Genomic DNA, 1,153,433 nt, shown 5'->3' with positions numbered 1-1,153,433 from the left:
ACAGGCCTCGTGCAAACTGGCTACGTAAATATGAGCTGCTGAGACCGTATGATGTGTGTGTGGTGGGTGGATGGATAGATGCATGATGTGTGGGTTGATGGGTGCATGGATGGATGGATGGATGGGTGGATGGATGGATGGATGCATTGGTCGCGCTACAAAGGTGTATTTTATAAACGCACCCTGGTAACCGCACTTATGGGACGCACATAATGAGGCTGATTTTAATGAACACATCCTAGTAAATAGTGCGGATGCACTTCGGTGAGGGGAAACACCCATTTCAACTATTGTGTTTTGCATTATCACTGATGTAAGATGCTGGTGCGATGATGAAGATGACAGATGCAGATTCCGATGCCGATCACTTGTATTGAAGGAAAAATATTGATGCGTGCAGATGACAGATGCGCATTGAACACTTGCAATATATTACAATTATTATGATGCGCATTATGACTGATGCAATATGCGTGTGCTGCGATAACATGGGAGATGGAATATGACATTATGCAGTGACGTCATACCGTACCCACCGGCCAGAAGGATGAAATCTTAGCAAAGGCTGGCTAATGCGTGCAGATGACAGATGCGAATTATGACTGATGCAAGATGGGGGGAGGGGCAGGAACACCGGAGATGACAGATGCCTGCAATGATCAGTTGTATTGGATATGATTTATTTTATGCACATATGGTTACACTTTGAGAAAAAAGTTACTTTTAAACTAAAGATAATTATTACTTGCTCAAATACAAACGTGTTCCTAATAGAGGCTTATGCAAGATGACATGGCAGATTGAAAATAAATTTTTTGGGGGGATCACGAACACTCAGAAGCTTGGATATTTTATGCTATGCTGCACTATGACCTCATAACATGGCCACAGAAGGTGACAGATGCAACGCAAAGGTGACAGATCCAACGCGTGCTGCGGTGACAGATGGCATGGACAAAGAGCAGGTCACGTCCAGGTAGGTAAATACAAATCTCCCCAGATACTTTTATAAGCAGCTGGAAATCATTTTTTACTCGTGAGTTTGAAAACAGGGTAAAGGTGAACGAATGCTCAGTCTTATAAATTCAGTTCACAACACGTATTATACTATTCATTAATTTCCTGTTCATCTAACTATTTGCTATAGCCTTTTTAGGTCTCGCCTGTCGATGCGCATGCGCATCGAGCAAGGCGAGAGCATTGGGACTTATCCGCTCTTTATCCACACTGCAAGGAATCGTGGCGATTCCTTGCAGTGCCCGTGACTTTTAAGCTCAATGCGCATGCGCATTGAGCTTAAAAGCGCGTGCACGTCCGTCTTTGTTTACCCGCTCCGCCCCCTCCCCTTCCCGCCGTCTCGCATTTCCCCTGTCGCACTTCTCCTCCCCCCTCCCCTCTCTTCCCTCCGTCTTGTTTATTGTACCCGCTCCGCCCCCTCCCCTTCCCGCCGTGTCGCATTTCTCCTCCCCCCTCCCCTCTCTTCCCTCCGTCTTGTATGCCACTCGCAACGCTCCCTGTTGCTGTCTCACACAGGTATGCGTCTCTCTCTCTCTCATGTCCTTCTCCCCCGCCCCTCTGCGCTGCTCTCTCCCCCTTGTGCTTCTCCCCGCGCCGCTGGGCATGCTTTCAGGTTTCGATCCACCGCTGCACAAGCCCTTCAGAGACTTGAATGCAGCCTTAAAGCAACTTAACTCACTCCAGTGCGTCTCGTTTAGATGGCTTGCCGTCTCGCCCAGCTGGTAACTCCCCGGAACGGGCTACCAGTTTTTACATTTGGACATGCTTTCTTTTATATGTGTTCTCTAGGTACAGTTATACCAACAACCTAGGACAGTCTTCAGCCTACACCAGTGACTTCTTTCAGAACAGGTTGCCGAACATTAATTAGCACAAGATAAATGTTGATGATGAGTGTTTTTCTTCAGTGTGCTGAGGACGTTTTCACTTTGCCCCATCTATGATTTGGCTCAGGGGGCACTGCACTGACCTGCGGGCATAGTCCGCCCATTTCTGAAGCTATCCAGCGTGACCGTGCTCCACCATACCTGTCATACATTAACCACCTTAACCCCCCTCTCCGGCCCTTTCTCCTTTCCTTTCTTTCTTGTCTTGTGCACAGGTGCGTGCAGTCGCACCCATTGATCCAGAGGCAGCGCTTCCCCAACCGGCAATTTATATGCTCTGATGTTTTGTTTTTTTTGTTTCTGTGGTCACCCACCCCTATCTTCAGTTGCTTTGTAAAGGTGGCCCAGCGGGCTACTTGTACAATGAGCTGTGAGCAGGAGGTTGGAGTAGTCTGGGTGCATTTACTGACTGCCTTCTTTTCAGTCTCTTTATTTCCATAATCTGGAAAACACCACACAGCCATCAGCTGAATGTTTCCACACCCAGTAGCCCACTGAGCGGCACCAAAATGTTGCCTAATCCAATGCCAAGATTGTCAACATATTTTAAAAGGTATTTTAAGCTCGAATATTTCTACTGCCAGTTTTTGCATGATGAAGCCATTATTTTTTGACCACTGAAATAAAGTTTTCATTGGCCCTATTTCTCTTCTCCTTGATGACACTGTTTGTGTAAATAGCACTGTCACTGTTCAGCAGAGCAGTTCACTCATGAAAAGAGTTGTTTTGAGTTACATTATGCAAATACAAGTTCGGGGCCCCACACAAAATCCATATAATATAATTAGTCACATAGTGGAAGTCTTCACTTCCGGGATTCAAGTGTACAAGCTGCTTATCTACCCGAAGACAACAAATGTCCTGAGCTAGTACGAAAATTCACTTTTCAGTCAATAGACAAATCACAAATAACAGTTTGTTTTCTTCTCTTCTTTCTTTTATTTCATGCGTTGATCGTTCATAAAACCTCCTAGCCGACACGTGTTTCGTCTGATATGGCGTTAATCCACAGACTTCTGAACGCCAGGAACCCGGTTTTGGAGAAGACGAGATATCGTCACAGGAGGAAAATACCCGACTAATATTGTATGGAGAGAGATTGATTTTACCCACTACCCACGGGCTAAAACAACGGAAAATAGACCAAGAGGACAACTAAACCCCATTGACGGTGTGGCAGGGGTGTTGAACAGGAGATTAGAGGCCGAATTTATTCAATTTAAGCCTTGAAGAAGTCTGTGGATTAACGCCATATCAGACGAAACACGTGTCGGCTAGGAGGTTTTATGAACGATCAACGCATGAAATAAAAGAAAGAAGAGAAGAAAACAAACTGTTATTTGTGATTTGTCTATTGACTGAAAAGTGAATTTTCGTACTAGCTCAGGACATTTGTTGTGTTGTGTATTAGGGCATTGACTGGTTCATGCCTGTTGTGTTTAGATTGGTGGTCTAAACTCTGTCCTTGGAGCTTTCATATATTTTCTTATCCTGATTATTATCACTGTTACCCAGCGCAATTATAACCCAACCACCAATTTTCCTATTTGCTATCTACCCGAAGAGTTCGCCAGAACTTGCCCTTGCAGCCGCCTTTGCAAAGTTACTCAAGCTCATTAGCGTTGCTTGGCACACGTTTGTTGTGGTTCAAGGTACTACATTTTTACTGTGATAAGTTCCTCAATCTTTCCTTAGAAGTGCCTCCCCAGTCGCAACAGTCTAAGAAAGCGTAGGCGGAAGTAGGATTGCTCCCCTGGCATTGGGAAATCCCCATGGGACATTTAGATTGTTTTGGGGCACAACATAAGCCAGTAGCAACCATTCTAATTCCAAAGCCAAGACTGTTGTTTAATCGTTTGTCGTCATAACTCCATTAATAAACCGCTTTAGCTACTATGACTATTGGCCACTTCTTTTGTGGTTGTGTTTTCGTTTTGTTTATTTATTTTTTATTTTTTTATTTATTGCCATGTCTTTTTTCAAATTTTGGCACCAAAGCTTATTTGCATTGGACACCCTTTCGATGCCGCAAATCACGTAGAACTGTGTTCAGCATTATGCTTCTCTTTTCATGAAGAACCAGCTGTGCCCACTATCCTCCGGGTAAGCAGCTACTTTCCTGTCCCACATCAATATACCTTATGCCTACTCTGTCCTCATGCTTCTGTGGCTGCTAACTTTTGAATGTTGCATTCTAATTTTTTTTTTTATATTTCTCCATAGATAAATCCTCCCACTGGCCACACTTGTAGCCTTTTATTCATCATATACTCTTTTATTTAATTACGCTGTCTGCCTTCCAATGATTTGGGCCAGTGTCCTGGCTATCTAACCCATGTACAGTAGCCCTTGGGGCCTTCTTTGTAATGCTTGCCATTTTCCACAACCTCACCCTCACTTACCCTCAACCCCTCACCCTCAACCCCTCACTCACCCTCACTCATCCTCACTCACCCTCAACCCCTCACCCTCACCCTCACTCACCCTCAACCCCTCAACATCAACCCCTCACCCTCACTCACCCTCGACCCCTCACTCACCCTCACTCACCCTCAACCCCTCAACATCAACCCCTCACCCTCACTCACCCTCACTCACCCTCACTCACCCTCACCCTCACTCACCCTCACTCACCCTCACCCTCACTCACCCTCACCCTCACTCACCCTCACCCTCACTCACCCTCACTCACCCTCACCCTCACTCACCCTCACTCACCCTCACCCTCACTCACCCTCACCCTCACTCACCCTCAACCCCTCACTCACCCTCACTCCCTCACCCTCACTCACCCTCACACTCACTCACCCTCAACCCCTCACCCTCACTCACCCTCAACCCCTCACTCACCCTCACTCACCCTCACTCACCCTCACACTCACACTCACTCACCCTCACTCACCCTCACCCTCACCCTCACTCACCCTCACCCTCACTCACCCTCACCCTCACTCCCTCACTCACCCTCACACTCACTCACCCTCACTCACCCTCACCCTCACCCTCACTCACCCTCACCCTCACTCACCCTCACCCACCCTCACCCTCACTCACCCTCACCCTAACTCACCCTCACCCTCACTCACCCTCAACCCCTCACTCACCCTCACTCACCCTCAACCCCTCAACATCAACCCCTCACCCTCACTCACCCTCACCCTCACTCACCCTCACTCACCCTCACTCACCCTCACTCACCCTCACTCACCCTCACCCTCACTCACCCTCACTCACCCTCACCCTCACCCTCACTCACCCTCACTCACCCTCACTCACCCTCACCCTCACTCACCCTCACTCACCCTCAACCCCTCACCCTCAGCCCCTCACTCACCCTCACTCACCCTCACCCTCACTCACCCTCACCCTCACTCACCCTCACTCACCCTCACTCACCCTCACCCTCACTCACCCTCACTCACCCTCACCCTCACTCACCCTCACCCTCACTCACCCTCACCCTCACTCACCCTCACTCACCCTCAACCCCTCCCTCACCCTCACTCCCTCACCCTCACTCACCCTCACACTCACTCACCCTCAACCCCTCACCCTCACTCACCCTCAACTCCTCACTCACCCTCACTCCCTCACTCACCCTCACTCACCCTCACACTCACTCACCCTCACTCACCCTCACCCTCACCCTCACTCACCCTCACCCTCACTCACCCTCACTCCCTCACTCACCCTCACACTCACTCACTCACCCTCACTCACCCTCACCCTCACTCACCCTCACTCACCCTCACCCTCACTCACCCTCACCCTCACTCACCCTCACCCTAACTCACCCTCACCCTCACTCACCCTCAACCCCTCACTCACCCTCACTCACCCTCAACCCCTCAACATCAACCCCTCACCCTCACTCACCCTCACCCTCACTCACCCTCACTCACCCTCACCCTCACTCACCCTCACCCTCACTCACCCTCACCCTCACTCACCCTCACTCACCCTCACCCTCACTCACCCTCACTCACCCTCACCCTCACTCACCCTCACCCACCCTCACCCATCCTCACCCTCACTCACCCTCACCCTCACTCACCCTCAACCCCTCACCCTCAACCCCTCACTCACCCTCACTCACCCTCACCCTCACTCACCCTCACTCACCCTCACCCTCACTCACCCTCACCCTCACTCACCCTCACCCTCACTCACCCTCACCCTCACTCACCCTCACCCTCACTCACCCTCACTCACCCTCACCCTCACTCACCTCACTCACCCTCACCCTCACTCACCCTCACCCTCACTCACCCTCACCCTCACTCACCCTCAACCCCTCACCCTCACTCACCCTCAACCCCTCACTCACCCTCACTCACCCTCAACCCCTCACTCACCCTCACTCACCCTCAACCCCTCACTCACCCTCACTCACCCTCACTCACCCTCAACCCCTCACTCACCCTCACTCACCCTCACTCACCCTCAACCCCTCACCCTCACACAGTGCAATAGGTCTCGGAGCATTTGAGTTGGAGCTTTTAGAAATGTTTATGGCTTTTTTTTTTGTAATTCTTTAGCATTGGCTACAGGAAACAAAAATGCTAAAGATTTACAACAAAAAAACCATAAACAATTCTAAAAGCACTAACTCTAATGCTGCGAGACCTATTGCATTTCCAATGCTTGTTTGAAAATAAAGCTGTGCTGTAAATGTGTGTGCCTTTTCCATTCTATGGTTTTATGTTCTAGATTGACACTCCATAGACTTATAGCCGAGGAAAGAAACAGGCAGGGGCACAACAGATATATTCCTAATTTTGTTTTTACTGTGCTGCTATTATTTGTACCAGTAAAAATAGGAATACATGTCTCTGCTCTGCCCCCAGCAATTTGAACCTTTCTTAAAACTATGATACAGGAAGGTCTGTGAACAAACAGTAAACAAACCATATGCATATTTTGCCCTGTTTAAATGTTAGCAGAGCTCTCACGTAACTCAGGGCCAGATGTAGGTCGGTCGGTAACGGCCGAAAATCGGTATTTTAGGCTGTTACCGATCGGTAAATAGGTGATCACTATGTAGGGGGCATTATTTTACCGAATCGGTAAAATTACCGATTCAGTAATTTTACTGATTCGGTAAAATAAAAAATCAATGAATTTACCGAATGTGAGCCACCCAGATGTAGGTGGATCTCTTCAGAGTCCCAAAGGCCTTACCGAATCGGTATTTTACCATCAAATCCAATTTGATGGTAAAATACCGATTCCGGTGTGCATGCACATGTGTGCATGCACACTTATGCCATGTGATAGGCAGACCTGCCCTTAGGGCATGTATGCCTGCCACATGGCACCCGAGCCTGTTCAAGGGGTGCCAGAGGGTGTCAAAGTGACACCCCCTGCACCCTTGTGAAATTCGGTATTTACCGATTCGGTAAATACCGAATCGGTAATGCCCATTCATTCCTATGGGCTTCAAAGCCTATAGGAATGAATGGGCATTACCGATTCGGTATTTACCGAATCGGTAAATACCGAAATCATCCGATTCGGTATTCCAGCACATCTGGAATACCTACATGTCCACCCCATAGATTTACCGATTTTTAATTACCGAATCGGTAAAATTCGGTAATTGAAAATCGGTAAATCTACTTCACCTACATCGGGCCCCTAGTCCCATGTGTGAGTGGCTCATAACATAACATGTGTTTGTAAAGCGCACGTTCACCCGTAGGTATCTTGGCGCTGAATAACAGATGTGTATTGTTACCCAACTCAGTGGTAGTCATTTAATGATAAAAGGCTGAGTGGACCAGCAGGGATTTGTACCTGTGGCCAAGGGGTCAAACACTGGCCCCTACAGTGGACACATTAGTTCACTAAGTGACCAGACACGTTTTGCTAGTTGCATGGTGAGATTAGTGGTCCTTTTTAACCTATTAATAAACTTGGACTACAAGACATTCAAAGAAAATTCCTGGCCTGGCTGAGCTAATCATACTTACGATTAGAAACTCAATACTGGGTAATTTTTTTATAGGACCTATTTGATCTTTTGATAGTATTCCAACTAAGGGTATTATAGAAACTTTTTATTTGATTACCTAACTCTTGTTGATTTCCATTATTCTCTCTTTAAGGCAAAGCTCAATATATAAAGGTTAACAAGCATTTGCAATGCAAAAGGTCTGGCATTTACGAGAGTTTCAGCTATTGGCTTTGTAAATAACAATGCCTTTTATTTATATGTTTTGATAATTAACACAAGAATAAAAGGCATTGTCATGCGGGGCTTCTATTCCATACTCCAATGAAGCATGGCTCGTAGAGCAACGCATGTGCTGCCCAGGCTCGAATTGAAAAGCACATAACTCCAGTCTACATCTGTTTGATCATGGGGTTATATAGGTTACGCCTCTAATACAAATATTTCTAACTTATGGTTCTGAGGGCACGCCTCTTTAGAGACCCCCCTACTTTTTTCATCCCACTTAAAGCTCTAGGTGGGCGAGCCACTAAAAGCACAACTAAGGTTGGAACCTGAAGCCTGGGTCTGGATCAGCTTGAGGTCCTGTTGGCACTTGTAGCTGTGTTTGCATGTGGCTTCTGCCTGCTACCCTCCGACTACACAGCATGTGGCGTGGTGTCCAGATCTGCCAGCCGAGGAAGTCAGGAACCATGTTCGCTTCTCGGTGTCAGTTTAACATCCTGTGATTCTGGGGAAAATCCTCAATCTCCTGAGACCTACAAACAATGCATATGAACTGGTATTCATATAAAGTTCTCCACTAACTTCAGGTCGAGTTTGTGCTGTATTTTAAAAACTGCAGTATGACCTAAAAGAATCAAACAATGTCTAATTGGGGAGACAAATCGATATCCATTTACTGGCTGATTTGTACAGAATAGAACCAGCCAGCCTGGATAAATCAGTGCGTCACCGCCTAAAATGTGTAATCTTAGGCAAATATTTTATTTCACCAAAACTATTTTTTGTTCATTATCGCGTATGACAGCACTTTCGAGTATGTGAGTATCATATTTTAAGTTGTTTCTTGTATAATTTCCATAACTCATAGTTTCAGGGCTTGGCTCGTGCATGGGCTCTAAGATCCTAGCCATCCCTTGACTCGGTTCCGGCTCACCTACAACTGCTAATTTGGGGGCTCGCCCATCTCTGGTAAGACTAATGAATAGAAACATGAGGGGTTAGTCTTCAAAAACCTACTCAATAAGCAGTAGTGATCAACTCTCTTACCAACCATTTGTTATTGACTTGACATACGCATTCAGCCCCAAAGTACGTCACTTAAAGAGCTTTCTGATGAATGATGTCACAATAGAGCTCAGAACCAAAGCTGGCTGGCATCAACTCTAAACCCCAACTTCACACTCTCCGGTCTCCTGATATACAGGCCCCCCAGAAATGCCAACACTTGGGCGGCTAACCTGGCAAACTATATCACCCCCTTTCATCTCGATTCCAAAAACTTTACACTTCTTGGTGACTTAATTCTTAAAGTGCATGCACTTTAAGAATTCTACAAATATGACATGCTGTAACTTAATGGATGACCTAGCAGCACTCAATATGGCACTACTCAATTCAGGACCTACACATAAGGCAGGACACCTATTAGACCCCATTTTCTCTAATATTCCCGGACTAAAATGGGTTCAAACCAGTCCCATCTGTTGGTCAGACCATCATCTCATCCATTTCTGCCTCACTTTACCTAATTTCCCCCAAACAAATATGGCCTGGCCAGCTACTTCCATGAGAAATTGGAAGCTCCTTGATGTCCAAAAACTGAACCAAACTCTCGCCAACAAACCCCCATCCATGCCCTGAATATGGAAAGTATAGCCGAAGCAACCCATTTATGGCTGGAGAACACAGTCGACAAATGTCTTCCTCCAACTCAGGCTAAAAAGAATGTCCATCACCCCCCAGGCACCTGGTACAACAAACTCCTAAAAACCGAAAAATCAAAATGCAAAGTCCTTGAAAGGCAGTGGCGGAAAAACTACATCCAAGAAAAAAAGTTGATATACAATAAAGCCAGAAATGTGTACCACTCTTCCTGCATTAAGGCTCGTGCCTAATATGTAGCAAATACCATAAACACTGCCGCAAATAAAGCAAAAATACTCTTCAACACGGTTAAGGACCTTGCAGGTGCTCAAACAATCGCAACGACCCGCCCTTTAAATAAAAAACAATGCCAGGACCTTGCCTCCTTTTTCAATGAAAAAATTGAAAAAATCATTCTTAACATTAATTCAATCTCCGCCGGAAATGGCCAGCAGGAAGACGTCCCCGAGAAATTGGACGAATTAAACATTTTAGAGCGATGGCCTCCTATAACCGTGTACTCTCTTAAATCCTCCCTCAAGACCATCACATCAGGCTCCCCTCGTGATCCAGTACCCGTTAGCGTCCTGAAACAAATCAACACCCGTTCCCTGACCATTATAGCAGACACTTTAAATTCTTCCCTTCAACTCTCCACAGTCCCATCATACTCAAAACATGCCATGGTTAACCCACTTTTGAAAAAACCCTCAGCTGACCCCGCAATATTGGCAAATTACCGGCCAATATCTCTGCTCCCGGCCTTCTCCATACTCCTGGAAAGGCGCATACATTCTGCCCTCACTCTCTTCACTGAGGAAAACGCTCTCCTTCACCCAACACAATCGGGTTTCAGAGCAGGATTCTCCACGGAGACAGCCCTGTTGGGTGTGACCGAAAACATCAGGAGACTCTTGGATGATGGTCAAACGGTCGCACTCATTCTATTAGACCTGAGTGCGGCTTTTGACACCATCTCACATAGTAAACTCCTGGCCACACTCGAGAGGAATGGTATCCGCGGTGATGCACTAAAATGGATCGAGTCCTTCCTAACAGATAGGACTTTCCAGATTAAATCTACCCTCGCCTGCTCTGATACTTTCAATGCACCACATGGAGTACCTCAGGGCTCCATCCTGAGCCCGCTGTTTTTCAACCTTTACCTTAGACCCTTAGCTGACCTAGCTGACAGCGTAGGACTCACCCTCATGACCTACGCTGATGACTCCCAGATTATATTTTCATTGTCACACTCAAAACCAATGTTCCCTCTAATTTTTTTCCTCCGTGTGCGGCAGCGTAGGGTCTCTGTGCGCTGCAGCCATGGCTATGTGCGCCAGGAAACAGACCGTGCGTGTTTACAGCGCCAAATAGCCCTCCAAACTTTTGCTTAACAATCTGAAAAGATGGTGCATTTCCACACATACAGTGCCACGTTAAACTATACTATGTTATGTGGTAAGGTTTGCTGTAATTTTTAGAGCAAACACAAGTTCAAAGTACTTAAAAAGTATTTTAAAGTTGGGTAAACTAATTACATCGGTGGAACTCATAGTATGGCCCGGGGGCCGCCAGCGGCCCGGCAGGCATTCATTGGCGGCACATGGACCTTGCCTTTTCGTTTCTAGGCAAAGTGGAGATGCATGTGCTGTTAGAAGGAGTGAAAAAAACAACAAAGCCTCATTAACAAGTAAATTAAAGACCTGTGAAGTACTCAGGAGCGGCTGTGTGCGTGCCCGGGAAGCTGTCTCAGCCCGGGCTGCCACAAACTAATGGGCAAGTGGGGGGGAGGTTTGGGCTTAAGCCCTTTCAGCCCAATGGGCTTTGCGCGCCTGGATGTAAGCACATTCAGAATTTGGACAATTGCACCTAGAGACAGAGACAGATAGGGAGAGATACAGACAGATAGGGAAAGAGACAGACAGATAGGGACAGAGACAGAGAGGTAGAGAGAGAGGAAGGTAGATAGAGAGAAGAAGGTAGAGGGAGGGAGGGAAGTGAGAGGGAAAAGGGGGTAGAGGGTGGGAGAGTGAGGTAGAGGGAGAGGTGATAGATGGAGAGGAAGGTAGAGAGCGAGGGAGAGGAAGGGGCAGAGGGAGGGAAGGGAGGTAGAGGTAGAGGTAGCCCTGTTTTCTCCCAGCAGGTTGGAAAAAATTGTCTTATGTCAGTTTTCAGTGTTTTTTAGATCCTCTGCACTTTTTTGCCCATGTTCTGTTTTCTTCTTTCAAGGGTTGCTATAAACTCTTTCTGGGTCTGATAGTGGAAAATTATTTCTGTTTGTGATTTGGATAGTGCTTCTGAATAGTATGGTGGGAAATGTAAACTGAAGCTAATGGGCACTCAGTAGGGAACCCTGGCCTTATGAGAAACTTTTTTATTAAATATACAGTCTGCCCCTGTGGCCAATGCAAAATGATACTTTTTTTGCATGCTTTTTCCTCACCCACCCACCAGCTGGTGGAACGATGCATAGCATGTGAATCCCGAGTAGAATCACACTGCAAAATATTCACAGCCTCAGCCACCAAGCACCCTTTTCGTTAGTCCAATAATCTTGCCATCAACAGCATAAAGTTAATGTTTAGCAAATTTGTTTTCTATGGCACGCTTCATCTCATCTTCATCACTCAATGTTGCTACAGTCCTGCTCTTCCCACCGACTAACCAGGCCCCCAAAATCCGTTTTGTTCAACTTTTTTATTTCCCTGTTTATCCAATTACTCCAGCTTCTTGCAGCATGTACTCGTTAATCATACCTTTTTTTGTTGCAAGTTTATATTTTACTTCACTCCCTAGTCTGACAGTTACTCTAGGCTTACCCTGAGTCCGATTTTATCATTTTTTGACTTAAAGCCAATTGCTGTTGACTGACCGTTGCCCTTAAACTGAACAGGGTTACGATTAAAATATTAGTGCAGAAATATCTACTGGGGGGGGGGGGGCATGCTCAAACTACTACTTCTGTGGACAGTGTCCAAGTTATTGCTGCGTGCTTGATAGACTGTCTCCCCAAATATTTTGCCACTTTCTTCTTTACATAAATGTCTTGCAGTGTTTTCAATAAACGTTCTTCCAAAGCTATTGCAACGTTTTTAAATAAAGTTGCTTGCACTTGCCTCTCCCCTTCTTTCTTCTGTCTTCTTCACTCCTTTCATTCTACTCGTCACCGACCTCACCTCACTCCTCTCAATCTTAATCTCTGTCACCTATCTCCTGAATGATGAGGCTCAGAGGTCAGAGCAGGGCAGAGGCCCGGACTGGCCTGCTCGTGCACACTGCGCTATTTAAATATAATGAGAGAGAGGCTCCGGTGAGCCTCTCTCCTCACCCTCGGGGACCAGGCGTGCGTATGCAGTGCACCACTTAAACAAGTATGCACCTTAATTCTCCTTGATGAAGTGAGGGGGCCCCTGGAGCGTGCCCCCCCTCCCCCCACAACACGGGGGCTGTGGGGGTCTGTGTTACGCCCCTTGTCCTCTGTCTGTTTCGAGAGCAGGGAATCCGTGTGTGTTAGGAAAAGGCAGGCTGAATGTGATTGGTTCTGGAATTTCGGCGATGCAGATTTGAGTTACCCAGGATCTACTGAGATTGCTTTATTGCGAAGAATGCGTCTGCCTGTGCATCTTTCGATTGTTATTTTGTGGTGTTATACAGCCATATGTTTGATACAGTTGGAGATGCCGAACGTTTTCTTACTGTATGTAAGAATGGTTTTTATTTTTGGCTGTCCATGTGAGCTGCAATCTAAGGATTGAAGACCATATTATCAGAGGTCATTTCCGTAGTTCTTAACTGAGGAAATAAGTTTCTAAAGTGTTTGGTCTTCTCAAACCGAGAGGAAGATCTGTAAGGTTTCCCTCCGAGCGTAATGCGACTGTGGCGTGTGGACGTATACCAATACAAAATTCCTCCCGCATTTTGAAAGCGGCGGTGTCAGAGAGTGCGCGCTGAATACAGCGCACTGCGCGCTGAGGGTGACTGCTCTGCGCGCGCGCTCACCCGCGCAGCTTATTGGGAACAGTGCTCAAAACCCTCAGCTCCTTCCCTTCTCAAATACGGGCTCCATAAAATCTTCAGCTGGATGTCCACCAACCAGCTGAAATTAAACGGTGACAAAACTGAGATCCTCCTGTTAGGAAAAAATAAAGAGCTATGGAACTCCTCCCACTGGCCCCCCGAATTGGGAAATCTCCCTACTCCGGCAACCCAGGTAATAAGCCTAGGGGTCATCATTGATAATGCCCTATCGCTGAAACAACAGGCTAATAAAGTGGCAGGTCTTTGTTTCACCATCATGAAGTGGCTGAAAGAAATCCTATGGATGCTGCCCCTTGCCACCCAAAAGACCGTAGTCAACGCACTGATTACATCGCGTCTTGACTACGGCAATATTCTCTATCTGAGCTCAAACCAGCCAGTCATCAAACAGCAACAGTTGGTTCAAAACTCAGCTGCAAGACTCCTGTGCAGAATTCAAAAACGACCAGGGTGTCAAAACATTTGAACGACCTACATTGGCTCAGGGTGGAAAACCGCATCAGTTTTAAAGCCCTGAGCTACATGTTCAAGATAAAATCAAAAACGGGACCGGAATACCTGCAATCACTAGCCACTCCCTACTTACCAGCGAGAAATCTGGGCTCCCAAACAGCAGCTAACTTCGCGGTCCCTAGGTTCAGACTGACAAGAATGGGAGGAAGATCTTTCTCTGTCAGAGGGCCTATTCTGTGGAACACACTTCCCCATCACATACGTAAAGAAGAAAACTACGCCAGGTTCAGAAAGAACATAATGACTTGGCTCCTCTAGAAACAATTATGCTAAATCATGCTCATCATATACCTTTGCTCAACCACATGTCATAGGCGCCGGGAAACCCTTTTTGGGTAGCTGTGCGCCATACAAGTGTAAAAAATAAATAATTAAATCAAACAAAGCAAGAGCATTGATTTCCCTGATATTACTGCAAACGTTGCCTGGTGCAAGCATACATTACATTCATGCAGTCTCCCATGTCTTGCAAACCATCTATACAGTGTGTCTGTACGAGTTACATATGACACACTTTGCAAATGTGGGCGAAATTTTAGCGATGGGATTCCTATTTTCTTTCATAGTCCAACCCTCCTCTTTATTAGCACAAATGGACTGTTATATGATTGATAAGAGCATGTTATAGACACATCTGAGAGTGAAGACGAAGGATAAGAGTGGCCATAGCACATTGTCACTGCACAAGCTTTTAAAATGTATGATCACTATGCAAAATTAAATGTAAGGGTCCCATTTACAAAGAATTGGCATAGGACACTGCAGCAAGATATGTTGCTATACTGCCCTACACGAATTTGAAATGTCAGAAATGCACCATATTTACAAGATACAGTACATTCCTGTCCTTATAGCCGGCTCACAGTTTGCAGCTGAGCACCAACACAGATACTCTTGCACCGTGGTCCAAGGGAGTCTGTGTTGTTGGCATGATTATTTTTGTGCCGTAAGGGGCACCTTTCTGCACAAAAACAATCACGAGAGGCGTTTTCCTCAACATTTCTGTGCAACTTGACACCTTTAGTTTCTGACAAGTTGTCAGCAAATCAACCCACTTGGCAGGTTCCAGGATAGATCTCACGTTCACACTCAATATTACATTGACAAACCTATTGATACATTCAAAAACTTTGACTAACACTGTTTAAAAAAAAAAAAATCTTATCATATCCATTCAGCTTACGCAGAACCCATTTCAGGATAAATAAACAACATTAATGATGAAGAATTTTTAGGAATTTACAAAGTATAATGAGTATTCTCACAAAATAACTCGCACGTAGAAGCCCCACTGGCAAATGTTCACTGCAGTATCACTAATACCCGCAATAAACTGACCACCCTTAAATGGAGGAAACTGAAAACATGGCTCAAATCTGCCAAGAATTGATTCAACAAAGAACTTGCATTTATGAAATATGTGCCTCAGATCTTGGAACACCAATGGTGTAAATTGCGGAGGTCCTCATTTAGAGTTTGTCGGACGGGAACTAACTCTGGTAAGGCGATGGAGTAAAGCACTCTGCCGTCCAGAGAGAGTACCTGCCTGTCAAACGTAGAGATGTCTGCAACGTTTTAGCCTAGGTCTGCAAACGTAGGCACCCTTGCACATTGTGCAAGGGTGCCTCTGTGGCATTCAGTATTGCTTTTGTGCAGGGAGGGGCATCTCTGTCCAGGTGTGCTGCAGAATGGCAGACTGCAGCACACATGGAAAGAGGAAAAAATAAAGAGAATTAAAGATATTTCTCCATAGTATGCCTCACCTCGGGGGGCGTAAGGATTTGTCGTTTTTCTAAATTTACATGATTTGGTAAATCTGGGGCAGTTTCAAAATCCACGGATGTTAAGTGGAAACACCCACTGCAGTGCCCATAGAAAGCCTCTCGAGCACAGAGTAAATCTACCTGTAAAAATTTGGAGAGACAGTGGCGTAAGAACTACGAATCGCACCAAAAAGAGATCTACCGCAAGGCCAGAAACAGCTATCACTCGGCATGCATGAAAGCTAAAGCATGCTTTGTTACCACTACCATAAATACAGCTGTTAACAAATCCCAGACTCTTTTCAACACTGTGAAGGAATTGGCTGGAGAAAACTCTAGAGTGGAGGTTGCCCCTCTCAATACTCAGCAGTATCAGGATTTGGCGTCCTTCTTCACTGAAAAGATTGAGAAGATCGTCTCTAATATCAATAAAAACAGCATCACCTCTTATAACCAAGAGGAAATTTCCCAAATCTCTAAAGGAAACTGTCACCTCGAAGCTTGGCCTCCCATTACATCGGATAAACTGAGGAAACTTCTTAAATCTATTAAATCGGGTTCCCCTTGTGACCCCATCCCCATCAGTATCATTAGCCAACTGGAGGATTCTACCCTGAGGCCCATTACAGAGATACTTAATGCTTCCATGGAACAGGCTTCAATTCCTGCTTTATGGAAACATGCCATAGTCCCCTCTGCTAAAAAAGCCGGCCACCGATCCTACGATATTGGCCAATTACCGACCAATATCGTTACTCCCTGCTTTTTCCAAAATGTTGGAAAGGCATATTCATGAGGCTATTTCCACATATGTGGAAAATAATGAACTACTTCACCCGTCCCAGTCCGGCTTTAGGAGTGGATACTCCACCGAGACTGCCCTGCTTGGGATCACGGAAAAAATCAGAGAGCTCAGAGATGATGGCCAAACGGTGGCACTGGTCCTGTTGAACCTAAGTGCGGCCTTCAACACCATCTCTCACTCCAGACTGCTTGTCAGGTTGGAGGAGAGTGGTGTCGAGGGCAGGGCGTTAGAATGGATCAAATCATACTTATCTCTACGCACCTTCCAGATCACCTCTTCAGAGGCGTGTTCGGATGTTTTCTATTCTCCCCACGGTGTTCCACAAGGATCTATCCTGAGCCCCCTGTTGTTTAATTTGTACCTTCGTCCACTATCCAACCTTGCAGAGAATTTTGGTCTTGTTTTAATGACTTATGCAGACGATTCTCAGATTTTGTTTTCACTCTCCAAATCTGACCCGTCTGCTCCATCTGCACTTAAAACTGGCCTTCATGAAATATTCTGCTGGATGTCGGCTAATCAACTTAAATTAAATGGGGAGAAAACAGAGATCCTCCTTTTAGGGAACAGTAAAGATCTCTGGAGCGATTCCCACTGGCCGACCTCACTGGGCAAGCTCCCGACCCCAGCCACTCAGGTCAGAAATCTTGGGGTCATCATAGATGACAGTCTAACCATGGCACAGCAAGCCAACAAAGTGGCTGGCATATGTTTCACTATTCTCAGATGGCTACGTAAAATTGTCTGGATGTTGCCACCTACCACCCAGAAGACCGTAGTCAATGCCTTGGTGACATCTCGGCTTGACTACGGTAACATCTTGTACCTGGGTGCAAACAAAGCAGTAATAAGACGCTTGCAACTGGTACAAAACGCTGCGGCCAGACTGCTTTGCAGAATCCCCAGATACGCCAGGATCACTAAACATCTCAGGGACCTGCACTGGCTCAGGGTCGAAAACCGGATTCGCTTTAAAACCCTGAGCTATCTGTTCAAAATCAAAGCTGGGACTGCTCCCAAGTATCTTCAAGATCTTGCCAAGCCTTACCTTCCCAATCGCAATCTTCGCTCAGTCACATCAGCGAACTTTGCGGTACCCAGGTACAAACGGGCTAGAATGGGCGGAAGATCCTTTTCATATCTGGGTCCAACTCTTTGGAACACACTGCCCACTCAAATACGCAAAGAAGAAAATTACAGGAGTTTCAGGAAAAGCGTAAAAACCTGGTTGTTCGATAAATAATTGTCTTCGGATCTGTTCTCTCTAGTTGTGCCCTGTGTTTTTGCTAATTCGGTGCCGGGTAACCCTTTGTGGGTAGCTGTGCGCCTTACAAATGCTATAAAATAAATAAATAAAAATAAGGCGACGCAGTGATTTGCGGTGCAACTCCTTGCTCAAGAATTATGAGGCCAAAGCCATGCAGGGTGGCTATGCGTTGCTTCAAAAATCTGATTCTGAGCCCTGCATCACACATGTACCACTTTACGTGGTACACAAGGGACCCAGAAACACCTACTGCAAAGCTCCTGGAATACCTCTCGAGCACAGAGTATGGCGACGCAGCACTTTGCGCTGAGTCTTTTGGCTCAAGATATATGAGGCAAATCAAAGCCACACAAGGTGGCTTTGCATGGCTACATAAATCTGATTCCGAGCCCTGCATCACACATGTACCACTTTCCGCGGTGCAAAATCGATGTCTGGCTCTGATAAATAACCTCCTGCCTGTGCTCCAAAATAGGGTTCTACAATAACAACAGGACTTTTCCATTCACTTTCAGTAATTGTAACTGTGGCGCGTTATTACATTGGGCAAACATAAAAAGCCTTTCTGTGGAGATGCTGGCTGCAAAGGGCAGCTGCAATAGCTGATTATCCGAGAGTGGAAGAGCGGGATGGATAATAGGCGGCGCAGGCTCCAGGGTTTCGGAGATTAATTTAACACAAAGCGTCTTCGTGCAGACTTTTACTTACAAGAGGACTCAGTCTCGGCACACTAGAAGTTCTCCAGGAAACGGCTCCTGCAGGAACAGGCTGTTCAGTGGCCGCCGGGCAGTGCAATGAGCAGGCCTGGACTGGCCATTGCGGGCACTGGGCAATCCCCCGGTGGGCCGCATGGGTGGGGGCCGGTCTTGGGCCCCTGGAGGCCGTTTATGTTAACGGCCCTGTTACAAAATCGGCCGAAAACCAGCCCTGGCAAAGAGCGTGGTCACCCCCCCAACTCCACCCCTCCCAGGTGGGGGGGGGGGAGGCTGGTCGAGCACTTTGCCAGGGCCGGTTGTGGTTCCCAGTCCTGCCCTGGCTATGAGAACGACTCGGAGCATGCGCAGGAGTCATGAGTGTCTGGTGAAAAACTGAGCATTCACTGATAATGTAAGACATAGTTGGGCGCAGGGCTTTAAGTGGGCCGGGTCCTGCTGGTGCTTAGCACCGACAGTTCTGAAGCACGGGACGCCAGATCATGGACATTCTTGTACACAGTAACAGGCCCACTCTTGAGTAAGATGAATCCAGATTTATTTCTCATCACAAGTAGAGGTTCCCAGCCTGCTCCATACCGTCTGCTCCCTCGTCAACCCTCTCCGCTCCTGCCGCGAGCCCATCAAACGCAGCAGGGTGCATTCAATGTATCTGCAAATCAGGTCCGGTGCTAGGCATAGGCAGCGTTGGCAGCTGCCCAGGGCCCCGCGCCTGCTCGCAGCCGTGGGGCCTTCTACCTTTACAGACTCCAGACTATTGAAGCCCAGAGGACCCCCTAAGAGTTCATGGTTTTTCTTTGTTTGAACAAATCCTGTCTCTGTGGGCCTAATGGCTGCATCTGCACGTTGATGACTGCAATTAAACAGTTTATTGTAGTGCCCTTGCCTGTGAAGGTTACACTGCCCCTGTATCAGTGAAAAGCAGAATATCCTGCTGGGTGCAGAACAAAAGATAAAACGGGACATCACAGTGGAAACTGCTCACCTAGGATAAGTGGAAAGAGAGCAGAGATGGGGATTAAAGGGTTAAGAAACACACACTGAATAGAGTGTGAAGAGGGGGGAGCACATAGGTATGTGCAGGTCAGTGAGACAAGAGGTGCACACAGAGGAGCAGAATCAGCATGTAAAAGTGGATGCAGCAGGGTTTAGAGTCTGCTGGGTCACTCAAGTCTTAGGCCCGGTAGTAAATTACAATGTATACTGAAAATGGGCCCTATATTCATGTCCTTAAGTACGCCTGAAAAAACATTGATCCCGTGTCTGCACAATGAATGAGAGTTCTGAAAAGTAGGTAATGAGACAGGCCCGCTCTCAATTTTTACCCTCACCCTCAGAGTGAAAAAATAAATCTCTACTCTGCAGCAGTGCCCCCCTTCGCTACCTCCAATGAAACTTCAAAGAGACTCGTTATAGTTCTTTCACAGTCTCATGTCAGAACAGCGGCATTTTCAATATTATTTACTAGAAAGTCGTAGAAGTTGCTTATACATCTTTTGCAACTAATAACCACTGACAAAGCCAATAGTCCTGGCAAGTTGTAGGTGTAATTTTACTTGTTGCAATATTTATCTGAGGCAATGACATAAGTAGCAAAATACCAGTCGGGCGGCGCACTATGCTAAGTACAGATTTATATAGTTTACATGTTTTTAAGCCACGGCCTTAATTACATTAGCCATGCCCCTTTGAAAGACATCCCCAGTTTTTTTCATCCCATTTAAAGCCCCGCTGTCAGGTCAGCATGTTGCCTGTTTTTTGGCTAGTTGTTGACCTGCTTTATGGTCAGGTGAGCCGGTTTTTACTATTGATTTTTATGATATTAAAGGAAACATTGCCTGCACCATACTCAAATCAGTGCAGTCTCCCATACCTTACAAAAAGCTTACACAGCATATCTTTACAAGTTTAATACTGCCCTAGTTTGAAAACTAACTCACTAATGGGGGCACCTTTTATGTTGCTACTAGGCCTATTTTCTTTCCCAGTCTGATGCTGCATGTTTGGCAGGGCCACTGGCATTATACGATTGTGCGGCAGCGGCAACTTCTGCAGAATTATGCATTTGATGCATCTGCCACATAATCGATCATTTGCTGCATAATCTACAGATTCTAACAACAGGATTGCTTTCTATCTCAAATGGTTCAAAAGTTACTAAAAATGCAGCGATACGTCTTACTGCTTGCTGCATGTGGGAAGGCCCTTTGAATAGCTGGATTAGTCAACTTTCTGTTTCCCACTGCTAAATTTGGGTGTTAAATTGGTACTAATGCAGTGCAACCAGTGCTCAAACAGTGTTACCAAGTTTAACAAGCATTGGCATAGCCAATAGGTCTTGCCTTTGGGACCATATAAGTGTTTAGTTATCCAGCACAATATCCTTGGTGCAAAACATCAACTGTAGCATGGTTAAACATGTTTAAGGTCCCAAAGGCAAGACCTATTGTCTATGTCACTGCTTGTGTAAAATAGGGGTATGGGTTTTAGGCCTGAGGGCAGAGGAAGGGTTTGGGCTAGTTTTAGGGACACCGCAAGCGGGTGGAGGGGGTCGGGAAACGTAGTGTTTGTTAAGGGTTAGGAACAGCATGATCGTTGTGAGGGGGTCTGGTACTAGGACCTCAGGCCAGGGCAGGCAGGTAGGGAGTTTGTAACTTAGGGTGGGGGAGGGGGTATATAGCCTAGCCATGCATACCCCTTTACCACCAAATAACGTGGTGAAGACGCGTTGGTTGCGTGTTAGAGGCACGCGTGGTTCTCATACAAATAATAGATGATCGGAGAGGGAGGGACTAGAAGGAAACACGAGTGGGTCCACTAGACAGACAAAAAATGAGAGGTTTTGGAGAGGGCTGAAAGGGGTGGTTTCAGATGAAGTACACTGCATGGGGTGGCCTAGGAGAGAGAAATATAAGGCAGGATATAGTAAAGGGATGCAAGAGATGGGAAGAAAGGGAAAAAGTTGGGAGGGAAACATAAGATGGCCGAGGAGAGAGCAAGAGAGGAAAGGGATGAAAGAGATTAGAGGAGAGGAAAGTGGAAAAGGGATACATGAACAGTACTAAGGAGAGAAAGGGTGTGTAGTGCATGTGGAATAAAACGGATGTAAGGAGGTAGAGCGATACAAGATGACAACATTTTAACAGGCAAGCAAGAAGTATTAGGAGAGATGTGTAAGCGAGGCAGGCGAGAGGGTTAGAAGAAATGTGTAGGAGAGACAGGCGTGGAGGATTAGGAGAGATGTGTAAGAGAGGCAGGTGAGGAGGAGTAGGAGAGATGTGTAAGAGAGGCAAGCAGGTTAGGAGCGACGTGTAAGAGAGGCAGACCGGGAGGGTTAGGAGAGATGTGTAAGAGAGGCAGGTGGGGAGGGATAGGACAGATGTGTAAGAGAGGCATGTGGCGCGGGATAGGAGAGGTGTGTAAGAGAGGCAGACCGGGAGGGTTAGGAGACATGTGTAAGAGAGGCAAGCAGGTTAGGAGCGATGTGTAAGAGGGGCATGTGGGGAGGGATAGGAGAGATGTGTAAGAGAGGCAGGTCGGGAGGGATAGGAGAGATGTGTAAGACAGGCATGTGGGAGGGATAGCAGAGATGTGTAAGAGAGGCAGGTGGGGAGGGATAGGAGAGATGTGTAAGAGAGGCATGTGGGGAGGGATAGCAGAGATGTGTAAGAGAGGCATGTGGGGAGGGATAGCAGAGATGTGTAAGAGAGGCAGGTGTGGAGGGATAGGAGAGATGTGTAAGAGAGGAAGGCGGGGGGGATAGAAGAGATGTGCAAGAGAGGCAGGTGGGGAGGGTTAGGAGAGATGTGTAAGAGAGGCATGTGGGGAGGGATAGCAGAGAGGTGTAAGAGAGGCAGGTGGGGAGGGCTAGGAGAGATATGTAAGAGAGGCATGTGGGGAGGGATAGCAGAGAGGTGTAAGAGAGGCAGGTGGGGAGGGATAGCAGAGATGTGTAAGAGAGGCAAGCAGGTTAGGAGCGATGTGTAAGAGAGGCAGACGGGGAGGGTTAGGAGAGATGTGTAAGAGAGGCAGACGGGGAGGGTTAGGAGAGATGTGTAAGAGAGGCAGGTGGGGAGGGATAGGAGAAATGTGTAAGAGAGGCAAGCAGGTTAGGAGCGATGTGTAAGAGAGGCAGACGGGGAGGGTTAGGAGAGATGTGTAAGAGAGGCAGACGGGGAGGTTTAGGAGAGATATGTAAGAGAGGCAGACCGGGAGGGTTAGGAGACATGTGTAAGAGAGGCAAGCAGGTTAGGAACGATGTGTAAGAGGGGCATGTGGGGAGGGATAGGAGAGATGTGTAAGAGAGGCAGGTGGGGAGGGATAGGAGAGATGTGTAAGAGAGGCATGTGGGAGGGATAGCAGAGATGTGTAAGAGAGGCAGGTGGGGAGGGATAGGAGAGATGTGTAAGAGAGGCGTGTGGGGAGGGATAGCAGAGAGGTGTAAGAGAGGCATGTGGGGAGGGATAGCAGAGATGTGTAAGAGAGGCAGGTGGGGAGGGATAGGAGAGATGTGTAAGAGAGGCAGGTGGGGAGGGATAGAACAGATGTGCAAGAGAGGCAGGTGGGGAGGGTTAGGAGAGATGTGTAAGAGAGGCATGTGGGGAGGGATAGCAGAGAGGTGTAAGAGAGGCAGGTGGGGAGGGATAGGAGAGATGTGTAAGAGAGGCATGTGGGGATGGATAGCAGAGAGGTGTAAGAGAGGCAGGTGGGGAGGGATAGCAGAGATGTGTAAGAGAGGCAAGCAGGTTAGGAGCGATGTGTAAGAGAGGCAGACGGGGAGGGTTAGGAGAGATGTGTAAGAGAGGCAGACGGGGAGGGTTAGGAGAGATGTGTAAGAGAGGCAGGTGGGGAGGGATAGGAGAGATGTGTAAGAGAGGCATGTGGGGAGGTTTAGGAGAGATGTGTAAGAGAGGCAGACGCGGGTAAGGAGATATGGTGAAAGAGTGGCAGACGGGAGGGTTAGGAGAGATGGACTAAGAGAGGCAGACGGGGAGGGATAGGAGAGATGTGTAAGTGAGGCAGGTGGGGAGGGATAGGAGAGATGTGTAAGAGAGGCAGACGGGGGTAAGGAGATATGGTGAAAGAGTGGCAGACGGGAGGGTAAGGACAGATGTGCAAGAGAGGCAGGCGTAGGTGGCTAAGAGACATGGTGGAAGAGAGGCAGGCGGGGGAGGGTCAGGACAGATGTTTATATGTGGTAGGCAGGGGAGGGTTAGGAGAGCTGTGTAAGAGAGGCAGCTGGGATAGGCCACATGAGAGGATCTAAGAGAGAGAATAAAAAGAATGAGAGGCATAAAAGAGATGGTCATGGGGAGGGGCAGGTGTACGAGAGAGATTGGGTTGAAATAAGGATACACAGTGCTGGGAGAGAATACAATGCCTAGGAGAGTAAGGAGGAGACGAAGAGAGAAAGAGAAATTGAGTGACTGAAAGGTTAAGGGGGAAAATAAAGAGATGGTCTGAGGGATGGAGAGAGGGAAACGGCGGCGATGAATGGAATGACCTGAGAAATAAAGAGAGGATGGTGGCAGAGGGATACACGAGATGTCCAGAGACTAAAAACAAGGAGCAGGAAGAGACAAAGAAGTTCTGATTGTAAATGTAAATGTACAGGAATTTATATAGCGCAAATCACCGAGCGGTTTCTAAGCGCTTGCTTAGGGAACCCGTCCATATATTCCCCTGTGAGATAACCCCGGCAGGGTATCCGCAAGGTGAAAGCCAGGCATCCCGCCGCTAGGGGCCATTGTGGAGATTAAGCAAGCTATTGCCCAGAGTCGCAGAGTGTGAACCCGTGAATCAAGTAGGCACTGGAGCGAGAATTTTCGAGTCAATGGACATTTTAGGACTCAAGACCCCGCCGAGCCGGGAATTGAACCCTGGTCCCGGGCTGATCTCTGCTTCCAGGTCTGCCTCCTCTAACCAGTGAGCCACACTTCTCCTTAACCAAATAACCGAAAGATTCATGGGGGGATTAAAGAGAAGGTCTGAGGGAGGGAGAGAAGAAGACAGGGTAGTGAGGGGACTGACATAGAGGAGGGCTGCACAGGGATACACGAGATGTCCAGAGACAGAAAAGAAGGAGCAGAAAGTGGGAAAGAGGTACTAAGTAACTGAAAGATTAAAGGGGAGATTAAAAAGTAGGTGTGGGAGCGGGAGGGAGGGAGACAGGGCGGTGGGGGAGACTCTGACACGTGGTGTCCAGAGACAGAGAAGGTGGAGTGGGTGCTACAAGTGAAGAATACATTTCTTTGGGATTGGTACCGCTCCTGGGCGAGTCGCTGAGCTATACCTTGTACCTATTACCATAGCCTAAAGGGGTACTTAAATCCGCTGATGCCATCTTTTAAGTGTCAATGAGCGGCCAGGGGTGTTTGTGGACTTCCCACAATGTTACCAAAAGGATAGATGTACCCTGAAAAAAAACTGTTCATTTTCGATGCTTACCTTGATCACTTTTTTGGGTTTGCATCTTTTCAAGGCATTTTTAGTTTGCTAAATGATATATTCAATGGTTGTACTTACTGGGACTTTCAGCCAATCCTCTTCATCCATTGGTTTGTCATTCACAACTTACCTTCCGCCAACTACAGCAAGGGACAGTGGGTCATCCCACTTGACCCAGTTACTAACTTCTCCTGGGTGATGTAGTTCGGCTCTACCACTAGAACCATATCTCCACTTCGGTGCTGTGGACCACTAAAGCAATGTGTGCTTTTTAAGACTCCATTTTACCTTTAGCCATTTTTTAAAATACGTTAACAAGGGCCCAGCAGTGACTAGAAAATATATTTGGTAAATCCATTACAAAAAACGCATTGACAAATTGTCGGCAAGGCTTTTAAAAATAACGAAGTGAACCGGAATACTGCTGCATTTTTTAAGAGGTATGTTGGTGATGGGTGAAGATGGTAAATGAGGCTTGCCAGGCTTTTTATTACCCTGGTTATTTACCTGTACTACTTGTGCCAGTGGAGAACACTTTTGAGAGCTCAATGCCACTCATTCTATCTGCCACTTTTCCCCAGCTCCCCTTGGTTAAGTGGAGCAGGCACAGGTAAACTTTGAGAGAGGAAGGAGGAGTTAGAGAGAAATATACCAGAGAAACATTCAAGGTTTAAATCAGAAGCAATCCACGCGTAAAACCACGCGCACAACAATGCAGTTTAGGAAAAAATATTGCTAATATTACAAAGCAACTAATTTGGCATATGCAGGTGGAGCAGCATTGAGGGTGAACTTGCTCTGTGCAGGCTGCATGCAGGGCTGGAAACTACTGAGTTATGTAAACTGCCCGCTGTGGTGCAATAACAGGCCAGCACAATACTGGTTTAGAGTTATTAGTGCCTCATTGGAAAGGCCGTTCTGTTGCCTTTGCAGCATCAAACTTGGGACATGGAGGTGTAATACATTCGAACAACTGGTACGCGTGAATGACTAACCCGCCTTGACAAGAGCGATACCAAAGGGGGGGATGATGGACGGAGCGCTTGAGCAAATCAAACACTCACCCCCAGTCACTGATCTGGGTTTAATTCATCATCATTTTTTAGCTCACTCCACCACCCCAGTTCAGACATGGCCATATGCAAATCAGTCTGACCCTGTGCCTCATGGGAACAGTCCAACCTGAACTGCCAAGTCATGCCTTCCCTGGACCGGAAACAAGCATCCTGGAACCGGTTTCTGGCTAATCAGCCGTCATCAGCCAGGCTAGCTAGATTCCAGTGGCAAAGTGAGCAAGGGACCCACGTATGGGCCTACCCTGCCAACTTAGGACGAACAAAGTGATACCAAACCGGTCGTAGGATGCTTTTTTCCAGTCCAACTGGCTTGTCAGTTCGGGCTGGACTGTCCCCATGGGGCACAGGGTCAAGACTGATTTGCATATGGCTGGGCTCAAACTGGAATGGCATGGTGAGCAAGAAAATTATGGATTTAGGCCCAGATCCCTGTACTGGGGTGTATGTATAACATTGTTCTGCATTCCGTCCATCAACTATTGTTTTTGCATCCGCCTTGACTACTTGCCTAGTACATTTAAAGGCTCAGGCATAATTTAAAACCGAGTTCAGGTGCAACGCTCTCTAACACTCCTCGTACTTTTCAAATTGTGCCCCTCAGTCGGGGAATGTGCCTGTAATAGTTATTAGCTGTGGAATCAAATAAAAGCAAAGACAAATATGCTAAATCTATATCTGAATAGCAGATTTTGATTGTTAATCTTTATTGTGATACTGTGCTTTTTAGCCTCTGCTCTTGGCATTGAACGCTGCAAAATCGAAGCTCCCTCGCACAGCCGATAAGCGCTGCAGCGGGTGAGTGTTTGTTTAGGGATTTTGCCGCCATTCCCCGATCCAGCGGACACGCCCACCCGCGTTGGCCACGCCCCTTCTTGGTTATTTAATCCCTGCGCTGACTACTAGCGCGTCCACCACAGATTCCTCCTGAGGCGAAAAGCCGGGAGAGTTGAAAACGATATTTTTTTAACACTTTTTAATCTTTATTGTGATACTGTGCTTTTTAGCCTCTGCTCTTGGCATTGAACGCTGCAAAATCGAAGCTCCCTCGCACAGCCGATAAGCGCTGCAGCGGGTGAGTGTTTGTTTAGGGATTTTGCCGCCATTCCCCGATCCAGCGGACACGCCCACCCGCGTTGGCCACGCCCCTCCTAGCACCTTACCCCCGGTCATAAATTATGTGTCTTTACAGGAAGCGCAGCGGACGAGCGCAGCGGGCGCGACGTTTGCGCGCCGAAGGCGCGCTAAAGGCAAGCTCGTCTGCGCTCGTCCGCGCCATGGTAGCGCCATGGGCGCCCTATGCTGCCAGTTTGGATCCTTCTCTTCAGGAGCATCTCCCTCCGGGGCCACCCTACTCTAGAGAACAACTTATTCTACTGGGTCAGAGACATGCAGATAAAGGAACACTCTCTCTAGCACCCACGGCACATCCTCGAGCTGATATACTGCGTAACGATCTCTTCAACTGTGGCCTACTAAATGTCAGGTCCCTGCCTAAACATTGCACGGAGATCCAACTTATAATGGACTCTCATGAACTTGACATCTTGTTCATGACAGAAACATGGACTCGTCCAGACTGCCTGGTTGACCCTGGCTTCGCCTGCCCTTCCGGGTTCAAATTCCTCCACTCCCCAAGGCCTGTGGGAACTGGCGGGGGGTGGGAGTGATTTTTAGAGCCTCCATCAGTATTAAGATTCTTAGCTTAGACCCACTCCTGGGCACTGAGATGCTGGGGCTCTCCATCCAGACTTGTTCAGGGGCTACTGCCACTGCACTAGTCTGCTATCGCCCTCCAGGCTCGTTTAACCTACTACAGCAACAAGCTCTAATCACTACCTTGACCAATATTGCCCTATCTCACCATAAGCTTCTTATTCTTGGTGATTTTAATCTTTGGCGTAACGGCACACTTGACTTAGCCCTCGGTAACCTTCTTCAAGCCTGTGATAGCTTTGGTCTTTCTCAGCTGGTCTCCAACGCCACCCACATAGCTGGCCACCGCCTGGACTTGGTCTTTGCGGCACCGGATCTGGTGGTTATGGGGGACACTCTTCCAATGGACTGGACAGACCACTCGCTAGTTAAATTCTTTCTTTTCAAGAAGTTGAACTCACATAAGGCACCTGCGCCATCCAGGGAAATTAAGTGTAGAGACTGGAAGGCTCTTTCACGACTACACCTCTCTGGGGATGTGTTCCATCTGGCTTCGCTCTTTGATGAGAGCAAATGTGCTGATGATAATTACAACTCTTTTTACTCCAGCATTTCTCTGGTGGTAGATACCTCTGCCTCTCTAAAAACTCGGCTCATTAGGGGTAAAGACTCCGCTCAATGGTTTAATGATGACCTAAAAACTTTAAAATTGGAATGTAAACAAGCCGAGAGAAAGTGGAGACGCGACTACAGCGAAATCTCCAAAGCTGCTTGGAAGACTAAGATTCTGGCGTATAAAAATCTCATTAAAAAGTCTAAAGCGGACTATTACTCCACTCTGATCTGCAACTCCACCTCTAACTCGAGGAGCATTTTTAACATCTTAAACAGCGTCACCAATCCGGAGTCTTGCAAGAATGTGATTGTCCCGTCCCAAGAACTCTGTGACAATCTTGCCACCTTCTTTAAAGAGAAAATAGATCTGATCCTGAAAGACTTGGACACCCCTCTTGACACGGATTCCCTTTCTGACCCGGGCTTGGTTCCCTTAGTTGACCAATTACCCGATTCAGCTTTGGCACCAGAGGTGTCACTGTGCAGGTTTCTGCCACTTACATTTGATATATTTACCAAGATAGCTAGAGGGATTGTGTCTGGCTCTCCCCTGGACCCGGTGCCCCCTAAAATTTGGAAGGAATTTGAAGGTGAGCTTTTCCCCACACTCCATCTCATTTGCAATCAATCCCTGGTGACTGGCACCGTCCCTGCCCATTGGAAACGGGCATTAGTCTCCCCTTTGCTAAAAAAACCTTCCTTGGACCCCGACTGCTCTAAAAATTATCGGCCCATTTCACTGCTGCCATTCCCCGCCAAGATAGTTGAGAGGGTGGTTAGTAACACTCTTTCCACCCACCTGGAACATCATCTCCTACTTGACGAGGACCAATTCGGCTTTCGGCCCGCTCATGGAACCGAAACAGCTCTTATCTCCGCCATGGATGAATTGCAAAGGCGTGCAGACAGAAGACAGGCTTCATTTTTGATCCTGCTCGACATGTCTGCCGCCTTTGACACAGTAAACCATAAGATCCTACTAAGGCGGTTGGCGGAGGTAGGAGTGAGAGACTCTGCACTGCAATGGTTCCACTCTTTTTTGACTGATAGGCAGCAGGCTGTTTCTATGCCACCTTACCAATCATGCCTTTCTCCGGTGTTGCACGGAGTCCCCCAGGGCTCTGCTATTAGCCCAATTCTTTTTAATGTGTACCTTAGGCCGCTAATTAGGCTTATTAAAGGATTCGGCATTAGAACTGTTAATTATGCCGATGACACGCAGTTGATCCTTTCATTGGAAGGAGAGGACTCCGTCTCCATGGAGGTCTTTCATAATTGTCTACGGAATACGTCAAGTTGGTTAAAGACTAACTCACTTCAGTTTAATGTCGGGAAAACCGAAGTGCTTTATTGCGCTGGAACGAGGATCCCCCGCCCATTTCCTAACAACTTCTGGCCCCCAGAAACAGGCTCTAACGTACAGCCTGCAGAATCTGTCCGCAACCTTGGAGTCATGTTAAACCAAGGACTCAGCATGGACACCCATGTGCAGAAAACGTCGGCTTGTTGCCTCGCTATCCTTCGCTCACTTAGGAAGGTTCTGCCCCTCTTACCCACTTACGCGCGTGCCCAAGTGGTCAGATGTACTATCCTGAGCAGGTTGGACTATTGCAATGCCCTCCTGCTTGGGGCCCCTGAATATCTACTGGACAGGCTTCAAAGGGTTCAATCCGCGGCCGCGAAACTGGCCTTGGGGTGGCCTAGAAGATCTCATGGACCATTGGCCTTGGCAAAGCTACATTGGCTCCCTCTTAGACAAAGAATTCAATTTAAAGCCCTCTGTACAGTTTTTAAAGCTCTTCATGGCTGCGGTCCAGCTCCTCTACAATCCAAGTTTGTTTGGTATACCCCTACCAGAAAACTTCGATCATCTGATGCTAGACTGGTAGTGGTTCCTAGATTTAAAAAGGTCAGAGCTGGAGGTAGATCCTTTGAGGTGGCTGCCGCCAGACTCTGGAACTCCCTCCCCATCGAGCTTAGGTCCACAAATGAACTCTTGCAGTTCAGAAAAAAGGTGAAAACCTGGCTCTTTCCCTGCTAGCCTTCCTACTCTGTCTGTTCTTTACCCCTCGTTGGTCTCTGTCAGCGCCAGGATGCCTGTAATGGTGACGGTTGCGCTCTATAAATTCTCAAAATAAATAAATAAATAAGTGGTACTCATTATCTTGACCTCTGCATGATGAAAGGTAGAGTGGACCCACTGGGATTTGAACCTGTGGCTATAAGGTCGAACACAGGCCCCTACAGTTGACATATTAGTCCACTAAGTCACCACACCCGGTTCATGTTTTGTTAGTTGCATGGTAAGATTTGTGGTACTTTTTAACCCATTAATAAACTTGGACTACACGTCCCAGAATTCAAAGAAAATTCCTGGCCAGGCTAAGCTAATCATACTTACAACTAGAAACACGATACTGGGTAATTTTTTTAAACAACCTATTTGATCTTTTGATAATATTCCAACTAAGGGTATTATAGAAACTTTTGATTTGATTATCTAACTGTTGTTGATTTCCATTATTGTCTCTTTCAGGCAAAGCTCAATATATAAAGATAACAAGCATTTGCAATGTATTTGTTCTGGTATTTGTGAGAGTTTAAGCTATTAGCATTGTAACTGATATTACCTTTTAATATGTGTTTTGATAATTAACATATAAATAAAAGGCATTGTCATGTGCAATGCCAATAGCTCAAACCCTTGTAAATGTGAGACCTTGTCAAAGAGGCGTCCGCCATTGTTCCGGGCTGTTTGGAAAGTGAAAGCGCTCATGGCGCACTAAAATGTTGCAGGCAAGCTTTTTGTGCCGGCCATAGGAGAAACTATTTAAAGTAAATAATGCTTACAGACAAACAAAGACTAACGGTAGAACAACCAAACTAAAAGGGCCAGTCCTCATGGGAGGTTACGAATGAAGACAAGGCGGTAGTATGGAGGGACTAACAAGCCTATTAACAAATCAGAAGCCAGCATTTACAAAGGACAATGACACAAGCCAATGACAAATATGGGCAGAGAGTGGACTGAGCTCCTATTCCATACTACAATACAGCATGGCTCACAGAGCAACGCATACGCTGCTCAAGCTCGACTTAAAAAGCACACAACTTCGGTCTACATCTGTTTGATCATGGGGTTATATAGGTCACGCCTCTAATAAAATGTTTCTTACTTATGGTTCTGAGGACACGCCCCTTGAGAGACCCCCCCCACATTTTCATCCCACTTAAAGCCCTGGGTGGGCAAGCCACTGAAAGCTCGGCTAGGTACGAGCCTGGGCCTGGGTCTCGACCTGGCTCAGCTTTAGGTCCTGTTGGCACTTGAAGCCGAGTTTGCATGTGGCTTCTGCCTGCTACTCTGCCTCTATATAGCATGTGGCGTAGTGCCCAGAGCTTCCAACCGAGGTAGTCAGGAACTATGTACGAAGCTCTGTGTCAGTTCAACATCCTGTGATTCTGGGGAAATCCCTTAATCACTGAGGCCTACAAACAATGACTATAAACTGGTAGTCCCATAAAGTACTCCACTACCTTCAGGTCGAGTTTGTGCTGTATTTTAAAAACTGCAGAATGTGCTAAAAAATAAAACAAAGCCTAACAGGAGAGACATATAGATATCCATTTACTGGCTGATTTGTACAGAATGAAACCAGACAGCCTGGATAAATCATGGCCACACCGCTTAAATTGCGTGACCTTAGGCAAATATTTTCATTAAGCATGAGTGATTAACTCTCTAACCAAACATTTGTTATTGACATTCAGCCTCAAAGAACGTCACTTAAAGTGCTTTCTGATGAATGATGTCACAGTAGAGCTCAGAACCAAAGTTGGCATCATCAAACAAAGCAACAGCGTATAGCGTCTATTGATTGGTGATTGTTAGAGATGCAAGACGGGGTAAAGACACATCTAACTCTACACTGATGGACCTTTTACCAGGGTTGGAGTGGATTAACGGGTGACCTGGCAGTGCCCAAAGGGCTTGTCTGAGGGCCAGTGTGCCGCCTGTTTTTCAGCTGTTTGTGGGTTTGTTTTGTGGTCTGGGGGCCAGTCTTTATTATTGATTTCCCTGATATTACTGCAAACATTGCCTGGTGCAAGCATGCATTCATGCAGTCTCCCATGCCTTGCAAACCATCTATACAGCGTGTTGGTACGAGTTACATATGACACACTTTGCAAATGTGGGCCACTTTTTTGGAAATGTGATTCGCTAATGGGTCCCACTTGTATTTCAGTGTTCATGCCTATTTTCTTTCACAGTCCGACCCTGCTCTTTACCAGCACAAACGGACGTGTATATGATTGATTAGAGCATGTTACAGACACATCTGAGAGTGAAGAAGAGGTCGCAGTGTGACCACAGCACATTGTTCCTACACAAGCCTTTAAGTTGTTTGTTCACTATCCAAAATACAATCAGAGGGCTCCATTTACAAAGAATTGGCGTAGGGCACTGCAGCAAGATATTTTGCTATACTGCCCTACACGAATTTGAAAGGGCAGAAATGCAACCATATTTACAAGATACAGTACATTCCTGTCCTTTCATCCGGCGCGCAGTTTTCAGCTGAGCACCAACACAGACACTCTTGCACCGTGGACCAAGGCTGTCTGTGTTGTTGGCATGATTAATTATGTGCAGGATGGGGCACCTTTCTGCACAAAAACAATCACCAGAGGGGCTTTACTCAACATTTCTCCTCATTACGCCTGCTCTGGGGAGGCGTATGTTTTTTTACACAGACCCAGGTTTCATGAAGTTGTACATCTGGGGCAGTGTCAAAATCCATAGGTGCTGAGTGTGAGCACCCACACTAACGCTCATGGAACGTCTCCTTGACGTAAAGTAAGCCAAAGCGCAGCCCTGTCTTAGTCTGTATCTATGAGGCCATGCAAAGCCATGCAGGAGGGCTTTGCTTCAGATTGTCATAAAAATTTATACTCCCGCAGTGATGGCCTCTTGTAACTGAGGACCAAAGTGTGCAACTTTACACCTTTAGTTGCTGACATGTTGTCAGCAAACCAACACACTTGGCAGGTTCCAGGATAGATCTCACGTTCACACTCAATAGTACTTAGACAACAATAATACTTAGACAACAATAATACTTAGACAAATCTATTGATACGTTCAAAAGATTTGACTAACACTGCTTTAAAAAAAAAATCCTATCATTTCCATTCAGCTATCGCAGAAGCCAAACCCATTTTAGAATGAAAACATAACATTAATGAGGAAGTATTTCAAGGAATTTACGAAGTACAATGAGTATTCTCACAAAATAACTTGCACGTAGAAGCCCCACTGGCAAATGTTCACTGCAGCATCACTAATACCCGCAACAAACTGACCACCATTAAATGGAGGACACTGAAAGCATGGCTCAAATCTGCCAAGAAAAGATTCAATAAAGAGATTGCATTTATGAAATATGTGCCTCGGATCTTGGAACATCAAAGGTGTAAATCACTGAGGTCCTCATTTAGAGTTTGTTGGACGGGAACTGGAGTAAAGCACTCTGTCATCCTGAGAGAGTACCTACCTGTCAAACTAAAAGATGTCTGCCAGCCCAGCAGATATCTTTTGCATTTACAGGAACCGCTATCACGTCCGCTCCTGTAAATGCATTACAAGTTTGATGGATGGCTCTCTCAACAAGACAGAGCAGTGTGTCAAACTTTCAACTATGTTTTTATTTTATTTTTAAGCAAAAAACAATGTCCCCCTCACCATGAGTGTTTACTCCCATGGTGTGCGGGCTATTTTGCAGTTTTCACTGTCCCTTGCTATCTGGTTTACCTGGCAGTGACGGAGAGTGGAAGCTGGTCATGTGTCCGTCCACTCTAGATAGGGCAGACAAACTCATGGACAAATCACTGATATCCCTTACTCCGTTGAGCCATCGCGGTGTATGTCAATGGCAGAGATGGAGGAGTATCTGCCGTCTACATACTTGCGTTCTGCCGGGCTCTTATAAGGTGTACGAAACTTCACTTTGGAGGTTACTGCAACGCCGTTGCAATGGAGTACCTTTCTCACCAAAGTCTAAATAAGGCCTGAAGTCACTGGCTGAGGCAGACAAGGTGTGCTGATAACCATATATGAGGAGTTGAGTCAAAGCCAACAAAACAACCAAAAAGCTGATTGTCAAACACATCAACGAAGTTTAAAATCAAAACTTTATATTCCATTTACGGTGGCACATATAGGAGTTCCATAGTCACCCCTTATGCCTCATGGCTGCATTCTATTTTTGAATGACACTTGTATAGTGGAATCCAACAAGAGGGTTCATCTAGAATTTCACTAAGCCATTCCATGAGACTCCACGATATGGTATGTAGTGCGGTTTTGTGACGTTACAACGCATAGTTTTACAACGCATGCCTTTACAGCGCATTTTTTACACCGCAACATCCTTTACAATGCATTCCACTATATCGCATTTTAAGAAACTATCTTTACAATGCATTCCATTACATCGCATACTACCTTTACAACGCATACCATTACAACGCATACCATTACAATGCATTTATGGTAAGTATTGGATAGTATAGGGGTAAAAATTAGTATTCTAACTCCAGGGGGTGCAACAGTAGGGTAAGTGTTGGATAGTGTAGGGGTAAAAATTACTATTCTAACTCCAGGAGGTGCAACAGTAGGGTAAGTGCTGGATAGTGTAGGGGTAAAAATTACTATTCTAACTCCAGGAGGTGCAACAGTAGGGTAAGTGTTGGATAGTGTAGGGGTAAAAATTACTATTCTAACTCCAGGGGGTGCAACAGTAGCGTAAGTGTTGGATAGTGTAGGGGTAAAAATTACTATTCTAACTCCAGGAGGTGCAACAGTAGAGTAAGTGTTGGATAGTGTAAGGGTACTATGTGTTGTAATGGTATGCGTTGTAATGACTGCGTTGTAATGGTATGTGTTATAGTGTCCTGCGATGTAATGGTTGCATTGTAATGGCATGCGATGCAAGGGATGTTGCGATGTAATGACTGCGTTGTAATGGTAGTGCGATGTAAAAGCTGCGTTGTAAAGGTTGTTTCCCATGTAGTGCACACCCTGCGACACGACTACAGAGTGATACACGGGAGTCAGTATTGTCCAACGGGTGGGTAGATGATGCCCTAGTGATGGAGGAGGGTCCGAGAATAAGAATCTAAGTGAGGGAGTCCATGGAAAGCCAAGGACAGGGTGAGTGGAGATGGGTAAGGAGTGAGGGATAGTCATGTGCTGGTGCAGGGAGATATTATATACTTCTAAGAGAAACAAACAAAGGTTGTATTTAAATGTGTGAAGATGTTGCAGGAAGGGATTAATCTTGATCTGTTTTCAGAAGTGGAGAAGTAACCCTCCAACAGCTAACAGACTACAGACTCTCCTAGCTTGCCATATGTCTGCTACAGTATGGAGAAAGACATACCAAAGCCACTACTAGAGTCTCTGGCATATTATGGGACACACACAGAACGCACTTCATTCTGGCCAAGTCGTGGACAATCCACCTGTCAATCCAGAGGCCAAATGGAAAGTCCTTCGGCAAAGCCATCCATACACACAAGACTCTTCGAAGAGCCCCCAGGCCAAACTCATTTTATTCTCACAGTAACTCAAATAAAGTGGACATTGAACAAGTTCTATACTAACCTCACATAGCCATCCACCAACAGGCAGAAGCGTTTGATGGCATTCTCAGTTTGCAGAAAAAGAGTGCCCAGCTTCAGAATGTGCCACAAGACCATACTAATAATGGGAAGCGCTATACAAATGTTAGTGACGTAATGTCATGTTCATCTCCTGCAAGCCCTAAAGTCATGTGTCAGAGTCACATGGCAAACAGAGACCCCACTCCCTCACATCAGGGAAGTTCTCCTTTCTATCGGAAGGCAGGTAAGCCGCACGGATACTCCTCGATTAGCCTGGATCCCCCGATGCCTTGGTCACCGAGCTTTTACTGTAATGATCGAAGAATGGAGTGTCTCAAAATGGCTCCTTATGATCTGGCTTGTGCTGTTGCATTGGGCAAACATAAATGGCATTTCTTTAGAGACGCTGGGCAGCAATGGGCAGCAGCAAAAACTGATTATCCGAGAGTGGAGGCGCAGCTATAGATAATAGGCGGCGCGGGCTCTGGGGGTTCAGAGATTAATTTAGCACAAAGCGTTGCTGTGCAGACTTTCAGTTTTATGAGGATTCAATCTTGGGAACGGCACTCGGGAGGTCCTCCAGAGGATGGTTTCTGCAGGAGCAAATTGCTCAATAACCGTCCAGCTTTGTTATAAGAGCAGAAGAGCCTGTGGCCAGATGATTGAGGTCCTTTGAAAGAGTCAGCTGATGCACAGGCGAAACAAAAGGTGGTAGAGGGGAGATCCATTCACCGAAAAGGGAAAACTGCAGAGCTGAAACGTGAGGAGCTTCTCATCAACTAGCATTGGCAAAACCAATAGGTGTCCCCTTTGTAATGCCAGTGCCAAGGTCTTGGATTTGCTAGAGCTTGATTTGTAAAGCACTGTTGAAACCAACTGAAGGAAAGAAATCCAGTTAATGGAGGAAAATCAAACACATAACTTTCAGTACCTCCTAATTCAATGTTGAATTCAATTTTTGTAATCTATATAACTGGCATGGTTTATGTTTTTCAATACTTTAAATGCTGAGAACTCTGAATGTAATTCAGAAAGCCTGGTGCACATGATCCAGATTAAAAATAACACTGAGGACTAGGCAGGTGTCTAAAGCTCTGAATAAGGCAGTGTCTGAATTTTAAGAAAAAAGATGGCCAAGACAGACTTGGAACTGGAACAAATGGTTAGGCCATTTGTTACTCTGCAGCATCCTAGGAGCTTAGTACAGCTACTGGCTCAAACGACTGATTGAGTGCACTAGCTCGCCCCTCCACTTTGATCATAAATGCTGCAGCTGTGTGTCTGGGCCTCAGCTTTCATACCTTATGCGGAAAGAGAAATAATGCAAAATGAACCTAATAAAGTCGATTCTTCAATTAGAACGCTTCAAAAAAATATCTGTTGTTGTCCTTTTATAGATGCATGGAAAGGAGTGAGGAGAAACATGGTGAGTGTGGGGGCAGTGGAGTGAGTGAAAGCAGCACATGAGGGTAAGTGCAGGAAGATACATGTACTCCCATGGAGTGCTCAAATAAAAAGAAAAAAATAGTTCCCTGATGTGAGCTGTGGAAGGATACTAGTCATTTAATCAACAGATTGGTCGCGAAGCTGTGCTCCAGTGCAGGTACAAACACTAGAAAGCAACGAACGAGAAGCCAGAAAATGAGCCTCATACGAAAGCCAGAAAATGCTTCACAATGGCTGTTTCAAACACTACTCTAAATGTTGTAATTTGCAAATAAAACAGCTCTGCAACAACAGACATCAAGAAGCTCACAGACAGACAGCTAGAAGCTCACAAGCAGACAGAAGCTGAGAAACAGACAGATACTAGCCGACAAACAGACAGTTTGAAGCCGAAAAACAGACAGCTAGAAGTCAACAAACAGACATCTCATTGCTGAGAAAAAGACAGATAGAAGACGACAAACAGGAAGCTGTAAACTGTCTTTTAGACGAGAACTAAATACTTGTCACTGAATTTGATTATTCGATTAAAAGTTCTAAAATCTACTGGTAGTGAATGATATACTTACTCATCTTAAAATACACCACTGACAGAAACCACATAATTAGCCTCACAACCTTAAAGTAGAAACACTTGTTTCCCTCCAACCGAACCCAGGAAGTGCACATCAGAGGTAACTAAGGATTCCTCAGCTCAACTAGTTACTTGCAGCATTCTCCAGAGGTGCACCCACCCTGTAAATCTCTTCACTGTCTATAGATGTGCATTCATGAACACCCTCAGGTTGGCTTCCGAAATGAATGCTCAAGATTAAAAAATTCACATTCGGCAACGTGTCTGGGACCGTAGCCAAAACCACTGGATGCTTAGACTGCATACACAGTAGATCAAAGGGCCCCCTGATTAAAGTGGAGCATCCCTGTGATGCGAAAACACGAGAACTGACGAATTCTCCTCCACTACAAAAGCGACTCCCAAACCCATAAGCATTTTTTCAAAAGTGTGAGAGAGCGCAAACTGAACAAAATGCATGTGCACCATAAATACAAGTTAGTCGCACAATTATAATAGAAGTGCCTGTAAGTGTTGAAGATATATTCACCTATACTTAGACGTGTGTAGTTAACATAGAAAATTCATATAGAAGTGGGACTGACGCAGAAATGTGTGGAAATGTATTCTTATTAGACGTGATTAATCATGATCCATGTTATGTAGCTGCTAATGGAGGAATGTCATGCTGCAAAGCATAGAAGGGAGCAGGCCGCATGGCCAGGGCAGAAGGGTTTGGAAATGTATACTTATACATAAACATGGATTGCACTAATGTTATAGTAATTCTGTTAATTTGTTAGATTTATATTCCATAGAAGTGTTTCTCATAATCAAAGAAGAAAGTGTTAACATGTTATTTTAATTCACGAAAGGATTTGAAGAGAATAAAACTTCTGCGAGAAGGGTTGTAGGCCTGAAGTGATAAAAGGGTTTTTCTGATTTACACGTGCTGGTACAGGCCGAGTTGTGTTGAGAAATAAGTTGCAAACTTCTGTTAGAAGTCTATGAGAATTAGGATTCAAGTTGCGGATGTCTGTCTGCAGGTGCGAGGGGGGTTCCAATCAAAGGTTTGATGAATAGAGCTCTGTTCGAGTAGACTGGTACAGACATGGAGGAGGATTCCGGAATGTTTAGGGGGGTATCAGCGGGCCGGAGAAGAGCCTGAGAAGCAAGGTCAACGCTAAACACGAGGCCCAGAGGAAGATCATCATGGAAAAAGCCAGAACCGACACCACGTGAGGGGCGTCTCGTGAGGGCGTTTCAACTGTAATGGTGTTTTTGTATTAGGGACAGCACCCCTGGGGGGAGTTAGAGCAGATGCCTGAGGACCCTTCAGAGAGCGGATGGGTAGGCAGAGAGGGGTCATGACTGGAGATCATAGGTTTTCACCTAAGGACTGAGAGTGGGTGATCTTCTTAGGAAGGCATTCACAGCTGACACCTTTGGTAGGTTGGGATCTTGTTAAGTAGGGATACCATCCAGTACAGAGTAGGGACAGCCTAACCTGATTCCTTCCTTCCTTTGTAATGACGGATAGATCACAATTCGTGTCTATGCTTGCAACCCTGCTGATCTTGGAACTAGTTCTAGTAGTGTTCTTTGCCCGCCTAAGAGCTTTTAGAGAACATATGTATGTATTAGTGCCTCTATATCTTTTGAATCTCGTTTTGAGATGCCTGTACTTGCAGTTATCAATGACTCTGTAATAAACCTTTAAAACTTAGAAGTAGTATGTGGTTTTTCAGAGTCGAGCCCATTATTAGTAAAAACTAACCTGGTAACAGATGCACTTTCTTTCCTCAATGACAGGCAATAAAGATTCAGTCGACCTGAACGGGGTTTAGATCTAGAGTGATAAGATAGAGATCAAAAATCCCGCCCTCCCAGTCGGTAGCTATAGAGGATGGTTGCCTTCTTGAGGAAGGTGATCTAGGCCAGGTTAGATTACCCCAAGGCCCCTAGAGATCGATGATCGGAAGAACCGCCCGCCGAAGAGGGTGCTGACGGAGCGAGAAAGAAAAGCAGCAGTATCGGTCGAGAGTGAGTATAAAGGGTCATGCGTGTTAGATTGCGGTGTTTTTGTGATGTATCTATGTTGTAATGTTTGGCGGAGTTGAATGCCTGTAGAGTGACTGTGGAACAGGTTGTGAGCGCGCGCAACCGGTGCAAATCTTAAGTTCAGAAGAGAGCTTAAGTGGTTCGGGTGTATCGGACATCCAGAGTAATTGTCAACCAGTGTGAAGGGGGTCATGAGGTACCATTGATCGCCCGCAGGACCGAGATAGGGGGAACGTAAGAGTGAGTGTGTGAGTAACGGACGCTGGTCGGAAGTTACTGTGTGGAAGCAACCTATCAGAGAGACGATTGCCTGAAAAGGCATTTCGTCAGTTGTGGTGACAATTACAGATAGACTGTGGACGTACAGTCAGGAAAAGTGATCGCTTGGTCGGAAGTAGTCATTTTTCGGTGTATGAATGGGACGCATGCGTGACCGGGAGACGAGCTGAGAAAGGAGAGGAACTGCTGCAGAGGGGAGACGAGTGACGTCAGAAAGTGCCGCGCTGGGATTGGCCGGTAAGGGTGAGACCGCGCCGTGATACGAGTGACGTCAGAAAGTGCCGCGCTGGGATTGGCCGGTACGGGTGAGACCGCGCTGTGATAGGCCAGCTAGCAAAGCCGCGCTAGGATTGGCGGATTGTCACCAGGAAGTAAACAGAATAGCGAAGCAGGAAATTGTACGTTTAATCATGAAATGTTTTAAATGGTTAAGAGCGGCGTTTAAAAGAGAGAGGCGGAGATCTTATGAAGGGGAAGAAGCCCCGCCGGAGGGTACGCCGGCGAAGTATATGGCAACGAATGTTGGGTTGCATACCATATTGTGGATTTCAAATTGGTCTAAGATTACAGAGGGGAATGAGGAACTGACGTTTCCAAAATACGGGACGTTCAGGTTAGAGGTATTACATCGATTAAAAGCAGTTATGACCTCCATGAGACCTCTGCCTAGACCGACTCAGTTTGAAGCCCTCAATGCATGGATTAGGGCGGCGCAAGATAGAAACCAGAACAGGCGCCAAGAAAGGGTGAAAAGATCGGTAAGAGCAGTGCAGGATGCCAAATGGGATGCGGATGCTAAAAGATGGAGAGTGCATAACCTTGAAGTAAACAAACTGTACCCAGTGATAGAGGTGGCGGAAAACAAGAGCCCATTCGAAGAAGATGATGAGAGCGAGACAGAGGACAGCCTGATAAATAGGTTGCTAACAGATAGGCCACCCCCGTACCATAAAGAGACAGAAAATGCCGAGCCCAGCGGAGAAGGTGGGGTTGGCATGGGGGAGTATAGACCGCTTCCTAGCACAGATTGGGATCCCACTGCAAGTAAAGAATTTCCTCAACCTAGTCCGGTGCAGAAGGTAGTCGGAAGGTTTGTGGTACAAAAGGCCCCAGAAACGGAGTATGCCACATCCTATCCACTGCCAGACGCCCTGCAAGTACCTGTTACTATAGGTCCTATAGTATCGATTTATGACCCGGGGAGAGCAAGAGAGGGGGAACAGGTACGACTGGACAGGGAGAGAGCAGAAATGGCGAGGAGGAACGATACAATCAATTCCCCAAGACAGCCGCCAGGACCAAGAGATTGGAGTACCCCAGTACACACAGCAGTAGATCCCACAAGAGATCAGGGGGGCCCGAGATGGCCGGTAGATCTGAGGGGATCAGAGCCGAAATCCTTCCAGGAGTTAAGAGAGTACCTGAAGGAATGGGATACGACAGTAGAGGCTCACAAGAACCTGATAGCAGCGGAAGCTGAAAGGGAAAGCCAGGGTAGCAGGACCCGGACTCACTGCGGGCTGACGAAAGCAGTCCGGAGTGGGTCGGGAGGAGTCAGGAAAGTAGAGGAGAGATTTGCCGTACTCGGAGTGAAGGTAGACTAGTACTGGAAAACAGGAGTACAGGCCAGGAGTGTGGGGGGGTGTCCCGTCCCACTCACAGCGAAGGGGATAGGAGAACGCAGGAGTACAGGGACAGCTTTAAGTGCACACCTCATGCATCTGGAAATAGTGGACAAAACGAGAGTTGCGAGAGGTCTCGCCATGACCCCTGTGATCACGGACATGAACGGAATCCGGGGACATGGGGAGCCGAGAAGGAGCTTACCAGATACTGAGTGACACTAGGCAAAGAGGGAATAGCAACAGGGTGGAGAACAGCAGACAGTCCTATCATGGGGCCAAAGAGAACAGGCAGGATGGACAAAACGAAATTGGGGGAAACAGGGCAGTGTTTCACCACCCTCCAAGGGAAGATGGCCGAGCATGGGACTTAGAAAGATGGGAACAAGGGAGAACTCTCCTTAACACCCCTGAGCCTAGGCATAGGACTCGGAGCTGGGATGGGAGAGATGTCAATGAACACCCTAAGAAAGACATACTGCGAGCCGAGATAAAAGCAAAGAGACTTGATGTCGCCAGTTTAAGATCAGATCTGGATGACATGGTAGATGGTACTTTGCCTTTGGAGAGAATGGACATGTACGAACAGGATGAAATATTGTTCATAGCAAAGGACATCACTCGGAAAGCGAGAGCAGCACACGAGAAATTAGTTGAGCTGGCAGGAAAATACATGGTAGACTTGTCAAGGACCAAAGCATTACAGGGTAACCACAGGCTACACTATTCAGATCAGGACCTAGATGAGAGAAGGACAATAGGATTAAAAACACACATAAGGGAATTGATCACGGGAATAAGGACATGGAGAGCGCTGGATAAATGGGAAGAAAGATGGTCTAAGAAAGGGACCGTCAGGAGGAGCATGCTTGGGATGTCCCCAGAGGGAGGGCTGCAGAAGATAGAGGCATTCCCTTTGCGTGAGGTTGCAAACGGGAGCTATGTGCATGTGCCCTGGAGTAGGGGGGACTTAGCTGCCTTTACCAATTCCTTTCCTAAATTGAGGGAGAATCCAGTGGAATGGTACAAGCAGGTAGAGAGGTTCGTAAAAATCTCCAAAGTACTCTGGATTGACCTGAACACCCTGTTTGACATTGTGGTACCAGGAGACTTGTGGTCAGCATGTAAGGTCAGTGCTGAATGGCCCACATCAGAACCAGAGAGAGATGCACGGACTAATGGACCGTCCGAGACAGTAATGGCAAAATATGAGAGAGTGATGACTTGGCTGAAGGATAAGGTGCCAATGCAGGACATAGATTGGGTCAAAATAGATCGAACTAGGCAGGAACCCAAGGAGACAGTCCATGAATATTATGAGAGGTTGCTGAAGGCGTTTAAACAATATAGCGGGTTGGACGTAATGGATCCTAAAGACATAGGGCAGTTTGTGTCTAAATTCGTTTTGGGCTTAAGACCGGATATTTGTTTAATGATTCAGCAACACTTGATTTGTTGGCAAAACAAACCTCTGGACGAAATTCTGAGGTATGCTAGGTACTGCAGTGATGAGATAGATTCAAAGGCCAAAAAGCTAAAAGAAAAACTGATGGTGGTACAGATGCAGTCAGCTGGTAAGGGTGGACAACAACAACAGGGAACAGGGACCGTGGGCAGGAGACAGAATAACCAGAACAAGGGTAATGAGGAGAACTCCAACTTTAGACCTAGGGTAGACATTGCGACATTGAAAGAGACGACCCGGTGCCACCAATGTAACGAGGTGGGACATTGGAAACGTGAGTGCCCCTACAACGTTAAAATTGGAGAACTAGAGATAGAGGAGGAAGAGGTTCAAAACACTCCAGGAAAGGGGGTAACAGCATACCAAGGAAAGGTGGTCAAAGGGGGGACCCCAGCTCCACGAGCCCAGTTCCCCAACCACCCCGAATAGCGACAGGGGGAAAGACCTATATACAGATGCCTCTTTTCGTAGGAGGAGAAGAGTGTTACTACGTTGATCCCCTAACAGGACAGAGAGTGGAGAGAGAAGACTGTACCCTCGGGCCGTCTTAGAAGTGGATCAAAGGGGACCGTACATTGAGGCCGAAGTGGCAGGGTGTCCCACGACTTTCTTAGTAGACACAGGGGCCACTCGATCCACGATAAGATCAGCCGTAGTTCCAGGTCTGCCAATGTCCGGAGAAACGATTCAAGTGGTGGGGGTCGCAAACAGGAGAATGACAAGCCCATTGACAGAACCATTTCTAGTGAAAATAGGGAAATACAGCGATGAGCATCAGTTTGTGGTTTGTGATTCTAGTCCTGTATGTCTATTGGGAAGGGATTTATTGTGCAAGTTAAATTGTACAATATACTGCACACCACAGGGAGTGGAGGTACTGACTAATGATGATGACGCTGACTTTAAGGTCGCAAACTCAAGAACGTGCGTGGAGCTGTATCCCACTCTGACAGTGGATGAGCTCCCCTGGGATCTAAGGGAGACCGTGGCACCAGAAGTGTGGGATTTCACTGGGGAAGAGATTGGACTAGTCAAGGGTGTGGACCCAGTGAAAATCATAGTAAAACCGAATGCTGAGTTTCCGAGAACACCCCAATATAAATTGACCCCAGAAACGATTGCAGGTATAAAACCCGTGATCGAGTCCATGATTAAGCAGGGAATACTGAAAGAAATCGTGGGTAGTCCATGTAACTCCCCGATTATGGGTTTACAGAAACCAAGTGGGAAATTCAGAATAGTGCAGGACCTCCGAAAAATTAATAACATAGTTGTTTCATGTTGTCCAGTGGTACCGAATCCATCAGTGATATTGTTTCAGATACCGTTCCAAGCCGAATGGTTCACCGTGATAGACCTTTGCCAGGCTTTCTTCTCGATCCCTTTGGACGAGGATAGCTACTTTCTTTTCGCTTTTAAGCTGGAAGGTCGCGTATTAACATGGTGTCGTATCCCACAGGGGTATACAAAGAGCCCATCGATCTTTAACCAGCTTTTGAAGAAAAATCTTGAAAGTCTCGTACTGCCCCAGAATTCGGTTCTGGTCCAGTACATAGACGACCTACTTGTCGCGTCAGAAACTGAAGAAGCTTGCAAGGAGGACTCCATTGCATTGCTAAATCACCTAGCTGTAAACAGACATAAGGTGTCCCCGAGCAAATTGCAGTACTGCCTGACAGAAGTGCAGTATTTGGGGCACAGAATTGAAAAAGGAAAACGGAAGGTGTCACCAGACAGAATAGAGGCGATCATGAAAATTAATGCGCCTAAAACACAGAGAGAGGTCAGGATGTTCCTAGGGATGGTGGGTTATTGCCGACAGTGGATAGCGAACTTCTCACTGAAAGCAAAACCCTTGCAAAAACTGACGCACAAGGAGGTGAGTGATCCGGTACCATGGGACAAAGACTGTTTTATGGCGTTCCTGCAGCTGAGAGAGGACCTGTGTCGTGCTCCTGCTCTGGGAATGCCAGACTACGACAAAACATTCTTGCTTTACTGTTGTGAAAGAGAGGGTTGCGCTTTGTCAGTCCTGGTCCAAATCCATGGGAATGCCCGTAGACCAGTCGCCTATTTCTCGGCTACCTTAGACCCAGTAGCCGCAGCGTTGCCCGGATGTCTCAAATCCGTTGCTGCAACGGGTGTCAGCATTGAGAGGTGTGAGACCATTGTCATGGGACACCAGTTAGAGGTGTATGTGCCACATTCTGTTGAATTGTTGATGACCAGGACCAAAACACAGCATCTGACCAATAGTAGGCTCACGCGCTATGAGCAAGTCATTCTTGCTGCAGAGAACGTGACCCTCAAGAGATGCTCTGTTTTGAACCCTGCTACATTGATGCCACTCCCAAGTGACATTGATGATGATGTATGTACAGACCACGATTGCCTCGATGTGACTGAACTATGCACCAAACCGAGACCCGACATCGTGGATGAGCCACTGACTGACCCTGATGAAGTTTTCTTTGTCGATGGCTCATGTGTAAGAGACGATGTTGGGCAGTTGAGAGCAGCTTATGCTGTTTGTACAATTACTGGAGTTGTGGAAGCCGCATGCCTGGAAGGAGTACACTCCGCTCAGGTAGCTGAAATTATTGCATTGACGCGTGCCTGCCTGGCAAGCAACAAAATTCGAGTCACCATATACACCGATAGCCAATATGGTTTCGGGGTAGTTCATGATTACGGGCAATTATGGTCTCAAAGGGGTTACATGACCTCTTCAGGTTCCCCCATTCGAAATGGAGAGTTTGTACGCCTATTGTTGGAAGCCTTGCAATGTCCGGCAGCTATTGCCGTCGTGAAATGTACCGCGCACACAAGAAACCAAGACTTTGTGTCACAGGGCAATAAATACGCGGACGAAGTGGCACGATACTGTGCTGAGCAAGGATACTCTTTCACGGAGGTGGAAGTGGATGGAATCAGTGTAAGGACTGAATTGGCTATGATACTGGAAACTGTAGATACTTGGGACGAGTTAAAATGTGTACAAGAAAATGCACCCGATTTTGAGAAAAGAACATGGGAAACTGCAGGATGTGTGATAGGCGAGACAGACTTTTGGGTTTCAGCAGATGGAAGGGCAGTGTTGCCAAACGAGTTGGTGAGCCCCATGGCAAGACAAATACATGGTCCAGTACACCTAGGGAGAGACGCTATGCTGAGAGTATTCAGACAAACTTGGTACAACCCCAAGTTCAGAGTAGCAGCAGAAGCAGTGTGCCAGCGTTGTGTGACCTGTCAGCAGCTGAACATAGGGAAAAGAACACCAGTTGCATTGAGTCACATAGGGAGGTCTGGAGGTCCATTCAATCGAATGCAACTGGATTTCATTGATATGCCAAGGTGCAACCGCCTTCGATACGTGCTGGTGGTGGTTTGCATATTTTCCAGATGGGTCGAGGCATACCCTACACGCAGGTGTGACACCCTCACAGTAGCCAAGTTATTGCTTAGGGAGCTCATTCCGCACTTCGGGGTACCGGCCTCTTTGGAATCAGATAGGGGAACACATTTCAACAGCGAGCTTGTGAAGATGATTTGTGCAGCCCTGAACATAGACCAGAAATTGCATTGTAGCTATCGACCAGAAGCTTCGGGAATTGTGGAGCAGATAAACGGCATCATAAAGTCCCGAATTGCCAAAATGTGTTCATCAACGTCTCTGAGTTGGCCCGATGCCTTGCCACTAGTTCTCATGAGCATCCGTAGTACCCCAGACAGAAGAACGGGACTATCACCACACGAGGTGTTAATGGGGAGGGCAATGAGATTGCCATCAGTACCAACTGCAGCCTTGTTGAATATCACAGATGATATGATCCTGGACTATTGTAAGGGTCTGTCTGACACCATTCATTCTGTGTCCCTTCAGGTGCAGGCTGCCGAGGTCCCGTCGTGCCAGGACTTGTGTCATGACCTGTGCCCTGGAGACTGGGTACTGGTCAAAAAGCACGTCAGAAGAAGCTGCCTCGATGTCCGGTGGCGTGGGCCCTACCAGATCATCCTAATATCGAACACTGCTGTGAAAGTGGGAGGTCTGCCCAACTGGATCCACGCGTCTCACACGCGGAGAGTTCCAGCACCTCTGGAAGAAACAGCTCCTCTCTCGGACGTGAGTCCAGCTGCGGACAGAGAAGCCATAGAGGGGGCCAGCCAAGCTGTAGAGGTGCCAGAAGAAGCTGGGAACGTGTCTGACCAAGCTGAGGACGGTCAGTACAATAGTGAAACCGACGACGCCACAGAAGGAGGAAGTAGCTGGGAGTACGAATCAGACGCTGGCCAGGCTGAAAGTGAGCCCGAGCAAAGCAGAAGGACAAGGCGTAGAGAGGCTAGCTGGCCGCAGAGGAGAAGGTCAAGTCTGAGATCAACTCCAGAGAGGACCCTTGCTCCAATATCCGAAGACTCAGATCCGGACGAAGGTGCTCTGGGCGCTGAAGCAGCAGGTCCAAGAAGGTCAAGGAGAGTACGTGTGCCTAGCAGAAGATACACCACTCCTGAGTGGACATATCTGGCGACAGATGTCTTGGGAACGAGCTACAGGGAGAATAAGGGCGGTGATAGTGACCAGCTCTGAACCCATCATCACAGTAGAAGTACAGCTGTTGGTGCCTGGAGTCGAAACCGAAGGGTCACTAACGTTCAAAATCCCCAACCCTCCCTACCTGAGCAAGCTAAAGCACATGTTCTTCACCGAATTGCAATTCCCCGACTTTGGAACAACGATAACAAGTCATGAAGAGCACATCCTTCGTTTGGAAATATTGAACTACGCTATCCAAGCCGCTGGTTCAAGCCTCATTGTAGATGCTTAAAGACTTTGTAAATAAATGAGAGTGAGAAGATAACCTAGCGCCTAGAGAAAGCAGAGAAAACGTAGGGGTTTCCTTTAAGTTGACGGAGAAGGGCTAGGGTTGTCTGTGAAAAGGTTCAAAAAGACTTTTGCAAAAGGAGATTGCCAGCTTTCGATTGTGTGGTTCTAAAGACTGAAGTCGAGACAAGAGAGACTGTAAAGGAACTCAAAGAGAAAGAACTTTGTGTTGAAAAGGAGAAAGGAACCATACTGTCTGAAGAACATGGAGGCCGGTAGTCCAAACCGCAGAGCCAAATGTATAATAGGTACATTAATAGTGGGAGTGATACTTCTTATAGCTTTAGTAGTTACTGTATGATATGTGATGGGACACGAGAGCGAGGCAAGGGTACCAGACGAAAAATCTATAGTGACACCAGAACCCACTGCTGCTGGTAAGAAAGGGGAAACAGTACAGGAGAAAGCGTTATTAGCAGCAGAAGCCCGTAGGTTACACATGGATGAGTCCCAAGGCGATTATAGGTCAAATGCTTATGCCAAATTATTATATGAGTATGTCGATGCCATGGAAGTCAAGGACTGTTATGTATGTATGCAGCTGCCTGCGTCTGTAGATGAAGGCATTAGATATCATCATCTCCCGTTGACTTATGGCATCACATGTAGCTTATTGCTTAGCATATTTTATGGTAGAGATAGTTTTGAGTATTATTTTTCTAATTATGATTCGGTGTTACCTGAAGTCCCAAATTCTAAGCAAATGAATAAGTGGGACTATTATAAGAGTGAAGACAGATTGGCAAAGTTCTTCATTCCTTGGGATACTTTAGACACTTCACATGCCCGCAGAAATAATCTGACTTGCAAAGTGTCAGAAGTCGAGAAGAAGTTTATAGGGCAAGTGGATGATCGTTATAGAAGGCAAAACATTCTGAAAAAATCAGGACAGTGGAAGACAGATTGGACCGAGGAGGAGAAGGATCACAAAAGGAAGGGTAGTAGTGGTCCTATAGCTTTGGATAGAACACAGAAAGGGAAGTTATGCCTTCACAGAAGCAAAACGTACTACGAAAATGTATTCGTAGGGGAGGTCAGTTGTGAACATGCTTTTCGATTAGAATATTATACAAAGGACTTTTTGAAGGGAATGCAAGTGATTCCAAATGTATATTTTGTATGTGGAAGAAATGCCTACGTGAGACTACCTGACAACTGGTACGGATCATGTTATTTGGCTATTGTCTTCCCCAAAATATACCACGCCCAAGACTTAGAGATCATAGAGGGCAAGGTCTCAACAAGAGGAAGAAGAGACGTAGGGGATGCAGAACTAGTTGGTGACGTATTTGGAGCTGCATTTCCTATTTTAGGACTGATCCTCAATGATGTCAAAATTAGGAGACTGGCAACAGTCGTAGACAGGTTGTCTGCCAGTACTGCAAGATCCTTAATGCTGGTGGAAGGAGAGATGCAATCGATAAGGGCCATGGTGCTTCAGAACCGTCTTGCGTTAGACGTTCTGCTAGCAAAAGAGGGCGGAGTCTGTAAGGCTTTGAAGGTCCAGGAATGCTGCACTTACATTCCGGACAATTCAAAACCTCTGGAGAAAGTTATCATGAACATAACTAACATTCACAAAGAGATCGAAGACCTGACTAAAGTAAATGTTTGGGAAAAGGTGGGTCATGGAATGGGTGAAGTTGGAGGTTGGTTCGCCAACATAGGGAAGAGCTTCGTATGGTACATACTGAAGCCTATCATCATAATAGTGATCTGTGTGATCATGTTGTGGGGATTGGTGAGGTCGTACCAATGGTACAGATCAAATAGGTTGGAGAGATCCAGGAGAGAACAGGAACGAAGATTAGCTGCCATGCAGGACAATCAGTACAAAAGTCTGAGGGCCCTCGAAATGATGAAAGAGGGGGGGTGGCAACTAGTTCAGTTTGAATTTTGGTGATGACCACGAGAGGTCATCAAAGGGGGGAACTGAGAGAGCGCAAACTGAACAAAATGCATGAGTGCACCATAAATACAAGTTAGTCGCACAATTATAATAGAAGTGCCTGTAAGTGTTGAAGATATATTCACCTATACTTAGACGTGTGTAGTTAACATAGAAAATTCATATAGAAGTGGGACTGACGCAGAAATGTGTGGAAATGTATTCTTATTAGACGTGATTAATCATGATCCATGTTATGTAGCTGCTAATGGAGGAATGCCATGCTGCAAAGCATAGAAGGGAGCAGGCCGCATGGCCAGGGCAGAAGGGTTTGGAAATGTATACTTATACATAAACATGGATTGCACTAATGTTATAGTAATTCTTTTAATTTGTTAGATTTATATTCCATAGAAGTGTTTCTCATAATCAAAGAAGAAGTGTTAACATGTTATTTTAATTCACGAAAGGATTTGAAGAGAATAAAACTTCTGCGAGAAGGGTTGTAGGCCTGAAGTGATAAAAGGTTTTTTTTGATTTACACGTGCTGGTACAGGCCGAGTTGTGTTGAGAAATAAGTTGCAAACTTCTGTTATAAGTCTATGAGAATTAGGATTCAAGTTGCGGATGTCTGTCTGCAGGTGCGAGGGGGGTTCCAATCAAAGGTTTGATGAATAGAGCTCTGTTCGAGTAGACTGGTACAGACATGGAGGAGGATTCTGGAATGTTTAGGGGGTATCAGCGGGCCGGAGAAGAGCCTGAGAAGCAAGGTCAACGCTAAACACGAGGCCCAGAGGAAGATCATCATGGAAAAAGCCAGAACCGACACCACGTGAGGGGCGTCTTGTGAGGGCGTTTCAACTGTAATGGTGTTTTTGTATTAGGGACAGCACCCCTGGGGGGAGTTAGAGCAGATGCCTGAGGACCCTTCAGAGAGCGGATGGGTAGGCAGAGAGGGGTCATGACTGGAGATCATAGGTTTTCACCTAAGGACTGAGAGTGGGTGATCTTCTTAGGAAGGCATTCACAGCTGACACCTTTGGTAGGTTGGGATCTTGTTAAGTAGGGATACCATCCAGTACAGAGTAGGGACAGCCTAACCTGATTCCTTCCTTCCTTTGTAATGACGGATAGATCACAATTCGTGTCTATGCTTGCAACCCTGCTGATCTTGGAACTAGTTCTAGTAGTGTTCTTTGCCCGCCTAAGAGCTTTTAGAGAACATATGTATGTATTAGTGCCTCTATATCTTTTGAATCTCGTTTTGAGATGCCTGTACTTGCAGTTATCAATGACTCTGTAATAAACCTTTAAAACTTAGAAGTAGTATGTGGTTTTTCAGAGTCGAGCCCATTATTAGTAAAAACTAACCTGGTAACAGATGCACTTTCTTTCCTCAATGACAGGCAATAAAGATTCAGTCGACCTGAACGGGGTTTAGATCTAGAGTGATAAGATAGAGATCAAAAATCCCGCCCTCCCAAGTGCTTGACAAAACGTCTGTAAAATTGAAAAGTAAACACAATTGCAGTGTTTAAAATACTTAATAATGCAACAATCTTGAACGTTGAAATAAAGGCTCACACACTGATCCATCAATAAAAATGAATTACCAAAGAAAAAGAATAAGGCTTATTATTAGATCGAGAAAGAAAGTATCAATTCAATAGTTCAGTATTTATGCTTTCACATTTATCGAAGACACTGGCGGTGCACATTAAGACCCCCAGGAGTGAGAGGCAGAGCCGGGGCATCGCTGATCATCCTGGTTCCTACACTCACGACAAGCAAAGATGGCGGCCCCACTCTGCTCGCTCCGGACTGCAGCGGTACACTCACGCAATACCTACACTCCACGCTGGCTTGAAGCATAAAAGGCCATTTATTAGGACCAGGTTATCAATAACTCTCAACGTTTATTAAAAATAACCATTCAACTTTATAACTTTAATCAAAAGTAAACAAACCCTACCCCTCGTTTATTCACCATCCGTCTCACCACTTTCACTCCTCCCCATTCCTGCTGTAAACTTCTTCATACATCCCTTCTCACTTTCACAGCCCTCCTAAGCATCCGCTCTGGCCTTTCTTCCGCTGCACCTTGCATCATGCACTCCGCCCTCCTTCACTTGTGTACCTTCCCCCCCAGAGGGGTGGCTCTGCCCGTCCGTGACTCACCACCCCTCCAAAAATCCATAACCCTGGAGTGAGATTACCCGTTCTAAGCTGGCACGCAATTGCTCACCCCCCTGTCCCTTTTTAACTGTAGGGTGGGTAGGTGGCTCAAATTCTGAATTCTCCTAAAACCGTTTCTTAACCCGGTGGTGCGAGGTGCTAGGTACCTTCACCCCAACACCTTTATACGCACCACTGGCCCGCCCCCAAACCCACCCCTCTCACCTCCCTCCCCCTAGTCCTACGGATGGCAGTGCAAAGATCCTTGGGGGAAGACTGGTCTGCGACGCTGCTTTCCCCAGTGGCTGATATCGCTCAATAACTACACTCTATGCTGGCTTGAAGCGTAAAAGGCTATTTATTAGGACCAGGTTATCAATAATTCCCAACGTTTACTAAACATAACAAATCGACTTTATAACTTTAATCAACAGTAAACAACCCCTACCCCTCATTGCTACACCTTCTGTCCCACCACTTTTACTACTCCTGCTGTAAACTTCTCCATACATCCCTTCTCATCCATATAGCCCTCTTAAGAATCCTCTCTTGCCTTTTTCCCGCTGCACCTTGCATCGTGTACTACACTCTCCTTCACCTGTGTACCTTCCCCCTTCCAAGGGGTGGCACCGCACATCCGTGATTCACCACCCCTCCAAAGATTCACCACCCAGGTAAGCCCCATAGGGTGGTAACATACCCCACACTGTCCTGTGCATCTCTCGAACTCACTCATCCCTCCAACACCAAATGGTCTCATTCCAAAACTTGCTGATCTTATCCCGCATCTCCATCATGTTATGTGCATTACCCATTTTGGAAAGGTGCACCCCATCATCCCGAAATCTTACTGGCTCCTCCAGCCGCAGACCCCCATGAGCAATCAAGATAATGTGCCTAGGTTGGCAAAAAGCTCTCATTGCTCTCTTCTGCTTCCTTCTCGCCTTATCGATAGATGCGTGATTGGCAGCTCCTCTCCACACTCTCCTTGGTACTAGCTCTGTCCACACTACCCAAGTCCCCACCACGTTTTTCTTCATGACCTCCAAGTCCCTTTGCATATCCTGCAGCAATGCCAGGCCTGACATCTGCACCAAGTCGTTCTCCCACAGGTGAATGACTAGCATATCTGGGCAGCCCCTTTGAGTTACCATCATTGTTAGACAGGGCAGCAGCGCCCCCATCGCATTCCTCCTTTACCCCACCAACTGACTTCTTGATGACTGCTTCTTAGGCCCAAATTGCGGCCATACAGCTGCTGATCCGAGTAGTTTGCTCCCCAGTGCACAAACAAGTTTACTACGATCCAGGTGACCATCTTGGTCTCAGGTCCCCTTACGCATCCTGCGACAAAGAAAACAGAATTAGCCTCTGGAAATCTCCCCTACTTCAAACACAACCTCCCCCTTTTCTCCTTCCAACAGGTATACCCCCCACTGTCCCCTTTAGTTCCTCACATTTCTCTCACAACAGCATGACCGCCAACACCCAATCCGGCGAATCTGGCCCCATGACCACCCCAGCCGTGCCGCGGAGGTAGCTGTGCTAATTATGAAGGAATGTATCCCTTAATCAGTCGGCTCCTCCTCCACCTTCCTGAGTGCCCTGCGCAATACTGCCAACAGCTGGAAAGACGTGACCATTTCCCCAGAAGCATGACAGAATATTTCCACACCATACCACTGATTCTGTGCGCAGTTCCATCGCCATTCATGCACCGGACATGCATCACTAAACCCGCTTTCGTTCAACCATACCCATCTTGCACTCCCCACCCAAATTTCACTATACCTTGGCCTTTATTTCAGATTGGATGAATCGGAATCAACTGAAGCTTCATCTGGACAAGACGGAGTTGGTCCTGACTGGCTCCTCCTCCTCCCCTTGGTCGACTGCCTTTTGGCCCTCCATCTCTGGCCCTCCACCTCTACCAGCGGCCTCGGCAAAGACCTTGGGCATTAGAGTCAGTCGGGACCTCTCTATGCATGCCCAGATCAGCTTGGTTGTCTCCTCCTGTTTCCTTTCCCTCCGAATCATCCAAAAGGTGTCCCGTTTCTTTTCTTCTGACGCCCTTAAGCTTATTATTTTGGCCATGATTCTTTCCCGTCTCGACTACGGGAACAGCCTGTACGTGGGCATTCCAGCGTACGAACTTCGCCACCTACAGGCTGTCCAGAATCAGGCCGCCCGCCTTATTTTCCACCTCCCAAAGTCCTTCCACATCACCCCTGTCCTGAAAACACTTCATTGGCTCCCCATCTCCCAGAGATCCCTCTTTAAGATAGGCTGTCTGGTCTTCATGGCTCGAGCCCGCATCGGCCCAGTCTTTATCAACTCTCTCATCACTCCCTATGTCCCCAACCGTTCCCTCCGCTCCTCTAATCAGTTCCTCTCCAATGCACCTTGGTTCCGTAAATCCAAAACCGGAGGCACCAGATTCTCTGTTTTGGGTCCCTCCTTTTGGAATAGTCTCCCTCTACCAATCAGATCCATTACCATTTATTCCCAATTCCATAAGGCCTTAAAAACCCACCTGTTCTCCACTGCTTATTCCTGCTAAACAGTTCTGGCTTCCCCTGTCTCCCTCAGCTCCCCACCTCTAGCGCCAGGAAGCTGCTTGGTCACAGTGCGCTCTATTAAGAACCTTTTTCATTTCATTTCATCTAGCCCTCACTGCCTGGACCAACTACAATTGCCTCAACCAGATACCCAGGTTCCCCAGACCCAAGGGCACTTCGCCGTGTAACAAACCCAGCAGTCGCGGTGAACCCAAGAGTTCTGACACTCGAAAAGCCCCAAAAAAACATTCAGATCATGCAGAGCCTGAACCACCACACGTCCACAACATCGTAACAGCAAACCGGTAACATCCGCATCAACTCCCTTAATAATTTAAAAGTAATTTCTCCCCTCGGTGCCCCCCCCACCTTTCAACGCCCTGCTCAGCAGTTCATCTTTTGCAGGATCAAAACCCAGATACACTTTACTATAGAAGGATATTCCCGCCCATTTCCCAGCTATGGTCGTCTGCAAAAGCCCCTTGTCAAAGCACTTCAACATAAAAACCAGGACTCCTAGCTCTGCTTCTTGATGAGAGATGTCCAATGTCGCCACTCCAGGACCCAAAGAATCCCCAAACTCAGACCAAGCCAGGCTGTAACTCTGCAGCATTGAGTCAGCCAATGACTGCTCAATCAGATCTATCAGTCTCATTCTCCACAGGCCCAGTAGTCGTCCGGCAACTACGTCTTGCACTGGTCTGCTCTGGGCACCAAAGTCCGAAACCGCTACCACTGGAAACGAGACAAAGCATCCGCCACATCATTGCTCGTCCCGGGCACGTGCTTGGCACGAACAACAACATTCAAGCATAAATAATTCAACATGAATATATACAACAGTCTTAAAACTCTCAAATCCCTTGCCTTCTAGCCGTTCACTAACTCCACCACCATTTCTCCTCGCCCCCAGCACACCCTCACCTGGCGGACCGTGTCGTCCACTGAAGCATACAGCACCCTACAGTCCTCCTCAGCGATTAAATCATTGACTGACCTGCCCTCCGGCAAGGAGAGTTGATGGATAATTCTAAACTCCCCATTGTCTTTTTTGGGCACCACCACCAATGATGACACAATCAAGTCCTCACATGGCCAGTCCATAAAAGGACCTGCCATCCTCCCCTCACCACCTCCTCTCCCAGTTTTGCTGCCACTACTTTGGGTAGCTCTTTGACCGATTTCAAATTAAATGAGACGTTTAAAGAACAAGAAATAACGACCAATGAGGACCAGAGAAAGGTAGGTATTTTAAACCATGTAAAAGTTTTCGAGCCGGAAATGGCGATGAGGCAGTATAAAGTGGTGACTCTGGATGGGGAGACTGCTTATGGAGATCTGCTGAAGCTGTCTGAGAATAAGAGACGTGTGAGAGGGCTGCTCCAGGCTCCAGTGTCGTCGCCTCTTTGACGATTATTTGAGTGCTTCCAGTATCCCTGTGTGCTGGGGAAGGAGGGTGTCCGCGCCGGGAATCACTACTGGGAGCTGCAGCTGCTGCTGGAGGGCGATGGGTGATGTGTGGGCATTGCACAAGAGTCTGTGAACAAGGGCGCAGCAGACTCACCCGAGCAGGGGTCTGGGCGGTGGATGGGTATCACGGTCACTACACGGCTCTCACCTCCCCTGCTATCCCCCTGCCCCTGCGGGAGAGCCCCAGGCTGCTGGGGGTCTATCTGGATTACGAAGAGGGGCGGGTGTCCCTGTACAAAGCCGACACCAAGGAGCACCTTTACACATTTACAGGTGCCGCTTTCACCAAATTTATCTTTCCATATTTGTATCTCGGTCAAGGCGCAGAGCTGCGCCTTGTCTAAAACTTAAAGACCCTGGAGATGTTGGGACCAGAGTAAAACACTGCCAGTGTGTCTTCTTGTTTAAAAATTGTGAGTTTTAGTCGGCGTTTTGTATTTTTCATAGAGATTTAAACGTGGAAATGAGAAATATGACACGCCAGTGAAGATCGATGTGTCACGATAAAAGGTTAGAAGGAGTGTACGGTTAAGAACGGATTCACAAGTTTTCCTTGATATCATAACACAGTAGATAGAGTGTTGCCGACTTGAGAAACAACCACATGCAAAGCAATGGAGGGGGGGTGGGAACGGAGACACGGACAGTGAGAGGGGGGGGCGGGTGAGGGCAGGACAGCAAGCACAAACAAGGGGGGTAGGACAGCAAGCACGAACAACGAGGAGGGGCAGACAGCAAGCACTCACCTGAGGACGACTTCTTCCGGCGGCGGTCGGGGGAATTGGCAAAACAAAGCGCCGCAAAAAAAAAACAAGTAAACGCCCACCTCCGAATGACGAAAGAAAAGGGGCTGGCTTAAAAAAAAGCAAGAAACGCCCACGAATCAGCTCAAGCCCTGAGTGACACACATCTCTTCCAATGGCTAGCCTTCATTTATGAAGCTAGCCAATGGAAGAGTAGGCGGGTTCAAGCCCCAGTACTGGGGAAACATAAGATCTCGGCCTGCGCGACACTGCTGCGCAGTGTACGCTAGGTCAAGCCCTAAAAACAGGAGGTGAGCCTACAGTTGCCTGCTACTTTCAAACCCCATGGCTCGATAACGCTGATATGGCGTCTCCTCCCCCTCCACCCATCCCCTCCTTCCTCAGGAGTAAACAGCGCCATAAGCAGGACCGATGAGGAGTCCTCCATTCCTTCCTGCCTGCTAACTGTTAGCTCAAGGAATGCAACCACAAGTTTCCCTCAATATTGTGACTCGCCAGATACAGGAATGGTGAGGAGGCCCCCATCCAAGCTTTGGAAAAAAAACTATGCTTTGTAAATTTCAATTTTTTATTTGTTCAATCCGTACCGCCTCAACTTTTACTAATATATAACCTCGAGCGAATATGCAACTTGTATTATGTAACTCTAAACACTAGTATCTGTAGTAGACTTTTGTACTTACTACCATTCTTATTGGAATTTAGAGTTTTCTGTTTGCATCTCTTAAGTAACTCATGCACTCTGTAGTACTGGTGGAATGTAACTGGTCCTTTTGTAAAGCGCTCAGAAACCATCGGGTTTACGCTGTATAAAATCACATTAAATAAAAAAATTAATTTACTTTAGGGATAAAATTAATCCGTACATTAAAATCATTGTTCCAAAAAATCAGCAAAAGGAAGTTACATTACCATGAAGCAACAGAAAATCATGTTTAAAGTGATGTTGTGCTTTGTGTTGTTCTTTCTCATACGTGGACTACCCATAGGCACTGTGTTGCTTCTCGTCTGTGTGCTTCTCTCCATTCTCCCTACGCTTTCTGTTGGTCTCTCTCACCTGTGTGCTACTCTTCCGTCTCCCTGCGATCTATGTTGCACCCTCGTGCCTGTGTGCTCCTCTCCCTTCTCGCTGCGCTCTGTGTTGCTCTCTCTTGCCGGTGTCCTACTCTCCCTTCTCCCTGCGCTCTGTGTTGCTCTCCCACGCTTGTGTGCTACTCTCCATGCACTTTGTGTTGCGCTCTCTTCACGGTGTGCTCCTCTTTCTTCTCCATGCGCTCTGTGTTGCTCTTATCACCTATGTGGTCCTCTCCCTTCTCCTGCGCTCTATCTTGCTCTCTCCTGCCTGCGCGCTCCTTACTCTTCTCCCTGCACTCTGTGTTGCGCTCTCTCACTGTGTGCTCCTCTCCCTTCTCCCTTCGATCTATGTTGCTCTCTCTTGCCTCTGTGCTCCTCTCCCTTCTCCTTGTGCTCTGTGTTGCTTCTTCCTGTTTGTTTCTCACCCTGCTACCTGCACTCGATGCTGCTGTCTCTCACCTGTGTGCTACTCTTCCTTCCACCTGCACTCTATGTTGCTCTTGCTCGCCTGTGTGGTCCTCTCCCTGCGCTCTGTGTTGCCTTCTCTCGCCTGTGTGCTCTTCTCCCTTCTTAATGCGATCTGTGTTGCTCTTCTCACCTATGTGGTCCTCTCCCATCTCCCCGCGCTCTATCTTGCTGTTTCTTGCCTGTGTGCGCCTCTCCATTATCTCTGCACTCTGTGTTGCTGTCTCTCGCCTGTGTGTTCCTCTCATTTCTCCCTGCACTCTGTGTTGCTATACCTCACCTGTGTGCTCCTCTCCCTTCTAACTGCACTCTGTGTTGCTCTATTTCACCTGTGTGCTCCTCTCTCTTCTCCCTGCACTCTGTGTTGCTGTCTCTCACCTGTGTACTCCTCTCCCTGCGCTCTGTGTTGCTCTCTCTCGCCTGTGTGCTCCTCTCTCTTCTCTCTGCACTTTGTTTTGCTCTCTCTCGCCTGTGAGCTCCTCTCCCTTCTCCCTGCTCTCTGCAGTGTTCTCTCTAACCTGTGGGCCTTTCTGCCTGTGCTCTGTGTTGCTCTTCTCGCCTGTGTTGTCCTCTCCCTTCTCCCAGCACTCTCTGTAGCTCTCTCTTGCCTGTGTGCTGCCCTCTCTTCTCCCTGCGCTCTATGTTGCTCTCTCTTTCCTGTGTGCTCCTCTCCCTTCTTCCTTCACTGTGTGTTGCTCTCTCTCGCCTGTCTGCTCCTCTCCCTGCGCTCTATGTTGCTCTCTCTTACCTGTGTGCTTCTCTCCCTTCCCCCTCTACTTTGAGTTGCTCTCTCTCACCTGTGTGCTCCTCTCCATTCTCACTGCAATCTATGTTGCTCCCTCGTGCCTGTGTGCTCCTCACCCTTCTCCCTGTGCTCTATGTTACTCTCTTTTGCTTGTGTGCTCTTCTCCCTTCTCCCTGCGATCTATGTTGCTCTCTCGTACCTGTGTGCTTCTCTCCCTTCTCCCCGCGCTCGGTGTTGCTGTCTCTCATCTGTGTGATCCTCTCATTTCTACCTGCACTCTGTATTGCTGGTCCTCACCTGTGTGCTCTTCTCCCTTCTAACTGCACTCTGTGTTGCCCTCTCTCGCCTGTGTGCTCCTCTCTCTTCTCCCTGCACTTTGTGTTGCTCTCTCTCACCTGTGAGCTCCTCTCCCTTGTCCCTGCACTCTGTGTTGCTCTCTCTTGCCCTCTGTGTTGCTCTCTCTCGTTGGTGTGCTTCTCTCCCTTCTCTCTGCGCTCTATGTTGCTCTCTCTTGCCAGTGTGCTCTTCTCCCTTCTAACTGCACTCTGTGTTGCCTTCTCTCGCCTGTGTGCTCCTCTCTCTTCTCCCTGCACTTTGTGTTGCTCTCTCTCACCTGTGAGCTCCTCTCCCTTGTCCCTGCCCTCTGTGTTGCTCTCTCTTGCCCTCTGTGTTGCTCTCTCTCGTTGGTGTTCTTCTCTCCCTTCTCTCTGCGCTCTATGTTGCTATTTCTTGCCAGTGTTCTCCTCTCCCTTCTTCCTGCACTGTGTGTTGCTCTCTCTCGCCTGTCTGCTCCTCTCCCTGCGCTCTATGTAGCTCTCTCTTGCCTGTGTGCTTGTCTCCCTTCACCCTCCACTTTGTGTTGCTCTCTCTCATCTGTGTGCTCCTCGCCCTTCTCCCTGCACTCTGTGTTTCTCTCTCTTGCCTGTGTGCTCCTCACAATTCTCCCTGTGATCTGTGTTGCTCTTCTTGCCTGTGTGCTCCTCACCCTTCTCCCTGTGCTCTATGTTACTCTCTTTTGCCTGTGTGCTCCTCTCTATTCTCCCTGCGATCTGTGTTACTCTCTCTCACCTATGTGCTCCTCTCCCTTCTCCCTGTGATCTGTGTCGCTCTGTCTCACCTGTGTGCTCCTCACCCTTCTCCCTGTGCTCTATGTTACTCTCTTTTGCCTGTTTGCAGCTCTCCCTTCTCTCCGCGATCTTTGTTGCTCTGTCTCACCTATGTGCTCCTCACCCTTCTCCCTGTGCTCTATGTTACTCTCTTTTGCCTGTTTGCTGCTCTCCCTTCTCCCCGCGATCTTTGTTGCTCTGTCTCACCCTCACCCTTCTCCCTGTGCTCTATGTTACTCTCTTTTGCCTGTTTGCTCCCCGCGATCTGTGTTGCTCTGTCTCCAGGGCTTTAAGTGGGATGAAAAAACTGGGGGGGTCTCTCAAAGGGGCGTGACCAGTGTAATTAGGGGTGTGGCTTTAAATCACTTACGAAAAAAATCTGTGCTTAGCATAGTGTGCCGCCGGACTTGTATTTTGCTGTTTCCGTCATTGCATCCAGATATTTGATACAAGTAACATCATACCTACAATAAGTAAGGAATACTGGCTTTGTCAATGGTTATTACTTGCAGAAGATAAATAAGCTGCAATTATGCCTTGTATATAATATTGACAAAGCTTCCAATTAAATCCTTGGTTACCCTACCGCAATGTTGCTGCTCCTGAGTTTCAGAAAGAGAAGGGAAATCCAGAAAGAAAATTACTCTTAAAGGATTTCCCTTCCCCCACAACGCTCCCCTGGCATGACGTCATGCTGTAACTTCTCTACTACTGAGAAGTGAGCAGCGCACATCCATGTGCCTCGTGCTGTCGAAACGGGTCTCTATCAGGCTTAGTTTTGCGCCCTGGCACTTTTTTCCAGACTACAGTGACAGCAAACAGCGGTCATTGCAGTACGGAAAAAAAACGGGCTGCCTGTGTCAGGGCTCAAAACAGAGCCCGATAGAGACCCGTTTCGAGCCCACTGAAAAACACTGCCCCCTTGAGACCCGGCCCACTTAAAGCCCTGTCTGTCTCACCTACGTTCTCATCACCCTTCTCCCTGTGCTTTATATTGCTCTCTCATGCCTGTTTGCTGCTCTCCCTTCTCCCCGCGATCTTTGTTGCTCTGTCTCACCTATGTGCTCCTCACCCTTCTCCCTGTGCTCTATGTTACTCTCTTTTGCCTGTTTGCTGCTCTCCCTTCTACCCGCGATCTTTGTTGCTCTGTCTCACCTATGTTCTCATCACCCTTCTCCCTGTGCTTTATATTGCTCTCTCATGCCTGTTTGCTGCTCTCCCCTCTCCCAGCGCTCTGTGTTGCTCTCGTTCACCTGTGTGCTCCTCACCCTTCTCCCTGCACTCTGTGTTGCTCTCGCTCACCTGTGTGCTACTGTTCCTTCTCCCTGCACTCTATGTTGCCCTCTCTCGCTTGTTTGCTCCTCTCCCTTCTCCCTGTGATCTGTGTTGCTCTCTATTGCCTCTGTGCTCCTTTTCCTACTCCTTGTACTCTGTGTTGCTACTGCCTGTTTGTTTCTCTCCCTGCTCTCTGTACTTGGTGTTGCTGTCTCTCGCCTGTGTGCTCCTCTCCCTTCTGCCTGCACTGTGTGTTTCTCTCTCTCGCCTGTCTGCTCCTCTCCCTGCGCTTTGTGTTGCTCTCTCTCGTCTGTGTGCTTCTCACCCATCTCCCTGGCCCTGAAACACAGACGCCTACAAGTCTTCCGAATTAGCAGTAATTGGGAGTCCAGTTCCACACCTAGAATTATCAATACTAATAGCTGCGGTATCAGTATAGAGGGGCAGTGAAGTATGAAGTCCATAAATGGGCATCCCAAAAATGGGCCCATAGTCTCAGCATATGTTCAAGAACCACAAACCTGAAGCTGAGATGCCCATTTCTGGACTCCAAACTTCAAAGCCCCTCACCGGATGCACAGATACCGCGGGCATTGGTAAACCTGAGTATGGTATGTGACTTCACATACAAAAGTAGCCCACATTTGCAGATTGCTGCAAATGTGGCCAAATAGTGACCATGAACTATTGCTTGGCTAGTGTCAGGGGGCTAACTTTAGGAGAGCTGAAAGGTAAATAAAAGTTGTGTTAGCCTGTCGGCCAGTAACATTGAAAGTGTCTAAAAACGTCATTATTTAATTCAGCTGGATGTTGATCCTCAGGTCCATGAAACTCCCTCTGCCTAAGCTCACCCTCAGATGTCTGAGTCAGTGCCCCCTCTCTTAGGCCTTAAAGCTCCTGCTCATTCAGGGGCATACTCTCTGCCCACTGACCTACAGATCCCCAGAGATCATTCAGCATTAGGTTTGACTAAACAGCCTCACAGACATGGATGTCCTGCTACCACTAAGACAGTTAGGGGCGTATTTAAAAGCCCATGGTGCCACCAGTACGTCACTTTTTCCCATATAAAGTGTGACGCACCGGTGGTGCTAGGGGGGTGTAAATAAGCTCCTTAGATTCTTGCTCATCATTAATTGGTCCTAAAACTACCCACTCTGCCTTGCTGCCCTTAACACCATCGATGCTAGTGTTATTTTCCTCCTGTGCTGGCTCCTCTTCATTCCCATTGTTCATGACGAGCTCAGCTCGTCATGAGTGTATGGAGGTGTACATCATGACGAGCTGAGCTCGTCATGAGCGTCCAAGGAGTTAAAGTCATGTGTACTCTCTGGTCCTGCTCAGACTCAAATAGCTGAGGGTCCTACTCACATTGAGACCCCAAGAGGCTCATCCTCACTTTCAGGTGCCCTTGCAACCATGCTCATTCCTAGGTGCCTTGGAATCCTGCTCACCCACATGTCTGAATAGATCCCTGTTCATCTCGAGGCCCTACATCTCTTGCTCACTCTTACCAGAAGGTACTGCTCACCCTCAAGACAGCAGAAACCATGTTCACCATGAGATTCACGGAGGCTTCTGTTTACTGTCAGCTCTCCTGGCACTCTGCACATAGTATGGCCCTGAGGTTCCCACTCATTGCTAGATCTCTGGGGCTCCCCTTTGGATGTATGTCATTACAACGCATGCTTTTACAACGCATGTCGTTACGACGCAACTTTTACAACGCAAGTCGTTACAACGACGAGCATTGGGGGCGCTGGATAGTGAATAGTTTAATTTACTATTCCAACTCCAGTCCCCGTGGATAGTAGGGTAGGTGTTGGATAGTAAATTAAACTATTCCCTATCCTAGAGCGCCCTCCAGCGCAATTAGTTGTAATGACCTGCGTTGTAAAAGTTGTGTCGTAATGGTAGTGCGTTGTAAAAGTTGCGTTGTAAAGGATGTTTCCCCTCCCCTTTACACCTAAGCCCCACAGGCTCCCTCACACACTAAGGTTCCCTGCAAAAGCCCTTCTCCATGGAGAGCCTTGCAGCTCCAACTAATACCCAGGACAGTCTCCAAAGCTCCAGCCGCAATCTCAGTTGTCAGAGGCTTTTGCTAACCCTCGGATCCAAGAGGCTCCTGCTTATGTCCCTTAACCTCAACTCTCCTATCACCTAAGATCGGAAAGACGATTGACAGTTCTATTAGTCTGAAACAAAGTTTCGGAGACCAGAGGGACGTGTCCTTGTTTGCACGCCAAGAACTGATTAAAATAATATTTAAACATGGAAAGATAGAATGCATTTAAAGAGGGAAAAAATATGGAGTGCCACCACAGAGGTTTCTAAATTCAAATGTACACTGCTTCCCACTTGCCATACGCAACCTGCTCGGCACAAGACACCAGCTATTACCAGCCCACCGCCTGCAGTGCAAGTGTAGACTCATTAAAACACCTTTTGTGTGTATCTTAAAAAGAACACACCTTTATTTGGTGGCTCAAAATGTCTGTTTTTGCATGTCCCTGCTTCAAACCCAAAGCTATCAAGGCGTCAGGGAAACTACATTCAGTCATGAGTTTTACTATTAATTCTGGCTCTTGTAGTTTAATCACTACAAATTAAGAACTACAAGTTCTTAAATACGAAGGGGAAAAAGAGCTGCTGACACCTGACATGGGGTAAACCAGAGAGGTGTGTGACCCTCTGTAATGAAAATCCAACGTTGTGCCATGTTGCCCTGTCTCAAGATGTTGCTGTCAGAATGCATAAGCATTCACCAGACGACAGTAAGGGCAGTCTCATTGTATCAATGTTTCCTCAAGAGGTATGAAATGGTTAGTGAGCAGTGGCGGCTCCTCCGCTGAGGCGGAGGGGCATCGCCTCACTGCTTTTAGCACTGGAAATGAAAGAAAAATAAAATGACAATAACTGGACGTTATCATTTTATTGGTTCATGCGTCTTTGCAGAGCGGGCTGCTCTGCTCTCAGAGCAGGGAAAAGAGTGGTGGCACTTTGTAAAGTGTGCATGAATGTTTGACTGCCCCATTTGGGCCAGCCAAACAGTCTAGCACTGCATGGAGAACATGCCCAGTCCCTCCTTCCTAATCTGAGAGTCGAACCATGGTGTTCTTGCAGCATTGTGATTGGTCAGGGGAGCCTGCCTGCTTCCTTTTTCGGCTGACACCGAGAGACTCAAGGATATACGTTTCAGGTAGAGCAGTGGGCTTTTTCGGCCAATAACAGTAGATCATGGGTGCATTATTTGCTAAATTGGCAAGCTTAGGCGACCCAGCAAACACGTTTTACTGCCGGGCAGCCATGAAGGGCTGGGGGCGCCTGCAGCCTAGAAGGCAGGACAGAAGACGTCCCATAGGTTGCAGCGCCTTACTGAAGATACTGAAAGTGGTGTGCAACACCTGCACGCAGAGACATGAGATGCTTCTCTTCCGAGCAGCATTCTCTTCAGATTTCTTTGAGGCTTACAGGGTTAGTGAGATAGTGGCCCCAACTAGATTTAAGGAGGGTCGGCCTGTTTGATGAGGGGGACCTATTATTGGAATACGGTGTCATGACCTTAATCCTGCGAGGGTCAAAGACAGATTGGGCAGGGTCGGCAAGCACATGCACCTGCATGCCTAGCAGACAATGACTGCTGCCCAGTTTGCTCCATGCGAGAGTAACTGAGGCACACAGTACAATAGGATGTGCCACTCTTATGTCATGTAGACAGATCATACCTTGGCCGGCTCCTATTCAATGCAGTCCTCAGATTGGCAGTTAGGGCAGCAGGGCTCCCACCAAAACAGTTCACACCACACTACTTTCGCATAGGCGCTCCCACGACTGCAGTGGCCTGTGGCTTAGAGGCGGTTCACATCAAGTGAATAGGACGGGGCTGTTGGGTGCCTTTCGGGTAGCACGGATCAGCATGGGGTTAGCACAGGGTGGACACAGCGCTTGCAGCTAGGGATAGGCATGATGGCCGCCCACAACACTTGCAACAGCAGGGTGTAACCTAGATTCCGCAAGAGCAGTGCTAGATCTGCTGAGAAAGGGAATTCGCTCAGGGCGCTGTCAAAAGGGCTGTGCTGTTAAGGTTTAGGGTTTGGACTGGAACTCCAAGCCAGGAGGCAGGAATGACATGACTAGTTTTAAAATAGAGTACATAGTTTGTCGACAATATGTAAATAAAAACTGTGGCCTTTTTGCACCATCATTGAATTGCGTTATTTAATTTATTTTATTTATTGTGGAAACCGGAGCCTGCAGTGAGTGATGGTGGTCCTGTAATTTAACCTTGGACATGTCTACCCTCCAGTCCCACCTATATTCCTTGGCACACCACAGCCCCTTCCGGAACATACACACCCCAGGCCCCCAGAGAACACTCTCCCACCCTCCCTTGGTGCTGTGACTGCGTCCTCCCTCCGACCCCACTTAATAGAACTCTGCTCTCCTCAATGTTTTTATTTTTTGATCTTGACCTGAGAAAATCTACTATGTGTATATATATGTATATAGAGATAACTCTAATCACTAGTATATGCAGTAGACCTTTGTACTCTACCAATCCTATGTGGCTCTTAGAGTATATCCATTTGTATCTCTACCTTGAGTGACTTTACTACTTATACATTTGCAATTTTTCTTTCTGTTTGTATCTCTTCCTTGTGTGACTTCACATCTTGTACATGTGCAGATTTTTCTGTTCGTATATTTTATGTAACACATGTAATCCTTAATCCTTATGATTTGCAACTGATTCTTATGTAAAGCGCTCTGACACCTTCGTTTAAAGTTTACGCTATATAAAATCCCATAAAATAAAATAAAAATAAAATAAATAAAATATTCTGCTGTCTGCCGGCCTGATTGTCTCTGAACTCTAGTCCTTCTTCGCTTTTCATTGAACTCTAGTCATTCATCGCTTTCCAATGACTAGGCCTGCGTGAGATGTCAGCATCCGCCCCTGCTCGGAGACGGCGGCACCACGCAGCCTCTAATCAGATCTAAGACCACAGCCACGGCCCATAGACACAGACGTTACACTGCCAGCCCTTGTTCTTCATCCGACACTGTTATTAGCAGATAATCTTACAAAATGTTTGGGATTCCTAAATCTGACTCACTGCGCCAAGACGTCCAGGTGTTTTCTTTAGTACTGCCATCAGCAAATATATCTGGAATGTTGTCTGAAATTCCAGGCACTTAGGAAACGTTTTGAATAGGTGCAAGTAGCACGTATATCTGTGCGCAGCCCACACTCTCCCAGACCTTGACTGGCGTCAAAGTGACCTGGGTTGTATATTGTCTTTTGTGTAAATATTGGATAGCACAACTTTCAAATACTAGTCCTCCAGGCACTGTAGCGCCCCAAAGCCGCATCTGCCCCGGTTCGTGTACACTCAGCTGGCACTCTGCTTTTTTGCAGTTTCCTGTGTGCCCCGAGTGTTGCAGGTCATGTAGGTTGCGAGTTATAGGCATGTACTCCAAAGTTCCAAAGTCTGGGTACTCTCAGGGTTTAAGAGACAAAAGAGAGGCAGAGGAAGGTAAGATAGTCATGTACTCCTGCAATAAACCACACTCGGGGCCTCATTTCTGAACAGTGACGCATCGCTGCATGAAAACAGCAATGCATCACTTTTCATTGAGCCCAACTTGCGACATGATGCATGCATCATATTTACTATATGACGCATCGTGGCGCAAGGAGTTACAGATACGTCAGTATTTCTGATGTATCTGTAGGCGCAAAAATGACGCATTGCTGGAGTGTGACACAAAACTGACGCAACTCAGCAATGGGTTATTACACATGGGCAAGTCCCATGTGAAATGTGCCTGCGCCAGTCTTACGCCTGCCATGAGGCAGGCGTTCGATTTTGACGTATTTGCGTGATAGAAGTGGCGCAGTGAAATCTCCTAGATTTCACTGCGTCACTTCTATGACCCCTTCTTGCGTCTGAACACCCCGCCCTGCATACATTATACTTGACGCAGAGGTTTACAAAGTGACGCATCCACCTAGATGCGTCAATTTGTAAATATGATGCAACATAGTGCATTTTACACCGGTGGTGCGTCAAAAAAAGTGACGCACCAGCCACGTAAAATTGACGCAAGGCCTCATTAATAAGGCCCTCAGTGTTCCACTCCCACACTCTCTACACAAGCTAACACATCACATCTGATCAATTTTTAAACAGACCCACAACCATATTTACAGTGTATCTACCCAGCTCTCCGCCTACCTTTCACCTACTCCTTTATGCACAACCTCTCATACATACCTTCCGTCTTCTAACACTGCTACCCCTACTAACTACTGTTAACCCATGACCTCCCCGACTCATTTCCCACAAACCTACACCACAAATCAACAGCTAATACATCACTACAACCTATCACCCTTCCTTGCCATACTATGATGCAAAGTACCCTCATTCTACTACAACCCACCTCTACACCCTGTGGAACCAATCTAACTCCTCACACAGCATGCTAACCTCACCCCCTGACACCCACACTCACCATACAACATACCACAACTGCCTAGTCTAAGTCATAAACCGCTCCCGCCACTAAACACTAACAACTACTATAAGAAATATGGTATACAATACTACCTCACCTCTTTATGTCCCTTTATCCACCAAATGCCCAATCTCCTATTCATAAACACATTCCACGTGTACCGCTGTCCACCAACAAGTCATATAACAGCATAAGCAACCTTACCACCAAAAAGCACACAAACCGCCCAACCCTCACCTCTCATAAACTCCATACTCTCAATATCCTTTTCAATCTAACACTGTAATCGCTCAAGACAACTCACACTATTTAACACCACACAAACCAACTCTTCCACAACTTTCATATGCACGCATCAAAGACTCACATCAATTACTTATTTTAGATACTTTAAACCCGTGGTGCTCATAGTACAGACCACGGGCCGCCAGCAGCCCGGCAGACCTTCTTTGACTGCCCATGTTTCAAGTGAGGCCCGCAGTAGACACAGAAGATGGCCACAGAAGCATACATTATCATATAGGTATTCACTTCGTATGCTCCTGCGACCATCTTCTGTGTTTGCTGCCGGCCTCTGTGACCTCACGGCACCCTTGGAAAGCCTCCCAAAAGGCACGTTAAAAGTCGGCTCACAGCTGACATTTAAAGGGCCTTTTGGGAAGCTTCCTGTTTGGACAGAGACAAATAGAGGCAGAGACAGAGAAAGATAGAGACAGAGATACAGACAGAGACAGATAGAGACAGAAGCAGGAGACGGATAGAGATAGAGACAGATAGAGATAGTGACAGGCAGAGAGAGACAGACAGACAGATACAGATAGACATAGACAAATAGAGACAGACAAATACAGATAGAGACAGACAGAGACAGAGAGAGACAGGGACGGACAGAGACAGATAGAGACGGAGACAGATAGAGACAAATACAGATTGGCTACAAACCACACTGTAAATTTAGCCCCGAGAGAAAGTTTGTGAGTACCCATGCTTTAAACGATACCACTACATTCCCCCAACTCCACCACCCCTTAGCTCATACACTTTTCCACTTTTCCCAAACGAACAAGAACAGGCAATGCCAATAGGTCTCACCTTTGCAAACGCTATTGGCTTGGCAATGTGTTTTAAACATTTTGTACAACAGTTTGACTGCTGTTTAGCATGCCTAAAAGTTAGTGGGCGGGAGTGAGGTGGAGTGGGGTAGATTGGAGTAGAGTGGAATAGGTGGCATTGGGGGAGACTGGAGTGGGGTAGATTGGGGTAGATTGCCGTTGAGTGGAGTGGGGTAGATTAGGGTATCGTGAAATAGGGTAGAATGGAGTGGGATGGAGTGGGGTGGATTGGGGTAGATTGGAGTGGATTGGAGTAGGGTAGGTTGGCACAGATTGTGGTAGATTGTGGTGGGTGGGGTAGATGGGAGTAGGGTGGGTTTGATTGGGTTACATTGAGTAGAGTGGGGGTACATTGGAATGGAGAGGAATAGATTGGAGTGGAGGGGGTAGATTGAGGTAGAGTGGAGTGAAATGGAGTAAATTAGAGTGGGATAGATTATAGTGGAGTGGGGTAGATTGGATAATAGTGGAGTGCAGTAGGGTAGGTTAGAGTGGGGTGGAGTAGATTGGGCTTGCATGGAGTGAGTAGGGTAAATTTGGGTGGGGACGATTGGAATGGAGTGGGGTAGATTGGGTTGATTGAAGTGGAGTAGAATGGGGTAGATTGTTGCGGAGTGGGGTGAGCACATTGGATTACATTGGAGTGGGGCGTAGTGGGATAGATTGGAGTTGAGGGCAGAATGGAGTGGGTGGAGTAGAGTTGGGTGTGTGGAATGGAGAGCATAAAGTGAAGTGGCATGTTATATCATGAGTGCTTGGCATATATTGATGTGGAGTGTTGCAGAGTATCTTAGGTGGAGGGGAGTGGAGTGGCATGTCATAGAGTGGAGTTTCGTACAATGAAGTTGTGTGGCATTGTGTGCAAGAGAATGGAGTTGAGTAGTGTGAAGTAGGCATGGTGTGGTAACACACTGCTATTGCAGACAACACATTTACAATTGAAATGTAAAATACATATGCACCGAAATACGGTTTTACTGCACACAAACGATTATTTGTGCAAATGTCATCACCTAGTGTATTGATGAGTTTTGATCATTTTTAGATATTTGTTTCTACCACACCTCCGAATTACAGAAAAATATGTGCCTCATTTGAACTAATTCTGATATATTCTGAAACATCAGCACAATTATTTTTTGTGTGCTAGAAAAAAACATCCTTTACCTCTCCTCTCACATGGATACTCTACACATAAATTCTCTCACCTTGAAAAAAAATAAACACTAAGCTCACTTGTTAACAGAGAGCGAGCATTTGGTAGACCATAATTACCTACGTTTGGGCAATGGGGGACGAACTTAAGCCGGAAAGCCTAAAGGAACTAAATCCAGCAAATAGAAACCCAGAAAATGTGAAGTACAAACCACAGAGCCAATAGTAAGCAACAGGTAGAAGGCATTCCTAGGTCAGCTTTCTGAATGTCCCCAAGATGTATTTAGCAGACTAGACAATTGTGCTGTCTGGTAGGCTGCGACCTAAAAAGAAATCCAAACAATACCAATCCCACAAACTTTGCATCACCCATACTACATCCCAACAGAACTTAACTCTGTTTTAGCACATCAAGAAAACACCATACACTCACTACTACCTCTAAAACACAATTCGACTCATACTTTACCTCCCATAAAAACCACATCAAATCCCTAATAAACCTTCTTGAGAAGGACAGTAAAGGTGTGGAATGCCACAATCCCAGCCCCATCACTTCAGCAGTACGTCCTATCTCCTAACCTTCCCATTTGCACAATGATCAAATCTTAAACAATAGTAACCACATAATTACCCTCCCTTCCAGGAAAGAATCTAACACATCTAAAATATTTGTTTAGGAACACCAATTCAATGAGTACAAACAAATAACAACATGGCTCCAGAACTGTATGATCCTATCCCCTTGGTTCTCAAGACATACACATAATTATGTAGGAAAAAAAGAGGCAGACTAGCCATTGTATTTAAACAGCAATCACCAAGTTGAAAGAGGTACTCTTACAAGGCTGTGAAGCCCTTCTTGCTAGATGTATTGTATTGTATTGTAATTGCATTTATATAGCACTTATTACCCCTGACGAGGCGTTGCAGCGCTTTTTCGGCGAGTAGCACGCTACTCCGGGACCCATAGAGGATTAGTGTTGAATTAGTATAGTGAAGCATGCAAGTACATTTTAAGTGGTGAATAGGTTAGTCAGTTATTTGGATTTGGAATGATGGCAGAAGGATAGAGGAGGACAAAGGTTTGTATTTATATAGCGCTTGTTGACGCACGCTATTCAGGAAGCCTACAAAGGATTAGTGGTGAATTAATATGGTGAAATATGAAGTGATTTCAGTGGTGTATATTAGTCAGTTACTTGGAGTGAGAAGGATAGCGGAGGGATAAAAGGGGAAGAAAGATTTGCATTCATCTAGCACTTGTTACCCCTGATTGGTGTTGAATCGCTTTTCTGGCGAGTAGCACGCCATTCTAGAACCCATAAAGGATTACTGTTGAAAATTAGTATAGTATAAATATGAAGTAATTTGAGTAGTGGATATGGTATTCAGGTATTTGGGTAGTATATTAGTATTGTTTATTATGACATTTGAGAAGTGAACATGTTAGTCTGTTAATTACAATTGAAAAGGATAGTGGAGGGAAAAAAGAGTGAAAGATTTTTTGATTTTTGATTTTTTAGGTCTTAGCAATAGGAGGATGCTTGTGGATGAGTAAAAAGGAGTTTTGGAGGGGAGGACTCAGAGGAAAGAGTTTAGAAAGGTTTGTTTTAGGGAATCAGAGTTGTCAGATGATGCAAGGAGGGGTAGAGTAGGAGAGAGTCTAGAAAGGGTTATTTTGGCGATCATAATAGTGGTATGCGGTTTGGGATAAATGAGAGAGTGGCTGTAGAGGATATATTGATAGATGTATAGGATGAGAGATAGGGTAGTGCATTGGAAGGAGTAGTAGAAGAAGTTTGAGATGAGTCAGAAGGTTGGGCCAAAAGATATATTGGGCAAAGTATAGGCTGAGAAATAGGGTAGTGCATTGAAAATGCTAAATTAGAAGAAATTGATAAATATATAGGTCCATATGTATGAACACATTTTCCCATAGACACAGAATGGGTAAAATCCCTTGATACATCTGTCCCATAGATCCATAATTACATTGAAAGTATATAGCTACATAAAGGAGGTAAGTATATGTAGATTAAAGTAATTGATAGAGGCACAGGATGAGAAATAGAGTAGTGCATTGGATATGTTTTTTCAGGAGAAAAGTAACAGACACACAGATCCAAGTACATGGAAGGTACACAGATGCACAATGGAAGTATGTACATGTAGACCATAGATGATTTTCAGTTATTAATTACTATTATTTTTTCTCTCAACAACATAATTATTTTACATGTTTATACAGAGTAATACACAAAGATAGGTACATATCTATTGTGAAAAAATGCTTGTATACAGAGCGATATGCTGTAAATTTCTGTTTGCGTATGGTGCTTATGTGGGGAAGAGCCAAATCTTGAGTCGTTTTCTGAAGATAAGGTGGTTGTTGGTGGACCTTATGTTGGGGGTAAAGAGTTCCATAGTTTGACTGCTTGAACAGAGAAGGATGTGCCACTCATAGTTTTTTCTTGTATGGTGGGCTTTTGTGGCGAGAAGCTCCTTTAGAGCAGAGGTTCCTTTGCTGCAACCCAGCTCACTTTTTTCTGACACTGCATCTGGCTTCACAGCCCTTTCCCAGCCCCGCAGCTTTTACTGATACTTACTTGGACACAGTCTCAGATCTGTCAATAAAACTGCCCAATAACTCTTCTTGGTGACATAAACATCCAGTATGATAAACCAAATATGTAAAGACCAAATACTTATATATCAGGTGTAAATACACATAACTTACAACACATCGTCTGTGGACCACCCACATAGCAGGATGTGATTTTCTCCATTACGAACATAAACCCTATTCAACAAAACTCACCCGCTACATGGACTGATCACCACATCATCTCCTGCCAATGTAAGATAACAAATGAACTTTCAACGAAAGCCCACCAACCCACTATAAACTATGGAGAGTGGAACAAACCAAACATGTGGGAGTTAAAAGCACATTTAACAATAAATACTCAACTGAAAACAAACTCAGTGGAAAAAAGTAATTGAATGAATGTACTAGGTCTTTAACATAGTAATCCTCAAAACAACCTTGAAACAAAAGAAGAAGAAGGCCCCTCTGATGACCATGGCACATTACTTCTTGGACTGAAAGATATCAGACTAGATGACATCAGCAGCAATGAAGGCTTGAAAAGGATAAAGGATACTCAATAGCCAGCTATATAAGACTGCCAAGTAATCAGAACCTCAGAATTTGAAGAGCTAGTGAGAGCCAGCTGGTCTGTCGACTGCCCTATGAACCTCTGCACGCATTTTCAAAAAGATCCTTCAATCAACATCAACATCTATCCCTGCAGAGATATTTTCGATACCACCTTAAAAACAAGAACTTCCCCATAGATATAAAACAAGTCATACATACACCTATTCCTTAAGAATCACAAACCTGTTCCTACATCACCCAGACAGCAATAGACCAATAGCAAGTTTGCCTTTCCTTACCAAACCTGTTGAAGGAGCAGGCTTTCAGTAGATCTCAAAATCCATAGACAAAAGCATCCTACTCTCAAACGGTCAAACTATACTCTGCACAGCTAGAGCAACGGAATGTGCTCTAATCGCAATTTGTTATACAAAACACAAGTAGCTCTAGCAGGATAGGTTCGAAAAGTTAGGCCAATATTTACACTTAAATGGTTATCGGCAAGATTATTATCATCCAATAGAAATACTTTTAACAATTTTTATATAACCTGGAAATCACTTTCAGCATTCTCTTTATCATGTAAGGCACAACACTTGTTGGTGCAAAATGTTAACATTTATCTTGAATTTACAATTAATTCATCATACAAATATTGAAAAAAAGATACATATTATTTTTATAGTGCCAGAGTATAGCACAATCCTTTCCAAAAAATTATGTTTTAGGAAGTGACAGTCATTCGCAATTTTTCAACTTTGAACCGTTCACAGGTAGGCCTCCCAAGGACAGGACTACCTAAAAGAGTTGTATGTCTGTCGTCTCTAGTCATTTTTAGAGCAATGGTTCTCAATTCAATTGTATCTCTTTTTTGTCTTGTCCGGCAGACTTCAAGTGGGGTGGTTGACGCAGTGATTCAAGACCTCTTCTGGACTGAGCGGGGGTATATATATTCACTGATACCTCCCTGCTACAATTCTTTGCCACTGGAACTGAAAAGTCCAGCCTATTTGGCACATGTTCTCACTGGAATGTAAGTTTGTTCATCCGGTACTTGACCTTCCGAGTGGCGGTGTAATAAGGGGCCGTATTGGCTGAGTGGTCCGGTTAGTGTCTATGCAGCTCCAACACTCGCAATTTGTGTCAACCTAAAATACAGTCAACATAAATGGCGTTGCTGCATTGCTACTTGTGGATCTTTCAGGAGATTTGATAGAGTACACCATGACACATTACTTCTTGGAATGAAAGATGTCACGGAAGAGGATTTTTTCTTACCTCATACAGATCATATCAGAGTCACTCACCACCTTCCTCTGTAAATCCTTACTGTATAAAAATAGGGGTTCCACAATGATCTATCAACTGACCTCTACTCTTTCTCATAACATTGTATCAAAATTTTGAAATCACCTGCTACAACTATGCAGACAATACACAGATAATACTAAATCTAGAAAAGCAATTAAGGATAAATGGATCAAGAATTAACACCTGCCTCATAGCCGCAGATTATTGTATGATATTGATTCACCGCACAATGAACACTCGAAAACTCAAATACTGACCTGTAGTAAATGAAAAAACGAAGACCTTGATTCTTTCTGGCTAGAGGGGCGCTGACCCTCACCAAAAATAGTCACAAACATAAAAAATATCTCAGAATTGCCTTTGATGCTATTCTTCCCACAAATACGGAAGTGGACAGACTGTGCCAACAAATCTTCGATGCAATAAAAACACCTAGAACCATCCATCCACATCTTGTACTTCCTGAAATGGAGCAAAGAACAATATCAATTATTCTTTCAAAATATGACTATGATAATAGACTATACCATAGCAATCCACTCTCAATTATCAGAAGACTACAAAGAATGCAAAACTCAGCAGTATGACTATTTATAATTACAAATATACAAAATCAGGTTCCTTCTGTCTTGAAAGCTCTACACTGGCTGCTAATAGCAAGAAGATCCTCTTTCAAACTACTGAGCCTCACTCACAAAGGAATTAATTACAGAGGACTAACATTAATTCAAGCAATAATCACACAATATTACCAATCCAGGAATTTCCTTTCCAGATTGGCACCACACTTAATAGTTCCTGCTGACAGGACGAAATCCATTACTCTCTCTGTTCAAGAGGTAAAACTTTGTAATACCCTAGCGGCAAAGATCAGAGCCACTGAAGCCCCCTAAGAGTTTAGAAGCCATGTTTATTTCAACAAGCCTCTCTGGCTCTGCTCCTAAAATCTGGAACTCTCTTCCAGCTGAAATTCGGAGGATCTCTTCCAAGGCTGCTTTCAAATTGGAAGCAAAAAGATTCCTCATGAATAAGTACTTACCTTAACAGGAGGGGCAATTTTTAGCTGTAAGTGCATTGGACATACTTTAGCATCTTTCATTATTCCAGTATTTGATAATTATTTTGGTATTTTCATATTTATTGAATTTACTCCCCTTAAGTCATCATGTGACGTTGTCTTGCCCATTCTTCGTTCACCCAGGTGTTAAAATGATCTATTAGATGTTCACCACTAGATACAATGCCTATTAGACGCCCCATTTGACTCATGTTTAGATTATTATTTTGGTATTGGGTATTATTCCTGTATATGATTATTTCACTTATTCCCCTATATCCCTACGCTCTATCATATAGCCCACTCCTCGTACACTCAAGATTTATAAATGAGCTGTTCTGTGTGCACTATTTGATTCAATGCCTATTATACTCCCCATGTTAGACTCATGTTTTGATTGTTACCTTTCCCTGTAATTGTAAAGCACTCTGATATTCTTCGGGATCAAGTTTGCGCTACATAAAACTTTATAAAAAAAAAAAAAAAATAAATAAGTTTGATCCAACAAAGAATCCACACATTCCTCCTCTTGTCCTTCCTAAAGACAGACTTTATCCAGGACCATCTAGGCTCCAGTAAGTGCCACATCAGCAGAATCCCGTAACAAACAATCCTATTATCCGACGGAGACACATCCCTCTTGAAATTCAACACCCATGCAACTTTCTCAAACAAAACAGACGTGTAACAGTATGATAAATGCCTACACCATAATTGTTCACTCATCCAAGTCTCAACAGACACACTTAAACAACCCACTGTCCGCATATACCACATAACTGAATACCCCATATTATGAAATTAATACAAAGTTAAACAATTTCAATAATGTTCACTTTCTATTTAAAAAATGAGTAGACTGTATCAACACCATCAAGATTCAAACAGAACAACCTAAGACAGAACAGCTTATTTCACCTGGCCACAGGTAATCAATTGTCCGCCTTTCTTTGTACTCTGATACTTCCTCAGGTTGCATCCTACCTCAACCTTCGCAGACTCCCTGCGCGAAAATAAACTGGTCTACAGCTATGGGTAATCCTCTCTCCTGCCTTCCTATTGGAATGATACTCTCCTTACATTCCATCCTCTGCAGGCCTTAGTGCCTCTATTCGTGCGCTGCCCTTCAGATCCCTACCGCTCTACACTCTAGTGCACTCTAGTAAACTCACCTTCTTAGTACCCATTCCAGCAAACGGAAATCTTTCTGACTTCTCAACTCATCCAGATCCCATAAATCACAATTTCATATTCTGTTTGACCGCTTCTGACTATCTCACAATATCTAACCCCACAGCACTATTTACTCACCCTTCTTTTTTGCTTGCATTGACTTACTCTAACACATAAGTCATATTAACTTAATACATCACCGCTTGAAAAAGAAGATCATTCTTTAGTTTCCTTAGAGTTTCCTTAGAGCACATGAATAACTGAATAACCACTATCTTGGGCTATAGAGTAGTGTGCTATACACCATAAAGCGCTTGAGGGTAGGGAGCACTATATAAATTAATCACAATAGAATATAATTTCAAATAGCAGATCGGGATGAGGCACATAATATCCGGCGTACATGGGCTATTCAATAAGAATGAATGCGTGCGACCGTCAGACAACACACAGATGGGCCATTCTGCCATGTTCTATCTTTTTCTGACATGTAATGTTGTTTTGCAAGAGTTGACTCAACAATCTGGGTTTCCACGTCGGGTGATTGTGTTTTGTCGCTTATTCCTTCAACACAGCGGAAGGATCTGCTAGACCAGGGTGCATCCAAAGTGATCCCCCAACAGGCACTGGAGGCTCTTTTGTGCTCCTGTAGCCACGCAAACGAGAGACATTAGGCCGGTGATGACATTGTAGTGTAAAAGGCCTTTTTCCCTGTATCCCAGGAGAGGCCCTACTGGCCGTATACTATACAATTGTGTCCATTTGCGCCTGCTTGTTTGTGCTTCATTGTTACGTGTCATGTTTGTGCTGTGAATATTGTATGTGGCATGTTTGTTGGTTCATGCGCTAGGAGAATGGTGCCCTCTGAGAGGACACCAGCTATGCAGAACAAAATGGAGGTTCACTGCTATGCTGCTTTTGTGAGTGTGACTCCCTTCAAGGAAGTTAAACCCTGGAACCAGGAGGACCGCCTGGAATATTTTGGAAATCGATATTTCTTTCAGCCAGAGCTCCACTATAGAATAAAGGATTGTCCAGAACTGGGTTAGGGAAATGGGCATCTCTGCTTGCTGATCTATCCAGGAAACAAGTTACACTCCCATAGAATGTCGACACTGCAATACACATTCCTATGGCCTTCCACTGCTGCCTGCTTTTGTGTTATGGGATTTGTGTTATGGGATTTCTGGAAACAGGAGTCACCCAACTCAGAAGTCTGCACTGCCTCCCCTAGGACCTGCATTCTTTTGTGCCTTAGGTGCCTGTCGCAGCATGTCTCCTATGTAATGTATGCATTTTATTACATGGCATTAATATTGCATCCACTACATCACTACATCATCATACTATTACATAGTGAGGTCAGCAAAGGCATAAATATTAGGTCAATTTAAATGCTAGTAGGGTTAGGCAGTCAATATACAGCTACATGCAATAATAATAATATACGTACCATGAGTATTGTAGTGGTAGACGTGGTAATAGATGGAGTACCATAGAAGACAATATTATTAACCTCAATATAGCACCCTGGAACTCTGTGCAGTAGTGACCCTCTGACCTGGATAAGACCCTGCTGGACCTCTTTCTGTTATTCGTGGGGATTCTGGGAGAGACTCTGGAGGTTTATGTTTTCTCTGAAAGTCTGGGATCGAGTCAGAGCCATTGCTGGGGCTGCTGTACTGCAGTGGACAGAGTAGCCGCTTGCTTTTGATACTGAAACACAAGACCCTCTATCTGGTCTGAATGGAGGATTGCTGGAGTCACACTGCTTGACCTCCAGGAAGAAGAGTTTGCAGCCACCAGGCCGAGACTGACTCACACTTTCTGCTTCACCCGAAGATGGAGGCAGGACCTGCTGGGACCATGAAAGGATACTACTGGTGGTGAGGCAGTACTGCCTCTTGGACACCCTCAATCCACATTTTAGCAGCGCTGCAGCAGCACGTGTGTTTTTCTCTTCACCGTAGGTACTTTAGCTGCATCCTAATGCCTGATGAGGGGTTACTAGATTCTACACTTGTGTAAAACATGTACTATGTATGGTGTCAGATATATCACGGATTAAAGCTGTGGGAGGACTCTAGTCTCTTATCCCAGGGAACCAATAACTTTTTTTAACGTGTTAATTGTCAGGTTGGAAAGATGTTTAAAAAAAACCCCAATGTAGTATAGACAGGCTGTGGTGCATTAATACAAAAAGTGTTATTTTTGATACAAATCAATAATGATTTTTAAAGAGAACCCCCAATCATGGTATTAAGTTTTAAATTCTGAGTTTGTGTTTCTCCAGGCCAATCACTATTAAACTATACCGTCTACTAGTATGGTTATCATGTGACTAGTACACCTTGTAGTCCTTTGTCTTATGTAACATTTCCTATACAGTCATTTACAGACATAAAATTGATTATCTCTATGTATATTGCTGACAACAGAAACTCCATGGCTCGGAAACAAATGGCTCGTGCTTCCACTTTTAAGCATTTTTGGGACATTCTGTGAATAAAATAAATTCACAAAGTGGAATATTTTTCTAATGTCAATAGCTCATATTAATCGTTAAATAATCATGTGTATCCATTGGTTGAATTACATATAATAAACTGTAACTCGTCAGTGATATGCCACACAAATACTAAAGATTGGAATGTTTTGCGCATCCTGGCCACACCTCTAAGTCGGCCCACTGATCCAATCCTCAGGTTATTCCCACCCTCTGATTCTCCGCCTACAGTTCCCCTACTTTGTTTTCCCCACTTCGACCACTGAGTCAGGGAGAACCAATAGGAGAACTAGTAGCTGCAGCCAGATAACAATCATCTTCGCTAGGATCTTGGCATCAATATTAAGAATTGACAGGCCGGTAAGAATCGACGAGATTTGAAACCTTTTCAGGTTTTAATAGCATACCCAGAAGGGCCTTCTTCAAGGATGGGGGAGATGGCCAGCATCATACGCCTACATGGGTGTACATGTTCCATGCACATAGGAGAAAAACATACTCTCACGTGGCCCAGGGTGCCACAAGCGTCATACATCATGCATCCCTCCAGTTTCCAACAATTCCTGCATGACCTCTGAAGCATCCTTGGGTCACGCGAGTCCCTGCCCCATATGATCCATCGCAAGATCCATATACAAGTTAAAATCCCCACCACAAAGTATCTCCACTGTAGGAAACCCAGAAATGAAGTACCAAACACCCACAAAGAAGGCTGGCTCATCCATGTTAGGGCCATAAACATTTACCAGAAAAACACTCACACCAACCAGCTGGCCATGTACCAATGCAACTCGTTCCTGGTCATACGTGTCGGCTCTTACAACAGTGAAGGGAACCCTGCGTTTAACCAGAATCATCACGCCACGAGAATAGGTGGAATAGGAGTATGCCTCTCTCACGCCAGCCCATCTTACACACACAGACTTCTCAGAATGTTTAGTGAGACGCGTCTCTTGCAGAAATTCTATCTGCACGTTCATTCTATCCAGGTAGGCCAAAACAGATCAAATTTATTGGGGAGTTTTAAGGCCACGGACATTCCATGTTAGGTACTTCACATTACCACTCATTGAGTCTAAAGTTCATGACAGATTCCCTAAATGGAGCAGTGAGGAATATGTGCTCACATACAAGAAGAAAATGGTAAATACATCGACATCTAAGAAAACAAGAGCAAGTTAACTGTTGCTCCCCCCTCCCCCTAACCCTCCACCCACGTCGGCATTCCCAACTCGCCAAAGCCATCCCAGCCCTGCCCTACCCAACCCTCCCAATCAAAGAAAACAAACTATCTCAGATGGGATACTCCCATGTGGGGGCATCAGAGCACATCTAGCATCCTAGCTAGTAGGAGGTGGCTGAGCATACCTGTCGCATTATAATACTGTGTACCATAACCCCCGATAAGTGAGCAGCTTGTTCAGGCAGTGAGACCTAAATATGTCATCCCAGGGGAAAAAATGGTACTGTTAGAGACAACATCACAACATCATATAGAGACTGTCACTAGAGCCACAGGCAATCCGGCGCTCACTGTTCCTCATTGTCCGAAAGCACCTGAGACTCTCGCCGCGCCCATTTCAGATGTTTAGTGTGTTCCATAGCAGCTTTGGGGCTAGTGAAACTGTTTGAGTCTCCTTCAGGTCCAATACTTAGGTGTGACAGTTATAGCATAGCGTAGGGAACTCCTTCGGAATGCAAAAACTTTTTCTCAGTGCCAAACTCCCTCCTCATGCCTGCACTGCAACTGCAAAATAAGGAAAGAACGAAAGAGAATTGCCCTGATGCACAATGTTACCCTTATCACGGGCCATAAGTAAAATAACATCACAGTCTCTGTAATTCAACAGATGTGCTATAATTGGGCGGGGAGGTACACCTGAGACAGGACGCGCAGGGAGGGATCGGTGCACCCGCAAAATGACAACCATGATGGATAGCTGTTCAGAATCAAAGATTTCCTTGCTCAAGTTCTCCACGAATAGCTCCATCTTGCCAACATTAGAGGATTCCGGAAGGCCCGTAATCTGAAAGTTATTTTGTCAGGAGCGTGCCTCCAAATCCTCATTCTTAGCCTGGATAAGGGATAGGACCTTCTCCGTGTTCAGCGTCTTCCCTGTAACCTCACCCAGGCCGTCTGCCGTCGCAGACACCCTGTGATGACATGTGGTCTTAGCGGTGGTTCACATAAGCCATCGTTTCCTCTATGGACTGCAGGCTGCGCTGCATGGCCAGCAGCGTTGTTTCAAGAGTGGGAGCCCCCGCAGTCAGGGCGTCGGCCTACGAGTCCGGGGCAGCCCTCTACGAAGACTTAGAGGATTTGCGCGCCTCAAAAGTGAGGCGAAGTTGGGTTTTATCAGTCCTCCCCATGGTACTAGCAGGAATAATAAGTAGGACAGCAGGCTCAATATGAGCAGATAGGGAGTTCTGCACAAATCAAGGGCACCAGGAGGTACGCAAGCCGCCAGTAAGAAAGCTCTTCAAGCCACAGTTCGGTATACGAAAGCACTATAGCTATGAGGTTGTGCCTCAACTAGACCAGGTTGCGGCAGCGCCAGGTGCAGGGAGCCTACAGGCAGGAGTGAGGTTCCGTGAATTCTGAACCCGTTTCATAAAGGTCATGGTTTTGTTACGAATTTGATAGTAGCGGACCGTAACTAGCGCGTGCGGCATGTACGAGTGATTTCGCTATGTTAGACCGATGGATTCACTACGTATTTAGGGATTTCGTTCTGAACCCTTGGGTTCCATTTTGTGTACGGCAGCCATTTTGTGGTTGCCCTCACATAGGCTGAGGACTACGGCTGAACGAGTCTTTAGTACACGTACATTTTAGCTGACTTCTGATTGACCTGAGCGAACTGACCCTGTTGCCTGAAGCTAACCTTGCTAAGCCAGTTTCTTGTCCGGTAGTTGATCGAGATTAGGATCAAAGTACAGGACATTGTTGAGTTTATTGCACACGCACACACCCTTTATCTTGCTTCTTATCTGTTTCTGCTCCTTCTTTTATGGTCTGTTTATGGTTTGGGTTGTGGTCCTTTATTATGGGTTTGTCCGGCCTGTCCGAGCAAGAATGTTGGGCTTTTCCGTGTAATTGATGGTGGGATGGACAACTGAAAAGTGGGTTTGTCTTCATGCGATACCTTTTGCAAAGTTACCTTTGATTGGACAGTTCATAAATAATGAGTGTTAGTCAGGAATGTGATGTTTGGCATAAAAGACGATGCCTCGCAATACGAAAATTGAGCAGATTCTGACGAACCTACTTGTGTCGTACTTCGTAGAAGTTCTGTTCCTGATTGCAGCCAATAAATTTGATCTTTGACGTCACCGAGAAGTATCCAGTGTCTCTGTATTCTAAGACAGGTGAACTCGAAGACTTCAAGTGTTTCCCTTGGCGCCGCTGGGTTATAAAACCTGGTTCTTCAGGAGGTAGGTCACTACTAATGAAATAGCAGCACAGCGGCATCCATATCAGTGACTGGAGACTATTGAAGTGTAAAGCGTTATGACAAGAAATCGCCAGCCAAATCGTTGAATTAGGGAAAAGTAGCTGCCCGAGCAAGTTTACCACCAGTTCCAGCCAGTACACAGCGGACTCACTAATACCATCAGTCTCGTTATAGAACAGGGCGTCTGCAGTAGTCCCAGTGCGATGTCCCTTGGGCACCTCCAATTCCACTCACAGTGTGCCAGGCAGCTCCGCAAGTAGTACTGTGCTGTATCTCCTGCCAGCCACCTATCCAAATCAGCCCGCCACTCTGCTGCACGGACCAGCGCCCAGCCACACCTCGTGGGCCGCGGCCCAAACCCCCGCCCTCACCGCCTCCACAGACACCGGCCAGTAGTCACGCCGCCTCCCCACTCACTGCCGCGGGCGCCGAGTGCTCAGGAATCAACTCAGATACTTCGCACAGACACAATCGGGCAAAGCAGGATCCACGGGCCCCAAATCCTAAGAGGCGCCGCTCAGCTGTCTCCTCTAGCACCAGGGCCACAGCCCACCTCACAGGGCAGTGGCACAAGGAGCGCATCACTAGCTGGCACCAGGTGTGCACCACGATCAGGGTGAATCTCGGAGGCAGCCAGAGAGTCCCACTGGGCCCAGGGGGTTCCAACGGAGACGCAACGCGCTGTCCAAAGGGCAGCGCTGGAGCCACCATTTTGTGAAGCCGCCTCCAGGTACAGACACCACTCGTTGGCAGTTTTAGCAGTGAAGCTCAACATCAAAGATAGCTCCCACTCAGGCTGGATCCCCCAGAGGTAAGGGGCACTCGTTTTTTAGCTCCAAAGTGGTATGTAATAGGCGGATGATCGGCATATTAGGGCTCAGCTGGTAGAGCCTCTCTAGAGAGCGGCCATCTAACCGCGCGCTCAAGCCACGCCCCGTGAACCATTTACTGATAGGAAAGGCTGGATAATGTGGGTGTCCTTTCCACCCCAGAAATCGGCCGAAGACAAGCCATTTACGATATAAGACTCAGTTATCCAAAGAATCTACTATATGCCTGCGCCCTAGTTAATCTGTGACTCTGTAACCACATAAGGCTACACCATGTTCATTTTGCACGGTTTCTCTCCCCTGTACCAGACCACTCAATCTTCAGAGACCTCCATTGCGTGGAAATGGGACTTGGTCTTTTGGACCAACTTCATTTGCGAACTATTAATCCTTCTTTTCATAGACTCGGAATCCCATTTCAGTTTCAGTGTTGGGTCTTTTGTGTTTTTTTTATAAAGGTGGCTGAGTCTCAGCAGTCTGAGCTCAGAGACGTCCAACTGACCCCTCACCAACTGAACCATGGGCAATTGAGAAGCAAAGAGGAAGAGCAGGGAAATCACACATGTCATCGATTTGTAGGATTCCGTCTGGCACCTTTAGCATTGAGAAACACCACCCTCAATCAATACTCAGAGGCTTCTGAAAATTGACATTGATTTAAGATATCCGGCCAATAGGATAACATTATACACAGACTCTCGTGCTACTCTGATTATAGATTTAAAAAGCAGGTGACACTAGTTCAGCCGCGTCATACACATTCAGTCCCTACTACCGTTTTCTGCGAGCACTTCACATGTATGTCCTTTCCTCTTACAGAATGCCATTGTCAGGTCACTGACCTTTGGTTCCTTCTCTTCCCCAATATAAAGAACTCTGGCATTGCCTGTACCTAGATTGTGTTGCTGTTTATGCTCCTCGTTTCCTCCTCGTGGGTTTGGTGTCTGTCAAAATCGTGGTACTTAGCGTACATTTTTTCCTGCCACTTACAAATCAAGTACATGATGAACATGTGACTGCTGTTTATTAACCGCCCTGCCTTTCTGCGAAGGACAGATGCTCCCTTCCAAGGTTGTCTAGGGGAAGGGGAGGTAGTTTAGGTTCCTCACCTGTTGAATGGAAACTCTGTTCTCAGTTTTCATGCATTTAGAGCTCCTTTTCCCTTATTCTGCGGTTTTTTGTAAACAATTCTATATTGGAAAGTCATAGTGGATTCATTGTGTTATTTAATACATTCCTAGCACAAAATAGAAGCTATGGTACAAAACTCTTATTTCTAAAGGTAGTAGTGTAAACCAACATCAGGAGGAAGAAGGTCTAACATCTGCCTAGTACGCTTTTGACTTTGGCATCTCGGTCTTTCATCTCTCCACTCTTCTATCAGTCCCATAGCATCTGGACATCACCATGGCCAAGACAAGAGACACAGGAGTACCAAAGAAAGGGGGAGAGAGCACTGATACAAAGGAGCATCAGTTTCCATCACAATGGTCACTGTTCAATAAAGGCCCGGGCATGGATTGAGGGCTGATTTCCCTCCGTCCTGTTGTTCGTTCCAATATGGCGGCATAGTTCATATAGAATATGAATAATATGTTCAGTATGTCTTTATCTTTGCAGAAATTGTCCCCAACTCTGCTGAACTTAGGTAATTGATCATTGGCTTTTCATATTACGCTTTCATATGAGGAGCCACGTGTCATAGGTCGGGACTGTGGATGTCTTATAGAGCTTTAGAGTGCCATTCTTGTCACTGCTAGTGAAGCTGAATGCCAACACCTACTCAGGGGCAGCTCCTCCGCAATGGCGGAGAAGCGTCGGCCCACTGGCTCAGCGGCAGCGGCTGAAAAATAAAACTATGTTCTTCTATCGTTTCATTTTACACCTGCTGGCTGAGCCAGCATATGTAGGGTGGGGTGGGGCTCGGGCCATTGGAGGGGGAGGAAGACTGTTATGTGCACTTCTATGTGCGTCTGTGTGTTTGACCGGCCAACTTAGGCCGAACCCAAACGCACATACGCACTTAGGTTTCGCTAACTCAGCTGTATTGACTAGCCAGGTTGGAGACACAGCACAGACTCCCTGTACCTGAGCAGTGTCAAACCATCCCACTCAGGCCAATCCCCACGCTACTCTCATAGTACAGGGAGTTTGTGATACTGTCCCAGTGTCTGCTGGGACCAGGAAGAAGAACATCATAGCGCAACACAGGGGACGGGCAGCAGCTACAGGTAAATCTTCATTTTTTAAATTATTATTATTAAACACCCCCTGCTCCCCCCTCCCACTCTCCCCCTACACCCCCTCTAACCGCCTCACCACTTTTTGTTTGTGGCAGCCAACACTGCCTCAGTTGATGTTCAATTTGTAGACTATCAGTAGTATTGTGGGATAGCAGTTGTAATCAAATTTTTTTTATTGAATTTTAACAGGAGCACATCTTTTTACCATGTCATTTATTAACAGCTGGATCATCAGCAGTATACAATCAACATCTTTTGAGATAAACATAGTTTCCAATGTGTACTGACACCAGCTATTGTGATAAAATGCTCCAATGACAACCCTGATAACAAATAGTCTTTCTCAGAAGATCTTAGTCAGTGCCCAATCATAAATGTCCCCACCCACAAAAAAACCCTGTAAACTATCAACAATGAGTGGGATCAGTATAGCCAAATGTTGTGAGATAAGTATGGGGGACCAGTCCCGAGGTGCCCTTCTTAGAGGGCCTCAAGTAGGTACATGTCTAGAAGCAAATGTCTTATTGTATTATGTTTTTTTTAAAGTTTGAATTTATTAAGAACGAACAAGCAAAATTAACAGCAGTATTTGAAATATAATAAATCCTATTTAACATAGGGATCATAAGAAAAAGAAAGATATGTAACGGTTATGGCTAACCTGCTGTGCACAGAACAATATCAAATTTAATAATGGACTATAAGAAGGGGAGGAAGGAGGGAAAGAGAGGTAAGGGGGGAGGAACTAATATAGCATTACTAAAAAACTGAGAATAAAAGAGATGAGCATGAACACTGTAAACATAATAATATAAAAAGTTAAATAACATAGTATAAGTTTAATAAGCATAACACAACTTCTAATATGCTAGAGAAAAGACAAAGTGAAATGACGGTGGTTTCCATGCATCATCTGATACAGAAATAACTTTAACAGCAGCAGATGCAGACAAAGAAAAATATGTAGTTAGTGGAAGCCATAAAAGATCTCTAAGGAAATAGAGGAAACATAAGTGGTGTCTAGTCTGTGATGAAAACATACAGCGTTCCACCAAGATCTAAAAGTAATCTTATCTGCTTGCTACCAATTTGAGGTTATTAAATGGAAGGTAACAGCTAACAGTAAATCTAATAGCTTAAAATTCTTTGGTAATTGAGGCCAATGATGTGACAAGGAGCCTGAGAAAATATTTAGTAAAGAAAAGGGTACATTAGATTTTAAAATATTTTTAATTTGGAACCAAACTATGTGCCAAACCTGTTGAATAATAGGGCATTCATATTACATGTGTTTTAAATCAGCAGTGGAACAGGGACAGGACCAACAGGTAGAAGATGTATTTGGTGAGAAATATGCTAGTGACGAAGGGGAAAGTAACAGACACTGAAAAAGAAATAAAGGGTTTGTGTGGTGTTTGCAGCTCGTGAGGTCTTATGAAGTTTAAGCCTACATTTATAATGTAATGTAATGTAATTACAATACATTACATTACATTTATTCCAAGTAGTAGTTGGCCAGCATTGTATTAAGTCTTTTTCCCAGGCCAATTCAGCCCTCGACTTGAGTCTATCAGAGGGCAATAGTAAATTCTTGTATATAGTAGAAGCGGAGGGGTAGCTATCTAAGATAGGGAAACGTTTAGTGCATGCTATAGTGAGCTTGTAAGTATTTGATAGTTCAAAAATGTATTCATTGAGGGAGGGAAGTAGAAGGTCATACTGTGATCTGAAGGTATCAGGCAATTCAAACTTTATTTGGAGTTCAATAAAAGAAAAGGGTAAATTGTTAGATAAGATTTGAGAAATCCAAAGTAAGCCCCTAGATACCCAAGATCTCCAATATATGGTACGATTATTAATTCATAATAATTTATTATGCCAAATGGGTTGCTGATGAAGAGAAATGACAGAATGAGATGAAGAAGGTAAAAGAGGAACTTAAAGCATACAAGCATTAGATATAATGGAAGAACGTAATAAAGAAGTATTATTCGTGAAAGTAAGGATTTCCTGAAAAGCAAAGGGAGTGATGAAAAATTTCTCTATAGTTAACCACAATGGAGGGTAGGTATAAAGGAAGGTCAGAGGAAAGCCCTTGGGTAGCCTGTTTTAAGGAAAAACCAGAGTAGTTTGTTTTGAAGTCTAGAAACTTTAGGCAGCCATTAGGTTTGTCTTTTTCTAGGGAGGATAAAGCAATTTGAGGAGGTTTATCTTTCCAAAGAACTTTTGATGTAAGTGAGTTCATTTTCTTACAATAGTATCCAGGTATTTGAACAGAAATGATATATAACATCAGAGGGGAGAGCATCATTTTAATCAAATCCATTCGCCCCCACCAGGACATGAAAAGAGAGTGCCGAAGTGTAAAAGTATCATTTACAGTTTTAATCATCGGGTCAAAATTTAATTTTAAAGTCTCCGAAATAGTCGGGGAGAACCACAGGACAAAGTACTTTAGTTTTGAGGATTGCCAGGAAAAACCATTGCTATGAAAAATTGTTTGGGACATAGGACATTTAGAGATAATACTTTACATTTATCAGTATTAAGCCAATATCCTGATAACTGAGAAAAGGTATCAATTTCAATTTTTTCAATTTTCAAAATGCTTTATTCGGTATGTATGAATATAACCATATAGCAAAATATAAAAATAAAATAAATACAGCATATATTTGTATCAACTTGTTGAAGAGAAGGAAGGAGAGAGGTTGCTGTATTAGAACAATATAGATGAATATCATCAGCGTATGCAGACATTTTAACCTAATTAGAGCCAAATTGGAAACCAGAGATATTATAATCCTGCCTGATGTTAGTTAGAAAGGGTATCAATTCTATGACAAATATTAAAGGTGATAAAGGACACCCTTGTCGTACTCCGCTAAGAAGTGAACAGTAATCCAAAACTTTACTATTAACAAAAATTGAGGCCCTGCAACCTGAATATAATAAAGCGCTTAAAGCAATCAATTTAGGAGGAAAACCTACCCATTTTGATGATTCTGGAGTATATACATTTTTAAAGAAAGAAACAAATTCATTTAGAATATCATTGTCTTTAAAAAAGGGGAACTCCAGCATTATTCGGTAAAGATTCTATTCGAGTTCTGTCTCTCCTTACTTTCAAATAACTAGCCAATAGTTTCAACATCTTGTTTTCACCTCCATAATAGCGAGTGCTATTTTTCAGTTAGTAGGAAGAAGTGGCCTCTGTAGATAATCTGTTAAAAGTGAATTTAGCGTCAATAAGATTTTTTAAGGAAGACTCGTTGTTAGAGTGATAATAAGCATATTCTAGCTATTTTATTAAGTAGTTGAGTAGCTTGAATTCAAAAATGTCTTCCTTCTGCCAACCAAAATGTATTATAAAACCTCTAGCGGCTACTTTAAAAGAGCCCCAAATCATTATAGGAGAGGTGTGTGGTGTTGAGTTAATAGCAAAGACTTCAGAAGCGAAGGAACTGAATTGGCCGGTGAATTTAGGATCTCAGAGTAGGGGATTGTTAAAGCGCCATCTACCTGCGTGTTGAGTAAATGGTATCATGTCAAGATCAACATAGACTGGGGCGTGATCCAAAATTAAAATAAACCCTATTTCATACGAAAGAGCATGTTGAATAGGGATTTACTCAAAAGAGATAATCATTACAGGATTGTGGATGGTGCGGGCTGAATAAAAACTGTAATTCCCAAAGTTCTGTGTCGCAGAGTCTCCAAATATCAACTAGTGATGTACAGCGTATTGTAGAAATGAATTGTGAGTGTATTTTAGTGTTGACAAGCTTAACTGTTGAGTGTCTATCTGATATGGGGTCTTGAATTTGATTGCAATCACCACCAAAAATAATATAGTAATCATCATATAAAAATAGTTTGTCAAAAATGTTTGTCCAAAATACCTTATCAACAGAGACTGTACCATAAACATTAAAGATAACGAAGGGAATTTTGTCAATAAGGAGTTTGACAATAACCTAATGTCCCTCAGAGTCAGATTCCTGTTGAACAAATAAAACATTTATTTTTTTATGACAAAGAACCAGACTCCATTTTTCGTTCCTTAAGCCGGAGACGTGAAGACATTACCTAGCCAGCATTTTTTCAACTCAGAAACCTCAGAATCATAAGTAAGATGTGATTCCTGAAGTAATGTAACATCAGTCTTCAATTTAGCTAAGTGTAAAAGCACCTGTTGTCTTAAATGGGGTTACCTAACCCTTTAATGTTCCATGTAGTAACTCGGAATTCATCCTGACGATAATAACATGAACAATCAATACACTCATGGTGGTACAATTAATATTAGGATAAAGAAAATATGAAAAGATAAAAGGATAGAAATAGAACTTTTGTTTGATATGAAGAGGAAGGAGAAAGGGAACAGTGATATAAATAAGGAGAAGAAGAAGGAAGTAAAAAGTAACTTTATAAGGAAACGTTAAGAAAGTCAAAGTACAACAAGAAACAGAAAGACGGTACAGACAATCGATGACTGAAAAACATACCTACAAAACCCAAAGACAAAAGGGATGGGCAACACTGGGCAACGATAATGACAATATCAGAGCCCCACGGGACGACAGGGCAGTTTTAGCTTTAGTGATGACATCAACATATTGAGGATACCATATGAGAAACAAGGAGGGAGAAATACACCGGTAATTAGAAGTAAGAGTGACATTATAATATGAGAAAGAACAAATATATATTAAACTAGAATAGAACATCAGTCAAAGAATTATACATAGAGAGGAGCAGAAAAAAAATAACAAAATAATAATCAAGTAGGTTTTGTAGTTACATGAGACAAGACTGGACGTTTTGGAAAATCGCAACAGGGATTTCCATGAATTCCAGGTCGAAAACAAGGAACAGCTCCTACACATGGAAAAGGTTATAGATCTGCTCAGATCCAAAAATGAAGATTTGGAGGCTCGCTCCTGTCGAAACATCCTACGGAATACGGGAATTCCGGAGATGACAGCCATATCAAAAATAGAAACGTACATGGCTGATCTACTTCACAAACTCTTTGACCCTGTCCTAGCGGCTGTGTTCGTGGTTGAGTTGGTTTACCGTGTGCTGGGTCCTAGGACTCCAGTTGGTGCAACACCATGGCCAATCTTGGCCCGGATCCTGAACTATCAAGTACATGAACTCATCATGCGGCTGGCCAGAGAACATGGATCCATTACCCACCAAGGGAACACAATATCCTTTTATCCAGACTTCACACCTGTGGTGCAGGCGGCACACCGGAAATTCCTTCCCGCAAAGAGAATCCCCTTCAGGGCCAGAGCCTGTACTCGGTGTTATACCCTGCCAAACTCAAGGTGTCTCATGAGGGTATGGCTCACGTCTTTACAGATACCAAATCTGCTCTCAAATTCACTAAGCATGCTGGGGGTAAGAAGTAGCGGGCACAGGTACCGGGTGCAGAAGAATCGGCAGGCGGCAGGCTAAGTGACAATGATTAATCTATGCATGGTCAATATAAGATTTCAGTTGTGATTATTTCTCTTTTACTCATGCTGTATATAGCTGTGTACGCACTGTTGTGATTGCACATATGGTTTGCGGTATGGCAGCGGCAAACTACTTGAGAGACTGTATACTGTGATATTTCATATGGCTTAGACCCTCGATCTTACTTCTGGCCACCCTGTATATTTGCGGAGGTGTATGCCTGCAACATCCCGCCCTCAGGGAGATCTTCCATTGGAATATGTCATAAACACACCCACAAGTACCAGCAAGTTACATGCTATGTTATTGATAATAGCAAAGCGAGGAGGGAGAAAACAAAAAAACAGCCTCTTACCTGTTTTCACATTGTATAGGTGATAGAGTCTGAGCAGAAAAAACAACTAAAATGGTGGATGCAGGCACTCCCTTGGTTGTTGCTGGTATTGAAATTGAGTTACAGAGCCTCAGAGTGAATTAAGCAAAAGCTGTCTCCAACTTAAATGTACAGTTGTCTATCAGTAATGCGTAAGCGTGTATGTAGCAGAAGACGATAGGTGGTGCAGAGTTACTTCTTTCACCCATCCCGAGAGAAAGAATGCATCGCACCCAAGATGGCGGCCGTTGTCCATGCAATCTGAGGAGAGAGTTAGGCGAATAGAGCATTGAGACGCACATCCTGAAAATTGCTCACCGGTGGTGTCCTCAGCATCAGTACAGCTTCCGATGTTCAAAGCTCTTTGTTGTAGTCATTAGAGAAGTCTCCTGAGTCTGGTTAAACCGCTTCGTCCCAGGGAGACTCAGCCAGGAGCCACCATCCCCCGCAGGTACTAAGCCACGCCCCTTCTTATTATAATATATTTGATCAAAATAAAGCGTTTGTGTTCGATGCGAGCAAGCCGTGATTAGGAGGCCCATGAACAAGACGTTCACCAGTTGGCACCAGATATATTCAACGTTTTTATAGTTTTCTAGTAGTATTTCATCCATTCTTTCCATTGTCAAGACTTGCTACAATCGGGTATGCCATTGTGTGATCGAGGGGAGTGTCGCTTTTTTCCACAATGCTGAGAATTTCGTCGTTTTCATAGGGAAGCCATTCTAACAGAGATCAATGCCACTGATGTAATATTAGTACCTATAAACATTTAAGCTGCACTTTTCTCAGCCACTTCTCATGATATTCAGAGATATTGTTCCAATCTTTGTCCAAAAATCTAAAATATCTATCCAAATGTTAACACGCCTTTCCACCAGACTTTAAGGTTGTGTGCCACAGAACATGAATAGTGTGCTCTATTTGGACCCTCTGAGGAGTGGAAATAGTCCCCATGTAGGAAGTAGGTAGGCATAGCAGATTAACGAGGAAGCTGGCCTAATTGATTACAGCTCTCTAAATCTCCAAGTCTGAGAGTGATCATGAGACACCAAATGGCATCATTAAATTCTATAATACCCTAAAGTGTCCATCAGTCATTAATCGTCAGATTGCCACATTCTTCTGACAGTTTCCAGAGAATAGACGTTCCATCAATTATGATTGGTGCATTCCACTATAAGGTATATAATCAATTGATAAGATCTGGAATCTCATGTCAGCGGGTGGGAAACAGCTATACTTTTATCAGAGAATTGCGGAAGGTGCTGCCAGTACTACCCACTCAGGCAGGAGCATCAGTGGTCAGTATTGTCATCAAGCGCCACCTTGACTACTGCAATGCCTTGCTACTGTGGTGCCCCAAAATATCTGCTGGAAGACTCCAAAGGTTTCAGGCGGCAGTAGCAAAACTTGCACTTCTGAGACCATGCTGGTCATCTTCATCTCGGGCAGTACTCACTAGCTCCCGGTGGCTCAAAGGGTACAGTTTAAGTCCCTTTGCATTGTGTTCAAGGCTCTACATGGACTTGGACCCAAAACTATACAGAAGAGGTGCAGATGGTATGCCCCTCTGCTCCTCATCAGCCAATCTTGTGATAATACCCAAAACTAAGAGAGTAACCAAGGGGGGAGAGCGTTTGGAGTGGCAGCTGCCCACCTTAGGAACAGCCTCCCCCTTGAATGGAGACAGATGCAGGTGCTGTTTCGTTAACAAATGAAGACCTGGCTCTTTCCCAGAGTATAATCTCCTCAGTGTGATTTACAGCAGCCCTAGTCAGTAACTTAGGTGTCACAGCGCCAGGATGCCCGTAGGGTTACAGTGCACTTTAGAAACGTTCATACAATACAATACAATACAATGCAATGTTGGTCAGTCATATAACTAATATGTAAATAGCACAGTGCACACCCGCTCACGCACCTATATCAAACATTAATGCAGGCTAGGCAAGTCTCCTAACATTTGGTGATTTTAGGATATTTGGTGCATAGGAAGGAGATAATTTGCATTATTTTGATATATTGGATACAACCATTCACCATGAAAGTATAGAGAGGCGCTCCGATGCGCAAGCGAACAGTACCGCAATCCATGGAGATGAGACAAGTATTTTTACCCTGATTAACGGATATGTGTAATGGTTAAAGACGTGAAGGGATGTCTAAGATAACACAGCGAGGATATCAGTGTCAACTCACTGATATCCTTGGGTCCAATATAGGGAGTTTGTATTCAGTATCAACAGAGAGTGAGCTCTATCAGAGACACTACATGTTTGAAGAAGGGGAGACGTCAGTCACCCAACATGAGTACACAGAAGAGGTAAAAAAGTGTTTACAATTGTGAAGAGCAGTAGCTATATTTAAATACAAAATGTAATTACACAAATTCACAAAATACTGTTAGGAAAATCTCAGAGGCAATATATAGGCCAGGCTGATACATATATCACTACAAGTTTCATCTGATGAGTCGTAGGACAGACATTCATGTGGCACCACCCACCCTAGACTCTCTTTTCAGTCTGACTAGACAGCTGTCGAGCTGAGCTGGGGACTAATAGGAACATTCCTGCATGGATAATCAGGGAGACAAGTGATAGTTCCCCCGCCACCCAGGGGATGAGTCTCGGAGAAGGGTACCTCTGAATCAACTATTCATAAATGTGATCTAATCACACTCTATTACTTCATCATCAGTCTATAGGGGGTCATTTGATATTCATAACATATCCAATATTTATCTAATTACCGGGTCTCTTGATCCACTCTGGATATACATAACTATGCAAACACATTAGCAGGTACATATTCGAATTTACAATATCTGAACCTGGAGGTATGTTCAGATAGTGAAAGTTCTGTTATCTTTCAGACATTTCAGCCATGTTCCATATAGTTGCACATCTACTATTTCGTTACCCATTTCTTTCCAAAGGAAAAATGGTGCTATTTCCCTTGTAGGACGTCACTCATCTGGAGTGCTTATTTGAATTTATCTCTGTATCTGTCTCTCTTTCTTTCACTCGTGTTGGCTTCGTTCCTGTTTCATTCATCTTGGATGAAGGGGTCGATCTCCTGAGCATCTGTTCGTACTCCGGTGCCAGGCGAGGATCGTGCTGTAGTAACATGCATAAAAGAGGTTTCTAATATGTGCTCAGACTCATTGGATAGATCATCCGCTGTTTTTTCTTGTATCTGCAGCATCAATGGATTGTTTAATGTCTGAGTTTCCGTTCTTCGGGGATTCTAGGGGAACTTCTGGCAACTTGGCCATTTCTCCTTCATGAATTGGCTTTAGAGGTTTATAGCAACAGCTTGTAGCAGTAATAGCCAACTTCTGGTTAGACATTTGTAGAACTGTTTGTAGTAGCAATGCTACTGGAGTGCATCTCAGGTCAGTTGGTTACAGGATCAGGTAGTAACAGGTTGGGTACAGGATCAGATGGTGTCTGTGTAGTGAACGGTTTCCAGATATGATTGGGGTTTGTAGAGGCAGTTAAAGTACACACTGCAATGCTTTTTATCATGTCTTAGTCACCCTGACACATAGTACCAATCTATAATCTGTTTGTGATGTGGCTCTGACACACGGCAGGCTCTAGGACTGTCAATGAAACAGTTGTGGGCGGTATGCGTACACACTCATTAAAAGTCCTCCATTCAGATTATCACTAATAGACCACATTTATATTACTAGAATCATTTGTCCAGTGGAAGATAATATCATGCCTTAATTATGTATGAATGATTTAGGATAGTTCCATTGCAGTATAACCACAACATGGCTGCTTCTGCCTCAATTCTGTAGTCTTTCTTCTATGTCCATTGCCCTTCTCTGTTGGTAATGGTGCTTGTCACTGGTTTCATACAGTTGTGTATACCTTACGGTCCTGCTGACTCAATCTCAAATTCCCTTGAGCCACCTACCGAGGTCGTCCCTTCTCCATTTCACTGTTAGAAAGTTCGCACATATGCGAGCCCCCACTGTTGCTCCGCCCGTCTTTGCTTACCACAGCTCCGGCACCCTCCCGCAAGCCCTGTGCTGCTCTGTAATCACTCATGCTAACAAAATGTGACTGTTCAATTTAGCGTGCCACTGGCCTTATACCAATCCCGATGCAAGTAAATATTCCAGTCCCATATATTGAATTTGAATTTGTAGAGCGCAGGAATCACCCCCGTAGGGGCATCTCTGCTCTAAAGGAGCAGTAATGCATAGCCAGGTTGGTCAGTTTCTGAACAAGTCTGTCTTTAGGAGTTTTCTGACGTGGAGGAGTTTAGTGTACTTTTGAGTACACAGGGGGCCAGATATGCAAAAGCTTTGCCCCCTGCCCAAAGTTCTCTGTAGCGAGGAAGAGCTAGCAGCGCTTTGTCCCCAGAGCGAAGATCTGCCAGGCAGACAGTACTCACGTTTTTCGGTGAGGTAGCAAGGGCCTCTGCCATGTAGTGTCTTGTGGACTAGATTGCACATTTTAAACTTGATTCTCTGACAGATGGGAAGCCAGTGAAGCTGCTGTTTCAATGGCAGAGAAGGAGTTCTAGAGGGCATGTTGAGAGCCAAGTGGGCTGCTGTGTTCTGAACCACCTGCAGTCTTTTCAGCAGGGATTCGTTAGCAGACATAAGAAGAGTGTTGCAGTTATCAAGATGAATGATGACTAAGGCTTGAATTAGGGTCCTGAGGAGTTAAGGGAAGGCGATGGAACACTCTACTGAGAAGACTCTGTGTGGATACTGGTACCTCAGGTGGCCATGACTTGGTCTCTCATAGTAAGAAAGTTGTCCAGTCGGACACCCAGGTTTTTAGCGACTAGTTTGGGGATAGGAGCTGAGCCCAGCTCTGCGGGCCACCAGTCGGGAGACAACAGGGTTTGAGCATTACCCAACAGCTAGTTTTCAGTTTTTGCTGCATTAAGCTGCAGGCAGTTTTGTGTCACTCATCTGGAGATTGCTTGCATACCTTCTGCGAAGAGAGATTTGGTTGAGACCTTGTTGTTATCAAAAGATAAGAGGAGTTGGGTATCGTCCGCATAGGAATAAGGTGTGAACCCATGGTCTCTGATGATGTTTGCGAGAGGGGCTAAGTATACATTGAACAGGGTAGGGCTAAGACAGGAGCCCTGTGGTACCCCCTTAGTGAGCTCCGGGGTGCGTGACTGGACCAGGCCTAAGTTGATAGTTGAGTACACTGATCCAGGAAAATAGCGAGCCATTTGAGTGGTTGTCCCTGGACACCTATCTCATTCAGTCTATAGAGTAGCATCTAGTGCGCCACAGTATCAAAAGCAGCGTACAAGTCCAGTTAGTACTAGCAGTACCGCTTTAATGCTGTCCTTGGCAAGTCTGATGTAACCTGGGACACCTTTGATGGTGGTTTCAGTGGAATAGTCGGATATCTCAGTGATGAAGAGGTCTTGTCCCACCCTGGTACTTGGATGAGGTTACAGTCTCTGCCTTCCTCGGTATTAGTGTTCAAAGACCTGCTTGAGCATTTTTTAACATCCCTACTGCTGGTTTCAATCATCTGGTACTTTGGTACAGAACTTATTGTTATTGCTGTACTTTTGCAGGGGGATGATGTCAGAGTTTAATTTTATGGGCTTTTATTCTTCTGTGGTCTTTTAATTGATGGTGCAAATCTTCTGTGGCCATTTTCTGAAGGTTCGTAAATAGTGGTTTACCTTCCATTGTGCTGATTTGACGCATTATCCCCACAAGGGTCCTGTAGGGCAATTGGAGGGTCCTGCAGGCCATGTGGAGGGTCCTAGGGGCCATGTGGAGGGTCCTGCAGGCCATGTGGAGGGTCCTAGGGGCCATGTGGAGGGTCCTGCATGCCATGTGGATAGCTCTTCAGGCCATGTGGAGGGTCCTGGGGGACATGTGGAGGGTCCTGGGGGACATGTGGAGGGTCCTGGGGGGCATGTGGATGGTCCTGGAGGCCATGTGGTGGGTCCTGGAGGACATGTGGAGGGTCCTGAAGGCCATGTGGAGGGTCCTGCCGGCCATGTGGAGGGTCCTTGGGGACACGTGGAGGGTCCTGGAGGCCACGTGGAGGGTCCTGGAGGCCATGTGGAGGGTCCTGGAGGCCATGTCGAGGGTCCTGGAGGACATGTTGAGGTTCCTGGAGGCCATGTAGAGGGTCCTGGAGGCCATGTGGAGGGTCCTGGGGAACATGCGGAGGATCCTGCAAGCCATGTGGAGGGTCCTGGGGGACATGTGAAGGGTCCTGGAGGCCATGTGGAGGGTCCTGGGGAACATGCGGAGGATCCTGCAAGCCATGTGGAGGGTCCTGGGGGACATGTGAAGGGTCCTGTAGGCCATGTGGAGGGTCCTGCGGGACATGTGGAGGTTCCTGCAGGCCATGTGTTCATCTGCAGATGGGTGTTGGTTAAAAATTTATCAATGCTTTCTGAAGCCTCAAAATGTAAGGACATTGATGTGGAAGACTTGAAAGTTAGTAGGGTTCTAAGTAATCAGAACCTTACTAACTTTCAAGTCTTCCACATCAATGTCCTTACATTTTGAGTAAACCTTATTACAGCCTTATTCTTTATCGCCTCATTCATGAGTTACCACCATCCTTCCTTTCTGTGTGTTATGCGTCCCCAACTCTGGTGGTACTGCTTGGGGCTCAAGAATCTATGTCCGCTGGGAAAGGGAAGGGGGTGAAATCTTTGATGATATGTTAAGGGCTAGCAACATTGCTCACTGTAATAATGTAACGATTGAAAACGATGAAATGGAGATCTCTGTGTTACAAGGCACACGAGGCAGGACATCCTCTGCTTTGGATACCGCGAGTCCTGCGCTGCAAGGTTTAAGTCTACAAACGTTTGCTTTTAAATAGTCGCACAACCCGGCAAGATACAGCCAGGAGCAAGGTGATAACGCCACTGTCTCTTCGTCCACCAGCAGTCTGTCCATCACTAAAGACAAAATAAATGCCGCCCTTCTGAGCCCCAACTAACCACCGACATGTAGCGAGCTTTGGAGCACGTGACCTACCTGGGCCAATCCAAGAACCTGTCACGCCCCCGCTTAAAGTGAGAGGAATGGAGAGATTTGTCAGGGAGACAAGAAGACAACACAGCCCTGACTGAGAGAGAAAAAAACCCTTCCATCAAATCTCTGTCCCTCACTGATTGAACGCCCTCCTAGACAGCATCTGTTCTTCTCAGAATTACCTCTCATTCTGGCAGAGGACCAAACTGCCACACTTCCTTTATTTCTTGGCTGCTCTGTACCCCTTAGGTGCCTTGTAATGCTGGATTTATCACTCGCCACCTGGCACCGGCTCCTGTTCCAATGCGCTGTAGCCGGGTGCAGTTATTCATTCCTGCGAATACCGCTTGACCTGTCGCATTAAATTCGTATCCTTCGCTTATAAAGTGTGTCTGACTCTGCATACATAAAGTATTTCCTTTCTGTGCTGCTAGGGACGCAAGGAAGAGCTGTGTTGCGAGGAAACCAGTGCATCAGGCCAGAGTGAAGCAACCTGTTGCGTCCTTGCATGACCTTGCAATATGGAGATTTCTGTAAGCATTTTGAACGTGTGTAGGTCCAGAAAAAGCCAATAGAAATTCACAAATATGAGCCAGGAAGTCAAGGACAGCCTTGGATTTTACTGCATGCAACAGCTCATCCTGCACAACACTGTTCAGGTGCCAGAGATCTCCCTTATAGCCACACTGCTGCTGCTCAGGTATTACTCAGGCCCAAACATCAGAGCTATACATTTGATACAAGTCTTGCTTTGTTCTATGTTGCCATGAACCCTTATGTTGCCATAGACGTTTCTATATTGACCTAGTATGTAAACACCACCGCCATGCTAGAATCCGTATTGTGGGTGTGTGTAAAGTGCCACCGCCATGCTAGAATCCATATTCTGGGTGCGTGTGAAGTGCTGCTCCCATGTCAGAATCCGCATTGTGGGTGTGTGTAAAGTAACACTCCCATGTCAGAATCTATATTGTGGGTGTATGTAAAGGACCATCGACATTCCAGAATCCATATTCTGGTTGCATGTAAAGGCCACTTCCATGGCAACGTCCGTATTGTGGGTATCTGTAAAGCACCACGTGCTTGCAAGAATCCATATAGTGTGTGCATGTAAAGGACCACCACCATGACAGAATCCATGTTATCTGTGTATGAAAAAGACCACCGCTATGCCAACTTCCACAGTATAGGTGTATGAAAAGGACCAGCATAATGCCGGAATCCATACTACGGGTGTATGTAAAGGACCGCTGCCATGCCAGAATCTGACGTTGTAGTAAAGCACTAGTGCTGTGCCAGAGTCTACTTTGTGTGTGCATGTAAATGATTGCTGCGATTCCGGAATCCATATTGTAGGTGTATATAAAGCAGCACTACCATTTTAGATATGTAACGCAACACTGGCATGTGTGAATAATAACACAATTCTAATAAGCAAGAGGGAAGGTTATTGACATAAAAAAATATATCCTAACAAGTATATTCAAATATAAAAACTATATTCCATTTAATAGATATTTATGTAAAAAACACATACATTACATACATAAATGTTACTTAAAAAATATCAGAGACACAGAAAACGTATTTTATACAGTTATCATAAAAAATATAATCACATAATCTTTAAAAGAAGTACAACAAGTGGCAAACAATATTTTCTCGACGCGCGTTTCGGCGTTACTGCAAACGCCTTCTTCAGGAGCCACAATTTGTATCTGAAATATACAGTTAAAAGAAATATCAAAAATACATTTAATTTCATTCAATTACATAAAGTTAAAAAAGGTATCATTTACCAACAACATATTATGTAAAGCATAGTTTGTTTGACTCATTCAAATCAGAAAAATAAGACAAACTAATAAACTAAGCTAATTCACAAATTTCACCTTCCCTACTTGCTATAGCAATGTAATAATTGCTTGACAAAATACAAAGTTACTCTTCATATATTTGAGCAGTTGCTACAAAGCTCCAATGAGCTATGAAAGAAAGGAGAGGGGAGGGGGAAGAATAACCCACCAACCAGAGCCAACCCTAACCCAAGAATAAATGGTATTGGGCAATGTTTTTCATAGGGCCACAGTACTGACATGATGGAGCAATACTAGTAATAGGCAATCGAAAAAAGGGGCTTGAGATCGAAATCAAGCAATCATAGCTTAGTAATATCTGCTTCCTAGATCAACGAAATTACCAAGTAGATTTGACTAAAGCTATGTGATGTGGAATTTGCATACTTACTATTCGGAATCTCAGCACAATGGCTAGAACGGAGATAGTGTTCTCTTTTGGAATTCAAACTCTAACGATGAAGGGAATATACCATTTAATAACTGTTGGTGAAAAGGATGTATATCAGCCACCAAAATACAAAATGACAAATTGATAAAACGATCCAGTTATATAGATGTGTCTATATCAGTCTAAACAAAGCTCACAGATTGGTGAATACCTTATCCGTCAAAAAATAGGCTAAACTTACATGTGAATGTAAATAGTCAGTGATTATCAGCAGACCACTGCAAAAATAAATCAGATCGAAAAGAGCCGCATTCACTTGTTCCCGAGTAAAGGTTGCCGGGAACAACTTTTTTTAATTGCAGACACGAGCAATTAAAGAAAGTTGTTCCCGGCGACCTTTACTATTTACATTCACATGTAAGTTTAGCCTATTTTTTGACCGATAAGGTATTCACCAATCCCTGAGCTATGTTTAGACTAATATAGACACATCTATAGATACTAGAACCGATGTAGCTCATGTCTTCTTTTTTATTTTTGTCTTTGATGATTACTAGCTACCGGCAGCAACGAGAAGAAGACGCAAGACAGAATATGCTACGTGTTTGATGTTTAGAATTACCCTTTGCAGACTTTTACACGCTATTAATAGGTAAGCGTCTCTATTAATTGCAGCCACTATCAATACGAGCAAGGAAGGCGAACCCGAATAACAAGGGATTTGTGTTAGCCCCGTAGGTTTACCAACTTTACCTCGAGTATTTAAACAATAAATGAAAGGTTATCTATATAAACTAGATTAATCACATACGTTCATGTTTATTGACTCTATCTTGATAAATAAAGAGTGTAACAACTTGTACCCAAACATAACAATTCTAGAATTCAGAAAGGTTGTATATATATAGAGAATATGCGCATAGTAAATACTGTGCTCTCCTTTTGAAAATATCTTTGTTCTCGTTATGTTTGTACCATCAAGGACCAGTATTCAATAATCTCTGCTTAGGCACTCACAATCATTTCTATTAGGCATTTAGATAACTGGATCGTTTTATCAATTTGTCATTTTGTATTTTGGTGGCTGATATACATCCTTTTCACCAACAGTTATTAAATGGTACATTCCCTTCATCGTTAGAGTTTGAATTCCAAAAGAGAACACTATCTCCGTTCTAGCCATTGTGCTGAGATTCCGAATAGTAAGTATGCAAATTCCACATCACATAGCTTTAGTCAAATCTACTTGGTAATTTCGTTGATCTAGGAAGCAGATATTACTAAGCTATGATTGCTTGATTTCGATCTCAAGCCCCTTTTTTCGATTGCCTATTACTAGTATTGCTCCATCATGTCAGTACTGTGGCCCTATGAAAAACATTGCCCAATACCATTTATTCTTGGGTTAGGGTTGGCTCTGGTTGGTGGGTTATTCTTCCCCCTCCCCTCTCCTTTCTTTCATAGCTCATTGGAGCTTTGTAGCAACTGCTCAAATATATGAAGAGTAACTTTGTATTTTGTCAAGCAATTATTACATTGCTATAGCAAGTAGGGAAGGTGAAATTTGTGAATTAGCTTAGTTTATTAGTTTGTCTTATTTTTCTGATTTGAATGAGTCAAACAAACTATGCTTTACATAATATGTTGTTGGTAAATGATACCTTTTTTAACTTTATGTAATTGAATGAAATTAAATGTATTTTTGATATTTCTTTTAACTGTATATTTCAGATGCAAATTGTGGCTCCTGAAGAAGGCGTTTGCAGTAACGCCGAAACGCGCGTCGAGAAAATATTGTTTGCCACTTGTTGTACTTCTTTTAAAGATTATGTGATTATATTTTTTATGATAACTGTATAAAATACGTTTTCTGTGTCTCTGATATTTTTTTAAGTAACATTTATGTATGTAATGTATGTGTTTTTACATTAATATATTTTAAATGGAATATAGTTTTTATATTTGAATATACTTGTTAGTATATATTTTTTTATGTCAATAATCTTCCCTCTTGCTTATTAGAATTGTGTTATTATTCACACACGCTTCATGTCCCTGCCATAGGAACTGATAATTCCAATCAGGGGGTCCTTGTTGTTTACATTATATACGCAACACTGGCATGCCACAACCATTTATACTGGATATGTAGCACCACTATCACGTCAAGAACTAAATTGCCTGTTAAGTTAATCCCTGGTTCAGTGCAAGCACCTATGACAACATACTACTCTTCACAAATCCCTCCAGCTACTCCTCCTCCTCGCCTCTCCTCAGACTCCTCTACAGTGACTTGTGCTGCCAGAGGCACTAGTGGCCATGATGGAGGTAGAGAAACATGACAGCTAAAAAAAAGAGCTATTCTGGAAGGGGGAAATAAACACAGGAGGGATGAAAAGAGTTAGTGGGAGAAGAAGGAGGTAGAAGTAGAAGAACCAAGATGGAGGCCAGTGGAGGAATGTTTAGAAAAACACTGACTATATCATAGCTATTTATACAAAACAAAAAAGAAATAGTACTTATATCACAGCACGAGCAGTGTATGCTCAGCGGAGGGACACTAGGTAAATGTATTTCATCTGTGCTTGGTTCATGTGCCAGCAAAATAACAGGAAGTGACGTATGGCAAGTGCTGCCCAATTAGAAGGCAGCAAAGAAGGGTGACAATGCTGAAAATGATTGGTAGATAATGGCCTGGTTCCAAGCCCATTACAGAACACCAGAGTCTTGCAAGCAACAGCTCATATGCGTGCGCGTGCTCACGCAGGTGAAACCAAGACAATGAATCCGACCTTGTGTAATATAACTGGTGCTCATGTAAAGCGTTCTAATGCCCTTGGACCAAATTTGCGCTGTATAAAACTTTTTTTTAAATGCATGCCTGCAAAAAAAACTGCCTTCCGAATCTCTTGTTACTCCTGCCTCAAAGAACTAGCTACCTGTAGATGTTTTTTTAGAGTAAAGGGTTGCTTGCAATTGGACCATGCACTAGTAACGCTGTGACTGGGGCAGCTGGTAGAATGTGGCCTAAGAGTTTCAAGTATTATAAGAAAAACAATGGCTCCTGTTAGGAAGATACTTATTAATAGAATCGAGAAGAGGCGAAAAATCGCATGTATAGGCAGGGTTAAGGTGAGATGTCAAATAGAACAAACGTTTTTTCTATGTTTTTGGTTCATATTTGCCCTTGGGACACATTACACAACTGTAAATAACCCTTGTTATTCAGTGTAATAATTGCTTTCACTGTATATTCATACCTAAATACAGTCTTTTTGAAAAACGCAAATCTGTGTTTTTGGCTTGTTTGTTCAATTTTACATCTCACCTAAACCCTGCGTATACATGCGATTTTTCGCCTCTTCTCGATTCTATTAATAAGCATCTTCTCCACAGGAGCCATTGTTTTTCTTATAATACTTACTTACCCAGGCTCCGCTGTGAGTGGGTTCCCTTGTTCTTTCGTTTACGACTAACAGTTTCTAGGGCTGGTCTGTTGTCACTCATTAAGCCAGACCCGAGGGCAGCCCACTGGGAGAATTCCATAGTGCCTGGTGACAGTGCTGAATTGGCGAAGCGGGCAGTCAGCCGTCCGCAAATGGTCCGGTGCCTGAGTGCCAACTATGGGTTGGTTTCTTGGAGGGCAATGGCTCGTAATCTCCTATCAGCCACCCAGCCCCCGCCATGTCTACCTGCCCAGGCCACTGTCATATGGGGCCAACATGGGCAGGCAGACTACAAGCAAACGGTGCTGAGAGGTGATGGGCAGGTGCCCATGGGGCGGAGTTTTTGGGAGACCTTTTTTGTGGCTGTAGATGTAGCATTTTACGCCTTGGCCCAGATCCCAAAGATAATACCTTCTACCCTCCTCCCCCAGCAGGCCATCCCATTGAGGCCATGATGGACGGGGTGCGGGGAGGCGGGTGAGTGATATCACCTCGCTTGGGGGCCAGGTCTTGCGCTAGAGGTTAGGCCATTCACACCTTGGTCCTTGGGGGTGGAGTGGGGTCAGTTTTGATGTCCTTGCTATACCTGCCTCTGCCAGGTCGTTACACTGAGGCCATGGTAGGCAGAGTGTAACATGGAGATTACACATTTGTATTTTATGTAGATAAATCGATGAAGTACTGTTTTTATCACAGACATCGTTTTTCTACTTGCAGTTCATAAGTTGCAATTCTTCCACTGTACCACAAGGAGCTACAAATTACCATAAAGACACTGCATGCAAACTGCAAGGCATAGGAATAGAACCATATTTTCTTAGCATCATTCTTTCATTATTCCACGGTTGCTAGAAAGGGTTCTTAGGGTACTGATAAACTCGTAATAGTAGTGAATACGTTATTATACCCTAGTGATAGTATTAAAAATAAGCATTGATAAAGCCAATAGGTCTCTACTACCCGAGCTATTTGCTTTGTCAATGTTTTATTCCATGTTATGTTATGTTATGTTAATATTATTTATGCAGCGCACAGCTGCCCCAGCAAAGGGGCGTCCTGGCACTTGAACAAGTACCAAAACATAACACACAAAAGGAAGGAAACAGACGGCTAAGCAAGTACAGGAAACAGGAAAGTTTTAATAGCACGCCTGAAGACGGACAGATTGTTCAGAGCTCGAATGTGCACCGGGAGAGAATTCCATAACCCAGCGGCAAGTACTCGGTAAGAGCGGCCACCCATCCTGCTGAGTTTAAACCGGGGGCAGACCGCGAGATGAAGGGCCTCCGATCTCAAAGACCTCGAAGGGACATAGGGGGTGAGCAAGTTAGCCAGTGCAGGCGGCAAGGAGAGCTTCAAAATTTTAAAGGTCAAACAGAGCGCCTTAAACTTAATTCTCGGCCTAACCGGCAGCCAGTGAAGGGCAGAAATAGTGCTGGAGACCGAGCAGTGCCTAGGAAGACCAACAATGGCCCGCGCCGCAGCATTCTGTACCCTTTGTAGCCTAGATGCTTCAGCCTGGTTTACCCCCAGCCTCAGTGCGCTACCGTAGTCCAGCCGAGACAGGACTGAGGCTTGGACCACGAGCTGCCAGGTGGGGGGGTCAAAAAATTTGAGGATTGGCCTTAATCCTCGCAGGATTCCGTAGCAGGTGGCAGCAACCTTCTTCGTGTGACCCGTAAAGGTAAGAGCCAGATCCAGCCATACCCCTAAGTTCTTTACTTCTGAAGTAGGGATGGGGGTGACGCCCAATTCTGGAGGCCACCACTGATCTCCCCAAAGCTCCGCATGTTTCCCCAAAACCATAACTTCGGTTTTTTTGGCATTTAGTTGTAAACAATTGGTTTTTAACCAATTTGCCACTGCCACAAGTCCTGCTCGGAATCTGGGGGCATCCACTTCAGGGTCTCCACTTAGTGTCACCGCCAGCTGCATGTCGTCTGCATATGAGGTCATACACATCAGCACGGCTGCTGTATAGCACAGTTGAAATTAGTGGCAAAAAAAACTCTATGACGTAGCTAGCAGTGTCCTTGTCGTAGGGTTTTTGTGTGTTATTGTGGGTGGATGGAGGCAAGCAGTAACAGCTGAGGGTGGTGGAAAGCAACAACAACAGGAGGGATTGAGGAAGAGATTGATAAACTGTTTTTTTGTTTTAAAGATCTGCAAAATGAACAGTGCTGGCGGCTTCCTTATACTTTTGTTGTTATGGCGGATAGGTGAGGGTGTAATACAGGTAATGGAAATAGGATGGAAGGGGCAAGCCACAAAACGGAGAGGGGAGAGGGAAGCAACAACCAGGTAGGAGGTTGAGGGAAAGCTATAGCACGTATGGCATCTGGGGGAATATATGATGTTACAATGCAAACAATTACAATGCATACTTTTACTACGTGATTTTTACATCGCAACTACCATTATATCGCATGATTTTACAACGCATTTTTTAAAAACAAACATTACAACGCATTCCATTACAATGCATACCATTACCACGCATAATACTTTTAGGGCAACAGTAGGGTAAGTGTTGGATAGTGTAGAGGGAAAAAAATATTATTTCCACTTCAGTTAGTGCAACAGTATGGAAAGTGTTGGATAGAGTAGGAGTACAAATCACTATTCCCATCTACCCAAAAACCCATACCCACTTGAAAAATCTCCATTACTTACTTAATATGTTGTATTGGCATGCATTCTAATGGTATGCGTTGTAATGGCATGCGTTGTAGTGACAAACATTGTTATGGAATGCCTTGTAATGGCATGCTATGTAAAGGCTTGTGTGTTGTAACAGTTGTGTTGTAAAAGCAGTGCAATGTTATGACTGCGCAGTCATGGGTGTTTCTCATCGGGGACAAGCAACAATATAGAGGTCAGCGAAGAGCGGCAAGCAACAACACAAACAGCTAGTTGAGGCAAAGTGATATTGCACAGACCACTGGAGAGAGCAAGCAACAAGATCAAAGGGAACAAAAGCGTACAGGTAAGAGAGAGCGACAAGGCAGTGTAGAGAAGCACAGGAGGGAAACGCCCTACAAAGATATGACTCTAAAGAAGTACTTCAACAAAAAGAAAAGAGTAGCTCCGCCAGTGTTAGTACAGGGACAACACAAGTACTTGGTCCTGATTCAGGACAGGGACATACAGACACACAAAGAGTAAGGGTAGCTGGCACGTGCTGATCATAGAGAATCCAGCACGAGAATGACGATGAAGCCAACCAGAGGAAAGCAATAGGCAGGCAGCATGCCCATAGTAAGTTAACAAAATGTCATACAAGAAGCAGTGCATGTGCTGCCTCAGGTGAGACTTAAAAAGGGGCAGAAACAAGGATATTGTAGCTATAGCTAAAAAGGCTGAACTTTCTGAGCGTTGTGCAAAAGCCACTTTGTCTCATGTTAAAAAGGATTCAGAAGTGGTGGAGAAAATTCTGGATGTAAGTTGGGGCATAAGGTGTACCTTGATGTTAAATTTGACAAAAAGATAGGAGAAAATGTTAAGCAATAGAAAATTGTTGATTTGATTTGTTACAGATGTGGGAGTTTCTCACACTCTGCCAGATATGATAGATGTCCTACAAAAACTGCAAATTGCCTAGAAAGTAGATTCATTGGGCATTTTGGCAGGGTGTGCAAAAGAAAACCAAAGGAAAAAAACAAAGGTAAAGTTGCTTGTATACAAGAAATGGAAGAGGTTAGTTACTCTAGTTCTAGTGAGGAAGATTCACAAGTCAAATTCATTACAAAGAAAAAAGTGGTACTGAACATTACTGATAGTTCTTCCTCTAAACAACTATGCTTACTGTCCCTTGGTGGCAATACTTTGCAACTTGCAGGAGACTGAGGGTCCCCATTCACCATTGTTTGTCAAAACATTTGGGAAAAGCATTTCACAAGCAGTATTGGTGTATGGTTAGAACCTAATGATATTTCTCTTGAGAGTTATACAGCAGAAAAAATTGATATCTTGGGGTACAGAACATTTGTGTTTCGTTTCAAAGAAAAACATGCAACTGGAAAGTTGTATATTGCTAAAGAGGGGCCATCAGTTCTAGGGTGAAAGGACCAGAAAAGTTTGAACACAATTCTTAGCCCTTACAGTAAAGAGCAAGTTTTGGTTTCATGTGATAGGGAGGACACCAGAAAGTGGGTTCTACAAGAATTCCCTGAGGATTTTTCCGGGGTATGGGCAATCTTACAGGTTTTACTCAGCAAATTCGATTAAAGGAATGTGCTGTTCGGAATATTCCTTTTATAGTCAGAGATGAGGTCAAGTCTGAGTTAGAGAAATTATTAAAGTCTAATGATATTGAACCAGTGGAAGCACCCGAATGGGTTTCTCAAATGGTTGTAGCCCGAAAACCCAATGGAAAGGCTTGTTTATGTGTGAGCACTTGCACAATGTAATAATTTAGCAACCTTCTTCTACCAAAAGATCCAGACTATCTACGCCTCCTTCATTTCCGACAACTCTGAGCCAGATGGAGCTGCAATTATGAGACCCTGTATGCCAGCCACCTGCATGTTGGAACAATTAACCCCCTGGACGCTGGACGCTGCCTCCCTGGATAAAATAATCCCCAAGGTCACCCCTGATTCCCCTAGGGACCCAGCTCCTCCTCAATTTCTTACCTCAGTCATTGACTCGATCCGTCCAGTTATCCTGGACGTCCTTAACACCTCGATTGCCTCGGGCATAGTTCCTACATCATGGAAATGTGCAATGGTCAGGGCCCTTCTAAAAAAGCCCAATCTAGACCCAGGCAATTTATCCAATTATCCAATTTATCCAAATATCCAATTACCGCCCTATCTCCCTTTTGCCCGGGATGAGCACATTGGCTGAGAAACACATTAACAACAAGTCCAACATTAACAATAAGTCCAACAGCCTGCTGTGTACATCTCAGATGGGGTTCCGTCCCCAACATGGGACTGAGACAGCCTTATTGGTTGTAACAGAGGAGACGAGGATCGTGCTGGACCGGGGAGGGAAGGCGGCCATTATTTTGTTAGATCTCAGTGCTGCGTTCGACACGGTTAACCGTGCCATTTTATTACATCGACTTAACGGCATGGGAGTGTCGGGCGCAGCTCTGATATGGCTGACCTCCTTCCTGGAAGAGCGCTTTTTCCAGGTCTTTGAGGGAGAGGTTGTCTCTACCAAGCAGCCACTCAGTTGTGGGGTCCCTCAGTGCTCTGCCCTGAGCCCCACACTTTTTAATGTCCATATGAGAACCCTGGCGGAGCTGGTCCATCCTTTTGGCATCAGAATTGTCACCTATGCAGACTACACCCAGCTTGTGGTCTCATTGAACCAAGCTGAGGGGTCGTCTGGCTCTCTGGGTCCCTGTTTGGAGGCAGTGGCCAGATGGATGGAGCTCTCCTGCCTCAGACTAAATGGGGGAAAAACAGAAATCATGTTATTAGGTAATCCATCACCCAACATTCTTGCCCCCTTGTGGCCAAAGTGCCTTTGACCCCCCCCCTCTCCCCCCCCCCCTCGCCCATAACACAAATAAAGAGCCTGGGAGTCTGGTTGGATAGCTCCCTTGATTTTATGGTTCTGGCCACTAATACCTCATCTACCTGCTATGGTTTGATGAGAATGCTCCGGAAGACCCTCCCTTTGCTTCCGTTTCAGGCGAGGGAATCATGGTCCAGGCTCTGATACTCTCTCGCCTGGACTATGGTAATGCTCTCTATTTAGGAGCCCCTAGGGCTACAATCAATAAGCTGCAGGTTACACAGAACTGTGCAGCTCGACTGCTCTACCAAATCTCTCGTTGGCAGTCTGCCAAACCCGCTCTCAGGAAGCTGCATTGGCTTCCTGTTGCAGCGAGGATACAGTTTAAAGCTTTGTGTCTGACCCAGAAAGTGATTTGGAGGACTGGTCCAGCTATAATGCATCCTTTAGTCACCCCCTATCTCCCCCACAGAGCTCTGCACTCCAGCTCATTACATTTATCCACTTCGAATAAGATAAACAAGGCCCGATGGGGTGGGTGTTCGTTTTCATTCAATGCTAGTAAAATCTGGAATTCCCAGCCCCTCACTCTCAGAAAGAATAACAATCTGCTGGCATGCAGAAAGCATTTAAAAACCCACCTGTTTGGAACAACCTGTTAGAACTCTGCCCGGTCGTTTCTCCGATTCTAGCCACCAGCGCTGCGAGGCCTCAGGGTAATCTATGCACTATACAAATATAATTTTCATTTCATTTCACTTAAGGTATAACAACTATAATATACTGGTGGATCAAATTTCCTCTACCAAGAATTTCCGAAATGTTGTTTTTAACACAAAATGCTAAGTGGTTCTCCACGTTGGACCTTTCCGCTGATTACCATCAAATTCTGTTGAATACCGATAGCATACATTTGACTACTTTTCGTACACCTTTTGGGTGTTATAAATTTAAACGCATGCCTTTTGGGTTGGCATGAGCCCCTGCAGTTTTACAGCGGTTATTGTCGTAACTTTTTGGTCATATTCCTGAAGTGTGCTTTCAGGACGACATCTTAGAGATGGGGAAAAATAAAACCCATCCTGATGCCATTCTTAGGGTGGTTCTGACCTTCCTCAGGGACAATGGTTTGGTGGCTGAGGGTAGTAAGTGTAAGTTTGCTGAAAGTCTGAAGTTACTTACTTAGGACACGAAATCTGTGACACTGGTATCAAGCCTTAGAACAAACTGCTGATGCTCTAATCAATGCTACAGCACCTAAATCAAAAGATAAACCTAGATCTTTCCCCAGTTTAGCCGAATTTTATTCGGAATTTGTTAATCACTTTTCTCAGATAACGTATGAAATGTGTTTACTAATGAAGAACAAAGCTCCTTTTTCATGGAGTGATGCATGTCAAAAGTCTTTTGTGGACATCAAGATGGCCATTTCTAATCCTCCTACACTACAAGGATTTGAACCTTTTTCTGACACATTTGTCACCACTGATGCCAGCGGTACTGGATTAGGAGGTGTATTGTCACAGATGTCGAAGCATGTTAATGAAGTTGTGGTGTCCTTTGCGTCACGTTCATTGTCTTCTTCGTAGGAAAAATACTCCGTTATAGAGCAAGAAATGTTAACGTGTGTATCGGCCATGGAACACTATAGGAAATTCATTTGGGAGAATGTAGCAGGGCGACCTCAGAGTGTGGCGACACATTCCAGAGGCCTACAGAGATACCAGCCTGATGACATTCAATAATTCTACATTCCAACCCCGCAACATTAATAAAGAGACCATGGGGCAGATGTATCAAGATTCCATTTTGGGATTCGTAAATAGCGATTTTTAAGGAATCGCTATTTAGAATTCGCAAAATGGAATGTATGAAAAAAATTGCTATTTTTTTGCGATTCCTTAATCTTCCTTATTTGCGAATTCGCATTTTGCGAATTCGCAAATAAGGAATAATTTCCCATGCATTCCTATGGGCCAGGAGGCCCATAGGAATGATTGTGAAGTAATTCTCAAATTGTGAATTTGCAATTGGCTAATCGCAATTTGAGAATTATTTCAAGGGTACAGGGGTGTCTCAAAGACACCCTGCTGCACCCCTGAAATGTACATGTGTGTGCATATGGCGCACATACATGCCCTATGGGCATGTGTGTGCGTCACATGCCACCATCAAAAATGCTAAAAATGCTTCATACATAGCATTTGAGGAATCACAAAATTGCGATTCCTTAAATGCTATGGCAAAATAAGGAATCGCAAATTTTGCTATTTCTTATTTTGCGAATTTTTGATGCATGCCAAAACATGCAAAAAGACCTTTGCGAGTCTCAAAAGGCTTGATACATCTGCCCCTCTGTTAATACAGACCGATATTGCAGCAGTGCTGCAAAACCGGCACCCAGTAAAAAAGCAGGGCCCGCGGCTTCAAACCGTCCCCCCCTCATTCCAGCCTTCCGGGGAAACCCCCAGAGCCCACTAAGACCAGTCTGGGCCGGCCGCAAGTGTCCCGAGATATTTTATATGTCTGCTAATCCCCATCTCCTGAGGGTCCGACACTGCGAACGCCCCTTCCTGGGCATGGCAAAGGGGGCATTGCTGACCCGGAAATGGGACACAGCTCTGTGGCAGTAGATTGGAGGTTAGTGCCCTTTCTTATTCTACCCATAGGAGGCGCTGGCGCTAGTACCTGCAGTTGCGGGTTTAGGCCTCAATCTTCAGCTTTCTGTCCCTGCGTATTCCCTACAAGCAACAATGATTACTTGCTGCAAGGGAAGTCCCCTTTGCACCCACTGAAACATCCCTGCTCTCTTTTAATACTTATATATCGAACATTAGCTTAGTGGACTTATGTATCTGTTGCCAAAATAAATTTAACATCTACAGTGTAGAATGTACAAAGATAAGCGGCAGTAGCCCCTCCAATTTAGAGCTGACAGACTTTTTTAAAGTGTACTGTTTAAAATTAGTGTTACATGTTGTTTTCATTCAAGGGACAATAATCAAAGTTGAGGCACTTCGTCTTTTCGTACTTTAATTATGTCGGCTGGCATCCCTGTGCAGTCACACTTGCTTCTGTCCCTGGAAAACTGTTAGAACCTTCTTAACAAAAGAGCTTTATTGCCTCATTAATACAACCGGTGTCCAACCACTCTCATCTAAAAGGAATGCAAACACTCCCCTGCTGTGTTCAGAGACAGGAGGCACAGAAACACTTTCATAGAAATGTCAATCTGCACCAGCGCAGGAACCCAGGCGCAGTTCAGTGGGTTTATGTGAAAATGAGTGTGTGGGTATGCTGAACGGAATTAAACAGTGTGAGCCCTATGCCGGTGAACGCTGCTGGATGCATCAACCTAAAACTAAAGCACCTGCATATTGTCTAGTACTTAATGTTGCAAACACACCCAGCGCTTATAAGAAGTATTCTCATATGTGCATCACACTGCCAGTCCCACATTTTTTACTCAAACTATTTCCACTTTAAGATAAAATTACACTTAATACATATAACAGCTAGTTTGATTTATTTGTTCCTCCGCTTGCCTGGCTACTATATGACATACCTGGATGTGGATAACACACAATACCACACAATTCAACACCACACAATTCACCATCACATAAATCAACACCACCAAGCATAGTTACACTCCACATAATACCACTCAGCACATCATAATTCAACTCCACATAATAACACTGTACTCACTACCACATATTTACACACCACAACAAAACAAGCTACAGCACATACCAACAGTCCACATAAAAATACTCCATACCATGCCACATAATTTCATAAGTATCATTTCACTCCACACAATTCAACTAAACACATTTCCATTATACATCACGTAATTTGACAATACACCTCATTATTCTAATCTACAACAGAATTACGTAACAAACCCAATTAACTAATACACACTACAAAATCACGCATCATAACACAAAATTGAACAGAACATCACATAATTAAACACCACTGCATAACACAACACAAAATACCTTTCTACATAATTACACTCCATAACACACAATCCCACTAAACATACTTCCAATACACTCAAATACAATACATGTGCCCATTAAGCCAAGCAACTCTTATTTTGGATACTAAAAAACATTCACAAATTTGTTACATTTTTTCCAAATATACAATTTCAGCTAGAAATCATTGTAGAGGAGATGTTTGATCCCGTCTCTCATTTCCGCTGTACACCTAACTAATATCATCTTTAAATTCTAACACCCACCATTTTATTTCTGTTGCCGTACAAATGTCTGTACTTGTTAGAGACACACTTTTTAGATCTAGCTTTTTGAATTAGCCAAACTTTCCATTGACTGTACTGATATATAGAGGTCTATTATTGTCATTCACATCACTCCATATAATTCCAATATACTAAATACCATATAATTACTACCCACATAATTCCGCTGCACACCATACCACATAATTCCATTACACACCTCATACATTCACTCCACTCCATAGCACATATAGAGTGGAGTGTAAGGTGTGCTTTGCTGGAGTTTATCCCATCGACTTGCGGAGGTGCTGGGAGCATCTTGAATGAGAGCGGGACCTGTGGGGTCGTACTGCCAGGACCAGTAGCGGGAGTGACGCGCTACCAGCAGCGCAGGGACTACAACTCCCAGAACTGACTCCTGCTCACACCTGCAGCGGAGGTTTAAGCACCACCCCATGCCTATGCCTAAAAACACCTCGCCGCACCCGCTTCGTGGGTGCCGCAGCGTAAGGTGTGCTTTCGCGGGTGCCGCAGCGTAAGGTGTGTTTTGCTGGAGTTTAGCCCATCGACTTGCGGAGGTGCTGGGAGCATCTTGAATGAGAGCGGGACCTGTGGGGTCGTACTGCCAGGACCAGTAGCAGAAGAGATGCGCTACCAGCAGCGCGGTCACTACAACTCCCAGAACTGACTGCTGCTCACACCTGCAGCGGGGGATCAAGCACCGCCCCCTGCCTACGCCTTAAAACACTTCGCCGCACCCGCTTCGCGGGTGCTGCAGCGTAAGGTGTGCTTTGCTGGAGTTTAGCCCATCGACTTGCGGAGGTGCTGGGAGCATCTTGAATGAGAGCGGGACCTGTTGGGTCGTACTGCCAGGACCAGTAGCGGGAGAGACGCGCTACCAGCAGTGCGGGCACTACAACTCCCAGAACTGACTCTTGCTCACACCTGCAGCGGGGGATCAAGCACCTACGCTATATAACTTATGGGTTACACTGTAGTATAGTTCCTATTTTCCCTATAGGCCCTGCGCATTGGAATAACATAAACACCAGTTTAGACGTAGAAGTGCGGTCTTCCAGGTCTCTACTGACTATGCTAAACTTAATTGGGTTTGTACCAACTAGCTCAGAGGTCACTGGAAACTTTCTTGACTGAATAGGGAGTGATCAGCTCCCCTGGCTCAGACAGGAAGGGATTTAGTTTTCCAACAACCGCATAAACATGACAACTTTGCTCCTTAGAATAAGAGTCAATCTCTAGAGTCGTGTGAAACAATAGACAGCTATTTCACTCAGTCAGTTGTGCAGATTGCTTTCACCAAGATGCAGAGAATAGAGGGACGGGCGTTTTCAATAAAAGGTATTATTTATTGAACAGTCTTTCTTCTCATGCAAGAGAAATGAATTGCCACAATTGCAAGACTTGTTATTATAAAAAGTGCGTACAGTAAAAGGAGGATTGCGAAATAATACTGTAAAAGCATTGGTATGGTTTCTTAGCCATACAATGGTTAAAATGAATAAAATATATACATTCATATATACATTAGGCTAACATACTCAACTGGTGCTTCTAACTACGCCTACCCCAGTGTACCTGACCTAAGGCTAATACTTGGAAGGGAGTAAGTAAGTAGCAGTTTAGTTAAGGTAGTTTTGCCAAGGATTTGCTTCAAGAATTCTCTCTAAGGGTTTAGTCACACCATACCTCTGGAATAGAATGTTGGAGGTCTTGTATCTCCTTTCAGGACTCGATACCCCAGTCACTCGCAAGAGTAGGCTGGAAACGCCGGAGCTGGATTTTCTCGGCAAGAGAAAAGACAGCGTCTCTCTCAGCGCGTCAAGGAGGAGGAGGGGCAGCGTTCGTGTGCTGCTTGCATCTGCTGGGCTCTGAAAGGGACAGCTGTTCTGCTCCTGTATTCACCACACCATCGTTATCGTCGTCACGTTTGCTTAAGGCAACGTTGGTAATATTTAAACCTGAAAGGTGCCTTCTTTGACGTAAGTTTTTGGACATAAGACGTCAATAAGGATGTCACTAGGAAGTGATCGTCCTTTCAGTGCTCATTAGAGCTCTATTACTAAGCAAAACATAGCAAGCGGGGCTTTCCCAGGTTGCTGGGTTTTATCTTGTTGAAGAACTCGGAGTGTAATCTAGAAATTTAAGATAGTGGCTTCTGCTGTGTCATCTACTGTAATGAGTTGCAGAGGCGAGTTTCAGAAATATGGCTGTAAATATGGCTCTGATTGTTTATGCCATTATAGGGGTATGAATGGATTATAGCCGTATAGGGGCATAAGGTCACAGTATTCATCGGGGTCCTAGATTAGAACACGACAACACCGCTGCACGGGAGCGCGCGGTAGCGTCCCGGGAATAGCCCGGGACAAGGACGGGATCGTTTTTGGCCGTTAGTGGCTGTGTGAGGCAGGGCAGGGCTCCTCCCCTTGGTTTTTGCACTTGCACTTTGGATACCTGCTATTTCCTTGTTTTAATCAAGGGTCGTTTGAATCCACTCCCTTGCCCTTAATGCTAGCTATAACATACTGCATAGCGAGCCCTATTCATTAGCGTTCCAAGTTGTGAGATAATTATTGACAACTGTTATTTACATAACTTTTGCATTTAGAATTTTTCAGCCTGATATTTATTTCGCCATTTTAGGGTTAAAGAATGGTGAGGCGTGTCCCCGCAATATCTGTTCATGCCCCTGCCCCTTAGCATAAAGAGCTTGCAAAACCTCAGCTCCCCAGCCTCACAGCTATAGATCGAATGCTTCAACAAACTATCGAGGTGGTGGTTAATGCCATTGAGAGTATAGAGCGTCGCCTCTCGCTCCCTGTAGGCACTGCCCCCCCCCCCTTACTGATTCCCAATGCATCCATGGTTTCTATTAATTCTCAGGACTCCATATTGGCACCATCCTTTTCTGCTCTCCCAGGTGGCGGTTACACCCCGAGGACACAGGATGTAGTCCCCAATGTGGGAAACTCATCCCCACGAGCTTTGACTCCAAATGCTAGATTATCCCTGACCCCTCCGATCTTCCACGATGTGGCCATTGCTGACTCCCCATCCCGTACTGGGACTCCTATTCTCACTGGATGCACTAACTCGCCAGTCAATATTAATTCAGCATCAAGTTCGCAGTTTAGTGCTAGTAGCCCTAGCCCTAGCGTTACAACCAGAGGGCAGCTGGCCAGGCGTAAGCTCAAACACGCAGACAGGGAATGTCCAACTATAAGAAGTAGAAAGCGGCTAGAGGAGGGGAGCAAGCGTGAGATAGTGCCCGCTAAACACTGCATAACAAAGGGTAAGACTACTCAGAGTAAGGTAGCTAGGGGCGTATCTGATGCAACCTAGCACCTAGGTGCATCAGTTGATGCAAGCCTTTGGGACAGAATAGAGACCCCACTGGACAAATCTTCTAATATCCAAGAAAGTAACAACCCTGATGGTGGTAGCACCGTCTTGCCTACTAATATGAATTCGAGAATAATGTGCCCTCCCAATGCTGAGAGGGATAGTGCCCTTATTATCCATACTGAGCATCTTCTGAAGTCCCTCATGTTACCAGTGATTGTGAGGTTAAAAGAGCTAAAAATAAGATTAGATCGCTTTGAGCAGGGGACCTTGGATAACTTCTACTCTGTAAAGGCCCTAATTAAGCTACATTCCAAAATTAACCCCGTAGCAGTCGCACAGACACAAACCATATTAGCGGCCCCTGTAGTTGCAGGCATATGTGTTCCCTTAAATCAGCATGGCACCCTAAGGACCCCAAGAGGAACTGGCCCCCAAGAGAGAATTACGCCATCTAGTTCTACCCCGGGTCCAGGCGCAGCATTAAACAAGGCTAGCAAAACAATAGATCAACCGATGACTAAAGGGGACAGGGTGGCTCGCGGCAGTGCACAGGCACAGAAGGGTAAACCTAATAACAGCAACCTAGAGAGGCTGAGTAATGATCCATCCTTAAAATCTGACAGAGCAGACAGCAGAGGAACCAATCCTTCTCCCATTAATCTGCCCCCAGAATGTATGCCCTACGTAGTGGCTTTTGGTTGGAGTCCCTTGTCTAAAGCAGGGAAAAACAGAATCATACACTGAACTTAGGAACAAAACAATATTCTGGCTAAATAATAATAGGCCCCTCCCGAGAGATTTGGATGGCCATGTCATTTTTGTTAGACGAGTCAGTTGGGTGGGATCAAGGGCTAAGGATAGCGAAGGAGATTGTATCCTAGTCAACTTTAGAGACATCAGAGTGGCAAATTTATATATAGCCAGCAGCCTATGCATGGGGAAGGTGGAATTAGCACACAGGACCTGGGCTATTTCTATCCCCGGCCTTTGAGATGGCACCTGAGACAGGGAATTGGAAATCAACTGTGGGGAAGGCAAGCTGGGAATTTCAATTCTTACCCAAATACCGCCTTTGACAGAGGCACTAATTGTTATGGAGGCACTTTTGGGTATTGACGTACAAACCACTCACATTGCATCCCCTTGCTGGCCCCTGATGAGATTAGAAGGCCGATAGGGTGTAGGTTCCTAACTAACTCTGTCGAGAACCCTTCTAAAATTTCAAGTCTAGCACAACCTGAGACAATTTATTGGCCGGATAGTTTTGGGTTATTAAGCCGAGTTGTTGCAACTGGCTACTGTAAAACAAATGAGGGGGAATGTGTTAATATCCCCAAAACTAGAGGTGCCCTAATGAACGACAGCGTTGCACCCACTATTTTTCTAGAGACTCCCATCCTCTTATCAGATATATCATAGGAGCAAGGCCCCTTCACTATGTGTTTCATTGCCACTAACAGCAACTGATTTTGGAGATGAACTCCCAACACTACAGTCTGATCTGCTTATTTGCCCCTAGGATATAGTGGTGGCCGTTAGGCCAATGGTGAGGATCATTAGCTGGAACATAGCATGTCTTGCCAGGAAGATTGAGCTGCCTGAGTGGAATACTTTGGTGGACTCTTACTCCATTTGTATCTTCCGGGAAAGCTTGTCCCTGGAACCATCTCATAGGGTTGGTTTTAGAACGTTCTTTTTACCTGCAGTTTTGCCACCATCGGGGAGGGGTAGGCCTTCTGGGGGGCTCCTTATACGAGTGAGCATCTCTCTGGGCTGCAGCATTGAACAAAAGGATAGTAATTTGTTAGACATACTTAGGATCGCTCTGAAAGGCCTATGCAGCGGGAGATCTTTAGATATATTCAATGTATATGCAAGGGGTACTAAAGGTAGCTCCTTATCCCCCACAATAGCCCTGCCAGAAAAAGTTCTAGGACATTGCTGTGGTGGCACAAAACTCATGGTCGCGGGGGACTTCAATTCTACTTTTGAGCCCCTAGCGGCAGAAGACATCCTTGATGTTGCTGAGGATGATTCCAGGAGGGGAATACCAACATTAGCAATCCAACCAATACGCAAATGGACGCAGAGGGCGATCCAGCTGAATGCCATGACCTTGGGGTTCGGCCTTAGAGCACTCAATGGCAGGACCGTTCCAGACCCTCTGCGCGCCCACACGTTCAACAGGGCAAACCATACGTCAAGTATTGACTATATTCTCCTTGATATAACCAACTGGGAATATGTCCAGGATATGGCTGTATTACCTACTGTAGATAGCGACCACAACTTGCTGTCTTTAACTCTAAAGCACTTGTGGCCCACCCAAAATAGTCCTGCTTCCCTATGTAAAGAAAAGTCCGTCCAAGAAATCCTTCCATCTAACTGTGGAAGGCGCCTTAAATGGCGCAAAGTTGCCCTAGATGAAGTAAAAGTCCAGGCTATGGAAACATTATTGTCAGCTTCGTTAACTGAGATGGAGACGTCGCTCTTAGAGTATTCTGACCCCTCCAGAGTTACGTCGCTGTTCCAGGAGACTATAAATTCAATTGGAAATCTATTTCTGGCACAAATACGAGGGGGTAGGGCAATGGGACGTCAGAAATCTAAGGCAATGCAGGGTTGGTACACATCCAAATGTAGGCAGAAGAAGTCTGCTCTCATTAAGGCTGTCAGGACGAAGTCTCAACCCCTAATTCAGCAAGCTAGGAAGGAATACAATCTGGCGGTTGCAAACGCTAAAAAGGAGTGGGAGGACCTGTATTGGAAGACATTAAGAGAGGCGAGTACTGGGCAAGATCCAGCTCGCTTCTGGAGCACCATAAGGGCAAGGAATAGGCCTGATAGTGAACTTATCACTTGCAACATCACTGGCCAGGCATGGTTTGACCACTTTTCTAATCTATATTCCTGCCCGTTAGGCTTCATGCAGTTTCCTAACGCTATCCGGAGAAAATATCATATTCTCTTTTACTGTCAAGGAGGTCCAATATGCTATAAGTCAAATTGTACCCCAAAAGGCAGCCGGCCATGATGGTATTCCCGGGGATTTGCTTCGCTCTGACCTACCGAAATGGGGGAAGATCATTCACTACCTACTTGTTGCTATTGACCAAGGTGTTTCAATCACTGATTCCTGGAAGGGGGCTGAGGTTGTTCCTATTTTTTGAAAAGGCCAGAGGGAGGATCCCTCAAATTAGCGCCCAATAAGCTTATTAGATTCCACCCAGAAGGTCGTGGGTTTGGTGGTACTCGAGAGAATTCTTCTATGGGCAAACGAGAACGAGATTCTCTCTGACTACCAAGCGGGATTCTGGGCTGGTACTGGCACTATCGAGCAGGCCTTTAGGCTGTTGCTAATTTATTGGAAGGTGGTCGTCATAGGCAAAGGCAGTCTTTATCTTGCATTTATCGACCTAAAGACTGCCTTTGACCTTGTGCCCAGAGGACGCCCATGGGGAGTGTTGGCAGACATGGGGATTCCTCCTAATATCTTGTCTATTCTAGTGCGTCTGCACGAAGGCAACTTCGCACAAGTGAGGTTGGGTACTGAGGGGCAGAAAACAAATAAGATACCGGCGGGGAGAGGGGTCCGTCAGGGGTGTGTCCTTGCCCCAACCCTTTTTTCACTATATGTGAATGGGGGTGTTGAGCACTTGCTCGCAAAACCATCAGATGCACCATCCCTGGCGGGGGAGCGAGTGCCCACTCTCTTATTCGCCGACGATGCGCTCCTACTATCCAAGACCCCGGTGGGCCTTCAAGGCCTCCAAGATAATTTTCAGGCTTTTTGTACCAAACGTGGCCTAGTAATTAACACAGACAAGACCAAGTAACTGGTGCTAAATCCCCCAAAAAATGGGGCCGTCCCCCTGCACTAAATCATGTATCCCTTGAGAGGGTCACTGTGTTTGACTATCTAGGTATTCATATTTCGGACACCATGCAGTGGACCCCTCATCTTTTCAAAATGTTGCTTAGTCATAAGAGGCTTACGGGGGCACTTCTTAAAGAACAGCGCTCCTCTACGACTAGACCAATCACCCCTGTTGTCGATATTTACAAGGCTAAGGGTGTTGGTTCTGCCCTGTATGGTGCAGAGCTTTGGGGCACCTCTAGCATTGACGTGTTGACAATATTTGAAAAAGGGCATTATGTCACTCCTGCAGAGTACCCCAATGATACCCCTGTTGTCTGACCTAGGATGCAAACCCATCAATGATCTGGCCAAACTTTGGCCGTTGCTTTTATGGGCCAGGCTCTGGCGAGTTCCAGAGCTTGCAAAGTTCGCGAAGGGGCTGGCGGAAGTATTGTCAATGGTGGGATGGCAAAAAATAAGATGGCTTAAATCTCTCCTGGGTAAGTTAGGCCTTAGAGAAGCCTGGGATAGCCGGTCTTCTCCCCCGAAAGCGACCTTAAAGACCCTTTATTGGAAATGGGTCGCCACTAGAACTAGCACTGACCCAACCCTTGGCAGGCTAAAGGAAGAGTTCCTAAGACATAAGGATGTACCTTCTCGGGAACTCTACCTAGATATTGTGTGGAAACCCTGTGATAGGGCCCTATATTTTAGGTTCAGGGTAGGGGCTCTTCCAGTGCACGCCTTAACTGCCCACTGGAAGCCCCCGTACCAGACTATACCCTTTGGCCCCTTTTGTCAAACTAGCATAGAGTCTGTATCAAATATCTTATTTGCCTGTCCGGCTTATGTACTTCCAAGGCACAGGTGGCTTAAACCTATCTGTCGTACTATGGGTACCAGGCACTCAAGCGAGGTACTCCGTATTTTAATATCGGATACGCGACCACTGTATGTCTGTGGCACCTCTAAGTTCTTATCTTGGACTTGGTCCATTAGAGATAAAAGGCTAGCATCGAATGTTTAATCAGCTTTTTAACCATTGGCCAATGTTTTAAACTTTTAAATTGTGCTTTTGCTCTTTTGCTACGTAAAAGTTTTAAATTGAATAGAAGTAATGGCCTATTTTTTAATTTGTCCCTGTGTAAATGTATTTTAACACTGTGAAGCTTTTATGGTATGATTTTATCGAAATAAAGCCTTTGAACTTGAACTTCAACCATAGCACATTAGTAAAAAACAATCACCTTTACAACGCCATTAGCTCTAAGTCAAGTGTGAGACCTATTGCAATGCCATTGCTTGTTTCTCATTGCAGGTATTTTTCCCAGAGTAGCTGATCTAGCCTATTCTCCCCTTGGATTTGTGTTAAATCTGGGATTTATGTTATAATCTGTGTGGATGACTCAGTGGATCGGGAGGGGGTGTCTCGCTGCATTGTACGAGGGGCGGTGACTGCAATGCCTGTTCGGGTTTTACATCTGCAATATTTCCAGTCTTGGTTAATGCTGCAGTGAAACTGACCCTACAAGCTTTACAATTTTTAATTTCCCCTCATTTCTCCCTAAATCAGACACTTGACAATAAGCAACCAATGTTTTGTGAATGGTCGCTGCTCCTCGAATGTAGGCCACTTTTTGGGGGTTGCACCCGGGCCTATATTTGGCCCATACTTGCTTGCCTGGGTGGCCAGTCTGGCCCCGCGACATAACTTCAAATATTTTAGGCATGCACGTTTTGGGCTTCGTCTCTCAAAATATGTACCTAAATGCTGCTAAAACCTATTCTGCCATCCAGGGTCTTTTACTCTTTTTTGCATAATCTGGCTTTACAAAGGCAGGTGGGCGCCAGGAACGCTGCGCGTAGGTTACACTGTTCCAGGGGAGATACTATCAGGGTATTTCAAACCCAGAATAGGGAAGGAGAGCCTTTCATCTACAAACATATAAAAAATTCACCTTTGCAGAAATCGATCAAAAGTGCCGTAAAAAAGCGGAGGAAAAAGTTCAAACTGTGAGCGAGAGCCGTCATCTTCAGCTGCTGGCGCTGCCGGGCACATAAACGGGGAGGCTGCTGCGCCCCCAATTACCGTCCTTCATAAAACGCGTCAACGTGCAGCCAAAGCGACGGCTGGATACAGATGCGCCAGCGCCTCGGCGCCTCAGTCTCCACGCAGAGGCTGTTGAAAAGGCGCTTTGTAGCGCTGCGGGTTGGTGGCTGCAGCTCCTCGCGGGCGCAGAGAGGCGCGAGGAACAGGATTAAAGGCACAAGGACTACAGCTGAGATGTATCAGTGTGAGAACAGACAGGAGGTTGATCTGCACGCCAGCTACTGGCAGTCCCCGCCTGCAGTGGTTAATTTGAACCGGCGGGCCACTGGTACTTCTTGTTCGGTTCTGTATCAAAAGAAGGGAGTTAGAGAAGGTGATCAATAGATCAACGGACACGGTTTTACCACCCAGGGGGGTTGGTGGAAGGTCCAGTTGCAGCTGTGTCCGTGTTTTGCACTAAGGAAACAAGGGAGGTCGCTGTACTGTTCCTATGGAGAGTGTGGGAAGTGTTTAGCTTCCATGACCACAGATGTTAGAGTAACATCCTGGGGCATCCATTTTGTTGGATGTAATGGCCTCACACACCCCGAAGGATGTCATGCTTCATCATCGGCAGTTGCTCCTCGTCGGGGAGGCGGTGCAATCCCCGACGGGCTCACCTCAAAGAGGGGCTCTTTGGCGGAGATCTTTTTCCAACTGCCTTATGGTGAGGTGGGGGTGTGTGGACCGGGCTAGGTGTGGTGGTGTGTGGGGTGTTAAAATGTAGCAAGGGGTACCGGAATTCAATTTATTCTGGGGGTCCCCTGGCTGCAGTTAAAAAGAGGGGTTAGGCTCACTAGGTGTTAGCAGGTTAGGTCAGGTGACCCTAGATGAGGCTAAAGGTGATGAGGGTCGACATGTTTCACGCTGTGGGTCTAGTCACCCGCGATTCATCAGGACCGTATAAATGTGCAGGGGTAAACATGCTAGTGTCATGTGTGTCTTATGTTACCTCTGTGGGTACTCCTATGCCTAAAGGTTGAGGACTACATGCCACATGAGGGGTCGGCGGGACTAGACATCGGGGAAGAGCCCAAGGTGTATGCTCTATCCTCCCGTGTCCGCGCAGATCGACCTACCCTTCTCCGCCGAGTTCGGTGCCAGGATATATTTTTACTCATCAGGTTTAGACCCAGAAATAGAGAGAAATGTAGCAAAAGGGGGAAGAAAGAGGAAGGGGAATATGGAAAACTGTGAAAAATGAGGGATGAAAAGATGCCTATCTGAGTGAGATATAGGGATAGGGCCCAGGGGAGTGCATTGATGAATAAAAGAGGCAGGCGGTGAAATAAAGAGTAAACAGCCCTGGTATTCAGCAGCCCTGGCATTCGGCAGTGGCACATGCCTGCTTCTGAGAAAAATTTGGGGCACACACTTGTATTATAGACGGTGCTGCTTTCCTATTCGTAATCTCCACATTCTGCTCCCGCCCCTTTAACGTCAGAGTGATGCTGTCGTCCTGCACGGTGATGCGGACCTTGGTCATGTCACCCTGCCTGGTACCTCTGTCCCTTTAATCACTGCAGCATTGTTGACCCTTCAGTTACACTGAGGGGAGCCGCCACCTCTTGAAGAGCCAGCAGGGGCCTGCTCGGTAGCCCCTACTATGTTAATCTCCTCAGGGTATTTATACCAAGCGACTGCATGCGTGTCACAACACCATGGTGGAAACAACGAGCCACAGAAGATAATGTGACCATAATATCAACTTGCACAATAATGTCAAGATAAGCATATATTTACTAATATTAACTCCACCGTGACCATTGTAGGAGGGGGGCGGCGCTCTCTCACCACCTCAGTGAGGGGCGAACTGACCGCAGGTTTGCATCTATCTGCGTCCTTCTCACTGGAAGACGAGTGACCAGCCCAGGGGCAGCTCAGCAGCAACATTATAACCTGGACAAGGACTGCTATCTCTGTCTAGGAGATTACTGACAGTGACTAGCTCAGCAGCAACAAGTAAACCTGGACAAGGACTGCTATCTCTGTCTAGGAGACTACTGACAGTGACTAGGTCAGCAACAACAAATAAACCTGGACAAGAACTGCTATCTTTGATTAGGAGACTAGTAACCAGCCCAGGGGCAGCTCAGAAGCAACACTATAACCTGGATCAGGACTGCTATCGCTGACTAGGAGACTACTGACAGTGACTAGGTCAGCAACAACAAGTAAACCTGGACAAGGACTGCTATCTCTGTCTAGGAGACTACTGACAGTAACTAGCTCAGCAGCAACACTATAACCTGGACAAGGACTGCTATCGCTGACTAGGAGACTACTGACAGTGACTAGGTCAGCAACAACAAGTAAACCTGGATCAGGACTGCTATCTCTGTCTAGGAGATTACTGACAGTGACTAGCTCAGCAGCAACACTATAACCTGGACAAGGACTGCTATCTCTGTCTAGGAGACTACTGACAGTGACTAGGTCAGCAACAACAAGTAAACCTGGACAAAGACTGCTATCTCTGTCTAGGAGACTACTGACAGTGACTAGGTCAGCAACAACAAATAAACCTGGACAAGAACTGCTATCTTTGATTAGGAGACTAGTAACCAGCCCAGGGGCAGCTCAGAAGCAACACTATAACCTGGATCAGAACTGCTTTCGCTGACTAGGAGACTACTGACAGTGACTAGGTCAGCAACAACAAGTAAAGTTGGACAAGGACTGCTATCTCTGTCTAGGAGATTACTGACAGTGACTAGCTCAGAAGCAACACTATAACCTGGACAAGGACTGCTATCTCTGTCTAGGAGACTACTGACAGTGACTAGGTCAGCAACAACAAATAAACCTGGACAAGAACTGCTATCTTTGATTAGGAGACTAGTAACCAGCCCAGGGGCAGCTCAGAAGCAACACTATAACCTGGATCAGGACTGCTATCGCTGACTAGTAGACTACTGACAGTGACTAGGTCAGCCACAACAAGTAAACCTGGACAAAGACTGCTATCTCTGTCTAGGAGACTACTGACAGTGACTAGGTCAGCAACAACAAATAAACCTGGACAACAACTGCTATCTTTGATTAGGAGACTAGTAACCAGCCCAGGGGCAGCTCAGAAGCAACACTATAACCTGGATCAGGACTGCTATCGCTGACTAGGAGACTACTGACAGTGACTAGGTCAGCAACAACAAGTAAACCTGGACAAGGACTGCTATCTCTGTCTAGGAGACTACTGACAGTGACTAGGTCAGCAACAACAAATAAACCTGGACAAGAACTGCTATCTTTGATTAGGAGACTAGTAACCAGCCCAGGGGCAGCTCAGAAGCAACACTATAACCTGGATCAGGACTGCTATCGCTGACTAGTAGACTACTGACAGTGACTAGGTCAGCAACAACAAGTAAACCTGGACAAGGACTGCTATCTCTGTCTATGAGACTACTGACAGTGACTAGGTCAGCAACAACAAACAAACCTGGACAAGAACTGCTATCTTTGATTAGGAGACTAGTAACCAGCCCAGGGGCAGCTCAGAAGCAACACTATAACCTGGATCAGGACTGCTATCTCTGTCTAGGAGACTACTGACAGTGACTAGGTCAGCAACAACAAATAAACCTGGACAAGAACTGCTATCTTTGATTAGGAGACTAGTAACCACCCCAGGGGCAGCTCAGAAGCAACACTATAACCTGGATCAGGACTGCTATCGCTGACTAGGAGACTACTGACAGTGACTAGGTCAGCAACAACAAGTAAACCTGGACAAGGACTGCTATCTCTGTCTAGGAGACTGCTGACAGTGACTAGGTCAGCAACAACAAATAAACCTGGACAATAACTGCTATCTTTGATTAGGAGACTAGTAACCAGCCCAGGGGCAGCTCAGAAGCAACACTATAACCTGGATCAGGACTGCTATCTCTGTCTAGGAGACTACTGACAGTGACTAGGTCAGCAACAACAAATAAACCTGGACAAGAACTGCTATCTTTGATTAGGAGACTAGTAACCAGCCCAGGGGCAGCTCAGAAGCAACACTATAACCTGGATCAGGACTGCTATCACTGACTAGGAGACTACTGACAGTGACTAGGTCAGCAACAACAAGTAAACCTGGACAAGGACTGCTATCTCTGTCTAGGAGACTACTGACAGTGACTAGGTCAGCAACAACAAATAAACCTGGACAAGAACTGCTATCTTTGATTAGGAGACTAGTAACCAGCCCAGGGGCAGCTCAGCAGCAACACTATAACCTGGATCAGGACTGCTATCTCTGTCTAGGAGACTACTGGCAGTGACTAGGTCAGCAACAACAAATAAACCTGGACAAGAACTGCTATCTTTGAGTAGGAGACTAGTAACCAGCCCAGGGGCAGCTCAGCAGCAACACTATAACCTGGATCAGGACTGCTATCTCTGTCTAGGAGACTACTGACAGTGACTAACTCCGCAGCAACAAGAAAACCTGGACAAGGACTGCTATCTCTGATTGGGAGACTCATAACCAACCCAGGGGCAGCTAAGCAGCAACACGTAAACCTGAAACGGGACAGCTATCGCTGACTATGAGACTTGTGACCAGCCCAGGGGAAGCTCAGCAGCAACAATATAACCTGGATCAGGACTGCTATCGCTGACTAGAACCCTAGTGACCGGCCCTAGGGCAGCTCAGCAGCAACAATATATCCTGGATCAGAACTGCTATCTCTGACTAGGAGACTACTGACAGTGACTAGCTCAGCAGCAACAAGTAAACCTGGACAAGGACTGCTATCTCTGATTAGGACACTACTGACAGTGACTAGCCCAGCAGCAACAAGTAAACCTGGACAAGGACTGCTATCTCTGTCTAGGAGACTACTGACAGTGACTAGGTCAGCAACAACAAATACACCTGGACAAGAACTGCTATCTTTGATTAGGAGACTAGTAACCAGCCCAGGGGCAGCTCAGAAGCAACACTATAACCTGGATCAGGACTGCTATCGCTGACTAGGAGACTACTGACAGTGACTAGGTCAGCAACAACAAGTAAACCTGGACAAGGACTGCTATCTCTGTCTAGGAGACTACTGACAGTGACTAGGTCAGCAACAACAAATAAACCTGGACAAGAACTGCTATCTTTGATTAGGAGACTAGTAACCAGCCCAGGGGCAGCTCAGAAGCAACACTATAACCTGGATCAGGACTGCTATCGCTGACTAGTAGACTACTGACAGTGACTAGGTCAGCAACAACAAGTAAACCTGGACAAGGACTGCTATCTCTGTCTATGAGACTACTGACAGTGACTAGGTCAGCAACAACAAACAAACCTGGACAAGAACTGCTATCTTTGATTAGGAGACTAGTAACCAGCCCAGGGGCAGCTCAGAAGCAACACTATAACCTGGATCAGGACTGCTATCTCTGTCTAGGAGACTACTGACAGTGACTAGGTCAGCAACAACAAATAAACCTGGACAAGAACTGCTATCTTTGATTAGGAGACTAGTAACCAGCCCAGGGGCAGCTCAGAAGCAACACTATAACCTGGATCAGGACTGCTATCGCTGACTAGGAGACTACTGACAGTGACTAGGTCAGCAACAACAAGTAAACCTGGACAAGGACTGCTATCTCTGTCTAGGAGACTGCTGACAGTGACTAGGTCAGCAACAACAAATAAACCTGGACAAGAACTGCTATCTTTGATTAGGAGACTAGTAACCAGCCCAGGGGCAGCTCAGAAGCAACACTATAACCTGGATCAGGACTGCTATCTCTGTCTAGGAGACTACTGACAGTGACTAGGTCAGCAACAACAAATAAACTTGGACAAGAACTGCTATCTTTGATTAGGAGACTAGTAACCAGCCCGGGGCAGCTCAGAAGCAACACTATAACCTGGATCAGGACTGCTATCACTGACTAGGAGACTACTGACAGTGACTAGGTCAGCAACAGCAAGTAAACCTGGACAAGGACTGCTATCTCTGTCTAGGAGACTACTGACAGTGACTAGGTCAGCAACAACAAATAAACCTGGACAAGAACTGCTATCTTTGATTAGGAGACTAGTAACCAGCCCAGGGGCAGCTCAGAAGCAACACTATAACCTGGATCAGGACTGCTATCTCTGTCTAGGAGACTAATGACAGTGACAAGGTCAGCAACAACAAATAAACCTGGACAAGAACTGCTATCTTTGATTAGGAGACTAGTAACCAGCCCAGGGGCAGCTCAGCAGCAACACTATAACCTGGATCAGGACTGCTATCTCTGTCTAGGAGACTACTGGCAGTGACTAGGTCAGCAACGACAAATAAACCTGGACAAGAACTGCTATCTTTGAGTAGGAGACTAGTAACCAGCCCAGGGGCAGCTCAGCAGCAACACTATAACCTGGATCAGGACTGCTATCTCTGTCTAGGAGACTACTGACAGTGACTAACTCCGCAGCAACAAGAAAACCTGGACAAGGACTGCTATCTCTGATTGGGAGACTCATAACCAACCCAGGGGCAGCTCAGCAGCAACACGTAAACCTGAAACGGGACAGCTATCGCTGACTAGGACCTTAGTGACCACCCAGGGGCAGATCGGCATTAACAAGTAAACCTGGATCAGGACTGCTATCGCTGACTATGAGACTTGTGACCAGCCCAGGGGAAGCTCAGCAGCAACAATATAACCTGGATCAGGACTGCTATCGCTGACTAGAACCCTAGTGACCGGCCCTAGGGCAGCTCAGCAGCAACAATATATCCTGGATCAGAACTGCTATCTCTGACTAGGAGACTACTGACAGTGACTAGCTCAGCAGCAACAAGTAAACCTGGACAAGGACTGCTATCTCTGATTAGGACACTACTGACAGTGACTAGCCCAGCAGCAACAAGTAAACCTGGACAAGGACTGCTATCTCTGATTAGGAGACTACTGACAGTGACTAGCTCAGCAGCAACAAGTGAACCTGGACAAGGACTGATATCTCTGATTAGGAGACTAGTAACCAGCCCAGGGGCAGCTCAGAAGCAACACTATAACCTGGATCAGGACTGCTATCTCTGTCTAGGAGACTACTGACAGTGACAAGGTCAGCAACAACAAATAAACCTGGACAAGAACTGCTATCTTTGATTAGGAGACTAGTAACCAGCCCAGGGGCAGCTCAGCAGCAACACTATAACCTGGATCAGGACTGCTATCTCTGTCTAGGAGACTACTGGCAGTGACTAGGTCAGCAACAACAAATAAACCTGGACAAGAACTGCTATCTTTGAGTAGGAGACTAGTAACCAGCCCAGGGGCAGCTCAGCAGCAACACTATAACCTGGATCAGGACTGCTATCTCTGTCTAGGAGACTACTGACAGTGACTAACTCCGCAGCAACAAGAAAACCTGGACAAGGACTGCTATCTCTGATTGGGAGACTCATAACCAACCCAGGGGCAGCTCAGCAGCAACACGTAAACCTGAAACGGGACAGCTATCGCTGACTAGGACCTTAGTGACCACCCAGGGGCAGATCGGCATTAACAAGTAAACCTGGATCAGGACTGCTATCGCTGACTATGAGACTTGTGACCAGCCCAGGGGAAGCTCAGCAGCAACAATATAACCTGGATCAGGACTGCTATCGCTGACTAGAACCCTAGTGACCGGCCCTAGGGCAGCTCAGCAGCAACAATATATCCTGGATCAGAACTGCTATCTCTGACTAGGAGACTACTGACAGTGACTAGCTCAGCAGCAACAAGTAAACCTGGACAAGGACTGCTATCTCTGATTAGGACACTACTGACAGTGACTAGCCCAGCAGCAACAAGTAAACCTGGACAAGGACTGCTATCTCTGATTAGGAGACTACTGACAGTGACTAGCTCAGCAGCAACAAGTGAACCTGGACAAGGACTGATATCTCTGATTAGGAGACTAGTAACCAGCCCAGGGTCAGCTCAGCAGCAACACGTAAACATGGACCAGGACTGCTATCTCTGATTAGGAGACTACTGACAGTGACTAGCTCAGCAGCAACAAGTAAACCTGGACAAGGACTCCTAATCTCTGATTAGGGGCAGCTCAGCAGCAACACGTAAACATGGACCAGGACTGCTATCTCTGATTAGGAGACTACTGACTGTAGAAAATAAATACAAACTTGGTGAACATTATCTGCGCCATCTTGCCCCTTTCCAGGCCCATTCATGCGCGTAAGCGGCAGCCATTTTGAATGCCATGGCCTCCCTGCCCCTTGCTGATAGCCAGCGCGTCTCTCTCTCCCTTTAACCTCGCAAGCATCCCCCGCACACTGACAAACCCCCCGCTCTCTCATGCCTTGGGTCATAAACCCCTCTTCAGCGCAGCTCCACCACTGAATCCCATCCTGTTCCCAGCGCGACACCTCCCCTCATTCCTTTCATGGCCTCAATCCCTTTTGATGCAAACCCCCTTTTCCTGTGTCCCCGTTTGTCTTCCTCGTTCCCAGGCTGCCACCTGACCCTGCGGATACTGTTTATTACCCCGTACAGTAGGAAGCTTCCCCTCCCCATCAAAAGACCCCCGAACCGATCAAAGCCCCCACCCCATGAGATCCGATCAACCCCATGCATTCCGTGAATCGGCGGAATGCCCTGCTGTGCGACAACCATCATCTGTTGTGACCGGGGTGGGGAATCCAACTGTAAATGTATGTGGGAACGGGTCTGAAGGGGAGATTCCGAGGATGTTCTTTCAAGTATTAAAATATTACGAGAATGTGTTATGTGCAATAAATGTTGTAAACTCTAGTATAAGAGGCCCGGCCTCAGAGATGTGGTTAGAGCACCTCGTGACGATACTTGCTGTCTGAATTGATGTGTTCTCCTCCGGAGAGAATAAAATCCTCGTTTCCCGCCTTCCAGTCTCCAGCGCCTGCTTCTTCATTGATTAATATTGGTGGGTCATAGAGGCGATACCGCCGGGCAACATAAAAGGGTCTTTGGTTACCGGTTGTCTTTGGAACCCTTTTTAACAATTGGCGTCCCAAACGTGGGGCCCATCAGCGACTCGTGGATCCAGTGGGAGAGGTCCTGACGACAGAGTGAACGACTGCAACGATCGGAAGGTACCCTGTCCGATAGACCCTCGTCTGACAGCCGATCATCCGAACTTCACTGGTTCCGAACAGACCTCTCCCGAGTGATCTGCGGTCCTGACTGGGAACCATCAGGAGTGCCACGAGAAGTACGAAGAGAAGAGGACGATCGGGCGCTGGATTCGGAAGACGAGAAACTGTCCATGCGGTCCGGGTAAGGTCGTGTAAACACGACAAAATTGCGATAGTGATAGATAATTGGAAGTAATTGATAATTGTTGTGAAAATACTAGTATTACTCTTTGTTAATTTATTGGAGATTCGCTGTCTGCAAACGGAGAAACAACAGGCTCTCCCTTTATAAACAGCGAAGGATAGGTACGCACCCGTCGGACCTATTTTCCCCCTCCCCATTGAACAATTGCCCCCCTTCCCCCCATTGATTAATTGTTATAGATCGTTTTCTGGAGATTCTCTGTCTACAAACAGGGAAGATTAGGTCCCCTCTTTGCAGATAGTGAAAGGGTAGGTGACGCGAACCTTTGCGAGCCTACTTATTCTCCCCATTGACCATATTGATTTTTTATTTTTGACCTAACATTGATTAACTGTTATAGATTGTTTTCTGGAGATTCTCTGTCTGAAAACAGGGAAGATTAGGTCCCCTCTTTACAGATAGTGAAAGGGTAGGTGACGCGAACCTTTGCGAGCCTACTTATTCTCCCCATTGACCATATTGATTTTTTATTTTTGACCTAACGTTGATCGATTGCTCAGAATTGGTTCATGAGGTATTCACTACGTGCAAACAACGTAGAATAGAAATATTCTGTCTAGTCTTTGCGCGCAGTGATAAGATAGGTAGTGCTGATTATTATCCCATTGTGATCCGTCATGCCTGTCTTCTCCCCACTGGTCAGTAGCCTGTTTAACCCGGACCGCTTATTAGAGATGAACCATCCGGCTCCGCTGGAAGGCACCCCTAATAAGGACATGTTCATGAAGCATGGATTAATTGCTATAGCCTATAGTGAGCTGTGGCATAAATATACGAAAAGGGATCGAGAAAGACAGTGGCCACTGAGAGGATCCTTTGATCTCGACAAAATAGAAACAGTAGAAATAGCCCTTCGTAGGAATGAAACAACACCTATTATGCTCGATAGTCTCGGTATGTGGCGCAAAGAAGCCACGCAACGAAGGGAAAGCGACGAATTTAGAAAAGGTGAAGGGACACGACGGACAAACCTCCAAACGTCTAGTAGGCAAAGGGAAGGGCCAGCGATGGCACAGCCCCGAGGAGTAGACATGAAAAGCGAATGGTGTAAGGGGATGTGCCGACAAGCCAACCCCGGAACACAACGACCTGAAGGTAATCCCCCGACATTACGCACAGGACGGACAGATTTAAAACAAAACCAATGTGCTTTCTGTAAAAATCTTGGACACTGGAAAGCCCAATGCCCGACTCTGCAAAGCATAGGTAAGAATGAAGGGGTGACAGAAAGGACGGACCGACAGAAAGGAAAAAGACGTGAGATAAAAACCAATCAGACTAGTGCAGACAGAACAGACAGGACCACCCCGTTCGATTATGCTCGGTGGCACAGATTTCGTCAGACCAATTTTAACGACATGTTAGAATTCTGGGACTGATTGCTCTCTGTTGCTCCCCCACTCTGAAAAACAAACACAACTGCAGGTCAGTGTAAACAACCCCCCCCGTTAGAGAAAAGATTCAAGAAAGCCAAGCGTCTATTATATAACTTAGGATTTAATTACGGTAAAACACACAACCAACAGTAAATAGAATAACTAGTAGAACTCTCTAAAAAGCAAACTTGACTAATAGGAAAAATACAAAACATGTTATGCTCACTCCGGAAGTCCTCGAAATGTAACAGTTCGATGGTCCCGCCCATCCGAAACACATAGCACGTGTGGGGCGGGGCCTGCCAGCAACCATGGGCCAAAAAGAGATCGCTGGCGAGAAGGTACTGGAGACTCCACACAGCGGGCAATGAAATGGTCTTCCCATATTGCCCTTCCAGGGATGGCGTCCCCCGGGCCGCGAGTAGGGAGGGGGGCGGATGAAAATGACCCCCTCCCTCATATCTCCTGGTCCGGCCATCACGAATTCCTCCATCGAACGGATGCAGGGTGGGCAGGGAGGAAGAGGCGACGCGGACGAGCCTCTTCCACCTCCACAGGTAGGAGGCTTCCCTGCCCTGGCCCGACGCCGATGTCCTCCAGCCGGGCGACGGCCATATACCTACGCTGCACAGGAAATATAATGTCCGGCTGGTATATTTCCGTAACACAGGACATATAATGCCCGACTGGTATACTTTCTCAGTACAGGATATACAAGACCCGGCTGGTATACTTGCGTGGTACAGGACACACAATGTCCGATGGGCATACTTCCGGAGTACCGGATGTACAGTGGTCCCCCAAGAGTTGGAATCAGGGGTGTAGGGTGGTCATCATGTGCGCCCCTGATTCCAAGAGACGGCGTAGGATGCACCGGGAGAGGAAGACGGCACGGTGAGCCTCCCTCACCTCCCCAGATGAAGGCTCCACTGCTGCACCCTGGCGCCCCGAACCAAAATGTCCTGCTCCAACCGCATGATGCTCTGTTTTTCGCCATCACAAGAAGTTTTCCTCCACTCCTGAAGGGTACGGCAAAGGTTGCTGCAGGGCCTCAAAATGGCGTCTGGGCCCTTGAAAGGCGGGTCTAGGCCGCTGGAGTAACTTTGTCCGAAATTGCAACTCGGGCGCTTGCCTACCTGGGCGCAAGCCCCCACCATCGACAAAACATCCCCTCGACTTTGAAGATTCTACCAAAGTCCCAAGAGCCCTCGGCCCCTTCAGGCTTCCGGTGAGGAAAAGCTGCATTAATCTCAAATGAAATAACCACGGCACAGCAACAAGATGGCGGTGCCCTCGTGTCTGCATCAGCTTCCGTCTGAACCACCCAGGAACATTATGGGCTAACGAACTTGAACAAGTTCCGGCTGAACATCAACATGACCCGGTAAGAGAGACTCTACCCCCTCCCTCTCTTGATTGACGGTCCGCACCACCAGCCCCTCTGTTAGCACAGTTTTCTTTTGAACTGCCGAAAGGGACTCTGGTCCAACCGCCAATTGCCGGGAATATTTTTGCCTCTGATGCTACTTCCGGACTAAACCGACCTCGCCCAAAATGGCGCTGGTACCAATGGAAACTAATGAATGCCTCGTGGTGTTCCTTAACTAATGAAACTTGATGTACTAAGATATACATATATATATATACGAACCATTGCGCACTCGATGTTAAAGGGAGGAGGGTTCACTTGGCGAACATTTAAGAAGGGTTCCATAAAATGTTGATTCCAATGAACAATTTATTTTTGATATTTGTTGTAACTGATACATAACGTCGCTCATGATGCACGCCCGCGGTTTTGCATTTAGGAAATGTGATTACGATGAGCTTGACTGTGTTTCCATCTATGAACTGAAATGCCCCTGATTCCTTCGTCACGCAATGAAATGTTTTTGGTTACTTACAAATAATTAGACCTTTTTACATGTTCTTGTACTACAAAATAACCCCCTACTGTATGTGCTTCCATCGACGACATGTCAGGCCAAAATATGAATTGCGCTCTCACCTTTTACGTACTGAATAACTCTACAAATAAAAGTCTTAGAAGCTATGGATAGGCTCCGCGTACTTTTGTAAATACGGGTATCGGTGGGAGGGTTTTTCTGTGCGCAACTGTTCTGCTCTCTTTTTAAGGTTATCCGAGAAATGGTTGTTCGGCCCTGGGTTGATGGTCAAAACGAAGGTATGATACGCTGCTTATGAAGAAGGACCTCGACTTCAGAGAATGGGTAAAGTAAAATGGTGTGATTGATAAATTGCTATAAGGATATGGTGGTCGAAGGTACTAAGGTACAGGGTTGAACGAAGAACTGGTATGCCTTAAGAACATCACAGCTTTGGGAATGATTTTGGGACCCCGATGACCGGATACATCTACGAAACCGGGTACCTCGCGCTAGGCACCTCTGATTCCTCTTTTTAGCGTTTTTTACTACACACGATCCTTAACGCCATCCTCGAACCTCCCCATGAACCACCTATCACATTGCCTGCCCCCATGACTTTAAGAAACCAGAACCCTAAGGGATTATATCCCGAAGAGACAAGTACGATTATGTGGTAAGTAAAGGATTTTTGTGCCCTTACATTTGATATGTTCGAATGTTGTCCCCCTACCTCCCCTTTTTCTCCCCCTTTTTCCCTCTGCAGGTTACATTAGAATCCCGATTAGAGTATCATAAAGGATCTGGAACCACGTCACGCCCGATGTATGAAGACGGACTAGCGCTACAAAATGGCACAACAAGGACGCTCTCACGACCTTTTTACCAAATCTAACGCTTTTCTGTCCCAAAACCGCATGCTTCCCACCTCCTAATACAGACCCGAAACGTCTAACGTTGGGTAACGCACTGAATAGCCCAAACAATACACGGTCATTCTCTATGTCACACGTGTACTGTTCGGCCTATTGTCTCCCTCTCTCTCTCTCTCTCTCTCTCTCTCTCTCTCTCTCTCTCTCACTCACTCTTCCACCCCTCCACGCTTTCCCTCTTCCTAAAACAACTGGCACCTAATTGGCGAACCTGGTGCACCTCCTGATTGGCCCCAAATACCACAAGTATTTGCACAAATTTGTCCTAAATAAAATTGTATCGATACCACGTTACTACCTCTCCTTTTCTACTAAAATATGGACGAAATTTAAATTGGCCAATAGGAAAGGGACAGGTAAGACGACTAAAGTTCCCTAAATTTGACCCGCTCTGAGGGAACTATTTGTCAGTGGCTTCTATGATAAAATATGTCTGTAGTAATACGACCATCCCCATTGCAAATTGTCTCCGTACCCCAAGCTGTAAGAAATGATCGAGACACCCCCATCTACCCAAAATGCCCCCAGTTTGGTATCAGCCGCCCTGAACGAGAACTTGAAAAACGCACATTGCTCCGATTCACTACGTTCCTGATCGTTTTTTATAAGATCCCACCTTCCCCGAGGATAAGTTTAATAATTATTGCAAACCACCCCTCCCGAGTTTTTTGTAGTAACCAGGTTGCGAGGATTTATATAGAAAGTTAGAAGGATGTGTGAAAAGTTGAAAATTAGATTGAAAAACGAAAGAACTTGTTGCAATAGGCATGGTTGAAAATAAGATGTTTTTTATGTAATGCAGACTCGTTAGCCTATGTTCATCCCTCAGAAGGATGCTTATCAGACTATGGTGAATAGCACGTTGCACTTTTTGTAAAATACAAGGCCCTGAAGACTAGCCTAGCCTTGCAAGACTCGTACTAGGGAAATGGGTCTCTGCCAGAAGAACTGACATCTACTATAATAGACATATGACAAATGAACGTAATAATCATCAAAGCGTCAAAGAATTAGCCAACAAAAGGAAATTGCAAGGAATCCAGCAAACCCATCATCAATTGTTTATACGTAAGCCGCAAAAATCTCAAATGCAGCGAGTGCTTACCCCTGCTGCTTGGTGTTGGGAGAGAAATAGATTTATGTAATTACCTTCTTCTGCAAAATCTCTAAAGGCTGTCTTTTCAACACTCATTTAAGGATATCACTGTCGGAGGAGAAAGAGACCGGATGTGGGAGCACGCGGCCTGACTGCGGATTGTGGAACATCAGCGACGGAGGCCGAGGCGAGACCCCAGCAGTAAGGAGACGCCGGACGGGGCACTGTTTCAAACAAAGCTAAGGAAAAGGGCTGACCTGAAGCCCCTGCTCTATGATCAACGTGTGCCAAAAAGCCCCCGCTCTCTGAACATGGTCTTGGACTCGCCTGACGCAAAACTCTCCGACCCGCCTCCCCCTGATCTGTTCCCGACTTGGCCTTGCTCCATCCCCTCCTCCTCCGACCTACCATAAGGACTGTTCACACCCGCACCTTTCCATCCGAACTCCCAAGTTCCTCCAAATCCTACTGAGCTCCCCAGAGAAGAGTACTCCCTACGTCAGAAGGGAGGGAGCTCCGACTAAGTAGACCACGAACTATGTTAAATCTTAGAACGGTGACCTAGAACTCCACCAAGGGTCGCCTCCAAAGAAAAGATGAACGAAGTATGTGGTTCTACCCGCTGCTGAACGCCTCGAAGATGATGGAAGCGACAGGAAATGCCCACCACAGAGACTCAAGAAACAAACAGATCTCACAATTCAGGAACAATCGCATTTTTTTTATTGCAAATCTATGCTCTGCATTACGGAAGAAGATGCATCTGCTCCAAAACAGTAACACATTGCTCCTATGAGGCCTGGCGAAACAAGCCCCTGTCCGCAGACCTCCAACGACTCAATCCACATGAACATTCCTGTTGACAGACCGAATTGTAATCCAGGTGCTTAACAGTGCCAACAGAAGACGACAAAAGACAACGAGAACTCTGATATTTTTTCTATCTCTCCTTTCTCTCCCAATCACCATTGGACTGACTATGCACCCGCCATATACAAAAAGGACTTACTTATATGATAACTTACCAGTTCTTATTCTATGATCTGTACCCAACGCCCTCGCTACGTGATTCTAGTCTGATATTGCATTACGATGGCTTTTTCCTGCAACCAACTTAACAATGAACCCGCCTACTAAATGATGAGATTTTTCAATGTGATGTTTATAATGTGATGTTTATGTACAATTCTTTCGCCTAAGTCCCCTCTCCCTTACTTATGATCGCTGCATATAGATGTAGATAGGAAATAGGCCAGCAAGATGTCTTGGAAATGTTAAAGGGAGGACTGTAGAAAATAAATACAAACTTGGTGAACATTATCTGCGCCATCTTGCCCCTTTCCAGGCCCATTCATGCGCGTAAGCGGCAGCCATTTTGAATGCCATGGCCTCCCTGCCCCTTGCTGATAGCCAGCGCGTCTCTCTCTCCCTTTAACCTCGCAAGCATCCCCCGCACACTGACAAACCCCCCGCTCTCTCATGCCTTGGGTCATAAACCCCTCTTCAGCGCAGCTCCACCACTGAATCCCATCCTGTTCCCAGCGCGACACCTCCCCTCATTCCTTTCATGGCCTCAATCCCTTTTGATGCAAACCCCCTTTTCCTGTGTCCCCGTTTGTCTTCCTCGTTCCCAGGCTGCCACCTGACCCTGCGGATACTGTTTATTACCCCGTACAGTAGGAAGCTTCCCCTCCCCATCAAAAGACCCCCGAACCGATCAAAGCCCCCACCCCATGAGATCCGATCAACCCCATGCATTCCGTGAATCGGTGGAATGCCCTGCTGTGCGACAACCATCATCTGTTGTGACCGGGGTGGGGAATCCAACTGTAAATGTATGTGGGAACGGGTCTGAAGGGGAGATTCCGAGGATGTTCTTTCAAGTATTAAAATATTACGAGAATGTGTTATGTGCAATAAAGGTTGTAAACTCTAGTATAAGAGGCCCGGCCTCAGAGATGTGGTTAGAGCACCTCGTGACGATACTTGCTGTCTGAATTGATGTGTTCTCCTCCGGAGAGAATAAAATCCTCGTTTCCCGCCTTCCAGTCTCCAGCGCCTGCTTCTTCATTGATTAATATTGGTGGGTCATAGAGGCGATACCGCCGGGCAACATAAAAGGGTCTTTGGTTACCGGTTGTCTTTGGAACCCTTTTTAACATGACAGTGACTATCTCAGCAGCAACAAGTTAACCTGGACAAGGACTGCCATCTCTGATTAGGAAACTAGTGCCCAGCCCAGGGGCAGCTCAGCAGCAACACGTACAGCTGGAAAGGGACTGCTATCGATGACTAGGACCTTAATGACCACCCAGGGGCAGATCAGCATTAACAATTAAACCTGGATCAGGACTGCTATCGCTGACTATGAGACTAGTGACCAGCCCAGAGGAAGCACAGCAGCAACAATATAATCTGGATCAGGACAGCTAACTCTGACTAGAACACTAGGGACTCGCCTAGGGGTAGCTCAATAGCAACCTGTAAACCTGGATCAGGACTACTATCGCAGACTAGGACCCTAGTGACCAGACCTGGGGCAGCTCAGCAGCAACAATATAACTTGGATCACAACTGCTATCGCTGACTAGACTAGCAAAGCCTCAATGGGCAGTGTTTTCGCGCCGAGTGTAGCTGGACTTTACGTCCACCACTTTGAGAGCACACACATCAATACGGAAGCCAACCCGTTCAGGAACCACATACAAAAATGGCATCGATATATCGATGATATATTAGTCATCTGGGACGGCTCACGACCTGAACTAGACAACTTCCTGCAATGGCTCAACAACAGAGACCCATACCTTAAGTTTACCTGCACAGCCAGCAACCGGCAACTCGCTTTCTTGGACCTACAAATAACAGCAAAAGGCGGAACCTTGACAACAACAACCTATTACAAACCGACGGCTAGAAACTCACTGCTGCACTTCAACAGCTTCCATCCCCGGCCACTAAAAGAAAACTTACCCTTTGGCCAGTTTCTCCGCATTAGAAGGAACTGCTCGGATGTAAACGACTACAAAACACAATCAGCGGACCTAGCCCAAAAACTAGAAAACCGCGGTTACCCAAAGGCGATCATCAAGAAAACCCAGAAGAGGGCAAGAAACCAGAACCGTGACGCACTACTTGAAGACGTCACCAAAGAAAGCGACACACAACCGACAACATGTGTGACTACTTTCAATACTGCCTCCAATGAAGTGGCTAAAATTATAAAAAAGCACTGGAGAATCATCAATTCAGGGCAAAGGAAATGGGAACCCCCCAGGTTCGCCTACAAAAGGTGCCATAACCTCCGAGACCAACTAGTCAGCACCAGACCCAAACCACCACCTAAACCCGACAACACCATCCTCAATGCGTGGGGAATGCCCAAAGTAACCGGACACTACCCATGCAATGACTGCAGTGTCTGTCACCTGACATCCCACACCAAAACTCTGAACCTGGAACCGAACAAAGTATGGTCCCAAAGGAGCCACACGAACTGCAACTCACAGAATGTGATTTACTTACTAACTAACTAACCTGCAGATGTGGACTCAGATATGTGGGCATGACCACACGCAAAGTGAGGACCAGGATCACGGAGCACCGCAGCACAATGCGATGCAAGAATAATATAAGCAAATTGACAAACCACTTCATCTCCCACTGTCACACCCCCAATGACTTCACCTGGACAGTCATTGAGCAAATACCAGTCAGCCCGATTAACAATGACAAAAAACTATTAAACAAAGAACAAAGATGGATATACCGTCTGTCCACAGCCACGGATGGGCTTAATGATGCTATCCCCTGGAACTCCCTGACCCTATGATGACAATCACATCACCCTGCGAACTCTACTGAGTAACCCAGTCTGACCAACACTTAACATTGCCTCCCATGATATACAATGCCCCCTGGTCTTTACCATCTCCTAGCAAGGCGCTACCACAGTATACTGTGCTAATCCATCCATACTAGCACTTGAGAACAACCTTGTGTCTCAAGCGCTATTCATCTTGCCATGTAAACCGCCCCAGTCACCTATCAGGAACCAGGGCAGTAGGTAACATACACTGTGCTAATTCATCCAGCACTTGAGAACAACCTTGTGTCTCAAGCGCTATTCATCTTGCCATGTAAACTGCTCCGGTCCCCTATTAGGAGCCAGGGCAGCAGGTAACTAAGCGCTAGCGCGAGCAGGGACACCCGCCCACTCGCGCTCTAGTACACACGCTACGGCGCATGCGCGGACCACTTCTCGGCCGCGCATGCGCTGATCACTGTCACGGTGACCACGGCGCATGCGCGGACCACTTCCCGGCCGCGCATGCGCGATTCACGGCCGCCCTAGCACCCGGCAGCATCTCACGCCCATGCAGGCGCTTAAGATCAGGCACTACACCGCGCGAAGGGAACACACCTGAGCGCTATTTAGACCCGCTATGCGAGTCTTTCCACCATTGCTCTTCCCCCAGGTGCCCTCAATTATTCAACCAACGTCAGTATAAAAACCGGCAACAGCAGCCATTCACTACCGGTTCTGCGAAGGAGGCACAACAGGTCCCACGCTGGTGCTGACCAGAATTCCTGTGAGTATGCTGTACATCACTACAATAGGTAAGCGCTTCCCAAATTCTCTCCCACAGGTCTCCTAACCCTAGTGGTCCTACCTCTTTCTCCCAACTAGGGCCACCCCTTGCCACTTCAATAACCTTGGAGCAAAAACAAGCCTTGAAAGCGTAAGACATGGTCCTTGCGCCAAAATTCATCACCATTCACTGCAGTATTTTTTACCGCTGTTTTAAATCACTTCACCCTCGAAGTTCTAGTGCGATTCCACAATAATGATACCACCAGTATCATTACACTTGAGCCGCTCATAGCCTGCACCAATTCGCTATTAAGTCGGCTGCCATAATATATGTTCAATACTTTCTAGTGACTCTTTCTCTCCCATGTTTGTCTTGTACCTGTCCTTCAATGTTAAATGTACAGGTGATCTTGAGAAGGGAATCCCCCCTCTCACAGTTAGATACACTTTAGGGCGTGTAGACACATAGACTACACTACACAACCCCTATTTTAACCCACACATATTTTATTGTCCTGAAGAAAGCCAGATTAGTAATAAGGCACTGGCTGAAACATGTTGACACTCTAAGGACGTAGGAGGTCGTAACCCGCCTCTAACGTCCCACAGCCTTATTATTTTTAACCGCTGACGGAGGCCCTTTTAATAAAGTATCTTCACCCCAGGGACCATCCGCCAAGCCGTTTTAACTTCACATACCTGAACACCCTACACCGCACACACAGTGACATACCTGCTCCGCTGTAATCAGGCGTCGAAGCACACCCGGGACACGCTAGGTGTCACTGGGTGGGCCCGATGATGAAGCATGCCACCAACTAGGTTGGTGGGTGAGGGCTTTCCAAAGACACCCAACAGGTGCCACTGCCAATTGGCAAAACGATACTGAGTCGCTATGAAAATAATAATAATAATGTCAGACTAACCCCTACTCTAGCTAGTCTCCTTTTGATATACTAACCTACTAGACTAGCAAAGCGGCAGCTCTGCACCAAATAGTAAACATTGATCAGGTCTGCTAACTCTGACTAGGAGACTAGTGACTAGCAAAGCGGCAGCTCAGCAGCTACACGTAAACATGGACAAGGACTGCTATGTCTGACTAGGAGACTAATGACCAGCCTAGGGGCAGCTCAGCAGCAACCTGTAAACCTGGATCAGGACTGCTATCGCTAACTAGTACCCTAGTGAGCAGCCCAGGGGCAGCTCAGCAGCAACAATATAACCTGGATCAGGACTGCTATCGCAAACTAGGACCCAATTAACCAGCCCAGAGAAGTGTGGCTTAATGATTAGAGCGGCAGACCCTGATGCAGAGGTCTAGCCCGGGACCAGGGTTCAATTCCCCGCCTCGGCGGGTCTTGGGCTCAAAATTCCACGGACCTGATAATTCTCGCCTCAGTGCCTATTCCAATCATGGAGTCCCACTCTGGGCAGTAGCTTGCTTAATCTCCACAACGGCCCCCACAACGCTAAGGATGCCTGGCCTCCACCTTGGGGGTGCCGAGGAGTGGACGCCTCACAGGGAAAGCCAGGGTGGGTTCCACAGCGGTATTCGTACAAGCGCCTTGAGACCCTTGCGGGTGAGTAGTGTGCTGTATCAATTTACAATTTACAGCAGCAACAATGTAACCTGGATCAGGACTGTTATCTCTGACTAGGACACTACGTACTAGCCTAGGGGCAGTTCAGCAGCAACAATATAACCTTGATTAGGACTGCTATCTCTGACTAGGACACTAAGGACTAACCTAGGGGCAGTTCAGCAGCAACCTGTAAACCTGGCTCAGGACTGCTATCGCTGACTAGGACCCTAGTGACCAGCCTAGGGGCAGCTCAGCAGCAACAATATTACCTGGATCAGGATTGCTATCGCTGACTAGGACCCTAGTGACCAGCCTAGGGGCAGCTCAGCAGCAACAATATAACCTGGATCAGGACTGCTATCGCTGACTAGGAGACCAGTGACCAGACCAGGGGCAGCTCAGCAGCACCAATATAACCTGGATCAGGACTGTTATCTCTGACTAGGACACTACATACTAGCCTTGGGGCAGTTCAGCAGCACCACGTAAACCTGGACCGGCCTATCACTGAACAGGAGACTAGTGTCCAGCCCTGGGGCAGCTCATCAGCAACTTGGAAACCTGGATCAGGACTGCTATCGCTGACTCATCAGCAACTTGTAAACCTGGATCAGGACTGCTATCGCTCACTAAGAGACTAGTGACTCGCAAAGCAGCAGCTAAGCAGCAATTTGTAAACATGGATCAGGACTGCTATTGCTGACTCTGAGACTAGTGACCAGACCAGGGGTAGCTCAGCAGCAACAATATAACCTAGATCAGGAGTGCTATCGCCGACTAGGACCCTAGTGACCAGCACAGGGGAAACTCAGTAGCAACAATATAACCTGGATCAGGACTGCTATCGGTGACTAGGACCCTAGTGACCAGCCCAGAGGGCAGCTCAGCAGCAACAATATAACCTGGATCAAGACTGCTATCGCTGACTCGGACCCGAGTGACCAGCCCAGTGGCAGCTCAGCAGCAACAATCTAACCTGGATCAGGACTAGTGGCCAGCCCTGGGTCAGCTCAGCAGCAACTTGTAAACCTGGATCAGAACTGCTAGCGCTGACTAGGACTCTAGTGACCAGCCCAGTGGCAGCTCAGCAGAAACAATCTAACCTGGATCAGGACTAGCGGCCAGCCCTGGGTCAGCTCAGCAGCAACTTGTAAACCTGGATCAGAACTGCTATCGCTGACTCGGAGACTAGTGACCAGCCATGGGGCAGCTCAGCAGCAACTTGTAAACCTGGATCAGAACTGCTATCGCTGACTAGGACTCTAGTGACCAGACCAGGGGCAGGTCAGCAGCAACAATATAATCTGGATCAGGACTGCTATCGCTGACTAGGAGACTAGTGACTAGCAGAGTGGCAGCTCAGCAGCAACAAGTAAACCTTCATCAGGACTGCTGTCTCTGACTAGGACACTAGGGACTAGCCTAGGGGCAGTTCAGCAGCAACCTGTAAACCTGGCTCAGGACTGCTATCGCTGACTAGGACCCTATTGACCCGCACAGGGGCAACTCAGCAGCAACAATATGACTGGGATCAGAACTGCTATCGCTGACAGGACCCTAGTGACCAACCTACGGGAAGCTCAGCAGCAACAATATAACCTGGATCAGGACTGCTATCGCTGACTAGGACCCTAGTCACCAGCCCAGTGGCAGCTCAGCAGCAACAATATAACCTGTATGAGGACTGCTATCGCAGACTAGGACCCTAGTCACCAGCCCAGTGGCAGCTCAGCAGCAACACTATAACCTGTATCAGGACTGCTATCGCTGACTAGGAGACTAGTGACCAGCCCGCCCAGGGGCAGCTCAGCAACAACAATATAACCTGGATCAGGACTGTTATCTCTGACTAGGACACTACGTACTAGCCGGGGCAGTTCAGCAGCACCACGTAAACCTGGACCGGCCTATCACTGACCAGGAGACTAGTGACCAGCCCCGGGGCAGCTCAGCAGCAACAATATAACCTGTATGAGGACTGCTATCGCTGACTAGGACCCTAGTCACCAGCCCAGGGGCAGCTCAGCAGCAACAATATAACCTGTATGAGGACTGCTATCGCAGACTAGGACCCTAGTCACCAGCCCAGTGGCAGCTCAGCAGCAACACTATAACCTGGATCAGGACTGCTATCGCTGACTAGGAGACTAGTGACAGTGACTAGGTCAGCCACAACAAGTAAACCTGGACAAAGACTGCTATCTCTGTCTAGGAGACTACTGACAGTGACTAGCTCAGCAGCAACACTATAACCTGAACAAGGACTGCTATCTCTTACACTAGGGATTAGCGTAGGGGCAGTTTAGCAGCAACAGGTAAACCTGGACCAGGCTTTCCCTGACCTGGCGAGTAGCAACCCGCCCTGGGGCAGCTCAGTAGCAACTTGTAAAGCTGTACCGGGCTATCATTGACCTGGAGACTAGCAACCAGCCCTGGGGCAGTTCAGAAGCAACACGTAAACATGTACCGGGCTATCGCTAACCAGGAGACTAGCGACTAACATAGAGGCAGCTCAGCATCAACAAGTAAACCTGGATCAGAACTGCTATCGCTGACTAGGACCCTAGTGACCAGCCCAGGGGCAGCTCAGCAGCAACAAGTAAACCTGGATCAGGACTGCTATCGCTGACTAGGACCCTAGTGACCAGCCCAGGGGCAGCTCAGCAGCAACAAGTAAACCTGGATCAGGACTGCTATCGCTGACTAGGACCCTAGTGACTAGCACAGGGGCAGCTCAGCAGCAACAATGTAACCTGGATCAGGACGCTATCCCTGACTAGGAGACTAGTGACCAGCGCAGGGGCAGCTCAGCAGCAACCTGTAAACCTGGACCGGGCTATCGCTGACCAGGAGACTAGCGACCAACCTAGGGGCAGCTCAGCAGCAACTTGTAAACCTGGATCATGACTGTTATTGCTGACTAGGACCCTAGTGACCATCAAAGGGGCAACTCAGCAGCAACAATATAACCTGGAGCAGGCCTGCTATCTCTTACTAGGAGACTAGGGACTAGCCCAGGGGCAGCTCAGCACCAACAATATAACCTGGATCAGGACTGCTATCGCTGACTAAGAGACTAGTAACTAGCAAAGCGGTATCTCTGCAGCAACTCGTAAACCCTGGATCAGGACTGCTATCTCTGACTAGGAGACTAGCGACTAGCAAAGCGGCAGGTCAGCAGCAACTTGTAAACCTGGATCAGGACTGCTATCTCTGACTAGGAGACTAGTGACTAGCAAAGCGGAAGCTCAGCAGCAATTTGTAAACCTGGATGAGGACTGCTATCCGTGACTCGGAGACTAGTAACCAGCCCAGGGGCAACTCAGCAGGAACAATATAACCTGGATCAGTACTGCTAGCGCTGACTAGGAGACTAGTGACCAGCACAGGGGGAACTCAACAGCAACAATATTACCTGGATCAGGACTGCTATCTCTGACTAGGAGACTAGTGACTAGCAAAGCGGCAGCACAGAAGCAACAAGTAAACCTTGATCAGGACTGCTATCGGACTAGGAGACTAGTGACTCAGCAGCAATTTATAAACCTGGATCAGGACTGCTATTGCTGACTCGGAGACTAGTGACCAGACCAGGGGCAGCTCAGCAGCAACAATATAACTTAGATCAGGACTGCTATTGCCGACTAGGACCCTAGTGACCAGCACAGGGGTAGCTCAGCAGCAACAATATAACCTGGATCAAGACTGCTATCGCTGACTAGGACCCTCGTGACCAGCTCAGTGGCAGCTCAGCAGCAACAATATAACCTAGATCAAGACTGCTATCTCTGACTAGGACACTAGGGACTAGCCTAGGGTCAGTTCAGCAGCAACCTGTAAACCTGGCTCAAAACTGCTATTGCTGACTAGGACCCTATTGACCCGCACAGGGGCTACTCAACAGCAACAATATGATTGGGATCAGGACTTCTATCGCTGACTAGGACCCTAGTGACCAGCCTAGGGGCAGCTCAGCAGCAACAATATAACCTGGATCAGGATTGCTATCGCTGAGTAGGACCCTAGTGACCAGCCCTGGGGCAACTCAGCAGCAACAATATAACCTGGATCAGGACTGCTATCGCTGACTAGGAGACCAGTGACCAGACCAGGGGCAGCTCAGCAGCACCAATATAACCTGGATCAGGACTGTTTTCTCTGACTAGGACACTACATACTAGCCTTGGGGCAGTTCAGCAGCACCACGTAAACCTGGACCGGCCTATCACTGACCAGGAGACTATCGGCCAGTCCTGGGTCAACTCAGCAGCAACTTGTAAACCTGGATCAGGACTGCTATCTGACTAGGAGACTAGTGACTCAGCAGCAACCTGTAAACTGGGATCAGGACTGCTATCGCTCACTAAGAGACTAGTGACTAGCAAAGCGGCAGCTTAGCAGCAATTTGTAAACCTGGATCAGGACTGCTATTGCTGACTCTGAGACTAGTGACCAGACCAGGGGCAGCTCAGCAGCAACAATATAACCTAGATCAGGAGTGCTATCGCCGACTAGGACCCTAGTGACCAGCACAGGAGAACCCCAGTAGCAACAATATAACCTGGATCAGGACTGCTATCGCTGACTAGGACCCTAGTGACCATCCCAGACGGCAGCTCAGCAGCAACAATATAACCTGGATCAAGACTGCTATCGCTGACTAGGACCCTAGTGACCAGCTCAGTGGCAGCTCAGCAGCAACAATCTAACCTGGATCAGGACTAGCGGCCAGCCCTGGGTCAGCTCAGCAGCAACTTGTAAATCTGGATCAGAACTGCTATCGCTGACTAGGACTCTAGTGACCAGCCCAGTGGCAGCTCAGCAGCAACAATCTAACCTGGATCAGGACTAGCGGCCAGCCCTGGGTCAGCTCAGCAGCAACTTGTAAACCTGGATCAGGACTGCTATCACGGAATCGGAGACTAGTGACCAGCCCAGGGGTAGCTCAGCAGCAACTTGTAAACCTGGATCAGAACTGCTATCGCTGACTAGGACTCTAGTGACCAGGCCAGGGGCAGCTAAGCAGCAACAATATAACCTGGATCAGGACTGCTATCGCTGACTAGGAGACTTGTGACTAGCAGAGTGGCAGCTCAGCAGCAATAAGTAAACCTTCATTAGGACTGCTGTCTCTGACTAGGACACTAGGGACTAGCCTAGGGGCAGTTCAGCAGCAACCTGTAAACCTGGCTCAGGACTGCTATCGCTGACTAGGACCCTATTGACCCGCACAGGGGCAACTCAGCAGCAACAATATGACTGGGATCAGAACTGCTATCGCTGACAGGACCCTAGTGACCAACCTACGGGAAGCTCAGCAGCAACAATATAACCTGGATCAGGACTGCTATCGCTGACTAGGACCCTAGTAACCAGCCCAGTGGCAGCTCAGCAGCAACAATATAACCTGGATCAGGACTGTTATCTCTGACTAGGACACTACGTACTAGCCGGGGCAGTTCAGCAGCACCACGTAAACCTGGACCGGCCTATCACTGACCAGGAGACTAGTGACCAGCCCCGGGGCAGCTCAGCAGCAACAATATAACCTGTATGAGGACTGCTATCGCTGACTAGGACCCTAGTCACCAGCCAGGTGGCAGCTCAGCAGCAACACTATAACCTGTATCAGGACTGCTATCGCTGACTAGGAGACTAGTGACCAGCCCGCCCAGGGGCAGCTCAGCAGCAACAATATAACCTGGATCAGGACTGCTATCTCTTACTAGGACACTAGGGACTAGCGTAGGGGCAGTTCAGCAGCAACAGGTAAACCTGGACCTGGCTTTCCCTGACCTGGCGAGTAGGAACCCGCCCTGGGGCAGCTCAGCAGCAACTTGTAAAGCTGTACCGGGCTATCACTGACCTGGAGACTAGCAACCAGCCCTGGGGCAGTTCAGCAGCAACACGTAAACCTGTACCGGGCTATCGCTAACCAGGAGACTAGCGACTAACATAGAGGCAGCTCAGCATCAACAAGTAAACCTGGATCAGGACTGCTATCGCTGACTAGGACCCTAGTGACCAGCCCAGGGGCAGCTCAGCAGCAACAATGTAACCTGTATCAGGACTGCTATCGCTGACTAGGAGGCTAGTGGCCAGCCCAGGGGCAGCTCAGCAGCAACAATGTAACCTGGATCAGGACGCTATCCCTGACTAGGAGACTAGCGACCAACCTAGGGGCAGCTCAGCAGCAACTTGCAAACCTGGATCATGACTGTTATTGCTGACTAGGACCCTAGTGACCATCAAAGGGGCAACTCAGCAGCAACAATATAACCTGGAGCAGGCCTGCTATCTCTTACTAGGAGAACTAGGGACTAGCCCAGGGGCAGCTCAGCACCAACAATATAACCTGGATCAGGACTGCTATCACTGACTAAGAGACTAGTAACTAGCAAAGCGGTATCTCTGCAGCAACTTGTAAACCTTGATTAGGACTGCTATCTCTGACTAGGAGACTAGCGACTAGCAAAGTGGCAGGTCAGCAGCAACTTGTAGACCTGGATCAGGACTGCTATCTCTGACTAGGAGACTAGTGACTAGCAAAGCGGAAGCTCAGCAGCAATTTGTAAACCTGGATGAGGACTGCTATCCGTGACTCGGAGACTAGTAACCAGCCCAGGGGCAACTCAGCAGGAACAATATAACCTCGATCAGTACTGCTAGCGCTGACTAGGAGACTAGTGACCAGCACAGGGGGAACTCAACAGCAACAATATTACCTGGATCAGGACTGCTATCGGACTAGGAGACTAGTGACTCAGCAGCAATTTGTAAACCTGGATCAGGACTGCTATTGCTGACTCGGAGACTAGTGACCAGACCAGGGGCAGCTCAGCAGCAACAATATAACTTAGATCAGGACTGCTATTGCCGACTAGGACCCTAGTGACCAGCACAGGGGCAGCTCAGCAGCAACAATATAACCTGGATCAGGACTGCTATCGCTGACTAGGACCCTCATGACCAGCTCAGTGGCAGCTCAGCAGCAACAATATAGCCTGGATCAGGACCGCTATCTCTTACTAGGACACTAGGGACTAGACTTGGGGCAGTTCAGCAGCACCACGTGAACCTGGACCAGCCTATCACTGAACAGGAGACTAGTGTCCAGCCCTGGGGCAGCTCATCAGCAACTTGTAAACATGGATCAGGACTACTATCGCTGACTCATCAGCAACTTGTAAACCTGGATCAGGACTGCTATCGCTGACTCTGAGACTAGTGACTAGTCCAGGGGCAGCTCAGCAGCAACTTGTAAACCTGGATCAGGACTGCTATCACTGACTAGGACCCTAGTGACCATCCAGGGGCAGCTCAGAGGCAACTATATAACCTGGATCAGGACGCTATCCCTGACTAGGAGACTAGTGACCAGCGCAGGGGCAGCTCAGCAGCAACAAGTAAACCTTTATCAGGACTGCTATCTCTGACTAGGAGACTAGTGACTAGAAAAGGGGCAGCTCAGCAGCAGCTTGTAAACCTGGATCATGACTGCTATCGCTGACTCGGAGACTAGTGACCAGGCAGCTCAGCAGCAACAATATAACCTGTATGAGGACTGCTATCGCTGACTAGGACCCTAGTCACCAGCCCAGGGGCAGCTCAGCAGCAATACTATAACCTGTATCAGGACTGCTATCGCTGACTAGGAAACTAGTGACCAGCCCGCCCTGAGGCAGCTCAGCAGCAACAATATAGCCTGGATCAGGACCGCTATCTCTTACTAGGACACTAGGGACTAGCGTAGGGGCAGTTTAGCAGCAACACATAAACCTGGACCTGGCTATCACTGACCTGGCGACTAGCAACCAGCCCTGGGGCAGCTCAGCAGCAACTTGTAAACCTGGACCGGGCTATCACTGACCTGGAGACTAGCAACCAGCTCTGGGTCAGTTCAGCAGCAACACGTAAACCTGTACCGGGCTATCGCTGACCAGGAGACTAGCGACCAGCCTAGGGGCAGCTCAGCAGCAACCTGTAAACCTGGACTGGGCTATCGCTGACCAGGAGACTAGCGACCAGCCCGGGAGCAGCTCAGCAGCAACAATATTACCTGGATCAGGACTGCTATCGCTGACTAGGAAACTAGTGACCAGCCCAGGAGCAGCTCAGCAGCAACTTTATAACCTTGATCAGGACTGCTATCGCTGACTAGGAGACTAGGGGCTAGCCTAAGGGCAGCTCAGCACCCACCTGCAAACCCGGAGTGGGCCTGCTATCTCTGACTACAAGACTAGTGACCAGCCTAGGGGCAGTTCAGCAGCAACATGTAAACCTGGACCGGGCTATCGCTCACTAGAAGACTAGTAACCAGCCCTGGCGCAGCTCGGGTACTACTATTAATCTGGGTTGTACTTGCTATCGCTGACTGGGAGACATGGAATTAGCCTAGGGCTGTATGCAACAACCTGTTAACAGGCACTGGGCCTGTTATTGATGACTAGGAGACTTGGTACCTGCCTAGGGGTAGTGACTAGGAGACTAGGATCCAGCCTAGGGGCAACTCAGTATCAACTTGTAAACCTGAACAGGGCCTGCTATCGCTGAGTAGGAGTCTAGATACCTACTCTGGGACAGCTCAGCAGGTACATGTAAACCTGCACGGGCCTTCTATCACTGACTAGAAGACCAGGGACCAGCTAAGTGCACGTCAGCAGCGACCTGTAAACCTGGACCGGGCATTCACTGAGTAGGAAACTGGGCAACAGTGTAGGGGCAACTCTGCAGCAACCTGTAAACCCGGACCCAATATGCTATCGCTGAATAAAATACTAGGGACCAGCCCAGGGACAGCTCAGCAGCTCCCTGTAAACCTGGGCCACGCCTGCTATCGCTGACGAGAAGACTAGTCATCAGTGCAGGGGCAGCTCAGCAGCAACACGTAAACCCAGACTGTGCCTACTATCTGTGATTAGGAGACTAGTGACCAACCTAGGGGCAGCTCAGCAGCAACACGTAAACCCAGACTGTGCCTACTATCTGTGATTAGGAGACTAGTGACCAGCCTAGGGGCAGCTCAGCAGCAACACGTAAACCCAGACTGTGCCTACTATCTGTGATTAGGAGACTAGTGACCAACCTAGGGGCAGCTCAGCAGCAACACGTAAACCCAGACTGTGCCTACTATCTGTGATTAGGAGACTAGTGACCAACCTAGGGGCAGCTCAGCAGCAACACGTAAACCCAGACTGTGCCTACTATCTGTGATTAGGAGACTAGTGACCAGCCTAGGGGCAGCTCAGCAGCAACACGTAAACCCAGACTGTGCCTACTATCTATGATTAGGAGACTAGTGACCAGCCTAGGGGCAGCTCAGCAGCAACACGTAAACCCAGACTGTGCCTACTATCTATGATTAGGAGACTAGTGACCAGCCTAGGGGCAGCTCAGCAGCAACACGTAAACCCAGACTGTGCCTACTATCTATGATTAGGAGACTAGTGACCAACCTAGGGGCAGCTCAGCAGCAACACGTAAACCCAGACTGTGCCTACTATCTGTGATTAGGAGACTAGTGACCAGCCTAGGGGCAGCTCAGCAGCAACACGTAAACCCAGACTGTGCCTACTATCTGTGATTAGGAGACTAGTGACCAGCCTAGGGGCAGCTCAGCAGCAACACGTAAACCCAGACTGTGCCTACTATCTGTGATTAGGAGACTAGTGACCAACCTAGGGGCAGCTCAGCAGCAACACGTAAACCCAGACTGTGCCTACTATCTGTGATTAGGAGACTAGTGACCAGCCTAGGGGCAGCTCAGCAGCAACACGTAAACCCAGACTGTGCCTACTATCTGTGATTAGGAGACTAGTGACCAACCTAGGGGCAGCTCAGCAGCAACACGTAAACCCAGACTGTGCCTACTATCTATGATTAGGAGACTAGTGACCAGCCTAGGGGCAGCTCAGCAGCAACACGTAAACCCAGACTGTGCCTACTATCTATGATTAGGAGACTAGTGACCAGCCTAGGGGCAGCTCAGCAGCAACACGTAAACCCAGACTGTGCCTACTATCTGTGATTAGGAGACTAGTGACCAGCCTAGGGGCAGCTCAGCAGCAACACGTAAACCCAGACTGTGCCTACTATCTGTGATTAGGAGACTAGTGACCAGCCTAGGGGCAGCTCAGCAGCAACACGTAAACCCAGACTGTGCCTACTATCTGTGATTAGGAGACTAGTGACCAACCTAGGGGCAGCTCAGCAGCAACACGTAAACCCAGACTGTGCCTACTATCTGTGATTAGGAGACTAGTGACCAGCCTAGGGGCAGCTCAGCAGCAACACGTAAACCCAGACTGTGCCTACTATCTGTGATTAGGAGACTAGTGACCAGCCTAGGGGCAGCTCAGCAGCAACACGTAAACCCAGACTGTGCCTACTATCTGTGATTAGGAGACTAGTGACCAGCCTAGGGGCAGCTCAGCAGCAACACGTAAACCCAGACTGTGCCTACTATCTATGATTAGGAGACTAGTGACCAGCCTAGGGGCAGCTCAGCAGCAACACGTAAACCCAGACTGTGCCTACTATCTGTGATTAGGAGACTAGTGACCAGCCTAGGGGCAGCTCAGCAGCAACACGTAAACCCAGACTGTGCCTACTATCTATGATTAGGAGACTAGTGACCAGCCTAGGGGCAGCTCAGCAGCAACACGTAAACCCAGACTGTGCCTACTATCTATGATTAGGAGACTAGTGACCAACCTAGGGGCAGCTCAGCAGCAACACGTAAACCCAGACTGTGCCTACTATCTGTGATTAGGAGACTAGTGACCAGCCTAGGGGCAGCTCAGCAGCAACACGTAAACCCAGACTGTGCCTACTATCTGTGATTAGGAGACTAGTGACCAGCCTAGGGGCAGCTCAGCAGCAACACGTAAACCCAGACTGTGCCTACTATCTGTGATTAGGAGACTAGTGACCAACCTAGGGGCAGCTCAGCAGCAACACGTAAACCCAGACTGTGCCTACTATCTGTGATTAGGAGACTAGTGACCAGCCTAGGGGCAGCTCAGCAGCAACACGTAAACCCAGACTGTGCCTACTATCTGTGATTAGGAGACTAGTGACCAACCTAGGGGCAGCTCAGCAGCAACACGTAAACCCAGACTGTGCCTACTATCTGTGATTAGGAGACTAGTGACCAGCCTAGGGGCAGCTCAGCAGCAACACGTAAACCCAGACTGTGCCTACTATCTGTGATTAGGAGACTAGTGACCAGCCTAGGGGCAGCTCAGCAGCAACACGTAAACCCAGACTGTGCCTACTATCTGTGATTAGGAGACTAGTGACCAGCCTAGGGGCAGCTCAGCAGCAACACGTAAACCCAGACTGTGCCTACTATCTATGATTAGGAGACTAGTGACCAGCCTAGGGGCAGCTCAGCAGCAACACGTAAACCCAGAATGTGCCTACTATCTGTGATTAAGAGATAAGTGACCAGCCTAGGGCTGGTCAGCAGTAGAAGCAGCGCGCCATCCCCTGGGCTCTGCCACAGAGCTGCATAGCACCAGCCCAGTTACTATCAGCACCATGTAAGATTATCAGACGTGACTAGTTAGAAAAGAAGTGAGAGCGGCAGGGGGAGGCTGCGAGCTCAGGCGCGCGTGTAAGAATATCTGAACAGGCAGACAGGGGCGGCCTTAGGCATGTGCAAGCCGTGCACCTACACAGGGCCACCAAACCCCAGGGGCCGCCACGCCAATATATATCCTTAATATAATAATCCTCTGAGGATGGGTACATATTTGCGTGGCGGCCCCTGGCAGGGATTTGGCGACCTCCAGCTCAGTTCCACTTCCAAACACCCTGACCCCCCCCCCCCCCCCCCTCTTCACTGGCCTCCGCGCTTCGCCCCGCCCGAGCCCCTCTTCCGGGGGCCCCTACCTACACTCCACCATGTGCCTAGAGCCGCCCCTGAGGCAGAGTCTTATGAACCGGGTCACACTGGGAGATGAGATGAGGTTTATTGTTATTAATATTATTGTTGTTAGTTTTATTACTATTGTTACTAGGAATACTACCTTTACGAATGCTATTTTTATTAATAATAATAATTGCCTGACGTCAGAGAGCTGATGCTATTCCCTGGCAGGTGGGAGTGGCTCATCCAGTGTGTTTATTTCTTTCCCTTTTGACACACACTGTTACTCATCTCTAAAGGCAAAATAAAATCATAGGATATAATCATGTTTCACATCGAACCAGGAAACCCTCGGGAGTTCGAGCACTTTGCGCTACATTAATCGCGCACTTACTGCTGCTAAAAAAAGTTGCTGAATGAGAATGAAGATCAGCGGGGGGCTTGTGGCTCCAACCCCACCCGCCTCCTTTCACACACACACACGCCCACAGCACTGTACTGCGTGTTTTCCACACTGCGAAAGGGACTCAGACGCCGCCCGTGCCCATTCCTTGCTCGGCTCCCGCGCTGCGATTGCCAACGAAGGTGCTAAATTTTGTCAGCTGCAAAAGCTGTACATGTTCCCATGGCAACTGCAGCCAAACAGAGAGCGGGCCACATGAATCACGTGACAACGAGGCAGGATTACGTTCTGACACATATGGATCCGTGCCACCTGATACGGCGTGGCTCCGGCCTAAGGTCTACTGTTACTGCTGATCCGGCCAGCTGGGAGGCACCGCGTCACTGGGAAGTCCCCCTGGCCTCTGCTGGCCTCTCTGATCCCCTCCTCGCCACGATCCAGACATCACCTGTTGGTTCAGGCGTCAGGGCGAGGGGGTGATCAGGGGGGAGCAGCAGACAGCGCCCTATAGACAGGGTTACTGGAATCATGCGGCAAGGGAGGGACAAATTATGTGGCTCGGTTGAGTAAATTATGCGGCAAGATTAGGCAATTATGTGGCATAATGAACTGCATTTTGTAATATTGTTACTTCTTTATTTCATCATTTTTCAACTTGGTCACCCTCTCAGGGCATTATTGGCACCTCATTAGTGCCAGTTTAACATTAGCAACAGGTAGGTGCGCAGTCCAGCTTTGCAAAGAGCCCTCCACTGAATAGCAACACATTTCATCCAATATAAAGCGGCTTTTTAACCATTTTGAGGCACAAACAACATTTTTTTGTTAAAATCTGCATATTACTTAAAATGACGTATTGTGTATCAAAATCACAAATCTACAATTAGGCGGAAATCGCTGTGGTGCACAACATCATAATACCAGTGGCCTTGCATATATAAACAACAGAACCCATGAGTCTGTATTTTGCGGCCTTAAACACTGTCTTGCCACCGATATCTAGGCAGAAAGGATGCTGCGTATCGTTCCACCTGATCAAGCGATGCTTCATTACAGTACTCAACCATTTTAAGATTTGGAAGCGGTGGGCGGATAATCGGGGGCTATTGCTGTAGCCGGTGCTGTGGGGGGTCTCCTTCATCAAGATTGTTGTTGCTCCGTTGGTGCCCAGGGTATGGGAATTGTGGGTAAAAGTGGGGGCAGGTGGTGTGGGGCAGTGCCGAGGTCCAATTGGGATTAGGAGGTTGTTAGTGCGACTGGGGAGGGTGACGTTGGGGTGGGCGGTGTTTTTTTGTTTGTTCTCTAATATAGTTGTTTTTTTATCTTTATTGATATTCTACATCCCTACTCCATTTCTTTCTTTCTAAAAAAGTCAAAGTCATGTTGTTGTATATTGATTGTGCAGAGGGCTCTGGGTTACAGAGCCCCGCTATATATGTGTCATTTGATAAATAAAGCCTGTTTATAATAAAAAATAAAAAAAACGACTCTACCATGGTGGATGACACTTGGGTCAACGCTCTGAAATTCATCTCCGAATGGAAGCACAACACCTGCTGTACAAAGAACTAGTGAAAATTAAACTAAGTCACCAGTCCTGTACAGAAACCTCAGGCCTACAGAAGAGCTATCGAAGAATGTTAGATCTAGGTTCACCCTGAGCGTCGTGCTGAAGTGACCTCTTGTTCACTTTGCATATTTATTATATGTTTTGTTTGTGTTACAAGCTTAGAAGTTGCCTGGTGACAGGTAGCACTACACAAACCATCAAAATAAATAATTAATTATTAATACGTTTAGGGACCTAAAAAAGATTACCTTAGAATTGCTCAGATCTGATTGACGTCTTAGATGACAGTATTGGCGTATGGAGAAAGCGTAACTATTTTCTTTTCACTAAAATCGTCCTTCTTATTGTAGAGACACCATGGCATCGTGTCTGCATAAATAAAATGTAAATGCGTGCATCACCTTCCACTGAAACGGTAGAAATTAAGTAAAGAGAGGAAGTTCCATGAAACTTTGCGCCTGATTACGCTGTCGGCCGGAATGCCTCCAACTGCTTGTCGAAGGCTTTCCGACCGACATTGTGGGGCCTTTTACGATGTTAGGTGGACGCCGTCCGACACCGTCTTGGAACTGGGACTGACCGATCTCTGGTCGGCGGTTCTGACCTCGTGATTAGGATGCAACACTGTTCAGTCGCATTGCAACACTTCACTTTGGGAGCATGTATGGCTATATCCGGCTGTAGTTCATGCTCTCATAGGGAAATGGGTGCTGGTGTTAATCCCTGCACCCTGTAACAGGCACCTAAAGCTGCCTTCCACAGGGTGCAGGGATTAACAGGGGGCATAATAGGTGCCCCCTTGACCCCCAACCAAAGCCGGGCACACAAAACACGCTTTCCAAAAGTGTCCATGTCGGAATAGCAAGCATGGAAACCCTGGCTAAAGACGGCTGATAGCCAGAAACCGGTCCTAGGATCCTTGATTCCGGTCCAGGGAAGACATGGCTTGGCAGTTCGGGCTGCACTGTTCCCATGAGGCACAGGGTCGAGACTGATTTGCATATGGCCATGTCTGAACTGGGGTGGCTGGGTGAGCAAAATAACATGGATTAAACCCAGATCTGTGACTGGGGGTGAATGTTTTGCCATTGTGCAACTTTCTGTCCATCTTCTTGTTTGTTTTGATTCGCACCCTGTGTGGGAAGGGTATGCCCAGATGTGGGTCCCAGGGTATGCCCAGATGTGGGTCCCGTGCTCACTGCGCAACTGGAGTCAAGCTATCCTGGCTGAAGACGGTTGATAGCCAGAAACCAATCCTAGGATGCTTGCTTCCGGTCCAGGGAAGACATGGCTAGGCAGTTCGGGCTGGACTGTTCCCATGAGGCACAGGGTCAAGACTGATTTGCATATTGCCATGTCTGAACTGGGGTGGCTTGGTGAGCAAAATAACGATGGATTAAACCTAGATCTGTGACTGGGGGTGAATGTTTTGCCATTGTGCAACATTCCGTCCATCATCTTGTTTGTTTTACTGTTCACCCTCTGTGGGAAGGGTATGCCCAGACGTGGGTTCCATGCTCACTGCGCCACTGGAGTCAAAGTATCCTGGCTGAAGACAGCTGATAGCCAGAAACCGGTTCTAGGATGCTTGATTCCGGTCCAGGGAAGACATGGCTTGGCAGTTCGGGCTGAACTGTTCCCATGAGGCACAGGGTCAAGACTGATTTGCATATGGCCATGTTTGAACTGGGGTGGCTTGGTGAGCAAAATAACGATGGATTAAACCCAGATCTGTGACTGGGGGTGAATGTTTTGCCATTGTGCAAATTCCGTCTATCATCTTGTTTGTTTTACTGTTCACTCTCTGTGGGAAGGGTATGCCCAGACGTGGGTCCCATGCTCACTGCACCACTGGAGTCCAGCTATCCTGGCTGAAGATGGCTGATAGCCAGAAACCGGTCTTAGGATGCTTGATTCTGGTCCAGGGAAGACATGGCTTGGCAGTTCGGGCTGGACTGTTCCCATGAGGCACATGGTCAAGACTGATTTGCATATGGCCATGTTTGAACTGGGGTGGCTGGGTGAGCAAAATAACGATGGATTAAACCCAGATCTGTGACTTAGGGTAAATGTTTTGCTATTGTGCAACATTCTGTCCATCATCTTGTTTGTTTTGCTTTTCACCCTGTGTGGGAAGGGTATGCCCAGATGTGGGTCCCGTGCTCACTGCGCAACTGGAGTCAAGCTATCCTGGCTGAAGACGGTTGATAGCCAGAAACCGGTCCTAGGATGCTTGATTTCGGTCCAGGGAAGACATGGCTAGGCAGTTCGGGCTGGACTGTTACCATGAGGCACAGGGTCAAGACTGATTTGCATATTGCCATGTTTGAACTGGGGTGGCTTTGTGAGCAAAATAACGATGGATTAAACCCAGATCTGTGACTGGGGGTGACTGTTTTGCCATTGTGCAACATTCCGTCCATCTTTTTGTTTATTTTGCTGTTCACCCTGTGTGGGAAGGGTATGCCCGGAAGTGGGTCCCGTGCTCACTGCTCCACTGGAGTAAAGCTATCCTGGCTGAAGACGGCTGATAGCCAGAAACCGGTCCTTGGATGCTTGATTTCGGTCCAGGGAAGACATGGCTAGGCAGTTCGGGCTGGACTGTTACCATGAGGCACAGGGTCAAGACTGATTTGCATATTGCCATGTTTGAACTGGGGTGGCTTTGTGAGCAAAATAACGATGGATTAAACCCAGATCTGTGACTGGGGGTGACTGTTTTGCCATTGTGCAACATTCCGTCCATCTTCTTGTTTATTTTGCTGTTCACCCTGTGTGGGAAGGGTATGCCCAGAAGTGGGTCCCGTGCTCACTGCTCCACTGGAGTAAAGCTATCCTGGCTGAAGACGGCTGATAGCCAGAAACCGGTCCTTGGATGCTTGATTCCGGTCCAGGGAAGACATGGCTTGGCAGTTCGGGCTGGACTGTTTCCATGAGGCACAGGGTCAAGACTGATTTGCATATGGCCATGTCTGAACTGAGGTGACTTGGTGAGCAAAATAACGATGGATTAAACCCAGATCCGTGACTGGGGGTGAATGTTTTGCCATTGAGCAACATTCTGTCCATCATCTTGTTTGTATTGGAAGGTGGATTACTCTTACAATTGTGACAGATATCATAGGGCAGATGTACTATGGTCCTTCCAACCATAGTACAAGCTCATTATAGCCTATGGCCCTTGTAATACAGCTATCACCCGTCATTGTACCCCCACATTTGTTATTGTCTAACCCCTTGTTGTTATCTACGTCTGCACTGTTTGATGCGTGCATTGTTTTTGCTAGCTCTTTGTAGAAAGACTCCACTCTCCTTGTTCTCTGTAAGGTGTCCAAACACCTCCTGGGAAGACTTGCTTTCTTTAAAAATAGTAATGTTAATTATAACACTATGTGATGCACAAAGAATGCTCAGCGGGGTCCCCAAGGAGTCAATACCTCGGCTCATTCCTTAGCAACTAAAAAATAACATAGAACAAACACAAAACTAAGATGTTCTAAAAATATTTTTTTAGGTAGAGAAGTTAAATGACAATAAAGTAACTAATGCAAGTGAATACTGTTGTGATGCTATTATAGATCCCTGGGAATTATTTTAGTACTGAGATTCAGGGCCAAACAAAAGGTATGGGGTAAAGAGGAACAGTTCAGAAAGAGGCTTAAAAGTTAAAACGACTGGGGATGAGTGAATGTCAAACAGAAGAGAGTTAAAGCAGGAGTACACTTAGGAAAGAGGAGACCGTGGGGCTGGAGATTCCCAACCCCAGTACAAACCCCTATATGTGCAGGGGTCACGTTTCCAAGGTGTGCGGAGATTACCACACAATTATCAAGTGAGATGAAGTCTGCACTCTCTGTTAAATTTTGGCAGTACACACTTGCTGGTATTTAAGATAAAAAAGAGTACTGAATGGACCATGACATGTAGAGTAAGAGCCTAAATCCAAGTTACTGCCCAAAACTCTGTTCAGGTGTAATTTATCACACCCAATAAATCTCAGACCCAGATGTTATTAAGTGCAATAAATAGCGTCTAACCATCCACGGCATTCATAATCTGGAAAGTGGTATTGCATGTTTACACAGGCATTTCAGTTTTTTTAGGTCTGAATATAGCCAATGCCTTTTCAATTTAACAAAGTGATCGGTGCTTTCAGAGAACTCTCTTCATTCATTGGTCTATTAGTATGTCACTAACATTTGTGTTCGGCCCATTGTAGCATACAATATTTAAAGCCATTGGCTTAACTCTCTGTGAATAACAGCATCCTGCTCTTGCACATTGTGCACGCACACACACAAAGTACTCTCTTTGTACAGTTTTTCGAAAGACATTCATAAACTGTAGGAAAGCCAAAAGTCGACAGGAAACACAAGAACAAGAGCTTTGCCAATGCTTCATCTAGAATGCAGGGAACATTGATGGCACTTATTCCTTTGTTTGAGGAATCAGTACTAACCCCTAGTTTCAAGATACAAAACATAATACCATAATATAGTATTACTCTCAAGGGATATCCCGCTTCACAACAAAAATACATTGCTGAATAAATAAATGTTGGACAAGAAATGTAAAATGATATATATAAAAAAAAACATACAAAAGACATAAGAGTATCCTAATCTTAACTGTAAAATACAATCAAAAAGCAAAAAATATGGCCATAAGAAGATGCCAAATATACTGAAGAATATACAGGTACTGTAGATGTTCTCAATGGGACTTGTGTCACAGGTAAGGCTGCCACTGCTCCGAGGTACTCAGGATCTGGTGTTGGTAAGATTGGGGGCAGAGGTTAGCTGAGGGGGCAGGTCCTGGTAGGGTTAGACAAGTAGAATCTCTATGGGGCATGAGTCCTACTCTGTGGTTTCTTAAGAGGGATTTTACCTCTCATACCCCACAGGATTCTGGTACATTCGGTCAGTTGTACGAAATGATCATGTAATCGCAAACCCAGCAATTCGCCAAATCACCTGATATGTGACAGCAAATTGAGATTTTGAAATCTACAATACCCATCCGGGGGTAGGCTGACTCTTTCCGTGGTGCATTTCGGAAGGGACACACAAACCGAATTGTCAAATAGCACTAACCTGTATCAATGGTATGTGACTACATTTAGGGTCACAAGCAATTAATACATTACTGACCCCTCAAAAGAGGTAGTGGCCTATTCACAAAGCGGAATCTGTTGGTCCCATTGGACAGATTCCCTTTAGGAAGTGTGTTGGACGGCCTCAGGTGGAGTTCTGAGTGGCCACGGGACCACTCCCTGGATCACACGTCTTCCTTAACAAAAAAAGATATAATTCCCTAGATCCTTTAATTAAATACGAGCTACTTTAAAAAAACAAATCCCATTTGGGATGGAGGCATAGTGATGATGGTCTGCAGTTCCTTGCATGTCTCACCTCTTTGTTTGTAGTCAATCGCCGGGGATACAAAAAGAGACCTACCTAATTAATAATCATTAGTTGTAGTCACCTGCAACTAAAGATTTTATGACAAGACATATTAGTACAGAGATTGGACTACAACATGAGAGTCAGGTGGCAAACAGCCAGTGCACAATTTATGAACGGTATACAGCGTTTACCACGCATTTTTGACCACGCACTACCACTACAACACAGGCATTACCACGCATACCATTACAACGCATTGCGCTGGGGGGGCGCTCTAGGATAGGGAATAAGTATAATTTTATATCCAACACCTTCCCTAGTGTCCCAGGGACTGGAGTTCGAATATAAAATTATACTTACCACTATCCAGCACCTCTAAGCGCTATGCGTTGTAACGGTATGTGTTGTAAATACTGCGTTGTAATGGAATGCGTGGTAAAAGTATGCGTGGTAACGTCATACATCCTTTATGAACGCTTTTTGCAACCTCTTTGTGTGCGTATCAGGCCCCTAGCGTCCTATGATGGACCTTTTTTGGGTTGAAAGTATTTTATTAAATAAGAAAACATACAATCAGATGATACTGTGATGCAAGTGGGAGTTATGCTTTCAATACAATCATTTCAAATTGACAATATACAATTTCCATGTAGGTGTTGTGAGATGTTAGATTCCATCCATGGATCATAGGGTGACCCATGGATGGAATCTAACATCGTGGAATAATGAGTGGAAGTAGATATGACAAGCATTGGCATAGCCAATAGGTCTCGCATTTGGGACCTTTTAAGTGTTTAGCCATGCAACAGTTGAAGTTGTTGCACCAAGGATATTCTGCTGCATAACTAAATACTTATAAGGTGCCAAAGGCGAGACCTATTGGCTAAGCCAATGCTAGGTTTTTTGATGTGGTTGGGCTGGGTGTGTGGATGGCTTGGCATTGATGAGCTGTATGTCTGCTGGAAGTGAGCAGGAGTAGCTAGTGGAAACATAATGGCAAGTAGGCATAGGTTTGTAGGATTTAATGGCTAATGTACGCTAGTTCCGTGAATCGTTTTTTCAACATTTCGTAGAAAATGGCACAAATGTAAATTTTCGAGCCGTGTATTTTTAAATGGAGTGTCTGGTAGCAAAGAAATGGGGTTGGTGAGAGATCCAACTTTAAATAGTCTGTAAATATAGTCTAGCCCGCTACCAGAATCTGTCTGTCCTCCAGCTATTTCTGGCAGTAGATAGCAGTGTCAGCCAGCAGGTGGCATAGAAAGTACTGGTCAAGCATCAAACACCATAAATATTCTGACGTTGCTCTTCGAAGCATTAGTTGAAGACTTGAGATCCATTGCTCACTTTATAAGCATTTAAACACGAAAGCAGAAAGTATGAATCACAGGACAGGAATAAAGGAAGGAGCCTGATTGGTAAAACGAGCGTTCCCTAAACGCTTGTACCACACAAATTCACAGAGAAGTAATCTGATTGGATGGACATAAAGGTTCAAGTCGGAGTCAATGCCTGGGCAGGAGAGTCATGAAGTGACATCTTATTCCTGTCTGGTGTTTCTTTCTACACACCAATGTGAAACATGTTTTACCCAATGACAAATGTACCAATTGAAAAGTGTGTGTGTGTGCGTGTGTGTATATAAATATATATATATATATATATATATATATATACATATATATATATATATATATATATATATATATATATATATATATATATATATATATATATATATATATCGTAAATCATACGTTCTTATATAGCTCCTTTCACCGTAAGGTCTCAAGGCGCTTGCTTTGGGAACCCGTCCTGGCCTTTCCCTGCGAGATTACTCCTACTGGGCATCCCCAAGGTGAAGACCAGGCATCCCATCGCGGTGGGGCCGTAGTGGAGATTAAGTAAGCTATTGCCCAGAGTTGCAGAGTGTGAACCCACAATTCGAGTAGGCACCAAGGAGAGAATTATCGAGTCCGTGGACATTTTGAGCTCAAGGCCCTGCCGCGTCGGGGATTGTACCCAGATGCAGAGGTCTGACCTCTGCATCTGGGACTGCCTCCTCTAACCGGTGAGCCACTCTTCTCCACATATTCTCTCTCTCTATATATGTATATATATATATATACACCCCTGCATGTGTGCATATTTGTGTCAGGAAGAACTCTCATGTTTCCTACAACCATGTGGCAGTATTGCCTCCAATCCAAGTTTCTCCTTTGTAGTCCTTTTAAGTCACCATAAAATAAGGACTAATAATCTCAGAATGCAAAGTAAAAACGTGAACTAGGTGAGCTACTCACGAATGAACCTCGGAAACTTGAGAAAGAGAGACAGAAAGAGAGAGACTCAGAAAATGTGATGGAGGTAAAGTCAATGGTAGGCTGTTAGAGGGTCACTAGGTCTGGCAGAGCCCAGCTGAGTATGAGATGAAGACATCCGCTGCTGACAAGGCCTGGTCGAAGACCTCTGCAGCTACATCTTCTTGATTGGTACATTTACATTCTTGCCTCCAGCTGGAAGAGTGTGCGGGGTTATTGCTGGGGACACATTCCTGCTCATTAATTTCCCTGTGTGCTCTGGCTTCTGGGAATTTATTAAAAGAACAAATGACCTGGTCTCCATTTTTGATTGCTAGTCTTTATTTGGGCAGACTGTGCGCCTAGATATATTTATTCTTAGGCACAAGCGAATTTTATCGCAATTTACTTACATCATATTTTTTTAACATTTATAACTTTCAGAATGTCCAAGCATGACACACCAAAGAACATTTAGAAGTGGTAAACAATATTCAAAAACACAATATATACCCAAAAATGTGTGGCAAAACAATTACAAACAATTTCATACAATCAAAACAATACATAAAGACAGTACACCAGTATTCTTTATAGTGGCAGTCCTATCTACTACTTATTTATGTCTCATTGTGTTAGGACTGTTCTCACAAGGGGTGGTTCCTAAGGGGTATAGTTTTATGAAAGTGGCCTCCACTGGGGTGCACACTGTTGATTTAGTTGCCCTTTGTGAGTAAGCCTCTGGGAAGGCAGAGGTGTGAGGGCTCAGTGAAGAAGGCTTCCAGTGATTCTAGAGGTCTTGCTCTGATATTCGCTTAGCATAAGGGTAGGCTGGACTAGTAGATTAAGACCACACATTTTATTGCCAAGCTGGCTACTATGGTGAGGCCTTAGGAGTTCTACAAACATATAAATTGCCTTGTTAACTGCAGTGTGCATGTACAGGAGCCGCAAGCACTGTCAATTCATTTTCTTACTGTACTTCCAGAAATGCCCTCCTCACTTAATAATGAAAAGGCAGGCTGCATTCCTTCCATCCCATCAGCTACGTCTCTGAAGCAAACTGTTCCTGTGATCCAACCTCAGATTGGTTCTTTGGTTGGACCTCAGGTGGAATGAGGTAGAGGTCTGACCTTTAGCGCTAAGAGACGTTATGGTGAACGTGCGCTGTATAAATGGCCTATAATATAACCTGGTGTCTGTGGTTGTCCAATCACTTTGAATCCTTCCTTATGCAGACGAGACCAGGGGTTTGATTCTTCTATCTTCGTTTCACAGCATCATCATGGCCGCTAAGCTTGCCAGATTGCTCATTGCTTGTCCCCTGTGACATAATGCTCCAGTCCTGGCCTTTCCTTTTAAAATCACCCCTCCAACAAGTATTACTTCAACTAAAGTGAAGCCAGATTACAACTCCCAAAATGCATTAGGTTTTAAAATGAAAACCCAAACAGAAGCACTGCACCCTTGGTGTCGTGGTGTCATCGAGTAACAACTGAGGGCGGTACCCTGTTTCGTGTCAATTTTCTAGCAATCTATTTATTTGTCTAACTGATTCAAGAGGTGAGAACCAAGACAACTCATTAAATACACAGATGTGTTACACAAAACCCCCAATGAGGAAAACCGAACCACTGCTGATGTTGAACAATTGGGCAATCTTACAGTTATATGAGCATGGGAGTGTGTACCAAACGCACCCACAGGGATGCATCAGGTGACCCCACATCCAAGGGTTGGCTAGTAGACGGACACATGATAAAGCTGCAGGTATGGTTGTGAAGGGCGACCATCTGCCAGTTCCGTTTTTTCCAGATAGTAGCATGCTAGGCTTGAAGTGTCACTTTGACAGTACATGCATGAACCTACATACTGATTGCTGTAAGTTGTAATACCAGGACTGTCTAAAAATCCTACCCTGACATGGAGCCGGTTCACAGCAATGCCCGCAGCGTCGCCCCTTATCTTACAGAGCTGAATAACCAAATGTTGTCAATAATTATTCAAACAGGAAACATTTCACTTCCCTTTGCTCTTGAACAAGGGGATTGTGCAATCCTGTGAAACTGCCTTGTGTCTCCAAGATGGAGAACTGTGTGTAACCATGTACAACAATAGAGAGCTTATGGCAGGGAGGTCTCAATCCGAATAAGCTACGAGGGACGGTACTTTTCAGGGCACATTGCTGCGCGCGCATCCCTCGCGTGCTTAGCACGTTATCATGATCGTGGTGAAAACGAAAGTGATCGCGATGACTTGCTAAGCACGCGAGGGATGCACACGCGTAATGATTTGAGAAGCGGAGCAAGGCACGCGTGCTTGTAACCGCATGCCGGTGGCCGGTATTTACTAAAGTCGAGCAACAGCGCATGCGCTGCTCTAGGCTCGACCTAAAAAGAGTTGTACCACCATAGCATTCCAACACTGTAGAGTGTATATTGTAGAATATGTATATCACCTTGATGTGTCGCCTAGATTACAATGAGAGCAGGGCTCGAGTTGGGCTACCACGCGGGTTTACGGCGTCCTCCGACTTATTTTACCGGGTGGACGCCGCCCCCCCTGCCAGACAGCTGTACTTCACGCTTTGCCCTCTTTGGGACGAGATCAGAGCTCACAGGACGCTGCACACACGCTGGCTTCATAGATGCACTCGCATCTCAGGGGTGAGCGAGGGGAGGCAATGAGCCCGAAGGGGCAAGCCACCTTTCGTGACGTCACTTCCTGTCGTGACGTCACTTCCGGTAACAGCGTCCCCCCACTTCTTTTTTTAGGACTTGTACCCTGAATGAGAGCAATTAAAAGAGAACTGGGAGCCTGAATAAAAGTATGTAGAGGGTGGGGGTGGGACGAGTGATCGTTTCTAGAAACTAGAAAGGAGACTAGTCAGACACAGGAGTGTACGTGAGGGGCAGTCATGCTTCATTTGTGTGCTGTTCTATGAAGAGCGTCAAACTGCACTGGAAATTAAGTGGAGGGTTGCATTTTAGACTGCACAGAGTATTACTCTGTGAGACATGAGACCCATGCCCACCAGGTATGATGAGAGAGGTGGTGAAATGATTTCCATTCAGAAAGGATAATTTTCACTGCAATAGATAGAAGCAGATCTGACAAAGCCATACCATTGGTGTTAAGATCCAAAGTGTTCACTAAGGCCCGGGGGACGAAAGGTATCATCAAAAAGTTTAGGGTTATGGGAATGCCAAAGGTATCTGATAGCTTACCCTGTTTCTAGTGCCAATATGGTTCTAGGAGTTGAGATACAAAGAACATGTGCTGGTGAAAAACAGCCTCTTGGCTGCAGTTCCAGCATTTGTCGGCCTCTCCCAAGTTTAGTTTGTGATGTCTTGCTGGGGTCCAGTGAAGTAAAGTCATTGTAAAAAAAATTGGATTGTATAAGGGATTTTGTTATATAGCACAATGTTACTGATGTTATGCAACTGACCATCAGTAACATGTTTAAAAACGTCAGTATTATAACGTTTATCCCATTTAGTATAGTGTTGATGGTTGGGTTATGTGTGGTTCTGATAAGAACTTGTTGATTTTAGAGGCAATATGCGCTGTGAATGTTCCCATCTTGCAAGATGTAATGGTAGGGACGAATGCTTGATGAGAGTGCGTTTTGACTGTTTCAGCTTAGTTTTAAGGAATCTATGAAAATCTACATTGGAAAGGGAGTACCTACCCACTAATGTTGAAAAAGGGAGGCAGGTCATCATTGGTGTCTTATAGGTGCTGGATCACCCCAATGCCCTTAACAGCCCATGATTTTGCAACCTGACCATCAATTTCGGTCTTCATTTTAGTGTTATGCCATAAATTTGCCCATTCTGGATTTATGAATAGGACCTTAATTTAAACTGGGAGGTGCTCTTGCCGTGGAGAGGTTCTAAACTGTTGGGCTGAGAATTTCAAGTTACATCTCTACATGTGTCCATACTGTACTTTGTGACCACTCTACATGCCTTCCTCCTTTACATCAATTTACACCATATGTGTGTTCCATTTGTTAAGCTGCGATTTGGCACAGGTGTGTTACTGTTCTGTGCTGGGGCCAATGCATACCCCAGCTGTGCTCCAGTGGAATCGCAGGAATCCTTGGATAGCCATTTCAGTGTGGCCTCCTGCCACTGCAGGGATTAGTCGGGCATTAGACGTCAACGTTGGAAAGCCACTCAAATTTACAAAGATTGGCAAAGGCACAGGCCTGTCTTTAATGTGGTAATGCGTACAGAGGAATACACACATGCTATGTGCACTTGTTGCACCCAACAAAGCGGTTTAGCATATTGAGGCCAATACTGTTGGCTATGCTCCTGTTGGGGAAAAAAGTAGGGGGAAAGCATTGTTTTCTGTATAGTGCGTATATGTGAGATAACAAATTGAATGTGGAAAACACTGTGATGACTGAGTGTACTTTCCAGATGTAAAGTAGTTCCTCATGCAATCCCATGGTAGCAGTTTCTGCGAGGCGGAACGATACAGCAAATAGGTGGCATTAGGTGAGAGTGAATACTCCGGGTGAAGCCAGAGCCATGAATATATACTTTAAAATATTAGTAACAGCCGCCCTGTCAAGCAGACCTAAAAATGAAATCACTTGTAGGGTGGGGTCTGAATGATGCCAGTCCTTGCTGTGAGTTACAATAGTCATGTGTGTGGGGTCCATACAGACAGGCGTACCGCCAAAACCTGTTAAAACCAGATGTTTGCAAAATCCCATAAAGCAGTGGATTAGGCATCTGGTTATCCAAATTTTCCTGGACTGCCACTCCAGGCGAAATCCCCCAGAAAAGCACAGCCGTGGCATTCACCCTTGAAAGGAGAATAATCATGGAGGCTGGTTTTTGTCTGCCTCGGCTCTGCTTGAGGCTCGCTGGACCTATAAAGGTTGTGGGGGGACCTCACGGATTCCCGCTTCGGGGACTATTTATGCGTGGCGCGGACTCATACCTCGCGGCTCTGGTATTACTCGTCGGCGTTGATGGACTTGCCAGTCGGCTCTGGCGGAGGGTTAATTACGCAGCCCTGTTACGCGCGCTCCTTTTCTATTACCTGCCGCACATGCAAGGCGCAATATCTCACAGACTGAACTTTCGTGACTCACGCTCCAATAAATACAGGTTATTAAACCGCCGCTATTCATTTTTATAAAAATACACGCCAGGCAGGCCTAGGTAATTGAGAAAGTTTATGGGCCGGATCTTTCCCTGCGTGACTTTCTCACCTTCTTACTTAATGACCACGGATGATTTTTCGCTTTTCACATTAAGCCATTTTTCTAAAACACAATTTGGCTTCTCTGTGTTTAGACGTGCTACATGATTCGTAAAAAATTAAACAGTCAACTTGCAGCTGTTGATCCGCCTATTAGCAGTTAGAGGAAAATGCTTGCAGTAGCATTTCTGGAACGCCGGGCTGCTAAATCGCATTCCATTCCATCATTTTTAGATTGCTCGTTTGTGATTTTTCTCCTCAAAACTGCGTTCTAATCCAAACTGCTACCACAGCAACTTGCAACTAGGTTTATTACCAAGGCCAGACTGCGGAACCGAAAAGCAGCCCCGGCGAAAATGCTAAAACCTGCCTTGCTCACCTTGTCTCCTTGCGCTTTCCATCCATCCGTTGTTTTTCTCCATTCCACGTGGCATTACAGTAAGCAACCTCACTTGCAGTGATGGATGCTCTGATATGTGTATGTTATAACATATGCCAACTGAAAAGGCAATAAATATGTTTTTGTTATTGTAAAGATGTCTCCTACAAAGCACATCATGTAACATACAGAACACAGATTTTTAATGTACATGGATAGGTAAGTGGCTTACTGCTTTGAACACAGATCCTTTTGTTACTTGCAGTTCATAAATTGCAATCCTTCTAGATGACCACACTGAGCTATGAAGGGCATTTGACTCCTACACCTTGCAACCCTGACTGACTCATGTAACACATCTTGAGCATTGATTTACACACTTACATGATTTATTTGGAATGGATAATGTGCATGTTATGGAATGGAATGGAATGAGAATTTGTAGAGCGCGATGGCTACCCAGGGGCGTCCCAGCGCTGTAGAAAACTGGATAGTTGAGCAGAGGAGGGGGGAGTGGGGTTCGTAAGGAACAGAAGGGGTTAGGTGGGAGTTTTATTAAAAAGCCAAGTTTTTAACAGCCTTCGAAAGGTAAGTAGGTTGGATTCTGACCTGATTGAAAGGGGAAGGGAATTCCAGATCTTGGCCAGATTGTAGGAGAGCGAGCGGCCTCCGCATCTAGCTGTTATGAAAAGCGCTCTAACACTCTACATTGGGATGAGTAGCGCTATAAAAAAAAATGGTGGTATTGAAATTGTTTTTTGTGTAAATACTAAGACAGACCAGCCCATCTGACATTCTTACTGTGTATGCATTTATATACAACAAAGTAAAAGGCATGCTTCTCTTAAGTATCTGTGAGCAGATAACAAATTATGTGCTTTTGTATTTTCGCCCGTGCATTTGCAAGGTTCCAGGGCGCCTCCAGTCCCATTCTCACGGATTGCGCACCTTAACTTCTGTCTTTAATGTTGCCCAGCTGGAGGTGAAAAAAAACAAAGCTCTTTTCGCTGCCTGCACCTTGCTGCGGGGATTTGAAAGCAGACAACGTTCAGGAGCTGATGAATGTGTCTCGGTGTACCAAAATTTCACTGGGACAAGTTCAACATATTTCTGTGGGTCCAACTTTTTTAGCAGGGGGTACGGCATCCACCCTGTTTAAATAGTGGGTGGACGCCATGTACCCAGTTGTACCCCTGAGTCGTGCCCTGACTACAAGGGCTGCAGCCCACTGGGGAAATGCCCAGTGACACAAAATGCATGTCCCGCCCTCCATTTAGATCAAATGTATAGAGACTTGTCTCTTGCAACAGTGAAAAACTCATTCATTGAAATATTTAAGCCAACGCCTCTTAATCACTGGGATTTCACTGAATAGGATTCCACTCCATTGTTTTAAGCTCGCCTGTGGTAGCACAGACAATGGATATACACCACTGTCTTCACCCTACAAAATAGCATTGGTGGAACCCAAATTGTTACGCCACGCCCCCTTCTACACAGCAACACAGCCAAGGAGGAACAGCTGGACCCAAAATCACTGGTAGAAAAAGGACTAATATTGACAATCTATAGTGCTTTGCTAAACTGAGTGCGGAAGCAACACAACACAATAGACTCTGCAAATCACCCGGCAGTGCCTGGGGAAGAGAATGGCAGAGGTGCCACAGTGCAGGCAACTCTGCGTGAAGTAGAAAGCCTCTATGGCACCCGGGCTGCAACTTTGGAAGAGATGTAAAGCGATTGATACTGTGTAAAAGCACGACACAGACATGGTTATACTACAAAACCTTTGCGTAGCAAAACATGTATCTGTCTGCCCTACTGGTTTAGATGGCTATCTAATAACACTTTGTCAGGACAGTGATATAGACATGAATTGATAGTGACAAATGAGCATCAAGCGCTGTGAAGCTGTGAGCAGTAGTAAGAGACGCACCAACATCACACTAGGTCTCTCCAAGGGATCACTGAAATAATATCGAGGGACAAAATATCGACTTGCCAAAATATCGTGGACAAAATATCGACAGTCAAAATATTGAGTTTGTATCTACAAACAGGTAAGTACAAAAATATCGAGTACAAAATATCGTTTACAATAATATAGATGTAAAAAATATCGACTTTATTAAAAACAGTGTTAAATTAAATTAATATTAAATTTTAATTACTAAAATATACTTAAAAATACTTAAATTAAATTATAATAATTAAATAATAAATGAAAATAATAAAAATATTTTTTTACAATCTTATTTGTTAAAACATATATATATAGTAACATAATATAATTAAATAAGATACTATTATATTACCGTACAATACCAGAAGTGTAAAAAATACTATTCCCACTCCAAAGAGTATCGACGGTCACATTATCGATTATCAAAAATATCGTTTAAAAACTGAAAACTGACCCTGAACCCTAAAATATACCCCTTTACCCAAAAACCCCAAACTGACACTGAACCCTAAAAATACCCCTTTACCCAAAAACTAAAAACTGACCCTGAACCCTAAAAATACACCTTTACCCAAAAACCCAAAACTGACCCTGAACCCTAAAAATACCCCTTTACCCTAAAACTGAAAACTGACCCTGAACCCTAAAAATGCCCCTTTACCCAGAAACTGAAAACTGACCCTGAACCCTAAAAATGCCCCTTTACCCAAAAACTGAAAACTGACCCTGAACCCTAAAAATACCCCTTTACCCAAAAACTGAAAACTGACCCTGAACCCTAAAAATGCCCCTTTACCCAAAAACTAAAAACTGACCCTGAACCCTAAAAATACTCCTTTACCCAAAATTTATCAATATTATTTCATTACCAAATAATTATTAATTAACAATAACAATAAAGTAAATATATTAGCACATTAGCTGTAATTATTTTAATAATTAATATTATTTTTTCCCAATTAATTACGTAACAATAACACAAAATTATATATATTAAAATGTACTCTAATTAATGTAATTAACTAATTACAATTAATTAATTACCAATTAATTACTAATACAAAATATGTACAAAATTATATTAATTAATTAACTAATTATTATTAATTAATTATCAATTAATTATTAATTAAAAATATTTACAAACATATATTAATTAATTAATTATTATTAAATTACTTCCCACCCTATTCCCCTATAAACCCACAACCCGCTACAGGATTACATTACGCAATTATTATAAAAACAAAATTCATTTAATAAAATATTTTATAACATTAATACACACTTTTCACACATATTATTACATAAAAATACACTATAAAATATTATATATTATTAAAAATTCGATATTTTTGCTATCTATATTTTATCCAGTCGATATTATTTCACTTACCTGAAAAACGATATTTTTGTAGTCGATATTATGTCCAGTCGATATTTTGTCCAGTCTATATTTAAAACTCGATATTATGTCCAGTCGATATTTTGGAGTCGATATTTTGTCTGTGCACCCTCTCCAAGGCCTGAAAGATGCTAGTGACTGGCGTTTGGTGTCCTCCCAGGAGGAGCTGAGCAAACGCCAGTCACTCGCATAGACAATTGTGTGACTAACATTGCGTATGTGGACAAGTACACACTCGCATTTAAAAGGGGTTGCAGGTATGCCCATGAAGGGCAACCATCCAGTATAAAAAACAGACGCAAAATTGGTGCAGTGTGGAAAATTGACCCTTGCCCTGTTAAAATTGCCGTAAGATCACTTTGCAAATGAAACGTGTTGGTTTTTAATTGAGCAGACACACAGGAAGGAATAAAGTAATATAGCCAGTGACTATTTACTCGTTTTTAGATTAGGAGTAGCAGGTGTCTATGTCAGATCCCAATACACCTCATAGGGTTCACACACACCACACTTAGCACTTTGCTTTTTCTTTCCTTTTATCACTATTTTATTTACAAGTTGGCAGATGCTAATGATGAGAACCTGAGGATGCAGGCGAGAACCAGTCTGCAAACTCCCATGGTGTTACTCCCGTGAGGCACTGCCAATTTTTTCTCACCATTTTTCTTATGTTTTTCCTTTACAACCAACTGATCACTCACACTACAGGGTGGAATCTACCTTGAGAGATAGAGCTCGCAGACACATGTGGTTTAAAAATATTAGGTGATTTAAGTTACCGTAGAACAGACGGTATAAACATAACCACTGTCCTGTCACACAAAATTGTGTATCTTTAAATGCATGGTGGACGCACTGAGCAGTTCATTCACCCATAGTACAGGTTGTTTGTTGTTTTGTTATCTTAAGCCACGCCTGGAGCTTGTTCAAGAGCTAGTGCATCATCTACAACTACAAGACAGTAATAACCAACTGTCCACTTCCCCTACGTGGAAGAGCACCCTTTCGATGGTCCACAAAATACATGAAGCGTCAGTACTGCCAGAGAATACAACAAGAAGGGTAAAAAAGGACCAGCAAACAGTCCTTTTCGTTGTGGTCATCACGGCCATGAAACCGCATCCCTTCACAGATGAGGCTTACTCTTTCGCTCCAGAAAGGAGCCAAACATACCTCTCTCCAGCAACTAGCAAACCACCATAAGAACCCAAGCAGTCAACACTCAACTAGAACAGACCCCAGTCCTTCCTTACACAAAACTCAGCACTGTCCGCCCTTTTACACTATGCACAACTCTCCATTGGTCACTACCAGGCAAGCACTAACATTTCAACGTAAACAAGAGTACCTTGTTTAGTTATTGAGCAGTGTTTCCTGCAGTGCTGAATGTCTCTTTTCAGTAATTTCACAGCACTGGCAGCTAGGACGCACGGCTTAATTGGCTGAAGGGGTAGTTTGCGTCCAGTCAGATGATATGAGTTCCCTGATTGACATTTTTCAGCATCTTCTTTATTCCCACACATTTTCAGTTAAAGAAAGACAAGTCTAAAAATATAATTTCCCTGGGTATTTCTGACATACAAGCTGTTGAGCACAGCTCTTAGGTTAAGATCCTGGCTTCTCCATCCCTGTACCCTCGAAACCCGTGTCATCCTTTTAGAGAATCATCTGAAGCCCCGACGGGTATACATTGAATAACATCTCTGGTGGGGCTGTAGTAAGGTGTCAATTTCTGCTGGTAAGGAGGCCCTGTGCCTGTTGATGATGCACACGACCTTTAATTTAACCCAAGCATTTACTGGGAGCCAATAGACAGCTGTAACAGTGGATGACGTGTTGCCCTACTTATGAAGTCTGAAGCATGTTACAGCTGCTTGGATGTGAAGTCTTTGGAGCCTGTGAATGTGTTTCATGGGTAGCTCATAGCAGATGTTATTTCGGGTACCCAAAATACCCCAGTGTTCTTTAGGAGGTCAAAGTGGAGGTTGGTACCAAAAAGGATTACATGGCTCCTCATTTTTGATGCGGTTGACAGACGGGTTCCAAGGTTGGTAGGCCAGGCAGTCAGGGATGCATCATGATTAGGCGCTACGACTCCTAGGCTCTCTGTTTCGCTGCTGTTCGTGCTCAGGAAGAATTTAGTCGGATTCAAAGGTCCATTTGAAAAGTGGAATTGGATTTGGGTATCATCTACGGCCATTTGAATGTTTAGCTGGTACCAGTCAGGTACGTCTGCCTGAGAGCACACATGGATGTGGAAGAGAAGGCAAGAAAGGTAAGATCCTTTAGGAATGCCCATGTAACTGTAGCGACCTGTGCAGGTAAGTGCGGTGGGAGGGGGGGGGGGGTAATCAACAGACGACAACAAGAGAAAAATAAATAAATAATGAATTTTCCCTCACCGTCGTCTGTCAAGTCCCTGCAACCCCTCCATTGGGCCCCATCGCTCTAACCTGCACGGCCGCTCCAGCCATGTGGATGATTCAATAGAACCAATACTGACTTTGGCTGTGACTGGTAAGAAAAGACTGAAACCATTGTAGCCAAGGTCCAGAGATACTTGCCCAAATGCTGAGCCACGCCAGAATTGTCCTAGATGGATGTCCTTGTAGGCTGTGGAAAGGTTGCAGAGAATCACTGTGGTTTTCTTATCCTAATCCAGGGAGAGGGAATGCTCTTCCATTTTATTGGCTACTGTGTTTCCGTGCCCCCTCGCCGGTCACAACTCAGATTACTGTTTGTGGAGAAACTAGTTCAGTTCTGCAAACTCCTGATGAAGATGTCTCCTTACCCCACTTGGTATGATTTCAGTGCCAGAAGGTAGGTTGGACATAGATGGGCAATTGGCTGTAGTTGTTGGGCCACATGCTATATTCTTCATTCATGAAATGCTGATGTCATGTTCCCAGGGCCGTACTGACTACCGGGCAGTTTGGAATGCTGCTGAGCTGGGGGCTGATTTTGTACATGGAGACCTTTGTGTGCTAAACGAAATTCGTTTTGCTTTAATTATTTTGAAGCTCACGCAGGTCTCCATGAACGAAATCAGCCCCCACCACAGAGAAATCAGCCCCCAGCTCGGCAGCATTCCAAACTGCCCGGTAGTCAGTACGGCCCTGCAAGTTCCCACTGGTTGGGAACAAAGCATGAACAGAGGCATTGATCAGGAGAGTTGTCTGTTACACCGAAGGGGAGAATAGTTTTGAGGAACAAGCTTTGACCCTAAGTAAAACCAACAGATACGAACGAATTGTAGATTATGTATTGTGGTTTTGGCAATGTGTACACCAGGCAAGCTGTTATTCTGTCTCTCGTTTTAGAAAAAGAGAGCTAATAAGAGTGAAAGAGTAATGCAGCATTCTGCGTACTTGAAATGTTGTCTGTTTTATTACGAAAATAATAACATTAAAAAATTATTGCACTTTTGCTGAGTTGAGACTGTGTGAACTTGAGGGCTGTACACTATGGGGAAGTTCTGAGTACTCTCTACGGGCAACCCATAACTCCTGATCTTAATGTCGTAATGTTATTATCTGTAGTCTGGTGGCCTTTACATTTTTGGAACATGTCATGTGTTCATTGCAGTGGTTAAATGTCATGCAATGTCTCTTGACAAACTGCTCCACATTTAACATCGAGATTGGAGTCGGTTTCACTGGTTGCAGAGTGAGGGGATTTTGTAATGTGTATTTAGTAAAAATCTTGTTGGAGCACAAAAGAATGTCTAATGTTTCCAAAAACACACAACACAATTAAAATAATTGTAATGGAACTTTACAAATATTTCAAAATATATCATCAGCAAGATATGTTAAATCGAGGCATTTTAATGTAATTTTGAAGTGTGATGGGAACAAATATTTTAGTAAGCTAAAGAAAGACCAAGAGAGGCATGTGTGTGATGTGCAAGTCAGCAAGTCATACATTTGCGCAGAAATCCGATTACTACGCGGTATCGCTTGTACTCTACATGGTTTAGCAGAAAAGCTGCATGACTGGTACTGATTTATTTAAAGAGGCCATTTAAATAAAAAAATATGCTCCCTGTAAAAGGCAGCACCCTAGCACTCCACGCTTTCGGCATTTGGTTAGGACAATTTGCCACAAAATGTACTACTGGGTTAGACACACACAATTCCTCCACCATTGTCCTGCTGAATGGGCGTGGCTCATGCTACACTTTGTGTAACACTTGGATTTTTCACCAGTTCTGTGACTTCACTGACGTACCAGTGATGGCAGCACCCACTTGTTCAGTGCCACTGGTCACTGCTGTCATGCAGATAAGGCATCTCTTTGTGCAGGGCTCTTCTACATTAAGGCCCCTGTAGGCATCGGTCTTACGGCACCACCACAAAAGGTGCTGGGGGTCTCCCGTTTTCCTACAAATGTCTTAAAACTACCTTTGTTGCTAGAGGAAAGGGAGCGTACAAACGGCAAAATATTGAGTTGCAAGGGCTCCAATAATCCATTTGCTAGCACCGTCTAATTGACTTGGAAACTTGTTTAAATGGGAGTAGGGTGGTGGAGATGCTTTCTGAGGGTTGTATTGGCAGAGATGAAGGACATGTCAGCAGACTGTATGTGAAAAACTTTTATGTCAAACATGGCCTCTAGAAGCCCTCACCTAGGTGCTAAGGCAATTTGCCCTGCCTCTGGCATTCTCCGTCTCATGTTTGTGACATGTGCGCCTCTAACTTTAGATAAAAGTTTTCGCGCCTCTATTATTAGGCTGCCTCTGACTCACACACCTCACCAAACTTTTCACTTGTAGGACTTACTGACGGTGAGTAGTCAAAATATCGATTTTTTAATATCGACATACAGTAATAGCAAGTTTTTTATATTGTAGGGACAGAATATCGATGTCAAGAATATCGTTGACCAGAATATCGAACGTAAGGAAATATATTTTTTTTATCGAATTAAGTAATATCGAAGTTAATAATATTGAAGTAAGTAATATCGTTAGAAGTAAATTTTGCATTTTAGTATCAGAGTGGATTGTGGGTTTATAGGGGAATAGGGTGGGAATAATGTAATTTTAATTAATTAACTAATATGTTTTTATTTATTGTGATTAATTATTAATATATTGTTAATTAATTATTAATTGGTAATGCGTTTTTATTAATTGATTAATGTATAAGCATATTAATTATAATTAATGCATTATTTCTTTTATGTATTATTATTGTTAATTCATTTATTGTTAATTAATTATTAGTTGGTAATTCATTTTTATTAATTGATTATTTGATAATGCAAGTAATTATGTAAATTTTTATGTGTAGCGGGTTGTGAGTTTATAGGGGAATAGGGTGGAAAGTAATTTAATTAACATAAATGTATTTAATATTTTAAAATTTATTGTTAGTGATAATTAAATTATTGGTAATCAATTATTAATTGGTAATTATTTTTTTTATAATTGAGTACTTTATAATTATATTAATTATAATTAAAAAAAATGTATTTGTTTTTGTTGTTAATTAATTTATTGATAATTTATCATCAATTAGTAATTAATTTGTATTAATTGGGTAAATTGATAATTACATTAATTGTTATGTGTTGTGGGTTGTGTGTTCATGGGGGAATAGGTCGGGAAGTAATATAATTTAATTTAAGTAACTATTAATTTAATGTTATTGTTATTTATTGTTAATTTCTTAGTTAATTTAATTTATAATATGCTATTTATTTTTCAGTGTTAATTTAACCCATATGCTATCCAAATTTTCAATACTGTTAAATTCACAGGAGTTGGAATATTAATTTTTACCCCTACGCTATCCAACACTTTCCCTACTATTGCACTCACTGTAGTGGAAAAAGTAATTTTTACCTCTACGCTATCCAACACTTTTCCTACTGTTGCTCTGTTTGGGAGTTGGAATAGTAATTTTATTACCTTTGATTTGTAATATTTTTTTAATTATTTAAGTTAATGTAATGTACAATTTATACTAAAAAGATTTTTTAAAATGTTACTTTTTTAAAATGTATTATAGATATTTATTTAATTTGTTTTATATTATTGTTTTATGTGTATAGATGTATTTATAATTTATATCATATTTATTTTTATAAGTTATTAACGTAAATAATAAAAATGATTAGTAAGTATATGTATTATGTATTATATGTATATGTTTAATTTATTTTTACATTATATATATATTTATAATTTTTAAACATTTTAAAACATCTTTAACTATGTTTATTTTAATTATATGTATTTTATACTTAATGTTGCATTCTTTTTTTAACAAAAAAAAAAGATATTTTTAATAACGATCTTTTCGACATCGATATTTTTTTCTCAATACTTTTGTACTTACCATAATGTAGATAGGAAGTCAATATTCTTGACTACGATATTCTTGCGTCAATATTTCTATAGGTCGATTTTCTGTCAGTCGATATCCTTACTGACCACCCATGTATCATCAAACCATTGCATGCAGGCGACCCGGCAGCACTATGGTACCAGTGAAGCCATAGTTTGGCAGGCTCCGTTTTAGGGAGGGCCACAGTGTTTAATTTGAGCCAGTTGTTTCCGGGGCTCAGCCCTGCGCTTTATTGTCAACAACAGCTCTGACGGCAGCCTGCAGTACAGCACAACAGCTGTTGTTTAAGAATAAAATAAACTTTAAAATCAATAAAATCTGTCACCCGTAGCTATAAGAATAAGCTGGTTGGCATTTATTAGTCATATTAACACCTTGGCTGCTAGGGATATTTTTCTCCGGTGCTGGATTTGCAGATTTATCATTGTTCATGACGAGCTCAGCTCGTCATCAGCACAGCTCAACTGTGCCTCATGACGAGCTGAGCTCGTCATGAGCATCGAAGGGGTTAATGTAAATTTTAAATCTGAATTGTCACACTTGTATGAGTGTGATGTCTAGCAGTGAAAGTACTGTCATTGCCAGTGCTAGTGGGAGCAATGGGTGGCGAAAGCTGCAGTGGCCTCCGAAGAAGGGCCCTGGCACTTCTTTGTTTCAAATTATGCACTGGGGGCCCAGATAACACTTTCTACACTCCCAGGCCTGCACCCACAAGCTACAACCTCCAGGCCAAGGCAGTAGTGCTCTCTGCACTCGTAGGTATGTGCCCAGGGGATACCACCCTCTGAATAAGGCAGTACCGCTTTCTACACTCCCATGTGTGCGCCCTGGGGATACCACCCTCTGAATAAGGCAGTACCCCTTTCTACACTTCCAGCCCTGCTCCCACAGGCTACTGCCCTCTGTTCAAGGCAGCACCGCTTTCTACACACCCAGTCCTGCTACCACGGGCTAACGCCCTCTCTTCTAGGCAGTACCGCTTTCTACACTCTCAGCCCTGCTCCCACGGGCTACCACCCACTGACCAAGGCAGTACCGCTTTCTACACCCCAGCCCTTCACCCACGGGCTAACGCCCTATGATGAATGCAGTACCGCTTTCTACATTCCCAGGCCTGATCCCACGGGCTACCGCCCTCTGTACAAGGCAGTACCGCTTTCTACACCCCAGCCCTGCGCCCACGGGCTAACGACCTCTGTTCAAGGCAGTACCACTTTCTACACTCCCAAGCCTGCTCCCACGGGCTACCGCCCTCTGATGAAGTGTTATATCTAAGGTTTTTACCTTACATCTTCCCTGTTTCTCTGCCTCTGCTGTTCAGCCAGTGTGAGTGCAATATTAGTGTGAGTGTGATGTCATTGGAGTGTTTGGTATCCTGTGAGTGGACTGTCAGTTGGATCCTGGGCTGAGCAGCAGAGAGGAAGCTCCTGGTGGGGCTTTGATTACATATCTACTGGAAAACCTATCTTACCATCTAAGAAGAATAAACTTATCATATGTAACCTATCTAAGTCTTCTGGAATTCATTACCAGGATGTAACATAAAGGCAGTACTGCTTTCTACACTCCCAGGTAAGCATGGGCGGAAAATCCGTTTCGCTCGCGGATTTTGTGGATTTTCGGTAAATTCGCAATCCGCGAGATTCGCGAATCTCCCGCAAAATCCGCAAATCCGCGAGCAGCGGATTTTATGGCTTGCTCGCACTGTTCGCGTGAGTTCGCGGCTTCCCAGTACAACTTCGCGCCCCGCGAATAAGCGCTAAATTGCAGAAATACGATCTTAGCAAAACTGAAACTACTTACCAGGTTCAAAAGTTCAGGCTCATCATTAGTAGCCATTTCCTGTAGTGCTTCCTGAGGGGCCCCTCCAGAGTTCAGTTGCCTACTTGCAACTATTATGTGACCCTGCTCTGAACCTCAGAATAGTTACACATATGCCACAAAGGTCCTGAATTACAGCTAAGGGAGACAAGCAGGAGCCAGGCTGGAAGTTCAAATCCATTAATCAGCCCCTAATTCATTATTGTCAGTTGGGGCAGGGCAGGTGTTGTACCTAATTTTGCAACAATGAAAGCACTTAGCAAGTGCAAAAGATCACTAATCAGGAAGCACTAAGGAAGCAGGTGCCAGCTAAAAAAATATTCTGTGACACATTAATCAGCCCCAAATTAATTCAGGTCACTTGAGGCAGGGAAGGTGTGCTTTGCTTTGCCACAATAATGTACACTGACTGGACAACCAGAGGGTGCTGTGATGAAACAGAGGGTGGCATGGGTGGGCCAGAGGGTGGCATGAGTAGTCAGAGAGTGGCAGTGGTGACAGAGAGTGGCAGTGATGAAGAAGAGTGTCCCAAACAGGCTGGACACGTAGAAACAACAAGTTCGCAAAACTTGCGACCCGACAGGTAAGTTCGCGTTTGCGACATTGTACAAAACCCTCGCGAACTGGCAGAAACCCGCGCGAACACAAAAAAAAAAAATCTGCAAATTCGCGAGAATTCGCTGATTTTGCGAATTGCGAGTTCGCAAATCCGCAAAATTCGCGAACGCAAGATTCGCAAGATTCGCAAAATTCGCCCATGCTTACTCCCAGGTCTGCTCCCACGGGCTATCACTCTCTGTTCAAGGCAGTACCGCTTTCTACACTCTCAGCCCTGCTCCCACGGGCTCCCACCCTCTGACCAAGGCAGTCCCGCTTTCTACACCCCAGCCCTGCGCACACGGGCTACCGCCCTCTGATGAAGGCAGTACCACTTTCTACACTCCCAGGCCTGCTCCCGCCCTCTGTTCAAGGCAGTACCGCTTTCTACACCCCAGCCCTGCGCCCACGGGCTAACACCCTCTATTCAAGGCAGTACCGTTTTCTACACTCCCAGGGCTGCTCCCACGGGCTACCGACCTCTGATGAAGGCAGTACCCCTTTCTACACCCCCAGCCCTGCTCCGACGGGCTACCACCCTCTGACCAAGGCAGTACCGCTTTCTACTCTCCCATGTATGCGTACTGGGGATACCGCCCTCTGTTCAAGGCAGTACCGCTTTCTACACTTCCAGCCCTGCTCCCACGGGCTACTACCCTCTGGCCAAGGCAGTACTGCTTTCTACACCCCCAGCCCTGCTCCCACGGGCTACCACCGTCTGTTCAAGGCAGTACCGCTTTCTACACTCCCAGCCGTGCTTCCATGGGCTACCATCCTCTGGCCAAGGCAGTACTGCTTTCTACACCCCCAGCCCTGCTCTCATGGGCTACCGCCATCTGTTGAAGGCAGTTCCGCTTTCTACACCCCAGCCCTGCGCCCACGGGCTAAGCCCGTCTGTTCAAGGCAGACCCGCTTTCTACACTCCCAAGCCTGCTCCCATGGGCTACTGCCCTCTGATGAAGGCAGTATCACTTTCTACACCCCCAGCCCTGCTCCCACAGGCTACCACCATCTGGCCAAGGCAGTACAGCTTTCTACACTCCCAGCCCTGCTCCCACGGGCTACCACCCCCTGCCAGGGTAGTACTGCTTTCTACACCCCAGCCATGCTACCACCCTCTGGCCAAGGCAGTGCCGCTTTCTACACCCCAGCCCTGCGCCCACGGGCTAACACCCTCTATTTAAGGCAGTACCGCTTTCTACACTCCCAGGGCTGCTCCCACGGGCTACCGACCTCTGATGAAGGCCGTACCCCTTTCTACACCCCCAGCCCTGCTCCCACGGGCTACCACCCTCTGACCAAGGCAGTACCGCTTTCTACACTCCCATGTATGCGTACTGGGGATACCACCCTCTGTTCAAGGCAGTACCGCTTTCTACACTTCCAGCCCTGCTCCCACGTGCTACTACCCTCTGGCCAAGGCAGTACTGCTTTCTACACCCCCAGCCCTGCTCCCACGGGCTACCGCCCTCTGTTCAAGGCAGTACCGCTTTGTCCACTCCCAGGCATGCGTCCTGGGGATACCACCCTCTGGCCAAGGCAGTACCGCTTTCTACACCCCGGGCCGTCCCTTGGGGGAGGAGATGAGACAGCCCACCCTTCACGCGCGGCGGTGGCCCTCTCCCAGCAGTACAGAGCACGTCACTTGGTATACAATCATCTCGCGTTCGCCGCGCGCTCAGGGATGCTTATCGCACGCGCACATGATATTCCATATGATAAGGAGACGTTATCTCACGTGCCGTGACTGCCTACGTTACTACAGATAACTGCCTCCGGGTCTGAGGCCCACCCAGGCCGCTGTGGGAAAAAACTGGTCCAGTGAGGCCGACGCACACCGTCAAAGACACTTGGAGGGATATTTCGAAGAGGGCCTTTAATGCCCCCTGGAACTATCCGGTAACCTCCACCCCATCACCCCCTCCCACACTACTGCGCCAGCTACTGATTATTCTGTAAGTGAAGCAGAACTTCCGGGTCTACCTCCGGGTACCCCCCTGCCCTTCTGTTCACATGCAGTCTTTGCGCACAATAGGCAACTCTCAAGGTAGCTGGGCGGGTTGCGCGCCCATTGCACGGATCTGTATGCAACCTTCAGGCCTTGTTTTGGGGATCATCCATGTTATATGTACTGTTTAGTTGAAAAAAATATTTAGCATCTCGGCGCTCATAGACAGTTCTTGAATTGAGAAGAACATACATCAAGGTGTGGGAGCAGCAAGGGGGGTGGAGTCATGAATAGCCGAGTTAGACAATCAACTTCTACATTCTCAATTGGTAACAAGGATAAATGTGACAATAAATCGCTTCCGCTTTATTAACTGGTTACAAAGTGGCTGCATTTTAACATTTCTTATGGGGTTGAGGAACCGGCTCTACAGATCTTTGTGTGATCAGCATCTTTCAGCCCATACTAACGATAAGATACCTCTGACGGTTAAGCACTTGCTGGAAAGATCTATTATTATCTCGACACACTTTTGAGTCACTCAGTGACATGTGTAGTTAATATACCTGCTGCAACACACATCGTGTTATATGCCGCAAGATGCCGATCATCGATTTTTACTTTATATTGCTAGGCAAGTGTTACTGCTTTTGACGCAGAGATGCTTTTGTTACTTCCAGTTTATAAATTGTATTCCTAATATCACTTAGTGTGCTATAAACTGATAACAAGGAGGTGCATGCCAACAGCTAGTCATGGGTTTAGATACTCACTGTTTGTTCACAATCTATTATTGTAAGTTTGCAAAAAAGGGGTCATTTCAGCAGTAAGAAAGTCTTGTTAGTACAGAAAACTCCAACCACTGCGTTGTTTTGAATCCTGACTAGGGCCTAGATGTAGGTAATAGCAAATTACAGAATGGTAAATACCGAATTTTACCGATTCGGTATTTACTATTCGGTAATTGCTATGTAGGTAAAAAAATCGGTAAAAATACCGAATCGGAAAGATTTGGTAATTACCGATTCGGTAATTACTGAATCGGTATTTGCCATTGATTCCTATGGGCCTTGAAGCTCATAGGATTCAATAGCAAATACTGATTCGGTAATTACCGAATCGGTAATTTTACCGAATTGACAGGGGGAACAGGGTGTCACTTTGACACCCTGTTGCACCCCTGTTTTAGGCTTGTGTGCCATGTGACACACATACATGCCCTTAGGGCATGTCTGTATGCCACATGGCACAGGTGTACATGCACAGATGTGCATGTACACAGGAATTCGTTATTTACCATGTAATAATATTACATGGTAAATACCGAATCCTGAATGGCCTGTAGCACTGTTAACAGTCCTACTTACATAGCAAATTACAGATTCGGTATTTTTACCGATCGGTAATTTTACCGAATCGGTAAAATTTACAGAATCGGTAAATTTACCGATTCTGTAACTTTACCGATTCGGTAACATTACCGATTCGGTAAAATTACCGAATCTGTAAGTTTTTCACACCCCTACATAGCAATGTCCAAATACCGGTCAGAAACGGCCGAAAATCGGTATTTTCGGCCGTTTCCAACCAGTATTTGGACACCTACATCTGGCCCATTGTGTTTCTCCTAGCTATGCACCCAACATATAATGTCGACAAGAATGAACGGTATGTGACTCCTACAGCTTTAAACCCTCATTGTTTAAGTCATGCTTTACGTGCTTGTATTATTTATTATCTCTGTTTGTGATGTTAAGCGCTCTGACACCGTACAGTAGGATGAGTAGTAAAGTAAAATAAGTAAAAAGTAAGGTCATAAATGCTATTTAAATTACTTGCGTAATTACTCTTACACACGGCTACATCTGGCGTTCTTACAGTACACGCACATCTCTTACATAGGGGTTTTAAAAGAGTAAATACCTGCCTCCAAATCAGTGGTTCTCTTAAGTACTTGTGAAAGGATAACAAGCTCTGTGCCTTTGTTTCCTTCAACTGCATTGGCTTCTAGGTGTTAGAATCTAGATGGCTCCCCGCTAGCAGGGGCGGCCTTAGGCATGTGCAAGCTGTGCACCTGCACAGGGCCACCAAACCCCAGGGGCCACCACGCCAATGTATATCCTTAATATAATAATCCTCTGAGGATGGATACATATTTGTGTGGTGGCCCCTGGCAGGGATTTGGCGGCCTCTGGCTCTGTTCCACTTCCAAACACCCTGACTCTCCCCTCTTCACTGGCATCTGTGCTCTGCCCCGCCCGGACCCCCTCTTCCGGGGCCCCCTACCTATGCTCCCTGCCCAGGGCCACCATGAGCCTAGTGCCGCCCCTGCAGCTAGGATCATACTAGAACTAAATGAGGGCTGATGGCCCTTTAAATCGGCCTTGGGTTTAGCAGGAAAAGGAAATTAAAGAGTTCCCTCAATGCCTGCAGAATGCGGCTCCCAAAAGAAAGCTGACAACGTACAGTTGCTGCTGAAAAGCGTCCTGGTGTCAGGACGCCACTTGACACCGGGACACATTCAGCATACTTCACTCGATCTGCTGGATCGCAGATAGTTAGCTGCTGGACCGGGATCCAGCAGGATCTCCCTAATTTCATACACTGCTCAGAGATATCAAAAAGATTTTGTTTCGTACTGTAAAAATAACATCATGTCGGCGCTCTCTGGAATGTACGCACACTGCCGGAGAGCGGCAGAGCGCAATGAGTGCAATTAAGCAGCGGGCCTCGGTAGAAGGTATTTTGTTTAATTGCGCACAGCATGCTTCGCATATTCGATTTACATGTTTTTCAGAGAGTCCAAAACAATCTCTCTACTTTGATGCAGTTCAGTTCTGGGTTGCGTGAGCTGCTGAATTAAATCAAGACGATCAGACCAAGAATGCCAAATTTTATGACATGACAATTTTTGGATGGAAACAGTGTCTGAATTGTCCAGAATGTAACAGTATCACCGCCTCCTGAAAGAAATCATCTCCTGAAAGAAACAAAGAAGAATGCCCTAGAAGACAGCATTGTAGCCAGCTCCAATCGCAACAAGGAACTCTCCGCCATTGTGAAGGGATTCTCCAATCCGGCTGCCGCCCAAGAACGACATCATACACTCCCAAGAACTAGGCAACACCCTGACAAACTTCTTCTACATCAAGATATCAGCCATCTATGAAATCTTCAAGCCCCAACCCTCCACCGCTGACAGTATCAACCAGCTCACACCCACAAACACAAACCCTGAACACCTCCGCACCCAATGGGACCTCCTCACCACCCAAGACACCATCTCCTTCATGAGCTCTGTGCACTCAGAAACGCCTACAGAACGCTGCCCCAAGCACAACTTCAACCTTGGAAACAAGACAATTGGCAACAAACTCAGCAAGGTCCTGAACACCTCCATCACATCAGCCTCCTTCCCCGAAGACAGAAAACGTGCTGAAGTGAGACCCCGCCTAAAAAAGATCCAACAGAGCCTAAGAACTTATGACCCATCTCTCAGCTCCCATTTCCGGCTATGATCCTCAAGAAAGTGCCTACATGACTCCCCTGGCACACACCGTCAGATCACACAGACTCATCAATATCTCCCACGCTGACGACACCCATCTTATCACCTCACAAACCAAAGACCCTTCCAATGACAGAGTCATCTTCCACACCTAAATGCTCAAGGTCAGCAAATGGATGAGAGACAGCTGTCTCAAATTCATCACAAACAAGACGGAAGGCCTGATCTTTGGGAACAACACCTCGATCTGGACCGACGCATTGTGACCAGCTAATCATGGCCCACCAACGGCCCCAACAGACCATGCTTACTACCTTAGCCTCATCCTGGATCAGTAAGCTCTCGACTGAAAATCAGGTAAATGCAGGCTCATCCATCTGCTTTCACACACCCCGCATGCTCTGCAAGATCTACGGGTGGCTCCCAGTCAACACCAGAAGGACGTAGCACAGGCCCTCATCACTAGCAGGCTGTACTAAGAAAACATACTTTAGGTAGAAATCACAGCACACCTCCTGAAGAGACCTCAGACAATACAGAACAAAACTCAGGACTCATCTTTTTTTTTAAAGTGTTTTATATAGCGTGAACTAGAACTGAGACATCGGGTATCAGAGCGCTTTACATGAGCACCAGTTTCGTTACAGATGAAGACATTCATTTTTGTTAGGCACGGGGAGATTAAGTGATTTACCCAGAATCACAGGATGTTGAGCATCATTGCCAAGACTCGAACCTGGTGTCCAAGGTCCAAGGTCGACCTCTCTACTGCAAGGCTACATCCTCTCCCCAACTTGAACCCAGTTCCCCGGGTCTGAGGTCGACCGCTCTAGCTGCAAAGCTACATCCTCTTCTACCATTGACTTGTCCAGAAGGACTCACATCTCACCCCACCTCAGGAAACGACACTGACTCCCGATAGAGAAGAGATGCCAGTTCAAGATACTGACCCACTCCTACAAAGCTCTAAATAATGAAGGACCATCATAACTCAACAAATGATTGACCTTCCACCAACTAACAAGACACCTACCATCCGCCTCCATCTTCCACGCAGACACCCCCAGGATCTGCCAAACCAACAGTCGAGGATGCTTTTTCTCGCACTTGGCAGCCAAGACATGGTACTCCTTCCCCCTGCACCTAAGGACCGCCAGGTCGCTCCAGCATTTCAGGAGAGCACTTCAGACCTGGATTGTCGAATAAGAAACCACCATGCAGCAGCCACACCTGCTCTACCTTGATATCCTCACGGGTGTTGTTCTTCCGTTAAAGTGCTCTCTAAATGTTTGATTGAATGATTGATAATGGCATGGTGTCAGGGAAGCACCCTAAATTTAACTGCCCATAGGGGGATAAAAAGTTACTTTATGTTATATTATGCACTCCTATCTTATGAACCTTTTTATTTAAAATAGTGGAGGTATTTTTGACACTTGGTACACAGACCTTTCTCGAGCTCTTACCTTTATGCTGAGGCAGTGCTCGAGATAGAAGTTGTTTTTTTCCGTAAACTGTTTGAGCAGGGCCACTAGAATTATGTGGAGGAGGAGAACCGAATTATGTGGCAGTGCAGACAAAATTTTGCAGGAAGCAAAGTCAAATTATGCGACTTAATGTGGAACATTTTGTGATAATATTACTTCATTATATTGTCATTTTTAAACAGGGCAACACTGTCTGGAAAAAGATTTTTCTTTTCACCCAAATACCACAATAGGGAACTGAAAGATGACCAGTCAACCTTTGTGAAGGGCATTACAGTGCGCAGGAACACGGGTCGCCATACTTTTAGTAACTTTTGATTCGTTTGAGCTAGGACCATTTTTTTGTTCACATCTGCAGATTATGCAGAAGATGATGCCCTATGTGGCAAATGCAGCAAATCTTTAATTATGTAAAAAAGGCCGCAGCCACCAAACCACATAATTCTAGTAGCCCTAGTCATGAGTAATGGAGTCATGATGAGTGGCGGGACTGACAGTTAGGTCATATGTTATTTTACGCAATCTCTGCCTTAGAAGAAATAGGCAACAAAGAAATTTGTCATAAAAAAACCCTTTCAAGGTCACAGACTACATTTTATGTTAGCAGAGGAGGTACACTCAGTGCCTGAAGTGAGCTGCATAAGTTGAAAATAACTTAAGGGTCTATGGCCTGCGAAGACTGACAATTTTTTGAAGGGACGAGGCTCCTGTAACTGAGGGACCACCCTTTTATTTATGGCCTCGTAGCATACTGACTTTACCTTCCTCCTACTCTTCCTAGCCCCGTCACTCACTCTCCTCCTTGTCCTTCTTCTCAGGCCTCAGCATCTTTCTGCTGCTCATTCACTTCCTTCTCATCGTTACTGTCCTCCTCCTCATTCTCTTGGTATTTCTGCTCCTCCTCATCCAGACCTCCACAACCTCCTGGTCTTCCTATTCCTGGCCCTCATCTTACTCTTCTTGGCTTTCTTCCTGGCTCTCTCTCACATCCTGATAAGCTTGAAGGTCTTAGTCCTCCTAATAGGATTAACAGCAGGGTCCTGTGCATGTCCAATTCCCACTGATCAAGTGGGCAATTGTACGAAAGACCTGTAGTAGCTTAATGTATTCTTGTCGCTTGAAGAGGATGTCACAATTTGACCCTTGGAATCCACTACTTTGTCCTGGGTACAAGAAGGAGCAGTTCCAGTCCCTTAAGGCATCACTCAAGTCAGAGACACATTTTCTTTCCTGTTCTGACCTTCCATAGGTACAGGAAGTGTTCTGAAGTGGGTCCCTGAAGATGCCACATATATGCCGAGCACTAGTTAGTAAGTGGGAATGGCTCCTGGGCAACCAATGTGGTAAAGGTTCCCAGGATAACCCTATGCTCTTTTGGCATTTTCAAGTTGGCGAAAGTCTTCGGCCACACTAATTGTGGGCTCTGGAAGCTGGGTTTGTGTGGGGAGTGTACTGTAGCAATCCCAGTGGTCCCACACCTCTAACACTAATACCCCCATTTTGAGGCAGACACTGTACCGACAATTCACCCAGAGACTGAGTCTGGTAGGATAAAAATCAGACCCCTTCAGCCGCAAGACAACGGATCCACAAATATTGTCTTGGCATCCTATTCTCTCCCCTTATAAGTGAGCTCGAAGCATCACGCATAAAGTCAGCAGACCTGCATGTAGGATTTAACACTCAAAAAGTATTTGACACTGAAGTGTCAAAAAGGATGCCCACAGCCCCACCCTCTGGATTCTACTGAGTTCAGATGACTCATTTCTGCCCATTCATGTCACTTTAGATTCACTATTTTTGAGATCTTGATATCTATCTATCTATCTATCTATCTATCTATCTATCTATCTATCTATCTATCTATCTATCTATCTATCTATCTATCTATCTATCTATCTATCTATCTATCTATCTATATACTCCAGGAAGACCATTGTTCATGCCCTAGTAACCCCCCATCTGGACTATGGGAACGTCCTGTTGCAAGGCTTGAGCAAAAAGGGACTTCACCAACTCCAGTGTGTCCAGAATGCCGCGGCACGTCTTGTGCTCAAGCTTCCTCGCAGAGCCTCAGGGAAATCTGCCTTGTCTAAACTCCACTGGCTCCCCATTGAGGAGCGAATTAAATGCAAAGCACTATGCTTTGCCCATCGCATCGCTCAAGGTACGGGGCCAGAGTATCTAAAAGGCCTTCTTACATTACACCGCCCCACTAGAACTTTAAGATCCTCTGGAACAATGTTGTTCAAAATCCCCAAAGTCACCAGAGCCAGGATGGGCGGCCAGTCGTTCAGATTTCTGGCTTCTAAGTGCTGGAACGAGCTCCCACTTGAGATCTGTATGTAGCCCTCTGAAACCAGGTTTCGGGGAAAACTTAAAACTTTCCTATTCCCACGCACTAAACCCTTTCCTTCCTATCCCCTTGAGTTGGCCCTCCGGCGCTCCTTCCTTTAGCGTCAATGCAGTTTTCAGCGCGGGGACACTCTGTTCTTGAGAAACCAGGCGCTTTACAAATGGCTTTAAATAAAAAATTTAAAATATATATATATATATATATATATATATATATATATATATATATATATATATATATATATATATATATATATATATATATACATATATATATATGTCAAAATCCTGGTACCGCAATCCTTTTGGAAAAACCAGAGTCGAAGCCCAAGTCAGTTTCAAAGTGCTTAAAGATTTATTTGGCAGAAAAACAACCCTACGCGTTTCGAGGTACGCCTACCTCTTGCTCACGGGTGGAGTGTAAATCAAAGCGCCAAACTTTTAAAGTGACAGGTTAGTGTTTGCACAAATCACGTGGTAATTGACATGAAAACAGACTATCGTAGCTACTTTGTTGCTACCGCTTTACATTTTGTTACCGCACATATTGTAAAGTGACATATTTAGCAAATAAACATTGCGTTAATTCATATGTACAACGTGGTGCCTTGAATGTAATGAACAATCAAATATGCATTTCTACCCAATCTGATGATTCCTCAAATTGGCGAACATGTTAGATTGTAATAGAGTGTCAATATGATGTCTTTGTCAGCCATATAATAAAGCCTCCAAGATGATGATAAGTATTGCACACAATAGAAAAACGATCAGGCAATATTTTAACCATGATCCATGGTTGTGAGGAAGTCTGTAGCGCCCCAGTGGGCATACAAAATAAGAAATATTGTGCAATACGTGTTTGACACATTCTTCATCAAGCCCCAGTGGGCAGGCATCCATAATCTGTAACAAAGAGACAACATGTATATTTTAGCATTTGTGTCTTCAGTAACAATCCTTATTGTGATGTGCATGTGCAAATAAAAATAACTCAGTTAAAAGTTAGCAGATATTATCAAAAAAGGTGGTGACAAGCAATTTTAAAAACGCACATTTATATGTTTCAATGCAGGCACTGTGTGCAAAACCAGTTCAGAAAATGAAGAATATATCATTACATTCAATCATACAGATGTATTGCTAATTCTTCCCCGAGGTTGTGACCCCCCGGTTGGATTGTGTTGTACTTAATTATGTATTTGGACTCCAGTTTTCTCAAATCGAGCCATCTGTTGCCACCCCTTTCTTTATTTTCTACACAGTCAATTACCGCAAATGTTAGCAGGTTGGGATTTTGATTATGTTCTAGGGCAAAATGCCTTGCTACTGGGTACTGTTGATTCAGGTTTTTTATGGCCCTTAGATGTTCTAAAACCCTGAGTTTTGCTTGTTTTGTCGTGCACCCAATGTAGGATTTTTTACATGGGCATTGTAATGCGTAAATGGCATAATCGGTAAAGCAGCTTAGATGCTTGGTGATGGTGTGTTCATCTTGATCAGGGGAGAGTTTTATTGATTTACAGTTTTTACTCGTTTTACACGCTTTGCACTTTTTACAGGGATAAAATCCTTCATAACCACATACAACTGTCAATCTTGGGAAGTCAGACGTGGGTTAAAGAAGTTTTCGGAGATCCTCAGATTAGACAAAGATCTAGAAGAGGTAATACATGTCACTCCATCAGTTACCTATAAAAAAGCGAGGTCTTTGAAAGACATGCTCAGCAAAACATTGATTAAAAATTGCCCCAAGCCAAATGCAATACAAGGATTTTACATCTAAGGGCCATAAAAAACCTGAATCAACAGTACCCAGTAGCAAGGCATTTTGCCCTAGAACATAATCAAAATCCCAACCTGCTAACATTTGCGGTAATTGACTGTGTAGAAAATCAAGAAAGGGGTGGCAACAGATGGCTCGATTTGAGAAAACTGGAGTCCAAATACATAATTAAGTACAACACAATCCAACCGGGGGGTCACAACCTCGGGGAAGAATTAGCAATACATCTGTATGATTGAATGTAATGATATATTCTTCATTTTCTGAACTGGTTTTGCACACAGTGCCTGCATTGAAACATATAAATGTGCGTTTTTAAAATTGCTTGTCACCACCTTTTTGATAATATCTGCTAACTTTTAACTGAGTTATTTTTATTTGCACATGCACATCACAATAAGGATTGTTACTGAAGACACAAATGCTAAAATATACACGTTGTCTCTTTGTTACAGATTATGGATGCCTGCCCACTGGGGCTTGATGAAGAATGTGTCAAACACGTATTGCACAATATTTCTTATTTTGTATGCCCACTGGGGCGCTACAGACTTCCTCAAAACCATGGATCATGGTTAAAATATTGCCTGATCGTTTTTCTATTGTGTGCAATACTTATCATCATCTTGGAGGCTTTATTATATGGCTGACAAAGACATCATATTGACACTCTATTACAATCTAACATGTTCGCCAATTTGAGGAATCATCAGATTGGGTAGAAATGCATATTTGATTGTTCATTACATTCAAGGCACCACGTTGTACATATGAATTAACGCAATGTTTATTTGCTAAATATGTCACTTTACAATATGTGCGGTAACAAAATGTAAAGCGGTAGCAACAAAGTAGCTACGATAGTCTGTTTTCATGTCAATTACCACGTGATTTGTGCAAACACTAACCTGTCACTTTAAAAGTTTGGCGCTTTGATTTACACTCCACCCGTGAGCAAGAGGTAGGCGTACCTCGAAACGCGTAGGGTTGTTTTTCTGCCAAATAAATCTTTAAGCACTTTGAAACTGACTTGGGCTTCGACTCTGGTTTTTCCAAAAGGATTGCGGTACCAGGATTTTGACATATTGAGGGTTTGGCGACCCTGTCGAATGCCCGCTGTGCAAGCGGCAGAAGCACGCCATTCTTGCATTTTATATATATATATATATATATATGTATATATATATATATATATATATATATATATTTTTTTTTTTTTTTGAGAAAAAGAAACAACTGATGTGGAAGTGTAAATATTCAAATTAATAATAGGGGATACACCCCTAAATAGTTAATTTTGAAAAGTAGGAAGTAATTTCCCTGTTCCTGAAATGTAAATAGGAAAAATGATCATGATACAGTATAAGTGTGCACACCATAATGATTGGAAGTTTGTCAAAGTCACAGTTTTTAACTTTGCACTTTAGCACTTTATTTATAGCCATTTGTTCCAAATGTAAATAGTTGTAAATACTACACTATAAGATGGCCGCCGTTTCCATATTGAACACCATCATCTATGTTCATGAAATGAAATGTAGCAGCTGGTTTAAAATGGCTTCGGAATTATTGCACAAACTGTCACTGACGAAGCTAACTGGCGAAACGCGTCTGTCAGGGGTGAAGGGGGGTTTGGAGTGAATAAACTTGAAAAACATCTGAAACATCGGAGTGCTTGCCGTTCTTTTGACCTGCATTGGTTGGATTGTGTGAAAATATACATATACATATATATACATATATATATATATATATATATTGCCTACTGGCAGTCGCCAGTAGGTAGTTATAGGTAGGACCTAGTATCCAAAGGAATAGAGTTTTTGCATTTGCCTAATTCTTTTGCGCCGTATGACGAATCTGCGCAAATCATTTCAAATCAATGTCCTACTCAGGTCAGCTCCTGTCTTGAAAGTTTTAGGGTGATTCGTCAAGCAAGAGCTGAGAAAAAGAGGGGTCCCATAACGCATTTTCTCCATGTTAATTTCCATAGGAAACTTTAGACAAAACTACAGCCCGAACTGCTGAACGGTATTATACCAAATGTGGCAAAAAGGTATCTCTTGGTTCAGAAAGCATTCTTTTTTAAAAATAATGGTGTAAATCCGTTCAGTAGTTACTGAAAATTAGAAAATAAAAAAATATTGCTTTCTGGTGAACGCAGTGGATCCGCATACCCTCCCGATCACAAGCTTGACTCTGATTGGCTGCCAACACTTCAAACCAGAAAGTGTTGGCAGCTATCTTGCGGTTAAAAATTAAGAATAGGAGGCGGGTAGAAAGACCCTGACCCCCTATGACTGCTCTGGGGGCCAAAAAAAGGATAGATTTTTAGCTTTTGTGGGATTCGCAGACTCTATGCGAATCCAGCTGAAAAATATTTTCAAAAATGAGTGCAGTGTCCCGCGCTTCGTTTTAATAAGCCTCCTGGTGGGCCAGGTCCAGGGGGCAATGAGGAAAATATATGTGGGTGCCATTTAGGCCCCCACTTCCCCAGGGCTGCCAACTCCCCAGGGCTTTTTTATTATGAAATCATTGGGGGCTCCTGCCCACAACACTGTCCCGGGGACCACTACTCCCTGGGGCATTCCAAAATAATGCCAGCAGGGGTCTCGCGGGCCCCCCAAACCCTAGGTAAAACCACCTCTCTGGGGTTAGCTTTCAAAATGATGTGAGGGGGCTCGAGCCCCCCACACTGTCCCGGGGACCCCCCCCCCCCCCGGGTCACACTTAATTCTAATATGGGGGTCCATTGCAGAGTTCTAGCCCCGGGGACCATCACCTCCTGTGGTTTTTTCAGTGAATTTCTAAGGTGTATTAAACGCTGACTACTAACTATAAAGTTCATGAAACTAGTTTTTTTCAGTGAATTTCAAATGTTTTTAAATGCTATTTCCTAACCATAACCTCCTTGAAACCCATGTTTTTTTCAGTGAATTTCTAAGGTTTTTTAAATGCTAATTTCTAATTATAATGTAGTAGTTGCGTTTGCAGAGTGGTGCAGAAAGGGGGCTGAGCCTCCAGATAGCACTCAGGAATTCCGCTGAGTAGGAGGGCATCTAAACCCCCAAAGTCTCTCAAAGTAAAGTGGACTTCATCCTCCAACCTATAGTATGCACGTTTGTAAAGTGGTGGAGAAAAGGGGGCATGGCCTCCGAAGACCTTTTAGTAATCCCACTGTGTGGGACTTACTGGAGGTAACAGGAGGGGTAGTTGTTCCCCAAGTCCCATACGGCAGCATTGGTTAGTTCTCATAGCAGGCCACGCCCCCATTGCCCACCAGTCTTCAAATGCGCTCCCTGGCCCGCTCTTGGATGTAGATTACGTGGATGATGTCATCAGTGATGTCATTTGAGATGTCGTCAGTGATGTCACTGACCATTTTATGAGTGGTGTAATATGTGATGTCATAAGCAGTGCATTGCAGGGGCGTAAGTTATAGTTAGCTCAGCTGACTATAACAGCGGAATTTCTCCGGTTTTGTACAAGTGAAATGTCAGACTAACTACAGCGTCCCTGAAACCTGTGTTTTTTTTAGTGAATATATATATATATATATTCACTGAAAAAAACTATAGGTTTCAGGCCTTATATAGTTAGGAATTAGCATTTAAAAAACCTTGCAAATTCACTGAAAAACCCATAGGTTTTCAATGGTTTTGTATGAGTGAAATGTCCAGCTAACTGTAACACCCCTAAAACTTATAGTTTTTTGAGTGAATTTGCAAGGTTTTTTAAATGGTAATTCCTAACTATATAAGGCTTGAAACCTATGGTTTTTTCAGTGAATTTGCAAGGTTTTTTAAATGCTAATTCCTAACTATATAAGGCCTGAAACCTATGGTTTTTTAATTGAATGTGCAAGGGTTTTTAAATGCTAATTCCTAACTATATAAGGCCTGAAACCTATGGTTTTTTCAGTGAATTTGCAAGGTTTTTTAAATGCGAATTCCTAACTATATAAGGCCTGAAACCTATGTTTTTTTCAGTAAATTTGCAAGGTTTTTTTTAATTCTAATTCCTAACTGTATAAGGCCTGAAACCTATGGTTTTTTAATTGAATGTGCAAGGTTTTTTAAATGCTAATTCCTAACTATATAAGGCCTGAAACCTATGGTTTTTTCATTGAATTTAGACGTATTTTTAAATGACAATTTTTAAATGTATTAATTTGGTTTTTTTTTATAGTGATTTATTACATTTATGCAGGCAGGTGTTCAGAGGGCACGCCCCCTTTTTACAACACTCTGCAGCACAACCCCTGGCGCGTTTGCAGAGGAGGAACTAATTCCACTTGCATACTGGGGGTCCCTGGGTGGCAACTAGCCCACCAGGAGCCTCCAGTATAAGCCAGGTGGCTGCATTGCAGAGAGGTGTAATGAGGCCACACCCTTTTTTACACCTCTCTGCAACGCAGCCCCCGGGCGTGTTTGCAGAGGGGGAACTAATTCCCCTTGCATACCGGGGGTCCCTGGGGGCCAACTAGACCACCAGGAGCCTCCAGTATGCGCCAGGGGCTGCGTTGCTTTGCCCCAGGGGCGGTAGTCCCCGGCGAAGTGTGGGGGGGATTGTGGACCCCCCACACTTCTTTATCACAATGCCCCCACAATTTGGTCCCCCGTGGTGTAATTTAAAAAAAAAACAGACCAGGTTTAAAAAAAAAAAATATGGTCCTTTTTTGTCCTTGTGGGACCACCTGGGCAGGCCTAGGGTGTCAGGTTGTATCTACCCTTCCCCCTTTTTGTGCTCTTCACGTTTGTTTTTTTGCTTTCTTTTGCCTTTGTCTATCGAGCACAAGATGGATGCCAACAATTCTTGGTTAGAAGTGTTGACAGCCAAGGAGCATGTAGCTTTCTCGGGAAGGCATGCTGATTGGCTGCCACTGTCTGTCAACACTAGCACAAGATGGATGCCAACACTTCCTGGTTATAAGTGTTGACAGCCAATGAGCATGCAGCTTTCTCGGGAAGGCATGCTGATTGGCTGCCACTGTCTGTCAACACTCCAAACCAGGAAGTGTAGGCAGCCATCTTGTGCCTTTGTAGAACGAAGGCACAAGAAAGCAGTGAAACAAAGGTGCAAAACACGCAAAGTGAGCAGGATAGAAGCACCCTGACCCTCCAGGCCTGCTCAGGGGGTCCCGCAAGGACCCCCCAGGCCCCAATTTTTTATTTTTTTTTAAATCGCGATATTCCGAACGATTGAAAATGACTTTTCTTGAGAAACATTTGGATTTGGATTATCATGTCCTATACTTTGGAATTTTTGAAAGACTGACTTTGAGGATGCTATAAATTACTCAAGTCTGACCGAATTGTGTGGGTAAAATAGATACCTAGTCACTTTGAATAAGAATGTACTTACGTCTCGTCTAACATTTGGAAGAAATATCTAGTTATATGACAACAGGATACCAACATAACTTGAAGGAAATAAGAACACCCTGTAGAAGTTCTGTTGTACAGAACGATACGTGTCGGCTGGCTGTGGTACATAAACTTAAGGAAAATAAAGCATTTGAATATACGCCAAGATTCAGCGCTTCAATAAGGACTCTTTGTCCAGAATTGCTCCACAGAATACGATCGATGCTTACAATGTTCCACCTCCAAACGTCACAACGCCTCTGGTAGTAAAGCACAGAGGGGTTGAGCCATTAGGTGAGGGATAAATAGTACCAGGAAGGGAAAGGGAAGGGTCAGCTGGGAAGGGATTACCTGTAACGACAAAAACAAACCACTTAGATATACTTTCATTAACACATGGCTACGCTCATTATATCTCGCTAAATGAACTCAGTATACCTTGAGATAAAAAGTCCACTGCTTTTGTGATCACGTCTCCTCTATCGCCTTCTGGCACCTGTCTGGCCTATTGAACACAAAAAATACATCAGGCACAACACACCTCCCAAAATACCTAAACACTCAACAACTTCATCCATGTAAGTGGCATACCAGGACAACAGGCGAGAGACGTTATAACTGGATACAGAATGATAAGCAGCACTCTACTGTAGAAGACAAAGCAAAAGTGATTCTCAAGGACAAAGCAAAGAATGAATCCTCTTCTGTCAGAAACGGCGGTGTGTGGGAAGCAAGAACCACAACTCCGCTCTGCGCTAGAACTCAAAAGAACTTATATTCATATGACCCTTTCCATCAGGGTTTGTATAGTGCATAACCAACTGAGTCAATGGTTTCTTATATTAACGTTCCTCCTCAATAGCTCCACTGTGCATGCACCCTTTGAGCTCAAGACGGTGACGCGTAGTTTCGACCACCACAGCGCCCCGCTCATAACAATACCCCACAAGACTTCCACTCAGCTGAAAAGACTGTGCGCAAACGAGTTTCCCTCTGAACAAGTTCTCCTCCGTAGTTAGCTTCACTCGGGGGAGGCTTTTTAGAACGGTAACGCGTGGCGGGAATACCACCGCGTTCCGCTCTGTATTTTGACAACAAAAGACGCGCGGCGGAGCAAGACGCTACCGCCCGCGAACACGGAGTCCCAAAGGACAGATCCTACCTGGATCTGATTCAAAACGCTGGTACGAACACCGGCTTCTTCCTCCAGGCTCTGCTCTACCCAGCCGCGGCATGCAGCGGCTTCCGGCATTAGCTGTCAACAATCCGAATTACACGCAACAAGGAAGCGTGTGATTGCCGCCTAAGTACTTCCCCTGCCGGGGATCATGGGAGTTGTAGTCCCCTTCCAAATATAGTGTCATTTGTACTATTCCCTATGCATGCTCTTTGTAAGTGCACAAACAATGCAGGCGCAAGGTCCTGAGACCCTGACACTCTTAGTGATATGATTTGATTGGACTTGTTGTGCAAGTGGTGCTGTGCCAAACTTTGGAATATTCTCCACTACTCTCTACTACTCACTCTCTACTACTCTACTACTCTCTACTACTCTCTCTCTACTACTCACTCCCTACTACTCACTATCTACTACTCTCTACTACTCACTCTCTACCACTCTCTACTCTATACTACTTACTCTCTACTACTCACTCTCTACTACTCTCTCTCTACTACTCACTCTCTACTACCCTCTCTCTACTACTCTCTACTAATCACTCTCTACTACTCTCTACTACTCACTCTCTACTACTCTCTCTCTCTACTACCCTCTACTACTAACTCTACTACTCACTCTCTACTACTCTCTACTATTCTCTCTCTGCTACTCGCTCTCTACTACTCACTCTCTACTACTCACTCTCTACTACTCTCTACTACTAACTCTTTACTACTCTCTACTACTCACTCTCTACTGCTCTCTACTACTCACTCTACTACTTACTCTCTACTACTCTCTACTACTCACTCTCTACTACTCACTCTCTACTACTCTGTACTACTCACTCTACTACTCTCTACTACTCACTCTCTGCTACTCTCTCTGCTGCTCTCTTCTACTCTCTACTACTCTATCTCTACTCTCTATTACTCACTCGCTACTCTCTACCTCTTCTCTACCTCTCTCTACTAGTCTCTACCTCTCTACCTCTACCTCTCTACCTCTACCTCTACCTTTCTACCTCTCTCTGCACGCACACATACACATATATATATTCATATTTATGCATATGCATTTATATATATTTATGTGTATATATATATATATATATACATACATATATAAACATATATAATCTGCATATCTATATAAATACAAATATAAATGGATGCATACATATACATGTTATTTACATGAAAGTTTGAAAAACACGAATGAAAGCAAAGCTAAAAAGCCACCTCATTACAAACAGAATGGCTTTCACTTAAACAAGGGCGAGATCTATTTCATTTTCAATGCTTGTTTACTTTGGTTCCATCAAGAAGGCATTCAGACGTGTCACACATTTGCCATAAATTCTGAATGTTAGCACTCTAGTTGCTCATTAGATCGCTGTAGTAAAGCTACTGCTCACCAGGGAAGTCTGCTGCTGGTATTCAAAGTGCATGATTCAGTCTGCATGTCAGAATTTTTTTAATGAAATAGAAGAGAATTTGAGAAGTCACTCAAAATGTGCCCTAATTTTTCTTTCTGAAGCACTAGTCATACTTTCTATGGCAAAATGAACCCCCTCATTTTGTTCCTTTTTAAATTAAATGTTTTCAGACTTACCACTTCATTCCAATCAAGATGGCTTCTGGTGTGCCATACTTTTGTCATAAGTTAGACTGTTAGCGCTCTAGTTGTTCTTTAGAACACTCTGGGACATTCAGTCATTGGGCTATACTTGGGCTACATCTGGGTGATGTTTGGGCTACATTTGGGCTCTTTTGTCTCTGGTGGCCATCTTGGGAGACTGCATGTCAGAATGTTTTAATGAAATAGAAGAGGATTTTGAGAAGTCACTCAAAATGTACCCTAATTTTTCTTTCTGAAGCACTAGTCATACTTTCTATGGCAAAATAAACCCCCTCATTTTGTTCCTTTTTAAATTAAATGTTTTCAGACTTACCACTTTATTCCAATCAAGATGGCATCATGTGTCCCATACCTTTGTAATAAGTAGGACTGTTAGCGCTCTAGTTGTTCTTTAGAACACTCTAGGAGGCTGCAGCAGAACACAAAGGAATCAACTGACAGTCTCTGTCCTTGTTGGATGTACATGTTTTACTGAGAATGTCAGACTTCATTCTCACATAGCTGAGAAAGATAATGTGAATTTACAGAAAATATGCTTTCAGCTTAGCTTAAAGATCCCCTTCCAAACCACTGTGGGAAAAGCATGAGATAATAGTTTTCTTTCAAACATGATTTATGATATCCCAGCAGAAGGCTTTTTCACATGGTAAAATCACCTTAGAACACACCATAATTCCTAAAATGAGTATGGTACCATCAACACATGATTTATAATGTAACTAAAGTCCTAAAAACCTCTATTAACTGCACTGCTTTTTAAAGAGGTGCTATCATGTATATTGGTCCAAAGATGGCTGCCAACACTTCTTGGATGAAGTGCTGACAGCCAATCAGATCTCACGATGAGATGTGTGGTTAGGCTCCGCCCAGATATATATATATGTTTTTCCTTTTGATTTTCTCAGGAACTACTGGAGGGATTTACACCATTTAAACAAAAGGCACTTCTGTGTACCAGTCCCTACCATTTTGCCAAGTTTGGTGTAATTCCATTCAGCGGTTCGGGCTGTAGCCGTGTCTGTACGTCCTATGGAAATTAACATGGGGAAAACACATTTTGGGGCCCCCCTTTTTTCTCGGCCCCCGCTTGACGAACCCCCCCCCCCCCGACACTTTCAGGGAAGGAGCGGAGCGGAACTGGCCTAAATTTTGGAAAATTACACGCAAATTCCTCAACCGGCGCCAAAGTTATTCCCAATAGAAAGTTGCGGATTTCCTATGGAAACTAGGTCCTAACTATATATACCTACTGGCGACCACCAGTAGGTAACATATATATATAAATACATCTAGATATAGATATAAATATATCTATAGCTGATTTAAGAGAGGCAGGGACCAATCCCTGAATAATAGAAGTTTTAAGAAAAGTTAAAGGAGGGTCAGGGCAGCTGGAAAACACCTCCCTCAGGATGTGGGCCAGGCCACAATCGGCGGGGGAGCTTGACTTGACCTTCTTATGTAGAATAAGGAAAGCCTCCTTGGAGATCAGAGGAAATTGATCAAGAAATGTGGACACAGGGGGAGAAGGGGGGGGAAGAAAGGGGATGGCAAGGGGATATTGCACTTAATGGTGGCAATTTTCTCAAGGAGGTAATCATTAATGGAATTACAGAGGACTTGGGAAGGGGCGGGTTTAGGAATAACTCTGTCAGATGCGGCTAACTTGTGTACAATTGTTGCTTTTCCTGGCGTGCGCTTATCCTATTTGGTGGCGTACTTGGTTTCCCTTCTCTTGGTTTAAATATACAATTGTCAAAGTGTCAGCCTGTATTCCTCTCCCTTTCACCAGGTGCTGCCCGGTCCTGTAGTTGGGTGCCCGTGCGCCAGTGTTTATACAACAAGATACAGAGGCTCCCCACCGAGTCACCAGGAACCTTGGACTATCCAGAATATATAAACACACAATCACCACACTGTTGTCACAGAAAGCTGTGTATCTCCCTATCTAGACAGAACAATCCTTGTTTACTAGCCCCTGACCTCTCAAAGCCAATAGGTCCAGCATTAACTTTCTAAACAGTATCTGTGTGAACAGCATTTGTGCATGTCTGTATTTGTCAGTTCTTCTTGCTCATTTTTAATTAATTCTGTGCCCCCTTGTTTTTTTTTTCTGTAACCAATCACCCAGAATATATGGCTAGTGAATCACTAGTACATTGTGATGGAAATAAACCATGATTACAATTGCTGGAAATAGCAGGCAAAGGTTTCTATCTACTGAGGTGCTTTTCAGTGAATGCCATGAATTGAATTTTACATTCTAGTGCGCACAATAGGATATTTCATGCAATCAGAATGTTACATAAAAAAATTCTAAATTATACGATGTTTTGAAAGTGGATATATATTTAAAGAAACAGTTTTACTGGGAAACCACTGCGAAAAATCCTACCAACAAATGTTTAGATTAAAATTAGGACTGCTAAAACTTCCACAATAAATTTCTTTACATTACATATGTATTTAATCTACTGCCCCTTGTCTTACCTTAGGTAACTGTAACTCTGACCCAACTCTAAACTGAACCCATTATCCCTAAAACTCTGACCATTAAAACATATCTTATATTTACCCTTACCGTAAACCAGACCCCAAACCGTATCCCTTATTTCAATACTCATCCTAATCCTATGTGGTATCTTCATATCCATTATTTTCGGTTTTTACTTCTAATCCCGAAATAAATACTCTATTTATTTTTCCTTGTTGTAACAAAGGGCCTTATTTTATGGTACAAAAGGGGGTGGTGATGGACGGAGCATCTGAATCAATCAAACACTCACACCCAGTCAAAAGATCTGGGTTTTATCCATCACCGTTCTTTAGCCCACTCTCCACCCCAGTTCAGACATGGCTATATGCAAATCAGTCTGACCCTGTGCCTCATGGGAACAGTCCAGCCCGAACTGCCAAGCCATGTCTTCCCTGGACCGGAAACAAGCTTCCAAAGACCGGTTTCTGGCATTCCAGCCGTCTTCAGCCCGGCTAGTTTGAATCCAGTGGCAAAGTGAGCAAGGGACTCACGTCTGAGTATACCCTGCCACACTTATGGCGGCCAAAAGCGGTACAAAAGGGGGTGGTGATGGACGGAGCATCTGAATCAATCAAACACTCACACCCAGTCAAAAGATCTGGGTTTAATCCATCAACGTTCTTTAGCCCACTCTGCCACCCCAGTTCAGACATGGCTATATGCAAATCAGTCTGAACCTGTGCCTCATGGGAACAGTCCAGCCCGAACTGCCAAGCCATGTATTTAATGGTAGGCAGATACCAAGCAACCGGCCAGGGTGAGAGCGGCAGGGACTACTGTACCCGAGTAGATGACCGCCCAAAGTATTCATCGATCCGCACTTGACTGTCCAAGCCCTGAGTGCTTTCAGAGGAGTCCAGGCCATGGCAGCTCTTCTGAAGCGGTGTAGCTTTACTGAATGGGCTCCATGCAACCACTCAGCAAAGTTTTTTATTTTTCATAAAAAACTCCCAAAACTCTGATTCCCAAAAAGTGTTCTGTCCAGGTGGTGGAGGGTCATTTAAATTGTTTAGACCAGCAAGGGTTTCAACCCCTCAAGAACAGTAAAAAAAAAGTACATCACAATGGCCACCATAAATCATGCAGATGAAGTACTTAGAACAATGACTCAATGTCCATGGGATCTAGCGGGAGCATCCCTTGCAGAAACGGGGAATTTAACCCAATTCTAATTAGAGTGGTAAACTAACAGTTTGGTGAACAAGGCACTCGGCCACACTTGTGATGGAGTACCCTGTCGGTCAAACCCTGCAAAAGGCTCCAAATCTTGTGCCTTATGGCATTTTGGCATCTCAAGGTGGCAGTGAACTGGCTAAGCATGCTCTGGAAGTCTACTATTTGAGCCTAGAAGGTGCAGGACCAAATGTCTGCTATGGACACTCAGAATTTATTTTACCTAGCAGGTTGGATGGCCAGTTGGTTCATGTAGACCAGTCTTAGAAGCTTGGTCAGGTTGTAGGGTGAGGAAAATTGTGCTACTCAATGTTGTGGCTTAGATTATCGAGAATATCATAGACAAAACATTGAAGACTCAAATAATGAAAGTTATGTGCATATAGAGGAAGTATCGATTTACTATTCCTAGCGCCACGTGTACGTACCATGACGATATTTGTATATTTTCAAGGTACGTAGATGTGGAATTTAGTATAAAATATCTATACTTACCTTTCAATATATTGGTCCTCACTACATGTATGCCTCGATCTTCTAACGGCGATATTTATGGGGCATATCAACCAAGAGACTTTGTAAGGGTAATGAAGAGGTGTTTTGTGCATGAGATCTTAACCCGACTAGATCGAACCAATCACTAGTGATGTTCCTGGGGTGTTCCCTTACCCCCGCTATCCCGGTACCATGCTCACAGAGTGAAATCTTTCACAGAGCTTTAACTATGTGTCTCTGCCCTACTGGCTTAACTCTCCTTATCTATCCTCTGACCCCAGAGAGGGTGGTAGACAGCTGGAGCGGAGGTTGGGTGTGGTGGTGAACAGATTAGGAGCAGCGCCAGGATGAGTGCACAGAAATAAAAAACCTATAATGCTTTGACAATATGACATACGTGACAATAACGAACAAGCAATATGGTACCTGGCTACAAACCTTTTGGATGTGTCAGTGCTTGTTTTGTTTGCCATGGTTGGTTTTTGTATTGTTGTCGAAAGCTGTCCGGTCCTAGCTAGTATGAAATAGCAAGACATTGTCTAACTCTTTCGCTGCGGCGGCTATTCCGCCGCAGCGCTAATGGTCGCGGGGGGGGGGGGCGCGCGGGTGAGCTCCGCGGGTGACAGAACCGTTCCGTCACGGCTCGCCGGTGAGCTGTGCTCATGACGGAACGGTTCGGTCACGGCCCCGCCCACTCAATTAAATGCGCCGTGCAAGCGCGAAGTCAGCGCCCCGCAGGTGCCGCGGCCGGGCCGTGACGGAACCGTTCCGTCATGAGCACAGGTCACCCGTGAGCCGTGACAGAACGGTTCCGTCAATAGCCTCGAAGAGGCTAAAGGCAAAACTATAATTATAGTATGTATGCATGTATAATTTTAATAACATCAAAAAGTCTTGGATAACGCCAGACCTAAAAGAAATGGTGACAAAGAGAAAAGATGGATATAGGTCAGAGGTGGGGGAAAGGAGGCAGACACAAGAAGGTGGTGCCTACCAGAGTGTTTGGTATCAATGCAGGGTTGGGAGCTGGCTGGTAGGGAGCAGAGGAAGGGGGAGTTGGGGGGAGTGGGGCAGGTTACTGAAGATCTCAGGAAATGTTTTGGGTCTTCCAGCCTTCCACAGTGACAGGGGTAGGTTACTTGTGAACACAGAGGAGGCGTAGAGACTTCCATGGTCCCACAGTGCAAGGGGTGGGTTACTTGTGATCACAGAGGAGATGTAGAGTCTTCCATGGTCCCACCGTGCATGTGGTGGGTTACTGGTGATCACAGAAGAGTTGAAGAGTCTTCCATGGTCCAACGGTGCCAGGGGTAGGTTACTGATAATCACAGGAGAGGGGAAGGGTCCTCCAGGCTTCCACAGTACAAGAGGTAGGTTACTGGTGATCACAGGAGAGGTAACAGGTCTTCTAGTCTACCACGGTGTCAGCCACAGGGGAACAGCGGGTGCGGGGTCTGTGGATGGATGCTCCTAGGTAGTATTGAAGCTGTGCTTGAGCTTAAAACTAGGACCACTGGAATGATGCAATTGTGCAGCCATGTCGATTTCACGTAATTATAGATGTAACACATTTGTCACATAATCCATCATTTGTTGCATAATCTGCAGATTTTAACAACAAAAGATAGTTTCTAGCTCATACGATTCAAAAGTTACCAAGAACTCTGTGACACATGTAGCTGTGAGGTGGAAGGCCCTTTGCAAATGAAGATCCATCACCTTTCTGTTGGTTTTTGCTATCTTTGGGCATGAAACTGGTACTAATGATGTGCAACCAATGCCCAGACAGCATTTGCGGCAGCAAGATTACTCTCCAAAACTCCAAAATTCAAATCAGTTAATCAAGTAATTAAAAGTTACCACTGGCTATCAATAAAAAATCGGATTAAATTCAAGACACTTTGTCTAACGTTCAAAGCAATTCATAACCAAGGCCCAAGGCTTCTGCAAGAGCAGCTTTCCACCTATTGCCCGCCAAGACAACTAAGATCGATGGCACTGTATCAACTGGCAGTACCACGCACGAGGACGGTCACTTGGGGAGATAGGCGTTTCACGGTGTTTGCAGCCAGACTCTGGAACTCGCTCCCGTTGACTATTCGAGCGGCTCAATCTCTCCTCCAGTTTAGGAAATTGGTGAAGACATGGTTGTTCCATCAGTAATGAGCTCTCATGGCTAAGTGCCCCTACCCTCAAGAGATCCTATGTAGTATTCTTAGCGCCAAGACGCCTACGGGAAAATAATAAATAAATAAATAAATTTACAAGCTGAAAGATGACAAAATAACAAAGTAATACTATCACAAAATGTGATGCATCATGCCGCATAACTTGCCTATTATTGCTGTATATTTTCACAAAGGTTACTTTTAAAAAAAAGATAAGCATTTAAATGTGGAAATGAGTTAAATTTTCAAAATCAAAAGTGTGTATTTGTTTGCAAAATATGCATATTTTCCTAAAGTGACAATCTGACGACAGTGGTGGAGATCTCCACACTCATAGTAGTAAATATGGGAGGGAGAGAGATAATGTGAAATACTTAATGTTATGTTATGTTATGTTATGTTAACATTAGTTATACAGCCCACAGCTGCCCCAGCAAAGGGGCGTCCTGGCGCTTAGACAGATACTACAACATAACACGCAACAAGAGAGGAGAAAGGGGGAGCGGCTACTCAAGAACAGGAAACAAAAAAGTTTTAATAGCACGCCTGAAGGTGGACAGGTTATTCAAAGCTCGAATGTGCACCGGGAGCGAGTTCCACAGCCCCGCGGCAAGCACCCGGTAAGAGCGGCCACCCATTCTGCTGAGTTTGAAACGGGGGCAGACCGCAAGATGAAGAGCCTCCGATCTCAGAGACCTCGAAGGGATGTAGGGGATAAGCAAGTTGGCAAGAGCCGGCGGCGAGGAGAGCTTCATGATTTTAAAGGCCAGACAGAGCGCTTTAAACTTAATCCTCTGTCTGACCGGCAACCAGTGAAGGGCCGAGATGGTGCTGGAAACAGAGCAATGCCTGGGAAGACCAACAATGGCCCGCGCCGCAGCATTCTGTACCCTTTGAAGCCTGGATGCCTCAGCCTGGTTTACCCCTAACATCAGCGCACTTCCGTAGTCCAGCCGAGATAGAACCTAGGCTTGGACCACGAGCTGCCGGGTGGGAGGGTCGAAGAACTTGAGGACCGGTCTTAAGCCTCGCAAGATGCCGTAGCAGGTGGCAGCGACCTTCTTCGTGTGACCTGTGAAGGTGAGCGCTGGGTCCAGCCAGACCCCTAAGTTTTTCACTTCGGAAGCTGGGATGGGAGTGATGCCCAACTCTGGAGGCCACCACTGGTCTCCCCATAGCTCAGCATGTTTCCCCAAGACCAAAACTTCAGTTTTTGTGGCATTCAATTGTAAGCAATTGGTTCTCAACCAACCTGCTACTGCCACAAGTCCAGCTCGGAATCTGGGGGCCTCCACTTCAGGGTCTCCACTCAGTGTCACCGCCAGCTGCGTATCGTCGGCATATGAGGTCATCGTCAAACCCCACTGTTTGACGATAGCAGCTAGCGGTTTCACATAAAGGTTGAACAGGGTGGGGCTCAACGAGGAGCCCTGTGGGACCCCCAGGTCCAAAGGATGTAAAGTGGATTGGCAGGGTGGTATAGCCACTTTAAAGGTTCGATCTGAAAGAAAAGATCGGAACCACTGAAGGGCGGTTCCTGCTACTCCAGCTTCCTCCGGACGCTGAATCAATACACAGTGGGACACAGTATCGAAAACAGCGCTTAGATCTAATAGCAGAAGCGCTGCCGTACGTCCGGAGTCAAGCACCAGGCGTAGATGCTCGATCATATAGAGCAGAGCGGTCTCTGTACTGTGCCCTGGCCGGAAGCCATTTTGGCTAGGGTCCAATATCAAGGTGATCAGACAAGATGGAATTAACATGGGCTTCGGTGACTTTAGCAGTCCAAGGAAGAAGAGATATGGGGCGGTAGTTCTCAGGCAAGAGAGGGTCTGCATTAGCCTTCTTCAAGACTGGGGTAACTACCGCCTGTTTCCACTAGGAGGGGACCGTCCCGGTTGACAACGACAGGTTGATTAAGGTTAGTATCGGAACTCAACACAACGGGGAAAGCGTACTGATGAGAGCTGGCTTCAGCGGATCCAGAGGAGAGCCTGATTTAATGCTGAGGCTCAGTTTGTCAAAGGCCTCCGTAGACAGATCAGGCAAGAAGGTCAAAGTCTCATAACCCAAGAGATTAGGGTCAACTAACTCTGGATCCGGCCGACTCAGGTCAAATCCTTGGTATATAGTCTGCACTTTCTCCAGAAAGAAGGCTGCCAAGTTCTCGCAATGGGAGTCGGTGCAATACAAGAGGATGTTTCGGGAAAAGTAAGGCGGGGTTTAGGGAGGGAGATGCAAACGCACACACCCACCTACAAATGAGTAAGTCCATTACTATTCACAAACTACACTACTGAAGTTACTACAGATCTAAAGGTGACATAAAGTAGTAATTGCACTCCAGCTCAGCACTGGAGTAAGTGAAACACCACACAATTCCACTCACAGGTATTGTAACCTCTACCCAAAGAAATAATGAAGACAGGGACTTAAAATAAACACTCCATAGAAATTAATTGATTTACGCTTTAAAAAAATATACATATATATATTATATACACATGTATTATTTTATATAATTAGTAAATAACTATATTAATATTTCAACATTTATTAATAGACTTAATTTAAAAATACAATTTAATTAAACTTTTATATTTCTGTTAATTTTTTTATAAATAATTTTAAATAATTCTATGCATAGCCTTTCTAAACAAAATGTAATACACATTAAATAAAAGTACACATATTAGAGTGAGTGCAAATTTCTGAAAATGTTCTTTAGAAAATATTTATTAATTATATAAATATAATTTAATTAAATAATTATTTAATGCATAGCGTTTAATGAGTTAATGTGCAGTGCTGGTTTATTTGAACAGTTTTAGGTTTATAATAAACATTTTAAAGTATTATACATATTTATTTTGCATTGAAATATTTGTTTGTCATTTTAAAATGCATTACATACTTTAATATTTCTACCAATTCTTGGCCACAATTACAGAGATTTCCACCCAAAACTGAAATCCCAGTCACTTTAAGCTGATCAATACTGTTCATTGTTATAGGAGGCACCATCAGGAGGTAGAGATATGTAAAACTAGACACTGAAGTGTATATCCACACTTGAAATGGTGAATAGTTAAATAGTGTAGATTTAACCCTAGGCAGAGTAATAGATTTACACGTGAGTAGATCAACAATTGCAAATTTATCTTGGTATATCAGACCACAGGTGAATTAGATTAGTGGAACTTCTGTGGACCTATGAAGTGGTTATGCCATCACCAAGAATCTAGCCATTTCTGCCTGGTGAATGGTTTAAAGACATGTCACAGGCATGTGGAGTGTGTTTGAATGTAGTTTTGCTCCTGTTTTACCCTTTTTTGTGGGGGGGGGGTGATCATAGGTTAATTCTGAAGTCCATAAAATTATGAATTTGCAAAGGATCTGTGTATGTAGAATCGATTTTTTCTATAACTCGCTCCATGTTGGATTACGTTGCGGCAGGACTGTGAGATCAAATGTGGAATCATCTATCCCTTGCTCAGTAGCAGACCTGTGCTCTTCACGGGAGCGCTAAAGTTCTCCCTTGTGCCTCGCAATTATATTGAAAAGCTGTGGAAAGTTTATCCTGATCTTCTCACTCAGATATTAGGGATTCTAAGGAGTCATCAACGACTACTAGCTAATGGATTAGGACATAAAGATAATGACAAACAGTAATGGGTAGTTTTAATGATGCAGGTGATAATTATATGCATCATCAATTAATGCATGAAATGTAATCATGGAGCCATTTCTAGTTTGCGATGGCAATGCAGGTTGACAAGAAAGAACGGAAAGATACTTCAGACTACATCTACATATTGCTGATGACTTTATGTCCAATTACCCTGCAGCCGTGTGGTACGTACTGCGCTGTTCAGAGAATCCATTGCCCTTCAGATTATGTCACGGACACCATTTATAGAGATGCTTTCACAAAAAATCCTCTCCATATAAATTCATCATTGTAAATTCTTCATATTGACGTAACTTGACTGACTGACTGTACCATCGACAAGTCCTCCAGGGGTAACTGCCCACAATACGGGAAGAACTACCCGCATTACATTCCAGCACATCAACGCCCATCAATATCGTCCTACCTCAGCCATCAACTATTACTTAAAGGGATGAAGCACAGAAGCAGATTCCTCAATCCCTGGAAGGCACCCACCCACCTCATGAGATCTGAGCCCATTCTCTAATTACTAAGCCAACTTATGAAGTCTGAATTCTTCAGACTCACAGTGTAATTTAACTCCTCTCAGATCACGAGCCTCACAATCATACAACAGTGGATGCAGGCTGGACGTTTCCGAATCAACACGGCCCTCTCTGGCCTCCACACATATGTGCATATTGTCAGATCCTCTAGTGCTGTGAAGGTACAGAAAGGTTGAAAATAGCACTATAAATAAAACTCAAAATAATGAAATAATGTGTTAGCTACTCGAAATTGGATCTGCAGAAGCTGGTCTTGAATAATTAACAACTACATCTTGAATGTCTTTTTAAAGACAACCATTGAGAAGGGTTGCAGCCGCTGCAAAGGCCTTGGGATGAGAACAGTCTCTGACCTTTAGATACTTTGAATGGAAAGGATAGCAAGAAATATCTTATCGTTACTTCGCAGTTCAAGGCGAGTTAGATGTTAAGAGACCCTATCACTAAGGTAGGAAGAGTGAGATTGTAGCTATGTCTGTTCATGAGGCACCTCTATTCAAAGTTGTCTATAACTCATACCTAAAGCTGATGCAGACGCCTCCTGGCTTTTGAGATGTGCTATTTTTTTCTAAGTGCCAGAATCAAGCGTACCACCGCAATACATTTAGTGGTCCAGCACTAAATATATTGCGGTGGTACGCTTGATTCTGGCAAGTAGAAGTAGGAAATGTAGCGGTGGCCATAATACGAGATGTTCTCATAAAACTGATGAGTAATTCATCAGAAGACTGAATTAGAAGTGTCCCACCCATGACTGTTTATCCCAGCTAGCTAACTGGACTCCTCTGCCTCTCAACAACTCCTAAGTGCAACAAAAAAGTCATGATACGTACACTTACTGACCTGATCGAAGCAAAATAGTGTTGATTTCAATGGCCTAAGGAAGACGAGGGACTGAGGCTAAGATTTAAACTCTTGACCAGCTGACCACCACCATGGTGCAGCAATGCAAATACTGTACACAGATATCCTACTCAGGCTAAAATTGTGTTACAGGTTTAAGTTAGCCTTATTGGTTCGCTCTCTACTCTAAATCAGTACAATATTCCCAACCATTACTCAGTATTGATTATGTCGCGTTCTAATCTAGGACCCTGATCGATACTGTGACCTTATGCCCCTATACGGCTATAAATCCATGTGTTCCCCTATATTGGCATAACCGATCAAATGCAATATTCAGAAACTCGTCTCTGGCCTCACACGAACAGAGCCACATTTCAGAATCGCTTCCTCTGCAACTTTCTTTGCAGCTCATTAGTGCAATGACATAGCAGAAGTTACTATCTAAGATTCCTAGATTAACACTCCGAGTTCTTCAATAAGATAAAAACTCAGCAACCTGGGAAAGCCCCGCTTGCTATGTTTTGATTAGTAATAGAACTCTAATGAGCACTGATAGACGATCACTTCCTAGTGACATCTTTATTGACGTCTTATGTCCAAAAACGTACGTCAAACCAGGCACCTTTCAGGTATAAATATTACCAACATTGCCTTAAGCAAATGCTGCTGTTATGCTGAAGCTATCGCTGTCAAGCTAATGCTGACACTATCTCTACTGCTATCGCTGCTAACTAGCGAACGATGGTGTGGTGAACACAGGAGCTGAACAGCCGTCCCCTGCAAGAGCCCAGCAGATGCTAGCTGCCCGCGGACGCTGCCCCTCCTCCTCCTCGACGCGCTGAGAGAGACGCTGTCTTTTCTCCTGCCGAGAAATCCAGCTCCCGGGTTTCCAGCCTACCCTTCCGAGTGACTGGGATATCGAGTCCCGGGAAGGAGATACCAGACCTCCAGCATTCTATTCCAGAGGTATGGTGTTGACTAAACCCTTAGAGAGAATTCTTGAAGCAAACCTTGACAAAACCAACTTAACTTAAAGCTACTTACTTACTCCCCTCCCAAGTATTAGGCTTAGGTCAGGTACACTGGGGTAGGCGTAGTTAGAAGCACCAGTTGAGTATTTTAGCCTAATGTATATATGAATGTATATATGTTTTATTCATTTTAAACCATTGTATGGCTAAGAAACCATATCAATGCTTTTACAGTATTATTTTGCAATACTAATCTTACTGTACGTACTTTTTATAATAACAAGTCTTGCAATTGTGGCAATTCATTTCTCTTGTACGAGAAGAAAGACTGTTCAATAAATAATACCTTTTATTGAAAACGCCCGTCTCTCTATTCTCTACATATTGTGAAAGTAATCTGCACAACAACTGACTGAGTAAAATAACTGTCTATTGTTCACACGACTCTAGAGATTGACTCTTATCTGAGGAGCAAAGTTGTCATGTTGCACGGTTGTTGGAAAGCTGAATCCCTTCTTGTCTGTGCCAGGGAAGCTGATCACTTCCTATTCAGTCAAGAAAGTTTCCAGTGACCTCTGAGCTAGTTGGTAACAACCCCAATTAAGTTTAGCATAGTCAGTGGAGGCCTGGAAGATCCGCACTTCTACGTCGATACTACTGTTTATGTTATTCCAATGCGCAGGGCCTATTGGGAAAATAGGAACTACACTACAATTATAGACCTTTTGCTCCATAATTCCACCAGCACATCCCTCCCCTCCCATCAGCCACTTACTGAAATGTGGACCTAACTCCTTAAAGCATATTTTTCCACCTGGACTATGAGAAAAATGCTGCATATAACTTCAAACATAAGGGCATGAGAGAGTAACTGGAAACACTCACAGCAGACCAATGCCACTGCTGGAGGGGCAGCTTCAAAATGGATCTCAACTACTTTTCTCACAACACAACTCTGGAGTGATTCACAAAGGATCTGAAGATCACACGCAACTGCAAATCCCTAGAGTGTGACACTCATGATCACGCCATCAGCTACGTTCAGAGGGAATCTCTATAGATCCAGCATTAAAAATGTCAAAATCACGATTCAGGATCAGACAAAAACTTTAGTATCAAGTTTGGAGGAGGTGCACAGCAGGTCTTCAATGCCAGTCTCAAATGTCTCCCCAGATACAGTTTGGAAAGCTCTATGAGAAACAGTTTCCAAGGATATATTCAAAAGGGGAGAGGAGGGTTTAGGGTGGAGAATAGAAGACAAGGCCTGGACTCAGCTGTAGGTGAAAAGGTAACATTGTGGCCTGATCTGATGAATGGTCAGTGCACAGTCTCAAAAACTGGAAGGGAATCACCCCGCATGCCATGCACTGTAACACAGACCAGTCCTGTCCAGTCCTGCCTTAACGTGTAGGTGACCAGTTCAAGGGTGACCAGGATACAACCCTCAAACACAGGGGAGAAGTAGGAGAAAGATCTGCCCTACAAAAAAGTGAACAGGCAACAACAATCACGTGTTGGATTACCCATTTGCTGTATTACAGTGAATGTGAACTATATTGATAGAGCGCACGTTCACCCATGGCTACTTGGTGCTGAGCGATAGAAAGCTGAGAGTGGAGCAATATGAGAGAGCAGTGCTCGAGTCGGGGTACCACGCGGGTGGACGGCGTACCCCCACTTATTTTACCTGGGGGACACCGCCCCCCCCCTGCCAAACAGCTGGACTTCACTCGTTGGCCTCTCTGGGACGAGGAGCTCGACACCTGTCGTGACATCACTTTCTGTCGTGATGTCACTTCCGGTGACAGCGTCCCCCCCCACTTCTTTTTTTACGACTTGTACATTGTGAGAGAGTAATCAATGACAACTAATAACCACAGGCTTGTTTGAATAGCCAGGTCTTTAACACATTCCAGAAACTAAATCCAATTGGCAGTGGAGGCCATATGGAAACCCGCTATTTCATGATAGCCAATGGTACTTTTATTATGAGTTATCTATCATGTCCACCAAACTCTAAATACAGCCTTTACTCCTCACACAATGAAACATAAACAAACTCAAAAACAATCATCTTTAAACCTAATATCTCCATGTATACCCATAAATAAAAGCAGATTAACCAGGAAATAACCACCTTCAAAAGCTTTACCTGTGAAACAAGCCACACTCCCTAAATCTGATAGATTACGCTACACTTCAAAAGAGAAATGTGTAGAAAGAGTAAAGAAAATTAAATTCTCTTTTGTACACCCCTTATATTCACATGACCATAATACAATCCTAAAAGTAAAACGACCTAGAACAACTACAAAGAGGTCACTCTTGTGAATTTATCAAAAACAACGGCTGAAATCAATCAAACTTGCCAAATCTGGTCAGTATCTCTTACCCAAAAGTAAAAAATAAAACAGTTCCTGATTCCTTAAAGTTGGGCCAGGTTTTACCCCCTAATAAAAAGAAAGGCATGGATCCAGTTGATCTAAATAACTTCTGACCGGTACCATCTACCAATTCAGGCCAAATTCCTAGGGAACTGTGTTTTAAAACACTTCGATAATGCAAAGAATCATTTTGATCATTGATGAGATTCAATCATGATTCTGGTCAGATTGTGACACAGAGACTGCCACTTTTGAATCATCAACCAAGGGGACATGTACTTTCTCCTCCTTGACCGCTACGAAGCCTTCGTTGCAGTGAACTATGTCATCCACTCCTTCATGAAGAAATGGGCTGTATGGCACAGTCCTTGGTTCTCTTCATACCTGGAGGGTTGCAGCCGACTAATCAAACAGGCAACTCATGTGCAGTCCTGAGTAAGTCCCTCAATATGTTCCTTAGGTTTCTCTTCTCCCCCCTACACTTTTCAACTTCTACATGCAGTCACTTGCCCCTACTGTAAGCCATTCTAACATTTCTATCCACTTCTGTGCTGACAACTTCCGGATCTGTTTGAAAATTCTCTCCTTTGAAGATATAGGGTGTACAGACAGAATATCGAGTTTAAAATGTCGACATACACAAATATTGAGTTTTAAATATTATGATACAGAAATATCGACTGGAAGAATATTGTGGTCCAGAATATCAACTTTCAGGTAAGAAATATTGTTGTTGGAAATATCAAAGTTTTTAATATTGTTTGCAAAAATATAGTTGTTTAATATATCAATGTTTTAATAAGTGTAATGTAATTTAGTATGTATTTTAAAAAAAGGTGATCTATTTTTTTGTATAAGAATTTTTTGTTTTTTAATGTATGTGTTAAATTTTTTAGTAGTAATTAATTTTATCTTAATGAAATTTTGCATTTTTAAGTTCTGTAGCGGGTTATGGGTTTATTGAGGAACAGGGTTGGAAGTCATTTAATTATAATAAATTAATGATTATTTTGTATGTATTAGTATTTATTTAATTGAGATTTTATAGTGATAATTCTGGAAATTAATTTATTATTAATTATTAATGTATTGGTTGTTACTTATTATTAATGTATTAATTGGCAATTATGTTAATTGTGACATTTTGTTAGGGGTGGGTTGTGGACTAGGGTGGGACGTGATTTAATTATAATAAATGTATTCATATTTATTATGTATTAATATTTATTTAATATATATTTTATAGTGTTGATTGTGGGAGTTATTTTATTACTATGTCATTTATTTAGGAGTGAGTGGTGGGGTTATAGGAGAATAGGGTGGGAAGTAATTTATTTATAATTAATTAATAATTAGTTGTTAATGAATGCTAATTAATTAATATTACAATGTGGCAATTGTGTAATACATGTTTGGTGTACATTGTGGGGTTTGCTCAATTTGATCCGCATATCTACTGACTCTCTAAGTCCATGAAGAAATTATTTTTATATCAATCACTTGGTAAGAGGTGCTCTTGAATAGTGTTTTACACCCACTCACTGGGGTGTCAATCAGTCTATGGACCTAAAAGATCCTGACCCAATATTTTATACACTACACCGAGCACACCCAATCATTATTCCTATAATCCAATTGTGGCATGTATCACATAATAGCAAATAACAAAGAAAATCCTTTTCCAACACTGTACAGATCCCAGAGAAATCTTTAAGTCCAATTTCCCAAGATTCAGCTCCAAGAAGTGCTTCAATCACAGTTTTCAATCAGGTCTTGTATGCTTTATTTTAAAATACATATATCTTGACAAAGCAGCAGGGTTTATAGTGGCAAAGGGTTGAAAGTAAATACTTTTAAATTAATTAATATGTTGTTGTTAATTAATATTAATTTAGTAATGTAAAATTAGTTATGAAAATTGTGTAATTATTTTCAGGTGTGGGTTGTAGTGTTTATGGCAGTAGAGGATAGAAAGTAATTTTTGTTTTTAATGATTGGTTGATTATTAATATTAATTTATGAATTGTTAAAAATTTATGGTTTGTGTTTATTGTTATTTAGTGTGTGTGTTTTGTTTTTATAGAAGTAACATATGGGAAGTAAATAGATTTTTATTTGTTTAAAAGAAATTAAATTAATAATATTTGTTTAGTTGAGAATTAATTATGTTAATTATGGAGGTACATTTAGAAAAAAATGTATATGCAGGTTGAGAATTGTGTGGTGTTATAGGGTAGAAAAAATAAAATATTACATTTACGTAATAAATGTTTTTGTTTATAAAACATTTGTAATTAAAAATATTTTTTTTGTTTTTGAATTGTTTTTGAATTTTTTAAAATAATCTTTCTAGGTATTCGTTAGATCTTTTTAACTTTCTAATCTGTTTATATCTTTTGTAATATTTATAACTTTTATATTTGTTTTATTATTTTGTTTTTTTAATCTTTTGTGTTGTTGTTAATTTGTTTGTTTTTAATTTTGAACTGACTCCAGTGGAAATATCAATTTTTACCCTTCCGCTATCCAACACTTTCCCAACTGTTGCACTCACTAGAGTGGGAATAGTATTTTTTACCCCTCCGCTATCCAATACTTTCCCTACTGTTTCACTCACTAGGGTGGGAATAGTAATATGTACCCCTCCGCTATCCATCACTTTCCCTACTGTTGCACTCACTGGAGTGGGAATAGTCATTTTTACCTTGCCGCTATCTCACACTTACGCTACTGTTGCACCCACTGGAGTGGTAAAAGTCATTTTTACACATCCGCTATCTAACACTTTTCCTACTATTGCACCCACTGGAGTGGGAATAGTAATTTTTACCCCTTTGCTATCCAATATTTTCCCTACTGTTGCACTCACTGGAGTGGGAATATTAAGGTGTACCCCTCCGCCATCCAACAATTTCCCTCATGTTGCACTCACTGGAAGTGGGAATAGCAATCTTTACCCCCCCACGCCCCCCCGCTATTCAACATTTTCCCTACTCTTGCATTCACTAGAGTGGGAATATTAAGCTTTACCCCTCCGCCATCCATCACTTGCCCTACTGTTGCACTCACTGGAGTGGGAATAGTAAGTTTTACACCTCCGCTATACAAACCTTTCCCTGCTGTTTCACACACTGGAGTGCAAAATTTAATTTTAAAGACTATTAAATATTTTATTGTCTTAATTTATAATATTTATAATATAATATTTTTAAATTAGATTTTATGTTATAAGTGTATGTAAAAATTCCATCAATTATTCCACTGCACTCGAGTAGTCGTCAGTTTAGAAAAACCTTTAATGAAGCATTATTACCACCACCATTACCACCACCAAACGTTTCGACCCAGAGATTGTCTTTGTCATGGCTACCATCTCTTGATCTAAACGTCTGGTGGTGGTAATGGTGGTGGTGGTAACTATGCTACATTAACGCTTTTTCTAAACTGACAACTTCTAGTGTGCAGTGGAATAATTGAAAGAATAGAGTATTGCAAGTTATGGTCTGACATTGACACGAGTACTAGCAGAGAAAATCGTGCACCGATTACGGACCGTTAGTTTGTAAAAGTGTATGTAAATATAAATATATTTATTTGTACATTTTAATATGCTTATAACGTTATAAAATAAATTAAAATTAATATTCAATAATTTACATTGTCTGTGGATGTGCGGAAAATCTGGAATGGGCACAGACTTCCTAGTACCAAGCTGGACAGAGTAGGTTCTGCTCCTTCTAGTTATCCCCACTTTTTGCTGATGTTTCACTGTTTTCGACTTAGACTAGCTGGGATCCTGCTATCCAGGACCCCAGCCTAGCTGCTTTCTCCTATAATTTGATTCCATGTACTCTAGGTACAGTCCGGAATGGATTCTGGGGTACCCTTATAAGTACCTAGTATACAGTATACTATGTACTAGGGCATAGGTACCCAGACCCCAGAGGCCCCCAGGGGCTGCAGCATGTATTGTGCCACCCCTGAGAGACCACTCAAACTGACACCACAGATCTGCTACTGCAGCCTGTGTAAGGTGGTGCATACATTATATCACTGCACATATAAACCTATCATTCACCCCTATGGCAGGCATTATCAATCCTGAAGGCTGGGTGCTGGGTTTTATGTGAGAGGGTGCCCATGCAGGAGCAGAGCCCCTCTGCAGCCTTCGGAACCTATTTTCCAGGGTTTTTCTGTAATGTAGCCAACCATATACTTTTAAGTGCATTATAACCTTGCGGTAAATGCAAACTTTAAAATGGCTGCTTAGTTACAAGTCGTGCTTGGTGTCAAATATCTTGGAATCATACCTCCTCACCAGTAACTGGAGGGGGGAGGGATGATTCCACCCTCATAAAGGGACATATGCACACACCAGTACTCCCAGTACCAGCTTTCTCGACCTGGGCTTCACAAAATGGATGCTGTCAGCCACAGACACATGTCTGCCCTCTGCTGCTAAGTAAAGCTCAACTAGGGGAAGGCTTGACAATAGACTTCCTGTCACAGGGAGGTGTAACCACCTCCCAGACAGTCTTTAGTGTCTTGGGGCTGGGTGGGTGCACTCTCAGAGTTCTGTGATGTCTGCACTCGGGGCACATTTGGTGTTTCTGTGCATAGTCCAGCTCAAACCGGTTGCAGAGCCATTTTCTCCTGCTCTGGCGCAAAACTGTACAAAGAACATGGGTGTAGTCATCTCTCTGTCCTGACCCTCCCATAGGTGGGTCCCCCCTTAAAAAGGTGAAAACTTAAGGGGAGAGCAGCCCCAACAATGCCTTCCAAAACCAGGAAACCCTTAATTGATAGTGCAGTTATCCTTCTTTTATTCTAGCATTTAGTTATACTCTAAATATTCCTAACTAACACACTTTTCATAGGATCACTTCTCCAGGACTCTGCGAGGGCTTGGAATCAATTGAAATCAATTAAACCGCCAGCCCTACAGTTTCAAGTACAGTAAGAGGTATTTCTCATTTCATATCTTTATGCTAAATCCTATATTCAGGACTTTAATAATAAGTAAATACGTTTCCGTGTGACTTTTCAAAACGTAACAACGGTAGGGTAGTATACGTGAATATGCAACCACGCTGGCATTCTGAACTCCATTAAGACAGTTCCATTTGTGTTTGGGACTCCTGCAAAAGTAGTCACACACAACCATGTTTATTTGTGATTGAAGTCTGGACTATCGGACAATTCTTACATTAAGTCGTCTTCGGAACGGCAGGATCTTGTGCCTGTACAAACTAGAGAAGTATTACCGACTAAATTTAAAAAGGACATCAGCTTCAACTTTCTTTATTTTTATCAGGGCTTATCCATTATGATTACAATCTCTCTTTTGCACTTGTTGAATTTCCTCACGAGTAATCCATCAGGATTAGGAACTATATTTTGCACCTCATTTATCCTCTCCAGGAACCACCTGTTAGACTAGCAAACGTATTGTATTGTATTGTAATTGCATTTATATAGCGCTTACTACCCCTGACGAGGCGTTGCAGCGCTTTCTCGCGAGTAGCACGCTACTCAGGGACCCATAGAGGATTAATGTTGGATTAGTATAGTGAAATATCAAAGTAATTTTAAAGTGGTGGATAGATTAGTCAGTTATTTGGATTCGGAAGGATAGCAGAAGGATAGAAGAGGAAAAAGGTTTATATTTATATAGCACTTGTAACCCCTGATGGGAAGTTTAAAGCACCTTTTTTGGCAAGTAACACGCTACTCCGGAAACCCAGACAGGATTAGTGGTGAATTAGTTAAGTGAAATATGAAAGTAATTTGAGTGGTGGATATTAGTCAGTTATTTGGAGTGAGGATAGCGGAGGGATAGAAGGGGAAGAAAGGTTTGCATTCATTTAGCACCTGTTACTCCTGATGGGTGGATTAGTGATGAAAATTAGTATAGTGAAATATGAAGTAATTTGAGTGGTGGATATGTTATTCAGTTGTTTGGATAGAGAAGGGTAGGCGGCCGGATAGAAGAGGGACAAAGGTTTGTATTTATATAGTGCATGCAACCCCTGATGGGGTTTTGAAGCGCTTTTTTGACGAGAAGCACACACTCTGGAACGCATAAGGATTAATGTTCAATTAGTATGTTGATACATGAAAGTAATTTGAGTGGTGGATAAGGTAGTCAATTATTTGGATTGAGAAGGGGTAGAAAATGGAAAAAGGTTTGCATTTATATAGCGCTTGTAACCCTGATGGGGTGTTGAAACGCTTTATTAGTGGTGTATTAGTATAGTGGAATACAGAATTTGAGGAGTGAACATGTTAGTCTATTATTTCGATTGAAAGGAATAGTGAAGGGTTAGAAGAGTGAAGGATTGGGATATATTTTTCGGGAGGTCATAGCAGTGGGAGGCTATTGGATGAGTATAAAGAAGTTTTGGAGGGGGAGAGTTAGAGGGAAGAGTTTAGAAAGGTTTGTTTTGGGGGATCGGTAAAGTAAAAAGAGGTGTCAGATGATACAAGGAGGGGTAGAGTAGAGGAGAGAGTCTAGAAAGGAGTATTTTGGGGATCATAGTAGTGGTATGGGGTCTGTGATAAATGAGAGTGGATGTAGAGGATATATTGATAGACGTATAGTTTGAGAAATAGTGTAGTGCATTGCAAAAAGTAGTAGAAAGAAGTTTGAGATGAGTCAGAAAGTTGGGCTAGAAGATATATTGAGAGAAGTATAGGCTGAGAAATAGGGTAGTACAATGGAAATGCTAAATTAGAAGAAAGTGATAAATATATAGATCCCCTAGTACATTGAAAGTATATAGAACGTATATGTAGATTAAAGAAATTGATAGAGATACAGGATGAGAAATAGGGTAGTGCATTGAATATGCGTTTTCAGGAGAAAAGTAACAAACATACAGATCGTAGTACTTGGAAGGTACATAGATGCACAGTGGTAGCAAGTTCATGGTAGCAGAATAACGAATAGCTTACTGTGGGCCCATAACCTAATCTCCACAATCAGCAATAACCGATGAGTTGCATTAATTACACAGGTGTAGATTTTAGACACTTGTCTGCTTCACAAAGAGTCATCTATTCGGATTATGACCTCTACTTGCACTATATTACTTACACATGAAGTTTTTCCCATATTGATTGTAAACCCCTATTCTTTTTCTCTAGTCCCATTCCCCTTTCTCCAAGTCTACTGGTAGCCTACATGGTAATAGTGAGAAGTTGGTTGAGGATTCAGTTAAGCATGAAAATTCCCATCACTTCTGTTGGAACTGGAATCCAACACTAGTGCAGATTGACAGAAAGGCTTTTGTACATGTGATAGACTTGGCGTCTTTTGATGTGTTTCCCCTGAATATTTACTTCCTGCCCTCCCGATTTTGACTCTGTTTTTGCTGGCGTAGTGTTTCTGCGCGCTTCTCTCACTGCTGATCAGTGGTAAAGTGCAAGTGCTCCTGTGGTAAATTGTGTTATGGATTGGTTTTTCCATGATTGGGTATTTGATTTACCTGTAAGTCCCTAGTAAAGTGCACAGAGTGAGCCAGAGCCTATAAATAAACTGCTACTAGTGGGCCTGCAGCACTGGTTGTGTCACTCACGTAGGGAGCCTTAAAAAGGGAACTCAGACCTGCCATTGCATAGTCTGCGCGCAACTGCCATGTCTACTTGGCAAGTGCACCCACTTGCCAGGCCATAAACCTTCCCATTTGTACATGTAAGTCACCCCTAAGGTAGGCCCAAGGTACCCCTGTGGGCAGGGTGCAGTGTATGTGAAAGGTAGGACATGCCCTGTGTGTGGGTGGCATGTCCTGATAGTGAATTACAGCCCATTCAGTTTTTCACTATTACAAGACTACCTGTTCCCCATAGGACAGAATGGGTAGTTTGTTTATAACATCTCATAAACATAACTGGCCCTGGGAACTAGGTGTAAAATAAAGTTTAGTATGCCTGAACTCAGAATCTAAAGATGCATCTTTTAAGGAAGGTGATTTTTACATTTTGTGTTTGTAAATACCACTGTTAGAAAGTAGGTATTTTCTTGCTCAGTAATCCCATGTGCCTCTGCTTTACTGTGGATTGCCTGTCTGGCTTTTGTATGACAGAAGCCTGGGGAGCAGGAGGGCTCCAGATAGTCTAGGTAGGGTCAGGAAAGGGCTGAATAGACCTGGGCTGCAATGGGGGGAAGTGGGGAGATTTTCTTGCACCTCAAAGGGTCTGGTCTGCCTCTGACAATGCCGTGTCCACCTCCTGCCAGGAATTCACACCAGAGAAGGCAGCACTGGTTCCGGCTGGGCACAGACACTCTCTGCCTAAGAGATGAAAGGATTTTGGGATTTAAATATTGGGACCCAGATCACTGAACTTTAGAACTCTTTTGAATCAAGAACGCTCACTAAAAGAAGAGTTGGAGAAGCTGTGAGGAGGACTTACCACTTTGCTGTGTGCTTTGCTGTGTTGGCCTGCAGTGGCTGCTTCTGTCTTGGGCAATGAAATGACTTGACTGCACTTTCTGCAATCTGCTTTGTGAGTTTCTCCAAGGGTTTGAGGTAGAGCTTGCCACCTGTTCAAGAAGTCTCAGGAAGAAAAAAATCTTCAAGCTCCTCTGCCCGCAGCACTGGGGACTGTGTGTTTTGTGTTGTAACAGAGGAAAAGCAACTCGACAACGTCTACGACGACGGCGACTCTGTGTCCTGACGGTACCGCAAAGGGCACCGCCGCAATGCCGCACAATTACCGTAGTCTCACCGACGACGCCTGCTGCCGCCGCCACTGAGCCACTGCTCTCACTGCGACTTGTGGGCATCGCACTCCGCACCATCTCGCTACACTATGACGCCTTGGCACCGCAGAGGGCACCGCCGCAAAGCCGAACCACGACCCTGGTCTCACCGGCGACGCCTGCGGATGCCACCACCGAGCCGTTGATTGCACCGCAACCTGTGGGAATCGCACTACGCACCGCCTTGCTTCACGACGATGCCTTGGAATCCCCAACGCCACCGCTCCACGCCAAAATCGACACCGCTGCTTGCACCATGAAGGTGGTTCGTAAGCAAAGGTTATTTTAAGAGTGTAACACCCTTATCCTGACTAGGAAGGGTCCCTATTTAGACAAAGGGGCAAGCCCTTGCCAACTAGAGACCCCCATTCCTAACAACACGCCACCCTTCTTTTTGCACAAAAATGATAAGTGCTTTATAAATTAAGTTTAGGGAAACTTGTTCTCCTGGAATTCGTTCCAAAATGTCCTGACTAAGAGCTAAAGGATGTCAACCATTAATTGTAATCTGATTTAAATCTCTGTAATAAATAGAGAGTTGCAGATCTTTAGCTTTCTTTTCCACAAAAAACAAAGGGCCCTAACGGGTGTAGATGGCACTATTAACCCAACCATTAATATCTCCTTTATTTCTTTGTTTAGGTATGGCACAATCATGCTCCATCGACAGGAAAGTGAAAAAAACGTTAGCTTTTACAAAGATTAAATCCCCTCTCTATAATCTTACTTACAAGTTTACTTCTCGAACCAGTGGCACCCACAGTTCTTACCCATACTGCTCCCTTTAGCACAACAAGATTCGAACTTGACTCCCCGCTATGGCCAGCTCCCGCTGAGGTACCTTTTGTATTACTGCTGACCAGCTGACCTTTTTCAAACTCACTAAAACCAATCTCTTCACCAAAGTCGTAGGATCTCGTTTAAGTCCCTCTCCTTACTCCCTCTTCCTTATGTATAAGTTTTCTGTGAGATGAATGTTAGCGCCTAAAAATCCTGCAAATATAGAAAGGAAATAATATGACATTCACGTGTGCTCAAAATTAGCCAACTATAAACTGCATAACTATTCAGTACCTTTAAGCATTTCCTGTGCTTCGGTGATTGCAATAAGTGTTTGTCGCTCTACGCATCAATGTCCCTCTTGGGTACAGCAACGATCCCCAGCCATGGTATTATAGGCACAGATAAAAGTGCTGCTATCAGATTAACTCAGGCTATTGTATCCACTGTGAGCCAGCCGTACATTGGATGAATTGATCAATTTATCATTAAATATACATAAAGACACAGAGCATATGGGAACTGGCCTCTGCGGACTGTTATTCAATAAGCCCAGAGCAACCTGAAACAGATGGATAAAAGCTGAAGAGAACAATCCTGAAGCAGTCGAAGAACAGGAGAGAAAACTGTAATGATTCTGCCCTGTGGCTGCCACCTTTCGCGCCAGGCAGCGCACTGTACCCAGGAGTAAGCATGGGCGAATTTTGCGAATCTGGTGTTCGCGAATTTGCGTATTTGCGAACTCGCAATCCGCAAAATCTGCGAATTCTCGCGAATTTGCGGATTTTTTTGTTTTTATAGTGTTTGCAAGGGTTTCTGCCAGTTCGCGAGGATTTTGTACCAGTTCGCAATTGCGAACTTACTTGTCGGCACGCAACGGTCGCGACTATGTTGTTTCTAAGTCTGGTTCATCATCACAGGTTCACAGCACCCTCTGTTTCAACACTGCCACCCTCTGTTACACCCATACCACCCTCTGGTACACCAATGCCACCCTCTGGTTCATCATCATCACTGTAGATTATGGGGGGAAAAAGCAAGCACACCTGCCCTGCTTCAACTGACATGAATTAATTTGGGGTTGATTTATTAATGTGTCACTGTTTTAAAATTCCAATCTGGCACCTGCTTCCTTATCTGTAATTTGCTTTCTGTTGCAGTGCAAAAAAAATTTCCAGGACCTTTGTGGCCTACTTGTAGCTATTCTATGATCTGGCTGTGAGGGTCAGAGCAGGGTCATACAATTGTTGCAACTAGCAACTGAACTCTGGAGGGGCCCCAGTCAGGAAGCACTACAGGGAATGGTTACTAATGATGAATTTGAACTTTTGCACCTGCTGAGTGCTTTCAGTTTAGCAAAACTCGTTTTTTCTGCAGAACAGCAAATGTAATGCCCCAAACAAACCTACTTGTGAAAGTTGATTTCTAATCCAAAAGTGATCCAAAGAAAGTCAAAAGGCCTCAAATCCAAAAAAGGGCAGGCAAATGTCAACCGGAGGAGTTATTCTGATAAAAATCATCATTTTCAGAAGGTCTATGCTGTTTTCTAGTGGATTTCTTGTGCAGAATTGCAAATTTTGTAATTTTGCGAGTGCGAGATTGTTGCTGCCCGCCGCACCTACATGTTCGCAATTGCGAACTTACGCCGCACACCGCAAAATTGTATCACCAAGAAAAAAAAATCTGCTGCGTGCGAATTTGCGGATTTTCGGTAAATTCGCGAGCGTTCACGGATCGCGAATTTACCGAAAATCCGCAAAATCCGCGAGCAGAACGGATTTTCCGCCCATGCTTAGGAGCAGAGACGTTATCAATTTTGCAACAACCAAGTTGATTTAGTCTTTCACACTTGCTTACGGTTTCTTAACATTGTGTGAATAGCTATTAAATATAGTGCTTTCCATATCCCTTGTTAGGTCTTGGCTGCTATTGGATAGTTGGGTTAGCCGCTATTATTATTATTATTATTCTGAGTTTTGTATAGCGCCTGGTTACCAATAGGCATCCCAGCGCTTACCAGAACATAACACTACTAAAAGAATGCGGGGATTAAACAGAGAACAAAAAAGTTTTTAAAAGTTTACTCCATATGTATAATGTATGTATCTCTTCATCACCTAGAACGTCACAAGAGTGGCCCAATGCTCATGATGGTTCTGAGGTGCCCTTCAAGTTCATGACTGAAATAGTGTAGTGTTTTTATTTTTTCCTGTTTTATATTGGACAAACTCGACCCATAGGTATTGGAACACTTGACATGAGCACCAGTAACATCACACAAGCACACATTCTTTTTTTGGTAGGCAACGGAAGATTAAGTAATTTGCCTAGAATTACAGGATGTTGTGCCAACGCTGATACTCGAACTTGGTTCCCTAGCACTGGCCTTTACGCCACTAAATTGGAAAACTTGGGCCAGTATACGTTATCTTTGGCGAGACCAGCGGCCATATTACAAAAGTGCCTTGGGGCCACAATGGCGTTTGCGCCTGCTTTGTGCGCCCTCAGAGCACTTTGGTATACCAGAAGCAAGCATTGTGCAGCTCCTTCTTTAATACTGATAGACCTGGGGCAAATGTAGCATAAGCACTATCTTGAGAGGGTATTCCCTCAGTTGCATAGGGGTCAGGCCTTATGCAAATGAGGAAATCTCTTTGCCTTTGAGCTTATGCCATATATGGATGTGTGCACTGTGGCACAAACATGAACAGTGCCCTTGATTATAAGATAAGCCCAGGTTTCAGTTGTAAGGTTTCAGTAAGCAGCAAAATGCATTCTGGGACTTGTACCCTAGCTCTCTTAAATGGTACTAGATGTATAGATCGCAATGCATTGCACAAAAGAAAGGTAGACTGAAATATAGATATGGTGCCCACCTCACTGTTTGTCATCGTGAACACTGTTTAAAGTCCTGGGCTCACATGCGACAACCTAACGCTTTCTGAAGGTTGTGGTGTTGGTTTGCTTCCACTCAGGTAGAGTAGCACGCCTGCAGAAATGCTTTAGAGTGGTAGTAATGTCCTTGATGACGGGTTGTCAAGTGATCTGCCAAAATGTAGTGGTCCTTAATGTGAGCTCAGTGTATCTGGGGAACATTTAACCATGGTTTGTGCAGTGCTACAAAGCCACAGGGAAATAGACTAGCAGCTATTATGCATATTGGAGTTATTCAGTTTTGGGAGCTATCACCAAAATCTAACCGAATGGCGACCCAGCTCTCCTGGGAATGTTTGTTGCCCATGGCCTTCTGGGAGTTGTAGTCAGGACCACTGGAATTATGCGACTCTGCAGCCGTGGGTTTTTTCGCAACTGTATGTATTTTCTGAATTTGCCACATAATCCATCATTTGCAGCATAATCAGCAGATTTTAACAAACAAAAGTATTTCTAGCTATGATCAGATGGCGACGTATTCGTATGCTGTGGAAGTGCCTTTACAGAGGTTAAATGGTCATTTTTCAGTACTTATGTCTGTATTTGGTTGGTACTAATGAGATTAAATCTTTGCCCAGACATTATACGTTGTGTAAAAATTGCAAAATAATGAAGAAATACTACTATTTTTGACGTATAATTTATTCAACCCTGTCGCATAATACGGCGCTCCCCTGCTGCGACGTTCCAGTGGCCCTGGCTATAGTTCAGCTGGTGACCTCGGTGACACCTCTCCCTCCACTCCCACCTCCCGCTTAGTTCAGTTCTCCTTTCTTGTACTGAAAGCTGTCTGATCGGGAACACGGATCCATATAATTGACTCCTCAACAGTTCCGCCGCTCTCTCTATCTGCCAGCAGTTCTGCGCCATCAACACTTTTCTTAAGTGCGCCGCATTAGGAATTCTGCCTGACGTGTTCCTTCTCTACCTCCAGGCACGCGCTCCTTCCGCTCTCTCTCGCTCACAGACCTGCCTCCTTTGCACAGACAGAATTTAATGGGTCTTTGTTCTGGGATAATTGGCCTAACGGTACACAAGCGTTACCATGGAGGTAACAAAACACATGCAAATAACTGTTTATTTAAAACTTTTGCAGGCAGAGAGTGACATGGTGAGAGTGGATGCAAGGGTACTGTCGGGGCCTAGAAACACCTTTAGGCGCTGAGATTCTATCTCGCTGCAACATGTGTATGTGCAGGGGGGGTGGGGTGGGGGGACAAGGCACCCGGGCTTCACAGTTGGTGAAAAGGTCGCTTTATCCTGGACTCAGGGTCATTCTCAAATTGTCCAACAAACAAAAACTCAAATTCTGCATCCTCACCTCTCATCATGCTGTATTCCAAAAAATGTAACTGATTTTTGGACTTCCCCAAACCGAGTTAATTTTGATTCCCACAATCTGCTTTGCCACACCTGTGTATATTTTGCCTTGTACAAGGGGTTGTTTTTCCGGGTGGCACCACCGTTAATGTCGGGCACATTGCATTCTAAACATATTCTCAAGGGGCCCTGGTACAGCTTTCTTTAGCCATTGGCTACTCTTGCTCAGCACCTTTAGCCATTGGCTCCTCTTGCTCAGAACCTTCATCCATTGGCCTATTGCTCAGAACCTTCATCCATTGGCTTCTCTTGCTCAGAACCTTCCACCACTGGCTTGAGAAGATGCCACGTCTAGGATCAGTGGGCAGTAATATTCTAGTCCCACCTTGTTGCTCTTTCCTGTACCCGCTACCTCCTTCTGCACCTAAAAAGGGCTTACAGAATTTTTATTTATTTTGACACTGCTTGAGTGTGAATTCTAACCTGCTGGCTTTGCCAATGTCTGCTTCTCCCTGTTTAAGAAATACAAAAGGTTGTGTGAAGGACCCATGATGCACCAGTCTAATAGTCGGTCCAACGTAGACCTGTTTTGTCCATGTCCCTTTCACTCCTCCCTAAATCCGCTGGGCGTGGAGGGATCGCCCCTCCCCCATAGTCCGCCATTAAAACAAGGGCCGCTTTTACTCACCTTCCACACAACGCAGGGTTGCACAGCAACTGGCTGCGCTGCGTGAATGGGAGAGAGCAACAATCATCATGTGTACTAACATATGGCACACTACTGCTCTCTCAGTGCTGGCGCGCTCCAGGCAGCCTAGCGCCCAGGGGCGGATTGGCAAGGCGGGCATTCGGGAATGGGCCGAAGGGCCGGTGCCTCGGTGCCCTCTGTGGGCCGTTTTTTTTCTCCCCTGTCCCAGTCCACAGAGAGTGGACTACGAAAGGGGAGAAAAAAAACGGCCCACAGAGTGCACGGAGACAGACAGAGAAAATGAAAGCAGCCTCGCTGTGCAGCCGGACAGCGATTGTCAGCTGTGGGCTCTCCTTCACCCCTACCCTGCCAGCAATCAAGCTGAGGCTGGGCTCGGGAGGGGTGATTGTTTGCAATAATCGGCCTCCCTGGGGGCCAGGTGTTTCTCAGGCCTTTGAGCCATTTGCACCTCGGCCCCCTGGCGCCCACGCAGCCCAGAAACAGTGTTAATCTTAGCACCTCGCCCACAGCCCTTCACATTCAGGGCATAGTGGACGAGGAAGAATGGGTCTTGCTGTGGGGGCCTGGTGATGTTTGGAATTTTTTTGTTTTATTTATTTATTTATGCGATTTTATATAGCGCGGACTTTACCCGAAGGTGTCAGAGCGCTTCACACAAGGAACATCAATAATACATGAGGAGAAAAATTACAAGTGGACAAATTACAAAAGTAAACGTTAAGTTACATGAATCAAAAGTGACAATAGTGAGCAACCAAAATACAAGAGGAGCAAACGATACATTACAGGAGGAAAAAGAGATATGTGTGCAGGTTACAAAAGCGCACAAAATACAAGTAGAGGTATAATACTGGAATTAATGGCAGACATTCCAGCACAAGAACAAACGTTACGTAGGCAATGGTGGCACTTGTGCAAGCATCTAAAGCAAACAAAAAGTGAGAGGTTGCAAACAGTGTATTACATGAGAAAAGTGACTTGTGCAAGTTACAAAAGGGTACCATACACAGGTACAAGGGTAATACTACAGTAAATGGTAAATACTCAAACTGCCAGAACACACTGGGAAGGCACTTCCCATGCACTAGCTTCACCTCAGCCTCCCCCCTGGCTACCTGGCTACCTTGGATGACCCAGAAAGCTGTGTTTTGTGCTCCCCTGCCAGGACATTTTCCCGAGGCCTGGAGGGCTGATTAATTTACTAATTGCAGGGGCCTTACCTCTGTTCATGTGCTCCTGAGCTGAAGGTCTGGGGAGGGCTGAGTAGGTTAGTAATAGCAGGGGCTTTGCTGCTTTTCAGGTACTCTTGTGCTGGAGGGCTGGAATAATTTTGTGACAAAAAGGGGCCTTGCTATTTTTTTAGTTGCTCAGCATGTAGGCCATTGTCACCTTGGCCCTGTGTCGTGTGCAAGAACAGTATCCTCTCACTTTCATTCCTTGTCTGTGCAAATGGTGTTTCATGAAAGGCCACGCCCCTTGAATTTGGGCCACGCCCCTTAAATATGGGCCACGCCTCTTGAATGTGGGCCACTTTTTTCGTCAGTGCCCGGGCCGAATTGTGATCCCAATCCGACCCTGCAGTAGCGCCAACGCAGGCACCCTTGAGCCACGGTGCAGGGATGCCTGGTTACTAATGGAATTCTTTAGTATGTGAGGGGGTACTAAAAAACTACGTTTCTAGGCATTGTCCCTTCTATTGGTGCTGCAGAATGCAGAACACATACAAAGAGGAAGTAACCAGGAAAAAAAAAACGTTTTTTCGCCGCATTATCCCATCTCCTTTTGGAGGTGTAGCAATTTCACACAATCCAGGGTTTGCAAACCTTTGTAAATCTGGGATTGCATGACACCCATGGGTAGATGCTTGGGAACGCCCATGTACCACCCACGGGACGCCTCCCAGAATAAAATGTAATACGATGCGGCACTAGCCGCTGAATTGCGTTACATTATTCTTTACAAAGCCACGTAAGGCGGCACAAATCGCCCCTTTGGTGGCTCAGTAAATATCTATGTGCGTTATGCGTCACAAATAAGCCACAAAAGTGGTTCACCCGTGACACAAAATGTTAGTAAATCTGGCCCTGTGGATTTACTACTCATGACCATGTAGTAGCACTTCGTGTGACATCAGAGTGCATTTTCTGTCAGCTCCATCCCACAGTGGTGCCCTGGATCACAGACTAATTAAACAAACACTTTGCATGGAACTGTAACGAGTTTGTAATTATACTAAAATAATTTCGACAGCTACACAGGATCCTAAACAAATCAGAAGTAAAGGTGCAAAAAAACAGACAAATCACATTCAGGGATACACAGGGCCTCAAACTTATCAGATGCAGAGGTACACAGAACCTGCATCACATTACATGAGAGATACATGACACCCGATACAAGTACAAGTTACATACAGACAGTCTGAGAGACATGCGGGCAAATAAGCCAGTTTCAAACATGCACCCTACTGCCAAGCTGAAGGGTAGGCACCTTGAAGTCATCTCAGCAGGGGTAGTCACTCTGGCCATTGTTTCTAGCCACTTGTGCCATTGCAGACAGGGGCTCACATTCATGCAGATGAGCTCTTGCAGTGCCCACAAAGGTCTTTGGGAAATATTGTTTCCAGTAAAACTCTAGATTGATTGCCTTTACACTATCCACACAAGGAGACCTCCCTTTGAAGACCACTCTGATAGAGGACAACAGTTTCTCATGTTATCCATTTCACATCAGATCGATTAGTACTGTCTGCCAGGCTGGAGGTGGTAATTCTCCCCGAGCTGCATCTGCCTCAAGGCCTCACTGCAACAATCACCCACAAGCAAGACATACTACTCTACACTACCCAAACTGCACACCCCGGTGCAGAAGCAGCATCTCTCTTGGTCTATGTTCATGTTCATGTTCTTCGTCAGCCTTCAACGGGCCCGCTGTCCTCTGCACCGGTTCTGTATGTCTTCCACCGCCCTCTGTAGTAGTCCATGGTCAACTAACCCCCTTTGCCCTACTCCACAAACATGTTTGCATAATCACTGTGGAAGCACTCGTTGGTACGCTTTAATCCACGTGGTCAAGGCGCTATGGCAGAAATGCTATCAAATAGGAGGTCACACCAATTCTGCATGTGTGTCTGTCCAATATACCTGAATTCTTCATATCCCCACCAGTTCGTCCATCTCGCAGGAAATGTCTGCAAGTTCAGTCTTAGACACTGTCTAAACAGGCTCTTTTTTTAATCACTCTTATGTCTATTGCTCTGCACCCTTTAATTGATATTTACAGGTTCCAGCGAGACAGTGAAGTACAGGAAGAGGTGTGGTCATTCATAGTTCAATCAGCATCCTCCCTTATCTCCCGGCCAGAGCCCTCCTGTTAACTAGACGGTTTCCATGCAGCCAGGCAGACAGGCAGATACCCAGAGGGCCCAGGAGCTTGCAAGATTAGTGTCTACCTGCAGAATACCCCAGAGCCCCCTTATGCTAGGTGCACAGAACTTAAATTAAACCACACCAGTTCAACTGCACAGAGTGTCACTAAGAGCCAAGCCTCATGCATACTGGAATGCATAGGTACTAACAATAATACGGACTGCCCGTGATGCTGACTGGCACCTCCACTCTGTCTGCATTGGGCACGTTTCTGTACGGTGCCCCCAGCTGGGGCTCAGGCTCAGGCTCTACATTTCAATTTCCACATGGATAGAACATTCTTTATTCATTAATAAGCAAGGCCTGCATACCTTTAAAGTGCATTAATGGTTTATTTATGAAGGTTCTATGATCGGGAACTCCCTTAATATGACCCTTACAGATACAAAATGGCGAAAATGTAATGACTCGCGGATGCATTTGCTTCGCATCAATGAAATTAGAAGAGGGGGTCTAAGGATGGGTGGAAGGAAACCGGTATATTTTTCAATTTATTTATAACTATATTTTATTATGTTCTTATATCGCGTAGCTCAGCTCGAAAGAGAGGGTCATTGTGCTTCACATAAAGCAAATCAGACAAGCATTGGCAAAGGAAATATGTCTGGCTATGGTATACTAGTGCAATGATTATTTTTTTTTAAAGTTTGTGAATTCATATGCACCAAAAAGAAAAAGGAATAAAAGAACACATTTCGCCACTTAAATGTGGCTATCGTGTGCTTGCAATGAAAATAAGTGACTTCGAGAAAAATAAAGCTTGCAGTTGTTCCATGCATTTCGTCATGTTTTGTGGCGACAAAGAAAGAAATCATCTCCTAATGTAGCACTGAAATTGCAGGCGCTACAACGTGACAATGTCATTTAAAAGCAATTTTTTTAAAATATAACCTACAAAAATAAAATTGAGAAGCCCACTTTGACAGAGCTTCATCACTGAAGACAAGAATTATTGTTAAGTTGATGTGAACAGTGTGCCCAGGTATTGTGCAGTTACTCAAAGTGAAGGGAGGCAATGGGTAAAAGCCGACCCATTGCCCGGTGCTGTAAAATGTGGTGGGCGGAAGAAAAATGTGATTGACAATTCAATAGACCAATGGATGAAGTCTGCTGAACAAACGCCTCTCTCTGTATGTTTATTGTGTATGGTTTTTCTTTGGAAACCATTAGGGCGAGGCATCAGAGGGATTACACAATAGCATGTTACCTTAGGAAAGTGTAGTGTCCTGGCTAGGGCCTAGGAATAAGAGGCTGCAGGACACACATATGCTGTTGGTGGCTAGCACGTAATTTGGCCACGCCCAGAGCCCCGGGCCTTTTATTAACAACTTTGCGTGTCCAACGCTTACGCTGGGCTAAACCAAAGCCCCTCTACGCTGGAGGGGACAAACTAAGAGCAACAGTGGGAGGGGGCTTGTGCTGCAGTGGTACACCCCACTGCCAGCAACACTACATTCCTCCACAAGTGGCTTGCATAGTCAGTGGGTGTGCTGTAACAAACATAACATACTGCCTTTAACAGTCTTCACCAAGCATGTCGCTGGTATAGTCTCTGGAACTACTGTGTGATCCACAACATACAGGATATAAAACAGAACAGTCTTACTTTATTCTCGGCGGGGTCACCATCTCGGTCAGCTCAGCGCCAGCACTGGGCCACAAAGTCCCGATACCTCTGGGAAGGTTTGGGGCATGGACGTAGGCTGTACTTTGCTTGGCTTCGCCCTTCCGCCGTGGTCGGGGATGGTTCTTCCGAGTCTCTGGTTTCGTTGAGGCTGGGGCCTTCTGTTTGTCCCTCGGGCTCCCCCTCGCTCGGGGTGACGTTGCTGGACTGGCTTGTCAGGGTCTCTGTTCCAGTTGGTTCTGACGGTCTGCGCTGGGGGGCTGGGTGCCAGTCGTCCAGTTCCGGATCATCACCTCCTCCGGGTACTTTTTTGAAAAAGGACACATTCCTTGTTACTACTTCTCCGTTTCTGACAGCGGTGACCATTGTCCCATTTATCTCCGTTACCCTCCAGGGGTCAAGTTCAAATGGTAGACAGAATTTCCTGCCAGGATGGCGATCTTTTACCAGAACAGTGTCCCCGACTTGAATGGGGCTGTCCGCCGCCTTCCGTCTCCGGGACGCTTCCTGGTTGTTCTTGGCGCGCTGTTCCATGGACCGGTTCCTGGGGGCTGGCGCTAGCTCCCACGTAGGATGGTGCGGGATGGTGTCTGCGATTGCCCGGTTGAAGGAGAGCCGACTTGGAGAGACTCCCGTGGTGCAATGTGGAGTCAGGCGATATTCTCGAAGAAACTGATAGAGGGCTAGCTCTAGATTGTGGCCGTCGGCTATTGCAATTTGGATTGTCTTGTTTAGAGTTCTCATTAGTCTTTCGATCTCTCCGTTGGCCTGGGGCCATCTTGGTGTTATTTGTTTATGTTTGATGCCATGGCTCTGCAGGTATTCTGTGAACTCAATGCCATTGAACGGGGGTCCATTGTCTGTGCGGACTTCGTCCATGAGCCCATGGGTGGCGATGATTTTTTCGAATTTTGGGATCACTTCAGACGCCGCTGTCGATGTCACGATTTCCACTTCGGGGTAGCGAGAGAAATCATCTATCACGACGAGCATGTACTTGCCTCCGGGGAGGCTGCCGAAGTCTGTGCTCACTCGCACCCACGGGGACGTTGGCCCTTCTTCGGTGAGTATGGGTGCTGGGGGGTTAGATAGACTCATCGCTAAGCACACTGGGCATCTCTGGACCACTTCCTCGACGGCTTTGTCGAGCCCTGGGAACCACAATTTGCTTCGGAGTCTGTTTTTGGACTTGACAATCCCCTGGTGTGATCCATGTGCCAACAAGGCGGCTTGTTGGGCAAGGCTGTTGGGCAACACAAGGCGAGGGCCTCTCAGGAGGCATCCTTCGGCTGAGATGGACAGCTCATGTCTAACTTGGTATAGGGCCCTCAGGATAGCTTGGGCATCTGGGGTGCGAAAAGACGCCGGGCTTTAGAGCGCTTTCCAGTCGCCAGATTCTATGGCGCGGATTGCAATTTGGAGACAGTCGTCATCTGTGGTGGCTCTCACCACTTCCTCCAGGGACATCAGCCGTGGTCTTGACCGTTCGACGGTGAGCCGGACGTATTCTTCTGTGGCTGCTGCTGTTCCTGGATCAGCCTGCCTCTGGGAAATGTAGTTCGATATAGTGGCGAAGGCTGGACTGTGTCTCTCGGCATGTCAACGGTGTTACATGACCGCCATCTTTAAGGAATGGCTCGAGTCGAGTATTAAATAAAAAGAATGTAAATTGCAAAATCGACTTCGTGGTATATGGAGATAATTTGTAATTACAGGCGAAATTTAGATGAACAATTGTGCTTGTCTAAGATTGGTCATATACAGGAATGAATGGTGCCGGGCAGGTTGCAGGACTGGTTGGTAAAAATGTGCAGGACCCAAAGGATTGTTGGATTGGGCATCTGGGGCAGAGTAACAACAATGGAGTTAATTAAGTTTGTGCAATTCGGACATTTCGTTAAGCCCTTTAGAGACTGTGTTGAACTTCAAAATTAACATTGCCTCTTTGCACAACAGTTTACTGTCCAAATCGACTCCTCTTTGGTCTTTGTCCACCTTTGCGATGACTGTCCATTTCAAATCAGTTTCTTTGTGTCATTGTCTTCAATCTAATGCGAGACTTGTGTTGCGATATTCGTGACCTTATTTCTTGATTGGTTTTCCCAATATATAGTAAGTTACAAGGACACCTAATTCCATATATCACATTCCGTGACTTACAATTTGTGAATGCGGTGTGTTTCCAAAAGATGTTATTATATTGGAAAACAGTTCCTTCCTCCGTCGATGCACAGCATACGCATGTTCCGCATTTTTTGTGTCCGGTTACTGGAGGCAGTCCTACATAACCTCTCATCGAGGTGACTTCCTTTTGTGGGAGGGCTGGTCTAACAAGATGGTTGGCAATTGACCTGTTTTTTTTTAAGGCAAATAATGGTCTGGCATTAAATGTAGAATGTAAGTTTTTTATTAGATGCCAATTTTTTGTGACCGCCTTCTTGAGTAAATTTGAGTTTGGGCAGAACGTGGAAACAAAGACTAATCTGTCTGTTTCTTTCTTATGTTTCCGCTCCAGTAGGCTTTCCCGCGGCGTCCACCAGGCACGCTTGACTGATCTCTTAAGAAGTTTTTTAGGGTACCCTCTTTCCATGAGATTATCTGTAAGTTTGGCTGCATTCACCATGAACTCTTCTTTCGAATGGCAATTGCGGCGGATGCGCAAGTATTGTCCGTAGGGTAAATTATCCCTGAGACTCTTCGGGTGATTGCTTTTGAAATGGAGTGCTTTATTTCGATCGGTCTTTTTTCTGTATAAGGTGGTAACTAATCCTCCATTCTCCGGGTATACTTCTACATCCAAAAAGGGTATCTTATCTTTTGATAGGCAGCATAGCGCCAACGCAGGCACCATTGAGCCACAGTGCAGGGATGCCTGCGTTACTAATGGATTTGTTTAGTACATGAACGGGTACGAAAACTACGTTTCTAGGCATTGTCCTTTCTATTGGTGCTGCAGAATGCAGAACACATACACAGAGGAACTAACCAGGACAAAAAAAAAGATTTTTCACCGCGTTACCCCATCTCCTTTTGGAGGTGTAGCAATTTCACGCAATCCCGGGTTTACAAACCTTTGTAAATCTGGGATTCCATGAAACCCATGGGTAGATGCTTGGGAACGCCCATGTACCACCCACGGGACGCCTCCAGAATAAAATGTAATACGATGCGGCACTAGCCTCAAAATTGCGTTACATTATTCTTTACAAAGCCATGTAAGGCGGCACAAATCACCCCTTTGGTGGCTCAGTAAATATCTATGTGCGTTATGCGTCACAAATAAGCCACAAAAGTGGTTCACCCGTGACACAAAATGTTAGTAAATCTGGCCCTGTGGATTTACTACTCATGACCATGTAGTAGCACTGTGTGTGACTTCAGAGCGCATTTTCTGTCAGCTCCATCCCACAGAGGTGCCCTGGATCACAGACTAATTACACAGACACTTTGCATGGAACTGTAACGAGTGAGTATTATACTAAAATAATTTCGACAGCAACACAGGATCCCAAACAAATCAGAAGTAAAGGTGCAAAAAAACAGACAAATCACATTCAGGGATACACAGGGCCTCAAACTTATCAGATGCAGAGGTACACAGAACCTGCATCACATTACATGAGAGATACATGACACCCGATACAAGTACAAGTTACATACAGACAGTCTGAGAGACATGCGGGCAAATAAGCCAGTTTAAAACATGCACCCTACTGCCAAGATGAAGGGTAGACACCTTGAAGTCATCTCAGCACTGGTAGTCACTCTTGCCATCGTTTCTAGCCACTTGTGCCATTGCAGACAGGGGCTCACATTCATGCAGATGAGCTCTTGCAGTGCCCCACAAAGGATGGTCCAGGCCATACCATCAGGCAATGATCCCTCTGAATGGGAACAGTAGCAACCGTGGTCCAGGTATGGACTTGTTGCCCCTCATTCATATTGTCAGTGAGCTAGGAACCCACGACGGGGCACTTTACTCCGAATCCGAGATTTACATAGCAGCGCAAGTGACAGGTGGCATGCTTCAATTAATTCCAGCCTTCTCTCTGGGCCTCTTTCCAGTCCGTCATTTTGTAGCATCTCTGCACCAGAACAGGCATGGGGTGACCATTTGTAAATCAATCTTGGGCTTTGCCGCCGAAACCAAACTGCTGAACCCCCAAGGTCTGTGTCCAAGCAATTGTTACACTCTCCTAAATGCAGCCCTTTGCCTCGTCTGATACCTGGAGTTGACACCAATCTTATTTCAGCAAAGAGATGTGAAGGATGAGCAAAGTGCTAAATGCAACCAGCCCCTATCCTGTGTTTCAGGGAAATAACTCTCCTGCCCAAATAATTGCGTATTGTTGGCTTGACATGCGGTTAGGGGGGCCCTGCTTGTCTCGGCCCACGGTGTAAGATACTGTGAGAAGGAAGAGTTTGGTATTTCCATCCCACGTCGTCAAGTTGAGCTGCTTGTAAGGTCAGCCACCAGCTAAGCATGGGTGTCATTTAGGCTTGCCTCTTGCGACCCTCGACACTCCTTCTGCAACCCTTGGCCTCAGAGGTGAGAAAATCAGTGCCAGGAACACTGGGGCAGCTAGTCCATAGGTAGGAGCTCCACTCTCTTTGTTTTCTGTCAGTTGTTTTTTATTACACTGATAGTGAATATTATTATATTATTTACTATTCGTGTAATTAAACCTTGAGTACAATTAGCTGGTAGAACACCGTCCATGGCAGCTAAGATAAGTAACAAAATACTTTTATATGTATGTTGTGTGGCGCTTTTGCGCGAGAGTGTGTTATCTGACAGTGCGTGGAAGTGTGTATGTGTGTGTATGTGTAAGCATGTGTGTGCTTGAGAATGAAGCTCAGAGGGTGTGTGATGTCACTTCTGCTACCCAAGGCATTTTAGTGTAGTTAAGTGCATGCCGCTTAGATCCCACGTGAGAAGTTCTATGAGGCACCAAAGGACCTATAGGGACCAGGAAGTGCAGCTGCTAGGGGAGGGGGGAGGTCTTTGGGAAATATTATTTCCTGTAACACTCTAGATTGATTGCCTTTGCACTGCCCACACGAGGAGGCCTCCCCTTTGAAGACCACTCTGATAGAGGACACCAGTTTCTCATGTTATCCATTTCACATCAGATCGATTAGTACTGCCTGCCAGGCTGGAGGTGGTAATTCTCCATGAGCTGCATCTGCCTCAAGGCTTCACAGCATCAATCACCCACAAGCAAGAACTACACCCCGGTGCAGAAGCAGCACCTCTTTTGATCTATGTACATGTTCATGTTCTTCGTCAGCCTTCAACGGGTCCGCTGTCCTCTGCACCGGTTCTGTGTGTACTCCACCGCCCTCTGAAGGAGTCCATGGTCAACTAACCCCCTTTGCCCTACTCCACAAACATGTTTGCAGAATCACTGTGGAAGCACTCGTTGGTACGCTTTAATCCACGTGGTCAAGGCGCTATGGCAGAAGTGCTATCAAATAGGAGGTCACACCAATTCTTCACGTATGTGTGTCTGTCCAATATACCTGAATTCTTCATATCCCCACCAGTTCTTCCATCTCGCAGGTAATGTCTGAAAGTTCAGTCTTAGACACTGTCTAAACAGGCTCTTTTTTAGGTCTCGCCTTTACCATTCTGCAGGAATGGGAAATGGGGAGAATTCAAGTCAGGAAAATCCACTTCAAACCACGGGCTTTCAGCCGCGGTTTTCTTTAAGTTCACGTGAATCACGTGATTAAACATGCACTCGCATCGGCAGCATTTCTCCTGCAGGCTCGCAAAAGGCTCTCCTCCCTCCCCACATCAAAGGCATCAATCACCCTCCCACAGGCTTCCCCAGCGCTGCCCCGCCCCCTGCTTCACAGCCAGGCCATCTGTTCCCTGCCAGACCTCTCACACCTCCGTCACAGCATGCCTGTGTACTTCAAAGGCTTATCACTTCACACGGCCGGCCGCAGGCCGTGCAACCAGAGCACTTCAGTTGGTGTGTAGCCCCCCTCCCAGCACTGCCTTGTTACTCTCGGCAGCCGTGAGTCCCTAAACACTTTTTATATTTAATTAGCAGCAGCATTTCTCCTGCGCCAGGCCACATCAAAGGCTCTGTGCCACTTTCACCCACACAGCAACACTTACAGACACGCAACGCCACTCACACCCACGCAAGCCCACTATCATCCACGCAACACCACACTCACCCACGCAACGCCACTCACTCACTCACGCAAAGCCACTCACACCCACGCAGTGCCACTTTCACCCACACAGCACCACTTTCAGACACGCAACGCCACTCACACCCACGCAAGCCCACTATCACCCACACAATGCCACACTCACCCAAGCAACGCCACTCACCCAAGCGACACCACTCACACACGCAACACAACTCACCCACGCAACCCCACTCATCCACGCAACCCCACTCATCCACGCAACGCCACTCATCCATGCAACGCCACTCACACATGCAACGCCACTCACACATGCAACGCCACTCACACACGCAATGCCACTCACCCACGCAACACCACTCACCCACGCAACGCCGCTCACCCACGCAACGCCGCTCACCCACGCAACGCCGCTCACCCACGCAACGCCGCTCACACATGCAACGCCACTCACACACGCAACGCCACTCACACACGCAATGCCACTCACCCAAGCAACGCCACTCACCCACGCAACGCCACTCACCCACGCAACGCCACTCAACCACGCAACGCCACTCACCCACGCAACGCCACTCACCCACGCAACACCACTGACACAGGCAAGGCCACTCACACGCACAACGCCACTCACACGCGCAACGCCACTCACACGCGTAACGCCACTCACATGCGCAATGCCACTCACACGTGCAACGCCACTCATCCATGCAACGCCACTCACCCACACAACGCCACTCACACCCACGCAGCACCACTTTCAGACACACAACGCCACTCACACCCACGCAAGCCCACTCTCACACACGCAACGCCACTCTCACCCATGCAACGCCACTCACACATGCAACGCCACTCACACATGCAACGCCACTCACACATGCAACGCCACTCACACACGCAACTCCACTCACACACGCAACGCCACTCACACACGCAACGCCACTCACACACGCAAACCATCACACCCACGCATTGCCACTTTTACCCACACAGCACCACTTTCAGACACGCAACGCCACTCACACCCACGCAAGCCCACTCTCACACACGCAACGCCACTCTCACCCATGCAATGCCACTCACCCACGCGACGCAACTCACCCACGCAACGCCACTCACCCACGCAACGCCACTCACCCACGCAACAACACTCACACATGCAACGCCACTCACCCACGCAACGCAACTCACTCAAAGCCACTCACACACACGCAGTGCCACTTTCACCCACACTGTGCAGTGCACAATAGGTCTCGCAGTAGGAAAGTTGGAGCTATTGGTATTGTAAATGACAAAGCCCTTTATGTTTATAAAATGAAAACAAAAATAAAAGGCATTGTTATTTGCAATTGTAATAGCTCCAACTTTCCTACTGCGAGACCTATTGGGAACGCCAGTGCTTGTTTATCACTCTTATGTCTATTGCTCAGCACCCTTTAATTGATCTTTCCAGCGAGACAGTGAAGTACAGGAAGAGGTGTGGTCATTCATAGTTCAATCAGCATCCTCCCTTATCTCCCGGCCAGAGCCCTCCTGTTAACTAGACGGTTTCCATGCAGCCAGGCAGGCAGGCAGATACCCAGAGGGCCCAGGAGCTTGCAAGATCAGTGTCTACCTGCAGAATACCCCCGAGCCCCCTTATGCTAGGTGCACAGAACTTAAAGGAAACCACACCAGCTCAACTGCACAGAATGTCACTAAGAGCCAAGCCTCGTGCATACAGGAATGCATGGGTACTAACAATAATATGGACCGCCCGTGATGCTGACTGGCACCTCCGCTCTGTCTGCATCGGGGGTGTGTCTGTGCGGTGCCCCCAGCTGGGGCGCAGGCTCAGGCTCTACATTTCTATTTCCACCTGGAAAGAACATTCTTTATTCATTAATAAGCAAGGCCTGCATACCTTTAAAGTGCATTAATGGTTTATTTATGAAGGTTCTATGATCGGGAACTCCCTTAATATGACCCTTACAGATACAAAATGGCGAAAATGTAATGACTCGCGGATGCATTTGCTTCGCATCAATGAAATTAGAAGAGGGGGTCTAAGGATGGGTGGAAGGAAACCGGTATATTTTTCTGTTTATTTATAACGAATTTTTATTATGTTCTTATATAGCGTAGCTAAGCTCGAAAAAGAGGGTCATTGTGCTTCACATAAAGCAAATCAGACAAGCATTGGCAAAGGAAATATGTCTGGCTATGGTATACTAGTGCAATGATTATTTTTTTTTAAAGTTTGTGAATTCATATGCACCAAAAAGAAAAAGGAATAAAAGAAAACATTTCGCCACTTAAATGTGGCTATCGTGTGCTTGCAATGAAAATAAGTGACTTCGAGAAAAATAAAGCTTGCAGTTGTTCCATGCATTTCGTCATGTTTTGTGGCGACAAAGAAAGAAATCATCTCCCAATGTAGCACTGAAATTAAAACCGCTACAACGTGACAATGTCATTTAAAAGCATTTTTTTAAAATATAACCTACAAAAATAAAATTGAGAAGCCCACTTTGACAGAGCTTCATTACTGAAGACAAGAATTATTGTTAAGTTGATGTGAACAGTGTGCCCAGGTATTGTGCAGTTACTCAAAGTGAAGGGAGGCAATGGGTAAAAGCCGACCCATTGCCCGGTGCTGTAAGATGTGGTGGGCGGAAGCAAAATGCGATTGACAATTCAATAGACCAATGGATGAAGTCTGCTGAACAAACGCCTCTCTCTGTATGTTTATTGTGTATGGTTTTTCTTTGGAAAGCATTAGTCTGGCGAGGCATCAGAGGGATTACACAATAGCATGTTACCTTAGGAAAGCACAGGATCACTTATGTGCCACATCACTGGAGATTGTCTTCCCCAACCCCCACCTGTGTTTGTGGATCCCACAACAGCTGCCAGGGCTCATCCTTAATGTACAATGGGCCCTGCTGACACAGCTTATCTCAAGACCATAGAGAGAGAGAGGGAAAGAGCGTCGGTGGCCAGGAGAGAAGAGAGGTTCGGAATCTAAGGCGGGTCCTAAAACACACTAGAATCGCGACAGTGAATAGGGCCTGGGTACCAGACCTTTCATTCTTTCTAACATCGGAATTCCCATAATCCCTCCACCCCCATGAGCTCCCGCGAGAGTTCACGCACTGCAGGGGCAGCTTATCTTTGACAGGAAGATTGACAGGTTTAAAGGATCATATACAAACAATAAGGAAACGCAGCGGGACACCCACAGCACAGAATGGCCCTCCCAGTGCCCTGCAGTCTATGACCAATAATTATTTTTAAAAAATGAGCACATGCCGGTGCATTCTAAGCAGACCTTGATTGAAAATAAGGGCACAAACTGCATGCCAAGGTACAAAGGAGTTTCATACAAACACATTCATTGAAAAAGAACATATGGAAATGCATTTCACAAGTTTGCAGAACCTTAACCAAAGGAACATAAGGAACAAATTAACACTTGGATTTAACATAAACAAGCCCAAAAGAAATAAAACTTATAACGGCATGCAAAGATACCGATGATCATAATCACATAACATGCACAGACAAAACCCAAATACACTGGTGCACATGCACTCAAGAATTTGGAGACAGAACGTTATTGAAACCTTATGCGCAGGCAAACGTGAGCCAATACTGGCATAAGCTGGGACAAAGAACCTTCAGGGAACCATGTGGTCAAACAGATATGCTGTCAGGCAGGGCTGTAAGTCAGACGAAAAAACTAAGGGGTCTCATAAAGAGGCGTGGACAATATAATTAAGGGCGGGGCTTAAAGCACATAAGTTAAAAATCTGTTTTTAGCACGGTGTGCCACCCGACTTGTATTTTGCTGTTTCTGTCATTGCATCCAGATATATAATACAACAAGTAACATCATACCTACATCAAGGCAGGACTATTGGTTTTTTCAATGGTTGTTAGTTGCATAAGCTAAATAAGCAGTATCTATGGCTTGTATATAATATTGCAAAAGCTTCGACTTACAGCCCTGGTGACACCACAACAATGTTGCTGCTCCTGCGTTTCAAAAAGATAAGGGAAATCCAGAGAAAAAATAACTCTCTTTAAAGTATTTCCCTTCCACTACAAAACTCATCCGGCATGACGTCATGTCCTAACTTCTCCACTAGTGAGAAGTGAGCAGTGTGAGCACGCGCACTTCGATGTGCCTGCTGTCACTGCAGTATCGGGCACAAGACAGAGCCCAATAGAGACCCGATTCGAGGCCCCCTTTAAAAGACTGCTGGTGCGCAGATCCTGTTAAACCCGCTCACTTAAGCCCTGGTATTAGGGTACCATCTGCAAAGAGACACAGGACCTTGACACAACAATTAGCACACACAAACACACACACACACACAGGGTATATATACCCAGGCACCGTACACCGATGGAGTCACATGTACAGGCACACATGATCTAATCCAGGGCCCGACTGGGAACCAAAACCGGCCCCAAAATATATATATATACACACACAAATACAAATAAAATAAATTGTGTAAAAACAAACCATTCTAATGAAATAAAAAACTAAAAAACTTAAAATTCTTAAAATGTAGGGAAAAACATTGCATATGAAAACCATCAATAATTACAAATATTATAATTTTTATTAAAACAAAAAGACAATAATAAAAATGAAATAGTATCAAATAAAAAATAAAATATAAAATACAATACATATACTTTTTCCACTACAATTTATTTAAAACTACTTGCAGTAGTTTAGTAAATATATTAAAAAACGTACAATACCCACTTCATACCAGGCAAAAATAAAATATTGATTACATTTACAAATTTCTCTCCAATATATACAATAGTAGTCAAAATATTTCATTACAGATCGGTTTTATTTACTATGACCGTTTGAGCCACTACAACAGAAGGGAAACTGTTGGAGTATAGAAGGGTAAAATTTAGTACTCCCACTCCAATCACAACAACAGTAGGACAAGTGTTGGGTTGCGGTACAATACAATTTACTATACCAACTCCAGGCACTACAACAGTAGGAAAAGTGTTGGATTACGGATCAGTAGAATTTACTATTCCCAATCCGCTAAGTACATCAGTAGGAAAAGTGTTGGATAGCAGAGTGGTAAAATTCAGTATTCCCACTCCAACCACTATAACAGTAGGGAAAGTGTTGGATAATGGTGGGGTTCAATTTATTATTCCAACTCCAGCCAATACAACAGTGTGGAAAGTGTTGGTAGGCCGAGGGGTAAAATGTACTATACCCACTCCTGCAAGTACAACAGTAGGGAAAGTGTTGGATTGCGAAGGTTCAAAATATACTATTCTGACTGCAATAAGTGGAACAGTAGGGAAAGTGTTGGATGGCGTAGGGGTAAAATTTACAATTTCTATACTAGTAAGTGCAACAGTAGGGTGGGTGTTGGATAGCGGAGGGGTAAAATTTACTATTCCCACTCCTGTATCTTAAACAAAATAAAATTCTTTCAAAAACAAAGTGAATTAAACAAATATAAATATGTTAAAAAAATACAAATGCATTTAATTTAAAAAATACATAAAAATAAAAACGTTTTACAATGTTAAATACATAACACAAATACCTACAAATATTATTGTAAATATAATACAAAAAGAATTTTCATACAAATAAACTTTTTTAGTTACATTTTATTTTTTAAAAGAAACTATTACATACATTTAATTTACTTACTTAGCTCCATATAACCTTGCAAACCTCGCAACATCCACCTAAAACTTTACTTAAAATATTTTTTACATTGTTAATATAAACCAACCATCATAAATGAAATATTAATTATTAAATAATTTTAATTAATGTACTTCCGACAATATGCCCCACAAAACACATAACACACTTATAAAATGTATCAAAAATAATCTACACAATTAACATAATTAATTATCAAATTGCTAATGAAGAATAATAATAAAAAAGAAAAGTATTAATTACTTTAAAATAATTCACTTCCCAACCCATACACCTACAAAACCCACAAACCACATATACAATCTAAAACAAATCATTTAATAACAAGATTAACATAATGATTTATCAATTAAACAAAAATATTTTATACTGAATACAAATTCATTAAAATTAAATACTTTCCCACCCTTTACCCCTAAAAACTCGACAACCCACACCTAAAAGCAAACAAAAAAATACATAATTAAAACAATTGTCAATTACATTATTTATAGTATTTAACAACTAATTATTAATTTATTTAACTTAATTTACTACCCACCCTTTACTCCATATAACCCCACAACTCACATCTAAAAAGATTTAATTAAACAATTAACCATAGTTAAGGATTAATTCATTTATTTTAATTACTAAATGATTATTAATTAATTAAAATAAATTACTTCTCGCCCTTTACACCTGTAACCCCACAACCAAAAAAATTAATTAAACTATTAACATAATTATTACAGTTAATCAATAATCATTTATAAAAAATAATTAACTAAAAAGAATTTACTTCCAACCCATTGCCATATAATCCCACAACCAGCCCTCAAATTTCTTTTCACAATTAACATGTTTCATTTTCAATTAATTAATATTAATCAACAATTAATTAATTGATTAGAAATAAATTAGATCCTACGCTACATCCTTATAAACCCCACAAGATACACATACACTTTACCTTAAAAAACATAGCACAATTAACATGATTAAATATCAATGAAATAAATAATTTTAAATAATATGTTATAAGTAAATTACTTCCCGCCCTATACCCCTTATAAAATCCACAACCCGCTAAGAAACTTAACAACACAAAATTAAATGAAATTAAATATAATAATTAATAAAAAGTTAACAAATGCATTTAAAAAACATACCCCCAGATGCATCAAAGTTATGTTTTGCGAGTCCCTAATAGCGAATTTTAAGGAATCGCTATTACAGACTCGTAAAATGGGATGCATGTAGGAATCGCACTGTTATTTGCGATTCCTACTGATTCCTTATTTGCGATAATTGCAAATGTGCCGCAATTATAAGGGTGCCAGGGTGTCCAAAGGACACCCTATTTCACCCCTGAAAAGGTAATGTTCACTAGTGTTGCGCACACATTCGTGTGTGTGTAATATACAACTCAGAAAATTGCACTAAAGTGCATATTTCTAAGTTTTTGCTTTTTACCACGTAGTTTGGATTCGCGGTAAATAGCGACCCCAGATTGCGAATTCGCAATCTTGGAATGGTTCATGCATTACATTTAAGGAATCGCAAATTATGATTCCTTAAATGCAATTGCAATTTGAGAACTCGCAATTATTTGCGAATTCTTAAATTGCGAGTGCATGAACCCGAGATGCATCTCAAATGCCATTTTTGCAAGAACAAACGGCCGAATTTTGCGATTCGCACCATTTGCGCTCGCAAAACTGCTTGATGCATCTACCTGATAGACAATAAATAAGCAAAAAGTTACATCTTATACATTTAAAACATAAACAAAAATACAAAATCATATTCAAAATGATATTTTACAATAATAATGACTACTGTATTTTAAAAATAGATATTACTTACCTTCAGATTATCTTGACATCAATATACTTCACATTGATATTTCTATGTCACCATATTCCATACCTGATATTATTGTACATCAATATTTTAAATTCGATATTTTGTCTGCATACCATCTACAGGCAAATTTGACCTCGGACATTCATATGCTGCACCACAGGATATTTAAGTCAAATGTCACTCGTGGAATGCAGCACCCATTATGCCTGCCACTTGTACTTGTCTTGGACATGTCCAAACAACATGTTTGGTTTTGCCTATGCCTTCCTATTAAATATTTATATCACTCATAAGTAGGTCTGATTGCCCTGGGTGCACAGTATTTAAAAACATGCAAACATTTAAGTCCTGATTACGATGGTAGGTGATCACCTCCGTTTAGGAGCGGTCTCCTCGCCATTGGTCACTGAATCACTATGACATGCTGTCAGAAAGACCGACCAACACAGTCCAGACGGGTGGAAACATGCGACCGCCCTGCATCACCAGAATGGCAGTAGTGCATGTCAGGCACTGCCGTGGGATTACAATATCCCTTTCCACCAGTCGTACTGCGGCCGTCAACCAGCCATGAAATGGCTGGCGCAAATGGGTTTGGGGGCCCATAGAGGGCCCCCATTACCCCATGGGGCTGATGCATGGGCCCTGAGGGGCATATAGCTACTCCACTACATATCCCTGTACCATGTGACAGGCACTGCATGGTGCCTGCCACCTAGTGCACAGATATGTAAACATCCTATTTTTTGTATTGCGGCAGGGGCTGCTGACCACATCTCCGCTGCAATACAAAACATAGGCAATGCAACTGCCTGGCGGCGGTCATATCAGAATGTGTACTGTGGGACTGTGGCCTTGTAGGCGATCATTCTAAAATACGAAGCAATGGCAGATAGACTGAAATCCGTCTGCCATCATAATCAGTCCCTTAATGTTTCCCATGTCTTTACGGAGAAAAGGCTCCAGAAGCAATTTCCACTGTAGTAAGGTTGGCTGATCCACAGGAAAACACTGAATGTAATATTGATGACTAATACTGTACCTCAGGAATGGGATTAGCAGGATAAATAATTAAATAACTATTATAATAGTTACAAAATAACTCCCTTTATGAAATGTGAACGTGCTCTTAGAGGTGAGAAAAAGGCCTTGGGTCTAGGGATGGATTGTTGTGACCCTGACAGGATGGCCTATAGCCTGGGCTTTGGAACTTGTTTAACTTCAAAGAGGCCTACCCTGTCACAAGCAGGTGCAGCTAACACCCAAGTCTACCCCCTATCTTTGACCCTTCCATCTGGCCAGACAGGCTGCAATCACAGTGGGCCTTTTTTTGACATCACAGTGTCAGATTCTGCTGGAGTGTCAAACCCTACTTGACAGTTCTGATGGTGTTTCATGTACAGCACTTGGGGCTTACTTACGATGTCGGATGACACCATCTTGGTCCTGGGATCGACCGCCTAATTAGGATGGGGCCCAACACTGTTTGGTCGTAACAGCCATAAACCGGCCATAATACATGCTCCCATAGGGAAATGGCAGGCGCTGTTCATCCCTGCACCTCATGGCAGGCACCTCAAGGTGCAGGGATCAACAGGGGTGGCACCATTGGTGCCTCCTTGGCCACCAATGGAGGCCACACACACAAGGTGTCCCTGCTGGGGCACCAAAAACCTGTTTTCCAACATGGTTTCCATATCAGACAGGCCGACATGGAAACCGTGTCGGAAACAGTACTGCGTAATCCCAAGGGCTGAAAGACACGACTTTTAGGATTAGGAGCCAGTTCCGACTGGCCGACGTGCTCCTTTTAGGGTTTTTATTGTGTTGTATTTTGACTTTATTACTATTTTAATACTGTAGTAATAATATACACATTGCCTCTAAGTTAAGGCTGTCTGCTTTGTGCCATTGCTACCAGGCGGCTGTTCACAGGTAGTGACATTGCGGGTACACCCTGACCAGGAATTAGATTATTACTTGATGTGAGTACTTACACTCTCAACTAATAACCACATTTTCTTCACATATGCAAAGCTGCACATGATCTCAATCATTTACACAAGACCTTTAAAAACACAGAACCTTAATGAAGGCTTGTGCACCAGTTCATAATGTGTTTAATGACATTATATGCAAATACACAAATCTGGAAAACGTCTGGACAGGCTGTGAGACTACCCCCCACACCCCACCTGTTCCTGTCATGTTATCCTCCCTCTCGTTTTCCTTTCCTCACCTGGGCTATCAATACCTCTTTTCATCTTGCTCACTCGGTTTTCCCACTTAACTTTTTATTTTTTCTGTTTCTCAATTTCTATTTCCCTGACATTAGCCTCCCTTTATTTTTCTGTTTGTCTTGTCTTCTCACTCTCTTACTTTTAGAGTGAGCCTCCCAGACTGCGTGAGCTGTCTAGTTTCGAAAGACATATTGTGAGGTTACTGAGAACATAATGGAGCTTGTAGCCCACCGATTGTTTACCATTGGTTGGTATTACTTTCACTCTTATTTGCTTGCTTTTATTGGAAGGCAGTCACGGGTCCAGCGAGTTTCTGTTATAAAAGCCTGGCCAAGGGAAACGTTTGTACTTATCCCGCAGTCTTTTTCCCTGCAGGGAATCACAACACGGTTGTTACAATGACCGCGTTGTGATTCCGCATTACTCCGCAAGTCGGAACAACAACTTGAGGAGGGGGGCAGTTGGAATAGCATAATTTACTATTCCAACTCCAGTCTGTGTGGACATTAGGGAACACCTCCCGCCCCCCCAAGTCGTTGTTCGACTAGCGGGGTAATGGTATGCGGAATCACAACACGGTCATTGTAACAACAGCGTTGTGATTCCCTGCGGGGAAATAGTTTCATGGTAAACGTTGTTTACCGTCCAAGGGGTATAGCCTATTACTATTTCTATGATGATTGGCTGGCTACTAAGCTGCCACTACTCACTTTTAGGGAACTACTTTTTCCTTCTTGTTCTGGTTAAGCACTCTACGAGAGTGCATCTTTTTTAGTTATTTTCTTCATAGGCTTTTCTTACGCCCTCATTGCTATTTCTAGCCCTTAAGCTTTTCTCCCCAACCTACATTTGTTTTGATCTCTCTTATCTGTGTCCTTCTGCCCCCATGCTCTACGTTACTCTCTCACAGGTGTGTTGCTCCCTTTTACCCCTTGTCCCTTCCTTGTGTTGCCTCCTCCAGGCCGCCTTGTTGCTCTACCATGCCTTTCTTCCTTTTTTTTTATTTGCCTTTTCTCCCTTCCCTCTGTATATAGAGATAACTCTAATCACTAGTATATGCTGTAGACCTTTGTACTCTCTACCATTCCTATGTGACTCTTAGAGTATATCCATTCGTATCCCTTCCCTCTGTATATAGAGATAACTCTAATCACTAGTATATGCAGTGGTTCTCTTTCCTCTCTTCTGCATCAATTTCGTTCAGTTTCTCTAAGTTTCTCTTGATGTCTCCGTAAGTCTAGCAGTCTCTTGTGTGTCTCTCTTCTGCACCCTTTGTCATCTCTCGCTCTATATCTCTATCCCCCTGTTTAACCCTCTCTCTCTTTATCTCCCCTTCCAGTGCTATATTAGGTGTATTTCTTCCCCTCCCCCAATCTCTACCATTCCTGGTTGTCTCTCCTGGCTCGTTCTCTCTTTCTGCCCTTCTTGTCCCCCCTTTCTATGCTCCTTCCCGCTCTACCGCTGGCCTCACTCTCTCTCTAGCTCTGTTTCGATCTCTTCCACGCCTCTAAACTCACCCCAACCTTTTCCCTTTCATTCGCAGCTTCCCTTTCCGCAGCATCATGATCACAGTGTACTGGAATGAAAGCCCTGTTCCTGGAAAGAGAGGGTGTCGTTGCTAGGCCAGCGTTGAATGCATAGAGGGCCTTTCTTCTCTCAGCCTGGCACCCCTCCCCCGACACACACTCGCTCCACGAGACCCACTGAGTGCTTCTCTGATAAGGGCAGATGGCAGGCGGCGCAGATATTTGCAGACACTCGCTGGACCCGTGGCTGCCTTTCTTTGCAGCAGACCCGTGACCCTGCCTGCCAGGGGTGTTCTGTCTCATTAGCAGCTGTATGCACGGTTTCTGGGGGTCTGGAAAATGCATAGATGTCTCACTGTACCAACCCTTGTGTTCTGAACAAACAGAACATTATTCCATTTAGCTGTTCGCTCTCTACGCCCACGTGGAGATGTTTTTAATATGACGAACGTTTAGTGTTTTAGCATGCCAGCTGAGGCTCCATTAAATGCATAATTAAAAAAACATCACCCAAACACAGTGAAGTGTGCCTTAATTTGATGAAATAAGCGGGCGGGGGGGATGGTCCTTCAAAATGTACTGTTACAGTGGGGGGGAACACGGGGAGAGGTTGGTGGTGGGGTGGCAGGAAAACATTTCTACAGGAGTGGCACCCATTGGTCAATCAGGGTATGGCCCTGCAGATTTCCATTAGTGGGTGTAGCTGTCAGTCAAAAGCGTCGCTGTTTAGTAATTTTCTTCCATGGATGAAAACTGTGAAAGAAGATGGGACTATTTTGCATAGTCTATGACGTCATAGAGAGTGACAAGTGACCTTGAATCCAATGGCCTCAAAAGTAGTGGCATTACATTTAATCCTAATGCCGACAAAATGTCATCACAAGAAGTGAATGTGGCACACATTTATTAATGTAAGCATAAAATAGTTAAACATCTTAAACTTTAGATATCAAATTCTACGTGAAGTGGGTACTTATGCCTGCACCCTGACATTACTGCTAGTGGTTTTCTGTTACCATTATTCTTAAACCCGATGACGTGACATGTAATGATGTCTTAAGACAAGTGTTCCCATTGACATCAATAAAAGTAACATTATAGGAACAGATGTGATAGAATTCACTTTTCGATGCTCTAATTACCCTATGATGACGTGCGAGTTAGCATCATATGACTAACTAATGCAGTTCGTATATGCACCTATGCTGAATTCATATTCTTACCTATTACTTATATTCAAATGTATGCGTGACCATATTAGTTTCTTAGCTTAGCCTGTGTGCCACCATTTTGTGTAACTCTCTGTGCCTGCGGGCTCTGCTCGCTCATGCCCCTCCCGCAGGAATACAGAAATATACTAAGACAGCAGTTTTCGTTTCTCGGCTCACTGTGACCGAAACTAACACTTCTTGTTATCTGTAATGTTCTCATGCCCAGAGACGCCGAAGCCTAGCTCCATGGCCTTGAGCAGAGATAATAATGTATCCCTTGCAGGTGCAGATGCCTGCTGTATGAGAGCATTGTCCACTGGTCTGAGGCTCGGTAACTTTCCACAAGGGGCGTACCCCATTTACTGTATTGCATTATAATGTATTGCTGTGATGCAGAGAGTCAGTCCTCTCGTTCGCACTCCTAGGAGTGAGGTCGGACAGGGCCCTCTCATATGAGTGTTGTTTGGCCTAATAAAGACTTTTGTTTATACTTCTCCACTGTCCGGCTGACTTCCTGTAAGGTAATTATAGGTGAGTGCTGTAAGTCACTCCGGTGGATTTGAGCCACGCTTATCAGATGGCGCCCGAATAGGGACCCCGCGATAAGGATCTTTCTCACCCGTAAGTGGGTAGCAGAAGACCGGGGACCCGCTGGTCGGCACGGTGGGCCCGGGATCCCATTTGATGCCGAGCTTGGTTCTCGCAGCGCTGCCCCACCCTGCTGATCGGGAGAGGTCCCGGTTCGGATCTTACGCCGGGGTCCAGAAGGCGGAACTTGAAGCTGACCGTGTTGGTCCTGGCAGCCGGAGGTGGAGAACGGTAGAGGTCGGTGCCGCCTACGGAAGGTGAGTGGTCCACCTGTGATTGCTGCAAGAACGGGAGTGTTCCGAGAGACTAGAGTGTCTCCGATGGTTTGAGGAGCCGGTGTGCTCCTGGGGCTAGTGTGCTCCGGGGAACTCAGAGTACGAGTTGGTGCTCTGACAGACTTGACGGGGTTGGGGACGTATTTCGCGATAATTGTTTGTAGCGATCCGACCGAATGGTACTGTGGTGAAATCGTGGCTCATTGTGGGTAGACTCTGGTGCGCTTACCCTGACTCCTAGTGTGGTGATTCAGTGGAGGTGTGATCCGGGTTTCCCGCGGTAAAGTGCGCAGCGATCCATAGTGCCGCACGGGTGGCGGATCCGTTCCCCGTCCTCAGAACAGTTAGCGTACTGTTCGGTCTGCGGTAGAGTCCAGGTTCCCCAGGACTTGGTCGACGGGCCTTGTCCCATTTGGTAACACGTGTTTGGAGATATTGTATATGTGTACGTGGTTCTCTGATGTCCGTCTATATGTTTGTGTGTGAATGAACTCGAGTTGTGATTCAAGATAAAGTAAAGATGCCGTGTTTTAGCAAGTTACGATGTTTTGGATGCTGTTGTCGACCCTCAGATACTAGACTGGCCGAGAGCCAACCTGCACCCCCTGAAGGGACACCGAGTTTTGATATGTATGTTAAACATGGACTGGTCCCGATTTTGTTTGGTACTTTGTGGCATCGGTACACTGCTGATAATGTGGATTTACAATGGCCTTTGACGGGTTCTTTTGATGAAGCTAAATTGGATTATTTGCAAGACAAACTGTTTGCTAGGCGTAGCCGCCAGAGTATGTTCGACTCTTTGCGAGTATGGCAGAAAGAGGCCAGGAAACGTAAGATGCGAGAGGAGAAAGAGGAGTATAAAAAGTCCACCCAGACTATGGCGCAGAAAGCGAAGGAACAGGTGGGGAATGAGAATGCACTACGCATGGAGCGCGCAGATAGACTTTGTAGGTTGAAGGAAAATAAAAGTTACGTAGTGAGAGAGGACGACCCAGACGAGATGGAGGACATTTTGAATGCCCGACCCCCTCCCCCTTATGCCCCGCAGCCCTTGTACCCCTCCTTGCCACTTTCGGCCCCTAGTAGTGCCATTCCAGGTCCTTCAGCGAGTGCCCCCCAACAATCCCTGCCCTCGACACCCCTCGTTTCTCTACTCCAGACCACTTCACCTGCCCCCTCACCATTTTCTTTAGCACTCCCTACTGTTTCAGCTAGTACCACCCCCAGTCAGGAGATGCTAACACCGAGTCGCGGCGCAGGTAGCGGATTGTTTTCACAGGTACGGAAGCTGCTTACACGTTCTACAGTTGGTTTAGATGAAAAAAGTATGGTGGCTAATCAGGCATGCCAATGGGCCAGGAATAATATTTATTCGTTCGAAGATATTTGGTCCACCATGAAAGATTTTGAGCCCTTGATGCAGCAGCACGCTTTGTGGCACATGTCTAATGTATTGATACCGCTATGGGAGCAGGGGTATGGAGGCGTGGCTCCGGCGGTTTTACGGGATATACAGGCTGGGGCGTACAGAACGAACACAGGGGTGAAGGAAGTGATGAGTAGTCTGCGCGCGCTATGGCAATACAGGAATGAATTGCCCTCTGTCGGTACACCCCACTTCCCAGGTCTCCACCCAATGCGAGAGGTGCACCCTATTTTTCATCCTGAGGTCCCCGAGTTGTTAGACCCAGTCACGAGGGCTGTTACAAGGAACAGAATTGATGCGCATTTTCAGGAGCAATGGGTGTATACGCCATGGAAGAGAAGTGAGGTGTTGTCATTGAAGGCTCAGCTGCCAGATTCCAGAAAGAATCCGACCGCCTATTACAAAGAGCTTACGGAAGCGGCGTCTTCTACGGTGATGACGTTGGCCGATGTTGAATTGTTTTTCGGGCTTTTGGTCCCAGTTGATGTGTGGCGGCAGGTGAAAGGTACGGATCATAGGGAGGAACTGGGAGGTACATGGCAGGAGTTACAGGACTGGGACAAGGAGCGTAAGCCAGGGGAGAAGCCGAAGGCTGAAATATTAGCTTTACCGGGGCGCATAATAAAGTATATGCTCTCCCTCATTCCCCCGAAAAAGGTGGATTGGGACAAGTTGACGGCTTGCAAGCAGAAAAAGGATGAGGCGGTCTCAGATTTCTTTACGAGGTTTGAGGAAACGTTCATGGATTTTAGTGGACAGGATGTGTCACAGGATGGAGGGTTACGACTCTTTGTTAACAGGTTTGTCACAAATTTATTGCCTGAAATATCAGCTAGACTGCAAGCGTCGGAGAGCACGTGGACGACGTCCTCTCCTTCGGGAATACTAAGTATGGCGCAATATTACGAGCACAGGGAAAATGAGAACAAGGACAAGCAGGAGAAGAAGGCTAAGGATTTGAAGACGAGAGTTTTGTTGCAGCAGGTGGCAAGGGGCAGAGGAAGAGGTGCGGCGCTGAGTCGCGGAGGTGGTTTTGGGAGAGGTGAGAGTAGGGAAAGGCTGGGACCGAACCAGTGCGCCAAGTGTAAGCAGGAAGGGCATTGGTGGCGAGACTGCCCGCTGCTCCAGTCAGGTACAGGTCCAGGAAGAGGATGAGGACGAGGTAGTGGTGATTTTGGGAGACAGGCTGCGCGATCAGAAGGAGGCGGGAGACCGGGAGGCAATTACTTTGACAATGGGACAGATAGACAACAGTCACAGAGGAGCGGGGGCCAGTATTACAACGATGATTACTCGGTGGACGATTTGACAGGGTTTTCCCACAACTAGGACAGCGTAGGACAGAGCATGGGACCGGTACTTATGGAAGTTGATCAGAGGGGACCTTATGTCGAAGCCGACTTACTAGGGTCTCAACAGAAATTTCTAGTGGATACGGGTGCAATGAAAAGTTCAGTGGCTCGTTCTCGGGTCCCAGGGGCGGCTCTGTCTGGCAAGAATAACATATCCGTGGGTTTCGCAGGAACTCCGGTGATTAGCCCCATTTCTAAACCTCTCACGTTAACGATTGGTCCTTTTACTGTTGATTCACCGTTTTTATTGACATCAAATTGTGGAGAAAATTTGTTGGGTTTAGATTTATTGAAGAGATTGCATGCCACCATTTATTGTTCTCCGGATGGCGTGTACCTTACTCTAGGCCCCAATGTTGCCCGCCCACTACAGTGCTTTTCAAAAGACGACCCGCTGCCACCTGAGTTTCGAGGCATACCCGACAGCTTGTGGGCTGTCAGTGATAATGATGTAGGGAAAATGGATATTGCCCCGGTGTCAATAAGAGTGAAGGTGGGAGCCAAATTGCCCAGAATTCCACAATACAGAATACCTAGGGAGGGTGAGAAGGCCTTGTTACAAATAATTCAGGATTTAATACAGTCTGGAGTAGTGGAAGAGACTGATTCGAATATATGTAACAGTCCCATTTTGCCTGTACTTAAAAGACGGTCACCTGATGCTACTGATAATACTCCTGATGTTTATAGATTTGTGATTGATTTGCGGCAAGTAAATAGAGTAGTGGAGCCACAGTATCCGGTGGTCTCGGACATCACTACAATATTGACTATGATTCCACCTTCGGCCAAATATTTCTCTGTCCTAGATTTGAAAAACGCTTTCTTCAGTATTCCAGTACATGAGGAAAGCCGTTATCTCTTCGGATTCTCATTGGCTGGCCGAAGCTTCCGCTTCAAGAGAATTCCTCAGGGGTACACTGAGAGTCCGAGTATATACAGTCAGGCTCTAAAGGCACAATTGGATGACCTGGAACTTCCACCTGGCAACGTCATGTTGCAATATGTGGATGATATCCTAATAGCATCGGATGATGAGCAGGGTTGTCGGGATGCTACTGTAAAATTGTTACACCATTTGGCAAAAAGGGGGCATAAAGTGTCCCTTCCGAAATTTCAATACTGTCGAACGGAGGTCACCTACCTCGGTCACCTCCTTTCGAAAGTGGGGAGGAGATTGACGCCGGAGCGCATAAAAGCGATCACTAACATGCAAATACCTAACACGCAGCGAGAGGTGCGCGCGTTCCTAGGCATAACATCGTATTGTCGCCAGTGGATACCTAATTATGCGTTACTAACAAAACCCCTATTGTATCTGACTACCAAAGAAGTGCGCGAACCCCTACCCTGGACCCCCGCATGTCAGGAAGCGTTTGAGTCACTAAAAACGTCTTTGTGTTCTGCGCCAGTTCTTGGAACACCTGATTACCAGAAGCCTTTTGTTCTTTATGTGCACGAGGCGGAAGGTTGTGCGTTGTCTGTCTTAACTCAGTGTTTTGGGGGGAAGCAGAGACCGTGTGCGTACTTCTCTGCAATGCTAGATAATGTGGCAAGAGCGCTGCCGAGCTGTCTGAGAGCCACGGCGGCTGCTGCGGTCTCCATAAGGCAATCGGCAGGGCTCGTGCTGGGATCAGACCTCACAGTAATGGTACCGCATGCTGTGGACATTTTACTGAACAGGACGCAGACGCAGCATTTAACAAGTGCTCGTCTGACGGGTTACGAGATGACTCTTTTTGCACCCCATGTAACAATTAAAAGGTGTGCCACATTGAACCCCGCCACCTTGTTACCTATCCCCACAGATACTGACACAAATAATGATGGCATACATGACTGTCTGTATAGGACTGAGGAGGAGACAAAGGGGAGGGTGGATCTGACAGACAGGCCCATGGAAGAACCAGACGGGGAACTGTATGTCGATGGATCCTGTTTTAAATTACCAGACGGTACATCGACAGCAGCATATGCAATAACAACATTACAGACGGTGGTAGAGACTTCTAGAATACCTTACAATTCTGCTCAGGCTGCCGAGATTATTGCCTTACTGAGAGCATGTGAGTTGAGTGAGGGGTTGGATGTGAACATTTACACCGATAGCCAATACGCCTTTGGCGTGGCTCATAATTATGGGCGACTTTGGGCAGAACGGGGATTTCTGACGTCTCACGGACAACGTATACAACATGGTCCACTGATATTACGTCTGCTAACGGCACTGACATTACCCAAAAGATTGGCTGTGATAAAATGTAGCGCACACAAGACAATAGTGGACGATGTCGGGCGAGGCAACGCTTTTGCCGATGAGACAGCAAAAGAGACTGTTAGAGAAAAATTACCACGCATGTTTGTGGCAGGACCAGCACGATGGGTCCCAGATGTTCATATGTTCGCAGACACGGTACAGAGTGTCAGGAACATACAAAGCAAAGCGACGGATGAGGAATTGAGAGCATGGAAGGATGGGCAGGGACGACTGGATGCAGATGAATGTTGGACAGATGTGACAGACAAGAGACGATGGATGTTACCGAATGCGTATGTCCTTCCAGTAGTGACGATGGCACACGGGCCTGCCCATGTGAGTGCCAAGGGCATTTGCAAATTGTTAGACCCGGTGTGGAGCAATAAAAATATCTCTAAGATGGCCACCAATTTGGTTCGTCAGTGTATGGTGTGTTTGAGACACAATCCTGGAAAGGGTACCCCTGTCCCAACTGGAAATTTTGCACCCCCCTCTTTCCCTTTTGAGGTGATTCAGATGGATTACATCGAAATGGAAAGAGTCAATAACTTGAAGTACGTCCTTGTAGTCGTATGTGCTTTTAGTAGGTGGGTGGAGGCGTTCCCAACGAAAGACTGTACGGCCATGTCTACTGCGAAAATGTTGATAAAGGAGTATTTCTCCCGTTTCGGATTACCTAGGGTGATCTGGAGTGATAATGGCACGTCCTTTAATGCAGAATTAGTGAAACAAATTAGTAAAGGTTTGCACATATCGCAGAAATTTCATTCAGCCTTACACCCTCAGGCAGCAGGACTCGTGGAGCGGTTTAATGGCACGCTCAAGCTCAAGATGGCCAAAATATGTGAGAGTACAGGTCTCCGTTGGCCAGATGCACTTCCCTTAGCTTTGCTTTCCACGAGAGTCACTGTAAATGCAAAAATGGGCGTTTCTCCACATGAAGTGGTATTCGGCCGCCCGGCCAATATCTGGGGAGTGCCTAGGCCTAAATGTTTTACTGAAATACCTTACCCTTTGTTGACAGATTATCTGTATGCTTTGACTAAAGATCTTCGTTCTATTCATCAGCAGGTAGCAGACACTCTGAAGCCGTTGCCAGAGGGGCCTGGACACACCATCCACCCGGGGGACTGGGTCGTCGTCCGAAGATATCAGCGGAAGTCTTGTTTGGAACCGAGGTGGTCAGAGCCTCGCCAGGTGCTCCTCACTACGCGCACGGCGCTTCGGATTGACGGCAGAAAAGCGTGGACCCATGCCTCTCATGTGAAGAGGGTCCCGCTCCCGTTGCCCTATGATCAATGGGTACAAGATGGCATCGCTGACCAGGAGTCTGAACATATCCCGAGGTATGTTCCTTTCTCGGATGCTTCACTGATTGGAGAAGAGCGAAGCGGAATTGAGAATACTGTGAGCTCTACCACTCCTTTTGTTGCTAGCAAAGAGATATCGGAAAGTTCAGCATCTGCCACTGATACACCTGCTTTGTTTTCTGACCCCGAAGTGCCAGGGAGCACTCGCTATAATTTGCGGCCCCGAAGAAAATAAGTAACAGTGCTGGAATATGATGGACTAAATACTGGAAGAAGGGCTTAGTGGACATTCTGAAAAAGAAGATTTAGTGGTAGGGATGGACTTGTAAGAGCCCTGGTGTTTAGCCGAAGATTGTGTTCTTTGAGACTATAGAGTGGCGCGGGGCCCGAATTAAGTGCTTCCCTTGTTTCAAATTGTTGAACAGCGACGTTGGAGTAGGTATGGACGGTAAAAGCCTGCCTGTGAGGCTTTGAAGGACACAGGGAGAAGATCCCTTTTTAAGGGTTGAAGAACCCCTCTGGCCGGTTGAGGATTGTCTGGGACTATTTTTTTTTTAGTAACAGTGTGATTTTTATTTTTTTGATTTTTGATAAATTTGAACGATTATTCGAAATGTATCCCTTTGGGCGGCCCATTCCTGATGAGGAGCAGCCTTTTGCAGCTCCCCCGAGACGTGAGCCTGATTCCCCCTGGTTGGCCCTTCCCCGAAAGGGTAAAATAGTAGTCATCATAATTGTTTTAATTGCCTTTCTGGTGACTCTTGGAATACTGCTTTTCCTAGATAAACATTATCCCGTTCATACATTTGCACCCACACCTACTGCTGTTCCGGAACACAAAATGATCACTGTCGATTATGGTGAGAGAATGATACGTAAAAATTATAAAGACAATGTTTTTATTAAGACTTTGCATCATGCACATGCCACTACCAACATGACAGATTGCTGGGTTTGTGGGCTTTTGCCTTCTGCTGCTTATAAGAAAGATAGATTCCTTGCTCTGCCTTTGACTCCGGTAAATAGTTGTGTGGGATGGTACACCCTTATAGGTCTTGTTAAATATTTCCAACAGCCAGATTCCTTGACTCCACGGCTGCAGAATAGGGGGTGGACAATGACAATGCGAGTACGCCCTTTGCCTTCAGCTTCCCTTGGACGAATATATACCGACGGACGTTTTGACCAGACATTTATAGAGACGTGTGAGAAAAGGTTGGGTCGATTCTTGACACCTAATGATACTGATCGACTTAGGGATAGTTTCATGAAATTGAAGGCCACTTTGTCTTATAGGCATCCCCCTAAGAGTAACGACAGCTCCAAGTCTTTGATACCCCTGGCTGTGGTGGGTCCTCCTCCATTTTTCTGTATAGAGGGAAGGGGTCCCATAAAGGTTGGAAATAGCTCTTGTAATGTGACTGCTTCAATACGCCTGCCCGTTAGCCCCTCTTTGATTGCCCCACCCAGTGTCTATTTTGTTTGCGGTGAAAATGGGTACTTATGGTTGCCCGAGGGTTGGGGTGGGGTGTGTTACCTGGCTTATATGATTCCTCCCGTGTATGTGGCTCCCTCTGATTATCACAGAACTCACCGACGATTCCCCAGTCCCCAGGAGCAGCCGCAAGAGCAGCGTAAAAGGAGGGAACTTCAGGTAGATGACGTTGATCAGACGGATACTTCGTATCAACAATGGACTGACTTTTCTAAGGGTTTGCTTCCTTTCTGGGGCCCTATATTCAACAGTAGAGCTATTAGACGACTATCTAGGGTAATGGAAAAGGTGGTTCTGATTGAGGCTGACATTACGACTAACATATCTGTTGAAGTTCAGGCTATGAGATTATTTACGATCCAGAATAGGATGGTCCTTGACGTCATACTAGCTGATAGGGGCGGGGCCTGTCGTGTCATCGGGACATCTTGCTGTGTTTATATCCCAGACTCCGCCCGACTGTTAACTTGGCAGTACAAAAATTGCATAGATTAGCGGCTGAACTGCACCAAGACAATGGGACATGGTCTCTACAAGGGTGGCTCTGGGGTGCCTTTTCTTCTTGGGGTTGGAAAATATTGATGGGCTTAGTTGGAGTGGTGAGTGTAATTCTGTCCTGCTGCCTTTGCATATATTGCCTCCCTCCATGTTGTTCAATGTGTGCTGCAAATATACGTCCGAAAAAGAATGTCATCACAAGAAGTGAATGTGGCACACATTTATTAATGTAAGCATAAAATAGTTAAACATCTTAAACTTTAGATCTCAAATTCTACGTGAAGTGGGTACTTATGCCTGCACCCTGACATTACTGCTAGTGGTTTTCTGTTACCATTATTCTTAAACCCGATGACGTGACATGTAATGATGTCTTAAGACAAGTGTTCCCATTGACATCAATAAAAGTAACATTATAGGAACAGATGTGATAGAATTCACTTTTCGATGCTCTAATTACCCTATGATGACGTGCGAGTTAGCATCATATGACTAACTAATGCAGTTCGTATATGCACCTATGCTGAATTCATATTCTTACCTATTACTTATATTCAAATGTATGCGTGACCATATTAGTTTCTTAGCTTAGCCTGTGTGCCACCATTTTGTGTAACTCTCTGTGCCTGTGGGCTCTGCTCGCTCATGCCCCTCCCGCAGGAATACAGAAATATACTAAGACAGCAGTTTTCGTTTCTCGGCTCACTGTGACCGAAACTAACACTTCTTGTTATCTGTAATGTTCTCATGCCCAGAGACGCCGAAGCCTAGCTCCATGGCCTTGAGCAGAGATAATAATGTATCCCTTGCAGGTGCAGATGCCTGCTGTATGAGAGCATTGTCCACTGGTCTGAGGCTCGGTAACTTTCCACAAGGGGCGTACCCCATTTACTGTATTGCATTATAATGTATTGCTGTGATGCAGAGAGTCAGTCCTCTCGTTCGCACTCCTAGGAGTGAGGTCGGACAGGGCCCTCTCATATGAGTGTTGTTTGGCCTAATAAAGACTTTTGTTTATACTTCTCCACTGTCCGGCTGAGGTTCCGTGACAATTGTAAGTGGTGTTTTCCACTCGCACGAATATGGTCGAGTCTGGTATCTATGAACCGCAAATGACGAGTTTAGTAAGTGTGCACAGTTTCGCTGTGCTAACTTAAACCGTTCGTTTGTTATGTGGGTTTTTTCATCTGTACCCACGGGTTCCATCTTAGATACGGCATCCATTTTGTCCCTTGCCCTCAAGTAGCCAGCGAACGGACGTTGTCCGCTTCGCGACCCTGGGACTCCCAAGATATTTGCGGAAGACACATGTTCTTTGAAAGTGTCTTTATGACGAGGGGGTTGCTGCTGTAAGGCAGATGGCGTCGCTCGAGGCTCATCTTGCCGCACGGACTTATTGTCTCAGCCGTGCATCTCATTAGGCACGTCCCTTTGATGCCTGTATCTCGTGTTTCCCGATACCTCCCCTTTTACACCCATTTCGATCTCCCCACTGTCTCCGTCTTCCTCTGCACCTGTCTTCGTTCCTATTTCGATCTGTTTTACTGCTGATTGGAATTTGCTAATGGTGGGAAGATGGGTTTTTACAGTTGGGAACCGCCAAATGTTTCCGCACTTATGTTCCGGACCTCGTGTGTTTCAAAGTGACCAAAGCGACCCCTCTGGGGGATAATTGTGGGAACTGGGTTGTAAACTTTTGTGTATCATGTTATCCTATGGGTAAAAACTGTATAAAAGGAGCGATCCACAGAACCAATTTGAAGCAGTCTCCCCGAACTACACTCGATGTACTTCCTGTGATTTCTGTGTTCCCTGCAGCAAATAAACCTTGAATCTTTGACGTCAAAGGAAGTGTCCCGTGTCTCTGTGACTTGTACGCCGGAGCAGGTTACCCACGAAGGTTTCAGGTGTTGTGCCCTGGCACCGCTGGGTCCAAAAGAACCCAGTCCTTCAGTTGGCGCCCAACGTGGGGCTGCATCAGTGGTACCGGTCCAAGCCCGACGATCGTGAGGAACTTCGTGTGAAATCTCCGAGGGAAGGTGCACTCCGCTTCATCGATCCAGTTGTCGAAATAAGTGGCCCGAAGACTTTTCCCGCGAAGATTCCCGCCTCCTGACGGCTGCGACGGACTGCTGCCCTGACTGTAGACCTGTTTTGGCGCCTGGCGTAGACCTTGGTATAGCGAGACGATTGACGGGCCTTCCTGGTGACGCCATCGATCTTTGAGTTAAGTATTTTGTGGGTCGCTCCCAGAGTTCTTGGTTGTTGACACTTTAGCGAGTGTCTTTGTTGTTCACGCTGTGTGAGTGTTTTTGTCGGTGACACTTTGCTAGCGTACTTTGTTGTGTTGTTTGACGACTGCAGCCGCCAAAAACCGAGGGTTTTGTTCTTTGCTGGGACTTGGTAAATCCTGTAACCCTCGAAGTTTGTGAAACTCGGCTAGTGTGCAAGATGCCTGGTCGCAGTACTTTGTTTAGCTGTTTTAGACCTTGTGGTGCGGATTCCCTGCTGGAGGACTCGTGTCCGATACCTCCGGTTGGAACTCCTACTTATGACTTATATAGCAAACATGGGCTAGGCCCGATTGCTTTTAACGATTATTGGGTTAAATATACAAAGAAAGACGGCGACCTTCGTTGGCCACCTCACGGTAGCTTCGAGGCGTCGATCTTAGACAATCTAGAAATGAAATTGTTCGAACGTAAATCAAGGCCGGCCATGTTTGATGCCTTTCGGTTGTGGCGCAAAGAAGCCCGACAGAAAGAGATCAGACAGAATAAACACAGTCAGCGAGATAATGTTGCTACCATAGTGAAGAAAGCTGAGCAGTTCCAGCGTGATAAGGAGGATAAGGATAAGGAAGTGTTTGAAAGACTACAGCGTATGTCCATAGATAAATGTTATCCCGTTTTGCCTACGGAGTCGGATAAGAAGGAAGAGGCAGTTGAGGATCCTTTAATGTCCTATCTTATGAAGTCGCCACCTCCGTACGTACAGGGTACCGCAGCTCCTGTGGTCCCTGCCGTACCTGTTCTTCCACCTATTGTTCCTCCGCCTGTTCCTCAACCTGCACCCGCTCTTCCGTCTGTTCCTGCTCCCTTGTCTGTTGCTATCCCTACGGCTCCTCCGCCTCCACATACTCCTGCTCCCGCTACTGCTCCTGTTTTGTTAACCCCTGTTGCTGCTACTGTTTCTACTCCTTCTCTTGTTAGTCCTGTGTCGTATCTCTCTCCCTCTACTCGTAGTCGTAATTCTCCTCTTGCAGCTAGTTTCTTTCAGTCGCGCGGACTTGTTCATGGGTCTGCTGGTTCTGATGGTCCTCAGAGACGTAGCCAGCTTCCTGGTAACAGGGAACGCGTTGCGCTATACAATATGGCGATGGGTTGGATGGTAAATCCGCAGAGAAGTCCTCCCCGTGTTGTCCTCGAAACATTTAGTCAATTCAACATACCAACTCAGAGATATGTGTTTGACGAAATGTGCAAGTTCCTTCATGATCAGATAGCGGCCGACGCGCCTGACGAGGTGCTGACCGCCCTGTCTGAGCTTCGGCTTCAGTTCGCAACTGGACTGATAGTAGATACTAACGTCCGACGTGCTATTGAGCGGTTACTATCCTTCCGTCCCGCTCCAATACCTCATGCATTGTTTGTTGAGGATATTGAACACCAACCAGACGAGTCTGGCCAATATCCTATGCGTGAAGTTCCGCCAGTTTGGATACCAGCTGATACTAATGCTAATCCTCAGGTAGTGGCGCACTTTGAGAGAGTGTGGATACACCTCCCATGGAAACGATCAGAAGTGCTTCAGGTGAAGCAATCTTTGCCCGATCCTCGCAAAAATCCTACTGGGTATTATAAGGAATTATCGCAGCTCGTAGATGCTACGGTAATGAATCTTGCCGATATCGACATGTTGTTTGGCAACGTCGTACCGCAACCGGTATGGGCTAAGATTCGTCACCAAGATCACGCAAATGAATTAGGCGGTGATTGGGCTGCCATTACAGCGGCAGACGCTGGACAAGTGGCTGCTACTAAACCCGACCAATTGATTGCTGCTCTTCCCCAGCGTATAATAACACTAATGAAAACGCTTATGCCTGCTATGAGAGTCAATTGGGATAAATTGTCAGCTTGCAAACAAAAGAAAGATGAGAGTGTTTCTGACTTCTTTACGAGGTTTGAGGAAGCATTCATTGATCATAGTGGACAGGATATGAGTACTGAGGGTGGACAACGGTTGTTTGTGGATAAATTTGTGTCGAATTTGTTGCCCGATTTGAGCCATAAATTAAAGAATTCGGAGAGTGCATGGGCCGTTTCTACCTCAGCTCAAATATTGGCTACGGCACAATATTATGAAAATAGGGAGAAAGAGGAGAATGACCGTGCTGACAAAAAGACGAAGGAACTGAAAACTAAAGTGTTGTTGCAACAAGCGTATCCGCCGCGTTCTAATCAGAATGCGCCTCAACAGAATAGATCGCAGTCGCAATCGAATCGATCGCAGCCGCGTAATGATTCCTCCTTCCAAAGATCTTCGTTAGGGTACAATCAATGTGCTTATTGTAGACAGGAGGGACACATTAAATTCAATTGTCCTGCTTTAAATGAACGTAATGGTGGTAATTCGTCTAAAGGAGGCCGTGGTGGCTCGCAGCAGGCATCACGTGGTAGAGGTCGTGGTGCTCAAAACGACCGCTCTGATAACTTATCTAACTCTAATAATTGTTTTGATCAACGTGGATCATCGCAAGGACGATCTGCGCAGTACAATGTAGACGATTATTACGTCGATCAGGGAACTGACGACAGTAACTACTAGGACAGCCAAAGACAAGGAGAGGGAGTGGTATCAGTTCCGGTTGATCAGAGAGGGCCTTACGTCGCAGTTGCTACATCGGGCGTCGTTGAGCCTTTTCTGTTGGACACTGGTGCAGCGAAAAGTTCTATCATGCATTCGAAACTCCCTGGCGCACCTTTGTCTGGCTTAACAAATGTTTCCGTTGGATTCTCTGGCGCCCCTGTTAGCAATCCAGTTTCGCGCCCCTTGCCCCTTCAAATTGGGCCACGTGAGCTAGAAGCTCCGTTGATTTTGACTACTGGTTGTGGTGAAAATCTTTTGGGTCTGGATTTGCTTAAACGTTTGTATGCAACTTTGTATTGTTCTCCTGCGGGTGTAAAGCTTACGTTAGGAGAGAGGGTAGTCTCTCCCATGTATTTGTCCCTCGATAAGCTTCCACCGGAATTGAGTTCTCTTCCTGCGTCTTTGTGGGCGACGGGTCCAAATGACGTGGGCCTACTTGATATCTCCCCTTATGTTGTTCAGTTGAAATCGAATGTGCGATTGCCACGTATTCCCCAATATCGTATCTCCCTTGATGGTGAACGAGCACTGTTAGCGATCATCTATGACTTGATCGAGAAAGATGTTATTGAGGAGACTCGGGGAAACGTGTGCAATAGCCCTGTACTGCCCATTCTTAAACGTACAGATCCTACAAAACCGCCTGTTTATCGCTTTGTTATCGATTTACGGGAGGTAAATAAAATTGTGGTTCCTCAATTTCCTGGTGTGCCTGACATCACGGCGCTACTGACTCTGATTCCAGCTTCTGCATCATGGTTTTCGGTGATTGACTTGAAAAATGCGTTTTTCAGCATCCCGATTGCCGAAGAGAGCAGGGACCTTTTCGGTTTCTCTCTCGGTGGACGTAGCTTCCGGTTCAAACGCGCTCCTCAGGGCTACTGTGAAAGTCCATCGATTTACAGTCAAGCCTTGAAGGGTCAACTGGATGCGTTTCGGTTGCCGGTTGGTGCGGCTTTAATTCAATACGTTGACGACTTATTGGTGGCCGCTGATACTCAGGACATTTGCAAAATTGCGACAGCGTCGTTGCTGCAACATCTCTGTGAGTTAAATCACAAGGTGTCACCTTCTAAACTCCAATATTGTTGTCAAGAAGTAACCTATCTAGGTCACTTATTGTCAAAGGAGGGAAGGAGATTGACCCCAGAGAGAATTGCAGCGATTGCGCGAATGGCTGTGCCAAAAACCCAAAGAGATGTGCGTGCCTTTCTAGGTATCACGTCGTACTGCAGGTAATGGATTCCTAATTTTTCATTGCTAGCGAAACCATTGGTGGCTCTTACGTGCAAGGATGTTTCAACTCCTTTACCATGGACGGAAGAATGTCAGAAAAGTTTTTCTGAATTACGTGATTCATTGTGTTCGGCTCCTGTGTTAGGTACCCCTGATTACAGTAAGCCGTTTACGTTATATGTACACGAGAGGGAAGGTTGTGCTTTGAGTGTCTTAACGCAACCTTTTGGTGGTAAGCAGCGTCCATGTGCATATTTTTCCTCGACCTTAGACCCAGTAGCTAGAGCATTGCCGAGTTGTTTACGAGCAACAGCGGCAGCTGCGGTCTCCATCCGACAATCAGCAGGATTGGTCATGGATAATATGCTTACGGTGATGGTTCCGCATGCAGTCGATACTCTTTTGAATCGAACGAAAACCCAGCACTTGACGAGTGCGAGGTTGTCTGGGTACGAATTGACGCTCTTGGCAAGCCACATTCAGATAAAACGTTGTAATGTCCTAAACCCGGCAACTTTGTTACCAATTAGCACAGAGTCAGATGAAGTAGCAGAACACGACTGCTACTTGAGGACGGAAGAGGAAATAAAAGGTCGAGTGGACCTTAAAAACACCCCATTGGAAGATCCGGATGGCACCCTGTATGTGGATGGGTCATGTTTTAAGTTGCCGAATGGTGATGTGACTACCGCTTATGCTGTTGTAACATTGAATACTGTTGTTGAAACTGCAAGATTAAATCAGAATTCTGCCCAAGCTGCAGAGCTGATCGCTCTCACTAGAGCATGTGTGTTAGCAAAAGGGAAACGTGTGAATGTGTACACCGATAGCCAGTACGCTTTCGGTGTAGCACATAGTTTTGGACGATTGTGGCGAGAGCGTGGTTTCTTGACGTCGCATGGTATGAAGATACAGCATGGCCAGCTTGTGAACGATCTTTTGGATGCATTGACTTTGCCTAAGCAAGTTGCGATTGTTAAGTGTAGTGCGCATCGTAAAGTGACGGATGATGTTGGTCGTGGTAATGCGTTTGCGGACGAGATTGCTAAGGAGACTGCCCGGAACCTTAGCACTCGAATGTATGTGACGAGTGCGGTTAGGTGGCCTACAGAATCAAGTATGTGTGAAGATACTATAGAGAGTGTGAAAGCAATTCAGAATGAGGCCACTGAGACTGAAAAGACGAAGTGGAAAGAAAGTACGGGAAAGTTGGATGCGAATGGTTGTTGGATTGATTTGTCGGATCAGAAAAGATGGATGTTGCCTGATGCGTATGTGCTGGCTGTTGTGACAATGGCACATGGGTTAGCACATATTAGCGCGAAAGGTATTTGCAAGTTGTTGGCTGATGTGTGGAAGAATGATGGCATTACGAAATGTGCTGAACGTTTGGTGAAGAATTGTATGGTGTGCATAATGTACAATCCTGGCAAAGGAACCCCAACTCCCCCTGGCAGTTTTGCTCCTCCTTCATATCCCTTTGAGGTGATTCAATTGGACTTCATCCATATGGAGAGATGCAATAACCTGAAATACGTTTTAGTTGTAGTTTGCGCATTCTCCCGATGGATCGAGGCCTATCCCCTCAAAGACAATACTGCTTTGTCTACTGCGAAAATCCTACTGAAGGAATATTTTCCTCGGTATGGAATGCCTAGAGTCGTGTGGTCAGATAACGGAAGTGAGTTTGTTGGAAGTGTGATGAAGAGTGTGTGTAAGGGCCTTGGAATAAACCAAAAATTCCACAGCGCCAATCATCCCCAGTCAGCTGGATTAGTTGAGGGGTACAACGGCACCCTTAAACTAAAGCTAGCAAAGATTCAGGCTACGACTGGTCTTTCGTGGCCTGACGCTTTACCTTTAGCATTACTGTCAACTAGGGCGACTGTACACTCCCGAGTAGGGCTTAGTCCCTATGAGATAGTGTTCGGCCGTCCTGCGAATGTGTGGGGGGTTCCTAGGCCAGGAGTATTCTCTGATCTTGAGTATCCAATGTTGATTGACTATTTACATGACTTGACTGCTAAACTGAGGTTAATTCACCAACAGGTTTACGACGCATTGCCGACGCAGACGGAGGGTCCAGGCCACCAGCTCCAGCCCGGAGACTGGGTGGTGACACGCAACTTTTCACGCAAGAATAATCTGGACCCAAGATTTACTGGACCCTACCAGGTGCTCCTGGCCACGAGGACTGCCGTTCGTCTTGAGGGGCGCAAAAATTGGGTGCACGCTACGCACACCAAGCGAGTCCCTATCCCTTTGCCGGCAGACCCGTGGGTAAGGAAAGGCATTGCGTCAACAGAAACAGAAACATTGCCGGCGTTTGTACCTTTCAGCGACGCACAGCTTGTTGGAGAATCCTCAGCGCAGCGGAAAGCCACTGTTGAAACATTGTCAGCAAAAGACTCAAGACCAGAACAATCAACTGATCAGCAGGACGCTGTCTCTTCAACGGATCCTTTGTTCGACGAGCAGACACGTCCCGGGAAACACAGATATTCTCTGCGATCTCGCACTAAGGACAAATAAAATTTTTCTTGCTTTACTGAAATTGATAACTGCATTATCCTCGTTTCCCGTGATCAAGTTTTGAACATTCGTATCACTGTGAATTGTGTATATATATATATATATTGAGTTTCCTTCCTTGTATCTTTTTACTTCCACAGCCGAGAGACTTTGTGCTTGTACATACATATTGTGTATTGAAGGCCGTAGGGCCGCGCGCGTACTTCCTTCTGGACAGTAGGTCTTGATGTTAGGTTAAAGGCCGTCGGTTCCTGGGAACTCCTAGGGATTGACTATTGCTGCACAGAACGAAGTGCGTCAAGAAACGTTGCGGACGGTCATAGGGAATGGCATTCTCGAAGCTAAACGATTTGGAAGGGGCTCAAGTCTATAGATTCAAGCTGCAGCAACTTAGTCGTACCAAATGTTTTATATTTCAATTGTTTGTATTGTTTTTGACTGCTTCTGCATTATTGGCGGGTGGGGTGTATTACACGATGTCTTACTTCTTACCTGCTACACCTACTCCTACTCCTTACCCTAACCTTACCTCTACTGCTTCTCCCCATTCCTTTCACATGTTACCGGAACACGAGCAGGCTAGGCGTGTAGAATTCCGCAACAATTCCTTTATTCAGCTCCTCCATCAGCATCAGTTAGTGGTTAACACTACTAATTGTTGGGTGTGTGGGTTGATGCCACATACCACGGATAAGGGAATTCCATATCTGGTGTTACCGTATAGTTCCCAAGGGTCAGCTCGAGCATTCCAAACAATGTTTCGAAGCGCACTGGGTTTCCACCCCATTCGCGAACCACGTTCCCCCTACTCTGGTCCTACCTCGTATCAGAAGCCTTTATCGATAGCTATAGAGGACTTAGATAGTGAGATCTATGATCCTTCGCTTATCCCTGAAGAAGAGGTACAAGCCTATAAGGTCCTAAGTAGAGGTGAATATAGTGTGTTCACTAGTGAAAAGCAGCTTAAAAGCTCGCCTCCAATATGGGTCGTACCCCACACTGGTAATTTTTGTCTTATGGGTCGTGGCCGAAGATCGCAAGCCCGACTTGGAGCAAGTGCTTGCACTGAAAATTACATTCTGCCTATGTTCTCGTCCCCTGTGTTTCTGGCCGCCAAGGGTACATACTTTATCTGTTATGATCGTGCCTACACATGGTTGCCCGCAGACTTCATGGGCACATGTTTTATTGCAAATCTGTTGCCTCCGACGTTCACTGTAGATGCCGATTATCATAAGACTAGAGTTGCACGAGGCGTAATTAGCGAAGAAGACACTGCCGGTCAAGAGGCAGGAGACTTTTTCAAGGGTTTCCTCCCGTTTTGGGGACCTATGGTTAACAGTAGGAACCTGAGACAGTTGACTCGAGTGGTAGAATCGACAGCTAATATTACTGCCAGTGCCCTTGGTAATATCACCACAGAACTTCAGGCGGAGAGACTTATGACGTTACAAAACCGTATGGTTTTAGATGTCATCTTAGCAGATCGCGGTGGGGTATGTAAGGTGATCCATTCGAGCTGCTGCATTTTCATTCCAGATAACGCTCCTACCGTCTATCAAGCCATCTCGAGGTTGCATAAGATCTCCGAATCCATACACGTGGATGTAGGGGATTGGACGCTACTTGGATGGTTTTGGGGCCTGATGTCGACTTGGGGTTGGAAAATTCTGATGATCATTGGAATTGTGGTAGTGTTCCTGTTCACGTGTTGCCTTTGCGTGCAGTGTGGTCCTGCCTTATGTGGCCTCTGTGCTACAACGTGTATGAGACAGCCATCTGTTACCAAGGGGACTCGGTTGGACAGAGCTATGCTACAGCAACATCTCGATGGTCTGATGAATATTGAATATGATTCAGACTAGTGCTTGCCTACATGAGGGCAAAAGGAGCGTCTGAGGTTCCGTGACAATTGTAAGTGGTGTTTTCCACTCGCACGAATATGGTCGAGTCTGGTATCTATGAACCGCAAATGACGAGTTTAGTAAGTGTGCACAGTTTCGCTGTGCTAACTTAAACCGTTCGTTTGTTATGTGGGTTTTTTCATCTGTACCCACGGGTTCCATCTTAGATACGGCATCCATTTTGTCCCTTGCCCTCAAGTAGCCAGCGAACGGACGTTGTCCGCTTCGCGACCCTGGGACTCCCAAGATATTTGCGGAAGACACATGTTCTTTGAAAGTGTCTTTATGACGAGGGGGTTGCTGCTGTAAGGCAGATGGCGTCGCTCGAGGCTCATCTTGCCGCACGGACTTATTGTCTCAGCCGTGCATCTCATTAGGCACGTCCCTTTGATGCCTGTATCTCGTGTTTCCCGATACCTCCCCTTTTACACCCATTTCGATCTCCCCACTGTCTCCGTCTTCCTCTGCACCTGTCTTCGTTCCTATTTCGATCTGTTTTACTGCTGATTGGAATTTGCTAATGGTGGGAAGATGGGTTTTTACAGTTGGGAACCGCCAAATGTTTCCGCACTTATGTTCCGGACCTCGTGTGTTTCAAAGTGACCAAAGCGACCCCTCTGGGGGATAATTGTGGGAACTGGGTTGTAAACTTTTGTGTATCATGTTATCCTATGGGTAAAAACTGTATAAAAGGAGCGATCCACAGAACCAATTTGAAGCAGTCTCCCCGAACTACACTCGATGTACTTCCTGTGATTTCTGTGTTCCCTGCAGCAAATAAACCTTGAATCTTTGACGTCAAAGGAAGTGTCCCGTGTCTCTGTGACTTGTACGCCGGAGCAGGTTACCCACGAAGGTTTCAGGTGTTGTGCCCTGGCACCGCTGGGTCCAAAAGAACCCAGTCCTTCACGGCTGACTTCCTGTAAGGTAATTATAGGTGAGTGCTGTAAGTCACTCCGGTGGATTTGAGCCACGCTTATCAGATGTTTTATTGTGATATTCACAAGCGCAAAATAACAAATCGACAAACATGGGCGATCTGTTGCGGTGAGTAGAAAACATGGAAAGGAGGGAAAGTCAACGGATCTCCTGTTCCTCAAGATGCCGCGACAACACAAATGCAGACACTCAAATGAATGATACGATATGAATTGGCGTATACAACCAAATATAGAACCTGGTTAGCCTCGTCCATACCAGAATTTCGGACATCCTCCATGGCTATTTAGCCGTACCATGAAAATAAATGGAAACAAATTTGATAAGCAAGGGTTATCCTGAAATTCTGGCATGAATTCGACCCACGAGACCTAAGCGTGACACATATACAGCAAACCTTAATGACTGTATGGAGACAAACATTGAGACAGACTCCATGTCATGAGAATAGTGTGTCTATAGTAAGTCACACAAGATCCTTTCCGCTCTGAACATGACAATAAATAAGAAAGTGTGTCCAACACCACCCTACACCTTCCATCCAATGAGTTCAATTGTAGTCACGTTCCACAACTGTAGGCACGTGTTACATCCTCATATCTCATGGTCCATAAACTCTAGACCAGGGACTTTCAAACTGCAGGTGGACCCCCCTAGGGGCTCCAGTGAAGCCATGGGGGCCCCAGGCTCTGGTCAAAGGAAGCATTATGCTGATAACGGATGTTCGCTCTCAGTAGGAGAGTGGGGGATGAGCGAAGTTGGCTGCTCTGCAATGGGCCATCACTAACATATTTTGTCATTTATATCCTGGCTGGGAGAAAGTGTCAAAGGGAAAGGGACTCCAAATATCCACGCCTACTTTTAATAATCACACTGTGTACGAGTTAGTAAGGCCTGCCTGACTAGAATAATATGTAGGACAATCATGTATTTGATGGCATTTTTTAAACGGTACACAGCTTTACTGTAATGTTTACATAAGTATAGACATATTTAAACATTATGTGTTTAATAGAGTAATTGTGAACATTTTTAAGCAGGGGACCCAATGATTTTTTCATTTTCACTGGTGGCACAACATTAAAATGTTTGAAGACCGGTGATCTAGACAATTATATGAACAAGTACAATAAGACAATGTCAGAGGCAGGCCCTTCCATCAGCTCCTCGTCTTTCTTAGGAATAATTATAAAATCATTTGATAATCCTTTGCGCAGTGTGCATTAGGTGCAATTAATGCTCTGTTTAATTGCTTTAATGCACTATATTCCATTAAGTCCAACAAAGACAATTGTGAATCAGGGTTTAGCAAGCAGTTCAGCACATTCATAAGGTAAGCCATCTCTTCACATAAATTACCGTAAATTAAGTTATTTAAGGAGACAATATAATAATACTCTCTAATACACTGCAGCTCGAGAAGATCTCTTTAGCTCAAATTTCAGAATTATGGTGGGAATTTAGAAAGCACTTAAATATCCACACTGAGCTAATGCATATATATATATATATATATATATATATATATATATATATATATATATATATATATATATATATATATATATATATATATATATATATATATATATATATACACACACATATACATATATACATATGTAGATATATATGCATATATGTATATATGTATAGATATATCGTTATAGTTAGGACCTAGCTTCCATAGGAAAAGTGTTGTTGACCTGCCTATATGATGGCATTATTTAACGAACCTTCATGAAATTTTCTCCCAAAAATGCTCCAGTGATTCTTGTTACACATGAAAAGTTTTGGGGTGATCCATTTAGCGGAAACTTTGAAAAATTGGGAAGGGGGGTTAAAAACGTGGGTTTCCCATGTACACTCCCATAGGCATTTAAGACACGACTAGTGCTGAACGGAAGGACACCAAATTTGAAGGGAAGGTAGTTGTGGGTCCAGAAAGAGACGTTTTTGTAAATTGGCATAAATCCATTCAGTAGTTTTGCAAATATTAAGGAAACTTCAAATTTATATATATAGGGACGCAGATCATCAGAGGAGGACAATCCCTGTGAACAAATCTGATTGGCTAGCTGGAAACACCATAAACCAGGAAGTGTTGGCAGCCATCTTGAGACTCGGCTTGAGTAGAGTCACACAAAAACATTACACAAGAGAGAAGGGGGCATGGTAGGAATACCCTGAACCTCTAAGCCTCTTTAGGGGTACCTGCCAGCACAAAAAAGGTTAAAAAAAAGCATTTTAGTGCGAGCTGTGCTGGAGCCCCGGCTCCTGCTGGAAATGTTTTAAAGAAGCAAAGCAGGGCTCCTGTGCTGCTCTGATATTAGGCCCCTGGGTGGACTAGGTACCGGGGGCATGCGACCATTAATGTTCTAAACAAATGGGGGGAGTCGCGCATGGGGACTGATACCTCCTTGGGGGCTATTCGATTTTGTACTGGAGGCCCTCACGGACCCCCCTAGGATCCGAGGACCACCACCGCCCCAGGGCAAACTCTATTTTTTTTTTAGGTAGTGGGGCATATGACCCCCCTCCTAGGCTGTTTCTCTGCCCCGGGAATTGCCATTTCCCCGGGGCAGGCCCTACTACAACAAAGGAAGGGTGCCATGTGGTCCCGCTACTGAAGCCATAGATAGCCTTGGGGACCGCCACCCCCCAGGGCCAGCTCCTGCTATATCCCAGGGTGGCCACCCCTGGGGCATAGCTGTTTGCTGTGGCTTGGCGGGAGTTTCAACCGCTCCCGCCAGCACATGCGCTCGCCTGATGGAAGCGGAGAATTCACCTGTTTCCCTGTCCTCTGTCAAGCATGCAGGGAAGCAGTGGAACTGCTTTCAGACACACGAAGCTGCATGTTTACTGGAATTCGCCATTGATAGTGAGCCAGTGTAGCCGCTGAGGTGTATAGAAGAAGGAGACAGAATGAGGTCATACAAAACAGGTGAATCCTGGCAGTTTGTTAAGTGCCGCCATCTTCACTTCCACCCTTTTGAGAAATTACACTAGAAGGCAGTTCAACTGCGGTTCACCTACGGCAAAGCAATCCAACAAGCCTGAGTGCCGTTGTGAGGGGAGGGTTAAATACAACAACGATGGAAATAGCTCAAGACTATATTTCAGAAACATTTGTTTAAGGTTGCTACTATACCCGGTATGCAACTATGTTTGGGAGGTGGCAAATCTGTATTTGTTCAAGGCTGGCCAAGCATGATTTTCTTCTGGCTTAGGTGGCCTTATCCTCAAGCAAGGAGAGGGATTTAATGGTTTTAGTAATAAGTTTGTTGAAGTACCGATGGCTGGTAGGGGATTCCCAAAGGCCTGGTGTCTTAGTTATAGTATGTGACTCATTGAGGTGTGTTCTGGAAGCTGGGGAGTCTCTATTTGCATCTCCTCCCAAAGATGAAAATTCAGAGTATTTGGTGTGGCCGTCCTTATATTATTCCAGAGTTTATATAGGCACTACGACTTGCCAGAGTTTGCCTCTGGAGACCCAATACCAGCTGTATCTGTAGCGGGCGGTGTATTTGGGGAGATTAAAGATCATCTTGCATGTTCTGGTCATGATGATGTCCAAGCTGGCAGTGTCTCTCCTTCCTAAAGGTTAGCCCCCATAAGCTATGTTGGGCGGCATCTTTGCTTGGAGTATTCGGAGATGTGGCGTAGGGTAGGTCCAGATAGTTCCCTCTCCAAATGTGGGAATGTTACGGCCAGCATCTCATGGCTTCTGCCTGAGATGCATGACCCAACTTTATTACAGATAACTCCAAGTTATTTGTATTTGACTACCCTATCCTGCCCAGGTATCACCTTGGGGTACATTTTCTTGCATTATTAGCCGACATAGTGTTAATTTGTCTAGGTTAATAGTCAGGACATGTTTGATGGCGTATTCCACCATGAAGTTAAGTAATCACTGTAGCTCTACCTTAGTGTGGCTTATTAGAACTAAGCCGTCTTCATAGAAGAGACTGGAAAGAACTATGCCACCTAATTTGTGGGCTTGGGAGTCACTGACATTCAGCTTGGATGTAAAGTCTGCATAGAAGAGGTTGAATAGGTTAGGTACAAGCACAAACCCCTGCTTCAAGCCTGTGGTAGTTGGAATTTGCCTGGGGAGATGAGAACAAGTGCCCAATTTGATATGCATCCTACGTATCTGTATGCAGTAGTATGAGTAATTGCAGGAGGGCCGATTGTTGTTCCAGTTCCCTAGCTACTATCATAACTTTCACTGGTCAACATGGTCACACGCTGACCTGTAATCAATGAAGCGTAAGTATTGTGGCAGCCTTGCTATCTCTGTTTCAACGTTTGATGTGACTGGATTTTTGCGTTCTCTGAGGCTTAAGTAGAGAAGTGTACCCGTAAAATATCTGGCCTTATTATCAAGGAACTCTATCAGACAGTAGTTTTAGCTATAGATTTGTCCCCACCCTTGAAAGTTGGGAAGATTTTCCATGATGTTGGTATGATTCCTTCTTAAAGGATGTAGTTGAAAACAGGTGGGAAGTGGTAACTCCTTGTTTAGGATGCAACAGTTTGTTCATTGTATCCAAAAATCATGCACTGTCATTCCTTCTCACGTCAAAAAGTAGTTTGGCCCATAGTTCGTCATCTTGATGCCTTTTGATGACCTATTTACATTTTTTGGTGAAGTTTTGTGTTTGTGCTATCTCAACAGTGTTTGTGAGTGAACATCCCTTGGCTTTAGATGAAGGACTCTTAATGCCTTATTAACCGATCTTTTTATAAACTTTAGCTGTTTCAATCAATCAATCAATCCATTTGTAGAGCGCACTACTCACCCGTGAGGGTTTCTAGGTGCTGGGGGGGGCGGGGTGCTGCTACTACTTGAACAGCCAGGTCTAGAGGAGTCTCCTGAAGGCCAGCAGGTCCTGGGTCTTTCGCAGCGGTTGGGGAGGGTGTTCCAGGTTTTTGCAGCGAGGTGGGAGAATGATCTGCCGCCGGCAGTCGCTCGTCGGATGCGGGGGACTGTGGCGAGGGCAAGGTCAGCAGAGCGGAGCTGGCGGTACGGGGTTTAGAAGGTGAGTCGTTCATTGAGGTCCGATGACCCGCTGTTATGGAGTGCTTTGTGAGCGTGGCTGAGGAGCTTGAAGGTGATCCTCTTGTTTACGGGGTTCAAGTGTTGGTCTTTCAGATGGTCTGTAATGTGGCTGTGGCGGGGGATGTCGAGGATGAGGCATGCAGAGGCTTTCTGTTTGCATTGTAGTTGTTTCTGGAGTTTGTCTGAGGTAGTCCTGCCTGCTGCTGACGAGGGCCTGGGTGACAGTCCTTCTGGTACCGGTGGGGATCCATCTGTAGATCTTGCAGAGCATGCGGAGGGTGTTGAAGCAGGAGGAGGAGACGGCGTTTACTTGCTGGGTCATTGACAACGCTGAGTTCAAGATGACCCCCAGGTTGTGTGCATGGTCAGTAGGCATCAGTGCAGCTTCCAGTGCGGCCAGCCACCATGAGTTATCCCATGCGGAGAGGGTGGGTCCGATGATAAGGACCTCCGTCTTGTCCGAGTTCAGTTTCAGGCGGCTGTTGATGCCTTCATTCCTTCATGGCTTGTAGGCTCGTGGTGTCCTTCTACCCCCATGCACCGCCGGATAGAGCATGCTCCAGTCAATCCAGGGAAGCGTGGCGATGGACACAGCCCAGAACTGGGGGGTACCTCTGAGTAGACCTATATTGCTTTTTCAATGAAATTTTTCATAAATATTTTGAGAGAAGAATGCTATAAGTAAGAACAAGTCATGTAATTTATTCAAAACATTATTTTATTATTTTTCTTTTTTGTTTTGTAGTTTATCTATTTATACATAAATACAATTTACTTTGTGACATGCAAAAATGATTTTAAATAACAAATTATCTGAATACAATTAAACAACACAGGTAGAATTGAAGCAAAAGAACCCCAACAGTTCATCTTATCCTATTATCATTCATTCCATCATGCATACCTCTACATTCACTACCCATTCTAAAAAGACAAATATGGACATAATAACAAAACCTCACGTTGAAGTAAATATCCAAAATAGACCTCTATAGATATTGAGAGAGAAGTCCTACAAATTAATCACATTTTAATCTGTACATTATTTACAAAGAAGTCCTTCTTTCTCTATATATGTAACAAATTTATAGTGCATGTAAGGGTCTTTGATGCGTACGGCCTACGTACGTTTCGGTGACTGTTGATATTTAAATCACCTTCTTTAAGGGGCTTTAAGTGGTAGCTTTTTCAATATTATATACAAGCCATAGTCAGTGCTTATGTATCTTATTCAACTAACAACCATTGACCAAGCCAATAGTCCTGACTTGTTGTAGGTATGATATTACTTGTAATATCACATATCAGGATGCAATGACGGAAACAGCAAATTACAAGTCGGCGGCACACTATGCTAAGCACAGGTTTTTATCTTATGAGCTTTTAAGCCACACCCTTAGTTACATGGACCACGCCCCTTTGAGAGACACCCCCCCCCCCCCCCCCCCCACACACACACAGTTTTTTCATCCCACTTAAAGGCCTAGGAGGCACAATAGAGCCACAGGGAAGCGTGGAGTGCACAAGCCTGTGTTAGTGGCAGCCTAAAGGGCCGTGTGAGGCACAGTGCAGGAGACTGATGTGTGGGTGGAACGCAGTGAATTCTCGAAGGAATGTACAGTGGACAACATAATTAAAAGTCTGACGTCGATTTTCGTTAGCACTGCAATGGTGTTTTTATCCTCATATAAAAGCACACCATATGCGTTCTCCTGCCTGATTAGAGAGACCTGCTTGGTGTCTGAGGGCCGCTCATATGCTGTCGGAGACACAGGAGGTGCGAGGTCTCTAAAAGCTGCCAAACTCGATTTGAGGCATTTCTAGCCTCTATGACAAGTGAGTAGTGCAGGAAATACAAGGAGAAATAACACCCTACCCTGTGTAGTACAGAAATGTATTTTCAACTGTGATTTAGGTGAAGGGGAAAATACACAGCAAAGTTCATTGGATTACAGTTACCCCGCCCCTTGTTCTGTGAGGGAATCTTAGTGGCTGCAGTAATTTAGGTAGGATTGTGGACACTGGGGAAACCTTGAATAAATGAAAGGCTAGCTTGCAGTATCCCAGGTGACTGTGTAAAGTATCAATTGCATGCTAGGAAGGTTATGGCATTACACTCTAACCAATATGAACAGTTGTTCTGCACACTACCAACAGCTGCTTCCAGGTGAAGTTAGGCAGTCGCTGATGCGCACAGTTTTAATTAGCGTTGCATGCGGTGTGAATAGGCGTTGCTGGTGTGCACTTGAAATAATAGTATGCGTATGACTAACTGCGATTATTAAACATGTGTTTAACATACTACATTACAGTACAGTACACAGTCATGCTTGTTCTACAGCATATACTTACATTATTATACTTGTGGTAGCCCAATGGCGTTGTTGGAGTGCATTTCTATAACACGTCATAGGAGCTGGTGTGTATTTGCTACACGTCATCATTTTCTTTGCAATCGCCTACATACTGTTCCCATATCCGTATAAGTGCACTGTGCTGGGAGTGGCATAGTCCACATAAGAGAAATACTATCTTGGGTGTACAGTCAGGCAAGGCAATCAATACCTGGAAGACAATATCTGAAACCTATTTGAAGGCTACAGGAGGAGATGTATTTTATTGACAAATGAAAATAGGCCATTATGAAACATAGTTTGGGGCCTGAAGGCAGAAAGGTTCTCAAGACTCTGCCTAGATTAGTATTGAAGGGAGAAATGCAAATGAGGGGTCTGATGCAGGGGAATGATGAGTATAAAACTGCAACGAGAGCAAAGAAAAAGAATTTCAGCAGGAAAATTAGCATTGAGGTGGAAAGACACCAGTTCTTTTTCCACGTGTAGTTGTAGGAGGAAATGATTGATCAGCTTGTAGCAGTCTGGGATTACATTATTATAAATCAAAAGAATAACAGGACTCACAATATTAAAATCCAAGAGATACTATTGGGACAGCGCTGGATAAAACCCTTGTGTAAAAATGTGGGTGTCAGGACGCATAAAGAGGCTGAGCGTATTATAGGGTCTAATACCTCACAACTGGTGGTGTTTTGCATAAGCAGATTCTTATTCAATGTGTTCCTTATTAGGAAACATCTTGGACATAAATTATAATGTAATATTGAAATCGGCAGTCTTCTCCCACAATGTTTAATCTAGGTTTTTACTCTGGCTTTTTATAAGGAATTAACTTTTTTTATGGTTTTAATTAGATTTTATGGAATATGCAAAAATAATTAATTGCACAGAATTAATTGTTACTATGTCCCAGTATATCAATTGTAATGTCTATGTGATCAATTGTTGTCAAAGGCATTTTTAAAAATTCTTTGATTGTAAATGTTATATTATAAATGTTTTTTTCTTGTCTGTACTTCCTGCTTTTATGGCTATATTAGCCAAAATAAAGTTGAACTGAACTGAACTATTGGGATTGAAAGACCCTACCATAAATAAAACCATTGAAATATCTAGGCGTACGGAGAATACTTCTCACTTTGTCAAAACATTGGGAGGTGATCGTGTTATGGGAAGAGGTGAATTGGAGAATGCAAGCAATGTGATTGTGGTGAAGAGATTGTGCATAGGGGTAACAAAGGAGAGAAGAAAGAAGGGAAATCTCAAAAGATTGAGAGAAAGAGAATGTGTTATAGATGTGGTAATGAGTGACACACGGTTGAGGCAATTAATCGTCCTGCTGCTGACAGCAGATGTTTCAAATGTAAAAAGATGGGTCACTTTTCCAGAATGTGCAAGACGGTGGACAAAATGCAATCCAGGAGGGCGGTGAATTTGGTGAAGGAGCAAAGTGTACTTGGGAACAAGATGGACTTGGAATCGGGCAATGAGGGAGAGACTGTAGTAATGATGGTGAGGGAGAAGGATCACCCAAAGGAGACTAGCGAAGAGAAACGCCAGCCTAAATGTTTAAAAAAAAAGAAAAATGGCAAAGTGGTACATGTTTGGGCTAATTCATGCTCACCCATCATTGATTAATTGATATTGAAAAGGATGTGAATTGTGAATGCTAAATCCAAAGGATATTTTAGTGTCAAATTACTAGTTTTAGGAACTTTCTGTGCAAAAGTAGAATTTCAGGATAAGAAGGCGATAGGAAATATTTATGTGGTCGAGAAGGAAAGTTCTTTGTTGGGGTGGAAGGAACAATGAGGTTTGGCCGTGAATTTGAACCCTAATCACCCTTAACAAGAGGATGAAATCACCATATCATCAATAGCCTTTCCAGAGTGAGCATGGGAACATTTTGCAATGGAAATGTGCAGACCCTTTCACTGTTTGGATGTAGGTGAAAGGTATACAGTGGTTATTATGAATTGTTTCTCACAATGGCCATAGGAGGCATTTACAAGAGAAGTAAAGGCATCAAAGTTGATTGCTTTTTGTGAGTGTGTATTCCGACGAGAGGATTGTTCTGCCTCCACACTGACCAACTGTGGTTCCCAATTTATTTCAGTAGAATTTGAGTTCTTCCTTAAAAAGAGGGGAATTAAGCATTGTCAGACCGCCATGAAAATATCTAGGGGGAAGAGGGTAATGTAGAACTTTATCTGACTATGGTTGGTAGTGACAGGTAAGGTTTGTTGGAGGAGTCAGGTTAAAGATGTGTTGTGGAACTAAAGGGCCGCTCTGCATTCTCTGACGGATGGGTCTATGTTTTTCCTACTTAAAGGGAGTGTGCCCTCCACTGTGGAGGGCTAGCATGGAGGGTCAAGTCTAGGTATCTAGAGTTGGACTGTGGGAAGTTGAGTAAGCAGATGGAGAAGGGTCATTTTCTATATGTTCGTAGACAGAATGGAAGGAATGAAAAGAGAGGTAGGAAATTGGAGGGTGTCTTGCATGAGAGGGCGTGTCCAGGTAACAGGGTGAGGAAGGGGTTAGCCAAGATGTACGAACCGAGTAGTGTTGCATAATTAAGAAATGAATCTCTTTAGCAGACGGAAAGTCAAAGACCATATGATGAGGAATGTGATACCCGCGTGTGTGGTGAAGTCCTATGCTGGTTAAGGTCAATGTTTGCAATTAGAGTATGCGCCTAAATGGTGAAGAAATGCTCACTCTGCTTGTAATTCGTGATGATAGTTTTGAAGAATTTAGCAGTTCTATAATTGGTTTAGATGTATGAATATATTAATTATACTGTAGCAGCTATTTGCATTTTTGTTATTGTATTAAAGAAGGGGGATGTGTTATGTTCTTTGATGTAGTGTTCCTGGCAACAAGATACTGTTCCTAGGCAACGGGATGTTTTCACTACTGGAATCCAGTCTGTTGATTCTAAGGACCTGAAGGAAGACACTTGATGAGGATCAGAGGCTGGCCGGAGTGTTATTGTTGGTGTACGTGGGAGAGGGTGTGGTATCCTGGTTTGGATGCCATGTACCTTCCTCACTACCTGTCTTGCTGCTCAGCCGATGTGTATGAATGGTGTAATGTTGGAGTGTGTGAGGTAATATAGAATGTGTGAGATGCCCGGTGGATGGATGACAGTTGGAAGAGAGTGCTGATCAGCAAGAGAGCTGCTCCTGGTGGGACTTCAATGTGACCACGATTCAAGCTTATAATTCATCAATAAACATACTTAAATCATCACATCTCGGCTACAGCTTATCTTATTACATTTGGCGACGTATGGACTGAACCTACACTGCATATAACATCAAGGATCTACAAGAACCTTCGTAATCAAGATGTACAAGTAAGAGAAAAGTATTTTCCAATAGCTACTCAAGCTTACTGGCACTCCAACTGAGCCCCAACAGTGACCTACCACTGGTCGCCCTCAACATTAGATGTGCCAGTCCATGCCTGCATACAACTTAAGTATGCCAGTCCCTGCCTATTCACAGTGCTTCTTCCTGCCTGCTCCTACTTGTTATTGAGGGCACTATCTGGTTAATACTTTAGAGCGTCAGGGACTACCGTAATTACTACCCTGCCGGTTTAAGTATGCCAGTCCCTGTCTGTGAACAGCATATAGTCTGGTTAATACAGAAGAGTCTGGGACTACTACAATATTCATCTACTTTCAGATCCATTTGCCTACCCAATCTGCACCTCTATAATTAATATTTTTCAAATGTGGGGAAAATCAGGATATAAAAAAGGCAGGGCCACTCAAGCGTATAACATGCCTTCGTGTCGTCGAGCAGGGCAGCCACAGCAAGATGATGAGGATTCATTTGGTGCAAAACGGAAAAAATAGTGCTAAGGTTATGGGAGGTTGCCCTACCGGAAATTAAGCCAGATTGGTCGGGCAGGGACATGGTGGGCATCAATAGAAGAAGACAGGAAGCGATCAGTTTAGCAAAAATTTTATTATCTATGTTAATGAGGGAGAGGGGGCGGTAGGAGTCACACCGATCAGCAGGTTTGTCTGGTTTAAGAAGCAAGGTCAGCGAGGCTTCGCGAAGAGATGGTGGGAGCGTGCCTGTGTCGAAGGATTCGTTAAACATGGACGCTAGATGAGGAACCAGGATGGAGGCGAAAGAGGAGGCCGGCAGATCGTCAAGGCCCGGCGCCTTGTCACTCGGTAGGCTGCTTATCGCCGCTAATATTTCCCCCTTCGAAAACGGTTCATCAAGGAATTTGCGGTGGTAGTCGGCAAGCCAGACGAGAGCAATGGAATCAAAATACTGATCAGAAGCCTCCTGAGAAGGAGGTGGGCCAGCAGAGTAGAGTCGGGAATAGAAAGCAAGGCAGCGGGAAGTGATCTCCTCCGAAGACATGGTGCGGTCTGGCCCGCCAGCACTCAGGGCTGTAATATAAGAAGCGGCGCGTGGCGGATGCAGGAGGTTGGCAAGGGTACGCCCAGGGTGGTCCCCTTCCCCCGAAACGGCGGACCCGACCCTCCCTCCCCTAAAAGGGCAGCCACGTCTCAGAAATCCGAGTGTTTTTTCCGCAGTCGCACCAATGCGTCGGGGCCGGCGTCGCTCGCCACAGCGGCGTCCATGTCCCGAATCTCCCCCTCCAACTTAGCCAATGTGGACCGGATATAGCGCAACACCACAGCTTGCTTGTAAATGCATTCGCCCCAAATAAAAACTTTAAACCATTCCCAGAGGGTAGAGGCAGAGTGAACGGAGCCCGTGCTGAGCTCGAAATAGTTAGTAATGGCGGTCTGGATTCTGGCACAAAAAACAGTATCCTGAAGGGCATTGGGAGATATGGGCCAGGTGAAGGCCCGTCGCTGAGAAATGGGAGGACAAATGAGAAGGCGGACCGGTGCGTGATCAGAGAGAGTGCGGGCCATATGGGTAGCATCAATAGTCCAGGACAGGACGTCTTGCGATCCATAGATCAATCCTTGACCAACAACCCCTAGCACCCGTGATGCAAGTGCCATCCTGGGCACCAGGGCGGAGGTGCAGCCAAACATCAAAAAGCGAATTGTCCGATAAAATAGAGGAAAGAGCAGTGGCGGCACGCGGGTGGGATCGGTAAGAACCCGATCGGTCCAAATCCGCTGAAAGGGTAACATTAAAATCCCCAACCCAGATCACGGCCGCAGGGTCACAGGAGGAGATCAGGTGCCAGACGTGGTGGAAGAACCCCGGGTCATCAGAGTCCGGGTCCTAGACCGCTGCAATGGTGACGGGCTAGGCGAGCAATAGTCCATGCAGGATGACATATCTACCCTTCGGGTCGATAAGGGTACAAAAGGTCTGCCAAGGGAGGCCGCGGCGAAGCAGGATGGAGACTCCACTGGCATAAGACAAGTAAGTGGATGAGTAGGATTCCCCCCAGTAGCGCGCGCTGAGCTTGGATGCTGAGCAGGGGAGCAAGCGAGTCTCCTGTAAAAGACAAATATCCACGCAGTGGCGCTGAAGATGGGCATGTGTCAAACGAGCTTTGCGGTGGTCATTCAGGACACGGATATTCCATATCCAACAGGTCAGATTAGCCATTGGAATGGAGACAGCGGGCGGCGTAACATAGAACGCACAGCTGGGGAATGCACTCGGGGCCAGCACCTTCTGACAATCGAGGAGGCAAAAAGCCTACGGAGGAGCGCGAGTATGGGGATAGCCCAGGTAAAGTACGACCCCCCCAGAGGGGATGCCAGTGCACGAAGGAGATAGAGGGGACGGAAGGGGCCACATGCAAGTCGGACTGATGTAAATGGTAACTTGTAAATCGAAAAACGCCCCTGCAGTGAGCCAAGGACTAGACATGGAACAAGGCACCTTGCATCAAGCACAGAAATACATAATCGCAAGCATAGCACAGTGTTTGCAATGGAACGTGCAGTGTCAAAAGGTAGCAACAGTAAAAACAGCACAACAAAACCACCACCTCGCTAAAGGAACAGAACTACCCACCCACCTCCCACAAATCCCAGACCAGGATCTGCGCAAAACATGCCAATCAAAATATCCCCCAGTGTTCAACCACCCCCACCCACTCCAACCCCCCCATTCAGGCTGAGAGGATCCCCCACCCCACCCAGAACTTGGACAGGGCAACCAAACAACAGAAGTGTGAATCATCCCAGGTGGGGCATGGCAGGACTCGGCGGACACCCCTGCGGTAAGGCAGGGTGGCCAAGCAGAAACAGATGGCAGCATCGTAAAAAAAACAACAACAAAAAACTAGAGAGGATTGGGAAAAACCACAGTCAGTTGTTTACAATAACCAATAAATAAGGCCCCCACAGACGGTGAAAAGGGGGAAAAACCTAGCGTGTATTGAATCCGTGGCCAGCATCAAATCACAAGGGCAACACAACAGAGTACAGACAGATCAATCAATCTTTGTCGCTTAGGTGATTAGTGGCTTCATGCGAGGTGCTGGAGGGGGAGTTTCTGGATTCCTTGTCCAGGCGCTTGGCGAAAGCGAGTGCCTCCCTCGGATCGGTGAAGACCAGTGTCTTGGAGCCCTGGCGGACCCTCAGCTTCGCCGGATAGGCCAGGGAGTAGGATACCTCGTGCTTCTGAAGGATTCGCTTGGCAGGTAGAAATTCCCTCCTGGCAGCCTGAACAGTCATGGTGTAATCTGGATAAAATGAGAGGGTATTGCCCTGATGTGTGATGGTGCCCCTGTCCCTCACGGCCCGGGGGATGGCGTTGCGGTCGCAGAAGTTGAATATCTTTGCAACTATGGGACGTGGAGGTATACCAGGGCGGAGCCGCGGGCCGAGGGCACGGTGAGATCGCTCTACGACAAAGAAAGGAGAGAGTACGTCTCCAAATAGCTCCCGGATGAGGTTTTCAACAAAGTCCTCCAACATGGATATATTGGTGGATTCAGGAAGGCCCGTAAGGCAGTGGTTGCTCCAACAGGAGCGGCCCTCCAAGTACTTGTTTTTCTCATGAATAATGGCAAGGATTTTATCCATTGGAAGCAGATTCTGTCTGTCCGGGGTTGCCGCATCTTCTGCATCAGAAACCCTAGTCCCGACATGGAGGAGCCTATTGTCGTGGGAGTCCACCCGGGCCTTCACGGAGTCAAGACGAGCGGAAAGTTGTTCCAGTTGAGAGGCAATGCCAGTTACGGCCGACTTCATCTCCAGCATGATCGCCTTAAGGTCATCATAACGGCCAGGAAGAGTGTCTGGGGTACCAGCAGATTCCGCCCCCTCCGAGCTCGCACCGTCCTGACGGGAAGACTTGCGAAGTTCAAAGGCGATCTTGGGCTGCTTAGGGTCCGACTTCCCCATGGTGGAGCCAAGCACCAAAGGACCACCAGGCGCAGAGGGGAAGACAAGGCCCAAGATCAAAGGGAGTGCGCCGCCGGAGATGGTAAGGGATGGTAAGGGACTGAGCGCACCAGCAGAGTCACAACCCTCGCGGCGTGGAGCAGTAATGCAGGTAAGTGGGAGATGCTCTAGATCAGCGGAGCCGCCCATGTCCAGCCAGCAGCTTCAGGGGAGTGCGCACAGCGCCGAGACCCTTGTGTCGGGCAGCAGGTAAGGAGAGTGGGCCCAGTGACTGTCCGTCTGTGAGCGGAAATATAATCTAGACCAAAGGCACCGTCGACCGCAGGAGGCCACAGCATTCAGGGTGCCGCCCCCAGGACCCGGCCAGGTCCCAGCAGGAGACTTTCAGACATCTTTACAAGTTGTCTGACGTTCCACCAACCCTTTCACCCAAGAAAACAGCCCCTTTACTTGTTTTGATCACTTGAACAGGTTTAGAAAAAACAGAATTTCCTTTCGAAACCCTAAATGGTTATTTAATCATCACCCAATCCCCAACCATCAAACCTTGAGTCATCGGGGACCTTTTTCCATCAAAATTATTTTTCATAATCTCTTGTTTCCGTCTAACCACTTCCATCAATTTACCATCTTCACTCTTCACCCCTTTTCCTGAACATTTATTATCCAACCACGAAGGAAATAGAGACGAATGAACCTTCCTGCCCCTAAGTAACTCAAATGGGGTAACACCAGTAGTACAATGCGGGGCGTGTTATAATTCCAAACTTTCTCCTCAACAAAAGTTCCTACCTTCAAACCTGAAGCCACAGCCGTTTGGATACCCTCTTTCATTATTTTATTACCCCGCTCCACCAAACCATTAGAAGCCGGGGAATAGAGCGCCACCCTAAGATGTTTAACATCCTGAGACTGTAAAAACGAACACATTTTCTCTGAAACAAAATGGGTTCCATTGTCCGTCACCAAAAATTTCGGAGACCCCTCCAACCTGAAAAGTTTCTTCAAAAACAAGATTGTGTTATCCGAATTAGGAGCGTCCACAAACTTGAAATATATCCATTTCGAGAAGTAATCCACCGCCAACTTCATACTATCTGGCAAAATACTGTAAGGCCCGGAGAAATCCAAACCAACTTTTTCCCAAGCAGCATCAGGGAACACAGTGGGATGTAACGGTACACTAGGTAACTTCCAGTGCTTGTCCGACAGCAAACACTCTTCACAATTATCCACAACAGATCTCACTTGTGCAGCCAACCCAGGCCACCAGTAATACGACTTAATCCTCAAACATGTCTTAGAAACACCCAGATGACCCACATGAGCCAACCTGATAATCTCTTTTCTTAACTCAGCAGACGGGACAACCTTGTCCCCGCGTAGCAGAACATTACCATTTACCGACAATTCTTCCGCCACTTGAGACATAGACCTCAAATCACCCGACAAGTTTCTCCCACCCGGTCAACTCCCAGAAGCAAATTCCAAAGCCTTGGACAATGTCACATCCTTTTTACTTGCACTTAACCAAGCATCTTCCGAAATTGACAGCTTAAGATCATCAGAAACGTCCACCCAGGTTACACATTCCACATCATCATCCAACAAATCATCAATTTCATCCTTCTCCAAAGACATCCTAGATAGACAATCCACCCTGAAATTTCTTCCTCCAGGAATATGTCTCAAATCAAAATTGTACTCCTGAAGCTTTGACACAAGTCTAGTCAACCTAGGAGACAAATTATTACTTTCAGACACTTTACTAAAAATTAAAAAGAGAGGCTTATGATCTGACAACATAAGAAACCTTCTGCCCCAAACATACATTTTAAATTTCTGCGCTGCCCACACACAAGCCGAGGCCTCCCGCTCTATAGTGCTATAACGTTTCTCATATTCCTTCAAGGACCTTGAAGCAAAAGCCACTGTCTTCTCAACCCCGTGCACCTCCTGACTTAACACCGCACCTAAACCACTCATACTTGCATCCACCGCAATCGTAGAGACACAATCATCACGAAATGCATGTAAAGGGTGAGCAGCTATAATCAACTCTTTCACCTTTTCAAAAACTCCTTCCAAATCATTAGACCATACAAATCTTTGACCCTTTTTTAACAACACCCTGAGAGGTTCCACCGCTTGTGCGTAGTTACTCACAAACCTGGCATAATATTCCGCCAGCCCCAAAAAAGAGCGCCAGCCCCAAAAAAGGATTCGCTTAGCTGGTAGAAATTCCCTCCTGGCAGCCTGAACAGTCATGGTGTAATCTGGATAAAGTGAGAGGGTATTGCCTTGATGTGTGATGGTGCCCCTGTCCCTCACGGTCCGGGGGATGGCGTTGCGGTCGCAGAAGTTGAATATCTTTGCAACTATGGGACGTGGAGGTATACCAGGGCGGAGCCGCGGGCCGAGGGAACGGTGAGCTCGCTCTACGACAAAGAAAGGAGAGAGTACGTCTCCAAATAACTCCCGGATGAGGTTTTCAACAAAGTCCTCCAACATGGATATATTGGTGGATTCAGGAAGGCCCGTAAGGCGGTGGTTGCTCCAACAGGAGCGGCCCTCCAAGTACTTGTTTTTCTCATGAATAATGGCAAGGATTTTATCCATTGGAAGCAGATTCTGTCTGTCCGGGGTAGCCGCATCTTCTGCATCAGAAACCCTAGTCTCGACATGGAGGAGCCTATTGTCGTAGGAGTCCACCCGGGCCTTCACGGAGTCAAGACGAGCGGAAAGTTGTTCCAGTTGAGAGGCAATGCCAGTTTCGGCCGACTTCATCTCCAGCATGATCGCCTTAAGGTCATCATCGCGGCCAGGAAGAGTGTCTGGGGTACCAGCAGATTCCGCCCCCTCCGAGCTCGCACCGTCCTGACGGGAAGACTTGCGAAGTTCAAAGGCGATCTTGGGCTGCTTAGGGTCCGACTTCCCCATGGTGGAGCCAAGCACCAAAGGACCACCAGGCGCAGAGGGGAGAATCCTTGTCCACAGGAGCTTTCGCATCTTTCAAAGCTTTGATCACAGAAAATTTTGGTTTAATATCAACCTGGGAAACAGTGTGCCCAAGATACTCAAGTTCCTGAACCCCAAATTTACACTTATCTTCCCTGATTGTCATCCCACGCTCCCTCAACAAAGAAAGAACTTTCTCAATAACACATTGTACTCATCCAGACTATCAGCAAAAATTAGAATATCATCCAGATAAGCTTGGACCCCCTTCAAATCTTTAAAAATAGTATCTATTAGCCTCTGGAACACACTGGTCGCTGATGCCAAACCGAAGGGGAGTCTTAAAAATTTGAACGCCCCAAACGGAGTGACAAAAGTGGTCAATTCCTGAGATTCTTTGCTCAATGGAACCTGATGGTATGCGGATTCTAGGTCTATCAAAGAGAACCATTTTGCACCCCCCAGATTTGCCAATAATTCCTGAATCTTAGGCAGAGGATGACAATCCACCTTGATGTTCTTGTTTTAGCCCCTGAGGTCCGCACACTACCTAATCTCGTTATTCTTTTTTCGTGCGACGACAATCGGGACGACCCATTGAGATGATTCTGTAGGCTGAATAATCTTTTGTTCACACAAACCATCTAACATTTTTTTCAATTCAGATCTTATACTTAGAGGAACATTACGAACTTTGTGAACTATGGGTGAAGCATTTGGAAGAAGTCTGATTTTATGTTCCACTCCTTTCACTAGACCCACCTTATTGCTAAAGACCTTTTTAAATTCTTTAACCAGATCTCCCCGATCCAACATCATTTCCTCAACATTGCAAATAGGAATATCTCTAACTCGAATTGGATTTTTATCTCCTGGAACCAAGTATAGTCCCATTCTGGCAAGATCCTTCCACCCAACAATGTTTTTACCCTTTATCGCCACACATATCTTTGTACATATGGATCTTTCCAAAACTTCCACAGTACCCACAAAGAACCCCAACATATCAATATCCTTTTCCCCAAAGGCTTTAGGGTTCACATCAGATTCAGAAAGCTTGACATCTTTTCCCCCCTTTTCAAAGAAAGTAGAATCTCGAAGAATCGTGATGGGTGATCCCGAATCTGCCATCAGCTGTAGTTCCACACCATGAATAACTGCTGCACATAAAGGACCTTTGATTTCCTCTTCATCCAAGTCCAAAGATAAAAGTAGATTGTCCATAGACTCAGAACAATCGCTCCAATCCACATTGTTAATTTTAACACTTTTCTTTTGAAATCTAAATACTTTTTGGAAATGACCCACTCTTTTACAAACAGAGCAATGTTTCCCCAAAGCTAGACAGCCTTTAAAATTACCTATATGGAACTTTGATCCACAGCTAAAACAAAAATTTTGACCTTTATTCTGAAAACTTTTCAATTTATCTTTGTTAACCACAGCATACAAACTATTTTCTTCAGTCTCCTCTGACACTAAATTGACCTTGGAATTGGAATCTTGCTTTAGTGGACAACACAGATCTTTCTATGCTGAAAGCAAGGTCAATCACCTCAGATAAAGAAGGGTTTTTACAGCTAAGAATTATTTCTTTAATTTTAGAAGAAGCACAGTTAAACACTAATTGGTCCCTAATGTAATTATCTAAGAAAGGACCAAAGTCGCAAGAAATAGCCAAAACCCTTAAAGCAGCCACATATTCCTCTATTTTCTCATCATCTTTTTGTTTCCTTTTGTAAAAATATGTCTTTCAAGCATAATATTTGGAGACTCATCAAATTGTTTTTTAAGTCTAGCTAAAGCTTCAAGATACACATTCCACTGTCTGTCACCAGATTGACCTACAGGAGGAGGAATAGGTGTAAGACTATTAAAAAGACGTTGGGCTGCTAGACCTAAACTGCCAAATAATAATGCAAATTTGCGAGGTGGAGAATAATCCACGGCATCAATGGCTACTAAAGGATTCTGAAATAAACCTAACCATTCTGGCCATAACAGGTTTGGTTTACCAGGTTTATCCAGAAATGGTTGTGGTTGTGTAATCTCCTTAATAGAAGACATGGTAGATTCTTTTTACACAACAAAAAATAACCAGAGACAACTGAAAGTTTGAAACAGATAAAGCTCCAAATAGTCAAATAAATGTCTTGAAAGTTACCTTCAGTGTATGCAAAATAACAGAAGACCAAGAAAATAAACAATTAAAAACTGCACATAAAGAAATAAATAACAATCTCTGTTGAGGAAACTACTCTGCTGAAGAAATTGTAGGCTCTGGTAATGAAAACGGCTTCATCGCAATGGTTACAGGCTCCGAAAATGATCCCAGACGAAGCAGCACTGTAATCCACGAAATGCCGTTTGTTTTATTTTAACGAAGAGACACTGAGACTCGCAGAAGATGGAGCGTCTCAGCGTCAGACATCATACGCTCCGTGTGATGTCACACGTTTTGTCCCAGAATTCACCAGACGCTCCCAGAATTCTTAGCGACGTCGTCACAGAATCCACAGCCTGTACCGACTTGAGCGAGCTTGCTGTGAAGGAACGTTGAATAATCTTTCGTATAATAACAAAGTCAAAACTGATCCAAGAATTTCTTAATCTGAAATCTCTTTAAATAATGAAAAAGGAGAGTCACACGCGAAGGATAGTAGAGCGATCAAACCATCAGAAACGCTCAGTTTATACTCTCGAGTAAAAAGTTATTTTTAAAGTCAAATTAAAAAAGCAGCGACATTAAAATATTAATCCTACCGTAATCTGACACTTAAGACATCGAAGTAACAGACGTAGGAATGGTGAAATATGCCGGCTTGTTAACGAACTTTTTACTGCTCAAAACGGAGAAAAAATAAATCCAGCCTGGGTTGGTGGGTGAATGATGATCCCAATCGTCGCCAATCTGTAATAAATGAGACTGTCACCAGTTCCTTGTTTGAAGAAGAAGAGGTTTTTTCTTCAAGAAGTTCACCCACAAATAACGGGGTGCTTTCAGCCCGGCGTCCACTCAGCAACTGCAGTCACTGAGTGACCCACGAGCCCAAAAAACACACATGTATTTAAAAGTACACAATAATACACAAGCTCAACACGAGCCGCCAGTAATAATCACGAGCTCACACGAGCTCATCTAAATACAAATCCATCTACTACACTCGTGGTCGCAGAACTGACCACACCCGTCTTTGTGGGTTACTTTATTAAATTCCTGACGCTGTTGTCAGGACAAACCATCGGCAGGAGTACACCTGCTCCCCCCCCACCCCTATCCCCCTTCATCCAATGGTGTTGCTGGCCCACTGACGCAACGCACAGCCACAGGATGCTGACAGACTAGACAGAGTGCTGATTGCAGTCATTGCGTGTAAAATGCTCAGCCGACTACGCAACAAAAGTGTCCCTTAAGGACTTTAAGGAGCAGCGCAAGAGTTGCTCCAGTTTTGTGACAGCCGAGCCATCTGTGGAATCTAGCCTGAAAGTCAGGGTTGTAACTCTGCAGCGCAAGAGGCCCTAACTCTCCAGGAGGCCTGCAACTTTCCAAAGGGGACCCTGTTTAGCCAAAGGCCAGTGAATATATCCGAGATATGGGAGACCCGGGGGCTGCTCATCACATTCGCCAGGAAGGGGAGTTATTAGTAATGTTGTGTTACTACTACTACTGAAAGTTTCTGTTCATCTAATATGTCTGCAGCACCTGGCTTTTAGGTTTAGCCTGTCGAAAGCTGCGCACTGCGCAGCTGTTCGCGCAGGCGAAATCTTATGTCTACAGTATGTGTGTGTTGTCCCGCCCCTCTGTTTCATTGGCTAGCTCCATAAATGGAGGCTAGCCATTGGAACAGAGATCTGTCCGTCAATACCAAAGCTGATTCGTGGGCGTTCCCGAGAATTTTAGGCTTTTGCCCACATCATGCGGCGGTGAGCGGTTCTTTTTTTTTGGGGGGGGGGATGGCATGTTTTGATCATTTCATCGTGGCTTCTCCGTGTACCGTTGTATCTTCCCAGCACACTCCGTGTTTCTCTAGCTGGATCATTTTAGCTGTGTCTCCCGGTAAGCCCTATTGCCCCAAGCCAAGTATTTCCGGTATCTGTGGCCTTGCAGCCGAGTTAGTTTAATGTTTGCTTCTGGCTCGCGCTGTCCATGTCTGTTCCTGCCCCCCCCCTCCCGCTGTCCGTGTGTCTGTTTCCGCCTCCCCTACCGCTGTCCGTGTCTCGGCACCAGTGACGGTGAAAGTGATTGTTTCTGGAACTCGGGTCAGATGTGGAGCGGCCGGGACCGGTAGGATATGGGCGGCGGCTTAGTAAGGCCTGTGTGGCTTCGTTTTAAAATTATTGAATGCCCCCTTTGGGGCACAACCAGCTTCCTCTTCGTATTTGCTAGGGCAGGGCCCGCCCAGTTTGTGATGTCAGGGGTATCCCAGGTGACATCGCGAATGGGGCGGGTCCTGAACTCATAGTCACGACGAAGGAGCTCCCTGGTCCCCTGCAGCCGCCACCATTGGGATCCGGGTGGGATTCATGGAAATGCCATTGTCTGCCCCCCAAAGCACAGCCATGGGTAAGCAGGCTCTGTGGGGGCATCAATGTAAAAAACGGAGCCTCACATTACCCCCACGGAGCTCCGCAGGAAGTACAGCGGACTTCGGGAGTCTTCATTTTTAAAAACATCGGGTCCGCGAGCCATCACCCAGCAGATCATGCCGCACAATCCCCGGAGACCCACAGGGCCCACAGCGGGCTCTGGGGGCTTTATTTTTATTATCAATAAAGGGTCTTTGATCTCCAAACGGCCACAAAAACCTAGAGCCTCTGAGCACCTTAAAACCACAGCGTGCTCATGGGCCCTTTCGACCCCCATGCAACTGCACAAACCCCCAGGGCACCACGCCTGGAAGCGCTCTCTGGGGGCCTGGTAAGCAGATAACAAATGGCCGTGTGGGCGGTCAGAGACTCCCGGGGCTCGCTATCTGTAGGACGGGGTGTTCGAGAATGTGGGCGGGGGCTCTCCGTGCCCTGCTTGCCAGGAGGAGGGTGGGGGAACAGCTGTCCGCTCAGAGGGCCGAGTAGAAAAGCCCCGGGCAGACCCCATGCAACGCCTAGCCCGGACTCTTCTGCACGTGCTGCTGATGCCGAGCGGCCTCCTACCGGGGGTGAGTGAGGTGCTATGTATTTGGAGGGGGTCGGTGGCGTGCCACACGGGGGTCTAGATTGCACAGTGGGGGAGGCAGGGTTGGGGCGAGTATGAACGAAGGGCTGTGGTTATTATCAAGGTGCAAGTGTCTAGTAAGGGTCTGGTCACTTACGTTGGGTGGGTGGCCTCACATTCCTGGGGCATCTTGGGTCTTTTTTTCACGTAGGTAGTAGGTGTGGCGTAATGCAACGTTACGTTTTTGCAGTTTAAATGGCGCGAACTCCACAAAGATATTGGATCACTTTACATGAGAACCAGTTACAGCCCATACATTTTTTTGTAAACTCTGGGACATTAAGTGATCTGCTCAGAATCACAGGATGTTGAGCTGATGCCGGGACTCGAACTCGGTTCCCCAGCTCCAAATTCGGCAACTCTGGCACCACATTATCTCTCCTGAAATGTTTATTTTAGATTCACACTTTCCATTCTTCACATTCCTATCACCAGTACTCGTGTTAGTCTAGTTAGTTCAGTGCACTCAAATGAAGACACCTCTCGCCTCGGAATGCGTCATCTATTACACTACAAATCATAACATGGACAGAAAGGGGTAGTCTGCGTTACAATGACGTGGCACAGAAGAAGAGGGTGTACTGCTTCATCCACGTGGGGCGAGAGCATTGCTTTAAATGGGCAGGCACCTGTACTTCTTTCATTTAAAAGGAATGGCACTTCAACATCCTTTCGCAGGAGATTTTCAACTCTTTATATGGGAGAGTACAGGCACTTCTCAGTTTGAAGCAGGCACCCTGATAGTGGGAGTACCCGCACTTCTATATTCTCATTTAAAGCACTGGGAGAGAGCTGCTCGCCTTACAGCGACATGACAAAGAGAAAGGGCATGTTTTGCTCCACCCTAAGATGCTACACCTGGGAGGCGAAGGGCGGGGCGTTCCTCTTTTCGTGGGCCGGTGGGGACTTTCCTGACTGATGTCATTTTACCGCTAGGTCGTCGGTAGTGATAAAAACACCTGTTACCAGGGGAATTTAAAGTAGCTTCTTCACGCAGGGTGGGTGAGGTGTGCTTTGCATGGTGCGCTTATGCGCTTGTCAGCAAAGCAGGCTGGTAGAAAGAAATGACAACATTTATCACCAGTTGGGTGGGTGTGTGTGGCTCTGGGTGGGTGTGTGTGGCTCTGGGTGTGTGTGTCTGTGTGTAGCTCTGGGTATGTGTGTGTGTGTGGCTCTGGGTGTGTTGTGTGTGTGGCTCTGGGTGTGTGTGTGGCTCTGGGTGTGTGTGTGTGTGTGTGGCTCTGGGTGTGTGTGTGTTGCTCTGGGTGTGTGTGTGTGCGGCTCTGTGTGTGTGTGTGTGGCTCTGTGTGTGTGTGTATGTGGCTCTGTGTGTGTGTGTGTGTGTGGCTCTGGGTGTGTGTGTGTGTGGCTCTGTGCGTGTGTGTGTGTGCGGCTCTGGGTGTGTGTCTGTGGCACTGGGTGTGTGTGTGTGTGGCTCTGGGTGTGTGTGTGTGTGGCTCTGGGTGTGTGTGTGGCTCTGGGTGTGTGTGTGGCTCTGGGTGTGTGTGTGTGGTTGGCTCTGGGTGGGTGTGTGTGGCTGGCTCTGAGTGTGCTTGTGTGGCTCTGGGTGTGTGTGTGTGTGTGTGGTAGTAATTGCTGTCTGCTGAGCTCGTCCGTAGGGTACAATAGGTCTCACATTTGCGAGAGATTAAGATAATGGCAATGTAAATGACAATGCCATTTATTTATCTGTTTTCAAAACCAACACATAAATACAAATGTTGTCATTTACAATGTCAATAGCTCAAACTTTTCCAAAGGCGAAACCATTGCATTGTAAATGCTTGTTAGTTCAGCGACGCGCACGCTTAAGCTTACACGCTCGTCTTTATATTAGCATAGTGCGCCTCTTCTTAGCGACGCACACGCTAAAATATATAATTCATTAAATACATTGTTTGTCATATCAGTAATGCGCATGCTAACTGAGTAGTTATTTCAGTCAGGCACTTCAAAATTCACCATTAGGCATTATAATTTTCATCTTCTTGTGGCAGATTTCTCCGATTTTCGCTTCAGATAGCATATGGTGAGCAGCAGTTTCCAGTAAGGTATTCCTCAGTTCATGGATAAATTTCACCTCATTTAAAGACCTTTACAAGGAATTAAGTTTGCCTCCTGTTCTGATCTCAGTCCTTCATCACGACAACAGTGTCTTCTACTTTGTTTTAAAAAAATAATTTTTTTTTATGGGGGACTGTATTTGGACTTTACTATGTATAGTTCAGCATTCTATAAGAAGCACAATGTTTTAATGCCGTATCAGTCATGAGGTTAACCAATTATAGGAAGTTGGAGAGTAGGTAATTGTTTTGCTGCTTTAAAATATTCATGTGTTAGCCTGTGTTCTGTGTTTCACTTAGTCATGGATACACCACTTACGTTAATACTGTAGGTTACTTAATTGCGTGTAATGGTTATTTACACCAGTTTCATATAAGTTTTTAGTTAAATGCTATACTTTAGCATATGTGCTTGTGACATTCACAATTTCTTCATTTTGGTTCTGTGAACCTGTCACCAATTTGTTTCGAACAAATTATATTTTAACGATTGTACTAAGCATGTGTCTTCCAACTTTACTTAAGATATTTGGCCTGTGGATTCGCCTCTAACACATTTTGTGTATGATGTCTTACTTTTAATTGTAATACTTGTAATTACATTCCAGCTTGTGACTTTCCTATTTTACTGAAATTGCTGTCATGGATTTGTCACCTACTCATTTGTTTTATTTTAGATTATAGTATATTGCATGTGACTCTGTAGTGTAGTCACCCTACATATTCCTATTTACAGTACGTTGTGTACATGTTACTTAGTAGGAACTGTAATTGAGTAAAGTACTTTTTGTGCTTTTCATTTTCGCATTTGTTTTAAATTGAAGTCTCCGTTACCTTCACTATGCTAGTCTGGCCCAACTAGTATGTTGTGTTGGTGACGTTGAATTCAATTCCTTACATCTTGTTTTAAAAACGTTAGTGCGAAAATATGTGTTATCATTCTTTCCTTGTTTTATGTGAAAAAGGGGAAGAGGTGGTTATATTGGATACTTTTATGTATTTATTGAAAGTTTCAGTTTTTGCAATGTAAGTTTTAAGTGTAGAATGACCATTCTCTTTAATTACATTATTCATTTGTTTGTGTTCCTTTAAGGGGGAAGGTGGTGTGGTATCCTGATTTGGATGCCATGTACCTTCCTCACTACCTGTCGTGCTGCTCAGCCGATGTGGATGAATGGTGGAATGTTGGAGTGTGTGAGGTAATATAGAATGTATGGGATGCCTGGTGGATGGATGACAGTTGAAAGAGAGGGCTGAGCAGCAAGAGAGATGCTCCTGGTGGGGCTTTAATGATCCCATGATTCAAGCTTATAATTCATCAATAAACCTACTAAAATCGTCACATCTCGGCTACACGTTATCTTATTACAAGGGTTTAAGTGGGTGCGCCTGAAACCCCCCATATTAAATCAGTTTAGGAGTTTTCCCAACAAATGATCTACATTTTTCTAATTTGTGCGGGACAAAGCAGCACTCGCCATAGGGCCACTCATTGGTTTCAAGGTGGTTTTAGAAAGTGCAGCGTAACGCTACGGCCGCCGTAGTATGCTCTAAAAATATCACCCACAATTTCCGCAGCTGCTAGCTCAACTCGCCACCCCTTAATCCAATTTGAATACCTGCGGCGGATAGGGGCTTCGCTAAATTTTACAATCAGGAACCAATTTCAACACTACACCAGTCCCTTCCCTGCGTAATTTAGAACATGTTACCAAAATTAATTTTATTCATGTGGTCCTTACTCTCCGATCGACCTTTTATAGAAGACAGGGACTGGCAAAAGAAAGACATAATCTTAACTCTATGAGAACATAAATTAGAAATTAAATCATTCACAATAACCAAAATGACATTAAATAATGACAGACTCTGATTACTTATTAACTTGCTTTTATCTAATTTTAGTAATGGTAATGCTCATCAAGTACAATAAAGTTTGAATCATAGATCATCACACAAGAGACACAACAATACAGTAATTTAAATAACATCTCTAATTGAGGCATGAGTGAGTGGATAGGTGTAGAGACAAAAGTACATTTGCAAATAAGATTAATGCAAATCAGAAATATCATACGAACCTAGGAAAATAACTATAGCACAAAATGCTAATAGTTAGGACTGCTACCCTTAGGCCGGAACAGTAGGCTGGAGCATCCTCACGAAGGTATGAGGAGCAAAGTTAAAGAGTCAGCATCAGCAGAACATCAGCCAGCCAGTAAAGTAAGGAAACAGCGAAACAGCTCTCTCCTCTCGCAATGTCAAAGTCTCCCTCCATGCATGCCTAAACTTTAAATTCTTACACTCTTAATTATACCCTAATTCTCTAAAGATCCAGCCCCCCATGTATCAAAACACAAAAAGCCACAATTTCTATTGGACTAGGCCAGGGGGTGTTGATAGAGCGCGCAGGTCACCCGGCTCGGAGTTTACCAGATTTTCACGCACTTGGGCCCATGACGTGATTATGACACTAATTTTGTGAGTCGGGCGAGTTTACACACTACTATCAGTACTTTGTATGTGTCTTCTTTAACACTATTTCCATGTCACCTGACTTACCACAGGTACATATCCTCACAATGAATCAGGAGCTAGTTGTAGACAGGAGACACGAAAATCCTAAAATTACTCTATTCATTCAATATCACTTTGTAATTCTTCAATGACCACAGACACCTGAAGGGTTTTAAGGATTTTTATATAGAAAGTAAAATTCAAAGTGACAAGAGAATAAGACTGATGCAAATCAGAACATCAATGATCAAGATTACAACAATAAAGTAGCTATGGATAAGGGCAGGCACCATTTGAGTGCGAGTGGAAATCTAATGGGTAAGGGTAACAGGGAACATGCTATTCAGTTTCAGGCTTATACTAGGGTGAATAAGTTTAAAACACATTAATCAGTGAATCTCTAAAGAACCCTTAAGTTATTCAAACCCCTAATCTTAGTCTATCTATTAAACTAAACTTAGATCCTAAACATCAATAAAGTTCATCACACTATTCAAGCAAAAACAGTTTCAATATGCCCTACAGGAAGGGAAAAATGGAACATACTAATAAACAGTTTGCATATATGACATTGGAGAGAACAGAGAGAATATCATGGGCATAGAGGCTTTATTAAAGAGCAAGAAGGAAAGGGATAGTAAACGGACACCCACAGGTATATTTACCTAGGACAGGACTGAGGACTAACCCTGGCCACGGGTCAGCTTTGGAAAGACGAGGACAAGGACCCTCAAGGAATTAGGATGCCAGTAGGTGAGCAGGTACAGCTCACGGAAAATCAGGACAGGATACCCCTCAGGACTTTGGGTCAGGACTGGGCTCACCAAAAGGCACGACCAACACCGGCAACTTCGGATGCAACGCCTGCGCTTCCCCCTCACTGCACGGAATCCGCCAGTAACCCCGATTGGGTTTCTCGAGTCTCCCAGCAAAGTGCTTCGCCAGCACTTAAGACTATTTCCACCCCTTGGAGTTTGTGGAAAGTTCGGACAGAGTGCTCCGCAGCTCTCTGTAACAATCACCTATAGAGTCGTGGGGTCGGTGACAGGTCAGCTATTCGGACAAGTCGGACAATTTCTCTAACTAAACTTAGGCTAGTTATACCCTTTTCGGGTCCCTAGACCACCTACAAATGTTGCAAGTGACAGGGTCCCAACTTATGATTGGTCGGGAGAGGTGGTTAGGTCATTGTCACCACCTAAACTTCTGGGTTCCCATAATTAATATTTATATTTCAGTACCCACCCCTTACATTCCTGTTCCCATGCATACGTGTAGGACACGTATGCATGGACAATAGAGCACACAGTAAAGTATCAATATGTTTCAAGTTCAGGTACAGCTCGGCTCCCCTTGCCGGGTCACAGTTCAGGTTCTCATGAGCATTCCAGCCTCAGCAGCCAGCTGGCGGGGTTTTGCTTCTGCGCAGTTTGACTTCTCCCTCATCACATGACGGTGTCGTAATGGGTTTCAAAGATGGAGCGACTCCCCACTCCCAGGCCCCCAGATACGCGGTACATGAAAAGTAAGCGAAAACAAATTAGAAACACAGAAAAAATAAATACACTGTACACCATGATAATCTACACTGCACCCCTTACTTCATAATAACTATAGCGGTTAAGAGTTAAGCAGAAATAGATAGAAATGCAAAGAAGCATGGGCAAGCAGAGAGCGTGTTTAAAGACAAGCGGCCATATTAGCTACAATGCGCATGAGCGAAAATATCCCTCCAAAACTGCGAGTGCATCACATCACATGGGTATGACCGACGCATGCGCAGACTGGATTTCTGCAAAGCGGCCATTCTGTAGTATGCAAGCGTAGTTAGGATTAATAGACACATAGGCAAGTGTCTCTGGGACACCCGCGTGTACTGTAAAAGTGTAATATTAATGACAAACAGGATTGATTAATACTATTACAAGTTAATGAGGTTCATGAATGTGAGCAAGTCGCTTTACGTACGAATCCTTGCTCCATCAATCCCCTCTTTGATGATATTTACTATCATCACTATTAATGGAAACAGATGCCAACTTCGTTTTCTCACATGTCATTCATCTCTATTTCTATAAATTTGTTGTTGACCCTCTTCTCAGCATCCTTATTAGGATGGAAACTCTTGGCCTTCTTATAAATCTGATTTCTTAATTCCTCTAACTCCAACTCATCCACATTTCGTTTCACTCCCCTCCTATTTACAGTATACTTCTTTCTGCATTTTTGGCATTTGCAGCAAATTATTATAATGAACACAATCAGGCTTATTCCAGCTATTGGCATCAGTATTTTTCCCACAAGACTGCGACCTATGTTAGAAAACCAACTACCTACAGAGGCGAGACCATCAGTCAGTCTCTTCCAGGCACTATCAACCTCCAGTGGTTTGAGTTTTCCAAATCAGTTATGTTTCGTACATATTTCTTAATTTCTACACTCTTATCAGGAATGTAAGTGCAACAATGTTGCGCCTTCAGCATCCTGCAGACTCCATCCTCTTTTGCCAATAAGGTAACAAGAGCAAGGCGATTCTGTAAAACCATTGATCTGATCGCAACCATTTCAGTATTGACCAGCCGAAATCCAGCAGCAGTGTCAGTTGACAACCGATCCACGACTGTAGATAATTTGCAAATACGGTGATTATTCAGAACCACTCCCACTCCAGGCATCAGTGCACTAAATATATCACCTATAATTTCTCCTACACTTTCACATCTACTACGTACTAAACCATTACTATTTTCATTGCTTCCAGCGGCGTTGCACACGTGGTATATTTTCGGAAAGACAATGCCAAAATAGCAGCTTCCATACCAGTGATCCGTTAATTTGAAATAAGCCTTGTTTCCACATATATATTAAATTCCGGGAAACACAGGTTCTGACCCATTTTTGAAACCCCAACCTCCAATTACCTTGTAATTATGTTCGCATTCACTGTAACCGATGAATACATTGTTATAATAACTAGTCTTTTCTCTATGAAGACAGAGTTTCCCTTTCCGTTCAAAATCCAGCAACAGCGCAGGATTTGCTTCGCCATTTGAGGTGCTTTCCATGTTTTCAGCCCATTTAGGAGTTTTCTCTCTCTTATTATTGGCCTTTCTTTGGAAACTCTCCCTTCTCTTTTCTGCCATTTTCAAAAACATTTTCTCTTGTTCATGTAATGAACAAGTCAAATTATCTCTGCGAGCTTCATTTAAATCTATGTCACCTATAGTCAGAAAGTATTCTCCCATGTAACGAGTCACTTCACTTCTAACATGTACAATATTCAGGTTTCCCCGAATAGGCAGTTCAGAAAAAATCACGTCAGTGTTTGAATAGTAGTATTGTAAAGTGCTTCTATAAAACAAGCTTGCTAATATACTACAGGAAATTCCATAGGTCAGGGGTAAATGGTGATAGGTCACACCTTCAGCTACTGAAGTAGGTAGCTTCATGCAAACATAACAATCTTCTATTTCCATAGCTTCTACGTAATGCACTAAAAGATTTGCAAAGACATTTAAATGTGATCTGTTTCTCATTTTGTGAAAATGTAATCCTTCCTCATCTGGTGTTTCTAAGTCAGGTCGTGTTTGTCTCAGGCTGACTGAATTGTCACGTCTTTCTACACTTCGTGGTGTTTCTTCGGTATGTACAACTTCTGTGTCTGGGGTCATTGATCTTGTAGGGTACAAGTTAGTATCTTTACTTATCATAAATGGTATAAAGACTGTTAGTCCTATCCATATTACTATCACTATTGCTACACTACATAAGCATATTTTACAGCAAGTTTTACAACAACTCCCTCTAGGTGTTCCATTCACATTTGAATCAGACATTTTAGCTTACAGGTGGCTTTCCAACCCCTCTTTGTTTGCTCAACACAAGAGGCTTACGCAGTTTTACTTTCAAGTTGGGTCTTCTTCCTCAGGACTCAGATCCTCAACCGAATCTTGGTCGCTTTTATCACTTATTTCGGGATCATCAATTTCTTCCAACACCAAGTAAGTCCATTCAGGACTCCGATAGTTTTTGTTTTGTCTTTTTACTCTGGTACTGCGTCTGTTTTGCTGAGTTCCTGCTCTCTGTCATTCGCTAGCAGCTCTTTTCCGGTCTTCTATTTTCTTTTCTACTGTTTTCAATCTTAATTTCGTCTTTTTATGTATCTGGGTTCACTTTTCTTGTTGAGCCTTTTAGCTGTCGATGTAATTTGGCCCTCTTCACAAGCTCTTTTATTTTCGTTCTGTTGTGGCACTATCGTTTTGGCAGTGTCATTTTCCCTACCTGTCTGACTAGTTCCAGGTCTTTCTTCAGTTTCTTCTGCCTGGTTTCTAAGCTGGCCTTGTTCAGGTATGTATTGGATTTGTCTTTGGTTTTCAACTGTTTCTGGCTCGGTCTCCTGAACACGTTCATCTATGTCTATCTGTTCCTGTTCATGAACTTCGAACCCTTGATTTTCTTCCGCATGAACTTCAGCTTTAATTACTATCTGTCCCTTTTCAGTTTCTGGAGTCTTTGGAGGTGTGTCGATGACTTGGTCTGTCCCTACTTGACCTATTTCCTGATCAGGTCTGACGTGAATGTCGATAACCTGACCTTCTTTATCTAGTCCTGTCTCATCCTCACTATCCCACTCTCTATCTAGGTAGGAATATTTTCTGGTTCTTATTGGATCAAGAATCAGGTCGTCTGCTGGGAACCATTCGTCTTGACTGGTGCTCGGTAGTATTACATCAGCTAGATCCGGACCCTCGTCTGGAGTCTCCTCAGCTGCACCACCTTCAGCCTCAGCCGCCTCTTCTTCGGTTACCTTCTTGGTATGGTTGGCATGAATCCACTTCGGCACGCCAGCGCACTTTACAGCAGTTGTAGTCACAAGGATCACTTGCCTCGGTTTTCCCCACTTTGGTCCAAGGCAACTCTTCTGGGTGTGCTTCTTCAACACAACCCAATCCCCAGGTTTCAGTTTATGGGCTGGAGTGGTTGGCCATTCGACAGCAGCCTCCCCAATCTGGTGAGAGATAGAACGCACTTGGTCACCCAGCTGCCTGCAGTATTCTAGCACCAAATCATCAGAAATACTCAGCAGTTTGTGTCCAGGTACCCATGCCTGTCGCATCACTCTTCCCATTAGTACTTCATGGGGGCTCAGGCCTGTCTTTCGGTTTGGAATGCTTCTCAATCCCATCAAGACAAAGGGTAAAGCTTCTATCCAGTTCAATTTTGTAGAATTACACATTTTTGCCAATCTTGATTTTATAGTGCCATTCACTTGTTCGACTACTCCAGAAGCCTCTGGATGATATGCACAGTGTAGCTTAGGCTCAATTTTGAATGCTGTATAGAGCTCTTTTAAAACAACGTTGGCAAAGTGCCCACCTCTGTCTGTTTCAATTGTCTCTGGAAATCCATACCTAGGTATTAGCTCCCTGAGTAACAACTTGGCTACAGTAAGGGCATCATTTTTCTTTGCTGGGTAGGCTTCCACCCACCTTGAGAATAGGCAAACTATTACCAGGACATATCTATATCCTTTACACATGGGCAACTGAATAAAGTCTGCCTGTAGTCTGACAGAGGGACCTTCTGCCCTTCCAATTGTACTTTGCTCTACTACAGTCCTTTTCCCTGCGTTGAACTGCTGGCACACTAAGCACCTCTGGCAAAGCATCTCCGCGATGTTCCTGAATTTTGAGTTATAGAACACTTGGTGGAACATACAGCACATTGCATCCCTCCCAATATGGGTGTCTCCATGTATCATTCAGGCCATAGGGGTAGCCATGCTATCTGGTAACACAGGCACCCCCGTCTTATCACTTTTGTGAAAGCTAACTTATACACCGGGTTATGTGTATATTTCCTGGACTCTATCACACATTGTTATAATATAGATTGAAATACCATGAATTATGAATTTATAAAACTTCTTTTTAATTATTTTTTTCTCACAGTTATTAAGTGGCTTTTTATCACTTTTTTTTTAAAATCACAATTTGTACAACTTTTTACAATAATTCATCCAGAACATAAATATATTTCTAATCATTGATATTTATAATCCATGCACTAATGTATAAGTCAAAAATTGATTGTCAATGCCAAATACAAAACTGAATCCAATCCAACGCGTTTCGGCGAGTTGCCTTCATCAGGAGTTCTGTATTTTCAATTGCTGGTATGATACTTAGGTTTCTGTAGAGTATATGCGCACAGTATATATATATGCAGTATATGGGTATCCGACGGAAGGGTCTTGAACAAGATTGCAATCTGTTAAGTAGTCTTAACTGACAAAAGATGGGTGGCTCAATGGCACGTCACGTTCTATCAATTGATGTGGGATGCTCCCTTGATATAAGGTTCTAGTAAAATAAGATGATTTTTATAAATCTTGTACTTTAGACTTCCGGGACAGACGGACGGCTTGATAAGTTTACATAGCGCGAAAGGAGGTGCTTTAAGAGTCGAGGTCTGTTTTTATCCCAATTGGAAAACTGAAGGGTGTAGCTGGGACAAAGATGAATGATTTATCTGTTTACATAGCGCGACAGGAGGTGCTTTAAAGGTCGAGGTCTGTTGCTATCCCAATTGACAAACTGAAGGGTGTAGCTGGGACAAAGATGGATAATATATCTGTACACGCTGGTAATGGTGGAGTCCTCTTTGAAAGAACGCCGTAACGTGATCCCGTCTGGCCCGTACCCCCGTCTTATCAACCATAACACCATCTCTTTCCCTGAGCTGACATTCCTCAGTCTCCCATCTTTGCTTTTCCTCCTCCTCTGCTGCTTGCTGCAACTCTTTCAGTTCCCGCCAAGTAGATACATTCTCAAACACCATAAGTTGGCAGCTGTTTCCGCCTCCCCATAATTTGATTTTTAGGGACATTTTGTATCTGGCGCAATATTGGGCAATTTGGTCAGTATATCTATTTCCGGCTGTCACATCGTCGTTACCAGACTTGTGAGCAGCACATTTGACTACCGCCAATTCTTTGGGTAACTGGATTGCTTCCAGTAGGTTTTGTACCACTTTTCCATTTCTGATAGGGGTACCTGAGGAAGTCATGAATTCTCTTTGCAACAATAGCTGGCCGAAGTCATGAACAACCCCGTAACCATATTGACTGTCAGTGTATATGGTTACTCTCTTATTTTTCCCTTGCTTGCAAGCTCTGGCCAATGCAATTAATTCGGCTACTTGGGCAGATTTTATTTCGCTTAAATAGGATGCCTCTAGGGTCGTTTCCAGTGTGACTACAGCATAGGCAGCACTCAATCCGCCATCCTCATGTCTCAAACGGGAGCCATCCACAAACAACACAAGGTCCTTTATGGGAAGGGCCGTTTCTTTTATATCAGGTCGTGGTTTGGTGCTAAACTCAGTTAAGTCAATGCAGTTATGCTCAATTTCGCCCTCTACTTCTGCATTTTGGGTGAGGGGCAACAAAGTTGCAGGGTTCAAAATATTGCATCGGGAAATTATCACATTCTCTGCACCAATAAGAATTCTCTCATACTTAGTCAGCCGACTAGGTGTGAGATACTGTGTCTTGGATCGGGTTAACAGAATCACAACTGAATGTGGAACATAGACCGTTACAGGATGTCCCATGACAATGTTTTCACTTTGTTCCAGACTCGTGCAAGTAGCAGCCACTGCTTTCAGACACCCGGGTAACCCAGCAGCCACTGGGTCCAGAGTGGCTGAAAAGTAGGCCACTGGACGTCTAGTCAGACCATGTTCTTGTGTTAGGACAGAGAGCGCACAATTGTCTCGTGTATCGCAGAACAATTCAAAGTTCTTGGAATAATCAGGCATTCCTAATGCAGGAGGTGAACACAGACAATTTCATAATTTTATCCAGGCTGTCATGCTTTCGTCATCCCAGCTAACTGGATCATCTACTCCTTTCTTGGTCATTTTTATCAAAGGTTTGGCTAAAACAGCTAATCCCACAATCCACTGCCTACAGTATCCCACAACCCCTAGGAACATTCTGACTTCCTTCTGGGTTCTGGGTAATTCCATATCTCGAATTATTCTAATTCTTTCTGAAGTAACTTTTCTAACACCCTTTTCTATCTGGTGCCCCAGATATTTCACTGACTTTTTACAGTACTGTAACTTGTCAGGTGATACTTTATGTCCTTCCTTGCCTAAATGATTTAGTAGGGCAATGGTATCAGTAACACAGTTGCTTTGACTTTTAGACGCCACTAGAAGGCCGTCTATGTACTGAACCAAAACAGACTCCTTTGGCAGGACTAAGGATTCAAGGCATCTTTTTAGAATCTGATTAAAAATCGAAGGGCTTTCTGTGTACCCCTGGGAGACATGATTCCAGACGTAGACATGACTGTCAAACTCAAACGAGAAAAGATATTTGCTGTCTGGATGCAATGAGATGGAAAAGAACGCATGGCATAAATCAATGACAGTGAACCATTCCGCATTCCATGGGATCTGGTACAGGATCACTGCAGGGTTTGGCACTATGGGACAGCAAGGTACAACAATCTGGTTTACCTTTCGCAGGTCCTGCAGTACCCTGTATTTTCCGCTAGGCTTTTTAATTCCAATTATGGGTGAATTACAAGGACTGCTCATTACTTCCTGTATAATGTTTGCTTCTAGCAACCGGTTTACTTCCAATGCGACTCCAGCTTTTACTTCTGCACTCATTTTATACTGTCTAGTTTTCTGGTAAGTAGCATTGGGTTTAATGGCTATTTTAACTGGGTCCACATTTGCCATTAATCCTACATCTCTCCCAGTGAAATCCCACACTTCTGGTATCACCTTTTGTTGGAGTTCTTCAGGTAAGTCGTGAATTGTCAGAGTTTTGATTGCTGCATCGGGCCTTAACAACATTAGTTTTTACCGGCCGTCTTCATCTGGGGTCTGAATTTCGACGCCTTTTGGTGTGCAAAAGATGGTACAGTTCATTTTGTACAACAAATCTCGTCCCAGTTGGTTCACTGGACTGGAGTCACAGACAACAAATCTGTGCATTTCTTTGAAATTCCCTATAGAAATCTCCATTGGTTCAGTTACAGGAGTGCTAATTATCTGATTTGATACGCCCACTACTTGGATTGCTTCTCCCGAGAGGGGTAGGTTTGGAACGTCCGCTGTTCTCACAGTCGAACGGGTAGCACCAGTGTCCAACAGAAAGGTGACATCATTTCCTTCAACCTTTCCTTCAATGTATGGCTCAGTCTGGTCTACCGGTAAGGAGGCGCCAAGCACGCACCCCTCTTCCTCCCCCCTCAGGCCCCGTCAGTATGGTTCATCGCAGAGGAATGTATCATTTAACAGGAATTGTGAAGTTACTGCATTTCTCTCATTTCCTCCTTCCCATACCTCGACTCCCTCATTCTGTTTAGTCTGATTCTTATAATTAGGTCTAGGAGCTTGAGGCAATGGATGCTGATTTACCTGTTGCTGATTCTTTCGTGGCCCCTCTTGCTGCACCTGTGGATTTAAACCATTTATGGGGGCATTACCAGCCTGCAAATGTGGACACTCGTCTCTCCAGTGCCCTATCTGACCGCACCCGTGACAGGGGAACTTCTTTTTGGCCTCTTCTTTACTCATTTTTACTCGGGGTTTCCCTCCTCCCCCAGAGTTAGTATTTGGAGCATTACTATTCATTTTACTTAACTGTTTCTCTTGTTGCTCGGCCAATTTTACTTATGCCGACATCACCTTTTCCTTCAGGGCCTTCTTTTTGTTCTCCATCTCATCCTCACAGTACTTAGCGTACTTGAGGACCTCATCTATGGGCTTTCCCTGCCAACAGATTTTATTGTCTCTAATCCACTGGGATATCTCCGGTCTCAAACCCAACACGAATCGATAAATGAAATGAGTCATATCCTTCATTTAAATATTATCAAAGCCACTGTAGGTCTTGAATACCTGTAATAGTCTTTCATAATAGGAATGCACAGTTTCATTATGATCCTGGGTAGTTCTATCTATTCAGGTCCAATCAGTCTCTTTTGCTGGTACCTTTCCTTTTAGGTATTGTATGACTTGTTCATACTTTCTCATTACATCTGGGGAAGGAGCTCCAGTTCGGGAGTCCCTTGCATATTCGTCACTGGGCCAATCAATTGCTATCTTGCAATCAGTCCATAAATCTACAGGAACTACAATGTTAAAGAACCCATCCAGGTCCTTCAGGAGACATTTTTGAACTTTCACAAATCGTTCCACCTGCCTATACCATTCCACTGGCTTCTCTCTCAATCTTGGGAAGTCATTGGTAAATGACACAATGTCTTGCCGGGACCACGGGACATGTACATATTTCCCACCTGGTACTTCTCTCATGGGATACAGTTTTTCTGCTTGGCCTACTTCTTTTAACACGTATTTGGAAGCCTTTGGTTTGACCTTACTATCTTCCTTTTTCTTTGCCCATCTGGCTTTCCATTTGTCTAGATCTCCCCATTTCTGCAGTATGTTCAGCAATTCCTTTATCTGTGTTTTCTTTCCTGACACATTCATGTTCTCCAAATCTTTATCTGAGAATTCTGCTATATAGGGTTTCTGCAAGACTTTGGATCGACTTACATCAATTCCCATGTCCGCAGCAGTGTCCATTCGTTTTTCGTGGAGCACTCTGGTATTCCGGGTAAGGCTCTTGCTGATAAACAACAACTCTTCTTCGTTAAGGGTATTCAATCTATCTAATCCCACATTTCCAGCCATTAATTCCTCCATTTCTATCCTTAGCCTGTAAATATCCAAAGGTTTGGGCGGGGGAGTTTCTCTGTCTATCTCTTTAGTCCATCTATCTAGTTCTTCTGGAGTCACCACTGTGGCACTCCGGATCCCTGATGTTGTTTCGATTGCTGCACTCACCGTTCTGAGCAACCAGCACTGCACAAACACCGGGAGGTCAGCTGAACAATACGCTGCCACCGGAGAGTGTTTGTTTACCTCGCCGCCATTACGAGGACATAGGCCACGCCCACCGGATAGGCCACACCCCCTCACTCGCTACCTGATACAAAAGCGCGCTGAATCCTAGCGCTGCCCATTTGTAAAGAAGGAACCTCCTGAGGCTTGAGCCGGGAGTAGAGCGGAAACGCTACTTTTAATTTGTAAATTGTTGTTGTTTTAAAAGCATCTTGCTGCACTCACCGTTCTGAGCACCCAGCACTGCACAAACCCCCGGAGGTCACCTGAACAATACGCTGCCACCGGAGAGTGTTTGTTTACCTCGCCGCCATTACGAGGACATAGGCCACGCCCACCGGATAGGCCACGCCCCCCCTCATTCAATCTGCCTCCTATAAATATGTGTTCATTTAGGAAGCGCAGCGGACGAGCGTAGCGGGCGCGACGAATGCGCGCCGAAGGCGCGCATAAGGCAAGCTCGTCTGCGCTCATCCGCGCCGAGTCCGGGCCAGGGGCCACACCCCTTACAACCCAGGCTACACAGACCATAGCCTACAGCCCAGACGCTCTCCACGGCTTGAGGGCCGTGGGACATGATTGTTTGAGGTACGATCTTGATGCTACGTCCCTTCCAGCCACTTGTCCAAAATGTAACGCCCCCCTCTCCATATGGCAGAGCAAACCCTCGTAGCATGAATACTGCATGCTCCTTTTACACTGTAGATCCCTTCCCAAACATAAGGTGGAAATATCCCTCCTACTGGAGGAATGCAAGCCGGACGCATTGTTTCTTACGGAAACATGGTTAACGTCTGACTCTGACCCTGATGTGGTAGCATCCCTCCCCTCTGGTTATCAAATCACTCGTCAAGACCGCCCAGACGGCAGAGGGGGAGGACTAGCAATCATATTCAAAGATCAATATTGCTGCAGACTCGCCGTGGAAAACATTCCAGACTGTGAAAGTTTAGCTTTCTCGCTGGAGCTTTCCCCCAACCACTGCTTCTCGGGCACTTTGATATACCGCCCACCCGGCCCCCCTAAACAATTTCATAACTGTTTACCAGCAATAGTGGCGCCACGCATCTGCACTACCGCCAACTTTACTGTGTTAGGCGACCTTAATTTACACTTTGATTCACCATCAGACTCAACGGCTACTACCCTGGCCGACGACCTAGCCGCACTACAACTCACTCAACACGTAAACACCTCAACCCATGTGAAAGGACACCTCTTAGATCCAGTCTTTAGCAACTGTGCGGAGTTTTTAACTGAGTCCCCACTCCCCCTCCCCTGGACTGACCATTTTTTGGTGCCCTTCACCTGGTCCACCCAGAAACCCATTCCGCCAACACCCTCGACTAGATATGCTAGATCGTGGGCTCGGATACAAGTGGAAGAATGGACAAACAAACTATTGGAAAAACTTCCCTCCAATAATGAAGATCCTTGTCTGGCAAACCAGGAGTACGAAAATTGGATTTTGCACTCCCTCGAAACCATCCTCCCTCTTAAGAAATCTACGGTAAAACGCTCCCACAAAACAGCACAATGGTATTCGGAAGCCCTCAGGAACAAAAAGCGCCAATGCCGAAAAGCAGAAAGGAAATGGCGCTCAAACTATTCTACGGAGGAAAAAACCCGATATCGGGAAGAAATAAAAGCATATAAAGAGGAGATAAAAACTGCCCAAACAGCATACTTCTCAAACAAGATCCTAGCCTCAAAATCTAAATTCAGGGAAATCTTCCAAACCTTGCAAAAACTGACTAAACCACCCCCCCTAGTGTGTACGAGGAGAAATCGGTCTCCCAATACAACGACTTGGCGGAATTCTTCTCGGCCAAAGTAAATAAAATATGCACTTCCTTCCCTCTTGGCACTACCTCTCCGACAGTTCAGGATAACAACAGGGGGTCAGACCTTGGGCTAGCCTCCTCACCCACACTTGACCATTTTCCCTGCATGGATCTGGAAGTGGTAGAATCTATGGCTCGGAAAGTGAAATCCGGCTCTCCAACCGACCCGGCTCCTCCAGAGGCCATGTTACTCGCATCTCAAACGGTCCTACCCATCATCAAGAATCTCTTGAATGCCTCCATTGACTCTGGCATTGTCCCTCCTGCCTGGAAACGGGCAATGGTCCGAGCACTGATAAAAAAGCCAAACCTAGATCCATCGGACTTCACCAACTATCGTCCGATCTCACTACTCCCCTGGGTGAGCAAAATCGCGGAGAAGTATATCAATCTCCAACTGGTTAGCTTTCTGGAAAACAACCAGCTGTTGGACCCTACCCAGACAGGGTTCAGGCCTAAGCACGGAACAGAGTCCGCCCTCCTTATGGTCATCGAGGAGTCCAGGAAAATCCTTGATCAAGGAGGATCAGTGGCAGTGGTCCTCCTTGATCTCAGTGCGGCGTTTGACACGGTCAGTCATAACACCTTACTGAACCGCATATCAAACGTCGGCATTGTGGATAAGGCCTGGCTCTGGTTAAAATCTTTCCTAAGCAACAGGTCGTTCCAGGTATTTGACGGACAGACAGTCTCGTCCAGCATAGCCCTGAAGTGTGGAGTCCCCCAGGGCTCCTCTCTAAGCCCTGCGCTCTTTAATATCTACATGAGGCCACTGGCTGAGGTAGTTTGTCCGTATGGAGTTAAGATCATATCCTATGCGGACGACACAGAGCTGGTGGTCTCCCTAGCGCAGGAAGCTCAACACCCACTTTCAGGAGGACTAACAAAATGCTTGGAGGAGGTGAAGTCCTGGATGACCCTGTCATCACTAAAGCTCAACGGTGACAAAACGGAGCTTATGCTCCTGGGCCCGGCTGACCCGACCTTCTTCAAGTCATTATGGCCCACCTGTCTAAGCCCCCCCCCCCCCCCCCGGCTCCGAAAGAAAACATCAAAAGCCTAGGGGTATGGCTGGACAGGAATCTCTCTCTTAACACCCAGGCCACAAAGCTTTCCGCCACCTGCTTTGGACTTCTCAGGACATTGAAGAAAGTTCTTCCCCTGCTCCCAATGGAGGCATAGCAAACAGCCATACATGGCATAATACAGTCACGTTTGGACTCGAACAACGTCCTCTATCTGGGAGCCCCAGAGTACACATTGAATAGACTACAACTGGTACAAAACTGTGCTGCCCGTACCTTACTGCAAATCCCCCGCAGAACCCCAGTCAGGGAGGCACTGACCAGCCTTCATTGGCTACCAGTACGCAAGAGAGTCACTTTCAAAGCAATGTGTATTGCCCACCAGGCCTTCTGGGACTCGGGGCCCCAAATCACGCGTAGCCTAGTTAGCCAATATCATCCAGGCAGAGACTTACGCTCTAGTCAGGCTTTTTTGGCAACAGTCCCCAGAATTAAAAGGACTAGATCAGGCGGAAGAATGTTCACCCTCAACGCCTCAAAGATCTGGAACTCCCTTCCTTTTCATCTGAGATCTAATCCTGACCTCGCCTCCTTCCGCAAACAACTAAAAACACATCTGTTCAAATCCCCGTAATAATTCAGTCCCTCCCCCCTCCTCCCAGTCTGCTATCCTCATTACACCTCCATCTGGTTCCTCTAGCGCTTGGACGCCCCAGGGCAGCAATTCGCGCTATAAAAATCCATTTTCATTCATTTCATTCATTCATTCATTCCGGATCCCTGATGTTGTTTCGATTAGGACTACCTTTGCCTTTGCCTGACTCCCTGCCCGAGGTTCACTGGTCCCAGGCTCCCTTATGGGCAAATCCATTAGGGAGATCACGGACTCACATTCACTCACCTGATCATCAACTACGAGTGGCTCTTTTCTTGGGGGTGCTGTGATTGGAGTAATGACTGGGGTTCTTGGACTAGCCTGCCTATCCCCGTAAAGAGGTATAGCAGGACCAATAGTTACTGGGATTGTCAGGGCATCAGGACTGGGATGTATCTGAGCTATAGTCTGAATTAGGTCATTTCGCTGCTTAATCAGGGCATCTCTTTCTCGTTCATGTAAAACTCTTTCTGACGAGTTGTCATGCATTATTTGGGGCACTAAATGAGGGTATATACTCGGGGCAGTGGGGATGGCTAACCCTGGTCTGTCTTCACCAAAAGGTCGGTAATATGGGACTGCTGTACTAAGTCTGCAAAATTCATCACTATTACTAGGTTTGCTACCAGCCCCAGTTACATCTGTCTCGCTGGCCCTTCTACTTCTGGGATGTCGGAAAAAAGGATTTTTCGAACTTAGGGTTCCCGACGCTTCAGCATAAGGAGGTGGATTTTTCATTAACAAATCCTCCAGATACTCATCCTCTGAATCCCCCATGGTCATTAGGTGTCGAGTTTTCTCTATTTTTTTTCCTTCTCCATGTTCAGTTACCCCAAACATTGGAAATAGTCCCTAAACCATCATATTCTGTCTCCACTGCTTCATCTTTTGCTCCTTTGTCTCTCGCTGTAATTTTGGATACCATTTGCTCACTCCCTTATCCATTCGGGGTCTGTCTCGCTCTAGAGCCTCAATCTCCCATTCCTCTAAAGCTTCGTACTGCGTTAATCTGGGTCGGGGGTGTAATTCATTCATTCGGGTCCTTAAGTTAAACAGGATTCTACCATTAAAGGTACCATTGAGGGGAAATGCTAGGACTCCGTCATCTTCAGTATACTTTACCCAATTTTTCAACCACACACAGTTATGATACCCTTTGTCAAACATCATAAAGGATGCGGGAGTATTAGGAGGTGGAATGATCACACCCTCCCTAGTTCTAATGGGTTTGTCTTTCTTAAAATAATTCTTGATCTTTTCGGCAAATGACAATTTTCTCTTTCTTCCGTACATATTGTAAGGTCTACCGCTTAGCATCTGCTCCTTATGAAAATCTAGGTTTTGCGGATTAGGTAAGAATTCAGGATACCACATAGACCTCTCCAAACTATCCTCAAGCTCGGATTGATTAATTTTGTTTACTTATGGGCTTTCAATGCTAGCGCATCTTTCAACTCCCGGCAACCAATCAGCACTGAGGTTGCAAAATCTGTCAACCAATGGGTGCGCGGCCCCTTCGTGAGATGCGGTCTCAGTCTTCGGCACTCACCCCTCCCTTACAATTCTGGCTTCGCTACACACCCGCTGGCTCAATCAATACCAGCGCGGCACGGAGTGACGTCAGTGCAGCCTTGCGACCGACTCCCTCCTTCACAAGGTAACGGAAACTTTGAATTTTTCTTAAAGTGCAAATGCGAATTTTAGTTAACAACGTATAACGTTCGCCACTGTGCTTGAGGGTTTTAAAAAGAAAGAGGGTTTTTCTTTTACTGCAAGTAAACCACTTTTGTCTACTTTTCATTCACTACAGATAGATCTCTCCTGCCTATCCTTCACACACAAGCAATAGAGAACCTGCTACTCTTTTGACTAATCCACTTCTTTCCGGGATATATACTAAGTCAATTTTCGCCAACGTCCTCCCTTGCTGTCATTCAAGCTCCAAAGAACCTATTACTCCTGCCGTCTGTGACCCTTACTAGGTGATATCACAATGAGAGTTTCAACAAGGTGTTTGTAGCTAACATTTACACATCAATAATTTTATGAAAATCCTAATTAGCGCTTCCAGTCCTGCCTAACCATGCACTAATCTCCCTCCTAGCCAGTGACCTCACAGCCAAGTGGATTCTACTCACCACCTGCTTTTTAATTTCCCCGCGGATCCCCACAACACGAAAACAATCACTCACAATTGGTTAGTAATATACTTAGTGTTTCATGAGCTATAATAAACTTATTCTATGACATTTAAATGCAATAACAATCCTTATTTTAGCAGCAAAAAATATTTAGCAGCACATTTTATTTTTCACGGTTCAACAGAAACTATCTTATCTACCTATCTTAACTAGTCCTAACCATCATCCTGCTACCAGAAAATACTGATAGATCGCGCAGGTCACCCGGCTCTGAGTTTACCAGATTTTCACGCACTTGGGCCCATGACGTGATTATGACACTAATTTTGTGAGTCGGGCGAGTTTACACACCACTATCAGTACTTTGTATGTGTCTTCTCTAACACTATTTCCATGGCACCTGACTTACCACAGGTACATATCCTCACAATGAATCAGGAGCTAGTTGTAGACAGGAGACAGGAAAATCCTAAAATTACTCTATTCATTCAATATCACTTTGTAATTCTTCAATGACCACAGGCACCTGAAGGGTTTTAAGGATTTTTATATAGAAAGTAAAATTCAAAGTGACAAGAGAATAAGACTGATGCAAATCAGAACATCAATGATCAAGATTACAACAATAAAGTAGCTATGGATAAGGGCAGGCACCATTTGAGTGCGAGTGGAAATCTACTGGGTAAGGGTAACAGGGAACATGATATTCAGTTTCAGGCTTATGCTAGGGTGAATACGTTTAAAGCACATTAATCAGTGAATCTCTAAAGAACCCTTAAGTGATTCAAACTCCTAATCTTAGTCTATCTATTAAACTAAACTTAGATCCTAAACATCAATAAAGTTCATCACACTATTCAAGCAAAAACAGTTTCAATATGCCCTACAGGAAGAGAAAAATGGAACATACTAAGAAACAGTTTGCATATATGACATTGGAGAGAACAATAGAGGCTTTATTAAAGATCAAGAAGGAAAGGGATAGTAAACGGACACCCACAGGTATATTTACCTAGGACAGGACTGAGGACTAACCCTGGCCACGGGTCAGCTTTGGAAAGACGAGGACAAGGACCCTCAAGGATTTAGGATGCCAGTAGGTGAGCAGGTACAGCTCACGGAAAATCAGGACAGGATACCCCTCAGGACTTTGGGTCAGGACTGGGCTCACCAAAGGGCACGACCAACCCCGGCAACTTCAGATGCAACGCCTGCGCTACCCCCTCACTGCACGGAATCCGAAAAGTAACCCCGATTGGGTTTCTCGAGTCTCCCAGCAAAGTGCTTCGCCAGCACTTAAGACTATTTCCACCCCTTGGAGTTTGTGGAAAGTTCGGACAGAGTGCTCCGCAGCTCTCTGTGACAATCACCTATAGAGTCGTGGGTCGGTGACAGGAAAGCTATTCGGACAAGTCAGACAATTTCTCTAACTAAACTTAGGCTAGTTATACCCTTTTCGGGTCCCTAGACCACCCACAAATGTTGCAAGTGACAGGGTCCCAACTTATGATTGGTCGGGAGAGGTGGTTAGGTCATTGTCACCACCTAAACTTCTGGGTTCCCATAATTAATATTTATATTTCAGTACCCACCCCTTACATTCCTGTTCCCAGGCATACGTGTAGAAGAGGACAATAGAGTACACAGTAAAGTATCAATATGTTTCAAGTTCAGGTACAGCTCGGCTCCCCTTGCCGGGTCACAGTTCAGGTTCTCATGAGCATCCCAGCCTCAGCAGCCAGCTGGCGGGGTTTTGCTTCTGCGCAGTTTGACTTCTCCCTCATCACATGACGGGGTCGTAATGGGTTTCAAAGATGGAGTGACTCCCCACTCCCAGGCCCCCAGATACGCGATACATAAAAAGTAAGCGAAAACAAATTAGAAACACAGAAAAAATGAATACACTTTACACCATGATAATCTAAACTGCACCCCTTACTTCATAATAACTATAGCGGTTAAGAGTTAAGCAGAAATAGATAGAAATGCAAAGCAGCATGGGCAAGCAGAGAGCGTGTTTAAAGACAAGCGGCCATATTAGCTACAATGCGCATGAGCGAAAATATCCCTCCAAAACTGCGAGTGCGTCACATCACATGGGTATGACCGACGCATGCGCAGACTGGATTTCTGCGAAGCGGCCATTCTGTAGTATGCAAGCGTAGTTAGGATTAATAGACACATAGGCAAGTGTCTCTGGGACACCCGCGTGTACTGTAAAAGTGTAATATTAATGACAAACAGGATTGATTAATACTATTACAAGTTAACGAGGTTCATGAATGTGAGCAAGTCGCTTTACGTGCGAATCCTTGCTCCATCAGTGTCTCATCACTCCACTCTCAGTGCACCTGACTCAACAGTTCCTTTTCTTTAGGAAGCCATCGTCATCATCCTTCAGGAGAGGAAACTCCGATAATCTCTTCCACAGCTCGCACATGGTACTCAGAATAAGTGTTGCAAATTCTTTCAGCACGATTGTCCACTAAAACATTTTCTACGGTTGGCAAGGACATTCCATTAACAACATCATTACTTCCTCCACACAACCACAGCCATCTTCGGGAACTCTTGAAGGACAAAATGTATTTCTTTGCAGCCTACATTTTAGAAAGCACATGAAACTTAATAAAGACTTTTCAGTTATTCTCTGCAGAACAGTAAAGTGTGCTTTCTCTAGAAAAAACAAATACACAGTAAATTATCAAGTCACAACAAGCGTCATTATTAATACTCTTATTTTCAATACACACTTTTGTACTTATTTTCGAACAGTTAGTAAAAAATAAAAAAATGTCTCTTTAAAACATGTTGTCTCTACCATTATTTTCTTTTGCTGTTATGTTTGCATTCATCATTCATATTTGTGGCCTACTAATAAACTCTAGGAAATACTGATCTTTTTTAACAGCACGCATTTACACAAGTTCATGTTCTCCCCGTTTTTAGTTATTCTCTGTTAATTTTCACATCTCTGGTAAATAGATCACACAATGAGAAGTTTGATCCGAAACCCTGCTCCATCAATCCCTCCTTTGACAGAGACTTGACCATCATACAAACCCGAAAATCTGATTTTCATCAGGTGACACCACTTAGAAAGCAGTAGAGTACTTCTGTTTCAATCTAACCTCATCTAAGTCTTTTACAATTTCATTGTAATTTCCCCTTCTGTCTTCCAACTCTATTTCTTCTCTCACTGGGGTGTGAAAAACATCATAAGTTCTTTACTGTCCTTCGACAAAGAGATCTGATGATAATATGCTGACAAATCAATAGTGGAATACTACTAGGCACATTTCAGCATGAATAACATTTATTTACTATGCTGTTCCCATTAAAGTGTTGCAAATCCACACACAATCTCAATTTTCTATTAGCGTGGCGTGCTACAGCCAAAGTTGAAATCTATGCTATAACCCAAATGGGCTTCATTATGTCAGCAGCAACCAACTTTTTCATTTCTGTTTCCACTTCAACTTGTAATGAAACAGAAATACTCCTGACCTTATGAATTTTTGGTACCGCTCCATCTTTGAGCTTGATTTTATGTTCAAACCCCTGTAAATCCCCATAGGTTTTCCTGAAAACTGTTGAAAATGTTCTTATCATCTTTTCCCCAACTTTTACACCTACACCAATCACAAGTACCTGCAAAACACTTTTAGGATCCAAATTAATGCAATGGTTTTTCTAATCCTGGCAACCTAAAACTGACAGTCATTTTCAGGCAATATATAACTTATCAAATGCATGTCGATTTCTAAATTCAAATTTGAACAAACGAAACCCAATTATGTTAATATTTTCACCTACGTACTCTTCTATTTCTATATACGCGGCAAACAATTTCATTCAAACCATGTCTCTTCATTGATAATCGTATGTGGTGACCCCCAAATTTCCAAAAATCATAAGGGGTACACCTCTTTCATCCAGTAGAGGTACACCTGTTTCATCCAATATTTAGGTTTGTTACCCACTAACAAACATACATCCTTGATATGCAAAATACTTCTCTCCTTCAACTTTGAAACACATTCAACAGTATCGTCCTCACTTTCTGCAGAATCTTTACGCTCAGACTCACCTTCATTCAAGTACTTAACTTTCTTTGACTTTCGACGACAGATTTCGGCATAATGACCTACCGCTCCGCAGTTGCCACATTTTACTTTTCTGGCTGGAGTCTGGACACGAGGTGGTATACACAAAATGCTCAGAACTACTACACCTCTAACATTTAGGAGATTTCTTGAAAGAGTTTCCTGATTTTGATCTGCCCCTTCCTTTTGCACTTGGTGCCTTCCAAACCCTTAATTTTCCACACAATGTCAAATTCTTTAGCATCGATTTTCAAAGCACTAGCATACCTACTAGAGGTCTCTGCTTTTCTTACAATTGCCAATACATCATACAAACATGAATCACCATTTAGCCACAGCCATTTTGGATTGCACGCATGCATAACTACTGGTCACGCATTAGATCTTCTTGTAATGGCTACACTCTTCAGTTGTTTTCTCTGAAAAAACTTATAACATGTTACACCTATGCAGACTTTGGGAGCAAAGTGCTTATCTTAGTTTTCAGCTACTAAGTTCAAAACATTTACATCACCACAGTTGTATGCATTTAATTAAAGGTTTCCACCACCTCAGGGCCAGAAGAGGGCAATAAAATGATGTTCTTGTGATCCGGTTTAATGTTCCCATCAGCATTCACTGTTTCAGTATATAATTTAAAAAATACTCTTTTAATTCACATCACGTTAATGCAGGTTCCGAACCACACAACCAAAATGCTGGTGGCGGACAGAATGAGAAAGTTTGTTGACCCATTACGAATATAATGTGAATTGTTCAGTGTCTTTTACTTCACCAGTAAAACTGGAGTCGTCCATGGTCCAAACTTCACTACACTACACTGTATGCAATATTCAATATTCTCTCACCGTATTTAGAACAGCAGCAAATCATCCATACATCCAAATAAAAAATAATAATAATTCAGACCTCAAAAATGTCAGGGTAATATAACCGATTAACCAATTTCATTTGCTTTGTAGTTTCTACTGCCACGTGTTTTCACTACACTGGAATGGCTTTGTTTCCATCCCAATTTAAGATGGGTGCCATGTACCATAGCAGCGCATCTGAGTATCTCCCCAATGACATCAGATGCTCAGAAGTCTTCCTCATGCATAGCACCGTGTGCGCGCTGTTGCCTGTCGTCACTTGAGGGCTTTTCAAGAACTTGCGGCCTCCAACGCCTTCACGGCTTTTAATCCCCGCGGCCAGAGAAATTGAAAGGTAACGCGTACCTTGCGGCCAAAAATCAAAGCATATTATAGACTCGCCGCGTAGACCCGTAGCAAACCGGAACGCAATATCTCCTGACAACCGCTCTAGGTACTGGGGCTGAGATTAGCGATCCAACTGTCTGCACCCTCACCTCACAATAGTTCCCCCAAAGTATAGTTTACTTTGCTATGCTAAAATATACGCACATAGAGGTCGGGTTGAGGAATATATGGGCCCGATTCACAGAACTAACTTAAGACAAAATCCTAAACTTACTACCATTTTCTATTCACAGAAGGCACTTACTCATTTTGGTATTCACAGAAGACACTTACTCATTTCGGTATTCACAGAAGTTAGGAGTCCTAACTTTAGGACTCCAAAATGCCTTCTGTGAATACCAAAAGTCTTAAAATTAGGATTTTTCTCAATTTAGTAGTAGTAAAGTTAGGACTCCTAACTTTAGGACTCCTAAATGCCTTCTGTGAATACCGAAAGTCTTAAAATCAGGATTTTACTCAGTTTAGTAGTAGTAAAGTTGAGAAAAATCCTAATTTTAAGACTTTCGGTATTCACAGAAGGCATTTAGGAGTTCTAAAGTTAGGAGTCCTAACTTTACTACTACTAAACTGAGAAAAATCCTAATTTTAAGACTTTCGGTATTCACAGAAGGCATTTAGGAGTCTGAAAGTTAGAAGTCCTAACTATACTACTACTAAATTTAGAAAAATCCTAATTTTAAGACTTTCGGTATTCACAGAAGGCACTTAGGAGTCCTAAAGATAGGAGTCTCAACTTTACTACTACTAAACTGAGAAAAATCCTAACTTTAAGACTTTCGGTATTCTCAAAAGGCATTTAGGAGTCCTAAAGTTAGGACTCCTAACTTCTGTGAATTCCGAAATGAGTAAGTGCCTTCTGTGAATACCAAAATGAGTAAGTGCCTTCTGTGAATACCAAAATAGTAGTACGTTTAGGATTTTGTCTTAAGTTAGTACTGTGAATCGGGCCCTATGTGTTTATTCCAGATATATTCAAGAGGAGACAGGCAAGCTTCTTCTAAGCGTCTCTCATGCTATCTGTCTCCTTATCTTGTGCGCCTAACTTACGCCCATGCACTTTACCCTTATCAACAAACTCTATCCTAGTGTCTACAGTAAATAAAGAACATAACAAGGGGTTGTCATATGCTGCCTAATACACATCTTAATTTCTATGAGTGGCTGTGTCTTTGTGTCTCCCAAATAATCAACCGTCAAGAAGTCAACTACAGCTGTACATCGTCGTGAAGGTACCCGGCAAGATTTCTGCCTTTTGTTACCAGGACTGAGGGCCAAGGACTCAAGGCTGTACCACACCAGCACTCACGAACACCACAACAGCACTCACGAAGACCAAGACAGCACTTACGAAGACGGAATATGTTGTTTGTATGTGCCGTATTTCCCTTTGTTTTCGTGTACAAATACTATGCTTGTCATAAAAGCAAGTATGTGGTTGGACATTCATTTATTAGGGTTGCTTGAAGCAACTTGAGCCTTGTGTCAATTAACAACTCAGTCCCAGAGAAGCGTTGCAGTGCTCCACCTGAGCTACCACTGGGAGTCAAGTGCTGAAGTGGTAATATTTGGTCCAGTTGCTCAGGACCGTAGTAGGTCAGGCCCTAGGGCATCAGGAGAGTAAAATGCCTCAATTCTCATGCTAGGGATCAGTAATTTCTGTTTGTGCAGTAGCCCTCTGATAGTCTCTGCCATTTTGCTCATTAAGAATTTTCAGGTTACTGAGGCTCTTGATAACAATTTACACAGACAGCAAAGTAATATACATTTACAGGTACCGATTGGGACTCTGGAATACGGACCTGAGGCACAAAGCTGGTAGGTGTCACATTGTGTGACAATCTTGGGCCCATAGACGGAGGCAAAATAATTATGAACATGCTTTATGTAACCTGAGGTGAGTGCCACTGGGCAGGGCTGAGTTTTTGGGGTCATTAGGGTCTAGTATGGGTTACTTTATGATTGGGTGGATCAGGCCTGTCTTGAGAACATCTGGAAAGATACCTTGAATCCGGGAGGAGCTGACAATGGCAAAGGTGGAAAGTACTATTTCCTTTACCAGGACTCTTATTGTATTCAGGCACACAGGGTTAGGAGGCCACATTTATAATGTGCTGTTCATGGACTTGAACATCTAGGGGTTTGAAGACCACATGAAAAAAGGTATTAGTATTTATGTCCTACTTGTTGCAGATAAACCAAACTGTCTAATGGTTTTCTTATGCACCTATAATGAGAAATGATAAATTACGTACCAGATTACCACAAAAATAATTTCACTAACTATTCTCCTCAGTTTCCAACAACTCAACATTTTGAAGCAAAAAATTAGAGGTTATGTGCCATAGAGAGTTTGCCTTCAATTATGAAACTAATATATTGCTTTTGTTTTAAAAATCAAAACAAAGTAGTAGTCTCCTAGGGCAGGGGGAGGGGCAAGAAAGTAAGGTGCCTACCAGCATATGGACCCCATACCTAGGTAGCGGCTGGGCAGAGCACGCGCATGTGGTATAAATGGCCGATCGTTGCCGTAGTAACCAATGCTGTCACATGCTGCCGGAGAAATGGCGCACCTAAAAGGACTACAGAGTCAGACCTCTACGATGATAGTGGTATTCAAGCGGGTACCCACTGGGTCTATGCCATAGGATGCAGACTCGGCATTAGATGTGCACTTGCGATGCCTTGTTAGCGATTTGACGCGCAGCTTATCAACGGGCCAGACTTACAAACAAACAAGCACATTTTAACCAAGCTCAAACACCTTCCTGTATTTAACCGTTCCATAAAAAAAAAATCTATTCATAATGACAAAATAAGGATACAAGTCTCTCTGCACTAACCAAGAGATGTGAACTCTGAGATAATAGCAGCTTACTGGCTTAAATTATGTGATTTTAAGCGCATATTTTATTTTACCAAAATTATTTTTTCATCATTACTGCATACAAATGTGCTTTCATTCACAGATGTGAGCTCAGAACAACAGCTGCATAAAAACCCACTGTGATTGATTTAATAGACTATAATGCTGCTGTGTAATAACTCTGGGACAGCCAGTTTCGGCCGGCATGACTTGCGGGTGTGGAGAGGAGGCGGGGGTTTAATAAAAAAAAATTATTAAAAGTACCTACCAGGGTCCCGCGCCGCCTGAGCTACTGCCGGGTCCCGTGTTCCCCTGCTGCTCTCCTAAACAGGAAGTAGCCACAGGCAGCCTCCCTCCCATCCCATAAGCCAATCCAATGCTGCAATGGCAGTGTTGTGATTGGTAGGGACAGCGCCCAGCCGGGCGCCTATGGGGAGGCCATTTTCTAAGAGTGTGCATGACTGGCCAAACAGTCAGTACCCACAGCATTGGCCAAGCCACTCCTCCTCAACCAGCCCGCCCCCATCCAGTCTTACCTTTCTGCTTTCTTGCAGTGCATGTAGCAGAATCATAAAATTATATTTAAAATACCATTTTATGTTTCTGCTTCTCGTACCGCGAGTGGGGTCAATCAGTGGGGCGATGTTCCTCTGCCCTAATGGAGGAGCCGCCCCTGGGCACAGGGTCCATACGACAACTGTCTTGCTGCTAAGTTACCGCATGGTTTATGTTTACAAACTATTAAGTATAGTAATTACTTCACACTGCAGTGCTAGAATGTGACGTATTAATGTCAAAGCATCCACGTGTTAAAAAAATGTATTTTGAAGAGATATTACCATTTTTTTTAAACGACGTTTGTTTTATGCACACTTTTTCAGGGCTCAGCGCGCGCACTGACTCTAAAATTCAAACCAAACCCCTGGCTCGGCTCGTGCTGTTTGTTAGCTCGTTCACCTCGGCTCAGTTAACCTACAGAAATCAGTGCCAACTATGAATATTTCTTTCTGCTGAAAAGCAACCTGCTGCTGCATCTGACACGCCCCCAGCACCTGTCCGTGCACAGAAGCCTGCAGGTGCCCCGAGCGTCATAAGGTGTCACTGGGGATCGCTTCCTCCTTTATCTGAACCCAGGAAGTGAACCTGCAGCCTGCAGCCCGGAGGGGAGCTGCGGCCGCGCGTGCAAACGGCCAGGGTGCATAGATTTGTTTTTCAGCGCTAGGGCCCGGTCTCTGGGCGCTAGGCACTGACGAGCAGACGTGAGCCGAGGCTGGGCTGACGTTGCCAGGGAGCGCGGGGAGAGAAGCCGGGCTGGGAGGAGGCTCCTCCTTCCACGGGAAGGGGAGGAGAACCCGGAAGAGCCGCGAGAGCCGGGCCTGCATAGTGCGACGTTGTACACTGTATAGCATTAGCTGCCTCGGCGCTAAGGAGGAGGAGGCACGAGGGTTGAGGGGGAGCGTAGGAAGGATCAACCCAGCGGGCATACTGAGGGGCGCATCTCTGCAGGGGGGCGTGGTCCAGGGCTAAGTTGTTGTTGTGGAACTAACTGACCTGAGCTCTACCCACAACTTCCTCCCTGGACGGAATTGTGTGAGCTTCAGAAAAGCAGGTTATTTTCTAATATCTTAATACTCTTATCTTCTAAAATTGGGCAGTTCACAACTTTAGCACTGTATAAAAAAAAAACTGCACTCTTCTAGGTGCTTGTGGATGCATTTGCACCCTGTGGATTTGCTGTTTCTTTAGGGTGGTCTGCACAGGTCCTCAGATCTCGCGATGGCTTCTGGAGAGAGGGGGAATGCGGAGGATCTTCCACATGATAGCACGTGCGACGCCTGTGAGCCAGACGAGGCCCAGGAGGCCGCGCGCCATTGCCAGGACTGCAGCTTTAGCTTCTGCCCACCCCACGCGGAGGAGCATTGCCAGAGGTACCCCAGCCACCAGCTGAAGGACTGTGGGCCTGAGGTCAAGAGCCAGGAGGGCGATAGGGCCAGCGAAGCTGGTGACACAGCGACAGCCATGGATACCGCGGCATCTGAGCGGGTGGACGACGATCATTTGGAGAAAAGGAAGTGCGAGGAGCACGGTCAGGACCTGACGCTATATTGTAAAGCGCATGAGGAGATCATTTGCGTCCTGTGTGCCGTGGCTGGAGCACACAAGGATCACGAGCTCGTCACGCTCAATGAGGCCTATGAAGAAATGCGGGTAAGTCTGCTCCACGACGAATACACATATGTAATAATAATAACTTGTCTTTTATATAGTTCTAAAAGTGTAAGTGTCGGAAATCATACTGAACATTGCAACACTGTCAGCCACTGCTGCCTTCTATAATAATAATTCCACATTTGTAAAGTGAGTACTTATCACCCCTAATGGTATCCAGGCACCGAGGGACCGTTGGGGAGATTAAGTTAGCTATTGCTAAGAGTCACATGATGCTGAGCTAGCGCCAGGTATCGAGCCGTGACCCCCGCGCTCTGTGAAAGCAACTCTGGCCGCTGTGCCACACATCTCCTCGAGACTAATGGAACGCTCCACTTCTAAAGTAATGCACAGCTGCATGATTAGGATGGGTACAGTGAATCTACAAGTACCTGAGTGACCAGGGCAGGGGGCTAAACAGCCAGGACAGGTTGAAGATCAGTTTCGAAAAGATGCCAGTTGTATTGTTTCATTAGCCCACTTGGAATCAAATCTCTGAACTACAAATGGTACCCTCATTTCTGCAGAAAAAGCGTTACCCAAAAGCCTAAGTGCTTAAGTCTCGGATTGGCAAATTGCTGGCACTTTCCCAGCATGGCAGCATTTTCCAGCGGGCTGCTATAGAACAATAGGTGCTACAGTTTCTAACTTGTTGTCTTAGAAGCTACAGAATGGGTAAACCTTTTTTTGACTTCTCATGATGTAAGGCTTATAAGGGAATATTGCATGATCTTCTGTCAAACTCAGTAAGTGGTAGGTAGAAGTCGCCAATCTGCTTAATATTTAGTAAGTAGTAACATACAGGGATGCTATCTGAAAGTGTTGAATCAACATTGAGAAATGTAATACCAATCAGTGTGGTAAGAAATGAAGTGTTTGAAAAAAACTCGTATATAGATTAAAAAAACAAAACAATCAGAAACTGCAAGAATAGGATGGATTAGCTGGTTAAGCGAAGGATTAGATAAGGTGCATATAATGTCAGGACTTGTAGTCTGCTCCTGGTAGATAAGTGAGTCTTCACTCCAGTATCTTCATCCGCCTATAGCAAGGATCCAAGGATATAGTCTACTATAACAACCTAGACAAAAAAAGCATGGAACACACGTCTGCGTTCAAGGACCGGCCCTGTGGACCTACTAACTTCTAGGCACAGACATTCCAGGACCTGCACGTTTTGGAGATAAGTGTCACTAAATGTTAGCAGTCCAATGAGGTCTATCTTTCCACTGCAGGTGATCTTCTTCTCAAAGTGTGTTCACTATCTCAAGAGATTTGTGGAGGCTCCATAAACCAGTCTGGGGTATGAGTGAAAGAGGCAGGGCATCCAGTAATCTTTGGGTACAGGATACTCCCTTTCACTCAGCATCCCAAGAGAGATTACTCAGTAGGAGCTCAAGGCAGCCCTGCGAGAACGTGCTGGTGAAATTCACATCTGCTTCGTACGTAGCCTTTTGTGAGAATAGTAATACTAGGTGCTCAACCTCTTTTGAATATAAGAAAGGGAGAGGATTGGTTCTCCAGAGAAGTATACAATAGAATAAGAAATTACTTGGCTTTAGCACAAGTAGCCTCATCGGGTCTTCTGTTAGATCTGGAAGGGAATGAGCATTTACTACTTCAGTTCGCAGTGTAAAACCTTTTTATATGGAAGACATCGAAGAATTCTAAATGTTTAGTTCTTTCAGAGGAAGCTCGAGAGTTGCTCCATAATTCATGGGCCTGTGGTACTAGAAAAATATATGGAGAGTAATGGAAAATTTGGATTCATTGGTACATGGGGAGTGATTTTTGTCTCGAGAAGCTTCTGCATTGGAGGTAGCAATATTCTAAATCATCTTTATTCAAATCTTTCTGTTACAGGGCAATATAGATCTGCAGTGTGAGCTTGGCCGAGGTCGTTTGATGATTGGCTCTTTAGTAGGGAGCCAGTAGATTGTACTATCATGAAAGGCATAAGGTTCAGATACCCCCTCCAGGGGAAATACGATTATATTTGGTTCAAAATTCAGTTTTAAAATTGTTAGAAGGCTAGCCAGTAAACAGATTTTTATTCTTAAGAGAAATAACACTGAAGTGAACAGCCTTACTTAGTTTGGTATAATTTAGGAGGGTGTCGGATGTATATGCTTTAGAGGCAAGTAGTAAATCATATGTACTTCATGGTATGTGGTTTCAAGTGTTCATGAGAACACAAACTATGAGTTCCTCAATTTTCTCTCACACTTTTAATCAGCACCTACAGTTAACTGATGCTCTGTTTACGAACATTTGAGAGCAGAGTGAGCGAGTATCGTAAAGATGGTGAGCGTGAGTTGCTTTGGTCAAACCATATGGTGCATTGTCAACGGCTATGGTTGCTTGGTGGGAAAGAACTGTGGTGAAAGGTCTGAATGTGGATATGAGCAATATTCACATCGTTCAGTAAGAAAAGGTATGGCTACCAATGTTTTATTTGGGTGGGTGGATACATTTTGAAGGCAGGGTATTGGTCTGGTTCGTCTGTGTTTGCTTACTTTTATTTGAAACAAGTTGATCTTGCGTCTTGTGCTGCTCTAAAGATCTGTTATCTCCCCATTCTTTACATAATGGATTTTATAGAATACACCAACTCTAGCATCATTGATGGATTAGTAAATAATAGAGAATATATAATTCATTTTAGGAGAGCATCAAGAGAAAGAGAGTTTATTTTAGTTTAAAGTTTGTGATATTGAATTTTTAGAATTAATCTTGGCAAATAATTTGTAGTCATTTTATACTGATGCTCAATAATCTAGGAGGAAGAGAACAAATTATGAATTGCGGACTGGGTTAACAGTTTTTCGCACAATGAATATTTGTCTTCAGAAGTTTTCATTGTTCTCGTCATAGAGCAGATTCAAAGAGGAAGGACTGTGGAGTTTACTGGTTTATCTATATATGACAGTGTTCTGATTCTAAAATGCTATTTCTGGTTATGTTTTTGCTCTGAAGAGGCTGCTTGTAGGTGCAATTAAGAGTCCTTTGCATAAAGTGAGCCTTTTTTAGTTCTAACAACCGGAAGCTGCCTGGTCTCTGTCTTCGTGCCCTTGTGTTCATTTGCGATCTAGAGGCCAATGCATCTCTCTGCAACACTTTGATAATTCCAATCCAATCCAATCCAAAAATTCTTTATTTCGGCCATATAGACCATAAAAGATGCAATAAAAATACAATACATACATTTAAAATACAATATTAAATACATATAGAAGAGTCTCTTCTCGACCAGCGAGGAATAGAGGATGCAAGACAGTACCATGGTTCAGAGGGCTATTTTCTTTCTGATTATCCATGCTGCCATTAGAAATTTAGATATGGCAAACACAATGTGGCCCAGAGTGCTAGTTTTCATAACCCTGTATGCCTGTAAGTACTTCCTGAACCCCAGGTTTCTGCAGAGCGGTGCTATCCAGTATTTCCTGGGTCTGTGATAGGCAGGGCATACAAACATTATATGAAGGTCATCTTCCTCATGGGTGTTGCAGCATGGGCACAGTTTGTCACCCACTTTGATAATTGCAAAGTCCACACTTTAGACGGTAAACGGACCGGAACCAGAGAAGTAGGCAGTTCTCCACGGCTGAATAGTGAAACACTTGTTTCCACCGGGAGGACATGACGAAAGCGCCCCTGGCTCTCTTATTTTAATGAAAAAGACGTTATTTGACGAGCACTATTTCCCAAGCGCATCACGTTTATCTTCAGGACTCTTAAACCGATAAACTGAAGCCGGTGATACAAATATATGAAGGAAGAACGATGTCAATCAACCTATCCTAAAGTATACATTACCACAACAAAATCACTTTTATTACATCCAAAGGAGATTTCAAAGGGTGATCTTATTGACCCCAGATATACGACAGACAAAAACATAGTGTCTTGACAAAGGTGGCTCAAAACCAAACCAACCACCGAAACGCGTCGACGCATTTCCAAGTATAATTCTTAGACTCGGATACCTGTGTTGATACAATATAAAACTGTGCACAGCACATGGGTGTCACATTGAGTTTGAATATACACCCAGTATTGTACAATTGGATGTCTTACTGTTGTCTGTCTCCCCTTTCTTGTTTCAATATTGCTGGTCAATTTTGAATTCTATGTATGTTTACCTTTTCTTTTTACTTAACTGGTTTTATTTGTGTACAGTGGTGCTATTGTCCACTTGGTTTTTAAAAAAAATATTTTGTGTAATTAATAAATTGTAATTTTTTTTAACTCTATTGTCCTAATTTATTTGTGAATCAAGTTGTTTTATTGAACACCTTATTCAAGGGAATTTCTTCTGTGTACTGGTTGGTTAACCCTACTTCCCTTGAACTTAGTTAAGTGGTACCTCTCACTTTGTTCCACACTGTAGATATTGCAGTGGTCTTGTATGCATCGGAGGGCATTAAGTGTAGTTCATCACACAATGTCTTTAATGGCGTAGACCACTTTCGTTCATATGTAGCTTTAGTTCTCTCTCGACTCACATTAATTTATTTCACCTCTTTGGCTTTGTGGGGTGCATTCTAAATTGAAACTGATTTGATAAATTAACTTGTAGAAATAATGCAATCACCCTTATCCTAAATCTAAATTAAAATCAACTTTTTTGCAGTAACACACTCACCTATTTTTTCATAAAACTAACATCTTTTTTTTTTTTTTTTTATCATGAACAAGGGCAATTGTATCCAAGTTCGGTTTACGTGGACGCATTTAATCATTTATGGACAATGGAAATGGTTTGAGGAGTAGATGGTATAACAGCCACATGTATCAATGTACGCAATTGCGATTCCTTAATTGTTATTATTAAGGAATCGCAATGAAGGAATTGTAAAAGCTAGTGCATAGCTATAAAATTAGCGATTCCCAAACATTCTTTAATTGCGACTCGCAAATTGTGAGTCGCAATTAAGAAATGCCTACCCATTAATTCCTATGGGCCTACAGGCCCATAGGAATGAATGGGAGATTGCATGCACAATTTGCGAGTACCAATAGGTACTCACAAAATGCGCATGCAATTTCAAGGGTGCAAGGGTGTCAAAAGGACACCCTGTTGCACCCCTTAAATTGCTCTGTGCACATATGTTGCGCACACACATAACCAAAGGGCATTTGTTTTTGTGTAATCTACAACTATGAAAAATACACATTAGTGCATTTTTTTTGCAAATTACCATCAAGATCACCTTGATGGTAATTTGCGCCCAAGTGGCGAAATCGCTATTTTAAAGTGGTTCTTGCATTACATTTACGGAATCGCAATTTGCGATTCCTTAAATGCCATCGCAATTCGTGAAATCTCAAATTACAAGTTCCTTGAACATTGTTGCATCGCATGTGGCCTATTGCGAGTGCAAATGTACGATTTTTGTGAATCGCTACATTTGCGCTTGCAAAAATAGTTGATGCATGTGTCTGTATGAGTCTACAAGGAATTCCCAGTAATTGTTTTAAAGCTGCAAGGTGCCTGCTATAGCTGAAAATACAGTTTGGTAGTACTTTAAAGCAAGAAAATAAACACTTTCAACATGTATTAAGCATTTGACTTTCTTTAGTGAAACATGTACATTTCTTTCCCAGTTCTGTTGCTTTAAATCTTTCCTGAGATTATTCCAAAGTGATATTATAGCAGTTTTGAGCTTTGCCTGAGACAACGGATCTGCTGTCGTTAGCAAGTTCTTTCTTTATTAAAAACCTGTAAAACGACTTTAAGCTCTCCCATTACCTACTATTAGTTGCCTTCATCGTCGCTTTTATTTCTTTTTTAGGCAGTAGCTGGTTTCCCTTTTTAGGTCGAGCCTTGGCAGCGCATGTGCTGTCTCTTTGAGACATGCAGCATCCACTCTGTGGGCTTACAGCCTGCCCATCGCTTTTTGAATTGTTGCTTTGCGTGTTCTTCGTAAAGGTTTGCTTCGCTGTGGTCAATGTTTGTTGTATGTCCCTCAATTATGTGTGTCGACCCTTCCCATGGAAAATGGCCCTATTACTTGTAGTCTTGCTCTTTTGTGCATATAGATTTGTGTAAATACTATTTGTTGTTTCTGTCTGTGTTATCAGAATGTCAGCTTTTCTTCCTGTACACATACGCTCGACGGAAGCTCGGCAACATGTGCCATAGAGATCATGGTCTTGCGTATTGGAAGAATAATCTTGTTGTAAATAGGAGCTGGAGCCTGGTATCATGTAGGTTACTTTTTCTTTATTGTTGTTTAATAAATATCATTACAAAAATAATATTATATAAACTTTATGGAACAGTTGTGTTTTCTTCAATCAACGAATGCAGGATAATACAATGCTACATTTATAATGGTGTTAGTGATTACCTAGCTGTCACTGCTATATATCCTTAGTATTACTTTCTTTCTGCATTTTATATTTCAAATAATTTATCTTTCTTTATTAAAACAGCTCTGCTTTGTATATTAATAAAATCTTCCCTAAAACTATCAATGCTACTTTACTTTTTAAATTCCTAAATTAAAGTGTCCTTGATAAAGTGCCATTACGCATCTTTTTCATAAAGTGCCATTCTTACTAAAAACAACGTTCTATATTATTTTTGTTTTTTTAAAAAGTGTTTCACACGGGTCAACATACAACAACGCTTCTTTGTATTTTAATAAAATCTTCACTAAAACTACCAATACTACATTACTTTTGTAAACTCCTGAATGAAAGTGCTATAGTTAAGGTGCCAAAATACATTACCTTCAAAAAGTGCCATTCTTACTTCAAGCAACGTTCAATATTATTATTTAAAAGAATAAAATATTTCTCACGGATCAACATACACCAAGACGATCAAGAAGTTGATAATTACATTTATTACAAATTACTACAACCAAATAGAACCATATAACAAACTACCTCTAGTATCGGGGAGGCACTCACATGTTATCTTTTATTCTACTATGAGAATAAACTTTACAAACTGTGTAGTCAAGTGTGCAGATTATCCAGAAAGGCAAGTTTTAATTGCTTTTCCACATGTACTTATCCAATTTTCTTTAAGGGTTGACTTTCACAGGACTTTCCTCTCTTGTAACAATGGAGGACAAATGGTTAGAATATGCAGTAATTATTCATCATTAAAACCGCATAATCTACAACTGTTTGATAGCCAGTTTTGTACCCATTAGGGAATTCCAACCTTTCTGGGCTATCGCCCAAATCATAACAAGAAATTATCTCTTGCAATCGGTTTTAAATGGGAGATAAGATGTGGGTGTGGCTCCAATTTGTTAAATGAATTAATAACTGACCAGGCATGCCTTTTGCATACTCCTCTGTATCCAATATAATTGATAGGAAGTTGGCTGATTGATTTAATATCTGTCTGAATGAAACTTTATTTCTATCTGTGAGGTCAAAGGACTGAGACTAAAAATTATTTAGGCTCTCTGTTAGATAAGATCTCCAACCACTTGCATAGTCTTTTTTTATTTTTTTATTTTAAACCTTTTTATTGACATTGCGAGAGACGGAAACAAAGTAAAAGAAATAAAGCCATTCATTTCAAACTCAAAATAGAAAAAAACAATTCACTAACCGATATTAATGTAGAGATGTAACTTATAGTAAATAATTCATATAACATAAATACATATCCTAGGTGCATAACTTTTATAGTTTTAACAAAGCTTTAGAACAAAGAAGGTCAGTTCTCGGAGTTTATTAACATTCCCCAGATTCTCTCAAATTTCCTCACAGAACGAGGTCCTCTTATTTTAGCTAATGCAGATTCCATCGTTAAGATTTCATTAACTAATGACCACCACTCCATAACATGTGGACGTTTCGTAGAGATCCAAGCCCTCGCGATAGTCAGTCTTGCACAAGCAACTAAAATAGTGGTTAGATCTTTATGAGGGCTACTTAGGTCCTGCAGGTCTAACAAGACCGTGATAGCTGAGAAGGGCGAAAAGATGATCTGCCTTTGATTAAGAATGCGTTCTATTCCCTTCCAGAACTCAGACAATACGGGGCAAGGAAAAATCATATGCTCCTGATCTGCTGCAATAAGATCGCATTTAGGACATTTAGTACGATCATTATATAAATTATTAGGTGTCGAGCATGAAATTCTTTGAGGGGTATAGTAAAGTTCACAAACAGTTCTGTATAACTGTAGTCTAAAACTAGAAGACTGAACCACCCGATTGAGTTGACACAAAGAGGCTGATATCTGATTTGGAATTATATTAACACCCATTCTGGTAGTCCATTTCGCTGCTAGCAACCACTTGCATAGTCTTGCCTCATTTTTTCCTGATAGCAATGATTCACAGGTGTGCCAGGGTCGCAGTAAAAAAACGAGTATTACGCTTTTTTTAAAATGCAGATTGTCTTGTTAAGGTTAGTCTTTTCAAGCCAACTTACAATCTGACGTCGGCATACCCGACATTCCATGGAACCCTGAAGACTGATGTAAAAACTTTTATTTGTAAATTATCAAACAATGTTGAGTCTTTACCTTGAAAAATAACTGACCCAGAATCCAAGGAAGGAATCAACTTTGATTTCATTGCCTTGAGTAATGCTCATGGTTCGGACATTCCAACGTATCTCAACTTTCTCAAAGCAAAAGACAAATGCAGTAGCTTTTGCCTTTAATTTGATAAAATTCTGTTTAAGACAATCTGTCATAAAATGTGATACCTAAATACTAATAAAATTTTACTGTTTCAATCTGTAGCCTGTTAATGTTCCATACTTTTATATCTGATTTAGTCAAACCTATCGTCATAATTTTTTTTTTGCATTAATTAGTAAATCGTTAGCTAGAATATAATTATTAAATGATTCTTTCCATCCTCGTGGGCCTGTAGCAGTATGACTTAACAATATAGTGTCCTCTGCATACTGTAAATATTTAATATTTTGTCCTACAATGTTAGAAGAGTGAGCATTAACATTTTTAAAATAAGACGGTAAATCGGCCATAAAAAGGTAAATGGATTCAGCATATCCTCACTTTTTTTACAATGCCACATTTTGTTTCCAATAGGCCTGTTTTGATGTTTTGCCATTATATTATTTTGTTAACGATCAGCATATATCCACATTGCACTTTTGTTTTGATTCTGATCAGAATGTTTTATAAATTGTATCGCCGTTTGTTTTCTCTTTTAGTATTTTGTTTCTGCATTGTATTGTTATTTACTTATTCAGGCATGGAGACACATTAAACAACGTTACATTCGTTTGTATATATTTTTTAAATGATTTACTCAGAATCACTAGCTGTTGAGCCGGTGACGAGACTCGTACTTGACAGTGTTTGGTGCTTTAAACTGAAACAGGTCTCCCGGCATGTACACTGTCATGGAATACGTCACTGCTTCTCCGTAGTTACTATATTGTCGTTGTATACAGTCGCATCCATTCAATACTGTTTGCTACCCCTCATGCACACCGTTCATTCTGTTTGTTTCATTTGCATGATGCATATTATCATAGCGCTTAGTTCTGGTGTCGACGCCACTATGGAGGCCCTAATATTTCACCAAGTTAAAGTTTATTTCAAATCCCTATCTTTTCTGTCGCTCATTTCCTACTTTTTCACCTTTTTTTCACCTGGTCCTCCGTTGCTCTCACCACTGTGATCCTATTTTGTTTTTTTATTTACTACTAAACCAAAAAAATGCTATTACGCTACGTTACCAGGACATTTCAGATTGTAAATTGAAAACTGACACCCTCTTCATGAATCCATGCTCATAAATACTGCCTTTTTAAAAATGTTATTCTGTATGATGTACAGAACGAACTGAAGGTATTGGTAGAGGAATTCGGTCACAAAGTGGAGTACTATTGACTTTGCCAATGCATTAAGCCCAGCTGTACCGAGGAAGCAGACTTCCCTCACTCCAAGCTCTCTGCACAAGCGCTGGGTCTGAGCTGGTGCACAATCAGCCGCAGTTGGGTCCTGTTTGGACAATGTATTTAATTTTTGTTTTGTGCCCCATTTGCACGACCTATTGGCTTTGCCAATGCTTGTTTTCCTTTTTTCGGTCTTGCAACCAGACCGCTTTAGAAGGATTTTAGTTTCACTTTCTTTAGATTTACCACACACACTAAAGCACTGCACAGAAACAACTGTCTATGCTTTACAGCTCCATTCCCCTTGTTCGCAACATTTCCTTATACAAATAAGCAGAACTGCCACACAGTTTCCTGCCATTATGGAGAATAACAAAATACCACCACTGGGTCTGGGCTTTGGACAGCAAGGCTGAGCCACAAATCACAATTGAACAAGAAAGTGCCAGTACTCTCACAATTTTAATGCTAAATCCTGAGGACCATACGAGTTATACACTATGGTACCATGACAAAATTATGTCTGAATCAATCTTTTATTTTATTTTTAGTTTTTCTCTCGACAAAAAAACGTTTGGTTGTTAATTCACCAATTTTTTGTACATATCAAGACATCCTATACACAATATATCATTTTATACAATATTTACAAACGGATATTTATACTATTACAAAAATATACATTTCTTATATTCAAAAACAGTCATACTCTCATACACACACAGCCATTCCTCATTCGGTATACATACAAACTGGAATTGAAATCTTCACAGTAAACCATATAAAACACTTTCCTATCAATAAAGTTTTATTGAAAAAAGTTTTTGTTTTACTCCTTTTACTTAGATGGCATAGATTGTCTACGTGTTTCGAACTCACACGACTGGGGGAGTTCTCATCAGGACAACAAAGCTGTAAAAAGAGGGAAGAGCAAAAACCTTTCTATTAGGCACATAACTATAAATATAGTCGCCTAGCTCCAACCAACAACACTCAAGCTTACTTCTCTTACCTATGACAGCTTTAAAGCTAGTTGTGGGTTATGTAATAGCCCGACGGGACAATAAATGAATCATCAAAACAGCGGACCTGTGTGGAAAATGACCCCAATGAGTGTCAAGTGTACTGTGTACATGTAAAGCTAGGACTTGGTCAAAAAACTCGGGAACTAACTTGTGATAACGGAGGTATATGCAGCCTGTCCTGAAAAATGGTTAGGGGTTGGTCACTGCCTGATTCAAAACAAAATTGAGTCATTCATGTCTTAGAAGTAAGGGTGGCAGCTTACTTGTTAATCAATGACTGGTGGCCGTAATCGAATCATGGAGGGCAGGTGAGTTCTGTAAAAAGGTAGTGCGGAAGGTTAGTACCTCAAACAATCACCCGGGTTGTCCTCATTTCGTCTAAATACCGAAGTCAGGCTTACCTATTAATGTGGTGATTTATCTCAGACCTGCTCGGTTAGGGGAAAGAGGGACACAGTTCCTTTATTGCAGCGTCACGATCCAACCTTCCTGAAAGGAGGAGTGGATATGCGGTAAACAGGTCTAAGGGAGAGCAATTTACTTTACAGCCTCTTGTCAACGTCTAATTATATGCCATATTTCCTGTCCCGTGGAGGTTCATGGGAATTGTGGTCCCGACACTTGCAGTGGCTAAGTTTCTCATTAATTTTACGAGTTTGAAATACATCTAATGGTGTCCGATTAATACAAACAGTGTTTTACCAATGTGGGTTCGTATCTGGCTGCCGGTTGAGAATTAATGATGCCGAGAATTTTGTCGATGTAACATTTTTTTTTAAAGATTTGGAAATTAATTTCAGATGAAATTGTATTTCCACTTGGTTACATCTTTAATAAGACCTTTCTTCTTCGGCCAACCTGTTTTACAAATGATAAATGTACAAGTGTGAGCACAGAATGTGTCAGCCATTTTTAGATTGGGATGTCAGTGAATAACCTAATCGGGTCCATCATGTTGGTGATCTTAACTTGTGCATTAGGCGCCCCGTTGTCAGTACACAAAACCATTGAATATAGGACACTCAGGATGTAATAAGTTTAGTTCAGTTTATATATTTCAGTGAGCTCATTGAGTCCATGTGTTGCAGCATTAAATTTAACAATAAGCATTGCCTCACGTTTGGATAATTTCAGGTCCAGGTCTCCTCCTCTTGCGTCCTTCTCTACTTATGAGATCACTGTCCATATCAAATCTGAGTCCCTGTGATTCTGTAGGCGCCAGTGATTGACCAATGGGGCTGTTAGCATGTTCTTGTTGATTCTTGATATATGTTGCTGGATTCTTGACCGGACTTCCTGATTGGCCTTACCTATATAGATCAAGCCACATGGGCACTTGATACTATAGACAACGTATCTTGATTTACAATTAGTAAATGCCTCATGCTTCCATGCTATGTTGTTGTGACTGAAAAATGTCCCTTCAATGGTAGTGCTGCAGCAGTTACATAAACCACATTTGTGGTGTCCTTGAATCGGTGGTAGACTTAGCATTGTTCTTACGTCAGTAGGGTTTTTTGCGGTAGTGCTGCTCGTATAAGTTGGTTGGCAATGCTGGTGTTTTTTCTGAAGGCAAACAATGGTTCATTGGTAAAAGCCTCATTTAGATTTTTTAATAGATGCCAATTATTTTTCACTACTTTCTTCAATATGTTTGAATTGGGACAAAAGGTAGAGACAAATACCAATCTTTCTGATTCTTTTTTCTCTCTTCTTTCCAAGAGGCATTCACGTGGAGTCCACCACGCTCTTTTCATAGATTTCCTTAATAATTTCTTAGGGTAGCCACGTGCTCTGAGGTTGTTTGTGAGGGTTTCAGCATGTTTTTTGTATTCTTCCCTATCATGACAATTACGGCGAATCCTAAGATACTGTCCGTATGGCAAATTGTCCTTAAGACTGCGTGGATGGTTGCTTTTATAGTGCAAGGCTTTGTTGCGGTCAGATGGCTTCTTGTATAGAGTTGTTGCAAGGCCGTCCTCATACGGATAGATTTCAACATCCAAAAATGGTATTGCGTTTCTGGAATAATTGATACTATATTTGATGGTATTAGACGAAATGAGGACAACCCGGGTGATTGTTTGAGGTACTAACCTTCCGCACTACCTTTTTACAGAACTCACCTGCCCTCCATGATTCGATTACGGCCACCAGTCATTGATTAACAAGTAAGCTGCCACCCTTACTTCTAAGACATGAATGACTCAATTTTGTTTTGAATCAGGCAGTGACCAACCCCTAACCTTTTTTCAGGACAGTCTGCATATACCTCCGTTACCACAAGTAAGTTCCCGAGTTTTTTGACCAAGTCCTAGCTTTACATGTACACAGTACACTTGACACTCATTGGGGTCATTTTCCACAAAGGTCCGCTGTTTTGATGATTCATTTATTGTCCTGTCGAGCTATTGCATAACCTACAACTAGCTTTAAAGCTGTCATAGGTAAGAGAAGCAAGCTTGAGTGTTGTTGGTTGGAGCTAGGCGACTATATTTATAGTTATGTGCCTAATAGAAAGGTTTTTGCTCTTCCCTCTTTTTACAGCTTTGTTGTCCTGATGAGAACTCCCCCAGTCGTGTGAGTTCGAGACGCGTAGACAATCTATGCCATCTAAGTAAAAGGAGTAAAACAAAAACTTTTTTCAATAAAACTTTATTGATAGGAAAGTGTTTTATATGGTTTACTGTGAAGATTTCAATTTCAGTTTGTATGTATACCGAATGAGGAATGGCTGTGCGTGTATGAGAGTATGACTGTTTCTGAATATAAGAATTGTATATTTTTGTAATAGTATAAATATCCGTTTGTAAATATTGTATAAAATGATATATTGTGCATAGGAGGTATTAATATGTACAAAAAATTGGTGAATTACAACCAAACGTTTTTTTTGTCGAAAAACTAAAAATTAAATAAAAGATTGATTCAGACATAATTTTGTCATGGTCTCATAGTGTATAACTCGTATGGTCCTCATGATTTAGCATTACAATTGTGACAGTACTGGCACTTTCTTGTTCAATTATGGAGAATGAAGCGCGCCTAAAATAGCTAATGTACAGTTATTGCCAGACCACTTTATCAATTTCTGTTTCCTCCTTCATTCCATCACAGTCCACTTGGTGCACTCTTACAATTATGTAACATCAAAACAAACATTTACTTGTAAGCATATTTATTAAACATGCATGGCTGATCACTCCAGGACACACCTTCTATTTTTGTAGGCCACACGTTACTTTACAAGCTCACAAAGGATGTTATGTTTAATTATTTAAAAAGTTGTGCCTTATGTTTCTTTTATTTGTTTCTTTCTGGTCGCTCTGCTTCCATGTTTTGATTTGCCTTTTTTTTCTTACTACAGTTTTGTTACATCCTCCCAAATTTAGACAATTATATTTTGGAAGCAAATTCATTTTCTCCCAAGGACAAATATAAAGCAGCATGAAAATAATATATTTCAAACACAATGCTAGTACTTTAGAAAAGGCCATACCATTCAATACTATAGCAGGCCAGACCATATAATATCATATGTACCATATAATGACTGGCCATTCCATACCACATGATCCTATAACATACTATAAAATGATAGGCCATAACAAAGTATGCAATGACCAGCCTTGCCAAACCATACAATAACAGACCAAACCATAGAATAACAGGCCATGCCTTACCATATCTTACTGTACAATGAACAGCCATACTATATCAAACTATGCCAGTCCATACCATACCGTAAAATACTAGACAATGACAAGCCATACCATACTACCTTAGACAGTAACAAATCATACCATACAATGACAGGCCGCACCATACCATACAGTACTAGACAATGACAAGCCATACTATATGTTGTTACTTGAATTGTTACTATGCATCCTCTCCCATAGTTACCTGTTCCCGGCTGCTCAGCCATTATGGATGTGGTGTAATGGAATGCTTGAGTGCTTGATGATGTAATGGAATGCTAGAGTGCTTGGTGATGTAATGGAATGCTTGAGTGCCTGGTGATGTAATGTAATGCTGGAGTGCTTGGTGATGTAATGGAATGCTGGAGTGCCTTGTGATGTCGTGGAATGTTGGGGTGCCCGATGATGTTCCGGAATACTGTAGTGCCTGTTGATGTTGTGGAAAGCTGGATATCTTTGTGATGTAATGGAATGCTGGGGTTTTTGGTGATTTAATGGAATGCTGGAGTTTTTGGTGATTTAATGGAATGCTGGAGTTTTTGGTGATTTAATGGAATGCAGGAGTGCTTGGTGATGTTGTGGAATGCTGGAGTGTTTGGTGATGTAAAGGAATGCTGGAGTGCCTGTTATAAATGAGACAGATTCATTTGGAGTGTGTGGGCTGAGCAGCAAGGATGCTCCTACTTGTGGGGCTTACTTAATACCATCTTCTATCCCTGGACTTGCCTAACAGCACACCTGTCATCTTAATAAACCATCTTCTACTCCACTATGGCTACTGGACTTCTTTCCCTTGCAACACTACACTACACTATACAATAACAGACCAGACCATACAATGACATGCCATACCATACAGTAACAGGTCATATAATCCAATTTAATGACACACCCTACAGTCTGGTTTTCAAATGCCCATAGACTCTACTCCATGCTAGCCTATTACAGCCTTTTTAACGTTTTGACTTTTTAGCTGAATTTTTAGTCGTAAATTATGCATTCCTAAGTTGTAATTGTTTTAATTAATCACAGTAAAGTTATGAACTAACTGCACAATAACAGGCCATACTGTACAATACCATACCATACCTGGGCATACTTCATACAATAATAGGTCATGACACATCATACTATACTACACAATATAGCTGTAAAAAGCAGTCCCAAAGGCTGTGCATCTCGCATAGGCAACACCTTTTGGCTTTACCAATAATTGTACCAACAGTTTCTAGTGCCAGGCTAATATTGAAAGAGATTTCGAGAGAGAAAGAGAGGGAGAGTTTTAGAAAGAGAGAGAACGCGAGTCCGTTTCCTCTTCTTTCTTGCTCCGTTGCCCTCATCCACATACTTGTTCTATGCCATCAACATAATGAAACCCTGAACCACTAGAAATGCTTCCTGGATATTCCCTGTCCTACCTGCTGTACAGTTTCCCAGAGCTTGATTCTCTCCCTCCCAGTCTGATAAACTTATTTCAGGATTCCTTGGAAGGACTTACTCTTCTCCATAGGAGTTTCCAGTCCCTTCAACCTTGTACTCCTCTGCACGCTTATGAACTCCACCACCATTTCTTATTTGTTTAGACTATGCTCATTTTTGCCTTTGTCTGGCTGAAGATGCTCACAATTATTTAAAAAAAAATCAGATGCATTTTTTTTACTCCTGAATTCATGTAGATTTTTGAGGGTTCTCAGATCATGTCTCCGTTCACTTGTTCATGTCCTCTGCTGGAATGACGGTGCCTGGGGGAGTAGCAGAAAGTATGATATGTACATTATGTTTGATATTTTAAGTTTCATATCTTTTTTCTATTAAGTATGATACATTAATTATGCAGTTTCTTTAAATTGCTACTACCTTCTATATGTTGGTTTACTCCTCAAGTGGTAGAGGACCCTACTGTACATTGATGATTCATGCCCTGACAGTAACCTTATACATTTTGTGCCTGCTTAAATACTATGGTGACCTTCTGACCTCCCTTCCTTCCAGAACCGAGAACCCGTTGACCTCCGGGCGGCCATGCTGGAGATGGTGGAAAGGCTGAAGGGCAAATGCAATGATCCAAATGTAAGTGGAAATCTCTCCCATACCCCCCTCCACCAGCACCTGCTTCTAACGCAAAAATAAAAAGACTATGCTTTGTTTTTTTAAATATTAATCATATTTTATTGAAGTGCTTGGATACAGATATAGGAGTATTGTCAAAACCTTTTCACCATTAATGCAAAACAGTGTAATACAATCTTTACAAAGAAATCTTTTTAGTCTTACGTTGACCTGCGTATAACTTGCAAAAATGGCCAATGAAACTGAAGAGAAAAGCAAATAGAACTCGAGGTTTATGTAGGAATGTTGGAGGTGGGGGGCAGGTAGGCAGAGCATGTCATGATATATGGACAATATGACTGTTTGCTGCAGAACATCTCCAGCATTTCAATTATTTTGTTAAGCCTGACTCATTCAAGCGATATGTGGACCAGTTCCATCTGTGCAATATATTGGTAGCACTTTACACCGATTCCTGCATTGTTCAGCAACATCTCATCTCAATCCGCTTCTAAATATTCATGTTCCAGTCTGTGCTTCCACCATTGCCTCAAGTCTAGGAGTGCGACATTAGAACATGCCGCCAGTTATTATTTTGTAGGGTCCAGTGATTGTGCCTTATATAGGTGCTCCAGGTTAGCATCTATTTCAGTATGGGGGAGTCTGGAGTGGCTTTAGGATCTGACCTAGGGGTTGATGGATGCAATGCCTCAATCTTTGAAATCTTCAAAATTGGTTTGAAAGGAGGCTAAAGTTAGTTTGTAGCTCCACAAATATCTTCAGCTTGCTTCCCATAAGTAGGTGGTCTGGGGAGGAGATTCCTCGTGTTTTGCAGTTAGACACATGTTGTTGCCTGTCTTCCAAGCAGATAGCACCATTACCCCATAGCTGTGCTTTCTTGTGCATATAATTGTCTGTACAAAGTATGCCATGAGCTCTGCTCCACACATAGACCGTGGCATGTTCGATGGGGTTAATTTTTTCTAGAGTTTTTGTGTAAACTAGTAAACTAGTCCCATCCCTATTCCAGTTTTGTCAATTTTACCGTCTTCATACTTAACCCACACAGGTGTCTGATGCTGCGTGGATGTGGTATTTCAGGTGTGTAAGTGTAAAGACAGCCAATAGGGTTCTGCATATGGTAATTGGAGGCGGCCCCTTTCCATGAATGCACGTAGTTTGGGAATTTTGGACCTCCTACTCAAAGGGCCTCCTCACTCGTGAAGGATGCCCCGCAGTCGTGGTGGAGTTTCTGCCCTCGTGGTGGATACCCTGCAGTCATGGTGTAGTCTCTGCACTTGTGGCGGATGCCCCGCAGTCGTGGTGGAGTTTCAGCACTCGTGGTGGATACCCTGCAGTCATGGTGTAGTCTCTGCACTTGTGGCGGATGCCCTGCAGTCGTGGTGGAGTTTCCGCACTCGTGGTGGATACCCTGCAGTCATGGTGTAGTCTCTGCACTTGTGGCGGATGCCCTGCAGTCGTGGTGGAGTTTCCGCACTCGTGGTGGATACCCTGCAGTCATGGTGTAGTCTCCGCACTTGTGGCGGATGCCCTGCAGTCGTGGTGCGGTCTCCGTATTCTTGGCAGAGGCCCCGCAGTCATGGGGGAGTTTCCTCACTCGGGGTGGAATTTGTGCCGTGAGAATTGTCACATTGTAGATTCCGCCCAATTGAGGGCCCTTCGTAAATCAGGCACTTAGAGTCTGGCTTTGATTCCCTGCCATAAAAAGAGACTACCACTGCTTGGATATTGTTCGTTGATGATATAAAAAAATACGAAGTGAAATCGCGGCAAAGTTGAGCTTTAAGTGGGGCATAGTATTCAGTTTATGTATTTGCGCTCTGCCCTATTGGAAGAAATTGAGAAGGGACCTGCGGGACATGTCTGACTTTAATAAGTGCACTAAGGTTCTTGTGCATCACATCATGTAGTGCTCTGCTACGATGGTTCCCTAGATATTTAACAGGTGTGTTGTGTACCTGCGAGTGAATTTATTTGTGGGCATCGTGTCTATTGCTTGGCTTATTTCCTCACCAATGTTTTCTGATTTGAAAGCTTATGCCTGATCTGGGGAAACGGCCTTTAAAATAAACAATTATTTGCAATGCAATAGGTCTCGCATTAGGAAAGTTTGAGCTATTGGTATTGTAAATGACACATTTTTTGTTTATGTGTTGGTTTTGAAAATAGCGATGTTTAATGCCTATCTGCAGCCCCTCATTGCATCTCTGAATCAGATGGACTGTAATATATATAATTATGCTGACGACACCCAGATCATCATCCAGATAGGCGATTCCCCTTTGGCTGATCAAAAATTGAAGAATATTCTAAAATTTACCGTCAACTGGATGACGGCAAACTTTTTAAAGATCAACCCGGATTAGACGGAGGTCCTTCCTATCACCACTTCATCCAGCCCCTGGTGCGACCTCCTTTGGCCTTCGGAGTTGGGTACCCCCCCAATACCGGCAACAGCAGTGAAAAGCCTGGGCATAATCATAGACACAAATCTTACGATGTCAGCCCAGGTCTCGACGGTGGTGGGCACCTGTGTAGGCCTCCTGAGACAACTGCGCAAGCTAGCTCCTATTCTAAAGGCAGATACTCTCAGAAGAGCAGTGTCAGCCTTAATTCTAGCCCGACTGGATTATGGTAATGTCATGTACTTCGGCATCACGAAAAAACTCTCCAAGAGACTGCAGATCGTCATGAATGACGCGGCCAGACTTATTTACAATAAACCGAGAAGGACACCGGCCACCCCCTCCTCCGGGAGCTACACTGGTTGCCAGTGAATCAACGAGCTAAGTTCAAGGGCTTATGCATCACGCAGAAAGCCTTATATGGGCAAGCCCCGAAATACATTAAAAAACGACTTGTCCCATATGCCCCTAACAGGAACCTACGCTCAGCTAACGCCGCCCTATTGATCTGCCCTAGGATCAAATGATCCACTATTGGTGGTCGGACATTCTCCCACACAATGCCCAAAGCCTGGAACGAACTGCCTGAAAATCTGCGCAAGGAAACCAGACTCCTGCCCTTTAGGAAAAAGCTAAAAACCGTGCTCTTTCAAGAGGCATGGGGTAATATCTAGTCTGCTTTCCCCCTGCTAGTACTCACTCGCCTGTCAAGCGCTTAGAGACCCCGGGGTGATAAGGCGCTCTACAAGTCGAAAATACAAATATAAATACAAATAAATAGCTTTGTCACTTGCAATGCCAATAGTTTGAACTTTGGCAAATGTGACACCTGTAGCATTTGTAATGCAATCTGTGTTGTATTTACGTGACTTACATGTATTGATATCACAAATAACAATGGCTTTTACATTCAATCCACCTTTTGGCTTCCAGCCTCCTGAGCCGCTCCAACTCAATACACTGTGTAAAAAACCTGGGAAGGCTGGGTGGTAGTACTTATATGGTTCCTGGCAGTTTTCAGAACTTTCCCTGCACTGAAATGTGAGGAAACTGTGAGATATTGGCCAAAATGTGTAGTTTGCAGGTCATTCTGCATACAAAAACCTAATGGGATACACGTAGATGAATGAGCCCTTACACAACGTGATCTTACGTCACCTTTCTGATGAGCAAAAGGTTCATTAATGTATCCTATTTTCTCGCTCTAAATTGTTTGCAAAGAGGAAGCTATTATTCCAGAGTTTAACCAGCATAATTAAGTAGGATTTTCTAACAGTAAATTATGCATTTAGAAGGCACCTTATTTTTTCCTAACATGTTCTTTGCAGCCCTGCTAAGTGCCAAACATCGAAGGTTAGACTGACTCATTTTGGTGCATATTCCCTCATCACTGGACTGAAATGCAATGTCCCGCAAATGTAGTAGTGCCCCTCTCCCTCCACGTTTCCTCTAGGTGCTTTACAGGCGCGATGCCGGTGTCTGTGCTGGAGGAGAGATTCAATGCTAGCAGCATCTCGCTGTTTAGTGTCTCTCTGCCCTCCACTGTCTTCAGTCTGGTTCAACTTAGACCAGTACTGCTCCAGTAGGTACAGTGCTCTCTGCGTATCGGGAAAGTACCAAACAATAGTGTCATGCAAGTCTGTAAAAGGGTCACATGCGTGGATGCAGGCGAGTCCTACCCGCGTGGACAGGGTAATGAAAAAATGTCTGTAATAATATCCGGAGGGTTGACAGAGGCTCTATATAATGGACGTGGCCAGCAGTATAAAAAATGCAACGTTGCTTATTTTCGGGGAATCTGATTTTTATACGTAACACATACACATATAATGAGCGACCATAACAGACACATAATAGGGTGTAAGGTTGCAAATGGCGAGGACCGCAATACCAAGTGCGCAGAACGACTGCCGAAAACGAGGCCTGACACGCAAAAGGGATTTCCGGCCGGGAGAAAGGAGAGGCGCGACACGCACTGAAGGGGCGGAGAAACAACGGAGCGGGCTGCGGAGTCTGGTCTGACACGGAGGGACAGGACCAGAGGAGCCGGTGAGGGGGGCGTCGGGGCACTTTGCCGGTGCCCGCCCCCCAGTGATGGAAGCCCTGCTTGTGCCCGGTGAGCGGGGTTGGGAGTGTGTGTGTGCGGGTTTGTAAGAGGGGGGAGGGGGGTGCGCGCGCTTGTATGTGCCTGCGTGTGTTGTGCCTGTCTGCGTGTATGTGTGTGTGTGGGGTGTGGGGGCGGCAGCGTGTGTATGTGTGCGCGTGCGTGCATGCAGAGGGGTGGGGGATGGCTGTGTCTGTGCCGTTAATGCGTGCGAGGGAAGCGAGTTAGTCTGGGCAAGCGCAGCTCAGACGCGCGCTCCCGAGGTGAAATCTGACAATGTGAAAGCGCGCGTCTGATAGCTGTCCACATTCCTAAATACGGGCCACAATAGGTCTGAAGCATACACCTTCAATGCTCACGCATTGAGGGTAGGTCTGCTCGACCTAAAAATGGAGAAAGAACTACTCTTCTTGTTCCGAAGGGGTTGGTTATCCTTGCAGGAATATAGAAATGGGGCATAATCCGCGAAAGCTATCAGTATATCGATGGGGTGTGACATCAGTGCACAACTACAATTTCGAACAGCTAGTATGTATGTTATGCCTTTTTTTGTTGGCGTTGGAGGGCTTAGATACGTCCTGCCTTTTCTCCTCTACCATAATGATGTTGCAGATGGAAAAGCTCCTTCTCAGCTTGAGATGTCGGGAGATAATTGATTCGTGTTTTACATTAAAGAGGAGCTTCAGTGTTCTTTTGTGGGATTCTCAGTCAGGTAGGATGCTAGAAACGTTTAAAGGCTTTTTTTTAAACATATTGCAGCTTTCAATAGGACACGCTTAGTCTCCAACTCCCCTGTGGTGGTGTTATTACCCCGAGGTCTATATGTATCTTATTGCATCCTGGTTTGAGACTCTACACAGTCGGATAATTGTGTATTGTATTGTATTTATATTTATTAATATTCTTAACAAAAATTAATAATTCAATATAATTCTACATTATTTCTAATCATTTTATTGTGAGTCCACACCTCCATTATTTTCTGGGCGAGGGTGTTGCAGTACCAGTGGTTGGCCATCTTTAGTGCTGGACATACTAAAAACTGATAGTTACTGCAAAATTACTGAAAAGCGAATCAGGCTCTTTGTCTCTATTTGTGGGGTGTTGCAAGGGCCACAAGTTGATCAGAGAAAAGTAGTGCATCAGTCCTGCGAGTTGGTGCCACTACGTGGGGTCAGAGAGCGAGTGGCGCCTGACTTATCTTAGTGGGGGTCTTGTACCAGATGCCATTGCGTCCTTTACTATAATTTTACTATGGGGTTGGGATATTAGTAGTTTAGTGATATGTTTATAGAGAGTACTTTTGTTGCTTACAGGGGCGTATATAGAGCCAACTATTAGAGTTTGGTGCTGAGTTCCAGCGTTTAAGAAAGACATGGCGGCAAAGAAAGACGTAACAGCCATTGGGATCTGTCTGTGTGACTCGGCTAGGAGGCCCTTTATGTATCAGAATAACCCCTCCTTCCTTCCTGTGTATCTTGTATGTGTTGTACAATGTTGTAGTCTGCAGGAATAGTAGACCTTTCCCAGCCATTCCCTCTTGAGCTTATCATATTCTTGAGATGAGAGATCCAGATTATGCAGGGGTGCTTTGCCTGGCTAGAGCGATGTTAAGTAGGTGAGTGTTTTCTTTAATATTATGTGGCTTGACTCCTAGATATACAGCTAAATGCGTCTCAGGAGTATGTCCAGATTAATTTGTTTAGACTTTAGTGGGGTGTTTAAGGTGCAGGTGAGTCAAAAGCACTCCTTGCCCCTGCAGTACAGGGCTCTGCTGAGTATATCCTTGCTGCGGTATGGAAGTATCACCGCACCTGTACGTGTATGTAATTTGCTGGAAAGGTACTAAGAAGCATGGAAGATTGTTATCCTTTTGGCAGATTATAGTAAAATAAACCCTCTAATGCTGTAGATCAGGGGAGAGGAGCATAACTGATTGGTGAGTCGCTGAGGGTGAAGTGGATGAGCCGGCCTGTGCCACGAGGCCCAGCGTTTTCTAGCGGAGATACTCGGGCGAGTTTAGCGATGCAGCGTACGTTTCGCCTTGGGCAGGTGAGAGAGTGTGGGAAGAGATCATTTTGGCGTTTGATGAGTTTGGGTCATTTATGATCAGGGTGGATGTGCAACGGATTAGTCTCCGGATACTCCTATATACTGATAGGAAATTTAGCTAGAATCCTCCACATGACATATAAGGGATTGTTTAGGCACAAGTGTCGGGAAATACTCCCAGAACCCAAGGTGTCACACGCTACATCTCGTCTGAATTGCTACGAAACCTATCTCCGAAATCAGAGTAATATTGAACTGCTGGGGAAGAAGCTTAATGTGAAAGAGGCTTTCATTGGACTCCGTGATTGTGCTACTAGTCTGAAAGTGGGCTTTGCAGGAATTCCCAATTTGTGGACTAAGAGGTCTTGTTGCTGTCTGGATTGTTCCCCAGAATTAATACGGGTGGCATTGACATACCATCGTAAACAAGCTTCTCCTTTTGTCTTTGATAATTGATTCATGATAATTCTTGATTGTGCTTCCAATTCTTCCTTCGCCTTGATGTTATACCTCCTCTACCATTTGGCCTTCAGTTGTCCATTTCCCTGCTTCTGAGTTTCCAGACTAGCTGTGTGCCAGAGTTTGCTGTGTGTCTGTACTTTCTTGAGGCTACTTAGTTAAAGAAATCCTCACAGTTGGCTGTAAACGCATTCACTGGCAGATTGCCTGGTATATCAAGCACTGTGTGGAGACTAGTTAGAAAACCTACATCTTCAAGTCCCCCACAATTAAGGTTTCTTTTTCACCCCATTGCACAATGGTTACCTTCGATGAGTTTGTTATTGTGTTAGCCGACAGTACTTCTATAAGCTTGCTTTGTACTTTCTGTCACCATAATTTGAACTTTAGGTGTTAGGAAAATGGATTTTAACCCAAGAAAATGTTCTGATTGTCACTTCTTGGTCTCTGCCATTTGCACTACTGCTGTGCTCTAGGCCCTTTCCTAATGTATCCTCATCCTGTTAAAATTAGATTAAGACCTGCAACCTATGGTCCTTGGATTAATATGTAAAGTTAGCTGCTTGTGCTCAGCTAGGGTAAAGGGGCTCTGGTAGGTTCCTGGGTGCTTCTGTACAGTGTGTTTACGTGTTGAGTATGTGAAGTAAGATGAATGTGGAGTATTTGTGTAGACAGAAACCTATTGTGGATTCACTGTGTGTAGAAGAAGGGAGGCGGAGGTTCCTTTGAACCACAAGGACCGTACTGCCCTTTACTGTTTCACTATTCCCCAGAGGTGTTACTACAGATAGTTCTGTGCAGTAGGTGGATGTGAAAACTCCCTCTCTTTTGTGCTTTTGTGTCCAATTCCACTGTTGGTGAACAAGTTGCCGGAACCTCAAGTATTCAGTTGTATATATGGTGCCCTCTTTGTACCTCCGTGTCGGTTCCGGCTCCTTGATTAAAGCAGGCAAGACCCTCCTAGTCCCGCTGGGTGGGTCCATCTCCAGAAGGCTTTGTGTATACTGATGGTGGCCTCTGGTTCCTCCTTGTTGGTTCTTTTACAGAGAGGCCCCTCACAGGATGGCTACACTGGTTCTAGTTCCTCGAGCCTTAGTCTGCAGGTCTTGTATATTGGATTATTTCGTTTACTCCAGGCCTGTTCTGGCTCCCAAAGTCTTGATGGGGTTCCATTTTGGCTCCGAATGGCTTGATTTGCACATATAGGGTTCTTCTTGGCCCCACTGTGTCTGTACTTGCTCTGTAGCTGTGTTACTGTTTTCTTTTAGAGTTTCAGCTTATCGAGCCTTGATTTGCCTAGATTGTGGCCCTCCACTCCCTTCTTGTCAGTTCTAGCTCACAAAGACTTGATTTGTGTCCGGTCCGGGATGTGAAGCCTATGCGTACGCCTTGTGGTCCCTCCCTGTCTCTTCTGGCTCATACAGCCTAACTTACACAGTAAGCCCCTGGCGTTAGTTCTCTTACAGATGTAGGTACACACGCCGTGATTTGTGCAGCTAAGGCACTTTGCCTCTGAGTTGGTTCTGTCCACCGAAGCCTTGATTTGCACAAATGGGGCCATCTGGTTTCTGTGTGTCAATCCTGTCTATGAAGTCTAGACTTACGCCCCCTGGTTGGTCCCTCCTTGTCCCTTCTGACTAATATAATCTGATTCACAGAAGTGGACCCCTGGCCCCTTATTGATGGTTCTTGCTCTTAGCGATATAGGGTCACAAGCCTTGATTTGCACTTCCTAAAGCTTTGACTTGTATAGTTGCTGCCCAGTCAGTGTCTATGTTGGTCTGGCTTTTCGTGCCTTGATTTCCAAAGTTGTGGCCCTCTTGGTCCCACTTCTCAGTTCAAGCTTCTAGAGGCTTTGTTTGCACAGATTGGGCTCCCCCAGGTGCCTCAGTGTCTGTTCGGCTCTGAAGCCTTGATTTGCAAAGATAGGGTTGTCCTGGTCCCACTTGTCAGTTTAGCATTGATTGCATCAATTGGGCCCTTGGAGGTCAGTGCTGGCACTGGCGCCTTGATTTGCCCTTGTAGGGCCATCCTGGTCTCCTGGAGTTGTTGTTGGTCTTAGAGCACCAGCTTGTCAAGCTTTGATTTGAAGAGACTAGTCTACCTCGGTTCCTCAATGTTGGTTCCAGCTTCTCAAGCCTTGATTTGCACAGATGGAGGTTCTCCTCCTTAATGGTGCCAGGCTCTGAAGCCTTGATTTGTCCAGATAAAGTTTTCCTGGTACCCCACTCTTGTTTTGCCCTCTTAGAGCTCCAGCTTCTCAAGCCTTGATTTTCTCGGATGGGCCCCCTTCGGCTCCCTCGGTGCCAGTCCCAGTTCCTTAAGCCAAGATCTGCACTAATGTGGCCCCTTGGGGTAACTCAAGGTAAGTGCCTGCTTCCCACACCTTGATTTGCACAGATGGGCCCCTCTGCGCTCCTTAGTGTCAGTACCAGCTTCTCTAGACCTGATCAGCACACATTGACCCCTTAGCGCCCTGTAGTTTCAGCTTCTCAAGCCTTAGTTTGCACAGATGTGTCCTCTTTCGCTACTTCAGTGTCAGTTCCAGCTTTTCTAGCCTTGATTTGTATAGATGAGGCCATCCACAGTTTTGGTTCTGGCACGAAGCCTTGACTTGCACAGATGTGGCCCTTTTGGGCCCATCAGTGTCAGTTTCAGCTTCTCAAGCCTGGAAATGCACAAATGGGGCCCTCCTCAGTTTTGGTTTTTGCCCCAAAGCCTTGATTTACACAAATGTGGCTCTTAGAATTTCAGTATCGCCTTCTCGCCCCTTGCTTTGCACAGATGTGTTCCTTTGGGGTTCCACTGTGTCCTTTCTAGCTCTTCAAGCCCGAATTTGCACAGATGTTGTACTTTGGGGTCCCTCACTTCAGCTGCTTGTTCCTTGATTTGCATAGATAGGGCCCACCATAGTGTTGGTTCCTGCTTCCAAAACCTTGCTCTGCACAGATGTGGCCCCTTTGGTTCCCTCAGTGTCAGTACCAGCTTCTCTAGACTTGATCAGCACACATTGGCCCCTTAGTTTTAGCTTCTCAAGCCTTGTTTTGCATAGATGTGGCCCCTTTGGCTGCCTCAGTGTCAGTTTCAGCTTCTCTATCCTTGCTATGCACAGATGTGGCCCCATTGGGTCCCTCAGTGTCAGTGTCAGTTTCTCTAGCCTTGCTATGCACAGATGTGGCCCCATTGGGTCCCTCAGTGTCAGCTTCTCAAGCCTTGTTTTGCAAAGATGTGGCCCCTTTGTCTACCTCAGTTCCAGTGTCAGCTTCTCTAGCCTTGCTATGCACAGATGTGGCCCCATTGGGTCCCTCAGTGTCACGGTCAGCTTCTCTAGCTTTGCTATGCACAGATGTGGCCCCTTTGGCTACCTCAGTTCCAGTGTCAGCTTCTCTATCCTTGCTATGCACAGATGTGGCCCATTGGGTCCCTCGGTGTCAGTGTCAGCTTCTCTAGCCATGCTTTGCACAGATGTGGTCCAGTTGGCTACATCGGTGTCAGTTTCGGCTTCTATAACCTTATTCTGCACAGAGGTAGTCCCTTTGGGTCCCTTAGTTTCAGCTTCTCTAGGCTTGCTATGGACAGATGTGGCCTTTTGGGTCCCTCCGAGTCAGTTCCAGATTCTTAGCTATGCTTTGCACAGGTGTGGCCCCGTTGGGTCCCTCAGTGTCAGTCTCGACTTCTTTAGCCTCGATGTGAACGGATAGCGCCCTTCTTTGTATTGGTTCCAATCCCCGAAGCCTTGCTTCGGGGATTTGCCCCTTGGGCTTCCTCAGTGTCATTATCAGCTTTTCATGCCTTGATTTTCACAGATGTGGTCCTGTGGTGTCCCTCAGTGCCTATTCCAGCTCCCCAAGCCTTGATTTGCTCCTATGGAACCCTCCTCTGTATTAGTTCTGTCCCTGAAGCCTTGATTTGCTGGTATTTTTAGCCGCGGTATCTAAAAAGCCAGTGAATGTAGATTGATGGTTCCGACTGTTCAAGCTTCTGTACGGCCTTGGCCGGAGTCTCGCATTTCTCACATCTCCGTCCTCCTCGGTTGGATTTGCTCCATAATTAAGAGATGCTCGAGGCCTGAGAGCAAGCGGCTGAGACCGCACACTGCGCCAGTGCCTGCCCGCGCCCTAACCTTTCAAGCGCAAGTCTGCACATCTGTCTCTTTCTGCCTATTAAATAATACCAGCACATTAGTGCCTCCGCCTGCCTGCCAGGGGTTAGCACTGATCGTGCGCAATGCATTAGATAGCTGGTCGGATATCTAAGTGGGTTAAGCGCTTGCCGCAGCGATGCGTGAGTAAGTTGCTGCAGGGTCGGATTGAGAACGCGGGCACTCGGGAAATGTCTGAAGGGCCGGTAGCTGAGTTCTAGCTGTGGGCAGGGCCAGACTGGGAACCAAAACCCGCCCTGGCAAAGTGCTCGGTCGGCCCCCCGGGGGAGGTTGGGGGTGCGACAAGCTTTTTGCCGGGCCGGTATGTTGCAAAATCGGCCCTGTAACAAAAACGACCACCAGGGGCCCAAAACTGACCCCCACCCTTGCGGCGCCTGGTGCCCGCAATGGCCAGTACGGCCCTGGCTGGGCTGTTTTTTTGGGTAGCCTGTGTGCTGTCCGAGCTGTAAGGATGCCGCCAGCGGCCAGTGGGTGTCTGGATGGCCTTTCTAGAGGCAGGTGGGTGGAGGTATCGCTACCTTTCTCTCGCTGGGCCGGCCCATTATTGTCTGCTGATTGAGCGGGGGCAGGGCCTGAGCAGAAGTGGTCTCTCTTGCATTCATGTGTGGTGCAGCAGTGTGTACTAATCTGTGCATTTTTCTTTATCTAAGTGAAGTTAATAAAACATGCTCCCCACCCCCTTTCTTTTCATACAACTTCGCTGAAGCAGTGTTATGCGACAAGGCAATACGCAAATGTGGGCCACTGTTTTTTGGTGCGCCCGGGCCGTTTTTTGATCCCAATCCAACCCTGAGTCGCTGACATGGGTTTGAATGCTGGCATGCCATGGCCTGCCTTTGATCTTCTATTTTTTTTTTTTTTTTTTTTTTTTTTTTAGTATAAGAACAACAAGAAAGAACAATTCAATAAATGACATAAACTATGAAAGCAAGAGATAGAACCAGGAAGATAATTAATAAAAACAATACCTGAACGCAAAGATTGTGTATGAAATAGATATAAATAATACATTTTTTTTTTTTTTTTTTAAATCTGTTTATTAGCATAGTTTCAAGAGCAGTGGCAGCATACAGTTGAAGACATACAAGCGCAATGTTAATCACGGTATCACATGCATGCGTTTGCTCAGAGCATAGATAGGAGCATAGTACATTCGATTTTCTTCTTTATGCTGTCGGTAAACTAAAAGAGTCTAACAAACCCCGTCTAACCCCGCACCCTCCCTCCACCCCAACAATATCCCTCCCTTCACTCTCTGGGCAGGTACTTCTTTGAGAAATTGACATATGGGTCTCCAGTAATGTTCTGACGCGCAGCGTATGTTCTGATGTAACACACAGGTGGGGTGGGAGAATGTACTCGCAGGGTCGGGGGGCACCCGAACCCCACTGCTGTGCACCGTGGGTAGTGACCGTGGATGGGGATGTGGCTCCTGGTGTAGTATTATACTAAGTGGTTAATCACTAGTGTCTTCTTCCCCCTCGTCAGTGTCAGCCTCAAAGACCCCCAAAGTGTCAAACCACTCCAGCGATATCGGGATTTTCCGAAGGCCTCTACTCTCCTCTCTCTGTAATGCCTCGCCCTCTGCCTTACCCCAGCGCACTACTTCTGCCCGCCATAAGTCAGGGTTAGGTGGTGTAGACGATTTCCATCTCATCGTGATGGCACGCTTCGCTAGCAACAGGGCCAGGTCCGAAAAGCGCGCCGTCACTGTTCTGGTGCGTGTCAGCGGTCCCAGGCCTAGGAGTGTACTCTCCAGCGTAGGTGGTTGGGGGAGGGCACCGGTCGTCATAAGTGAGGCATGAACAGTGGTCCAGAAATACCCCAATTTAGGGCACTGCCATAGCATGTGTACCAACGACGCGTCGTCTGCGTCGCATCGGGGGCAGTTACTCCTGGTTGCAGGGAACATCACATGCAGGCGGTGTGGAGTCAGGTAAGCTCTATGTAGTACCATCAATTGGATGAACTTGTATTTAGGGTTCCTAGCTACTTTCCTAGGGAATTGAAGTATGCGCTCCCATTCCTTGTCTCGCAGTGGCCTCCCAATGTCTATTTCCCACTTCGCCCGCAGTGGTGCCAGTGGAAGCGCCCTACCTGATTTAATGCTAGCTGTGAGCCATTTGGTCAGGTGGCCGCCCGTTCCCATGAGGTAGAGCATTGAGACGAGGGGGTTCGTAATAGGCTCCCGTCCGTCAGGCGACCACGTGCGTTCAATATAGTGTCGGAGTCCGGCGTACAGGAGGAAGGAGCTGGTGGGGACGCCCTGAGTGGTTCTGAAGTCCTCGAAGGATAACAGGTGGCCCTCCGCAAACAGGTCACCTACGTGTAGTGCACCTGCATCGTGCCAGGGCTCCAGGAGGGTCGTTGTGAGTGTGCCCGAGCCTAGTGGGATGCCCAGTAATGGGACCGTGGGGGCATAGGGAGTCCCGGGGGACGTGTATTTCAGCGCCTTCCGCCAATACGTGATCGCCAGTTTAAGAAGGGGCAGAGCGTTTCTAGGTAGAACCGAGCCAGGTAGGAGCAAGATGTGTACTCTCCCTTTAGCATGGTCATCCACCGACATATTAATCTCATGTAGATTGCGGCCTGCCACCCAGTAGGCTAGCCATTGTAGCTGGCACGCGTAATTATAAGCTCTGAAGTCCGGTAAGCCCATGCCTCCGGAGCTGGAGGGGAGTTGCAGTTTGGCCAGACCTATGCGTCTGCGGCCGCCTCCCCACACAAGTTCGATAAGTAGGGAGTCAAGGGTCTTAAACGTTACCGCCGGGATCTGGAAAGGCAGGTTGGTGAAGTAGTAGATAAGACGGGGGAGCATCACCATCTTGGAAACTGCCACTCTACCGGGTATTGAGAGCGGCAACGTCAGCCAAAATTGAACCTGCGACTTCAGTGATCTAATGGCCTTCCCCAAATTGCCATCTATCATCATGCCTGCCTCCCGGTAGATCTGTATTCCAAGGTATCTGAACGTGGTTTCCGCCATCCGGAACATATGGGGGGCGAAAGGTAAAGGGGTCGACCCATCTACGGCTGCAAATGTAAACCCGTAGGACTTAGATTCACTGATGGCGAGGCCAGAGATCTCCCTGAAATCCTCGAAAACCCGGGAAACCGGGCTCAGGTCACCCCTCAGGTCACGGAGATATAAAATAATATCATCCGCATATGCAGATACAATATGGTCCACACCATGCCGTCGTATGCCATAACGGGGGGCCATTAACCTGAGTCTGCAGAGCAAAGGTTCGAGGGCAAGGACGAATAGGAGAGGGGAGAGCGGGCAGCCCTGTCTAGTGCCCCTGGCTATGGCCAAGGGGCCTGAGATTTGACTGGAGGTGCGCACCCGGGCCGTGGGGGTGGTGTACAGCAGTCTGACCCATGCTAGGAATTCGGGCGGTATACCGAATCTCAATAGGGTGGTAAACATATAGTCCCACCTCAAGGAGTCAAAGGCTTGTTTCAGGTCTAGAGAAATGCATCCTTCGGAATCAGCGTCGGTGTTGTCTCCGAGCATGAGTTGGGCCAGGCGCCTAAGGTTCATGGCCGTATTGCGGCCCGTTACAAACCCACATTGATCCGGGTGGACCAGTTGAGGCACGTATCGCACGAGTCTCGTCGCTAGCACCTTGCTCAATATTTTAGAGTCAGTATTGAGAAGGGATAGGGGTCTGTAATCGGCCATGTGTAGACCATCCTTGGACGGTTTCAATAGGGAGGTGATCAGTGCCTGCATGGATGATTGCGGCAGCGAGGACGTGCGTAAGGCTTCTAGATAAACTGTGTGTAACCGTGGGGCCAGGAGGTCAATATAGGTGGCGTAGAATTCCGCTGGCAGGCCGTCCGTACCAGGGGCTTTACCCTTTGGAAGGGCTCTGATTGCTTGTCTGATTTCTGCCACAGATATAATACGTTTCAAGTCTTTGTTCTGGCCGATAGTGAGTTGTGGGAGAGTTAGACCCTCCATGAAGGCCGCAAGTGCGGGTTCTGATAAGGGTTGCGGGGGGCTATATAGCACGGTGTAATAATCCTTAAACGCCGTGTTAATCCCGATTTGAGTGGTAGCCGGGCGGTCATATTGATCCAAAACTCTCAGGATGGGGTGGCTGATCGGGGAGTCCCGTAGGAGGCGTGCTAGTAGAGTACCGGCACGGTCGGTCTGCGTATGCTGTCTGTTTGTGTACTCCCTATAGTCTATTAGCCGCAGTTCCTCTAGTAGTTCCGCGTGTCTAATATGCGCCTCTTGCAGTGGTGTAAATGGAACATTGGTGCCCGCTGCCTCGTTCTCTAGGGACGCTAGTGAGCCTTCTACCTCCCTCAACTGGTCTATCACTTCCCGTTTTCTCCCCACCTTAACAGTCATAGCAGTCCCCCTGAGACAGACTTTGAAAGCGTCCCACTCTATCTGCCGTGAGCTGGCTGTGCGTGTATTCGTGGAGAAGTAGGTGTCTATAGTGTCAGACAGAGCAGATCGGAAGACCGAGTCCTCTAGGAGGTCAGGAGACAGTCGCCAGGTTGGGATGGGGGCCAGGCGCCTACCCCATTGCCAAGTGATTTCCACGGGGTTGTGATCTGAGAATGTCTTCCCCATGTGTTGGGCCCGGACAATCAGTGCTGTGAGGGGACGGGAGCAGAAGACATGATCAATTCTGGTGTGGAGCTGGTGGGGAGGGGAGTAGAAGGTGTATTCCCTTTCTATAGGGTGCATGCTGCGCCACACATCCGCCATGTCCCAACCCTCAGCCCAACTCACAAGCGCATCAGCCTGCTTCCTGCTCTCGGTAGCCTGCAAGGGAGGGTGTGACCTATCTAACAGGACATCAAGCACAGCGTTGAAATCACCCCCTATAATCCAGCTATGATCAGCCCAGTCCGCAAGCACCCCGTTGACAGTAACCAGGAAGTCCGACTGATTTGTGTTAGGTGAGTATACACAACCAATGACAACCGCCTCCCCGTCCAACAGTCCCCGCACAAAAACATATCGACCCTCATGATCAACCCGTTGTTCCAGCAGCTGGAAGGGAAGAGAGCCACGTAACCAAATCGCCGCCCCCCTTGAAAATGCAGAATATGAGGTGGCGAAGAGTTGTCCTCTCCATTTCTTGCGCAACTTCACCGCCTCAGCAGCATTCAAATGTGTCTCTTGCAAGCATGCTATCTGAGTCCCCCTTCGGTTGAGTTGTGCCAGAATTCTGTGCCGTTTATGCACTGAACCCATGCCACGCACGTTCCAGGTGCACAATTGGTAAGTGTTAAGAGGTCCCATTTCCACCTGTGTGGTGCTGTAATATGAACCAACTGGACGACCCCACATGTCCTGCAATGTTAATAGGTGAGAGTGTCTCGCAGCCAAGTGTTCCCTGAACAAAAACAAAAGGGTCCCTGAGCAAACGTACCCAGGGGCCAAACCAAGGTGCCCAACGTGGGCACAATACAGTCAAGTTCGTGTGCATACCGGGGGTGGTAGGCCTCCGTCGATGGGCACTGAACTGTCTACGTGGGCACGACAGCCCACTGTGCAACGTGCCCCTGCATCTACAACCCACATTGTGTAAAGGAGGGGGATAGTCATACGTTACCACCTTGAGAGGATCAATCGCGTCGTAGTTCAGAACTCCTCCGCCATCTGGGCCGTGATCTTCGGGAAGAGCTGCAAGCTGTCGATTGAGCCAGACACCTCAGTGTGGGTGTCGGTGGTGACGGTGAGTCTGTCTCCGGGTACTCCCGCGTCGTGGGCGGCCAGTGCCTCCTCTGTTAGACGTTGATGTAGGGAGGAAGACGGATGCCCTGTTGTCCGGCGTGAGGAAGGATGCGTCGTTGCCGATGCGCCGTGGGGCGGGTGATGTCCGGGGCTGTGAGCGACGTCCTGCCGGCCCGGCGAGCCCCCTCAGGTGTCGCTGTGGTGGTCGGTGAACGGGTCCTGTGATGCCGGCGGTGTCAAGGTGACCTCCATCCATTCCGCCGCTTCCTCAGGCGAGTCGAAGAAATGCGACTTGTTATTATGCAGAATTTTGAGCCGAGCAGGGAACAAAAGCGCATATTTCATGTTTCTGTCCCGCAACTTGCGCTTCACCCCGAGAAAGTCGGACCTGGCTCGTTGAACCGTGGGCGTGAAATCGGGGTAGATCGAAATGTTCCTGTCCTCAAAGCGTATCGGTGCGTCCTCTCTGGCCGCCCGCAGGACGGTGTCGCGGTCTCTGAAGTGGAGGAGACGAGCGATCAGGGGGCGAGGGGGTGCCCCTGGTTGTGGGGGCCGTGACGGCATCCTGTGGGCCCTCTCCACACTGTAGAGGGCGGTGAGATCTCTTTGGCCCACCAGTTTCTTCAGCCAATCTTCCACGAATTGCGTGGGGTCTCTCCCCTCGCTCCTTTCCGGAATGCCTAGGATGCGGACGTTGTTGCGGCGGGCACGTCCTTCTGCATCGTCCACTCTACCCCACAGCTGCTTTAATTGCTTCTCCACGTTCTCCAATTTCGTGGAGTGTTCCGTCTGCTGCGGGATTAGGTCGTCCAGCGCTATTTTTTGCTCCGCTACTCGGTCTGCCAGCTTGTTATGGTCGGCCTTTAATAGGGATAGGCCGGTCGCCATATTGTCTATGCGCGATTCTAGCGCCTCGCGCGTCGCGCGTATTTCATTCAAGATCAGATCCAGTTTGGCGTCTTGCGACCCTTTACCGGTTGGAGGGATGATGTCCACGTTGGAGGAGGCCAGCGGGTCCTCAGAGCCCGTGGACTGCACGTCCGTTCGGGCGCCCTGTTCCTGGGGTTTGCCCTTGTTCCTGCCCATAGTTCTCGTTAGCAGGGTGGCACTGCAGTGGATACAGCAGGTCGCCGCGGACCCACGAAGAGTTCGGCAGAGGGTATACAAGGACCAGCCACTCACCAGGTAGAGACAGGCGTGGCGCGGGGCCCAGGACTGGTGAGAGCGACGTAGCTTATCTTGCCAAGGTGTCTGCGTGGGTTGAGTCGGCGCAGCGCCGATGGCTTCGCATGTAGGCGCTACCCCAGCGCCGTAGAGGTGTCGTGGGAGAGGAGGCGATGGGGTCCAGGCCACTGGAAAGTGCGTCTGTTTTTCCTTTCGGAGGCGCGGCAAAGGTCAGGGCTGCAGCACCGGATTACAAGGTCCAAGCTCGTGGCGCTCCACCCCCCCAGATCCCGGCACCTGTGGTCCGTGGATTCGCAATATGTGACACCCTGCGTCACGTGGACGCTCCCGATCGTCGTTCCGACGTCGCTGGGGCAGACAAATGGGGCCCGTCTGGGTTCAAGGGCCTTCACCAGGCCCCTACGTGCAGAGAAAATGGCGCCTGAATGTTCCTGATGCCTGTCCGATCCTCCAGTGCAATGCGGCGTAGGCAGCTGGTTCACGGCGTTAGTGGCAGGGTGAGTGCGCCACTCGCTCCGCTGTCCTCGTCACAGCGGCGGGACGCTGGAGGCCCGCTGACCCCCTGGGCGGGCGGGCGGGAGGGTGGTCCGGTGGCGCCCCCAAGTTCCAGAGGGGGTCATCCAGCAAAGCAGCCTGTCCGTGCAGTAGTGGCTGTGCGTGGAAGGGCAGCGGAGTCGCAGCAAGGATGAGCACCGCAGCGCACTCCGGGGTCGGCAGAGAGAACAGTAGGGATCTGAGTCTGGGTCCCGAGTGGACCGCGAGTGAGGCTGTGGGTGGGCCGGCCAGGCCGATCACTCCAGGACGGGGCTTCGCTGTGGCCTGAAGGCCGTACTAGGACTCACCGCCGGGGCTCAGCAGCGGAGTCGGCTCAGAAGGGCTGCGTTGCACCGCCTCCCTCAGTCAGCCTCCGGAGACAGCCTGCGTCGAAATTAGGCGGGTTGCAGCGGAGCCGCAGCAAGGATGAGCACCGCAGCGCACTCCGGGGTCGGCAGGGAGAACAGAAGGGATCTGAGTCTGGGTCCCGAGTGGACCGCGAGTGAGGCTGTGGGTGGGCCGGCCAGGCCGATCACTCCAGGACGGGGCTTCGCTGTGGCCTGAAGGCCGTACCAGGACTCACCGCCGGGGCTCAGCAGCGGAGACGGCTCAGAAGGGCTGCGTTGCACCGCTTCCCTCAGTCAGCCTCCGGAGACAGCCTGCGTCGAAATTAGGCGGGTTGCAGGCAGGGAAGTGCAGGATAATTAGCTCGTGTCTAGGGCATAGGACGGAGCTAACAAGCTACACGTCCACCATTGACGGCTCCAGGCCACGCCCCCCTAGATATAAATAATACATAAGGACACATTCTAAGCAGTAAGAAACTGCAACAAATGTTAAGGGAATATGGGTACAGGGCGTATAGGGAAGGAAGACATAAATAGTTCTATTATGCTGGTTCTAAAGAAATAGTATTAATAAAACATTATACATTATAAAAAGGATTTAAAGCAAATATATAAGTAGAATGATAAGAATATGTGAATAATCTAATAATATAAAATGCAATATACAAAAGCAACTGGGTTAATTTATTGTGGTGTTCTGAGTTCATTAGCCACAGTAATAATTAATTTAACTCGTGAGGATGATAAATAAGTAGTTAGTGGAGGCCATAAAAGATCTCTCATTATTGCTAAAGATACAGGCGCACATGGTTTGTAGCTACTCTATGATGAATACGTATGGCATGCTACCAGGATCTAAAAGTAACACTATGCGCTTGTTTTCAATTAGACGTTATTAAATGAAAGGCTACAGCCAACAATAGATCTAGCTAGGGGGTTAGCAAAGGCACTGAATAGCCAAACTTCCCACAAAAACCTGAGCAAAGGAGAAAGGGATAACAGTTTTAAATACCGTGTTGATTTGGCACTACAGCTGTTTCCAGAATGAGAATAGAGGGACAATCAAATAACCTCTGTTTTAAATCGGCGGTTGAGCTTGAGCAGGACCAGGAGAATGTGTGTTTAGAGGCATGGGGTGAATAACAAACAATGTTATTGCCTTTCATCCTTCCAAGGTTGATGAATCAAGTAGTAGTAGTACCATCATACTGTATTCCAGAAGGAGGGAGTGAGAAATGATACAGGGTATGCTGACCTTCACAAACGGTACAAAAAAGGGGTGGTGATGGACGGAGCATCTGAATCAATCAAACACTCACACCCAGTCAAAAGATCTGGGTTTGATCCATCACCTTTCTTTAGCCCACTCTGCCACCCCAGTTCAGACATGGCTATATGCAAATCAGTCTGACCTTGTGCCTCATGGGAACAGCCCAGCCCGAACTGCCAAGCCATGTCTTCCCTGGACCGGAAACAAGCTTCCGAGGACCGGTTTCTGGCATTCCAGCCGTCTTCAGCCCGGCTAGCTTGAATCCAGTGGGAGGAAAGTCATACTGTGCGTAGCCTATCTCTGCATACCAGCCCAATGGAATTGTCCAATGGTATTAAAAGAACTCTCACCCGCTGGAATTTCAAGTGGCATTCTACATCATAGATTCCTCATCCAGATAACTAGTGTGTCTGCACTGGCTCAACCTTAGTAGCCAAGGGAGCTCTTTGGTTATTGGGTGGGATCCTAGATTTAAAAGAGTCTATGATGTACTGAGGGTTAATATTATTTTTAGTGCATACCCTGACTGAGTTAAAAACAGGTGGAGATGCACTAATGAAGTAAGTATTCTCTCTATCCCCGGGTTAGAATGTTTCAACCATCACACCAATCCCCCACCGGGCTAGCTGGCTTTTCGCAGTACCTCAAAATGATCCCCTTAGAATCCTATTTGTGTGCATTCAATTGTGAAACTTGAGTTCACCATACTATTTATCTCTGTGGTGGCATTTCTTTAGTAGAGTACTATTTAGAGTTCCCTGGGAGTTAGGAGGCAGATAGGCATTGCAGTCAAGCTTTTGCCCCTAGCATATGGTGCAGGAAATACAGCAGGGCCTGGAACGTAAATGCCACCAGCAGCACATACGGTCCCAACTTTCCACCCCAAATGATAATCCACTTTCTTTCAGTACCCTTCACTGAACCCTGAAAACACTTACTACCCCTTAATGCTACCCATCTCTGAGCCCAAAAAAATACTTACTACTCCATGACACTACCCTCCCTTGAGCCCTCCTCATTATTTATTTGTGGATTTGTTGAGCGCAAACGAATCATCCCCGAAAGGATCTCTCGGCGCTATACAGGAGAAAGGTCAAGAGGATGTGAGTTTAAAAGAGCCATGTCTTCAACAATTTTTTTACATTTATTAGTTCCCTGCAGGACCTGAGGTTTTGTGGGAGCATATTCCAGTGATTAGCTGCCAGGTAGGAGAAGGCTCTACCTCCAATACGTACCTTCCGTATTTTCTGGGTGCACAGAAAATTGGAGTGACTAGATCTCAGTTGTCGGGCTGGCCGCTACCATCTGATTTTATTCCTAAGGTAGGCTGGGCCCTTTCCCTGTAGTGATCTGTAGGCTACTCAGAGCATCTTAAAAATAGCTCTCTTCCTCACTGGGAGCCAGAGTAGCTGGTGCAGCAGTGAGGCTGACGGAGTTCTTGCTGGTTTGTTGAAGGCAAGCCGGGCCGCAGTATTCTGCACTACCTGGAGTCAAGATAAAAGATCTTCCCTTGCTCCTACCAGCAACGAGTTTCCATAGTCCAGCCGACTCACCAGGAGTGACTGGATGAGGGTCTTCCTTGCTGACAAAGGGATCCACGGAAAGACCTTCCTAAGCATTCTCATGATGCCGAAACAGGCACCTGAGACTGTCTTGACCTGTTCCTCCATGGATAGTTTGTTATCTATCTTGATGCCCAAATTCTTCCACAGCTCTTGGGTGCGGGGGCATCGCCCAGTTTAGTGGGCCACCATTCTGGGGACCAGATGTCCTCTGCATTCCCAAACAGCAGTATTTCAGTTTTAGATGAGTTGAGCTGTAAACAGTTCCTCCTCATCCAGGTCGCAATGCTGGACATGCAGCTTCTGAACCTTGATTGGGTGGAGATGTCATCCTCCCCAATAGGGACGATTAGCTGCGTATTACCCCTTCATGCTATCCATCCTTGAAACCTACAAATTGCGTGGTACCCCCTAATGCTTTCCTTACCTGAACCCTAAAAATCACTTGCTTCCACTTAACACTACCCTTCTCTGCACCCAAAGAATACCTTCCTACTACTTAATGCTACTTTTACTCAAGGCGCTACATCAAACAAAAAATAAAAAAGTGACATTGTGTATCATCTTAGATCCTAAAAAATGTTAATTAACTTAAGCCACACCAAAGAGTAACATATCAGATGGACTCTGAATATGATAATTGGCACTGGTTCAAATGAACACATAATCTAAGTATTAAAACTGCAACTGTATGGCAGAATAATGCATTGTAATTTGCAAGACCCAGCCCTGCATACAATTTCAATTCCTCCTTTTGCGTATCCAGTTTGCAACAGCCAGTCATCATCAACAGCGCACGCAGTACTTTCTTTACTGTCCATTGTTCCCCAGCTAGGTATGAGTCTCATTTACATGCATACACTGAGATTGTGGGTGTAATACACCATATTTTATATAATATAAACTTTTAGGGAGAAAGTCCTTTGCATACCTGAGGAAATCTCTTTCCTTTGCAGTCTGTTTCGGAAACCTAGAAACCTTTGTGAATTGCTGGCAGTGCCACACAGCTGGTGATGTCCACATTGACATTATGGATCATTCCAAGAGCAGAGAGAACGCGTGTGACGCCATCTGCTGCGTCAAGGATGCAACCTGGCCCTGGCAATCCTCCCTCAAGGATTGCTATCCATGCGGATTTGATTCCCTCATGAAGGTGACTGCCTGGCTGTGGAGATAATATTTTCAAAGCTTTATGAAAATTCGGCAAAGAAAATGGTTGAACCAAGACTACCCCATATAGGCGTCTAATCAAAACATTACAATCAGATCCAGGAATCATGTCTAAACAAAACACTGTTCAAGAAAACTGTTAAAAGAGCAACTTTTACCCAGTTGCTGCCTTCACTGGGACCCAGTGTGATCTCTAGTGGCTAATTTTTCTCAGTCAAATATTTCCCACCAATAGAAGATGACAATATTAAAGTGAGAACCCTGAACAGTCGACTATGCCATAATCATATAACACTACTGTTGGATAGAGGCGTCACTCTCAATGTCATTACCGTGGACCAATTCAAATGCCTTTATACAGTCAACACACAGATGCATACGAGTTGAGCACATGGCTACCCTGTAAAGGGATTTATCTCTCCAACCTTTCTCAAAAGGATCATCGAGGGAACATAGATGTTTCAGTCATTAGAGATGAGTCCAATACTTGATGCTTACTGAGCTTCTGCTCACCATCAGGATGGGTCTTTAGCAGGGCATGGGATGGACAATCTCCCAAGCAGCAACACCCCTCTGGGACAGCCATAAAAAATAAACTCTTACCAAAGCCCTTTTTAGGTCTAGTGAAGCTGAGAGGATTTCAAATCCGAGTTGCAAACAGATGAATCAGTAAAACAGCAACTATAGTGGCCTTCTAGCACATTTATTAGCAAGTGGAGAAGGAAAGGTACAGCGTGTTACAAGCCTTCGTTGCATCTGTATTGTCGCTCTCAGGGCCTTTGCCCACTGTGGGGTGTGGACATAAATTACCTTGGATATCTATACAAAGGCAAGGCATTTACCTCTACGCATAAAGTATAACCTCACAGTTTAATTATTGAGTATAGCTTGCCTAATCTCAAAGGTTGCCCTAAACATGAGGAATAACAAATTAGAACCATCTAGAGTCCTCATGTTTGTTACATGTCCTATATGCTGGAACTGTGGCGTATCACCAGGAACATAGTTGTTCTAAAAATACATTTTGAAAATGGTCGGTCACTTTCTTAACTACAGTGGTGACATCCTAGTTCTTGACAAAACACACACTCAGCTCAATAAAGTGTTGACCAGATTCTGCAATGCTGTAGCAGCCGCCAGTGTGATTTTGAAGAAAGAGAATTGCTAACTCAACTAGTTTTTGTTTACATTTTATCAACATCTACTGGTGAGTCCTGGTTTGCATCCGTATTTAGACAAGGCAAAAACCTTCATCAGAGTACATGATCCTTCAAATTGTTTGTTTTCTAATGATGGCTCTTTGCTATGTCAGATTCATTCCATAGTTGGCCTCTCTCGTTGCCACCAGAGACACCTCATGCACCTAAGCCAGAGCCTCATCTGAACCAAGGAATGTCAGTAGTTATTTGACCCCATCAAGAAGATGTCATATTTCTCCCCAGAACTTCATAAAGTCTAGCTGTGCATCAATAGGGTCCTGTTGCATCTGGGTGTAGCATAACATATGCCAGCGTGAGCCACACTGGCCCAAAAAAGGCACGTGCCCAAGCAGAGAAAGAAAGTTTTGCTACAATATGAGCCTACAAACGTTCACCTATTTCCGTATCGGGGGGAATATTACAGTGTTGATCAGCAGGCACAGGCCTCCATTTGTGGAAACCCCAAAGCCTCGATGAATCACTGATTTGAGAGTGTGGTCTGCGTCCTCAGGTTCATCATGCCAGTGCGCTCTCTTATGGTAGGGGGAGATGTAGCCTTGCCTGGTCTGGTCACCCTCAGTAAGTGGTACAGGAGTGAAAGTAGGCAGGCTGAGGGAATTCTGTAAAACCACTAAAGCTCATGTTAGTCTGTCAACATAAATGCATGCCTAGCAGTGACTTCTCTGTTTTATGCTCCAATTATATCTACTTTAGATGGTTCACTATTCCAGAGACGACATCTTGTCAGTGTTCTTTTTGTCCACTTCTCCTGTGCCTGTGTTCTAGTACTCTCTTCTCATGAGTGTTCTTTTTGTCCACTTTTCCTGTGGCTGCGTTCTGGTGACGTCTTCTCATGAGTCTTCTTTTTGTCCACTTTTCCTGTGGCTGCGTTCTGGTGACGTCTTCTCGTGAGTCTTCTTTTTGTCCACTTCTCCTGTGCCTGTGTTCTAGTACTCTCTTCTCATGAGTGTTCTTTTTGTCCACTTCTCCTGTGCCTGTGTTCTAGTACTCTCTTCTCATGAGTGTTCTTTTTGTCCACTTTTCCTGTGGCTGCGTTCTGGTGACGTCTTCTCATGAGTCTTCTTTTTGTCCACTTTTCCTGTGGCTGCGTTCTGGTGACGTCTTCTCATGAGTCTTCTTTTTGTCCACTGTTCATGTGGCTGCGTTCCGGTGACGTCTTCTCGTGAGTGTTCTTTTTGTACGCTTATCCTGTGGCTGCGTTTCGGTGACGTCTTCCCATGAGTGTTCTTTTTGTCCACGTTTCCTGTGGCTGCGTTCCGGTGACGTCTTCTCATGAGTGTTCTTTTTGTCCGCTTTTCCTGTTGCTGCGTTCTGGTGACGTCTTCTCATGAGTGTTCTTTTTGTACGCTTATCCTGTGGCTGCTTTTCGGTGACGTCTTCTCATGAGTGTTCTTTTTGTCCGCTTTTCCTGTGGCTGTGTTTCGGTGACGTCTTCTCATGAGTTTACTTTTTGTCCGCTTTTCCTGTGGCTTTGTTCCATTAACATCTTCTCATGAGTGTTCTTTTTGTCCACTTTTCCTGTGGCTGCACTCTAGTGCTGTCTTCTCGTGAGCGTTCTTTTTATCCCCTTCTCCTGTGGCTGCGTCCTAGTGCTGTCTTCTCGTGAGTGTTCTTTTTGTCCCCTTTTCCTGTGGCTGCGTTCTGGTGATGTCTTCTCGTGAGTTTTCTTTTTGTCCACTTCTCCTGTGGCTGCGTTCTAGTGCTGTCTTCTCATGAGTGTTTTTTTTGTCCACTTTTTCTGTGGCTGCGTTCTGGTGATGTCTTCTCATGAGTCTTCTTTTTGTCCACTTTTCCTGTGGCTGCGTTCTGTTGACGTCTTTTCGTGAGTCTTCTTTTTTCCCACTTTTCCTGTGGATGCGTTCTGGTGACGTCTTCACATGAGTTTTCTTTTTGTCCACTTTTCCTGTGGCTGCGTTCTAGTGACGTCTTTTCGTGAGTCTTCTTTTTGTCCACTGTTCCTGTGGCTGCATTCCAGTGACGTCTTCTCATGAGTTTTCTTTTTGTCCACTTTTCCTGTGGCTGCGTTCTAGTGACATCTTCTCATGAGTGTACTTTTTGTCCACTTTTTCTGTGGCTACGTTCTAGTGATATCTTGTCATGAGTGTGCTTTTCATCCACTTTTCCTGTGGCTGCGTTCCAGTGACGTCTTCTCATGAGTGTGCTTTTCATCCACTTTTCCTCTGGCTGCGTTCTAGTAATATCTTCTCATGAGTGTTCTATTTGTCCACTTTTCCTGTGGCTGCAATCTAGTGATGTTTTCTCATGAGTGTTCTTTTTGTCCATTTTTCCTTTGGCGGCGTTCCTGGTGACGTCTTCTCATGAGTGTTCTTTTTGTCCACTTTTCCTGTGGCTGCACTCTAGTGATGTCTTCTTATGAGTGTTTTTTTTTGCACAGTTTTCCTGTGGCTACACTTCTAGTGACCTATTCTCATGAGTGTTCTTATTCTCATGAGTGTTCTTTTTGTCCACTTTTCCTGTGGCTGTGTTCTAGTGACATCTTCCCATGAGTGTTCTTTTTTCCACTTTTCCTGTGGCTGCGTTCCGGTGACGTCTTCTCGTGAGTTTTCTTTTTGTCCTCTTCTCCTCTGGCTGCGTTCTTGTGACCTCTTCTCATGAGTGTTCTTTTTGTCTACTTTTCCTGTGGCTGCACTCTAGTCCCGTCTTCTCATAAGTGTTCTTTTTGTCAACTTTTCCGGTGGCTGCGCTTTAGTGATAACTTCTCATGAGTGTTCTTTTTGTCCACTTTTCTGTGGCTGCGTACTAGTGACATCTTCTCATGAGTGTACTTTTTGTCCACTTTTCCGGTGGCTGCGTTCTAGTGACGTCTTATCATGCGAGTGCTTTTCATCCACTTTTCCTGTGGCTGCTTTCTAGTGATGTCTTCTCATGAGTGTTATTTTTGTCCACTTTCCTGGTGGCTGCGCTCTAGTGATGTCTTCTCATGAGTGTACTTTTTGGCCGCTTTTCCTGTGGCTGCGTTCCGGTGACGTCTTCTAATGAGTATTCTTTTTGTCCGCTTATCCTGTGGCTGCGTTTCGGTGACGTCTCCTCATGAGTGTTCTTTTTGTCCGCTTTTCCTGTGGCTGCGTTCCGGTGACGTCTTCTCATGAGGGTTCTTTTTGTCCACTTTTCCTGTGGCTGCACTCTAGTGATGTCTTCTCGTGAGTGTTCTTTCATCTCCTTCTCCTGTGGCTGCGTCCTAGTGCTGTCTTCTCGTGAGTTTTCTTTTTGTCCACTTTTCCTGTGGCAGCGTTCTGGTGACGTCTTCTCATGAGTCTTCTTTTTGTCCACTGTTCATGTGGCTGCGTTCCGGTGACGTCTTCTCATGAGTGTTCCTTTTTGTACGCTTATCCTGTGGCTGCGTTTCGGTGACGTCTTCCCATGAGTGTTCTTTTTGTCCACGTTTCCTGTGGCTGCGTTCCAGTGACGTCTTCTCATGAGTGTTCTTTTTGTCCGCTTTTCCTGTTGCTGCGTTCTGGTGACGTCTTCTCATGAGTGTTCTTTTTGTACGCTTATCCTGTGGCTGCTTTTCGGTGACGTCTTCTCATGAGTGTTCTTTTTGTCCGCTTTTCCTGTGGTTGTGTTTCGGTGACGTCTTCTCATGAGTTTACTTTTTGTCCGCTTTTTCTGTGGCTTTGTTCCATTAACATCTTCTCATGAGTGTTCTTTTTGTCCACTTTTCCTGTGGCTGCACTCTAGTGCTGTCTTCTCGTGAGTGTTCTTTTTATCCCCTTCTCCTGTGGCTGCGTCCTAGTGCTGTCTTCTCGTGAGTGTTCTTTTTGTCCCCTTTTCCTGTGGCTGCGTTCTGGTGATGTCTTCTTGTGAGTTTTCTTTTTGTCCACCTTTCCTGTGGCTGCGTTCTAGTGCTGTCTTCTCATGAGTGTTTTTTTTGTCCACTTTTTCTGTGGCTGCGTTCTGGTGATGTCTTCTCCTGAGTCTTCTTTTTGTCCACTTTTCCTGTGGCTGCGTTCTGTTGACGTCTTTTCGTGAGTCTTCTTTTTTCCCACTTTTCCTATGGATGCGTTCTGGTGACGTCTTCTCATGAGTCTTCTTTTTGTCCACTGTTCCTGTGGCTGCATTCCAGTGACGTCTTCTCATGAGTTTTCTTTTTGTCCACTTTTCCTGTGGCTGCGTTCTAGTGACATCTTCTCATGAGTGTACTTTTTGTCCACTTTTTCTGTGGCTACGTTCTAGTGATATCTTGTCATGAGTGTGCTTTTCATCCACTTTTCCTGTGGCTGCGTTCCAGTGACGTCTTCTCATGAGTGTGCTTTTCATCCACTTTTCCTGTGGCTACGTTCTAGTGATATCTTGTCATGAGTGTGCTTTTCATCCACTTTGCCTGTGGCTGCGTTCCAGTGACGTCTTCTCATGAGTGTTCTTTTTGTCCGCTTTTCCTGTGGCTGCGTTCCGGTGACGTCTTCTCATGAGTGTTCTTTTTGTCCACTTTTCCTGTGGCTGCACTCTAGTGATGTCTTCTCGTGAGTGTTCTTTTTGTCTCCTTCTCCTGTGGCTGCGTCCAAGTGCTGTCTTCTCGTGAGTTTTCTTTTTGTCCACTTTTCCTGTGGCTGCGTTCTGGTGATGTCTTCTCGTGAGTTTTCTTTTTGTCCACTTCTCCTGTGGCTGCGTTCTAGTGCTGTCTTCTCATGAGTGTTCTTTTTGTCCACTTTTCCTGTGGCTGCGTTCTGGTTATGTCTTCTCATGAGTCTTCTTTTTGTCCACTTTTCCTGTGGCTGCGTTCTGTTGACGTCTTCTCGTGAGTCTTCTTTTTTCCCACTTTTCCTGTGGATGCGTTCTGGTGACGTCTTCTCATGAGTCTTCTTTTTGTCCACTGTTCCTGTGACTGCATTCCAGTGACGTCTTCTCATGAGTTTTCTTTTTGTCCACTTTTCCTGTGGCTGCGTTCTAGTGACATCTTCTCATGAGTGTACTTTTTGTCCACTTTTTCTGTGGCTACGTTCTAGTGATATCTTGTCATGAGTGTGCTTTTCATCCACTTTTCCTGTGGCTGCGTTCCAGTGACGTCTTCTCATGAGTGTGCTTTTCATCCACTTTTCCTGTGTTCTAGTAATATCTTCTCATGAGTGTTCTATTTGTCCACTTTTCCTGTGGCTGCAATCTAGTGATGTCTTCTCATGAGTGTTCTTTTTGTCCAGTTTTCCTTTGGCGGCGTTCCTGGTGACTTCTTCTCATGAGTGTTCTTTTTGTCCACTTTTCCTGCGGCTGTGTTCTAGTGACATCTTCCCATGAGTGTTCTTTTTTCCACTTTTCCTGTGGCTGCGTTCCGGTGACGTGTTTTCGTGAGTTTTCTTTTTGTCCTCTTCTCCTGTGGCTGTGTTCTTGTGACCTCTTCTCATGAGTGTTCTTTTTGTCTACTTTTCCTGTGGCTGCACTCTAGTGACGTCTTCTCATAAGTGTTCTTTTTGTCAACTTTTCCGGTGGCTGCGCTTTAGTGATAACTTCTCATGAGTGTTCTTTTTGTCCACTTTTCTGTGGCTGCGTACTAGTGACATCTTCTCATGAGTGTACTTTTTGTCCACTTTTCCGGTGGCTGCGTTCTAGTGACGTCTTATCATGCGAGTGCTTTTCATCCACTTTTCCTTTGGCTGCTTTCTAGTGATGTCTTCTCATGAGTGTTATTTTTGTCCACTTTCCTAGTGGCTGCGCTCTAGTGATGTCTTCTCATGAGTGTACTTTTTGGCCGCTTTTCCTGTGGCTGCGTTCCGGTGACGTCTTCTAATGAGTATTCTTTTTGTCCGCTTATCCTGTGGCTGCGTTCCGGTGACGTCTCCTCATGAGTATTCTTTTTGTCCGCTTTTGCTGTGGCTGCGTTCCGGTGACGTCTTCTCATGAGTGTTCTTTTTGTCCACTTTTCCTGTGGCTGCACTCTAGTGGTGTCTTCTCGTGAGTGTTCTTTTTGTCTCCTTCTCCTGTGGCTGCGTCCTAGTGCTGTCTTCTCGTGAGTTTTCTTTTTGTCCACTTTTCCTGTGGCTGCGTTCTGGTGATGTCTTCTCGTGAGTTTTCTTTTTGTCCACTTCTCCTGTGGCTGCGTTCTAGTGCTGTCTTCTCATGAGTGTTCTTTTTGTCCACTTTTCCTGTGGCTGCGTTCTGGTGATGTCTTCTCATGAGTCTTCTTTTTGTCCACTTTTCCTGTGGCTGCGTTCTGTTGACGTCTTCTCGTGAGTCTTCTTTTTTCCCACTTTTCCTGTGGATGCGTTCTGGTGACGTCTTCTCATGAGTCTTCTTTTTGTCCACTGTTCCTGTGGCTGCATTCCAGTGACATCTTCTCGTGAGTGTTCTTTTTGTCTCCTTCTCCTGTGGCTGCGTCCTAGTGCTGTCTTCTCGTGAGTTTTCTTTTTGTCCACTTTTCCTGTGCCTGCGTTCTGGTGATGTCTTCTCGTGAGTTTTCTTTTTATCCACTTCTCCTGTGGCTGCGTTCTAGTGCTGTCTTCTCATGAGTGTTCTTTTTGTCCACTTTTCCTGTGGCTGCGTTCTGGTGATGTCTTCTCATGAGTCTTTTTTTTGTCCACTTTTCCTGTGGCTGCGTTCTGTTGACGTCTTCTCGTGAGTCTTCTTTTTTCCCACTTTTCCTGTGGATGCGTTCTGGTGACGTCTTCTCATGAGTCTTCTTTTTGTCCACTGTTCCTGTGGCTGCATTCCAGTGACGTCTTCTCATGAGTTTTCTTTTTGTCCACTTTTCCTGTGGCTGCGTTCTAGTGACATCTTCTCATGAGTGTACTTTTTGTCCACTTTTTCTGTGGCTACGTTCTAGTGATATCTTCTCATGAGTGTGCTTTTCATCCACTTTTCCTTGGCTGCGTTCCAGTGACGTCTTCTCATGAGTGTGCTTTTCATCCACTTTTCCTGTGGCTGCACTCTAGTGATGTCTTCTTATCAGTGTTCTTTTTGCACAGTTTTCCTGTGGCTGCACTTCTAGAGATGTCTTCTTATGAGTGTTCGTTTTGTCCGCTTCTCCTGTGGCTGCGTTCTAGTGACCTATTCTCATGAGTGTTCTTTTTGTCCACTTTTCCTGTGGCTGTGTTCTAGTGACAACTTCCCATGAGTGTTCTTTTTGTCCACTTTTCCTGTGGCTGCGTTCCGGTGACGTCTTCCCATGAGTGTTCTTTTTGTCCACTTTTCCGGTGGATGCTCTTTAGTGACAACTTCTCATGAGTGTTCTTTTTGTCCACTTTTCTGTGGCTGCGTACTAGTGACATCTTCTCATGAGTGTACTTTTTGTCCACTGTTCCGGTGGCTGTGTTCTAGTGACGTCTTATCATACGAGTGCTTTTCATCCACTTTTCCTGTGGCTGCTTTCTAGTAATGTCTTCTCATGAGTGTTATTTTTGTCCTTTTTCCTAGTGGCTGCGCTCTAGTGATGTCTTCTCATGAGTGTACTTTTTGGCCGTTTTACTGTGGCTGCGTTCCGGTGACGTCTTCTCATGAGTTTTCTTTTTGTCCGCTTATCCTGTGGCTGCGTTCCGGTGACGTCTACTCATGAGTGTTCGTTTTGTCCGCTTTTCCTGTGGCTGCGTTCCGGTGACGTCTTTCATGAGTGTTCTTTTTGTCCCTTTTCCTGTGACGTCTACTCATGAGTGTACTTTTTGCCGCTTTTCCTGTGGCTGCGTTCTGGTGAAGTCCTCATGAGTGTTCTTTTTGTCCGCTTTTCCTGTGGCCGCATTCCGGTGAAGTCTTCTCATGAGTGTTCTTTTTGTCCACTTTTCTTGTGGCCGCATTCCGGTGAAGTCTTCTCATGAGTGTTCTTTTTGTCCCCTTTTACTGTGGCTGCGTTCCGGTGACGTCTTTTCATGAGGGTTCTGTTTGTCCACTTTTCTTGTGGCTGCGTTCCAGTGACGTCTTCTCATGAGGGTTATTTTTATCCACTTTCTTGTGGCTGCGTTCCATTGACATCTACTCATGAGTGTTACGTGGGGCTAAGGGTTGCACCACAGCCCATGAATGCAATAATTGCAAACTTGAAGCCGCAGGTTTGTGTTGTGTACATCATTATAGCATTATACCTCTGCACCTTATGTCCGGTCTTGCTTCATGGAGTAATCTGTGAATAAAAGGTCAACATCCCTTTGATTCTATTCTGCGCACGTTAATGAGCACCAGTGGTCTGCCTTAGAGGTGTACTAGCCTGCCACATCTCCATCCTTGCAGGCTCAAGTCTGGCAGTGGCACGAGGTCCTGTTGGAACCTCGGGCAAATGGTAAGCTGAGCCTTCTTGTGCCTGCCATCCACCCTCACGCCACCCTCATGCACAAAGAGGTAAAACAAAGCATAAACATTTCAGGTAAGTGGAAGGACAAATAGATACCCAATTAGTGGCTGATTTGGACAAAGTGAAACCAGAAAACCTAGATTCATCGAGGCTTCCCTTAACCAAATTGTGTGATTTTAGGCACATATTTTATTTTACTGTTTCTCCTTTTTATTTGCTTTTACTAATGAAAGCTCATAATACCAGCGGCTCGAACCCCTATTATGTTTGTTATATTAGACTATAATGCTTCTCTTTCTTTAGGAATCTGGTCCTGACAGGGTTTGCATGACAACTGTCTTGCCTCTCAGTTTACTAATGGCACTGTCTCCAGGGTGTCGGCGGAGGCACAGTGACTTCCCCATGTAAAATAAATGCACTTTTTCAATGTTGATGTTTGTTGCATTCTTTACATAGCAATCATGTTCAGAGGTCGGCTAGTGTACGGGCTCCAAGGGGCAGATGTATGTTGCCTGACGCATCTCTGCAAATCAGCAGAGATGCGCCAGGAAAGATACGGCACTTAAGTTCATCCTTGCGCCACCCATGATGCGCCGCATTTACAATGCGGTGCACCATGGCGCAGGAATGAACAGATGCGTGTCGCATCTAGGGTGTGAAGTTGGCGCAGTGCTGAAGGTGTGTTGTGTGCGGCACGCAACTCCAGCACTATTCCAACTTGCTCTATCTCTAATGTGATGCGTCAAGCCTTACGCCTGCTTCAAGCAGGCGCAGGGTTTTGACGCATCAGCTTTGGGAAAGTGACTCAGTGAAATCTTGTAGATTTCACTGAGTCACTTTTCAGGGGCGTTCCTGCGATGGAACGCCCCCGCTGCGTGGAAACGCCTACATGAAACCTGACGCAGGTTTCATGTGGTGCAGGGCCTTACACCGTGACGCATCTCCATAGATGCGTCACGATGTTAGTATGTCGCAACATGGCGCAGGGTTTATGCCGCCGCTGCATCACGCAGTTACGTCAGAAGTGACGCAACTGCGGCGCAAAAGTGACGCAACTGCGGCACAAAAGTGCCGCAAGTCTGCCATAAATCTGCCTCCAAGTGCCAAGACTTGTCTCGGATCGTCTTGTGAATGTGTAGGCTCGCCCACCTCTGATGTGTCTGGCTGTCCTCGCGCGCCCCAGCAGTACAATGATGAGAAACCACAGATCCAGCCTTCGCCCGCGGCCTGCGTGACGCCGCTCCCCGTGTAATTGGCGCGCGTTTCGACCAGGAGCGCGCGCAGAATCGATAAAGGGATCCAATTATGTTTTATAGGTTTTTTTTCCGCAAGAGCTAATGTGTCCAATTACTTACTGTGCTGGAGACAAACGGGAAAGTGCCAGGCTGCGGCCGATGGACTCAGCAGGAGACAGGCAGCCTCGCGCTGGGCCCTAGAGCTCGTCCCCCCGGGGGTTCCGGGGGAGAGGGGGTGGATGGGGGGTGAAGGGGAGCTGCCTGGTAGCGAGAACCATTACACTTAAATTACGACTTCGGGAAAAGGTCAGCCTTTCTCAAATGTGTATATACATGGGAAAGTGTGTAGCAGTAAAATGTCACTGGTGCGTAATTGGACTAGTTACTGTGGTGAAGCCCCCCTGTTATGAATTCTTAGTATTTAAGATAGATTGCTGTGTGGACTAGTAACACGAGTGTGTAAATGGATTGGCGGGCATTGGTGAAAACCTCCAAACCCATACGTGAGTCGCATACTGTGAATAGCCATGTGTTTATAAATTGATCATATTGGCGACGAGGCGCGCATTATAAAAGGGATGGATTACAGTGGAAGAGAGCCACGTGGTATCAAATGATGAAAATCCCCGTATTCATAACGGAATAGGCTACAGTAGTGAGTAGCCGGGTGTTTATAAACGAGGTAGGGTGCAATTGTGTTAATGTGATATCGTGCATGCTGATAAGCAGTAGGGTGTGCAATGATGAAAAGCAACGTCACAATAGGAAAAGCCACCTGTTTGAAAGTGGCACAGGTTTCAGTGGTGAAAGTGCAAGTGCAAATAATGTGTATAGTGTAAGGAGGTGAAGGGCCTCGTGTTTATAGCTGGGATCGTGTGCAGTGATGGAAAGTCCTATGTTTGTGGTACATGGAATAGCGTTTATTGGCGAAAAGCTCTGTGCGACAGAGATAGTTTATAGTGGTGTGAAGTCACAAGTTATGCCTGGCATTGCACACAGTCCAGGCTGGCGCTAGTCCAGCAGCTCACTGACACTGGAACAAGGGGCGGACACTATAGGAGGTGGCGGACACTATAGGAGGTGGACAGTGGGGTTTATGAGGATGAATACACGGAATGGGGGTGGATTGGTTGGGTGGGGCGTGAACAGAAACACAGCGACTGGGACAGGGGGCAGACACCAGAGCAAGTGGACTGGAAGGTAAGGGACCGTGGACTCAATTGGGGTATCATGAACAGAAATACAGAGCACTGTCTGCTATAGATGTTTAGAAAGGTGTGGAATGAGGACACAGGGGTGTGACAAGTAACACAACGACTAGCTTCGGGGCGCACAAAAGACTGACAGTGCGATAACTGGGCACTACACGCTGCAAGTAAGACACACGGGGGCATATTATCAAGCAGGGCGATAGGCAATTAACGCCGCTTTAGCGGCCGAACGATAATTCTATCACCCTATTAGCAAATGTATGTGTATGTATAGGCATTTATATAGCGCACTACTTACCCGTAGGGTCCCAAGGCGCTTCGACCGCTGTGAAACCCTTCCTGGCTTCCCTGAGAGATGGTCCCTTAATGGGTATCTCCAGGGTGAGACCAGGCATCCCCGGCGGTCTGGTGGGGCCGTTAGTGAAGATAAGGCAAGCTAATGCCTAGAGTTGCCGAGTGTGATCGCTGATCAGAGTGGGCACCGAGGCGAGAGAATTATCGAGTCCGCTGACCCTGGTCCAGAAACCTGCCGCGCCGGGAATCGAACCCTGGTCCCGGGCCGTCCTCTGCTCTCGGGTCTGCCGCCTCTAACCAGTGAGCCACACTACTTCACTAGCTAACTGATGTTAGCAACAGCTTTTAGGCGATAGCGAGCCGTTTGGGGTCCGCTTTGCATTTCAGCGTTGTTTATCGCTAATGACATGCAAAGTGGGCGTACCCAACCAGTTAGCGACTGCAAGCAGTCGCTAAAGTCTCCAAATGCTAACACCTGCCCAGACCAGTTCTTAGCCATGTTATCTAATGGGAGGTGGATAACATGGCTAAGAGCATTTCGTCGCTAATGCGTGAATATCGCTGTATTCTCAGCGATATTCACGCATTTCGCTGCTATCGCTGGACATTTTAGCACAATGGAGAAAAACGTTGCTAATAGCATGTATTCTCCGCCAACATATGCAGCGATAAGCTGCGATAATAAAAAATGTGCTAAGCGCATTTAGCGATAAATATCGCTATTCCTTAGTAATATGCCCACAGGTCCTGAAAAGATAAATCCTGAGATATTACGTGTCAGCGTTTTGAAAATGGTTCAGCCTTCACTTTACGCCAGCCAGTACTTATGCGAGTTTGGTGACAAGTGAGTAGGTGGTAGCTGTGTAGTGAGAGGTCTGTATGCATCACTGAGGAGGGCTGGATATGTGTATCTGTGTTATGAGGCCTGAAGAGTTTCTGCCCTATTTTTCCTACTGTCCAAACATTATTTTTGTGTGATTTTGCCCCAGGCATCTTCTTGGTTTTACTTGCTCACACATCAAAATAAATCTGCTATAGAAAAATATTCTGTCGTATAACTTCTGAATGATAGTAGCTAGAAACTTCATATTTGGGATCAGTGTAGATTTGGATTTAAATCGCCCAAATGTAAAAACTTAATTTGGAATTATAGATTCGGAAGGAAAACATGCCTAAGACTCACCCAGTAGTGGTCTGTGGTATATAAATGAATTTTACAAATATTCAAAATGACATCTTTATTTGCTCATTTTTATCTGCTCCATGGATCATTTTTACATCCACATTCCATTCCCTAGAGGAGAAATGTTGCTCTTTCTTATGTACTCATGGGAGGTGGAAAGATCATTTGAAGTGTATCAAAGCTGGGATGACTGATAAAGACTGAGGACTTTCTCTCCAGGGTGGAAGTTAAAAGGACAGAGCCAGTGATAGATCTGAACTCACCTGTCACAGATTTTGTATTTCATCATTTTGTAGCAAAAGGGGGCGTGATTCACTTTTAGATAATCTCCAGGTTAGAGAGTGCATCATTGTGTGCAGTGAGAGAGGGCCTGGGTCAGTTTAAACTCAGGTAAGGATTAATGTCAGAATTTTATCTGTAAGATTCTGGCTTCACCCTTTTATCTGCTTTACTATTCTTGGAGAAAAAGTGTTCCACTCCCTCGCTGTAGTCTCTCGAATCGCTAGTAATCGGGGCCACTGGAATTATGCTGTAAGGTAGAGCTAAATTGCGCTGTAGGGTTGACTAAAGTATGCGGCAAGAAAAGGCAAATTATACAGCATTATGCAACTCCTTTTCTGATAGTATTAGTACATTATTTTATAATTTATACTCTAGTTAGTACAGTCTGGGCATGAATTGCACCTCATTAGTACTATTTTACCCTCAAACACAGCAATAAGCAAGGGAAATGTGACCAGTCAACATTTACAAAGGGCCTGCCCCTGCACGAGGACCTGTGTTGCTGTGTTCGGAGTTACTTTGAAACCGTTTGAGCTAGAAGCATATTTTTTTGTGTTAAAATATGCAGATTATGCAGTAGATGATGGGTTAAGTGGCAATTGTGGCAGATCTGTATTTATGTGAGAAATGCTGTGGCCACGCAATCTCATAATTCCTTTGGTCCAGCTAGTAATTTTCTACTGCAAATTGCTGACCCTCTTCCTAACATACCCCTACCCAGCCAAGGATACGCAGCTTGTGCCCAGAATGGTGGTAGGATCGCTAAGCATAGTAACACTGCAATTGTAAGGCAAAAAGCATCGGTTACTTTAGGAAACTGCAGTACAGGCTGCAGTTCTGGATAGACACCTTTACCTGCAGAATACTAGCGTGAAACACTGTACTCGTTAGTGTCAGGTAATGCCATGATATAGTTTCTTCAGTGCAAAACGCTAAAAAAACAACAATCACACCCCTAGTACTAACAAAAATTGATGACTACAATGGGTTGTACAAGAACAATACCTAAATAAATTGCAGTTACTGCCAAAATATCAAGCAGTCACAATGGCAATCAAAAGGCTTCATTGGGTGCCTGTGAAAAATCGCATTAAATTCAAGGCGCTTTGTAAAACTTACAAAGCCCTACATGATATGGGCCCTGAGCACCTGAGACAAGCACTTACATGGTACGAACCCAGCAGGAAGCTACTCTCAAGATGAAAGTCATAACTTCCAGATTCTACACAGTGAGATGGGAAGGAAGCAGGTTTGTGAACGGGGCTACCAAACTCTGGAATCTCCTGCCCCCCAACACCAGGCTGCCCCCGCTCGGCTTGCTTTCAGAAAAATTCCTAAAAACATTGTTGTTCAATAATTAAATTCAGTAATGGCTTTCCCAGATGTGCACAAGCTGTTAGCGCCAAGACACCCTAGGGTAGAAGTGCGCTTTATACATTTTTTAACATAACATCTCAATTCCTAAGAGTTCGGTGCTGCCCTATTTAGATGTGTGCTGTATTTCTGAGGTGCAGCTCTAGCTGGCTCTGCCATTGGAAATGCCGTGCTAGCGGTGCATCCACCACAAGAATGCTGAATAAATAGAGTCGGAATGGCCGCCGTATCAGGGTGGGCTTCGGAGTCTGCTGTTTCCACCCTCGACCTGCCATGTAAAGAGAGGTTTAGAAAAGGGACATCCCCTGCGAAATGAATGGCTTTAGGTGCCCAACGAGTTGCACCTGAACAATAAATGTAAAGCAGAGGAATGTTTGCCAGTGGAGTTAGAGTTTGTCATTTTACCTTATGGTGAACACACATAAATCGTAGATTTCGTAGGTGAGCTTTGAGACTTGTGAGAGTCCCACAAAATAAGTAACATTTAGGTTAATCACGGGTGCAAGGCTGCCACTTTTAATATTAATGTCTTTGTGAATGAAGCCTCCTTGTCTTCAAGGGACCTCTCTTCTCCAGGGTCTCGACTGCCGCGTATAAATAATGACGTCAGTGTGGTGGGACAAAGTCTACAGCCCTGATCTCCTGTAATGATTTCTATTCTTTAATGAATATGGATGAGGATCAACCCTTGAGCTTGCTGCATCCTCAGTTTTATCCAGTTTTAATTCAGTGGCCTGTCGGCTTTGCCTCAGCCCAGGGTCCTGCTGAAAGCCCCCGACTGGGATTCCAAGCCTTGTTTGGAGGTGGGCAGTAACAGCGCATCGGCATAAAATGAGCAGCGGTCTCTTCCAGTGACTTTCTAGTTCTCCAGACCTCTGGAACACCATCTAGGTATTCTTTCCCGCGATCTGGAATGATGGCTGAAGGGACTGCCCAGATGAAGGTGGCCCATGCAGCAGCATTGCTACGGACACTCCTACTGTTCAGAACTGCCCAAGAAGGGCTACAAGGAGAAAAGCCTGTGGATACCCCTCTATTTTAAGAAATCACGAAAGTGACTAACTACCACGTGGGGGACTTTCTACCACAGATTGCACCTTGGAGCTGTTTTCCGGGGGGAAAAAAGACCACAACAGGGGGCGGGGGCAGTAATTCAGATTTGGCAAGTGACTGCTCTACAGCAGTAGTGCTGCCTCTACCACAGCAGTGGTTCGGTGGTCGGGCAGGTAGTAGTCAATTATGCTTTTAGTATTTTTTTTCTGAGGCTTAGCTTTATTCTTATGTCATAGGACCATAATTTCGTTCATAAAAAAGCATTTGAGATTATGGGCTACTATTGCAAATTCTTGTATATAATTTTTCATCTGACCCTGTCTTTCAATTTTATTAAAATGCTTAGGTTCTTGTTAACAAACGTTTCCTCTATTCAATAAATCTTGGTATGAACTTTTAAATTCTTTATATGTAAATTTTATTTATCTTTAATATTGTTCAGTCTGAGCTGTGGAACTTTATACAATGTCTAGAATGCTTCAGAAATGTACTTGCTGTGTAAAAAAATAATAATAATCCACTTACCCTTTTTGGTGCTACGCGGTTTGGTGACTAATTATTTCCGCATTCCCATTATATTAGGGCTCCTATAGGAGCCCTGATATACTGGAGGTCATATTTTATCAGGGTTTGGATTATCGCAAGAGTGTGACTTTCAACCTTTGCACAAGTCTACACTCAGGGAATGGAAGTAAGGAAAAAGCTGTAGTGCCAGGTTTGAAATGCCGTTTGATTCTGTGCACACCTACACATGTTTAAGGGTTTTAACCAACACCTTTCTAGTTTTTATCCACATTAGGAAATATTGGTAATTTACTGTTGACAATCTCCGGAATAAAAGCTTTTTGGGAATTCAAAGAAAGTTAATTGTCAATCACGTAGCAGATGTTTGCATTTGTAAACATGTTACTACCGTACATTCATGTGAAACCCCGATGTCCTAAATCTGCAACAGTACAAGGAAGGAAACACCCCAGTGCTCTTTTGAGACTTCCACGAGGAATCGCTATCCTAATATATTTTCAAGTATCCCATAATGATTTTATACCCATTTGCCATTATTAATCTTTCTTTATGCTCTGGCTAGACAGCGCAGCTGCCGGCAGACAGTTATGTGTGCATCACTGTTGCTTCGCCCACATGTTGGCAGCCAATAGTACATGTTGATTGAGCAGAGATTGTGTGTTTCCACATAAAAAGGGCTTGCCCTCCACCCAGCAGTGATCATTGCATCTGTTTATCTCGCTGCCGGTGCTTGAACTTTCAGAGGCACACACGTGGCACTGCAATACGAATAAAATGTCTTGCATAACTATATAATTTCTGGTGTTTTTCTCTGATAGCACAGCTTGTAGCAGGGCAGTCATTCACCTCCAGCAATATTGTTCTACAGCTGTTTGCTTCCAGAAGTACATTACCAGTCCCATATCATCTGCCTGTAATGCTTCACGTTGCCACACAGCATCCGTTTAAAGCCAGACCTGTTGGCATTGCCAGTGCTTTAGTTTAATGAATTAATGTCTTGAAGAAATGGGACTTAAAGTTTCGCAAAAGTTTAGCAGAACATTTTTTTCAACTAGTACTTTTAAGTGCGCATTTTGTTTTGGAAACAGGCTATCGTTAATCTTGCTTTTATGCTATTGCATCTATTTGTATATTACCAAGGGGCTTTTTGGAAGCATCATAAAAATCCTCATGCTGGTAAATGTTGCAAAATTGTACACGTTTTTTACACTGGAACCTCTGCCAGTGATGCAACTGATCTTCACTGTGTCCCCTTGGAGAGCTCACCTGAATACTAACAGCTTTAGTAATAATGACTCATTTACATGTTTGCAGTTGTAGATTCTTGCCTTCAGTGATAGATAATCCTTCTTCAGACATCCACACTGTAGTTCGGTAAATGGAAGCAAAGGGGTTTGTGTGCCGGGGGCTGAGCCTACTGGTCCAGTGGACAAAATAAAATTAAAATGGAAACTTGCTGTCCTTGACCCAAACCATATATCCTGGGCTTTGGGAGACAGAAGTACCACAACCCCTGATTGTTCTATCGAGCTCCATTCTTTTTGTGAAAGAGTTGGTCTCTGTGCTCAGCCATGCTACCAGATGGTGAGCTGAGACATACTGGAGGTAATGTGGCCCTCGTTGATATGTGCCCAATAATGGTGCCTGGAAACGTGGATTCATTCGTCTATGGGGGCATTGAGTTGGTGCAGGAATATGGACCCATTACAGCCTACAGACAATTAACGCTGTAGAGGAATTGGATTCCATTATAGTCTATGAGGGGCATTAAGGCTATTCATCCGAGTACCACATGTTCGTCTGCATGAACAGTGATACTGAAGAGCAATGCAGGGTCATTGGAGTCTAAAAGAGCATTAAGGCTTTACAGGGGTCTCAGATCCATTATAGTGCACATGGGTTGTGTCTTCTAAAGTTATTACAATCTACGGTGCCCTCTGTGCCTGCAGTTGGAGCTCGGTTGTGGCACACATAACCCTTGATCCGAGTTGTGGGTTGATTTCCAGTCCCCTGCAAACAGGAGTTTACCGGAGGCTCGGACTGCCTAGTCATGTGGGTATTGCCGCTTGCAATATTTACAATATTCAGGATGGACTAAACTCCTACAATCTTTCAACACAGATTGTGCCAGCAGAGCCAGTGAAGTCTATTGGGAGGGAGAATGGACAACAAAGAATGCAAATCATTCAGAATGTGGTGCTATAAGTGCTTCTCTGTATCATGGCTTTTCTCCAGTTGGAGACCTCCGAATATCAGGCATTAACCTCACCTGGTAATCCCTTCACACTAGCGTGATGGTATTTACTGGGTGCAGCATTGCAGTAAATATTACCCCGATGCAGCACATCTGGGTATTGGCGCTGTAGTCGTCGGCTGCTCCAACTCTTTGGGCAGGTGCCTTTGTGAGACTTGGACAGGCAGATCTGTAAAAAAGTTATACAAGAGACATTAGCACCTCTCACACTAAAGTACTACAGTACTTGGCGCCAGGAGGCCATGGCACTGGCACGCAGTGGAGTAAAGTAACTTGCATACCAGTGAGGATAGTGTATTGTAGTAAAAGGCCACACAAATATTGGTGAATCAGAAGCGAATCACAAAGTGACTTTAGGATCGCTGTTGACGTTGCTTTTATCTTTAACCCCTTCCACGCTGATGACGAGCTGAGCTCGTCATGGCGTAGCCTCCTCGCACGCTGATGACGAGCCCAGCTCGTCACGTAACATGCGTTTTCGCAAATCTCAGCGTGCGAGCGGACTTAGGCTAGCGCGCATGGGGTTAAAAGGAGTAGTCGTACAAGAAACCGTTAACTTAAGGCTACTCTTTTGGGTTTGTACTTCTTTGTGTATTAAGCCAGATGCTCTCACTTTGTAAATGCAAAGTGTATTGTGTTTCATGTCCCACTATTTTTTTTAATGGGGTAGGGGAATGTTTAAATTATATTACCTACACTGAATCATGCGCATTTTGCTGCTACAGTCGGGGACCTACCAAAGAAAATAATTATGAACTGAAGAAAATTGAACAAAATACCACTTTCTTATTTTCCTCGGAGTGTGAACTGTTTTAAAGCGCCCATAAGACAAGGGGAGACTTTAGCTGCTACTTCATTGGATCGTGAGATGAATGGCAATATAGGGGTCTCCACATTCTTCTATGAGAGTCCTAGCACTGAGGTGGTATGACCCTCATAGTTCAACTGCCCAGGGCTGTCCTGCACAATGTGGTCGACTATGTGGAGTGTCCCCATGTTGGCGGTGCTCTCCGTCTCCCGCTTTTCTGCTCTTGAACTGCCTCATCCCTGAGTATGAAAGAACCCATGGTTGTGCCCGGTTTAGAATAAGCCCCTAATATTGCTGCCATTTTTCACTGTGGTAATGCACTGAAATATCTTTTGCAAAAAGTTCCCTCACCCTCAGCAAGGCAGTGACCGCTTGAGAAATGTAATGCTGAAGTACTTTGAGAACTGAGGTCGAGGACTTGTAAGATTCTCGATTTATGTCTGTTGTTTGAAGGCTTAATGTGATGGACAGGCCTGTGGGGGGTTGGAAGAGGTATATCGTGAACTACGGCACTCATGGCTACATATACATCTGTACGGTCTGAGGGGTTTGTTGGTCAACATATCTGGGCTCCCTTTTTCGTGCATCAAGATCTCTGAATAGAAACTGAAACTCTTCCGCCCAGTTGTCCTTGGAAGTGCTGACTTACTTGCAGCGGAGGCAAAGTGCGTAGTTCTTGCCGCAGAGAACAGTGGACTGGCTCCCCTGTCCAAAATGGCGGATGTGTGGATGTTGCAAGATATAAACGTCTTTACAGCCAGAGAGGACGGATAACAGATTTCACTGACATTTTGGAATGCTAGTGCCTGCACTCTCTAGACCTCTGGTTCGTAGGTGTGAACGTCTGTCTGAAATATGGTAATTTAACCGAAAAATAATCTTATTTCAGTCTGTTAGCCTAAATTAAGTCCATGAGACGTATAACGTGAACAAAGGTGAGTTCGAGCCTACAGGGCCATTAATGTTTTACAAGTTTAAAAATCGAACATATTCTATTGCGCAATAGGACACTATAAGAATTTGACAGTTCTAGTTGTGGGACTACTGTAGTGCTATCCGACTGTCTTTCCATATATTATAATCTATGGAGTACAAATGCTGTATGTGATTCATAGTAATTATAGTTTACACCGATTTAAGACTGTCTGCAAAAGTGAGCCAGCTAATCTGTGGGACGCTGACGAGGCTGTGCATAAATGATAGCCCAAAGGACTTGAGGAGTATATGGGAGTTGGAATCTAGTCTATAGGGCCATTAAGGATGTATGGGCGTTTTGAAGTGGGATTAGGCCTATTCTTCAAATGTTGTCTGTACTAGGGCCATTATATTCTTAAATGTGATTTACACAGTGCAAACCTAGCTACAAAGCAGCTGAGTGTCGGACTCCATGGGCAGTTCCAGAAGAGGGCTCCTGATCTTGTACAGAAGACGTCCGCCACAGTGTGACTCTCAACTAGCGAGACCTGGGGTGAATGCTTTTACGACACCTGAGCGGGCGATCATATCCATTTATCACACACAAACCTTATTTGGTACAAGGTACCATTTCTGAAGCTGGTGTGTTAGACTGGTATACTGCTAGCTTGCAGGGTTTGGTGCCGATAGCAACATAGGTGCACTCCCCAAAGTCTGAGGCCTTCTGCAAGTACAGAAGGGCTGCAGTAGATTCACTCGTATATTTGGAGGATTTTCATAATTACCAGTATGTGAGGCTCAAACTTGACAGGAACAATAATATCACAAAGTATTTCTAAGACACCAAATATTACAAATTAAATATATTTTAAAAACACTTTAAAGTATTAAAAGTTATCCCAAAAGTCAGAAACACTTATTTTGCCCATTCTCTGCACACCCGAATGGCTTGGTGTTCACATTTTCCTGAATCCCAGCAGTGAAGTCTTCTTGCTCAGCATTGAGCTGCTATTGCTTCATCCTAAGAAGCGCTCATTTAAGGTTTGTGTTTTTTTAAACCTCCCACTTTCCAAGAATAAACTAGACTTACTATGTATGCTCTTTGATCCAGACACCTTGTGCTTTACCAGCTGCAAAATGACCTGTTCACCATGTTTCAGACTTACCTGCTTGATTCTTGTGGTCTCATGGGAGCCCACACTAGAGGGTAATGAAGCCAGCTGTCAATCATGGACGGACGAGCGGGGGCTTCTGTCGCAGGGAGTCTCGCGAGCCGCTCGCAACCTTCGCATTTTCTTCGTCATCACTCTTAGAACTTTATACATCTGTCACCTGGCCATGTGAGGTTCCATTCAAGCTGAACAGGCCGGCCTGTGCCTAATGACTGGATTGGTAAATGTCTGCAGGACATGGCTGGGTGCAAAGTGGCACTGCTGTCCTGTAAGAAGGAGGCTGCCAAGCCTGATCAGAAAGAAGGAGCAATGGAGTAAAATGGCAGAGCCATAGGAAAGGTGAAGAAATAGAGGAAAGGCAATGACTAAGAAATGCGGTAGGCATTGGAAAGCCAAAGCAAAGGCAAAGATACAGCAAGAAAACAGCGGGAAAGATAAACAAGCAACGTAATGGGATATGTTAAATGAAAAGAAAGATAAAGAGGCGTGGTCATACTAAAAGGCTGCCATGAATTTAATGGAAATATAACTAATATTGCATAATTTATGTCCTGTGAGCCGGTACCCTCTTGGTGTAGCATGACATGGCTATGTACTAGTGCATTTATTTTCTATAGGTACTTGTTGAACTCATGGTGAGTTTGGTTTTCTTGCACACGTAAGAATATTTAAGAATTAATATTTGCTTTTCTTTGCATTTAGTAGTAATATGTGAAAGCCTGCAGCTGAGCTGTGTCATGTGTACACTTCCTGCATCACAGTTCCTTAAGGGTTCCTCTATTTTCTGATTACTTTATACACAACTCATGATTGGCCTTGCGAGTAAAAAGAAGCTACATATGTTTTTTAAAAACTTTTAAAGTTTTTTGATACTTTGCGTAATTTTTCCATTAGAATAATATGAAAACACTGGGTTTTGATGGATAATTCTAACCGCAGAGTCTTCACCTTAGAATACACCGCTGGCGCCAGTCTGGAACTGCTAACTTTAGCTCCTGCACACTGCTTGGTGGCGTCCTGTGGCTCCAGGTTGGCTATATACTACCCCAGAAGGTGTTCCTGTGTGGGAGGAACTATGTCCCCGCTTAAAACAACATGTTTCAAACGTTGCTATAAGTACAGAAAACGGATATAATCACAGGCCCGCAATCCTGTGTTTCTAGGCTCTATCCAGTACTCAAAGTTGTGTGATAAAAGTTGATACGGGACCAGGAGTCGAAGCAATATATCTGGAAACAAAAGAAGAGGTGGGGGCCTTCGCATAAGTTCTTCTTGTGCTCCAAGTTGGATGTTGTGGACTATGCCTTGTTCCTGTGGCGGTACGCACGAGCTGACAACTTCACATTCGAAGTCTTAAGATTAGGCAAAATTACTGTCCAGGGCTCAATCCCTTCCCATCACTCTGGACCTAACAAAAAGGTGTGAGGGTGTCACTATGTCAGTTGAACACCTTTGAGGTCCCCAGTTGTTGCACCAATTCCTCAACTGATCCTGAAGCTCCCCAGGTTTCCCAGACCATTGGGACACCGCAGCAGATTGAAGTCTTCAAGGAGGCCATGCTGTAAATTTTGGCTGCGCTGCCGCCTCTCTCTGATGTCCAGTCGGCCCTAAGGAACTGCAGGGGCTCCAAGTCTGGTTAACTGCAGGAGATCCATCCATGGCACAGTCTTACCTCTTGGTACCCATTATGGACCTCGTGTAAACGCTTCTAAAGACTTTCACTCTGTGCGTATCCCCTCCACATAGAAGCAAGTGCTGAGGCCACTGGCACCAGAAGAGGCTCTGGTACTGATACCGAAGTCCGGCACCAAACTGATTTCAGTTCTTTCTCTACCATTGATACGAAATAACAAAAGTGCGACTGGCTGTCATGCACCCTGCCTCTTAATTGGTGCCTCTACACCATCATATACAAGCGATTGACAGTGGCTGAGATTAATTCAGGCATTTCATCCATCACCTTTTGTTTTTTCATTCAGCACCTTAATTGCGTAAATACGCCCACACGTGGGTCCCGGGCTTTCTGTGCCACTGGAAGAAAGCAATACCTGGCTGAAGAGCCCATAATAAGGTTAGAAACAGTCCTGGTTTGCTTGTGCTGTGATTCAGAGAGGACCTGGCCTGGCAGTTCGGGCTGGATTGTTCCCATAAGGAGCTGGGTAAAGACTGATTTGCATATTGCTGGGTCCAACTGGAGTTGGCTTGGTGGGTGAAAAATTATGGATTGGGATGTGGCCTCGAGCGATTGCCAGTGTAAGAGGTGTACTCAAGCACTCCATCCATCACCTTGTTGGTTTTGCAGTCGTACACCTCAGCAGAGGCTCCGTTTTCTTTTTGGCTTTTACTCCTGACCCTGTGCCAGTAGAAGGGATACCCTAGAATGTGGATGACGATGATGATGAAGATTGGGGTGTCATACAATGTGCAGGGCGAAAGGTTTTGCATGTTGGTGATTCCACAAGAACTCGCAGTCTACTCTTACATGTGTGGGTGTTGAACTGCAGCAACTCACTGTCTTTAATCTGCTACCCGAAGTGGCGAAACCATTCTTGCCGATAGGTGCCCTTCCATGAAATCTATTTATGCTGGGCGTTGAAACAAATTTGAGGCCTGGTGTTGTGTTTTTTAAGACTGATCCTTTAAAAACAAAGCACTTGAACGTCTTTTTTATTGTTTTAACTTTGGCCTAGCAAGGCATTGCAGTGGGCCCTATTAACAGTTATTTGCCAGCCTCTTGGCCTCTATGTTTACCAGGCCAATCACTTTTGTTTAATACGCCTGTTGTGATGAGATTTCTTAAAATGTTGTCACATATATTACCTCCCAAGCTGTTTGTGATGTCACAGTGGGACCATAGTTTGATCCTGACTTTCAAGCCAATTCTAAATGTATTGCTGTGTCGCCTTTTGAAGACTGTCTTCCTCACCACAATGACGTCAGTTTGTTGTGTTCCTTCCAGAAGAACTAGTTACTTGCCTTAGGCAATTTTGGTTTTTCTGGATACTCTGATCACAGATTCCTCACTGCCGTCCCTCCTCCCCATTCTGTGAGGGACCTCTTCGTAATATTTGAAAATGTCCAAAGTTCGTTTTCAGAACATTATGTTTTATGTTTAAATGCAACTATGCAGGAGCATTGCTGAAGAAAAGGTTCTGGAGTATTGAGGAATCTTCTAAGGTGAGGAATCTGCTGTTAGATGCCGTATCCACCAGAAAGAGCGCTACTGAAGGTAAACAACGTGCTCTTTTAGCTGCTCCAGAGAATATCTTGGTTTTCTACTTGTTGGTTCACTGAGTACAGTGTCCTTGAACTTGGATGCTGAACCTAAATAGGTGGCTCTCACTCTCACTGTGTTGGACTTGGCCTGTCTGGTAGGTCCGCCCCTGAAGTTTGGTGCTTAGTATATGTGTCCGGGAAATGGTGATTCCCCCTCTGAGTGTGTGTGTGGTGAGAGAGACCTGCCTCCCATAGGAATGCATGGGGAATGTATGTGGCCCTGGTAGTTCCTGATGCGTGGGGGCGTGCCGGGTCGTGTTTGGTATGTGTGCGCTCGTGAGGTTGAATGCTACAAGATGATGTATGCAGCATGTGTGTGACTAGAAGGGAAGTGCCACTTCTAGACTTTGGTGCCTGTGTGCAGTAGGTGTGCTGGTGTATGATTGACTGAAGCCGGCTGGGCCTTCCCCACCAGGCTGGCTCCACCCCCTAGGGTGCGTCCAGTGCCCCTGGCCTGGCCAGTAGCATGAAATTCCTTATAACCAGTTCTGGCTGGTTCTCTCCCTGCCTGCCCCTTTTGGAGACAAAGGGAGCTCCTGTATAAAAGGGGGGTGGGCCCTCTTCTCTCTCTCTTCCTCTCTTCCTGCTTGTCCTGCCTGGAACCCTCCCAGGGTCGTGCTGCTGCGTGGGCTCAGGGTTGGCTGGCCTCCCTGGGCCCTGCTCCTGCACTGCTGATGTCCCTTTTTCCCTTCTACAAGCTGATGTGCTCCCCCTGAGCTCCTGGACTTCCTATGGACCCTGCTTTCTATGGCCCTAGCGCTTGAGAGCGTTCTCCTGCTATCCTAGTGCCTTGTGGCGCTCATTCCCGCTTCTAGCGCTTGGGAGCGCTTTCCTGTCGTCTTAGCGCCTTGGGGCGGTGCCATCCGGCTGTCCTAGCGCCTCGAGGCGCTGCCGTTCTGCCCCCAGCGCTAGGAGCGCTCTATTCCTCCAGCCGGTGCCCACCCGGCATATGCCTGTCGTGGGAGGGGGCCCGAGCCCCCAGCGAGTGCCTACCTCGCGTTATTGCCTTCCTGGCTGCCTTATCGAGGGAGCCGGGCCCTCGTCAATTTCCCCTGTGTTTCACCGCCGCAGCCCGGGACCCCGCGTGAAGCCCGCCCCCGGGCCGCGCTCTGATTGGCTGTCGGCCCGGGCTGAGCTGATGACGTTTCCCCGGGCCGCGCTCTGATTGGCCGGCGGCCCGGGGAGCTGTGGAGACGACCGGAGAGAGCCACGAAGGCAGGGGTCGGCGGGAGCCTACTCCGCGCCCCTGCGTTCCACCAGAACCACTGCCGCTTCCCCCCCGGGGCCCCCAGGAGCGAGAGGGAGCCCCGGAGAGCGAGGAGGACCGGCGCGTCTGCCCGCCGACGGTGAGTGCTGCCGGAGGGGAGGCGGGGCGTCGGAGCACATTGTCGGTGCTCGCCCCTCCCCTCCAGCGCGAGCACGCGTGTGCCTCGAGGCCCGAAGGGCCCCCAGTGATGCCGGGTCCCCCGAGGGGGGCCCCGCCTGCCCAGATCATCCCTGAGCCCCCGAGGAGGCTCCACCATGGGTCTCTGGCCCCTCGAGCCCGCGAGGCTCCGCCCAGCACTCTTGAGCCCGAGAGGCTCCAGCGGTAATCCTCTTGAGCCCTGAGAGGCTCCACCATTGTCCTCGAGCCCCGAGAGGCTCCACCGTTGGCCCCAGTCCCTACGAGCCTGCAAGGCTCCGCCCACTATTCTGTCCTAAGAGCCCCGAGAGGCTCCCACGTGGCCCCTTCCTCCTCGAGCCCCGAGGAACTCCCCCCATTTGTCCCTTGCCCTCTCAAGCCTGCGAGGCTCCTACATGATGTCCCCCTCATCCCCGGTTGCCCAGCACTTCGTGGGCAGCCGCCACGTTTAGGTTTGCCCTGGGCCCCTTGCAGCCCACTCAGGACACCGAGACTCTCAGGCGCCCTCGCCCCAGGAAGGCCATCTGGCCTAGGGGGCGCTACTGTCTATTATCAATGTGTTGCTGAGACTGATTATGTGTTGCCCTGCTGATGGGGGCCTCTGTTGTGTTATGTATCTTGCCATTCCTTCCCCCCTGCATAACCTTGCCTCATGTATGTCTATACTGGTTAGAGTGAGTTCTATTGCTAGTCCTATGAGACCCCGGGGCGTGACGTATCCTAATGCTAAGCTCCTGGTGATTATGTGTTCTAGTCCTAGTCCGAGGAAGCTCCCAGTTGTTCTATGTTCTAGATGCTAGCTCCATCATGTGCATCTTCCTGGCAGTGGTCCCGTGGCTCTGCTCCGTACCTCCTTCCCTGTAACCCCTGCCCGTGCCCCTGGCACCTTGTACAATGTGTGCTCCTATGTGCCCTGCTTAATACAAAGACTATTTTTATATATACTTTGCGTGGAGTTCCTTTTGTGGGAGGCCTGGGATGTTGCTGTTGGTGGGTGCGTGCGCAAATGCTTCACACATGTCCTCCGAGATAGGCCTGACTGCCCGCGCCGCGTTACCTAGAGGGCGAGCAGGGGTCGACTTTACATAGGAGTGGTGGTCTCTGACTGGCTGTGGCGCAAGCCCTGGCCGGCCGGGGGTCCCATTTCCTACACACTGACTTAGGCAGAGGTCTGAAGGACCGGATAGTGTTCATTTCTGGAAATATCCAATCAAGACTACTTTTAGCTGTAAACAAGATGCTGGGCATTTTCGACTTGTTTACTGCACAAAACTTACTGGTGTTAATGCTTTACCCATTTTGACAGTGACGGTTGGTGACTTAAAAAAACTGTTGGGCTCAAAATTCATTAAAATTAACAAACACACGTACATTAGGCATGACTTTACATTAAAAATTACAAGAAAGAAAAAATAGAAGTTTCACTTACCTTCCTGCAGTACGACCTTAATGTTTTCCAGTATCCTACGACCTTGAGGTGACGTCAGACAGCCAACTATCTTATCCAATGCAGACGCTGCTCTCATTTAGTATGAGTGAAGCATCTGGATTGGCTGTAGCAGGTGGCTCCGTGCTCCAAAAGGCAGTGGAGGTCTGTGCCTACTCATCAACCAAAGACAGCTGGGTAGGAGAGTTTGAATTGCGCATGTCAGTCAGCCAAACCTGCATGCACAATATACACAGAAGGGGCCACTCCTCATTGCTGCCAAGTGATTGGCAGCAGCGGCGAACTAGCCCCGCCCCAACTATTCGTTCGGCAGTTAAAAATAAAATGGTAATAAAATCATGTATAACCTTTTTATTTTCCGCTCTTTCTGCAGTAGTGTAGGCAGAGAGACCCTCCTCTACTCCTATGGAGGAACCGCCTTTGCATTTTAATACGAGTAGCATCACTAATACTCTAGGGTGGTTTCTCATAATTAGATTTTTAAAACTATTGTTGATATATTTGGACTTCTTAGAGCAAAGAGGTGATCATGTGAAAATAAATGAACCCTACATATTCTCTGGTAAAACTGAATTATTCTTCATGTTGATCTGTACTTTTAGACTATGCCCATGGTAGAGTTGGTGGCACCCACGTCTCTTTCCGCTGGGTGGATACTTAGGCCCAAAACAGTGGTTCAGGTACCAAGACAGAGTGCTTTTTGCCTCCACTATGAATGTGACATCGGCTTCTGTTACTGAAAGACTCTGAAGTCATTAATGATGAGTCGACATACAATAACTGGTGTATTTATGGTAGCCATGGCTTAGAGAGTGCTACTAACAACTATTTGGGATTCCCTTTTTAATATAAATGCAATAGACCTGCAACTTCTTCATAGCTATGAATATTTTTGCCTTCTCCGATGCGTAACCCATAAAATAATAAATTAGGGACTCTGCTATTTAGATGACAATGAAGTGAACTAAAATGTTTTAGACTGTCACTATTAGATTTTACCACAGAAACGTCTTACTCATAGGTGACATTTGCCAATACTGGTTTCTTAACTAGGTACATGGCGGCGAAAGCAACAGACAATACAGTCATAACAGCACCTTTAGATACCTTTAACATCTCAAGAACCCGTGTAGTGGCTTCAGTGAGACGACATTCACACCGTACAGGCCCTATTTAAATCGATCTAACCATGTGTCCAGGGAAAGCTTGGCTAGTGTTAGCAGGGTATACTCCTTCCCCAGATACACCCAAGGTGAACATACTGGTTACACATGCTCGCATGAGGAGTTTGTAGATAGTTACAGCCATCTAGGAAATATCTGCTTGTACAGTGGACATCATCACCAGTGGCTCAGAGAGGTTCTACAATAGCTATTAATTCAAAAACAATAGACTCTGGGATGGAACCAAGCCTGGCCAAGCGTGATGACATTCAGGTCTGGTCAGCTCTCGAGCGGCAGTGTATCCGTGCACCAGCTTCAGGAGAAGCACGGATCAGGACCATGCACCTTCCAGTAGAGATCGCTCCTCCTTCTACGCAGTGCACATACGCTGGGGGAAAAGTCATTTACAAACTTTTACATGTAGGGTACACAACGGTTTTTGTAATTTCAGATGTTTTGAAACAAATTCTTGAGGATCACATCTCCTGCCTTGTATCTTGGGGTGCCTTTGACCGGGGTTTATGGTCCAGTTTCTCTGATTTTTCTAGCATACACATATGGGTTTGCAACTGTAGCTCCAGCAGAGAAATACCTGCAGTAATATAGGAGGGTAGTAATCCCTACCAGTGGGAGGGCTACCCCAGCGACCCACCCACAGAAACCTCAGCCTAAACCTAATGCAGATGTAATGGGAGCCCCTGGAGAAGGATCAGAGAAAATCACCGGAGGGACCAGGCCTGAGCTGTTACCAATAGTATTGGTTACAAGAAATAGAGTCGTTAATGTGTTTGTTTTTATCAATTCATACTTGACACTGGAGTAAAATATTGTGGATACATCAGTTTCTTTAAGCAAACTGTCTCCATCTCGTATGCATTCATTGGATTGTGTTTCTGAACGATGCTGTCTAGGGTTGAGGGTGTTTGGTGACATGACTTGGACATTAGCATCTTCGCGAGTATTACTCTGCCTTTCCTGACTGCACTTGGAGAAAGGAACACGGATAAAGAAGCTAGGAAAATGATGACAAAGGGCACCTATCAGACAGATAACTTTGCTCCCAGAGGCTCTTACAGGATTATTAAAGGCTGCTGATTCTCGTGTGTGCCTCAAGGCTCCTCTGGTCCCAGTTACATTTCCTGTGACAGCAGGTACCAGAATAACATGCTTTGGCTCACGATCGTAATCTAAGAGCAGACTACTATTTAGGGAATGATTCTTATCAAGGACTGCTCACCTATTTTTCTGGAAGATTTGGCTTTGTTAGTCATGAGAATGTACCTGCATCTATTTTTGAATAACACTCCATCGTTTGCATAATTGGAACCTATGTTTGCTGCACTGAAGACTTTACACCTCTACACTAATTTGCCCTCAACAAATCCAGAATCATCCCAAACACCTCCCTGGTTCTAAAAAACATTATTGGCTTCAGCTTTGCAGAATTGAGTACATGAAAGATCAGAATCCTTATTCAGTGCCCTTATAAAGCGGGTTGCAAGTGCTAAGCTGGCACCTCCGTGTGATTGGACAGCATTGGTGTGCGAGTCCTGCATCTGCTGCCCTCTGCACAAACTAAAGCTTTTAAATCCAGTATTGACTGGAAGCCTGATCTAAGCGGTCAGGGCTCTCTTTGAAGCCTTGTAATCGATGTCGGTACCTCTGTGAGTGTGTAGCGGGCTTCATCTGTCTCTCATAGCTTTGTAAGTGCATCCAGCATGAAGCACGAAGTTGCCTTGTGTAGTGAGAATGGGACTTGAGACCATTATGTGAGTCTGTGAAGCGCACTTACATACGCTTGGTCGATACTCGGTCCAGGCAGACCTCGTCGCCATTTGTACTGTCCCAGATCTTGCAAGAGTCAGAGATTGAGACCGACACAAGAGACACCTTCCGCGTGTAGATCAATAGTGTCCCCACGTGGTGTGCTCTCACATAGGTTTATTATTGTTTGCTTCTTCACCATCATAACCAATCCATCCTTCAACATCTTTCAAATTGTTTTGCTGTTTAGTGCTGTAATTCTTGTTTGTAAATTGAGAACTGCCTCGCATAAAAGTTGTGTTACCAGGTAACCCTTCTATCTGCTCTGATAATGTTTACTAGTTTTTTTGTCCCCAGCAGATCACCTTGCATTTACCATTTTCTTTGGGTAAATGAGCTAGTTATGTAATGTATTGTTATATGCACTTGTACCGTTCACAGATACTCCAAGGAGTGTCCCGGCTCGAGCCTGAAAAGGGTCCAAATCAGAGACGAAAAGAAGAACTAGAACAGAAGAGCACCGCTAGCCGGGCAAAAGAGCTCCCGCCAAGCCTTGGCGCTTGAATTAGGGAATCTGCACCAGAAGTTGGGAAAACGAACTTGCCGGAGTATAGAAAGCCAACCTATTCTGAAGATAGATGGGACCCTACCCATAAAGGGCTTTGTGAGCAATGGATAAGATTTTAAATTTGATACGAGCCTTCGCCGGAAGCCAATGAAGAGATCGCAGATGAGAACGTACACTGCAACTCCTGGAAAGCCCTAACAGGAGTCGGGTGGCCGAATTTTGAATCACCTGCAATTTGTCCAACAGGTAACCTGGAATGCCAGCGTACAATGCATTAGCATAATCGAGGCGCGAGAGAATTAAAGCACGAACCACGGTCTCCTTCGCAGATGTAGGCAGAAGAGGAAGTAACTTTCTCAGAGACTTAAGAATGCTAAAGTTCTTAACCTGCGATGAGAAGGTCAGGTTCTCACTGAACCAGAACCTGAGATTCTTAACGGATTTACCCTTGTAGCTGGGAAGAGGGGAACCAGGGGGCCATAGCTTCTCTCTGAAGTCGGCAGGGATGGCACCATACCAGAGGATCTCTGATTTCTCCTCATTGCATTTGTAAGCAAGCCACTGAAAGACTGAGGATAGGCAGTGTTGGGCGGAGAGAACCGAATCCTCGTCCCGTCCCCAGGAGAACAGCAGTTGGGTATCGTTAGCATGGGCCATCATAGGCCATCACCTTAGCCCCTAATGCTTCCGTGTGTGGGACACCAGTAGCCACCGCTTGTGGAGCAGAGGCACATGGTGGAAGCCAGACCTGCTGTGAGCAACCCTCTAAAAGAGAACTGATCCGACCCCACACGGACCCGGAAACTCTGATCTCCATGAGGCAATCCAGAAGCAGGGCTTGGGGCACAGTATCGAAGGCCGCCGAGAGGTCCATCATAACCAGGGCTGCCTTCCCGCCGGCATCGAGGCACTCTAGAATTGCCTTAGACACCTCCAATAGAGCAGACTCTGTGCTGTAGGCCGCCCGGAACTCAGATGGCTCAGGATTGAGCGGGTCAAGGGCCTCTACGTACTCGGTGAGTTGATTGGAAACCACTTTTTCGCAGACCTTGTCCAGGCTGGGGAGCAGCGTGATATGGCGGTAGTTTCAAGTAATTGATGGGTCCAGAGATGGGTTTTTTAAGGAGGGGAAGGATTTTCGTCTGCTCCCACTAGTGTCTAAATATGGGTTTTACTTAAATAACCATAACTGCTTTTATCTGGCCCCAAGTGGCCGCTTTCCCCTCTTTCATTTGACTGGCTCAGAGTACACAATCTCCTTTAACACTTTCAATGCTCTTTTGCACTTCACCGTATCTACTTGAGCTCACCTCAACTATCTTCACATTTTCATCCATTTGCTGGTAACAGCAATAACTGCAAACAGGTAGAATGGCTTAGAGTAATGGAATTACCAGTAGTAAGTAATTGAAACATTACTTTGTGCTAACCACCCACAGCATGGAGTCTTGACTGACCCTGCCGCTCCCCATGGTGCCTGTTTTGCCAAATAAGCTGAAGCAGCGGCGAGTGGTGTGCTGCAGCAGGTCAAAGACGCGCCTGCCGCGTGATGCTAATGAGCCGAAACGTTCCTTTGTCGACGCAGCGGTCCTGATGCAAGGGATGGCTGCGCTGCGGAGGGCAGCTGTGGGTTGCAGATTGTTGCTTGCCGTCGATGCATGAAGCGAAAAGCTGAGTTGCTGATCCAGGGATTTGTGAAATCTTGCTGGCTGTCAGGCCGCCTATTTAATGAGCAGGCCTTCACACAAGGCAGAGCAGAGAAGCTGTTTGCTATTTTGTTTTCGTGTCTTTCATCTGCAGGTTCCCATGGCGGCGGTGGGAAGAGGGACAGGCATGACTCGTCTGATGCCGTCTCTTCTTTCATAAAAGGGGCCTGCAGTGGAGGATTAATCGGTCTTTTACAGAGTTATCCCGCATATTCTGCCCTACCAGTGAGTGTTCCATTCATTGAAGTCTAGATATTGGAGCCCACCCTCTCATCTCATCTGGGCATGTCCCTACCTGCTCTATCTCGCCTCCAGCCATGTATACATTCCTTTTTGTACAGTTGCCCCCTACAGTCGTTCATTCAGCCGTGTGACGTCTAGTGTGTATCGTATAATTAAGGGCTCACTGGGAGGAAGCAAGAGCACTGCAATGTGTTTTGTGTTTTTTGCATTTTTGCAATGCGTGAGCTCGAACCAGATATATTGGAGATCTTTACTCCTGCACCAGTTACATTACAAAAGGTCACATTCAGTTTTGTTAGGCACGGGGAGAGCAAGTGATTTGCCCAGAACCACAGAAGGTTGAGCTGACGCCGAGACTCGAACCTGGCCCGCAAGTTCCAAAGGTAACAGGTACTTAAGGACACTGAGTATGTGCACTTCTCAGCCATTGATCGATTACTATGGTTGAGGTTGAGAGTACCAATTTTTCAGGAGGAAGCAGGTACTCTGTGACAGTGAGCACTAGCACTTCTCAGTCAGTGACCCGTTACTATCAGTGAGGTAGTGCCATCACTTTCATCAGGAAGAAGGTACTGGAGGACAGTGAAGACCTGCACTTTTCAGTTAGTGATCGATTACCTGCACATCTCAGGAGAAGCGGGTACTAGAGAACAGTGAATACCTGCACTTCTCAGCCATAGATTAATTGCTACAAGTGAGAGTACGAGCACTTCTCAGGAGGAAGCAGGTACTTAAGGGATAGTGAATACCTGCACTTCTCAGCCATAGATTGATTGCTACAAGTGAGAGTACGAGCACTTCTCAGGAGGAAGCAGGTACTTAAGGATAGTGAATACCTGCACTTCTCAGGCATAGATTGATCGCTACCAGTGAGAGTACCAGCACTTCTCAGGAGACAGCAGGTACGTAAGGATAATGAATACCTGCACTTCTCAGCCATAGATTGATTGCTATGACAAAACAAACAGTAGGGGAGGGCTAGAGGGACGTTTAAAGACCAATGCCTAAGTATTGTCCCCCAAAGGACTAACTTATACACGAAAAACTTAGGGGTCTAGAAGCTAAACCAGAAGAGTGTTTGCTAATGTAAAACCTATGTCTAATTAGTACTATAGGAATACAAAGAGTAACAGACCAAATCGCCAATAAATGAAACACCTGTAACCGTGAGTCACCCCAGTTGTTTAGGATTCCCATCAAAGTCTTACAAGATCAATATTATCATTTGGTAATCCCTGGCGGGTATTGTGTCTCCTGACCATTGAGATCACATGCATACCCTCTCGGATGGTTCAGGGTAGCGACCACAATCACACAGGTATCACAAATGCTGTTGATTCAGTGGGAAAAGTGCAGTGCAAAAAGAAAGAGTGGTGATTTAAAATAGGATAGGGAACTAACAGAAAAACTTTTAATAGGCGTTGGCCCCTTCCTGATTAAAAACAAGAACAGACTGGCAAAATTATCGCATTGATAACAAATATCTGCGAGGAGACCAACATGTTTCAGCCTCTGAGGGAGTTACCTCAGGCTTTCTTCAGGGTCTCTGTTCTGAGTTGTGCTACTGCCTGTATAATTGTATAAATGAGTGTGAAAAATTATACAAAAAAACACACAAGTGAAAAGAGCCAGAAAAGGATATAATGTTCCTTCTTCTGTGCGTACTCCTCTTCGGAAGCAGGTACTTGGTTACTGTAGTCGGGGGACAAACATACAAGTGAAACACTTCCAGCAACTCTGGTCTGAAGATAACAGTGCAAGATGTCAAGAACTGTGTCATTCTACGATACTCACCCAGTGCTTCCGGGGAGTGGACCTCACCTCTTCCTGGACCTGGCTCAGGATATGTGAGACCCCGCTCTACGGGAACAGAAACCGACCTCATGATTATGATTACGGAGGGATCAGGGATAGATCTACTCTTGTGCACACTACATGAATTCAAACATATTCTGAACGTAGAGTATACTGTCATACACCAAGAAGCGCTCCCGTGTCAGTGCACCTCGTCGCACCCACCCGCCGTGAGTCAAAAGGACTCGAGAAATGTTGCGTTGACAAGGTTATAGGTGTTATTCAGATCAGTATCAGACGTGGCCCGCCAGGAGTGCTAGCGGAGCTATCTCTTACCTGTCCGTCGTTGTCTCGAGCTGTGACTGAGTCAGGGGGAGGCACAGAACAGTGTACGTCATTCTTACTTGAATGGTTAGGAAAGAAGTTCCCAACCAATCAGCAAGAGATACAACGACGTAATCTCATACTGAGGCTCGAACTACTCGATGACGTCATACTCAACACCCGGGTAGTTCTAATGATATACAAAAGGACCCCGTAATTATTCAGTGGCTGGTCAAGATTGCCTGACGGGGAGTTTATGAAAGACTGAACCAGGGGATGTCGTCATTCAGTCCGTGTTGATCAGTACCCAATTTGTACACCCATCTTTGCTCTTTGCGAAACAGAAATTAGACACATCGCTTACATGGGCAGGGATGTGTGGTTTTTCAAGAACATGCCATTTGAAGTCATTTTCACTATGATTGTGCTCAATGAAGTGTTTGGTAAGTTTAGAGATGTCCTTTTTGATTGCTACAAGTGAGAGTACGAGCACTTCTCAGGAGGAAGCAGGTACTTAAGGATAGTGAATACCTGCACTTCTCAGGCATAGATTGATCGCTACCAGTGAGAGTACCAGCACTTCTCAGGAGACAGCAGGTACGTAAGGATAATGAATACCTGCACTTCTCAGCCATAGATTGATTGCTACAAGTGAGAGTACGAGCACTTCTCAGGAGGAAGCAGGTACTTAAGGATAGTGAATACCTGCACTTCTCAGGCATAGATTGATCGCTACCAGTGAGAGTACCAGCACTTCTCGGGAGGCAGCAGGTACTCGACTACAGTGAATACCTGCACTTCTCAGCCTTTGACTGATTGAAGTCATTCTTTCACTTGGCAGTACGTTTCATCTATGGGGTTTAGAAGGAGCGACCACATCTCCTCTATGCTGGTCTCTCGCCCATGGCGGGCCATTGAAGCCAGGGCCAATCAAAGCAGCCTACTGTCTTTACCATAATGCCCCACCCTCATCTACTCAGCATTGGCCGGCCAACAATCTTAAGTTATCTGGCGGGTACAAAACTCATGAAATTCGGAAGTACTGCTGCAAGAACCTCCAAACTTCATCCAGATATAGCGCCAAGCCGCCTCGTGGTGTTCAAGCGCTTTACTAAACCAATAATCAATCTAAATCAGACCAACCTTCAAAGAGTAACGACTCATGGCGCAATCTTGTTCAGGTAATGTGATCAGAATGTGGAACTCCATGTCTCCAAGCCTACTCTCCACCAACTCGCGGGCGACCTTCGGATCAGCACTGAAACCCCTTCTCTTTTGAAGCTATTTCAGGGACCGACTCCTTGGGTTACCTTTCCTGTAGGAAACTCCTGCGGGGTTTGAGTGGTGGATGACTTCACTATCAGGGGAAAAAAAATAATAACAAAATAATAATATATATTTTAGCAACACATGCTGACTTAAAGTCTTTCCAGTGAAACATATGTCATTGTAAAAGATCGAAAATAACCTCTTTAGTTCACCCTCTGATCATTGGCCTGAGTTTAGCAGCTCTTCCTACATTTTACTAAGCCTTCTCGGTTGGCCACTACTCTGTAACATCTAATATTACATACTCCCCCGAGCCACTGTCACTCTGTACTGTGGTAGTGGTCCACGGATTTCTAATGTGTAAAATAATCCAGTGATCGCACATTGGTAATAGTGGAGCTCATATAACAGCATTTATAATAATAGAACATTTGGTTATTGTTGATCTTTTACAACGACGTATGTTTCACTGGAAGACCTACGTCATCGTGTAATGCTAGTCCTTCTGTAAATATCGTTGTTTTATTGTAAAGAGCTCTGGCACCTCTGGATAATGTCTGTGCTATATATAAAACTGCATATATATGTAAATAGGTTCCCTGTTAGTGAACTCATCCGCCACTCAAACCCCGCACGCAGCGAACATTTTGTATGCAGCGCCTTGAAGCATCATGTAGGTTGCAAGCAGCGCGACAAAAAAAGCAACTAACATAACAAAGTAGAAGCATCGAAACGTGCAGTACCAGAATGGTTACACAGTCCCGCTTTTGAGCTTTTCCATTCGGCTCCCAGCATGCCCTCTGATATGTAAATGTCCCCCTTTTGAATGGCTGGAAGTTGGCAGAGAATGAATTGATTCTTTTCCCGCCCTGATGGCTGCTCTCCAGAGAGGCTCATTGACTGAAAGGATGTGTCTGATGTCCGGGCCACATTCGCCACAAGTTTCCGGAACATGCTGCCCCGGAACCTGAATAGAAATATAGAATATATATGTGTATGAAATCATTGATCTTGCGGTGAGGCTGGCGCGTCTGCGCCCCGGAGGTCACAGACACCCCTGGCTGGAGTCCGGTGCTGGCGGAAGGACGAGGCAGCCAGGGCTGGACCGCCTTGTGTTGAGTCGCGGGGGCGAGGGCCTCTAATGAAGGCGCGTTAATTGCCCGCTTGACGTGCCAGTTGAGCAGGCCTTTGTTTTATTCGGCACAGTCAGCCCCCAGGTTCACAGTCGGAGCCCCGTGTGATCTCTGCGAACACACTTTCCCACAGTGTAGATAACATAATTTATGCCCGTGTTCTTGTAGTTTGCTGCATTGTTTTGTCTCTTTTAATTAGGCATTCTGCACATATTAGCACTGGCATAGGAAGCCAAGCTGGAGAGACCTCTGATGTTAGCGCGTGAACATAACCGACAGAATCAAACGATGTTTATCAAGTAACTTGGGTGTCTACTACCCCCACGTCACCCCCACGCCCCCTCCCACCGTACCCTGCGTGAGTCACGTCCCCTGTGTATCGCTGGGTCATGTAGGCATGGTGCACCTGCAGCTATGAAGGAGCATAAAATGATCATTTGATGTTTATATATAGTGTTCTCACCTAAGAGCACATGCTTTTGAGCAGGAAGCAGGGACGAGAGAACAGTGAGTACCTGCACTTCTCAGCAGGGACATGAACTGGAGGACAGTGAGTCCCTGCACTTCACAGCAGGAAGCAGGGATCGGAGGCTAGTCAGTACCTGCACTTCTCAGCTGTGACAGGGACTGGAGGACAGTCAGTACCTGCACTTCTCAGCTGTGACTGGTACTGGAGGACAATCCGTACCTGCACTTCTCAGCTAGGAAAGAGACTGGAGGACAATGAGTACCTATATTTCCCAGCAGGACGCAGGGATCGGAGGCTAGTCAGTACCTGCACTTCTCAGCTGTGACAGGGACTGGAGGACAATCCGTACTGCACTTCTCAGCTAGGAAAGGGACTGGAGGGCAATGAGTACCTACACTTCTCAGCTAGGAAAGGGACTGGAGGGCAATGAGTACCTACACTTCCCAGCAGGACGCAGGGATCGGAGGCTAGTCAGTACCTGCACTTCTCAGTTGTGACAGGGACTGGAGGACAATCCGTACTGCACTTCTCAGCTAGGAAAGGGACTGGAGGGCAGTCAGTACCTGCACTTCTCAGCTAGGAAAGGGACTGGAGGGCAATGAGTACCTACACTTCCCAGCAGGACGCAGGGATCGGAAGCTAGTCAGTAACTGCACTTCTCAGCTGTGACTGGTACTGGAGGACAATCCGTACCTGCACTTCTCAGCTAGGAAAGGGACTGGAGGGCAGTCAGTACCTGCACTTCTCAGCTAGGAAAGGGACTGGAGGGCAATGAGTACCTACACTTCCCAGCAGGACGCAGGGATCGGAGGCTAGTCAGTAACTGCACTTCTCAGCTGTGACAGGGACTGGAGGGCAGTCAGTACCTGCACTTCACAGCTAGGAAAGGGACTGGAGGGCAATGAGTACCTACACTTCCCAGCAGGACGCAGGGATCGGTGGCTAGTCAGTAACTGCACTTCTCAGCTGTGACAGGGACTGGAGGGCAGTCAGTACCTGCACTTCACAGCTAGGAAAGGGACTGGAGGGCAATGAGTACCTACACTTCCCAGCAGGACGCAGGGATCGGTGGCTAGTCAGTAACTGCACTTCTCAGCTGTGACTGGTACTGGAGGACAATCCGTACCTGCACTTCTCAGCTAGGAAAGAGACTGGAGGACAATTAGTACATATACTTCCCAGCAGGACGCAGGGATTGGAGGCTAGTCAGTAACTGCACTTCTCAGCTGTGACAGGGACTGGAGGGCAGTCAGTACCTGCACTTCTCAGCTGTAACAGGGACTGGAGGACAGTGAGTACCTACACTTCTCAGCAGGGACTGGAAGAAAGCGAGTACCTGCACTTCCCAGTAGGAAGCAGGGACTGGAGGCTAGTCAGTACCTGCACTACTCAGCTGTAACAGGGGCTCGAGGACAGTCAGTACCTGCACTTCAAAGCTGGGAAAGGGACTGGAGGAGAGTCAGTACCTGCACTTCTCAGCTGTGACTGGGATCGGAGGCTAGTCAGTACCTGCACTTCTCAGCAGGGACAGGGATTTGAAGACCGTGTGTACCTGCACTTCTCAGCTGGGAAAGGGACTGGAGGACAGTGAGTACCTACACTTCTCAGCATGGACTGGAGGACAGTCAGTACCTGCATTTCTCAGCAGGGACAGTGACTGGAAGATAGTGAATGCCTGCACTTCTCAGTGGGGACTGGAGGAAAGCGAGTACCTGCACTTCACAGCAGTATGCAGGTATCGGAGGCTAGTGAGTACCTGCACTTCTGAGGTGTGACGGGGATCGGAGGCTAGTGAGTACCTGCACTTCTGAGGTGTGACAGGGATCGGAGGCTAGTGAGTACCTGCACTTCTGAGGTGTGACAGGGATCGGAGGCTAGTGAGTACCTGCACTTCTGAGGTGTGACAGGGATCGGAGGCTAGTGAGTACCTGCACTTCTGAGCTGTGACAGGGTTCGGAGGCTAGTGAGTACCTGCACTTCTGAGCTGTGACAGGGATCGGAGGCTAGTGAGTACCTGCACTTCTGAGGTGTGACAGGGATCGGAGGCTAGTGAGTACCTGCACTTCTGAGGTGTGACGGGGATCGGAGGCTAGTGAGTACCTGCACTTCTGAGGTGTGACAGGGATCGGAGGCTAGTGAGTACCTGCACTTCTGAGGTGTGACAGGGATCGGAGGCTATTGAGTACCTGCACTTCTGAGGTGTGACAGGGATCGGAGGCTAGTCAGTACCTGCACTTCTGAGCTGTGACAGGGTTCGGAGGCTAGTGAGTACCTGCACTTCTGAGCTGTGACAGGGATCGGAGGCTAGTGAGTACCTGCACTTCTGAGGTGTGACGGGGATCGGAGGCTAGTGAGTACCTGCACTTCTGAGGTGTGACAGGGATCGGAGGCTAGTGAGTACCTGCACTTCTGAGCTGTGACAGGGATCGGAGGCTAGTGAGTACCTGCACTTCTGAGGTGTGACGGGGATCGGAGGCTAGTGAGTACCTGCACTTCTGAGGTGTGACAGGAATCGGAGGCTAGTAAGTACCTGCACTTCTGAGCTGTGACAGGGTTCGGAGGCTAGTGAGTACCTGCACTTCTGAGCTGTGACAGGGATCGGAGGCTAGTGAGTACCTGCACTTCTGAGCTGTGACAGGGATCGGAGGCTAGTGAGTACCTGCACTTCTGAGGTGTGACAGGGATCGGAGGCTAGTGAGTACCTGCACTTCTGAGGTGTGACAGGGATCGGAGGCTAGTCAGTACCTGCACTTCTGAGCTGTGACAGGGTTCGGAGGCTAGTGAGTACCTGCACTTCTGAGCTGTGACAGGGTTCGGAGGCTAGTGAGTACCTGCACTTCTCAGCAGGGACAGGGACTTGAAGACAGGGTGTACCTGCACTTCTCGACAGAGACAGGTAACTGAGTGCCAGCGGTCTCAGCCACGGACCCATTCTGTGGGAGCTGAGGCGCCGGGAGTGCTGGTGCAGCCTGTGATGTATTTATCAGCTAGAAAGGGGGCAGGGTCAGAGGTAACAGTGCTTTGGAGGTCAACGGAGAGGAGGCTATTGGGACAAATGTCCCAGACACGAGCCCTGCAACAGTCACTGAAGGATCTACGGTGCCCACCTGCAGAATTGATCGTAGCACATTTTTAAAGACCCTAGCTGAGCGCTAGAAAGAGTGTCGCGAGGAATCGAGCCGAGGGCGTATGAGGGTTTTAAATCAGTTTCTTAGGGGATCCCCAAATGACCACACAGGGCCTTGTACAGCGGCGCTGCCTTGTCCCTTGCTTCGCAGCACACAGATACCTCATACATATATTGGGGAGGGGGGCGGTGCAATTTCAGACCTCCCAACGTGTCACCGCTTTAAGGCGCCTCCCAGCTCATTAAAATATTAGAAAATAAAGTTATTCAAGTATAAAGACCAACTCAGTAGCTGAGTTCTATGCCACCTCAATAGTTAAAGGATTTGTATTACAATATTAAAATGTAAAGCTGTCAGTGAATAAAGCAATGCAGAGAAATGCAAAATCAAAAATCAGTCTAACTCCCAAGAGGGCAATAAAATTTGGAAAGAAAGGGACTGCCCCCCCCCCCCTTCCGCCACCTAGTAGAAAATGATTTTTTTCTGGCCTGCCCCCACAATTGAGAGTATTTATGCAGTATTTTCACATATGAAATTGACAGAACTACAGAATTACTATGTTGTGAGCAAATGTATCATTTCATCAACAAATCAGAGCGCTGCCTTATAAAACGTCATATTGCCTGAGCACCTAAACCCTTTCTCACAGCTTGGATTATTAGTCTGTCCCAGGTGATTATGACCATGTCACCAGGTGATGCTAGAACACTCTAAAACAATGCGTATCGTATAAAAGAATGGGCTAGTGATCCAGCAGAAAGAAAGACCTTGTAGAAATAGCTGTGGCGTGGAGAGTTCATCAAAAGCATCATGAACAATGACAGTGGAAATAAATAATCGGGTTGAGTATGCGGTACAGAGACGACAGGCCATGACATGTGCAGGGGGAAGTTGAGAGGGACATCCATTTTGAAAAACATGGCAATGAGGCCTAAACTGAGGCCTAGTTTACAAGGGCCAGAGTAGCGCACTTCTACCCATCATAGACCATTAGTTACAAAGACAGCAGTACTATATCAATGTTTTCATGTATAATGTAGTTACTTTCTATATGTTGTAAATGCTGTACAATGATATAAACACACACAAATCCTCAGCACATACCTCCAAAGGTCTTTCTTCAGAACGGGAGGTGTGTTTGGGCTAGGGTGCAGACTGCGGAAACCAGAGACCTGGATGCTAACCCTGGCTTCCTCACCTGATGGTAATATCTGATGTGTGAGTAAATCACGTTATTGGCTCTTGTGATGCATTCTTCTTCCAGCAGAGTCCTCACATATTCTATGAGTAACCCCAGGCACCAGACTAGATCTATAAAATGTTTATGTAGTAGCTCTGCAGCGCCTATAGGTGGAGACGCACAATTTTAGTCCTGGTTGCACTTGCCCAGGAGGTGACGATACAGGCCTAAACACAGACCTGCCTGGCACCAGTCCAGTTTTTCCTGTGCCTTTCAACCTTGGTCTGGAGCGGTTCTTGGCTTTCATTGGTCCTTCAAAATTCAACAACCCTTTTTCAGTAGACTAGATCAAATACCACCTCCTTAAGGCGCTGCGGTTCATTCCATGTCGGCAGTGTTTCGTGCAGATGTCCCCGCGTGACTCTCAGTACATCATCGTGTGGTGCTTGTGGATCCCTTCTAGTGTGACATTTGTGCTTCCATGCACCTGAGAGGTTCAGTTGTTACTGGCTTGGACCAGTAAGGAGCATCCTTAACAACCCTCTCGCTGCCCACACGTACGTTTCCTGACCAGGAGCGACATGCCAGAGGGTTCTCTCGCGGAAAGAAGAAGAGGACTTATAGGAAAGAGAAGTCCTCTACATACTTCAAGTAGAACCTCACGGCCAATGGGTTGGCGCGGCCACTGTCCCATCACCGGGCTCTTCCTGTTCTTCCCCGGAGTCAATTCCGGTTCTTAAACGTCTCTTCCTTCAGAAGTAGAAGTGTTTTCTCTGTTAAAGTTAGTTTATTGAATCTATAAACTCACTCGACCATAACATCTGATGCATGAACAAATCACCTTATTCCCTCATTCCATTTCCCGTATAGAGCGTCCAGAGGCAATTCAGTTAACCGTGCAAGTTATATCAAAATAACAGTCTTAGGGCCATATGTATCAAGCCTTTTTTGATTTGCAAAGGCCGAAATTCGCCGAATTTCGGCCTTTGCGAATCGCAAAAGGCTAATTAGCATGAATTGAAATGTATCAAACAATCGCATCTTAAGGAATGGCAAATACTTGCGATTCCTTAATTTGCCATAGCATTTAAGGAATCGCAATTTTGCGATTCCTTAAATGCTATGTATGAAGCATTTTACTGTAGCAAATTCAGCTTAAGGAATCGCAATTACCACCAACTTCCAGTTGGTGGTAAATTGCGATTTCTGTTCAAAATACACTAATTTGTATTTTTGATTGTGGCTTGTGACGCACATACATGCACATAGGGCATGTATGTGCGCCATATGCACACACATGTAATTTACAGGGGTGCAGCAGGGTGTCCTAGAGACACCCCTACACCCTTGCAATAATTCTCAAATTGCGATTAGCAAATTGCGAATTCGCAATTTGAGAATTATTTGGAAATCATTCCTATGGGCCTCCTGGCCCATAGGAATGCATTGGAAATTATTCCTTAATTGTGAATTCGTAAAATGCGAATTCGCAATTAAGGAAGATTAAGGAATCGCTAATTAAAAGCGATTTTCTTCATACATACCATTTTGCAATTCCTAAATAGCGATTCCTTAAAAATCGCTATTTAGGAATCACAAAACGGAACTATGATACATATGGCCCTTAATTTTGGTAAAGTGTCGTTGTTCTCCAATTAGCAGTATTGCCTAACAATTCCACCCTTTTTCAAGCATTTCTTAATTAAAGCAGATGGTGGCCTGTGTCAGGATGATACACAGTTGCCCCCCATGCCTTCTTACAAGAGCTTAAAGGGAAATCTGAGAATTGGACCTTGTGTTCTCCTCATAGTCCACCCTCTGAGTTCCTGCTATTCCCACTGCCTGCTTGATGTTCTTCAGCAAATATGGAGTTTTGCCAGTCCATGGCTAGTGCACTACCCCTGTGAGGTATCCGGACTAGCGAGGCATAGACAGGTCCTGGCCACACCAGTCTTGCAGGAGCCTGCGGAAGGGTAGCAGCTTCACATGGCCACCACTTGGCCCTGTCCCTTGGTGGCAAGTGCCAAGGCGGTGAAGTGGTGCGGACCCCAGGCAGAAAGAATTGATGCAGCCATTAATATCGAGTGGACCCTCGCTGCTGTGCTACCTGCCACTAGTTTCCCAGAAAGCCCCACTGTGGGGGCCGGCCACGGTGGGGCTTTCTGGGAAGCCAGTGGATGGACCTGGGCTCTTGCGACCAAGGCTGAGGTAGGCACCGCTAGCAGTGGGTTTTGGTGCTCCTACGGAACAGGAGGTAAGACGTCCCATCCTCCCAAAGCTAGGGGGAGCCGATGAGCCCAGAGCACATTTTTATTATTTTCATAAAACAATGTGTAACATGATTTGCACTGCTTACAGTTCATCCAAACATCGAATGCGCACACTCACTTCCAAGGAAGTTATCAAAAAGCTGCTGACTTGGTGATGTAAACAAGTGATTAGGGATCCTGCCAATTTAATGTACGATGAAGTGCTTATGTTCCCACGGATTTATCGCCCAGTCTCAGCTGATCAAAGATACAAACCAGAGCCGGTCCTCAGGGACAATCACTGCTAACATGGAGAAGTGCCAAAAAACACAAAGTAAATGCACAACATCCCTGTACATTTGTATGAGCAGAAACATGCCATGGGGCAAATGGCTGCCAGCGCAGCACTGGAAACAAGGCTGGAGCGCTGTTAAAAATCAATATTCACCTCATACCGGGGTGCGATTCAATTTACAACTCAAACTTGGCTCACAGCAAATCTTTTGATCGACCTCAAGCTCTGAGCCGTGCTATGGAAGCACTTTCTTTCTTGCACACTTTACCCCCTTATTGCCAGAATCCACAATCTTGCATATTTTTGGCGTTTTAAAACTTAAGATTCAAGCGTTTCTTCTCAATGGTTGAAAATCTCGAGGCGCACACAATCCCAGGGCATATTTGCCCCTATCCTAGCCAATAACAGAGAAACTGCAAAACCTAAATAGTTCAATACCACATCACTTTACTTCAACCACATCCTCAACAGCTTGCAAACCAGTCAACAATGTAAAGTGCCTGCCGTGCTAACCTATCGCACCTTCTTCAGCCTCCGAGAAGAAATATGCAGCATACATCCCTTTCAAGATAATATTCGAGAACACCTGCCGACTCTACTCACTGACTCCCCTCCGTTACCATCGGTGATAGACAACCTTGCTTTGCTTTACTCTACGACTGTACAACCACTCCTGCCATAGAGCACAACCCCATGCTGAAATATGCAACACTCGTCTACTCAAACTAGACACTTCTGCCCTCACACTATGGGACCCCTGACTTTCCTTACAGGTTCTTGTTGCCAAGGCTCACAAATCTCCTTGAAATCTGCTACCTTCTCACCATCTTTGTCTACAGTGGTACTGCTCTTCCTACAAATGCCTACTCCTGACCCCCCCCCCCCCCTCCCTCCTGTAAAGTCCTGTTCTTCTACACAATGCTGGATTGTCAATTTACAGCGGGGCACAAGTCGTAAAAAAAGAAGTGGGGGGTCGCTGTCAGCGGAAGTGACGTCACAACAGGAAGTGACGTCACGAAATGTGCCGAGCTCCTCGTTCCAGAGAGGCCAAAGAGTGAAATCCAGCGGTTTGCAGGGGGGATGGCGTCCGACCGGTAAAATAAGTGGGGGGACGCCGTCCACCCGGGTGGTACCCCGACTCGAGCCCTGATTTACAGCTGAATTACCACCTGTCGAAGAACAGCACTCTCAGTTTACAGGTTAAGGCAATTGTTTCTCGTCTTTGTCCAGCCTAACTTAGATGGAGTGAGGAAACGCTAACATTGCCTTACCGGTAGTTCTGTATAAGGAGGGGATTAGGATAGAGCCAGTAGTTGGTCAGTAACTAACACAACTGCTTTGCCGGAATGTTGCTGGTTTGCTGTTAAAGCCTCAAATGGGGATTGCATAGAATACACTGAAAGGTTTTATGTAATGAAAAATGTAGGCTTTGAATGACATTCAAGCACATGGGACATGGGAAGGCTTTCTCAGTTTCTGTTCCTTCTCCACTAGGTAGACCGTAGGGTGGTAACCATACTCTTTCGTCCAACTCTGTTTCCTAAATTGTGTTTCCGATCAAGCTCCCTCATACTGGTCTAGGTCATCTAGGTTGTTCATTGCAATACTCTTAATCATTTAAAAATACATTTTTATAATGCAGTTAATCAGGTGGAGAAATCGGGAAGAGTTGCCACTCTGTTCTACGTCACTGGCATCCTTAGAGGTATATAACTGTCTGAGAATTGTCTTAGGGGGATATTTTAATTCCAAAATTGGTTTGCGCACTTGGTACAACTCTTTTTCACTCAAGTTTACACCTAATCAACAATTGAACATGAATCTTATAGGGGTTATAGTTTATAGGAAGCTGCTTGACTACGAATTAGTTCATTATATTGAAGTTAACGGGGTGAGGATAATTAAATCACCACCTTCTTTGGTCGTGCCAGGGGCAGCGTCATTGATTATATTTGTATCCGGGGTACTGTGGACAACTGTGCCATTGACCATCAGCCTAACATCATGACAGTTAGGGTATCGATTCAGAATACCACATCTTCTGGCTCAGCGCCTGCTGGCCTAGTTGAGGTTCTGCCTTAAAAGGCGGAGAATTGATATTAACCACTAATTTACACAAATGGCCAGATTTCATTTTACTTTTTTAATTGAAAATCTTTTGATCGAATCAGTGATTTGCGGGGAATTAGTAGATACATTTGTCAATTTAGGGGTAATCATCCAAAAATTCCTCCTGATCCCTTTTGTCTCCAGACCCAATTCAGAACCAAGACTGTTTAACAGCACCAGCAGTGTTGTAAATAAACGCGTAAGGACCGCCCTCTATAAAGCCACCAGGGATAGGGGATCCATTTCCATACTGAGAGCTGAATATAAGCAGCTATTCAAAGTAATAAATCATGCCATCAAGAGGATAACTGGAACACATCATTTAATGCCTGCTCAGTGAGGGATATCGGAGGATTTTGTAAGATAGTAAAATCTGACGATCCTCTTGTCCGACAGAATAACGAACTAGGCACTAATATTCACACCGAGAAGTGGGTATCTCCCTTCAAATCCATCTACGGGTTAAATTCCTTTTCCACCACTCTTGAAAAGGCTGTTTCCTCTAGTAACTCTCTGACCTTTTCATTTATGTTAGTAGAAGTTAACTTGGCTATTTCTCAAAGTCCAGGTAATAATACGTTTTGGGTCCGGATGGATCCATCTATTTCAGTACAGGTAGAAGTTCTGGGCACCAACCATTACTATTGATCTTAATTCTGCCTTTCACTCCAAGTTACTCAGTACTTGGCATTCAGAAATTATTGTGCCTGTTTCGAAGAAGGGCAGGGGCCACGACTTGGGGTGCGTCTGTCCGATTTCTTTATTGGATTCTCTGTAAAAATGGTTGTATGTATTTCTTAAAGATAATTAAGACTCGGGCAGAGGCCGCTGACATTACTGCTCCAGTTGAGTACGACTTTCGAGAAGACCTAGGCACTTTTGTGTAGGCCCTAATGTCATGTTTGTAATTCATAAATATACCGTGGCTAAAGATGGGGTACTCTACCCTGCATTAATGGAACTTAGTCTAGCTTTTGATCAAGTGAACCGATCAACGTTATGGTCCATATAAAAGGACATAGGGATGGCTCAGTAATGGACCGACTTTCTTTGGGCTCTGCACCAAGACCTTAATGCCTCTGTATGATACGGCAACAACAATCATACGATCCTAGGTGGGGTGTACTAACACTTGTAGACTGGAACGGGGTGTGAGGCAGGGATGTGTGCTTGCTCCTATTTTATTTGTATTATAGGTTAAAGGTATATATGAATATTAAATGGACCACAGTTGTGAATTATCAAAATGAAAGAATTGCCCTATGGCAGCATTGTTATATGTTGATGATGCTGTTTTGATTTCTCAGACGCCTACTGGGTTAAACCATCAAATTGAAAGTGTAGATTCATTCATGAATGGTCTCAATTTTTAGACAAATTTTACCACAACTTATATGGTAGCGGGGAATCACCAGTCCAGAATAAGATCTATTTTTGTTACAAGGGTTCACAGTTTCCTATTTCTGGTTATCACCTTTGATTCCAGGTGCAATAGGCGCCCCTGCCTGCGCAATAGGGCTAGTCGATTTGTGCACGCGACTGGGTCAATTTTTCAATTTGCTAATAGAATTGGCTCTAAGCCCCTTCCAGCCCCGTTAGAACTCTACACGCTCATGTGCCCTCCTGTTTTGACTTATGCCCTGTATGTGGCTACCGAACGGTAGCCACATACATGAATGTCGCCAAGTTGAGGAGAAAGAATTGTGCAGGAGGCATCCAGGGTTACCTCCCAGTAGTCCCCAGTATACCCTCCATGAAGAAATGGGGGTAAAATATGTCTCTGGTGACATCAAGCTGGCAGCATTAATGTAATGGATATCTGTATGGACCAAAAGTAGACCTGTCTTAATAGCTATGTCATAGTTGACTGTTTGAATTGTGTTTAAGGACATAAGAGCCCCTGGCTTCATCACGTGAGACAGCTGACTGCTGAGTGAGGAAAACGAGACTTGTTTCTTGCACCCGTAGAAATTACCATCAGGGTGAAAGAATATTATTGGGAGAGACAAATGATAGTGTTGAATTGTTGAGATCTTCTGTGAAGGATTATATTACTGACTCTTCCCCCCTCCTATGGGGTGGAGACATTTCTAGTCTAGATTCACTGTTTGGCAGTATAAGTTCGGTTTTATCCTTTCCTGTTGTTCAACAATGATCCGTATCCAATTTTTTAACTTGTAATTGCAATGAATTTTCAACCCAAACCTTCTTGCATTTTGGATTTTTTGGGAAAGTATTATAAACAGTTTTCTAAACATTACTTAATTCCAATCTTGAAATTGTATGTTTTTTTTATCAGTGTAGACCAGCTCTCTATTCCTTGCAGTCTCTTCCCAAGAGTATTTGTCTGCAGTGCTGTGAGTTCTTTATTAAAGTCAGCTGTTTGTCATCTAATATGCATGCTTTTTTGATTATATGATTACTATTGGAAAGTGTTGCATAAACAGACTGGCTTGTCTTTTGTATTTTTTTATTTTGCCTCTCCCAGATTATTTATTATATATTGAGTTTGAGGAAAATTAAATTTTGGCCATGTTGTGTTCCCTAGCGCGTACCCCACCGACTCCATGTACCAGCTTAGAGTGCATGTAACTTCCCTCCTGTGCCAGCTATGAAGACGCAAATACATTTGCGTCCACCGTTAACATGTCCTCTTTCAGATCCACCATGAATGGATTATATAGTCCGTTCCTAAGTATGCTATGCCACCGTCTTTTTGTAGTACACTTTTCGTATTTTTCCTGCTCTAGCAAGAGTAGGCCCTGAATTCCTGCCATCTGAACCTCTTTTGTGGCTCCTGTCTCTGCCCAGGCTACCTCTGTACTCGTGAACTCTGTCCTACTTTCAGCGCGGCCCCTCGCGCTCAGCTCAAGCCTGCTTTCTGCCAAGACTGACTATAACCTTCGAGTTATCTGTTCCGCTCCCCGAGAATACATTCCTGCCTACTAGATCCTGTAAACATCCTCCTCAGCTGCAGAGCCAAAGGGCCGACCTGTCTTAATGCAAGTAATTCATAGCCTCTGTTGCCATGCTTCCATGGAAAGGCCCCGTGCCCCACGCTTCACATGTAGACACTCAGGCGCTTATACACGCATCCACAGTTAGCATAAAATAGCTTCTGCCCTAGAGACCTTTCCGCCCAGATAGTATAGTTCCTAAACATCAGATGTCAGATATGATAGAAGTACAAGTTGATCTGACATGCCAGACTTCTGTCTCTTTCCGTCAGTGTAAATGTCAAGTCCCCTGCACCCCGTCAATCACACGTCATGCAGCTGCGCGCGCATCCAAGCTTCCGATTTCTGCTGACATTGCAACATTCTGTTAGCACCACCCCTTGGTGCCACCCACTTGCGTCACCTATCAGTGACGTTTCTAGCACACACCTCTCGTTTACGCCTAGTTCACGCCTAGTTTACGCCTCTTGATGATGTACTAGTACCACGTGTACACTGTTATCTTGTCTTCTCTCAGCTGTTACGCCTCTTACATTGACTCCTATGGTATAAATCAAGTATATAAGCTATGTATTGTTAATAAACGGAAGCGCTCTATCCCTTCTGACACCCCTGTGGTGGTCAGAACATGATATCCTGATTCCTTTATGAGGAATAAAACCCTTAGAAACTCTAACACCACGGACTCTGTTTTTTTTCATTCTGATTGAGTTATTATTGATTAAGTACTTACCTGCATAGAAATTAAGAGAGTAAATTAATTATTTACGTCATTTTGGCGCCCGAATAGGGACCCCTCCCCCACCTCACGCGCCGGTTGGTGCGTTGCAAACTCTGTCCCCTGCCATCAGTTAGATGGAATACACGTGTACTGGCAGGATTTCCTGCATCTCCCTCTGACCCACGGAGGTGACGAAGACTGCGATCAGTGCCCAGACGAGGCGGTGAGGAGTGCGGAGGATCCCGACCAGAGCCCAGCCGAAAGAAGCAAGGTCCGAGGTGTGAAGAGGCCCACCAGTTTTCCGAAGTTTTCCGAAGTTCTCCGAAGTTCTCCGAAGTTTTCCGAAGTTTTCCGAGTCGAGTCCAGTCGAGTTTTCCGAGGCCTTCTGTTGTCCGTGCTTCCCGGTGAGTACCATTGCTGGGTCGTATCTAGACGGGTTTGGGTACGCAAGTCCGGTCTGCACTGTTTTTAGGCAGTGTATCTGTACTGTTTAGCAGTATATCAAGTATTCCGAATTTCTGCACTGTTACACCAGTGTATCCGTACTGTTGAGCAGTACATCCAGTATAGGGGGGTAGTCATCTATGTCTTCAATGTTTCTATGTGATTAATGTTGTGGTATGAATGCGACTGTTTAAATTGTGTATTATTGTGTTTCTTGTATCAACTAGCTGTAAAATTCGTATTAAGGAATAAAGATCTGGCGTTCAGTAATAAGTAAGCAAGATGCCGTTCTTCAACAAGTTAAAACAGATAGGAACTAGGAAAGGGTTACTGGAGGAAGAAATTCCTATCCCCCCTAGGGACACTCCAGGCAATTTTATGTATCAGAAACATGGCATAGATGCCATATTATATCTAGATTTATGGGCCGATTACACCAAACACCTAGACGAAAGACACAGATGGCCTGTCACTGGAACGTGGGATGCCGAGTGCATCATGAGGGTAGAAGAAGCATTATGGAAAAAGAAAGCTAGACAATCCCAGAAGGACGCCATAGAATTTTGGCGTAAGGAATCACGTAAGCGTGCTGACAAAGCACTCCGTAGAGAAGACAGACTTAAAGAATCAGATAAAGAACAAGAAAACGAATTAGTTACTGAAGGGATCCGAGTAAAAACAGAACAAATAGACCGTGCCCGAAATAATCTTGTAAACGGTATGTATCTCGCAGCAGATGGTACATCTGAAACACAATCAGAGATACCGAAAAACTTACCGACACCATTAGTTCCAACTAAAGTAATGCATAAAACTACTAAAGATATATTCCTGAATTCATATCTAGAGGATGTAGCACCAGCTTATACCAATCTGCCTGTTCGTGCCCTGCCTACTGACAGGGATGGGGGTGGCACTGCGCCCCCAGATAATGTCCCGCCGGTACCACGACAGACCTCCTCTGTTCCGCCAGCTCCGCCACTTCCCGTACTTAAAACAGACCTACCGAAACCAGTCCTACCTGATCTTACTAAACGACAAATTCAAGTTCAGATCCAGACTCCGCGGAGAGATAATGCTCAAGCATCCGCCTCAGGAGGTGCGACTGCGGGTCTTCAGACCCCGCCACCGACACACAGATTGCATTTAAGGGACACACAGAATCCTTTCCAGTCTCCCTACTCATCCCGGCTTGACGCATTCAAAGATAAGATGTCAGTTTGCAGATATGATCCAGTACCCGGAAAAGACGATTTAATGATATTAGCATCACTACGATTAAGATCTGCCACCGATAACTTGCTATGCTATGTAGGAATGCAGGAAACTCTCGACAGACTATATAAGTTCATACTGACAGGGAAAGACCCCGAAAGTGTCAAAGCTGCCATGCATAAACAGAAAGTTGACATTCAAGCACAGATATTACGATTTTTCATAAATTGTGTAATAAGAGAACGAGACAGGCCCGGGACAGATCAAAGTGAGTTAGACGCATTAAACAAGTGGGGTCAAAATATAGCCGACGGAAAGCATGATAAGGGGGCTTGCATAGCCAGTATGTCCCAGAAAATTAGAAAGGCAGTATTGACTGCACACCAGGAAGAGAATGATAAAACTTCCTCCGAGGAGGAAGATGAACATGAAGCATCAGGAAAATCTACAGATACTATAGCATATGTAGGTAGGGGAGCCTACCTTAGGAAGGGTGTCCGTCCAGAAAGCAAGAGAGTCTTTCTCTCTGAGTTAACAAATCCGAATTCTTCTGAACATCAGTTCCAGGAAACTGATAAAAGGCTTCGAGACCGAATGGGGTACCATGTACTCAATTCTATGGATGAACAGGAATTAGCCCGGTCAGCTGTGTTATGGGCCGAGAACCCAGACATGTATAATGATGACACGTTAGTGCAGACATTCTTGAACCTCTCCCCGGAAGAGCAGAAAATAGCAGGTGAATATATGATTCAGCACCTCCTCATCAAGTTCAGAAACCATCATTCTGATCCAGGTCCCTTACACGAAACATTAGAAGCACTACTCATGGATAGATGGAGAGGTTTCAGTACCAAACTAATACAAATAATTCTAGAACAACGACGTAAGTATTACACCTTCCTGAGCTCTGAATATGTTCCCGCCCCGCCTCCAGAAAGAAAAACGTAACACATGCAATGCGGTGGTGGCATTGAAAGTCAGAATCCCTTACGAGAAGTACACCCAGTTATGGGTGCGGACCAACGCTTGAAGCGTGTGTATGTTCACACACCACTGACTAAGTTAGAACTGTTAGAAATGAAGAAATTAGTTCCGTGCCATGATAAAGACCCTGCAGGTTTTCACAGAGAGCTTAAAGACATGTTACTGATGGGAGATTACACGTATGATGATATTATGAAAATGTTAAAAGTACTGTTGCCCACGGGCATTTACGAGAAATTAAAGGAGAAAGATTGGGAGGTGGGAGAGTCAAAGATAGCATGGGCAGAAATAGAAGATGAAGAAAGCAAACGAGTCCCAGGGGTAGGCCTTGGGGACAAGACTAAAGCATTACCAGGTTTAATAGTACAGGTTTTGCCAAGATTATTGACAACAAGAAAGGAAGATTGGGACGCAATCTCGTCCTGTAAACAGAAACAAGATGAAGATACTAGTGACTTTTATTCAAGATTCGAGAAATGTTTCATTATCAATAGTGGTCTAAAAACTAGTAGCGAGTCATATCCACACCTTTTTGTAACAAAATTAGTCGAGAATGCCCTACCATTAGTCAAAAATAGAGTATACAAGGTTGAAAGTACTTGGCAGGCAAATACGCCATCCCAGATGTTACAAATGTTACAATATCACCAGAACAGAATTAGGGAAGAACAAGATCAGGAACAGAAACGTATGAAAGACACGAAAATGAAAATGTTAGTAGCTCAGACGATTCCAGCCGACGGTCATAGAAAAGGTGGGGCCCAGACAAATCATACTGCCGCTCCCGTTAAAGGGACATGTAATTACTGCAAGCAGCCAGGTCACTACGTACATGAATGTCCAGTCCTGAAACATAATATCGAGACAGGTAAAACTAAAGAAAGACCGCGTCCGCCTAGACATGAACAGGGTCATCAACAGACCTCACAGAACGAACAGCCAATGCAGAATACACAGCCTATGCATGATCAGTCCCATACAGTACAGACAGTAGCAGTACCGCAGCCACAGCATGCCCAGACACAGCCCGCTGCCGCAACTCGGCAAGTCTCACAACAGATGTACCAGTATGCCCAGTCGGCATATCCAGATTATCAGCGATATACATGAAACAGCCTAGGGAGGGAAAGTGATTTGCCTCTTATTGAAATTCCTGTAGATCAAGAAGGTCCTTATGTACACAGTCACGTATTAGGAAAAGACAGAAAGTTTTTAATTGACACAGGGGCAAGTCGCACTACTATAAGTCACAATGAAGTCCCAGGGGCACCCCTCTCAGGCTCACAGAATGTTTCCCTTGGTTTTTCAGGACAGCCTATTGTAAATGAAGTATCGGAACCAGTACCACTAGCTGTGGGTCCATTATCTCGAGTTACAGATTTGTTACTTACGAAATCATGTCCCGAAAATCTGTTAGGAATTAAAACACTGAAGGCTCTAGGAGCTATCATATGCTGTTCCCCGGAAGGAGTCAGACTCTTTCTACGGGATTTCAAGGGTCATTATGTTTTACGTGACTTTGATGTCAGATTGAAAAATGTACCAGATCACTTATGGGCAAAAGGCCCAGCTGATGTAGGTTGTATGCATATCACTCCATATCGTGTTACACTCAAGACAGGAGTTGTTCTACCCAGAATCAGACAATACAAGTTACCACCCGATGCTGTAGTGGCTTTACTGAAAATAATTGAAGAGCTTATTGCCCAGGGAGTGGTCGTAGAGACCGACTCCAATATCTGTAATTCACCCATCATTCCAATTCTTAAACGTACAGACCGCAATGCACCGCCAGTATATCGGCTGGTGATTGACCTTCGAGAACTGAACAAATGCATTGTACCACAGTATCCTGTGGTCCCCGATATCTCCTCCCTATTGACTGCTATTGATTCAGAAGCAACGTTCTTTACTGTAATCGATCTCAAGAACGCTTTCTTCAGTGTACCTATTGACCCGGAGAGCCAATATCTCTTCGGATTCAGTTTAAATGGACGAAGTTTCAAATTTTCCCGCGCACCTCAAGGATTTACAGAAAGCCCCAGCATCTATAGTCAAGCACTGAAAAGACAACTAGATTGTATTCAAATGCCAGTTAATACCGCCTTACTACAGTACGTCGATGATCTACTGATCACCGCACGAAGTGAGCCCGAATGTGAACAAGCATCACTAACAGTTTTGCATTTCCTAGCCGACAAGGGACACAAGGTGTCTCCTTCGAAGCTACAATTCTGTGTTCAGCAAGTTGTGTACTTGGGTCACTTGCTGTCCAAAGTGGGGAGACAGCTCACTCCCGATCGCATTCAGTTAATTGTAAACATGCCTCGACCCCAGTCACAAAAGGAAGTGCGGGCCTTCATAGGCCTCACCTCGTACTGCAGACAATGGATTCCTCAATATGCCTTTCTAGCTAAACCACTCATTCAGTTAACGACACAGGAGGCAGCGACTTCGACTGTCCTCCCTTGGACTCAGGAACACACACAAGCCTTTGAGGAATTAAAGAAAGCTTTATGCCAAGCACCAGTTTTAGCGACACCATGTTACAGCAAACCGTTTACACTTTTTGTTACAGAACGTGACGGTACAGCATTGTCTGTCCTCACTCAAGATCAAGCAGGTTCACATAAGCCTTGTGCTTATTTTTCAAGTACATTGGATTCAGTAGCCCAGGCACTCCCTGCGTGCTTAAAGTCAGTAGCAGCAACAGCGTTAGCAATCAGACAAAGCGACTCAATTGTTTTAGGTCATCAGTTAACAGTACAAGTTCCACATTCTGTAGAGGTTCTGTTAAACAGAACCCAGACTCAACACTTGACTATAGCACGACTGACAGGTTACGAGTTGACATTATTCCAGCCACACATAGAAATCAGACGCTGCAGTATCTTGAACCCAGCGACATTGTTACCTACAGTTATGACAGATCCAGCTCCACATGATTGTATAGAGATCATTAATGCAGTAACAAAGCCCAGACGAGATTTAACAGATGTTCCATTGACAAATCCAGACCTGACACTTTATGTGGATGGTTCATGCATGAGAACAAGTACAGGAGAGTTAGTGGCCGCGTATGCAGTGACCACTGAAACTGAAGTTAAAGAAACACATCGTATTGATACACTGTCTGCTCAAGCGGCAGAGCTCATTGCTCTGACCCGAGCCTGTATTCTAGCCAAGAATAGAAATGTTAACATATACACTGATTCCCGTTATGCGTTCGGAGTCGTACACGACTTCGGCATGCTCTGGCAGGAACGAGGTTTTCTGACCTCTCATGGTACAAAGATACAGCATGGTCCTCTCATTCAAGCACTGTTAGAGGCAATACATCTGCCTTCAGCCATATCCGTCATGAAGTGTAAAGCACATACTAAAGTCACAGATTCTGTTTCCCAGGGTAACGACCTGGCAGATCAGACAGCAAAACATACAGCACTGACTCACACTCAGACAACTGACACGACAAAGACAACAGATCCGACAAACTGTATGACAGTCAGAGATCCCACACTAGATGTTATTGACATTCAGACACATGCTACTGCAGACGAAATAAAGAAATGGATCGAACTAGGAGGGATCCAGACAGATCAAGGTTGGATGACGAAGGGAAAATCTACATGGTTTCTCCCTGACTCTATGGTTCAAGTCATGATAAATACAGCACATAGTCCTGCCCACCTAGGAGAGAAAGCAATGCTAGACAGTTTACAAAATCTCTGGAACAATAAACACTTACGAGCAGCAGCAAAACAGAAAGTGCGTACTTGCATGATCTGTTGTCAGTTCAATCCAGGTAAAAGCGTCCCTGTAGAGCAAGGTGGATTTCATCCTCCCGATCACCCTTTTGAAGTCCTCCAGATGGATTATATCCAGATGGACCGTTGTCGAGGATTTAAATATGTTCTCGTAGTTGTCTGTGCTCTGTCCCGCTGGACCGAAGCATACCCAGTCCCAGATTACACTGCTCCGACCACTGCCAAACAGTTGGTTCGTGAATTCTTCCCACGATACGGCATGCCTCGTGTCGTGTACTCAGATAACGGTCAGCCATTCTCATCCGAATTAATGAAGCAAGTTTCCTTGTTACTGGGATACCAGTGGAAGTTCCATTGTGTCCGACATCCAGAAGCAGCAGGCCTTGTAGAAAGGCATAATCAGACATTAAAGATCCGCCTTGCCAAAATATGTCAGGACAAAGGGGTCGACTGGATAGTCGCCCTGCCAGTGGCACTATGCTATATGAGAATGGTCGCCCATTCGAGATCAGGGCTATCCCCGTACGAGGTGGTCTTTGGCAGACCACCGAATATGTGGGGGATGCCCATTCCTAAGAAGATTACTGATGTTGATTCTAATATGTTGACAGATTACCTTGCCTCCTTGATGTCTGCACTCCAATCATGTCGTTCACAGGTTGCCGCAGCCTTCCCTGACAACACTGATGTGAAGCCGCATGACGTCCGTCCCGGGGATGTTGTCCTAGTCCGCAACTTCGACAGAAAAAGTCCGTTAGAGCCCCGCTGGAAGTCTCCGAAGACCGTTCTTCTTACCACGAAGACCGCAGTCAAATTGGAAGGCAGAAAGGGGTGGGTCCACCTAAGCCATATCAAAACATTCCCAGGACTGAAACCGGAACAAGACACACCCACCCCCACCAAAGACTGTGTTACCAAGGACTTTACCGAATCCAAACGAGAAAAAACTCCTCAAGAACAATATCGTATGAAATTGCGATCTAGCAAGTCAGACAGTTTAATTGTTTAAGTCCTCCCCTAGGTGAATCGGTTAAATAGTTTCTGACATGTATCCCCTAGATCGAGTTAGAGAGAGAGAAGAAAAGAAAAGTACATATTGCAAATCACTTCGTAGTCACTGCATAGTGACACTAATAATAATGTTTATTCTCAGTGTTTTAATTATTATTGCTAGCATCTTATTACCTATCTACTATCCTATTTTCAAGCGTGAACAATCTGCTTACAATGTCTCTGCTGAACACACTTTTAGTGAGTTACCTCCTCATGAGCTTTCCTACAGACTCGCGCTGCGCAACAATACATTCATTAGTATGTTACATCATTCTCATCAAACTAACAATGCTACAAATTGCTGGATATGTGGCCGACTCCCTCCCTACCAGAATTACAAGGGAGCCCCGCCTCTCTTTCCTTACCCGTTCTCTCACAATGGCTCCTGTGGAGCATGGTTTAAGATAATTAATTCTTTAGATCCCGACATTGCTGTTTTCGATGGGGGTTGGGTTTGGGGAAACCTGAACTTGGTCCTACTAGACGTCTGTTACCCGGATAAGGAGGGACTCCCCACTAGAGTAGGAACTGATCTAGAAAATGAAGTATATGGATTAGGTAATTATACAATTAGCCTTATGATTCTTACTGTCGAATCCGAAGCCACACCCGTTCTACCTATTATGTCAGTACTGCCAGTCACTGGTGAATTATGTATCAAGAAGAAAGGTTCCGTACACTTAGGTCATAGTAAATGCACTACTGTGGTCGAATTCAGTGATGATGGAAAATCGTCCTTTAAAGCTATCAGTCATTCTTACTTTGTTTGTGGTCATACCGCATACATTCGTCTACCTCCAGATTGGGATGGTACCTGTTACATTGCATTCCTCCTGCCACCTGTTTTTCTAGCTCCTCCTGATTACCATAGAAATAGCAATCTAGTAAAGAATAGACCCAGAAGAGATGCCCCCCTTGTCGACTACACAGAAACGGCATGGGAACAGTACACTGACTTTAATAAAGGATTCTTTTTCTTTTTAGGACCTGTCCAGAATAGTAAATTAATACGCAGATTAACTAGAACACTTGAAGCCGTAGTAAATGAAACTACCTCCGCCTTAGGTAACCTAACAGAAGAGCAGTCCGCTATGCGGGTTGTTGTCCTTCAGAATCGTCTTGTAATTGACGTCATCTTGGCAGATAGAGGTGGAGCCTGTAAGGTCATCGGGTCAAGCTGCTGTGTTTTCATTCCACAAAATGCACCATCTGTATATCAAGCTATCACCCGTCTTCATAAAATTGCAAATCAGATACATCAGAATCCAGGCACCTGGACTTGGTCCGGTTGGTTCTGGACAACGTTAACAGCTTGGAGATGGAAGATCCTATCCTTCCTAGGCATTGGCCTAGTTCTAGTATTCAGTTGCTGCCTGTGCCTGCAGTGTGGGCCAGCGATTTGTGGACTGTGTGCCACCTCTTGTATTGAACATTCCAGTTTTCACTCAAAACGTAACCGAAAGAAAGAAGAACAAATGATGTTACAAGAACAGACTGATCGATTCATGAGGATCGATATTTCATGAAGGGTCCGTAGGGAACAAGGAGGGAATGAGGAAAATTAAATTTTGGCCATGTTGTGTTCCCTAGCGCGTACCCCACCGACTCCATGTACCAGCTTAGAGTGCATGTAACTTCCCTCCTGTGCCAGCTATGAAGACGCAAATACATTCGCGTCCACCGTTAACATGTCCTCTTTCAGATCCACCATGAATGGATTATATAGTCCGTTCCTAAGTATGCTATGCCACCGTCTTTTTGTAGTACACTTTTCGTATTTTTCCTGCTCTAGCAAGAGTAGGCCCTGAATTCCTGCCATCTGAACCTCTTTTGTGGCTCCTGTCTCTGCCCAGGCTACCTCTGTACTCGTGAACTCTGTCCTACTTTCAGCGCGGCCCCTCGCGCTCAGCTCAAGCCTGCTTTCTGCCAAGACTGACTATAACCTTCGAGTTATCTGTTCCGCTCCCCGAGAATACATTCCTGCCTACTAGATCCTGTAAACATCCTCCTCAGCTGCAGAGCCAAAGGGCCGACCTGTCTTAATGCAAGTAATTCATAGCCTCTGTTGCCATGCTTCCATGGAAAGGCCCCGTGCCCCACGCTTCACATGTAGACACTCAGGCGCTTATACACGCATCCACAGTTAGCATAAAATAGCTTCTGCCCTAGAGACCTTTCCGCCCAGATAGTATAGTTCCTAAACATCAGATATCAGATATGATAGAAGTACAAGTTGATCTGACATGCCAGACTTCTGTCTCTTTCCGTCAGTGTAAATGTCAAGTCCCCTGCACCCCGTCAATCACACGTCATGCAGCTGCGCGCGCATCCAAGCTTCCGATTTCTGCTGACATTGCAACATTCTGTTAGCACCACCCCTTGGTGCCACCCACTTGCGTCACCTATCAGTGACGTTTCTAGCACACACCTCTCGTTTACGCCTAGTTCACGCCTAGTTTACGCCTCTTGATGATGTACTAGTACCACGTGTACACTGTTATCTTGTCTTCTCTCAGCTGTTACGCCTCTTACATTGACTCCTATGGTATAAATCAAGTATATAAGCTATGTATTGTTAATAAACGGAAGCGCTCTATCCCTTCTGACACCCCTGTGGTGGTCAGAACATGATATCCTGATTCCTTTATGAGGAATAAAACCCTTAGAAACTCTAACACCACGGACTCTGTTTTTTTTCATTCTGATTGAGTTATTATTGATTAAGTACTTACCTGCATAGAAATTAAGAGAGTAAATTAATTATTTACGTCAAGTTTTAAAATTCACTTTTTGTACTGCAGCTGATTTTATGGACGGTTTATACTTGTTTTACAATGTGCGTTTTTTTGTTTTTAATTGTTTTTAATTGGTGAGGACTTTGTATTTTTATTGTATGTACCTACTTATTGTACTGTTATGGCAAATTATGATTAGCCGAATAAAACTGATTTGTATTGCTTGATTAACCTGCCACCAATCACTCTTCTGAACTCAGAAGAGGTGTGGCGCAGCGACCAGGGCGGGTGACTCCGGAACATGGGGGCTCATGGTTCGATCGCCGGAGGCTGGTTAGCCCAGCACCATATGACTCTAGGCCAGAGGTCTTCAAACTTTTTTAGGTTGAGCCCCCCCAGCTGAATTTATTTAGATGTCGGGCCCCCCACCACTTGACAAAAATACTGGAACCTGGTATTCTACACAATCGACCGTCATCCGCATTTCCCAGTCCATATCTGGCTAATAATGTTAAACACAGTAAGAGTCTTTAGAAAACTGCAGGTTTGCGAGTTGGTGTGGTGAAATGACAGAGGCTTACTACACAGTCCAAAACGACATTTTTCAAGAGAAAATGTTTACAAATTGTTACATGTTCTCCACTTAATTCTTGCAAAGCTTCCTCAAAGAAACTTCTGTGGTCAATAAAATGAGTACCATTCAAAGACCATGCTCTCCACTGAGAATCACTGTCCAATGGCATAAAAAAAACACAATTTTAACTCTGGCCATCTGCCCCATTCTCACCTCCCAGAAAAAACTCCCCATTCCTGCACTGCCCATCCTATCACAGATTCTCTTTCCATGAAAAAAGCGGTTGACTCCCTCTGCCAGGCATTGAGGTAAGCAGTTTATTTGATAAGCAGGTTGTAGCAGGTGTCTTCCCTAGCAGAGATGTTTTAAGACATAGGCACCGTGGGCTCTGGCCCAGGGCCCGCCTTTGAGTGGGACCCCTGATAGAGCCAGCTCTGTTCTGGAGAGAGTCTTACCCTGACTATCTTGAATCATTCTTAAACAGATTGTTTTAAATAGCATTTTCCTTGAATTTATTTTTACTGTGGTGATGTGTGAGAGTCTACTAAAGACATTTTGCAGACAAATGTGTTTGTTTCATGCAACACCCATAAAAAAGTTTATTTTAGAACAAAACAGCACTGCACACACAAGAAATGGGGGGGTGTCACAGAGATTATTTGCAGTAATATTAGTGAGCTGCCGCTGTGTTACAATATTGAATACACACGTCACTATCCCTGAATATGAAATGTCAACACATTTAGAATTTGTACCAGTGTGCCAGTGCACAGTCAGTGACCAGACCGAAGAGGGCATGAAAGACCTGAAACTGGATCATAAATTGAAAACTGTTCTGAATATGGCACCCTCCAAAATCCTTAAGATGTCCCTGTTCCCTGGACCTGGGAGTGAGGCCGGTGTCTTCTTTGGGCCACTGCCAGGATTTCTGGGATCAGGTGAAGCAGATCGCTCCTCTGGGGTAGTGATTGGTACAAGTTCATCCCTGGGATAGACTTTGAGGATGAAGGCTTTCTCCTTCACATCCGATGAAACGGAACTTCCTACTTCTGTAGTGCACTAGACCCTGCATTTTTATCATAATGCTAGTGATTTGCTTCTGACGGGTGCAAGTTTGAAAATATAACAATAGGCCAAAGGATACCCAATGTCTGGGATGTGTAACCTAGGAGGTTAATGTCCCAGCTGCTGTGCCAAAAAATGTCAGTGTATACCACATGTAGAAGGGTGCCCTGGGGGGTACATTTTAGTATGTTGCTGTATTTATGGGTGCTCTGGTGCAAGATGCCAATTCTGTCCCAGGAGTGTGAAGATTGGAGAAAGGGGCTGTATTTGGAGGTGCCTCTCTGAAAAGGACAAACCTGCACCATATCTAGGTGAGGGACTAGGATGCTGAGGTTAGAGTAGGGTGCTAAACCTGAAGATGCAAAGCCTCTGCCTATCATACAATGGATGTTGTAGGGGCTTTAATTAGGGTGTTTAATGCTTGAGTGTGCCAGGCTTAAATCAAAACTGCCCAGTGAAGTAACCGAACGTTTAGTGGCAGAGGGTTATAAAACTCCCAAACAATTTAACAAAAGAACTAAAGAAAGAGGCAGACATTAAGTGAGACAGTCAAAAATAGGATACAGAGAGTATGCAATGTTCACTATGCTATGAAACCGAAAGTGAACATACTACTTTCAGGCCAGCAAATGCCCTACGCAGGACTGTCCGTACGCTTTCTCTTCAAATCTGACTTACTTGTTGGTGATTTTAAAATGATCAGAGGCATAGCCCTTCACAGCGAGGCAGCACGCAGGGCAAACAGGAGGAGTGTGGAAGTGACACACTACCAAAAAGTAGTAGTATGCAGGAGCTTTGTGCACGCAAATTTCGCTGCATTTCCTGCCGTCTATGGTGCTGTCCACTTCATTGGTGGCACGTCAATGGTGACATTCCTATGTACTAATCGGCTGATTTTCTCTATTCCAAAAACCCCATTTGAAATGGGTGAAGAACAGGTGCCTAACGCCTATTGAACTTAAAGGGCTTTCCTCCTCCCCCCCCACCCCCCCTCCTGCGTCTGTGGGTGGCAGCCCGGGAGGAGACAGCTTCTCAGGCGCACACACAGCCGCACCCTAGTACTTCACAGGTCTTTTTACAGATCTTTTGTCTGTTAATGAGGCGTTGATGGTCTTCATCCCTTCTTAGGGCCCCTGCAACTCCACTCTGCCTTTCCGCCGTGGGAAACAATGAAAGGTGAAATGTTATGGTGGAGTGCGCCCCCCCTGAGATGGCATCGCGCCCCCCCCCCCCCTCCCAGGAGGGTGCGCCCCACAGTTTGAATAACTCTGCTCTAGGCAATAGCTCGCTCAATCTTCCCGAGGACCCCCAGCGCCTTCACACCCTTATTTACAAATACCAGGTTATTATTGTTATCTTCTGACAATCTACTCAGCCCCCTTCCGTCATTACAATCACCTTTTATCCATCCTGCTATACCTTGATCATTCTGTGGCATTTAACAAAATTACCCTCCAGCCTTGCCTCGGATTGTTTCTTCTAGTGCCTCTCAGCAAGCTCCTTTTTCTTTTGCGTGACACTCCCTTTGCCCCGTCCACCCCAGTAAGAGGTGGTGCCACCCAAGACTAAGCAAGGTACATTTCTGTGTCCTCTCTACTCCACGTTCTTTGATGATGTCATCTCCTAATTTGGCTTGTTTGACCATCCTTACGTAGACAATACATAAATCTCTTTCCTATCCTTCTATTCCCTCTCCCCCTCTCCAGTGTTTCTGACTGCTTCACTGCCATCAGCTCTGGATGACTTTGAGGTCTCTCATGGTGGCAGTGCTGCCAACACACATAGGGCCACATAATATTGTTTCTCGTCACACAGTATTCCAGTGTGTGGCTGATATCAATTGGGGGTAGACAAAGGTGAGCTGGAACCCCCTGTGCAGAATGGGTTTCCAGCTCCTCTCTGGGTGCTCTGTACAGCTGACACCCATCGATGGTTTTGTAACCTCCCTGGGACATGAGCAGCTGCATCTGTAGCCTTTATTCGCATTGTTTAGTCAAGGGCATGTGTCTGTCTAGGTAGTGATTTGCTCTACACCCCGCCCCTCTTCTTGGCCACGCCCACTCCAGACTGGTGAGGGACCACTACCAGATCCCTTCTGCTGACCCTACATGGTGAACTATCTGAAAGAGTTTGGCAGTTGTATGTTAACTCCACCACATCTGAGGTGCGTTACTTTCTTCTCTATCAGCACTTAGCCTCAACCTCTACCCCCCCCCCCCCGTCCACCTCCTACCATCTCAATCAGCTTTTCCCAGAGCACATTCACTTTCAGCTGGAAATCTTGGAATTCTGTTCAGCCCTTGAGGCAAAGGGGTTAATACATTAATCAGCGCACTAACAAGAGCCAAATGTACGAAAAATTGGCCACTTTTCTTCCATTCAACACAGCCAAAGCAGGGATAGATATTTAGCACTTATTGATGTATTAAGACGTTTTGTGTAGTGATGCGTGTGGCCTTTTGGTAGCCTGGATTGCTGCAGTGTGCTGGTGTGCGACATTACATGGTAGTCCATGTAACTGTGCAACTAGTACAGGCACACCCCCGCTTCTTACAGTCACATCCAGAGCTGCTCTGGGCGGAGGGTTACTCTTCACAGTGATTAGGGCCCGGCTTTAAGTGAGATGGCAAACGTGTGTGAGGGGTTCAGAGGACTCTGCAAAAGGGACTGACTGCCTAGTGGAGCATAACTGGTTAAGTCTTTACTAGGGGGGGGGGGGCTTATTTAATAAAGTGCCTGCTCTAAAACTCGTGAACCTGTGCTCGACACTGCATGTCACCGGGCTAGTGTGTGCCTTATTTGTGTATTCACATTTATAACACAACACCGAGCCGTTTCAACAAAATACAAACACCTATGACATACTAGACCATTGGCTTTGCCAGTTGTCTCGGATTTATGTTCATTATTAGATACATGGGTAACAATAATTTTCTAGTGAATAATTAGTTTCTAAAAAAAAATCTGTTCTGAAAATACGAAACTATTATTAGACAAATGAGTAACAATAATTTTCTTATGAATAATTAGTTTCTAAAAAAATTAAGTTCTGAAAATATGAGTTAAACATACTAAGAGCAGAGGAGGGGGTCGTGTACTTCTAAGTGTCATTCACTCCTGTTTTCCCCTTCGCTTATCTGTGCTCTCTGACCCTCTGCATAAGTCACTTACACCTTTTATCCTACCCGTATCTCTCTTCCTTTAGCTCCATCAGCATGTGTCGCTCTACATGTTCTATATCTTCATCTCTGCGTTTACACCATCTCCTACTGCGATCCCTCCCACTTATAGACACTGTACTTTCTTTTCCTTTCCTGCTGTGAATATTGTGACAGTTGTGCATCTCACTCAGAAACTTTCCCATAGAATTGTACTGACAGCTGGCACATATATAACCATCGCTCTGCGCGCTTTACAGAGATGCCAAGGATCGGATGGGTATGTTGTCTGAACACTTGTGACAGGCACTGTGAAAACATTGCACTCCCTACAGCCTACAATCCAGGGCTCTCAATTGTGACCCGTGATGGACTCCTATCCACACACTTGACTAGCAGAGGCTACTGATCCAAAGCTGTGGGAATCCTTGGTTTTCCACTGATGTTCGGGGCCACTCCTTCTCTGGCTATGCAAACTGGGTGCACAAACCCCCCTTCTGCAACTGGCTCCTAAGGCAGTGAGGGCGAGCTGTCACGGGCTTCTTAGGGAGGTGTGTGATGTTCGAGCTCCTCACTCAGCAAGCAGTCACCAGTCCACAAAGGTATTGTCCATTCAAAGCTAGTCTTCTCTCGAAAGAAAGTGATTTCATCACACAGTTGCACTAAATACTATTCAATCACAATTGGAGCACAAGCAACATTTTAACTTCATCACCATCCTGCGACATGATTGATCACAAGTATTAAATGCATTAAAAAAAATCTAATAAGACAAAGCTTAAATAAACAAAGAAACCCATAGGGGAAGAGAAAAATCTTGTGAGGCGCCACAGCAGACGACCTGGCAACTACAATAAAACAGAGAGAAAACTAAAAATGGCTGGAAAAAAGACAAAAACATTCTAAATCAGGTTGATGTGGTTCTAGAGAGCATGGGTATTTACAAACTTTCTCCCGGGGGCCAAAATTACAGTGTGGTTTTTGGCCGAGGGCCGCACCGGTGGGAGCGGGGTCCATGGGGGAGAGGGTGGAGCTAGAGTAACAAAAAAAAAACTATGACCATCAGGTTGTACACATGCCACTGCAGCGGACGCTTTCGTCCACTGAGCCACCAGACCCGGCATACACATACCTTTCTTTCTCTCTCTCTCTCTCTCTCTCTCTCTCTCTCTCTCTCTCTCTCTCTCTCTCTCTCTCTCTCTCTCTCTCTCTCTCTCTCTCCCTCCCTCCCTCCCTCTCTCTCTGTCTCCTTCCCTCTTCTTCTCTCTATCTCTGTCTCCTTCCCTCTCTCTATCGCTCTCTCCTTCCCTCTCTCTGTCGCACCGCTGTCTCACTCAATGTCTGTCTATCTCTCTCTCCCTCCCTCTCTCTGTCTCCCTCCCTCTGTCTCCCTCTCTCTCTCTCTGTCTCCCTCTCTGTCTCTCCCTCCCTCTGTCTGTCTCCCTCTGTTGCCCTTTGCCACCCTCTGTCTGTCTCCCTCCCTCTGTATCCCTCACTCCTTCTGTCTCCCTCCCTCTATCTCCCTCTCTCTCCCTCTCTCTCTCTCTGTGTCTCTCCCTTCCTCTGTCACTCTCTGTCTCCCTCCCTCTATCTCTCTCTCTCTCTCTGCCTGTCTTAGTCTCTGCCTCTATCTGTCTGTCCCTGTCTCTGCCTCTATCTGTCCCTGTTTCACTCCCTTTGTCTCCCTCTTCGTCTCTCTGTCTGTCTCTGCCTGTCTTCCCCTGTCCCTGCCTCCATCTCTGTCTGTCTCTGTCTCTCTCTCTCTCTCTGTCTCTCTCTCTCTCCCTCTCTCTCTCTCCCTCTCCCCCTGTCTCCTCACTCTGTCCGTCTCCCTCTCTTTGTCTCCCTCCCTCTCTCTCCCTCCCCCTCTCCCCCTCCGTCTCTCTCTGTCTCCCTCTCTGTCTCCCTGCCTCTCTCTACCTCTGTCTCACTCACTCTGTCTGTCAGCCTCCCTCTCTGTCTCTGTCTCCCTGCCTCTATGTCTCTCTTCCTCTCTGTCTTCCCCTCTCTCTGTCTCCCTCTGTCTCCCTCTTTCTCTCTCTGTCTCTCCCTCCCTCTGTCACCCTCTGTCTACCTCCCTCTCTCTCTCTCCCTCTCCCTCTCTGTCTCCCTCCCTCTCTGTCTCCCTCTCTCTCGGTCTCCCTCTCTCCAGGTCTTCCTCTCTCTCTCTTTTATTTTTCCTTTTGGCTCTGTCTCTCTCTTAATGTCTCTGCACTCACGTCTCCCTTGGTCTCAATATGAAGGATTAATTACATTTTTCACTAAAACATTGTCAAAATCGATTTTTCATTTTTAGTCATATTGTTCTTTAAATGTAGTTCTTTCAGTCCTTAGTGTTTTTTCCGGAGTTTTTTCACTCTTAGCTGCATTGAGTACTCTCCCCATTGCACAAACGGATGGAATTTCATAAGAATGAAATTTTCAATTTCTATCCAGTCTGTCACTGCACAGTTTTCAAACTAAGAATGTTGGCACTAGCCCCGCTCCCCAAACGCCCCCACCGCGCCCTTTTATCCGATCGTTGTGGCCTGTCTTCAGGGAGGGACTAAAGCTCATGTCCCCTGGCTAAGACTTGTTAATTGTGCTGCTCGAAAGCTTCAGCAGCTCCCCAAGGACTCAACGTCATCTCCTGAGGCCTGGGATGGTGGAGATGCTCCATGCTGTGTCTCCTCTGCTGGCCCCTTGTCATACTGCCCATGACAATGGAACGGCTGCCTCTGTGACTGGGCCTGGATCCGGGGGGGGGGGGGGTGCAAGCGCTTCCCCTTGCCACCCCCTGCGGACGCCCATGCTGTGAACTAGAACGCTCACCATACTTATAACAATGCCACAGCCCAAATAGGTCATGGAATTTGTAGCCCCTGTTCAGGAACTGGCCAGAGATACCAGGATGGGTCACAAGGTACACAGGACCTACTTGGCGCACTCTTGTGCAGTCTGCTTTCACTGGATGTTCCGCTGCCTCAGGAGAAGCGCTGGGGCTCTCTCCTTCGCAAGTCCTCCGTAGCCCGCTCTTGTGCAGTCTGCTCTCACTAGATAGCCCACATTAACAGGGGAAGGCCTGGGCCTCTCTCCTTGACAGTCATTCCTGATGCAGAACCAGGGTGACACGTTCCCTCTCTCAGCAGGCTGTTAGACATGTCAGTGCAGCATGGCAGGTCCACAGCAATACAAAGTACAAACTGCAGGTGATGCCCTCCCACTATATGGAGACTGAATGTCAGTATTCTGCAGAGTACTCGAAATCTACGATGGATCGCACACCGCTAGCTTCTCCTTCGGATCGCCCCTGAGCACTCTGTTGTATGAAGTGCATGAAGTTTGAAGAGTGGAAACAAAAGTTCATGAGTGGTTCACCAAAGTTGGTGCAAGTAAGTACTTGTGGTTCCCAGGATCTCTAGACCCGGGACATGGCCCAGGTTTCGGGATAGTTTCCCTCATCAGTAGAGACAGGATTTGGGGTGGATGAGAAGGCCGCCAAGTAACCGTCACAGGCCTCGATGCCTCTCCGGCGCGCAGGTGCGCCTCCAACAGCTTGTCAGCTTATGGGCTCATGGGAGCCCTTTAACAGAAATCTACGATGGATCGCACACCGCTAGCCTCTCCTCCGGATCGCCCCTGAGCACTCTGGTATATGAAGTGCATAAAGTTTGAAGAGTTGAAACAAAAGTTCATGAGTGGTTCACCAAAGTTGGTGCAAGTAAGTACTTGTGGTTCACAGGATCTCTGCAGAGTACCCGCTTCTGTGGTCATAAAGGACTTGGAACTAGCACAAAGTTTATAAAAATGGATCATAGATTTATACACAGCTAATAGACTGTGTGTGGAACCACCGTCTCAAACAATGGAACTGGTTTGGCGTGGGTCTTCTTTCAAGTGTTTATCTCAAGCTGCTCTCCAAACACAGCCGTTGTATAGAGTGAAACTACTGAGTAGCACTGGGCTGCCTCTAACCTGTACCACCCACTATAGAGGCACAAAGAGGTGTGAGATTTCTGTACCTAGTTGTTATCAACCCACCTTTAGGAGACATCAGGTATATATAATAGGGCAAGGTTTGCCTAGAAGCTCTCTCACCTCTGACAACAGAGACCGCAGGCCCACTCCTCACCCCTGCGATGCCCCAAATTACAGTGCGTAGAAATACTGCGCAATAGCGATCTGCTAATACAAAAGCCTCCCTTCTAGGCCTAGATCACCTTTCACTAGTTACAGGAATGAAGGCAACACACTTCCATTGTTTGCGAGTACAGTCCAGACCCTCCATCTTGGCCTATGGCAGACCAGGTACATCTAAAATAGACCCTATTGTCCTCCATTGCTCAAGCTCCCTCATACAGACTTATCACCATGCATGTGTTAGACACACTACACATGTATTTGACACATGCACTAGATGTCAGTGCAAGGTTATGGGTGTACATAATTATGGAACTTAACAGAAGCGTGCTACTATACCTTACTTTTAAGTGACATAGACAAAAATGCCTGGTCACACTACTGATGTTTTATTTTATAATAAAGTAGAAAAGTAAGGAGGTTGAAAGGGGAACAAAGAGCAATTACAAAGGTCAATGTTTCATGTGTGGCCATGTTCGTCACATGGACAGTGCTAAAAAATTTCCTGCTTTAATAGCATCTTTCAACAAATGTGGGAAAAAGGGACACTATATGGTATGGTGCAGTAGTAGTAAATTTGTTAGGAAAAGTCACAAGGTAGTTGCTAAAGTATGGTTGAAATGATACATCAGATGGGAAAACAAGTCTGGAAATTCTAAAGTTGTATTACACGTTAGAAGCATTGAAGTAGAGGTAATATTTGACTTGTTTCTGCCTGACTGTCATTTGTGAAGAAACATTTAACAAGATGTATGGCAGGAGGCTGTCTGTACAATGGTAATGGTATTAGAAGTTCTACCAGGAGGATAACAGTTTAGCCTATAAGTACGAGCGGTTACTTTCAAGGGGATATGGAGTACAAAGGCGGATTTGCAGTGGACAAAATGTATGTCTCACTCATAGGGAGGGCGACATTTTACTGGAAATGTAAATTAGGTGGAGTTTGTTGAAAAAAGGGATATTTATGTGGAATACGGAGCGTGAGGATGGATTTAAGGACATCAAAGTTTGCTTAAGCACAACTACTAAATTAAAAGCTTTTGTGTCTAGTCATAGTGTGACAGTGACCACTGATGCCAGTACAAAGACCTGTGAGCTGTACTAATGCAAGCAAACCAGTCAGGAGAAGAGGTAGAGGTAACTATAGCTCTCGCATCTAGAGATCCTCATGTGTCCGAATCTAATCGCTAGGTCACATAGAAGGGGGCCTGGGCTTTGAACAATTCCAGGAGTTTCCTTTCAGGCATACAGTTCAAAGTACGGACTGACGACAACCCTGGAAGAAAAACCTTCATGAAAAATGGTCAATATGTAATATGTAGTAGGGTAGGCAGTTACAGGAGTTTACATCTGAAGTTGATTACATTCTTGGAATGAAAAACAACTGTGCAGATTCTTTGTCCAAGCTGGTAGTAGGCGATGATCTGGATAATGAATTGGGAGAGAAATCAGAGGATGGAGATTGGGCTGTAGAAAAATTATGTGTTTTTACACAGGGTGCTATATTAGAAGAAGTGTAGAAAGCAACTCTAAAGAGTGACCACAACTTGTCAAGGACGAGGGACATAATGAGAAAGTGTTAGGAACGTGGTGGTAATATCAGGTAACAGTAGAGACCATTTTGGATAGTGAGAGAAGAACTAGGAGTGGATTTGGGCTGTTTTTTAATGTGCACAAAGTTAATTCCTCTTGAAGATTTCAAAGTAGTATTAACTGATATGGCTCATTTGGGGCATTTTGGTATCTCTAAAGCAAAGGAAAAGTTGAAGATGAATTTCTGTTGACAAGGAATCGAGGGTTCTTAGTGAAAGGCTAGTAAAGGTGTGATATTAGTGCAGTAACAGCAATACATTTCTGTCAAGGAGCTGACCCCCAATGCACTGCTAGACAGTACCTGATGGGCCTTGGTGAGAAGAAGCGATGTACACTGTTAGCCCCCTGTCTATTGAATTCAGAATTCGATCCCTGATAGTCTTGATAGATCTTTTTTCCTTGATGGTCAGAGATTAAGTGTGTTGTAGATATCAGTAGTAACAGCATCACTAAATGTTTAGACAAGTTGTGTAGGAGAGAGGGATTTCCCAACTATTGCTAGTGTGAGCTATATCATTCAGTAGCCAATTGTATAATAGAGAGATTAAACAACACACTTAAACAAAAGTATACAATTTGCAAAATGCATTAGTCTTAGTTGGAGAGATGTGGTTGTATAAAATGGCGGAGTAGAAGTGGACACCCGAGAGAACTCGGTTCTTATTACCAATGAGTCCAGTTCTGCTCCAAAGAAATACAAGAATATCTTGTGGACAAAAGGATTGAAGATTGCTAGTGTTAGCTATATCATCCCGAAGCCAATTGTATAATAGAGAGATTTAACAAAACACCTACAAAAAGTATACAATTTGCAAAATGCAATGGTCTAACCTGGAGAGATGTGGTTGTATGAAATGGCGGAATAGTAGTAGACACCCGCGATGCCTGATGGTATAGAGAATTAAAGTAGTAGAAGAAAGAAAAGAAGGGTATGATAATTAGAAAATACCAGGTTTTATTGGGATGTGAGTAGGTAATATGGTGAAAGTGAGAGCTCCCTCTGGGAATTCTCCAGGGTCAAAATACACTGCAACTAAGAAAGTTGGGATTTTTATCTCGCAATGCCGTCAAAACAAAAGATGAGAAAATGTGGATTCTAAGAAGAGTTTCCAAGTATGCAGGAGGGTTGTGTAGAGGTTTGTAAAAGATCCAATGGCCACAGTGAGTACTAATAGTGAGTAGCGAGCCTAACTTAAGAAAAACACTGCGGAGGGCCAGCAAACCTACTTCACTGCAAATTTTCTAAACGACTATGTTTACAAATAAGTGATTATTAGTCAACTTGTTACTTTTGTTGCACTGATACTGCGATGTACATTTTTATTAAGTTTTCCTTAAATTATGATATATGATTATTCATTTCTGTAAAGAGGTAGAGGTGTGGTATCTTCCACCACTACAATTACACTTCCCCCTCCTTCCTCCTTGGATTCTTGCCCTACATGTTCTCATATATTTTAGAATGTTGATAACTGGAATCAGGCCTCAGCCACTAGCTGTCAGAGAGGCTGATTCCCCAGCTGTGGTTGGGATGTTAACCATTAAACCTTCTACTACAGGAATCTAAATGGAAGTCTCCAGTCTATTTATTAAAGGCTACACAAATAGTATGCCTAAACCCAGACTTAGCTAACAGTAGTGCCGGCCCACTCGGAGGGCACGCTTGATGTACCCCTCAATTCATAAGATAAGTCCAAGCCTTTACATTGACGGGATTAGTTCTATGCCCACGCTTGAGGGCATTCCAAGACCAAAGTCAGGATACCAGATTGACATGTAGTAAGGCACTCGGGCAGGGAGACACATCTGATCACTATGCAGGAGACATTATTGTCCTCATACACGTCTGGGAAATTGAAATACTCTTAAGGAATTGGGGCATATATATATCCAGCAACATGACGTGAAATGTAAACAAGGACTGAATTGCTGACTTGGAATATCCTAAAGGTTGGAGAGTAGAAAGAGATCAGTGTATTTGATATTTAAAGGAAAAAAAATTATTGGCACTTTTTCCAATACAACAAAGAAAATTACAGTACAAAGTGAAATGCATATATATATATTCCAAACACAGTTACATGGTGTTTTGGAGATATGCAAATATATTATATAACACTAGTCTTGTTAACGGAGAGCAAGGAGACATTCAAGCATATATATGTCTGAAGAAGAGATACCTGGATTTGTAGTGCAACATCAGGTGTCCCTATCTCCTGGACTACTGACCGTTCCCCTATATCACTGCACTAAAAGTCAAACAGAAGAAACCATGCCTGCATACGGTGAATGACAGTATGTCTTTTGGCTAGCAGGAACCTTAGGGCAGTCATTCCAGAATGCATGTTGTTTCCTCGGGCATGGATGTACTCTTACCTTACATTTTTTTTTTAATGTTTGGTTCTATAATTTTTCCAACTGCTTTTAGTAATGCACGACTAGCTGTTTCCAATATTCCTTCACAACCCCGCATATCATATGTATCCGTTCTGCCTCTTACGTATCGGACAAGCCTTCCGCCTCACCCCTGCTATGCGCTATGGATTCCGGTATATATGACAACACCTAACTTCCAATTGTCTCCTGGCAATTGCATTAGTTATTCTATGACACTTCTCCCCTACTAGCTCTCCCAAAGGTATGGATAGGAGACCCATGAGCTTGCAGGAGTCCAGGTACTATGTGGGGATGCCTCCCACATTTTATGTGAGTCCGTAACAGTCTTAAGTGCTCTAAGAAAGGTGCCCTGCAAACTCACAGCTGCCCTCCAGCTACTTGAGAAGAGATCAGTGTCTCGCCTGCTTCTATTTCACCTCTTCGCTCACATCCAATCTCAATACAGCAGCTGCTTCATCCTCGAGACACAGTTTGCACATTTCTGAAAGTCCTCACAGTGAACCCGACATGCAAAGCAGTCTGTTTCACAATTTTTCTGGACCCCAGCCACATATTTGTGCTATAGGAGAGTTTGGTACCTCTGGCCCTCTTTCCTCAGGGCGAGAAACGAGTATGGAAGTTTGATATCTCCATGGCAACCCGTCAGTGGTTTACTTCCCCTTCCAAGGGTGCCTGTAGGCCGCTCGTGTAGGTGATCCCTAGAAATTCCACATATTATTACGCCATATCGGGCACACACCATCCACTCATCTTATAGGCTAACTTTAATGCATGCAGCTAATACTTCAAACATTTTCTTAAGTATCAGGAAAATAACTATGCAATGTGTGCTTAAAACTCCACTTCCTTTTGTTTACACCTCTACCCTTTTAAAATATGTGCGCAACTCCAGTAACTCATTATATTTTCTTTTCAGTGTTAATGAAGTTAGATGAATCGCCAGAGATTGTCCCATGCCCTGCACAATATGCCATTACATGCTAAACTGGTTCCCCCATACTTTCAAGACGAAAGTAACAAGTAGATTCCAGGTTTGGGCTTTTATCCTGACAAAGCGAGAGACTACAAGAAATTGAAAAAGCTCCAAGAGAGCCTTGAGTGGCAGAGGGGCAAAAGGAGCTGATAGAAATGGGCAGGGTATGAAGGAGTAGTGCTCTTCAGAGAATCTATAAGAGGCAGTCGATCCATCGACAAAGCAAGCGCTTGGGAGACACTGATGGACCCCTTAAGGGACCCAGGTGCACGAGTACACATTTCAGAGGGCTCACTGTACCATTTCCACCTATACCTTAGGAGTCTGGCTTATCCCTTTATTCTTGAGTCCCCATATTATATGTGCATCAAACAATGACAGCGTGTGACGCACAACTAGCTTTGTACTAGGCAACCAGTGAAATGCTTGCCCTCAATACATACATACATACATAGAACAGACTCATGTAAGGGGCAGGGGATACTTGGGTGTATGCTAGTTGTCGTTATCACATTTTGTTTTGTTATGCAATGTGGAGATATCTGACGTATAAAAGGCCTCTATGGATTTTGATATTGCCACACTAGAGGTTTGCTGTACTATTGACAAACCTGTAATTGAATTGGTTTAAAAAAAAGGAAGTAAGATGTACAATTACGTGTGTGAAATGTCTGCTTGCGGAGGGGATTCATAATAATGAGTAGTGTCGGCTTGGGGGGGTTAAGAGTAGTGTCTATTTGGAGTTGGGAGTGTGTTCATATTTGAGAAGTGTCTGCTTGGAGTAGGGGAGCAGGTTAATAGTGAGTAGTGTCTGCTGTGGGTGGCGGGGTTAATAGTAATGAGAGGTTTTTCTCACAAGAGGGTGAACTCCTCTTTCACTACTATGAGTCCACCGGAATACTATTACATCGTACCTATCCGCTTACCCGCAGCAGCAATTCGGCTGCGGCGGTTTAGAGCAGTGGGCGGAGCCGCGACGGCAAACAGACGTGTGCAGCACTACGGAGGTAGTGCGCGAGACGGCCGTTGGCCGTCACAAGCAGCGAAGTGGTTAATATCCCAGAGAGACAGTGCCGTAACAATAGCCCCTGAGGTGCGAGGGTGCTCGAGCTCTAGGGTGCCCCCTACGGCACTCTGCACAGGTAGCAGTCCACTGCCGTGAGAGCTTCTAACTGGATCTGGAATGTGGGGTCCCCCTCCATGTGCATTACAGAAGGGCCCCCCTGCAGTTTTGTTACGCCACAGCAAAGAAAGTAGCAGAGTCAAAATGAGTGTTTAGTCATCAAATCCAAAACAAGAAGAGACACATGTTCTTAGTGTTCATTCTTTATTTCTTTACTCCCACTTAGCATGGGAGCAGGGAACAGCCAATACGCTTCGTCCCAAAAATATAGGGACTTCTTCAGGGCACAATAACGACAGGCTTGTCTGAAGCCCATTAATCAGATTAAGGTGTAGAGTTCTTCCCCGTTAAAGTTCAATATATGTTCCAAAAATTGGTGTATTATTAGCCTGACATTTGTCAGCCAACTAATGGTGGGTGAGCGGGTTAATAGTAATGACAAGTGTTTCTTTTGTTCAATTTTCAATCAAAACAGAGAATTTACCCTATCTGACTTCACCACTAAACACCAATTACTCAATTGCAGCTCATTCTTGAAATACAACACATCTGGCAGGCACCTTTTCAGAAAAGTGTTTTTACACCCTCAAGGACATTTCTGTGCATCACTGTACATTGCAGTGTAATTGGTACTCAGAAATTTAAGATCGTGAATATAAGGCCCGTGAGGAATCCGTTTAATGCCAATTTTTAGGTCTGGCTAGCCAGTAGAGCTGTTGCCGAACTTATGTGAGCAACGTAAGAACTTTAACAAGCACCCTTGAGAGAGGCGCTATGACAGCACCTAAATGTACATTTCCGTAACTTCCGCATTTGTATTACAGAGTCTGTGCAATCACTGAAAACGAGTGGCTTCTATCCTGCTATGTGCGTTGTTGGAAAGCTTTTGATCAGTATAGTAGGCCTCACGTGGCTATTGTGACAAGGCAAGGCAATGTCATCACACTGTGTTAAGAGCAGCACATAGGCATTTTATTACACAAAAGCTCACAGTACGCTATGTTAGTCAACTGGCAAACCCTTGGAGTAGAAGTTTTTCACTATGATATTCCTCGTTAGACCCTCATAGGGAGGGGTTTCTACGCTGCTCTGCCATGTAACTCTGTACATATTTGTACTTTTGTGACTGTATGTATGATTTATTTTATTTATGGCTGCCTTGTGGGCTCACTGCAGTAGACCCCAGTTGTTTATGGTGACAAGTCAATGGTTGATTGAGTAAAGTTATATCAGCTACCGTAGGCCCGTTCTGTTTATTATGAAAGGTTGTGACAAAGGCAGTAGGCTGAAGTCTATTTACTGTGAAAAGCAAACGTTAAAATCAGCAGGCTTTATGGGTGGGGTGATTTTAACTGTAGTAAAACCACTACACTAATAGTTTGTTACATGGGGTCTCTCAGATTACTGTAGTAGACAAGGGTTTTGGTGGTAGTTACCCACTCAATTAAATACTAGGGGTAGAAGATTTACATTGTGGTAATCCTCTTGGGTCCTCTACAGATATGTTATTTTGTCAACTCTAATTGTGTCCTTACATGTAATGCTATAACTGTGTGCCTGATTGTTCCCTTGTGGGAAAAGTTATGCTCACTATAGTAGGTCAGACTTGTTTATTAGACAAGCCAATAGTAACGCTTCTCGGTTCATCGAGCAAAATATCAGGTGTCATCGGTATGATCTGTTGATTATTAGAAGTTATGATAAAGGACGAAGGCCTGAATTATTGATTAGGAAAAGCATATGCTCAAATCAAAATACTACTAAACGTGGAATATTAATCTGCTATGTTAAAACCTGTAGACCAGTATTTTTCTAGATAGGATTTTTACAGATTATTGTAGTAGGCACATTTTCTGGTGTAATTTGCTCCCTGTGACAAACCACAGGGGTAGAAGATTGCACTGTGGTATTTCTGTTAGTCCCTTCCAGGAGTTGAGGTATATTGTTTTGCCAAACGTAACTTTGTACATACTTGTAATTTGTTTTTTAACTGTGTGTAAGGTTATGCTCTGTACAGCATGCCTGAGTTGGCACCGGTGGTACTCCAATGATAAAGGTTATACACCTGATAGTTTCATTTGGAAAGCCCTGTTTCTAATTTGTTTCTGAAAAGTTATGACAAAGGCAGAAGGGTTCTAATTGTGGAAATTATGTTAAAGACAGTAAGGCTTAATGGGTGGGTTGTCTTTATTCTGTAGTTTACTGCAAGAAATAGAATAGACCAATGATAGACTATGGAAGCAGGAGACCAGGACCTAGGCCAATTGTGATATTTGTATTTATTTATTTTCAAAGTTTTATATAGCACGAACAAGATCCTTACAGATATCAGAGCACTTTACATACATATAAAATGAGGAAAAAAAAGAAAAGAAAACTTAACAAGGCAAATTGTGCAAATAGCGATCAGTGCAAGGTAACAAAATGTGAGTGGGTGGTCGATTCAGATAATAAAGTACACGAGAGAGATAAACAGTCGACAGTATTTCCACAGCATATGTTCAAGTGAATTTAGGCAATAGGATCGATTTGACTTCCTTTTTGAAGGATGCAGTAGATGAGGTGAGTCTTGTTTCTGGAGGGGGGGCATTCCAGATCCTGGGAGCCATCCCTGAGAAGGAGCGTTTGTATGTTTTTATCTTGTGTAATCTCTGTGGTTTCAAAAGGAGAGTTTCCGCGCTCCTTGTGGCTCTTGAGCCTCCTGCGATTGTCAGTTTCGGGGTAATGTAACTGGGCGCGTTGTGGTGTAAGGCCTTATGAGTAATGCTCGCGATTTTCAAGTGTATTCTGGCTTCGTAGGGTAGCCAATTTAGTGATTTTAAGTCCGGAGAGATGTGTGAGCATTTTTTGCACCAGTGATGAGCCTCGCTGCAGCATTGATGGAGGCTCTAAATGGGGCGGTTGTTGATAGGGGGAAGCCGCAGAGGGCGGCACTTCCATAATCAATCCGAGGGATAACTAGCGCTTGGACTGCAGTCCTAAAGTCATTGCCTGGGAGGAAGGGTTTTAACTTCCTCAAGGTATTGATTTGTAAATTAGCACCCTTCTTTGCGTTGCTGATATGTGGTTGCATTTTGAGATTGGAGTCGAGGGTTATGCCTAAAGATTTTGCTACGTCTACAATGATAGGTTGTACGTTGAATGCAGTGAGGTGTTTAAGCTATTCCTGAGCGATGAGGATTTTGGAGGCAGGTGCTATTAGGTGGAATTCCGTTTTTAGAGCATTACGTTTGAGATGGTTTTCTTACAGCCATGTCTATGTGTCCTTGAGTGTTGAGTTGAGAAGTTTGATGTCTTCAGGGGATTAAAGTTTGAGGTAGAGTTGGGTATCGTCCGCATACATGTGAAATTGCACATTAGAGGCTTGAAGCAGTGCGGTGAGAGGCTCCACGACTAGATTGAACAGGGTTGGTGATAAGGAGGAGCCTTGCGGGACACCTAGTGTTACTGGAACAGATGTAAACATAGTGTTGTTAATTTTGAAATTTCTGAGACCGGTTGTGAAGGAAGGAGGTGAACCATTTGAGTACTGTCCCTTAAAGACCCATTCTGATATTCAGCAGTTCGTGTAAGCTCTTGTGTTTGACCATGCCCAATGCTGAAGAAAGGGCGAGGAGGATGAGGAGGCAGGTACCGTTTTGGTCAAGAATTTGAAGCGCGTCATCAATTATGTGTGTCATGGCTGATTCTGTACTGTGGCCTGTACGGAAGCCGGATTGGTGTCGGTTGAGGTGGTCAAAATGTACGATGTGTTTTGTCAATTGGAGGTGAACACATTTTTCTAGCAATTTGGCATAAGTATAGTGGAGATAGGTCGATAGTTATTAAGGTCAGAAGGGTCAGCTGTGGGTTTCTTTAGTATGGGCGATACTTGTCCTATTTTGAGGGAGTCCCGGAGGCATCCTTGTTGAAGAGAACTATTAATGATTTTGGTCCAGAGCGGGAGAAGTCATGGGATAAAGTCCTTTACAGAGTTTGCAGGTTGCGGGTCCGAGAGGTGATTGGAGGGCTTCAGGGAACTAAGGATCTTGCCTATAGATTCTTCCGTGTAGGTATCAAAGGATGACCATGTAGCATTGTTTTTTAGTTTGATGGGTGTTTTGCTGTGGGGGCTGGAGTATAGGCTTAGATCCTTGAGGAGAACATTCTGATGTTATTTGTTTTTAGATTGAAGAAGGTGGCAAATTCTTCACAGGACGTTAGGGTGTTGGGTGTGTTATGTAGTCGTGGTTCGTCCTTGGATTGAGTTTTGATTAGCTCAAATCGTTTTTTGGTCGTTTTTTTGCTTGGTCTAGTTGATGGCTAAAGAAGTCTGCTTTTGATCGTTTGATTTTCTTAAAAGAGGCGTTTCTTTTTTTCTTTAGTGTTTTGAGGTGCATAGCTGACGGGGTAGATCTCCAATTACGGTCAGCTAGTCTCATAGCACGTATATCATCGATAAGCAGACCGTTGTACCACGGTTTTGAGTCTTTGGAGGAGACTCGCTTTAACTGAAGGGGCAACTTCGTTGACTATCGTGGTCATTGACTTGAGGTTATGATCGGTGAGAACCTGAACATCACTGTTGCCAGTGGGGGGGGGGGAAGGAGAGGGTTGTAGCTGGGAGAGGGTGACGAGTTGGGATTGAGTTTCTTCAGGTCTCTTTTCCAGACCTTGGATTTGGTGGGTTGGGCTGGGCAAAGTTTTGCATATTCATTGATGAAGAATGTGATAATGTGATGGTCGGACCAATCACAGGGTTGGATTGAATTTAGTTTGGTGGCGTCAACTTTGGAAATGATGAGGTCCAGAATAGAACCTTTGTCGTGAGTGGGGCTGTTGCAGATTTGGGTGAGGTCTAGGGTGTTGAGGACGTTTTTGACACTATTGACCGCCGAGTCGTTGTGATCCTTCCAATGAAGGTTGAAATCACCAAGGAATATCTGTGTATTTTGTCGACCCGAGTTCGTTGTGATCATGTCCATGAGGTGTTCAGTGAAGGTGAGGTTGTCTCCTGGTGGGTGGTAAATAATATGTAGCGAGCATACTGGATTGCCCTCACTGTTGACGTCGAGACGGATGTGTTCACAAGAGGAGAATAAAGGGGAGACGGCACTAGTTACTATGAGGTTACTCCGGTGAATACATGCTAGTCTACCTCCTGTCTTGCCAGTCCTGTCTAATCTGATGTAGTTAGTTAGGGGGAACTAGAATGTCAATGTGTTTGTGTGAACGTGTAGGAAGGGTGGAGGGCTTGCAGGATAAGAGGGTACTAGGTAGAGAGCGATGTCTAAGTTGCTTTGAAAACAGTTCTTTGAAGGTTTGAAGCTCGTCTGGAATTTGGAAAAGGGTGGACATAATCTTGTCCAGAGTGGAGTTAGGAACGGTTGTAGTGGGGGTGGTGGGGCGTGGTATAAGTTGAGGAGATTTGACTCGGTTCGTAGAGAGAACTGACAAAGGCGTGGAAAGATTGTGGGGAGGAGGTGGGTAGAGTGTTGGATATGTTTTTGGCGTGGGTGTAGAGGAAGTTGGGGTGGGTGGTGGAGGAAGAGGAGGTGAGGTAGGAGTTTCAGTAGCGGGTATGAGGCTGGGTAAGAGGTTGACTACAGTGATAGGGCGCGGGGGAATGCCAGGGTAGGGGGGTGGTATAGGAGGAGGGGGAACTAGAAGTGGTATAGGCGGAGGGGGGACTAGAAGTGAGGGTAGTGAGTGGTTGTACCCACAAATACTAGGAGAGTCAGAAGTCTGGCAGTACAATGGCAGGGTCCTGCAGCACCCAGTATTAACCAATCTAACCACGATTATAGGGGGAGCACAGACAATTTAATTTTAGTTAGCACCAGTAATGTGCACTGAAGCTAGAGAAAATAGGGTTCCAAAAGAGCAGATTTTCTACAATTACTATTTTGTTCTGCCATCCATCATTTTGTGCATATTTTCTAATGTTATGTATAGTATTTAGATGTGTATTTACATACTTTTTAGGTCTGGCTTTGCCTTTTTAGATTGCCCCTTTAGTAAAAACAGATGTGCTATAATTGCCAGTGGTGGTTTGTTATTGCCAATACTTAGGAAGCACTGGTATGTCTCGCCCCACATAAAGCCCTCTTATCAGTCAGAATGACATCAGCGTTTACGAGAGAATGGAAGGCAGTGTTGCTTCATCTAGACTTCATATCAGTCACTTGCAATGAGTGCTTAGCAGCAGGAACAATAACAAACAGAGCTAGATGCTGGCTTACCCCACCATCACTTACAAATCGTTCATTGCAGCAGGCACCATAACCAGAGCTAGTATCTCGCCTGGCTTACCATCACTTGCAATCAGTTTCTAGGAGCCGGCACAATAACCCATGGAGCTAACTGCTGGCCTGGTCCAGCATGGATTTGAGTACCACAAAATAGCTCAATCATTCACTGATTCTCCCGTGCACTCCATTTTCATCTGCTTGCCTTGAGCTGTTTGATCCTGGCCATATCCCACTTCACTCGTGGTAGAAAGCTCGTTCTTCTATCGTCATGGTTTGCTCTTTTATTCCGACTCATTCCACACCTTCCCCTGCTGTTAGTGAAAGTGAGCCCGGCCGCTGCAATATCACTCCTCGCTGCAAAGGAAGAAAGAGTGCTCAAAGCGCTTGATGGAGGAGAAAGGTGTAGCCGCTCCACAGACGGTATTGCGGTATCTATACATTCTTTTGTGTTTTTTCCACCCTTCATCTCTCCCCTTGAAGACGGTACACCCAACCCAGGCCTTCTCCCAGATTCCCTGCTTGCTGTCTGCTCTAATTATGTGGAAACGCAGCAGCGGCTACTCTACTTTGGAATTGGAGCATCTCCCCTCCCCCCGTAGCAATCCGTGCACCGCACAGGCAGGACCTGAATGGTAGCCCGGAAGGGCTTGTATACTTTGTAACACTCTCTGGCCAGGCGTTGCCTGAGAGCTTAAATAAACGGGCGGAAGTTGCTCGGGTCTTCCGGCCCCCATGACTGTTTTGAGTGGTTGTGCATTTTATTGAGCTCCGCAAGGTAGGCCTAGTGAGTTTTGGGTGGCCTGCAACTCTGGTGACAAGGGTGGCACTTGTAGTGACCCACTCCCATCCACGCTGTCCCCTTCATCTCCTGGTGCCGACAACCCAGCCCAGAAGCAGACCGCGGCGGGAGGCAATATCCTGCTGAACCCCAGGACGATTACCTGAGAGCCGCCGTCAGCAGTCCCGCAACGTCGCCACTGAATGCGCTGATCTCAGCGGAGCACGCTGTCACTGCTGCTGCAACGCAGCAGGTATTTCCAGCCAGCCTGCTCCCTCAGTTGGCTCCACGCAGCCACAGCAGCCGCTTTACACACTGCGTTCGACTCCGGCTAGGGGACTTCCAGTGGCCCAAACGCAGCACGTCGGCAGCATGCCCACATGTGCACTGCCAACCCTGCTGATCACGATTGATGCGGCCTACACAGCGCCCCCTCTAAAGCGCACGTACGTGCTCCACGACAGGCCTACACAGAGCGAGCCTGGAAGGCAGCAGGGAGAGAATGACAAACACAAAAGCTTTAATAAACAGGCGGAGGTCGCTTGGGACATTCGGCCCACATGACTGTACTGAGTGGTTGGGCAGTTGAGGCCCAGTGAGTTAGGGAGGTCCTCAACACCCATCAAATCCCCACCTTTGCCCTCACCCTCACCCCACACTCCAGCAGCGTGAAATAGAAAAGGAAAAAAGGTAATAAACTTTATTTTACTATTGTTTTATTTTGTATCCTGGTCGAGTTTTGGGAGCGGGGCTAGGGGGATGATAGGCAGGAAGGGAGGGAGTGGTGGCACTGCTATCCGTGAGCATGATGGTTTGGCCAGAGGTCGCAGGCTGCCAAACCGTCATGCGCACTGAGGCTCTCTCGAGACAGCAAAGCACAGGCTCCCAGTCTCCCCGGAGCGCAAAACCATGATCGCTCAGTTCGATCCTAAGCAAGATTAGCCGCATGGCAGTCTGGGAACCTGCAGTAGATCCACAGAGGAAGAGAAATCGGCGAAGTGGGGCTGCCAGTAAATTCTTTCTTTTTTTGTCCCTTTTTTTGCCGTCGTCGTAGTGTCTTACCTCCTCCCACCCCCTCGTCTCCTCCGATACCAGCCAGTTATAGCTGTCAGAGGCCAGATGTATGATCTATAAACTATTACATGTCTTCGCAATTATAGACGTATTATTTGTGGGAACCATACATTAACCCCTTTCCTGGGGTGGACATTCTGCCGCCGGGCGGGGCGTTCCACGGAGTGGGCAGGTCTGCGTCGGCCGTTGGTCACGCGCAGCACCCCAGAGGTAGTGCTCGTTGGCCGACGCGAGCACGCAACGGGTTAAAGCAAATAGCCCTTTAAGTGTTGATTATTATTACACTGTGTTAAAGCTGGCACTGATGTATTTTATTACACAAAAGCTCACAGAACACTATTTTAGACAGCAGGCAAACCCTGGGAGTAGATTTGCACTGTGATAGCCCTCGTTGGGCGCTGACAGGGAGTGCTCTGTGCATTGCTTTGCTCTTTACTGAGAGTTCAGTTGTCTGAAGCATTTGACAGGTATGCAAGGAATGTAGAACAATAATAAATGCTGTTACCTATGGCTTTTTGCTTTGTGGGGTCCAAACCATTAAACCTTTACAAAGCTTTTACATCTTCCTTTTCAGAAACACCCGCTCATTAGTTCCTATAGCCTGCCCCATCTCACTCGGACACATACAATCTCTCCCATTTCTAGAATAGTTTTTAGCTGCTGCTCGTTTTTTAGCCCCTTTGTCACTTCTCGCTTTTTAGCCCCTTTGTCACTTCTCGCTTTTTAGCCCCTTTGTCACTTCTCGCTTTTTAGCCCCTTTGTCACTTCTCGCTTTTTGTGCCTTTCATGCTGCACTCCATGTGCGCAATTATATGGTACTATGTGGGCTCCGAGCGGCTCTGCCTTTCATCATCTGTATTCATGATGGGAGCCCTCTATAGTGGAGGTGGGCGAGGGAGGATAAAAGAGTGAGCCGAGCCATCAAAAGATTCCGCATGTAAATGACACCGCAAACGCCGAGAGAAACGAGATCTCACTTTTGACGTCAGTTAAAAGCAATCGTTTAAAAACATGAATGTGTTCCCACCTAGGGTGCCATGACAGCCCTGTCATGAGTAAATCTAGGGTTGTCAAATTGTAATGTACACTGTATATGTGGCCAATCTTTTTATACACATTATATGTGGATCAACATTATTATCTATTGAACTTTATATAAATTAGGTTTTAATATAGCCATTACCTTGAGCTGAATTTCTTCAAATTTGCCTCAGATTTGGCTCTCCAGTGAAATGAGACGCAGTAAAGTAAAGTGATTTGTGTAGGATCACACGATTTGGTCAAGTGGGAAGCCAGGATTTTACCCCACGTTTCCTAGTTCCACGTTGTGGTATTTGGCCGCTGCATAGGTATCCTCTACTCTTTCTACTTTTAATATCCAAAGGGTAATGCTTTGTGTCTCTTTCAGGAGCTAAATTAGTACAATGTGTTAAATAAACACAGGCGTTACTTTTTAAATACAGCTGACACACGAAGTCTTACTAGAAAATAAAGTACAAAGTTAAGGGAATAGAGGACTTTCAATTTTTGAGGTCTTGTGGCGTTTACAGCGCGTAAGCGCTGTCTTGCCAGAGACCTATTGTCAGCGACTCAGCTTTCCAGGAGACAAGAGATGGCCACACGCATAATCAAAAATCGGATCGGAGAGGGCCGCGCGTGCTAACGCGCACGCTGTGGCTATCTCCTGTCTCCTGGGAAGCTCCAACACACACAGGCACACCTCCCCCTGCTTTCACACACGCATGCGCACACACAGAGACACACACACACACGAGCGCACATACACGCACGCATACAGAGACACCCCCCCGCCGTCGCACACATACACACACACGTGCACACACACACACGAGCGCACACACACACGAGCGCACCGAGACCCCCCTACAACTAAGGCCCACTTACCGCCACTCTGGACTTCTGCATCCTCCGCGGGGCTCTCCCTCAGGTATTTGAGCCCCGTGTCACCACTGCTCTGCAGGCGGGGCTTCAGAAGACGGAAGTCCCGCCCCACGATAGGTTTCGTTTTCTCTGATGTTGAAGTAGAGGCTGGGACTAGAGATAGCGAAGAGAGGGACTTACCAATGGTGAGCCTTTCACAAGAGGATTCTGGGTAGACTGAATTTTGTTAGTATAAAAGTCATCAGGTGATTTCTTTATATGACCGTGGTAGACTTTGAGAGCCATATAGTCTACTTTCCAAGCTGGGTCATCAGCTATGCGCGCAGAGGCGCCCATGTCCGCGAAAAGTCTAATTAACTAGAGGAGCTATTTGATCCCGTGCTCCGCTGATCATGAATTGTCTAGTTATCTAAGACTATGAACAATTTCACTCCAAAAGGGCCACCACCCTCCGCCATGATTCATTTTCCGCAATTTCTTTTACTTCAAGTAAGCGCCTACCACAGTTAGGTGATGACTTTGTTTCTTTTTCTGCTTTCTTTTAATTGATCCTGCATATGCCTGTTCAGTGATTGTGGGGAGGGTTTCAGTGTGGGTGGGAAAGTGGGCGAAGGCAAGACTGAGTCAGTGGTTTGATGTATGGATCTATAAGTGCAAGGATATGTGCTACCTTTATTTATGTTATGGTGTTGAGTGCCTACACGCACCTCAGACTCGAGACTTATTAGCTTGACCAGTGCTTTTTGTTTTTTTACATCATCACATAACTCCTATGCCACTCAATTATTTTGTCGGTTTGTATAGCCCTTTGATTAAAGCGCTCTAAAAGTTAGTAATATGAATGTCCTTTTCGCCGTGGTGACCAGCATGGACTCGCGTTAAATGTTCTCCGCCCAAAGCATTCCTGAGCAGCGGCCAAGCTCCCTGCAGACGCTGTCCCCTCTCTGACACCGAGCAGGACTCGGCACGTTGTGTGCACAGCTGATCCCCCTCGGCACTTTAAGCACACAGTAAGGGCGGGCCACAGGCTCTCTGGGAGCCTCTGAACCCTCAAACATTCTGTCAAATCACTTGATGCACCGAAGCTAAGAAAGGCGACGCAGCTCTTTATGAAACTACTAAGTTAGTAAATAAATAAACATAAGAATCATGTTGTGGGAGGACAGAGCTATCTCGCAAAGGCCCCCTCAGCGGCCGGCCTGTTGTTTGTTTTTCCCATACGCTGCTCGCCTGTGCATCTGTTTTACATTTGCACACATTTTGGGGATTTCACAAGAACGTATCTGCTCCCCTGTGCCAACTCATCCCTGCCCCCATGCTCGGGAGCCCAATATTGTTCTGCAGCTCCTGGGAACCCCCCTCTTACTGTGCTCACCGGGAGACGGAGAACTGAAGGAGCGAACAGCAACTTGTCCAACTGGAGGAAACAAAATAGGATGTGGTTTTGGCATCCTGCGTGGAAAGACAACGAAAAACGCGTCTCTAATTGCCACACGCTTTACTACTGGGGCGTTACACGGGGACTGAAGGGCACCGACTCCTGACTGCTGTTCGTGGAGGAAGGGCGCTGCAGAGGAGAGACCACTACGTGCCCTGGCATGGAATGTGCCCTAGCGGCTGTTATCAGAGCCCCGCTTACCAGTAGTAACAAACTGTGTGATCCTGCACAAGTCACTGTCTCCGCGCTGAGTTGTTCTATGTGCCCTCCCAGCCTATAGACTTATATAGCGTCATAAATCGAGGGTTTTTCAGGCACTATTGCATATCACTCACTAGATATTTAAGCTGCCACGTCTTCAATTTATTTTCAAAGTTAACACTTTATCGAATTTCCTACTGATTACATGAAACCCGTTCCACTCCCATGCAGATGTGCTTTTTATGTTCTGTGGACTTCTCTGCAGACCCTCTCTGGGAGCTGTTCATCCGCGGGCTGGCATGGAGTCCCTAAGCGATGCCAGAACTAATAACAGCTTTAACAGTGGTTGCTGCAGTGCCCTCTCGTGAGTAGGCCATTGTGAGGGTTCACTGTCCGTGGGCAGGGAGCATAGGTCACGCGCCTCTCCCCTGGTAGCTCTTCACCCAACATGGCACCGAGAACTTTAGATGAGTGGAAGACTCGAGGTATGATGTTTCCATGACTTGGTAATCTTATAACCCCGACCCTAATATTTTGAGGTGGCGCCCCCGCCGTTTCTGGCATTCCTCTCTGAAGGCTGTAATTCCCTCACTTTAGGTACGTGAAATCCAATGTTTATATTGGGCGTCCTTGTTTGTACATTCACAAAATAGTTCAGCGCTGTTGCAGTAAACACTTGAAAAAGCTTCGGTTTAGGCTCTTTGATAACAAAAGCCCACCTTTTACTACATTTTCAAGCACATCTGTGTGGTTTCTGTGAAAGAGTTAGTGATATTCCAACTTTGTCACCACCAGTCCCTATCAGTTGTAAATAAAATGTGTTCATCGTTAACGCATCCACAATTAACTATTGTTGCAATCGCAGTATGGCGCAGTTTACTTTTAAACATATTCATCTAAAGCGCAGCATGCCACCATTGCTACAAAAATAAATACACATTTTTGTTGGCCTACAATTTATATACTTTTGTTGCAATTGATGTTGCAATATTTAGCAATGCCAATAGCTCAAACTTAATTAATGCGAGACCTATTGCATTGCAAATGCTAGTTGTTTTGCTGTCATTGACTTCCCCTTAGCCCTGACATCAGGAGAAGGGCAGCATCTCAGTAAGGACTATTTTTAAGTCTTAGGTCTCCTCAGTAGATTCAAATGTCATCTCTTGGACACAGATGAAGTGCACACAGATAAACAGCCCAGGTGGGCTGATCCTCTGCTGGGGTCAGTGCGGCTGCTGATAGGCTGATCATGAAGAGGCCGTAGAGTGCAACCTGTTCACAGCACCCCATTACAACTTCCGGACCAGCCCTTTTTAGTCCCATAGGGTGCAATAAAAATAGAGAAAGACTTCTGAGACCGTGCTACTGGTTATGACTTCAATTGCTGAATAGTCGGGTTGACGGCTCGGCTCGCTTTGGGCCTGAGAACCCAGGGGAAGCTCGAGCTGAGACAAAGCGCCCACCGCTCCGCCCCACCCTCCTACTACATTCAGATTCACCGAGTCCATCATGGACTTTCGCCCATAGATGCCAACACTACAGCATTTGTCTGCTGCAGGAAACACCATATTGCTGTGTCTGTACATTTAGACCTTTTAGTGACAGTGCACAGGCTTACCTGTGAGACACTCTTGTGTAAAGTTTTGGGCATGGAGCCCGCCCATTGTTTATCATTTGTTGACTTGCGTGGCACTCTTCTTTACAGACTCATAATTCTTTAAGGCAGGCTTTACAACATTTCCGTACCTTTCTGTGGAGCAGGGAACTAGCTCTGATTGATTCAGCTTAATCAGTGCCTGTCTGCTCCTCCCAACGATATTGAGATACTATTTTGTTCTGCTTAGCTTTTAGTGTCCTGCAAACAGAAGGCGTGAGACTCGCAAAAAAGGGCCCAGCAGGACAAGCAAAACTGGAAAGATTTCTTTTCTATAGTATCTTTTATTTTGTCAAATCTTCTTTTCTCAGTTTACACTGATGTTTTCTTGTGTTTTTGCAATTGGTGATGTACTCAAAACATGAAGGTTATTTTATTTCAAAGCGGCATTATTTCTTTCAAACAATCTGCCCCACTCTAATGTTCTACTCTGTAATATGACCCACTCCAATCTAAAACAATCTGCTCCATTTCTATCCAAAACAATCGACCCCACTTCAATCTACAACTCTCCATTCCAAAACAGTCTGCCCAAATCCAAAACAATCTGCCCCACTCGTTCCACTCCAATCAAAATCACCCCACACCAATCCAACCTAATACAAATTCACCTACACCGATACAATACACCCAATACAATTCACCCACGCCCTCCCCAATTCACCCACTCCAATTTGCCCCACTCAATCCAAAATAATCTACCCCAATCCAATGCACCCTACCACATCTAATCCACCCCAATCCAGTCTACTCCACTCCAATCCACCCTACCCCATCCAATCCATCCCACCCCAATCCATTCCCCCTTAACTCAATCCACCCCATCCCACCATAACTCAATCCACCCCACCCCATACCAGTACACCCCACTCAATCCACCACACCCCAATATAATCCACCCCACCCCACTACAATCCAATCTACTGTTATGTTATGTTATGTTAATTGATTTTTTGAGCGCACAGCTGCCCCAGCAAAGGGGCGTCCCGGCGCTATATCTGAAAAGGTAACATAACTAACAAAAGCAGACAAAGTAGGGAGATTTTAATAAGGCAGGGAAAAAAGATAAGTTTTAACAGCTTTCCTGAAAGCAAGAAGGTCTTCTAAAGAGCGAATGTAGACAGGAAGCGCGTTCCACAGTTTGGAGGCCAGCACCGTAAACGATCGGCCGCCTAGTCTACATTTTTGGAAACGTGGAACAAGTGCTAGATTTTGGCCGGCAGAACGAAGGCTGCGTGAAGGTGTGTACGAGGTCAGGAGGTGCTGGAGGATGGTGGGGGTGTCAGTTTTAAGAATTTTAAACGCAAAACAAAAAGTCTTGAACTCTATGCGTCTAATTACTGGTAGCCAGTGCAATTTAAAAATTATGTTGCGGGCTGAGCAAAAGCGCGGCAAGCCCACCAAGGCCCTGGCTGCCGCATTCTGCACCCGTTGGAGTCGCAGGACTTCCGCCTGGTTGGCGCCCAAAAGCAGTGAGCTTGCGTAATCGAGCCTCGATAGTACGCTAGCTTGAATCACCATCTGGCGTGTGGGGGCATCAAAAAATTTGAGGATAGGCCTCAAACCACGTAGAATGCCGAAGCACATGGATGCCACCTTCTTAGTATGACACGAGAAGGTTAGTTTGGAGTCCAACCAGACGCCAAGATTTTTAAGCTCGGAAACAGGTTTTGGAGGAGGTCCCAGCTCCTTAGGCCACCAGCTCGGACCCCACAGATCAGGATGTTTCCCTAGTACCATCACCTCGGTTTTGAGGGCGTTGAGCTGTAAACAGTTGGCTGTAAGCCAACTAGCAACAGCCCTCAGACCATCCGCAAAGTTAGATGCCAGTTGGTCGGAGTCCCCGTTTAGAGCCACCGCCAACTGGGTATCATCGGCGTATGATACCATTGTGAGACCCCAACTCTCCGCACCAATTAACCCCACTCCATTCCACCACACTCCAATCCACCACACTCCACCCCACTCCTTTCCACACCTCTCCACTCCACTCCATTCTACCCCACTTGACCACAATCCACCCTATTCCATTTCAGTTCACCCCACTCCAGTCTAATCCACTCCATCCCACTCCACTGCAGTCCGATTTATCCCAATGTACTATAATTCATCCCATTCCATCGCAATCCAATCTACCCCACCCCAGTTCAGTCCGCCCCAATCAATCCACACCATCCAGCTGACCACACTCCAATCTACCCACCCCACTCCAATCCACTCCTCTATTCTACTACAATCCAATCCCCCCACTCCAAACCTCCCTACTCTAATCCAGTCCACCCCTATCCCATCCACCCCAGTCAACCAATCTAATCCACTCCAATCCACCCCACTCCAATTCGATCAACCTCACCCTATTTCAATTCAGCCCTCTCCAATCCACCCCATTCAGTCCAACCACTCAACTCAATCCAATTCACTCTACCCCAACCCCATCTACTCCAATCCAATCCACCCCACTACCTCAAACCACTCCAACCTATAACACCCACTCCACAGCACTCCATTCTATGCCACTCCACTCTTGGACGCTGCACTCTGCTGCATTCTCTTCCACTGAACTCTTCTCCCCTCTACTTCACTCTAGGACACTCCACACCACTAACTATTAGCAATGCTGAACAGTAGCTACACGGGTGTACAACACGGCAATAACATGTTGCCAAAGCCAATAGCTCTTGTATAGACGAGACCTATTGGCTTTGTCAGTGATTGTTACTCTTAGCTCTCTCCTAATTTCAGTTAGTGGATTACCTGCCCCTAGTGGTGGGATGGGAAGCTGCTTCTCATAACAGTACCGGAGTTTGTAGCGGGATGCATGCAGTATAGCTCCTCCATGCGCTGGGGTTCTGCCCCCACCAAGGGTTGTAACCTGGTAGCCGCTTTGCTTCCGCTCACAGTTTATTTTTTTCAGTGTTGGTTCCATCTGTCTACTCTTTGTGTTCCTCTTGCAGTTTTCTCTTTCAGTTCTTTCTCTTCCAGCTCCTGCAGTCTGTGCCCCAAGCTTGAGGTTGAAGTCAGACTTGTTTTGCCACAAGCCATGAGCAACATCTGAGCTGGACACACCCAGTGCTTGTCTGCCTTTGTTCTTTCACTGCATGTTTCCTCCTTTGGTGTCATAGCTAGTTATTGTTTACACCATCAATTGTCGCTTACCCAAACCAAGCATGACCCCCATGTCATATGACCTGTTTGATTTCTTCTTGTGGAGGAAAAAAAAGGGCCAAGCGTAATGCTTGGAAAATAGTCACAGAACAGAACCCCCCCACCCCCAAACAGTTGTTCTTGAGCTCTTTTGGGGAAAAAACACATGCAGGGCCTTCTCTCCCTGCGGAAGCTGGACTCTGTCCAGCAGCTCCATAGATGGTTCGGTTTGGATAAAAGCCCTCCTGCAGCACCAGGTTGAGTCCAACCTCCTCTACCCTGCTGGATGCGAGAACGGTGCACTGTTATGTTATGTTATGTTAACATCGCATAGTATAGCACAGCATATTGGCCCTGAAGCAATATCTTGGCGCAGCGAAGGAAGGTCGTCTACCTTCTATGAGAACTTGTCAGTGGCCCCTTTCCCATCATCCTAGGGGGCTCTGAGGTCTACTCTGTGGTGCTGAGCCAGTCTCCTCCCCAGATACCACTCGCAAGTCTCCATCCAGCACTTCCACAAACTCTTCCTCACTAGCAGGTGACTCCATCTCCCTTGGAGTGCAGGAGAGAAGGAGGGAGTCCAGAGCAAGTGCCGTATAGGAATCCCTTCGCTATGGTCCGCTTCAGGTGGGCCTGAGTGCCACCACTCAAGTCACCAGTAATAGGTTGCATAAGGAGACAAGCGGGTGGCATAGGGTCTGTCATGGGCCACAGGCAGCGCCTCTGTGGACTGCAGGTCTGAGTAGCAATGTACTCGTTCAAGACGCATTACACAGCTCACCTCTGGGATATGCCTCGAGGTGCATATGGGACAGGTAAGATTCATTCTTGTGCATCGATGCGCAGGAGGTCTGCCCACAGGCCGACGTACATCTCCTCTGAATGCCGCATCCTGGATGTACAGGGACTCCATCTCTACGGGAGACACCTAAGAGTCGACTGGCCAGAGAGGCTCATCTAGTAGTTCCTGGCTCCCGGCTCCAAGGGTCATTTAGAAGTTCTAGCCAGTCCAGAGTATCCAGCTGGTATTGTTGCTCCATCCTGGCCATGCCAGGTATGGTTCTTGGAATACCAGCAGCTTCATCAGCGGAAGGGTCTCCAAGTTTTGCATAACCCAAGATGGTATTTTCAGTGCGCTTCTCGCTCTGTTTTACTACAACTAGAACGTCTAGTCCTTGAAGATGTATGCTTGGCGCACCAGGACCTCTCACCAGAAACCCGGGATGTTCTGGCTGCCAGGAAATCCACCACCAGATTCCAGTTCAGCGGGCTGTGTGCTTCCCCTAGGCACTGCCCAAGAAAATACTTCACCTGACGGTCAGTGGGTAGAGTACTCTCTTTTTCCAGTGCTTTGCCATATCAGTCATTGACGTTGGTGCATAGCACAAACGACTATGGCTACTACTGGTGACTACAGGACTACTGAGGTCAGCAGACATCTGCCTGACCTTCTTCATCTCTTTGCCTGACCAGGAGGCCCCCAGCCAGATCAAGTCTGAACCTACTGCTGTCTCATCTGCAAGATCTTTAAACCTTTGGCTACATGTTACTTAACACGCTTTTTCTGAAGAAAAAAAAAAACAGACTTTCTGGTTGCAAACATTTCCGGGAGGTGTCTTAGTTGGCTTCGGTCGTCAGTACTGAACTGCATCTTAACAAGGATGTCTCTCTCCTGGTCTGCTTTGTCCTGTCTCACACCTGCTTGGAGAGGGGTGCTCCATAACAAAGATGTTTACGGCACACTACCAGTTAACCTACATAGTTCCCCCATTTGTCCCGCTGTCTGCTGTAGTACACTCACTTTAAGAACTGAAAAGTAACAGACACAATTTCGTACATTTTCTTATTATAGAATAGATGCATACAGTAAGTTTTTTCACTGCGATTTTTGAGCCGCACCACATCAGGATGTTTCCACATTTGGCCTTCTGCAAGATTAAAAAAATATAACGTCTTCTTGAAGACTATTGTTGGTCTCACCTAAAAGACAGGTTTTCGGAGAAGGAGAGGACATGGTGTTACGGACAGAGCTACCGACTTTAAAACGAGGGAATTAGGTTTGAGTCTCGGCGTCAGCGCACCATCCTGTGATTCTGGGCAAATCACTTGACCTCCCCCTGCCTACAAAAAACATGAATGTTTTCTTGTGTAAGGGAGCTGGTGCTGATTTAAAGCGCTCCAATACCTACGGGTCGATTTCATGCTATATATAAACAAACATTTTCAACGCAACAGTCTCGCCTTTGAAAAAGTTAGAGCTATTGGAATTGTAAATGACAACATTTTTATTTATGTGTTGGTTTTGAACAGATAAATAAATGGCACTGTCATTTACAATACCAATAGCATAATCTCTCGCAAATGCCACACACAAACACACAGACCCACACAGAGTCCCACACACATACATACCTACAGAGCCACACGCAGAGCCACACACACACACACACACACACACACACACACACACACACACACACAGAGCCACATACACACACACAGAGCCACATACACAGACACACAGATAGCCCTCCACCCTCCAGGGCCAGCATGGACGGGAAGTCCTTGCAGTTGGAGATGCCGGTGGAGTCGGTGATGCAGGTCTTCCACAAGTTGGACCAGAAGGTGGTCGTGGTGATGACCGTGCCGTCGATGCTCGACACCTTCCAGTAGTCGGTGGGCAGCGTGGATCAGACCAGCACCCAGCCCGACAGGGCCAGCAGGAAGGCCACGATCTCCCCCGCTGTGCTGGCCATGGTCACCGGCGAGGGTCACAGGGCACAGGTGTCAGAGCTGAGGGCACGGTTGAGGGCAGAGGGTAAGAGCTGAGGGCAGAGGGGTGAGAGCTGAGGGCACAGGTAAGAGCTGAGGGCACAGGAGTCAGAAGCGAGGGCCTAGGACGAGCTGAGGGCACAGGGGTAAGCTTCCAGAGGAAGCGGGGTGGGCTTCCGGCCTCTTCCTGTGGTTGGTCCCACAGTCCCGCCCTCGGCCTGCCTGACTTCCGGTTTTGGGCGCCGGGCGGCGGGGGCAAACGAGGGGTAGCACCCTCGCTAATTTAAATATAAACAGATCTTACCTTAATCACAACAAAAACGGAGCATACATACCGGGCAAAGACGGAAGACAGAGACAACAGCCACGAGCCAAGCACGACGGTACACGGAGACGACAGGCACAAATACGACAGCCACGCACGACGATAAAGGAAATCAGCAACAGAAATTGTGCAGCGCATCCGTGCAACAGACACGATCCAAATGACAAAAACATGGCTTGAAAAAAAAAACACCGCCCCATGACGGTAAAAAGGGGGCGGGGCTAAAAAACACAGAAACGCCAACGAATCTTTTCCAACAATGATTGGCATTATTCTCTTCTAATGGCTAGCCTCCATTTATGGAGCTAGCCAATGGAAGAGAGAGAGGCGGGTTCAACCCCATTACTGTTAAAACAAAATTCCACGAGCTGCGCGACACTGCTGCGCAGTGTACGCCAGCCGAGACCTATAAAGAGCTTTCTGGTAAGAGAACATCTATTGTGAGCTATGTACCAAAAACGTACAGTGGGCTTTGACCTAACCCATTGCGTAGCATTGCTCGCCTTTATTGTCACTCTTATTTGCTTGGTGTTTATTTGATGCCTATGCTTGTCCATTTTGGTGTGGTGTCTCCTCTCTCCCCCACCCCTGTACACCCACCCCCTGTATTTTTCCAACCACCTGGAGCAAAGCGTCTTTACAATACTTCTGACTGGAAGAGTTATATGCTTCCGCTGCTCACATTTAAGGAACTACTTTTTCTTTCAGTACTTCATGAGTGTTTTTTCTAAGCTCCCTCCCTCGAGTGATGCGTCCCTCACCCTTGCCCCTCGCCCCTTGCTGCTCCCTCGCCCCTTGCTGCTCCCTCTCCATGTTTGTGAACGTCAAAAATGGCTTTCCGTTGATAAAACAAAACTTTTCACGTGCGCGTCTATCTCGCGCGCGCATACAGCTGTGGCTGAGAGCCCTGGGAAGTAATTGTAGTTTTCACTCTCAAGCTGTTTGCCTGATAACGATTTGTAAATACATAACTGAACGTTTTTTTGTGTTCGTGTTCCCCTATTCGAGCCTCAGTATGAAGGAGGAGTTGTGTAGTAGTCATGTTGTAGCACGACAAGGGTTGTGTGAGCGTCGGTCCCGCCCCTTGTCACTCTTACTTATGATTATTATGGAAATGGGGGGAAAAGAGGCACGTTGGTGACAATCATTTTTTGTTTGTAAAACCTAGTGACGGTTCCTCGAACCAAGCTTTGCAGAAAGGGCGGACGCTCTTTCAAGATTTTAGGGGCAACACTTTGGAACTCCCTGCCTCTGCATATCCGCACCCTGACCAACCTGACTACCTTTCGAAAGGAACTAAAAACCCACCTTTTCTCCATCATCTAAACTCTTCTGTGACTTCCCCCTCCCCTCAGGTACTGTTTAGGTTCAGCGCCAGGACGCTCCGTTGCTGGGGCAGCTGTTTGCGCTTCAACAAATTGGTAACATTAACATTAAAAATCATAATATTCAGTCAGTACAGATATTAATGACCGCATGGCCCCTTTCTATTTGTATCTAGTTCACATTTTGTCACTTTGTATAATCTTTTATGCCTTTTTTTTTAAACTCAAATGCAATTCTCATCCCCTCTCCCCCAAACCTGTACTGCCTTGAGTCTTTTTGTCTTTCTTCCAATGTCGACGTTCTAGGCAGAATACACTGCTTTGCCAATATCTAAATCCCCTCGCAATTCAGCTGTTGATCTCTTGTTGTGTCTCCTGTTGTGTTCTTCATTACGGGTATAGTGTAGCTGATTTCTGCAGTTAAGAAAACCTACTCGGTGTTGGCAAAGGTGGCGGTCTCTTTTGATCACCACAGCAGAGAGGCCACGTGTTGAATGGGCGATTAACTACTCACTGGTGCCTTGTGGGGTGTAAGAAGGCCTCTTCACAAGCGCCTCCCTAGCAGCCCATTCCGTAATGTGGCACTTTGCAGTCCCTCTGTGAACTAATGAGTTCCATGTGATGTGCAGTAATTTTGTTGGAAATTGTTTAGTTTCAATGTCAGTGTAATCATTTTTCTTTCCCGCGTTTTACATTTAATGTGGAGTAACTGACTGGCAGCTTCAATTTCTCTTTGTTATGTAATTACGTTTTTGCACACTTTTCGTTCCTCATTTCTTTTCCCTTGGTTATCCCTGTTTTTAGGTCTGGCTTAAGTCAGCGCATGTGTCTGCAGGATATATTGTTACCAGTTCTACCAAGTAAACGTAGAATGGCTATGGCTACAGTCAGAGTAGCTTCACCTTCTCACCACATGCCATTGGCTGTTTGGTGTATCATTCCTCCTTCAGGATGCGACTCTGTTGGGATGCACGAGGGACTCTTCTATCTGAAAAGTACCTTCAGTTGTTGCCCTGTTTGTCACAATCAATTCCTTTTCTTCTTTATGCATTCTATACAGAAATAAATGATTCTTGCTATTTTTTCCTAGAAGCGGCAAAGCCAATAGGCAGGTGATAATGGCATAAACAACATGTGTGCATGCAGCGCATTTAAGGGGAGTTTGTAAATAGTTGCTCACGAATGTGCTCACATATGAAATCTGAGTCTCTTTGCTTTGCCAGTGCTTGTTATACATTTTGTCGCACCGCGGATCCCACTTGCTCAATTCCATGTTGTACAGCTTTCTGAAAAACCATCTAGGTGCATTTTGGTCCAGCTCCCCGCTGTCCCTCTGATACAGAAGGTGGCAGCCGCTTGGGTGTGATGGGCAGTGGCTAAGAGAAGGCTGTTCTAGCTTTTCATTGGCTAGAAGCCGGATGAGATGCAGAGAGGCTCTGGGGAGATTACAGGGTAGGAAGAAGCGAGACAGACGCTGTGACTTCACCGTGGTGGGCTCTCTGCCACCCTACACATGGCTGGATGTGCCACTGTGTGGCATTTAAGGCGGGTACCATACAGTGGGTAGTAATGGCGTCAGGGTCCAATGCACTTAGGAAATTAGAGCCACCTTCCCCTGTGTTTGGGTAGTAAAAACTCCCCATTATTGGACCACTGACACTGCTTAATTTGAACCAGTGGTTGCACATCATACGCGCCTGCGCTCACTTTTTGACACCAGGAGTTATTTTTCATGGTAAGGCTTTGCCCTTGTGAGACGCAGAACAGTGAGAAAGAAAGAGGATGGTAGGAGAACGGCGACAAAGGGAAAACAATCAGGGTGAGTGAGATAAAGAGGCAGGAGGCACAGGGTGGTCGAAGAAAGAGGCATGAGGTGGAATCATGACCTGGTAATCTAGGTGTACAGCAGTTGGCTAAGGGCACCTAAGAAAATGTTGCTGCCTGCCACTTATTTTGAATTTTCTACAAATTAAGCACTGTCCCTCCCACCACTTGGCCCTGGCACCTGCTGCTCTAATGATAGCAATGCCCACGATAGCAGAGACGAACAGGCAGTCCTGGACCTGGAGTGGGTAGACCGTGAAAGGGCACGGAGGGGTGAGAGGGGAGATCCAATGAAAGACTGTTTAAGCATGCAGGTGTCTTTCAGTCCATTTATTAGGCCGAAGCCATCCAGACAGAGCAGCAGTCTGCTTGCAAAGACATACTGGGGACATGCTGAAGACTTACCTAGGAATGCATTGCACCATTGCTTACCATTGGCTTTGTCGCTCACATTTACTTGCATTATATTCGCTAGCTCTCTGTTTTAGGCTGTCCCTCCTTTGGTGTGTAGCCTTTTTACTACCTCTCTGACTGGCTCCTTGTATTCTGCCACAAGTGCTCCCTTTCCAGGAACTCTTTTTTCTTTTTCGTGAGGCACTCCTTGAGAGTGCTTCTATTTTCAGCGGCCTTCCTTATGTGTTAGTTTACACACTGTATTTCTTTGAAAAGGTTTTCCACGCACGGCTAATTCTACTTATCTCTGGCATTATCAGTTCTTCATCAGAAATGCTGGAGATCAGAAGGCAATCAGCAAAAAAAATGGCCTCTTATATTTTATTTTTATGAGGGCACATTTGCTGTACTACAAACATAAAGGTCAAATGTCAAGTTTTGTTTTTAAACATTTTATTTGGCAAGTCGCATATATATCGCAGGGCTCTGCACACCAGAGACATCTGCAGAATCAGACCGTACAGATACACGAGTTATCGACTTTTCATTTTTTTGTTTTTGTTTTGGAGAATAAAGTCAAAATACAGTCAGAAACCATTAGAATAGTACAAAGTAGTGTAAACCCCCTCCCACCCCTACCCCCCCCCCCCCCTTGGTCCCACACCGCCTGCACAATCCCATCCACAGCCTAGAAATAAGCCAGAAGTATCTCTGAATACTGAAAAGCCTCAACCAGCCCCCCCCCCCCCCCCCCCCGGCATCCCCACAGGCTAAATATATGGGGGGAAGTTACTTCAATGGATGAGCCTCTGCCACGGTTGGTGGGTCCAACCACAGGCCCTGATAATCCGCTCATTGTTTCCAAATTCTTTAGTGCTTGCGTGGGCACCCCCTGGTCACAAAACAGGTTGTTCTAGCCCCATACAAAAATCTAAACCATTCTTCCATGCATTCACCGAGGGGGCCTGCAGTGCTTTCTACGCCTTGGCGATGTCTCGCTTAGCCAGCGTAAATCCCAGTTGCATAAGGTGACGTTTGTATACATTACCCCTGATTCCCTCCATGACATGAAGCCAGGCGAGCCGCGGCGTACGGGGGAATCCCCCACCCCAAGACCTCCGAAAAGCAGGCAAATAACCCCCTCCAGTAGCGATCCAGGGAGGAGCACCGCTAGACCGTATGGATGAACGTACCTATCTCCCGGCCACATCGAAGACACTCCGGGTACGCGATCTGCCCCGGCACGCCACAAGCGCACCCTAGTAAGGTAGACCCTATGTAAGTAATTGAATTGGATGAGGCGGAGTCGCATCGCTATGGCCGCTCCCTGTGGAGCCGCCAAAGCCTCCATCCAATCCTCCTCCTTCGGTGTGCCCACATCCGCCTCCCAGTCCCCCCGAAGTTTCTGAAATGTGGGGGAGCAATGCATAACCAGGGATTGGAAGATCCGGGAAATTTTCTTTTCCTTCAGATCCCCCATAAAAACATTAGCTTCCAGTCGACTGAATTCGGGGAGAGACTATAGACCTTCTTAGCTGGGGGACGGGCATGACGAAACTGAAGGTAGCGATAGAACTGCAACCATGGCATAGGAATTCCCTCTGGAAGTCTTGGAAAGACTTCAGTGTGGAGCCCCTCATAACATCCTCCAGGACTGAAATCCCTATATCGTCCCATCTCCGGAAACCCTGCAAGGCTGCTAATTGGGGTAAACGCCCATTATTCCTAAGGGGAGTCTCCCTAGTAAGGGTGTTCCACCATCACATTCGTCGTAATGCCTGTCTCCAAATCAGGAACACCACCCGCGTGACCGACGGCAACGCACCCCGTAATGGCGCCGAATACAGAATTGTATGGAGCGAGTAGCCGCGCAAGTGCATATGCCGGGTTTCCCCTATCACCGTACCACCACTCATTGAGGACCAGCAAGTGTGAGGCCTGATAATACGAGAGAATGTCTGAGGTTGCAAGCCCTCCGCTATAGGTAGAGAGGAAGCACATACGAAGAGCCACGTGCACCCTTCTCTCCTCCCACAGGAATTGCCCAAGCCAACCGGAACCAATGGGGTCGGATCGGGTATGGGTGATTCTGTAGCTGGTAGAGGAGCCGGGAGAGCGCCACCCTCTTGAATGGTGCTGATATACCATATAACGTCAGGAGCATACAGGACCAGATCTTGAGGTCTGTACGTACCTGCTCCCATACTGGGGCCAAGTTCCGCCCCCAGGAGGCTGCCGACACAACTGAAACAAACACGCCCAGATACTTCAGTCCCCCCACTCCCAACTGTAATGAGGAAACCCACGCGCTCACTTTCGTCTGATCCCCCAAAGCCCATAACGTGGGTTGGCGAGGGTTCATGTAGAGCCCTGATGTCTCCCCTAAGATCTGCAGGATGCTCAGGAGCCATGGCCATGTCCTGTCAACTGCTGTAAGAAAGAAGAGCACATCATCCGCATAGAGCGCGATCCTGTCCGACAGGCCCGGGCCCACTCGGAAACCCCAGATCTGCGCATCTATGCGCATCCAGGCCGCCAGCGGCTCCATGGCGAGATCGAAGAAATACGGGGACAGGGGACAGCCCTGCCGTGTGCCTCGTCTGATAGAAAAGGTAAATGAGGTCGCCCCTGCCACCCTGACCGATGCCGTCAGATCCGTATACAGGAGTGTTAGAAGCGTGAGCTAAGGTTGAGTCTGCGCAGCAAGGCAAATAAATATACCCAGCTCAGGGAGTCGCACGCCCTATCCATATCTGCTAGGAGTAGAGCCGCTGGTTCCCCACTCCGCCGAATAGCCTCATGTGTCCTCCTAATGTTGTGTCTGGTTGCCCTCTGGGGCATGAACCCAGCCTGATCAGGATGTATGAGTACAGAGGTGTGGGACAGAAGGCGATTGGCCAGGGCTTTAGCTAGAATTTTAACCTCCACGTTTAAAAGAGAAATGGGGCGATACGAGGCATGTTGCTCATGGGGCCGGCCGGGCTTATGGAACACCACCACCTCTGCATGCCTCCAGTCCGGGAGAAGTAAACCCTTCTACCGAACCTCCTCCACCATCGCCCGATAGTGCGGGGCTAGCTGCACCGAATACAGTCGGAAAAATTCCCTTGGGAACCTATTAGGCCCCAGCGCCTTCCTGGGTTAAGCTCTCCCAGTACCGTACCCAACTCCTCGTCTGTCAGGGGCAGCTCCAGCTGATCCCGCACCTCATCCGACACCGCTTTGGGTGGCAGGTCAGCTATGAATTTATCTATTGTGGACTCTAACAAGCATTCCTGGGGGCATAAAGCTTTGCATAATATGCGGCCTAGTTCTCTGCTATGGCCGGAGGGTCTGTAATCGGCATTCCTGCCTCGTCCAGAATCCTCGGAGGGGCCTGGGGCTGTAGGGCTCCTTGACAGAGTCGGTGCAGTATCTTGCTGGACTTCAATCTTTGACTTTTGACAAATTAATGTCTATTCTTTTAAAAGGGAGGTTGGTGTTTACTTTTCCTTCTCTGACTGTAAAATGAGAGGATTTTGTAAAAAATAATTCTGGCACATAACACCATTTAAATACCTGTAAATGAACTGTACAAATATGTCATAAAGATTTTAGCAGTTACGATAGCACAAATGGAGCACGTGTTCTGTTTTTTTAATTCTGAAGTGTGGTGGAAATAAAGATTTTAGTAGGAACAAATCCGATCAATGCACAAATGAAATATTCCCTGAAACTTGATTTCTACATAACTCTTCTGTGCGCTTCCAAGTTTTATCAATAAAAAGGTTTGTCTGCGCATATGTAGTTATCATTTTAGTGTAAAATTTGTAGTTGGTAAAAACACAGGGGCATATTACCAAGGGCCATTATCGCCGCATTAGTGGGACTTTTTCCCGCTAATGCGGCGATAATTTCATCGCCCTATTACCTAGCTGTCGCTAACACCAGTTAGCGACAGCTTGTAGGTGATAGCGGGCATTTAGGGGCCCACTTTGCATGTCAGCGATAATTATCGCTAATGACATGCAAAATGGGCGTGCCAAGATGTTAGCGACTGAAAACAGTCGCTAACAACGCTATCTTCGATTTACCAACTTTTGGAAATATTCGCGCTAAGCGAATATCTCCAAAAGCTAATGCCTGCCCTGAGCAGTTCTTAGCCATGTTATCCAATAGTAGGTGGACAACATGGGTAAGAGCATTAGCTCGGTAATGCATGAATATCGCTGACTTTTCAGTGATATTCATGCATTTCGGCCGATTTTTATCGCTTAGAAGATAAACCTTGATAATAGCAAGGCTCCTAAGCAATAAAAATCGGTGAAGCACGGCGATAAAATTATTGCTGCTAACAAAGCATAGCGATAATTATCGCTTATGCTTAGTAATATGCCCCACAGTGACCTACAACACCTTGCTTTAGTAATATATTTGCACCATAGTGCTCCGCAATATATCGCCAGCTACTAACTCCATCTCTACTACGGGCCTGCTGAATACATTTGCTACACTTGTTCTTCGTATGATCTGTATTTTCACAGTTCCCATGCCTTCAGGGATGTGACATTAATGCCTGCACTCCTTCCTCACTCCCCCCTTCTGAAAATTCTCCCAGCACCACTGCTGCATTCCAATTGCGAAATGTATAAGCCCTGGTTACTACATTTATTTTCAATAATCCTGTTTCTTCGCAGGTTTTGAGGGAAGCGTACTGTAATTGAAAGACCATTTGCTCAAATATCTGGTGTGCACTTGTCGGCTTTTACTTCAGTATTAAGTGTTACCCACAAGTGTTGAAAAAGACTATACTGTAATTTAAATACCATTTGCTCAAATATCTGGCGTGGACTTCTCTGCTTTTACTACAGTATTAAGTGTTGCCGCACAAGTGTTGAAAGAGACTAGTCTTCAGCATTGGATGATATACACATTATTACCCCCTGTAACCCACAGGGCAGGCACACATGCAGAGAACTGCATGACATGAATCTAAAATTGCACAGTGATATAGCCCAAAAAAATACAAGAAGTGTGTGCGTGGACATTATAAACAATAGCTAGAAAAACCAGCCAATATGCTCCTTGTACTAGAAACGCTCATAGTGCAGGCCTCGCAGCGTGGTGTTTGTCAAGGGATTTTATAGTACATGCCACCAGAACAGAGCATATTTTTCAGCATTCCTAAAATCTATGTCTCTTCTACAGGCTAGTGGCATAATTTAGAGGAGAGCATGGAACGCAACTCTGAAAATAACTCCAAGACTCACAGTCCACACCCAGTACACGGTCGGCTCCATCTACACCTGCCTTGTATCCACCTCTCACCTGCGCTCCACCCTGCTGGCACTAGTGCGGCCCTCGGTCTCACCACAGACCATCTATTTTGGCCCCTGGGAAAATGTTTGCACATACTCAAGGTGAGCAGTATCACTAAAAACCATTGGCAAAGCCAATAGGTCGACAACTGAGAGACCTAATGGATTTGCTAGTGCTGGTTCAGGATAGTTACAAGCAGTAAGTATATCTGTAGCACCTCACTAGGAGCAGTGTTGCTCTCAGGGCTCCCCTAGAAACCACAAGCTATTGCTACTAGCTGGCAGCATCCTTTGCATACACAGGTTCTAGGTGAGTTCACAGATACCGTAAACACAAACAGACCCCACACCTCTCTGTTTACAAGACTGGACTTAACAAGAGTCAATACAAATGTTTTTTTTCTGTCTGTAGTAAAACTTGGTGTAACTGAAGTAATACCTAAAAGGAACCTCGCGTCATGCTCTAAGGCAAACCTTCATTCTTTTTGTGTTGCTTTGCCCAGTACTTTCCCTCAGTTCATTTTTGTCTGCACATGAGCACCTATAATTATGTCCTTAATCCAGTGGCGGCTTGCATAGGGTGTGCTGCGGGGTGGGGCAGGGGCAGGGGCAGGGGCAGGGTGGGGGGTAGTAAACTCGGACATACAACGGAACTACGGAACTACTTATTACGTTTCTCTGTCCCGTCGTATGTCTGACTTTACCACCCCACCACCCTGCCCCTACTACGACCCGCCTCACCACCCCGCAGCATGCCCTATGAGAGCCGCCACTGCCTTATCTTTCCTACCCAAGTGATATCTCCCTGCTGCAGATGCTCATATTTACTCACAGTGTTCAGTAAGATGAGGGCCACTAATGACTGCTTTCCATCTCTTTGCCTCTGCATCCACAGGTGACCCGGAGTGAGATGAAGACCTTCATCTCAGAGCAGTTTGATAACATGCGATGCCTGGCCAATGAGGAGGAGCGCAGAGCGCTGCACCTGGTCGACCTGCAGGAAGCCATGGAGACCGCGCGAGTGTCGGAGGTGCTGGCCGAGCTCAACGTCCGTATGAGGAAGATCATGACGGAGATGTCGGAGATCACAACCCAGCTGAGCGCTTTCAATGACCTGGCTCAGCTCAAACCGGAGGTAAGAGGGACAGGAATATGTACGTGAGACCTTGAAATATCAATCAATCAATCATACGGTACATGTAGAACGCGGCTTATCACCCGTGATGGTATCCAGGTGCTGAGTTGCTATGTCTATGGCTGGCTGTACGCGTGTTTGTCTATAAAGCTCAGTCAACTTGTGAATGGAAGAGCAAACGGTTTATTAAGAGTGGAAAGTGAGACGTGCTCACATGTGGGGTAAGGAGTGTAGTAGGACTGTTAAAACCATCAGTTAGATGGCAGAGACCTCCAGGCAACACATGCATTGGATGTGCCCATACTTGAGGTCAGCGAGGCAGAGATATAGCCAGACTTGAGCTAGGAAGGTCAGGAGAGATGTTCAAATATAAGTTAAAGAAGAAGAGGAAACCAGCTCATAGCGAAGTGTGAGCGGCAGGAAACCTCGTCCAACCTATGGTAAAAAAGTGGAGGAATTGTGCTCAGTTCCAAGGAAAGAGGTACAGAAGACCTGCTTCTACCTAAGATGATGAGGTGCAAACAACCCGCTCATATCTAAGCTAAGAACGGCAGGAGACCACTTACACATGAGGTAACGATGAGAAGGAGTCCTACTCAAACCTAAGGAAAAGAGGAACTGTACTTGCTCAAGGAAGACAAATACCTGCTCGCGTCTGAGCTCGGCGGGGCGCTAGGCCGCATCAAATCTGAGGTAAGGATGGGCAGCAGGACTGTTCAAACCTTTGGTACAGTGGGACAAAAACCCTACTGGGACCTGAGATAAAAGGATCAGCCCCTCGGCTACAAAGGAGATAATCCACGCTGGAGCCCGGTTCACATAGAAGATAGTCTTTGCTGGAGCCCCGCTCCCACAGGAGATAATCGTGCTGGAACCCCGCTCGTACAGAAGATGATCCGTGTTGGAGCCCCGCTCACACAGGAGATCATCCATGTTAGAGCCACGATCACACAGGACATGATCCATGCTGGAGCCCTGCTCAAATCTAACGTAAATCAGTGGAAGAGATCTGCTCACTCCTGAGGTTAAGAGGCATGACACTGCTCACACCTGACGTAAGAAAGGCAGACACCTGATCCAACCCAGGGTATAAAGGAACCCAACCTTGACCGGTCCATATTTAAACCTGTGGAAAAAATGATCTCAAACACGACCTGGCCATATTCAAACCGGCAGTAAGTAGGCCCTGGGCCATTACTGTGCCGTATTCAAACCGGTGGTAAGTAGGCCCTGCACCATGACTGTGCCATGTTTAACCCAGAGGTAAAATAGCAGGTGACTGTCAGCTGGCCATGTCGAAAACATAGGTTAGAAGGTGTCAAACCACGCCCTGTTAATTGACAAATCAAGACCGGCCCATGTTCAAAGCTGGTATGGCTGTTTTAGACCATAACTTTTGGTAAGCGGTTACCAGGCCATGACCTGCCCATGTGGAAACAGGTTTCTGACATGATCTAGCTAGCTTCAGATCCCAGGTTTGAAGTAACTCTACCTAGCCATGTCCAGAGACCATATAAGACGTCCCTGTGCATACGTGCGTAGCTAGGCGGATATTCAGCATGTGCGTGTTCTGGTAATGCAGCTCAGGAGTACCTCAGAGAATCTAGAGTGCCTAGTGGTAGCCTTTGGAGGCTAGCCAATATTGGAGGGCTGTGGATATTTTTAGGGGGTCTGTCTCCATTTCACAACCTCTACAATCGAAGGCTGTTTTAAAGCAGCTCTGAGTGTAAGGTATCCGTGCAGTTTATTCTTGATTCCACATGCGCCCTGCCACCTCTTACGCTTATTGGAGAAACAAAGCACATGGGATCTATGTAGTGATCCTGAGATGGGAACAATGCTCTTTTCAGTGGTTAATCGGAGGCTCTACTTCTAGTTACTGGTCATTATGGCCACCAAGGATGTGTACCACGGTGGTGGACTCTTTACAAGCCTCCATGTGGGAACGATCTCCGTTTTCTGGTGATTTGTAAGTAGTTCCCACCCAAAACCATTCGCCCACTTGTTGGTGGATTTATTGATAGCCAGTTGTGAACCACAGACAGGTGACGTCCTGACTTGAGTCAGAGAACACGGTGCACAGAACAATCTGTGCCCTCCTTGTAATCAATGACCGTGGCCACCCATTACCACCTTACACCTTCCTTCTGAGAGCCGCTACTCCCAGCTTGGCCGTCGAGATGCTGCAATTATTGAGTTACTGCAGATGTCTCTATTCTCCTCATTGAGGGCTCCCTTCTCCCTGTCCTGGTCGTTTCATGATACCTTCCAATTTTATGCCATTTTTTTTTTATTTAAAAAGCTTATAACTGAAGTCTCTGTTAGACTTTTCCACCCGAATGCTCGTCAGTTCTCCCACCTCCTTAACTCATAAGATAACCAGTGAGTTTCATCGTGATTTTGATGGATTGCTTTGAGCAGGAGACTGAGCATGTGAAAGGTTTCTATTTTCTTCTGAGGAGAGGTCCCCAGAATCTTCTGAAGACCCTGTCAGAAGAAGGAACTAACAGCGAAGACTTCAAGCATTTTGTGGGTTCCGATTTTCGAGTTTTTTTGCTGTTGATCTATGGCTTAGTGAGGAATAACGAAAATACTCTCTTCGTACTAATATCAAACAGAAAAAAACAGTTGTACCCTTGATTTACATCTGGGAACTTTCGAATCCAACCTTGGATTACATTTTCAATCTATGCTTTGGAGCTGAACAATAGACAGTAAAATGCAAATATGCGATGCTTTAAACCTTGGCAGTCGGTTCATCCTATTTTGAAGTCAAGTGAACCCAATTTATATTCATATTAAGCATACGTGTATACCATGACTGAACCTCCACGCTGTGGGTTGGAGCACCAGCCACTGTTTCTTCCTCACAATATTAATCGGCTTTTCATAATGATGTCTAAATGTAGGCGTCTGTCAGTATTTCAACACGCAACGACCCGCCCCTCGCTGTGACGAACTGGAATGTCACCTCTATTCCTACTAAAGATTCTGTGACCATATACCCTTGCGCGCCACGCACCTATCAAGAAGGGTGCCCGTCACAGCATGCTCTTGGCGCTTGGGCCTCTCTGGAGAAGCCTTACAATTATATTTTTTCCTGTAGAAACGGTCTGCCATCAGTTTGATGCATTCGCTTCTGGGTCTCCTTTCTCCTTCCGGGTCGTAGGAAACTTCCTATAAGGCCCTGCCCCCCTACCTTCTTTCCTTGCTACTTGGGGGGCTCAATACTACAACTCACCTCCTCTGCCTCAGCCCCCACACATGCAGACAGCCGTTCTTCCATACCATGCACCTTTCCCTTTATCTGCCAATTTACCCTCATATGTAGGGCTTTAATGACATTTATCCTCCTAAAAGGCAGCATGTCTCCACAGACTACAAAAATATCACCCTCTTTGCAAACCCGTATAACCCCTCAATGTATTTTTCTCCCTTCACTCTAATGGTAATGGTATCACCCCATAACATCTGGACTCACAGATTTGAGAATAAAAGAAAAAACAGTAAGTTTGTAAACTTAAACCTGCAAGAAGGCCTCTGCTTGTGCTTGTTCTTAGTTCATTCAAAACTAAGGCAAAATTAGAGCCCCTCGGCAGAATGTGGCAAGGGGACCCTGCCCCTGAATATTGCAAATATGTAAAGGCCTTGGAGACTGGGTCCCCTGAAAGGACTCCCCTGAACCGCAGAGGGTGGGGGCTGCGTTAGGGCTCTGCACAGTAACCATCGGTACTGCTACTTGATGAGTCACACCTGTGTCTAGACGACAGTTCTCTCAAGGAAGTGCCTTAACCACCGGAGCTAACTTACTGCTACTATCTCTGCAACCTTGCTGAGAACATGAAGATATCTGCCGCAAGTGCCTTCACCCGCTAACCTATTTCAAAATAGTTTGTGCGTTATAAAATATTCTTAGACCGATATAAAATGATATGTTCCAGGACAAACATAACAATAAATAATCCAGAACAGATATGAAATGCTGGAGAGATTAGTCAATAGGACGGTCCCCAGTTCTCATGTGACAAGTAATGGCCCACGTCATCTGTAGTCCTATATAATTTGAAAAAATTGACAACATCAAACTCCTTTAGAAAATGTGAGAACCTGAATGTTAGTGCCAAACTGCCATTGCAACTTGCAGTAGTATAATTTGGTACTAAAATAGCAATTTTCGTGAATTTTAGGGGGATTGGTGAGTATTTCGTGAACATTTGCTTCTCTATTACGAAATCAGTATTTACTGTACTATGTGTGATCAACTTGATGTGCTGAATGAGGTTCTGAAGGATACATACCTGTAGTAACTGCACCTACAGTTTTACGCTTAGGAACATGTCCAGAATCCTTTGCTGTACTCCCTTGAGTCAGTTTTTGATGTGTGGGCTGGGGAGCGCTTTATGTTTTATCATTCAGGTAAAATAGTGCTGGAATCCTAAAAACTGTTCTGCAGACAGGTCGTACCGCAAGGGCCAATTCCAACTATCCATTAAATGTGCCTATGTCTCTGCATCTTTCTGATGAAAGCAAAAGAAGCTGGAATGTAGAGTGTCTTACATGGACCATGCGCAGTGTAGAGCATCTTTTATGGACCATGCGGAGTATAGAGTGTCTTGAAAGGACCACACGTAGTGTAGAGCTTCTTCTATGGACCACACAGAGTGTAGAGCGTCTTCTAAGGACCACGTGGAGTGTAGAGCGTCTTAAGTGGACCACACGGAGTGGAGAGCATCTTCTTTGGACCAAGCGGAGTGTAGAGCGACCTCTAAGGACCACACGGAGTGTAGAGTGTCTTCAATGGACCACGCAGAGTGTTGAGCTTCTTTCATGGACCAGACGGAGTGCAGAGCATCTTCCATGGACTACGCGGAGTGCAGAGCATCTTCCATGGACCACGCGTAGTGCAGAGCATCTTCCATGGACCACGCGTAGTGCAGAGCATCTTCCATGGACCACGCGGAGTGCAGAGCATCTTCCATGGACCACGCAGAGTGCAGAGCGTCCTCTAAGGAACACACAGAGTGTAGAGTGTCTTCACTGGACCACGCAGAGTGTTGAGCGTCTACCATAAATCATACAGAGTGCAGAGTGTCTTCCATGGACCATGCGGAGTGTACAGCGTCTTCTATGGACCACGCGGAGTGTAGAGCGTCTTCTATGTACCACACGGAGTGTAGAGCATCTTCTAAGGACGACATGGAGTGTAGAGTGTCTTTTATTGACCATGCGGAGTGTTCAGTGTCTTCCATGGATCACGTGAGTGTAGAGCGTCTTCAATGGACCACACTATGTGTAGAGCGCCTTCTATTGACCAAGGGGATTATAGAGCGTCTACAATGGACCATGCTGAATTTAGAGCATCTTCCATGGACCACGCAGTGTGTTGAGCGCCTTCCATGGACCAAACATAGTGTAGAGCATCTTCTGTGTACCACGCGGAGTGTAGAGATTCTTCCAATTAGCCACGATGTGTGAAGCGTCTTCAATGGACCACGCAGTTCAAAGTGTCATGCTCCCTTCGTCAAATGGCCAGTTGAAAATTGGATGGAGTATTGATCGTTTTCGAATTTTGTCCTTCAGCGCTGCAGTTCCAAAAGATTTACCAACCATGTCTGCAATAGATTCCGGTACGTGCCGCAATGTCTGCAATATAAACTGAGTCTGTACACCCCCACCAATATGTATATGATAGCAAGAGGTGCTTTATTTATACCAACTGTGTGCGTATGTTCCCCATTGCTTAGTATGAGGATGACGTGGGGATTAAACCATGTTGATGGGAGTGGTGAAGTGGACCTCCTGTAGAGTGTACTCATAAATTATTCATATGTGCAAAGGTTGACGTCTTAGCAATATCAATTGGGAAAAAAACACCCACTGCATTGAACTAGGTGAAAGGTTTCGTCCATAAAAGGCTATAGTCCTTATAAGGCGTTATGTCCATACAAGTCAGTCTGTCCTTATTTTGAGTTATGTCCTTATAAGGCTCTTTCATATGAAATGACGGGGAGACGATGTAGGGAAAGTGTACGATGTTCCCTAGACCTATATCAGGGTACCGATATGAAATATAACAAACGCAGCGTAGGTCCAGCGTGTTACTAGTCTTGCACTCCTTTATACTGAAGATGCTGATAGCCCATGTGTAAAGGACTGTGCAGGAGTGTAAGGTATTAGCCCAATCTGACTTGCGACTGACTCTTCCAGCGCTACCTGCCTTTCTATTAGCCCCAGTATAGCTTTGGTCCGGCAAGAACTTCACGGGCACTGCTAACATTTTTAGGTGTAGCCTCAAGTGAGCTTTTGGTGCGCCACCAGCCTCATGTTGTCAAAAAAGTCATAATAAAATATTTAGTAAAATACATACAAATATAAACATAGTGGGGCCTGGGAGCCTCTGTCTTCCATCTATTTGTCTATTCATCTGTCATTCTCAGTTTGCTTCTGCCTACCACACCATACAGCCCACTTCGGCCACTGGCTCTTTTGTGCTGTGATTAATGACATTATTTCTCCTGATGACGTATATACATTCACCTAAAAAGAAGTGCAAGCACACTGAGGTCATACCTATTTGCTTTAACAGTATTTATTACATGTTATGATTGGGAGGATTCATTTTGAATAGGGACAATAATAATAGACGACTAATAACAGTATTTTACAATTTCTTAAGATTTAGAAGTTATGTTACTACTCTATATCGTATTATGATATTGCCACAGCCAATCACTGTGCTTAGGGCCATGACAGCTGTTTACATCACGTTCGATTCAGTCACTGGGGTATGCAGCTGACCTAGAGAATAGATGTATTTTCATTTTGCCTTTGTTGTGTGGAATTTCGGGCAGATGTTCTAGTACTATTATTGCCACATGCGTTTGGGTGTTAACAGTTGTTAATTGCCCTTCTCATTATACCACCTGCTTTCAGCTTGGTCCCAAAACTGAAGAGTGACTAATTATTATAGCCAGTGGTCTCTACTAGTCAATAAAGGCCCACTCCATCTTTTAAGGCACAATCTGTAGGCGAGGGCCTGTAGCAAGGGAACGGGCCTTTAATGGCCGGTAGTGCCCGCTACGTAGGGATTTAAGGCTATTAGAACATTCCGCCCCTAGAAAGCAGAATGTTATGATTTGTAAAGCAAAGACCTCTGAGAGCCTGAGGGGGTTGAAATCCCCTCTGGCTCCGTAAGACCCTTGTTCACAGCTGTTGCTGTGAGCAAACATTGGAATGTTGATGCTCCGGGCTTCTACTGCCCATTAGAAGCCCTGCGCACTCTATTGTCTTCAATGGAGTGTTCAACATTCCAGTGTTCTAATGATGGTTAACCTCTTAAGTGCTGCGTCGGGGCGTTGGCCGACGGCAGCACTACCTCCCCAGTGCTGCGCACGACCATTGGACGTCCATTCAGCACTAGTTCCAATGGACAGCGCAGCACTGGGGAGGGATGTTTGCGCGCATCTATGGTGTTAAGGCCGTGAGCAGAATGTAATAAACCTTAGTTGTACTGTATCCTATTTTGGCAAAGGGCACTGTGGTAGCTGGCACAGATCGGGGTAGGGTGTGGGGGGCAGTATAAAAAAGAAATAATAAATGTACCTCCTGTCTCTCCTCGTCGTCCCTCTGCTCCGGCCAGAACTAGTAGCAACCAGCATTCTGATTGATCTGAGCGCTGTGGTTTGGCACTCAGACTGCCCCCTGTATGTTTGTAGTGCCTAAGCAGGCAGGTACGGGAAGGGTGTCTGTGGTACGAATATGGCTTATTACAACACGTACTAATACCACGCGTGCTTTTACAACGCGCTGCAATTACAACATGCCAATACTACGCATACTTGTACCACACATATGCTTTTACCAACGATACCATTACTTCACAAAGGCATGCGTGGTAAAGCTATACTCATGGTAAAAATATGTGATGTTAGTGACACTAGCCTGCCCTGTCCTTACCCCTAATTTAGTACACCTGCACAACCCTCCCTGAGCCCCAGACCTCTCCCTACATATACACTACCCAGGCCGACCCCCTGACACTACCCTAAACCCAGCAACACTACCCTGCACTACACACACACCACAGCACTACCCCAAAACACTACCCCCAGCACTACCCTCCCCTGACCCCCAGTCTACTCACTACACTTAAACACTACCCTGCACAACCCCCCTGACACTACCCTTAAACCTAAAACACTACCCTGCACTACACACACACCACAGCACTACCCTCCCCAACCCCCAGTTCGCTCCCTACACTTAAACACTACCCTGCATGACCCCGACACTACCCTAATACACTACCCTGCACTACAGACACACCACTACCCTAAACCATAAGTCACTACCTCCAGCATGACCCTCCTCAGACCCCCAGTCCGCTCCCTACACTTAAACACTACCCTGCACAACCCCGGACACTACCCTAAACCCTAAAACACTACCACACACACCACAGCACTAACCTAAACCCTAAAATACTACCTCCAGAACGACCCTCCTCCGACCCCCAGTTTAACCCTAACTCAAACACTACCTTGCACGACTCCTCTTCATTACCGTAAACCGTAAAACACTACATTACACTACACAAACACCACAAAACTACCCCAAACCATAATACTCTACCCCCTACCCCAGGCCCAATCCCTCTTACCACGCTCTCCTCGTGGTTCCTCTCCCTGGTTCCTGCTTAGCTACATGTGAAAGATAATAGATAACACCAATGGTGGTCTTAAGAGGAACCCAAATAATGAAGGGCGGTTCCGTGTGGTGACTGATGGGCATCCTTATCTGATCACTTGGTGGGTTTAATGTAAGGCTGACCTATGTCTCTATAGTATATACATGGCATAGTACTAGAGTCTTCTGTAGGTGCATATCCGGCGTTCTTGTTCTTGTTATCCCAGACCCTCTGATTCTTTTTGTCTTTCAGTATATTCAGGGGCCGCATCAGAGTTTGGTCTTTAAAATCCCCTTTGACCCTCTTTAAATGTTTATTGTTCTTAATTTCTGGGTACACCAAAATATTCACAATTTCAACTGAACTAGTGCGGCTTCAAACCATCTTTTGTGCATACTCAAATAGGATCTGCCTTTTCCCAAAAGCTTCCTTGAAACTTCTACAGCACCCCCAAAGACTTCGCAATTTCCAAAAACAAGCAAATTGGACCAGTATAGCAGAGACAGCCATTTCCATCGCGCCCGGCTCAGCAGGGTCGCGCGGGGTGTCAGCGATCCCCCTGGCGGTGCGGTATTTCACAGTCTCGACTGTAATGAGATGCGGCGTGCTCGCACGGCCAATTACAGCTCGAAATTTGTGTTTCTTAATATACTCCATCTCCAGTGGGAAGCCGCTGCCTAATCATCAGCATAAAGTAAACATTAGCGGTGAAGGATGAATCCACAGATTCTCGTCTGCTAGTTGGACGGGGAGGTAGGGGCGAGCGGGGGGATTCGCAAGGACCTCATTATAGTTTGCAATGCCTGTTTAATTAGGAGAGACCAGCTGAGATGAGCGGCGGCGCTGACCCAGCTCCGCTCGGCTGATGTTAATAAAGTGCAGCGTCTGCACCCCTGGGGAGGAATCTTGCGTGAGCTGAAGGGTCTGAGATACCGGGGCACCTGGAAAAGAGCGAACATTGGATCTGTGCGAAGACCACCGTGTGCATGTATGTGGATGCGGCAGGAATGTATATTCTGAATGAGCCCTGGCTTTCACCCAATGCATCTATGTAGTTGAACTTGGGAAGACTCAATGAAGGGGGTGATTTCCAGTGGTCTAGGCTGGTGATGAGGTCTACTCCACAGATGCACCCTAGTTGTGGAATTGATGAGTATACTGTTTGAAGGTCAGGTTCTCAGGAGTGGCATTAAAAGGGCTACAGTAAGGTGGTGCCTCGTCTGCATCGGTGGTTACGGAGGGATATGTAGCCGTCACGGTCATATCATAAAATACGCCTCAATTTTGAAAGTCTGATTCTCTTGTGAAACTTCTTGCCTAAATCTGCCCAACGCAGATCACAAGGGTACCACTTGAGTGTAAAAAGATGCCTTCTCCCAACTCCGGCCCTGAGTATAGTATGAAGCAGTTGCATTGGCATCCGTTGACCTTCCTTTGTAGTCGTCTGTCCTGTCTCTTGCTTTTAGACTCACGACAGGAGCTGAACTAAATATCTGTAGTTGCAACAAAAATGAAGTTGTTAAAAGTGAGCCTGTGGACGCAGCTCACAAGCCTAGCCTGAAACCAGGAACAAGGAGTGTTACCCTGATGACCCGGGAGCTTGGAGGTACCTACCGCCCGGGAGTATGAGGCAGGTGACACAAACATTGTTTCTTTTAGAGCGGGTCAGAAGCCAAGATCTTGACTGTATGTCGCTGAAGGGCGGCAAGAAAGACAAACCTAGAGACAAGTATACTCGGCTAGAAAACACATCAGAAATGGGATTTAAACGCAATGTTAGCACTTGCGTCCGCCTGAAGTATGAGTAATCTGTTTTACTCCTCTCTTCGGCTTCCGGAGTGATCAGTGGGCTATTTTTGCTTTTTCCGCTATTTTAAAAGATATGCAGGTAGATGCATCAAGCATTTTTGCGAGTGCAAACAGTGTGAATCGCAAAATTCGTCCGTTTGCGCCCGTAAAAATGGCATTTGAGATGCATCAAGGGTTCATGCACTCGCAATTTAAGAATTCGCAAATAATTGCGAGTTCACAATTTGCAATTCCTTAAATGCAATGCATGAACCATTCCTAGATTGCGAATTCGCAATCTGGGGCCGCTATTTACCGTGCTGTCAAACTACGCGGTAAATAGCAAAAACTTAGAAATATGCACTTTAGTGCATTTTTCTAAGTTGTATGTTGCGCACACACATATCCTTGGGACACGTGTGTGCGCAACACCAGTCAACATTACCATTTCAGGGGTGCAACAGGATGTCCTTTGGACACCCTGGCACCCTTGAAATTGCGGCACATTTGCGATTAGCTAATATCTAATCACAAATAAGGAACGACTCCCCATTCATTCCTATGGCCCTTTAGGCCCATAGGAATGAATTGGAAAGCCATTCCTTATTTGCGATTAGCAATTAGCTAATCGCAAATTTGGAATGAGTAGGAATCGCAAATAATATTGTGATTCCTACATGCATCCCGTTTTGCGAGTCTTTAATAGCGAATCCTTAATATTTGCTATTAAGGACTCGCAAAACATGACTTTGATGAATCTGGGGGATGGCCCTCCCTAAGCCCATCCAGTGCGACATCTTCTTTTCTTGTAAAGGTGGATGGTGCACTCAACTGTGCAAACTCCTGAAAAAGAAATTGTCCAGGTACCAGACTTCTGGCTACTGTATAGCGATTGGATATTGCCTACACACAGCTTCTTTCCTCTTTGTCACAAAGACCTGTTGTCAACAATACCAATACTTACAGCGGGCTTTGGGTCAGACCATTGCTTACCATCATTGACTTTCTTGTTGATCTCATTTGCTTCCTTTTCTTATTGGATGGCTGTGGAGTGGGGGTTGGGGCGGGCCGGAATAACAGGCGTGGAGGCCGGATGAAGTACGCTATGAGTAGCGAGAATTTTATTGAGGGTACAGAGACCAGGTCTTTGGAGTACAGATATCAGGGTTGGAGTCCAGGTAAGAGATGCAGGTGGGGCCGTTGCGGTGAGGATCCGGCGAGGGGGTCGTCGGTAGGATGTCCGCTGCTGGGCTGAGGTCGTCTCTCCGTGGTGTAGGTAACGGTGTGCCCCTCGGAGGTATAAGAAACAAATACAGGGCGATTAGTCCTGAGGACAATGGACCTCGGAATACTGTCACCTGCACCGGGGAGTGAGAGGGTTTGAAGCGAGCGTGAGGGAGGTACGGTAGGGTAGGTGGAGAAGGGAAGAAGAAGACGGGTAGCGGGTAGAGAGTGTGGCTTGAGGGGGGGTTGATGTACAGTTCTTTACAGTGCCAGGGGGGGTGCGTTTACTTTTTACAGTGAGTGCTGCTCGTGAGTCTATACAATATTTACACTAACTACCAAAGGGAAACACGGAGAAAGGTGACAAGGTACTCACGTGCCCCGCCGTAACTCTATTCCGAGTTACGGCCGCTCTCCAGCCACCTCCTGAGGACGCCACCAATCCTCGCACCAAACGTCTTCCTCCTCTTCCTTCTCTCGGCTCTTCCTTTCTCCTCCTCCGCTCTCCGCTGCTGGTTCTTCGCGTGCTGCTAACTCCTGCCACGAGTCCACTGCTGGGAACCCCGCATCCTCTGGCTTGTCAGCTTTTCTACCATCTGGTCGGGAACCTGGAGAATGACTTCCGGGGTCAGGTGGGGTCGCTTCCGGTCCTTCGGGATTCGCCACACTTCCGGGTTCACGAAAGGTCGCTTCCGGTCCGCTGCGCACCGCTGTTGCTGTCGGCGCCTGTAGGGAGACAGAGAGAGGAGTAGCCTGGGTTGGCTGAGTTGCGGCATGTGTGGTTCCGAAAGTGTGGGAGTCCGCACTGGTTCGCCACGCCATAGAGGTAAGGGTCGCCCCTTCACATCTCCTTTCCCTAGGAGTGTTTCTTGTAGGGGTCGTGGGTGGCGGATACCAGGAGAGGTAGTCCGCATTACCCTATTCTAGTCCTTTCCAATGTAAAGTTCTGAACCGAAAGGGTTGTAAAGAGAGGAACCACCGGAGTACTCGATCATTGTGTCCTCTGTTGCGTGCCATCCATTCAAGTGGGGCGTGATCGGTGTATAGAAGGAACTCCCGTCCCTCCAGGTAGTAACAGAGACTTTCTACCGCCCATTTAATAGCCAGTGCCTCCTTTTCAACAACGGAATAGTTCATTTCTCGTGGAAAAAGTTTCCGACTAAGGTAGAGGATAGGTTTTTCAGCTCCCTCTGAATCTTTTTGGGACAGCATAGCCCCAAAGCCCTGATCGGACGCGTCAGTCTGTAGGATGAAGGGCTGGGTATAATCGGGACACATCAGCACAGGTTCAGAAATCAGGGAATGTTTGAGCAGGTTAAAGGCATGCAACAGCAAGGGAGACAGTTGTTTTAGTATCTCCTCCGTTTTTGCCGTTTTCTTCAGGAGGTCGGTCAGTGGAGCTGCGGTATGGGAAAAGTTGGGGATGAACCTCCTGTAACAGCCCAACATCCCCAGGAAGGCACGGAGGTCTTTTCGGGTTTGGGGAAAGGGTATGGCTTGGATGGTCTTGACCTTGTTGTCCTGAGGACGGATATGTCCTTCACCCAGCAAGTATCCTAGATACTTTACACTCTGTGCCGCTAAAGTGGTCTTGGAGGGGTTGATGGTGAAGCCAAATTTACCCAGGGAGGAGACAACAGACTGCAAATGTGAAAGGTGTTGTTCCCATGTATCGCTATAGATAACAATGTCGTCTAGGTAAGCGCCTGAGTACTGGAAATGAGGTTGTAAGACCCGGTTCATAGCCCTCTGAAATGTTGCCGGGGCTCCATGTAGCCCGAAGGGCATTACTTTAAACTGGAACAAGCCCTCTGGGGTTGAGAAGGCGGTCTTGTGTTTGTCTTCTTCTTTTAAGGGGATCTGCCAGTAGCCCTTGCACAGATCAAGGGTGCTTATATATTTAGCTTTGCCAATGCGTTCTACCATCTCGTCTACACGAAGGCAGAGATCTTATTCACCTCCCTGAAATCGATGCAGAATCTGGTAGAGCCATCGGGCTTAGGAACCAGGATGATGGGCGAATTCCAGCTACTGCTGGATGGTTCTATGATGCCCATCTTCAACATCTGGTTGGTTTCCTCTTTAATGACGGCTCTACGGGCTTCAGGGATTCGGTATGGTCGTTGTCTTACCGTCCGTCCAGGTTCCGTGTGGATGGCATGTTCCAACACGGTGGTGTGCCCAGGTAAGGAGGAGAACACTGATTGCAAAGATGACAAGGACCGGCAGAGGTCCTGTTTCTTGCACTCTGGTAGGTCTGGGTCAAAACATCCTTCAAACGGAAAGGGGGGACTGCCGGATAGGACGGGACGGGGTCCCTCCCATTTCTTTAGGAGGTTAACATGGTAGATTTGGGTAACCCCTCGGCTGGCGTCCGTTTCAATTTCATATGTGACCGGAGTTACTTGTCGTACGACAGGGAACGGGCCCTGCCACTGTCCTAGCAGCTTATGGTCCGAAGATGGTAGGAGTAGTAGCACTAGGTCTCTGGGAACAAAGGACCGAGCTTAGGTTCCTTTGTCGTACTGGTTTTTCTGGGTAGTTCGGGCGGCCAACAGGTTCTGTCTCACAATCTCCCTAATTTCTCCTAAGTGTGTCTTGATATTGTCTACATATTCGGGTAGAGGACGGGCCCGGTCTGGCTCAGCTTCCCAGGCCTCGTGAGGCATGTCCAAGAGAGTCCGGGGGGCTCGTCCATACAACAGTTCGTAAGGTGAATAGCCAGTACTACTTTGTACCTTACAGCGAATGGCAAAAAGGGCGAGAGGAAGCATCTCCTCCCACCTTTTGCTCTCAAGACCCAATAGCTTTTTGAGGGTGGTTTTCAAGGTTGCGTTATATCGCTCCACCAACCCGTCTGTTTGGGGGTGGTAGGCTGAGGTTCTTAATTGCTTGATACCTAGATTAGAACAGACTTGGCGCATAAGGGACAAGACAAAGGGCGTCCCTTGATCGGTCAATATCTCGCGGGGAAACCCCACCCTAGAGAAGATGGAAATGAGGGCTTTGGCTATGTTCTGGGTGGTGGGTTGTCGGAGTGGTCCTGCTTCTGGGAATCGGGTGGCGTAGTCCACTAACACTAGAGCGTACCTGCACCCGCTCTTAGAGGGTAACAGGGGGCCTATAAGGTCCATCCCCACTCTAGTAATAGGGACATCTATGAGAGGGAGGGGTTGGAGGGGGACCCTTGGAGGCCGATACCTGCTGGTTTTCTGGCACACCGGGCACTCCCGGCAATAGCGCTTAATTTGAGCATATACGCCTGGCCAATAGAATTTCTCCAGGATCGATTCTCCAGTCTTTTCATCGCTGAAATGTCCTCCTAGCAGGTGACTGTGGGCCAGAAACAGCACCTTCTCCCGAAACAGTCCAGGGATAACCAACTGGGTTTTTGTCTGGGGGTCCCCCCTTCCTATACTGGAGTCCATTCTTTATGAAGAAGTAAGGACCTACTTGCAATGGATCCTCATTGGGGAGGGCACGCCCCCAGGCGTCGTGTAGTACTGGATCTTCTTGCTGAGCGGCGCGAAATTCTCTATCCGTTTCCCACGGATGTCTGTCCACCTGAGCAGGGCAGGCCAGGGCAAAGTCTCTTTTTTCCTTTTTCTTTTGTGTTTTGGATTTCGGTGGTTTGGGGGGAAAGCCCGATGCAGGAGAGTCTTCGGAAAAAGGGGCTTCTGCCCACCATTTCTTCAGGGAGTCTGTGGTGTCCTGTAGGAGGTGGGGAAGACCACTGTAGTCGCTGCCTAGAATAGCTTGTTCGGGAAGATTGGGTACCAGACCGACTGTTAGTAGGCTTCCTTTATCGGTGGGGTGTTGCACACACACTCTTGCGGTCGGGTAGCTCTTAGTATCCCTGTGGACACATCTGATGGCCACGGTCCCTGTCACGGGTCCCACGGAGTGGGGCAGTTCTTGTGGTCGTAGGACACTATGTCAGCACCCCATATCGGCAAGCGCCATCATTCGGTGTCCATCAATCTGGACAGGACAGCGGAAGGGTGGAGGGGTTGTTTCCGTAGTGAGACACACATAGTTCTTAGTCAGTCCTATTTCCATGGGTTCCTCCTTCTGGGGGCAAATGCGGGCTATGTGTCCATATCCGCCACAATGGTAACACTGTGGACCGGGTTGTGGTGGCCTAGGCATGACCGGATAGGGCATCAAGGGAACCGGATCGGATTTTCTGACCACAGGAGGCGGTCTTTGCTGCCGGTGATGGCTGCCATGGTGTAAGCGTGGGGGGTGTTCTTCCTTCACACGTTGTGACTCTTGTGCTCGGCTATAGGCACTAGCGATCTCCACTGCACTGTCGAGAGTTAATCAAGCGTGTTGGCGTACCCATTTCTGTGTGGCCGGGTGTAAGGATGCTAGGTACTGTTCTAGGTAGATCTTGGACAGTATCTCTTCCTTGCTGGATGTTGCGGGTTTCAACCACCTGTTAGCCAGGTCTTGTATCCGAAAGGACAACGCCCTGGGATTTTCTTGGGGGCCTTCCCTGGCCTGACGTAGCGGAACCCTGTACGTTTCGTCGTCAATCCCCAGACGCTCCAAAATACAAGCTTTTATGTCAGCATAGGGGGTTTGTCCCTGTATGTTTGCTTGTTGGTAGGCTGCTTGTAGTTCCCCTGTTAAAAGAGGACCGAGGTAATGACCTCAACGGTCGGCTGGCCAGGCTGCGGCCTGGGCCAGGCGCTCAAAATTCGTGAAGAAAAAATCAGGATCTTCGCCAGCCACATATTTCTGCAGAACCACGGAGGGGAGAGAGGCCATTGGTCTTTGTTGCCCCATAACAGTCGTAAGCTTCTCAAGGGCTTGGTCCTGGGCAGTGCCCTGCCCTTTCAGGACATCATGCAGTTGTCCACGGTCATCTTCTGCGGTCTTGAGGAACCGTTCCATCAATTTCCCAAGAAGTTCCTGGCCTTCTGCCAGCTGTTTGACTGCGGCCTCCATGCTTCCGGGCAATCCCACTTCTGACACCAACTGTGGAGTGGGGGTTGGGGCGGGCCGGAATAACAGGCGTGGAGGCCGGATGAAGTGCGCTATGATTAGCGAGAATTTTATTGAGGGTACAGAGACCAGGTCTTTGGAGTACAGATATCAGGGTTGGAGTCCAGGTAAGAGATGCAGGTGGGGCCGTTGCGGTGAGGATCCAGCGAGGGGGTCGTCGGTAGGATGTCCGCTGCTGGGCTGAGGTCGTCTCTCCGTGGTGTAGGTAACGGTGTGCCCCTCGGAGGTATAAGAAACAAATACAGGGCGATTAGTCCTGAGGACAATGGACCTCGGAATACTGTCACCTGCACCGGGGAGTGAGAGGGTTTGAAGCGAGCGTGAGGGAGGTACGGTAGGGTAGGTGGAGAAGGGAAGAAGAAGACGGGTAGCGGGTAGAGAGTGTGGCTTGAGGGGGGGGTTGGTGTACAGTTCTATACAGTGCCGGGGGGTGCGTTTACTTTTTACAGTGAGTGCTGCTCGTGAGTCTATACTATATTTACGCTAACTACAAAAGGAAAACACAGAGAAAGGTGACAAGGTACTCACGTGCCCCGCCGTAACTCTCTTCCGAGTTACGGCCGCTCTCCAGCCACCTCCGGAGGACGCCACCAATCCTCGCACCAAACGTCTTCCTCCTCTTCCTTCTCTCGGCTCTTCCTTTCTCCTCCTCTGCTCTCCGCTGCTGGTTCTTCGCGAGCTGCTAACTCCTGCCACGAGTCCACTGCTGGGAACCCCGCATCCTCTGGCTTGTCGGCTTTTCTACCATCTGGTCGGGAACCTGGAGAATGACTTCCGGGGTCAGGTGGGGTCGCTTCCGGTCCTTCGGGATTCGCCACACTTCCGGGTTCACGAAAGGTCGCTTCCGGTCCGCTGCGCACCGCTGTTGCTGTCGGCGCCTGTAGGGAGACAGAGAGAGGAGTAGCCTGGGTTGGCTGAGTTGCGGCATGTGTGGTTCCGAAGGTGTGGGAGTCCGCACTGGTTCGCCACGCCATAGAGGTAAGGGTCGCCCCATCACAATGGCTTTCCTTCCACTACCTGTGTTTGTCTCTCCCCTGGAGCATAGTTTCTTCTTCGTCCTTTGGAACTGATGACTTGTATCTCTCAACTGCTCGAATTTACAGTACAGCTTTTATCTATCCACATTCCGAGGGAGAGTGGCACTATGCCTCGTTTGCTGCCCCCCCCCCCCCCCCCCTAAAATCTCTGCACTACAAACGCACGCTTTGTCCATCCCACAGAATCCCTGTTACCCAGGGCTTTAAGTGGGCCGGGTCTCACCGGGTCTGAGCACTAAGAGTTTTTTTTAGGGGGCCTCGAAACGGGTCTCTATCGGGCTTTTCAGTGTGCTCTGGCACAGGCGGTCTGTTTTTTTACAAGACTGCAGTACAGCAGGCACATCGATGTGTGCGTGCTCACACTGCTCACTTCTCACTAGTGGAGAAGTTAGGGCATGACGTCATGCCAGGTGAGCTGGTAGGGGAAGGGGAATCCTTTAAGGAGAGTCATTTTCTCTCTGGATTTCCCTTCTCTTTTTGTAACTCAGGAGCAGCAACATTGTCGTGGTGCCACCAGGGCTTTAAGTGGAAACTTTTTATTATTATAATTATATACATGCCATAGTTGCCTTTATGCAACCAACAACCATTGACAAAGCCAATAGTCCTGACTTGTTGTAGGTATGTTACTTGTTGTATCATATATCTAGATGCAATGACGGAAACAGCAAAATACAAGCTGGGCGGCACACTATGCTAAGTACAGATTTTTTTTTACTTAAGTGTTTTTAAACCAGAGCCTTAATTACATTGGCCACGCCCCTTTGAGAGACCCTCCAGTTTTTTCATCCCACTTAAAGCCCTGCTGTTACCTTTCACCACCCCCCTCCGTCCTGCTTCTTTTTCGGCCTTTGTTTGGAAAACATTTCTCCCTGTTGCTACTACTGCTAGTCTGCGCTTTCTGCCCTCATACCCTGCTCCAGAAGCGGCCCCTGAAGGTAACAGCAGTGGGGTGGGGTGGAAGGGAGGGGGGAACTCAACAGACGACGGCGAGTGAAAATTCATTATTTAAGTTCCCTCAGTGGCGTCTTTTGTACCCCCCTCCCCCACCCAGCCCTACCGTTCTTACGGGAATCGCCTGCTCTGCTCCACCGTGCTTTTGATCCGTTTCATTATTTGTTTCTTTTTTTTTTTGGACCAAGTAGGTGAAAACAAAAATATACACTCATATAAACATGCCTTATTCTGCTTGCTACAAGAATTTTTAATATAAAAAACATTATTTCTGTAGCTGTTTTACCAGTGATGTTTTTAAGCAACAAGCCTTTCATCTGTGCCAGGCATTTTCTTATTACTGTTTATGAAGGAGGTGAGAATGAATCCCCACCCATGCCTCTGCCAGCTATGATGTTACAATGCCACTTAATCAAAAGCCCCTCTTTGTATGTATATTGTGTTTGATGTTTTAGGAAAACTGATAGTTGGCGAATCAGCTATAGCTCTCTCATAGGAAGAGGTCCACCTCCTGCAGGTACGTGCTTACCGCGCTCCCATTCGTGGGGCGATTCACCTGGGGTAGATTACTGCAAAAGTGTGCATCCTCGATATGTTGGAAGTCGCAGAATTCTTTGGTCATAAAGGTGCAGGAGGAGTTTGTAGTCCGAACTCGGTCTGCTGTATTTGGAATCAGGGTTACATTATTCTTTGTAGTACCTGCGCATTGATATTTTGAAAATGTGTCTACAAATATGAATTAGCAACCCAAGTAAACCTGCATTACAGTAGCCAGTGTCTAGCCCTCCTGAGCCCATTATAACGTGTGTGTGTGTGTGTGTGTGTATGCCTTAAATTTGTGAGTACCGGGTGTGTGTTTCGATTTGTTGTACAGTGGTGTAGCTGTACTATTGTGATGGCACAGCCGGACTGCACCTCGAAACTTATTCACAGCTTTCACACCAACACTGGGGTGGGCAGGTAAGGACCCCGGGGCAGGACTGGCAATGGACACTTGGGCAGTCAGATGCAGGCACTGGGCCTGGAACAGGCAGACATGTGGGCAGGGAAACACAGGCACATGAGCTGAGTTAGAAATATGTATGCACTAGGGCAGGCAGGCACAGACACTGGGGTAGGCAGATGTAAGCACTAGGGCAGTCAGACACAGGCTCTAGGACACGCAGGCGCAGACACTTGGCAGGCAGATGTAAGCACTAGGGCAGTCAGACATAGGCACTTGGACACGCAGGCGCAGACACTTGGGCAGGCAGATATAAGCACTAGGTCAGTCAGACACGGGCACTAGGACACGCAGGCGCAGACACTTGGGCAGGCAGATGTTAGCACTAGGGCAGTCAGACACAGGCACTAGGAAACGCAGGCACAGACACTTGGCAGGCAGATGTAAGCACTAGGGCAGTCAGACATAGGCGCTAGGACACGCAGGCACAGACACTTGGGCAGGCAGATGTAAGCACTAGGGCAGTCAGACACAGGCACTAGGACACGCAGGCACAGACACTTGGGCAGGCAGATGTAAGCACTAGGGCAGTCAGACACAGGCACTAGGACACGCAGGCGCAGACATTTGGGCAGGCAGATGTAAGCACTAGGGCAGTCAGACACAGGCACTAGGACACGCAGGCGCAGACACTTGGGCAGGCATATGTAAGCACTAGGGCAGTCAGACACAGGCACTAGGACACGCAGGCGCAGACACTTGGGCAGGCAGATATAAGCACTAGGGCAATCAGACACAGGCACTAGGACACGCAGGCGCAGACACTTGGGCAGGCAGATGTAAGCACTAGGGCAGTCAGACACAGGGACTAGGACACGCAGGCACAGACACTTGGGCAGGCAGATGTAAGCACTAGGGCAGTCAGACACAGGCACTAGGACACGCAGGCACAGACACTTGGGCAGGCAGATGTAAGCACTAGGGCAGTCAGACACAGGCACTAGGACACGCAGGCACAGACACTTGGGCAGGCAGATGTAAGCACTAGGGCAGTCAGACACAGGGACTAGGACACGCAGGCACAGACACTGGGCAGGCAGATGTAAGCACTAGGCAGTCAGACACAGGCACTAGGACACGCAGGCACAGACACTTGGCAGGCAGATGTAAGCACTAGGGCAGTCAGACATAGGCGCTAGGACACGCAGGCACAGACACTTGGGCAGGCAGATGTAAGCACTAGGGCAGTCAGACATAGGTGCTAGGACACGCAGGCGCAGACACTTGGGCAGGCAGATGTTAGCACTAGGTCAGTCAGACACCGGCACTAGGACACGCAGGCGCAGACACTTGGCAGGCAGATGTTAGCACTAGGGCAGTCAGACACGGGCACTAGGACACGCAGGCGCAGACACTTGGCAGGCAGATGTTAGCACTAGGCCAGTCAGACACCGGCACTAGTACACGCAGGCGCAGACACTTGGCAGGCAGATGTTAGCACTAGGGCAGTCAGACACCGGCACTAGGACACGCAGGTGCAGACCCTAGGCAGGCAGATGTTAGCACTAGGGCAGTCAGACACAGGTGCTAGGAAACGCAGGCACAGACACTTGGCAGGCAGATGTAAGCACTAGGGCAGTCAGACATAGGCGCTAGGACACGCAGGCACAGACACTTGGGCAGGCAGATGTAAGCACTAGGGCAGTCAGACACAGGCACTAGGACACGCAGGCACAGACACTTGGGCAGGCAGATGTAAGCACTAGGGCAGTCAGACACAGGCACTAGGACACGCAGGCACAGACACTTGGGCAGGCAGATGTAAGCACTAGGGCGGTCAGACACAGGCACTAGGACACGCAGGCGCAGACACTTGGGCAGGCATATGTAAGCACTAGGGCAGTCAGACACAGGCACAAGGACACGCAGGCGCAGACACTTGGGCAGGCAGATATAAGCACTAGGGCAATCAGACACAGGCACTAGGACACGCAGGCGCAGACACTTGGGCAGGCAGATGTAAGCACTAGGGCAGTCAGACACAGGGACTAGGACACGCAGGCACAGGCACTTGGGCAGGCAGATGTAAGCACTAGGGCAGTCAGACACAGGCACTAGGACACGCAGGCACAGACACTTGGGCAGGCAGATGTAAGCACTAGGGCAGTCAGACACAGGCACTAGGACACGCAGGCACAGACACTTGGGCAGGCAGATGTAAGCACTAGGGCAGTCAGACACAGGGACTAGGACACGCAGGCACAGACACTGGGCAGGCAGATGTAAGCACTAGGGCAGTCAGACACAGGCACTAGGACACGCAGGCACAGACACTTGGCAGGCAGATGTAAGCACTAGGGCAGTCAGACATAGGCGCTAGGACACGCAGGCACAGACACTTGGGCAGGCCGATGTAAGAACTAGGGCAGTCAGACATAGGTGCTAGGACACGCAGGCGCAGACACTTGGGCAGGCAGATGTTAGCACTAGGTCAGTCAGACACCGGCACTAGGACACGCAGGCGCAGACACTTGGCAGGCAGATGTTAGCACTAGGGCAGTCAGACACGGGCACTAGGACACGCAGGCGCAGACACTTGGCAGGCAGATGTTAGCACTAGGTCAGTCAGACACCGGCACTAGTACACGCAGGCGCAGACACTTGGCAGGCAGATGTTAGCACTAGGGCAGTCAGACACCGGCACTAGGACACGCAGGCGCAGACCCTTGGCAGGCAGATGTTAGCACTAGGGCAGTCAGACACAGGTGCTAGGACACGCAGGCGCAGACACTTGGCAGGCAGATGTAAGCACTAGGGCAGTCAGACATAGGCGCTAGGACACGCAGGCGCAGACACTTGGCAGGCCGATGTAAGCACTAGGGCAGTCAGACATAGGCGCTAGGACACGCAGGCGCAGACACTTGGGCAGGCAGATGTACGCACTAGGGCAGTCAGACACAGGCACTAGGATACGCAGGCGCAGACACTTGGCAGGCAGATGTTAGCACTAGGGCAGTCAGACACGGGCACTAGGACACGCAGGCGCAGACACTTGGCAGGCAGATGTTAGCACTAGGTCAGTCAGACACCGGCACTAGTACACGCAGGCGCAGACACTTGGCAGGCAGATGTTAGCACTAGGTCAGTCAGACACCGGCACTAGTACACGCAGGCGCAGACACTTGGCAGGCAGATGTTAGCACTAGGGCAGTCAGACACAGGTGCTAGGACACGCAGGCGCAGACACTTGGGCAGGCAGATGTTAGCACTAGGTCAGTCAGACACCGGCACTAGGACACGTAGGCCAGACACTTGGCAGGCAGATGTTAGCACTAGGGCAGTCAGACACGGGCACTAGGACACGCAGGCGCAGACACTTGGCAGGCAGATGTTAGCACTAGGGCAGTCAGACACAGGTGCTAGGACACGCAGGCGCAGACACTTGGGCAGGCAGATGTTAGCACTAGGGCAGTCGGACACGGGCACTAGGACACGCAGGCGCAGACACTTGGCAGGCAGATGTTAGCACTAGGTCAGTCAGACACCGGCACTAGTACACGCAGGCGCAGACACTTGGCAGGCAGATGTTAGCACTAGGGCAGTCAGACACCGGCACTAGGACACGCAGGCGCAGACACTTGGCAGGCAGATGTTAGCACTAGGGCAGTCAGACACAGGTGCTAGGACACGCAGGCGCAGACACTTGGCAGGCAGATGTTAGCACTAGGGCAGTCAGACACAGGTGCTAGGACACGCAGGCGCAGACACTTGGGCAGGCAGATGTTAGCACTAGGTCAGTCAGACACCGGCACTAGGACACGCAGGCGCAGACACTTGGCAGGCAGATGTTAGCACTAGGGCAGTCAGACACGGGCACTAGGACACGCAGGCGCAGACACTTGGCAGGCAGATGTTAGCACTAGGTCAGTCAGACACCGGCACTAGTACACGCAGGCGCAGACACTTGGCAGGCAGCTGTAAGCACTAGAGAAGTCAGACATAGGCGCTAGGACACGCAGGCACAGACACTTGGCAGGCAGATGTAAGCACTAGGGCAGTCAGACATAGGCGCTAGGACACGCAGGCGCAGACACTTGGGCAGGCAGATGTAAGCACTAGGGCAGTCAGACACAGGCACTAGGACACGCAGGCGCAGACACTTGGCAGGCAGATGTAAGCACTAGGGCAGTCAGACACAGGCACTAGGACACGCAGGCGCAGACACTTGGCAGGCAGATGTTAGCACTAGGGCAGTCAGACATAGGTGCAAGGACACGCAGGGACAGACACTGGGGCAGGCAGATGTTAGCACTAGGGCAGTCAGACACAGGCACTAGGACACGCAGGCACAGACACTTGGCAGGCAGATGTAAGCACTAGGGCAGTCAGACATAGGCGCTAGGACACGCAGGCGCAGACACTTGGGCAGGCAGATGTAAGCACTAGGGCAGTCAGACACAGGCACTAGGACACGCAGGCGCAGACACTTGGCAGGCAGATGTTAGCACTAGGTCAGTCAGACACAGGCACTAGGACACGCAGGCGCAGACACTTGGCAGGCAGATGTTAGCACTAGGTCAGTCAGACACAGGCACTAGGACACGCAGGCGCAGACACTTGGGCAGGCAGATGTAAGCACTAGGGCAGTCAGACACAGGCACTAGGACACGCAGGCGCAGACACTTGGCAGGCAGATGTTAGCACTAGGTCAGTCAGACACAGGCACTAGGACACGCAGGCGCAGACACTTGGGCGGGCAGATGTTAGCACTAGGGCAGTCAGACACAGGTACTAGGCATCCTGGCTCCTCCTTTCGCAACGCCCCATCTTCTTTCTAAATGAGCAGCATCGCTTACAGAGTTATCACAGTCAATACCCCTGCTAACATTAAAGACAAGAACACCATTTCCAGTGGTTCTCTGCACATCCGCCGCCAGGACACCATCAGAATGCAGAATAAGAAGTGTGACAACGTGCAAACACATGGCAGCAGGCCCTTCCAACACCTACCTATCCACCAGGACTGCTATTTGTCTGCTCCAAGTGAGGAAAGACTTGAAGACTCACTTCTGTGAAGAAGAATGCATCACAGTGCATCGCCATCCACACCTCCATTACCACTAGTTGAGTTCATGCTCGCCTTTGACCCTATAAAGCACTCTGCTGACTTTTAGTAAGGTTTGCCCTATAGAAATAATACATCCATACATACATACATACTGAGGTGGGCAGATGCAGACACTTGAATGAGCAGACGTAGACAGTGAGATGGGCAGAAGTTGACATTGGAAGGGGCAGAGTGGAACACTGGTGCCGTCAGACACAGACACTGGTGCATGCAAACCAAGACACTGGTGCAGGCAGACGAAGACACTGGTGCAGGCAGACGAAGACATTGGTGCAGGCAAACCAAGACACTGGTGCAGGCAGACGAAGACACTGGTGCAGGCAGACGAAGACACTGGTGCAGGCAGACAAGACACTGGTGCAGGCAGACGAAGACACTGGTGCAGGCAGACACAGACACTGGTGCAGGCAGACGAAGACACTGGTGCATGCAAACCAAGACACTGGTGCCGTCAGACACTGGTGCAGGCAGACGAAGACACTGGTGCAGGCAGACGAAGACACTGGTGCAGGCAGACGAAGAAATTGGTGCAGGCAGACGAAGACACTGGTGCAGGCAAACCAAGACACTGGTGCAGGCAAACCAAGACACTGGTGCAGGCAGACACAGACACTGGTACAGCAGACGAAGACACTGGTGCAGGCAAACCAAGACACTGGTGCAGGCAGACGAAGACACTGGTGCAGGCAGACGAAGACACTGGTGCAGGCAGATACACATACTGTTCAGGCTGTTGCAGACAGCTAGGCTCGCAGACTGTAAAAGGCCGATGCTTGAATAGGTGGGCGTTGGGCGAGGCAAGTGCTGGAATATGTGGACACTAAGCTGGGCAGAAGCAGGAACTGGGGCAGGCAGAAGTAGACACTGTGTCGCGAAAAAGCAGACAATCGAAGTTAGTGGGAAAGACCGACACAGAAAGGTGTAGCTTAGTGAGTGGAATTTGGGTTTGGGGTGTGAATCTCAAATTTAAAAACTAAAACTTAAGTGGCATTCAAGGTGATGGAGTGAGGTGAGATTCGAGATGGGCTGTTCCCATGACCCACAGGGTCAGTACAGATGTGAATTAGGTGGGCCTTTGGGGTTGAGTTAGAGTTTGGTAGACAGGTACTCTATTGCAATGGTGACAGAGTACCCTGTCCACTAAACTCAAGTCCGATCGCCTAATTTTGAGTTGTGCAGACCGCAAGTTATACGGTGTCAGAGTAAACTTTACTCAGTTGCTGTAAAACTTTATTCGAAGATCAGACGGTAGAGCCATTGGAGGTAAGGCACTCGACCGTCAGCTCTATTTAGAGTGAGCAGTCAGATTGTTTTTTTTTTATATATCACTTACCTTCAGGTATATTCTGGCAGGGAGGGACAGAGAGAAAGAAGAAAAATGACCCCCACACCATGGGGAGTCAAAATCTTATTTCTTTTTTTTTCAGAATTTGAGAAACAAACTGCCGCTTTGAAAGTTTGTTTTTTGTAAAATAAGATACTTTGGATATGGTTTACGGACAGCGGTCTTGTTCGATGGAGCGGTCTATCAAAGTTTTCTTGAATTGTCCGGGACCATGGTAAAGGCGGTTCCTGCCAGTGTTAGAGATGTTTGCAGAGCTGGCTGATAGCTCTAGATTTGGTGGGTGTGGTAAAGGAAGTTACGTTTTTTGCTAAGTTGCAGATCCAAATATTGAACAAGTGAAAACATCTTAATGAACACAGGATGGCAGGAAAAACCAACACAGATACAGCAGATAGTCAAACCCCATCACTGAAACAGACAGACATGGAATAATAAGATATTTACTAAGATAATAGAACTAGCAGACACATACATTGAGTTAGGTAGACACAGACTCCGAAATAGGTTGACCTAGAACCGAATAATTAACCGTATTACATATAGACCTCCAAATAGACATTGAGACAAATGCACAGAAACGAATAGGTAGACATGGACACTGGGAAGGCCAGATGCCTTGGGGACTGACAGACCGTCACTAGGACAGACCGACACAGACAGTGGAAGATGAACGCATGGATATAGAAACTGGAACATAGACACTGAAACCAGGAGAGACATACTGTGTGGCAGGGAGACAGATACTGAGGTGTGGATACATCAAAGCGTACCCAGGGACCAGGGTCTGGGTCTTACGGACATGAACAGAGTCTGTACTCCGACACAAATACCACTCAGCAAACTAATGTAAATAAAACGCTCTTAGCACCAAGGGTAAAGAGGGCCAGAGGCCAACCGAAGATGCCATTTGCACGTGTACTAAAGGCCTATCTCAATCCCTGAGCTCGGATCAGTTCGGAGTCCAGTGGCTGTCACTTTGAAGGCAAAATGGAGGGGTGGAACAATCTGGGGATGGAGCCGATGCTCATGCGCAGTATCATCCTAAGGAGGAGTCAAGTGTCCCGTGACTCCCAAAGACTTTTCTACAACAAAACAAACTGCAAACATCCGGGCCCAACACTAGGTGGGCATCTATGCATAGTGTGTAACTCTGCAGCTGTACATGCCAAGAACAGATGCATACTGGTAAGTAGCATTTTTCTTACCTGCTGGCCACCGCCTTCGTGGTCTTCTGCTCATCTGCTCCTGTTTACTCCCAGCAGCCAATGCTCAGGCTCCCAGGCACCCCATGTCCAATCCGGGCTCTGCTCCCATGCTGGTAAAGCCAGGATGGGTCTGAGTGGCCTGGTAAGGCGCTGTATATCTTCTTCAGTCAGCTGTACAACATAGCTTGGTTTGGAGAAAGGCTAAGTGAGCATGTGGGTTTGGCTGGGCTGAGACAGTCGGCTAACCCCAAATGCGCACTCAGTGCCCACCATAACTCCTCTCTGATGCTGATTCTCTGTCAGGATGGTCCCGTTCCATGCCTCTGCTCAGCGACACGAAAGAAAATGATAACAAACTTGTTTAATTATCGTTTATTTTTTCTGTGCTCGCTGCGGAAAGTGCAGTGGGGCGGTGCTCCTGCGCCTAAACAGAGTAGCCACCACTGTGTACTGGAGTCCCAGACCTAGTTCATCCTTTCAGCATAAATCCTCTTGGGTGTTTCTACTTTGTACAGGTTTAATTGGGTATCATGGGCTGCAGTTTCTATGTGCCCTTTAGTTAAAGTGCCAGTTCAGTTCATGGCGTTTCTATGTGCCCTTCAGTTAAAGTGCCAGTTTAGTTGATGGAGTTTCTATGTCAGTTTGGTTGATGGAGTTTCTATGTCAGTTTGGTTGATGGAGTTTCTATGTGCCTTTCAGTTCAGGGGGTTGGTTGCTTCGTTGCCTATGATTATAACAGTGTAACTGTATTTCTCTCTCTCTTCTTCCTACAGGATATTGAGCAAGAAGTGCCCAGGTAAGTGGCCAGTGCTCATTTCCTTGGTTTCCAAAATCTCCTTTATTGTCTGAAGTTGGATGGTGCGGACGTTCTTTTAGAAAATTGACATTCTTAGTGACACTTTCCATTGATCCCAAATGTGTTACTTTTTAGGATATCTTTTTTGTCTATTTCTTTTTAAGTGCTCTAATACTGTAATCCTACACATTAAATTGTAAATTCCATATGGTTATTTTTTTCTGTGTGCATGATTATCACAACATTCCAGGTGTGTGTGCTTGGAATGAGGCAGATCATGCGTAATCGGATGTTCATAAATCAAATTCGAGATTTTTTAGCCCCAATTTTTTTTTCTCCTTACTGGTTTCGCCAGGATTTTAGTGTGCACATTTTATGATATGAACCACATATTTTTGTCAATGCATTCTCTTCTTTTGTTGCTGGAAAGCTTTAATGGTCATACATAACAAACCCCTATATTTAATGAAGAATCCATTTGCCTGTCACATCTGTCATTTATAACACTCGTATTTGAATATGTACAGAGCAATTAAATAGAAAACACCTGTGTATTCCCCCGTGCAATAAAACAGACACTGCTTTAGGTAGCTATGAATTCTTCGAAGATGACATACGAAGGTCCGAGACAATTATTGGTGATACGATCAAAACAAGCACTGGCGTTGCCAATAGGTTTCGCATTTGGAAAGTTGGAGCTATTGGTTTTGTAAATGACATTTTATATTTATATATCGTTATTGGCATTGTCAATAACAATATATAAATATAAAATGTCATTTACAAAACCAATAGCTCCAACTTTCCAAATGCGAAACCTTTTGGCAACGCCAGTGCTTGTTCATGGTAAAAGTGAATCGCATTGGCTTCGAAGCGCCTCTGTAGCCGTTGTGAACGGGTAGCATTTGCTACGAGTGGTTTTAGTTAGTCTTTTCTGGCACGTTATTGCTCTTTCTCGTCCATGTAAAGGCAAATGGCCTCGCAATGCTGGCAAATGGCCGGAGGGTAGCCGGATTGGGGCGGGAGAGCCTGGTGGGGGGGCGGGAATGCGAGCGAGGGGAGGAGAAGTGTGGCAGGCGGATTAGGGAGATGCGCGGAGGGAAGCCGGATGGGGGCGGGAGAGCCTGGTGAGGGGGCGGGAATGCGAGCGAGGGGAGGAGGTGTGGCAGGCGGATTAGGGAGATGCGCGTGCTTGTGTGGTCACGTAACCCGCTTTTGTGGTCACGTGACTCACATGCACTGTGAAAAAACCGCAGTGGTTTGACGAGCCGATGTGCTCATTGGTATTGATTTATTTAAGAACGCGCATTTGAAGACCGCTGCAAGCATCTACTTCGCTATTATTTATTTATTTGCATAACATTGCAGGTTCGCTTGGCTGTTTATCACCGTAACCTGATAGCGCTTACCACCTCGCCTGCTCATTAAACGCTTGTAGCACTGTGCTGTCTCTGTGTTGCCCTGACCGCATTTTTGTTGTACTTTTCCCCGCACTTTGAGAATCTCTGGGGCTGCCTGCTCCGTTCCGCGCTGCCGGCCATTTTGGTGTTTACCTTGTTGTTGTTTGTTGTGCCACGCCCCAATCTCCACCCCGCTCCCGCCTTCCCAGCTGACACTCCCTCCCACTAAGGCACGCTGCAAAGTTCGAGCTGTGACCGTCCTGTGCTCCACAGACACGGCCGCTCCTCCTCGCTGCTCCCCGACCTGCCTCCCCTCACAGCCTGGTATCGTTGGCCTCATCTGCTGATTGTGCTCATTGCTATTGATTTATTTAAGAACGCGCATTTGAAGACCGCTGCAAGCATCTACTTCGCTATTATTTATTTATTTGCATAACATTGCAGGTTCGCTTGGCTGTTTATCACCGTAACCTGATAGCGCTTACCACCTCGCCTGCTCATTAAACGCTTGTAGCACTGTGCTGTCTCTGTGTTGCCCTGACCGCATTTTTGTTGTACTTTTCCCCGCACTTTGAGAATCTCTGGGGCTGCCTGCTCCGTTCCGCGCTGCCGGCCATTTTGGTGTTTACCTTGTTGTTGTTTGTTGTGCCACGCCCCAGTCTCCACCCCGCTCCCGCCTTCCCAGCTGACACTCCCTCGCCCCTCCCCTTCCACCATCCACATATGACAGCTGATTTTGCGCGCAGCGTTCACGCGCAGCGACCGCGCCCAATCCACGCCGAAGGTGCGCCAAAGGTAAGCCCGTCTACGCCCGTCTGCGCCTGGACTGCGCCCAGCGCCAGACACCCTGGCCCCCCTCCCTCCCACCCCGCCCGCATTACCTACGATGCCACCACGCTCCTAGCCCTTAACCCCGGTCGCGCCCCCAACTGCGTCCAAGCCGCTCCCGGACACACCCATGGACCTTTCTCCTGCTACTCCTGCAAATTCAGCGGCACCGACAACATCTCCGCTACGACCACACCACAGACTCCCGACCCCAACCACCTACAATGCATCCTTCTCAACACCCGCTCGGTCCACAGACACGCCATTGACCTATGGAATCTACTAGACACCATCTCTCCAGACGTCGCCTTCCTAACGGAAACTTGGATGAACGCCTCCTCCGCCCCTGACATCACCATTGCCATCCCTGAAGACTATAAGATCACTCGCAAGGACCGTACCGGCCACACTGGAGGAGGAATCGCTATCGTCCATAAGAAATCAATCCGCATCTCAACCAGCTCTGACGCCAACCTCGCCAACTCCGAACACCTTCACTTCCAGATCCACATCGACCCCAAGACCACACTCAGAGGCACCCTCCTCTACAGACCACCAGGACCCCGCGCAAAATTCAGTGAAGACATCACGGACTTCATCACTCCACACGCGCTCCCCTCCAAAGACTACATCCTTCTGGGAGACCTCAACTTTCACCTTGAAAAGATCAACGACCGCAACACCACCACCCTCTTGGACAACCTCGCCAACCTCGGACTTAAACAACTGGTCACTTCCCCCACCCACATCGCAGGTCACACACTCGACCCCATCTTCACCTCCAGCAATCATGTCTCCTTCAGCCACACTACGGATCTCCTCTGGACTGACCACAGCTGCGTTCACTTCACCTTCAACAAGCCAAAACCCATCAACCACCTCCAACCAACTCTGCAAAGAAACTGGAACAAAATCACCATCGACCAGATCTCCTCATCGCTCCTTCTAAACACCCCAGCCCACTCTTCTAACCCAGACCAAGCCGCCGCTAACTTCACCCTATGGTTATCCAACACCGCCGACACCTTAGTACCACTGAAAAAACGTCAAAGCAAACCTGACAACAAGAAGGCCTCATGGTTCAACGATGATCTTAAGAAGTCCAAGAAACTCTGCCGCTCCCTTGAAAAGGCCTGGAAAAAAGACCCAACCACTAGCACCAAGGACGCCTTCAAAAACGCCACCCGCACACACCACCAACTAATCCGAAAGGCCAAGAAAACAGCATTCAAGGATCGACTTGACAACAACGCCCACAACAGCAAGGAACTTTTCAACATCGTCAAGGAATTTTCCAATCCCTCGGCCAACTCCAACGACATCACCCCCTCTCAAGCCCTCTGCGACTCCCTAGCCTCATTCTTCCACAACAAGATTGCAGACATCCACAACAGCTTCGACAACCAACCCGGAGACCAACCCGCCCAACCATATGCTGAACATTCTCCCCCCGTGAACACCCTTAACGACTGGAACCCAATCTCCACTGAGGACACCATCCGCCTGATGAACTCCATCCACTCAGGATCCCCCACAGACCCATGTCCTCACCACATCTTCAAAAAAGCAGACTCCGTCATAGCACCGCACCTCCGAGACGTCATCAACTGCTCCTTCAACTCCGCAACCTTCCCTGAGAGCTGGAAACACGCTGAACTCACCGCCCTTCTGAAAAAACCCACAGCGGACCCCACCGAACTCAAAAATTACCGCCCCATCTCGCTCCTTCCATTCCCGGCAAAAGTAATCGAGAAAGCGGTCAACAGCCAGCTCGCCGCTTTCCTCGAAGCCAACAAATCCCTCGACTCCTCACAATCTGGCTTCCGAGCTAAACACAGCACTGAGACCGCCCTCATCGCAGCAACAGACGACATTCGAACTCTACTGGACAATGGAGACACAGTCGCCCTCATCCTCCTCGACCTCTCTGCAGCCTTTGACACAGTCTGCCACAGCACCCTTTTACAACGCCTCAGTAACATCGGAATACAAGGAAAAGCACTTGAATGGATCACCTCGTTCCTCTCCGGAAGAACCCAGAGAGTCCGCCTTCCACCATTCAAGTCCGAGGCCACTGAAGTCATCTGTGGCGTACCACAAGGATCCTCACTCAGCCCACCCTCTTCAACGTATACATGAGCCCCCTCGCGACCATCGCCCGCCAACACAACCTCAACATCATCTCTTACGCGGATGACACTCAACTAATCCTTTCTCTCACCAATGACCCCAGCACCGCCAAAACTAACCTACACGAAGGAATGAAAGAAGTTGCCGAATGGATGAAACACAGCCGTCTGAAACTGAACTCAGATAAAACAGAAGTCCTCATATTAGGTACATCCCCCTCTGCATGGGACGACTCTTGGTGGCCGGAAGCCCTTGGAAAAGCACCCATCCCGACAGACCACGCACGGAACCTAGGCGTCATCCTGGATTCTTCACTCTCTATGAACAGACAAGTCAGCGCCGTATCCTCATCCTGCTTCAACATTCTTCGCATGCTCAAAAAAACATTTCGCTGGATCCCCACCGAAACCAGGAAAACAGTCACCCATGCTCTGGTAACGAGCCGACTGGACTACGGAAACACCCTCTACGCAGGTACTACCGCTAAACTCCAGAAGAAACTCCAACGAATCCAAAACGCCTCAGCCAGGATCATATTAGACATCCCGCGTAACGAACACATCTCTGGTCACCTGAAAGACCTCCACTGGCTACCCGTCAATAAGAGAATCACTTTCCGACTGCTAACCCACGCACACAAATCACTCTACGACATCGGACCAGAATGCCTCAACTCACGACTGTCCTTCTACACCCCCTCCCACCAACTACGTTCTTCCAGCCAAGCCCTCGCCTCCGTACCTCGCATCAACAAGACCACCATGGGAGGCAGATCCTTCTCATACCTGGCTGCTAAAACATGGAACTCACTCCCTACTTACCTTCGCCTTACCCAGAACCACCTAGCATTCAGAAAGCAACTTAAAACGTGGATATTTGACAAATAATCCTCCTCCCCTTCCTAAGCGCCTTGAGACCCTCTGGGTATATAGTGCGCTATATAAATTCTTTGACTTGACTTGACTTGACTTGACTCTGCTTAATAGTGCTAATGCATGTGTTGTGAACAAGCTCGCAAAAGTGTTTTTTGCATGCCCTAGCACTTCTAAACACACCAGTGAACAAAGGGCTAAGTTGCCATACAGCTAATTCCGGCCTCATTTGTACCACTTAAGTTCGCAGAGCTAGAAGGAGGGGAAGGGTGGGGGGCGGGGAGAGCCTGTCACTGTGTGCAGCTAGGTTGTGGAACCAGTTGCCCATTATACTCTGACTTCAACCAAGTTAGACAGTTTTTAGGAAGCAAATGAAAACATGGCTATTTCCGGGTCTTAACTGTTCAGTTTTTTAATACACTTCAGGGGCAGCTCTAGGCTCATGGCGGCCCTGGGCAGGGAACGTAGGTAGGGGGCTCCGGAAGAGGGGGTCTGGGCGGGGCAGAGCGCGGAGGCTAGTGAAGAGGGGGGTCAAGGTGTTTGGAAGTGGAACAGAGCCGGAGGTTGCCAAATCCTTGCCAGGGGCCACCATGCAAATATGTATCCATCCTCAGAGGATTATTATATTAAAGATATATATTGGCGTGGCGGCCCCTGGGGTTTGGTGGCCTTGTGCAGGTGCACAGCTTGCACATGCCTAAGGCAGCCCCTGTACACTTAGATCTCTTCTCTCACTTTAGCGCCAAGATAACTCGGCATTTGAGCGCTCTATAAACTGAAATCCTATCCTATCCTTCTGTAGATGACACCTGTTCCAGGCACCTTGCTTTAGTACACACCTTAGGTCAGCAAACATTTACTGACTGAAACCTCATGCCAGCTTCATAGGCCTGCTGCAGACCTGCCAATCCCGAAACTTTGTCACTGTTTGAGAAGGCCAGGTCCTGGAGGGGGCGAGGCCTGCAGGTGTACTGCCTAAAACGCCCTGGAAGGGGCAATCGAAGGGGTAGGGCAACAGAGCGGAGGCTTGGCTTACGGCCTATCACAGCCTAAGATGCCTCTCCAACAATCCTCAAGGCTTCTCCTCCTGCCTCTGCTCTTACAGGGCGGATGCAAAACCCTTAACGGGCTTTAGGGGTGGAGAGTCTCCAACAAGCGAGCTGGATAGCACTGTTTGTAGCACAAAAAGAGGATGGACGGAAAGGTGCACATTGTCAAACGTTCACCCCCAGTCAAAGATCTGGGCCTAATGCCATCGTTATTTTAATCACCAGGCAATTCCAGTTTGGACCCAGCCATATGCAAATCAGATTTAACCCTGTTCTCCATGGGAACAGTCCAGCCCGTACTGTCAAGCCAGGTCCTCCCCTGACCGAAAAACAAGCATCCTGGCACCGGTTTCAGGGCATCACCCCTCATCAGTCAGGCTAGCTTGAAACTATTGGCGTAGAGAGCTCGGGATCCATGTCCGGGCATACCCATCCCACTTAGGGTGAAAATGCAACCCAAAAAGCACTGTTTGTAGAACTTTCCATGCACTCTTTGGTCACCATGTGAGTAGCTGATCACCAGGCCGTGTATAGTGTGCCCATATCATCTGACACTATTACACTGGCCGAGTTGGCCTGTTTGTTGCTGTCATTGGCATTCCCTTAAAAGTGCTCTTAAAAGTCATGACAAGAGACAACACCCTCTGCATCCGTTCCAATGTATTTAGTTACATTTATAAAGCACTTCATACCGCTGACAAGGCATCCTAGTGCGCTTGCTGATGGGTAGCATGTTAATCCATGGACATACCGGAGTGTTTGCCGTATGGTCTATATAGGTAGTGGTTCATTGTTTCGCATATGAATCGGAGTTTGCGGTTATTGTATTTTTGTCACCGCACTGTGACACGTATTCAGTAAAAAGAAGTGAGAGGCTGTAAGCTTTAGACGCTATTGTATGATGGCTAGAAAGAACATGAGTGAAGTGTGGCCTATGTAGGCAGTGTTTTGGCGTTGTACATACGCATGGGTGTAGTGTGAGAATTGGCACAGACACGCACAAGTGTTTTACTCTTCTGTACTTTCACAGCCACAATTCTTGAACCTTTGTGTTTATTGGTGTACACTGTGGTTAGTAAACCTTATACAAAGATCTCATCATGCTCGTTCTACGCCAGTCCTGGTATTTCTAGAACATTTTTAGGGTACAGGTTCTGAATCTATTTCAAGGTTTTGGTTCTGCCCAAAGCACATGGTGAAGATGGCTGAAACACAAAGAGATCTGTGTAGATTCTTGAAGATGGCTACCCTTTTTATTAACACTTATTTGTGGACCCTCCTGTTCTCCAACCACAGCCTTACTTCATTTGACAAATGCTTCGGCTAATTTTTTTATTGAGGATTTGATGAAACCTGAAGTGGGGAACCCAAGACTACTACTTTTTCAGATTTTGTTTATTTGTTTGGTTCCGCTTTCCAGTGATTGTGGCAATAAACACCAAGTGATACCTTTCTGTAGCTGTCTTACAAGAGACAAAAACGCGTAATACTCAAGTGGGCAGAGAAGTTGGGAAATGAATGTAAACACGAAGGTTAGTCTTAAAGCATAACTTACTTGCAAAATAAATTTTCAATGAGGTAAACGATTAATTGCAGGTTTAGCTTCAAGGACAAACAAGCGTTGGCAAAGCCAATAGGTCTGGTCTTGATTTTGATCTCTGAATAAAACATTAGACAAAAGCCTGCTGCAGTGGGGAAAAAACCCAATTGATTTAGCTGAGATATAGAACTTAATGTATGATGAACCGGTTCAGTTTTGAGATGTAAAGTAATCTCTTATGTATTTGAATGAAAGCACTACATAAGAGGTGGAATGGTAAATCAAAGAGCCAATAGCATGAGGTGAAAAGGTCATCATACTCCTCTGGGCGTAGCCAAGGTACTCTTTCTGTATATTGCATACAACTGGTAACAGTAGGTCTTGCAGACAACTGTCGAACCCGATCTAAAAACATATTCTGCATAAGATGAGCCCACGCATCCTTTCTAAATCGGTTACTGACCTCCTCAATGTACCCCTTGCGCACACCTATAGATAGGTATACAAGATTTCTTTGTAGCTGCACAATCCTCTTTCTAGTAAAAATTGATGTCAACCTCCATAGATATACTTGGGGCACATGTCATTCACTCTTGGCTTTTTAGGAAAGAGTAAGTTGCATTCTAGGACTCACTACTGCTTCTTGTTTTACTATTTGGACCACTGGTGTGAAAACCCCAGGACGTAAAGCGATGTTTGATAACAAGCCAGGATTGGTGGATGTTGTCACACTAGACCTGGGCCTGCTTGCCAGGTGTGAGTAAGAAGAAAGGGTGTGAGACATTCTGTGGCTCGTACTCCTACCTGATGGTGCACACTTGTCACTGACTGACTCGTAGCCCACGTGTCTTACTCACTTGTCTGTATATTGCACTCAATACCCATGTACATCCGGGAACTACTTCTTTACTCGTCTCTTGCATTTCCACAGCAATTAATGGTTCCAGGGATATGTGGAATAAATAATTGCTTCTCTCACTACTCACTGAGTACATTTTTTACATTATCAGGTAGCGGCGTTGCATGCGGATGGAGGAGCTGGGAATATACTGCTAGGATTCTCATCTCTCATAAGACTTACCAGATCTTCCTCCTTTGTTGTTTTAGGACTGGTTGTCATGAAGTGTGTTACTCTTTAGAAATAAATACATTCTGCCCACCTTCAAGCTTTTTAGGAGAAGAGCTCGGACTGTCTGGACATCTGTTTTAAAATGAGTTTGATATATTAATAGCGCCTTGAAGCAGACAAATACAGCAAGTGTAACAGTTGCCTGCTTGCTGCAACTAGAGTCCTCCAGAACTCATAGCAGCAGTTTTTAAATCACAGTAGAAGAGGCTGCCCTTATCCCACCAGCAGGGGTATCTTCTGCTCAAACTGTGCAGCAGGTATTCCCCTCTAGCGCTTCAACTGTAGGGGAGTGAGGCAGAGCGGTCCAGGGCTTATCCAGCGGACGCAGTGAGTTACAGACTCAGAACATAAGGCGAGTGAGGCAGAGCGGTCCAGGGCTTATCCGGAGGACGCAGTGAGTTAGACTCAGAAAAACAAGCGTGTGAGGCAGAGCTGTCCAGGGCTTATCCAGAGGACTCGGTGAGTTACAGACTCAGAACATCAGGCGAGTGAGGCAGAGCGGTCCAGGGTTTATCCACAGAATGCAGTGAGTTACATATTCAGAGCAACAGACGAGTGAGGCAGAGTGGTCCAGGACTTATCTGCAGGATGCAGTGAGTTATAGACTCAGAACATCAGGCAAGTGAGGCAGAGCGGTCGAGAGCTTATCCAGAGGACGCAGTGAGTTAGACTCAGAACAACAGGAGAGAGAGGCAGAGCGGTCCAGGGCTTATCCGGCGGACGCAGTGAGTTACAGACTCAGAACATCAGGCGAGTGAGGCAGAGCGGTTCAGTGCTTATCTGCAGGATGCAATGAGTTACAGACTCACAACATCAGGCGAGTGAGGCAGAGCGGTCCAGGGCTTATCCGGAGGACGCAGTGAGTTACAGACTCAGAAAAACAAGCGAGTGAGGCAGAGCTGTCCAGGGCTTATCCAGAGGACTCAGTGAGTTACAGACTCGGAACATAAGGCGAGTGAGGCAGAGCGGTCCAGTGCTTATCCGGAGGTTGTAGTGAGTTAGCCGCAGAACAACAGGTGAGTGAGTCAGAGCGGTCCAGGGCTTATCCGGCGGACGCAGTGAGTTACAGACTCAGAACATCAGGCGAGTGAGGCAGAGCGGTCCAGGGCTTATCCGGAGGACGCAGTGAGTTACAGACTCAGAAAAACAAGCGAGTGAGGCAGAGCTGTCCAGGGCTTATCCAGAGGACTCAGTGAGTTACAGACTCAGAACATCAGGCGAGTGAGGCAGAGCGGTCCAGGGCTTATCCGGAGGACGCAGTGAGTTACAGACTCAGAAAAACAAGCGAGTGAGGCAGAGCTGTCCAGGGCTTATCCAGAGGACTCAGTGAGTTACAGACTCGGAACATAAGGCGAGTGAGGCAGAGCGGTCCAGTGCTTATCCGGAGGTTGTAGTGAGTTAGCCGCAGAACAACAGGTGAGTGAGTCAGAGCGGTCCAGGGCTTATCCAGAGGACTCAGTGAGTTACAGACTCAGAACATCAGGCGAGTGAGGCAGTGCAGTCCAGAGCTTATCAGGAGGCTGCAGTGATTTAGACTCAGAACATCAGGCGAGTGAGGCAGAGCGGTCCAGGGTTTATCCACAGAATGCAGTGAGTTACATATTCAGAGCAACAGACGAGTGAGGCAGAGTGGTCCAGGACTTATCTGCAGGATGCAGTGAGTTATAGACTCAGAACATCAGGCAAGTGAGGCAGAGCGGTCCAGAGCTTATCCAGAGGACGCAGTGAGTTAAAGACTCAGAACAACAGGAGAGAGAGGCAGAGCGGTCCAAGGCTTATCCGGCGGACGCAGTGAGTTACAGACACGGAACATTAGGCGAGTGAGGCAGAGTGGTCCAGGGCTTATCTACAGGTGGCAGTGAGTTACAGACTCAGAACATCAGGCGAGTGAGGCAGAGCGGTCCAGGGCTTATCCGGAGGACGCAGTGAGTTACAGACTCAGAAAAACAAGCGAGTGAGGCAGAGCTGTCCAGAGCTTATCCAGAGGACTCAGTGAGTTACAGACTCGGAACATAAGGCGAGTGAGGCAGAGCGGTCCAGTGCTTATCCGGAGGATGTAGTGAGTTAGCCGCAGAACAACAGGCGAGTGAGGCAGAGCGGTCCAGGGCTTATCCATAGGACGCAGTGAGTTACAGACTCAGAACATCAGGCGAGTGAGGCAAAGCGGTCCAGGGCTTATCCGGAGGAGGCAGTGAGTTACAAACTCAGAACATCAGGCGAGTGAGGCATGGCGGTCCAGGGCTTATCTGGAGGATGCAGTGAGTTAGATTCAGAACAACAGGCGAGTGAGGCAGAGCAGTCCAGGGCTTATCCAGAGGATGCAGTGAGTTATAGACTCAGAACATCAGGCGAGTGAGGCAGAGCGGTCGAGGGCTTATCTGAAGGATGCTGTAAGTTACAGACTCACAACATCAGGCGAGTGAGGCAAAGCGGTCCAGGGCTTATCTGCAGGGGGCAGTGAGTTACAAACTCAGAACATCGGGTGAGTGAGGCAGATCTGTAGGACGCAGTGAGTTACAGACTCAGAACATCAGGGGAGTGCGGCAGAGCAGTCCAGGGCATATCTGGAGGACACAGTGAGTTACAGACACGGAACATCAGGCGAGTGAGGCAGAGCGGTCCAGGGCTTATCCGTAGGACACAGTGACTTACAGACACGGAACAACAGGTGAGTGAGGCAGAGCAGTCCAGGGCATATCTGGAGGACACAGTGAGTTACAGACTCAGAACATCAGGCGAGTAAGGCAGAGTGGTCCATATCTTATTCGGAGGACGCGGTGAGTTACAAACTCAGAACAACAGGCACGTGAGGCAGCGCGGTCAAGGTCTGCCCCCGTCCACGGCCGAACGGTACCAGGCGCCACACATTATGCCCGTTTTTTAACCTACTCTGCACCAGACCTTAAATCAATACAAGGGATTTGGCCCATCTGCCTCACACCAAGGCTAAACTAGACACACACTTACTTTTATTCTATGGGAACCCCCTCTTCGAAAGCCCATTTAAAGCCTCTGACCAAGAGCCAATTTCCAAGGATCAAAGCAGGCTTCCACTAACTATCTACACACATCAGGCGTCAGAGGGACTTTCAGTACACACGCTCTATGGTGATGAAACACCAACTTGAGGTGTTTTGCCTTTTGGATGCTGAAAAACCAGACATCCTCCTCCTCTCTGAAACATGGCTGACAGTGGATTCTGGCTCTGATATCCTCACTGCACTGGTGGAGGGGTTGCAGCTATAGTCCACCAGAAACATAAATTTACATTACTAATCTCTCTGGGTATCCCCTCAGTTGATAGTCTTCTACTACAATTTGAGTCCCATCATTCTCCGTTCATCTGTGTCTCATTCTATACCCCCCCATATCATATGCCCACATTTCCCCAGCTGCTGGGTGATATGATTGCTGAGGTGATGGTCAACAACGCTCGAATTTTGATCATTGGTTACTTCAACTTCTGGCCTAACGACTCACGAGAAAGCCCCTGTTCCATCGAACTTGCCGAATTTTTTGTAGGAACGAATTGCACCCAACACTAAAGGGCATAAAGGGTTTGGAGTGCCAACTTGGTAATTTCCCATCCACAGGTTCTTCCATGCATACGGTCTGACCACTACCTTATTACCTTCTTTATCCCTAACGTCTGTCTAGACAACGCCCCTCTGCCTGGCAATTTTGTGGCCAGAAACTGGCATCGAGCGGATATTGATGAACTCTGCTCCCTGCTAACTGTCTCGGCCCCTGTTGTCCCAGAGGAGTCTCCCAGTACCCAAGCGGAAAATATTAACATCGGGCTGGATACGTCCAGGGACAGATTAGTACCACTGAGGAAAGTCAAAACAAAGGGGACTCATGATGCCCAACACTGGTTTTCGGCAGATCTAAAAGCAAAGAAACTAACCTTGAGGAAGGCAGAACGCAAATGGTGACATGACTATAGCCCTAATCAAAAGGCTGTTTTTGTGTCTCTATTAAGAGACTACAACACAACTGTCCTTCAAACTAAGGCAGAATATTTTTCTTCTAAAATATTAAACTCTACTAATAAAGCGTAGGACATCTTCTCTATAGTAGATCAACTTTCCAAATTAGACCGAGTCATTGCTAAACCTGTTCCATCGCAATCGCTATGTGACTCGCTCAATACCTTTTTTATTAAGAAAATTGATGCTATCAAAGCCAGCTTCCCCAAATCTACTACACCCCTGGCTTCCCACAACTTTTGCACGAATTCAGTGCTTTTAGATCACATTCCACCCATTACTAGAGATGCCTTCCTTGCCCTACTCAAAAAAGTTGGATCTGGCTCCCCGACGGATATCTGTCCTCCCTATATCCTTCGGGAAAAGTTTTCACGCTGTCCGGATCCTCCTCTACTGCTTCTTAACAACTTCCTTGCCCAAGGGACTGTCCCCAATCTATTTAAGATGGGGGAAGTTGTCCTCATCCTTAAGAAACCCAGCCTTCACCCACTAACACCCGGCAGTTACCGCCCATCTCCCTGCCATCCTATCTGAGTAAGGTTTTAGAAGTCCATGTTGTCACCTTTTTTAGCTCTTTTGTAGAACAGATTCACTATCTGGACTCTCACCGGGCAGGTTTTAGACCTGAACACTCTACCAAGTCCGTTATCTTGGCAGTTATGGATGAACTGAGAAAAGGGGCCGACCAGGATACTACCCAGGCCCTATTGCTTCTTGTTCTGTCTGCTGCCATCGACATGGGGATTCAGGGTTTGTCTTTGAAATGGACTACCTTTCTTAGCAATCGCTCTCAAACGGTACACCTGGCTAACTTTAGGGCAGAGCAAAAAAAAAAATGGACTTGTGGGGGCCCACAGGGCCCTTCCCTTTCAACCTTACTTTTCAATCTGTATGTTCTCCCCTTGGTCTTGGCCCTGCGTAAAAGAGAGGTAGTAGTCTTCAATTACGCTGACAACCTTCACCTGGTATTTAACATCGACGCTTCCGCATCATCTGTGTTCAGCTTCCAATCTACTATGAATTTCAACAGGGATTGGATGAATACCAATCAACTTAAGTTAAACCCAGACAAAACGGAGCTGATCCTTACTAGCGAGCTGGCCAACCCCAGGAATTTCAACTTTAGGCCACCGTCACTAGGTAGCCCCCCCTTCCAGCCAGCTCAGTAAAAAGCCTGGGAATTGTTATCAGCCATAATTTAACCATGAAGGATCAGATTAGCTCAGTGCTCTCTGCCTGTCCAGGGCTTACCCAGTGGACGCAATGAGTTACAGACACGGAACATCAGGCGAGTGAGGCAGAGCGGTCAAGGGCTTATCCGGAGGACGCAGTGAGTTAGACTCAGAACAAAAGGTGAGTGCGGGCAGAGCGGTCGAGGGCATATCCGGAGGACGCAGTGAGTTGCAGACTCAGAACATAAGGTGAGTGAGGCACAGCGGTCCATGGCTTATCCAGAGGTCTCCGAACATCAGGCGAGTAAGGCAGTGTAGTCCAGAGCTTATCGGGAGGCTGCAGTGAGTTAGACTCAGAACATCAGTGGAGTGAGTCCGAGCGGTCCAGGGCTTATCTGGAGGACGCAGTAAGTTACAGACTCAGAACATAAGGCTAGTGAGGTAGAGTGGTCCAGGGCTTATCCAGAGTACTCAGAACATCAGGCGAGTGAGGCAGAGCTGTCCAGGGCTTATCCAGAGGACTCAGAACATCAGGCGAGTGAGGCAGAGCGGTCCAGGGCTTATCTGGAGGACGCAGTGAGTTCCCGATACGGAACATCAGGTGAGTGAGGCAGAGCAGTTCAGGGCATATCCGGAGGACGTAGTGAGTTACACACTCAGAAAAGCAGGTGAATGAGGCAGAGCAGTCCAGGGCTTATCCGGAGGACGCAGTGAGTTAGACTCACAACAACAAGTGAGTGAGGTAGAGTGGTTAAGGGCTTATTTGGAGGACGCAGTGAGTTGCAGACTCAGAACATAAGGCGAGTGAGGCACAGCGGTCCATGGCTAATGCAGAGGTCTCAGAACATCAGGCGAGTGAGGCAGAGCGGTCCAGGGCTTATCTAGAGGACTCAGTGAGTTACAGACTCAGAACATCAGGTGAGTGAGGCACAGTGGTCCAGGGCTTATCTGCAGGATGCAGTGAGTTACAGACTCAGAACAACAGGCGAGTGAGGCAGAGCGGTCCAGGGCTTATCAGGAGGATGCAGTGAGTTACAGACTCAGAACAGCAGGTGAGTGAGGCGGAGCGGTCCAGGGCTTATCAGGAGGACACAATGAGTTACAGGCTCAGAACAGCAGGCGAGTGAGGCTGAGCAGTCCAGTGCTTATCCGGAGGATGCAGTGAGTAACAGACACGAAACAACAGGTGAATGAGGCAGAACGGTCCAAGGCTTATCCGGAGGACGCAATGAGTTACAAACTCCGAACATCAGGCAAGTAACGCAGAGTGGGCGAGAGCTTATCTGAAGTACGCAATGAGTTAGAAACTCAGGACTCTACCAATGTTAAAAGAAAAACCACATTTGTACACACAAATCAAAATTCTAAATATTAAATTACGAATGTATATTATGGAAACCAGACCTCTTTAGACACGCTTGGACAACAAAAATCTGTAAGAAGATGTTTGAGTATAAAATAATGTAATACACCTTCTTTGGTGTTTGTCATAGAGTTTACAATATAAAACTAGTCCCTGCTGTCTTTGTTGTGGAGTTGTAACATGCACGGGGCCTTCCTTCTGTATTTCACACTTGTTCTACAACAATGACTTGGTTATTCCTACGAACTGGAACTACTTTATGAGTGTAAATAAAAATATCTTTAATGGAGGAGGGAATTTCCTTGTCTCAATATGCATTTAAAGCTCTTTTTGGTACTATACAAACTCTGACACGACAGTTGTAGCTATCTCTAGCCGTACCTAAAAACATGTGTGAGATGCTATATGAGATTTATGATCATGTTACCTTGTGGGCTTTCTGAAGCTGCCCACCCCAGCACCCTGAAAGTAGCAGGCTTGCTGGGGTGCTACGTGTAGGAGAGTAGGGTCTGCTTCCTATGGTCACCCCCCTTTTTTGCTGTCAATCAATCAATCAATCAAACTTGTTAATCGCGCTACTCACCCGCTAGGGTCTCAAGGCGCTGGGAGGGGGGGGGGAGTCGCTACTGCTCGAACAGCCAGGTCTTGAGTTGTTTCCTGAAGGAGAGATGGTCCTGGGTCAGCCGTAGGTGGGTGGGGAGGGAGTTCCATGTCTTGTCCGCCAGGTAGGAGAAGGATCTTCCTCCGGCGGTGGATTTGCGAAGGTGAGTGCAAGGCTGGCTGATCGGAGCTGGCGGGTGGGTGTGTAGAATGTGAGGCGGCTGTTGAAGTATTTCGGCCCCATGTTGTGGAGAGCCTTGTGTGCGTGGGTGAGGAGTCTGCACGTGATCCTCTTGTTGACGGGGAGCCAGTGCAGGTCTTTTAGATGGGCAGAGATGTGGCTGTTACGAGGGATGTCCAGGATTAGTCGTGCACAAGAGTTCTGTATGCGCTGGACTCTTTTCTGGAGTTTGGCTGTGGTTCCAGCGTAGAGGATGTTCCCGTAATCCAGGCGCCTGGTGACGAGGGCCTGGGTGACCGTCTTCCTGGTTTCGGTGGGGATCCCCCGGAAGATCTTTCGGAGCATGCGCAGGGTGTTGAAGCAGGATGACGAGACAGCGTTGACTTGCTTGGTCATCGTGAGGGAGAAGTCCAGGATGAAGCCCAGGTTTCGTGCATGGTTCGTTGGCTTAGGTGTGATGCCCAGGGCAGGGGGCCACCAGGAGTCGTCCCAGGCAGAAGGGGATGGTCCCAGGCTGAGGACTTCCATCTTGTCTGAGTTCAGTTTCAGACGGCTGAGCTTCATCCATTCTGCGACGTCTTTCATTCCTTCCTGGAGGCTGGCTCTGGCGGTGGCGGGGTCGTTGGTGAGGGAGAGGGTCAGGCGGGCGTCTTCGGCGTAGGAGATGATGTTTAGGTTGTGTTGGCGTGCGATGGCTGCGAGAGGGCTCATGTAGACATTGAAGAGGGTGGGGCTGAGTGAGGATCCACTGCACTGGCTCCCGGTCAACAAGAGAATCACCTTCCGATTCCTCACCCACGCATACAAAGCCCTACACAACCAAGGCCCAGGATACCTCAACAGCCGCCTCAACTTCTACGCTCCCAAACGCCAGCATCGATCGACCGGCCACGCCCTCGCCGCCGTCCCCCGCATCCGAAGAGCCACCACAGGGGGACGGTCCTTCTCCTACCTCACCGCCAAGACATGGAACTCCCTCCCGACCCACCTCTGCCTGACCCAGGACCACCTCGCCTTCAGGAAGCAACTCAAGACCTGGCTGTTCGAGCAGTAGCAGACCCCCCTCCCCAGCGCCTCGAGACCCTCTGGGTGAGTAGTGCGCTATATAAATGCTTTGATTGATTGATTGATCCTTGCAGAACGCCGCAGATGACTTCGGTGGCCGCGGATCGGAATGGGGGGAGGCGGACTCTCTGGGTTCTTCCGTCGAGGAACGAGATGATCCCATCTAGGGCCGCTCCTAGGATACCGGTGTTGCTGAGGCGCTGTATCAGGGTGCGGTGGCATACGATGTCGAAGGCTGCTGAGAGGTCTAGGAGGATGAGGGCAGCAGTTTCCCCGTTGTCGAGCAGGGACCTGATGTCGTCGATAGCTGCGATGAGAGCGGTCTCGGTAATGTGGTTTGCTCGGAAACCGGACTGTGAGGGGTTGAGGGATCCGTTTGTCTCGAGGAAGGCGGAGAGTTGTTTGTTGACGGTCTTCTCGATGACTTTGGCCGGAAAAGGGAGCAGCGAGATGGGGCGGAAGTTCTTGAGGTCCGTGGGGTCCGCGGTGGGTTTCCTCAGGAGGGCGCTCAGCTCTGCATGTTTCCAACTCTCCGGGAAGGTGGCGGATGGAAAGGAGCTGTTGATGATGTTCCTGAGTTGGGGTGCGATGATGGAGTCAGCTTTGTTGTAGATGTGGTGTGGGCAAGGGTCGGTTGGGGAGCCGGAGTGAATGGTGTTCATCAAGCGGGTGAGGTCTTGCGAGGGTGTGATGTCGTTGTTGCAGGCGCTGGGATTGGAGAGCTCTTTAACGATGCTGAAGAGTTCCTTGCTGTTGTGGGTGTTGTTGTCCAGACGTTCTTTAAATGTTGTCCTTTTGGTGGTGCCGATCAGCTGGTGGTGTTCGTGGGTGGCGTTCTTGAGGGCTGTCATGTTTTCTGTCGTCTGGTCGTGGCGCCAGGCTTTCTCGAGGGTGCGCCAGGTTTTCTTGGAGTTTTTGAGGTCGTTGGTGAACCACAAGGCTTTCTTGCTGCAGGGTCTGCTGGGAGGGTTCTTCAGTGGTGCGAGGTTGCGGGCTGCTACGTTGGGGTCTCTCGTGTTGGTGGGAGGGTTCCGGCTGAGGGAGGTGGTGAGCTGGTCGGCAGTGATCTTGCTCCAGCTTCTGCGGGGAACCTGTTGCGGGTGGTGGTGGGCCGTGGTTCTCCTGAAGTTGAAGTGGACGCAGCTGTGATCTGTCCAGTGTAGTCCGGTGGAGTGGCTGAAGGAGATGTGCTTGCTGGAGGAGAAGAAGGGGTCAAGCGTGTGGCCGGCGTAGTGGGTGGGGTTTTTCACCAGTTGCTTGAGTCCGAGGTTGGCGAGGTTGTCCAGCAGGGCGGTGGTGTTGCAGTCCTTGTTGTTCTCCAGGTGGAAGTAGAGGTCCTCTAGGAGGATGTAGTCTGAGGAGGGGAGGGCGTCAGACTGACTAAGTCTGCGATGGCTTGGCTGAATTGTGTGCGTGGTCCTGGGTGTCTGTAGATTAGAGTGTCTCTGAGGGTGGTCTTGGGGTCGGTGTGTATCTGGAAGTGAAGGTGCTCGGCGGCGGTGAGGGTGTCGTCGGAGTTGGTCGTGATGCGGATGGTGTTTCTGTGGACAATGGCGATGCCTCCTCCGGTTTGGTTGGGGCGGTCCCTCCGGTTGATCTTGTAGCCATCCGGGATTGCTATGGCGATGTCGGGGGCTGAGGAGGGGTTCATCCAGGTTTCTGTGAGGAAGGCGACGTCTGGTGAAGTTGTGTCGAGGAGGTTCCAGAGTTCGACGGCGTGCCTGTGGACGGAGCGGGTGTTGAGCAGGATGCACTTGAGGTGGTTGTTGCTGGTGCTTGGCTTGGCGGGTGCGGTGCAGGTTCGGAGGCATGCGAATTTGCAGGCTTGGCAGGTGAAGGGTCTGTGGGTGCGTTTCGGAGTAGCTCAGTAGCAGGTGGGGTTCCGACCGGCGTTGAGAGCGTGGAGGGTGGCGGCGTTGTAAGTCCGTCGTGTGGGCTGGCGTCGTCGAGGGCCAGGGGTCCTGGCACTGGGCGCGGTCTTTGCGCGTACGGGCGCAGACGGGCTTGCCTTTGGGGCGCCTTCGGCGCACATTCGGCGTGCCTGCTGCGCGTGAACGCTGCGCGTGAACGCTGCGCGTACGCGTGGACTCCGCTATTTATGGCGAAGAAGGAGGGGGGCGGGGCCGCAGGGGAGCAGGGGCGAGAAGCGGGGGGAGACCAGGGCGGGAAAAACCAGGCACGGGGACGAAACGGCGAGGGGGCAAGCCTGAGGGCAGAGGCCCAAGCAGCACCTGCAGCCCACAGGGGGGGAAGGCAGCAAAAGGCAGCAGCGGTGACCAGGGCACACAGGGCCGTGCGGTGAGTGGAGTGACAGGGTCAAGTGATTCTCTGGTTTTCGACTTTAGTGTGGCTGTGGGCCTACTAATCAGACCCACAGCCCAGCTGTTCTCTCTCTAAATTGATACCTTGTACTTTAGGTACATACTAGATTGGTTACTGGATCACCCTTGTGAGCCCCTGTATAATGTACCCTAGGTACCCAGGGCATAGGTACACCTTAGGCCTACCAGGGGCTGCAGCATGTATTGTGCCACCCCTGGTTTGCCTTCCAAACTGACACCACAGGTCTATTCATACAGCCTGGGTAAGGTTGTGTAATCACCCCCTACTTAGATAGATAGATAGATAGATAGATAGATAGATAGATAGATAGATAGATATATATATATATATATATATATATATATATATATATATATATATATATATGTGTGTGTGTGTATATATATATATATATATATATATATATATATATATATATATATATATATATATATATATATATATATATATATATATATATATATATATATATATATATATATATATATATATATATATATATATATATATATATATATATATATATATATATATATATATATATACTTATAAGTCACTCCTATGGTAGGCCTCAACAATCCTGGAGGCAGAGGGCTTGGTTTTATGTGAGGGGGTGCCCTAGCATGAGTTGAGCCCCTCTGCAGCTTTCGGAACCATCTCCTTATAGCTGTTCCCCCACCCCCGCCCTACAGTTCAACGCTCCAGTTTGTCTACAGCGCTGGGACGCCTTTGGGTAGCCATCGCGCTTTACAAATTTTCATTCCATTCCATTCCATATACTCTTAAGTGCATTATAATCCTAGCGGTTAATGCTAACTTTGGTTTGGCTTTATCAAAACATGTTGTGTAAGGTGTCAAACACTTTGGAATCCTACCCCCCCCCGCCCCTCCACCCTTCTAGAGGGAGAAGACATGTAGTTACTGGTTTACCCGGTTAAAGTTAAACAGAGCCTCAGCATCACAAAATGGATACTGCTGCCACAGACACAAGTCTGACCTCCTGCTGCTGGACTTAAACTCCGGCAGGGAAGGCCTGGACAATAGGTTTCCTGTCCAGGGAGGTGCTAGCACCTCCCCAGACAGGGTTTTGTGTATTGGGACAGGGAGGGCTGGATCAGCAGATGCTTTTCCAGACACTACCTGGGGCACAGAAGGTGCTCCATGCATAGCCCGGTTCAAACCAGTTTCTGGGGCACTCCAGCCCCATTCTGGCGCGAAACTGGACAAAGGGAAAGGGGTATAACCACCCCCTTCTCAGGTCCACCCATAGTAGGGCACTAGCCAGGTAGTCCAGCCCCTAACCTTAGTATAAGAATAGGAGCTGGGTCCCCAGGACTTTAGATTATCCTGGACGAATCTTTGAAAGACATATCTTGGAACTTCGACATTCCATTCAGACTGGAAGACGTAAGACATCTCCCTTGTGGTCAAGGAGTGACCACCCTGTGCAAACAGGCACCAACAGCAACTTCGCCGGTCTGCAGTTTCAAGGCTCCCGTCGGATACTGCAGACTATGCGACTCAAGAACTGGACTACCAGACTTCTCTGACCCCGATCCACCTCCACAGCAAAGCTGAGACCCCTGGCGGACACGTGAGACATGAGACCAGACATCTTGGACATCCTGCATTTTCCTACCTGTACTCCTTTCCTGAAGCCTCAGTAAGTTGTTCATTGGGGTACGAGAAGCCCCAGCCCCGATCACCATTTGTACCGAAGCCCAGGCCCCCACACTCCGCGAGTTCCCCCTAGGGCCCCGCCTTTGCATTTGAGCTCGACGCGTCTTCCCGGTTCCTTGCCTGTTCGCTAGTGAGCCCCCCTGAAGACGCCATCTTGAATTTACTTTGCTGTCCTGGTTGCTCCAGGAATGCTCCAGCTTCCCTGAATAGGAGAAGCGCCACAAACCTTGCTGGTCTGCAACATAGCCAATCTCGACATCCGGCGTGGGTTGCGGTTGCCAAGGCTTGTCGGGTCCAGTCCGGATACCGACACCTCAGTCATCTAGATCCATTGTGGGACAGCTCGAATCCAGCCCCTGGTAATCGTCGATGCCTCCTGGACCTCGTGGCTGAAGAGACAAACTCACCTTCTTCACCTTCAAGCACAGGACATCACCTGGTTCCTTCCTGGTTCCTTCCTGATCACTGGCTAGTGACCCAGACTCTGTCCCTACTGCTTTCAGGTTCTTCACATCACTGATCTACCCTTGGATCCACCCGGACACTTTACCTCTGGTCGCCTGCAGCACTTCTTTGCAGCTCTCCATAGAAAACGACGACGAAACCCGACACGAAAAGACACCTATGCACCCAGCTGCCCTGGGTGAGGTAACACGAGTACTCCGGTGCTCCCGTGGGTCTTGACTCTCGAAGTGTCCTAGTTTAAAAGGGTTCCATCCTAGTCCATCCGGAAGTGTCCTTAATCAGTAACTTTGTAACGTCTTTGTTTCCTATAGACAGTCAATGGTAACTCGCGACTGTGTTTAGACAATGCACGCGTCTCCCGGGGCCTCCTACTTTCTAACCTTTGGTTGTTTAGTGTAGCCCCAGCGATGCCCTAGGCCTACTTTCTATTCCAGACGTGGTTCTTATACCACTTTCTTAGTATATGGTTTGTGAGACCCCTAGGGCATAACGTATACTGTGCAACTTATCGTATATTAACTGTGTGACTTGTATTGTATTTTGACCTCTGACCTCATAAAGAGTGCAGAGGGGTTATGTTTATATTAAATACATATATATTTCATATATACCTTGTGTGGTGTCCTTTCATTTGCTATTGATAGGATTATATATGGTAAAACAACTTGCTTAACTCGCCTACTGAAGTCTTAGCCTGAAGACTGCTGGTTCATGCTACCATTAGGATAGCTTTCTATACGGTTGACTGTACAACCAGCATCAATAAGGGTCGATTAGACTGGTGCAAGGTGCCCACTAGAACTAGTGGATATCATATGCCAGGCTAACTTCTTACATTGGTGTGCAGCGGTTGGGATAAGAGCTTGCAATTTGTTTTACCAAATAATCTTGTAATTTCATCTGAAAGATCATATCAAGTTACCTGTAGTTACATATAAATCAAGTGTTGTATACATAAGTTCTACTGAACTTAGTAGTTGTGGGTGGTAAGGGCTTAACACACCCTGACTGCAACTCCTAGAGAGGTTCTAGTAGGAAACCATTTAGTGTAGGTAGGTGTACACACCACACCTCACTAGAAAATCTCCTTGGAAGCAGGCCCTAGTGGACCTCTTCAAGTGGAAACCCAGAGGGTGCCTTCTAAGTATGACACATTCACTTTTCAAGAACTGAGTAGCCTGTGTGCAGTCAGAAAGTTGAGACAAGGACAGAGTCCAACCTTTAACCACCTGGTAGATATGTTAGTGGCTCATGATGTAGAGAATGCATCAGACCCGGGTAGCCAAGGGGGTAGAGAGGGGGGCCATCTCTCAACAGAGGAAAATACAACTGGGGAAGATTCAGTTGTCTCTGATGAGGATGATGACCAGGATGCAGTGGATGAAACTGACCTGGGCAACCTAGGACTATCTGGAGGTGGAGAGGGCTAAGAGAGGCCCCCTCCACTCTCCCCAGTAGGCCTAACCTTGGAAACAGAAGGCCCAGATCAATGTCCAGTGGTTCTGATTCCTCAGTAGGGTCCAATGCCTCTGCTCTGAGGAGGATGACTACCCCTCTGAGGAGAGAGCATAAAGCTAGAATGAAAGAGGTCAAGCTGAGGATCAAGAGGCAAGAAGTTGCCCTTGCAAAAGAGACCCTAGCTCTTGAGAGAGAGAAGAAATTGAGTGGGCTAGAACCCACTTGTGGCAGCATAATTCCTAGAGATAGGGAACGGTCTCATGACCATAGAAATCTGAACAAGATTGTGCCTCCCTATCAGATTGGGGATGACATCCACAAATGTATAACTGCTTTGGAGAGGTCTTGCAAAGTACAGCAGGTACCCCAAAGTCAGTGGGCAGCAATCTTGTGGCTCTCCTTTTCAGATAAAGGCAGCGCTAAGCTCCTGACAGTTAATGAACAGGATGCTGACAACTACTATGTGCTGAAGAGTGCTCTGATGGATGGGTTTGGCCTAACCACTGAGCAGTACTAGTTGCTGCTCAGAGATACCCAAATGACACAGACTCAGGACTGGACTGATTTTGTAGATTGTGCTACTAAGTCTCTGGAAGGCTGGTTACTGGGCAGTAAGGTCAATGACTATACAGGATTGTATAATTTGATTATAAGAAAACAAATTCTTAACAACTGTCAGGACCAGTTATTGCATCAGCACCTGGTTGACTCTGATCTGACCTCTCCCCAAGAATTGGGAAAGAAGGCAGATAACTGGGTCAGAACCAGGGTGAAGCAGAAGGTACAGAAAAAAGGTGGTGATCAGAAGAAGAAAGACCAAAAGGGTGGGGAGAAAGCAAACAACCAGAAGTCTTCTCAAGGTCCCCAAAAAGCTTCTAATTGTGGTGGTTCCCAACAATCTAAAAAGAAAGAAGGCCAAAAGAAACCATGCTGCAAGTTTTGTAAAAGTAATACTCACTGGACCAGTGATTGCACCAAGAAGGAGGCAGCTCCAGCCACCATTGCCCCTAAGGCAACTGTTGCCCCTAGTCCAGCTCCAAGTGGTGGTTCTCAACAGAAGTGTGTAGTAGGGATAACCCTAGGAACTGAGATGGATTCTGGCCTAGTCAGAATACCAACTCAAGCTGTTTTGATCTGTGATGTCAACACTATTCTGTCCTCCACTGTAAGTCCCAATAATTTGGGCAAGTACAGACAAACTCCTTTAATTAATGACAAAGTGGCTCAGGCCTACAGGGACACATGTGCTTGTGTCACAATGGTGACTCCTGGCTTTGTGGACCCTTGACAGATCATAATAGGTGAAAATTACCTAGTGACTAATGCTAGCAATGCCACTACCACTCACAGTATGGCAATTGTTAATTTCTCCTAGGGAGAGGTAACTGGCCGCAAAAAGGTTGTGGTTAACTCGGACCTCTCTGTAGAATGTTTGCTTGGCAATGACCTGGAGACTTCAGCTTGGGCTGAAGTGGAGTATAGGACCCATGCAGGAATGTTAGGGATATCGGCACATGTCCTTGCTGTGCCTAGGTCACAGGTCAGAAATTGCAACACTGAACAGGCACTGGATTCTAGAACAATGGACCAGTTGCCTACCAGGAGGAGAAGCAGTAGGGTTAAGGCAGTGCCTTCCCCCTTGCCTCAGGAAGAGGATTACCCTTCTCAGGAAGCTGATTGTGAGACCCAGGAGGAAACTGTTCCAGAATAACTTGAGCCTGATCAGGTTGAGTTTCTTGGGACAGGAGGGCCCTCCAGGGCAGATCTGAGGCAGGCGCAGTTGGACTGCCCTTCTCTAGAACCCCTCAGACAGCAAGCTGCTGCTGAGGCTGCTGGGAATGCTAATGGGACCTGTTAGACGGACCGGGAGGGTCGGCCGAGATTACGGGGAGAGGTCTCCAGGGAGAGCCGTCTCCAACGACTGTACAGACAAGTAACTTCCCCCCCCACAGACGGACACCACACAAGATTGAAGGTTAACGAGACTTTATATGCAATTCTTAGGTTACGTTGGTATGATACAAGGAGGTCTGGACTCAGGGGTCCCCTCGGTTCTGATCTCTGGCTGAGGAAAGGGGTAGCGGGACAGTCTTAGTTACCAATGAGTACAAAATAGCTCTCAATCCTCGAGCTCGGCGTTCTAGATGATCGGGCCGTGGAGGAGCCAAGCAGGTCCCGAGATGGATGAAGGAAGGACGACGGTCCGCGGCGGAGCCTGCAGGTCCCGGTGAAAGATGACGGTTACAACGGTCCGCGGCCACGCCAGCAGATCCCGACGACGATGAAGGATGAAGGTTACGACGGCTGTGGCAGCGCCAACAGGCAGGACGATGGTGCACAGGACAGAGCTACGGCAGCGCCAGTAGTCCGTCCAGGATGAGTTCCTCTTTACGTCTCTCGACTCCAAGATACAACTGCCTTCCTGCTCTGGAGCTGCCCCAGTTATAGGGCTGGCGTGCTTTGATGTCCGGACCCTCGCACTTGGAGGTCGGGAGGTCCGGGATGGGGGAGTCCAGACACCCAGCAGGAGGGTGGAGCCGGCGCCCGGGGAGGCGATGGGCGAGCGGCACTTGGCGGGGGAGAGCCATCGACACCTCTTTCTCCTATTGACTTGCCAAGTAGCCCGCTCACCTCCTGGGTGGAGGGTGGTGCCGGAATGTCTGAGGCCGGGCTAGGCCCAGGGTTGAGGTCGATCGGGGGCCAGGCGGCCTCGTGGTGAAGTGTCCAAGATGGCGGCCCGGGCTGGGCGCGTGGGCCGGCAGTGGATCGGACCCACGAGGTTAACATGTTCGAGGGCAGGGGTCCCTGATGGGACGGAGGACGTGCAATGGTGGTGTGTGGTACTTGCGTGACTGGGCTCGGGCCTGGTTGAGCCGGGGGAGAGCGGCCCTTCATGTGGCCTGTCCAACATGCGTCCCCCCCAGCTGAAGGCGGGGAGAGTTACCCATCCTCTTGGGGACTCTCCTCGTCGAGGCGGAAAAACCGGGACAGGCCATCCGCGTTGGCGTGGTCTGACCCAGGCCGGTGTTCGACTGTGAAGTCCATACCTTGCAAGGAGATGGACCAGCGTAGCAATTTTGGGTTTTCCCCCCGCATATGCATCAACCACTGCAGGGGTCGGTGGTCAGTCTGTACCCGAAAGTGGGTGCCAAAAAGGTAGGGCCGGAGCTTCTTGAGGGCCCATACCACAGCGAAGGCTTCCCTCTCTATGGTGCTCCAGCGTTGCTCCCGTGGTAGGAGTCTCCGGCTGATGAAGGCCACCGGTTGATCAAGGCCTTCGGTGTTCACTTGAGACAGGACCGCCCCAATGCCCTGGTCGGAGGCGTCCGTCTGGACGACGAACTCCCGGCTGTAGTCTGGGGCCTGGAGCACAGGAGCGGAACACATGGCGGCCTTCAACTGTTCGAATGCCGCTTGACACTCTGGGGTCCAGTTCACCTTCTTGGGCTGATTCTTTGACGTGAGTTCGGTGAGAGGCCCCACTATGGTACCATAGTCTTTCACGAACCTTCGGTAGTAGCCCGTGAGGCCCAGGAAGGCTCGTACCTCGGTTTGGGTGATAGGGGGCTGCCAGTTCTGGATGGCCGCAATTTTCAGCTGTAGAGGGGCCACTAGGCCGCTTCCCACCTGGTGTCCGAGGTAGGTCACAGACCCTTGTCCAATTTGACACTTGCTGGCCTTGATCGTGAGACCAGCTCGCTGAAGGGCTTGCAGCACTGCTCGGAGGTGGTGGAGGTGCTCGGTCCAATGGTGGCTGTACACAGCGATGTCGTCTAGGTAGGCGGCGCTGAACTCTTCGAGCCCCGCCAGGACCTGATTGACGAGCCGTTGGAAAGTCGCTGGAGCATTTTTCATGCCGAAGGGCATGACCGTAAAATGATAGTGGCCATCGGGGGTGGAGAAGGCAGACCGTTCTTGTGCTCGGGGTGTGAGGCCGATCTGCCAATAACCTGCTGTCAGGTCGAAGATGCTGAGGTAGCGGGCAGCTCCCATTCGGTCGACCAGTTCATCTGCCCGGGGGATGGGATGTGCGTCCGTTCTGGTGACTTCATTCAGGCCCCGGTAGTCGACGCAGAACCGGAGTTCTGGTGTGGTTCCGGGGGCGGCTGCCTTGGGGACCAGTACGACCGGGCTGGCCCATGGACTGTCTGAGGGCTCGATGACCCCGAGCGTGAGCATCTTAGCTACTTCCGCCTGGATGCAGGCCCGTACCCGATCAGGTACGCGGTAGGCCCGGTGGCGGATAGGAGGGCTGTCTCCGGTGTCCACATCGTGCACACACCAGGAAGTGACACCTGGGGTGAGGGAGAACAGACTGGCGAACCGTGACAGGAGGGCTTGGCACTCTTGGCGTTGTTCTCTGGTGAGGGTCTCCGAGAATCGGACCCCATCCACGGAGCCGTCTTGCTCCTGGGTCCGCAAGAGGTCAGGGAGAGGCTCGGAGTCGTCTTCAACCCCATTGTCTGTGGCCATCAGTAGGCTGAGTTCTGTTCGTGCAAAGTGGGGTTTCAGTCTGTTGGTGTGGAGGACTCGGAGTGGGTTCCGGGAGGACTCCATATCGATCAGATAGGTGGCAGGACCCTTGCGCTCGATTACCTTGAAGGGTCCCGTCCATTTGTCTTGGAGAGCGCATGGCTCCGTGGGGGACATTACCCATACCTGTTGCCCCGGCTCGAATTCAATGGATGAGGCGTTCTGGTCATACCATTTCTTCATGTCCTCTTGACTGGCCTCTAGGTTGGCTTTTGCTAGGTCTCTGAACCGCCGGGACTGGTTGCGGAGGGTGAGGAGGTACCGGAAGACATCTGGAGGGCTCTTGGCCGGAGGCATCTCCCAGCCTTCTTTGATCAGGCTGAGCGGCCCCCGCACTGGGTGCCCATATAGCAGTTCGAATGGGCTGAAGCCTAGGGACTTCTGTGGGACCTCCCGGTAGGCGAAGAGGAGGCACGGCAGCAGCACATCCCACTGGCGACGGAGGGGCTCTTCCAATCCCCCGATCATCCCTTTTAGCGTGCGATTGAACCGCTCAACAAGTCCGTTTCCTTGGGGGTGATAGGGGGTCGTGAAGCGGTAGGTGACCCCACACTGTTGCCAGAGGGACTTCATGTATTTAGAGATAAAGTTCGTGCCTCTGTCGCTGACGACTTCTCGGGGGAACCCCACACGGGAGAAGATCCCCATCAGGGCCCGGCCGACCACTGGGGCCGTCACGGTCCGGAGAGGAATAGCCTCAGGGTAGCGGGTGGCGTGGTCCACTAGTACCAGAATGAAGCGATGGCCTTGTCTTGTACGCGGGTCCAGGGGTCCCACAATGTCTATTCCGACCCTCTCAAATGGGGTCGTGACTACTGGAAAGGGTTGCAGGGGGGCCTTTAGTTTGCGGCCGCTCTTTCCACTGGCTTGGCACGTGGGGCAAGATCGGCAATGCTGGTGCACATCGTTTCTCATTTTGGGCCAGAAGAAGTGGGTCACTAGGCGACTGTAGGTTTTATCCTGTCCCAGGTGCCCTGCCAGGGGGACATCGTGGGCCAGGTTCAGCAGGAAGTCTCTAAAGCGGAGGGGCACTACTAGCACTCGGTTGGCCCCCAGCTCGGCGATTCGTTGCTCGCTGTACAACAGATCATTGTCCCAGTAGACCCAATGAGTACCGGAGGTATCCCCTGCGCTTTGGGCGAGCGCTTGTTGGCGGAGTCCCTCGAGGGAGGGACAGGTCTTCTGTTCCTGGCGAAATTGTTCTTGTGTGGGTCCCCCCTCTTGAGCCCACTGGTCAAGGTTAGCGAGGTCGGAAGGTTGAGCAAGTTCGAGGGGGATGTCATGGTCGGGGGTCTCGGCTGGGGCGACCGGAGGCGGTGGCGCCGGCCATTCTGGTTCTTCCGGGTGAGGGTTGGCACGGGCGGCCATGGACCGGGTGGTGACGCACGCCCAGTCCGGGACGCCCAACATCCCCAAGTGTTCTTTTCGCTCCACGGCTGCCCACGGGGAGCTCTCCAGGTCATTTCCGAGGAGGCAGTCCACGGGGGCGTCGTCTCGGACCGTTACCTTTAACATGCCGGAGACCCCTCCCCACTCAAAGGGGACGCAGGCCATCCGACACAGACTTTCCGAGTTGTCGGCTGATCGCACAGGGCAGAGAATGTTCGGTAGATATTGTTCTGGGGTCACCAGATGACAGCGGACGGCTGTCACACTGGCCCCGGTGTCCCGAAGGGCTTCGGCCCGTTGTCCATTGATGCTCACCCATTGGCTGTACTTCTGGGTGTTAGCGGGTAGGGGGACCCGCGGGACCATGTCTCTTCCCCCTAAGCACGCGAGAGTCATGGCGGCTGGCTCCCACTCTTGATACTCTTGCTCGTCTGTTTCTTGTTCCTCGGAGATCTGTTCTTCCCCTAGTGCCGCGGCGGCCACATGGCGGGGTTTCGGACTCTGATACTGCGGGCAGCTTGGGTCGTTTGCATAGTGGCCGACTCGTTGGCATCGGTGACATGTAACATTGGCTCTATACCCCGGTCGCGCCGGGGTGCTGCCCCGGTTGGCCGGGGGGGTGGTGCTGGTAGCGGGGGCGGCCGGAGTGTTGTCTCTTCCTCGTCCTTGGCCCCCTCCTCCTCCTCTGGGTCGGTGGTGACCATTGTTGTTCCTGTTCTGCTCGTAGGACCCATTCCGGCCCACTCTGGTGATCTCCCACCGGTCAGCTTCGGCTGCGAGCTGCCGGGGATCGGTTAACTTGCTGTCGAGGAGGTGTTGGCGTAGTTCAATGAAGCAATTGTTGGACAGGTGCTCCCATACCATCAGATTGAACAGCTGCTCGTAGGTCGTGACGTTGTTCCCTCTGATCCAGCCTTCGAAAGCTCGGCTAAAGTACGTTACATAGTCCACCCAAGTTGTACCCGGGATGCGTGTGCAGTCTCGGAACCTCTGACGGTACATCTCGGGCGTGAGGCCATAGCGGGTGAGGAGGGCCGCTTTCATATGGTCGTAGGAGGTCATCTGGTGGTCTGGGAGCTGTAACAGGGTATCGCGGCCCTCATTGAGGAATTTGCCCCATAGGCCGGCTCCCCAATCGTTTCTATCGATCCGGTGCGCAGTCATAGCGATTTCATAGGCCTTAAACCATTGCTGGATGTCGTCTTCTCGAAAATATTCTCGGACAACATCCTTGGGGATGTGTACTTTTTTCTCCGTGGTCCCTGGGGTGTGTGGTCTCTCGGGCACCCCTAACTCTTTATTCTGCTTGCGCAGGTTGATCTCGGCTAGGTTCCGTTCGTGCTCGTATGCTAGTTTCTTTTCCTCGAGCTCCCTTTGCCTCTGTTTCTCCTCTCTTTCTTCTCGGAGACGTAGGTGCTCTAAGTTTATTTTTTGTTCGGCCAACTTGAGTTCTACGTCCATCTTGAGTCGGGCCATTTCTAGTTCGTGTAGTCGGGTTTTTTCTCTTTCTTGGATCTCGTCTTGCGAGAGACTGGTTCTTTGCCCTTCAGGGGCCGTGTTGGTCTTTTTCGCGGTGCTTTGCTCAGGGGCTTCGACATCCCCGGTCTCTGCCCAAGATTCTAGGGCATGCTTAAAATCGTCCTTGGTGCTTAGTCCGGTGGTAGCGATACCTAGTTCGATGCAGAACTGCTTTAGTTCACGATGGCTGTACTCCTCTAGTTTTTCCATTTGGAACTTCTCAGTTGATCCGCTCTCTTTAGTTGACATTGTGGTTCGTTGTGGGGTGAGCTACTCTCTGTACGTTATGCGGTGATTCGGATCGCGCCGCTGGCCACCAATGTTAGACGGACCGGGAGGGTCGGCCGAGATTACGGGGAGAGGTCTCCAGGGAGAGCCGTCTCCAACGACTGTACAGACAAGTAACTTCCCCCCCCACAGACGGACACCACACAAGATTGAAGGTTAACGAGACTTTATATGCAATTCTTAGGTTACGTTGGTATGATACAAGGAGGTCTGGACTCAGGGGTCCCCTCGGTTCTGATCTCTGGCTGAGGAAAGGGGTAGCGGGACAGTCTTAGTTACCAATGAGTACAAAATAGCTCTCAATCCTCGAGCTCGGCGTTCTAGATGATCGGGCCGTGGAGGAGCCAAGCAGGTCCCGAGATGGATGAAGGAAGGACGACGGTCCGCGGCGGAGCCTGCAGGTCCCGGTGAAAGATGACGGTTACAACGGTCCGCGGCCACGCCAGCAGATCCCGACGACGATGAAGGATGAAGGTTACGACGGCTGTGGCAGCGCCAACAGGCAGGACGATGGTGCACAGGACAGAGCTACGGCAGCGCCAGTAGTCCGTCCAGGATGAGTTCCTCTTTACGTCTCTCGACTCCAAGATACAACTGCCTTCCTGCTCTGGAGCTGCCCCAGTTATAGGGCTGGCGTGCTTTGATGTCCGGACCCTCGCACTTGGAGGTCGGGAGGTCCGGGATGGGGGAGTCCAGACACCCAGCAGGAGGGTGGAGCCGGCGCCCGGGGAGGCGATGGGCGAGCGGCACTTGGCGGGGGAGAGCCATCGACACCTCTTTCTCCTATTGACTTGCCAAGTAGCCCGCTCACCTCCTGGGTGGAGGGTGGTGCCGGAATGTCTGAGGCCGGGCTAGGCCCAGGGTTGAGGTCGATCGGGGGCCAGGCGGCCTCGTGGTGAAGTGTCCAAGATGGCGGCCCGGGCTGGGCGCGTGGGCCGGCAGTGGATCGGACCCACGAGGTTAACATGTTCGAGGGCAGGGGTCCCTGATGGGACGGAGGACGTGCAATGGTGGTGTGTGGTACTTGCGTGACTGGGCTCGGGCCTGGTTGAGCCGGGGGAGAGCGGCCCTTCATGTGGCCTGTCCAACATGACCCACAAAGTCTATTGGGATGATGGGCTCCTTTATTCAGAGGCTAGAGACCCCAAGCCTGGAACTTCCAGGAGGTTGGTCATACCTTTGCCATTCAGGGGCTTCCTTCTCACACTAGCCCATGATATTCCCCTTGCAGGACATCTTGGCCAGAACAAGACTTGGGACAGGCTTTTCCCTCACTTTCACTGACCTCATATGTCAGAGGATACCAAGGAGTTTTGTCACTCCTGTGTCACCTGCCAAGCCAGTGGCAAATCAGGTGGCACCACAAAGGCCCCCCTAATACCACTACCTTTGGTGGGGGTTCCCATTGTACGTGTAGGGATTTACATTGTTGGACCAATGGATCCCCAAACAGCCTCTGGGCACAGGTTTATTCTGGTGGTAGTGGATCATGCCACCAGATACCCAGAAGCTATTCCCCTATGGACCTCTACAGCACCTGTTGTGGCAAGAGCCCTCCTGGGAGTATTCTCAAGAGTGGGTTTTCCAAAGGAGGTTGTCTCAGACAGAGTTACAAACTTTGTCTGAATATCTGACTGCTATGTGGAAAGAGTGTGGAGTGAACTACAAGTTCACCACACCCTATCATCCACAATGCAGTGGTCTAGTTGAGAGCTTCCACAAGACCTTAAAGGGTATGATTAAGGGTCTCCCTGAAAAGCTCAGGCGGAGATGGGACATCCTGATGCCCTGCCTTTTGTTTGCTTACAGAGAAGTCCCACAGAAGGGGGTTGGCTACAGCCCTTTTTAACTTCTGTTAGGGCATCCTGTAAGAGAACCTCTTTTTCTGGTGAAGGAGGGATGAGAGTTACCTCTCAAACCTCCCAAACAAGACATTGTGGACTATGTACTTGGTCTCCGCTCCAGGAAGGCTGAGTACATGAAAAAGGCATCCAAAAACCTTGAGGCTAGTCCGGAATTGCAAAAGGCCTGGCATGACAAAAAGGCTGTGCTGACTGTTTACCAGCCAGGGCAGAAAGTGTGGGTGTTTGAGCCTGTGGCTCCAACAGCTCTTCAAGACAAGTGGAGTGGACCCTACACTATTGTTGAGCAGAAGTGAGAAGTCACCTATTTGGTTGACCTTGGAACTCCCAGGAGCCCCCACAGGGTGCTTCATGTCAACAGATTGAAACCATATGTTGACCGGGCAGACATGGGCTTGCTCATGGCTACAGATTAGGGACAGGAGGAAGAGAGTGACCCTCTCCCAGACCTGCTTACTCAGAACCCTGATGAGGGTTCAGTTATTGGTGTAGCCTTGGCAGACAGCCTCACTGACCAACAGCAGCAAGACTGCAGACAAGTTCTACAGTCCAACAGACACATGTTTTCTCTGACTCCAAGTCAGACTACCTGGTGCACTCATGTACTGGACACTTGGGACAGTCTGCCTGTCAAAAGTAAGATTTACAGGCAACCTGATCATGTCAGGGACTGTATCAGGACAGAGGTCCAAATGCTGTTGGATTTGGGAGTCATTGAGCCCTCAGAGAGCCCTTGGGCCAGTCCAGTAGTCCTTGTGCCTAAACCTCACACCCAAGATGGGGTGAGAGAGATGTGGTTTTGCGTGGATTACAGAGGCCCAAATGATGTCACTAGGACAGATGCCCATCCAATACCAAGGGCAGATGAACTCATTGACAGATTGGCAACTGCCAAGTTTTTGAGTACATTTGACTTGACAGCTGGCTACTGGCAGATCAGACTTGCTGACGATGCAAAAGCCAAGACAGTATTTTCAAACCCAGGAGGACATTATCAATTTGTGGTAATGCGCTTTGGTCTGAAAAATGCACCTGCCACATTCCAAAGGTTGGTGAGCCAAGTCCACTCAGGTCTGGATTACTACTGTGCAGCCTATCTAGATGATATTGCTGTCTTTAGCTCCACTTGGGAAGATCACCTGATCCACCTGAAGAATGTTTTGGAGGCCTTCCAAAAGGCAGGCCTAACTATCAAGTGAAAGTGTGAGTTAAGGCTTGTTGCAGTAGATACCAATATATGAAGCCTGGTAATTTAGGGCGGGTACCGGCGCAGAGGGTTGAGTGGATGCGGGCACTGGTGAGATGACTTTTCAGGAATGCTGGTACCAGAGAGGGAAAGATGCATGGATGCTTAGTGGGTGAGGTGCCAGTGGTTTTGGGTGTTACCTGCATATGTGGCAATGGCACCACTAATCCTTTATGGTTTCTGGAGTAGCTTCCTACTCCCCAATAAGCGCCTTGACGTCAGGCGAACAAAGCGCAATACAGTAGTAATTAAAGGGTAGGGTGACTCACTGGCACTGGGTAAGGTATAGAAAGAAGGGGTTGGCAATAAGGGCTGGTACTGGGGAGGTGAGAATCCGATGATGGTGGTGGTCATGAGACACTCTTCGTTCAAGCCCGAGATGATGAATTTACAAGCTGGCGGGTATGGCATTCTCATAATTATAAAGGCGGCTCCGGGGTTTCCATTTTTATTGATTTTCACAGATAAATACAAATAGAAAATAATCAGTTTTCTTGCCTATGTTTATTTTTAAATATGGAAAATACAGAAAACTTTTTGTTTTTGGATGATTCTTACTATTGTCAATCATGCGTGACGGTGACTGGCTGTGCAGGCTGACAGGCAGGGGGAATTTATATAACAGGCTTTACACATTCTGTGTGCATGAGAAATGGAGACGAAAAGATTGAATTAGTGAGGCATTCATATGCGTAATGGTCACCGCGCAGGTATATTGTTTCTGAAAAAGAAAGTACTTGTGTGGTGTAAGATTGGACAGTGATCAATGTTACTTTTCGGCATAGATATAAAAACATTCAAAACAGTTTCATATTTTGTTTTATCAAAAGACATTGTGCTTCCTAACAGATCGCATGCCAATAGGTAATTGATACCAGGCCTTCGATGCTAAAAGCACAAATTACTTCCCTCCCTGGCGGCTTCCCTGAAACTAGGGCAGTCCACTGTGTTCGGTTCGGAGGATACCCGGTAATTCATGTTCTGATTGCCCTTGCCCTAGTATTGTGTAGGGCTTGGTGGCTCACACAATAATTTGAAGAGTATTCTTTACTGCATTGCCTTCTGCTTCCTCTGAGTGGTTTAGTTTATGCAGACCAGTTACACAAGTCTGAGTGCAGAATTTTGTATCATTGCAGGCTAGCCACAGATTGCTGGAAAGTCTCGACGACTTCTATTTTCTACAAAATTGTGAATAAGAATAAATACTTGCATACAGGTGCTTTAATTCAGCACTCTTCATCCATTGCAGTGTTTAAGTGTCATTCACATTTTTCTTGTGCCCGCCATCACCTATAGCTTTCATCAGTAGCCAGCCCGCTGCATGCATTCGCAGTCTTGCACTGCGAGTGCTGGCACTTAGAATGATCTGTGCACAGCCATCTGACAACGTGTGTGCTTCAATGGCAGGGCTGATAACCTGTGCTGTTGGGTTTCTGCATTATTATTGTAGGTTTGCCTTGTTTTACTCCAGCGATTGGTTTTAGCAATGCTTTTTGCAGTAGTGTCCTTAAATCTAGGGTTTGCCCTGGTTTTATGCACCCTCGTTTTTTACAGCTAATTTTATTTCGGGGCGTGTATATAAAGAATTATCTCAAGATCACACAGTTTCAGTGGGCAAGCCGCGATCAGACCTGTAGCCTAATTTCAGAGGCTGTAATTGTCCTTCCCAGATGTGATCCACTCTCCATCACACCCCATCCGTGCTAGGCTCAGAGGCGCAGCTCTCTCAAATGTGACTGGAAGCTAAATTAAGTATGTTCCTGGGCTCTGTTTCCACTTGCATGAAAGGGCGGAATTTTCGGAATATTCCGGGGGATTATGCATTAATCCAACGCCTGCTGGCGGCGGCTTCTCATTTAGTGTCCCCGGTCGCCATCCGCCACCTGTCGCCCCGGCCTGCCCTGGAAAGCACCCTCGGCGGCCGTTATTGCTTTTTAATTGGGAACAACTGCAGATTTTCCCCCAGACGGAGGTTTTGATTTCCCAGAGGGCGTAAATGTCCTAGCGTCAAAATGCCGGGGTTAGCGGAAGTGACATCACACGCCTCCATTTTGCTGGAGCGGCTCTGTTAGAAGAGCAAGCCCTGTAAATGACATGTAAATAAGGCTCTGGCGCCCTCTACCGAGGGGCGAGAGCTGCCCTCGGCTGTCGCTTCTGAATGCCCATGTATGGTGGGGCTGTAGGAAAGAGCAAGGGAGGGCATTGGTCGGTCCATAGTACCATCTTCAAAACTAGCTGCATCATTACCAAAGCCATCACTAACAGCATCCCTGGTCCTCGTGAAGACAAGCTCACCATCTCCGGTGGCTCTCGGCACACATGTGGCAGGACACCGTAAGGCTGCAGGCTAAGAAGTGTACAAAAGAAATAACAAGACACAAGGCCTTTACCATCTCACCCAGAGTCTGGTAGAACAGCCCCAACTGCATGAAAGAACAGAAGGCTCACCACTTTAAGGAACACAACATTATAAAGCATTATTCGTCCACAGCTCAGCCTCCTCTCCAGGCCCGACTGGCCGCTGCGGGCACCGGGCAATACCCCGGTGGCAGTGTTGCTGTAAAAACCGCCCTGTAACAAAACCGGCCAAAAACCGGCCCTGGAAACGAGCGCGGTCGCACCCCCAACTCAACCCTCCCCTCCGCAACCCCCCCCTGAGATGGGTGGGCCGGCCGAGCACTTTGCCAGGGCCGGTTTTGGTTCTCAGTCCGGTCCTGCTCCTCTACTATTCGCTGACTTACGCTTGTCTATGACCATGTGCATCGCTCCGCTGACTTTTCACTAGGTTTGGGCTACAGAAACATCGTATGCGTTGAGTAGATCCCTTCATCTGAGCTCCTCTCCGACCTCCTGCGGTGCTCTGCTATCAGCCTGGGTGTCTGCTAGAGTAACCAACTTCTAGCCGCCTCTTGCACTATGGCTCTAAATAGAAAAAGTGGAATGTTTGAATGAATCTCGTGCACTAGTAATAACTTTGGTTGCAATCTGATGTTTTTTCTTTTTTGCTCACTGTTCCATCCAAGGCAGGATGAGGTGGGGACTTTTCTTGTGTTTTACTAGCCACTGTTCGGACTTTAGTACAATTACAATTGGCAAAAAAGGGACAGCTTTAGGAAGGCTGCCCTCATTTACTTGGCAGTAATTGGAGATGAATTTAATTTACAAAACTTAGCCTCTTCCGTCTTTTACAAATACTTGTCCAAAGTGCATTTTCCTGAAGGTCAGAAATATAAAAGACCCATATTCGCTGTCTTCGCCGCAGTAGCAGGGGGCACACCTCGGAAAGGACAGTGAGGTCTGGCTCTTTTTCAACGAAGCTGCAGACCAGGATGGGGGTGGGTACCCTGGCTAGCTGCTTCCATGAGAGGAATCGGGCCTAAAAGCCTGGTTTCCTTCCCAGCCGTTCAGGATGTAAAATACATGTCTTCCCTCCGTGCTGTGGGCAGGGTGGAGGCATGAACTGGCACTGCCATGGCTTGCACCCTGTTGCTGGCACAGAGCCCTGGTCCCCGGGGCATTAGCTGCCAGGAAGGCACGGTTGCCCGGGCCCATCCAGCTCAAGCCTGTCACCGAAGAATGCTTTTAGAATTCCCCAGCCACCTCTGTGTTTGGCAAAGGGTACATTTCTGCACAGAAATCCAAACAAATTCCCAATTTAGACCATACCAGGCCCTCAGTAGGCAAACATGTCCTTCCAGGCTGCTTGTCCTGGGGCACATGTTTTAAATTAACTCCCGCCTGGGAATATACAGATGTCTCTACAAATGTGATTAGCCAACAACGTTTAAAAAGACTGAAACAAAAAATGTAAATCTGTAGGATTACAGGGTTCCAGGCCTTAACCCCGGTTTTGAAATCTGAGCTCAAGCACAAATAATTCAGATTTTAATGTTTTTACCCTCTGCATCCTGAGTTAAAACAATTATGCGGTGTAACCTGGTATAATCTGTGACCCCAGCCCCACGGAGACAAAAAAAAGAAGTCCTGGGAGTATGCTTAAATAAACACGGCTCACTACGCTACTCAGATAAGAGCCACCTTCATGCAAATCTGTATACAAATGTATATATTTGTGTTAAATTATTTCGATTATATTTTTATTTTATTAACTTTTGCATACTTTACATTAATTTTAAATCTGTGTTACAGATTATATTTTCAGTGTTGACAATATCAAAAAACTGCTAAATGGACAAACTCTAGTATATATTCCAGGGTACATGCAACCCACTTGCACCACGTGTCGTCACGGTGCCAGGGGAATCACGCTACATCTCACTGACAAATCCAAATTAGGCAGCGTTATTGTCCAGTCTCCCCAGCATAGGGGCCGCATTTTGTAGGAATAATGTAGGGCCGACTGCTGAGAGTTCAGGGAGCTGGTGGCCTCGTGTTTTATAACCGATACTGCCTTGCATTCACTTTGCTCTTTTGCCCTGTTGTAGTGAACCCTAAGTCGAATAGAGTACCCCCCCCCCCCCCGCAACTCTGGATTCTATAAAGGCTCTGGTCAGCGGGTGGTCTGGGCATATATTGTCCATTACACAGCTCCTTGAGAAAATAATGAAATCCTTCCCCATTCCTCAAGGTTGGGCCTTCAGTGCTTCTGATTTGGTGCTCCGCTTCTAATGCCGCTTGTCCAAACCAGCGAAGGACTCTTTTTGTTCCTCGTCCACTGGCGTTGTATCGCCTCTCGTGCTCGTTTTCTTTAAAACGTAAAAGGTTAGTGTTACTAGCTAAGGGTTAGCAGCGGGTAGCTTATTTTCTCTGTTTGGAATCCTCTTTAATATGTCTTGGCGCATTTTGCGTGAGAAGATATCTCTATTTCAGCAGGTAGATTCCCAAAAGTAAAGCGAATTTCCGAAAACTGAGCAAATTTCCAGTCTGAGTTAGAGCCACAGGTACAGGGTGTCCCGGTGTGCCATCTGCTTTCTTGTGTTAGGGAGGACGTGCCAGGCCGCACGCACATGGCAAGTAGTCGTTTGTAGGTCCGGTGTAAAAAGTGGCTGATGAAGCCGAGTGTCCAGAAGGGCTTTGGCTGAGCCCCGTTCCGCCATTGTTTGGTAAAAGGGGCCGCGCTACAAGCAGTAATATAGGTCAGGAAAGTAGGTCACTGTAGGTCGAGTGAGGAGAAAGGGGGCGCTTTCCCGATGCACATGGCTCACAGGGGGGGGGTCCTTGTAGCAGAACCCCGGACCACGCCTCCCCGTTGGTGACCCTGACCCCTATTGACGTGTCCGCCATGTTGTCATGCGTCCTGGCCTACTGCGTCCGATGCTATTCAACCAGTGGCAGGTGCGGACCGGCTGTCGCCATAGCAACGGCCGGGGGAGAAAAGCTGTATCCTCCCACAACAGCTCATTTACTTTAGGCGGTATAATTAGGCATGGGGTGGGGGTCCATGCACTTGGTAATGATGGGGTGTCTGCGCTGGGTAGGGGGAAGGACGGCCTCGTGGCATGCTGTTTCTTGTCTCGAGTGGGGATCCTTCTCAGAATGACCACTTCTCTCCATCCTTGATGAAGCACTTTTTTTTGGGGGGGCGAGTAGCATGCTACTTTGGAAACCCGTAAAGGATTATTGGTGAATTAGTATAGTGAAATATGAAAGTAATTTGAGTGGTGGAGATTAGTCCGTTATTTGGAGTCAGAAGGATAGCGGAGGGATAGAAGAGGGAGAAAAAGGTTTGCATTTATATAGTTCTTGTTACTCCTGATGAGGTGTTGAAGTGCTATTTTGGCGAATAGCACGCTACTCCGGAACCCATAAAGGATTAGTGTTGAAAATTAGTATAAGGAAATATGAAAGTTAATTTGAGTGGTGTATATGTTATTAATTTTTGGGATAGAGAAAGGTAGCGGCGGGATAGAAGAGGGAAAAGAGATTTGTGTTTATATAGCACTTGTACCCCTGATGGGGCTTTGAAGTGCTTTTTGGTGAGTAGAACGCTACTCCGGATACCATAAGGATTAGTGTTGAATTAGTAAATTGAGTGGTGGATATGTTAGTCAATTATTTGGATTGACAAGGGTTGAAGAGGGATAGAAAAGAGGAAAGGGTTTGCATTTATATAGCTCTTGTTACCCCGATGGGGTGTTGAAGCGCTCTATTGGCGAGAAGCACGCTACTCCGGTACCCATAAAGGAATAGTGTTGAAAATGAGTACAGTGAAATATAAGTACACGCTGCTAGGTTCTCATTTGAGTGTTTTGGGGCTGTGACGTCCCAGTACCAGTGCTCACTACACTTAGATTACACCATGAAGTTAGCAGATTACAAGAGTACATGCTCGTAGGATCTTGTATGCCTGTTTTTTGGGCCGTGTCGTCCCAGTCCCTGCCCCTCACCCCTGCGGCTAATGGTGGCAGGCGGTTATTACACCGTACAGCTAATGTTAGCTCAGTGCTGTGCGCCTCCCAGCCCACTTGCAGCTGAAACGGTACCCTCCCAAAATAGATGTTTCTGTAGAGCAGGCGAGAAACAGCTGCAGCTAAGAGTTCTCCTGTGTCTTCGGGATGCAGAAGACGCCTGTGGTCTCAGTGCAAATGCTATTCTTTTAATGTCTGAAAGTGCTACTCAATTGTACATGGCAGTGAGATGGACAGCGAACTCTCTGGCAATGGGGGAGGGTGGGTAGTTAGTTTCATGGTCAGATCACCTGCTGCTCTGTGCTTAGCCTCCTGGCCACAGCTTCGTATCTGAGCACTGTCCTTTACCCCGAGGTCGATGAAACGAGCTGGGTTATAGTAACTGTTTTTAAATTATTTGTAGTGCCCAGAAGCAGTTCAGTCTGTGGTAAGAGCTGTATAAACCGGAATAGTCGCGGTGGTCGCATGGAAAGGTTTTTTGTTTCTATGCACTTTTACATTAGACCTTCTTTTGTTGGAGGAGTTAGTGGAAAATCTTTTTTTAAACGCATGTGTTTAGGGCGCTACATCCTGTGATTCTGGGCAACTCACTTCATCGTCGCCATGCCTAAAATTTAAAAATACAGATCCAATCTTGTGTATTGACCCTCAGCCATGGTTTTAAGTGGGCTGGGTCTTGCCAGTGCTGAGCACCGGCAGTTTTTAAAAGCTGGTATCAAGACGGTGACGTATTGGGCTCTCATTTTCTGCCTTCACCCTCGGGGTGGAAAATAAATCTTAACTCTGCTGCAGTGCCTCCCTACACTGCTTGTGATGTAACTGCAAATAGACTTTTATTAGATCTTTCACAGTCTCTTCATTTGAGAACTGAAGCATTTTCAATAATATATATGACAGAGCCATAGTTGTAGCTTATTTATTATGCTACTAATAACCATTGACAAAGCCAATAGCACGGGCTTGTCGTAGGTGTAATGTTACTTGTATTATATATGTGACTGCAATGACATAAGCAGAAAAACACCAGTCAGGCGGCACACTATGCTAAGCAGAGACTATTTGCTTATGTGTTTTTAACCACTCCCAAAATTACATAGGCCACGCCCATGTGAGAGACTCCATTTTTTCATCCCACTTAACCCCTTAGCTGCAGGGCCAATTCCACAACGGCGCGGGGGGAGGGGAGCAGCACGCGGCGCTGCGGTACTCATGACGTGGCCAGCTCGTCATGCTGCACAGCGCTCATGACGAGCTGAGCTCGTTATGACTCCGCCCACTCAATGGAATGCCCCGCACAGGAGGGGAATTAGCCCCGCGTGGGCGTTCCACGCGGGGCTAATTCGTGAATACAGCTCCACTGTGCTTCATAACGAGCTGAGCTCGTCAAGAGCGTCGAAGAGGTTAATGCTCTGCTCTGGGCCCTTGTTGCCCCAGATGCATGCAGGCAGTGTGCAGGTGACTTCCTTCACCGATATCCTCTGCTTGCTTTGTGTACAGATGACACCCGTGCACATTGTGTCTGCCCAATGAGAACAGCATTAGTGTGGTTAGACATTCACCCTGTCATGCGCCTGCACAGTGCGCCCCACGTGCATAATAGATGGTGCCTTTGGGCTGCAGTGTCTCTGCTGTTTACTGCAGTCTTCTTGGCTTCCATTCCTAGTTTGTCATGTTGGTGGGGTGGGGTCTGTCTATGCAAAGGGTGTATTGCTTGTGGTTGTTTTCTAGTAACGGATGGATTGCTTCCACTGGACGATTTCCTTCTTTACTTGCAGTTGTGTCTGGTTTTCAGTCAATGAGAAGTTAGTTGAGTGTCCTTTGTAGCCTGCCTCCTTCATGTCTAGAACAACACACTATCTCACAAGACTTCAGCACCCACATCTAGTCTGTGTAGTGTTCTGGGGTCTGGTGTGGTTGCTGAGTGCTGAATTATCTTCTTGAGCTCGGTTGGCTCTTGGGAACTGTTCCTTTGGAAGAAATCTGCATCCAGGCTGGTGAAAGGTACCCTGACTGCTCTCACTTACGTGGACTTTTGAGGCTGCATGTATGAACAAGTAGAAAGCCTGTGTCCTGTATACAGTGTTTTGTTATTATCTGCGGACTACATAATGCCCTAGTGACCTATTTGCAGTCTATGCTTGCACGCTGGAGATCAGGTGTGTTGAAACCACGCAGTCTCTATGCAGCTTCATGCTTCCTAAAAGGATAATGCTTAGCTTGAATTACTGCGCTTGTTAGGATTGCGTCTCATGAGTAGCATTCCCCTTCTCCACCCTCTCTGTAGTGGTAGCAGTCACATGGCCTAGCATCCACTTGTGCCAGTCATGCCGTTGCCTGTTGGGGGCTTCCATAGATGTCTAGTCATGGTAACACCTCTGACCACCTTTGTATGTCTTCTGCTGGAGTGCCAGTGCCGTATGGGATGGTAATGCACCAAAGAATTGTCACTCGGATGATCTAAAGATGCTCCAGCTTATCAATGTATTGGGCTATTCTTGTGGTGGATGCCGTTGTCACTTTATCTATCAGGCTACCCGCAGCCTTTGAGTTGTCTAATAACAGCTTTTGCCTGTGTTGCCTGTTACAGCAGCTTTTAACTACTAAACCAGGATGTGGGGTGAAGTATTTTCTTTGGTTGACCTCCTCGCTGTAGCACTGTGTATGCGGCAAGATTGTGGACCTCAATTTACTAGTTCATGATGTTGCTGTTCTCTACATCTCAGCCACTGCTGCAGTTCTGAGAATTTGTCTAATTTTCTTTGAACAGTAGCAGCTTTGCAAGAGTACTGCTGACAGGGCCGGTTTTAGGATTTGCTAAGCCCTGGGCTAAAAGGGAATGTGCGAGGCCCCTCTAATGTGGTAAACATCACTTACAACGCAAGCATTACAACGCACTACCATTACATCGCAACCATTACAACGCAAACCATTACAACGCATTGCGCTGGGGGGCGCTCTAGGATAGGGAATATATTTAATTTACTATCCAACACCTTCCCTACTATCCACGGGGACTGGAGTTGGAATAGTAAATTAAATAATTCACTATCCAGCGCCTAAAAGCACTATGCGTTGTAATGGTATGCGATGTAAAAACCGCGTTGTAACAGCAGGCGTTGTAATAGCCTGCGTTGTAACGTCATAGATCCCTCTAATGTAGATAAGTGGCCTCTTGCATGGAGACCATTCACAGACACTGTGGGAGGCCTATTGTCCAGCATTGTGTTGCCCCCCACAGTTTTAACTTTGAGCCCACAAGCATTTCTCACACCTTCAGTCCGATAGGTGTGAGAATTGCTTGTGGGATGAAAGTTAAAACTATGGGGGCGCCAAAATGATGGACAATGGGCCTCCCACAGTGTCTGTGAATGGCTCTTCTTTCAATTGAAGGGTGCGTCTCCCTCCCTTATGTATCCAGATACCATCCCTGAGAGGCCCGGGGAGGCGGGCCCCTCCATTTCAAAGAAAGGTGACGCCTTTCGTTGAAATGGATCGCCATGGAACCGACAGGACGCATCACCAGTGCGTGGCCCCATGCTGGTGGGCTGAGTGCGAGGCCCTGGGCAGCTGCCCATGCCTAGCGCCGGCCCTGACTACCACTATGAATGCATTGTCAAGAAAGGACAGAAAGTAGGGCAAAATCCGTACTGATTCCTTAAATTGTCTATGCGGATGCACTGCATGGACTTGGCTTCCTGTATCTAGCATGGGCTGAAGAAAGGTGCGTGCCGCACGCTTCCACCCTTCCCAAGTGTACTGTGGATAGAGGTAGATTGAGAGGTGAGGTACTCTCATCACACGTAAATCGATTCGTAGTGCTGTTGGAAAACCCAGCGAATAATGGAGAAGGAAAGGCGCATTCACCTCCCATACAGAGCTTCAGCTCTTGACCTCCAAGAACAAATGATTGACGTCACCATAGGAATTGCAACTAAATGAGATACCCTCAACCAAAGGGATATTGCTGAACCATTTGTATTGGTGATGGTAGATGATGTAGGATTGGACAATATTTTTCGTGGTCATTGGATAACCCCTTGAAAAATAAATGTTGTGCAATGAACACAACACCTGGCTCTGGCAGACACAGCAAAAGTAGCAGTGTGTACGTATAGCAGAAGGTTTGTAAGACTATCCTGAGGGGTAACAGGACCATGAGGCTGGGTGCAGGGTGGGACATGCCTGGCTTTGGCAGACACACCAGGTAACAGTGAGCAGATGTGCGCAGGCTCACAACCCTTCTGCAGTAGGTTTGTGAGCCTGCCCTCGAGCGCTACAAGTCCCTAGTAAGGCTGAGTGCAGGCTGGGTCCAGAGAGGTGACCTCCGGTAAGGCTGAGCTCGCGGCCTCCAGCACCTTCATCCAAGATGGCCGCGCATCCGGTTCCCGCCCAGGCCTCGCTGCTGGGCTTTCGCTCGGGCACGAGGTCACCTCGCGCCGCACGTGCGTCGCCCCGTGCCCCCCGTCCACCAGAAGGACATTGGCTCATCAGCCGCCGTCCACCGGCGCGCACGGCCGGGACGTGTAGCATTAACCTCCTTAGAAGACATTCGGGGGAAAGCATTGATTTCGGCTCGACACACAGCGGGCCGCTGATGGTTTAATCAAATGAACTCGATGGTTTCTCCTCGAGAGCCCGCCGGAGAAGGAGGGCGCAGGCAGATCTCGGCGCCGAGCCATTAAAACCCCGCTTTGGGTGCGCCTGACTGACAAAATAATTACACTGGGAATTTAATTTTCCGCGCGCATTAGAGATGGGATTATTTCGGAGGCGCGCGCCTCTCCGCCTGCTGCTCGTCAGCAGATTGCACCGTATCCCCCGTGCGGTAAGTGGATTAAGCAAGGTCATAATGCGCAGCGCAATGAGGTGGATGTTAAGCAAGCTTTTGTTCTCAAGTGGCAAGTGGGGGGTCCCCCCAGAAGCACATCCCTGTGCAGCAAATCATCACATTCCGTTGTTGGAGCACTTCTGGGGCGCGAGGAGCCGTGCAAGCGTAGGACACCAAAACACACTATATTTATTTATTTATTTATTTATTTATTTACGCAACTTTTATAGCGCAACAAATACCCGGAGGTGTCTCGGCGCTGTAGAGCAACTGGAGTCTGTCATCAAATCATCCTCTTACTGATTGAACAGCCATGTTTTCAAGAGCCTGCGGAAGCTCATCAGGTTCGGGGCGGTTTTGATGGCTAGTGGCAGGAGGTTCCAAAGTTTTGGAGTGGCCACAAGAAAGCGCCTGTCTCCCCAGGTGACCGATCTTGTGCGTGGCACCGGGAGGAGACTGTTATTGGCCGATCTTAATTGCCTCCTAGGAGTATACATCTGGAAGGCTTCAACCAGGAACCTAGGTCCAATGCCATGTACAGCCTTATAAGCAATACAGAGGGCCTTAAACTTGACGCGGTTCTCCACTCTCAGCCAATGAAGCTGACGAATACCAAGAGTGGTAGATTTGCGACGAGGGATGTTGAGAAGAATCCTAGCAGCCGCATTCTGAATAGATTGCAGCTTCGTTGTAACACGCTTCTGGGTGTGAAGGAAAAGTGCATTCCCATAATCCATCCTGGAGAAGACTAGGGTAGAGACCAGAGTCTTCCCAGCTGACGGCGGGAGATAAGGCAGCAGCTTCTTGATTTTTTTCAACATGAAAAAAGACAACGACACCACCTTATTGGTGTGGAGGTCGAAAACCAACTTGTTGTCGAAGACCACTCCCAGGTTTCTGGTTTTTTCTACTGGGACAGGTGGAGGGCCAAGCTTTTCTGGCCACCAACCAAGAGACCATTCAGGGGAGAGTCTTCCGAAGGTCATGATCTCGGTCTTATCCGAATTGAGGCGAAGGCAGTTCAGAGCCATCCAGCTACTGACCTCAAGCATAGCTTTCTGAAAGTTGGCTGCTACGGTGAGACCATCCTTATGAATACCCAGCACCAGCTGGGTATCGTCTGCATACGATGTAAGCTGTATCCCATAGGCCTTTATTATCCTCGCCAAGTCCGCTACATAGATATTAAAAAGCATAGGACTTAGCGAGGAGCCTTGTGGGACTCCACAAGGGAGTGCAGAGATAGGGGAATAGAAATCTCCCAACTTTACTGTCTGGGTACGGTTTGCCAGGAACGATGAGATAAGATCCTTGGCGCGACCGTTAATTCCCAAAGCAGTGACACGGTCGACTAAGGTGGCATGGTCGACCGTGTCGAAAGCTGCTGACAGATCCAGAAGGATAAGAACAGCTGCCCCTCCCTGGTCCATGATTACCCTGATCTCGTCAGAGGCCTTTATCAAGGCAGTCTCTGTTCCATGCCCTTTCCTAAATCCAAACTGCGTATCGTTGAGAAGTTGGTGAGTCTCGACGAACTCTGAGAGCTGTCTATTCATCAGGTATTCGCATACTTTGGCAGGAAAGGGCAGGCACGCGATCGGTCTGTAGCTTGCAACGGCTGTGGGATCTAAGGAAGGTTTTTTCAGGAGGGGTTTTATGACAGCGTTCTTCCATATACTTGGAAATTGGCCTGTCGAAAATGCAGTATTGCAGATCTCCATGAGAGGGCGGGAAATCACTTCTGTGAGTTTTAACATCACGGTTGGGGGACAAGGATCCAGTGGGGAGCCCGATTTGATGGTAGAGACAATTTTAATCACATCCTCATGTGATGCGGGTAGAAAGCATGAAAGATGGTCATGGTTGTGGTGGGACAATGTTTCTTTCCCGCTACCACCTCTACATTCAGTTCTAGAGTTATCTTCAAAGGAAGCATATATATCTGCAACCCTTGTGATAAAGAAGGCTGCTAATTCGTTACAGAAAGCCTGTGAGGGCTCCACTTCAGGCCCAGCAGGGGGGGTAGACAAGCTGGTGACAACAGAGAAGAGTTCTCTGGCTGAATTAGCAGCGGTCTTAATTTGTGCCGAGAAGAATTCAGTTTTTCGGGCCAAGATTGCCTTTTTGTAAATCTGAAGGGCATCTTTATAAGTTTGTCTGGCTATGGGGCAATAGATCTTCCTCCAGCGCCTTTCTAAATTTCTGCAGTGTTGGCGATGTAGTCGAAGATCTTCATTGTACCAGGGGGCCGAGGGGGATACTCTGTTGGGCTTCGTGATTTTCTCTGGGGCCACTAGGTCAGCAGCACTTCGGATCCAGTCCTGAAAAATTGAGGCCGATAGTGCCGGAGTATTTCCACCCTGAGGACGGGAGGAAGCCAGAGAATGTAGCATCTGAGGCATATCTGCAGTTTTCCAGGCACAAGTGCCCATTCTGGTTCCAGGCCTGGAGACCAAAGGGGCGACAGGTCGTATGTCTATTTGGAAGATAATGGCCCTGTGGTCAGACCAAGTAATTGGGATGATATCTAGTACAGATATGCCAGGGTCATTCGTGAACAGACCATCAAGGGAGTGTCCAGCTTGATGCGTAATGCCCTTGACTAGTTGGTGCAACCCTAAGTTGGAAAAATCAGCTGTAAGTTGGGCAGTGTCGGAGTTGTCCTGCTCTTCCAAATAAAAGTTGAAATCTCCCAATATAGTGTATGTATCAGAACAAATAATATTGTCGCTTAGGTCAGAAAGGGAGGAAAGAAAAGAATTACGGGGGCCAGGGGGACGATAAAGTATGACACCCTTTAGTGCCTGCTTGGGGGTAATGCTAATAGCAAAAGTGGCTGATTCACAGTTGGCCGAATTTATAGGATGAAGTGTGGTACGATATTTATCCTTAAAGATAATAGCAAGGCCGCCACCTCTTCCTACCGGCCTATCGTGTCTAACAACACTGTACCCAACCGGAGTAGCATTACAAAAATCCGGACCAGACCCGGCATCTGCCCAGGTCTCAGTGGCAAACAGTAGATCCAGATCATGAGTGACAATAAATTCATTGATATAAAAGCTATGACATGGAAGTGAGCGCGTATTGATGAGCGCAGCTCGACATCCATGCGAAGCTCTGTTCACTACAACATTGGGCCTGCCCTCCTGTAGGCCAGAATGGGCAGGAATGCAGGATTGGGGGAGAAGATATCCACAGCCTGGACACACAAATAATCGAGTGACCATCGCATCTTTCAGGGGGGCAATAGTACAGGTCGGACTGATCTTACCAACATTCAACTCTTTCAAGTGCCGGGAAGAGTACATCAGTCGGGGGGCAGGGGTTATGGCCCTGGGCCGTGCCCGGCCGCGGACGGGCGCAGACGGGCTTGGCTTTGGCGCGGCTTCGGCGCGCGCCCGCTGCGCCAGCCCGCTGCGCCGTCTGGACATGCTACTAAATATATGGGAGGTGATGAGGGCGTGAGGCCAGCGCGACTAGAGCGCAGCCCCAGCCCACACCCAAGATGGCGCCCGCCGCCGCCTTCCACAAACACAAGCGGTAAGGCGAGTCAGGAGAAAGATAATACAGCGTGAGTAGGTGTCAGTGTGCCTGCTCTCAATTCCCAACTAAATCACTGTGTTTAAAAGTCCCCCAAATTATTTAGCACATAAAAGATGAGTTGCATAAAAACGCTGCTTTCTGCTCAGTAAAATAACAGGAATTTGATAAAACACGCAAGTTTGCTCGCAGCCCTAGTACTCCCGACTAGGGAGAGCTCTGAAGGCAGCGAGCGACGATAAAACCACAGCTAAATAGTCCGGGGAGGGCGGGAGGCCAGCGCGACTAGAGCGCAGCCCCAGCCCACACCCAAGATGGCGCCCGCCGCCGCCTTCCACAAACAAAAGCGGTAAGGCGAGTCAGGAGAAAGATAATACAGCGTGAGTAGGTGTCAGTGTGCCTGCTCTCAATTCCCAACTAAATCACTGTGTTTAAAAGTCCCCCAAATTATTTAGCACATAAAAGATGAGTTGCATAAAAACGCTGCTTTCTGCTCAGTAAAATAACAGGAATTTGATAAAACACGCAAGTTTGCTCGCAGCCCTAGTACTCCCGACTAGGGAGAGCTCTGAAGGCAGCGAGCGACGATAAAACCACAGCTAAATAGTCCGGGGAGGGCGGGAGGCCAGCGCGACTAGAGCGCAGCCCCAGCCCACACCCAAGATGGCGCCCGCCGCCGCCTTCCACAAACAAAAGCGGTAAGGCGAGTCAGGAGAAAGATAATACAGCGTGAGTAGGTGTCAGTGTGCCTGCTCTCAATTCCCAACTAAATCACTGTGTTTAAAAGTCCCCCAAATTATTTATAACCAACCCCCAATGATGAAAATTGCTTTTTGGAACATATCTGGCCATCTGTTGAGATGAGCTCACATATGTGGGCCAGAGGATGACCAGCAATGGCGGCTCTACAACAGGAGTATTTGTCTAGTATGGTGTAGGAGGTGTGTGTGTGCATCCTACCACGACCTACTCAGCCTGTCATCATCCTGAGACTGATCAAATAATCAGCTTGGAGGATGAGTAGTCATAACATTAATTTATGTAAACACAATTAGATTGTGTAAATGGTATATATACATTTTTGTTGTACAATTCTACCACAAGCTGAATTGCTGATTGGTATTTTGCCTATAATTGGTTGTTACTGTTATATAAAATTTACCAAACCCATTTCAAAATGGCTGCTGTTCTGATCTGGAAGGCCTCTTAAGTGAGCTCTTTCATATATGTGGGTAATCTCCAGTGTCACCTGGTTATCCTGAAATAGTATAATTCTTTGCATTCAGTTCCCTTCAGATAGAATAAGAAATTCAAATATAGATCCTACATAGTGTTACCTCTTTAAAGTGTAGTAAGTACAAAGATATACTTTAATCGCACCGGGACGATTGAGATTCGTTTTAACAACCTAGGAAAAATGAATGACTGAGTCAGTGCTGTTGGATTTCTAAATAGTACCATGCAAGTTATGTTATGTTAATTTCGATTTATATAGCGCCAATACACCGACAGGTCTCTTAGCGCTTGCTTTGGGAACCCGTCCTGGCTTTCCCTGCGAGATAACCCCTACTGGGTATCCCCAAGGTGAAGAACAGGCATCCCATCGCGGTAGGGCAGTAGTGGAGATTAAGCTAGCTATTGCCCAGAGTTGCAGAGTGTGAACCCATGATTCGAGTAGGCACTGAGGCGAGAATTCTCGAGTCCGTGGACATTTTGAGCTCAATACCCTGCTGCGTCGGGAATTGAACCCACGGTCCCGGGTCTGACCTCTGCATCAGGGTCTGCCTCCTCTAACCAGTGAGCCACACTTCTCCACAGTTGCACATGCAATACCTTACCACCAACTTGTATTAATGTACCAAGCTATATTTCCGGGTAATCAACGGTACTCTAGTGTGGTTAGCTGCCTATTGCATGGCTGATAGCTGTACATCAACAAGGCCCGCGTAATGATGCCCTGCTGAGGTTGGCAGCAGGACCGCTCAGCCATTTTTCACGCTTGGAGGCGCGGACAGACATCTTGGAAAGGAGCAGTAGGCCGAATGTCAGTTCATTCAGCCCACAGAACGGTTATCGTTAATTGTACGTTGACATTTGGCAAGCACAGTCGGAGTTTATTCCAAGTTGTGGGCTGGTAACAGCTTGCCATGAAGATGACGTGACTGCGCATACCCTTCCGAGCAGAACAATACCCATCTGGTGCGTTTCCAACTGCGAAGCTGTTCATCAAGCAGGTCACTGGCTGAAAGTGAAAAATAAAATAGAGAAAAATCTGTTAAAGGTTTTAGCCAGAAGATTTTATGCAGCGTGAACATAAAATGTAAGTATAGTTCTAAAAATATGGAGTTAATAATGTTACTTTAGAATACGTAGGCAGGGCTACACGCTAGCAATTTCAGTGAACACACAGAAAGCGATGCCGCTTGACCTTTTAAACAAAAGCTGTCTCACAAGATAATGTCTGTGCTTGGATGAAAATATTTATTTTAAATATTAAGGGGCATATGTAGGTAATTTCCATTTTGCGATTCTTAAATTGCGATTTTTAAGGAATTGCTATTTGAGAATTGCAAAATGGAATGTATGTAATAAATTGCAATTTTTTTGCAAATCTCTAAAATTCCTTAATTGCGATTAGCAAATTGCAATTAGCAAATTGCGAATCGCAATTAAGGAATGTGTCCCATTCATTCCTTTTGGCCAGGAGGCCCATAGGAATGAATGGGGATACATTCTCAAATTGTGAACTTCTATGAGAAAATGGCAATTTGAGAATCGCAATTCCAAGGGTGCCAGGGTATCCAAAGGACACCCGAGGCACCCCTGGAATGTGCATGTGTACATGTGGCGCACATACATGCCCTAAGGGCATGTCTGTTAACCACATGGCACTTTGAAATTAAAAAAAATGCATTTTGACAGGTAATCGCAAAATACCATCTACTTGGAGTAGGTGGTATTTTGTGATTCCTTAAGCCAAAATCGCAAATTTCAAGGCACCCCTACATAGCATTTAAGGAATCGCAAAATTGCGAATCCTTAAATGCTTGAGCAAAATAAGGAATCGCAATTTTTGCGATTCCTTATTTTGCTATGTAGCCCATACATACCAAAACTCTGTTTGCGATTCGCAAAACGGCTTCCTACATATGCCTCTTAAGGAATTAAGTCACACAAATACATTACTAAAATACCGACGAATATGCAAAGTACAGTCTTATCAAAAGGCATTTAATTTTCCGTCAGATAGTTTGAGAAATTAGTGCATTCCATAAGTGTTTCTAGAGGGTGGTTTGGGTTCCAGGGTGAATCCGAGCGACTTGAAATTGAGTATCAATGGGACATTGAATCGATCCAGGTTCAAGTTGAGCGAGTCTTGGTTTTGGACAAAATGTCCCAGCATGACACAGACAGTCTTTCTAATTCAGGAAATGGAGTGCAAATAAAACTAAGTTATAGTAACATGAAAGTGCTTAGAATTGTCAGGAGAGTGGTTTAAAATCTATATGAAAGTACAGGTTATCACACAACCTACAGCCCACAGATCTGCTGGGCCACAGTTTCAGTCCCAATAATAGTACCAAAGCCTTACTGCACCTTGTACCTGGCAGTAACTTGATGGGCTTCTTGTAAGGCTTTAATTACGAAGTGCAGGATAAGTTGTGAGGTATTCACCGCACGCGGTAAATGTGGACACTGAGCCGTGCGATTGTTCCCGATTTTACGGTAAATACAGAAAAATCATAGTTTTCCTGTGGCAAATGAGGAAATAAAATTATGAATTACTTCCAAAATGGGTGTTTTCTGAAACGCCTTCTGCATGCTGCCGGGTTCTTACAATTTTTTCAGGTTAATTTTCCCCTGGTAAATTTTGACAGGTTTGACTGTATCTGATCCTCTTTGCATGGATCAGAATATACCCTTGCCTCATAATTGGGGCCTTAATATCTAAAGTTAGGTCAAAAATGCGTGGTCTATGCCACATGTTCTGCACAGCTAATGGATGTAGACGTGTTACATTCAGGATAATTCTATTTGATTGTATCCCATGAGGGTATCTGGAACTTTGTCTTGGATTTGAGCGTCCAGTACCTCCATTGGATGTCGCTGCCGTGCTGCAGCTATATTACATATTACCAGGGTCACTGGAATTATGATTTTGCAGAAGCTGTTTTTTTCTGTGAACCTATGGCTTTGCCTCAGAGTTCATCATTTGCTGCATAATTTGAAGATTTTAACAAAAAAAATAGCTTCTGGGTCAAACAGTTAAATTTGGGAATTGTAGCGCACTACTCACCTGTGAGGGTCTCAAGGCGCTGGTAGCAGTTCTGTTCAGCTGAAGAGCCAAGTTTTGAGAGCCTTCCTGAAGGTGTTCAGGGAGGGGGCGAATATGTTGTTAGATGAAAGGTTACTATAAAGCTGTGACACATGTTGCCCCACAGTGGAAGACCCTTTGAAAAGGTTGACAGAGACCCTTTCTTTTGTCTATTACTGTATTTGGCTGTTAAATTGGTACTAATGGGGTGAAATGTTTGTCCAGATTGTGTTAACCTGTCGAAAAATAGCAAAACAGTGAAGTAATCAATCCACAAACAATACAGTTTTGTTAGCCTTTTCTGTGCACACGATTTAGCAGACTCTGTTGCTTAATTTAGTCCTCCCCTGCCACATAATTCCAGGGGCCTTCGATATGACATATCGTGGACGAACCCCAAATACATGACATGCAAGAGGTTTACCATTCATCTCAGATGATTATAATGCAGTTTCAGTTGATATTCTGGGTGACCTGTGTTTTTTACTTTCTCCTCTCTCCGCATGGCTGAGTTTAATTTTCAGGAAGGTTAATCTTTCCCAGATGCTGAATGGTTGCATTAAAAATTTGACACTTGTCAAACTGGGGCAACACTACATTAAAATTGTATATCCGTCATAAGATTTAATAACTATAAAATGATCCTTGGAGCTCGTTAGACGAGGTTTTTCCCCCTAGGCGATTTTAGTGGCCAGTCCGTTTACAGCCAAGCTAAATCCAAATTTAGTTTGTCTGTCGTGGCAAATACTTCGCTGCCATCATTTTCAGCCCGACGGACCCTCAAAATTACAGATTTGCTCGGCCGACTAAGCCTGATATTTCGAGCTTTGTACAAACAGCCCTCTCTGCAGTGACGAGAAAAATACACAGGTAATTCCAACATTTGGTGGGAATCTTACGACTGGATATTGCAGCGGAATAATTGCAAGGATAAAAGAAAATAGGAAAACTATGTGCATGGATTGCATGTTTTTGGCCCTTCTGCTCTACATTACTATCAACCAAAGGCTTGTGATATCTCATAGCATAACATAACATCTGTATTTGTAAAGGCCACATTCAGCCGTAGGCATCTTGGCTCTGTATAACAGATGTTTATTCAATGGTACTCATGTTATTGACCTCAGATGGATGAAAGGCTGAGTGGACCCGTCGGGATTTGAACCTGTGGCCATGTTGAAACACTTTCCTGGTAGTGGACGCATAGTCCACTGTGCCACCGGACCCAGAATCTTCATAGAAAGAGGTAACACTGTGGTGTAAACCAGGCGCGCAACACCCATTGGACTCACCGGGCTTCAGCCCAACGCCCCCTCCCCCCGCCGTGTGTGGCAGCCCGGGATGAGACAGTTCCCGGGCACACACAGAGCCGCACCCGAACGTTTCACAGGTCTTTAAAAGACCATTTGAATGCTAATTAGGCCTTGCTGGTGTTTCACCCCTTGATGGAGGCCCTGCAGCTCCACTCTGCCTACTGATTAAAGGTTCAGCCCCCCCAATGTTTTCTTAGCCCCCCACCCGAAATTTGGCTCTAGTTGCGCCTCTGGTGTAAACACAGACCTGTCAATATGCTTCTATGGCACAAAATATGTGTGACGACAAGGCCTGGGCGGAGTTCACGTAGTTCCAGGAAGTGACAAAAAAACTAGCCGCGCTACGTAGAGTTCCACAAGCGACAGAGTTTGTTAGGATTTAGCACCGGGATTTGTACTGCGTTGGTATAAGCAGCGCAAACGGCACCATGCGCAGCGTGAGAGTACGCTGCTACTTTTTGCCGCTCGAGTAGACGTTCTACTCGCGCTGCAGCTTCCTCAACGAGAGCGAGTGGCCGCAACCATCCGTAACCGCCTGCGTAGAGAAATCACGCTGGGAGGTGGTCTAGTTTTGGATTTCCGTCGCTCGCACTCGCCAACTTAACACGGTGAGCGGAAGCGTGAAATAGCGGAGCATGGTTATTTGGAACTCCGCTTGCTGCGCAGAGTGCGGAAGACTCCACAAAGAGAGCAGAGTTCGCTGCCCAGGCCTAGTGAAAACTGAGTTTCTGCACAACGTGCCCTACGCTGTTGTCGCACTTTGCGTTAACCCAGATGATTACACAAAAATATTCAGCACATGAGTGTGGAGTGTCAAAGTCTCACCGCAAAATGTGTGCCAAATATTTCTGCGCCTATAATCTTTCTGTTGCCTTCTATGGTATAAAATGCAACATTTCGTTCCACGTTTTCCACATGCCTGGGACTGGAGTTGAAATAGTAAATCCAAGCGTGTGATGTGCTTTAGGAGAGGCGGGACGCTTGCCACTCTCTCCTGGCCTACCCCTGCCCTAACGACTGGCAGAACTCAAATCACCCTGACCACCCTCCCCATAGAATGCTCAGACTGAAGGCGCCGGAAGGCCCTGGAGCAATCTCGCCCTGTTTCTTGTTCATGTCTCCCCATCCCTCAGGTCTGCTCGCGGAATGACTGACGCCAAGTTACCTTTCAATTGCAATTATGAGGACGTGTATTTGGTTCCCTGCCCGGCCAGCTGGCAGGGCCCTGCTGCCAGCCGAACCCACTGAGCAGTGGGCAGGCTCGTTTCTGTGCACACGATGAAGTGTGAAGCCTGGCACGGCGCGTTTCTCTGCCATGTTCACTTCCAAGGACACGGGGCGTGGGGCGCCCACGGGGACTGGAGCGGCGCTCCGAGGAGGGGGCGGCGGAGACAGACTCCTTTACGAGGCGTACAGGAGTGGAATCAGGCCCGGGAAAACCCATCGTATATTCGTATGTCCGTCAGGCGTTTCTTATAAATCCGGTACAAATCACATTTTATATTGCGGCATCTTCTGCGCCACCTAGGCGGCCGCACGTGCCGCACGTGCTGCACCGCCAACTACCACCTCTTTGTCCACTCTCCCTCGGTATTGGCGCAGTAATCCCGAGTCCATAGTAGGCTACATTTAGGAGGCGCCATCTTTGCAAGAGAAAAATACTGGACATTTGTTGTTGTAATACTAAGTAGGACTTTATACAAAATCCTATGTATTGTCTCCCTACATGACTTTTCTCCCTATGGTTCGTTTAAGTGTAACTCAGGGGTCGTGCAGCTCCAGGAGTCATGTTAAAGCACTTTCTTTTGTATATTCACTGTTTGTAGTATTTACAGATAAGGGCTATACATACTGGCTTTAGGCGAATTTGGTTATTTTGTGTATTGCCTGGGACTTCCAAATACACGTTGTGCTGGTAGAAAACAGACCAGGTAGGCACCCTTGCCACATTGTGTGATCCTCGGCAAAACTGTCCGGCTAAGTCCGCTTAGCTGACAAATTAGCGAGATATCGGAAGTATGCCTACCACAGTATTGAGAACAGCATTTAAACTGGATTTGTCATATAGCGCCTAAGAGCACTAGCACTATGTCACATGTTTAATGAAGTTAGTTATGGTTGTGTGTACTGTACGGGGCTGACTCACAAAAGCATTTATGAATACTACAGGTGCTCTCCTTTACATTTACGTGCCTTTCCGACTCCGCCCCCAAATAAACCCCCTAATACAAGTGCAAAGTGAACGCATTACTTGTTGTATAAATTGTGTATGAATATTTACATGTGAGATGGTTTGAGGTTAATTCACAAAGGCATGTAAGAGCACTTTTCTGTGTTCGCCAGAATGCCTTTGTGAGTAGGCCCCGGTTTCAGTGCTTTCATTGGTCTGGATGTTTTTCTAGCATCCACGTCTGTAGAGTGCACTTAGGTGAGAACATGATGCTGGGATTTTGACCCATAGTGCCTGACGTGTGGTGTGAGCTCGGGGAAGGAAAGAGTGTTCCAGGAACAGCCAGGTGTGCCTCATGGGTGATATCACGTCTGGGATACTGGGCTGTGTTCAAACAGAGAAGCTCTGTGAGGTGCTGACGCTCAAAAGAAGACAGCTCGGAAATATTAAGCCGAGAGAGAAGCAGTCATACTGGAAGGAACAGTGACACGTTCCTCCCAAAAACAACCTTCATGGAAATAGTGAGAGGGCAGAGTTTTAGATAAGTAAACCTATCCAAACCCCTCCCTTCCTAGTGATGGAGAAGGTGCCAGCTGTTTGTCATCCTGGGTTGGATATGGATCCGAGAACCCTTCAACAAAATGGTGGTGTAAGGTGAGAGGGGGTACGCTATCATGAAATAAGGGTGGACCACCAGGAACCTTTTCTAAGCACCCTTATTGGAAGGTATAACCACGTACCTCCCGAACTCGCTCACTACCATTCCAGTAGTTGCTCTTAGCAGTTGACCTAGCTTAGTCAACCTGGTATTTCCAAAGTGCCTTAAAGTATGTATTTGTAGGGCCAAGTGACTGTGTTCTTTTATAACACGGAAATAATAAGGAAACAGATTTTCGTCTGTAGTGAGAAGTCTCTTGTACTCCCTGGTGTATGCCAGAAATGGATTTCTGATTTACTGGAAAATATCTGATTATATTGTCTGTTTCTAGAGTGGAACGAAGGCTGCAAGGCCTTAGTACAGTTGTATTATACTCAGAACGGGTACCACGCCAACACAATGCCACTCGATCACAGAAATGAGCCTTACGCATGAGAACGGTGTAATGCAAGCAATTGCCCATAACTACAAATTTATGGAAAAAACTGGATAAATTGAAAACCTTTACTATTACTTTAAGGCAGGGCGGTATGGGAGAACCGAGATGTTATTTCATAAAAAGTACTGTCCCATGTATTAGCAGTGCAACAGAATATGCTCAAATTTTGGAAATCCAGGTGAATTTAAAGAATGTCTGTCCATGAGTTAAATTTCTATCGGTTCCGTTCAATTCTGAAATAAACAGAATATTTTGATCCCAGCCGTTACCAGTGTGGACAGCATGGTATTGAACTGACTGAGTTGATGTCAAATGCTGATGTACCCTAATCAGACCCCCCAGGATATAGCGGCATGGATTCGCAAATTTAGCGGCACAAAAATGGAAATTTAGCGGCACAAATATGGAAATTTAGCGGCAATTTTGCGGCATTTTATTTGGCCATTTTTCCTACAACAAACACAGATATCTTAGCTTTTTTTAGTTATTTGACAACATGAAGCTATGTATATTTGGTTTAATTAAAATGTAGACACTTTGTTTCCCTCGAAAAGCATGTACAGATATTCGAGTGTATCTCTGGATATGGTTTGGGAATTCTCAACGGGTCAAATCCTGGTGCTGGTCGTGGGGAAATGAAGTGGTGAAGTATTCCAGGGGCGTGACGTCGTTGGACAGTCCGCACCATTGTCTCTTGAAGTGCGTGCTCTGCTTGTTGTCGAACCAGACCTGGAGTAGGTGATGGCGTGACCGAGCGAGAGGTCTAATGCAGAGTTCGCCCGAGTCCACCGTGATGCACACCCTTTGGCTCACAGCCCTACTTATGCCTCGTCGTGATGCACGGTGCACTTTCGTTTCTCTGCAGCTATATGTGTACTGTGAATGCACCCTCTCCTAACCCCTAAACTCCAACGTGCAGAACTCCCTATGCATTCCCAAGTCCAATGGCAAATCCAGAAGTTTCTTCTAAGTAGCTGCCCGCCCCTACCAATCCCCACACCTGTGCAACTCAAACAACCTGCTCACTTTCAAGAAACTGCTGGAAACACATCTCTTCAAGAACATGTTCCACACTTTCTTGCATCCTTCTCTTTTCTCTCTGCCCCTAGAAGCAATTCAGGCATCCGGTGCACACTATTTAAATATATGTAAATAAAATAAGTATTCAGTGACAGTGCAGCTTGCACTGTGGGCACCCCACCTGCAAAATCATATGTAGTGATGTGGCCAGGAGTATAGGGTGGTACTTGGGCACGCACGATATCCTGGAAGGTCTGATTACCTTTTGCACCACAGTAAGTGACATGACATGACTTTTGACAGTATTTATGTGACAAGGCGATCTAATACCTACACTGCCACTGCTGCAAAAGACTCAAAAGAGGGATTAGCTACAGGGTTAGTAACCTGGGAGCTTTCTGGTGAGTGGGAAAGGTGCAGTGATTGCAACGAAGCCCCCTGATTACCCATAAATGGCAGCAATCGAATCGGTGCATCATGAAATAACCCATACAAAGCAACTTAACATCACAATTAAAACAGAGATGGCATAACGCAACAGCCCAAAAAGAACGCAACACAACAATCACAGTAAAACACAGCATCATATTGCAATAACACAGCAAAAAACACAGCAGTACAAAGACCAACAAAACACATCCCCACCACAACAATCTGGCACACAACAAATAAGCACAACCATTCTTACCTCAAATTACCACCTGCAGAAGCTTACTCTCATAAAACTGTTTGCACCAAGCACAGTCTTAACAAACCACCAAAGGCAACACAGTGCTAATCAAAAATGTTTGTGATCCAGTCCTGACCCCTTGATTTTGAAGGACAACCTCGCTCCACCTCCTCAGGAAAACAGTTTCCAGTCCTGAGTCTTGTTGTAGCAAACTAACGCATTTTGGGTGCTGTGATCTTGGGTTGTTTCCATAACCAGCTAAACTAAAAGACACATTCATACGGTCTGTAAGTGACAAGCGCAGAGCTGGAAGCAGCCTCAGTAATGACGTGGTCACCATGCTTTTATTTTACTCTGTGACTGCAACGAGCTGGGCAGGATGCTGTGGTGACCGGTACAACAATCAAGGCCCCGTTCAACCTAAATCGCTGTACTGCCGGCGTTAAAGATAACGCCTATACATGTCTTGGGCAGCACAATGTTTTCTCCTTAGCACAGGCACCGTGCCACGGATACTACAATCAGCACCAGTATTCGAGCTATAGGGTATCTCGAAAAGGCGGTATTTAGAACATGTTTAAACATGAGGTACTGCATTTCCTGTATAAATTAGCGAAGTTGAATTAGACGTTTGTCAATAGTCAGACCCCCCCAGGATATTGGATTAGCTTTTGTAAAAATACTGCGATTTCTACAAAAGTGCCGATTTCGCGGGCACTTTTGTAAAAATCGCGGCATTTTTACAAAAGTGCCGATTTCGCTGCAAACCGCGAAATCGCGATATCCTGCAGGGTCTGCCTAATAGCTGTGGCTAATGCTTGTCAAAAAAAGTAACATTGTACTCAAAAACAATATGTCAGCACACCATTGAAACATAGGACAGAGTGGAAGCACAAAAGAGCATAAAGTATTACATGTTTATTGATCAGATGTATGGAGGGCGTAGATTTACATTTTTCATAAAATTCAAATCTCTAGTATTCATGATACAACTATAAGAATTCACGTTGACTTATCCTCTGAAAATGATAGAGGGAGAGCTCCTCTCCGGACTTATTTTAGTTAAAGCAGAATAAAGAGATCGAAGGCACCGTACTTCTAATGTTACAAAGAGTTTTCTTTGAAACTCAAGTAAGGACTTTATAGGGGCGATGTGTACACATTGCAGTACATATATATTACACATTGATGGTCGCCTCTGTGTGGTTATTGATAGGCCAAAGTTTCCATAGGATAAGTATTTTTCCTTTCACTAATACCTTTGGTGCTATTTGACGAATCTTCATGAAACTTTAAAAAAAAATATTGCATTACAACTTTCTTTTAAAGTTTCAGGATGATCTGTCTAGCTAGAGCCAAAAAAAGAGGAATAACCGAAAATATTGATTCTCCATGTTAATTCTCATAGGAAAATTCGGTTGCAGCTACAGAAAAACAACACTCAACTGAATTACCTTAGATTTGGGAGAAAGTAAGAACTTTACTCACATGCTTTCTGATTTGGTATAAATCTGGTTAGTTTTTTATTTGTTTTTTTAAAGAAATTTACGTTTAAAGAGGTGCTTGTGTGGTCTGGAAGTGGTTAAACAAATTAGGTGTATCTGAACGGTTAGTCTGATTGGTCCTGCGAAAGCCCCACAGTAGTGGAACTATAAAAAAAATAAAGACTAAATAGAGACCTCTGATTGGCCGAGAGATTTTTTGGAACAGGCTTTGGCTTTAAGCCACAACCTCCTTTCAGTCATACCTCTGTAATCTGCATCAAGAATGCTCAGTCTTTATCTCGTTTACCATGGAGCACAACTTTCACCCCAAACGTTAGTGAGTTATATCAATAATTGTGTAATTTAACATGTCATGAGTGATGTAACCTGTGAGGTCATAAGTAGATAATCGCCTGTGTGAAAGTGATTGTTACTTAGTAAACTATATTTGATGAATTTCTGTGTTTTTTTTTCTTCAAGCATTCGTTTTTATTTTATTTCAATACTTAACGATATCACAACTCTAACCTTTGTTTTCCAGTGATTTTCTTGGTTTATTTTTTATTTAAGTGTAGTAGATGAAATTAGAAATAAGATTCTCATTACCATACCTAACTGTAATGACACTTTAACATTTTTTCTACGTTAATATATATATGTGTAAATAAATAAATACCAGCATTTGTAAAGCGCACTGCTACCTCCGGAGAGGTGTCTTGGCGCTGGTGGCCGTAGGTTAGATTAAGCGAGCTATTGCCCAGAGTCACATGGTGCTGGGCTATTCTGCTGCCGGCACTGGGGATCGAACTGTGGTCCAGAGTCCAGCACCCTGGACGCTGCGCCACACCTTTTCCACACCTCTATATGTGTGTATATATAAGTGTGTGTGTGTGTATATATATATATGATCAAGGACTCGGACGAGTCTGAAACGCGTCATTGTGGAGGTGCGGGCGGTTGCCAAATAAACCAGTTTTTGCAAAGGAATTTGGGTCTGCCTTTCGTTTATTCTGGGACGGATTTGAATGGGAAATCGTTCCTTGAATGCGAGCAGTTGATATATGTGTGTGTGTGTGTGTATATATATATATATATATATATATATATATATATATATATATATATATATATATATATATATATATATATATATATACATATATATATACATATATATATATATTTTTTTTAATATTAATACGTTAAAAACAATTAAAAGTACAATAATGGTTATGAATTAAATCTGAAAAACCAATAGAATGCTATAGTTAGGCCTAGCTCCTCAAACCATAACTGCACACCTGCTACCTAAACCATAACAACACACCAATTGCAATGCTCCCAACCTCGCCTGTGATGTACCAGATGCCACAGATGTCATAATTGATATTACAGGTCAGATTACATATCACATTACTATTAGTCGTCTCACTGACTCAAATAGTAGAGCTGTAAAAATGAAGCTTTTCCCTCCAGACTCATTTTATAGATTGTGAAAAACCGCCCCTTCACATGAGCTTATTTTATAGGAAATCCTGCGTCCACCTATTTATGGGGTACTTTAGTACCAAAAGGGTCCGCGTAGGGTGATAAGCTTTGCTTCTCAAGTACTAAATAAATACAAATATATAGTATTATTTATTGGTTTGAGTATGTGTTGTTATTTAATAATAATATTTCTTATTGGTATACCTATTGTGAGTAAGGTGGTAATCATTGCTTTTCTGTGCCATTTTAGAGGAAGTTCAGTCATACGCAAATCGGCCTTGCTTCTTCCCCAAGAGGGGCTGTGTTTTTTGCATTTTTCACCCCGAGTGGGCTGGGTATACTTACACGTGAGTCCCAGGCTCTCCACATCACTGGAGTCAAGCTATCCAGGCTGAAGAAGGCTGATAGCCAGAAACCGGTCCTTGGATGCTTGATTCCGGTCTAGGAAAGACATGGCTTGGTAGTTCGGGCTGGACTGTTCCCATGAGGCACATGGTCATGGCTGATTTGCATATAACCATTGTCTGACCTAGGGTGGTGTGGAGTGCAAAAAAACGATGGATTTAGGCCCAGATCTTTGTACTGGGGTGAATGTAAGACATCGTTCTGCATTCTGTCCATCAACTGTGTTTTTAAAAAGAAATAGACAGCACGCAATTGGGTAAAGGCGGGTGCATGTCCCACCTTTCCCAGCCAATCTAACCGCCCACGGCCTAAGGCTTGCAGTGACCCGCACGGGCGCCATCTTTTGAATTTTCGTGCCCAGACACGGGCGTGATAATTCAAAACAGATTGCCTGGTGCGTGCTCTCGACCCCACCACTCGCATGCTTGGGCTTGTTTTTTTTTTTTTAACTCAACTTGATTAAAAAAATTATCTAACCAAGTTGGTAGCAGGCTGCATATAGGATTTACAAGACAGAGAATGCTTTACCATGGATCTGATAATAGAAATAGACCTGTACTCCAGGTTAGTGGAAAATAAACGGGTAAGCTACGGAGAAATAAATCTGCAATGCTTTTGCCATAAAGTGCCCCAAAAATAAATGATAAAAATAACAAACATAATCGTGAATACGGTTAAAGCGTTGTCATAAGCATAACCACCTGCGTGAGCGTACACAATTTAGGCGGTAGTTAGACTTGCCTGTTTGTATTCACGTGTCGAAGTTTAATTGGTTGCACGCCTGCGTAACTGTCTCTTTAAAAATCAAAGGAGAGAGCAATATGGTGTTGATTTATATACCTTCTTGTTGTGTCTGCTTGTCTGGTTTCTGCTGTGCTTGCTTGCTGGAATTATGTGATTGTGCAGCCACTGCGATTTTGACATAATTGTAGGTTTGCTACATAATCCATCACCTACTGCATTATCTGCAATTCTTAACACAGCAACACATGTTGCCGAGCAGTGGAAGACCCCTTGTAAAAGTTGACTGGTCACGGTTATGTAGTTTATTGCTATATTTTGTTGTAAAACTGGTAGTAATGAGCAAAACTCATTCCCAGACACTATTAAGCTTATAAACAAAAAAATAATGACGTAGTACGATCACATAATTAGCCTATTCTTGCTGCAAAATTTACTCAACTCTGTTGGTTAATAATTTACTCAACCCTCACTTATATTCTGGGACACTGAATATAAGGGGTAAAAGAGTACACATTGAAAGAGATTTGCCCATGAAGATAAATGAACTGCATTCAAATGGATATGAGAAGTGTGTGCTAGCTGTGTGCAAGTCCGTAGACCAATGGACGAAGTCAGCTGACTAATAGCCACTGTACGCTAAACGTATTGCAAAACAATGTTTTGGTGAGGCAGACCTAAAATAGTGAGAGCTGCCTATATGCCATTGAATCTTTTTGTACCAAGAGTGCCTTTGCAGTATTGGGGAGGCTTTAATGCTATCCCAGTTTGACAGTAACCATAATCGCAAAACCTAATCTGATCTTCCTATATCTTGGATCCCAATAAAACCACCAAGATACAATTCTAGTACCTGACCACTCGAACACATTTCACCTGTAATAAAGGATCTCCATTGGCTGTCCTTGTATACATCAACTATTGCATGTCAAAACACTTACAAGGTCCACAATGTCCCAAAGGCGAGACCTATTGGCTATGCCAATGCTTGTTATTTCATGGGGTTTTTTCAAAAGTGTGCACATTACTCTACTGAATTTTCTTTTTCTATGGAGATCAGTGAATTACGCTGTCGCACATAAAATGAGTAGTAGTAGTAACTGAGCTTATAATGCGCCTGGTTACACTTAGCAGTGTGTCCCCGCGCTGTACCGCTGAGGAACCCATCCTGGCCTGTTCCTGTGAGGCTCCCACTCCTGGGCACCCAAGGTGAAGCCAGGCATCCTTAGCGATTAGGGCCGGTGTGGAGATTAAGCAAGCTATTGCCCAGAGTTGCAGTGTGGGACCCATGATTAGAGGAGGCACCGATGCGAGACTTATCGGGTCCGCGGACATTGAGCCCAAGACCCTGCCGTAACGGGATTTGAACCCTGGTCCTGGGTCAGATCTCTGCATCAGGGTCTGCCGCTCTAACACAGTGAGCCACACTTCTCCACTGTGTGTGTGAGTGAGCGAGCTGGGTCACTTACAGACTCACATGCGGATTGAGTGAGAGAGCAGGGCCATTTAACGGTCCCACTCCGAATCTGTGAGCGAGTAGGGCTACGTACACTTACACCCTAAATGAGTGAGCGAGCGAGCCTGGCCACATATACCGTCACACTCAAAATGAGTGAGCGAGCAGGGCCACTCGTGACTTAACACTCAGTCATAAAATGAGTGAGCTAGCTGTGTCACTTACAGGACCACATGCAGACTGAGGAAGCAGGGCCATTTAAACTTCCACACTCCAAATGTGTTAGCAAGCAGGGTCACATACTCTCACACCCTAAATGAGTTCACGAGCATGGGCACATATACTGTCACACCAGAATGAGTGAGTGAGCAGGACCATGTGCAGTTACACATAGAATAAATCAGCGAGAACGCCCATTTATACTGTCACATTCAGAATGATTGAGCAAAAAAGGCCATTTACTCCCACACACCAAATGAGTGCGCAGACATGGCCACGTCCACTCTTTCACGCAGAATGAGCGAGTGAGCGAGCAGGGCCACATACACTATAAAACGCAGAATGAGCTACCAAGCAAGGCCACTTACACTCGCATACAAAATGAGTGTGCAGACATGGCCATGCCCACTCTTTCATGCCCTATAACATGCAGAATGAGCAAACAAGCAGGGCCACTTACACTCGCATACAAAATGAGTGTGCAGACATGGCCATGCCCACTCTTTCATGCCCTATAACATGCAGAATGAGCAAACAAGCAGGGCCACTTACACTCGCATACAAAATGAGTGTGCAGATAGGTCCACGCACACTCTGTTACACAGAATGAGGGAGCACTGGTGCACTGTCACGCAGAAGGAGTAATCAAGCAAGCAAGGCCACTTACTCTAGGAAGCACAGAATGAGTGAGTGAACGAGCGCGGTCATGGACACTCACACGCAGGAAGAGTGAGCAAGCATAGCCACGTTTGCGACACCCACAATATGAGCAAGCAGGTAACATAGACTAGAGATAAAATAGTTGAAAGATAAAATGGAAAGGAATGAGCCGTACAGAAAACGTTGGGGAGGAGAAAAAGCGCTAGGAAGAGAGGTACAGACACTCTTGGAGTGAGTGTCGGAGAGCTCTGCCCTCAGAACACTGAGGCAGAAATGGAATGGGGTGTTTAGTGGAAAGTGACTGAGAAAGTTTAGGATGGAGGTATAGCTCAACATCTAAGAAGGCCAGAAAAAGAGAAGGGCGGGAGGAGGCGGCCTGAGCTGCTGACTTTGGAAGGGCCAAGTTCTGTGGAAATCTGCAGAAATAAAAAAAAATTAAACCGAGAAAAGACATTGAGGGTACACATGGATAAAGAGAGAAAGGTGTGTGTATTTTGATAGAGAGCTAGAATATGGCATCAGAGAGACTGAGAAAAATACCAGGGACATGGGAAGCGAGACAGACGGGTTGACGCATGGTAAATGAGACAGGTACATACAGAAAGCTGTTCAGTGGTGAGAAATGTAACTCGACAGTCGAAAGAGTCCAGCGATGGGGGAGGGAACTTCCAAATTGAAATGAGGAGCTTGAGCTATTTCCACCTCAACAGAGCATCCTTAGTCCCACAGCGTTCTCCTGCTCTCTACTGCTGCAATAACCAGCACAAATATTGTAGGAGAAATATCTACACTCACAATATTGCAAAAGTAGTATATGTGGCTAAGTGTAAATGAGCTATTGTTTATTGAACATCTGCGACCCTTTAACTGTATCTTTACCCTCAGGTTTCATTGTTGGGGAGTTGAGAACAGCAAAACGAATCTTACCTATTTGCACTTATATCCGCAATATCGTTGTAGTTGATCTATTTGTTGGATGCTATTTTTGTTGTCATAGTACTGACATACAACTTCCCTCACTTATTCAACAGATCAGATGGATCAAACATCCTCACGTGCCCAACATGACATCAACGTCATAGGCAAAGCACTGCCACCCCATTATCACACAAAGTGAAACCATCAAACCACCGTAAAATGCAAGCTACACCATTGCTCCCAGGGCAGCTTAAATCACTTCTATCGACGCATGACTGGCAAACACTGCTATTCAGCAACACCACCAAATCACAGTGGGTAATGGACAGTCATTTATGGAAGAGACCAAACACCAAAGTCCTGCGTCTTGTCCACCTCACAAGACAATTCACTGTCACTTTACAATACTTCATATTTTGTGCTCAGTTTCTGAAAGTGCTTCGAGACTATTCGAATAGTGAAAATGTGCTATATATTGTTTGTCACTTAGCAAGGAAGGTGACCGATTTGGAGACTGAGAAATGGACAGAGTAAGGCATAGAGACAGAGATGGGTCCAAACTGGGGTGGCATGGATGAGCAAAAAACCGATGGATTTTACCCAGGTCTGTGACTGGGGTGAATGTTTGACAATGTTCAGCATCCGTGCATCACCTTTTTATGTTGCTATAGACAGACGGATTACATACAAACTCGAAAAGGCCACACAAATCAAGAGGTAGATTTTATGCCTGGAATTAGGAGACCCGCACACGCGGTATAATGCGTTCTACAGGAGCGCAGTTGCTTTTCTTAGCCCTCAGAGAGCGAACTCACTTTAGAGTTGGCACAAGGCCACCCTGTATTAATTTGCCAGGCACTGTGATCACACCAACTGCCAACAATTTGCTGGATATTTTACAAGAGTGACGCGACTATTTCCATCTGAGTGTTATTCCTCTGCGACATAGCGCTGCCTCCCACCCACGCTCCACTTGCAGCGACGCAACACCCTCCATGAAGCAGTAAAAGTGCCAGTGCTCCTGTGTTTGACAGCCCGTTATTATTGGTTTTTCTGGTGGTCGACGGTGTTTGACTGTGGTTAGGTCACAGTCCTTACCATTGTACTGCATTGTTTTGCAAGATATATGTAGCGGTTCCTAGCACTATGCGGGAGCTAAAGCGCTTACCTACATGGGTAGCATTGTACTCCATGTAGGATGGGTGTTTGGAAGGGTGTTGTCTTTGTTTTGATCCTATGAAGTGTGTATCTGGAAGCACTAAGCAGTGTGGCAGATGAACAAGCCTGAAACTAAGATTCTCAATTTTTATAGTTTTCAGTCAGTTATGGGTCATTCCATCTGTGACTATCATTGTAAGATGTAAAGACTCGGCTAAAGGTAGTTGACAGCTGCTGTGCTGGTTTGAATGAATGCTGAATGAATGTCCCGTGGTGACCTGAGACATCTGGAATACCTCCTCTGTTATTCTGCGTTTGTTGAGTGGATGAAGGGTGGTTTATTGCTGTTGATTAGTACATTTCTGGGTGATGGACATAACCCTTAGCAGTTGTATCTCGTGTGAGAGTAGGCAGTTTTACGATTGCTGAGTGGTGTCAAATTAGTATGGGCCACAAAGGTTATGTGTTGTGTTGTATTGTGGTTGTATTTATTGGACAGTCACTGCTTCTGTCGAGGTGTTGTTGCTGCTCGAGTACCTGTGGCAAGTCCAGTGATTATCAAGCAGTTAAATGGCGATGGTGACAACAGGGAGCATGCTCAATGTGTCATTGGTGTGATCTTAAAGAAACCCATCTATGCATTTAGTACAGTTTCATCGCTTCACCGATAGCCGTCCAATCACTTTGGAATCTGCTACTTGTCTGACATTGTTTTTTTTTATTAGGGACTTGTACCCAGATCCTGTAATTCGGATATGCCACTGTTCCTACTCCAATCGTACCACACCCTCGTGGAAAGACCATGAGAAACAGATGGATACAGAACCTCCTGGACACTCTAGTCATAAATTTGGGCTTGGGAGATGAGTATGGAACTGGTGTGAGCCTTTAGAGCACAAAGCTTGCTATGAGGCAAGGCCGCAGGACAAGCTTCCTCACATCAGTCACTACTGAGTTCACAGACATGCACGTGAGGGTGGACCTTGTGGTCATCTCAGCCAGGTATCTTGCAGGACAGACAGCATTGACACCAGAACGATGCTATGCCTAAGGGTAAGAAAAATTAGGCATTGTGTTAAAACAGGTGGTTCTTGAGTCACTACATCAGATATGAGTTTGTATGCGTGATTTTCAACGTGCTAGAAAGATTCCCTTGAGAGATGCGTGAATCTCCTCTACTTTGCGGTATGCGTAAGGAAAAGGTGATGGATCTCATATTTGGAAGCTTAATTATTCCTTGCACCCTGACAAATGCGTTCTTGGTGCATTTTTTAAACTACAGTCCTGCTCCTCCATTGGTGAAGCAGCCCGCATCGAAGGTCAATAGACCCATCAATAGTGTCACAGGCAAGTACCACATTCCACATCATGTCTGCATCACCCTAATTGTTCCAGTACAGAGCAAAGCCTATATTAAGTAGAAAAGAAGACACAAGGTTTGGACCTCACTCTCTTCTGTTCAAGTCAATGGCTGCTAGGCCATCTGGCGGATGGTGGCCGAGACCCGGCTCCTCTTCTGCCAATGGCCACTCCTTTAACCTCCAAGGTGCATTTACACATTCTAGTCTTGGAGGGCAACTGTGTATTTTTCTCCTATTGATAACAGGAGCCGATACGTTATAGGATCCTCTTGTTTGACTTGAATGTAGTTTATCTAGTCCTTTTTCTCTTTCTGCTTTCTACAATTTGTTGTAACTCTTTTTTATAGAAGCATTCATCAAGCTTGTTGGTTGATGTATTATATTCTATTTCAAGCCCTACGGCAGGCATCCTGACCTTATTCAACCATCTCACCATTGACTCAAGTACCCCTTTTCGTTTTCCCACCATCGTTTCTTCACGCCATTGGTCTTGACGCACAGCAGCGCGCGCTCCATTGTCAGGGGTGTTGGCCGACGGAATAACTCTGCTTCGGTGCCAGTGCTTGCTCGCGCAGCGAGGCGGTGATACAGTGCAAACATCTGTTGCTTGAATATTTTTACCCAGGCTGGCTGGAAATCAGAAATTATCAGTTATTTGACTGACAGTGATAATCAGGCAGTTAGATGGGGATGGTGACACCAGGGACCATGCTTGCGACAACAAGAACAAGGTTATGGAGGGAGCGGAACCGCCGGAGCGAGTTGATTGGTTCTTGCTCATTGATCAGTGTGCCCTTGTGCATTGCTGAGCCTCGACCACCATCTGCCAATGTGTGTCTCAGGAAGTGCATTAGTCTGTGGGCAGGACAAGGGTCAGGGTACAGATGGTAGACACAACCCAAGGGCATGGGAGGCAGCATCAGTCTTCCCGAAAGTATTTCCGGCAGTGCAGTTCTTTCCCAGACACATCATGTGCAGTCAGAACACTGAGCAGATGGTGTGCGTCTGAGGTTCATCTCGAACCTTCTCAGCTGCTCTGGTTTTGAACTGCCCTGGTAGCGTATCTCGCGTCTCCCTCTGAAATTTGTACATAAGCCGTTGTGGGGAGGATGACTATACCCGTAGAGAACGTCTTGAACGTTGAGGAGAGGCTAAGTGTTCAGCTACAACAGATTGTAAACATCTGCTGGAAGTGTATGAGGGAGGACTCCAAAGGTGTGAGGGCAAATAAACGTCTATACAAGTGTACAAGTTGTGGTTACTTCTTGCAGATTATGTCTTTCAACCTCAGTTTAAGAGAAGGAGTGGTCAGTGAGTCGACAAACCAGAGCTAGAATCAAGTGTGGATGGTGGCCCACAAAGAGAGTACCATGAGACTAATGTTCACCGAGCTAAATCAGTCGCTATAAAGGGTTGCATTATAAAGGGTGACCAATCACCCATGACGGGTCTCAAGACGCTGGAGTTGCTAGCTGATTTGTTCAAACAGTCAGGTCTGGAGTCCTTTCCTCAATTCCCGTAGCGATGTGGCATTCCCTAGATGCAGGGGTAGGTTTTTCCGGGCTGTGGCTGCCAGGTGAGAGAAGGAATGTCCTCCGCTGGTAGCTTGGCGGATCCGGGGGGAGGTCTCTGCAAGGAAGATGGAGGCGGATCGCAGGTGTCTGGTCGCTTGGTGGAATCTCATTTGTTTGTTAATGTACGCTGGTCCGTGTGCAGGCATTTGTATGCGTGGGTCAGCATTTCGAACTGGCATCTCTTCTGGATCGGGAGCCAGTGTAGCTTCTTGAAGTGTGGAGTGATGCCAGTCTGACTGGGAAGGTTGAGGATGAGTCTTACCGAGGAGTTTTGGATTGTCTGTAGTCTCATCAGGGGGCATGCAGTGATTCCTACCTAAAGGTTTCCCATCAGAGGTGATACAGGGATGCTAGAGTGCAAGAGTGGGTCTACCTTATACACAACACTCTTCAGAGAGTAGAAACATAAAATGGATTCAAATACAGATATTTATATTCAGAAACAGTGAACTACCAGAACACATTTGGGCAATAATAAAACACGGATGAACGTAATCGCCAATCTGGAAATTGCATTCAGTACAATAGGGCGTACAAGTCAGGCCGAACTGGGAACCACAACCGGCCCTGGCAAAGTGCGCGGCCGCCTCCCCCTCCCCCCCCCCTTCAGTCGGGGGGGGGGGGGGGGGGGAGATAGGGAGGAGCTGGGGGATTGGAGGTGCCGCCGAGCTCTTTGCTGGGGCCGGTTTTCGGCTGATTTTGGTACAGGCCTGATTTTGCAGCTATGCTGCAAAAACGGTCCTGTAACAAAAACGGCCCCCACCCAATGTGGCTCACCGGGGAATTGCCCGGTGCCCGCTATGGCCAGTCCGGCCCTGGTACAAGTAAAGTCCCAGTTGGGAAGTTTTTACTGACTCCTACAGAATAATACATTTTGTTTCCCTCTCTTTATTTATTTTAAGAAGAGAAAACTACAAGAATGTGGCCTTGTTCTCGGTGTCTGTGCAGGTGGCAGATATGCCCACCAGACAAATAGCTATGCATAATAACCGAAGAACACGAAAATAATTCCTAATTAAACTTAAATAGCAGCGCATGTGCTTGAACTACACTGATCATATTCTCAGGCGAGAGTTTTATTTTATTAAACATGGTTATTTGCCACACCAAAACACAACAGACACTTACTTATATGTACACAAGTATCAGTTAGATTCAGTTTCATCTCTTGAAAAATTAGCTAAATAGCATTACGAGGAGAAAAATACTGATAAATCCAGACATAAATGCAAAAAATAACAATAGAACCGGGGTCTCTTACAATGAAACCGCTCCCAGCACCCCGTGCAGAGCAGCACCTGTAAGTGACACCCACCCACCTTCGATAGGCGCTGCTTTTGCACCACTCTCGAACAAAGAATGGTCCTTGACGAGTAATTCGGATTAGTAATCAGAGTATTATTTTGGCGAGAATCGTCTCAAGAATGAGCTTATTTTCTGTCTTGCTATGAATATTTATATTTTAATTTTATCGAACTCAGGATGAATCTCGTCCCAGGGCTCTGCACGCTCCAGATATCTCCTCTAGGATATAATATATATTTTTGTAAATATATTTAACTTTCAACCACTGATTTTGCATTCCTCCTCTGTGTTATGTACTATTATGATGGTACTCAATTCATCACCACAGTAGGGAATTAGCTGATCAGGCCTACATGGTATTTGAACTCGTCTTGACCTTCAGATCACTGCGGATGTCAGCAGTGACGCAACTCATCTTACGCCTATGATTTCCAGCATCCTATATTAAAATATACGCGTACCCTGAGGCAGGATCCTGGGGCTGTCGATGATCACACGGAATGATTATCTTTTCTGCTGCGCGAGATGCTCTTTCGCATCTTTGCTTGTGTTTGATGGTTTGTGGGTATTTGCTATCAGCAGCTGGAGCTAGACTGCGCGTATGTGGCCTCCTCCTCCTCTTCAGGCACAACCACTGAGTCTTGTACTTCTCCATACCCCAAGGACCCACTTCATCGATTGTTGGTAGAGCCTCATCCCCCAAAGCCGCACCTTCCAGCGTGCATCCTTTACCTGCCGCCTCTGCTGCACCCATCATATAGTGGTAGATATAGTCAATAAAGTGGACCAGTCCTGGATTATAATTAGGGCTCCTGGTTTTATGGTATTTATTTTTTGGACACTTCCGACTTTATTTATCCATATTTATTTTTTGCTAATTTTATCTGTATTTATCCATATTTATTTTGGTCTTTGTGAAAAAATGAAGCTGAAATCAGTATATTTCCACATTTATGTAACCGATAAATATTTTCCTATTCTTGAATGCCTGCCAGGTTTCAGTTCAAGGTACACCCACTGAAGTTAAATCAATACACTTATATGAAAACATGCACATTACATTATCAGCCTTGTGTATATCTACTTTTTAACCCCCTTTCCCATCAACCCACACAGATATTGGCTTGGAAGTCATTGGAGACAGAATTTTGAATTACTCAAAAACAACCCATTTTTCGTTTTTATCCACATTTAAAAATAAATACAGACACAAAAATAAATGTTTTGGAGCCCTAAATAGAATTTGTATGTTTTAGCAGCTTGGTCTCCCTCCCCCACCCCTCCCGGTAAATATCTTAGCTTTTTGGTGTTTCCAAGGGCGGCCCTGCCTATGCTGCAGGTGACATCACCGCCCATTTCTCTTTTCATTTACTTTTTAGATTTTGATTGACGTCCATGTGTAACTCTAGAGCTTGTAGTCTACCTTTCGAATTATTATAAATTGGGCCCGCATTGGCCCACCCGAACATACCCTTGACCCAACAAGATAAAAATTCCTGGTACCGGGCCTGCACTACAATCGCAGTTTTCATGTGAAAGAATAGCCAGTATATGGTGTGCACTATCCCTTACGCTTTAAATGAGCAGATGTCAGCTTCTAGTTCTCTTACTAGGTCCAAGGGACCCTGTGGGCGATATAGCATACAATAAAATGTTCATAATACAAATTAGCAAGACTTGCATAAGCCGAGAGGTCTTGTCTCTCTCCAACCAATCTCCATGTAAGTGCATGGGAATGAAAATTAAAGAGAACACCCAGTGTAACTCACAGTAAGGAACACACATTTCAAAAGCCACAGTGATTTGCCTTTAAAGGTGAGTCCTGACCTATAGGCTTTGTCACTGCTGTTTTTTACCACTCTAAGATGGCCGCTGGGTACGTACGTATACATCGTAACTCATTGTCAGCCATTTTTTGCTGTTTTTAGTTTACCATTACAACACGGCCGAAAACCATGTAAAAACAATAAAGTAAATAAATATATTGGTGAGCTCTACAACAATAAAAGCGGCTGGGTAGTAGTATACCTTAGCTGGAGCCACGCAGAATATAAAATAAATATAAGACGCTGATAGGGGATGGGGAAGACCAGTGCAGGAGAGCGGGAGCAGCCTAACACCAGTCTGCAGTTGCCTGGCGCTTGAGCAAAAAAACAAAACAAAAAAATGGTGAAAGGAGTAGCATGATTGCACAGAAGCAACAGGGGCGGGATAGTCTTAGCACAGTGGTGGGTTAGCAGTGTAAGAGTAAGGTCGCTAAGGGATAGGAGTAAGTGGAAGAAATATGGTGCACTTCCGTCGAGAGCATCATATTTCATATTGAGTATTCCTCTGCCACCAGCCCTGGAAGAATACACATTTACCAATCAAATTGTACGTAAAGAGGCGCTACTTCCGCAGACAGAAGAACGGGGAGGAAAGACATAAATTAAGTAGCAAAGAAATTACGTCGAAAAGAAAGCCATCTACCCCTGGGCCCGACCCAAAGCACGTTATGCATTCTGTGTTGTGGACAGTAGGTCTTGACTACAGACATCTGTCAGCGAGACCTAAACACAGCCCCTCGGATAGATCTGTCGGCCTCTCTCTCACCTCCCGAGGGCCGCGGATCTATATAGTTCTTCACTGCAGCACCATCCTTCAAGCATCAATGGATCCAAACAGAATATGTAATATTGTCTCTACCCAGCTCTTCCTTTGAGCACAGCCGGGTCTAAAAGAGCAATACATCTGAATCAACATCTTTTTATTTTTTTATGAATCTGTGAAGCTATAAAGGGGGCTTCCTATTGCGAGTGTTTTCACAATAACCGCTCCTGTTTGTGGGAGGGTGTTTTTTTTTTATTTCTATCTTCTATACTTGGCGCACATTCCAATATCTATGGAGCATGCGCGGGGGCTTTCAGAGTTATGTATGATACTCTTTCCCAATAATCCAAACAGACATAGTGGCGAGAGTTGGCCTGTGTGAGTAAAGGAACATTCTTTCGCTCTTTGGCGTAAATGAGATTGTAGCTATGTTCACAAGCGAGCTTTCCCTTTGGGTGGAAAGGAGAGGGTTTTCTGTATTACATTATAGTCTTTGTACGCACAATTTACATGTGGATGTTCTGAAAATGTGGTATCCTTTCAACCCTTTTACATCTACGCTGGACACCTCTGCCGTGAAGAGGTAATTTCAGTTGAGTGTCACACACTTAAAAATAAAGGCACACGTGTTCCACTTCTCCAAAGGAAGGCTGTTCATGCTTTTGAAATGTTTACAAAAGTTCAGTACATCCGGTGTCACCTGTCCTCAGGTCACGTGGCGACTCTGCCAGGCCTCCTCTTTCATCTGGTGCCCCTTGAATACCGAGACCCGTAATTCACTTGTGCACTTGTAATTATGGGCTTACAAGGGCCAGGAGGCAGTTTATTGGCTAACAACTGACGTAGCATGGTGCCAGATGTCACCTACGCTCGCTGCTATTGCTAGAGTAAGGCCACTTTAGTAGCAACTCGTAATGAATCCTACTAGCTGAGGTTGTAGAGAATGATCGATTTAGCAAACGTTTCACTCTTATTGTATAGGTGAACATGTCGCAGACCAGTGACTGTTTATCATAAGTCCATAGGTGGGTACATCACTCTGCATCCTACCTCTGGTCGCGGTACTTGCATCCCAGTCAGGCAGGAGCACATGTCGAGGTAGAACATAGAAGTGTCTTTCATGACTTTGCCCTTGAGCTTCTTAATGCCTTCTTGGACTGCAAGGGGGCTTTGTCTATTAAGAACCCAGCGCTGCCAACATCTGTTGATTCAGCTGCAGTCCTTCAACCTGAGAGGGACAGACCTGATGGGTGAGTACTCGAACTTCTCTGTAGCAGACAGGTGTAATGGGTTACTGAGTACCTGCACTCCAGTGTGAAATGGACAGTACCTGATGGACGAGTACTCGAACTTCTCTGTAGCAGACAGGCGTTCTGGGTTACTGAGTACCTGCATTCCAGTATAAAAGGGACAGTACCTGATGGACGAGTACTCGAACTTCTCTGTAGCAGACAGGTGTTTTGGGTTACTGAGTACCTGCACTCCAGTGTGAAATGGACAGTACCTGATGGGTGAGTACTCAAACTTCTCAGTAGCAGACAGGCGTTCTGGGTTACTGAGTACCTGCATTCCAGTAGAAAGTGACAGTACCTGATGGACGAGTACTCGAACTACTCTGTAGCAGACAGGTGTTTTGGGTTACTGAGTACCTGCACAACTTCAGTATGAAATGGACAGTACCTGATGGATGAGTTCTCAAACTTCTCGGCAGCAAGTGGGTATTCTGGGTTACTGAGTACCTGCCTACTTCAGTATGAAATGGACAGTACCTGATGGGTGAGTTCTCAAACTTCTCGGTAGCAGACAGGCGTTCTGGGTTACTGAGTACCTACATTCCAGTATAAAAGGGACAGTACCTGATGGACGAGTACTCGAACTACTCTGTAGCAGACAGGTGTTTTGGGTTACTGAGTTCCTGCACTCCAATTTGAAATGGACAGTACCTGATGGGTGAGTGCTCAAACTTCTCGGCAGCAAGTGGGTATTTTGGGTTACTGAGTACCTGCACAACTTCAGTATGAAATGGACAGTACCTGATGGGTGAGTACTCAAACTTCTCGGCAGCAAGTGGGTATTCTGGGTTACTGAGTACCTGCACTACTACTTCAGTATGAAATGGATAGTACCTGATGGGTGAGTACTCAAACTTCTCGGTAGCAGACAGGCGTTCTGGGTTACTGAGTACCTGCAATCCAGTATAAAAGGGGCAGTACATGATGGATGAGTACTCACATTTCTCTATAGCAGACAGGTGTAATGGGACACTGAGTACCTGCACTCCAGTATGAAATGGACAGTACTTGATGGGTGAGTGCTCGCACTTCTCGGTAGCAAGCAGGTATTCTGGGTTACAGAGTACAAACATGCACTCCCTCTGTCTGAAAGGGACAGACCTGATGGGTGAGTACTTGCACTTCTCAGTAGCAGGCGGGCATTCTAGGGTACTGATTACCTGCACTCCTTCAATCTGAAAGGGACAGCACCTGATGGGTGAGTACTCAAACTACTCAGTAGTAGGCAGGTGTTCTGGGTTACTGAGTACCTGCACTCTTTCAGTATGAAAGTAACAGTACCTGCATTTCACACTACTAGCGCATTGCTTCTAATGGGTGAGTACTGGGGCTTCTCAGTAGCAAGCGTGTATTCTGGGTTTGAGTGCTTGCACATGTTCAGTCTGAAAGGACAATACCTGCATTTCTCAGCACTGGCGCAGTACTAATAATAGGCGAGTTACACACTTCTCGGTAGAACTCAGGTATTCTCAATTATTGAAGACCAGCACTTCTATATTTTCATTAAAAGTAATATGAACATCTAAAAAGTGGTCTAATATTATTCTTCAAGGCCCTCCAGTGCCTCCATCTGTGGTAGTCTCGATTACCTTACAATGAGTCCTGTGAAATCATATAAGTGAATTCTTGAATTAAAAATCTAGATACCCTCTGTCTAAAATGCGCTTGCTTTCCCATGTCTAAATAGCTCTCATTTCATTTCACCTGGTAGAAAAATCCACAATCTGTAAACTCTTTATAGTATATTACAATAATTACAACTCCCTTAAAGCTATACATTCGAGTAAGTGTGCTAATCTTATTGAGAGCCTCTGTGTGTCATAAACATGTCTCTAGGAAATACAGATAGACTTTTTGGAGCGTTTAATCTAGGGTTTAATTCGGTCATATGTTAGGCACTACATACAGGACTCGAGTCGGGGTACCATGCGGGTGGACGGCGTCCCCCCACTTATTTTACTGAGAGCTCGATAACTGGAGCAAATGGAGCCACACACTCACTCTTTGGCCTCTCGGGGGCAAGAACGGAGCTCATTAAGAATGCTGCTCACGCGCTGGCTTCTCTGATGCAATCGCATCTAAGGGATGAGTGAGGGGAGGCAATGATTCAGATGGTGCAAGCCACCTTTCGTGACGTCACTTCCTGTCGTGACATCAGCGTCCCCGCCCGACCCCTACAGAGCAGAAGAGACTCTCAGAGTCGCACTGCAGCAGACACTCTTAAAAAAAATAAAAAAGAATAATAATACATGGGTATGATGTTTACAAGGTCCGCGGGCCGCCGAGGAAAGCTTGCCGGGCCGCCATGGCCCGTGGGCCGTACTATGAGTATCCATGGTGTAGAGCATAGATGGTGTGGTGGTGCACTGCCATTACAATCGAAACATATTTTCAATTGAAATGACAATTATATTAGCATTATACTATTACTGATAAGACTCATTGGCGCTGGCAGATATAGGTCCGGTGGGTGTGGGGGGGGGGCAAACCGTTAAGAGGAGAGGGATAGAAGTAGAAGGCAGGAAAAGTAAAAAGAAAAAAAAACACTTACCTTGCTTGCACATACTCGCTCTTCCTGATCTTCTACACTCCAGCAAACTCCCTTAACCAATCCTAGCGCTGCTCTCATGCTGTAAGAGCAGTGCCAGGATTGGATGGAGCGGGCTGGCTAGACGCTCCTTCAGGCCCTGTATTCCTGTGCTTCATTTCCACCACATACAACCCTTTGGCCGGTACTAGAATGCTGGCCAAAGTGACATGCGCACTCCGGCCCATCCAGCAGCCCCTGCTCCCATCCTCGGCTGCCAGTCAGTAGCGGAGGGCACGCTTCCACGTGTCTGGGCTCGGGCTGCTTCAGTGCGGCGAGTGCGCGCATAGGAAAAATAAAAAGGCAAGGACATCTTTTCATTGCCTTTTTATTTTTCCTGTGAGGATTGCAGTGGATGGGGTGGACGCTGCCCAGTCCAAGGGAAGAAACCGCTACTGATGCACGCAAACAATAATGTGCGCAAATGGCATCGCCTAGAGTCTGATTTGTTTGGATCGTACTGAAATATTTATGTCCACCGCGCTTCCAAATTTAAAAAAATAGTGCTTTATTTGTGCATTGGTTATTCTAATATATTCTGAAATATTTTCACCGGTCATTTTTCATACATGTAATTGTTGCGTGCTAGAAGAAAAACCTTTTCCTTCTCGGAAGACAGAACTTGACATTTGACCTCTGTCTCTGAAGACATGGCTCTATCACTCAAGCAGTCAAACATGCAGTACTCCCCTCTAGTACAGCGCCTTGATTCAGCAGAGTCTCGGTTTAACAGTGCAACTAGGTGCTACAACTGCTGTCTGTGCCTGGACTTGGGCCCCCTTGGCACTGCCCTTGTTGGTCATAGTGTAGTTGGAATGAGCTATGTTTACTCTCCCCTCAACAGCAAGTCCGAGGTTGGGAAGGATGTAAATGCAGGAGAACTAGTTAGTGGATTATGTCAGGGTTGGGTAACAGCGAGTAAGATGTCACTTCCGCTGCCCCACGCGTGCCCCTCTCACTTTGAGAGACTCGTTGAAGCAGTCACTTAGAAGCGATGCATGGAACTGGTTGAGGCAGCGCTTAAGTTCTTTACCAGGGCTCTGCAGCATGCGCATTGACCCACTGCGGTGCCAGGCTCGGCGGCACTATAGTAAATGACACCGCCTCGCGCACACGCCCGCCCGCCCCAGGCCGCGCTCCGCTCTGGCATCATTATGTTAAAAGCCTCTCTGTTTCCCTCCAGCATGACCGCCGTCTCCTTCACCCCAGTATTTCAAGGTCGAGAAGCTATCTTTTCGCAGGAACGGGTTCTACGTCAGTGCGGGGGAGGCGAGAGAAAAGCTATAGGATCAGGACCTCCCGCTGCGCTGCTTTTTTTCTAATCTTGCTTTCATTTTCTCTAAGTGTGGCTAATGGCTGCTTGTCACTGAAAAACATAATATTCCCAGCGTGGACTGTGTGTGTGTAATGGCTGCTTATTGGCTCTGCAGCCGTGCGGGCGACCCTTTAAAGTCTGTTCCACCCCCTCCTTCCCCACAGTTCCTTAGTGCTTGAAATGTTTCCTAAGTGCACGGTAAGGCATGTCAGGGCTCTTTCTGAGGGAGTCTGGCTGTTTCACTCCACTCTCTAAACCCTCTTTAGGCATTTAAAGGTAAATTCTACTATTTAGAAAGTTCTTAGACACCTGGGCAGTGACACTATTTTAGTCTACATTTTGTTATGTTGGTTGTTTCCAAGCACCAGTCTTGACGGCTTATAAAGCAACAAAGGGAGAGATAGATTCGCCCAGGATCACACGATGCTGCTATTTTCCGAGACCGGGTGAAAATAGTAGGCTTCTTCAGTGGCTTTGCTTGAGTGTATAATTTTTGGCCAGTCTAACCGTAAATGATAAAATACGCAGCACTCTGTGAAACCGTACTCCACGCCGGGCTCAGCTCAGGCGCCAAGACCCCTTTTATAATGCAAATGGTGGGAAAATTAGGAATTTGAGTCTACAGGGTGAAATAAGTTTGGAGTAAATTCCTTTCATTTACTTAGAATTTCCACTGGTTGCTCTTTATGTCAAGGAATGTAATGTTAACTGTTAACTAGCATTGGTTACTTTCTTTGTTTCTTTGCTGTCAAAATATGTTCCCTTGTGAAGGAATCCCTGTCCCTGCTCCCCAGTTTATTTCATGGGTTCCCTACACACCTTGCTTCATACTTACTGCTACTGTTGTCCTGTATAATGCTTTCCTCTGTTTCCAGTACAGGGGCACTACCTGCAAATGGTTGGTGAACGCCTACATATTTACGGGCTTAGTTGGGTGATGAGAATGGACCGCGATCCCCTCTCTGTTGCTGCAAGTGTGCACCGCTGTGTACTGTTAACCCTGTGACCTTCTGGGCAGCATTGATGCTCAGCACTGGTACCCTATATCAGGCAACTACTCACGAACAGGGCACCAGGCAGCAGAGCGTTCTAGACGACTAGTTATGAAGATGACACCAGGCAGCAGAGCATTCTAGACGACTAGTCATTAACAGGACAGCATGCTGTAGAGACTTCTAGATAACTAGTCATCACCTGGACTCCAGGCAGCAGAGCATTCTAGACGACTAGTCATTAACAGGACAGCATGCTGTAGAGACTTCTAGATAACTAGTCATCACCTGGACTCCAGGCAGCAGAGCATTCTAGACGACTAGTCATTAACAGGACAGCATGCTGTAGAGACTTCTAGATAACTAGTCATCACCTGGACTCCAGGCAGCAGAGCATTCTAGACAACTAGTCATTAACAGGACAGCATGCTGTAGAGAATTCTAGATAACTAGTCATCACCTGGACTCCAGGCAGCAGAGCATTCTAGACAACTAGTCATTAACAGGACAGCATGCTGTAGAGAATTCTAGATAACTAGTCATCACCTGGACCAGCTCCAGTACGGCCGCTCCACCACGCTCCTCCTGTGCTTCAGCTGCGACGATCCCTGGTATCGCTGTAACGCACTAAAAACTAAACTGCTGCTGCATTTGTATTTTGGCGCCTCTGCTGATTACCTGGCTCTCTCTGCGCTTTTGGAATCATTATTGCCGCATTTGTAAAGCGCCTTTGGTCAGATTGTGATATATTTGCATAGCGCTTTTGGTGAGACTGTGCTGTAGTAACATAGCGCTTTAGGACAGATTGTGCTATATTTGCATAGCGCTTTTGGTGAGACTGTGCTGTATTAACATAGCGCTTTAGGACAGATTGTGCTTACTCGCTGTATTTCTGCTATTGTTACCCCTGTCTGCCTACCACTCGGACCCTCCATTTTGTTGTTGTTGACCTCCCCAGGCCCGCCCCTCAGCCACACTACCGCCTCCCTGCTGCCCCTCCCACCCACGTTCATCGAGCCTTCCTCTCCCCCAGCCTGATTGTGACCACCTGGACCAGCTCCAGTACGGCCGCTCCACCACGCTCCTCCTGTGCTTCAGCTGCGACGATCCCTGGTATCGCTGTAACGCACTAAAAACTAAACTGCTGCTGCATTTGTATTTTGGCGCCTCTGCTGATTACCTGGCTCTCTCTGCGCTTTTGGAATCATTATTGCCGCATTTGTAAAGCGCCTTTGGTCAGATTGTGATATATTTGCATAGCGCTTTTGGTGAGACTGTGCTGTAGTAACATAACGCTTTAGGACAGATTGTGCTATATTTGCATAGCGCTTTTGGTGAGACTGTGCTGTATTAACATAGCGCTTTAGGACAGATTGTGCTATATTTGCATAGCGCTTTTGGTGAGACTGTGCTGTATTAACATAGCGCTTTAGGACAGATTGTGCTTACTCGCTGTATTTCTGCTATTGTTACCCCTGTCTGCCTACCACTCGGACCCTCCATTTTGTTGTTGTTGACCTCCCCAGGCCCGCCCCTCAGCCACACTACCGCCTCCCTGCTGCCCCTCCCACGCTCCGCCCCCTCCACTGTCCATTAATGTCAGATGGTCCCACGCGCAGCGTCCACGCGCTACGGCCACGCCGAAGGTGCGCCAAAGGTAAGCCCGTCTACGCCCGTCCGCGCCAGTCCCCCTGCCCCTCGCGCTGCCCAGCCCTCCTGCATTACCTACGATGCCGCCACCCTCCTAGCCCTTGACCCCGGCCGCGCCCCCAACTGCGTCCAAGCCGCTCCTGGACACACCCATGGACCTTTCTCATGCTACTACTGCAGATTCAGCGGAACCGAAAACATCTCCGCTACGACCACAACACAGATTCCTGACCCCAACCACCTACAATGCATCCTTCTCAACACCCGCTCGGTCCACAGGCACGCCATTGACCTTTGGAACCTACTAGACACCATCTCTCCTGACGTCGCCTTCCTAACGGAAACATGGATGAACGCTTCCTCCGCCCCGGCCAAAGTCATCGAGAAAGCTGTCAACAACCAGCTCGCCGCCTTCCTCGAAGCCAACAAATCACTCGACCCCTCACAATCTGGCTTCCGAACCAAACACAGCACTGAGACCGCCCTCATCGCAGCAACAGACGACATTCGAACTCTACTGGACAATGGAGACACAGTCGCCCTCATCCTCCTCGACCTCTCTGCAGCCTTCGACACAGTCTGCCACAGCACCCTGTTACAACGCCTCAGAAACATCGGAATCCAAGGAAAGGCACTGGAATGGATCACCTCGTTCCTCACCGGAAGAACCCAGAGAGTCCGCCTCCCACCATTCAAGTCCGAGGCCTCTGAAATCATCTGCGGCGTACCACAAGGATCCTCACTCAGTCCCACCCTCTTCAACGTATACATGAGCCCCCTCGCGGCTATCGCCCGCCAACACAACCTCAACATCATCTCTTACGCGGATGACACTCAACTGATACTATCTCTCACCAAGGACCCCAGCACCGCCAAAAATAACCTACACGAAGGAATGAAAGAAGTCGCCGAATGGATGAAACAAAGCCGTCTGAAACTGAACTCAGACAAAACAGAAGTCCTCATCTTAGGTACATCCCCCTCTGCATGGGACGACTCCTGGTGGCCGGAAGCCCTCGGAAATGCACCCATCCCGACAGACCATGCACGGAACCTTGGCGTCATCCTGGATTCGTCACTCTCAATGAACAGACAAGTCAGCGCCGTATCCTCTTCCTGCTTTAACATTCTTCGCATGCTCAGAAAAACATTTCGCTGGATCCCCACCGAAACAAGGAAAACAGTCACCCACGCTCTAGTCACGAGCCGACTGGACTATGGAAACACCCTCTACGCAGGTACTACCGCAAAACTCCAGAAGAAACTCCAACGAATCCAAAACGCCTCAGCCAGGCTCATACTAGACATCCCACGCAACGAACACATCTCTGGTCACCTTAAAGACCTCCACTGGCTACCCGTCAATAAAAGGATTACTTTCCGACTGCTTACCCACGCACACAAATCACTCTACGACATCGGACCAGATTGCCTCAACTCTCGACTGTCCTTCTACACCCCCTCCCGCCAACTTCGCTCTTCCAACCAAGCCTTCGCCACTGTACCTCGCATCAACAAGACCACCATGGGAGGCAGATCCTTCTCATACCTGGCTGCCAAAACATGGAACTCACTCCCCGCTTACCTTCGCCTCACCCAGAATCACCCAGCGTTCAGAAAGCAGCTTAAAACGTGGATATTTGACAAATAATCCTCCTCCCCTTCCTAAGCGCCTTGAAACCCTCTGGGTATGTAGTGCGCTATATAAATTTTATGACTTGACTTGACTTGACCTGAACTCCAGGCAGCAGAGCATTCTAGACAACTAGACATGAACAGGACAGCATGCTGTAGAGAATTCTAGATAACTAGTCATCACCTGGACTCCAGGCAGCAGAGCATTCTAGACAACTAGACATGAACAGGACAGCATGCTGTAGAGAATTCTAGATAACTAGTCATCACCTGGACTCCAGGCAGCAGAGCATTCTAGACAACTAGACATGAACAGGACAGCATGCTGTAGAGAATTCTAGATAACTAGTCATCACCTGGACTCCAGGCAGCAGAGCATTCTAGACAACTAGACATGAACAGGACAGCATGCTGTAGAGAATTCTAGATAACTAGTCATCACCTGGACTCCAGGCAGCAGAGCATTCTAGACAACTAGTCATTAACAGGACAGCATGCTGTAGAGAATTCTAGATAACTAGTCATCACCTGGACTCCAGGCAGCAGAGCATTCTAGACAACTAGTCATTAACAGGACAGCATGCTGTAGAGAATTCTAGATAACTAGTCATCACCTGAACTCCAGGCAGCAGAGCATTCTAGACAACTAGACATGAGAGGTGGGGCTCACTGGTTAGAGGCGGCAGACCCGAGTGCAGAGAACGGCCCGGAACCAGGGTTCGATTCCCGACGCGGCAGGGTCTTGGACCAGGATCAGCGGACTGATAATTCTCGCATCGGTGCCTACTCCGACCAGGGAGCACACTCGGCAACTCTGGGCATTAGCTTGCCTCATCTCCACAACGGCCCCACACAAACGCCGGGGATGCCTGGTTTCACCTTGGAGACCCCCAGGAGGGACTATCTCACAGGGAAAGCCAGGACGGGTTCCCCAGCGGTCTATAGCGCTACGAGGCCTCCGGGTAGCAGTGCGCTTTACAAGACAAGACACAACAATGAACAGGACAGCATGCTGTAGAGAATTCTAGATAACTAGTCATCACCTGGACTCCAGGCAGCAGAGCATTCTAGACAACTAGACATGAACAGGACAGCATGCTGTAGAGAATTCTAGATAACTAGTCATCACCTGGACTCCAGGCAGCAGAGCATTCTAGACAACTAGACATGAACAGGACAGCATGCTGTAGAGACTTCTAGATAACTAGTCATCACCTGAACTCCAGGCAGCAGAGCATTCTAGACAACTAGACATGAACAGGACAGCATGCTGTAGAGAATTCTAGATAACTAGTCATCACCTGGACTCCAGGCAGCAGAGCATTCTAGACAACTAGTCATTAACAGGACAGCATGCTGTAGAGAATTCTAGATAACTAGTCATCACCTGGACTCCAGGCAGCAGAGCATTCTAGACAACTAGACATGAACAGGACAGCATGCTGTAGAGAATTCTAGATAACTAGTCATCACCTGGACTCCAGGCAGCAGAGCATTCTAGACAACTAGTCATGAACAGGACAGCATGCTGTAGAGAATTCTAGATAACTAGTCATCACCTGAACTCCAGGCAGCAGAGCATTCTAGACAACTAGACATGAACAGGACAGCATGCTGTAGAGAATTCTAGATAACTAGTCATCACCTGGACTCCAGGCAGCAGAGCATTCTAGACAACTAGTCATTAACAGGACAGCATGCTGTAGAGAATTCTAGATAACTAGTCATCACCTGAACTCCAGGCAGCAGAGCATTCTAGACAACTAGACATGAACAGGACAGCATGCTGTAGAGAATTCTAGATAACTAGTCATCACCTGGACTCCAGGCAGCAGAGCATTCTAGACAACTAGTCATTAACAGGACAGCATGCTGTAGAGAATTCTAGATAACTAGTCATCACCTGAACTCCAGGCAGCAGAGCATTCTAGACAACTAGTCATTAACAGGACAGCATGCTGTAGAGAATTCTACATAACTAGTCATCACCTGAACTCCAGGCAGCAGAGCATTCTAGACAACTAGTCATTAACAGGACAGCATGCTGTAGAGAATTCTAGATAACTAGTCATCACCTGGACTCCAGGCAGCAGAGCATTCTAGACAACTAGTCATTAACAGGACAGCATGCTGTAGAGAATTCTAGATAACTAGTCATCACCTGGACTCCAGGCAGCAGAGCATTCTAGACAACTAGTCATGAACAGGACAGCATGCTGTAGAGAATTCTAGATAACTAGTCATCACCTGGACTCCAGGCAGCAGAGCCTTCTAGACAACTAGACATGAACAGGACAGCATGCTGTAGAGAATTCTAGATAACTAGTCATCACCTGGACTCCAGGCAGCAGAGCATTCTAGACAACTAGACATGAACAGGACAGCATGCTGTAGAGAATTCTAGATAACTAGTCATCACCTGGACTCCAGGCAGCAGAGCATTCTAGACAACTAGTCATTAACAGGACAGCATGCTGTAGAGAATTCTAGATAACTAGTCATCACCTGGACTCCAGGCAGCAGAGCATTCTAGACAACTAGACATGAACAGGACAGCATGCTGTAGAGAATTCTAGATAACTAGTCATCACCTGGACTCCAGGCAGCAGAGCATTCTAGACAACTAGACATGAACAGGACACCAGACACCAGATCATCCTAGTAAACTAGGCATGAACAGGACATAAGAGCATCCTGGACAACTAGTCATGGCCAGGCACTGGGCAATACAGCATCCTGGTCAATTAGTCATGAACAGCACACCAGGCAATAGAGAGTTCTAGACAACTAGTCATGAACAGAACACCTGGCAGCGGAGCATTCTAGACAACTAGTCATGACCTGGACTCCAGGCAGCAGAGCATTCTAGACGACTAGTTATGCACAGGACACCAGGCAGGGGTGCATCCTGGGCAGCTAGTCACAGCCAGGCACCATAGCATCCTGGACAAAAAGTTGTGTCCAGAATATCTGATCTGCTGATCTTAGGAGATCAGACTCATTGTCCCTCTTTTAAAACATCCGTGAGCTCCCCCCTCACAGTGAGGGGGTTGCAGCCCTTGTTTGCACTAGGAATTGCAACTAAGAGGAGATTCCAGATGATGAAGCATGCCACCTCGGTGGGTGATGGGATTCCGTCCTCTTAAATAGGACTTTTTTCAGATTCTTACACTAGATTCCTGTTAGTATGTGTTGTGCTTTTGCACTGCTCTTAATAGGAACCTTGTAGACCTGCGGATTACATATATGTATACAGCAGTGCACCCTGGCCAGCCAGACATGACTTGCCCGGCATCTGCCCCCCTACCCCCTTTGCCCCGGGAGTTGTGGTGAAGGAGTGACACCGAGCCCGCCTCTTCCGAGACCCGTCGCCTTCGCGGAGCCTCCCTCCCTGACAGCGCCTCGGTGATTTGCGGCCCAAGCCGCGCACCATCCAATCTTTCATTATCCAAACCGCGCTGGACAGCAGAAGCAAGACAGAGCACTTGAAGAATAGCATCTCGGCCGCCTATAAATAACAAGCATTGATACATGGAGCCAATATCCCCGGAGGGAGAGCGCGAGCTGTCCTCGCGATGATGGACTCCCTCCCCCCACGGCGGAAGGGTGCCCTTGAAACTTCCCACTGGCCTATTAGCTCATAAATGTGTGTGTTGCGAGGTGCTGCTTGGAATTTGTATTCAGCTGTTTCTTATGTGTCCCTACGGGGTAGAACACTACACATTTCAGTCACCCGGGCCAACTTATCATATCGGGTGCGGGAGGATAAAGGCTAGATTGGGCCCCGCAGAGATTCAGACTCCAGATACTCAGGTTATACAGAAAACTCTGCAGCAGGTGCATAAGCCCACTGAGTGCACATGCATGAATCCAGTGCAAAGGAAAGGGGCTGCCAGCAACAAGATGGGGAGTTACACCAATAGTTCAAGGGGTAAGATGCTGACTAAAGTTGTGTGCTATAAACACAGTTCTCTGCACGACGTTTAGATGAGGATGCGCGTTGTGAGGGCACACAGTGTACCAAACCGAGATCCGTGGCTCGGTGTTAAGAGCCCAGACCTTGGTAGGGCGAACAGCCTGGGAGGGAAGAGAGAGGGATATGTAGGATGGGGTTACATGTTCAAAGTAAAAAATCACTGTACATACTTGTAGTTGAAATGCTGCTAACAGATATATTCGGATTACATACCTGCTTTTTTTTGTTTTTTTTACTGGATCAGGCAAAAGGTCATGAACGCAATGTACACAATGCCATGTTGAAACTGAAATTATACAACTGAACCAAGTTGATGGTATGTGAAGGTATTAAATAAAAAATAAATAAAGTATGTTTTAAAAAAAAAAAGTCCAGACGTTGGTGTCCAGTACAATTATTCACCTTCTATGCCCCCAACACTTTGCGTGGAACTCTTCACCTCTTCTTTACTTACAGCTCTATTTTTCAGTACTTTGGTAACTTTTGCCCCACTCGGTGGCCTAAAGCGCTCACTTTCAGCATTTTATTACCCTCCTCCCCACCCAGTGAGTTCGAAAGAGCCCTTCACCCCTGCTCAGTGGCCCAGCGCTCCATCTTCAGCGTTTTCATACCCACCATCCCACCAAGTGAGTAAGAACCCTTCACTCCTCCTCAGTGGCCCAGAGCTCCATCTTCCGCGTTTTATTTCCCTCCACCCCACCCAGTGAGTAGTACCCTTCACCGCTCCTCAATGGCCAAGTGCTATCTACTTGCGTGTCTTAGGTCCCTTCACTCCTCCACAGAGGCGTACAGCCCCTCATACTCCCTGTGTTCTGATTTCCTTCATCTTCATGCTCCCTGTTGTAGATCTCTTCACCCCCCTCAATGGCCTAGACCGGACTCTTGGTGCCCTCATTAGAACCCTTCATTGCTTATCTCATCACCTATAGCGCTTAAATTCAGTGTCTTAGAACACTTTACCTCCCAGTAGCTTAAAACCCTCATCCGTCCTTGTATGCCCGTACCCTATGCTCCCCATGCCATCAGTAGAACCATCACCCCTTCCTCAGTGTCCTAGAGCTGTCACATCTTGTGTCTTAGAACACCCCACCCCTCTCTAGTGACCATGTACTCTCCACGATCTTGATAAACCCCTTCCTCAGTGGTCTCGCACTTTCAAATCCAGTGTCTCAGAACCCTTCACAACCTCCACAGTGGCCTGGACCCTGTACTATGGAGACCCTCCACCCTTCAGCCCCTCCTTGAAGGGCCTATTGTACTCACCGCCACTGTCTAATAGCCCCTGTGTCAGTAGCCCGGAGCAGTTACGTCTAGTGCCTTAGAATCGTCACAGCTTCCTCAGTAGCCTGGACACTGTGCTCTCTACGCCCTCGGAGGAAACCTTCACTCTTTTCTTCATGCCCCAGAGCCTTCCAGTGACTTAATACCCCTGCTTCAGTGGGCTAGGTAGGGTTTTCCAAAGTCGGTCCTAGAGGGCTGGATCCATGTCAGATATTTAAGGTAGTTTATCGAAATGGAGATATGCTAAACATCTGGCATGGATCTGGCGCCCCAGGTCTGACTTTGGAGAACCCTGGCCTATAGCAGTCCCATCCAGTGTCTTAGAACCCCTCACCTCTCCCGAGGGACCCAGGGCATTCACCTTTCCTATCACAATCCTTTACCCTTCCTCAGTTGACAGGAGGCTGTACTCTCCACGCCCTGCGTAGAACCCTCCAGCCCTTCCTCAGTGACTTGCCCCACTCGCCTCCACTCTCTGACATCCCCTCCCTCAGTAGCGCAGAGCAAATATTTTTATTTATTTACTTGAGTTTAATTTACTTGAATTTTATATAGCGCTGGCTAGACCCGTAGATATCGGAGCGCTTTACATGAGGAGAGTTACCTAGGTTACAAATTACACATTGTTAAAGGTACAACAGTTACAAGTTACATTCTTAGGTAAATGGCGTGTAGAGGGGTAAGGGGGTATTGTAACAGTGGGAGGGGAGGGGAGGGAGAATTAAGCGGAGCATAGGCATAAGGATAGACAGAGCAGGCAGGTGGAGAGGAATTCAGGGGAGAGAGGAAGGGAAAAGGGGAGGTAGCTAGAGAATGAAGGAGGAAAGTGGAGGTGGAGGGGTAGGGGACACCGCGTGGAGACGTGGAGGTAACTGTGTCTGACGTCCAGCTGGGTGGGACAGGGATCCTTCTCAGTCCTCAGTTATGCATGATTCACATTTTCATAGTGGACTCTTTGAGCGTGGTCACTGAGACCTCAGGGCATAAGATGCTGAATCCCTCCCCAACAAGGGGAGAGGAGTGCTTTGGTCACGGGCACACTCAGAGGAGTGAAGGAGGGAAGAGGTGGGGGAGAGGGTAGGAAACCCAGCGGGAACACAGTGTCAGACGTCCGTCAGGGTAGGAGACGGCTCCCAGTGGTAAGGGGATCGGTCTCAGTCATCCACTATGTGTGACACCCTTGTCACTGTGGACTCTCTCAGAGGGGTCTCTGAGATTCCACGGCAAAGAGCAGTCTCATCCAGTGCCTAAGAACCCCTCACCTCTCTTGAGGTACCCACAGCGTTCACCTTTGGTTTCTCACAATCCTACACCCTTCCTCAGTTGACAGGACCCTGTACTCTCCACGCCCTTGGTAGTACTCTTCAGCCCTTCCTCAGTGACCTGTCCCCCTCACCTCCACTATCTTACAACACCTGCCTCAGTAGCACAGAGCAGTCTCATCTAGTGCCTTAGAACCCCTAACCCAAAGTTTGAGGGATGATACAGCTTTGTGTAGGGCTCGGTCTGTCCTAGCTGGACAGATCTTTCACTTGAAGAGTGGAGGAGAGGGGTGTCTCACCCGAGACACCCCTCCTCCCTGCCTGTTTTTGATGCTGCCGCACGGTCTGAATGATGAGGTGATGCGGCGGTGTGAATCCCTCCGAGCGGACACTCTTTAAAACACTGTCAGCTCCCGCTCTTTAAATTCACGAGGCCTGCCTTCTTCAGGCGTTTTTTGTGACACGTTTTCTTCATGCGATGCGAGATCACGGCTGCTTTTGTTTCAAACATTATAATAGGTCACGAGGGGGCTAAATGCCCCTCCTTCCTAGCAGCTGAGGGGCTGGCTTCTTGTTTCAAACCCTTGTTTGTTATTGTTTTCAGAGCAATCTACTTTTCACTCTTTTGATCTTGACTGTAGTTTTGGGGAGTGGGCACCTACAAACCTCATCCTAGGGGGTAAATAAGATGGATAGGTTGGTCCTTGCACCTGGTGCAGAAACCATCATCACAAGTTGGGGCCTTGTTCCAGCTACCTTTGTTATCTGCATTCGTTAGCTGAAACAACCAAGGGTTGGCTAAAAATAATAATCAAATGCAGACTTCTATCCTAAGTGATGCATTCTAGGCCTCAGAATCATGCTGCACCAGACCCAGTCCACGTGACGCCATAGGGAAGGGTCCAGAAAGGTCCACGTGGGAGTTCAGAATAGTAAAGAGGCACGAGACGATGCAAGGAGGGGCAGAGTAGGGAAGAGCCTAGATAGAGTATCCCGGGGATCACAGTAGTGGCATGGGGACTGGGATGAATGACAGAGTGGAGGCAGAGAACACACACATAGAGAGGTATATGGTGAGAAACAGCGTAGTGCATTGGATACGTTGAACCCGAAGAAAAGTAACAAGTACATAGATACATAAGTAAATGGAAGGTACATATATGTGTAAGGAAGGTAGTATATGTTGATTAAAGATGCATTTCAAGTGTTTACTTTAAAGTAAAAAATAAATGTTATTCAATAGTGATACAGTTGTAGATAAATAGTTATAATAAGAGATTTTCTTATTTATGCAGTCTCTTATATACTCGTGGAAAACATAGAATATTGTAACTATCAGTAATATGTACATTTGTTAAGCAGATCTAATGAATATCTATATTTTAAAAGACATAATTATTATACACATTTATACAAAACAATACACATATATGTACATATCTATAGTGTAAATAAATGCTTATATGTATATGCTGTATTTTTTGTTCGCGTATGGTGGTTATGTAGGAAAGTGCCAATTTTTTTTGTCGTTTTCTGAAGAAAAGGTGGTTATGCGTGGATCTAATATCCTCCATGGTACCTTAGCGATTATCCTTGTAGACGACATGTCTGTAGCTGCTGGTTTGCTTGTGGTTGGCTTCTGAAGGAAGTGGGCATGGTAACTTGACTGTCATGTGATGGTGAGGTATTTTATGGTCGCCTGTGCGCCATGTGTCACAGTGTGGGGGTGTTATTTGACCTCCATCTAACGTGCGTCAGTTATGTCAATCCCTCTACTTGGGGACTTGGTAGACCTCATACTATATGTGGTACAAGACTTCCTTCCGCAGTATTGGTGGAGTGTATGCATTAGTGAGTATGTGCAGGTCTGATTTTCCTCAGTAAGGGTACATGATAACTGCATGCTGCCAGCCACCATTTCCCAGTCTTGGACTTTATGTACCAACTCAATTCAACCTGGTTTGGAGTTCTAGCAAAGGTATCCCTAAGGCGACAAAGAACGCTTATCCTTAGATCAGAGTACTTACCACAGCTATCCACCTACCACATGAGGCCATAGCTTCCCCTTAGAGCACCTAGTAGATTATTTATTCAAGTCATGGGGTGTTCTTTCATAGTGACAGGCGTTGAGTTTTGGATACTAGTGGTTTGCTTTTGCAGCGGCAGACGATTGCCTGAGGTCACGCACTGGGAGGTACACTCAGCGTGGTCGCCAGCATGATGTACCTACACCAGTTTGAGCTCTCACACAGTGAGGTACATACAGCATGGATGTCATAATGTACCCGCAACAGTGTGAGCGTGTGCACACCAAGGTACACCCAGTGCAGGGGCGTCTGTTCGGGGTAGGGGTTGTTTGGGGTGTAAAACCCCCTAATAAATGTATTTTCTGAAAAATAGTTGGGTCAGGTGCTTTCAGTCGGGTATAGTGGTGTCTGTCAGATTTCACCACAAATGTTTACATAAACACAGACAAATACACACACACACACACTCTCCCTCTCTGTTTTGAAAGTCCTCAAAAATATAGGCTATTTTACCAAATATTATGTTGTCTCTCTTAGTACTCCTGCCAGTCCGTATCCCTCTCCCTTTCCACTGCCGCTTAGGCTCCTCTCATGCCCTCTACTTGTCTTATAATGTATTTAGACTTATACCAGCCTGACTGTCAGAAAAACTGTAGCTCACCCCCCACAATCTTGGTGATCAAGCGACGCCCTGACGCGGCATGTTTCCCAGCAGGTACTCACATCAGTTGTAGCATGTGCACAGTAAGGTACGCCCAGCATAGTCGTAAGCGTGTACCCGCACCAGTTTGAGCTCGCGCACAGTGAGGTACGCCCATCGTGGTCGACAGCATATACCAGCACCAGTTAGCCATGCTTTGTCTTTCCCTTATTGAAGAAGACACAGCCTTAGGTGCCCACGTCTTGGAAGGAGACCGGCAGACTGCGAAAGAGCATCAGGTGTATAATCTGAATGCTCCACAGGGATCCAGAGAGGGAATCTCTGTGTTTTTGCCCAATACTTAGTCATGGCAGTAGTCAGTCAGACAAACAGAAACCTATCTTCCCACTGTAGACTCTTTGTATACTTTTACCTAAAATTCATATTGCCCCCAAATCCTCTCGTAGTCTTTGTGAAGGCCCTCCCTTGTCACAGTTTCTTTCTTTGTTCACTCCCACGTGTGGTGTCTTGTGTAAAAAGAACAATTGATGGACAGAATGCAGAACAATGTCATACATTCACCCCAATAGAGATCTGGGCCTAAATCCATCGTTTTTTTTACTCACCGTGCAATTCTAGTTTAGACCCACCCATATGTAAATCAGTCTTGACCCTGGGCCCTATGGGAACAGTGCAGCCTTAACTGCCAGGCCAGGTCCTCCCTGGACTGGAAACAAGAATCCTACGACCAACCGGTTTCGGACTTTCAGCCCTCATCAGCCAGGATAGCTTGACTCCAGTCTTGTCTTGTGCAGCCAACAGTGTATGGCAGGGGTCTCCAACCTTTTCTGTAATAAGAGCTACTTATGATCATTGGAAACAATTCCGAGCTACTACTATGTATTAGATAGGGTGACACAATATTAAAAATTAAAAGAACGAAAACGGGATCGTACACAGACCTAGAAGTAGGACTAACATTTGGCACACAAAGGCAATGCATTCATAACAAAACAGAAAACATTTAGGGCACATTTTAAAAACGTTATATAGTATTATTATAATGCAAGTTGCTACTGAAATCTGTCAGAGGAGAACACTTCAAAATAATTATTTTATTTAAAAACTGCCATGTGTGCCTCTACAGATTGCAGTAAGGCTCAGAGTGAAGAGAGTAGACGTAGAACTTGCCTGACGGCATCTTTGTAATGCTGTTTGACCCCCCGCCGTGCTTCAGGAATGAGAAGCAGCAGCACAGCAGGGGAACTTTAAAGCAATAACTCTCTGTGCAAGGTGCGGTGTACCGAAAAGCCTCTTGGAAAAATAAGAATGAATTATTTTATTTTCTAATGTCCTTGAACAGACTCAATCCTCTATTCGAATATGTACTTATTTTAATGAACACGGACTGGTCACAAGACAGACCCTGAAAAACCTGGACCGTCTGGGCAAATCAAAATGCTTGGTCATCCTCCATCAATGTGTTTCTGGTCACTGTTCCAAGTGCTCAGGCGAGCTGTTTTACAATGCTCTACTCCAGTGCTTTGAGTGGAATAAAGAATGTGCAGGCTCTATAATGGGTTTGGCCCAAGAAGGGTTTCATAGGACTCTCTACAGGAGGTATGGCCTATGCAACTAACGAAGATTGTGACCCACTACAGGTGTTATAGAATCCGGTGCCTGATAAATTCACAAATTGAATCTTACTGGTACAAAATAACAAAAATCAGCAGGGAGCAACATATTTAACAGTTTATAGCCCCATGAACCAGAGCCATGATCAATATAAGACATGAAAGGTAAATTCATCACCAGAGCCTATTGGCTTTGAGATTGTCTGTTGGTGATGTCGTACCGCGGCAGTTCTTAACTTGTCATCCGGTGAACTCTGAGGGTCCACAATTGAAGTTGGTATCCTCAGATTGATTTGTGAAAGCAGACCAAGTGAGTCATATATAATATTGTATGGAGGATGGGTGACAGCAATTGAATTTAGAAACACTCCATCCTTCCAAATACAATTAGAGTTGTGATTTTTTTTTCTCAATTAAAAAAAATATTTAGTCAATTGGGTATTTGTTTGATGAATGCTAGTTTCCATATTTTTGTATTGTTGACAATGTTATTGTTTGTCTGCGCATGTGAGTGGATCATGTGTGCCTCTTTGTTGTGGTTTATTGGAGTAGGTGCTAATACAAATTTTTCATTATTCTGATAGAGACTTCTAACCACAGATTCCTCACTTTGTGAATTTCACAAGGCAGCAGATTGGATCCAGGACCTTTCATAGCAATTCTCTCACATGTCAACAGGTGGTATCGTGTATCTCAGCGTCGGGTACACCCCACCTTGGACATGATGTGGGATCTACTATATTTACCTCATATCTGCACCAGTCAGTACCTTTTTAGGTCTCGCCTGTCGATGCGCATGCGCATCGAGCAAGGCGAGAGTATTGCGACTTATCTACTCTTTATCCACACTGCAAGGAATCGTGGCGATTCCTTGCAGTGTCCGTGACTTTTAAGCTCAATGCGCATGCGCATTGTCGATGCGCATGCGCATCGAGCAAGGCGAGAGTATTGCGACTTATCTACTCTTTATCCACACTGCAAGGAATCGTGGCGATTCCTTGCAGTGCCCGTGACTTTTAAGCTCAATGCGCATGCGCATTGAGCTTAAAAGCGCGTGCACGTCCGTCTTTGTTTACCCGCTCCGCCCCCTCCCCTTCCCGCCGTGTCGCATTTCTCCTCCCCCCTCCCCTCTCTTCCCTCCGGCTTCTTTTTTGTTTATTTTACCCGCCGTGTCTCCGATCCTTTCGCTTGTTTGTTTGTTTATTTTACCCGCCGTGTCTCCGATCCTTTAATGGCGTCCGAGCACACATTTAGCTTCAAACCGTCTCCTTTCCATCGTTTGAAGTACTCACAGGTCAGTGCCACTTACAACTTCCAAAACTGCCTCCCTCATCCGACATACAGTCCCCAGGCCAGATATAGATTTCACTGACCAGGTCACGAAATCCATCTCCCCTACTGATATACATATATACTGTCAATCTGCCGCTGTTGCGTCTCCCCCGTTGGTGTTATTGACCCCAAAACACACTAGCTGCATGCCTCCTCGTACCTTACTGTTGCCATTCTGCCCTCTTACATATCTCCCCCTATAGACAGACACTGCTTTCACCTTGCCTCCTCTCCTCCGAGTTGTCCTTCTCTACCCGCGCATAATTGCCGCCAGTTTATGCCCCTTACTTTCCCACAGTTCTACATACAGACGCACACCCGTGTGCACCCCATACGCACAATTGGCTGCTCTGTATAGCACATGGCACTGCACCGAAGTCCGTGCTGTCTGTCCAGATTCATCCTTGTCTGTCTCTTCTCCGTGCACATATGTACTCTCTGTTTGCGTGTCTTACTTCTGTCGCCCCTGAAAGTTACAAACAAGCCCCTACTGCTCACAAGTGTACACTTTCGCTGCCTGCACCGATACGCATATGTGCACTCTTGTCTCGCGCACATTTTTACATTTCTGTTTGGTTGTTTGTGATGCCTGTCTCCACTCCAAGGCACAGATGCTGCATGTCTCTCACGCTGCCCCTTTTCTGCGCGCGCGTGTACACACACACACATTTTCCCGTCTATGTAGACGCGCACATGCCTATATCAACTGCTTCCTGTCAGCACACACGCGTGGCCTCTCTGTTGAGTCTGCCCCATCACACAAACACGGGCAGCGTGTCTATCCGTGGTCCCTGTACACGCACACGTGCCTGTTCTGTTACATCTGTCTGCTACTAAATAGACACACACATACACATTTCTGTTTGCCTGTCTGTCTCTACTCTCACTGTCCACACATGCAGTCGTTTCTCGTCTGAATTGATACCTCTTTATCTCTGAACCTACCATTATATGCACACGTATGTTGCATGTCCTGTTACCTCTGTCTATTGCCAAAGACACACGCACCCGTTTCTGTGTACCTGCCTGTGTTGACTGCTCCTTTTCCAATATGATAGCCTTTCTGTCGTGTTCCCGCTGAACTCACACTCACAGGCCTGCCTGCCTGCACCTACCCCTTCATGTGCGCGCGCACACCAGACGCAAACCCTCTGCCCTTTTCTCCTTACCTGCCCCTACCGGCATGCACATGCTGCTTGTTTCATTTGACACTTACTGCTCTTAAAAACACATACATGCACGTCTCCTTTCGGCCCTGTGCTGTCTACATGCTCCCTCAGACTCCTACAAGCCTCCTGTCCTGTTCGGGAGCACTCACACATACAGCTCCTCCCCCCTCCTCCTTCTACTCTCCTCCCCTGCCTGCCTGCCGTGTCGCACCTCTCCCCTCTCCACCCCCTCCCCTCTCCACCCCCTCCCCTGCCCGCCCCCTCCCCTGCCCGCCGTGTTACGGTGAAAGGCTTGTTTTTTGTTTGTATAATTTAACCCGCTCCGCCCCCTCCCCTTCCCTCCGTGTCGCATTTCTCCTCCCCCCTCCCCTCTCTTCCGTCCGTCCGTCTTGTTGCTACTGCCATCTGAGGCCACTCGGGCTTTAATAACATGATAACTTATATAACTGCCTAATGCCCTCTGGATAGGGAGCTGTCTGTTCAGATATGTGGATGCTGATGGCGTGCTAACAAACTGAGGAGGGAGGGTAGATGGGGCAGAGCAGCTGCTTCCTTTGTGAACAGTGTTATTTTGGTCCTCCGGCACATTCCTGCACATGCTGCGATTGAGTATTTACGCACCCCCCCTCCACATTTCATCCCACTTTAGCCATCTTCACTAGCCTGACCCCCCGCCCCGATTGCTACATCCAAGCACTCTTTAAATTCAGCTCGTGCCAGCCTGCCCATATGTGCAGTGACTTTTTTTCTAATAGAGTATCTGCTGCATGTTGGCACCCTCACCCTCACCCTCAACCCCTCACCCTCAATCCCTCACCCACACTCACCCACACTCACCCACACTCACCCACACTCACCCACACTCACCCACACTCACCCACACTCACCCTCACTCACCCTCACTCACCTTCACCCACCTTCAACCCCTCACCCTCACTCACCCCCACTCACCCTCAACCCCTCACCCTCCCTCACCCTCATTCACCCTCAACCCCTCACCCTCACTCACCCTCAACCCCTCACCCTCACTCACCCTCAACCCCTCACCCTCAATCCCTCACCCTCACCCACACTCACCCACACTCACCCACACTCACCCACACTCACCCCCACTCACCCTCACTCACACTCACTCACCCTCACCCTCACTCACCCTCACTCACCCTCACTCACCCTCACTCACCCTCACCCTCATGCTAAAGATTTACAAAAAAACCCATTAACAATTCTAAAAGCACTAACTCTAATGCTGCGAGACCTATTGCATTTCTAATGCTTGTTTTGGGGCAGCCGACATGGATCTACAGCTCTAGTGTTGTCATAACTCACAGAGATCTTTACCTTTGAATATCCAGGCAATGTCATGACCTAAGACTAAAGATTTTAAGACGTATTCTAACTACAACTGAAAACAAGCATTTACAATGCAATGGTCTCGTCTTTGTGAGTTAGAGCTATTGGAATTGCTCATGACATTATTTTTGTTTGTTTTTAAAACATATAAACAAATGGCATTGTCATTTACAATGCCAATAGCGTAATCTCTCGCAAATGCGAGACCTATTGCATTTGCACCCACACAGAGAACCCCCACACACAGAGCCCCCCCCACACACAGAGCCCCCCCCACACACGGTGCCCCCCCACACACAGAGCCCCCACACATACAGAGCACCCCCCACACACACAGAGCCACACACACACACAGAGCACCCCCCACACACACAGAGCCACACACACACACACAGAGCCACACACACACACACAGAGCCACACACACACAGAGCCACACACACAGAGCCACACACACACAGAGCCACACACACAGACACACACACAGAGCCACACACACAAACAGAGCCACACACACACACAGAGCAACACACACACACAGAGCCACACACACACACAGCCACACACACACACACACAGCCACAAACACACACACACACCCAAACACACACACACACAGCCAAACACACACACACAGCCACACACACAGCCACACACACAGAGCCACACACACAGAGCCACACACACAAAGAGCCACACGTACACACAGAGTCACACACACACAGAGCCACACACACACAGAGCCACACACACACAGAGCCACACACACAGAGAGCCACACACACACAGACAGAGCCACACACACAGACAGAGCCACACACACACACAGACAGACCTACACACACACACACACACAGAGCCACACACACAGACAGACAGAGCTACACACACACACAGACAGAGCCACACACACACACACAGCTACAATGCCAAATGCGTAATCTCTCGCAAATACAAAACCTATTGCATTTGCATCCACACACACACACAGCCACACACGTACAGAGCCACACACGCACAGAGCCGCCACACACGCACAGAGCCGCCACACACGCACAGAGCCGCCACACACGCACAGAGCCACACACACGCACAGAGCCACACACACGCACAGAGCCACACACACGCACAGAGCCACACACACGCACAGAGCCACACACAGGCACACACACACAGACAACACACACACACAGGCTAGCCAATCAAATCGTAGCTAATCGTTATTGACTTTCAATTGCATTTTACAAAAGGGTTGTAGGCGTGCCCCCACGTGACCAAAGCGTATGCAGCCAAGTCAAGGCTTGATACATGAATGAATCCAGGGGGCGCTACTGTAACAAATAAACTCGGGTGAAATTAGGGAGGCTCAGAAAAACAATGACAAAAGCAAATAGTCTCCACTTGCCAGAGTATCTCAAATTCTTGCAATCTTCATCCGAACGTATACATAGTGCAGCGTGCTTTGAAGACAATGTAACAAGCACCTGTTAAACCAGTACGCGTAGTTAGTTCGAAGCGGCCAATCTTATTTCAAGCCATACAACTTGTCACTCCGGGAACTGCAACATTGAATCAAATAATTAACAAAACTTGAAGACACGAGACACACATGAAGGGCTCAGTTCTGGGATGGTTGATACTGTAATAACTGGAGCCTTCAGATTTAATAATCTCTCTTAAATCTGTTAGTCAGCACTGCTGAAGGCGGTAGAACCGAGGTGTGCCATAAAGAGTAACCCAAAAATTATTTTCTATGAGGATGCCTAAACTATGCCCCTAAATAAAGGATTCATGCTTTACCCTATAGCTTCCATTGGAATAAAACTTGTATATAAAAAAAATGCATTGCAAAAGTCAGATACAGCCAGCTTTGAAACCTCACCCTTTCAGTGAAAGGCACCTATTGATGATGCCGCCTCCATAGGGATCATTACACAGGGGTGTGGAATTTATTAAAATATGTACTAGTCCATGGGGCAGGTCGATTCCTAAATCTATTTGTCCTGTAACAAAATCCACTCGTCCCTTTGGTGCCATGTTGTGCGGTGACAAATTATGGCAGGAATCTCATTATATAAGAGCTCTTATATAGCCTCTCTGATTATGCCAGGGATCATACCATAGTAGTGTTTGAATACTAGCAATCCCGCACATCTACATGCTGGGACTGAAGGTAGTGATAAACAATAATTCCAGGGTTGGAATGTCCTTTTGAGTCTCTGCACACCTACTAACTTGCATGTTTTAGGGGTTTTCAACAACTTTTCTCTAATCTTTTCCAATACTGAGAAATGTTGGAAATTTACTCCTGACAATGGCAGACATAAACCTTCCTCCAGAGTTGGGAAAAAAGTGGTTGGAGGGAAAATAAATTTGCCAACACTCAGGTTTTCGCATGAGCAAATCTACATATGCATATTTGCTTAGGCTAAAATGCAGTTCACAAATATTTTCTAGGAGTACTATTTCGTGCCCTACTGCTGTAAATTCTTGTGAATTCACGAAAGCCATAAAGCTGCCTTTAAAGCAAGGACATATACCAAGGGGGAACTTTTGAGACTTTCTTTAATAATTGGGCTCCTAATTTAGTCTGGCGTTAACCATGACCTTTTGTGTTTATTAAAATTCTCTCTCTGTATCGGCTGGCTTCATGGTGAGTGACCGCATTCTGCTCTTTCACAAGGAGCATATCGGCACTCAAAGTAGTTTTCTCCAGTGTCTGTAACTAATGTGGCAGTGTGTGCATTTTGGAAACGAAAAACAATTTTTGCTTTTGCCAATGTTTATTATAATGGTGAGGGTACGGCAGCTCTCACATCAATAAGGTTTTACAAAAACCATGCCAAAATAAGTCACGCATTCCCAAAACTAAAAAGCAGACCACCATTTCAGACCTACCGGCTATGCCAATGCTTGTTTATTTGTATGTTTCCCAAAATCTTATTGAAACAGGTTACACTGATTTTCTAATATGAATTTTTGGGGAAATACTAGCATGCATCCACACATGTTACTAAATGATGCTGCAAAGAAATGGTACCTGAAATTTTACAGTAGTTTAGCAAAAAAAATGTTTTCCTACTTTCATTTTTTTGGAACATTCTATAGAAAGCAAAGATTCATTAATCTTGTTTCAAACTTCTGTAAAAATTTGCATCTAATCAGAGAGCATTTTGGGAGCATTATGCATAGCCTCATATTGCTAAACTTTGAAATCTTGTGTCCACATTTTTATACTGGAACCACTGTCAGTAGTGCAGACTGAACTTACATTTACAGAGAGCGCTCATCCTAATAACAAAGGCTCTCAATTAATTAACCATCAGTACAAGTTTAAACAGCATTAACATATGCACACAAATATTAACTTAACTGCAGGCAGTACCCTTCCCTGATCCTTAATGTAGTACTGCAAACTGGCAGCCAAAGGGTTTGTGCTGCAGGGGGTTGGGCCTGCTTGTCCCAAGGACAAAATGCACATTAAAACTTGTTGCCCTTGACCCCAAACAATATGTCCTGGGCGTGGGGCTATAGGAATTCCACATCCCTGATTACAACCTGCCCTACACCCGGTTACGCCCTGCTCACCTCGCGCTATATGACCTCTTCCTTCTCCGAGATCTTGACCATGGGCAAGTTCTTCTACATCTCCAGGAAGCGCACGCAGTCGATATACACCGCCAGGCGGTTGTAGACGTGCTGCAGCTCCTCTTTCTCCTGCAGGCGGGTAATGCAGATGGGTGAGAGCGGGGGCCGGCGCCGCGGCTCGGGGTGCTGCTGCGGCACGCCATACTGCCTGGAAGGGTAGGTTTTGGGGGGGACGTCCGGTGCTTCGATCGGCGTACTGTGGCGGTGCTGATGGCACCTCTACCCAGCTTTAATTGTTCCACCACTCATTCAATCTACAGCCCGCTGGAGCAAATTGAATCAGAAGTGCGGGCAAAAGCAAAACAAAATGGCCACCACCCTCCCAGTGCAGGCGCGCCTACAATAGGCAGAGACAAGAGTGGGATGAAGCGAGACCACACCCCCTGGGAACGACTATTGGACTGCTCCATTCTAAAATGTCCGCCCTCGGCGAAATTGGTATTTTAATTTGCAACATAGTTAGCAGGAAGAAGGCACATATTCCGTTGAAAGGGAAAGCACGTTTGCCGAGGTCATTTCGGACCAGAGATTGTCCTTTAGTATTCACGCACACAAAAGCCTCGAAATGCAACTGTGAGAAGCTAAACTAACAATCAAAATGGTGGCAGCAGCTGCGGATAAGCCCCGTCCTTTTCAGATTGGGGGGCGTGTTTTTTGTTGAATGACTGAAGACGTCTCGGAGAGAAAGGACAGCAAAAAACATACCCCTCAATCCCAAACGGACGGGTCTTAGCTTAAAAAAATGACGTCACAGAAACCTCTTCTCCAATGGCTGGCTGCCGTTTAGGGAGCTAGCCAATGGAGAAGAGGGGCGGGTTTAAGCCTTGCTACTCTGAGACATAAGATCTCGCCAGCGAGACTGCGCATACGCAGCCTACGCTAGCCGAGACCTAAAAAGGAAAGCCAGCTGGTACACAACCAATCTCCAGGAATCCAAGCGAACTTGCCGAAGACTTGAGAAAAAGTTGTGCCACAAACGTACACTGGACAACAACGCTGCCCTAAAAAACGCCAACCGCAAGCACCACCAAATCAGAGCCACCAAAAGGACCACCTTCAAGGAACGCATTGACAACGCACACAACAGCAAAGAGCTCTTCAAGATTGTGAAGGAACTCTTCAACCCCAGCTCGAATAACATCCTGTTGTCACAATACCTATGCAACTCCCTAGCCACATTCTTTCACCGCAAGATTGCTGACATCCACAACAGCTTCAATGCCCAAACCACCCCTTCAACCCCCGACACAACAGTCTCACCACCCACCAACCTCACATCCACCTGCTCTTCGGGAACAACGTCAACGACGACTACACTATCAAGACCATGCACACCATCCACTCCGGCTCACCATCCGACCCCTGCCCTCACCACATGTTCAACAAAGCAAACCGCATCAATGCTCCCCAACTCCAAAGATCATCAACCACTCCTACAAGACCGCCACCTTCCCAGATAGCTGGAAGCACGCTGAGATCAACGCCCTACTCAAAAAGCCTACAGCAGACCCAAAATACCTCAAGAATTTCCAGCCCATCTCCCTACTTCCGTTTCCGGTGAAAGTCATCTAAAAGATTGTCAACAGGCAACTGACCCACTACCTCGAGGAATACAACATACTGAACCCATCCCAATTGGGTTTCCGCAGCAATCACAGCACCGAAACCGCCCTCATCGCTGCCACAGATGACATCAGGACCCTGCTGGAGAATGGCGAAACAGTGTCCCTCATCCTCCTGGAACTCTCTGCCGTCTTCGACACCGTCTGCCATCACACCCTACGCATACTCCTTCACAACGCAGGAATATGCGACAAAGCCCTGGACTGGACCACCTCCTTCTTCACCGGCCGAACCCAGATGGTACGCCTCCCCCAATTCCGTTCCGCAGCCACCAAGATCTGCGGTGTACCCCAAGGATCATTCCTCAGCCCTACCCTCTTCAACATCTACAGGACTCCGCTCGCCAACATCGTCTGCGTACACGACCTCAACATCGTCATCTACGCCGAAGGCACTCAGCTGATACTCTCACTCACAAAGAACCTCGCCACCGCCAAAACCAACCTCCACGAAGGAATGAGGGCTGTCTCCCACTGGATATGGAACAGCCGCCTGAAACTCAACTTAGACAAGACAGAGGTCCTCATCTTGGGCTCCACTACCTCCACCTGGTGGCTAGCCACCAACCACGCACGAAACCAGGTGGTCTACCTGGACTCATCGCTCTCTATGACCCAGCAAGTCAACGCTGTCTCCTCCTCCTGCTTCAACGCCCTACGTATGCTCCACAAGATCTACAGGTGGATCCCCACCGGGACCAGAAGGACGGTCACTCAGGCCCTCGTCAGTAGCAGGCTGGACTACGGGAACATCCTCTATGCAGGAACCACAGCCAAACTCCAGAATAGATTCCAGCGAATACAGAACGCATCAGCACGCCTCATCTTTGACTCAGCGCCTTGAAACCCTCCGGGTGAGTATTTCGCTTTACAACTAATTGATTGATTGAATGATGGACAGACACCAACAATACCTGCTTATGGTGCATCGGCTCCAAAAACGACTCGGCGTTGTGTCCTTGTTGCTCTAAGTTGAACAAGAAAGTCATCTGTGACTGTAAGACACAGCTCGTTATCACCGTACTCTGTCGATCAAGAAGCACACACGTTCGTAGTCGAAGGCCCAGCAGTACTGGTTGAAATCGAAGGTACGGGCACACTGTTGCACCAGTCATGGATCATCAAGAACACGGGCTTCAGGTAAGTAAAAAAAGTTCCACAAGAAATATAAAAACTTAAAGCATTGGTCTCTCTCAGCTCATCACTCCTGCCACTCGGAGTCATGCAACGCACCTGGCAACTCTAGGCCAAGATATTGTTCCCCCCCACGTGGAACTGATTGTGACCCTAGTCCTGCTTCAGCACTACCCTGGAAGGACAGCGATGCCACATCAGTTCTAGCAATTAAAAGGGGCCATTGATGAGATTCTTTATACCACTCTGGATCCCTGTAGAGCGACTATGAGCCCCACGGATCTGAGAGGGACTCCAGCCGGTTTACCATTTGCGGGCCATCCCCCATTGCCAACTGTTCCCATTTACCTTGCACTAAGGCCACTTCTTCCTGGAGATTGGTACCACTGGTTCCAGCCTCTGCACCACCTGGGATGCCACCTTCTGTACCACGCTCAACACCACCTTCGACAGCACGACCAATGCCACTGGCTCAACCATCACTGCTGCTAATGATGTCACCAATTTCAAACATGGGGGCTGATAGTCATATCGGACTTCGAGAACCATGCCTTACTACCCAGAACTCAACATAAGGCCAATTCTTAGCATGACCTGCACCAGGTTGATGTTGAGACCATTATGTTGATAAAGGCACCCTATTCGATGACCTCCACGATGCCGTTGGTCTGGAGACTGCCTGGAGTATCGTTTCCAACTCTATAGACGTCATCTGGAACGTTGAACTCCACTCTGGAGACCTCATCTGAATTATTGTGCCCATCTCAGAGATCTCATCAGGAGTAATGAGTCCAGCTATGGAGACCTTATCAAGAGTATAGAACTCACTTCTGGAGACTTCATCTGGAGTATTTTGCCCATCAATGGAAGATCTTTTCTGGGGTATTGAGTCCAGCTCTGGAGTACTGAGTCCAGATCTGGCAGCTTTTTCTGGAGTATTTTTCTTGTTAATGAGGCTTTGTTGAAGTATTTTGTTTACTTCTCAAGGTTTCTTCAGGAGTGTTGTGGTCTGTACAGGAGACCACGTGTGGCATTTTGTCCCCAGCCCTGAATTTCTGATTTGGAGTTTTTTGCCCAGTTCTGGGGGTTATGGCTCTGGGTGGGTAATCAGCAAAGAAAATGGGGCGCCATTGCACCCCAAGTCCAGACGCACAGCTGGTTTGATGCATGTCGCACATTTATGAGTAGCTTTGTTTTCATCTTTATCAATCTTTGCAATAATAAATCCATATACTCCATAGCATTGAATGTCATTCCTTTTTATTTTCAATGTACTTCCCACACGTGATTAGCCAATGTTTGTACCGCTTCTCGTGCCACGGATATGCCACTCCAGGCCTTTTTCCGGGCACGCAAAAAACATAAGACATTCTCAATAGTAAGTGATGATGTTACCCAATGCATTTCGGGCTTTACTCAGCCCTTCCTCAGGGGTCCACTAAAAAATTAAACAAACGTTGCTATTAACACTTTGCTATTGAGGATGGCTTATGCTATGGAGTATATAGATTTATTATCGCAAAGATTGATAAAGATGAAAACAAAGCTACTCATAAATCTGCGACATGCATCAAACCAGCTGTGCGTCTGGACTTGGGGTGCAATGGCGCCCCATTTTCTTTGCTGGTTATTCCGACGTGGCAATGGGCGGGCCACGTAGTCCAGGGAGCACGCAAATAATTTCAAATAGAAGACGAGAAGTATAACGGACTTGAAAACAACGGTGTGCACGGCAACTTTTGACAGATCTGGGTGGGTAATGACAGACAGGGGCCAGTCTACCAGAATTGTATATGATTAAAGAGAGAGATACTTGGTTAGTGCTCTAAGACCTAGATGTCTCCTGGAGACGCAAGGGGTTAGCAGATTTTCAGGAGTAGTAATTTACCATGGAACGTATTTACAAAAGGATTTAGCATTTATTAACCGACTGAATTGCAACTTCGGTCTAGTAAGAAATGCTAAATTGCCTTGCCTTGTGTACAAAGGCAGAAAGGGAATTGCAAATAGGGATTTTCTATTTACGATTTCCTAAGCAGCTGTACAAAGCATTTCCTAAATTCGTAATGGGCTTTTAGGAAGTGCTATTACCATCGACTTCTTGTGATAATCACCATGTGCAATTTTAACAGATTTACCCAAAATGCATTTTTTAAAGTGCCACGTAGTGCACATTTCCCTACCTACAGCATTGGTGCGCTTTACATGTGCACCATATTTTTTTGGGGCGCATCAAGGGTTGCCTAAGCCCCATAGGCACCCTTTGCTGTGCATTTCCTAATTTGCGATTTCTAATAGCGATTTCTACAAAGTAGGAATCGCTATTAGGAAATATATATTTTCGTACATTCTATTTTGCATTTCCTAAATTGCGATTTCTTAGGTTTCACTATTTAGGAAATGCTAAAACGGTATTTTGTACATACGGTGCAATGCCGTTAACATCGAAAACTGGTGCGTGCATGGAAAAGAGAATAATCGAATGCCTTGAAATTAAACTTAATGCGAATTGCGCCCAAGAGATGTGGCGACCACGGTGGAATGGGCAAGAGCTGGAGACCATGTGGTTAATGCTCATTAATGCCCGTGATGCTCGGCGGGGAGGTGGCAGCCCAGATGGGCCTGGTGGGGATCCGCATCTGCCGCCACGTCCGTGTTCTCTGCGCGTGACCACAAAGCCGGGCTGTCTTGCAAAGCAGCTGAACTCTGGGCTGATTAGCATGTTTCTAGAATACATCTTTACCGAGAGGAGGGGCCGCGGGGGCCGGTCAGAGGACAGCCGCGGGATTACATATGTATGCAGCGGATGAGCTGCGCCTGTTGTTCCACACTTGACATTTCAAGGTCTCATTCAGACAGACAGGCCACTGCCAAGAACATGCTGCCCGGGCGCCCGCGTCCCTGAACGATGCGCGTCCCTGGCACGGGAGAGGCCACTTGGGCTGCGCAGCGCAGCGCTGCGCCGGGCCGCGCAAGCCTCAAGGCGCTGTAGGGATTTGGAGTCTCGGAAACAAACGGCAGTGGTTGCAAATCCATAACGGACCGGCGTAATGTAGTATTCATTAATTATTTCTCACAATTACCAGCATGATGTCACAAGCGTGATTTATATTCCATAACCTGCTAGCATGATGTCATACCTTGATTTATATTTAATAATTTGCCAACATGATGTAATGTCAATAAACTAGTTAGAGTTTTTCCTTAACATGCTGTGCTACACATTCATTATTTTCTATAACTCAACAGCATGGTGCCAGATCTATTAATTATTATGCACACTTCGAAAGAATTGTATGGTTTTGTAAATTGTGGTTTCGACTAATCTGAGCAGTAGAATATTAAAACAAAGTTCGTTGTTTTGATTTCCTGTTCACCAGGAAAAGCAGTTCACTTTTCCAGAAAATGTTTTCAGAATGTTGAGCTTTCTGATTGGAAAGTGTTTAAAACCTGGTCTTGGGAAAGATGGCGGGTCCTCGAGGCATTGTGGGCGGAGGCACTCCCAAAATGGCGGACTGGCACTCTCTTCAGAGGCCGACTGGCCTCCATTCCAAGAGGGGAGAGGGGGAGCTTGTTGAGAGCCAGCGAGGGGGGGGGGGTCTGCCTTGCGTCTGAGACCCAAAGCTAGGGCTGAGACATCAATAGATGTGAATCAGGCAACAAAACTGATGCAAAAGTATGCTATACATTGCAAAATGGAAAAAAAATATTTTTCAGCATTAGTCAGTGCTTCAATCATATCACTGAATTTAGTAATATTTATTGAAAGTAATATATATTTTTATAAATGAAACATTTAAGAATACACTCATGGCCTGGATATATATATAAAAAAAAAATATATATATATATATATATATATATATATATATATATATATATACTTTTCTGTTTGGGACAGGTACAGAGCCACTAAGGCTCAAACACACCGATCTGAAATGATGCCGCACTTTTCAAGTCTCCTTGAAGACTGCGACTTTAACCTAAGTAGCAAGCTCTGTGGGGCTCGAAGAGTTTTTGCTGATAATTAAATTGTGGTCCTTGAGGTGCTGAGGATTTCTCAAAAATCCTTCTGTTTTCGGGTCAGCCAAGCCAGCATCCCCTGCATTCCTTCATTCTGCTGGCGCTCCTGACTTGACAAACAGGAGGATCTTAGGAGAGACTCAAGACCACAATGACAAAATTAACATCACTGAGGTTGTGATGCCCCAACAGCGTTGGCTTCTCTCTCGGGTCACAGGGCTTCAGGCAGAATCCAATCAATCAATCAGGATTTATAGAGCGCTGCTAATCACCCGTGAGGGTCTCAAGGCGCTGGAGTTACTAGTTGCTTCGTGGAGAAAGCAGAGCAAAATGAGGAAAAAGCACTCAGAAAACCTGGGGAGACTAAGGAGAAAGCAGTAAGAAACAAAGCAAAAGCAAGAGAAAGCACTCACAAAAACATGGGGAAATGATGGGGAAAGCAGTAAATAACGAGGCAAAAGCAGGAGAAAGCACTCACAAAAACATGGGGAAATGATGGGGAAAGCAGTAAATAACGAGGCAAAAGCAGGAGAAAGCATTCGGAAAAAATGGAAGGAAGCAGAGCGGTGCAGTAGCACAGGAGAGCGGGGCTGGTCCTATGCAGCACGGGAGAGCTGTGCACCTAGTCCAAGTGCTGCATGGGTTGAGAGAGACAGCCTGCCACTGTTTATCATCAGGGCCGGACTGGGAACCAAAACCGGCCCTGGCAAAGTGCTCGGCCGCCCCCCTCCCCACTCGGGGGGGTTGGAGGTGCCTCTGAGCGCTTTTCTAGGGCCGGCTTTCGGCCGATTTTGTCGCAGGGTCGATTTTGCAGCTAAGCTGCTAAAACTGCGTTAGGCCTCTCGAACAAGAGGAAAACTTGATGTCATATGTAGTGTCGTGCTTTATTGGTGCTAATCATTATCTCGCGGTTTCAGGTCTTCACATGTCTCCACAGGTATCCTCATCTGTAATGTGAGTAGGCCTTGTGCCCCATGCATCATTATTATTATTATGGGTTCTAGTCACGTTTGTTGCATCATCGCTTTATAGGCTACGTTTTTTGCAAGTTGGCTTGTACCCAGATAGAAGGAGGTTACTTTGATGTAAGAATATTGCTCTTTATTGCTCAGAAAACGCTCCTATGTGCTCACCAACACAGGTCTATTTCAATGTTTTGTTTTGGATTCTAGACTATAGAGTAAATGGATTCGTCATGCTTTAATGATGCTAGCCATCAACTTGCGGCTACAGGTCTCCACATGTCTAAACAGGTATCCTCATCTGTAATGTGAGTAGGCCTTGTGCCCCATGCATTATTGTTATTACGTGTTCTCCTCACGTACGTTACTCCGTCATATTATAGGCTCCGTTGATGTAACAATATTGTTCCTTATAGATCAGAAAATGTTTCTATGTGCTCACCATCACAGGACAGTTACATTGTTTGTATTTCTAGAGTATAGATTAATGGATTTATAAAGTTATTCACTCCGCCCATGCTCAAGAGTAGTTGTCTGATGTACATTTTCAAGCTTTATCCCAACAGTGTTTTACCTTATGACAGGAAGCTTCTAGTTATCTTCTATGTATCCCTTAACTCCGCCTTGCACGGGTCTGCCGTCGCACTCCCGACGTACGTTTTGGGGGGGAGGGGGGGGAGGGACAGAGGGTGGGGGTGGGGGGTAGGGGAGGGGGGGGGATAGGAAGGGGAAAAAATGGAGCTGAAAGGGTCCCAAGTGCCCTTACGTCCTTTCTGTACGTTCTATGCTGTTTTGCCCTTAAGGTTACCTATGTCACAAATGTCATTTGTATTTTTTTACAGTTCACTATGAGTCCACATATTGTCCCACATGTTGAGCAGCCAGGGGTTTTATCCACTGCCTGCCTTAGGCCACAGCGCACTACCTCAACGACGTTCCTCATCCCCAATGGCTAAGACAAACTCGTTGGCCGACGACCTCACAATAGTCTCTCTCAATGTTAAGGGCCTAAACCACCCAGTAAAAAGGAGGAAAATTCTTGATTATATCACCAAGTCAAAGGGTGACATCATTTTGCTACAAGAATCCAAATTGTCCGAGGAAGACCTACGTTTCCTTAATATTCATTGGGCATCACACATCCTGTCCTCACCAGCTTCCCACAAAAAAGGAGGGGTTATCACCATCCTAGCGAAAAAAGCAAACCTTACTCTAATCTCACACTCACACGACGAAGTAGGCCGGCTGTCCATTACTAATCTTCTCAGGGAAGATGACCCTATTCATGTTCTAAATATATACGGCCCAAACGCAGACGACCCAGATTTCTGGGAATCGGTCTCACAGTCCCTAGACCCTATCCCTACGGATGATCTGTTGATAGTGGGAGGTGACTTTAATCTCCCCCTAGACCCGATCCTCGATAGGCAATCCAAATGTGCCTTCCACCATTCCCGCTCACATGACGCCCTCCTTCGCATATGTGACAGATATCACCTGAAAGACTCGTGGCGCCTACAAAATCCAGACGGTAGAGATTACACGTTTTATTCTGCACCTCACAACTCCTATTCACGTATCGACTTCATTTTAGTTTCAAGCCCCTTCACTCACCTTATAGAGGAGACTGAGATAGCCCCCAAACTAGTCTCTGACCACGCATGTATCAGAACCAAACTGGCTGGCTCCAGATCGATCTTACCACCTAGGAGATGGCGATTCAACGACGAGACACTTACAGATCCCGCAAACAAACTATTAATATCGGAGGCCATAGAGGATTATCTCTCTTTAAATGACACCCCCGACACTACACCTACCACCTACCACCCTGTGGGATGCTCTGAAGGCCACAATCCGCGGGACCATCATCACAATTAGGGCAAGAGTAAATAAGACACTTAATAAAGAGCTAGTAGATCTAGAGCAGCAGATTACCTCACTCGAAACCCAACACAAAGCCAACCCGCTTGACTCTACCGTCTTTGATACTTTGACCAAGAAAAAATATGAATATAACACCATCACCAGCAAACGGGCGGGGGTATGGGTTAACCGATTCAAGGCCCTGAAACTGTGTGAGGGCAACAAAGCAGGGAAACTGTTGGCCTCCTATCTCAAACACAAACAGAAACTGACTACCATATCGTCCATTAAAGACTCAGGCACACACACCAAACAATCTATCATCCTTAACACTTTTAAAAAATTCTATGAAGACCTTTACAAAAATGACAAGGTACTTGATGAAACTGCCTGCGCAAATTACCTCTCTTCACTCAACCTCCCGAAAATTTCGGAATCTGACAAATCCCATCTGGCCTCCCCAATCTCTGGTTCGGAAATCAGAACAGCAATTAACTCACTGAAGAACAATAAAGCCCCCGGCCCAGACGGCTTCACCGCACCCTTTTTTAAGGCCTTTGGGGACCAAATTAGCCCCACACTCCTAAAACTCTTTAACTCCACTGCAATCAATGGCGGTGTTTCTCCTTCAATGAGCGAAGCCACAATAATAGTACTGCCAAAAGAGGGGAAGGACCCACTACTCACTAAAAATTACCGTCCCATATCATTGATAAATCTGGACTGCAAGATTTATGCTAAAATATTGGCGAGCAGACTAAACTCCATTCTCCACAAAGTAATTAGCCCCTCGCAGGTTGGCTTCCTAAAGAACAGGACGTCCAACGACAACACTAGACTACTATGCCACATCCTAGAAAAGGCAAAATCCCACTCAGCGCCAATGGTAGCAATAACCTTGGACGCGGAAAAGGCATTTGATAAGGTTTCATGGTCCTTTCTGCGCCAGTGTATGTACGCCTTCAACCTGGGCGATACCTATACCAGGATGGTGATGGCCCTCTATTCGGCGCCTTCGGCCAGGATTGCTATAAACGGCACCCTCTCGGAACCGTTCCGTCTCTACCAGGGTACAAGACAGGGCTGCCCTCTCTCACCAGCACTCTTTCTCTTGGCCCTTGAGCCCCTCATTACAGACATCAAATCTAATAGAGACATCGCGGGTATCTCCTTTGGGGACACGCGAGTCAAGTTAGCTGCATATGCGGACGATATCTTGATTGCGACAGAAAACCCTACTACCTCCATTGCTGCCCTAATGACCTCGATAGACAGATACTCTTCCCTCTCCGGATACAAATTAAATAGGGATAAGTCCGAAGTAAAACCCCTAAATGTCCACACTTTGAAAGAGGTGTTGGGCGACTCCGGCCTGCTTTGGCAAACAGGAGTGATTAAATATCTGGGAATCGAATTCACGGATGAGTTATTGAGTACCCTTAAACATAACGAAAACAAACTCCTGACCAAAATCAAAAATCTGCTGGACGGCTGGTCACCCCGTTTCATCACTTGGTGGGGCCGTATCGAAACTATAAAAATGATGATATCACCCTTGGTTAACTACCTTGTCACGATGCTCCCACTCGTCCTCTCCAAAGAATTCCATGCTAAAGTAGATAAACACATCTCGGCTTTTCTATGGCAGGGCAAAAAAGCGAGAATTAGCTTAAAAAAACTTCGATTGGATAAGAAACTGGGAGGAGTTAATCTGGCGGACTTTAAAACATACCAAATAGCATTTTTAGCAAAACAGGGGTCTTACTGGATAACCTCCCAACCGGATTATAGCCCAGTTTGGCTGTCTGTAGAAAAAGCGATTCTGAAGGGGCTCAGCCCAAGCGCCCTACTTACTGTCAAACCCAGCCCCACCCTAGGTCCAGGTCTAATCTTCAAAAACACGAGAATGGCTCTCTTAAAAGTCAGTAAATACTTACCACAGCAATTCCGAAATTCACAGTGGGAGTCGTTATGGCACAACACAACCATCACATACAAAGGGAAACCTCTCAATTACCAATCCTGGATAGACAAGGGCATCATATTCCCCCACCAACTCGTCGGAAACGCGCTACCCCTAACCTTTAAAGAAATTCAGGTTAAGTTCCACCTCAATAATATTGAATTTTATAACTTCCTACACATTAAAGTAGCTATAGCTAAGACTAATCTGAAAGATGCCACTCCTTCACTCCTAGACTTATTCCCCTCCCTTAACAAACAAGGACACCAAGTCTCTAGCTTGTATAAATTAATGCGTCCGCAAGCGTCCTCCCTAAATGCACCCATCCAACAATACTGGGACTCATTTTCCTCCGAACCGAACTCGGACACGATTTGGGCCAGAACGTGGGAATCCACCACCCGCCACAAAATATGCCCTACACTATCTCAAACCAAGTTCTGGCTTCTACATAAAGCATTCTGGACTCCCAGGAGGTTGTTTCTTCATAAAATCAAGGTCGATGACACGTGTTGGAACTGCTCAGGGGTGGGCGGAGATCTGGAGCACCTAGTCTTCAAATGCCCCTGTGTTATCTCGTATTGGGACAAGATCTTTGGTTTCGTGAAGGAAGTCCTCCATATTACTCTACCAAGAGAATTCTCGTCGCTTGTTCTAGGTTTTGCCAAAGCCGTCACTCTCAATGAAAACGATAGAGCCCTACTGGACCTGCTGCTGACGGCTGGGGTTAAAATCATTCTTAACAACTGGAAAAGCACGAACAAAGCCTCCTTCCCTCACTGGTTGAACTGGGTATCGTACTTGAGAGGTGCTGACAATATCTCCTTGACCTCCACCCCGTGGAGACCCCCATCGAGGAAAATCTGGTCCTCGCTGGACACTCATTTTGATACATACAAACCTCCTTGAATCTCGTCTACAAGGCCTAGAGCGTGTCATCACACAATGTTCCATTCTGATTGTTAGCCAATCTATGTTTTTGCACATTCCTAACCACAGAATGATGTATCCAGCTCCCGCATGTACTACAGGTTTGGGTTACGAAAATGTACAGCTTATGTAGCCTCTGCGATAGTGGGGCGGTGCCTATCTCCTTCAAGGTCAGGCTCTACATGACACCAGTTATTTCGGAATGTATGTGGACATTTTAAGGGTATTTTATGTAACGTGATGGACTCATTGTTTTAAGTTTTATGTTTTATGTACTCAATTGCATTATTGGTGACAATTTTCTGTATCCCTATTCATGTGACTGTAACTATTCGTACTGATCCGACTATTCATGTACTGATGATTCTCTTTACAGCTCCTAATAAAAAATCTTTTGAATTTAAAAAAAAAAAAATAAATCATTGTTTTCGTGAAAAAAAAAAAAAAAAAAAAAAAAAAAAGAAAAAAAAAACTGCCCTGTAACAAAATCGGCCCCCAGGGGCTCAAAACCGGCCCCCACCCTTGCGGCCCACCAGGGGATTGCCCGGTGCCTGCTATAGCCAGTCCGGGCCTGTTAATCATCCATTTATACTTAAAAATATGTGTGTTGGTGACAGGAGCAGGAGGGGTATTGATCCTTCATGGCCTACTTTAATAACAAATCTCCATAAAGCATTCTCCTAATGCTAGAGTTGGGGCGGAGCCATGTTTCTCTAATCCTCAATAGGGATGCACAGACATGGCCTCTGCCTCTGTCCCTCAAGGGTGCCTGGATACTCCGGTGACAAGTCTGCTAAGGGATGCAGTGCCACGCATGGCGCATTTAACCTCATGAGCTGTGCGATCAGTAGCGACGTCAGCATATACGTGCCCTGTGTATTTCTGTATATTTATTGTTTGCCATTTAATATAGCGTGAGATGACCTGAATATATTGGAGTGCTTTACATGAGCACCAATTACGTTACACAAGCACACATTCATTTTTGATAGGGACGGGGAGATTTAGTAATTTGCCCAGAATCACAGCGTTTGAACTGACGCCGAGACTAAAGCCTGGTTCCCCAGTTCCAAAGTCGGCAGCTCTGGGCCAGCGCCACATCCTGTAGTGGTAGCTGATGATCAGGCAGGAGCCTCAGCCCACCATAGTGTGCTCACCAGTGGCAATATGATTGGGTGGCCTGGCAGAGGACCCACGTTTTGTGTACCGCTGCATTTTTATTAGGCCTGGGCGGCAAATTCCGTTCCGCTTGCGGAATATGGGTAATTTTGCATACCGCGGAGAACGCAAAATTGCCCAGAAATGCTTTGTTCTGCGACTTCGTGAAATTTTTGCTTGTTCACGTTCTCAAAATGTGTGTTAGCAAGATATTTCCCCGAGCACGTAAACAGTGTTTGCAAACAGTAAAAAAGCATTGTGAACAAGTAATTCCGCGTGTTCGCTGAGATTTTTTACCGTTTCACGGAGATTTGCATAACGCGTTCCGCAAATTCCGCCCACCCCTAATTTTTATTGTGTTAAGTTTTCTGAGTCTCTGCCGCCCACGGCCTCCACTACTTGAACGTAGGCGCCACCTTGTTATATTCTGAGATATGCAGTCTTTTCCCTCACTCAGCTGCTTTCTGTCTCTATCTCTCTCTTTTTGTTTTTACTGACTCGTTGTGTTCTGATTTTCCTTCTTACACCACGTGTAGTTTTCACATAAAAGCACAACGCGTTTTTGTGACCACAAAAGGGCTTTGTTATGCTCCTGCATAGTTGATGTTCCTGTTCTAGAATCGCAAGTTTACCCCCACATACGTACACTCACACAGCCTCGTTCTACTGTAAGGCCTGGAGGGCTGGGGCAGAGTTGGTCATGTAAGTCTTTGTACAAATTCCTGGGCCTCGGGGACAGGCTGGTCTGTTCTTATAGCCTAGATTTTAATAAACACCCTGCCCCCACCATTGGCATCTCACCATCCAAGCACATTCAACGACCGACCTCCCACCCACAGAGCCATATGAGGCCTGCAAGCATGGCTACCTATTCTATACATACTCTATACATCTCAGTTCTTACACAGCATTCACACAGATTCCATTCACGAATCTACGTATGCCCAGCTGGTGTGCCCAGTGAACCTCTTTAATTTTGACGATAAACTTTGTATAGGATGGTACTGTTACTACACATGTAGACAGACTGGTAGTCCTATGGCTGGAAAGACGCAGACGGAAGATAGAGAAGTGTTAAGGCAAGTAATAGCAGAAAAGGCTCAGAAAAAAATGACAAACTGCAGGTAATAACCGAGCTAGAAAAAAGAGACTGGAAAGTATGAAAGTAAAATAGTGGAGATGTTCAAGGTTAATAAGCTGAAAGGGGCAGATAATGTGAAACAAGCAGTAAAGTTCTAGGCGTGGAACTGAAAATAATAGCATTTTGAATACAGTGCTTCATGCCGTGCCAATACTCTTATAGTGCAATGAATATTAGGTGTCGCTATTACTGGTACCTAATTTACCGACCTCAGAAGGATGAAACACGTGTCTGCTTAGCTGATATTACAAGCTCGTGACTAGCAGAACAGAGCAGCCAGACAGAGTAGCAAGCGTCAACCCCATGAACCAACCTGCTGGCTGGAATAGAATGAAAAGAGAGTGAAATCAGCCACCAAGGGAGAAGAGGACAGAGTGCAATGGCAGCAGGACCTTGGAAGGAGCGGCAGAGAAAGAAAGAAAGGCAAACAAATAGGTCTGATCAGGTTAACATGTGTCAAATACCGCATGACATTAACAGGCCTATCGCGGAGTTATGTTCCCGTAACTGCAGGTCATTGGTTCCCAACCTCTTGCGATAACACAGTGGGTTTAGATAGGTACTGCAGAGTTTGTTGTGTAGTCAAACTCCCAGGGCCAAATTCCTGTGAGAAAACTGTGGGTAAATATACATCCAATACAGCTCTCTTTGCATCCTTCAGGTGAGATTCCATCCCTAGCAAACATGCTCAGCTAGTCAATGCACCTGCTGCAGCGTTGTGTAGCTATTATTCAGTGGCTCGAACGAGGTGAGCTAGATCAATGGGTTAAACACCCTGCTGCAATCATATGGTTATAAAATACCACTACTCGGTTTCAGTTGTTACCGACATAGACAGACCAGTGGGTCAACACAAGTGCTGCAGCGATAATGTATAGAATATAAATTAGAAAGTTGAATCCTAGACAGATGGCTCCTTCCCACTGTGAGCTCTGCATACCGTGCTTAATTTGTGGAAGTATTTACAACTGCTGGCCCTGGCGCTCAGCTCTGGGTACCAGAAATGATTTCAATCATGGGACTCTGACCTAGATTAAGATAGAAAAAGTGTTGACAGCAGGAGGGAACGATAGATAGGAAAACTGGGGTGATGATAAAGAACACTTAAGAGACGAGTGAGATAAAGAGATAAATCTTGTAGGGTGATGGAAGATACAGGCATGAGGGTAGTGGTATAAGTGGTGAAAAAACTGAAGGGTCTCTCAAAGGAGTCGTTGATGTAATTAAGGCTTAAAAACACGTATCTGTGCTTAGCATAGTGACAAGTATTCTGCCTCTCCTGTCATTGCAACCAGATAAACGATACAACCGGTAAAATTACACCTACGGCAAGCCAGGTTTATTGACTTTGCCAATGGTTGTCAGTTTCCAAAGATAAAGAAGCAACAGCTATTCCTTCCATGTATATAATATTAAAAATGCTTCAGTTCTGAAATGAGGAGACTGAAAGAACTATACGAGTCTATTTGCAGGTACATCAGAGGCCGGTGAAGGGTGGCACTGCCGCAGAGCTAAGGTTTTTTTTCCACCCTGATGGTGAGGGCAAAAAGGGAGAGCCCGATAGAGACCCGTTTCAGCACCTGCTTTTAAGAACTGACGGTGCAGGACCCTGTCCACTTACAGCCCTGCATGAGGGTACAGGCGTGAGGCGTGCGCAGGGCTCAGGACCCTTTCTATTGGGCACCCATGGCTTTCGGTCACACGGTGGAAGCTCCCCAGAAATATTTAGACCCCGCACTTTCTTTTTGAACAAAAATCTACTGTTAAAGAGCCACAAATGAAAATGCAATCACTAAAGTATTTATTCCTCAAAAGGAACCTAGCCCCCCACCCTTCAACAGGCCCCCCCTCCTCCGACCACTGTGAGGCCCAGCCCAAAGGGCTGTAAAGGGACACTGGCCGAAGCTGGAGCCTATAGGGGCCCTTTCCTTGGACCCCTCACGGATCGGAGCGTATAGGCCATACTAGTACGCATCAGTAGCTCGGCCAGGCTCGGCTGGCCCTTCCAATGACCAGTTGATGTACTCCCACCCGAGCTGGTACAACCCGTCCACACACTATTTTCACCGGGTGGGCGCCGTCCCCCTGCCAAGAACTTGGGACCCTACAGAAATACGCTGTACTAGTCCCAGTGTTATTTTCAGACCCCGGAACATGTTCAGCAGCTCCTGCACGTTGTCTGCTTTTGTATTACCAGCTGCACTACAGGCAGTGAGGGGGCTTTTTTTGCACCTCCAGCTGGACCTAAATTAAGGGGTGACCAAGCCTCCTTTTGCTTGAATATGCTGACTGGAGGAGGCCTGGGACCCCACACTGAAATGTAAATGCCATAGAGGGGACATAAAGACCCACAGCTTGTTTTAACTTCACAGGTATGCTTTTGTTTTTGTTCAGTCCTAGTATATAAGAGACGCCTGTACTCTTAAGAATGTCAGAGGTCTTGGTCTGTCCCAGTATTTACACAAATAATAATTTCAATAGCACTATTTTATTTCTGTTATTTAGCTCTACACAACCCAATGCAGTGTGTCAGAGCACTTTACGTAATACACATATCATACATTGACAATAATTCATGTACATGTGTAAATCAATGTTCAAGTAGAGTTACATGAGACAGGGTTACAAGGTGTAGGGGTCACCTACCCTTCATACCTCACTGTGCTATATTAGAAGGATTACAATTTATGAACTACAGGTAACAAAATGATCTCTGTGTTAAACACAGTAACCCACTTTACTATCTACATAAAATAAAAATCTTTCATCTGCATTTTTCATAATTTGCTTTGCAGGAGACCCATTAACCTGCTATGCTAATTTGATTTAAATCTGGGATGTCACAAAACAAAGATCTCACCAAAAAACGCGTCACCTCCAGAGTTATCTCGCCCTTATTACCATTCCCCGAGATTTACTGGGTACCTCTGCAGCAGGTGCTTTACCCCATAAAATATTTTAAAACTTTGACTTTGCAAACAATTAAGCAGAACAGATCTACTGCCATGCAACTCCTTATTGCCAATGTCTTTATGATAGTGTTTAAACAAATAAATTTATTAGTTGAGTCCCAGCTTTTGCATCGGGCTGCGCCACAACTCCAAGGCTAAATCTAATTTATTAAATCTCATAATGTGCTGAAATGTACTCGTTATATACCTGATAAACATGTATGGGGTCTTAGTATCTGATGTCACTTCTTGTAATGTCACTTCCAGTGAGGCCACTTCCTGTGATGTCACGTACAGTGTCACAGGTAGTGACATCGTGCGCAGTGATGGCACGCGACACATTTTCACTTGGATACTGCCGAACCTGATTCGTCCGCCCACTTCTGTTTTTTAGGGCTTGTACCCTGCACCCGAGAGACAAGCACGGCAGGCTGAAATCCCCTTCGCGGCTCACGCGGCGCCCAGTGAACTAAAGACAGTGCCGCGCTCCCCTTTCACCCCCCCCCCCCACCCTCACCCCAGGAAGGGCGAGATGTCATTGCAAGCCTATTAATAGGGCCAAACAGAATCTTTTCCATTTAAAGTCCCGGGGTAAGAAATGGCGGGGTCATAACAGGAATGTAAACAGGGCCGGCTCTGCGGTTGTAACTATCAGCCGCAGCTAGCTCCTCGCAGGCGCTTCCTGCGCCTACTGCGCACATTAATGCGCTGGACTGTGAAATGGGCTTGTCGGTGTGTAAACACGGTTTGATTAGATGTGCTCTCCGGCTGCTGGTACCTCTAGCAGCACAGTCCATCCCAGAGGTGCGTCCGGCATCCCTGCGCGGCCGCGCCACGATTGATGGCTTTGGGATCCTGTCTGTTTGCTCCATCCTACGTCTTCCCGGGCTAGAGCTGCGCCAGGCGTCCCTGCTCGCCTCGCCTCCGGTAATGAGTTTGAGATGGACTATATGTGTACAGCAGCTTATGTCTACGCAGCCTAGCGCTCCGTACAGCGTCTCTAGAGCGTTCCTGCGCTGCTTTACCACCTTTAATGGATTTGAGATGGACTGTATGTACTTCTACTTACGTCTGCCCAAATTAGAGCTGAGTCCAGTTCCCTTGAGTGTTCCTGCGCGTGGCACTGTGGAGAAGTGTGGCTCAATGGTTAGAGCGGCAGGCCCTGATGCAGAGGTCTAGCCCGGGACCAGGGTTCAATTCCCCGCCTCGGCGGGTCTTGGGCTCATAAATTTCACGGACCTGATAATTCTCACCTCGGTGCCTATTCCAATCATGGAGTCCCACTCTGCAACTCTGGGCAATAGCTGGCTTAATCTTCACAACGGCCCTCACAACGCTAAGGATGCCTGGCCTCCACCTTGGGGGTGCTCAGGAGTGGACGCCTCACAGGGAAAGCCAGGATGGGTTCCACAGCGGTATTCGTACAAGCCCTTTGAGACCCTTGCGGGTGAGTAGTGCGCTATACAATTATCAATTTACATTACATTACACTGTAACACACACACACATAATATATATAATATACACACACATATAAACATACATATATATATTTTCCCGCTGCACGCCTCCTCTCCTCACAGAAAAGACACAGCACTCGCGGGGGAGAGTCAATAGATTTATGATTTTGATTAAGTACGCTTGGAGTGATCATGAAAAGGCTTGCAAGGCTATTGATGAACTGGAGAAAGAAATTGATAAGGATGGCGATAAAAAGAAACATGAGGAACTAAGAGCAGCAATGGGGAAGAGATTAAAAGCATATGAAGGCAAAATAAGACCGCGAAAGCAGGAAAAGTGATGAACGCGATTACGAGATGGGAAGGGTTTTCACTTTCGTAAAGATATACGAAGCATCAAGACAAGCATTGGAGAATAAAAAGGGTTTACCATCTGTGAGCAATCAGGGGGGCACAACTGAGTCAGAGCTATCAGAAACGGAACCACTACTGCCCGGGAAGGAAGGGGCCTCAGGCTCCTCAGCAATGAGGAAGCTCCCCTTTCATGAGAAATTCAAAATAATAAGACAGACATGGCAAAAGGGAGGAAGAAGCAAGCCTCCTGAGCAGAATAGAGGCAAACGACGCAGAATTGGTGGGGAGTAGCTGAGGAAATATAATTTTTGATCGAGTAGTGTTCCCCAGCGAGTACCCCACCGTCTCCATGTACTAGCTTGCAGTGCATGTTATCTCCCTCCTGTGCCAGCTACGAAGACGCAAATACATTTGCGTCCATCTTTAACTTGTCCTCTTTCAGATCCGCCATGAACGGATTGAATATTCAGTTCCTATATATGTCGTGCCACCGTCTTTTTGTGGTACACTTTACACGTTTTTCAGCTCTGGCGAAGTAGGCCCAGAATATGCCATTGAGTTTTTTCGAGTTCTCTTCTGCTTTCTGACTCCGAGGGCCTCAGTCCAGGCTACCTCTGTACCAGTGGCCCCCACCTTATTCCTTGCGCGGCTCCGGCGCATAGTCTAACCTCTGCCTGCCAAGACCGTCTTCAACCTTCGAATTATCTGCTCCACTCCTCGAAAACACATTCCTGTCTCGTAGTTCAAGTAAACATCCTCCCAGCTGCAGGAGCAGAGGGCCCGGTTCTTCTGTCTCCGTGCAAGTAATTCATAGACTCCGTTGCCATGGTAGGTCCATGCCCCCTCACCCTGCATGCCAACACGTAGACGCATATACACGCAGACAGTATAGACAGTATAGTCTCTGCCCGAGAGACCTTCCTTCCAGACACTACAGTTCTTAAAACATACGATATTAGATACGATATTGGGATCAGGTTGATCTGACATCTCAGACTTATGTCTACACTTGTAGTGCTAAGTGTCAAGTCCCCTTCACCCTCCAGTTACACGTCAGAGTCACGTCAGTCCGCTGCGCGCGCATCTTTGCTATGAATTTCTGCTGACATTGCAAGATTCTCTTATGTATCCACCCATTTTGTGACCTCATGATTAATGACGTTTCTAGTACACGCCTTCATGCACGCCTATTATAACGCCTATTATATGACGTTTCCATGTTTTATCTCTTCTTTTCCAGCTGTTACGCCTACTACATGCTCATACATTGTAATGCATTGACTATATATATGTACTTCTGTAAACAATATGTTGTCTGTCTGCCCCTTCCTGAACCTGTGTGGTGATGGAATGGTTATGCCACCTTGGCTCGAGCCAATAACCCAATTCCTTTTACAGGAATAAAACCCTTTTGAGTTTACCTCAATATCCCGGATTTTGCCTCTTATTTTTCTGAGTTATTCTTATTGATTATTGATAGCAAATTAAGTATAGGTAATCGATTTTACCACAGTTCTGGCGCCCGAACAGGGACCCCTCCCCCACCCCACGCGCCGGTGGTGCGTTGCAGGCCTAGCCCCCTGCCACAGCCGGACGGACAACTACGCGTATCCGCAGGATTTCCTGTATCTCCCTCAGGCCAACGGAGGTGACTGAGGCTGCGATCGACACCCAGACGAGGCGGTGAGGAGTGCGGAGGATCCCAACCCGAGCCTAGCTGAGAGAGCAAGATCCGAGGTATACAGAGGCCCACCAGATTCCGAAGTTCCGAAGTATCTGCGTCGAGTCCGAGTCCGAATCCAGTCCGCGTCGAGTCCAGTCCAGAGTTTCCGAGGCCTTCTGTTTCCGTGCTTCCTGGTGAGTACCGTTGCTAGGGACGCATCCTGACGTGCGCATTAGTTTGTGCCGGTCAAGACAGGTTCGGGTGCACGAGCCTGGTCTGCACTGTTTAGCAGTGTATCTATACTGTTTAGCAGTATATCTAGTTTTGCACCCGCACAAGGTGTATCTGTGCCGTTTAGCGGTACATCCTGTTACACGTCATTGTACTCAATTAATGTGGTTCGTTCTTGAAATGTTTTAATGTGTCATTCAAATGTCGTGGTATGAGTGAATGTTCGATTTTCATTGTTGTGCTTACACGTGTTTTATGTGTAGTGTGTATATCCGAGTAAGAACCAAGTAGCCAGATTTCAGAATGCCGTTGTTTTCCAAACTAAGACAAATAAAAACCCGCAAAGGGGTTCTAGAAGAAGCCGTTCCCATTCCACCTAGGGACACTCCAGGGTACTTTATGTACCATAAGCACGGCCTAGATGCCGTTTTGTTTCTCGATTTATGGGTGGATTATACTAAAGAACTGTCAGAGAATCAGAGATGGCCCGCTGCTGGGACATGGGATGCTGATTGCATCATGAGAGTAGAAGAAGCATTATGGAAAAAGAAAGCCAGACAGTCACAGAAAGATGCCATCGAGTTATGGCGTAAAGAATCGCATAGGCGTACAGAAAAAGCTCACAGACTAGAAGAAAAGAGTAAGGAAGAACCCGACAAGGTCCGAGAAGACGCATTAGTTGAGGAAGGTATCAGAGTAAAATTAGAACAAGTAGACAGACAGCGAAATACACTTATGAATGGCATGTTCCCCATCCTGTCCAAAGGCCTGCCAAAGGCCTCTCCAGAAGTACCGAAGGACCTACCACCCCCATTGCTCCCGACTAAAACGCACCCGAGGACAGCAAAGGACGTTTTCCTTTCTTCCTACTTAGATGATGTTGCTCCCACCTATGTTAATACCCCATTGCCTGCGCCCTTGCCTGTGCCAGGGCCTGTGCCTAACGGTCAGAACCCTTATGCTCTTCCTCCCCCACAAGCTACTCCTCCCCAGAATCCTCCTCCTACTTCCCTCGATACAGATCTGACTAACCCTTTCGGAACCGGTGCCTCAGGAGGCGCGTCTGGGGGGGCTGGTTACCAGACTCCGCCACCAAACCATCGCCTGAGTCTTAGAGAAATAGCGCAACAGCGTACACCTAGAACAGATATTACATTTTATGGAGATCGCCTTGCAGATTGCAGATATGATCCAGTACCTGGTAAAAAGAACGACGTAGACATGTTACTTGCATCAGTGCGTTTACGACGAGTCACGAACTTCCTGATGTCATTGCCTGGAATGACGGATCACTTAGATCGAATATATAAGTTTGTGCAGACAGGAGTAGGGCCTGAAAGCATTAAGGAGGCCATGGCCCATCAGAAAGTAGATACTAAAGCCAAGTTATTACGGTTTCTTATAAACTGTTTTATTCGAGAAGCAGATAGGCCGGGTACGAACCCGGAAGATTTTAAAGCACTCCACAAATGGGGCCGACATATAGCCGATGGACAGCATGACAAAGAAGCCTGTATAGATAACATGTACCGAAGAATCAGAACTTCAATAATTAAGATGCATGAGAAAAGACAGCCCGTACCGGAAGTAGATTCCGACAAACATGAATCCACAGAGGAGGAGGCAGAGGAAGAACCAGAGACACTAGCACAAGCACAGTTGCCAGTCAGAGAAATGGTTGCGTATGTTGGTAAAAGTAGACCGTTTAATAATTCGATGCGCCCAGTGCGCCCGGAATGTAAAAGAATATATCAGGAAGCCATGTGTAATCCTAAGACACCCGAACACTTATTCCAAGCCACCGACCGAGTACTTCAAGAGCGCATGGGGTATCATGCACTTGACTCTATGGATGAACAAGAATTAGCCAGGTCAGCCGTGCAATGGGCTGACAATTCTGAGAAATATGGTGATGATGTGTTAGCGCATACGTTCCTGAACTTGACACCGAGTGAGCAGCGTTTAGCTGGTATGTACATGATACAGCATCTGCTCTTATTATATAAAAGCCAGCATTCTGATCCAGGTCCCCTGCGTGATATACTAATAGAACTGGTCACGAACAGATGGAAAGGTCTAAGTACTGACCTGATTAAAGTAATTCTAGAACACCGCCACAAGTATAGTACATTCTTATGTCCACAGATTAACGCAGCACCCGTTATGGAACGAAAGACCATGTATTACATGGATAGACAGAATCCGTTGCGAGAAGTACACCCCGTACAGAATGCAGACCACACGCTTAGACGCGTGTTTGTGTATACTCCTGTAACTAAAATGGAATTATTGGAAATGAAGAAATTGGTACCCAGTCACGATAAAGACCCTGCAGGTTTTCACCGCGAAATAAAGGATATGTTATTAATGGGCGATTACACTTATCCCGACCTCATGAAAATACTGAAAGTGTTACTACCTCCAGGCATATACGAGAAACTCAAAGAAAAAGAGTGGGAGGTGGGTGATGCAAAGATTGATTGGGCTGCATTACAAGATGAAGAGAATACCCGAGTGCCAGGCCTAGGGCTTGGAGATAAAGTTAAAGCGTTACCAGGTTTATTAGTACAAGTGTTGCCACGTTTATTGAGTACGAAAAAGGAAGATTGGGGTGCAATTTCAGCATGCAAACAGAAACCTGATGAAGACACCAGTGATTTTTATACACGATTTGAGAAATGTTTTGGTATTAACAGTGGTCTGAAAGCAAGTAGCGAGTCATATCCACATCTTTTTGTAACGAAATTAGTCGAGAATTCCCTACCCCAGGTTAAGAATAGAGTACTGAAAGTAGAAAGCACTTGGCAAGCTAATACTCCTTCGCAAATGTTACAAATGTTACAGTATCACCAGAATAGACTTAGAGAAGAACAAGAACATGAACAGAGACGTATGAAAGATACGAAAATGAAAATGTTAGTTGCTCAGTCGGTTCCTGCTGATGGTCAGAAGAAGGGTGCGAACCAATCTAGTAATTCGTCAGCTCCCGTAAAGGGTGTATGTAATTATTGCAAACAGCCAGGTCATTATATAAACGAGTGTGCAGTTTTGAAGCATAATATTGCCACGGGCAAGACTAAAGAGAGACCACGTCCTCCTAGACAAGATCAGACTTCACAACAAGTACCCCAGAACACACAGCAGATCGCACCCATGCCAGCTCCTTCACAGACAGTAGCGATACCTCAGCAACAGCCCATTGCTGCAACACAAACCACGACACAACAGATGTATCAGTATGCACAGAATGATTACCCTGATTACCAACGATACACATGAGACAGCCTAGAGAGTGAATTCCGCTTGCCCCTTATTGAAGTTCCTGTAGATCAGAATGGTCCTTATGTACATAGTCAAGTTTTAGGGAAAGACAGAAAGTTTCTCATTGACACAGGGGCAAGCAGAACCACGATAAGTCACAGTGAAGTACCAGGGGCACCCCTCTCAGGCTCACAGAACGTGTCCCTCGGATTCTCAGGAAAACCGATTATCAACGAAGTATCACAACCCCTCCCTCTTGCAGTAGGTCCTCTGACACGGACTACAGATTTATTGCTCACGAAATCTTGTCCAGAAAATCTATTACCGTATTTTCCGGCGTATAGGACGACCCGGCGTATAAGACGACCCCCTACTTTTCATGATGAAATGTAGGTTTCGTCCTATACTCGCCGTATAAGACGACCCCCACTTCCGCCGGCTGGAACCTTCTGAAGTCCCCTTTCCATGTCCATGAACTGAGCGCTAGTGACGCTCCTCTACTTCCGATGAACGTGAAACGTGAGGATTATGGCGCCAGATCAGCGCATACACCGCTGTGTCTCTAGGATGAAGACGCAGTAAGAATACTGAAATGCCCCGTGGACCCTCTCCCATCGGCACTACAGCACTACGGGACTGTACCGGTGAGTAACTGTGCACTAAATCATGTGCAATTTTAGATTAATGTAACCGGTAAACGTGGGAGTGGAGCGCGCGAGTAGAGCCCAGGTCATATTGGAGGGTTCCACGTCGGTGGAGCGTTGCTTCCACTCATCAAAATTTAGTGTCCGGCGTATAAGACGACCCCCGACTTTTGAAAACATTTGAAGGGGTTAAAAAGTCGTCTTATACGCCGGAAAATAAAAACACTGAAGGCTCTAGGAGCCATTATTTGCTGTTCTCCCGAGGGAGTACGGTTATTTTTGCGAGATTTCAAAGGCCATTATGTATTGAGAGACATGGATCCCCGATTACAGAACGTCCCTGCCCACCTGTGGGCGCAGGGCCCCACTGATGTAGGTTGCATGCACATTACCCCGTATCGAGTCACACTTAAAGCAGGGGTGGTATTACCACGAATTCGACAATACAAGTTACCTCCAGATGCTGTAGTGGCTTTACTGAGAATCATTGACGAGCTAATCGCACAAGGTGTGGTCGTGGAAACCGACTCTAATGTGTGTAATTCTCCTATCATTCCTGTTCTTAAACGTACTGACCAAAATTCCCCACCTGTTTATCGATTGGTTATTGATCTGCGCGAATTGAACAAATGCATTGTACCACAGTACCCTGTGGTCCCAGATATCTCTTCGTTACTGACAGCCATTGATTCTGAAGCAGCGTTCTTTACTGTAATTGATCTCAAGAATGCCTTCTTCAGTGTCCCCATTGATCCGGAAAGCCAATATTTGTTCGGATTCAGTTTAAATGGACGATCTTTTAAATTTGCCCGTGCACCTCAAGGATTCACAGAAAGCCCCAGCATCTATAGCCAAGCATTGAAAAAACAACTAGACAGTATCCACATGCCAGTTCACACTGCTCTGCTTCAGTATGTCGATGATCTGCTGATCACCGCTCGAAGCGAACCCGAATGTGAAAATGCGTCTCTGATTGTTTTGAATTTCCTGGCTGACAAGGGACACAAGGTGTCTCCTTCGAAGCTACAATTCTGTGTTCAGCAAGTTGTGTACCTGGGTCACTTGCTGTCCAAAGTGGGGAGACAGCTCACACCTGATCGCATTCAGTTAATTGTAAACATGTCACCACCCAGAACACAAAAGGAGGTACGGGCCTTTATAGGCCTCACCTCATACTGTAGACAATGGATTCCCCAATATGCATTTCTAGCAAAGCCACTCATTCAGTTAACAACACAGGAGGCAGCGACTTCGTCTGTCCTCCCTTGGACTCAGGAACATACACAAGCTTTTGAGGACTTAAAGAAAGCCTTATGTCAGGCACCTGTTTTAGCAACACCATGTTACAGTAAGCCTTTTACACTTTTTGTTACAGAACGTGAAGGTACTGCATTGTCAGTCCTCACCCAGGAACAAGCAGGTTCACATAAGCCTTGTGCTTATTTTTCCAGTACATTAGACCCAGTCGCACAAGCCCTTCCAGCATGTTTGAAATCAGTTGCAGCTACAGCTTTAGCAATCAGACAGAGTGATTCCATTGTGTTAGGACATCCATTGACAGTACAGGTTCCACATTCTGTAGAAGTCCTCTTGAATCGAACTCAGACCCAACACCTAACCATAGCAAGACTGACAGGTTACGAATTGACATTGTTTCAGCCACACATCGAAATCAGACGCTGCAGCACATTGAATCCTGCCACGTTATTGCCAGTAAATGGAGTAGATCCATTGGCACATGATTGCATTGAAGTTATTACTATCACAACAAAACCCAGACAAGACTTGACAGATGTTCCGTTACCAGATCCAGACCTGACACTTTATGTGGATGGTTCATGTATGAGAACAAAGACAGGTGAATTAGTGGCAGCCTACGCCGTCACGACAGACGCGGAAGTCATTGAAACCAATTGTATTGACACTTTGTCAGCCCAGGCAGCAGAGCTTATTGCTCTGACACAAGCATGTATACAAGCTAGGAATAAGAGAGTTAACATATATACTGATTCACGTTATGCATTCGGAGTCGTTCACGACTTTGGAGTCCTCTGGCGAGAAAGAGGTTACTTAACTTCTCACGGTGCCAACATCCAGCATGGTCCCCTCATTCAAGCTCTGTTAGATGCAATACATCTACCTACTGCAATCTCAATCATGAAATGCAAGGCACACACTAAGGTTATTGATGTCATTTCCCAGGGTAACGACCTGGCAGACCGAACAGCAAAGCAAACTGCTCTAAACCGAACTCATGTAACCCAGACGCAAATAGGGGTACCAGCACACTGCATGACAGTCAGGGATCCCGCACATGATGTGATCGACATACAGTCACATGCAACACCAGATGAAATTAAGGAATGGACTAGACTAGGAGGGGTCCATACAGACCAGGGATGGATGACGAAGGGAAAATCTACATGGTTTCTCCCCGATTCTATGGTACAAGTCATCATTAATACAATACATAGTCCCGCACACCTTGGAGAGAAGGCAATGCTAGACAGTATTCAACACATATGGTCCAATAAAAACTTACGGGCAGCAGCCAAACAGAAAGTACGTACTTGCATGATTTGTGGTCAGTTCAATCCAGGTAAAAGCATCCCCGTAGAACAAGGTGGATTTCAGCCTCCCGATCACCCTTTTGAAGTCCTCCAGATGGATTATATCCAGATGGAACGGTGTCGAGGATTCAAGTATGTTCTCGTAGTCGTGTGTGCTCTTTCCCGATGGATAGAGGCATACCCAGTCCCCGACTACACTGCTCCGACCACTGCCAAGCAGTTGGTTCGTGAATACTTCCCACGGTATGGTTTGCCCCGTATCGTGTACTCAGATAATGGTCAGCCATTCTCATCCGAACTTGTGAAACACATTACACTTCTGTTAGGTTACCAGTGGAAGTTCCATTGTGTCCGGCATCCCGAGGCAGCAGGTCTCGTGGAGCGTCATAATCAAACACTGAAAATCCGACTTTCCAAGATCTGTAGAGATAAAGGTATAGACTGGATAGTTGCCTTGCCGGTCGCCCTCTTCTATATGAGGATGGTGGCCCATTCCCGTTCCGGACTATCCCCGTATGAAGTGGTCTTTGGTAGGCCACCGAATATGTGGGGGACGCCCATCCCGCGTAAAATAACTGATGTTGATTGTCTTATGCTGACAGATTACCTTGCCTCCTTGATGTCTGCACTACAATCTTGTCGTTCACAGGTAGCTGCAGCTTTTCCCGACAACACCGAGACGAAGCCCCATGAGGTGGTTCCTGGCGATTTCGTATACGTGAGGAATTTTGATCGGAAGAGTCCACTGGAGCCCCGCTGGCAATCGCCGAAGTTGGTTTTGCTTACAACGAGGACAGCGGTTAAGATAGAGGGCAGGAAGGGATGGCTGCATTCCAGCCATATTAAAAAATACTTTGGACTTCCTTCGGACTTGGACACTAAGCCCTGCCCTCCTCCACAAACTGATACGAAACTCCCTTTGGTTGAGAAAACTGCTTCAGAAATTTACAGACAAAAGTTACGATCTAGCAAGTCAGACAGTTTAATTGTTTAAGTCCTCCCCTAGGTGAATCGGTTAAATTAGTTTCTGACATGTATCCCCTAGATCGAGATAGAGAGACAGATAGACAAAGACAACATAAGAAAAAGGCGTATTGCAAATCACTTCGTAGTCGCTGTATAGTGACATTACTTGTTATGTTTTTTTTATGTTTGCTGATTATCATTGTTGGTATTCTTCTACATATCTATTATCCCATATTCAAGCGTGCACAATCTACTTATAATGCTTCTACTGAACACTCTTTTAGTGACTTACCGCCTCATGAATTATCATATAGACTTGCGCTGCGCAACAACACTTTCATTAGTATGTTACATCACTCCCATCAGGCTACCAATGCTACTAATTGCTGGATATGTGGTCGACTCCCTCCTTACCAAGAAAACAAGGGTGTTTTGCCCCTTTTCCCGTACCCGTTCACTCACAATGGCACATGTGGTGCATGGTTTAAAATGCTCAATTCCCTAGTTTCTACTGCTGCTATTTATGAAGGTAACTGGGTTTGGGGTGACCTGAACTTAGTCTTGCTTAAGGTATGCTACCCTGACGAGGAGGGACTCCCCGTTGATACTGGAACTGATCTAGAAAACGAAGTATATGGGTTAGGAAATTACACAGTCACTTTCATGATTTTATCTGTCGAATCCGAAGCTGCTCCCGTTCTACCGGCTATGGCAGTATTGCCTGTTACTGGTGAACTATGTGTTCGCAAGAATGGTTCTGTACACGTAGGTCATAGTAAATGTACCACTGTAGTTGAATTTACTGATCATGGTAGATCCACGTTTAGGGCTCTACGTCATTCCTATTTTGTTTGTGGTCATACCGCATATGTCCGTTTGCCTTTAGACTGGGATGGCACTTGTTATATTGCATTCCTTCTGCCACCTGTTTTTCTAGCCCCTCCCGATTATCATAGAAACACCAATTTGGTTAAGCATAGATACAAGAGAGATCTCCCGCTTGTCAATTATAAAGAAACTACATGGGAACAATATACAGATTTCAATAAAGGTTTCTTCCCCTACCTAGGTACTGTTTCAAATAGTAAACTTATCCGTAGATTAACCAGAACCCTCGAAGCAGTGGTGCTTGAGACCGCTTCAGCTCTAGGTAACTTAACGGAGGAGCAGTCCGCTATGCGGGTTGTTGTTCTTCAAAATCGCCTTGTTATTGACGTCATCTTGGCAGATAGGGGTGGAGCTTGTAAGGTCATCGGGTCAAGCTGCTGTATTTTCATCCCTAATAACGCGCCAACCGTGTACAAAGCTATTACACGTCTCCATAAGATTGCAAGTTTAATTCATCAGACTCCAGGCACCTGGACTTGGTCCGGTTGGTTCTGGACAAAGTTGTCAGCCTGGGGGTGGAAGATCCTATCCCTCCTAGGTATTGGTTTCCTTGTAGTATTCAGTTGTTGCCTGTGTATCCAATGTGGACCGGCAATTTGCGGCCTGTGTGCCACTTCATGTGTCCCACGTTCAAGTTCTCATTCAAAGCGCCTACAGAAAGAAGAGCAAATGATGTTAAGTGAACAAGTCGATCAATTAATGAGAATCGATGTATCATGAAGGGTCCGTGGGGAACAAGGAGGGAATGAGGAAATATAATTTTTGATCGAGTAGTGTTCCCCAGCGAGTACCCCACCGTCTCCATGTACTAGCTTGCAGTGCATGTTATCTCCCTCCTGTGCCAGCTACGAAGACGCAAATACATTTGCGTCCATCTTTAACTTGTCCTCTTTCAGATCCGCCATGAACGGATTGAATATTCAGTTCCTATATATGTCGTGCCACCGTCTTTTTGTGGTACACTTTACACGTTTTTCAGCTCTGGCGAAGTAGGCCCAGAATATGCCATTGAGTTTTTTCGAGTTCTCTTCTGCTTTCTGACTCCGAGGGCATCAGTCCAGGCTACCTCTGTACCAGTGGCCCCCACCTTATTCCTTGCGCGGCTCCGGCGCATAGTCTAACCTCTGCCTGCCAAGACCGTCTTCAACCTTCGAATTATCTGCTCCACTCCTCGAAAACACATTCCTGTCTCGTAGTTCAAGTAAACATCCTCCCAGCTGCAGGAGCAGAGGGCCCGGTTCTTCTGTCTCCGTGCAAGTAATTCATAGACTCCGTTGCCATGGTAGGTCCATGCCCCCTCACCCTGCATGCCAACACGTAGACGCATATACACGCAGACAGTATAGACAGTATAGTCTCTGCCCGAGAGACCTTCCTTCCAGACACTACAGTTCTTAAAACATACGATATTAGATACGATATTGGGATCAGGTTGATCTGACATCTCAGACTTATGTCTACACTTGTAGTGCTAAGTGTCAAGTCCCCTTCACCCTCCAGTTACACGTCAGAGTCACGTCAGTCCGCTGCGCGCGCATCTTTGCTATGAATTTCTGCTGACATTGCAAGATTCTCTTATGTATCCACCCATTTTGTGACCTCATGATTAATGACGTTTCTAGTACACGCCTTCATGCACGCCTATTATAACGCCTATTATATGACGTTTCCATGTTTTATCTCTTCTTTTCCAGCTGTTACGCCTACTACATGCTCATACATTGTAATGCATTGACTATATATATGTACTTCTGTAAACAATATGTTGTCTGTCTGCCCCTTCCTGAACCTGTGTGGTGATGGAATGGTTATGCCACCTTGGCTCGAGCCAATAACCCAATTCCTTTTACAGGAATAAAACCCTTTTGAGTTTACCTCAATATCCCGGATTTTGCCTCTTATTTTTCTGAGTTATTCTTATTGATTATTGATAGCAAATTAAGTATAGGTAATCGATTTTACCACAAAGCAAAAAGCAAAAAGCAAAAAGCAAATTCTCGCCACCCGTAACCAGGAGCAAGCAGTATAACAAACGGAGATGAATTCCGAGATGAATCCTTAGATGGATAACAATCTGACCACTATAAATTTGAATTCAAAAATGCTGACCAAGAATGAAGAATCTGTGTTGAAATTTGGACTATCGTTCTGTCCCCAGAAACATCTAGAATATACACAGACGAGAATCGACTTGTTCAAATTCTCCCGAAAACTTAAACTGCATAAATTCTACAAGCTGCGACCAGAGTAACACACAAGAAAAAATAAACCAGAGATAGACATGGACATCTTGGTAGGACGTGACCTACCAGCACTACAGTCCCTCAATGAACTAGGGATGGAAAGTGAGAACTTAAGTTGAAGTGGTATTCTGGCCATAACCGGAATAGATCAAATTGGGGGTGAAAGTCCCTTTGGGTCGGCTACGACCTCTGTACCACAGATGCCCAGTGACAATACCAATGTATTTGTAGATACAGTATCAATAGAACTGTTAAAGTTGCGAACAAGACCTATGAACAAGAAATCAAACTTGACTCACGAGCAGTTGAAGGCTATAGAGAACAGCAAAGCAGACACCAATATTATTGTGAAACCTTCTGATAAGGGGCGAACGTGGTTCTCCAAACCTCTGAGGCCTACAATGAGGAAAAGAAAGTCTATCTAAAGAGCATTATAGAGTGTCATCAACTGCAAAAAAAATGGTATGAAAAGCGTTTGGTGGAATCTGAGGAGTATCTGGATTTGAGGTGCATAAATCCAACGACTCCAAGTTTTTATCACCTGCCAAAAGTGCATAAAGAAAGCAGCAAACCCACAGGGAGACCAATTGTCAGCTCGCAAGGAAGTCTATTGGAACATTTGTCTGTATATATTCACTTTTTTCCTTCTGATTTTGTAAAAACTCTACGTAGCTATATTAGAGAAACAAAGGACTTTTTAGGACATGTTGAGCAAATTGGTTGACTCGTTAGCGATTGTATGGGGTAATGGATATAGCCAGCTTGTATACCAATACAGCGCATCCCGATGGCAAAAGAGCTGTAAAGTCCTTCTTAGACACATGTTCTGTAAAGTTCACAGAACATAACTCCATGCTGTTAGAATTTCTAACTTTTTGTCTGGAAACAACATCTATCTGTACCAGGACCAGCACTATAAACAACTCAATGGTACAGCCATGGCCACCTGCTTCGCCCCAGCTATGTGAATCTTTTTGTGGGCTGGTGGAAGGAGCAGGTGGCCTGGGCCTCTGCCAATGGAGAGTGGACACAGAGTATAGTGGCCTGGTACAGATACATAGATGATCTCTTCCTTGTATGGAGGAGATCGGAGGAATCTGCAGCTATGTTCACAAATATTTTGAATGCGAATGAGAATAATTTACGAATCACAGCAGAAATAAGTGCTAGTAGTGTGAATTTCCTTAACTTGGAGGTTTTTGTTGTGGCTGGAAAAATAAATACACAATTGTATCGTAAGCCAATGGCAGGGATTTCTACCCTACATTTCTCTAGTAGTCACCCTCTCAAGTTGATCCAGAGTATCCCCTATGGGGAATTACTCCGGATCAAAAGAAATTGCACCACTGATGAGGACTTTAATGTAAGTGCAGAAACAAGCATAAGAAGGTTTAAGGCATGGGGTATGGGCAACATTCCCTAAGGGATTCCCTCTCTAGAGTGCAAGGTAAGTCTAGACAATTACTTTTAAAACAAAAAATTGGCGTGGAGAAGAAAAAACATTTTAGAATGATAACTTTCTCTAGTGGGGCAGGGGAGTTAGGAACAGTCCTGAACAAAAATTGGAATTTAATATGGACTGACCCCATTATTGGGATGGATATACCTACACGTCCATTGCTCACTTTTAGAAGAGCAAGACTTCTGAGAGACACCTTAACTAAAAGTCACTTTGTACAAGCAGCTCCCAAACCGTTTGGCGAAGCACCCCAGGGGTTTTACCCCTGTGGGAGGTGCAAAGCTTATAAGAACAGTAAGAAAACCATATCATACAAAGCAGCTGGGACGGATACACCAAGGTGGATCAGAAAGTTCTTAACATGTAGTACCCCGTATACTGCGTACTGCCTGACAAGTCCATGTGGACTAAGATATATCGGGAGTACTATCTATCAAACCAAAATTCGGATGGTAAAACATATGTAGGAAGGTGGATACCTGACTATGGTTGCCCCCAACTTTTTGCCTGGTGTTTTGCTGGTTTTCCGACTAAGTTGACCTGGGGCCCTGCCAATCAGGACCCCAGGCCTACTGCTCTCTCTCTAAAATGGATTCCATGTACCTTAGGTACATTTCCAATTGGTACTGGGCCACCTTATCAGACCCTGTAACTCAGGGCATAGGTGTACCCAGGGCCTACCAGGGGCTGCAGCATGTATTATGCCACCCCTGGCTGGCCATCTAAATCTGACACAACTGGCTGCACGACAGCTGGGGCAAGGTGGTGTAATATAGTATACCTATATCTAACCCTAAAAATGGACACACAGATTCCTATCAGTCACTCCTATGGCAGTCCTTGATAATCCTGAAGGCAGAGTGCTTGGAATCGTGTGAGATGGTGCTCTGGCATGAGATGAGCCCGTTTCCAGCTTGCGGAACCAAGTCCTAATAGCTGTTCCATGATAACGCATACCATATACTCTTAAGTGCATTATAATCCTCGCGGTTAGATGCTATCTTTGTTATCGCTTTATCAAAACATGTCAAGTAAGGTGTCATACGAATTGGAATACTAACCCCTCGCCAATTCTGGTGACGGGGTTAGCATTCCACCCTTCTAGAGGGACACGACATGTATGTAACTGTGAACCCCGGTTAAAGTTAACTCAAGCCTCAGCATCACAAAATGGATGCTGCCACCACAGACACAAGTCTGACCCCCTGCAGCTGGGAGTCCTTCCAGCGAGGGGAGCTTGGACAAAGGGTTTCCTGTCCGGGGCGGTGCTAGCACCGTCCCAGACAGGGTTTTGTGTATCCTGGGTAGGCAGGTCTTTACAGGAAGGTGACTGCAGGTGGCACCCCGGTGCTCACCACGCATCTGCCGGCTAGAACCAGTTCCAGGGGCACACCAGCCCCTGAGCTGGGGAAAGTCCGGCATGGGAGAGGGGTGTAACCACCCCCCTTCCTGGTCCCACCCCTAGGGCAGGACCTAGTCGCGAACCCACCCCTTTCTTTAGGATAAAGGCAGGAGCGGGGACCCTTCCAAATTAGATCATCTTTGAATCATGAAACTACTTTCTACGAAAGGAACTCTCGACTTCTTCTGAAGATTTCTCCCTTGTGGCTAAGGAGTAGTCACCCTGCATCCGCAGGCACCATCTAAGAACACTGCGGTTTGCTGCACGTCCTTCCTCCGGAATCCGACTGACCAGCTCGACGAGACCCGGCTTCCCTGGCACCTCTGACGTCTACCTACCTCTACAGCTAAGCTGAGAACCGTAGGTGCGACGAGACCTCGAGGGACCGGCCATCATCAGAACGGCACGACTTCTATCCAGCACGACCGCCGAGGGATCATCTGGTGAGTGCTTTGGGGTCCGAGAAGCCCCGACCCTGAGCAGCTCCAGCACCGAAGACCAGCCCCCCAGCATCCACGAGATCTGTGTGGGGCCCTTCTGCTTTTTGGCTGCTCACCGCGTTGTCTGGCTACTAGCCCGCCGGCTTGTGGCCTTCACGACGACGACATCACCACTGCTAGTCTGGTTGCTCCAGACTGGCCCTTGCTCCCTTCCAAAAGAGGAGCACCCCGGACCCTCCTGGTCCACTCCAGACGCCATTTTAGGTCCACCGCGTGGGCTTGAATTTGTCAAGACTTGTTGCCCAATCCTGGGTCCAACGACGTCAACAGCATCAACCATCGTGGGACAGCTCGCACCTCCATCCTGGTCGCCGACAACGCATCCTGGTCCGTGAGACTGCAGAGCCCAGCGTCGCCCACTCACCTGGTCGAGGTGACTCCATCCGGTGCCATCCTGGTGCCCATCTGATCACTGGCTAGTCATTCAGGACTTGGTCCCCTCTGCTTACAGGTGTCTTCCATCTTCGATCCAGGCTTGGATCCATCGAACAATCTTCACTGGTCGCCTGCCAGCAACTCCTTCTTTCAGGCTCCTGGTTCGTCAACGAAGGTTTCCGACGTCTTTTCAGACCTATGCAGCCGCAGCCCCTGGGCTAGGTAACTTCGGCATTTCGGTGCCCCAGCATAGCCTCACTATCCAAGGGTCCAGATCCACTTTCGTTTTCAACCTACCTTATCGGGTTCGCCCGAGAACACTAACTTTGCTTTTACTAGCCTCCATAGACTTTTTCCCGCATCCCGCGTGAGAGTGCGCACTCTGCACCCGAGTCCCCTAGGCCTCCTACTAGTAATCTGCAGGTTCAGTAACGTAGTCCTAGCGATTCCAAAGCCTATTAGTCCAGTACTTACCTGCTAGTAATTTCGCATTCCACTTCCATAGTATATGGTTTTCTGTGCCCCTCGGGCATTTGTGTAAATTGTGCAACTTAAAGTATTTTCGTAAGAGTTTTGTTGTGTGCTTAGTACCCTGTCCTCATAAAGAGTACAGGGCTGTTGTGATCTAAATAAATACACTGTTTATTTTCATAACACTTGTGTGGTGTCCTTTCACTTGGTGTTCAAGGGGTATATGTGATGGTATAACAGCTGGCTTAACACGCCCTCTAGAGTTTAGCTTGAAGACTGCTCTTGTCCATGCTACTAGGATAGCTGGTCTATCGGTAGGCTTACAACCAATCACCATAAGGGTTGTTTGGACTGATACATAGTGATCACTAGAATAGTGAGCACTGCATATCAGGCCAACTTCTCACAACATACACAAGCCATAAGATACCGGGATGTAACATTTCCCATTGCTAGGCATTTCCAAGCACATCACAACAGTAACAGTGATTTATTAACCTTTTTTGCAAATTCTCATGTCCCGGTGAATTTAAGAGGGGCGTGCAGAGTAACGAGGCTAAGTAGACTAGAATCGCGGTACATTGTAGATCTAGGTACCAAGACCCCTGGGGTTCTAAATAGTAATGAAGAGATGACAGTACATCTCGGGCAGAGAGCTATATCCCCGTAGCTTTAGTTACTCTACAATAGGAAATCCAACAAACCAAAGATGAAATTTGATTAGGATATTTACTTCCCATAGTGTTTGACTGTTGGAAAAAATAATGTACATAGTAATGTTGAATATGAAGATTGATGTGTTTTGAATATAAAATTGTTTTTCACCTAGATTAATTTGCTAATTTGGTTAACATCTGGTAGATGAGTATATGAAGTATGCAGCCCATCTGCATTTATGATCCCCCTGTTTCATGTGTGTTTAATACTAATTACAATTATGATTTACACTTTTGGTGACTGGACCATATAGGATAATGAGGTAGCAGTGCTTGAGTCCATTCAGGGCAACATGTTTAGGTATCTCTGTATAAGAACATTGAGATCCGTGGAAAAATGTGCCCATTCAGAGCACGATATGGTGACTGTGACCAATTCATCTAAATGATTAAAAATAACAGAGTGTGTGTATGTGTGTATATATATATATGTGTGTGTGTGATTATTGATTGCCTTTATTTAGGACAAATCCCGAGATATTTCGTTTTCCTCATTCATCAATGTGCTGTTTATCTTATTTTATTTTGATTCTGATGTTCAAATATGGCGCTACCAGTATTACAGATGAATTGGTCCTTTGTTTATGTTGATAACAGGAAATGTGGTAACACGTAAACATAAAACATGGCCATTTCAGGCGCGCCCTCGTACCATCGAGGAAGGCGACTGTCAAAAAACGTCTGGTGCGTTGAGGGTCAAATAAATCTATTGACTCTCCCCTGCGAGTGCTGTGTCTTTTGCATGAGGAGAGGAGGCATGCAGCGTGAATATTGGCAGGAGCACCCCCCACTGTACAGCACCCGTTCGTGAGTGCGGTGCTAGTGGAGCGAGTGTGTGTGTGTGTATGTATATATATATTATATATATATATATATATATATATATATATATATATATATATATATACTAAAAAAACCATAGGTTTTAGGCCTTATATAGTTAGGAATTAACATATAAAAAACCATTGAAATTCCTCCTATATAGTTAGCTGGACATTTTATTGACATAAAACCCAATGAAATTCCATATATAGTTAGTTGCAATAACTATATATCGCGCACCCGCAATCCACTGCTGATGATGTCACATATTACATCATTTATGACATGGTCAGTGACATCACTGATGACATCATCCAGTGACTGTGTGTTTCTGTAAAGTTTAAATATGTTTTACATATTGAAGAATGAGTGGATGTATAAGTGTGTGGATGAAGGATTTAGTAGGTGCGTGACTGACTGAGCGAGTGAATGAATGTGTCTTACTGAATGCATGGGTTAATGACTAAACTGTCTGAAAGTGTGCATCAATATGTCTGTTGTTGTGCAAGCTGCTGCATGTGTTATATGAGTGGCTATATAGCTTATTGATTGGTTGCCCAAGTATTTGTATGGAAGACTGAGTGTGTGTGTAACTAGCTGGGAGGCGAGTGACTATGTGCAGATCAATGTGTACTTGTATCAGTAATTGTATAAGAGAGTAAGTATGTGTTAGTATATGTTTGGAAAAGTAAGGTGTTCTGTGTTTAACTGTATAGATGAGGAAATCGAAGTGTGATTGATTCTTTACAGGACTGACTAGGTGTGTGAGTAACTCCATGGATGAGTGGCAGTGTGTGAGTGTCTGCATAGGTGTATGAGTGCATATGACAGTGTTGTAAAAATGAGTGACTGTATGTACGAGTGATTGTATGGGTGAATGAGTGAATGTGTGCGTAGACGTAGGAATCAGTGAGTGCATATGTAGTAACTGGTATTGTGGTGTCATGATGTCATCAGTGATGTCATTTGAGATGTCATCAGTTATGTCATCAGTGATGTCATTTGAGATGTCATCAGTGATGTCATCAGTGATGTCACTGACCATGTCATAAATGATGTAATATGTGACATCATCAGCAGTGGATTGCGGGTGCGCGATATATAGTTATTGCAACTAACTATATATGGAATTTCATTGGGTTTTATGTCAATAAAATGTCCAGCTAACTATATAGGAGGAATTTCAATGGTTTTTTATATGTTAATTCCTAACTATATAAGGCCTAAAACCTATGTTTTTTTTAGTGAATTTCATTGGTTTTTTAAAGGCTAATTCCTAACTATATATAGTGTATAACCTATGGTTTTTTCAGTGAATTTCATTGGTTTTTTAAAAGCTAATTTATATATATATATAAGGCCAGAAACCTATGGTTTTTTCAGTGAATTTGCAAGGTTTTGAAAATGCTAATTCTATTAGCAGATAACGTTTAAATATGTTAATATCCTTGTGGGACCACCTGAGCAGCCCTAGGGATCAGATTTTTGATGCATGAACGATGGTTGGATGCATGATGGATGAATGATTGTTGGGTGGATGCATGGATGGATGCATGCATGATAGATGGGTGAATGGATGCATGAATGATGGATGGATGCAGGATGGATGGATGGATGGGTGGGTGGATGGATGGGGTGCATGAATGGTGAGTGGGAGGGTGGCTGGGTGTTAGATGGATGCATGATTGTTGGCTGGAAGATGGATGGATGGCTGGTGGATGCATGATGGATGAATGATTGTTGGGTGGATGCATGATGGGTGAATGCATGATGGGTGGGTGGGTGGATGAATGAATGCTGGGTGGATGCATGATGTTTGGATGCAGGGTGGATGGATGGATGCATGGGTGGATGCATGTTGGGTGGATAGCTGGATGGATGGGTGGATGCATGCATGCATGAATGAATAATAGATGGATGTATGATGGCTGGATGGGTGGCTAGATGGGAGGCTGGATGGAAGGGTGGCTGGATGGTGGACTGTGTGAGTGGTGGGTGAGCAGTATCAGACTGCCTGCACAATGTCAGGAAGACTGTGCGTAGTAAATGGTGGGTGAGTGTTATACTCCTATCTGGCTAGCGCTATTTCTCCACCTATGCACCTTTTTCCCATCATCACCTCCTCTAATGCTGTCTCTCTTTTTCACTCATATATATACACGTATCTCTCATAGGACTACCTTCTCCATTTCAATTCACCCTCTCCACCTCAACTATCTCTCTCACACTCTCTCTTTATAGATCTCACTAGCTCTCCATCTCTTTTTCTCGCACTTTTCTATCACTGTGTAAACCTCACCTCTCTTGCTCTGTAGAGGCTCTTTTGACTTTATAGCACTATTCTCTTTCTACTCTTAATCCCTCTGTCTTTCTCTCTTCCCTACTACTCTTTACCTGAACTTTTTTTCTGTGCAGTTTCTTATTTTGCTCGCTCTGCTTTACATCGCTTTGATTGTCTTGTAGTCCTGATTTAATAAGGGTGTGATCAGAGACCTAGAAAGCAAGGACGCTGACCTCCTCTCATGGACCTGGGAACCCTGAAAGCAGCAGCAGGGTGCAGGCACAGGGACCGGTGCGCAGGGTCAGGACTGGTGGTACAAGCAAGAGGGGGGCAGCGAGCAGATACGGGGGGCAAGAGTGGATGCGCTGGGTGTTACAGGCGCACGGTCACCTCCGAGGTCCTTTCAGAAGCAGGCAGTGGGTCACTGAGAGAAGTGCACAGTTTGTTCAGGATGACACGTTTCTGATGATATTTTAGGCACGTCCATTGTAGGAGAAGACAGACAGTCTCGGACCCATGGACGGATACCTGAGAGCCGCACCTCCGTGCCCCCACAGTACCAGGCAGCTGAACAGACCCCACGCCGGGAATTAAAGGGCAGCAGCTCCGTGCTCCCTAAGTACCTTTTCCAGAGGTCAGAGTGCATGTAACAGCAGCTATGTGCCCACTCAGTACCTTCCCCAGAGGTAAAGGTTCATGCGACAGCAGCTCCGTGCCCCACACTGCCAGGTACCGACGCGCACCCTTGTCCCCAGGGTCCAGCAGTGTCTCGGGGACCCCCCAGATCCAGATACAGGCGCAGACCCCGTCTGATGGGCGCTCGGGAACATCTCAGGGCTCCATCAGCTGCGAGGCCCCCTCCCACCCGGCGCGGACCCCCCCGTTTAGCGAGCAGACCCGCGGAGACAGGAAGAAGTTAAGAAAGAACAAAGAAAAGCGCTGCAGGAAGCGGACTCCGTCTGATGGGCGCTCGGGAACAGGAGCCTGGCTCTGCATCTCAGGGCTCCATCAGCTGCGAGGCCCCCTCCCACCCGCGACCCGAATACAAATTTATCCGCATAAAAAATGATAAAAGTAAACGTGCCTGAGGGTTTGGACGAACCGCCACTGGCTCAGCAGCTCCGGCCTCGGTACCGTGCACGAGAGCCCTGCAGAGTCAGCCGCCGTCTTCCTTCTTCTCCCCTCGGGGCGGGCATTCCCGGCCGGCCGCGCTGGGATTGGCCGGCCGGCCCCAGCACTTCCGGGTCGCCGCGGGCAGCGCGGCGGCCCGATTTTAGGCAGGCAGGCGGAGACAAAAACGAGGTGGGCACTTAGCCGCTTCTCTTGCCGATGGCAGGGCTCCCTCCCATCACGGGAGCCCTGCAGAGTCAGCCGCATTCATCCTTCTTCCCCCTCGCGGCGGGGGCGGACATTTTCCAGCCGGCCGCGCAGCACTTCCGGGTCGCCGCGGGCAGCGCGGCGGCCCAATTTCAGGCAGGCAGGCGGGGACAGTGCGCGCACGCGTGCGCGCTTATAGATATATAATTGAATTTAAATGCAATTTTCTCAGCAAATACTGGACGGATTTACACCATTTAAAGAAAAGCGTAATCTGCGAACCAGTCTCTTCCATTTTGCCAAATTTCAAGTAATTCCGTTCAGCCGTTCGGGCTGTAGCCGAGTCTAAAGGTCCTATGGGGAAAACACGTTTTGGGACCCCCCTTTTTTCTCAGCCCCCACTTGACGAATCCCCCCCAAATTTTCAGGGAAGGAGCAGAGCGGAGCGAGCCATCTTCTTTGAGAAATTTGCGAAGATTCATCAACCAGGGCCAAAGTTATTCCCAATAGAATGTTGCGGATTTCCTATGGAAAACAATCCTAACTATATATACCTACTGGCTATCGCCAGTAGGTAATATATATATATATATATATATATATATATATATATATATATATATATATATATATATATATATATATATATATGACACTGACGAAGCCCTGTGCGAAACGCGTCTGTCGAGGGTGCTGGGAGGTTTGGAAATAAAATGAACTAAGAACACCGACACTGGAGTGCTGGCCGTTTTTATCCTCGAGCCGATTTCTAGGAGTGTGTTGCAAATATATATATATATATATATATATATATATATATATATAAAATATATATAAAATATTTTTTCCTGGTTTTTATATAGCTCAATCCAAAGGTATCAGAGCACTTTACTCGAGCACCAGTTTCGTGATTACTGATGGACACATGGATCACAGGGGATTAAGCGTCCCTGCCGATACTTGAACCCAGTTCCCCAGCTTCGAGAATGAGCGCTCTAGCTGTCAGGCCACCTCTCCGTTAGGTTTGAGATTTACTGTGGGCCTGATTCACAAAGGTATTCTTACATAACAGTATATGATCCTTTGCAGTTCACAAAGGAATTTTATGCGCAGTATCGCTACGACTACGGATCTTTTTATGTGCGAAGTACCCGCCATGAGTGCAGAGACTCCATGATGTAAAGATTCTTCTTATACATTTGTTTGTGAATTGCAATAGTTAGTAAACTTGCACTAAAGTGTATGTTTACCTTTGTGAATCAGGTCGTGTCTGTTTACTCCTACTTACGCCTTATTCTCAGCCCACGACTCCAAAAGGAACCTCTCTAATGTTCGACTCACTAAAGAAATATTAGCAGTAATCCAATCAATGTTTGACTAAACACCAGCAGCATCACGGAAGAGGCCACAAGCTACACCCAGGAATGGAAGTAGCTTCAGGGAGACGCTTGATGTGTGACAGCCCCCAGATAAATAGATTCTTGCCTTGGTAGTTGGGTCTTGGGAGAGCTGAGTTGGGTCTGCTATGTCTGTGCCGGATTTCCTGTGATCCTAATTTCACTAAGAGGTTTTTACTTGTTTGTTTTTTGGATCAGGATCTTAAATATATATAAAGACAGGTTTGCCAAAAAGTCGCTAATCTACACTGATAAAAGTACTCTTTAAATGGATACCAATGTACTACTTTTTAGAATTCATCAGCAGTAGGCTTGGATAGCTGCACCAGTCTTTCCAGGCGTACGACTAGCTATCAAAAACCCATAAAGTGATGGGACGAATGCTTGCAAGTATTCAAACCTCTGTCAATTCCTTGGGGCAGAATACCAAAACGTGTGTTTTTTTGCCCACTATTCATTTAGCGTTGTACAGAGTAAAGGCAGACAAATTGGCAGATGACTTTACTGCCTTTACTCTGCCCACCAAATTTAGAGGTGTCCAAAAGCCCCATGGACTGTCACCACCATGGCAGGTTCCATCGTTATTGTGGTACCTGCCAATGTAAGAAAAGTTTGATGGTCAGTTCCATCCAGCTGGTCATTAAACTTTTACCAAGTATTTAATTTTGTATAAACTTCCAAAGCTGGAATTTGTTTCTAAAGAATAAAAAATGTTTTACCCCCACCCCCCACTTCCCCCCCACCATGGAAACGTTATCTTATGATGTGGGAGTAATTTAATATTTTTCAATTTTTTTTATTTACCTTCATATTTGCCTGGAATGAGGGACAGTAAAAATAAGAAAAATTAGAAAACTTCTGAGCGTCCACTCTAAATAGGGCGGCCAGTCAGTTAACTAACTTCCGACCGCACCTACTCCTTCTGATGGTCAGTTAAAGTTTTACACCAACTAAGTAAATTGTACTCCATCTGCATAAAACCTTCAGTGCGCACAACTCAGAATCTTCTAGTGGGTGGACATTGATTTTGGTGGATAGGGTACTCCTTTGCGATAGCAACAAACTATCTATCCACCAAACTCTAACTCTGCCCCAAAGCTCCACCTAATTCAGATCGGTACTGGCCCAGTTCGTCATGGCAAGAGACCACCTCGAAACCTGGTCATCTCACCCACCCGGCCACTTCTTTATTAGTTGGGAAATCTGAGGTTCAAATCCCTAAATGCCTTTGTAGGTGTTTTTCCGCCCTAGGCGAGAATTGAAAAATGTCGCCCCCTCCCTTTTACTACCATCACTCTGTCCCCCTGGCATCCAGGCTAGAAGAATAAATGCATTAGATATAAAAGAAGGTATAATACCATACTGTTTAGGCTTTAACGCATAACACAGAGCTGCCAAGCGGCCTATTATGCCCAGGAATTCAGAAACAGCTCCAACCCGTCCAAGCTAATTTTTCAAGTACTCAAGGACCTGATGGCGAAAAGAGCCACTGCAGTAGAAGTATGTTCTGTGGACCACTGCGAAAATCTTGCAGCCTTCTTCAGAGAAAAGGTTCAAACCATCTATCATACCTTTCCCACCACCAATCAGGGAGAGGAGCCCTCTTGTGCTACACCTTTCATAGGTGAGGCCTTATCTTCATTGCCTAACCTGTCGTTGGAAGCATTCCATAAACTGGTTACTAACATTAAGTCAGGCTCTCCAGAGGACCCACTGAAGCCTGCCCAGTTCAGAGAATTAGCTGCTACCTGCCTCCCTCCAATATGCCACCTTATTAAACTCTCCCTAACTTCGGGCATTGTCCCGACGAAGTGGAAACAGGCTGTTGTAACACCAATACTCAAAAATACCACCCTGGATCCCCTACAACTTGAGAGCTATCGCCCTATCTCTCTCCTTCCCTGGGCCGCGAAAATTGCGGAAGCCCATGTGAATGGTGTGCTGACTAAGCACTTTGATAGGGAGTGCATATTGGACCCTTCCCAGAACGAGTTCCGTGCGAGCCACAGCACAGAAACTGCCCTGCTCTCTATGATGGAACAACTTCGTTCTGTGCTAGATTCCAGTCAGACTACGGCACTGATACTACTCGACCTAAGTGCCACGTTTGACACGGTTTCGCACAGAATTCTACTTCAACGTCAACGAGAGGCAGGGGTTGAGGGCACTGCTCTCGACTGGTATCGCTCCTTCCTATCTGATCGGACCTTCAAGGTTGCCACTCCACCGTTTGAGTCCAAACTCTGTCCTCTGGTTCTGGGTGTGCCTCAGGGCTCTTCCCTGAGCCCCACATTATTTAATCTTTATGTGAGGCCGCTGGCTGATGTCGTCAATCATTGGGGTCTGACCATGGCCTCATACGCTGACGACACGCAGCTGGTGGTCACTCTAAGTGGGGACTCAGACTGTGATGCTCCCAGATTACGGGAAGGACTCCTGGCAGTGGCTGGCTGGATGAACACCAACTGTCTCCAGCTTAATGCTAAAAAAACGGAGGTCATGATAGTGGGTAAGCAAGCGAATCTTTGGGATGACAAATGGTGGCCCCCAGAGCTGGGTGCAACCCCAATCCCAGTGACTGAGGTAAAGAACTTGGGGGTGTGGCTTGACCCGGCACTTAACTACTGTGGACGTACTAAAAAAGTAGCTGCTACCTGCTTCGGCATCTTACGAGGGCTGAGACCTATCCTAAGATTTTTTGATGCCTCAACTAGGCAGTTGGTTATTCAAGCATCGATACTATCACGGCTTAATTATACCAACGCATTATTCCTAGGTGCCAACCAAGCTGAAATCACGCGGTTACAACGTATCCAGAACGCTGCCGTGAGAGCCCTAGTTGGGCTACCAAGGTTTTGCGCAGCCGAGAGTACTATCCGCTCTCTTCATTGGTTGCCGGTGGCACAGAGGATTCAGTTTAAGGCACTATCCTTGTCATTTAAGATTCTCAAGATGGCTTCCCCCCCCGATTCTTGGCAATCTTCTGAAGCCTTATGTTCCTCTGCGCCCTTTGAGATCTATGGGCCAAAACCTGGCTGTAGTTCCGCGATTTAGATTGTGTAGAGCGGGAGGACGCTCCTTCCAAGTCCTGGCTGCTAAGCTGTGGAATTCTCTACCGTCTCACATCCGCGAAATTGATGAGCTCTTGGATTTCAGGAAAGCTATTAAAACGTACATGTTTTCCCATCCTTTTTAGGACTCTGCCTTGTGTGCCTTTTCCATCGTTTTTGCTGTGTTGTGTCTGGTTTCCCTTCCAGAAGCGCCGGGACGCCCCTTTGCTGGGGCATCTGTGCGCTATACAAATGTTATTAACATAACATAACATAACAAATAATTCAAGCGTCAACGCATCCAAAACGCATCAGCGAGACTCATTTTGGACATCCCTCGCCAAGATCACATTACCGGCCACCTGAAAGACCTCCACTGGCTCCCCGTCAACAAGAGAATAACATTCTGTCTCCTCACCCACGCACACAAGGCCCTCTACAAACTAGGTCCCGAATGCCTCAACACTCGACTATCCTTCTACACACCCACCCGACAACTGAGATCCTCCAATCAAGCCCTCGCCGCAGTTCCGCGTATCCAAAGATCCACCATGGGAGGTAGGTCTTTCTCCTACTTGGCGGCCAAGACCTGGAACTCACTCCCCACTCACCTCCGCCTTACACAAAACCACATCTCCTTCAGAAAAGAACTTAAAACCTGGCTATTCGACAAATAATGAACCCCCTCCCCAAGCGCCTTGAGACCCTCTGGGTAAGTAGTGCGCTATATAAATTCCTGAACTTGAACTTAAAACCTGCTGTTACATAAAACGTCATAAACGTGGCCAATGCCATGAGTGACACCTTCATCTATTACAGTCTGTTCTGCCACTGCCCGATGTATTCGGTAACTTGCGCTTTTTATTTACCCGTGTAAACGTACACTATGAAACTACAACCAGAAAAATTTCCCCCCCCCCCCCCCCCCCCCCCCCCCCCCCAAAAAAAAAGTAATGAGTGGATGAAGGTGTCCCGCATGGCGCGATACCACTGATCCCAACACAAGTTAAGTATAGCAAATGCAACACTCGAATGCCTCAGGCCACGGGTTGTTCTACCAAGTGCTGGTTCGTAAGTACATTGGTTGTTGAAGTTATTTCGGACTTCACAGCGGAAGTGATTTTTGCTGCATTTTAGAGCAGTAACGAGGCTGTAACAGCCCTCAGACAATAAACAAAGCTATTGTAAATAGAAATAACGCTTCGATTGACGTTATTTTTGTCGTTCCTTTAAATCCGCAATCGACCAGTTTACAGAAAGTATTTCCAAACGTTATGTATATTTAGCTTCGTATTTATGTCAAAATATTCTATCGCCTCATATTCTACACCATGCTGATTAGGATGTCTTCCCCTGTACTGTGATCCTAATAACTGATTTTTATGCTGGATGGCATTTTTAAAGTTCAAATAATTAATATATGAAGTTGGCATGTTAGTTGTAACCGCACATTCGCTTAAATTCTGTATTCAAAACCGGACGTTGCTGACTAAACAGAAAAGCCACCGCGATCCGCATTTCCCATCAAAAGTCCAAAACGTTGATAAAACCCTAAAAAACTATTGTTCTATGGTTTTGAGTCCTAGCGAGCGAGCTGCATTTTGAATTCTGATGGTGTTTTAAAAAAAACTTTAAATAGCTTGATGGGTCAATGCACATGTTGCAGAAGGATATGAAGAAGAGCCTCCCTGCAGACTGCAAAAGGTCGTAGGTTTGAAGCCTGGTTTGGTCAGATTAACTCAACCATTCATCCTCTCCAGCTCGATAAAATAAGCACCAGTAATCTCGGCTTTTATTCATCCCCTCAGGCTTGATGCAATGAACACCAGTAATTTCTGTTACGTTAAGGTGATATTTGTTGATAAAAAAACGAGTTTTGAAATGGTTATTTTAACGGGGCCCCTTTTTCGCTCAGCAGCTCCCAGTGGCGTAACGAAAGTTGAGGGGGCCCCCCTGCAAAGTACATGGAGGGCCCCCCCTCTGGAATCAGTGAGAGGCTTTCAGTCCAAGGTACTGTTCTCAGGGGGCCCCTGGAGCTCTGAGACAGATAGGAAGAATGTTACGAAAAGACTGGCACTTTTGTATTCATCAAGAACGCAGTGTGAGTAAAATGCGCACAGGAAGAAATGGGTGCACGTAGATTTCGGCTCAAACACAAACCTGTTGAAGTTCCCTTTTCTGGCGAGCAGCAAGGTCACTCTGATGTCAGAGCTACAACACGTCAGCACCATTTAATTTATTAAAAGGATGCCGGATGTGTGCACCATTTTAGTTCATGATGTAGAGGGCAGAGGCTTGCTGAGTGAGGAGGGCCTGGAGCGCAGGGGGCCCCTGGAGCGCAGAGGCCCCCCCGCAATGCGTGGGCTGCGGGGGCCTGTGTTACGCCCCTGGCAGCTCCATTTTATGAAGGGTGAGCATAGAAACGCGGCAGGGCGCCAAAGGCTCGGCAGAGCGACCTCTGCTGAGTGACGATCAAATAATAGGCTCTGTGACGATTAGGAAGTGTTCACTTTATTGCAACTGTAGATTCTGGTAATACAATTTTGAGACTATAATGTCGAAAGGTGTCCACGGAGCAGAATAGCACCGTATACAGATGCCAGGCTCTAATGCCTCTCCAAAATGATGAAAACGTGTGGATTTTTTTGTTCACCTTTTTATGGTGCTGTGTTTTAACAGGCAGTTGCCCGTGCGCACAGGGGGCTTAAATGCACCCAAAGAGCAGCCCCCCGTCAGGTATGGGAAAATGTGTCCCCCTTTTGCCACCCTAGCCCTTTTGCCACCCTAGGCGGCCGTCTAGCCCTGCCTAATGGTAGAAACGGCCCTGCCGAATGCCACTGTCTAAGGCTAAGGTGTGACCCTAAACCCATGCGGGGTCCATGCATCCAAGTGGACACTCTAGTGCCGTGGCATCAGTTCTGCTCTTCTGTATCCCTGGTTCTCACTAGCGCTGTGAAGTGGTCACGGAGGCGCGTAGCTCTATAATACATCAATCCATATTCAGAGCCAAAAGGAAATTCAGCCAGATGCGCACTGCAGAAGTGTTCATTGTCAGGCACGCGCCCGAGCTTCCCACTCGCCCGCCCCACCCCCCCCCCCCCCCGCCCCCTCCTCCTCCCGCGTGCACAGGAGCATTAAGATTCTAAAGCGTAGCTGCTAAAAGCATAAGTTCATGCTGTCATGTGTGCCCGGACTTACCAGGAGTGGAATCGCAAACACGGCTTCCTTTGAGACGTGTCTGGTTAAAGACCTCTTTGTTGATTCAGGTAAATACTCAGATTTTTTAAACCACATAGCAATGCCTTTCTGACTGTTTCTAGGCGCTCACATGGTTTGGTTTACTGTATGGGACAGAAGTACATGGAGGGATGGGATGAGAAATCCCCAGGATCACACAGCTTGGGAAAGGAGAGATGCTGGGATTACAGGCAACATTATGTGGAGCCCCCAGATCAAATTTCTTGCGGGGGCCTTTTGAGTAAGTGTTCCCCCCTGCTGCCCACAGCCACACAGGAACTATGGTGAATGCTGCTGCCCTCCTGAAGGGTCCCACTGCCTCAGTAAGGCCAGAGGAGGAGGAGGCAGCAGAGTTGGGTTAAGCTAGTCACAGTTTTCGCATATTCCTCAGTTTAACTATAGCTTTACATCTTGGCGAATCTGTTGTTGCTATAATGTGTTTTCTTTGTTCGCCCAAAGTTAGCAGGGTATACCCAGACATAAGTCGCTTACTCACTTTGCCACTGGATTCAAGCTAGCATGGCTGATTAGGGGTGTTACCTCGAAACCAGTCCCAGGATGCTTGTTTCCAGTCCAGGTAAGACCTGGCTTGGCAGTTCGGACTGGACTGCTCCCATGAAGCACAAGGTAAAGACTGATTTGCATATAGCAGGGTCTGAACTGGGGTGGCGAAGTTAGCTAAAGAAAGATGATGGATTCAACCTAGATCTGAATAGGGGTGAGTGAAAAATGTACACGCTCCGTCCATCATTTGCTTCTGTTTGCTTTGTTTGCTCTAAGTTGGCAGGGTATGCCCAGACGTGGGACCCTTGCTCAGTTTGCCACTGGAGTCAAGCTAGCCTGGCTGATGATAGGTGTTACCCCATAACCGGTCCCAGGATGCTTGTTTCCGGTTGTTTCTGGTCCAGGGATGTCCTGGCTTGGGAGTTTGTGCTGGGCTGTACCCATGAGGCACAAGGTCGAGACTGATTTACATATAGCTGGGTCTGAACTGGGGTGCTAAGTGAGCTAAAGAACGATGATGGAAACAGCCCAGATATGTGACATGGGGTGAGTGTCTGAAAAGTTTCAGCGCTCCGTCAATCATCTACTAGTGTTTGCTTTATTCGCCCTTAGCTGGCAGGGAATGCCTAGATGTGGGTCCCTTGCTCACTTTGACACTGGATTTAAGCTACCCTAGCTGAAGAAAAGTGTTAGCCTGAAACAGGTCCCAGGATGCTTGTTTCCGGTCCACGGAAGACCTGGCTTGTCAGGTAGGTCTGGACTGTTCCCATGAGGCACAGGGTCAGACTGATTTGCACATGGCTGGGTCTACACTCGGGTGCCAAAGTAAGCAAAAGAATGATGATGGATTCAACCCAAATCTATGACTGGGGCGAGTGTGTGAAAAGTTTCAGCACTCCGTCCATCATCTGCTTGTATTTGCATAGCTTAATGATAAGCATGCCTGTGTCAGCATGCAATGGTATGTTTGTGCCATGCTGCAGCAGACATATTTATTTATTTAGTATGCCAATCCACAATCGCTATTTAAACAACAAGGGGACCCCAATTAGTATCAGCGAGGGACCTCGGGGAGCTCAATTATAAAGAAACAACAGTGGTCCCTGGCAGGGAAGTACATAAAAGCAGAATAAATATAGACTCAGTCAGCTCTATATTGTAGAAGACATGCCCAGCCGGACAGTGGTCCTCTAAATTTATATTTAAATCAAGGTATATACAGAACAGTAAAACCTTAACCAATTCACACACGGGGGGCACAAGCCTGTACCCAGCCACACAAATATACAGACAAGGACATACATAAAGGGCTTGCAAGGCAAAAACAATCTCTGAAAATTTCAATTTTACACAGAGAATTTCTTGTAGGTACCATCACACAGTATTGTATAAACAATCATTTCCACAGGTATATGGTACACAGTAGGTCGACGACGTTTCGGACCCCCTTATTAAATGATGGGGTCCATCATCAGGACAAACAAATAATTGCCTTTAAAGATTATAAGCCTCTTTTAGCCTATGGGCATATAAGTTGCGTGCTTATATCAGATCGCGCAAGTAAGTAAATCAGAAAATAAGACAGGACCGGGTTGGACCCCGTTTTCAAATGGTTTGATCGGTTATTCAGAGTTATTTGAGTCCAAGGGCGAGGGGGAAATTAGTTTCCGTTTCCGCAGTAGCTTGTTTTCCGGAAAATGCCGGAGGGCGCAGGGTTTCAGCACTCCGTCCATCATCTGCTTGTATTTGCATAGCTTAATGATAAGCATGCCTGTGTCAGCATGCAATGGTATGTTTGTGCCATGCTGCAGCAGACATTTTTATTTATTTAGTATGCCAATCCACAATCGAGAGCACCAATCGAGTATTGCTTCAGTTCCTTGTGCTGCTAAAATACAAAATCTCCTGATAGAATGAATAGATAGAATTTTCACATGCCCCACCTACTGTGACTGAATGAAGGTTTTTTTTAACAAACACGATTATTAAGCCTCAGTTGCTCCTATGAATTCTGCTGATATGACGGAAAGCGATGCTATTCTGAAATATCTAGGCTGCAAGGAAGCGAGGCTCCTTCAGGTAAATAGAGAGGCAGATGCGAAAGCCATCATTTTTAGAAGTGAAAATCATATGTAAATAGTTTCTTGTAATCCTGCAGTTTCCAGGCCGCAGGATAGCAGGGCTCCTCCTGGCAAATAGAATGGCACCCCACAACTCACAAACAAACACACCAACAAGCTGCGAGGGATAACCGGATGAACAGCGATGCTATTCTGAAATGCCCAGGCTGCAGGGAAGCAAGACTCCTTCCAGCAAAGAAAAAAAGGCATCCCGCAACTCACACATAACCAGCTGTGAGGGGTTGCGCCACAGCAAGCAATGCTATTCTGAATATGTCCAGGCGGCAGGGAAGCAAGGCTCCTCAAGGCAAATAAAAAGGCAGATGCGGAACTCATTTTCAGAAGTGAAAGTTGTGTGTAATAGTTTCTTGTAATCCTACATCACGTCTCTTCTGGAACAAAAGCATGGCGAAAGGGACCGCTTTCCCGTGAAACAAGTGAAGCCAGCGCAGACATATCCGAAAGAATGTGACAAGATAAGAACCAGATAGACCACCTCCCTCAACTAGCAAACAAACACATAAAAAAAAGCTGCGAGCACGTGCTGCCTGCTGTCATTTAAGAGAATAGTGCTTGCAGACTGTAATTAAAGCACCCTGAGTAACAACATATGTAACACAGGCAGTACTCGTGGGAGGTGACAACAGGAGAAAAGGTGGTACAAAAGAAGGACTACTAAGCCTTTTCACCAATCAAAAGTCACCATTTGCAAAGAATAGTAGCAGGAGCCAATTGAAAAGATAGGCGGGAAAAATGATGTGGGTTAAAGTCCAATACATGAATACAGCATGTCTCAAAGAGACGGCGTAAGCGCTGACCAGGCGAGACCTAAAAAGTGCATTGCACTCGGGCGAGGGTCGCCCAGTCTGTAGTTCAGCTGTAGGCCTGGCTGCATCCCTACTCTGTACAGTGGCGTCCTTGGAGAAGCAATAGTGAAAGTAAGTAAAGGGTAAACCCGAGTACCGTCTGGGTTGCATTGCAGCATGGCAGTATTTTGGAACTAGAAATACCGTTTTTTTTAACAAAGCCGAAGGTAGCTCACGTGGCCTATTCATTTCTTAAATGAGCCAGATTACTGTGCAGTACATAAAGTGAATTGAACCATTCTCGTTTGGCATCTCGGTGTGAAATTATATAGACTCATGGCGTGCAGTTAGTCAGGGTAATGGGCCCTTGTCACATTATTTATAACTCTCATTAAGAGTTTTGCAACTGGATGATTTCATGCCTGGAGGCAGAAAAGGAAGTTACTGACACAACAATTGGGTGAATAAACCAACGACCTCAACACCTTTTCTGCAGGAAATGGACACATATTTGGACACACATGTCACTTTAAATGTGGCATCAAACGTTAAATGGTTGCCCTGCCCTGTGTGCTTGCTCGTTTATTGGTCCGTGTGAAAGGGTGTTGTGTGTCTGTACGCATGTATGTTTGTTGGTCCGTGTGCAAGGGTGCTTGTGTGTCTCTGTGCATGTATCTCTGTTGGTCAGTATGCAAGGGTGCTTGTGTGTCTCTGTGCATTTGTATACCTGTAAGCAGTGTGTAAAAAGGCATTTTGTCCTTGGCAGGTTTTCTGACACAAAAATAAAAAGCATTGTCATTTACAATGCCAATAGCTCGGTGCAACACTGCAAAATAAGTAGAGTAGACTGATTAGGCCTGAAATAATGCAGTTTTGTGAATTTTCCAAAATTTGAAATGATCTTTGTGCATTGGTGTTTTTGCAGTGGGAGCTAGTTTAACAAACGGGGAGCCAGGTGAGAGTAGGATCTGCCTCCGAGCGAGATTTCGCGGCACGTAGAACTGCCAGCAGTGCTTTCTCCCTAGATCTCAAAATTCTGCCAGGAGGATAGTGAATAGGTTTTGCAGAGAGTTAGCTAAGCGCATTGCCATGCAAGGACTTGTGAGTCAGGCAGCAAACCTAGAAGATGATTCTGATGCGAATCGGTAGCCATAGAAGCGAGCGGAGAGTAGTGGTAGATGCAATCCTGGCTAGAATATTACGAGTGAGACGTGCTGCCATGTTTTGAATGACTTGCAGAATGCTAACAGCAGTCTCCTTTATGGAAGCCAATAAAGTAATACAATAGTCTATAAACTGATGACAAGTGTCTGGACAAGTGTTTTCCTCACCCTATGTGAAAGAAGGGGGAAGACTCTCTGCAACAGCCGTAACATATGAAAGCACGAACTGTAGTGGCTGTGACCTGTTCTTTCATGGTAAGTGCTTGGTCAAGGCAGATGCCTACATTTCCTGCAACCAGTTTGGAGGTAGGCTGTGCCAAGTGTAGAAGGCACCATTCGTGTGTCTAAAGCTGCTGGGCCTTACCAACAGCATGGTTTCAGTTTTGTTGGTATCCAGTTGGAGACAATTCGCTGTCACCCAAGATACAATAGGTATCAACCTGCTGAGAACCGACCTTTAACATTCTTTAGATCTTGATTCAGAGTAAATAACTGCTGCGTGTCATCAGCATATGACAGAGGTAAATTGCAAATCTTTTAGGTTATCTAGTTGAAAAGAGTGGGGCTTAGACAAGAGCTGTGTGGCACCCCTCATCCACTTTCACGGTACATCATTTATAGGCGCCCAAAAAAATAGTATGAGTTGGATCAGTTTAAAAGTCCTTGAGGCACAATAATGCCACCTGTATTCTTAGCTACACTCTAGAGCTTGGGTACTCACAAACTTTCTCTCAGGGCCAAATTTACAGTGTGGTTTGTGTCCGAGGGCCGCACTGGTGGGGGCGGGGTCAGTGGGGGAGGGGGTGCGGCTAGAGCAACAAAAAAACTGTGACCATGAGGTTGAACACATGTCCCGGCAACAGATGCCTTTGTTCACTGAGCTACCAGACCCGGCATACACATCTCTCTCTCTCTCTCTTTCTTTCTCTCTCTCTCTCTCTCTTTCTCTCTCTCTCTCTCTCTCTCTCTCTCTCTCTCTTTCTTTCTCTCTCTCTCTTTCTCTCTCTCTCTCTCTCTCTCTCTCTCTCTCTCTATCTCTCTCTCTCTCTCTCTATCTCTCCCTCCCTACATCTCTCTCTCTCTCTCTGCCTCCCTCCTTCCATCCCTCTCTCCCTCCCCGGTATCCCTCTGTCTCACTCACTCTGACTGTCTCACTCCCTCTCACTCCCTCTCTCTCTCCCTATCTCTCCCTCATTCTGACTGTCTCACTCCGTCTCCCTCTCTCCTTTCCTCTCCCTCCCTCTTTCCTTCTCCCTCCCTCTACCCCCCTCTCCCTTCCTCCCTACCCTCTCCTTCCCTCCCTCACCCTCACTCCCCTTCCCCTCACTCCTCTTCCCCCTATTCCCCCTCTCCCTCCCTCACTCCCCTTACCTCACCTTCACTCCCTCATGTTCCCTCTCACCCTCCCTCACTCCCCTTCCATCTCTCCCCTTCCCTCTCTCCCTCCCACACTCCCCTTCACTCCCTCACTCCCCTTCCCTCACTCCCCTTCCCTACTCCCCTTCCCTACTCCCCTTCCCTCACTCCCCTTCCCTACTCCCCTTCCCTCACTCCCCTCCCTCACTCCCCTTCCCTCACTCCCCTCCCTCACTCCCCATTCCTCCCTCACTCCCCTTTCCTCCCTCACTCCCCTTTCCTCCCTCACTCCCCTTTCCTCCCTCACTCCCCTTCCCTCCCTCACTCCCCTTCCTTCACTCCATCACTCCTCTTCATTCACTCCATCACTCCTCTTCCCTCACTCCCTTCCTCCCTCACTCCCTTCCTCCCTCACTCCCCTTCCCTCGCTCCCCTTCCCTCATTCCCCTTCCCTCACTCCCCTTCCCTCACTCCCCTTCCCTCACTCCCCTTCACTCCCTCACTCCCCTTTCCTCACTCCCCTCACTCACTCCCCTTCCCTCCCTCACTCCCCTTCCTTCACTCCATCACTCCTCTTCCCTCACTCACTCCCTCGCATCATTCCCCTTCCCTCACTCCCTCCTCTCATTCCCCTCCCCTCACTCCCCTCCCCTCACTCCCCTTCCGACACTCCCCTTCCTCCCCTTCCCTCACTCCCCTTCCCTCAATCCCCTCCCACAATCCCTTCCCTTCCCTCACTCCCTTCCCTCACTCCCTTCCCTGCCTCCCTCCCCTTCCCTCACTCCCTCACTCCCTCCCTTCCCTTCCCTCACCCCTCCCTTACTCCCTCTCCTTCCCTCACTCCCTTCCCTCACTTCCTTCCCTTACTCCCTCACCCCCTTTCCTCACTCCCCTCCCTCACTCCCCTTCCTTCACCCTCACTCCCTCCCCATCCCTTACTCCCCTTCCCTCACTCCCCTCCCCTCACCTCCCCTTCCCTCACTCCCCTCCCCTCATCCCTTCCCTCACTCCCCTCCCCTCATCCCTTCCCTCTCTCCTTCCCTCCCTCCCCTTCCCTCACCCCCTCCCGTCCCTTCCCTCACCCCCTCCCGTCCCTTCCCTCACCCCCTCCTGTCCCTTCCCTCACTCCCTCCCCTCACTCCCTTCCCTCACTTCCTTCCTCCCCTTCACTCACTCCCTCCCTTCCCTTCCCTCACCCCTCCCTCACTCCCTCCCCTTCCCTTACTCCCTTCCCTCACTCCCTTCCCTCACTCCATCACCCCTTCCCTCACTCCCCTCACTCCCCTCCCCCCCCTCACTCCCCTTCCCCCTATTCACCCTCTCCCTCCCTCATTCCCCTTCCCTCACCCTCACTCCCTCCCCATCCCTTACTCCCCTCCCCTCACTCCCCTCCCCTCACTCCCTTCCCTCTCTCCCTCCCTCACTCCCCTCACCCCCTCCCTCACCCGCTCACCTCACTCCCTTCCCTCACTCGCTCCCTCACTCCCTCCCACTCCCTTCCCTTACTTCCTTCCCTCACTCCCCTTCCTTCCCTCACTCCCCTTCCCCTTCCCCCACTCCCCTTCCCTCACTCCCCTACTCCTCACCCTCTTCCCTCACTCCCCTCCTCTCACTCTCCTCCCCCCTCCCTCAATCCCCTTCCCTCACCCTCACCCTCACTCCCCTTCCCACACCCTCACCCCCTCTCCTTCCCTTACTCCCCTTCCCTTACTCCCCTTCCCTCACTCCCCTTCCCTCACTCCCTTCCTCCCTCCCGTCCCTTCCCTCACTTCCTCCCTCACCCCCTCCCTCACTCACTCCCCTTCCCTCACTTCCTCCCTCACTCCCCTTACGTCACCCCCTCCCTCACTCCCTCACTCAATCCCCTTCCCTCACTCCCTCCCGTCCCGTCCCTTCCCTCACTCCCTCCCTCACTCCCCTTCACTCACCCCCTCCCTTACCTCCTCCCTCACTCCCTCCCCTTCCCTCACTCAGTCTCCCTCTCTCACCCTCCGCCTTCTGTCGCCCTCCTCCCTCTGTCTGTCTCCGTTTCTCTCTCTCCATTTCTCGGTCTCCCTTTCCCTCCCTCTACCTCTGTCTCTGTCTTCTCTCCCTTTACCTCATTCTGTCTGTCCCTCATCTCACCCTGCCGGTGTGTCTCGGGGCTGAGACAGCTTCCCCAGCCTGCTTCCCCAGCGCACACACACACAGCCCCACAGGTCTTTAAAAAGACCATTTGCATGTGAATGGGGCTTTGCTGTATTTCACCTCCTCTTAGCGCCCCTGCAGCTCCACTCTGGCCTCGCTGGAATGAACAGCCCGGCCCCCACAGAGCAGCAGAGTGTTTGCACTCTTTGAAAACACGGGCGATGTCTCATGGTCCGCTGGCTGCCACGGAAGGCTTGCCGGGCCGCTGCCGGCCCGCGGGCCGTACTATGAGTACCCGTGCTCTAGAGTGAGAAACAGTGACGAATGCTGCTGAGCGGTCCAACAGCACAAGAAGTATGGGGACGTTGTTGTCAAGAGAAGATCTGATGTGGTCGGTCACCGCAACCAAAGTGGTCTCGGTGTTGTACCAGGATCTATAGCCCGAATGTGAAGAGTCCAGCAGCACATTTGTTTCAAGGTATTCCATATGTTGGATATTGATGCGACTCGCCAACAGTTTGCCCAATAACGGAAGAAGAGGAAAGGGTCTGTAGTTGGTAAGATCCACGGGAGGCAAATTAGGCTTTTTTTGACTAGGGTGACTAGTGCTGCTTTCCAAGCCGAGGGATTTATGCCCGAGGAGGTTGATAGGTTAAAGAATGAGTAAATGGCTAGGGCAAGCTGAAGGGATTGTGCGGTACGCATACAGATGGACAAATATCACAGGAGGACCCTGATGTAGCCGTTACTAAGGCTTTCTGCACAATCTCTGTCCGCAATGGCTTGAATTTGTTTAAAATGGGACTATTGGTGAAGGACGGAGAACAAATCTTGAGCTCCTCATTGTCTTGCTCAGTTAAATTAGGAAAATTCGGATAAATCTGATTAAGTTTTTCTTCAGAATGATTCGCAAGGGAATCACAAAAAGACTGTAAAGTCACAATCTTAGAAGAACAGGCTCGTGGGTTAATGAAGGAATTAAGAACTTTAAAAAGAATGTGCGAGGAGTTTCCTGCATGATTAATTATGTAAGAGATATAGGTCTTTTATATTTTGATGATACTTTGTTTACAAAAGGTATTTTTATTGCGCAGCTCTAAATAGTACCAGGGAGCGTGTGTTTCATGGTTAGGCCTGGAGCAGGATTTTATAGGGACACTCTTCTTAAAGGCAGCGTTGACAGCTGAGTGATTGCCAGATAAAACTTTATCTTTGTCAGAGTCTGTGAGTGTAAAGTCAAATCCCGAGGAGAAGGCACCTGGAGTAATTTTATTCTAGTATCTAGTAATTTTCTTTAGAGTCTAAGTTTAGGGATATGAAAACACAATAAGGAGTGAACATAAAGTCTCCCCGCAACTAGCACAAACAAAGTTCTGGCTACTACACAGACTGTTCTGGACACCTGCCCGGCTGGCTACAGCGGGCGCCGTAGAGAATGACACATCACCAACACAAGGGCACGCCAGAGTCAGCAGCAGCTAGGAACGAGATGTGGGCCACCCTAGACAAACATCTAGGTCAGAACAAACCCCCCTAGACTGACAACAAGCGAAACATCAACACAAGGGCACGCCAGAGTCAGCAGCAAATGACCGGAGACCTGCCCCCCCCTTCCTTTCCTCTTCTCTTCTCCTCTTCACTCTTGGGTCCTACAGATACGAAGATCACTGGCATCAGGAACAAATCCAATCGCTGCCAGTCAACCACGATACCCCAACAACCGATCTGTATGTGCCCCTGCATTTGCTACTGTACTGCACTGTACTATATTTGTAAACTTCTTTTTTTTAATAATAAAAAAAGTTGAATAAAAAAAAAATAAGAAGTGAACTATCCACGTAAGGACATGTGTGGAGCATAGGGACAGCACAAAATAGGAGAGTACTTGTATTTGTATCTCCCCTTGTAGCATACCTTTTTTTAACCATCTTTAAAATGTGATGACTTGTATCCTCTCAAGCTCACATTCAGGGGACTGTTTTTTGATTCAAGCAAAATGCCTATTGTCAGGTACCCGGATCTTGAAGCGGGCCTAAAGCCTACCTGTTGCTTACCATTAATAATTATTATTTTCACTCGGATGTGATTGCTTCTTATACCATAGCTACCATTATTTTGTCTGTTCTTCCTCTGGAGCAGAGTCTCTTTACTTCTGGTCTTCCACTGCTCACTTTTAGAGTACTACTTTTTGCTTTAGCACTGCATGCAAGTCTATGGTTTTTCAAACTCCTCCCTCCTGTGCTTTCTTTTCTCCTCCTTCATGTAATACTGCCTTGTCTTAGTGCTTTTCTACCCTCTGCTGTCGTGTTTTTTGGGTGCATCACTCCACAGATACATGTGTTTCCCGCTGTCTCCTTTGTGCGCTTCTCACCTCCTCTCATACTTGATGGGCATTGTTGTTTGTGAACCACTCTCTCACCGCCTCCTTACGCTGCTCTCTCATCCGTGTGATTCTCTACTTGCACGCTGAGCCCCTTGTTGCTCTCTCTCGCCCATAGTGTTCTCAATCCCATTTTCTGGATGCTGCTTTTTCCCTACGTCCTGCCACCCGCCGCACCGTTACTCTCAGTACCCATGTTTTTTTTATAATTAGCACGTTCATGCTAATAAACATTTTAATTACTCACCCAGGTGGCGTTCTTCATCTTGGATCACAAATAGAAAACCAAAGTAAATATCACCAGAGTCGTTCACTGCTGCAAATATGCATTCTGACACATTCACACGTTATTGGAGTGACTCAACCCCCAGAACGTATATTTCTCCAGTGCTGCACAGCTTCCTGGCGCTGTATAGTGCTCGCTAGGGTCGGACTGACGTATAGGGCAATCAGCCAGTGGCCGCAGCGCTGGTCTCACTGATCAGTGTGTGGGCTGTTTTTCGGTCTTGCCTGGTGTTATCAGCGCGCATGCGCTGCTCTTGCCATGGCGACGGCCTTTTGGAATCAATAAGGATTCCAAGCATGCACACGTGGGACAGAAGATGTTTACGCGGGGACTGGATGCTTTACTGGCGGCGTGACACTCTCTGGACTTTTTTTTTTGCTCGGCTGCGTGGCACCTGATTGCAGACTCAGCATAAAACGTACACGTTTTTATACATGAGGACTCGGCTTCAAAGGTTTTAATTATATCTTGTTTTTCATGCATGAAAAGTAAATGAACAAATGCAGTTTGCGAAGTTCGAAATGGGGGGGGGGGGGTTAGTCTTGCTCATTATGTTGGAGTGGATGGAGCGTCGCCCTTTCCAGAAGTCAGAGAATTGTTTGTATGTAACAAGCCATTTATTTTTCTCTTTTGAAAAACAGTACACTGTTACACACAGCGTGCGGTCACAGAATACGTACAACACTGGATAACTGCCCCGTAGGACCATCCACCCATGGTGTTGGAGGTGACACTACTTCGCTGCACAAACCACAGCTCTGCACCACACGCCACCCGAATAATGTATTATTTATATGAACACAGTATTTCTGCAGTGTTTTAAACCTTCAGTCACGCCAAATAAATCATATGTTTCAAGCTCAGCGTGTCTCTCCTTCCATTTACTGAACGTCTCTGTCAATTTACTGAAATGCCTCTTGCATCTCTCAATCAATCAATCAATCAATCAATCAGTATATTTGTATAGCGCGCTACTCACCCTGAATGGTCTCAAGGCGCTGGGAGAGAGGGGTCCGTTACTGCTCGAAAAGCCAGGTCTTGAGTTGCTTCCTGAAGGAGAGGTGGTCCTGGGTTAGTTGAAGGTGTATGGGGAGGGAGGTCCATGTCTTGGCTGCCAGGTAGGAGAAGGAACTTCCTCCGGCGGTGGCTCTGCGGATGCGTGGAACGGCGGCGAGGGTGAGGCTGGTCGACCGTAGCTGGCGGGTGGGCGTGTAGAAGGTCAGGCGGTTGTTGAGGTACTTGGGACCTAAGTCGTGGAGAGCCTTGTGTGCGTGGGTGAGGAGTCTGAACGTGATCCTCTTGCTGACGGGGAGCCAGTGCAGGTCTCTCAGGTGGCCGAAGATGTGGCTGTGTCGGGAGATGTCCAGGATGAGTCGTGCGAAGGTGTTCTGGATGCGTTGGAGTTTTTTCTGAAGTTTGGCTGTGGTTCCGGAGTAGAGGGTGTTTCCGTAGTCCAATCGCCCGGTGACGAGTGCCTGGGTGACCGTCTTCCTGGTATCGGTGGGGATCCATCGGAAGATCTTTCGGAGCATGCGCAGGGTGTTGAAGCACGATGATGAGACGGCGTTGACTTGTCTGGTCATCGAGAGGGAGGAGTCCAGGATTAAGCCCAGGTTACGTGCGTGGTCCGTTTGCTTGGGAGTGGTGCCCAGGGCAGGGGGCCACCAGGAGTCGTCCCAGGCAGAGGGCGATGATCCCAGGATGAGGACTTCCGTCTTGTCTGAGTTCAGTTCCAGGTGGCTGTTCTTCATCCACTAGGTGACGTCTTTCATCCCTTCGTGTAGGCTGGTTCTGGCTGTGTCGTTGGTGAGGAAGAGGATCAGCTGGGTGTCGTTGGCGTAGGAGATGATGTTGAGGTTGTGTTGGCGTGCGATGGCTGCGAGGGAGCTCATGTAGACGTTGAAGAGGGTGGGGCTGAGCGATGATCCCTGTGGTACGCCGCAGATGACTTCGGTGGCCTCGGATCTGAACAGGGGGGAGGCGGACTGTCTGGGTTCTTCTGCTGAGGAACGAGATGATCCACTCCAGTGCCTTCTCTTGGACTCTCAGTGCTTCTATTTATCCATCTACTTGTTCACCAGCCGGTTCTTTTTCCACGCGTCCACCCTTGCTATCAATCCATCCCTGCATGCACCCATCTGTTCTCGGGACCATCCATCCATCCATCCACCCATCTGTCCTTGTACAGCCATCCGTTCATTCATCCATCCATCAATTTATCCACCCATCCCTGGGAGCGACCATCCATCCTTTCAGTCAAACACATTACTACATCTTTTTCATGTTCACCAGTGAGTAAGCCCGTCCACCTCTTCCCCCATCCTACAGTTTTTTGTGCGTTTGAATTCTTACTACCTTTCCTCTTCATCCTCATCTCAACCACAAACGAACCCATTTTCTACCTGCTTTTCAATCTCTGACCCTACCAAACTCGCTCATCTATCCACCAACCAGCCTCTCCCTCATCTTTTCGGTATCTTACAGATTCATCCCATCCACTCGATTCTGCCGAAATTCGTTCACTCATCTATCTATCCATCCGCAGTTTGTTCATCCATTGTGGAGAAGTGTGGCTCAGGGGTTAGAGGCGGCAGACCTGGAGCTTGAGTTCGGCCCTGGACCAGGGTTCAATTCCCTGCCTCGGCGGGTCTTGGGCTCAATAATTCCACGGACTCGATAATTCTCGCTCCGGTGCCTTCTCGACTCACGGGCTCACACTCTGCGACTCTGGGCAATAGCTTGCTTAATCTCCACATCGGCCCCTCGCGGTGGGATGCCTGGCTTTCACCTTGTGGATACCCTGCCAGGGTTATCTCACAGGGAATACCAGGACGGGTTCCCTAAGCAAGCGCGGAGATGCCCCAGGGTAAGTCATGCGCTATATAAGCTTCATACATTTACATTTACATTTACATCCACCCAGGCCTATCGGCCCGGGCCGTCTACGTGCTCTTACAGCCCACCCAAGCAAAGGTCTTTTGAAGAATCCAGACTTTCGAGAGACAGAAAAGGAGGGAGATGGAGCAATGCTGCTCTTCATTGCATGTGCGCCAGCCCTCCAAGCAGCAAGGATGTGGCATATACGCTTGAGTTGCCGACTTTAAAACTGGGGAACCAGGTTCCATTCCCGGCGTCTGCACAACAGACTGTGATTGTGAGCAAATCACGTAATCTCATGGTGCCTCAAAAAAGACCCTGAACTTGTTAAGGTAATTTGGTACTTAGGTAAAAAAAACTCTCTAATACCTTTGGGCCAAGTTCTGTAATTTAAAACTGCAAAACACAAAAAAGAAGAGATGTGCTGATATGTGCACTAAAACTAAAATAAACTTCTGACAATGCCTTTCAAGCTGAAAGCGCCGCTGTGTTAGGCACATGTATTACAGTTCTTCATGTGATGTTGCTCTCCAGGCGGTAGCCCCACAGCGTGGGCTCTGTGGGATGCCCCTGTTTGGACACCTATGCCCAGTCGCTTGTCCACGCTGGCAAGTTCACAATCATTTTAATTTCTGACTGCACTTTTCCCTGTTTTAGCGTTGGTGCCCCTACCTGGTCACCCACCGCAAATCCCATTAATGGAGACCACTTTCATTTTATGCCTCCTTTTGCTGGCTGTGTTCACTAGCAGGGGATTTATCTTGCTTTACTCTGAGCTCTGCATCCACAGTGACAGGTTTGATTTTGTTTCCCTGTCCAGTGGACGGGCACGGGTACCACCCTCTGTTAAGCAGAGACTCAAGGTGACCGTCCGTTTCTAGTAGCATCGACTGAGTCAGTCGAGCACACTGGGTGACGCGTCACCTCCGGCGGCTGTGCGTCAGCGGTCACTATCCAATATACGCCATATTTAATATTTCATTTTCTCCGGTCAGTCAGGTGTGCCGGATGGCTGTCCACTTCAGTAGCTTTGCCCCAGTCAGTCAGGCAAACAGAGCGGACAGGTCACTGCAGTGGCCGTACTACAGTAGTAGGACTCTTACAGCAGCCATGTTTAATGCACAGTTAGTCATGCATGCATACCGAGCGGCCATCCACGTAGTGTAGCCTTGCCTCAGTCAGTCAAGCACTCTAGGTGGACCCCCACTTCTGTAAACCTTGCCTCAGCCAGTCAAGCCCTCTCGGTGACCTCCACTTCTAGTCGCCTTGCCTCAGCCAGTCAAGCCCTCTGGGTGGACCTCCACTTCTGTAAACCTTGCCTCAGCCAGTCAAGCCCTCTGGGTGACCTCCACTTCTAGTCGCCTTGCCTCAGCCAGTCAAGCCCTCCAGGTGGACCTCCACTTCTGGTAGCCGTGCCACCGCCAGTCAAGCCCTCCGGGTGGACCTCCACTTCTGGTAGCCGTGCCTCCGCCAGTCAAGCCCTCTCGGTGACCTCCACTTCTAGTCGCCTTGCCTCAGCCAGTCAAGCCCTCCAGGTGGACCTCCACTTCTGGTAGCCGTGCCTCCGCCAGTCAAGCCCTCTCGGTGACCTCCACTTCTAGTCGCCGTGCCTCAGCCAGTCAAGCCCTCTGGGTGGACCTCCACTTCTGTAAACCTTGCCTCAGCCAGTCAAGCCCTCTGGGTGGACCTCCACTTCTGGTAGCCAAAGCCAGTCAAGCCCTCTGGGTGGTTCTCAACTTCTGGTAGTTGTGCCTCAGCCATGCAAGCCCTCTGGGTGGATCTCCATTTCTGGTCCCCGTGCCTAAGCCAGTCAAGCTCTCTGGGTGGACCTCCACTTCTGTAGGCCTTGACTCAGTCAGTCAAGACCTCTAGGTGGACCTCCACTTCTGTAAGCCGTGCCTCAGCCATGCAAGCCCTCTGGGTGGACCACCACTTCTGGTAGCCGTGCCTCAGTCAGTCAAGCCCTCTGGTTGGACCTCCACTTCTGGTAGCCAAAGCCAGTCAAGCCCTCTGGGTGGTTCTCAACTTCTGGTAGCCGTGCCTCAGCCATGCAAGCCCTCTGGGTGGACCTCCACTTCTAGTCGCCGTGCCTCAGTCAGTCAAGCCCTCTGGTTGGACCTCCACTTCTGGTAGCCAAAGCCAGTCAAGCCCTCTGGGTGGTTCTCAACTTCTGGTAGCCGTGCCTCAGCCATACAAGCCCTCTGGGTGGATCTCCATTTTTGGTCCCCTTGCCTAAGCCAGTCAAGCCCTCTAGGTGGACCTCCACTTCTGTAAGCCGTGCCTCAGCCATGCAAGCCGTCTGGGTGGACCACCACTTCTGGTAGCCGTGCCTCAGTCAGTCAAGCCCTCTGGGTGGACCACCACTTCTGGTAGCCGTGCCTCAGTCAGGCAAGCCCTCTGGGTGGACCCCCACTTCTGGTAGCCAAAGCCAGTCAAGCCCTCTGGGTGGTTCTCAACTTCTGGAAGCCGTGCCTCAGCCATGCAAGCCCTCTGGGTGGACCACCACTTCTGGTCGCCGTGCCTCAGTCAGTCAAGCCCTCTGGGTGGACCCCCACTTCTGGTAGCTGTGCCTCAGCCAGTCAGCCAGTAGGATTTACTGTATTGCTGTACCACTCCCTATCCATACACACTCTTCCATCTAAACATGTAATTGATCATTACATTTTAGTTCTAGGTTCTCCCGGTGGATGCTTCTTCAAGACTTAATGCACAGCCATGCTTTCTTGGGTGCTGTCTCTTCCACCTGGGATGGCGGCTGACCTTGCGCAGTGGAACAGCTTATAAGGTTCACCACATCTTGTTTAGGGCTACCGTTACCATCAAGGCCCCTATTCTTACTTATTACTCTTCCAACCTCTATTGCTAACCACGTGTGAATAGATTGCAGTGCCCGTTTGGAGAACCGCTGCCTTAAGGCCCGGTGGCGCAGGGTACACCTAAATCCCCGGGATTCACCTGCCTTGCCAAAACAGAGACACAGACTCTTCGTCTGGCGTAGAAGATGGTATTTATTAGCTGCAGCAAGTACAGTGGTCTTAGAAGTCGTCAGTACAATGAGGTTCAAAAGAGACTGCCACTTAACTCTGTGGCGCATAGGTTTATATATGATACAACACAATGCAAAATGCAATCACACACGAGCATGAGCTATAGGCAAATGTTATAGACAATGTTTTAAGACCAAAGCAACTCAAGTTCCCGGTTCTGTTTGTCATTCGACCCCTTAAGTAAATCACAAGTGAATCCACACAATTCGGTTTACAAGCAGAGAAAACACAGCTGCGTGTTGTAGAAGGGCAGTCGAGAAACAGGAGAATGCATCAGACATGTAGCGAAGGACAGCAGATAAGATAACTTAAAGGAAACAATGGTGTGAAATGACATGTAGTCCGGACGGGGATTAATTAGCTCAGACAGGAATTAGTGTACTCGGCCAGACCCTGACACTTGTTAGAAAACATAGGCGAGGAAGCCACCTGACACGCAAAGCAGAAACGACAAAAACATCACGTTAGCCGACCTGCCTGAGTGAGGGCAACACAAAATGGCGGCGATCTCAAAATGGAGGCTGAGCACGAACAAATTCGTAATTTGCAGAACCTCACGTTCTGCTAAATATATCCATGCCAGTCTGGTTGAGAAGTATCGAACCAGGACACCATTTGAAGGAGGTCTGTATTTTACACCGTGTCTCCTGAGCTATAAGAGTAACATATTTGACCCGGGCTCCGGTTAACTTCCTCGTGCACTCTTTCTTGTCCAATATGTCTAATATCTAACATGAATATATGGCCTGGGGATTCTCTTCGACCTTATTAGTGCTTTGATACCAAATTATCTGCTTATATTTACCGATGATGAAAGACACACAAACGACACATGTGGTGAATGTATAACATTCTTGAGGATTCTGTACATCTATAGTTCTTTTTGCATTCGTCACCCGAGTGAGACGGGTATGCCCAGACGTGGGCCTGTGCTCTCAATGCCACTGGAGTCTAGCTATCCTGGCTGATGAGGGGTGAAACCCCGAAACCGGTCCTAGGACCTGGCCTGGCAGTTCGGGCTGGACTGTTCCTATTGGGTCAAGACTGATATGCATATGGCTGGGTCTAAACTGGAATGGCAATGGGTGCAAAAGAACTATAGATTTAGGCCCAGTTCTGGGTTGAATGTATGAGATCGTTCTGTCCATCAATTGTTCTTAATGCACTATTCAGATAAGAGTCAGTGAAGCTCGTCCCACTGCAAGCCTAATGTGTCCCTATCCACCCTGTTTGCGTATACCTTAATCCGTACCGTCTCTTGTGGATGACCACAAACATATAGCTTTATAGTCGACTTTACGGCAACCAACTTTGTTAGTTATCTCTCATCTAGTAGGCCCCACCCTTATTACAGTTAGGCTTGACACAGAGCCCTCCCCTTCGCCCTCCTGTGCTTTATGCACACCACCGTTAGGAACTGTAGTTGTGTGAGCGACATGTGTCAAACTATTAGCGTACTCTACCATGGAAGGCAGTGGACTGTCCGAGAGGCTCCTGATCGTATAGAAAATGCTGATTGAAGGACATTGCCATCCACATCTGCCCCCACCCTGAAATGCCACACAGAACCACTGCCAAGACCAAATCTTCACAACCTCAGGCACTACCATGGCACAAGATGTGTTCTGGTATCTTTTTAAATATTTGCAGTAAGGATGGTGGGCAGCACAATGTTAAGAGTTTATCCCATGCTTCCCCAACAGGGCGAACAGGAATTTAACCTCTTGTTAACCCTGCACCCTTCTAACTTCCTCTGCTCACCCAGGCAAGCACCTGAAAGCAAATATAGCTCAACACATGTCTGATTGGTGGCCTGGGACACCTGATGAGCAGTCGGCAGCCTAACTGGTGACCGCAACCTACAAGGAGACCAGCGGCTTTGGGTATTAGATCTTCCCTGAAAGCAGCTAAGATTCCTAGTATAAATGGTGGGCACCCTCATTACCTTGTTTGCAGACACGTCACCTCGCTTGTATAAGGTACCACTCTCCAACGACAAGGGCTTAGTTTGTTTTAGGCCAAGGACTGTTAAAAAAAAGCCAGAAACCTGGGAGTTATTTTTGACAGCAAGCTGTCATTCAACCTTCACGTCAATAAGGTTGTGTCATCCGCGTTCTTTATCCTAAAGAAAATTAGGAAATTACTGCCTTACCTCCCTACCTCAGCTGGGAAGACCCTGGACTCTACCCTAGTGTTTTCTAAAATTGACTACGGGAATGCCCTCTTTCTTAATACTCAGAAACTCGTTCTATCTAAGTTGCAGTCCATACAGAATGCGGCTGCAAGAATCCTTCTTGACATCCCCCGCCGCCAGCCTACTACTCCCGCCATTCGTCATCTGCATTGGCTAAGAGTAGAGGGCCGCATTAAATTCAAGGCCCTCTGCATTGCCTACAAGGCGGTGCACGGCGTTGGACCTAAGTTTCTGACTGAAGCGTTTCAGTTGTATACCCCTAAAGGCAGCTAAAATCCACCAACACCTGCCTCCTGCCGGTACCTCGCACGAGAACGGCAACCTGGGGAGACAGGCGTTTCCTGGTTGCTACTCCCAAACTTTGGAACCTTTTACCACTCAATATTAAAACTGCCCCCAATCTGATGAGCTTTCGTAGGCTCCTAAAGACATGGTTGTTCAACCAGTAAGCTTGCTGTTTGGTCCCTCTAGCCTCCACATGCGCCGAGACACCTTCGGGTATTTGTTTGCGCAATAAAAATCTCGAAAATAAATAAATAAATAAATAAGACTACAAACAGCTATAAATGCGATGGATGCGAAGTGTGCCTGGTAAAGGCTCTTCAAATACGCTGCTTTCTTCAGACTTCTGTTTACTTTAGCACATGAGGATAAATAACTATCTATCACTCTCAATGCCTGCATCTCTCTTCTCACCCCCAATGCCTGTCCAGCCCGCTATGAATGTACTCAGCGAGGTCAGTGTGTCGTGTGCACAAGGCTTGTAATTGTCTAGCTGTACAACTACCAGTTGTAATTGCTTATTACATGTTACCCTCGAGTGGTTTTATGTAGGGCAGACCAGGTGTGAACTCTTTCCTGGATCTCTTAGTCCTGACACTGCCCTAATGAAAGTCTGTGTAGATTAATGTGTGGATTCTCCGCCAAGGGTCAGGAGCTGCACCCTGTGCAATTTCACTGCGGGACGAATAACCCGTCACTCTCCACTGACCTACAAGGGCCTCCCTTGTGTATTTCAAACTCTAGATTAAAACACCAAGCGGTGAATGTTGGCCGTGTTACTGGATTGATTGTACATGACTGTTCTGCAATATCTACGTCACCCACTGCCTCTTACAGCATCCTGTGAAAGTTTGTGTTACTCAAACCCCTGGGAAATATACTTGACAGCTCGCCAGTTGCTGGAAAGGAGATACGTTCCTCTCCTCTCGCTTAGATTAGTGTCTGGAAGATTGATTTTAAAGTCTATTATCCAATCAGAATTCATAAATCGTGGCTAATCACCCAATAAATGTGTCCAGCCCCTTAACTGTCCCTGAGACACATTTGAACAGCCAAGTCTTGCGGGCCATTCGGAATCCCGGAAGTGAGCTGCTGGTCCGGAGGTGCTTGAGGAGGCTGCTCCAGTTCTTTGCTGTGATGTGGGAGAATTATCTATTTGAAGAGTTTTATATAGCGCTGGCTAGACCTGGAGGTATCAGAGCGCTTTACATGAGGATCATTAAGTTACAAATGACATGTTACAAGAGCATAGTAAAACACATGGGAAAAAACGACGTTACGGCATTTGGTTGGAGGGAGGGGGAGTAAGGAGGCACATCTGGGAGATGGGAAGAACTGTGTCCAATGTCTGGCTGGGTAGGTGACGGCCGAGGGGTGAACCAGGGACGGATCTCCTGTACAGCTGTCTAGCAGCTCCACCGGGCATCAGCCACGTTGCTCAGGACTCCGCGGTCAGGAATAAAAAGAATAATAGTTTTGCATAGTTACATTAGTTACAGTTGCATAGTCAAACATAGAAGAAGAAGAACCCAATAGAGGGAAAGGGGGAGGGGAGTAGAAACAGGGGGCTGGGAATCAGATAAGTTCTGAAAGTTCGGGAGTGGAAGAAAAATACCTCAAGGTGGCACAAAAAGTTAGAGTAAGCGGGACCATCCCCCAGGTAGGAGTCACATAGTTTCTAAGTCCAATGCAAAATAAATCACTGCGTTGGTTCATCTCAGGTGGTGAAATACGGGTGTCTAACTGGTGGCCATTCATGTCTGGGGGGATAGAGCGTCCCAGAGGGGGCCATCATGGCACCCTCTCTTTTGTGGATGGTGTTTCAGTCAATTCTAAGGCGTGTTGTCACTTTGGTGGTTGAGATCACCAGCGCAGGGGCCTCTGTCCATTCCGCCCTGTTACCTTAGCCCGATCACCGCATCTTTGCCTTGGAGGGGCCCCCTTACTGCTCTGATGGGTGAGATGGAAGGGAACTGCGGAGCCCATTTGGTTGGTATTCCAAACGCCGTTAAGCTTGTTGCAGCTCCGCAGCTAAGGCGTTATCCGTTGTTGCAGAGCTCCACTGCTGTCCTTCCCAGTCTGAGCCTCTCAGCTCAAGTAATTGATCCTTCGAGCTGCTATGCCCTGAGCAGAATCGCCCGCCCGCCATCTTGAAGTCAGGCAGCTTCAGAGCCCGACTTGGAGAGTCAAAATGGGCCCTGGAGGACCCACAGTCAGATACTTCTCGGGAAAGGGAGGCGGGGCAGGGAGGAGGCAGCGGTAGGCAGATGGTCGCTCTCCCACTGGGCCGATTCTCACGCCTGCACCCTTGCTGCAGCTCGAGGACTCACCGGTTCAACTGGGCGTCCACCCGTTCCCCAGCAGGACGGCTGATCCTCTCGCCGTACTGTAGTGGCATACAGCTGCCATCTTGCCACCGGGCCAGCAGTCTGCCTGTGTGTCTCCAAGCTGGGGTGAGTTTCGCCAAGATGCTTCGTCACTCGGAGTCTGCTGAGGTTATCCCCAGGATCAGCACACTCCCCAGGCATTCCGACGCACTGAATTATGCCCAATATTAGTGTCCAGAGATGAGGATTAGTAGCGACGGGGGACACTCCAGACGGAGCACCGGAGTCCACTCTCGCTTGGGAGCCCACGGCCTACCACCAGTAGCGTCTACCAATTCTGTTTCGCTAGATGCGGAGAGTATTGGCAAATGGGAGGGAGGCGGAGCGTCGTCTTCTTGATGATGTTGTTGGAAATCAGACTGCAGCTAAACCCGACTCCTTCCGTTGGCCACGGCTCTTGATGTAAAGACCCATATTGATTTACTACATTTACCATCTATCAAATAGGTGCTTATGTCACATTTTCTTATTTTGGTCACTGAAAGGGGAACTGAGCAAATGTGGAGTAGTCCGCGCTGTATGTGCACACTACTAGTAAAAACACCCAGTGGCCCTGATACCACTGCACCTGCTGCACCATTGTTAGACCTAAGCAAGTAGGTGACTGGGCAAAACAGAAGCATGGCTCAGACTGCTACCATAACGTGACAATGGGGAACAAACCATACTGCACAAAAGGCACATCATAGAACATGGCGGTAGTGTTCGCTCACTTAGGTGTCTCATTACCTTATAACATTACTACAGGCAAACACAACACCTGATTATTACCATTATAACACTTTATTGCAACAATCAGTTAGCAAGAGATGTCGAGTCAGCCCGCACAGAGGGGGCGTGAGGGTAAAGAAGGGTCTGACACCAGATGGCACACGTTCTTTGATACCACATTCTTGCTTGGTCATGGAAAGGAGGACCCTGTGAAAGTAAATGGCAATACCTTCTGATGAAACAATCTCCCAAGGAATCTTAGTCATGCTAGCATTACCTTCCGATGACTGGAGTCTTCCAAGTGATCTTAAAGTCATGCTGGCAATACCTTCAGAGCGGTACAAAAGGGGGTGGTGATGGACGGAGCTTCTGAATCAATCACACACTCACACCCAGTCAAAAGATCTGGGTTTAATCCATCACCGTTCTTTAGCCCACTCTGCCACCCCAGTTCAGACATGGCTATATGGAAATCAGTCTGACCTTGTGCCTCATGGGAACAGTCCGGCCCGAACTGCCAAGCTATGTCTTCCCTGGACCGGAAACAAGCTTCCGAGGACCGGTTTCTGGCATTCCAGCCGCCTTCAGCCCGGCTTGCTTGAATTCAGTGGCAAAGTGAGCAAGGGACTCACGTCTGAGCATACCCTGCCACACTTATGGTGGCCAAAAGCGGTACAAAAGGGGGTGGTGATGGACGGAGCATCTGAATCAATCAAACACTCACACCCAGTCAAAAGATCTGGGATTAATCCATCACCGTTCTTTAGCCCACTCTGCCACCCCAGTTCAGACATAGTGTGGCAGGGTATGCTCAGACGTGAGTCCCTTGCTCACTTTGCCACTGGATTCAAGCAAGCCGGGCTGAAGACGGCTGGAATGCCAGAAACCGGTCCTCGGAAGCTTGTTTCCAGTCCAGGGTAGATATGGCTTGGCAGTTCGGGCTGGACTGTTCCCATGAGGCACAGGGTCAGACTGATTTCAATATAGCCATGTCTGAACTGGGGTGGCAGAGTGGGCTAAAGAACGGTGATGGATTAAACCCAGATCTTTTGACTGGGTGTGAGTGTTTGATTGATTCAGATGCTCCGTCCATCACCACCCCCTTTTGTACAGCTTTTGGCCGCCATAAGTTTGGCGGGGTATGCTCAGACGTGAGTCCCTTGCTCATTTTGCCACTGGATTCAAGCAGGCCGGGTTGAAGACGGCTGGAATGCCAGAAACCGGTCCTCGGAAGCTTGTTTTCGGTCCAGGGAAGACATGGCTTGGCAGTTCGGGCTGGACTGTTCCCACGAGGCACAGGGTCAGACTGATTTGCATATAGCCATGTCTGAACTGGGGAGGCAGAGTGGGCTAAAGAACGGTGATGGATTAAACCCAGATCTTTTGACTGGGTGTGAGTGTATGATTGATTCAGATGCTCCGTCCATCAACACCCCCTTTTGTACGGAAATACCTTCAGAGGACATGAGTGTGGTATGTCATAATATAGATCTTGAGGACATTTCTATAATGTTGTGAGTGGGGATTTTGAAGGCGGCAGTTGCCAGAGGATTACGTGATGGTCGGGGTGGATAAACAGCACTTGTAGTTCTACCTGCATTGTATCAGTTTTGTTATATGGTGAATATCACATCATTTGGTGATGAGTGCGGGATAGCCAATGTGGTACCGCAACACCCATACTTAAAGTCTCATTCTTGGGAGGCGAGCAGCGCAGCAGATTAGAGTCTGTTCCTTACCGTTTGTGCCCAAAGAGAATTAGAGTCCTCTAAGACGTCAGACTGAGTAGTGCTAATGTGGAGGAGGTGAGTAGTTTAGCGAGGCCAATGTGGTCTGGAATGGATTCGCGTTTCATCGCAATCGTTAGGGAAAACTGTGCCCTATTGCCTGTGAAGACACGAATTACTGGTTGCAACAAGACCCATCTTCCATAGAAAGTGGTCCAACAGCAACAGGAAGCCCGCTTCGCACAAGCCGAATCTCCTGTGCAAAATGCATTAATCATGTGCGTCTTCACACACGGCGGCCATCTTAGCTGTTTGGGAGCTTCTTTATTGATTAACTTCATTTTAATTGCTTTTAACTCTTCGCGACTCAGTTAGATGCCGATTGGATGTTGAGCTTCGGTGATTGGCACACCTTTCACTTTTCAGGGCCTTCGTTCAGAAGGAGCTATCAACTTTCCTCTTCAGCAATTGGCATGCCCCCTTCATATTTGTAACTGTGACAACTGATACGGGGTCACAGTGATTGGCACACCTGCAAGTGAATTTCAAGTGTGCTCTAATTTTGACTTCTTTCTTGGCAATTTCTCAGCTGTAGTGAACACTTTGGTGTCAAGGTGGCTGGGTGGTGTACTCAGAGTATTTTATTTTTAACCGTCTTACATGTGCATAAAGGGGATTTTTCAAGCAAGATGTTTATTTGATTAATTTGCTTTATTTCACCGAGGGATATTTCAAAGACAAGAAGATAAGTTTGTTTGCAAGCCATGTTAAAATGCAGAATGTACCTCCACCACCATTTTTTTTAAAGTAACCCTGATGAACCTACTATTAAGTGGCTGAATGGAAATAAATATTTGTAAATTATGCTAGGGTGTGTGCTATTAACTCAAGTGCTGACTGTAAACATTCCGTATTACTACACTGTTTAGGTGGGGAAGGTCAGGAAGTATTAGAGAATTTGCCAGAATTAAGTGCTGCAGGTCAGCGAGCATGAAAGGAGTACGAGAAATGCATCCTACAATTAGATTGTCATTACTTGCCACAAGGCACCATCATGGAAAGATATTCGTTTTTGGGCTGAGAGAACAAATGAAAGATGAGTCTGTGGAAGAATTTGTGACTTATCTCATGAAGTTGGCAGCTAGTTGTCAATTTGGAGGGACGGTTGAAGAGATAATATGAGATCAGCTTGCCCTAAAATGTGCCCATGATAAAATAAGGGAAGAACTATGATTAAACGATGAACCACCTCTGAAAGTAGTTTTGGCCATAGTCATACGTGTTGAACACATGATGAAATGTGTTGATGAGTTAAGTACTGCTAAGAACAAGCTAAAAGTAGGCAGTGCTAAAGTTGAAGAGGTAGTTTGTCAGATCAAAAATAAAACCACATCTGATTCAGTAGAGGAAAGGATGGTACAGGGTCTGGTAGACAGTGGTGTACAGTAGGCTAAAAACGTATGTTTTCAGTGTGGGAGGTTGGGTCATAGAGATAATGCAACGTTCTGTCCAGCCTGTCAGGTTATTTGCAATGCATGTGGAAAAAAAGGTCATTTTGCAATGTGTTGTAGAAGTAAGTTAAAAAAAAAAGAGCAACCAGAGGTAAAAGAGATTATGTTTCAAGTGCTGATGATAAAGCAAAACATCCTTCATGTACAGTAATAATTGATGGAAATTAAATTGAAATGTAGTTTGATTCTTCGTCTCATTTTGCCATGATTTCTATGAATGTATATGACTCTTTCTTCAAGGGGGAGCTGGAGTTGTTCAAGGTTGATATCTCACCTCCAGGTTATGGAGCAGTACCGACAACAATGATAGGGTATTTCATAGCCTGCACTGAACTAGGTGGGAGTATGACTGTGGGAAAGGTTTATGTGGCGCATAAAGGGGATGTTTTTTTAGGATGGCCTCCTAAACGTGTGTTGGGTGTTCCGTTAAATCCGAATGCCGATCCACAGGTGTAAGTACAAGTAGCTGATGATACCTTGACTGCTTTTAATGAACAGTTTACAGATGTTTTTCAGGATAGTTTAGGATGTCGCAGAGATGACAAGCATCATATAAAACTGATGGAGGGAGCCGTTCCTGTTGTTGCGAAAGTGAGAAGGATACCAATAAATGAACAACTTGGTGTGCAGAATGAGCATTTGGAGGTAATGGGGGTCATTGAGCCTGTTGAGACAACTGAGTGGTTGCCTCCGATTGTTGTAGCCAAAAAATCAAATGGTGAAATTTGTTTGTTCATTGACTTTCGTACACTCAACAGAGAGGTGGTTGTGGACAGATTCCCATTACCCAATGTTGATGAAATTATCTCTACTTTAGCTTTTGCAAGGTTTTACACGACTTTAGAGCTAGCGTTTGCGTGCCACCCGGTAGAGTGCTAGATGCTGCTTCTCAAGAGCTAATGCAGTTTGGCTCTGTGTCAGTGGCCTCTGTTTTCCAGAGAATAATATCTAGAGTTTTAAAAGGAGTCACCGGGGTAAAGTGCTATCAGGATGACTTGTTGATTTATGGTAAGACTAAAAAAGAAAATCATGTGAGTGTATGTGCGGTGTTAAAAAGGTTGAGAAATGCAGGTCTGACATTGAGTAAGGACAAGTGTAAGTTCTGTGTGGAGGAAGTCGACTGTCTTGGGTATTTTATTTCTGGCAAGGTGTTTTCCCAAAGAAGGAGTAGGGGAATACTATTGTGAATTTACAAGAACCAGTCAACAAAGAAGAGCTGGTCTCTTTTTTTGTAATGGTGGAGTACTATTGTAAGTTTATTCGAAGCTACGCGGATAAGACGCAAAACCTCAAGCAATCATTTGCGAAGAATGTGAGTTTTGAGTGGAGTGTCGGAAGTGTGAATGAGTTCAGAATGGTCAAAAAGGATCCATGAAATGCACCCGCTCTGCAGGCTTTTGTACCAGGAGAGAAAACTTATATCATGACTAGGGCTCCCGGTTTTATGGTATTTATCTTTTGACATTTCCGTCTGTATTTATCCATATTTATTTTTTGTTCATTTTATCTGTATTTATCCATATTTATTTTTGGGTTTGTGGAAAAAGAAGCTGAAATTAGTATATTAGCACATTTATTTAACCAATAAATATTCACTCATGCTTACATTTTTGCCAGGTTTTAATGCTGTGCACACCCGCAGAAGATAAATTAATTCCCTTATACAAACATATGTGCATTTCAGTATCAATCTTGTATATATCTATTGTTGTTAAAGCCTCTACTAAAATGATTTTCTTTTTTACTCCCCTTACCCATCAGTTCGCACAGCTTTTGGTCTTGCAGTCATGGCAGATAGAATTTAGAGTTACTAAAATAGCAACCTTCTTCTTGTTTTTATACACATTTAAAAATAAATACAAACAAGAAAATAAATGTTTTCTGTCCGTATGTATCTGTACAAATCAGTAAAATACAGAAAACAAGGAGACTTAATCATGACTGATGCAAGTGTGAAGGGCATTGGTGCTGTCTTGATGCAAAAAAGGGATGGAGTGGAACTTAGATAGCCTGTGCTTCTAGGTGCTTGAGGAGCTCTGAACACAATTACTCTGTTATAGATAAAGATCTATAAGCATTTTATTGGGCATTAATAAAATTCATGAATTTGATTATGGGAATGGATGTCGCAGTACCTTCAGACCATAAACCTTTGTAGGAGGTATTTTCTATGAAAAGTTTGGATGCCAACTCTTCAAGAATTAGGAGGTGGAATATTTTGCTACAAGAGTATGACTTCTCTGTTGATTATATACCTCGGGTGAGTAATTGTTCAGGTGTTTGTTTGTCACGGTTGTTATATGTGAACGAAATTGATGGGAAGGATGGAAAATGTGTGGATGAAATGATGAATGTGTGTGAGGTTACTCTAGGAGTGGTAGAGGAAGATGAGTGAAATACAAAAAGATCAGTAAATCACAATGGCGATTGAGGTGATTGTGTAGGGAAAAAGTAAACATTTAGTTAAACACTGGTCTTTGATTTGTGTAGAGTTTTCTGTAGTGAATGGAGTGCTAATCCACTGAATAAAACTGGTACCACCAATTTGTGTGCACAACAAGTTGCTTAAATTTGCACATGATGGTCATTTGGGCAATGTAAAGACGAAATAGTTATTAAGGATGCAGTTTTGGTGGCAAGGAATGAATAAAGAAGTGGAAAGGGAGGAGAGAGATTTTGAAATAAACAAATGCCCATGGTATGCAGGTAGCTTCCAAACCATCCCTGGGATGAAATTGCCATTGGCACACTAGTACTCCTGCATCCAGAAAGCAACACTCCATATTTAATTGTGGTGTTGAACTTGTACTTTAAATGCATTGGAGTTGTCTCTGTCAGAGACATTTCTTCCACTAAAGTAATCAAATTCTTAGAAGAAATATTTAGGGGGGAAAGCTATCCCAATTCGTTGTTGTCGGATAATGGTCCTCAGTTTTGTTCCACAGAAATGCAAAGTTTTCTAAAAGATTGTGGTATTACTCATAAAGGGAGCTCAGGTTACCACCCTGAGATCAATGGAGAAGTAGAGGATAAACAAGACACTGAAAGAAAGTATTCAGTTAGCAAGAGCTAACAAGTTAAACTAAAAGCCAATTTTGCGAATTAGAATAACAGCGTACCGCATGTCACCCCATTCCACAACAGGAAGATCTCCTTTTGAATTATTCAAAGGGAAACCAGCTTATTTTAAGATGTCATGGGTGGATGATATTGAACAAAGGGTTGAAGGGTAATGACATTGGTGAATGGAGAAACAAGAAAATCAGACATCAAGAGTGCAGAAAACAGTATTTTGACAAAAGGAGGTGTGTTGCATACAATCAAGTGTGAGTGGGTGACTGTCTGGATAAAGGCGCCTGTGGGATGTCAATCGTGGTCTAAATATACCAAAGTAGAGAAGGTGGTAAAATCATTTAAGAATGTGGTAAAGATTGATGATGGACGCATTTGGAACAAAAGTTGAGTGGTGGTTCCTGATCCCACTGCTATTCAAAACACTTGTGCCGTCGACTTGTACTCTGGGCAGAGTGGCGGTGCACGACAAAGTCACATTCCTTTTCGAGATCTTCTAGGAGCATGAGGATACGGAAAAAACCTTAGTATATGGATGACTATATCTGTGATGTTTAGTATTGCAGCAATCGATAAGTGCAACAACACTCATACACACAAAAGTCTAAAATACATCCATAGTAGACGACGCTGTATTCATCCAACTACTCCTCAATAGCACCTTCTATGCTTCACTGCAAGGCTCAGCGACCGAACTAGAATTGGAACAGAACTCTGGTCATCGTTTACAACATCCAAACTCTTCTTACATGGACTACCCCGTAGACTGGCACTCTTCCATTCAGGGGTGCCCATAGAATAGTCCATAGCACAGCATAATACCCACCTGTAAATGCCATTCAGCACTATATCAATGATATGAGACTCCATATAAATACAACTACAATGGGTCATTCGTTGTTCAACATAAGGTTTACTGTCGCTATTACAGTATTTGCTAAGTTTGTTCCACCTTTAACAAACAAGAAACATTAACTTTCTTGCTAAATCTACGTATTTTACCAAAAAAAGCAGCATGAAAAATATTGTTGACATAATATGAATGGGGTTAAAATGTAGATTATAGTGTTTGAAATAGAGATTTGGCTGTACCATAAACTTAGAGACTAATATTTCTGTTCCAAATGTATTCTGTAGCATAGAGCACATGAAAGCTCGACATAACCATTATTTATGCACCCAGTAACCTCATCCCATTTGATTGTTTTCAGCTCGGCAGCGAATTTATAATCATTTATGGAGTGCAGGGCCCACGTACAGCTCTTTATGAATATTTATGCATGCATTAATATATTATTGTGATTACTTTTTAACATAGGGCACATAGATAAATTGTGGCCGATCATAGAATTAACAACTTAAAAATGCATTGTATTCTCTGAAAAGGGTACTGGGTCTGATGTTGGGGGCTTTGAGACCGTCACCTTCTGGTCAACCATGGAAGAGGTCGGGGGTCCATGGCAAGGGCAGGACTTCTAGCCGGCACAGTCTGAGCGACACTCCTCCCTCCAAAAAATACATTACCAAGGCTTTTGAGCCTGGAAAGATTTTAATAACCATGATGGTTGTCGGTTGCATAGAGCCTCCAGAAACTGAGCTGGAACTCGCTCTCTGCAGGGGTGTGTGCTATCGTGACACTGGCTGAGTATGTGAAGAGACCCGATATCGTGACTCAGCTCACTGGGTGAGCATGTGAAGGGAGCTAATATTGTGACACAGTTCAAGGGGTGACCATGTGAAGGGAGCCGCTATCGTGACACAGTTCACTGGCTGAGTATGTGAAGAGACCCGATATCGTGACTCAGCTCACTGGGTGAGCATGTGAAGGGAGCTAATATTGTGACACAGTTCAAGAGGTGACCATGTGACAGGCACCAATATCGTTACAGTTCCCTGAGTGAGCATGTGAAGGGAGCTGATATTGTGCCACAGTTCAAGAGGTGACCATGTGAAGGTAGCTAATATTGTGACACAGTTCAAGAGGTGACCATGTGAAGGAAGCTGATATTGTGACACAGTTCAAGAGATGCCCGTGTGAAGGGAGTCGCTATCGTGACACAGTTCACTGGCTGAGTATGTGAAGGGCCCCGATATCATGACACAGGTCACTGGGTGAGAATGTGAAGGGAGCAAATATTGTGACACAGTTCAAGAGGTGACCATGTGAAGGTGGCTGATATCGTGACACAGTTTACTGGGTGACCATTTGACAGGAACCAATATCGTTACAGTTCACTGAGTGAGCCTCTGCAGGGAGCTGATATCGTGACACAGTGCACTGGGTGACCATGTGAAGGGATACGATATTGTGACACAGTTCACTGGGTGACCATGTGCAGGGAGCCGATATTGTGACACAGTTCACTGGGTGAGCATATAAAGGGAGCCAATATCGTGACACAGATCAAGAGGTGACCATGTGAAGGTAGCTGATATCATGACACAGTTCACTGGGTGAGCATGTGAAGGGAGCTGATATTGTGACACAGTTCAAGAGGTGACCATGTTAAGGGAGCTGATATTGTGACTGTGAGAAGTTGGCCTGTTAGGTAGTGTTTCCAATTCTGGAACCACTTGGTAACAGTCCAAACAAACCCCAAAGATGTCTGGTTGTAAGTCAACCTTGTTAGACAAGCTATCCTAGTGGTAGCATGGACTAAGCAGCCTTAAAGGCTTAACTTAAGAGGTCGTGTTAAGCGAGCTGTTTTACCACATACAATCCTGTAATCAAATGAAAGGACACCACACAAGTATATATTATAAAAATATATGTATTTATTTCTAAATTACTCCCCAGTACTCTTTATGAGGAAAGGGGCACAAGCGTTAAATCAAAAGCACTGTTACACATATAAAGTTGCACAATTATGGATGAGGGCGGGTGGCCACTCAGACCATATATTAAAAAAGTGGTATAAGTAACACTTATCGAACAATGGTTAGGCCTAGGGCCTAGAGATTCGCTGGGAGCAGTCAGGACTAGCAATGATGAAGTCGGGAGTAGCCCACAGGAGACGGGTGCAGCACGGAAAGTGCGGCGCGCACCAATGCACTGTCAATGGTGCGTAAAAGTTAGTTAAAGTGAATTAAAAGATACTTCCGCTGAACCTAGGAACACAAAACTTTAGACACAGACCCTAGAGGTGTGTACCAGTGTGGGAACACCGGCGTTGCAATGTTACCTCACCCACAGGCCGTGGGTGCACAGGGTCGAAGTGGCGTCGGGTTCTGTCACGCAGGTTCTTGGTGCTTGAAGCTATTGCAGCTGCAGGCGCTGTGAAGCAGAAGTGTCCGGTGCGATCCAAGGGTGGATCGAAGTAGAAAAGTACCTGAAAGCAGAGGGGACAGAGTCTGGGTCACTCAGCAGTGACCAGGGTGGAACCAGGACGGAACCAGGCAATGTCGGGCGCAATCAGGCGGTTGTCGATAGGCTTCTCTCCGCTGTCACGTGGGCTCTGGGGCATCTGCGACGTCCAGGAGCAGGTCACGATCTGTCCCACGTAGGCTCTCGCCGTCAGCACCGTCGGCTTCAAGATTGCAGTAAACAGCACTTGGCAAAAGCAATCCACGCGGAACCGGGAGATTGCTTATCACTCGAACCAGGAGGGTCAGAGTGGGTGCTCCTTTTCACAGGAGCTGGTGCAGATCTGGAGCAACCAGAAAAGCAAGTCGTATTTCAAGATTCGTCGGCACAGGGGCCACAAGCCAGCTGGCAAGTGACCGGGCCAACGCGTCGAGCGCACACAAGCAGAAGGGCCCCACGCAGCACTCGTCGAGTGTGGAGGGGTGAGCTTTGGTGCAAGTGGAGCTCGGGGCTGGGGCTTCTCAAACCCCGGTGTACAGCTTCGAGGATCACTCGTGGGCTGCACGGTCAGCGTCTTGTGGCCTTTTCAAGATGGCGTGCCCCACGCTTCCGGTCGCCTCCACGGGTCTCAGCTCTGCAGGGACTGTGGATCGGGCAGGTAGAAGGCAGGCAAGCTTGATCTCGTCGATCTCTGTCGCTCGAGTTCCGGCGGGAACTGCAACAAAGCAAGGGTCGAGGGCTGGATGGTGCCTGTTTGCACAGGGTGGTCACTCCTTGACCACAAGGGAGATTCTTCAGTCTTCTCACATCGTGTAGAAAGTCGAAGGGTCCAGAATTCGTTTCTTATGTTTCTTCAGGATGATCTGAGTTGCATTGGCACTGCTCCCCCTCTTATTCCAATCTGAGGGGTGGATCTCCTGCTAGGTCCCTCCCCTATGGGTGGGACCAGGAAGGGGGGTGGTTACACCCCCTTTCCTTTGTCCAGGTCTCACTGGAGCTGGGGCTGGGCTGCCCCAGAACCGGTTTGACCGGATTATGCAAGGGGAAGCCTTGTGCTCCCCAGGCACTGTCTGGTTTCATTCAAACCTCCCTGCTACAATCCACTATCTCCTGTCTGGGGTGGTGTCACACCTCCCTGTGACAGGAAATCCTTTGTCCAGGCCTCCTCTGCTGAGTTTCGGTCAGCAGCAGGAGGTCAGACATGTGTCTGTGGCAGAAGCATCCATTTTGTGGATCTGAGGCTCTTTTAAAAATCAACCGCGTTTTAGCAAAAGTAACATGTCGTCCCCTCTAGAGGGGTGGAATGCTACCCCCGTCGCCAGGACTGGCAAGGGGGTAGTATTCCAAATCGTATGACACCTTACACGACATGTTTTGATAAAGCCAAACCAAAGTTGACATATAACCGCGAGGATTATAATGCACTTAATAGTATATGGTTTGGCATTATCCCGGAACAGCTAAGGGAATTGGTCCCGACCGCTGCAGACAGGCTCAGCTCATGCTAGAGCACCATCTCACATTAAACCACGCACTCTGCCTCCAGGATTGATGAGGCTTTCCATAGGAGTGGCTTACAGGCTATATATGTGTCCAGATATAGGTTTAGATATAGGTATACTATATCTAAGCAAGGGGTGATTACACCCACTTGCCCCAGCTGAGTGATCAGCCAGTTGTGTCAATTTAGATAGCCAGCCAGGGGTGGCAAAAGATATGCTGCAGCCCCTGGTAGGCCTTGGATGCACCTATGCCCTGGGCACCTATAGTGCACTGTACAGGGGCTGATAAGGTGACCCAAGCCAATCTAGTTATGCACCTAGGGTACATGGAATCCATTTTACAGAGAGAGCAGATAGCCTGGGGCCCTGATTAGCAGGGAACCAGGCCAACTAAGTCGAAAACCAGCTAAACACAGGGCAAAAAATCTGGGGTAACCATAGTCAGGTAGCCACCTTCCTACAGTGACACAGTTCAAGAGGTGACCATGTGAAGGTAGCTGATATCGTGACACAGTTCAAGAGGTGACCATGTAAAGGTAGCCGATATCGTGACACCGTTTAAGAGGTGACCATGTGAAGGTAGCTATTATCGTGACACAGTTCACTGGGTGAGCATGTCAACGGAGCTGATATAGTGACACGGTTCAAGAGGTGACCATGTGAAGCGAGCCGATATCATGACACAGTTTACTGGGGAAGCATGTGAAGGGAGTCAATATCCAAACACAGTACTGTTGTGTGCGTTGGAAGGTCTGTAGTCACTTGCAATGAGGTTTTTGTAGCAGGGTTTATGCATACATTTTTAGGTCTGCTATGACAGGGCAGTTGTCGCTTTCCTTATGTGATCAACAGAAAACAAGCTTTAGGGGTTATTACTGGGAGAGGGTCTGTGTCTCCGCCCGTATATTGATTACTTTGCATAAAGCATTTGATAAGAAGTAGTTGTGTAATTCTATTGAAAGAGTGCTTGCATTTCACATTTTTCATTGTGAGAAAACAAATTTTCAGCACGACTGAGTTAGTTGTGGTGAAAAGTCATTGATCAAAGCCAAAGGTTTGACCAGTTTTTTCTAAAAAGTTACCATAAAGGCAGTGAACCTGACTTATTTATTGTGAAAAACATATATGTTAAAGTCAAGAGACTCTTAAGGTTGAATTGCTATTACACTGTGGTAAAGCTTGTAGACTTGGAGTGTAGCAGGTTAATAGGCAAGATTTTTTCTGTTGTTGGGCCCTTTTTAGGGCTTGCGCTCTGCGGTGCACTGCGCAGCAGTGCACGCCCATGCGAGAGCCCTTTTGTCCCTGGTGTCAAACCGGACCCTGGAATAGCATACGCTTGTGCGTGTGCTTTTCCTTTTGGGTTTGTGATAGGGCTTTGCGTGCCTGTCTTTTTCAAATAGAGCACGCAATAGGCCATAGGCGGGCGCTTTGCTCCGCCCATGGCCTATTGGTGTCTGTTACGCGCACCAAAACCCATATGTTCTCAATTATCGTGCCCAGACAAGGGCGCGATAAATTCAAAACACATGGCTCGCAGTGGCGCGCGCACTAGTCACAGGCTTTTTTTTTTCTTTTTACAATTTTTACAATTGCAATTGCGATCACTTTCAGTGCTGGTTTTTTTTCTTGTCACAATTGCGATCGCGATCACTTTCAGTGCAGTTTCGTTTTTCTTGTTTGATAGGGTGTGTATATATTTTTTACCACCTCAAATTATATTTATATAATTTTATCACTATGTGCGTCATGTGATACCAGCTGGTTGTATCAAGCAAATGACGAACCGTGATTGGTTCCTTGGAAAAAGTTGTGTGTTATGCAAAGTGGGCAAAGGTAGTAAGCCTAACTAAAATATGTTTAAGGGTGGATTGTTATTCAACTGTGTTGCCAGCTGGGTTTCGGTGTTGGTAACCCACTGGGATGCACCTTTTGGTTGAATATTTGACTGTAAACATTCTGTGGTGCACGGTCACTGGTCTCTGCGAGTGCCCCCTACACTTGTGCAAGACTGTAAACACTGTGGTGCACAGTCACTGGTCTCTGCATGTCTGAGTGCCTCCTTCATTTGTGCGAGGCTGTAAACAGTCTGTGGTGTACGGTCACTGGTCTCTGCCGGTCTGTGAGTGCCTCCTACATTTGTGCGAGACTGTATACACTCTGTGATGCCCGGTTACTGGTCTCTGCGGGTGTCTCCTACATTTGTGCGAGGCTGTAAACACTCTGTGGTGCACGGTCACTGATCTCTGTGTGTCTGTGAGAGTGTCCTATATTTGTGTGAGGCTGTAAACACTCTGTGGTGCACGGTCACTGGTCTCTGCCTGTCTGAGTTTCTCCTTCATCGGTGTGCTGGCTGTAAACACTCTGTGATGCACGGTCACTGGTCTCTGCCTGTCTGTGAGTTTCTCCTTCATCTGTGTGCTGGCTGTAAACACTCTGTGGTGCACGGTCACTTTTCTCTGCCTGTCTGTGAGTGTCTCCTACATCGGTGTGCTGGCTGTAAACACTTTGTGGTGTACGGTAGTTGGTCGCTGCCTGTCTGTGAGTGTCTCCTTCATCTGTGTGCTGGCTGTAAACACTCTGTGGTGCACGGTCACTTTTCTCTGCCTGTCTGTGAGTGTCTCCTACATCGGTGTGCTGGCTGTAAACACTTTGTGGTGTACGGTAGTTGGTCGCTGCCTGTCTGTGAGTGTCTCCTTCATCGGTGTGCTGGCTGTAACACTCTGTGGTGCATGGTCACTGGTGGCTGCCTGTCTGTGAGTGTCTCCTACATCGGTGTGCTGGCTGTAAACACTCTGTGGTGTACGGTCACTGGTCGCTGCCTGTCTGTGAGTGTCTCCTTCATCGGTGTGCTGGCTGTAAACACTCTGTGGTGCACGGTCACTGGTCTCTGTCTATCTGTGAGTGTCTCCTACATCGGTGTCCCGGTTGTAAACACTTTGTGGTGCACGGACACTGGGCGCTGCCTGGCTGTGAGTATCTCCATCATCGGTGCTCTAGCTGTAAGCGCTCTTTGTTACACAGTCACTGGTCTCTGTGTGTCTGTGTGTATCTCCTGCAATGGTGCCCTGGCTGTAAACACGGTGGTGCATGGCCACTGGTCTGTGCCTATCTGTGAGTGTCTCCTTCATCGGTGTACTGGCTGTAAACACTCTGTGGTGCACGGTCAGTGGTCTCTGCCTGTTTGTGAGTGTCTCCTACATCGGTGTGCTGGCTGTAACACTCTGTGGTGTACGGTCACTGGTCGCTACCTGTCTGTGTGCGTCTCCTGCATGGGTGTGCTGACTGTAAACACTCTCTGGTGCACTATCCACAGTAGCTGTGTGTGTCTCTTGTACTGGTGCGCTAGCTGTAAGCGCTCGTTGGTACACAGCCACTGGTCTCTGGGTGTCTGTGTAATCTCCTGCAGTTGTGCGCTGGCTGTAAAAACTCTTTGGTGCATGATCATCTGTCTCTATGTGTCTGTGTGTATCACCTGCATTGGTGCGCTAGCTGTATACACTGTGTGGTGCAGGGTCATCTGTCTGTGTGTCTGCTGCCTGTAAACACACTGTGGTGGGTGGTCACATGCGTCAGTGCACTGGCTGCAAATACTCTGTGTTGCACGGTCACCGGTCTCTGTATGTCTATGTGTCTCCTTCATCTGTGTGCTGGCTGTAAACACTCTGTGGTGCGTGGTCATCTATCACTATGTGTCTGTGTGTATCTCCTGCACTGGTGCGCTAGCTATATACACTATGGTGTGCAAGGTCACCTGTCTCTGTGTGTCTGCTGCCTTTAAACACACTATGGTGCACAGTCACTGGTATTTGCATGTCTTTGTGTGTCTCCTGCATCAGTGCACTGGCAGCAAACACTCTGTGTTGCACGCTCACTGGTCTCTGCATGTCTGTGTGTTGCCTTCATCGGTGCGCTGACTGTAAACACTGTGGTGCACGGTCACCTGTCTGTGTGCATTTCCTGCATCGGTGCGCTGACTGTAAACACTGTGGTGCACGGTCACCTGTCTCTTTGTGTATGTTTGTATCTCCTGCATCAGTGCGCTGGCAGTAAACACTGTGGGGCACGGTACCCTGTCTATATGTGCCTGTGTGCCTCACCTGCATCGGTGTGCTAGCTGTATATACTGTGTGATGCACGGTCACCTTTCTCTATGTGTCTATGTATATCTCTTGCATCGGTGTGCTGACTGTCAACACTCTATGGTGGACGGTCATTGGTTTCTGCCTGTCGATGTGTGGCTCCTGCATCGGTGCGCTGGCTGTAGACACTCTGTGGTGTACGGTCATTTGTCTCTATGCATCTGTGTGTATCTCCTGCATCGGATCACTAGCTGTATACACTGTGTGGTGCAGGGTTACCTGTCTGTGTGTGTCTCCTGCCTCGGTCTGCTGCTTGTAAACACACTGTGGTGCTCTGTCACCGGTCTCTGCATGTCTGTGTGTGTCTCCTGCAGCTGTGCGCTGGCTGTAAACACTCTCTGGTGCACTGTCCACAGTATCTGCTTGTATCTCTTGAAGTGGATCGCTCGCTGTAAGCTCTCTTTGGCGCACGGCCACTGGTCTCTGCATGTCTGTGTGTATCTCACGCATACGTGCACTGGCTGTAAACACTCTTTGGTGCATGTTCATCTGTTTCTATGTGTCTGTGTGTATCTCCTGCATTGGTGCGCTAGCTGTATACACTGCGTGGTGCAGGGTCACCCGTATGTGTGTCTGCTGCCTGTAAACACACTGTGGTGCACGGTCGCCAATCTTTGCACGTCTGTGTGTGTCTCATGCATTCGTGCACTGGCTGCAAACATTCTGTGGTGCACGGTCATCGGTCTCTGCATGTCTGTGTGTCTCCTTCATCGGTGTGCTGGCTGTAAACACTCTATGGTGCATGTTCATCTGTTTCTATGTGTCTGTGTGTATCTCCTGCATTGGTACGGTAGCTGTATACACTGTGTGGTGCAGGGTCACTTGTCTGTGTGTCTGCTGTCTGTAAACACACTGTGGTGCACGGTCACCGGTCTTTGCACTTCTGTGTGTTTCTCTTGCATTAGTGCACTGGCTGCAAACATTCTGTGGTGCACAGTCATCGGTCTCTGCATGGCTGTATGTCTCCTTCATCAGTGTCCTGGCTGTAAACACGCTGTGGTGCACGATCACCTGTCTCAGTGTGCATCTCCTGCATTGATGTGCTGGCTGTAAACATTCTGTAGTGGACGGTCACCTGTCTGTTTGTGTGCGTGCCTCTCCTTCATCAGTGTGCCGGCTGTAAGCGTTCTGGTCTCAGCATGTCCTTGTGTGTCCCTTGCAACGGTGTGCTGGCTTAAAGAGCTCTGTGGTGCACAGACACTGGTCTCTGCATGTCCCTGTGTGTCCCCTGCAACGGTGTGTTGGCTGTAAGCAATCTGTGGTGCACGGACATTGGTCTCTGCATGTCTATGTGCATGTTCATCTGCATCGGTGTGCTGGCTGTAAACACTCTGTGGTGCACGGTCACCTGTCTCTATGTGTCTGTGGGTGTCTCCTGCATCGGTGTACTGACTGTAAACACTTTGTGGTACACTGTTCCCAGTATCTGTGTGAATCTCTTGCATGGGTTTGTGGCTGTAAACACTCTGTGGTACACTGTCCGCAGTATCTGTGTGTGTCTCCTGCACTGGTGTAATGGCTGTAAACACTCTGTGGTACACTGTCCCCAGTATCTGTGTGCGTCTCCTGCACGGGTGTGCTGGCTGTAAACACTATGTGGTACACTGTCCCCAGTATCTGTGTGTGTCTCTTGCATGGGTTTGTGGCTGTAAACACTCTGTGGTACACTGTTCCCAGTATCTGTGTGCTTCTCCTGCATGTGTGTGTGGTTGTAAACACTCTGTGGTACACTGTCCCTAGTATCTGTGTGTGTCTCCTGCATGGGTGTGTGGCTGTAAACAATGTGGTGTACACTGTCCCCAGTATCTGTGTGCAACTTCTGCATGGGTGTGCTGGCTGTAAACACTCTGTGGTACACTGTCCCCAGTATCTGTGTGCGTCTCCTGCACGGGTGTGCTGGCTGTAAACACCCTGTGGTACACTGTCCCCAGTATCTGTGTACGTATCCTGCATGGGTGTGCTGGATGTAAACACTCTGTGGTACACTGTCCCCAGTATCTGTGTGCGTCTCTTGCATGGGTTTGCGGCTGTAAACACTCTGTGGTACACTGTCCCTAGTATCTGTGTGCATCTCTTGCATGGGTTTGTGACTGTAAACACTCTCTGGCTCTCTGTGGGTTTGTGGCTGTAAACACTCTGTGGCTCTCTGTCCCCAGTATCTGTGTGTGTTTCCTGCATGCGTGTGTGGCTGTAAACACTCTGTGGTACACTGTCCCCAGTATCTGTGTACTACTCCTGCATGGGTTTGTGGCTGTAAACACTCTGCGGTACACTGTCCCCAGTATCTGTGTGCGTGTCCTGCATGGGTGCGTGACTGTAAACACTCTGTGGTACACTGTCCCCAGTATCTGTGTGCATCTCCTGCATGGGTGTATGGCTGTAAACACTCTGGTGTACACTGTCCCCAGTATCTGTGTGTGTCTTCTGCATTGGTATATGGCTGTAAACACTCGGCTCTCTGTCCCCAGTATCTGTGTGCATCTCCTGCATGGGTGTGTGGCTGTAAACACTCTGGTGTACACTGTCCCCAGTATCTGTGTGCAACTCTTGCATGGGTGTGCTGGCTGTAAACACTCTGGTGTACACTGTCCCATGTATCTGTGTACATCTCTTGCATGGGTGTGCTGGCTGTAAGCGCTCTGCGGTGTACAATGTCCCCAGCATCTGTGTGCAACTCTTGCATGGGTGTGCTGGCTGTAAACACTCTGGTGTACACTGTCCCATGTATCTGTGTACATCTCTTGCATGGGTGTGTGGCTGTAAACACTCTGGTGTACACTGTCCCCAGTATTTGTGTGCATCTCTTGCATGGGTGTGCTGGCTGTAAACACTCTGGTGTACACTGTCCCATGTATATGTGTTCATCTCTTGCATGGGTGTGCTGGCTGTAAGCGCTCTGTGGTGTACACTGTCCCCAGTATCTGTGTGCATCTCTTCCATGGGTGTGCTGGCTGTAAACACTCTGGTGTACACTGTCCCATGTATCTGTGTACATCTCTTTCATGGGTGTGTGGCTGTAAACACTCTGGTGTACACTGTCCCCAGTATTTGTGTGTGTTTCCTGCACGGGTGTGCTGGCTGTAAACACTCTGGTGTACACTGTCCCCAGTATCTGTGTGCTGGCTGTGTGCGCTCTGTGGTGTACACTGTCCCCAGTATCTGTGTGCATCTCTTGCATGGGTGTGCTGGCTGTAAACACTCTGGTGTACACTGTCCCATGTATCTCTGTACATTTCTTGCATGGGTGTGCTGGCTGTAAGCGCTCTGTGGTGTACACTGTCCCCAGTATCTGTGTGCATCTCTTGCATGGGTGTGCTGGCTGTAAACACTCTGGTGTACACTGTCCCATGTATCTGTGTACATCTCTTGCATGGATGTGTGGCTGTAAACACTCTGGTGTACACTGTCCCATGTATCTGTGTACATCTATTGCATGGGTGTTCTGGCTGTTAGCGCTCTGTGGTGTACACTGTCCCCAGTATCTGTGTGCGTCTCCTACATGGGTGTGCTGGCTGTAAACACTCTTGTGTACACTGTCCCCAGTATTTGTGTGCGTCTCATGCACGGGTGTGCTGGCTGTAAACACTCTGGTGTACGCTGTCCCATGTATCTGTGTACATCTCTTGCATGAGTGTGCTGGCTGTAAGCGCTCTGTAGTGTACACTGTCCCCAGTATCTGTGCGCATCTCTTGCATGGGTGTGTGGCTGTAAACACTCTGGTGTACGCTGTCCCATGTATCTGTGTACATCTCTTGCATGAGTGTGCTGGCTGTAAGCGCTCTGTGGTGAACACTGTCCCATGTATCTGTGTACATCTCTTGCATGGGTGTGCTGGCTGTAAGCGCTCTTTGGTGTACACTGTCCCCAGTATCTGTGTGCATCTCTTGCATGGGTGTGCTGGCTGTAAGCACTCTGTGGTGGACACTGTCCCCAGTATCTGTGTGCATCTCTTGCATGGGTGCGCTGGCTGTAAGCGCTCTGTAGTGTACACTGTCCCCAGTATCTGTGTCCATCTCTTGCATGGGTGTGCCGGCTGTAAACACTCAGGTGTACACTGTCCCCAGTATCTGTGTGCATCTCTTGCATGGGTGTGCTGGCTGTAAACACTCTGGTGTACACTGTCCCCAGTATCTGTGTGCGTCTCCAGCATGGGTGTGCTGGCTGTAAACACTCTGGTGTACACTGTCCCCAGTATCTGTGTGCGTCTCTTGCATGGGTGTGCTGGCTGTAAACACTCTGGTGTACACTGTCCCCAGTATTTGTGTGCGTCTCCTGCACGGGTGTGCTGGCTGTAAGCGCTCTGTGGTGTACACTGTCCCCAGTATCTGTGTGCAACTCTTGCATGGGTGTGCTGGCTGTAAACACTCTGGTGTACACTGTCCCCAGTATTTGTGTGCGTCTCCTGCACGGGTGTGCTGGCTGTAAGCGCTCTGTGGTGTACACTGTCCCCAGTATCTGTGTGCGTCTCTTGCATGGGTTTGTGGCTGTAAACACTCTGTAGTACACTGTTCCCAGTATCTGTGTACATCTCTTGCATGGGTGTGCTGGCTGTAAGCGCTCTGTGGTGTACACTGTCCCCAGTATCTGTGTGCATCTCTTGCATGGGTGTGCTGGCTGTAAGCGCTCTGTGGTGGACACTGTCCCCAGTATCTGTGTGCATCTCTTGCATGGGTGCGCTGGCTGTAAGCGCTCTGTAGTGTACACTGTCCCAAGTGTCTGTGTCCATCTCTTGCATGGGTGTGCCGGCTGTAAACACTCAGGTGTACACTGTCCCCAGTATCTGTGTGCATCTCTTGCATGGGTGTGCTGGCTGTAAACACTCAGGTGTACACTGTCCCCAGTATCTGTGTGCGTCTCCAGCATGGGTGTGCTGGCTGTAAACACTCTGGTGTACACTGTCCCCAGTATCTGTGTGCGTCTCTTGCATGGGTGTGCTGGCTGTAAACACTGGTGTACACTGTCCCCAGTATTTGTGTGCGTCTCCTGCACGGGTGTGCTGGCTGTAAGCGCTCTGTGGTGTACACTGTCCCCAGTATCTGTGTGCAACTCTTGCATGGGTGTGCTGGCTGTAAACACTCTGGTGTACACTGTCCCCAGTATTTATGTGCGTCTCCTGCACGGGTGTGCTGGCTGTAAGCGCTCTGTGGTGTACACTGTCCCCAGTATCTGTGTGCGTCTCTTGCATGGGTTTGTGGCTGTAAACAGTCTGTGGTACACTGTTCCCAGTATCTGTGTGCATCTCCTGCATGTGTGTGTGGTTGTAAACACTCTGTGGTACACTGTCCCTAGTATCTGTGTGCGTCTCCTGCACGGGTGTGCTAGCTGTAAGCGCTCTGTGGTGTACACTGTCCACAGTATCTGTGTGCGTCTCCTGCACGGGTGTGCTGGCTGTAAGCGCTCTGTGGTGTACACTGTCCACAGTATCTGTGTGCATCTCCTGCATGGGTGTGTGGCTGTAAACACACTGTGGTACACTGTCCCCTGTATCTGTGTGCAACTCTTGCATGGGTGTGCTGGCTGTAAACACTCTGGTGTACACTGTCCCCAGTATTTGTGTGCGTCTCCTGCACGGGTGTGCTGGCTGTAAGCGCTCTGTGGTGTACACTGTCCCCAGTATCTGTGTGCGTCTCTTGCATGGGTTTGTGGCTGTAAACACTCTGTGGTACACTGTTCCCAGTATCTGTGTGCATCTCCTGCATGTGTGTGTGGTTGTAAACACTCTGTGGTACACTGTCCCTAGTATCTGTGTGCGTCTCCTGCACGGGTGTGCTGGCTGTAAGCGCTCTGTGGTGTACACTGTCCACAGTATCTGTGTGCATCTCCTGCATGGGTGTGTGGCTGTAAGCACTCTGTGGTGTACACTGTCCCCAGTATCTGTGTGCATCTCTTGCATGGGTGTGCTGACTGTAAGCGCTCTGTGGTTTACACTGTCCCCAGTATCTGTGTGCATCTCTTGCATGGGTGTGCTGACTGTAAGCGCTCTGTGGTGTACACTGTCCCCAGTATCTGTGTGCGTCTCCTACATGGGTGTGCTGGCTGTAAACACTCTGGTGTACACTGTCCCCAGTATCTGTGTGCAACTCTTGCATGGGTGTGCTGGCTGTGAGCGCTCTGTGGTGTACACTGTCCCTAGTATCTGTGTGCGTCTCCTGCACGGGTGTGCTGGCTGTAAGCGCTCTGTGGTGTACACTGTCCCCAGTATCTGTGTGCATCTCTTGCATGGGTGTGCTGGCTGTGAGCGCTGTGTGGTGTACACTGTCCCCAGTATATGTGTGCATCTCTTGCATGGGTGTGCTGGCTGTGAGCGCTCTGTGGTGTACACTGTCCCCAGTATCTGTGTGCATCTCTTGCATGGGTGTGCTGGCTGTAAACACTCTGGTGTACACTGTCCCCAGTATCTGTATGCAACTCTTGCATGGGTGTGCTGGCTGTGAGCGCTCTGTGGTGTACACTGTCCCCAGTATTTGTGTGCATCTCTTGCATGGGTGTGCTGGCTGTGAGCGCTCTGTAGTGTACACTGTCCCCAGTATCTGTGTGCATCTCTTGCATGGGTGTGCTGGCTGTGAGCGCTGTGTGGTGTACACTGTCCCCAGTATTTGTGTGCATCTCTTGCATGGGTGTGCTGGCTGTGAGCGCTCTGTGGTGTACACTGTCCCCAGTATCTGTGTGCATCTCTTGCATGGGTGTGCTGGCTGTAAACAATCTGGTGTACACTGTCCCCAGTATCTGTGTGCAACTCTTGCATGGGTGTGCTGGCTGTGAGCGCTCTGTGGTGTACACTGTCCCCAGTATTTGTGTGCATCTCTTGCATGGGTGTGCTGGCTGTGAGCGCTCTGTGGTGTACACTGTCCCCAGTATCTGTGTGCATCTCTTGCATGGGTGTGCTGGCTGTGAGCGCTCTGTGGTGTACACTGTCCCCAGTATCTGTGTGCATCTCTTGCATGGGTGTGCTGGCTGTGAGCGCTCTGTGGTGTACACTGTCCCCAGTATCTGTATGCAACTCTTGCATGGGTGTGCTGGCTGTGAGCGCTCTGTGGTGTACACTGTCCCCAGTATTTGTGTGCATCTCTTGCATGGGTGTGCTGGCTGTGAGCGCTCTGTAGTGTACACTGTCCCCAGTATCTGTGTGCATCTCTTGCATGGGTGTGCTGGCTGTGAGCGCTGTGTGGTGTACACTGTCCCCAGTATTTGTGTGCATCTCTTGCATGGGTGTGCTGGCTGTGAGCGCTCTGTGGTGTACACTGTCCCCAGTATCTGTGTGCATCTCTTGCATGGGTGTGCTGGCTGTAAACACTCTGGTGTACACTGTCCCCAGTATCTGTGTGCAACTCTTGCATGGGTGTGCTGGCTGTGAGCGCTCTGTGGTGTACACTGTCCCCAGTATTTGTGTGCATCTCTTGCATGGGTGTGCTGGCTGTGAGCGCTCTGTGGTGTACACTGTCCCCAGTATCTGTGTGCATCTCTTGCATGGGTGTGCTGGCTGTGAGCGCTCTGTGGTGTACACTGTCCCCAGTATCTGTGTGCATCTCTTGCATGGGTGTGCTGGCTGTGAGCGCTCTGTGGTGTACACTGTCCCCAGTATCTGTGTGCATCTCTTGCATGGGTAAAATGTAAACACTCTAGCCCACTTCTAGTGTTCAGAATGAGTTTTTTTAATTTTTTTTTATTGAGTTTTATAATAGTTACAAAGTCAATCAAACAATCCATCTACAAAATTGCATTAGTGAATCCACCCAAATGGTATGACAACAGGAAACACAAATTCCCCTAATCTCCGGTATACAGATCCCCACATTTCTGAAGTGCAATAATCAAAATAACAAGCAACCAGAAAAAAGAAAAATCCAAAAAATAAAAGAAATCAAAATAATTCACATCATTTACACTGTACGGTCCCGGGTTGTGCTATCGTGCTGTCCCCCCCACCCCCCTAAGCGCCACTCTCCGTGCCGCCAATAAACATGCAAGACGCACGAATCTACCAGTCACTCCCTTGACATGCGGCACGCAACATAACAAACAAATGAGTGGAGTGCACTGAAGTTCTGCAGCTACCATGCCCCTCAAACAGCCCACGACCTCCTCCCAAAACTCCCATACCTTTTGACACCTCCAAGCCAAATATATAAAAGCCGCATTTCCCTGTCCACGGCGCTCACAGTTGGCGGATGCACGCAGTCCAGAGCCATGCAATCGTACAGGACTGTAGTAAACCTGATGTATATATTTAAAGTGTATTATCCTCAGGTTCCCATTCATGCTAAGTGTCCCGGTCAAACTACAAATATACTTCCAGTCTTCCTCCGAAATCGGCTCAGGCCGGCATTCAGACCACCGCACCGTTCCCAGCTCCTGTCAGGAACACCCACACTTTAATTTTTAACCATCTCATACAGTTTCGATATCATCGTTTTAGTGTTCAGAACGAGTTGTCCCTGGCTAGCCCCTGTGTCCGCGCCACGGGTCGTCCCTCTCGGCTCTCACGGACCTGAGCTGCTGACAGGGTTATTTTTCCGGCTGTATCAGGTTCCGTGCCCTGAGATCGCCGACTCATGCCGGCTGAGGCTCTAAAATAGCCCGCCGGCTGCTGCGCGTTGGCACTCGTCTGCTGAGTGCAGTTTTTTTGGGCCTAGGACGTGGGCTGCCCTCTCTCGCCCCCGCCAGCCTCCTGCACGAGGCGGCTGCACCTGTGCGCGTGGTGGCAGCGTTGACGGATGGGCTGCAGAAAGTAGAGCTATCCAGTTGACGAGTGATGGATGGCTTGGGTAGCGGATTGAGTGGCGAGAAGAGTGCACTTCAGCTGTCTCGGGGATCGCCATGATGGATGCATCGTCCGCGAGGTGTCTGCGCATGCGCATCAGAGGTAGGCCGTAGTCTGCGGTCTATTGCATGCAGTTTTAGTGCTGAACAAGGTGGACTGTACAAACGCACGACTGTGAGACAGTGCAATTGTTTTGTACCAGACTGTTGCCATAGTGCCATAAGCATGGTAGAGATGCACTTACTAAACAATCATCACAACATAATATGTACGTACCACTGCTTAATTTGAGCCGGTCGTTGACGGACCCACCAGCCCTCATTTTTGAGTACCGGTACTTTTTTTCACCTCATCGGTTATTGGCGGCAAGATGGAGAGAAAAAAACACTAAAACGGCAAAAGAGGAGCAGAGAAAAATTGTAAAACGGGCAGAAAGGGAGAAAGAAGGGACCTACTAAATAGAGATAAAGAGGCTGGAATTGTGTTGCAATAGATAGACGAGGCATGAGGTGGATTGAAGGCTACACTGCTTTGGTAATTGGCACGAAGATTTTTAATAGCACCAATGGAATCACTGCAGAGAGGTGCTCATCCTATTACAAATTAAGCCTGGTTATTGTCAACGGCCAGTGATAGAGGCTGGTGGTGAGGCAAAAAATTAAGAGGGACAACCGAGAAGAGGTACGGGCGAGAAGCAGGTACGGGCGAGAAGAGGTGCAGGTACGGGCGAGAAGAGGTACAGGCGGAGCCAAGGGTCGGCTCTGGCTCTACAATCCCATGCACGAGCCGAGCCTTGAAAATATGTGGCATGTAAATAATGTAACACACACAGGTTAAAATCTACGGTGTCTTTAAAATGCAAAAGGTGTCTTTCTTTAGTGTGCCGTAGATTTCCACCTTAGTAAATATATCCCTGGGCTGAGAAGTATTTAACAAAAGTGAGAGTTTTTAAACATGAACTGAGAAACATGCCTCTCCCACCCTTACGACAATGCCATTGGTAAACCAAGAGGTAAGTCAGAGGTCATGTGTACCCTATACTTGGTCGAAATTCTTATTATGGAGGGAGCAACATTAGTCTTTTGAAACAAACTGAAAGGTATCGTACAGTGCACATCCTTTGCACACGTATTTGTAGGGGCTCTCTTTCGTGAAAATGAACACAAAAAAGTTGTTTTGTGAATGCAGTATTTGCCTAGAATCAGACATTTTAGTCAAGTAGAAGTGCCAGGAATGAATCCAAGTTTTCCAATTTCACGCAATACAACTGTCGCTAGATAGCTTTTTGTGACATCAACGCTTCCTGATTTCCCTTTAATTCTCGTAGGATAAGATTGCATAAGAGTGCTAGTCGCAGGTAAAATCCACGTGTTGTTTTTGCCACTTCTATGGAGCGCGAGCCTTTCACAACAGACGCATACTACGCTGCACTTTGTTTTTTCTACATCTAAGAGAGCCGAGGCCAAGATTCAAACCTGCTTTCCCACGTTGCATGGTCGACAACTGTGGCCCCCACCACCCGTGAAAGCTCAGCTCGTTTTGGGCTCAAGGTTCCAAGAGGAGCCCGAGCCGAGCCAGAGCCAGCCACCTGGCTCGAGCGCCCAGTGGTGCGTCCACCTCTGGCCAGTGGTGTCGTGACAGTCCAGCTGTGCACGGGTTCTGTTTGTGAGTGTGTAAATCGTGTGAGGGCGCACCGAGGCCATGTTATATCTAAGCATGAACTTTAAGGATAAAGTGCTATTAATCTCACTTTGTGTTACTCTGCTGTTGGTTGCAAGCGCTCTGATGAACAAGTACTGCTGTTACCTGTTTTAAAGAATTGTCTTTTGTTTTCTGTCAGTGTTATCCTTTTGTGACAGTGTGAATTGTATTAAGGTTCCGTGACAATATGATTTGTTGCCACCCTTGAGATGTTTCGGTGTGAATTGTGCCTTTGTAGCGCGGTAAATCATGTACAGTGTTCTGTGATTGTATGCATTGTGTCACTCTTTGTGCGGCATTGCCAATTATGAACAGGGCCCATTCGACTTCTGTGACACATTGAACCTTGTGCCTTCTGTTACGTGTCAATTTCTCTTCTGCAACTGTGTGTGTTTTGTACCATGTCCCTCGTTCCTATTTAACAGCGTGGATTGGATCCAGAACACAAGGCCGGAGGAGGGGGCGGGGGTGGGTGGGGACTAAGCAGGTCAGGCCGTTGGCAAGTGATATCACAGCACTTGACATTGCACGCAGCATCACAGGAAGTCATTACACAACCCATGACCTCACAATAAGTGACGACGCAAGCTGAAACATCACAGCGTAAAACCTTTATGCTTGCCGTGCCTCTCGTTAGTACATTTGAGCACATTAGGAGATTTAACAATTGCAAGCTGATCAGTACTATTGCCCGCGATTTGAGTTCCCCGTTTGAAGGAATTAACAGCCTAAATATGGATGAAGTTTGGAGTCTGTTTGACCAGGCACACATCATTTAGCAATTTTTTATCAATAATGTTATGCCCCTCTGTGTTTTTTTTACTGTTTCTTTGTTTTACTGTGTTTATCTTGAGAATTGGTGCATTTGTGTGAATTTTAGCTATAGAAAAAACTTTTTGTGGATAATATTTGCACTAATATGAATTTATATGCACTGTGATTTTCATGAAGACAATTCACATTGTCTAGTAAGTAATTAATTTGTACGATGTACATATGTTTTTATTATATTTGTGTCTTGGTGAAATTGGTGGATCCTTGGTTTGAATACGAGAGAGTTTACCTACCTAACTGGCAAAAGGGGGAGTTGTTTTTTACTTGTCTTGTTGGTTCCCTACCCCTTTGGCATTAAAGGTTCCTCTCCTTTTGTTAGACACTAAATTTGGCAGCAAGAACTAAGCATTACTGCATGCATTACTTTAAATATACTACAAACTGCAATTGTGAATAATATAAACTATCTGCATTACTTTAAATATACTACAAACTGCAATTGTGAATAATAAAAACTATAAAATATATTAAACTGCTTAACATACCACCATTGTATGCACTGACTCTTTTAACATATTTTGACCGTTATGAGAAAAAATGCTAGTTGCAACCTGCATTTGGCATTCTGAACATGTGATGTACCCTATGAAAGATACAGTTGTCACTGGTTAGTCTGCACTCAGACATACTGGACAATGCTACATTGCCACATGATGCTTAACCAAATGAAATACGTTTTAGTGAGAGATTTTACATGATTTAATCTCTAACGTGGGTAATAAACTCACTGAAATTCCATGGATGGCATACAATTTGTTGTGAGGGTCAGTGGTATCTTGTTACCTATAATGAGTACCTTCCGCTGTTTACACATGGCAATGGATTCCAAAGAGGCATAGGAGGGACCATGAGATCTATAATCATTAGTTAAAGACGCATGATGCCAAGACAGTGTTGTGTGGTGACATTATCTAGTGGTTGGTGCTGAAACACTCGTTTATAGTCCCTAGAGGTCACTGGTAGTGAGTCTCTTTATTGCCCTCAAAACAGGTTGCAGTTGTTCTTTATTCTCACTCCCACCATCGTCAATTTAGTCTCTGATACTTTCTGATTTAAGTTTATAATTAAGAGAGAAACCCCCTGCCCAGATCTTTACGCTTACACAAACTACACATGCACAACATTACACCTTTTGTGCATTTGTTTGAGGTGCCTGCCTGGAGAGTATTTCTGTAGCCGTAAGTGTAGTAGCAAGGGTTCTTAAGTACATGGACAGCCAGAATTTGTCAAGCATGCATAGGTTGCCTGTCATTCTCGTGGGCCCGACCCTTTCAGCTTCAACCCCATATCTTAAAATGTCCTGTAGTAAAAGAATAAGGAAGAACATTTTTACATCTCCAAATTCAAGTGGCCAACATCAGGAAAGACCAAATCTAAAACATGGGGGGAATTTTTAAATCCCTAAAAGGCTCAAATATACAGTGGAATGAACATTTAGCTATTTGAGTTAAAAGTCTGGTGCTGCAGGGACCTGTTGGTAGCATGCAGATCTCTGGGAAAATCACATGATGGACATTTTATCTACACTCTTCATCCTGATTTGCTGTGGCCTTTGGTCCTGGTCATACTGGGAAAATGACTTGGCAGACGCAAGGCGGCTTCCAGCAGTCTTCCAGCCTCGCTACTGCCCTGTGCGTTGGAATTAGAAAAACTGAACTCCATGAAACCTTACATTGAGGTCAAGGTTTGGCCACGAAAAGGTGGAAGTCACAAGAGGTGAGGGGGAAATTCTTAAAAATCAGTGTGACAATCATTGATAAACAGATTTACAAACGTTTCACAAAATGAAGACCAGTAAATGCGGCAGTTCTGCTGTCTCCTAGTGCTGGTGGACCTATGGCTGCCTATGGCTGCCTATCGCCAACGCAAGCACCCTTGTGTCATGGCTGCTTGCTTTGTGGTCAGGACAGTTTTTGTGCAAGACGGTATTCCTTCCTGTTTTAAAAGCTATCCTTTGTGGCTATTTTGTCTGAGAGTGTGTGCTGCAGATATGCCAGTCACTGCTGCACCATTTTGGCATGAACTAATGTTTACAAGCCTTTGTGAATATGGGTTTGTGTCAAAATACATGGACGGATGTACGGGAAAACCCATACACCACCCACGTAAATCCTACCCGATGCAAGGTACTACTGTGTGCTGCCTTAAGTTTCTATTTTTATTAAAATACCAAAATAGATACTGCCTCCAGGCTGCACTAAAAAAGTGGTGCGGTCCAGTGTAAAATCTGAGTAAATCTAGGCCTCTGCTTATATTTGTAACTTTAAAAACTCTGCAACAATGAAATTGGCAAGAAGGAGAAACATGACAACAGATCTGTTCTGCCATAATTAGTTGCAAAGGGTGCATTTTAAAACATCTTATGGGGTCAAGGCACCTGTTGTAGAGATCTCTGTGTATCCAATAAATCTCAGTGAATGATAACAAGAGATAACTCAGGTGATTAATGCATTTGATCTGTGTTTTGTCTTTTCACGGTTTCCACTCAAAGAAGCATAGTGGGTTAATGTACAGGGCTCCTGCAAAGCACATTGTGTAACATGTGTATTACTGATTTTTTTATTGTGTGTAGATGTGGCTTACTACTTTTCACAAAACAAACTTATTGTTACTTGCAGTTCATAAGTCCTGTACATTGATGTGTGATTTATTGCAACCCATATGTGTGTGTGAGATGTAAAGCACTCTGACACCCTACATTGGAATGAGTAGCATTATAAAAGAAATTTAAAAAATGAATGATATTTGAATTGATATTTGTATAAATTCTCGGACCGACCGTTTCTTCCGACATTCTTACAGTGCATGAATATCTCATATATACAGGGTTTTAACTAAGTCAAAAGCTAGCTTCCAATACCTAGTTTTTCTTAAGTACTTGTGAACTGATAACAAGCTGTTTTACACTCCATGGCAACAGCATTTAGTTGTGAAGCTCCAGAAAGCTCTCTGCCTGGATGCTGCACCAACAAAAGGAGGACTTGTGGCCATTTAAATAGGCCTTGTTTTGGGTCAGCTGGAAGAAAAATAAGAGAGTCCCCTCGCCACCTGCTTGTTGCTTCACAGCAGGGAACGCAGTCAGCATGTGAGCGTTGATGAATGTGTCCCGGTGTTGGAAAATTACGCTGAGACAAGTTTAGCATATTTCATTGGAACCACCATCTTGGCAGTGGGCTAAAATAGTGGGTAGATGCTGTCACTCTGCAACTCTGGGCAATAGCTTGCTTAATCTCCACAACGGCCCCCACAACACTAAGGATGCCTGGCCTCCACCTTGGGGGTGCCCAGGAGCGGACGCCTCACAGGGAAAGCCAGGACGGGTTCCACAGCGGTATTCGTACAAGCGCCTTGAGACCCTTGCGGGTAAGTAGTGCGCTATACAAGTATCAATTTACATTTACATTTACATTACTAGCATGTACCTCCGAATTGTACCCTGATTGGATCCATTGTGCCCCATAACACTTAATCAGATCCATTGTTTCGTTCAGTGTGCTGCGCATCAATTGTTCTGCTGTTACTAATTGTGTGATTTGTCCTCAGGTGATTGGCTGAATTGTCCATGTTGTTCACTTGTGACAACTGAATTGTTTATTTTTTTGTCCTATGGTAATTTTTTCAGTTTCTGACTAGCAACTCTCGTGACATTTCCGACGTAGCGTGCTTTTCTGTAATCTAGCTTGCTGGTGGTGAGTGCTTGGGTGGTGAGTGTCAGTGGGTGTCGAGAGGAAGCCATCAATGGATCCTCAGGAGCACGCGCAGGTACAGGTGCTTCAGTTGGTGTGTCAACCATTGATAGTTTGTTGTCCACCACAATTCCCAGGATTCTGGCTTGGTTGGAAAGGTAGGAACTGGGACCTAGTTCTGATGGCCACCAATGCAGGCAGGGGATGGTTCTCAGCAAGGAGTTCAGAGCTCATGGGCTGCATCCATTACCCATGCCCACAGTGCATACACTCTTTTTAGGTTGTAAACAAGAGATAGCAAGCTGGCTGCCTGCAATTACAGAATTGTTTTTATAGCTGCTCCACATAATCTATATGGTAAATGTCCCATCATGAGTAGCACCACACCTCAGATATGCCTCCCTCTACCACCTTCCCAACTCGCTGCACTACCACTTGATGATATAGACAGGAGGTCGTAACTCCGCAGTGCCGTCAGCACTGAATATTACTTTAATTTGTAGAGCTCTGATGAGTGTTCATAAAAAGATTACAAAGTTTGGACAGCCATATGCAAATCAGTTATGCCCCAGCTCTAACAGGAAAAGTCCAGTCCAGTCCGATCTGCCACGCCAGTTCCTCCTCACACCGCTACACAAACAACCCAAGACTGGTTTCACCCTGATTGTGATGAGTCCAAGGTGAGGTGGGACAGTGGTCTTAAAAAATGGGTTGGAAAGCCACCCCATTGGATTGGCAGTGGTTAGAATTATTGCAAGCATTCCTCCCATCACCTTTTGTGTGTTTGAAGTACTGCCATTGTGGGTGTGCCCAGACAGGGGTCCTGTGCTCACTGTGCCCCTAGAACCAAGCTACACCCAACTGATGAACCCCCAATCAGGGTGAAACCGTTCCTGGGTTTTTTGTGTAACTCTTTATGGAGGACTTGGCCTGCAGTTCGGGCTGGACTATTCTATTGGAGCAGGAGCAAGACTGATTTGCATATGGCAGGGTCCACACTGAGGTGACACTGTGGCAAAAGAACGATGGGTGGGTATGCTATACTGAGCGATTGCCAGAGGTTAGACTATTTGCAAGCATCTTCCCGTCTCCTTTTGTGTGTACTTCCTGCTGCATGCAACCATACATACACATGCAAATAAGACACAGCAGGTCCCCTGGAGGGGTCTTTGGGAGTGCCTGATTGGCCTGCAGAATCTACTATCATGAAATGCATAATGTTTTATGAGATTTCCCTAGAACGGTTAAAATGACATCCAGAAATGAACGGCATCACAGACATCTCAGCGAGAGTAATCGAAAAAGAGCATTAATACTGTATCGGGGTGGACGCATTTTGTAAATGTTACCAACCTTTCCCTGCGAAATAAATTAATTAAACTAGGGATGTCTAGAGACAGGGGCGGTTCCTCGTTTAGGTGTAGGAGCGTCGCCCCACTAAAAAAACTGCCCCCAGAGATGGAAAAATAAAATGATAATAAAGTTGATTTATCACCATTTTATTTCTCAAATCCCCATCCCAAGGTGAGCGTCAGAACGGGAGAGGAGGGAGGGGAGGAGCAGCGCTTTCTATTTTCTGCTTTTGCCAGTCAGGTCAGCAGCAGAAAGCTATGATGGATAGGACAGTGTAAAAGTGTGCATGTCTTTTTTGGCTGGCCGTGACGACCAGCCAGTCTTGTAAGACGGCCAGCCAGACAAGCGCATGTTAATCCACTCTAAGGTTAGAGACAGCATAGGGCTCCAGTGTCCTCAGGAGTGGCGAGCAGGGCCGGACTGCCGTAGCGGGCCCTGGGCATTACCCTGGTGGGCTGCTAGGGTTGGGGGCCGTTTTGGGCCCCTGGGTGCCGTTTTGGGCCCCTGGGGGCCAATTTTTTATGGGGCCGTTTTTGCAGCATAGCTGCAATATCGGCTGCTGTAACAAAATCGGCCGAAACCGGCAATGGCAAATAGCTCGGCCACACCCCCTACCACCCCCGGGGGTGGCCCGAGCTCTTTACCAGGGCCGGTTTTGGTTCCCAGTCTGGCCCTGGTGGTGAGAAGGCCGCACACTCCAACCCTGGCATCACTGCTTTCATGCAGCATGAGCAGGGCCAGGAGTAGTGCAGAGCGAGTATGACGTCACACCAGGAAGGTAAGAGTTTTTTTTTTTACTTACATTTTACTGTTATTCATTTTTTCTCTACGTGGCTAAACTTTAGTCCTACAAACCACGCCTCATTACTGACGAGTATTATTGTACAAGAAATTAATTGAGACATGTTTGCGTGTGACGGAAACGCTGCGTTGCTGCAACGTGAAATTCGTTGCTGATGACCCCAAAATAGTGCTGGTGGCAGCACCACGGTTTTGTATATTCTGTCCTTAATGCGGATGTTGGCTCTCAATGAGTGATAACACGCAGGAGAGCTGAGAGGTCTAACGTGTTCTTTGGCTTGAAGTAAAAGCAGAGCTTGTGTTGGAATGTCTCTTGTGGCTGGCTGCACTTCAGATGCCTCAAGAGCTTCCTGAGAGTACTCCCTGTATTACGGAGGTCCGTAGCTTTTGATAATCCATTAAAAGACCATTGTTGAGGTGCTGAGACACACCCCAGATCTGTCTTTGTTAACTCGGGCCAAGACAGCAGTATTTACATTGTAACTAGCAGTGGCAAAGCCAAGAGGTGTGGGTTAAACGCAGAGGCGTAGCTTGGTCAGTAAGATTGGGAGAGTGTGAGCTATATATCTCTCGATAATCACTCTGGCTAAAATACATTAATTGATAAGTAGGGCATGGAGGTTTAAGGAGCAGTAGGAAGGCGGAGGAGTGCAGATTTTAAGAGACACCTATAACTAATTTTTTTGTGAAATAACCGAGAGTTGTGTGTTTTTGTCTGCATGTTTATGTAAAAATTCCAAATGAATTCCGACACACACTTTGCCATACCTGACTTAACGCACCTGTACCCAACTATTTACTACAGAAGACATTTAATGGGTGAGGTTTGCTGCTCCAACTCTAGAGCAGAGCGTGTTCTATTCAGAGCCCCGGGCATATCCAACTCCGGGTCCGGCCACACTTCTGGCTACCGGAAAGGTGCGTTTGAGTGATAATGTACACCCTCTGCTGATCGATAGGTCACCCACCGGTGGTTACTTTGTAGCTCCATTCATTTATATTAAAGGTGCTAAAAAAGAAAAGAAACTTAGAAGGGGAAATTAGGTTCTAATTCTTTGTTGTGTTATGTTTTTCTCAGTATTTTGTATGTCGGTCATTTTCTGATATTCATTAATCATGTATTTAAGCAGTGACTTCTGTGTTTAGTTAGTTCCAGGATTGATGCTGTGTGATGTCACGGTGGTTGGTATGTTTAGCATGAGAGCGCCGCGGGGCATTCCAAGCTGGACGGGTGTAGGAGAGTAGGGTCTGCTATCCTATGGTCACCCCAATTTTTGCTTTTTGCTTCACTGGTTTTCGACTTACTGAGGCTGTGGGCCTGCTAATCAGACCCCCAGCCTGCTGTTCTCTCTCTAAATTCATAATACATGTGCTATAGGTACATACCACAATTGGAAATGGACTCCTTGTCAGCCCCTGTACCATGCACTATAGGTGCCCAGGGCATAGGTGCCACCAAGGCCTACCAGGGGCTGAAGCATAGCTTTTGCCACCCCTGGCTGGTTCTTAAATTGACACAACTGGCTGAACACTCAGCTGGGGCAAGTGGGTGTAATCACCCCTTGCTTAGATATAGTATACCTATATCTAAACCTATATCTGGACACATATATAGCCTGTAAGCCACTCCTATGGAAGGCCTCATCAATCCTGGAGGCAGAGTGCGTGGTTTTATGTGAGATGGTGCTCTGGCGTGAGCTGAGCCTGTCTGCAGCTGTCGGGAACAACTCCCTAAGCTGATCCGGGATAATGCCATACCATATACTCTTAAGCGCATTATAATCCTCGCGGTTATATAGCAACTTTGGTTTGGCTTTATCAAAACATGTCGTGTAAGGTGTCATACGAATTGGAATACTACCCCCTCGCCAGTTCTGGCGACGGGGGTAGCATTCCACCCTTCTAGAGGGAGAAGACATGTTACTTTACTGAAACGCGGTTGATTTAAAATGAGCCTCAGATCCACAAAATGGATGCCCCTGCCACAGACACGGGTCTGACCTCCTGCTGCTGACCGAAACCCGGCAGAGGAGGCCTGGACAAAGAGTTTCCTGTCACAGGGCGGTGTCAAACCACCCCAGACAGGAGATAGTGGATTGGAGTAGGGAGGTTTCAATGAAACCAGACACTGCCTGGGGAGCACAAGGCTGCCCCTTGCAGGATCCGGCCAAACCGGTTCTGGGGCCTCCCAGCCCCTGTCCCAGCGCGGCCAGGATCAAAGGAGAGGGGTGTAACCACCCCCTTCCTGGGTCCCACCCATAGGAGGGGACCTAGCAGGATGTCCAACCCCCTAGATTCGAATAAGAGGGGGAGCAGTCCCAACGGACCTCAGATCATCCTGAAGAAACATAAGAAACGAAATCTGGACCCTTCGACTTTCTACACGACGTGAGAAGACTGAAGAATCTCCCTTGTGGTCAAGGAGTGACCACCCTGTGCAAACAGGCACCATCCAGCCCTCGACCCTTGCTTTGTTGCAGTTCCCGCCGGAACTCGAGCGACAGAGATCGACGAGATCAAGCTTGCCTGCCTTCTACCTGCCCGATCCACAGTCCCTGCAGAGCTGAGACCCGTGGAGGCGACCGGAAGCGTGGGGCACGCCATCTTGAAAAGGCCACGAGACGCTGACCGTGCGGCCCACGAGTGACCCTCGAAGCTGTACACCGGGGTTTGAGAAGCCCCAGCCCCGAGCTCCACTTGCACCAAAGCACACCCCTCCACACTCGCTGAGTGCTGCGTGGGGCCCTTCTGCTTGTGTGCGCTCGACGCGTTGGCCCGGTCACTTGCCAGCTGGCTTGTGGCCCCTGTGCCGACGAACTTTGAAATCCGACTTGCTTTTCTGGTTGCTCCAGATCTGCACCAGCTCCTGTGAAAAGGAGCACCCACTCTGACCCTCCTGGTTCGAGTGATAAGCAATCTCCCGGTTCCGCGTGGATTGCTTTTGCCAAGTGCTGTTTGCTACAATCTTCAAGCCGACAGTGCTGACGGCGAGAGCCTACGTGGGACAGATCGTGACCTGCTCCTGGACGTCGCAGATGCCCCAGAGCCCACGTGACAGCGGAGAGAAGCCTATCGACAACCGCCTGATTGCGCCCGACATTGCCTGGTTCCGTCCTGGTTCCACCCTGGTCACTGCTGAGTGACCCAGACTCTGTCCCCTCTGCTTTCAGGTACTTTTCTACATCGATCCACCCTTGGATCGCACCGGACACTTCTGCTTCACAGCGCCTGCAGCTGCAACAGCTCCAAGCACCCAGAACCTGCGTGACAGAACCCGACGCCACTTCGACCCTGTGCACCCACGGCCTGTGGGTGAGGTAACTTTGCAACGCCGGTGTCTTTACACTGGTACACACCTCTAGGGTCTGTGTCTAAAGTTTTGTGTTCCTAGGTTCAGCGGAAGTATCTTTTTATTCACTTTAACTGACTTTTACGCACCATTGACAGTGCATTGGTGCGCGCCGCACTTTCCGTGCTGCACCCGTCTCCTGTGGGCTACTCCCGACTTCTTCATTGCTTGTCCTGACTGCTCCCAGCGAATCTCTAGGCCCTAGGCCTAACCATTGTTCGTAAAGTGTTACTTATACCACTTTTTTGATATATGGTCTGAGTGGCCACCCGCCCTCATCCATAAACGTGCAACTTTATATGTGTAACAGTGCTTTTGATTTAACGCTTGTGCCCCTTTCCTCATAAAGAGTACTGGGGAGTAATTTAGAAATAAATACATATATTTTTATAATATATACTTGTGTGGTGTCCTTTCATTTGATTACAGGATTGTATGTGGTAAAACAGCTCGCTTAACACGACCTCTTAAGTTAAGCCTTTAAGGCTGCTTAGTCCATGCTACCACTAGGATAGCTTGTCTACAAGGTTGACTTACAACCTGACATCTTTGGGGTTTGTTTGGACTGATACCCAGTGGTTCCAGAATTGGAAACACTACATATCAGGCCAACTTCTCACATTGGTGTGCAGCGGTGCGGATTTGAGCTTGCTGTTTGTTTTACCATTGCAATCTTTATCAAATTGAAAGATCACATCAAGTACCTCTAGGTACATATAAATCAAAAGCTTAGCATATTAAGTTCTACTGAACTTAGTAGTTGTAGATAAAAAGGATTAGCACACCCTGACTACAACTCACTAGCAAGGTACAGTAGGAAACCACTTAGTGTAGGTAAGTGCACCACTTACACCTCACTAGCAGTCATGTCTGATACAGGTAGAGCTTCAGGCTCTGCTCCTGTAGAAGTTGATCCTATAGGGACAACATCCAGATATGACAACCTTAGCCACAAAGACCTGAGTGCCTTGTGCACAGCCAGGGGGCTAAAAAAGGGCAGAGGCCCTACATTCCTTCCCTAATAGCTCTCCTAGAAAAGGATGATCTAGATAAGGTGAGTCAGGCTCCCTTAGATTCAGGTGAAGGGATAAACTCCCCTGAGAATGAGAATCTTCCAGAAGAAGAGGAGGAGGAAGAGGAAGAGGAAGGCTCTGATGTAGAAGAGCCTGAAGATCAGGACCAGCAGGGAAATCAGGTACAGGTTGCCAGGCTTAACCAGGCCAACTTGGACCTACATGGGAATGGAGAGGGCCAGCACCACTCCAGATCTCATAACCAAATTCTCCCAGGTAATAGAAGGGAGAGATCTCTGTCAAGGGACTCTCACCTTTCTAGTGCCTCAAGAGAATCTCAAAGAGGAATGACTTCCTCCCAGAGAAAAGAGCATAGGGCCAGGATGAGGGCTGTCCAACTCCAGATAGAGAGGGAGGAGGTAGCTCTGGCTCAAGCTAAACTGACCTTAGCTCAAGCTAAACTTACCTTGGCTAGGGAACAGAAAATAAGTGGCTTAGATGCCACTGGTGGCAGCAAAGTTCCTAAAGAAAAAGACAGGGCCTATGACAATAGAAACCTGACAAAAATTGTGCCCCCCTACAAGGAAGGGGATGATATCCACAAATGGATGACTGCTCTTGAGAGGGCCTGCATGGTACAGCAGGTCCCTGAGGATCAGTGGGCAGCAATTTTATGGTACTCCTTTTCTGAGAAAGGGAGGGACAGGCTCCTCACTGTTAGACCTGAGGATGCCAAAAACTACTCTGTTCTGAAGAGTGCTCTTATTGAAGGGTTTGGCCTAACCACTGAGCAATACAGGTTGTTGTTCAGAGACACCCAAAAAGCACAGACTCAGGACTGGACTGATTTTGTAGATTGTGCCACTAAGGCTCTGGAGGGTTGGCTGCAGGGAAGTAAAGTTTCAGACTATACAGGATTGTACAATCTTATGATGAGAGAACAGATCCTTAATAACTGTCAGAACCAGCTGTTGCATCAATACCTTGTTGACTCTGATTTGACCTCTCCCCAAGAATTGGGAAAGAAGGCAGACAAATGGGTCAGAACAAGGATTAAGCAGAAAAACCAGAACCAAGGTGACCAGAAGAAAACAGACCAGAAGGGTGGGAATCAGAAAGATAAAGAAAAGGACCAGAAGTCTTCAGGCCCCCAAACTAGCAATAAGGAGGGGGTTCCCAAAATGGAAACAAGAAAAAGAAGAATGATGGCCCAAAGAAACCTTGGTGTAATACCTGCAAATCAGTTTCACACTGGGGCAGTGAATGCACTAAGAAAAATCCAGTCCCCACCACTGCAGCTCCTAAAGCAACTGCACCCCCTAGTACAGTCAGCAGTGGTGGTACACAGCCAAACGGTTTAGTAGGGTTGACCCTGGGTACTGAGGTGGAATCTGGCCTAGTCAGAATCCCCACACAGGCAGTTCTCCTATATGATGTGGACATATCATTGCCCACTGCAGTAAGCCCCAGTAACCTGGGCAAATATAGGCAGACTCCCTTAATTAATGAGAAACTGGCTCAGGCCTACAGGGACACTTGTGCCAGTGTCACAATGGTGGCACCTGGCTTTGTGGACCCTGGACAAATTGTACTAGGTGAAAGTTACCTAGTGACCAATGCAAGCAACTCCACTACTTCCCATAGTGTGGCTGTTGTGAACTTCTCCTGGGGAGGGGTAGATGGCCTAAAGAAAGTTGTTGTGAGTGCAGACCTCCCAGTAGACTGTCTGTTAGGCAATGATCTTGAAAGCTCAGTTTGGTCAGAAGTGGAGTACAGGACTCATGCAGAAATGCTAGGGATTTCAGCTCATGTCCTTGCAGTGACAAGGTCTCAGGCTAAGAAGTGCCTTCCTGAACCAGTGGTGGATCTTGAAACAATAGACCAACCACAACCCAAGAGAAGGAGCAAGAGGGTTAAGGCTGTGCCTTCCCACTTGCCCCAGGTTGAGGATCAGGTTTCACAGGAAACTGATTCTGCAGTCCAAGAGGAGACTGTCTCAGAGGAGCTTGAACCTGATCAGGTTGAGTTTCTGGGGACAGGGGGACCCTCAAGGGCAGACCTGGGGCAGGCCCAATTAGATTGCCCTTCACTTGAACCCCTCAGACAGCAAGCTGCTGCTGAGGCTGCAGGGAATGCTCAAGGTACCCATAAAGTGTATTGGGATGAAGGACTCCTTTATTCAGAGGCTAGAGACCCCAAGCCTGGCACAACCAGGAGGTTGGTTATACCTTTGAAGTTTAGGGGCTTCCTTCTTACCTTGGCCCATGATATTCCCCTTGCAGGACACTTAGGCCAGAATAAGACTTGGGACAGGCTTGTTCCACACTTTCACTGGCCTCACATGTCAGAAAATGTCAAGGAGTTTTGTCGCTCCTGTGTCACTTGCCAAGCCAGTGGTAAGTCAGGTGGCACAACAAAGGCCCCCCTGATACCACTACCTGTGGTGGGGGTACCCTTTGAAAGAGTTGGAATAGACATTGTGGGTCCCATGGATCCTCAAACAGCATCTGGGCACAGATTTATACTGGTGGTAGTGGATCATGCCACCAGTTACCCAGAAGCAATTCCCCTGAGGACCACCACAGCTCCTGTGGTGGCAAAAGCCCTCATTGCAGTTTTCTCAAGAGTGGGCTTTCCAAAGGAGGTTCTTTCAGACAGAGGTACTAACTTCATGTCTGGATACTTAAAAGCAATGTGGAAAGAGTGTGGAGTAAACTATAAGTTTACCACACCCTACCATCCACAGTGCAATGGGCTTGTGGAAAGGTTCAACAAGACCCTAAAGGGAATGATAAAAGGTTTACCAGAGAAGCTTAGGCGGAAATGGGACATCCTTTTACCCTGCTTGCTCTTTGCTTACAGAGAGGTCCCACAGAAGGGGGTTGGCTACAGCCCTTTTGAACTTTTGTTTGGCCACCCTGTAAGAGGTCCATTGAGTTTGGTGAAGGAAGGATGGGAGTTACCTCTCAAAAAGCCTAAACTAGACATTGTGGATTATGTACTTGGTCTCCGCTCCAGGATGGCTGAATACATGGAGAGAGCATCCAAAAACCTTGAGGCCAGTCAGGAATTACAGAAAGCCTGGCATGACCAAAAGGCTGTTCTGGTTGAGTACCAGCCAGGGCAGAAGGTGTGGGTGTTGGACCCAGTGGGGCCAGCAGCTCTCCAGGACCAATGGACTGGACCCTACCCTATCATTGAAAAGAAGGGAGAAGTCACCTACCTGGTTGACTTTGGCACCCCTAGGAGCCCCCACAAGGTGCTCCATGTCAATCGTTTGAAAGCATTTGTTGACAGGGAGGACATGAGTCTCCTCATGGCCACAGATGGGGAACAGGAGGAAGAGAGTGACCCTCTCCCAGACCTGCTTTCCCAGAACCCTGATGATGGTTCAGTTGATGGAGTAGCCTTGGCAGGCAGCCTCACTGAGCAGCAACAGGTGGACTGCAGACAGGTGTTGCAGGCCCACAGACACTTGTTTTCACTCACACCCAGTCAGACTAACTGGTGCACCCATGAGGTGGATACTGGTGACAATCTGCCTGTGAAGAATAAGATCTACAGGCAACCTGACCATGTCAGGGATTGTATAAAGGCTGAGGTGCAAAAGATGTTGGAGCTTGGAGTGATTGAGCCATCAGAGAGCCCATGGGCTAGCCCAGTGGTCCTTGTGCCAAAACCTCATACCAAAGATGGGAAGAGAGAAATGAGGTTTTGTGTGGACTACAGAGGTCTCAATGCTGTCACTAGGACAGATGCTCATCCCATTCCAAGAGCAGATGAGCTCATTGATAAATTGGCTTCTGCCAAGTTTCTGAGCACATTTGATTTGACAGCTGGCTACTGGCAAATCAGACTAGCTGAAGAGTCAAAAGCCAAAACAGCATTCTCTACCCCTAGTGGGCATTATCAGTTTGTGGTAATGCCCTTTGGTTTGAAGAATGCACCTGCCACTTTCCAAAGGTTGGTGAACCAAGTCCTTGCTGGGTTGGATGACTTTTGCGCAGCATATCTAGATGATATTGCTGTCTTTAGCTCCACCTGGGAGGATCACCTGATCCACCTGAAGAAGGTTCTGGAGGCCCTGCAAAAGGCAGGCCTGACTATCAAGGCTACTAAGTGCCAGATAGGGCAGAGCAAGGTTGTGTACTTGGGCCACCTAGTAGGTGGGGGTCAAGTTCAACCACTGGAGAGCAAGATCCAGACCATACAGGACTGGACTCCTCCAACTACCCAGACACAAGTCAGAGCCTTCTTGGGCCTGACTGGGTATTACAGAAAATTTGTAAAGAACTATGGGTCCATTGTGACACCATTGAATGACTTGACATCCAAGAAGATGCCCAAAAAGGTTCAGTGGACAGTTAGCTGTCAAAAGGCATTTGATGACCTGAAGAAGGCCATGTGCTCTGCACCTATCCTGAAGAGTCCTGACTACTCCAAACAGTTCATTGTACAGACAGATGCTTCTGATTTGGGGGTGGGAGCTGTGCTTTCACAACTTAATCAAGATGGTCAAGACCAGCCCATTGCTTTTATTAGCAGAAGGCTGACCCCCAGGGAGAAACGTTGGTCAGCTATTGAGAGGGAGGCCTTTGCTGTGGTTTGGGCCCTGAAGAAGTTGAGGCCATACTTGTTTGGTACTCACTTCCTAATTCAGACAGACCATAAGCCCCTCTTGTGGCTAAATCAGATGAAGGGTGAAAATCCCAAACTGCTCAGGTGGTCCATTTCCCTACAGGGGATGGACTTTACAGTGGAGCACCGCCCAGGGACTGACCATGGTAATGCAGATGGTCTCTCCAGGTACTTCCACTTAGAACATGAAGACTTATCTGGTCAAGGTTAAGTTTAATGTCCCTGCGTTTGGGGGGGGGGTTATGTAGGAGAGTAGGGTCTGCTATCCTATGGTCACCCCAATTTTTGCTTTTTGCTTCACTGGTTTTCGACTTACTGAGGCTGTGGGCCTGCTAATCAGACCCCCAGCCTGCTGTTCTCTCTCTAAATTCATAATACATGTGCTATAGGTACATACCACAATTGGAAATGGACTCCTTGTCAGCCCCTGTACCATGCACTATAGGTGCCCAGGGCATAGGTGCCACCAAGGCCTACCAGGGGCTGAAGCATAGCTTTTGCCACCCCTGGCTGGTTCTTAAATTGACACAACTGGCTGAACACTCAGCTGGGGCAAGTGGGTGTAATCACCCCTTGCTTAGATATAGTATACCTATATCTAAACCTATATCTGGACACATATATAGCCTGTAAGCCACTCCTATGGAAGGCCTCATCAATCCTGGAGGCAGAGTGCGTGGTTTTATGTGAGATGGTGCTCTGGCGTGAGCTGAGCCTGTCTGCAGCTGTCGGGAACAACTCCCTAAGCTGATCCGGGATAATGCCATACCATATACTCTTAAGCGCATTATAATCCTCGCGGTTATATAGCAACTTTGGTTTGGCTTTATCAAAACATGTCGTGTAAGGTGTCATACGAATTGGAATACTACCCCCTCGCCAGTTCTGGCGACGGGGGTAGCATTCCACCCTTCTAGAGGGAGAAGACATGTTACTTTACTGAAACGCGGTTGATTTAAAATGAGCCTCAGATCCACAAAATGGATGCCCCTGCCACAGACACGGGTCTGACCTCCTGCTGCTGACCGAAACCCGGCAGAGGAGGCCTGGACAAAGAGTTTCCTGTCACAGGGCGGTGTCAAACCACCCCAGACAGGAGATAGTGGATTGGAGTAGGGAGGTTTCAATGAAACCAGACACTGCCTGGGGAGCACAAGGCTGCCCCTTGCAGGATCCGGCCAAACCGGTTCTGGGGCCTCCCAGCCCCTGTCCCAGCGCGGCCAGGATCAAAGGAGAGGGGTGTAACCACCCCCTTCCTGGGTCCCACCCATAGGAGGGGACCTAGCAGGATGTCCAACCCCCTAGATTCGAATAAGAGGGGGAGCAGTCCCAACGGACCTCAGATCATCCTGAAGAAACATAAGAAACGAAATCTGGACCCTTCGACTTTCTACACGACGTGAGAAGACTGAAGAATCTCCCTTGTGGTCAAGGAGTGACCACCCTGTGCAAACAGGCACCATCCAGCCCTCGACCCTTGCTTTGTTGCAGTTCCCGCCGGAACTCGAGCGACAGAGATCGACGAGATCAAGCTTGCCTGCCTTCTACCTGCCCGATCCACAGTCCCTGCAGAGCTGAGACCCGTGGAGGCGACCGGAAGCGTGGGGCACGCCATCTTGAAAAGGCCACGAGACGCTGACCGTGCGGCCCACGAGTGACCCTCGAAGCTGTACACCGGGGTTTGAGAAGCCCCAGCCCCGAGCTCCACTTGCACCAAAGCTCACCCCTCCACACTCGCTGAGTGCTGCGTGGGGCCCTTCTGCTTGTGTGCGCTCGACGCGTTGGCCCGGTCACTTGCCAGCTGGCTTGTGGCCCCTGTGCCGACGAACTTTGAAATCCGACTTGCTTTTCTGGTTGCTCCAGATCTGCACCAGCTCCTGTGAAAAGGAGCACCCACTCTGACCCTCCTGGTTCGAGTGATAAGCAATCTCCCGGTTCCGCGTGGATTGCTTTTGCCAAGTGCTGTTTGCTACAATCTTCAAGCCGACGGTGCTGACGGCGAGAGCCTACGTGGGACAGATCGTGACCTGCTCCTGGACGTCGCAGATGCCCCAGAGCCCACGTGACAGCGGAGAGAAGCCTATCGACAACCGCCTGATTGCGCCCGACATTGCCTGGTTCCGTCCTGGTTCCACCCTGGTCACTGCTGAGTGACCCAGACTCTGTCCCCTCTGCTTTCAGGTACTTTTCTACATCGATCCACCCTTGGATCGCACCGGACACTTCTGCTTCACAGCGCCTGCAGCTGCAACAGCTCCAAGCACCCAGAACCTGCGTGACAGAACCCGACGCCACTTCGACCCTGTGCACCCACGGCCTGTGGGTGAGGTAACTTTGCAACGCCGGTGTCTTTACACTGGTACACACCTCTAGGGTCTGTGTCTAAAGTTTTGTGTTCCTAGGTTCAGCGGAAGTATCTTTTTATTCACTTTAACTGACTTTTACGCACCATTGACAGTGCATTGGTGCGCGCCGCACTTTCCGTGCTGCACCCGTCTCCTGTGGGCTACTCCCGACTTCTTCATTGCTTGTCCTGACTGCTCCCAGCGAATCTCTAGGCCCTAGGCCTAACCATTGTTCGTAAAGTGTTACTTATACCACTTTTTTGATATATGGTCTGAGTGGCCACCCGCCCTCATCCATAAACGTGCAACTTTATATGTGTAACAGTGCTTTTGATTTAACGCTTGTGCCCCTTTCCTCATAAAGAGTACTGGGGAGTAATTTAGAAATAAATACATATATTTTTATAATATATACTTGTGTGGTGTCCTTTCATTTGATTACAGGATTGTATGTGGTAAAACAGCTCGCTTAACACGACCTCTTAAGTTAAGCCTTTAAGGCTGCTTAGTCCATGCTACCATTAGGATAGCTTGTCTACAAGGTTGACTTACAACCTGACATCTTTGGGGTTTGTTTGGACTGATACCCAGTGGTTCCAGAATTGGAAACACTACATATCAGGCCAACTTCTCACAACGGGTTTCTCTGTTCATTCTCTGGTGGGTCCCCGAAGGGACCCGAGTGCTGATTATATTTTCTCGAGGAATAAACCCTTCTGTTCACTACTTGGCCTGTGTATCTCCCCCTTCTACCGATAAAGCTTGAATTGGCGAAGAGGATGGACCCGAACCCAGGGGTGCAAGCACAAAGAAGTCACTGTCTAAATACATAGATAATAAATATAATAAAATGATCTAAATATATAATAATTATTATGAAAACATAACACAACATGGTTGTTGTGGAAAACTCACTAACTGTAATTTCCCATATAGCTGTAAGTCAATTGGTAACCCTCTGCAGTCTCAGTAGAGAGGCCAAGAATTGAATTTGTTTGAAAAGTGAATCCTGTTTTGATCCTCTGGGGCAGACACATATTGATGGGTAATGACCTGGTGTGAGGAGGCCACCTTTGCTGCTATTGGCTCTGGTGTGAGTTTAGTGCAGCCAGTGGGCCAAGATGAGCTCTGGTGACGTCTTCAATCATAAATTATGCGGCAAGCGAAAGTTGGCTAAATTATATGTCAAGAGAGTTAAATTATGCGGCGCATTCTGTGCAGTATTTAACCCCAATGTTCCCTTTTAATACTTGTTTCTACAAAATGATTCGAGCACTCTTAAAACTACAAAGTTTTGTTAAACCGGGTCTGGTTGCTCTTTGATTAATGCATAAACTACAGGGGCTTGAGTTCGAATGTATGGTCACATGTTCAAATTCAGGGAGTACCCTCAGCCTTTCATCCTTCTGAGGTCAATTAAATGAGTACCATTGAGTTGGATAACAAACGTCTGTTATTCAGCGCCATGATGCCCGTCTGGGGTAGAACGCGCACATTCAAAAAACACGTTTTGTTTTGTATACACGTCACCGAAGAAAAATGGTTTCACTCTAAGTAAGGATTTTGCTTTGCAAGGAAGCACTGGACGATAATATTATTTAAATCTGTTCATCCATACTCCCGGAATCAAAAAGTTTCTTTAAAATGTACAACGTGCGCGCAGCAGAAAACAGCTCAACATGTGGATGTCACCCAATGAAAGGTGTGCCTCTTTTATTCTGTGGCCACAGTGGGTATTATTAGTACCTCCTTTCACTCCGTGTCTCTGCTTTGAGCTACTAGAAGCCGCTTGACCCAATGCAACATCGGATCTCAGAGCAGTATTGTACATTTCATATGTAAAGCGTTAATGCCTCTCTAGGAAGCACTGTAAGGTTTAAGACTTCAGGCCCAGAAAAGAGAAGTGAAATTATTAAGATGTTCTTTACTCAAAGTGCCCTCTTGAAATAACTGTTGTTTTAAGAACATATCTGTGATGTCACAGGAATTTTTGCTCAAGCGGTGACCGGAACCTTTGAAAGGAACTACTAATTAGCATATGTACCCCCAGAATCCTTTGCGCACAATACATCGTGTTTATGAGGCTGCCAGGTACTAGAGTGCAGTTCAGAGTGTTGCTCCTGGTGAGTTATTGTTATCTGCGTCTCAGAGTGTTGTGTAAGGGTGACTTTTGCTCGCTGTAGGTGTCTTAAGTTTCATTTCCGGTGCGCACCTCGCGTGACTTACCTCTCTTTAGCTTTGCGCAGTGGCAGTATCGTAGCCAATGAGGTAGAACCGAGGCGCGATTATTGCTTATTGAAAACTTTACCCAATACCCCGCTGTGGCGACTTGAAATATAGTCGACATTGCAATTTTTGACAGTCTCCGAGGAGGCTGATTTTACTGTCAAAGAAAGAGAACTTAGGAACTGAATAAGAGGGACAACCCCGAGTGGAGCTGAATTTGGGGTTTTAACCGTATTGGGTTATTATGGCTTTAATGTGTTATTAGTATTCATGAGAGGTACCTAAAACTCATTATTTTGTGAAATAACATAGTTATTATGTGTTTTTGTCTGCATGTGTATTTAAAAATCCCAAATGAAATGCGGCAAACACCTTGCCATACCTGAACTAAAGCACCTTTACCCAACTAATTACTACAGAAGACATTAATCCAGCAGGTGCAGTGGCACTGGGGCCCTTTGCAGCGTAGTGACGGCTGTGTTTCTCCTTCACCCTCAGGACGGGGACCCATTTTTACGGTTATATTTAGAAATCTTTTTCGTCAGTAAATGTCACCCATCGATCAAATCTAATGTAGTAAAGAAAATTGATGTTGATGAAGACAACCGTATTAAATGTAAAGCGTTTCCTACATGACGTGTATTTTCCTAATACTATGCCATGTATTACATTGGCCCGGCTCGTGCTCTGCCTCTTAGGGCCGAGCTCGAGCCCTGTCTCGCCTCTGTGGATTTGGTGCTGCTCCAACTCTACAGCAGAGAGTGTACCATTCAGAGCCCCGGGCATATCCAACTCCTGGCCCGGCCACACTTCTTGCTACCGGAAAGCATCGTTTGATTGATAATGTACACCCTCTGCTGATCGAGAGGTCACCCACCAGTGGTTACTTTGTAGCTCCATTCATTTATACTAAAGGTGCTAAAAAAGAAGCTTAGAAGGGGAAATTAGGTACACATTCTTTGTTGTGTTATGTTTTTATCAGTATTTTGTATGTAGGGCATTTTCTGATATTTATTATTCATGTATTTCGACAGTGACTTATGTGTTTAGTTAGTTCCAGGAATGATGCTGTGTGATGTCATGGTGGTTGGAATGTTTAGCTTGAGAGCGCCTCGGGGCATTCCAGGCTGGACGGCTCCCTCTGTTCATTCTCTGTCGTGTTGCTGTAGGGACCCCAGTGCTGGTTTTATTTTTCGAGGAATAAACCATTCTTCTGTTCACTGCTTGCCCTGTGTATCTCCTCCTTCTACCAATGGAGCCTGAAATGGCGATGAGGATCGGACCGAACCCAGGCGTGCAAGCACAAAGAAGTTACTGTCTAAATACATAGATATTTGTAAATGTAATAAAATGACCTACAAACGTAATAATGATTATGAAAACAAAACACAACGTACTTGTTGGCGAAAACTCATTAACTGTAATTTCCCATATTGCTGTAAGACAATTGGTAACCCTCTGCAGTCTCAGTAGAGAGGCCAAGAATTGAATTGTATAAAAAGTGAATCCTGTTTGGATCCTCTGGGTCAGACACATATTGATGGGTAATGACATGGAGGGAGGAGGCCACCTCATCACAATCTGTACTTCCATACTCCCGGTATCAAAGAGTTTGTGTAAAATGTACAATGTGCACGCTGCAGAAAGCAGCTCGACATGTGGATGTCACGCAATGAAAGGTGTGCCTCTTTTATTCTGTGGCCACACTTCGGTATTAGTACTACCTTTCACTCTGTGTCTCTGCTTTGAGCTACTAGAAGCCGTTTGACCCATTGCAAAACAGGATCTCAGAGCAGTATTGTACATTTCATATGTAAAGCGTTAATGCCTCCCTACGAAGCACTGAAAGATTTAAGACTTCGGGCCCAGAAAAGAGAAGTGAAATTATTAAGATTTTCTTTACTAAAAGCGCCCTCTTAAAATAACTCTTGTTTTGAGAACATATCTGTGATGTCACAGTATTTTTTGCTCCAGCGGTGACTATGAAAGGAAACGCTAATTAGCATATGTACCCCCAGAATCCTTTGCGTACAATACATCGTCTTTATGAGTCTGACAGGTAATAGAGTACAGTTCAGAGTGTTGCTCCTGGTGAGTTATTGTTATCTGCGTCTCAGAGTGTTGTGTAAGGGTGACTTTTGCTCGCTGTAGGTGTCTTAAGTTTTATTTCCGGTGCGTACCTCGAGTGATTTACCTCTCTTTAGCTTTGCGCAGTGGCAGTATCGTAGTCAATGAGGTCGAACCGAGGCGCGATTATTGCTTATTGAAAACTTTACCCAATACCCCGCTGTGGCGACTTGAAATATAGTCGACATTGCAATTTTTGACAGTCTCCGAGGAGGCTGATTTTACTGTCAAAGAAAGAGAACTGAGGAACTGAGTAAGAGGGACAACCCCGAGTGGATCTGAATTTGGGGTTTTAACCACATTAGGTTATAATGGCTTTAATGTGTTATTAGTATTCCTGAGGGGCGCCTAAAACTCATTATTTTGTAAAATAACCGAGAGAGTTATGTGTTTTTGTCTGCATATGTATTTAATAATCCCAAATGAAATCCGACACACCTCGCCATACCTGGCTTAAGGCACCCGTATCCAACTAATAACTACAGAAGACATTCAGGTAACACCCCAAACACCTCCCTGAAGCAACGCCCACATTAGAGTGAGACCCCCTGAAACAACATTGCCCTCTGTACAAAGGTCATAAGAAATTGATAGGTTTGTTGGCTGTGTTGTGAGGGCGGAGGCATCGATAATCCAGCAGGTGCAGTGGCACCGGGGTCAAGTGCATCGTAGTAACAGCTGTGTTTCTCTACCCACCCAGAGGACGGGGTCCCATTTATACGGTTATGTTTAGAAACCTTTGTTATCAGTAAATATCACCCACTGATTAAATCTAATGTATTAAATACATTTACAAAAATGAGGTTGATTAAGTCAACCTTATTAAATTTAAAGTGTTTCCTACATGACGTATGTTTGACAGATTACATGCCATTTATTTCGATGAACTGACACGTTCTCGGCCTCTTACGGCCGAGCTCGAGCCCAGGCTGCCTCTGTAGATTTGTAGCTCCTCCTACTCTACAGGAGAGAGTGTTGCATTCAGAGGTGGCGCGAGGGATTTTCTGGACGCCATGTTGGATAGGAGCTGGTGTAACCGCTCCAACTGTCGACCGTGGAAGATGGGTCATGGTCTCAGCTCAACACCGTGTGATTCTGCGCAAATCACTTACGGCTCGAGCTCGGCCGTGAAAGGCCAAGAACGTGTCAGTTCATCGAAATAATGGCATGTAAATCACACCTCTTTGTGAATAAAAATTAAGAAAAAAAAACGTGCTGCGTAGTATGAATATGCGCCATGTACCTTGGGCCGGGTTCGTACTATACAAAACAACGCAAATATATATATTTAAAACTTTCCACCAAGGTTTCCTGTGAGAACCTACCATAGGGTGCTCTTTCTTGAACTTAAGTAACACGACAGCATGACAGTCTAGTGACCCTAGACTGGACTATCTCAAAGAAACACATTAGCAATCTATATTCCTTATATTAGAATTACCCCAAGCGTCGGGCTAAATATGGAGAGTTTTTTCAACAGCAGTACCTCTTCACATCGGTAGGTGGTGTCGTTCGGCTCTGCGTCCGCCATTGGCGTCGTGGTCGCCGGGGTGACGTTGCAGCTACTTAGACACCGCCCTCGCTCGCTGAAGTCAGTCCTTTCTTTTTCCGCGCCAGCCAGCGCAGATCCGGGAAGAGCCTCAGTCATTTTTTACTAAGATTTTCTTGCCTTTTGTCGACTTCTTTTTTTAAGTCTTCGACTCCAAAGGAGCACGAGGGATGCCTGGTTTCAAGGCCTGCGGTACCTGTCATCGCTGAATGTCGGTGACGGATCCGCACAACGTGTCTGTTTTGCCTGGAGCGCGAACACGACCCCAAGACGTGCTCCGACTGCCAGTCAATGGCGCCTAAGGCTTTGCGGGAGTGGTCCTGAAATCTGCTTGAGCACCGGCAGTCAGCTCTGCGCCATTCGAGATCCCGGTCGATAGGTAGGTAGAGGGACCGGTCGCAGAGCCACCACTATTCCGGTTCGAAATGTTCATAGTCTTCGCACTCAGTGCTCAACTTTTGCCTTACCAGCGCCCCTTGGGTGTTCACAAAAGTGATGTCGGTGGTCGCAGCTCATCTGCGCAGATCAGAGGTTTCAGTCTTCCCATATCTCGACGACTGGCTGTTAAAGGAGGGCTCGCCCCAGGCAGTCGTCTCCCACCTCCAGACTACGGCCGACCTCTCGCATTCGCTGGGGTTCTCCACCAATGTGCCGAAGTAGCACCTGATTCCCTCTCAGAAGTTCCTCTTCATCGGAGCGGTTCTGCACAAGCCGTGGTTTCGGGTCTATCCTCCCGAACAGTGAGCCCTGGATATTCGGGTTATGATTCCGATCTTTCAGCCTCTATCCTCGGTTTCGTTCAGAATGACCCAGAGGCTGCTGGGCCTCATGGCCTCCTGCATCCTGCTGGTCGATCATGCCTGGTGGCATATGTCGGCTCTGCAGTGGAACCTTAAGTTACAGTGTGTGCAGCATCAGTGGAATTTGTCTGATTGCTTCCAGATCCTGGAGGCCAGTGCACAACAACTGCAGTGGTGTCTCATGAACCAGAACACTCTCCCTTCCCCAACCAGACCACACTATGGTGACGGAGGCATCCCTTCTGGGATAGGGCAGCCACATGGGAGAGGCGGAGAACAGAGGCCTCTGGGGAAGTCTGGGCTTCACATCAACCTTCTGGCGATCCGGGCGATTCGTCTTGCGCTGCAAGTATTCCTCCTCTCTGTCCGGGGAAGAGTAGTGCAGGTGTTCACGGACAACACCACCGCCATGTGGTACTGCAACAAACAAGGTGGGGTGGGGTCGTGAACCCTCTGTCAAGATGCCTTCGCCTCTGAACATGGCTGGAACATCAGGGCATATCCCTGGTTGTTCAACACCTTGCAGGCTCTCAGAACGTCAGGCCGGACGGACTCAGCCGCAGATGCATGATGGATCACGAATAGTGTCTTCACTCGGGGGTGGTGCAAGGTCTCTTTTGACAGGGGGGAGCCTTGTTTAGATATATTCGCCAACGAAGAGAACGCACAATGTTAGAAATTCTGTGCATTGTAATACCCAAGGCGGCACTTGCTCGGTGACGCTTTTCGTCACGATTGGAGTTTCGGTCTGTTGTACGTCTTTCTGCCTATACTACTTCTGCCCAGAGTGCTGAAGAAGATCAGGTGTGACCGGGCCTAAGTCATCCTTGTGGCTCCGTAATTGGGTACGAAGAGTCTGGTATCCCGAGCTGCTCAACATGGCCATCGATCCTACGATCAGACTGCTTCTTCTGTCGCAGCAGCAGGGGACGGTCCTCCACCCCAACCTGTCCAGTCTCCACCATCTTGCATGGAGATTGAGTGGCGGCAGTTGACAACCTTTGACCTGCCTCCTGAAGTCTGTGACGTAATCTTGGCAGCCAGGCCTCCCTACAGTAAGACAGTATACGCCTGTCGGTGGAAAACATTTGTGGCATGGTGCACAGCAAAGGCTGTGGAACCCCTTTCTGTCCCTCTTTCTAAGGTTCTCTTGTTCCATCTCTCTTTAGCCCAGCAGGGATCTGCTCTGGGCACTATCAAGGGCTATCTTTCAGCTATCACTGCGTTTCTTCGGCTGCCAGATCAGCCTTCTCTTTTCAAGTCCCCGGTAATTAACCATTTCTTAAAAGGCTTAATACATCTCTTTCCTACAATCCGCTTAGTTATGCCTCAGTGGGACTTGAATCCTGTTCTACCCTATTTAACGTGCGTTCCCTTTGAGCCGCTTCATAAATCTCCCTTATGTCTCTTGTCTGTTAAGACTGCTTTCCTGGTAGCCATCACTTCTGCTAGAAGGGTGAGTGAGCTCCAGGCCCTTTCTTCCAAACCTCCTTTCCTGTCTTTTCATCTGGACAAGGTGGTACTCTGGACCCCTCCATCCTTCCTACCTTCCGACTTTGCCCACCTTCTTTCCATCTCCGCATCCTACGAAGGAGGAAGAGAGGCTCCACCGGCTGGACCCAAAACGTGCTCTCTCCTTCTATCTGGATCACACAAAACAGTTCCGGGTGGATGATCAACTCTTTGTTGGCTACGTAGGTGCAAAGAAAGGTCAGGCCATACGCAAACAAACCATTTCTCAATAGGTCATATTGTGTATTAAGGCATGTTATTCTCTAGCTAAAATGGAGGCTCCAGTAGCGCTAGGCGCCCATTTCACCAGGGCGACGTGGCCACTACTGCCTTGGAAAGAGTAGTTCCTCTGAATGACATCTGTCAAGAGGCCACGTGGGGATCTCTGCACACTTTCACCAAACACTGCTGCTGGACAGCCAAGTCCGGAGTGACTGCTTCTTTCGCTGTTCTGTTCTCCAGGACTTTCTGGTGTGATCTTGGTTTACTAATCCACCACCGGGGTTGGTATTCCTGGGGTATCTATTCTAAGGTATGGAATCTATATCTAAAAGTGTTTCTTTCAGATGAACAAGTTACTTACCTTCGATAACGATATATCTGTAAGACCCATTAGTTAGGTATAGATTCCTTACCACCCCACCCTTCCTCCCCGTTCTGCGAACTAATTTCTAGGGTTAAGGACATCCTTTCAAGGCCCTAGTTTTATGCACTAGTGGTCAGTGTCTTGCACGCTCTGCGTTTTTGGCGCGGAAAGTCGTGTACAGAACTGACGTCCGCTCACGAGGATGGCGTCTAAGTAGCTGCCGCGACGACATCCCGGCGACCACGCCGCCGACAACAGATGCATAGCCAACAAACGCCAACTTCCAACACGCAGAGGTAGTGCTAAAGAAAAAACTTTCCGGATCCAATCTGACGCCTGGGGATAATTCTAAGGTAAGGAATCTGTAACTAACTAATTTTTCTTACAGATATACCGTTACCGAAGGTAAGTAGCTTGTTCATTTATCCACCTCTGTGTCTGGTGGGGTCAAACCACTTCCTGTATTGTAGGTCCCACCCCCAGTGACATATCCACCCCAGGACTCCGTTTATGTACACTCACTAGGGTAGTTGTAGCACCATCATTGTCATGTGCTTTATTACTGCCCGTCTCGAAGTTAGGCCCAGGGTGTTCTGATGTCGCCTGTGCTCTGTTATATGAAGGAGAAAGGACCTTTTATGGTGCTCACCCTTCTGTTGCGCGTTGTTCAGCATGCAGATCAGAGCGCCTGACTCAGCGCGTGCTGCTCCCGGCACATAAACACCAAATATGTCCACACTTTGTGTAGCCCTGGGCATATTCCAAATCTTGGCCCGCCACACTTCTTGCTACTGGTAAGCCTTCGTTTGATTGATAATGTACACCCTCTACAGATCTATAGGTCACCGGTAGTTACTTTGTAGCTCCACTTATTTATACATTTACAGTAAAAGTGCTCAAAAAAATCAGAAGTTTGAAAGAGGAAATGTGGTTTGTGTTTGTCATTCATTTGTTTGTTGGTCATTTTCTGATATTTATTATCCATGTATTTAGGCAGTACCTTCTGTGTGTGGTTAGTTGCAGGATTGATGCTGTGTGATGTCATGGTGGTTGGAATGTTTAGCATGAGAGTGCCTCGGGGCATTCCAGGCTGGACGGGTCCCTCTGTTCATTCTCTGGTGTGTCCCCGAAAGGACCCGAGTGCCGATTTTATTATCTTGAGGAATAAACCCTTCTTCTGTTCACTGTATTTTGTATGTAGGTCATTTTCTGATATTCATTAATCATGTATTTAGGCAGTTACGTCTGTGTTTGGTTAGTTCCAGGATTGATGCTGTGTGATGTCATGGTGGTTGGAATGTTTAGCATGAGAGTGCCTCGGGGCATTCCAGGGTGGACGGTTTCCTCTGTTAATTCTCTGGTGGGTTCCCGAAGGGACCCGAGTGCTGACTTTATTATCTCGATGAATAAACCCTTCTTCTGTTGACTACTTGGCTTGTGTATCTCCTCCTTCTAGGAACATAATATCAATTGGCGACAAGGATGGGATCCAAACGCACCCATGCAAGCACAAAGAAGTTACTGTCTAAATACATAGAGAATAAATGTAATAAAATGACCTACGTATATAATGATTATTATGAAAACATATCACAACATGGTTCTTGGCGAACACTCACTAACTGTAATTTCCCATATAGCTGTCAGACAATTGATAACCCTCTGCAGTCTCAGTAGAGAGGCCAAGAATGGAATTTGTGTGAACGGTGAATCCTGTTTTGATCCCTGGGGCAGACACATATTGATGGGTAATGACCTGGTCTGAGGAGGCCTCCTTTGCTCCTGATAGAAATTGGTTCTGGTGTGAGTTTAGTGCAGCCAGTGGGCCAAGATGAGCTCGCCTGTTGGGCGTCTTCAATCATAAATTATGCGTCAGGAGAGAGTTGGCTAAGTGATGGGTCAAGAGAGTTAAATTATGTGGCACATTCTGTGCAGTATTTAATCCTAATTTGCCATTTTAGTACATGTTGCTGCAAAAGGGATCCCAAATGCAAAAAATAACAGGTGATGGACTGAATGCAGAACAATGTCATACATTCACCCCAGTACAGAGATCTGGGCCTAAATCCATCGTTTTTTTTGCTCACCATGCCATTCCAGTTTGAACCAGCCATATGGAAATCAGTCTTGACCCTGTGCCCCATGGGAACAGTCCAGCCCGAACTGCCAAGCCAGGTCCTCCCTGGACTGGAAACAAGCATCCAAGGACCGGTTTCGGGCTTTCAGCCCTCATCGGCCTGGATAGCTTGATTCCAGTGGCATGGAGAGCACGGGACTCACGTCTGAGCATACCCGTCTCACTCGGGGTGACAAATGCAAAAAACAACAGGTGATGGACTGAATGCAGAACAATATCATACATTCACCCCAGTACAGAGATCTGGGCATAAATCCATCGTTTTTTTTGCTCACCATGCCATTCCAGTTTGAACCCAGCCATATGCAAATCAGTCTTGACCCTGTGCCCCATGGGAACAGTCCAGCCCGAACTGCCAAGCCAGGTCCTCCCTGGACTGGAAATAAGCATTCAAGGACCGGTTTCGGGCTTTCAGCCCTCATCAGCCTGGATAACTTGATTCCAGTGGAATGGAGAGCATGGGACTCACGTCTGAGCATACCCGTCTCAAACGGGGTGACAAATGCAAAAAACAACAGGTGATGGACAGAATGCAGAACAATGTCATACTTTACCCCAGTACAGAGATCTGGGCCTAAATCCATCGTTTTTTTTGCTTACCATGCCATTCCAGTTTGAACTGGGGTGGCAGAGTGGGCTAAAGAACGGTGATTGATTAAACCCAGATCTTTTGACTTTTGAGTGTTTGATTGATTCAGATGCTCCGTCCATCACCACCCCCTTTTGTACCGCTTTTGGCTGCCATAAGTGTGGCAGGGTATGCTCAGACGTGAGTCCCTTGCTCACTTTGCCACTGGATTCAAGCAAGCCGGACTGAAGACAGCTGGAATGCCAGAAACCGGTCCTCGGAAGCTTGTTTCCAGTCCAGGGAAGACATGGCTAGGCAATTCGGGATGGACTGTTTCCATGAGGCACAGGGTCAGACTGATTTGCATATAGCCATGTCTGAACTGGGGTGGCAGAGTGGGCTAAAGAAAGGTGATGGATTAAACCCAGATCTTTTGACTGGGTGTGAGTGTTTGATTGATTCTGATGCTCCGTCCATCACCACCCCCTTTTGTACCACAAAAGGGATCCCGGCACCGTTCCGACTACAAATTTATGTTGAGCAGGAAAAGTATATACATTCAGCGGAGCCTGCGGAAAACATGTTTCACGGTAAATTAGGGTTTTGCTTTGCAAGAAAGTAAAATTTACAATGTGCACGCAGCAGAAAATAGCTCCACCTGTGGATGTCACGCAGTAAAAGGTGTGCCTCTATTATTCTGTGTGCCACAGTTAGGTATTAGTACTACCTTTCACTCTGTGTCCATGCTTTGAGCTACTAGAAGCCATTTGACCCATTGCAAAACAGGATCTCAGAGCAGTATTGTAAAGTACATATGTATGCCTGGTCTGGTGGCTGGTCTGATGCATCTATTGCAGGGGCCTGTGTTTTACCGCATGGTCACCAGTACATTTCCCGGCGGGTCCACTCAGCCGTTTATCTATCTGAGGTCGATAAAATGAGTACCATTGAGTTGGGTAACAACAAACATCTGTTATTCAGCGCCATGATACCCGTAGTTGTGAACGTGCACTTTACAAATACACATGTTATGTTATGTTATGTTTAAAACGTAAATCACTCTCTAGGAAGCACTGTAAGATTTTAGACTTCAGGCCCAGAAAAGAGAAGTGAAAGTATTAAGATTTTCTTTACTCAGAGTGTCCTATTAAAATAACTGTTGTTTTGAGAACATATCTGCGGTGTCACATGAATTTACCACAATAATTAAACAAATCGTTGTCATGACACAGTAGGATTCAAGATAGCCTGGCTGATGAGGGTTATGAGCCGTAGCCGGTACCAGGATGCTTGTTTCCGGTCCAGGGAAGACATGGCTTGGCAGTTCGGGCTGGACTATTCCCATGAGGCACAGGGTCAGACTGATTTGCAACTGGGGTGGTGGAGTGAGCTACAGAATGGTGATGGATTAAACCCAGATCAGTTGAATGGGGGTGATTGTTTGATTTGCTCAAACGCTCTGTCCATCATCTCCTTTGGTAGGCTTTGTTCTCCCTAAGTGGACAGAAGTTTCCATCATTATTTTAGGCGTGTATCTATTTACACTGCTAGCTACAGGGCTTTGTGGTGCTCGGAGGAAGATGTGCAGTGTGGAAAGGAATGACGGCGAAAGGCCAGACATTGAGCAGCAGTAAAAACCGAACAAAAAAACCCAGAAGGCGAGCAAAACTGGAAGGATTTCAGAGCCTGGTGGATTTCAAGATAGCGTTTGATGTTGCTTAGGCAGCAAGGCAGCTTGTCCCACAGTTTAAGTATCAAATAGCAGATTATAGGCCCTCCAGTGCACCTTTAATACCTGAATAAAGCAATCAAAAATTGAGAGCAGATCCCCTAACCCTTAGAACCCGTCTGCCAGGGTTGCACCGGGCGCCACGCTTTTTTCTGAGTAACCTTTCGTCCATTGGAGCTTGTATCTGTCTGTGTGCAGCAGAGAATAGATGATGTTGCAAATCCAGAAAAACATAGTTGTGTAAAAATGGTACATCCGAAAACGAGTGTGTTTCCAGTGGCCCTATTTATAAGTCCTAGTCGGTGGAGTAAGGATGGTAGTGGAGGATTCCAGCCCCGCCCATCAGGCTTGTGGGACTAGACTAGAGGGAGGTAGGGAGAGGCCTTGAAGAGCACCCATCAGCAGGGACCGGTGGGGCTCAGAGGGCTTTAACCCCTTCAGCGCGCCGCGAATTTTCACGCTGTGCTGAAGGTTCTAATGAGCCTATCGGCTCATGACGGAACCGTTCCGTCATGAGCATGGAAGGGGTTAAAGGGAGGGGCATGGTGAGGTACTCACTGTTGCTTCCATAGTGTTCATCGGTAGCTTATTATACACAGACAACAGGACACAGGGAGGGCTCCTGCCAGCAAGTCAGGATGATGCGAGGCTGACTCTGTACAGAGCTCACTTGTGTGGATGAAAACTCTGTATTAAAGGGGGTCCTGAGAGAGAGAACGGCAGCAACGACATTGTGTTTTTTGTACCACCCTTGCCTCATCCTTTCTTCGCCCCGTGCATTTACCTCTGTTTCAAACACTTCGTTGGTGAGACTGTAGAACATAAAGGGAAGACAGTCCTAATTTCCTCTATGATGTCAATTGCAAAGACTGTTTAATCGTCAGCGTTTGGCTTCACTTGTACCTCACAGAATATTGACCACCAAAATACTGCTGTACAAATATAAGGCTTCCAAACTATTGAGGTTCAAAATACCAACATTATATAGGTATGCACAACTATTTAAATGTAACTGGTATTATTGTAACATTAGAAAGTTTAATACAAAAAATATATTTTCAAAACAAATCCAACATAAAAAAAATATGTAAACATTACCTAAACACCTTTCTCAAATTTAACTGAGTACTGATACATGTAACTTTAAAATAACTTTAACAAATATAAAAAAAATCTAATATTACATCTCAAGATAACATTTTTAACTAAAAAATATGTAATTTAAAATGTATATAGTTTAAACAACGTTATAAACATGCATTTGATATATATTGCTAAAACTAATATTTATCAACTACTTAAAAATACCAATCGTTTTTAAAAATAAAACACCATTTTTTTAAAAAAAGAAAGGCAATTAATTTAAATAAATGTATTTTTTTAAAGTACCTTTCAAAATGTTATTTTATTCAAAACGGCAGTATTAAATCGAATTATTAACAAACTAATCTAACAAAGTAAAGGCAATCAAAATACACCGCCACTATTGCTTATTAAATGTCATTGTTTTAAAGCATTACTAATATTCAAGCCTCCCTCTGCCCTGACTTCCTTGGACGGGAGCAAGACTTCTCCCTGTGTACAAAAACCTCCCCTGCCGTGAGGGAGCAATAAGCATATCTCTCTCTCTCACTCTCTCTCTGGAACAGTCCTTCTATTGATGCGGAGGAATTATTGCTGAAGTGATGACTTTGAGATGAAATGCTAATTAGCATACCGGTATGTACCCCAGAATCCTTTGCGCACAACACCTCGTGTTTATGAGTCTGACAGGTAATAAATAGAGTACAGTACAGAGTTCTGCTCCTGGTGAGTTATTGTTATCTGTGTCTCCTAGGGATGTGTGAGGGTGACTTTTGCTCGCTGTAGGTGTCCTAAGTTTAATCTCCGGTGCGTACCTCGAGTGACTTACCTCTCTTTAGCTTTGCGCAGTGGCAGTATCGTAGCCAATGAGGTCGAACCGAGGCGCGATTATTGCTTATTGAAAACTTTACCCAATACCCCGCTTTGGCGACTTGAAATATAGTCGACATTGCAATTATTGACAGTCTCCAAGGAGGCTGATTTAACTGTCAAAGAAAGAGAACTGACAACTCCGAGTGGAGCTGAGTTTGGTCTTTTAGCGACATTAGGCTATTATCGTTTTAATATATTAGTATTCATGAGGGGTGCCTAAAAACTCATTATTTTGTGAAATAACCGAGTTATGTGTTTTTGTCTGCGTGTGTATTTAAAAATCCGACACACACATTGCCCTACCTGATTTAATGCACCTGTACCCAACTAATTACTACAGAAGACATTTATTGGGGTGTGGGGGTGTTGCTATTGAAAACTTTACCCAATACCCCGCTGTGACGACTTGAAATATAGTCGACATTGCAATTTTTGACAGTCTCCAAGGAGGCTGATTTTACTGTCAAAGAAAGAGAACTGAGGAACTGAATAAAAGGGAGAACCCCGACGGGATCTAAATTTGGGGTTTCAACCACATTAGGTTATTCTGGTTTTAATGTTTTATTAGTATTCACGAGGGGTACCCAGGGCTCATTATGTTGTGAAATAACCAAGGGAGTTATGTGTTTTTGTCTGCATGTGTATTTAAAAATTCCAAATAAAATCCGACACACACATTACCATACCTGACTTAAAGCACCTGTGCCCAACTAATTACTACAGAAGACATTTATTGGGCGGGTGGGGGTGCTGTAACACCCCAAACACCTTCCTGAAGCTACGACCGTGGCTAAAAGTGCCAATGCCAGCAGTGTGAGCGCATTAGAGTGAGACCCCCTGAAACAACAGTGCCCTCTGTACAGAGGTCATAAGAGATTGATAGTTTGTTGGCTGTGTTGTGAGGGCACAGAGGTATTTTAGGGGCTGAGGCATGATCTTTTAACACAGAATATCGATCATCGAAACAAAGGCACGATGTATAACTTTATTTACAGTCGACCACTCTTTGGTATATATAGGGCCTTCTATATTCATGTAGGTGACCTTGGCAAAGCGGCGCTTCATGGCACTTCCTAAATGACTAACTGTCAAAGTGTAATTAAAACGATGTAATTTCATGGGTTTTTCAGGTGGCCATGTCTTTAAAGTCTGTGGCTATATTAAATACTGGGGCAAAGGTGGTACGTACAAGCTACCATCAACTACAGTCCCCTGCACAGTCTGCATACATGAATAGGTGGACCCAGCAAGACACTGGGAAAGACAGCTCCGCCCTGTTCCTAAAATGGAGGTAATGGAGGCTCATCTGCCTCCAAAAAAGCCCTCAAGGCTCCACTGGGCCCCTGGCGGCATCTGAACACACCAGACACACCCCAATCGGCCACCAGTGTGTTCCAAAAGGTGGCCTTAGCTGCAACTCAAACACCGGCCCATTGTCCTCCTAACCAATCCGACCCTCTCCTAGAGTCTAATAAGCAATTTTAGAACATAAGCATGCTTGCAAAACGGTCTAGTTCCATTTTTTTTTTTAAATGTAATTTTTTTTTAAGTAAAATACTATTCTGCGCGCAGCCAAAAGACAGACGTTACGGAGGTGGACTGATAAAATGCGACCGGTTTGGCAGGCTGCTTGCTAACTACGAAGGATTCCTCTTATGGCCCGGGCTGGGCCACCGAGAGCTGGTATGTGCCAGCCTGCTTTGCCTTTAGCCTCTGTATCGCTGTGTTTTAAGATCATAATATTTATCAGACCGAGTGCCTCCAGTATGGGTAGCTTAGGTTTCCCCCGTTGCTGTCAGTGTTTGGAGGCCTCGGTTCTTACGCGTCTTTGTGGCTTCTGATATTTATATCCTGTTATTTCCAGTCCTTGTTTTTCTTGAGCTCATGGCATGTCTAGACCCGCCTTGGAGATATGTAAAGGGTCTTAGGGGGGAGTTTGGGCATTAGACACCCTGTTTGTTCCAAGGGAGTACATGTGGGTGCGCGGGGTGTGGCAGTATAAGCACTCATTTGGACTACAGAGGTGTACCTACATCTGTGTATTGCTTTGTATAAATGTGTATAGTAATTGTCTTTTAAAGATATAGATCTTTATTAGTTCTGCTTAACAAATGTTCAAATTACTTATAAGTTCTATTATTCTATGCTTAACATGTATATGTGACTGCATAAATAAGCATATCTTTTATCATAACTATTTATCAACAATTGCTTCACTAGTGAATAACACTTTTTTTTAAAATACAGCAACACTTGAAAGCCTGAGTCTAATAAATGCAACTTTAAACGACATATATGACTTTCCTTATACATACGTGCCTTCCTTATACTTATCTATCTTAATACTTATTTCTATGCTTCTAATTCAGCATCTCCAGTGCACTACCCTATATCGCAGCCTATATCTCTCACACTATAGCCTCTACCTTCACTTTCAAATCACATTAATTTCATATTTCCCTACACTAATTAATCACTAATCCTTCTTACACTCTGGAGTAGGCTGTTACTCGCCAAAAAAAGTGCTCAAACCCTTCCCTCTACCATTCGTCCACTATCCTTCTCAATCCAATAACAGACTAACAGGTCCACTGCTCTATGAATTTCATAGTTCCCTAGACTAATTTACCACTAATTCTTTTTTGGTTCCAGACTGGCCAGCTACTCGCCGAAAAGCGCATCAACTCCTCATCAGGTTACCAAGCGCTATATAAATGCAGACCTTTCCCTCCTCTAAACTTCCACTATCCTTCTCAATCCAAATAACAGATTAACATATCCACCGTTCACATTAATTTCATATTTCACTATGCTAATTCCCCTCTAATTCTTTTTGGCTCCAGAGTAGCAAGCTGCTCTCCGAAAAAGCACTTTGATGCTTCATCAGGGATAGTAGGCGCTATATAAATATAATTACGCTACAATACAACACTGCCACTGCTGAATTCTAAGATGTCAGTTGTTTTGCTGCCCATATGTGGCCTAGATTCTTACTAGAGATGGAGCAAAATTATGGTCTGTTAAAGATAAGAGGTTTTTCTACAGCGCACTTCCAAACTCAGGTATTTGAAGACACTCTCATTTGAGACAATGAAGAAAAAGGAGGGTCTGTGAATAAAATATTTGCCTAGGGTCACACTAGTTGTTCAAGCAGAGATGCCAGAATCAGATCCAAATCTTCTGTTTTCACCTTGTACAATTCAGCTCCTAGATGGATATCTATTTCTCTCGCCCGTTTCATATCGAAGGTCTCTGATTTCTTGTTAATTAATGGCGCATGAGGTTAGAACATGAGGGCAGATAAACCGCACAAAAAAGCTCAGCTTTATTTTGGCTCCAGCGCTCAGAGAGGCCTTGAAATGAGCCAGGCATCTGCCTTGAGCTGTCAGTAGCGCCTCCATCTCTAGGAATGGGCCTGGGATTGCCGAGTGACCTATGAAGATGTGCAGGCGGTTTCAAGGGCATGGATCTGATAGAGCCCTGCCCATCACTCACTCTACATCAATGTGCAGGGCTTTCAGTTGAGTTGGTCTTAATAGGTCTTTGCTGCAGCAGTTATTAAAAACTTTGAAATGGGTCCCCATCGGATCCTAAATGCATGTCCTTTACAGGCAGAAATAATGCTTGAATTCACTACAACGAATGTAAATAGCATGGTTGTAATCCATAACAGCGAAGGAGTCCCTGTTTACATTGCATTTTTACCTCTGCTTGCATTCTCTAGATCACTTTTTTTCTCCATATGTTATTTTTCTGTACTTTTTTCATGCGACAATGAACTCTATTATGTAAACTAAGTCGTTTCGAGGTATCTGGGTGAACTCTGGTTGTGGGGAAGTGTTCATGTTGTGACATGAGTGAGAGGTATGGAGAGCCGTCTGTAGCTGTGTTATCAGTATGTCATAATGGTGTCCAGGCTTCATGCACGAGCAGTCTCAACCGCTAAAAGGTCTGCTCTCACTGCGCATGCCTGGCCTGCTGATTCTAGGTGTAGTCATCCACATTTTTTTCTTGGGTGTGTCTCTTCGTACATTCATGCGAAGAGCGTCGGCCCCCTCTGTTTTGATGGTCTGTGGTCTTCCTTGGGGCTTTGTGAGAGCGTTGTCCATTTAGTTATCTCTGGCTGTGGATAGATCATGGGTCCTCCCTAGTATAAGGATGTCTTCCAAGGTGATTCTTGTCTGGCGTAGGATGAGTCACTGGAGCGTCTTGTCTCTGCACCCTTGGATCATCTGGGCCTGTATCTCCTTGGGTTGATCTTCCTCGGTACATGTGCTGGCCAGTTCGCGCAGATGGGCGTAAAACGCATCAAGCACCTACCCTTCTCTTGTCTGGGCCTGGCGCAATTTGAATCGTTCAAAATCAGGATTTAGTTGGGGGTCGATGTGTGCATCTAAAGCTGCCACCGCAGCATTGTAGTCCGTGGCGATGCTTGTATTCAGTAACTCTTTGAATAACTTGAATATTTGATCTCCAGCATAGTGGAGACGTAACGACCTCTTTACTGGTCCTCGGTCTCACTTGTGGCTATGAAATAGTTATTAAGGCCTTCGATCCAGATTTTCCACTTTGGGACACTGTGGCTGGATCTTCCAGTTCGCTGAAGGGTGGCTGTACCCCAGTAAGTGTGTGGTGCACTGGGAGTCTCTGTTGTGCCAGGTCTACATCAACCATGCTGGCTGTGGTTATTTACCTTACGTTCCTCCTTCAGTCCTTGTCCCTTTGCTATGTGAAGCGTCCTATAGCTCTATCTTGTTTTTTTTCTCCCTGCTGCTATCTCCAATTTAGGGACTGCGCTCTTTTCTCCTTCTCTGGCGCGCTGCTTATCTCCTCTGTTGCCCTCCCAATTCTGTTGCTCTGTGGGTGCCTGTGGTGGTGTATCACCTTGCACTGCACTCTGTGTCCGTTTTCTGCTTGCCTTTTTTTTTCCTTTTTGTTTTGTCTGTCCAGTGGGATTCTTGGTTTATTTTATTTCCCTCCTCCTTTCCTCCTTCCCGTGGGATTGCCCACGTGTGCAGGGAGCAATACTCAGGAACACTGCTCATTCCCCCGCGTACCTCCTCCCGAGGTGGCAGGCACCTTGGTCGATCCTTCTCCTTACCTCCTGGGGCCTGCGTGCCCTACCTGCAGTCTGCTGGTGCATCGCAGTACTCCTCGCGTGTGCACGTCACTCATGGGATCTTCGTCACCGCACTGAAAATATGAAACTGTCACACTGAGCAATCTGAAACCTCGGCAGCTATGAATATCCTCCACCCCGGGACTCCCCTTGGTGCACTCAGTGGGGTGGTTGTAGCCCCATCACGTCATTGTCTGATGCTCTGTTACCGCCGACCGTAAGTCAGGCCCGAGGTGGTGTGATGTCGCCTGTGTTCTGTTATATGAAGGAGAAAGGACCTTTCATGGCGCTCACGCTTCTGGCGCGAATTGTTCAGCATGGAGATCAGAGCGCCTGACTCATCCCGTGCTGCTCTTGACGCATAAACACCAAATATGTCCACACTTTGTGTAGCCTTGGGCATATTCAAAATCCTGGCTCCGCCACACTTCTTGCTGTCGAAAAGCCGTCGTTTGATTGATAATTTATTTATTTATTTATATACTTCTATAGCGCAAGAATCGAGCCCGAAAGGGTTATCTCCGCGCTTTGACAACAACAGGCCGCAAAGATACTGTATAGGCAGCAATCCTAAATGTCTCCATAAACAGATTCGTTTTTAGCATTTTTCTAAAGGTGAGATGTTTGGAGATCTGTCTTAAGCTAAGCGGCAAGTTGTTCCACAGGGCCGGCCCCACTGATGAGAGGGCTCGGCCGCCTTGTCTGGCTTTTTTAATGAAAGGTGGTTTGAGCAGGAGTAGGTTACTTGACCGTAATTCTCGGTCTGGTTTGTAGGGCTGGAGTAGTTTGGCAAGATATTTGGGGCCATTTCCAAATAAACACTTATGTACAGTGCAGCAAATTTTGAATTTAACCCGTTGGCGTATTGGGAGCCAGTGAAGTTTTTTCAACAGGGGTCCAGAAGATGTTCTTGGGGGGGCATTCAGAATCAATCTTGCCGCCGTGTTCTGGACCACCTGCAAACGATTGATGGCATCCTCATTGGCTTGTATCAGAAGCCCGTTGCAATAGTCAAGGCGACTTATTACAAGGGCTTGAACCAGAGTCTTTCTGTAGGTGTCAGGTAACAGGGGGAAGACTCGTCTGAGTAATCCAATGGTGTGAAAACAAGCACCTGCAATTACATTTGCATGTTCTTTAAGAGTTAAGTTTTGGTCTAGTTTCACACCCAGATTTTTGATGGTAGGTTTAGGGGAGGGTACAGGTCCCAAATCTTGGGGCCACCAATCAGGGGACCAAAGCATGCTGGCTTTCCCAAAACACATTACTTCGGTCTTCCCGACATTGCACTGGAGGTAGTTGGCAGCCATCCAGTTGGAGATGGCCCTCATGCCTTCCGCAAAGTTTTCCCTAACATTAGGGTCAGGGGCATGGAAAGGGTAGAGGAGTTGAGTGTCGTCGGCGTACGACACTGGAGTGAATCCGTACTTCCTCACAATCTCAGCAAGGGGGGCCACATATACATTGAATAATGTGGGGCTTAGACATGAGCCCTGTGGCACCCCCTTAGTGAGCGCCCTGGAGATGGAGTGGTAGGGGCCCAGGCTGACAGATTGTGAGCGACCGGAGAGAAAACTCTCCAACCATGCAAGTGCTTGACCTCTGATGCCCACTCCTTGTAACCGGTTCAGCAAGATCTTATGAGAAACAGTATCGAAAGCAGCTGACAGGTCTAACAGCACCAGAATCATCGAGCCTCCTCTATCCTGTGACATCTTGATGTTATCGGTAACGGAGAGGAGTGCAGATTCGGTGCTGTAGTTGGGCCTGAACCCAGATTGGGATTGGTCCAGGCCCCCTGTCGCTTCGATAAAGCTAGAGATCTGAGTGTTGACAAGTTTCTCAGCCAGTTTGGTCAGGAGGGGCAAAAGAGAGATAGGGCGGAGGTTGGAGAGTTCAGTCCAGGGAGAGGTGGTATTTTTACGTATCGGGTTCACAGTTGCCTCTTTCCACTGTTGCGGGAGCTTACCTTCTTTAAAAGAAAGGTTAAGGATTTTAGTAATAATAGGGCATAATGATCTGCTCAGGTTATTGGTTAACCTAGCCGGGAGAAGATCACGAGGAGAGCCAGATTTCATGTTTTCCAGGAGTGTTTGAACTTCATTTTCTGTAACTTCTGGAATGACTTTAAAGGTCTCCGAAGGGGTTTCTTGACATAAGGTAGTGGAGTCTTCCGGGTTATTAGGGTGCTTGGCCAAGATTTTATTGTAAATGGTGTCAATTTTGTCCTCAAAGAATTGGGAAATATTGTTGCATAGTTCTTGAGAGAAGGTATCCGGACTTTCGCATGCCAAGGGGTTAGTGAAGGTCTTGAGAATTTTATATAGTTCTCTAGTGGAGTTAGCAGCTTCATCAAGCTGGGAGCGCAGGCTGGTTTTTCTTGCCTTTTTGATGTTATTATAGTAGGTGGATATGGCCTGCTGGTAGAGTGCCTTACTAGCAAGAGAGTGGTCCTTTCTCCATTGCTTTTCCAGTTTCCTACATTTTTGTTTCTCTGTTTTTAGTGAGTCGGAATACCATATTTCTTTTTTGGTGGTCGGGGGTTTTTTGACAGTCTTTTGCGGGGCTAGAGAGTTTATGGTCTCTAGAAGAGAGCTATTTAGTTTGGATAAAGCCGAATCGATGTTATCCGAATCGGAAATAGTTGGCTCTTTCCAGGTTTGTTCAAAAGAAGTTGGAGTAATTTTGTGCCATGCTCTTTTAGTAATGCTCATAGTGGCCGGGGGAGCAGGGGGTTTATCTAGTCTCAGGAAGGAGAATTCCAACATGCTGTGGTCAGACCAGCTGATGGATATAGGAGGGTGACAGTGTATTAAAGGATAGTTGGTAAAGATCAAGTCCAATGTATGGCCTTTCCTGTGGGTAGGGCCACAGTTTCTTAGGTGAAGACCTAAAAGAGCCAGAATGGCAAGGAGAAGCTTGGTATCAGGATCATCTGCAATATCTGCATGGAAATTGAAATCGCCGAGAACAATAAAATTTTCTTTAGGTCTTAAGTGTGGGGCTAGTATTTCAGTTAAAGCGAGTGAAAAGCCAGCATTGGGGCCCGGAGGTCGATATACTAGGGCGCCTTTCCAGTGATCTTTAGTTTTGGTGTGAATTTTAAAAATCATGATTTCCATAGTCGGTAAATTAATTTGTTCCACTACCGTAATATGGATTTTTTCTTTAAAAATGATGGCAATTCCTCCACCAATTTTTATAGGGCGGTCTTGTCTTAAAATTTTATATCCTTGAGGGATACCCAGAGTTATGGATGAAACAGTGTGAGACTTCAGCCAGGTTTCCGTGAGGAAACATATTTCAGGTTTGTGACTTTGGATAGTATCCCAAATCTCTACATGATGTCGGGGCAATGATCGAACATTTAGGAGAAAACTTTTCCAGCCTTTAGTTTTTAAGGTGGTCTCATTGTCCCTAGCAGAACCAGTAATAATGCCGTTGGAAGTGGCTTGGAATCTGCATAGGGGACAAGAAAACGGGCCCTCTGGAAAAGGCCAATTGTCGCTGGCACACCTCTGTAATCCCTGAGGTTGGAGTGTTAGCAAGGACTGCGAGGTGTACCTGATGCGAGTGTCTTTAGTTGAGGCCATGGTGGAAAGGCAAACAGGGTAAGGTGAGAGGCCCCTGGTCCCGTCCTGTCGCAGACGGGCGCAGACGGGCTTCTCTCTGGCGCGTCTCAGGCGCTTCGCTTCGCGCGACCGCTGCGCGCTTGTTGTGACGAGGGGGCTAAGTACCCTCAGGTGCAGCAACTAGAGCGCTGAACGCTCAGAGAAAGCGGAAGTTACCTTGCTCTGCCTGACCCGCCCTCCGCTCAACGGCACTGGTTGCCGAGTCGGACCGGGGCGGGCAGGACGTGGAATCGAGCCAAGGTATTTACTAATGTTTTATTCTCTCCCACAAGGCGAGTGGCGCTTTTCAAGAGGCTGAAGATCTAAAATTACAGCGCAATTAAAATACGTGCAGAAACCATGTATTAAATCACATGTTACAATTTAAAAACTATCGCTGTCAAGATCAGTGTCTTAGTACCTGGGCGTCAGCGGGTTGAGGAGACGCTCTCACTGTCCTCCTACCGCAATGCGCCGCCTGCTCCTCGCTGCCTAAGTACTCTCAGGTGCAGCAACTAGAGCGCTGAACGCTCAGAGAAAGCGGAAGTTACCTTGCTCTGCCTGACCCGTCCTCCGCTCAACGGCACTGGTTGCCGAGTCGGACCGGGGCGGGCAGGACGTGGAATCGAGCCAAGGTATTTACTAATGTTTTATTCTCTCCCACAAGGCGAGTGGCGCTTTTCAAGAGGCTGAAGATCTAAAATTGCAGCGCAATTAAAATACTTGCAGAAACCATGTATTAAATCACATGTTACAATTTAAAAACTATCGCTGTCAAGATCAGTGTCTTAGTACCTGGGCGTCAGCGGGTTGAGGAGACGCTCTCACTGTCCCCCTACCGCAATGCGCCGCCTGCTCCTCGCTGCCTAATGCCTAATGTACACCGTCTTCAGATCTATAGGTTACTGGTGGTAACTTTGTAGCTCTATTCATTTATAGTATAAGTGCTAAAATAAATCAGAAGCTAAAAAGGGGAAATTAGGTTCAAATTCTTTGTTGTGTTATGTTTTAATCATTATTTTGCATGTAGGTCGTTTTCTGATATTTAATATCCGTGTATTTCGACAGTGACTTCTGTGTTTAGTTCGTTCCAGGATTGATGCTGTGTGATGTCTTGGTGGTTGGAATGTTTAGCATGAGAGTGCCTCGGTCATTCCTGGCTGGACGGGCTCCTCTGTTCATTCTCTGGTGGGTCCCCGAAGGGACCCGAGTGCTGGTTTTATTATCTCGAGAAATAAACCCTTCTTCTGTTCACTGCTTGGCCTGTGAAGCGTCCTCCTTCTACCGATAGAGCCTGAATTGGCGTCGAGGATGGAATCGAACCCAGGCGTGCAAGCACAAAGGAGTTACTGTAAAAATACATAGATAATAAATGTAATAAAATGACCTCCGTATATAATTATTATTATAAACAAGCATTGGAAATGCAATAGGTCTCGCACCATTAGAGTTAGTGCTTTTAGAATTGTTTATGGGTTTTTTTGGTAAATGTTTAGCATTTTTGTTTCCTGTAGCCAATGCTAAAGAATTACAAATAAAAAAAGCCATAAACATTTCTAAAAGCTCTAACTGAAATGGTCTGAGACCTATTGCACTGTGTGAGGGTGAGGTGTTGAGGGTGAGTGAGGGTGAGCGTGAGGGTGGGTGAGGGTGAGTGAGGGTGAGGTGTTGAGGGTGAGTGAGGGTGAGGTGTTGAGGGTGAGTGAGAGTGAGAGTGAGGGTGAGTGAGAGTGAGGGTGAGTGAGAGTGAGGGTGAGTGAGAGTGAGGGTGAGTGAGGGTGAGGGTGAGTGAGGGTGAGGGTGAGTGAGGGTGAGGGTGAGTGAGGGTGAGGGTGAGGCGTTGAGGGTGAGGTGTTGAGGGTGAGTGAGGGTGAGGGCGAGTGAGGTGTTGAGTGAGGGTGAGGGTGAGTTAGGGTGAGGTGTTGAGGGTGAGTGAGGGTGAGGGGGAGTAGTTGAGGCTGAGTGAGGGTGAGTGAGAGTGAGGGTGAGTGAGGTGTTGAGGGTGAAAGTTTGAGGGTGAGGATGTTTTTTTTTTAAATTGCGAAACTAATTGCTTTGTTATTTACAATGCCAATAGTTTTATGTTTCGTAAATCTGACACATATTGTAACCCAAAATGTGTTGTAGCACTGAGTGGTGTGAGGGTGAGTGGTGTGAGGGTGAAGGGTGTGAGGGTGAGGGGTGTGAGGGTGAGGGGTGTGAGGGTGAGGGGTGTGAGTGTGAGGGGGGTGAGGGGTGTCAGGGTGAGGGTGAGGGTGAGGGTGAGGGGGGTGAGGGTGAGGGGGGGTGAGGGTGAGGGGGTGAGGGGTGTGAGGGTGAGGGGTGTGAGGGTGAGGGGGGTGCGGGTGAGGGGGGAGGGTGAGGGTGAGGGGGGTGAGGGTGAGGGTGAGGGGGGTTAGTATGAGGGAGTTGAGGGTGAGGGGGGTGAGGGGGAGGGGAGGGAGGGTGAGGGAGGGTGAGGGAGTGTAAGGGAGAGTGAGGGTGAGGCTGAGCGGGTGTGAGAGGGTCAGTGAGGGTGTGTGTGAGAGGGTGAGTGAGGGGGTGTGTGAGGTGGTGTGTGAGAGCGTCAGTGAGGGGGTGTGTGAGGGGTGTTGTTGTTACTGTCTTAGCAAGTATGCTAAAACTTTGTGGGAATTAGCCATTTATTTCAATGAGCCAATTGGACAAAACCCGTGAAAACAATTATTTGCAAAATAGTACGCTGGCCGGCGTTTAAAATATTATGTCTATGATAACTCAGAATCAATTGGGAACCTTACCCACGTACAATCTAGTACCCAATCCGGCTTTCTGTATTCTGTCAATTTGTCTCTGACAGCAAACAGCGCCTCAATTTTTTTAGTCACATGAGGGTCATAAAACAATAGTTCCCTTCATCTTTAACTATACGTCCGGAGAATACATAGCTACAGCGTTCTTTGACTTTTCTGTTATATAGAGATCTCGCGAGAACAACGATGCAGACTCTGCATGTTCTTTCACTTCGAAAAGTGATATAACGGAGTCCAGCTGGCATACGCTCCTGGTGATTGGCCAATAGGACTCCTATGCAAAATGAACACTTCACTACAAAGATGCAAATGAGCGCCAACACCCACGGCGCCCCGCCCACTGTGAAAAGTGTCACGTTTACATTGTGCATCCTGCTCAGCAGTGAGTCGAACAAAGGGTTACAGTCAATGGTAGCACCATGTCCTCCAGGTAAGCCGCTTATTATTTAGCAGTCTTCAAAAGTTGTATGGATAGTTGTATGAGAGATTTCGTTTTATCGAGCTTGAACATTGTTGCCCGCACAGTTAATGCGTGCACCCGCGGCTACTGGGTAAACAGATGCTACGCTGAGGGGCACGCGCTTTGTGAGCGCTGTCGTGCGTGGGTAGATTCAGTGCAGCAGGCGAGGTTTCCCCTGATTAAACCTTATGGGGTGGTCGGGGGGTTCTTGCAGGGCGGAGTATTAGGTCAGCCCTCTTCTCTCGCTCCTAACTTCTAGTAGAGGTGCCCCGGCGTAAATTAGCAGCTCCCCTCGCCAAGCGTAACATGGGCATAATTTTCATCTATGGCCAATATGCAATGATGCCAAAAGAAGTCTCAGTAATTATCAGCGCAATGACGAAAAAAACGAAACGGAGGGAAGAGAGGGGAGGGGGGAGGAGAAATGCGACACGGCGGGAAGGGGAGGGGGCGGAGCGGGTTAAATTAAACAAAGAAGACGGACGGAGGAGAGGGGAGGGGGGATGAGAAATGCGAACGAGACGGAGGGAAGAGAGGGGAGGGGGGAGGAGAAATGCGACACGGCGGGAAGGGGAGGGGGCGGAGCGGGTTAAATTAAACAAAGAAGACGGACGGAGGAGAGGGGAGGGGGGATGAGAAATGCGACACGGCGGGAAGGGGAGGGGGCGGAGCGGGTAAAACAAGACGGACGTGCACGCGCTTTTAAGCTCAATGCGCATGCGCATTGAGCTTAAAAGTCACGGGCACTGCAAGGAATCGCCACGATTCCTTGCAGTGGATAAAGAGTGGATAAGCCCCCATAGTCTCGCTTGCTCGATGCGCATGCGCATCGACAGGCGAGACCTAAACATAACACAACATGGCTGTTGGAGAAAACTCACTAACTATAATTTCCCATATAGCTGGAAGACAATTAGTAACCCTCTGCAGTCTCAGTAGAGAGGCCAATAATTGAATTTGTGTGAACGGTGAATCCTGTTTTGATCCTCTGGGGCAGACACATATTGATGGGTAATGACCTGGACTGAGGAGCCCCCTTTGCTGCTGAGAGCCTCACGCTAGTGGCAATGGTGTGAGTTTAGTGCAGCCAGTGCGCCAAGATGAGCTCGCCTGGTGACGTCTTAAATCATAAATTATGCGGCAGGGGAGAGTTGGCAAAATTATGTGTTCAGAGAGTCAAATTATGCAGCACATTCTGTGCAGTATTTAATCCTAATTTGCCATTTTAATACCTGTCGCTGCAAAACGGATCCCGACAGCGTTCAAACTACAAAGTTATGTTGAGCTGGATAAGTATATACATTCAGCGGAGCCCGCGGAAAACACGTTTCACTGTAAACAAGGGGTTTGCATTGAAAGAAAGTAAAAGTTACAATGTGCACGCAGCAGAAAACAGCTCAACATGTGGATGTCGCGCAATAAAAGGTGCTCCCCTTTTATTCTGTGGCCACAGTTCGGTATTAGTACTACCTTTCAATCCGTGTCTCTGCTCTGAGCTACTAGAAGCCGTTTGACCCATTGCAACTTCGGATCTCAGAGCAGTATTGTACATTACATATGTGAAGCGTAAGTGTCTCCAGGAAGCACTGCCAGATTTAAGACTTCGGGCCCAGAAAAGAGAAGTAATATTATTAAGATTGTCTTTAATCAAAGTGGCCTATTAAAATAACTTGTTTTGAGAACATATCTGTGGTGTTGGTGTTTTAGGAATTTTTGCTCAAGCGGTGACCGGGCCCTTTGAAGGGAAATGCTAATTAGCATATGTACCCCCAGAATCCTTTGCGCACAATACCTCGTGTTTATGAGGCTGGCGGGTAATAGATACAGTTCAGAGTTCTGCTCCTGGTGAGTTATTGTTATCTGTGTTTGAGTGGTGTGTGAGGGTGACATTTGCTCGCTGTAGGTGTCCTAGGTTTAATTTCCGGTGCGTACCTCGAGTGACTTACCTCTCTTTAGCTTTGCGCAGTGGCAGTATCGTAGCCCATGAGGTCGAACCGAGGCGCGATTATTGCTTATTGAAAACTTTACCCAATACCCCGCTGTGGCGACTTGAAATATAGTCGACATTGCAATTGTTGACAGTCTCCGAGGAGGCTGATTGTACTGTCAACGAAAGAAAACTGAGCAAAAGAGACAACCCTGACTGGATCTGAATTTGGGGGTGTAACGCATTAGGTTATTATGGCTTTAATGTGTCATTAGTATTCATGAGTGGTGCCTAAAACTCATTATTTTGGAAAATAACCGAGAAATTTGTGTGTTTTTGTCTGCATGTGTAGTTGAAAATCCCAAATGAAATCCGACACACACCTTGCCGTACCTTACTTAACGCACCTGTACCCAACGATTTACTACAGAAGACATTTATTGTGGGGGTTGGGGTGCTGTAACACTTCAAACACCCCACTGAAGCTAGGCCCCTGTCTAAACGTGCCAATGGAAGTAGTGGCACATTAGAGTGAGACCCCCTGAAACAACAGGGCCCTCTGTGCACATAAGAAATTAAAAGGTGTGTTGTGAGGGCACAGAGATATTTTTTGGGGCGGCAGCATCAATTATCCAGCGGGTGCAGTGGCACCGGGGCCCAGTGCAGCGTAGTTACACCCAGAGGACGGGGACCCATTTTTACGGTTATGTTTAGAAACCTTTGTTGTCAGTAAATGTCACCCACTGGTCCAATCTAATGTAGTAAATAAAAAAAATTGGCATTGATGAAGTGAACCTTATTATTAGAATGTTATTTTATTCAAAACTACAGAATTCCATCTAAATATTAAGACTCATATCTAACAAAATAAAGGCAATTGAAATACCCCACCCTATAACTTATTAAATGTCATAGTTTTAAAACAATAATATTCATATCTCCCTGTGCCCTGACTTCGTTGGCCGGGTTCAAGCCTTCTCCGTGTCGACAAAATCCTCCTGTCCTGAGGGAGCAAAAAGCATCTCACTCTCTCTTTCTCTCTCTCTCTCTCTCTCTCTCTCTCTCTCTCGCTCTCTCTCTCGCTCGCTCGCTCTCTCTCGCTCTCTCTCTCGCTCGCTCTCTCGCTCTCTCTCTCTCTCTCTCTCTCTCTCTCTCTCTCTCTCTCTCTCTCTCCCTCCCTTCCCCTCTCTCTCTCTTTCTCTCTCTCTCTCTCTCTCAGAGACTCTCTCTCTCTCTCAGAGACTCTCTCTCTCTCTCAGAGACTCTCTCTCTCTCTCTCTTTCTCTCTCTCTCTCTCTCTCTCTCTCTCTCGCTCGCTCGCTCGCTCGCTCTCTCTCTCTCTCTCTCGCTCTCTCTCTCTCTCTCTCTCTCTCTCTCTCTCTCTCTCTCTCTCCCCCTCTCTCTCTCTCCCCCTCTCCCTTCCCCTCTCTCTCTCTTTCTCTCTCTCTCTCTCTCTCAGACTCATGGAGTCCTTGTATTGCTGCGGAGGAATTTTTTTCGCTCCAGCACTGACCAGGCTCTTTAAAAGGAAATACTAATTAGCATATGTACCCCCAGAAACCTCTACGCACAATACATCGTGTTTATGAGGCTGACGGGTACTAGAGCACAGTTCAGAGTGTTGCTCCTGGTGAGTTATTGTTATCTGTGTCTCCGAGGGATGTGTGAGGGTGACTTTTGCTCGCTGTAGGTGTCCTAAGTTTCATCTCCGGTGCGTACCTCGAGTGACTTACCTCTCTTTAGCTTTGCGCAGTGGCAGTATCGTAGCCAATGAGGTCGAACCGAGGCGCGATTATTGCTTATTGAAAACTTTACCCAATACCCCGTTGTGGCGACTTGAAAGATTGTCGACATTGCAATTTTTGACAGTCTCCAAGGAGGCTGATTTTACTGTCAAAGAAAGAGAACTGACGAACTGAATTAGAGGGAGAACCCCGAGTGGAGCTGAATTTGGGGTTTTAACCACATTAGGGTATATTGGCTTCAATGTGTTATTAGTATTCATGAGGGGTACCTAACACTCATTATTTTGTGAAATAACCGAGAGACTTATGTGTTTTTGTTTGCATGTGTATTTAGAAATCCCAAATAAAATCCGACACACACCTTGCCGTACCTGTCTTACAGCACCTGCACCCAACGAATTACTACATACGACATTTATGGGGGGGGGTGTTTTAACACCCCAAACAGCCCGCTGAAGCTACACCCCTGTCTAAACGTGCCAATGGAAGCAGATAGGGTACATTAGAGTGAGACCCCCTGAAACAACAGTGCCCTCTGTGCAGAGGTCCTAAGAGATTGATGGCACAGAGGTATTCTTTGGGGCGGAGGCATCAATAATCCAGCAGTTGCAGTGGCACCGGGGCCCAGTGCAGCGTAGTTACACCCAGTGGACGGGGACCCATTTTTTGGTTACGTTTGTTACGTTTAGAAACCTTTGTTGTCAGTAAATGTCACCCACCCATCAAATCTAATGTAATAAAAAAAATGTTAATGAAGTCAACCTTATTAAATGTAAAGTGTTTCCTACACAACCTTTGTTTGACGATTAGCATCATAACATGCCATGTATTACGATGGCCCGGCTCGTGCTCTGCCTCTTAGGGCCGAGCTCAAGCCCTGGGTCGCATCTGTGGATTTGTTGCTCCTCCAACTCTACAGCAGAGTGAGTTCCATTCTGGGCTGGCAAAAGGGATTTTTTGGCCACCATGTTGGAGAGGAGAAGATAGATCCTGTTTCAATCCCAGCCTCAACTCAGCACTGTTTGATTTTGGGCAAATCACTTAGGGCTGCACTTTATCACAGCCAAAGTCGTGATACATTTAGCCCACTATTCACAAGCTGATAGTAACAGCTCAACTATTCCGGCGATAGCAGCCGCAAAACACATTACCACAGAGGACCCCTGCAACTATCGCTAATGAGGTGCAAAGTGGGCGTTCCCGTGAAAAAAGCCACAACAACACCACACCTCAACATTCACAACAACCAGACGGATCGGCGATAAGAACACAAAACACGCGATAAGGCTCATTAGCAGCAGGAATTTTACACCTGTCCTGGTTTAAAGTCGGACGGCAGCCAGCACCACAGTAGGGAGCCCAGCCCAGAGCCCCACCAGAAGAACAACAGATGCCATGGAGATATTGATTATGCCCACTAGACACCCAAGAGGGCCACAACAGCCACCATCACCACACCCAGGAACCCCCAGGCCCCCTCTCAGGCAAAGACATGCTACTCCAGCTACACCTAAACATGTACCAAATAATCTGCCTGCTGTCGCACAATCACAACTTGTGACATGCATGTGTCGGGACAGAAATGACCATCAAACATTCACTATTGGAGCCAACAATTAAACTTTATTGAAACAACACAGAAACCACATGGCGGCTCCCCTCGACACATTTCTTAGGTCACAGCCTGTGTAGGAAGGTGGCTACCTGACTATGGTTACCCCAGATTTTTCGCCCTGTGTTTAGCTGGTTTTCGACTTAGTTGGCCTGGTTCCCTGCTAATCAGGGCCCCAGGCTATCTGCTCTCTCTGTAAAATGGATTCCATGTACCCTAGGTGCATAACTAGATTGGCTTGGGTCACCTTATCAGCCCCTGTACAGAGCACTATAGGTGCCCAGGGCATAGGTGCATCCAAGGCCTACCAGGGGCTGCAGCATATCTTTTGCCACCCCTGGCTGGCTATCTAAATTGACACAACTGGCTGATCACTCAGCTGGGGCAAGGTGGTGTAATCACCCCTTGCTTAGATATAGTATGCCTATATCTAAACCTATCTGGACACATATAAACCTGTGAGCCACTCCTATGGCAGGCCTTAACAATCCTGAAGGCAGAGTGCGTGGTTTTATGTGAGGTGGTGCTCTGGCATGAGCTGAGCCTGTCTGCAGCTGTCGGGAACAACTCCCTTAGCTGTTCCGGGATAATGCCAAACCATATACTATTAAGCGCCTTATAATCCTCGCGGTTATATAGCAACTTTGGTTTGGCTTTATCAAAACATGTCGTGTAAGGTATCATACGAATTGGAATACTACCCCCCTCGCCAGTTCTGGCGACGGGGGTAGCATTCCACCATTCTAGAGGGAGAAGACATGTTACTTTGCTGAAACGCGGTTGATTTAAAATGAGCCTCAGATCCACAAAATGGATGCCCCTGCCACAGACACGGGTCTGGCCTCCTGCTGCTGACCGAAACCCGGCAGAGGAGGCCTGGACAAAGAGTTTCCTGTCACAGGGCGGTGTCAAACCACCCCAGACAGGAGATAGTGGATTGGAGTAGGGAGGTTTCAAAGAAACCAGACACTGCCTGGGGAGCACAAGGCTGCCCCTTGCAGGATCCGGCCAAACCGGTTCTGGGGCCTCCCAGCCCCTGTCCCAGCGCGGCCAGGATCAAAGGATAGGGGTGTAACCACCCCCTTCCTGGGTCCCACCCATAGGAGGGGACCTAGCAGGATGTCCAACCCCCCAGATTCGAATAAGAGGGGGAGCAGTCCCAACGGACCTCAGATCATCCTGAAGAAACATAAGAAACGAAATCTGGACCCTTCGACTTTCTACACGACGTGAGAAGACTGAAGAATCTCCCTTGTGGTCAAGGAGTGACCACCCTGTGCAAACAGGCACCATCCAGCCCTCGACCCTTGCTTTGTTGCAGTTCCCGCCGGAACTCGAGCGACAGAGATCGACGAGATCAAGCTTGCCTGCCTTCTACCTGCCCGCTCCACAGTCCCTGCAGAGCTGAGACCCGTGGAGGCGACCGGAAGCGTGGGGCACGCCATCTTGAAAAGGCCACGAGACGCTGACCGTGCAGCCCACAAGTGATCCTCGAAGCTGTGCACCGGGGTTTGAGAAGCCCCAGCCCCGAGCTCCACTTGCACCAAAGCTCACCCCTCCACACTCGACGAGTGCTGCGTGGGGCCCTTCTGCTTGTGTGGACTCGACGCGTTGGCCCGGTCACTTGCCAGCTGGCTTGTGGCCCCTGTGCCGACGAAACTTGAAATACGACTCGCTTTTCTGGTTGCTCCAGATCTGCACCAGCTCCTGTGAAAAGGAGCCCCCACTCTGACCCTCCTGGTCCGAGTGATAAGCAATCTCCCGGTTCCGCGTGGATTGCTTTTGCCAAGTGCTGTTTGCTGCAATCTTGAAGCCGACGGTGCTGACGGCGAGAGCCTACGTGGGACAGATCGTGACCTGCTCCTGGACGTCGCAGATGCCCCAGAGCCCACGTGACAGCGGAGAGAAGCCTATCGACAACCGCCTGATTGCGCCCGACATTGCCTGGTTCCGTCCTGGTTCCACCCTGGTCACTGCTGAGTGACCCAGACTCTGTCCCCTCTGCTTTCAGGTACTTTTCTACTTCGATCCACCCTTGGATCGCACCGGACACTTCTGCTTCACAGCGCCTGCAGCTGCAACAGCTCCAAGCACCAAGAACCTGCGCGCCAGAACCCGACGCCACTTCGACCCTGTGCACCCACGGCCTGTGGGTGAGGTAACATTGCAACGCCGGTGTTCCCACACTGGTACACACCTCTAGGGTCTGTGTCTAAAGTTTTGTGTTCCTAGGTTTAGCGGAAGTATCTTTTAGTTCACTTTAACTGACTTTTACGCACCATTGACAGTGCATTGGTGCGCGCCGCACTTTCCGTGCTGCACCCGTCTCCTGTGGGCTACTCCCGACTTCATCATTGCTAGTCCTGACTGCTCCCAGCGAATCTCTAGGCCCTAGGCCTAACCATTGTTCGATAAGTGTTACTTATACCACTTTTTTAATATATGGTCTGAGTGGCCACCCGCCCTCATCCATAAACGTGCAACTTTATATGTGTAACAGTGCTTTTGATTTAACGCTTGTGCCCCTTTCCTCATAAAGAGTACTGGGGAGTAATTTAGAAATAAATACATATATTTTTATAATATATACTTGTGTGGTGTCCTTTCATTTGATTACAGGATTGTATGTGGTAAAACAGCTCGCTTAACACGACCTCTTAAGTTAAGCCTTTAAGGCTGCTTAGTCCATGCTACCACTAGGATAGCTTGTCTACAAGGTTGACTTACAACCTGACATCTTTGGGGTTTGTTTGGACTGATACCCAGTGGTTCCAGAATTGGAAACACTACATATCAGGCCAACTTCTCACAGCCTGCAAGACAAAAATGTGATGAGGAGTGTCGTCCTACGCACATCAAAGGACAGAGAGAGACTTAGGAGAGAGAGAGTAGAGGAGAGAGAGAAAGCGGGTAGAAGAGAGAGAGAGAGAGAAGAAGAGAGAGAGTAGACGGGCCGCAGACATGGCACCCTCCGCACCATGCATCCACGCTGCGCTGGCCACCAGGTCTCACGTCTGGTGATGGGACCATCTAACACCATATAATGGTATGAACCAGGGTACCCGGAAACATTGCAGCCTGCATATCCGCTCAGCCTAATGGGTGCCACTAACTCTGTGACCCCGGAAGTGGGGCCACGTTGTGGTAGGCCCCGCAGGATGCTGGCGCAGCCTACACTGTGGTCCAGCCAGGCACACAAATCCTGGGCAGCCGGACCGCCAGGACGGGACATCATTGCAGGCTACACAACTGCTCAGCAGCTCAAGGTGCCAATGACTCAGTGCACCCTAAGTCACCGTCGCGGGGTGCCTGTGCCGGCCGCAATCCAGCGTCTGCCACAAACCCTGTCCAATCCCATTCAGCGTCCCATGGCGGGGTGCCTGTGCCTGCCGCAATGCAGCGTCTGCCACAAACCCTGTCCAACCCCAGTCAGTGTACCCGTGGTGGGGTGCCTGTTTAGGCTGCTCCGCAACGACTGCCACAAACCCTGTGCAAACCTAGTTCGCACTATGTGGTGGTAGGCCTGTGCAGGCTGCAACGCAACGACTGACATAAACCCTGTCCAAACCCATGTGGTGGCAGGCCCGTGCTGGCCGCAAGACCTCGGGTCCGCCATCCAGTCACCACGGGCAGAGGGGTATGTTACGTCGTCGGCCCCTTATATTTGCGGGGTCACATGGCCTGTGCCGCCTGTACCGGGCGGGTGGGGTATGTGTACAAACCTGCCCTCAGGGAGTGGCTGTGACATGCTGACAACGAGACCAGTGACCTGCACAACACCAGCGAGTATGCCTACGACGGGTAGCAACAAGACCCCCCCCCCCACTTCACCCCCCCCGGGAGCATGAGCGGAGTGGTCTGGCCTGCCGTACGCTGAAATAGGGCCGGGCTTCAGAAAATGAGTTGTGAGCACTGGGCATGGTTCAGTCCATGTCCAGACTAGAAAGTGGCTGCTGCGTGTGTCCCTGTTGCGGTGTCCCCGGGACCCCTGACACAAATTGCCATGTTACTCCCTCTGACTACCATTCCACAGGTTGTGCATCATTGGCGCAAGGGAAATCACTGTCACATTCATCCACACATACTTGCATGATTGAGGAAAGATATGACCCAGCACTGCGTCACTGGATGTTTATTGCACATCCAGTGCTTTTCCGCAGCTGGAGCGGTACAGGGCAATGCCGAATATACTAAACTGTCTGTGCCCGATGTTGGCCAGCTAGAGTCCATCCGTGGAAGAGAAGTACTGCGGAAGAGGAGGGGTGCAGTCCGCAGTCTGGTTGCTGTGTCATTGGCAATCAAATAGGATGTGGCGGTCCATATCGCTGTCCAAGGTGAGTGAATCTTAGTGAATCGGAGCTCAGTGGAAGGTTATGAGTCCACATGCGGGACCAACCAGGAACTGGCCAGGTGGCGGAAATGTATGCTACTGAGCCCTTCCGATCACAAGCCCATCTACGCTCTCGTCCCCGGATATGTGCCGTGCCCCACCTGGGGGGGTTGCTGTACCGGCTGCAGCACTGGGTGGAATGTCTGCCACACTGTGTGGCACTGTCTGCTCAAGTGCCAGAGGTGGTATGTATGCCACAGTGTGGCACTGCTACCTCAGGTGCTGAAGGTGGAATTTCTACCACACTGTGTGGCACAGACACCCTAGGTGCCGAAGTTGTTAGGCCTGCTGCACAGGGAGGCGGACATGTGGATGGTGTGGGGTCAGCTGCATTCAAGATCGCCTCGCCTCGTGGCTGCAATGCCATGATGAGGATCTGCAGGGCTTGGTAGATCCCTGCTATATTCCGCTGATGTGTAGCGGTGGCTGCCATCCTTTAAGCCTCCATTCGCACCCTGTCCTCCATGAGCCTCCGCATGTGTGCCAGCTCACGGCTGGTATCACTGCAGCCACTTTGAGTGGACAGGTGCCATGACTCCAGCGTTGTCAGTCAGGGCTCGTTGGAGATGATGGAACGGGGCTACACACCCAAGAATGGCGTCAAGTTTGGCTGCCATGTTGCCGAAACCCAAACGCACCTGCTCTGCGGTGTCCCTCTGGCCCTCCAACACATGGCATTGGAAGGCCAAGTGTTGTTCCTGGGGTTCTTGGGGGGGTGCTGGGGCTGCCTCCTGCTGGGTGGTTTGGGTAGATGGTGGGGTCTCATTGATGCAGCTGGCCTGCCCTGATCCTGGAAGTAAGTTGCTGATGGAGTCCATGATGTCTTGGATGGCTTGGGTGTCGTTGGTGGTGTTGGCCTCCTCGTTATCAGTGAAGAGTGTTTTGGGACTGCTCTGCAGGAGGTGTTAACGGTGCCACTGCGAAGTGAAGGGGAGATGGTGTATTACGAAGTGTCCACATGTTTGTAGCCGCATGGTACAAGTTGACATTCAGACAGCATGGCATTGTACAATGACAGTCTGTACATCTGGGCGAGGACCCCGAGTCATTGTGGGTATGCACTTTGGTGTGCTGAATTGTGCATGTGTGCCATTGTGCCCTTCTACTCCCTTCCCCCCAGTACCTGGTGGTCCCTCACCCTGTTGCAGTTGTGATGTGTTCTGTTGAGCAGTGTCCGATTCCCCGACTCCGGCCACAGTCTCCACACTGATGACTGTTGACACCAGCTCCTCCATGTCATCCAGCTCGTGCTGTGGCGCTGGGCCCCCACCTCCAGTCTGCGTTGCTGCCATCTGGTTGGCGGAGAGTTTCTCCTTGGTCCACCGCTTGATGTCATTCCATCGCCTCTAGACCTCGTCCATTGTCCTCTTGTGCTTCCCGACTGCATTCACTTTGTCCACTATGTCCCGCCATATTCAATTTTTGGTGCCCAATGACACAGAGGTGACGAACAGTTGGTGATGGTGTTGCATCACCTCTGTGACTTTGATCCTGTTCACCTGCGGACTGAACTACATCTCCGTCTTCATCTACTTCTCTTCCTTGCCCTTCCCTGTCTACGAGGTCCCAGGCTGGTCCTCCGGGATGCTTGGGGGTTGCGTTCGTTCTCTGCGCCTACTCTGGCAGCCTCCATGGTGCTAGAGTGTTGGTCAGTTTGTGTTTGTGTGTGTTCTACTTTTATTATGATTTTTCCTGCCTGCCAGGTGTGTGTTGCAGGCCTGGCGCTGCTTATCGCCGGTTTCCTCATCGTGCTTGGGCCCATTGCATGCTACCTGCGTGTTGTGAATTCCACGTTGTCCTGGGATTATGTTTCCGCGATGGACTGAGATGTTGAATGGTGCGTTACGCTACTCTTGCGGTAGTTATCACACATTCTTGTGAATATACCCCTTATTCTCCTTCTGACTAAAAATGAAGAATAAAATGTGCAGTGTAGTATAAATATGCGCCATGTCCTTTAAGCCAGGTTCGTACTATAAAAAGAACGCAATTTTATTTTATACTTTCCACCAAGGTGCCTCGTGAGAACTTACCATACGGCGCTCTCTCTTGGAGTTCAGTCACCCGACACTCTGGCAGTCCAGTGACCCTCTAATAGACAGTTTATCCGCCTCTGTGTTTGGTGGGGTCAAACCACAACCATTCTTGAAGGTCCCGCCCCCATTGACACATCCTCCATCCCGGGGCTCCGCTCAGGTGCACTCAGTGGGGTGGGTGGTTGTAGCACCATCACAGTCAGTTGCTCTGTTACCGCCAACCGGAGGTCAGGCTAGGGCAGGGGATTTCGAACTGTGGGGCCCGACCACCAGGGGGGTCGTGGAGTGATAGAAAGTGGGTCCCACATTCCAGGTCACACTTCTGTCTATTATTACTATTTCCAAAAAGGTGTCCTGGGGCTAATAACCATCTGCCGGCTGAAATGGCAAATAAGAAAAACACAGAAGGGGAAGGAGAACCAGCCAAAGGGGGTAACCTACAGGGTATAGAGACAAGTTTTTATAGCTTCCTAAAGGATAATAGATTAATGGTGGAACGAAGCAAAGGTGGGTGCAAGTTTCATAACTGTGCAGCTGCACCAAAACAGTGAGGCCGACTATTCATGTTTTTTTGCAGTAGGGAACAATAAGAAGATTGGCACAGGCCGAGAGGAGCATACGGGTGTGCCCAGTGAGGAGAGATGAGAGGGTGAGAGTAGATGGGATGAGAGAGGACAGCATGGGAGCGAGAGAATTAGATTGAAGAGGTCAGGAATGAGGAGAAATGTGAAGTGCTGAAGAGGTGCAGAAACGCAAGAGAAGTGAGTGTGAGCGAAAGGTGATTGCACGGAGAAGGGATACTGTTAAACGGTGAGAGAAGATAGCTGAGTGATGATCTGTGACATAAAAAGAGAATTTGGTATGGTGTGAGTGAGGGACAACAGCGATGAGGGAAGAGAGGGAGTACTGAGGTGGGTGCTGAGGTAATAGGGGAGAGGGACGTAGGTTCAAGAAGGTGTGGAAGAACAAAGGGGAGATGTGAAAGATGAATGGTGGACTGGAGAGATATAAGATACAAATAGACAGAAATTTGCAGGAAGAGACGAGGTGAATGAGAGGCGCTGAGGGTAGAGAGAGGTGATGTGTCCAGAGAGGCCATGAGATAAATTCGAGAGGAAGGTAGTGAAAGACAGAATGGCAAGAGGTGATTAAACATGAAGTAAGAGGTTGAATGGGGAGAGTTCAGAAGTTGTAAAAAGGGGTGAAAGAAAATGGCCTGTAAAGTGAGAGAGGGATCCAGGTTTGGAAGAGGAGAGTGGGATGGAAGGGAGGGGTGAGAGGAAAGTGGCATGGGTAAACTGCTTAACTCTGCATAAGGCTGCCAGGATTTTTAGGGGCCCTTGCTGCTCCTGGCCAGTGCCAGGTGAGCTTCTAATGTGGCAGCACTTATTCCTGCAGAGTGGAAGGCCCTTCACAAAGGTTCACTAGACACCTTTCCTCAGTGTTACTGTGTGTAAAAATGTCAAAATAAAGCATTATTTATTTTTTCTCACCATACAATTTAGTCGAGCCTGCCGCATACTTTGGTCCTCACCTGCCTCATAATTCCAGTAGCTTTGCCTATAGGTTTAGAATTGTTTGTCGGGGGTCCTTACGCCTGAAAATTTTGACTGGGGCGGGGTCTTGGCATCCAAAAGTTTGAAGACCTCTGGGCTAGGGTGTTCTAATGTCGCCTGTGCTCTGCTATATGAAGGAGAAAGGACCTTTCATGGCGCTCCCGCTTCTGGCGTGCATTGTTCAGCATGGAGATCAGAGCGCCTGACTCATCTCGCGCTGCTCCCGGCGCATAAACGCCACATATGTCCACACATTGTGTAGCCCTGGGAATTTGTCAACTCCTGCCCCGCCACTCTTCTTGCTACCGGAAAGCTGTTGTTTGATTGATAATGTACACCCTCTTCAGATCTATAGGTCACCTGTGGTAACTTTGTAGCTCTATTCATTTACAGTAAAAGTGCTAAAAAAAAATCCGAAGCTTAAAAGGGGAAATTAAGTTCAAATTGTTTATTGTGTTTATCAGTATTTTGTCTGTAGGGCATTTTCTGATATTATCCATGTATTTAAGCAGTGACTTCTATGTTTAGTTAGTTCCAGGATTGATGCTGTGTGATGTCACGGTGGTTGGAATGTTTAGCATGAGAGTGCCTGTGGGCATTCCAGGCCTTGTCGGGCTCCTCTGTTCATTCTCTGGTAGGTCCCCGAAGGGACCCGAGTTCTCACTTTATTATCTCGAGAAATAAACCCCTCTTCTGTTAACTGTTTGGCCTGTGGAGCCTCCTCCTTCTACCCAGAGAGCCTGAATTGGCGACGAGGATCGGACCGAGCCCACCCGTGCAAGCACAAAGAAGTCACTGTCTAAATACATAGATAATAAATATAATAAATTGATCTAAATATATGATGATTATTATGAAAACATAACACAACATGGTTGTTGTGGAAAACTCACTAACTGTAATTTCCCTTATAGCTGTAAGACAATTAGTAACCCTCTGCAGTCTCAGTAGAGAGGCCAATAATTGAATTTGTGTAAAAAGTGAATCCTGTTTTGTTCCACTGGGGCAGACGCATATTGATGAGTGATGACCTCGACTGAGGAGCCTCCTTTGCTGCTGAGAGCCTCGCGCTAGTGGCTCTGGTGTGAGTGTAGTGCAGCCAGTGGGACACGATGCGCTCGCCTGGTGGACGTCTTCAATCATAAATTATGCGCAGGAGAGAGTTGTCTAAATTATGTGTCAAGACAGTCAAATTATGAGGCATATTCTGTGCAATATTTAATCCTAATTTGCCATTTTAATACCTGTTGCTGCAAATGAGATCCTGACACCGTTCAAACTACAAAGTTAAGTTGAGCAGGAAAAGTATATACATTCACCGGAGCCCGCGAAACATGTTTCACTATAAATTAGGATTTTGCATTGAAAAGAAAGTAACATTTACAACGTGCACGCGCAGCACAAAACAGCTCAACATGTGGATGTCATGCAATAAAAGGTGCGCCTCTTTTATTCTGTGGCCACAGTTCGGTATTAGTACTACCTTTCACTCCGTGTCTCTGCTTTGAGCTACTAGAAGCCGTTTGACCCATTGCAACATAGGATCTCAGAGCAGAAGTGTACATTACATATGTGAAGCGTAAGTGTCTCAAGGGAGCACTGTAAGATTTAAGACTTCAGGCCCAGAAAAGAGAAGTAATATTATTAAGATGTTCTTTATTCAAAGTGCCCTATAAAAATAACTTATTTTGAGGACATATCTGTGGTGTCACAGGAATTTTTGCTCAAGTGGTGACCGCGACCTTTGAAAGGAAATGCTAATTAGCATATGTACCCCCAGAATCCTTTGCGCACAATACATCGTGTTTATGAGGCTGCCAGGTACTAGAGTGCAGTTCAGAGTGTTGCTCCTGGTGAGTTATTGTTATCTGCGTCACAGAGTGTTATGTGAGGGTGACTTTTGCTCGCTGTAGGTGTCCTAAGTTTCATTTCCGGTGCGTACCTCGAGTGACTTACCTCTCTTTAGCTTTGCGCAGTGGCAGTATCGTAGCCAATGAGGTCGAACCGAGGCGCGATTATTGCTTATTGAAAACTTTACCCAATACCCCGCTGTGGCGACTTGAAATATAGTCGACATTGCAATTTTTGACAGTCTCCGAGGAGGCTGATTTTACTGTCAAAGAAAGAGAACTGAGGAACTGAATAAGAGGGACAACTCCGACTGGATCTGAATTTAGGCTTTTAACCACATTAGGTTATTATGGTTTTAATTTGTATTAGTATTCATGAGGGGTGCCTAAAACATTATTTTGTGAAATAACCGAGCGAGTTATGTGTTTTTGTCTGCATATGTATTTAAAAATCCCAAATGAAATCCGACACACACATTACCATACCTGACTTAACGCACCTGTACCCAACTAATTACTACAGAAGACATTTATGGGGGGGGGGGGGTAAGGGAGACTCCAAACACCTCCCTTTAGCTAGTGCCAATGGCAGCAGTGTGAGTACATTAGAGTAAGAAACCCTGAAACACTCAAAGGCCCCCTGCTATGGAACTCCCTCCCCTCACAGCTGAGACAAATTTCTAATCTCTTTTCTTTTTGGAAAAAATTAAAAACATACCTATTTACCCTAGATTAACTTACTTCTGCTTCCCACACTGTCATCCCCTACATGTCTCTCAACCCTTACAGAAGCTACGCGCGGAGATACCCCTTCGGGGCTGATTCAGGCGCGTTATAAGATTATAAATAAATAAAATAAATAAAACAACAGTGTCTTCTGTGCAGAGGTCATTAGAAATTGATAGGTTTGTTGTGAAGGCACAGAGGTATTCTTTGGGGCGGAGGCATCAATATTCCAGCAGGTGCAGTGGCACCGGGGCCCAGTGCAGCGTAGTTACTGCTGTGTTTCTCTACCCACCCAGACGACGGCACCTATTTTTAGATTTATGTTTAAAAAACGTTGTTGTCAGTAAATGTCACCCACTGATCAAATCTAATGTAGTAAACAAATAAAAAAATTAAGGTGATGGAGTCAACCCTATTACATGTAAAGCGTTTCCTACATGACGGTTGTTTGACGACTAGCATCATAATCTGCCAAGCTGCCATGTATTACGATGGCCCGGCTGGTGCTCTGCCTCTTAGGGCCGAGCTCGAGCCCTGATCGCCTCTGTTGAGCGGTTGGTCCTCCAACTCTAAGGCCGAGTGTCTCTGAGCTTGCGGGAGGGATTTCCTGGTCACCATGTCGGAGAGGAGCTGGTGCAGCCGCTCCAACTGTCGGCTTTGGAAGATGGATCCTGGTTCAATCCCGGCCTCAGCTCAACACCGTGTGATTCTGAGCAAATCACTGAATCTCCTTTTTTTTTTTTTTTTTTTTTTAACTCTTTTTATTTTTTTTTTCCAATGGCAGAGGCAGAACAAATACAGGGATGTAACAAGATACAGCAAAAAAGAAAAATAAGGCAATAACACTCAATAGTACAATTCAAAACAAACATATAACTCAGATACTATTTCCTGAAGATATAATCATGGTTGAATTAAATCCAATTATCGATAGGGAGCCATACCTTCCTAGCAAATAACTTTTTTCTTCGTCCTTTCAGTTTATAAACTGCATTGTCCATTCGGTACGTGTCTAGTAGCTTACCTAACCATTGTTCAAATGATGGTGGATCAGCATCTAGCCATCTTGAAGTTATACAGAGACGATAGATAGACATTCCAATGAAGAAAAAAAGCTCTTGATCAACAGATAAACTCTCGGATGGGAAATATAAACCAAAGATAGTGACAGAAGGGCATAGTTTGATATTAACATCAAGCAAATTGGTCAAAAAGTTCTCAATCTTATTTTTATATACACTAAGTTTAGGACAACTAAAGAACATATGGCATGAATCAGCTGCTAGAATCCCACACCGGCTACAGTTGATACCTTTCGTAGCGTTCCATTTAGCAAGTTTAGCAGGTGTGTAATACAAATCCAAAGAGGCCATATAGTGTTGGCTTTTAAGAGAACTATTAATTAATACTGTATTACTAATCTCAAATGCCCTTGCCAGATCAATCCCTTCTATAGACAGTTTCCTCTCCCACTTCTGGGCTTGTTGAGCGAGGTCATCGTGCAGCCTGTTAATCATTAACTGATATAATGTACCAATACGGGAACCCTTCCTACCACTCTCCAAGATATCATTAGACTCCATTTCATCACTATAAAGAAGGTTTTTTTTTTCCAAAAAGCTGCGAATTTGTAGATACTTAAAAAAATCATTTCTAGAAAGACTAAATGTGTCTTGGAGTTTGGAGAATGACATTAAAATCCCATCTAAGTACATTTGCCCTATTGAGTGAATCGGTCCCAAACAAAGTCGAGAAATAGGGGTGCTTAGAGGAATCCCAGAAGTTGGAATGTTACAGCATATAGGTGTATAAAAATTATATTTAGAAATAATCCGCAGCGCTTTATTCATCTGTCTCCAAGCCAGAAATGCAGAAAGAAAGATCTTAAATTTCGTTTTTTTGTAATAGCTCTGCTCCGTAAAAATCAGTAGCGATTGACACGCGTGATCACCCATAAGCATTTCAAAAATAGATGGGGCCTTCCAGATTTCGTCGGCATGATCGTGGAATAATAAAAATTTGATAGTTTTAAGAGTAATGGCCCAATAATATATTCTGAAATTCGGGAATCCTAACCCCGCACGTCCTTGCGGAAGAGTACACCACTTAAGAGATCTTCTAGAACGACGATACCCCCATAAAAATCTAGACAGCATCCTATCTATTTTATTGAAGAGAGACATAGAAAAGAATAGGGGAATAGTACGAAAAAAATAAAGAAATTTTGGGAAAATTAGCATCTTAATGACATTGGTCCGTCCAAATAAAGATAAATGTAAGTTGTTTAACCGTTCCAAGGTCCTATTGGTAGATAAGAGTAGAGGGTCCAAGTTTAATCCAACGATATCATCTATTTTAGAGGATAAAATTACCCCAAGGTATATAGCGGTGGTATTAATTGGGAGATCAGTGGGTGTACCTGTCTTAGAATGTATGATTTGGGTTTTTGAAACATTCAATTTGTACCCATAAAATTTGCCAAATTCACTAGCAACTTCGATTATTTTAGGTAAAGCAGTGGATGAATCAGGGGTTACAATGGCCACGTCGTCTGCGTATGCTAAAACTTTGTGATCTATTTCCTGGAGTCGGATTGGGGGAATGCCAGGTTCTGTAATTAATCTGTTCAAATAAGGTTCTAAATAAAGTGCAAATAAAAGTGGAGAGCAGGGGCACCCTTGTCTGGTCCCCCTAGTAATAGAAAATGATCTGGAAATGTCAGTACCTAGTCTTATAACTCCTTTTGCATTGAAATAAAGTGACTGTACAGCCTTAATAAATTGTAATGGAAAACCCTTCCATTCTAACACTGACCAAAGGAACCCCCAGTCTACTCTGTCGAACGCTTTTTCAGCATCGAGTAAAATCACTCCGACTGGGGATTCCTTTGCTTGGGCCCAATCCAGCAGTGCAATAACACGTTTAACGTGATCTGTAGTATCCCTATGTTTGATAAACCCGTGTTGAATGTGAGAGACCAGACCAGCCATGACATTATTTAACCTATTGGCAAGAATTTTGGAATATATCTTGCTGTCTGCCGTGATGAGGGAAATGGGGCGATACGAACCAAGTTCCTTTGGGTCCTTGTTCTTTTTTACAAAAACAACTATGATAGCAGTCGACCAGGAATCAGGAGGTTTATCTTGAAATGCTGCGTTAAAAATTTTTAGTAATTCTGTCTTCAGCAGATGTCTGAACGTCCGATAAAATTCGAGGGGGATCTGATCGGACCCCATGGCTTTGCCGGCAGCTAGGCTCAAAATAGCCTCTTCAATCTCTTCCCAGCTTATTGGCCTAGCAAAGAGATCGACATCATCTGTACGCAATGACAGTTGATCGGAGTTTTGGAGATAGTTTATAGGATTAAGAGTCTTATCAACTTCGTTATTATAGTCATTATATAATGTCTTATAGAAACCATGAAATGCGTCTAATATCCCTGCCTTATTCTCTTGAAGGACCCCATTAATATCTTTGATGCATTGTATCTCATTAAAAGTAGATTTTTGACGTAAACGCTGTGCTAAAACTTTTCCCGTACGTTCACTAAGTTCATAGCGTTCTGTTCTGTGTTGTTTAAATTTTATGGCTACTTCTTCAGCAATATGTGTACGGAGTCCTGCACGTTCAGTAGTTAGTCGAATTTGTGCATCTTCTATATTGACATTATTTTTACAGGCGGTGGATAATTCAAACTCTGCCAGCCTAACCTTATTTAGCCTATCCTTAAAGTCTTTTTGATTTTTTTGCCTTCTATAATTAGCGAAACTAATAGTCTCCCCCCGTACAACGGATTTAAAAGAATCCCAGACTACCTGTGGAGAGGCAGAGTCATTATTTATAGAAAAATAATCTTTGATAATAGTGACCATGGACTGGAGGTACTCTTCGTCCAATAATAAGCTCCTCTGAAATGACCAAGATCTATTTAAGCTTTGATGATCCGTGGGGAATTGAATCTCCGCAATGATGGGATTATGGTCCGAAATAACCTGTGGTAGTATTTCAATACGGGTTTGCTCCAGAAAAACCGAAGAAACAAAAAAATAATCTAGACGGACAAATTTTCGGTGGGGGGTGGAGAAGAAAGTATAACCGGGGTCATTGCAATGAAACTTATTCCAAACATCGGTTAACCCGTTACACAATACCAGATCTCTTAAAGCTTTATACGCTTGAATCTTACGACCCGTATATCTGTTTCCTAGTTTAATATCCCAATTGGCTGGTATATGAATATTGAGATCCCCACACACTATAATCGGTTGTGTCCAAGTAGATAGCTCTGTGTTAATGAGGTTAAATAATTCAGCATCATCCAAATTTGGGCCATACAGACAGCATAGAGTAAATCTACAGCTACCAATTTTTAATTCCGCAAGCCCCCATCTCCCCCATTTATCGGAAGATGTTTTAACGCACTTCCCTACTCCCTTTCGCATACAAATAGCAACACCTCTCTTGATACCCATTTGCTTAGATGAAATCAGAACTTCTAATCCAAGATTATTCAGGAGAGAGCGTTTGTCCCATGAAATATGGGTTTCCTGAACACATAACAAGTCAATATTCAGAGTTTGTAACATTGTACGAAACATAGCTATCTTCTTTAAATCATTAAGACCATTAATGTTGATAGTGCATATTCTCAACCTTTTATACATTTCAAAAACAATATGAAAAAACGATTGTTGCTCATCATCATAAACATTTGCTCCCCTACATTAGACTTTGTATGCCTTATAACCATCACTGTATTGAACACCTCGGCCTTAGTAGCCATCCCTATATTGAACACCTCAGCCATACACCCCCACCACCACCCGTTGCCCATTCCCACCCCCACCCTGAACCCCAGAACCCCTCCCCCCACCCTCCCCACTATAGGAGGCACAGGAACCATCAGTTCCTGAAAAATATGGATGCCGTGTCCCTGGCTCCTAGCATCTTTACCAAAGAAAGAAAGAAAATGAGAACGGAAAAGAAAACAGGAGAGAAGGAATACTCAAAATTCAGACAGATTCAGACAAAGAATGAGAAGGAGTATAAAAAACGTTTAGGAACTAAATAGATAGGAGTCCTGCATTAGGATGAGAATTATTACTAAGTATAGTTCCTAAGCATATACTCTGGAATTTACATAAAGCACGTCTAAGCTCATCCAAATCGTTCAAAGAGAGTCTAGATACTCCTTAGCTTTAATTGTTGAAATGAAAAATTTTGTTTGGCCTTTAAATATAGTTTTAAGTTTTGCGGGGCCTTGAAGAAATACTGCTACTTCCTTCTTCTGAAAGTCAGGGATTAGTTGCTTCAAATGCCAGCGTTGGGCCACAGTAGCTTGGCAGTAGTCTGGTCGCACGAAAAACTGAATACCAAGACCATCCGCTTTCTTATCTGGTCTTGCATTGACAAAGATAGCTTCACGAGCAAGAAAATTATTAAATGAAACCAAAATGGCCCTGGGATAGCTTTCTTGACCTTGTCGCGGTTTCCTCGCGGTGAAAGGGAATCGGTGAGCTCGTTGTATCTCCCGGGCCCAATCCCAATCGGTGATTTCTGGGAAAGCATCACCTAATAGATTAATAATAAACCGCCTCGGGTCACCTCCTTCTTTGTTTTCAGGGATTCCCAAGAAACGCAAGTTGCTTCTGCGGGCCTGATTTTCCAAGCTGGCTAGCTTATCAGATAGATCATTTTTTTGTGTTTTAAAGTCTCCTACTTCTTGTCGTTGAGCCATACATTCCTCTTCCAGCACGGCTATCCTGGCCTCTGCTTCAGTGACCCTGTCCGCAGTCTCTGAACATAATTTAATTGCACGGCGTACTGCATTTTTGACTTTGGCACATGTCATTTGCGTGCGTTGATTCTCGGCCTTACTTTCTGCCCGATGAGTCATCATAGTGTCAAATATCGTTTTCAATGTTATCTCTTCATTATTATCTGATGGTGAAATTGGGTCGGGTGAGCCATTATGATTAGGGCCGAGAGTGTCGTCAGCAGCAGAAGCAGTAGCAGCTAAGTCGGGAGATAGAGAATTCACCTCATTTGATGGCCTGAGAGTAGTCTCTTTACTCACTGCGCGAGAGGATCTTTTCTTCTTCGGCCTCTTTTTAATGATGGTAGCTGTATTTGCATTGTCAGGGCTGAGGCTACTCTCTCCGGCGGAAGATAAGCTCTCACAGCTGATGTCTGCCCACTCTTTATTTGCACCTGTTGCTTCATCAGATGAAAGATCTGAGAGAGAATAAAAGTTTTCAGGAAGTTCCTGATTATGCTGCTGCGAGATAGTTTCTGTTTCAGCTCGCAGATCACTAGATAGGTCGTTTGATACCAAAGATAATGATGGAAGTGAGCATGACCGATTGGGAATGGCCCCACCGGGAACTGCAATTCCCATAATGCCCTTCCTCAAAGAGTCAGTCGGTATCGGAGCCGTTATCACATTAGAAGAAATATTAGTTTTGTTCTGAATACCGCTGCAAATAGATGGTTGACAGGAGAGCTGAGCAGTTGTTGAATCAGTGCTTTGATTATCCATGCTTGCATTATCGGTGCCATTGTCTAAAATTTTCTTTTTAGCGGCATGTTTCTCAAACAAGTCTGGCAATGTTTGTAATACATTGGATTTAGTAGCAACCCCCTTATTGGAGCTCTTACCCGGTTTTGTGGTAATCTTGCCAGAAATCAATGGTGCTGCCTCTGCCATCGCGACCTCCACGCTCACTTGTTCCACGTCCTTCAGCTTAGACCCAATATCGTTTTTCTTGCTGCTACGTGTTGCAATGGAAGGGGGAAGCGGCGTCCTCTTTTTCTTTCGTGAACCCCCTCTGCCAGGAAAAACGCTCCTCTGTACCCAGCAGAGACAGAGTGTAGCGCGCCACAGCGGAGACCGCCGTCGGAGCTCTGAAAAATTTAGAAGCATTCGTGAACACCGCCTGTCACGAGGATAGTTTGTTGCAAGTGATAGTTTGTAGCAGCCTGTTAGAACTATGTATAATGCAGCGTAGTTCACTTGTCTTCTAGCAATATTCGCCGGTTTGAAACCCTTTTTGTTCCAAACAAAACGCCTCTCAGTCGCTGAAAGCACTGATTCAAGTCCCGTAGGTAGTGGGCGGAAGTGGACAACGCCTCTCAGCCGCTCAGCTTCTCAGCCTCTCGATCTCCGCACAGCTCCGGGGCAGCCTCTGCAAACAGCGGAAAACAGCGGTAAACAAACGGTAAATGCTCCGTCCAGCTAGCCGGGATCATGCTGACTGCAGATATGTAGGTAAGGTGCACCGCTAATTTTTAAAAGCGGAATATCCCTCTTCCCTTCTCTTCCCTGCACATCAAAACGCCAGGAGCGAGGGAGCTAGCTGCCTACACAGCCTTCCCCACGGCAGCCATCTTGCCCCTACAAATCACTGAATCTCCTTGTGACTAAAAATGAAGAAACAAAACGTGCAGCGTAGTATAAATATGAGCCATGTCCCCTGGGCCGGATTCGTACTGAAAAAGAAGGAAAACATAGTTATTTTATCCTTTCTACCAAGGTGCCTGGTGAGAACCCACCACACGGCTCTCTTTCTTGGAGTTACATCACCAGATACTGTGGCAGTCTAGTGACCAAAGACTGGACAGTTTGGGATTCCGACAGCGTTCAAACTTCAAAGTTATATTGAGCAGGAAAAGTATATACATTCACCGGAGCCCGCGGAAAACATGTTTCACTATAAATAAGGATTTTGCATTGAAAGAAAGTAACATTTACAATGCGCACGTGCAGCAGAAAACAGCTCAGCATGTGGATATCACGCAATGAAAGGTGTGCCTCTTTTATTCTGTGGCCACAGTGGGTATTATTAGTACCTCCTTTCACTCCGTGTCTCTGCTTTGAGCTACTAGAAGCCGTTTGACCCAATGCAACATAGGATCTCAGAGCAGTATTGTAAAGTACATATGTGAAGCGTAAGTGTCTCCAGGAAGCACTGTAAGATGTAAGACTTCGGGCCAAGAAAAGAAAATTGAAATTATTAAAATGTTCTTTATTCAAAGTGCCCTATAAAAATAACTTATTTTGAGGACATATCTGTGGTGTCACAGGAATTTTTGCTCAAGTGGTGACCAGGTCCTTTGACTGTAAATGCTAATTAGCATATGTACCCCCAGAATCCTTTGCGTACAATACATCGTGTTTATGAGACTGACAGGTAATAGAGCACAGTTCAGAGTATTGCTCCTGGTGAGTTGTTATCTGTGTCTCTGAGTGATGTGTGAGGGTGACTTTTGCTCGCTGTAGGTGTCCTAAGTTTCAATTCCGGTGCGTACCTCGAATGACTTACTTCTCTTTAGCTTTGCGCAGTGGCAGTATCGTAGCCAATGAGGTCGAACCGAGGCGCGATTATTGCTTATTGAAAACTTTACCCAATACCCCGCTGTGGCGACTTGAAATATAGTCGACATTGCAATTTTTGACAGTCTCCGAGGAGGCTGATTGTACTGTCAAAGAAAGAGAACTGAGGAACTGAATAAGAGGGACAACTCCGACTGGATCTGAATTTGGGGTTGTAACACATTAGGTTATTATGGTTTTATTGTGTTATTAGTATTCATGAGGGGTACCTAAAACATTATTTTGTGAAATAACTAAGGGAGTTATGTGTTTTTGGCTGCATGTGTATTTAAAAATCCCAAATTAAATCCGACACACACCTAGCCGTACCTGACTCAAATTACCTGTACCCAACTAATCACTACAGAAGACATTTATTGGGGTGTGGGGGTGTTGTAACACCCCAAGCAGCCCCCTGAAGCCAGGCCCCTGTCTAAACGTGCCAATGGAAGCAGAGTGGGCACATTAGAGTGAGACCCCCTGAAACAACAGTGCCCTCTGTGCAGAGGTCATAAGAGATTGATAGGTTTGTGGCTGTGTTGTGAGGACACAGAGTTATTCTTTGGGGCGGAGGCATCAATAATCCAGCAGGTGCAGTGGCACCGGGGTCCTTTGCAGCGTAGTGACGGCTTTGCTTCTCTACTCACCCAGAGTACGGGGACCCGATTTTTCGACTAGGTTTACACACCTTTGCTTTCAGTAAATGTCACCCACCGATCAAATCTAATGTAGTAAATAAAATAAAAAATGGTATTGATGAAGGCAGACTTACATTATGTTATTGTATTCAATCCTACAGAATTATATCTAAATAATAACGGACTCAAATCTAACAAAATAAAGGCAATTAAAATACACCACCACTATAACTTATTAAATGTCATAGTTTTAAGCTTTACTAATATTCATGCCTCACCTCTGCTCTTACTTCGTTGGCGGGAGCAAGCCTTCTCCCTATGTACAAAAACCTCTCCTGGCCTGAGGGAATTTCTGCTCCAGCAGTGACTTGGTCCTTTGGAAGAAAATGCTAATTAGCATATGTACCCCCAGAGTCCTTTGCGCACAAGACATCGTGTTTATGAGGTTGACCGGTCATGGAGCACAGTTCAGAGTGTTGCTCCTGGTGAGTTAATCTGTCTCTGAGGGATGTGTGAGGGTGACTTTGGCTCGCTGTAGGTGTCTTAAGTTTCATTTCCGGTGCGTACCTCGAGTGACTTACCTCTCTTTAGCTTTGCGCAGTGGCAGTATCGTAGCCAATGAGGTCGAACCGAGGCGCGATTATTGCTTATTGAAAACTTTACCCAATGCCCCGCTGTGGCGACTTGAAATATAGTCGACACTGCAATTTTTAACAATCTCCGAGGAGGCTGATTTTACTGTTAAAGAAAGAAAACTGAGGAACTGAATAAGAGAGACAACCCCGACTGGATCTGAATTTGGGGTTTTAACCACATTAGGTTATTATGGTTTTAATTTGTTGTTATCATCCTTATTTTTTTTTTATCTACCTACGATGAATTGATTCTTTTTAGCAAGATATCTTGGATTGGAGACCGATGCAGCGGCCTGTGATGCTTCCTCTTCACCACGAGGGGTGTGGTACTAAAGCTTTCTCCAGACAGCAGATCGAATTAACTCTGCAGTGAGGCAGTATAAAGCTTCGTTTTGGTGTTCGGGTGATTGGTGGGATTGTATTTACACAGTTGTTAGTGGCTGACATGGAAATAAAGAGTGCAAGTAAAGTTTCCCACTCTGCTTTAATCGATCATCGAAACAAAGGCACGATGTATAACTTTATTTACAGTCGACCACCCTTTGGTATATATAGGGCCTTCTATATTCATGGAGGTGACCTTGGCAAAGCGCTGCTTCATGGCGCTTCCGAAGTGATTAACTGTCAAAGTGTGATTATAGTTTATAATTTCATGGGTTTTTCAGGTGGCCATGTCTTTATAGTCTGTGGGTATGTTAAATAATGGGGCGAAGGTGGAACGTACAAGCTACCATCAACTACAGACCCCCCTTCCCAGTCTGCATACATGAATGGGCATGCCCAGCGAGACAGTGGGATAGACACCTCTGCCCTGTTCATAAAAAGGAGGTAATAGTGACTCATCTGCCTCCAAAAAGACCCTCAAGGCTCCACTGAGCCCCTGGCGGCATGAGCACTAAGTATGGGCACATTTTGCGAGTTCGCGGTACGCGAATTCGCGCGAAAGCGGTCTCCTGGTTCGCGAAATTTGCGAACTTTTGTGAGATAATGGATTTTTTTATTTTTGCAAGTTCGGTAAAGCAATCTGTTGAAATCTCCCGCCGGATGTCAGCTGCGCGTCGCATCTACGTATTCGCTATTGTTTACTCTCGCAATATGTGATCGCGGGCCCTTCTGACGTATTTGCGTTCTCAAAGTCTCGCAGTGCAAGATGGCGGGACTCCATGACATACTCGCGGTCGAAAAGTCTTGTGCGATCACGCAGCCATATCCAAAATGGCGCAGCGCACTCAAACCGGGAGGAACACAACTCAGCGAACTCAGAATCACAGTAAGTCAACTCCGCATGTGCAAGATTGTATTTTTGAAGCGCGAACAATCAAAAAAAATTCACCGAAATGCGAATTGTTTTGCGCGATTTGCGGATTGCGAAATTGCCAAATTTTTGAAGCGCGAACAATCAAAAAAAATTCACCGAAATGCGAATTGTTTTGCGCGATTTGCGGATTGCGAAATTGCCAAAAATCTGCAAATTCAACGAGCAGAATGAATTTTCAGCACATGCTTAAAGAACGAAACAGATACAGCCCAAACCGGCCACCACTGTGTGTCAAAAAGTGGCCCACAAAGCTGCAACTCAGACACCGGCCCATTGTCCTCATTACCAATCTGACCCTGCCCTCGGCTCTAATATTCAGTACAAAAGGGGGTGGTGATGGATGGAGCATCTGAATCAATCAAACACTCACACCCAGTCAAAAGATCTGGGTTTAATCCACCACCATTCTTTAGCCCACTCTGCCACCCCAGTTCAGACATGGCTATATGCAAATCAGTCAGTCTGATCCTGTGCCTCATGGGAACAGTCCAGCCCGAACTGCCAAGCCATGTCTTCCCTGGACCGGAAACAAGCTTCCGAGGACCGGTTTCTGGCATTCCAGCCGTCTTCAGCCCGCTTGCTTGAATCCAGTGGCAAAGTGAGCAAGGGACTCACGTCTGAGCATACCCTGCCACACTTATGGCGGCCAAAAGCGGTACAAAAGGGGGTGGTGATGGACGGAGCATCTGAATCAATCAAACACTCACACCCAGTCAAAAGATCTGGGTTTAATCCAACACCGTTCTCTAGCCCACTCGGCTCTAATAAGCAATTTTAGAACATAAGCATGCTTGCAAAACGGTCTAGTTCAAAATTTGTTTTAAAATAAAAAGCAAAAAACTATGCGCGCAGCCAAAAGACTGTCGTTACGGAGGTGGACTGATAAAATGCGACCTGTTTGGTAGGCTGCTTGGTAACTGTGAAGGATTCCAGTTTTTGGCTGGGGCTGGGCCACCTAGAGCTGGTATGTGCAAACCTGTTTTTCCACAAACCACTGTATCCTTGTGTTTTGAGCTCATAATATTCATCAGCCCCTAGTGTTTACGGTGCTGGTAGCTTAGGTTTGCCCAGTTGCTGTCAGTATTTGGAGGCCACGGTTCTTACACGTCTTTGTGGGTTCTGATATTTATATCATGTTATTACCAGTCCTAGTTTATCTTGAGCTCATGGCATGTTTAGACCCGCCTTGGAGATATGTAAAGGGTCTTTTTAAGATCTCCTACTTTCTTAGTGGGAAGTTTGGGTATCAGACACCCTGTATGTTCCAAGAGAGGACGTGCAGGTGCGTGTGGCAGTGGCTGGCACTGAGGGGTACTCTCGCTCACATTATTTAACATTTTTATATAAGCATTATTTTGGACTATAGATGTGTACCTACATATGTTTATTGCTTTGTATAAATATGTATAATCATTATTTTTTAAAGATATAGATATTCATTAGTTCTGCGAAACAAATGTACATATAATTTATAGTAATATTATTCTTTGTTTAACATGTATATCTGGCTGCATAAATAAGCATATATTTTATCATAACTATTTATCTACAAATGCTTCACTGGTGAATTACAAATAAATAATGTAAAATACAGCAACCATTGAAAGTCTGAGTCTAATAAATGCAACTTTAATCTACATATATTACCTTCCTTGTACTTATCTATCTTAATAGTTATTACTTTGCTTTTAATTCAGCATCTCCACTGCACTACCCTATATCTCACCCTATATCTCTCACAATATATCCTCTACCTTCACTCTCAAATCAAATTCATTTAATATTTTCCTACACTGATTGACTACTAATCCTTCTTGGTATCTGGAGTAGCGTACTACTCGCCGAAAAGTGCTTCATAACCTCATCAGGAGTAGCAAGTGCTATATAAATGCAAACCCTTCTCTCTACCATCCGTCCACTACCCTTTTCAATCCAAATTACAGACTAACATGTCCTCAAATGAATTTCCTATCTCCCTAGACTAAGGCACCACTAATTATTTTTTGGTTGCAGAGTGGCATGCTATTCGTTGAAAAGTGCTTCAACTCTTCATCAGGAGTACCATAAGCTATATAAATGCAGACCTTTCCCTCCTCTAAACCTCCACTAGCCTTCTCAATCTGAATAACAGATTAACATATCCACCGTTCACATTAATTTCAGATTTTACTATACTAATTCACCGCTAATCCTTTTGGGTTCCAGAGTAGCGTGCTACTCGCCATAAAAGCGTTTTGACGCTTCGTCTGGGATATTAAGCGCTATATAAATGGAATTACAATACAACACTGCCACTACTGAAGTCTAAGATTAGTCAGTTGCTTTGCGGCCCATATGTGGCGTAGATTCTTACTAGAGATGGAGCAAAATTATAGTCTGTTGAATATAAGAGGATTTTCTACATCGCACTTCCAAACTCACGCATTTGTAGGTACTCTCATTTGTGATAATGAAGAAACAAGCATTAGAAATGCAATAGGTCTCGCAGCATTAGAGTTAGTGCTTTTAGAATTGTTTATGGGTTTTTTTGTAAATCTTTAGCATGAGGTTGAGGGTGAGTGAGGGTGAGTGAGGGTGAGGGGTTGAGGGTGAGTGAGGGTGAGGCTGAGGGGTTGAGGGTGAGGGTGAGTGAGGGTGAGTGAGGGGTTGAGGGTGAGTGAGGGGTTGAGGGTGGTGAGGGGTTGAGGGTGAGGGGTTGAGGGTTAGTGAGGGTGAGGGTGAGTGAGGGTGAGGGTGAGTGAGGGTGAGGGTGAGTGAGGGTGGGTGAGTGTGAGTGTGAGTGAGGGTGAGTGGGGGTGAGTGTGGGTGAGTGTGAGTGAGTGTGGGTGAGGGATTGATGGTGAGGGGTTGAGGGTGAGTGAGGGGTTGAGGGTGAGTGAGGGTGAGGGAGGGTGAGGGGTTGAGGGTGAGGGGTTGAGGGTGAGTGGGGGTGAGGGGTTGAGGGTGAGTGAGGGTGAAGGTGAGTGAGGGTGAGGGTGAGTGAGGGTGGGTGAGTGTGAGTGAGGGTGAGTGTGGGTGAGTGTGGGTGAGTGAGGGTGAGGGATTGAGGGTGAGGGGTTGAGGGTGAGGGGTTGAGGGTGGGTGAGGGGTTGAGGGTGAGTGAGGGTGAGGGTGAGGGGTTGAGGGTGAGTGGGGGTGAGTGAGGGTGAGGGGTTGAGGGTGAGTGAGGGTGAGGGGTTGAGAGTGAGTGAGGATGAGGGGTTGAGGGTGGGTGAGGGTGAGTGAGGGTGAGTGTGAGTGAGGGTGAGTGAGGGTGAGGGTGAGTGAAGGTGGGTGAGGGTGAGTGGTTGAGGGTGATTGAGGGTGAGGCGTTGAGGGTGAGTGAGGGTGAGGGGTTGAGGGTGAGTGAAGGTGAGGGTGAGTGAGGGTGAGGGGTTGAGGGTGAGTGAGGGTGAGGGGTTGAGGGTGAGTGAGGATGAGTGAGAGTGAGGGTGAGTGAGGGGTTGAGGGTGAGTGAGGGTGAAGGTGAGTGAGGGTGAAGGTGAGTGAGGGTGAGTGGGTGAGTGTGAGTGAGGGTGAGTGTGGGTGAGGGATTGAGGGTGAGGGGTTGAGGGTGGGTGAGGGGTTGGGGGTGGGTGAGGGGTTGAGGGTGAGTGAGGGTGAGGGGTTGAGGGTGAGGGGTTGGGGGTGAGTGAGGGTGAGGGGTTGAGGGTGAGTGAGGGTGAGGGGTTGAGAGTGAGTGAGGATGAGGGGTTGAGGGTGGGTGAGGGTGAGTGAGTGTGAGTGAGGGTGAGTGAGGGTGAGGGTGAGTGAAGGTGGGTGAGGGTGAGGGGTTGAGGGTGAGTGAGGGTGAGGGGTTGAGGGTGAGTGAAGGTGAAGGTGAGGGTGAGTGAGGGTGAGGGGTTGAGGGTGAGTGAGGGTGAGGGGTTGAGGGTGAGTGAGGATGAGTGAGAGTGAGGGTGAGTGAGGGGTTGAGGGTGAGGGGTTGAGGGTGAGTGAGGGTGAGGGGTTGAGGGTGAGTGAGGGTGAGGTGTTGAGGGTGAGTGAGGGTGAGGTGTTGAGGGTGAGTGAGGGTGAGGGGTTGAGGGTGAATGAGGGTGAGGGTAGGTGTGGGGTTGAGGGTGAGTGAGGGTGAGGGTGAGTGAGGGTGAGTGAGGGGTTGAGGGTGAGTGAGGGTGAGGGTGAGTGTGGGTGAGGGTGATTGTGGGTGAGGGTCCTGGTAAGCGCCCTTGATCCTGGCGCCGGTGCCGGCGGTCAGCACCCGTGGGGTGGCGTATTCGGGCATGGTCCTGGCTGCTGTGCGTGCGGCGGATGGATGCAGATACTGGGCGCCCCCTTCTCCAGCCAGCAGCCTTCAGTGAAAGGAAAAGGAAGCTTCCAGTGAAACGCCGGTTAGACAGGCGGGGCTTCTCTGACGCCTCTAGGATGACGTTAGGAGCTCCATCTAAGGCACAACCTCTAAGAGCAACAAAGAAAGGACTATAGACAGGGGAGCGCCAATAGAAAGCTCGCCAACTCGGCGGCCATACAGTAATGGTACACGTTGAATGTACACGTAAAGTCAGCATATTAAGTGATTTCAACAAGTCCTCCTGAAGACACTGGCATCCGCAAAATACATTACAGTTTCTAATTTTTTTACAAGGAATTTATAGTCAAAAGCTGATCAAAAACAGTAAGTTGACAGCGGGGTATTACCCGAGTAGTTTAGTAATTCTCCCGTAAATGGGGACATTATAGGCAGATACTTCAAAGAGCAGCTGCGGTACCTCTCCAGTGCGCAGTATAAGGCGAAGCGAAATTGAAGAACACAGCCAGTATAGATTTAACAATGACCTTGATTATACCATGGGACAGTAAAGGAACTTGGGTTGGAGGTCCGGTTGTATGAAGTCTATAGTACATTTAGGAAAAAAAAATCCCACACCATGTCGTTTGGAAACGCCCGGTTACGCCCACAATGATGCCAAGCACAAAGTCTCTATGGCGACGGCCAAGCCTAGCCAAAATCCGCAAGCTGACAGCTCATTCTATCTAGCGAACCGCCGAACAATGCAGGCCTTAAAATGCTTTATGACAAATGTACCATTGAACACGTGCTTTAACACGGCGGGCAGGGGAGGGGGCGGAGAGGGGAGAGGTGCGACACGGCAGGCAGGCAGGGGAGGAGAGTAGGAGGAGGAGGGGGGAGGAGAGATGGGGAGGCACGGCCTAGCGGCAGGCAGGCATGGGAGGAGAGGAGGAGGGGGGAGGAGAGTAGGGGAGGCACGGCCTAGCGGCCATGCAATCAAGTAGTGAGGGGGCGGAGCTGGGGGAGGCTGTGAGAGAGAGTAGGCGGCTGGGGGCATGTGCACGCGCATTTAAGCTCAATGCGCATGCGCATTGAGCTTAAATTTCTTGTGCACTGCAAGGAATCGCCACGATTCCTTGCAGTGTGTATAAAGAGCGGATAAGTGCCAATACTCTCGCCTTGCTCGATGCGCATGCGCATCGACAGGCGAGACCTAAAAAGGAGGGTCTTTGAATAAAATATTTGCCTAGGATCACAGTATTTCTTGTAGCAAAGATGCCAGAATCGACTCCAGGTGTTCTCTTTTCACCTTGTACAATTCAGCTACTAGATGGGTATCTATTTCTCTCGCCCATTTTATATCAAAGGTCACTGCTTTCTAGTTAACTCATGGCGCATGAGGTTAGAACATGGGGGCAGACTGACCGCACAAGTCTTTTAAACATAAGAGGTTTTTCTACAGCGCACTTCCCAACTCACGTATTTGTAGGCACTCTCATTTGTGATAAATAATGGAGTAAAATGAGGGTCTGTAAATAAATATTTGCCTAGGTACACACAATTTGTTCAAGCAAGGATGCCACAATTGACTCCAGATCTTCTGGGTATCTATTTCTCTCGCCCATTTCACATCGAAGGTCACTGCTTTGCCATTAATTCATGGCGAATGAGGTTAGAACATGGGGCAGGTAGAACCCACAGGAAAGCTCAGCTTGTTTGGGGCTCCAAAGCCCAGGTAGGCCTCGAAATGAGCCAGGCATCAGCTTGAGATGCCAGTAGCTCCCCTGTCTTTAACCCCTTGGGCGCGGCCGCGATTCTGCACCTGTGCGGCGTTTTCCGTAGTGGGCGGGTTCATGACGGCCGCCAGCTGTCATCAGCACACGCCCATCGCGGTGCATGACGGACGGGGGCCGTCATCAGCACCCAAGGCCGGAGATTACCGAGTGACCTACTAAGATGTGTTTAATATGCAGGCGGGGGCAAGGGCATGGATCTGATAGACCCCTGCCCATCACTCACTCTACATCAACGTGCAGGGCTTTAAGTGGGTTGGGTCTAGGTCTTTGCTGCGTCAGTTATTAAAAACTTTGGAATGGGCCCGGGTCCTAAATGCATGTTCTTTACAGGCAGAAACAATGCTAGAATTCACAACAACGAATGTAAACAGCGTGGGTGTAATCCACAACAGCAGTGTGTTCACATTACATTTTTACTACTTGTTGCATTCTCAAGAGAATTCTTTTCAATATGTTGTTTTTCTGTACGTTTTCCATGCAACTATCAACTCTTTTATGTGCACGGACTCGTTTCTCGGTATCTGGGTGAGCTCCGGTTGTGGGGAGTGTTCATGAGGGGACATGACTGAGAGCAGTCTGCAGCTGTTTCTCACCAGCCTGTCAGTGCATTATAGTGGTGTGTAGGGTCCATGCACGGAGGGTGACCAACCGTCCGTCATTTTAGTATGATGTCTGTAAGGCGTCCGTAATTTGGGAACATCATACTAAAATCGAAATAGGAAATTTCAGTAAGGAATGCTGTTTCCCATGCGAGAGGCCCCATGAGTTAAAAAGATTTCCCTCGGGCCTCTTGCTATTATCTTTTAATCTGTAGAGGCCGCTGCCTGCAGCCGCCCCTCGGACCTCGCGCAGACGGTGGACTGGCCCATTGTCAGTCTGAGACTGTAGCTGATTCGCACTTTAGAATGACTATGGCCCCAATTGTAGTGACAGCATGTGGGGTGCCTTCTCCTGCATGGGACTAGTGCAAAGCATTCTGCTTTTGTCTTGGTGCCATGCTGGAGAAAATACAAATAAAATAACAGCGTTTTCACTGTACATTTAAAAGACAGATTTCATTTAAAAGACAGATTTCAACACACAAATGAAAAATACTATTTACTAATGTTTATTGTTACTAGCACAAATCTTGATTGCAGAAAGGGCCCTATGTCGCTATGCAAAGTTGCGCGCATACTGAAAAACTGTGCAGTGCACGATTGGCTCAACCTTATATAAACTTATTTTGACTTGTATTTATTTTGGTTGTCTATTTTCTTATGTTATTGTACCACCTCCTCAATGTCTGTAAAACATGTTTTGTCCCAAATTTGTGTCCTGAATTTCGACCCTTTGTCCTGAATTTTTACACTGACCGTCTTCAATTTGCACCCATGCCAGTTGGTAACCCTACATGGGCGAGCAGTTTAGGCTGCTATAAGGTCCGCTCTCACTGCGCATGCCTGGCCTGCTGATGGTAGGTGGTGTCATCCTTAGATCCCCCCCCCCCCCCCCCCCCCCCCATAAACAATATGGACCGATACCGCGTCGGCAGAGACAGTTCTTTCCGGCGCCTTCTGACAGACTCCGTCAGACTCCTTTACATGTCAGACAGTCAGCTAGGACACCTCGTCGCATGTCCCGCCGGGGCAGAGACAGTCGAGTCAGCCCAGCCCTTCGGACACATGCCAGGCATTAGTGTGTCTTCGCCACAGCAGACTGCCCTAAGCCGTGCGTGCGAGTCTCTAATTATTATTATTATTTATTTTTATAAAGCGCATAGTCACCCGGAAGTATCCCAGCGCTGAGGAACCTAAGAGACATGACTGAGGACTGAGTTAACGGGAGGAGCATAAGGGCTAGGGGAAAAGATGTGTTTTTAATCGTTTCCTGAAACGGAGGTAGTGGGGTTCCAGACGAAGATCTCGTGGGAGGGAGTTCCAAAGACGGGCCGCATGAACCGCGAACCGTCTTCCTCCTGATCGTGCTTTCCTAAACCTTGGGGCATTGATAAGGTTTTCTGCATTAGAGCGAAGGGTTCTTGTGGCTATGTAAGGGGTAATGAAGTTTCGGAGAATTGGAGGGCCTTGGTTATTCAGGGTTTTGTGCACCAAACACAGGGCTTTAAATTTAATTCTCTCCCTTATGGGGAGCCAATGCAGGAGTTTGAGGGCAGGCTTGGCCGAAGATCTGGCCGGGGTGTTGGTAATGATCCGAGCAGCGGTGTTCTGGATCCTCTGCAATTTAGTCAATGTTGCTTCCGGTGCACCCAAATAGATCGCATTACTATAGTCCAGTCTAGATATAATAAGACCCTGGACTAAAAGTTTTTGCGATTTCGGAGGAAGAAGGGGCAGGACTTTCCTCAAGGATTTAAGCAGACCGAAACAGGTCCCTACGACCTTTTTTGCTTGTGGGGCGAAGGAGAGCTCCGAGTCGATCCAGACACCCAAGCTTTTTACCTCTGTCTTTGGGTCTGGGGGGGGACCTAGACATGTTGGCCACATGTCCAACGGAAATGAGGTTCCTTTTGGGCCGAGTACAAGGACCTCGGTTTTTGCCCCGTTTAATTTTAGCGCTGATGTATTCATCCAGTGATGGACCTGCGTGAGGCAGTTAAGGAGATCGGCTTTCTGTTGTTGAGGGTGGGACAACGACACCACTAATTGGGTGTCATCAGCGTAGTTGATGACACTCACTCCGAAAGGGGTAATGACTTCCTCCAATGTGGACATATATATGTTAAATAATGTAGGGCTCAGGGAGGAGCCCTGAGGCACACCACATTGGAGGGGCATTTCGGAGGAGCGGGCGTCTTTCTCCCAGATCTGATAGGATCGTTGTGTCAAGAAGGATGAGAGCCAGGATATGGCTGTGCCTTCTAGACCAACTTTTGCCAGCCTTTCGATGAGGAGCTGGTGGTCCACGGTGTCGAACGCTGCACTAAGGTCGAGGAGGATCACTGCCACTGATCCTCCACCATCTAGCAGCGTTCTGGCTTCCTCTACCGCCGCCAGGAGGGCGATGTCCGTGCCCTGTCCTGGTCGAAAGCCCGTCTGGGAGTTTTTTAGCTTGTTGTTGGCTTCTAAATACTCTGAGAGTTTCTTATTGATGAGTTTTTCCGCAATTTTGCTTACTCCTGGGAGTAAGGAAATGGGCCGATAATTTGCCAGGTTATCAGGGTCCAGAGTGGGTTTCTTTAATAAGGCCTTTACCACTGCCTTCTTCCAACTCTGGGGCACAACTCCCTGTTGAAGTGACGTATTAATCAACTGGGTGAGGGCGGGGATGATGGAAGGGGCTACCTCTTTAAGCATCCGAAGAGGAGCAGGGTCTCTAGGGGAGCCACTTTTCATAGAGTTAAGCGTTGTTTGCACTTCATCTGAGGTGACCTGGCCCCATGTGGATAGGCCGGTGAGAGAAGTCGAATGAGGAGAAACGGTTTCTTCCCTCGGGTGCAAGGGGGGAATTGAATCCAGGATTAATTGTATTTTGTCCTGAAAAAAGTTAGCCAGTTGTTGGCATCTCTCTTGATCGGCTATAGGGTCAGAGGGGGGTCCATGATCTTGTACTGGTGGTTTTGAAAGTTCTTTCAGGATAGCGAATGATTCCTTCCCGGAGCCACCTGCTCTCTCTATTCTCTCCTGGAAGAACACGCTTTTGGTAATCCGGATAGCGGTTTTATAATTGAGAAGAGAAATGGAGTAGATTTTTTTATTCGCTCCTGTTTTCTCACGTCTCCATGAACGTTCGGTCTTTTTACATTCTTGCCGTAAGATTTTAAGTTCCGGAGTGTACCACGGAGCAGGGGATATCTTTTTTGGTTGCTTGAAAGTGGTGATTTTTGGAAGCAGAGTGTCCAGAGACGACGTAATCCAGTCACTGAATTGTTTATCTGCCAAATTTGGGTCCGAGGAAAGCTTAGGAGTGGACTCGGTCAGAGAACGGGCCCAAATATCCAGTGGCAATTTATGCCATTGGCGATCAGTAACCTGGGTTTTAGGCATAGAGTAATTAGACCTGGGGGTTTCCCAGAAAAAGGGGACGAGGAAATGGTCAGTCCATGGAAGGGTCACCGGAGGCTCGGTGGTCATCGTTGGAATATTGGAGAAGATAGGATCCAATAAATGGCCCTTCTCGTGGGTGGGCTCGTTGTTCATCAGACCTACCTCTAAGGCTGTGAGGTCATGTCTAATGTCCGCGGCCACACGATCCGTTGGGTCAAGGAAGTGGAAATTGAGATCACCTAATAACAGGAAGTTGGAAGTGGAGGAGGCTAGTTGAGAGATGGCTTCAACTAAGGAGTTGGGGAAATTGCCTGGGGCCCCCGGGGGGCGATAGGTCAAAAGTCCCGCTACAGTGAGGGCTGGAGTGATTTGAATGGAAAACTGGCCGCACTCACAATCTTCAATGTCAGCGTTCGTCATCCTGCAAACGTATCGTTGCCTGTGGATTATGGCTATCCCGCCTCCCCTCCCTTTAGGTCTATTTAACGTTTGGCAGAGATAGCCTGTGGGGAGAGCTGCGACAACATCCGGATCAGTGCAATCCGAGAGCCATGTCTCTGTGAGGAACATTAGGTCGTAGTCGTGGTCCTGGATTAGGAGGTTTATTTCGGTGGCGTGTTTCGGGAGGGAACGGCAGTTGAGGAGCCCGGCTTTCAGGGCCGGTGTAATGCTTTTGGGGGGAGGGACCGGATTGCAGTATGGACAGGTCAGAAAGATTTTACCTTCTGTAACCGTGTGGTGGCAGGGCAGGGTGGTTTTAGGACGCAGGGCTCGTAATGTGTCAGCTGTATACACCACTCGCTCCTGAAGGATGCCTGGCAGAGTAACGGGGCCAAGGGCCGTCCGGGTCCGGACGGGCCCAGACGGGCTTGCCTTTGGCGCGCCTTCGGCGCGCTGACGGCGCGCCCGCTGCGCCCGTCCGCTGCGCGTCCGGTGATTGCACATTGTTTTAAAGGGTTAAGGAGGGGGGTGGGCGTGGCCTCAGGTGGGCGTGGCCTTGCTTCCTCGCCGTAAATGGCGGCGGGAAATTGTTTGTCAGGGGTTTGCTCGTTGCAGCGAGGGAGTCGCTGTTTCAGCGTGTCTCTAGCCCGCTAAGCCTGTTTGCCGGGTGAGTGCGCTTTTTAAAAGGTACAATTTTAACGTGACACAGAAAATACAAAGGTGATTGTTTTTAAAATCAAGTTTTTCAGCGTGCTCCCGGCTTCCGCCTCAGGAGTGTTTCAGGTTCTGTCAGTTACACGCTTCAGAACGCGTATATATACTGAGGGGGGTGGGCGTGGCCTCAGGTGGGCGTGGCCTTGCTTCCTCGCCGTAAATGGCGGCGGGAAATTGTTTGTCAGGGGTTTGCTCGTTGCAGCGAAGGAGTCGCTGTTTCAGCGTGTCTCTAGCCCGCTAAGCCCGCTAAGCCTGTATCCTGTATCTAATGCCGACGGGGCAGGTTTATTTGTTCTTTCCTTTGATTCGGGGTGGTCTTCCGCCCCCTCAAGTTTTGGATTTCATATTTGAAGATCAAGACCGTCGTCTGCCTTTGAAGTGCTGGTTGAGTGGGACGTGAGGCGGCGCGGCGACGGGGCCATGTGGCCCTGGGTGGGAGCCCAGCTCTGCGCGGCGGCCCTCGCAGAGGACGTGGCCTCGTACCAGAGTCAGCGGTGTGTTGTGCCAGGGTGGCCTGACTGGTCGTGTGAAAGGCAGTGCTGTGCAAGTTATGCACTTCACGGCACCGAGGTACATGCCGACGGTCACACGGTGTGTGGCGAGGCGAGCAGGAGTATTTGGGGATGAGTGGTCCAGTGAGGGTGGGCAGCCTATGATGGGCCTGGTGAGGTAGGGTCAGGTGTAGGTGCCAACAGGTGTGTCTGCACGTGGCTCTGTATCCTGACGTATGTAGTGATGTAGGTAAGTGTGAGTCGCCTCAGCCCTTGGAATTAGAGAAAAAAAGTGTCTTTTGCATTTTACCTTGAAGTTTATGTGCATATTTCAAGGTTTTATGCTGCAATGCATACCCCAGTGGTCATATCGGAGCACCAGATAACCACAAAGCACAGGTGAATCCTTTACAACTCAGCTGTATACCCTGGGCCCCGGTGCCACTGCACCTCCTGCCCTATTGAAATCTATGACCCTTAATGGCTCTTATGGTGATCAGATTAGGTGAGTTCATGGGGTTTGCTAGTTCCTGTAAGGTGGGTGTCCAGTTTCAAGTGGGCTAGTGGGTAGAGTGGTGCTGGGCAAGCAGAATGACAGGGCAGGCGGGCCTCCTCAGAGTGTCTCTGGGGTCAAGGGGCTGTATGGCGCCACCCGGCATGGGGGCATATTCAGGGCAGGACTGTAAAAAAATCAGAACGAAGGGTCAAATTGAGGATAGAGTATCAAATGTAAGGGCACAACCAAGGAGAGGCCGTACCTCACTACTTCAGCAACACAATTATCTACTAGTACACTATTTATTCAGTGTGCTTTGCATGTGATTGCCTATAAGTATGCAACATTCAGGCTCCTTATGTTCAAAAGTAAAGTAAATTCATGCATTTGAGCACCAAATCTACCAAATCTTTGAGAGACAGCGTAGGCAACATTTTGTTTATATTTCTAAACATTTTAAAAAACACGGCTAAGAGTTGGGGAAACATTAAGGCACATGACTTTTTCACCTTCTGCTAATTTAAACAAGTTGAACAAATAACATCTGGCTCACCTCACACTCTGCTAGATGTCAAAGCTAAAATGATTAATGAGACAAAAGTGATGTGGGTGGCAGTCTCGCACCTGATATCAGGATCCAAGGTACCTACGACTTGTCTGTGGTCTCACAGCACCCCCTGACATTAAACTAAAGTGTGCGTCATGGACTCTACATTTATCTCATAACTAGGAGCCCGAACCACCAGACAGCTTAGAAATCCGCAGCAACTGAATCAGAGGGTCCATAGTAAGAATCGAAGAAATAAGGAAGAGTAGAACGAGGCGGGACATTCCCTAAAATCATAAAAGATGGACCCACCATGTGCTTTGAATGTATTACATACCTGGAGAGTAGTCTCAGCAGAGAGGCCAGAAATAGGAGGGGTACTGTTAAGTGGTTGAACATCATCACTCTGCTGGTAAATGGTCCGTTGGACATGCTTCTGGAAGGTGAGCAGGGGCCGCGCCCCTTGAAAGCCTGGGCACTGGGCCATTAAGCACTCTGCCCGTTCATTTAAATGGCTCAGCAGTCGAGCCATGATTAACCCAGTGGTCTGGCTTATACCCAAGTCTCGAGGAACATAGAGAATCTTCACAATATTTGGACGCAAATTACACAACAAACAAACTGTTAAAACATGATAAAGACTTTAAAATGTGGGAAGTGTTTTTTAACACGCGTTAGGTGTTTCAATTTAGTACAATACATATCAGCATTTCATAGCCAATCATTTGAAGTAAAAATTTCTAATTATGAACTTTAAAACATGTATTTACCCTCCCTCCTGCCAACACCATGAGTTAAAAAAAAAAAAGCAAAGCAAATCTGGAGTCTCTTGCTTCATGGCCAATATTATGGTTATGGACCGTGGAACGTCAGAGGCCATTAGAGCATTAACAAGTGAGGGTTTTGTACAGGACCCATGTTGAACTGAATTACTAAAACGTGCTGTCAAATGTCACTATCAAGTACATCAACACATGAAGTAAATTGATTTGACTCAGATCACACAATTTAGTCATGCAGGAAAGCTGGGATTTGGACTCCAGTTTCATGGCCACATGTAGTGCATATTAGACACTGACTATATTAATTTCTTGTTTTAATCCCCTTTAACACCCGAGGACAGTTTTTTTGTATACTTCTGTCAGATATATAGTATACTGTTCTATAAATACAGATCACAGGTTCATTTGACATAGTATAAAAAAGGGAAATCACTGGCTTTCTCAGACTTTACATAGATATTCAATGCATCAGTCGAAGTGCATTTAAAATAAGTATGGATACTGTGATCCTGAGTCCTGGAGCGTGGAGGCAGAGTCACAAGTGTGGCTAAAAAGAACAAAATATTCAGGAAAGATTGTGTTGCTCTCTCAACATGTAACTGCATATAAGAGAACAAACACCTTGAATGGGAATAAATGCACTGATTTCTGTTGCTAGACCTCAGCCCTTCGAATTGAATCCTGTCTGGTGCAACTGGAAATAGTGACTTGTATATTTTTAACACTAGGAGGTCTGATGCCTGACACAGAAAACACTATGAATGTGTAAGTCAAATACTTTAAACTTGCATTGAACACAGTATAAGATAGGCTGCCTCAAAATGAGAAAATATATTTAGTTTGAGAGGTGCTTACAATGTATCGATTTTAGAAATGCTCCGACTGTACCTAGAGCAAACACTCCACAACTCAGATTTGGACACCCTTGCAATGCCTCTGAAAAACAATAAATCTTTTGTCATATGGACGTTAATGCCTATATGGTATGGGCACTCGTAATAATTTCCTAGGGGCCAGACAGTTCAGTCTGTGGTGTGACTGAGGGACGTACTGATGCCAACAGGGAGTCAGGGAGGGAGATGGCATGCACAGCTAGCGACAGAATTGCACAATGTGAAACTAGTAAATCTGGGATCAATCCCGGCTGCACTACTTGACCAAATTGTGTGATGCTAGGCAGTTCATTTATTTCACTTTCACTCCTTTTTCTTTATTATCACATAAAAGAGGACCGAGAAATTCATGACTTGAAGGTGTGGTGTACAAAACCTTCTCGTGTATTTAATGTATTAATCTATAATGTTGTACATTTATAATGGCAACCCAGGCTACCCAGAGGGTGCACATAACAGCTACCTTGCCTCCTGGTTCACTTTCGCCATTGTTGTCAGGATGGGAGGGGAGAATTGATGTTTCTAAATTCATGTCTGACAACTATCACTTGAAAAAATACTCCTCAATGTACTGAAATGATGTACTTAGGTGTACAGTACTGTATGTTAATTAAATACACTTTTGGAATTTTGATGAGACTATCATATTTTTAACACTTTTACTCTGAGATGTCTGTAAAAACCAAGGTATTCCTAAACATTAATGGTGCAGGACACCCTAGTTACTTACTTTTTTAAAATCTTCAATTAACAATTAAATAGATGATTGCCCCTTTATTTCTCATATGTTAATGTCGGTGAGGCGGCGAATGAACAGCACCCTACGTACTTTGAGTAGCACTGCTGTATGGGCCCTTGTCCAGCTATCGACCCTGCCCCAACTTCAAGGCCTTCGAGCCTCTCTCCCCTCCCTGCAGCTGAGCCCTCTCGACCGGTGGTAAATGGCGTCCTGTCAAAGTTCGAGCTGACTGTAGCGTTAATTTACAATTTGTGTCGATTACAAATGGGAGTCACTTTACGAAGCTGGAAGGGCATCGGAGCACTAGCCCAGAGGGGCAGAGTTTTTAGGCAGCTGGACACAAAAGCGCAGTGACTACAGCAGCTGGACACCAAAGTGCAGTGAATATAACAGCTGAGCTGCAAATTTCAGTGAATACTGCAGCTGTATTCTAAAGTGCAGCGAATACAGTAGCTGGACACCAGAGTGCAGTGACTACAGCATCTGGACACCAAAGTGCAGTGAATACAGCAGCTGCATACTAGAGTGTAGTTAGTATAATAGTTAGGCTGCAGAGTGCACTGACTACTAGGAAAACAACACACCTGCCTATGCTGAGCAACTATTTTCTAGAAAAACAACAATTGTTGAAATGTACATGAAGAAAATATTATACATTTATATACAAACAAAAAACAGACTTTGGTATGTACATAATTCACACAAACTCGCACTCAACACATTCTTGGCCATCCAATCATACAAAAACACATTCATACTGGTCCCAGTATGAATGTGTTTTTGTATGATTGGATGGCCAAGAATGTGTTGAGTGCGAGTTTGTGTGAATTATGTACATACCAAAGTCTGTTTTTTGTTTGTATATAAATGTATAATATTTTCTTCATGTCTTTTGTATTCTCATGCCCTAAAAAAACGAAGAAAGACTAAAAATCATAATAGTCTTCAAAGAATTAAAGTAAATGCTGCAATTCTTAAAGCAAGTGTTCATGCTATTTTTTCATGTACATTTCAACAATTTTTGTTTTTCTAGAAAATAGTTGCTCAGCATAGGCAGGTGTGTTGTTTTCCTAGTTATTGTTGGCTCAGCCCTGCTGAGTTTTTGAGTCAAGACCCTCTTTTGTTATTTAAAGAGTGCACTGACTACAGCAGCTGGACACTGGAGTGCAGTGAATATTACAGCTGAGCAGCAGAGTGCAGTGAATACTGCAGCTGTATTCTAAAGTGCAGCGAATACAGTAGCTGGACACCAGAGTGCAGTGAGTACAGCAGCTGGACACTAGAGTTAACTGAATATAGCAGCTGGACACTGGAGTACAGTGAATACTCTATCTGTTACCCCCAACGTACAGTGAATACTGCATCTGAAAACCAGAGGGCAGTGAATACAGCAGCCGGACACTGGAGTGCAGTGAGTATAATTGCTGAGCAGTAGAGTGCAGAGTGCAGCAAATACAGCATCTGTATACTGGGGTGCAGTGTCTGTCTGACGAGCCTCAAGTGTGTGTATTGTACTATCTACTCTCTGCGTGCATGAATGAACACAGGCAGAGTGCTGCATTGTGCAGTGAAAGAACAACAACCAAGGCGCACTTGGCCAGTGTGGCCAGCCCCTTGCTTGGCATCACATTTGTATATAGTAGTGCACGGCAGCAGAGATAGCGCAGTGAGTTAGGTGCAAGTGGTTGTTATTTGTATGAAGCCTGCAAGTTGGAATCTCGGTAACTTCGCACTGTAGTTTATCCTTCTGAAGTCGATATCACCGGGGCTCTTCACGTAATGGTATTCATCAGTCTTTTTATTACTATGTCTATACAACGGCCAGGCTGCCGGCCTTTGATAGAAGGCGCTGCGGCTGTATACAAATTAAATCACTCTTGTAAACATTACTCAGGGAATGAAGGCTGTTTTCCAGCGCCTGATGAGAATGCCCCTGAGTCCAGGGCGGGGCGGCTGCTCCTGCAGGTGGGCCTCTGGCAGTCTGTCGCCCGCAGGCAGAGCCGGCCCTCACAGCCCATAAATCACCGCAGATAGGCTGCCAGCTCCCTGCCTTTAATTGGAAGATGCCGGCGTTATGAGCTGATATTGGGAATCTGATAAAAAATGTAATTTCCCCTTGAGAGTGAAGCTGCAGCTGGAGAGGTGCGGGGTCAGCTGGGGCCAGGGAGGGCTGTGCATCCCCAAACCGACTGCAACTCACTACTGCAGCCTGCTGGCAGGCGCAGTGTGTACCGCGCCATCCGACCCGCTTCTGGGCGCTATTCACAGCAGTGCTGGGCTCGGTCGTGATGAAACAAGAGAGGCTGCTGATCGGGTTTATACAGCCCCAAGCAACATACTCGAAAGCGACATAGAGGCCCAGCCTTTCATCCTTCGGCTGTTGAGGAAATGCGTGCTTTTGAGTTGTCTTAATTAGCAGCTTCGTTTGTGATGCTTGCATGCCAGGGGATGTATTACCGAAGCACCCCAGGGGCAGATGGGCACTAAAATATTACAGAAGGGCCGCAGATACTTTGCAGTGCCATCTGTGATACAGATCGCGCTGGTGCATAGGAGGCACCACGGCTGTCTCAAGAGGGCGTTCACTCATTTGCATGGGCACATTTCCAGTTTTTGAAAATGAGGGATTCTCTTTACCTCTGTGCCATGCCGTGATATGAACACGGTGCAGAAGTAGAGAAGCTGTCAGGAGGTGCTCTGACAGTGCACCACAAAACAGTGGCACAATATCAGCGTGCACCCTGATGGCAGCCGTCTGGGGGCTCAAGTGGGTGCAATGAACTCCCCAGACTACCCCTTGCAGGTGGGTGCAGTCACACACCGCACCCGCCTGCAAGGGATTCTCTCTCCCCTCTTTACAGTGCAGGTGTGTTACTGCCTTCAATGTGAGTTTGGAGCTTCTGCTCTGTATTTCACTTGAATGCGCTGACCCCTTGGCAGCAGAGTTCACGGCTGCACCTTTCCTGTCTGGCCGGCTCATCTGTTTGAAGGTGCTCCTGTGCACAAATAGAGAAAGTGCACCCTATATGTAATAAAGCTCCAAGGGTGTGAGTGCTGTATAGAAACACAGCTATTGTTTTGAATGTTAAAATATTATATTTATTTAATTTACTTAAGTAGCATTGAAACCACTGTTGAGTGTCACATAGGTTAATATTCAGTGTCATAGACATTGAAATAAATGTGGAATTTCCAGTGTGAACTGTGTTAGATACTGTGTGGAAAAAAGGGAGAGGTCCCTTGGAAGGAAGGTGAGGGTCACTCTGTGGCTTGGTTGTGTGTATAAAACTCCTAACACAAAATCATGTTCAGTGCCTTTAGGTCTCATCTCACAGAACGGATGCACTGTTACATACAAGACATTTTACTAGCTAAAAGGGAGCAGATAGCCCACCCATTGCTAAACTTTGTTTGGCTTCATCCACACTCGTGTCTCCTTGTTTCTTCTTAATCACTGTATGCCTGATACACTACCTGTTCGTATATTTATCCATTCTGTGGAGCATGGACCAAGTACTGCCTCCTTTCAGGAACCAGTGGTGTTCTACCTCGAGTATTGTTCCGTCGGAGGTACTTTTTTAAATGTAAGTTGCAGAACTCCACAAGGGTGCCTGTGGTGCAGCCGGTCTCCCCCTCTCATTCACCTTACCCTTACCCTCTCCCACCACTCTGCACTGTTACTTCAACGTGTTGTTCGCTAGAATACGTTGTTTTGCTTTTCCTCCACCCTCCCTTGCAAGTGTCCGTGTTTTCTGCCAACTACCCTCCCTTCTGCCAGCAACCAAAGATGTCACATACCTAAATTGAGGTACAGAGTGGCAATGGCTTTCTTCCCTGTCCATCTAGTGTAGTGCCTTGACCATGCTTTGCCGTTTTAAGCCTTCTCATAATTGGTAAGCTAGTTACATGTTTGTGAATTTAGTGATTCAAAGGATTTAGTGATGCAAAGGCCTGATCCATTCAAACCTTTTAAATGTCATAATCCAAACGTTGGCGTAACAAAAATTGAGCGGGCTTCCATGCAAAGTATACAGAGGCCCCCCCCCCCACCCCTGTGCTGTGGGGGCCCCCTGAAACTCGAGGCCTCCCCCCCCCCTGTGCTGTGGGGGCCTTTGGATCGCCCCTGCATCCAAATTGGTTAATTCTATTACTCGCCATCATGAAAGCGCATCCAGCAGCACCCATCACAGATGACATTGAGGCATCCGTAGTAATAGGTGAAATATTCCCCACTGGTGCTGGACCATGTTCCAGAGTAGGGTGCAGCCATCGATTCCACTGCACTGAAGTTATAGGGTTTGTGACAAAAACACATTTCTGATTGAAGCTAAAGTGTAAGAATTGTGACACACCTATGCAGCATAATAGGGAGGTAGGACGTAAATAGCTATCCAGCAGAGCACAGCTTGAACTCTTCTTTTTTTACAGATTTATGGATGCAATTTTGTGGCAATTACATTTATAGCGAGCATTGGCCGATCCAATGTGTCTCCCCTACACAAGAGCTATTGGCTTTGTCAGTGGTTTGTTCAGCCATATTAATACAGAAGCACGGCTGCCGTGCATGGCTGAAAGTAAAGCTAAAAAGCGATATGATGCAGTCATAGTTTTTTTTGTTTCTTTCAGTCATCCTGCAGGGCAGCCATGCTTCTGTACAACATGGGTAAAACACATTGACATAGCCAATAGCTCTTGCATATGCTTGTTGAATGTAGCACTTTCATCTATATTGATCCACTGAGTTCTAAAGATGTCCGCCATGAACCAAGATGCGTTTTCCTCTCTGCTCCTTTCTCTTCCTCGTGGAATGGCAGATCAGACTTGCATTGTTGGACTTGTGGTTGCGACCTGTGTTGCAGTTCAGGAGCAGTTTTTGGAGGAACTCTTGTACCATTCTCTAGAGGGACTTTGAGATAATGTAGAGGGCCCCGAATTTAATACTTTGGTCCATTACTATTAGTGCTAGAGATAAGTCACACAACCTTCTAAGATACAGGAGAACCCAGAGCCTGTATCTCAGTCCTCGATTCAGAAAAGGGGGTGGTGATGAACAGAGTGTCTGAATTATCTCAGTCCTCTGCATTCTTAATGTTCTTTCTTTGGGGCCTCTAAAGCAATGAAATACAGTGAACAAGTCTGAGACAGCATCAACTTCCAGAAGCTTCATTCTGTGCTTGGTTTGAGTAAGGCTGGACTCTTTTAAATGTTGCACATTGGCCTTTTTGACCTCGGTGTGAAGTTAAACTTGACTCCTAGGTTTTTCCCTGAACTTGCAGGCAGTGGCGGATCCTCCATGGGGGCGTTTGGGCTCCGCCCCACTGCTTTCTCGCCGTGCGAGAAGGCAGTAGCAAATAGTAGAATAACTACCATTTGTTTCTGCCTTCTTGCACGGCTAGAAAGCAGAAGTGTTTGGTTGAGAGAGTGGGGGGTGTTACTCGAGGGCAGGGGGAGTGGCTTTCCCACTGTTGTTAATACTGTCTGTTTGGGCAGCCTAAGAGGCTGTCCAAACAGACAGTATTAACTGTATAAAGAACACTGGACTAGCCGCTCCCCCTGCCTTCGAGTAACCCCTCCCACTCTCCCTGTTCTCTGTATGCTGCATGACGTGGTGTTGGGGCAGCCGGCCGAACCAATCACAGCGCTGTGCTGTGGGAGTGGAGGGAGGCTGCATGCAGCCTTCCTGCGTGAGCGTGACGACGATGAGCACCATGGGAATCAATTCAAGAACAGGACGGCGGGAGTCGGGGAGTCAGAAGTTGAACTTGAAGGCGGGAAGGAAGGTAAGTTAAGTTTGCACATCATTGCAACGTTATAGAAAAAATATTCAATGGTATTTTGTGTCCTGTTGGCGTCTCAGAAAGTAGTCTTGACTGAGTGTCCTGAAAAAGACGTCCTCAAATGCTCAATCACTGACTAGGCAGTAAGTGGAGGGGCCCAACATAGAGGGTGGAGATATTATGACTAAAGTACAAACTAATACAATTGACGATTTGCTTGAGTAGCGGGTCGCCATGAACTTGGCAATGGCAGCAAGAAGCAATGGAAGACAGCAATACAATAACAGAATTCTTGCAATGGGGTGGCCGAACGGTGCATGAAGGGCAGGTGGAGAAAGGTGACACGCGGCAGATTAGCTGAGGCAATAGCCTCAGCTAATCTGCCGCTTACACTTACACGTGTGTAATTTACTATGTATTGGTTTTTCACAAGCATTCCCTTTTACTTAATAAGCACGAGTGTGCCATGTGCGGTGCCTTTAAATGTATGGTTGACGTGTCGTGTGGCATGTGCTAAATATGCCCTTAAAGCATAAAAAAGTGTAGGACAATTGTGAAGTTCAGCGTTTGAATGCATCATTTCATATAGTTAAATCAATCTAACGCACATATCCAGCGAAAACTGGACTCATTCTTACAAGGCAGACACAGGTAGTTCCTTTGTGGATGAGAACTGTATCTGCCATGTATTTTCTTGTCCGCTTCTCTGATCTTTCCCTGAACATGCCCATGTTTTCTACTCTTTGACTCTCCATGTGCTTATTGTACACATGCTTTGTGTTCTGCATGTTATGTGCACACACAGTCGTACTCACACATACTCCATCTTAGTCATGCTCAAACAATATGTGAGAAACACAAGGGGAGCCAAGCCCAAAGGGACAGGTGGGGTGGCTGGGCCTTATTTTGAATGAACACAGCAAAAGGTTGCCTCGCCACCTACATTTAAATCCGCACTTAAGGAGAGTTGAACACGCTAGCTGTCGCTATCAACTGGGTATTTTTATTTATACCAAAACATTTTTTTTAAAGATTATACAAAGTTTGTCAAAAACAAGGGATCGCAGACATACAAAGACATTTTTCTACATTGAAAGTTTCAACCGAAATTGTTATGCTTTTCTCTACACAACTATATTACAAACTAAACGACATGATCAAACGCAGAATAAAAAGCAATCTGACACAAACAGAAAAATTTAAACATATACAACATTAAGTAATAAACACATTTTCTGTGAATGTGAGGAATGAATAAAGAACATGAAGGTTTGAAAAAAGAAGGGGAAATTAGAAAAGGAGCAAAGTAAATTTGTGAGTCTTTTTACAACCAGCAAGTGCTGGTATGAAGGAATAAAGCGTGGGTAATCCTTTCTAACTGGCCGACGCGTTTCGAATCCAGGTAATTATTTCCTGGAATCTCATCAGGGCACAATTAGTCTGTCTGTAGGGAATAGAAAAGGATGACAAATTTTAATCTTTGTAACAATAGACTCTGTTCCCTGTTATGTGGCACTCAGTGCCAATGTGGAAGAAAAACGAATTCAGAAGAAAACGCACGTGAAGTCTGAATGTGCAGGGTTGAATTACTCGTTGTGCAGTCAGGGGTGGGGGCCACCTAAAAACGAATAACCATTGTGAAATTGCCGTCAGGTATCTGCACAATTACACGATCATGCAAAAGTGAAAACGGCAAACCGTCAGCTGATGCTTTAGGAGAAGCTGGCGGCTGCCGCTGGATTGGCGTTATGTTCCCTTGCAGGCATCAAATGAATTTTTGACCGGTAACGCTGTGTGGAGGAAGGGGGACAATTAGATCAGAGGGCCGTGTTTAGTTATGGCCCTTGCAAGCTCGAAAGGCGTTCCGATAAGGCAGACCTTAAATTGGCGGACCAGGTACCGAGTAGCCTCGTGTTTTCTTTTTTGTAGTTCGGCTTGTGATTCATGAAAAATGACGGCATCCGCTGTGGGAATAGCGGAATAAATTAATTAAAGTGTAAAAAAAATGCTGGGGTTCTGGTTTAAGCAAAAGGAAAAACGCACGGACACAGCTTACCTGTGTCCAGCCCAGTCTATGTCTACGGCATTCTGCAGTAGTACAAAGATGGACGCTAGGTGTGTTTACCTGGGAAAAGCCCTCAGCTGATGTGCTGTGCCTTATGGGAAATGTAGTTTAGTGCAAAAGTGCACAAATACGGAATGCTAGGTCGCTACAATTACAGGAGCTGTTTATATATAGATAAAAGGTGGCGCCCCATGTTTCTTGTTATTCGAGTAATAAATACATGTTATTCGAGTTATTCGAGGAATAAATTCATGAGGATGATTGAGACAAATGAGGGAGCAGAGGCCATTACATGGCGCCGGGGCACTAATGAATTACAGTCTGGCAATCTCAGACAAACTGTTGAGGCCTTTCTGCAAACTATTGAACTTGAGGATGAGATATGCTTCCTTTTTGAAGAGCATTCTGTCCACGTCTGCGTTGCGGTGTGGCGGTTGTAATGTATGTAACACCGTCCATTTGAGATCATTTCCATCGTGTTTGGCCTCCAAAAAATGTTCAACCATGGGGGCATTCAAGGTTTTATTTTTGATCCGGGACCTGTGCTGCCAAATACGCGTATTGATTTGTTTTGCCAATATAGATTTTGTCACAGGGGCATTGGACCAGGTAGACCACATTCTTGGTCTTACAGTTGGAAAATTCAGTGTGTTTCCATCTGGTCCCCCCATGTTGGAACTCGTTGCCCTCGATGGTATTCGGGCACACGACACAGGTGCCACACTTGTGGTGCCCTGTAATTGGTTTGAGGTTCCAATGGGTCAATAAGTCATTTTTTTTTTTGGGTAATGAAACATCTGCCCTCATGATTTGTTCTCCTAAGTTTTAGTTTTTCTTGTAGGCAAACAGAGGACATGGGAATGAGCATTCTAGATTTTCTAACAAATGCCAATTACTCAACACAGTTTTCCTCAATTTATGAGTATCTGGTCCAAACGTGGTGACGCAGACTAGTCTATCAAGTACAGGTTTGGGTCGTACTTGTAGGAGGGTTTCGCGTGAGGTGAAGCGTTCTCTTTTGAGAGAGTGCTTCAGTAATTTCTTTGGATACCCTCTTTCTTTCATTTCCTGACAAAATGTCTCTGCATGGGACGAAAAGTCTTCCAAGTGAGAGCAGTTTCTCCTAATGCGCAACAGTTACCCATAAGGGAGATTAGATTTTAGATTTCTTGGGTGGGCACTCTTATGGTGCAAAATGGTGTTTCTGTCAGTATCCTTTTTGTAAAGGGACGATTTAAGTACCCCATTGATGCATATTATTTCAACGTCAAGGAAAGTCATCCTTTCATTGCTCTGCGCAATGGAGAACTTAATGTCCCCATGTCTGTTATTAAGCCAGTCGTGGAACGCCGCCAGGTGAATCTGGCTCCCCTGCCACAGGAGCCAGACATCATCTATATAGCGAAACCACTGCATGACATGCTGTTTGAAGGGGGTTATTGTTGTCAACAAATTTTTGTTCCTACTGCGCCAAATACAATACGGCCATTTCTGGGGCATAAGGGCACCCCATCGCGGTGCCCTTAACCTGCATGAAGAATTCCCCATTAAATGAGAAATAATTCTTCTTTAAGGCGATTTCAGACAATTTTAAAATGAAGGCAGTGGGCACTCGATGTGGCCTCTCTCTCAGGTTAAGATATATTTCCATCACCTCTAACGCACATAATGTGGCTGCTCGCCTTTAAATCTGGCTAGAGATTTAGGGGGTTAAAGATCGCTGAGGCGCTCTTTCACATCCCATCAAGGTATGGCTAGGGCTACGGCTCTTCTGAGGTTCATGGATTGGGCGGCTTTCAACGGAGAGACCCTAACGCCTCTTATTGACACTGCTTGAAAAAACAGAAGTGTGGACTGCCCAACACTGGATATAATATTTTGATAAAAATAGGTCAAAACTCACCATCCTAAAGCCCATGGTAAAATGATGCTACTGGCATGTACACTTTCATCTTTGGCTTAGTATCTAAAAACCTTCCCTTGCCATAGTGCAGTACGGCAAAAAAAAATGTACGCCCCACTGCTTTCAAATGTCACGAGCCGCTACTGCTTGCATGTGTCTGACCGCTCTCATGACCAAGCGGTCAGGCAGTCCGAGTCCGATGATTGGTAAGTTATTGTGAATATTAAGTTTGAGGTACTTTCATCAGTCTGTGATCCTGGTACTTAATCTGAGTGTTTCCTGATCAGAAACGGATTTAAGCGGGGTGGGAGTCCTCTGGAATTACAGGTGATACGGAGTGATATATGTATCTACCAACTGCTGCAAATAATATCGCTCAGACATACCGATTAAGGTAACCCGCACCATTACGTTTTTCTAGTTTCTAATATTTTTAGATTTATTCAACTGACAGTATAATCTCAAAAAACAAAAGTCCATTAGGGAATTAACATAACCCAAAAATCATTATAAAGGTAATGTGCTTTTTAGAAATTAAGTAAATAGGCCCCAGATACAGAAATGGACTAAGAGCACCGCGCCTTCTGTAAGCAGCAACTGGCTGAAAATTCTAACAGGAAAGTTACTAAACCTAGCTCTTCTCCAAGGAACCGGTCTTTTGTAATGATCTCCACAGAGAAAATACACAATGTTCATGGCTCAGCATTGTGTAAAAGGACTACTGAAATGTTACCTACTCTGTAAACTAATCCGCAAATATTTTTTTAAGAGTTCACACTGAACAATCTTTTCATTAGCTAACCGTGAACATAATTTGCAGTACAGAAAAAATCATAGGTTTTATTAATGCAAAAAATGAGAAAAAACATAATACATTTCTTTTGCACATAAGGAACATTGGCATGTTAACGGAGGCTCGGGTAAGCGGCCTAGCAGGGATGCAAAATGAGAACATCCTTTACCAGAAAAGCCAGTGCAATATTATTTTGTTAACTGCTGATGGAGACCATGGTTTGCAGCGGAATTTAAAATTATTTTTTAAAGGTAAATAAAACAATAAATTACAAGATGGCGGAGTTGTGGCGCACAATAACTGGCGCATCCCTGCTGATTTGCAGGGATGCGCCAGTTATTGTAAATATGCCCCTATTATTTTAATATAAAGTAGTTTCTGACAGACACATTGACCCGGCTGGGCCGTGTGGAGCTCCGCATGTGATTAGATGGAAGTTAGGGTCCTTGCTAGTCCGTAATTGTTGATGTTGGTTGGTTAGGTTGGTATTGTATTTATTTATCTGAATTTTTTATACAGCACGAACATGACCCAACGGGTATCAGAGCGCTGTACAAAGGGGCTTAAGTATGAACACAACAACAAAAAGAAACAAATGAGATAACTTAACAACCAAAAGGTCACAGAGGGGAACACACAAGGTCAAAGGGGGGTGGGGGGGCATGGGTAGTCAGTCAATCTAGAGGGACCTGTCAGATCAAAGCAGATGAAAAGGACAAGTGACAAGTGAGTAAAAACATAATACCAATCGAAACAACACAGTAACTAGAGTATCAAGACCGGACAAAGAAGGAGACTGAGATGGTATCTGGGTTAATGCTTTTGATGGTCATTCAGGAATAGTTTTTTTAAAGAGGCAGTAGTAGATGGGTTGGATCTCATCTCGGGGTGGAAGAAGCATCTTGTGGTCTCCTGGGTCGTCAGTGGCTGACAGTTCTAAAGGGATTGAGGCTCGATGCCGGACATTGGTCCGGAATCAAAATAAAGATCTTCATGATATCGGACTAGCTGGTATCTCTCTTCCTGCCAGCCTGGAAACCTGATTGGTCCTTCTAACGCATGCTGTGAGATTCCTTTAACTTTGATATTTGCTGCGTCGTTTCAGCTTCTATAATCTTACTTGGCAATGGTAGGCTGGTGTTAGGTCAATAACTGGCTGGGTTTTGTGGGCATGCCTTCAGCTGTTCACATCTGGCATTAACCATGACCTCTTGATTTTACTTCAATGATATATGTAATGTACTTATCTATAAGGTCTTTCAGCCAGCCATCTATATCCTTTGACCTGTTGTGTCATTTTCATTTTTAGTCCCACGGATACATCATACAGCCCTGGGCCATGGCTCCGCCCACTTCAGACATTGGCTAAGTTAACTATGAGTGGTGGCGTTCTGCTCTTCAACAAGGAGCACACAGAGCACTTCCTGTCACTGCCTATGAAAACAACAGCAATGTGTGTGTTTTTAAACAAAAAAATAATTGACCAATTTGTTTATGTATTGGCGAGTGAGTGGCAGCACCCCTGACAATAAAGGTTTAGACAAACCATGATAAGCAAAACAGGTGTTGATAATGCCAAAAGAGAGCAGACAATGCAAGACCTTTTGGCTTTTCGGTGCTTGTTTGCTGTAAGGTCTTGTCTGTCTGTAGCACTCAGTAACTGTTGTCCAGGGCACTCATGCACTCGTTAGTAAACCTTGTATGGCAGGAGATGGCTACCTAGTTGGTAACATTGATTATTTGGGTTGCCCATCAGAATTTTTGCTTGCCCAATAAAGAGACTGAGCACAAGAAAGTATTTGTACTTGTAGAGAGGGGAATGGTGAACTTGGCTTGTTTGTCCGGAAAGTTAGACCGATTCAGTTTAAAATTGTTTGTCGGTGTATTAACCGTGGTTAACTCCTCACTACTTTCAATAAGATGTTATTTTCATAAATCGAGGTGAGGTCTCGTCTAGGGTAAATAAAAGACACGTTGGAGTCTAGTGGTATTTGAAGCCGTGTGTGATCTAGCGCAAAACGTGCTGTAGCACACCTCAATAATATGTTCCAGCTGCTTCTGAGTTGGTGATTTGAGAGCCGAAACTCGCGCTTGTTCGAATATTTTTCCCGTGTGAGGGGTGGGAGGCTGCAGGGGGAGGTGGGGGGCGCTACCTCGGAGAGTTGAGGGCAGGTTACCTACTGCCGAAGCAGCGATCTATGGTTCACGCGGGTATTCACAAGGGACACGTCACTTCTTTCTTCCCTCCGATCACACCTTGTACGCGCTGCTGAACTGTGATTCATATTTCGGACACAGTCACCATGGGCATGTCACACACGGCTCTCGCGCCTCATATCACACCTTGCGCAGGCCGCGGAGCTGCGATTCTTCCTAGAGGGGATGTCCGTGGTTTCTCTCCTCTCCTCGCAGCTTGTGTGTGTTACTACAGAGCTGCGACTCACCGTGGAGCGCCTGGGATGATTGGTACTGCGCCCCCCCCCCCCCTCTCTTACCACAGCTGAACGGGGAGGGCAGCCGTGCTCCACAGCGCCTTATGGTAGTAGAACCTGATGTCAGAAGGAGGCCTTTGCCAAGCTGTCAGCTGGCCCAGGCTCCCAGGATAGACCCCACCAGGTGTCAGCTATAGTGGTCCTTAAGTCCAGCGCTGTTCCTCTCTTTCTGTTAAAGTCCACCCTTATAGTTTGTAATATTTCCCTTTGTTTTTGTGTCACCTCCTCCGCTACAGGGTACCTTATACTCTCACCGCCCCCTCGGACAGACTTATTTTGAAATTATCCTTGTCAGCCCCTTCCCTCTCTCACCCTTCCCCCTACCCCCCCCCTCAGCTTCAGCGGCCACATGCCCTGTGTAACTCAAGCCCACCGAATCTCCGCAGCACAATAAGGTTTGCACCTGAGCGGGTCTACATTTTTCTTCTCTACGTGTTGATGCAAAACTGATCAGAGCAGCTTTTTTATTTTTTTTACCGGTTTGTGCATTTTTATCATCATGATTACGCACTCGCTGGTTGTAGCAGATGCGTAAAAGTGTAATTGCGTTGTGCAAATCTCCGTAAAACGGTAAAAAATCTCAGCGAACGTGAAGAAATTCCGCAAACACGTGGATTTGCTTGTTCGCGATGCTTTTGTCCTGTTCACAATCGCTGTTTGCGTGCTCGGGGGCAAATATGTTGCAAACACGCCGTTTGAGAACACGAAGAAGCAAAACATTTTACGAAGTAGCGGAACGCAGAATTTTGGGCAATTTTCCATTCTCCACGGATCACGAAATTACCCAAATTCTGCAAATTCCGCAAGCGGAACGGAATTTCCCGCCCAGGCCTAGTAAAAGCCTGAGCGCTACCACACTCTGAGTAAGCTTTGCTGTTCAAAAAAGTGCATAAAAAGAACTGTGGCCATGTGTAGCTCCACGCCGACCGGGGCCCTCAGGACTCGGGTTGTGCCCTTCACTCGCAGCAGTGGCACCCCTGCAACATCTGGGGCTGTGTTCTCCTGTGTTTATAGTGTTCCTTAATCAAACCTGGTTAATTTGTAGAACAAATAAACAACAAGGTTTTTGATTTACACATCTTAGGACGTGATAAAGTGATTATAAACTTAAAAAGAAGATGGTTTGGAGTTGGGTATCTCCGGTTGCAGTTCCAGATAGCATGCTACAATAAAACAACAGACCAGGCATGCAGACATGTCCTAAACCGAAAACATACAGACATTTGACACCTCAGACGGCAGAAAACGATTCGTGTTAAAAAGGTGCATACTATCCCACTTTTTCATGCATAGGTAATAGTGCAATATATTCAGATGACCAACGTCTGCCAGTTCTACTATCCAGAATATGCTCATATATACCTCGACATAACCAGAGTTTCGCGTGTTTATGATTACCGTGAGGTTTATTCCTCTGTGTTGTATTTTGTTAAGTTTTACTGTTTTATCGCACAATGTGTTTTGTTTCATAGAATGGGCACATGGTCATGGTAAAGGTGCTTGCATACGTATCTTGTTATATCCGCTTGACCTGTTTGTGTAATCCAGGACAAATTATATGAACTCCCTGTGTTTTAGGGCCATATGTATGAAAGTTACATTTTGCGATTCTCAAATAGCGATTTTTAGAGAATTGTTATTTGAGAATCGCAAAATGCTATGTATGTAGGATTCGCAAATAATTTTGAGAATCCTACATATTCCTTAATTGTGAATCGCAAATTGCAATTCGCAATTAAGGAATATCTCCCTATTCATTCCTATGGGCCTAGAGGTCCATAGGAATGAATGGGAAGACATTCTCAATTTGTGATTCTCAATTAGAGAATCGCAAATTGAGAATGCAATTTCAAGGGTGCCAGGGTAACAAAAGGACACCCTGTTTCCCCCCTGAAATGTGCGTGAGTGCCCATATGGCACACATACATGCCCTAAGGGCATGGGCATGTATGTGTGCCACATAGCACTTTGAAAAATGCAAAAAAGTGCATTTTTCAAAGAAATCGCAAATTACCACCAACTTGAAGTTGGTGGTAATTTGCGATTCCTTATGGCCAAATTGCACTTTTTCTGGGCCTCATACATTGCATTTAAGGAATCGCAATTTGCGATTCATTAAATGCAATCGCAAAATAAGGAATCGCAAATTTGCGATTTCTTATTTTGCGAAGCTGTTTTGCTTGCATACATAACACTTAGCTATTTCGCGATTGCAAATGCCGAAATTCTGCGAATTTCGGTATTTACGATCTCAAAAGTGCCTTCATACATATGGCCCTTAGTGTTTTTATTTTTCAAAGGTCTGCTATGGTCATGGAGGGGTCTATTTTGCTTTCATAGTATCTTTAATGCACCCAATGGTCTGCTGTAGTATTGTGGAGTCTGTTGTACTACTGGGAAGTCTGCTGTACTCTCTTAAAGTTGGGTGTGTTCCCATGGAGTCAGGTGTGTGCTTAGAACATAGATTTGTCTAGTAGGAAGGTAGTTGCAGTCTCAGGGATCCTGTGGCCTTCTCAGGAGGTGAGTTGTCTTCTCAGGGCGTATGTTCAGGTATTAGTGAGTCTGGTGTGTTTTTTAATCAGTCTGTGAGTGATACTTTTCTGCTCTCAGTGAGTGACTGTACTGTTTTGCAGCCAGCCTCTCCATCACTTAGTGAATCTGATGCCACCACATTGCTTCTGTCTAGCACTCAGTGAGTCTGCTGTGGGTTCAGTTATATGGTCAGAGAGTCCTGTGTAGTTAATGAGCCTCCTGTGAGCTCATCAAGTCTTTAGTGTCCTTCTGAGCTGGATGTGGATCAGTGGTTTTGTTGGGCTCTCAGTGAGTCTGCGGTGCTGTAAGCATGCCCGGCTGTCAGGGACTCTGCTGGTACCTCTGTTGGTGTGCTAGCTAACCATATAGTTTGAGTTCTAAGGAGCTTCCCCGAATGTGTGTGACTCACTCTACCAGGTTCTCAGTGAGGCTTCTGAATTCTCTGAGGATGCTTGCTTCTCACTGAGGCTGTTGGATGTCCTGTGATTCTGTGAGAATAGTGGTGTACCTGGAAGAGTCTTGTTCCTTCTCTGAGTCTGTTGTGTGCTGAGTAAATGCTGTGTTTTTCGTCTGTCTTTTGTGTGTCTTCGGTTACTTTGTTGAACTCATATTAAGTATGTTGTGTTTCCAAGGAGTATGTTGTCTTCCCATCAAGTATGTTTGGTTCTCGGGATGTTGGGTTCTCAGTTTAGTTTGCTGTATTCCTAGTTGATATGTGGGTTCTTATTCTATTTGGTTCTTAGTGTGCTGGGATCAAAGTTAGCTTGATGAGTTCCCTGTAAGTGTTGGTATGGCTTCTGTCAGTCTGTTGGGCATGGCTCTTGTTTAGTTTCGCTGTTAATTTTGTGCTTCTTTGTAAGTCTTTTAGATTATACACAAGTTTGTCGGGTTCTGTTCAGATCTTGTTGGTTTACTGGTGAGGCTTTTGAGTTCCCTGTGACTCTTGGCTTTCTTGCAAGTCTGTTAGGTTCTTTGCGAGTCAGTTGTGTTTGCAGTGAGTCATTTGTGTGAGTCATTTGTGTGAGTAGTGAGCATGAGTTCTCGATGAGTCTGTTGTATGGTTATAGGTCCGTTTTATACTCCTCAATCATGTTGTATATTGTTCTTGAAGCTTAAACTTAGTGCACTTTCTCTTTCTTTCAGTCCACACCAGAGAGACCACTCACCACCTAGATCTCCTCCCCGTGGCGGGGGGCGCCGCGGCAACATCAGGCGCTGTGATCACCCGCCACCAGCAAATGGACCCTGGTGAAGAAAGACCGACCAGAGCAGCACTTTCAACTTTGGTGAGACTGGTTCAAAGCATACTGTGAAAAGAGAACAGAGAATGATGGCCAAGCACATCTGGGCTACCTAGTTTCTGCTAAGTATTTCAAACATACATTCTACATGGTTGCCGAGTGTGTGCTGTCCTTCTTCTGTGTCTATCCCAACTTTTTTGTAATTGATTCTGTTTGTTCTCAGCACCACTTCTGTTGGAGCACAGTCCTGGGCACTCACTTCCTTTCCCATAAAATATATTCTGATGTTACTCCTGAGACCAGTCAATCTCATGTTGGCCATAGGCAAAGGTAGTGTATCTGCTGCTGAAGTCTTGTATTGTGGAATTTAGCCATCTTTATCCTTGTCCTCGGTTGCTTCTGTGTTTTTCCGCTCAGAACACTTCCTGATAATATCTGGAAAAAAGGATTTATTTACCTGAATCCTCTATTCCTCCAAGATGATTTAGTTCCATAATTACCTCAAATCTCTGTGTGGAAAAGGACCCTGCGACTCTTTCCTAATATTTAGTTCATACTGTGTTACAGCCTGTAATGACTAAATAAACCTGTGGTTCTATTTTGGGTGGATAAGGTAGGTTAAGAATAAGCAAACAGTGGTTTCAATGCCACTCAAGTAAATTAAATATATTATTTTAATATAAAAATAATAGCTGTGTTGCTGTACAGCACTCACACCCCTAGAGCTTTATGACATAAGGGTGCACTTTCTCTGTTTGCGCTGTGGCGCACCTTCAAACAGATGTGCCGGGTCAAACATGGAAAGTGCGCCCTATTAGGCTGAATGTGCTGCCCATCATGGAGATCATCACGGAGCATGGCAACGAAGCAGAGAAGAGAGTGAACAACAAGGAAGGAGAGCGCTCTCTTGGAGTGCTTAACAAAAAGGACAAGCATTGGCATAGCCATTAGGTCTCACTTTCGGAACCTTATAAGTATTTAGTTATGCAGCACAATATCCTTAGTGCAACAACATTAACTGTTGCATGGTTAAACACTTATAAGATCCCAAAGGCAAGACCAATTGGCTATGCCAATGCTTGTTTTAGATCTTGCCTAGGGAAAGCTTTATTGTTTTCACAGACTAATGTTTTGTAAAGTAATAATAATAATACAAAAATATATACATGGATTCAAACAGGTATGTATACAGGAAACACAGAAGAGCGATAGAACAGCAGAAGATAAGATAAGAGTATGAGCTGCAGATAATAAGAGGAGGAGCAGCCGAACTATAAGACTGATAGCACTCTTGATATAAAGAGCAGGGTAGGTAAAGCAGACCTACATTGTGGCAGAGCACCACTGGTGGAACAGAAGTAATGCCCCTTAAGAGTCGCACACGAGGATGACAAGAAGTAGCAGACCACCGGAAGTGCGTAATAAAATGTGGAGCACCAATATGTGACAACCTTATGAAAAGCAATCTGGAGACAGTGTCCCTCATAACTCAATGCAAATTATAGCAGGAACCACAATAGATGATAAGAAGAGGAGCCACAGTGATAATAGGAGGAGCAGCCGTACCATAGCAGTGAGATCACTGTCAATATGAAGAGCAGGGTAGGTAAAACATACCAACATTGCGGCGGAGCACCACTGGTGGAAGAGAAGTAATGCCCTTAAACGGCCACGGAAGAGTATGACAGAAGTAGCAGACAATAGGTAGTGCGCTATAAAATAAGGAGCACCAGTATGTGAAAACCATATGGACAGCAATATTGAGACAGTTATCTTCATAACTTCATGCAACTTATAGCAGGAAACAAAGCAGCAGCGGGTGATAAGAGGGGGAGCAGCCGGTGATAAAAGGAGGATTATTGGAACGAGAAGACCATTCATATAAAAGGAAGAGGGGGAGGAGGATGTGATCCGGCGAGTGATGTGCGCAAGCTCACTGGGGAGAGCAGAGCCCCTCCAAGCAGGAAGAACACAGAAGTGAGTGGGGGCCAAGACATGTGCCGCAGATGGCGCATCTGCTCGTAGCACACGCCCGCGTGCGTAACCGCAAGCGCAAGGCCACAAGCAAAAGCGTGTGGTAGCATTTTCCGAAGCCTACTTACTAAAAGTCCCACCAGACAGCGCATGCGATGGCTCAGGCAAGACCTAAAATAGTAGGTCCTTAAAAAGGGAGCAGCGAAAGGACACAAGACAGCCAATGACAAGAACTGTACAGAGGCTATGCTCCAAAGGATTGACAAACATAAGAAGAGGAAGGCAGACCATTGAATACGTAGCAGGCAGATGATTGACAATAAAGCCAGCCAATGCCAAAGTAAAGTAGATGTTGTTGCATATTTTCTGAGATAGATCTCCGTGCCAGTTCTCTCTACTCCCCTGTATTCGACCCTGCACCACTCTATGCCATTTCACTCTACTCTGAAACAATCTACTATATGCCACTCCAGTCTAGGCCACGCTACTCAACTCCACTCTGTGCCACTCCACTCTACGCCCATGCACTCTACCCTGCACCACTCCACTCTACACTGCTTCACTCTACAACAATCTACTCTAAACTGCCACTCAACGTCACGCCACACTGCCACTCTACGCTACCCTACTCTACACCACTGCTCTATATGCCACTGTTTTCTACGCCACTCCACTCTACTGTACACCACTCTAATCTACGCAACTACATTCTATTATGCTACATTATACGCTGCTGTATTCTATGCTGCTGCATTATACACTACTGCACTCTGCACAACTATAATCTGCAGCACCCTACACCAGTCCACTCTATACTACGCCACTCTAAACCACACTACTCTCCTCCACTGTATGCCACTGCACTCTACTCTACCTGCACCACTCTAATCCACTGTATTCTGTGACACTGCACTAACACTACTGCACTCTATGCCACTGTATTCTACTCAACACCACTGTACTCCACGCCGCTGCACTCTAAGGAATTCCACTCTACGTCAATGGACTCCATGCCACTCTACACCACTGAACTCTACGGCACTCTACGATGCAATGCAGAACTCTACACAACTGAAATCTATGCCACTCTACTCTGCACTACTTAATTCTATTCATAATCACAGAGGGGAAAGGATCACTTGTCCTGCGTAAACCAAGGTCTGCAGGTAGGTAAGTAGGTGTCTCCCAATAAAAGACCCTCATACACGCGTTTTTTTGGGTATCTCGTAAAACGCGTGTATGAAGGTCTTTTATTAGGAGACACCTACTTACCTACCTGCAGACCTTGGTTTACACAGGACAAGTGATCCTTTCCCCTTTGTGATTATGAATAACTAAATGGAGTCTGAAAGGATCCGATCTCTCTCTCCCCCCTCAAATTGATTATACCTACTTAATTCTATGCCAATGCATTCTACACTACTGTACCTGCATCACTAAATGCTGCTGCACCGTGCAGCACTCCACTCTACGGCACTACAATCTGCCACTGCACTCTAAGGCACTATACTCTACTCTGCACCACTCTACACCACAGTAGTCTATGCCACTTTACTTTGCACCACTGCACTCTACGTCACTGCACTCTACTGTGCAACACATTGTACGCCCTGCATTATATGCCGCTGCACTCTACGCAGCGGCATTTTAATCTACTATGCTCTGCAATGCTGTACGCTAATGAACCCTACACCAGAGCACTCTACGCCAATCCACTGTACGCAACTCCACTGTATGCCACTCCAGTACAGGACACTCAATCCACTCTTTGCCATTCCACTCTAGGACACTCCAGGCCACTCCCCCTTACGCCACTAACTTTTAGCCTTGATGAAAGGCAGCCGTGCAGGTGTTCAACATGGCTATAGCACATTGCATCCTAATAGCTCTTGCATAGGGCAGGCTTATTGGCTTCGCCAATACTTGTTTCTCTCCCACGCTTTCACATTCACATCGTATATTTTTTCCACCTTTTTAGGTTTTGACTGGCCATGCGCTTTGCGCATGTGCCAAAAAACCTCTTGAGTTGTGTGTGTGGGTTGGGATACGCCCCCTCCTCCGATTGGCTAGCTCCATAAATGGAGGCTAGCCATTGGACGAGGGGCCTGTCCGTCAATGCCGGACCAGACACGGGGGCGTTCCCGAGATTCTTTGGCTTTTGCCGACGTCACGCGACGTCAGCTGAAAGCCGGGAACGCCCCCGAATCTGGTCCGGCATTGCCGGCACCTGCCTTCCTGCTCTGCGTGTTTGTTCCCGCCCCTGCCCCCCCGCCCCCCCTCCCGCTCTCCGTGCACCTGCCTTCCTGCTCTGCGTGTTTGTTTCCGCCCCTGCCCCCCCCGCCCCCCCCCTCCCGCTCTCCGTGTGTTTGTTCCCACCCTCCCCTCCCGCTCTCCGTGTGTTTGTTCCCACCCTCCCCTCCCGCTCTCCGTGTGTTTTATTTATGCGTGTTCGCAGAAGGGGCATGGGAGGTGAATCTGTCCGTCAACGCGGACCCGTTTTCGTGTTTTTCAGGAATTGTCCCCATCGCCGCCCGGCCCGCGACCAGGAAGTCAGGCAGGCCGGGGGCGGTACTGCGGGACACTCGTCATTCCCCAGGCCGCGCTCTGATTGGCTGCCGGCCCGGGACCTAAGTGGAGGAAGAAGCAGCCTGCAACCTACGCCGGAGACCGAGGAGAGTCCCGAGGAGAGGGAGCTCTTAAGCCGCCGACGAGACCCGGTGAGTGCCTGAGAAGGAAGGGGGAGGCGTCGGGGCACTCTGCCGGTGCAGCGCATGTAACGTTTCCACTGAATCCCTGGCACCTAACATTTCCGGGATGCCCACAACCCCCGCATGAACTCAGCGCCGGCCGGGGGCTCCCTTTGAAGAGCATGGAAGTGTGAGGGGCCACAGTGTTTACTCTCCATCCTCCAGAAGGTGCTGCGAGAGGAGGTCTGTTGGGGTGGAGCGGTGCAGAGGGTACACCGATGAGGAGGGCGCTGTGGTTGCTGCAGACTGGAGGCACGCGCTGTCCGACCGCACAAGGATAACACTTACAGGCAGTGGTGGGTGAGAGAGGCGGGGGCGGACGCTGAGATGGGGAGCCAGGGAAGCAGCTTCTGAAAGCAGGCGGAGCTAGGGCAGAGCTAAGGCCGGGAACGAGGAGGGAGGACTCTGGACACAGGAGCCAGGACCGGAGAGTCCGGGTCGGGCGGTGGGAGAGCAAAAGTTGGGATGGAATTGGGCAACCGTGGTTAGGAGCGGAGACTGCATGAGGTCGGGCCTAACCAAAACGGGCAGAGCTAGAGGGTACAAACGGAGAAGGACAGGACCTTGACGAATAGGAGACAAGCGGTCAGGCAGTGGGATGGAGGAGCTGGGATGGCTAGAGACAAGGAGCTAAAGGGCAGAAGCCGCGGGACACCGCTTGGGGTAGGGGTTTGTAGGCTAGAACCTGGGTGGACACCCTTACGCCGCAGTCCGAGTCTGAATGTAGGCTGGCGAGGAAGGAGTCTGTCCGGGAGGGAGGGACCCACGGAGGGTGCCCTGCCAGCAGGTGAGAGCCGAGGGAGGGGCACCGAGCCGCAGCCAGCGTCGTCCCAAGCAGGAGCCACAGAAACCACATGAGCTACCGGAGGAACAAACCCCCGCCCACCTGTGCCAGCAGCACCCGCCCTGTGCCCTCTGGTGCCAGCAGCACCCAGGAGCAACATCTGCGCTGTGCCCACCGGTGCCAGCCCCGGGAGCGGCAGCCCTCTCTGCCCTACCTGGACGCCCTGGGCTGCCCGATGCCCCCTCTTGCCCCTGACAGGTGAGGCTGTGCGCAGCCCCTGGAGCGGATGCCCGGCTCCAGCCATGCTCGAGGGGGGCTGACCTCTGACCCTGCCCATGGGGCGAGCCCTCGGCGCCCTCCTGACCCTGCTCTGCCTCAGCCTCGGAGGAGCCCAGCCTTGAAGTACAACACCGACGCCCCCCGACTGACGGCCAACTTCGTAAGAACCCTTTGCACTTTTACGAGCGTGTGTGTCCTGGTGAGCGGGTGTCTGTCACTGCACCGAGAGTGTGTGTCCTGGTGAGCGGGTGTCTGTCACTGCACCGAGAGTGTGTGTCCTGGTGAGCGGGCGTGTCACTGCACTGAGTGTGTGCCCTGGTGAGTGGATGTGTGTCACTGCACCGAGGGCATGCGTGTCCTGCTGAGAGGGGGTGTATGTCACTGCACCCAGAGTGTGTGTGTGTGTCCTGGTGAGCGGGTGTGTGTCACTGCACCGACAGTGTGTGTGTGTGTGTGTTCTGGTGAGCGGGTGTGTGTCACTGCACCCAGAGTGTGTGTGTGTCCTGGTGAACGGGTGAGTGCGTGCCTATCCTGCAGTGAATGTGTGTCTATTCTGCAGTGAGGGTGTGTATATCCTGCAGTGAGGGTGTGTATATCCTGCAGTGAGTGTGTGCCTATCCTGCAGTGAGTGTGTGTCTGTCCTGCAGTGAGTGTGTGTGTCTATCCTGCAGTTAAATGTACTTCCCACTGAATCCCTGGCACCGAACATTTCCGGGATGCATCGCGCGCCGGGTTCTGTAGTGAGCAGCAGGTGGGGACTCAGGCGGGGGCGGACGCTGAGATGGGGAGCCAGGGAAGCAGCTTCTGAAAGCAGGCGGAGCTAGGGCAGAGCTAAGGCCGGGGACGAGGAGGGAGGACTCTGGACACAGGAGCCAGGACCGGAGAGTCCGGGTCGGGCGGTGGGAGAGCAAAAGTTGGGATGGAATTGGGCAACCGTGGTTAGGAGCGGAGACTGCATGAGGTCGGGCCTAACCAAAACGGGCAGAGCTAGAGGGTACAAACGGAGAAGGACAGGACCTTGACGAATAGGAGACAAGCGGTCAGGCAGTGGGATGGAGGAGCTGGGATGGCTAGAGACAAGGAGCTAAAGGGCAGAAGCCGCGGGACACCGCTTGGGGTAGGGGTTTGTAGGCTAGAACCTGGGTGGACACCCTTACGCCGCAGTCCGAGTCTGAATGTAGGCTGGCGAGGAAGGAGTCTGTCCGGGAGGGAGGGACCCACGGAGGGTGCCTTGCCAGCAGGTGAGAGCCGAGGGAGGGGCACCGAGCCGCAGCCAGCGTCGTCCCAAGCAGGAGCCACAGAAACCACATGAGCTACCGGAGGAACAAACCCCCGCCCACCTGTGCCAGCAGCACCCGCCCTGTGCCCTCCGGTGCCAGCAGCACCCAGGAGCAACATCCGCGCTGTGCCCACCGGTGCCAGCCCCGGGAGCGGCAGCCCTCTCTGCCCTACCTGGACGCCCTGGGCTGCCCGATGCCCCCTCTTGCCCCTGACAGGTGAGGCTGTGCGCAACCCCTGGAGCGGATGCCCGGCTCCAGCCATGCTCGAGGGGGGCTGACCTCTGACCCTGCCCATGGGGCGAGCCCTCGGCGCCCTCCTGACCCTGCTCTGCCTCAGCCTCGGAGGAGCCCAGCCTTGAAGTACAACACCGACGCCCCCCGACTGACGGCCAACTTCGTAAGAACCCTTTGCACTTTTACGAGCGTGTGTGTCCTGGTGAGCGGGTGTCTGTCACTGCACCGAGAGTGTGTGTCCTGGTGAGCGGGTGTCTGTCACTGCACCGAGAGTGTGTGTCCTGGTGAGCGGGCGTGTCACTGCACTGAGTGTGTGCCCTGGTGAGTGGGTGTGTGTCACTGCACCGAGGGCATGCGTGTCCTGCTGAGAGGGGGTGTATGTCACTGCACCCAGAGTGTGTGTGTGTGTCCTGGTGAGCGGGTGTGTGTCACTGCACTGACAGTGTGTGTGTGTGTTCTGGTGAGCGGGTGTGTGTCACTGCACCCAGAGTGTGTGTGTGTCCTGGTGAACGGGTGAGTGCGTGCCTATCCTGCAGTGAATGTGTGTCTATTCTGCAGTGAGGGTGTGTATATCCTGCAGTGAGGGTGTGTATATCCTGCAGTGAGTGTGTGCCTATCCTGCAGTGAGTGTGTGTCTGTCCTGCAGTGAGTGTGTGTGTCTATCCTGCAGTTAAATGTACTTCCCACTGAATCCCTGGCACCGAACATTTCCGGGATGCATCGAGCGCCGGGTTCTGTAGTGAGCAGCAGGTGGGGACTCACGCCCCCTGTGCACCCCCCAGGGCACCCTGGCTCTTACCGTCACTCGCTGCAGCCCAGGGTCCCAGACAGCTCAGCAGGGCGGGGAGGAGGCCGGCCACGACCACCAGCGAGGCCATTCTGCAGGTGATTTTCACAGCTCGCTTCGGTCGGTGCCCGAGGTTGCTCTGAGCCTGGCAGCTTCAGAGCAGGTGCACCTAATATTACCTGTTCCCGCGTGGAGATAACCGTCACAACAATCAATACCAGTGCAGGCAGGCGCTGTAAATGCCTTTCGCGAAGGTCGTGTTGATGCATTTCGACATTAACATGTGGCACGAAGCCAGAGACAATCCCCACACGCGCCCAAGCAGGTTACACAGACATGAGCAAATGTGCACCACCGCGCTACGCCTGGTACAGTGCCTAAAATAAAAACAATAAGGGCCGGGCCCAAACCTTTGTTCAGAAGGCTGTGACTGACTGGTGCTATCGCATGCCAGGAGGGCTGACTAACAATGCGGATATTCTTGATTCCATCTTATGCCCCCGAGATGTAGCTCACTCAGTGAGTGAGATTAGTAACCTTAGAAGGACTAGAAATTGAGGAAAATAACATTTAGGTTCCAGCCTTATGGCCTGCTGCTGTTCGCATGCAGCTACTGGATAATAATAAACATCATTTAGTTAAATTCCAAGGACTGTAATGTGTGACATGCGGGTGACACAAATATCTCTTCTATTGAAAAAGCTACATAAAATACAAATATAATGTTAAGTTATATTTCACAGCAGGCACGTTAACCCAATGCTATTTTAAGATGCGTCACAACTGCTAAACCCTATTGATACTACTCTTCGAATAACTTGGCAATTGGCGTGTCAACCGTCTCTCCAGCATATATCTTAACCACATATGATATTTTTTAAATTGAGCCGGTTTGTGACCAATTATGCCGAAACAGATTTACTACGGGGTTTGACATAATTAGGAAGGTCTTTGCCACAACTGTTTTAATTAATGTATACGTTGACTGGACTGAGAGCCTCATGACTCGACCCCATTTTTGCTGCCATTCCTTGACCCCCAATTTGCCGGTTAGCAAGTCAATGTTTGCCAGATCCTGCACTCCCGCTCACAAACCAATGGTTTCCACACAGGTGAAACAATGAAGCGACTTCCTGCAGCCCACCCCAGACCCGCAGCCCTCTGCCCTCACCTCACACTCTGGAGCCGCCACTCTTCTCCTGACAACAATTCCCCGGACAGAAAGATGCCAGAGACACACGGACATAGAATTAAATACACACAGACACATCAGTGAGAAAGGTTCCTTTTATTAAAGTTACAATTCGTGTCTCCCTGTTGCCTGCTTGTGCCTCCGTTTTCGTGTCTCCCTGTTGCCTGCTTGTGCCTCCGTTTTCGTGCCGTTACTCTGTTGCCTGCTTGTGCCCCTGTTGCCTGCTTGTGCCCCTGTTGCCTGCTGTGCCTTCGTTTTCGTGCCTGTGAGACTGAGTGCAGGCTGTGAGTGCAGGCTGTGAGTGCAGGCTGTGAGTGCAGACTGACGGACTGTGCGTACCTGTGTATGTATGCAGCTATGTGTACAAGAGCTAAGTCATGCTGTGTATGTTGCTATATGTGTACAAGAGCTAAGTCATGCTGTGTATGTGTGTATGATGCTATATGTGTATTATGCTATGTGTATGTGTGGGTCTGTAGCTGTGTATGCGTGCAGATGTGTCCAGGAGCTGAGTGATGCTGTCTGTGTGTAATGCTATGTTTGTATAATACTGTGTGTGTGTGTGTGTAACTGTGTCTGTCTGTCTATAACTGTGCATGTCTGTAGCTGTGTGTGTATGTAGCTGTGTATACAAAGCCTGTCAATGTGTGTAGAGGAGGAGCTCTGTGTGTGTGTGTATAGCTCTGTGTACATATACCTACAGGCTCAAAGCTTTGAAGACTTCTAAGAACATTATGGCGTCATCCAACCACATGCAGCCAGTGCTTATTTTGTAAAAGAATCGGTGCGGATTCCCAAAGCTCTGCTCGGATGTCTGTGGCCTGCGCTATTAAATGTCGTACACCAATCACCAAGGCTTTGTAGTGTTAAATCCAGCTCATGCCTCTCTAATCCACCACGTGGCACTCCCGCCCCCTGTATCTTAGTCAGTATTTGTAAAGTGCAACTCTTGCAGGTTCCTGCTTTATCCCTTTGCAATGTTTTTCTTTCTTTCTTTCTCTTCCTCCTTCTTTCCTTTTTGTGAATTTTCCCCTCTCTTGCTCTCAGTAAATGTCTGATGCAAGAAAATAAGTGCCGGTCTGCAAAAATGAGCCTGTGGGCCCCACCGTCAACCACTGGTTCAAATTAAGCATTGCATGCAGCAGAAACATAACTGACAAAATACATAAATGGTGCCCTGCAACCAGTAATTGAACGGCTTCTCCCCAGAACCGCAGAAGTGAATCGCCTTCAATGGGGAACACCCACTCCTTAGCTCCAAGCAGTCAGTTTAACTTTAAAAGGAACCTTGTTAGACAAATACCGACATCTTTTAAAGATTATTTATTTATGTTTACAAAAAACATAAATAAAAATAATGTCAAGAGCAATGCCAATAGCTCTAACTTTAACAAAGGCAAAACCATTGCATTGTAAATGCTTGTTCTCCTCTTCTCCTTATTTCATCTTGTGCGTCATTACTCTTCCGCGCCATCTCAGACACACTCTCGTTTATTTCCACCCCAGTTCCGTCTCCCCTCTCTCCCTCGAGTCGCCCCCTCTTCTCCTGCCAGGACAGTGATGGTCACGTGTGGGGTGACGTCTGTCCACCGCCCCTGACAGTGAAGTAATGGGCGCTGGTGCAGTCTCTGCCGTTCCAGTGAGGTCGCGGGCTCGGTGCTGTGTGTCAGGCCCGTGACTCCTCGGGGGCGAGTACCCACAAAGGAGGCTTTGTTCCCTGACACAGAGACACCATTGAACGGGGCAGTGTGCAGCGTGTCTCATGCCTTCATTCCTTGGAGTCTGGTCTGTCTGGAGAGCCCCTTCTTACGCACAGGGGGTGCCCGTGCCACGCCTCGCCGGAGGCGGCCTCTTTACAAAGAGCCTGTTTCAGAGATGGAGACATTCACGCATTCTGCGCGTTCCTTCGGGTTTCTTGACGCATGATGCCGTAATATGACCGGACTCCTGACCCGGTACATGCCCCAGTCGTAAGAATGATGGGCCTTGTGTATTTATTTATTGTTTTATATATTTATGCATGTATCTGTAGTTCTCTTTAGCTAGAACCAAGCATCTGGGGTACGCCTTTGTGAAATGTAAGTTACGCCAGCAGCATTTCACATTGTGCAAATTCACCTAATTGTGACCCGCGACCGGGAGACCAGTTCACGCAGAAATATATCGCCCAGCCATTCCCTTGCAGGTCGTGCTTAATTTGTAGAAGAATTATTTCCGGGGCCAGGGGCGGCCTTAGGCATGTGCAAGCTGTGCACCTGCACAGGGCTCCCAATCCCAGGGGCCGCCACGCCAATATATATCCTTAATATAATAATCCTCTGAGGATGGATACATATTTGTGTGGCGGCCCCTGGCAGGGATTTGGCGGACTCCGGCTATGTTCCACTTCCAAACACCTTGACCCTCCCCCCTCTTCACTGGCCTCTCGCTCCGCCCCACACGGACCCCTCTTCCAGGGACCCCTACCTACGTTCCCTGCCCAGGGCCACCAAGAGCCTAGAGCCGCCTCTGCCGGGGCCTAAAGTTTTTCTCAGAGGTGGGCGCCATTGTATGTCGGAGTACCCTTTCCGCTGCACTCTAGATAAGGCCATGTGGTTCTGATGACAGCTGCGACCCCTAGCTTGCCCTTTGCTACTCCAATCACTGCCTTTGCGACCCCTTGCCTCAGAGGTGGCAAATTCAGTGCAGAACACGGGGCAGCTGGGGGTCCACTCCTTTTATTTTCTATCAATTTTCATTACACGAATAGTGAATAAATAAAAAATATTGTTCACTAATAGTGTAATAAAAATGGAGTACAATAAGTTAGAATATGCCCTTCCATGGCAGCGGAGGTAAGTAAAAAAGAATTTTAAATGTATGTTGTGTGCGTGCTTTTGGGTGTGTTTTTGTGTAAGAGTGTATATGTGTGAATTTTTGTGTATGTGTAAGCAGGGCTCTAAGTGGAATGAAAGAGCTGGGGGTCTCTCAAAGGGGCGTGGCCGTTCATATTAAGGGCGTGGCTTAATAACACATAAGCTAAAAATATATGCTAAGCATACTGTGCCGCCTGACTTGTATTTTGGTGTTTCGGTCATTGCATCCAGATATATGATACAACTAGAAACATCATACCTACAAAACGTCAGAACTATTAGATTTATCATTGGTTGTCAGCTAAATAGGCTTGCATATAATATTGAAAATGCTTTCTCTTAAAGCCTCGCAGACACCACGACGATGTTGCTGCTCCTGAGTTTGAAAAAGAGAAGGAAATACAGAGCGAAGATGACTCTTAAAATGATTTCCCTCTCCCTACAACGCTCACCTGGCATGACGTCATGCTGTAACGTCTCCACTAGTGAGAAGTGAGCAGTGTGAGCAGCGCACACCAATGTGCCTGCTGTCACTGCTGTCCGGAAAAAAAACGGACCGCTTGTGCCTGGGCACAAAACAGCCCGATAGAGACCCGTTTCAAGGCCCCCTTTAAAAAACTGATGGTGCTCAGCACCGGTGAGACCCGGCTCACTTAGAGCCCTGTGGGTATGTCTGTGCGAGTGAAAGTGGAGGTCAAAGGGCATGTAATGTAACTTCCGCTATCCCTGGATTTCATTAATTTGCGTCCATGCATGGAACTAGCTGTCGGCCCGCACTAGAAAAGGGGTATGTATACATAAAATGAAAACTGGTATGTATGCATAAAATGAAAGGGGGTATCTATGCATAAAATGAAAAGGGGTATGTATGCATAAAATGAAAAGGGGTATATATACATAAAATGAAAAGGTATATATGTATACTTAAAATGAAAAAGGGGTATGGTTACATAAAATGAATAGAGGTATGTATACATAAATTGAATAGGGGTATGTATACATAAAACGAATAGGGATATGTATAAATAAAATGAACAGGGGTATGTATACATAAAATGAAAATGGGAATGTTTAATTAAAATAAATAGTGGTATGTATACATAAAATGAAAAGGGGTATATGCATACATAAAATAAAAAGGGGTATATGTATACATTAAATGATAAGGGGTATGTATGCATAAAATAAAAAGAGGTATGTATACAAAAAATTAAAGGGGGTATGTATACATGCATGGAATTGGGGTATATGTATACATGAAATGAAAAAGGGGTATTTATACATAAAATGAAAAGGGGTATGTACACATAAAAAGAAAAGGGTTATATGTGTACTTAAAATGAAAAGGGGTATGTATACATAACATGAAATGGGGTATGTATACATAAAACAAAAAGGGGTATATGTATACATAAAATGAAAAGGGGTATGTATGCATAAAATAAAAAGAGGTATGTATACAAAAAATGAAAAAGGGTATGTATACATAAAATTAAAGGGGGTATGTATGCATGCATGGAAATGGGGTATATGTATACATAAAATGAAAAAGGGTACAGTATTTATACATAAATTGAAAAGGGGTATGTACACATTAAAAGAAAAGGGTTATATGTATACTTAAAATGAAAAGTGGTATATATACATAAAATGAAATGGGGTATGTATACATATAATGAAAAAGGGTATGTATGCATAAAATGAAAGGGGGTATGTTTGCATAAAATGAAAGGGGCTATGTATGCATACAATGAAAAGGGTTATGTATGCATAAAATGAAAAGGGGCATATGTATATATAAAATGAAAAGGGGTAAATGTATACATAAAATGAAAAGGGGTATATCTATACATAAAATTAAAAAGGCGTATGTGTGCATAAAATGAATAGGGGTATGTATAAATAAAATTGATAGGGGTATGTATACATAAAATGAAAAGGAGTATGTATACATAAAATGAAAAGGGGGGTATGTATACAAAAAATGAAAAGGGGTATGTATACATAAAATGAAAAGGGGGGTATGTATACATAACATGAAAAGGAGCATGTATGCATAAAATGAAAAGGGGTATGTATGCATACAATACAAATACATGCATTGAAAGGGGGTATATGTATACATGAAATGAAAAGGGGTATGTATGCATAAAATGAAAAGGTGTATGTATACATGAAATGGGGTATGTATACATAAAATGAAAAGGGATATGTATACATAAAATGACTGTTGAATCAAACATGATGAAAAACTAACAAAGCTGCAAAGTTGATCTGCGCTAATTGTGGCGAGTTGAGGCAGCCGTGTGGCTTTTTATCTAACTGCACATTTTAAGACCTGTAGTCACCCCTTTCCAAGAACGGGACATTCATAAATACAACTACCAGGATGCAGCTGGCTGTGGGCAAATAGCTCCCAGGATGCAGTAGTAGGTGGCCAAAAAGCTAGGACTGTGTGCACTTGCCACTGGTCTCATGGGGATTATATTAGAACTATTCAGGCTTCAAAGCGAATGAAACATGGGTACTCGATTCAGCACCATACTTTAAAGAACCAATTCGTGAGATACACTAAATGCAACTAAAAGTAAAGTTGTATTATAGTTAGAGCCCTATTGAAAAATACCCAGGGAACTGCCAAAAGTACACACAACCAGTTAGTGTGTATATGTCTGGTTTATAAAGCACAAACGTGACCAAAAGGCAGAGGGATGGATGCCGGTCTAGGTCAAAAGCAGACAGCGGAAACTAGTGGGGGTGATACATTCTGAGAGCCGGTGTGGACTGTTAGCGCAGCTACATGTAGTACTCTTTGAAAAGAGTCAAGATTGGGAAAGAGCTAGTTCTGTTTAGGTCTCGCTGTAGGGACGCGCATGCGTTGTTCTGCGAGAGTATAGTAGGCAAAACAAACTCTTGAAACAAGGGAGGATTCTCCCCAATGCATGTGCGGTACTCAAGCGCGAGGCTTCCCCAGCGCGCGATTGGCCTCACTGCTCAATCACACCCCATATGGTGTTCCCTCCCACTCGCTCGTACATCAAAGGCTGCTGCTCCCCCGCCAATGCGCTCCCACCCCGACCCTCCACAGCAATGCCAAGAGCTTGTTTTGTGCCCTCGGGTTCGGGTTTCATTATTCAAGCCCCTTGAGCATTTAGGTCGAGCCAAAAGCTGAAACCTGACCCTCTCCGCCTTTAGAAAGGCCAGGACCGAGCTCCGACCTGCATGCTTATCAGCAATACAGCCACAGCCTGAACAAGCGCTCTCTTGTGCTTGTGGTCACTTGTGCCCACTACAAAGCTGTGTCTTCATCCATTCCATCCTTTTGTTCGCTTTTTTGAACTAATATTTTGACTCTTTTACTTTAAAAAAAAAAATGTATAGGGCTTTTTTTAACTGCGAATAACTCCACAGGACGCAAAGATATTCCTACTTAAACCTATTTTGGGTTCTGCTCAGCATTACCATAACTGCCACGTGGCCTCTTGTCCGACACCCTCTGTTTGCCAGGTAGTTTTAGTTACGGTAGTTGCATTCTGGAAATTGTAGTTTTATTTATTTATGCTGTAAGAAAACAGTTTTCTCAAAAATCCCAAAATGTTTTATAGGAATACAATGCTGCCATTGACCCCAGAGCGAAGCACACAGAGGCAGCCTGATGTCACGGCCATTATTTAAAACACTTTTCTCTTACTGGCTGGCGCTAGGCTGTCACGTGACCAGATTCCTCTGGCTTGCTCCAGCTGCTCTGTAACCTAGGAACGGGTCACAACCATTGAGCACGTCGCCCAAAACACAATTGGAGCCTCAGTTCGATCATCTGCTGGCACAGGAAGGCTCCTAGGGCAGTGTGTCCCAGTACTGGGCTCCACGCAACAAGGCTTCTTCTGGGACAGAACACGCTACCAAACACAGACAAGGCTGATCAATATTCTGGTTTACTCTTTGTGTTTTTTTTAAGCTCAGTCATTCGCTCAGACTATACACATGTCACCATTTATTTCATGTTCTTGGTGTCCCCAGACACAGAGATCGTAAATACAACACTATTTGTATTGTGTGCACACCGGAGATCAGACAGCCAGTAAACACAGCCCTGTTTGTATCATGCACGTCAGCAAAGCCGCAGCCGAGAGAAGGCGGTGCTACGCCCATGGACTTCCTGTTATGATAGAGGTTGCCTTTCAGGATTTCATGTTCTCTAGCAAACAACATTTCCAACTACCTGCGAGAATATATCATATATAAGGATTCGGTGATCAGGCCTGGTATAGATGATGAAGGGGCAGCCAGATCAGTGGGAAATCAAGAGCCCAAGAAGGGCTTTTAATTTCATTTCGCGGCCACTTTTTTTTTCATGTTTCTCTCCCAGCCCTCCATTGACTATATTTCATGCACTAATACTACACTACGGGCACTGCCGAGAGGATTTCCCGGCCGCTTTTAATTTCATTTTGCAGGCGCTTTTTTTTCATGTTTCTCTCCCAGCCCTCCATTGACTATATTTCACACACTTATTCTTCCGTAACCAGGCTATTTTGACACCTCTCTTACCAGCCTGCGGCATCTCTTTTATTCCCAGTCATCTTCTGCTAGGCATCACAGCAACACTCAGCACCACCACAGCACCACTCAGCATTACTCAGCACCACCACAGCATCACTCAGCACCACCACCGCACCACCACACAATAACTCAGCGCCACCTCAGCATCACCACAGCATCACTCAGCACCACCTCAGCACCACCACGGCATCACTCAGCACCACCACGGCATCACTCAGCACCACCACAGCACACCTCTGCACCACGGAGCACCACCACATTATCACTCAGCACAACCACAGCATCACTCAGCACCACCACAGCACCACTCAGCACCACCACAGCACAACCACAGCACCACCACCGCACCACTCAGCACCACCACCGCACCACTCAGCACCACCACATTATCACTCAGCACCACCACAGCACCACTCAGCAGCACCACTCAGCACCACCACATTATCACTCAGCGCCACAACAGCACCACTCAGCAGTACCACAGCACCACTCAGCACCACCACAGCACCATTCAGCACCACCACATTATCTCTCCACACCACCACATTATCACTCAGCACCACTACAGCATCACTCAGCACCACCTCAGCACCACCACAGCATCACTCCGCACCACCACATTATCACTCAGCACCACCACAGCACCACTTAGCACCACCACATTATCACTCCGATCCACCACAGCACCACTCAGCATCACTCAGCGCCACCCCAGCATCACTCAGCAGCACCACTCAGCACCACCACTCATCACCACTCAACACCACCACAGCACCACTCAGCACCACCACAGCATCATTCAGCACCACCACATTATCACTCAGCGCCAGCACAGCACCACTCAGCACCACCACATCATCACTCAGGACCACCACAGCACCACTCAGCACCACCACAGCACCACTCAGCACCACCACAGCAACACTCAGCACCACCACAGCATCACTCCGCACCACCACAGTACCATCACATTATCACTCAGCACCACCACAGCACCACGCCAGCATCAACCAGCACCACCCCGCACCACCCCAGCATCACTCAGCAGCACCCCAGCATCACTCAGCATCACCACAGCACCACTCAGCACTACCACAGCACCACCACATTATCACTCAGCACCACCACATTATCACTCAGCACCGCCACATTATCACTCAGCACCGCCACATTATCACTCAGCACCGCCACAGCATCACTCAGCACCACAGCATCACTCACCACCACAGCACCACTCAGCACCACCACAGCACCACTCAGCACCACTCAGCACCACCACAGCACCACTCAGCACCACCACAGCACCACTCAGCACCACCACAGAACCACTCAGCACCACCACAGCAACACTCAGCACCACCACAGCATCACTCCGCACCACCACAGTACCATCACATTATCACTCAGCACCACCACAGCACCACGCCAGCATCAACCAGCACCACCCCGCACCACCCCAGCATCACTCAGCAGCACCCCAGCATCACTCAGCATCACCACAGCACCACTCAGCACTACCACAGCACCACCACATTATCACTCAGCACTACCACAGCACCACCACATTATCACTCAGCACCACCACATTATCACTCAGCACCGCCACATTATCACTCAGCACCGCCACATTATCACTCAGCACCGCCACAGCATCACTCAGCACCACAGCATCACTCACCACCACAGCACCACTCAGCACCACCACAGCATCACTCAGCACCACCACAGCACCACTCAGCACCACCACAGCAACACTCAGCACAACCACAGCAACACTCAGCACCACCACATTATCACTCAGCACCACCACAGCACCACAGCACCACTCAGCACCACCACTCAGCACCACCACATTATCACTCAGCACCACCACATTATCACTACGCACCACCACAGCACCACCACAGCATCACTCAGCACCACCACATCATCACTCAGCACCACCATAGCACCACTCAGCACCACCACAGCACCACTCGGCACCACCACAGCACCACTCGGCACCACCACTGCACCACTCAGCACCACCACATTATCACTCAGCACCACCACATTATCACTCAGCACCACCACAGCATCACTCAGCACCAACACAACACCACTCAGCACCACCACAGCATCACTCAGCAGCACCACTCAGCACCACCATAAGCACCACCACTGCATCTCTCAGCACCACCACATCATCACTCAGCACCACTCAACACTATCACAGCATCACTCAGCACCACCACAGCACCACTCAGCACCACCACAGCATCACTCAGCACCACCACAGCATCACTCAGGGGCACCACAACATCACTATGCGCTACCACAGCATCACTAAACACCACAGCATCACTCGTCGCCACCACAACATCACTCCGCGCCATCACATCATCAATCTGTGCAACCATTCAACAACAACTGGTTCAAATATATTTTCTCAATGTTTCAACCTTTATTACAAATGTCACAAAAAGATGTTAATATTTCACTTCTGTTCTTGGATTTTCGTCACAATAAAATACACTTAACATAATCTTCACAAAAGTTCTTTACAAAAGTTTAAGCTATTGCCATTATAAATTACAATCACTTTTATTCAAGTATTAATTATTTTAAAAAATTAAAAGCCATTGTTATTTGTAATATCAATACATCTAAGTCACGTAAATACAAAACATGTTGCATTACAAATGCTATAGGTGTCACATTTGCGAAAGTTATAACTATTGTCATTGTAAATGACAAAGCTATTAATTTAGCTATTTTCAAAACCAACACATAAATAAAAAAAAATCATTTACAAGACTAATAGCTCAAAGTTTCCTAATGCGAGACCTATTGCATTGCAAATGCTTGTTTCCTTTTCTTGTTTTTGGTGGTAAAGTAGTGATGGCAGCATGTGCTCGCCTCTGTCCAAAGGGTAACATTGCTGCCTGATCCAAGTCTGAATCCGTATTCACTCCCCTTATCTAAGCAGCGGCAGCCGGGGTGCAGCGTTTCATGGATTTTCAGGTAACCAATCAACAAAGTAACTGTTCTACGAAAGTGCGTTACCACGAATACTCTTACCAAATTCAACTACTTTGTTCCACCAACAAATATTCCCACAACTGTCTTGCTATCTACCCTTTTTTCATAAAATGATATGAACTTACGTATAGTGTTTCCAGTTCATATACAAAAATCCAACAATCCTTAGCTACAGAAAGTGAAACATTACTATAATACGTATGGCCCCTTCGTATGCACCTTCCGAGTCTTCCAATTTCACGGTGTCCCTTTTCACCTTCATGCGCTCTCGAACAAAACAGATTCTGCGACACAGTCTGAGCTCATTACACCTTCATGCGCTCTAGAACAAAACAGATTTCGCGACACAGTCTGAGCTCATTACACCTTCATGCGCTCTAGAACATAACAGATTCTGCGACAGTCTGATTTCATGACACATGCATGCGCTCTAGAACATAACAGATTCCGCAACACAGTCTGATCTCATTACACCTTCATGCGCTCTAGAACATAACAGATTCCGCAACACTGTCTGATCTCATTACACCTTCATGCGCTCTAGAACATAACAGATTCTGTGGCACAGTTTGATCTCATTACACCTGCATGCGCTCTCGAACATAAAAGATTCTGCCACACAGTGTGATCTCATTACACCTGCATGCGCTCTCGAACATAACAGATTCTGCGACACAGTCTGGTCTTAATTAACCATCATGCGCTCTAGAACATAACAGAATCTGCGGCACAGTCTGGTCTTAATTAACCATCATGCGCTCTAGAACATAACAGATTCTGCGACACAGTCTGATCTCATTTCACCTTCATGCGCTCTCGAACATAACAGATTCTGCGACACAGTCTGATCTCATTTCACCTTCATGCGCTCTCGAACATAACAGATTCTGCGACACAGTCTGATCTCATTTCACCTTCATACGCTCAATAACATAACAAACTCTGCGACACAGTCTGATCTTATAACACCTTCATGTGCTCAATAACATAACAGATTCTGCCACACAGTGTGAACTCATTACACCTGCTTGGGCTATACAACATAACAGATTCTGCGACACAGTCTGGTCTTAATTAACCATCATGCGCTCTAGAACATAACAGATTCTGCGACACAGTCTGATCTCATTTCACCTTCATGCGCTCTCGAACATAACAGATTCTGCGACACAGTCTGATCTCATTTCACCTTCATGCGCTCTCGAACATAACAGATTCTGCGACACAGTCTGATCTCATTTCACCTTCATACGCTCAATAACATAACAAACTCTGCGACACAGTCTGATCTTATAACACCTTCATGTGCTCAATAACATAACAGATTCTGCCACACAGTGTGAACTCATTACACCTGCTTGGGCTATACAACATAACAGATTCTGCGACACAGTCTGGTCTTAATTAACCATCATGCGCTCTAGAACATAACAGACTCTGCGACACAGTCTGATCTCATTTCACCTTCATGCGCCCTAGAACATAATAGATTCGGCGACACAGCATGATCTAATTACATCTGCATGCGCTCTAGAACATAACAGATTCCACAACACTGTCCGATCTCATTACACCTGCATGGGCCCCAGAACACAACGGATACGTCGACACTATCTGATTTTAGTACACCTACATAGAATCTAGAACATAACAGATTCTGCGACACAGTCTGATCTCATTACAACTGCATGCGCTCTAGAACATAACAGTATCCGTGACACAGTCTGATTTCATTACACCTACATGCGCTCTAGAACATAACAGATTCTGCGACACAGTCTGATCTCATTACACCTGCATGTGCTCTAGAACATAAGAGTCTGCGACAGTCTTATCTCATTACACTTTCATGCGCTCTACAACATAACAGATTCTGCGACACAGTCTGGTCTCAATTCACCTTCATGCGTTATAGAACATAACAGATTCTGCGACACAGTCTGATCTCATTACACCTTCAGGTGCTCTAGAACATAAGAGTCTGCGACACAGTCTGATCTCATTACACCTTCAGGTGCTCTAGAACATAAGAGTCTGTGACACAGTCTGATCTCATTACACCTTTATGCGCTCTAGAACATAAGAGTCTGCGGCACAGTCTGAACTCATTACACCGGCTTGCACTCTACAACATAACAGATTCTGCGACACAGTCTGGTCTCAATTCACCTTCTTGCGCTCCAGAACGTAACAGATTCTATGACACAATTTGATCTCATTACATCTACCTGTGCTCTAGAACATAACAGAATCCGCGGCACAGTCTGACCTAATTTCACCTGCATGCGCTCTAAAACATAACAAAATCTGCGACACGGTCTGCTCTCATTTCACCTTCATGCGCCCTAGAGCATAATAGATTCCTCGACACAGCATAATCTAATTTTACCTGCATGCCCCCTGGAACATAACCGATTCCACAACACAGTCCGATCTCATTACACCTGCATGGGCTCCAGAACATAACGGATACATCGACACAGTCTGATCTTAGTACATTTGCATAGAATCGAGAGCATAACCGATTCCGCGACACAGTCTGATCTCATTACAACTGCATGCGCTCTAGAACATAACCGATACTGTGACACAGTCTGAGCTCATTACACCTGCATGCTCTCTAGAACATAAAGGAAACCTAATCACAGTCCGATCTCAGTACACCTGCATACACTCTAGAACATAACAGATTCCGTGACACAGTCTGATCTCATTACACCTGCATACACTCTAGAACATAACAGATTCCGTGGCACAGTCTGATCTCATTACACCTGCATGCGCTCTAGAACGTAACGGATTCCAAAACACAGTCTGATCTCTGTACACCTGCATGCGCTCTAGAACATAACAGAAACCTCATCACAGTCCGATCTCAGTACACCTGCATACACTCTAGAACAGGTGTCTCCAAACCGGTCCTGGAGTGCCATATCCATGCCATATTTTTTGGATATCCCCATTGAGATACATGTAGTTATTTTAAAAATCTGGCATGGATCCGGCCCTCCAGGACCGGTTTGGAGACCCTGCTCTAGAACATTACAGATTCCGCAGCACAGTCTGATCTCATTACACCTGCATGCGCTCTAGAACATAACATTCTGTGACAGTCTGATCTCATTTCACCTGCATGCGCTCTAGTACCTAACAGATTCTGCGACTCAGTCTGATCTCATTACACCTGCGTGCTGTCTAGAACATAACAGATTCTGCTACAGTCTGATCTCATTTCACCTTCATGCGCCCTAGAACATAACAGATTCCGCGACAGAGCATGATCTAATTTCACCTGCATGCTCCCTGGAACATAACAGATTCCTTAACACAGTCCAATCTCATTACATCTGCATGCGCTCCAGAACACAACAGCTACGTCAATACAGTACGATCTCAGTACACCTGCATGCGCTCTAGAACATAACAGATACCGTGGCACAGTCTGAGCTCATTACACCTGCATGCGCTCTAGAAAATAACAGATTCCATGGCACTGTCTGATCTCATTACACCTGCATGCTCTCTAGAACATAACAGAAACCTCAACACAGTCCGATCTCAGTACACCTGAATACACTCTAGAACATAACCGATTCCGCAGCACAGTCTGATCTCATTTCACCTGCATGCGCACTTGAACATAACCGATTCTGTGGCACAGTCTGATCTCATTACACCTGCATGCACTCTAGAACATAATGGATACCTCAACACAGTCCGATCTCAGTACACCTGCATGTGCTCTAGAATATAACAGATTCCACAACACAGTCTTATTTCATTTCATCTTCATGCGCTATAGAACATACCAGATACTGCTACACAGTCTGATCTAATTTCACCTTCATGCGCCCTAGAACATAATAGATTCTACGACAAAACATGATCTAATTTCACCTGCATGCGCTCAGGAACATAACAGATTCCACAACACAGTTTGATCTCTTTAGACCTGCATGCGTTCCAGAACACAACGGATACGTCGACACAGTCCAATCTCAGTACACCTGCATAGACTCGAGAATAAAACAGATTCTGCGACACAGTTTGATTTCATTACAACTGCATGCGCTCTAGAACATAACAGAAACCGTGGCACAGTCTGATCTCATTACACCTGCAAGCGCTCTAGAACATAACAGATTCCGTGGCACAGTCTGATCTCATTTCACCTGCATACACTCTAGAACATAACAGATTCTCTGGCACAGTCTGATCTCATTACACCTGCATGAGCTCTAGAACATAACGGATACGTCAACATAGTTCAATCTCAGTACACCTGCATGTGCTCTAGAACATCACAGATTCCACAACACAGTCTGATCTCATTACACCTGCATGCGCTCTAGAACATAACAGATTCCATGGCACAGTATGATTACATTACACATGCATGCGCTCTAGAACATAACGGATACCTCAGCACAGTCCGATGTCAGCACACCTGCATGCGTACTAGGATCTAAAAAATTCTGCAGCACAGTCTGATCTCATTACACCTACGTGCAATCTAGAACACAACAGATTCCACGGCATAGTCTGATCTCATTACACCTGCATGAGCTCTAGAACATAGCAGATTCCGTGGCACAGTCTTATCTCATTACCCCTGCATGCACTCTGGAACATAAAGGATACCTCAACATACCTCAACACAGTACGATCTCATCTCTAGAACATAACAGATTTCAAGGCACAGTCTGCTCCCATCACTACTACATGGGTTCTAGAACATAACAGATTCCGTGGTACAGTCTGATCTCATTACAACTGCATGCGCTCTAGAACATCATGTATACCTCAACACAGTACGATCTCAGTACATCTGCATGCGCTCTAGAACATAACAGACTCTGCAACACTGTATGATCTCATTACACCTACATGCGCTCTAGAAAATAACCGATTCTGTGGCGCAGTGTGATCTCATTACACCTCATGCGCTCTAGAACCTAACAGATTCCGCGGCACTGTTTAATCTCATTTCACATGCCTAGACTCTAGAACATAAAAGATTCCATGGCACAGTCGGATCTCATAACACCTGCATTGACTGTAGAGCATAACGGATTCCACGGAAGTCTGATGTCATTTCAACTGCTTCTGCTCTAGAACATAGCTCATTCCACAAAAGACTGATCTCAGTACCTGAATGCTTTCTGGATCATAACGTGTATCATAACACTGTCCATTCTCAGTACACCTGGATAGACTCTAGCAGAGTTCGCAACACAGTCTGACCTCAGTACACTTGCACTCATACATTCTAGTACCGAACAAATTCCATGACAGTCGCTACACATGCATACACTCTAGAACATAAGATCCCATGACATACAATTCAGAAACTAACAGTTTCCACAACAGACTCTGGTCTCAGTACACCTGCATACACTCTTATAACCAAACCGATTCAAGGACCTACTCTGATCTCGGAACACCTATATAGACTATAGAATATAGTAGATTCCGTTACCTACTCTGCTCTAAGCACACCTGCATAGACTCCAGAACATGGGTACTCACAAACATTTTCTCTGGGGCCAAAACCTTCAGTTTGGTATGTGCCCAAGGGCCACATTAGTGAGGTGGCATTCTCAAGGAGACAGAGTAGGGTGGTAGATTATGGGTATGGAAAAAACCCCAACAAAAAACATTTCCCAAAGATTTCTAGTAAATTATTTCTTTCAAATCTTTTTTTGTAAAGTTTACGTTCTGTTAGGTTATAAGACCAAAAATAGATACAGAACATTTTGTTCATTTTAACTGGCTGCCTGACCTCTCTCACTGACCCTGCCCCACTGTGCTCATGATCAGTTTCCTTGCCTTTTTTATGCTTCTCCACTGTCCTCTAAACTAAGCCTGAGGAACTGTTATGTTATGTTATGTTATGCACTTTTGTATTGCGCACAGCTGCCCCAGCTAAGGGGCGTCCTGGCGCATGGCAGGCAATGTGCAACAGATAGCAGAAACACAACACAGATAAAAGATCTATTTAACCCCTTCAGCGCGGCGCAAAATTTCGCGCTGTGCTGAAGGTTCTAATGAGCCTATCGGCTTATGACGAAACGGTTCCGTCATGAGCACAGCTCAACCGACGCTCATGACGGAACCGTTCCGTCATGAGCATGGAAGGGGTTAAAAAAGAAACGTTTTCAGAGCTTTGCGAAAGGCCAAGAGGTCAGTCAGTAGCCGCAAGTCCACTGGGAGGGAATTCCAGAGTTCAGCCGCCCTCACCCGAAAAGAGCGACCACCAGCCCGACACAACCTGTATCGGGGGACCACCGCGAGCGCTTGGCTTCCCGATCTCAAAGCGCGGGAAGGAACATACCACGACAGGAGGTCAGCAAGAATTGGCGGACCTACTCCCCTCAAGATCTTAAACGCCAAGCACAACACCTTGAACTGGATGCGTGATTTAATGGGGAGCCAATGCAAGGATCTCAAGACTCCTGAGACAGAGCTCCTTCGGGGTAAGCCTACAATGGCTCTAGCCGCGGCATTCTGCACTCGTTGAAGGCGGGTAGTCTCCGCCACGTTGGTCCCTACCAAAAGCGAGCTGGCATAGTCCAGGCGAGATAATACCGTGGCCTGGACTATCAGCTGCCTGGTACCACGGTCAAAGAACTTAAGAATGGGCCTCAGCGACCGCAAGATGCCAAAACAGCCGGCCGCGATTTTCTTCGAGTGGCCCTCGTAACTGAGAGCGGGATCCATCCACACTCCCAGATTCCTAAGTTCAGTGACCGCGAGAGGGACCGGCCCCAGTTCAATGGGCCACCACTTGTCCCCCCACAGTTCCGCCTTCCTGCCAACGATCATGATCTCGGTTTTCTTCGCGTTGAGCTGGAGACAGTTGTTCTTCATCCAGCTTGCCACCGCCCTAAGTCCACTCTGAAACCTGGGGGCATCCCGGTCCGCATCCCCGCTGATAGTCACCGCTAGCTGAGTATCGTCAGCATACGAGACCATAGTCATGTCCCATTGCTTGACGATCTCAGCCAGCGGTCTCACATACAGATTGAAAAGCGTGGGACTCAGCGAGGAGCCTTGCGGGACCCCCTGTCTCAGAGGAAGGAATTGGGACTGGTACGGTGGCAGCGCAACGCTAAAGAAACGATCGTTCAGGAAAGAGCGAAACCACTGGAGGGCAGAGCCACCCAGCCCGACCTCCTCCAGGCGATGCAACAGGATAGGATGGGACACGGTGTCGAACGCGGCGCTCAGATCTAATAAAACGAGCGCCGCTGTCTGCCCCGCATCCGTCACTGTGCGTAGGTGTTCAGCCATGGAGAGAAGGGCAGACTCCGTGCTGTGACCAGCACGGAAGCCATTTTGGGTGGGATCCAAGATGTTAAACTGGATGAGGTGGGCCGAGAGAACTTTGTTGACATGGGCCTCCATTACTTTGGTAGGCCAGGGAAGCAAAGAGATAGGCCGATAGTTTTCAGGCTTGTCTGGGTCCAGTGAGGGCTTCTTTAGGATGGGGGAAACCATCGCCCGCTTCCAGCCGGTTGAAACAAAGCCCATTGCCAGAAAGGCATAAACAACATGCCTTTGCAACATCGTTTTCATAGCTATTCCTATTCTGGGCTTTGTTTCTAGAGTCATTTCAGCGTGTTCTATGTTAGGGCAGTTTTGCTCATAAAACATGGCGAACTAGCTTTAGAAACAAAGCCCAGAATCACAAAATGATGCTTCTTGGCTAGCAGAATGAACCAAAAACGAACCCCGAGCCTCTTTCTCTGGTGCAACCAGGGTTCCCAGATGTCTGTCGAGCTGCTCGACCGTACTTTGAGTACCACTACTCAAGAACATACCAAAGCCCTTCACACAGTCTGATCTTAGTACACGTGCATACACTCTGCAGTAGAGGGGGACACATGCTAACAGTAGACTGAGCTTGCATACAAATACTTGGATCAGGGCAGGAGGCTCCTAGCTCGGAGGGATGCCAGGCCCACATTTCTGGCTCCTTGTTGGTCTATAATAGCAGATATGGAATACAACCACTGTGTTTTATTGGTCATTCCTATGAGATTCAACGTGGGAAAAATTGGTTGGCCTTCTTGGCAAGTAGTACAGCTGTATTGCAGAATAGATTCCTGAAAAGGCACTCTTCTAGTTCTTTAGGACTTCAGCTGGCCTTGACTCAACATTCAGTCTTAAATGATTGGGTGGTGGACTGAGGGGCAGCAGGTGGTAGCAAAACGTACCCAGTCAAGTGCCCTCTCCGCCAGGACAAAACAGGAAGAGAAAGTGGTGGAAGCATCCAGTAAAGAATTGGGACAGAGGACTTCTCTGCTACCCATCTTCCCGCTCTACTTGGGGTCCACCAGGATGAAGGCGTTCGAGCTGGAACCAGCCCAATGGCCATACCACACTTCCCTCATTTTTGGCTACTGTCTGTAAACCGTGGGCATTCTACTTTAGAGTCAAATTATTGTGACTTGTCGGTCTGCATGGTTTGTGATTGTTTTTATTTTTGGGTGCCCAGGATACACATGCCACAATCACTAAGTGAGAGGATTGGAATATATACTCAAGACGCTCAACACACAGGGTTACAAATCCTCCGTGTGGGCTATTATTACTAAAGTCTGCCCTGTTTTGTATCGCTTCTGTGATTAACACCTAGATGGGGAAATGTATGCATGGCTCAAATCATAGCAGTGTCCACGGTATGCAAAGATACTGGTGATAAAGTCTTGTGATGGGCTGTGACGCAGGCCTGAAAGCCAGATCTGCAAATTAGTTGTGGAAATCTCAGAGTCTCAGATCACAGACTCTACAAATGCGATGCTCCAGATCATACTATCTACACATCCACAAGGGACAAGGGTCTAAGGGACAGTTTACCCACCTCACCAGATTCAATCCCCAAATTCACTCTATTTAATACATGAAAAATCTGGAGGTCAATCTACGACACGTTGAGAGAAAGATAAAGAAAAAGAAACAAGACTAACCCTAACCTTACTTAAAGACCATTGCGAATCAGTCAGATTTCCATCAACTGCCCCACAAGGCCAGTGTCATCATCTGGATATCCTTCTTCACTCACCATTCATTCTCTTGGGCACAACAAGAGATGATATGGTGTGATTTTCACATCGGTCCTTATGACCATTATATGAAAAGGCACAAGCAGAATGACACAAACAAAGGAGACTGCAGTAACATGGTTGTATGACGTTAAAACGCATACTTTCACAACGCATACCAATTCCACGCAACTTTTACAACGCAGGATCCATTACAACGCATGCCTTTACAACGCATGACATTGCATAGCAGATGCTATTACAACGCAAGCCATTACAACGTAAGTATAGGTAAGTATATTATTTTTTTTAAATGTAATTAATAAATATTTACTTATATTTTTTTAATAATTAATTTTTAGTCAACTTTTTTAAATTAATATTAAAATTACTTAAATTAATTTATTTAATTGATATAAAGTACTATTTTTAAACTAAACCCTTAAAATACCCCTGTACCCCAAAACCCAAACCTAGCCCTGAGCCCTAAAAATACCCCTGTACCCCATAACCCAAACCTAGCCCTGAACCCTAAAAATACCCCTGTACCCCATAACCCAAACCTAGCCCTGAACCCTAAAAATACCCCTGTATCCCATAACCCAAACCTAGCCCTGAACCCTAAAAATACCCCTGTACCCCATAACCCAAACCTAGCCCTGAACCCTAAAAATACCCAAACACCCCATATATTTAATTTATTTTATAAAAATACATAAATTAAAATATTTATTTATTTTTAATATTAATTAAATTAATTCAATAATGTTATGAATTAAATAAAAGATCAAATAAAATTATATACTTATCTATACTTACGTTGTAATGGCATGCGTTGTAATAGCATCTGCTATGTAATGTCATGCGTTGTAAAGGCATGCGTTGTAATGGATCCTGCGTTGTAAAAGTTGCCTTGTAATGGTAGTGTGTTGTAAAAGTTGCGTTGTAACGGCTGTTTCCCCAGTAACATATTTCGAAACCCAGTCTACTACTATATCTGAAGGATAACTCCTCAGTTGTATGATGGAAAAATATGAATAAAGTGCAGTGCAAATAGCGTGGTGATCTGAAAAGGAGAAGTGAGAGAGAAACCTTTTATTCTGACAACTCTCACCAACCTAGTAAAAACTCGCAGATGCGACATTGACCAAATATTTCGCTGCCTATAGAAAAGCGGTCGAGTAGTTTCAGCCTTCACTGGCCTGTAGCCCAGGCTTTCTTCAGGACCTTTATTTATATAAAGCTACTGCATACGTGAAAAAACATCCAAATTAACCAGTGTAGTTATGTGCTTATCATATTACCTGCATATAGGCAGAAGGATTGTCATACCTGAAAAATAAAAATAAAACTAGCAATATATAACGTCCATCTTTTAAGCATACATCATGATCGAATACTTATTGCTCAGTTTAAATTATACAATCATCTCAACGGTCCGTAGATAAAATATAATGAAGTAGAGTACCTCACAGCCTAGGTAACAGGTACACTCACCTGTCCTATATGAGGTATCAGCCCACCTCACCCGGTAAAAACTCAGGTGACAGACACACTTTAGGGGGGGATCAGACTCTTCAAAGTAAGAGATATAATACAACAATACTTTTCACCTTGTTCTCAAACCCACACGTGTACCCCCTTTAGAAACATATAAAAATTAAAAAATATTTTTTAAATAATATATCTGTTGCCAAACCTGAGTATCTTCAGCGTTAGTAAGATTGCGCGCGGGGATGAAGACCTAGCTGTTTTTGAAACGAGTCTTTCTTTCTCTACTTATAGTAAAGACTCGGTGAGGGTGAATACCGCTACAAGAGCAGCTCAGGGTTTGTACAATGGACCCGGCTACTATACTTTTGGGTGGGACGCTGAAGGTACTCAGGTTTGGCAACAGAGATGCCTGTCCATTGATAGGAGACAGGTGGCCTTTTAAAAAATATATTATATTAAAAATATTTTTTTTAATTTTTATATGTTTCTAAAGGGGGTACATGCATGCAGCCTGTTGATTACTGCTACTTTTATACAACATACACTTAGCAGTATACGTACGAGGAGTGCGCAATATCAGTAGTAAAGAACAGTCAACAGAATCTGTGAAGTGAGATCTACACGAAGGATACTCTTGACATGAGACTCTATGAAAGTCAGAGGCTTAGTCATAGGATGAGGCTACGTGCTCGGGCCGCACGTGTGGGTTTGAGAACAAGGTGAAAAGTATTGCTGTATTATATCTCTTACTTTGAAGAGTCTGATCCCCCCTAAAGTGTGTCTATCTTATTTACAGGGCGGGGTCTCACACACCTGAGTGTTTACCGGGTGAGGTGGGCTGATACCTCATATAGGACAGGTGAGTGTACCTGTTACCTAGGCTGTGAGGTACTCTACTTCATTATATTTTATCTACGGACCGTTGAGATGATTGTATAATTTAAACTGAGCAATAAGTATTCGATCATGATGTATGCTTAAAAGATGGACGTTATATATTGCTAGTTTTATTTTTATTTTTCAGGTGTGACAATCCTTCTGCCTATATGCAGGTAATATGATAAGCACATAACTACACTGGTTAATTTGGATGTTTTTTCACGTATGCAGTAGCTTTATATAAATAAAGGTCCTGAAGAAAGCCTGGGCTACAGGCCAGTGAAGGCTGAAACTACTCGACCGCTTTTCTATAGGCAGCGAAATATTTGGTCAATGTCGCATCTGTGAGTTGGTGAGAGTTTTCAGAATAAAAGGTTTCTCTCTCACTTCTCCTTTTCAGATCACCACGCTATTTGCACTGCACGTTATTCATCTTTTTCCATCATACAACTGAGGAGTTATCCTTCAGATATAGTAGTAGACTGGGTTTCGAAATAGGTTACTGCAGTCTCCTTTGTTTGTGTCATTCTGCTTGTGCCTTTTCATATAATGGTCATAAGGACCGATGCGAAAATCACACCATATCACCTCTTGTTGTGCCCAAGAGAATGAATGGTGAGTGAAGAAGGATATCCAGATGATGACACTGGCCTTGTGGGGCAGTTGATGGAAATCTGACTGATTCGCAATGGTCTTTAAGTAAGGTTAGGGTTAGTCTTGTTTCTTTTTCTTTATATTTCTCTCAACGTGTCGTAGATTGACCTCCAGATTTTTTATGCTCCAGATCATACCGTACGTTTTTAGGCCTTGCCCCTGATAGCCTTGTAAGAACTTGTCTTACCTTACAGGGGGGCTCAGTTGCTGCCATTGCTTACCATAGGGTGGCTTCATTGTCACTCTCGTTTGCTTGCTTCATATTCGTCCGCTTCAATATGGTACCTTCCTCTTCGTGTGTTTGTCCCTCCCCCGGAGAATAAACACATTACTTGTGTCTTTCCACTGCTCTTTTTTCTGGCACTATTTTTTACTTTTTTGTTTGAGCACACAATGAGAGTGTGTGTGTTTTTCAGCTGTCTCCCTGGAGTACTTCTCCCCCTCCCTGATACTCCCTCAGTCCCTATTAATGCCTATCCACCCTCTGTTGTCCATGTGAATATACCATCCCCCCTGTCCCAACCCTGTTCTTTCCCCACCCCTCCTGTCCCCACTCTCTCAATTGTCCATGTGCAATTCCACACCTCCTTCCTCCCACCCTCCATTGCCTGGGTGATTGCCCTCAGACCCTCCAGTCCACCCTCTGTTCTCCCTCTGTATGATCCAGCCCCTCCTGCCCACCCGCCTTCCATTATTCGTATTCTCCACTATGCCCTCTCGCCAGTCTTCTGCCCCCACAAGAATCTTTCTTTCACGTCCTGACTACCTCCTTTATGCCTTGGGGGAACAAAATAATTTAGTTTTACCCATACTGCATAGCAAGACAAAGCCAATAGGTGTCGCAGGCGAGACCAATTGCTTTGCCTCTGCTTGTTTAAAATGTGCCCCTCCAGTGTTTTCTGATCGCTGACTTGTGGAATTTTTTGTTTTGGAATTTATTTAATTAAATCTGCCCCTTGGCGCACATCTGGTGCTCTCGAGTTTCCCAGAAGTGGGAGATGTAACCTGTCTGTGTGTTCTGTTGCAGGGATCCGGGGCTGTCTTTGCCGGGCTTGCACCTGCAGGCACTTTCACCTTTCTTCACGGGGTCAGTTGGAGGCTTGGAGGTCCGGAACCACCTGCAGGCCCCCTCAGTGGCCACTCGTCACCTGCCTGCTGAGAGAGCCACGGCAGTGCTGTGATGAACTGGGCACCCCGCCCCGCCTGCAGAACTGCACCGTCATTTACGAGTTAAATCAATTCTGACCAACCTGTTCTTTTCCATTTTCTTGCTTGTTAGCAATCTTGTTCCAATAACTTGCAAAAGCGAATGCTTTTTTTATTGGTTTGTTTTTGACTTCTGCTGGTCAGTAACTGGTGCCTTCGATGGTAGCCTTGTATGTTGAACAATCAATTAGAAATCGAAATATTTTTTGAATAGCCCCGATTGTGATTCAAGTTTCCTGTAGGGGGGCTAGCATGAAGCTTCTTTTCTGTTTCTGACCTACCACCAGGCACCCTTATGCCTTTTTTATTTCTCCTTTCTTGGTTTTCATGCGAACGTCACCATACATTATTGTACTACCCAGAAAGCACTTGAAGGGATTTTATTGAAAACCAGGAATGGATTCCAAGCTCCGGTGGCTGGTAGGACTAGCTGGTCACAGCCTGTTCCCCCTGGTGCTGTTTCAGGGTTCGGTACTGTTGAGATGATGAATTCCACACCGTGTCACTATAAACACCCGGCCATGTTACCCATGAAGTTGCCCATGAACAGTCATTGTCATATGAAGCAATAAAATGTTTCTTACATTTTATAGTACTGTCTCATTTGTGTGCTGCTTCACAACCTTGATGATGTCACAAAACGCTCTGGTTTGCATAGTCTCCATGACGTCATTTCTGAGTGTATGGTTGAAAGAGTGTGGACTGTTGAATGACCTTTGTGGGTTGTTGGTTGAGGTTCAGAGGCATGCTACAAACATGTCGCATCGAGCTTTGCAGGGCTAGGCATGTATTTTTGCATGCTTAGCCCTGATACGCTGGGGCCTTGCCCAGTGTCTTAAGGAAAAAAATGGTGTAATGATTTAAAGCATTTGCTGTTGCATGTTATGTTATGTTATGTTATGTTAACTGGATTTATTACGCGCGCAGCTGCCCCAGCAAAGGGGCGTCCTGGCGCGAGGACAAAAGCCAGGGGACTGAACTAAGAAAACACAACAACAACAGAACTAGGGTGCCAAGGGGAAAAGGAAGGTTTTTACCGCCTTCCTGAAAGCGAGGAGCCCCTCAATGGCCCGGATGTGGACAGGCAATGAATTCCATAGCTTAGCAGCAAGGACTTGAAAGGAACGTCCGCCAGCCCTGGATCTCTTAAAGCGGGGAATTGTGGCAAGATGTAAAGCAGAGGACCTCAGAGTGCGAGTAGGCACATAGGGAGAGATGAGTTGCTGGAGAATGGGAGGGGAAGAGAATTTAAGGATTTTAAAAGTCAAAATCAGAGTTTTAAATTTAATTCTCTGTGCCACTGGAAGCCAATGGAGGTTATAGATAGTTCTCCTAGCTGAGCAGAATTTGGGCAAGCCAACCAGAGCCCTGGCGGCAGCGTTCTGAACACGTTGGAGGCGGGAGAGCTCAGCCTGGTTGACTCCAAGAAAAAGGGAGTTGGCGTAGTCCAATTTGGACAAGATCATGGCTTGCACGATAAGTTGGCGGGTGGGAGCGTCAAAAAATTTAAAAGTGGACCGAAGCTGACGCAGAATCCCAAAACAAGATGCAGCAGTCTTTTTTGTGTGGGTAGAAAAACTCAACTGGGAGTCAAACCACACCCCGAGGTTTTTTACTTCAGTAACGGGGGTAGGAGTGGAGCCGAGCTCTTGAGGCCACCAGCTATCGCCCCACAGATGAATTTGTTTTCCCACAATGAGCACCTCGGTTTTCTTAGCGTTCAATTGCAGGAAATTGTCATTCATCCACTGGGCCACGGATATAAGTCCCTCGCGGAACTTGGCTGCTTCGAGATCGGAAGCCCCACTAAGTGCAACCGCCAGCTGAGTGTCATCTGCGTAGGACACGATGGAAAGGTTCCCACGCATGGCGACATCAGCTAGCGGCTGGACATAAAGATTAAATAAGGTGGGGCTTAAAGCCGATCCTTGTGGAACTCCCTGGGCAATCGCATGTGGTGTGGATTCGAAGGGGGGAGTAGTGACCCTGAAGGAGCGATCAGATAGAAAAGATCTGAACCAATCAAGAGCCAACTTGTCCACCCCAGCCTCAACCAGACGTTGGAGTAGGATGTCATGGGAGACAGTGTCAAAGGCGGCACTTAGATCGAGAAGCACAAGTGCCGCCGTATGACCAGAATCCACCAGCATACGAAGGTGTTCAGCCATGTACAGGAGCGCAGTCTCAGTACTGTGACCGGGCCTAAAACCATTCTGCGTAGGATCTAAAATGTTTGCAGAATGGAGATGGTTAGCAAGAATGGTATTGACATGAGCCTCAGTCAATTTGGCAGCCCACGGGAGGAGCGAGATGGGGCGGTAGTTCTCTGCTTTTTTGGGGTCCAGAGCAGGTTTCTTCAGAATAGGGACCACCTGAGCCTGTTTCCAGGCAAGGGGTACCGAACCCGAAGTCAAGGACAGGTTGATAAGTTCACGAAGAGGAGGGAGGCAAAAGGAAGGGGAATCTCTGAATTGTGCAGGCCGCAGGGGGTCTTTAGGAGAGCCTGATTTCACCCTGATAGCAAGTTTATCAAACTCCTCCATAGAGAGCTCTGAGAGATGGGATAATGACATAGGGGTTTTAGAGGTAGCTGTGGCACTGTGGCGAGGGTCAGTAGAATTGGGAAAGGCGCGATAAATACCTTCCACTTTGTCAACAAAAAAAGTGGCCAAATCCTCACAATGGGAAGGAGAGCAGATCACAGTAGTAGAGGTTCTGCAGGTGGCAAGGTCTTTCAATGCTTTAAAGATAAGTTTGCTAGGGTTGTTGCTAGCATTGAACTCACGAGAGAAGTGGGAGGCTCGGGCCCTACAAATAGCTCTATGATATTTCTTGGTGGTGGCGCGGTACAAGGCTTTCTTGGCCGGATCATAGGACTTACGCCACAATCTTTCGGCTTGTTTACACGATTTTTTTTGTAGCCGAAGAGTGTCGTCATACCAGGGGCTGGAATGAGTGCGCTGTTGTTTGGACAGGGCAAGAGGAATAAGCTTGTCTAGCGCATTGGTAAGCCAGCTACAGTAAGAATTGTAACCGGATTCCACATCTGTAAAAGGGGCCAAAGGGACTACGTCAAGCAACTGATGAAAATCATTGATTTTTAGCTTTTTCCAAGGGCGCCTGAGGATAGCGGGAGTAGAGGCGACTACAGGATGATCCTCAAGTAACAGATGGCATTCAATTAGGTGGTGGTCTGTCCAGGCCATAGGTCTAGGGGGCAGTACTTTGGCCGATGTTATGGAAGTAAAAAAAGGATCTAGGATGTGACCACCAATGTGCGTATTATGTCGAACTAATTGAAAAAGTTGGAAAGCCTCCAAGTCAGCACATGTACTGGTGGCCGCCGAGGGACCAGAAGAATCAAAATGCAGATTGAGGTCCCCAATAATATTAAAATTTGCAGTTTTCAGGGCCAAAGAACTAACCACATCGGGAAGAGCAGCTCTAAAAGCAGCATCGGGGCCAGGTGGCCGATAAATAAGTAGACCGGAGAAAGAAAAATGCGGATTAACAGAAACTGAAAAGTAAGCGCTTTCGCATCCTGCAATATCCATGACCTTCCATGTGCAAGGATATATAGTTTTAATAGCGGCAGCGATGCCGCCCCCTCTGGAGTCACGATTGTGGGTATAGATAGTATACTCTGAGGGGAGTGCAGAATTAATGGCTACTGATGCGTCGTTATGGAGCCATGTTTCGGACATAAAAAGAATGTCAGGGGACTCATCAAGTAGATCATGGATATCAAGGTGGTGTTTAACCAATGATCTAACGTTAAGAGGATAAACCTTAAAGGTTGTAGGCTCTGACGACACGCGGGGGGCAGGACAAAAGGTAGAGATAGGGGTAGGTGGTGGAAGCGTAAAAGAACAGTCAGGACATCTGAAGGGGCCATGCAGGGGGTAAACAGAGTGGGACGAGCAAGGGGCAGGGGTAGGGCGGAAGTGATATAGATCAGATCTAGAGTACATGGCAGCAGCAGAACAGAACAGAACAGCAATACGCACCAACCAGGACTAGAGCCCTGCCCTTGCGCTTCCCTAGCGCTGACGGGCGCAGACGGGCAGGACTCTGGCTTGACTCCGGCGCGACTGTGGCGCGCACGCTGTACGCGTCCGCTGCGCGAAGCTACGGCCGTTTATTTTTATACAGTAGCCTCTCGCCACCAGGGAGGCTAACCCAATCAAAAATGGCCGCCGCCGTCTCTCCGACCGTGCCCCCGATGAGTCATCCCTGAATCGGCCGGTCGCTCAGGGAGGGAGGCTGAGGAGCTGAGGTGCAGCGCTGAATACAGTGAGTCAATTAAAGTATTTTAAAGGGGAGCTTGCAGAAATGCCTCCACCCTCAATCGGTGGAGACAGGCAGCGCGAAAATTCCTCGCGTGAAGGCGGGGGGGGATAGGACACAAAGGAGCAACACAAGAGCAAGTTTAAAAACAGCTAAACGAAGTTAAAAGTCTGACTGCCCGGCTCAAGCCTCAGGCGTCACTGGCAGTGTTCTCGCGAAAGGAGTCCTACCACTATTTTTATACAGTAGCCTCTCGCCACCAGGGAGGCAACCCAATCAAAAATGGCCGCGGCCGTCTCTCCGACCGTGCACCCGATGAGTCAGCCCTGAATCGGCCGGTCGCTCAGGGAGGGAGGCTGAGGAGCTGAGGTGCAGCGCTGAATACAGTGAGTCAATTAAAGTATTTTAAAGGGGAGCTTGCAGAAATGCCTCCACCCTCAATCGGTGGAGACAGGCAGCGCGAAAATTCCTCGCGTGAAGGCGGGGGGGGATAGGACACAAAGGAGCAACACAAGAGCAAGTTTAAAAACAGCTAAACGAAGTTAAAAGTCTGACTGCCCGGCTCAAGCCTCAGGCGTCACTGGCAGTGTTCTGTTCGATCTCCATGGTAGCGTCGCATGTGAGACAGTTTTACCAGGAGAGCTGAAGAGACAGCAGCAGTTAGTTCATCAGTGTGTGTAACACGCTGATGAACTAACTTTGACATTTGCCTGCAAATGTTCTGTCAGCTACCAATTTTTACTTATTTATGTATTACTTCTTCTATTCACTTTGAGTCTCACCAATTTGTTGCTTAAACTGTTGTCATCACCACTGCCACTTCAAAGAACCAGCCTACACCCTTTCTTTGTGAGAAAGGTGAACCACTAGTACCATGGAAGAGGTGGAAACTCCTGTTTGACTTCTATTTGGTGGCTATTGGTGATGACAATTTTTCTGCTAACAGGAGAAAAGCTATTTTGCTCCATAACCTCGGAATAGAGGGACACTGCATTTATGAGAGCATTGACATAATCCCTGTGGGTGTAGATGATGGTGAGGGGGAACGTCCTTTCCAACTGAACTTTTACAACGAAGTACCGTTACGACGCAGGTTTAACAACCAAAGTCATTACAACGACTATCGCTGAAGGGCGTTCTAGAATAGGTAATAGTTTAATTTACTATCCAACACCTTCCCTACTATCCATGGGGACTGGATTTGGAATAGTAAATTAAACTATTCACTATCCAGCGCCCCCCAATGCAAGTCGTTGTAACGACTTGCGTTGCAAAACTTGCGTGGTAACGGTACGCGTTGTAAAAGCAGGCGTTGTACCGTCATACATCCGATGGTGACCCGTCTGATGTGTTTGAGATGGCCATAAATATGTTAGAGATGTATTTTTGACCTTGTATTAATGTTTTTTTGTAAAGACACACATTTTTCATGAGAATCCAGGAACCTAATGAAAAAGTTGGGAACTACATAGCTTCTCTAAGGACACTTGTTCGTACCTGTGAGTTTGGTGACCTCACTAACTCATTGATTCGTGATCAGCTCGTTAGGTGCACCAACAGTTCTAGGGTGCAAGAAAAATTATCTAGAAATCCTTCACTCAAAGAAGCTGTAGCCATTGTTGAAGGATTGGAAAACACCTACGGCTGGTTCAAGGAGATGAAAGCCCACAAACCAACACATAAACATGTTCCAACCTCCAGTAGCATTCATGAATAGACACAAAGAGAGATACCTCAAGAATACGTTGACAGTGTCTCCAGAGTTGTGCGTGGAGGCAAAACCCAAACACTTCACAGATGTTTCTAATATAAAGTGTTACAGATATGGCAGCAACAACCACTCCTCTAACTATCCTCAATGCTATGCGTGGAATGAAACCTGTCATGTGTGTGGCATCAAGGGCCACTATGCCAGAGTATGCAAGTCTGGTGGCAAAGTACATACAGTGGAGAATGTGTGTGAGAACGTTGACACCAGTGTCACTTCTAGAACCACCATGCTGAGTATGAGGGGCTATGGCATGGCAGACCTCATCAGCATGCCGGAATGCGATGTGGTGATCGGAGATAAGTTGTTTGTGGTTCTGGAAGACTATGGATCTCTGTTTACCATGTTGGGAAATGAACATTGGGACAAAACTATTCCTGAGGCACAACTCCTTGCGCCTGACATTAACCTAGTCTGTTATGGTGGCTCACACATTGATGTAATAGGATCTGCCATCATGAAGATTCACATCAAGGGAAAGGAGGCTATTGGAAAAATGTATGTTGCCAAGCGTGGTGACAACCTCCTTGGATGGAGACATCAGAGAGACTTGGGGATAATCCTCACTCCGAATGCTCGCCTCGTCATGTTAGTTGATCACAATGTCATTTTTAACAAGTTTTTTGATGAATTTCCACAAGTTTTCTCTGATAACCTAGGGTTACTCAAAGATTTCGAGCACCGCATTGTACTTAAGCTAGGAGCTGTACCTGGGGTGCACAAAGTTAGAAAGGTTCCCAATATGATGCTAGCACCTCTGAGATGTGAACTTAAGAGGCTAGTGACCCTGGGTATAATTGTAGGAAATTGAATCTTCAGAATGGCTGGCCCCAGTGGTTTTGGCCCCTAAGGATGGAGGGAAGAATATTAGGATGTGTGTTGACTTGACAAGTCTGAATAGATGCAGATGGGTGGATCGTCACACACTACCTAATATATCTGAGTCAATCAGCATGCTTGGTGGTTCTAAGGTCCTCAGCGTGTTAGACTTATCTTCGGCCTACCACCAAGTACCTCTCCATCCAGACTGCAAGCACCTTACATCTTTTGTGACACCACTGGGAGCCTTCAGTTTAATCAGGATGCCTTTTGGATTAGCCTCGGCAGCTGCCTATTTTCAGCGCATTATTAAGGTTATCCTGGCTGACGTTCTTAACATCATGTTCTTCCAGGACGACAGATTGGTTTATGGGAAAGATGACTTGGAGTATGACAATATTTTGAGAATTACTCTGCATAGACTGGCTGACAAGGGTTTAACTGTGAATAGGCTTTAGTGTCGATTAAGTGTATCTTCTGTCAGTTATTTAGTACATGTAATATCTGGGGAGGGTATCTGCCCAAAGCTGGATCTGGCAAAAAGTATTATAGATGCCCCAACGGACAAAGAACAAGTGAGGTCTTTCCTTGGCCTCGCTGAGTTCTATTCCAAATCTATCCAAGGTTTTGCCTCCACTGTTGAGCCCATCAGAGCTCTTCTTAAGAAAGGAATACACTTTGTCTGGTCTCATGAGTGTGCCACAGCCTGTAATGCTATCAACCATGCAATAGGGAAAATGCCAACCTTAGGTCACTTTGAATCTAAAAAAAAAACCTTCCTGACCACTGATGCCAGTTTAGTGGCCTTGAAGCTGTACTTTCCCAAATTGATGATGGTGAACAGAAAGTTGTTGCGTACGCATCTAGAGCGCTGAAAAGGCCTGAGCAGCAGTATTCGGGTATTGAAAGAGAAGCTTTAATCACAGTGTGGGTGGTAAAGCACTTCTAGTTTTACTTGTTGCGGATTCTTTTCTTAGTAAGGTGAGACCATCGTCCTTTAGTCCAAGTGTTCTCTTGTGCTGAGAGTGAAAGACCTACGCTAAGACTTAAACAATGGACCGAAGGGTAAGAAGTGTACAATTTTCATGTGCAATATCTCCCTGGTTCTGCTAACAAAGCAGCAGATTGTTTATTGAGATTACCTATTGAGTGTTGTGGAGATACTTTTGACTCTGATTCTGTTAATGTTTGTTGGGTTTAGGAGTCTGCCATCCTAGAAGATCCGCTACTTCCTGTTGTGACACGTTTTATCATTGAGGGTTGACCTAATAACAAAAATATTGATTCTGAGCTTTTGCCCTTTTGGTCCATTAGGAATTCACTGACCCTTTGTCAAGGCCAACTTATGCGTGGGGAAAGGGTAGTACCTCCTGATGCCAGTAAGCCTAAGCACATTAGTCTGGCTCATGAAGAACACATGGGAAGAAATCTTACTAAGTCATGCCTCCGTTAAAGTTATTAGTGGCCGAAAATGGATGGCCATGTAGAAAAAGTAGTCCTTTGGGTGTTTATGGGAGAATTCTAGCGCTCCTGGGACAGTTCACTCTTAAGTATGTATAATACCTCCTTAATCTCTTGGGTGCTTGCAAATAAAATTTGGAGAAGAGAACCCCCTACTTCTCACTCTGCAATCCTAGGATTGACCACAAATTTAAACCAGTAATTGCAGCACACCTCTAATCAAACAATAACAATCATATCACGCCTGCACTTGGACTTCGAGAAGCGGATTGTGAGGGGGAGACCCAATATAGCAAGCGGGCGGCAGCTTGGCATTTCTAAACTAGAGATACTCGGCAATATGGAACAAGATAAGGAGGCTGGCAATAATCACGTAGAGAGTAGAATACGGGAGATCCATGACTTACTGCCCGATTGTATAGAAGTCAGGAGGGGGAAAAAAATCGTTGAAGTTATGTAAAGTGATTGAAAAGAATTTCCAAAACCGGGCTTTGTTGGAAGGAAAATAAACCGAATCTTAACATAGAGGTGCCGAAACAGAAAGACTGAACCCTGATGAAGCCATTTGGTTTATGATAACCTCGGCGAAATGCGTTGGCTTGGCTAAAGGGGATTGGAGTTGGAAAGAATAAAAGACGACAAAGAATTCTTCAAGAGCCCAATTGAATGTTCTGTATTTTTTGTGACATGATTGTTATTGTTTGCTTAGAGGTGTGCTGCAATTACTGGTTTAAATAGATAGAAAGGGTAGTTAGAGTGCTTTGAGTGTGCTACCAGTGACAAATACAGAGTCACCAATGCTGCTCCACTGTCACCTGTAGAGATACCTTGAGAACCTTGGGTCAACCCTGGGTGGACCTTATGGGGCCTTTTGAGCTACTTAATCCTGCTGAGAGATTTGTGATTCTTTTAGTGTATTACTGTTCCAAGTGGGTCTCAACCAAATGCGTTAGCTCTGTTAGTACCAGGGTGGTAATAGATTTTCTTAAGGATGAGTTTGCCAGTGAGGGTATTTCCAGGTTTCTCATTACAGACAATGTGGTGTCTCTCAAGAAATGCATGGATTTTTGAGAGACTATGGTATTGTGCATCAGAGAACTGCATTCTATGCATACTAAGCCAATGGACGTGCGGAATGCATGAACAGAGTGGTCAAGGCATTCGTCCAGAAAGCTGTTGAAATTAGAGTGTCCCTCGAAAGTATCTCAAGGTACACTTGGTGAGCACATCGTACTGCTGTCAACACCATTTTACAAAAATACCCTTTCCAAGTGTTGCTTGGCTGGGTCGCATTATCCAAACTCAATCCTGGGTGGTTACCTTTCATCGCATTATCCAAACTCAATCCTGGGTGGTTACCTTTCATTGAAGGTCCTGTTCTGCATGAGGAGGAGGTGAGTGATTAGATCAAATCATATCAGAATTAGTACAAGGAGAGGTTTGATTTCAAGAAATCAACCACAGTCACAACATGGAAGGTTGGTGAGGGGTTGTTAACCCCTTCGATGCTGATGACGAGCTCAGCTCGTCATCAGCCACGGGTGGCGTGTGCGGATGACGAGCTGAGCTCGTCATGTAACGCGGTTTTGCGAAAACAGCTGCACAGCGCAAAAATGACCGCAGCAGCGATGCGTTTAATAGACCACAGTGGCATAGGAAGGGTGTCACTGATTTTAAGGGCCCCTTTGTTATTACTTCTGTCTACAAGAATGTAGATACTGTTAGTAATGGTGGTAAGTGGAGCATGTCTCGCCTTGTGAAGTTTCATGGTGACAAGTCTAAATTTCCTACATGCCCAGATGTTTCACTTGGTCCAAGTTTGCTTAAGCCAAGTTTTTCTTCTTTTTCTCCAAGGTCTCGTTGTCTTCCTAAATGGTATGAAGACTATGAAATGTATTGATTTGCTTCGATTGTATTTTCTGCTTCTTTTGTTCTCTCCTTTAGTTTCTTGTTTTCTGTTCTCTTCTTTTTCTTCTTATTCCATGTAAGGGGGATGTGTTGTAATGTTTTAAAGCAATTGCTGTTGCACCTTTGTTCTTTCTCCATGGTAGCATCTCGTGTGAGACAGTTTTACCAGGAGAGCTGACAGGACAGCAGCTGGAGTTGGTGGCTGTTCATTAGAAGTAAATAAACTATTTCAACTTACCAGTGTGTCTCTTCTTAACAAATATCTTGGTATTATAGTGGACAATTCTCTCTCCCTGGGTCCCCAGGTTAATAGAACTGTGTCCACATGCTTTGGGACCAACAGGATTCTCAGGAAAAGCTCTCAATTTCTTTCTTTTGCTTTTCGAAAGCAGGCAGTTGTTGCTCTGGTGTTATCTAGACTGGACTATTGTAACGCCCTCTATTTGGGTATTAACAAGGGGCTTGTTCATTGTCTGCAGCTGGTGCAGAATGCCGTAGCCAGACTGGTGATGGACCTTCCTAAATCCCATTCCGTCTTGCCCTCTGTCAGTCAGCTGCACTGGCTCCCTATAAATCAGAGAATTCTGTTTAGGGCCCTTTGTCTTACTCATAAGGCTTTTTACAGCCTAGGTTCAGAAGGAATAAAGGTGCTTTTTCGACGATATGTCCCTACTAAGCAATTAGGCTCCGCTAGTAAAAATCTGTTGGTGGTTCCTAGGTCTAAGAGAGTTAGATGGGGGCAGAGCCTTCTCCGTTGCCGCTGCTAGGCTCTGGAATTCCCCCCTCTTCAATTTCTGGTCCAGAGCTCATTCTCTCTTCCGTACGTTTTTTACGACCTGGCTCTTTACCAGTCCTCCAGTATGTGCTCTACGTATATGTTAGTATGATGGTCCATACTGCAGCGCCATGACGCCTTCAACCAAAGTTTGCGCTTTATAAGGCTAATATTCATTCATTCACTCATTTGCACAGAACATGAGGCTAGAACGCAGTGCATAGCTACTTAATAATCTATATGTATAATCTATTTTGGTAAGTCTGGATACCTTCCAATCCGTGCAGTCCGATTGCACAAATAGTATAATTGTTCTACCAAATGAGCTTCATGAGAGCAATTGTACTTTGAAATATCCTTTCTGCTGTCCAACTGAAGGATCAATGAGGGGTTCAGAAAATGCAGGCTGGAGCACGCGGCGCCGGCTCATTTTCTGTCCTTGCCACCGCCTTCGTGTCCCTTGAGACCCGAGCTCCAAGAGCAGTTTGAGGCGGTGTACACAGGGGCAGGCTAGGGACAGCAGCTGCTATCCCCGATTCCCCCGAATGAAGGTCCATATTTCCCTTTCTTGGTCTGTCGATATGAGACACATTTTGCCGCTCTGGCAGGTCAGGGTTAGTAGTAATAGAGCTGATCGCGATAAGAAGCAAATGCATCCGCTATTATGGCTGATGTGTGTAATAGGGGGTCCCAGATGGAGCGGTGGGAAAAGGTATTAGTCTGGGGCAATGGTCCCTGGTGGAGAACCAGTAATGAAGTTTGAAGCTTTTGCTGTCTTATTTGTAGACCCGCTGGATAGATTCTGTCCTGCACTGGGGAGCTTCATGAACAGGAAGTCGTCATAGGGACATTCTGTTAAGCTCTAGTTGGCAGCACAGCGATTCAATTGCAGCCAGGGTACCTTTAGACTCAATTTGTCGTTTGCTAGATTCAAGCTTTGCCATGCGGGTAAGTCTATCTCAGTCGGCACGTTGGGGATATGTTTGAGTCCCACCCCTGAAGGTAGCTATGCTACCTGACCACATTGTGCCCACCTTCTGAACCAATACGTCATTTATAGCCAGATATGCTTGATCTTCTGTGGCTAGATGGTCTGTGAAGTGTCTGTCCGTTGGGAAACCGGCGTTAAGGCGCCTGTGGGATACATGGATTCCTAGGTGTAGTAGGTGCGGGGAGTGATCTGAAATCCCCCGTGGAAGGTTGCTTGTGTCAGTCGTGTGTATCATGTAGGTGGCGGGGAGGAGTAAATAGTCCATGCGAGAGAGGGTATATGAAAGATTGTTGGGTCGGGTGCCAAGTCCACCAAGCTGCAGCAGCAAATGATGGACGGAATGCTGACTTAATCAAACATTCACCCCTGTCAAGCGCTCTGGGTTAAATCCATCATTCTTTTGCTCACCATGCTACCCGACAAATGCAGAAAAGTCTTGACCCTCCTCCTCATAGGAACAGTCCAGCCTGTACTGCCTAGACAGGTCCTCCCTGGACCGTAAAGGCAGCGTACAACTCTAGAGAGTCCCTCCAAGAGGCGAACACCCTGGATGTGTCATGCCAGTATCAAGTGGGGTTCTTGGACACAACAGGATTTGATCTTGATTGGTGTTAAAGTCACCCCCAAGGATCGTCGTCCATGAAAGGAGACTGGCAAGTAGTCCCGTGAGCCTGTCAAGGATCTGCTCAGCCGCCTAGGAGGCACACTGGTACTAAACACATTATCAGGTGTCACTACAAGTGTCGCTACTAACTCAATATAACGGACTTGAAATCATGAATAGTCCATACATCTATCAGAGGGCAGTGTTTATGGAGCAATATGGTCACTCCCCTAGAGCCTCTGCTAAAGCCTGAGTGGAGAGCTCAGTCGTACCCAAAGCTGCGGAGAACGGAGCAGTTAGAACCCAGTAGGTGGGTCTCTTTTAATAAGGCGTTGTTAAGTGAGTGCTGCATAAGGAAGTGGAGGACAGCTGTTTGCTGGAAGCGATCTAGGAGTTTCTTGGTTTTACCTTTAAGAATAGGCTTGAAAATACCTCACTTGGCCAAAGACCCAAGACTAGCTGAAGGTGTCGCATGTGAATCGGGCCCACTACAGTGATGTAGGTCTGCCTTTCTCGCTCTTGTCGATTTGTATTGTAATGCATTTTTTGATCCAGTATAGACCTAACTTTAGGGCACATTGGTGCCTGGATTACTTACCTCACTTAGCATGTTCCAAAAGCAATGTCTATGTGCATGGTGCCTGCACACAAGAGGCTTTCAATATGGTGTCTGCCCACAAACAGCGTCTTGTGCCTCTGAACAAATCACTTGAACGGATTACAGACAGTGCCTGAAGAAATATTTCATATGTTTTTGTTGCTTATAATGTGGAAATGACATACAAGTCCCAGAATTAATGTAATAAAAAAATGGCTAGCTGATCGTGCTAACCTGACATGAGACAACTTGATTCTGTGATTATCCTGTGCCCATCACTGCACATTGCTGTTTTTCCCACTTATAGTACATCACCCCCACTACCAGTATATCACCTTGTGCACAGTCCTGATGCTTCTGCATAGTACCAGGTGCCGCCATAAAGCAGCAAGCTGCCCAGTGGCTCTTAACAGCGTATCACTTAGTACTATCCTGATCGCCAATAAGTACTGGTCCTAGTGGCACAACACCCAGTACTCACCATTGGGACATCATTCGTAGCTTCCAATGGTGACCGAGCACTCCTCAGAGGCACATCACCCAGTACTCAACATTGAGCCATCACTCGTAGCTTCCCTTGATCACGAGCGCTCCTCAGATGCACATCACCCAGTTCTCACCACTGGCACATCAATTGTAGCTTTCCGTGGTCATGAGCGCTCCTCAGAGGCACATCACCCAATACTCACCATTGGGACATCACTCGTAGCTTCCTGTGGTCACCAAGCGCTACTCAAACGCACACCACCCAGTACTCACCATTGGGACATCACACATAGCTTCCCTTGGTCACCGACAGTCCAAAGAGGCACATCATCCAGTACTCACCATTGAGACATCACTCATAGGTTCCTGTGGTCACCAAGCACTCCTCAGAGGCACATCACCCAGTACTCATCATTGGTACATCACTCGTTATCCGTGGTCACCAAGCGCTCCTCAGAGGCACATCAACCAGTGCTGACCACTGGGACATCACTCGTAGCTTCCTATGTTCACCAAGCGCTCCGCAGAGGAACATCATCCTGTATTCACCATTGGGTCATTACTCGTAGCTTCCAGTGGTGACCGAGTGCTCCACAGAGGCACATCATCCAGTACTCACCTTTGGGACATCGCTCGTAGCTTCCCGTGGTCACCGAGTGCTCCGCAGAGGCACATCATACAGTACTCACCATTGGGACATCACTCATAGCTTCCTGTGTCAACAAGCTCTCCTCAGTGGCACGTTTCCCTGTACAGCGCATCATTAGTGCTGCACTAGTGGACAGCAACACACGCCCCTGGTGAACATCGGCTTGTGCTCCACTGGTGTGCTTCCTCCTGTACCTCTTGGTATGTAGGGCGATGTATAACTGGTGGTCACAGTGCATCAACGCCATTATGACTGTTGGCTGGCCTGGACATTTGTTGGTGAGCGGCCTGGTTTCCTGAAACACCCTATTACAGGGGTCATTGATCTCTCTGAATGAAAAAAAGGTGAGGTTCTCCAGCTCTCAGCCCTCACAAGTTCACTACCGCTAGTGCTGGCTCGCATTAGTATCCTTGACTTTTTGGGTTGATGCAGCGGAGCAGCCTAAGGCATAATTCTAGTGAGGGTGTATGGGGTCTGTCTGATTGCTCACACTACACCTTTAGTGATTCATATATTTTCTCACAGCCTTAAGTAAGAATGAGCACAGAAGCCATGACGCTGCCTTTGCGCATATTACTACATGCCTTTATTTTTGCCTTACACATCGGAACTGTCTTCTGTTTTCATTCTCTGTCTGTTCTGTAGTTCCGTGAGTTTGTGGGTCTGGTTCGGTGGTTCCGTACCCGTTCAATAAAGGTCGTCGGAAATAGACGATTTTGGTGTCAGCAGACCGCAAATGGCGAGTGTAGCGTGTACAAGTGTTTTCGCATGAATCGATCTATGAGAACACTACGCATTTGGGGATTTCGTTTGAACCCTCGGGTTCCATTTTGTGTACGGCAGCCATTTTGAGTGGTTGCCCTCACATAGGCCGATGACTGCGGCCGAACGAGTCCTTGAGACACGTATGCCTTAGCTGACTTCTGAATGACCTGGCCGAACTGACTCCTTGCCCGAGGCTGACCTCGCTGAGCCAGTTCCTTGTTAAGCAGCTGGTCAAATAAAGATCAAAGAGCAGGACATGCCTGAGTTTATAGTACACTGCTCCCACCTTTCTATCTTGTTTCCAATCTGTTTCTGTTCCTTCCTTAACGACATAATCACTGATTTGGGTTGAGAGTTTTATGATGGGTTTGCCCAGCCCGTTCGAACAGGAATGTTGGATTTTGCTTGGTCATTTCTGGTGGGCTGGACAACGGAAAGTGGGATTGTCGTCATACGCTACTTTTAAATTGTCACACTGTCATTGGTCAATTTGTATGAACCCAATGCTAATTTTGAATGTTGCCTGAGGCTTGATTTTTGGCATAAAAGACCATGCTCCGCTCATTGAATTTGTGCTGTCTCTAGCGAACCACCCGTGTGTGCTTCGTAGATCTCTGTTCCTGGTTGCAGCCAATAAACTTTGGTCTTTGACGTCATCACGAAGTATCCCGTGTCTCTGTTTACCAAGGCAGGGGAACTCGAAGGCATCGGGCGTTCTCCCTGACGCCGCTGGGTTTTAAAACCCGGTCCTTCAGTTGGTGCCCAATGTGGGGCGACTTCAGCGGTACCGGTCCAAGCCCGAAGATCATGAGGAGCTTCGTGTGAAAATTCTGGAGGAAGGCCTACCACTTCATCGACCCCTGTATGTCGGCGTGGTCCGAAAGTCTTTGCTGCGAGGTTTCCCGCTTTCCGACGGCTACGAAGGAATGCTGCCCTGACTGTCGCCCTGTCTTGGAGCCTTAGACGTTTGTAGAGCGAGACGATTGACGGGTCTTCTGGTGACGCCATCGACATTTCAGTTAAGTATGAGTGGAGCGTCTCCTAGTCCTTAGTTTGTTTTTGGTATCCCTTTAGTGGATCGCTTTGATTTGGTGCCTGAAGGCCCCAAAGCCAAGGGACTCGTGTATTCGCGAGACTATCGTTTTGAGATTTACCTTGTTGTTTAAAGCTAGACTAGTGAGCAAGATGCCTGGTCTTAGCAGACGTGGAAAGATATTTGGTTGTGGTTGTTCTAAGGATTCCCGGTTAGAGGATTCGTGTCCGGTTCCTCCAATTGGAACTCCTACATATGAATTGTACGTGAAGCATGGTGTAGGTCCTATTAGCTATAATGAGATTTGGGTAAAGTATACGAGAAAAGACGGTGTCCTACAGTGGCCCCGTTACGGTAGCTTTGAAACTGAGATTTTAGATAATCTCGAAGCGAAGCTGTTCAAGAAGAAAGCCCGGCCGGCAATGTTTGACTCCTTCCGCATATGGCGTAAAGAAGCCAAACAGAAAGAAATTAAATTAGCGAAAAGGAATAAACGAGAACGAGGTATGTCAATGGTACAAGCTGCTGTTGCATTTAGGGATAATGAGGAAGAACGAGAGAGCGAACAGATGCTTAGAGCGAAGAAGTTAGCGGTAGATAGATGCTACCCAGTTTTGCCGCCTAATAAGCAGGAAGAAAAAAAAGATCTTGCGAAAGATCCTTCGATGTTGCATCTATTGAGTTCGCCACCCCCTTATGCACAGAGTGCTACGGCACCACCGCCACCAGTTGTGGCTGTGCAACATCCGATTGTTGTGCCACCCGTAATTCCTCCACAGCCAGCTCCTTTTCCGTTGGCTACTGTTCCTTTGGCGCAGCCTCCTCAGGGGCCGCCAACTTTGCCTTCCCCTTTGCCTGTTACTCCTACGCCAGTTTCTAATACTCCTTCTGCTCCGACTCTGGATTCTTCTACTATTGTTCCGTCTTCCCTTATTCTTCCATCTTCTCCTTCTACTAGGCAGCGAATGACTGCTGCTTTTTCTGGTTTTCTAACTCCTTTGTTGGGACAATTGGGTATGTCTCCAGTTAATGAGGATAGACAATCACATAGTCAATTGCCTGACACAGATGAGCGCGTAGTTTTGGATCACATGGCACGTAGATGGGTTACGTACACTTCCCAGTATGATCTTGAGGGTATTATGGATGTTTTCCGGCAATGGAAAGCACCAAAGCAACGGTACGTTTTTGAAATGATGTGTGTGTTCCTCCATGAACAATGGATGGACGAAGTGGGTAAAGCGCCTGAAGAATTATATCGCGTGGGTTCCGAGTTTGCGAAAGGGACGATTGTGAGTCTTCTCGACATTGAGAGAGCAATTGCGACGCTGTTGTCGTTTCGTGATAATGCTCCTTCTGAGCGGTTGTTTGAGCCTGATTCGTCGGTTAGGAGAAAAGCGCGTCAGTATCCGATGCGTGAGGTTCCTCCGATATGGAAGGAAGCAGTACAGGCTAATGCTGCATTGAATATTGTAGCTGCGCCTGCTCTATTTCAGCGAGTATGACTTTACCTGATCCGCGCAAAAATCAGGCAGGATATTATAAAGAGCTCACTCAAACTGGGTTCGTGCGTCATGACTTTAGCAGACATAGACATGTTGTTTGGCAATGTTGTTCCACAGTCTATCTGGAATGTGATTCGACATACGGATCATGATAATGAATTGTGTGATACATGGGTTAACATTGTTGCTGCGAATGATAGACAAGTTGGAGGCGCTAAGCCTGAAGAACTAATTGCTCAACTCCCTGGCAGGATTATTAATTTCATGAAGACTTTGATGCCAGAAGTGCGTGTTAATTGGGACACGTTGTCTGCATGTAAGCAGAAGAAAGATGACACTGTGTATGATTCCTTCACGCGGTTTGAAGAAACTTTTGTAGATCATAGTGGTCAGGATATGGCTACCGAGGGTGGCCAGAGATTGTTCGTTGACAAATTCATGCATAATTTGCTTCCCGAGTTGTGCACTAAGTTGAAGGATTCCGAGAGTGCTTGGGCTGTTTCCATGTCAGCACAGATTTTAGCTACGGCCCAGTACTATGAAAATAGGAGAAAAGATGAGTTAGAGAAAGCGGATAAGAAGACTAAGGAATTGAAGACTAAAGTTCTTCTACAACAAGCTTATCCACCCCGTACTAATAGTCAGCGTGATTATCAACAACCTCAGCAATATTCGAGAAACTCGCAAAGAAACGAGTCTTCTCAACAGCGTTTCCCCGTATGGGCCTAATCAGTGTGCATATTGCAAAGAAGAGGGTTATTTTAAGAATAGTTGTCCGGTTCTGTTACAGCGCACAAATGGTTTTTCTGGTGTGCGAGGTCGAGGTGCTCAACAAGTGCCTAGAGGTAGAGGTCGCGGACAGAACGTACGTCCTTTGCCTCCACAGAACTCGATGAATAGTTTTGATCAGCAGCAAGGTTCGTCTGGTAGGACAGCACAGTACTACATGGATGATTACAATGTCGAAGGTGACGAAGTAAATGGTAATGATTGTTAGGACAGCCATGGACGAAGAGAGGGAGTTGTTTTAGTTCCAGTAGATCAGAGTGGACCCTATGTTGAAGTGATTGCATCAGGTGTGTCAGAACCTTTTCTGCTAGATACTGGTGCTACAAAGAGTTCTATTATGCACTCTAAACTCCCTAGCGCACCTTTGTCTGACTTTGATAATGTGTCTGTAGGTTTTTCTGGCGCCCCCGTTACGAATCCGATTTCTGCTCCATTGTCTCTTTCTGTTGGACCGTGTGAGATCGAAGCACCCCTTCTTTTGACTACAGGTTGTAATGAGAATCTGTTGGGTTTGGATTTATTGAAGAGATTGTATGCGACATTGTATTGTTCTCCGTCAGGAGTTCATCTTACTTTGGGTGAGAGAGTGATCTCTCCGATGTACATATCGAAAGATAGTCTTCCATCTGAATTGTCTTCTTTACCAGATTCATTGTGGGCTACTGGTCCGAATGATGTAGGCCTACTGGAAATTCCCCCATATGTTGTGACACTGAAGGCGAATGCTAAGTTGCCGCGCATTCCACAGTATTGTATCTCGAGTGATGGTGAGCGTGCACTTTTAGCGATTATTTATGATCTGATCGACAAGGGTGTGTGAGAAGTTGGCCCGATATGCAACGTTCGCTATTCTAGCGACCGCTATGTATCGTTCCAACGACCCTTATGGTGTTTGGTTGTAAGTCAACCTATAGACCAGCTATCCTAGTAGCGTGGATACGAGCAGTCTAAGGCTAAAGACTCGAGAGGGCGCGTTAAGCCAGCTGTTTACCACACATGTACCCCTTGAACACCCAGTGAAAGGACACCACACAAGTGTTATGAAAATAAACAGTATATTTATTAAGAATCACAACAGCCCTGTACTCTTTATGAGGACAGGGTACTAAGCACAAACCAAATCTCTTTAGCAAATACTTCAAGTGCACAGTTTAAAGACAAGTGTCCGAGGACACGGAAAGGTTAAGGCAAGTCGGAAGCGAGGGACTCGGGACCCTAGAGTAAGGAGGCTATGCAGGCACCGAAATGCCGAGTTACCTAGCCACGAGGGCTGCGGCTGCACAAGTCTTACAGGCGTCGGGGTCTTCGCTGACGAGCCAGGAGCCGGAAGAAAAGGAGTTGCTGGCCGGCGACCAGTGATGAATAGTTCGTAGAGATCCAAGCCTGGATCGGAGATTGATGAAACCTGAAAGCAGAGGGGACCAAGTTCGTACTACTAGCCAGTAGTTAGAGGGTACCAGGAAGGCACCGGTTGGCCGTCACCTCGACCAGGTGAGTGGGCGACGCTAGGCTCTGCAGTCTCACGGACCAGGAGGCGTTGTCGGCGACCACGGTGGAGGTGCGAGCTGTCCCACGACGGATGTCGCTGTCGGCGTCTTGGGTGGACCAGGAGGGTCCGCGGTGCTTCTCAAAAGATGGAAGCAAGGGCCAGTCTGGAGCAACCAGACCGGCAGGGTTGATTCTTGGTCGTCGTCACAGAAGGGCACAAGCCAGCGGCTAGTGACCAGACAACGTGCTGAGCAGCGAGCAGAAGGGCCCCACGCAGATCGTGGAGATGCTGGGAGACTGCACTTCGGTGCTAGAGCGGCTCAGGGTCGGGGCTTCTCGGACCCCAGAGCACTCACCAGAGAGTTATCTCGATGGTCGTGCTGGTTTTTAAGAGCGTGCAGGTTCTGATGATGGCCGGTCCCTCGAGGTCTCGTCGCACCCACAGATCACAGCTGAGCTGATGACGTGGGTAGAGGTCAGAGGTGCCAGGGAAGCCGGTTCTCGTCGAGCTGGGCCGTCGGATTCCTTGAGGAAGGACTTACAGCAAACCGCAGAGTTCTTAGATGGTGCCCGCTGATGCAGGGTGACTACTCCTTAGCCACAAGGGAGAAATCTTAAGAAGAGTCTTGAAGTCCTTTCGTAGAAAGTATTCTTGATTCAAAGATGATCTAATTTGGAAGGGTCCCCGCTCCGGCCTTTATCCTAAAGAAAGGGGTGGGTACATGACTAGGTCCTGCCCTAAGGGTGGGACCAGGAAGGGGGGTAGTTACACCCCTCTCCCCTGCCGGACTTTCCCCAGGCCAGGGCTGTCGCCCCTGGAACTGGTTCTAACCGGCAGATGCGTAGTGAGCACCGGGGTGCCACTCCGCAGTCACCTTCTCGCAAAAGCCCTACCTACCCAGAATACACAAACCCTGTCTGGGACGGTGCGAACACCGCCCTCGACAGGAAACCCTTTGTCCAAGTGCTCCTCGCTGGAAGGACTCCCAGCAGCAGGAGGTCAGACTTGTGTCTGTGGTGGCAGCATCCATTTTGTGGAGCTGAGGCTTTCGTTAACTTTAACCGGGGTTCACAGTTACGTACATGTCGTGTCCCTCTAGAAGGGCGGAATGCTAACCTCGTCGCCAGAGTTGGTGAGAGGGCAGCATCCCGATTCGTATGACACCTTACTCGACATGTCTTGATAACGCGACACCGAAGTTACCGATATGGTACGCGTTATCATGGAACAGCCATTGGGTCTTGATTCCGCAAGCTGCAACCGGGCTCGGCTCGGGCCAGAGCTTAGTTCACACGAGCCCATGCACTCTGCCTTCAGGATTGTCAAGGCCTGCCATAGGAGTGACTGATAGGAACTCGGGTGTCCATTGGAGGGTTAGATATAGGGCTACTATATCTAAAGCAAAGGGTGATTACACGACTTTGCCCCAGCTGTCATGCAGCCAGTTGTGTCAAATTTAGGAGGCCAGCCAGGGGTGGCATAATACATGCTGCAGCCCCTGGCGGCCCTGGATACACCTACGCCCTGGGTTACAGGGTCTGATAAGGTGGCCCAGTACCAATTGGTATATGCACCTAGGGTACATCTCGTAATTTAGAAAGAGAACAGCCAGGCTGTGGGTCTGATTGGCAGACCCACAGCCAGAGAAAGTCGTAAACCAGTGAAACAAAAGCAAAAAATCTGGGTGATCATAGGATTGCAGACCCTACTCTCCTACATGACCCCCCCCCAAACGTCGGAACAACTAACTAACCTTGACCAGGTAAGTCTTCTTGTTCTAAGTGGAAATATCTGGAGAGCCCATCGGCATTGCCATGATCAGTACCAGGTCTATGTTCCACTGTGAAGTCCATCCCCTGTAGGGAAATGGACCACCTAAGCAGTTTGGGGTTTTCACCCTTCATCTGATTTAGCCACAAGAGGGGCTTATGGTCGGTCTGAATCTTGAAGTGAGTGCCAAACAAGTATGGCCTCAGCTTCTTCAGGGCCCAAACCACAGCAAAGGCCTCCCTCTCAATAGCTGACCAATTCTTCTCTCTAGGGGTCAGCCGTCTACTTATAAAAGCAATGGGCTGGTCTTGACCATCAAAATTCAGTTGAGAAAGAACAGCTCCCACACCCAACTCAGAAGCATCTGTTTGGACAATGAATGGTTTGGAGTAGTCCGGACTCTTGAGGATAGGCGCCGTGCACATGGCCTGCTTTAGGTCATCGAATGCTTTTTGACAGCTCGCTGTCCACTGAACCTTTTTTGGCATTTTCTTACTTGTCAGTTCATTTAATGGTGTCACGATGGAACCATAGTTCCTGACAAACTTCCTGTAGTATCCAGTCAGGCCCAAGAAAGCTCGAACCTGAGTCTGGGTGGTTGGAGGAGCCCAGTCCCTGATTGACTGTATCTTGCTCTCCAGTGGCTGAACCTGACCTCCACCGACAAGGTGGCCCAGGTACACAACCTGTGTCTGCCCTATCTGGCACTTGGTGGCCTTGATAGTGAGACCTGCTGCTTGCAGTGCCTCTAACGTCTTCCGCAGGTGGACCAGGTGATCCTCCCAGGTGGAGCTAAAGACAGCAATATCGTCAAGATACGCCGCACAGAAGTCATCCAGCCCAGTAAGGACATGATTCACCAACCGTTGGAAGGTGGCAGGTGCATTTTTCAGACCAAAGGGCATCACCACGAACTGATAATGCCCACCAGGGGTTGAAAATGCTGTCTTAGGTTTGGCGTCCTCAGCTAACCTGATTTGCCAATACCCAGCTGTCAGGTCAAACGTACTTAAGTAGTTGGCCGAAGCCAGCCTATCAATAAGCTCGTCTGCCCTTGGTATTGGGTGGGCGTCAGTCTTAGTGACTGCATTGAGACCCCTGTAGTCTACGCAAAACCTCATCTCTCTCTTATCACCCTGGGTGTGAGGTTTCGGCACTAGAACTACGGGACTAGCCCAAGGGCTATCCGAGGGTTCAATGACTCCCAGCTCCAACATTTTCTGCACTTCACTTTTGATGCAGTCTCTGACGTGATCAGGCTGCCGGTAGATTTTACTCTTCACGGGCAAGCTGTCACCAGTGTCGACTTCATGGGTGCACCAATCGGTCTGACTGGGTGTCAGAGAAAACAGATGTCGGAACGACTGAAGAACCTGTTTACAGTCACTCTGCTGATGGTCGGAGAGGCTGCCGCAAAAGACAACACCATCTACCGAGCCATCGTCAGGATTCTGAGAGAGCAGGTCGGGGAGAGGGTCACTCTCCTCCTCCTGTCCCTCATCTATGGCCATGAGCAAACTCATGTCCTTCCTGTCGACATATGCTTTTAGCCTGTTGACATGAAGCACCCTGTGGGGGCTCCGGGGAGTTCCCAGGTCGACCAGGTAGGTGACCTCTCCCTTTTTCTCCAGGATGGTGTGGGGCCCGGACCATTTGTCCTTGAGTGCTGCTGGGGCCACTGGCTCCAACACCCACACCTTCTGTCCGGGCTGGTAAACAGTCAAGACAGCCTTTTGGTCATGCCAAGCTTTCTGGAGTTCTTGGCTGGCCTTAAGGTTTTCGGATGCCTTCTCCATGTATTCAGCCATCCGCGAGCGGAGGCCGAGCACATAGTCCACTATGTTGGCTGCAGGCTTTTTGAGAGGTCTCTCCCATCCTTCCTTCACCAAACACAGGGGTCCTCTTACAGGATGCCCGTACAAAAGTTCAAAAGGGCTGTAGCCAACCCCCTTCTGTGGGACTTCTCTGTAGGCGAACAAGAGGCAGGGGATCAGGACGTCCCATCTACGCCGAAGCTTTTCCGGTAGTCCATGAATCATCCCTTTTAGGGTCCTGTTGAACCTCTCAACAAGCCCATTGCATTGTGGATGATAGGGTGTAGTGAACTTGTAGTTGACACCACATTCCTTCCACATAGCAGTTAAGTAGCTCGACATAAAGTTTGCACCTCTGTCGGAGACGACCTCCTTAGGGAAGCCCACTCTGGAGAATACTCCAACTAGGGCTCTTGCCACAACAGGTGCTGTAGTGGTCCTAAGGGGAATAGCTTCAGGATACCTGGTGGCATGATCCACTACCACCAGTATAAACTTGTGCCCTGATGCTGTCGGTGGTTCCATGGGACCGACGATGTCGATCCCCACCCGTTCAAAGGGCACCCCCACCACAGGCATTGGTATAAGGGGGGCCTTTGTCGTGCCACCTGACTTACCACTGGCTTGGCAAGTGACACAGGAGCGGCAAAACTCCTTGGTATCTTCGTTCATGTGCGGCCAGTGAAAGTGCGAGACAAGCCTGTCCCACGTTTTCGTCTGGCCTAAGTGACCTGCTAAGGGAATCTCGTGGGCCAAGGTAAGTAGGAAACCACGCTGAGACAAGGGGACGACCAGCCTCCTGGTCATGCCAGGCTTGGGGTCTCTTGCCTCAGTGTACAGGAGTCCATCTTCCCAGTATACCTTGTGGGTACCTGTGGCGTTCCCAGCAGCCTCAGCAGCAGCCTGCTGTCTGAGGGGTTCAAGAGAAGGGCAGTCTAACTGGTCCTTCCCCAGATCTTCCCTTGAGGGTCCCCCTGAGCCCAAGAACTCAACTTGATCAAGTTCGAACTCTCTCGGCTCAGTTTCCCTCAATTCCTGTAGGTCAGCCTCCTCTGAGACTTGATCCTCGACCTGGGGCAAGGGGGAAGGCGCAGCCTTAACCCTACTGCTCTTTTTCTTGGGAGGTGTCTGGTCCGTTGTTTCAGGATCCAGCACCTGTTCAGTGGGGCATTTCCTGACCTGTGACCTAGTCACAGCGAACACATGTGCTGGCAAACCTAACATTTCCATGTGAGTCCGGTGCTCCACTTCTGACCATTGTGACGACTCCAAATCATTGCCCAACAAACAATCCACTGGGAGGTCTGGACTAACTACAACCTTCTTTTGGCCAGTTACCCCTCCCCAGGAGAAAGCTACAATTGCCATACTGTGATTGGTAGTGACATTGCTTGCATTGGTCACCAGGAATTCTGTACCTGGCATGATCTGTCCAGGGTCCACGAAGTTAGGCGTCACCATGGTGACGCTGGCACAAGTGTCCCTATAGGCCTGAGCCATCTTTCCATTGATAAAAGGCGTCTGTCTGTATTTGCCCAACGTATTGGGGCTTACGTCAGGGGACACGTCCGCGTCCCCTGTACTGACAAGGACAGCCTGAGTGAGTGTGCCAACTAAGTTGTCACGCCCCTCAGAACCCAGGGTTAACCCTACTAAACCCTTGGGAGGCGCACTACCACTGCTGACTGTACTAGGGGGCACAGGTGCCTTAGGGGCTGCAGTGGCAGGAGTCTGCCCTCCTCCTTTCTTGGTGCACTCACTAAACCAGTGAGACTTACTTTTACAGTACTGGCACCATCGTTTGGATTGGCCTTCTTTCTTCTTTTGGGGAGCCTGACCCCCACCCTCTTTGGGTTGTTGGGGACCTGTCGAAGACTTCTGGTCATTTTGTTCCCCCTTTGAATCTTTACCCTTCTGGTCTGCTTTCTTCTGACCACCTTGATTCTGGCCCTGGTTCTGTTTAACTCTCGTACGAACCCATTTGTCTGCCTTCTGCCCCAATTCTTGAGGAGAGGTCAGATCCGAGTCGACAAGATGCTGATGCAACAACTGGTTCTGACAATTGTTTAAAATTTGTTCTCTCATCATCAAATTATACAATCCTTTGTAATCAGTAACCTTACTGCCCAGCAACCAGCCCTCAAAAGCCTTAGTGGCACAATCGACAAAATCAGACCAATCTTGAGACTGCGTTTTCTGGGTATCCCTGAACAGCACCCTGTACTGCTCAGTGGTTAGGCCGAACCCTTCAACGAGTGTATTCTTCAAGACTTGGTAATTGTTAGCGTCCTCTACCCTTGTGGTGAGGAGCTTGTCTCTTCCTTTACCTTCAAAGGAGAGCCACAAGATAGCTGCCCACTGACTCTGGGGAACGCCTTGCACAGTGCAGGCCCTCTCCAAAGCAGTAATCCATTTGTGGATGTCGTCCCCTTGTTTAAAGGGGGGCACTATCTTCCCAAGGTGTTTCGTATCGAAACTCTTTTCCCTATTACTAGGTACATTGCTGCCACCAGTGGGGACTGTCCCACTTAACTGTTGCTCTCTAGCGAAAGCAAGCTTTTCCTTGGCCAGGGCAAGTTCTTCCCTTTCGATCCGCAGATTAGCTGCCCTTTCTTTCGCTTCGTACACTCTCCTCTGAGGGGACGTCATCCCTCTTTGAGAAGAGTTGTGAGAGCCGTTGGTATGAAGGGATCTGCCAGAGCCTCTTGATAGAGATCTGGCTCGTCCATTCCCCATGTTAAGCTGACCTGATAGTGGCCCCAGGGGTCCCCCAGTACCGCTATCATGTTTGCTTAAGTTGGACCTGCTTAGTCTGCCGACTTCTACCTGTCCCTTATCTGCCTCGTCCCCAGAGAGATCCTCATCCTCATCCTCCTCCACATCCTCGTTCTCGGTTGCGAGGTGAATGAGGTCAGGATCGTCCCGGGTTCCCTCGAGGGGAGGCATGTCTCCTTCTGGATTAGAAGAGCTACGAAGTTTCTCAGCTCTCCTGGCATCATAAGTCTCCAAGAGACCAATCAGAAAGGACGTTGTGGGGTTAGACCCCTGCTGAATCTTCCGGGAGTGACACAATCGTCTTAACTCCTTGAAGCTCAGCACAGTATATCCTGAAGGGATGACCTGTGGAGGGTCAACTGACACAAGGGGAGACTCGGGGTTTCCTCCTTGGCCCGACATACTGTTTCTAGTGTGGTGTAAGTGATGCACCTACCTACACTATGTGTTTTCCTACTTTTCCCTTGCTAAGAGCTGTAGCCAAGGTGTGCTAAGCCTTGAGGAGCTACAACAGCTGGTTCAGTAGAACTCAGAGTATTCTAAGCTTTAGTTATATGTACTAACAGTACTTGTGCGATCTTTCAACAAGATATTCTTAGGATACGTGTGGTAAAACAACAGCAAGCTCAAATCCCAACCGCTGCTCACCAATGTGAGAAGTTGGCCCGATATGCAACGTTCGCTATTCTAGCGACCGCTATGTATCGTTCCAACGACCCTTATGGTGTTTGGTTGTAAGTCAACCTATAGACCAGCTATCCTAGTAGCGTGGATACGAGCAGTCTAAGGCTAAAGACTCGAGAGGGCGCGTTAAGCCAGCTGTTTACCACACATGTACCCCTTGAACACCCAGTGAAAGGACACCACACAAGTGTTATGAAAATAAACAGTATATTTATTAAGAATCACAACAGCCCTGTACTCTTTATGAGGACAGGGTACTAAGCACAAACCAAATCTCTTTAGCAAATACTTCAAGTGCACAGTTTAAAGACAAGTGTCCGAGGACACGGAAAGGTTAAGGCAAGTCGGAAGCGAGGACTCGGGACCCTAGAGTAAGGAGGCTATGCAGGCACCGAAATGCCGAGTTACCTAGCCACGAGGGCTGCGGCTGCACAAGTCTTACAGGCGTCGGGGTCTTCGCTGACGAGCCAGGAGCCGGAAGAAAAGGAGTTGCTGGCCGGCGACCAGTGATGAATAGTTCGTAGAGATCCAAGCCTGGATCGGAGATTGATGAAACCTGAAAGCAGAGGGGACCAAGTTCGTACTACTAGCCAGTAGTTAGAGGGTACCAGGAAGGCACCGGTTGGCCGTCACCTCGACCAGGTGAGTGGGCGACGCTAGGCTCTGCAGTCTCACGGACCAGGAGGCGTTGTCGGCGACCACGGTGGAGGTGCGAGCTGTCCCACGACGGATGTCGCTGTCGGCGTCTTGGGTGGACCAGGAGGGTCCGCGGTGCTTCTCAAAAGATGGAAGCAAGGGCCAGTCTGGAGCAACCAGACCGGCAGGGTTGATTCTTGGTCGTCGTCACAGAAGGGCACAAGCCAGCGGCTAGTGACCAGACAACGTGCTGAGCAGCGAGCAGAAGGGCCCCACGCAGATCGTGGAGATGCTGGGAGACTGCACTTCGGTGCTAGAGCGGCTCAGGGTCGGGGCTTCTCGGACCCCAGAGCACTCACCAGAGAGTTATCTCGATGGTCGTGCTGGTTTTTAAGAGCGTGCAGGTTCTGATGATGGCCGGTCCCTCGAGGTCTCGTCGCACCCACAGATCACAGCTGAGCTGATGACGTGGGTAGAGGTCAGAGGTGCCAGGGAAGCCGGTTCTCGTCGAGCTGGGCCGTCGGATTCCTTGAGGAAGGACTTACAGCAAACCGCAGAGTTCTTAGATGGTGCCCGCTGATGCAGGGTGACTACTCCTTAGCCACAAGGGAGAAATCTTAAGAAGAGTCTTGAAGTCCTTTCGTAGAAAGTATTCTTGATTCAAAGATGATCTAATTTGGAAGGGTCCCCGCTCCGGCCTTTATCCTAAAGAAAGGGGTGGGTACATGACTAGGTCCTGCCCTAAGGGTGGGACCAGGAAGGGGGGTAGTTACACCCCTCTCCCCTGCCGGACTTTCCCCAGGCCAGGGCTGTCGCCCCTGGAACTGGTTCTAACCGGCAGATGCGTAGTGAGCACCGGGGTGCCACTCCGCAGTCACCTTCTCGCAAAAGCCCTACCTACCCAGAATACACAAACCCTGTCTGGGACGGTGCGAACACCGCCCTCGACAGGAAACCCTTTGTCCAAGTGCTCCTCGCTGGAAGGACTCCCAGCAGCAGGAGGTCAGACTTGTGTCTGTGGTGGCAGCATCCATTTTGTGGAGCTGAGGCTTTCGTTAACTTTAACCGGGGTTCACAGTTACGTACATGTCGTGTCCCTCTAGAAGGGCGGAATGCTAACCTCGTCGCCAGAGTTGGTGAGAGGGCAGCATCCCGATTCGTATGACACCTTACTCGACATGTCTTGATAACGCGACACCGAAGTTACCGATATGGTACGCGTTATCATGGAACAGCCATTGGGTCTTGATTCCGCAAGCTGCAACCGGGCTCGGCTCGGGCCAGAGCTTAGTTCACACGAGCCCATGCACTCTGCCTTCAGGATTGTCAAGGCCTGCCATAGGAGTGACTGATAGGAACTCGGGTGTCCATTGGAGGGTTAGATATAGGGCTACTATATCTAAAGCAAAGGGTGATTACACGACTTTGCCCCAGCTGTCATGCAGCCAGTTGTGTCAAATTTAGGAGGCCAGCCAGGGGTGGCATAATACATGCTGCAGCCCCTGGCGGCCCTGGATACACCTACGCCCTGGGTTACAGGGTCTGATAAGGTGGCCCAGTACCAATTGGTATATGCACCTAGGGTACATCTCGTAATTTAGAAAGAGAACAGCCAGGCTGTGGGTCTGATTGGCAGACCCACAGCCAGAGAAAGTCGTAAACCAGTGAAACAAAAGCAAAAAATCTGGGTGATCATAGGATTGCAGACCCTACTCTCCTACAGGGTGTCATTGAGGAAACTAGAGGTAATGTGTGCAATAGTCCTGTTTTGCCTGTTCTGAAGAGAACCATTCTTCACAGCCTCCTGTATATAGGTTTGTCATCGACCTTCGCGAAGTGAACAAGATTGTTGTTCCACAATTTCCTGTTGTGCCTGATATCACTGCCTTGTTGACTCTGATTCCGGCTACAGCCACATGGTTTTCGGTGATCGACTAGAAGAATGTTTTCTTCAGCATCCCGATTGCCATAGAGAGTAGGGACATCTTTGGATTCTCTTTAGGAGGACGCAGTTTCCGCTTCAAGCGCGCTCCTCAAGGCTATTGTGAAAGTCCATCGATCTATAGTCAAGCTTTGAAGACACAACTTGATCTGTTGGTTTTACCTGATGGTGCAGCCCTTATTCAATACGGTGATGATTTGCTAGTGGCCGCTGATACTGAAGAGATTTGTAGGGAAGCCACTTTGTCGTTACTACGCCACTTGTCTGATTGTCATCACAAAGTTTCTCTCTCCAAGTTGCGATATTGTCGACAAGAAGTAACCTACTTAGGTCACCTCTTATCGAAGGAGGGAAGGAAATTGACCACCTCATAGAGAATTCAAGCTATTGCAAAAGTGAGTGTGCCTACGACACAGAGAGAAGTATGTACGTTTTTGGGTATTACGTCGTACTATAGACAGCGGATTCCTAATTTTTCTTTGTTAGCGAAACCTGTGATAGCTCTTACTATTAAGGATACTCCGAATCCTATTCCTTGGTCTGACGACTGTCAAAAGAGCTTTTCTGAATTACGCAATGCGTTGTGTTCGGCTCTTGTGTTGGGTACTCCCGACTACAGTAAGCCTTTCACATTGTATGTCCACGAGAGAGACGGATGTGCATTGTCAGTCTTGACTCAGCAGTTTGGCGATAAGCAACGCCCATGTGCGTAGCTTATGGTCGACTTTAGATCCGGTAGCTAGAGCGTTGCCGAGTTGCTTGAGAGCCACAGCCGCAGCGGCTGTTTCAATTCGACAGTCTGCTGGTTTAGTTATGGATAACACGTTAGTGGTTATGGTTCCACATGCAGTGGATACCTTGTTGAACCGTACCAAGACACAGCATTTAACTAGTGCTCGGTTGTCGGGTTACGAGTTGACGTTGTTAGCGAGTCATGTGCACATTAAACGATGCAACACGTTAAATCCAGCCACGTTGTTGCCAATTTCAGTTGAGACAGATGATAGTGAAGAACAGCATGACTGTTTTCTGAGAACTGAAGAAGAAACTAAAGGGAGAGTAGACCTTAGAGACACTCCTCTTCCTGAGTGTGATGGTACTTTGTGGCTTGATGGTTCGTGTTTTAAGTTGCCGAATGGTGATACGACTGCGGCATATGCTGTTACGACTTTGCATACGATTGTTGAAGCTGCACGTATTTCACATAATTCAGCACAAGCACCAGAGTTGATTGCATTAACGAGAGCATGTGTGTTGGCGAAAGGAAAACGAGTGAATGTGTATACTGATAGCCAATATGCCTTTTGCGTGGCTCATAGCTTTGGACGTTTGTGGCGTGAACGTGGGTTCTTGACTTCGCATGGGACGAAGATCCAGCATGGACAGTTGGTGAATGAACTTCTTGAATCCCTTACTTTGCCATTACAAGTAGCGATCGTGAAATACAGTGCCCAATAGAAAGTTACGGCTGATGTTGGTCGCGGAAATTCATTTGCAGATGAAGTTGCGAAAGAAACTGCGAGAAATGTGATGAGCCGAATGTATGTTGCGGGTCCGGCGAGATGGGTTCCAGAGAAGAGTATGTGTGAAGATACGATTGAGAGTGGGAAATCCATTCAAGCTGAAGCTACAGAGAAAGAGTTGAATGAATGGAGAGAAAGCAAGGGTAGATTGGATTCGGACGGTTGTTGGACTGATTTGTCTGAGCATCAAAGATGGTTGTTGCCTAACGCATATGTGCTTCCGGTTGTTACAATGGCTCATGGAATGGCACATATCAGCGTGAAAGGGATTTGTAAGTTGTTGGCTCCGGTTTGGCAGAATGCGGGAATTCCAAAATGTGCAGAGAACTTGGTTAGAAACTGTATGGTATGCTTGATGTATAATCCTGGTAAAGGAACTCCAACACCAGCTGGTCATTTTGCTCCTCCTACGTATCCGTTCGAGGCTTTGCAGCTAGATGTTATCCATATGGAGAGATAACAACTTGAAATATGTTTTAGTGGTTGTTTGCTCCTCTTCTAGATGGATTGAAGCTTACCCCCTTAAGGACAATACTGCCTTGTCCACAGCGAAAGTTCTGATAAAAGAGTTTTTCCCGAGATTTGGAATGCTGAGAATTATCTGGAGTGACAATGGGAGTGAATTTGTGGGTCAAGTCATGAAGAGAGTGTGTGCGGGACTAGGTATTCGGCAGAAGTTCCACGCTGCAAATCACCCCCAATCAGTTGGTTTAGTCGAGTGCTATAATGGCACCTTAAAGCTTAAATTAGCCAAAATCCAAGCAAGCACTGGTCTACAGTGGCAAGATGCTTTGACTTTAGCGCTCTTGTCCACAAGAATGACTGTACATTCGAGAATGGGTCTGAGCCCTTATGAAGTTGTCTTTGGTCGCCTAGCTAATATTTGGGGTGTGCCAAGGCCAACTAGATTTAGTGAGATTGAGTACCCTGTGTTGCTTGACTATTTGCGCGAACTGACGACTAAATTGCGTGTCTTACACCAACAGGTGCATGAAAGCTTACCACAAGCTTCAGAAGATCCAGGCCACGCTATTAAACCTGGTTCGTGGGTCTTCATCAAGAATTTCCAGCGGAACAAGAACGATCAGCCCCGCTGGACAGGACCCTTCCAAGTACTCCTGTCTACACGTTCTGCAATTCGAGTACAAGGCAAGAAAAAATGGATCCACGGTGTACACTGTAAGCGAGCACCTTTGCCCTTACCGTGCGAGAAGTGGGTCCAGGAAGGACTTCCAGACTCTGAAACAGAAACTGTTCCACCTGCACGGACAATGATTTTTAGAAAGAAGATATGTAAATTGATCTCAAAGAAACGTTTTCTTATACCGTGTGTATTTTTGCTATTGAGTTTGATGACATTCATAATCAGTTATGTGACATTCTCTTTTAAAGTAACGTTTGTTCCCACTGTGCAACCTACACCTACACCTACTATTTCTTCTCATTCTTTTCACCCTTTGCCTGAACATGAGGTAGTTAGACGATTGAAATTTTCTAATAATTCCTTTATTCAACTTTTGCACCAACACCAGTTAGTGATGAACACGACAAACTGTTGGATCTGTGGTCTAATGCCCCATACGACTGATAAGGGTATTCCGTATTTAGTTTTGCCTTTTAGTTTGAATGGTTCGATTTGGGCTTACAGAACGATGTTTATTTATGCCCATAGTGTTTATCCCCTACGTTCACCGTAGGACAACCCGAAGAATAGTGCTGTTGCGAGAGGCATAGTCGATATGGTTAAAGAGACTAATGCAGTTGAAACTATTCCGATAGATGAGAAGCAACCCTATAGTGGTTGGGACATTACTGGATATGGAGTTAGTCTGAGTGTTAACCTGCGAGCGAAGAGTTCTCCACCGATTTGGATAGTGCCCCATCAGGGTCGCTATTGTCTGCAGGTTAATGGCAAGAATCCAAGAGCTCAGTTAGGAAAGAGCGTTTGTACTGATACTTACGTATTTACGTCTCAGTCTTCCCCAGCATTTTTAGCTGCTAAGGGTACCTACTTTGTTTGCTATGACAAAGCATATACATGGTTGCCCCCTGATTTTTCGGGCACATGTTTTGTTTCTTTGCTGTTGCCTCCCACTTTTACAGCTGCGGCAGATTACCATAAGACGAGAGTTGCTAGAGGTGTCTGTAGCCAAGAAGACACCGCAGGGCAAGAGTTGGGAGATTTCTTTAAGGGTTTTCTGCCGTTCTGGGGACCGATGGCTAACAGCAGGAATATTCGCCAGTTGACGAGAGTGGTTGAGTCCACCATAGTTGAAACTGCTGGTGCCCTAAGTAACTTGACTGCTGAGCTCCAGTCGGATAGACTTTTGACACTCCAAAATAGAGTTGCCCTTGATGTCATACTAGCAGATCGAGGTGGAGTTTGTAAACTGATTCAATCGAGCTGCTGCGTTTTCATTCCAGACAACGCTCCGTCAGTTTTCCAGGCCATTTCCAAGCTACATAAGATCTCCGATTCTGTCCATTTGGACAAAGGAGATTGGCCGTTGATGGGATGGTTATGGGGATTGATATCCACTTGGGGTTGGAAGATTCTAATGGTCATTGGGATGGTCTTAGCTATCCTTTTCCTGTTTTGTCTCTGTGTACAGTGTGCTCCTGCTTTTTGTGGCCTCTGTGCTACTGCGTGTGCAAAGAGACCTGTCCAGAGAGAGATACTAAGTAATAGGATGATGCTACAGCAACACATCGATGATCTGATGAATATAGATCCGGATTCAGATTGACATGGGTTTGGGTCTGTTGCCTATGTAAGGGCAAAAGGAGGGGCTGTAGTTCCGTGAGTTTGTGGGTCTGGTTCGGTGGTTCCGAACCCGTTCAATAAAGGTCGTCGGAAATAGACGATTTTGGTGTCAGCAGACCGCAAATGGCGAGTGTAGCGTGTACGAGTGTTTTCGCATGAATCGATCTATGAGAACACTGCGCATTTGGGGATTTCGTTCGAACCCTCGGGTTCCATTTTGTGTACGGCAGCCATTTTGAGTGGTTGCCCTCACATAGGCCGATAACTGCGGCCGAACGAGTCCTTGAGACACGTATGCCTTAGCTGACTTCTGAATGACCTGGCCGAACTGACTCCCACCTTTCTATCTTGTTTCCAATCTGTTTCTGTTCCTTCCTTTACTACATAATCACTGATTTGGGTTGAGAGTTTTATGATGGGTTTGCCCGGCCCGTTCGAACAGGAATGTTGGATTTTGCTTGGTCATTTCTAGTGGGCTGGACAACGGAAAGTGGGATTGTCGTCATACGCTACTTTTAAATTGTCACACTGTCATTGGTCAATTTGTATGAACCCAATGCTAATTTTGAATGTTGCCTGAGGCTTGATTTTTGGCATAAATTTGTGCAGTCTATAGCGAACCACCCGTGTGTGCTTCGTAGATCTCTGTTCCTGGTTGCAGCCAATAAACTTTGGTCTTTGACGTCATCAAGAAGTATCCCGTGTCTCTGTCTACCAAGGCACGGGAACTCGAAGGCATCGGGCGTTCTCCCTGACGCCGTTGGGTTTTAAAACCCGGTCCTTCAGTTCCTGGAATTTATTATGAACATTGAGAGCAAGGTCGATAAACAATGCCCCTTGTTATTCTGTTCTGGTCAGTCTCTAGCACCTAGATAAAACATACCAATGCAGCTGCTGCTGCTGGGGACTGGTATTTTGATATTATGGAGATGCATGCTTAGGAAACACACACTTGGAGAGCGACATTTCCATGGAGAAGATCAACATGCAACTGTGATGTAGAAATACGATATTGGGCCAACGGTATGGGGCCTGCTGACAATGCTCAGAGATCTTCTATTATATAGTAACACTTCTTACCAAGGGGAGAGAGCATAGGCACTGTAGTCCTTTCTCCATAGTCTCTGTATATTGACGTCTCCCTTTATGATATATGACCTTGCTACAATGCTAACAATATTAGTGTTTTGTATTTTTATGCTTGTTGTGGCAAGTATACTGCATTTTAGAGCACATTAGTCAAAATAAATATTTTAAACTATCTTCCTGTCTCTGCAGTTCTTATTGTAGACAACTATGAGAGTGTGAGGGAAAAGGTGTGTCTTGTTACCACGATTCCTGGGAGATCGGGAGTGTTGTGTTGTGGGGTGTCTAATCGTTTGTTTTTCCCGTCTGAGAGTAGGAGAGCGAGTGAGCCACTCTAGCTAGTCGGTCCAGGGCTTATTGGCACTGAAGTGGTAGGAAGGCAAAGCCTCTATACACAGAGGTCCCATAATCCTGCGCATATTTCTGTGTATGTGCAGAATCCCTGCAACAATTTGAAACTGATTTATAGTAGGAACAGATCAGATCAAATAGAAAGTGCACAAAATACATTGCAACGCAGCACTGAACACAATACCCACTGTACAATGATGGTACAGTAAGTCAGAAATCTCTTTATGGCATGAAATTCTGTAGGGACTGAACATGAGCAGTGACAAAAACAAAATCAGTAATACTTTCTACAAACAACACTAGGAATGCGAAGTTTTAGTGTTTCTGACGGTCTAATGGGAGTGACTATTAGCACATTTGTAGAATAACCTGCAAGATCTGCAAATGGTGGTGTCATAAAGGACTCATTTCTCCTCTCCCCTCTGTTTAATATGTATGACTCCAGTGGCCCATCTTCTGCACTCGGCTGCTCAATGTTGCATGAATGAAGAAGACACACTCCTGATGTTTTACCTCTCCACTTTCTATGCCAATTAATTCCAACTACGCATCAGCTGAAACCTCACTTTTCTACGATTTAACTACTGTACGTCATCGGTGGCCATCACCTAGCCCGAGGATACGGGCCCGCACCTTCTAACCTCTGATGCGGGTCAGACCTGGGTGATTATATTGACAGAGATATCTCCTGTTAGTATCTGATATCAAAAGTTGCTAGCAAGTGTTTGTGTCCAATCAAATTGTTGATGAAAACCTTGCCATATATACTGTAACCTGTTTTCATACTCCAGCATTCTTGTCCTTAGTGCAATCTGTGGTCCTTCTCGCCACTCAGTACTTCAGAAAGGCTCATGAGAAGGTTTCCTTTAGTGCATCATCCCTCATCCCTGCTACCTGCCACTGTGTGTCAACCATCTTGGCACAACTCCACTGGTTGCCCATTCACAAAGACTTCTCTTTAAAGCACGACTGATTGTCCATCATTTGAGGTTCCTCTCTTTTGGCTTTTATATCCTGGCTCCTGTCTGTTCTATGTACACTCCTCTCAACTGGCAGTTTCTGTTGGGCATACCGAGGGTGGAACCCTCAATTCTGGCCATAGGTCCTTCTCTGTGTCTGCGGCAAGGGAGTGGAACAAGCTTCCATAAGACCAATGCTCACTCCTTCTTGCTATCCTTATGTAAGTGTTTAGCTAATAAATGCATTCAGATTACAACTAGTAGTATCTTTTGCCATATTCCCTACAGTGCCTAGAATACCTTATGAACTTGAACACTATAAATAAGCAGAAAAGAAAGAGAAAGCCGCAAGGAAGTGTAGAATGGAGAGAGTAGCTGAAGTACACAAACGATTGCTGTTTATGAAGCCCAAAGGAAATGTTCTAAAAATGGAGATTTGTAAAACTTCGCGCCAAACTGGGATAATCTGTTTCTCTTTAAGGTGCTTAAAAATATTCAGAAAAAATGAAATAAAGAAACAAGCATCAAATACAAGAGCAACAACAGCACCAGAGGTATCTTCAAAGAGTGTCTGCTCACTACCTGGGTATTCGAGGCAAGTAGGATCATCTCAGGGAGAACTACTGAGCGGAATGCCGGGAGCATGGATGGCTCAGGGGATGATAACAGAATGGCTTGCTCAGCAAGGTCAAGGAGGCTGAAAGAGAGGACCATAAGAGAAGCTGGTGCAAAGAGTTGTGTGATCGCCATCATCACCTCCAGAACTATGTATACAGGATGGATCTTTTGAGTAGTCCCCCTGTGTCAATGGTTAGACGTATGATGAGCATAGTAGATATATACGAAAATCGGTGCATCCTTTACCGCCCTCTTCCATCTCTAGGCGAGGGACACATTGAGCCAAGGATCCCTAAGGCTGCAAGTCTTCCTGGAGCTTCGATGCGGCTCCAGCACTGGTCACGGTCAACAGCAGCAGAGCTTCTATAGGCCCCTTGCTTTGTCCCAGCCACAAGGAAATGGATAATATTGAGGCCCACCCTGTGTATACATTTCCACAACAAGGAATCCCTGTAGATCTGACTCTGTCAGCTTCAGCGTGGCTCCAGGCTTTCTTCATTTAGGTTGGAAGCAGGCCAGTACTCATTTACTGACAACAAAGTAGAACAGAGGGTGGACCACCGTTCCTGCCCCTCTCACCAGTTTCACTATTTGGTATTGATCCCACGCACCATCCCAGGCAACAACCATCTTATGATGTCACTGTCCTCCAGATCCTGAGCAGATAGATGAAGGGCTTGTGTAGGATTAAAGAAGTCCACGGATTAACAAAATAATTTTTTTTAAATTCTTTTTGTAACAGACTTATATGAAGATTCAAAACAGTAAAGCCAACGCGTTTCATTCTCGAAAGAGAACTACGCCAGGGCTTCTTGGGGCAGTAACCCTTCCGAAGGAGAAATACAAATTTAACTAAATATCAACCGATTAAGCAAATAGAGTTCAATATCTCTTAGTATCTGAATCGCGCAATATTTCAATGACCATATTCTTAATATAGCAACATTAATATGGAAGTCATGATTCCCTCTAAAAAATGAAGACATCAAGTTCTATCCATCAGTGATATACACATATATAAACTCTGAGCAGTAAGGGCGCAATAGTGCAATGGAGTAGAGTTTCCAGGCAATACCTCTGTAGCACTCAAGAAGTTGTCCCACTGTCCAATAGGGCTGAGCAGTAAGGACGCAATACTGCAACGGAGTAGATGATCCAGGCTAACTCTGGGGCACTCAGGGAATTGTCCAATCGCCGGGCCAAAGTCAACAGTCTAACGAGATATAAGTACTCATTTACTGCCCATGTCATACGATTGCTCCGCAGGTGTCGCCCAGCCATGTTTGTAGCCATTTGCTTTCATCAGAGCAGGGTCTGAGATATCTGGAGGCTCTGCCTCCACGCATGGACATGGGGGAACCTTCTAGGGCCATTTCTTGTAGGAAACTGTCTATTTTATCCAGACTAGCTGAAACAAAGGGAGGAGTAGGGTGGCACCATTTTACCAAAGTCACTATCACATTATGGCATGTTTCCAAACATATGAGGATATTCCTAATGTTGTAATGCATGTAATGGTATCAAACATTAGATTTAATAAAACAGTTGAGTCTGGAAGGAACCCTATTTTCCTAAAGCTTCTGGACATAATTTAACATGGAGTGACCATTTTTTAACTCCTCTGGGTGTGCTTAGGCCCTCGGACACTGATAGCTTCCATCGTTTAGGGCTTGTGCAGCAGGAGCCAATGGGGGCCTTGAGATTATACGTGAAGTTAAGTATTGCACTGCCAATATTGTGTGTGACAGTGCTGTACAGTTTATACATAACATTATATATATATATCCATGACTAAGTTCTAAGTCAGACTGAAACTCGTAGGGTTTTACTGGTCGCTGTAAAGAGAAAATAAAAGATTGTTGTTTTACCTACTCGTGAGTACGTAGCAGCTACTTTGTGTAGTATTGTGGTGGATATATTGACGGGGTGGCTCTGCCGTGTTAGGATTCTGTATCGCATTTCATGATCCAGCGAAAAAGATCTGTTGCTATATGTGTATATGTTGTGTGTATAGATAGATAGATATAGATATACACATATATATACACCAAGCGTAATTGTATGCCCCCATGAAGGGTTCGAGTGTAGGCATTAAGCTAAGAGCCTAGAGTGCCAATATTCTGAATGGTGATGCTAACTAACAAAGTCTGCAAAGTGCAATATCATTTTATCAGAAGGTTAATATAAGTCATGCTCATAAAAATAAAAGTAACAAAGAGATACATTTGTGTTACTGCTGTCGAGAAAGCTACAACTGGTGATTAACACTGCAAGCACATCTGGCCGCACTTAGAACAAGCTTGGAAGAAAGAAGGAAGCATTACTGGTTGCCATTGCTTGTCTTTGGAAAAAATACTCTGACAGAGGTTGTGCTTCAGAATGCAGACACAAGAAACTTCACAGAAGCGTTCCCTCCCTGCCCAGGGAGAAGCACTGGGGAGAAAAGTATAAAGAAACGTGGAGACTGACTGCTGGATGGGGCATTTTAGCATGCCGCTATCTGACCGCTTTCTGCAAGCCACCTGTTTGGCTTGGTGTAAAACAGTTCCAAAGATTATTAATAGCTCAGGCTATACAATAACCATGTGGGCCTAGATTTTCTAACTGATGGGCTGAACATGGCTCCCCTAATCTTTTGGTTAAAGACGTGGCTCAACGAAGACCTTCCGCTGAATCATAAGATCATGTCCGAAGTCCTGTCCCTAGATCATTTCAAAAAGATTCCCTGGCTGGTCTATCTGTTGAAGGCATTCTCTGATTTGGGGCGACCAGAGCTTTTTACCTCCCCCCAAGACATTAAGGCCCAAGATATCGATCAGGTTAAAAAGCACTTTATGGGGAGGGCACAAGCATCCCGTGAGGAAAGGGAGTTAGTGAAACCATCAGTTAGGGGTCACTATCTACTTGTCAATTCATTTTCACTAGCTCCTTATCTTGGTTTTGTTACAATCCCATTTCATAGGTTTCTTTTAATTAAGTTTAGGTTCAATTTGTTACATTTTTATTTAGGCACTTTTAAAACATGGGAAAAACCGGACCTAGCTCCACCCTGCAGCTGTGATCATTTCTCACCCCAAGACACTATGCATTTTGTTATGTTTTGCGGGTTTTATTTAGAGCCAAGGAAAAAATATTTGGTACCAGTTTTGAAGGAGGCGGGCTTCACACAAGTGAGACCGGCCTTGCTCTTTTTACAATCATTGGCTAACCCACGCATTACCTTTTGTATAGCTAATTTCTTGGTAGCTGCAGCTAGGATGAAAAAACATACCCATTAGTACCATTGTTATTCCCTTTTCTTTTAACTATCGTACGCCTACATTTGTTTTAATGTAATTGATTTTACTGTTATATCTTAATATGTAGGAAATGTAACTGTTTTTATCGTCATATTTTAATATGTACGAAATGTTCCTAAAAATTCCCGAATGAAATGTTTTTTAATCTCTTTGTTTGACTTTTAATTAAGTCGAATAAAGATAATTTGACTGACTGACTGACAATAACCATGTAGCTGACAGCATATTAATGTCATTTTCAAAGGTATTTACATCAGGGATCAATATATTACAGAATTTCACCTGGAGTAGCTTTACATCACGTGCTTTTACAACTGTTGTTCTTTCTTTCGCTTTACTTGTAACCAGCGGTGGAACTGTAAAACTTTATCCTGGGAACCCATAAATTGGGGGTCTGGGTGTGGCAATGGAAAGGGGATATCGTCACAAGGGGCAGAGCTTGAAAAGTAGAGCCTGACAGTCAGTATACATTTGTTATGAGAAAAAATCCTGGTGCGAAGTATTTGAGAACAAGGGAAAATGTGACCATAAATCTGTTCTAGCTTACTTAATTGGACACAAAGTGGTTTCATTTTAAAATATATAACAGGGTTAAGACACCTGCTGCAGAGATCTTTGTGTGCCCAACAAGTATCGGATATTATATTAGTGGTCTCCATTTCTGGGAGAGTTCTGTGTTCTGTTCAATCACAGTTTTGACTCAAAGTATTATAGAGGGATAAATTGTCTGCTGCAAAACACATCATGTAACATGCAGATTGTAGATTTGTATTTTATGTAGATAGATTAGTGGGCTACTGCTTTTGACACTGAGATTAGTTTGTTACTACCAGTTCATAAGATCCAATCCTTCTAATATAGGGCTCTGAATTGTTTGCAGGCATCAAGGCGCTGCATACAAAGTATAAACCAGAGGTGTAGATCCAGGGCTGGACTGGGAACCCAATGAAGCTCTGGGTATTTTGTCAGGCCAGCCCCCCCCTCACTTCCCAGGGGAGTGGGCTTTGCAGGTGTGAAGCACTGCTGCTTTTGTTACTGGGGAACGATATTGCAAGCACTGCTGTAAAACCGGCCACCACCACTACAAAACCGGTCCCTCCCGGTGAAACGCCTGATGCCCGCTACGGCCAGTCCGGTCCTGTTCAGATTCTTATGTTTTATCACAATGTATTGTTATTCTAAGATTGCAGGGCTCTAATGGGAATTTATACTGTTTTGTAAGCCCAGATAACTCTAATTATTGTATTACTTTTTATATCCTGCCTTTGTATTTCTCCTGACCGTTCACTCCTAACATATGCCTACAAAAAAGGACGATATGTCATTCCTACACCTTAAAACCCTCATTGACCTAAGTAATATTTTGTATACTGTAATGTACACGTCTAATGTATTATGTCGCGGTGTGTGATTTGACGCGCTCTATCAAAAACTAAATAAAAAATGAAGTAGTAGGTACCATTCAAATCTTTACGTTATAATTACTCAGACACACGGATAAATCTTGCATTCTTACGGTGCATGCATATTTCTTACTTAGGGAACAAATTACGAACAAATTAAAAAACCTGCCTCCATATCAAATATATTTTTTGCATTCTTTACTTGTGAACTAACAGGCTATGTGCCGTTGTTTCCTTCCATGGCTTTGGAGGCGTTAGGCTGCAGATGGCTCCCAGGCAGGATGATACTTGAACAAAAGAAAGGCTGAGGGCTCTTTAAATCAGGCCTTTCTTTGTGCCCAGCTGGAAGTGAAGATAAGAAAGCCCCCTCGAAGCTTGTAGGTTGCTGCACCAAACAGAATGTTGACAACACGGGGGCACTGCTGAATTGTTTCCTATCGGAAAATGACATCAGGACGCATTCAATATATTTCCCTGAGCCCAGAAATAATTGCCAAACTGGGATCCTGTGTGATTCCCTATTTTCCAACACCCTGTGTAACCCTTATGATTAATATTTTAAATATTTATTTAGGGTTTGCACTTTATTTTATTCTTTTTATTTTGTATTAGTCACTTTTTAGCACAAATGGAACTATAAGTAGCAAAGAGTGTACACTGTTCTTAGTAGATACTATTTAATACTATCTGGAGTATTACGCATGAGTGTGTCATTGCTAACAGTGTTGTAAAGAGTAGACTCTCTCCTTAGAGTAGACACTGTTTACAGAACCAACTTTTCTACTCATATTAGCTTTATTTTTCAATGTTGGTTTGGTGACTGTAAGGGGTTTGATACAGATAAAAGCTATCCATAGGAAAGGCAAAAATTTTGGAACAGGAGTTGAGTATCTTGAGAAAACGTGTCTTTCTCTGAAGTGTGTGATATAGATTGAAACCGTGTGCATTGGGGTTCCCATTTATACGTGTTTGTTGTTATATTATTTAATTGTATAACCTCAGGAAAGGGGACTATGAGAAACGGTTTGCTGGCAGCCAATCAGATCGCTCACTCCTGCAGTAGTCTGACTGATGCCCAGGAACCAAAAACCTCTCTGGGTTAATCAGAGCTCTGAATCTTTTTCTGTTTGGGTTTGAGAGACGCTCACAAGAGTTCCTTGAACCTGAACCATCCAGATATACACATATCTTTTTATCTTAATTTCTCAAAAGCTACTGCATTAATCCCAAATCATAAATAGCACAATCTGCAGACCAAGAACTTACTACCTGCCAAATTTGGTGTTATTTCGTTTATCAGTTTTTGCTGTCGCTCTGCCTAAAGCTGTCTATGGAAAATCTATGTATTTTAGGACCCTTTTTAGAAAAGTTTCATGAATTTTCGTCAAACTGGGCAAAAGATAATAGCACACAAACAACATTTTTCCTTTGTAACAGCGGAGCTAACTATAACTACCCAGTGCCGACCGCCACATGGTTATATATGTGTATATATGTATGTGAATATATATATATATATATATATATATATATATATATATATATATATATATAGTGTATTCACCATAAGCGCCCCTCTATCTCCTTGGTAAGAACACAAAGGGCATGAACTCCTCTTATTTCTTCCGCTTGCTTTTTGTCACAATCCAATGTCATTACGCGTTTCGGTCAGCGAGTGACCCTGATCACATAGTGATACGCGTTGCGGCTATTACTTTAGTAAAAACCCACTTGTGTCACGTGATAACTTCAACAATGGACATGATAAATATACTTTCATTATGGCTTAAATGCATACTTGCTCTTACTTATGGCCCCCATATGAGGACAGGCTTCCAATCCATTCATAAAAATGAATGTTATTATGCATATCCATAACTTTTGTTTAAATAAATACATGAATAAACATTCCAGAATTTAAAATATTATATATATATATATATATATCATCACATTTCTTTTGTGGAAAAGAACACAGAAGCCACCATGAGGAAGTTCGAGGGAGCAGCTTTTATTCTCGCTGCAACAGGCAAATGCATTTCGGCCGCGAGGCCTTTCTCAATGCCCACAGTTGCTGAAATGAACACGCCTCCTCCCCTTGGACTATTATGAATGTCCGGCCCAGTCCTGATTGGCTGTTCTCTCCATTCCTCCCACTCCGGCCGGAGTGGGCTGCCCAACGTGCAGTCTCCACCAGGTGACCGGACTGCATGTCCCAGAATGCCATGTTCCAGCGAAGGGGTCTACAGGTTAGAGATGACATCCCATACAAATGCGTGACTGGCAGGTAAGTCCAAAGGAAGAGCGTGCCTCCATTCCAATGATTATGGAGTTAAACGTGCTCCCTCGGGTCCCCAAACCGCAGCTACCTTAAACGCCCAGGTTGCGTTCTTTACGAGGCTCCGAATGACTCGCCATCCGGTCCACAGAGAGGCGGAATTGCCTCTGCATCGCATCCCTGCCTTCTGGGGTCACCAGGTGTCCACCGGAAAATCTGCTACCGCAGAAAACACACCCACACCAGCCGGAGCTGCCGCTGCCAATGGTTCCGGTGAAACTTGCGCTGCGGGTTGCTTCTAGACCGTGTCACTGGCCCACACGGTAATGGATATCAGCACATTTCTTTTGTGGAAAAGAACACAGAAGCCACCATGAGGAAGTTCGAGGGAGCAGCTTTTATTCTCGCTGCAACAGGCAAATGCATTTCGGCCGCGAGGCCTTTCTCAATGCCCACAGTTGCTGAAATGAACACGCCTCCTCCCCTTGGACTATTATGAATGTCCGGCCCAGTCCTGATTGGCTGTTCTCTCCATTCCTCCCACTCCGGCCGGAGTGGGCTGCCCAACGTGCAGTCTCCACCAGGTGACCGGACTGCCTGTCCCAGAATGCCATGTTCCAGCGAAGGGGTCTACATATATATATTTATGTATGTGTATGTACACAGCTTCCCAGTCTCTTATTTTGGTCAGGGAATAAGCTGCCCAACAATGACTGGTAGTTTTATTAATGTATTTTTATTTTTCTACCACCTATAGTGCATCGTAAAAGGACGGTCGCCAAGTTTCGGCGTTTGACTTTGACAGGACAATAGAGTCCAACTGTCTAGAATGCCCATTTAACGTGCTCATGCCACAGTAGTCCATCATTTTTAACCATAAAAGAATAACTAGATTGTGCGTGTAACTTTTGTAATGCTGTCAAATGTATCCACCATTCTATATCTCTCTATTTTTAAATGTTACTGTGAAGTACAGCTAGATAGCGTTTTCATTGCAAGCATCCATTTGGCAATAATTCAAAATATGACAGACAATTTAATTTTAAATGTAAAAATGTCATAAACATCATTAATGCCCCATCTGAGTGTGATAATCAATTTCATTAAAATTCACAATTACAATATTATAATATAATAGGTATACACATATAAAAGATTCCTCACAAACAGCAATTGTATTATTTAAATTGATTTATTAGATTACATTACGTTTTTTTATATGTATAGTGAAATCGGTAAGTTAATTTTTAACATTTTAAAAGATTGAATTGTACTTTTTTAAATACTAATAGTTATACCAATTACCTTAATACTCCTATACCTTACACATTCCTAAGTCCAAGAAGGTTCTCACTTCCCCCAATACACTACACAGACATGAACACAAAAAGTACCTTACTATGTCTATACACTTCTCGTCCTTGTATCCTAAAAACTCCTTATTATGCCTATTTCATACCCACCACGTGCCATAAAAAAACCCTTACTTCCCTTATACATTATCAATTCGTGAATTTTAAAAACACCTGACTACCCCTATACACCACTTGTCCCTGAACCCTATAAACTCCTTATTTTCTTTTGCACTACCCATCCATAAACCCTAACTAACCTCAGCACATCTGTGAACTATAAAAAAGGTTTACTGTAACTATCACTACCCATTCCTAGACCATAAAAACTCCTTACTATGGCTATTTACTACACACTCCAGAGCCCTAAGAACTCCCTAATTGAATGAAAAAAATAAAGGTTAAAGTGATGTTATAGCTAGGTGGCAGAATCAAACAAGAACGTATGTATGCCGGGTCTGGTGGCTTAGTAGAGTAATGCGTCCACTGTACAGGCCTGTGTTCGACCTCATGGTCACAGGTTCAAATCCCAGCTGGTCCACCCAACAATAAACATCTGTTACTCAGCACCAATATACCCTTCTGGGTGAACGTGCGCTTTGTAAATACACGTTTTGTTATACTATGTTTAAAAAGAAATCACTGATAAATATCAGTGTAATTTAGTCAATTCACTATATCTAAAGGCGCAATAATTCCGTATCCATGACATCACATATTGCATCAAGCTTGAGAGGTTAAATAACAACACTGATGACATTTCAAATGACATTGATGACATCACTGATTACATCATCTGGTGTTTTTTTATCATAGTCTAAATTTAGCATCTGTAAAGCCTTTGGCAGGGCTACCCCACTGTGTATATCCTGTGGCCAAGCCTAGTACCCAATCCTCTGCAAGCATCTAACCATCCTCCAGTTACGTACAGAGGAGATTCAACGTATAGTACTTTGCCTCTCGCTAGCATATTTTATTTTTTGTGTCGTTTTTCAGAGATTTTTTTTTAAATGACCCTTATTTTTAAATAGTTATATATATTGTTTAACTATGATAAACTCTTGTTTTCTTACCGTTCCGCTTATTTTTCTTATAATTTTTTTACATTGATATATATGTTTTAGATGTTTTTGTACAAATCTTTATGTTGGTGTTTCAAATGGTCCTTCATAACTTCTGCAAATGTATTTTTGGATGTCTTGCCAGTAGCCACAACCTGCATAAATATTTTGCAGCATGTTGCAAAATACTGAATTTTTCAATCCTGTTCCAATTGATGTTTCAGCTGTACTTCAGGTAGAGCAGTTTGAACTTCTTCTTCCGCTTCCTGATGTACTGTTGGCATTTCTGCACGAGAGTTCTGATTGAGGTGTGTAAAATGCTACTTTTTGGCGTTATTACAGCCATTTTTAGGAGGACTGATGCTGCTGTTTTGTTAGACTAAAAAGGCCCCTGTGCATGAGCTAAAATATTAGTTATACTTTTGATTGGCACTTTTAACTTAAGTCTCAAGTATATGATACAAAGTTTACCCGGACCCTGAAAGTAAAATGTCAGTAGAGGGCTGCAGCACATATTGAGCCGCCACTAGATAGAAAGTTCCTCTATCTTGATTTTAGGTAGAGAGAGGCACTCTGGGATTGTTGTAGTAGGGCACACAGGAACTTCTGCAAAAGTGGGAAACCATTATCCGTAAGAACATTTTCCCCACTGGCCAGGGCGAGGGCCAGAGGTCAACCCCACCACAGGTTATTGCAGACAGAAAGTGTTTCCCCTGGTCATTGTTTTGGAAGATAGACCGGTCAAGACTGATATAGGGAGGGTTTCTAAATGAGCTTTATTACAGACACAACCTGGCGTCAGTCCTCACCGTGGTGTCAGCAGCAACTGACTCCCATGGAATTCCCTCCGCCTTACAATCTGAGGCAGAACCAAGCAACAGTACATGTGAAAATATATGAATGTAGCTACACCATAACATATCCCTTTTCCTTTCCTAGAAAGCGACAAAATGGAAAAAGAGAGGGTAAAAGAGACATAGCTAATAAAAACAAACACTAATTGCCCCCCTAATTATAAGAAACCAGTGGAAAGGAAAGAAAATCCCATATAGTTTATCTGATAAATATCGTTATTGTTTTTTTCTCCATCTGTTTTTATTCTAGGTGTGCTAGTAATGGTTCCTTTGGGGACTAATAACGTGTTGTTAGTACAGACAACCCCAACCACTGCATACGTTATAAATCCTGTTTCTCCCAGCCAGGCACTCAACATATGATGTCTATATGTATATACAATATATGACACTTACACCTTTTAACCCTCATTATCTTATGTAACATTTCCTGTACTTTGATTTACACACTTGTATGATTCATTGCCACTCTGTATTCGATGTAAAATGCTCTGAATATCTGAACTGGGGTGAATACCTATAAAAAATGTTTGTAAACCAATTAGTAAATCCAAGAGAGCTGTGTGCTGGGGCAGATGGCCTGAGACATACGTGGAGGCAGCGGTGCGAGAGGCAGCCCTGAGAGTGGAGGCACTGTAATGAAGGAATGCAGAGTCAGAGATGCAGAGGGCGCCCTCACCTTGCCGGGAAGCGATGTAGAGAGGACTCAGACGTTCCAGGTGCTGACAATTAGTGATTTTGTGGAGCCAAGAGGTAGCTAGGAGCGATGTGCCTGCTGACGCCTGGGACTACCAACTGCAGTAGCCTGGATGAGAATATAGCTGGTTCCTGGCTGTTCTCCTTGCATACCGGAGTGGACCGGGTGGAGTCCTGGGCCTGGTGCTACCAGGAGTGAATAGGACTGAGAGAGCCTCTGGTATCAGCACGGGGAGGCACCCAGTGAGGTCTCCCTCGATGGTATACCTAAGAGACGCCTGGTTGCCTGGACTGTTCTGGGGCTGTGCTCATCCTGCCCTCGCCTTCACGAGAAGGCTGAGAGAGGAGAAAATTAGCGCTGACAATAATTTGGGTGCATAACAAGAGGGAGAGAGAGTGGATAGGAGCTAGTCACTAAAGTGAGATGGGCTACATGCTGACAGAGGGGCGGGGAGTGACTTAGAGGCAGACCATGGAGAAGGACAGGTGGGCCTGGACCTCTCAGAAAACAAACATTGACCAATTTGTGGGAAAGCGCAGCCAGGGCAGGCAAGAGGACAAGTGAGTAGTTGGAAAAGGAGCCTGGTCAAGAGTTTACCAGAGCATAGATTCTGTAGGTCATTACCCAATTGCACCAGGAGCTGGAATCTAAAATCAATACATTCTTAGTGGAGGTCAACTTTCTGTGGGCAGATCTCTGCAAAGCTAGGGAGAAGACAGCGGCACCTGAGACTACAGTGGAAACCCTGAAAACAGACATGATGAAAACACATCCGACAGTGTAATATCTGACTTATGTGAGCAGCGGCTCAAGGCCCGGCTGGAGGAACCAGAGGGCAGATTACGTCAGAATAATTTGCACTTCTTGGGGTTCCCTGAGCGCGCTGAGGGTAGCCACACTGAAAGGTTCTTGAAAATCTGGATAAAAGATCAGCTATGCCCCTTGGAGTTGTCCCCATTGTTCATTATAGAGTGGGAAAACGGAGCGTTTGTACCTCCCCACCCTACAGTCGATGATTGCCTGAGTCCTTAATTATAGGGACAGACACTGTATACTACGGAAAAAGCAGAACCTGGGAGAGGTCTCATCTGATAATGGTGTGATTCGCATATTCCCTGACTACACGCTGGGGTCCAGGGCAAATGTAAATCCCATACCGGGGTCAAGCAAAAGCTCAGAGACCTGGGTCTGTCTTATATGCTATATCCTGCAGAATTACGAATACTGCATCAGGGCCAAGCACACTTTTTTATTGACTCAGAGGATGTGTAGGACCGGTTGGAGATGTTTAGCACGCTATGCTGACAAACTGACACTATGGGAGGGATCCGGAGTACTGGTAGACGGGAGCAAGTTGGCCACCAGATATCTCCACCAGGACGAGACAGGCACAGGGTGTTTGTTGTGACTGATGGAACCTTTGCTTTGGACAACTAGGAGGAGACTATTCAATCAATAATTACATTTGTAAAGCGTGCTACACACCCGTGAGGGTCTCAAGGCGCTGGGGGTGGGGTGGGGGGCTGCTACTGATCGAAAAGCCAGGTCTTGAGAAGTCCTCTGAAGTCCAGCAGGTCCTGGGTCTGTCGTATGCCGGTAGGGAGAGTGTCCCAAGTCTTGGCGGCGAGGTAGGAGAAGGATCTGACGCTGGCAGTGGTTTTCCGGATGCGTGGAACTGTGGCGAGGGCGAGGTTGGCAGGGCGGAGGGTGTGGGTGGGGGTGTAGAAGCAGAGTCGGTCATTGAGGTATGCTGGTCCGGCATTGTGTAGGGCTTTATGTGCGTGGATTAGGAGTATGAAGGTGTTCCTCTTGTTGACGGGGAGACAGTGCAGGCCCCTCAGGTGTGGTGTGATGTGCCTGCGTCGGGGGACGTCGAGGATTAGCCGTGCCGAGGCATTCTGGATGCGTTGCAGCCGTCTCAGGAGCTTGGTTGTTGTTCATGCGTAGAGGGAGTTCCCGTAGTGCAGTCTGCTGGTGACGAGAGCCTGGGTGACGGTTCTTCTCGTGTCGGAAGGGATCCATTTGAAGATCCTGCGGAGCATTCGGAGGGTGTTGAAGCAGGAAGCGGAGACGGCGTTGACCTGCTTGGTCATGGTGAGGTCGGAGTCGAGGATGACCCCTAGGTTGCGTGCGTGGTTGGTGGATTCCGGGGCTGTTTCTAGCGATGTTGGCCACCAGGAGTCGTCCCAGGCTGAGAGGGTTGAGCCGAGGGTGAGGACCTCCGTCTTGTCTGAATTCAGCTTCAGCCTGCTGTTCATCATCCATTCGGCGACGGCCTTCACTCCTCTGTGGAGGTTGGCTTTGGCAGTGTGGGGGTCTTCGGTGAGGGAGAAGATCAGCTGGATTTCGTCGGTGTAGGAGATGATGTTGAGGCTATGTTGTCGTGGGTGGTGGGATGGATGCTGATGGGCCGCTGATTACAGGCTCTACAATTGACACATAGGAATACAGATGTGGGGCCAGGGGTTTGTACTATGAATGATGGGGGTGGCTGCTGCTCAACTATGTGGATATGCCCCAGTTCTAGTTGGCCTGGACCCCTGGTCAGAAAATGGTGGGGCCAAACTTTCTGGGTGCAACAGTGAAGCAGTGGACAGCTGTTGATGTATAGACTCATACCCATTTCTGGTCCCTAGACCTGTTGGCTATGTGGGGGAGGATAGACTCAAATAATTGTGCATCCCCTTGCCCTTTTTGTCCCTAATTACAGGTAATAGCTCTTCAAATTAGTTAGAATCACGCTACGTTTGGCCGGCTAGAGGACACTGGTGCTGTGTGGATATGCCTCCACTAATTGGTAACCGCCGGCTAGCAGCTGCACCCGCCAACAGCAGTTATAAACCACAGTGAGTGTAGTGCTGTTGGGGGGACACAAGTTGAAATGTTATATAGATGTACTTCTGGGGGAGTGGTAGAACGTTCATCCAGTTTGGGCTTTGATTACTGGTATTACCACTGTTAACCTGTGCTAAGTATGGGTGTAAACTGAATGCACAGAAAGAAAGCTAATCTCGCTTCGTATGCCGCAATATGGAGGAAACTGTCACTATCCACCCAGTGTTTATCCTTGATGGGTGTCTGCACCTATTGTGTAGGCCCACTGCAACAGGGATATGATTGTCACATTTTAAACGTGGAATGTCCGAGGCCTGAAAAATTATACCAAGCAGTACAGCGTGCTCACGCTCCTCAGTGGCCACTTGATAGACAAAGTGTTTCTGCAGGAGACGCACTTGGCAGACCCAGAAGTGCAAAAGCTTTGACGGAAGTTGAGGGTTAAGGTCTAAGATGCAACATATTCCTCCAATTCGAGAGGAGTCCCCATATGCGTGGCACTGAGGGTCCCATTCCAACAATGTTATTCTCACGCAGATGTGGAGGGACAATATTTACTAGTGTGGGCCCAATGGACTGTGTGGATGGTAGTCTGTTGACTACTTATGCTCCCAACACGGACAAAAAGGTGGATTTATCCACCATACTGGATGAGCTCGCCCCCATTGTGGACATGCCAAAATGTTTTGGGGAGGGTGGCTTTTAGTCATGAATATAGATACTGACAGGTACCCGTTTAGGCACCGGACTAAGTCTAATATGGCAGAAATGCTGGAGAGGGTAATGACTGACATGTGGTGTCTGGATATCTGGAGACATAAATCCCAGATGCCCGAAAGTATTCTTATACTCGCTTGTGCATAAAGGAGGCAGTAGGCTGGTTATGTTCCTCCTTATATGGAACTTGACCCTCAGAATAGCTGATGCTAAGTACCTCACACGTTTCTTGTCTGAACAATCTCCTCCTACATACTTATGACGTGCTGCCACAACGTACCCATGCCCCCACGTGGCGCTTGCCAGTGCAGGCAGCACATGATCAGGGACACATACAGTATAGGCTCAGGGATTGACACTTATATTGCCTACAACTGGAATACAACAAACATGGGCAGTAGAATTGGACGCTATGAAGACTATTGTGGGGACAATGTATGAGCACACAACACGTACGTAGAGGACAGTTACAGCAGGATTTGCGAAGGGCAGAGGCGCAGCTGGCAGCACTCCATATAATGCAACAAGTCAGCATGCGACTAGAAATGGGGTTCGTGGAGGCCGAAGAAGGTGGCGAAACACGGTAGGTGCTTCATAAAGTAGTATTTCGGGATAAGAGACAGATGCTGCATGTTGAGGGTGGTAGGCCTGGCAGGATGTTAGAATTGCTTCTGAAGTGGCCCTCCATACAATAATCTCTTTATTAAATACCAATGGTACAGTGGACAGCATTTAAGTGGCAATTCCGCGCTATTCCAATATATATAGACGCTATGTGGAAAATGAATATTGTGTCGGTGAAGGAGATAATCCACTATCTGGCTACAATAGAACTTCCCATGCTCACCATAGACGCAGCTGATGAGCTAGCTCATCCGCTCACTAGGGAAGAGATACAGGTAGCCCGGGAGGATCTCTCTTAGGGTACGACACTGGGTCTGGATGGTTTCCCGATAGAGTTTTACTGTTGCTTTCAGGGTTGACCTGATGGACAAACTGCTGGGAGTATTAGAAGAGGCGTTCGACAAAGGTAAACTCTCACACTCTATGAAGAAGGTCCTGGTCCTGATGTTCCCCAAACCAGATAGGGACCTCGGGGAGATTGGCTCATACAGGTCCCTCTCGATGCTGAAATTGGATGTTGCTGTGCTGGCAGAGGCAATAGGGAATAGATGGGCCTGAGTGATGACTTTGCTAGTCAACCTGGACCAGTGCGGCTTCATACCCACTCGTGGCATGCAGCTGTTCATCCGTAGGCAACACCATGTCATGGACATGGTAGAAGCCACAGATCTAGAGGCAGCCTTGTTGGTATTAGGTATGGAAAAAGCTTTTGACGCCCTAGACTTGAATTATAGACATGCGTTGTTACAGCATGTGGGATTTGGCCCTCTTTTTAGAGGGTGGATTAGATTGCTTTACACAGACCTGGTCATCAGAGTGCGTTCAGGCAGACATATTTCAGACCAATGGGTTGTAGAGATGGGTAAACATCAGGACTGCCCCCTTTCCCTCTGCTGTTCGCCCTTGCAGGGGCTCCATTAGGCTCCTAGCTACTATGAACAAATGAGAATTTAAGGTAGGGTTCCACAAACATGTAGTGACAATATTTACAAATGACACTTTACTGTGTTTATCCTACCCTGTGGAAGCGTTACCAGTGTCGATGACTGAACTGCGTTATTTCGGGAGTTTGTCCAGGCTGCAACTTCATGAGTGTTGTGGAAAATAACGAAATTGATGTACATAAGCAGCGTTCATTTGCCCTTTCCCATTCCCTTCCCTGTACGTTAACCACACCACTCCGCCAGTAAAAGCCCGTGCCCACATGTACCTGATAGCCATTTTAGGCACCATGGCCTTTTAGCCCGCTCACCGGAATCCCCGGCTTCCCTCCTGCGCGTATTTGAACCCCCCCCCTTCTCACATGTATAGACCATGAAACCCTCTCCCTCTGCGCGACCCTGCTACGAAAAGCAACCCTCCTGCTTGACCCACGCAAAGTCCCCCATTCCTTCTTGAAGAAGCATCCCTCGCCTCAGCTGACATAACCCCCCCCAGCTGTATCTGACTGCCCCCGTTCTCTCATGTGCGGGTCATAAGATCTCTCTCTCTCTGTGCGACTCTGTCCCTGTGCGCACCCTGGCTCTCCCCTCCTCCCTCACATGGACAAGTCATAAACCTTCTTCTTCTGCAAGACCCTGTCCTTGGGAGTCACGGCCGCGCCTGACCAACACCTCCTTTCCTTTCATGAATAACCCCTCTGTCAGTAACCCTCCCTCCGCAGTGGACTATCCACACATGTCCGAGGCCATCACCTAAGCCGGGAGACACTGTTTACTGCCCCTTATTGTATGAAATCGCTCCTCCTCAAAGGACCCACTATTGATTCTGGCCTCCCCACCCCCTGGGCTATGATCAGGCGCACATGTCCCAAGAATCGGCGGAACACTCAGCTGCTTGATTACCCCCTCCTCTTATCAGCAGGTCAAGGGTTCCTATTATGGACACATGTGGGGTGGGATTGACACGAGGATTAGGGGGATGTCGTTTTCTTGTTTCACAATGCTGTTGTTGCAATAAGGAATGTTCTGTAAAGGTATAAAAGGCGATGCCTCCGAGAACTTGTCAGAGCACCTCCCGAAAGACACTGTGTTTCGTGTCCGAAATGACAGGCTCTCCTCATGAGTAATAAATCCTGTTCTTGTGATTCCTGCCTCCAGCGCCCGTCTCTTTATTTGGTAACTATTCAGAATGGGAACTGAGAGGCGACTTGCGCCAGCGGCCCGGGCATCGATAGTAATCTGGGCTCACTTTCAACAATTGGCGCCCAACGCGGGGCCCATCAGTGACATAAGGTCCAGTAAGAGAGATCCAGACGAAGAGGTGAACATCTAAATGATCGGAGTATACCTGCCTTGAGAGGGCCCTCGTCCGGCTGCCGATCGAATGAACTTCACCGATTCTGAACGGACCTCTCTTGAGTGACCTACTGTCCTGACTGGAATCCCACAGGAATGCTGCATGGAGTAAGAGAACGATCGGGCGCTGGAGGAGAAAGACGAGGAACTGTTCGTATGGTCCGGTCCGGGTAAGATTAAGTAGGGCGTTTTACGCCTGATTGGTAGGATGGTTTTATCCATCTGATTGTTTGATTGATTGTATTGGAATCGGTATTTGGATACTGATATTGTTTGGTTATTGGTTCAGTTAGCTTTGGATGCTACTTGAAATATTGGTTCTCTTCTTGAGAACGAGACATTCTCTGTTTACAAACAGCGGCGAATAGGAACGTTCGTCTCTCTTTGCAGATAGAGAAGGGTAGGTAATGCAGACTTTTGTCCCCGTTGTAATCCGTCATGCCTACCTTTCTCCCCACTGATTGTTTGATATCGATTAATAATCGATTGTTGCTCTTTGAGATCTTCCCTGTCCACAAACAGAGACGAATAGAAATATTCTGTCTCCCTTTGCAGATAGCGAAGGGCAGGTAATGCAGACGTTTGTCCCCGTTGTAATCCGTCATGCCTGTTTTTCTCCCCACTGATTGATTGATTGACTGGGCATTGTTGTCCAAGGAATTGTTCGTTTGAGGTATTTTCTGTTTGCAAACAACGTGGAATAGAAATATTCTGTCTAGTCTTTGCAGATAGAGAAGGGTAGGTGATGCAGACTTTTGTCCCCGTTGTAATCCGTCAGGCCTACCCACTCCCCACTGATTGACTATTTATTGGGGGTAGCTCACCTGGTCAGCCCAGGAGGCTGCCCTAATGGAGGGACATATGCTCCCCACTCATTGATCCTTTATTGGAAGTAGGCCATCTGGTCCGTCCAGGAGACTACCCCAGTGATTGGAGGTACATCATTCGGTCCGTCCAGGATGATACCATAATGAAGGGACATGTGTTCCCCACTGATTGATAATCTAGTTCCACCCGGACCATTTATTGGAGGTAACTCATCTGGTCCGTCCAGGAGTACCCCTAATGAAAGGACATATAAAAATGAGGTGATCACCGTACCCTACTAACAGAAAACTTTAGCTCGAAACACGCTAAGGAAAGGAAGGAAAAATAAAAGAAATCGGGCTAAGTCAGTAACCCCCTGATGAGCTTTCGACTTCACTAAAAATAAGAAACATTAGAAACAGTTCGTAATAAGAAATATAAAATGGCGAAAAGTTTGACAGCAAAGACAGCCACGAGGTAGCTAGGCTCCACTGCCTATTCCTGCTCCCAACATGTCTGCCTCATTGTCTGCCACGCCCAAATAACGGTAACATGAAATAGATACAAATTGATAAAACACCTACCCCCATTCCGGAAAACTCCCGAAGTGCAACAGGTCCGCGGTTACGCCCATCCGGAAGGCGAGGCCTCAGCGCGTGCAGAGCAGGGCCTGGCTGGTCGCCATCGGAAGGGGAGGCTGTAGGGCGGACGGTCCGAGGAATCGTGGAGGTCTCTCCTTTTCCCCTCTTCTGCTGCTCTGCAGGCCACGGGGGGGGCTGTCTTGCCTCAGCCACCGACCCCCCCCCCCCCCTCTCTTGCCTGATCTGGCCAACATCGAAGACCGGAGCCAAGGCGAGGTCGGACAACCCTGAGAGTTGCAGGTAGTCCCGCCACATGAAGGGGGGGATGTCTTGCCTCAGCCACCGACCCCCCCCCCCATCTTCATCAGCTGGCACGGCCAATACCGAAGCGCTGGAGCCGAGGAACGGCGTAGGGTCGCTGGAAAGGGGAGGCGGCGCGAACGAGCCTCCCCCACCTCCCTCCAGGTGGAGGCTTCCAGCGACACCCCAACGCTCCTGCTTAAAGAGGGTCCACATCGAAAAGCGGTTTTTGCCCGGGACGGGCGCACGCCCCGTGCCTTCTCTCCTCAACTTTGAAGATTCTATGAGAGCCGGGGGGCCCCCCCGACCCCTCCGCATGGGCGCCCCCGTCCCCCTCACTGGGAACCGCGACATCGGCGCACTCCTACCGGCACCAGCCTCAGTTTGGAAATGGCTAAAATACAGCAAAGGTACAGACTTGTTCAGTTCCGGTGGAACACCAGGATGACCCGGTAGGAAAAATTGTTACCGCCCTCCCCACTCTTTGACTGATGGTTCATATTGCTAGACTGTTACCACATTGCGAAAAACTTTTGAACTACCAACGGAAGGTTCTGGTCCTACTACGAGTCAGTGGAGGCAATCTGACTATACTGGGACTTGCCTGACCTCGCCCAAAATGGCGCCGACACAAAATGAGACTTTTAAAATAAACCTTGTTGCACCCTGATTGCTGAGCTTTTGATGCCCCGAGATATGTATGCAGTTTTTGGACAATGAAAGTAGATAAGAAGGATATTGAGTATGTGCTTGGAAAAGAAAGCGATATAAGATGGATATTGATTATGTGCTGGGACGATGAACTGATTTAGAGTGGGTACTAATTATGTGCTGGAAGCAATGAATTGGTATGAAATAGGCACTGATTGAGCATTTAAGCAATGAATGGATATACGTTAGGTATTGAGTAAATAGTAGAATAATGAGATGATATTATTGAACGCTTGACACGCATTATACTTGCCCCTTAAGAAAGTTCGATATGATATTCATTGCACTGCTGCACTTTATGAAACGAATGGCCACCGACTTCGCTCCTCTTATGCCCAGTTCCAGTCTGCTCGGTTGCCGGCCCACTGGGTTGTAGGCCCGTATTTGTGCGCCAACCTTTTCATTAAAGTTTTTGAACACGCAAATATTATCGTAGCGTTTGTATTTATGAATGTTATTGAAATGTATGGCTACTGTCACCGACATGAGTAAAATACATGCAGTATGACTAAGGTTGGAGGTTAAAAGGGTCCGATACTTAGCAGCTACATTATGTGTCACAGACAACCGGAAAAGTGTTTCAGACGCCCTTAGAACGATACCGAAGAAATGCCACTTGACCGCCACCCTTGCACATGACCTAAAAAGCCACGATCAAGTGATTCATGTAGATACGCGGCCCATCGATGATTATCTATCTAACACTACTGGTCCCTCTGGGCTTAAACGCCGAGATGGTAGGGAATGCACCCCGTGGAGATAGGTCAAGTATGTGGTAGGTAAAAACATTTTCGGATCTATGCTCGTTGGTGTGTTTTGAATGCTGCCCCCACCCCCTTCTTCTTCTCCTTCTGCAGGTCGCGCCGGAACGTCGGCTGAAGTATGGAAGAGCGATGATCGAACGACCGACGATAAGGGAAGGAGGGGATTTCAGCATAGTATTTATACTAGACTTAGATATGACTGTTCCTCCTTAGAACATAGCGACTGGGAGGATGGACTGACATAGAAACTTGACGGGTACTGTATGACGAAAATTGACTCGAAATTAGCACGTTAAATAATACAACTATGACGTTTAACTAGATAGGGAAAGGACAAGGAAAAGTCCTGGGATAAGGGTTACCCAGGCACCACCTGTCTGGAAAGGTAGAAATATTGTTGATGTTCGAAATGTACCACCTCCTGCTCACCCTCTTATAGATATAAACAAGCGGTCCGACTACTCTCCTGATCAATACCCTCTGTTGCCTCAGCCTGGAGAACTTCCCACCAAAAGACAACACTCAAAAGTGGTTTGAGATCCAACCGTGGGCAATAGCTTGACCAGGTTAATTTCCGACCGGCTGACCGAGGTATGAGTATTAGTAATTGAGAACACTCGCAAAAATAGCAAGCGGGAGGAACAAGGAGGAATAGGTAAAAAGAACTCAGCCCGATCCTTTTTTTTGGCCAATAACTGTTCTATGTCTTGTCACGAATTTCTTTGTATGTAATACATGTACTGTCTCCCTTCGTCTGAAGTTTCGTGTGTATGTAATGTATGAGTTTATGTCTCCCCTCTGTTCGCGTCTCTGTGCTACCTAACCCCTGCTGTCCTGTGTTGTGAGCACACTAAATGACCTATTTTCGTACACGTCTCTCTCTCCCTCTCTCTCTCTCTCTTTCTCCCTCTCTATCTCTCTCTCTCTCTCTCTCTCTCTCTCTACATGTCATACGTGTACTGAATGGCTCGTTTAGGTTGCGGACGACTCTCACTCTCTACGAGAGCCCCCCTGTTCCATCTTCCTTTTTGTGGTAAAATTGTGCCCCGCTGGCACCAGTCTGATTGGATACTTATCGAGCACGAAGGTGTTCAGCGAAATTGACAGAAAATAAAATGATTGTAATTTGCCATATTACTACCCCTCCTTTCTGCAAAATGAATGAACTCGAATTGGCTAAGAAAGAAAGGACAGGTGAGACGACTAAGGTCCCCTAATCTGGCCTCCTTAAAAGGGGAACTATATGTCAATGGCACCCTATTTTTCTCGTTCGTTAGAAACAAGCGCCAATGTCCAGATTGACCCCAATGCCCGAAGCGTCCCCGCCCCACCCGATTGACCCCAACTGCTGTCCCCGATACTTAACTAATGACCATGACCAACTGTCGCCCCTCGAGGAAAATGCGTTAACACTGCCCTTCGATTATTGCACCCCCCCCCTGCTTAAGAAGTTAGCTGGCTCTAAAAAGGGAAATGTAAGACTGCTAAGGCTCGGGTTGGAAGGACGAGTCTCCCCTGAATGTTTATTTTTGATGAAATACGCAAGTGATAGGAGTCTGACCCCTGTCCATATGTATCATGAATGAACGCCGATTGGACTTGGTACAGACACAGTGGAAATGCCCACATACATACTTCACGGTAATAGACTTCTGACTATGACCAATGAGCATGACCCCCCAGGTGCTAGGATTGCGAGTGGATTTCAAATGTTGAAAATCTCTTCTCCTGCCAGTTCTCTAAAACTTGTTTTTACCCATTCCAAGATATACGATCATCGGAGGAGAAGGGTCGGATGTGGCGCACAGCCTGGCTGCAGATCCTGGGACGCATGCGACCTCGACCAAAGGTGGAGCCACAGCACAGCAGGAATACGGGGCGAGGCAGCACTCTCCAATGTGGTAAACGAAAGGATGAAAGGCTGTCCTGAAGCCCTCTGTCCGCCTACCCACGCGTGCCTGAAGCCTCCGTCCCCCTCTTCAAGACCGGTTGATGGGCCTGCCCGCTTGTTATCCATTGCTCCCTTGGTCCCTTTGGTGTGTCCCAGGAAATCTGACCCCACTCCGCTCTCTCTCCCTCCCATCGACCACTGAACCGTACCCCCTTTTTCCACGTGACTTTTTGTCGAAAGAAAGAACAGCATTTAGGTGGAAATGGGGTTGCGCCACAGGAATATAGGTGCCGAGCATAAGGCGCCACTAAAAGGATTGGTTAGGGAACAGGACTGTGGTCTAACAGCAGAGGACTGACCGCACCCTGCAACGCGTAAGGATGGATCCGAGCTGCACCTATAGCTCCACCGCCGGTGCTCAACAGCGCCAACGAAAGGACACGGACTAGAGCCTACCAGTGATGGCTCACTGCTAAAAAAGACACTGTGACGAAGAGATCTTGTTTGGACTGAATTCCTCCCTCAATTGCTTGGTCAAAATGTTCATTGGTCACATTTTTGAGAAAGTCAGAAGCATTTATGTAGTATGTTTGAACGTTAGGAACCCAACAAGTGCAATTTCCTATGTGCTGCATTCTGCCAATCACACCAACTGTTCATGATTGTATGCAATATGTTAGTATTGACAAATGCCGTTTCGTCAACCACACTTGTTGATATGTACGCCCATTTACTAGGAAGAATAGGGAAAAATGAACTTTGTTATGTAAAAAGCGGCGACTGTGGAAAATAACGAAATTGATGTACATAAGCAGCGTTCATTTGCCCTTTCCCATTCCCTTCCCTGTACGTTAACCACACCACTCGGCCAGTAAAAGCCCGTGCCCACATGTACCTGATAGCCATTTTAGGCACCATGGCCTTTTTGCCCGCTCACCGGAATCCCCGGCTTCCCTCCTGCGCGTATTTGAACCCCCCCCCCCTTCTCACATGTATAGACCATGAAACCCTCTCCCTCTGCGCGACCCTGCTACGAAAAGCAACCCTCCTGCTTGACCCACGCAAAGTCCCCCATTCCTTCTTGAAGAAGCATCCCTCGCCTCAGCTGACATAACCCCCCCCAGCTGTATCTGACTGCCCCCGTTCTCTCATGTGCGGGTCATAAGATCTCTCTCTCTCTGTGCGACTCTGTCCCTGTGCGCACCCTGGCTCTCCCCTCCTCCCTCACATGGACAAGTCATAAACCTTCTTCTTCTGCAAGACCCTGTCCTTGGGAGTCACGGCCGCGCCTGACCAACACCTCCTTTCCTTTCATGAATAACCCCTCTGTCAGTAACCCTCCCTCCGCAGTGGACTATCCACACATGTCCAAGGCCATCACCTAAGCCGGGAGACACTATTTACTGCCCCTTATTGTATGAAATCGCTCCTCCTCAAAGGACCCACTATTGATTCTGGCCTCCCCACCCCCTGGGCTATGATCAGGCGCACATGTCCCAAGAATCGGCGGAACACTCAGCTGCTTGATTACCCCCTCCTCTTATCAGCAGGTCAAGGGTTCCTATTATGGACACATGTGGGGTGGGATTGACACGAGGATTAGGGGGATGTCGTTTTCTTGTTTCACAATGCTGTTGTTGCAATAAGGAATGTTCTGTAAAGGTATAAAAGGCGATGCCTCCGAGAACTTGTCAGAGCACCTCCCGAAAGACACTGTGTTTCGTGTCCGAAATGACAGGCTCTCCTCATGAGTAATAAATCCTGTTCTTGTGATTCCTGCCTCCAGCGCCCGTCTCTTTATTTGGTAACTATTCAGAATGGGAACTGAGAGGCGACTTGCGCCAGCGGCCCGGGCATCGATAGTAATCTGGGCTCACTTTCAACAGTGTTAGGCAGTACTATCCCCTCTGGGGGCGTATGCTAGAGTTCCCAGAGAAGAGTTGCCGAATGTAAGTCTGCTATGGACAAACAGACACATTTTTAGACCTAGGCCTACAGGTAACACATGCGCTTGAGCAGCAGTACACCTACAACATGGGCTGGGTACTATAGGGATTAGAGGCATCCATTCAATTTTGGAAAAAATTACCAATCTTCATCACAAGTTGGATCGACAACTGGTTTTCCTTCCTCGCTGTCTATATACCCTGCAGAATTCGACATACTGTATCCCACGCTCGACTTTTAACAAGATTGATGCGATACTGGTTGCCCTGGTTTGCGTAGATAGATGCGGTAGGTGCGCCGTCGACAGATGAAGGTTTCGATACATTTATGGAAGTTTAGATCTTAGGGTCAACTTCACTAAGTCCTTTGCCATGACTTGCGGCCCGAGAAGCGTAAAAACACGCAGGTATATGGTGAAGGACTCAATTATAGTGAAAGTTGATAATTTCAATTACTTGGGTAACCTTTTTAATAATAAACTGAATTGGGACCCTTTGATTTCAGCTCGGGTACAAAAGGTTACACAATCAATTGAAGCCCTTTTTCGTTTTGCCAGTAAATTAGGTCAAAGGCGAATAGCAGAAATAATATCCCTGTATAAAGCTAAGTGTGTTACCGTTGTAACTTTTGGCGCTGGAGTATGGGGGTCACAGAACTGTGAAAAGTTACAGATTATGGAAAATAAATTTATAAAGCGCCTATTATCTGTCCCATCTGGCACGTCGAATAGTTTTTGTCATGGGGAGGTGGGTATGGAGTTTGTAAGTGACATTATACATGTAGCTCCATTACTATTATGGTCTAAAGTCTGGCAATCTGAAGAATTGAAACTGACAAATGATATTTTACAAGATTGCCTTAAACTTGACCACTATAGGGAGATCCCATGGCTCCTATATGTTAGGGATACCTTTTACAAGATTGGGTTAGGTAATATGTTTGAAAAGCCTGATATGATTAACAAGGATGCTAAGTTAATTATTAAAAATGCTTATCGTTCTAATGTGGGTACCTTAAGGAATAGTGAGCACGCACTGTATGTTAGGGGCAAATTGCAGCGGCCTTTTTACTTATCATATATTATCAATACGCGATGGCATTTTTATTTGACATGGTTTCGCCTCAGTACTCTACACTTCCTTTTTGACTTTCCAATGAAAGGGGGGTGGTGTGAGAGACTACCTCCTTGCCCCTGTAATGATAAGGTTTCGCAAAGTACATTGCATCTTACCCTTTTCTGTGCTTTGTATAAGGTCCCAAGAAATACATTCATTAGACCTGTCTTATTATCCTTTGGATCATGCTATTACAAAGAGGGCTATGAACATTTATGGTCCTTGTCAACTTCGAACATTTGTAATGCTGTTCTTAGTTTTATTAGATCGGCCTTTGCTATTAGAGAGCGATATTGAAATAAGCTGTGAGTGGAAATTCCCATAAATGTTCTTCCTGTTGGCCTGTTGATGACATTTAGCATTTTATGTTCTGTCCATATATGACTGATGTTATTTTTAATGTATTGTAAATCCTAAATAGGCAAATATGTATTGTGGATTGTTATGACAATGTATGTATTTTATATCAGTGTATACTTTTATGACTCCTTTGTGGATTCGAAATAAAGTTATTTGAATGAATGATAAAGTGAGACAGGCTGGAGAGTGGCTTGGGCCTACCAGACCTGGCGTCACAGCTGCAGCACATGCCACAGTGGTGTGAGAATGGCAATTGAGAAAAGAAGATACAGGACAGCTCGGTGTAGTACAATATGCTGCCAAAGTACTCGATGCAGGGGAACAACCGAATATATGCCTAGCGACAATAGTAGTTGAAGCTGCAGCAGCATGGGACACGCCAGTTACTAGTGTGCTGTGGAGGGCACCATTCTCAAGAGCGCTGAGGTTGGGTTGGCTCAAGCCATTCCGAGATATAGAGTGTACAATGTCCCTGGTCCGATGGCGGAAGGGGGGGCTTTACCACGCGAGGTGACCTAAATCCCTCTGAAGCATTTACAACATTTGATGTGGCATGTGAGGCGCTTGGAGATGACCGAGACCAGTTTCTACAATTGGTGAAATGTAAATGTATTGTAAATTATGACTTGTATAGCGCACTACTCACCCGCAAGGGTCTCAAGGCGCTTGTACGAATACCGCTGTGAAACCCATCCTGGCATTTCCTGTGAGGCGTCCACTCCTGGGCACCCCCAAGGTGGAGGCCAGGCATCCTTAGCGTTATGGGGGCCGTTGTGGAGATTAAGCAAGCTTTGCTCACAGTTGCAGAGTGGGACTCCATGATTGGAATAGGCACCGAGGCGAGAATTATCAGGACCGTGGAATTTTTAGCCCAAGACCCGCCGAGGCAGGGAATTGAACCCTGGTCCCGGGCTAGACCTCTGCATCTGCCGCTCTAACCATTGAGCCACACTTCTCCACTGAACTGAGCTGTATGACAGGACCCTCCGACGATCTCCCAAACATTGGCGACGTTGATAGATTAAATTGACACAGTTCCATGTCTTGCATCGTTTGTATCTGAATCTTGCGAGGCTTCACGAAATCCTACTCTAGCGTCCTCTGGTCTGCCCTAAATTACGTATACGCTTTACCACGCTCCTGCACAAGCTCTGGGAATGCAAACCTATACAGAGCTACTGGAGAACGATAGTAGAAATGTTGTGCAGAGTTAACTAGGATGTCACTCGTCTGCGACACAAAACAGTGTCTCTTGGGGATCCTCCCAAAACCTAAAAAAATCAAAAATGCTGTTTGCTTGCTGCACTGGAACTGGTGTTGAGGAAAAGACGCATAGCTATTCATTGGAACGCACATATGGTACCCACAGTGGAACCATGGTAGAGGGACATATAGGACTGTAGTACACCGCCAGGAGAAATACTAAGTGTGCGTGTCTGGTCGGCCAAACTGTCATGCATACTTAGAGAGTGCCCACCACTCCTACGCCTGCTCTGGACAACCCAGCCCGCACCCAAACCGAAAACAAATTGAGGCAGTACGGGAAATAAAATTATAACAACATTGTATTATTATCATTTTATTCTTCCTTTTTGCACTGCTCATAGAGCAGTGGGGCGGCGCTCCTCCGCGATAGCAGTAAAGCTGCTGCTGCTGCTGCCCTCCCTTCTATGGCTGCTGAGTGGGCTGCAGTGCCTGTCGGGGTCTGGGCAGGATCTGGAATGTATTGTTCATTTGGTGGTCCGGCTGTTGAAAAATGTTCGGCTTTGTCACCCAGTGTCACCAGTGATTGTTCTTTCATCTGCCTTGACTACTATTATTCAGGGTATACAATTGTCCAATTTGAACCTTTCCTTGAGGCAGACTTGATTTGGTGAATGGCTAACATTACTTTTCTTCTGGATATTACTTTGGCCCAGAGTTCGGGGATTTTGGGGGCCTTATTGATGTCCTACCCCTATTTGCAGATTCTGCCTGATATGGGTATTCATAGGATGGATATAGTCTTTGTTCCTAAGCTCTCTTCCCTGGTCAATTTGCAACAGGAGGTTATTCTACCAATTTTTCCAGCTGGAGGGGACACTCAGTAGCCATCCTCTTTGGATGTTTGAAGGGGTCCTCAGATCTATTGGCAATGCACAAAGGACGTTCGCCATTCTCCTGCTCTGTTTGGCTCCTTTGGTAGTATTAAAAATGGAACAAATGTGATACCTCCACACTCAATAGTTGGGTGCCACAGGTGGTTTGCCTGTCCTACAAATCCTTGGCTCGGGATCCTCCAGGTCCGGTTAAGAGGCGTTCAACCAGATCTCTTTAAGCTCAGTGGGCTGAGGCTGCAGGGATTTCTGTACAGGAAATCTGTAGGGCAGCCACCTGGCAGTCACATCACACGTTGACTCAACACTAACAACTAGATGTGCATGCTTCGGTGGGTAATTTGGCTGTAGTGAAGGCAACAATGACATAAGCTTGATTTATTAAAGAATTGGTTTATCATGCAGTTTCTAAGTCTAGCTTCATTTTCTAGACTTGTGAAGTCCTCATATTGTAATGACTGCGACTAGGAAGTCTTATGAGGTGGTAAATTAAGTTTACCAGTAAGTAATAGTGTATCTCTCTATTCCAATGCTCTAGTATATCGCTTGCACAAGCTCTCTTTGTAATGCTAAGTTGTTGTATAATGTTGTTGATTTTTATATCACCTTCGTTGTCTGCAGTTGTTTTTCAGTGCACACAGGAATACCAACTAAGACATTTTTAGGTCTCGACTATTCTATCCCGCAGGGATAAATAGATGAGAGTAATGTAGTTGAAACAAACTTTTCTGACCAAGCGGATTCCTCGCAATGCATGTGATCTATTGAAGCATGGTGCTTCGCCAGCGAGCGCTTGGCCTCACTCACACCCCATATGCTGTTTCCCTCCCTCTCGCTCGCTCCCCCGCCCCCCCACCCGCCTCGCACACCAGCAGAGTGCGACTTCCATCGCGGATTCCTACCAATGCATGTGATCTATTGAAGAGTGACGCTTCGGCAGCGCGCGCCTGGCCACACTCACACCCAATATGATGGTTACCTCCCTCTCGCACGCTCCCCTGCTCCCCCGCCCCCCAACCCGCCTCGCACACCAGCAGAGCTCCTACCATCGCGGATTCCTCACAATGCATGTGATCTATTGAAGCGTGCCGCTTCGCCAGCGCGCGCTTGGCCTCACTCACTCCTCTTATGCTGTTTCCATCCCTCTTGCTCGCTCCCCTTCTCCCCGCCCCCCCCACCCGCCTCTCACACCAGCAGAGCTCATAAACTTTCTGATTGCCGCCTCCCTCTCCATATGTTCGGTCCTCTTATTTCATTTTAACTATTGGCGCGTTTTCACTGGCTCATCGATGTACATTCATTAAGAATTCTAAACTTACTTCCATGAAGGCTTATTTACTGACAAATATACTTTAGTTTTTTTTTTTTAATTTTAATTTTGTAGTATGCAAGGTGAAAATAGAAAAAGGGAGGGGAACAGAGCAAGGGGATCAAGAAAGAGAAAGAAAAGAAGAACAGGCGACATTCCGCCATAGATCCCCACACAGGGGGTGTCAAAAAGGGAACACATTCGCAAAGGGAGGGGCAATAGAGCATCAAAATCCACATCAAAGATGGCAGTAGCCAGGGAAAGCAGCGAAGCGCGGACATGAAGGCCCGTCCACCGCAGTGTCCAAACCGTGCCCGGAACTCCAACAGTGGATGCATTGTCCCCAGCCGGGAAGAGCAGCCCAAGCCCCATCTGAGACATAGCGTCCGTTCCGAGGGCACAGCAAGTCGCAACAGGAGAGAGAAAAAAAAGAAAAAAAACTTCCCCAACAACCCCCCCCTACCCTCTGTCCCACCCCTACACCCATCTCCCACCCAGTGGTGGCGACCAGCATTCACACAATCCACAAAGTCACATCCGTAATCAGATTTGGAAAAGATGAAGTGCCCGCAGCGCTGACGGACAGACTGCCGAAGGCAGGCCTCGGGACAAAAACCTCACTAGGGGGCCCCAATATCACATAAAGTTTTTAAAATTCCCTAGGAAAATGTCTGAGAGACGCTCCAAACTCAACAAACGCCAAAGCCGGGCATGCCACAAGGAGACAGCGGGGGCAGACGGGCTTTTCCAAGCGACTGCCAAGGTCAACTTAGCTGCCCCCAAACACAACCACATAATGCGCTTATCCGCCCTAGTCTGGTGTTCAAGCAGTGGGTCCCTAAGGCCTAGTAAAACAAATTCCATGGAGTCAGGGAGCGGGTAACCCAGAATATCTTTAATGTGGGAGAGAATCTCAGTCCAGAACGGCCGGATGGTGGGACAGTCCCACCATATATGGCTAAAGTCCCCCAACATCCCACAGCCTCGCCAACACCTATCCGAAGCCGTTGGGAAAATGCGGTGTAGTTTAAATGGATATAAATACCAGTCGAAGAGGAGCTTCACATGGGCCTTCCTAAGGTCGGTAGAGTGGTTATGTGCCGTCACGTCCCGCCATAAGTTCCTCCACTCGCCGTCGGAAATGTCCCTCCCCCATTGCGGTCTCCCAGTGATCCTGATATCGCGGCCGTGGAGACATAGTAGTGTCTAGCAGCAGCCCATATAGAAAAGAGATCGCTCCCTTCATGGTGGATGTTCGAAGGAGGAAGGATTCGAATTTCGTCAAGGGCCTGGTAGCGGCATCTACTACACCAGGCGACGTCGCCCAATGCAGGAGCTGTAGATGTCTAAAGCGCTCCGTTGGCAGAACACCATAATCCCTCATACAGTTGTGGAAAGTGAGGGGTTCGGTGCCATGGAACAGGTGGGTGAGGGCTCTACAGCCACCCTCCCTCCAAGTCTCAAAAGGACCCTCCGCCAACGCTGGGGGAAAGGCCGGATTGAAATGGATCGGGGTGAACGGGGACGGGAATGTGGTCCACCGGTCATCGCTACTCACCGTGTCCCAAACCTTCAACACCGTGCTGGTGGGAGTGCTAATGTACGCGTTTCTGGGCCGGTCCACCTTAGGCTTCCAGGCCAGGTCCCAGATGGAACGACCCGCAACACTCCGATCCATGTGGAGCCAGTGCTTCTCCGAAAGCTGTTGGGACCACTCCACGAGGACTCTCAATTGGGCAGCCTTGTAATACAAATGCATGTCCGGAAAGCCCACTCCTCCCTCCGATCGCGGGCGCCGGAGAACCGTAAACGGAAGCCGCGCCCGGCCGCCTTGCCAGATATACTTCAGCATCACGGTCTTCAGCCGACGAAAGTAGTCCAGCCCTATCGGGATGGGCAAGGCTTGAAAAAGGTAAAGTAGCTTGGGTAGAAGAACCATCTTGAGTGCATGAACCCTAGCCATGAGATAAATTTGGGCTTCCATCGGTCCAATTCTGCCCGAATCGATGTCAACATCGGGGGGAAGTTAGCCTGGAATAAGGCACCTATGGTAGAAGTCAGGCGCACTCCCAGGTAGAGCAAGGACGATGACGTCCACGAGAGCAGAGTGAGCGGCCGGGTCTGTTGCACCTCCCCTGGTGGCAAGGTCAGATTTAAGATGTAGGACTTGTCAAAGTTAACCTTGAACCCCGCCACCGCTTCATATTCAGAGAGTACCGAGTGGACATGGGGCAGCGACAGCGCCGGGTCTCGAAGGGACAACAGGACATCGTCGGCGAAGAGCGAGATCTTATGCTGCTCGCCCGTAAAGGGGAGCCCTAGAATCCGCTCGTTCTCCCGGATCACCAATGCTAACGGCTCTATGCTGAGGGCAAAAAGGAGGGGCGAGAGGGGACAGCTCTGGCGCATCCCTCGGGAATGGCAAAAGCTCCCGGACCTATGGCCGTTAACCAACACGCGGGAGGTAGGGCTATTGTAATTGGCCTCAATCATCCTTATGAAATGGGGCGAGAACCCGAAGGCCACCAGCGTCCGGTGCAGGAACCCCCAATCAACGCGGTCGAAGGCCTTCTCCGCGTCAAGCCCTACCAACACTGCTGGTATGCGGAACCGTTCCGCTATTTCAATGAGATGGACGACGCGCCGCAGATTATCATGGGTCTGCCTACCCTTAATGAAGCCAGACTGATCAGGATGGATCAGGGCAGGCATCAGGTCCTGCAGCCTGCCCGCCAGGATGGAGGAGTACAGTTTAGCGTCCAGGTTGAGGAGCGCTATCGGGCGGTAAGACGTACAGGAGGTAGGGTCCTTACCCGGTTTGGGTATAATAGTAATCAACGCTTCAGCCATGGAGTCCGAGGTTCTACCATCAGTCGCCATTGCGTTGAAAAGGGAGACTAAAAAGTCGCTAATGTCGGGTGCGAACGTCTTATAGAAGAGGGCTGTATAGCCGTCAGGCCTAGGGGCCTTATGCAGCTTCAAGGCCTTGATAGCATCCAAAACTTCTTCCCGAGTGATGGGGGAGGACAACAAGTCATTCCATTCTCTGGAGACTTTCGGGATAGGCAGGCCCTCCAGAAACTCGGATTGAGCTTCCGGGTCGAGAGCTTCGCTCGAGTAGAGCGCTGCATAGAAGCGACCAAATATGGCCGCCTTGTCCGCGTCTTTGTGCTGAATGGAGCCTGCGTGGTCACGTACGCCCCCTATATAATCCCTTTCGCGTTTGTCACGAAGTTGCAGAGCAAGGTGGCGCCCAATCTTATTGCCTTAGGAGTAGGAGGCACGCCGAAGGCGCAGAAGAGTGAATTCCGCCCTATTGTTATAATGGGCCTTCAGTTTCCCTCGCACCGCCGTCAGGGGGCGCAGGGTCACCCTGGAGGGGTTCGCCTTGTGGGCCTGTTCTAAGGCGGCAAGTTCCGTTTCCAGAGCTTCTCTCTCTTCCCGCCGCAATTTATTCAGGCTCGCGTTGAGAGCGAGGCACGTGCCCCGCAAGGAGGCCTTGCATGCGTCCCACGTGTTATACACCGACGTGTCAGAAGGAGGATTGAGGAGAAAGAAATCACCAATAGCCTTGCGTAATGCCTTACAGGACACCTCATCCCTCACCAGAGCTGCCGGGAAGTACCATTTTCGCCAACCATCTCCCCCCATGGCCCAATGCAGTCCCAGAACCACCAGGCTATGATCCGATAAGGAGAGTGGGAAGATATCAGTCAGTTGTATATCCCCCCTGAGAGCCTGGCTAACCAAAATGTAGTCTATGCGGGAATATCAACGATGAACGTGAGAGAAAAAGTATAGTCCCTGGCCTGTGCATGGGTAAAGCGCCAACTGTCTACTAGCCCCATTTCACTCAATTGACGCTGTGTTTCCTCCGAGAAAACACCAGTGTCCGCCCTGCGTGCCCCAGAACTATCCAAGTCCCTGTCCCACACCATGTTGAAGTTTCCCAGCAGAAGCAGGTGCCCATCCACAAAGTCCCCCATCTTATCTAACAAACCCTGCAGAAAGCCATTCTGACCTGCATTCGGAGCATACACTACAACAAAAGTACATAGGCGACCATACGGCGTCCCCTTCACCATCAGCCAGCGACCCTCCTTATCCACACTCGCCCCCAAGGGCTGAAAGTGGAGGGAGGCCCGGAAGAGGAGGGCCACCCCTCTATGCTTCGTGGGCGCGGACGCCCTGTAGATGAGGGGGAACTGCCTATGGCGAAGTCTCATTTCTTCCCTCCTAGCCAGGTGGGTTTCCTGAAGAGCGACCACATCCAGGTGATGGTCCGAAATGTACTTCCAAAGCTTCTGCCGCTTCTGTGGGGAATTGAGGCCCTTCACGTTCCAGGTGCCTATGCTAACAGGCATAATGGGGGACTAAAACTCCACGCCATGCACACCTCTAGACATCCACGCTCCACCTCCAGACCCCCGACACACACCGGGTCCCAATCCCATCGGGGATATCCACTCGTAGGGAACCAAGGAAAAGACCCCAGCCACACCCACACTGAGGGGACCACACGCATTCTTCCCAAGCTCCCCAGGACGGCCCTTCTACCAGAAAATGCAAGAGCCGAGGAAGCACAATCATAGAGCAAAAGAAAAAACGCAAGGATGAATAGCATTGAAGTCACCAGTATCCCGCATCCAACACACACGGTCGCCACCACACACCCCCTGACCCCCAACCCCAACCTCCCCGCCGCTGTACCCACCCTCAGAGCACCAACTGACCCACCCCCCTGCAACAACCCAAAAACCAAAAAAACAGAGCACAACGCCCGCAACCTGAATCGAACGTTCAGCAGTTCCAATGGGCCACAGGTCACACGGTCCACATCAGACTGGAATCGGGGTGGGGGCACCAATTCGGGGGCCCCCAGGACCAAGGCCCGGGGTGTCTTCTCCAAAAGTACCATAATACCCCGGGGCCGTAGGAACAGAGGCCCTCCGGCGCCCGACCATCGAAGAAATCAGGGATCACGCCGCACCAGAGCTATGCTGAGTGTCCGCAAGGGTGGCCGAGGCCACCGACGCCACCGCTGACCCCCTCTCCTGCAAGCTGATAGAGTGGTCCGGACGCAGTCGATCCGGAGAAGCGCCAACCCGGTGCCAAGATGAAGAGCGACGCCGTCGCCGTGATGGTGAAGACTGCGCCGCCTGAGATGGTGGGTCCTCCTCTAGCCCCAGCAGCTCCCTCGCGGCCTTCAAGGAGCGAATCTGCGCCAACCTGTTTTGCCATCTAAATATAATCCGGAAGGGGTGACCCCAGGAGTAGGAGATGCCATGCTCCCTCAGAAAAGCAGTCACTGGCCGGAATTCTCTCCGTTTTTGAAGCGTGGATGCCGCCAGGTCCTGGAACAGCTGCGGCCGATGGTCACGAAAGTGCAGGGTGGGGATGGCCCTGGCCTTACGGAGGATACGTTCCTTCGTTTGGAAGTCATGGACACACGCGAGGATGTCCGGGGGGGGGCCACCCCGCCTGGGCAGGCCGACTCTGTGCACCCTATCCAAATTGATCTCCTGAACGTCCTCCTCATCCAGCACTTGTAGGAAGAGGGCCTGCACATATTCTCTCAAGTCTCCAGCCTCCCCGTCACAGGGGACCTCTCTGATACGGATGTTGTTTCTCCTGGAGCGGTTTTCCAGGTCCTCGGCGTATGCTTGCAAGTTCAGGTTCTGGTCAGTAAGGCGAAGAACATCTTGTTGCAACTGGTGAACGTCATTCGCCATACTTAAGTCATGATCTTCTAACGTGGCCACCCGTTCACCAATTCCGTCCACATCTCGTCGGACCTCCCGTAGGTCCGACGCTAGCTGGGCACGAAGCTCGGAGATATCCTCCTTAATCGAGGCAAAGAGTTCCGACATGAACGCCTTGGTGGCGGGCGCCTCATCGTCCGTCTGTCTAGTCGAGCCACTAGCTCCGGGGGAAGAAGGCGGTTGCGATGCTTTAGAGGCTCCATCCTTCACTGTCCTCCCCTTGCGAGGCAAGTTCGACATCGTGGCGGAATTGTGGAAGCAAGGCCGTCCAAGATGTAGGCCGCTCAAGAGACCTGCGTCACAAGCGGCAACCGCTCGAGAAAATGGCGGCGTGGAGTCCTCCCGTCAAGGATCCAGAGGGACGGCAGCAGACCCGGAGGTCCCGTCTCACACAGCCGGGTCACGAATACAACCACTCGGCACCGCCAATGCACAGTTTAGTCCGCTATCACCGGGCAGTGCGGGCCGGAAGGCAGTCCGCAGAGCAGAGCAGCCCTCTGAATCCGCCAATGTCCAGTCTCGAGCGTTCCGCACAGGCCCAGCAGCCCCGGGCCGCAAGTGATGCAGGGAACGAGGCCACCCCAAGCAGTACAGTACTCACAGGGACGGGGAGGGCCCTCCGACCCAGCAGAGGCCGTCGAGGGCGCCGATGCGTTGGTCAGGAGTAGCCGCGATCAGATCACACGGCCCCGCCAGAGATCCACGGCTCACTTTCCACGTGGTCAGCCGTCTGTCGAGCCTCTCAACCCTCCAAAGCAGGGAGCTCACCATCCAACCAGTGTCCCGCTGTAGAGGAGGGAACACGATGGCGAGAAAAGGCAGGAGATGTCCGCTCTTCCGCGAAGCCACGCCCAGCCGGTGCCGATTCACTGCACTCCACGGCAGCCTCGTTTCCACGCAAGGCCGGTGCTTAGCAGGCCTGATGACGAAGGGCACCTGGTGGCGTTGTACGGCTACACCTGGACTCGCCGGGGACACCGGACCACTCCGCTCGATGCCGCTGGCCACTGCGACCGTGTCAGAGCCGATTGGCGCCCTGAAGGCGATGCTGTACAAAGCTTAGCTGGTCGGGCGCCGGAGCGACTCGAAAGCACGTCTTACTCCGACGCCATCTTGGCCGCGCCCCCTATACTTTAGTTTTTCAGTAGTTTTACGCTATGCAAGCATTTACCATTTGTTTCAATCAATTTTGTTTAATTCATCTCTCAAATTGCAACACATTTATCATTGATACAAACACAGCACTCGGGGACACAACCACATCCTTCAGGGGCAACATCAGATCATGCTGTGGAACCACCACGCCAATGAGTCACAACATCACAAACACGTAGGGACACACCCACGCCATTCCGGGATATATCTATGCCACTGTAGGACCTACCAACGCCACCAGCCTCTCGTCCCTCCTCCGACGCTCCCCCCTAATGCACACACCTCACAGACCCCCTTCCCTGCAGATCAACACACAATCTGCCACTGCTCCACAGCCTCTCGTCCATTCTCTGCTGCTACCCCCTAACGCACACACATCTCACACCACTTCACCACACCTCACAGACTCCCTTCCCTGCAGATCAACACACAATCTGACTCTGCTACACAACCTGTCGTCCCTCCTCCACTGCTCCCCCCTAAGGCACACACAGCTCACACCACTTTTCCACACCTCACAGACCCCCTTCCCTGCAGCTCAACACACTATCTGCCCCTGCTCCACAGCCTCTCGTACCTCCTCCGCTGCTCCCCCTAACCCACACACAGCTCACACCACTTTGCAAAACCTCACAGACCCTAAAAAATTCAATACATTGTTTAACGGAAATTGAAAAAAATACATAAAAATTATTAAGTACTTTAACAAAACATACATTGCGTACATACGGAGCCAGTTTCAAAAAACTATAACGAAGGAATACTTTTAGAGCATACAAAAAACAAACTTTCAAAAACAAAATTAGTAGTACAGAGAGCTTTCATTGGCTCTTCACTTCGTGCACGCTGCATTCAGCTGCCCAGTCATCCCACCCCCTCCCTCTCCAGCACGCGCCTCGCTCTCCGTTTGTTGACAAACGCCAACACGCAGCCTCTCTCCCCAGCATGTGCCATTCTTTGTTGCCACGTTACACAACCCCTCCTCCCTATGTTCTCCGTTACAGTTGCAGGCAGGCCACCCCCTCCCTCCTCTCCAGTGCACGCCTCGCTCTCCACACGCATTCAAGTGCCCACTCATCCCACCCCCTCCCTCTCCAGCGTGCGCCTCACTCTCCGTTTGTTGACAAACGCCAACAGGCAGCCCCAGCTTCTCTCTACAGCGCATGCCATTGTAGGTTGTCACACAACACCTCCTCCCTATGTTTTTCGTTCGAGTTGCAGGCAGGCCACCCTCTCCCTCTTCAAAATATCGTTGCATTAAACTGCCCATGCATCCTACCCCTCGACAATCACCAGCTCATGTACACCTGACTCAGGGACACAAGATCACTAAGGGACAACACCATATCATGCAGGGATACAAATACATCACTCAGTCACACAACCACATCCTGCAGGGGAAATATCACTTCACGCAGGAGAACCATCACGCCAATGAGGCACAACGTCACACACTCATGGATACCACAACATCACTCATGGACACGACAACATCACTATGGGACACAATCAATCATGGACACTAACACATCTCTCAGGGATACGAGCACATCACTTAGGACAACCACGCCACTCTGGGACACAACAACGCCACTCAAGGACACAACAAGGCCACTCAGGGACACCCTGAGCCACACTAACACATCACTCAGGGACACTACCACATCACTCGTGGATATACCCACATCACTCAGGGATACCACCCCATCACTCAGGGACACCACCACACAATTCACGTCCACCACCACATCAGTCAGGGATATCAATACATCACTCATAGCCACCACTACATCACTTAGCGACACACCCACGCCACTCCGGGACACAACTATGCCACTGAAGGACCCACCAACGCCACTCAGGGACATCACCACGCCATGCAATTCAGGGACACCAGCACATCAGTCAGAGATACCAACACATCACTCAGGGACACAACATCACTCAGGGACACCACCATATCATTCAGGGAGATCAACACATCACTCAGGGATAAAGCTCACAAACACCTCACACTCACAAACAATGTTACAATCACACACACTTTACATCTCACACACCATCTCACACTCACACATACCATCACACAGGCGCACCAACACTGTTTTCTACCTCTCACATTTTGTTTGCTTTTGATACTTGCACAAGTGCCACAATTGCCTACGTAAGGTTTGTTTGTGTGCCTCAGTACCTAGCATATATTGCAGTATATGAACTCTAATTGTACTTTGTTTTCTCTTGTAACCTTCACACTTGTCACTTTTTCTTCCTGTAATGCACTGTTTGCTACCTCTTGTATTTTGTTTGCTCACAATTGTCACTTTTACACCATTTAGTGGAGAAGTGTGGCTCAGGGGTTAGAGGCGGCAGACCTGGAGCTTGAGTTTGGCCCTGGACCACGGTTCAATTCCCCGCCTCGGCGGGTCTTGGGCTCAAAATTCCACGGACTCGTTAATTCTCGCTTCGGTGCCTTCTCGACTCACGGGTTCACACTCTGCAACTCTGGGCAAAGCTTGCTTAATCTCCACAACGGCCCCTCGCGGTGGGATGCCTGGCTTTCACCTTGTGGATACCCTGCCAGGGTTATCTCACAGGGGAATACCAGGACGGGTTCCCTAAGCAAGCGCTGAGATGCCCCAGGGTAAGTTGTGCGCTATATAAGTTTCATTCATTTCATTTCATTTCATTTAAATTCTCGTCTGCTTTTGTAATTTGTTCACTTTTAATTTTCTGTTCCTATTTTGAAGCGCTCTGACGCCTTCAGGTAAAGTCCACACAATATAAAAAGACATAAAGAAAATACAAATAAACACACACACTAACACAGACTCACCTACACACACCCTCAGCCTCATACCACCTCACACGCGCACACCGTCACCATAACACCCTATACATCATACAAAGGCACATGCACACACCTTCACCGTCAAACCAAATAAATAACAATACAAATACATAGAGATTAATAGGGGAAATTGAAGGAAAGCCTAGCCATGTAAGAAACAGGGAATCACAACATAGAGCAGTTGAACAATAAAACCAATATAATTAGGCGAGATAGTACAACCAATATTTCACCAAACAAATACGCTTCAAACACTAGCGGGAATTATACCAAAAAACAAGAAAGTCTAAACAAGTACGTAATCAAAAGGCCAAAACACTTAACAGCCTAACTGAAATTAATCTAGAACGAGAAATGTGTATTTCACTCAAACACAACGCAAAACAAGCGACAATTACAATGCCTCCAAAAACAAAAAATTCATAAGAGACAAATATGGACTTTAAGCTCATACGCATCAACACATGTATGTTTACAAAATAAAAAAAACATTAGATTCTCGAAACCATTACAATGACTATTAATAATTAAGGGTGAGATTAAATCACAAACTATTCGTATGAAACACCAAGCAGAAACAGGAGAAAATAGATATATGCAACATAAATACACAGTGATTCATAAAAAAAAGTACCATCAAACAAAAATATTGTCAAAAAACAATGTATAACAACATGTGGCAAGCGTACATCTAAGAAAATAAAAACATTGGACTATATTAATAAAAATACATCACAAATACATATTAAATATTATATTATAAATATTCGCCAGGTATGCATTATGTACATACGCACGCTAAGTACAATAGGTATAAGCAAACGTAAAAAAACCTTAAGAAAGAAAAATAGACGTACAAAATATATGTACAGGAGAAAGACTACATAACCAACAACAAAAAAATATTAAAAGATTTAACCTTACCTGTCAAACGGTGCAGCAACAACACAGGGAACACGACACGCCTTCCACAAACGCCGGTCACGAAGATCTGAGAATTTCCCTAATGAGAAAGAACAATTGCAGCGCTACATAACACACCGTAGCAATGCGACTGGAGGAAAGAAACGTCAATCGAAACAAAAGGTAAATAACAAAAAAGACTAGACCGCTAACCTAAAATACGTAGGTAGCGTTAGGGGACAGGATCGCGGACGCCATTTTGAAACAAAAAACACTAATCAAAACACGGGAAAAATGAATCATTCACATACTATAACACTGTCCATACTCAAAACACACTACGAAAAATTATAAATTTTTACAAAATGAAAGATTACTAAACATAGTCACAAACACACACACAAGCTCACAACCACACACCCACACACACTTACAACACCCTCACACTCACACCCCCTCACATCCTCAACATCACAAAACGTCACACACTCGTCCTCTTACAACCCCACAAACAACACACTCAAATAATGCTCAGCTTCACACACTCCATCAACATCACACAATCACCAAAGCTCACAAACACCTCACACTTAAAAAGAATGTTTCCATCACACACTTTACATCTGTGTTGTGTTCGCCACCTTGTCGGTGTGTTGTGTTCGCCACCTTGTCGGTGCGCCGGGACGCTCCTTCGCTGGAGCAGCCGTGCGCAATACAAATAGCACTAACATAACATAACATAACATAACATCTCACACACCATCTCACACTCACACATACTGTAGGAAGGGGGAGGCTCTAGTTGGCGCAGTGCAGCACTAGCGACAAGCAGGGACTCTCTCTTCCTCGTCAGGGCTGAGGGTTACCTTCCAGACAACCTCTGCTTACCCTCTAGGTAGTGTGGCTTAAGCAGTCGTAGGCTAATCTTTGGGGCACATAGGGTTAAACATTTGCAATATCACACCATCACAACCAACCCACCACATAAGGACACCAAACTGTATTTGTAAAAATATATAATCTTTATATAAACTTCAAGCAGGCTTGTAAATACAGTCTTGGTTCAATGTGAAAACGGTTCCAGTGTACTTTCAATTAGTTTGCCACAGTTCTATCCTTAGCAATAATCAATCTTCGGTGTTAGCGTTTCAAAATAGTTCTTATTCAGCTTATTTCCCCAGAACGGAGATTCTGGGCTCCTCACGGTACTTTTCTCTACCCTGATGATCAATCCAGGATTTCCCCAGCGGTCCGCGGGTCTCCCTGCGCGGCTGTGCGCGGCTGACGGGGGGAGAGAGCGGGGGCCCTGGGAGCGCTCCGCACGCAGCTCCGAGGGCTGGGCGAGGCAGCGGGAAGGGAACAGTACCTTGCGGGAGAGTTGGCGGGGCGCAGGTCAATGCGGCAGTCCGCGTCGCGTTGTCTTCCGTCTGGTGCTTGGAGCGAGCGGCGGCTCGGCTCTGGCTCGTGGGTTGACGTTGTGGCGCGGGCCGGGTTGCACTGGGCAAGCGCCTCGGGATTTCCTGATCAGGGGGGCACACTCGGGGGACAGCGCTCCTCGGCGCAGGCCTCTATTAATCCAGGCGACGTTCCGGCACCCCACGCAACAGCTGTTTCTCGGACAGCGGCGGCGCGTGCAGGGATACAAGACACGAAGGGGGCAAGCAGGCGCCGGGCGCCACCTCTCTTTACGTGGCGAGCCGCAGCTCGGGGTCAGTCACGGTGCTCGGATCAGCGGGGCCGATCTTTACGATGCTTCTTGGCCAGGCAGGCGGCAGTCACTTTGTTTAGAGGGAGGGCAGCTCCCAGAGCGTTGCTGAGGAGCGCGTTGATCACAGCGCGCTCCGCTTTTCCTGGGGAGGCTTGCAGAGGGGAGGCAGCGTCTTGCAGCGGTTCCTCTGTCAGGGGGTAGCGCCCACTGGTCCTGGGGCGCTGGTCAGGGGGCAAGTTCACAGGCAAGCCCTTGGAGATCTCTCAGCAGAGTTTGGCACAAAGTTTACAAAGCAAAAGTCTTCTTGTAGTCTTTTCTTTCCCTCTCCTTCTGCAGCAAGGCACCAGACACAGGCCAGAGACAGCACTCCTCCTTGTCCTTCCAGGTCCTTCTCTTCGGGCAGAGTTTCTTCTGTAGCACAAACAGGATCTAATTTACAAGGAGCAGGGCTCCTACTTTTATACCCAGTTTCTTTTGTTCTTGCAGGCCAGGGGGGCCTTTGCATAGCCACTTTCAGTCTCTGAGTACTCTGTTGGGTGCAATCTGGCTTCTGCTTTCAGTGTGAGGGGCAGGCACATCAGACGCTCCACAGGAGGTGGAGCCAGCATTGTGTGGACAGGGGCAGCCAGAAGTACCTTGTTGATGGGGCTTCGCCCTTCCTGGGCCAGGTGCCGGCTGAGTCATCAGTCGCTCCCCAGGAGGGTGGAGCCAGCATTGTGGTGGCAGAGCACAGCTAGATTCAGAGTCAAGGGGCACTCCTACCTCCCACTAAGGTGTAATCTTTGCATTCACCACCTGTCATCCCCCAGCCCTTTCACTCACACATCCCAGACAGTCAGATACACATACTGCAGAGGCGGGCTGAAATGGTTAGGCCAGCAAATGCTAACTTTCTAAGAGTAGCATTTGCAAACCCAGGATATTAAAATAAACTTTACTAAAAGAAATATTTTATTATTCTGAGTTCAGGCATACTAAACATGGCTCTCTACCATGCTCCTTGAGCCTGCTGGGATTATGGAGTGTAATAATTCCAGCAGCCCATTATGGCCTAAGGGGAGCAGGTAGCCTTGCAATAGTGAAAAACGAATTGGGTTGTAATTCACTACTAGGACATGCCACACACATCAGGGCTTGTCCTACCTTACACTTACAATGCACCCTGCCCTCAGGCCTACCATAGGGGTGACTGATATGAAGTTAAGGGAAGGTTTAGAGGCTGGCAAGTGGGTGCACTTGCCCAGCCAGCATGACAGTACCAGACTGCACGCAGGTTCTGCAATGGCAGACCCTAGACACATTTTATGGCTGCTTCTGTGGGTGGCGCAACCAGCGCTGCAGGCCCACTAGCAGTATTGGCATTTACAAGCCCTGGCACTCCTGGTGCACTTTACTAGGGACTAACAGTAAATCCAATGAACCAATCATGGACATCAATTACATGTACAGTTTTCAGAAGGGAGCACTTGCACTGCGGCACGGGTTGGCCGTGGCGCAGTGCCCTGAGTAGCGGAAAACCAGCAAAACATCGGAGGCACGCCAGCAAAAAGTGGAAGGGAAACTCACGCCAAGGTGCCAGGTCTAACACGTGTCCCCTCCAGCTGAAATGTGGGGGGAACTACCCTTCCCCAGGGAGTTCCACATCACTAAGGCGGAAAAATCTGGACAGACCATCAGCATTGGCGTGATCTGTGCCAGGGCGGTGTTCCACCGTAAAGTCCATACTCTGTAGAGAAATGGACCACCTCAACAGTTTTGGGTTCTCACCCCTCATCTGCATCAACCATCTGAGGGGCCTGTGGTCCGTCTGAACTCGGAAGTGAGACCCAAACAAGTAGGGTCTTAGCTTCTTCAGCGCCCAGACCACAGCAAATGCTTCTCGCTCTATTGCACTCCACCTACTTTCCCGTGGAAGTAACCTCCTACTGATGAAGGCTACGGGTTGGTCAAAGCCCTCCTCAGTCATCTGTGAGAGAACAGCCCCTACACCATACTCTGAAGCGTCTGTTTGCACTATGAATTCCTTGGAGAAATCAGGAGCACGGGCGCCGTGCACATGGCAGTCTTCAGGGTGTCAACAGCCTTCTGACAGGTGTCAGTCCAAATCACATTCTTGGGCTGCTTCTTCGAAGTCAGCTCTGTCAAGGGGGTCACAATCGTGCCATAGCCCTTGACAAACCTCCTGTAATACCCAGTGAGCCCCAGGAAGGCTCTCACTGCAGTCTGGGTCTTGGGGGGGGTTCCCAAGCCAGGATGGTCTCAATTTTGGGTTGCAGGGGTGCCACCTTGCCACTCCCCACTTGGTGTCCCAAGTACACCACGGAACCCTGCCCAATCTGGCACTTGCTTGCCTTGATTGTGAGGCCTGCTCTGCGCAGGGCCATCAACACTTCCCAGAGGTGTCGCAGGTGTTCTGGCCAGGTGCCACTGAACACCGCGATGTCATCCAGGTAGGCGGCACTGAACTCATCCAGCCCAGCCAACACCTGGTTGACCAATCTCTGAAAGGTGGCAGGGGCATTCTTCATTCCAAATGGCATAACCCGGAACTGGAAATGCCCATCTGGTGTAGAGAATGCTGACCTCTCCTTTGCCCCATCGGTCAAGGCGATCTGCCAGTACCCAGACGTCAAATCAAACGTGCTGAGGAACTTGGCAGCCCCTAGCCGATCAATGAGCTCATCAGCTCTGGGGATAGGGTGCGCGTCAATCTTGGTGACTGAATTGAGTCCTCTGTAGTCCACACAGAACCGGAGTTCAGGTGTGGGTCCCGGCGCAGCAGCCTTTGGGACCAAGACCACGGGGCTGGACCAAGGACTGCTGGAAGACTCAACCACCCCAAGGGCAAGCATCTTGGAGACCTCCTCCTTGATGCAGGCCCTGACCCTGTCAGTCACTCTGTAAGCCTTATGCTTCACAGGTAAGCTGTCTCCTGTGTCCACATCATGGACGCACCAATCTGTGACACTGGGAACCAGGGAGAACAAATCTGGAAACTGCCCCAACAACAGGCGGCAGTCTTCCTGTTGTTCAGGGGTCAGGGTGGGTGAGAGGTTAACTCCATCCACTGACCCATCTTTCTCACAGGCCACTAAGAGGTCAGGAAGAGGCTCAGACTCCTCCTCCATTCCATCATCAGTTTCCAACAACATGCCCACTTCGGACCTTCTCAAGTGGGGCTTCAGGCGGTTGACATGTAGGACCCTCAAAGGGTTCCTGGGCGTCTTCATGTCCACCAAGTATGTCACTGGGCTCTTGCGCTCCACAACCTCAAATGGGCCTGTCCACTTATCCTGAAGGGCACAGGGTTCCACTGGGGCCAAGACATACACCTCTTGTCCAGGCTGAAGCTCTACCAGAGTGGCATTCTGGTCGTACCACCGCTTCATCTCCTCCTGGCTGGCTTCCAGATTTGCCTCGGCAAGTTGTCTGAAGCGACTGGTTTGGTTTCTGAAGGCCAGCATGTAGCTATATACATTCTGGGGAGGTTTCCTGGGAGATTGCTCCCAGCCTTCCTTTACCAAACTCAGTGGTCCTCTCACGGGGTGACCATACAGCAGTTCAAAGGGGCTGAACCCTAGGGACTTCTGTGGTACCTCGCGGTATGCAAAGAGCAGGCATGGCAAGAGGACGTCCCACTTACGCCTCATTGGACCTTCCAGGCCCATGATCATGCCTTTCAGGGTTCGCTTGAATCTCTCAACCAACCTGTTTCCTTGGGGATGGTAAGGTGTGGTGAACTTGTAGGTTACACCACACTCTTGCCAAAGGGACTTCATATACTTGGATATGAAGTTGGTCCCCCTGTCGCTCACCACCTCTAGAGGGAATCCTACTCGTGAGAAAATTCCCATCAGTGCACGTCCCACCACGGGGGCCGTCACTGTCCTCAGAGGGATGGCTTCAGGGTACCGGGTGGCATGATCCACCAAGACCAGGATGAACCTGTTGCCCATGGCTGTCTTGGGGTCCAGAGGCCCAACAATGTCAATGCCCACTCGTTGGAATGGCGTACCGACCACAGGGAAGGGTTGGAGGGGAGCCTTGTTCTTCCCTCCGCTCTTTCCACTTGCCTGGCAAGTTGGACAGGTCCTACACTGAGCATCTGAGCTCTTGTGCATTTGGGGCCAGTAAAAGTGGGTGACAAGCCTGTCATAGGTCTTGTCCATCCCCAAATGTCCTGCTAAAGGCACATCATGAGCCAGCCCCAGTAGGAAGGCTCTGAACTTCTGGGGTACCACCAGCTCACGGGCTGACCCAGGTTCAGCAGCCTTAGGCTCTGAATACAGGAGGTCATTCTCCCAGTACACATAATGTGTTTTGGTCTGAACACCATTGGCCTGGTCTGCAGCCTGCTGCCGCATACCCACGAGAGAAGGGCATTCTTTCTGCTCCCTGCAGAATTCCTCCCTGGAGGGGCCTCCTTCTTGCTGCCAATGGGTCAGCTCAGGCAGGTCCCCCAGTTCAGCAATCTGTTCCCCTGTAGGCTCCAGGGCATCCCCCTCAAGGTCTGCTTCCTCCTGGACCGTGGGAACTTCAGGGGCCGGTTTCCCGCGCCCCCCTGCGCCTTCTCCCTAAGGCCGGTTCCTGGGCCTCTCCTTCAGGCCCCAGGACCTCTTGATCACCCCTACTGGCTGCCATCGACCGTGTGGTCACGCACGCCCAGTCAGGTAGACCCACCATCTTCAGGTGAGTCGTCTTCTCCACCTTTTCCCAAGGGGAGTGCTCCAAGTCATTCCCTAGCAAACAGTCAACAGGCATGGTTTTCCTCACACAGACCTGCAGAGTACCAAAGACCCCCCCCCCACTCGAAGGGAACTTGAGCCATCGGACACTGACTCTCTGAATTATCAGCGTTGATAACCCTACAGTAGGCATGGGGTACAACCTGCTCTTGAGACACCAGGTGCTGCCTCACTGCAGTCACACTGGCTCCTGTATCTCTAAGAGCCTCAGCTTCCCTACCATTGATGATCACCACCTGCCCATATTTCTTAGTGTTAGAGGGCAGGTAGTTCGTAGGGACCATCTCACTGTCTCCTAGTGAGACTAGGGTCATCTGAACAGGATCTCCACCCCCCGGGGCCATCACTTCTTCTCCTAAGTGAACGCTAGTCACTTGTCGGGGCGGAGCACCAGTGGGTGCTGGTTTTCCAAACAGGCGACACTTGGGGTCACTGGATATGTGCCCCGGTTCACCACATTTGAAACAATTGAAGGGCCCCTTTGGAACAGGTCTACCTGTTGGGGCCCCATTCTGCTTTGGGGGTGGGGGAGGCTGAGAACCTTTCTGCTGGTCCCCTTGGGGATTACTTTGGGGGCCTTTTTGGAACCCTTTCTGTTTTCCCTTGTCCCCCCCACTCTTCTGCTGGGGACCCTGCCCACCCTTGGCGGAGTCTCCCACTGGACCCTTGTGGACCCTGGTGCTGAGCCAGCGGTCCGCCTCCTCAGCAAGCTTCCTCGGGTTGGACAGCTTGCTATCTATCAGGTGCTGGCGTAACTCAGGAAAACAGTGATCAGACAAGTGCTCCCATGCAATTAAATCAAAGAGACCTTGAAAATCATTCACTTTGCTACCCTTCACCCAACCATCCAGTGCTCTGCAAAAAAAAGTCACATACTCCACATACGTATTCCCAGGCCGCTTAGTACACCCCCTAAACTTCTGTCTATACATTTCAGGGGTAAGCCCATACCTGTTCATTAAAGCTTCTTTCATGTGGGAATAGGATCTCTGGTTTTCAAGGGGCAAATCTAGCAGGGTGTCCCGCCCTTCGCTAAGGAACCTTCCCCACAACCCCGCTCCCCAATCCTTGTCAGGGACCCGGTGGGAGGACATGGCTACCTCATATGCCCTAAACCACTGTCCTATGTCATCCCCCTTAAAGAACTCCTTAACTACATCTTTGGGGATGTGCACTCTTGACTCTACCTGCACCGGCATTGTGCTGCCGCCAGAGGGAGTATTCTCCAAACTTTTCTCTTTTAGATTCATCTCCCTCATTTTTATTTCATAATCCAATTGGAGCTTTCGCTCTTCCAGAGCCATTCTTTTGCTCTCCAGCTCCAGTTGGTCCTTCAAGTTTAATTCTGCCATCCTTATTTCATGAGCCCTGGTTTCCTTCCTGTCTGCCAGCTCCTCTGGCGACAGGCCTCTGCCAAAGCTATGGACGCTGTCTGGTTTTTCAAGATCCACCACATCCCCAGGTGCATTCTGATCCTCAGGGGCATTTCTGGACTCTATCCAGGCCTTCAGGGCTTTGTAGAGTTCTGGTTTGTTTCTACACCCTGCGTGTGGAACCTTGAGCTTCTTGCAAAAAAACTTCAGTTCATTTCTTGTGTAATTATCCAGCTTTGCTGCATCCCATTCCACCTCCAACATCTCAGAGGTCGTGGATTCCACTCCATCAAGGCTCTTTGTGCCCGGCATGATTTCTACACCAGGGATCTTCTCTTGGCAAAATTAAAAACAAAGCCTGTGGCCAAGTAACTGGACTGTAATCACTTATGCAATGGTCAGTAGCTAAGGTACAACACTGCAAATGTAAATTCGTGATCCTCACCGCTGCGTCCAATGTAGGAAGGGGGAGGCTCTAGTTGGCGCAGTGCAGCACTAGCGACAAGCAGGGACTCTCTCTTCCTCGTCAGGGCTGAGGGTTACCTTCCAGACAACCTCTGCTTACCCTCTAGGTAGTGTGGCTTAAGCAGTCGTAGGCTAATCTTTGGGGCACATAGGGTTAAACATTTGCAATATCACACCATCACAACCAACCCACCACATAAGGACACCAAACTGTATTTGTAAAAATATATAATCTTTATATAAACTTCAAGCAGGCTTGTAAATACAGTCTTGGTTCAATGTGAAAACGGTTCCAGTGTACTTTCAATTAGTTTGCCACAGTTCTATCCTTAGCAATAATCAATCTTCGGTGTTAGCGTTTCAAAATAGTTCTTATTCAGCTTATTTCCCCAGAACGGAGATTCTGGGCTCCTCACGGTACTTTTCTCTACCCTGATGATCAATCCAGGATTTCCCCAGCGGTCCGTGGGTCTCCCTGCGCGGCTGTGCGCGGCTGACGGGGGGAGAGAGCGGGGGCCCTGGGAGCGCTCCGCACGCAGCTCCGAGGGCTGGGCGAGGCAGCGGGAAGGGAACAGTACCTTGCGGGAGAGTTGGCGGGGCGCAGGTCAATGCGGCAGTCCGCGTCGCGTTGTCTTCCGTCCGGTGCTTGGAGCGAGCGGCGGCTCGGCTCTGGCTCGTGGGTTGACGTTGTGGCGCGGGCCGGGTTGCACTGGGCAAGCGCCTCGGGATTTCCTGATCAGGGGGGCACACTCGGGAGACAGCGCTCCTCGGCGCAGGCCTCTATTAATCCAGGCGACGTTCAGGCACCCCACGCAACAGCTGTTTCTCGGACAGCGGCGGCGCGTGCAGGGGTACAAGACACGAAGGGGGCAAGCAGGCGCCGGGCGCCACCTCTCTTTACGTGGCGAGCTGCAGCTCGGGGTCAGTCACGGTGCTCGGATCAGCGGGGCCGATCTTTACGATGCTTCTTGGCCAGGCAGGCGGCAGTCACTTTGTTTAGAGGGAGGGCAGCTCCCAGAGCGTTGCTGAGGAGCGCGATGATCACAGCGCGCTCCGCTTTTCCTGGGGAGGCTTGCAGAGGGGAGGCAGCGTCTTGCAGCGGTTCCTCTGTCAGGGGGTAGCGCCCACTGGTCCTGGGGCTCTAGTCAGGGGGCAAGTTCACAGGCAAGCCCTTGGAGATCTCTCAGCAGAGTTTGGCACAAAGTTTACAAAGCAAAAGTCTTCTTGTAGTCTTTTCTTTCCCTCTCCTTCTGCAGCAAGGCACCAGACACAGGCCAGAGACAGCACTCCTCCTTGTCCTTCCAGGTCCTTCTCTTCGGGCAGAGTTTCTTCTGTAGCACAAACAGGATCTAATATACAAGGAGCAGGGCTCCTACTTTTATACCCAGTTTCTTTTGTTCTTGCAGGCCAGGGGGGCCTTTGCATAGCCACTTTCAGTCTCTGAGTACTCTGTTGGGTGCAATCTGGCTTCTGCTTTCAGTGTGAGGGGCAGGCACATCAGACGCTCCACAGGAGGTGGAGCCAGCATTGTGTGGACAGGGGCAGCCAGAAGTATCTTGTTGATGGGGCTTCGCCCTTCCTGGGCCAGGTGCCGGCTGAGTCATCAGTCGCTCCCCAGGAGGGTGGAGCCAGCATTGTGGTGGCAGAGCACAGCTAGATTCAGAGTCAAGGGGCACTCCTACCTCCCACTAAGGTGTAATCTTTGCATTCACCACCTGTCATCCCCCAGCCCTGTCACTCACACATCCCAGACAGTCAGATACACATACTGCAGAGGCGGGCTGAAATGGTTAGGCCAGCAAATGCTAACTTTCTAAAAGTAGCATTTGCAAACCCAGGATATTAAAATAAACTTTACTAAAATAAATATTTTATTATTCTGAGTTCAGGCATACTAAACATGGCTCTCTACCATGCTCCCTGAGCCTGCTGGGATTATAGAGTGTAATAATTCCAGCAGCCCATGCTGGCCTAAGGGGAGCAGGTAGCCTTGCAATAGTGAAAAACGAATTGGGTTGTAATTCACTACTAGGACATGCCACACACATCAGGGCTTGTCCTACCTTACACTTACAATGCACCCTGCCCTCAGGCCTACCATAGGGGTGACTGATATGAAGTTAAGGGAAGGTTTAGAGGCTAGCAAGTGGGTGCACTTGCCCAGCCAGCATGACAGTACCAGACTGCACGCAGGTTCTGCAATGGCAGACCCTAGACACATTTTATGGCTGCTTCTGTGGGTGGCGCAACCAGCGCTGCAGGCCCACTAGCAGTATTGGCATTTACAAGCCCTGGCACTCCTGGTGCACTTTACTAGGGACTAACAGTAAATCCAATGAACCAATCATGGACATCAATCACATGTACAGTTTTCAGAAGGGAGCACTTGCACTGCGGCACGGGTTGGCCGTGGCGCAGTGCCCTGAGTAGCGGAAAACCAGCAAAACATCGGAGGCACGCCAGCAAAAAGTGGAAGGGAAACTCACGCCAAGGTGCCAGGTCTAACACATACTATTACACAGACGCACCTACACTCACACTCACCCTCACACACCCTCAGACTCATAACATCTCACACACACACACCAACACCATAACACCCTATACATCATACAAAGGCACACGCACACACCTTACAACTCCACCATCCAAACCCACCCTCCAAATACACACTCCTAATCCACCCTACCAATGAACCATCAAAATCCAACATCAAAATCCACCCTCAAAATCCAACCTCTAACACCATCCTCTAAATACAGCCTCATAATCCACCCGACTAATCCAACCTACAAATCCACCCTCCAAATCCACCATCAAAATCCACGCTTCAAATCCACCCTCCAAATCCACCCTCCTAATCCACCCTACTCATCCACCCTCCAAATCCACCCTCCAAATCCACCCTCCAAATCCATCCTCCAAAACCACCCTCCAAATCCACACCCCAAATCCACACCCCAAACCCACGCTCCAAATCCACCCTCCAAATCGAACCTCTAACTCCACCCTCCAAATACACCCTCCTAATACACCCTACTCATCCACCCTCCAAATCCACCCTCCAAATCCACCCACCAAAACCACCCACCAAAACCACCCTCCAAATCCAACCTCAAAATCCACTCTCCAAATCAACCCTCAAAATCCACCATCCAAATCCACCCTCCGAATCCACCCTCAATATCCACAACCCAAATACATCCTCCAAATCCAAATCCCCTCCAAATCCACCATCCTAATCCACCATCCAAATTAACCATCCAAATCCACCATCCAAATCCACATTATAACTCAACCCTCCAAATCCACCCTAATAATCCACCCACAAAATCCACCCTCAAAATTCACCATCAAAAACCATCCTCCAAATACATCCTCCAAATCCAACTCCACCCTCCAAATACAAGCTCCAAAACCACCCTCCATATCAATGCTCCAAATCCACCCTCCAAAAACAACCTCCAAATCCACCTTCTAACTCCACCCTCCTAATCCACCATAATAATCCACCCTCCAAATCCACCATCCAAATCCACCCTCCAAATCCACCCTACAAATTCACCCACTAACACCCTCCAAATCCACACACCTAATCCACCCTACTAATCCACCATCCAAATCCACCCAACAAATCCACGATCCAAATCCACCCTCCTATTTCACCCTCCAAATACACACTCCAAATACACACTCCAAATACACTTTCTTAATCCACCCTCAAAATCCACCCTCTAAATCCACCCTCCAAATCCACCATCCAAATCCAGCCTCCAGATACATCCTCAAAATATAAATCAACCCTCCAAAACCACACTCCAAATCTACGCTCCAAATCCACCATCCAAATCCACTATACTAATCCACCCTCCTAATACACACCAACACACAAATACACACCCATACACATATACACACCCACACACACAACACCCACACACAACACATAGCACACAACACACACAACACATAACACACACCACACACACCACCCCACACACAACACCCCCCACACACACACCACCCCACACACACACAACACCACACACACACCACACCACACACACACACCACACACACACACAACCACACACACACACCACCCCCCACACACCACCCAACACACACAAACACTACACACACAACTCCTAAAAATGTAACCAAATAAAACACACACAACTCCACACACACACTACCCCCCAAACACACACACACACCCCAAACACACACACCACCACACATGCCACCACACAACCACCACACAACCACCACACACACAACAACACACACACAACACCACACACACAACTACACACACACAAACAAACACAACCACCAACACACACAACCAACCAACTATCTATCTTCAATATACAATAACACACAAAGAATCAATTTTCGACAAAAATATCCATCTTCAAATGCCACAATAGAATAGTAATTACATAATGATCCAGGGTGGGGGAACAGTTAAATATGAAAATTTAAAAGTGCCAAATTTTTGAGTTCAACCCATAACAATAACACATAATACATATTTTGCAATAAACTATACCCATGACCATATTAATGCACAACATCACAGCAAGATTTGGAAACGTGAGACAATAATTCAAAGTACAGACTTGACCATGTCGCAAAATATTAACTTTTATGCCACATTCTGAGTCATAAACAACTTTTTGCTAAAAAAAAAAGACATTACGGACAACGGAGTATTGCTTCAGATACGTTACGGGCAAACTGTACTTCCCATAAGTGAGCTCCAGCATGCACAAATGTTTATCAGGCTTCATGTCATAGAGCAAAATGAATAGCCCAATATAACCCAAACAGAACAAACAAAAACATGTGGCAGGAAGCGTGGACGAAGCTTTACAATCACAAATGGGAAACAGGCTACTTTTTATTGGGGCAATAAAACAACATTATTCAGTCGGGTGATGGAACGGATTGCACACAATGTTCAAGACTTACAAAACAAGCCGTACGCATATAACAATCTCATTTATTAACAAGAAATTATATCAAATATAAAAACCATAGTATGCAACTCTACATTTATGTTGACATAAATCAGAATGCGAATAGTAACATGAATAAAGCATATATAAGAATAAAACCATTTTTTTAAAATAAAACGGTCAAAATAACCGCAGAGACGTTGCATTGATGTCAAACTATACAATAGTATCGCAATACACAGCGCAAAATTTACATACACCAATTAAAAATAAAAAAATACAAACATCCATTGAATATTAAAAAAATAACATATTACGTAGGGTTGCAACAATATAAAATATTCACGCACATACACAACATATAACACAATTACACAAAAAAATCACACACTATTTTAAATTTAATAACAAAACTAGTAAACAAAAAACAAAAAAAAGCATATATCAAAACATTAATATACAATACATTACATACATAAACAGCCGGCATTTCTAAAATAACATGATTCGTTGCAAGAAACAGACACTACTATACAAATAAAACATTTCAAAACAACAAATGAACAAATACATTACACTACACAAACAAACAAAAAAAATTAATTTACCTGTCGAACGATGCACGGTACAGACAGCATACCCGACACTCCGTACACAAAGCGCGCCTTCACCAGTATGGGGATTTCCAAATAGATGCGCGTAAATTGTTATGCAACGTAAGAGAATCTAGGAATATCATTGGCTGACAGGCACGCCTGTCAAAATATTATGCGATTCCCCCAAAAAAGCTAGACCGCAACACTTATATACGTATATTTTGTAATGGAACATTCACACATCCACAATTTAACTTTGGGAAAAAAAAACACACACACACAACCACACACACACTGAAAACAACACACACACAGACAAACATACACCAAAGACACAACTACACAACACACACATACACACACCACTCCACACACACAACATCCCCACCCACAATTGCCACACACACACAACAACACACACACCAAAACCCACACACAACCACCCCAAAAATACACAACACCACACAAACATGCAAACCCCTCACACACACACAACACACACATACAACCTCCTCACACACACAACACACCACACAAACACACACACAAAACTCAATCACACACACACACACAACACCACGCACATACAACACCACAAATACAACACCACACACATACAACACCACACACACAAAAACCACACAAATATACACAAAAACCACACACAGGACCACACACACACACACACCCACACACACAGCCCCACACATACAAACAAATAAAAAAAACACACAACACACCCTAAACACACACAAAAACAAAAACACATACAACACCCCACGCACAAAAAACACATACAACACCCCACACACAAACAACAACACACAAAAAACACCCCACACACACAACAAACACCACACACACGACAGCACAACACACAAAAACATCAGACGTAAACTACACACACACAAACACACAACACACAAAAAAACACCACACACACACACACTCTAACCTCCAACTCCACCCTCAAAATCCACCATCCAAATCCACCATCCATGTACTACTACACCCTCCAAATACACCCTCTAACTCCACCATCCAACTCCACCCTCCAACTCAACACTCCAAATCCACCATCCAATTCCACCCTCCAGCTCAACACTCCAAATCCACAATCCAACTCTACCCACCAACACAACACTCCATATTCACCCTCCAACTACACCCTACAAATACAAATCCACACTCCAACACCACCCTCCAAAAAGACCATCCAACTCCGACATCCTAATAAACACTACAAATCCACCCTCCAACTACAACTCCAGCCTCCAAATCCAACCTCCAAATCGACCCTCCAAATCCACCCACAAACTACAAGTACAGACTCCAACTCAACCCTATAACTCCACCATCCAACTCTACCCTCCAACTCAACACTCCAAATCCACCATCCAACTCCACCCTTCAACTCAACACTCCAAATCAACACTCCAAATCCACAATCCAACTCAACACTCCATATTCACCCTCCAGCTACACCTTACAAATACAAATCCACACTCCAACACCACCCTCCAAAAAGACCATCCAACTCCGACATCCTAATAAACACTACAAATCCACCCTCCAACTACAACTCCAGCCTCCAAATCCAACCTCCAAATCGACCCTCCAAATCCACCCACAAACTACAAGTACAGACTCCAACTCAACCCTATAACTCCACCATCCAACTCTACCCTCCAACTCAACACTCCAAATCCACCATCCAACTCCACCCTTCAACTCAACACTCCAAATCAACACTCCAAATCCACAATCCAACTCAACACTCCATATTCACCCTCCAGCTACACCCTCCAACTACAACTCCACACTCCAACTGCAATCTCCATATCCACCCTCCAACTCCACACTCCAAATCCACCCTCCAACTCCACCCTCCAAATCAAAAGCCAACTCCACCTCCAACACAAAAGCCAACTCCACCTCCAACACAAAAGCCAACTCCACCCTCCAACTCCACCTTCCAAATGCACACTCCAACTCCACACTTCAACTGCAATCTACAAATCCACCCTCCAACTCCACCTTCCAACACAACCCTCTAACTTCACCCTCCAACTCCACCCTCAAATTCCAACCTCCAACTACAAACTCCAACTCAAACCTCAAACTCCAACCTACAACTCCAACCTACAACTCCACCCTCCAAATCAAAAGACAACTCCACTCTCCAACTCCAACCTCTAACTCCACCCTCTAACTCCACCCTCCAACTCCACCCTCCAACTCCACCCTCCAACTCCACCCTCCAGCTCAACCCTCCAACTCCACCCTCCAACTCCAAACCATTGTTGTTTGTAATATCAATACATGTAAGTCACATAAATACAGACCAAATTGCATTACAAATGCTATAGGTGTCACATTTGCAAAAGTTATAACTATTAGGGTTGTAAATGACAAAACAATTAATTTCACTATTTCTCACAACAAAACATTACAAAAAATTGGTCCTTTACAATTGCAATAGCTCAAACGTTCAAAATGAGAAACATATTGCATTGCATTTTTAATCCCTGTTAACTGCTGATGATCTGATGCTCACTTTCACCACAACTCTTCTCTAACTCCCTAATCTATTCTCTTCTCCTGTGCTGGTCTGCTGCTCTCTTCCACACCATCTCCTTCTTTAACTCTGTTCTCTTCTGCTGTGCTGATCTGTTCCTCTCTTCCAACAAACTCCTTCTCTTACTCCCTGTTCTCTTCTCTTCTCATGTGCAGAACTGCTGTTCTCTGCCACCCTGCCTCCTTCTCAAACTCACTGTTCTTTACTCCTGTGTCAATCTGCTGCTCTCTTCCACCCCGCCTAATTCTTTACCTCACTGTGTTCTTCTCCTGTGCTAAAGTGCGTTTCTCTTCCACCCACCTCTTTCTCTAACTCCCTGTTCTCTTCTCCTGTGCCGATCTGCTGTTCTCTTCCACCCGCATACTTTTTAATTCCATGTTCTCTTATCCTGTGCTGATCTGCTGATCTCTTCCACGCGCCTCCTTCTTTAAATCCATGTACTCTTCTGCTGGGCTGTTATGCTGCTCCCTTCCACCCACCTCCTTCTCCTAATCCCTAGTCTCTTCTCTTCTCCCGAGCTGAACTGATGCTCTCTTCAAACTTCCTTCTTCTCTAGCTCCCTGTTCTCTTCTCTTCTCCTGTGCTGATCTGCTGCTATCTTAGACCCGCCTACCTCTTTAACTTCCTGTTCTCTTCTCCTGTACTAATCTGCTGCTCTCTTCCACCAGCCTCAGTCTTTAACTCCCTGGTCTCTTCTCCTGTGCTGATCTGCTACTCTCTTCCACCCCACTTCCTTCTTTAACTCCATGGTCTCTTCTCTTCTCCTGTGCTGATCTGCTGCTCCAGTCCACCCCAAATCCTTCTTTAAATCCCGGTTAGCTTCTCTTCTCCTGTGCTGATCTGCTCCTCTCCTCCACCCCACCTCCTCCTTTAACTCCCTGTTTTTTATCCTGTGCTGATCTGCTATTCCTTTCCACAACCTCCTTCGCTAACTCCCTGTTCTCTTCTCACTGCTGCTCTCTTCCCTCAGCATCATTCACTAACTCCCTGTTCTCTTCTTCTGTGATCATCTTTAAGCTATCTTCCAGCTGCCTACTTCTCTAACTCCCTGTTGTCTTCTCATGTGCCGATCTGCTGTTCTCTTCCACCTGCATCCTACTTTAACTCCATGTTCTCTTCTCCTGTGATATTCTTTAAGCTATCTTCCATCCGCCTACTTCTCTAACTCCCTGTTCTCTTCTCCTGTGCAGATCTGCTGTTCTCTTTAACCGCCTCCTTCTCTAACTCCATTTTCTCTTCTCCTGTGCTAACCTGCTGTTCTCTTTCACCCGCCCCCTTCTCTAACTCACTGTTCTCTTCTCCTCTGCTAATATGTTGTTCTCTTCCACCAGCTTCCTTACTTAACTCCCTGTTCTCTTCTCATGTGCTGATCTGCTCCTTTCTTCCACCCACCTTCTTCTTTTACTCCCTGTTCTCTTCTTTTGTGCCGATCTGCTGTTCTCTTCCACCTACCTCTTTCTCTAACTCCCTGTTCTCTTCTCCCATGCCGATCTGCTGTTCTCTTCCACCCGCCTCCTTTTTAACTCCTTGATCTCTTCTCCTGTGCTGATCTGCTGCTCTCCTCCACCCCACCTCCTTCTTTAACTCCCTGTTCTCTTCTCCTGTGCTGATCACACACACACAACACTACACACACACTACACACACACACAACCACACCCTACCACACCCAACCACACCCATCCACACACACAACTACACACACACCACACACCCAACTACACAAACAACTACACACACAACCACACACACAACCACATACAACCACATACACATACAACCACACACAATCACACACACACACAACCACACACAACCACACACACACACAACCACACACACACACAACCACACACACAAAACCACACACACACATCTATCTGTCGCACTCACTCTATTTATCGAACTCACTCTATCGCTCTCACTCTATCTGTCAATCGCCCTCTATCTATCGCCCTCACTCTATCTATCTATATTTTGCCCAAACTCTATCTATCTATCGCCCTCACTCTCTATCTATCTATCAATCTATCTATCTATCGGCCTCACTCTATCTATCTGTCTATCTATCGCCATCACTCTATCGGTCGCCCTCACTCTATCTATCTATCTATCTGTCACACTCACTCTATCTATCTTAACTATCTATCGCCATCTATCTATCTATCTATCTATCTATCTATCTATCTATCTATCTATCTATCTATCTATCTATCTATCTATCTATCTATCAATCTATCACCCTCTATCTAGCAATCTATCTAGCTATCTATATCTCTATCGACCTCACTCTATCTATCAATCGCCCTCACTATATCTATCGCCCTCTATCTATCTATCTATCTATCTATCTATCTATCTATCTATCTATCTATCTATCGCCCTCCCTCTATCTATCTATCGCCCTCCCTCTATCTATCTATCGCATCACCACAGCATCACTCAGCACCACCACAGCATCACTCAGGGGCACCACAACATCACTATGCGCTACCACAGCTTCACTGAACTACACAGCATCACTCGTTGCCATCCCCAACATCACTAAGCGCCACCACAGCATCAATCTGTGCAATCATTCAACAACAACTGAAACATTGAGAGAACATATTTGAACCAAACTTTATTACAAATGTCACAAAAAGATATTAATATTACACTTCTGTTCTTAGATTTTCCTCACAGTAAAATACACTGAACATAATCTTCACAAAAGTTAATTACAAAAACTTAAGCTATTGCCATTATACATTACAATAACTTTTATTTAAGTATTAATTATTTTTAAAAAACATTGTTATTTGTAATATCAATACATTTAAGTCACGTAAATACAAAACATGTTGCATTACAAATGCTATAGGTGTCAGATTTTCAAAATTTAAACATATTGTCATTGTAAATGACAAAGCTATTAATTTCGCTATTTTCAAAACCAACACATAAATAAACAAGCATTGGAAATGCAATAGGGCTCGCATTAGGAAAGTTTGAGCTATTGGTCTTATAAATGACATTTTTTATATTTATGTGTTATTTTTTAAAATAGCTAAATTAATAGCTTTGTCATTTACAATGCCAATAGTTATAACTTTCGCAAATGTGACACCTATAGCATTTGTAATGCAACATCTTTTGTATTTACGTGACTTAGATGTATTTATATTACAAATAACTATGGCTTTTAATTTTTTTAAATAATTAATACTTAAATCATTTATTTAATTTGTAATGGCAATAGCTTAAACTTTTGTAAATAACTTTTGTGAAGATTATGTTCAGTGTTTTTTATTGTGAAGAAAATCCAAGAACAGAAGTGAAATATTAACATCTTTTTGTGATTTGTAATAAAGCGTGAAAACTTGAAACAGCTTGAAACATTGAAAGAACATATTTGAACCAGTGATGCTGTGGTTGCGCTGAGTGATGCTGTGGTTGCGCTGAGTGATGCTGTGATGTTGCTGGGTGGTGCTGTGGTGGTGCTGAGTGGTGCTGCTGAGTGATGCTGTGGTGATGCTGTGGTGGTGCTGAGTGATGCTGTGGTGGCGCTGAGTGATGCTGTGGTTGCGCTGAGTGATGCTGTGGTTGCGCTGAGTGATGCTGTGGTTGCGCTGAGTGATGCTGTGGTTGCGCTGAGTGATGCTGTGGTTGCGCTGAGTGATGCTGTGGTTGCGCTGAGTGATGCTGTGGTTGCGCTGAGTGATGCTGTGGTTGCGCTGAGTGATGCTGTGGTGGTGCTGAGTGGTGCTGTAGTGGTGCTGAGTGGTGCTGTGGTGGTGCTGTGGTGGTGCTGAGTGATACTAGGGTGGTGCTGAGTGATACTGGGGTGGTGCTGAGTGATACTGGGGTGGTGCGGAGTGGTGCTGTGGTGGAGAGGTGGAAGAGAGCAGCATAACAGCACATCAGAACAGAACAGGGAGTTAAAGAAGGAGGCGGGTGGAAGAGAGCAGCAGATCAGCATAGGAGAAGAGAACAGGGAGTTAGAGAAAGAGGAGGTGGAAGAGAACAGCAGATTTGCACAGGAGAAGAAAACAGTGAGTTAAAGAAGGAGGCGGGGTGGAAGAGCAGCAGATCAGCACAGGAGAAGAGAAGATAACGGAGTTAGAGAAGGAGGCAGGGTGGAGGAGAGCAGCAGCTCAGCACGGGAGAAGAGAAGAGAACAGGGAGTTAGAGAATGAGGTGGGTGGAATAGAGGGAGGGCGATAGATAGAGGGAGGGAGGGTGATAGAGGGACGGAGGGCATTAGATAGAGGGAGGGCGATAGATAGAGGGAGGGCGATAAATAGAGTTAGGGCAATAGATAGATAGAGTGAGTGAGGGCGATAGAGTGAGTGAGGGCGATAGAGTGAGTGCGATAGAGTGAGTGAGGGCGGTAGAGTGAGTGAGGGCGGTAGAGTGAGTGAGGGCGGTAGAGTGAGTGAGGGCGGTAGAGTGAGTGAGGGCGGTAGAGTGAGTGAGGGCGGTAGAGTGAGGGCGGTAGAGTGAGGGCGTGAGGGCGGTAGAGTGAGGGTGGTAGAGTGAAGGCAGTAGAGGGAGGGCATGTGGCTGGTAGAGTGAGGGCAGTAGAGGCGGTAGAGTGAGGGCGGTAGAGTGAGGGCGGTAGAGTGGTAGTGTGAGGGTGGTAGAGTAAGGGCGTGATGGCAGTAGAGTGGTATATTGAGGGTGGTAGAGTGAGGGTGTGAGGGCGGTAGAGTGAGGGCCTGAGGTCAGTAGAGTGGTATATTGAGGGCGGTAGAGTGAGGGTGTGAGGGCGGTAGAGTGGTAGAGTGAGGACGGTAGAGTGAGGGCATGAGGGCGGGAGAGCGGTAGAGTGAGGGCGGTAGAGTGGTAGAGTGAGGGCGGTAGAGTGGTAGAGTGAGGCTGTAGAGTGGTAGAGTGAGGGCGGTAGAGTGGTAGAGTGAGGGCGGTAGAGTGGTAGAGTGACGCAGGTAGAGTGGTAGAGTGAGGGCAGTAGAGTGAGGGCGGTAGAGTGGTAGAGTGCGGGCGGTAGAGTGGTAGAGTGACGCAGGTAGAGTGGTAGAGTGAGGGCGGTAGAGTGAAAGCGTGAGGGCGGTAGAGTGGTAGAGTGAAGGTGGTAGAGTGAGGGCAGTAGAGTGAGGGCGGTAGAGTGGTAGAGTGCGGGCGGTAGAGTGGTAGAGTGACGCAGGTAGAGTGGTAGAGTGAGGGCGGTAGAGTGAAAGCGTGAGGGCGGTAGAGTGGTAGAGTGAAGGTGGTAGAGTGAAAGCAGTAGAGTGAGGGCGGTAGAGTGATAGTGTGAGGGCGGTAGAGAGAGCAGTAGAGTGGTAGAGTGAGGGCGGTAGACTGAGGGTGGTAGAGTGGTAGTGTGAGGGCGGTAGAGTGAGGGCCTGAGGGCAGTAGAGTGGTATATTGAGGGTGGTAGAGTGAGGGTGTGAGGGCGGTAGAGTGAGGATGGTAGAGTGAGGGCATGAGGGCGGTAGAGTGGTAGAGTGAGGGCGGTAGAGTGGTAGAGTGAGGGCGGCAGAGTGGTAGAGTGAGGGCGGCAGAGTGGTAGAGTGAGGGCGGTAGAGTGAAGGTGGTAGAGTGGTAAAGTGAGGGCGGTAGGGTGAGGGCGGTAGAGTGGTAGGGTGAGGGCGGTAGAGCGGTAGAGTGAGGGCGGTAGAGTGGTAGAGTCAGGGTGGTAGAGTGAGGGCTGTAGAGTGAGGGTGGTAGAGTGGTAGTGTGAGGGCGGTAGAGTTAGGGCCTGAGGGCAGCAGAGGAGTATATTGAGGGTGGTAGAGTGAGGGTGTGAGGGCGGTAGAGTGGTAGAGTGAAGATGGTAGAGTGGTAGAGTGAGGGTGGTAGAGTGAGGGCATGAGGGTAGTAGAGTGAGGGCATTAGAGTGGTAGAATGAGGGCGGTAGAGTGAGGGTGGTAGTGTGTGGGCATGAGGGCAGTAGAGTGGTAGAGTGAGGGTGGTAGAGTGGTAGAGTGAGGGCGGTAGAGTGAGGGCGGTAGAGTGGTAGTGTGAGGGCGGTAGAGTGAGGGCGGTAGAGTGAGGGCGGTAGAGTGAGGGCGGTAGAGTGGTAGAGTGAGGGTGGTAGAGTGAGGGCGGTAGAGTGATGGAAGTTATACAGCACTGAAAAATAACATGCACTATATATAGATATTATACATATACATACATATATATATTTATTTACAAATACAATCATTTATATTCATAACTGAATCTAGCTCATCTTATGTACAGTATAATGTTAATATTGTACAGCATTTCTTCTCTAAAATGTCTTATTTTCTCAAATAACCAGCTGGCTGTGTGTCACCCTATAATCATGCTATAAAGGAAGTGGCAAACTAAAGTCAGTCTGAAGTGTAGTCCAAACAAACCTTAGCAAAGTCAGAAGGTGTGACAGGCTTTTGGCTCTTCCAGTGTATGTTTTTATGGTTTTTGCAAAACTTTACTGCTGGGTAAGCTTCCTGTCCGTCATGAATCTAAAACATTAAACAATGGTCAAAAGCAAAGTATTTTTGGAGGTTGGCACACAAGGGAGCTACTTTCTATGCAGATGTGCTGATTACGAAAAGGTGAAATGAAATTGTTCACAATGAAGTTAGCCAGTAACATAAGTGGGCAGACCGAAGCTCCATGCTTTATACAGTATAATGTACAGGGTATGAGGTATGAGACAATAACGAACCAATTGAAGAGTGCATGCTGAAATGCGTATACGTAAGCACATTAAAATATCAGTGCAATCAAAAGATTTTGACTTACGCCAGACCTAAAAACTACCCATCACACGCTGCCATTCCACTGCATTGCACAATTCCTGTACTCACAGTTTGTATTAACACAGATCACCTTTGGCCTTCTTCTGACATTTACGCCAGCTTATGCATTTCTGCTATGACGTCACCCTCACTTGCATGTATTGCATGATGTTCCTACACAAACAGCACCAGCAATAGAGCCCGTGAACTCTCACCTTGACATCGAGGAAAACAACTGATCTTTCCCTGCAAAATTGTCCTGGTTTATCGATCAGTCACCTAATAAAACAACAGCAGCTCTCATCCAGCAAATGAGCAAGTCTCCCACCCATAAAGATCTCCAGTCCTGTCATTAAAAGTCACTCCCGCATTGAGCCCGGCAGTGTTCGGTGCAAATAGTCTCCCAGTGGACCCTGCACTTCTCCTCTCCCCATTATGGACCAGCTCAGTATTAATCTTGATGACTCCCGAAGCTCGTCAACACGACAAAAAGAGGGGTCAAGGGACACTTGGGATGTTTTGCTACACTCGTTCCAAGCAGAAGACAATGCACAAACATACCGGTGTAACAAACTTGATCCACGAGTGGACCTTGTTAACATCATAGCAATCTATGTCACGGCTCAAAATCAACTCCAAACGAGGTGCCCTAAACTTGATCACAATCTGAAACAGTCCAACTCGCCTCCGTTTGCACATGAGGCCCGGTGATAGACAAACTTGTGTGCCTCCCTGCCACCTTAGCATCAGTGCTGACAGAAATAAAGCTCCAATTAAATCAATACTTTCAGCAACACATGAATCAATTGCTCAAAACGCTATGGACAGAGCTTCTAAGTCTAACAGAAGCAACAAACCGATGCATCAAATAACGCTTGCCACCAGAGCAACACACGTGTTCAGTCTCCTCTCAGGATGGGCACACATAGCGCTGGGCCAGTTACCTCTCATCTCACTGGAAAAATGCTACCATAAAGAAACAGCGCAAAAGGCTCTGAAAAGCTCAGAATCAACAGCTCATTGAATGAGTTTCAACTACACAGCATGAGCAAATATTCTAAATATACCAGCCACTAAGTTTACAGCCAACAAACCGTAAGAGGAGGGAGCCCCTTCTGGCATTGAAGGAACCCCATCTAGTGGAAAAAAACGTTAATGCAGATACCGGCAACATGGAGACCCCTAAAACACCTCTGGCACTTACAAAATCATCCACTATACAAAACACTCAACTAGCAAAGTAGGCATCTCAGGAGGCCTCGATCAACCCTGCTAGATTTAAAACCCGGCTACAGGCAAGGGATCACGCCCCTTGGCACATGTAGATAAACATCTAGGCATCCAATCTGCACAAGTAGCCCTACGGTTTTCCCAAATCGAAGACATTTGTGCCAAATAAACAAAAGCAAATGTCAGCAGACCAATTTGTTGCCATTGAACATCCCCTCTGCTCCAAAGGGGTCGATAGAGCTGATCAACACCACACGAACTGATCCTTCGATGACTGTAATTATTACAAGGGAGGAAGGGTGAAGAGACGGGGAGCAGCAGGCCGTGTAGTGAATAATATGGGGAGGGGAAATGCCGGCCTGAGGCAGAGCACACGCTGATAAGCTTGTGGGAGGGGGGCTGGGCTGCCTTTGATGTGGTAATGCGAGGCAGGCAGGCGGCTGGTGGCATTGTGCACGCGCTTTTTAGGGCTTGCGCTTGCGCAATGACCTAAAAAGGACATGCACTCAAAGGAATCGCCAGTAGTTAAATTCTAGATAAGCCATAATAGAGCTTCGCCAGCTGTGCACATGCGCACAGCAGGCGAGCCCTAAAAATTTGTCATTTACAAGACCAATAGCTCAAACTTTCCTAATGCGAGACCTATTGCATTGCAAATGCTTGTTTTAAATCTGTGTTTAATCTACATGGGGTTTGTTACACTTGAATTCTCACACATATCTCAAACAAAAACTTACCATCTCGGGGGGCTCATAACGAATCTTCTCTTACAGAGCAACCTGTTTAATATCTCGCCCTCTGCATGCTACTGTTTAAGGTATACGTCTAAAACAAGGACTTCTTGCTATTATTATGAAACTGCTGACCTTATTTATTGTAAGTAAGCACTCCCTGAAAACAGTCCGCATCTCCTCAATGATCTGTGCTACATCGTCCCACATCCTATCTCCGCCAGTACCAGGAAGCACACAGGCTGGCGCTCAGACGGGGAATGGGAGGGGGGCATGTTCCCCATCAGGTTATGTAATGCAGCCTGGTGAGGAACAGAAAAAGTGTGCAGGACTACTTTGCTGGCCCAAGTGGACTAGATAAGCAGTCCCGAACACCTTGGAGTGCAGCAACCACTCCTCGTCCCGGACGTCACAGCAGTTCCAGCCCCGCCTAACGTCGCCGGAAAAAAAATGATAATAACAGAAATAACTTGTGTTATTATCATTAGGTCTCGCTGAGCCGTGAAGATCTCTTACGCCATGTAAGGACCCCCATTGCGGACCTGCATCCTCCACTGTATGATCATTCGACAAGGGCACTGCTCCCGCTGATCCCTTCATTATCCGCCTCGGCTCAACCCCGCGGAAATCGCTTAATCTGGCACACCGCGCTGAAATTATTTCAGCTCCACTCCACCGTGGGTTCAACTGAAATTGTTATTTCTTTAGGCAATGATTTTCTGTCCTGAGGATGAACCGATATTATGTATGGTTCGAAACGTCGTCGACCTGAATGCACTAAATGCATAGCTGACATTAATTGTTCATGCATATGTGTATATTGTGGATTATCTGTTTATGATTTATGATATTTAGATGACCCGATTTTGCCTACCATTTTTCCGTTCTGTTTGTGTCCCTCCAGTGTGTTAGTTGGACATCGGCTGGTGTCCCACGTCCATAACACTCTGTGTCTTATTTCTTTGTGATCATTTTTATCAAGATATTAAATTGTCCGGCTGGACATTTCTTAAAAATATAGTCCTACATTCTCTCTCTTGTCTAGGGACCACTGTTTGTGAAAATTAGGTCTCGCTGAAGCCATCCGGTTAGGGATGCTTTGGCTAGATTAAAGTAAGGGCTTTCAAAAGTACACCCAAAGTGCGGATTGGGTACAGTGCATGTGAGCACAAGCACACCTTTTGTGCACAGCGTCCATTTGCCACGAGACACTTTGCCAATGTCCCTCCCACCCTTCCTTTGATCTCCACCGCGAGTTCTCACAGGCTCCTCTCCGCCCCCTTCCTTTAATGGCCCTCCCCCTCCCCCAGTGCAGAGCGCGCAGCGCTTGTTGTTCTGTGTATTCCCAATGCGCTTCGTCTGCACATTTACTTCACACTGTAGCTAGGGTTGATTACAGACCATTAAATAATGTTTACACCCTGATAGACCGTGCATGTTTATGACATACTGCTGCTAAGGAGTTAAATGCATTGAATATCAGAATCTTTTTAATCAGTTTGTTTGTAAGAGGGATGCTATATTTTAAAACGTGTGCTAAATTTAATGTGAAAATTCCCTCTGCTGCACCTTGAAAGATATATCGTTATAAAGACAGTGTGGTTTAGACCGAGAAGTTGTAGCTCACCGAGTGGATCCTTACAACCACTTATTGACGGCGCCTAGAAGTGGCAAAAAGCACTTCGAAACAGAAAGAAGAACCCGAAAGGTGTGCTTGTCTTATTCTTATAGCGCTGTTTCATGCAGTGCGTTAAATATAAGCATACAGAAATTGTAAATATTGTTAACTGGGCTTGCCGGCAACATGCTTGAATTTACTATTGCATATTCTAATTGAACAGTAACACTCCCACTTATTTACTTCTTCAAGTCTTGCACACACTCCCCCACCTCTCCCATTTGTTTCCTTTTTCTCGCCTCGTGCACACTGCCCCCACCCCACCCACTTTTTTACTTCTTCAAGCTTCAAGTTTAAGCCCGCCCAGCTGCAAGAGTTGTGCTTGCCATGTCTGGCACCCGATCCGAGCTGAACATAAAATGCAGCCTTTATGTTCATAAGGTTTTCATGGTGAGTTCAGCTCGTGTGCTGGTATTTGAGGGTGCACGGACTCAGGTCACCCTGTGTGTCTGCCCGACTCTGTTGGCTGTTGTGTGTAAATGAACATGTAGCCTTGGTATGTCTCTTAATCCAGAAAGTTTTGGCCCGTGTAATGCTGTGTTGACTTTTGGCACGTAAGGCAAGCGAGCCACTGGAAGACAGTGGTCATATGCCCATGATCAAGCGGTTTGGACAAGCAGATATTCCGGCATTATAAGAACTCTGTTTCCTTGTCCGCCACTATACTCTAGCAGTAAAATCACATAAGATATACATTTTCAGGTCGTTTAGATCTCTGTAAAGTTTGTTTTCCAGTTTTATATTTCTAGCATGTAGGATTGTGTTTTTGCCTACTCTGTCATTAAAATCCTGCAAATGCAGGTGAAATCCGGGCTTTGTGGTGAGCCCACATTGCTTACCGTAGCTCAGACGAGTTTTCCCCTCCTGTGACCCACAGAGGGCTATAGGAATTGTGCAGCTCTGCAGCTCAGGTTTTTCCTGTTTAATGATGTCTCTACCGTACTCGCCACATAATTTACAATCGTCTGCACAATGCACAGATTTCAACAAAAATAGTTCAAATGGAGCAAACGTTTATACAGAAAAGTGCCGCCTGATGTTCAAGCTCAGAGACAGACCTTTTTTCAAAGGTAACCGGCTGTCCTTCGGTTGCTAGCTGCTGTATATTAGTATTAAAAGGCAAATTGTGAAGTGAAAAATTTGCCCGGGCGATATGAATTCATGTTAACATAAATTAGTGACAGAATTCTGCCACAGAATTAAGCCTCATTGTTTACCTTTTCTTGTTACAAAATCTAAAATGACCTTGCTGCATAATTGGGTCCTCCATTGCCGCATAATTCCATTGGCCATGCTAATGAGACACAATGCCTGACTTTGGTGAGCTGACATTTCTTCATTTTAACAAAATGCTTTTCTTTCGAAGGCTGGTGGGTCATGCTTTGCCATCGGTAGTAAGACACAAGGCTCTCCTTTGGCGGGCTGGCGTTTTGTTGGTTTCAGTGTAAGGTCTCGTGGGGACTACTGTGGCATATGTGGCTCTTCAGTGGTGAATTGGGTTGTTGCAATTTGTGTGGGTGTTCTCCGATCCTTTGGTCCAACTCCACCCTGCTTTAGCTCTTCTACGGCCGCATTTCTTTCTCCACCCTTCCCTTCCTTCCCCCCCCTCATCTCTGCATTCCGCTCCCCTTTAACCGGATTCCTTTTCGTCCACTCCTTTCTTTTCCTCTTATCTTCGTTTCTCTTCTCAATATCTGTACCACTGCTTTTGCCTGCAGGGCCATTATTAGGGCAGTTTAGGTGTTAGTGGTGTCTCCCGGGAGGTTGTGCCATAGGAGTGATCGAGAAACAAACCAACCCGGGGAGAGGAAGCAGACGGGCGGACTTTTGGCAACTGCGAAACATTAAACTATTGCATGGCTAATAGAATTTTGTTACACCACTTACAGTGAGCCTGTTCTCTACATAATGCCACATTCTTGATGCTCATTTGGCTTTTCCTCCTTGTCGGTGGCCCATATTTACTTGCAGTGAGCTTGATATGGTGAATTTGAATTCTTCCTTCTTTGTGGCCCATAATTAACGCATATTGATTTCACTTCCTCAATCATTAGTGGACTTACTTATTGTGAAGCGATTTCTACATGCAGTGATTCTCACATGGCGCTTCATTACTTGTTTCAGGGAGGAAAGGGTACTCTATTTTCACCCAGCAAGCATTACCCCACGAATTGGAGTATGGATTTTTTATCTCGGATTGAGAAACGGAAAAAAAGATTTACATGTAGTGTCTACTTTTTTAGGTCACGCTGAGCCAACGCGCACACACAACCAAATACACACACAACCACAACACACACAACCACCCACACACAACCCCACACACACACACAACCCCCCCACAACTCCACACACACACAGCCACCACACACACAACCCGCCACACACACAACCCCACAACCCCCCACACACAACCCCCCACAAACTCCCCCCGACCATACATACAACCCTCCCCCACACATACCCACACACCCCCACACACACAACCCCCACACACACAACCCACCCACACACACAACCCCCCCCACGCACACAACCCCCCCACACACACAACCCCATACACACACTACCCGACACACACACAACCCCACACACAACCCAACACACACACAACCCCCCCCCCACACACACAACCCCCACCACACACACAACCACACACACAACCCCCCACACACAACCACACATACATACAACCCCACACACACAACCCCCCCACACACACAACCTCACACACATACAAACCCACACATACAACCCCACACGCACACACAACCACACACACACAACCCCCCACACATACAACCCCACACACACACAACCCCACACACACACACAACCTCACACACACACACAACCCCCCCACACACACAACCCCACACACACACAACCCCACACACACACAACCCCACCACACAACCCCCCACACACACAACCACACACACACACACCCACACACTACCTCAAACACAACACACACAACCCCAAACACAACACACACAACCCCATACACACAACCACACACAGCCAATCACACACACAACCACACTCAACCAAACAACTACCCACACAACCCCAAACACAACACACACAACCATACAAACAACCCCCCACACACAACCCCACACACACAATCCCACCAACAACCACACACACACAATCCCACACACAACCACACACACAACCACACAACTATAACCACACACACACACTACCATCTGTCTATCTATCTATCGCCCTCACTCTATGTATCTATCGCCCTCACTCTATTTATCACCATCACTCTATCTGTCTATCGCCCTCACTCTATCACCCTCGTTCTATCTATCTGTCCCCCTCACTCTATCTATCTGTTGCCCTCACTGTATCTATCTGTCACCCTCACTCTATCTCTCGCCACCACAACATCACTATGCGCTACCACAGCTTCACTGAACGACACAGCATCACTCGTTGCCATCCCCAACATCACTTAGCGCCACCACAGCATCAATCTTTGCAACCATTCAACAACAACTGGTTCATATATGTTTTTCTCAATGTTTCTAGCTTTATTACCAATGTCACAAAAAGATGTTAATATTTAACTTCTGTTCTTAGATTTTCATCACAATAAAATACACTGAAAATAATCTTCACCAAAGTTATTTACAAAAGTGTTAGCTATTGCCATTATAAATCACAATAACTTTTATTTAAGCATTAATTATTTAAAAAAATTAAAAGCCATTGTTAGTTGTAATATCAATACATTAAGTCACGTAAATACAACACATATTGCATTATAAATGCTATAGGTGTCACATTTGTGAAAGTAATAACTTATGACATTGTAAATGACAAAGCTATAAATTTAGCTATTTTCAAAACCAACACATAAATAAAAAATGTGTAATTTACAAGACCAATAGCTCAAATTTTTCTAATGCGAGACCTATTGCATTGCAAATGCTTGTTTTTCACACTACTCGCGAGCAGTGGGTCGACGCTTCTCCGCCTTAGACAAGGAGCCGCCACTGCCTGGACGCTTCCTACTGCAGGTAATATCTAAATACTGGACACGTTTTGTAACTTGATTTAGCTTCGTTCTCTCTTCGTCAACATTGCCCATACAAGTCTCTCGCAGAAGGAACTGCCTTTACAAAGAGGTACCCTTATTCTGTGCATCCCACCGTTCCAACGTCCTTCTGCTGCCCTTGAAGCCGTGGATGTAATGTACTTAGTCTACGCCATCTGCTCCAGCCGAGCTGGGACCGCACGTCCCCTCCATTTGGCGCGGGCCGCCATCTTTAGGCGGGAGCATCTGGAGGCAGCAGGGTCTCTGGGGCCGCGCGCTGCCCGGCCTTGGAACCGCACCAGGCCTGGCACTGGACCAGGCCATGCGTCCTCGGCCGCCTTCCTCGCTCTGCCAGGCAGACTAAGTTGTCAACACGTCCTAATAATGCCAGCAGACAATCCCAAGCCGCCTGGCTGGCACCGGCCTCCCAGCAGCCTTTTATTGTCACGTGTGCCCTTGTGTGATCTGCTGCAAAGGGTGAGACGCACATGCCAACAGACCCCATCCAGGAGGGAGACTTCCGTTTCCTGAAGCTAAAAACGTCTGTATTTTAGCTGTCGACTGCCTGCCTACCCTCAATGTATGGTAATATGGAGGAGATACATTCCCGATTTTTTAAAAGGCTGGCACGTGCGGTTAAGATGCAACTTTCAAGTAATCACCTTTAGATCTGCTAGCAGGGTCGACTCAGCCTTGCCTTGATGTGATGCTTTTAAAATGAGTTCCGTCGATGACGACCACAGTTTTTTTTCTATGTATTTACATAGGGTACCATCCGCAAGGAGACCAGGCCCTATTATTATTATTCCAAACGCAAGGGACTCTGGGAGGACGCCGTGCGATCCGTTTCACTGCCTCCGACAGGCGCTCTTGTTCTGAAGCGCCTCGGAGATGGACTGTCAGCCGTGGAATTAAACGCACCCCGCTGTCAACGCGCTGCGCGCGTGGCGGGCCATTTGTAAGGGCTGCTGCATTATTCACGAGCAGGGGAATTAGGTTTGCGTTCTAGTTATTTATTTATTTGCACTCCCGGCTGCGCGTGCGGGATGCAGCGGAAAGAGGCTTTGCCGGGAGGGAGTGCCTTCCGAGCAGCAGGCCGGGCTGCTGGCGTGTCCTGGCCACAGCATGGGGGAGGGCAGCAGCTCTGGCATCAGAGCCGGCTTTAATAAATAATAAAAGCATGCTCTCTCCCACGTAGCGTCCTCTCCCACAGCCCTGCAGCAGCGAGGGAGAGAGATGCCAAAAAGAAAGTATGTAGTGCACAGACGAGTATCACACACAGAAGATTGGGCCTCACAGGCCATTCCTAGGTTTGGAGATAACCTGGGAACATAAGCCCTGGGGTCACGGAGAATGGCTGTGCACCTTGGGCCCCTTGGGGTACGGAGGAGTGGCCGTGGTCCGTGCATCATGAGGTACAGACGAGTAGCCATGCACTCTGGGGTAGGGAGCAATGGTCATGCTTCCAGAGATACTGGGGAGTGGCCATGATTCCTGGGATACTGTGGAGTGGCCATGATTCCTGGGATACTGGGGAGTGGCTATGATTCCTGGGATACTGTGGAGTGGCCATGATTCCTGGGATACTGTGGAGTGGCCATGATTCCTGGGATACTGTGGCGTGGCCATGATTCCTGGGATACTGTGGAGTGGCCATGATTCCTGGGATACTGGGGAGTGGCCATGATTCCTGGGATACTGGGGAGTGGCCATGATTCCTGGGATACTGGGGAGTGGCCATGATTCCTGGCATACTGTGGAGTGGCCATGATTCCTGGGATACTGGGGATTGGACATGATTCCTGGGATACTGTGGAGTGGCCATAATTCCTGGGATACTGTGGAGTGGCCATGATTCCTGGGATACTGGGGAGTGGCCATGATTCCTGGGATACTGTGGAGTGGCCATGATTCCTGGGATACTGTGGAGTGGCCATGATTCCTGGGATACTGGGGAGTGGCCATGATTCCTGGGATACTGTGGAGTGGCCATAATTCCTGGGATACTGTGGAGTGGCCATGATTCCTGGGATACTGGGGAGTGGCCATGATTCCTGGGATACTGGGGATTGGACAGGATTCCTGGGATACTGTGGAGTGGCCATAATTCCTGGGATACTGTGGAGTGGCCATGATTCCTGGGATACTGGGGAGTGGCCATGATTCCTGGGATACTGTGGAGTGGCCATGATTCCTGGGATACTGGGGAGTGGCCATGATTCCTGGCATACTGTGAAGTGGCCATGATTCCTGGGATACTGGGGATTGGACATGATTCCTGGGATACTGTGGAGTGGCCGGTACCGGGGAGTGCTCAGGTTCCCTCGGATACTGTGGAGTGACTATGCACCCCTGGGATAGAGGGAATCCACCCGGGGAAACTGGGAAGTGGCCATGCACCAAGGAATACTGAGGAGTGGCCATGCTTCCCGGGACACTGAGGAGTGGTTATGTTTCCTGGGATACTGGGGGGTGGCAATGCACCCAGGGATACTGGCGAGTATCCATGCACTCTGGGATACTAATGGGTGGTCATGTACCCTGGGGTACTGCGACTACCGTAGCCATGCACCCTGGATACTGAGGCATGGCCATTCACCCAGGAATACAGGAATGGCCATGCACCCAGGGATATTGGGGAGTGGTAATGCACACAGGGATACTGGTGAGTGTCAATGCACTCTGGGATACTAATGGTTGGTCATGTACCCTAGGGTACTGGGCGGGTCGGATTGGGATCACAATTTGGCCCGGGCACTGACGAAAAAAGTGGCCCACATTTGTGGGGCGTGGCCCACATTCACGGGGCGTGGCCCACATTCACGGGGCGTGGCCCACATTTGCGGGGCATGGCACACATTCGCGGGGCGTGGCACACATTCAAGGGGTGTACCCTACTTTCAAGGGGCGTGCCCTTCCATGAAATATCATTTGGTTACTCTTTGAGGTCTAATTTGTAGAGAAATATTTAGTAAATTAAGCATTTGAAAGCTTAAAGAGACAGTAACATTGGTAAAGACTAGGAGCACTGCAGTTCTGAAAACCGATTACTTACTTGCAGCCTGAACACCCTGCACAATGTCGTTAGATACTCTTTCCCAACAAGCTATGTCCTTGACTCTAATCATAGAAATCAGAAATCCACAACATTAGAAAACCAGACCTGAGTTCTATTCATGAGCACCAATTACAGTGCTCAAGATCCGATTTTTTATTTAAGGGCCTGGGTGATGAAGTGATCTGCCCAGAATCACAGGGTGTTGAGCAGACGCTGGGACTCAAACATGATTCCCCATCCCTGCAACTCTGCCATCAGGCCATATATGCCTATGCCCACACAAGGAACGTAAGTGGGAGGATAGGATACTGTCCTTGTGAAGGACACAGGGCCAAGGTGACAATGGCCTAAAAGCTGAGCAACTAATAAAAGAGGCAGGCCCCTTTCTATTGCAAAATTATTCTAGCCCTCCAGCGCAGGAGCACCTGAACAGCAGCGAGAACCCTGCTATTAGTAAGTTAATCAGCCCTCCACAGCCCTCCAGGGCCTCAGGGCAATGTCCTAGCAGGGTAACACAAAAATGCTGCTATCACCAGGGTCATGCTACGACAAGACGGCCCACAGATGGCGGTCACAAATGCTTACCTTCTCGGCCTGTGCTGCACAATCTCATTTAAGGCCTGTAGGAAAGTGGTTAATCATGCAGTAAGGCTGGTAAAGCAGTAAAGCTGCTGGGTCATCCATGGTAGCCAGGGGGAGGCTGAGGTGAAGATGTGCTCGTTCCAAACATCACCTGGCCCCCACTGCGAGACCCATTCTTCCTCTCTTCCTCGCCCACTATGCCCTGGGCTGTGGGCGAGGTGTTAAAGCAAACACTGTTTCTGGGCTGCATGGGCCTTAGGGGGGCCGATGTGAAAATGGGTCAAAGGACTGAGCAACACCTGGCCCCCAGGGAGGCCGATTCTGGCCACACATTCACCCCTCCCCAGCCCACCCTCTGCATGATTGCTGTGCATGGCAGGGGGTGAAGGATGCCACAGCTGATAATCGCTGTACGGCAGACCAGTGTTGCTGCTTTCCTTTCTGTCTTTGTCTCAGTGCCCTCTGTGGGCTTTTTTTTCTCCCCTTTCCCAGTTCACAAAGAGCACTGGGAAGGGGGAGAAAAAAAAACTGCCCACAGAAGGCACTGGGACACCGGCCCTTCGGCCCATACCCGAGTACCCGCAGTGCCAATCCGCCCCTGGTACTGGGTAGTGGCCATGCACCCAGGGATATTGGGGAGTGGCTGTGTGCCTCAGGATACTGGGGAGTTCCCATGATCTCTAGAATACTGTGGCGTGATTATGCACCCACGGATACTGGGAAGTGGTCATACTTCCTGAAATACTGGGGAGTGGCTGTGTGCTCTGGGATACTGGGGAGTTCCCATGATCTCTAGGATACTGTGGCGTGATTATGCACCCACGGATACTGGGAAGTGGTCATACTTCCTGAAATACTGGGGAGTGGCTGTGTGCTCTGGGATACTGGGGAGTTCCCATGATCTCTAGGATACTGTGGCGTGATTATGCACCCACAGATACTGGGAAGTGGTCATACTTCCTGAAATACTGGGGAGTGGCTGTGTGCTCTGGGATACTGGGGAGTTCCAATGATCTCTGGGATACTGTGCGTGATTATGCACCCACGGATACTGGGAAGTGGTCTTACTTCTTGAAATACTGGGGAGTGCTCTGGGATACTGGGGAGTTCCCATGATTTCCAGGATACTGTGGAGTGATTATGCACCCAAGGATACTGGGAAGTGGTCATACTTCCTGAAATACTGGGGAGTGGCTGTGTGCTCTGGGATACTGGGGAGTTCCCATGATCTCTAGAATACTGTGGCGTGATTATGCACCCACGGATACTGGGAAGTGGTCATACTTCCTGAAATACTGGGGAGTGGCTGTGTGCTCTGGGATACTGGGGAGTTCCAATGATCTCTGGGATACTGTGCGTGATTATGCACCCACGGATACTGGGAAGTGGTCTTACTTCTTGAAATACTGGGGAGTGCTCTGGGATACTGGGGAGTTCCCATGATCTCTAGGATACTGTGGCGTGATTATGCACCCACGGATACTGGGAAGTGGTCATACTTCCTGAAATACTGGGGAGTGGCTGTGTGCTCTGGGATACTGGGGAGTTCCCATGATCTCTAGAATACTGTGGCGTGATTATGCACCCACGGATACTGGGAAGTGGTCATACTTCCTGAAATACTGGGGAGTGGCTGTGTGCTCTGGGATACTGGGGAGTTCCAATGATCTCTGGGATACTGTGCGTGATTATGCACCCACGGATACTGGGAAGTGGTCTTACTTCTTGAAATACTGGGGAGTGCTCTGGGATACTGGGGAGTTCCCATGATCTCTAGGATACTGTGGCGTGATTATGCACCCACGGATACTGGGAAGTGGTCATACTTCCTGAAATACTGGGGAGTGGCTGTGTGCTCTGGGATACTGGGGAGTTCCCATGATCTCTGGGATACTGTGCGTGATTATGCACCCACGGATACTGGGAAGTGGTCATACTTCCTGAAATACTGGGGAGTGGCTGTGTGCTCTGGGATACTGGGGAGTTCCCATGATCTCTAGAATACTGTGGCGTGATTATGCACCCACGGATACTGGGAAGTGGTCATACTTCCTGAAATACTGGGGAGTGGCTGTGTGCTCTGGGATACTGGGGAGTTCCAATGATCTCTGGGATACTGTGCGTGATTATGCACCCACGGATACTGGGAAGTGGTCTTACTTCTTGAAATACTGGGGAGTGCTCTGGGATACTGGGGAGTTCCCATGATTTCCAGGATACTGTGGCGTGATTATGCACCCAAGGATACTGGGGAGAGGCAATGCACTCTGGGATACTACAGAGTGGTCATTCACCCTGGGATTCTGATGCATGGTCATGCACCCAGAAATACTAGGACATGGCCAGGCACCCTGGGATACTGGGGAGTGGTCATACACTCAGGGATACTATGAAGTGAATATGCACCCAGAGATACTACAAAGTGGTTATGCATCCAGGAATAATGAGAAATAGCCATGCACCCAGGGATACTTGGATGTAGCCATGGACCCACGGATACTGGGGAGTGGTCATACACCCAGGGATACTACGAAGTGGATATGCACCCAGGGATACTGAGAAATGGCCATGCATCCAGGGACACTTGGACGTGGCCATGAACCCAAGTATACTGGGGAGTGGTCATGCTTCCTGTGAATACTGGGTAGCGGCCATGAACCCTTGGGTACTGAGGAGTGTCATACACCCAGGGATACTACCAAGTGGTTATACACCCAGGGATACTGAGAAATATCCATGCACACAGGGATACTTGGACATGGCTATGGACCCAAGGATACTGGGGAGTGGTTATTTACCCAGGGATACTTGGGCATGGTTATGTGCCCAGGAGAACTGAAAAACAAACAAGATGATGGGCGGAATGTTGCACAATGGCAAAACATACACCCCCAGTCACAGATCTGGGTCTATTCCATCGTTATTTTGCTCACCAAGCCACTCCAGTTAGTGGGTCCCGTGCTCTCCATGCCACTGGAATCAAGCTATCCTGGCTGAAGAGGGGTGAAACCCCGAAACCGGTCCTAGTATGCTTGTTTCCAGTCCAGGGAGGACCTGGCTTGGCAGTTCGGGCTGGACTGTTCCCATGAGGCACAGGGTCAAGACTGATTTGCATATGGCTGGGTTCAAACTGGAACGCCATGGGGAGCAAAAAAACGATGGATTTAGGCCCAGATCTCTGTACTGGGGTGAATGTATGACATTGTTCTGCAATCTGTCCATCAACTGTTGTTTTTGTAATCCCAGGACAACTGAAGTGTGATAATGCTTTCTGGGATACTTGGGCGTGTTTTTGGACCCAGGAGTACTGAGGTGTGATAATGCTTTCTGAGATTTTGGGGAGTGGTCAAGCACCTAGGGAAATTGTCCATGCACCCTGAGATATTGGGGTGTGGCCATGCACCCTCATCAGAGTGAACTACAAAAATGGTTGTGCGCAAGCTAGATACTGCAAATCCCATAATGAAGTGTAATCAATATAAACTTGTGCACAACCATTTTTGTGGTTCACTCTGATGAGGGAGATTTCAAACAGTCGATTGAACGGGAGGAATTTAATAACGCATAATGCTTTCTGAGAATGTAGAGGAGAATGGGTGGTTTTTAAATGATTTCTGGCAGACACGTGTATATCCACGAGTGTGAATAAAGTGTTCAGCTAATATCGTGCATAGCAAAATGTTAGTTAATATGTTAGGCACTGGGAGTGCTAAGGAATACAGTGATAAATAGAAGTGTAACACGCAGATTCACTGCCATGACCGATCACTGGTTGTTGAACTAGGAGAGGGAGGTGGAGCCATCATTGGAGTGAAAAGCATTAATTGAAAACGGGGAGAGGTAGAGAGTATAATTATGGATGGTGCTGGGCAGGTACAGATAAAATCGCTTCATAAAGAGTTGTTATTGTGGGTTAAAGTTAACATTAGATTGAGGGAGACAACTTGATGATGCAGTATGATGTATTATGATGGGATGTTATGTTTATTGTTCATTTACAGTGACCCCCTCAAAAATGCATTGGGTTCTATTTAATAAAACACTGCCTTTTACGACACTTCGCATCAGTCATGCTCTTTCAAGAGGCCGGAGTGGCACAGGCAGAACATTAGAAACGTGGAAAAAGGCGCACAATGTCAAGTGGGGACAACAAATTAAGCGAGTGAAATTCAAAAAGATGAGGACAAGGATGAATGAAACGAGTCAAAGTCATTTAAACAGATTTAATCATTGCCAATGAGACATATTTCGCTGTGCGTTTGTTCTGGGTCGGAGATACGTCCCATTTTTCAATGAAATTATTTTACCTCATCTCATCTAAATCACCTCGAATAGGTAGTACATGCCAAAAAGGCTTCTTGTGTCTCTACTTTGGCCTCCCTCCATGGAATGCTAAGAAACTGAATCCGTCAAAAACAACGGGGGTACACTCAAATGACCCTTATATACCTGGGCATAGGACGTAATTATGAAAACAACAAGTGGTATAAAGGAATAAATACAGAAAAATTATTCAGGAAGGTACATTTAATTTACCCTCACCGCGTTTATCATTCACAGTGAATATATCAAATAAAGTTGTATCCTCATGGCCAATAGCACCTAATCAATGAAGTACACAAAAAAATTACATATATCATCATATTCTGTACATGTACTCCACATAAATAACACACAGTACCTCTACAAATACATTTTGGTAGTGGCTTCCATACAAATCTGGACAGACCACTAAGAGGTAGTCTCAGAGACATGCTTCAGAGTTAATCAACTGCTTCAATTTGTTTACAGTGTGACATCCTATAATTTAGAAGCACACTATAATTCCATTGACTCCTCCTTAACAGTGTCGTCGACGTGACCACGTTTCAGCCTGTCATCTTCTTAGGCTCAGGTCAGTGGTGGCCTCAAGTGTCTAACGTGTACTTGGAGCGTAGAGGTATAGACTGTAAGAATGAGAGAAGAGAGCAGACGTGAACCCATCAGCCCACCCATTGGCGAACCTCATCATCTGGGTTGAAAAAGCACCAGCCTGGTGTCTACTAGGTGTCTCACTAATAAGGAAGTGTGAGTACAACAACTAGTATGTAGTTCACCAGTGATGTAAAGTTGGGTAGTAGTATCTCAAAGGCTGTGGGAAGAAAAAGAAAGTTGCAGTGTAGAAATTAAATGTGCTATAAAGAGAGTGGTGAAATAAAATTGACTAGCATGGTGCCTAATAGACCTTTATTGAGACGGTCACCATGGTGCCAAGATTAAAAGCAGAGTGAAAAATGGATGTAAGCATATATTATCATTTTTGAGTGGATCAATCGGTCGACATGTTTTCAGCCTGGGAAGGCTTTCTTCAGGACCTAATGGGACACTACTGCAACTGTGATAGTGAGAATCAAAATACATACCATGCCAGAGACATTAACCTACCAGTCTCTTGTAGGTGAATTGGTAGGCTATGAAGTCATGGTGTTTTACGTTATTCTGCTCCCGCACATTGGCTAGGAGATGGCCTCACCTCGCCTGGCGCTCGCCCAGGACAATGAGGCCCCGCTCTGTCCGTCGGTACCTCGAAGCCCTACTGAGTCGAGGGGAAGTAGGGCTTCAAGGTATTTTGATTCTCTCATTCTTACAGTCTATACCTCTACGCTCCAAGTACACATTAGACACTTGAGGCCACCACTGACCTTAGCACCCCTTATGTGTTTTTCAGTAGTCCTCAGGGGTAGGGTGCTGTTAGGTCTTTAATCTTGCACCCCTTCCAGACCCTCTCCACATTTTGTATTTTCTCATCTTCTTAGGCTCCTCAGGACAGGGTTAAAACATTAATCTGCCAACCATCTAGTCAAAGCAAACCTGTCATCTCTACGCGTCATATGCCACAAAGAAGTCTAGATCCTCTCCTGGTAGTGAGGTGTCAATGCCCCACCGTCTCATGTAATAATACTCCATGGCCGGACACCAGGTAGGCAATCTGGAACCTAACACCTAGATGTCAAAGCAATGGAAGGAAACAAAAGCGCACAGCTCATCACTACATAAGTACTTTAGAGAAACGGACCTGGAGGTAGGATTTTGCCTTTGTTCAACCTCTTATGTAAGAGCTGTGCATGCACTCTAAGTATCCAACAATGATTTAAATGGCACCTACTAATATATTTAATATTGCTACTCATCACAGCCTAGGGTGTCATAGTGCTTTACACTACACGCAGAGCCACAATAATTGATATACACATTTTAATCAATACACAGGAAATGTTATATGAAATAATGAAGATTATAAGGGGTAAGATTCACATATAGTCCTTACTTGTAGACATTGAGGGCCAGATGTAGGTAGGCAAATACCGGTCGGTAACGGCTGAAAATTCGGTAATTTCGGCCGTTACCGACTGGTATTTCGAAAATGAGATGTAGGTGGGCATTTTACTGATTCGGTAATTTACCGAATTGGTATTTTAAGGAATCGGTAAATTATTGATTCCTTAAAATACCGAATCAGTAAATTACCGATTTTGCTAAGTAGGGAGCTCTCAAATGAGTGTTTTTCCCCTTTTAGGATTTGTTATTTACCTCCAACTACAAGTTGGTGGTAAATAATGAAAACTTTGTAAAAAGCATTTTTTTTGCTTTTCCAACAGTGCCATGTTGCAGACATACATGCCCTTAGGGCATGTATGTATGCAACATGTGCACCCATACACAATTGAGGGGTGCAACAGGGTGTCAAAGTGACACCCTGCCACCCTTCAATGTAAATACCGATTCAGTAATTGCCATTCATTCCTATGGGCCTGGAGGCCCATAGGAATGAATGCCAATTACCGAATCAGTATATGGGCCTCCATAGGACTAGGGGAATTCCACAGTGCCTGGTAACAGTGCTGAATTGGTGAAGCGGGAAGTCAGCCGTCAGCAAATGGTCCAGTGCCTGAGTGCCAGCTATGAGTTGGTTTCTTGGAGGGCAACGGCTCGTAATCTCCTATCAGCCACCCAGGCCCCGCCATGTCTACCTGCCCAGGCCACTGTCATATGGGGCCAACATGGGCAGGCGGACTACAAGCACACAGTGCTGAGAGGCGATGGGCATGTGCCCATGGGGCGGAGTCATTGGGAGACCAGTTTTGTGGCTGTAGATGGAGCAATTACCAAAACTTACCAATTAGGTAATTTTTTCGGGAAAAAATATTTGCCTGGTCTTAAATGCCGAAATATTTGCCTGGTCTTAAATACCGAATCGGTATGATTCGGTATTTAAGAATCGGTAATCTAGGATTACCTACATCGGTGCAGAAGTTGACCCGTGTGGTCCAGACTCCGTGATCCTCGTCATTCTTTGCTAGGACGGTCTTTGAATTATTTATCTTTTTTTTACCCTAGTGGGTACATCGGCTGAAGTTTCCACCCGTTTGCCTCACCTTGTTCCATCGATGTGAGAACCAAAAGAGGACTTCTTCCAAAAGATATTTTTTTTTACGCTACTGGTATCAGGATCGCTGTGATTCTCCTTCTCCTTCTCCTTTGAACCGCTACTCCTTTAAACTTTCAGAGACTGACCATTCTACGCCTGCAACTACTTCCGCCGCCATCTATTGCGAGGTCTGCCGTCCACAATCTTCATGGGTTAGACGTTAGATAAATTTTTTCTTTTCGATACGCTGTGATATGCTGCTGTTTGCCCAGAAATTTTGAAATTGAGTTAATTCTATCCTCTTGAAATTTTGGAGGACCTTGATGGCCGCATATATCTGAATGACTGGTGCCCTGATGAAGGAATTCCCCACTGTGGCATTTTTCCGAAACTCGCGTCGGCGCTTCTTTCTGTCTGGCTGTTGAGAGTGTGTTTTTAGTTGGTTGTATCTTGATGGATGTTTTGATCTATGAGTGTGTCTGTGGTTGATTGTATGAGTGATTAATGTATGAAAAATGTTTTTACTGTCTCTTGTAGTTCTGGGCTGACGCTACATGAATCATATATGCTGTTCTATTTACTGAAGTAATGAATTTTTATAAATATAAATGACAATAAAAGGATTTAAATAATACCAGCTGTTCTGTGGGCAATTGTTAATACTGGAACCTATTGGTCCTTTAGATTATTGGGAACTTCCCTGTCATTTTCCTATACATATTACCTACATCGGGCCCTATATGTTAAAAATGATTTGTCAGAAGACACAGTAAGTCAGGATATAAAACATAAGACCGTGATTGGGATTGTCTGTACTAACAAGACTTTTTTAAATTCCCAAAGGAACTCTTCTTTGCAATCTTAGAATAACAACAGTTGAGAAAAAACCTAATAAGTATCTAAACTCATGACTTACAGTGTTCATGCAGCCCCTTGAATAGATCCATGTGCTACAGTAGAAGAATTCCAACATATGAACATGAAGTACCAACATCTCAGTGTCAAGACCAGTAGCCCACTTACCTCTCTACATAAAATACAAATCCGAGATCTGCATGTAACATGATGTTTCTTGAGGCAGGCACATTAACCCCCTATGATGCATACAGATCCTAAACTGTAAATGGACAAACAACATCTGCCCTACAACTGCATTTACCGTTAGAGTTACCTTGTATCTAATATTATCCCTATAATATGATTTGTAAGAGGCGAGGACCGGAATCATGTAGTCCTGCCACAGGCACCATTTGACATCTCTACCGTCATGGCTTCTCGTAGCAGAGACGCAGAAGAGTGTGTACAGAGTAAATACATTTCAAGTCAGTGATCCGAGAGCAGGGAGTGGGACTCGCTGCAGTTGTGGTGTTTGTCACCGTAGTCATTAGTTCCCGGGGAGTATTACGGGGTCCAGGTGGAATGGACAGTTGTGTAGCTTGGGGGGGGAGGGGGTTTTAGGGTGTGAAACCCCCCACAAGCATTATTTGCTTGCCAGTTGGGTCTGGGGGAACTGATTCTGGTTGGCTATGTCAATGTCGGTTTTTCTAAGTGTTCTCGTTTCTCTAAGAGCTTTTAACTTGTTCATTTTTTGGAGCTGAAACTTAAGTATATGTAGTAACTGGTTTACTCCAAGAATAGAAAATGTATTCCATAGAAGTACTACTTGAATGGATTCAAATATACTACTTTTTGTAATTCTCAAACATTGGCAGTTGTGGGCTTGAGCAGCGGCGCCAGTCTCAGGTTTTCAGGCATGTGACTGGCAATCTCACACTCACAAGTGATGGGACGAATGCTTGTAAATGGTCTTCCCACTGGCACTCCCTTGTAGTAGCATTCCAAACCCTCGCATCTCACCCACTGTGCGCCTGTAGACAGAGGCCCATCTAATGCAAATCTGTCCTGACCCTGCTCCTCACGGGCACAGTTCATCTCAGCCCTCCACCCTGCAGGACACTGCTATTTTTAGTTGAGAAATTTGAGATTCACCCCATACAATGCTCCCTGACTAAGGTACGAGCCTGGTAAGGGGTAAGAAACGTGCCAAAGTCACTGTGACTGCTACAGGACTTGCATCAGTGACACGTCACATCATTCAGGAGCTAAAATTCGATGAAGTAATAAAATGATGGTCTCTGAAATAACACCCTTTTCTGTACACACAGGTAAAGTATTAAAGCCAATAGAAATTTCGGGGGGGCTGCGCTATGTGATTTCCTGTGTGAAGTTTTAACAACTTAAAAACAAGTCAGCAGCTCTAGAAAGTACGGAGTCAATCACGCGAATATCTCATTACAGAGACGGTAGACAAGCAGCCCCCCCTCCTGCGCACCTGAATAATTCAACACTCCTTATAAATGACGTGTCACTCTCGTGGCGCGGAGGAGATCAGATTCCACGAATCCGCAGCAGGCTTCGAGCAGATCACTCAATCTGTGTCTGCCGAGACTCGTTTCTGGAAAGGGAGCACCACAGGACGTCGGGCACTCCGGCTGGCTGCCGCGTGCACGCGCATCACAAGGTGCGGCTTGTCCGCCAACTGTGCACTCCACACTGCTAGGAAGGAATCGGCTCCTGGTGAAATATGTAGAGCCCCCATTTGCAAATGGATTGAGAAGAAACAAAGGATTATTAAAAAAAGTTTGCTGGAATAAAAGAAAGAAAGGAAAATAAAGTCAAAGAAACACAATAAAGGACAAAAAGAGGCAAAAAATCAAAAACAAAGAATGTAATAGAGAGCTAGGTGGGAATAGGAAGGAGGTGGAAACAAGGGTGAAAATGAACAAAGAAATAGAAAGTGAGAGGCAAATACAAGTAAAGAAAAATATAACACAGAGGGATGAATGGGTGAGTGGATTTAAAAAAGAAAGAACACATTAAGAAAAGGGCAAGTACATCATTCTGATCTGGTGCTGCAGTTTGTCCCGGTGTATCCCAAATTCTCCTGGCTGCCGTCAACCCCACAGCAAGATGCAGCCGTCAAGAAGGCCAATCTAAAGCTTTTTCAAACGCATCTGGCTCACTGATGGATCTTCATTGGTGCCAGCTGCCACCATGGGCTTTGTGTTCAGGCCCACCACAGGGCGGGTTCATTCTTATGCTGTGGCACTTGAGTTTATACCAGACCCTTCCATAACAACACCAATCCAGGACCTGTTCCCAACGCTGATTTCTGACTGCGAGCCGCAGTACGCTCACTTCAGACGTATGTCGCGCTATGACATCACAAAGGTGCACCCATTTCATTTGCAGCTGGAATCAAATCCCGACCTCTGGCTCAATGCTGGTACTGCTAGAAGCTGGAGGCCTTTAATGGAACCAACTGCGATACGGTTCAGGGTCTGCAAAGTGTTGCTTATGACATTGACCATGACAAGTACCATGACAACTTGTATTCCTGACGTTATACTGTTGTTGGGCTTTACAAAATACAAGTGAGGTACGTAGATTCCCAGAGACCGAGCTAGACTCGCCCAATGTGCCACTGATGTCCATCCTTTGTAGTAAGAGCGTGAGGGGCAACAGAGGTGCTAGACCTACAGGTGCCTGTGCTGTTGATACTGAGACAACCTTAATAACTGAGGACCTCCAACCGTCCAGCTTCTTCAGAGCCACCATTGCCCTTCAGTGATGCCCTTAGAGAAGAACTTATGGCCACTTGGCCGATGACGTACTCGGGCACTCTGTTCACTCAAATTGTTGCTAGGCAACATAGGCAACATAAGCCTACTCCCGGTGATTCCGATACTCTCATAAGGCATCTTTACCTGAAATACTGGTGGTACAGATGGTGGTACAGATGCCGATAAGTAAAGTTTCACCAATGTCTCTTAAGGACATATTGGCATAAAATCCATGAATAGACCTGAGAAATGTTACTGGTTGTCCTGCAAGAATCACAAGGCCTTGCTGGCTCAAACCACAAATGATGAACAAGATGCAGCAAAGTATGTCATGCCATCTGTTTTAAATATTACCAATTGTGTGTACAGAGTCAATGGCACTTATATAGTGCTTCTAAGGCACATCTGTATGCGGTTGACTGTCAACAATGTCCAGGCATCCCTTAAGGGCAGGCCCTTTAAAGGCACTAGACTATATGGGCAGATGGCTGATTCAGCACACAAATGATTTAAGGACAGTCAAGCTGCACCACAGACCTTGGGACTATTTTCTCCCACCAAGCAGTTCCATCAATAGAACAGGAAGGTTAGGTGTTATTCCAGAGGCTTGTCCCATAGACGCCAACCTTTCCATGCGGTGCTGCAGCTGCCGCCCTTTAACCGCATCGCTGCGGCAGCTTTTCCCGCTGTGTGCGGCGTTTTTAAAAATACCGCGTAACATGACGAGCTCAGCTCGCCATCAGCATACGAGCGCTGTAGCTGATGACGAGCTGGGCTCGTCATCAGCATCAAAGGGGTTAAGGGCCCAGGTTGTGGTGGTGACTGAGGCAGTTCGTACCATTAGGGCCGTTCTCTTTTACCACTTCCTCCTGCATCAACAACAGACTCAGGGTTTCAGTCAACCAGTCTCAACTACCAATCGATTGAATGTGGTCATATATTTCATCAATTCTTGATGGCCCATGTTAAACTTAACAACTCTAGGCCTGGTTCACAAAATGTCCTTTGTAGTATGTTTTGTAGCGCTACAAAATGTACTACCAAGTGTAATTTTTGCCTCTACTTACACATGCGGAGGTCTGCGCCCCGACTGCGAAGTATCTGTAAGTATAGATTTTAGTAGTAAATGTGAGAGGAACAAAGGGGCGTGGGTGGGAAAAGGTGCCAGACTAACTACTAAAAGGGTAAGCATTAGGGGGGAGTAAGAGGGGTTTAGGGTCGGACGTCACTCACCCACAAGAGAGTAAGCCAGCTGCATAATTCTGTGGGTGGAGACATGTAACTTACAATTAAATAGCACGTTTACACTTGGATAAGTAGTCAAACTTAAAACGAAGTGTACACTTACTAAATGGTGTAACTTACCTTTAAGAATGAGGCCCTTTTTTTATCAAAAGAAAGGGTTAGTGGCCATCTTTTAAATAGCTTCCACACCAAATAACAAAACAGAAAAAAATTAAATAAAAGATCATTTCTTTTTACAAAAGGAATACTCCAATTGGTCTCTTTCCCACTTAAATAGTTTGACCATCTGGGAAGGTGGCTGGTTTACACAAAAATGCATTGGACACTGGTTTATAAATAATACAAATTTGATCATTGACAACTACTCTGGAGAAGCTAAAAGTATAATTGAAATTTCCAATGAACAGGAGTGTGCAAAAAAACTTAGGAAGTTGGCAACGCCCATGAACCCTAGCCTTTATCACCTAAAGAGAAAGAGGAAGAGATTTGCCTGGCATCTTTTTCTTTGTCTTCAAGAAATTACCTATCTGCTGTTTAAAGGTTGCTGTTTGTAAATGAAGGTGCCTTATTCTCTATTTTGACTAAACTGATTTCTTGAGTGCAATCTAGTTATGACTTCCATGATCTGAGCAGAGTTGTGCCTCAATCTGTCTCTTGGGAAGTGTGATGACATGGGCTAGGCAATGTATCAGATTTTGCATTGTGCTTTACAAGATCCAGAGGAAGTGATGTTCTCTTCTGTCTCTCACCGTCCCCACCAGTGATCAAATTTACTAGAATTTGAGAGCTGAAGTGGGGAAAAGGGAACGCGATAAGGGAGAAAATAGAGACACCAGATGGAGTTCTGGCTGTAGCAACATTGCAGCACAATTTACCTAGGAAGGTTGCCTAGTACCATGAGAGAAGTTAAAGGATGCTTTTAATTATTTATGTGCTTTGGAAGATAATGAGATGTGTGGATCTGTCACAGCATTTATTAAAATGGCCTTAGGAAGAAAAAACAAATCAGTATACCTTGAGGCTCTAACATACGAGACCCACGATTAAACTTATTACCTTCTAGCCTGATTGTATAATATGAATTATATTGATTATAAGGAATAAAACTGGATGGGACTTGAAACCTTACGATTAGTAACAACTCTTGTACAGAAGTATGTGTGCTGCTGCACTGCAGCACACATAGAAATGTCAAAACATTGTTTTTCAATGATTGTTTATGTGCAGATAAACAAGCAATGGCGTTTGGCTGTTTTTGTGTGTGCTGCACAACGCAGCACTTATGTAAATAGGAAAAACGAGGAGAAATAAAGCATTTCTACTCCTTTTTCCTGTTTAACAACAGGTTTTCCCTGGTCTTAAATTTGGCGCTGCTTCCTATTTATGCCACCATTGTAAATAGGGGGCAGTCTAAAAATCAATGAATGTTGCGGTGGAACGCCCACCGCAACACGCATTGCTCTCCCCTTTCACACTAAGCATAGCTTGAAAGGAGGTGTTATTTACAAGGCAATCTTAAGTCACATTTAATGGTTTGACGCTGCCTTGTAAATAAGGAAAAGCCCCTTTCACCACCACCAGGTCTGAAAAAGTGACGTTGTGGTGGCAGTAAATTTTTCCAGATAACCATGGGCACCATTCTCGGCATTGTGGAAGATATTGCTGTGAAAACTAAGGTGGCCTGGCACCAGCTCTCCCTACAGACAGAAGCAAAATCCTTCCTCCCAGAAAATGACTACAGAACTGAAAAATAAAGATTTCGAACTCTTGAATCTCAATGTTGCGTGACAATGCCCTGCTCCACAGCTCCCAAACTCAACACTGCACCCACCCCCTTGCAAGGGCATCCTACATGCAACAGCACACCCCATGAAGGGTTTGAAGGCATACACCCAGTACACTCCCATACTGATAGCACTCCACTGGCTGCATATGCCCGCCCACTCCATCATCAAAACCAGCAGCTTCATCTACAGTCATCACAATTGGCACCTAAGCGTATCTGGCTGACAGAATCTCCATTCTGGTGGCTCTTGGCTCACCCACAGTCAGGACCCACAGTCGGAAATGAAAGCAGCACTGACTTGTGTATGTCGTACCCAGCGGGAGTGGTGTTCCAAAGTGCAGTCCTCCAATGCCCAACTGCGCTAACCCTGATGAGGGTAATGGTGCTACACATGGAGAAAGAACGGAGAGGAAAGGGGGAAGAAAACAAGGTAAGTGAGGGAAGAGAAACTCTGTGTTTTTCCGCCTGGGGTATGCCACTGGACGCCTTCTGGTATGCTGGCTCGTGGAATGCTGGAAGGAGCAATACCCCTGGGACTCCTGTGATCCTGGAAAAAGTGCGAGGTGTTTTGTATAATGACCTATACACAAATAAAATCTATACCTACAACAGTGTAAATAAAGCAGTGTTCTGCAACTGAATGGAACATGCTGCTAGGTGATGTCTTGTCATAGTATTCAATACCATTTAGGATGCAGCTGGAAGCTCTTGGAATCAGAGTGTAAAGAAGTGGTCTGCTACTCTTAAAATCAGAGCCCAGGACAAGGTAACTAGAATCCTGGGTATGCACTCACACACTTACTCATATACTCGCACTATAGCAATTCCACATACACTACTGCATACATATCAAAATAAATAAAATTAAATGCAAGGCTGCAAGGTATACCGATGTCTGAGGGTGTGACCTTGCCTGGCATTCATTGTTTTAACCCATTCAAGCACGCAAAGGAGACGAATGGACAATGGAGACCAACCACCCCTGACAGTACCCCCCCCCCCCCACAAGATGTTCCATTCTCGGCGATGGTTTAGCTTAGTAGGATGTGATATGGAATCTAGTTATAATTCGGCATGTGTGTAGAAGGTGCGAATCTTGTTCCCATGATCTCTCCTCTGGACCATATCCCTTCCAATCATCCAAGTAGTAGAGATTCCCTCAGGTGCTTTTTGAGTATTGGATTTGTTTATCTTTGAAATCTTGTTCTCCATCAACTGTCCCTTCTGTGGCAGAACAGGTAATCGCAGTGGGGCGGGATGGACGAGGGGGGAATTAGACAGATGTGCAAGATAGGTATAATTAAATAAATAAATAATACATAGCCCGGTGTCTCCAGGCTTACCCCCCTGCTGTGCCCTGCCCCAGCCCACCTCGCTTACTTGAGCCGGCCGCCGCTGTCCCTGTACAGTGCTCCACTGCTTATGGCTAGGTATGTGCTATATAAATACCACATACATAAATACAGAAAATACTAGTATTATAAGATTTGTTTATAGTACGTCTTTATTTGCACAGCTAATTATAACCTTTGTACAATAACTGGGACACCCAAAATGAGGGAAAGTACAGAACAAGGGAACACAGGGCAATATATTGACTTAAAAGTGTGTTGTGATGCCATAAATTCACATATTCTGAAGTAGGTGTAGCCGTAGTTGCATTAATGCTTCTAATGTTAAATGGAATGCATACGATCCTTACATTAATACACTGCATATAGAAGGTCTTATCTATCATTGAGTCTGTGTACTTAGTCCTCCACCTTTAAAAATCCATGTTTGTTCTTTCTGGTGGATGAATACATATGAATTCCTCCTCTTGATTCCTCATCTTGCCATGATGATCAATGTAATAGATTCTAAAGTGGGAGATGAGCCATGTAGTTTGTGTTGCATTTTCGAATAGACTGTTGTTACCAAGGAGTACATAAGCCTTGGCATTTTCTTTACTGTTGATGTTGTTATAGCAGCCTCTACATGGCTCACAGTGATGATGTCCCTTAGGCAACACTAAACACCAAATAGTATGAGTAGCCTCCCTTATGGGCTTGAAATCGGTGTGTAAAGACCAGTCTCTCAAGTTAGAGTCCTAGTCAAAGCTAGAGAGGGTATTCCAGATGAGGCTCCCCAACAATTTGAATCCCCCCCGGTTCTTCAGGATGCCTTTTTGATGAGAGGTGACGGCCTTGGGCAGGTCCTCGCCTCACATAGCACAAAGTGGTGCAATTTATTGCTTTGATTTACTAACAATTATAAAAGCTTGTTAGTACAGCATGAAATTAGGCAGCACCGCACCAGTACCAGTACAGCCCTTTTTAAATAATCGTCAGTGATTTGAGGGTGAGAACATTCAGGAAAGAGTTTGTACAAGTTGTTGTAAATACACTCTGAGAACTACCCATCTCTAGGCAATATCAAAAGATCTAGAAGGGATACATTTGGATTGTTCTATAGCTGTTGTGTATCACAGATAAGCACATAGACTGTTGTTGGTTAAACCAGTGAATAAAGTGGTAAGCCTCCTTTCTAGAATTGGTCTAGATGAGAAAAATGTGTTCTAAGTACTTTTTCGTTACCACATCGTCATAGTGATATGGATATGTCCCAGACAAAAACTTTGAGTATTCAAAGGTGGGAACATATACGTTTGCTAGATTAGGGTCAAATGTTACACCTATTGAAGTGCCACCAATTTGAAGAGAGAACAGGTCTTCAAACTTTGTTTCTTGTGATGGCCAGCTAGATGTATGTAGAAAGCAAACACACTGGTGGAATATCGTTAACCTATTCAGTATTTCTGAAGATGTGCTGAACCACTCTAATATTTCCTGTTGCAGTAGGTTTGTGTAGTGTGTCTTGAGTTTGGTAGAGATTAAAGGTTGTGTATGGGATTGTATTTGTAGTCTCTGCTTTAATTGATATGGTTGTGATAGGTTTAATGTACATGGGTATACTGTGGAAGGCATAAAGTGGAAAAGTTGCTAATCTGGGTACACCCGTTCAAGAACTCGGTTTACACCGGATACATGGAGCCTTACTGGTGAGTCGGGGCTGGTACTTGTAAACAGCCCTGAACTGTACTTGGTACAAATCCATCCACCCTTTATTAAATGGAGCTCTAGCAAAATATATTTTATTTACAGAGGAAGAAAGTGAAAGGAGTGCATTGTGGCTTGAACTGAAAGATCTTTAATTAGTACCATATGTTTTCCCTTACTTAAACAATCCATAGACTTGACTGCTATTGCAACATCACATTGTGTCTTCCCACGTGTTCTGCCTACTAGAAAAATGTGAAAGGCTTAATGTAAGCCTACACCAAAAGCAGCCACGTTTGATAACTTTACAAAGCTATTTAGACTTATTAGGTAATAACATCTGTAACGTGTGTCCCAGTTCAAAGAAGATGTCTCCCTTGTTTTGCACCCAATTACACTCTTGGTGGTAGGTTGCAAAAAGTAATAAGTGAGCAAAATATGCACCACACCCACGGGTGACAGAGAGGAATACTAACTGCAGCAGTGGGTGAAAGAAGCGCACAAGGGAAACAACTGGAAAACACATACACTCTCATGGGGTACGTAAGCAAAAATAAAAATTTGCTCTTGAAAAGCGATCAGTGGCAATTCACAATTAATGAGTCCGTGCTTCTAGGGATGGACAAATGCAAAAGTATGAAGAAAAGCCCACATAATCTACTGAATCCGAACCAAGCAAACAAGAGTGATATTAAAGCCAACCAATGGAAAGCAATGGACTGGCGAAAAGCCCGCTGTGAGCTAACAATATGTCTCACAACAGAGAGCACACGATTTATTTAGTAGGTATGACCTAAAAATAGGTGCATACTCATTTGTTAATCTATTGCTACTTTCACACGGGTTTGAAAGAACCTCTAAATGTGCTGGCTGTATCTTGTGAAGCCATGTGATGTGTTGTTTTCTTACAAACGAAATTAGGTGAGGTGTGTGTACTTACACTCAGGAGTTTCCGCTCAATGGGTCTCATCGTACAGCTCGAGCTATCAACAGGAACTCATTGCACCCGCTGATTTTGTCATTTTTTAATGTAATTAACACATTCTGATACATCACAGTTCAGTGGTTTATAGTTATTTAGCATCTTACATCTCCTCATCAGTGCTGTGGGACATGGAAGTGGTTATGTGTGTCATAGGTACAGCTGTGCTTTATAAGTGTACCTTACATTACATTACATTAATTAGTGAAATCATTTTTAGAGTGTCAGTTTTACTAGTGGCAAAGTGAAGAGCGATTTTATTTTGTCCTATAATTTTGGTATAATAGCATTAATTGCAACTGTATGTGTACATTTTGCACTGCTGTGCCTATTGATTTATTGTATCCAAGGGGGTGTAAATCTCTCTCTGTGCCTTCTCTGCAATAAACAAAACATCGCTTTCGTGCACTGTGCACCGCAAGCTCTAGCAGTGCGTAGAGAATTTATTAAAAAATGTTCTTGGAAATCTATTCTCAGTCTAATTTTAAAATCAATAAAAAAAATATAAACATATTGTTCGGGGTGACTCAGAAAATAATAGAATAAGGAACTTGGGCTCAAATGTAATCAAATAGTCGGCCATGTTGGGAATTGCATGACATCTGGACAAAATTAATCTCTACCTGCAGAACATGCAGGTTGAAAGGGAGAGAACCCCTCTGGTGTGTGGCTCTGTCTCAGAAGAAAACAGTTGTAACCAGGAACAATCTCTATGCAGAGTGCAAACCAATGAGCAACCATGCAGAGGAAGGATTTTGGATTGAAAACCCGGCCTGCCAGAAAAAAACAAGCATTGGCAATGCCAATAGGTCTGGCTTTGAAGGAATGCTGTACAGTAATGTGAAAACAAAAAACAAAGGCAAATGATGTTTGGCAAATGATCAGACTAAACATGTGGGAAGAAAATCCATTAGTACCTACAGGTGGGTCCTAGTCCCATGGCTAATACTTTAAATAATTCAAACACTCACTGAACCTTCCCCAATTGTTTCCAGACAATAGGATTTAATATTTTCTTTAACAATACAACAGAAACCCAAAACATCAAATACAAGATTACATAATGATCAATAATCATTCATAATTCATTCCTACACATACAATTTACACCCGGTTGCAAACAAACACAAATACATATGCAATCCGTGGGGAGATAGTCCATTACACACAAATGAGGGATACGTTCACCCTCACTGAATCCAAGAAGTGTCTATTTGTACATATAATTTTTGATCTGATAAACGTCTCCAATTTTTCAGGTCAACGTATTTCCGCCCACTGGCTCGGGCTTCATCTGGACATGGGCAAAAAGAGGAAAGAAAAACTATCTACATAACAATTTACTTAAATCAATATCTACAATGCTCTGCATTGCTTATAGGAGATGCCACGGCTCCCATGCATGTGATTGTACAAAATAAATATACATGAGAAAGAATATTAGAACCAAATACAACCATAAAACGTATAGAACAGAACCTCATATCGAAAATATCACCTTGGTGGTATGCATGAAGCAGTAGAAAAATAAAAATCATGCCACCAAATAAAACTGCCACCTGTGCTCAATAAATATCACCTTCTCAACTAGACCTTACATGACAGTGTGTATCCAAACAACTGCGCCCTTTACATTTGTCACCAGTCAGATGATAAATGCTATGATTTCAAAGAAACTGAGGTGGGCAAAACATGTGCAGATGCTCCGCCTTGTATGTTTCCAAGCAATGCCTGGAAGAACGCACAAGACACCCGATCAGTAACCTTTGCCGTGAACCCCATAAGATGGAAAAGCTACAGAGCATAGACTCCACTAAGTACCTTAGAATGCTGCAAAACTGTCCTCTACCCGAGCACGAAGATGAAACTGCTTCACCACCTTAGCCAAACTCCTTTTGGCTAAGGTTTCAGGCTGATAGCTTTACTTCCTTTTCCTCCATCACTCTGTAAACAAGGAGCAATCTAGTAAAAAAAAAGCCTACATGAAACTCTGGCCCTCCAAAGAACGTCTATCTCAAAATACAAACTAGGGCATCACGACCATAACTACGGTATAGTAATGTGAAGCATTGCAAGTAAATGGGAATAGATATGTATATGTGTGGAAGCAAAGAACTGTAGAGAAATATTGATATAGATTAAAAGGTTAGGTTCCACTGCCAAGCAAGACCTTAAAAACCATAAAGGTTAATAACATCATAAATGATCTAGTTATCGGAGACATTTTAATAGCATTCCAATGTCATTATTGCGTGCCCCTGAAAGTTCAAGCTTAGGCAGCTGGATAAATAAACAAAACGACCTCAGTTGCCTGGAGGGCAAGCACTTTTGTTTTTGGAAACACAAACCTTCTGCCCAATGAAAACATGTACCCCTAGCTCCCTACATGTGGGCAGAGCCACAGTGCCATTCTAGTGATGCTCACATAATTGTCTGGCAACAGCTGCATTGTCAAGACAGACCACAAAAAGTGTAATACGTTTTAATGTCATAGGAGAAGAGGTATCTTATAATCTCAGCTTGTATTCAATAGTCATCTATGTGCTCTGCTGATTGGTATACACCCTAAATGTCCTATGTCTTCGTTGTGTAACAAGAATTTCTCAATGACATTAGAGGAACAGATGTCCTTGTGGACTGAGATATATAGGTAGCACGACCCATCCGGTCAAAATACGCATATTGAAACATATGCGAGCTATCAATAATGTAGATGAAGCCTACCCTGTCGCGAGACATTTTAACAAGGCACATGGACATAATAGGGACCTATTGTCCTATATGTGTCTGGATAGTGTTCCGTGAATGTAAGAGGGGGAGATCGCCTACAGAAACTCAGGCGGTTAGAATCGCGAAATATCATAGACTTACAGAGCAAGATGCCGACGGGTCTTAATATCCATGAGGAATTATCAGTTCACTTGGGATAAGCTGTACAATATAATTGTGTTTTTCATTTTCCTTTTTGTAACATGTATTCATGAATCTGCTGAAATGATTTGACGATAATGAGTCAGTAATGGATTGTATTTAATGTAAACATTGATTAATATGTTATTTGTGCCTTATGGAATTGTGTTTACTATTGGACACTAAGATTGCCCATCTAGGGCGTGATATGTATCTAGGAGGTCACTGTGTAACTGAATAATGCAGGCCATGCCTATCCAGGGCTTTAATGAATTATATGCACTAAATGCACTTTATCGGTTTTGCAACGTTGGTCATTTTAATGTGAAGGTGCGCATTTGATATAATATAATCCTGCAGTCTAGGCATACATTATATAACGTTTCTAGTATTGGTTTGCAAGTTACAATATGGCGGCTGCCACTATGTTCACGGTGTGTCCTTTTTTGATGTCAATGATACCATTGACATCAAAAAAGGCAACAGTTAAATAGCACTAATGGCCGCGGCGCCTACAGTGCAACAATTGACGAAGGCTAAACACCGAAACGCGTCTTGATGTGCTGACGGTTTTCCAATAAAATATCTGTTGAAAACCACCCCGTGAGTGCTGCGATCTTTAACAGGTTTACCTGGAGGATGTTTGGAGCAGGATATTGTTGACGGGTACACCCCCGTTACGCAGGCACCCGTTCTGGAGTGCGGCAGGCTGGTGTTTTGGAAGCTAATATATATATATATATTATCAAACAAATTGCTCCTTCTGACAACCCCTCGCCTTCACCTGGGGTGGCTCGTTCCGGCGGAGCCACCGGCTTACAATATCCTTTTGAAACGGCGTTCCTTAGCGAGCACTCGGGCGTCGTTAAACAAAACCACAGTCCACGTACCAGTCCACAGAAGTTGAATTTATCACTTCATAAATCAACGTGACGCGTTTCGCACTCCACTGAGCGCTTGATCACACAAGTTGCTGTCACCATAACAAACTATTTAAGTCTACTCGGTCATCAACATAGAAAGCAGACTAGGCATTTTTTGGTGCCGCCATGTTGGAACAGTCAAAAAGTACATGCATGCAAAACTTTACATTTTCGTAATAATGTGATTACTATTTTGTTAATTCTATATTTACCTCACTTTAACTCATATTATTGTCATTAATGTATACTTAAATGTAAATTAATATTTTTCATGTACTTTTCGATTCACTTGAAGATAAATTATTGGAATTATACCGAACTTCATAACCGAGCTATAGGGATGTAAGCCATGGTATTTTGGATGTTCTGACAGGTTGTATATGAGTCAGAAACCTCTACCTCGAGTCCCTTGTGATGTATTACATAGAGGCATGAGTACACGATGGTTTCCATGGTACCCATAAAGCATCGTGGTTGCGTAGTGTGTGAGGGATTGCTTTCACACTCTTTCAGATTAACTATTTAATTTATACAGGGGCAGTTTTCGAGTTAGGTTCCTTGTTAGTGGATTGGATAATCATTTAAAAACTGGCTAGTTTAATCCCATATAGCTTGGTATGTTAGGCCACTTTGTGCATAAATACAACAGCATTCATAATCAGTTTCGTTCCATCTTATTATTGCAATTCATTTGTATATATTTGAGGAAATAGTCTGTTTATGTAAAACTGGAATGCAACTTAGGCCAATAATAGTTTGGAACCAGGTGCCATCCACAAACAGTGCAAAATGTATGCAAAATTTAATTCAAATTAAAATCAAATACTTTCGTTTCGGATGGAAGAAGATCGCCACAGTGAAAGGATTAGGGTACTTGTGTCGTAGATCTAAAGACACCATCCCTCCCTTTGCATCTGTGAGAAAGAAGAGATGAGAAGCACACAATTAAAACGGGTTCAGAAAAAGAGGAAACATACAAGGCTAATCAGATTTAACCATTTGCGCATTTCATTAGCTGTACTGCAAATTATTATTCTTGAAGATGTACATTATATTCTTCATCAATGTTATGGACTTTTGGGTAATGAGTACATAAGCCTATGATATATCTAGACTCTTTTTGTCTCAGCTTCACCAGCCGGTTACCCCCTCTAGGACCTAAATTGACCTGTTCTAGAATATAGTATGCTAATTTTTTGGGGTCCGAAAAGTGATGGCTTTCAAAGTGACGTGCTTTAGGGTATTGTTGGTCCAGATTGCTTATAGCACGAGTGTGTTCTAACACCTGTTTTTTGGCCATATGTGTTGTACTGCCGATGTAAATTAAATTGCAGGGGCAGACCAATGCATATATTACAAAGGTAGTAGTTCATGTCAAAAATTGTTTAATTTGTTGCATGGTCTTGGTACTAGGATTCCAATATTCTTTTACCTTGTGACTGTTTGCACAGGCTTTGCAGTGGCCACAAGGATAAAAGCCCTGTAAATTAATCCCTCTAGGGATTATGCTTTTACCTATGTCATTGTGTACCAGCATATCTTTAAGGGTATGCCCTCTCTTGTAAGTTATGCTTGGTCGTACAGGAAGAGTATCACCTATAATTGGATCGTTCTTTAATAAATTCCAATTTTTGACCAAACTTTTCTTGATTTGATTAGAATTCCCGTTATATGTCAGGATAACTCTGATTGTACGCTGTTCCTCCTTATCATTGTCATCCTTCTCTCTGATAGACAGTAAGTCTTCTCTTCTCATTTCTGCTACTTTTTTGCTCATTTTTTTAATGACCCACATAGGATAACCTCTTGTGAGGAATCTTTGTGTCATGACTTCTTCTTCTGATAGGTAGTCATTGTTATTGCTACTGTATCTTTTTGCCCTTAGTAATTCCCCAAAGGGGATGCTCTACATGAGGTTTTCTGGATGACTGCTCCCAGCATGTAGCAGAGTATTACCTGCTGTACTTTTTCTGAAAAGTACCGTATGTATGGTGTTCTGTTTAATTTGGATTTTTGTATCCAAATATTCTACTTCATTCTCACTGATGTTACTAGTGAGGGTGATGTTTCTATTGTTCTTATACAACCTCTCTATGAATTCCACTGCCTGTGTTTTCCCACCTTTCCAAATGACGAAAATATCGTCTATGTACCGTAGCCATAATTGGACTTTGCTAAAGTCCTCCTTGTATTGTACATCATTTTTAATGTCAGCCTCCCATGCTCCCATAAAGAGGTTCGCTAGGCTCGGTTCAAAAGAAGTCCCCAACGTAGTACCATGGGATTGTACAAAAATGTTATCATTAAAAGCAAAAAAGTTATTCTCAAGGCAGTGTTTGATCATATCTAATAACATGGTAGTGTGCCATAAAAAATTAATGTCTCTCCCCTTGAGGAATCTTGAACATGCTTCCATTCCCTGTTTGTGTTCAATTATTGTATACAGGGCATTTACGTCCATGGTTATTAGTAGGCAATCCTTGTCGATGACAACTTTGTTGATTTTGTCAAGGAAATCCTTTGTATCTCTCACATACGTAGGAAGTCCTGCCACAAAATCTCTCAAAAAATGATCTATGTATTGTGAAATGTTTTCCAATACCCATCCCCTGGAAGAGATGATAGGTCTCCCAGGGGATTAAGTTTACACTTATGTACCTTGGGAAGAAGGTATAGGATGGGTAAAATCGGATGGTCCTTTTTGAGATAACAATATTCCTCCCATTCCAACCAACCTTTTCCCTCCATTCTCTCAGTTGTCCCATATTTCTTTGATACTCTGATTGTATTCATTATGATATATATATATATATATATATATATATATATATATATCATATATATATATATATATATATATATATATATATATATATACCAGTCCCTACAATTTTGCAAAGTTTGGTGTAATTCCATTGAGCGTTTCGGGCTGTAGCCGTGTCAGAACGTCCTAAGGAAATTAACATGGGGAAAACACGTTTTGGGACCCCCCTTTTTTCTCAGCCCCCACTTCACAAATCCCCCCTAAACTTTCAGGGAAGGAGCGGAGCGGAGCTGGCCAAAATTTTGTAAAATTACACGCAAATTCCTCAAGCGGCGCCAAAGTTATTCCCAATAGAATGTTGCGGATTTCCTATGGTAGCTAGGTCCTAACTATATATACCTACTGGCTATTGCCAGTAGGTAATATATATATATAAAACCAATCCTGTTACAACATCCTATAACAGGGGCTGACACCGTGGAAGTGTGACCCTGAAGTCTTAATCCAATGAGCAAAGGCAAATATATATATAAATCATTGTTATAAATCATGATTAGTCCTTCATTTTCATATTGAAACTGTGGCAGTGGTTTCATAGCTCCAATTTCCCAGACAAGCAGTCTAACTTTGAATTATTTCCCATGATGTACAGTGCTGAATTAATTTGCAGGATATATTGTATAGTCTCCCAAGACAAATAAAACATTTGATAACAGCACTTGTCTCTCTTGCAGTGCTTGTAAAACCTACTTTCAAAATGACAGTGCTGCTCTCAGACCAATAACCAGCACTCCTGGCAAGCTCGCGCTCGCTGGCCCGTCCTTGTTGCATGTATTTTGATGCAAGGAGGTTTCTGTAAAATGTTAAAAAGACATCTGTTTAGGTCACACTGTACTAGTCACTGGGGGATATGCACTTGTCTGATCAGTGCCGGACACTCTCTGAGTTGCTGAGCGCTTTGCAGTTTCTGTCATTCATTCAGTCATTCAAGTGTCTACCAATTATTCCTCCCGTGTGTAACAATAAACAATTGTAAAGACAGAAGTGCTCTGTCAGCAAAAACGTACACTTTCCCACATTGCAATTTATTTTCTTTCTTTAAATGTCTTTTTATAACTACTCTATAATATCAATGCAGTATAAAAGAAAAGAGTATTTTAAAATGTGTTTTTAATTTCTCTACAATGTGCTTTGCATTAAAAATTAGATTTCTAATAATAATCATCATCATCATCATAATCTTTATTTCGGTTGTAAAACCATAAAAGATACAAACATATTCTTCCTTAACAGTGGGGCCCATGATACAGTTAACACAAGTAAAATTGGATATTTAGTGCACCAGGAACAAATGGTCAAGTATCACGTCATAAGAATTATAAACACTGCGGAAATCACTAAGATGCAGCATTTCTATATGTGTACTTCAATTAAAAATCAAGTAAAAGGAGAAAACAGGAATAAAGTGCAAGTACAATAATGACTAACAATATCCACAAATTAAAAAGATTTTTATAAAAGCTTTAAGAAGAAAGTTAAAAACAGGATCCTAAGGATTAAAGCACCCTCGAGTCATAAGATTTTTACTACAGCTGGTCCCTGTCACAAGGAAGAGTGGACAAGAGCCTTCGCCTAATGGCCCAGAACCGGCCAAGAAATTTTGCAATGGCACAAACAAAGGAAGGTCTCCTATCAGATCTTAGATTCCATAGTGCGTCAATATGGCTATGGGTCCCCAACAGTCTGCATAGTGGAACCAACCAATTCCTTCTTGGTCTATTGTAGGCTGGACATGCACAGAAAACAAGGCCCACAGTTTCGTTTGGGTCGGGACAGGACCCAAACCTTGGGCTGGCTAATGTTATTGGTAAAGGCACTGATAGGTAAGCAGCCAAGCCTAAACTGGGTATACAATTTCCTGTTCCCAGGCACTTTGATGATATCGAGATATTTCTCAAGGTATTTCGAGGATTTTATGTCTAATAAAACATCGGTTAGGCAACCATGTTGAATCCTCGAATAGGTGGTCTGTTCTACCCATAGCCAATATTGACGCTTTAGCTGGTCCTTTGAGTACCGTAGTGGAGAACTAGCAGGCTCATTAGGGAGGCCAATTGCTGCCCGAACAATGTGAACATATTTTGTGCACTCAATTGTTTTGTTCCTGTCTAGGGCGGACACTTTGTTAAAAGTAGCAACATAAGGGCCATGTCGGGGTGGTGACCAACCTATACCAAAAAAGCAAGGGGCGCAGTCTCGCTATGTCATGTATAGACCTAACTCCCAAATTTATAATAATCAACATTGTTGCATAAAACACATTTTAAATATTAGCACATTATCCCCAATAAAAATACAAATTTCGCAAAGCATTGACAGCCATATCTGCAGTGTCAGGCAAACAATGAATACTAAACTACTGATGCTCAAATGCTTGAAATCTCTCTACAGAGTAATACAATCAATTAATACATTATATAAAAAATACATAACGAGTAATATGTGTAATATGGTGCTTTATTGCCATCTAAGGGTACAGGCGACATGACACACACACACACACACACTTTTAACGTGCAGCTATGGTTACAACACAAACCTGAAAAGACACTGAAATTTGTTATGGTTGGCTCATGCCCCCACCTATAGGTCATGCCACCGCCATTCACTGCGTATGACTACATATGTGACATTTCTCATGACAATTACACCATTGACATCATTGATGACATCATCTCAATTCATATAATTGATGACATCACCAATAATAACAATAGAGGTACCTATACTCTGCCTCTGGCCATGCAGAGAGGGACTCATGACTAGGTCCTGTGTGCAGCTCTCTGTGAGCCACCAACTTCTACTGCATATGGCCTTTCCGCACAGTAGGGGTGTAGCCACAGGGCATCTGCTGTGGACAAATCCTATAGCCAACCCTCCACTGGCAGCCAGCTCCCCTACTGTATCATCTTCCGCTGTGCCCAATGGGGCTGGCAAATTTCTGTGGTTTTATTTGTAACCATAACTTTACTTTTACCTCTGTTTTTTCTGTGGATGTCTCTTTGTGTGTGAGAGTGGTATGTGACCATTTATCATATTCAACTGCACCTTGCACCTATCCTGCTATTTATGACCATACCTCATAGCACATGGGCTTTGGCCCCAATACAGACATCTAGGCCCACATGACCTTTGCCCGTGTGCAGTGGGTGTTGACAAATGGATATGGTTTTTTTTTTGTTTGGTTTTTTTTTGCCTCGTCTCTTCTATCCGCTGTTCTTCCCCCCCCCACCCTTTGATTCACTTCCTGCCTTCGGTATTACCTTGTGTATTTTTGACTCCTCGATCGGCTTTAGGCTAGTGCGGTCAGTCGCGCCAGGCGTCCACTTGGAAGACTTCATCGGTGGATTGCTCGCGACCCTTTAGCTGTTCGAATTAAAGAAAGGTATGTTCCGAGCAGCAAGGTTTGAGTACATTATTGTACGGGTTGGGAGAGAACGTCGGGGCTAGTATATTTGGTGTTAGTGCCATGTGGTTGTGGCTGTAGTTCATTTGTTTATGGGAGTGCCCTTTGTTCACAGGGAATACGTTTTGAATAAGAAGCACTTCAAGAGGAGGGTGGCCCGCGTCTCTAGCCTGCCACATTTGAAATATTGACACTTAATGATTAAGCACGGCCCAGGTAAGATGATATACTGGCCAGTGTATTTACTGTTTTGCTATTTTCGCTGTGTTCACTTAGTGGGTTTGTTCCCCTGGTTTACCAGTTCGTTGTTTGTTACCCTTCTGACACATAGATTGAGTGTGCTCTGGACAGCCGTTGGAGAATTACTTTTGGTGGAAATAGTAGTAAGTTGCAAGTCTCTCCACATTTTGGTGGTGGGGTCTTCTTTCTTCATTTAATATATTTTGAGTTTACTGTGTTCCATTAGTTTAAATAGTCCTTCAGTGGTGGTTTAGTTCTTGTGTCTGATGTGTCTATTTTTATTATTTTTGCTGTTCCTTATTACTTTGCCTATTATTCTGGTGTGTTATTATAAGGATGGTCATTCATTGCTTTTCGGGTAGTACTTGGTATGCTTTGGTTCATGTGATGCCTCACACTTATGTGGATGTTGCACCTTTCGTGTTGGTGGCGGTCGCTTTACCCTGAGGTAGGACAGAGACGATTCTTAAGTGAACCAGATAGGTTCTTTTTATGTATTTTTAGGTTACCTATTCACGCTTGTCCTGAGGAGGCCAAGATTCCTGGAGGCCGAAACGCGTCCGCTTCGACAGTTGATTCTGGACGAGAGGAGTTTGTGGATACTGTGTACCTGAGTATCAGTTTGGTTAAACACAAGTTTGAAGTCAGGTTCATATACATTTTTCTTGAACGAATTGTGTTTGTACACGACTTCCTCTTAGTGGACCTCCTTATTGAATAGGGGGACACTGCCTATGATTTGTCTTTTGTAGGGTGAAAATGGAATTGCTCTATGCACTTATTTATGTGACATAATTATGCTGTTTGTGATTCCATAATTGTTTGGTAGATATAGGTTTTTCTTGATGATTACAGATAATTGTATATATGTACATTTGATATAACATAGAATGTAATTTGTTAAAATAGTACTATCAGTTTGGAAGTACAGATTACTATAAATAAAATTAGTAATCATGACGATGATCTGTTTTGTGATCATTGTACAGTAATGTGCTAAATAAATTGTAGAATTGCCTTCTGTTAGTTAGGGAATTAATCAACCCCGACTTGTATTGAACGTTTGTATTAATCCCTCCCAACATCTTTGTGCTCCTTCTTGAAGCTCACTGGTTAGAGGCGGCAGACCCGGAAGCAGAGAACGGCCCGGGACCAGGGTTCAATTTCCGACGCGGCAGGGTCATGGACCAGGGTCAGCGGACTCGATAATTCTCGCCTCGGTGCCTACTCTAACCAGGAATCACACTCGGCAACTCTGGGCATTAGCTTGCCTCATCTCTACAACGGCCCCCCACATTCGCCGGGGATGCCTGGTTTCACCTTGGAGATACCCAGTAGGGACCATCTCACAGGGATAGCCAGGACGGGTTCCCCAGCGGTCTACAGCGCCACGACGCCTCAGGGCAGCAAACCGTCTGTTTTAAAATGTCACCCTTGTTCCATAATGTGACCCTCTATTCCTATGCTGGCTCAATGTTATATAATGAAACCCTTTCATCCATAATGAGTCCTATTATTCAATATGTTTTTCCTTTGTTCCATAATGCGACCTTTCGTTCCATAATGCGACCTTTCTTTCCATAATGCGACCTTTCTTTCCATAATGCGACCCTTCGTTCCATAATGCCACCTTTTGTTCCATAACGCAACCTTTCGTTCCATAATGCGACCTTTCGTTCCATAATGCGACCTTTCTTTCCATAATGCGACCTTTCTTTCCATAATGCGACCCTTCGTTCCATAATGCTCACTTTTTTGTTCCATAACGCAACCTTTCGTTCCATAATGCGACCTTTCTTTCCATAATGCGACCTTTCGTTCCATAATGCTCACTTTTTTGTTCCATAACGCAACCTTTCGTTCCATAATGCGACCTTTCTTTCCATAATGCGACCTTTCGTTCCATAATGCTCACTTTTTTGTTCCATAATGCGACCTTTTGTTCCACTTCTGCTAACCATCGTGAAATAATGCCACCATTCATTCCATAATGTAACTAATTAGTGCATAAGGTAACCCTTTGTTGCATAATGTGTGCTTGTGTTGCTATTTTTTTAACCCTTTATTCCATTGCTAAGCCCTATGTTCCATAATGCGGCCCAGTGTTCTATTACTCGATCCTATGTTCAACATAGAGCACTTAGTACCATTTCTGAAAAACATTTTTGAATAATGCCACCAATTACTCCTCCATTTTCTTCATAATATACCCGTTTGTTACATAACATGTCCTTGTGTTCCTTTTTTTCTAAATCTTTATTACATGATGCGACCCTTTGTACCATAATGTAATATTTACTCATAAGGTAACAATATCTAGGTCTGACTTGACGGCGAAGCTGTTTTCTGACTTTATGAGATCAACAAAAACACGTTTTCGGAATAGTACGGAGAAAGGGGCTTAGATTCCTCTCCATGTTCGTTCCCGGAGTGCTGGATTTGATTGGTTGACCCTTTCACTTAAACGATTGCTGGTATTACACTCTTTGGCTGGTGGCAGAGCTTATACTCACAGCATACTAAGTTGGTCTTGGTGGCAGGCCAAAGATCATGGCTATAGACATGATCTGTTTATTATGGCATGCTATGATAAAGTCAGTAGTCCTGATATATGTATTGTGAAGGGCCTTAACAACAATCAATTTAAGGATAGCTTGTGATTGCTCTGTATGAAAGCCTGCAGAGAATGATTTTGTTATTTGAAATCTCCCAGATTTTTTTGTAGTGTGCAAGGTTTTGGTGTTATTTACCCCTGTGACAAACTGTGGATATAGACAATTTGGTTGTGATAATCCTTGATTTGTTGTTTTAGGAGAGATGGTATTTAGCTTAGCTACTTGTAATGTTGCATCCGTTGCAATTGTATGACTGTGTGCCTGATGGTTACACTGTAGGCCTCAGAGGTGGTTATGGCAGGAAGCCCTAGATCTAATTGATGCACTGGGAACAGTTATATCCAATGATGTGGGTCTTATCTGCTTATTATGAAAGATTATGACAAAGAGAGTAGGCTTAGCTTATTTATCAGGAAAAGCATTTGTTAAAGCCAGTAGGCCCTTAACAGTGGGTTGTTTCACATTGAGGTATAGGCTAACTACAGTTATTTTGTTACATATAATCTCACTAATTTCCTAGGAGGAAAGGATTTTGGGGTTGGCCCCCCACTTAGAATGTTATAACTGTGTGCCTGATGGTTGCCAGCCAATGCACGCTTCAGTACGCCTATGGTGGCTATAGTGGGAAGCTAATGTGAAGGCCCTTTGCCTTTTTGAGTCTCTGGGAAAGGTTATGTCAGATTCCTTAGGTGTGATCTGTTTGTAAGGACGAGTTCTGACAAAGCAAGTAGGCCTGAAATATTTACTGTGAAAAGCGTGTGTTAAAGGCAATATTCTTCAAAGGGTTGATTGATATTACACTGTACTGCGGGCAGGTGTTTTGTTACATAGAATCTTAACAAATTAACAGTAGACAAGGGTTTTGGTGCTCGTTACACACCCGTGCAGATCATGGGGACAGAAGATTTACACTAAAATAATCCCTATCAAGCATTTTTTGGGGAAATTTTATATTGGTTTGACAACTACAATTTTGTACATATTTGTAATTTATTACGGTGTATCTGATGGTTAGCTTGTGGAAATCTTTTGCCCAATGCAGCAGGTCTGAGCTGGTTATGGTGTTAAGCCAATGACAAGGTTTTAATTGATTATCATGAAAAGTTAGGCCTGACTTATTGATTCAGAATAACATATATTTAACTCAATAGGCATTTAAGGGTGTATCGTTATTACTATAGTTGTTTATTACACAGATTGATGCAGTAGGTAGAGGTTTTTCGTAGTAGTTGCTACCTCTGACAATCCAAGGGTATAGAAGATTTGCACTGTGAGACTCCTATTAGACCATCTTAGTAGAGATAGTATTTGGCTTGCCAACTGTAATTGAGTATACTTTTTAAATGTTATAACTGTATGCCTGGTGGCAAAGGTTAAACTCAATACAGTAGGCCTGTGTTGGTAACGGCGTCAAAGCAATCACAACAGCTATAGGTCTGATTGATTAATAGAAAAAGGGTATTTCAGTTGGTACACGGCAGAGCTGGTTAGACCTACAAAACTTTCTTAACTTGCCAAAGAATACATGTTGGCGTTATAAGGGTGTGGTCAGCTTTATTTCTTTGAAAATGATGCTGGCTGACAAGAGAAAGCTGCACGCCTTTAAGGGATGTATATATACTCATTTTTTGGAACCTTAGATTATGCTGTTGCTCGTCTATCCACTTTGATGGGAGCTGAATATGGACTGTAATGGGGTAACCCAGTATACCTCAGAACCTGGGCGTTTACAAAATATTCTACAAACGGTTCTGGTGGGTGATCAGTTTCTCAGCATGCCATCATAAAAAGGTAACATGAAACACACCAAGTGAGTTATTTTCAAGATTAGTATATTATAATTTTTTTATTTTGTATATGCAAGACTGTCACAAAAACACGTTCCTAATCGAAAACACAAATATGTGACTAATTAGTAAATTAGTGACCGTAAAGTGACAAGGTAGTAAAGTGAATACAATATATACAGTGTGCGCGTTTAAAAACAATATATAAGATGTATGAATCAATTAACAACTGTCCCTATACAGATAAACCTCCAAAAACCCTCATTTGGGTCCTTTTCTTTTTTAGGAGGTGGAGAACGTAGGGTATGGATTACAAGGAGGCGTCAACGTTTCGACCCAGGAACGTACGTTAATGAACTAACGTCACAAATGGTCTTCTTCAGGACAGGGATGTGGACAGCCAGGTATTGTGGTGTTGAATTCCACTTGTAGGCCCGCAGGCTAGTGATAACTTTGTAGTAATCAGTAGGCTGCAGCCGCGTGTGTCGGTCACTGACTACATTTCCAAATTGTTTTTAAACGTCCGCACTGTATATATTGTATTCACTTTACCACCTTGTTGCTTTATGATCACTTATTCACTGAGTTACTTATTTATCTCTACGATTATGAAAGTATTTTTGTGACAGTCTAGCATATAAAAAAAAGAACAAATTATAATATGCAAATCTTGAAAATTACTTGTTACCTATTTATGAAGGAATGTTAAGAAATTACTCACCCAACAGAACTGTTTGTAGTATATTTTGATGGGAGCTGTGACAAACACATACACTTTATGCACACTCACAAGTATAACAGAGCACTCAGACAGAGTCCTGCACTCCCTTAGGTGAATGGAATGTATTACGGACTCATATATCTATTTGTACACTTTATGCACACTCAGATGCACACTGTTGTATACTCGGAGACTGTCCTGCTCTCACTTAGGTGCAATGGAAATTATTGCTGCCCTGCTGACTCCTGCCTAATTGGGACTGGTATCGTTTGCATTGCGCAGTGGATCTCATTAACGCGCTGCTGACCCTTTTAGCGCTCGAAAGTGCCTGTAGCATTACCCTATTGTCTCCATTAACTGTACTTTCATTATTTCCGGCGTGCCTACCTGCTAGCGCGATTGTGCCTGCATCTGCTCATTTATTCAGTGTGCCTGTGCTGCCTAGCCCGCATTGCTGCTTCGTTGGTCTAATAACTGAAACTGACAGAATCTCTCTCTGCCAACCCGGTCTGAACTCGCGTTTTCAGCCGCCATTATCCGTGTTGTTGTTGTTTTTGCCTATAGCCCGCCCCCTCCACCACGCACCCGCCTCCCTGCTGCTCCTCCCTCGCCCCTCCCCTCCACTATCCGCATATGATAGATGTACTCTAGCGCAGCGGTCTCGCGCAGCGGTCTCGCCGAAGGTGCGCCAAAGGTAAGCCCGTCTACGCCCGGCCGCGCCTGGACCGCGCCCAGCGCCAGACCCCCTGCCTCTCGCGCCGCCCAGCCCTCCCGCATCACCTACGATGCCGCCTCCCTCCTAGCCCTTAACCCCGGCCGCGCTCCCAACTGCATCCAAGCCGCCCCTGGACAAACCCATGGACCTTTCTCCTGCGTCACCTGCAAATTCAGCGGCACTGTCAACATCTCCGCTACGCCCACAGCACAGGTCCCCGACCCCAATCACCTTCAATGCATCCTTCTCAACACCCGATCCGTCCACAGACATGCCATTGACCTTTGGAATCTACTAGACACCATTTCTCCAGACATTGCCTTCCTAACGGAAACATGGATGAATGCTTCCTCCGCACCAGACATCACCATTGCCATCCCTGAAGACTATAAGATCACTCGCAAAGACCGTACCAGCCACACTGGAGGAGGAATCGCGATCGTCCATAAGAAATCAATCCGCATCTCAACCAGCTCTGACGCCAACCTCGCCAACTCCGAACACCTCCACTTCCAGATCCACATCGACCCCAAAACCACACTCAGAGGCACCCTCCTCTACAGACCACCAGGACCCCGCGCAAAATTCAGTGAAGACATCACGGACTTCATCACTCCACACGCGCTCCCCTCCAAAGACTACATCCTTTTGGGAGACCTCAACTTTCACCTTGAAAAGAGCCACGACCGCAACACCACCACCCTCTTGGACAACCTCGCCAACCTCGGACTTAAACAACTAGTCACTTCCCCCACCCACATCGCAGGTCACACTCTCGACCCCATCTTCACCTCCAGCAATCATGTCTCCTTCAGCCACACTACGGAGCTCCTCTGGACTGACCACAGCTGCGTTCACTTCACCTACAACAAACCAAAACCCAACATCCACCTCCAACCCACCCTGCAAAGAAACTGGAACAAAATCACCACGGACCAAATCTCTGCATCGCTCCTTCAAAACACCCCAGCCCTCTCTTCTAACGCTAACGAAGCCGCCGCCAACCTCACCCTATGGTTATCCAACACCGCCGACACCTTAGCTCCACTGAAAAAACGTCAAAGTAAACCTGGCAGCAAGAAAGCCTCATGGTTCAACGATGATCTCAAGAAGTCCAAGAAACTCTGCCGTTCCCTTGAAAAGGCCTGGAAAAAAGACCCAACCACCAACACCAAGGACGCCTTCAAAAGCGCCACCCGCACTCACCACCAACTAATCCGAAAGGCCAAGAAAGCAGCATTCAAGGATCGACTTGACAACAACGCCCACAACAGCAAGGAACTTTTCAACATCGTCAAGGAATTTTCCAATCCCTCGGCCAATTCCAACGACATCACCCCCTCTCAAACCCTCTGCGACTCCCTAGCCTCTTTTTTCCACAACAAGATCGCAGACATCCACAACAGCTTTGACAACCAACCCGGAAACCAACCCACCCCACCATCTGCTGACCATCTTCCCCCCGTGAACACCCTTAACGCCTGGAACCCAATCTCCACTGAGGACACCATCCGCCTGATGAATTCCATCCACTCAGGTTCCCCCACAGACCCATGCCCTCACCACATCTTCAACAAAGCAGACTCCGTCATAGCACCGCACCTCCGAGACGTCATCAACTGCTCCTTCAACTCCGCTACCTTCCCAGAAGACTGGAAACACGCTGAACTCACCGCCCTTCTGAAAAAACCAACAGCGGACCCCACCGAACTCAAAAATTACCGCCCCATCTCGCTTCTTCCATTCCCGGCCAAAGTCATCGAGAAAGCCGTCAACAACCAGCTCGCCGCCTTCCTCGAAGCCAACAAATCCCTCGACCCCTCACAATCTGGCTTCCGAGCAAAACACAGCACTGAGACCGCCCTCATCGCAGCAACAGACGACATTCGAACTCTACTGGACAATGGAGACACAGTCGCCCTCATCCTCCTCGACCTCTCTGCAGCATTCGATACAGTCTGCCACAGCACCCTTCTACAACGCCTCAATAACATCGGAATTCAAGGAAAAGCACTTGAATGGATCACCTCGTTCCTCACCGGAAGAACCCAGAGAGTCCGCCTTCCTCCATTCAAGTCCGAGGCCTCTGAAGTCATCTGCGGCGTACCTCAAGGATCCTCACTCAGTCCCACCCTCTTCAACGTATACATGAGCCCCCTCGCGGCCATCGCACGCCAACACAACCTCAACATCATCTCTTACGCGGACGACACTCAACTGATCCTTTCTCTCACCAATGACCCCAGCACCGCCAAAACTAACCTACACGAAGGAATGAAAGAAGTTGCCGAATGGATGAAACAAAGCCGTCTGAAACTGAACTCAGACAAAACAGAAGTCCTCATCTTAGGCACATCCCCCTCCGCTTGGGACGACTCGTGGTGGCCGGAAGCCCTCGGAAAAGCACCCATCCCGACAGACCACGCACGGAACCTTGGCGTCATCCTAGATTCTTCACTCTCAATGAACAGACAAGTCAGCGCCGTATCCTCTTCCTGCTTCAACATTCTTCGCATGCTCAGAAAAACATTTCGCTGGATCCCCTCCGAAACAAGGAAAACAGTCACCCATGCTCTGGTCACGAGCCGACTGGACTACGGAAACACCCTCTACGCAGGTACCACCGCTAAACTCCAGAAGAAACTCCAACGAATCCAAAACGCCTCAGCCAGACTCATATTAGACATCCCACGCAACGAACACATCTCTGGCCACCTTAAAGACCTCCACTGGCTACCCGTCAATAAGAGAATCACTTTCCGACTGCTTACCCACGCACACAAATCACTCTACGACATCGGACCAGATTGCCTCAACTCTCGACTGTCCTTCTACACCCCCTCCCGCCAACTACGCTCTTCCAGCCAAGCCCTCGCCACTATACCTCGCATCAACAAGACCACCATGGGAGGCAGATCCTTTTCATACCTGGCTGCTAAAACATGGAACTCACTCCCCGCTTACCTTCGCCTCACCCAGAACCACCTAGCGTTCAGAAAGCAGCTTAAAACGTGGATATTTGACAAATAATCCTCCTCCCCTTCCTAAGCGCCTTGAAACCCTCTGGGTATGTAGTGCGCTATACAAATTTTTTGACTTGACTTGACTTGACTTTATACGCTTTATGCACACTCAGTGACACATTTCTGTATACTCAGACACAGCCATGCACTCACTTAGGTGCAATGGAATGTACTGCTGCACCATGCATCCTCTAGTACACTTTTAGCACACTCAGTAGCACACTGTTGAGGTCTCATACACTCACTTGCACTCACTTAGCTGCAATGGAATGTGCTGTGGGCCCATGTATCGACCAGTATACTTTATACACACTCAGAGGCACATTGCTGTATACTAGGATACTGCCATGCATTCACTAAGGTGCTATGGAATGTGCTGTGCCCACATGCATCCTCTAGTACACTTTATGCACACTTAGAGGCACACTGTTAGGCACTTACAAATTATTATGCACTCACTGAGGTGCAATCAAATATATTGCGGCCCCATGCATCTCTTCATACACTTTATGCTAAATCAGAGGCATACCACGGTGCACACAGACACCGCCATGCACTCATTTAGGTGCAATTGAATGTATTACGGCACCATGCAGCCACCAGAACACTTTATAGACACTCAGAGTCACACTGTTGAGTACTTAGAGACTGGCATGCACTCACTAAGGTGCTATGGAATGTACTGCGGCACCATGCATCCACCAGTACATTTTATGCACACTCAGAGGCACATTGCTGTACACTGGGATACTGCCATGCACTCACTAAGGTGCTACTGAATGTACTGTGCCCCCATGCATCGACAAGTATACTATATGCACACTCAGAGGCACACTGTTAAGCACTCACAAACTATAATGTACTCACTTAGGTGCAATTAAATATATTGCGGCCCCATGCGTCCCTTCATACACTTTATGCATACTCAGAAGCATACAACTGAGCACTCAGACAACGCCACACTCATTTAGGTTCAATGGAAAGTATTGCGGCATCATGCATCCACCAGTACACTTTATGCACACTCAGAGGCACATTGCTTTACACTAGGACACTGCCAAGCACTCACTTAGATGCAATGGAATGTACTGTGGCACCATGACTCGACCAGTACACTTTATGCACTCTCAGAGGCACATTGCTGTACGGATGTATGACGTTACAACGCATGCTTTTACCACGCATGCCTTTACAACGCGGTATTTACAACGCATGCCTTTACAACGCATAGTGCTTTGGGGCGCTGGATAGTGAATAGTTTAATTTACTATTCCAACTCCAGTCCCCGTGGATAGTAGGGAAGGTGTTGGATAGTACATTAAACCTATTCCCTATCCTAGAGCGCCCCCCAGCGCAATGCGTTGTAATGGTTTACGTTGTAAAAGTTGCGTCGTAATGGTAGTGCGTTGTAAAAGTTTTGTTGTAAAGGTTGTTTACCTGCTGTACACTAGGACACTGCCAATCACTTACTAATGTGCTATAGAGTGTACTGCGGCCCCAGCGTACCTTCATACACTTAATGCACACTCAGTGACACATTGCTGTATACTCAGACACTGCCATGCACTCTCTTACCTGCAATTAAAAGTACTGTGGCCCCCAGGCATCCACTAGTACACATTATACACACGCAGAGGCACATTGCTGATCACTAGGACACTGCCATGTACTCACTAAGGTGCTATGGGATGTACTGCGGCCCCATGCAGCCAACAGTACACTTTATGCGCACACAGTAGCACACTGTTGAGCACTCAGACCATGTCATGTACTCACTAAGGCGCCATGGAATGTATTGCGGCTCCTTGCATTACTACAAATACTATATACACACTTCACTGAGCACTCAGACACTGACTTCTACTCACTAAGGAATCAATGGATTGTACTGCGGCCCCATGCATCCATTCATAAACGTTATGCACACTCTGAGACATACCACAGACACTGCAATACACTCCCTTAGTTTCAATGGAATGTATAGTGGCCCCATGCATCTACCGGTACACTTATGCACACTCAGTAGCAGATTTTTGAGCACTTGAATATTGTCATGCTCTCACTAAGGTGCATTGGAATGCATCGCGGCTGCATGCATCCACCAATACACTTTATGCACCCTCAGGGGCATACCGCCAAGCACTCAGATACTGTCATGCACTCACCTAGGTGCAAAGAAATGTGCTGCATCCCTAGGCATCCCATCATACACTTTATGCATTGTCAGGTGCACACCATGCAGCGCTAAGGCACTGCCATGCACTCACTAAGGAAGTATTGGAAGGTATTGCGGTTTCATTCATCCATTCATACACTTTGCAATGACATGTACTCACTGACACACACACAATTTGCACTCACCTGGGCACTCCTACATGCACTCACAGGAGCCCCTAAACATGCGCATAGAGCCACATTATCCTGCATTAGAAAGGCGATCTGACAAGCAAGCACACTAGTTCTCCATGAGGTCAGACTGTTCAAAAGATGTAAAAAATGTATGTTCTCGTTGAAACCTACTGTTGAATATGGAGAGGACTTGGCCTGCTGAATGGGAGAGGTCACAGGCACATTCCATAGCCGGTACTGAAGCCTAGTGAAATGTAGGTCCACTGCTAAAGTGTATGAGAAAATTACAGGCCAGATATTGATATCCTGGCAGGACTGACTTAGCCTATTATCTTTCCGATGGCAATAAAGTGAGTAGTATAGGGCTGAGTAGTTGTAGCACCTTTTATTGAAGGGCAAGACACAATTTAGTGCTCAATTTAGTGCGCAGACAATAATATTTTCTATATTATCAATGCTGACATATATACGCTTGAAAATAAGGGAAGCTGCTCTGAAGTCTTATAAAGGGTAACTAAAGGTGTATCACTATACTATCCTAGATGGCAACTGTATTATAAAATAGTAGAAATGTCTTACAGTTTAGTTTATGCACACTCAGTAGCACACTGTTGAGCACTCAGACACTCTAGTCTAGTGCGAACCTCAGAATAGCGTGCCTGACTTTCACGCACAAATTGAGAAATATGGATGCAGTCTTACAGCCAGTGCTGACAACTTTTGATCTGGGGTAGCCGATTTAAATCCTGGTGTTGGCTATGAGAAAATCTCTTCATCTCATGTGCTTAAAAGAAAATGAATCTGGTACCTGATATAATGTAAATATGTGCTCATTTACAGTGCTCCAGTGCCCTTGGGGCAGATTTTCACTGTATAACACTATCTATTCAACTATCTATAGGTAGATAGATTTAAACATTGACAAAACTGCCCAAGGGCATTGGTGCATTTCATATGAGCACATGTGTACATTACATGTATATATATATATATATATATATATATATATATATATATATATATATATATATATATATATATATATATATATATATATTATCAGAACTTCGCTTTCTCCGCTTTCACTCGGTTGTCGGCATAGAAAAACGAAACAGACCCAAAGAGGTAGAGTTTGCTTAATTTATTTCACCGTGTGCACCACTCCGTCCACCATGACGCGTTTCGGGCCCTGAAGCCCTTGATCACATGACATGGTCAGCCAATCATCAAAATTTATAACGAGTATGCAAGCATCATCTGAGCACTGGGCCCGTAGAGATAAACAACCGACTTCAGCCTGATCATTAGGACATCAATCACAAAAATTACTTTCCTTCCCCATATACAATATAAATGGATTAAAATATCACTGTACATTATAGTTCCCCTTTTTTCTCCCCCACATGTGTAAATCTCGCAAATAAATATATAAATATCATCCATGATAAAAAACCAATATTGTTTGATCTAAAATTCATATTTTGGTGATATTAAAATAATACATTTGATATTCATAATGTGCAAATAAGCAAACAATGTGCAAAATTTAGCATTTAGAATATGTGCAAAATCTGCAATGTTATGACGGGGAGAAATAACTGTAAAGGGGGAACCGCGGGGAAAGATCATTAATAAAGCCCGAGTGGGCAAGCTCGATGTCCAAGATCACTGCTTCTATATTGCCCTCGTGATTCAGTTTTCTGATACTCGTCAGCTTAAATCACATAAAAAATGAAAAAACTGTGTAGTGTGTATTTTTACATATATGTCCCTGTGCTTTAAAATCAAGAGAGAAGAAGTCTAAAAGGCTCTTTCTTATAATCTTGTATTTAGGTCAACAGCCAGTTATTCTTAACATGCGTCGTTCCCTATTACAAAACCAGTGCTCAACTGTTGATCAGCAGTGTTGGAGACAGGTATACAGGTCCTCTGTGGCGTTAAGCCCGTTAGGAGTCTTAGTATTCAACTCCAATATGTATCTTGCTTCCAATGTTCTCAAACGGGCTTCCCTGTCTCCTCCCCTACGGAGAGGCAGTACTGTGTCTATTGCATAATAGGTGAGACACCCTAAATTTCCCCCATGGTGTGCATTGACATGGCGTGCTACAGGGTAAGACTCATCCTTGTTCTGGACCGCCCGCATGTGCTGGAGTATGCGTTTGTGGACCTGCAACTTGGTACTTCCCACAAACCGGAGGCCACACGCACACTTCAGCACATACACCACGAAATCTGTCTTACAAGTTATTTTTTTGGAAATCAAAGTTGATGTCTCAGAAAAAGGGGTCGTATATGCAGTTTTGTTTTTCCCCAGTGTACAAGCTTTACATACAGCGCATTTGATGAATCCCTTGCTTTTATGCAGCCAGTCTGCTTTCTTGGCTATTTCTGGGCTATTTGAAACCAGCATGTCGCTCATTGATCTTGCCCTGCTATATGTAATCGTGGGGCGTAATGCCAGGGTTCCTCCAATTACAGGATCACCCTTGACAATAGGCCAATTTCTGCCAATGATCTTATGTATATGTTTGTGCTGGCGACTGTAAGCTGTTATCAGTCTTGGTTGATCACTGTCACTTTTGGTTTTCGCTTGAGATGGATCAACAACCCCTACACATTGCATGAAGGTACCAGTTGTATTGGCTCTTGGTATAGCTTTTTCTATCAAGCTTAAAGGATAACCTCGTGTCAGAAATCTGTCTTTGCTGCTTTCCTGTGCTGTTAAGCGAGACTCCTCTGTACTACATATTCTCCTGAGCCTTAGCATCTCCCCATAGGGTATTCTACGGATCAGGTGGGCAGGATGATGACTTGATGCGTGCAGGACCGTGTTGCCCGCTGTGGTTTTGCGGTGCAACCTGGTCTGCAATTTACCTGCCTCAATGTGTATTTCAACATCAAGGAAGTTGACATGACTCTCACTAATTGTCCCAGTAAATTGTAAATTAAGGTTGTTAACATTAATTTCAGAAATGAAGCGCTCAGCCTCCTTCCTTGATCCACTCCAGGTCAAGAAAAGGTCATCAATAAACCGGTGTAGTGACACTATGTTAGTTCTCACTGTTTCAGCATGTGCGATTCCTAGGACCTGCTCCTCCCACAGCCCCATGTGCAAGCACGCGTAGCTCAGGGAGAAGCAAGCCCTCATCGCAACTCCTCTTAACTGCTGAAATACTTGGTTCTGGAACAAAAAGTAATTATTGGTCAGGCATATCTCAATCATTTCAATGAACATTTCATTGTGCTACAACATACTAGCTGGTCTGGTCTTTAGAAAGTGAGTTACTGCTTTCACCATCCTGGTGATTTATACTTGTGTATAGTGACACAACGTCAAGGGTGATTAATACAAAATCATTCTGCCAAACCACTTTCTTTATTTTGTCCAGAAAATCCATAGAGTCTCTCAAGTACGATGGTATACTTTTGACGTGTTCTTGAAGAAAATGGTCAATGTAGCGTGAAGTGTTCTCAAAGGCTCCCTGTCTGGCCGAGATAATAGGCCTTCCTGGGGGTTTTAACATCTCCTTATGGACTTTGGGAATCATGTAAAAGACTGGCATCACTGGGTAGTCTTTGAAAAACGGCGCCGGGAACTACAGGAGGGGGAATGAAATCAGTCAGGTGTATCCGCCTGTGTTTCTTAACTTTGAGCGCAACTGCTTAGAATCTTCTCCTCCCGGTTTTGACTCCTTATCTTCTACACTAAGAAACCATCATACTACGCGAGCAACGTCTTTTTCCACACTCCGCCCGTCTCGGGCTTTGGCTACAACACCATTTCTGGCTCATTCTTTAAGAGGCCCTGAAGATTCGCAGTCTGTTTCCCTGCGATGAAACACGTGTTGGCCAGTACAAGAGGAACAATAAACGGTGTTTTATACCATGAACTTTACACCATTTGAATTCCGTTTCTCAACACTATGTGTTCTTTGAACTTTGGAATTTTCGATGTGCACGTTTGAATCTTGATACTGAAACTCGAAGTCACCTTAGCATCATCGTATGTTCTTTTGTCCAGTGCAGGGGCTTTGTTGTTTTTGTGCAATTTGTGTGGATCTCTTGATCCAACCTTGAGCGGTTACGAGGGATTACCGCCCGCCTCTTTGCCTGGATTTCTTTATACCATAGCAGTATTATACTTTGCGGTTACTCAGGTGCGCGCCTTGCCAAATCTGGAATACCTTAAAAAACCCTCCCAGTAGATCAATATCACTGGGTAGTTTGTTTTGAGGAACTTGAGTTCATCACCGCTTAAAAGTCCCTTCCCTTTCCACCCATAATGTTTGATGTTAAACTTGTCCAATGCTGATTTGGCTTTCTGGGGGTCACTCCTACAATAGCATTGTCTATCGTTCAATTGTTTCAGAGCTTCCTCCATATACAGTTTTAAAGGCCAGAGGACAATATTTCCCCCCTTGTCCGATTGCCTCACAATTATGTCCTTAATATTCTGTATTTTTTTCATTAGACTGCCAAAAGCATTATTACAATGATTACTCTTCTTGTCATCACATATTGATGCTTTATGTAGTTTCTTTTTCTCTGCTGTTACAAGATCATTGAAGACGCCAATATTGTCATGGGCCATTATTGGATTGAACGTTGACTTTGCTCTAAAGGAGGTGGCCCCTGGGGTGTTAGTTCTCAAACGCCTCTCCTCCTGTGTATTTTCCTCAGTCCCACCTTCCTTATTTAGATCATGTAAGTCACAAAAAAGATCAAATTCTCCTGCCGTGACTCCCAGATTTTCAACATTGCCCCCACCACTGACTGTATTGGTCTTGGTGTTTTTGTTCTTGTTCATCAAATACAATTTGCGCAGTTTCAATTTACGCACAAATTTAAAAACATCCATCCTGGTGCTGGCATAATTGAAGGTCCTAGGTGGACAATAGGTAAACCCCAATGACAACGTTCTAATCTCTCTTTCGCTTAAATGCATTTCCGTCAAATTAATCACAGTCATTGCATCTCTTACTTGTCTTATTGCCGGCGATTCCATCTCTTGCGAGTTTATATATATATATATATATTTAGCACTTCAATAAATAATTAGCATCTACAATACTGGGTCCGTGTCTGTTCCTGTACGCTGGTCGGAATCAAAGTTCCAGTGTGTGAGAGACAGAGTGGTTTATATATATATATATATATAAATTCCCAACAAAGTGATCCTTTGCTCAGAAAGCGCTCGACAGCGGGTGCTTTGCAAAGGGGCCGGATCCTGGTCCAAAACAATTTTTTCACACAAAGGCTGGGGCACTCCTGGATGGTTTATAAGCTTATTTATTTAAGCGTTTTTACCCCACCAACGCGTTTCAGCCACTCTAGGCTTTTGTCACAGTCAGTAAGTCCTTCATTACTTTCACTATTTATACTCTCCCACATCTGCCATTAAGTGGCATTATGGGATATGTAGTTTCACACAAAATTTAAAAAATGTATACAAACAACAGAAACACAATTGCGCTTAGTGTCATTACATTGCATTTCATACGATTGGATCGCATTGAATTAAACCTTTGGTTACTTCAATATAGGATTGATTTAAAGCGCTATATTCAGGTTTAGTACCTTAACCACATTTTACATTATTAGTTTCAATTGCAGCGCTCAATTTAAACATTTTGCTCATGTTTTCTTGGGTTTAGTCCCCTTTGCAGAAGATTTCATGTTCTCTCTTTTACACACAGTGGATGGGGTGGCTAAATTCTTAGTCCAGGTGTACATAAAGTTCCTCGTCGTTATTTATGCCTCTCGGGCTCTTCTTCCTGAGTCTTATGATTAGACGCGACTCCATATGGCGTAGTTTTCTTACACGATCTCCTCCTCGATCTCCTAGAGGTATCATCTTGATTCCATAGTAGCACACCACTCTACAGTCTCTATTTTGGCAGATACTCATGTGCTTGGCTGTGGCATATGTCATGTTCGCATTTTTGACTGCACGTATATGCTTCAGGATTCGTTGTTTGAGCATGCAAGTAGTGCTCCCTATGTATTTCATGCCACGTTTTTACTCTATCATGTAGATAACGAACTTGGACATGCATGTTATGTTTTGATCAATTTGCACCACTTTGCCATTTGGTTCCAAGATTTTTGTCATGCTTCGTCCTATCTAGCATGATTTGCAAGAATTTCATGGTTTGAAACCCTTGCATTGGTTAGTTAGCCACTTCGTTTGTTGTTTATTTTGAAAGTGGCTTTTTACAAGCAGATCCATGAGAGAGTTGTTCTTTCTGTAAGTTATTGTTGGTGTTATACCTACAATTTCACCTATGTCAGGGTCCCCTGATATCAGGTGCCAGTATTTTTTCATTTTATTTAAGATGCATCCACTTTCCTTACTGTAGTGGTTATGAATCTAGGTGGAACCTTATCTTGAGGAATTTTAGGTTTTTCAATTAAAGTCTCTGCTCTTGTTTTTAGATCAGCTCTTTTCTTGCATTTGTTCAATATGCGCTCATTATATCCTCTTAGTGTGAACCTATTTTTACTCTCTTGAATTCTCTCATCCGCATCCTATTTTTTGGAGCAGTTTTTTTCATGTGTATGTATTCTCCATATGGTATACTATTCAGTAATGGTCTTGGGTGGAAGCTGGTTTCCATGTAAGACACTACTTGTTGCTATTTTCTTTCGGAACAATGTTGTTTCGAACGTCCCATCCTCTATATAGATCTAGGTGTCAAGGAAGTCAATTTGCCTTTTGTGAGTTGTTCAAGTAAATTGTAGGTCAATTTCGTTCTGATTCGATTTGGAAAAGTATCTTCTAAATTCCTGATCTGTTCCATTCCATATGAGGAACAGCCCATCTATGTAGCAAACCCACAGAATAACTCGCTCCAAATCCATTGGATTTTCAGTGTCCAACGCTATTGTCCTCTCCCACCACCCCATGGTGATGTTCACATGATTCGGGGAAAATGAAATCCCCATGGCAGTGCCACACTCTTGTCTGAATAGCTCCTTATTAAATAGAAAAACATAGTTAGGCAGATTTGTATCATCATCAAGAGCATTGTTGTGTGTTCCAGTTCTGATATATTTCGCTGTTTACCGGAAATATTGGCAAGCTTTTAGGCCTACTTCATGTCTAATTGATGTGTACAATGAGACGACGTCTATTGTAACCAAAAGATATCCCGGGTTTCATGCTATTCCAGTTAGTATCCTGACGTAGTCACCAGTATCCTTTAGGTAGAAGCTCAAGTTCTGTGCAATAGGCGCTAGAAATTTGTCCACATATTTTGACAAGTTTTCCTAAAGGTAGCTACAAGAAGAAACTATGTTGTAGAAATGGCAAAAGACTTTACCCCTTTATATTTCGGCTTGGATGGCACTATGCTAATCCTATGCTTAAAGACTTTAATAGAAAAGCAGACATTTGTGGTGAGCAGATCTAGAGTGTCACTGGTATTGAGAGTGCTATACAGGAGCTGCTTCCCACCTAAACTTGAGTACCCAGAGTTCTCTGCTTATTTTTTACACATATATATCAACAAAAGGTATGGACCACAGCGCACGCAGAAATGCAGCAGACTCCAGAGTTCGAATTCTCAAAGCAGTGATTTATTATCCAAAAATAAAATAAAATACTTGTTTCAATCGCTACACGCGATATATATACCCTATACTAAGAATCCCGCTCACGTCATCAATCGAGAGGTAAGTAAAGTTGATTTTATTTCGACAGCAGCTCAGTAGTGATAGCATAACTCGTTTCAACCCTACAGGGTCTTAATCATATACAGCTGTGAGAAAAAAGTGACTTTGAATTTAAATACACTCCGTTTGTAAACAGTGAAGAGGGACGAATGTTGCAATCATCTAGTTTTAACCCCTTGTGTGCTCATGACGGAGCCGCTCCGTCATGAGCCTCGGTTGAGCTGTGCTCATAACGGAGCGGTTTCGTCATGGCCCGCTCGGCACGCCTGCGCAGCGCGAATTTCGCGCCGGCGCGGCGCGTACTATGGAGCGGGCGCGTTCGTGACAGAACCGCTCCGTCACAAGCACAGCTCAACCGCGGCTCGTGACGGAGCGGCGATTTTATGAGCATGCGAGCGCTGCTCGACCCGGAATTCCCGCTGCAGTGAAGGGGTTAAAGCCCAATTCACAGCTTGTTTTCATTTTCAGTCTGGGAATGCACAACAACTTTCTTACACGATACTCTTAATGATTTCTATGACAGTGCATTGTTTGAGAGCAGTATCCAAGCTTGTATAGTTTCAGTCCCAGTACTTCTCATTTCTGGACAACAATATATATATATATATATAGTCCACCAAATTGCCCTGAAGCATTCCGAGATCACTCTTTCTCATCATATAAGCCTGCCAGAACACAAAACAACCTACTTAAGGTAATGAAACAAGCATGAAAATAACAAAAGATGAACGGAGCTTACTTAAAGTGAAAATATATGCGCATTATAGACTTCAAGTCTCACAATGCTCCAGGTGGACTGTGCACTTAGCTAACGCCCACTGAGGGGCTTGAAATGAATAATAGGAACTGGAAACAGAATAATGCGTGCATCCGGTTTCTTTTGTGCAGCCCAAGAAGAAGGGGCGTGAAAGCCCTAAAACGCGTCGGCAATTTTAAAGAAATGTGAAGTGTGAAGGCATGCTATGAATCAGAGCCGGGCGGCAGAATGGTTGTCGAGTGATCTCGGAATGCTTCAGGGCAATTTGGTGGAATATATATATATATATATATATATATATATATATATATATATATATATATATATTGTAGTTCACAGCGCGCAGTCACTGCTACGCACATGCACTCTCGTCGATAGAAAATGATCACACCAATTCCTTTTTGCGCATTCCAATTAGATTTATTTTCTCAAATGCTGCATCGTGATTTCAAACACGGAAAAAACCCAACGCGTTTCGGCGAAACACTCGCCTTGGTCACGGGTGATTCCATTGACAGTGTACAAACAATAAATAAAGTTACACGTGATAAGTGGTCAAAATAAACAAAGGACTCAAGCCCACATTACCGCGGCCATCTTGGAGTGGAGTATGATGTTGTTTCTCACAAGTGACCCGCTCTAAAGCATTGTGAAAGCTACAATCAATCCATTGTCATTCAAGTGAGCGCATGAGAGTTGTTTGTGAAATTACATTTGGATTTAACTGGTTCCAAATTTGTAACCGGTACCATATCACGTAATATACAATATAATAAAAATGATTATATTAGTACAAAAAATAATTAACATATCCTAGTGGACGACATTATAAATCATCAGGCAACAAGATGCTAGTAATTTATGTAACATTGTAGCCAAGTTGAATCAAATTAAATTCATTTGAAAATGTCAAATCTTCCCCAGCGTTTTTCATTGATGGCAATATTGCATATACTATCACACATGTATTGCCTGTATGCAGTGTATACTCCCAAGTGAGAATTTACAAGAGAAGTCCACACGGTTTTATCCATTGTCATCACCCCAGTGGGTTTTTCATCCGGTACAATGCTACACTCCCATTACCTACAATTGAAACACAAAAAGCGGGCCAGTCAAATTTTACTGTATTCTATAGAGCACCACATTAGGCCCTAAGTGGGTTTTGAGTCCTAATACTAGTGAAACAAACAAGTGTAACATAAAATTCAACATTTTAAAATCTGCAGAAAGCACTAGGTTGACAATGGGCTCATACAAATCATCACAACTAGCCTACACAGTCCTAACAAATTTTAATGAAACATAATCAACAACTATATCCCACTAGGAAAATAATTCAGAGATCCTTATACATGACATCCTGTTCTTAGCTCTTAATCTCCTAAGTGCCATTTCATTTCTTCCTCGGAATTAAGACCTCTGGGTATAGGAGTATCCAACTCAAGAATATATCTATTTTCCATTTGTCTTAATTTCCGGATTTTGTCACCTCCTCTTTTCATGGCCGGAAGCTTGTCAATTACGAAGAACTTCAGCAAGTTTCTGTTGCTCTTGTGTAGTTCTTCGAAGTGACGAACAGTAGGTGAGGTTTGGTCTTTGTTATCAATTGATCTCATGTGTTCCAGGACACGTTATTTCGCTGGAAACATTGTGCTTCCTACGTATTTCCTTGAACATGGGCACATCAACACATAAACACAGTATTCGGATAAGCATGTAAGATGTTTACTGATGGTTTTCTCTACAGCTTCTACAGGGAAAAAGACTTTCTTGATATTATTACTATACCTGCATGCCTTGCATTTCATACAGTTATAGAAGCCTTGAATGTCACTGCCTCTTACTATATTTGTGCTCACCTCATTCCTGCTCAGTTTGTCCTTCAAGGAGTGGGCCTTCCTATAGGTCATATTGGGATTGTCACCCAAAACATCCCTCAAAGTAGGTTCAGTCTTAAGAATATTTCAATAGCGTTTAAGACTGCTCTGTATCCGCCAGGATCTGGAGTGATAAGTTGATATAAATCTTATCACATCATTCTTTGCTGGTCTCGAGTTTTCGTTGACAACCAGTAGCGAAGAGTGACTAATCTCACTAGCTTTCTGTAGTGCTGCCTCAATGATAGAGGATTGGTATCCCCTTTCAACGAAGCGTTCCTTCATACACTCACTTTCGATCAGAAAGTCGTGATCTGTGCTGCAGTTCCTCCGAGCCCGGAGCCCGGAGGAACTCACCAAAGGGAATACTTCTTATCAAAGCTTTAGGATGTCCACTACAATTTGAATACATGGTTACCTTTGCCCCTGGAATGCACCACTGTCTTGGTGTCCCGGCGCTGTATATATATATATATATATTACCTACTGGCGGTCGCCAGTAGGTATATATAGTTAGGATTTTTTCTCTATGGGATTTTTGAAAATTCTATGTCTAATAACTTTAGCGTTTGTGGACGGAATTGGCTGAAATTTTCAGGAAAATTGAACATTTTGTTTCTGAGCAGCCCCTGACAATTTGGGGGGGTTTCATCAAGGGGGGGCCGAGAAAAAAGGGGGGTCCCAAAACGCGTTTTTCCCATGTTAATTTCCATAGGGCGGTTGGCCTCACTTTTAGCTCGAACGGCTGAATGGATTTGCACGAAACTTGGCAAAATTGTAGGGACTGTTAGCCCGATGTGCCTTTGCTAGGTCTCAATATATGTGCTCCAGTGGATTTTGAGTAATTTAGGTTCAAAAAAAGATATATATCTGAGCGGAGCCTAACCACACATCTGATCTGATTGGCTGTCAGCACTTCATCCAAGAAGTGTTGGCAGCCATCTTGGGACCAATATACATGATAGCACCTCATTAAAAAGCATTGTAGTTAATAGAGGGTTTTAGGACTTTAGTTACATTATAAATCATTTGTTGATGGTACCATACTCGTTTTAGGAATTGTGGTGGGTTCTAAGGTGATTTTACCATGTGAAAAAACCTTCTGCTGTGATATCATGAATATTGTTTGAAAGAAAACTAATATCTCATGATTTTCCCACAGTGGTTTGGAAGGGGATCTATAAGCTAAACTGAAAGCATATTTTCTGTAAATTCACATTATCTTTCTCAGTCATGTGAAAATGAAGTCTGACATTCTCAGTAAAACATGTACATCCAACAAGGACAGAGACTGTCAGTTGATTCCTTTGTGTTCTACTGCAGCCTCCTAGAGTGTTCTAAAGAATAACTAGAGCACTAACAGTCCTACTTATTACAAAGGTATGGCACACCTGAAGCCATCTTGATTGGAATAAAGCGGTAACTCTTAAAACATTTAATTTAAAAAGAAATAACATGAGGGGGTATATTTTGCCATAGAAAATATGATTAGTGCTGTAGAATGAAAAATTAGGGCACATTTTTAGTGACTTCTCAAATCCTTTTCTATTTCATTAAAACATTCTGACATGCAGTCTCCCAAAATGGCCACCAGAGACAAAAGAGCCCAAATGTAGCCCAAATATCACCCAGATGTAGCCCAAGTATAGCCCAATCACATAATGTCCCAGAGTGTTCTAAAGAACAACTAGAGCGCTAACAGTCCTACTTATTACAAAGGTATGGCACACCTGAAGCCATCTTGATTGGAATAAAGTGGTAACTCTTAAAACATTTAATTTAAAAAGAAACAACATGAGGGGGTATATTTTGCCATAGAAAGTATGATTAGTGCTGCAGAATGAAAAATTAGGGCATATTTTGAGTGACTTCTCAAATCCTTTTCTATTTCATTAAAACATTCTGACATGCAGTCTCCCAAAATGGCCACCAGAGACAAAAGAGCCCAAATGTAGCCCAAATATCACCCAGATGTAGCCCAAGTATAGCCCAATGACAGAATGTCCCAGAGTGTTCTAAAGAACAACTAGAGCGCTAACAGTCCTACTTATTACAAAGGTATAGCACACCTGGAGCCATCGTGATGGGAATAAAGTGGTAACTCTTAAAACATTTAATTTAAAAAGGAACAAAATGAGGGGGTATATTATGCAATAGAAGGTATTATTAGTGCTGCAGAAAGAAAAATTAGGGCTCATTTTGAGTGACTTTTCAAATCCTCTTCTATTTCATAAAACAATTCTGACATGCAGTCTCCCAAAATGGCCACCAGAGACAAAAGAGCCCAAATGTAGCCCAAATATCACCCAGATGTAGCCCAAGTATAGCCCAATGACAGAATGTCCCAGAGTGTTCTAAAGAACAACTAGAGCGCTAACAGTCTTACTTATGACAAAAGTATGGCACACCAGAAGCCATCTTGATTGGAATGAAGTGGTAAGTCTGAAAACACTCAATTTAAAAAGGAACAACATGAGGGGGTTAATTTTGCCATAGAAAGTATGATTAGTGCTTCAGAAAGAAAAATTAGGGATCATTTTGAGTGACTTCTCAAATCCTCTTCTATTTCATTAAAAAAATTCTGACATGCAGACTGAAACATGCACTTTCAATACCAGCAGCAGACGTCCCTGGTGAGCAGTAGCTTTACTACAGTGATCTAATGTGCAACTAGAGTGCTAACATTCAGAATTTATGGCAAATGTGTGACACATCTGAATGCCTTCTTGATGGAACCAAAGTAAACAAGCATTGAAAATACAATAGATCTCGCCCTCGTTTAAGTTAAAGCCATTCTGTTTGTAATGAGGTGGCTTTTTAGCTTTGCTTTTATTAGTGTTTTTTCAACTTTCATGTAAATAACATGCATCTGTATGCATATAAGTATATGTATGCATGCATTTATGTTTGTATTTATATAGATATACAGATGATATATGTTTATGTATGTATATATATATATTCACTGAAAAAACCATAGGTTATAGACCATATATAGTTAGGAATTAGCATTTACAAAACCTTGAAAATTCACTGAAAAAACCATAGGTTATAGACCATATATAGTTAGGAATTAGCATTTACAAAACCTTGAAAATTCACTGAAAAAACCATAGGTTATAGACCATATATAGTTAGGAATTCGCATTTACAAAACCTTATTTTACTCACACAAAACCATTGAAATTCCATATATAGTTAGTTGCACTAACTATATATCGCGCACCCGCAATTCACTGCTGATGATGTCACATATTACATCATTCATGACATGGTCAGTGACATCACTGATGACATCACTGATGACATCTCAAATGACATATGTCATCAGTGATGTCATCAGTGATGTCACTGACCATGTCATGAATGATGTAATATGTGACATGATCAGCAGTGGATTGCGGGTGCGCGATATATACTTAGTGCAACTAACTATATATGCGAATTTCAATGGTTTTGTGTCAGTAAAAATGATGACATCTCAAATGACATCACTGATGACACCACTGATGACAACATCCAGTGACTGTATGTTTCTGAAATTTCAAAATATGTCTTACATATTGAAGAATGAGTGGATGTATAAGTGTCTGGATGAAGGATTTAGTAGGTGCATGAATGACTGTATGAGTGAGTGATTAAATGTGTCTCACTGAGTGCATGGGTTAGTGACTAAACTGTCTTAATTTGTGCATCATTATTTTTGTAGTTCTGTAAACTGCTGCATGTGTTGATAAGTAGCTATATGAGTAACTATATGGGTTATTGATTGGTTGGCCAAATATTTATATGGGAGAGTGAGTGTGTGTGTGGGTGGCTGGGAGGTGTATGACTCTGTGCATAGATGTGTGAGCAGTTGATTCACTAGATGTATGGGTTCAAAAGTGCATGTGGAAACAGCTGTATGGGCGGTTGAATGTGTGCATGAGTGTATTGGTGAGTGAATGGATATCTCAGTGCTACATCTCAAAGTAAGTACATATGTAAAACACAGTACATGTGAGAGTTCACATATATAAATAACTGTGCATAAGAGCCAATGAATTTGTGAGTGGCTGTATGGATCATTGTGAACTTGTATCAGGGATTGTATAAGAGAGTAAATATGTGTTAGTATATGTTTGAATAAGTAAGGTGTGTATAACTGTATAGTTGAGGAAATGGAAGTGTGATTGATTCTTTGCATGACTGACTAGGTGTGTGAGTAACTCCATGGATGAGTGACAGTCTGTGAGTGTCTGTTTACTCTGAGTGTATCTAAGATTATATTAGAGTCTGAAGAGGTTCATCGTATTATCACATGAATGATGTCATCAGCGATGTGATCAGTAATGTCAAAATAGATGTCATCAGTGATGTCATCAGTGATGTCATTTGAGATGTCATCAGTGATGTTATCAGTGATGTCATCAGTGATGTCACTGATCATGTCATGAATGATGTAATATGTGACATGATCAGCAGTGGATTGCGGGTGCGCGATATATGGTTATTGCAACTAACTATATATGAAATTTTAATGGTTTTGTGTGAGTAAAATAAAGTTTTGTAAATGCTAATTCCTAACTATATATGGTCTATAACCCATGGTTTTTTCAGTGAATTTATATATATATATATGTATATATATGTATATATATATATATATTTGTATATATATATATATATATATATTTTATATATATATATGTATGTATATATATACATACATATATATATATACGTACGTACGTATATATGTATATATATATATATATATATATATATATATATATATGTTTTTTTTCATGGAAAAAAACAAAGGTTAAAAGGACATTATAGTTAGGCTAACATTTGACTTGTACAAAACCATAGAAATTCAGCTGTTATAGTTAGCTGGGCTTACTATAACTCGTGCCCCCCGCAATGCACTGCTTATGACCTTACATTTTGCATCACTCATGTCATGGTCAGTGATATCACTGATGACATCTCAAATGACATCACTGTTGACATCACCCACAGCATCTCTGACTCACCCACTCGCACTCCTATAGAATCTTTTATACACCCATTGCCACTCCCACGCAACCATTCCCAAACCCATTCACAGAGCCATACCAGTACTTCCATTCCCACTCACTGCTTCTTAGATCTACACACACATCCACCTACTCATCCATACTGCCACTCATAGACTCACTACTACAGCCATTGACAGATCCACTTGTACAGCCATACAGCCGCTGGAGCACACTGAGTGAGTCACCCATAGAACTACTCACACACCTAGACACTCATCCATACAGTCAATAATACAGTCCCTAACTCACCCAAACAGTTACAGATCCACCCACCTACTTACTCATGCAAATAGAAACACATACTCACTCAGACACACAATCACTGACAGAAGCATGCACTTATCCATATAGCCACTCTCACAATCACTCACTTACGCATACAGTCACTCATATACCGCATCACTCATTATACTGCCTTTCACAAACTCAGTTACTCACTCTTACTGATACATGCACTCAATCACCGACAGTCATACAGACACTCACTCACCCATACATCTTCTCACACAAATAACAGTACCTTGTACAGCCACTACCTCACCTAATCACTAATCCATACAGACCGTGATACACCTCCTCACCCACAAACACAGACGAAGTCAGACAACCAATCAATCACACATATTTTCATTCATGTACCCACTAACATACTTGTACAGCCACTTAGACATTAACTAACAGACAGATACACACATGCACACATCCAGTCATTCACCCATACATTCACTGAGACACCTAATCACTCACTGATACAGTCAGTCATGCACCCACTGAGTCATCCATACAGTCCCTCATACATCCACTAATTCAACACTACACCTTGCTATATATATTTAACACTCAGCAAAGCAGATTTTTGCTTTGGCTTGTGGGGAGCAGTGCTCCCTCCAGGCCATAGCAAACTGCAGTATCCTGGCGGGTGGGCACTCCGGGATATCGCTAGAGACGGCCTGAGGGGTGGTGGTCCCCAGGGCCATGGAGGACCCCTAGAAGGGGGCCGCGCAACCTCCCTCTTATCCTCTGAGTAGCCCTGGGAAGGTGGTGGGTGGCTGGGCCTGGGGTCCACAGCGGACCACCGAATTTAATTAATTGGCACCTCGGGCAGGTGGTGGTCCCCGGGGCAGCGGGGAGTCTGTGTGCCCCCCACATTTAATGCATAGAGCCCTGGGGAGGTGGCAGTTCCCAGGGCTGCGTGGGAGGGCTGGAGCCTCCCCATAGTTTTTTTTAAAAGCCCTGGGGAGGTAGCAGGTCCTGGGGCTGCAGAGGGAGCCCGTGTGGCCACCGGTATTTTATTAATTTAGCCCTGGGGAGATGGTGGACCCCGGGGGCTAAAGGGGCCCCTGTGGGCCCCGCGTCATAATCTGGCATTTGCTCCGGGACCTGGCCCACCAGGGCGCTTAAAAGAAACAAAGTAGACTGTGCTTAGTTTTTTTTAACATTTTGGGCGGGATTTGCGAACCCTACGAGACTCCTGCTGAAAATTTTAAAAAATTATTTTTTTGGCCCTGGCGGTCCCAGTATGACCCCCTTAAGACGCAGTTAAGGGAGTCACAGGATGCTACCTACACCTCTACCTAATTTTGTTAAATTTTTTACCTTTTCCCTTATGCTCAGTTAACGAGTCCAGATGCTGACAATCTTCCTGGTTGCGATACTCGTGGCAGCCAATCAGCTTGCAAGCTACGAGATAGAGGTTTGCGGATCCTCCGTGGCCTACTTTGAATCTAAGAAATGATTACACATTTATCAGAAAAGCTGACATTTCTCGACCAAGAGATACCTTTTCTCTACCAAGGGAACTTTTGTCAAATTCGTGTATTCCGGTTCATTAGTTCGGGCTATAGAGGTGCCCGAAGTTTCCTATGGAAATTAACATGGAGAAAAAATGTTTTAGGACCCCTGCTTTTTCTCGGCCCCGCCAGACAAATCACCCCAAAACTTCAACACAGGAGCTGCAGTGAGCAGGCTAGTAGTGTTGAAGGTTTCGTGGAGATTAGTCAAACGGCGCCAAAGATAATAGCACAAGAAAAAGTGCTTTTTGAATAGAAACAAGGTCATAACTATAACTGCCTCATGAGGTCAGTGCAAGGCAGCTGAGCACAGTACATCCTAATTATGAAAATAGCACCCGTGCCACAACGCAGGTAACAATGGTATTCCGAAGATGGTTTCCACGATAAGCCTTCATTCAGCTGACGCAACGCATGTTGGCTTCGTGGATGACCAGTTAGGTCGAAACCTGTCAGCCGGATAAAGAATTACCTAGGGAAACCTCTACAGAGTGGATGCTTTTTACATATATATATATGTGAGGGCGATACTCTGCTGCAGAGGGCTTTTCTAAATTTGCTAAAACACTGGTACCAACACCAAGATTTTTCAGAAGCCTTGTTCCAAACCGATATCAGAGGCCAGCATGCCATTCTGAAAAGTGTTCCAGCTCCAGTGCAGTTCACCATCTTCCACTTTCATGGGAAGATCAATATCTTGGTCACAGTATGATAAAGACATTTCAAAGGTCGTTGTCAAGATCGTGACGTTTACAAACAGTTTCTCTTAGAGAAGATCTGAATTGTTTTAAAATATTATATTATTATAATATTTTGGTAATTCACAGCATTTCAATAGCATGTCTACTATTACATTATGCCTACTATTACATTATGCGGGTTGAATGTATGGTTACTTTCAGAATCACCAGAGAGAAGATTTGAAGGTATTTTTTTCATAATCAAATATTTTTACGTTCATATTGACATTATCATGTCATGCAAATGTACTGAGTGTTTATTTTCGCTATTTAGATTGACCGTAGTTAACCCCTTCGGTGCGGGGGTAATTCCCCTGCTGGGCGGGGGGGGCGCCCACAACGCCCCATGATCATGACGAGCTCAGCACGTCATGAGGCACAGTGCTCCTGTACTCATGAGGAGCTGAGTTCGTCACGGCCGCACCCGTTTTCGTGGAGTGTTCAGCACAGCAGGGTAATTATCCCCGCGTGTGAGCGTTCCACGGCTCATGACGAGCTCAGCTCGTCATGAGCACAGGAGCACCGTGCCTCATGATGAGCTGAGCTCGTCATGAGCATGCAAGGTGTTAATGTAGACCTTTAATTTAAAATAGCTTATATCTGGTTGCTATCGTCATTTCATAAAGCGTATTTTTTATTCTAGGAGAAACCAACTCCACATGCTTTCTGTTCTTATGTGAAATGTTTTTTGCTTTGCGCTATCCTTGTGGAATGTGTTAACGAGCTGTTGTGATTCACCGGCAGAGCACAGTTGATCCAATGTGTCTCATTATTTTGAAGGTACCTGTATGTGTGAGGGGTGTTTAGAGTAGCCTCATTTGGTAGTGACCTGAGACACTAATGAGCTACGGGCTCTATTTGTGCCTTAATCAGGTTAGGTCATTATGTGGGATCGTGTAGGTGTATCAAGTGTTAGAATTGTGACATTGGAGTTAATGCACTGCAGACAAGATTTCAGAAAATTCTCTGCTAGCTTCCTTGTTTGACTCTGATCGAGAACCTTTTTCTCAGGTTTGCCCGTAGAATATTTCCATGACTTAGCAGAGTAGGATGCTCTCTTTATGGGAGAACTGATTTTATTTAATTTTCCTTTAGACAACTTTATAATAAATTGTATTTTCTTATATGACTTTGAATTGCATTGAACCAGTACATTGACTAATGCATTCTAATATTCTTTGTAGAGCCTCATGTGTTTCACGCTGTTGAAATGTATTAAAATCTGATGTTCAACCTTCATCGCAGACCAATTCATGAACCTGGATTTGTATCAGAATTTGCACAAAGCAAGGTGGTCCATCACCAGCCTCCCTCCCACAAAACAAGGCTCATTAGCTACTGAACTAACAGTCAGAAGATCTCTGAAGATGACAATCTCTTTAAATTTACTTGACACTGAAACTGAAAAAGGACTACTGTGCCGTTTCTTCTTGACTATCCCCGGCAGTGGTCCTACGACCCGGTCTGTTATCTGGAAATCCAAGTTCACTCTGACACGGACCAAGTGATCAAGGAGAACTACTGCAGGGCCATTGCCAAGTTAGGTGTAGATATAGAGAGCAGGATTCGGCTTCCGCTTTCTCTGGTGGGGAGAGTCTCTCTGATGAAGACGAGTGGTGCTACCCTACTTTCTCTTTGCCAACTTACCCATGGTGGTGCCCCGCCATATGTTCAGAGAACTACGAACTTTGTTGAATAGGATAGCCTGGGTGGGCAAGACCCCATGAATTGCGTTTGAGATCCTTACTTTACCCTGCAATGCAGGGGGTCTGAGGGCGCCAGATTTGGAACTCTATTACAGGGGGCACAAGCTTCGTATGCCCATAGATGGGTACATGGTCTACATAATCTGCCACATCTCCAGATTGAAAAGGTAGCTGCTGCCCCGGATCCGTTGCCTTGGTGTTAACTAAGCCGCCCATCCGGCTCTGTGGAGTTCTAGACGACCATCAACTCCGTAGTGCATGTCTGGCACGTACTGCGTCATATGCACGATGGGGCTCAGCTCTAGTCGTCACATTTGAGAGGGGAGTGGTGTCAGTGGTGTACCCTCAGCTCCGAGCATGGGCCTATTCGCTTGCTGGACAGTCTTAATGTGCATTAAATGGTGATCTGTTTAAGGACGGATGGGTGTGCTCATGGGAGGAGGTAACCTCTGGGATGGTGGAATCCTCGGCACTTACGCGCTTTTACTTATTCAGGGCTCACCATGCGCTGCACGCGGGTATAGGTGACGAGCTTGGAAATGGAAATCCCGACCCTATCTATGCTGATGCGCTCACAATCACACTATGAAATTAGCCTCTCGCCTATATGCCCCACCACAACTTACAAGGATTGCTACATACACTAGGGCCCGGCTGGCATGGCAGGTGGATCTTGAGTCCCAATCATGATGATATGGTACTACTGTTGCGAGACTACTCGCAAAGTCTCCCTGAATGGCTGCCATCGGTTGGCTCGTTTTAAATTTGTGCACAGGGCACATTACACTCCACAAACACTCAGTAGGTACTGATTGCGAGACACTGATTGCTGTGAGAGATGTGATATGCCGGGAGCTGGGTTTTTCCATGTTGCTTGGCAGTGTCTCCTGGTGGAGGGCTATTGGAGGATCATTTTTCAGGTGCTAACTGACGTTGTGGGGCTAACTCTCTCTCCTGACCCCATAATGGCGCTTTTGGGCTATACAAAACCACTTCGTAGAGTGGTCGTAAATTGGTAGCTATGGGTCTGCTCTGTAGGTTGGCAATGCGCTGGATGCAGGGCTCCACTCCGACGATGGCTGAGTGGGACAAATATATGATATATTGTAATACCCGATCGGAGGTCTATAACGAACTGCTACCCCCCTGTAGTCGGCCGAAGCGTTTCTGGGGTATGTTTGTATAGTACCAAGGAACGCAACTAGACAAAAAATGGGGGTCAAGACTAACAGCCGAATTCTTGGGGCAGGATTGGTAAATTGAGTAGAGTGCTGTACATGTTGATTTACTGATTGTGCAATCTATTCCGCTGACAGAAGACACTGTAACAAAGCACTGTGTAAAGACGATATGACACCTCGTCTGGGTGATCTGGCCTTTTGATTAAGTATGTCTAACACTGCCTTGATTGCTGAATGGTTGTAGCGAATGGGTCCAATCCACGTTGGATTGAGCAATAACGGCCCCCTATGTAATCAAACAAATGTGATACTTGTAAATGTGATCTGTTTAATTTTCCTTTTTTGTATCTGTTTTTTTTTGGCTTAAAAACCCAATAAAAATGTATTAAAAAAAAAAATGAAAAAGGACGTAGCAGACTGGAAATACAAGTTCTACTGCCTCTAAATATCTAAATACACCCCTTCTCCTTCGAGGCAGCAATATGTGGCCTCAATCCTTTTTTAGAACTAAAAATTGAAGTAGGACTTACACTAATACAAACAAGGCCTAATGTCTATAGACATTCATCTACGTCTAACACGAAAGTGGAAGCAGGACTCATTATATTGGATGGTGAAGGATTGAGGCATCTCATCCTCAAGATATGAAAACACTTCTCCAAAGTCTGTTCCTTGAACCAGATCTCCGGATAAGGAGTCTATACACTGGGCGTCATTGACTATTCTACCCAATGCGGAACTACGTGACTGTCCTCGCATAGTTTGGTCTCTGCCAGTACAATGCACCCTCTGTCCCTTACAGCTGCTCAGGGCTCACCCAAGCCCAAGTCTAAGTCTTAGTTTGAGGATAAGAGTCCATCTTGCCTACATTCTAGCTCCTCCGCTCTCAGAGCTGTGGGCTATCCAGTGCATAATTTGTTAAAAAGTAAGTGCAGGGCCCTCGTCGGGACGCCACTGCAGCTTACACCATCCATTGCCCTGCCATCGCTGCCAATGACGGCACCAACACAAAAAATAATCATAACCATCCTAGAAGTGTGATAATTCAGACTATTCCAGGCCTCCAAAGCTATAAGAATGGCAACCAAAGCATGTGCATGACTCCTCGCTGAGAAAAATTCTATCCACGTACTGAAGGCATCTTTAGTTCTGTTAGTCCATCTAAAGGCTTAGTTCGATACCATGATCATAACCACGATCTGCGGTTACTACTGTCCCTGACTTGATCACTGTGTGATGAGGGTTTTCTTTATTTGGTGTTGGTGATGGGTTTGTGTTTGGGCCCAAGGAAGACCTTTGAAGGAAGTTCAACCCATTCCTAGAGTAAGCAGATCAGACCTCCTCTTATTAATGCCATACAGCTCTGCCTTCAATGACAGGGTACCAGAGCACACTAATAGAGTCCATAGACATCAGCAAAGACGGCCGGGCTGGGGCAAATTCAGAGCATCTCATGCATGCACGTCAACCAGCCTGCAATTGCAGCCCCCACATGAGGACTACTAAAAGGTGGTACTTTATAAGACTCAGAGACTCTGTTTGTGTAATCTAGAGAGGAGCACAACAACAGTTGGTAATTAATTCTGTATACCTTAAATGGCTATTACCTCACGTCTACAGCTGTAGGGGCTTGGAATAGTCTGAATTGTCAGACTTGTTGGGTTTCATAGTTAGTAGCTCCGTTGGTTCAGTCATAGGTGGCGCTGACAGGAGCAATGGGCTGGTGCATGTAGCAGTGGCCTCCTGACAAGGACTCTGGCGCTTTTTTTTTCTTCACAAAATTAGTACAGATAAGACTGATAAAATGTGGGGGATGTGGCAGACTATATAGGACATTACACTACTGGTAACCTGTTCAGATCCATCTGGGAAGGTTGAGTGCGTACAAAGAGGTGTGTTACAAGATTCTGATCCACCCAAAAAATAAAATGAACTCACAACTCATTACAAGTAGCATCCTCCTCCAAAGGAGCATACCGATCATAAAATAAAATCAGGATAGGCTGTGATGGTAGCATTTGGAAAGTTATACCTGGGACTACTGAAAGATGCTGCGATGACCTACTAATGGCACATATTGCACTATGCATGGTCTAATTAACAATAACTAGTTACTATAAATGGATTTCTTAGGGAAAACATACTTTTGTACACTTTCCATATACGAACCATGGCACCGTTTATGAGGGAGATTTACTTTGACCCATTAAAAAAAATTGACAATCTAGACGGTATAGTAATGAGCCCCTCGTGCCGCCATAGCATCGCATTTTGTGATGCTCTTGTAAACCACCAAATCATATTTATAAAGCCATGCAAAGCCGCTTTGCATGGCTTCGAATGGCCTCATAGAGATGGAGTACGGCAACACAGCACAAATCGCTATGTATGCGGTTAGGAGTTCAGCTGAGCGGGGGTGTCTCGAAGGTTTCTGGAAGAAGATGTGACTGTTGAGGTATACAGGGCTTATGTTGTGGAGTGCATTGAAGTTGTGAGCGAACTGTGACCGAAATGTGCACATTGTGTATCGGGTGCTAATGGAGCTCCTTTGGATGCAGCTTATTAATGTGCTGGTATTTCCATGTAAAAGTCACTATTAGTTTAGAATTATTTATTTCAAGCATGCATTACTCAAGCTTTCTTCATCTTTATTTTAGCCCTTGTGTGAAACACATTTTATAACAGCAAAATAAAAATGAGCAAAATTGTTAATTCTATTGTGTATTATAAAAGCAGAATAATAGTGCAATATGTGTTTTTTCCACAGCCTCGTGTTTCTGTAGCGCGACCTTGTTGCTATGTGCAGCTGTACATTGGAATGTGCTAACTGGTACAGACTATATTAAAGACTCTATCATGTTCCATTGATGCTCGTACAATAGCTCCAGAGCGTTGTGTCTGAAAGGCTAATGATAGCCAGGCTTCCCCCTGCTGGTCTGTGGGCTAACCCCTGCTGGTCTGTGGGCTACCCCCTGCTTGTCTGTGGGCTACCCTCCGCCTGTCCTTTGGTATCACCTGCACTGCCCCTGCTGCCCTTTTCTGAGGGATCTGGAAGGCAGGACAGAGTAGAAACAGCCCTGTGCACGTTTTAGGTCGAGCTGGTGTAAGCAGCACGTAGCGCTGCATCTAGCGAAGTTTCTTTTGTCATCCACTTCCTGGGAATGTAAGACACGGGATGCTCACGCGCAGGCGAATCCCCCATGTGAGCACGCACGTTCACCCACACTCTGTGCACATCTCCTGTCCTACATTGGCAGCAAGTGGATAACACAGACACACATGCGTGCACGCGCTCACACACACATACACACAAGCACTCCCCCACCCCACTCACTGGGCACACACGGGGCTTACATACACACACAAATGTGCACGCACACCCACACCCCCCGGGCACATGCGTGGCTTCCCTCACTGGAGGGGGCGGGCACCATCAATGTGCCCCAACGCCCCCCCTCACCGAATCTGTCGTACTCCTCTCGTCCCGCGGTGGTGGCAGCTGCACGGGGTTGGTAGGCGGCGGTGGCAGGCATCTGCAATGTGCCTCGAGCCCCCTCCGCTTCTCTCGCCAAACTCCTCGCGGCAGCGATACTGGCTCAGCAGCAGGCGGGGCTCTCCCTTAGCACGCTTGCTCCCTTCTCTTCATAGGAGCGCGGGGTTGGCTCCCGTCCGCTTCCTGTCTGTGCTGGTGGCCCCGCCCTCCAGCAGGCAGTCCTGGGCAGTCCCGCTTGTCTTTCTGGGCAGCGTGACCTTCTTCAGCTCTGGTTGCATGATGATAGCATCCTTGTGCTTTCCTGTCAGTCTAAGCGAGTATCAGACCTGGTAATTAAACAACATAAAATGTAACTTTTTTTTAATTTTTTTTTTTTATTTAAGATGGTCAAGCTATGATTTCCGAAATGTACCAGAAAAACCTGCCGAAATTCGCTTAGAATAGATCAGCCATGGGCACAAGCCATTACTGTCTTGGTTTTATTGAATGAGAAACTGGTGTTTAATTGACAAGAGCAGTTTGCAATATGGAAGGGAAGGCTAGCTAATCAGCGCCTAATACGGTCCCAAAATGATTGCTAGTGACGTTTCCATTGATTTAGCCTTGAATGTACGGCCAGCTTGGGGGAGGGTGAAGGGGGTGACCGTGCCCACAGTGATGCTGAGTCGAGCGGCCTAGGCTCGCATCACTCCTTGTTACACTTCTATGGGCACAATCGAAGCACGGCACATGATGCAGCGTATGTCAATGCATGGTGCCACCAGGTATTATTATGGATGCCATATGTTGTCAGAAGATTGTAACTGTAATTGTACACTCTATTTATATAGCGCTTACTGCCCAGATGAGGTGTCGAAGCGTTTAGGGGTGAGTAGCATTCCACTTCAGAACCCAAGGTTAGAATTCCTCTCTTGGCTTCGACATCAGTTCATGATACAAATTGCTGTGCAGTGTCAAAAGCTTGCAGTGCTCTGCGGGTAGTCCAATCATGAGCGCTCAATGCATAATTGTTCATCGCCTTTCCTACTCCTGATAGGTAAGTGACATTACCCAAACTGTACTGGCCTTTCAGAGGCAATAGGCCACCACAAAAACCCCAAACTACGATCTTTCATTATCCGATATGCCTGGGCAAATTCAGTCGCATATCCGGGATGCTTCGGATGTGACTGACACTGCTCCGGTCCTACAACTTTCAGGAGATGTTGGCTTCTTGTGAAATATAGCTTGTTTTAAACTCCTGTGAGCAGAAAGGCACATACCGCCCTGTTGTCCTCCTTTCGGAGTTCCCAAGTTTATTATTCAAAATACAGTGGTGTGAAATGTGGGCCCGATTGCTAGTATAAAACTGCTTCTGTGCATTGTATACAGGACCAATGTTTTGTAGAGTACAAGGCTTGTCCAAGGATATTACTATCAGGGATTAAGTGAAGTTTTGCATCACGGAGAGGGGCGGATTGTGCATTTTATACAATGTAAGGAGCTAATGTTGCCACTGTGATAGAATTTCCACTTAGCCTTTCTTCATTCCAAGACATAAAATACACAATATCACTTGTTTCATGTGCAGCTGCCTCATAAAAAGCTGAAAGAGGCACTTTCACTTTGGTGTGTGTGCTTAATTCTCTTTGCAGATAGTCACGTTTTTTCTGTCCGTACCCTGCCACTTTAATGCGGACTTCTTCTTCAAGGGATGGCTTTGTTTTCTCCTAGCTTCCGAGGGATTCCCTTCTCAATTCAAAGTGTTTGGCTTTGCATACAATCTTGTTAATTTTGAGTGGTTGGATGATGTAATTCTATAAATGATTGAATGTTGTGTCTCGTACTTTGTAGGTCCTTTTGACCGAAATAAAGTCTTTTTGAACTTGAACTATATTAAATACTGCCTGTCAGCACCTCCGCCTGCATCGCCTGCCTGTCAGCCCCTCTGTCTGCACCACATGCCTGTAAGCCCCTCTGTCTGCACCACCTGCCTGCCAGTACCTCTGTCTGCTCCACCTGCCTGTCAGCCCCTCTGTCTGCTCCACCTGCCTGACAGTCCCTCTGTCTGCTCCACCTGCCTGACAGTCCCTCTGTCTGCATCTCCTGCCTGTCAGCCCCTTCCCTCACCAGCATAGCATACCAAAACATAGCATAGCAAAACAAAACACAGCATAGCATAGCATAACAAAAAAATCATAGGATAGCATAACATAGTATAGCATAACAAAACAAAGCATAGGATAACAAAACATAGCAAAACAAAATATAGCATAGCAAAACACAGCAAAACATAACATAGCTTAACAAAACATAGCATATCAAAACAAAACATATAATAGCATAGCAAAACATAGCATACCAAACACAACAAAACATAGCATAGCATTGCATAACAAAACATAGCATAGCAAAACAAAGCATAGCATAATAATAAAACACAACAAAACATAGCATAGCATAACAAAACATAGCATAGCATTGCATAACAAAACATAGCATAGCAAAACAAAGCATAGCATAATAAAAAACACAACAAAACATAGCATAGCATAACAAAACATAGCATAGCATAACAAAGCATAGCATAGCAAAACATAGCGTAGCATAACAAAAGAGCATAGCATAACAAATCAAAGAATAGGATAGCAAAACATAGCATAGCATAACAAAACAAAACATAGGATAGCAAAACAAAACATAGCATAGCATACACACACAGCAAACACACACAGGAGAAGCAACGTGCAATTGCAATGCATGTGTGAAGAACTTTAGTCAGTTAGCACTCCTAAAAGATCATCAGCGAACACACATGGGGGAAAAACCATACTATTGCACTGAATGTGTGAAGGGCTTCAGTCATTTATCACTACTCCAAATTCATCAGCGAACACACACTGGGGAAAAACCATACCATTGCATTGAATGTCTGAAGGGCTTCAGTCTGTCATCAAATCTCCAAAGACATCACCAAACACATACTGGGGAAAAACCGTATCATTGCACTGAATGTGTGAAGAGCTTCAGTCTGTTATCACAACTCCAAGTTCATCAGAGAACACATACTGGGGAAAAACCGTACCATTGCACTGAATGTGTGAAGAGCTTCAGTCGGTTATCACAACTCCAAGTTCATCAGAGAACACACACTGGGGAAAAACCATACCATTGCAATGAATGTTTGAAGAGCTTCAGTCATTCATCACAACTCCAAGTTCATCTGGGAACACATACTGGGGAAAAACCGTACCATTGCACTGAATGTGTGAAGAGCTTCAGTCAATTATCAAATCTCAAAAGCCATCAGCGAACACATACTGGGGAAAAACCGTACCATTGCACTGAATGTGTGAAGGGCTTCAGTCATTTATCACTACTCCAAATTCATCAGCGAACACACACTGGGGAAAAACCATACCATTGCACTGAATGTGTGAAGAGCTTCAGTCTGTTATCAAATCTCCCAAGACATCAGTGAACACATACTGGGGAAAAACCATACCATTGCGGTGAATGTGTGAGGAGCTACAATCGGTTATCACAACTCCAAGTTCATCAGCTAACACACACTGGGGAAAAACCATACCATTGCACTGAATGTGTGAAGAGCTTCTATTGGTATCGCACCTACAAAGACATCAGCAAACACACACTGGGGAAAAACCATACCATTGCAGTGAATGTGGAAGTAGTTTTAGTGATTCCTCAAATCTCAGGATTCATCAGCAAACACACACAGGGGAAAAGCCATTACAGTGCTGTGAATGTGTGAAGAGCTTCAGTCGGTTATCACAACTCCAAATACATCAAAGAACACATACTGGGGAAAAACCGTACCATTGCACTGAATGTGTGAAGAGCTTCAGTCTGCTATCACAATTCCAAGTTCATCAGAGTACACATACTGGGGAAAAACCGTACCATTGCAATAAATGTGTGAAGAGATTCAGCGTGTTATCAAGTCTTCGAAGACATCAACGAACACACACAGGAGAAAAACCATAGCATTGCAGTGAATGTGTGAAGAGCTTCAGTCGGTTATTGGTCCTACAAAAACATAAACGAACACACACTGGGGAAAAACCATACTTTTTCAATGATTATGGAAGTAGTTTTAGTGATTCCTCAAATCTCAGGAGTCATCAATGAACACACACAGGGGAAAAGCAATTGTAGTGCAGTGAGTGTGTAAAGAGCTGTAGTGGGTTATTAGACCTACAGAAACATATTCAAACACACACTGGGGAAAACCATACCATTGCAATGAATGTGGAAGTGATTCCTTAAATCTCAGAAGTCATCAGCGAACACAGACTGGGGAAAAGCTATTACAGTACCGTGAATGTATGAAGAGCATTAGTCTGTTATTAATTCTGCAGAGACCTCAGCAAACACACACAAGGGAAAAACCATCTGATTGCAATGAATGTGAAAATAGTTTTAGTCGTTCCTCAAAATTAAGGAATAATCAGCGATCACACAAGGGGAAAAAACGTTCGAGTGCAGTGAGTGTGTTAAGTGCTTTAGTCAATTATCAGAAATAGAAAGACATCAACGAACATACACAGGTGATATACCCCTACCACTGCAGTGAATGTGGAAGTAGTTTTAGTAGTTACTCAGCATTAAGGAACCATCAGCATACACACACAGGTGAAACCCTACCGCTGCATTGACTGAGGAAATAGTTTTAGTGCCCCTTCAACATTAAGAAATCTCCAGCGAACCCACTTAGGGAAAATGCCATTCAAGTGCACTACACAAACTCATTCATTCATTAAATCTTTGTTTCGGTTAAAATAACCATAAAAGAATACAATTCATTAAAAGTATTAATATATACATCAAGTGCTAGTACATCGGGTGCTAGAAATCTGAACAGAGATAATTGAAGTACACAGTATTACTGGGCCGTTAGAATATGCCAAAACAAAGGGATAGCCCGTGCGACAACTGGCCATGTCCAGAAGGACCCTTCTCATGCCTAAACTGCCATTTCTCCACTATCAATCCTTCTGATTCACACAAACTAAGTATGTCCTCTGATGATCTGCACTGCATTTTAATAAATGCTCGATCGATGCCCAAGCACCAAATCGAAATCTGGGACCTGTTAGACACCTTGACTCCGGATATTTGTTTCATTACTGAAACCTGGCTAAAGCCCCATACGGTATCCGCTATTGCTCTGGGAGTACCAGAGGGATACAAACTTCACCATTCTGACCGCCCCAAAAAAATAGGTGGCGGCATTGCTATAATTTATAAAGAGCACCTTAAACTGGATATTTTAGACAAGAAATGCTGTAAACAATTGGAAATAATGATCTATAGAATCACTTTCCCTAACAGAAAGACCAGTAAGGGAGCACTTATTTATAGACCACCAGTAACATGTCCAAGTTTCTCTCTATCCCTCCTAGAAATACTTGGCCCATATATACGGGCTAAAGAGGATTTCCTACTTCTAGGGGATTTTTACATACATACTGACCAGTCTGAATCATCCGATACTAAGAGCCTGTCTGCTGATCTGGCGACCATTGGCCTTACACAAAAAAACCAGGGTCCCACACATGAAAGTGGACATTGCATTGATCTGATATATACTAATTTTGACAATATATCTTGCAATAAACCGACCCAATTAGACTGGTCTGACCACTTTCTATTAGAGTTTAATATTCTCAAAATTAACAAAGGCTCCTGCAAGAAATCTTTACCCCCTACTATGCGCAGACAGTGGCATAAACTCACATTGGAGGCACTACAAAAGGTCTGGGAAAAACCCGATATCAAGGACACTGATGAAGTGGAACATAGTTTAACAACATTTCAGGACTCACTTACTGTAGCCATTGATAAAATTGCCCCCTTGAAAGCATTTAGGCAATTCCCTGTGGCCAAACAAACAAACAAACAAACAAAATGGTATACAGAGGCTCTCAGAATGGAGAAGCAAAAATGTAGGAGGATAGAGAAGAGGTGGAGAAAATTCCATTCCGAGGAAAACAGGAAGGCCCACCGTGTAGCCCAAACAAATTATTATAAACATGTAAAAGCCGCCTGTACAAATAGCATAGCCCAACAACTTATGGAAGCTGGCAATTCACCGAAAGAACTCTATAGGATTCTTGAGACATTTGTCAAACCCATGGCATGCGTAAGCCCGGATGACTTCTCGCAAAGTCTGTGCGAGGAAGTCTCCCTATATTTTGAAAACAAAATAGACTCCATCTACGATAAAATCCTAGTGTCCCAAACAGAAAAAGGCACCCTGATTGCTCCCCTCCCCACTGAGAATACAAATTTCTTGCTGACCACCTTTCCCACTATCAATAATAGAGAGCTTCAAACACTAATGACCCATGTAAAATCTGGGTCTCCGGAGGACCTTATCCCTGCCAAAACATTAGCCCCCCTGAGCACTTTGTTAGGCCCTCACATTCAAGATGTAATCAACCAGTCCTTGAAGAAGGGTTACGTACCAACTGAATGGAAAAGAGCGGTGCTGAACCCCATCCGTAAGAATGCTGCTCTCCCCTGGACGGAGCTCTCCAACCTCCGGCCCATCTCCCTCCTACCATATCTTAGTAAGCTTGCCGAGAAACAAGTCAACGCGCACCTGTCTAACTGCATCGAGGCAGCGGGCGGCCTAGACGACTCTCAATCTGGTTTTAGGCCAAACCACAGCACAGAGTCAGCTCTCCTGTCAGTGGCTGATAACATCAGGATGTCACTTGACGGGGGGAGCTCAGTGATTCTGGTGCTATTGGATTTGTCCGCTACCTTCGACACGGTTTCGCATAAAATTCTTCTCGGCCGCTTGAGGGAGGTGGGAGTAAAAGGGACCGCCTTGGCGTGGCTTGAAAGCTTTCTTGCGGACCGGCAACAAGGTGTCAAATTAGGCTCCCATAAATCCATCTGTAGGAAGCTGACCAAGGGAGTGCCACAGGGCTCATGTTTAAGCCCCACGTTATTTAACGTGTACGTGGCCCCCTTGGCGGACATCATAAGATCTCACGGGTTCTCCCCAATCTCCTACGCTGATGACACCCAGTTGCTGTATCCCTTCCAAACCCTCACACCCGCAGTCTTGCAATCTTTTCAAAATGTTATGAAAGCCGTGGCAGGTTGGATGGCCCAGAACTTCCTCCAATGCAATGTGACCAAAACCGAAGTCATGTTGTTTGGAGGGGCCACCCTGCTATGGTCCCCTGACTGGTGGCCACTTGAGCTAGGACCTGTCCCTGTGCCAAAACAGACCGTCAAAAATCTGGGAGTGCGCCTAGACCAAGCATTGATACTAAAAGATCATGTCGATCAAGTTACGGGAACTTGTTTCCGAGTAATCGGGCTACTACGACGCATTTTCCCCATCCTGCCCGACATCCACAGGAAGACGCTGGTACAGGGACTGGTCATCGGACGAATAGATTACTGCAATGGACTACTCGTCTCTGCCAATCAAGAACAACTGTGCAGACTGCAGGTGGTGCAGAACACCGCAGCAAGACTCATCTTGAATGCCCTCCCCCGAACTCCCTCACGCCCACTCCTCTCTCATCTTCACTGGCTTCCAGTGAGACAACGCGTCAACTTTAAATTATGCTGAATAATGCATAAGTGTATTTATGGGTCTGGCCCTAAATACCTAAGAGACATATTTGTCCTCTACTCTCCTGGACGTGCCCTGCGCTCCAGCAGCACCATGTTGATGCAGGTGCCCAGAGTGACGAGAGCAAGACAGGGAGGACGGGCCCTCTCACTCAAAGGCCCCATGCTATGGAACTCTCTGCCTCCACAGCTGAGACAAATCCCTAATCTCCTCTCTTTTAGAAAGAAATTGAAAACATACCTTTTTACACAAGACTAATACCTTTCTGTTCTCCTTGCAGTGTCATGCCCTAGGCTGTTTCTTAATTCCCCTCCAGAAGCTACGCGCGGAGATACCCCTTCGGGGCTAATTCAGGCGCGATACAAATATATAAATAAATAAATAAATAAATACAGCATCACTCCGCACCACCACAGCATCACTCAGGGGCACCACAACATCGCTATGCGCTACCACGGCATCACGTAACGCCACAGCATCACTCGTTCGCCATCACAACATCACTCAGCGCCACAACAGCATCAATCTGTGCAACGATTCAACAACACCTGGTTCAAATATGTTCTCTCAATGTTTCAAGCTGTATTACAAATGTAACAATAAGATGTTAATATTTCACTTCTGTTCTTGGATTTTCGTCACAATAAAATACACTGAACATAATCTTCACAAAAGTTATTTACAAAACTTTAAGCTATTGCCATTATAAATTACAATAACTTTTATTTAAGTATTAATTATTGAAAAAAATGGTTATTTGTAATATCAATACATGTAAGTCACGTAAATACAACACATATTGCATTACAAATGGTATAGGTGTCACATTTGTGAAAGTTATAACTATTGGCATTGTGAATGACAAAGCTATTAATTTCGCTATTTTCAAAAACAAAACATAAATAAAAAATGTGTCATTTACAATACCAATAGCTCAAACTTTCCTAATGCGAGACCTATTGCATTGCAAATGCTTGTTGTATTTTCTGCTCTTTTCTTTTCTCCTAGCTCCTTGCCAAATGGGTATGAGTGGGATGTGCAAATGAAATCTTGATTAATGCATTATCAACAGCCAAAAGACAATCATTGGTAGAATCATTGCAAAATTCACCTAATGAAATTGATGATTGGCAAAATTCACAATTTCACAGTTTAGACAGGCTAGATCTAATTATTGACATCTGGAATATTTTACTAAACGGTGGGTTTGTTTACAGAAGTTATGCGAAAAAGCAGATGTTAGACTTCGGAAATCCAGTTTTAGAAACGTTCTCATTAGAGCCGATGGACTAACTTAACAAAGACAATCACAATAGTTACAAGAATTTACCCTTGCTTGTCCTGTGCAAATTCTAATAGTAATTTAAAGGGAAGTTCATTACAGTACTGGAGATCAGGCAAAGGTATGCAGCGGAGAGACCTATGAGGTCATAAAATGTTCTTGTGAGAAATTGTACATTCAGCGGGACTCAAGAAAAAATAAATATAACATGACTACACACAATTCTATCATCTTTACCAAGGATAAGTTACCTTTTTTAGCGCACCGCTTTTTGGAATATGGATGGTTTATTTATTTTTTTATTTTATTTTTGAATTTGTAAAGTGCACAAATGCCCTGGGGCGTCTCTGCGCTGCGGGCAGCGGACAAGGTCTATGAGAAGTTATTGATTAAACAACCAGGTCTTTATCATCTTTCTAAAAACTAGCATTGAATGACATGACCTGATCTCAAGCGGGAGGGAGTTCCAGAGTCTTGTCACCGTAACAACAAAACGCCTATCGCCCCAAGAGACAGTTCTTGTACGTGGCACATAAAGGTGAAATGCATTAGATGATCGCAGTAGACGGTTCCCTGGCAACACTTTCGTATTTGGGTGATGGAAACGAACTCTTTTAGACATTGCGATGAAATCTGTCATTTCTAGTGTGATCTGGGGTAGACCTATTTCCAAGAACAATGAGATCTCATGGGTTCATAATAATAATTCATTATTTTTTGTGTGTAAGTATCAAATACATTTCCTGTTGCAAAAAGAATATTAAGAATTTCACAAAGTTTATAAGTTTGAAAAACGTGCAAACTTTCGTTTGACAAAAAATCAATATTAAAATAAAAAAAGAAAGTGATAATAATGTCCTACAAAACTATATTTGGGAAATATTCTGAAGCCAGGTGTTTTATGCTGTGTTCAGTCTAAATGTCAAAAAAGAGTGCTCTTGGCCTGAGCAACTTAAAATGTGATGCGCTGCTGTATTAAGCAATATTGAGGGGATGTGGGGCCTCATTTATGAGGCCCCTTGCGCCATCGGAACTTCACTTTTCATGAAGTTCCGTGGCGCAGAAGCCTGCGTGGTATTTATCAGGCAGCAGTACGCCAGTTTTTGTGGCGTACTGCTGCCTGATAAATATCAGTCCCTTTAACGCAGTACTAAAGGGGCGTGCAATGGGTGTTGCTGGGGGCGTTCCCAGCAACATCCATGGCCTTTTGACACTGCCCCAGATTTACGAGAAATCGTAACTCTGAGGCAGTGCCAAAAGCTTACGCCTCCCCAGGGGAGGCGTAAGGGAGGCGCAACAGGGAGAAATGTATTTATTTTTCCTCGTATTTCCTTTGTCTATGTGTGCTGCATTCTACAGCACACATAGAAAGAGGAAAAGCCTCTTGTGATTATTTTTGTACAGAAAGGTTTCCCTTCCTGTACAAAAATAATCTTCCCCGCAACGCAGGCACCCTTGCACCATGGTGCAAGGGTGCCTGCGCTGGCGCAGGCAGCCCATTGTGCGCTGGCGCAGGGGAAAAGGACAGGAATGCGCCGTATCTTATAGATACGGCGCATTTCTGCCCTTTTCTTTTGCCGTAGGGAAGCGCAGCAGGAAGGCCTGCTGCGCTTCCCTACGGCAAAAAGTCATAAATGAGGCCCCTGGTTTCTTGCAGTGGGACAAAAAGGACTACACTGACAACAGCACTGGTTGGTTAATCGAGGTCCATACAGGCATGGCCAAGATCTGATGCTGTGTGCACAATGGGCTAACAGGCTTTTCCGCTCCCTAATGAATGGATACATGTGAACATGAGTTACTAGGAAACTCCACCTAGGCCACTGTGCGATCTTGTAGCATGTTAATTGTGTTCAGGACAGGGCCCCCAACCATTACAGCATGGGGGCGTTGACCCTTTACTCAGCCACTACACCCCAGCCAGACTCACGACACCCATTAGTTTGGTTCTTTTAGGATGGGGTAGTGCAGAAGGGCTCCATTTCCTGGCGACGATTGAATGGGAGGATGTGTTGTGAACTGCACATGTAAGATTGGCCAGCACTTTTCATATGACCAGCCTGACATGCACATTTCTGGCTTCCTTAATCAACACATTGTGAAAGCTAGACGAGCAGAGACACAGCCCTGTCAGTCTCCGATGGAGCATCATGCTTCCATGACCCAGCCAATCCTGGCACTGCTTTTATGATATTTGCAGTGGTCCATTTAAAAAATAAAAATAAAAAAAAGTGCCGGGGCTAAGTGCAGGCTCCGGCTAGCACCGGCTAAAACAGAACCAACTACTAACCATGAAAGTGTGGAGAGGATGTGGCGCAATTGCCAGAGCTGCCAACTTGCTCGAGTCTCAGTATCTTGTCAACATCCTGTGATTCTGGGCAAATCACTTAATTTCCCTGTGCCTACCATGAATTAATGTTTCCTTAACTGGTGCTCATTAAAAGCACCGGTGTTGATGATTAAGTGCCGGTGCTGAGCACCGGACACCACCAGCTCAAAATAAGCACTGTATGTTAGGTTTTAAAAGCAGCAAGAAAGCAGTGTTTCGATTGGGAGGGATGTCATTGCCCAGCATGCACATTTTTGCCTGCCTACTCTAGACGGGATGATCTGATATAATTAAGGTAAGGATACGTTTATTTTTATGTTTATTTACTGTACACCAATCTGTATTGCAGAGGAGATCGGGGCACATTCTATTTAAATAGAATGTACCTTTAAATAGAATGTACCTTTAAATAGAATGTGCCCCAATCCTCTTTATAATATAAATCTGAGCATACTGTCATTCATAAAAGAGTTTTATGTGCCCCACCTCTTTGGAAAGTCGCCAGCCCCCGCCGGTTCAGGAGTGTATGTGTAATAACACACAATCACCCTCTATGTCGGATTGCTGACCTCTTCCTGTTCCAGGAATTCACAGGTTTTATTGGGGATAACTCTTTGTGGCAGTGGTGTTCAATCTGTGAAACTGGGGGGTGTCAAGGGTGGAATGAAACTCTGTCAAAAGTGGTATGCTGAGGCTCTCGGTATGAGTGGGCTCTAAAAGTCGATGAGGCAAGTAACAGCAGGAAGCGGTCATTTCAGAATTAGGTGTTTTACTTTCATAAGTAGGTTTAGACTGCAGAAAGCAGCTGAAATCTCTGTGTGAAAGTCTTCAGAAAATGAAAAAAATTCTGGGGGAATCTGTCCCAGAATTAACCATAGCCTGGTATTTCCTCATTTCTCAGAGTCCAACACATAATCGGCTGTTTTTTTCCGACCTCCTAAATTATCAGTACTCCTAGGACCAGTTACTACAAGGAAACATCTTGCCCACTCATAACGAGGAGCCTGGTCTGTCAGGGCAGAATGCTGACAAATTGTAAGGTTAAAATCAGTGGTGTGATGTCACGAAGGACAGCGCTTTTTGTTTTTACTTTCAGCTATGCTTCACAGCACTGCACAACATGGCTGCCAAAGAATTGACAAAGTCAGTAGAACTCATCTCTGCAACACCTACTGGCGTTGCTAATGTGTTTTAGAAATGCTGTACGTGCAGCATGGCTAAAGGGTTAGGAAAAAAAGTATGGGGAAGGGGCAAGCAACAATGGGCTGTAGGCGTCAAGAGGATGGACAAGCAACAACAGGTGAGTGGGGGCTGGAGTGTATGGGGTAAGCAACAACGGGGAGGTGTCATGCAGACAGGGCAGGGAATGATGAGGGGATGAGCAGAGATATGGGGGTATCAACGACAGGGAGCGGTAGGGAGAAATGGGAATACATTAAATAAATAAATGCTAACACATCTCAAGGAAACCTGAGAAGAGGTTATTCCGGTCACTGTGCAATCTAGCATTCGGTCACTGTGCTAATTTGGAAGTTTGCCTGCGATTTAGCTATAAAACATAATGGGGCATATTATCAAGTGGGTTTATCTCCGCTTTTTTGGCTTTAAAAGCCAAGAAAGCGGAGATAAAAGTATCTCCCTATTACCTAGCTGCTGCTAACACCAGTTAGCGACAGCTAGTAGGAGATAGCGACCATCTTGGGCCCCACTTTGCATGTCAGTGATATTTATCACTAATGAGATGCAAAGTGGGCGTGCCAAGATGTTAGAGACTGAAAACAGTCGCTAACATCGCTATCTACTATTACCAACTTTTGGAGATATTCGCGCTAGGCGGGAATATCTCCAAAAGCTAACACCTGCCCTGAGCAGTTCTTAGCCATGTTATCTAATGGGAGGTGGATAACATGGCTAAGAGCATTAGCTCGCTAATGCATGAATATCGCTGACTTTTCAGCGATATTCATGCTTTGCAGCGATTTTTACCGCATTTGCGTTAAACCTTGTAATACCAAGGTTTATTTGCGGTAAAAAGCGCCGCAGCGCTGCGGTAAATTTTTGTCTCTAACCAAGCAATAGCGATAATTATCGCTATTGCTTGGTAATATGCCCCAAGAATCCTTACTCCATAAAGCAAAGGTCGCTTTAAGCATGGGACCCTGAAGATGACAAACATATTTTGTCGAAATACTCTACAAAATATTACATTCTACAAGCAAGATAAAACATGTAGTTGGGCTCAAGAGTCCGCCCCTTAACAAACACAGACAAAAACAAATTCCTGGTACTAATTTTAAATGTACTTCACTAAATATATGCAGTGCAAAGCAGCAAGCAAGCCGAGCACTTCGAGTGAGATCACAGGGAGGCTGGTATTTTTAAAGTACAGCCCACATCAAATGTCTCGAGTTTTTTTTTCCACTAAATTCTTTATGTGCAATTAGAGGTAAGTCTTTGCAAAGGATCTGAATTGTCTACAGGGCGTGAAAGGGCATGCAGGCATTGTGACATAACTTGTAGCCCACTCCAGCCTGTACTTTTTCACTCTATAATACCCTGCTGTCAATCACCCTATTGTCATGTGTCTTACTAAAAAGTATTTTACTTGCTGTTGTCTTTTATCTATTACCTACAATATTAAATACAAAGTACAACTTCGAAAATACAACGCTGTTGTCGGCAATACTGGGAGACACAGGACATGGGGCATTTTTCAGGTATAAACAACCTTCAACAGTTCAGACACTGAAGGGATGATCAGTGTTCTCTTTACACTTGTACTGAAATAGATGGCAGCCAACATATTGGAGGACTTAAGAAAAAGGCTGCATCACACATAGAATCAGTTACAAAAATATATTGTCAATATATTTATGGGCAACCCAGAAGAATGACAGATAAAAAGAATAAACAAATAAGTGATTTTAGTTGTTTTGTATCCAGGCCATTTTAATATTATCGTAGCTGTAAACATATTTGAAAACATCGAATATAGTTACAGTGGGATAAAAGTAAATATTAATTTTTCACACGGAATGGTGTGAGAGGAGTATGACTGAGAGCAGCCGCGGTCCGTGCAGAGAAAAGCTTTTGGATGGTGGGGTCAGGAAAGGGGAGCATTCGAGGGACCATGCAGAGGGAAAATAAAATAAAATAAAATAATTTTCCATCGGCATCGTCCCTCGAAATCCCCCTTTATATATATATATAAATCTTTATTCGGCTTGTTCACAGTGGAAAAACCATAAAAGTACACAAAATGTCACACACAGTAAAAATACACATGTTACATATGTTTCTGATAAAATTCATTTCATAATTAAAAAGAGAAAAGTTAATCAAAAATGTGCAAAGTACCGCTTATGCTCAAACTGGCAAGGTTTTTAGAGATTCTTTCTGTGTTTCATAATACACTTTAAAAAACTACTAATAAAATAACAGACATTTGATGTTTCCAACATTTGCAGTCTTAAAAGGGCAGGTCTGCACTGTCTCAATCCCCAGGATTTTAGTATCGGTAGAAGCCAGATCTTTCTGTGGGCTTGGTGGTATTTACAGAGCAGGATCACGTGCAAGTTCGACTGCATTGATATACCGTCACAAGGACAAGGCGGGAGTATAGCATCCCAACAGTTTTGTGACGGAAAGGTGACCATTCTAAAGAATATATTTAGCCTAAATCTTGTGATGAGCATTCTCTCGTAAGTTGGTATTTGGAGTTCTAAGTACGGGTGAATGACAAAGGCTACCTGGATCATGTTTGAATGGATCACCGCCGTTTTTGTAGAGTTGGATACGAGTCTCAGCGACTCCAAATGGGATAGTGCTTGGCGTTTAAGATCTTTTTTTGGAATGTCCGTTATAGATGTCGGGTCTGAATAGTAGTTCTCAAGGCCTAAATCAGTAAAAAAGTTCCTAACATATAAAAGCCACTTTATTTTTGCAGAGTTGTCCATATTCATTGAGTCTGTGATAATGGCTTGAGTCAGAGCGTTTTTATTTGATTTCCAAATGCGGCGCCACAGCATCAGAGGTTCGATTTTGATTAAATCCTCTAAGTAGGGTATGGCTAATTCTAGGTGCATCGCGTAGATTGAGGTGCCTTTCGGGGTAGCTAACAAGAATCTTAAGAAGGTGTTTTCCACCCTTTGAATAGAACTGACATCAGTATACCCCCAGACACCTGCACCATATGTTGCTATTGCCTGGCATTTGGCGTTATAGATCTTAAGGAGCTCTACTGGTGGTCTCTTACCTATTTTCTGAGAGAACGTTATTAGTGCTGCAATTGATCTCCTAAATAAAAGTGCCCTTGTGCTCACTGCTTGCTTCCAACAGAGCTGGTCATCTATCATAACCCCCAAGTAGGGATAGTGGGGGGTAGGTTCAAGCTTTTGGTTATTGAGGACTATAGGATAGGTTCTTTTTTGGTGTCTGCCAACTGTCATTACGAACGTTTTTTTTACGTTCACCTTTAAGTCTAAGTTGCCCATGAAGGACGTGTATCTGTTCACTGCTTTCTGAAGTTCTTTGGGTGTTCGTGCTAGGATGACGGCGTCGTCCGCGTAGAGCAGGGCTGGGATCAGGCGGCGGTTTATTCGTGGGAGGTCCTGGGCCCCCCTCAACATCTCCTCCTCCAAACCATTGGTGTAGAGTGAGAAGAGGAAGGGGGCCAGGACACATCCCTGCCTGACCCCACGCCCTACGCTAAACGGAGACGTCAACTCACCATTGACGCCAAAGCGTACTCTGGCTGTAGCCCCAGTGTAGAGCTCTTTGAGAAAATCTAAAAGGGGTAGATCTACTCCCAATTGTTCTAAGACCCTCCACAGCTTCCTATGCGAAACGCAGTCGAAAGCTGCGGAGAGGTCGACAAAGACCATATATATCTTAGTAGGGGTGGCCTGTGTATATTTCCCCATTATTAGGGTAAGATTGAGGACCTGCTCTAGGGTACCAAAACCTTCTCGGAATCCGAATTGGATATCCGAAATTATGCCCCGGTCCTCGGTCCACTGCTGGAGGCGCTCTAAAATCACTCTCCCCACTACTTTCCCGAGCGAATCCAGCAGTGAAATGGGCCGGTAGCATTTTACATCTTGTCGGTCCCCCTTTTTGAAAATGGGAACCATTATTGATTTTGTCCAAGATGTTAAGATTCCCTCACTTGCTGCTGCTGTACATACTCTAGTTAAGATGGGGGCCCAGAGGTCTTGATTACTTTTAAAAAGGTCCACCGGGACCCCGTCGGGTCCTGGTGCCTTGCCTGTTTTGCTATTCTGCAGGGCCTCTATAAGGTCTGAAATGTCAAAAGGGACCAGAATAGGGTAATTTACCTTAGGGAGGGGGGATTCTGTAGGAAGGGTGTTCTTAAAGATTTCCTCAAAGTGAGAAACCCAGGTATTTTCGTCGATGGCGACTTCTATTGTTGGGGTATCTCTTTCTGTGAGATATGGGGTACTGACCGTACGCCAGAAAAGCTCGCTGTTTTTTGAGACTGCGCCATGATGGAGATCATCCCATAGCTTTTGCTTTAGTTGGGCAGTTCTCAGCTTTCTTTCCCCTGTGTATTGGCGCCTGAGCAGCTGGATCTGAGCCGCATCACGTGGGTTAGTTTTGAGTGCGGATTTCAACTTTGATAGGGCCGCTGTGCAGTTGTGATTAAACCACTTTGGTTTTGTGGGGCGGTTTATTTTAGGTTTTGAGGTGAGCAGGTCTTTTATAGCGTCTAATATTAGGTTAAAATTTCTCAAGACTTCTTTGTGGCTAGTTGCGAGATCCAGACATTTCATTATATTTGGATAGGACCGCGTTATTAATTTTTTCATTATGTCAGATGGGTTAATTTTAGCCCATCTGATTGTTATTCCATTACGTTTACTAACCTCAATCTTGTTCTGTCTGAGAGTGGTCGCCATCTCTGATTTATGAGAAGGGTTGGCAGGCATGGATATTGTTATTATTAGGGCTGCGTGATCACTAAAGGGAGTGACAATGACTTCAAAGTCTTTAAGTTTCGACATTAGGGTTTGGGAAAGAAATATGAAATCTACTGTTGTCTTATGTCCTCTGCCCACATAGGTCGGTATAAATTCATTTGGGTCTGCTTTTGCATGATTGGCAATCTGGAGATCCAGATCTGATAGGGCGATGTTAATTATATTTCCCAGTTTAGAGTGTGTGAGGTGTGCTAGTGGAACATTGAAGTCGTCCACAATCCCACAACACAGTAAATTGGGAGCTGTGCAGGGGTGAAGATTAAAATCGCCTCCCCAAATTAAATGGGTTGCTTTGTTTGCAGGGCTCTGATGGAGTGCTTGTTTCAATTTATCGGTTATGGTAGTGAGAAGAATTATAAAGTTTTCTTCCGATAAATTATTATATATATTGGTCAGAATAATGATGTCTTTGTTGGGAAGGGTAAGCGATAGGATTTGATGATTGGCATCCTGAGAAAGTGTGGCCACTTTATTGAGAGGTAGGGAATTTGAAATGTAGATTGCTAACCCGCCTTTTGGTCTGCCCATTTGTAGGAGAGTAGGGTCTGCTATCCTATGGTCACCCCAATTTTTGCTTTTTGCTTCACTGGTTTTCGACTTACTGAGGCTGTGGGCCTGCTAATCAGACCCCCAGCCTGCTGTTCTCTCTCTAAATTCATAATACATGTACTATAGGTACATACCACAATTGGAAATGGACTCCTTGTCAGCCCCTGTACCATGCACTATAGGTGCCCAGGGCATAGGTGCCACCAAGGCCTACCAGGGGCTGAAGCATAGCTTTTGCCACCCCTGGCTGGTTCTTAAATTGACACAACTGGCTGAACACTCAGCTGGGGCAAGTGGGTGTAATCACCCCTTGCTTAGATATAGTATACCTATATCTAAACCTATATCTGGACACATATATAGCCTGTAAGCCACTCCTATGGAAGGCCTCATCAATCCTGGAGGCAGAGTGCGTGGTTTTATGTGAGATGGTGCTCTGGCATGAGCTGAGCCTGTCTGCAGCTGTCGGGAACAACTCCCTAAGCTGATCCGGGATAATGCCATACCATATACTCTTAAGCGCCTTATAATCCTCGCGGTTATATAGCAACTTTGGTTTGGCTTTATCAAAACATGTCGTGTAAGGTGTCATACGAATTGGAATACTATCCCCTCGCCAGTTCTGGCGACGGGGATAGCATTCCACCCTTCTAGAGGGAGAAGACATGTTACTTTACTGAAACGCGGTTAATTTAAAATGAGCCTCAGATCCACAAAATGGATGCCCCTGCCACAGACACGGGTCTGACCTCCTGCTGCTGACCGAAACCCGGCAGAGGAGGCCTGGACAAAGAGTTTCCTGTCACAGGGCGGTGTCAAACCACCCCAGACAGGAGATAGTGGATTGGAGTAGGGAGGTTTCAATGAAACCAGACACTGCCTGGGGAGCACAAGGCTGCCCCTTGCAGGATCCGGCCAAACCGGTTCTGGGGCCTCCCAGCCCCTGTCCCAGCGCGGCCAGGATCAAAGGAGAGGGGTGTAACCACCCCCTTCCTGGGTCCCACCCATAGGAGGGGACCTAGCAGGATGCCCAACCCCCTAGATTCGAATAAGAGGGGGAGCAGTCCCAACGGACCTCAGATCATCCTGAAGAAACATAAGAAACGAAATCTGGACCCTTCGACTTTCTACACGACGTGAGAAGACTGAAGAATCTCCCTTGTGGTCAAGGAGTGACCACCCTGTGCAAACAGGCACCATCCAGCCCTCGACCCTTGCTTTGTTGCAGTTCCCGCCGGAACTCGAGCGACAGAGATCAACGAGATCAAGCTTGCCTGCCTTCTACCTGCCCGATCCACAGTCCCTGCAGAGCTGAGACCCGTGGAGGCGACCGGAAGCGTGGGGCACGCCATCTTGAAAAGGCCACGAGACGCTGACCGTGCGGCCCACGAGTGACCCTCGAAGCTGTACACCGGGGTTTGAGAAGCCCCAGCCCCGAGCTCCACTTGCACCAAAGCTCACCCCTCCACACTCGCTGAGTGCTGCGTGGGGCCCTTCTGCTTGTGTGCGCTCGACGCGTTGGCCCGGTCACTTGCCAGCTGGCTTGTGGCCCCTGTGCCGATGAACTTTGAAATCCGACTTGCTTTTCTGGTTGCTCCAGATCTGCACCAGCTCCTGTGAAAAGGAGCACCCACTCTGACCCTCCTGGTTCGAGTGATAAGCAATCTCCCGGTTCCGCGTGGATTGCTTTTGCCAAGTGCTGTTTGCTACAATCTTCAAGCCGACGGTGCTGACGGCGAGAGCCTACGTGGGACAGATCGTGACCTGCTCCTGGACGTCGCAGATGCCCCAGAGCCCACGTGACAGCGGAGAGAAGCCTATCGACAACCGCCTGATTGCGCCCGACATTGCCTGGTTCCGTCCTGGTTCCACCCTGGTCACTGCTGAGTGACCCAGACTCTGTCCCCTCTGCTTTCAGGTACTTTTCTACATCGATCCACCCTTGGATCGCACCGGACACTTCTGCTTCACAGCGCCTGCAGCTGCAACAGCTCCAAGCACCCAGAACCTGCGTGACAGAACCCGACGCCACTTCGACCCTGTGCACCCACGGCCTGTGGGTGAGGTAACTTTGCAACGCCGGTGTCTTTACACTGGTACACACCTCTAGGGTCTGTGTCTAAAGTTTTGTGTTCCTAGGTTCAGCGGAAGTATCTTTTTATTCACTTTAACTGACTTTTACGCACCATTGACAGTGCATTGGTGCGCGCCGCACTTTCCGTGCTGCACCCGTCTCCTGTGGGCTACTCCCGACTTCTTCATTGCTTGTCCTGACTGCTCCCAGCGAATCTCTAGGCCCTAGGCCTAACCATTGTTCGTAAAGTGTTACTTATACCACTTTTTTGATATATGGTCTGAGTGGCCACCCGCCCTCATCCATAAACGTGCAACTTTATATGTGTAACAGTGCTTTTGATTTAACGCTTGTGCCCCTTTCCTCATAAAGAGTACTGGGGAGTAATTTAGAAATAAATACATATATTTTTATAATATATACTTGTGTGGTGTCCTTTCATTTGATTACAGGATTGTATGTGGTAAAACAGCTCGCTTAACACGACCTCTTAAGTTAAGCCTTTAAGGCTGCTTAGTCCATGCTACCACTAGGATAGCTTGTCTACAAGGTTGACTTACAACCTGACATCTTTGGGGTTTGTTTGGACTGATACCCAGTGGTTCCAGAATTGGAAACACTACATATCAGGCCAACTTCTCACATTGGTGTGCAGCGGTGCGGATTTGAGCTTGCTGTTTGTTTTACCATTGCAATCTTTATCAAATTGAAAGATCACATCAAGTACCTCTAGGTACATATAAATCAAAAGCTTAGCATATTAAGTTCTACTGAACTTAGTAGTTGTAGATTAAAGGGATTAGCACACCCTGACTACAACTCACTAGCAAGGTACAGTAGGAAACCACTTAGTGTAGGTAAGTGCACCACTTACACCTCACTAGCAGTCATGTCTGATACAGGTAGAGCCTCAGGCTCTGCTCCTGTAGAAGTTGATCCTATAGGGACAACATCCAGATATGACAACCTTAGCCACAAAGACCTGGGTGCCTTGTGCACAGCCAGGGGGCTAAAAAAGGGCAGAGGCCCTACCATTCCTTCCCTAATAGCTCTCCTAGAAAAGGATGACCTAGACAAGGTGAGTCAGACTCCCTTAGAAACAGAGGAAGGGATAAACTCCCCTGAGAATGAGAATCTTCCAGAAGAAGAGGAGGAGGAAGAGGAAGAGGAAGGCTCTGATGTAGAAGAACCTGAAGATCAGGATCAGCAGGGAAACCAGGTACAGGTTGCCAGGCTTAACCAGGCCAACTTGGACCTACATGGGAATGGAGAGGGCCAGCACCACTCCAGATCTCATAACCAAATTCTCCCAGGTAATAGAAGGGAGAGATCTCTGTCAAGGGACTCTCACCTTTCTAGTGCCTCAAGAGAATCTCAAAGAGGAATGACTTCCTCCCAGAGAAAAGAGCATAGGGCCAGGATGAGGGCTGTCCAACTCCAGATAGAGAGGGAGGAGGTAGCTCTGGCTCAAGCTAAACTGACCTTAGCTCAAGCTAAACTTACCTTGGCTAGGGAACAGAAAATAAGTGGCTTAGATGCCACTGGTGGCAGCAAAGTTCCTAAAGAAAAAGACAGGGCCTATGACAATAGAAACCTGACAAAAATTGTGCCCCCCTACAAGGAAGGGGATGATATCCACAAATGGATGACTGCTCTTGAGAGGGCCTGCATGGTACAGCAGGTCCCTGAGGATCAGTGGGCAGCAATTTTATGGTACTCCTTTTCTGAGAAAGGGAGGGACAGGCTCCTCACTGTTAGACCTGAGGATGCCAAAAACTACTCTGTTCTGAAGAGTGCTCTTATTGAAGGGTTTGGCCTAACCACTGAGCAATACAGGTTGTTGTTCAGAGACACCCAAAAAGCACAGACTCAGGACTGGACTGATTTTGTAGATTGTGCCACTAAGGCTCTGGAGGGTTGGCTGCAGGGAAGTAAAGTTTCAGACTATACAGGATTGTACAATCTTATGATGAGAGAACAGATCCTTAATAACTGTCAGAACCAGCTGTTGCATCAATACCTTGTTGACTCTGATTTGACCTCTCCCCAAGAATTGGGAAAGAAGGCAGACAAATGGGTCAGAACAAGGATTAAGCAGAAAAACCAGAACCAAGGTGACCAGAAGAAAACAGACCAGAAGGGTGGGAATCAGAAAGATAAAGAAAAGGACCAGAAGTCTTCAGGCCCCCAAACTAGCAATAAGGAGGGGGGTTCCCAAAATGGAAACAAGAAAAAGAAGAACGATGGCCCAAAGAAACCTTGGTGTAATACCTGCAAATCAGTTTCACACTGGGGCAGTGAATGCACTAAGAAAAATCCAGTCCCCACCACTGCAGCTCCTAAAGCAACTGCACCCCCTAGTACAGTCAGCAGTGGTGGTACACAGCCAAAGGGTTTAGTAGGGTTGACCCTGGGTACTGAGGTGGAATCTGGCTTAGTCAGAATCCCCACACAGGCAGTTCTCCTATATGATGTGGACTTATCTTTGCCCACTGCAGTAAGCCCCAGTAACCTGGGCAAATATAGGCAGACTCCCTTAATTAATGAGAAACTGGCTCAGGCCTACAGGGACACTTGTGCCAGTGTCACAATGGTGGCACCTGGCTTTGTGGACCCTGGACAAATTGTACTAGGTGAAAGTTACCTAGTGACCAATGCAAGCAACTCCACTACTTCCCATAGTGTGGCTGTTGTGAACTTCTCCTGGGGAGGGGTAGATGGCCTAAAGAAAGTTGTTGTGAGTGCAGACCTCCCAGTAGACTGTCTGTTAGGCAATGATCTTGAAAGCTCAGTTTGGTCAGAAGTGGAGTACAGGACTCATGCAGAAATGCTAGGGATTTCAGCTCATGTCCTTGCAGTGACAAGGTCTCAGGCTAAGAAGTGCCTTCCTGAACCAGTGGTGGATCTTGAAACAATAGACCAACCACAACCCAAGAGAAGGAGCAAGAGGGTTAAGGCTGTGCCTTCCCACTTGCCCCAGGTTGAGGATCAGGTTTCACAGGAAACTGATTCTGCAGTCCAAGAGGAGACTGTCTCTGAGGAGCTTGAACCTGATCAGGTTGAGTTTCTGGGGACAGGGGGACCCTCAAGGGCAGACCTGGGGCAGGCCCAATTAGATTGCCCTTCACTTGAACCCCTCAGACAGCAAGCTGCTGCTGAGGCTGCAGGGAATGCTCAAGGTACCCATAAAGTGTATTGGGATGAAGGACTCCTTTATTCAGAGGCTAGAGACCCCAAGCCTGGCACAACCAGGAGGTTGGTTATACCTTTGAAGTTTAGGGGCTTCCTTCTTACCTTGGCCCATGATATTCCCCTTGCAGGACACTTAGGCCAGAACAAGACTTGGGACAGGCTTGTTCCACACTTTCACTGGCCTCACATGTCAGAAAATGTCAAGGAGTTTTGTCGCTCCTGTGTCACTTGCCAAGCCAGTGGTAAGTCAGGTGGCACAACAAAGGCCCCCCTGATACCACTACCTGTGGTGGGGGTACCCTTTGAAAGAGTTGGAATAGACATTGTGGGTCCCATGGATCCTCAAACAGCATCTGGGCACAGATTTATACTGGTGGTAGTGGATCATGCCACCAGGTACCCAGAAGCAATTCCCCTGAGGACCACCACAGCTCCTGTGGTGGCAAAAGCCCTCATTGCAGTTTTCTCAAGAGTGGGCTTTCCAAAGGAGGTTCTTTCAGACAGAGGTACTAACTTCATGTCTGGATACTTAAAAGCAATGTGGAAAGAGTGTGGAGTAAACTATAAGTTTACCACACCCTACCATCCACAGTGCAATGGGCTTGTGGAAAGGTTCAACAAGACCCTAAAGGGAATGATAAAAGGGTTACCAGAGAAGCTTAGGCGGAAATGGGACATCCTTTTACCCTGCTTGCTCTTTGCTTACAGAGAGGTCCCACAGAAGGGGGTTGGCTACAGCCCTTTTGAACTTTTGTTTGGCCACCCTGTAAGAGGTCCATTGAGTTTGGTGAAGGAAGGATGGGAGTTACCTCTCAAAAAGCCTAAACTAGACATTGTGGATTATGTACTTGGTCTCCGCTCCAGGATGGCTGAATACATGGAGAGAGCATCCAAAAACCTTGAGGCCAGTCAGGAATTACAGAAAGCCTGGCATGACCAAAAGGCTGTTCTGGTTGAGTACCAGCCAGGGCAGAAGGTGTGGGTGTTGGACCCAGTGGGGCCAGCAGCTCTCCAGGACCAATGGACTGGACCCTACCCTATCATTGAAAAGAAGGGAGAAGTCACCTACCTGGTTGACTTTGGCACCCCTAGGAGCCCCCACAGGGTGCTCCATGTCAATCGTTTGAAAGCATTTGTTGACAGGGAGGACATGAGTCTCCTCATGGCCACAGATGGGGAACAGGAGGAAGAGAGTGACCCTCTCCCAGACCTGCTTTCCCAGAACCCTGATGATGGTTCAGTTGATGGAGTAGCCTTGGCAGGCAGCCTCACTGAGCAGCAACAGGTGGACTGCAGACAGGTGTTGCAGGCCCACAGACAATTGTTTTCACTCACACCCAGTCAGACTAACTGGTGCACCCATGAGGTGGATACTGGTGACAATCTGCCTGTGAAGAATAAGATCTACAGGCAACCTGACCATGTCAGGGATTGTATAAAGGCTGAGGTGCAAAAGATGTTGGAGCTTGGAGTAATTGAGCCATCAGAGAGCCCATGGGCTAGCCCAGTGGTCCTTGTGCCAAAACCTCATACCAAAGATGGGAAGAGAGAAATGAGGTTTTGTGTGGACTACAGAGGTCTCAATGCTGTCACTAGGACAGATGCTCATCCCATTCCAAGAGCAGATGAGCTCATTGATAAATTGGCTTCTGCCAAGTTTCTGAGCACATTTGATTTGACAGCTGGCTACTGGCAAATCAGACTAGCTGAAGAGTCAAAAGCCAAAACAGCATTTTCTACCCCTAGTGGGCATTATCAGTTTGTGGTAATGCCCTTTGGTTTGAAGAATGCACCTGCCACTTTCCAAAGGTTGGTGAACCAAGTCCTTGCTGGGTTGGATGACTTTTGTGCAGCATATCTAGATGATATTGCTGTCTTTAGCTCCACCTGGGAGGATCACCTGATCCACCTGAAGAAGGTTCTGGAGGCCCTGCAAAAGGCAGGCCTGACTATCAAGGCTACTAAGTGCCAGATAGGGCAGAGCAAGGTTGTGTACTTGGGCCACCTAGTAGGTGGGGGTCAAGTTCAACCACTGGAGAGCAAGATCCAGACCATACAGGACTGGACTCCTCCAACTACCCAGACACAAGTCAGAGCCTTCTTGGGCCTGACTGGGTATTACAGAAAATTTGTAAAGAACTATGGGTCCATTGTGACACCATTGAATGACTTGACATCCAAGAAGATGCCCAAAAAGGTTCAGTGGACAGTTAGCTGTCAAAAGGCATTTGATGACCTGAAGAAGGCCATGTGCTCTGCACCTATCCTGAAGAGTCCTGACTACTCCAAACAGTTCATTGTACAGACAGATGCTTCTGAGTTGGGGGTGGGAGCTGTGCTTTCACAACTTAATCAAGATGGTCAAGACCAGCCCATTGCTTTTATTAGCAGAAGGCTGACCCCCAGGGAGAAACGTTGGTCAGCTATTGAGAGGGAGGCCTTTGCTGTGGTTTGGGCCCTGAAGAAGTTGAGGCCATACTTGTTTGGTACTCACTTCCTAATTCAGACAGACCATAAGCCCCTCTTGTGGCTAAATCAGATGAAGGGTGAAAATCCCAAACTGCTCAGGTGGTCCATTTCCCTACAGGGGATGGACTTTACAGTGGAGCACCGCCCAGGGACTGACCATGGTAATGCAGATGGTCTCTCCAGGTACTTCCACTTAGAACATGAAGACTTATCTGGTCAAGGTTAAGTTTAATGTCCCTGCGTTTGGGGGGGGGTTATGTAGGAGAGTAGGGTCTGCTATCCTATGGTCACCCCAATTTTTGCTTTTTGCTTCACTGGTTTTCGACTTACTGAGGCTGTGGGCCTGCTAATCAGACCCCCAGCCTGCTGTTCTCTCTCTAAATTCATAATACATGTACTATAGGTACATACCACAATTGGAAATGGACTCCTTGTCAGCCCCTGTACCATGCACTATAGGTGCCCAGGGCATAGGTGCCACCAAGGCCTACCAGGGGCTGAAGCATAGCTTTTGCCACCCCTGGCTGGTTCTTAAATTGACACAACTGGCTGAACACTCAGCTGGGGCAAGTGGGTGTAATCACCCCTTGCTTAGATATAGTATACCTATATCTAAACCTATATCTGGACACATATATAGCCTGTAAGCCACTCCTATGGAAGGCCTCATCAATCCTGGAGGCAGAGTGCGTGGTTTTATGTGAGATGGTGCTCTGGCATGAGCTGAGCCTGTCTGCAGCTGTCGGGAACAACTCCCTAAGCTGATCCGGGATAATGCCATACCATATACTCTTAAGCGCCTTATAATCCTCGCGGTTATATAGCAACTTTGGTTTGGCTTTATCAAAACATGTCGTGTAAGGTGTCATACGAATTGGAATACTATCCCCTCGCCAGTTCTGGCGACGGGGATAGCATTCCACCCTTCTAGAGGGAGAAGACATGTTACTTTACTGAAACGCGGTTGATTTAAAATGAGCCTCAGATCCACAAAATGGATGCCCCTGCCACAGACACGGGTCTGACCTCCTGCTGCTGACCGAAACCCGGCAGAGGAGGCCTGGACAAAGAGTTTCCTGTCACAGGGCGGTGTCAAACCACCCCAGACAGGAGATAGTGGATTGGAGTAGGGAGGTTTCAATGAAACCAGACACTGCCTGGGGAGCACAAGGCTGCCCCTTGCAGGATCCGGCCAAACCGGTTCTGGGGCCTCCCAGCCCCTGTCCCAGCGCGGCCAGGATCAAAGGAGAGGGGTGTAACCACCCCCTTCCTGGGTCCCACCCATAGGAGGGGACCTAGCAGGATGCCCAACCCCCTAGATTCGAATAAGAGGGGGAGCAGTCCCAACGGACCTCAGATCATCCTGAAGAAACATAAGAAACGAAATCTGGACCCTTCGACTTTCTACACGACGTGAGAAGACTGAAGAATCTCCCTTGTGGTCAAGGAGTGACCACCCTGTGCAAACAGGCACCATCCAGCCCTCGACCCTTGCTTTGTTGCAGTTCCCGCCGGAACTCGAGCGACAGAGATCGACGAGATCAAGCTTGCCTGCCTTCTACCTGCCCGATCCACAGTCCCTGCAGAGCTGAGACCCGTGGAGGCGACCGGAAGCGTGGGGCACGCCATCTTGAAAAGGCCACGAGACGCTGACCGTGCGGCCCACGAGTGACCCTCGAAGCTGTACACCGGGGTTTGAGAAGCCCCAGCCCCGAGCTCCACTTGCACCAAAGCTCACCCCTCCACACTCGCTGAGTGCTGCGTGGGGCCCTTCTGCTTGTGTGCGCTCGACGCGTTGGCCCGGTCACTTGCCAGCTGGCTTGTGGCCCCTGTGCCGATGAACTTTGAAATCCGACTTGCTTTTCTGGTTGCTCCAGATCTGCACCAGCTCCTGTGAAAAGGAGCACCCACTCTGACCCTCCTGGTTCGAGTGATAAGCAATCTCCCGGTTCCGCGTGGATTGCTTTTGCCAAGTGCTGTTTGCTACAATCTTCAAGCCGACGGTGCTGACGGCGAGAGCCTACGTGGGACAGATCGTGACCTGCTCCTGGACGTCGCAGATGCCCCAGAGCCCACGTGACAGCGGAGAGAAGCCTATCGACAACCGCCTGATTGCGCCCGACATTGCCTGGTTCCGTCCTGGTTCCACCCTGGTCACTGCTGAGTGACCCAGACTCTGTCCCCTCTGCTTTCAGGTACTTTTCTACATCGATCCACCCTTGGATCGCACCGGACACTTCTGCTTCACAGCGCCTGCAGCTGCAACAGCTCCAAGCACCCAGAACCTGCGTGACAGAACCCGACGCCACTTCGACCCTGTGCACCCACGGCCTGTGGGTGAGGTAACTTTGCAACGCCGGTGTCTTTACACTGGTACACACCTCTAGGGTCTGTGTCTAAAGTTTTGTGTTCCTAGGTTCAGCGGAAGTATCTTTTTATTCACTTTAACTGACTTTTACGCACCATTGACAGTGCATTGGTGCGCGCCGCACTTTCCGTGCTGCACCCGTCTCCTGTGGGCTACTCCCGACTTCTTCATTGCTTGTCCTGACTGCTCCCAGCGAATCTCTAGGCCCTAGGCCTAACCATTGTTCGTAAAGTGTTACTTATACCACTTTTTTGATATATGGTCTGAGTGGCCACCCGCCCTCATCCATAAACGTGCAACTTTATATGTGTAACAGTGCTTTTGATTTAACGCTTGTGCCCCTTTCCTCATAAAGAGTACTGGGGAGTAATTTAGAAATAAATACATATATTTTTATAATATATACTTGTGTGGTGTCCTTTCATTTGATTACAGGATTGTATGTGGTAAAACAGCTCGCTTAACACGACCTCTTAAGTTAAGCCTTTAAGGCTGCTTAGTCCATGCTACCACTAGGATAGCTTGTCTACAAGGTTGACTTACAACCTGACATCTTTGGGGTTTGTTTGGACTGATACCCAGTGGTTCCAGAATTGGAAACACTACATATCAGGCCAACTTCTCACACCATTGTACTGGTTAGGGCTGGAACATTGTAAGTTTTATAGCCTTGTAGATGATGTTCTTCTACAGACCATGTCTCCTGGAGACAAATTATTTGGTATGGGGCTAAAAACTTCTGCGCAGAGCCATCCTCGATTTTATTTCGGAGGCCCGCGATGTTCCAATAAGAGGCTATGAAAAATGAAGGGTCATCGGCAAATTCTACTTCTGGGGTTATCATGTCCTTGTTACTGGTAAGTGAGGCGATGGTATTAGGCTGCAAAGGGGGAGATATTTGAGTGTCAATGGGAGGGATTTCTATTGATGGTCAGTCGACCATTTCTAGGCCGCTAAACCTATTGCTTAGTGGGATGTTTTGCCATGGGTCCCATCGTGATTGCTCTCTATGTGGGGGCCAATGTGTATAAGGTCTTCTATCGTCCCACCTTCCTCCCTGGCGGCGTTGTCTCACTGGGTGCCAGGAATAATCTGGCTCATATTGGTTATGGGGGCCATTATAACTGTTGTTTGGGAAGTCATCCTGCCTGGGAAATGGGACAGACCAAGGGGGCTCCTGCTCCTGTATATAGCTATCTACTTGCCTAAAGGGGTAGAAAAAGGGGAGGGACTTGATCTTGATTCCTCCATTTGGGGTGATGTCTTCCCAGGCACAGACATAATCCGCTATTCGAGGATCCTCGAAAGTGATTGTGATACAGTCCCCGGAAATGGTTTTTCGGGTGTTGCCCACCCATGGTACCCTAGCTACAGATCTGATTCTTCCGCGCCAAGATGATGGAATTGGGCGGTTGGTCTGGAGCCAGTGCTGGACTTTATTTTTTAGGGACCAGACCGGTTCTGGGGTAAGATCTGTTAGTTCTGGCACTCCAGCCATAACTGCCACATAGGGTGAGGCCTCTGGAGGGAAATCTGCTGAGAATCTTGGAGGACCAGGATTCCCCGCAGTGTTTCTCTTGGGCCTGCCCGCAGGTGTTTTTGGTGGTGCAGGTGGGGGGGGTAGGGTTTTTATTATTGCGTTGTGCGTGATTTTCCCTGAGGTTTTATTGGCTGTGCTGCTAGGTGCCGTCGGAATTGCGGCAGTAGTAGCAGGCGCAGCTGTAGCAGGCACTGCTGGGGAAGTCAAAACAGTGGTCTGTTGTAGATTGCTAGTAGAGCTTTGGGCTACTGCGGTTTTTGTTGTTTTGGTTGGATTTGAAGTATTTTTATTGGTCAACAGATTTGGAGTGATTATCCGGAGGGTCTTTTGTTGTGGGTTGGATAAAGGTGGATTAGCAATTGATGCATTGGTGCTTGTTGATTTTTTGCTATTGTTTTGTAGTGGTTTTTGAGGACATGGTGGTAAAAATGACTGCTGATTTTTTAGAAGCTTAGAGATTTGCAATTCTAGGGTTGCTAACCGATGTTCTAAAGGTTGTAGGGCATGTTTGACTACGTTGGCTATGCTGGAGAGTGTTAATTCCTGGGCCTCAACAACGTTCAGATCCACCGGAGTTTGTTTTGTGGCATAAGGGTCCAAGACTATCAGGGAGGATGGCTCCTTCTCTACCTGATGGACTGACGCTAGAATCTCGACATGTGTCGCCCTATCATCTTGGAATTGTGGGATACTTGATGTTGTTGCCAGGTTTTCTGGGGTGGTTGGGTTTCTTGGTGCCCTTTTCTTGCTGATTGCTCCCTCCCTCCTACCCCTTTCTAATCTTTTTTCTGACGAAGAGATTTGTGCAGGAGTTGTTGGAAGCAGTTCGGGGGTTTTTTCTAGGTCAAAGCTGAGTTGAGAGTCCGCTAGCTGAGATACTGACAGGTCTACTGTGTTTGGTAGGCTGCGTCTCTCTCTAGTTGGGACCAACTCTGCGTTTGGGAGTCCTGGTGCTGGAGATCTGGCTTCGGCCAGGATACCTAATGAGGATCTTTTGGCAAATGCTAGATCTAGGGAGACCCTTTCTTCAATAAGAGTTATGCTTTCATCTATAAGTGTGTTTGCCTTCGCTAGGAAGTCATCCATAGGACCAAGCAATTTGCCTGCAGCACTAGGGGCTTTAGTTTTAGTTTTATTCCCTCTCGTAAGGACCATTGCTATTCTTGTTAGGTTGTGGGGCTGAGGTGAGTCGTGAAAGTATTACTATAAAAAACAAATAATCGGATAATAATATTAATGTCAGGGGAGGTGGCCCAGTCCAGTCTCTACCAGCCTCTAACGGCCTAAAACGGCCCGGTCTTTGCCCGGGTCTTCGCCCCGGGCTGCGACCCACGGCGCGACCCGCGGCGCGTTAGAGACAGGCTAGATATGAAGGTAGGAAAGAGGGCGTGGCCGCCGGGGGAAGAGGCGCCGGCTTCAAGGAGCGGTGGTTTCTGGGCCTCGCAGTCCCCCGGTAGGCTGTTGCTGGGGACAACCAATGCACTGCTACCTGGGCGGGTCGCGCTGAGAGCGAGATGGTAAACTGCGGATTGCAGTAACGCTCCCACCAGCCGACCTCTGCCCCAGGGAGTGCGGTTCGAGATTTGGGCAGGAAAACAGTTCCTCGTTTTTGGCACAGATAAGCAGGTCAGTGAGCGGCACCCGCGCAGCGGGTGTCGCGAAAGGTTATGTAGCAGCGTTCCAATCAGTGGGCGTGGCCGCCGGGGGAAGAGGCGCCGGCTTCAAAGAGCGGTGGTTTCTGGGCCTCGCAGTCCCCCGGTAGGCTGTTGCTGGGGACAACCAATGCACTGCTACCTGGGCGGGTCGCGCTGAGAGCGAGATGGTAAACTGCGGATTGCAGTAACGCTCCCACCAGCCGACCTCTGCCCCAGGGAGTGCGGTTCGAGATTTGGGCAGGAAAACAGTTCCTCGTTTTTGGCACAGATAAGCAGGTCAGTGAGCGGCACCCGCGCAGCGGGTGTCGCGAAAGGTTATGTAGCAGCGTTCCAATCAGTGGGCGTGGCCGCCGGGGGAAGAGGCGCCGGCTTCAAGGAGCGGTGGTTTCTGGGCCTCGCAGTCCCCCGGTAGGCTGTTGCTGGGGACAACCAATGCACTGCTACCTGGGCGGGTCGCGCTGAGAGCGAGATGGTAAACTGCGGATTGCAGTAACGCTCCCACCAGCCGACCTCTGCCCCAGGGAGTGCGGTTCGAGATTTGGGCAGGAAAACAGTTCCTCGTTTTTGGCACAGATAAGCAGGTCAGTGAGCGGCACCCGCGCAGCGGGTGTCGCGAAAGGTTATGTAGCAGCGTTCCAATCAGTGGGCGTGGCCGCCGGGGGAAGAGGCGCCGGCTTCAAAGAGCGGTGGTTTCTGGGCCTCGCAGTCCCCCGGTAGGCTGTTGCTGGAGACAACCAATGCACTGCTACCTGGGCGGGTCGCGCTGAGAGCGAGATGATAAACTGCGGATTGCAGTAACGCTCCCACCAGCCGACCTCTGCCCCAGGGAGTGCGGTTCGAGATTTGGGCAGGAAAACAGTTCCTCGTTTTTGGCACAGATAAGCAGGTCAGTGAGCGGCACCCGCGCAGCGGGTGTCGCGAAAGGTTATGTAGCAGCGTTCCAATCAGTGGGCGTGGCCGCCGGGGGAAGAGGCGCCGGCTTCAAGGAGCGGTGGTTTCTGGGCCTCGCAGTCCCCCGGTAGGCTGTTGCTGGGGACAACCAATGCACTGCTACCTGGGCGGGTCGCGCTGAGAGCGAGATGGTAAACTGCGGATTGCAGTAACGCTCCCACCAGCCGACCTCTGCCCCAGGGAGTGCGGTTCGAGATTTGGGCAGGAAAACAGTTCCTCGTTTTTGGCACAGATAAGCAGATACCTGGCCCCACCGCTGTTACCTGCACGGAGTCCCGGACCGCAGCTGACTGTAAGAGCTCCAGTTCAAATGCCACAGGTTCAGTAAATAGATGATGTTCAGAATAGTGTCATGATAAGCCATCCGAATATAAAGGAACTAGAGACAGAGATACACAGAAGAGAGCCTGGGGAGGTTTAAAGACCTGCAGCGACAGACTCCCCGACATCGAAGTGACACAACACCTGTCACCTGCCACATGCAGGACCGGCCTTCACGGCACGCGGGTGGGTGGGGGGGGGGTGCACGGTGGGGCGAGGGGTGCGGCTGCGGGCTGCATTATAAAAAAAAGTGAAAAAACGAAAAGAGAAAAGAGGGACGATTGTAATGTGAATATCGCTACTGACTTGTTAACCATACACATAAAATACGACACCAGTGGTAGGAGTGAATCTGCACTCAGATAGATGTCTACTGGTGGTTGTGTTTACCGCTAATTCAGGTAATCAATATCATCTCTACCCTGGCGCAAACTCAAGAGAACCTCTATCTCCTATTAGACGAAACTGCATCAGACACTTGCTTTCTCTTTTCATTTTTCACTACAATGTCTTTCTGGTCCAGATGAAGGTTACCACACCTCTGTGAAGGGTAAGAGGCAGAAACACGTTGACCATCGCTCATCAATGAAATGTTTGAGTCCCCTCCTCTCATAGTATTTGTTTTTAGCTCTAAGCTACGGACGCCACAATAAAACCTTCTGGCCTACCCTAGAGTTAATGTTATCTTAGACACTTTCTTTGTGTACCTCATCACACCCTGCACACATCATTGGTTTTTGGAGAGTTCTCTTGAAAACACTGAAAACATCCCTGACTCCTCCCTCTCCGAGTGGGGTTTGTAGTCAGCATTGCAACTCGGCTTTTAATGCGAGGAGGTTACCCTATGATCAAGTATGCCACCTACAGGTGGGTGAGGGGAACCGTCCTGTAAGAGAGATATCCCAGCACACCATTTTATCTTACTACTCATCTCTCCCAGTAGACCCAGGTGGTCTTGTTGTGTTGTGTAACTAGAGAAAGGACACATAGCTCACATCAGAAAAAACATTGGAAACACAAGGTAGTGTTGATATTGCTTGAATGTTAAAACGAAAAACTTGCAAATGCCATAATGTGCAAGCAATTGTGTATAAGAGTATGTGAAATAACCAAAACTGTAGGCTTTGCAGTGAGTAGATGGTCACATATTCAGAGAAACAAAAAAAAAAGCAAATGAAGTCAGTCCTAATTAATAATAACTAGGACATAGGTAATTGTGTAGTTACAGGCCTGTTATCCATGTGACGTGGGTAGCACAAAATTATGATGTACTTTTACTTTAGAAACAAATATGTAAAGTGTGGCTTATATATATTTTTCTCAATTTGTGTATATCAGCCTTGATAAAGCCCCACAGGACGAAACACATGCAGGCTGCCTTGATCGTTTTATGTAATCAACTGTTCTCCCACAACAACTACATAAGTGTGAGCCCCTACGATGAAGAGAAAATATCATAGACTTCTGGATCACTTTTGCAATTGATACTCTGTGTGCTCCACCCTTTTTTTCATGTTAAGAGTGCACCCTTAATTTTTAGGGAAGTTACAAACAAGACCAGAGGTAGCCGGATGATTCGTACCACTATTTTACAACCGAATATGGCATCTTTCTCAAGCAAATGAATTACAGAAATGAAAGATCAAAGATGGTGAAACAATGTTAGTTTCTACGGAGTACATGAAGAACTGGCGAAAGGTAACGGGAAGGACTACTACAAATCCATGTTACCTGAACTGCTGACCATTACATTTACATCCCTCCTGGAACTACTGAGTGCCCAGAAATGTTGTCCTCGGTGCATACGCAGCCATGACTCCTCACATAAATAATTGCCTGTTTCTTAACAGGTAGTTTTGAGGCAGGTAGTTCAATTGACAGCCTAGAACAGGCCATTTAAGCTAGATGATAACAAGACACAAATTGCTGGCGACTATTCTCTGAAATCCAGTGCCAAATGGAAAGCCTTCTTTGCTTTAGGATACAGACTTCGTAAACTAGATATCAAGGCTCATATTTACTATTTTTCACACAGCGCAATTCAGCAATGTGTGAAAGGGAAAGGACAAGTATTTAACACTAAAAAGTGCATCCCGTTCTTTCCCAGCACTGGAGCTCTTTTGGGAGCCATGCACCAACTCAAGCACCCTTGCATCATGTTGCAAGGGTGCCTGTATTGTAGGCAGGATTGTTTTTGTATAGGGAGGGACACCTACTTGCACAAAAATAATCTTGAGAAGCCTTTCCCTCTTTCTATATGTACTGCAGACTGCAGCACACATGGAATGAGCAAATAAAGATATTTCTTCTTGTTACTTCTCACCTGGGAAGGCAAAGTATTTAGTTGCATTCCCAGGTATACCACTAATCGTAAATAAATCTAGGAATGCGTCAAATTCCGTGGGTGGATGTGTGGAAACATCCATGCCTCACCCTTGGAATACCTCCCCGGGGCAAAGTAACGCATGGCAGCAAGTTTAACGGTCTTGCTTTAATCCAGATTAACCAAGCCATGCAGGGACAAGCAAGGTGGCCTAGTGTGTCTTGATAAATCTTTCTTTCGTATTGCATCGCCCTTGTGCCATCTTGGATGGAGCAACATCGGGTAAAATCTAGATAAATCTGGCCCCAGGGTCAGTCTTATCGAACCAACCATTAAGTGGATTCTCAAAGGAAGGGAAAACATTGGACTATTTAGAACCAGAAGCCTTTGAAAATTTTCTAGAGATCCCCAGAATCAACCCATATTGATATGACAAACACAGACAACGCTGCATAGAATCAGCACAAAAAAACATTTGCAAAGCACCTATGAATGCATTGGCAATACCAAAAGAACGAGACCCATTGGTTTTGCCATCTGTTGTTTGTTTAACTTCCTACCCAACATATTAAAGGAGTTGAACCTCACCAAATCTCCTGATTGTCGGCCAATTGCTGTTTCTTCAAGATTTGCTGTATTCACTTTGCTTTTAATGTTCTTTTTCATATGCCCTTCCCAAAATGTTGTTTCTATGTAGGTCATCTATGTTTTTTGTTCCTCCTTCTTGTGTCTGGCTACCTCCCATGGAGCAGTGACCTATTACTTGTATCCTTTCACTTTCGTCTATTTCAGTTTATGTATACACACTATTTTTTTGTTACTTTCAGCCTGTGTTTTGGGATGGTAATCTTTTGTTTCTTTGCATTGTTGATGCTCCTAGCTTCGTTTCAGTAAACAGCTCTGTAAATTTTGTCATTATCTCATCACATTTGCTCATTTTCTAGGGGGTCTGTTACGTCCACCCACCCCCTAAATCATTGCTGCTGCCCTCTCGGTCATGGGCCTCTCTTTTCCGTCTCCTCCCCTCTGACTTACGCTTTTGCTTTTCCAGCTACTTGTAACAACTGCTTCCAATGGAAAGCAACATGAACACATGAGACAGCCAATCACCACACTGAGGCACCATGAATTAACAATAATTATCGCAACCATATTTGCATACCCAAAACTTTACAGCTATGTAGTTTATTTTAGGGACTGTTGGATCTCAATCTTGCGTCTACCCCGTGTGTCCCAAAACTTAACATTCGGGAGCAAGGAAAGCAGTTGTGTGAGCATTCTACTTCATCTTCTTGGTGCCTCAAAGAACTCAAGTTCCCTGATGAGTTGCGCAGAGACGATGCAGCAAGAGGTGATTGATTTACAGACCTTCACACTTTTTCATCAAACCGCATCAGCAATTCTCCACAAATCATGCACCACTACTATCATATAATGTGATGGCTCTGCCTTCACAATATATGCAGCTCTTCTGCCTTTCAATTAGGTTGATATATAAATACCCTAGACATCCAACTCCTGTACTGACTGGAGGCTAAAATAAGACCTCCTCTCTTACTGAAAAAGCCAAGCTTCTGTGTGCTGTGCTAAAATAGCTTAACAAGAGCAAGTACTATAGCCTTATACCCCGCCGTAGAGGGCTATACCGGCTATTAAAGGCCCTCTCCAGCGTTAAAGGCCCGTGCCGAATGCGAGGGCCTTTAACAAGGGAGAGGGACTTTAATAGCGGTATAGCCCATCTACAAAGGGCTATAAGGCTATTAGAACATTCTGTCACTAGAGGACAGAATGTTCTAACAAAAATAACAAAGCCTTTTGGGAGCCTGAGGGGATTGGAATCCCCTCAGGCTCCCTGAAGCCTTTGTTCACAGCCAGAGCTGTGAACAAAGAAACATTGGAATGTTGGAGCTCCAGGCTTATACCAGCCATTATAAGCCCAGAGCTCTCCATTGTTTTCAATGGAGCTCCCAACATTCCAATGTTCTAATAAAGCTCACTGAACGCATGCTAAAGAAAGTAATGGTTTCCAATACCATTGAGGTAGTGCATTATTACTTCAGCTGGCTAACATACCCAAAAAACCTTTGCAAAGGTAATAGGTCTACCATGGCAGACAAAATATCGAACTTACATTACTTAATCAGCAACACATTAAAAACTATTTCATTAACACAAACACAAACAATCAAGTATTACTACACACACAACAACTTTTGAATAGAGAAAACAAAAATAGAACCTCTCTCAAAGGCGAGACCTATTGCCTTTGCCAATGCTTGCAGCTGTGGCCCGTGCAGGTACCCATCTGACCCTACCGCCCCACCGCTCTTACCAGCACGGGCCGCGGCTGAATGCTTGTTCTTTTTCCCTGCAGGCTTAGGCGCTCTGGCCTAATGCATAGGGGTGACCAGGGAACCCCAGGTAGTTTTACTCTAATGCTTTGGTTTATCATTTCAGGAAGGCATCGGGAAAAGAAAAGACCTTCCAGCAGCCGATGGGTCCCAGGGCTCAGTTTCCCAGCAGTGCCATTAATCCTCACTCCAACTACAAGAAGACCTGCAGCGAGGAGTGTGATTCTGTCTTCGGAAGTGTCCCCCCTGGGTGACGTGAGCTAAGTGACAACCAGACCCATTCCCTACGGAGGAGCCATGGGTAGCGTTGTCTTCACGAGTTCATCAAAAAAGAAAGAGGGAGAATCTGGTGACACATGTCAAAATTTTAAACTTGTTTGATGAGCACGTTAGTCTTTATGACAACATTGTCTCTGAAGATAAGAGTAATGCACTCCTTAACAGAGTCATAGAGATACATTCGCAAGGCCCTCTCGCACAGATCTCCACATGTAGAGCAACACATAGCTCCTGTAGAAATAACATCATCATGCCAATTAGGCAAGGGAGAAGTGTCAGCGACACAATTCCTCTCGCGAAACATAACATTGTTTCCATTTCACACTTTGGCCAGGAGCCTTCTCCAGGACAAATATTGTCATACCACCGCAGGATGCCACACTGCAACACTGTCCTTTGTATAAAACTGAGATCACACAGTAGATTGGAGCAGCATAGAGTGGATTGGCTTAGTATGGCATAGAGACAAGGAGAGTGGCTTAGAGTAGAGTGCTGCTGAGTAGAGTGGAGAGACGCAGAGTAGAGTGGCGCAGAGTAGAGTGGCGCAGAGTAGAGTGGCGCAGAGTAGAGTGGCGCAGAGTAGAGTGGCGCAGAGTAGAGTGGCGCAGAGTAGAGTGGCACAGAGTAGAGTGCTGCAGATTCAGTTACAGGGACCGCAGTGTTCCTGAGAAGAGTGTTGTTGAGTGCAATGGTGTAGAGTGTGTAGAGAGCTATGGTATAGAGAGTAGTGGTGTAGAGTGGTGCAGAGTATAATGACGTACTGTGTAATAGTGTAGAGTAGAATGACATGCAGTGCAGTGGCATAGAGTGTTGTAGAGTATAATGGAATAGAGTGCAGCAGTGTAGTGTAGAGAGGCATAGAGTGCAGTAGTGCAGAGTATAGTGATGTAAGTGAAATGGTGTAGAGTAGAGTGGCATTGAGTGAAGTGGCGTAGAGTGTTGCAGAGTAGAGTATGGTGGCATAGAGTACAGTGGGATAGATTAGAGTGCTGGAGGTTAGATTGCAGTGGCGTAGAGTGAAGTGGTATAAAGTGGAATGACACAGAATGGAATGAAGTGGCGTAGAGTAGACTGTTGCAGAGTAGAGTGAAGAGGCATAGAGTGCAGTGGTGTAGAATAGATTAGTGTAGCTTAGAGTGGATCAGTGCATAGTAGAGTAGTGTGGAGTAGAGTGCAGTGGTGCATAGTAGAGTAGTGTGTAGTAGAGTGCATTGACATAGACTTGAGTAGTGCTGGCTAGAGAGACATCGTGTGAAGTGGTGAAGAGCAATATGCAGTGTCATGAAGTGGTACAGATTAGGGGGCGTGGCTTGGCGCTCAATGGCGACGGACGTGGAAGGGTAGAGCTCCGATCTGAGCTCCCCTTCCCTGGGTCGTTTCTCCGTTTTCTGCATTCTGTTCAAGCTGCAGCTGCGAGCGGACCTGGAGATAACCCCCACCCACACATCAGCCAAATCTGAGGATGTTTGCTTGCCTGGACCCGCACCGGCCGTGGCGGAGTGACTGTGGCCTCGCTGGGCGAGACCGGCTCGGTATACCCGGCTACGCGAGACCGGGGCTTCAGCAAGAGCACCAGGCCCAGTGACGCGGCCTACCCAACACCCTGCAGAGACGCCTGCCGAACACGGCGAGAATCGGGCGACTCCCTCACCCCTACATTGGAACCACAGAAGCAGCTCCTCCGCACGGGCACACGACCACCTATGGAGCCGCCGGAGCGGTGAGGCGCCTACACACAACGGACGCCGGCAGCACGGCGCCGCACTTCGGAGGAGCTACGCCTGCGGCGGCATCAAACGGACCGCGCTGCGGTCTCACCCCGGCTGAGTCGCAGGAGGGCAGTGCACCGACCCTCAGACACCCGCAGGACCCACACCGGGGAGAGAGACCCTGATTGCCCCTGAGCTGCGCATCCACGTAGCTGACCCCGAAGGCAGAGGGGAGCTGCGAGAGGCTACGAGCGGAGAGCCAGCCTCGCTGGATGTTACCCACGAGGGCAGACCCTGTAGGGTGAGGTGCCTGGGCATGTGGGGGACGGGCTGCTGGGAGACGACCACTGGTGGCTGGAGCCTCCCTTGCCATTTTCCGACGCGGCAACACTGACTGTTGGGATTCCCCCGCACTCCCTGCTCACTGGTAGCGACCACGGACCATGAGGGAGGACAGGAAGACACGATTGCCCCCTTAGAGGTTAGGAGAGACGCACCTTCACCTTGAGACATGCTCCTATGAGAAAACACAGTAAGCTGCAGAGGGCGAACTGCGCCACACGCCCCGATGCTAACCAGCTACACTGCCGCACCTGATGTGCATCCCTCCCACCTGCCTTGCCAACTTGCACTTATCCAAGCGGACACTATCACTAGCCATGATGGCTGCGGGGCGGGACTGAGTGGACGCCCCACCGACGCTCCTGTTGGGACTGAGACAAGCACTACCCAACACCTGAGGGCTGAAACCTTGGTGACCAACCTCCACCCATGCCGCCGTTGGGACCTACCCTCGGGTACAGCTCTGCCTACCTCCTGGGGACTGAAACCTTGGCGCCTCACCTGCACCTACATCGCCACTGCAACCTACCCTCTAGAACTGCCCCCATTGAGCGTAGAGGACGCTTCCACACACCACCTTGCCCATGTCTGGGGGGGTGAAGACGCGCACTGGGACCGGTGGCACATCCTTGAGGGGGCAACAAGTCAGGTCGCCACCCAAGATGGATTCTGACCACGTGATGTCAAAGCTGGACAATGTGCTGGCTGTAATGGAATGCCTGGAGGAATCCCTCCAACAGACTCGTACCTCCCTAGAAACGAAGATAGACAGTGTGGGGGTAAACCTAACCCATCTCAGGGCTGACCACAAGAAACTGCAGGACCGCACCACAACATTGGAGGGGGCAGTGGCTGATCTGTAGCCCCGGGTGAGTCAAACGGACAAGCATGTACGTGACCTCCTCAACAGGGTGGAATTCCTGGAAGAGCGAGCTGAGGATGCGGAAGGACGGGCACGAAGAAACAACAGTAGATTGGTCGGCATACCGGAAAAATGGGAAGGGACTGACCCCACAGGACATGTGGAGGACTGGCTGAGAGGCCTCCTACTGGAGGGCGCGCTATGGCGATATTTCGTGGTGGAACGCGTGCACCGTGTGCCTACGAGACCCCTCCCCCCGGGCTCTAACCCCAGGCCGCTGATCCGTCGCGTCCTCAACAATAGGGATCGCGACACCATCCTGCACGAATCCAGGAAACTCAGCGACATCCGGTTTGACAACGCCACAGTGATGTTTTTCCCTGACTACACCGTCCAGGTGCAGAGACAGAGACATTCCTTCCTGGCGGCGAAGCGAAGGCTGCGACAGATGGGTCTCAAATACTCACTCCTTTTCCCGGCTCGATTGCGAGTAGTGGCGCAGGACAAGATGCACTTCTTCACCAGCCCTGAGGAGGTTGAAGCTGGATGGCGGGGTGGAGGAGGCGCCCCGGAAAGCACAGGGTACTGCCACGTTGTCGCCCTCAAGAGGATCGAGACGACGTCGCCGGCACAAGTCGCCCACGCCTCACCACTCACAGGAGACGACAACCTGCTCCCCATCGGCGGACCTGGTCTTGCAGGAACAACAAGACGCACTACGCAAAGTCACAGAAATCAGCGGTTCTCCGGCGCCGTCCTCTGCACCGAATGCTAGGCCACGCGTGTTCCCTAGTGACGACGAAGCCATCTACGGACTGCGGGACTCTCAACAGTCCGCCGACCTTCCCGACGTCACGCCACAGACGGCAGACCTACTCGTCTGAGGAGGGCCCCCAAGACTACCCGCCTCGACACACAGCAACAGCTGCCATGCCAGCACTATTCTGACTCGCCTTGGAGTGCATGAGGTTCGGCAGCGACGGGCGAGGGTGTGGCCCCCTTGCTCTACAGATAATGGCGATGACGAGACGCCGTGAGCAAACCTCTTACAGACACTACACACACCTGTCATGTGACATTGAGATACTCCTCTCCTCGATATGGTTACAGATACCGTGGCAGCACATAGCCGGACTCTGCCGGAGGCATGTGCCCCCGCACAAACTCTCCTACTAACTTTTGCAACACACAGACATTCTCCCTTGGTGTGTTGTACCAGGGCATAGGGGATAGGGGTAGTCGCATTCGGCGGCGGTAAGTGGAAGCGGCCGTCATAGCAGTATCCCGCACGCCTGGTGTCTCAGCGTGTGTGCCATTCTCCCGCAATAGTAATGTTGCTATGGTGGTCAGAGATATAAGTCGTAGCGTAGGACCATCGGTGTGTGATCGGAGAACGCGTCCCTCAGTCACGCCTATCGAGTTGTGTGTGACGTGCCTCTTATCATGTGAATGAAGTGGAAGTTAGTAAGTGTCAGCGGAGGTGTAGGTGTCAGCATCACATGTGTATATTACTGAACGTCTAACCAGTTATGATAAAGGTTCTGCTTTGTAAAATAGAACTAACGTAGAAACTGGAACGTGAACCTTGACAGGGTGAAACGGGAAGAGAAGGGCTATTAAGCCCTTCTCTTCCCGTTTCACCCTGTCAAGGTACACAGGGTGAAACGGGAAGTGGGTGAAACGGGAAGAGAAGGGATATTAACCTGTGCTTCTTTATATTTCTGATCCCACTGTTTAATGTTGCTAATGGATACTAACCATAGATGTTCATGGACTGCTGATAGCATATCCATGACACCGGAGATTCACTACCACATAAAAATACGTAAAAATCATAGGCCCGACTGTTACCCGAGCTGCCCTAGGTATGATGTGTACATGTTTTATCCCACCACGCCGCTGGACCCCAGGGTTGTCGGCTACAACGGCTGTGTTATCCTACCAACTATACGTCCAGTTTACACTTATTGCAGCCGGCCCAAAGAGGTTGTAGGCTATATGCTGTGTCAAATGCAACATGTGCAATAAAGGTATTAAAAAAAATGAAGTGGTACAGAGTGGACTGCAGTAGGGTAAAGTGGAGTATGCATGGTGTGGTAGCACAACGCCATTCAAGACAGCACATTTTTAATTAAAATCCCCGTTATATTTGCCCAGACATTCAGTTTTACTGATAAAACTATACAGCGCACAAACAATAATGTGGAAATTATATCACCTAGTGTATTTATGTTTAGATTGGTTTCATCTTACTAGTGTCTATTGTACCTTTCATCCTTCTCTACATTTAGCTGTGTCCTTCCTTTCCCCCACCCCCACCTTTCCACAATCCACCTATACTTGCTTTTTTCTCTCCAGCCTTTCATCCTTCGTCCATCCATCCATTAATCCATCTAACATTTTCTGCATGTATCCACCTGTAATAAAATGTTTAACTGACACTATAACATTATCGCTGCTTGTTATTTAAGTGCTTGGTAATGGCAGTGATTTATTCTTGTCTCCTTCACAAATAATACATTGTATGGCACCCCTGAAAGGCTTTTTTTACGTCATAAACATCACTAGTGAAACGGCCATCTCAGTGAACGTTTAGGTGGCTGCATATCTTGTTCCTTTTCATTTTGTGGCATAGGCTAGCAAAAAAAAAGAACATAAAAACATTTTACCAGTATGTGAAGGACAAAGCTATTAGTTCAGGCAAACTTTTTTGTCCTTTAGTGACCTGGAAGGATGATGTATGGACTTAAGGTCCTATTACACTAAAGGCTCATGTCTGAGCTATAGTTCCTGGCTAAGAATGATTTTAGTAGATTACACGAATCCACATTACTTATGTGTGTCTGCTGGAATATGTTCCAGTACCAACTTGTCACCTGGGTAAGGATTAGGTTTGACTCCTTTTGCATAAATATTCCTCATCAGCGCAGTGCTTAATTAGTAAACTATTAAGTGCCAGGGCTCTGAGCAGGAACCCGTTGAGGCTTGCACCAAACATCGCCTTTGTCATCAATGCCAAAACAACATCTAAATATCTCTCTTGCATGTAAATGTGACAGTTCTGATTATTCCAGGTCCCCAAAGTTATAGTAGTGGCTGGGGAGGCAGGTATTTGCTCGATTTTAATGTATATTGGATACCTAAAAAAAACGTTGGGGGATATTAGCAACAACTTGCGATAATTATCGCAAAACGCGCTTAGCGCGTTTTTCTTCATCGCCGCCTATCGCTGGATATTATTGTGGAGATAACATGCTATTGGCAAAGTGTATCTCCAATGCGATAAAATATCAGGCAATAGCGACGAAATACGTGTATATCGCTTGAAATCCAGCGATATTCACGCATTAACACCACGGTGGACTTAGCCTGACAATCCATTCCCAATGAAGAAACATGTAAGACATATTTTTAGCAGGTGTTAAATTCTAGCGATAATCGCGCTTAGCGCAATTTTTTTATCTCTACGCCTGCTTTGCTAATAAGGGACAGTTGTGTAGCGACTGTTTTCAGTCGCTTTTAGTTGGGAATGCCTACCTTGCATGTCATGAGCGACAATTATCGCTGGCATGCAAGGCGACAGGAGGCCAATTATTTTAACGCCAAGAATAAATGTTTGTTTTTGTAGGTTGAATATGCATGCACGCTCACATGTTCGCCCACCCTCTAATTCTTGCTTGAGGTTGAAACAGGAAATTGCAGGGTCTTCCTGGGAGTACCCCAGTGCAGGACTCATTAATATTCCATATTTCCCGGCCTTGCTTCAGCTAGTGTCTTAGGCACAATTACACTGGGCGGAAACCCACTTCCTCAGCGCTGAGATGCGCAGAATTGTGTGACCCTGGGTGACCCCTCCCAAGCTTCACCAGGAAACACCAATGGGAAGAGCAGTAACAACAGAGCTGCTGGTTGCACAAATTGAATTTAATTTTGTCAGAGGGTGAAATTGGACGTGATTTATGACCGTGGAGAAAATGTTGCACCGACGCATTTTGTAGGGATGCGCGCGACCTCGTTCTAGTTCACGGAAGTGCTGCCACAGGGAAAATTTCCACCTGGTCTGCTGAAATGCTGCTCACACCGCGAGCCATGACTGCAACATTATTTACAAAGAGGCTAACCAGTACACTTGATAATACGAAGCGGTCTTCCTCAGGCGGATTTAGCTATAGGCACTGACAGTCAGTCGATTCATTCAAGTGACACCAAGCTGCCTCTTTGTGAGAGGGTTTGTGGAATGAAAAGTCTGACACCAAAGCACAACCCTTTCGGTTCACTTCGGAATATGATCAATAATACGGATCCATACATGCCAATTGGCCCGATTCAGCCGGGAGACTACCGATTTTTCAAGCCAAAAATGGCTTTATTTCAGCTGTCTCCTGCCTGAAAGTGCATTTTCTACAATAGAGGTCAATGGGGAATTTTCATTCTCCCGGTTTTTTATTTTAAATCTCCCACGCCCCTGTCCTAAAATGTTGACATGTATGCAGTTCTGATGTTGATCTATTAATCAGGCTGTCTAGGTTGTTGATGTCCTAAAGGGAATGTAACAGTTTGTAAGTGCAACACTTGATTTGGGATTGTCTGCAGTAACTTATTCTGGGATGTCTTGCTCGCCGGGCCAGTAGCCACCAATGCACGGGCTCTTTGTCCCAGCCACTGGCCGTGAAGAGGCAAGCAGATTTTCTAAAACTCTTCTGATAAACACGTAGCCTGGCTGGCTTTTGGTTTGAATGAGTGTTTTCGATATGGGCTCTGCCCTTCTTAGACTGATGAAAGAGTGCCCTTCATCCCTCGCCCATGTGTCCTGCATGGCCCAGGCCTCACTGCCCTAAACGCAACAATCTTCAAAATGGGCAGTGGCGGCTCCTCAGCTATGGCAGAGGAGTGTTGCCTCACTACTTTTAAGCAGTGCAAAAAAGGTAGCATAAAGTGATAATAACTTTGAGTATTTTGTGTTTTCTGTGCTGCTTTGTGGGCAGGCGGGGCTGCTCAGCTCTTGAAGCAGGGCAGGGGAGGGGAGGCTTGCCCACTCCTACGTGCAGGCCTCTGGGTCCCTGGCTGAGCGTCAAACCACGATGCTCAGACCAATCAGAATGCTGCAGCGTTGTGCATAGTCCGGAGTACCTGGTTGTGCTACCTGTTCCTGGAGTCTGACAGAGGAGAGCAGGAGCAGAGACGCGGGACCCGGCGGCAAGGTAAGTGTTTCTGACAAACTTAAGTATACGTGCTTTTCACTGTAATGTCTTACCAACAAGCACCTGTACGCATTAGATAATCTAGGTTCGTGTAAAGGATATTATGAAAATCAATATAGTTTGCTGGTACTTCTACTAAACAGAAGGAACACTTGATGGACGGATGCTGAACAATGCCCCCAGTCTCATAGATCTGGGTTTAATACATTGTTCTTTTGCTCACCATGCCACCCCACTTTGGAATTAGCCATATTCAAATCTGTCTTGACCCTGTACCTCATGGGGACAGTCCAACCCGTACTGCCAAGGCAGGTCTTCCCTGAACCAGAGACAAGCATCCAGGGACCGGTTCCAGGGCATCATCCCTCATCAGCCAGGCTATCTTGAATCCAGTGGTGCAGTGAGTACGGGACCCATATCTGGGCATACCCTTTCTACATAGGGCGACAAAAGCAAAAGTAAAAGTTGATGGACAGAATGCTGTGGGTACTTCTACTAAAGACCGTCTTCACTCTGAGGAAGGGCTAGTGGAAATCTGCATTGAGACATACATTCTGGTTCAGCAAGTAAGGTTTCAACTCCATGGGAACAGGCACACCATAATCCAGTCCAGTTTCCCTTAAAGAAATATTTGTTGTCTAGAACTTTACAACTATTGGTACAAAGGAGATGGTGCATGACTGCAAATCCCAGAATTCACTGATTTGCTGAATGAAAGCCTACCATGGGGCAATGTGTCTAGTGTGGTCAATTTTGCAATATCACTTCGTTGGACACTCAGCAATCAAGTAGTAGTAAGTTTATTGCTTGATTAATTAAAATCTTAGCAGTACACACATCAGGAAAAAATGTATAAAAGGATACATATATGTGACATCATTTCATATTGTCTTAAAAAAACAACGTGATGGATATGCATTAAAATCGACCAATTTTCTGGTTAAAATTACATACAGTTTGTTTGTGATGAAGGTATAAAATTTAAGGAAGGAGTAAGGGTGAGTCCCCGTCTGGGGGTGACGCCAGTGTCCGTAGTTCTAATAGGCTATTGTGTGGTCGTGGACGACTGCCTCAGGGTCGGAACGTAGTGGGAGTCAAAGAGAGTTGCCGGATAAAAGAGCTTGGGTGCGCGCAACTGTGCTCAGGCTGCGGCGAGAAGCTTTAATTGGGCAGTTTTCATGTAGCGGACGAAGCTGCAGGTTAGTTTAACGTTGGCCCCGCTGAAGCACGCCTTCACTGCCTGTCTGCACGTCCGGATATGCATTTCATTTATATGCGGTTTTAGCAGTTCTCTCCTCTCCCGGTCTAGGAACTTACATATGCATAGGAGATGCAGCATATCTTCTTTAGTTTCGCCACATAGTCTGCATTGTGTAGATGTGAATATACGTTTCCAGGGGGGCAAATGTGGTTTGACAGGAAGGATGCCCATCCTCAGGGCCAAGAAGCCTTCTTTTAAAGGCCCGGAAAAGCTGGTACCGAAGTACGGTTGTGGTGAGCATTTTGGATAGCTTTGTATCACGAACCAGCTATGGGCCCTCTTATTTAGACATTCTTTATCATTTGCGGTGGAGACGAGCTTTGTTGACTTATTCACCAGGTTTTTTATGGTCTTGAATGGGAGTCCTGACTCCCATATATTCTCCAGGGCTAACAAGCTGATCCCTGATTGGAGGTAGTCTTTGGCCGGTGAGGCATGTTTCCTTGAGATTTCCTTCCATAGGAATGAGTTCAGCGAGCCCGCCTCTGCACTCTTTATTTTATACCAGTTCTTTACATACGCGGCCTTCCTGCTTATTCTCTGGTTTACTATTCCAAATTCGAGGCGTAGTTGGGCTGGGGAGGTGTATTTAGGAAGCTTGAAGATTATTCTTAAAGCTTTAGCAACCGTTTTATTGAGGGTTTCTTCGTCCGACCCTCGCAAGGCCTCGCTGCTGTATGTGAGCGTGGGCAGCAGCTTTGCGCGAAGCACTTCAAGCAGCGGGAGCAGGTTTGGTCCTGCTATTTTGCTTTTAAGATTTTTCAGGGTGATTGCTAAGATGGTACCTCGTCTCTGAATCACCTCTTTTTGTTGCTCATATGTCCCATTCTTATCAAAGATAATTCCTAGATATTTATAGTCGTGGACGACTTCAAGTTCTCTCTCACCCAGCTGCCATTTCAGTCGCTTTTTTGGGTTGCGCTGGTTTAGCACCATTATTTTTGACTTTTCTAAGTTGATTTCTAACCCGTTTTTTGAGGCGTGGTTGTTCGTAGTATGGAGCAGGTGTTGTAAGCCGACTTGGGTTTGGCTGATTAAAATCTGGTCGTCGGCGTACAGTAAATTTGAGAGAGGGAGGCCTCCCAGGTTTGGTGCATGATGGTTACAATTATCTAGGTCAGTTGAAAGATCAGCCACGAAGAGGTTAAATAGAGTAGGAGCCAAAACGCACCCCTGCTTTAAGCCTCTGGAGGTTGGGATCTGCCTGGATACGGTTGTACCACTCCCCAGTTTTATTTGGACCCATGTATCTGAATGTAGTAGGATGAGTTGATTCAGCAATCAAAGACACTGTGCTTGTGCAGATACTCTGACAGACGTCTGTTGTGGTGCAAAAGTGATTATGAGTTGCTTGGTTTCTTGCAGTTTTATTTAGTGACACCCTGATCCAGACGTATTAGAATGCTTTACATAAGCACCAGTTACATTACCCAAGGACACATTCATATATTTTTGTAGCAACATGGAAATCAAGTAATTTGCCAAGCATCACAGGATGTTTAGCAGGCGCCAAGACTCAAACCTGGTTCCCCAACTCCAAAAGCAGGAGCTTCGGCTACGTATTGAGTTTATTGAGTGTGAATATTATAATGTACTGCATTTAAGTACCAAGCCTTTCACCACCTGCTGGAATATGCTGTAACTGCACAAAGCTTACAAAATGAGTAAATCTGTTTAACGCAATGAATAAGGATTCACTGAAACACAAAATGGTAAACTGCAACATACACCACACATACGGCCTGGTAACCACCTACAGCTCCGGGTGCAGAGTCTCACAATCTACCAGTGCCTTTGACACATTCTATGAAAATATTGAGGTTGCTTAGAAATAGACCCAATGCCGGTGGTGAATACTATAACTACATCTTGCCAGGACCTCTAGAATGCTGGGAGGGGCCAGACAATACAATTACATGTTGTCCAGTGGGTACCTTTCAGTTATGGAACATAGGACATTTAACAAATATTCCTCACTTTACCTAAATATTCAAGAAATAAGTATTATTTTATCAATCTGGACAGGGCCTACACTACTTTGACATTTGCCGGGGAAGGAGAGTCCCTTTGCCTTGCCATCAGAGTCACTGCCACCACGGTAGTGGTGAAGCGGGCTATTTGGAAATTGTGGAACTAGGACACGTTCATTTAAAATCCTGGCCTCACTATATGAACCAATTGTGCGACCTTGATTAATCACTGTTTGATTTTCATACCCTGCTCTAATTTTTTGCTAAACGTGGGCTTCTATAGAATTGTTCTAAAAGCTATTAGGTGTGCGGTTACATAAAAAAACTGGATCAGATATTACCCAGTGGTGGGGGCGACTGAGAGCATCATTTTCATAGCCCAGTCACCAAAATCTATCAATATGTAATATGGTGGTAAAGTTATATCCTTTCCAGCAAATAGTCCTGTGTACCAGCCTGGGAGCTCCTACTTAACCAAAATGTTTGATCTTGGGCAACTCTTACTCTGTGACCTATTCTGATAATCTGTGTGCACTTTGAATCAGACTTTTCCTCACTACTCACCCGCCCACCTGCCCACTGCTATGGTTTTCATTCACACATTCAGGGCTGTTTAACCATAGGTTCCCATTTTCTCTATTAGCATCACTAAAGACAAATGGCTTCCTGAAGTTGCGTTGTGCAGCACTCCTGTGCTGCATCTACGCCGTACCAGTCACGCCTGCTGCCGACCCAGGGAAGCTCTCATCAGCACCTATAGTGACACCCTGTCAGGCAGCTCTTGGTGACATGTAGGTTAGCTCAATTGCAGCTGACGAGCTTTTGTCTTGCTTGTCCTGGTAGCAGCAAAATACTAAACATGTTGCATCCTGCAAAGGAAATCAAGTAGTGAGCTGCTCTATGAGGATACAGATACTTTTTATTCCAACTCATGGAATCTATATTTAAGTGCGCAACAACCACCAATCACCCACTTACGTGGCATGCTTCGTCATTGGGTTCTGCACCTCATTAGGTAGATCATAGAGTCTACTGGTCCCAAGAGCTTATATTTGGGAGATCTTAGTGCAGATGCTTCTTAAAGGGTATACTTACTACATAGTCATGCCCTCTACCTCTACCGGGTTATAGGCCGTCAACCAGGACTCTCCAGCTATCTCTGTCCTGTCTTAAGCCCTTCGCCGCAGGGCTAATTCCCCCGCGGTGCGGGGGGGAAAGGGGCCGCACACGGCGCCGCGGTGCTGATGACGAGCCCAGGCTTGTCATGCAGCACGGTGCTCGTGTGTTGGTGACGACCCTGGGCTCGCGCAATAGAACGCTCAGCACAGCAGGGGAATTATCCCCGCGTGTGAGCGTTCCACGGCTCATGACGAGCCCAGGCACGCCAACAGCACACGAGCACCGTGCTGCATGATGAGCCTGGGCTCGTCATCAGCACAGAAGGGGTTAAAGGGTATTCCAAGGTTTTTGAAGGACGTGCTAGCAGTTGAGGGCCTCCATGTAACAAATAAAACTTCCTGAAGGACGAACAATTAAGCAATTTATCAATGTTCACTACGGTAAGTGTAAAAAGCTGAGCCTGAACATTAAGGGCTTTGTTGTTCCCACAGTTATGTCATGTTAGATGTAGCATTCTACGTTACTGAACAAGGGTTCATGTGTCCAAAAATTAGAAAATCACTGACTTGTAATAAAAAGTATATATGTCCTTGTGGGGCGTGATGCTAGTTGCAGGGCACAAGTCCTTAAAAATGTAGTGGGGGGGGAACTAACCTATTCAGACAATATGCAAGTGACATCATAGGCATGTGACATCACTGCACAAGATATCACGGAGCATAACATCACGGTGCATGACATCACACATAGCATCACAGGAAGTGACATCATAGGAAGTAGCAATACAAGTCACAGCTTTACAGGAAGTGGTATCAAAAGTAGCAACATCAGAGCATAAACCCTCAAATATATGTTTAGCAGGTCTATCATGAGTACATTTGAGTGCAGTTCAAGTATACATGCAAACCCTCCTTATTTAGGCAGAAGATTCACACTTTTGTGAGCTAAAAATAATACAATGGTGCGTTTTGTCAGCGTAAAGGTTCCTTTTCCCAAGTATTGAACAAACTAACTCCACCTCCAGCATACTCAACTAGGCATAATATTCCATATGCAGTACATTTCCATGTAGATGTGATTGCTTTAGCTGTCAGCTCTTTACAGAAGTGAGGCTACTCTGATACGTGAAGTATTCTTGCACAGCCTTACCCACCTGCACTCATTAACAGAGACAGGGGCTCATTTTTCACCAACAGACCATGACCCAAAGAAAGAGAGAAAGAAAGGGAAGTTAGAAGAGAGATAAGAAAACAATGAGGAATGCATAAAAGGGGCTAAAAAAAGAGCCTGCAAGAAAAAGCATTTTTAGGGTAGCGAAAGAAAAAGATTATTGGAATAGGACCCTTAGAAAAAGGTTAGCATATTTGTTTACCCCCAAAGCAATGCAAAAACTATCCTATTAGGCTATTTCTTCTTTGTATGTGTGCAGCAGAATGCATCATACATGCAAAGAGGAAAAAACAAGGAGAAATTGATATATATCTCCTTGTTACACCAGCCTCAGGTAGACTCACCAGTCTGGGGCAAACCTATATTTGCAAGTCTTTATAAATATGGTTCTGCGCCAAAATACAATCGATGGATGCACAGGAACGCCCTAGCATCACCATAAAATACCTATCCGACGCAAGGTAATGCAAGGCAGGGCAATCTGTGGTACTGTAAATCCCAAAACAGAGTATGCGTCATGGTTGTGCCAAAAGAGCGACTTGACCCTGTTGCAAAATTTGGGCGTCATCTTATACTTTTATTAAAATGTAAACTCTACTGCAAAGAAATTGACAACAAGAAGAAAACTGACAGTAAACCTATTCTGGTTAATTAGTTGCAAAGACTATGTTGTGGGGTTAATGCACCTGCTCCTGAGATCTGTATGTTTGCAGTAAATCTGAGTGAATAATAATTGTACTTAACTCTGGAGGTTAATTCACTTGCTGAAAACTTTACTTTACTTTACTTTGTGGACTTGTAGAGCACAAACGAATCATCCCCAAGGGGATCTCTCGGCGCTATAGGAGAAGGTAAAATTGGGTCCATACCTCTAAAACAGCCATATCTTTAAAGGTTTCTTGAAGCCAGGGGTGGCCTTATGATGTGCATGCTGTGCACCTGCACAGGGCCATCAAACCCCAGCGGCCACCACGCCAATATATATCCTTAATATAATATTCCTCTGAGGATGGATACATATTTGCATGGAGGCCCCTGGCAAGGATTTGGCGGCCTCCAGCTCTGTTCCACTCCCAAACACCCTGCCCCCCCCCCCCCCACTATTCACTGGCCTCCGCGCTCCACCCAGCCCGGACCCCCTCTTCCGGGGTCCCCTACCTACGCTCCCTGCCCAGGGCTGCCATGTGCCTAGAGCCGCCCCTGTTGAAGCTAAATAGCTCACTGCAAGACCTGATCTTTTGTGGCAGTTTATTCCAATGGCTCGCCGCCAAGTAACAGAAGGCTCTAAATATTTGTATTTTGTCTGGTCCTCAGTTTGGACTCAAAGTAGCATAGAGGGTTAATGCAAAGTTCATCATGTTACATGCAAATGACCGATTTTTGTTATGTAGCTTGGTAAGTGGGTAACTGCTTTGAACTCAAGAAACTTATGTTACTTGCACTTGCTTTGTAAACCTTCTGATATAGCACCGTGAACTATGAAAGATGATATGTGACTTCTACACCTTGTAATGCCCCACTGCCTTATATAACAAATCCTGTACAGTGATTTAAAATGCATATGATGTATTAAATATGTAATGTATGTGTGATGTAAAGCCCCCTGACACACTGCATTGGGATGAGTAGCACTATACAAGAAAAATAGTGGTATTTAAATTATTTTAGGGGTAGTAAACGCTATATAAATTAAATGGAATTTGTTTAAATATTAGGAGAGTACAACACATCTGACATTCTTACAGTGCATGCATATCTCGTAAACAGAGCCTGAACACAGTGAACAGTTGCCTCTCTTCAGAATGTGTAAAGTGCTAACAAGATCTGAGCCTTTGTCTCCCCTCTGCTGCATTTGCTTTTAGGTGTGAGGCTCCTGACTCGTCCCAGCCAGGAGACTCGAACAAAAGGAGGCCCGATGATCCCTCAAATTCGGCCTTTTTTATGGGCCCAGCAGGAGTCTCAAATTCGAAAGGCCCAACCGGTCCTCCGCCTGCATGTTGTTGCTTATCGAATGCAGGCAACGTGCATTCCTGGTGCTGCTGAATGTGTACCGATGTTTGAAAATTTCACTAGGACGAGTTCAATATATTTTTCCGTGGGGACCAACTTATTGGTAGGGTGGACGGAGTTCACCCTGTGAAAATAGTGGGTGGACACCGTCCACCCGCCTGTACCTCTGACTTGTGCCATGGCTAGTTGAGTTTATGTACTACATTTCGAGGACGTATGACTGACCTCTTAGTGAATCCTCTCTCCCCCTTTGTTGGTGTGCGTCAGTTGTATCCTGCACAAGCTTACTGCAGAGACAGGGACAACCCACCCGAATGTAGGACAAACTTACACAAAACGGATCGATTGCAGCCGCGGCCGCTGCAGATAAGAGCGGTGGGGCCTGGAAGGAGGGCCATTTCGACGGACAATGAATAATTAATTTTCCCTTAGCATCGTCTGTCGAACCCGCAGCGACCGCGACAAAACGATTGGCCACTAACATGTGCCCTGATGAGATAGTTATTTGGTAACCATGTCCAGGAGTAAATCTGCACATGTAAGTGCTCTAGAGTGCTCAGAGTGTGTTCCTCTTATCACGAGTAACTGTGGTACAAATAAGTAGGTTCGCCTACTACCATGCAACTCTCATTCCTTATATAATTTACTTTGCTCTATTGTCAAGCACTCTGACACCTGAGTAAAGTATGCGCTATATAAAAATGCATAAATAAATAAAAATAAAAAATACGCATACAAGTCAACAGACCCGATACAGACAGGAGACGCGCAATTCTTAAAGTCAAAAATTGCTTTTTTTTAACTGTCTCCTAACTAATATAGACTGCTACATGTTGAAGATACATTCCCCCGATTTTTTTTCAACCCTCCCACCTTATCAATCAATCAAACAAGGGTTTGTGGAGCGTGCTACTCGCCCGTGAGGGTATCAAGGCGCTGGGCCTTACAATTTTTAAATGTTGGCATGTATGCGTAACCACACAGGCATACATAAATAAACATGCACAAGTGACGTATGCTCAGGACCAGTCTCCCCTTTATTGCACTTGTCCATTCAGTGCCATTTATTAGACTGAGCTGCTATTCCCTGCCGCAGGGGGTTCGCATGCGTGTACGCGTCTCTGACGTCAGACGCTCCAGCCATGTTAGATAAATGGACTCCCAAAGGAAGGAGCCCAGTTGTCTCTTTTATGCCAGAAGCCCTTAATTAGCAGCCAGATCTTTGCCTGGTGTTTGTAAGCTGGAGTTGCGTCTGTGGGCCTGCGGGCTAAAAATAGGCGGCAGCAAGCCGTGAGTAAGTGCTACGAGGGAATATATTCCATCGACGCCCAGCTGCTCCGGGCTAAAAATAGCCGCATGTACCCTGCCATCTCCAGTTTTGTAGCCGGTACAAGAAACTGTTGGTGAAGCTATTTGGAGAGCGGTGCTTGTTAATGAATTAGCTTCGCTTGGAAAATTCTGGTGTTTAGATTCATGTATTCCTTTCTTCCTTCAGCCCTGATATTTTTTACACCAAAGGATGGTGTTTTATGGTTTTTGCTTTCTGTGGAAGTGCAATGTAGGAGGAACAGCACACTTACTCTTCTGTGACAGTGACACCTTCAGGAAGATACATATGCCGTCGCACAGATCTAACTGCTGAGGTAACAAGCATTGGCAAAGCCACTTGGTTTCGCTGTGGAAATGCTTGTTCAATTTTAACAGCAAAGATGGCCGTCCCCTGCACACCACTATGGTGCAAACATTGGTCACGCCAATTGAATTGGAAAAATATCTTCTAATATTTTTTTGTATAGTTTGTTCTGTTGAAGCTGGCTGTCTGTTGCAAAGAGCAGTAGAGTGTAGCATGGGAGAGTGATGTAAGCGGCGGAGGAATGGTAGCAGGCTGCAGGGACTAGGAATCTTTAATTCCAGGGTAAAAGAGCAAAGACCAGGCACTCCCTTCAAATGCAAACAGTCGAATGATATAGGAATAGGGTTGCCACCTAGACGGTTTTCTACCGGTCCCACTTGTATTTTAATGTACAGGCCAGTACAAAATAATCACATCACTTAATGCTAGTCTTTTAAGCCCTTATCTGTAAACTGTAAGTCGTAATTATAAACACTTTTAGACGTGTTCTAGATCTGCGTTAATGATCCCTAACTAATAATTCAAGTAAAAAAAGGCAGAAAAGTCGTGTTACAAATTAATGCATACTTTTTTTGTTTAATGCACAATTTAGTATCATGTCCGGGCATTTGCAGAATGTTAAAACATCAACAAACGGCCTGTATTTTTTTCTTGCAAAGGTGGCAATCCTGTATAGAAAATATGCAAACGAAAAAATAGTTTCCTGACGTCAGTAGAAGGAAACTATCATGGAATCTAACAAGCATTGCCATTACTTATTGGTTTGGATTTAATGTGCAGTGCCTAACACTCTCACAGGCACTCCGCTTACCTTGCCCTTATGTAGGCAGAGTATTTTACCTCTAGAGAGCTGGGAGTAAGAGCGAGAACCAAGAAAGAGAATCTGCCTGCTCTTGTGTGAAGGGACATGGGCATAATCAGAAGTACAAGAGAATACGAACAAAGCAAATGAGACGGCATGAGTCTGATGAAGTAGAAAAGGGGCGAACAGGACTTGTGTACCATGAAGCGTATCTTACCCTCATCACTGAGGCGTGAATTCTGCCGCAGTGCTGAGCATTCCGATTGCGGGCGTGGTCATGATGGCTCCCGGCCGTCATCAGCACACGGCCACCGTGCCGTCATCAGCATTGAAGAGGTTACACCTGAACTGTTTATTCACTGGTAACCTGTAGAGGAAGTCAACTGAGATTTAACAGAGGCACACCAAGATTATATATGTCGGTAAGATGAGGAAGACTAAATATCTATGTCTGCCTGGATTATCAACCTCCCCCTTCAATTGAGAATTTTGCTTAAGCTCTTCAGAATTAAGTTCAAGTACCAGTGATCTTGTTGACATGTGGGTTGAAGGTAAGATCAGTATTGATAGTAACCAATATTTCTATTCTGGTTACCGTGGCTTGGATTAGGCCAGTAGCCACTAACTACCAAAACGTTGTCCAGGTTTAAGGAAGACTGCTTAAGGCAAACTTCTCCGTATTTCCGCATTAAATTTCAAACAGGTATGGCTCATTAAACATAGAGCTAAAGCAAGACATTTCCGAAGTTTAAGAGCAAATCCGCGTAGTTTAAACAGCCACTTGGTAGGATCAGTGTAGGTTAAACATGTAATGCCAAAACAGCAAATTAAAGCAATAAAAGGGCATTGAAGTCAAAGAACTACATAGAGTGCCTAATGGTTCTTAATAAAGCAATGTCTAGTGCTAATCCTGTATAGGAATCTACAGCCCATTGCTTTGGTGTTTATCATAGAGTGTACAATGTAGATGCACTTCCCATTAAATGTGTCAGAGAGTACACACTGTACATATCTGCCTAATATATTTGTCAGAGTTGACAACCTCCTTCTAATAGCATTTGTTGCAGAGTCCACAATATGGAACTCCTTCCTATGGTCTTTGGCACAGAGTTTACAGTGTAAGCTCCCTTACTATAGTATTTATCATAAAGTCCTAACAACAAAATCCCTTTTGTATTGAATTTAAGAAATACAATTCAGGATGTTCGAGTCTATAGCTATTTGGCCCCAACTGTGTCAATAAAGGTCTTTCTGCTTTGGAGTCATGGAGCCTCTGACCGCGGCCATCCAGACTGGACATCAGTACCCTTCGAGCACTTAAATTTCACGGTAATGAAGAGTAGTAGTCATAGGCAGAATCAGGGAAGTGATTTGGGGTAGAAAAGCAAAACTCAGCAGCGCACCAACACAACAATAAATCAATGTCAAGCCAATTCTTCTCTAACAAGGAAAAATACTGTAACAAGCACACAACCTAATATTACTCATAAAATGACAAATATTTGCAAGGTTTCAGTGGGATTGCAAATTGAAATCCCTCCTAGAGGTCCCTTCAAGAATGCAAATCATGTGCTCCAAAGAAATATCTACATGGGCAACTAACATTTAATAGCGTCCCAACAGGCTCTATTACAGCACATAAAGCTGCGTGTGATCAATATCTACAGGGCTTGTCAAGTTATTTACGTTTGTAATAAAAGGCGTACGTGCTCTGGCACCACACTTAAAAATGAAGAATGGAATGCTGTTGGCTTAAACATGAACATAAACATGGCCATGTGGTCTCTGCCTATACAGACCCATCAGACATTTTAAGCAGATCCAAAGTATACTTTACCATGAAAATAAAGTCTCCCTCTGACACTCTAAGCTTGTACTATGGCCAGTACTAAAGTGGGGCCTAAGTACTAAACCCGTTCCTATTATATGTCAGAGAGGTCATAATCTAAAGCTTCTGACTATTGTATTTATCACATCGGTAAAAATATAAAGGTTCACTATGTGAACCCACCTCCAATTGTATTTGACAGATGGTCTGCAATGTAGAACTGCTTCTATTGCATGCGTCAAATTATTCACAATGTAAAGCCAATTCCAATAGTGTTAGACGAGTAGTGTGTGTGGTAAAACTACTCCCTACTGTATTTGTAGGAGAGTTTACAATGTGAAACCCCTTTCTATTGTATTAGAGAAATCTTTATTACTGAGATTTTTACAGGATTACTCCGTGTACAGTCATCTTCTACTGTATTTGACCTAAGGTCTGCTATGACAATGAATCTGTTAGTGATGATCGAAGAAACTACTTCTTAGGCGGACTAACACATTTTTCTTTTCAATTAAAAGCTTGTTGAGTAGAAGATCTACATGTTGGCAGTACTCTCTTAGTAGAACTTCTCACTGCTCATTTTCTGGTGAGTGCATTAGCCATTGCAGCTGTACCTCCAACCCTAATGGAGTACTGTTTTTATCAGCAGAAGTTTGAGAATGCTGGGTGGTAGGAATTTTGTGGATCCCCAAAGATTCTGGAACATTCTGTTAGTGAAATGTGACCAAAATGCACAATTTCAAAGTTTGAGGTTTGCAGCACATTGCGTAAGAAAATGTAGTCAGACCACCACCATGGACTTCCCTGGATGTCTAGTTTTCAGAATGTCTGGGTTTCACAGGTTTTCCTGGCTGGTGGCCAAACCCAAGTCCAAATGCGGCAGCTACCCGCATCCTCAAAATGGACCAATTTCCATGAGGAAATCCCACTGACCCCATGTTATGATTCTGGGGCCTATTGTGCTGCTGGTGATAGGCTTGAGCTTGGTAGGTTTCCTAGGGTGGTGGCCAACCCTGAGCCCAAATGCAGTAGCTACCCATATTGTCAAAATCGGTAATTTGTTTATGTGGGATACCTTTCTTATCTGGAGAAGAGTGGGGACACAAAATAGTAAAAAATGTGTTATTATCATTTGGATTTCTTTCCATTTTTAATTCCAAATGTCAGTCAATGCGCAAGAAAGGCCACATTTTGTTAATTGCCCCCTGTATCACATAATAGTATGAACAATCCCAAACTCAGAGTTGTACAAATAGCCACTGTTCCTAAACTCAGTATTTAGGGTTTCCTTCCTACCCATGTTTCCTTAATTACAACTAGGAATCATGTGTTGTTGGACAACAAAAATATACTATAAGGCTATTCACAAGAGTAACTTACAACCGCCAGTTATTTACACTTTTGAGTAACTTTACTACTTTTAGCTATTCAATATTTACGAGTATAACGTTATTCAAAAATGTAGACTCACCTGTCTCCATCCTCTGAAATAGGGTTGGAGCCAAATGTATGGGTGTAAATTACTACAGAACAAAAAGAGCAGTAATAAGTACACCATATATAGCCAACCACTGATACAACATACCCTCTCCAACATGGAAGTAGGGACTTAAAATGGAGGTTAGGACCCAAAGTAGAACCCTATAGGAAATTATGTTAAATTAACATAAGTTAGTGGGGCTTTTTAAAAATAAATAAAAATTTATTTGGATGTAAAATATATATATATTATATATATATATATATATGTATACATATGTACATACATACATAGTTCATATATTGCGTCCTTCTCACACATTAAAGTAGGTGAACTGCATTGGAGTGCTGTTCCTTTGCACTTTGAATTCATGATTAATAACAGATTGCACACCCATTTCTGGCACCAGCATTGCCAGGTGGATGGGATTGTGTAATTAGAACATCTTAATATCCTTTTAACCTTTTTATTATATATATATGTGTATATTCTCCAAAGCAATTGAAATGATACACCGCACTCTTCTAGGTTTTGATTAAGCTTCTTTAATCCATCAAGGAAAAACTTCCTCACCTACGCGTTTCAAACAGATTACTGTTCTTGTTCACGGTAGTTACAAGTCCGTTTTTTCTTTTTACTATTTATACCCTCCTGCCCATATGGCAATTAGGATGCATTATGGGAGGGGTAGTTTTTGGTGAAAACAAACCATGTCAGGTCACTTTCGCAAGTTATCAAGGTTAAATTAATTGACTTAAGATGACTTATAATGGCTGAGTGCACTCAGCCATTATAAGTCATCTTAAGTCAATTAATTTAACCTTGATAACTTGCGAAAGTGACCTGACATGGTTTGTTTTCACCAAAAACTACCCCTCCCATAATGCATCCTAATTGCCATATGGGCAGGAGGGTATAAATAGTAAAAAGAAAAAACGGACTTGTAACTACCGTGAACAAGAACAGTAATCTGTTTGAAACGCGTAGGTGAGGAAGTTTTTCCTTGATGGATTAAAGAAGCTTAATCAAAACCTAGAAGAGTGCGGTGTATCATTTCAATTGCTTTGGAAAATTTTACGAGTCTTGTCCTTGACTCGGCACCGGCACCAGCTGATCGGCCGCTCCTCCTCTAGCAAGGGACATTTGCTCTAACAATATATGTGTATATATATATACATTAGCAGCCCGCCCCAGCGTTGCCTGGGACAGAAAGGGGCTGGGGGCAGTACACCCGCTCCCGCCCGACCCCCTTTTGCACCGACTCCCTCCCACCCCGACTCACTCGCGCCCCCCTCCCGCCCGACTCACTCGCGCCCCCCTCCCGCCCCAACTCACTTGCGCTCCGACATTTTCATTTACTGCTGCCTCCTTCTTGCCTGCCCCTGCATCACACAGTCTCACTTTCCCTTTCCTTACCTGTGCCGCTGCTCCTCACTGCACTGCCGCTCATCACTGCACCGTCCTCCTCCTTCGTCATCATGCGCGTCGCGTAGCGGCCAGCGCTAGGTCCCGGCCGGCGCTACTTTCAGGGGATTACTTTGTTTACGAACTTAATTTTTTTAATTTACTTTTTTTAAAATTTATATAGCTTATGTCCATCTACACACCCTGAAATTTTCATAGATGTATCGGGTGTGTAGATTGGCGCTGTGGTTCCCGAGTTTACCTGGCCAAAAGGTGCAAGTTCTCTCTTTATAATAGTAGTATAGATATACACAAATTCATATTTTATTATACATAATAAGTACAAATATTTTAGTTTAGGTGGGATTTTAAAACAAAAATTCTGAAAATGTAATTTTATGGTGTATATAGTAAAAAGTGTAAATGTTAAACTTAAAAAATATTTACATCTTTTAATGTAAAAAATTGATGTATTAATTGTATATATTTAATTGTAGAATTATATGAAAATTATACAACAATAATAACCTCATTTAAAATGTAATATTTTTGAATGCATTATATTAAAATAAAGATTACAATTTAACATATTTTTCTGAAGTTTAAAAAAACAGTAAAAAATATATTTGTATTATTTGTTGTAAAATGTTAAAAGGTATGTATAGAACAAATTAACTGATTTATATTTTAATAAAACTGTTAGATCTATTTTCGCATTTAAAAAGGTTATTAAAATATGTTTAATTTAAGTGTAAAAAAAAATATTTGTAGATACAGTTTTAACACGAAATAAAATTGACTTATATTTTTAAATCGTTTAATTTAACATTATTTTAAGTCAATATCTCCATTATTTTCTAAGAGAATGTGTTGTAGTACCAGCGGCTGGCCATGTGTGCTGCTGTACTTACTTCAGCACTGAGCAGGAGTACATTTTCTAATATTTGGGTCCTTTTTAGTTCGCTGCCAACCAAAGGCATCTTGGGGACTTTCAGAAAGATGACCAAGGAATACATTCCGCCCATTGCTTACCATTTGTAACTACCATTTTCTCTGACTTTCTATTTGATTGCATTATTTGCTTTAGGCTTTCCTGGTTCAGTTTGTCGCTCCTGTTGTCTAGACCGTGCTACTGTATACTGATGCAGGCCTTTATATCTTTTACTAATCGTGTCACATTTGCTGTGCATTCAAAGACCGAGGTCAAATGTCAGGCGGTGTCTTCCTGTTGAATTTTCTTTCTCTGAATTCAAATTGAGAGGATTTATGTGATTATCTTGCTGGATAGGTAAGTGGTTTTTTGTAGCTCACAACAACATTTAAATAACCTGTCTAAGCTATTCAGAATATGTCTGAATTAGGAACACAAATTGAAGCACATTTGTGTTATTTCTGAAGTGTGTTAGAAAGCAATATTATTGTATGATCAAAACAAATGATTACACTAGGTGATTCAATTTCCACACATTTTTGTTTGTATACTCTATAGTGTTATTAGTTAAACTGAATGTCTGTGCAAATTTAATGGTCATTTCAATTGAAAATGTGTTGTCTGTAATGGCAGTGTGCTACCACACCACGCATACTCCACACTACCATGCACCTGTACCTGCACTCAACTCAGCACCACTCCACTTAACGCCACTGCACTTTGCACCACTCTACGCTACTGCAGTGTATGCTACTACGCGCTACGCCTCTCTACTCTACCCTGTACCACTCTATTCTGTGTTAATGCCACTATACTCTGCACCACTGTACTCTATGTCACTACACTGTACACCACTCCAGTCTAGGCCACACCAATCTACTCTGCACAACTTCACTCTACACCACTGTACTCTATGCCATTCTACAGACCAACACTCTACTCCACTGCACTCTATACCAATAAATTCTACGCCAGTACACTTTACACTGTAACACTCAATTCTATGCCCCTGTACTCTATGCCAATCCACTGTACACCATTATAATCTGCACTACTGCACACAATGCCGCTGCACTCTACACCACTTTACGCCTTTACACTCTACCCTGCTCCACTCCACTCTACACCACTTCACTCTAAACTGAAACAATCTACTCCATGCCCCTGCACTCTATCCCACTCCACTCCACTCTGCGCCACTCTACGCTGCGCCACTGCACTCTGCGCCACTGCACTCTGCAATGCACAACTCTAATCTATGCTACTGCATACTACTACACACATTGTAGGCCGATGAATTCAAAGCCACTGCACTCAATGCCGTAGCACTCTATGCCACTATATTCTGCATTACTCTACGCCTATTCACTCTATACTAGTCCCTTCTACTCTGTGCCACTCCAGTGTTTGCCACTCTACGGGACTCCACACTATGCCACTCCAATACACGACACTCTCTGCCCCTCCACTGTACAACACTCTACTCCACTGTTTGCCATTCCATGCTGGTGTACAACATGGCAAAAACACATAGGTAAAAGCAAAAGCTCTTGCATAGGTGAGACATATTTACTTTGTCAATGCTTGTTTGCTGTAGTTACTGTAGTAAGTGCAGATTGTGAATTAGAATGTTTTTTTTTCTTGTGGGTGAGTGAGTGCACATCGTTCCCTAAACCCCTCTTTACTCTTACAATAATCCCTACCATTTTTCTGTAAGTATTACCCATTTTTTATCCACTTTGGAGAGTCCATTGTCAGGGTGGCGATATTCACACAGAAAATGATTGAGGAAGCAGAGGTGGAACCTCTGCATGTATCTTTACGAATAGCATTTACTAGTACGCTATTGTAGCGATACTAAACGTACTATAAAATGTTGTTTGTGTATAGCCCCCATATATCCATGACACCAGAGGGGTCAGATGGATGTAACAGTAAAGAAACTTTTGTGAATCAGCCATCAGGCAACAAATTACAGATCAAAACCCTACGGCCTGTTTAAGATCCCAAGTACTCCGCCAAGTCAATGATCTTTCGCCCGCTGTATTTATTTGTTGTGACAATAGATAGGAAACTGCTACAGCAGCGGTTTTCTCTGCTGGCTAGCAGTACTCCGTCGCCGTCTGGCTGGTGGTATAGTGCTGAGCTGATTTAGTAGTTGAGCTGGCGGTGTCCTGTCAGTGGCGTTCAGCTGTAGTGTGGACAAAAGTGGTGTGGAGACAAGAAAGTACTACTTATTTACATCTCAATACACATATATGCTGTGTATATCTCAATATGTACATGTAGGTAATGTGTCCTAGACATTATTTTTACATATAGCATTGCACCCCAACAGCATGCACACACCATTGACTGTAAACACCCACCCACCATATGAGCCTACCTTAGAATTGATCAACAAAGGAGTGGGTGAGCGTTGTGGTCGAGTGGCAGCAGCACAGCTATGGCCTGGACAATGTATTTAAAGACAGAATCTGTGGTGAGACCCCGAAAAAAGTTTCACCCCTTTTTCTTCATTTCCGCCAACCCAAACTTGAAGATTTACCCCAAGTATTTTCCTGCATGGAAAGCCACTTCGTAATGTGGATGGTAGGAATATCCGCGAGCTCTCTCCAACAGCCGCTTCAGCCTATGATGCTGTCGACGTGGGAGACAGATCCTGGCAGAGTCAACAAGACCGCGGCGTTCTTCCGAGTAGTGAGACAGAATAATGTTGCAAAAAATTCTAACTACATTTATATCGAGTGAGAAATATCGTGGAATGGAAATATTAAGTACAATAATTTGGTTGTCAAGAATATCGATTTGAAGATAAGTTATAGTAATTTTAAGAAAATATAGAATTCATTAATATTGTTTGTAAAAATATTGTTCTTTAAAATAATTTTTTAAAAATATTATTATATTTTTTAGTATATATTTTAAATGTATATTGCATTATTTTTTGTTTAATTATGGTCAATATTTCATACTAACTTAGTTACATTTTTAGTAGTTATGAAATTTAATGTAATTACATTTTGTGTTTTTTAGTTCTGTCGCAGGTTATGAGTTATAGCGGTATAGGGTGGGAAGTAATTTAATTATAATAAATTAATGATATATTTTAAGGACTATTTACTTAATTGATATTTAATTTTGTTAAATGGGTTAAAAAATGGTACATATTTTTTGCGGGTTGTGGTGTTTATAGGGGTAAAGGGTGGGAAGTCATTTATTTTTAAATAAATAATTAGTTGTTAAATAATGAATTAATAGATAATAATTATATTAATTGTGTAATTATTTTTTTAGGTGTGGGCTGTGGGATGTCGGGGTAAAGGGAGGGACATAATTTATTTTTTACTTATTAATAATTAGTTGTTGATTAATAATAATTAATTAACTGATAATTAATTTTTTAACATACATAGATTGCTGTGCGGGAGTTAACAATCGTAGCACTCCTATCGATGTATGTGCAGGAGTTAGCAATCGTAGCACTCCTGTCAATATTTGTCATCCTAATAACAACTTTACCATACTACAGTGATGAATTCTTATCATAATATACAATGTCTCTGAAAACACTGCTCATTACTTTAAAAATATGGCTATTAATATGAAAGTCTGCAAAGTGTTTGGACATATACTTGCACATTATAAATGGATGTCCTTGAGTACAACAGGACATGTTGTCCCTTTTCTATGTCAAATCTTCTCTATGTCAAGTTGTGTTTTAAAAAAAATCAATTGTGTGAAAACGGCTGCGTGTCAGTCGAAACGCGTTACTGATAATAAAATATGTGGCACGGCAATTGTAGTGTCCAGCCCCAATAACTCAGGCGGACACCGTGGGGTAGGGTCATGGTCCTTCTTTATTAATCATCCTCCTTCTTCAAGTCCCAATTGCTTACTGCCCTTTCCTGCCCACTTGGTCCCCAGCTCCTCCCTTTCCGCCTGCCCTCGTCCCTCGCTCGGGCCGGTCCTAGTGCCTGACCAGTTGGGTCACTGGGCACTTTGCATCGACATCATTACATCTCCCCCCTCTGTGTATAAAAGAAAACAAAGTAATATACATCACGGCAAAACAGGAAATTGTCTTTCTTTTGAATTCTTCGATGAAGCGATACGGTAGGGCCTGTCGGGCTCATTCTCAGCGGCAGTCTCCATCAATGCCTGATTGGCAGTGTCTCAGGATCTCTCTGTTCCAGTTTCGTTTCGGTTTCACATTGCGGGTGAGTCGTCTTCCGTCAGCCTCTGCAATTCTTATAGTTCCGTTTTGTTGAAACGCTAGACTGCATCACACTATTGCATCTCCCCCTTGTTGACAAAATAAACTTAGCGTCTAACATGTTTAATAGTTCCTCAGTCAGCCACACGGGTCTGCAGGCCGCCTATTTGGGCTACGAAGATGCATCTCCATTTCTTTTGTATGGTTTTCTGTTGCTTTGATGAGAACATCCTTTGTTACAGTAGTGTATCTTTCTAATTGCGAGACGTCTCGCGTGGTCTTCTTGTGCTCAGGTTCGTGGTGGTTTCCAATCAGCTTCTGGGTGATCCACTTACTTTCAGTTTCTGAGGTGACTGTGAAAAGCTCAACTTGATGGCGGCAGTCAGTCTTCATATGGGGCTCTTGTTTGATTGACGCTCGATTTTCTTCATGAGGGGGTGTTGTTCGGGTTCTTTTCCGAGTACCCGCATATGACTTTACTTCCTTTTGTCTTGTCTGGTCGAGGATAGCACTGCCTTCCTGTTCAAAGTCATGTATACCAGACGGTGAGGCGCTATCTGAAAAGACCATCTTGGTTTGGTTCGGAAACTCATTCGCTGCCTTTGTTTGCCTCACCCACTCCCACTCATGTTTGGGACTGGTGAGCTCTTTGACTGTCTGGGCCTGTGCATGTTTCTCTCTCATCTGATGATGATCTGTCTCTGTTAACACGTCTTGTCTTCCTTGCGGGGTGACTGGATATTCCTTTCCCATCCGGTTGGTAGTGTCCACTATCTTTATTTTCTTTCCGTAGGCCCTGTGGGTCAGCCTCGCTGACCCTATCAGTGGTGAAGGTATATGGTTTGTATCTTGATGTATCTGCGGTTGACATGACAGGTTGTCTTGTGGAGTGACTGAGTACTCAGGGACATTGATGTGAGATACCGTATTTTCCGGCGTATAAGACGACTTTTTAACCCCTTAAAATGTTTTCAAAAGTCGGGGGTCGTCTTATACGCCGGATACAAAATTTTCAGAGTGCAAGCAACGCTCTACCGACTATGAATTTGCCCCCACGAACCCTCCAATATGACCTGGGCTCTTACTCGCGCGTTCACACTCTCTGTGCCGTATGAGGACTTTATCCGAAGGTGTCTGCCCGCTTCACAATAGGACCGGCAATGGCACGTACATGAAGTACACGTTTACCGCTACATTACATACCGCAATCAAAAATTGCACATGATATCAAAATAGCGCAAAGTTACTTACAGTCCCGTAGTGCTGGGAGAGGGTCTCACGGGGCATTTCGTTATTTTCTTCCTGCGGCTTGAGCCTAGAGACACAGCGGTATATGCGCTGATCTGGCGCCATAATCCTCACGTTCATCGGAAGTAGAGGAGCGTCACTAGCGCACGTCATCTACTGAGTTCATGAACACGGAAAGGGGACTTCAGAAGGTTCCAGCCGGCGGAAGTGGGGGGTCGTCTTATACGGCGAGTATAGGACGAAACCTACATTTCATGATGAAAAGTAGGGGGTCGTCTTATACGCCGGGTCGTCCTATACGCCGGAAAATACGGTACATTACTCTTGACGTGACTGATGTCCTTTGGTTCTGAGGTGTGTTCAGGTGGTTGACGCCATGGCCGTCGTCGGGACCATGACTCGGTCGACTCGAGGGATCGAACAGACGTGCTTTCTGAATCAGAGGAGTCTTCTGTCGATGTCCTTTGATACCATTCTCTTGAGTGTGTCTTGAATAGATGATTTTTGAGATAGGTAGGCCGTGACGGGCTGCTCCTAGAGTCGGAGTTCTCTTTGGCATATTTCTCCGGGTACCTTTCTCGAAATGACTTCGATGTCGTCTTACTGGATGGGTTGTTTGATGACCACATATCTATCTCTTGTGGTTGATCTCTTGGCATTTCATTTCTACCTCTCTCGTGTGATGATGATGGCCTCCTCTCGGTTTCTTCATTGTCTCGGATGTCGTGGATGTGTTTGTCTTCCTCTTCCCGGTGTCCGAGTAAGTCAGTCCGTCTTATCCGGTTTGCTTCCCCTTCCCGCTTGTTTTGTGCACTGACATCTGTGTTACGGATGTGATCATGTACCGAATTCCAGTGCTGGCGTAACTGGTCCAGACTTCTATAATTTGCCTTTCTTGCACATTTGTTGGGCAGGCTGTCATCTGGTCCATTGGTGCATTCTGTCTCACTTGATGCTTCATCTGCTTCATAATCACTTGCACTACACGTTGAGTTTGAGGTTGAATAAGTGACGCTGTCGTACTCCTGGATCATCCCGGTCTTTTGTGTTGTTGATTCAGAGTACTTCATGTTACTTTGTTTCTCTCGTTGTCTTATCTCTGATCTGTCTTCATCCTCCCCGTTTCTTGTTTTGTTTATCTCTTGTGCTTTATTCACCGACCTTAGAGATGTCTCTTTTCTGGTATCTTGGTGTCTTGCACATAGGTGCGGTTCTTTTGATAGTTCTCTTGCCTTGACCCGCTCTCCAGCTTCGGCCTTCTTGATTATTTCCTTTAGCGACCAATGCCCTCGAAGAATCTTGTGCTTTGTACTAGACCTTGAACAGCCTTCGATTATTCGAAGTCGAACTGCGTCCTCATTTGTAAATGTGCTGAAGTGGCAACGTTGCACCAGACTCTGCAAACGGGTGATGAAGTTTGGCAATGATTCTCCTGGTTCCTGCTGTGCTGTGTTGAAAACGATGCGCTCATGATCCACGTCATCGTTTGCGTTGAAATGGGTGCGTAGTGTCTCTTGTAGTCTTTCATAAGTCTCTGTGTCCTTTTCAGAAAATGTTCTAATTAAGCGTCGGCCCTCATGACCTATCAGCTGTAGTAGTAGTGTCAGACACTTTCCATCTCTTCGCTCACCGGTGGCGTCAAGAAATTCATCCAGTGATTCCAGCCACCGGTTCCATTTAGGGCCCAAATTCTGAATGTCAGTCTGCGTCACTGGGGGTGGCACTTCAATGCAGGGATTGGATTGTTGTGTTGCTTTTCCCACCGCCATGATCTGCTACGGTCACAGGACTGTTTCCTTTGCTTCCCGTGTTATCCAATGACTTAGTTGATGATAGACGGCTTCCTTGATATCTGTCTACTCATGCTTCTCTGATTTTCCTTATTGCTTGCTTGTCGTTATTTACCGGTGCCTTCATTTTCTATTGTATTTGCTTGTGCTTGTTTGTTGTTTTCTTTGCACTCGCCGGTGCTTGTTTGTTGTCTCCATCGCACTCTCCAGTGTCTGTTTATTGATTTTGTTGCACTCGCTAGTGCTTGTTTGTTTTGTTGCACTCGCCAGTGCTTGTTTGTTACTTGCCAATGCTTGTTTGTTGCTTGTCAGTGCTTGTTTGTTATTTTGTTGCACTCACCAGTGCTTGTTTGTTACTTGCCAATGCTTGTTTGTTGCTTGTCAATGCTTGTTTGTTACTTGCCAATGCTTGTCAATGCTTGTTTGTTGCTTGTCAATGCTTGATTGTTGCTTGTCAGTGCTTGTTTGTTATTTCGTTGCACTCACCAGTGCTTGTTTGTTACTTGCCAATGCTTGTTTGTTGCTTGTCAATGCTTGTTTGTTGCTTGTCAATGCTTGTTTGTTATTTCGTTGCACTCACCAGTGCTTGTTTGTTGTCTTCTTTTGTATTTACCAATGCTTGTTTGTTACAGCTGTTGTATTTGCCAGTGCTTGTTTGTTGCTTGTCAGTGCTTGTTTGTTGCTTGTCAGTGCTTATTTGCTGTTTCAGGCTCTTTGCCTGACTCCAAAATGGCCGCCGATGATCCCTCGCAGGGGATTGGTCAATATGGCCTGACTTCAAGATGGCCGCCGGGAATCTCGTTTTCGGCGAGATTTCGGTCGTTTCTGCTCGTTTCTTCGGTGGGGGGGGCCAGTTAGGCGGCGATTTCACTCACCGGAGCCGTGGTCCACCGCTTGAGTGACCAATCAAGGTAGGGCAATTTCCTTCACTTCTGCCGCCGAGGTGGGCACTCGGTAGGCGTTTTCTTTGGCCACACACTTCCGCCGCCGAGGTGGGCACTCGGTGGGCGCTTTAGTCAGCGCGATTCCGCCGCCGAGGTGGGCACTCGGTAGGCGCTTTGTTTAACGCTATTCCGCCGCCGAGGTGGGCACTCGGTAGGCGCTTAAATTACCTTTATTCCGCCGCCGAGGTGGGCACTCGGTGGGCGTTTTTGGCAGTGCGCTCGAGCCTCCAGACGTGGGGCGAGCTCCGGGCCGGACGGTCGCCGGTTGCTGCGGTGGCTGTCCACACGTTTGGGGTTTCCATCCCACCTTCGTCGCCAGTTGTAGTGTCCAGCCCCAATAACTCAGGCGGACACCGTGGGGTAGGGTCATGGACCTTCTTTATTAATCATCCTCCTTCTTCAAGTCCCAATTGCTTACTGCCCTTTCCTGCCCACTTGGTCCCCAGCTCCTCCCTTTCCGCCTGCCCTCGTCCCTCGCTCGGGCCGGTCCTAGTGCCTGACCAGTTGGGTCACTGGGCACTTTGCATCGACATCATTACAGCAATGAACCCTTGAGAGTGTACTTACTTGGTAACAGCCTGGTAAAGAGCAGCCCTGAACTGAGAACTACGGGGTACAGGCTCACCTCATATACGCTGTTTGTCAAATATACCACATGTAAAGCATGTAGATTCGCTAAAAATAAATCATGCTATACAAGCCCATTCAAACCGGACCCTGTACCCATCAAGAAAAGACTAACATGCAAGACTGAATTTATGTGCTGGAGTGTCCCTGTGGCTTATGTTACAGAGGCAGCACCAAACTGCCAATGCACAGGCGGATACTCCAGCACATAAGGGCCATCACCAATAGCGATCCAGCTTATCCAGTGGCTAGACACTTTGGGTAGACACATTGCGGCAGCCTAGAACACCTTAAATATTTTGTTGTCGATACAATTCCGCCACTGAGGAGGGGAGGCAACCGCGAGGCCCAACGCTGGTGCCGAGTTCCGAGAATTCAGACCCTAATATGCTGGCAGAATGGGCTGACGGTAATCTAGAGTCCTGTCCCAGATTGGTCCGGATTCCCGTAAAATATGCAGAAAGTGATCGCGCAGCATTACTGCTGAAAATAAATTACTTAAATGTGGAAATTGGCAAATTGGATGTTGCAGAAGCCATTGAGAAGTTCCGTGAAGACATGATAGTGTGACTACAAAAAGATGAAGAAGTGATAAAAAATGCAAGGTGTATAAGTTTCAGAGAGATAAAATGGACTATCAAAATGGTCAAGTTTTTACATTTGCCCTTTAATATGATGCTGTAAAGGAAAGAACAATTAAGGACCGCTTGTCATCAAATCAAGCTAGTACAAGTGGCACTGCAACTGTATCAACGTCAGCATCAGAATTAAGCTCCGCCCTGGAAAGTGAATCCGAGGGGGAAACATCACGAGCAACTCCAGGATTGGAGTTCACCAAACTTTCTCTTGTACAGAAGGTAGATTGTCTGCGCCAAGACAGGAGACAAACACTATGACATCGGGCACAGGTTGGTTAAAACGCCAAAGAGACAACAAGAAACGCAGGGAAAGACGTAAATATATCCTACAGCGAAAAACAGATCACCAGAAAACCGGTAAGGGGCAGATGGAATCAAAAGTAAACAAGCCAAGACAACATTTTCATCCCAACGATGTGATCGATTTGACTGATACCAACTGAAGTAGGGCTGAAAAACAGATCTTGGCACTTGGACTGTCATAAAGCCCGGAAAGTAGTTTTAATTATGCGGAAACTCGTATGGATGTTTACAGATTCATACTCAAGCTGAAACTGTGCAAGTACCATCTCTTGCAGGCCAAAAAACAGCCAGAACCATTGGTGTCTATCGTTCAAAGTCCATCTTTATTAGCAGCAGGGGATGTGGACTTACTTCAAGATCTATACCATCTGCAGAATGAGCAAACTACTGGCGCAACTGTAATTATTACGTACACACTAGACATTAGTGGACCTATTAGGACACCTTGTAAACCAAAGTCCACATTTCAACCAGTGATGCTACATGATAATCTGGATATATATCATGAGCAGGTTACGACGGAACTTAAACGACTTTATAGATCCACTACTAGTGCCCAACATACACACAACCGGCAGAACAACTGCTATATTCAATTGATGAAAAAGCTCCATAGCAATAATAACAACATTGTGAGGCAATCATATAAAGGGGGCAATGTGGTGTTGGCCCCCGAACTTATACATGTAAGAAACGAAAAATCAACTGAATGACATTGCGTGCTATAAGAGAAGCAACATGCACAGTGTCAAGTCATCATGGAATGAATATTACTTTTAACTACTTGCATGGAAAAGTGGAGGACTTATGAGTGAGGAAGAATTTTGTTCCTTAAAAAAGAGTACCCAGTAATCCCTGCAATGTATTTAATTCCAAAAATCCGTAAAAACGCAATCAAACCCCCTGGCAGGCCGATAATTTCTGCATGCAATAGCCTCATGGAAAATACGCCAAGATACGTGGACTATTTTCTTCAGGAACCTAAGTTAGAAACTTGCCTTCGTATCTACAGGATACGAGTGACTTCCTGAGAAAGATTAGTGCTGTCACATGGGACCCAGACTGACTATTAGTAATGTTGGACGTGACGTCGCTGTATACCTACATTCGCCACCATGATGGTATTATGGCTATTGAACATTACTTAACACCTTAGCAGCTATGGAACGTCCAGCTCCAGTGCTGAACGTTCCATTGTGCAGGTGCAGTTGGAACGTCCAACGGCCGACGGCAGCACTCCCGAGGTAGTGGTGCCGTCGGCCGCTGGTATAGGCGCAGCACTTAAGAGGTTAAACAAAAGACCAGTGTGTTTATAAATGCATAATGGAATGCTGGTCAGTATGGTGTTAACATGTTTGGTCAGAACTTTTTCCTTTTTGATAATCAAGTCTATCAACAAACCAAGGTTGTTGCAATGGGGGCCTGCTTTCCCCCTAGTTATGCTTGATTGCATATAGGCCTATAGAAGAGCAGGTCCTCAAGATGCTATTTTCAGACATAAAAGAACAGCATGTGCCTGATTGGTTTCGCTACATTGACAACTTGTTTCTGATTTGGAGAAGTCCTAAGTAATGGGCCCTTCAATTCATTGAATAAATCAACAACAGTGATCTCAATCTCCATTTTACTGCAAATCTCAGCAGAGCAGCAGATGTTTTCTTGATGTTGAGGTATTTGTTAAACATGACAATCTCGATACTAGGATGTATAGAAGCCTACTGCAGGAAATACAGTGCTCCACACAAAAAGCCATCACCCTAGACATATTTAATGCAAAGTATTCCTCACAGGGAAATGCCGCATTTTAAAAGTATTTGGATTACTGAGAAGGATTGCAACATCGAGCAGCAGGCAAGCAGGCATAGGTTCCTAGACAGGGGATATGCTGCCAACATCATTGACAAAGCCATTAGTAAAACCAGGGTGTTTGTCAGACAGGAGGCTCTTGCACATAAACCTAGTCAGCAACCTATAGTTTTGGATCAACCATCTCAACCCTCAGGAATGATCCTTACTTAGAACCGGCAGCATCAAGCACTACGCAAAATATTGAACAGAAATTGGAGGCTTTTACGAAGTGATCCAATTTTGGGAGATTGTCTACCTAAGATCCCTGATCTAACTTTTATAAAGGCAAGGTCCATGAGCAACACCCTTAAAGTGCAGCCCTGAATTGATAACTACTCATGTAAGCGGTTTGTCAAATGTCCCACATGTAAAGCATCTACATTCCCCCCCAAAAAATCATGCTATACGAGCCTATTTAAACCGGACCCTGTACCCATCAAGAAAAGGTTTACATGCAAGACTGGATTTGCTGTTTATGTGCTGGAGTGTCCCTGTGGCCTATGTTACATAGGCAGCACCAAACTGCCAGTGCACATAAGGGCCATCACCTAGAGCGATCTAGCTTATCCAGTAACTAGACACTTTGGGGAGACACATGGCGGCAGCCTGGAACACCTTAAATATTTCGTTGTTGATACACTTCCCCTACTGAAGAGGGCAGGCAACCTCGAGGCCCTACTACGCCTACTGGAAACTAGGTACATTATGGAACTCAACACAAAATCTCCATTTGGGCTCAACGCAAGTGAAGATTTCTACACTTGCTTGTGATAAGTCTCTCTCAGTGATTTACACGTTTTGATACTATAATTCTTTATAAACTACTTGCCCCTCAGTCACATAGTTCTTTGTTTGGATATAAATAACACTTAGCACTTTTAAAATCCTTGTAGATTCCATAGGGTGACACCAAATGGGATGTATGACATTACAACGCATGCTTTTACCACGCATGCCTTTACAACGCGGTTTTTACAACGAAAACCTTTACAACGCATAGCGCTTTAGGGTGCTGGATAGTGAAAAGTTTAATTTACTATTCCAACTCAAGTCCCTGTGGACACTAGGGAAGGTGTTGGATAGTAAATTAAACTTATTCCCTATCCTAGAGCGCTCCCCAGCGCAATGCGTTGTAATGGTTTGCGTTGTGAAAGTTGCGTCGTAAAGGCACTGCGTGGTAAAAGTTTCGTTGTTCCCCCACCAAATGCACTTACTCTCTATCACATTAAGCCATGAAGGAGATTCCGAGTTCACTAAGGGCAGAATAGGAGGTATCAGCATAGGATGAATACAGAGCATACCATCCAGACACAGTGACAGAGTGTATGACATTGACGTTTATGATAAACAAAACTATGTACTGACATCGAGTCCCTGTCCCTCTTCCTGGAGATGAACAACATTCTAGAGGAGGAACAGTTTGTGTTTAGACCAGCCCATGGGACTGAGTAAGCACTGTTGATGGTACTGTACAACCTGAGAATGAGGGCTGACAGGGGCGAGTCAGCAATTCTTATTCTGCTGGACCTGTCCCCCGCATTCGATATGGTAAGCCATGACATCCTGCTGACAAGGCTGGAAACCTTCGGAGTGCGGGGAACGGCATTAAACTGGTTGCGTTCATACCTGTCAGATAGATGGGAGGCAGGTGCACTCCCTCCATACCAATCTGAATTTGCCAGAGTTCTACATGGGGTCCCACAGTGATCTTCCATCAGTCCCATCCTATTTAACGCTTACATGCAACCTCTGATGGGCATCATTTAGACTTATGACATCAGCGTGATCAACTACGCTGAAGATACACAGCTTATGATCTCCCTCAATGGTGCTCAGGTGGATTCTCTAGAGAGTTTTCATGCCTGCATGCAGGAAATGGTGGCATGGTTAAAGGGGAACTCGCTCCAGTTCAACAGCGGAAAAACAGAGATCATGCAGTGTAAAGTAGGGAGAATTGCCAGAAGCCTTCCTGCAGACTTCTGGCCGTTAGCCTCGGATGGGCCGCTGACACCAGTAAAGACGGTGTGGAATCTGGGGGTACGCTTCAATGAAAATTTGAATCTAGAGACCAACGTCAATAAACTGGTGAGCAGTTGCTACACTTTAATGCGAGGTCTCCGAAAGCGGCTGCCTCTTCTACCAGTACAGGCAAGAACAACTGTAGTCAGAAGTACCATCCTCACCCGCCTGGATTAATGCAACACCTTATTACTGGAATCACCTGGATATCTGATTTCCAGACTCCCGAGTATCCAGGCGGCAGCAGCTAAGCTGGCACTCTCACGAGCCCGCCGAACCTCCACAACTCTAGCGTTGGCCGACCTGCACTGGCTCCCAGTGCCTCAGAGGATCCTCTTTAAGTCTCTATGTACCCTCTTCAAAGCAGTACATGGTCAGGGTCCTAAACCACTCCAAGACAAGTTTCAGTGGTACTCGCAGGCACGGGCCCTCAAACCTTGTCAGAATACCAAGGATCAGGAAAGCGACCCAGGGTGGCAGAGCTTTTAGCGTAGCAGCAGCCCGCCTCTGGAACAGTCTTTCAATCGAGAGCAGGAAAATCAGCGATCTACTGCTGTTCCGCAAAAAAATCAAGACCTGGCTCTTCCCAGAGGTATAACCCCCCCCCCCCCAGGGGTAGTAGCAACAGATACTCCCAATGCTGATTGTTCTTAGTTGCACCTTTCTTAAGCGCCAGGATGCCCGCAGGGTTACAGCACGCTCTACAAACGGTATAAATAAATAAATAAATAAATAATCGAGCATTGCTTTTTGTCATATAAATATTTTTATCATATCAACATTTTTAACACTTTATTATATTATCATTTCACATTGTGTTTTAAATGTACAAGTCATAACGGATTGTAGCAAAATATGACAGAAATTACGTTGTCAAATGCATTGGCATTTTATCTATGTTAATATTTTTAATTATGGAATATTGATTAAATTTAAGCCAAAATCTGTACTTTTATCTGTACAGTGTATTTTCTCTGCATTCTGCTGTAATTGCCTTAGTACTTTTCTATGTTCATGAATTAGTCACGTGTGTAATCACGAGTCTTGGCACTGGCACTTTAAATTTACGTAAGGCACTAATCAACGTGCCATGTGATGAAGGCCTTTGTGATAAAGGCCTTTGGGAGGCCGGACGCATTATGGTGATGGTGCAGGGCAGCAAATAAATTCTTTTTTTGCACCATAAACGTTGGGTCCGCGTTCGTCTGTTCCAGGGAAACTAGATGTCAGGAGCCGAAGTTATATATATCATGTCATGTGATCAAGGTCCGAGAGGGACCGAAACGCGTCATGGCGGTGGTGTTGGGCGAGTAATAGAAAATAAAAAAATATTCAGCACGACTTGGGTACGCATCGTCTCTTGGGAGAATCGATTCCTGTGTGCTAGAGGCGAAAATCAGGATATATATATATATATATATATATATATATATATATATATATATATATATATATATATATATATATCAAAACAAAACCATTTCAGGCATAGAGTGACGCATAAATTATACAAAAAAGAAGGAGAGAACTCTCAGGAGTTCTCAAGTTTAGGTGGAAAGCAGCTCCTGTTAGAGCACTCTCAACACCAGCGACGCTCTAGATCTGCTCACCTCAAATGTCTGTTTTTCTATCAAAGTCTTTAAGCATAGGAATAGCACAGTGCCATCCACATCGAGATTTCTACAGCAAAGTATTTAGGCATAGGACTAGCACAGTGCTGTCCTTGCCGAGCTGTAAATGACAAAAGCCATTTATCACTCCAGGCACAGTATTACAGCTTTGAACTAGTAAAATACCAACTTAAGCCAACCTGAAACGCGTAACGCCATGTCATCTCTGAATAAACCTACCCTGAACATTGTCCACGGAGTCCCCTGTTGTTTCTTAGAGAAGGCAATTTTTTGGGATATTAATTGTGGGGCCACATCGCAATTGAGGGGACCCACCCTAATGAGCCGAGCACCTAAGTGGCACAACAGTGGAAGTTCGAGGGATTGATAGAATGCTCAGAACACTGCAGCTATGGAAGGGGGAGCATCTGACCAAAATGGGACCGTGACTACATGGTGAGGCACGAAGCATTCTCACGGCGCTTCCCAGACACGCCCGCAACGGAGGCTGCAGAAGGCGTTGGATAGTGCAGGACGGAATTTTCAGTCCCAAGAGAAAAGGTACTGGCAGCCTCTTCTGTAATCCGCCAAAAAGGACGCTGGATCTTGCAGTCCTCCAATCTCTACCAATGGGGAGGATGTATTCTACATTAAAAGTGGGACTGCAACAGGAGCCAGTACAGAGAGTACAGGCATCTGATGAAGGGCAATTTCCGTAACGCGTAATGCCATGTCATCTCTGAATAAATCTACCTGAACCTGAACATTGTTCGCTGAGTCCCCTGTTGTTTTGTTGGATATATATATATATATATATATATATATATATATATATATATATATATATATATATATATATTTTTTTTTTTTTTTTTTTTTTTTTACCTACTGGCGGACGCCAGTAGGTAGTTATAGTTAGGACCTATTTTCCATAGGAAAACCGCAATATTCTATTGCCAATAACTTTGGCGTCGATTGATGAATCTTCCAAACTTTTGGCCAGCGCAGTTTTGCTCCTTCCCTGAAAATCTGGGGGTTATTGGTCAAGCGGAGGCCGAGAAAAAAGGGGGGGGGGTTCCAAAATATGTTTTACACATGCAATTTTCTACGGCTACAGCCCGAACGGCTGAATGGAATTACACCAAATTTGGCAGAGAGGTAGTCCTCAGTTCCGACTAGTGCTCTTGGCCCACCTGGTGTCAATCAGTTCAGTAGTTTTTGAGAAAATTGCGGTTAAAGTCATTTATATATCTATGGGCACGCAGATTGTGCGAGTATTGGCCTCATAGGATAAGCGCACTGCCCTGATCACTCGCTCAATTCTAATTGGCTGTGAAGCGATTGTAAATATTCAAAACCAGGAACTGTTGGCAGCCATTTTGTGCCTCGGTAGAAGTGAGACTGAGGTAGTCAGTGGAATATGTTGGAAAAATGTGAACAGGGCAGGTTAGACACACCGTGACCCCCTAGGCCTGCTCAGGGGGTGACATAGGGAACCGTAGGGCTAAAAAAGTAAGATAGTATTTTTTTTTTTTAAAGTCGCGGGATGCGCGTAGGATTCGGGCATTTCGCCTCCGGAAAAAAAAGAAGCATGTATTTTTTTAGATATACATCAAGCTTATGTGTTTAGATATTGGGTGGCTCTAAAAAGAGACCTTGTGTTTATTGAGAGATTTTAGTACCTACAAGTAAGTACCAATGCATAGTCTAAAGTTCAAGAGGAAAACTCTTTTTCCTTCATCTGTAAAATGTACACCATCTCTCTTATAGATGCCTTTCATATTGAAACGCAGATTGTTGTAGTATATGAACCCCATTCTTAAGTCTTGGAGAAAAGCAGAAACAGATTTATTATTCACATGTTTCCTAGCTTTCTCAATCTGTGGACAAAATTGATTGGACCAGTTCCATTTTTGCCTTTGGCATATGTTAGAATATACAAAGGCAGTTTGGAGGAAAAGTGACATCAATTCTCCAAAGGTGTCCTTCATAAGCATTTCTAGACCTACCCCAGTCACAGTGCCTAGGTCATTGCCACCACAGTGCACAATTATGAGGTCAGGGTGTTGGAGATGCAAAAAGGGTTTCACCAATGGCATCAATTGTTGCCACTTTAATCCTTTCTGTCCAATCCATTTAATGTCTACGTTTGGTAAATCTAGGTCTATGTGAATACCTTTCTGTTCTGCGTACCTTTGGCTCCAGAAAATATAGCTGTGTCCCACAATCCACACTCTAAGCGTGTTGAAGGGAAGTCTGGATGCACTGAGATGGTCTCTGTAAATGAAGTGGCAGTATGAAAACTAATATTTTTGTAAGATGCAGTTCAGAAAAAAAAGGGAAATGATTGGTTGTTTGACAATATTCTACATTGAAAACTAGGGTGCAGGTTTCTGTTTTTTGAAAGCCTGATTCTTATTGGTTAACACAAATTGATAGAAAGGAACATTACATAAGATAAGCTGGTATATTGAGAAGTCAAGCACACTTGCTGTGTTGATTAGTAACATTGTGTGATGAACTTTTGACCTGTGTGGTCAGTTAACTGTTCCATGAAGTGTTTCTATGGTAACAGGCAGAATGCAGAATGGGGGTAGGGTTCAAATGTATGTCGTTAGGAAAGGATTGAAAGTTCTAACCAATGGAAATGTGTGTTTGGTTTTGTATTAATGTGGTAAGAAATGTGATGTGATGTGAAGTGTATATGTGTTCAAAATGAGAGAGAAACTCTGCCATTCTATGGTTCTGATTAGAGGTGTTCAAAACAGAGATTATGAAAATCTGCTGTGTGACTGACATACTTTTTACTCTACAAAACAATTCGAAATGTGAGTTATTAATTTGTGAGGAAATGTATGTGGTGCATTTTGGTTTTAATTAAAATAATTTGTTTCTCCTGGGTTGGCAGCACACAACATTAAAGGAATTACTTTACATCGTTTACTAATGCTACCAGTAGAGCATGAAAACAAATTAGAATACCACTAGCTATCTGGAGAAGCTTGCTGTGAAGTTACAAGAGTCTTGAAGAAAAATAAACTTCTCATTATTGATGAGGTAAGCATGGTCTTGAACTTAATGCTTGCCTTTGTGCATTTAAGAATGCAGCACATTCTTAAAACAGAGTATGACGTATTATTTGGAGGAAAACACGTCATAGTTTTTGGAGATCTACTGCAACTGACTCCTGTAAAAGGACAACCATTTTTTAAGACACTTGCGCATGAAGACACCAGAAAGTCTCTGAGTAGTGTTGGAAACGTGAACATTTGGTCATATTTTGAATACAAAGAACTCATTACAAATATGCAGCAGGCACATGATGTTGATTATGGAAATATTCTCCACGATATAAGAATTGGACTTCTGACAGAACATGGCAAACAAGCTTTACAGGCTCGATTACTTTCCAATTTGTTTCCAAATGAAGATATAGTTCCTGAGAAAATATACATGGAAATTGCAGATAAGAAATCTGTAATCTGCTTAATGCCAACACTGCGTGAGTGTTCTATATTCAATGGACAACTTTTGAAACAGGAATATTGTGAAATAATAAAAATGGATGCGATTGATGAAATAGAACATGAAGGAATCATTATAATTTTATTATTAAATTAAATTAAAAGAAATGAAACTGTTTAATTTAAACCACATCAGTTAGTGTTTTTGCAAATGTCATATTAGGTCGCATCTCTTCCCTTCAGTATTATATAAACATGTCCTATTATTTCCCTAAAACGTAAAGTAAACGTAAACGTAAGTAGTTGTAAATATATATTGCTCTCTGTTATCACTACCGAAATGTATAGCAATTGGCCTAGCCATTAACTCTCTTTCTTATTTATAAGGTGAGGAAAAGGCATTTTGTATAGCTTTTCTTTTTCATTTAAATATAATCTCATTACACACAGTACTTTGCGTTGAAAAGGTGTTCTATAGGTTTTGTTGTGCGTGTTTGCACAGAGCACTCATAAAAGAAGACACATTTCTAGATTTAATTCAAATCCTGCTTCTGGACATGTTTGTGAATGCTCCACCATAGCTCAACGAGGAAAATTGTTTTCACTTCTCATTTTTTCACTTTCAATATATGCTGGAATGCACAGCATATGTTGAGGGAGAAAAATGCCTTTACTGATTGTTTTTGTGCAGGAAGGTGTCCCTTCTTGTACAAAAACAATCTCCACATGACACGGACATCCTTGCTCCATGGTGCAAGGGTGCCTGTGTCGCCACATGCCTGCAGTTTCTGCAGCTGTGCAGAGAGAAGCACAGATTTGCAACATATTAATGTACATATGTTACATCGTTGTGCTTCGGAAGTACCACAGCTCGCTGTAGCTGTAGCTAAACAGTTTACAGTGTCATGCTGCAGCACTTCCTTACAGTTCCGCACTTATGCATTCACCACACATCAGAAATGTATTTTTATAGTCAATTATGCACTACACATACATTCATATCAACTTTCACACACTAGCATACTAGTTTAGATCTTTCTTTAACCAGAGTAGTTAGTTCTGAAAATAACTTTTTTTGGGGGGCGGGGGGGGGGGGTTTTGAACGATTTTGTATTTTTTTTTTAAAACAGGGGAAAACATGAGAACTGGGAAAAGAGAACTAAAAACTGGGAGGAAAGGAGAAAAGAAATCTAACAATGGTGGTGGTCAACAGCTTGACACAGCAGATCCACCGACTGCTCTCCATATGCTATCAGCCCTCCACATTTTACACAGCTCATTCTTAGTTTCACAAATTGAGGACGAATATCAGGGTGTGCGGTAGATGTTGATGGTGCTGGTCCACTCATACTCTGGCCTTCTCATGAAGCAGGAAGTGCCTCTCTCAATCTCCTTAACTCTTCCTTTGCAAAATTGACCGAATGCTTAGATAGCAAGTGCTTCCGCATTCTTGGAGTTCTGCACGAGTACTTTTTGTTAGGGCCTCCCCTTGAAAGCACTTCATTGCATATTCGGCAAGTAACTTTTGTTGCAGTCCCCTATTTTAAGCCTGGTGGAAAGGTGAAAAATTTCCAGACTCATGGTATATTTTTGCTTTAGTGGAGGTTCAGAAACAAATTCTTGCTGTGATGAGTTCTCTGAATCAGAGGATGATGGTGGATTAGCAGCCATAGTTCCTTTAAATGAATCTCTTCTCCAAAAAAGAAAGAGCAGCAGATCTTCTCAGGGTGTCTTTCCCTAGAAAAGTTGTAATAATGGTAATTGAAAGTCACATGGGGTGCGAGTAGGATGCCCATAGGATGTGGACACTCAATACGCACCCTGCTTGCATTGTGCTAGCGTCCAGCGCAAGTTTGCGAAATTGCATTAAAAGGTTATGTACTTTTTAAGAAAGTTAAGGAATATTCAGCCTGATTCATGAAAACCGAATTCTGCGAATCCTAACTTGCGATTGACAGCGAATCGCAATTTAGAATTCGCAGACCGGCATTCATCAAAATCTGCGAGAAAATAAAGCGATTCGCACGCGGCCGCAAAAAGCGTTAGCGATTTTTAAAAATCGTAGAAAAATCGCTATTTCAGTCAAAATCCGTGCAGGAATTGCGATATCGCAATTTGCGAGATTGCTAAATGCGATCTCGCAATTAGCGAGATCGCAAAAACGAGAAGTCGCATTTCGAGCACAGTGATGACATCACAACCAGGAAGCAGGTAGTTCCCACCCCCATTCAGAACAGTGAGGTAGATCTCGAGGCTGCATCTCACAGAGCTCCTTCCAGAACACCTCCAAACTTTCAAATCCTTCACTTTTGTGACTGCAGCAATGGCAGAGGATGCAGCACCAGGGCCCAGTGACACCGGGCGCAAGCGGAAGCTCAAATTTTCAGAGCAGGAGTTGGAGCACCTGATAGACGGAGTGGTTGAAAACCACCCAAAACTATTTGGAAAGGACTCCAGGAGTGTGCCTGAGGCAGAGAAACGCAGACTGTGGCTGGGGATTGGCGCAAAAGTCAACGCTGTGGGCGTGAAACACAGGTCGATCGAGGAGCTAAAAAAGAGGTGGTACGACCTACGAGGTCGTGCCAAGGAGAGGGTGGCAGAGAGACTGGGCGAGAGCCTGGCTACTGGAGGTGGAGATTCAACAGTCCCTCCCAACACCCCCTTGGAGGACCGTGTGGAGGACACACTTGAGCGAGAGGCGTGTATAGGGGTCATCACTCTGGACTCATCCCGACCCACCCAAGTCAGCCAAGGTAAGTGGCATGCGACTGCGACCCTGTCCCCTAACAATGGCCATGACCCTATAGCCTCCCATAATCAACCCAAGTCATGCAATCCATGCACATTAGGTCATGCCCAAAAGCATTGTGGGACATGTAGCCTGCCCACAATGTACAAAAACCCCAATGCAGCCAGACATGTCCCAAAGTACGCAATGCCACAGCCAGTCAGGGAATGTCAGCCAGCATGCATGTAGCAACTGCACGTGTGACAGATACATGCAATTAATCTACGTCCACTTCCCCTCACAGGTGGCGCTGACAACAACAGCAGCGACAGCGACAGGCTGCTCATAGACGAGGCAAGGGGCAATCCAACTCCAGCTCCACAACATTGGCCGCAATGTAGCAAATGTGTCGGACAGGATAGAGCGGATGACAACTGCCATGGAGGCTAACACTGCGGCTATCATCTCGCAGCGCAACACCGCCCGCCGCCGCCACCGCCAGCTACTTACGCGGCTATCTGCCTACACGCGCTCAAACTATGTCATTGGGAATGCCACCTCCCAGCTCTCACGTCGGTCCCTGGCTATGCAGCAGCAGATGGTGCAATGCTGCGAGGATGTGGCGCGAGTCTTGGAGCAGGTCACCAGTGCCGTACTGATACTACCTTCAACTGGCCCAGCCAATGTTGGTGGGGACGACACCAGTGAGGGGACCTCCAGTGTCAGCAGCCTGTCTGCCTCACAGGTCGGTGTGCTACGCCGCAGCACCAGGCCCACTGCGGGGTCATGTGCCGTCCCTGAGGATGAGCCAGAGAGGCGATTGGGTGCCGCGTGCCGGAGGCGCACTTGGCTTTACTGTCCATTGGCAGGGACATGCTGATGATAGAAGCATGTCCTGTGTATGATTTGGAGCAGTATGGCGCAATACTGCTCGTTTGTAAAGAATTGCAAAATGACATTATTATTGTGCCTTCAACAATAATATTTATTCTAGCATCGTACATCGGCCTCCTGCCATTATTTCCATTGGCATGCAATTGTGAATTGTTGGGTGAGGGGAGTGGGTGCACTAGAAACTGTTCATTGTGATGTGGTTGCGGCGTCTGTGTCCTTCAGCTGGATTCTCCCCGCGTGCATGACGCACATGTGCAGGTGGCCAGTCGTCCCCTTCCGACTCACTGCCAGAGATCTCTACAGGTATCCGGCGCTTGGTAGCAATGTTGTGTAGTATTGCACACACAGCCACAATGCGGCAGCACACATCAGGACTGTAGTACATGGCCCCACCAGTCTTGTGCAGTATGCGGAATCTGCTCTTCAGTAGCCCAAATGTCCTCTCAATGCAATTCCTTGTGCGTATGTGTGCTACATTGTAGCACCGTTGCTGTGGTGTAGCAGGGTTGAGGTATGGGGTGAGGAGGTATTCACGGAGGGCGTAGCCACTGTCACCTGAATGAGAAGAGCAGAGGGTGAGTGTCTGTGCAGCGCAGCTACTTCATCACAGTGTAACATTGTGGGCCAAGTGTACTTACCAAGTAGGTGTCCTTCACCAAAGTCTCCCCTGGCCAGTCGTGTGTGGAGGCCGCAGTGCCGGAATATGAAGGAGTCATGTGTACTCCCCGGGTACTGTGCCACTATGTCCGTGATGTATGTCTTAGCATTGCACAACATCTGGATGTTGAGGGAGTGGTAGGACTTGCGATTGCGGTACATGTACTCCGTTGCAGCTGGTGGGCAGATATGGATGTGGGTATAGTCAATGCATCCTATCACATATGGGAAATGCGCAACATTGTAGAATTGATGCTTGGTCTCATCCAAGTCCTGTTGGCTGGTGGGAAATTTGATGAGGTGGTGTAGCTGGGTCAGCATTGCGTCTAGGAAACTCCTTAGGCAGCGGGACATGGTGGGCTGGGATATCCCCCCAGCACCCGCAACTTTCCCCTGGAAGCTCCCGGAGGCCAGAAGGTGCAGGCTTTACAATACCTGGACATGTGTGGGCACGGCATTGGTCCACCTTGTTGGGTGCTGCATCAGGGGGTCAAGGTCCTGAATTAGCTTGATGATCATTGGCCCATTCAGGCGGTACTTTGCGTATATTTGCTCTCTGGTTTGGCCCAGCAGGGGGACCCGCTGGTGGAATATCCTCTCCTTTATTCTACGTCTCCTCCGTGCTGCTCGCTGTAGCCTTCGCCGCCTGACCACCATGTAGAGTCCTGGCATTGTGAGACTCCTAATGCTGCTGCTGCATCTCCTTAAGTGTGTTTGGTCAGGCCTGCACCTGTTACTGATTGGGCAACGGATTTTCAATTTTTTTTTTACAATGGCTTTGATGGTTACCACTTGCTTTCGGTTGTCCTTAAATTGCGCCTCGCAATCAGCGATTTACGGGTTTTCGCAATTTTAGATTTTTCCTGAATAGCGATTGCGATTGTATTGCGATTTCGCAATTTTATTCGCAGATTCCGTGGTTTCTCGCAATTTCCGAATCGCTAATGGTCTACTGCCGGGATTACCGATTTTGTCAATTGCGCTCGCAATAGCTTTTTCGCAGCTATTGCGATCGCAATTTTGCTTCATGAATCAGGCTGATTATTTTTATAATTATCTCAGAAAATCACTTCTCTTAATATTTATATTAAATATGTAGAAATAAGTTTACCAACATTAAAAAAATTGCGGAAGCAGCACACCCATCGCGAACATTATGCATATGACGTCACGCGCTACCGCGCGTCCGTCACATCACGTTATACGTACATGTCGCGTATGCGGCAGGCATTGCGCACAGGTCGCATAGCAACCGCACTGGAAAAGTCATACCGGTCGCGCACCCTACTCGGATCCTACACAACGACCGTAAAATGGTGGACATGTTTTGCGCAGTAAACTAGCAGGGTGTTCATACGGTGCGCAACTCGATAAGAAAAGAAAAAAAGAAATACAAATTATTTAAGTATATTAATGGTATTTTACAACCCATTATTAGTGAGGAGGATGCATCTGGTCAATTCCGACGCCTAATATGTATCCAATTGGGAGATGGACTCCACTAGTTCTCCAACCTCTCTAACTTTGACCTTTTCACTAAGGGCTAGTAATGGACGGTTATCTGGTGATAATCCTGGGTGCCCCAGTTTCAAGAGGTTTGGGCAAGCTACGGTAATTGATTATATTTTGACTAGTGTTGAGATTTGGCATAATGTGGCAGATTTTTGTGTTGAAGAACGCAGCGAAAATGACCACAACCCCTTAGTCATGGTATTAGACTTTCAGATGGGGGATTTAGGTTGAGACCCCGAAGAACCACAATGAAGTAATATGGTTGTGACTAACAGAGGGAGATGAATTCGATGGTCTAAAATAAACCAGATGGAAACAATGTCAAAATTGTATATGAGTATCATACCTCTGTTAAAGATAGCAACCCCTGTGGAAGAACACTTAATTAAGCCAGGTTCTGATAGTGATATAGGAAAAATCCACCAAGAAAAGGTTCTGGTATTGGCTGACTTTTTTTTCTAATAGTGGCACCATCATATCTAAATCTGGTGGTGATGAAAAATCTTGGTATTCAAAGAATTGTAGGGAAGCAAAGCAAGTTCTGTTAACCTCACTAAAAGGGACTGACAGGGTTTGCATTCAGGAAGCTACGGAAGCCTTTGAGAACACAATTGCAAGGGCCAAATCCGAGTGGGGAACAGATAGATAGCAGGTGATCAAAAAGGCCTTGGATTTAAAAGATAGCAGAAGCTTCTGGAATCTGGTTCACTCCGGGAAAGCGGAGGGTAGAACCACTCTTGATCCGAATATTGATGAAGGCGCCTGGCATTTATATTTTATGGAATTATATTCCAGTTCTCGTACTGTTCAAACTTTTAGTAAGACTCTAGAGTGCACTTTTAATCTTAAATCATTACAGGATATACCACCATGTACCATGGGTGAGGTTGTTTCTGCTTTAGCTAAGCTACAACCTAATAAGGCCCCAGGACTGGACAGAATCCCTGGTGATCTGTTTAAAAATGAGCAGACAGTCTGGGCTCCATACTTATTATTATTATTTAATGCAATCTTACATGGCCTTCCAGTGCCCCCCACGTGGGCTGGCGCTAAGATCGTTCCTATCTATAAAAAAGGGTCCCCGAGCGAATCATCGAATTATAGGCCAATTAGCCTTATCGATGTTTCTCAAAAAAGTTTTGGGAGAGTGTTGTTAGGAAGATTGCAAGAGGGGATGGAAGACCATGAGGTATTATCACCACTGCAAGCGGGCTTTAGAGCAAAGATTTCAACTGTAGATCAGTATTTTAAGCTGTAGTTAATATTTTGGAAACATGTGGTATTGGAAGGTGGGAGTCTGTATCTTACCTTCGTGGATTTGAAATCTGCGTATGACATGGTTGACCGTGACCAGTTATGGAGTAACCTGCTGGCCATGGGAGTTTCACCTTACCTTTGTTTCCAACTCAAACGCCTCCATGAGGGTACATACGCCAGAGTAAGATATGGCAAGAATGTCTAACTAACAACCCCCTTTCCTGTTGACAAGGGAGTTAGGCAGGGCTGCCTGCTCGCGCCCACCTGCTTTTCACTTTTTTTAAATGGTCTAATCGAAGATTTACTTGCGGAGAAGGATCTTGATTCCCCCAAGATATCATCCAGCAAATTTCCCACATTAATGTTCGCAGATGATACTCTGCTCCTCTCTAAGTCATCAATGGGGATGCCGCGAGTCTTAAGGGAATTTAGCCAGTTTTGTAAAAGGAGGAATCTTATGGTAAATATAAACAAAACTAAATACATGGTCTTTAATGCCAAATCTACTAACACCCACATCCAATGATGGACGGTATGCCGCTTGAGCGGGTTCATATGTTTGGCTTTTTGGGCCTATCCATAAATGATAAGATAGGTTGGGGCCCCCAAATTAATAAGGCTAACTTAAAGTTAATCCAGGCAATAGGGTGATTACTGAAAGTCCAGAAGAGTTGTGTTTCTAAGGTTATAAGCCCACCACTAGAAATATACCGAGTGCAAGCGCGGGCGGCATCCTTATATGGGGCTGAACTTTGGGGCATAGTCCAACAAACGTATTGATCCTCACTGAAAATAAATTTATTAGACACATTTTGGCTCTGCCAACAAACACACCCTTGGTACCTCTCAGGCCGGATTTGGGTATTGTCCCAGTGGTGGACTTAATCTCGAGCCAACCATTGCATTACTGGCGACGGTTATGGAGTACACCTGATTTGAGGCACTATAGGGAGGAACTAAAGGGATTAATATCATCACTGGGGGCCGTGGGTAGTATACCATGGCTGTCTTTTGTGAGGGATTCATTCCATGCAATGGGCAGGGAGGATATTTGGGCTACCCCAGAAGAGTCTTGTGTAGCTATCCCCAAAAAAACTTTAGCTAAGGCATTAAAAGACTAGCCTAATGCAGGCAACTTGAGCAATGCGTCTAACACATGGGTTTTTGGACTTCAAGTCACATTACCAATTTGAGCAGGTGCTAGATTCAATACAGCCCACAATAGCAAGGATGTTGTTTCTCCAATTTAGATATGGGTCCCTTCCACTCTTTGCAACAACTAATAAGTGGTCGGGTAAAACCCATTACCTTTGTCCTGGATGCTTAGTGGAGGGGGAATCAGAAATTCATGTATTATTATTCTGCACGGCATACAAACAGGCTAGGTCTAAATGGGTTACACAATTGTGTAGAAATTGGGGAATTAGGGATTACAGTGCATTTTATAGGGTTTTAAAATCAGACACTGATCCAGTTTATGTTGTTGTAACTTCTAAGTTTCTCCTAGCTATGTGATTTAAACGAAGGCATTTGCTGAAAAATGATAGTTAATTTGCTATAATTTGCTTGGCTTACTGACAATGGATCTTTTTAAGAATTTTAGGATGTGTTCAATAATGTTCTTAAAGTTTTTTATCTTAATTTATATTTTTAACTACTTTCTATTTTAAAGAATTTGCCACTTGTTGAATTCAATGTGCTTTTGCATTCCTATAACATTTGGATACCAAGGTTTCTACGAGATTTGATTGTATACTGTGCTGAGATATGTAATATTATATTGTATATGTAAATGTGCTTTTATGGCTGTAAGACCCGCAATAAAGATACTAATGAATGAATAAATGATACAGGTATTCACACAGTTTAATCACTATCCCATATATTTAATGAGACACATTAAATTTGTCACTTAGACAGTCAATCACATTACTACTAAATCCTCCATTCAGACACTTATACATCAACTCAGTCTTCAAGGCAGATTACTATATATATATATATAATACTTTTTTAAATATCGACCCAAACCACATGCACTGGATGATGTCATCAGTGATGTCATCAGTGATGTCACTGACCATGTCATGAATGATGTGATATGTGACATCATCAGCAGTGGATTGCGGGCGCCCGAGTTATAGTTAGTACAACTAACTATAACTTGGGAATTGCAATGGTTTTATATGAGTGAAATATCCGGCTAACTATAACACCCCTGAAACCTATGGTTTTTTCAGTGAATTTCTAAGGTTTTTTAAATGCTAATTCCTAACTATAACTTGTCTGAAACCTATTTTTTTTTCTGTGAATATATATATATATATATTTATATATATATATATATATATATACATATATGATAAAGAGAACAGTCTGCACTCCAAATAGGGGAAAATGTCATCCACTTTAATTAGGTAAACCAGTAATACTCAGGACGTGTTCCAGCTATAATTTCAAGCCTTTATCAACTGAAATGCTCGCCATGGTTTATTTTATATACATGGACTAGCTTTAATTAAAACTGTGTGGTTATTTTCGAGGCTCCAGTTCACTGTTTAAATATTTAAAGGTATAATGACATGTGTTAGAAATGTTCCGGACAGGGTACAAGGCAAGTATCAAAGTGCTTAATGCAAGAATTTTTCACTAATATTCATATACAGCACCTCTTTAAAATGCTGGCAGTTCGATTCATATATATATGTGTGTGTGTTTAAATTTTTAAAAGGAAGTGTATTAGTTGTATTTGTCAAAATATACATTTAATTATGTATTTTTTATATTAAAGTTAGTATTTAATTTATGTTTATTTTAATGGTTTAAATTGTATATATTTTAAAATTGATAATTAATATAACTATATTATGGTAAATGATATTTGTTTTTCCCGGAACTAACACACACTGCAGGACACACGCGAGCCCTCATCTTCACCACCAGCTACAGCAACAAATACAACTGTACCATAATGCTCACATGGACTGACCACTCCAACATCCACTTCCAAATCAACACACCTCAACTCAACACCCCAGCTGGTTTCAGCATTCCAAGCCGCAGCTGGGGCAAAATCACAGATACAGACCTTAGCACCCATCACACCCACAAGCAAAATAGATCATATAAGCAGGGCATTTGGTACACAAAATGCCTCAGAGACCCCAAACGGCACTGTAAACAGCTAGAAAGGAACATAAGAGCCAGCCATGACACCACCAACACAACTACCTACACCGCTGCACTTAGACACTATCAACAGCAAATCAAACACACCAAGAAAAAGCCCTAGTTCTCCACATCAAAAGAAGCTTCAACAGCTGCAAGGACATATTCTCGATTGTTAAGGATTTCACCTCGCCCTCAGCTACTGTTACCAACATCGCTGCCTCCCAGCCATTCTGTGACAAGCTACCCTACTTCTTCCACAGCAAACATGCACAGCTACTACGCCTACCAACCCAACCCGAAGACCAGTACTTCTGTATTGTCAAAACTGAGCTGTATACAGTTGGTTGCACCAACAACCAAGACAGCCACCTGAACGGACAACCTTTACCAGAAATGGCACAGCATGAATCAGGCAGACCATCCACTCCAGGGCCCCAACGGATCCTGCCCCCACCGCATCTACAACCTGTGAACATTACCAGTCAGCACTACTCTGACCCACATCAACACCTTGCATCATGTTTGCCACTTTTTCAGAAAAATGGAAACCTGCAGAAATCAATTTTTTACTCAAGAAGCCCACAGCCAATCCAAATCAGCGGTGCAACTTCCGACGCATCTCCCTGCTTCTCTCTCCAGCCAAAGTGATTAAGAAGGTCAGCGTCAAGTAACTCCCAATCCTCCTCAAACGTCACCATCTTCTAGAGGACATGATTCACAAAGAACCACAGCACTGAAACAACACTCTTTGTGACCACCCATGATATTCAAATCATCCTAGACCAATGAGAATCAGTGTCCCTCATCCAGCTCAACCTCTCTGCAGCCTTTGACACTGTCCCCCATTACACTCTCAGCAGAAGACTCCATGAGATTGGAATACAATGATCTGCTCTCAAATAGATATTTTCCATGCTCACATAATGAGCCCAAAGGGTCAGGCTGACACCCTTCACATCAGAGACCAGGAAACCCTTTTCAACCTTTTCAGATACTCACCAACATCATTCGTTCACAAGACATCTCTGTTATTTCCCATGCATATGAAACCCAACTCATCCGCTCCCCGATGGGCAAAAAACCCTTCTGGCTAACTTCACCAACTGCATGACCATGGTAGCAAACTGTATACAAACCAACTGCCTGCAGACCAGTACTGACAATATAGAAGTACTGTTCTTTGGCAACAAGACCTCCTCATGGGACTCTACCTGCTGGTCATCTGAGCTAGGACCAACACCCACACGAATAGACCATGCAGGAAATCTAGGGATCATCATGGACGACAAACGCAAAAAGTCAGCTCAAGTCAACACAGTGTACACATCCTGCTTCAAAATTGTCACAAACTAGTTCTTGTCTCTTCCCTACTGCTCAGCTGGAATGTGTGGAAACCTCATACAATGTTTGGATGCCTGTGTGTGTATGGAGCGTGTACCCTAAGGTGTACCCTTCATTGGAGAAGTTGTGGAGTCAGGTAAGGCCCCATTTGAGTTTTCTAGAGTAACGCAAACGCTATGGTGTACCCATTAATGGGGAGGTTAATGTTCCTTATCTTTAGGTTGTGGAGGCAGCTAGCGCCCCTGCTATTTTCTATAACATAAGAGCATACCCTTTTACGGGGAGGTTGTGGGGACAGTGCATATCCCAAAGTTATACCCTCGCAATTTTATTCTTCCCTAAGGGAGGGGGATGGGGCATGCCTAGTTATTCTGCATAGTAATTCTTCTTCTATTTTTCATGTTGTATTACATCAATTGTCATAGGCACTTTGAAGTATTTCTTTTCATGCTTATGTTGTTTCTGATGTATTGTTTATGATGACATTTCCACTATTGCACTCCTTTGCTGTTTTATTCCCTACTAGCTGCCCGTCCTGACGTTGTCTGGGTATGAATTGCTGCCGGCCAGTAGTATATTGTTTTGTAGGATTTCGTTTTGATAGCATGTCTTATCTGTGACAGGCCTGTGAAACGCTCCGATTCACAGTGCACTGCTGATGTACTTAAGAGTGCGTGTTCAGTGGTGTGTGAACTCGAGTTTCCCTACTTTATTTTTCCTTGCAATATTATATAGCGCGTACTCGACAATATGACATGAGCACAATTTACATTACAGAAGAACACATTCATTTGTGGTAGGCACGGGGAGACAAAGCGATTTGCCTGGAATCACAGGATGTTGAGCTGATGCCGAAATTCAAACGTAGCTCCCCAGCTCTAAAGTTCGCAATTCTAGAACTTGTGGCGGGAGGTGTGTCTAAAAGTGTATGTCGGTGCTGGCCATCAATGAGAGAGACCTGTACATTTTTCAAATGGGTGGTGAAAAAATATGAGTATGTAGCTGGAGATGCCACCAATGTACTTACTGGGGTAGGGTAAACAGCCATTATTCCCCAACTTTCTTTCTGCATACCATGAATCCGCATACTTTCATTACAAAAGTACCATGACTCCGCAATGCCATTATAACGCATGGCATTACATTTTATATGCTTTTACCATGCATACATTTACAACAAAATTCATTGTAAATGCATGAATGGTAAAAGCATTCTTTTTTTAATAATGTTTGGATAAGGTTAGTATGGGTAAAGGGGTATATGTTTTGGGGTACTGTGGTATATGTTTTGGGGTGTTTGGGTATTTTAAGTGTTCAGATATAGTTTTGGGTTATGGGGTACAGGGGTAGTTTTAGGGTTTAGGGATAGGTATGGGTTTTGGGGTATAGGGGCATTTTTAGGGTTCAGGGGTAGGTTTAGGTTTTAGGGTACAGGGGTATTTTAAGGGTTCAGGGTTAGGTTTGGGTTTTGGGTACAGGGGTATTTTTAGGGTTCAGGGTTAGGTTTAGGTTTTGGGGTACAGGGGTATTTTAGGGTTGAGGGCTAGGTCTGTGCCTACAGCACAACGCAGACACGCCCACAAGGGACTACTTTGCTGGCACGGTTCTTTTACCTTTTAAATGTATATGGTGGGCGTCTGCATAGCCTATGTCCTTCTGCTGCAACTGCCCTTTCCAACGCTGTATTGGGTGTTGTGATTGGTGCTGTGGTTCCTGAGATTACCCGCCTCAAAGGTTTGGGCTCTCTCTTTATTATATTAGTATGGATATGGAAGGAAATAGGATGTTCCATAAACTAGTACTTTTCACTTCCCTACTGCAAAGCTGGAATGACCTCATAGAATGCTTGGGTGCCTGTGTGTGTGTGTGGAGCGTCAGTTGGTGAATGCAGGCTGAACAGCTGGGAGGCTGCTCCCACTGGCGTAGCAAAAACTGAGGGGGCCTCCCTGCACAGTACGTACAGGGGACCCCTCCAGCTCAAACAGGAGCTATCTGGCCAGAGTGCAGTGCCGAGGGTGCCCTTGGAGCTTGGGGCCCCCTCGCAGGGGTGGCAGAGGCCTGTGTTACGCCCCTGGCTGCTCTTGGTGGAGCTATGCTTTACTCCTCTATCCTGGAACTATCCTGGAACTAAGCTACAATAAAGATATCCTGTTTATACACCCGGCCTGTGTATCATCTATTGGTGACATACATCTTACGTATGCTGTGAAAATCTACAAATAGTGGCCTCAGGGCACCAGATAGACCGTCACATGAGCACTTATCACTAGCAGGCTGGACCTGTGGTAACCCTCAGTATGCTGTAATCTTCAAACAACTCATTCGCATATTCAAGAGCACCCAGAACACCGCTGCAAGACTTATACTCGACCTACCACCCCACGTCAAACTCACACCACACCGCTACTCAGGAAGCTTTACTGGCTCCCCATTCACGTGTGCATCCAAATTTACTCACACATACAAAGCTCTGCTCTGGAAGCTGGAATAATATGGGCCATTTATAAGGTCACTCGTAATGATGAACATCTATATATGAAAGGACGAGGAGATTTTTGGACCAGTATACAGTCTGCTCTAATCTTGAAGCATAAAACAGGGGGGTACACTGGTCACACTGACTATGGCAGACTCACAATGGAGTCTGTATGTAGTCACTGGCAGCATGTGCTCATTTGAGCAAGTGCCCTCACTAACCAGAAGGTTGCATTCTTCATCAATGGGCATGTTCCTTGTTGGGCTGACGCTGCAATGCCAAAGGGGTGCACAAGAGGGCGCCTTATCAGAGATGATGCGGATGCGAGGAAGGATATAGGTTAGTACACAGATGTTCCACGTAGCACAAATGCCTGTTTGGTGTGAGACACATTCTTGATTTCCAAGGGGACCTGTCCAGGAATTTAGAGGGACACTGTTTTAATGTTTTACATGAAGCGCACAGGCATTGACCTGAGTGAATTTTAAACAAATTTAATTTAAGGGGATTACCACACAACCCACTAGGGTGAGAAAACCCATACACTCCCTTACAGAAGAATAGGAATGCCAAATATAAAGGTCCGGATTAAATGCCAAGTGACTGTTATGCACATAGTCTCTCACTCTGCCTTTAACTTCATCATAGACACTGAACCCTACTAAATTGATAGCCTCACAAGGTCTATAGTGGTTTTTAGTTCAAATTTCTCCAATATTCTAACCCATTGTCTGGAAAACACACGCAAAACCCAGTCACCCACTGGCTATTAAAAGATCTCCAGTGAAGTGCCCTCTCGCGGAGCCCATTTGGCATTGCAGCACCAGCCCAACGAGGAGAGAGCCCAATGTTGAAGCACGCCACCTTAGGGTTGAAGAGGGCAATTGCGCCATGTTCCCAGTTACTACATACAGACCTCATTGCGAGAGTGACATAGTCATTGTGGAACAGTATAACACTCGTAATGATGATCTTAATGTACGTAGAAACCTGCGAGGAACCCCTCTGTGGCCCATGTTGGCATCTTGGAGGTATGAGGCAATCATGTACCTCCCCTCCTTTCCACAAGAGTTTTGCCAGCAAAAAAAGGTCTGGTCGAAATCAGATTGGATGTCCAAATATTCATAGCAACAGCTACTCCAAATATATGCACTATATATTTCTGACACTCTAAACGTCAGTGGCCTTTAATTTTCTGTTAGGTTTGGAACTATCTTCAGAAGGGAAAAACACTGCAGGCCTGGTTAAGAAAAGGTACCAAAGCATAATCGTCGGTGGTACATATGGAGGACATCGTGGTACATATGGCGGACATCAGAAGTTACTACCCTCCCACCCTGTATCCCTCCAGTGCACACACATTTTAATTGGTGGTGTTGGCTCATCCCCTTGACCTGAGGTAGTAGTCTCCTGCTTGCAAACATATACAAATAAAATAAATAATGTATGATATTTGAAAAATTAGAAAGATTATCACGCTTATCATGGAATCCTAAGGTACGGAAAAGACCAGTACAAAGGCAAAAGGTACTCAGTCGTGTTGCTATTACCGGGGCACATAAAGTTTATCTTAAAGAACCTCATTTGTTAATAAAAACGTTAAATAAAATTGTTCCAATTTTTACAACGAAAGCCAGTGTTGCTCTATTATTACAGAAAAGCATAGCAGGAAAAAAGACTCGTTGGTTTAGTTCATAGACTCCTCAATGACATGATTAAGATTAATTTTTTGCAGGGTCTTTTGCCCTTGGCTTCCTGGTCTAAATGTGTCAGCCATTGTCCTTCATTTGATTTTTCAATTTCCAGCTGTAGGGCAGAGTTTGGTTCATTAGAACAAACGTAAAACCGAGGTAGAGAGCTCAGAATATTAAGTACAGTAGTTGAGAAGTAAGGTGCCTGGACTGAAACATCCACCCACAACAATCAAAATTTGGGGTGTGGGTAAGCAGGGGGTGTTTTGGGGATTGGAGTGCTGGGCTACATACTAGTTTCCACCATTCACATTTTAGCTGACCATCACAGTTCACTCCATTTCCTGATACTTTATGGCAGAAGCTCTGTGTTGGTAGGATGCTGGCGCTACACGAGGCCAGGTGGTATTTCTGAAAGTGGTCCTATCGCTATAGCCTTTTTAGAGGCACCCGTCTCTTGGGTACACCCACAGTGCCGCAACACCACCACCACCATGTTTTTTCTCCCAGCAGCAGTCACAGAACAAATCTTCAACCCTCTCTACTCCATGCACCAAGTCTGATGACAAGTGCTTGGGAGTCTGTTGATAAAACAAAGCTCCCTGACAGCACTTCTTCAAAAGACACCTAGGCCGCCTTGTGACAGAGTCTAAGCACACTCAAGGCATGGTTTCTGTCAACTCCTGGTCCGTCTCTGCACTGATGGCCATGGTTAGCAGGTGGTGACCTAAAAAGGTGCCGTGGAATCTCCCTGCAGAGTGTGTGAGATTAGCACTCCTTATCGCTTCCGCCTGAGAGAGTGGTCAGTGTGGGGGCCAGCTGGCAGGGACGCGTTCCCCTACAGACTGGCCTCATAGATATGGAGTGAGACAAAGCAGTGCGAGGCGCTGATAGCCTTTCCCTGCGTTAAGGAGGCATTCCATGGGCATTACAGTGGCTTTTCTCACACAACACCCATGACTTTGACGCTACCCCAGATTTACTTAATCGGGTAAACCTAGGGCAGGGCCGAGAGCGGGCATTACAAAGAGAAATATTTTTATTTCTCCTAGATTTTTTCTCTTTTAATGTGTGCTGCATTCTGTAGCACACACAGTAAGAGGAAGATGCCTCTCTGTATTATTATTGTGCAGAAAGGTGGTGCTTCCTGCACATAAATGATCCTGCCTGCAACAGAGGCACCCTTGTGCCATGGTGCAAGTGCGCCTGCATTGGCGCTTGGCAGAAAATTGTGCACCAGTGCAGGGGGAAAGGGCAGAAATACACAGTATTTCATAAATATGGTGCATTCCTGTACGTTCACATTGGCGTAGGGCAGCCCAGCTAGAAGACTGGCGGCACTGCCCTACTCTAAATGTGGCCTAAAGTCTGGAGGCAGAGGCAAGGTGGCTGCTAGTTTCTCTGCAGTGACTGTACTAAGGCTAGGGAATACATGCAGCAAACCCTTAAGCAGGATCCCCCTTTTGGGAAATGAAATGCCGGGGGGACGCTAGCAGTATCGAGGGGGTCATAGCAGTGAAGCATTTTGTAACACCTGCTCCCCGCCTACGCAAACCATTTGAGTCTAGACGACAAAGGCATGGACCTTCCAGAGTTGACACCACTAATACTACTAAAGCCATAACACTTCTAGAGGCGTCACCATGGCCCAGTGGTCCCCTCCCCCCTGCCCCACCACTGGCAATTGAAGACATACTAGAAAGCGAGACTGCACCTGTGAGTACATGTTACACAAGGCAGATAGACTACACTATTGTATGCACCTACGAAAACCCTGATTGATATAAGTCTGAGTTGAGGCAGTTTCTGTGTGAACTTTAGGTCACAGTTTGGACTCTGGCAGGGTCAACTGATCCTGTGTAGACTTAAAATTGTAACCATTGCTGAGAGAAACACCAATAGAAAGATGCAGGTATTCACCCCTTCGATGCTGATGACGAGCTCAGCTCGTCATCAGCCACGGGGGGCGTGTGCGGATGACGAGCTGAGCTCGTCATCTAACGCGGCTTTTAGAAAAAAGCAGCGTAGCGTAAAAATAACCGCTGCAGCAATGCGGTTAAAGATCATCGGTGCTCAACGGCTGCATGTCAAGTGTGATAACTCTAGTTATATGCAACAGTAAAACTGCATTAAACTACATATTCCAGAATGCAATGCTCAAGTTACATAACAAAAAATGATACGGCCAACCTCTGCAAAAACGTGGTGAGGCCCCATATCTCATCGTATAGAACTTGGACTGGTTAGGGAGCCCATGAAGAGTAGTACACGCCCCCTAACCCACCCTTCATGCCACAGGAACTGCAGGTCCCAGCATTACACCCCCGCAATGCTGTGTTGAATTTTAAAAGGTGACAGAGAGGAACCACCATAGAATAGTTACCACGTATCAGTGATGAAAGAGAGTGAACCCTTATGTGACCTCATGCCCCTGCTGTGCCGACGTCATCATAGCCAATCAGTCTCCCTTTGAAGTACTCGTGGTATCAAGTATCAAGGTAAGTCGTCTCAAGAATGAGGCAGAGAAGCCAGGTCTTGCTAGCCTAAAGAGCCTCTTCCAGCACAGCTATGTTTTGGCACAAGATGCCAGACACACATTTTGTCTTTGACCATCTACTTTTCGCAGAATGACTGAGCCTTTGTTTCTTCTGGCAGGTTGCAGAGTGGCACTACAAGATGTTGAAATAAAAACTTCACAGAAACACAGATTAACATGAAAGGAAATCCTTCATTTTATAGGTTTCCTAGCAGTCCGTCCTACAATCACCTCCTGCAGTGCTGCCACATGCATTCCTCTTTACAACATGTATTTAAAGGGTCAGTGTGAAAAGGGCTAGCAGTGGCTAGAGAAGTAAGAACAGCCATTGCGAGGTGCCTAGCCTCTGGCTAGCTACACCAGACATGCTACAGCAATGCCAGCAAGGCCCCTGGATAAATGCAGAATGCCCTCAACGCCCCTCCCTACTTCCCACTGCGAGGTGAGTGTGAACTTATCTGCTCAGCAGCAGTGTCTCCTTGTTGTGCAGTAGGCCGGGACAGGAGCTGTACCTGCACGGGCTGGCTCACTGTCATTCTGTATGTGACAAAGTCCAGCAGACAGCATGACAGTCTGTGTTCCGTTGGGGGAGGGCTGCTGCAGCCACTTACCTTCGGAGGAGCAGAACGAGCGGGCCCCAACATTGTAAAAGTAGGAGGAATAAAGCCAGCACACTTCTTGCCTCGGCCACTGGCACCGGCCGAATGCCTGCCTTTCCAGTCCGACCCTGCCTAGTAGTGTTCGTTTGCACATTGCTCATTTATAGCGCCTATGTTATGTTATGTAGATTTGTAGAGCGCGCTATCACCCGAGAGTCTGTCCTGGTGCCCAGCAGGGGTGAGACTAGCCAAATCTCAGGCCCAGTGGGACTACTAGAAAAGCCACTACTTCAACCAACCTCTGTCAGAGTTCAAGGAGTGAGGGAGGCTTGTTAGTGCAGCAGCCTGTCGTGCCACACTCTTAGTGCGATACATGGGAAGGCGTGACTGCCGGATCTAGTTTTCCATGTGCGTGGGATCTGTGCAAGTAGGAGTCCGGACGAACAGAGGTCTCTGGAGAGTTAGTGAGAGCAGGTGCGATTGTTGAGGGATGCTTGCCCAGTTATGTAGTGCCTTGAAATTGCCTTGCATAGTTTGTAAAGAGTCTCTGCTATGCAGCTGTGTGAGGTCAGGTTATGGGTGGGCCATGACAGAGCTATAGCGCAAAGGCCAATGCAATCAAAACTCTTAAAGTGCCTGTCAGTAAGTTATACAAGGATTCAGAATACCTGCTCATCTAATCACAACAGCATATAAAAAATCTATGCGGTGAAAGCAGATGACTTAAAAATCTGCATACTTGTCAAGTCACAAGACTCTATCAGTCAACATGCTCTGCACAGCTATTCAAATACAGAACATTTCCCAGTTCAGAGATAGGTAAACATCCAATACTGTCCTCAAGTCCACTCTCAAAACATCCTTGAGTGACTCTCTAAGTGCCACAGCTTGACACGGCAAAGGGTGCAAGTTATGGGGGCACCTGGCAGCTGACACCTGTGAGCCCCTTGGTCTCCCATTTGAGGTGAAGGCCACATAGCACATCCTTGATCATGCATAAATATCTTTTTCTGAAAGCTTTTTTTCTACCTACCCAGCATTTGACAAACTACAGTCCGATACCTCATATGCTTAAAAATACCTCAGTATTACAGTAAATTCTGATCACTAAAATAACAAGCATTTGCAATACAATCCTTCTTGCCTTTGGGACCTTATATGTATTTAGCTATGCAGCACATTAGCCTGGGTGCTGAAACATCCACTGTTCTTTAACATGGAGGGAAAGTAAGCAACAAACTGCGTGGCACACCAGGTATAGGAACACATGGAGAGAAATATTTACTTTCAGCTGGAAATGGTATAGTCTAAAGCTCTGTTTTTAATATAAAAGCAGGGCCTTCCGTGGTCATATCACTGAAAATCCAAGATTTGAAAAAAATATTATTGTTTGCGGGTGCTCGTGAAAGATAATTTCTGTGGACTGGAATCTAGAGAATGCTAAAGTGATTCTGGTATTTTACTGACCTCTGCTGGTCGTTTTCTATCAAGAAAGTTAAATAGAGGCAATTGAACAGAAGAAAAAAGTCCCTAAGCGGAAGCAGACAAGTCCTAGGGCTGATCTCCAAAGCCCAGAAAGTACATAAACATATAGGCATATACTAAGGTATATACAAGAGGTCTCGAATGCTCGACCTAAAAACAAAGCAGGCCCCAAGATATCCTGGAAATAGCAACCTGAAGATGAAATAGTCTGCCTCTTCCTAACACCAGATCTGTCTTTCTTTCCACAAACCCCTCAAGGAATTTCTGGCCACTATCATTATTCAGAGACTCCTATATCCAGACCTCTCTTCCCATAGTAAGTCTACTCCCCACTTTCCCTGCCTCTTTCGGTCATTGCACCTGGCTACAAAATACTAAGTTAGCTGTGATTCCATGGCAGAGGAGCATTTAGTGAAATGTGCCAAAATCTTGATGGCTTGGTTACTACCTGAACTGTGACTAGGAACCACTCTGTCGGCTCATAGACACATTTTATAACTTTCCAGTTGCCACATCTCAAGAGGCTCAGCCCCAAACCCTCCTAATGTATTATCTGATGATACTTTGTATATTAGGCCACGGGTTCATTGGTAGTAGCTCAATCACAAATGCAAAAAGAACAATTGATGGACAGAATGCAGAACAATGTCATACAATCACCCCAGTACAGAGATCTGGGCCTAAATCCAAGCTGCTTCATTAAAATATACAAGTTGTTTTTAGTATGAATTTGCCAAAGGCTTTAGGCATAAATTGCATAAAAATTCTCATACAGCTTGTGGACTTCCAAAGAAGTGGTTAGTTACTTCAGTTGTGTAGAGCCACTGAAATTGATGGTATGGATTTTGCCCCAGTGTACTAGAGAATGCAGCACATGGATTGCTCTCTTTGAATAATTCTGCAGATAGTATTAGGCCGTACCAAATCAGAGCTAGTTTATCCATGTTATTGTAGGAAAGAAGAAAGATCCATGTCGTGCTTTAACCTGCACTGAGCTAGTTTTTGTTATTATTATTATTACTCACTGGTCATGTGACTGTCTGATGAACTATCTGTCTCAATATTGATGGGTCAACTACCTCTACTGGGGTCTTGCCTTATCAACCTCTTGTGTGACACAAGGTGTTCTATAAGTCTCTGCTCCCTAACATTTATAAAGCACTCTGATACTTGCGAGAGTCTTGTAAGTGCAATATAAAACCTTTCAAATAAAAAAAAAAGAATTCCTAACGCATGAGCCCATACCCAATCCCATGGAGATTGAGTCACACCGACACCAAGGATGCTGCAAACAGACAGGAACAGGTAATGGCCAAAAACAGTACAAGTTACAAATCATGTTTAGCAGATAAAAGATGAGTGCCAAAATCAGCGGACGCCGCCATCCCCAACTGAAGATCGTAGTGGGAAACAAAAGCATGGGTAGTGTCATTTGTAGCAGCATTCCAAATGTCATGCAGTGACGCCCCCTTAAATATGGCCCAGGGTGAGGAAACCCCCCTAGTTGACAGCCCCTGGTCAGAAGAGGGGAGAGGATAGCAAACAGCCTCATAAGACAAGAGAACTGCACACTTCACCCACTGAGTCAAATTGGACAAAGAAGGCTTGAGACCCTTCCCAGAGAGACCACAGGTAACAAACAAGTAATCTACCCACCTAAAATCACTGGTATGATCCAGGTAGATGCGTAGGAGACAGATCGTTCCCATGGCACCAAGTGTAAAAGTTCTTCCAATGATGACTGTAATACTTCACGGTTGAAGGCCTGTGAGACAACTGGATGCTCTGCACCAATTCAAGCGAACTACCCTGATCCAACAAGGTCAACCTCTCATGTGCCATATCACCAGCTGGAGGCGCAGGAGAGAGGGTGTGCTGAGAAGAGGCAATCAGCAGAGAGCGTTGCATGGTAAACCTCCAATTGGAATGCATTGCCAAACCCTGAAGAAGGGGAAACCAGGGCCTCTGGGACCATTCTGGAACAACCAGAAGAACCTTCGCCCGATCCAACCGAATCTTCCTGAGGACTGGTGAATCAAGGGAAAGGGGGGAAAGGCAAACAGGAGCCCCTGGAACCATGGGATGGGTAAAGCTTCAAATGCCCAGGCCTACCTCGAGGGGGATCAGGCTGCAAAACTGAGGGAGAATGGCCATTTCCTCTGAGGCAAACAGTTCCTGCCAGGGATGGCTGAACCGGGAGAGAATCTGCCGCGAGAGAAGGGGGAGACATACACATGGTCACTGATGATGGGAACACCCTGCTCAAAGAATCCGCAGGCCCATTCGTCTTCCCCAGAAGATAGCCTGCCGAGAGAGAGAGGAGTTTCACTTAGCTCGCAGGCCGATCTTCTGTGAAAGGAGAAACAGAGACTAGGGCATCCCCCCTGCGGGTTGATACAGGCATGCCTGCTACGGCACCAGCTGGGGCCGAAACCGGGCATAAGGACGCTCTGCGTACCAACCCACATCATGGACCAACGCCCACTGAGCAGGAAGGCCAGGTCCAGTGAAAACAGGAACTGCTAGAGCAAGTCACGCTAGGAACAAGAAAGTAACAACAACAGAAAAATACATTAAAGTTACCCAACCTCGCTAGGCAACAGACCTGCAGAGCAGAAAGAAAAGAACAGGCTGTCTTGGTGACGTATTTCACCCTTTATGCATGCTGGGTATGCAGTGGCATATTGGGGAAAGTTGTTGTCCTCAGCTGGGTAATACGTTTCTGTGCAGCAGACGAGTCGCTCTTGTGTAAGAAATGGGACGGTAAGGCAGTCGAGTAGGTAATGAACTGCAGAAATTTCACAAGTTACTTAAAGAACCGATGTTTGCTTTGCGTTTATTATAACAAGAAGATCAATTCTTAAACAAATATTAATATAGATAATTATGAGCTGTGCACTATTCTGCATCGAAAACCCACAAAGAGAAATACTCTGCTGAAATATAATGGCTTTCATCTCCATATTCCATGCAACACTTTGCTTTACAGGCAGTTTTTATAGGTCCATAGAAACTGCAATAAAAAGCAGACTATTTCCCTGAAACCAAAACATTGATTACAAACTGATCGCTAAAGGTTTTAAAAAATTTCTGCTAAGATATTGTTTATAAAAACGACCCTGTCTTGTTAACTGTAATGGAGAAACTCTCTCTGTCTAGGGTGGTGTGTGCTGGTATTCACTAGTATCAGCCATGCTATTAAACAGATTGTGTTGAAGAATTGGAAGTTTTTGTGAGCTGTGGGAGGCTAGATTGATGCCCCAGTGGTTGCCTTTTAGACAGCTGCTAACCTATGTGATTGACGGGTAAGAAAGAACCTATTAAATCTTTCTCTATTTCTAAATTTTAGAGCATGGGACCAATACGAGCACAGTTGAAATATGGTCGTCGTGCTGGAAGAGGGATTTATTTTTAAAGACTCATATCTCATGTAATTCAAAGAAAGTTGTTTATGGTATAGAATGTTCATATGTAATTCTTATATGGGTAAGACTACCCAAGAAATTCATAGGATATTGGAGCAACAATGTATGATTTCATGTTAGAAGGTGCTTGTACCCCTGGTTTGAACACTGTATAGCCATGAACCAGAAGGAATCAGGCCTGCTGTAGCTTCTTCTTGATGTGGAAAGGGAATACAAGAGAGGGATGAATGTTGAGTCCTAATTAAATGTCTCTGGAAGCTTGAAACCGTAAAGTGTTGGCTTACTCTGCAGTGAGTAGGATGGCATTAACAGGGCGATAAATTACTCCTTGTCTTACATAGTGTTGGTTTAGGAATTCTAATTTAAATTGTAATTCCTTGAAAATTGTGCTAATCCCAATCTGCTTTAGTGTTATTCCGTTTTGAAACTGGACTTCGTGTAATCTAAAGTAGTCTTTTTTTGCATTATCCTAAAGGGGCACTTTTGCGTTTGTATGTTTTATTTGTATTGCGGTATTCTGATTAACCCTGAGTGGACAACTACGCTACGCTCGCGTAGTTTGCGAAGTTTGTGCTACTTCGCACTACCTGAATTGCACGTACCACAGTGCAAACACGTGAAACATAGCGTAGCAGTCATTTTTTGCTTGCTCATGGTCCTCAACATCAAGTTGGCAACCGCGAGCGATCAAAATGACACCCCGGTGAGACTTTTTCCTCGTTCACGATCAGCAACATCAAGTTGGCAATCGCAAGCGTGGAAAATAAACCTCCCTGCGAGATTCTCAACGCGGGGTAGTCAGGTTTCGCATTGTGAGTGGTCACGTATGCTCGAGACCGCTCGCGATGAGAAACTACCAGTCCGTGTTCAGAAAGTTGCCGCTCAAGAAAAATCTACCAGAGCGACAGAAAACGACAGCTCGTACTGTGCAAGATGCCGTTTTTAATAATTGCACAGCACGGACATGCATCCGGCACTGTGCAATCATCGCGAACAGTGCACTATGCAGTTCGAGTAGCGCTACGCATAGCTCGCATAGAGCGAGGTGCACTTTACATAGCTACGCATAGCGCTACTTTGCGAACTACACCCAGGAGTCATTCCGATCCTTTTTCATTCTCTTCCAGTCTTTTATTGTTGTTGCCTATTTCCTTATTCATAGACTTGCTAACCCATGTTTTGAGCTGTGAAGAAGGTAATATTGTATGAATTATTTTTGTTTTCAGTAACTTGTACTGGGTCAGATGACTACACTGGTCAGGATGTAATAAAGGCCAGGTTACTATTACTCCGTCTAATGTGTGTTGGGACAATAGACCTAGTGTAGGGGACTAGGCATGCATTGTTGTATGTTGATGTTGTTAGTAATTAACAGTCTCTGTTTTGTTTCCCTGTAGGGAGTAAATTTGTATTCATAGGTAGAGCTGTTGATTTAATAAACATCCGCTCTGCATCATCAGGAAAAGAATTGTTAACTCCGCATCATAGATTTGTTTGACTTTATAATACAAAGATATCCATAATTTATAGGTGAATTTACACAGGAAATTAGTAGCCGACCTCTGATCTTTCGGCCAACAATGCCTTGTCAAATTACAGAATCTCCTGTTTCATTATAGGGACGGTATTATCACACCCATGAGTTGAGGAGCCTGAACGTTAGATGCCGGATTCATCAATGTCTCTCTTTAATCTCTGCAAATTCTTGTATTTTTTTGTTTTGCTCTGCTCTGAAATATATCGCTCCATTTCACGCTGCAGCCAGGATTTCTAATCCGTTCACTAAAGGCAGATGAAATTGAGTTGTATATTATAAATTCTACTATTCTATAAAGGCTGAGTACTGACACTACAATAGTGAGTCTCAGCCACTCCTACGATATAGTGATTCACACTTTTCTTAGCTAGATGACGAAACCAGATCTGCTACACATTTTTGTGACACCTTTAACATATTTATTTTCTTCTAGATTTATTCTGTTGGACTATGAATTATTTTTAATGATTCTGTGTAATTTCTGTCTGTGATGCCATCAATAGTGAATGTTTGAAAGTTGCAAGATCACAAGCCCTGTACTGAGGTATTCAGTAATGTTACTGTAACACAAACCCAGCAATTCTATTGAACTACTTCATTGTGGATTTATGAATGGTTTGTGAAGTAGCCCATGTCTTATTAGGTCATCGGCAGTGAATAAATTAACGCACTATGGGAAAATTAGTCCGTTTTTTATGCTGACATGCACAGTGAATGATTTGTCAAATGTGACCGGATGCCTTGGTCCACACCTTCCCTATTATAGATATTTTAGCGAAAATGTATAGATTATCTCGCACATTTCACCTGTGTAGGAGCAGTTTGTCTTTAAAGTGAGTGCTTGCTGGCTTGCCTCGTGAACCATCTACAAAGCCTTTTCATTGCTGATTTGATGTGTTTTTTATATCACTAGCGCTCGGGGATTCTGGTTGAATGACTTTTTCGATTCAGACTTGTGTTGCTGTGACTTCAGTGGTACTGCGCGCGTGCTGGGAGGCCTGCGGATGTACAGCATACTCAAAATAAATGAAAGAATTACTAGTTGATGCGCGGTTGTATAGAACGTGAGGGATTGAATTCATGTGTGAGTGGCTTTTTGTTGTGTGCAGGTGGGAGGTGTGGTAACGCGTGGTTGCGCGTGTATTCTCCAGGCTATAGTGAGCGCAATCAAAATGTGAACGACATTACACCGAATTAATGGCTGGAGAAGACAAACTGGAAGCCTTTCTATGTATGCAAACATATAAATGCAATTTTAGAGGTCTTTTTTTCAAAAAAGAAGAGGCCTTGGTTAGCACCAGACATAAAAACGTTTCTGCAATATTTGTGTATTATATTATTTCACGGCATTAACTGACATTTATTAAAAGTAAGCATTGGCAACAACAACGAAATAAATAAAAGGCACGGCGACGTGCCTACCATTGGCTGTGCCAACTGTGGTGTTCGCTCGAGGTAGGGACAACCTAGGCCACAGAGTGGGGCCTAACTACACATACGCACAAAGAGACACCTTGACACTGACTGCTGTGTAGGGCCGAAGACCCCGAGACGGTCTCGCGCCCGTTTATTTATACCTGGGGCGTGACCTGTCCTCAGGCTGTGTGCGTGCGTGCGTGCGTGCGTGCGTGCGTGTGTGGACGGGTCGGGTGGCTCCGTCAGTACATCCCTCCAAACTCACACTTCTTTAGTCCCGACTACTTCAATGTCCCAGCGACACGGAGATCCCATGCATAGTCCTTGAGTCTCTGACTGGGGGTTGGATTTGGTCGAAGATTATACCTCCTGCTTCGCGGCTCCGCGACCGACTCTTCGCCCTCCGGTTCTCCTGTGCCGCTTGCTGAACTTGCCGGGATGATACTAGGCTCCGAGGTAGGTCTGGGCACCGATGTTTCCCGAAACGGCTGGTCCGCCGGCGTCCCAAAGGGCGTCGTGTCTTCATCGCCTCCATCCATGTCCTCGGACATCGGTTCGCTCGAGGTCTCTTCACTGGAGATTCGCTTAAACCACGACACATTTCTCGTCACGGCTCTCATTCCGCGGGTGACCGACACCATGGTGCCGTGGATGTTCACGACCTCCCATACCTCGGGTTCGAACGTCGTCTGATATTTCCAGTTATGTTGCCGAGTCTTTAACACCACACGGTCGCCGACTACGAGGGGCCTGACTTGGGCCTTTCGTGCTCTGCTTGCTCTTTCATTGGTGTTTCTCCTGTGGTTCTGAGTCGCCTCGTGGTCTAGCTCTGGTGCTTTCCATGAGGGGCTCGTCGGTATGCAGTCTCGTGGTGTTCTCCGAAACATGACGTGCGCTGGCGCAAACTTGGTGGTGCTGTGTGCGGTTTGCCGGTACGGGCTTAGGAATTGTGCCAGGCACTCTTCAGGCGCTTCCCTTTGTTCCACGCCAATCTGTAGGGCTCAGTACATAGTCCTCATGAACCTCTCGACCTCGCCGTTTGCCTGTGGCCACTGGGGCGTGATCTTCCTGTGGTTGATCCCTCGCCTGCTTAGGTATGTCTTGAAGTCATTGCCTTGAAAAGGCGGCCCATTGTCTGACTTTATCTTATCAGGGAAACCTAGCATGGCAAATGTCCGGTCTAACGCTGGCTTCACGTGGCTGAACGCAGTGGAGGGTACTACCTCCACTACTGGGAATCTGGAACATGAGTCAATCAGTACCAGGGCTTGTCGTCCATCTGGAAAGGAGCCGAAATCAATGCTTATCTTCGACCACGGGATATCGCACGGGTCCTCTGTGATGACCGGGTGCGGTGCTGGTTCTTGGCTGGTGATGACACACGAGTGACAGTTCCGGATTTCTTTTTCCACCGCATTGTCGAGTCTCGGGAACCACACCAGGAATCGCAGACGAGCCTTCGTCTTTGCTACTCCTTGATGCACTTGGTGAGCGAGGCGAACTACCTCTTTCTGCAGGCTCGATGGTATGACAATGGTGGCACCCCGCAACACCACTCCATGGGGTCTCGTGCTTAGTTCGCTCTGTGCTCGCCACATCTGTTGCCGAAAAGTCTGTTCATCCTGCGTGAGTGCACTGCTTCTGTCCAGGAAACGTTTCCAGGAGTGGTTTTCAAGCGTGACCTTTACCCTTCGGAGGCATTCATCTCGGTCCGTGGCGGCCCCGATCGCTTCCAGCGTGAGAGCCTTAGGACATGCATCCTGTGATAGCACCCTGACGAACTCCTCCACTTCTTCTCCGTCTTCAAGCTCTGATGCGAGAGAGGGCTGTCCTGGATGTCTCGACAAGAAATCCGCCGGGTTGTCCGCTCCGGGGCGGAAGTTGACTTCAAATCTGTAGGATTGAAGCTGGACAGCCCATCTTTCAATCCTGGGTGGTGCAAGCCTGGCAGAGCCTCCAAATAGCGGCACGAGCGGCTTGTGGTCCGTGATGACCTTGAATTCGTGACCGAACAGGTATAAGTGGAAATGCTGGCACGCCCACTTGATGGCGAGCGCCTCCCTTTCTATTTGCGCATACCTCATCTGCGGCTGTGTCAGTGCTCGGCTGGCATAAGCTGTGGGAACCCATTCCTGGTTTTCCGTCTTCTGCATCAGGACTGCTCCTAGCCCCACCGGGCTGGCATCCACGACAACCTCTGTCTGTCTGTGAGGTCTGTAGTACGCCATGACCTTGTCGCCTATGAGTGCGTCTTTTACTGCACGGAATGCCTCGTCCTCCTTCCCGGACCATGACCATGTATGTCCTGACTTGCGAGTGAGTGTGTGTAGGGGCTCCGACAGGGACGCCAGGTTGGGGATGAAGCGACCACAATAAGTGGCCATCCCTAAGGTGCTGCGAACTTCGGTTGCAGATGTCGGTTTAGGTGCTGCCCGGATGGCGCCCGCCTTCTTTGGGTCTACTCTCAGACCGTCTCGGGAGAATACGTATCCAAAGAACTCCACCGACTCGTTGTAGAACGAACACTTCTCCCGGTGTAGGGTGAGGCCATGCTCAGCTAACCTCCGGAGGGTAGCTCGAAGGTGTCCATGGTGCTCTTCTAGCGTCTTGGAGAAGACAAGAATATCATCACTCAAGTTGATGACTCCTGGAAGTCCGGATAGTGTCTCCCTGATTGCATTTTGGAATACCTCGGCGGCCGAGGAGACGCCGAAGCTCAGACGTTTGTACCTGCGGAGACCTACATGGGTCGAGAAGGTTGTGATATTCCGGCTGTCGGGGTGTAGCTTGAGCTGGTGGTATCCAGCGTTGAGGTCCAACTTGGAGAACCAGCGGGCTCCATTTAAATCTGCCACTATATCGTCCATCGTTGCCTCTTGATTGCTTTGTTGGGGAGGCGCATATCAACACAGAGTCTTATGGCGCCTGGCTGCTTGGGCTTGGGGGCCACTACGAGGGGCGACACCCAGGGGGTGGGCCCTGACACTCTCTCTATCACCCCGAGTTCCTCTAGCTTCTTTAGCTCGGCTTCCACCTGCGGCCGTAGGTGAAAGGGTACCCTTCTGTGTCGCAATGCCGTCGGCTTCACCGTGTGGTCGATATGCAACTTGAACATCTTCCCCTTTAGGCGGCCTAAACCTTGGAAGAGCGCTGGAAACTCGTTCAACATGGAATCCGCATGTCGTTCGTGTATCTGGTTGGTGAGGAACACCAGTTGTAGATCCTCCGCTGTGTGGCAGCTGAGGAGCGTGCCCCGCTTGCCTCCTGTCACATGGAACTTGGTGTTCACTTCTTGGCCGTTGCAAGCTACCGTCACATCAATTACTCCTCGAAGGGGTAGCGGATCATCGCTGTTATACGTGTATATCCTTGCTTTTGAGGGTGACAGTGGCGGTCGAGGGGACAACTGCTCATACTGTACATTGTTCATCAAATTCACTGATGCGCCTGTATTGATTAATGCCTGCACCGGGGATCCTTCGATTTGGACTTCGCACGTTGGCGGGGGTCGTCTTCTCGAACCTACCCAGCCTACGAACGAGACAAAGAAAGCCTCGTCGTCGTCTTCGTCTACTCTGCATGCCGACTGTGTGGCGTCGCCACAGGGGCCGGGGTCTTCGAGCGAGATTTGGCGCACTCCTTGGGCGACGTTTCTCCCACTTGGGCCAGCCCGTCGACTTCCACTGCTGCGGCACACTTTTGCGAAGTGGTCTCATTTTCTGCAGTTAGAACAGGTCTTCCCTCTCGCGAGGCATCTTCCATTCGACGGGTGGTCCATCCTGCAATTCCCACAGGCGGATCGCGAGGATGTCGGCTGTGAGCTTTTCTGTGTTGCCGGAAATGGCCTCCTGCGGAGGACGTCGACGTGTTCCTCTTTCGCCGACACGTGTTTGGCTGGCGTGGCAGGCCTGTCGAGTGCGGCTTGCATTGCTTCCGCCCGGGCATTAGAGAGTTTGTGCGACCTGGCCAATACAAGGATCTCGTCCAGACTTATCCGGGGCTGTCGCAGGATGAGGCGCCTCAGCTGAACTGACCTGCAACCTTGTATGAGTTGTGCTCTGATTTCCAGTGTCCGCTCCGGCAACTCGCAGGAGGTTGCCAACTTGCGAAGCCTTGCATAGTATACGTCGATCGACTCGCCTTCCGCTTGACTGGCCTGGCGTAGTTTGAACCATTCATAATCTGGGTTGGCGCGCAGGTCGAAATGACGTTTGAGCGCCGCGACCCCAGCTGTATAGTCATTTTCATCTCCTCTGTCTGGCAGGGTCTCAAATAGCTCGTACAGTTTGTCACCTCCGTAGCACATGAGCAGCGAGCGCTTTACCTTTGCGTCCGTTTCACGTACCCGCACAAAGTAATGCTCCAATCGTCCGAGCCAGAGGCGTCACCGCGCAGCTGCCGTGGGCAGGTCTGCCAGTTCGCTGAATGGCGGGAGCAGTGCCACCATGGCGTGTCCAGGCAGGACGGGCAGGACGTTGGCGACGGGGGCCGGGGCCTGCGCATTTAGTGGCACCACTGGTTGTTGGGCCGGAGCCTGCAGGGCCTCGTCTGGAGCAGCATTATCGTCGGCCGCCTGCACATTCATCCTCGGCACGTGGTAGCGCGCGAGCTACACGCTGATGCAAGCTTGAAACGACACAATCTGGCCGTCCGCCGCTGTGGTGGTGTGGAGGGTCTCTTGCCGTCGCCTTGGGGTGCTGGGCGTGCTTGAGCCAAGTGCTCGTGGGCCACTGGGGCTATAATTCCTTGGGGATGCGTGGTTCGAGCTCTGGAGCAGCACCACCCTCTTCACCAAGCAGGAAACGGGCCTCCGTGAGATGCGTGAGGAATGGCAGGGCATGTCGTGCACGTCCGCGAGATACGTGCGCGTCGGAGGGGCGCGCGTCGGGGGCCGATAGATCCCCCCGGCTGACGCTCGATGAACAGCTGTGTGCTTTCCTCCCTCAGGCTCTGAGCTGCAGTGCTTTCCCGCCGGGGTGGGGGCACGTGGCAGGGCCCCTTGCAGGACTTGCTGCGAACGGCAGCAAACAGTGAAAGCGGTTCCCCGAGGAGGGGGGGGGCTCACCTGAGCGCCGAGGCAGGCGCGATGACCCAGCAGATGGTCCGATGGGGCCGGACAGGCCCAGGCGGCAGGACTACCCTCGTGGGTTGATGAATGGGCCACAGCCGCTGACTCGAGCACAGGCAGCGCGAGCGCGGCGCCCAGGACACCGCAGGACACTGCAGGCGCGTCCGCAGGGGCGAGGCGTGGACAAGGTACCCGCCTCGTCGCCAGTGTGGTGTTCGCTAGGGGTAGGGACAACCTAGGCCACAGAGTGGGGCCTAACTACACATACGCACAAAGAGACACCTTGACACTGAATGCTGTGTAGGGCCGAAGACCCCGAGACGGTCTTGCGCCTGTTTATTTATACCTGGGGCGTGACCCGCCCTCAGGCTATGTGCGTGCGTGCGTGCGTGTGTGGACGGGCCGGGTGGCTCCATCAGTACACCAACCATTGGCCGTTGCACAGCAGCAGAGGCTGCTGCGCAACATATTAAATATGACTGTATTGACGGTGCGGGGTCGCGCACATGAAAGAGGAGGGTGGCGAACACATTGGTGAGCGAGAGGAGGGTGGGGACCGGAGGAGGGGGGATTTGTTTGAAACAAGGTGACACGGGTGAGAGTGACACCACTGAGAACGGGAGGGGGGTTGTTTTAAACTACGGTCAGTGGGCGCTCACAAGGCGAGGGTCAGGGTGACACGACGTAGTACTAGGGTGAAGGAGAGGGACTTACTTAAGAGAGAGAGGAGAGAGACGCCTGCGGATGCATGGACCCTCTAAGGGTGCATGCTGGCAAGGTCAACAAGTATTTTCAATGCAATGCCTTATATATTAACTTGTAGTCCAATCAGAGGCGCAACTAGGTCTTAATTTCGAGGGGGGGGCTAACATGGCAAATGAAGGGGCGTAGCTAATGTTAATCAGTGATGCGGGGCTAAAATGGCAGATAATCAGGATCGATTATTGCTCAGGGCAAGCGGAGAAAACATGCAACCCTAAAATTACCCCTTTGCACCCCAAAACCCATTACCCACCCTGAACCCTAAAATTACCTCTAGCACCCAAAACCCATACCCGCACTGATCCCTAAAATTACACCCTTGCCCCCTCAAATCCATTACCACCCTTAACCCCAAAATTACCCCCCTAGCACCCCACAATCGATACCCACCCTGAACCCTAACATGACCCCCTGGCACCCCAAAACCCATTACCACTCTGAACCCTAAAATCAAACCTTGGTGCCCCAAAACCCATACCCGCGCTGATCCTTAAAATGACACCCTTGCCCCCCAAAACCCATACCCACCCTGAACCCTAAAATTGCCCCCCTGACACCCGAAAACCCACACCCACCCTGATACCTAAAATGTCCCCCCCCTCACACCCTAAAACCCATACCCGTACTGAACCCTAAAGTGAACCCCATGGCACCCCAACACCCATTACCACCATAAACCCTAAAATTACCTCCTGGCACCCCAATATATACGAGTCGCCAGCGGGCGCCCGCCGGCGCGCCAAAGGCGCGCCAAAGGCAAGCCCGTCCGCGCCCGGCCGGGACCTAGGGCTCTTCCCCCTGTGCGATTTATTTTCACCTACACCTCTACTGAGTTAAGGAACCTTCGGGGATCTTGGACTATCAGCAGTGAACTTTGTGATAGTCTCGCCACCACTGGAATCCTGTCTTCGTCCCCTTACACTCCCCCTGCACCCCTGGATGGTCCTCAAAATTCTCCTATCATAACTACACACCCTGCCTCGACCCCTTCCAAACTTTCTATCTTTTATCTAAATACTCGTTCACTAGCCAAACATCAGGTCGAGATTTTCCATCTACTCGACACCCTCCACCCAGACATCCTGTTCCTTTCTGAAACCTGCTATCATCAGAGTCCACACCAGATATTCTGGCTACCCTCCCTGATAACTATTATATTCTCCAGGCCAATCGACCAGACGGGAAGACGGGGGAAGAGTCGCTACCATCATTGCTCATCCACATATTTTCACCTCCCTTACTATCCCCAACACTCCGCTGGCTGAGATTCTCGCAGTCACTTTGCACTCCAAAAATTTTCAATTGGCATGTGTTCTCTGTTACCGCCCTCCTAATCCTTCCCTAAATTTTGTCCAATTTTTTAGTAATCTTGTTGCTGAGCTGGCAATTAATCATGCCAAGCTCCTCATTTTGGGGGACTTTAATTACTGGCCACATGATCCCCTTGAGAGCTCCTGCTCTAGACAGTTTAGGGATCTGCTTTCTGGGCTAAACTTCTCAGAACTCATTACAGTAGCGACACATATTAAAGGACATACCCTGGACCAGGCCTGGAGTCTCAACTTAGACATTTTTGAGATCACCTTGTGCCTGGTCTGATCACCACTCTGTCTCATTTTCTATTAGCCTTCCGGCCACTATATCTACACACTTGGATGCCCCTGTCATGATCCATTTGTTCCAATCTCACTTCCACCCTTTCAGTTTTTCCGGATCTTTTGGACACCCAATGTTCGCCACATGCTCAAGCTGACGCTCTCTCTTCCTGGCTGACCCAGGCGAGAGACACTTTTGCCCCCCTTAAGATCTTAAAAAACAAGCGACCCCACGACGCCCAACTTTGGTTCACCAAAGACCTCAGGGACAGGAAGCTCACTCTGCACCAATTGGAGCGCAAGTGGAGGCTCCAAAATTGCCCCCTTAAGAAAACCCTGTTCCTGAAAGCCCTACAGGGCTATAAGTTGGCTATCATGTCGGCTAAATCAGCACATTTTTCGGCGAAAAAACTTAAGGCCAGCTGCAAATCCAAAACCATTTTTTCCATTGTGGATGAGCTGGTCAAACCTGACCGCATCATCATTAAATCAACCCCATCGCAACTTCTCGGTGACTCTCTCAACAATTATTTTATCGATAAAATTACAACAATAAAATCTAGCATTCCGGCTGCTATCAGTATACCACACCCTCCCACAGCCGCCCCTAATCACTCGCTTTACTTGGCATTCCCCACTCTTACTGAGGACATCTTCTTCTCTTTTTTAGGGAAGGTGAAGTCGGGCTTGCCTCAGGATTGTTGCCCTCCTGATATCAGTCGTGAGATCTATCACAACATCCCTACACCCCCTTTAGCCCTCTTGAACAATTCCCTCTCCTCCGGAATGGTCCCCCTTTCCTTTAAAACAGCAGTGGTCTCTCCAGTGGTCTCTCCAATCCTGAAAAAACCTGGAACAGATCCCGACATTCCTTCCAACTTTCGTCCAATTTCCCTCCTTCCCTACCTGGGTAAAGTCTTGGAAGCCTATGTGGGTAGCTGCTTGAGCAACTTTATTGAATCCTCTCACTTCCTTGACCCCCATCAGGCCGGCTTTAGACCCCAGCATTCCACCGAGTCTATCGCCTTGGCCGTTCAGGAGGAGTTAAGAAGGGGGGCGGATCAGAACATCTCTCAGGCTCTGGTGCTCCTGGATTTGTCGGCGGCGTTCGACACGGTTGATCACTCCATCTTACTTGAACGTGTCGAGCACACCGGCATCCAGGGGCTACCACTGAAGTGGATCGCCTCCTTTGTTCAGGATCGCACTCAAGCTGTGTCCCTACCACCTTTCTCCTCAGTGGAAAAACATCTTACCTGTGGAGTCCCGCAGGGCTTCTCACTTTCACCACTTCTTTTTAATCTCTACATTCGCCCCCTCATCTCGGAGCTTCAACAAAAATCGGTCACCATTTTCAACTATGCGGATGACCTTCAGATCATCTTCAGTATTGATTCCTCTCCGTTCTCTATACAACATGTCCACTCTGTAATGAACTTCATAAACTCCTGGATGAATCATAATCAACTCAAACTGAACCCTGACAAAACGGAGTTGGTTCTCACTGGTCCCCACGACAATCCCTGGAGTTCGCTCTTCTGGCCTCGCTCACTTGGTTCCTCTCCTTCCCCGGTTGACACTGTTAGGAGCTTAGGGGTCACCATCTCCAAAGATCTTTCAATGAGGGCACAAATTAAGACTGTGGTTTCCACTTGCTTTTATCATCTGCGTCGCATACGGAAAATCAGCAGATTCCTCTTCCACGAAGCTCTTGTTCAGGTCACCTTGGGATTGGTTATCTCGCGAATTGACTATGCGAATTCACTATTCGTGGGTATCCCAGCATATCAAGTAAAAAGTCTCCAACTTATTCAGAACCAGGCAGCCAGGTTGGTCTATGGACTACCCAAATCCACCCACACGAAGCCCCTGTTAAAGAGCCTTCATTGGCTCCCAGTGGCCCAGCACAGCCTTTTCAAACTTGGCTGCTTGATTCACAAAGCTCTTTCCTTTCAGGGACCCGCATTCATCTCCTCCCTCTTACATCGTCATGTTCCTCAGCGTGACCTCCGATCATCCACTCACAATCTCCTCACCCCCTGCTCCTTTAGGCGGAAAAAACATGGAGGATTGTGGTTTTCATCACAGGCCCCTCTCTTCTGGAACTCCCTTCCCCTTGCACTGCGTCTTCTTCCCTCCCACGCTCATTTTAGAAAATCCTTGAAAACGTGGCTCTTTTCGTCTGCATTCAACTGAGTTCCTCAGACTAGGTTTAGACAGCTCTTCCATCCTAGCGCCAAGATACCGTCGGTGAACGTGCGCTCAATATATACCATTTACCATACCATACCATACCAGGGCATCCTCTGCTTCTGCGTCCTTGGTGCCCTTGGATGCAAAAAGAGAAATGGCCCTGTTCACCATTTATCTAGTGAGCAGTGCCCTGGATGTGAATTCCCTACAAGTGCACAGACAGCAGGGGGAAAGGGATGTCCAGTGCAGGCGAAACTTTTCCTTTGTAAATTAATTCCTGCTGGCGTCATAGCCCAGGGTTTGCTGTCTGTGCACTTGTATGGAATACACATCCATTCAAGTGCACAGAAAGCACACCCTGGGCTATGACTACAGCAGAAATTCCTTTACAAAGGAAAAGCGTCACCTACACTGGCCGTCCCTTTCCCCCTGCTGTGTGCATCTACCCACTCCCACCCCATGCTGAACACATCCAGTGCTTAGGTGAAATCCCTGCCTTCAGGCAAGGATATCACCTCTGCGCCAGTAAAGGAAAACAAGAGGTGGGGCAGGGGGTTCACTGAAACTGTTCAGAGGCTGGCTGGCTCGGGCTGCTGGGCCTCTCAGAAAGCATCATAAAAATGACATTCTCAGCTCCGATGCAAAGTCATTTCAGTGCGTGTCAAATAAGGCCGGGCTGAAGAAGACGGGGGGGGGCTGAAGCCTGGTAAGCCCAATGGGTGTTGCGCGCCTGAGTCCAATCAACTCAGAAAACTACAATCTGTACAAACTTCTGCCACCACATTAGTGCGAGACGTTTCCAAACACCAGTACAGTAGTGCTGGGATTCAAGAGTTGCATTGGCTACCAGTCGCCCAGCGCGTGAAATTCAAGGCAGTATGTATCACACACAAGGCGCTTTACAGAAAAGGCCCACAATTTCTTTGGCACGTTTTTAGCTGGAACTCTCCCAGCAGACCACTGCGGTCGGCCACTGCTTTCCTGATGCCACCTCAAGAGTTAAAAAGATAAACTAGCAGGGGTGGGGGGAGTTTCAGACATAGTAGTATCAGGACATGGAACTCTGATCCGCTTTTTCTCAAAAAGATTTCATCCCTGTTTGAATTTAGGAAATACCTTAAAACTTGGCTTTTTAAAAATTAGATTCCCTTCTACAGCATCGGACCATAAGTGCCTAGACACCTTAAGGTATTAGTGCGCTATAAAAATTGTTATAGCATAACATAATAAAAGGTCTCGCATTTGCGAGTGTTTAAGATATTGGCATTGTAAATGACAATGCCTTTTATTTATGTTTTTTTTTTAAAACCAACAAACACATAACAGGCATTGTTATTTATAATGCCAATAGCTCCAACTCTCGCAAATGCGAGACCACTTTAATAGTGGCTGCGCAGCTTTCTTTAGACGCTGCTCGCCGTATTCAGGTTACATTGAGCAGCGTCTAAAGAAAGGGGTGCGGCCAATATTAAAGTGAAAGTGTGGTATGGTGCAAAAATAAACAAAGGTTCTGTAGTGTGGCTGCTAAAATTAAAGGGGGCCATGCTGAAAAATTAAATAAATAAAAAAGTGCCGTTGCTATAGTTAAAGCGGACTCGCAGCCAATACTGTTAAAAATATAAAAGTGGGTGGCGTGCTGCCTTGTAGGAAAGCACGTTGTGGGTGAAATTGTTGGAAAGTTAAAGACCACCAATCCGAAGATTCAAGGAAGACAGGAAACGGTAAAATAAAGTTTCTTTATTTTAATGGAGCGTGATATAACAGGTACAAGAAGAAGTCCAGGTATGCACTTGAATGCCTTAACGGCATAACGAAACGATATATAAATGTATGCAACAGGAATAGTGGAAGATCATTAAAGAAAATAGTGGCCACAGATTAGATAAAGCAGACCATGTAACCAGACAAGTAAAATGTCCAGTTCTCATGAGAGGTTACAAATGCAGACTAGGAGCAACTATTAATCCTATTTGTCAATCAAAAGCAACAATTTCGAAAGGACAGTAACAGAAGCCATTGAAAAGATGGGAGAAGATTCTATTCCATACCTCAATACAGCATGCCTCGCAATCAGCACACGCGCTGCCCAAGCTCGACCTAAAAAGAGCACCCACAGGAGCCCATTCGGACGCCACCAATGGCTTAGGCCTGTTGTGGATTTCTGCAACAGGCTGGCAGTCGGGCATCTGTCTACACCCAATCCACCAACATGGGCTGGTAGTGTGCTGCCGCTACACCCCCATTAGCCTGGCCTATTTTGTCCTATATGGCTGGCTATTGACAAACTGGTGTGCGGGGTCGAACTGGGACAGAAAATAAGAAGGGCACCAAAAAAAGTGGCCCTCATTAGCATATCAGATAGTTAAAATGTGTCACACAGTGTCAGATTGGAGGTATTGAACTTGTAAAGACACAGTGTGTAAATGTGTTGCAAGGTGTAGGAGACTGCATTCATCTCTGCTTGTTGCAGGTGTTGTTCCAGGTAGTATTCGGGAAATCAACAGCCAAAAAACGTCCCAGACACTGACTTAGGCTAGCCAGATTGCTCTGTAGGCTAGTACGACCTTGCTCTTGTGTGTAGTGTATCTGTGCGTAAGTGCAGTGAGGAGTGAGGAAGGTTCAGAGACTGCCAGATTGCCTTGCTGGAAGAAATGTGAAGTGGGCTATGTTCCTCCTAACTCCCCAGGACAAGGGAGTGAGGAGGTGAACATAGGTTGCCTCCTCAGCGGACATGGGCTGCGTCCTAACTTCCCTGTTGAGGGGGTTGGTAGGGAAGGGGACTGTAAACAAGGAGTTGCTGTTGCAGATAATCAGGATCGATTATTGCTCAGGTCAAGCGGAGAAAACATGCAACCCTAAAATTACCCCCTCGCACCCCAAAACCCATTACCCACCCTGAACCCTAAAATTACACCCTTGCCCCCTCAAATACATTACCACCCTGAACCCCAAATTACCCCCCTAGCACCCCACAACCGATACCCACCCTGAACCGTAACATGACCCTCTGGCACCCCAAAACTCATTACCACTATGAACCCTAAAATCAAACCTTGGTGCCCCAAAACCCATACCCGCGCTGATCCTTAAAATTACACCCTTGCCCCCCAAAACCCATACCCACCCTGAACCCTAAAATTGCCCCCCTGACACCCGAAAACCCACACCCACCCTGATACCTAAAATGTCCCCCCCTCACACCCTAAAACCCATACCCGTACTGAACCCAAAAGTGAACCCCATGGCACCCCAACACCCATTACCACCATAAACCCTAAAATTACCTCCTGGCACCCCAAAACACCTACCCACCCTGAACCCTAAAATTGCCCCCCTGACATCCAAAAACCCAGACCCACCCTGAACCCTAAAATTCCCCCCTCACATCCTAAAACCCATACCCACCCTGAACCCTACAATTAACTCCATAGCACCCCAATACCCTTAACCACCCTGCACCCTAAAATTACCCCTGGCACACCAACACCCATACCCACGCTGAAACCTAAAATTACTCCCTGGCACCCCAAAACCCATACCCACCCTGAAGCGTAAAATTACCCCCGGCACCCAAAAACCCACACCCACCCTGAACCCCTAAATTACCCTCCTGGCCCCCAAAACCCATACCCGTCCTGAATCCTAAAATTACCCCCTGGCATACCAAAACCCATTACTACCCTGAACCCTAAAATTACCCCTGGCACAATAAAACCCATACCCACTCAGAACCCTAAAATGACCCCCTGGCACCCCAATCCGTAACCCACCCTGAACCCTAAAATTACTCCCTGGCACCCTAAAACCCACACCCACCCTGAACCATAAAGTTACCCACTAGCAACCCAAAAAATGAACACTACAAACTTACACTACATTTGCATATTCGGAGGGAACTCTCCTCTTTGACGTTTCCATGTAAGTCAAAAACAACATTCACTTAGAGTAACCTAGATATGCAGGCAGTAGGTAATGCTGTGGTGAAGAATGCATTAAAGTTACTGATACTTACATAAAAAACGGCTGCCTGCTCTTCTGATAGTATTCAATTGAGTTGGGCTGATCAGGCATCTAGCCCCCCCGAAAATCTCACAGTGTAGACAGGTGTGGGTCAAATGTTTCCTGGTTTCTCCTTGCCAGTGATTCACTACTTCCGGGCCCATCCGCCTATCCGACGCTCCTATCAGACACTTCCATTGGCCGCTTAACCCCTATTTAACAAGATGCCATACGAGTCACGCAGCGGGCGCCCGCCGGCGCGCCAAAGGCAAGCCCGTCTGCGCCCGTCCGCGCCCGGCCGGGACCTAGGGCTCTTCCCCCTGTGCGATTTATTTTCACCTACACCTCTACTGAGTTAAGGAACCTTCGGGGACCTTGGACTATCAGCAGTGAACTTTGTGATAGCCTCGCCACCACTGGAATCCTGTCTTCGTCCCCTTACACTCCTCCTGCACCCCTGGATGGTCCTCAAAATTCTCCTATCATAACTACACACCCTGCCTCGACCCCTTCCAAACTTTCTATCTTTTATCTAAATACTCGTTCACTAGCCAAACATCAGGTCGAGATTTTCCATCTACTCGACACCCTCCATCCAGACATCCTGTTCCTTTCTGAAACCTGCTATCATCAGAGTCCACACCAGATATTCTGGCTACCCTCCCTGATAACTATTATATTCTCCAGGCCAATCGACCAGACGGGAAGACGGGGGAAGAGTCGCTACCATCATTGCTCATCCACATATTTTCACCTCCCTTACTATCCCCAACACTCCGCTGGCTGAGATTCTCGCAGTCACTTTGCACTCCAAAAATTTTCAATTGGCATGTGTTCTCTGTTACCGCCCTCCTAATCCTTCCCTAAATTTTGTCCAATTTTTTAGTAATCTTGTTGCTGAGCTGGCAATTAATCATGCCAAGCTCCTCATTTTGGGGGACTTTAATTACTGGCCACATGATCCCCTTGAGAGCTCCTGCTCTAGACAGTTTAGGGATCTGCTTTCTGGGCTAAACTTCTCAGAACTCATTACAGTAGCGACACATATTAAAGGACATACCCTGGACCAGGCCTGGAGTCTCAACTTAGACATTTTTTAGATCACCTTGTGCCTGGTCTGATCACCACTCTGTCTCATTTTCTATTAGCCTTCCGGCCACTATATCTACACACTCGGATGCCCCTGTCATGATCCATTTGTTCCAATCTCACTTCCACCCTTTCAGTTTTTCCGGATCTTTTGGACACCCAATGTTCGCCACATGCTCAAGCTGACGCTCTCTCTTCCTGGCTGACCCAGGCGAGAGACACTTTTGCCCCCCTTAAGATCTTAAAAAACAAGCGACCCCACGACGCCCAACTTTGGTTCACCAAAGACCTCAGGGACAGGAAGCTCACTCTGCACCAATTGGAGCGCAAGTGGAGGCTCCAAAATTGCCCCCTTAAGAAAACCCTGTTCCTGAAAGCCCTACAGGGCTATAAGTTGTCTATCGTGTCGGCTAAATCAGCACATTTTTCGGCGAAAATACTTAAGGCCAGCTGCAAATCCAAAACCATTTTTTCCATTGTGGATGAGCTGGTCAAACCTGACCGCATCATCATTAAATCAACCCCATCGCAACTTCTCGGTGACTCTCTCAACAATTATTTTATCGATAAAATTACAACAATAAAATCTAGCAATTCCGGCTGCTATCACTATACCACACCCTCCCACAGCCGCCCCTAATCACTCGCTTTACTTGGCATTCCCCACTCTTACAGAGGACATCTTCTTCTCTTTTTTAGGGAAGGTGAAGTCGGGCTTGCCTCAGGATTGTTGCCCTCCTGATATCAGTCGTGAGATCTATCACAACATCCCTACACCCCCTTTAGCCCTCTTGAACAATTCCCTCTCCTCCGGAGTGGTCCCCCTTTCCTTTAAAACAGCAGTGGTCTCTCCAATCCTGAAAAAACTTGGAACAGATCCCGACATTCCTCCCAACTTTCGTCCAATTTCCCTCCTTCCCTACCTGGGTAAAGTCTTGGAAGCCTATGTGGGTAGCTGCTTGAGCAACTTTATTGAATCCTCTCACTTCCTTGACCCCCATCAGGCCGGCTTTAGACCCCAGCATTCCACCGAGTCTATCGCCTTGGCCGTTCAGGAGGAGTTAAGAAGGGGGCGGATCAGAACATCTCTCAGGTTCTGGTGCTCCTGGATTTGTCGGCGGCGTTCGACACGGTTGATCACTCCATCTTACTTGAACGTGTCGAGCACGCCGGCATCCAGGGGCTACCACTGAAGTGGATCGCCACCTTTGTTCAGGATCGCACTCAAGCTGTGTCCCTACCACCTTTCTCCTCAGTGGAAAAACATCTTACCTGTGGAGTCCCGCAGGGCTTCTCACTTTCACCACTTCTTTTTAATCTCTACATTCGCCCCCTCATCTCGGAGCTTCAACAAAAATCGGTCACCATTTTCAACTATGCGGATGACCTTCAGATCATCTTCAGTATTGATTCCTCTCCGTTCTCTATACAACATGTCCACTCTGTAATGAACTTCATAAGCTCCTGGATGAATCATAATCAACTCAAACTGAACCCTGACAAAACGGAGTTGGTTCTCACTGGTCCCCACGACAATCCCTGGAGTTCGCTCTTCTGGCCTCGCTCACTTGGTTCCTCTCCTTCCCCGGTTGACACTGTTAGGAGCTTAGGGGTCACCATCTCCAAAGATCTTTCAATGAGGGCACAAATTAAGACTGTGGTTTCCACTTGCTTTTATCATCTGCGTCGCATACGGAAAATCAGCAGATTCCTCTCCCACGAAGCTCTTGTTCAGGTCACCTTGGGATTGGTTATCTCGCGAATTGACTATGCGAATTCACTATTCGTGGGTATCCCAGCATATCAAGTAAAAAGTCTCCAACTTATTCAGAACCAGGCAGCCAGGTTGGTCTATGGACTACCCAAATCCACTCACACGTAGCCCCTGTTAAAGAGCCTTCATTGGCTCCCAGTGGCCCAGCACAGCCTTTTCAAACTTGGCTGCTTGATTCACAAAGCTCTTTCCTTTCAGGGACCCGCATTCATCTCCTCCCTCTTACATCGTCATGTTCCTCAGCGTGACCTCCGATCATCCACTCACAATCTCCTCACCCCCTGCTCCTTTAGGCGGAAAAAACACGGAGGATTGTGGTTTTCATCACAGGCCCCTCTCTTCTGGAACTCCCTTCCCCTTGCACTGCGTCTTCTTCCCTCCCACGCTCATTTTAGAAAATCCTTGAAAACTTGGCTCTTTTCGTCTGCATTCAACTGAGTTCCTCAGACCAGGTTTAGACAGCTCTTCCATCCTAGCGCCAAGATACCGTCGGTGAACGTGCGCTCAATATATACCATTTACCATACCATACCATACCAGGGCCTCCTCTGCTTCTGCGTCCTTGGTGCCCTTGGATGCAAAAAGAGAAATGGCCCTGTTCACCATTTATCTGGTGAGCAGTGCCCTGGATGTGAATTCCCTACAAGTGCACAGACAGCAGGGGGAAAGGGATGTCCAGTGCAGGCGAAACTTTTCCTTTGTAAATTAATTCCTGCTGGCGTCATAGCCCAGGGTTTGCTGTCTGTGCACTTGTATGGAATACACATCCATTCAAGTGCACAGAAAGTACACCCTGGGCTATGACTACAGCAGAAATTCCTTTACAAAGGAAAAGCGTCACCTACACTGGCCGTCCCTTTCCCCCTGCTGTGTGCATCTTCCCACTCCCACCCCATGCTGAACACATCAAGTGCTTAGGTGAAATCCCTGCCTTCAGGCAAGGATATCACCTCTGCGCCAGTAAAGGAAAACAAGAGGTGGGGGCGGGGGGTTCACTGAAACTGTTCAGAGGCTGGCTGGCTCGGGCTGCTGGGCCTCTCAGAAAGCATCATAAAAATGACATTCTCAGCTCCGATGCAAAGTCATTTCAGTGCGTGTCAAATAAGGCCGGGCTGAAGAAGACGGGGGCTGAAGCCCGGTGAGCCCAATGGGTGTTGCGCGCCTGAGTCCAATCAACTCAGAAGACTACAATCTGTACAAACTTCTGCCACCACATTAGTGCGAGACGTTTCCAAACACCAGTACAGTAGTGCTGGGATTCAAGAGTTGCTTTGGCTACCAGTCGCCCAGCGCGTGAAATTCAAGGCAGTATGTATCACACACAAGGCGCTTTACAGAAAAGGCCCACAATTTCTTTGTCACGTTTTTAGCTGGAACTCTCCCAGCAGACCACTGCGGTCGGCCACTGCTTTCCTGATGCCACCTCAAGAGTTAAAAAGATAAACTAGCAGGGGTGGGGGGAGTTTCAGACATAGTAGTATCAGGACATGGAACTCTGATCCGCTTTTTCTCAAAAAGATTTCATCCCTGTTTGAATTTAGGAAATACCTTAAAACTTGGCTTTTTAAAAATTAGATTCCCTTCTACAGCATCGGACCATAAGTGCCTAGACACCTTAAGGTATTAGTGCGCTATAAAAATTGTTATAGCATAACATAATAAAAGGTCTCGCATTTGCGAGTGTTTAAGATATTGGCATTGTAAATGACAATGCCTTTTATTTATGTGTTTTTTTTAAAACCAACAAACACATAACAGGCATTGTTATTTATAATGCCAATAGCTCCAACTCTCGCAAATGCGAGACCACTTTAATAGTGGCTGCGCAGCTTTCTTTAGACGCTGCTCGCCGTATTCAGGTTACATTGAGCAGCGTCTAAAGAAAGGGGTGCGGCCAATATTAAAGCGAAAGTGTGGTATGGTGCAAAAATAAGCAAAGGTTCTGTAGTGTGGCTGCTAAAATTAAAGGGGGCCATGCTGAAAAATTAAATAAATAAAAAAGTGCCGTTGCTATAGTTAAAGCGGACTCGCAGCCAATACTGTTAAAAATATAAAAGTGGGTGGCGTGCTGCCTTGTAGGAAAGCACGTTGTGGGTGAAATTGTTGGAAAGTTAAAGACCACCAATCCGAAGATTCAAGGAAGACAGGAAACGGTAAAATAAAGTTTCTTTATTTTAATGGAGCGTGATATAACAGGTACAAGAAGAAGTCCAGGTATGCACTTGAATGCCTTAACGGCATAACGAAACGATATATAAATGTATGCAACAGGAATAGTGGAAGATCATTAAAGAAAATAGTGGCCACAGATTAGATAAAGCAGACCATGTAACCAGACAAGTAAAATGTCCAGTTCTCATGAGAGGTTACAAATGCAGACTAGGAGCAACTATTAATCCTATTTGTCAATCAAAAGCAACAATTTCGAAAGGACAGTAACAGAAGCCATTGAAAAGATGGGAGAAGATTCTATTCCATACCTCAATACAGCATGCCTCGCAATCAGCACACGCGCTGCCCAAGCTCGACCTAAAAAGAGCACCCACAGGAGCCCATTCGGACGCCACCAATGGCTTAGGCCTGTTGTGGATTTCTGCAACAGGCTGGCAGTCGGGCATCTGTCTACACCCAATCCACCAACATGGGCTGGTAGTGTGCTGCCGCTACACCCCCATTAGCCTGGCCTATTTTGTCCTATATGGCTGGCTATTGACAAACTGGTGTGCGGGGTCGAACTGGGACAGAAAATAAGAAGGGCACCAAAAAATGGCCCTCATTAGCATATCAGATAGTTAAAATGTGTCACACAGTGTCAGATTGGAGGTATTGAACTTGTAAACACACAGTGTGTAAATGTGTTGCAAGGTGCAGGAGACTGCATTCATCTCTGCTTGTTGCAGGCGTTGTTCCAGGTAGTATTAGGGAAATCAACAGCCAAAACCCGGCTCACACACTGACCTAGGCTAGCCAGATTACCCTGTAGGCTAGTCCGACCCTGCTCTTGTGTGTAGGGTATCTGTGCGTAAGTGCAGTGAGGAGTGAGGAAGGTTCAGAGTCTGCCAGATTGCCTTACTGGAAGAAATGTGAAGTGGGCTATGTTCCTCCTAACTCCCCAGGACAAGGGAGTGAGGAGGTGAACATAGGTTGCCTCCTCAGCGGACATGGGCTGCGTCCTAACTTCCCTGTTGAGGGGGTTGGTAGGGAAGGGGACTGTAAACAAGGAGTTGCTGTTGACTGGCACCTGACCTGGAGGCTAACAAGCAGCATCTTGAAACCGCCGTTATTCTGCTCATATACCAACAATAGGTGCATTAACCCAGTGAGCAAATTAACCTGGACTGGAAGCTGCAATCCTCATTTAACAAAAAGCAGTGCAATGGGCACCTTAGCCTCCCAAGCTATTTTACAAAGACTGGAATGGGTCGCATCTTGCTATATCAGGGTAGTTTCTCAAAGGGTTAATGCTCCAACTGGAGATGTATGAGTTGGAGGAAGAGGTCAGCCTGTAGGTCCAACTTTAATGCACTAACAAATGTAAACACAGGCATTCACAAATGCTGTTCCAACCAATTGAATGCACAAATGTTGTTTATCACATTTAAGCCTGTCATACTAGCATTGCGAGTGCTGAGAAAAAGTAACAACACAAATGGCTTTCTTTGCAGAATGCCTAAAGGAGAAAAAGTACTGAATGTGCAAACATCATAGTTGAGTACATTTTTCAGATTTTGAATAATCCCTCATGCATTCTAATGAAAGCACTTCGTGGACAAAAGAATGATACATCCCCAGCAGAAAGCATGAGGTGCGACAGAAATACTGCTCTATCTGGAGCCACGCCACCCCATACATATTTTAAAGAATTGCTAAAAATATGTCATCCTGACAGCTGCACTCCCAAGCCAGACCTAAAAAGGGCAGTGTATCTTACCTGGATAAGCCTTTCTTAGAATTTCTTTTTAATTGTCTAATTGTCAGCTCTAATATTTGGTGTATTTTGTAATTCATGGTCATAATCCTTTGGTGGGTATTTAGAATATGTGGGAATGTATGTGTGTATGTATATATATATATATATATATATATATATATATATATATATATATATATATATATATATATATATATATATATATTCACTGACAAAAATCCATAGGTTTCACACATGTTATAGTTAGCTGGACATTTCACTCATACAAAACCATTAAAATGTCCCCGTTATAGTTAGTTCAGCTAATTATAACTCGCGCGCCCGCAATGCACTGCTGATGACGTCACATATTACATCACTCATGATATGGTCAGTAGCATCACTCATGACATCACTGATGACATCTCAAATGACATCACTGATGACATCATTTATGACATCATCCAGTGAATGTCTGTCTTTCTGAAAAATACATATTTTTTATATATGTATATCTAAAGGTCAATGGAAGAATAAATGGGTAAATAAGTGTCTAAATGGATGGTTTTTTGTAAAAATGATTGCATAACTGACTTATTAAGTGTATCTTAGTGAATACATGTATTAGCGAGTAATGTTTAAATATGTACATATGTGTATCAGTGTCTCACTTTGTCTATAAGTGGCTGCATGGGTAGGTGAGTAGCTACATGAGTGTCTATATGGGTTATTAGTTGGTTTTATAAGTATCAGTATGAGTGTCTGTATGCTTTGGTGGTGGGTATTACTTAGCACATAGATGCATGAATGAAACGCGGCTTTATTGCCATCAGACTGGGTGACTGGCGTTTCTTGCAGGACTTACTATCATGGCGACGTACATCGTTAGATCTCTCTTGTAGAGGGTGTGGGGAAACAGCGGAAACCATGTTGCATGTAAATTGCCTTTGCCCAGCCCTTAACACAGAACGCAGGTCCGGATTAAAATTAGAATGGAATAGGCTGGGGGTTCGGTCCTGCAGGCAAGCCATCATGGCAGCTCTGAACCCGGAAAACACAGTGCTAAATATAAAATTTATAAAATGTATCCAGCAAGCATATCACATCTTCAACTTAAGGAGACCATGCTAAAGTGCTCAATCTTTCTTTTCTCACCGAAAACAGTATTAACTGACATTATTCTCAGCAACGTTAGACATAATTTGGTTATATCCAATGCAATCTGGCGCCTTGTTTCAATTTTTGTGATTTTAATATACACTATGAGATAAAATCCCTGTTTTTATAATGTTTGTTAATGGATCGTGCCTTTATATCTACACTCGTGTTGTTATTCCTAGAAGTTTTTATTCTAATATTCGGTCAGGCTGTGAATCTGTAAATTCTTTTAAAGATATGTTTTATATCTAAATAAAGATTATTATTATTATTGTGAGTGACTCATTGTTTGTATGTGCTTTGAAGACAGCATGTGTGCAGGACTGAATGGGTGGATGAGTGTGTGTATGAGTGTTTTAGTGAAAGAATGACTGTCTCAATAGTATATTTATGAGTAACTACATGTGTTTTAAACTAATATATGTGAGTATTGATATATATAAGTGAATATATGTGAGAGTGAGAGTGAGAGATTGGAAGAGTTCCTGTATAAATAAGTATGTGTTTCTATAAGTGATTGTTTAAGAGAGTAAGTATGTGTACGACTCTGTAGAAGTAAGTGTAGTGGTGGGTGTATAGTTGTATATGCAAGTAAATGGATGTTTGATAGTTTATTTGCATGTGTGAGTATATGTGTGAGTAACTCTATGGATGAGTGTCGGTATGTAACAGGATGTATAGATGTATGAGTACATATGATGAGTGAGTACATATATGAGTAACCAGTGCTTAATTTGTGCCGGTGCTTTCCGGTTCTTAGCACCGGCACTTACTTATCAGGGCCGGGTCTACACATGGTGGCGCCTGCACGTCACATAAGGCATTGCTGATAAGTCTCGGCATGACTGTTTTATTGTGCAGAGTGTTGGTATTGCATCCTGACTGAGTCCCGGTGAAGTGTTTTAGCTGTGAAGGCTGCCTAAAGCCAATATTCATATAATACGATGGCCGTCGCAGCCCTTGGTTCAGTAGTGCCTGTGGTGGGCGGGAGTAGGGACACTGATTGACCTTGAATCTGAATGTAATTGGTTCTGCGGGGCTCTATGCAACAGGAAGCGTGCACAGAGTTTTTTTTACAGATTGTCACGTGATGCCCAGGCACACCCGCGCAGCCGCATCCCACCCACGAGTCACTCAGCCGGACTGCGTTGAGGAGCAGAGGCACCAGTCACCAGGCCTGCGCAGCTATGCATATCTAGTAAGTTAATAACGCAGTGACCCAACTCACCACCACGAGTAAACAGTAAGCATTCCATTGTCATACCAAAGCTGTTTTTTTCTTTTTTGAGCGTGGTGTCGTAAAGGGCCGTGTTGATAGCTCCAGTTCCACAAGATTTCATGATGCACTACTGTAGTGCGTAGTGCTTGCCCTGGCCTGTAGGGGCCCCCTGCCGTCAGCCGTACACATGATAATTATAACATATGCAGATTCTACACACTGCATCTTATTCTAAGCAAAAGTGCCAAATAGACTAGACCTTGGTTTGATTGAGAGGTGAGGGAGTCTGGGTACGTCCAGTTGTCCGGTCCCAAACAGGCACGGTAGAAGTGTGATTTTATTTTACAAAGGCTGCCGTAGTCTGTGTGAATTTAATTTAGGGCTGGGGAGCAGTTAAATTAAGGAAGGCCCTGCCCCGGGCTGGAATCTGGATGTTTTAGGGCCCGATGTAGGAGCCCTAATACCGGTCGGAAATGGCCGAATTCGCCCGTTTCCGACCGGTATTACGGTTTTCTTATGTAAGGGGCTACATAAGTATAGATTTGGTAATTTTACCGATTCTGTACATTTACCGATTCGGTAAAATACTGAATCGGTAAATGTACAGAATCGGTAAATAGAGATGTAGGTGGCACTCTGGAGAGTGCCACAGGCCTTCAAGAGTCGGTATTTTACCACCCAATCCAATTGGGTGGTAAAATACTGAATCCAGGTGTGCATTCAAATCTGTGCATGCACACCTGTGTCATGTGACACACAGACATGCCCTTAGGGCATGTATGTGTGCCACATGGCACACTAGCCTGTAATTGGGGTGCTAGAGGGTGTCAAAGTGACACCCCCTGCACCCTTGCAAGAATAGGTAATTACCGATTAGATAAATACCGATTCAGTATTCCACATTGATTCCTATGGGCTTCAAGGCCCATAGGAATCAATGGGGGATACCGATTTGGTATTTACAGAATCTGTAAATACCGAATCTTACAGATTCGGTATTTACCGAATCAGAATTACCTACATTTCCCACCCTCTAATTTACTACTTCTTAAATACCGAATCGGTATGATTCGGTATTTTAGAAGTGGTAAATTAGATTTACCTACATCGGGCCCTTAGTTCTTTCTGCGGGCTGTGTGCAGCAGACAGGTGCGCAGATTTTTTTTCCGATTTCCAAGTCTTGCAGTGATTTTAATTGACTACATAGCCACTGACCAGCCCTTACAGTTAAATATAATCAATTTACAGCGGGGTGGTGAAGAGAACGTTCTCTTTACAAGACGAGCACAAAGCAGTTTTATGACCGAACTTTGTAAGGTTTTTGCAGCTACGTGACAACACACCCAGTCCTATTTGTAAGATCCCTTTTGAAACTTGGCTCCCCTCCTAAAGCCGCGGGAAGGTCGTACAACCTGTGAAGATAACTTAGAGAACTAGAAGTGCGCAGTAGAGACATATCAGCACCGGAGGGGCACACATTTGAGGCCTGGCTGATGTCACAGCCTTTTGCAATCCTGCAGTTGAACAAGTTAATATTTTGATGTTAAAGTAATGCCTATTATTACTAATGTAATTAGAAGCCAAAGGGTAAATACTATTACCATGTCATAAAGTACTGGTATTTCCAGCCCTGCATCAGGCGCTCTCTCTAGGAATACACCACACAAAAATTCCTTTAATGTAAATATAGTTGGTCAGTGGTCTCTCTTTGTCTCTCCCACACTTGTTTCATTATCTTTTTCTATACCCCTCTCTTTCCCTGTCCCTCTCACTGTTTTCACTCTCGCTCTCTCTTTATTACTTCTTGTCCCCCCCTCTCTTTCTTAATATCTTTCTGTCTCCTACATGCCCCCTCTTGATCCTTCCTTTTATTTTTCGTTTTCCGTCGAACCCTTTCCCTCTCTCTTTTAATACATGCTTGTCATTCTCATAACACCACAGCCGGACAATATTTTCAGTAATCAAGGCTGACTCATATTTATTTTTTTATGTGAAAGACGATATTTAAGGAAATGCATGGCCCTCCCACGAGCCTGGTAGTTTTTTCTTTAAGTTATTATATTGAAAGCATGGCAACGTGTTTTTGTTCAAACTGGAATACATTATGTCACTTTAAAAAAAAATGTAATCTGAAGTTTGTGTACATCATCCCAGAGGAAGAATATTCATAAAAAATTGCAGTAGCTTTCTCTTCCACGATAGATAGATTGTTGTTTCTCAACCTACAGCTTTGACATTACTCTCTTGTTAATGTTAGAATGTGGAGACCTGTATGTTAGCCAGATCTCGGTTTTCTTACAATATCAAAGTCCTTACAAATTGTTTTGAAAAAAAAGGTACTTTTGGGTTATCGTAGGGAGTGCAAAAATGGGTGCTAAAAGTATATTTTGTATTACCGTTTCATAAGAACCTAAACGCTGAGCATAACATGGGCTTACTCTGGTTTTGCACTTGCCTTTACCATCAACTATTGCTTTTTTAAAAGACTGCACTAGAGACAAATTGTTGCCCATAGCTTTAGTAAATGCACTCCTGCTTTTAAAGGCAGTGTTATACTTGCACATCAGGCATTGCCAAAGTGCCAGTCTCAGTGTGAATGACAAGCCTGTTCAACCCTTTTTAAACGTAGAACACCCATTAGAGGCAACTGTCGAACTCACAAATCCGAAGATATTTAATTGTATGTAGACAAGTACGCCCCCACGCATTCTGCTTTATGGTATAATCCAAGTGAGCTTCAGAAACAGTTTTGAAAAACTCAGACATCACTATTTCATTTTTCATTACTTTAAGTTAAATTACGTTTATTGTTGCTTTTGCTTATGAGGAAGGCTTCCTTGCTTAAATTCAGACCGGGTATTACATCTAACTGTTAGCAGTGCCAGTTGAGGATGTAAATGTAAATGTAAATGTACAGGAATTTATATAGCACAAATCACCAAGCGGTTTCTAAGCGCTTGCTTAGGGAACCCGTCCTGGTATTCCCCTGTGAGATAACCCCAGCAGGGTATCCGCAAGGTGAAAGCCAGGCATCCCGCCGCGAGGGGCCGTTGTGGAGATTAAGCAAGCTATTGCCCAGAGTCGCAGAGTGTGAACCCTTGAATAGAGTAGGCACCGGGGCGAGAATTGTCGAGTCCATGGACATTTTAGGACTCAAGACCCCGCAGAGCCGGGAATTGAACCCTGGTCCCGGGCTGACCTCTGCTTCCAGGTCTGCCTCCTCTAACCAGTGAGCCACACTTCTCCACGAGGATATGGATGAAGCCAATAGTTTAAGTGGGTGGACCCAGTTGATGAAGTGGGTGGAGCCAGGGAAAAGTAGGTGTGGCCTCCGACAAACATTTGAGCACCTGGACTTCATAATTTACAAATTAAGCACTGTGAGTAACTATATAGAACTGTTGGTGAATGAGTGGATGTGTATGTCGGTGTTGGAATTACTGAGTAGGTTGTTGTAACTGGTATTGGTATCTCCTTTTTAAAAAAAGTTTTAGTTTCTATTTTTGAATGTGTGTATCAAAGGTTATATTAGCGTGAGAGGAGGTCTGCCACTCTTTCACAAGGATGATGTCATCAGTGATGCCATCAGTGATGTCATTTGAGATGTCATCAGTGATTTCACTGACCATGTCATGAGTGATGTAATATGTGACTTATTTATTTATTTATTTTGAAAGTTTTATATAGCGCGAACAAGATCTTTGCAGATATCAGAGTGCTTTACAAAGCAGGGAATACCAACAAGCGAGTGAAAAGCAGGTCATTAGGGAGTAAAGTGGAACAGGTACATCAATAATGCAAGTATTACAGATAAATGTGTGCATAGATAGTCAGGTAAGTCAATAATACAGGTAAAACACATAGTCGTAGGGATCGAGCAAAATAATACATATCGGTGCAGAGTCTTACAGATCCACATTAATAGGTCAAGTGTATTTGGCCATGAGAATAGCTTTTACTTCTTTCTTTAAAAGTGTGATGGAGGAGATGAGCCTGGTTTCAGGCGGTAGGGAGTTCCAGATCCTGGGTGCCATTCCTGAGAAAGAGCGTTTATAAGTTTTTTCCTTCCGGAATCTACGAGGTTTTAGCAGAAGATTGTTAGTGCCTCTAGTGTTTCTAGAGCCACCAGAGATTGACAGTTTCTGAGTGAGGTATCCGGGAGAGCTCAGGTGTACAGCCTTGTGTGTCATGCAGGTGATTTTCAGATGTATTCTGGCTTCAAAAGGCAGCCAGTTCAAGGATTTCATGTCAGGGGAGATATGCGAGTGTTTTTTTGACCCAGTGATGAGTCTCGCTGCAGCGTTTAGAGAAGCTCTTAAGGGTGCAGTAGTCGTTAACGGAAGACCGCAGAGGGCGATGCTGCCGTATTCAATTCAATGTCATCAGCAGTGCATTGCGGGCGTGCAAGTTATAGTTAGCTGAACTAACTATAACGGGGGAATTTCAAAGGTTTTGTATGAGTGAAATGTCTAGCTAACTATAACAGGTGTGAAACCTATGGTTTTTTCAGTAAATTTCTAAGGCTTTTTAAATGCTAATTCCTTACTATAACATGGTTGAAACCTATGGTTTTTTCAGTGAATTTCTAAGGTTTTTTAAATGCTAATTCCTAACTATAACGTGGGTGAAACCTATGGTTTTTTCAGTGAATTTTAAAGGTTTTGTAAATGATAATTTTTAAATGTATTGTTATTTTTGTTTAATACTGATTTACTACTTTTTTTTAAACTATTTATTTTTAGATATTTTATTTTTTAAATTACATTACATATTTTTAATATAAATTGAAAAAGAAATGTGTTTAAAAATATTGAAATTGTAATATTTGTTTTTTAAATGTTATATATTTTTTTAATTTATATATATTTTGTATAGCAGGCAATGAGATCCTATGGAAGGAAATTCAAGTTAGTGGTAAGTACGGTTAAAATTAATTTTTAAGATCAGTACTGGGCTGAAAGATGCAGCACTGAGGTCCCTCCTGATAACAGGTGAGTAAATCGGAAATTCGTAGTTCGGCTAATTTTAGAGGAATTTTTTTAAGTTCCACAACTCCACACTTAGAAACTTTTATGGTGAAAACCACACAATGGATTGCTATGGACGGAAATATAAGTTACTGGTAAGTACGGTTAGAATTACTTTTCAGGGTCAGTGCTGTGCTAAAAGATGCAGCACTAGGTTCTCTCTTGATAACAGGTGAGTAAATTGGAATTCGTAGTTCGGTTTAATTTATAGCAATTTTTTAAAGTTCCAAAACTCCACACTTAGAAACTTTTCTGGTGAAAACCACACAATGGATTCCTATGGAAGGAAATTCAAGTAACTGGTAGGTACGGTTAAAATTACTTTTCAGGGTCAGTACTCGGCTAAAAGTTGCAGCACTGAGGTGACTCCTGATAACATGTGAGTAAATTAGAATTTATAGTTCTGCTGATTTTATAGGAATATTGTAAAGTTCCAAAACTCCACACTTCGTAACTTTTCTGGTGAAAACCACACAATGGATTTCAATGGTAGGAAATTCAAGTAGCTGGTAAGTACGATTAAAATTACTTTTCAGGATCAGTACTTGGCTTAAAGTTGCAGCATTGAGGTCACTCCTGATAGGAGGTGAGTAAATCGGAATTCGTAGTTCTGCTGATTTTTTAGGAATATTTTAAAGTTCCAAAACTCCACACTTCGTAACTTTTCTGGTGAAAACCACACAATGGATTCCTATGGAAAGAAATTCAAGTACCTGGAAAGTACCGTTAAAATTACTTTTCAGGATCAGTACTTGGCTTACAGTTGCAGTACTGAGGTCACTCCTGATAATACATGAGTAAATCGGAATTCGTAGTTCTGCTGATTTTATAAGAATATTTGTAAGTTCCAAAACTCCACACTTCAAAACTTTTCAATGGAAGGAAATTCAAGTAACTGGTAAGTTTGGTTAAAATTACTTTTCAGGATCAGTACTCGGCTAAAAGTTGCAGCACTGAGGTGACATGTGAGTAAATTAGAATTCGTAGTTCTGCTGATTTTATAGGAATATTGTAAAGTTCCAAAACTCCACACTTAGAAACTTTTCTGGTGAAAACCACACAATGGATTCCTATGGAAGGAAATACAAGTTGCTGGTAAGTACGGTTAGAATTACTTTTCAGGGTCAGGGCTGTGCTAAAATACGCAGCACTGGGTTCTCTCCTGATAACTGGTGAGTAAATTGGAATTCGTAGTTTGGTTGATTTTATAGGAATTTTTTAAAGTTCCAAAACTCCACACTTAGAAACTTTTCTGGGGAAAATCACACAATGGATTCCAATGGAAGGAAATTCAAGTAACTGGTAAGTAAGATTAAAATTACTTTCGGGATCAGTACTGGGCTTAAAGTTGCAGCACTGAGGTCACTCCTGATAACAGGTGAGTAAATCGCAATTCGTAGTTCGGCTGATTTTAGAGGAATATTTGCACAATGCTGAAGGTAGGGGGCGGTGCCTGAGGTGACGTGTGCAAACACGCCCTGTGGCGCGTATTAACCAACTAGCCCACCAGGTACCTCCAGTATGTGCCAGGGAGCTGCTTTGCAGAGAGATGTTCAGAAGCCACGCCCCTTTTTACAACATTCTGCAACGCAGCTCCGTGGCGCTTACTGGAGGTACCTAGTGGGCTAGTTGGCCCCTAGCGGACCTTTGGATTGAAGACAAATTACATCCCCAACTTAAAACGCACCACAGGATGTGTTTGCACACACATCACCTCAAGCCCCGCCCCCTACCTTCACCACTGTGCAAACGCGCCTGTGGCGCGTTCTAAGTTGGGGGATTAAGTCCCCTTGAATACTGGGGGTCCCTGGGGGCCGACTAGCCCTGTGCAGTGTGGGGTCCCTCAGAGCTCTGCACTAAGCCCCACACTTTTTAACATCTATGTGGCCCCCCTTGCCAGGGTTGTAAGATCTTTTGGGTTTGAGGTATTGTCGTATGCCGATGATACCCAAATCATGGTCTCTCTTACCCAGTCAGTGATAGATTCTGCCCTGAATTTTAGGAATTGTATGGAGGCTATCTCTGTTTGGATGATTCAGAACTTCCTGAAATTAAATGGGGAGAAGACTGAGGTCCTGATCTTTGGGGGGAAGCAGGACATCTGGTCTAAAGACTGGTGGCCAGCTTCCCTTGGGAAATGCCCCCTTCCTTGTCTTTTTGCTATAAATCTAGGGGTTCTTTTAGATACCTTGCTTTCTTTCAATCCAGTCTAGGAACTCTTTCAAGATTCTGTGTCTTGCACATGGGGCTGTTTATGGGACGGGTCCTGATGATATTAAGCCCCTTCTTCACCCCTACATCCCCACGAGATCTCTACGTTCATCTAGTAAAAATCTCCTCCAGATTTACAAAGGAAACATGGGGAGGTAGAGCTTTCTCCATTTTA

General features: G+C 46.1%; 2 protein-coding genes and 8 non-coding genes across 10 annotated transcripts; all 10 read left to right on the top strand.

The window, feature by feature from the left end:
- Window positions 1-330,720: 330,720 nt before the first annotated feature.
- On the top strand, window positions 330,721-842,233 carry TRIM44 (tripartite motif containing 44). Its single transcript, XM_086959538.1, has 6 exons — window positions 330,721-331,804; window positions 348,375-348,452; window positions 476,812-477,051; window positions 505,145-505,167; window positions 808,555-808,697; window positions 841,470-842,233. The coding sequence occupies exons 1-5, from the start codon at window positions 331,373-331,375 to the stop codon at window positions 808,661-808,663; spliced, it is 882 nt and encodes a 293-aa protein (XP_086815664.1). The 5' UTR covers window positions 330,721-331,372; the 3' UTR covers window positions 808,664-808,697; window positions 841,470-842,233.
- LOC147729238 (U4 spliceosomal RNA) lies at window positions 725,010-725,149 on the top strand. The gene has a single exon (XR_015309239.1). It is a non-coding gene; the product is annotated as a U4 spliceosomal RNA (small nuclear RNA).
- Window positions 727,204-727,343, top strand: LOC147729237 (U4 spliceosomal RNA). The gene has a single exon (XR_015309241.1). It is a non-coding gene; the product is annotated as a U4 spliceosomal RNA (small nuclear RNA).
- On the top strand, window positions 737,930-738,069 carry LOC147729236 (U4 spliceosomal RNA). The gene has a single exon (XR_015309240.1). It is a non-coding gene; the product is annotated as a U4 spliceosomal RNA (small nuclear RNA).
- Window positions 751,881-752,020, top strand: LOC147729235 (U4 spliceosomal RNA). The gene has a single exon (XR_015309245.1). It is a non-coding gene; the product is annotated as a U4 spliceosomal RNA (small nuclear RNA).
- On the top strand, window positions 753,595-753,734 carry LOC147729234 (U4 spliceosomal RNA). The gene has a single exon (XR_015309243.1). It is a non-coding gene; the product is annotated as a U4 spliceosomal RNA (small nuclear RNA).
- On the top strand, window positions 765,157-765,296 carry LOC147729233 (U4 spliceosomal RNA). Its single transcript, XR_015309238.1, has one exon. It is a non-coding gene; the product is annotated as a U4 spliceosomal RNA (small nuclear RNA).
- Window positions 774,101-774,240, top strand: LOC147729232 (U4 spliceosomal RNA). The gene has a single exon (XR_015309237.1). It is a non-coding gene; the product is annotated as a U4 spliceosomal RNA (small nuclear RNA).
- On the top strand, window positions 775,370-775,509 carry LOC147729231 (U4 spliceosomal RNA). Its single transcript, XR_015309244.1, has one exon. It is a non-coding gene; the product is annotated as a U4 spliceosomal RNA (small nuclear RNA).
- A 177,363-nt stretch (window positions 842,234-1,019,596) lies between the features above and the next one.
- On the top strand, window positions 1,019,597-1,020,831 carry LOC147729229 (uncharacterized). Its single transcript, XM_086959896.1, has 3 exons — window positions 1,019,597-1,020,245; window positions 1,020,407-1,020,616; window positions 1,020,701-1,020,831. The coding sequence occupies exons 1-3, from the start codon at window positions 1,019,612-1,019,614 to the stop codon at window positions 1,020,802-1,020,804; spliced, it is 948 nt and encodes a 315-aa protein (XP_086816022.1). The 5' UTR covers window positions 1,019,597-1,019,611; the 3' UTR covers window positions 1,020,805-1,020,831.
- Window positions 1,020,832-1,153,433: the final 132,602 nt, after the last annotated feature.

This window comes from Lissotriton vulgaris, chromosome 2_2 (assembly GCF_964263255.1).
Source record: "Lissotriton vulgaris chromosome 2_2, aLisVul1.2, whole genome shotgun sequence".
NCBI lineage: Eukaryota > Metazoa > Chordata > Amphibia > Caudata > Salamandridae > Lissotriton > Lissotriton vulgaris.
Note: the sequence above shows the minus strand (reverse complement) of the source record. Positions and strands in the feature narration are given on the sequence as shown.

What these genes read in the sequence shown, in the direction of transcription:
- LOC147729229 (XM_086959896.1), top strand. Translation starts at nt 1,019,612, where the DNA reads ATGGGGGAAAAACCATACTATTGCACTGAATGTGTGAAGGGCTTCAGT. An exon ending in TGAATGTGTGAAGAGCTTCA is followed by an intron (nt 1,020,246 to 1,020,406) that starts GTCTGTTATCAA and finishes GAATGTGTGAAG; the next exon opens with AGCTTCTATTGGTATCGCAC. An exon ending in CCAAATACATCAAAGAACAC is followed by an intron (nt 1,020,617 to 1,020,700) that starts ATACTGGGGAAA and finishes ATCAGAGTACAC; the next exon opens with ATACTGGGGAAAAACCGTAC.
- TRIM44 (XM_086959538.1), top strand. Translation starts at nt 331,373, where the DNA reads ATGGCTTCTGGAGAGAGGGGGAATGCGGAGGATCTTCCACATGATAGC. An exon ending in GCAAATGCAATGATCCAAAT is followed by an intron (nt 348,453 to 476,811) that starts GTAAGTGGAAAT and finishes CTGCATCCACAG; the next exon opens with GTGACCCGGAGTGAGATGAA. An exon ending in ATTGAGCAAGAAGTGCCCAG is followed by an intron (nt 505,168 to 808,554) that starts GTAAGTGGCCAG and finishes TCTTTCTTTCAG; the next exon opens with TCCACACCAGAGAGACCACT.